This window comes from Sarcophilus harrisii, chromosome 5, assembly GCF_902635505.1.
Source record: "Sarcophilus harrisii chromosome 5, mSarHar1.11, whole genome shotgun sequence".
NCBI classification, from domain to species: domain Eukaryota; kingdom Metazoa; phylum Chordata; class Mammalia; order Dasyuromorphia; family Dasyuridae; genus Sarcophilus; species Sarcophilus harrisii.
The window spans coordinates 229,477,073-230,630,505 of NC_045430.1; the positions used below are offsets into that span (position 1 = coordinate 229,477,073).

The 1,153,433-nt window shown below is 36.3% G+C and overlaps 2 protein-coding genes and 1 long non-coding RNA gene across 22 annotated transcripts; 1 reads left to right on the forward strand and 2 right to left on the reverse strand.

Annotated features, from left to right (window-relative positions):
• Positions 1-285: 285 nt before the first annotated feature.
• ARHGAP21 (Rho GTPase activating protein 21) lies at positions 286-148,589 on the forward strand. Of its 7 annotated transcripts, XR_004229785.1 has the most exons (28): positions 286-552; positions 2,130-2,462; positions 40,632-40,694; positions 55,069-55,248; positions 60,982-61,006; positions 84,112-84,204; positions 85,930-86,008; positions 88,798-88,852; positions 95,911-95,940; positions 97,192-99,070; positions 122,955-123,113; positions 123,258-123,357; positions 123,853-123,889; positions 124,649-124,774; positions 125,654-125,938; positions 127,088-127,152; positions 127,258-127,394; positions 128,537-128,679; positions 133,855-134,010; positions 134,092-134,170; positions 134,828-134,901; positions 134,983-135,072; positions 137,392-137,517; positions 137,684-137,725; positions 138,039-138,144; positions 138,908-139,182; positions 140,066-140,097; positions 141,814-141,897. XR_004229785.1 is itself a non-coding variant. In XM_031939856.1 (27 exons), exons 2-27 carry the CDS (start codon positions 2,388-2,390, stop codon positions 143,464-143,466), a joined length of 5,889 nt encoding a protein of 1,962 aa, XP_031795716.1. In that variant the 5' UTR covers positions 286-552; positions 2,130-2,387; the 3' UTR covers positions 143,467-148,589. The 7 variants fall into 7 exon arrangements, 6 of the variants coding, with proteins under 6 accessions (XP_031795716.1, XP_031795720.1, XP_031795722.1 ...); XM_031939856.1 differs by lacking the exon at positions 138,908-139,182 and having other exon boundaries at positions 141,814-148,589; XM_031939859.1 differs by lacking the exons at positions 286-552; positions 138,908-139,182 and adding an exon at positions 605-842 and having other exon boundaries at positions 141,814-148,589.
• LOC116419463 lies at positions 44,352-72,551 on the reverse strand. 3 transcript variants are annotated; one of them, XR_004229786.1, is made up of 5 exons: positions 72,329-72,551; positions 71,016-71,054; positions 70,189-70,287; positions 64,468-64,594; positions 55,175-55,241 (listed from the first exon to the last, which is right to left on the reverse strand). It is a non-coding gene; the product is annotated as an uncharacterized LOC116419463 (long non-coding RNA). The 3 variants fall into 3 exon arrangements; XR_004229788.1 differs by lacking the exons at positions 55,175-55,241; positions 64,468-64,594 and adding an exon at positions 44,352-44,913; XR_004229787.1 differs by lacking the exon at positions 64,468-64,594 and having other exon boundaries at positions 55,141-55,241.
• Positions 148,590-189,758: 41,169 nt separating the features above from the next.
• Positions 189,759-753,128, reverse strand: KIAA1217 (KIAA1217 ortholog). 12 transcript variants are annotated; one of them, XM_031937971.1, is made up of 21 exons: positions 752,828-753,128; positions 559,633-559,916; positions 376,272-376,470; positions 325,124-325,322; positions 320,566-320,659; positions 271,575-272,398; positions 247,333-247,437; positions 246,772-246,821; positions 235,454-235,614; positions 220,384-220,559; positions 211,996-212,126; positions 211,165-211,312; positions 206,844-207,309; positions 204,510-204,693; positions 201,556-201,719; positions 200,307-200,468; positions 197,284-197,403; positions 194,498-194,575; positions 192,793-194,394; positions 192,190-192,312; positions 189,759-191,479 (listed from the first exon to the last, which is right to left on the reverse strand). In XM_031937971.1, the coding sequence occupies exons 1-21, from the start codon at positions 753,036-753,038 to the stop codon at positions 190,979-190,981; spliced, it is 5,982 nt and encodes a 1,993-aa protein (XP_031793831.1). In that variant the 5' UTR covers positions 753,039-753,128; the 3' UTR covers positions 189,759-190,978. The 12 variants fall into 12 exon arrangements, with proteins under 12 accessions (XP_031793831.1, XP_031793835.1, XP_031793829.1 ...); XM_031937975.1 differs by lacking the exon at positions 752,828-753,128 and adding an exon at positions 659,797-659,818; XM_031937969.1 differs by lacking the exon at positions 752,828-753,128 and adding an exon at positions 573,729-574,136.
• Between the last annotated feature and the right edge of the window lie 400,305 nt (positions 753,129-1,153,433).

Sequence of the window (1,153,433 nt, forward strand, 5' to 3'; positions counted from 1 at the left end):
CCCCCCCCCCCCCCCGGCTTCCCTATCGGCCCTGCCGAGGCCTGCTTTCCCTCGGGCCTGTGCTTCCCGGCTAGCTCGCCTCTCCTTAGCCCCGCGGGTCCCGGTCCTCGCCCTCGGGCTGCTCGGTTGGGCCGGGGGTGTGCCGGGCTCGGCGGGGAGGCTAGTATTATTCCAGACACACACTCACGCACGCACTGAGCGCTCACGCACAGAACCAGCCTCGAGCCTCCCTTGGGGAGGGGAGGAGAGGCGCAGAGGGGAGGGGAGGGAGGGAGGGGAGTGGGAGGAGGTGGATCCAGGGAGGAAGAAGCGAGAAATCCGCCCCCGGGAAACAATCCGCGCGGCGGAGGAGAAAGCCACTCCTGTCACTTGGTCCTCGCGGGGCGCCCGAGCGGGGCCCCCGGCCCAGCCCGCCCAGGGACCCCGGAGCCCGGCGGTAACGGCTGCCGCCCCGCCCCCCACGAGGCCCGGCCGGCCGGGGCAGGTCGTGGCAGTGCCCGGGAGGGGTCGGGGGCGGCTACTCTGCGGAGAGGAGGCAGGAGCCGGCGCCCGGTGCGTGAGGGGGTGGGTGGGGAAGTGGGCTGAGGGCGTGGGGGGGTCCTGGAGGGCGCTCCCCGGAGAACTTGGAGCGCAGCCGGGAGTGTGCATGTGCGTGTGTGCACGCGCGCTCGGGCCGGGGAGGAAGTGGCACAAAGGCCGCCGGCGGCGGCGGTAGCGGCCGCTGAGGTGTCCGGCCCGGCCCGGCCCCTGCCGGCCGCCTCATTAATATTAACCGAGCCCGCGGCCTAGCGCTCCGCCGGCTCCCGCCTTCCCGGGCGGGCCCCCGCCCGCCTCCCAAACCGGTAGCTCGGGGCCTCACTTTCCCGGGGGAAGGGGCGGAGGAGGCAGGAATAGGTGATGGGATCGGAGAGGGCCCCCCCAAAGGTGTGGGGAGTGAATGTGTGTGTTTCGGCTGGGCTAGAATGGGGAGGAGGCGCCCATTAACTAAGGTAGCACTCCCTCCCCCCAACCCCTGGACCACTGTGCCGGACCCACCCTAGTCCTGGGGTGGGTAACCCGGGGTCCTCGAACTTCATATTTTTTTTTGTACTGTCTCGATCTGAGCATTTGCATAGATCGGTTTCTCCTTGATTCCCTCTTTTATTTTCTGCCCAAGAAGGGGTCTAGTGACTTCTTCAGACTTTACGGGAGGGGTGACCCCCAAAGTTATGTCCGTCTGCTCCTGGGGGTCCCCATCAGCCTCCTTCCCCTCCGCCGAGCTCTTAACACTCTTCCACACCCATCCTCGCCCCTTGCCAGCCAAAGAAAACAGCCACCTCCGCGGAAGAGAGCAGCTAGTGTGGGGAAGGGGCGTCCGGAGAGGGAGGGGATGACGGATCGTGCGTTTTAAAGGGTGTCTCTAGTTGTGTTTTTCTTCATTGTCCGAGGGACTGGGAGCCCCGGACGCCTCGAGGCGCATCCAGCGGTCCCTCTAAACCAGAAGCTTGTTCTTATATAGTTTGTGGGGTAAGAAGGGCGGGGGTGGGGTGGGCGTGTGTGACAAACGCTATTTTAGATACTTGGGGGGAGTTCAGTTAACCACCACCAACCCCCCCCCCCCCCCCCCCCCCCGGGTCTGCGAGGAATGCAGAAGATTCTATATTCTGCCCCCAGAACTTTGTTATTGAAATGCCTTAAAAAACCCCCCACACCCTAAACAGTCAGTGCCAATCTTCAGATGGGCGGGCGGCGGGCCGAGACCGGCGGGTCCCCTCCTCCCGGGCTGCGGGAGTTTTATCCGAATCGCGGGGTGCTCTGAGAGGGCGAATTGAGCAGGACTAATGGGCCATTCGGAGGGCGAAAAGAATCTCGTTCCTGATTAGGAGAAAGGGCTACCTTGTTACGGAGAGTTTCTTCTGGTTAACTTGTTCCAGAGCAGGATCTCTTTGAGTGGGGGGAGCCCTTGCTGCCCACGCTCAGACCCCCCCCCTGGATTCTGGGCATGGGAGAAAGGAGGAGGAGGACCGCGCTGGGTTAAGAAGGGGTGAGCGGCGGAAGGGAAAGGGGACCGTACCCCGAGCCCAGACACACTCTCTTTTTTCTTCGTTCTTGACCTTTTTTTTTTTTTTTTTTTTTTTTTTTTTTTAAAGCTATTTTCCAACCGGTAGAAATGGAAGAAGATCCCGAATTCATTTGAAGACGCCAGGGATTATCTCGGCGATTTGGAGGAGGTGTTTTTGGTTAAATATCACCGTCCGGGCGGTCTTTCGCCGTCGTCCCTTCGCTCCCACCCCTCTCGCCCCCGGCTGGGGCCGGGCAGGGATCGCGCCGCCGGGGGGGTGCGCTGGGGGTTTCCTCCGATGTGGACTCCAGAGGATTTGCCCCTCCTTTGTAACTGAAATGAAATAATGGCGACCCGTTGGCTCGGCCCGCCCGCGGGAGATGGAGACGGGACCCAGTCTGGTGGAACACCTATGGAGGAGGTAAGCAGCCAGGTGCGGCCCGGGGAGCTGCCGGCGGGAGCCCCCGCGGCCGCGCGAGAAGGGGGAGCGCCCGGGGCCGCTCCGGGGTGGCTCAGGAGCCCGGGTTACTGCCCTTGTTTTCCCCCAACCCTAGTCGTGAGTCTCCAGCTGCAGGTGTCTGAGGAGATAAGGGACCAGGAACGCCCTCTTGGCTCTCCCCCCCCCCCCCCCCGGACTGACACCCTTCTCCTTCCTAGAATGCCGGGTGGGTTAAAGCCGGCAGTGTGGGTCCTGTCTGAGTCTCCCTGGCAGCAGGATGATCATTCCGGGAGCGTAGGGGGCGTTGCTGGGATTTGGATTGTTTTTTGGTTTTTAATGTTTTAATATTTAGCGTCCTGCCGGGACCAGGAGAATACTAGAGTGACTTTACTGTCTGTGGGGATCAGGGATAAACTGTTTTTCTTTTTGAGAAAACTCTAGCCTTTTCCCAATGAACTATCTCAGAGCCTTAAAATGTTTTGTGGAAATGTGTGGTGTAATCTGGTGCTGTACCTTTGGTTTTCTCTGATCCCTATTTATTTAGGTTTTCCTTGTTTAGAAGTTTTGTGAATTGGTGTCTTTAGTGAAAAATTCATGGTGTGCCTGTTGCGGCTGGCCTTTTCTGAAGGACCCATTATCAGTCTTTTCTCTACTTCTTAGGTAGGGCATTATTTGCGGTGCCCGGTCAGCCTCACAGAAGACTGGAAGGATGCTTTTTTCTTCAGAACTTTTTTTTTAGATCAGGGCTGAAACTACTCAATTATATATAACCTAACTTTGCATCTCTCTTTTTTCACATTTTGAATGTTATGATGAAAGAATTTTTGCTTATCATGATACAAAGATTAATTTGCCCACCAGAAGTACATTAAGATTATGCAAACCTTGCTTTACAAAGCATACCTATATTGTTGCCGTAAAATTACCTGTTTAATTTAACAAAAACAGCTGTAATTTAGAATTTAGTATGTTTTAATCATTCCTAAGTGCTCTGAATTCATAATCATGTACTATTAACTGTAATAAAAGTTGTGACATTAGCAAGTGTAACTACAAGAATTATGACACTTTTACAAGAAAGTTTAAAAGAAAACTTGGTGTTTCATATGTTGTATAGACAGAAAACTTTCCCCCCCCACACTGTTGACTTCATATTAGATAGAATATCTGCAGGTACATACTGATGATTGATCTAGTGGAGTACAGTAATTTATTTGCAGTTCATTTAACTTAATTTTTTGTCAGATGATATTGCTCAAAGTTTACTGTGGGTTTTACTTCTAGACAACATCTTAAGACACCTGTTTGTAGGTACAAACATGAACATGACTAAATACAGTAGTAACATAATCCTCTGATTGTTGATGTGGTGCCATAATAACTCCTTTTGGAATTAGTATAATAGTTTATGTGAAGGCCTACAACTTGATGATTGCTTTGATATATTTGTACTTACATAATATACAATGTACTCCTAACAGCAACAGCTTGTCATGTTTCTAATGGACATCTTAATTAGCATGCTATTTGCGTTATAGTTTGCAGCAGCTAATTTTAGTTGAAAAGGTTTTTTTGATTTTTTTTTTTTAATAGCTCAGCTAAATACCTTTGAAAAGATTTATAATGGACACTTCTTGTACTCTGGCCAAAAAGAAATGTTTCCAGTTACACATTTGGCTTCTATTGTCATTTACAGTATCTATTTTTTTCAAATATGTGAAATGTCTTAATTTTGATGTTCTTGGCAAGACTATATTGTAAATCTTGTCTGGGAAAAATGAAGGAAAATGTACTGTCTTTTACTTAAACCCTTGTTTAGGGTGATCTTACACACATTCATAGATAGAATACTTCATTTTTTATTAGATTTAATTGCAGTGTATTTTCCTATTCTAGATAGTCTGTTTGGATATATAATGAAAAGTAAAGCCAAATGGTTTTGTAATATGAAGAAATAGTCAAGAAGTAATAACATACTTAATGTATATGGGAAGACTAGAATTCTGTAAACCAATATGTGTTGGGAGAATCGAACTTGGACTAAAGTAGGAATCATTGTAGTTAATAGGAATCTTTGTCCATATCATTTTTAATTAGTCAATTCCACCTTCTACAAGTAAGATTTATAGCTCTATAACTTCACACCTGGACAAATTTGTGTTTCCCTTAAATCTTACACCCATGTCATAGAGAAATGCAATTGGATTTCTCACCCTCTACAAACTGAAAATGTAATAAGTAGTTTATGCACCCATGGAAAATGGCTCAGATTATGTTCTGGCAAAATTAGAATTTTTTTATTTGAAAGTATGTGCAAATGTAACCATTCAAGAGTGTTTGCAAACCTAAAAAGCAATAGTGCTTTTCTTTTGGCTCTGCAACATAATCTGGGTTATGTTATTTGTTCTTCTGTTTGTTTGAAATCCAAACACCATTGCCTTTGCTCAAGTTCATTTTGCAAAATATGTTGCTTGCTACTTTGCCTCCCTTCACTTTCTAGGTCCAGTCTCATTTCCTCTGGAAGCCTTTATTCAGGTTTCCATTACACATTATATTTTTAATGTTATTAACTGATGTTCAAGAGGTTGTGTGTAATATTGGAAAGAGGGCCAGCCTCTGACACCTCCGACGTATATGACCTTGAGCAAGTCATTTAATTGCACCTATCCTATCCAGGCAATTCTTTGAAATTTTTAAGTTAAGGAGTTGTCCATTTACATTGGTGCTGGAATTTTGTAGACCTCCTAGTGGGGAAAAAGATGCTTTCAGTCTGTATATATGATCTAATTTGATCCTTATAAGAACCTTGTGAAGTAGGTGCTATAGATAATATTATCTCTACTTTAAAGAGGAGCAAACTGACACTGAGAATAAGGGACTTGTTTATTTTAAAAATTCAAACCCTGGAATTCCCAAAATATTTGTGCTTCCTCAATCTTCTCTGACTTCTCTTGTACAATTCACATTTTATCAGATACTATTCTGTTTTAATTTTTTAAAAAATTATAAATATCTTTTATATTTTTGTACTTCTTTCATTTTCTGATGTATTGATTCCTCTTTCCTCTCAGATAATAAAAAATAAAAAAGAGGGAAAGAAAACTGTTTGGCAAAACCAGCCAACATATTCAGAGTCCAACAGTAAATGAAAGTCTTTCACTTCTCATATCATCTTCTGCCCCAAGCTTGGTCATTTGTAATTTACATAGCATTAAGTTTATTTTGTTGCTCTTTTAATTTACATTGTTGGGATCATCAAGCATATATATGTGTATATATATATGTATGTATCTGTCACTTCATACTTCTCTATATTCCTCATTTTCTTTGTTAATTATAATGTAGCAAGATTTCTTTATTTTATATATAGTAATTTCCTTAGCCATTGCCCATCAATGGGTGTCTACTTTGTTTTTGTTTTTTTGCTCTTATGAAAAGTTGTGCCATAAATAGTTTGCTGTACATGGACCCTTTTCTGTCTTGGACTTCCTTGGGGTGTATGTCTTAGCAGTGGAATCTCTGGGGCAATGGGATTTCTTCTCTAATTGTTAGAACTTTAACAATGTAATTTGACGATATCATGTGTATGTGTGTATGTAGAGCTATTAGATTATAGACATTTTGCCAGTACTTCTTGGATGTTCTATACAGTATTAAACTCAAAGTAGTTTTTCAAAAAGTATGTGGCAGTTGATTTGTGATGTAAAGATGAGTTTCATGTTTGTTAATTTACATGTAACAGGTAATTGTACCAATTATTGAGAATTTGATATATTATAAATTAAAATATAAACCTAGTGTTTGTTTATGTTGTGGGCCATAATTAAGGACCTGTTGTTTGCAAAGCAATGTGCCAGAAAATGAGGAAGAGATGTGGAATCACTATCTAATATAAGGGTTAGACATAAGTTCTATAGTATGTTATATTATGTTATCAGTGTACTAAAGTCCTAATACAATGTGATATGAATTCTGTCAGGAAAGGTCATTACTAAAGTAGGCAAAATAAAGAAAACTTTATGGAAGATCCTAGTATTTGTGATAAACTTTAAACTGTGGCTAGGAATTCAACAGGTGAAAAACTAAACGAAGATCTTTTCCTGCCTAAAAAACTGAGTGAAAGCTATGAAACCTAGAAATAGGGACCACCTTCAGAAGCAGGGAAGTTGTGGCAGACCTAGGTATTCAGACAGGGTAGGAACAGAGTATGTGGAGGGGAAGTAAACTAAAAGGAGTGTGTGAAGTTAGATGATACTTGATTTTAGAATGCCTTGAATCTCTGGCAAATTAATTCATACTTTGGCATTAGGGACCCAGTGAAGTTTGTCATCAGAGCAGTAAATGCAAAACAGAAAGACAATTTTGATTTTTATTTTCTACTACTAATGATATAATGATCCTTTCATGAATTGTTTCCCCTGTGAAAATGCTTGTGTTTATGCTTTTTATGCATTTAGTAATTTGTGGTTACCAAATTTAAATTAAATTAAATTAAAAGTATTTAAAAATATCTTTGGAAAAGTACTTCCTTAATTTCTTCATCAATATTTACATGTCCACTTATATAATTAAACTGATGAAAGAGAATCTCATAGTAAAGTCTCTAAACCAGGCATGGAAGTGACTGCTCCTGGCAGCATCTATTCTTTCTGTTGAGGATGCCAAACTGTGGGGAATAATTCAGGCCAGTCACTTGGCCAGGTCCTCAACTGTAAAATGAGGAGTTCCCTAGAAGCTTCAGAATTCTGTGATTCTTGTGTGTGAAAGGATGATGGGAAAATGGGAGGGCAGTGGCATTGACTTCACATTGAAATCTGAAGTTTCAAGAATCACGGATATGTCCTGCTCTGTTTAGTTAAATTTGGTCAACCAGCATTTATTAAGTGATTATTGTTTACCAGTTATAGGCAGCTACTAGAAGCAGCTAGGTAGTTCCTGTGGGTAGGACATTGGCCTGATGAAAGGAAGACTGGAGTTAAATCCAGCCTCGAACCCTTAATAGTTGTATGTCCCTGGGCAAGTCACTTAACTTCCGGGAGCCAGGAAGACCTGATTTTAAATGTAACCTTAGATACTTTCTCATTGTGTGACCCTGGGGAAACTTGACCTGTCTTGGCATTCATCCACTGGGAAAGGAAATAGCAGAACCTCAAGAGTCAAAATTGGTGTGACACGATCCATGAATAACTGAACAACAGTAAAGTGTACCAGACTTTGTGCTGAGTGTGCAGATGAAGGCACAACCAGTCTTTACCCTCAATGAGTTGCCTTTTGGAGCCAACCAATGTCATAGGAGATCTAGACATAGTAAATTGGAAATAACCTTAGAAGAAAAGCAAGTGGGAGGGAGTGTAGAGAAAGACAAAGGACCTCTGGCAGATGGGATGCAGAATGTGGGAAGTCTTGAAAGAAGGCAGAAAGCAGAGATGAGAAGGAAGAAGCAGTCCCATATCATGGACAATCAGTGGAGCAGCACTGAGTTGGAAGAAGGAGATGGAATGTCCTTCTCTCGGGAACAGCTGGCTTGGAGGGAAGTAAAGAGGACTGTAGGTGTCCTCTCTGATGGATCTGTATTATCTTAGAAGTCTTGGTTCTAAGGACCCCCTCCTCGCCATCCCTTCTCTGCTTCCCCAGACCAAACAAGCTCAGAGGAGGGCAGAGTCCTGACAGGAGATAACTGATAAAAGTGCAATGGGCACACAATGCTGAGTTTGGAGATTAAAGGATTTAATGCTTCTTTTCTGGTTTCTGTTGCCTCTCTGATGGATGAGCTCCTGGACCTTAGTTCTTTTATAAGGAGGAGTCGGAGTTGGACTTTCATGGAAGTGCAAAGATTGTCTGTATCTTGGTGACCTTCATTAAAAATTCACTACAATTGAAAAACTTGAAAATTATGAAGTTCTGAGTTCAAAACCTACTTGTTATTGTTAGCCTGAATCCTGGGCAAGTCAATTGACCTCTGGGTATTATGGACAACTTGCAAGGATTTCTACTAACTCATAGATTGCTTGATTTGTGCTAGGAGTTTCTAAGATCATTCCTTCTTAGTATGTATAAATAAACTGAGAGAGAACTTTAAATTCTGATACCTTGAAAAGAAATGACTTATCATCACTGTAGGAAGTAGCAACTTTGATGCTAAATGCTAGCAGTTATTTGAGATTAGGAAAAATGGATTAAGAGTGTAAGGATAAAAATCTTAATCACATCAACTAAGAGAGGATTGATTGAGAGCGCTCAAGAGGAGTATGTAGAGAATATAGAAAACTGTTAAAAGCCTTCAAGTATCACATTTCCAATCTCATGAGCCATCTGTTTTTTTTAGTAAGCTCTACACTGCTAAAAGCAGTGCTTAAACAATTTTTAGAGCATATGTTCTTGTCTTTGGAGTTCTAGAATCTGGTCTAGGTCAGGGGGATAAACATATGCACACATATATACATGTGTGTACATGTATATAAAATACACACATATATGGGTATATGTATATATACACTTGTATGTTTATAGAAAGGGAGACAAGTGGGGAGCTGAAGAGAACACATGCCTGTTTATATAGATAATGGAATCAGAAGATTGAAGTTAGAATTCCCCTCTACACTACCCTATGCTGTATGACCCATAGTAAACCATTTTAATTTTTTTTTTTGTACCTCTCTGATAAGTTTTAACAAGTGAATAATAATACTCCTTCACAGGGTTATTGGGAAGAAAAGTGCTTGGTAAATTTTAAAGCGCAATATAAACTGTGGGTTATTAGCAGTTGTTATGTACTTGGTGTTTGCTTTGGCAAAAGGTGCATGCTGTGGTTATAAGTACAGCCTACTGGTATTGAGAATAATAACAGTAGCAACATATGTATAGTATCAACATGACTGTAACTTTTTGAGTTTTAAGCATTTGAAAAGAAATCTCAAGTGGAGGGCAATAATTGCTATCACTACAAAGAGCCTTCAATGAGAATAATACTTAGCCTCCTACAATTGACTAATAATGTTACAATGCACAGTGCTCCTTTATGCTCTTCTTTTCAAGTAAAATAACAATAAAAAACTATAAGATGAAGATAGTTGTATCTTGTGAATATATCCCAGGCTTAATAACTTCTTTGTCTTTTATGAGGAGAAATGACTGAATACAAAACTGAAAAGTGAACTCTCCAAGATGTCCTGTACTTTTTCAGAGTCATTCTTTAAAATTTTATAAATTCATAAGGAAAAATGTGGATATTTAAACATTTTATTTTAGATTAGGAAGCTAGGTAATAAAATAATACAACCAAGTGTTATCTTTAAGTATTTGGCCATATGATTTTCAAATATCAGGCTTGTAAGCTAGTCTCACTTTTTTAAAATTAGAAGATTTTTAGATAATCAAAAGATCAGCATTATCCAATAGTGTATGTACAACTGATTCAGCTAATATAGTGTTAAGCTGCAGGAATAGAAGTATACCCAGATCAATGTGATTCCTGTTCTCCTGTATTCTGTAGTGATCAGAAATATTATATTTGGTATTGCACATTATGCTTTGAGGAATGTTGCTCCCATTTGAATATTACCTAGTTTATCAAACCAGATGGTAGGGCTTTTTTTTTTTTTAATTTTTTTTTTTTTAATGGTAGGGCTTTTTAAAAACTATGTAATATGAGTAATCGTCGAGGCAACTTAAGATACTTAGCTTAGAGAAGGGAAAGGTTCGTGATTTTATGAGAAATGACAATCTTTAAGTGTATGAAGGACTATCATATGGAAGAATGGTTTAAGCTCCAATAAAATAGTCTTCATCCTGTGTTGAAGAAGGGATAGGTTAAAAAATATGACTATTTGGGGTATTGAAGCTATAACAAAAGAAGCTATCCAAACAGTACAGTAGTCTATACTGAAGCATCTGAAAGAGTTCTGAAATTAAGTTCTACATATTGAATGATAGTATATGGGCTCAAAAATTTCATATCATCAACAGTTTCAGGGAACCTAGACTAGATTTGGATGGTCTATAATTTTGATATGATTGGGAAATGATTGGCCTATGATGAGGCTTCCTTGGTAATTAAAGTAGTTTTGAAGTAGGCTTCATATATCTCTGAAAAGATGAAGCTGGTTATAAAGCTAGTTACCTTGTCTCATCATACTGTGGCCTCATCCTGAACTTTGACCAGGTCTGGGTTGAAAAGAATTCTGTTTATTAGGGACTTGAACTTCTTTTATTATAACCTTGCTTAGAATTCTTTTGGCTGCCATTATTATATTGATTTATATTGAACTTGAAGAACATGAAAAAGATGAGCTGCTATCTAGCTATGTTTCTTATATCCTTTAATGTTTTTTAAAAATCTAATTGTAAGCTTCTACATTTACTTGTCAAAATTCATCTTTTTAGCTCCAGTCCAGTGTTCCCTGTCAAGATCTTTTTGAATTTTGACTCTCTTAACTATTTCGTTCAACTTTGACATCTGCAGATTTGATAAACATACCCTCTGCACCTTTAAGCCATTGATAAATGCTAAACAACATAGGGTCAAGCTGAATGTCTGAGGTAGCTGTTGTAGAACTCTTTCCAAATTTACTGCAGTTTGGGCTGGCTATTCAAACAATTACAAATTCATGTAATTGTACTATTGTGAACTCACATCTTTACATCTTTTCTACATAATATCAAGTTAAACTATATCTAAAGTTGGGGTTCTTAACCTTTTCTGTGTCATAAACTCTTTTGGTTTTTTTTGAATATATAAAATTTTATATCTACCCTTCTTCCCCCTACCCCTCAAACACACAACACAATATAAATAACAAAAGAAATTATACTGAAATAAAAAAATATTATTTTTTTCTTACCCTCACACAACCTCTGAAATCTATCTAGGGATACCTAGTTAAGAACCTCAGACTTGTTAAAAAAAAATTTTTTTTTTAATCTGTCAGTTTAATATAAAAAAGACGAAGAAAAGTTAGGTTAACATGACCTGTTGACAATGGCATGCTGACTCTTTGTGACTGTTAATTTCTTTCCAAGGTGTTCACTAATAAAAGTACTTTATCGAATTTTGTTTAGGAGTTGAAGTCTCCCAGACCTAAGGTTGGCAAACTCTAGACTAATTTCTGTTTTGAAAATCAGAATGGTGATTGCCCTTTTTCAAATCTGAATCTTATCCAGTTTTCTAGTTTGTCTTTATTCACTGAAGATGACTCAGTAATAATTTTTTGTTATTTTTTTCTGTACCCTAAGTCTAAGAGATTGCACTTTGGGGCCAGGTGAGTCATATAGAATGATTAGGGTCTGTCCTACTATCCCCTCACTTCTCTTCATATTTGTCTTTTGTCAGCCATGTTGATGTTGTTCTTTTCTATCCAAACAGTCCTTTTTCTTTGGCAGAGAAAATAGAAGCAAAATAGGAGTTGAGTGGTTCTGTATCATTTTAGTCACTATAAGCCATGGACTTCATTCTTCTTTGATCTTTCTCTTTTATCCAATTGAGTTAACTCTTTTAAAATTGTTCTTAGTTTCTTTTCTAACATAAACTAATTCTGAACTTTGGAACTTCTTGAGTTCTTCAAAGACGATGCCATGTTCTCTAATTTATTTTCTATTACTTAATTTTTTTTGTACAGGTCTTTTAAAAAGTTGAGTTGGTTGATGAGTTAGTTTGCTGTGTATTCACGGCAATCACATTAGACAAGTTCTTTTCTTCTTCATTGGAATTGTTTCCCTATGAGTTTTCAGTCTGGAAGACTTATTTATTAAAAGTTCTGAGATAAATGAATCTATTGCATATGTGACTGTTAAATATGTGTAGCATTTCTAGATAATGATAATATGGAAATCTTATGGTGGGGAAGACAGCCACTTTATAAATAAGATCTTAATGGCCAGAACTCCCTGGATAATTCCATTTTCTTGAATGGTTACCAAGGTTAGCAAGGTTACCAAAAGGCAAAATTTTCCTAATGTCATAAAATGGCAGCCGGTAGTTGCTACTGCTATTTTCCTTAGTTCTGATGCTATTTATTTTCCTTAATTCTAGAACTATATTTGATGTGAAGCTTGGTACTGCACCTTTAGAAACCTATCTGCTTTGAATTAAAAAAATAATAATGCACAATTGGAAGGTGTGTTAATCATGTTCCTACAGATTTCTTATTGTTGTTAAACTTTATTTAAGATATTTCTACTTATTTGTTGCTCTTTATGCTGGTCTGGCCTTTAAAAGGCACTTATAAATTATAAACTTTGTTAACTTTTATATTTGTATTACCTTTATTTCCAACACACCAGCTGAATATTATTATATTCAGCTTTTTTTTATGTTCTATATCCATAGTCCACCATTTCCACAAAGAAGGGTGATAAGTGCATTTTCTCTTTTCTTTTTTGAGAAGAAACTTGGTCATTATAATTATGATGTTCAGTGTGTTTTTTATTATTCTTTCTGTTGTTTTCTGGATTCTATTTCTATGCATTCCATCACTTCTTATGTCTTCCAGTGCTTCTCTAAATTCTTTAGTCATAATTACTGCATACAGACAATGCAGTGATATTTCACTGAATTCATGTAATATAATATTTTTAGCCCTCTGTCAGTCAAAAAGTACTTACTTAGTTTATAGATCTTTGCTACTACAGAAAATTTTTGTATAATCCAACCATTCTGAAGAACAATTTGTAACTGTGCCTCAGGGCGATCAAAATGTGCATACCTTTTGCTCCAATACTATCATTATTAGATCTGCATCCCAAATATATCATAAAAAGTGAAAAGATCTACATGTATAAACGTATTTATAACAGGTCTTGTTGTTGTGACAAAGAATGGGAAATTGAGGAGGATAACCAAGAAAGTTAAGATATGTGAATGGAATGGAATACTGTTGTTCTGTAAGAAAGCAGGTGGATTTCAGAAAAACCTGGAAAGACATGAACTGATGTTGAAAGAAGTGAGCAGAGTCAGGAGAATATTGTACGCAGTAATAGTAATAGTGAGCAATGATCAATTATGATTCACTTTACCCTTCTCAGTAATAACAGTGGTTCAAGCCAATTGCAAAAAGTTCATGATGAAAAATGCTATCTACTTCCAAAGAAAGAACAATGGAAGCTAAGTGTAGATAGAAGCATACTTTTCATTTTTTTTTTGTTTGTTTCTCTTCTTTCATGATATTATTAATGTGGAAATGATTACTTATATATAACCTATTAGAATGCTTGTCATCTTGCCATTAGAATGGGAGAAAGAAAAAAATTTAGAACCCAGTCTTTTTAAAAATAAATTTTGGAAACTTTTTTTACATTTAATTGGGAAAAAATGAAATAAATACTGTTTGCTAAGAAAAAAAGAAAAGTTTCGGTATATGGGACTTTTTTCCCCTTTGATCTTGGGCTATATCCATTGAAGGCATCACAGAGTAAAAAGATCTCTCACTCTCTTTTTCTCTCATCTCTCATTCATATATATAAATGTGTTGGGTATGTATACTATGTATACTTTAATCCCTGAAAAATATTTTCCATAATGGTTGAACAAATTCAAAACTCTACTAAAAACAGTATATTTAAAGTATCTGTCTTCCTACAAACCTCTTTAAAACACTATTTCCATTTTTTACCAGTTTGCTGGGTATAAGGTAATATCTAAGAGAAGGCATTTGTACTTGTGCTTCAGGCCTTTGTGATTTAGTTTGAGTATGGTGTAGGTCATAACCCTTCTCTGATTTTATGGTCTTTGAAAGTGGTAGAAATTTATTACCTCAGTACCTACATAGAAGGCAGCTAGGTGATTCACTGGATATAGTGCCAAGCTTAGAGTCAGGAAGACTTGATTTCAAACGTGGTCTCTGACACGTCCTAGCTATGTGACCCTGGATGAGTCAATTCACCTATTTGCTTCAGTTTTCTCATCTGTAAAATGAACAGGAGAAGGAAATGGCAAACCTATTCAGTGTCTTTGCCAAGAAAACCCCAAATGGGGTCATGAAGTCAGACACAACTGAAAAACGACTACAACAACAAAAGCTTCCCAAGAGTTCAGCATATGTAACTCTTGATCCTTTTTTTCTCCCTGAGCACTAGTCTCCTCATGAGACCTGATCTCATAGGGTCTTTTAGAGAATTCTTTATACTTCCTAGGATATACCAGAGCTTGAATTCTGTGGCCTAGCCTTTAGAAACTCTCCCAGTCTATTCCAGGTCCTGAAAAGATATATGAATAGAACTTTACAGGCAATTTTTAAAAACAACCTTGTTTTTGGTTTTCCTTCTATAAAAGTACAGTAAGTAAAGCTAGAGTCAAACTTCTGAAGGTTAAAGTTTTCAACTTTGTTTCTACTGTTAATGAAATAAGAATTTTCATCATCATTAAGTATTTAAGGATATAGCACTATGCCTAGCCAAATGGGAATATAAAAGGAACAAGTAACAGGTTATTATTCTTGCCCACAAGAAGATTTATTAAAATTGTTGTCCTTAAAGATTTTTGACCCTAAAAGTCTAATGTAATGAATTGTTATAAAAATGAAAATTTTTAAGAGCTGAAAAAAAATCCCAAACTTGATTTTTATCATTTATCTGGTATACCTAGGTAATAGTACATTTTTCCTTTTCATTTGAAATGACGTAATGGTCACATGAAGAACTTTTTATCTTTGGATAACCATCAGGTATCATTTGTGAAATTTCTTTTTAAATTATGATGTTAGATTATAGACTTAATTCTGAGGAGAGTCTTAGGAGCAGATTATAAGCTCAGTTTTTACAGGATGTGACTTAATATATGGTACTAGAAACTCAAACAACTAACATTTATTAAGCTTCTGTTATGTTCTAGGCATTTTGGTAAGAATTAGTGACACAAATAAAATAGTGAGTGTTTCTGCCCTCCAAGAAGTTTTTTCTAGTAGAGCTGGTTTCTTTATATTTTTTTGAGGCATAGAATCTTTTGACAGCCTATGGTTCTATTCTCAGAATAATTTTTTCAAGGTTATAAAGTAAAATACTTGGGATTCCAGAGGAAACCAATTATATTGAAAAATAGTTATCAAAATATTTTAAAAACAAGTTCATTTATTCTAGGTGAAGAACTGCTCCAATAGAATTAAAGTAGAATTATACATTGAGCTTAATGTTTTCCTTAAATGATTGAACCTTATATTAAACAGACTGCTTCCATTATCATAATAATATTGTTATGAATTCATTTATGTTGTTAGATTATAAAAAGACAAAAGGAATTATTTTAAGGAGCTTTAGCTTCCAAAAGTTAAGAAACTAAGGAATGTTTTAAGTTCACTGAGACCCAGAGAAGTTAAGTGGTTTGTCTTAGATCATAGAGCTTTGAAGGAATAGACCTGAAAATAAAATGTAGCACTTTCTTTTAAAAAGTAAGATGGAATTTCCATTATATACAGTGTACTATGATAGGCAGAACAGGTGATAGATAAAAAGATAACTAAGGCCTTTACCTTTCTTTTAGGAACTTGTAATCCAAGCATTTATGTAGCGCTTTAAGGTTCATAAAACTGGAAGACCTCTAACCTTCCTGAATTTCAAACTTATTCTAAGAGCAGGAAAGAACAGGATAATACAAGTAAATTAATATTTCAGTACTTAGATGGAACTATGATATCATTGGTATTCATCTCTTTACCAATTCAAATCATAATTCATCTGTTTTTTCTCATTATTTACAGTTTTTGTATGTGTTCTTCCATAATCCTTCATTGCAAATCTATCATTGGATAATAAGTCTTATGAGTATTTTAATATTTGGAATCTCCATATGCTATTCTCTTTTTTTTTTAATTAAATGACTGTTTCTTGTCTTCTTAACATGTCTTTGATGATGCCCTTTACACTACTTTGGTGCACAAGATGTTTTTTGTAATATGCAACACCTTACACTGCTCTATAATTATATTCCAAGGAGGGACCTTCTTCAAGAAGAAATAATTGCTTGTGTATAAATACTCATGTGTGCCCTGGATTGGACCTGGAGTAGTCTTCTTTGTATGCAGATTATAAAAGTAGGGTAGAACTCCTAAGCATGTGTTTGGCCATGAAGAGCTACTTCTTGTAGTTTTGACATTCTTTTCGCTCAAATGGTGACATTCTTTGTCACATTCTTTGAATGTGATACTCTTTGCTCAGCAATGATTGTGACCTTGATGAAGCTATTTAGAGAGACCTGGAATATTGCACTTTCTCTGTCCTTGGCCACAGGATGGGACTGTCAGCTCTGTGCTGACTATCAACCTCTCAGCCCTAAAGCAGGATATAAATGAGGATGGTGCTATGAAGGCTCACAATCCAATGTGTAGGGAAGGAGAGAAGTAGTATCGATATCAATTTTTTCCACTCTTGGTTTCTGAGAAACTTAAAAGCAGAAGGGCTGTTTTTGACTCTGGTTTAGGATTCTTTATTTTAACTATCATTGTTGGCATTAGTGGGAAGGGAGGGAAGTTACAGGGAACTCTTGGTGGTGCTGAATCCCATTGATTACCCACCCTGTTGCTTTGGACTTTATCAATGAGAGAAACAGTTTTTATATGATTAGAAGAACTGGAATAGTAGCACCTATTGAGACAATATGGCATGATGGAGAGGGCACAAAGACTTGGGTTCAGATTCTGCCACAGATGGCAAGTCAGTCCAGTGTCTCGATTTTCTCATCTATAAAATGAGGGATAACTAATACCTTTGTGCTTTAAATCTGTGATTCTGTGACCTTGAGCCTTTTGCAGTTTTGATTCTATTGATATTATTGTTTCCATGATTCATGAGGATGTAGTCCAATCACAAAAATGTCTTTTTTATTTCTTTGTTTTTATCACAGCTTTGATTTCCAGTGAGGGACTTATTCTATCAATTCAGATCATCCCTTACTTACTGTCTCTCCATGGTCCCCAATCCTTGATTAGAGGTAGATTTTATGAATGTGAGAGGATTGAAGGGTTTGAACGTCTCTCTGGCACCCTTGGACATCAGTGACTGACAGTACTGTCTCTATTGAAAACAGAGGACAAACTTAGATAAATTGAAAAAAGGAGATCTGTAAAGAGTCCAAAAGAAAATTACACCATGTCCAAGGGGGACCGCTTAATGATTTACAAAGGGAGAAAGGGAATTTTAGCAGCCAATTGCTGAGAGTTCTTTTTTGCCAAACATGCTTTCTAAGTTTGAGCCTACTTTCCCCTGGATGTACTTGTGGGATAATGGGCCCTCCATGGGTGGGGGTGGTGATGCTTTTTGTCAGCCGCTTTTGCTATACCATCTTAATAAATATTCATTTCTTTTTTTTTTCTCAGTGGAATTTATTTTTCCAAACACATGGAAAAATAGTTTTGTTTTTTTCTTTTTTTTTCTTTTCAATAATATTTTAGTTTTCCTAATACATGTAAAGATAGTTTTCAACTTTAATTTTTGTAAGACTGTTCCAAATTTTTTCTTCCTCCCCCTTTCCACCTCCCTCCCCAAGACAATAATAATATGATATAAATTGAACATGTGCAATCCTTTTAAACATATATTTCTATGTTTGCCGTTTTTAACTAGAAAAATCAGATCAAAAGGGAAAGTTCCACAAAGAAGAAAAAGCAAACAAAAATACTATGCTTCGATCTGCTAACTACTTGTTTCTAAAAGCTAATTATGTCAGACAATTAGAGGAAACTAGTAGGGACTTGGGAGTTGTAGCATTAGAAAGAATCCCCTTATCATACTCCAAGGTTTCCCTAGAACCTTGAGGAGAAAAAGGGATTACTGCTTGGGATCAAAGTCTTTCTAGTTTGCAAGAATAGCCCCAGAACATATGCTACAAATATTTCTGTTATGCAAAGAATGAAATAACTCTCATAAGCTTACTTTCTAATGGAAGAAATAGACTATTTTAAAAGATTGTCCATCTAATTAAATGCCATAATTTGCGCAATGAGTTCTAGTGGGCTTTTGGGGTTGGGTTTTTTTTTTTTTTTTTTTTTCATATTTAGATATCCAGATCACTCTTAAGTAAGGTGACTGAGGCTCAAAGTTTTCTGATGCATAAGACAGGCAGTAAGCATAGTGTTATCTGAAGATAGCGAGTATCTAAAGAACCTCTCCAGATAGAATATCTTCTCTATGTGGATATTGTACAGGGCATCCTCTGTAGCAGTGATGAACTCTCTTTGACAAACCTGTGCTTCCCTTTTTTAGTCTGTGCTTCATATTAGTAATCAGAGGGCATTTCATCAGAGTTGGTTTTGTGTTTCTGTTAAGGATTTTGTATCATCTTAGCGCATGGGAAAAACTACTAGAAAGGCATTTTTGATAAGTAGCGTTTCACTTTATCGATTGGTAAAGATCTCACACCTAGAATATCAACAGTTCTTTATAGTTGTTTTAAAAACTAGGACTCCTAATATCATTTTTTCCTTTTTTTAATCACTTTACAAAAAAATATAGAAATAAACCCTGTGTTCCTCTGCCATTTATGTGAATCCTTTCTTAATCATCCCAATTTCTTGATCATTCCCTCCCTTTCTAACTACTTTGCATTTATTCTGTATATATTTTGTTTTATCACCTTCTACCCCTAACCCCTAGTTTGTTATAGTTCTAGATTCTAGAATCTAGAAAATCAGGTCCTTAGCACCTAGGACAGTGCTTGGTACTATATTGGTGCTTACTAAAAGCTCTTTGGTGAAAAGCTGATAAATTCTTTGAACATGTTTAATTGAGTATCTGTTTTCCAGTGGCAAATTAAGCCACGATTTTAAAAGTACTTTTAGTAGTCTAGAATTTTACTATTCAGATATATAAGAACTTAAGGTTATGTGATGTGATTTAAGTTCGTAGTAAAACTGACTCTTAAATGTGAATCATAAAATATTTAGTAGAAGAATTATAATTCTTATGCAATATGGTAGTCATTTGTTTCTCTTTTGTTAATTGGGAGGAATACGGGGCTTGCCATGGATCATTACCAAAAGCAGTTAATTTAACAACTGTTCCTCAGAAGGGCTGTTCCCTAGTTTTTCTGAAAAGTTCCCTCTTTCTCTTACCTGAGCTTCTTGGATACTTATTTCAGCCTCACATGAAAAAAATAAATCAACTTGAAAATGTCCCCAATGGAATCATATAGCATTTTACTTTCTTACTCTTTTTTTCTTTTGTCCCTGAGCAAAATGTGATTGCCAGCTATACCCCAGTGATAGGATTTTTGAGTTATTCAGGAAAAAAAGTGCTATTTTCCTCCTCTAGGCATTTTCATAAATTTTCTCCCTTACCTGTAGCACTCCCTTCTTTTTGGGTATCAGTGATTTTTCTCCTTCATTTAAAAATAAAAATACCTTTTGTATTTAATATTCCAAAAGTAAGTTTCACTTGAAAAATGAAGAAAAATATTCTGCAACCTTTCAGTAAGATTATTTTGTTAATGGATGTGCAAGTACTTGAAGAAAGAGAAGTGTCTTTCTGGGTTTATTGTTTGGAAGTGTTTTTATCTTGAAGAACTTAAAACATAACAGAGAGCAAATACATACAATTAAAATGTATGGTTTCTTGTAAAATCTTTTATCATGTTCATTTATGAATAGTGTTGCTCTTTTTGAAGATTGTAAAAAAAAAAAGTAAAGAATCTTTTTTGTTTGTTTGTTTTAGCCATTGGTTAACTGCAAAATTTTAGTAGTATTTGAAAATGCTTTCATGAATTCTTTAGAAGAAATAAAATAAAGATAAATGTTACTCTTTTCAATTTGCTTAGATCTTGACAGATACCAAGTTATGCCAACTTAGTCTCATACTCTCTTTTAGTAAGGTTCTTCAGATTAGTTTAGTGCCATGGATATCATAGAATCACAAATCCTGGAGTTGGAAGGCACTTTGGAGACCAACTAATGTATCTTGTTTTCAGCAATATTCCATCATTCAGTCAGCAAAAAGTTGTTAAGTACCACTAGGTGGTACTTAACATTATTAATGTGGACATCCCTGAAAAGTATACTGCCAGGGTAATTCAAAACTATTCCATTTGCTGTAACTGATGATTCCATATTTGGATGGCGTAGTGCTGGCTGATGGAGGACCTGTGTTTTCTTGGTGTTAATCGTAGGCCAAACTTAGCTCAGGCAGCAGAGAATAGATCCATACTTTGTTGCTTTTCAGCATTTCAGAGGCTGCACTGAAAGCAATCATCTACAAACAAAAAATCATGCACCAACACTCCCTCCACTTTAGTATTGGCTGGTAGCCTTTTCAAATTGAAGAATGTACCATCAGTTCAATAGCTGACTTTGATTCCATGCTTGTCCTCAAGAAGGTGTTTGACAACATAGCTGAAAACATCATGCCAAAAAAAAAAAAAAAAAAAAATGGGAGCAAACACACAGCCTCGTCTCACTCCATTGATAAGATCATGGGAGATTTAGGAGGAAAAAGTGAGTTCCATTTTGATCATGTTGAGTTTAAGGTGTCTGGACATAAATACTTCCAAAACCAAACTCACCTTTTTCCCTGAAGTCTCCCCAGTTCCTTTGTTTCCTCTCACTGTATAGGACAACACCATCCTCCCCAGTTCCTGAGACTCATAAACAAGAAGTCATCTTGAACTCTGCACTCTCACTCTCCTTCTCCTGTTTGGAAATAATGGAATTGGAAATATTTTCTGGACATTCAATTTGAGATGTCTAACAGGCAGTTGAAGATGTGAGCTTGGAGGTTCATAGAGTGTTTGGGACAGATAGGATTAAGTAGATTTGAGAATCATCAGCATGACATACCTGACACTTAGTGTCCTTCTGCCTTTGCTTAAAGGTCCGTGCTGAGGGAGAACTCATTTACTCCTTGAAGTAGACAATCCCATTCTTGGATAGCTCTTTTGGGAAATTCTTATTGCAACACAAGCACAACCAAAAGAGAGTGACTGGGCTAGAAAGGGGCCCAGAGAGCCTGCACTGTAAAGATTAGTTGAAATGCCTTGGGGGGGAACTTGAGGCATGATGGGTAAATGGTTGTATTCAAGTTTTGGATAAGACCCTTATGTAGAAGAGACTCCCAATTTCTCATTCTTTTTGTCTTTTAGCCTGGAGTAATACCAATGTCTCTAGAAAAATCTGGGGCTTATTTTCCTTGAACAAAAATATTAGGCAATATAAAAATTTTGTGTACATGCATGTGTGTATATGTGTATGCATAAGTAGTTGGCATATGTCATACTGACAGTTTGAGGACTAATCAGTCTTCTAGAACATTACTTAGTATTTAAAGAAACAAGGTAGCAAGTCAGCTTACTTCAGAGTTTTTAATTGTAAAATAAAGTAAAAAGACATTGTGTCTGGATAAGAAAAGTCCCCAAACCTAGCATCTTTTGTCTTTGTAAGATTTGTAGTGTGAGAAGTTAATTTCCTCATTAGAGGAAAGACTTTTTGTAAGATTTTTGGCAAATAAGCCTTTAAGACATAATGAATATCTTTTAATTAGGAAAACAAAAAACTTTTAATTTCCAAAGCTTGAATTCAATGACTAAGTGAGTACTCGGCCTTTCTGCCCTCCTTCCATGGGTAGTGTACTATCCATGAAAACTACCTTTGAATCTTGAAATTCAATGAATATGTAACCTAATATTTCATTTCACTACTTTGGTTTTTTTTTTCTCCTTCCTCTTTTCCTTCCCTCAGTTTGAATAAAAAAAAGTTTATTCTCTAATTATGACTTTAAAAATTATTTAGTTTCTTCCCTTCCCCATTTCTCATTCTTGCACTCATTACTGAAATTGCCAGACTTGAAAGAGTATTTAGATATGGGATTAAGGAAGGTAGTATTGAAATTTGTAGACATAATGAAAAATTGGAAGCGATATGACTTACAAAAGGCATGATATATGACTCTTGTGTTTATATGAGTGTATGTGGTACATGTAGCAAAATTCTCTATATGCTCTTGAAATATTTCGGAACTCTAGACAACTTATTTTAGATCTCCTGTACCAATAGTGGTTGGTATGCTTTGGAAGGGGGAGAAGAACTAGGACAGAGTACCCAGATATATGGTCTTTGCAGTAATTTCTGTCAGTTAATACTTGCCTTCTCCATACATTTTGGAACATTAAGCATTAGCACCAGAAACACATTGATATAAGTTTCTCAGGACTGATCAGTCTAAGTAGAAGGCAGCAGGAGCTTTTTAGGCGCTGATGTTCTTCAATGATTTTTCTACTCCACACTTTGATTTAACCATACTTTTACTTCTTGATGCTTATTAATAAATAAATTACTCTGCTCATTCAAATCTGGGATGGGTTAAGAAAGCATAGAATTAAGTAATATACTTGGTTGAACTGTGTTTTCACATGAATGAAAGCATGAGTAAAGCACATTAATTCTAGAGTATGAACTTTGTGATTTTTTTCTTTTTGGATAGTGAGAGTTGATCACTTTCTGGTTTTCAGTTATCAGTTGTTAATGCTGCCACGTAAGTGAATTCCTCTTATGTTCAGTTCATGAATAATATTATAGTTCTCCTAAGAGTAGTCTCCATTCACATAACCCAGTGAATTAGTTGCCCCATCTTGTTTGTAATTTCCTAATGAAATCTTTGTATTTAGAGACTTGGGGAAATGGTAATTTGAGATTTTTTTTTCTGTTCCCTTCTCCCTGGATAGTTTAAACCTTAAACCCAATTAATCAACAAGTATTTATTAAGCATCTACTTAGGTGTTATAAACTTATATTGAAATGGGGGTACAGGTGTATACATATTTATAGCATAAATATAAAGTAAATAAGTATAAATATATAATATACAAAATAGTTAATACAAGAGCTGATAATCCAAATATTATATCATCTTTACCTCAATTTTTTTTCCTTTTCTTTTCACTTCTGGAAAGGACTTAAAGTCTAGAAGGGAAAGCCAAACAGCATTTATTTGAATATGAAACTTGTATATTCTTCCAGTTTGGGTTTCTGCTTTTACTTGTACAAGACACCATTTCTCCTTTTGTGGTTTTTTTATATTTTCTAGACTGCTCTTTGCTGCAAAGGTTTCTAACAAGCAAGGGAAGGAAGGGTGTAGTTAGTGGTGTATTGTTCTTTAATGTTCCTGAAAGTGATTTTCTATCAAGGTTGGAGTGAGACCTATCAACAGGGAAAGGTAGAAATGACTTTATTCTCTTGGTAAAGTATTCTACTATGTCATCTGATATTTTAATATCCTTCTTAGAATGAAAATTAGCTATCTCAGGTTTCCACTAGTATCTCAGAGAGAAGGGCTTTGCTTATGATGTGTGCATTTTTAATAAAGCAGCGAGGACTATGTGTCCTTTTTTTTCTGGAAAATATATAAAACTATAAAAGTTTATTTATTCGTACCTCTTGTCCATTGTTTCAATAAGAACCCATGTTTATTTGCTTGCATCTTTTGAGGACTTTAACCTCTCTTCCATACTTTGCCCAAAGAAACTCTTTTATATAAATAGACCACAGTTTAACAAAGATACTTGATAAGGTAAATAGCATCCAGAGAAGAACAAGCATGTGGTGAAAGATCTTAAGTCCATTATCAAATAAAGATCAGTTGAAGGACCTCCTGCGACATATTGATTTAGAAAAACCACAAATAAACATTATATTTTATTAAAAGATTACCCAATTACATTTTACTACCAAATACTGGGGATACAAAGAGAAAATGTAAGATAGTTCTTTTTATCAAGGAGTTCATATTCTAATGGGGAGACAGCATGTTTGGGAAGTTTTGGCTGCAAATCAAATGAAAAGGTTTTATGATCCTTTGGTTGTAGTAGCAGTACAAATACTAATGCTTCTTTCTTGTAATTTTCACTAATAAAGTGAAAGCAGTTTCTGATGATGAACCATCAGTTGTACTCTGTGGAGTATTCCTCCAGCTATAGTAATAAATTTGCCCGATCATACTTTAGTTATTTAACCTCTCAGTACTTTTATATGATTCACACTATAGAAGTTCCAAAGGGAATGCAAGAGTTGGTTCTTTATATTAATAAATCAAAGATCCAGTCCCTATACTCAAATATGTATTCTATCTGCAATGTAAATTTAACTAATTACATCTTGATAAGATTTTCAATTGTCCTTTTTATAATGAATTTGAAAAACATGAAATTTCTTGATAGAACAGAAAAAAAGGTGACTACATATAAAATTATGAATCTACTGTGTAACACCTTTTGGGAGAAAGGACAAAAATATATGTGTGTATATATGTGTATGTTTCACATTTAACATGGTAATTCCAATACTATTTGTGTGTGCTTCCTGAAACTCCTATTTTCTTCTATTTAAAAAAAAAAAGATTTATTGTTGTATTTTTCCTTTTTGTTTGTTACAGTTACTACCTCCCATTGCCCCCAGCTCTCTCCCACCCAAAACAACACCCTTCTTTATACAAGTACATACAGTCATACAAAATAAATACACACATTGAATGTGTCAAGAGAGGGGAAGCATAATCCATTTCCAGTTTTTCTGGAGACATTATTAGTCACTGGATTGATCATAGATATCTTAATACTTTAAAGAACTTTGGTATGTCATTTGATGGAGGAATGTTAAAGCAGCTTTAATAGCATAAATAGGGAGAACCAAGGATGGGGTCATACTTTGCAGTGTATTTATGTTCTTGTTTTTATGTTCTTATGTTCTTATTAGTTTTTATGTTCTTGTTAGTTTTAACATTTATATTCCAAAAGTTAATGTGACTAAGAAAGTTTGTAAGATACTTCATACGTCCTGAACTGTTAAATCAGTGTGGATGATGTTGTTAATAATTTTTTTTTGTTTAGTTTTCTCTTCCTTGAAGGAAGACCTATTTTTTGAGAAAAATTTACTTGATACTGTCATTTAGTAGGAATAATGATACTTTACTCTGTTTCTTTGGTCTTTGTTCCAATATAGTGGATTTAATACTTTTTTTTTTCTTTTGCTGAGGCAATTGGGATTAAATGACTTGCCCAGAGTCACACAGCTAGGAAGTGTTAAGTATCTGAGATCAGATTTGAACTCAAGTCCCTCCTGACTTCAGGGCTGGTTTTCTATCCACTGCACACAACTAGCTGCCTCTTAATACTTAAATTTTATGAGACCAATTTGTGTTAGATATTGATAGTGGATTTATTGATTTATTAACCATGTAGCACTTCCTCACCCTTCATACATATAGAAAAACTGTCTATGGTTTTTTAAAGGGTATACTGAATTTGCATTGTTTCACTGTACAAAATGAGTCAAGCTGTCAATTCATACAAAAAGAAAAAAAATTACATGTTCAAAGTTAACAAATAAAGATTTTATGTGAATTTTTAAAATACAGACTTTGAATTATTTAATACTAGTCTGGTTAAATTTTATTTATCTACAAGTGACAAAACAACTATTGAACTTGGAAAGCACAAAATTGCATATTTAAATAGTAGGAAAATGTTTAAAAATACATTATTGGAGCCAATTGGCAGCTTGATTCATTTTGTACAGTACAACAATGAAAACTGTAGAAAACCTTGATGATGCAAAAAAAAAAAAAAAGTCTTAAGCTATATGATTGTTTCAGCATTTCTGCAAGCAAAATGATGTAGTTGGAATTTTGCTACTTTGATGAAACTAATTATGGCCAACCATTTCAATAGCTGATGAGCTAGAATTTCTAATCTTTGTCCAATTATTTTAAAAAGAAGGGGAAGTTTTATGTCCCTGTGGAATTCATGGTTTAAGGATGTATTAGTGAGCTCTCAAATTTCTCAGCTATGTTATGAAATTTTTACAGACAGGATTGAAGTTGTGGGGAGAGAAGGGAAGGATTTATTTAGTGTTACTTTAGTACACATATAATAAAAACTTTAAAATTTTTTGCAGTTTGGCTTCTAACCTCATTGTTCAACTGAACCTGCTCTCTCTGAAGTTACCAGTGATCTCTTAATCAGTAACTCTAATGTCATCCTTCTTGAACTTTTTTTTTAATATAATATCAACATATTTTATTTTTAATACCATAATAACTCAGACTTTTTCTCTTCTACAAAGGGAGGGCCAGAAAACTTTACATAGATTTTCCAGTTCATGGGAGTATTTTACCTTCAATGCCCTTGATGTGGAAGGAATAATGCTACATAAAGATGAACATCTTTCTCAAAACAAACTTAATGAAAATCCCAAAGTTTAAGCAAAAGCATAGTATGATTCTTAGAACTTAATTATATGCATCAAATTTATATAGCTATGACAAAAGTAGGGGAGTTTAGATTTGGGAGTTTTATAGGCACAAACAATTCTTAATTTCATTTTTTGTGGTCCCTGTTTAAGGGATAGAGATGTTTCTTGGACCTGTGATTTCATTTTTTTTTTTTTAATTATAACTTTTTATTGACAGAACATAGGCCTGGGTAATTTTTTACATTATCCCTTGTACTCACTTCTGTTCCAACTTTTCCCTTCCCTTCCCTCCCCCCCCCCCCCCCCCCCCCCAGATGGCAAGCAGTCTTATACATGTTAAATATGTTATAATATATCGTAGATACAATATACGTGTGCAGAACCAAACAGTTCTCTTGTTGCACAGGGAGAACTGGATTCAGAAGATAAAAATAACCCGGGAAGAAAAACAAAAATGCAAACAGTTTACATTCATTTCCCAGTGTTCTTTCTTTGGGTGTAGCTGCTTCTGTCCGTCATCGATCAATTGGAACTGAGTTAGATCTTCTCTTTGTCGAAGATATCCACTTCCTTCAGAATACATCCTCATACAGTATTGTTGTTGAGGTATATAATGATCTCCTGGTTCTGCTCATTTCACTTAGCATCAGTTCAGATCAGCATCATCAGAGGCTCTCCAAGCCTCTCTGTATTCATCCTGTTGGTCATTTCTTACAGAACAATAATATTCCAGAACATTCATGTACCATAACTTATTTAGCCATTCTCCAATTGATGGGGATCCATTCATTTTCCAGTTTCTAGCCACTACAAAAAGAGCTGCCACAAACATTTTGACACATATAGGTCCCTTTTCCTTCTTTATTATTTCTTTGGGATATAAGCCCAGTAGTAGCACTGCTGGATCAAAGGGTATGCACAATTTGATAACTTTTTGGGCATAATTCCAGATTGCTCTCCAGAATGGTTGGATTCGTTCACAGCTCCACCAACCATGCATCCCCTCCAGCATTCATCATTTTTTTCCTGTCATCTAGCCAATCTGGCAGGTGTGTGGTGATATTTCAGAGTTGTCTTAATTTGTATTTCTCTGATCAATAGTGATTTTTGGAACACTTTCATATGAATGGAAATAGTTTCAATTTCATCATTTGAAAATTGTTCATATCCTTTGACCATTTATCAATTGGAGAATGACTTGATTTCTTATAAATTAGAGTCAATTCTCTATATATTTTGGAAATGAGGCCTTTCTCAGAACCTTTAACTGTCAAAATGTTTTCCCAGTTTGTTGCTTCCCTTCTAATTTTGTTTACATTGGTTTTGTTTGTACAAAGGCTTTTTAATTTGATGTAATCAAAATTTTCTATTTTGTGATCAATAATGATCTGTAACTCTTCTTTGGTCACAAATTTCTTCCTCCTCCACAAGTCTGAGAGGTAAACTATCCTATGTTCCTCTAATTTATTTATGATTTCGTTCTTTATGCCTAAATCACGGATCCATTTTGATCTTATCTTGGTATATGATGTTAAGTGTGGGTCCATGCCTAATTCTTTCTTCTTGAACTTTTTCTAGCCTTTGGCAATGTCAATGATTTTCTTCCCCTTGTTAACACTCTTCTCTTTAGGTTTTCTTGACATTGATCTCTCCTAGTTTTTCTCCTGACTGCTCTTTCTTAGTCTTTCCTTGGCTGGATCTTCATCCAGCTTGAGCCTACTAATTTCAGTTATAATCACTATGCAGATGATTCTCAAATCTGTTTATCCAATTCTAACAGTTCTCCTATCCTCCAGTCTTGCATCTTGAGTTGCTTTTTTGGATATCTTGAACTGTGTATGATGGACATTCTGATTAGATTTATCTAGGTATGAGTTCCTTCATTATTACTCTGTCACTTACTTAAATCTTCCTTTAAAAACTTAGATGTTATGCTATTTGCATATAGTAATTAATTGTTTATGGTAATATCTAGCAGACAGTATTTTCCTTGTTTATTTCTTTCATTATTTCTTTCTCTTCTTGCTTTTGCTTTGGTTAAATCAATGTTTACTGCCCTGTCTTTTTTACTTAAGCTGAAGTATAATAGATTTTGTCCCATCTTCTTAACTTAATTGTGTATCTCTGTCCATTTCAAAAATTGTGTCCCAGCTCTGCTCTTTTCAAGGGTGCTTTTTGTTGAATTATGGTTTCTTATACATTCTCTTATTTTTTGTTTTATGAGTGAGTTCATCCCATTCACATTTTTAGTTATTATTGCTAATTGTATGTTTCCTTCCATCCTATTTGCTTATCCTTTTCCTTTTTGTTTTTTGTTTTTCAAATCCTACTTCAAAACTTTATTAGCTTTATCACTCTTCAGATAATCATTAAACTCGCTGAACCTTTCTTTTCTTTTTAATTGAAGTTTTTTTTTTATTTTCAAAACATATACAAGGATAATATTTCAGCATTGACCCTTAAAAAACATTGTTTCCATTTCCCCCCATTTCCCTCTTGCCCTCCCCTAGATGGCAGGTGATCCAATATATGTTAAACATGGTAAAAATATATGTTAAATCTAATGTAAGCATACATACTTATACAATTATCTTGCTGCACAAGAAAAATCAGATCAAAAAGTAAGAGAGAGAGAGAGAGAAAAAATAAATTCAAGCAAACCACAACAAAAAGAGTGAAAATACTATTTTGTGAACCACAGTTCCCACAGTCTTCTCTCTAGTTGCAGATGGCTTTCTTCATCACAAGGTCATTGAAACTGGCCTGAATCATCTCATTGTGGAAAAAGAGCTATATTCATCAGAATTGATCATCATATAAATATCATATAATCTTGTTGCCGTGTTTAATGATCTCCTGGTTCTGCTCATTTCACTTAGCATCAGTTCATGTAAGTCTCTCTAGGCCTTTCTGAAATCATCCTGCTGATCGTTTCTTATAGAATAATAATATTCTATTAACATTCATATACCATAACTTATTCAGCCATTCTTCAACTGATGGACATCCAGTTTCCAGTCTCTTCCCACTACAAAAAGGGCTGCCACAAACATTTTTTGCACATGTGGGTCTCTTTTCCTTCTTCAAGATCTCTTTGGGATATAGACCTAGTAATAATATTGCTGGATCAAAGGATATGCCCAGTTTGATAATCCTTTGGGCATAGTTCCAAATTGCTCTCCAGAATTCTGCATCTGTTCACAATTCCAACAACAATGTGTATTAGTGTCCCAGTTTTCCCACATCCCCTTCAACATTCATCATTATCTTTTCCTGCCATTTTAGCCAATCTGAGAGGTGTGTAGTGGTATCTCAGAGTTGTCTTAATTTGTATTTCTCTGATCAATAATGATTCAGAGCACCTTTTCATATGATTAGAAATGGTTTTAATTTCTTCATCTGAGAATTATATGTTCATATCCTTTGATGACTTATCAATTGGAGAATGGCTTGAATTCTTATAAATTTGAGTCAGTTTTCTATGTATTTTAAAAATGAGGCCTTTATCAGAACCTCTGAATGTAAAAATGTTTTCCCAGTTAATTGCTTCCCTTCTAATCTTGTCTGTATTAATTTTGTTTATACAAAACCTTTTTAACTTGATAAAATCAAAATTATCTACTTTGTGTTCAATAATGATATCCAGTTTTTCTTTTGTTCCAAATTCATTCCTTTTTGTTTCTTATTCTTCCCTCTCTGAGTTTGTTTTTCTTTTTACTGATCCTTCCCTTAATATGCTTTTGCTTTTAATTTCCAAATTCCTTTAACCCCATTTCCTTATGTGGCCCTGTTTGTTTCAAATATTTCCCATAGGCACAGCTAGGTGGCACATGGATAGGATACCTGTCTTAAAGCGTCAGTTTCCTTATCTGTCAATTGAGCTGGACAAGGCAATGGCAACCATTCCAGTATCTTGACTAAGAAGACCCCAAATAGGGTCCTGAAGAATGGGATGTGACTGAAATGATTGAACAACTAACAGCAGCAGTAGTGAAGATGAGCAATGAGAGCCAAGAGAACTGCTTCTTTTTATTAGATTTAGGAAAGGGAAAGGGAAATCAGATAGTTGGCTTCGAAGGAAATTTTTTTCTGTTTTTTAAATATTAGGGAGACCTGAAACTTTTTACCTTGTTCAGTTCTACAAAATCAACTTCAAGTTTGGTTTGCTTCAAGGTATATTGAAAATTAAGATTTTGTTATGGTATATGAATGTTATGAAATATTATTGTTCTATAAGAAACAATTAGCAGTAAGATTTCAGAGAGGCCTAGAGAGACTTGCATGTACTGATGCTAAGTGAAATGAGTAGAACCAAGACATATATGGTTCTTTTCAACAAGGAGGTGATTCAGACCAGTTCCAGTGATATTGTAATGAAGAGAGCCATCTGCATCTAGAGAGAGATCGATGGGGATTGAGTGTGGATCACAACACAACATAGAATTTTCACCTTTTGTTGTTCTTTACTTGCATTTTGTTTTCTTTCTCATTCCCCCCCTCCCTTTTTGATCTGATTTTTCTTGTGCAGCGTGATAATTGTGGAAATATGTATAGAATTGCATGTTTAAATATATTGGATTACTTGCCATCTAGGGGAGGAGGTGGAGGTAAGGAAAGGAAAAAAAATTGGAACACAAGGTTTAAAGGTGAATGTTGAAAAATATCTGTACATATGTTTTGAAAATAAAAAGCTTTAATTTAAAAAATTAAGACTTTGAAAACTAACCGGTACTGTTTTAAGTAGAAAAGCTGGATTATAATAATCATTGGTAAAATTTTTTGCTTTGGTATACCAATATCATTTTTGCTTTTTCAAAAAGCATAGTAGGTTACAAATTTGTAGAGTGGCCTTGTGAGCTAGTAGATATGAAAGCCTTTTTTCAGAGTCAGGAAGACCTAAGTTCAAGTTATGCTGCTTACATCTACTGGTTCTGTGACTTTAGGTCATTCATTTAGCTTTTCACTGTTTCTGCCTGCTTTCCTAAGACACTTTTAAGTTGAACAGTTGTAGGTCAGCTTTGTAAAAACAAAACAAAACAAAAAAATTATTTGATTTATTAAGGATCATTTAACTTTGCTAAGGAAAATAAAATTACTGTTAAGTTTCTGTTCTTGGAGGAAGACTGTCTCTGCAGCCAACACCTTCCCCTTTCAGTTTATCTACTCTAGAAATATCTTGTATGTTCCTGGTTATTTAAATGTTTCTGCCTTTAGATTGTGAGATCCTTAAGAGTATGAACTGTCTTTTGCCTTTTTTGGTATCCCCAGCCTGTAAAATAGAGCCTGTTACTTAGCAGGTGCTTAATAAATGCTTATAGTTTCATTTAGCCTTAGAGGCCAAATTGGAACTAATTAACAAAGGAAAACACTAGAACTAAGATAGATTTTAAAAGGCTTTATATTTTATATATATATATATATATATATATATATATTTTTTTTTTTTTTTTTTTTTTGCAAAAGGTAGATTTATTTAGGGGAATAGATTACAGACAAAATGAAGGGAATACAATAGACATCTGGAATGATAAATATGAAATAGAGTGGGAGAGCAAAGAAAGGGGTTTTCCTTTTTTTTTTTTTTAATACATGACCAAACTGTTATTTTGCTGTACAAAAAGAATCAGACTCTGAAATATTGATTGTACAATTAGCTTGTGAAGGAAATCAAAAATGCAGGTGGGCAAAATATAGGGATTGGAAATTTAATGTAATGGTTTTTAGTCATCACCCAGAGTTCTTTCTCTGGGCGTAGCTGGTTCAGTTCATTACTGCTCCATTGGAAATGATTTGATTGATCTCATTGCTGAGGATAGCCAGGTCCATCAGAATTGGTCATCATATAGTATTGTTGTTGAAGTATATAATGATCTCCTGGTCCTGCTCATTTCTCTCAGCATCAGTTCGTGTAAGTCTCTCCAGGCCTTTCTGAAATCATCCTGTTGGTCATTTCTTACAGAACAGTAATATTCCATAATATTCATATACCACAATTTATTCAGCCATTCTCCAACTGATGGGCATCCATTTCAATTTCCAGTTTCTAGTCACTACAAAGAGGGCTGTAAAAGGCTTTATATAGAGTATGTATATATTGCGGGGGAGGAGAATTGAAGTTAAGAGGTGGATTTAGAGAGAGAGAGACAGACAGACAGAGAGACAGACATGGGTGAATAGCTAGACAAAATGGCTGGAGCTTTAGTTTTGAAACAAACTAAACATTTAAAACATAGTTTTGAATATGTCTATTGGACTTCTATTTTGAGATATCTGAAAGACAGTTGGAAATGTAAGACTGGAGGTCAGGAGATAAACTAGAGAAGGGTGGAAGGATTTGAGTCTGCCAGGTATATATTTAGAACGCATTTTCCCATAGAAACTATGTTTTAGATGTTTAAGTTCCCAGGATCAGTCAGTCAGAGTTCCTCCAGTGTATTAGCCACTAGCTTTTTTTTTTTTTTTTTTTTTTTTTTGAGTTATATCAACTGACTTTATTTACAGGTCATAACTGTTAAGCAAATTATGTCTTTTTTTTTTTTCTTTAGAAGTTATATGCATGGGTAATTTTTCAGCATTGACAGTTGCAAAACCTTTTGTTCCAATTTTCTCTTCCTTTCCCCCACCCCTTCCCCTAGATGGCAGGTTGACCAATACATGTTAAATATGTTAAAGCATAAGTTAAATATGTGTACATATGGACATATATACATGTCCATATAGTTATTTTGCTGTACAAAAAGAATCGGACTTTGAAATAGTGTACAATTAACCTGTGAAGGAAATAAAAAATGCAGGCAGACAAAAATAGAAGGATTGGGAATTCTATGAAGTGGTTCATACTCATTTTCCAGAGTTCTTTCGCTGGGTGTAGCTGGTTCAATTTCTCACTGCTCTATTGGAACTGATGGGGTTCATCTCATTGTTGAAGAGGGCCACATCCATCAGAATTGATCATCATATAGTATTGTTGTTGAAGTATATAATGATCTCCTGGTCCTGCTCATTTCATTCAGCATCAGTTTATGTAAGTCTCTCCAGGCCTTTCTGAAATCATCCTGTTGGTCATTTCTTACCGAACAATAATATTCCATAATATTCATATACCACAGTTTATTCAGCCATTCTCCAATTGAGGGGCATCCACTCAGTTTCCAGTTTCTGGCCATTACAGCAAGGGCTGCCACAAACATTCTTGCACATACAGGTCCCTTTCCCTTCTTTAAGATCTCTTTGGGATATAAGCCCAGTAGTGACACTGCTGGATCAAAGGGTATGCACAGTTTGATAACTTTGAGCATAGTTCCAAATTGCTCTCCAGAATGGCTTTTCACAATTCCACCAACAATGTATCAGTGTCCCAGTTTTCCCACATCCCCTCCAACATTCCGCATTATCTTTCCCTGTCATTCTAGCCAATCTGACAGGTATCTGAGGGGTATCTCAGAATTGTCTTAATTATCTGAGTGGTATCTCAGAGTTGTTTTAATTTGCATTTCTCTGATTAATAATGACTTGGAGCATCTTTTCATATGGCTAGAAATAGTTTCAATTTCTTTGTCTGAGAATTGTCTGTTCATATCCTTTGACCATTTATCAATTGGAGAATGGCTTGATTTCTTATAAATTAGAGTTAATTCTCTATATATTTTGGAAATGAGGCCTTTAATAGAACCTTTGACTTTAAAACTGTTTTCCCAGTTTATTGCTTCCCTTCTAAAATTGTCTGCATTAGTTTTGTTTGTACAAAAACTTTTCAATTTGATATAATTAAAATTTTGTATTTTGTGATCAGTAATCATCTCTAGTTCTTCTTTGGTCACAAATTTCTTTCTCCTCCACAGGTCTGAGAGGTAAACTATCCTATGTTCTTCTAATTTATTTATAATCTCATTCTTTATGCCTAGGTCATGAGCCCATTTTGACCTTATCTCGGTGTACGGTGTTAAGTGTGGGTCAATGCCTAGTTTCTGCTGTACTAATTTCCAATTTTCCCAGCAGTTTTTGTCAAACAGTGAGTTCTTATCCCAAAAGCTGGGGTCTTTGGGTTTGTCAAACACTAGATTATTAAAGTTATTGACTTTTGTTCTTTGAACCTAACCTATTCCACTGATCAACTAGTTTATTTCTTAGCTAATACCAAATGGTTTTGGTAACTGCTGCTTTATAATATAATTTTAGATCTGGTACAGTCACTAGCTTATTTCTTAAAGAAAAGATGAAACAGTTCTCATTCTCAGAGAATTGAATGGGAGAGATATTTCCATTCACAATTTACAAAATGATTATCTGGGAGTTTTAGGAGGAGAGCACTAACTACTGGGGAAGGGAGTAGAGATTTCATAACAGAGGAAGATATGGAAATGCATTTTAGGGTTGGAAATGGTGCCAGGGATGGAAAATGGAATATGTTTATGCAGAACAGCAAGTGGACAAACCTGACTGAATTATAGAAAACTTGGAAACAAGTGTGAGAAAATTGGAAAAGTAAGAAGGGGTCAAGACAGGAAGAGCTTTAATGGCAAAACACAGGAGTTTCTCTTTGACCTTTAAAGATCATTGAAAGCCATGGTAATTGATTGAGTAGAGGTTGAGTTTTAGAACTTTTGCTAGATCCTGTATGGAATAGAATGGAGTAGGGAAAGGCTTGAGGTAGAGAGACCAAGTAGGACACTTCAGTAATAGACCCTAGTGGTGAGATCCTGAACTCAAGGGGGAACTTAGTGAATGGAGCAGGTAACCACCGAAGTCCCTGCTTAACAGAGAATGCAGCCAAACTGAAATGCTAATAGTGTCATAGAATTTAACAGCTCTTTGTAGGTGAAAATTCCTTTGGCGTTTGGGATGTCAAGAATATCTATCTTCCTATACCAAGCAGGAGCAGCAGGATAGGACTCCTAAGCTAGGTTCTTCTGGAATTAAGGAAGAGATTCTGTCTAAGGGAGGAGGTCTCCAGGAATCACCAGTAGTGTCAAGGGAGGGTCTGGGACTTTGGGGGCCAGATGAGAGAAACATATGCTGCTGTATGAAAACCATTAGTATCTAGAGGGCCTTTTCCTCGGTATTTAAAGAAAAAAAGACTAATTTTTCACAGGCTGCATGTCATAATTATCCAATTAACACTGCCATTTTCTTTGATGATTTGTTCTGTTAGGAACTGAATATATCTCATGCTCTGCTCTCCCCTACAATTGTTTCTGTTGTATTGTAATGTCCTTAAAGACAAGATTGGCATCTTATTTCGTTATTTTTATTCCCCTAGTAACTACCATAATTCTTTGCGCACAGTAGATACCAAGTGTCTCTTTCATTGAATTGTGTACTGCATCCTAGACCAACTAATCGGTTTCTAACTCTCAGTCTATTTTCTTTATCACTGATATCTGCTTATTCCCTCCTAACCTTTATATAACAAAGCATTTATATTTCTAATAACTACTGTCTCAACATCTAGAAAGTACTTAAATTGTATTTTTGCTAACAGTGCTTGTACATGGGTAATTAATTCCTTGTACCCAGAGAGAAACAAATATAGTAAATAATGTACATTTTATTTAAATATCATTAATAACCTACTAAAATCTAATAAAATTAAAATCTTTTGTATCATTAAAGACCTAAAAATAACCTAATAAAATAGGAAAAGTAGTCTTATCTTTTGGGACATAACCATTTGTTTTAGACACTGTTTAGTGCCTAAAAGTGTGATGTAGCCCTTTCAGTTAGTTATTGCTGATTTGACAAACAGGGGAGGGAAGGTCCTATTCCGGAATCTCATCACTGCATAGCTCTCTTAACAGAGTTCCATATGGACAAAAGCTGAGTCAGAGCAGAGATGCAGACTACGCTATAAGCAGTGATGGCCCAATTCAGGATTTTAGACTGCATGATCAACCATAATTGGAGTTTTTTATGTAACCTCTATTGTGCTTGGAGTGGTCAGGTTTGTCTTAAATATATTTTAATGCTTGTTTATTGTTAAATACTTAAGCAAAATGAGGAAATACTGCAGAAGAATCGAGAGCAATGTTTTAACAATTAGAAGTAATCTTTCAAAGTATTATTTTGTGTAGAAATAGCTATTTTTGAATTGCTTATTCAATATATCTGAATTTTTTCCAAAAAAAAAGAATTATGATTAGATAGAGCAACGGAAGGTTTTTTTGTAGAGCTTTAATTGATGGGGGAGGGGAGACACAATTAACTATTTTTTAAAAAACAAAATTGATAGACTAAATGAATGGTCAATAGTTTATATTCATTTCATATGATGCATATACATTAGGTAAAATTCTGAAATCAATTCTTTTTTAAACTATATTTTGAAGCTGTAGGCTTTTTTCATTCAAAAATAAAATAGAAATTTCTTTAAAATAATAACATCTTTTGAAAAAAGGCAGTTATCCCAATGTTTTTGTGAGAGTTCATTTTTTATTTTGTAACTCAGTTGCTTTTGAATTGTCTAAAAAAAAAAAATAGGCAAAAACTAGTGGGTTCTTCTATTCTTTTTTTCCTCCCCCAGTATTCTTCAGTCAGTAGTGCGTGAAGTATTTCTAATCCAAATTGCTTTTATAAATCAGAAATAATTTGAATGGTGACTCCTCTGAAAGAATTGATAGAAGTCTACCCAATTGTTTATGTTTCAAATATCCATAATTTGACCTGACTTAGTAAATAAATGACAATTTATTTATTGATTGTTGATCATTTTTTGTTTTCTTCATTATAAAATTGTGTCTTTTCAGACTTGAAGGGAAAATCAGTTTACTGTTTTGCTATCTGGTCAAAGATAATGTGTGCAACTTAGACAAGTAGTTAAAATTATCTGCTTTTTTCACTTCAGACATGACTGCTTTTTGTTGGGATAGAAAATAAATGCATCTTTTGATGGTTAGTTCATTTTTGTTCTATATTAACAGCCTCCATTTTGTGGAGAGAAGAAAGAAATATTGCTTTTGTGTGGGCTGGGCACAAAAGACTAATGAATCATAGAAATTGGAGATGAGGAAAGCTTGTTCAGTCTATCTTGCCAGTTCAAGATTGATCCATCAGTATACTTTCTGGTTCTTTCACTAATGGAGTTACATTACAGTAATAAAATATGGATTTCAAATGGCAACTTAAAAGAAAAGGACAAGATAGATGTTACCATTAACTTAAAACATAAAACTTCATAATTAGGGAAACAAAAAGAAGCAATTGCATTTTGAACTTTTCCTTTTTGGGGTTTTAATAAGTTATAGCATTATATCTCTATTTCATTTAGCCTCTAACTCATCTGTCTTAATCATCTAAAAGAGGAGTTAGTAACTTTATGAGACATAGGGTCCTTTCAGTATTCCTTGAGCTAGGCAAATCATAGAGGAAAGTTTTTGTTTGAAATAAATTTAAAAAGTTGATAAATGACTCAATAAGCTAGGGATCACTTATGAAGTTAGATGAGTCTTGTTACTTTGTTAGAATGACTGTATCACCTTACTTGATGACTTAATCTAACCATAGGTCACTTAATTCCAACTCATATAATAACTGGGAAGTAGAAGAGGAGGGGGACTGAAGTGTGGTAGTGGTTACTCAATTCTTGTTTCACAGGTGAGGTTCTCTGCCAATTCCATTTTTTGATAGCTATCTTCAGTGTTTTTCTTTGCAATCAGCTGTCAACTTTCTTTTTTTTAATCTTCATCCATTTACTCATAGATATATCCATTGGAATCAAGCAACAAGCCTGGTTTTATTTTTTAAATGAGAGCCTTTCAGATCAGTTATCTCTCTCTAATTTTTCCCCTCCTTCTTCCCCAGCCAATTACTAAGCTGTTTAATCCAGCACGTGGATGCTCTCCATGAGCCTGAATTTCATCTTCTTATGAAACGGGAGATGTTTCATAGAATCTATTTCAGCAGATTGGAAGAAAGCAATGGAGAAGGAGGAGTACTGTCTAGCCTAAACAGGCATAGCCTTTTATGGGCTCACCGTTTCTAGTTAAACCATCTTTACTATATAAACTTCCTGGTCCTGATCTCCTTTTCACTAAATTCCTATTTCCTGTTTAAATGTTTGAAGAATGCTTCCAGGTCCTTTGTATCTGAATCTTTCATTTCTCCTCTGAAGTATAGACAGAGTTGTGCTGGATTAACTGAAGTCAAAAGTTCTGTGGGTTAGAGGACATGAGAAAACTGGCTGCTATTATCCTGAATTAGTCTGTTTGGAAAAATGAAAGTTTCAAATGTTGCTGTCTAGGTTAAAACAGGGTTTGTAACAACACTATGGGAAAAATGTAAAGAAAGTGAGCTAGCAGAATCACATGATAATGCTAGAGGATAATAGATCTTAAGGAACTGTTCAGAATACAATTTGAACCTGAATTTAACTTCCTTGTTCTTCAGACTGTACTAAAGTAGAATGGAAATGGATTGTTTGATGACATTCCCTATCTGTATGGTCCATTAAATGGATGCTAGATGGTCATTTGAAGAGATGTTGTAGAGAACATTTTTGCTCAAGTACAGTAGGTACAAGTCTTTTTAAAATTAGATTCTGAGATTCATAATTTGCAAATTTCCCTCCTCTTAGAGTAGATGAGAAAATCTGTCAAATTGGGGGGGGGGGGGATTTGTGTCAAAATCCTACTCTTGTGACCGTTATTACAGATTCAAAAAAGATACAGAGAAGAAACCAATAACTTAATTAGATTGTTCTCATTTGTGGGATTGGTTCAATTCAATTCAATAGGTATCTATTAGATATATAATATAGTAAAGTAGTGAGAACACAAAAAGGACTTCTAGTAAGCTGGATAACATTTTTAAATGATGAGTGCTACTGGCAGGCATAAGACTTTGGAAATAGAGGGGAAGAAAGGACCTAATTAAGAGAGGAGAAAAGAGAAGGAAGAAAAGCAAAGAAAAGATTAAAGAAAACTTAAAACGTTCATTTTAGCATCTTCTGTGCTTGTAGCCCTTCCAATGTTTCTGCTAAAATAGATTTATCCCTGTTTCTGTACCAGTCTGTTGCATGATATGCATTTAACAGCACTGGTACATCTGTGAGAGAAATCATGAGGTCATAGATTTAGATCAGCCCCATCATTTTTATAATTGAACAGAATAAGACCCAAAGAGTGTTCATAGTCATACAACGAATAGGTAGGATTTAAGCTAGGGTTTTGATAACAAATGAAACGGTTTTCTCAGGTACCATACTGCCTCCTCTGATGCCTTGCTCTTCCTGGTTATGGTGGAGATGAATAAAATGTGTCATTAACTACCTTAAATATCATTTGTTCAGTGGTGCCAAGACAATAGAGTGCTTTTCTGTGGATTAGGATCCAGATAACAGGACTTATTAAATATTTTTGCTGTGAATATAAACAAATGGATATAGTTATACATTCTTGGTTTTAATGATTTTATGATGTTGTAGCAGAACAGAAAGCAGGAATAGGATTCCATAGGCTTTTTTTTCCCCTTTATAACATTTTCCTACCAGTTGTGAAAATTATAGGAAGGTGACTGTTACTGGATTTTGTGTTGGAGTGATTGTTCAGTTTTTACGTTTTGTAGATTCTGTTGCTTCATTTTCTAGGAATGTCAAAAAGATCTAGGGGTAGGGAACCACTGATGTGACGAATAGATTTTAAGTATAATAGTAATAAGGAGTTTATATTATGGTGTCATGGAATTACTGACATTATTTCTTATATGTTGATAGAATGGAAAAATGAGGCATTAAGATTTTATAGATGTGACATTGTGCATATGCATGTGTGTGTGTGTGTGTCTGTGTATGGTCATGCTATTAATATAGGTAACATATAATGCTTTCTAGGCACCAAGCACTGTGCTAAGCACCTTAAAAAGATGACCTCACCCCAACAACACTGGGAGGTGGGAGCTCTTGTTATTTCCTTTTTGTAGTGAGGAACTGAGACAAATAAAAATTAAGTGACTTGGTGAAGATCCATACAACCAGTTTGGATTTTAATCTAGGTCTTTCTAATTTCAGGCCTACTACCCCAGATACCTCCCTGAAACGAATTCAGATTTGTGTCATCGCTTCCCATCACTGGTAAAGCTTAATCTTGGTAAAATATGGTCATCAAAGGTGTATGAGCTAATTAAATAGTAAACCCTTTAGCTTCACATGAAAGAAAGACTGTTATTATCTATGGGTATTACCTACTAATGAGCACCATTGGGCTGAGCTACACATGTCTTTAGTTTGGATCCCTAAAGGGATCTCAGTTGTATAGGAATGTGAGGATGGTTCAGCCTAAGCTCATCACTACTGCTGGAAAACACTTGAATGGTTAAGTTAATGTATGAAATAGATCAAATCATGATAATTCATTAGTGTTATAAATGTACTAAAAAATTACTTATCAATGACTCATTAATTTGAACCTCCCCCCCAAAAAAATTTTTGCGATAATTCATACATAGCCCGAGTTAGACATTACATTTGAAATATATATATATTAACAAATATATATTTAATAAAATAGGTAAATAGGTAGCAAATTAAAGACAGTGCTGGATCTGGAGTCGGGGAGATAAGTTTAAATCTAGTCTCCGACTGTTACTACCTGTGTGATTTATGTTTGCCTCAGTTTCCTTATCTATTAAAATGGGAATAATAATAACACTTCCTTCCCAGGATCATTGTGAGGATTTTGTGAGGTAGTATTTGTAAAGTGCTATATAAATGCTATTTCCTCCCCACCCCCACCCCGCCCCATGCCATTGTATAATGCCTGATGATAGATAAAAGTTTTTGGAGACATTGCTCTCTCTAGTGACCTCCTGCACAATAGACCTCTTGGGCCTTCTTCACGCTCCCTGGAGTTTAGATGTCCACTTACATGACCCACAGTTCCAGCTCCACATTACTAGGCCAGACATTTTCTTTGGACACTTCCAATGAATCTCCTAGAAAGATCTCAAAAGTCAGCGTGTTTACAACGGGATTCTTTATTTCCTCCCACCTTGTCTTCCATTTCCCTCTTTAAAACTTGTTTATTTGTGTATCAGGTACCACCCTGGTCTGGTTACTCAAGTGTCCTTGACTCTTCACTCCCCAATCCCACCTTCCCAGGATCCAGTCAGTTTCCCAATCTTGTTAGTCTTGTGGATTTTATCTTTACAATCTCTCAAGTCCTTCCCCTCTGTCCTCATATAATCACACCCTATTGTAGGCTTTTCTGCAGTTCTGCCCCAGAGTATTACAGTAGAATCTTAAATAGGCTCCCTGTTTCAGTTCCCTTCTTTCTCCAACCTATCTTCCTTCCACACAGCTGCAAAAGTATTACCCGGAGCAGAAATATGACCTTGAGTCAATAAGCTCTAGTGGTTCCCAGTTGCCTCCAGAGTCAGGTACAAATTCTGTTTTACATTTAAAACCTTCCCAACTTGGCTTCAGTCAGTCAGTCAATAAGCATTATTCAGTGCCAGGCAGTAGGAAAAACAGAAAATGAAACTGTCTATATTTGCAAAAAATTTATATTCTAATGGATGTCATAGGAAGTACACATCAGTATATGCAGAATAAATGCATATACATATAAAGTAGTTAATTATAATTACTTTGGCAAGGAGGGTACTTGCAGAAATATAGGGACTCAAGAAAAACTTCATGTAGAAGGTGGTACTTGAGCTGCATGTTAAAGGGGGCTTAATGAGGAGGGATGAGTTAATTCTAAGTATATAAAATGCTTGTGCAGAGTGGCTGAGACAAAAAGAAATCAAGAGAAGATTTGTGAATAATGGAAGACGACCACTTTGGCTGAATTGATGAGGGAATAATGTCAAGTGTGACTTAGGACTAGATTGAGAAGGACAGTAAAAACGAAATAGAGGAGTTTATATTTTAACTTAGAGAGAGGCAACAGGGAACTACTAGAATGGGTTGAGTTGGGGAATGACAGAGTCAGATCAATGCTTAATGAAAATTATTGTCAGAAGTTCGTAGGGAAGACTAAAGTTGGAAGGACTTGAGGCAGAGAAACTAATTTGGACATTGTTGACATTAATCTAGCAAAGAGAGACTTCACTAAGACTGTAGATGGATAAATAGAGAGGAGTTGGATGCAAAGTATGTTGTGGTAGAGACAGCAAGATGTCCCCATTGTTTGATATGTGAGAGTAAGGAGTCCGGAATTGTGCTGAGGCTGCAAACTTAGGATATGGGAATGATGGTGGTCCCTTCATCAGAAATAGGTAAATTTGGAAGAAGGGAGAATTTAGAAGGAAAGGAATGAGTTTAGATTTGGACATGCTGAGTTTGAGATGTCTTTAGGACATCCATATTGAAATGTCCAGTAGACAACTGGTGATAAAAGACTAACTGCAGGAGAGAAGGGTGAGATAAATAGGTTTTTTGAGTGATCAACTTAAAAACTTGTGGTTTTCCAGGGAAGAGAATATAGAGGGAAAGAAGTAGAGGGGCTAGGACAGAACCTAGTGAATACTTGGTTAAGGAGCCTAATATGGATGAGAAAGAAGATAGCCAGGAGATGGAGAAAGAGCAGTCAGATAGGTAAGAGAGTATTGTCATCAAAAGCTGGAGGAGATAATATCCCAGAAGAGTATGCTTAACGTTGTCAACTGAATGTATCAGAGGTCAAGAATGACAAGGATTAAGGAAAGGTTATCATATTTGACAATTAAAAGGTCTTTGGTAACTTTGGGGGGAAAAAGTTTCAGTTGAGTAATGAGGTCAGAAGCCAAATGGAAAGGGTTGAGAAGTGAGTGAGAGGAGAGGAAGTTAAAGCAGCAAAAGTAGATGGCTTTGTGTAGGAATTTAAGAAAGAAGAGTTTGATAGCTTTGTGGGAGTGGGAGTTGTGGGGGGAGGGGACTGGGAGCTAGTGAAGGTTTTGTTTTTCTTTTTAGGGCGGGCAAGTCCTGGGCCAACTTGAAGGCAATGGGAAAGGAATCCTGTCTAGGAAGAAGTAAAAGATGGGGGTGGGAATGGGGTGTCTCCTGATTGAGGTTGCAAATGTAAAAAATGGGAGGGGTAGGGATTAACCAGAATGGCCCCTTTGTTACATCCATTCTCATTTTCACTGGAATCCTGAGTTGTCTAGGATAATTAATCTACCATTTAGAGCCTTGCTACAGTTGTTGAGTAATTATTATACAAGTTTTCTGGTGCCCAAATCACTTTTAAAAGAAGGAATGAGGAACAGCTACAGGTGGTGGCACAGTGAATAGAACATTGTCCCTGGAGTCAGGAGGATCTGAGTTCAAATGTGACCTCAGATAATTAACACTTACTAGCTATGTGACCCTGGGCAAGCCCACTTAAAGCAGTTACCTTGATTTTAAAAAAGGGTGGGGTTGAGAGGATTGAGAAGGGGTCCTCTCCTTTTTAGTGGGATTGAAGCAAACTTACCTTTATAAGTATTAATTTTTCAAAATTTTATTTCATGATTATGAATTTGACAAATATCAACTATATCTTCAAAGAAAAAAATTGTATGACATTGAATATTTTATGTAGTGTGTGTGTGTGTGTGTGTGTGTGTGTGTGTATGTGTACAGTGAGAGAGAGAGACAGACTGTTCTAGTACTACTATAGTTAAACAGTAATTTAAAGTAGAGTTAATTGAAAAAGTTACCTAATTTCCCTCTTTGTATTTCTTTGAACTTTGTTCTAAAGTATTTTTTAAAAAAATACATGCAATAGGTTCTGTCAATAAAGTTATTTAATTTAAAAAAATAAATAAATTGCTATTTTGGAAAAAAAAATTATTTGAAAAAATATATAAAACAGAATTGAGTTTGGATGTGATTATGCCATGTGTTGAATGTGCTGAATGTCCTGAACTAGAATCTACCTCAAAGATCATCTAGTCTACTTTCTTTTTACAGCAGGAATAGTTTCTACATCATTGACAAATAACCCATTAAACTTTATTTTAAAGTAAAAAAAAAAATAAAAAAAATCAAATACATGCGAATATTAGTGATTTTGTGCTTCATTAAATTTCTTTTATTACAAGTTATGCTCCATTGTAAAAACAGTACACGTAATTGTGTCACATAACATGTCTATATTTGCTTTATTAATCTGCTTCTTGGCAGTGAGGATGGGGAGTGAATTTATGGCTGAATTAGCTCATGAAATTGTAAGCTAAAGCACTACCCATTATAGCATCTTAGAGTATTGGAAGTGGGAGATACTTAAATGTCATTTAGTCCATCTCTCTTGTTTTATAGATGAGAAAGATTGTTCAGAGAAGTTGTGACTTGACCAAGATCACACAGTTCCTTAGTGATGGGATGAGACCTAGATAGATGAGACAATAGATTGTGCTATCTCAATTGTAGGCATTGTGTCTAAGATAAATTTACCAGAATTATGGGACTAGGCTTCTAAAATGGCCACAACCATCATAGGTAGTTTCTGGCTTAGCACATGATTTTAACAATGCAGTAAATGATTATCTCAAGTTTAATCATTTAGGAGCTGTTGTTTGTATGTGTGTATATGTATGCACATACATGTTGGTTAGTTGGTTGTTATCCTTTGCTCTCAAAAGGACCAAAATGACATAACTATGGTAGAGTCGAGTTAACAGTGTTTCTGACTGGTTGATCAGACCTACATGAGCTTGGAATACACTGCCACAGTCGAACACAAATAGTCCCCTTGAACATTTTTTTGGGGGGGATTCTCTATATTTGTGTATCTCGTGTTTTTTTTTTTTTTTGGGGGGGGGGGGCTAATTCACTTCTGCTTTGCTCACAAAACACAGCACCTTCTTTGCTGAAACCACGCCATGCTAGGTGATCCTGGGCCAGTGTCTCCCATGTCATTCAGTCAGTTATATAGTTCTTAAGAGAGACCTTGAGAGTGTCCTTGTATCACTTTTTCTGGCCATCACATGAGCTCTTGCCCTGCGTGAGTTCTCCATAAAATAATGTTTTTAGCAAGCATATATTTGGCTTTTGGACAATGTGGCCAGCCCAGTGATGTTGTGCTCTCTGCAGTAGAGTTGGAATGCTTGGCAGTTTAGTTCGAGAAAGGACCCCAGTGTCTCCCATCCTGTCCTGCCAGATAATCTTCAGAAGCTTCCTAAGAAAATTCAGATTGAAGCAATTCAGTTTCTTGATGTGGTGCTGGTATGTTGTCCAGGTTTTTACCTGCATACAGCAATGAGGTCAGCACAGTGGCTCTGTAGATCTTCAGTTAGATAGTCTAATATTCTTCTCTTCTTCCACACTTTCCTTCAGTGTCTCCCAAACTGAGCTAGCTGTGTGGAAAGTATACTGTCAAGGTAAGCAAACTGTCCACAGCAATCATAACTTCTCCATTTGCTGTAACTGATGGCTCCACACATGGATGGCGTAGTGCTGGCTGGTTTCTTGTTATTAATTGTTAGGCCAAACTTAGCCCAAGCAGCAGAGAATTGATCCATACTTTGTTGTTGCATCTCAGCTTTAGAGGCTGCACCGAGCATACAACCATCTACAAACAAAAAATCACGTTCCAACGCTCCCTCCACTTTAGTATTGGATGGTAGTCTTTTCACTGTGAAGAATGTACCATCAGTTCAATGGCTGATTTTGATTCCATGATTGTCCTCAAGAAGATGTTTGACAACATGGCTGAAACCATCATGCAAAAATAAAAGCACGGGAGCAAACACACAGCCTCATCTCTCTGCGTCGGTGACTGGGAAAGATAGAGAGCATTGCCCATTGTCCAGAATCCAGGCAAGCATGCCCTCATGAAACTGACTTAACTAGACTGATGAACTTCTCTGAGCACCCGAATTTGGATCACTACATTTTGTTGTTATCTTGAGAAATTACAGGTCAGGTACAGGTTGGAAATGGAAAAAGAGCAAATGTGTTTTCTGTGCAGATATTTTTGCAACAGTATGGAAAAGAACAGTATATTTTTGGTTTTGGGTTTTTTTTTTTTTTTTTTTTTTTAAGAATGAATGGATGTATCTGTGATACATAAATTCACTGTACTTAAGTCCTCTCAGTTTCACCTTTTCTGACCACCACATGAGCACTTTCCCTGTGAGAGTTCTTCATAAAATAATTTTTTAAGCAAGCATACATTTGGCTTTTGAGCCAAAGCACCTTTTATATTCCTAAATTCTTTTTATTACATGAAATATACATTGATTTTAGGATTGATGTTCTACAAATAATGTGTGAGTTATATTTTTTAACATCAAAGTTAATCATAGTTTAAGCTACTGTATTATAACTTAAAACATCTAATTCAGGGGTGAGCAACTTTTCTTAAGCTATTAGCCATGGGGAAAAATTAACTAAAGGCCAAATATAAAAATCAATTTAGTTTAATTCAGTCTCTCAAAACAAAATAAAGTTTCATGCTTCTGATTTTCATCTTCACAAACATATAGGAGCTCAAAGCATTAGCAAGTTTAAATGAACTTGATCAAAGTACAGATACTAACAAATGCATTAGCCACATTTTTAAGGGGATATTTACCTTTGAGAATTACTTGCACCAAAGAATCTAGTAGGGAAAATGTAATTAAGCACATATTTTACTGCTTGCTAGCAGTGGAAAGAGGTTGATATGAGGGTATAGATAAAATGAAGAAAAAAATGAAATTTTAAATTTTTGTTTCCACTTTAAGATTTTTTAATTTATTCCCTGTTATTAATGCTTATAACTAGTGGGAAAATAATAATAATAGATGTTTGATTGTTGATTGTTTCTTTTAGAATTGTCAGTAGAGTACTGATCTGTAGTCAAGAAAGATGCATATTCCTGAATTCAAATCTGGCTTCAGAACTTAATAGCTGTGGTCCCTGGGCAAGTCCCTTCATCCTATTTGCTTTAGTTGTCTTGTTTATAAAATGAGCTAGAAAAGGGACTGTCAGATCACTTCAATATCTTTGCCATGAAAACCCCAAATGGGATCATAGTGCATCAGACATTACTGAAAAATGACAACAATCTTTTTCTAGATACTATCTTCCTTTACCCTTTTCTGCTATACCTACTCTGTAACCTCTATTATCTATTTTCTTTGTTTTCATCCCCAAGTTACTGAAAAGTGTTGAATTGGATCCACTGCAAATTACTTTTAATCCAATTTCAATTGGACTATTATTGTTACATAGAAATCCTCTTAAATTCTCAGATTTATACTCTGTCATCATTCTTGTAGCAGATATTAAAACCTTTCTCCTTTCTTCCTCAATTCAATTCAGTTGAATTTATATTATATTAAACATATAATATATATATAAGGTAATATGCTAAGAGTCAGCATTACAAAGACAAAAATTAAACAGTCTGCCCACAGGCCACTCATTCTATTGGAGGAGGACAGGATATGAATTTGCAGAGTAAGAGTTAACTGCTTCCTAGAGAAGGTGAATATAACTTGTGAGCTGAGTCTTAAAGAAAAGAGAGAAGGAGGATTGAGTAGAGAAAGCATTCCATCAAGGGGGAATATAGCTTGTGTAAGCTTGCCCTGAGATTTGAAATAGATATTGCCATGTCCTTACCTCTTTCTACTTTTTGCCCTGAATGGGGCAATTGATGATACCATCGGAGTTATGAATCTTCTTGGGATGTAGGACTGTCTCCTTTTCAAACAACGGTGCCTCAAGTAGTAGTTTTGGGCCTGGAAACCTGTGCTATGAACTTTCTTGGGAGAGTCTTGGGATTAACAGCACTGTCTGGATTACTTTAGTCTACCTCTGGTAGCCTCTTCAATAGTTATCTCCCAGAATCAATATGTACATTTTTCATCTTAGACTCACAAAGTACATAACTGATCTGTCATCAATTTGCAGAACAAGAAAGGGAATCCAGACTGAGATGCCCTCTTCCAGAGAATCTGGCCCATGATTCCCATCTAATAGCCAGTTATGCTCATCCTTGAGAGGAAATGGAAAATAGGCAGAGGCAGCAGATGGAGAGTGTTGTAATATTCATTTCTTCTCTCCTTTGCATTTGTTCAAGTTGATCTTCAGTCCTTCACTAATACAATACACTCTCTACTCATCCTTTCAGGAATCTAAGCTTTCACTGGGATTGTGACCCATAGTCTTTCCACATGGGGAACATTTTCTTAAAAATCTACAATTTTTTTTTTAGTTCTACTCTCTTCTAACTGCCAAAATTAGAAACCATTATTCATAATTAAGGTTCTTCCTTTCTTCTTCATGATACTCATTCAATATCTAAGAATGTCTCTAAGATTTTTCATTTTTTTCTTCTCTGGGCTAAATATACTTCAACCATAATATAGTATGATATGGTTTCTAGTCTTTGCCCTGTTTTGGGTGTTCTCTCTGATGTACATTCTTACTCATCTGTGTCGTTCTCCAAATGGTGGTTCCCAGAACCAATCAAAAGCTCTCTGTAGTGGGACCTTTTTTTTTTTTTTTTTTTTTTTAAACCTCTCTAGTCCAGGACATAAGGCCTCTTGCAGATGAGGCAGTGTAGTGCTAGCTTTTGGCCACCAACCTTATCAATGTTGACTTATTGATAGAGTTTGAAGTTCTCCAAACCCATAGTCCTTTTTGTCAGATAAACCACAGTTGAGCTATGGCTCTCTCCTCTTGTACTTTGTATATAGGAACTCAATTAGAAGACATTCCATTTGTTCTTTTAAAATTTCAACTTAATTGATTTGGCCTAACTTTATAGCCTAAAATCTTTTTGAATCACAGGATTGTAGAAAATAGAACTGGAAAAAAACTTAAGAGATCATCCTTACTTTGTCATCTAATAGGTTAGCAGCAAATTTATTAAGTATGCCATGCTATTTTTATCTTTTTCCAAAGTACTGATAAAAATGACATGTCCGAGGCCACACCAGATAGGAAATACAGAGCTAAGAATTTACATTCTGGTTCTCTGAATTAATATCTAACATTTTTTGAACAGATCCTCAAAGAGAAGATCTCTTAAAAAACGCATATCTCGTGTAAATAGTTAAGATTTCCTAAATAGATGTATTGAGAAAACATGAATATAAGATAGAAACAAGAAATAGGATTCACCAAGTGTGCTTGTGAGAGGAAAAGCAATAGGAATCAAATCGTTGGGTACTAAAATTGTCTTTTCTGCCAACCATGGAAGATTCCATAACAAGGTCATTTAGTTATGTAAAATATCAAGTTTGAAAGATACTATAATAAAAGATAAAAGCTGATTTTTAAAAAATGTACATACAAATATGTATGTTATATACATAGTTATTACACTTGTGTGTATGCATACATAGATCTCTGTATAGTTTTTATTTCTACCTACTTTTCGGTCTTAAACTACTCCTTTTCAAATGTCCTGTACCTCCAGCACATTTTCCCTTTTACTAAGATTACAACTCCTACCTGTTCTTCTCTCCTCCTCCTCTTCCTCCCGACCCCATACCAAAAATTCATTCATTCTTTAATGTTGCCTCTTAGAATGATTATCTTTCTTCTTGAATCAGATACCACATCCTCCATGAAACCTGAGATTCCTTCTTATGATCTTGAGCAAGTTAGTTAAGTGCTCTATCTACCTCAGTTTTCTTACTCATCAAATCGGAATGATAGTAACAGTCCAGGGGTGTATTGAAGCTCAAAAGAGGCAATAGTTGTAAAGTGTTCTGCAGCGCACAGCACTTGGGTAGTACTCAACGAATGCTTCTTCTTTTCCTTTTCTTTCATTCCCTGCTTTTCCCCTCTTGGTTTTTTATTATTGTATACTAAAAATCAACAACAAACCTTTTGATTTTTGTAGGTTTATCGTATAGTTTGAAACTGCACTAGAACTCGTATCCAAATTAGTTTATTTGTTGATTCTCCAGAATTTTCTTAGTAAACTATCATATCATCAGCAAATAGACAAAGTGGAACAAAACTATTCCTCTCTATATATCTATAGTTTCCTTTATCTTACTGCTATTGCTACTATTTTTGGAACTATTATCAACTAGTGAGTAATGTGCTTATTGTACATATTTGCTGATCACAACATCCCTTTCTTAGAAACATTCTGTGGGCCCCATTGCTTGCTAACAACAGAAAGACTTCTTTATCTGTCCTTCAAAGATGACCACCCCAGAAGTTTTCCAGCACTCATGTCCTTCAAGTCAAAGCCTGCCTTCTTAGACTTTACTTCATGCACTGTGTGCTTCAGCCTCTCTGGATTACAAACTGCTGCTTGCTTTCCTGTTCTTTGTATATTTGCACATGGTAAGCCCTGGGTCTGTGACAACCTTCTGGTGTGTCTGCTTCACATTTTATGTTTTAAAGGTAACATTTTGTGTTTGTGGCAGCCCTGTTTGTAGTGGCTAGAAACTGGAAAGTGAATGGATGCCCATCAATTGGAGAATGGTTGGGTAAATTGTGGTATATGAATGTTATGGAATATTATTGTTCTGTAAGAAATGACCAGCAGGTTGAATACAGAGAGGCCTGGAGAGACTTACATGAAATGATGCTGAGTGAAATGAGCAGAACCAGGAGATCATTATATACTTCAACAACGATACTGTATGAGGATGTATTCTGATGGAAGTGGATTTCTTTGACAAAGAGAAGATCTAACTCAGTTTCAATTGATCAATGATGAACAGAAGCAGCTACACCCAGAGAAAGAACACTGGGAAATTAATGTAAACTGTTTGCATTTTGGTTTTTCTTCCCGGGTTATTTTTACTTTCTGAATCCAATTCTCCCTGTGCAACAAGAGAGCTGTTTGGTTCTGCACACGTATATTGTATCTAGGATATACTGTGACATATTTAACATGTATAGGACTGCTTGACATCTGGGGGAGGGGGTGGAGGGAAGGAGGGGAAAAGTTGGAACAGAAGTAAGTGCAAAGGATAATGTTATAAAAAATTACCCAGGCATGGGTTCTGTCAATAAAAAGTTATAATTATTTAAAATATATATATATATATATATATTTTAAATATATATTAAATTATTTATATAATATATATTTATATAATTTTAATATAATTTATATAATATAATAAAATTTATATAATTTATATAACATAATAATAAATTAAATTAAAATATAAATATTATATATATATATATACAGAAAAAAAATAAAGGTAACATTTTGTTAATCTCTTCTTCGAATCTCACCTCATGTGCTGCCTTCTCAGATGTACCCAATTAGAAGGGAACCTTGCTTTGTTATGAGAGGCTGGCTTTGTTCTTGGCATCTCTGTTCTAATTTGTATTTCTTTAATACAACAAGAAATTATTGGCTACCTGTGAATGTTCAAGGCACTCCACTAAGTGTGGAGCTTCTTTGATGAATGTATAAATCTTATCCTTAAAACTCATTCATGCCTTTTCATTCCAATGTGCCTTCTTTGCAGGCCTTCTAGGAGGTACTTTGTGAGGGCCAGTCCAGAGTGCTGATGGTCTTCCTCTTAACTTTGTAGATAGAAGACACACACACACACTCCTACTGTCATTAGTAAGATGTATTTAGCACTCCCTCCGCCCCCAAGACAGCCATCAATCCAATATAGGTTATACATGTATTATACATATATTTCTATATTAGGTATGTTATTGAAAGAAAATCAGAACAAAAGGGAGAAAGCAAGCAAACAACAACAACAACAACAAAAAGATGAAAATAGTATGCTTTGATTCATGTTAACTTTCCGTAGTTCTCTCTCTGACTGCAGCTGGCATTTTCCATCCCAAGTCTATTGGAATTGTCAATAATACATTAGTAATATATTAGTATTAATATATTAGTAATATATTGCTGAGATCTGTCATAGTTGATCATCACATAGTCTTGCTCTTACTGTGTTCAATATCTCCTGGTTCTGTTCACTTCACTCAGCATCAGTTCATGTGAGTCTCTCCAGGCTTTTCTGAAATCAGCCTGCTCATCATTTCTTATAGAAAAATAGTACTCCATTACATTCATATTCCGTAATTAATTCAGACAATTGATGGGCATCGGTTCAATTTCCAATTTCCTGCTATCACAAAAGAGCATGTGGATCCTTCCCCCATCAGCCCCAGTAGGGATATTATTGGATCAAAGTATGCAAGTTTTATATAGTCTTTAGTCATAGTTCCAAATTGATCTCCAAAATAGTTGGATCAATTCACTATTCCAAAAACAGAATTTCAGTTTTCCCACATTCCCTCTAACATTTATCATTTTCTTTTCCTGTCATCTTAGCCTATTTGAGAAATGTGAGGTAGTGCCTCTTAGTTGTTTTAATTTGCATTTCTCTAATAAATAGTGACTTGGAACATTTTTTTCATATTACTATAAATCGCTTTAATTTCTGCATCTTAAGAAATCGTTTGACCATTTATCAATTGGAGAATGACTTGCATTGCTATAAATTTGACTCACTTCTCTATTTTAGAAATGAGGCCTTTATCAGAAATGCTGACTTTAAAAAGTTTCCTTCGGCGTTAGTTTTGTTTGGGCAAAACCTTTTTAATTTAATGTAATCACAATTATCCATTTTGCATTTCATAACCTTCTCTAGTTCCTCTTTAGCCATAAATTCCTCCCTTCTCCAAAGATCTGACAGGTAAACCATTCCTTGCTTTTCTGATTTGTTTATAATCACCTTTAATATCTAACCATGAATCAGTTTTGACCTTATCCTCGATCTATAGTGTGAAATGACTAGAAAGAAGACTCTTGTTTACATGATTTGTGTCCAAGGAAATTTTGCTGAAAGAATAGTTACCAAAAAAAAATAAGTCTTTTCTTAAAAGAAGAAAGTTGGGTCATTAAAATGTAGTATTTCAAATACAATTGCATGATTTCTCAAATGGACTGCTTTCTTATTTTCTGTCGTAAGCCCCATTTGCTATCGATAGGTAAATCTTAATCCAAGGTGCATATATTAATATTAATGTTCTTTTATATATCATAAACTGGACAATTCCGTGTGTGTGTGTGTGTGTGTGTGTGAGAGAGAGAGAGAGAGAGAGAACACGTGAGCAAGAGGGAGAGAGAATGAGAATATATGGTTCAACCAAACACTTTTGAGTCATTTTGGTCTTATTTGGGAGACTCTGTGGTGGGGTCCAAAAAGTCACTGCAGTGTCTTCTTCAAATAAGAACATCTGGAAGACATATCCTATTCAAGTCTTTTCTTCCTTATGAATTCTGCTGAACATCCTCTGATAGCCAGTAAGGTCATAGAATAGGTTATAGGTTATTTCTATTAAATCTTTAAAAGAATCATGATTACGATGTATTTATGGGGAATTTCATATTGGAGGAGAACCTAAGGTACTATTTTGTGTCCTCTTTAAGCAAATTTTTCTGTAGGTAACAAACAGTAAACAACAGTGAGATGTTTTATTTCCTGTACCCTTTGGCCAATTGTATGATCATTTACAAAAGCTTTCTAATCATTGAGTATACTTTAGTTTTGGTAGTCAAAACATTAATGTTGTTTAATTTCCTTAAAGTGAGATGCTGGGAATATTCTCAGAATTTTTTAGGGTTATTGTTTTTATTTTTATTTTTTTTTGATGTCACGTGATGAATTTGACCAATGCCAATTTTTTTCATAATTCTTTTTTAAAAATTCCATTGCAATAGCTCCATCATGTAATACTTTTAATTTTGGTATAATATTAAGTACTTAACTCTTTAAAAAATTATTTTTCTTCAAAATGTTCTGAGAACGATCTATTTGTGTCAGTATACTGGGAATCTCCATGTGTAATGATTAATTTATAGAAATCAGCTTCTCTTTTGGAAGGGTTATTTTTATTTAAGTCATTTAATTTGCTCTTTTAAATGTGGATACTAATAATAATGTGGATCCTGGAAATAGGTTTAAAAAAAGTTTTTTTTTTTTTTCAGAATTTTGAAAAAAAAGTAAATTTATATTCAGGATTTTGAAGATATATAAGATTTTTTAAAATGGGAATAGAAAATCTGTTGTTAGTGAGGTACTCACGTAGTTAGCTCCTGTTTAAAACCATAGGTTGGACAGAGGAAGAACTTTTTTCTTTTGTAGTTCTTAGGGCTTTATATTATATGGCTATTATAATTTGGGTGAATTTTCTCTTTTATAGGCGGATCGTGTACTAATGACTAAATTGTGTCATTGCTTGAATTTTTTTTTTTTTTTTTTTTTGGTCTTAGCAAAAGAGTGGGGTGGGAGTTAATTTTGAAAGTTGTGTACTTTGTTAAAATTTATCTGTAATGAATGTATAGGTATTTATCTCTTAACATCTCAAGTACAATATTGTTTTTACACCTTAATCAGAGTCATTGGAGATTTAGTGATACAGATCTTTGTACTAGAAGAATTTGTAGAAATTGTTTTATGGTAGTATTTCAGTGAATTGCTTTGTGTTTGCTTATTTTTAGATGAAAAGGACTGGATATCACAAAGTTGTGATTTTTTTTTTTAAGTGTATCAAAATTGTATTGTAAAACAAACTTTTTCTTTATTTTCATTCATTTTAGGTAGCCAAAAATAAAGATGGGAAAGAACAAAGTGAAACAGTATCACCATCTGAAGATGAAACATTTTCTTGGCCGGGTCCAAAAACGGTTATGTTGAAGAGAACATCTCAAGGCTTTGGTTTTACTTTAAGGCATTTTATTGTTTATCCACCAGAGTCTGCTATTCATATTTCCTGTAAGGTAAGAGAGAAATAACTAGAATTGGGTGTATACAGGGGGAAAAAGTAACTTTACTTTTCTATATCTATTGTTTTCTGTCTACTTTCTCTCATTTGTTTTTACTTTTTTTATGATCTCTACATTTTGAATTTTATTTATATGTGAATTTTATATTGGTAACAAACCTCTTGTACTACTAAAAATGTTATATAGAGTTGAGAGTTATAATACCAACTGTAAAGCATATGTAATGAAATGTAAATAAGTGGATGTAGGCTCTGTTCCTAAGTGTACTTTTATCCTTCTATTAAGAATTTTATTGGATTTTCCAAAACTTTTCTTCTTAGGGACCTCTTGTACCTTGATTTTTCTTTTCTAGTATTTAATTTCCAATAATGCTAAGCAGGTAGAAGTTGGTTGGAAAATATTTAAGTGGCTGTATTGTAAAACATTTGAATCGGAAATTAGTAATAGTAATGCTGTGGCCAAAGTGCATTTCACATGGTGGCCAAACCTAATGATGAGCATTTCTTTACTTAGCTAACCTGATGCCCAGCCAGAAAACATATGTGGTCATTGGAGCCATAATGGAATTCATTTTCCAGACTGTTTCAATACCTGCTCAGGGTTTACCTCTCTATTATTATGATCTTCAAAGATCTGAAGTCACCTCTGTATCATCCAGAAGCACTGGAGTAACATGTTAAATCCTAAAAGATAGTTCCTCACTAAAGTGGATTATAGCCATTGGTGTGCCTTGCACCCTGTTTTACGAATACTGACTTAAAAATAGTGTGAAACCTGATTTTAGAAAATATGGAGCTATCTTTGTTTTTTTTTTTTTTTTTTTTTGTACAATTTTTAAAAATTTATGCTTCTGTTGAGTTCTTAAGGAATATGAATTGGGTATTAAAGCATTTTGGAAAAGTCTTAAGAAGTGACTACAGTTGTACTTTTTCTTTTCTAAAGAGTTAGTTGTAGGATGATAGCTGCTTCTAAAATTACTGGGTCATCTAGGATCAACTTTTAAAGTATCTTTGATTGAGATTGGAATTTAGAAGTGTTGACTTCCATTTTGTACTTGCATCTTCTAGACACTTTTTAAAAACATAGTAAGCAGATGAAATTATTTAATATTTTACTGAATCTTTATTGTATATACGTATGTGTATGTAGATAGACACATACATAGATACATAGATAGATATGTATGGATAATATGTTTAAAAATGTCACCAAAATGAAAAGAGAAGAAGAGAGAGGGAAACATCATTACTCTCGGAAATTGTTGTATTGACGTTTCAGCCTAATGTTCATTCATTGCAGATACTCTATCCAAACAAGTTTTACAATAGTAAGGTTAATATTTAGTTCATTGTTTATTGTGTCTGTCTCATAGAATACTGTGCTAGGGTGGGTGGAGGAATGCAGAATTTAGATAAGATAAAGCCCTGCCCTGAAGAATTTAGAGCATAGGATAGTAAGGGGGTGGTGGGGTGTGTGACACATAGAAATAGTTAGAATTGATTAATTAACATCAGGTAACTACATCAGAAGCATGAGCCAAGAGCCATGAAGTCCAAATGGGAAAATATTATCATTGACTTGGAATCAGGGAAGCTTTCCTGGAAGATGAGAGATTTGATTGAGATTTTAAGTAATTTTAAGCTAAGTAAAGACTCTACATGTTATTAAGGGAAGGAGCATTTCACATAGGAAAAAGCAGTTGCAGAGGCAGGAAAGTTCTGGTTGTGTAGAAGAAAGAGAAAGCAAGTAAGCCATGCATTGAATGCATGGAAGAGAAATTTAAGTTATGTTTTTAGTTCATGAAATTGTGTTTGTTTCTAAGCCTTTTTGTTGTTGTTGTTTGTTTTAGATTTTTTTTTTTTTTTTTTTTTTTGATTTGATGTTAGAAAACAAGACTTCTTGAGCCCACTTATCAGACAACTTACAATGTGAACATTTGGCTCAACTTAGCCATTGTATCTCAGTTCCATTACGCTCTCCTTTTAATAATTTGTGCTACTGCCGCCTGAATGTTACAGCTTAGCTCTCTTGTTAGCAAGCCAGGACAAAGCTTCTTAGTAGATTGGACTAGACACAAGACTAAAGCTTCACTTAGATAACTTGCCTCTTAGCTCTTCAACAAAAAAGCCCTCATTTAGCCCAAGACCAGAGACTCGGGTATTAATACCTCTTGTTTCTAGGACATTGTCTGTAGGAAAGGCTGGTAATATCTGACCCAGTCCTTAAAAGGACTGACAACTATCTTTGCCATCAGAATGATTCTTCAGGCTGGCAGCATCAGTCAGAAGGTACTACATTCCCATTCTACAGATACCAAACCCTTACTGCTCACCCTCCTAATTCTAAAAATACATAATCATTCCTGCTTTCTATTTGAACCACTGTAATATCTACTTCCATAGTATTCCCTTGGAATTCATACTCTTTTGTCAGTAAACTTTATCTTAGACTTCTTTTCCCATTCTCTTTTCTGGCTCTTACAAAGATCTGACTTACTCCCAAAAGACATTGTATCCTTGGCTGTCCTTTCCAGTACAATGGTCTGAGAGGGAAGAGTACTCATGGATTAGATTAAAACAGCTAGCTGCTGTAGTAGATAGAATTCTGGACCTCCAGTTAGTTAGATCTGAATTCAAATATGGTCTCAGACACTCAGTAGCTATAAGGTCCTAGGCAAATTACATAGCCACTATCTAATTCAGTTTCCTTATGTGTAAAATGGGGAGAATAATAACTACCCCTCCCAGGTGTTAAGGATAAAGTGAGCTAATGTTTGTAAAACATTAAAACAAACTTTAAAGTGCTACATAAAATGCTAGTGATTGTTGTTGTTTTAACATACTTTGTCCTCCTCTGCCATTTCCATATTCTCTTTTTATTGTCAGCATTCAATTTATTCTCTTTTGAAGTTCACTCTATCAAAATATTACCAAATATTATTTTCATATATTATCTCTCTGCCTATCTTCATTTTAACTTTTTTTTGTGTGTGTGCCAGTTTTCTCTGGGTCCCATTTAATTCTTCTTTCTCAAATTCAGCCTTTCTATTGCAATCCTTGCTCTTAGATGCTTTTTAAAAATTTAAGTAAAATTAATTTACTTAAATGACATAACTCTAAGTAGTTCAGACTGGTCAAAATCTATATAATTTTGCAGTACATTTTAGTAAAAACTTTTTTAGCTCAGTATTCAGATCCTTTAGAAATGATTAAAGATATTCAGGAACTGTTATTATTTTAAATGTTTTGAGAGAACATGACTTCAATTCAGGAAGATTTGAGACCCATTCCCATCTTAGATATTTAACTATTTATATGCCTTTGGTCACACTACTTACCCTTTCTGAGCCTCAGTTTCCTCATCTATAAAAGAAGGGGTTTGAACCCAATGGCCTCTAGCCTTCCAGCTCTATAAAAGAAGGGGTTTGAACTCAATGGCCTCTAAAGTGCCTTCCAGTCTGTATTTGTTGGAAAAAATTTTTGCCTTATTTTAAAAATAATCTACGTTAGTTAGAAATGACATGTAACTATTTAAATTTCATGGTTTTATAATGTCATTTTAACTTCACTTTTGATCAATTCTTAGGAAGGATTCAGAAAGAGAAGCAAATCTGATAGAAACATTTGAAAAATTTGGGGTTTTGGTTATGTTTTCTCATATACTTATAAACTCAGCCTCTTATTTTGGCATTCCTTCAAATAGTCCACGTTTATAATTCTTTTCTTGCTCATTCCTTCCACTCTTCCTCAGCCTTTACAGAAACAATTATACCCTTTATAATGACCTCTACACATTCCACATCAATGGCCAAAAATTATGAAGTCCTTTTTCTATCCTCCTTTCTCTCCTTCCTAGAGATGTTATTTATTTGTCCTTACTCTAGTGTGCAGTCCTTCTCCTTCTAAGATCTCTCTCTAATTATCACCTCTGTTCTGACTTTCCTTTCTTCCTTATTTTGAATTACTTCACCATTATACCGTCTTCTACTTTGAAATCCTTTAGTCCTTTCTTGTCCCCTGTCATATTCACAGGCTTCTTAGGCATTCGGAAGAAGTCATACAACTATGTTGTTTAAACTATCTGATCTCATCTGGTTCTTCACTGCTCTAAGACATTCCTTTTACTCTTCCATTTTTGACTATCAGTGTCCAGAGAAGCTTTCCAAAGCTCACTCTTCTCAAGCCTCCCATCACCTCTTCATCAGAAACTAAAGTAGAGGAGGAGAGCATGGAAGTTCTTTTACTCTTCCATTTTTGTCCATCAGTACCCAGAGAAGCTTTCCAAAATTTGCTCTTTTCAAGCCTGTACCATCACCTCTTCATCCAAAACTTAAATAGAGGAGGAGAAAATGGGAATCAGTGTCCTGGGTTTCATATGGGAGAAGAAAAAAACTTGTGACAAATAGATACTTTTTGCTTAGTGTAAAGTAAATATAAAGCAAGTTTCTTGCTTAAGGAACTCACATTCTAAGGTGCACAAAGAACTCATCCTTTTTTCCCCGTCAACAGTTTTTCTAGATGATCTCTTCATGTCAATAAGTTCAATTACTATTGCAATATAAGTTCAATTACTATTGCAATGTGGAAGATTTCTTAGATCTGTATCCTCAGCCTTACTCTTCTCCGAGTCTTCTCTTGTATCACCACTTGCCTTTTAGATATTTCCAACTCCACATCTATTAGGCTTCTTAAACTCAACATGTCCAGAATAACTATTTTCTTGTCCTCAGAACCAATCTCCCTTTCTTCATAATTTAACTTTTTGTACACGATAACCATCATCCTTCTAGTCAACGTATCTATCAAAGCCGAAAGAACAGGTGGTTATTTATGGTCAGATGAAGAAATTTCAGAATAATAGATTGTCAAGATAGAAGTCTAGTGAGTATGATAGCAAGAGCTCTGTTGTGCCTGAGGTGGCCTCTGCAGTTGTAGTTGGAAGAGGTTAATGAACTAGAAAACAAAAGTATTTGAGGAGACAGCAAGTATATACAAGTCCCCAGATATAAGGGCAGTAGTTGAAATGGCATAGCTCTAGGTCCTGAACACCTTCAGAAAGGAGAAAGAGATTGACCAACTTCTGCGTGGGTGGGTTAACAAGCACCAGGAACTTGGATAGAACAGGACATCAAGAGGGAGTGAACTTGAACAGTGGAAAAGTTTGCTGATTGGAGGTGACCAGGGGAGTGCTGGAAGTGACAGTGAGGAAGAGGTGGCAGTTTCTCACCTGATCCAGCGTACATATGGGATGTCAGGACAAGAAGATTTTTATTCCTTGCTGACTTTATTTCCTCATTAGATGGTTTCCACTAGACTCTAAATTGATGAAGCTAATGGTACTTAAAAAAATCAGAACAGTGAATGTGTGAGCTGTTCAGTATAAACAATTTAATAATTGTTTTAAGTTGATCTACAAATGGGATACTATAAAAATTATTGTTGGTCTTTTATTTTTCTAATATCTTTATAGTAACAAATTCAATTTGGTTTGGTAACAAATTGATGTATCAGTTCAAATTGAATGAATATATTACTTTTAGTGACTTTTTTTTTTTTTAAGATATGTCAGTCCACAAAGTTTTATAAGTACTTGTTTTTCAGTTAATGCAAAAAAAAAAAAAAAAAGGCACTTAAGGAGAGAGCTGCTGGTTTAAAGTAAACTGAAATTTTCAATTTAATTTTCAGTGGTACAATCAGACTTTATTTCTATTTGCTTTTTCTTTCATAGGATGAAGAGAATGGAAACAGAGGAGGTATGTTTATGAATTTTAATTTTCTATAGATGTTTCTATGGCTAATGCCTTTTTTTCTCCTTTAGGTGATATTAAAAGAGATGCTAACTGTAGAGTTTAAAGATATGAAAATGGTCATTATGAGAATGGTTAAACTCATTATGTACTATAGGTTATAATTGTTCTATATTGCTTAATGTACTACATTACCCTTAAATTAGAAGCATAATTTGATTATTAATAGTATGCCAGTAGAACTTAGGTTTGGCATTATGCGTTGTTATACAGTGGCACAAATACAAGATACAATAACATTGGTCATTTTGTAGAACATAATTTGAACTTTCTGAATGATTTATATTCTTTCTAAATGTGCTGACTGGCTTGATTAATTAAGAAAGATTTTCATGATTCTGATAGCTTTGGTTCTGGTTATTCTATGGGAATTAGTCCTATTTTAATTGTTAAGCTTTTCCTTTGAATGACAAAGTAACCACTGAGAAGTAGGAGTAGACCATCCTATGCTTAGAAATCCTAGGGGAACATTCTGGGGAGTATACAGTTTTCCAAAATAGGGAGGGTAATAAGGATGATTCTTAATTGGATGTAATTACTTGGTTGCTACCTTGAACTAATTATAAAATGCTACTTCCTGTCCCATTAACCTTATTATTTTGGAATATAAAATGGCAGTTTGACATCTGTAGAAGCAGTAAACTTAGTTAAATATGTGATATACTTAAAATCTATTTCTGAAATGAACTGTTATTTGAGATCAGTAAAAACAAAATAGAATTATTGCAAGTCTATTAATTTATTGTATGGATTAAATGAATCATGTGTGGATAGAAGAGTCTCAAGTCCCAAAGTCCTTTTCCTTCCTAAAGCTTTTTCTCTTCCCAATTTGTAATTTATTTACCAATCCAGAACACTTGGGAAAGAACTGCTCTAGCTAGACAAAGGATTCTTAATCTTTTTTTTCCCCTCTCATGGATCCCTTTGGCAATGGCCTTATGAAATCTGTGGAATCCTTCTCAAAATAATGTTTTTAAAGGCATACAATAAAGGACATAGAATTACAAAGGAAATCAATTTTATGAAATGACATCATTAAAATTTTTTAAAAGTTCACAGAGCCCAGGTTAAGAATCCTTGTTCTGAAGAGTTACCTTGCATACAAATGTAGAAAAGTACCTTCCTTTAGGCATATGTAGAATACTGATACATAGGAGTAGCAGACTCTTTTCTGTTCATCCTATCTATACTCTTGAGAGAGTAAAATGTGTTCTGTACATCCTAGATCAGATTCTGAGTACATTTTCCTACAAATCAATAATTCTTAGGTGTAGTTAAAAGTAGTGCAATTTAATAAAATGTTTCAGGTACGTTACAGTTTCAGTGAGCTTTTGCTAATAGGCCTTGGACAGTGCCTACCACTCTGAATGAAATAGACTTTTAGATATAGCAAATACATGGATCTGTTCTGTGTGACTAAACTATATTTTATAAAGAGGGTGTTTTTTATATTTTGGAGAAGGGGTGGTATTAATAGTGTTTCCAAAAAGAAAGAAAAAACATTAATATAAACATTTTTAAATGCACAGGAGAGAAAATGGTTGGAGGGAAAAGAGACTAGAGGGGGCAGCTAGGTGGCACAGTGTGAGCACCAGTCCTGAAGTCAGGAGGACCTGAGTTCAAATATGGTCTCAGATACTTAATAATTCCTAGCTGTGTAATCCTGGGCAAGTCACTTAATCCCAATTAAGCAAAAAATAAAATAAAATAAAATCTGAGAGAGTGTGACTAGAGGGACAACTATTGGAATTAATGAGTTTAATTTTAATATGCACTTTAGTTTATAGATTATAGTTTCTTGGTTTTTAAATGAAAATCATGGTTCTTTTGCTGTACTCTTTCTATGTTCTTTGTAAATGCAAATTTACAAAGTTCATTTTTTTTGGTGTTTGAAAATCAGCATAATAGAGTTTTTCAGTTTAAAAAAGAAACTCCACAATATATAAAATTATTTGAATGAGGAAATGTGTTAATAGGTTTCAAACAGCTAATTTAGGAATGGAGTTTTATAATATATCCTAGATAAGAATTTGAGGCTGCTTGTATGTAATTTATAAATGTAATACCACTTTTTAATCTCCTTGTACTTTGTATCTATTTTTTTTTTCTTGATAATATATTCCAAGTTTTTCAGGTTATAAACATTGTTTTAAAAAAATAACACGGAATCCTAGCTTTTAGTGGAAAGTTTAGATATCTGATTTTCTTTCAGAACCTTTGGAGAGCCTAGAAATTCATAATTCTATAAAACTGACAAAAAACTTTTTTTCCCCTCTTTTTCATTGTTTAGTTTCTTTTAGAAGCATATTTATTTTATAATACATTCAGGTTCTTTTTTCATTTTGATATTTTATCTTTTTACCTTGTGTTTTTCTATTCCTTCTCTACTTTTTCCTTTCGTGAAATGTGTATACGTATGTTTAAAAAGTAATAATCTTTATAAGAAAAAACAATCTGATTTAAACAGAAAACTTTTTAGGGAATAATCAAGGGTACATGTGTAATACTGATATCTTAAAGGCAGTATAATTCAGACCACTAATCTCTCCAAGGAGAATCCTGTTAACAGTAACAAAACATAATGAAGGTTTGTTTTGTTTTGTTTTTTAAGTCCACTAAGTTGCTATCATCTTTTTCCAACTGTTATTTGAGCAGAAATTGTTCCAATTTTTTTGAAAGGATACCCCTTCTCTCCTCTTCCTGCCGAGGTTATGAACATTCATCTTGTCTTTTAAGTAGCAGTATAGTACATTCTTAGAGAAACAAATCAGCCCTTCTCCTATCTAAAAGTTTTAGTTGTTTGTAGACTTGATTTATGAGGGCTAAGAAAATTCTTCTCTGAAACACTTATAGGTTAGGCAGCAATTATTAATCACTTCCTCGGTATTAAGCATTGTTGTAAGAACAGAGAACACACAAAGAAATGCAGAAATAATCCATATTCTCAAAGAACTCCCATTCCAAAGAAGGAGAGAACGTGTAAACATATCTGTACATACCAGATACATGTAGTATAAACAAAAGCTCTAATCATGGAGAGGAGGCAGTGGAATGCAATAAAGGAAAGCCTCTTTGAGGAAAAGGAGAGTGATAGTTGAGGCAAGGGCGAGTCAGTCCCAGGAGCATGGACTACTCTTCTTATAGTCTTGATAGGGCTACTAGACTAGGACATGTAATGACTACCTTATTTTCATGCCCTACCTAGTCTCCTTATGTATTACAGTTCTCAGGGCATGAAAATAGAAGTTGCCTTTCTGATTTCTGACCCAGGTTCACAACTTACTTTCTTCAATTCCTCAATGCATGTATCCATTTAGTTGCTAAATCTTATATTTTCCTTAACATCATCTTAGATTTGTTTCCTTTTCTCAATCACACTCTCATCCAGACTCTTCATTATTGCTTACCAACATTGCAGTAGTCTTCTTATTGGCCTTCCTGCCTCAGGTCTCTCCCCTCTGTAGTTTTCAACAAAGCTGTCAGAATGACTGTCCTGAAGTACCAGTCTGACTACATCTAGTGTTTTCCTTTTAACTGTAGGATCAAATGTTGTTTCATCTTTATCCCTTTTTTAATTTTAATTTTTATTTGTTTCGTAATATATGCAATTGTACAGTAGAAGTTTGTGTAATTTGTAAATATATGCACACATAATGAGATTGTGCTTTTTTTTTCTTTTTCTTTTTTTGGTAAAACATTTTTATTAAAGATTTTTAATTTTCAGAAGACATTCATGGATAATTTTTCAACATTAACCCTTGCAAAACCTAGTGTCCAATTTTTCCCCTTCTTCCCTCCAGTCCCTTTCCTGGATATTAAGTAATCCAATATATGTTAAACATGGTAAAAGTATATATTAAATCCAATATATGCATATATATTTATACAATTATCTTGCTGCACAAGAAAAATCAAATCAAAAAGGGAAAAAATGAGAAAGAAAATAAAATGCAAGCAAACAACAACAAAAATAATGAGAATGCTGTGTTGTGAACCACACTCAGTTCCCACACTCCTCTCTCTGGTTGTAGATGGCTCTCTTCATCACAAGATCATTGGAAGTGGTCTAAATCATCTCATTGTCAAAAAGTGTGCTCAAATATTTTTACCGATAGGAGTACACAATCAAAAATGTTTGGAAACTACTTATCTAAAGTAGAGGTGTCACAGTCCCAAAGTTCCAGAGTAAACCCAGGAGATGGATTAAAATGTCCTTGGAAGAAGTTTAACAAATAAAAATACAATACAACATAATATTAATTTGTAGTTTTCTAAGACACTATGTAGCCATTCTAGAACTGTGATGTTTGTTTGTTTTAAGCAAGTTTGACTTCACTAGCCTAAGAATTAGAGAATTCAGAATCAACAAAACTAATAGAATATATTGGCATTAGTTAGTGTTGATACTAGCTCTGCAAGGTGAAGACATGTAAGAAGTTTCATTTACTGTTCCCAAAGCAGATTCCTGCTACTCTTACAACTCTGAAATTGGGAGGAATGTGAGTCCTAGAGAGGAGCTTCACAGATAGAAACCTTAAAGGTCCATCTAGTCCAACCCCTCAGGACTTTTTTTTAATATGAGGCCCTGTCTCACTCCTAACAGTTTTTCAGATCTTTGAGTTTGTCATATACTAGACAACTTGTAGATTTGTTCCATATATTATGTACCTAGTCTGTTTAATTAATCAACCTATCCTTTTACCCAGGAATGAAATTTTGTCTGTTATAGCTTTGTCCTATAGTTTAAGATTTGGCACTGCTAGGCATCCTTTCTTCCCATTTAAAAATTTATTTTATTTTATTTTATTTTTTGTAGCTTTTTATTTACAAGATATATGCATGGGTAATTTTTCACCATTGACAATTGCAAAACCTTTTGTGACCATTTTTCCCCTCCTTCCTCCTCACCCCCTCCCCCAAATGGCAGGTTGACCAATACATGTTGTATATGTTAAATAACAATATATATATATATGCATGTCCATACAATTAAAAAAATGATTTTCTTTATATTCTTGCTCTTTTGTTTCTCTAGATGAATTTTATTATTTTTTTTCTAGCTCTATAAAATAGTCCTTTGGATGGTTTGGCATGGAACTGGATAAGTAAATTAATTTTGTTAGTATTTACATTTTTATTACATTGTCTCAACCCATCCATGAGCAATTAATGTTTCTCTAATTATTTAGATCTGTGTATGTAAGAAGAATGTTTTAAATTATGTTCACATAATTCATTTATATGGTTCTCAGCCAAGATATTCCAAAATATTTTATACTATAATTTTACTTTAAATGGAATTTCTTTTCCTTTTGCAATTTTGTCAATAATATACAAAAAACTTTATTGAAGTTGTTTCGATTAGTTTTTTATAACATTTTCTAAGTAAAGAATCATATCATCTGTGAAAAGTAATGTTACCTTTTTTTGTTTTTTAACAGCAAGAGAGTGTTATATTTTGTCAAAAATCTTTTCTGAATCTCTTGAAACATAAGATTTTGTGTTAGTTTTGTTAATATGGTCAGTTATGCTTGTATTTTTCCTAATGTTGAATCAGTCTTTCTTCCTTGGTATAAAGTACAGCCTGATTGTAATGTTTGATCTTTGTGATGTATTGCTGCAATCTCTTGATAATATCATTTATTAATTAGAGAGATTGATCTGTAGTTTTCATTTTCTGTTTTGACTTTTCCTGGTTTAGGTATCAAGACTGTATTTGTATTATGGGCTGAATTTGAAAGGAGCCTTTATTTTTTTCCATTTTATGTAATATTGGAATGGTTTGTTCTTTAAATGTTTGATAGAATTAGTTTATAAATCCATTTGGTCTAGTTATTGTTTTTTCCCTTTGTGAGTTCATTTGTGATTTGACTTGCTCAGTTTCTTTTTCTATATTAGGTCTGTTTAAGTATTCTAGGCAATTTATGTTTCTGTGATTATTCATCCACTTTATTTAGATTATTTTATATAGTTGGGTAAAATAGCTCCTAATTATTTTATTTCTTCATTAGTTCTGAATTCATTTGAAAAAATTTCGATAACTGGTCATTTTCTTTTTTTAGTTTAATATCTTATGTTTCGTGGGTGGGGCTATGTGACACAGTAAGAGCAATTAATAAATTCAGTGAATTTTTTACTTTAAATTTTGTTAATCCCTCTTGATTTTTCTTTTTGTAGTATTTCTATTTTGGTGTTTAATTAGGAGGTTTTAATTTCTTAGTTTTCTGTTGATGTGTTTGTTTTTTACTTGCATGCCAAATTCATTGCTCTTTTATTTCTGAAAGCATTTAGAGATATGAATTTCCTTCTGCTTTGGCTGTATCCTACAAATTTTGTTATATTGTCTTATTGTTATTATCTTTAATGAAACTTTTTATGATTTGTTTTTCGACTCGCCTATACTTTAGGATTATGTTAGATTACAACTTTTAAATCTTTGCTTCGGAGGCCCTTTACTGAATATGATTTCAGTAACTCAATTATCAGTGCATTATGCTTGAGAAAAGTTGCATTTAATATTTCTGCTTTTCTTCATTTGTCTGTGATTTTTTTGAGCCTTAGTACATGATCATTTTTTGTGATTGTGTCTTATCTACACAGTTGAGAAATTGATACACTTCCTTTCTATTTCTATTCAGTATTCTCTAGAAATCTAGCAAATGAAACTTTTCTAAAATTCTATTTAATTACTTAACTTTCCTATTTATTTTATGGTTAGATTTTTCTACATCCAAGAGATATAAATTGAGATATCCCAATGTTATAGATTTTTTTGTCTTTTTTCACCCTAAGAATTTCAATAAATTCTTAATTTATTCTTTAAAAATTTTTATGCTATGCCATTTAATTGATATATGTTTTGTATTGATATTAACTTACTGTCTTTGTTGTTATGTGTCACTAATGCCAGACTTTGTGACCATTTGGGCATTTCTTGGCCAAGATTCTGGAGTGTTTGCCATTTTCTTCTCCAGCATATTTTACAAATGAGGATATTCACATTCAAATAGTAAATTTTTGAGGTTGGATTTGAATTCAGCTCTTCCAACGCCAAGCTTGTCATTCAATTTACTCTGTGTTCTAGCTGTCCCATAGATTCCCCCCTTTGTGATCGCTTTTAATTAAGTTTATTTTGGTTTCTATTTAGTCTAAGATCGTGATGATTACCTCTGCCTTTTTTATTAGCTGGAACATAATAGATTCTGCTCCAGTCCCTTATTTTATCTTGTGTCTATTTTTATGCTTCAGATGTGTTTCTTGTAAATAGTGTTGTTGGATTCTGATTTCTAATCCATTCTGCTTTCTTCTTTCTTTTTATGAGTGAGTTCATTCCATTCACATTTGGTATTATGATTACTGACTATGTATTTCTCCAGCCTAAAACCATTTTATTCTCATGTACTTTTCCTTCTTTTCCCATTTTTTAAAATATGTTTTGCTTCTGACTACTATCTCCCTTAATTCTCCCTTTTATGTCTCTTCTTTCCCTTTACCGCTCTTTCTTTTTAATTCCCTGTTAAATAAGGTTAGTTTTTCTATCCCCCTCTTTGTTTATGTGTAATCTCCATTAACCACTTGAGATGAGAGTGTGGTTCAAGTGTTTCCTATTCATATACACCACTATCTCCATTGCATAAAATCGACCTTGAGAACCCTGTTTATATGAGATAATTTTTTTTTCTTCTTTTCCCTACTTTCCTACATGCATTTCTCTTCCCCATCCTTCCATTCTTTTTTTTTTTTTTAATAATTAAACAAAAGAATTTCAGGTGTTTAGCAAATATTGGATTGCTATCTTGGAGAGAGTAAAAAAAAATTGGAACACAAGATTTTGCAGAGGTGAATGTTGAAAACTTGTTTACATGGATTTGGAAAATAAAATACTATTAAAGATTTAAATAGGGAAAAAAAAGAAATAATCTCAATATAATAGAATTGCAATCTAAATTCTCTAATTAGACTTCTTCTAAAACCCTTAGTAATTAGTCCTGATGGATCAGGCCATCCTCAGCAACAAGATCAACCAAATCATTTCTAATGGAGCAGTAATGAACTGAACTAACTATACCCAGAAAAAGAACTCTGGGAGATGACTAAAAACCATTACATTGAATTCCCAGTCCCTATATTTATGCACACCTGCATCTTTGATTTCCTTCACAAGCTAATTGTACAATAATTCAGAGTCTGATTCTTTTTGTACAGCAAAATAATGTTTTGGTCATGTATACTTATTGTGTATCTAAGTTATATTTTAATATATTTAACATCTACTGGTCATCCTGCCATCTAGGGGAGGGGGTGGGGGGGGGTAAGAGGTGAAAAATTGGAACAAGAGGTTTGGCAATTGTTAATGCTGTAAAGTTACCCATGTATATATCCTGTAAATTAAAGGCTATTAAATTTTAAAAAAAAAAAAACCCTTAGTAATGATAAAGTTGGAGGAGAGGATTATATGCTTTTCTCCCCATATAATAAGATAAACATTTTAACCTTATTTATTCCCTTATGACTTCTCCCCAAAGCCTCTTGGAAATCTTATATTTGTAGGCACATTTTCTATTCAACTCTTTATTTGAGCATTATCAGGAATGCTTGGAAGTACCCTATTTCATTAAGAATCCATTCCATAGTAATCATTAAAAAAAAAATTTAACTTTAACTCTTCTGGGAATTTTTTTGCTGGATTAAGATATTTTCAAGTTTTTCTCTTTTGTATTTGTTTTGAACTTCTCTGTTAACATAATTGTCCTTTAGAATTTTTTTTTCCTTCTTGACTTTAATAAATGCCTGGGCACTGTGTACTTCTGAAGAGGGAAGGCTTCTAGTTTGAGCTTCTGTCCTTTTATATTGTCCTGTCATTTTTACAGCTCAGTCTGGGGGCCTGCATATTTTCAGTGCTCCCAAGTGGTATGATCTCAAGAGAAGTCTGTTCATTGCCCAGGTTTGATCTCTTGGCTTATGTGTATTTGGGCGTTTTAGTAGACTACGACTTGACTGTCATTCTTACTTCATGGGGATGGGGGTGGGGTGGGGTTAAGAAGCACAACTACTAGGTCCCCTTTGGTCTGGGACTCCTGTCCTAGTTATTGCACTGCAGATTTAAGTGCCCCGTCCCTCCTGCTCACCTGGAAGGAGAATCGCCCAGCTTCATTTCTGCAACTTGCACAGGTAGGGCACATGTTCATTTGTGACTCTTCCTCTCTGATCTGGATCTGACCTGGTAACTGAGTTGCCCCAGGGTTTTAAATTGTTAAAATTAGTAGAATAAAAATATCAATTACTACTTTATTGTCATTTTAGGCTTACTTTAAGGGAGTATAAGGGAAAAGGTAGATTTTGTTTTAGAGTGAAAATATATCTCAGGAGTAGTTTTTATTTTCTAAGACTGAATTTAACCTTATTTCTCTCATTTAAAAGTATGTTAGTTAGGTGTCAAGTTGTAATTATATTGTTTAATCCTGAAGTATTTATTGTGGATTTAATTGTACCTTAAGAGCTATTTCAATTTGTGTCTTTAAAGATTGTGAGGTAAAATTATAATATAGACAGTCAGCTTGATATAGAGTCAAGTAATAGGTACAGCCTGACTGCATGATGTCGAGAAGCAGCTTTGTAGTCAGACGAGACAACTAGAACTTAAGCTGGCAGGTCCCATGCTAAGTACTAGCTATATAAATACATGGAAAAAGAAAAACGATTCCTGCCTCCTATGAGCTTGCTCTCTAACTGCAGAAGTCCACATATAAAAGTTAGCTCAAAAGAGGGAGGGCTCTGAGACAACTAGGAGGTGATGAAGGCTCTGAGGAACTTATGTGAGCAAGGGACTGGCATGGGAGGAAGGATATTTTCTGGGGAGAAGGCTTCAGGAACACTTCCTGGGTTTGAATCCCCCAACAGATGTTTAATAGCTATGTAATCTTAGGCAAATAATTTAACATGTCTGTTTCCTTACCTGTAAAATGTAGATAATCACACCTATCTTACAAGGTAGCTGTAGGAAACACATGAAATAATGTAAGTAAAGTGCTTTGTAAACTTTAAAGTACTATATAATTGTAAAATACTGTTATTAATATTTTTTGATCTAGTAGGAGTAATTGGCATGATGTGGCTACTACAAAAAGAAATTAAAAGGGGTGAGTTTTTGGGGTGACAGAAACAGAAAAGGGGTGAGGTTTGTTTTGTTCTGGACCTGTCACTTCATTAGTGTGGGGAATTGCATGATGGAGAAGAAGCCTCTTCAACAAATGAATGAGTAACTGATATGTAATTTAGGAAATCCTAGGGCATTAAATAATTTGCCTGTGGTTACATGGCCAGAATGTGTCAAAGGCAGGGTTTTAGAGCAAGTTTTCCTGACTCAGAATCTGGCCCTCTATTTGTTCTATTGTACTGCCTATATCAATTCACCTTTGAACTTCATTAATGGTAGTGTTCAAAAAATAGGAGACATTTCATGACAGAGCATGTTCATAGTATTTTGTCCATTTCTGGGCATGCCAGGGATCAACAAACTTAAATGTGTTCAGGAGGGGTCAACTAAGGTATTGTGAAGAAATTGGAAACTTTTTTTAAAAAAGGGATGGAGAAAATTAGTGAAATTTAGCATGCAGAAGAAAAGCTTTTAAGAAGAGGTAGGAAAGCCATCTTCAAATATTTGAGTCACATTTAAAAGGGACACTTCCTTGGAATACATGGCTAGTAGTGGGATCTCTAGGTGAAAGGGTCGGTCTGTGTATGGGCTGGGTTGAAGATTATGAAAGTAACTGTCAATTCTTTGCTACAACTATGGGGATCAAAGTTCAACCACATTGGTAACAAGAAACTACAGTGGGGGTGGGGCTAATCCTAGAGGAAGTACTTATTCTTTAAAAGAAGAAAAGGAGGAAAGATAGAGATTATGCCTTGGATAGGATTTAGTTTGAGTTTTGGATAATTATCAAACCATAAAATCTTGGATTTGAAAGGGCTCTCAATTATTCTGGTATAACCTGTCCTGGAAAAATGAACCTTTTCTACAGCATTCATCCATTGCCTCAAGACCTGTAATATGGAGAACATATGGTCCTCCAAAATATCTAGTTTAATTCTGTGTAGTTCTAATTGTTAGGGAAATTTTCCTTGTAATAAATTTAAGCCTTCTGTGGCATTTCTGCTCAATGAAAATGGTTTTGTCCTCTGACAGAAAAAGAGCAGAGTCAGTCTGTTGCTTCTTTCCTATGACTTTCACCTTTTTTTCCCCTCCAAACTAGATAGATCTCTTACCGGCCTGCAGGTGCAGCATCTATTTATGGACCCCAACCATAGTACTGATCATTTAAGGAATCTTGAATAAGCTTTGCTTTTCTGATGAGCTGATTTATCTTTTCTTGGGCTATTTAGTCCTCTGGTCCAGGAGTAGGAAGAGAAGAGAGAAGCTAAAGCTGAAGATATCTGATTCAGGGGCATGGCAGAGAAAGTCCTTGGAGAAGACGGAAATAATGGCTCCTTACCTTGGAATTTTGTGAGGGGCTATTCACTCATGGGGAGACAAAGGGGGCCAAGAATATTTCCAGTGTGTGAATTCTAGAACTGGAGTAAGCTCCATGATAAAGACGTTTCAGGGGTTGGTAGAAAAAAGTCTGGAGTACAACCTAGAGAATAATAAAGAGGGCTTCTTACTATGTTGGTTCTGGACGTGGTGCAGACACGCAATCTGCTTTAATCCTACTGTAATACAAGGGATCAACTTTAGCCTTCTTCAGAAATACCTAGCCAATCATTTCTTCCCAGCAAGTTGTCCCTTCTATCACTCCTTCTGTTCTTCCAAACTTCAATCTCTTTATACTGACTTTATCCAAGTCTCTCTCATCCTTAAAAATCCTTGAGTAGGTCTTACTGCCCTATCAAGCTATTGTACTATTTAGCTTCTCCCTTTCACTTATTGCCTCTGATTCCTCTCTTTTCATTCCTCAACCCTCTGCAGCCTGACTTCCTGAATGGAAACTCTTCTCTCCAAAACTCCCTTGGTGAGCTTATCAGTTCCCATGAGTTTAATTATCTCCATGCAGGTGGCTCCCAATGAAGTTTCCGTCCCTGTTTTCAGTTGTATATCATGAGCATTGGATATTTCAAAATGAATGTTCCAGGGATTTTTCAAACTCAGAGCATCCAAAACAGAAAGTCATTATCATTTTCTCTTAAGTCCTCCCTCTACCAAAATGCTAACTTTACATTGAGAGCCGCAGAATCTTTCAAGCTTCCAGGTTTGTAATCTCAGCATTATCCTCACTTTTTCACTTTGCCTCCTCCCACTTACCTGGAAATTTCCACCTCCCCAGCATCTCTTCATGTCTCCCTTATCTCTACACATATATCCTTAGTTCAAGCATTTACTCCTTTGCAGAATTTTTGCAGCCTCATATTTGGTATCTTTGTGTCAGGACTTGCCCTCAGATCTATTTGGTATATTTAACCCTATTTAATTTTAACAAATTTCTTATTAGATAGTATAGATCCTCCCTGCCTTTTGAGATTTTTTTGGATCCCATTTCTGCCTTCTAATATGAACTATTTATTTCCCTAACTGGGTTAGATGTGATAAGCACATTAGCTCTCTCATCGTGTCACTCCTCTGCTCAAGTTGACTTTATATTCCTCTGTGATAGAATAGAAATTTTTTAGTTTAATACTGAAATCCTTCATACTGTGACTGTAGTCCAGTAACTTATTCCATGTCATTTCCCTTAGTGCATTCTGTATTTCAGTCAAAATGATGTCCTGCTGTTGCAAGAGAAGGAATTAATCTTCCCACTGAACTGGATGTACTACTCCCCACAGCCAGGAAAATGTAGGTGCACCAATTGAGGAGGAAGAACTAGGGCCACAGTTTCATTGGAGTCATCTGGTACCAAGGGTCTGCCAGCAAACTCTGCACCTTTGATGGGGCAAGGAGTGTTTTCTCAAAACAGATGTCCGAGGGACAGGCAGGCGGGGACTTGGATCCAGGCCTGGGCCATAGCATCTACCTAGGCTTGCACCTGACTCCTATCACCTGTACAATGACAGGAAGTTACAGAGATGTCCTAGAAAAGAATATCTTTGAGTCAGAAGACCTTTGGCTATCTGTATGATCTTTCTGTGTTTTGTTTAATGCCTTGGTCAGCTAACAGAGTTAGAGTCAAGTCATCGAGCATTTATTAAGGTCCTGCTTTGGGCTAGGTCCCCTGCTAAGTGCCAGAGGCAGGTGGAAGGAGTCTCTGTCCTCAAAGGAACTTGCAGGAGCTAATGGAGCTAATTGGACCAAGTGATGGCCAAGGTTCCTCTCAGTCTGAATGTGCTGAATTACTGAAGCAGGGGCATAGTGTCGTTTACATGACCCTATGGACTGGGGTTCAAAGTTTTAATCTGTGACCTCAAACAAGTTACTTTCACCTTTGGAGCTTGCTTTCCTCATATGTGAAAATATGTGTTCCACCAGATGATTTCTCAGCTCTCTCCTAGCTGAAGAAATATTGCCTGATTCAATTTCAGCCTAAACATTCATTGCCTACCTATGCTAATCTGATTAAAATGCTGATAAGATGGTTACTACTAGTACTAACAGACTGAAATAATTCTCAATAAGTAACTTTTTGATTTAAGGTCAAATTGGCATGGGATAAACACGTATGTGTGGTCTTCTTGTCTGTTATTCCTACTTTGAATGTTTAGAAATTTGACAAAATAAAAGCTGCCCGAAAATCATCTTTCTGTGGTGGTTTGAAAGACTTTGAAGTGCCTGGGCCTGCCGTGCTTATAGGAGTTGTTGGGAATGACCCCTTGGACGCCTCCAGACGCTAGCGTGCCATAGAGCTTGGCTGTCGCACATCTCCAAGACTAAGCCTGACACCTAGTGGTGGCAATAGTGAACAATGGTGGTTTTGTCACAGCCTTTTAAAAGTTTTCAGGATTCCTCAGTAGCATCAGCAGGGTTTCTGTGCCAAGCCATATGCTAAGACGTTCTAGAACGGGAAAGGAAAGGAGAGTACACATTTATGGGGTGCTTAACTGTGTGCCAGGTACTGTGCTAAACACTTTTTACAACAACCCCGTGACGGGTGCTATTCTTATCTTCATTTTACATGGAGGAAACTGAGACAAATAGAATATGTATAACTTAACCAGGGTAAGAGCTAGTAACAGGCTAAATCTGAACTCAGATCTTCCTGACTTCAGGACTAGAATTCTCTCTACTGCACCACCTTTTACCTCTTAAGAAATTAATTGGATGTGAAAGGGTAGGTGTATATGTGTCAAAGAGATTGAAGAATTGAGGATGAATCCAAGCTTGTGATCTGTTGTTTTAGAAGGATGATGATAGCCTTTGCAGAAATAGGGAAGGGAAGCTTGAAGGGCTTTTAAATGTAAGAGAAAAGATGAGTTCTGTTTGGGACATTTGAGTTTAAAGGATGTCCAGGTAGAAATTGCTGGCTAATAGAAATGATCATCAACAATTGACGATGTGGGGACTGATGCCCAAGAGGTAGCTGTGAGTTGGATATAAAGATTTGGGGATCATCTCTGCATTGAAATAAATTAACTCATGAGAACTGATGAAATCACCAACCCAATCAAATAAGCATTTATTAAGCATCTACTATATGGAATGCAAGATGTAAAAACTCAATGAAAACCAGTCATTGCCCTCAAGAAGCTAACCTAGGACAGGTCTTTGGGGACAACCCATGGTTAGCAGCAGGGAATAGGGTAATGATCCATATAGGAAGATTGAGAACTATGACAGAGCATTCAGGGCAAAGGAGAAGAAATTAAGCTGAAGAAAAAACAAATCAGTTAAGATTACTGGTACAATTACATTTGACTTAATATGGCCAGAAGCCAGACTGCAAAGGGTAAGAAGAATAAGGAACTGGCAATTACAAGTACAGCTTATTCTGAGAGTTTGGCAGAAGTAGCTAGAGTGGTAAACAGAGTCAAGAGATTTTTGTTTAAAGGATGGTATAGTCTCAAAGATAGCTCTGCAAAAATGGCATATAATTTTTCACATCCTGATTTTTTTCTATTGGATATTTCTTAATCTGTTTGAGTTTCCTCTTAAAATATGGTACTTAGAACTAGACATAAAACTCCAAATATAGTTTCTGCAGAGCATAGTACAACCTACTACCTCCCTTGATTTGAATAATATGTATTTCTAAACATGCAATTAAATTTTTTTATCATATATAATACTAAATTTAAGAAAACTTCACATTTTTAAAAATAAATTGCTATCAAACTGTATATTTTCCTACCCCAAACTTAGAACTAAAAAAATCAAAGAAATTCAAATGCATAACTTTACATTGATTACTGCATTTTTCTTTTGTTGATTTCAGCTTCTTGTAATTTTTTAAAATCTAGTTTCTGCTTCTGACATTAGTTTTTCTTCCTCAAATTATGTCATTTGTATGTCATGAAGGAAGAACACCAACCTTGGAGTTGCATTCAGTCCCTAAAACTCATAACCTGTAATCCATAAAATGGGGACAATACCCTTGCACTATCTATCTAGATCATAGGACTTAGATGAGAAAAGTGCTTTATAAACTTTAAAGTACTACTTTATGGATTTTTAATGCCATAAAAATCTGGACAGATTATAAAATTTAGTACTTCCTTCATTTGTTTAAAAAACATTATTCTGAGAAGCAATCCTCAGATTTCAGCAGAAAATTTATGGGCTAAAGGATTATGAATTTTTCCATCTTAGAATTTTCTAGATGATTTTCTGTCAAGACAAAGATTCCATGTTTAAAAGAGTACTGGCAAAGAAAATCACAACACTTACATCCTTGTCAGTAAACTTTTACTATGTGCTAAGCACTAAGGATACAAAGAAAGGTAAATTCAGCTCCTGCTCTCAAGAAGTGCACAGTCTTAACAATGGAGATAGTTATGTGCCAGTAAGCCAGGAGATTGGGGAAAACTTCCTTAAGGTGGGATTAGTTAGAATTTGAAGGAAACCAGGGCAGTCAGGAGGCAGAGTTGTAGGAAGAGAGGCATTCTAGACATGGTGGAAATCCTGGGAAAATGCCTACAATTCTAGAGATGAAGGGTCTTGTCGGAGGATCAGCAAGAAGGCCAGTGTCAGTGGGTCACAGTGTGTGTAAGGATGTAAGGTAAAAGTTTGGAGAAGTGATGAAAGGCCCGGGAGAGCCCAGCAGTGCTAGGAAGCCCCTGGAGTTGTAGCAGTGGGGCAATTAAGTGCCTTTTCTGTATACTGCTCACTGAATACGATTAAGGTAATAATAAGGGATTTAAAGGCATGTAATCATTTTCATTAATGACAGGGCTTGAGATTTGGAAGGAACTTCAGCTGCTATCTAGTCCAAATCTTACTCCAGAGTAAGAAACTATAATATACTAAATAAGTGGTTGTTCAGCTTATCCTTGAATATCTCCAAGGAAGGGGAACCCACCATCTTTTGAGGTAGCCATCAGCAATCCATTCCTTTTCTAGACAACTCTACTCTTCTTTTTTTTAAAGTTTTTTATTTACAAGACATATGCATGGGTAATTTTTCATCATTGACCCTTGTAAAACCTTCTGTTCCAACTCTTCCCCTCCTTCCCCCCACCCTCTCCCCTAGATGGCAGGTAGTCCAATACATGTTAAATATGTTAAAGTATATGTTGAATACAATATATGTATACATATTTATAAAGTTATCTTGCTGCTCAAGAAAGATCAAATCTTTTAGAAAGGTAAAAAAAAAACCTGAGAAGGAAAACAAAAATACAAGCAAACAATAACAGAAAGAGTGGAAATGCTATATTGTGGTCCACACTTATTTCCCATAGTTCTCTTTCTGGGTGTAGCTGATTGTTTTCATTACTGAACAATTGGAACTGGATTGAATCATCTCAATGTTCAAGAGAACCACTTCCATCAGAATTGATCGTCATATAGTGTTGTTGTTGAAGTATATAATGATTTTCTGGTTCTACTCATTTCACTCAGCATCAGTTCGTGTAAGTCTCTCTAGGCCTCTCTGAAATCATCCTGCTGGTCGTTTCTTCAGAACAATAATATTCCATACCATTCATATATCATAATTTATTCAGATATTCTCCAATTGATGGGCATCCATTCAATTTCCAGTTTCTGGCCACTACAAACAGGGCTGCCACAAACATTTTTGCACATACTGGTCCCTTTTCTTTTTTTAAGATCTCTTTGAGGTATAAGCCCAGTAGTAACACTGCTGGATCAAAGGGTATGCACAGTTTCATGACTTTTTGAGCATAGTTACAAATTGCTCTCCAGGAGAGATAATTTTAAAATTACTGATATATCTGAAAGTCATCATCAAAAAAACCTGGACATCATCTTTCAAAAAATTATCAAAGAATACTGTTCTGATATTCTAGAACCAGAGGGTAAAATAGAAATAGAAAAAATTCACCAATTACTTCCTGAAAGAGATCCCAACATAAATTCTCCCAGGAATATTATAGCCAAATTCTGGTCAAGGAGAAAAGCATCCAGAAAGAAACAATTCAAGTACAGTGGAGCCATAGTCAAGATAAAACAAGATTTAGTAGCATTGGCTTGGAATATGATATTCTGGAGAGTAATGGATCTAGGACTGCAACCAAGAATCATCTACCCCAGTAAAAGGGAATATAATACTTGAGAGGAAAAGGTTCAATGAAACAGAGGATTTTCAAGCATTCATGATAAAAAGACTAGAGCTGTATAGAAAATATGATTTTCAAATACAGGACTCTGGAGAAGCTTGAGGGGAGGTAATCAGTGATAAGGTTTATTGTTTATATTCATACATGGGAGAATGATACTTATAACTCATTAGACTGTTTATTATGGCAGGAGTATATATAGACAGAGGACACAGGTATGAGTTTAATATGAATGGATAATATCTTAAATGATGAAATTAAGGGTTGAGAGAGGAATGTACTGGGAGAAACGAAAAGGGAGAAGTGGAATGATGCAAATTATGTGCCCCCCCCCCCCAAAAAAAAAAAAAAAGGAGGCAAGAAAAAGCTTTTACAGTGGAGGGGGAAAAGGGGAAAAGAAGGGGAAGGGAGTGAATGTTACTCTCATCAGAATTGGCCTAAGAGGAAATAACATAATACTCGATGCATTTAAATAAGGGGGGAGGGTGATAAAAGAGAGTGCATATCAAAACAGGAAGTAGTAGCAAAACACTTGAGTAAGAACTGGGTGAAAGGAGAGAGAATAAATGGGGGAAAATAGAATTAGCAATAATAATTTTAAAAAGATTTTTCGAAGCAAGTTTTTCTGATGTAATATTATTGTTCTCTGAGAAATGATGAGGAGGATGCTCTCAGGAAAAAACCAAGCAAACCTGGAAAATCGTCCATGGACAAAGTGAAATATACATTATACAAAGTAATAGCAGTGTTCTGAGATGACCAGCTATAAATGATTTTGTTATTGGTAGTATAATCATTCACACCCACTCTGTGAAGGACTTATGATGAAAAATCCTTTCCATACCTAGAGAAGGAATTGATCGAGTCTGCATACAAATCTAAGCATTCTCTATTTCTTTGTTTCTCTATCTTTAACTTAATTTTTCTTGAGGGTTTTTGTTTTCTTTAGGTTGGGAGATATATGTTTTCTTTCACCAAGTTGACTTTTATGGAAATGTTTTACATAAGTTCACATGTAGTTTCTTAATTTTGAGTGAAGATAAGGGGGAGAACCTAGAACTCAAAAATCTTAAAAACAAATGAAAAAAAATTGTTTTGAATGTAAATTGGGAAATATTAAATTAAAAGGTTTTATGATTTTTAAAATAAATTTAGGGAACGTAAAAAAAAATTAGCAACTTTTGATGGAAACCTTAAAGAATATAGTATACATTTTCTTGCCTTTTTCAAAACAGTATTCCATACATGATTGGACTTTTTTTATTTCAGTATCAACATTTTGAACCTCAGTTATTCTAACTATTATACAGTGAATACAGAACAATTTCTCCCTTTACCTGAATTGTTATATCTTTTAGTTAGTTTCTTTTCATAGTTTTTTGTTCTTTCCTTTGCTATTCTTAATTTAAGTGCCTACTGTGCATTTAGTGTTCTCACTATTAGGGAAGAACAAAAACCTAGAGTCCCAGCCCTCATGGGAGTAGGAAGCATATCTTCCCCTCTTCCCTTAAAGGTAATTATAATTTAAAAATAATTTGAAGAGGGAATAGAGCAGTACCAATTAAAGTAACCAGAGAAGATTTGGCAGAGTATTTATGAAATATAAAGACTATGAGAAGTAAAATCAAGGAGGGAATACTTTCTAGGCATTTAGTTTTATTAGCAGGTGCATGGTTAACAGGAAATAGCATATGAAGTTGAAAAATGGATTAGTGAAGGGAAGTTATCAGAAATTCCATTGAAAAAATGAATTAGAGCCAGATTTTGAGCTGCCTTAAATGTCAGGCTGAAGAATTTGTGTTTGTTGTTGTGTCTGCTTCTAGTTTCCCTATCTTAATAATTTGATATTTCCAATGTTGTGGTTTGGCAGCATAGGATAGTGGAAATATCATTGTAGTTGAAAGTCAAAATACTTCTATTTAGGTCTTGGTTGTGCTGCTTTGTAGAGATGTGCTGCTGAACAAGTTGTCCTTCTCTAGAGATGAGGCGTCCTCATCTGTGAAATGAAAGGATTTGGCCAGTTTTGCACTTTGGTCCCTTCTAATACTTAAGGAATTAGCATATTTTTTACAGGATGTTTAACATTTTACTATGTTTTGCGTGTCTTTACTTTGTCATTTCAAGTCTGTTTTGCTCCTTTAGACTTTATAGACGTATTTGGTCTTAGGGCCAGAAAGATGTCTTCTCCTTCCCTTTTGCCACATATATTTGAACGTGTAATTGCTGGTCATTGATTCTCTTAGCAGTGTGCTAAGCCTACTCTGCCAACCTAGGAGCTTCCTCCTCGGAGAATTTTCTGTATTGGAAAATCTTAGGCCCAGTTCAGAGCCCCAGTACTATCTCCAGCAGTATTTATGAGGCTGGCATCATGAAAGAGAAACAACTATTCTTCACTATTACATTTTAAACTTTTTTGAATGCAACATGAGAAGGAAGAAAAAAGTCAAGTCGATCATTTTTACTATTTTGCTTTTTTTAGAAATATTTTGGAGTGTTTCTTCTTTAGTTCACATTTTTCCATGTGTTGATGAGTTTGTTTTTCCATACTTACCAAAAAAGAAATCTTCTGATTTCTTTTTTTTTTTTTTTCTCCTGGATTACCTTGAAACATTATCGTGATAGTATAGTTGTAATGCTTCAGGTGCTAGACTTGGTTTTGAATCTTGCCTCTTAATATCAGTTCAGTGTGTAATCACAAATGAGTTACTTAGTCCTTGAGCTTCAGTTCTCTCATCTAGAAAATGAAGATAAAGCTTGTAGTTGTAGCTACCTCACACTGTTGTTGTAAAGCCTCGAATAATAGATAGATAGATAGATAGATAGATAGATATGGATAGGAAGAAAGAAAGAACATTTGCAAACTCTGAAGTGCTGCAGCCACACCCGCCATCTAATGGGGGATGAGTTCATTCTATATGTTGAAGACTATGTTTATATCTTAGTATGAGAAACGATCTTTTTAAAAAATCCATTTTGGTTTTCTTATGTGGATTCTTAGACTAGTCTCTTGAATGATAGGGGACTCTAGCTTTAGTAGATGCATCATCATGCCTTCCACTTATAGGATTAGCTGGAGAACATCGTCATGGGGACTTTCTGCTTTATGAACTTTGTACAGGCATCTTCTAAAAATGTAGCTTTGTGACATCCTATTATCATTATTAATGTGTCTGTTTTACTGTTTTTTTTTGTTTTTTTTTTAGAAAGCAGTTGGGTGATACACCTCAATAGTTAGAGAATACAGGGGAACAGTTAAAATATTCAGTATCATTTGAGATATATTTGAGGATGTAAAATTTCTTGGAGAATATGCATGATCAGAAGGCATAAAATAAACAAAATAACTATTCTACGTGTGACTATTTATTTCACTTTCAAGGTTTATTAGGCATATAAACACAAAAACATCCTAGCTCAAAGGTCGTACATGGGACTTTTTCTAATGGAGTAGATAAGATAGATAGGAATAGTGGACCTGTGACTAGACCTGTGATTTTACTGCTATCAAGAATTCTCAGGTGGGGAACTTCCTCCTAACAATGCTTAGATTGATAGTCTTGGATCATTTTCTGAAGTGACATCCTTAGGGTCCCACAGAGGTCTTCCTGCTTTCAAACCAAATCTGTCCAATTAAGCCATAATGCATCTTTCTGACAGAAACTTAGAGAAAAATTAGCCATGGATATAAATGATTTGCTAATTAATATTTGACATATCATATCATAATATGAACTTACTTTGCTATTGAAGGTAAATTTAAATTTAGATGGGCGTACATCTTGTCTCTCTGAGTAGATTCAAGTTCCTCATGACCCAAGGTCATGCTTTTACTTGACTAACATAGTATGTGGAATGGATACTCATAATGATTAAATGCTTTAATGAACATAGAAATGTATAACTTTTTTTAGGAAATTGGTAATCTTAGGAATAAATACAAGGGAATGAAATGGAAGGAAGATAGGGAAGGCACTAGCAGCTAGGGGTTCAAGAAAGGTAATATGGAGGTGTTGGTGCTGTGGACTTTGTGAAGCTGACATGAGGAGAAAGTGTTCTCCAGGCACAGGTGACATCTCCCTGCAGAGGCGCAGAGCCTGGTCATCATGTGTGAGAAAAAGACAGGGCAGGGTGGATGGACTTGATAGAAATGAGTTGAGGCCAAGTTGTGAGGCATTTTACTCTAGCTAAGCAGATGTTGATTTTTGATCAGGAGGGGAGGGCTGACAGAGTCAAAACTGGTAGTGGGAAGAATGGGCTGGAGGCAGGGAGACCACCTAGCAGCCATTGGAGCTCTCAGTCTTTGCAGAGGAGAGGCCCAAGCCCAAAGGAGAGAGGGGGCAGCAAGATAGAAATGGTAAGATTTGTCTCCCGATTGGATATGTTGGATGAAGGAGAGGGAGAAGTTGAGGATAATGCCGTGTTTGCAGATCACAGAGATGGGATAAAGGTATTTTCAACAAAAATTGGACAGTTCAGTTTGGTATTTTAGGGGCATGATGGGTTGGATATATAGATATAGATATAGATATAGATATAGATATAGATCTGCATAGACATGGTAATTTAGCTAAAGAGAGAAGAAGAGGGCCCAGGGAAAAGTCTTGGGGTACACCCCAAATGAGGATATATGAATGAAACGAATGATAATTCAACAAAAAAGATTGAGTAATATCTATATGGGAAAGAGGTGAATTAACAGGGAACAGTGTCATAAAAAATGAAAGCAGAGAAGGTTTAGGAATAAAGGTTTTTCAACAGTGCAAGATGCATCAGAGATGTCAAGAATACAATCTTTTTAAAAGGCCATTGGATTTGGCAATTTTGAGATCATTGGTAATTTTGGCAAGAGCAGAATGGTGAGCAAGAAAAGCCTGATTGCAAAGGGTAGACATAAGAACAGTGTGGTTGGAATTTACAGCAGAGAAAGTGAAGATAGGAGTGTCGATAACTTTTTTTTCTAAGATTTTGGCTGAAGAAATACAAGACATTCCTTTAAGTCGGGAATTCTTACACTTATGGTATTGTGTACCCTTTGACAATCTGGTAAAGCCTTGAGCTTCTTCTAAGAATAAGGTCCTTAACCAATTAAAGGAAATGTTAATTTTCAGTTAGAGATGAGTGAAAGTAAAGATGTATGTTTTTCCTATCCAAATTCACAGATCTGAAATCCTGGCTCAAAAGGATGGCAGTTTTCATGAAGAGTTTTTGTTTTTTAAGGGATAAGGGAGATTTGGGTATGTTATAAGGCAGATAGAAAATAGCCATTAAAATAGGGAGAGAATAAAGATTTTTTAAAAAATTTCTGGTGATTAGTTAATAATTTTCTAATTGACAATAACTTTCACGTAAGTTTTTATCATTAAAACCTCTGTATTTTTCTGCAGGAAAGCAAAGAAACCGACTGGAGCCCATGGACACCATATTTGTTAAGCAAGTTAAAGAAGGAGGACCTGCTTTTGAAGCTGGATTATGCACAGGTGCTCCTCTTCTGTTTTATATTACACTACCTGAGAACTTCCTATTCTGCTTGCTTTATCTACTTTGTTTCCCCAAAATTCCCATTTCATCTTCCATATTGATATCCTTTTTCTGGTTCTTCTTTATACATTATCAGAATGAGGAGTATCAGAGAACCATCTGTCTACTTCACCTACTGCTAGAACAAGAATCCTTTTAACAGCATACCTAACAATCTGGCCTTTGCTTAGAATACTCTTATGAAGGCAAACCATCTGACCTTTGGGATTATCCTAATATATAGGATATCCCAAAAGTTTTAGTAAAGTTTTAAATTATTAAAGCTTGACAGAGAGAGAGAGTGAGTGAGAGCCTCCAGTTTTCTTCTGGATATAGTAGTAGCATTTGCCTTAGGGAGTTGTTCTAAAGATTAAAATTAGATAAATATCCAGAAACTTCCCACAGTTTTTTAATGCCTTTTGAGTAAAGAATTTTGTAGCATTTTAATCGCTTTAGTATTCAAACAAGAGCTATATTGAATTGTATTTAAGAAGATTGTCTCTTTCAAACTTCTAAAGTCTTTTTTCCTAGCAAAGTTTATGAATCCACTGAAATTTTTCCACAGACTCCTTGGGAGGTCAAGAACACAAAACCAGATTTCTAATGTCTGTTCATACAGAATATATAATTTTTCAAATTACTAGAGGTTAAGAGGATGAAATGGAACATTGACTAGAACACGTTTAGAAAACACAACATTTTCTTCATTCTTTTGATTTTATCCATAATCTAGATATGCTGTTTCCCATCAAGGCATCTCTACTCTCTTAACACAAGACCTACCTAATCAAGTGCCATCAGTCTTTTTTTGTCAAAAAATTTAATATTTGTTTGTTTAAAGACAGGCACACTTGTCTTTAAACACAGACACCTAGGCTCTGAAAGCAGCTTTGGGCATTTACCAGGCAGGACCTTTAGGGAGAAGCAGCATGGCACAGGGTTAGTGTGCTGACTTGGAAACTGGAGTTTACATTTCTTTACCAGCACTCACCAGCTTTGGGGTTGTGGATGTCCTTGGCCTTCAGTTTTCTTCATCTGTAAAAAATATGAATGAAGATAATAACTACCTCATTGGACTTTTGTCAGGATCAAGTTAAATTATGTAGGTACAAGCCTTAAATCATATATGAATGTGAGTTATGTAGAGAGACTGTGGAGTGAGTCAGGATAAAGACAAAATGGATTAAGTAAACCCAGATGAGCCATTAAAAGAGAAGGGGGGCAAATGAACAGTTTGTTTATACTTCCTATATAATTCTGTGTTTTACAATAGTTGTAATGCAATAAATTGGAGGAAATTGAATGGTTCACTCATTTACTTCTGCTTTTCCCCCCCTCTCATGGCTACAAGATTTTGGTGAAAGATGACTGCCCTTCAAAGCCAACAACAATTGCAATGTGATTTCATTTGAAAACTGCTGCATTTCTGATGTAAACAAATGTCCTTTCAGTAAAAGATAATGATTTTTTTTAAAATTAGATTTTTAAAACCAAAATCTCTTTGCCTCATATTTGCCCTCCTCAGGTTTTTATTTCTCCTTTCATTGTGTTGGTGTAAATGATTTCATATAATAAAGAAATTACCATATAAATTCAGATACTCCTTAGTGCCTAACTTTCCAAGTATGCCAAAACACATTTTGTCTTAGCCATTTTTCATACTTTTTTTTCACCTCTCCTTGTAGGTGATCGTATTATAAAAGTCAATGGAGAAAGTGTTATTGGAAAGACGTATTCCCAAGTAATTGCTTTAATTCAGAACAGGTAAGATACTTGAATAATGTTGATTTGGGCCACAAGTAGGTTTCTGTTTCACAGTTCAGTTCAGCAGAGTGATCTTAATAAAGAACTCTCTAACTTTTGGGAAATGATGTGATGGAGATTTGAGCTTTTGTGGGTTAAAGCATTTGTGAATTCTTGAAATCAAGTTTACTTGGACATGATTTAGACTGGTAGCTTTATCAGCATCATCATTAAAGCCACTTATCTATACTTGTGGAGCACTAATTTTCAGGTTTTCTGAATGTTTTCTCCCTTTTTTGTAATACAAATACAGCATTGTAAGTATTGATTTAATGAATCTGTATTGAAAACTCTCATTAATTTGAATTTAGTTATGTCAGCTGAGATAAGTTTACTGCTATTGAAGAGAGAACTTTGAACATTTTCTGGGCGATATGCCTATTTCTGTTTTCTATTACTTTTCAACTTTTCCCTCCCTCCATTTATTATAAATACGTTGACCTAATTAGGTCATAAAAGAAGATGCTCACTAGTGTGTAAATCTAAACAGCTATATCACAGTTAACTCTGGATTCTAGATCAGTGGGTTGGTTATACACTTTGTAGATTATCTCTGATGACCTTGGCTTGTCCTGCCTGCCTATCTCCTCCCCACCACAGACCCCCAGACAGAAAGTAAGGCCCCAATCAACTAGCCCCAAGGTAGTAGTAGACAAAGGCACAATTCAGTTAAGTGAAAGTATGTGTGCGAAGGAGTTTTTTACCAGGTCATAAGTGGGAAGGGGACACTCTTTCCCCATAGTTTTACAGATCATGCTCAGAAAAGTCACTAATTGCCTAAAGTTACATGGCTAATTACTGGTAGAGTCAGCTCTAAAGCCCTAAGTTTTCTGGGTGTAAATCCATTGTTCTTTCCCTTATGCTACACTGCCTCTCAGACTCAGTCATTCTTAGATTATGTTATCTTAGCCCTAACATTGTTCCTTATTATTAATATAGATGGTTGTATTATAAGTAAAATTAATTACTCTAATTGTTCAAGTTGTTTTTATTAAGAACCACCTTTTGACAATGAAGTCTAAGTAAATTTAAGAAAAATTTGGTGTTTCTTTGTGTGTACCTGCATACTCACACACATTCAGGTATTGTAAATACGATGGGCTAAGTGTTTAATTTTTAGGAATGTTGAGCAAAGTACACACAACAATAGTGTATAAACTGTGTAGTTAAGATCCAAGTCTATTTGTTTTTTTAATGACAGCAAAATTTTAAAAATCTTTAAAATTGGTATGATGAAGGACAGATTGGTACTCAAGAACATATACTCTAATGTCCTTAGTTAAGTAGTTAGTGGATGAAATTCTGTGATAATACATACCATGTTATGTGTGTAACATATTGATTCTAGATATTCCTATTAGTGGTACCAATTTGAACATAATGTCTTGAGAGGTTGAGTCGAGAAACTTCTGAAGCTTCTTTTCTCTAAGATAATTAGAATGTTGTTAATGTGTTTTATTTGCTTGTGTTTTTATGCCTATAAATGTAAATAAATTGCTAAAACATCGGTAAAAATTCACTTCTAAATATGTGTCATTCTTATATGGTTTGTTTTCTTTGAAATACACATTAATTTGTTCTCACATTGATGTTTAATTTTGGGGAGTACTTTAATTGTTCAGAATTACAATATTCATTTTTAAACAAAACTTAGAAAATAGAGAAATATTATTTAAGTTTTCTCATCCTATTTTTTTTCTTTAAAAAAATTGTGTTCCTTTTGTCTGCAGTTGGTAGCAAATGGATAATGGAGCATAATGCCATTGAGATTCTGCAGTCTATTAATGTAAAAATGTATCCTTGCAGAAGAATTTATCTCATCAGTATGTATTATCTACTGACACTAAGCTACTAAAATAACCCCCTCCCCACCTAGTTTTATCCTTGTTCAAATCAATGGCTCTACCTAGACTGCCATTCTTTTTGCCTTTATAGCTTGGACAAAAAGCAATGCCAGTAAACTAAAGGGATTTTAAGTTCTAAATATCTTGATTGAATTACAGAAATTGTACTTAATGCCTCTGGGTTAGTTTTAGAAATACTGGCTGTGCTCTTTCTACATGTTGATTCATCCCTCCTGAGCTATTTTTTGAAGATAAGGAAAATGTTCACTTACTGCAATATAGCTTTATATCATCAAGATGAAGTAAAATTTTATTAAGCTTTAAAACATTAACAAGAGTTTTTTGTTTGGTTTTGCCAGTTGTTAAAATAACAATAATGACAGCAGATAAGGTTTCTTTCACAAGTGAAATTTTCAGTTATCATGATAAATAATCTTTGAAACTTTTAATTTCAATACAGAAAGGAGCACTTCTTAATATTGATAGTTTAAAAACTACCCTGCTTCTCCCTGTCCTTCTATCTGATATTCAACTTTTTAAAAATCTTATATCATCTCTGATTTGAAATGAAATAAATCATTCTGTTTGCTATGAATAATGGTTCCTTTTTTTTTAAGTTTAACATTTCTGATGTTTCAGTTAAGAAACTTTTAAAGTATACTTGGAGTATGCATATTTTAAAAAGAGTTGTTTGAGGTAATAGAACAAAAACTTAGGCAGCTAGTCTTATTTAAGTTAAAAGTTATTTTTCATACTCTAAATAATTTGGACTTGAAAAGTAATGATTAACAGTGTAAGCCTTAAGCAATTTTATGTACATTTCTGAATTGACTGATCTCTGGCCTCTCCCATACATTTGCATCTTTCCTAAAAATAAAAATAAAATGTATTTCTGTTTTATTTCAGTGACACTACATTGGAACTTAGTGTTATGCCAAAAGATGAAGACATCCTTCAAGTGGTAAGTTGTGTTTACTCACACTAGCAAAACGGTTAGTTTTTTACTAAATTTTTTTTTTTTTTTGATAGACACCAACTTTTCCTGACCAAAGTGGATTAAGTCTGGGTAGGAAGTTTAAGTTAAATATTTTCTAAGTATCTGTGCCTCTGACAGCCTTGGTTGGTTGAAGAAAACAAGAACCCTCAAGTGCAGTTGAAAGAAAATAGTATTCATCATGGTTCTGTCTGCAGTTTGTTCTCAGTAATTCAATTCTGTAGCATTGATTAAGCACCTGCTGCATGTCAGGCACTGTGCAAGGAACTGAAGACAAAACCAAAAATGACAGTTCCTGTCTTCTCATGGATATAAGGACTAGAATTGCACATTGTGTTTCTGTAATGCCTGCCAATAAATATTGTCTCCACCATAATTTATTGATCCTTAGGCCTTGATTGATTTGAGACAACACTCATCTTTTTTATAGTATTTTATTTTTTCAAATACATGCAAAGATAGTTTTCAACATTCACCTTTGTGAAACCTTATATTCCAAATTTTTCTCTTTTCATCTATTCTTCCTTCCCAAGATAGCAAGTAATCTGAAATAGGTTCTGTTTCCATATTGAGTCAACACTCATTTTTAAAATGTAAAAACTTATGTGCAAATATGTTTTATGTCGAGTCTGGGGATGACGTTGCATTAATATCAGGAAATTCTCAGACTGTGGTTATCACAAATTGTCTGCTTATCAAAATAGAGAAAATAAAAATTAAATGAAACATTTCATTTTTTTTTCTTACTTCAGTATTACTAAAGGGAGGTGATGAAAAATTAGTGTCCCAAAAGTTTTCTTATTTTTTGAATTTGTAGTTTAGTTAAAAATAAATGTATGCAATAATGGATTAAAAGAAACAGATCAAAATCATGCAGTTGGGTATAAGAAACATCATATTTAGTAAAATATTTTCTTTGTTTACAGCAAAACAAAAAAAGTTGACAATATTGTTACTGAAAACAAGAAAAATGTCTTAGAAAACACAAAAGAAACAAAATATTTATATTAATGAAAGTCATAAATTGGATAATTTTCTTAAGTACAGTATAGCAGTTAATAATTAATTGGACATTTCCATCAGAGTGTTATGTTAGAGACAGTGGTAATGGAAGGTATCATTGATACTGCACTCCAAGAAATTTCAGAGATCATCTAGTCCACCTTCTTAATCTTATAGTTGAGGAAATTGAAGTTCAGGGAAGTCACAAAATGATAGTGGTTTTTTTTTTTTGTTTTTTTTTTAAACTAATTAACCACTGTAGCATTAGAGGGGTAAGAGAATCCAGGTCCTTTGATTCTAGGCACAGTTCATTTCCCATCATACTAGGAATGAATTAGTAAAATTGTGTAAGTGTTGCTTTGTACATCATTAGTTGAAACATAACTTAGAGAAATGAATGTCACAAAATAATCACTATAACCAATTTATTTAATTGTGAACTTAATTCTGTTACTGAAAATAGGACCTGGTTAAAACCTTGTGGATCCCTTCCTCTCCTCCTAATTTAAGAACTCACTTAAAACCTGATGGAAATCCTTCCTCTGCTATTAGGTGCATGGTTCCATTTGAAAACTCAAATAGATTCCAGCTGTCTACATCATGTAACATTTTCATAGACACAGACATATGGCACCTTTCCAGGTGCAAAGCTTTAACCCATCTTTATGGTCTTCAAGAGCAGCAAAAAAAAAAAACAGTTCAGTCAAGCCCTATGAAAGAAAGAATATGTCAGAGGGGAGGAAATCCCTTTTGGAGCCCTGCTTACTGTCTGAACTCCTATGAGTGTAAAGGGATGTCACAGACTAAAATCTCTTCTTGTTTTTAGAGGCAATCATTTCTAGGTCAGGATACAGGTTAAAAACCTAAAAAGAGTAACAGACTTCAGGGTATTTTGAAATGAAAGAAAACAAGTAAAAATTTGCTAACATTCTGGTTGACAAAGAGCAGAAAGCATTTTAGTGCAACATAAGGTGTAATTTAATTACTAATGATGTGATTTAAGTGGGGGGAGGGAATTCATTTGTACTCAAAATACTGGAAGGGAAAAAAAACAATGAAAAAGAAAAGTATCGATTAGTTAAATTACTTGAATCTAAATTAGTGAATGCCATTTCTTCCTCACAAATATATATGATTTATATTATTATATCAAATAATATAATTTAGACATAATTTCTTTTGTACTTTTAGAGTGTCACAATTCAGAATTGTGAAAGCAAAATACTCACTGTTTTGAATATTATCTGTAGTAATGTCAAATAGAAGTAATTTTTGTTTTATAGTACTTTTTGGTTTTGCAAAAATGGTGTTGAGTTATTTCTAATAAACTACAGAATACTATCTATCAAAGACATCTGTATAAAAATGCTAAAAGAAAACTCCATCTTTAAATTTGGTCCCCATTCACAGCTGAATCCTAGCTTTGATGAAGAGATCTGAGCAGCCTTAGAAAAAACATGCAATTCATTTTTTGTGTAAACTGTTTAGAACTGGATGTGTGTAGAAATGAGGCATTCTTCAACTATTAAATGAAAATTTTTATATATTCTTTAATAAATAAATATATGTACATATATATACACACACATATAAATATAATATTTTGCTTTCAGGGAGGTATCCTGGTATAATGAGAAGCTTTCCTCAGACTCAGAAAGACCCTGGGGACTGATGCAACTTCTCATTTTCCTCATTTGTCTCCTTAATATATTAGAATTAGACACTTAAGTCTAATTGCATTGGCAAAAAGATTGTCTTCATCTGGAGTTCCATTGCCAGTGAAATCAAAACTCTGAACTGCTCATATCCTCAACCCTCTTCTCTCTTAAATTGCTTTTGAGCAGCAGTTTGTTTTTTTTTTTTTTTTCCTCTAAGTTTGAATCATTAATCCACTAGTCTTTTGGGATCTTCCAAGTGATTCTGACACTATTTTAAAATATCTTATGCAAAAACGTTTTTAATTTTCGTTTAACTTTAGCTTTGTTTTTAAACTGGGGTTTGAGTCATCATTTAAAAACATTGGCAACTTAATATTCATAATAAAGTTTGTTAACTGAAGGAAATATTTCATAAGAATTTAGGAGTGGGATGGGTATGAAGAGTGAGTTATGCATATGTTGGTTCTATAACCTGAAAACTTTGGAAGAGACATATAGAGGAGGCCAGCCTATAAAGAATAGAATAAAATTTAATTATGTTAAAAATAATCAATCAATCAGTCAATAAAAATATCAATCAAAAAGATACTGTAGATAAAAAAAAAAAGAAACAATCTTGTTCTCAAAGAATTGTGGCTCCACACAGTATGATGGCATGCCCCCACAGTACTGTACCAGCAAGAATTTCTCCACAGAAATTCCAGTGTGATTACTGTATATCTGAAGAAAATTTCTCATGTAAGATTGGACACGTCATCTTTTTTTAAAGACTAAACATAGAGCAAATTCCCTTTACCAATTTGAACAATATTGTAAAGGGATCCTATTCATTGCTATTTTAATTATTTGATACCTCTTTGTATATGACCATTGAACTAAATAATGAACAATAACTGATTCTGTGAACTATTACAGTTTTACTCAAACTGGAATTATAATAACAGGGAATAGAAAATAGAATCTTCTGAATCTCAGGGAATTGCTCCAACAGTTAGTTTTTAAGCTTCATCCTGATAAGCAAGAGCTACAGATTTTGACTGAATTAACATTAAGCTGCAGGGACTAAAACTTAAATTTTCAGTTAAATTTATTGGTTGTGTTTAGAGAAGGGAGTTCTGAATAGTCATTGGAAGCTCAGAGAGAAGCTTTGTTACAAGAAATACAGTTTCTGTAGTTATTTGAACTAAAGAACAGTTAAGTATTAATTTTATTGAACTATGTATTGGTTTGTTTTGCGCTGTATGATTAATTATAAAAAAATTATAAAATTTACTATGTAAGATCATTACTCATATATACCACTTTTTAATTTAAGAAAATGTGTAAGACTTATCAATACTTTTTACTTCTATGTATCTTAGTAGTGAATTAAATTCTGTTATATGTTTGAAATACTTTTCCATGTCCTTTAAAATAAATTATTTCTCAGTTGCCTTAAGCAGTTTTTATGTTAAATGCTTAGTGATTTTAAGTTTTTTTTTAAATCATTATTATTATGAAATCTTCTTGTGCTAAAATTATACAGAACACATAAAAATATATGATTGTGTCTGGCTTACTGTTTAGATGAATTCATTGACTAACAAAGCTAAAGCTATCGTTAACGATTTCAATATACATTGTATTTACTTTCAAAACACTGATGTGTACACTATTTCAATTGAGAAACACAAGTTGAACTTAAGTTTTCATTTGTTTGTAAGGCACATTTTCTTGCAGTTTTTGGCTAATCATTTGAAATGTAGCAAAATTACCTAAAAAGGTCATGGAAATTAAGTGTAGGCTTTATTCATTTTGTCATTGCTTGTGAAGGACCTATTATGTGTACGTTCGTTACCTGATTGAATGAGTTAAAAAATAAAATGGGTTCCTAGCCTAACTGGACAATTGAGACTGATAGCTTACAAAATGGAACATGGATCAGTAACTAAGAGAAGTTTACTATACACTAAAAAAATCCCTCTGAGGGATCAGATTAAGCAAAAATTGGTTTAGAAAGTTTTATGGAACAGTCTTACCTAGAAAAGGAGAGACTGGAGGTGAGGATTGTGAAAATTTCTTAATTATCTTGTAAATCAGTTGCTTGATGTTTGCTTAAGAGTTTTAATTAAGATATTTATAATGTAAAAGCTGTGATGAGTACAATGACTATTCATTCTAGAAGATTATTACAGAGAGGTAATGGATTTAGGGTGTGGAATGTGACATACATAGATGTATCTTTGTGTATATGTTTGTGTAGCACTACTGGGAGAATTTGAATTTTGCTTGATTCTGCATATTTATCAAAAAAAATTTTTTTTGTCTGTCCCATCCTCTCTCTTTCCCCCCCAATTTTGGGTGGAGAGTAGGAGAAAGAAGAAAAAATTTCTTTTATCTGGACCATTTCCTGTCTGTTTTAATAAGAAATATTACATGAACTTTCAGATGAGGTCACTGCATTAATTTTACTTGACTATTTTACTTTTTTGTAAGAGATGGGGAGAACTTTTTGAAGTAGAAGGCTAATTAGGGTTTGGGGGGGGGGGGGTTTCTCCCCCACCAACTTTACATATAATTACAGTCGAGACCAGTTATTTTGCTTTAAAAAGTTATTTACAAGGAAATAAAGCAATTTTATTTGATGAATAATTTTAGTCAGTTACTGTTAATCATTGTCCAAATTTAATATTTTATTCAATTAGCCAATTTTTCACAATTATATTTCTAGATGAGGATTTCAGTTGACAACCTTTCCTTTTTTATACTGGTATTTCCCCCCATATTAAACCCTTACCAACGGGATTTAAGTAAGGGATGATTATTATTATATTTTCATTAGTTAAGGCTTTATTTTTAAAACATAGGCCTTTCACACTTAATGAATTTATGATGATGAAGAAAATTTTAGGGAGAGGAAGTAGAAATAGGGTAAAAAATGCTCAATTTGAAAAGTGTATTTTAACTACCATACTTTTGGTTCAATATTCCAATAGTTAATGATTTTGTTCTATAAAAGGCTATCTGAAACATCACTTTTGTGATTGTAAATGAACAGTTCACTCAAAGCAGTTTCAGACAAAGCCAAGATAATTTATGATGTTACGTTATTCCAGTTCAGTTATCTTTTGGTACTCTTTACTTAGTATCCAAATAATAATGAGTTTTCTCTGGTAGAATCTTAAATATTCTATTTTGCTGGTCCAAGCTACAGATATGGACAGTTTTGGTAGTTCTGCTATTAACATGCCCAGATAATACATTTAGGGTTACCTAAAGAAGTGACATACAGTGGCTCATCCAGATGTTTTTCTCCAGTAGGTTCATCTTAGGCCCTGATGACAGGGCCTTAAAACTTGACAGATATTTGGCACCTAAATTTTAAGTTTTAAGTGATTTTAATGAACATCTCTTTTCTGAATATATCAGCTTTAATGTTTTCTCCTGTTTGGAAAAAAATTGTGATTTAAATAGTACATAAATAGTACATAAATAAATTTATTATAAATAAATGTATCATAGGAATTAATTTTAAAAAGCTTAATGTGGGTGTAGACAAAGGCAAGTTTGCTTGCTTTTTTAAACCATAAAACTTTAAAATAAATTTTGTTGCTTGGCCAGAGTTTGTTTTTAAACACGTTATTTGACTTTCTTACTGCTTCTTGAATGAACTATTTTCTTTTTTAGAGTTTTCACTTCATCAAATTTGATTTAGAAAAGAACCATTTAAATATTTATTTTAGTTCTTTTCCTAGTCCTTCATGGAAGGAGGGCTATTCTATTGAAATGCACTGCAGTGATAGTTTATGCTTCTATTTCCTGAATGAAATATATTTAATGAAACCATAAGCAAAGGTTATATCTTCAGGATTATCATCTCTCCCTACTTTAGAAATATAGTACGAGCGCAGCCGTGGTCAGCTGATAGCTCCTGCTTATGTTCAGATTTAGTGGGAGGAGGGTTGCACTGTTTTAAATGCATAATAGAGCATTCGTTTCGTCATGTGGAAGCAGAGCTCGGTAGAAGCTCCAGGGAGATGAGAGACAGCAATGTTGCCCTAGTGGAAGGGAAGCTTTGTAGCACATTTACCAAAGCACCGTGTCTATGGAAGAAAAATGTGTATCAAGGAATCGTGGCAAAGATGTACTTTGCTTCTACAATGGTAGGGAAATCAAGCAAGAAGCCAAAAGAAGCCTGAGATACAGGTGTTTAAAGGATCGCTGAAGGGTTTTGTGCTTTACTGCCCCTTTGCCTCATTTGGAACCTTCCAGAGAAAATCAGTCTACATATATTTTTAGCTTGCTGTTTCTAGCACCAATATGACAACATAATTCTGTCTTTGTATCAGTAAGCAGCTTTTACTATGTTTTCCTATTTTCTGCCAGCTACAGTTTACAAAGGATGTCACAGCACTGGTAAGAAATGCACAGTAGCCATTTGCTTTATTTATAAGTCATGTTTTTTGTAGATTTGTCATAAAATACAGTCTATTAAACCTGCAAGTTACTGAACTAGATGTTCACAGAAATCCCTCCTTACTGTTAACCTTGCTAATGTGCAATATGTGCTTGTGATGTTTATTTGCTGGGGGGTGGGAGGAAGAGAGTTGTTTTCTTTTATATCTTAAATAAATTTAACTAGTGATGAATGTAGTATTTAGTACATCTGTTTTTGAGTGCCTCGCCCTCCTTTTAGCTCTCAGTACTGGGCTCTTAGGTTGATGACTGCACTTCTGCTTTACAGCATGCTTAAGTGCCAAGCTAAGACTCATTGGTTCTGAATTAAGATATGTTTAAAATAAGAAATAGTACATTTAATTGTCAAATATTGAGTAAATAAAAACTAAAGCTTTTATTGCATTGTCCAACTTTGTGTTGTGGGGTCTCTGTTTCCATTTTAATTATCATAAAAGTTTTTTTAAGCATCTCTAAATGATGTCTTAAATTATTGAAAAAAAATTGAAATGCATGACTTACTAATAGGGACACCTTTATAAGATAAGGAGATCAATGAAATTTACAAAATGTTTATAATCAGGTTTTCTTTTTATGCATTATTAGCTCAACATAAGGTAAGAAGGGAAATAATTTACTAACTTGAATTATTCTGAACTTGGGGATTGTATATGTTTTCACTATATGTTTTTAATAATAAAAATGTTAATTTTTTCCTTTTTATGTAAAATTATTAGCCCATTGGTTAAACTTTACTTATAGCATTATTTGAGAAATTAAGTAATAGCAAATACTAGATATAATTTCAAAAAGTTTTTTTTACTGAAAATATTCTATTTATATAACTAGAATTTTTAATATTTTCATTTTCTTTTATCTGACAGGGATAAAAGAATCCTTTGACTTTTGGGATTTATTATGAAGCTATTTAACCTGTCAGAATCCCAACAGCACTAAGAAGATTAAGTAGGGGAATTTTAGAAGCAGTTGGTAACAAATAAGGGAAAAGATTTTGATGTACCAAAATGTTGTAAAAGGGAATCTTTAGTATTCTTGCAAATTTTACAGTTCACTTGGTTTCTGAACTGTTTTTTCCTCTAAATTGAATCATTAACTAATGTGGTCTTATGTCTGTTGAAGTAAACATGAGAAGTAGAAATTATTGCTATTTTTAGGAATTTTAGATAACACCCTATTTTCATTTGTTCACAGGCATATTCTCAAGATGCCTACTTGAAAGGCAATGAAGCTTATAGTGGCAATGCCCACAATATTCCTGAGCCGCCACCTATTTGCTATCCCTGGCTATCACCGTCTACTTCAGGAAAAGCACAGCCCGTGGAAGTAGCTCCTTCTGACTCTTCGCTGAGCAAACAGCCCGTCAGCCCTCCAGCACTGGCCCAGCCTGGCAGGGCCTACAGAATGGAAGTCCAAGTGCCTCCATCACCTCCAGATGTTGCAAAGTCCAACACAGCTGTGTGTGTTTGCAATGAAACTGTAAGAACTGTCATTGTGCCTTCTGAGAAGGCTGTAGATTTGTCATCTGGTAGAAATAACCTTACAGGCCCATCCCACAGAACGGAAGAGGTCAGGTACGGCATCAGTGAACAGACTTCTTTAAAAACAGTGTCCAGGACTCTGTCACCATCCTCTTCAGTTCCCACTACCCATTTAATTCATCCGACTCCAGTGTCAAGATCAGGAGAGCCTTCTGGAGTTTCTGTTAAATCTGGAAATTATGGGGGACATTCAGAAGGAATCTCAAGCAGTAGGCCTCAAGCAGTGGATACTCCCTCTGTTTCCACTAATCATTATTCTCCAAATTCTCATCAACATATAGACTGGAAAAACTATAAAACCTACAAAGAGTATATAGATAACAGACGATTACACATGGGGTGTAGGACAATTCAAGAAAGACTAGATAGTTTGCGAGCAGCTTCTCAGAACACAACCGACTATAGTCAGGTGGTCTCCAATCGCACTCCGTGGCAGACACGCCGGAGGAGCACTTCTCATGATAGAGCGCCTCAGCCTGTTCAGATCCGACAGCGTAGCGTGTCCCAGGAACGACTGGAGGATCCTGTGCTGATGAAGTACTGGCCAAGAAGTGCGTCTCAAGGGGCACTCACCTCCCCATCTGTTAGTTTTAGGAGCCACAGAACACGCTCATGGGATTATCTCGGCGGGCAAGGCGACACGTCAGAAAAGGCAAATTCGGAGAGCCTTGTGTCTGATTCAAATGGAGATAGAAAACAGACTTATAAATGGACTGGGTTTACAGAACAGGATGATCGACGAGGTATCTATGAAAGATCCAGGCAGCAAGACTTTCATAAGTCTCTTCGAAATTCAAATTTTACTGTGGCTCCCAGTGTTTTAAATTCAGATAGTAGACGAGTGAGTGGTAGAGGAGTGGGATCTGGGTCCCAGTTTCAGAAAGCTTCACCAGATTTAAAAGTATTGCAATCAAATAGAAACTTTCAAAGTACTTATGGAACATCATTGCCTCGAGGTATTTCACAAGACAGGTCACCTCTGGTAAAAGTCAGAAGTAACTCTTTGAAATCTCCTTCTGCATATGTGGCAAAACCATCATTTAATCAGAACTCATTTGTTGCTATCAGAGACCAAAGAGCAGTAAATCACTTATGTTCAAGCAATCTATTAAATCAGCAGTCAAGATTACGTGCTGAAAGTGCACCAGACCATATTGTTGATGCTGGGAAGTCTCCCACTTCATCTTCTTCCAAGCTTGGACTTCAGATGAATGAAAGCTGTTCACCCTCAGATGATTTGGAACCATCTATCAAACAAAATTCACAAGAAGCTGAAATTCCACCTTCAAGCTCTCTAGAGAATAAAGAAACAGTGGTTCTGAGGGAAAAACCTCCATCTGGACGCCAAACACCACAGCCTTTGAGGCACCAGTCTTACATCTTGGCAGTAAATGACCAAGAGACTTCATCAGACACTACCTGCTGGTTACCTAATGATGCACGTCGAGAGGTCCACATCAAGAGAATCGAGGAAAGAAAAGCATCAAGTTCCAGCCCACCTGGTGATTCCCTGGCGTCCATTCCATTTATAGGTGAGCTCCCTGGTTTAAATACATTCTACCAAAATTAATGATTCTCATAGTGTCATTTGGCTGATAACCCAAGCATTTTGTTATTCTGGGAAGACATTTTCAAGGTAAGAAATGGGATCATGTAGATGTCTTCTTTGTAATTCTGTCAGTAGATAACAAGAACATACAGTTCATTACTTCTGATCCATAGATTGCAGAGTTTTCTACTTCTATGTGGATATATTCTCAAAATTTCCAGAAATTTCTCCCAATTCTTTCTGTGCGCCATATTCTTGCCCTTTAAAATTATGTTAGCATCAAGGTTTTCAGCTTAACAATGCAGACTTTCACATTGTGAAAAATTTTATTCTATGCTAAAGAAGGAAAGAAGGAATAGCATTTTTTTAGTTGCTTACTATGATGTGCAAAAAGCTCTGGGGACACAAATAAAATGGTAAGACAAACAAGTCTTTGTGAGTCTTAGGAGCTAATTTTCTAATGGGGGAGACAATGAGTATAAGATTTCAATTGAACACCAAGTGGAAAGGTAACGTTCTCTGGGATGCGGTGGCAAAGCACATGGTGATAATGTGTCGTCTTTAATGTGTTTCTACTGATGAAAATTCTGTTTGGTATCAAACATTTGAAAGCATCAAGGACTTTGGTAAAAATAACTTTTCTGAGCTTTAATAGCTGTAGTTGTAAGGTATATAAAATTAATACAGTGACTCTACAAACTAAATTCTTTTCAAATGTTGATTTAATCTCATATCATCATGGCGATAGCTTAAATTTTTTTTCAAAGCTCCTTCATATTATATTCATTTTGATTATATTGCTGTAACTTTTAAATATTTTACTTATTTTCTTTTGATAGAACAATGTGTTCACAGTGGCAAAAATATGAACTGGTTTCTTCCCTCGTGGAGTTCCTAATTTCTGAGAAAAGATGCTTCCTAAGACTGCGCTAGATATACCATGAAAATGTTAGCCACATTCCATAAGGAAGATTTTTTGTTTTTGTTTTTTTGAATTTTAACAAATCTTTGGAAAAATTAAAATTTTTTGACTTAAAGGAAGTACATTAAATAATTAGCATATTTATTGAGTTTATAATGTGTATAAGGTGCTCTGCTAGGCCATGTGAAGAAAGCCAAAGCAGATAAAATTCTTATTTATGGAACTTAGAGTTTAATTGGGTAAACCCAGTTTAATTTAGAAAAATTAAATGACAAATGTAAGATAAATAGCAATAAAAATAACATAAAATCTATTACTACATATTATGTGTTGATGATTTCACATAGGAATTAATCAATAAGCATTTATGAAGTGCCTACTGTATTCCAGGAAGTATGATAGGTATTGGAGATAAAACACGAGAAGTGATACAGCTGTTCACAGGGGATTTAGTAAGGTGGCACTTGGGTACTCTGGGTTCCATATTATTATTGAGATAGTTCTAGCAAAGTGGACAGAGGACCGGGCCTAAAGTGAGGAAGACTCATTTTTTTGAGTGTAAATTTAGCCTCAAACACTTATTGGCTAAATGACCTTGAGCAAGTCACTTTATCCTGTTTGCCTCAGTTTCCTTATCCGTAGAATACGCTGGGAAAGATCTGGCAATGATAATAGAAGAAAAGGAGGGGGGAACATTTTAGATGTGAAGGAAAATCTGTTCAAAGATAGCAAAATGGAAGATAGGATGTTGCGTACATCAGCACAGAGCACCTGAGAAAGAACATTGAAAAATTAGGCTGGAGCCAGATGGTGAAGGACTTTAGATATATTTCACCCTATAGACTCCAGTCCATGAGCCACCAGAGTTTCTTGATATGCTATAGCATATCATGCCACTAGCTTTGTGGAAGATGGAGCAGAGAGACTAAATGCCAAGAAACATGTTCTTCAAATAAGGAGCTTATAAGAACAGAAGCACCTTGAGTGTGGAAGAACTAGTTTGGTTCTTGTGTGAGCACATTATACTTGAGAATTCCTTGTTGGTTAACTGACAGAGGTGATAGTTAAATGAATGCATATTGTACATAAATGCTCAGTAAATATTTGTTTAATGAATAAATTTAAATAATAGGATGAATCTATTCTCAAAGGGTGAAATTATGGAAAAAAAGAGGCAGTGATCTGATGAATTAACTTATAACTATCATTTCTTCTGTGAAAATTTATTTAAATATAATAAGTGTAGTTCTTTGTAGATTGAGATGATTATTTTATAAATAAAATAATGAAGTATGATATTTAGTATTATTACTTTCCTTTGGCACAATTACTGGCTGGTGGCTAAATAAAATCAGTGTTGAAGTAGAAGGAATACACAGATTTAAATATTTTTAGTCACTTTCTCACTAGTACGCAGTGCTGTGGTACATTTTGTTAATAACTTGTGTCCCTTTAATGTGTAGAATGTAGGTAACTTGGTAGTACTATATAGTATATGGGAGAAAATAATATTTTGTAAACAGACTAAGGAAAATTTGATTTAGGGTCTTTAAAAGTTATCCATATATAGTCTTAAAATTAGCTGAACTTTTCTTTAATTCAGATTCTTTTTATTTTTTCCCCATAAATATGCAAAAATCTCAAACTATGATGGGCTTGTAATTGCTCTATACTATTATGACTTGTTGAACATGAGATCTATATGTTTATTTCTACTTAAAAAAGATAAAAATTAAAAGCATTTTCAATCAACAATTACATTAACTAATGTCTAGGCAGTGAGACTTTTATTATGTACTTTAAATAGAGATATAAATTTTATATACCAGTATTTGTATTAATTGGATACATAAAAATGGAAGCAATTGTTTTTGATAGGGGTGTTAAAAGAAAAAAAAGAGAGAGAGAGAAATGTCATCCATTATCTCCTGTTTCTGGCCATTTTGCCATGGAACCATTTGGATCTTGAAATGTGTTAAGAGATATATACTCTTGGAATAAATGTAAGATTGGAGAAAACTTGGACTTTCAATTAAAGAAATTGTGTCCTCTGTTCACATGGAAAAATATTATTTGGGTAAATTTATATATGTAATTTAACAATTTAGAGAGGACATAATTCTGGAATTATTTTTCTCATGGAACTTATTCATATATGCAAAATATAAAGACTTGTAAATATCATTTGGGAAGAGCGTGTCTATCTCAATTATCTTGTTTTTACAGAAGAAGCCATTTGTTTTACTACTATAAAACAATATGTATAACCTTCAGTGATGTCCTTTTGGAGATCAGTGAGACCTCATTAAAATGTACCAGAAATGGCTTGGTAATAGGTTAGTTACAGAAGAGAAACAGTCATGTCTTGGGTTTTCACTCCCAAATATCAAGAACCACCAGAAGGTACCAGAGAACATTTGGTTAGGAGGGAGTGAAAGCAGCTCTTGGAGATGTTATAAAGTCAAAGGTTACCAAAGATTGCCTTGTTTTCTGTTTGTAGTTAACCTATCCGGACTACATTGAAGCTTGAGATCAGGAAAAACTCGTCCACAAATGGAGGTGCTGCCCCGAAATTGGGGCACTTGGCAGCACTTTTGGTTGTAGTTTTGTGGAGACTATGGTCACTAGGGCTGCTTCCAGCTCTTCAATTCTGTGATTTTGGGAAAGTTCCAATGGAAATAATAATTGCCTTAATCGTAGTTCTCAGTACTTTGAAAACTCCTCTGCTTAGTATGAGTTGACATCATTATATTCCCCGGCTTTTGAATGTGTCGCCTTGTACTCTACCATTGTACATGATGGTGACATTAGTTAGTCATCTATGCTTCGTTCTAGGATAAACTGGACTTGGGTACTCTGCTGAGTAGCATAGAAATGGAAAACGAGATTAGAATTCATACAAGAATCAATACTTTTGGGATTTACCATATTTTCTTAGTAATGTTGATTATACAGATAATTGAATACCATATAAGAATGTATTTTGACAAAAGTAAAGTAAGCTTCGCCAATTTTTGCATGTTTCTTAAGTGGTTTTTAGCATATACTGAAGAGAGTTAATGATTTTTAGACATTCCTAAAGCCTTTTGCTTAAAAGGTTTTGATTCCTTTCTTTGTATCCCCAGTACTTAGCTCAGTGCTTGGCACATAGACATTTTGCAAATATTTGTTGACTTTTATGATTAAAATATTCTTTCCTAGACTTTTTATCCATTTCAAATTGTTGTACTTATACTTTAAAAGATAAAAACCTAAATTTTTATTAGTTTTTATTACACATATTTATAGTGTACTCTTTTTGACTTAAATTCATACCTCATGTGAAATGAATCATTATTTTCTTCAGTTAAAAAAACTTCTTTTAAATAATTTAAAAGTAAATATCAAGTATAGAATATAAATATAGAATAAATCTAATATACCACTATCAAATTAATGTTTATGAATCACAGAAATGCTTCTGTTTTTTACATCAACAAGTTTTAATTATTTTATTGTTCAGATCTTAAATATTTCTTTAACATGTTACTCTTTCAAACTACTATAATTTTGCATTAGATGTACATGCAGTAGAACAGATGATACTAATTTTAAGATAGAATAAAACAATAAATGATCTTGTGTGATACCTTAGACAAACAATTCAGGTTTTTCCATTTTATCCTACCATATTCTGTGTCATTTACTATTAAATTTTTTGCTTTTTAATTTTCTTTTGAAAATAGCATATTCATATACCAAAACAGAATGAGAAATCAAAATACCATCATACTTTTCTCTTTAATACCTACTTTATGTCCTCTACCAAATTACCTGATTAACTAATTAAAACACATTAAATCATCAAAGCAGTTTGACACAGTACAATTATATTATTTCAGAAAACCATTTTTCTGCAATATATTTTATACATTTAAAAAACTTGTATTCTTGATTGATCATGTGTAATGTTCCTGTTCGTCTCCCCTTCCTCCCTCCCTCCCCCCCCGCCATTTAGTAGTATTTTTTTCAGTTACATGAAAAATAGTTTTCAATATTCAGTTTTGGTTTTAACTTCCAAATTTTTTTCTCCCTCCTTCCCCAAAACAGCAAGCAATCTGATATAGGTTATATATGTACATTCATGTTAAAATATATTTGCATATTAGTCATGTTATAAAATAAAAGTCGCAAGAAAGAAAAAGCAAGAAAAAAGTGAAAATAATATGCTTTGACCTACATTCAGTTTCCACAGTTCTTTCTCTGGATCATTGTATTGTTGAGAAGAGCTAAATTACAATTTACAATTTAATTGTCATGAATAATCTAAAAACTCTTAATAGCTTTCTTTCCTATGTATTCATCTTTATGAGCTATGTACATTAATTATTCATTAAAATGCATTTTGTAGGGGCAACTAGGTGGTGCAGTGGATAGAGCACTAGTCCTGAAGTCAGGGGGACCTGAGTTCAAATCTGGTCTCAGACATTTAACACTTCCTGGCTGTGTGACCCTGGGCAAGTCACTACACCCCAGTTGCCTTAGCCAAAAAAAAAAAGTACTTTGTAAAATCACCTAATTGAAATGTACAATGTTTCCTAAGTATGTATCTCAATATTTATAAGTGAATAAATGAGTGAAAAAAAGATTACTTTTATCTATTTTAATAGGTAACTTCAAGTTTTACAATTTACCTAACAACCCTGTTACTATTACTAATCTGACATTAAAGTAAAACACAGTAAAACAGTTTTATTTTTTTATTTATTTATTTTTTTATTTAATAGCCTTTTATTTACAGGATATATACATGGGTAACTTTACAGCATTAACAATTGCCAAACCTCTTGTTCCAATTTTTCACCTCTTACCCCCGCCCCCCCCCTCCCCTAGATGGCAAGATGACCAGTAGATGGGTAAAACAGTTTTAGATTGTTTTAAGAAAGATGAGGGGCAGCTAGATGGCACAGTGGATAGAGCACCAGCCCTGAAGTCAGGGGGACCCTAGTTCAAATATGGCCTCAGACACTTAACACTTCCTAGCTGTGTGACCCTGGGCAAGTCACTTAACTCCACTTACCTCAGCAAAAAAAAGAAAGATGATCTAATTTTTTATTATCCATGATCATGCTTTCATTTTTAGGTTAGTTTCTATTTGTCAAAGTGCTTTTTACTAATCTTTTCTTTCTTGGACTTTTTAATTATATTTTTAGGGGGGAAACCTGTAAACCAGATCTTGGGAAAATTTTAGCCTAAAGTTAATAGGCTAACAGTATGTCAAATGGAAAGCCTAATGTAAAAATATCATGTTTTCCTTTTTAAAAAATTTTTATTAAAGCTTTTTACTTTTCAAAACATGCATGGACAGTTCTTCAACATTAACCATTGTAAAACCTTGTGTTCCAATTTCCCCACACCTTCCCCTAGATGACAAGTAGTCCAATATATGTTAAATCAAATATATGCATACATATTTATACAATTATTGCTGCAGAAGAAAAATCAAATCAAACCAATTAAAAAAAAAAAGCAAAATAAAATGCAAGAAAACAACAACAGAGAGTGAAAGTGCTATGTTGTGATTCACAGTCAGTTCCACGGCTCTCTCTTCTGGGTGTAGATGGCTCTCTTCATCACTAAATAACTAGAACTGGTTTGAATCATCTCATTGTTGAAAAGAGCCATGTCTGTCAGAATTGATCTGTCATATAATCCTGTTGTTGCTATGTACAATGATCTCCTGGTTCTGCTCAAAATGTCATGTTTTCCAAAGCCAAATAGTGATTTTAGGTAGTGTCTGTCATACTGCTCCTGCTTAACTAGTGGAAAAAAAAAAAAGTCAAAACTAGTCAAAAAAAGAAAGTTGGCAAATATTTTTCCCTTGAATATACCTTAACATGGTTTAACTTCTAAATTGCTCATACAGTTAATTGTCCAAATTTGCTCTTATACACAAGCTAACTAATTGATTGGTGCTCATTATTTCAAGCTTTGGTTAACTCCATACTCTTTATCAAAAGACACTACAGGCATCTTGCAGCAGTTGCACAAAATTATTTTGTGCTGTGTTCATTTGTAAGTTATGTAGAGACAGGAGGTGATTTCCACATGACCTGTTTTCTATTGTTAATGAGCGCTGTGATTTGCAGCAGTTTACCAAAAAGTATTGGTATGGGGAAGTAAGCTATCTGATGACAGTTGCTATCAAGTACCATGCTTCTCTTTATAAAATTTTAAAGAGCAGTTCACAAATAGCTATTTTTATTTTCATTTAAAAATACATATGTATATATATTTAAATCATTGACTCCCTAAATCCTTAGATCTTTTCAGTTAAATTCTGACTACTTGATATGTAAAAAATGGAAATGTCTTGTTTTATTCAAGAGGTTTCTGAAAAGTTGCATATCAGATGACTAAATTCAATTTAAAAAGTTAGTCAGAGGAGTGATATATTACAGTAATAAAGTATACACTTCTCTTTATTAAATATATAACTATGCCCCAGTATATCTTCTTAGTTATAAATACACATTTTTATATCTAAAATCTGAGAAAAGGCTGTTCCATCTGTACCTATACTAATAGTAGCTTTAGAGATTTAGATTGGCCATGATTTTTACAAAAGGCTGCTTGTGTTGTTTAATGAAACTCTTGGACTAATTTGTAAGCTGATTCAGTTTTTGTCTTTGTTATGTATTAATTAATTAATTTTGTTGTGTTATCCTGGCAAGCTACCTCTCTAAGTCTCAGTTTATTAATCTGTAAAATGGAGCTAGCATACCATGAATTGTAGAGAACAAATGAGATATATGTATGTAAAAGTTTTTTTGTAACTTCTCAAGTTCTACATAAATGTAATTAGCCTCTGTAATTGTTTTTAAGTATCTCTAGCCATTAAAAAATAAGTTTTTTGAAGGCAAAGACTATTTTTGCTTTTCTGTGTATCTCCCAAGTATGTAGCATAGCACAGTTCTTAACAGTAATGAGAGGCTAATAAATTCTTGTCGATCAGTTAATTTGGTTAAAATGTGAATTTTCTCCTTTTTTTCTGTTTTATATTATACTTCTAAAAATAACTGACCCTTAAATTTTAAATTGGTCTGTAAAATTCATAGCCATATAATTTATGATTAAGTAGCTCGTCTTAATAAATTACAGCATTTGTTTCAAATTTGTGAAAAGCAAATTATTTGCCATATTTTTTCTGATATTAGTTTATTTTTCCTTCATTCATTAAACTTTGTTACAAAATCACTGAGTTTTTGAATTTTCATCTAAAATGTATTAAGTTTTGCAAAATGCAATCTGTCTTTGTAAAAAACAGGCACTAATCTTTAAATTATCCTAGTGTTAAGAATAATCCTATAAAGAGGTTTATACCTTTAAAACCTTAGAGTAAGTCCTTGGTAACAACTTCAAAGTCTTCCTATTATGTTAGCTAAACTGAGTCAGTATGTTCATCTTTCAGTATAGCAAATATAAATTAGTAATTTTATAGACATGTCAGTGAAGGCTTTTTATCTAGATGGTAGAATTCTTAATATTAAAGTTTTGTTGATGGTCAAATTAGGTCCATTATTTGTTGTAGAAACCTTTTCAGTGACGTTTTCTGATCTAATCCATTGACAAAATAATCAAATATTTACCTAAATGGGTTTTGACAATTTGTCCAGTGGCCAAACTTTCACTTTCCATTTTTAAAAATAGAATATTTTCTTTGCTAATTTGTTGCATATTACCTTACAGATGAGCTGACTAGCCCTAGCATTGACCATGATATCGCACATAGTCCTGCTTGTGCTCTCATTTCTACATCCGCCTCTCAAGTGCCCACTCTAACAGTTCCTCCCAGCCTCACAACTCCACTCCCTTTAGTTTGGCGGCAACTACCATGTGATCATGCTAAAAAAAATTACTCCCTCCCAGCCCCATTTTTAGGATTAAATGTAAAAAAAAAGATCAAATCTTTGCTTGTTAAAACAACTAAATCACACATACAAATGCTGAATTGAAATGTATTTTTTAAAGTAAAATTGAAAAAAAAATAATTTCGATGGGTGAAATGATATTAAGAGAGAGAGAAATAGAAATGAATTTTGACAATTTATAAACAGGTTATCCCACAAGCTGTGTCATCACTTGATAATTTTTATGGAGAGTTAGTAGATATCATTACTTCAGGAGTAGTGAAAATGTATATTGATGCTGTCTGAAAACTTGGGAGTTCCAAAGGTCCCATATTAGGAGTTCAGGCCAGCTTTTCATTGTCATTTTCCACATGTTCTGATGAAGTAAGCTGATATGTAATTTTCTAAAATTTATGTAAATTTAAAAACTGCCCTAATAGGTTTCATTTATATAAAGGCTATGAGCACCACAAAACCAATGACTGTATTATTCTTTGGATTCCATATAGCACTTATCATGAAGGATCAATATGCATTTAATCAGCAAATTAAAGGAACAGATTTTAAAAATTAAATCAGCTAATTAAATGAATATGTAATATCTTCATAATATTTATAGTTTTTTATTTGGTGGATTTTTTTTAGTATTTTTATGGTATTTAAAGGCTTTGATTTTAACTCAGTTGGCAAAAAGCTATCAGTATTTAAAATATTCTTGGATTGTGTTACTCTGTTTGGAACATTAGAACCAATTAACACATGATCATTGATTTAGAGCCAGAAGGACTTGAAAGGTTGAGTTCAGACCTCTTATTTGTAAAATAAGGAAAGTGATGTTCCAGAATGACTTAGTGGGATCATGTAGCTCTGAGTGTTGGAGCTAGAATTCAGACATCAAAGCTCTAAAGTTTTTTTTTTTAATTAACATTTCACTTATATTAATGATTACATATTCTAGTAAATTTCAATGAATGTGGTGCTCATTATTCTTCCTTTTATACTTTTCCTCTCGAGGTTGGGGAGGGAGGACCAGGAAAGGACTCAAAAACTTGTTCAAATTTCAAAAGAAATAAATTTAGCTCTAGTTTCTAGAAATTCACTGTTTCCCTTAATCTATGTTTAGTATATTTTTGATATTGTTGGAAAAGCAAGTATTAATGTTAACTTGTTACATATTATTCAAAAATATGAATTGGGGGATGGGATAAGGGAGGAAAAGAAACACTATGAATGTGAAAAGGAAAATAAATAGCAAAAATGAGTCAAAGAACAGATTGTTCTACTAGATTATTGTGAAAATTGATTTGCTGGATTGGATGAATTCATTCTTGATTTAAATTATAAATTAAAGTTCCTCAAAGATAATACACATTAATTATGTGCTTTTCTTATGCCATAATTATATCAACCATGAAAAGAATTTCTTTAGACTCTGTTTCTCATATTCATAGTTATCTTTCTATGTTTTTGTTCCACTCAATTCCATTGGGCATAGGAGATACCAAATCATAGAATTTCAAGGCTAGCCCCTACTACATAGTTATGGTAAGAGTTTGGGTGACCTACATTAAGGTGCTAGTAATTTAGCTGTCTCTAAAGACCCCAAGGTCTTTGAACTCCATCTCTTTTGTGGTATACTATTCTGCTATCTCCACATTCTCTCTTTGAAAAATAATCTATTATTTTAAAAAAGAAAATTAGAGTGGGATTTGTAGGTAAAGTGAATACACCATACTCCCAGGTTCCCAACTTGGTATATCTAAAAATGTCAGTATTAGTTTTGTCTAAAAAGATTCCACCTATATCTGTATCTAAATTTTATAGCATCATTAGATTTGGTTTGGTAGTTATTCCATATATACACCTATACATCAAGGAAGCTTTTAAAAAACTAGAGACATATTACTAGCCTTTCTTCTCCTTCCAAAAGATTGTAGGGCAAGTAATGGGGAGGAGCATAAGAAAATGAAGAACATGGACCAACAAGCTGAGAAATAGTGTGGCAGGAGAGTAGACAAAATCACTAGAAACCCAAAGTGTAAGATACTCTTAGGACATTCTCTAGGTGTGTGGAATAGGTGAAGTGGCTGTTTGTTGCTGTTTTCTTTTGGCCATCTGACATTTTAACACTAACCTGTTTAAATGTTGCTTTAGAGATAAATATTAGAGTCTTTACTTATTGGAAAGTCATCCATTGAATTTACCTGAGTACCTCATTCATAGACTCGGGGAATCAGAAAATCATTCAGCATATATTTGATTGAGTTGAGCCCCAACTGTACACTGAACAATATGCCCGCTGCTGGGAGAGAAGCGAGAGTTGTGAGCTAGAGTCTGTGATCTTGGATGGCTTTCCAGTGAAGATATAAAATGGAGAACAATTCTGTCTAATCCATGATATTTCACTTTCTTTATTCTCCTACTTCCCTAAATAAGCCTCAGCTGCTTAGTCTTCATCCTCTTCCGCCTAACTCTGAATAACCCTATCCTACCAAATGTCTATTCCTTATCAATTTCATTGGTATATTGAAGCTGGAGAGGCCTCTGCAGATTATCTAGGCCTATATTTCTCATTTTACGTACAAGAAAACGATCCACAGAGGGTCTTAAGTCACAAAGCAAGTCACTGGAAGAACTGGAGCTTGAACCCAGGGCAAATTCCACTGTACCCCACCCAGTCTTCTTTTCTACATTCTCTTGGTAAACTTAAATCTTTTTTTTTTTTTTTTTTTTTTTACTCCAAATCTAGATTGCATCCCCCAACTAATATTTCCCTTTAACTCAAACCCTCATTTTCTAAATCCAGTTAAATAAGCATATTAAGTGTTTTCTCAGTGTAAAATGCTGAGGATAAAAAAGCGAAGTAATATGAAGAGGAAAAATACATTAATAGTTGAGGGAATCGGGAAGTAGCATCAGTTAAGGATGACTAAAGAACACTATTTGGAAGCTTCACATTTAGTTCAACTCAATGTGTACAAAATCAAACTAGATGTCTTTTATACCTATTCCCCCTTTCTCCCATATCCCTTTAAATTGTTTCCTTCTCTCAGTAATCTTAGTAATTTTATTTCATTTACTTCGTATCATATATCTGGTTTGTCACCAATTGGTAAATTTTTTCTTTTGTGCTTTCATATTCATTCTTACTGCCATTAACTACATTATTCTTATCTAGATAATATTAACAACATCCTCCTATTTGCCATCGGTTCTGACTTTGAAGAATCATAGGGATTTGGTCCATATTCATTTTTTATAATCAAATTGTCTATTACTTTGCTATGCAGAACTTGAACTTAGTTGAATAAATCAACTAACGACCCCCTATGTAGAATTTTAAACTGGAAGAGTCATCTAGTCTAGTCCTTATATTCTAATACTCATTCTGGCATTTGTGCCTCATGCATTTAATTTTATTTTCACCTTGACAGCATCTCTTCATCTAACCCACAAAAACCTCAGCTTTTGCTAAAATGTAGCTCTATCTATAGCATTCCTCTTATCTATTAGTTTATTAACCCTGTCCAAAAAAGGAAATAATGAAAATAGGCGATTGTGCTAAAAGCTATTTTTGGCAAAACCATCCTGGCTCTTTAGAATCATTACTTGTTTGCTGACCATCTCTTTCACAATTCTTTAATTTTCCTAAGAATCAAAATCTAGCTCACTGGCACTGACTTCACTTGGCCTTGTTTGCAACTTCTCTATTTTCTTCCCTTTTTTGAAAATGCAAATGTTGACTCTCTCCAAACTTAGAAATAACTCTTTTGTTCATCAGTTTTTCTAATCTCTCTGAGAGTGGCTTGGTAATCTCGTTGACCATTTTTTTGGTACCTGAAATGTTCATCTGGACCAGGTGATTATATCTCATTAAAGCATCTAGATGCTCTCTTACTGTCTTAAGATAAAGCTATATGAGAATTACTTGAAGAAATACATTTATATTATTAAATCAACTAGATTTTTGTTTGCCAAAAGATAGTTCATCCTACTTTATTTTTGGCATGATTTTTTTTATTATTAGGAGTTACAAGCATCATCTATATAGGAAGATAAACAGTTTAATTTTATTAAATCTCTTGTAGTTTCTCTTTCTGTTTTACTATTTTATTTTTCTCTTGAGTCTTATATTTAAAAGTCAGATTTTTTATTCATCCCTGTTCTTTTCATCAGGAATGCTTGGGAGTTCTCTGTTTCAATGAATGACCATTTTCTCTCTGAAGGGCTATACTTACTTTTGCTTGGTAGATGATTTTTTATTGTCATCCTCGCTCCTTTGCCCTCTGAAATATCATAGTCTAAGCCCCCTGATCTTTTAATATAGCAGCTGCTGCTAAATCTTATGTTATCCTAAATAGGGCTCTATAATATTTGAATTTTTCTCTGTGAATGCTTGCAATATTTTCTCCTGGAAAGGTCTGGAATTTGCTACACTATTTGTACAATATTTTCATTTTGGGATCTCTTTCAAGAGGTGACTAATGTATTTTTTTAGTTTCTGTTTTACCCTCAAGTTCTTGAATATCAAAGCAGTTTTCCTTGATAATTTCTTGATCATGGTTTGCAGGTGGCCCAGAGTTCTTAAAAGTTTTCTTCTTGATCTATTTTCTAGGTCAGTTATTTTTCAGTGAGATGTTTCACATTTTATTCCTTTTTTTTTTTTTTTTTTTTTTATTTTGCTTTATCCTTGATGTCTCATGGTGTTAACTTTCATTCGCCCAATCCTAATTTTAAAAGAATTATTGTACCTCGTTTTCCATTTGCCCTATTCTGCTTTTTAAGGAATTCTTTTCTCCAGGGAACTTTTGTATATTATTTTCCATTTTGCCAGTTCTGTTTTTTTTAAGGAGTTCCTCTCTGCAAAAGAGTTTTTGGGCCTCTTTTTACCATTTGCCTCTTAAAAATATATAGTGTTATTTTCTGCATTTTTTGTGTGTCTCCTTGACCAAGCTGTTGATTCTTTTTTCATGATTTTTTTTTTTTTTTTTTTGTGTGTGTGTGTGTGTGTGTGTCACTGTCATTTCTTTTCTAAATTTTTCTTCTCTTGATTTTTAAAATCCTTATTGAGCTCTTCCAGGTAATTTTTTTTCTGGGCCCAGAGATCAATTCACAGTTTTCTTTGAGGCTTAGCAGGTAGCAGTTTTGTCTTTGTTGTCTTCTTCAGAGTTTCTGTTTTGATTTTCCCTGTCATCATAGTAACTTTCTAGGGTCAGCTTCTGTCGATTTGTTTGCTCATTTTTCCACCCTATTAATGTTGAGCTCTGCTCCCAGGGTGAAGGGGATATTGTCCCAAGCTTTGGGGTTTTGGAGCAGCTGTTTTCAGAGGTAGGTCTCTGTAAGTTTGCAGTTCTTCCAAGGTGGTACGATTTACTGCTCTCCTCACTTGTGCTTTGTCTGACCACCCTGGAGCTGTGCCTGGACATCCACTCACCTCAGAATACAGACTGGTCTTTGTTCTTGGGCCTTCTCACTCTGGAACCAAGACTGGATCTGACCCTTCTCCCTCCCCCCATGCTATCTCGGGACTCAGCACTTAAGCACCTGCTGCTCATTTAGTTGTCCCTCCACAATCACTCAGTGCCCCCAGCCTTTCCTGTCAGCCTCAGTTGTGTTGTGCTGGAAGTGTCCATCCCACCTTTTGTGGGGGATGTTTTGAGGGGACCTTGGAGAACTCAGGCAAGCCTTCTTCCCCATCCTGACTCTGTCCCACCCTGTGGTCTCCTTTTTCTTAAATGACTCTCATAGCCCACTCCACAGTGCCTACCCAGACCTGCTCATCTCTTCTCGAGCTTCCCATAGCCCTTGTTCCAATCCCGACGTACTTAGCTGAGGCTTCTCTTCATATTTCCCCCAGTAGTTGCTGCTTTTCCCTCATTCTTATCTTCTGTCATTCAGACCTCTTACTCGGTTCTTCCCTGGTTCCCTCTCCAGTCTCCTCTCCAAGAACAACTCTTTTACATAGGATTGGGCCTGCCCTCCCTTCTCCAGTAGATCTCCCCAGCCTTCTGACCATTCTCTCCTTTTCTCTCCTTCCCTCCCCACTGGCTGCTTTCCTGCCATTTACCATCATGTCCACTTCTGCCCCAAGCTTTTTTGATGCCGCCCTCCCTGCTAGCTGTCACCCTGTAGACATTTCTCCTCCCCTTTGTGGTAAAACTCTTTGAAAAAGCTCTTTCTGCAGCATTTCCACTTCCTTTCCTCCCTCCCAGAGAGTCTGCAGGCTTCCAGCCTCCTTGTTCACTGAAACTGCTCTCTGCAGATTCACCAGTAACTTCTTAATGGCTCCATCGAATGGCTTTTTTCTGACTCCCAGTCTTTCTTGGTGTCTGCAGCACGCCACACTTGGATATTCATTCCTTTCTGAGGTTTCATGACCCTACCCTTTCCTATCCTTCAATATGCTTGAATACTCCTCAGTTCTGTTAGTCTCAGTCTCTATTCGTTTTTTCTTCTGTTCCATACCCATTAGTTACTGTTGCAACTTTTAAGACTCTGTCCTGGGCCCTTTTCCTTCTCTCTCTATTATTTCCCTTAGTGATTTTCTTAGCTAGTATAGGTTCAGTTATAATATCTATGCAGGTGATTTCCAAAGTTAAATATCCAGCCCTGATCTATCCCAAGTTCCATCCCAATTGCCTTTTGGACATCTTATATTAGCTTTCCCATAGAACCCTCAAATTCTGCATATTCAACATGGAACTCATTCCCTGAATTTTCCTATTAGTAGCTACTTTTAGCACACTTATCTGAGCCACTGTCACTTGTCACTTCAGATCCCTCCTGACAGCTTTCATATACATTTCTCTCCATGTGGAGTGGAGACCTATCGCCTAGACTGCTGGAATAGCTTACCTGCTAAATGGCCTTTCTGCCTCAAGGCTCTCCCTTCTCAGATGGATCTAATACTAACTCCAGGAGCCTCCCTATCAATAGTCATATTTATCATTTAAAGTTCAACAAAAATTCAGCTCTTCCTTCTCTCTTCATTGTCTTACGCTTTACTGCACGCCTTAGTGCAGTCACACTAGCCTGCTTGTTCTTTCACTGTCTGTCTTCCATGGCTGGGATGCTCTCCCGTTTCACTTCTGCCGCTTGGTTTTGGGCCCCATAATTGCTAGTACCCCTGTTTTCTGCGATTATCTTACATCTCCTCATCTGTATATCCTGTATATACCTAGTTATTTATATACTTTTTCACCGTTAGAATGTCAGCTTTTTGAACATCAACAAATTGCCCAGTATACATAGTAAGTATTTAATATTTGCTTGCTATCTGACTCACTAGGATATTTAGTCCAGAGAAAAGAAGACTTGAGGAGAGAGCAGTAATTATCCTTGAAGTATTTATTTGAAAGATTTTCGTGTCCAAGAGGAATGAGGTTTTTTCTGTGGGCTTTAAGGGACAGCTGTCCAAAAATAGAAAGGACTTTCTCCTGAAATCCTGAGTTTCCCCTCATTTGAGCTTAAAGTAAAAACTAAATGATCTGTTGATAGTTTTAACTGGATTCTTGGCCAATTATGATTTGAATTGAATGGACCTTGAGATTTTGTTAATTTGAGATTCCAATTTTCTGTTTAAAAAATATATATATAATCTTGAGACCCCCCTGCTATCTGTACCTTTACTACTAACATTCACTATTATGTTTTTAAACATTTCTTATTGCTAATGTGTTAGGTCAAATTTATCATATGATTTAGCTGTATTTTTGTGTACTTTCTACCTGTCTTACAGGACCTAATATAATTTTATTATTGTGACTTAGTATAGAACTTTGCTTATTGCAGCTTTGTTTTATGTCATGTCTGCCAATATCACTTGGTCAATTTTTTTTCATGATTTCTTAAGTAAGAAATATGTATTGTTTTCAAATACAGTACCAACATTTGGGTTATTGGGGCAATTCAGTTTCACATAAAAGAAACTTGTTAGCTAGTTTCTATTTATTCTTTGATCTTTCTCTAGCAAAACAGATGTAAATTCTTTAGTTATATTGCAGGTAAGAGGTCTCTTTTGCCCTCACAGTTTCTTTGCTTTGCCTCTACTTCATAGCAAATTAGAAAAGGGGAAAAAAACATAAATAATAAGCTTATTACACATTTTCACTTGAAGAATGTTTTTTTTTCCTGCTGCATACTTCCCTCTTCCATCCAGTTCTTTTGCTGATAATCAATTACATTAAAAGTACTTGACAAGTAATAAAAAGACATTGTAAGGGTTCATGGTTTTTATTTATTTTATTTTTTTTTTGGTAGTTATTTTATTTTTCCAGTTATGTATGTACAATGTTGGGAGAGAAAAAACAAAAGGGAAAAATCACGAGATTTTTAAAAAAACCATAGCATATGTTGATCTACATTCAATCTCCATAGTTTTCTTTCTGGATGCATCTGGTGTTTTCTATACAAAGTTTATTGGGATTGCCTTGAATCACTGAATTGTAAGAACCACCAATTCTTTCATGTTTGATCATCACACAATCTTGCTGTTACTGTGTACAATGTATTCCTGGTTCTGCTTGTTTCGTTCAGCATCAAGTTCGTGTAAATCTTCCCAGGTCTTTCAAAAAACAGCTTATTTGTAATTTTTTATAGAACAATAATATTCCATTACCTTCATGTAATTTATTCAGCTGATGGACATTTGCTCATTTTCCAGTGTTTTGCTACCACAAAAGAGCTACTATAAATGTTTTTGTCTGTGTGAGTCCTTTTTCTTTCTTTATGATTTCCTTGGGATACAGACCCAATAATGACATTGCTGGATCAAAGGATATGCAGTTTTATAGCTCTTTGGGCATAGTTCCAAATTGTTCTCTAGAATGGTTGAATCAGTTCACAATTCCACAAACAATGCACTAGTGTCCCAGTTTTCCCACACTCCCTCCAACATTTATCATTATCTTTCCCTGTCATCTTAGCCAAACTGAGAAGTGAAAAAAGGTACCTCAGTGTTGTATTAATTTACATTTCTCTAAGTGACTTAGATCATTTTTTCATATGACTATAGATGGTTTTAATTTCATCATCTTAAAATTGTTCATATCCTTTGACCATTTATCAATTGGAGAATGTCTTGTATTCTTACAAATTTGACAGTTTTTTATATATTTTAGAGATGAGGCTTTTTTCAGAAACATTGCTTAAATTTTTCCCACAGCTTTATACTTCCCTTTTAATTTTGTTTGTTGGTTTTGTTTGTGCAAAACCTTTTTAATTTAATGATCAAAACTATATGTTTTGCATAATGTTTTCTAGGGTTTTTTTTTTTTTTAGTCATAAATTCCTCTCTTCTCCAAAGATCTGATAGATAAACTATCCCTTGCTCTATTAATTTGCTTATGGTATCATCCTTTATGCCCAAATCACATCCCCATTTTGATCTTGTTTTTGTATAGGATGTGAGATGTAGGTCTGTGCCAAGTTTCTGACATATTATTTTTCAGTTTTCCCAGAATTCTTTGTGAAATAGGGAGTTCTTATCCCAGAAACTGGAGTTTGGGTTTTAGTTTTTGTTTTTTCCCCCAAATATTAGGTTACTATAGTCATATATTATTGTGTCATGTTTATCTAACGTATTCCACTGATTCACAGCTGCTTTATAGAGTTTTAGGTTTGACACTGCTAGGCTACCATCCTTTGTATTTTTTTCATTAATTCTTTTGATATTGTTGTCCTTTTGTTCTTCTAGATGATTGTTACTTTTTTTTTTTTTTAGCTCTATGAAATAGTTTTTTTGGCAGTTTGATTACTATAGCATTGAACAAGTAGATCAATTTAGATAGAATTGTCATTTTTATTATATTAGCTCAGCCTACTTATGAGCAATTGATATTTTCCAGTTATTTAGATAGACTTAATTTGTGTGAGAAGTATTTTATTAATGCATTCATATTGAAGGAGTAATATTCCCTTTTTAAAATAATTCAGACTGATGAAGGGAAAGGCATTTTTAGGTTAATGGAACTTCTTAATTATAAAATATTTACAAAATCAGGTAGAAGTTTAAAAATCTTGACAAATGAGAAACAATTATTCAAAAACAGTGAAATTCAGTAGCAAAAAATCATACCTACCATTTAAATAGCACTTTGAAGTTTGTAAAATACACTGTCTCATTTGAGGCTCACAAGAAGCCCTGTTGAAGTACTGCAAATAAAATAAAAATATTTCCCCATTTTTCAGATAAGGAAACTCATACTCAAACTGGATAGCACACTATCCAGAATATGCTATTCTGTCTTCTGTTTAGAAGGCATTATATAGAAACAAAACAACATGAAAAAAACAGGAATAAAATGAAATGTACTATATATGATAGCTACCATTTATGTAGCCCTTTAAAGTTTGCAAAGCATTTTATAGATATTATTTAGTGAGCTAAGAAGGGCTATTACTCAAATCCTATAATTAAGCACTAATTAAGAGGGGTCAAGTCTCAGACCTTTTTAGTTATGTGACCCATGGCATATCATTCGACCTTTAAAAGGCTCAGTTCTGTTGTAACTACATGAAAACAATTGTTCAGAAAGATCTCCATATGTTTACACGAGCTGCTCTTATAAAGCCCACTGAATCTATTAGAGTAATTAATGGTACTGACATTTTGTTCTGAAGAAAAAAGCTCTGTCTGATGTACAACTTGAGAAACTTTTTGGAGAATATTTTGTAGATAAAATTAAACAATACAAAAGGGGAAATAATTTGCAGGCCATAAGAACTCACCCATTTGGAATAAGGGAGCATAACAGTGCAGGCAAAATACTATCTGTGGATTGATCAGGATTAACTGAAGGAAAATTCTGTCTAGATTAGCAGTGCTTGAAGTGTATACCCCACTTGCACAAAGTCATCTACAAAAGGGCACACTAGAGATTTTTCAATGCTTTCAGTGGCTACAGGATCATTTGTTTCTTGAGATTGATGATAGAAGAGAAATTTTCTCTGGCTTTTATAAAAGTAAAGGTTGGACCATTGCAGGTTTTGCTGCAGTTAAAATCGATTTTATCAGAACATATTTGTGGGTCTTGTTTCTTCACACCAGGAATCTTGTTTTGTCTCAGACAACCAGGAGTTGGACTGGAGCTCCCCTGACCCCTGTGACCCTGCCCTCCCACCAAAGCCACGAGTGTCTTGCTCCCCTGAGGCCTGAAGGCCATGGAACCTTGGGGCCGCCCCCAACTGCCAAGCCTTTGAGAAGTTAGACCAGTTGGCTGCCCTTACCTGCAGAAGCTCTCCTCCGAGAGGTGGGGGATGGTGCTGGGGAAGATGGGAACCACCGAGTTCTTCGCAATGCCTGAGCAGAGAGGCTGGGGCTGGTTGATCATGGACCCCGAGAGCCCCTGTTGCCAGCTCTGCTCTCTTCTCACCGGTAGGACTGACTCACAGGCAGGGGGCTTAGAGGAGGGTCTTGTCCCACAGTAGAACCTCATGCAGAGAGGTCTGGCCCATCATCCCTTTAGCCACCTGAGCATGGTCAGGAGCCAAAGTGGGCCTGGTTCTCTCCCTCTTCCTCTATCTCTTCCCCCCAGCTGGTTCTTGTTTCGTGCGAGTCTGTGGGTCAGGATGTGGGCTCTGTGCCTGTGCAATCCTTTAGCCTTTCAGGGGAGATGGGCTTAACGAAGAAAGAGTTAAGGGAGATTTCAACATGGGCCAGAAGCAGACTTGAGAGGCTCTTGCCTCAAGCCAGAGTTGTCAATATTTGGCAAGGGACCTGCCCACCTGCCTCCTTGATCACGAGTGACCTAGAAGCATGCTGGCATCCATGAGACCTCCCCCCCCACCCCCTTGCTTCTCTGCAGCCAAAGCCACTGGAACGTGTAATCTGGTTAGGCTCTCGTCACCTCCAGAACAGGCCTTCCTGGCAGCACAGGGTCCTGAGGTGGGCTGGGATGCTGGCAGGGGACTGGGCAGCGGGCTTTGTGGATGAGCTTTGCTGTGGGCTGCATGGGAAGCCTGGAATACTTGAGACTGAACTTGGCTCTCAGCACATTTCCAGCAGACCAACTTTCTGACTTAGATGTATTTAAAGCAGTTTGCCAAAATATATAGCCATATAGAGAACGAGAGACAAAACAGCAAAAATATGACCTTGAACATCCCACAAGATACATGTGATGGATAGAGCGGCAACGAGGAGAAAATCATGACTGAGCCAGAGGGTGCCGGGCCAGGGGTGTCCTTCCCAAGATCCAGATCTCCAAAGGGCCAGGGGAACCAGGATCAAATGTATCTGAGGAAAGTTTCACACCTGGAGTCAGAAGGATTGGAGTTCAGATGGCCTCTGAGACTGGACTCCAAGCTATGTGACCCTGGGTAGGTCACTTAACCCTAATTGCTGAGCCCTCCCCCCAAAAAAAGGTATAACACAACCTAAATAATGTTGCGTGGTTTTCTAAGGATTTATTTTGATTTGACTTTAACACTGTATAACTCTCTCCCTTCACCTCCTCCCCACACATTGCTGTGTTTGATTTTTGAAGCAGTACATTGTGCTTACTTAAGTCCAGACAGTTTGCTGCTTGGTCAAGGACACAAAACAGGCACTCTTCTCGTTTTGGGAAACGAGATGCAACGTGATGGGAAATAATGCATCTTTTGATATGGGGCAGCCATACTGCCTTCAAATGTTGGATAACATTATGTAGGAGACCTGAATGGTTTATTCTCAAGTTGTACCAAGAACCAGAAGCCACAAAAAGTTAGGTTCCGCCCAACATTATTAATAAAGTGAATTTTCAGTGGTTTAGCTCAAAAGTGCTGCAGAGGGAAGTCTGAACTTGGTGAAGATGGCGTTGGAAAATGAGTAAACACATCACTTCTGTTTGGCACCCTTTAAGACCTTTGCCCAAGGCAGGTAGAAGTCATCAATGTTGTTATTTAACTTCTGATGCTTGTAACTTCACAATCTCCACCTCATAGTGATGTGCATCAAGCTCATGTTCCTTGGTTTTCTTCTTCCTCTTGTTACTGTTCCAGTTTCCACTCTGCTCCTTCTGTGCCTCTAGCTACAACATGTGACCATCGTTAGGAGCCCTTCTTACCATAACGGAATTTGATTAAAAAAATAAAATTCCCAGTTAAATTTTCATAATAGCAAATTTTTCACTGGCTTTTCTCACATGAGTTTTTTTTAAAAAAAAATTCAGTTATTCAAAGAATTTTTACATTGTCTCTGATTAAAAACAACATTACAATTTAGGAAATTTCCAAAATCAGAGGTTCTTGATTCTACTTTTATTCACCATTAGGTAGGAGTGTCTTTAAATAACTACCAAAAAAATTGCTGCAGAAAACACATTTCAATAAATACAATAGAATTATTTGAGATTACTTGTTTTAGTTTTTAATGTTTCTGTACATTTGAAATTATATAGTGTTCTTTTCTGTGGTATGAAGTATAGGTGAAATTTTTCTGAAACATCTGTTGTTTTTTAGAATTTATATTAAATAATCTTTTTTGAATATATGTATACCAGTCAGAGGAAGTCCCATGCAGTATATATGTGTTTATATTTTTTATATGTGTGCTTAATTTTGCAACTATTTGGAACCAATTTATTACAGGTACTATGATTTAAAAATCAGCTGGGTGAAGTTTAAGAGGATGTTATGGCTAATTCCTGACTTGGTGGTTATTACGTCTTTTCTTTCTAATGAGATCTACAATTCATCACTTAATTTAAATTTCTACCAACTGTTTTAACAAATAACAATTCCACTCATTTCTAATTTTAAATATAAAAATACATCCTATTTGTTGTAGTTGTAATATTAGTCCTATTTCCTTGAGAAAAATATCCCCACCACTAACTAGAACTCTTTACTTTAGGAACTTTTGGGTTTTTTTAGACTTTGTGAATTGTTTCATCTGCTAACATCCCCTTTTTTTGGGGGGGGGGGAAGCAGAATATTACACCCATTAGCAAGACTTTATTTATTTTGAATTGTTAGCTCAAAAATATTTTTCTGTCATTTCCATAACTACCAAAGCAAAGGAAATAACTTCATGACATAATAATCTTCTGACATTCTAATATAAAACAATTCGTGATTTTTCTTTTGTGCACTTATGTTTTTATATAGTGAATACATAATCACATCTTCATTTGAATTTTTATTTCATTTCAAAAGAATAATTACCTTTGCCTTTTTACATGATTAATAGGTTTTTTGAAATCTCTTTACTGAATCAAAGTATCTATTATGTGTTTATTGTAGTAATATATCAATACTTCCCCAAATTGAAGACTTCTTAGTATTTAAATTTTAATTTTGTCTCTGAGGAAAAGTGTTTATTTACCTAATATTTGTTTTATTTGTGTGTATGCATATATTTATTTATTTGACATACATACACATGCACATTCATATACATGTCTTCACAGTCTCTACAGTGGCCTCTAAAATCTTGAATGGTTTCAGGAAATTAGAATGTGAAGAGATAGTCAGTGAAGTTTTGACAGATTAAATTGTATGTTTTGGTACTTTTTGAAAAGAGAATTCAATTTTAATCAAGTTTTCTACTCTTAACCTCATTGAATAATATAAAACATGTTAGAAGTACCCCTGAAATGGAGGGGGTAGTATTATTTAAAGTATACTTCATTTTCTTGTATAATCAGTTAATGAAAAAAATGAATTTAGTATATGGAAATACTAACTTTATGGTAATTTTGATATTTTTTTTCTCATTGTTTTATAATTTTCTCTTGAATGTCACTTTATACTGAGTTGGACTTGAAATTGAACTATTAAAGTGAAGATTCAAAACTAATTACTTTGATAGTTATTTGTTTTTTTGTGCAGAGAATATGTTTAATCCAATTTAATGTTTTGAATTACTGTATTTTATAATGGTGATAATCAGTTTTAAATTTCATTGGTTCCTCTCTTTACTAAAATAGTACTAGAGAATAAGATCACATCTGCCCCACCTTCAGGTTGGGTTATGACTAATTAATCTAATTTTAGTCTCTGCCAAATTATTCTCTAGTTTCTGGTTTGTTAATGACACCATTTAATAGGTTAATATATTGTATTTTACTTCATAGATGAGCCAACCAGTCCAAGCATCGATCATGATATTGCACATATTCCTGCGTCTGCTGTCATTTCAGCATCCACCTCTCATGTGCCCACTATAGCGACGATTCCTCCAAGTCTTACAACTTCAGCCCCTTTAATTCGACGTCAGCTATCACATGACCATGGTAAGTATAAATTAATGCCCAGTTCTGACTTCACTTTGTTTTTTATCTAAGAGGTCATGATATTTTATAATTTTCATTGTCAGTGCAACAACTCAGAACCCCAACTGTATACATCTTAAATGTTCAATTTGTTCATTTATCTAGGATCTGTTGGACCCATCCTAGATGGCCAACGCAACTCAAAGACTGAGAGATCAAAATCATATGATGAAGGACTGGATGATTATAGAGAAGAGGCAAAAGGGTGAGTCCTGAGTGTTTGCATACAACTTCTCTGGGTAGAGATTTTGAGATATTCCATTTTAGATTTTTTCATATACAACATTTAAAAGTACAAAAAACTAAGTCACCCCTAATAAACAAATACATTTTATCAGATGTTGTACAGAATGAAAAAACTAACTTTAATATGGTCCTATAAGTGCACCTAAAGATTAGGTCCCTTTGGGACTGTCAAAGCAGATGAGGTACTTATGAGGCAAAAATAGAGTAAGGTATATAGAATCCTGGTTGCCACAGCCAGATAATTGTAATTAATAGGGATCTTTAATTACTACTTCAATCAGGAAAGAAAAGTTTATAAAAGTGAGAGGTTATTTAATTATGTTTTCGCTCACCCTTTAAAAAATCCTTTTAGAATAATACTGAATCAACTTTTTATTAAATGTTAGTTCTCCCATATGACCCAGGAAGAATATCCGTATGTGTTATAAGCAGGTATTATTTATTTCCCCAACAGGTCTTTTAAGCATGTATCTAGCTTGAAAGGAATCAAGGTAAGTTTTTATTCAAGCATATTATAGTTGATTTTGCTTTTTTTTTTTTTTTTTTTTTTACTAAAACTCACTCATTTTGATCATGAATTTGAGTGCAAGAAATCAACCTATACCAATTCTTTGATAATTTGAATTTTTTTTCAGGGAGCTCTCAGTATGGTGGAAAGTACTTAATCTAAGCTCATCTCTTCATCCAATTGTTATAAAATACATATTTGTCAAGTATGCTACCTCATTCTTCCAAATATTCCTAAATTATTTAAGCTAAATGTGGCGGGGAGGATGGAGAAATCAATGTAAAATACTGATGGAAATTCATTTTTGTTTCTTTTCTGTTATTCTGTCAAAAGCTTTGCTAACCAAGTGTATATGCTTTTATTAAGATATTTTTTAAGGACTTCCATGCAAAAATAAATTGCATTCTGACAGGCAACAGAATGCAGAGGATGTTTCAACCTACATAGGTAGAGGGAGTTTCCTCACATAGGGGATCTCTCTACTAATCAAATCACAGAGCTCGTAAGAATTGGTGAAGGAAAGGTAGGTACAGCTTCCAGGTGATTCAGAGTTGCTAAAGAAGTTGTAAAGAAGTATTCATTAGATTCTAAACAAGTTAGTTTAAATCATTCTTGAGGAATTTGAAAGTTGAATACATAAGATCTCATAGGACTAGTCTATATTCCTAGATTCCTTCTTCATACAAATTATTTTAAAGGGGAAATAGATGACAAGTTATTGTGTTTTTGTGTTTTTCTGTAGGTGTTAGACAGCCAAAAATCTTCAGAAGACTCTGGGTCCAGAAAAGATTCCTCTTCAGAAGTATTTAGTGATGCTGCCAAAGAAGGATGGCTCCATTTTCGACAACTTGTCCCTGATAAGGGAAAGGTATTAAAATTTAAAGCTATTGTTACATATCCAAGAGAGTTAAGCACATAGCAAATTAAATCTTTAAGTAAAATCTGTAGCTACCCAAGGTGAAAACTCCACAAAAATTCAATCATTCATTTGACTATTTTGAAACATTGACTGATTTTGAATTTTGTACTTTTGTCCAGAGACTAAAGCAGTATAGCTGCAAAGGTCCTAGAAAGGAAGGAATGTTCTTTGCTTTGATCAATATATATTAATTCACATATCAGGCATTTTTTGAAAATCCATTTTTATTTTGTTATAAATTAAATGTATTCAAGTTTTATCTAGATATTATAAACTTCAAGAGAAATCTTAGTGTAAAAAAATTTCCAAGTGTCTACTGGCCAAAGTAATCATAATTAAAGTTCCTTTCAGCCATTAAGCTCTTCATAATAAATTTATTGTCTATTTGGATATTATCATTTGGCATAAAATTATTGAATACTTCTTTCAATTATATTCGGTTTTTTGTTCATGATATATTTTGGATCCTCTTGGCCAAGCTACACCTCATTCTGATAGTCTTTTTATCTTGTTTTCTCCACATTGTGTATATAATTTGCAGGTTATTTATGCTTTACTATATAGTTTTTTCATTTATATTTCCTCATCTAAATTCCTCCTAAGTAGGGGTATCTCCTGTTTATATAGCACATTAGTGTCCTTATCATAAAACTTATAATACTACATAAAAGTGAGCCCTTTTTATTAATCCAAAGGGGAATACCTTTTTGAGTTGATTTTTATATATATATATATATATATATATATATATATATATATATATAATTATGAACAGCTTTGCACAAATACTCAAGACAGTATCCTCTATGCACTGATTCTGTTTTGTAGAGAGTTGGTGGAAGCATTCGACCATGGAAACAGATGTATGTCGTCCTTCGAGGCCATTCACTTTACCTGCACAAAGATAAAAGAGAACAGACAACTCCATCAGAGGAAGAGCAACCTATTAGTGTAAATGCTTGCTTAATAGATATTTCCTATAGTGAAACCAAGAGGAAAAATGTATTCAGGCTTACCACTTCAGATTGTGAATATTTATTTCAAGCTGAAGACAGAGATGACATGTTAGCCTGGATCAAGACCATCCAAGAAAGCAGCAACCTCAGTGAAGAGGTACGTTTTTCTGAGGGGGTCCCAAGATTTGTCTGGAAATCCTTTATTTTATATGCCACTTGCTATAAAGCTGTTAATAGAAGAAAGTGAATGTATCTCTATTGTAACTTTACTTGACAGAAATTCACCATTATGAAACAGGAAGATCGGGGGATGAATTTGCTGTACTTTCCTGGACAGCCCCAACTGACTTTGCCGTTGTAACTTAGCCTCTCTGTATTTTTTCTTTCTAATGGGAAGATTATGATTTTACAGGATTTTTTTGAGGAACAAGGGAGTTTAACCTTAGAGTTAGTTCTCATGTAGTTCCTCTCTGAGGGTAGAAATTCCTACCATGATGTCACTGACGTGGAATCCATTTCCTTCCCATGGAGTACATTTCTCTATTCTTGGGAGGCTTCTCCCTCCATAGAACGTAACTATCGGTTGTTCTGCGGCTCCTTGTTCATGTGATAACCCTTCAAATGATTTATGATACATAATCAAGATAATGTACAGTAGGCACAGTAAAAATACTCCATTGTGTTACTGTGGTGATGATCATTAATAAATTGAATTCTTGTCAGCAGACAGAGGCTCTTGGGAAACCTCACACTAAGCTATATCTAGGCCTTTTCACATTTTTTTTCTGCACATCTGTTGATTGTCACTTATGAGAGAAGCTTGCTGCTGGAAGCAGATGGTTCTGATCTCCCCATAGGGACTGTTTCAGTCTTGCCTAAGGTTCCTTTCTCCCACTCAATTTCAGGGAAACTCCTATTTTTTATCCACTGTCATGCTGGGAAAAATTTCCAGAATTCTGATTCATCCACATCTTCTCATTACGCTGCTTTGCACATTCTAAATGGCTCAAAAGCCATGGTATTAAACAAGATGTGAATAAGGTTTCTGTGAGATGGTGTGTATAGTAGCGATACTTCTGTGGCAAATTCTCCTTCTGAAAATACGCTTAGTTTTCTCCACTATTTTGGTTATTCTGTAACCTCGGGCCTCTCTAACTAGCATTTTGTAGGTTCTGTCAATTTGTGTCAAATCAAAAAGTATTTTAGAGAGAAAATGTAAAGCTTCACTTGTTAATTATATGAGTTTTAAAAGTTGGGCACTTTGATAAAGTTGATTTTTCAATCCTGGCCTTTATTTGTTTTATAGGATACTGGCGTCACTAGCAGAGACCTAATTAGCCGAAGGATAAAGGAATATAGTAGTCTGATGAGGTGAGATGTTCTGCCATCTGTTAAGGGTTTTGTTGTTGATTTGGGGGGATGTGGGGAAGTGAAGAGAGAGGCAGTAAATGCTAACTGTTTACTTTCTTCCTTCAGCAAAGCAGACCAGTTGCCAAAAACACCTCGCCAAAGTCTCAGTATCAGGCAGACTCTCCTTGGTACTAAATCGGAACCAAAATTCCAGAGTCCACACTCTCCCAAAGAAGAGTCAGAAAGAAAACTCCTCAGTAAAGGTTCATGCTTTTATTGGATAGATTAAATAAATTCAGTGAATAGTACTTAGAACTTATAGAATTATTAAGTTCTAAAAATGTTTTAACTTTAAAAATTTTTTCCTTAACATTGTTTCTACAAACTGTGGGTTTATGTGGCTTCTAAAGGCCATAAACCTGGGAGAACTTTTTCAGATGTAACTTTATGATTTAAGTTAAAAGTTTAAAAAAAGAGAGAGAGAGAAATCAGTTTTAGCTCCTATTGTTTTATGTAGAAATTAAACTTGGCCAGTTTTAGGAAACAGGTATGTCACACACATAGTCTTGACATATTTAGATGGGTGATAGGACTTCAAGAGGCCCACTTTGGAATAGCATCATTTCAGATTCCATCTTTTCTTAACAAGACTCACTACTATCAGCACTAATAATGTAAATATTTCTTTAATAAACTGTCATCAGTAACAGATCTGAAAACCTCCAGCCATATTATTCAGCCCTTTATTTTTCTGTTTAAAGAGGCAGCATGGAATTGTAGATAAGACAGCAGGTCTCAGAAAAGACCTGGTTCAAGTCTCACCTCTGGCCCATATTGTGTAACCCTGCACAAGCCTCTAAGTGTTAGAGGCCACTCTTTGACCCTCTGCAGAGCAGGAATTTATACTTCTAGAATGAGCTCCACCCACTGATATCACACATCTGGCAGACTCTCAACATGTGTACTCACACATTTTGTGACTGTGTATATATGTGTGTGTGTAAATAGAACAACTAGAAGAGCATTAGAAACTTAAAATCGATATGTTGGAATATACAATTATGAGTCTACATTTTTAAAGAAATCTTCCCTAGCTTAGTTATCATAGTTATAAAAGATAACGAATATTACACATTGTAAAGGGAAAAATAACTGTTAGTGCCCTTTAAAATATATGGAAGTGTTTTCATTTTTTTTTTTTCATTTGATAATGAAAGATAGAAGACAAGATGGATTAGGATGAACTGTAACATTATTAAATATTTTGGTACATCTTTTTTTCTTCTTAATAATAAAGAGATCTTATTTAAGCTCACATAATCCATGTACTTGATTAGTGATTCAAACATTTTTGTTTCCTTTCCCCCCTAATATATCACTTCCTCATTTTCAACAATAACCAAAGATGACACCAGTCCTCCAAAAGACAAAGGCACATGGAGAAAAGGCATCCCAAACATCATGAGGAAAACGTTTGAAAAAAAGCCAACTGCTGTAGGAACCTTTGGTGTCAGACTGGATGATTGTCCCCCAGCTCATACCAATCGGGTAGGAGACAAAAGCTTTGTTTGTACCATATTAGTCCAGGGCAACTGCAATCTCATCAGTGTGAATGTTCCCCTCCAGTGATACACAGAATAATTGGAGACCGACCATCTTCCACATCTTTCCATACATTTGTCCCTGACAGGCCTGGGCCTCCTGCTGGGGCCCTTTCATTCCCTTGATAGGAGACCCTAGCCCTTATTCAATAACTGATTCTTTCTTTTTTTGGGGGGGGGGGCTTAGGGGTGTCATTTTCTCCCATGACATTCTTAATTTCTGCATCATTTTTTTTGGGGGGAGGGGATAATGTGTTATTATCTACTTTGTCCAGCAAGCACTCCTCTGTTGACCTTTTAAGTGTTTTTTTAACTTCAAAGATTTGTTGTGATGTGTGAATTGCAGCCATATATTGTTAGTCTCTCAGCACACATTTAAATGCCTGCTATGTGTCGGGTACTGTGATCACCTCTGGGGGATACCAAGGCAAAGAGAAGACAGAATTAAGTTCTCTAAGGGTGAGGAGTAATGGGGAGAACAACATGCTTGTGGAAGCAGTGTATATAAAATAGATACAGAAGGACCAGGAGAGCCTTCATGATGAAGTGAGCACTTGAGGTGAATCTTGAAGCAAAGAATATTCAGTTACATTTTTATCTCCTCATTTGGGGGGTTCCCTCCATGATATACTTTGCAAGCCATTTGTGCCTCCTAGTCTGTGTGCCTGTATCTTTCCCAAAGTTCTCCACACAAAATGGGAGACCTTTCTCACTTTGTCCCAGCAACACAAGAATACTAAGACAGAGCTCCAACCATCCCCCATCTTTCCTCTGTCTCGTTCCCAGAATTAGCCTATCTTCTCTTTCTGTCTGATTTTTGGATTACCACCTTATTGGAGTATTTTGTTGATTTTATGTTGTGGCCTACCCACACCAATCATGTCCCCTTTCACTGCTTTCCACAAGAGTTTTTTCTATGCCCAGTGAAAGAACTCCGGGAGATGACTAAAAACCATTACATTGAATTCCCAGTCCCTATATTTTTGCCCACCTGCATTTTGGATTTCCTTCACAGGCTAATTTTACAATATTTCAGAGTCCGATTCTTTTTGTACAGCAATATAACGGTTTGGTCATGTATACTTATTGTGTATCTAATTTATATTTTAATATATTTAACATCTGCTGGTCATCCTGCCATCTGGGGGAGGGGGTGGGGGGTAAGAGGTGAAAAATTGGAACAAGAGATTTGGCAATTGTTAATGCTGTAAAGTTACCCATACATATAACCTGTAAATAAAATGCTATTAAGTTAAAAAAGGGGGGGGGGGGGGTTTTTTCTATAGATTTTCAAAGGGAGTGGTAAACAGACGGGGTCTTCGTTGTTAGAAAAACTTGGAATTATTTTTTAGAAAGGCTTTGCAGTTTTCCAAAAGCAATCAAGATTACTCTCAGCTCCTTTTTCATTGCTGGACCCAGATATAGATAATATTGGACAAATTCAACAGGTGCCCATTCAGACATATGTTGGAATCCTGAGTATCCATTTGGTCTTCATTGTGTGGATGGTCAGGCCAGACTCCTTTGAGTGAGTGCAGATCTCTTCCAGGAGGCTCTCTGCAGTGTCTTATGGTTTGATACAATGAGCAGGAAATCATCTACAAACAAGAAATCTGGAGAACTTCACCATCCACCGGGGATCCCTCTTTGCCTTAATATTGGACTTCCTCAGCATACTGGCAAATGTCATACTTTCACATCTCTTCACTGGATGCATATTATCAGAGTGTCATTAAACAAAACTATTTACATCCCATTAAGTGTCTTCCAAGAAGCAATTTATGATATCTAGGTGGGAAGCACCTCAAAATAACATTTTGCTTTAATGAGTCAAATGTTTTTTCATAATTAATAAGTAGTATTATTGTTTAATAATATCATTTTTTGAAAAACCCCTTGTTCCCTACCAATACCTTTTATCATAGTGAGATTTTTTTCATACCTTCAATATTTTCCCATGCTTTAAATACCTTATAAATCAATCACTACTCAACATCTTTTTATATACGTTTATATCACCTCCATGAATATCCACAATTAATTACAAAGTTGTCCCAGTGGGACTGCTTTTCCTTTTCTTTTTTCTCATTAATGGCATTTCTTATTCTTTAACTTTAACTTAGAGGTCCAAATGGGGTAAACCCAGTGTCCTTGATGGATAAATTTGTTTGTTGTATTAATTTTTTGCAGAGTATTTCCATTTTTTATTTGTATTCTTTCAATTTTCTTTGGGATGATGTTGACATCTTTCTTTATACAGATTTTACTTTCTGTTGATTCTTGCTTTATGAGACAAAATAATCATCTGACATTTTTTTTTTTTTTTAAGATTTTACTAATCTTTAACCTTAACAAACTAAAGTTTATGTAATTTGGTGTGGCCTTTAGCAGCCATCTCTCAAAATTTGGCTATTAAGGCAGATGTTTGTTAAGACACTTTCTGGGCTCTTTATATTTATTTAATTTCTGCATGAAATGATTATATATTGTGGTGAGATTTTTTTTCAGGGAAAACCTGAGATTATTAAAATCTGCCCAGTTTTCCAAAAATAATCTAGCCTGCTCTTAAGTTCTGTGATCAGCTCATTGGCATTTTATAGAATCTGTCTAAATGTACTCTTAGATAAGTACTGCATCTTTATTGTAGACATTCTTTTCCTTTGATTTACTTTTTCCTATGTGGAGAATTAGGCTCACTTTTTTTTAAGAGAGTAGAGATCTCACTTAGGTTCTGCATAAAGATATCTACTCAGCTCCATGTCATCTCTGGACAGCCACATCTGGGGAACCTCCTCCGCATACCACCAGAGTCTCCCTTCCTTGACAGTGCTGACCTGCTATAGCAAGTGCACAGCTGTCTGTTTTGTGCTTCCTTTGATATCACTAATCAAAGGTTGGACAAAGTTATCACTGTTAAATCTTTCAAGGAATCCTGTATGATTTTTATACAGATAGGGGAAACAGCATTAGAAAAGATAGTTTATTAAATGTGTTTTATTGTTGTCCATCTTTCATACTTTGAAGTCCGGTGACATCACCGTGTTGGAGTCAAGGTACAGTATATTTGACTGTGGCTCATCAGTCCAGGATGGGCTTGGAGGGGAACCAAGCGTGCGTTCTGAGGTGCACATCTCACCTTTCCCTCCTGCTCAGGGTGCAGTGCCTTCTGTGTTGTGGGCACACCTTGCTGGGCAGTCCTGGGCCAATCGAGACTAAACTTCTTGGCAGAGACCTTGAGTGTGTCGCTGTACTGCTTGTTCTGTGTGAGCACTGACATAAGCCCCACCTGGTGGAGTTTGAATTTGAATGCTTGGGAGAGGACCTCAGTGTCTGCTATCTTGTCTGCCAGGGTACTTCAAAAGGAAATGGTTTTTTATAGTCAGTAAGCATCGGAATATTGTATTTACTATCCTTTTCAGTACCTTTAGTTACTAAAAAAGATAGGCTTATGAAAGTTTTAAGAAATAACAGGCAAGCTTCCACAAATGATGACTTTTCTTAAAACTTTGATTAGGGCTGTCCTCTCTGAGGATTTGTCATTAAATTGTGGCTTGACATACTTGACACTCCAACAGCCACGACTCTTGTTCAGGCACTTAGTCCTCGTCCACTCTCATCTGGACTAAACTCCTCGTTGTCCTCCTGCCCAAGGAGGCTCTCCCTTACTGAGGACACTTGAGGCTTACTTCTCGAACCTGATACGAACCTCTTTGGCCTTTTAGTCTGCATGATCTGGCCCTGCCTATTTTTCCAGTTTTCATCTCAGCCTTGGAGCTCTTCTCTTTCCTCTTTGCCAGCCCCTGGGATCCCTGGTTTCCTTCCAACCTCAGTTCAGACTCCACTGTTTCCCTGAGACATCTCTGGAGCTGCCAAGGTTACCTTGTGTGCACTTTTTTATTGATCTCTGTGTGTGCTTATTGTCTTAGTTATTGATCTGTGTGTGTGCTCATTGTCTCAGTCTGCTTTTTGCTGTTGTCTTAGTATCCTTATTGCCTTCTGCCTTGCCCGGCATACAGGAGGTGCTAAATAAGTGTTGGTAGACTGATTGAATGACATGACCCCCATAGTTAGGATCATTGTCATTGCCTTTGACGGATTCAACCCCTTAAACCCAACAATATTTTATCATCACAAATATGGATCTCCTCTCTTTATATTTGACCTGGTTCAGCTGCCTTTTCCCTTTGTGTTTTCTTCTCTCCCAAAAACACTGCAGGACCTTAATCCTTCCACTTCTCTGAAGCAGCTCAGCTGTTTTTGTGGTATTGCCCTAAAGATGACTTGCAGAGTCAATCCTTTATCAAATCAGTCTCTCTTTAATCTTTTCTTTCCCTGCTTCTCACTGTTTTCTAAGGTGATAATGCGTATGATATTCCTGTTTGTCCCTCTGCTGACTTCTTATTCCCTCCCTTTGGTGAGACCATCAAATCTTTGTGGGCTGATACAGGAAGAGTTTTATTTTTATCTTTTTATGTCCACTGTAAAATCCTGTACCTTGATAGGCACACTAGGCAATTGTGGATTTGAATTTAATACACCTCAGACCAATAGAGTTTTTAAATCGCAGTTTGTGCATCTTTTAAAACAAAAGCCTAATGAAGAAAGTATGTATTGAATTTGCTTGATTAATATAAGCGTTTGGGAGATGTGTGTAAAAAGCAACTTGTATTTCCCATAGTCTGCTTACGAACTAAATGCCTGACTTCTTCTAGTGTTTCTTACCCAGCCAATAATTAGTAGTAATAATAAACATATATTTGAAACTTTTAAGATTTACAAATCATTAAATTTTACAACTATGCTGTGAAAAAGAAGCTGCAATTGGTCTTGCCCTTAGTTTTTCAGACTCCCACATCCACTATTGTATTAGATAACTTTTTTTTTTTAACCTTATATCCTCATTCAGTTTGGATTATTATTTCCCTGATAATCATTTCCATTCCAGTATTCCAAATATATTTAATGCAGTTACAATTGAGCTCACAGTTTTCTTGATTCTTCACATGACCTAAGCAGCAGATTTTATGTAGAGATAAATAGTTTAATAATAGAGTTAAATAATAGCTTAATAATGACCATTTAAGGCCTGTAAACATTAAAATTGTCTCTTTTTATTTTGTAGTATATTCCACTAATAGTTGACATATGCTGCAAATTAGTTGAAGAAAGAGGACTTGAATATACAGGTATTTACAGAGTTCCTGGAAATAATGCTGCTATCTCAAGTATGCAAGAAGAACTCAACAAGGGAATGGCTGATATTGATATACAGGATGATGTAAGTTGATTAATTTTCATTTATCAGAATGTTGTGGTGACTAAGTAAAAATACATACTTATTTCCATTTTGAATACCTAGAAATGGCGAGACTTGAATGTGATAAGCAGTTTGCTGAAATCATTCTTCAGAAAACTCCCTGAACCTCTCTTCACAAATGGTAATTTATTTTCTGTAAAAACCACTTCAACCCTCCTAGTCCTAAGTTTTAATTTTAAAGAAAATTAAATTGGAAGAAAAAATAACTCTTGGTATAGGAAAAAGAAGACTTTGGTTACCATTGGGTTAAAAGTAGAGTTACATGGTACTAAACTGGGTTTTTTTTGTTCTTTTTTGGTAAATTTCACCAAATGCATGAAAACAAATTTATATACAAATATCTACATTGAACAAAAACTACATTGTTGTATCCCCCTTTGTTTCTGACACTCAGAATGACATTTCTTCCAAGAAAAAATTTTAAATATATAAATATACATTACTTAGATACACATGTTTTTAATAAATCATATCCTTGCTGAATGTCTCATGTATGTGAATGTCTATACATACACACATATATAGAAGATCTTGTGATTGGTGTTGGGGGCAGGAAAAAGTATATAATACTTTTTTTTCTTGCTTTCATGGAAATTTTGCACTCTATCCAAATTACTTTCACATAGTTCTCATTAAAATTAATGTCATTTTGGAGGCCTAAACTTTAAACCTATTTAAGACCCATTCTTTTTCTCTGCTTTTTTAAAAATATTTGTTAACTATAATTAAGTACACTCTACCTAATTAGTTGAGAAAAAAAATGTCTTTCTGTTGCCAGATAAATATGCAGACTTTATTGAAGCAAATCGAAAAGAAGATCCCCTAGAGCGTCTAAAAACGTTAAAAAGACTAGTGAGTATTATTAGTCAGTTTGGGGATTACAACAAAAAGCTTTACAAGTTTTAAATTCATCACTAAAATGATGTTTTACAGATTCATGATTTGCCTGAACATCATTATGAAACCCTTAAATTTCTCTCTGCTCATTTGAAAACAGTAGCAGAAAATTCAGAAAAAAACAAGGTAAGTAAATAAAAAGATTTTAATCAAAACTTTCTGATTTATATAACAAAATCAAAAAGTAGTCCTGGAATTAAAAGGAACCAGTGCAGATTTGTCCACCTGCCTTGCTTACTGAGCAGGTCCCCAGAAACAGTAGAAGGAAGAGCACAGATGGAAACAAGTTCTGATGGTCCAGTTCTCAAGTCATCAGACTGAGCACTTGCCACTCCTTAAGACGTGCTGGTGTCTCTCATCTCCTTGCCTTCACACAGGTTTAAGCTGCATGGTCACCATAGTAGGAGTGGGAAAGACTGAGGGTGATGGGTTACTTTGAATCTTTAAAATCATAGTAATTTTAAAAGAGTATAATACAAGATGTGCTTGGATGTGTAGTAAGTTCTCTTTTATGGGAGCTTTCACAATTTTGTTTTCTTTCTGCCTTTGGTAGCTCCAAGAAATTTAAAAAAATAAAAAAGCCTTGGATTCTCTTATAACTCCTTTCCCTATTTTTCTTGGCTGGCCTATCCTGAATAAGTTTTTTTTCCTTCATTTAGTAGTATACAGTGCAGTAGTTTACATCAAACCAGACAATAGTAGCATGATCCCTCTTAAATTGAACAGTATAATTAAGTTAAAAACTTAGGTAACTCTTTGAGTCCTGTCGTCTTTCTTCCTTTTTCTTTCAAAAGCCAGTTCTCCCCTGTTAATGTCTCTTGTCTCCAATGTATTTCATTCTCCTCTCTCTTTCCCCCAACATCCCTCAAAAGCTTTTGGGTATTTTATCTTTTCTCCCTTCAGTCTTCATTGTTTCTTCAAGTCTCAACTAAAATCCCACCTCCTACAAAAATCCTCTCCTTTATAAATTTAAGATCTTCCCTCATCCTACCCCCATTTTATTGTGAGCTCTTTATCTTGTACGCACAGGGCTCGACTCATAGAAGGCATTTGGGAGATGCTTTTGCTTGATCTTTGCCATATTTGAAACTGTTTACCATCCTTTGCTCCTGGATATTCTCTTCTAGTTTTCCTCCTCATCTTCCATGATTTTAATAACCAAATATCTGTGTAGATGACTCCCACATCTATAAATATAAATATACAGCTCCAGGTCCCCCATCATCAACTGCCTATTGAACATTTGAGACCATATTTGTCCGATAGAGATCTTCACCTTAATGTATCCATCAAATCTTCCAAATATCCCTATTTTTTTTTAAGGGAATCACTATTTACTATTCAAGATTCACAATCTTGAACATGATGAGTTCAACTTGTGCTATGTCCAATTAGCTCCCAAATATTTGCCTTCACAACATCTCATCCATCTTCTTATTTCATTTTCCTCATTTGAAACTCATCTTCCACACAGCTCTCAAACGGATTTTCCCAAAGTACAAGTAAAATCATGTTACTCTTCTGCTTAGAAAGCTGTAGTAGTTTGTCTTGGGGGGGGGGAGGGGGGGGAACAAGCAGTAACCTTTTTTTTTTGTATTTAAGCCCTTCACAATCTTTCCAATACATGGTCTTTTTTTAAGCCCTGTTATGCCCAATAGAATGTTAGCTCCTTGAGGAAAGACTTCTCCAGAACCTAGCATAATGCATAAATTGATCTCTTGGTTTCAAGAGTTGCTTTTTCCAAGGTACTGTTGTTCTTTGAACAATAGATGAGGTAGAATTCAATAGCCATCAAATGCTCACAAAAGTCCCTATCCTTGAGACCCTTATAATCAAATTTGGAGATACCTGACCCACATACAGATACTTAGAAATATTTACAAAATATTATTTAAATTAGTGTAATTAACAGAGTTAAAAGACTATTCATATTATGATTGATTGTACATGTATAACCTATATCAGAATGCTTTGTTGTATTGGGAAGGGGGAGAAGAAACTATATATGGAATTTAATATCTTATAAAAGTGATTGTTAAAACTAACTAATTGAAAAAAAATGAAATACTATTCATATTAATACCTCGGCTTCCTGAAAGGTGTTATTTTGAACTACATTTTAAAGAAGGTAAAGTATATGAAATGGATAAGAATTGACATTGAAGGTTGAGGGAAATTACAAAGTGAGAAGACACAAGTATGGGTGTATGTGCCAGTATGGATGTACATGCCAGTAAGGTAAGACAAATGGACAAATTGAATTTGACATTTTTTGAGAACCTTTCAGATAGAAACTGTAGGTTTGCTTTTGGAAATTTAAACCTCTTTTGAATATTAGTTGTATCACTTTTGTGCTTCTATTTTAATAATATCCCATATCTTTTTCCTCTCTTCACCCTTTCCCTTTTCACCCCACTCTGTACACAACCCCATTCTTTTTTACAGATGGAACCAAGAAATCTAGCAATTGTTTTTGGTCCAACCCTTGTGCGAACATCAGAAGATAACATGACACATATGGTGACTCACATGCCTGATCAGTACAAAATTGTAGAAACCCTTATTCAACATGTAAGTTGGGGGGTTACTCTTTTAGAAAAGACCCTGAACGAAAGTTTGGATTTAAATTCTCTCTCTTTTGCCAACAGAGCTCTTTCCTCTCTGTCCTGTCCTCCTTACTAGTGACAGTTTGGAGGGTTTTCTCATTTTTTTATTTTTTTTTATTTTAAATTTTTAGCATGACTGGTTTTTCACAGAAGAAGGTGCAGAAGAGCCTCTTGTAAGTTCCTTTAGTTCCTTTTTTCTTTTGTATTTGTGGTCAGTTGTTTTGATTTGAGATACATAGTCTTGAATTTTCAACAGTGTAGCTAGCCATAGTCCACCATTAGTTCTTCATTTCAGAAGTTGATTTCTTGCTTCTGAATTTGTTGTAATGAAAATACCAGAAGTTAACTAACTCTGTAGTTGTTAGTTTTAGTATGTGGGAAAACAAGGTTCTTGGGTCATTGCCAATAAAATTTCTAAATGTTGTTAAAAGCACAATGAAATAATTTTGAATAAGTGTTGAAGGGATCTTTGTTTGTTAACTATAGACAACAGTTCAGGAGGAAAACACAGTAGAATCTCAACCAGTGCCAAACATAGATCATTTACTGACCAACATTGGAAGGACGGGCGTGTCTCCTGGAGATGTATCAGGTAACTTTGCCTGGGCAGTGTTTCATCTGTAGGCTAGAAAAACCTACTGGATTGTATTATAATGAAAGAACAAATAAATCATAAGTAATGATTCACACTGATTTTTCTTTTTCTCATTTTTTCCTTTCTACTAATAAACTGATTCTCTTTTCTGATTTGATTTTGAGTATCTTACAGTGAATATAATGACATTGGCAGTGCATGGAGTTGGAATGCTTGTTGACAAGTCTGTCAGATTTGGAAATATGAGGGGAAATGAGCATGCATAGCCCTGTTTTCTTTATTCACAGTTATCCATATAATTGTCATCACAAGGTAAAACAGATAAATGCTACTGAATATGTGGTTGCTGTGATGGCAGAAAGTGTGAACTTCTACCTGGTAAAAATCACCCAAGGTTAGCTATGGAGTTTAAAAGCACAAAGTTAAATAATTAGAACTACTAGATATTATATATATATATATATATATATATATATATATATATATATATATATATATATGTATATGTATATGTATGTAAATATCTCTAGTTAAAAATCAGTCTCTTCCAAATTCATTTTCTTCTGTAGCTCAGTGGCTTCCCTCCTTTCTTGGTGAAGCTCGAGACTCTTTGGTGAACAATTTCCCTGCTGTACTGTTGCACTAACCGGGCGCGTTGTCTCCTAGTCTTCTCCCTTTTTCTCTAGTTCTTGTTCTAGTACTAAAGGGGGTCTTCAGCACTTTCTGACACAGGCAAATCTATACTGATGTTGCACAACAGGCGAAACGGGAGGCGTCTATCCCGCGGTCATGTCACTAGTGGACGCTGTGGTGTCCCTGATGGACAGCTGGACCTGTAGGAAGAAGGAGGACTGTTGCCCACACTGTAGCTGCCTTGTCTGCAGAAATCCCCCATTCTTGTAAATGCCAAAATAGTTGATCTGTGCTGTAAATTTTCTTTTAAAAGTATTTTAAACAGATCAATGCTACTTTCTTAAAAGTTTTTCTGCTGTTTCTTGTTATTTCTGAAAGCAGACCCTGAGGAGAAATAGCATGGTATGATCTACCAGTTTTTTAAGTCATGAAGCATTTAGCCATGTGTCAAAAAAGAGGTGTGGCATGGGGCTCAGCTCCTTAATTTTGAAAATTAAATCTCCCCAAAGTTGAAAAGTGAAATCTCAAAATCAGCATTATCTTTGAATGGTGCTAGCCCCTTCCTACCCTCTTTATAATTGTACAGTATGAGTTTTTGCCAGACAGTAAAATGATGGTCTCCATTTTTCCATTTCATGATAGCGCTTGTTCTATAGATAACTGGTAGCTAGTCAAAAGGAACCCTGGAAACATTAATGTGAAGCATAAAACTGGGGTCAAAACACAATATTCAACATTATCCAATATGTAAAGCCATGTGACCTGAAGTCAAGGTTATCCTAAGAACTTCTGCTTCCTTAATTATACCATGTATAATGCTACAATATTGAAAGGAGTAAAGTTTAACGGTCTGACAAAAATAACCCCAAATATACTGAGTGTCTCAGTCTTGTAGCTAGGACGAACCCATAGTCCTAATGTCCTACATTGTGTATCAGTTCAAACACAAGATATGGTACACAGTACAATTCTTAAGAGGTCTTAAAGCTTGGAGAAGTTAATAAACAGTAGTCTTTCTGTTTTTATTTAGAACAGGGCTCCTTTGCCATTCCTATCATTGAGCTGGTTCTGCCTACAATTCACAGCATCCTTTCATGGCGGTGGCTTTCTGTGGTGCAGCTTGCATCTTTGTGAGCTCTGACTCTCCACTGTGTTCTGTGGTTTTGTTTGGGTTTTGCTTTCACATCTTGTTCTGTGCCTGTCTCTTCCATAAATTTTGCATTGTTTGTAAAAAGAACTTCAAATTATAGCCAAAACTGACCAAATTTTCTTTAACTTCATACAGATTCAGCTACTAGTGACTCAGCAAAATCTAAGGTAAATTTGGTTTGGGACTGGTTGATAAATGTGCAAAGATTCAGTTCCCCAGCCCAGTTAGGGAACACCTACCTACTTATTTAAGTATAAATCCCTTTTGTAGTATTTTTGTCTATACCTAATTGAAATAAGTACAGAATGCTTATCTAGTATTTGGCACATTTTCACAAGAACATGAGAGGCAGTAGTATCAGAGCGTGGCTCTGACATTTGACTATTGTAAACCACAGTTTTCAAACAGGTTCAAACTCATCCTTTCACAAAATTTTCCTCAAGCACTTTTGGCCAATTTGGCCAATACCATATTATTTCCCCAGTGCTGCAAAATTCATTCCAAAATTTTATGGTTCTTAGTCCTTTTGTGTCATGTATATAATAACATTGAAACCAATTTTGTTAGAGCCTAGAGCCAGCAACACATTTTTTAAAATAATACAAATTCATTGGCTACTTACAAATGCTTCTTAGTCCCTATGATTTGGTTTCTACCCCTACTAATCTACTCTGGTAACTATCTTGCATATGTTTGCATATATTTTGAAAATAACAAGCTATTAAAAATTTTTTTTAAAAGACTAATTCAGGAATTCATTATCTCCCACTCCAAGATGCCAGGTTTACCTCCTGCCTCTATAAAGAGCTTTGCTTAAATGAATAGCCTCCCATCTCCTTTATCCATCCATCACTAAAGGAAATCCTAACTACTTAATCCTCCAGAATCTAACCTTGCACAAAGTAGGTGAGGCAATGAATAATATAGCGCAGTTCAACCAACCAACCAACCAATTTTTAAAAAAGGACCTACTCTGAGGGCCTTAAAAAATGGGTAAGGCATTCCTTGTCTTTGAGGAACCTATAGTCTAAAAAAAGTCTAAAATGACCAAATTAGAAAGTGTAGAAGCTGAAACAAGCTATTTCATTCAGGATTGACTTTCAAACATGGACTAAAATAAGAGTATTAATAAACACATTAAATGCTAAGAAGATCATTGTCAGTCTCATCTTTTGGGGAAGTTATGTTTCAAGGAGGAGTTGATTCAAGGATTTCCCAGTCTTAAAATCTCTTGTACCAGGAAACGTAGAAAGAATGAGCAGTAATCTTTAAAATAGGTTAGGAAGGTTTTAAGTCCATGGCAACTCAAAATTTTTTAAGGTTATCATGTGTACCTTCTCACAACATTTTAGTGTAATGGACTTAATAGTGGGAAACTGGGTTCTAGTCTTACTTCAGCTATAAAGTAGCAGTGTGACTATGGGCAAAAGTGTCTATCTTCAGTTAAAACTATCACTACATTGCTACCCACAGTAAATTCTGAAACTAACCCCTAGTGTTGGTGCATTTGACTTTTAGGTTTTTAATTATAACTTTTAAAATTAGTATACATAATTGGCTAAATTCATACAAATCCTTTGATTTGGAAGAAGTAATAAGTGGAAGGTCCTAATGGGAGATTAGTCATTCATGAAAGTATTTGAATTCACTGTATCTTGTCTAATGAAATAGTAATTGTCTCTAAGTTTAAGTCAAGATTTTAGGGCTGAGTAGTATTCTTTAACAATTAATTATAAGACTTGTATAAAATGTCTTGGTTTCGGATATGGTAAAGAATTTGGAAAAAACCTTGGGAGGTGGAGGAGATAGCTACATTCAGTTTCTCTTGAGGTTTTGTTAAATTTCAGTCTAAGTTTCCCTTTTATCTTATGTTTCTTTCCCAGGGTTCTTGGGGATCCGGAAAGGATCAGTATAGCAGAGAATTGCTTGTATCCTCCCTCTTTGCAGCAGCTAGTCGCAAGAGGAAAAAAACAAAAGAGAAAGCACAGCCGAGCAGCTCAGAGGATGAGCTGGATAATGTATTTTTCAAGAAAGAAATTGCAGAACAGCCTCAGAGTGATAATAATAGTAAAGAGGATGGCAGCGGAGAGTTGAAAAGAGAGAATGATCCAGTAAGAAAGCAAAGGACTAGTATTTCTAAAGATAATACTAGCAAAAAAGATTTGCACGTGATGAAAGAGGAAAAGCTGGCGCCAAGGAAAGAGAACGTGGTATCTGGAGAGCCTTTACTACCTCCCAACTCAAAATCCACCAAGTCCCCTACTCTTGGCTACCGTTTCACCGTACTCAAAGAAGGCCCCCAGACACCCTCTCCTGGCCCTGGTGCTCTGCTCAGCACTGCCTCCCCACTCTCCCTGGAGAGGTTGCCTGGTAAAAAGTCCCTCAGTCTGGAAACTAAGTGCAGCGAGTTTCTGGCTAATGCCGATTCCACCTCAGGCTACTCGACCACTTCCTCTGCTGCCTACCTGACCACCCTCGACTCCAGCAGGCTCAGTCCAGAAGTGCGGTCAGTTGCTGAGAGCAAGGGAGAAGAGGCAGATGATGAACAGAGCGAATTGGTCAGTGAAGGTCGGCCTGTGGAAACGGACAGTGAGAATGATTTCCCAGTTTTTGCCACAGGTTTTCTTTCTGAGAAATTCTTTAGGGGGAAAATCCAAGAAATGGTAAAGACAAGTCGGAGAAACTCAGAAGGAAGCGAATTAAGTTGTACTGAGGGAAGTTTAACACCAAGTTTAGACAGCCGGAGACAACTGTTCAGTTCACATAAGCTTATTGAACGTGATACGCTCTCCAGAAAAAAGTCAGCTCGATTCAAGTCAGAGAGTGACGGGACAGGCGATACCAAAAATGAGAGAGAGTCGTCATCTGTAACTAAAGTATTTGATATGAAGAAGAAGGGAAAGTCAACAGGTAATTTGCTGACACCAAGTAGAAGTGACTCAGAGAAACACGAACCCACTTGGAGAATTAAAATAACCGACCGGCTAAAACTGAGGCTCAAAGCATCTGCGGATGACATGTTTGGGGTGGGAAATCAGAAAAACAGCTCTGCAGAGAATGCTAAAAGGAAAAACATCAGGAGACGACACACCCTTGGAGGGCAAAGGGATTTTGCGGAAATTAGCGTTTTAAATGCTTGGAAAGTTCCAGAACAGAGTGGCGAAAGAGAGTCTGAACTTTCTGCTGTGACTCGATTAAAACCGAAATGCCCAGCCCAAGACCTCTCCATTTCAGACTGGCTCGCACGAGAACGCTTACGTACTAGCACGTCTGACCTGAACACAGGAGAACCTGGAGAATATAGACTAGAGAACACTAGTATAACAGAAACATATAAATCAGATGGAGGCAGCTCCCCTAGCACCTTAACTTTGACAAACAGACCCCTTCTTTCCATATCACCGCAATCACCTGAACAAATAAATGGTGAAAGCTTCCAGAATGTCAACCAAAATGATAGGCCTCTACCTGTTGCCAATCCTCAAAAACCATCCCTAGCCCCAGGCACTAAATCACAATTTCATCAGTGTCTCTAAACTGGCAGGGAGGATGCATCCACTACAGCAACTCAAAAGCTACTGTTACATGTTCCAATAACTCTGTAAATATTTTTCTGTACTAGAATTGTTATTATGCAGCCTTCATTTTAGGCTGGTTTCATCAATGTGCACTGTGGAATGTCTTCACTGTGCATTTCTATGGCCAGAAGAACATTAAGAAAAAATATATATTTTAAAAATATATTGGATGGTTGCATACAAATAAGCAGGGTATTTGTTGCAACATGCTATGTTGTCTATACAAGGTTTATGATCAGAAATTGATGAGTAAAACAGCTGACATTAGTCTGCAGCAAATTTGTTCTTTTGGTTTAGTCACTAACAAAAGTGCCTCATCATAACAATTCATTGGGTTTGTTAGGGTGCCATATTGTTAACTGTTAAATTAGAAAACTTTAAATGATCAGATGAAAGCATTTTATTGGTAATGTTACATCTTACAGATTTTAACACAGGTGGATACAGAGCTTCCATTCATAGGCATTCCAGTTGGATCTCCGAGTTTTATATTCAAACTTTTAATACAGTTTTTGAGTTTTGTGTGACTTGAATTTTTAATCTTTCTGTAAAATAAGTAACTTAAATGAACATATTATATGTGTATCTTTTCTTCAGATACCAGATTTGTTATAAATGTTGTAACATAGGTGTGTAGATAGTGGATCCTGGATGGAACTGGCTTCTTTTATGAAGAATATAATTCTGCATGAAGACTTAATGAATCCAAACCTGTGTCATGCCTGTGTGCATACCCAATTAAACACTGGAAATAAAATTGTTTTGGTGAACTTTTTGCATGGCTCAATGTCATTCTAATGAGTCATTTTAAAATGTCACTTAAGTCAGTATCCACCTATGGTGAATGGTAGCTAACCCTGACTTGGAGAAAATAAAAACCAGAATGAATATTTTTATAATATAGAAGGAAATTACTTTTACTCTAGATTTTCAAAGCTTTATTGTTGTCTGGTCTTTCTTCATCTAATAGATTGAGACACATTCTTCAGATTCTCAGACACCTTCTTCCACACACCATTGTTCCCACTCCCTATGCAAAAGATGACCATGAGGTATTCTTTTTCTCTGTAGAATAGCTCTATTTAGAGCAATTTGTTAAAAGCTTGAATTTTGTTTCGTCTTGATAATCATATGAATGCTCCTAATAAATTCACCTTCTTTTGTTTCTGTGTAGATATTCCAGGTAGTGTTATATTTTGCAAGTCTGACCTTAAAGTTTCCTCATCCGTGAAAGGACAGGGATGACTAAATAGATCTGGGAATTTTAAAAATATATGTTGTTTTAATAATTATTATAATACAACTGGTTTCCTTCATGGTCCTATGTATTTTAATTTTACATATTTAAAAATATTTTCTCAAAGAAAGGATCCATAGAAGACCTCAGCAGATTGCTGCCATGTTCTAAATCTAGTATCATACCTCTGACTCGAACCCAGTGGGAGAAAAGAGCCATCAAGAAATATTTGTTTACCTACAACTAAGATGTGGAAAAGTGAACAAATACAGACTTTATTATTCTTTCGAAGGCATTGTGCTAAGCACCTTCAAATATTACTTCATTTGTTCCTCACAACTCTCCAAGACAAGTGCTATTATTATCCCTAATTTACAGATGAGGAGACTGAGGTGGAAGCCCAAGGTCACCTCACTAGAAGTTCCTGAGTACAGTTTTGAACTCGGGTGTTCCTGACCCCAGGGTCAGCCCTCTGAGCCACCAATCTGCTTAATATAAGAATTTATGGTACAATACAAATAGAAATGGGCGTGACTATGAATAGAAAATAAAAGCTCTAAGTGAAGGCCAACTGGGGTGAATAATTTGACTCCATGGAATAAAGTTGGATAAAGTAGAAAAAAATGTCCTCACATTTTTAGAGAGAGAATTGGACTTGATCTGTACTGTTGCCATTACAGGCCCTAAAAGGGTGTTTGGTCAGTGTAACTTTATGATGCTGATTTGTTTTTGTGGAACTTGTAGATTAGCAAAAAGTAGACAAGACAGCAGCCATGGAGCACAAGTAAAGTTTGGTAGCCTTTGGAATAAGTTAGTATCTTTGTCAAATGGAACTAGCTGGTTGTAGCTCACCCAGGAAGAACTGAGAGGTCATTGACTCTTCCCTTATTAAAATCAACGCCTTTATTATTTGACTACAGAGAGCTAGATTTAAAGCCAGTAAGAACAGAGTTCAAATTCTGTCCTTCACTGATTCTTTGTGACCCTGAAAAAGTCACTCAATCTCATCATCTGTAAAAGGAGGGAGTGGACTCAGTTAACTTTAAGATTCCTCCTCTAGATCTGTGATCCATGAGCTGTAATAAGACCTAGGGACAAATAGTCCTATCCTGAAGGAGCTTTACTACACTTGGATGAAAGGGCATGGAGGGGGACGGGAATGTCATAAATACAGACAAGTTAACTTAGGGGAAAGAAGAACAAAATTTAAGGAAATCAGAAAAGTCCTAAAAGGCCGAGTAGCAAGTCAAATCGCAGTTTCTGCCATGGGAGATAAGTAGAAAATGAGCAGAAATAGCTCAGTTTGGAGGAAGGAATATTTGTAAAGGACTTCAAATGACAAGTGGTGCTTTTTTTATCCTCGAGGCAATGAGCTTCTTAACTTTAAGGATTCCCACTCCGGATCTTGGTGGTGGGAGCAATATCCTTACCCCTTCATCTACCTAAGTTCGTGATGAACTCAAATGGCTAACGTGGACTGGCAGAAAGACTACTTTTGGTTGCTTGAGTACAACACAGCCATATGTAGTTTTAATTGGTTTCTAGCTAATGGAAAACAGAATAGGAGCAACTTAGTCAATTCAATTTCCCTCAATTGAATCAAGTAAATGCCTTCAAATGCTTGTTGGATATTCTCTGGTTATAACTAAGTAAATGTTTTTATTAATTGAATGACTTAGGAATGTCTTATTTTGTTCTAATATCAAACTTTAATTTTCAGGGGCTTGGGTCAGTCAGGCTCATCACAGAATATTTGTTAATCCCATTTGTCATTTGTTCATGTTTTGATACAAATTTTTAAAATTTTCAAAAGGAAAATCTGAAAATGCTTGTGATAAAATTTTGTCTTAAGGAAAGAAAATCTGTTCTTGATGTAACTCAAGTTCCAGTGTTTCTGTTTTGTTTAGGATCTTTGAAGTTTTAATGCAAGTATTAAAAAGCTCAATCTGCTTCTCCGCGTCAGCAACAAATGCAGGAGCAGAGAAACTTGTGCAACCACTGTAGAACAAATAGTAAGGATCCTGCTGCCTGGTGCAGGATTCTCAGCTTGACTGCCCAAGAAAGGGAGCAACCTGCAGAGAGATACCTTCTGAGCAAAGAAAATGAGGCATATTCACCTCAGAGCTTTCCTACCATCAGAGCTCCCACGTGAACACAACTGTCCATGGATTTGCTACAAAGTACAAGATAAAGCAAGCCTGACCAACCATGCATTGGAGACATGATGAAGAGAAAATTTAGGGCAGCCTTTCTAAGGAAGCATCCCCACTAACCATGAATGTGTTTGGGTTATTTTGATGGCTAAAATCAGCTGATGCAAAATCCCAGAATGTTCAAGGTGGTTGTATTCCAAATCATTGAGTTATCGGAAAATTATATTGGAAAGGTACAGGAACATGTTTCCAATCTGGATCATTTAGATAACTTAAAATATAGCAATCAAAATTAGCAGAGAACAGCCAAGATAGTGGAGAAATAGGAAGTAATATACTTGGGGTCTTCCCTCTTAACTTAACAAATAGAAATCTAGAAAGCATAACAGACTGAATCCTGGTTCAGAAATCCAAGGGAAAAAAATTTTTTTTTTCTTCCCAAGCCCAGGTCAGCTTTGGGAGAGATAGGTCTGTGGACACAGGAGACTGAGGATAGCCAGGAGGGACTGTACTGAGTTATCTAAGCACAATGACTGGGGGGAAAAAATCTGCTTGTGATAGTGCACCAGGACAAAAAGATTTCCTTATTAACTGGCAGCTTTGTCTCACTAGCCAGTGTTGGATGAGAGTTTTGGGCTGCACTAAGGAGGCAACACATGTCTAGGCAGAGTGGTCTAGGATGAAGAATGATCAGAAGACCCTAGGCTAGCCTTTCAAAAAGAGCGAGTTCAAAATCAAGTAGGGGCTGTATGGCTCTGACTTGGAACTGGAGTAGAAATCTCTGTGCCAGCAACCCCAGCCAATCCGAAGTCTCTAGTGCAATTATCACAGCAGGGATCTGAGACCAAAAAAGGCACCTACAGTTCTGTCACACAACTTGAAGAGATTTCTAGCTTGTGGATAGTGACTGCACCAGCCTTAGTCTACTGGAACTCCAGCCAGGAGAAAGCTTACAGTTGTGTTGCTCAGACCCAAACCCATTTCAGAAACTTGCAGAGATCTGACAAGGATGACAATTGGACTTTGCCTTGGATCAGACTGTTAGGAACAATAGAAGCTTGCAGGTTTCCCAGTCTGAGTTATCCCTGAGATCCTGAAATTACCCCAAGAAGTAGGAACAGCCCAGACATACCCTTCAGAAATGAGCAGAATCCAGTCCTTGCATCAAGTTATCGAGTAGGCTGGAGGTAGGCTGAAACAATGAGCAACCCCCCCCCCCCATAAATTCCCATAACATTCATCATCGCTAATATTTATATAATGTTCACTGTGTACCAGGTGCTATGCTAAATGCTTGACTATTACTCATTTGGTCCTCACAACAACCTGGGAGACAAGCATAGAAGTTAAATGACTTGCCTATGGTCACAGCTAATTAAGCGTCTAAGGCCAGATTGGAGGTTGGATCAAGAATACTTGACACTTGAACACAAATCCAGAAAAAAGAATGACTCCCTATCAATAAACAAAGCCTCAAAGAAAAACACCACTGGATTAAAATTCAGCTAAAGGATCTAACAAAAATAAATAAATAAGAGGACTGGGAGGGGTATTAAAATGATTTTATTAATGAAATGAGAACTTCAGTAGAAGAAATGTGGAAAACAAATGACAGATGAGGGGAAAGAAAGAATAACTTGGTTTAAAAAAAAAAAAAAAAAAAAACCTTTACCCAATAAGCAGATTCTCCCTGAAAATTGGAGTGGACCAAATAGAAAATTAATGACTCTGAAACAATAAAAAAATATCAACACTAAGTTGAAAAACTTGGAGGGAGGGAAAATAAAAAAGATAAAAACAATTGAGCTGATGAGAGATTGAGCAAAGAATTTAACAATAACTGGATTACCTAAAATCATGACAACCTTCCCTCTTCCCTCCCCCCAAAATTGGAACTTGGACATTATTTCAAGAAATTTCTGAAACATGATATGCAAAATTTAGAACTTCCAGTAAAAAATACTATAGACAACAGGAAATAATTTTAAGTGCTAAGGAGTCACAGATCTTGTAAGATTATGCAGCAAGCTTGGATTAAGATATTTCAGAAGATAAAAGACTTACAACCAAGAATATAACAACCAGCAAAATTGAGTATAGTTTTAGGAGGAAATAAAATGGATCTTTAATAAGAGGATTTCCATGTATTCCTGATGAAAATGCCAATCTGAGTAGAAAATTTAACATACAGACAGAAGAAGCAAATGGGAATGAGCAATCAGAAGGGACTAAAACAAAAGGTAAACTGTTTACAGCTAGATGGCACAATGGAGAGAGAACTAGGTCTGCAGTCAGTAGGATGAAGTTTGAATTAGACCTCAGACATGCACTAGCTGTGTGACTGGACAAGCACTTAACCTTGATGTCTGCCTCAGTTTCCTCAACCGTAAAATGGGGATAATATCACCTTCTTGGGTGGCTGTGAAGTGCCAAGCATGTTGTGGATTTTAAACAACTGGTAGCCATTTTTTTTTAAACTATTATTATTGTCGGTGTTGTTTTACTATTAAGACAAAGTATCTGCACGATCTTAAAAAAATAGAAAGGAAGGGGGAGGAGGAAGAGGAAGAAGGGACTAATACGTTGCAAACAAGTAGTTTCAAACTGGGAAAGGGAGAGGGAAAGGGATAGCTAGCCTGAACCTCACTTATATATTAAATGGTCAGAGAAGGAAAGATAAACAGAAGGATGCAGAGGTACAGCAATACATTTCAGCAGAAGAAAAGGAAGTGGGGTGTGTGTGTGTTTATATTATTTATTCATTTATTTATTTCATATGTATTTATTGCTTTTTGGCTGAGGCAGTTGGGGTTAAGTGACTTGCCCAGGGTTACACAGCTGGGAAGTGTTAAATGTCTTTGAGGCCAGGTTTGAACTCAGGTCCTCCTGACTCCAGGGCTGGTGCTCTATCCACTGCGCCACCTGTCCCAAGGAAGTGATATGTTAAAAGAGAATTAGTCTTATGAAAAATAAGATCAGCTAAGGACACCAAATGATAAGAGTTAAAAAGAAACCTGTGGTTGAAGTCTAAATGAGAAGACTGAGGGAGCAGGAGAGATTGCAGCAAACTTCAAGTATTATTCCTCTCTATCTTTATAAAGAGGGAAGAGGTAGTGAGAAAATAAAAAAAACAGAATGGAGGTAATAATAACTGGATGGAATGAACACCATAAAAATTTTTTTTAAGTAGAAGGAAACTAGAAAGCTAAACCTAAATTTAAAATTATTTTTTAAAAAGAAACAGTGGGGGGAAGGGGAGATTGTGAGCCAAAATGGCAGAGAGAGGCCAGGATATTGCCTGCGCTCTCCCCCAGTTCTCTCAGAATCAATGCTAGATCAAGCCTCTGAATAAGTTTTAGAATGATGGAACTGACAAACCTTCAGAGTGTAATAAACTTCCAGTTTACGATATTTGGAAAGACTTCAGGAGAAACGAGTCGATGGATGGGAGAAAATGTGGCCCAGTGCAGGTGTAGCACCCGTACCAGCAGGGAGGTTGGATTTCGGGAGGTCCAGCACAGGGAATCTTGCAGAAGCTCTTCTTAGCCAAAGTATAGCAGCATTGGCCAGGGGATCAGCAGGCCTGCTAAGAAACCCCCACCACAAAAGTGGCAAAAGGTGAGCCCCCAAACCTGACATAACAGGTGGGACTTTGCAAGTCAACCCGGCACAGTGGGAAAGCCCCAGCTCGGTTGAAGGTCCATGAGAGGTCCCTGCCTCCCTACCAAAAAAATGCTTTGGAAAATCTTCCCTGTATTTAGGAACAGAGCTGAGCTTATAAATGAGCCAGAGAACAAAAAGAGCCCTCGCTATAGAAAGCTACTGTGGAGGCAGAGAAGACCAAATTTTACCAAATTCCCTTTATAATACAAATACCATATTGATATCTAAAGCAAGGTGAGACAAAACAGGAAGAAAATGAATAACCCATTACTAGCTGTGTGACCCTGAGCAAGTCACTTAACCCCAATTGCCTCAGCAAAAAAAAAATAATAATAATAACCAATATCACTAATAAAAATACAAAGATTTTTAAATATTAGCAAGGAACATTAGCAACATATCAGAAAGATTATATACTATGACTAGGATATTTATGCCAGGAATATAGGATAAGAAAAATTTTAAGGAAATATGTCATTCCATGTTAACATTCTTATAGGAAGTACAAACATAATTGACTGTACTAATGAGAATCATCCCCCCAAAAATGCTTTTGACAGCATTCGACACCCATTCTTATGGAAAATACTAAAAAGTACAGAAGTACATATAACGAAGATGAAAGAACAAAAATATCATTTCACAATAATAGGAGGAGGATGCTTGTGCTTAACAAGGTAGGAATCATGGAAAAGACTGTTGTTGTGAGAGCTGAAAAGTTGTAATGCTTTAGGCTTGGTCTGTTCCAAAGTTTCATAAATTGTAGAGAGCAACCCCATAAGGGTTACATAACTAAATATGGGATTTACAAAACTATAATTTATTATTGGTAAATGTTTGGTTTTTATATGTATTTTATATACCTAAGATCATGTGAAAATTACTCGGGCAAAAAAAAAAAATTTACAAGTGCAAAAAATTTAAGAAGCCCTATCCACACTGCACAAACAAGCCAGGTTTTTCTTTACCTTGATCTGTCTGATATACCACCAAAGCAAAATTATTTCCATGTTTAATACTATCCCATTTAAGTACTATGAGAATATGAAACAGAATAAATCTACTCCCTCTTCTGTTGTCTCTAGTTGGTTTTTTTTGTTTGTTTGTTTGTTTGTTTTGGGTTTTTTGGTGGAGTTGTCAAGGCTACAAAAGAAAAAAAAAAAAGGATAGATTTTACCAAGAGCCTCAATAATATAAAAGAACTGCTTAATTGAAGCTGCCCTCAAATGGTAGGATCATTATTTTAGAAATAAAAGGGACCTTAGAAGCCATCAAATGAACTAAACTTTGCAAAGCTTAAATCACTTAGCTATTAGTAATCCTTTGATACCCTCTTCCCCCACTTTTTTTTTAAACAGATGAAGAAACTGGATATGCAGAGAATTGAAGTAACTTCTTCACAGTTCTACAGATACCAAGTAGCAGAGCTGGGAAATCATTCACTCCACTCTATCATTAACAGGCAACCTTGAAAAATAATGAGAGCTCATTCTCTCAAAGTGTTCAGATCCATACTCCTTTTCTTCTCCCTTCCCCAGCCCCAACTTTCACAGAGAAAATTCCTGCACTGGATGAAATTAAGGACTATGGCTAGTCATCTGCAGTGCAGAATAGCCTTGGCTATTAGATTTTTCTGGGTCTAAGCTTCTATTCCTGCTTCAAGTTTCTAAATTCAAACATTCTAAAATGGTGAAGATGACAATATCTGTCAATTCTCAGCTAAATGATTAAGAGAAAAAAAAAAAAAAACTATCTCCAGATTCCCAGAAACCAAAACTTAGGGGAAAAAATAATTAAAAGTTAAAAAAACACTGAAGTAAAGATGCTTCTCTATCCCTAAAAGGGGTTGTTAAATCATTTCCCAGCTTAAGGTACATACTAACCCATGACTTGCGAAGTAGCCACTTGCTAATATCACTTCCCTTCTGTGCCTCACACCTATTTTTCTGCCAATGAAGTGTGATGGGGACAGAGGGATGGATAGTGTGATATAATTTCTCACATGGAAATTAGAGCAATGTATAATGAGAGTTCCCTGCAGTCTGCACTCCCTAGTTGGAGCACTAGCAGATATTCTGTAGCTGATTCCCATCTGTGACCACATAGTGAGATGGACAATTGATTGACTGTATAGCCAAAATTGGGAGGTATACACAAAAGGAACTGGTCAGCCAGGACCTGGCCCCCATTTTGATGATTTCTTTCCTTTTTAGCTGCAGTGAGACTGACAATGATCTAAGGGGAAAAGCCTTGGGCCTTCCCTATTCAAGGATGACCCCATAGCCCATGAACACAAGTCTCTGTTCTTGGCTCCTTTGCATTTATTCTTTTTTAGGTGAATTAGATTTGAAAAGAGCTATGACCTTGTGAGCTTCAAAAGACCAGAATTGGAGAACTAGAGTCCATGCCAGAATTTGGTGGAAGTCAGACATTTGAGGAGTAAAGTCCCATGCAACTTGATAAATTTAGACTAGAAATAGTGGAGAAGCAAACTCATCTATCCATCAGTCATGCTATATTTAGAAATAAACTTAGTGGGGCAAATGTCACCTAAAAATCATTATGTTTAGACCCACTTTCCTAAGGAGAAAGGCGCTTTAGTAGAGTGCACAATAGGTGTAGAAAATAATCAGTTTTGTCTGTCTTTGTGTCTTCCAAGCAAATTATTGCTTTGTAAAATCTAATTGAAGCTAATTGGTTAATTAGAACTGGGCCACTAATGAATGGCAAATAACATCATAATGGGAAGGTGAAACCGATGACAGAGAAAGAGACCACCAAATGAATTATCAAGAATACAGAAGGGGAGAGAAAATCGACCTTGCCCTAGGAGAGTGAAACCCTGGAATGTCACAGCAAGGAAGCTTCATGTGTCCAACAGACACATTTACAGGAATATATTTTGGGACACATGCCCTCTTCCCATTCTCCTCTTCAGGGTATTTTTCATCATTATCTTTCCGATATGGAAACCCCATTTTGTGTATCTCTCCAGAATCCTATTTTCCTTTCTTCATCTTCCCTATGTCCAATTTTTAAAATGTAGATACACTACTGGGTATTAGAATAAGTACTTTTTGATCAGAATCTATGGATTTGGAACCCAGCTCCTGTGACTAAGCAAATCACTAAACCTCACACTCCCTTATAGGAAAATATTTAAAAATCTACAGTACTTTATAAGCAAGAGCTATTTTTATCCTTTGACATTCCTGCCTTGTCCTTCCAGAATGTGGCAAACTGTCTTTCAATTACTTAAATGAATTCCCTTTTTATTTAATCCTAATTATTTAAATTAGTTCCCTAGTGATACTAAGCATCTAGATTACTTTATTTTATATTTTTCCAAACTGTGTTATTAATGCCAAGAATCAGAAGAATATATATATATTTAAAATATCTTAAAAAAAAAAAAGGCAAATGTGACCCCAAGTCTAGTGGCCTAACACTAGGGAGGTCAGATTTCAGGTTGCTTCATTGTGAATGGCTTTGATTTACCACTAAGAACATGAAGTATCTTAATATAACACACCTTTTCTGGCAACTGGACTTGAAGGGCATCAATCGGAGAGGAAGCAGGGGCTGGCAACTCCAGCAGGTTCCTTTCCTTGCAGATCCTCAGGAGCTCGACTTCAACTGTTGGCTGCTACCATGGCAACCAGTCGAAGAACCCTGGAGGAAAAAAAAAAAAAAGGATTGGATGGCTGAAAAATAGCCCGAGCCTTCAATGGTGCTTTTCCACAGGAAAGATACAGGACCTCCTGGCATCTTTGAAATGATCCCACCTGGAGATATCGGGGATATTTTCCCCCAACTATGTTCCACTCTCCCCACTTCAGGTTGGGGCAGCCAGAATTTGGACAAAGACAAACTTTGTTTCAGTGATCAATGCCAGGGAGTGAAGGTCACTTTTCCAGGTGACTTTCTAGACTGAGATTCAGACTCTGCCTATAAACTGCTACATTGTTTGCAAGCTAATGGGAGAGTTGATGATTTAGAACCAACTGGGAAGAAGAAAAAGGCAAATAGAGAATGGAAGGATATACACTGGGCTGACACTTAAGAGAAATTGAATTCAACCTGACCACATTAATTAATGTCAGTGCAACCTGGGACAACTTCCTTTCTCTGGATCTCAATTTCTCCAAATGAAAAAATGAAGGACTTGGATTTAATTTTAACTAAGATCCCATCCAACTCAAAATCTTTTTCTAAGACTTTATTCACAGAAATGGGCAATTCTTTACATATCTTCTTTTTCTTTTTTGCTGAGGAAATTAGGGTGAGGTCAAATTTTAACTCGGGTCCTCCTGACTTCAGAGCTGATGTTTTATTCACTGCATTATCTAGCTTCCCCTCCTATATATCTTTAAAATTCAGAATATTTGCTCTCCTTCTAAATAAGTCATTATGACAAGGAAAGATTAATTCCTTATTTATTAGGACTTATTTTTGCACTCCTCTCACCATAATTTCATAATTGTATCATTTTATCATGAAAGCAATTCAAGAAGTACAGTGTCCTAAAAGTCTTATTGCAGCAGTTTTTTAAGTCATTAAAAGTTTTAAGCTGCATTAAGACTTTTGGAACACTTTTTATGTATTTAATACCTACTATGCGGGGAGTATTCTACTAGCCTGAAAATGCAAAGATAAAATAAACCACAGTTCCTATCTTCAAGTTTATAATTTATAGATACTGGGGGGGAGGGGGAAGAAAATACTTCTATGCAAATAACAACTCATAAAAATTAAAACATGATAATTGGAGGTGATCTGGGAGGACCTTGTATGAAAAATAATAATAGCTAGCATTTATATAATGTTTTAAAGCTGGTAAATATCATCACAACAACTCTGTTATTATCTTATTTTCCAGGTGAGGAAATTGAGGCTGAGAAAGTATATTATGGGGCAGGCATAGAACTTGAATTTGGGTCTTCTGGACTCCAAACCTAGCACTCTATACTCTGTTCTACCTAACTGCCAGACTTCATGGAAAACACAAGTCCTGAGTGAAACCTTAAGAAAAAGCAAAGGTTTCATGTGGCAGAGACAGGGAACAGAAAGGAATCCATTCTAAGGCCAGGATCAATCTGAAAGCAGAGTGATGGAGAGGGTGTGATATGAAAAGGAATTTGACTGACATTCACAATTCCTGAAGGGGTATAAATTGAAATTGAGTTGGAAAAAAAATAGATTCAAATCCCAGGTGAAAGAATTGAGATTTTATGAAGTGAGCAGAACCAAAATATTTCAAACAGTCATCCAATATTTTACAATGATCAATGGCAGATAACTTAGCTCTTCTCATCAATACAATGATCCAAGACAATCTCAAATGACTCAATGAAAAAACATTATCCACTCAAAAAGGAAAACTGATGGAGTCAGAAAGCAGATCAAAACATATTTTTTACCTCATTTTTATGCATTGGTTAGTGTTTTTGTTTGGGGGAGCTTTTTTGGTCTATCTTTTCTTTCACAGTAGGACTAATGTAGAAATATGTTTTATATGACTGCATGTGTATAATGTATTTCAGATTATCTGCCATTTTAAGAAAGGTTTGGGAGGAAGGAAAGGAGAGATTTTTGAGGTCAAAATTTAAAAAAAACACAATGTTAAAATTTTCCTTTACATGGCATTGAAAAAAAAGAATATAACAGTAAACAAAAATTAGATTTTATTCAATAAGCAATAGGATGCAATGATAGCCTTTTGAGCAAAGGTATAATAGCAAAATGTGTATATCCCTGAACATACTTCATAGATGTGAAGGGTGGGTTAGTGAAAGGTAAGGCTGAAAACAAGAATAGCAGGTAGGAGGCCGTTTCAATAGTCAATTCAACAAACATTAACCTAAGAACATACACTACATGAAAGGCTCTGAGCCAGGTCCTGGGACTGTAGCTAGGTAGTATAATAGCAGAATGCCAAACCTGGAATCAAAAAGACCTGAGTTCAAATATTGCCTCAGAAACTTACTTGCTGTGTGACTCTGGAAAGATCATGATTTCTATTTGCCACTGTCTCCCCATCTGTGAAACAGGGATAATAATGGCACCTATTTTTTTTTTAGCATTGTTTTGATAATTATATTAGACAATAATTACAAATTGTCTGGTCTAGAAGAGCATCATATAAATGTTAGTTATCATGTTATTATTGTTATTGTAGCAAAAACAGAGGTAAAAATGTCCCTCTTGATGAGCATAGTCCACTTAGGAGGATATAATTCAGGAGGTGGGGTACAATATATATTATTATTATTATATTATATATGTACATATATATATATATATATATATATATATATATATATATACACACAGATAAAGAAATGCAAAGTAATTTCAAAAAGAAGAGAGTCCTAATCACTGGAGGGTTCAGAAAATGACTCTGGAAGGTCGTACCCGTGCTGATCTTCAATTCAAACTCAACATTCTATCAGGTGAAGGTGAAGCGAATCTGGACTAGGGAGAAATGCCAGGCCCTGGGCTAAATGCTGAGGACACAGAGAGACCCTGTCTTCAAGGGATTTACAATCTAAGGGAGACACAGTTACCCTCCAGAGACTCAAACATGCAGAGTAACTCCTTTCAGAAACTCTTTCTGCACAAAATGATCAAACACCAGGGGTTTGCCACACAAGTAGGCACATCCTATTCATTGTAGCACTTGCGTGGTAGCAAAAAACTGGAAACAAAGTAAGTGTTCACTATTTGGAGAATGGCTAAGCAAATTGTGGTATGTGAATATATTAGAATGTTGTTATGCTTTAGAAAGTGATGGAGACACTTGGGGAGCAAGGAAAGACAAACTGATGCAAAGTGAAAAGAATATGCAAAACGACTGCAACAATGTTGAAAGAACAACATGAGCAAATTAAAGTCAAATGCTGTGAAGTTATAATGAAGGAAAAAGATCTATGAGATGATAACTTTCCCAATTCTTTGCAGAGGTGGGAAATTACAGACATGGAAGAACACTGCATATTTGTCAGACTTTTTTTTTTATATGTTGGTTACTTTTTAGTCCTTGCACTAAGATGTTTTCTCTAGAAGGGGCATCCTCTCCTCTGAATGGAAATCTGTATCCTCTTATTCTATCTTGGGAATCGGTGGTACCATAGTGACTAACATGCTGGGTCTAGAGTCAGGAAGACTCATCTACCTGAATTCAAATCCTTCCTGACAATTACTAGCTAATTTAAAGTTAGGTCAGAATAGGATTTAGGTGACCACAAAACAAAGATTTTATTTTATCCTAAAGGTTCCAAGAGGCACTAGAGATCCACTGATTTCTTGAAGATGGAGAGAACAATTTAAATTGATATTTTAGGAATATTCTTTTGACAACGATGTGAAAGAGGGGAGAGAAGGAATGCAAGAGGACCAATTAGGAGATTATTGTATATATTTGGAAGAATTGCACATGTTTAACCTAAATTGGATTACTTACTATCTGGAGGAGAGGATTGGAGAGAAGGGAGGGAAATAATTTTGGAACACAAGGTTTTGCAGGGATGAATGTTGAAAGATGAGTGCATGTATTTTGAAAATATAAAGCTGTTGTTAAATAAAATAAAATAATTATTAAATTAAATTAGGAAATTACCATAATAATCAAAGTAAGAGGGGGTCTGAACCAGAATAGTTTTTATATAAGTAGGATGTAAAGGGCAGATGAAAAAGATGTTGAGGAGTTATAATGTATAAGTCTTTGTAATGGATTAGACATAAGGTGGGTGTGAGTTTTATAAAAAAAATTATAAGAATAATTTTGGGTTACAAACCTAGGTGGGGCTAGAAGATTGGTGATATCTTTGGCAGAATTAAGGTCAGAAATGGAATGTGGCTAGAACGTGGCATCAAACTCAAATAGAAAAGGATCTCTTTTAACTGCATACTTAGAAAACCATAAATTAACATTATCTATGTTTTGTTCTTATTATTTTATTAAATATTTCACGGTGACATTTTAATCTGGTTCTGCTGGACTGCAAATCTGATACATCTGGCTTAGAGGGAAAAATAAATTCTGTTTTGTACAAATTGAATTTGAGATGCCTGTGGGACATCCAGGTAAAGATGTTCAACAGGTACTTGAAGATGCAAGACTAACTCAGATGAAACATGAGGCTGGATGTGGTGGTCATGTGCAGTGGGATGACACTTGTATTCACCAAAGGTAGAGAAGACAGAGAGAAGACATAGGCTCTGGAGCACAACCATAGTGGACAAGATGTGGATGACAATACAGCACAGAAAAATGAAAAGATGAGAAGGATTAGCCCAAGAATTAGGAAAAGAAGAGCAATAATAATCCAAGAAAGCTTCCATTATGGACCAGTTCTGTTGACCAAGGACCAGAACAGTTAAATCAGAGAAGATCATTACCAGAAACCTTGAGTTTTCTCTACTAGCTACTACTAACTACTAGCATTATTTTGGCCCCAGAACTAATCAGGATGATCAATAAGCTCTGAAAAGATCACAATCTGTATTGTCACAGAATTCTAACAGTAACCAAATCCAAGTAAATTGGGTATCCTGATCTTTGCCATGACAACAGGAATGCGGCAGCAGTTGTTACCTTTGCCCTTTCTATTTCCAGTGATTCTAATGCTTTTTTGAGACTTCTCAGACCTTGGGCATTTCCTGTCATCTGCTCCAACTCACCAAGAATTATAATGGAAGTTGGAAAGATGATTAGGAAGGAACATGTATGTTTTTTTTTTTCTAGTCCCCTAAGAGGGACTTTGCCTGTTGAAACAACAGCCTTCCTTTATAAAAAGCTAACACAAGGAGGGTATCTAGATGGCACTATGGATGGAGCACTAGCCTGAAATCAGGAAGACCTGAGTTCAAATCCAGTTTCAGAAACTTAACACTTCCTAGCTGTGTGGCCCTGGACAAGTCACATAAGCCTAATTGCCTCATAGAAAAAAAAAACTAACACAAAAGACAGTTTTTATATTAATCCTTGATCCCTTGGAAGGTGACCACCTTCCCCCTCAGACTCATGTAGCACTTTTTGCAAATTCTCTAAGGTGCTTATCCTGAAATATATATTTATCTAGATTGTATCTTGTGGTGATGATCTAAAGTCAGCTGTAACTCTTAAAAGTTGATGGTTAAATTTTCAGTGTGAGCTTTTTCCATAAATAAATCAGCAAAGCTACAATCAGTGCTTGGTTTTTTTGTTGAATGGGTAAATTTAGGAAATTGGTGAAGAAAACATTAATAATGAAGATTAAACTTAAAAGCCAGTTGCATATACATTTTTTTAATAGAACCATTTGTTCCCCAGCTCTCATCAGTATGCACATATGCCTTGTAGTCAGAGACCTTTTACTTTTAAACTTTGTATCATACTCATTGCCTGGACAAGTACTCTATATACAGTAGGCCCTTAATGAAGTTTGCTGCATGTTAAGCCAATTGATTTGAAAAATATTGTTGAGTCATTTTGATTGTGTCCAATTATTTGTGACTCCATTGGGGACTTCCTTTGCAAAGATACTAGAATGTTTTCCCATTTCCTTCTCCAGCTCATTTTGCAGATGAGAAAATTGAGGAAGAGTTAAGTGAATTGCTTAGGGCCACATTGCTAATAAGTATCTGAGGCTAGATTTGAATGCAGAAAGATGAATCTTCCTGACTTCTGGCCCCACACTGATTTGAAAATGCGATACTGCAAATCAGCTGTCTAAGAAACTGGAATTCCCCTGATCAATTAGAAAGTTAATTCTAATTTTATCACCTTGTCTTATCATAGTCAAATTAGACTGGTTTAAAAAAAAACACAACTTTCTTTTGAATGGAAATATTTACTAATTATAAATTGCATCTCTTAGTGTTTTAAGGCCCCATCCTACATTTCTACTCTTATTATCTATTACTTTCTCTGGGCTCTTTCCTTCTCCCACTGTCCAAAGCTCAGGCCATCTATTTTTGACTGCTCTCCAGACTCCATTCCTCATTTTAGCCTTTGCTAACTACTGCTCCAGCAACCTTCTCACCCGGGGATGACTTCAGCCCTTCAGCTTCTTCTGAGCTGAGGCAAGGGAATATATCTTTATTACAGGACCTAATGTGCCAAGCACTATGTTAAGCACTTCTCAAATAATATCTCATTTGATTCTTTCAGCAACTCTATGAGGTAAGTGCTATTATTGCCCCCATTGTAAGATGAGAAAATTGAGGCAGAGATTAAATGTCTTGCTTAAGATCACACAGTCCAAGGTCTGATTTGAATTCAGGTCTTCATGATTCCATACCTTTTGCTCTACCCACTGCACCACCTAACTATTAATTGGCAAATCCCTTCCTGGGATTTTCATTTCAGGAAGTTCCCTCACCATCCTTTCTCCTCTGTCTTCTGGCTATCCTGATTCGTCCATTGACCCCATATGGGTTGCATCATCTCACTTTTGCAGCTCCCTTTTTTGTGTTTTCCCTTATCAGAATGTAAGTTCCTTGAGAGCAAGGGCTTTTTTATTTTTGTATGTGTATAACTAGCACTTAGTTGATAGTTTGTTATCCTTTGTTCTTAAAGAGAACCAAAATGGCATCCCTGTGTTAAAATGAGTTACAGTGTGTCCGACTGTGACTGATCAGAACAATATGAGCTCAGAATGCTCTGTCACAGGTCGGACACAAATTGACCCCATGAACATCTTCACAATTCTCCCAGCTGCTAATGATATTTCTTCTGTGTGACCTTGAATCTAGGCAGCCAGATGGAACAGTGGATTTTGCACTAAGTCTGGAGTCAGCAAGAACTGAGTTAAAATCTGGCCTTAAACATTCACTAGCAGTGTGACCCCGGGCAAGTCACATCACCCTGTTTGCCTCAGTTTCCTCCTCTGTAAAATGAGCTGGAGAAGGAAATGGTAAACCATTGCAGTATCTTTACCAAGAAAACCCTAAACGAGGTCATGAATAGTTGGGCATAACTGAACAACCACAATAACAAAGACTCTAAATCTGGTTTTTTATATCTGTTTGTATGTATGTATATGTATATACACATACACACATATATATTCATAGACATACACACACATAAGTACACACAGACATATTCTTACATTTGTGGGTGCTTTCCCTTCATTAAAAAGTAATCCTTGAGGGCAGGATTATTTTCACCTTTGTCTTTGTCACCAGCACCCAGCCTCATTCCTGGCATGCTGTAGGGGCTCAGTAAATTGTCTTATTAACACAGGATGATGTTGAGATACTCTCCCCAAATGCCATATCCTACCTTACATTCAGTGTCAAAGAGAAGCTTATGAAGACAGATTGCATAAGTAGCTAAGACATGTAACAAAGACTCACAGCTGTCTCAGCTAATTTTCCCTAGCTGCAAATTCTGTACTTCCTGACCATATTTCATCTTCTTAGAACCCAGTCAGTGAATGGGGCCAGCCTAATGGTAGCTTTGCATTCTCCAGCTGCAGCTGACATTTTGGATTTATGATGATGAAGGGAAGCAGGAATAACAGACAAGAGGATTAGGGGGGAGGAGAAGGAAAAATCCGCACTTATGCCTTCTAAATTCTAGCCTCTGATTTTTCTTAGCTCCTCACAGCCTTTAGGGTGGGTGCTTGAGGGTTGGGGTGTGTCTCCAGAAAATCATTAAACCTTCATCACAAGTAGAAAAAAATATTTATTTTTTGGGTGAATTTAGATCCTGTCATTGTGACTCAGCAAATGGGCTAAAAGAACTAGAGAAGAAAATTGTTCAGAAGTGTCCTCTCCATGTTTTCTTCTTACTTGGCTTCCATGACGATGCACTTTTGGCTCTCATCCTAGCCATTTGACCATTATTAGGCCTCATTTTCTGTTTTATTTTCCCTTTTTATTCTTCTAAGTGTAGATGCCCACTCAAGGTTCCATCCTTTGTTTTCTTCTATTTCTCTGACTTGTGGTAATTCCAAGCCTTAGTAGTTACCTCGATAAGACTTACAAGGTAAACATACAATTATATTTCTCCTCTGAGCTCCAGTCCCACATTTCTAATGGTCAATTGTACATTTTCACTTAGATCTGTTACTCACAATGCAAACTTTTAGTGTGTGATCAAAAATTTAATTCTTTTCTCCTCTAAAACCCACTTCTCCCCCCTACTTTACTTCTATTGATAGAATCATTCTTTGAGTCTCCCAAACTCGAAGCCTCTTCTTCCTATACATTGACCCAGTATCTATGCCTTGTCAATTCTACCTCAACAATCCTTTCATCTTCCGCCTCCTTTCCACTCCCGCTACTATCTCAAACCTGCAATAATTTGGTGACTGTTCACCAAACCTCTTGTCCAATGCACTGGATTTTTCAATCTTCATGCTTCAGTCTGAGCATTTTCCTTCTCTGCTCAAAAAAATAAATAAATCAACAGCTCCCAATTGTGTCTAGTATAGAATGCAAATTTACATCCCTATCTTTTCATAAATATAGAGTTTCATAACTTTTTGAAACTTCAACTTCCTGTTCACCAAAAGAAGTTTGACTCCAGGCTCTATGTGATTTAGGATTACAAACCCCTTGTAACTTCTCCTTAATGTCTAATTACTAAACTGTCCCATTCAACAATGTCTCAGCATGTTGAAGGATTGTGCCTAATTACAACTGTAAAACAAGCCAGAAAGTTTGACTTTCACATCTTTATAATCGATTTTCTTCCATCAGAAACTTGTGAAAAGCAAACTACAACAATATAACACAGCATAAGCATTAAGGAACCTAGTCCAATGCCTGGCTATAATATAAACATTAGCTAGTTGAATTAATGTGAAATTTCAAATTAGACTTCAAATATGTGACTTTAAAGTGATCATCCACTTCACACGCAAGGTGGAATCATCTCTATCTCCCTAAACAGGGAGAGCCACGAGTTATCCCAGTGATTTATCTGTAATATCTAAGGCTCCAATAAAGGGGTTGCTTCTTGACCCTTGAGTTCAATCAAACCCTCAAGCACCCAATCAATACTCTATCTTTGTCACTACAAAGATTTAAGGGCAGTATAATGGAAAGAGTACTGAGGTTAGAAAACCTAGACTCACATTCCAGTTCTCCACCTGGCTGATGTTGGGCAGGCTACTTTACCCCTTAGGACTCTATGTCCTTAGGAATGAAAATGAAGAGAATTGGACCAGATAAAGCCCTTCCAGTTCTATAAGATCCTAGCCTAGAAATTTCAAAACAGTGTGATCATCTTCTCTCACATGTCAAAATGGGATTACTCAGTGGTCCAGCCACATATATCTAAGATGCTGTCACTTCCACAAAACATTGCTCCACAGCACAAAATTGGAGTTTGTATGTATGTATGTATGTATGTATATATATAGCACTACAAAGTTTGCAGAACACTTTGTACAGATCTCATTTGATGCCAACAATCACCCTAGATTGTGATTACATATCCCCACTTGATAGAAATTGAAACTGAGGCAGAAACTGGTTGAATGATTTGCCCAGGATCATACAGTTAGTAAGTATCTATGGCTGCACCTGAATTTGGGTCTTCCTGCCTCCAGATCTAGTACTCTATCCGTGTGCCAACAAGTTATACATCCCTTCAGTCATCTAGATTCAGAACTTCATTATCTCTCTATTGATTCCTCATTCTCACTGTCTCCATTTATCCATCTAATTATAGCTCTCCTACTTCCACAATATTTCTTGATCCTCTTTTTCTACAATCCTTGTTTGGGCCTTCTTCTCTTTGCCCCAGATCTCTCCCTACTCTACCTACATCATTCTCCATACAGTCACCAAAGTGATTTTCTATAATGCACATTTAATCTTGTCTCTGTTTTACTCAATAAACTCCAATGGCTCCCAATTACTTCTAAGTATAATTCAGGCAACTAGGTGGCAAGTGGACAGAGAATTGGGTCTGGGATCAGGAAGTCTTGAATTAAAATTCAGCCTCAGATATAGAACACACTAGCTGTGTGATCCTAGGCAAGTCACTTAACCCTATCTGCCTCAGTTTCCTCATCTGTAAAATGAGAAGGAAATAGAAAACCATGCCAGTATTTCTGCCAAAAAAATCCCAAATAGGGTCAAAAAAAGTGAGACATGAAGCAATAACCCCTCACCTCTAACACAAATAAGAAGTCAAAATTTAGGGGATATAGGGATAGCTGGATGTCAACATTGTGTAGTAGAAAGATGACTCCAACCCAAATCCATCTGGAATCGGGGAATCCTGTTTTTTTCTACTGATTACCTTGAATCTTGGGGCAAATTACTAACTCTGGGTCTGTTTCTCTGAAATGTAACCAGGAGGGCTAGACCCTTCTGATTAGGATTTTGTAATCTCTACTTTTCTTTCAAGGGACATTCCTGGTGATTGGCTGGGTTGGTAACTTCTAGGGAGTGAAAAGGTTTAGTGTGGAGTTCTCCACATTTATTTATCTTATTTTCTCAGACACCTCAAGGAAAGTTCAAACTTGGAACTAATGGGATTCTGGGCATTTACATGGATTGCAAGTGCCAGGAGGAATAGGAGCTGTTTTATTTTCGGTCATAGTATCCTATATACCATATTGGTATAATCCTTTGTACATTTTTGTTTGGTTATAGATTTCTGTTTTCCATTGCTCAGTGAAACTTTTATTGGGTAGCTACGTCCTGCAATTTATTATCTTAGTCTCTGGGGGAACCAAGAGCTAAGTTCACTTGCCTACACTTGATCATAAACACAATAGTTGTTGGAGGCAGAATTTGAACCCAGATCTTCCTGACTCCAAGCTGGTAACTCGTACAATAAATACCTTGCCCTCATAGTATATCCTAGAAGGGCAGTTAATAGACACTTAACAGATGATATTTGAATAGAATTGCTTGTATATTTGGAGTTAATAGTTGAATTATTTATTCAAGAATTTTTGTTTGGTTTTCCCTTTTAGTCAAACTTTATTCCAAAATACATTAAACTATGTGCTTGCCATTGAGGAACTGGTCTAGATATAATGGGGATCTTAATATACTAAATGTATATCTTGTTTTGGGTTTCCTAGATGGGGACTACAAGTCAAGAGAGGAGAAAATTTCTCCTGAGACCTTTGTATCCAATAAAAACTCCAGCATAAGGTTGGTACAAACAAAAGTTTATGGTGAAGTCAAAGTTGCCAGTGACAACACAATTTGCTAATGTGGGCTTTCTTCTTTCATTCCCATCATTGATGGATTTAAGCTATGGAATTTAATATGACATTTTTTTAAAAATAAGATTTTTCTCATATAAGTAGATTCATTAGGCATAAATATTAATAAAATTCAGGAGACAGATTCCATCTACCTATGAGACCTGAGTTGTTTGTTTGTTTTCCAGGATTTCTTTTAATACTTCTCATAAAATGTTTTTATCTTTTAAAAGTATCTGCTTTTGATTTATATGGTTTAGAAAGCTTCATCAGAAATCATCTGACAGATCCTTAGGGTTAATGCATGCATTTCAAATAATGCTTTCAAGAATGCTAGGAAATAAGAATCTACTCAATGAAAAACAATCTGTTTTCTTAGTCTTATTCATATTCCTTGTATTCTCCCTCCTCATAAGAGATCTTCTCCTTATTCCAGTCAAGGAGTGTTCTCTAGCATAAGCATCCTCATGAATTGGATTGGTGAGTCGATTAAATAATGCACAAATAAAACAATCTAGTTTCATATTTAAAATATGAATAATATTTTTGCAAGTAGAATTTGTCTTCCTGCAAAGATCAGATAGTGTGAGACTTGATAATGATAATAGCTAGCATTTTTTATATAACTTTTTTCTTTTTTTTCAAAGAGCTTTATATATGTTATTTCTTTTCATCAAAATAGTCCTATAAGGTAGGTTCTATTATTATCAGCCTCATTTTACAGCTAAGAGAAATTGAAATTAAGAAACATGGACGTGTCCAGAGTTACCCAACCAATGTCTAAACTGTCTTTCTAACTCCAAGTCTGGCACTCTAGGAAAGATTTTTATTTATTGACAGATTTCTCTCATTGTTCTCTCATGCTTGATTTCCAAGAGGTTGGTTTGTTTGTTTGTTTTTGGAGAGCAACTCCTGTCACCCTTTGGGGCTTTATCTGGAGACATTTTGCCTTTAGTGTCCTCAGGGCTTGAGACCTTTTTCTTCCCTGCTTCTATAACAACTATTTATGGTCAGAAATCTTGTTGCTTTTTTGCTCATTTGTAAATATTGAAGTCTGCTCTTAGGATAAAGGGAAGATCACCCCAAGTTTCTTCTAGAGGGTGACAGGGGCTGGTGCTGCCTGCTTCCTTTCCATGCTGGATGGGTATGGCCAAGTCCCACTTGTTATGCTGGAGTTCAAGGACTCACTATTTACCTTTTGAAGTTGTGTTGGTTGCCTCACAGCTAGTCTGCTGATCCACTAGTTTCTGATCAGGACAGAGTAGTTTATTCTGGCTAAGAGCTTCCCAGCTGTAAAGAGCAGAAACTCTGAATAGGTGCACTGGAATCAGACAACCAAGCACTTAAGGCTAATGACCTATTGGACAATACTCTATTAGCATATCTTGGAAAATGGCCCTTCCCACTATTCTGTGCTGGCTCGATCTTTTGATGTATACAGATAATTGTAGGAGGAATTAGGGGATGGAGTAAGACAAGCCAGGGTCACTTTTGTGGTGGATGAAGAGAAGGGAGGTTGTGGAGAGCTTGTGTCCATTCCCTTCACTTCTCCCCCTAAAGATCAAGATAAAGACCAAGGACTTTTGCTTATCCTGACTCTGGCTGATTCTAAGGCATCCAGGGTGCTAACTCGGTCTTCACACCCAGCGGATTCCCCCAGTCCTTGGAGGTGTCTTCATCTTGGGCCTCCCTGTGTGGTACCTGCACTGGGCTGGGTTCCCCCTTGCTCAATTGAGATGGACCTTTCCTGAAGTTCTTCCAAAATATTTTCTGCTGAAAATTTGTTACATTCCAAATATTTGTGGGTTCTATCACTCAAAATCCCACTCAGAGGTTTGATCTAGTGTTGATTCTGAGAGAAGCCAGGAAGAGCTCAAGCAAATACCTGTCTATTCTCGCCATTTTAGCTCCACCCTTTTGTTTCTTTGTTTTTTCTTATTTATACCATCTTAATTTTATGATGATGAAGATTCTTCAGTATCTGAAGGTAGAGTGTCAGAGAGCTAAGGACACTGATTTGGGTTCAAATTTCAGGATCGCCATCTGTGTGATTTTAGGTAATTCACTTGATTTCCCAGTGCCCCAGTTTCCTAATACAAAAGATGAAGGAATTATACCAAGTGACCTCTGAATTTCTTCCCAGCTCTGAATCTATCACCCTGATTCAATGAGTAGAGAAGGGCTTCCTCATCTCTGGGGTGTCATGGCCCATTTTGAGAGCTTGGTGAAGCCTATGGATCCCTTCTGAGAATAGTGAATTTTTAAATTGTTACCAATTGAAGGAAGTATTAAATTTTAGTTAGTAAAATTTTCCTATCCAAGTTCATAGACCTCCCTGTAACCTATCCATGGGTTCAAGGGTTTTATAGACCCAAGTTAAGAACTGGGATAAAGTGAGGAAGGCAATTTCAACAGACTTGAGATGGAAAGTGCCATCTGCATCTACAGAGAGAGAACTATGGAGACTGAATGTGGATCAAAGCATAGTATTTTCATCTTTTTGTTGCTGTTGTTTGCTTGTTTTGGTTTTGTTTTTCTTTCTCATGGTTTCTTCCTTTTGGTCTGATTTTTCTTGCACAACAAGACAAATATGGAAATATGTTTAAAAGGACTGCACATATTTAACCTATATCAGATTGCTTACAGTCTTGCAGGGTAGGGAGAGGTAAGAGACAGACAACACAAACTTTTACAGGGATGAATGTTGAAAATTATTTTTACATGTATTTGGAAATATATAAAATACTATTGGGAAAAAAAAGGACACCTGGGCTAGAGTATCCCTAATGTTTCCTCTAGATCTAAATCAACAATAGTAAATCTAAATCGATTTCCAAAGATCATCTCTTTAATGTGAACATGATATTCACCTTCCTAAAACCTCATTTCCTTCTTTGATCCAGACATCTGTACCATAACCCCTCATCACTACCTAAGTTTCCCCCCCTAAGCTCAACTTATCCATTATGTTTCCTCTTCCATCTCCAAACAAGCCCGAGCTGCTAATATGGGCTTCTCAAGGGAACAGGGTCAAGAAAAGCCCAACAGACTGTGAAGTCACATTTGCATGTTTCTCAAACAAGCCTTGGCTCCCTCAGCCTTTAGGAAAAACACTGCTTCTTTCTTCCCTCCCCTTTGGGCCTGCTGTCTGTAATGGGGTGGGTTAAGGGCATCCTTAACTCTCTGAGCTTCTAAATCATTACCTTGGGGCTAGAACTGATGTTAAAACATGTGAACATATTGGCTTGAAGGTTTCTCAGGTCTCATATCTGCAGGGAAATCAAATTTCCTCCCGGAGAAAGCTGGCTCTTTTCACCTCAGGAATTAAAGGAAGGTTTTCATCTGAGAAAAATATTTTCTTTTAATTCAGCTAGAAAGGCCAATCTTGGCACTAACAACAGCTGACATTTCAAGAGGCTAACTTGTGATCACTGTAACAGCCTGAGGTGATAAGTTATAAGGTTATTATCCTAACCATGTATAGAATAGGAATCCAAAGACTCACAGAGGTTCCAATCTTGTGTACAATTTAAAAGCTAAAAACGTCAGACACTGGATCCCAGTTCTTTCTGTATTCTAAATCCAGAACTGTTTTATACTACACATTTCCCTATTTCTTATAATAATAATAAAAGTAGTAGTGATCATTTACATAGAGCTTTCAGATGTACAAAGTGCTTTATAAATGTGATCTTATTTTATCCTCAGAACAATCTTGGGAAGTAGATGCTATTATTATCCCCATCTTATAGATGAGAAAATTAAAATAGACAATGGTTGATTAAGTGGCTTGCTGAATATCATATTAAGTGCCTGAGACTATATATGAATTCATCTCTTCCTGACTTCAGGTCCAGAATTCTGTTCACTAGGACAATATAAAATGTGCAACTGCAAAAAGGGGGGTGGTGGTGTAAAATAAAGGGATAATATCAACACTGCAGATATCTAAGGAGAATAATCATTATTACTGATAACTTATTTCCATAGAAGGTCTTCTATTTCTAGAACCTTTTACAACCGTTCTATCATATTAGGAAATTGAGATTCAGAGAATTGCTCTTAATTTTGGACAATTTATGTAGACATTTTTGTTTCAAGACCAATATCACCATAACCTACAATGGAGGAGGTAGCCCTTGATTTAGCTCACCTTCACAGGAGAGTTGTCATAGCAACCCTTCTGTACTAGAGACAGGCTCAATTCAGTTCAATAAATGATCATGGGATCATTAGGATTTCATAGAATCAGAAATTTCGAGCTGGAAGAGATCCCAGAAGTCATTTACTCTAACACTTAAATCCACTTGTGACTCCTTTTTGCTGGAGGAATTTTTACATGACCCCATGTATATAGGTATATAAAACAGGTATGCAAATCAAGCATTTACTGATAATAAACCATACTCTTATGATCCCCATATTTAGTTATAAGAGCCCATAAAGGGTCACAACCATAGTGTAAGCAGCTTTGATCTATCTAATCCCCTCATTTTACAGACAAGGAAACATTCTCAGGGAGGTTCAAAGATTTCTCTATATTTGCATGGAAAGGAAGTGAAAAGCATGGGATTTGAATCCAGATACTAAAATTCTAAAACCAATGTTCATCCCCTGGTGAAATATTGCCTCCCGAGTATGTTACCGGAGCCCAAGAGGGAGACACAAATATGAGTAAAAACAAGATCTCTGCCTTTAAGGCGCTTCCAATCCAAATACTATGCTGGAAGCGTATGTATAATTATAATGCAAATCAGAATATAAGTAGCACCCACCCTTAGAGAGGTTTAATCAAAGCCTTTAGGTTGAGGGGATATTCAGAGTATTGGAAGGTCAAGGAAAGTTTCATAAAGGAGGTTGCATTTAGTATGGATATGTAAAGATGGTTAGAATTTGGGTGGGGGAGATGCAAGAGGTTAATTCCCGGAGATACCTGGATACAATGATTCCATGATAATGACATAAGAAAAGGTTCAGGGCTGGGAAAGTTTGGGGTCTGTTCCCAGTTAAGCTAGCAATGTAGTTTGAGTGACACATGGGTACCTATAAGGGAGGTCGGAGAAAATAAAGCTGGGAAGGTAAAAGAGCCTGGAATTTCAGACTCAGAGGGCTCAGTAAATTCTCGGTGAAGTCTTATCTATTTTAGGCTGTTTTGACTGGGCATGAGAAACAGTCCTTCTCGATTGCCTTTTCAACGTAGAAGCAATGAGTTTAAATTTTTCAAGTTAAATTTCCAGTGTAAAAAAAAAAAGCTACCAAAGTCACTTTATTAGCCTTCAGATGCAACTATCACCTGATGTTGTCATGGCAACAGAATGGGGAAAGCATACTTATATGTGATTCTGTAAGTGATGGGAATGGAATCAGAGCATCTTTCCCTATTCTAAGGAAAGCAGGATGTTTCAGTTTTGCTGGAGAAATCTGGGAGGAAATGGTCTTTAATGGAAAGTATATTAGGTAGATAAACTATCTGGGGCTTTATATCTTGAATAATTATCAAATATATCCTGTTTTCATAAAGGCATAATACAGATGTGCACATATATATACATACGTGTGTTTGAATACATTTGTGGGGCAACTAGATGATGCAGTGGATAAAACACTGGGCTTGGAATCAGGTAGATTAATCTTTCCGAGTTCAAACCTGACCTCAGATACTTACGTGGTGTGATCCTGGGCAAGTTACTTAATTATTACGCAATTACTTAATATTTAACAGTAATAATTAATTAATAGTACTTAATTAATATTACTTAATATTTAATATTAAGTATTTATTTAATAATACTTAATTACTTAATTCTGTTTGCCTCAGTTTTTTCATCTGTATATAAGCTGGAGAAGGAAATGACCAAACACTTCAATGTCTTTGTCAAGAAAATCCCCAAAAGAAGTCAGAGTCAGACTTTGGCTGAAAAAAAAAAAAATGACTGAACAACAACATCTATCCAGATAAATGTATCAATGCTACTCAAACAAGCACCCTTCCAGCATCACATGAGCTATACATTTCTGGTGCTATTGTAGCCCCGTCTTGGTAGAATAATTTAGATAATATATTTTTATAATAACCTTGTGTATATATATTACACATACTGGATTATACTTCTGTAGAAATTGCATAGGTCACGCATTACATTGCATCGACACATAACATGTTGTTACATATGCTACATTCCATTATTTCGTATGTCACAATAATCACAAATGTGACATTGTCTATATAACTCATGGCTTATGACCTCTACCCCAAGTCTTTGCAATGAGCACAAACCAGGTTTGATCCTAAAGATGATACCCCCAAACAATAAGTTTTTTTCTTTGGGGACTATTTCCCCTGCCTAGAATAATTCTGGAAAAATCAATAATTACAACTGACATTTTATTTACATAAAGATTTCCCCAAATGTGTGTGGCAGGGGATTAGCTCCTAATTTACATACCAATACCTCTGGGGACCTCAACCTTGATTAAGCTCCACAGATAATGCAGAGGATGCAAAGGATTCACATGAGCCCACAAATAACAAAGGAGCATGAGACTCAGAGAGTGACTAAGCTCTTTGAGAAAAACTGAATCCGAGATACCATCTGAACATCTACATTGTGTATCTGCAATCGATATTCTTTGATGGCTGCCTGTCCCTGTCCATCTGTCTTTCTCCTCTGCCTATCCCTTCTGTCTCTCCCTGTCTCTGTCCCCCACCCTCATCTCCAACACACTTGGTACCATTTATTTGTTAATTTATTTTACATTTTGCTGCTATCTCTTGGTTTAGAAAAGTTCATTTTTCAGGATTTTTCTTTTCAGGTGAATTGCAAGCACTCGCACTTCCCATGTGTCAATCTCAAAACAGTCATTTTCAGTTCTTACAGGAAGGTCATGCAAATATACAGTCCTTGTCCCACTCCTACCTTTTCAGCTTCTCCCCAAATCCCTTTTTAAAATAATAAGAGTGCTCCATCTTATTTTCTTTCTTTTGGATTAAGTAAAAAGGCCACTTTAATCACTGACTGGCTGGTCTCTTCATTCAAACTAAAACCTGTTAAAGATTTCCCACTGCCTCCAGAACCATCTCCATTGGTCCTGATCTATAACTAGCCACTGGACTCAGATGGCCCCAGAGGAGAAAGTGGAGCTGGTGACTTTGCTCAGCCCTGCCTCACTTAAATCCAATTCTTATATATGTCATGGCATCAATTCTCTGACTTCAAGGTCACCTTTGAGAATGAAGAACAAGCAAGGGAAACAGGAAGTCCAAGAAATAAGCCATTCTCTCAGCTTGTTTTTATAAACCATAATGAGAGGAAGATCCTCAAACATATCTCTCTTCTCTCCTAAATTCAAACCAATTAAAGAGGCCACTGAAAAATCAGTGAACTCTTATGAGGTACCATTGAGCATGTCCATGTTCTCCAAGGAACAAGTCCCTTTGATGCCCCAGGACGTGTCCAGTTAATCTTTGTCAGTTGATTGAGAATACCCCAATACCCCTTTACACTTTATATTTATTACACATAACATTCCTCTCTAGGCTGCCCTGACGTTCTCCAATGACCGCCAAAGTTCTTCTCTCTTGAAGCTCATTCTATCCCTAGTTCTCACACACTGGAAGAATAGATATTCTGGTTCCTCCCTCTGAGTGGCTGCTTCCTCCCAAAATTTCCATTTTAAGGAAGGAATCTGAGCCAGCCACATCTTCCTTCCTTTTCAGCATACACTCCTGACTCTCCTGGGCTTTCTCTACAATGATTCTTAGAGGAGAATCTTCAGCTCCTTTCAGCTCCTTTCCCCTATTAAAAAGCTCCTTAAGGATAAGAACTATCTTTCTTTATGCTTGTATTTGTAATGTTATTTTTTTAGTTACGTGTTTGAGATTTTCCATGATTCCATTTGGAGTTCTCTTGGTCAAGATAATAGAGTTGTTTGCTGTTTCCTTCTTCTGCTCATTTTTCAGATGAGGAAACTGAGGCGAACAAGGTGAGGCAATTTGCCCAGGGTCTCACAGCTAGGAAGTGGGCTGGTTTTGAATTCAGGAAAATCAGTCTCCCTGACTCTGGGTCCAACACTATGCACTATGGCACACCTAGCTGTCCCTTGTATTTATATACTAGTCCTTAGTATAATGTTTAATGAATAGTAAATGCTTAATAAATGCTTGTTGACTTGACATAATCTTTTTGATCTTGGACATATCAGGTGACCTCTCTGGGTCTCAGTTTCCTCACCTTTAAAATTAATGTGAGGGGCTGAATGACCTTTAAAGCCCCCTTCTAGCTTTAACATTTTATATGACTTATTAACTAGCTTCTTCCTCATCCTCTAGACCTTGGACCCAATTAACATTTCCTCCTGTACAGCCTCTAACCTCCCACTAGAAAGACTAACTAAAGACTTGGAGAAACAGAAGACAAATTTTGAGGTAGCCCTTTTATATGTAGGTCAGCATCTTTTCAGACCTGTGCTGGAACGAATGGGATGCTGCAATGCCCTCTGGTGGACTTTACAGAGTTGTACAGTAGGCATTATTGTGTATTTTTGTTTAGTGGATTCAGTTGGGTCCGGTTCTTCATGGTCTCACACTATCCGTGTGTTTTCTTGCCAAGAATACCGACTGGTTTGCCATTTCCTTCTCTAGTGGGATGAGGAAAACAGAGGCTAAGGACATACAACTAGTACATGTCCAGGCTCAGGGCTGTATCCACTGGGCCATCCAGCTGCCACTTACTGAGTACAGAGGATTTATGATCTCAGCCTTCATTCTGCAGCTTCATGTTCCAATGTGCTAGAGACTCTCCACCTTTACTACTCCCTACCTCTCTGGGCAAATCACCCTGCGTGTAATCTTGGAGTAGCCTTTAAGAGTCCGGGGTCACCTCGGCACTAGTCCAAGAAGCAGTACTTCATGAAAGTTTAGATAAGTAAAGTCAGGTTAGACTGAATGCTAAGGAAGTCTTAAAGGGCTAAACATTGTGACCAGTAAAAAAATGAATTCGGTTTTAGAGAATCTAAGTTTAAATTCTGGCTTTGATGCTTGCCAGCTGAATAAATATAGGCAAGTTGTTTCTCTTAGTGGGAATATTAGTTAACATTTACATAGCACTTTATAACTACTATTTCATTTGATCCTCACAACAACCCTGGGAAATAAGAACTGTTATTATTTCCAATTTTATAGATGAAGAAACTGAAGCAGAGATTAAGTAACTTATCCAGGATCATACAGTTAGTGTCTGAGCCTGGATTTGAACTCAGGTTTTCTGGACTCCAGGCTCAGCACTCTATTCACTCTACCCAATGAGAGAATTGGATTAGATTGTTCCTAAGGCTCTTTCTAACTCTTATTTTCTGTGATCAGAGTTTACAAAAAATGAAAAATAAATAGCCTTGGGATTGTGAAAGAAATAACTTTGACTTACTGAAAGAAAGGGACCCTTGGTGCTAACCATGGTGCTGGATTTTTTTTCTTCCTTATCACTGTCCCTTAATGCTAGTTGCATGAGGCAGCTAGGTGGCTGGGTTCAAATCCAGCTTCAGGCTCTTATTTACTGTGTGACCCTAACCCTTTGTCTGCCTTAATCCACTGCAGAAAGAAATGGCAAACTACTATGATGTCTGCCAAGAAAACCTCACAGACACTACAGTCCACAGGGTCATGAAGAACTGGTCCCAACTGGACAACAATGACAGATCGCACTGGGTTGGGGAGGCATCCAAAGTGAGACACAAGAAAGATACCCATTTGTTGTGATTTGGAGTGACTTGACATCCTGGGTTATATCAATCAGTGTAGGACAGTGAACAATGGAGTCCTGTACTTGCAGTCAGAAGGACATAGATTCTTAAATACACACAGTAGTTGTATGCCCATGGGAGAATGAATTAACCTCTGCAAGGCTCATTCGCTTTAAGATGCATAATAATGCATCTTAATAAGATGAAATTTAATAGGGGGGAAAACCCTGTAAAATGTTATAATTCAATGGAAAGAAATCAGTTGCAAAAAAGTACATGTGGGAGGCTTGTGTCTGGGTTGTCCAGGTCTTGGAAAAAACTTAGCATGAGTGGCCATGATGACATGGTAGTCCTTCTATTCCACCAAAGGCTGGTGTGATCTTAAGTCACATCAGTAGAGTCACAATATTTAGCATAAGAAAAAGTCTATTTCAGTTAGTCCACATTTGGAACACCAAGTTGTTCGCACCACATTTGTACAGATCATTGATCATCTAGAATTCGTTCAGAGGTTGGTGACCAAGATGGCAAGGGGTCAAGAGGCTGTGCCATATGAGAATCCACGAAGGAACTTGGGTTGTTAATTCTAGAGAAGAGAAGGAGAGGGGGTCACGATGTGATGGCTATCTTCAAGTACATAAAAAAATTAGAGTTCTTTTTGGTTCTGAAGACGATAAAATTAGAAGCAATGGTGGCAGAGAAGAGGCTCCTGGGAAGGAATAATTTCCTAATGAATAAACAAAGGTAGATGTAGAAAGATGTGGGAGGGAAGGATGGGTTAGGGTGGGAAAAGGTGGTAAGAATAGTAGTTCTGTATTCATAATGAGTTGCATGATAGGAACAATGAAAGTGAGTCAGAACTCCAGCTAGATATGATGGGCTCCACCAAGAGGGACAGAATAGTTATAAAATTGAACTTCCGGTAGCAGTGTGGACATGGCAAGAACATGTGGGAAAGAGAATGAAGACAAATCAATTTGCTACATGTTGTATTCCCTCAGTAGAATGTAAGCTCTTTGAGGACAGGGGTTATTTTTCATTTCATGTTTGTATCTCAAGCACTTAGCAGAAAACCTTGCAAATTGTAATAGCAAATGTTCATTAGATTATATTGAATAAAAGACTAAAGATAGATTTAACTAAGATTTCTTGCCATACAGGATATTAAAAGCTCAGCATCCAAAATCAAAGAGAATCACAGGAGTCATCACTGGCTTCAGTACTAAAAATGGAGAGAGCATGTAGTAAAGGATGAGTCCAGGAAGTACTATAGTCAATGTGAAGCTTAAAAAAGACCAATGCCAAGGCTTTTATTAAATTTGTCTGAAATTCAACTGATGCCTTCATAGTATCCTGTTCTTAACAAATGTTGGAATTCATCAAAAGTGGATGGAAGGTAAGAAAAAGAGAAAATCCTAAGTTTTTGATTCCCTAAGGTATAAAAGACTCATTCTGCTCTAGAAAATTATTGACATGACAAGAGGGTAGTTTTCATTAATACATAGCTGGTCCAAAATAGGTTCATTTTAAGATAAAGATAATCTATCTTAAAATGAACCTATTTTGGACCAGCTATATATTAATGTCAGATTTCTTCCCTGGGAGTGACATGTTGCCCAGAAGGCTCTGTGTGTAGGAATCCAAAATTAATCATTGATGATATTAATTACTGATCAAAAATGAATAAAAAAAAGTTCTATACCTCTTGAGACTAACTTTAAAAACATTACATTGTTTTACTGATGATGATCTCCGGGCTAACTGAAGGGTACTGTTACAGAGAAATGGCTAAGTCAGTCTAGCCCTTATGAACATGGACTACATGCTTGGCTGATGAATTTCTCATGTGGAAGAGACGGGGGTAGCCTCCTTCCAGAAACACATGAAAATTTGCAAGGAAAGGGCCCCATTCCACAATTTGAAGCACAGACTGATACTGTCCCCAGGCTGCTTACCATGTAAACGAGGGGAGCATTTGATTGAATGCTGAGTCATAACTGAAAATGCTAACGGAATTCACAGAGTTTGAGCCCCTGCTGGGTTTGATTAAGTAGTGCTGTAAGCCTCTAGGTGGGGAGAATAGCTTCAGACCTTTATCTTTCTGCCAGGTTGCATGGTCTTGATTGCATGGCCCCGAAGGGGTTTCTGTATTCTGAACTCTCCTACTTTTAAATAAAGTGGTTTGGTTTCAGACTAGACTTTGGGAGATGGAGCAGCCAGAGAACCAGGAATGTTGTAATATTCAATAACTCGGTCTTCTTCCCAGCGAACAAAGATGAGCCACAAAAAGACCTATTTTCATCCAGTATCATGCAGCCATGTTCACAAACATTGAGGAAGTCTCAGCCGGGGTTTGCCCACTTCTGAATCTGTCCCCTAATTTCCTGAGACATCTTTCTATAGTCCTTGGGATGTACTTTTTGTGTTGCCTTCTCCTTCTTTTCTCCCTGGCTGAACAATCTCTTAATTGACAATAAATTAGTTCCTATAATGAGAAGGAACTGAACTTTTACATCAAGTTGTATGGTGTATGGCCTTGGGAAACGCAGTGGACAGGCCCTTCCTGGGGGACAGCAATCAAAGAGGGTTTCATAGTCCACGAGAAGACGTGGAGCTGAAAATAGCAGCTTTCCTTCAAATTAAGGAGCTCTCTTCCTTTACCCCAGAATTAAGGGAGAAAAGATTGATGTTTCCCGATTTAGATTTTTCATACCTCCATATAGTAACAAACTGCAGCTTATAAAGATTTGACTGGGACATAAATCCAAGATTCAGATATCTTCGATACACATTTACTATCTGCCTCCCATGCAGAGAGATCTATTAAAGCAAGCCCGGTCTGGGAGCCAAAAACTTAGCCACTTAACACAGCAGCACTGCTAACCATACAAAGAGCCAGTTTGATGTCACATTTGACTATATTCTACCAGATTATAACTACAACAGTCCAGAACAACCAATGGAAAAGAACAAAACTCAGTTAAAATCAGCCAATTATTTTAGCTACTGGAAAAGGGAATTATGGTATGATTAAAAAAAAAAAGAAGAAGACGACCTGGGTTTCAAATCCTGCCTTACTCCCTGGGTGACCTTGAACAAGAACCAACCTCCCTTGACTCAGTTTACTCCTCTGTAAAATGGTATTGGACCCTCGATGCCTTCTAAGGCTACTTCCAATCTTAAGTCTATAATTCTCCTAGTGTCTGATACCAAACTGGGTTAGAAGGGATTTTTTTAAGCTTTAAAAATTTTATGACAGAGGGTAAAATTGGAAAACCTAAAGAGTTAGAGATGAACTAACAGGAGATAAGTGGTGCTCACCTCTGCATCCCTTCTGTCCCCTCTGATCTCCTGATTCTACTATTATAGTAATTCCTTTTTGTTCACAGGTTCACAGAATTTAGAGGAGGAAAGTACCTTGATATTACATAGTCCAATTCTCTCATTTTACAGATGAAATAAACTGAACTCTACAGAGAATTTTTGTTTTCAAAAATTATTGCTTGTACAATCCAGTGTCTTCCTGGGTAATTATTAAATTCTCTTTGCAAACAGTATATGGGGAATCTAGACAGACAGTAGAGAGATTTTTTTGGGGGGGGGGAAATTGAGAATGAAGTTTTTAAATATTCTCTCCATCCAGCTGCCAAGAAAACCCCAGTTGGACAGGACTGAAGCAACTAAACCACCACATTTTAAAAGCGCTCACTTACCCTGTACCCTAAGTTTTTGGGGGGATGCAGTCTGTAAGGGACTAAGAGGGAAAGATGTCATTAGATTCTCAAGACTTGGAAGAAAGACTGGGGAATGTATGACTGCTAAGTGGCAGCAAATGAGAAGCCCTTCAGCTAGCCTCCATTCAATTAATACTTTCCCAGGTGCTGAAAAACGGTGGCACACCACCCCATAGCTGCAGCAACAGCAGTAGTCTGTCTGTCTCTAGTTACCAGGCTTCTCAAATTATGTTTCCTGGTCTCCTGATTTGGGTGCATTTATTTACAAACAATTCTTCTGGGTGTGAACTAGATACCCCATTCTCCTGACAGTTATTTCCATTGAATCTTGGGACAGGAAAGTCCTTCCCTCTCCCTGAATAGAAGGATCAATTACAGTTATCCCTTCCTCATTGCTGGGATTAGGGGCCAGGTGCCCCCATGATTTGGGAAATCCATGAGAAGAAATCTGAGTTATTGTGGTATTAAAAGGTAAAATATGTGATATTATACCAAACTATAGAATGTTTTATGTATTTCTGAGTTTCCAATTTTTTTCTGTTTTCTTCTGCCTTTTCTGCAGCTTCTATAAAACTCCCCCAAATTCTCATTTGATTTCTTATGCCAAATTAAAATATATCACAATTATGATAAGTTGCAATGTGGTAGGGATAACTGTTCCTTTTTCTTGCATAATGGAGGATGTGGTAGATTAATTTATAAGGTTATTTTAAAAAATCTTTCCATAAATAAAGATTTATTTTCTCTCCTCTTATCCTCCTCTCCAATTTCAAAGAAAAAGAAACTGCTAGCAAATATACATAATGAAGCCAAACAAATTCCCACATCTTCCATGTTCAAAAACACATGTCTCTCTGTATCTTAAAGCCATCACTCAGGAGAGGAATTGTGGTTGGTTACTGCCTTAACCAGGATTAAGTCTTTTACAAGGTCCTTCTCATATTGTTCCATACTTTTGTGAAAATGAAGAATTTTCTATTTTTGTGATGGCAGTAATTATATTCTTACAATAATTCCTTACTAGACTGCTGTGAAACAGGTAATACTAATCTTATCTCCATTTTCCAGATGAGGAAACAAAGAATGAGATTAAATAACTGGAGAAGGGCCATCTCGTTAAGAAGTGTTTAAATCACCACTGCCACACCCCAGTCTTGCTATGGAATTGTCCCAGAGCTAATCATATTTGTATAAAATAGTAATAACAGATTAAGACATCCCTTAGCATGGAGGACAGGAACTGGCCTGGACATCCAGTTAAGACATGGATTCAAGTCTTCCCTCTGACACTTATAAAATGATATTGAGTAAATCCTTTGACTTTTTATTAATAGGCAAGTCTCTTGAGACTATGGAGTTACACTGATAGGGGGAATTTTCTCACTGAGAGTTCACTAACCTGATAAAATCACATTATCAAATTAATGCCATTTATATGGTTTGGAGTGTTATTAAGTCACTGTTTATGAGGCCCATGTGAGGCAGATAAAAATAGGATTATTATGCCACTTTACAGATGAGGAAATTGAGGCTAGATTTGCCCTATTTTTGTCAGGTTAGACACAAGCCAGGAATAGGGAAACATCATGTAGCATTTCTTTTTTAACAAAAGAATAATGTTTGCTCTTGTACCTCTTGGGGTTATAAGGAGATAATCAACAAGGCAAAAACAAGCAAATGAGGTAAGGACCCTGGAGAACCGTATGATGTCGGAGGCTTCTCATTGTGGGAACATGCTCTAAACAGGAAAGGAGGAGGTAGAACCTAAGATCTAGGCTCCAGAGGGATTTGCAAGTCAAGACTTCACCCTTGGGAGGTCACTGGCCCCCTTCAGGAACAAGGATGCTGTTCAGGAGCACACAAGTCCCGTTAGAATTGGGGGTGGATTTATGACATTTGTTATTTATTTATTATACAAGGCTTGGGGCCCTAAGTAACTGCCTTAACCTCTTGGTGCCTTAAACAATTCCCTAAGAATTTACCCACCAAGTCACAGGTGGGTGACTACCCACATTAGGAGAGCCTGTCCACTCATTCCCTTTATTAGACAGAAATCTTAAGGGATCTGAAGTTTTACTTCTCAGCTTAGACACTGTGTTGGTTACATAGATTTGCCAAAAATACTCCTGAAAGACTTTTGGCCACCCTGATGGCAGTTTTTGGGGCGGGGGTACTCTAAATAGGGGCCTAAGCCTAGGATTCAAGCTGCTGTCTCTGGAAGTACAGGTTCCCCTGCTTCCAATTCCACTCATCTTACTAACTGAAGTAATTACTTAAGCTCTTTACAGGGCTCAGGGCTAGTGGGGGATTGCCGGCTTACAGGGAATGCACCTGAACTCAATAATACAAATATTTTTCAGGCCAAGAGAAGCCTCCTCAACTGGAGGCAGGTGAGGAGGCAGGGATGGGGTTGGATTAGGAGAAGAATGAGGGAAGCATAGTGGACACTGGCCTGTGGGAGAGATGGACCCTGGGACATCACGAGGTCAGATTGCGACCTTCCCCAAGCAGATCATTTGGTAGCTTCTTAATGAGATAATTATTATGACAACAAAATGCTCTGGTCAGTTTTTTCCACTTCTGGCATCCAAGAAGACTGATTACGAGGGAGAGCAAACAAATAATACTTTTGAGCAAAGGGTTGGAAGAGAATTCTCTCCAAAAAAAAAATCCAATTTAGAAATGGAAGGAACCTTAGGCAGGTGGTTTAGTAGATTGAACACTGGATTTGGAGTCAGGAAGACCCAAGTTCAAAGCCAGCCTTATTAGTTGTATGACTTGGATAAATCACTTAATCTATGCTTGCCTCAGTGCCCAATTCTGTAAAATGGAGATTTATAGTACCTATGTCCCTAGATTGTTGTGAGAATTACATGACATAATAATTGTAAAGCACTTTGTGGCCTTTTTAGTTTTATTTTTTCTCAATAGTATTTTATTTTTCCATATACATGTAAAGATAGTTTTCAACACTCATTTTTGTAAGATTTTATGTTCCAAATTTTTTTCTCTTACCTCCTCCCTCCCCAAGATAGCAATTGTGTACAATTCTTTTAAACATCTTTCCATAGTGCTCATGTTGTTCAAGAAAAATCAGACCAAAAGGGAAAAAATGAGAAAGAAAAAGGTCTTATTTTCACAAAGATGAAAATACTCTGCTTTGATCCACAATCAGTCTCCAAAGTTCTCTCTGGATGCAGATGGCATTTTCCTTCCCAAGTCTGTGCTGGAATTGTCTTGGATCTTTGCATTGTGTAAAGGGCCATGTACAGTGTTGGGCACATAATAAATGCTTAATATTTATCAGCAGCAGCAAATCAAGGGGTTCTTGATCTTTTTGTATCATGGGCCCCTTTGGTAGTCTGAGAAGTTGGAATAATGTTTTCAGTGCATAAATGGACACAGAGGATTACAAAGGGAACCCATTCTACTGAAATAATTACCAAAACATATATATTTCTTAAATGGACCTGATCTCAAGCTAAGAACCCCCAATTAACCTAATTCCTTGATTTTACAGAGCAGATTTCAGAGAAAGGAATACGCTGTACCTCATTCAACTTACTGAAATGGATCCCGAGTTGAACTGAAGCCAAATGGAACATGAATCTTGTAGATTCACAGACAAAGTGATCTTGGAGAAGACTCATTTTACAGAGTCCAAGCAGGGACTTGCCCAAGAGTCTCTGGCTCTCCGGCCAACACTTTCAGTCCTGCTGAGCCCAGAGCCTGCCTAAGGTAAATGTAGATGGACTGAACAGAACAGCTGCTCCTGGTCTCTGATCCCGGAGGGTAACTCGGTCCTTCCTTCTCTAACAAAGTCTGAGCAGCTGGAAAAGCTCCCTGAGCCTGGGAGAAGCAGAGGCCCACCTAGAACACCTCCCTTCCTCCCTCTTCTCACCAGGCTCTTGAGGAAGAGTTCCCACACCTGGTTGCCCAGGAGAACCCAAGGCTTCCTCTTCCATCACAAGGTACTCTCTCTCCACCTTCTGCTAGAACCCTGGGGTCCATCCAGAAAATAGCAGAATACAGAACTTTAAAGCACAGAAAAGGTCCTCTGTCCTGGGAGCACAGGTCACCAGGAAGGCGCCTCCCCCTCTACCAGCAAAGGAGCAGAAGACTGTCTCCCCCTACCCCATGGTGGGGGGTAGCCATGGGTGGGGGGGCTAATCTGTTCCACAGCAGCCTCTCTCGTGGACCCGAGAGGACAGGCTAGCTGCGCCCAGGCCTCAGGTTCTCAGCCTTCCTTCCCCAAGGGGATGAGTCCAACTGCTCCCAATTAAGGCAGCTCATTGGCCCTTGGTTCCCCACACTCAAGCTCTTCCATTCTCCCAGAAGTTTCATCTTGATCTCATTCTCACCACCCACTTCCATCTCCCCCTCAGACCCACAAATTGTCTTCTGTATAATCCAGCCCCATGAAGACCACGGTTCCCCCTACATTCTTATGTCATTTAGCAGATTTTGAAATTCCCCTCCCCTGGGCAAATCCTTGCTCCAGCACAAATCCCTCCTTACAAGGGTGACCCACCCTAGGAAAAGTCGTTCCCTGTTGTGGAAAATACCAAATGCCCCCCCCCCCCCCCCCCCCCCCCCCGAGCAAGTCTGTTGGTAGTGCGGTCTGGCAGAATGTTCACAGCTCCTGTGTCTGCCAGCAGGCCTGAATTCAAGTCCCTGCAAAGGGGGTATGACTGAATTCTTGAAAAATTCTTAACATATTGGGTCTGTTTCATTATCTGAAAAATGGGGACAATATTTCACTATTTCCCAGGCTTGTGATGAGGAAAGAACATAGCAACCAATGCTAGTTAGTATCATGAGGAATTCGCTCCAGTTAGGGTCAGAAGTCAATCAAAAGGCTTTTCTTAAAGAGGTAAATAGACCCAAAACAGTAACTTTCCACCTTCAAGTCCAAAGGAGATAGCAGGATACCCAGTATGTAAACCTCATGAGGACAAAGTTTCTATTGACCAGACCCCATTACAATAATGCTGCTGCTGCTGCTGATAAATCTGCTTTTTGTGAAATGTTAAAAATGATTTTAAGCTTAAAAATGTAAAAATAGGATTCAGATGGCTACTTGGAAAAAATGACAAGCCAACCAAGTTGAATTGTCAATTACCCCCAATTAACGTTAATCTATTCATCCTGGTTATCCAAGTAGAACTATTAGAAGCACTTTGTAAAGAACTTACTTTAATAAGTAGCTTTTTAAAAAAATACTTCATTTTGGGGGGAATGTATCTTCAGTGTCCAGGGAACAAATATTTTGCAGATCTTTTTCAGTTTAATATTCAGAAATATTGATTTGCTCCCCCCCCCCCTCCAGTCTGTGTTTCAGGAACAGCTCACAATCAGGATTATTTGGTGATCAGCTAGACCACCCTTCTCCCTTCATAAAGAAAGAAACACAGGTCCAGAGAAATTAAATGACTTACCTATGATCAGATGGCTAAAAAGTAACCCAGTAATAGGATATATATTTAAATTTCTCCTCAGTTTTAGTATGGTAACTGGTCCTCTAAAACAAGGTACTTCCTGCAGTTGCTATGAGTGATGTTTAACTTTCTGGGGCACTTCCTTATCATTTGATTGTAAGCTCCTTGAGGGCAGAGACTATCTTATGCCTTTTTTGTATCTTCAACAATAGTATACAGTAGGTGCTCAATAAATGTTTTGGAATTGGCCACTCACTTCTATCTTCCTAGCCCTAAATCTATTCTTAAAATCAGATAGAGGAAAACATATCTCTTGCTGTCTCAAGAATATTGCTTTGGTGTTTTAATGACCTACTCTAAATGCTCCAAAATTTCCAAATATGGAAGCGACACTATGTCCAAATTTTCGGCAAGTCCTCCTTAATCTTTGACTTTTAGTATAAAATCTCAGGGATATGCAGAATATATAAAATAAATCACATTTTTAACGTTAGAAAGATTTTAAAGCTGTGTGATAAGGTCTGCTTGCTGAATTAACTTCTCCCTGAAACCTTTCGCCGTATTTCATATTCTTAGTGTTGAGGCCCCCTCACCTCTTCCTTGCCATTAGGACTAAAAATTGAGTTTAAAAAAGAGCCCAGGAAAAACCTTGAAGTTCTGACCGCCTTTATGTACCATTGTGTCATAAACTCCAGGCGCATCATCTCCATCCTTGCTAGGATAATTCTCCCTCCTTTTGAGTACTGCCCCACGTCTGGCTGTCTCCTGCCCTCGACCTTCTTAACTTGACCCCTGTCCAGTCAGGATTAAGTTATGAGCCTTTCCTGGAACTATGGCTTGCCCAGTGTCCTCACCCCCCTTATCTGCCTTTGTTTCCCCTAAAAAAAGGTGTTCTCAGGTTCTGTATTGTTTGCAAACTCTCATTAGCTAAAACCCTGTATAAGTTCCCTGCCTCGGTTTATCTGCTCCCAATGCTTTGGAAAAGAGTCCCATCCAGCCAGCTAGCTAAAACTCCACATTAAAGATTAAAAGCCAATCTCTGCTCGCCCCAGTTTCTCCGGCATCACATTAGCAACCCCTTGGCTTAGGGGTTTTTAATATGAAGTCCACAGTCCACAAGGCTTCAAAGGGGTCCTTAGGTTAGGACAGGAAAATATTTACATCCTTTACTTACTTATTTAACCTTGGTTTCCTTTGCAATCTTATGTTTTATTTTATGTCTTTCAAAACAATATTTTCCACGGGTTTCATCAGATAGTCAAAGGAATCCACGGCACAAAAAGTGTTAAGAAGCCCCAATTTACAGGCTGAAGCAAAAAGAGCAATTGGGAAGCGGATGAAAATAATCTGACTTGCTTGTTTTAGGGAGAGAGCCTTATACACATTATAACAGACTACATTTGCTTTCCTTCAGGTAAACTTGCTTGGGAATTTCACTAAAAGTACTCCAAGAAGAGATGGGGTCAGAACCAAGTTTCTCTGGCCAACTTGTAAAGCTCCAGGAAGGCAGCTAAGGGGCACAGTGAATGGAGTCAGGGGGATCCAAGTTCAAATCTGGCCTCAGACATTTACTAGCTGTGTGATCCTGAGCAAGTCATGTAACTGCCTACCTCAGTTTCCTCATCTGCAAATTGAGCTGGAGAAGGAAATGGCCAACCCTTCCAGTGTCTTTGCCAAGAAACCTCCAAGAGTCAGACATCACTAATGGACATACTTGGGATGGTTTTACTAAATGGGAGCCAGCAGTGCTGCCCCACCCAATAAAGGGGAAACCAGTTCTGTGGTTGGTTTTGGGGGGACCTTGACTCACTCGTCCCCTCGAGGGTAGTAGTCAGCATCACCAAAGTAGATCAGTTGCAGGAACATTGTCAAACTATTCAAAGGGATAGACTAAGTTTAGAAAGAGATAAATAAGCTAAGGAACGAGTTCTCTGTGAAAGTTAGAAATCTGCATCATGAGTCACTATTTTTTGAAGCTATAAGGCAAATTTTCTGATAGACAGTAGACAATGGATAGAGTATGGCATCTAGTGTGCAATCCCTTTGGGGATCCCTCCTAATCTAGCTTGTAGGATAAATGCTCCTCTGCGGAGTCACTTGTGTTCGCCCACCACACTCACCTTAGTTTGGATTAGCTTGCCACTGTGGCTACGGTGAATCTCCCTCTCCCCCTTCTCGTTCCGGGAATACCCTTTTGGCTTTCAGTTGGCGCTCTCTGAAGGCAGTGGTTCCCTATGGGTCTAGGCTGGCTCTATCACTGGGCACAGCGCCAAACCCTCCCCGCCCTTCCATTTGTCCCCTTCCTGGACAAACATACGTGGAGCTGACCTTTCTCATGACTCAGCATGGTTACTGACCATTGGGTGATAGAATGACCTCATCCCCAGCCCCACCTGTGATAGATGGGGACTCATTTATCTTCTATGGGCCGAGCTGACTGGCTCTCTGGGAATGGCTGTGCGAGGGTTTTAGCAGAACATGAGCCTGCCTCCAAGGAACCGGAGTGGATACAATCTCCAGCTCCACAAAAAAGTTAACTTAACCATATTTGTCTCGCTTTCAAAATGGTGCGATGGACAGAGTACTGGGTCTGGAGTCAGGAAGAAGGGTTCAAATTCAGCTTCAGAGACTTCCTGAATGACCCTATTTGCCTCAGTTGACTCATCTGTAAAATGAGCTGGAGAAGGAAGTGGCAAAATACTCCAGTATCCTTGCCAAGAAAACCCCAATTAGGGTCAGAAAGGGTTTGACTTGGCCGAAAAGACCCCAAACCACAACTATGGTCACATTGGGTGATTACAGTTCCCTCTGCTGCCGTCCCCCTCCCCAAAGTCTAAGAACATCTCTTGTTCTCTGTCCTGGGTGCAGTTGCTATTACTGCTTTCTTCCCACTTTTGTCCGGTCCATTTTTTGGCTGGTCTTTTGGGTCTCCTGTCAGTTAATGGAATTCCAAGTAAAAAGGTAACTCTTTCACGAGCGTCACCTCACTCCTTTCCTTCCCCGCGGGAGTTTTAAACAAGCACTGGATGTGGAGCACAGCCTTCCGGAGCTTTGGTCCTCCTCTTTGGCCATTTGTTGGGAGACGTTCAGGAGCTGCTCTTTTGACAGTAAATCATTTTTTTCCTACCAGTTACAGCTTGAGATGATTCAGAATCACTGTGATGGCTAATTACTAAGACCTCTTTTCTCAAATATAACATTTTAATACTTCAAGATGTGTGGAGGAGAGAATGTAGCCAGTGCCCACAGCCCCCACACATTTTGGGGGAGCTTTCTCTATCTGTGGATGTCAAGGAATCCACAGGTCATTAAGTCCTTTTTTTTTTTTTTTTTTAAACAGCCTTTTATTTACAGGTTATATGTATAGGTAACTTTATAGCATGGTCATTAAGTCCTAAGTCGGAAGACATGATCTCTGAATTTTAGATTCCTCCTCCATTAAAAGCTGAGGAAAGGCAGAAGGAATGGCCTGGCCCATGGACTGCTGGGGCTCAGGGTGTCGGATACTCAGGCGGGTTAGTTAATAATCTCTTAGCACCCCAACAACTCTGTAAAACTCAAGTTGCTGCTGATAAAAGAAGTTTCCCATATCAATGAAATCATCCACCTTTTCTTCCTCCTTCCCTCAGGGCCAATATCTGCCTCTCTGACTAGGGTGTCATGGTGTGATAAGGATTAAGTGAGGTAATGTGTTTCATGTCATGAATTTTTCAGAAAACTGGTAATAATGTAATCATTATCAGATCTATTCATATTATAAATGTGCTCCAAAAGATAGAACCTTGAGTAGTTATTCCTCATTGGTGAGCCGACTATTTTCTTTGTTAAATGTGGCTATTAAGGGAGACACCCTAGTAGCGTGAAAAGATTTCTGGAGTTAGGGGATCTTGGATTCAATCCCACATCTGGTCTTGAATGACCTTGGTCAAGTGTTTCCTGGGGCTCCTTTTCCACATCTGTAAGATGACTGGGTTGAGCCAGACAACTAGCCTTTCTAACTCTAGAACTGACCCATGAACAGCTGATGGGGGAAATTATTGCTTTTTTTTTTTTTTTTTTTTTTTTAAATGCTTTGGAAAGAATTCTCAGCTTGGCTAAGAAAGACTAATGACTCTCCCTAACAGTTTAATCTACTCTTAGCTAGCAAACATTCTTTACCATCTTGGAGCTATGGAAGAGATTTTGGAGAAGAAATGTGATGAAGGAACCACCTGTATCTAAACAAGAGACATCCTTTAAAAAGCCTGCTCCCGTTTTACTCAGAGCAATGGTGATTATTTATTATAAATTGGTGGAAGCGTAATATATATAATCTGTTTTGGTTGGATAATTCTAGAAGACTGAACAAGAAAAGGAACATCCTATATTTAGAGGTTCGGGAATGGTAATGAGTCTGGTTTCTTCTAAAACCATCCTAGAAGAAAAGTTTTGGGAATGGCAATGACCGTGGTTTCAAAATATTTAAGAATGTTTTCCTCTGCCATGATATCATTGAAGCTAAAGATTTTTGGTGAAGGATACCCTTGATAAATAAATACTGGTGAGACCATCCTTGTAGATGATTCACATCCTCATTCCTTCTTTTATTATTTCCCTGAAATGAAAGTCTAGTAATAGTGTAATGTTCAGTTGCCATAGTCCCCTCTAGGCCAACAATAATTGCTCGTTTTTAAAATGGAGAACTCGAAGAAAAATCAACAATAAAGAATTTTTATTATTATTATTTTTTTACTTCACTTTTACTGGAGGTCAAAAAAACAGTGACAATATTCCCTCAGGTAAATGAGATCGCGTGCCTTACATCCAGACTTAATTTTCATATGCAAATGCCGATCAGCAGACAGATAAAATTGGTTATTTCACAGACTCTCCACACAGAGGGCATAGTAGATATTAAAATACCACGCTTGCAATGAAGTCATGGAGAATTCATTATAAAATCATTCATGGAGAACTCGCAACTGGGGTCTTGCAAAAAAGCACTAATGATATATGGATGTACCGTGGAGGGAGGCTAATACCAACAGCTTTGACTATGTGAGAATATGTTTAAACTTGGAACTACCTTCAGTTATGTTTTTTAATGATTGGGAAGAAGCAGTTAGAGTGATCGAATACAAAAATATAAGCATGCAGCCCTTTTATTTAGTTTTGCAAAGTACTCTGCTGATAGTTCTGTATAATACATTATTGTGTTATACAAATACATTTATTTACAAAAAAAAACCACTCCAGCTGTGCAAATGAATTTTTTTTTAAATTTATGGTTACCATTTTGCCCATTCCCTCTATATTTTCAAAGCATGCATAAAAATTAACTTTGGTGTGGGAAAACTACTCTATGTGTTCAGCCACATACAGTATTTTTTTTTAATAGATCTCTCTCTCTATATGTATATATATGTACAAAAGTTTGTCAGTTTACAGAAAGTACAGAAGTGTACATTTTAAAATCCACAACGCAGTACAGTGGGGGTTACCAGGTCTCAGTTAAAATGAACTCAAAGAAGGGGTTAGATTTTGCAAAGAAAATAATCAGCAAACACCAAATGCTAAAACAAAGAAATCATTTTTTTCTTGGATTGGCAAATTATTATACATAACCCTAATGGCAGTGCAATAGGTGCGTTTGATTGCCCCCTACACACAAAGCCTGGTATCTGTGTGGAAGCTTAAGAGTCCAACATACTTCTTTCAAATGTACATTACTATAGTATCAAAATGTTTTGGCAAAAAAGATTTTGAAAGGAACCATGAAATTCTGACAAAAATAGAAATCTGTAACAAAGCTAAATAACAGTAAAATAAAAGGAAATATTTTAGTATCAGATTTACAGTTTGTATAGTCACACTTGGGTATTTCTCTGTTCACTTCTAATTTTCATGATGAAAAATATTTGTGTACAAAACCACACACTAAAATTCTGAAGCCATACATGTTTTCCAAGCTTGATACAGGGTTTTCGCTTTTGTTTTTGAAATGCATACACTGTCTCTCTCACACGCAGGAACACACACACACACACACACATACACACACACAAACTAACTCTCTCTCTCTCTCTCTCTCTCTCTCCTGTATGTCTACCATATTCTTTTCTCTTAACACATGCTCACTGTACTTAACAGGTGCTGAATACAGACAATAAATGCTATTATGTAATTACAACAGCAACAAAGTTTAAAAAAAAAAAAAAACAGCTTTACTTGAGTCAGTTCAGTATTTAGTACATATGTAGCATCGAGCCCCAAACGGTACGACAGAACACTAGCTTCTCCTGGGAAACGGCTGCCGCCCCTGCGGAGGCCGCGGCGAGCCCCGTGAGTTTGCACCAGTGAGCGCTCAGCCCGAGGAGGTCTCCTTGGCTGCGGGTGGGCTGGGCTTGCTCGGGTTCCCGTTCTGTGCCTTGTAGCTGGTGAAGCTAGGGGTATGGATTGTCCTGATGCTCTTGGCACCCTGATTCAGTGAAGTGGGAGAGGCAGGGGAAGGGGGAGAAGAGGAGGAAGAGGAAGGGGATGGCCGGCCATTTTGAGTCTGTGGTGAGAATGAGAGATGGTGACCTTTCCCTGGGTGAGTAGGGTTCTGAAATTTTAAGGAGCCGTTAGAAACAGAAGGGATTTGGGAAGAAGAATAAGCTGTGCGACCTGTGTGGGGGCTGAGAAGGTTAGAGGAAGGAATGGATGATTTAGTAGGGGGGTTAGGGGGGTTGGGAGCATCACCACTAGGAGCGGGCATAGAACTGCTTTTCCCAGAGCTGGGAGAAAAGGCCGGGATCTTAGAAGCAGGTAAGGAAGGGGAAGTAGCCTTCCAGTCCCCACCAGCTTTCTTAGCACTTCCATTAGCCTGCAAATAAAGATGGTGGGAGACAGTTGATCAGAAAGCTAGTAACACGATCAAATCAACAGGGCCTGGCAAACACCACCCTTCTCAGAACAAAACCAACAGTTCAAGACCTGAGCTAAGGTTTGCAGTGTGGTACTGGACCTGCTGGGAACCCCAAAGTGCACAGAGAAGAATGGCTCAGAGAGGAGAAGGAGGAGAGGAGGAGGAGGAGGGCAGGAGGAGGAGCAGGAGCAGAGGGAGAGAAGTCCCACCCGCCCCCCCGCCTCCGACTACATTGGCCATGCTCCCGGAGTAGGACGTGAGGATGGAGGGGTCGGGATGGAAGGTTAATGCACGTCTAAGGCAATGAATTAAACACAAGTTAGTACTGACGACTCAAAAAGGTGGCTGGGCAGCAGGTGGATGGGTCTCCCCAGCTGCTCTGATGAACCCTTACATTCACCAAACAAAAAGCCAGCCGGTCTGGCACCTCAGGGTTAACAGCTGGAAGTCGGAGTTACAAAGTAAAAGATGGCGGTTGTTTTGATTACAAGCATGCACAAGCGTGGTGGAAGCTTCACAAGGAACGAGTCGCCATGCCCCCAGATCCAGGACGTCTACTCAGACCGGATTTTACAGAGAGAACACATTATTTGGTATGAATTAAGTCAGTGACTCGCATCTGAACAGCGTGAGTGTCCGTCCCAAGTCAGGGGTTAGGGTAAAACTACCTGTCGGTACTGGCGGGGGTCCTGCAGCTTGGGCTGTTTGCTCGGCTTCTCCGCACCTGCCGGTCTGGTCTTGGAGCTCAGGGGCACCGGCATCCGGCTGGTCTGTGGGGCGCTGCTGGAGCCCTGCGGGAAGAAGCAGCAAGAGGGAGGAGGTGAGGGGCCGGGAGCCTGTCGCCCCTCGGCCGGAAAGCTGGAGGCAGAAGCCAGAGACCTACATGCAGGAGGGGCAGACGAGACAGACATCGGGGGCACACCACGGGGTTAATCTCGAGAATCAAACGAGAGGAAACTGCGCAACTACTGATCAAATCGAATTTAATGTGGTTATGAGAGCATTCGAGTCACACACCAAATCACGGTCCCAGATCCTTGCACTGCCCGTCACCAGTCAGCAGCGGAGGAGAAAGAGGCGGAGTCAGTTAGCTGTTAGACACCTAACTGGGGGGTTTGGGAGGAGGCAGGAAAAGGGATTCGTGGGCAACAGACAAAAACAAGCCACCCGAGAAGAAGCGAGTAAATCACAAGAGCCCTCTCGCCAGTGGTGATTACGGCAGAGTGAGAAAGCGGTCACATCTTTCCACTTCTCATTGTGCACCAAGATACCTTACGTGAGGCCGCGGGGACCGGCGGAGGGGGCTCTAGGGGGGCAGGGGCTTCTTCCACCACTCCCGCGTTTCTGGGCGAGGATTCTTGCGCTACATGGGACAGATACGTCACAGAGTCCCGATGGGCGTCGGCCAGCACTCGGGGGCTCATTTCGCTGATGGTGTTTTCCAGCTGTTTGATTGTCTGCTCCAGGCTGTCCAGGGTTTTGTAGGTATTCTTTCGGATCTCATCAGTCCTAGAAGCTGGCTTTGAAATCTCCAGGCTGAGTGGCTCTTGTTTTCGACTTGTGGTTTTAGGAGTTTCTTCAGCTAAAGACCTTGATATTTCAAACCTCTTGGCTTCTTTGTGTTGTTTTAAAGTCCCATCCTCTTCTTCTTCCTCATAAACCACCACCTGCAAGGTCTTCTTCCCTGTCTTGGTTCCTGTCCGGATGGCCTGAGTGAGAGCAGCCAGCTGTTTTTTAGGAAATTTGAATTTAAACTTTTTCTTAGGACTTTCAAATTGGTCCTCCGTAAGGTCAGCCTTTTCATCAGAATTTGGAGAATACGCCTGGTCATCTTGGTTCAGCTCTGTCTTGCTCAATTCCAGTCCTCTTGGTATTCGGGTTTCTGCCAAATGTGACGGGGCCCTAATTAGATCCTTGGGCTGCTCTCCGGGTCTTAGAGCAATCAACTGATTTGAATGGAGGCTATTGGCAAACACTTGGGAAGCATTCCTGAGTTCTTCATTTTCTTCTTCTTCCTCCTCAATCTTTTCTTCTGTCATCATCCGTTCCAATTCCTCATCACATTCCTCAAATATAGTCGAGAGCCTTTTATATGCAGATCGAATATCCATGGGCTCGTCAAAAATGATGATGACGGGTTTCTTATCTAAACAAACCACGGGCTCTTCATTTTCTATACCTTCTTGTTGGGAGATCCCTTCTTTTCTGGCATCAATATTAACGGTTTGTATATCTCCTCCCTTTCTGCTTACGATGTCATGAACTTCTCCGCTCGACAGCACCTGCACAGCTGTTTTAGTAATCATAAAAGCTATGTTATCAGTGGATGGATTATCTTCTGTTGGAGAACTTGCCATTGCTTCTCCATCCTCCCCGAAGCTCTCGTTGGTATTTTTAGCTCCCTTCGATCTTAGGACAACCTGGCCGTAGTCAAATACGTGTGCTTCTTGATCAGGAGTTCTGGCAAGATTATTACTGCGCACTTGGACTGTATCGGTATTTGTTGCTAGGTTAGATTTATCCAGATTTTCAAACTCTTGTTGACTGATGTCTTTTAATTTTCCATAACTCACCTTCTGATTCGCAGTTTTAACCACAGTATATTGCAGCCCTAAAACTTGAGGCCCTTTGTTTGCTTCGCTTTCTGATAAGCCAATTCCAGAGAGACCCGGGCAGAGAGACACATTTTTCTGAGAATAGTCTCTACTGTCTCTCGGCACACTCCTACTGGGGATGGCATTTTCCTTCATTAAGTCTCCATTTTTACTTTCTGAGGGCCCTGATTCATCAGATACATTATTTTCAGCTTTTCTTTCCCTCCTGTCCTCAGGAGGGTCACTAGTTTTTAGAATCCCTGTAGAAATATCGCACACCTGAGAAGGAGTGGGGAACACACATATTAATCAGAAATGGATTTGTCAAAGGAAAACAATTATTCTGCACACGTCAAGTGAAGCATAAATCAAGTAAACTCACCATACGGAATTCCATTTGGGGGCCATTTTCATGTGCAACATCAGATTTCCGTATGTCTTCTTGGAAAAATTCCAAATTCTGGTAGAACAGTGTAGGACAGGTTATTCTATAAAACTACATCTCCCCACCCAGCTTGCCCTCCAAAACACAGACTAAGTTAGAATATTCCTTTAACAATATATCCAAACCATGCTGGCCAAGCACACTGAACACACCAATCCAGAAGCCTAGAGTTACATCATTACCTGCATTTGTTTTGTTCTCCACCTTCCAAAATGCCCCGTTTTGCACAAGAAGAAAGTCTCAATGAGCAAAATATTTCACATATTTCAAACTGTGCAAGAGGAACCAGAGAAAGATGAGGCTACCACACTCAAAGGACCAAACAAACTGCTAGCCAGGTCTGGCTGTTGCCTTGGCAGAATCTAGGAACCAAGAGGCAGCATAGCGTGGTAGGAAAGGGCACCGAACTGGAAGTCAGGAGCTTAAGGTTTTGGTCCTGAGCGGCCTGCTAACTCCTCCTGGGACAAATTCTCTAGGCTCTTTTTTTGAGTTAACAAAGACTCTGATGAAATCAGACTTGTCCCACTTCTTTTCATGGAGGGATTCCCTGTGATAGAATTCATGCATTGAATGGGGAAGAAGTTTTGAGGTTAAGAAAATAAACTCAACTCTTCAGCAATTAAGCAATGCAATTTGGAACTCATAGTTATTGTTATTTAAGAGGTAATTTCTGCACGACTAACAGATGAGGTGTATGGGTTCAAAATAAAAAGAGAAACCTAATAGTACCACAAGGTAAAGTGGAAAATAAAGACAGATGCAGGACTATAAAATCTATGTGACATATCATGCCCTAGATTTAATGGTGTATTTCTTTTATATCCCAGAATGTAGAGTGGAGAAATCTTTCTCTGGAGCTAGATAGATACCATAGCTTAAAGCTAACATTGAAAGGATAGCCCCATTCTATTAAGCACGGCTTATTTGCATTACGTTGTTATGCAGGCAGAAGCCCTGGTTTTTAACCTATTGCAGCAGAAGCCCAGAGACGATCCTACGTAGCTGGTGTTATTGACAGTCTTGCTGAAGGTAACCATAAAGAAAAGACATGGTAATGGGATGGAGGGGAAAAAAAGCACAATCATTGATTTGTAGTCAGAGTATTTTACATGAACACACGTGTCATTGCAGATTGAAAGGCAACAGTAAAATCCCGAGTGACCTAGATTAATGAAGGGAGGGATGATTCCAGGACAGGGAAATGACACATAGAAGCTGCAGCTCAGGTACAGGGTTAATCACATGGAAACATTATAGAAAATGGGTGGATGATGTGTTGGCTTTGGGTGCAAGTGACCAAAAAATTCAATCACTTTGAAGGCTTCAATACTGCAATATAATTCGTTTCCTCTGAAATCCCACATAGCCTACTAATTTAAAAATCAGACTGACAGGACCCGTGACATAAAAAAAAAAAAATCATATCATAGATTTATACTAACACTTTGGCCTTAAGAACAGAGAGACTTTTAAATTTACATGCATTCCAATGGAATTTAAGATCCCTAGGTTCAGGACCTGGAACATAGTAGGTACTTAATAAATGCTTATTAATTAATTGATACAGACAGCAGTTTCCATTACGTGGTAGATAGCCAGAGAGTTCTCACATGACTATCATTTCAAAACAAACAAACAAACAAAAAAACAAAACAACTGGATGCAACCAAATGTACTTAACATTAAAACGAGATTGACTCTAACTTTTAGTGATATAAAAGTAAATTCCAGGTCTTATCGTTCCTCAGGATTTCGATAAGAACATCAAGTATCGCTATTCTATGGATATGAAAAGTCCCTATTAAGAAAGACATGTAGGTTGGAGTGTTAGAAAACACAGTCTCTCCTCTGGGCTCACATGTTCTTGTATGTATGTGCCTGTGTACTGTTCAGAACTCAACAGAATGGATGTAGCCCATTTTATTGCCAGTTGCCATTATAAAAGTATCTGAACCAGTTTATATGGCGTTAGTGTCTTTGTTCATTCTTCCTGTATATGTGGACTGTTCTACTCTGAATAGGATATCTTTAATATATTTTATTGCAAGTTCCTTTACCAAAAAATGGATCAGAACCAGTGTCTTTGCTCCTTTTGTTTATACATGTGTATTGTTTTGGTCTGAATAGGATATCTTTAGTCTATTTTATTGCAAGTTTCTTTACAAAACAATGGATCGATCAGTTTACATGGAGCTAATGTCTTTGTTCTCTCTAGCCATGTGTACTGTTTTATTCTAAATAAGATGTCTTTAATACATTTTATTGCAAGTTCCTTTACCAAAAAATGGATCAGAACCAGTTTATATGGAGTTAGTGTCTTTGCTCCTTCTGTCTATATTACTGTTCTGGTCCGAATAGGATGTCTTTAGTTCATTTTATTGCAAGTTTCTTTACAGAATAATGGATCAGAACCAGGTCACATGGGGATCGGGTCTTTGTTCATCCTGCCTACAAGTCTAACTTCGGAACAAAGACTCATTTTGAGTTGGGATTCTTTCCTTTTGGTGCACAAAGTATCAAACATGCTGTATGTTAACAGGGCTTTGCTCCCCGTGGTAACCTCAGCCAGCTTTCTTTAAGATAAAGCTAAATCATTTCTTGAGCTGAGGAACACAAAGAAGGCAGAAGACACAAAATGACAAACGGGGGAGACCCGGGTTAGTGTCAGAGCAAGGAAAAAGGAGGACATGTTAAGGCCACGTGGCAGAGGCTGGCCATTTTACCTTCCTTTCCTTGGGTTGTGTAACGGCACCAGGCCTAGTGTCTTTAACTTGACTGTCAGTTCGGGCCTGTTCAACAGGACTGTTTGAATTTACATCCATAAAGGAGCACTTCTGGAATGCCTAAAATATTAAAACACTGCAAGTTAACATGCATCCACTCATGACCGATCGGAAAAGCCGGAGGAAATAAATACAGTCCAGAAGGCTTGAGGGCTCTAAGTCCTGGAGCGGGCACACAGGCCTCAGAGCCAGCTGAAAGTCCCATGTGAAATCTAAGGTTAAAAACTAGCTCTGAATTAACTGAATGTGCTCATTAACGTTTGGGAAATAAAAACACATTGGAGAAATGACCAGGTATGGATTTCCTTGATGGGTTATGCAAATGAACAAATACATTTTACATACAACCTATAAAGGTACAAATAAAATATACCAATTGGAAAGAAGGAAAAAAATCTCTCTTCTTCACATCAGGAGAGCCTGCTGCAGGAAAAGTGAGTAGGACATGTGCACTGAATTGATTTTCATGTAGAGTTTTCTCACAGAACCACAGAACAGAAAAACTGGACCTTAGAGAGAATCATCTGAGAAACCTCTGATTTTACAGATGGTGAAACTAAGACCTGGAGTTGAGAGAATTAAAGGCCTCCGAACCAGTCACCCATATTTCACTTCTCTCTGTGGAAATTAGGATCTCCCCAAATATTAAATTTCATGAGTCTTGAGATGAAAGACTATTCTTTCCCAACCAAAATTCTGTTTGTTAACATATATTGAATGCAATAACAAATATTGAAAAAAGGAACCAAATTTCCTTTTGGATTGGACAATGCTGTCAGTTACTGGATGTGGATGATAGTCCAGCATCTGGAGCCCAGTTTCATCTCTGGGATATAATTTGTCAGAGAAGCTATTTTGGCTCGTCTGAAAATAGGATGCCCAGTCCTAAAACACAACAATGGGGGCAAATCTATAGTTCTAGCTCTTACATCCTACATGAATACTTAGTCTGAAAACTGAAAACAACAACAACAATAGCAAAAAAGCCCTTACCATCAAACGGTTGGCTGGGGGAAGACAACATATACATATACATATATCTGTATGTATGTATACAGAAAATTAAGGACAAAATATATACAAAGAAAGAGTAAATTTCTGGGTACAAGGTAATTAACAATTTTGGAAACCAGATGAGACGTGCAATAGGAGGTGATGTTGGGCTTAGCACTGCAGGAAGCCAGATAGGGGTTCTATAAAAAAGGAAGTGTATTCCAGGCATAAGTAACAGCCTATTCAAGAAAAAGGAAGTGGAAGGGGATATGTTGCAGATGGAGAACAATTTCATTTTGTGGAATGTAATATATGTGAAGGAAAAGGATACAACATAAAACTGGAAAAGTAAATTGAGTCAGGCAGTGAAGGGCTTTAAAAGCCAAACAGAGGAATTTGTATTTTAAGAGGCAAGAGGGAGTCACAGAGATTCTTGAGTTGAGGAGAGGCACGGACCTTGTTAGTTTTATAAATCATGAGCTTCATAAATCTGAGGACTTAGAATTAAGCTCACTAGCTCTTTTAAAAACCTGGAGGAATCAGATGGGCAGACAGACTTGTATTCTGGCTTCCTACCTTTAGGTGAGGGTCTTACCTGGTTTAGGTATCAGCACCTTATCTGGATCATATAAGGAATTTGGTAGATCTCCTGCTTGGGGGCGAGGCTCTCAAGGAGCCCCCCAAGAAACAAAGCAGATGATAATGACCCAAATGGCCTTGCTTTTAGCTAAGTCTGAACAGCCAGTTTTAACCGACTCTTGTTACTATAGCAACCAGGTTATGGTCATTGCAGTAAAAAGGAATAGGTGGTTTAAGTCTCACATAGCCTAGTTAAAAAGGCACATGTTCAAAGGAGAATCTTCAAAACCATTCGTGGGATGGAGATATGGCAAAGTTTCCTTAGAACACAGAGCTAGCTTTTGGGCAATATTTTTGGGCAAAACTATCCTAATGAAACACAAAGACAATCAATAAACTGATGAATGCCTGATGGGGGAACTAAGTCAATAGTAAATAAACCCTAGGGATTTGTTGGGGTTAGATGACTTAATAAGGGTCAGGTCATGTAGCCAGTGGAAGGGATGAGCTCTAAACCCAACTCCATCTCACTCTATGCTCTCACTGCCTCTGTATCCCATGTCATTAGTCATAAGGAATGTTCTGTGTAGTATCTTCTCTCCATGACTGTCAATGAATGAGCCTAAACACCATGTAAGTTCACATCACTCATGTGAACATGAAACTGGTATAGGATTTGGTATCCCATCTCTGTAGCTCATGATTTAGTTTCTTTTGATTCTCTATAAAAACTGAAAACCAATCAGGAAAGTAAAATTTTCCAAGTGAAATATAGTCAGGTTAAGGCAGTGTATCCCAAACCGGGTTGGGCATGGCACTCAACCCAATCCTTCAACTTTCCAGAAAATTTGAAAGGGGAAAAATTCCCTTCGAGAAGGTGTTCAGGATTAATAGGTGACCAAGTCTATCCTTAACAGACCACATGCTTACGGATCAGCAATTCCAACTACTGTGCTCAAAGAATTGAAACCCTATGAGAATGAGAACCAATTTTGGATACACTAAGTAAACAGACTGTACCTTTTGTTGATACCATCATATTTGAATAAGGAGATGTAAGCACATAAGATGGATGGTATTATATGAGAGAGAGAGAGAGAGAGAGAGAGAGAGAGAGAGAATGAGAATATGAATGAATTACCTCTGTATCTGGTACATGAAATATACATTACTTGTCCATGTCTCAAGAAACTCTGATAGTCAAGTTCTATGATCCTTAGGATGCAGAATTCCAAGGCCAGGAGACACAGATGAAACTCTTCTGCATACTGACCAGTGCCTTCAAAAGCCCCTTTTGTCTAAATAAATTCATTTACTTGAAACTTAGATTCTGAAAAGAGCCAGGGGGAATTTCCCCACCAGGCCATTTCAACATCATCCTGACCCCATACCTGTAATTCAGCCATTATTCTATCTCCTTCTTCTTCTTCCTCATCCTTTGAGGAAGAAATTGCCACTGGTGGTGGTGGTTGTGACCGGGCTGAACCTTGCTCTTCTTGTGGGCCTTTTGCGGCTTTGGCTGGTAGCGTTGGTCCAGCATCTTCGCTGCTTTCCTACAAGGGAATGACAGCACCCCCAGTGATTGAAAAGGATGCCCAACTGCTGACAAATCAGAAAACAAATGTATATGAGCTGAAACAATCCCTCTGTACTCTGTAAGATATGTCTGTTTTTTGGCCCCAAATCCAGTGGGTACAGTTAGTCAGTCAACTTGAAATTAAACCGAGATTTTTTTTTCATGCACCACCACTCTGATTAATAAAAGGAATCATAATTACAGTTTAAAGTTTTCAGTGTTCAGTACATTGGTCCTTTGGGGACATTCTTTTATATTTAATATGAAGGATGAGCAGGGTGAATTTGAATAACATAAGAGGTGAAAGACCATCTGCCTTGACTGACCTTGGTCATCTGGGAAAGGTGCTTTTTTCATTTTCATATGATGCCCTGACCTGGAAGTAGTTGGTGATTTGCATTTTACATTTGTTATACTCAAAAGTCAAATAAGGGTAAACCTTATGATTATAGCACTAGTCAGACAATGGAGAATGTACTTCTCAAGCTGTAGTGCTTCTCAGCAATCTAATTTAGTTCCCTCTCCATTTCTTTTCTCGTTTTAAAAATGGTCTAGGTCAGGAGCTCTTAACCTTTTTCAGTGTGTCATGCTTTCTCTCCTACTCCCTACCCCTCCCATCCCTTTGTCAGTATGATGAAACCTGTGGACTCCTTTCCAGAATAATGCCTTTAAATGCATAAAATAGGTAGAATTATAAAAGAAACCAACTCTGTTGAAACAAATGTTACATTTTTGGACATGGCCATGTGAGAATTTGTTATGCAGCATTGTCCATATTTATGATGGAGTTTTAAAAGAAAAATTTTTAAAGAAAATTTTTCCATGATAGATGTATGGGATAAAAGAAGTGGCAGGGAGAAGAATAAATGCTTGTGTTTTTTAAAAAAGGAAAAAATAAAGATCTAATTTTTTTTCCCCATTCAAGTTCATGAACTTTGAATTTATTCAAATCTATTCAAAGACCCTAGATTCTGTAGACCATAAAGTTATGTGTCTTAAGCTCAAACAAAGTCTTATCTGAAGATTTCTTTGCTATTGGAAGGCGAGAGCTTAAATTATCCAACCTTAATGGACGTGTTCTCTTTCCTGATGGTGTAGACCACATCTCCAGATCGTGTGGTGGTCAGCCCAGACCCTGGAAGGTAGCTTCTGCGTGGAGGAGGTGGTGGTGGAGGTGGAGACTTCCCTCCCATCTTCTCTGAATCCTGTTCTGAATTTGGAGATTCTTCTGGAAGAGTGCATTGTTGTACATGATGACTCTTAAGAGAATGTCTAAAAAAGGGCCATCCTTCCTACAACTTAACCTTAGGCATGACTTTAGGCTTCATAAAAACTTCATCATCTTGAAACCAATTTCTTGCTTTTTAGCAGAGCACTGAGTTCTGTGGATGAGCTCATACTAAAATCAGAATATTTTCTCTGGCTTTTGAAGCCTTCCTTCTCTTTCTAAAATGACCAACCTTTGGCTCCAGTAGAAGGTTTTTAAGGAAGCTAAATGAGATGTAAAGTATTTTTCATCTGAACCAACCAAAGCAATAGGGTTCAAAGGAAGGGAGTGAGAAGCAGAACAAGGAGAGCAGAAGTAGAGATTTGGAGATTAGGAGAAAAAAGATAGATGGAAGCCGTGAGGTATATAGTGCATAGGGCACCACAGCAGGTCTTAGAGAAGGTGCTTCAGACGCTGTCTGGTTGCAGAACTCTGGGCGAGAGCCTTAATTGTTGTGCCTCAGTTTTATCATCTGTAGATGAGGGTTGAGTGTGTCCTCTAAGGACCCTTCCAGTTTTTACAATCTAAGACCTAGGATTACTGCTTTAGGTTTGTAGCTAGAAGTAGGACACCACTGGATTGGGAAATTTGAGGGTCGTAGAACTTGTACTTGCAGCAGCCAGAGCATGGAGACCTCTCACTTTACACATTACATTCGGCAATCTCCAGCAACTAGAAAGTGCACATCAGCATTTCAGAAGCCAAATGTGCTTACAGTACGTTTGATAAATTATCAACCCCCACTTCCATTAGACATGGATGTTCTAATCCTATCTTTACCCCGAGCTGTCTTCAGGTCTTTTTGGAGATGTTTTACTTCCTGAAGCTAGGTATTCTCCTCTGAGAAACCAGGCATACCCACCCCCTCACGATTGCTCAGAGGGGTCACTGTGAAACAGGAGAACTGGGTGATTATTCCAAGCTAAATGCCATTGATTATTATGTTTCATAGCCAATTACTCATTTTCACATATGGAGTAATTATTAGGATTATGTTATGGTTTTCTCTTCTTACAATGAGAGGGACTTGAAGAGCTGATCACTAGAATCCTATAAAGGTCTCAGTCCTACATTTCTATGGCCCATTCCAGGCAAGGGTCTTCCCTTCTTTATCTCCATTTTGTACCATCTGTCTTGAGTCTAGGTACCCTTTGATGAATACATATTGGTAACATCATTTGTTTGAGTTCAGTGCACTGAGGCAGATGTCTCCCAACTCCCTGCCCTGAGCAGTACAGGAGATATTAAAATTTTTAGTACATATTTAAGCTCTAATAACATTAGCTCTATAAATGCTAAAATTTACAAAGAACAATATTTGAAAGGTTAAGTTATTTAAATATTGATATTTCTCATAAAAATTTAACATAAGCATTTTCTTCAGCTATACATACATCAAGTTGATGTTGTTTTCATTTCAGTCATGTACGACTCTTTGTGACCCCATTTGGGTGTTCTTGGCAAAGATACTGAGTTTTGACATTTCCTTCTCCAGCTCATTTCACAGATGAGAAAACTATGTCAAATAAGGTTAAGAGACTTGCTCAGGATCACACTGCTAGTGTCTGAGGCCAGATTTGAACTCAGAAACCTGTCCTCCTGCCTCCAGCACCAGGGTTCTATGCACTGGGTCATTCTACAGGAGCCAGCCAATCAATTTTAGAGGCTTGTAAAGAACTTTCAGCAGGTATGATCAGTGACTGAAAGACTTGCTTTATAATATTAGCTTTCAGCTCAGCCAGAGAATGAGATTTCAGTGCACACACAACAATTCTGATGTGACCCTCCCAAAAGTCAACTGCAGACAGATCAAGTGATGGAACAAAAGGACCTCCTCTACCGAGCCATTGGTCTGAGAAGGCATCATCCAGAACAGTTACATACCCAATGCAAAATTACAGGGTGCCCTATCTTGTTAAAATTTCAAAATTAAGAACCTGTCATTCACAATTCACAAATTCAGTAAGTATAAAATAAAGCCTAATAATGAACATTTTGAATGTTGTCTTCTGTGTCTAGCATTTATATTTCTGAAGCTATTAAAGTTTAAGACTGCACAAAAATACTGAAACACAAATTTTGCACTGATATTGTCAAGTCTCTAAAATATTCTGTTTCTCCTTATTTACTCCTGATAATCTTAAAAAAAATTTTTTTTGTTTTTTCCAAGTTCATGTAAAGACAATTTTTTAGTATTCATTAAAAATTTTTTTTTGAAATTCCAATTTTCTTTCTTCCTCCATTTCCTATTCCCTTCCTAAGACAGCATATTCAATCATGCACAACATTCATTAAATATTTTTTGAATTTCCAATTTTCTCTCTTCCTCCATTTCCCATTCCCTCCTTAATACAGTATTATTCAATCATGCAAAAACACATTCTAATATTCTTTAGGAGACCCAAGTGGTGTCATTTTTAAAAAGAAGCCCAATTTTATCCCGATCTGTTTAGCTAGTTTTGACCAACAGGTCATCTGCTGGAATGACATCAAATCACTAGGAAATCCAGCAACAGAGTCATTTCCCTTTTTTTTTTTTTTTTTTTAACGATACCACCAAGAAGCAGAGATTTTCCTGCCACTACTAGAGTTGATCAAGAGAAGCAAACCCCTTGAGAACCCATGGAAAAACATGCTCTCCACACCCTCCAATAGTATTCAATAAGTGCCTAAATTGACCAACACCAGAACAAGAAATGTTCACGATCTGCAGCAGGCCAAAGTCAAACTGTGGAACAAGCCCGAGCTCACCCAGAAGTTCCAGCTTGTCCACTGGGGTATCCCCCTTGGGCGAAGCAGCGGAAGACGGCGGCATCTCGAGGTTGGGGATAGACTTCATGATATTGGCCTGAGCTTCCTCCAGGAGCTTTTCAAATTCTTTTCCGTTATAGTGGTCCAGGTTTTGCCTTTTTTCTTCCCACTTTTTTTCTGCCTTCTGAAGGGAGACATAAATCGTTTAGTGCTCATCCATGATTTCTGCCATTGTGAACTGCAGCAAACCTTATTTGTGGGTGTGCAGAGGAAGGGGGGACAGCTAAGACTTTTTTCTGTGCTGGGCACCAGGCAGTCAAGGAGCGATGAGGAACTCTCTGGGTTTCTGTTCCCTGTGGAGGGTCCTTCAAAGTCAGGCGCCCTTTGAAAAGCACAGTCCAGGTGAGCTCTCTATCCTTCTGGAACTACACCTTCTGGAACTGAGCTGGTGAGTGGTATACATCCTTCATTCTCAGAGGACCATGACATGAGAGTCCATGGACTGAAGCGAGAGGTCAGGCTGTGCAAGATCACCAGCCTCAGTTTCTTCTCCAGAGCCATCTGGCTCCAGGGGCAGATCAGGCCCCGAAAGGCAATGGCCTGTGCAAGGGCTAGAGTTTATCCTAGGTGGATAGAACACTGGGCCTGGAGTCAAGGAGGGCTGAGTTCAAATACTATCTCTGAATTTATTAGCTGGGCAAATCACTTTAACCTCTGAATGCCAGTTTCCCCATCTGTAAAATAGGAATACTGACAGCACCTACCTCTCTGGGTGGTTGTGAGAACTAAATGAGATAATATTTGCAAAAATGCCTTATAAATCTTAAAGCCCTAAATAAATGTTATATATTATTAGTATTCTTGTGAATGATGCTTACTAGAGATCATTCATAATAATCACTATTACTGATAATTAAAGGATGGTGAAGTTCCAGTAGCTAGAAAGAGCATTTCAAATAGAGAATGGCATAAGAAAAGACTTGTCAGATATATTTGGGGACTGATATATTTGCTATTCAGTTCAGTCAGATGAACATAGATTTCATGATGAGGGATAGATTATAAGGTTGAAAAGGTAGTTAGAGCTGGATTGTAGAATCCAGAACCCAGAAGATCTGGGTAACCTGTGCAACCTTAAATCAATCACCTAACTTTCCCTGGGCCTCAATTTTCTCATTTGTAAAATGGGGAGTGAATATTCCAAACAATGCAGCTCAAATTCTATAATCTTTGAGTCTTGAGGAGCTTGAAAGTTATTTTAATCAACCATTAAGAATTTATTAAGTACCTAATAGGGTCTGGAAACTGTGCTAGATCCTGGGGATATAAAAACAAAAACGAAATAGAACCAGAAATTGATAAAAACAAAGAAGCACTTTTGGGACAAGCCTTCTTTGACAGGAGGCTATAGAATGATGGATTGAAGCTGGGAGATCCAAGAGCCAGAGAGTCTTCGGTTAGAAGGCTCGTGGCAGAGTGCCAAAGTCTAAACTAAGGTGGTGATGGGAATGGAAAGAAGGTCTGATTCGAAGAAAAAAAAGTATTATGTCTTTTTAAAATGTAGGGAGAGGGGCAGCTAGGTGGTACAGTGGATAAAATCCACTCTGAAGTCAGGAGGACCAGGAATACTCAGATACTACCTAGCTGTGTGACCCTGGGAAAGTCACTTAACCCTAACTGACTCAAAAAATAATAGTTATTGTTATTTTTTATTTATTATAAATGTTTTTAAAAAAACAGGAGGGGGGGTTGTGTCTCTACTTAAGAGATATGTACAAGAGGAAAAGCTAGAAGAAAAATCAACATAAAAGCTGAGAGATGAGAGGTTATTTTGAAGGAAAAGGCTAGAATTTGTGATTTAATCAGTACTGAGAACTCCAAGGTGAAAAAGTAGGTCAGCAACTTTTCTGTAATTTATAAACTTAGAGAGGTACGAAGGGTTAAGTGATTTTCTCGGGATCACACGGTCCATATGTGTCAAAGGTAAGATTTGAACTCAATTCAGCTTGGCTTCAGGCTAGTTCTGTATCCTCTAAGGCACAGATGCTTCGATCACAAAAGAATGATTTTTTTTTAAAACCCCACAAAACTGGTAGTTGACAGTGTTGTATGTGCTGTCAAATCAATCACCATCAAAGCCAAGTCTGACTAAATCACACCATATTCAATAAGCTCCAGTGACCTCCTATTGCCTGTAGAATCAAATAAAAAGAAATCCTGGTTTTGAAAGGCCTCACAATCTGATCTCATCCTAGCTTTCACCCTTTCACCCAGTACTTAATAAATAGCTACTGCTGTATTTAAGTCAAAGGACACAGGAAAAAGGGATCCTACCTCTATAGACACAGCTCGGTTCCGGCTGCTTGCACTGTGAATTTCTTCAATGAACAGACTTTGCATGGTGGAACCGTTGGTGGGAGGAGGTGGGGACTGGGGGGTTTGCACCGCCTGGCCAGTGGCGGTCGATTCCTGCGTGGACGCCGGGGGGCTGGCGGGGGGCCCTCCTGGCAGGCTCTGCGTGTGGTTGACCAGTGCGGAGGAGTGCTGTGACTGATGGATGACCACGGGGGAGCTCTGTGCATGGTGGACAGTCATGGTGGACAAGGGCACTACTTCTGACTTGACGGATGAAGCCTGAGACTCTCCATTCCCCCCAGGGATGCTCTGGGGTGGGGGGCCATGGCTGTAGGCCGACTCTTCCTGGTTTTTCAAGATCTCTGCCGCTGTGGCTTTTTCCATGGCCACATATTGTGCTACTTGGGCGGCATCGGCACCTTTGAGCAGTCCATCGGTGACGTGTCTAGGAGGAATTTTGCAGAGGAACATAGTATTAGTTGTTTGTAGAAAGTATATACAGGTTTTATCTACCTTATTTTAGCATCCCATGCGGGTATATTAATGCCCAAAGCCTGACAGTATATATATATTTTTTAAGAATAAGATATTCCACAGCTTAGAGAAATCAATTGACAATTATTTACTGAATGAATGAAAAAGCATTTACTAGGTGATTTATTATTTATTATGTGTCAATTATGGCCAAGACCTATATTAAGTGCTGGGAATACAATAGAAAATAAAGAAAAAAGAAAAACTCAAGACATTTTTGGTTCCATCCAGTAGGTGGAAGAGAAGCTCAAAGGGGAAGGTTCTAGTACCTGGGACTGTAGTGTGTGAGCTCAGGTAGAAGGAGGCAATTCAAAGTGGGTCTTTGAGGATCAGCAGAGATTTTAAGAAATGGAAGGAAGGAGAAAGGCAGGGCAGAGGCCCAGAGAGGAACAGCTAATAATCAGGCATATGGATCACGGAGTAGATGGAAGGAAGTAAGACTGAGAAGAGAATGTCATGGCTGTTTGTGGCTCTGCCCTCTGATGGCCTTGGGGTCTGTTTGTGCCACGGCGGCAAGGGTGACATTACTGCCACACTCTGTCACTTCCCCGATCCACTTCATTCAGTTTTATTCCTAACAAGTGACTGGGAGCCGGGAACAGGGGAGTCAGCAGCTGGTGTGGGGCGAGCTGGCTTTAATTATGCGGCTGTGTTCCCATTATCATTACTCAGTGCTTACTAAATATACCAAGTGCAGAGCTGCAAAACCTATTTTTCCACACACGGCGTATGTTCCAAAGGGATGAGACTTGAGACAACACATGCAGACTGTTCTCCACATACTCGGTTTGTAAGATGTTCGAAGCGTATCTCTGTATTACGATCTGCCTGATTGTCACCTGGGATGGGTTCTGGGGTCTTTGTTCTGTGAAGAGACCCCTCCCTCTCCCACTTCTTGGGCCCAGATGATTTCCAGGGCTCTCTTCTCCCTCTCCATTCTCTGCCTTGGTGATCTCATCAGCTCCCAAGGGCTCAAGTGCCATCATCTCCACACACGACTGAAATTCTATCTCCTGAAGCCCAAGTCTCTCTCAACACTGCCAGTCAAGTACTTCTGAATAACTTCCAGGATGTTCCATCAGCAGCTCGAACTCAACATGCCCAAGATGAATCTCATTATTTTCTCACTTCTCACTCATCTTCTCCCCCCTCCAAACTCTCCCGTTTCTGTTAAACACATGATCATCCCCTTCATCACCCAGGCTTGTCAGGATACAAGTCTTGCCACAACGCTGTATCTCTGGCATTTACTCCCTTCTCATCTGATTACCTGTTGGTTTCCCTGCTCAGTGGTCTCCCCATTCTGGTCTTAACCTTTGCATAGCCTGGAAGAGGCCAGGAACACCTTCCAATCACAAGCAAGTCCTGCAATAGTTAATTTGTCTTTGCAGGTATTAGTCCTACTCCCTGTTTGGACCTTCAGAGCATTTGGTTTCTATCTCTATTATAGACATACTATATTCTGTTTTGTACAATAATAATAATAACATATGCATATTTATCTATTATAAATAAAATAAATGTATATATACCATAAATACTATTATAATTATATATTATAACTATTACATATTATGTTATATATTACATATTATAAATAATCTGTAATGGTATATATTTATATATAATATACTTTTTCCAATTATATTTAAAAAACAATTTTACATTCATTTTTTAGAAGCTTGAGATCTAAATTCTCTTTTTCCTTCCAATTCCCCCTCATTAAGACATGTAATAAAAATTAGTAATAACAATAATATAGTTAGCATCTATATAGCAATCTAAAGTTTGCAAAAAGCTTTATATAATCTTCACAATGACCTTGTAAGGTGGATGCTATTTTTATGACCACATTTACCACCACCAAACCCAAGTCCCCATGATTTCCAGATCAGTTCTCTACCTACCACACCCTGCTTCTTCTCGAAACAATTTGAGCTATTTAAAATGGGGACAGATTATCTCGTGACATGTCTCCACCTCTGAACAACCATCGGTCAAGAATGTGGGTGATGGGATGTGTGTGTGGTTTACCTTAGGTCGCCTCTCCTTTCCCAGTCCCAAGATTCCACAGTCCCAATGTTAATTGCAAAGTTAAATTCTTTTTTTTTTTCCTTCTTTAAGAAAATTAGGTTATTGGCAGTTATTAGTTCAGGAGCTCATCACAAAGGAATTCCTGTTTGCTGTTTCTTTTCCACACTGGTTCTATTTCTGATGGGGAGGAATCCGTCCTGGTCCAAGGTGTGCGGTATGATTTCCTGGAAGTTTTCTGGGCCGTCTACTCTCAAGTCCCAAGTGAAAAATGAAAAAGTCAGGCCACGGCGCTGCAAATAGTATTTAGTGTTCTTAGTTACAGGTGAACAGCAACAAAGAGAATTTCTAACCCCCAAGTGCAGCACCAGTTGTGGAATACCATAAAATGTCATTTGTGACCATGCAATGAATCAGTGAATGAAACTACTGTGAATGTCAGGGGCAGCTTCTCTTGTGCAGAGACGGAATCCTGAATATCTGGTTTAATCCAGAAACCAGCTCTGAGTGATGCAGTTTTAGCCGATTTTCTTATGGAGCACAGCCCCGTGAAGCTATAAGCAGGTGCTTGCCGGATCGCAGGCGAGGCCATTCTTGAGTGTTTCTCTTTTCTCTGTACAATATATAAGAATGTTCTTAAGCAGGCTCTTTTTTTTTTGGCTGAGGCAGTTGGGGTTAAGTGACTTGCCCAGGGTCACACAGCTAGAAAGTGTTAAGTGTCTGATATCAGATTTGAACTTGGGTCCTCCTGACTTCAGGGCTGATGCTCTGTCCACTGCACCACCCAGCTGCCCCAAAAGTATGCTCTTTTAAGAGTAGATTTGGGCATTATACCTGGCAAAAGTAAGACCATACAATGATACGTTCTGATGGACGAGGCTCTCTTCAACAATATGAGGATTCAAACCAGTTCCACTCGTTCAGTGATGAAGAGAGCCATCCACACCTTGGAGAGAACTGTAGGAATTAAGGGTGAAACACAGCATAGCATTTTCACTCTCTCTGTTGTTGTTCGCTTGCCTTTTGTTTTGCTTCTTTTTTTGCTTGTGCATCATGATAATTGTATAAATATGTATGCATATATTGGATTTAACATCTATTTTACCATGTTTAACATATATTGGACCACTTGCCATCTAGGAGAGGGGTTAGGAGAAGAAGGGGGAATTGGAATACAGAGTTTTGTGAGGGCTAATGTTAAAAAATTATCCATGCATATGTTCAGAAAAAATAAAAAGCTTCAATGAAAGGGGAAAAAAGAGAGTAGATTTGGGGATGGCTTGATTTATGTATAATCATCTTCCTTTTGACCAAACTCATCCAGAGATCCCAAAGTGAATGTACAAGATGACTGGCTACATGGTATGCTGCCCAACACGTGCCATCCCTCACAGATAATAAAAAGAAAGGGATGCATGCAATTAAAAATGAGGTGAAAACTACCTAAGGGAACTTAAAAAAAAGCCAAAATTTGTTGTGCATGCTAAGTTTTGTCCCAACAGCGTTTTAAATGTGACAAACACATCATAGAAGAGTCCTCAGCACAGAATATTAAGGAGGGAAAGACTAGTAGCAGCTGCGACTTCCCAGTAACATGAGAACCAGGAGATTGTAAATCATCATGGAAACGGACACGATCTCAATGAGAGGGAGAAGGTGCCCACGTGGAAGCCTTAATGCCCCACTGCTGATCAGAATAGCCAGGAGCCCCCACCCAGATGTTAGCCTAATATACCTTCTTAACATTGTCAACACATCGGTCATGCTGCGGACCCTCTTGAGGAGGCTGTCCAGTTTGTGGGGCTCCTCCTTCAGAAACCTCACAGCCTCCACCTCGATCCTCAGGATCGCCCGCATCTTATTCTGCAAGGTTGGAAATTCTCCTGTAGGGACAAAGACAGATGGACAGTTCAATGGGGGAACATCAAGGGGGGGGTCCAACAAAGCAGGAAGTACTGCAGCGGAATTAGAAAGTGACAGGGGATGCTCACACTGCCACAGCACAGAATGGCTGCACCCAAGCGGGTGGTCTTTTGCTGTATTGGTGGCCCAGTGGGTAGAGTGCTGGAGGTAGGAAGACTCATCTTCATGAGATCAGATCTAATCTTAGTAGCTGTGTGGTCCTGAGAAAGTCCCTTAACCTTGTTTGCCTCCTCTGTAAAATGAGACGGGGAAGGAAATGGGAAACTACTTCAGTATCTTTCCCCAAAAGAACCCCAAATGGCATCATGAGGCGTCAGGAATGACAGAAAATGACCGAACAACAATACATTTATTATCCCCTACTAAATACAAGGGGAAAGAGATCATAAACCTTGAAGGAGTCTCAGGTCATCCTGTTCAACCTCCTCTCACCTGAAGGGTCACAGAAAAGACCCCTCTCACCTACCTAAGGGATCAGGAGAAGGAATGGAGGCTCAGAGGGCAGAAAGCACTTACTGCCCTAAGGTCACATAGCAAATGGCAATGCTGGGAGCGGAACCCAGACCCCTGAACTCAAATTCAGGGATGATAAATAAAGCCTTTGCTCTTTTCCTTTGCCCTTTCCATGAAGAAGGAGGCTCACCTTTCAGGGCGGCCACAGCTTCACCCACTTGTCGAAGAAGAAAAGCCCCATCTTCCACATCCTTCAGGGTGACCACACGGCCGGCTGAGGTGGAGTCCTTCTTCAAATCTTCTACAAAGTCTTCTAGTTCACTGCAGAAAACAAACAGGAGGGTGAAAAAAAGCAAAGGACAAAACAAAACTCGAGTGTCCTAAGTCTCACATAGCATTAAGAGGAACACCTAAGTGTCTATTTTTGACTCAGTTTTAGCTCTGAATCCTTTTTTTTTTTTTTTTTTTAGTTAAAGAAAGGGAGAGACAGAGACACAGACATAAAGAGGGGAAGGGAAGGAGGAAGGGAGGGAGGGAAGGAAGAAAAGAGGGAGAGGAAGGAAACGAGAGAGGGAGAGAGATAGAGAAAGAAAGAAAGAAGGAAGGAAGGAGGGACGGAGACATACACAAAGATGAGAAGGGAAGGAGGAAGGGAAGGAGAAAGGGAGGTAGGAAAGAGAGAGGTTGACAAAGGGAGAGAGGGAGAATAAGAGACAGAGAGAGACAGAGAGGGGGGAAGAGAGGGAGAGAGAGTGAGAGAATGCATACATGCTTGTTGGAACACACACCTTGTCTTAAGTATCTTAGATTTGTTGTGAGTGGTATTCCCTTCTAAGAGAAATTATTATTAATAATTAGTGAATTAGGGAGATTCAGAGTTTCCTCCTTTTTTGTTTTCAAGACCTCAATCTCCCAAGGTTGAGTTAACTTAATGCCACTGAACTTTACAAGAAATCTCTAGTCTCTGGTAAATTCCATTCAATCAAACTTAGGTGGAGACAGACCATTTTGTCTAAATTGCCCAAGACTGAAGGTATGCTAAGTATAAAAATAATCTCTCCATCCAAGGGGGATATGCCATTCTCAGCCCCTCATTTTAATTTTAATTTTTGATTAATTGATCACCAATTAGGGTTGATTCCTATCCTGGAGAACGCCTCCTCTTTGAAGAGTAACAAACCGAAAGTCTGCCTGCCATGATTATCTTTGGTCTAAGAGAGATAGCCGAATGACCATCTCTTTATTAATAAACATTCTGGCCTTTTAATACAATGATTAAATTATCCAGAAATTATGTCTTGAACTTTTTAAACTGCTACACTTCTCTCCACTCAGATCGTATCAGTCTTATTTCTTTCATCCTTACATCTCTCCTGAACTACACCCATAAATAAATAAACTGATTTCCCATTTGGCTCCTCTGCATTCAGTCTCTTCTCTTCCCAAACCACCTTACACACCGTTGCCAAAGCAGCTGAACTCCAGTCTGCCAGTGTGCCTTGTTCAGAAAGCTCCCACAGTGGCCAGCTGCCTTTAGGATCAGCTATCAGCTCTTCTGATGAGCACGGAAAGCTCTTGGCCCCAGCTTCCCTTCCCAGACTTACGTGCTACTTCCCTGGACCCAATTCTATGGGCTTGCCAAACTGGCCTTTTCCCTGCTGTCCTGCCTCCCTTCCCAAGCCCGTGCAAAGAGTCAGTCTCCCAAGTTTTGAAAGCCCTCCTTCCTGACCGATACCTCCAAGAAAACAACCTTCCCTTCAAAGCTCAGTTCATACACCTCCTCCTCCAAGATGCCTTTTCTGGTCCCTCCAGCTGTTAATGCCTTCCATGAAATTACTTTCTATTACTCTGCATGTTTTACATAAACTTTATTTGGATGCACAAACTATTTCTCCACGAGAATTTTAAGTTTCTAGGAGCCAGGAACTGTACTATTTTCATCTATGTATCTCTAGTACTTACCACAATGCCTGACACATAATTGGTGCTTTATAAATGCTTGTCAATTGACTGAATATTTAACAAATACTTGTTGATTTGGTTTGTTTTTGTTTTGGTCTAGGGCAATTCCAAGGAAATTAAAGGAGTCCATCCTAGAAAAAAAGGCTGTTTTGACTTACAATACAGGACTATATTCTGTGATGCTCCCACGAAATAAGAATAGCAGATATGTGTATGTGGAGCACTCCTTTCTCTTTTCATTTTTTTAATGTCATAATTTATGTCACAGTGGTCTAAATATAGGCTATCTTCCCCCCTCAAAATCTAACCTGTATGAAAAATCTGAATGCAGTATGAATTCAGCGTACATTACACATTTAATCCTTTCAAACATTTCTCATTTTAGTGCTGCAATATAAATTTATGAGCAGCATCTATTTAGATGAATATGACTGTTCTTTATACTTATGCTTTATTTCTCTTACTAGTTTGTGAATTCATTAAAGATAGGGAATATCTTAGTATTTTTTGATCCTCTCAGTGCTCAGATTAATTTTCAATCCAACTCAATAGTACGTATTCAGTGATCAATAAATGTTTCACGGACAAATGAATGAATCTCAACCCAAGCTTGAGGCAGCCCAAAATCATACCATGAGTCCACTTTAATATCACTTCACATACTCTTTTTCCTAATACACTGACAATAACTGAGCTCAGATGCAAAAGTCAGGAACATTTCAATCTGCCTCTTGTGAAGCTGAGTTTCCTGATCTATAAAATATAGACGTTTGTACTGATAAATGTTCTGATTCCTTGTAAATCCAAAGAATCAAAGAAAAAAAAAAATTGGGGGAAATAAATAACCACTAGGTGGCAGTATGAGAACAGATATTTTGCTAAATTTGAGGAGGATTTTGCTTTTTTTTTTGCCTGGTTTTAAGACATAAGAGAATGAACAGGGATTACCTATTATGGCCAAAGTGTATGTTTGTATGATATTGGGGGTGGAGAGGGGAGGGTAATCCACTATTTAACCCAGCTACTTTTTGTTGTATTCATTACTTTTAAAGGAGTACTTACAGGAAAAGGTTAGCTACAAGGAATGGGATGGGGAAAAGATAGGAAGGAAAGGGGAGAAAAGGGAAGGGGGAAAAATTGGAGAGAGAAGGGCTGTTATTTGTCCATCAATCTCAGAGAGGACCATGACCTCAGGGAGGTGATGTCATGACTTAGAAGTGAATTTCAGTGAGGGTGGGCTGGGCAAGGTTAGCTGCCCCACTTTCCCCTCTAGAACCAGATGGGTCCAGTAGCTAGAGGGAGATCAGGTTGAACGGGAAGGGAAGGGAATTGGGAAAGAAAAGGAAAAGGGAAGGGAGCCATTTAAGTAGGTGAGTTCATTTTACAGATTGCTCATGTTGGTCATGTAAAACGAGGATGCTAGTAAAAAGAAGGGCAGCTAGGTGGTGTCTTAGTGTACAGACTTGGAATTGGGAAGGCTCATCTTTATAAATTCAAATCTGACCTCAGATGCTTACAACCTGTGTGACTCTGGGCAAGTCAGTCACCCCTGTCTGTCTCAGTTTCCTCATCTGTCAAATGAGCTAGAGAAGGAAATGGCGAGTCACTCCAATATCTTTACCAAGAAAACCCCAAAATGGGATCGTGAAGAATCAGATAGGTTTAAATATGACTAGACAACACCAACAATTAACACATTGGTAAGGTGAATGTGGGTGATATTGGATTTCCCTGAATTTCAATTTCTCTAAGTACAGAACAATTATAATATTTGATGTATGAAAAGAGCTTTGTAGATCTTAAGCCTTCTTAGGATACGTATGATGGCACCTTTACTTTTGTCTCCAGATTTTTAAGAAGACACTGAAATGTTCAATGAAGACTCAGGAGATAAAAATCCCAATTTTAAACCAAAGCAGAAGGTCCTGCCCTTGCTCCAAAAGCATTTTTTAAAATAAAGGATCTGTCCTGTGACTACATCAATAGTCCCGCACTTCAAGGAGGGAAAGAAGAAATGAGATAATTCATTTTCCTTTCCCTTTTTAAAAAATGACTACCCATTGCAGCTCCAAACTTCTGACCTGAAGAGATCTGCCTGCCTTGCCTTCCTCAGTAGTTGGGATTTCAGGCATGTACCAATATACCCAGGGTGGCTACCTCTAAAGAAGTATGTAGAAATCCCTCTTTCCTCCATTTCTTGCAGCTTCTTCCCTTGTCTTGCTTCCCTCTATCTGTACTTTATATTTATTTGTCTCCTCGGTCTAGGAACTTTTACTTTACAAAAATTTCCCATCTCAGATCCAAATGGAATTATGTTCAAGATGGAGTGATGGCCAGCATCTCAAAACTGGGTGGCAGAGTTGTGGATCTGAACATGACGGTGTGTGACTTAACCTACAAATCCAAATGTTCTCCAATTTGCAATTAATTTTCAAAGGAGTCGTCATTTGATGCTCTGTCTGCCTCTGCCTGGAGTCCTGTTTTAATCACTTTTCTCCTACATGCCTCCTGGGTCTCATAACCTCTGCTCACTAAAGACCAATAAACTTCCCAGTTGGCTTTTCTGTGTCGTGGCTGTTGTCAATGGATCATCCGGAAATACACTGCAATTTTCTCGTGCCCCAAAGTGTCACTTTTTAATATAGTATGTACTGGTTACAAATAAGGCATTAAAGTTTGTTGAAAGAAAAAAAATGTTAAAAAAAAAGACCCTGGAAATTCAGAAATGAAGTTTTTAAATGCCTTTACCAATCAGTATGTGACTGCTTGGGAGGTAATTCTGGCAAACCTATTCGTTGCTGAGAGATCAAGGATGCCGGAGCTTCTTTATTGCTACCTGATTACTATGGATGCTAGTTCTGAGATATTTAATAAGCAGTTGTCATCCTATTCCTCATTTCTTAGTGAGAAAGAACATGACAATGCATAAAGAGCAGTGGATTTGAGTATTTATTTCTTACTTTTGCTATGAACAAGCTATGTGATCTTGAATAATTTACTTTGATAGCTAAACCTCAGTTGCTTACCTTTGTCTCCAGCTCATTTTACAAGAAGGGGAAACTGAGGCAAACAAGGTTAAGTGACTTGTTCAAGGTCATATAGCTACTAAGTGTCTGAGGCCATATTTGAACTCAGGAAGTTGAATCTTCCTGACTCCAAGTTGATACTTAGCGGCCCCTCGGGTCTCTTGTCTTATCTGTAAAAGGGGGCTTGATAAGAGGATCTCTAAGATACTTTTCATCTCTAAATCCCATGAGTAGGTGCTAAAGAAATGTTTATTTAATTGAACTGAACCATCTGTCATGGTGGGAAAATGAGCCTGACTGATCAATCAACCAATTAGTAAATGTATAAAGTATTTATGAAGTGCTTCCTATGGGCCTGCAGCCAGGCTCTGTGCTAGGGATACACACAAATAGGCAAGACACCTTTCTTTATCCTTAAGGGCTGACATTTGAATGAGTGAGAAGGAAGTCACTCTATAAAGAAGGCTAGGGAGGGGGGGCAGGAAATGCTTACACGACTGCTAGAAGGCAGAGGCCGAGTTTCAGGTAGACTAAAATGGCATCCCTGCGTTTTCCCCAAAGGTCTGGAAGTGTCCCCATATTGCTACGACTGGTACTCTCAGTTTGTCAGGCTTTGAAGTAATCCCCTAGGACTAAGGCATTCCACTCATATTTATCCTCCTTTCAGTGCATAAGCATCTATTAAATTATTCCACATCAGGGGTTGTTTTAGGCACTAAGGAACACAAAGACAAAAACAATCAAGCCCTACCCTGGCTATACTCTATTGGAGACAAACAACAGGTAAGTAGAAAACGAAATATAAGATATATACAAAAGGATATCCAGGAACCAGCAGCAGGAAGGGGGGGGGGGGGGAGGAAAAGATTGCCACAGGCTTCTTATAAAAGGTGGGGATTGAACTACACTTTGGAGGAAACCAGGGAACCTGTGGAGTTCATGTGAGAGAGAAGTACATTCTAGGGACAGGTTATGGCTCATTTGAAGATAAAGAGGAAGAATATAAAATCTCATGTCCTAGAACAAGAGCAAGCAGGACAGCTTGACCATAAAGCCTGACCATAAAGGAGAATAATATGCAATAACTCTGGACGGTTAGGCTGGAGCCAGGTTGTGAAAGGCTTGAAGAGGTGAACAGGGAAGGTTAAATTTTATCAAGAGGGAGCCACAGGGGTTACTTGATTAGGGGAATTACATGGTTACTCTTAGGTTTTAGGATAACCAATTTTTAGCTCCCCGGGGATGGATTAGAGAGGGGGTAGACTAGAGGCAGAAGAATGCTTCAGACTGTTACTGTCAAGGTATACAGGTAACAGGGTGAGGGCCAGAATGAAGGCAGTGGTCATGTAAATGGAGACAAGGGGATGGATAGAGATGGATAGTTGTTAGCCAAAGTTTAGGGAGGTGAGATAAATCATTTTATAATAATTCATTTTCTTTGGAGGTCAGCATTATGATCTCTTATGAGTAATTTTATTTCATCATTTTTGTTCAGTTATTTTCAGTCTGACTCTTCACGACCTTATTTGGAATTTTCTTGGTAAAGATACTGATGTAGCTTGTCATTTCTTTTTCCACCTCATTTTGCAGATGAGGAATCTGAGGCAAACAGGTTCAGTTGATTTGTCCAGGGGCAAACAACTACTAAGTTTCTGAGGCCAGATTTGAACTCAAGAAAGTAAGTCTTCCTGACTTCATACCCAGCACTATCTATTGCAGATTCACCTAGCTGCCCAATTTTACTTCAAAAACTGTTTCACGATTGTCCTTTGTTTTTATATGATAGTCACTTGCTTTTAATCTTGACCTTTAGATTGAATGCTCCACCATAACAGCAGTAGCAACAACAGCAGCAGCAGCAGCAGCAGCAGACATCTAAACAAAGTCAAATCAAACCTGTCTGCCAGTGCATTCCACATTCCCATCTATACAGTCTCACCTTTCTAGAGAGAGGAGGAGGATGGGTATAAACAAATTGGCACAAGGAAAGAATAAGCAACATCACTCCTGTCCAATTCCAAATTTTGAGCCAAACAAAAGAAGCAAATTTTGAAAAAAATTTCTTTTCTGATCAAATTTCTCTGATGAAGCATGTTGCCTTTGTGACCATGATGAACTGATGAACAGAGCTATATCAAGAGAGAGCCACAGGGGGAGGTGACTGGAACTTTCTCCCAGGCCACTGAAATTTAGCAGACACAAAAATTTAATCAAATATTCTTTGTAGTAATATATATGCCACTCTATTAATCCCTTCTCTCATTAAACTGAATTTGCCATAATAACTTCCTGAATTATTCTTACATCATTAATTCCTAATTTGATTTCATGTTTGATAGTTTGTTCTGGGTGACAAGTTATGGATCTGATCTCAAGACCATCCTCTGAAAAGTGTGAATTCTTAAAATAAAACAAAACAAAAACCCTCTAAAAGTTGCTTAAAATTTGGAATATCCTTACTACCTGTTCACAAAGGCACACAAATATTACATCAATTTTAGGGAGCATATAATTTCACAAAGGGGCTATATAATTCAACAAAAACTTGAATGAATAATTTTAATACATTAAAAAGAATTCCAATTTTCATCCTTTCTTTGCTCTGTCCATCACAGGAAAATTCTCTATCCAAATATGTTAGGTTAGTATCAAAGGAAATATGAAATATCAAGCAAATAAAGACAAGGTGATAAGAGTCTAGTCTGTAGATCACAAAGAATAGTGACTATGAGGACCATTTGAAAGCAATTCTCTTAATATCTCAAATTATAGGAATCACACTCCCCAGGAAATGGCAGAATTACAGCTTGTGTAAGGGCTAGAAGCACCCAGAAAAATGACTCTTCATTAAAACATAAGGTGTGATAGCTCTGTGATAAATGGCCTGGTAGAACCTCTCACATATCAACATAAAAAATGTATTCCTGGTGACTAGGCATAACTAACCGGTGCTAAATTTCAATAGTGTGGTCTGAGAAATGCTTTCAAAGAGGTCTGCCGATAAAACGCTTAACATTTAAAGAAACATCTTTCCTCATTTTAGATCAGACACTGTTTAAATTGTTTTCCTGGGGATTTTATTGTGAAGATATATCTAATTCAATGTCATCTAGATTTGGTCTTTAATTGCATTAATTATTAATACCACACTTATCACATATACAACTTTACTATTTGCTTCTTTTAATTGAGTGTGGAGTTGAACTCTGGCAAAGGATCTGCCAGTGGCAATAAAATCACCAGTTATATCGACCACCATATTATACTAAATGCTGGCAACATTTTCCCATCAAATTGGTTTCAAAAAAAAAATCTGATCTGGCTTATAATCATTTCTCTTTTTCCCTAAGATGCTTTTATATTGGATCCTTTAAAGTGATCTCATTTACAGGTGGAGACAACACATCAATTAAGCAGGCAAAGAATACAAAACAACACGGTGCCCCAAAATGCCATTCAGAAGGATGCTAAATAAGCAGACGCTGTGTTCGGGAAGCCCCTCCCAGCTGGAGGAAGCAATTTTCAATAGTCAAAAGGCTATATCTTTATTTCAGCCCAATCCCTCCCCAACCCCCCAAACCAAATCTCACCATAATTTCTTAACTATTTTTTCCTCTTCGTGAAGGTACTTCTGCCTCTCTTGCTCCACCAGGTGTCGCTGCCGCTGCACGGGATCCTCAAGCCTCTTCAGGGTCTCAATCACTTTGCCATTGATTTCCTGCTCAGCCTTCTTCATCATTGCCCTCAGCAGCTCCTGATTCTGCAGCTGTTTCACAAAAGAAATCAAGTTCAATTTTCCCTGCCCGGCTAACGGCTCTGGCAACTGGAAGCTCTGCAAGTGCTCAGGAGTGGGTTTAGATAAACACGCTGCAGCTGATGATTGAGTTTCTGGGTCTGGGAAGAGGCTGCGAACCTTCCAACCCAAATCTGGCGGGTACAAAGCGTTTAAGCATTTGTCAATATACTGGTGTCTACGTGCCCACAAATGTACAACATGCAACAATACATGGATACAATACATACTTTCTAAGATCTCTTGTTTAAGGGGTACCGCTTCACACGTACACAAATGGGTACGTAGACACGTGTGCAAATATAAATGTGTATGTGCCAGTTTCCGTGCATGGCTAACGAATGCGGAATCTGGTTCACTGCGGGGAATAATGTCACAGTGAATAATGTCACAGTATTTTCACACAGGCTGTTTGTAGCTCATCCATCCAGTTTCTCTATGATTTTGTGATTGCCCTCTCCTTGTCCCCCTCCTTCCCTCAAGATAGCTACAGACTCGCCAGTTTAGAGCTGCAAAGACTTGTGGATTCTACCTCAAAAGAGTCCCTTAAATCTGCCTCTGCTCTCTTTACTCATCCAACTATTACCCTAATTCAGGCTATCATTACTTCTCTCCAAAACCACTGCAATACTTTCCTAATTGGTTTCCCTGAAATTAGCATCTACTTCTTCTGCCTCACTTTCCAACATCCTCTACATAGCTATTAAGTTTAATACTGGGACTATGTTTCCTCTTGCTCTAAAATATTCAGTTGCTTTCCATTGTCTCTAGGATTGGACGCAACTTCCTCTGAAGGCATTTAGAACTTTTTCTATGTGTTTGCAGCCTACTTTTCTGTTCCTATAACACAGAACCCCTCTTGACACATTCTACAATTCAGTCAAACTATGCTCTCTGTTGCATTCGCAAGCAGGATTCCATCTCTTTTTTTACATGCTTTGAATAAGACATATTGGGAAAGCATTCTTTTTTTAATAAAGTTTTTTATTTACAAAAGATATGCATGGGTAATTTTTCAACAGTGATTCTTGCAAAATGCTCTGTTCTACATTTTCCCCTCCTTCTCCCCATCCCCTCCCCTAGATGGTAGGTAGTTCAATACATGTTAAATATGTTAAAATATATGTTAAATCCAATATATGTATACATATTTAAGCAATTATCTTGTTGCACAAGAAAAATCAAATCAAGAAGAAAGAATAAGAAAAACTGAGAAAGAAAACAAAATGCAAGAGAATAACAGAGAGAGTGAGAATGCTATGCTGCTGTCCACATTCAGATCCCACAATTCTCTCTCTGGGTATAGATGGCTCTCTTCATCACTGAACAATTGGAACTGGCCTAAATCATGCTACTGATCATCAGAATTGACCATCGAATAATCTTATTGTGGACATGTATAAGATTTCCTGGTTCTGCTCATTTTACTCAGCATCAGCTCATGGAAGTCTCTCCAAGCCTTTCTGAAATCATCCCATTGGTCATTTCTTACAGAACAATAATATTCCATAATATTCATATACCACAATTTATTCAGCCATTCTCCAAATGATGGGCATCCACTCAGTTTCCAGTTTCTAGCCACCACAAAGAGGGCTGCCACAAACATTCATGCACATACAGGTCCCTTTCCCTCCTTTAAGATCTCTTTGGGATATAATCCCAATAGAAACACTGCTGGATAAAATGGTATGCACAGTTTGACAACTTTTTGAGTATAGTTCCAAATTGCTCTCCAGAATGGCTGGATCTGTTCATAGTTCCACCAACAATGTATCAGTGTACCAGTTTTCCTGCATCCCCTCCAACATTCATCATTATCTTTCCCTGGCATCTTAGCCAATCTGACAGGTGTGTAGTGGTATCTCAGAGTTGTCTTAATTTGCATTTCTTGGATCAACAGTGATTTGGAGCACTTTTTCATATGACTATAAATAATTTCAATTTCTTCATCTGAAAATTGTCTGTTCATATCTTTTGACCATTTATCAGTTGGAGAATGACTTGAACTATTATTAAGTTGAGATAATTCTCTATATATTTTAGAAATGAGGCCTTTATCAAAACCTCTTAATGTAAAAATGTTTTCCCAGTTTATTACTTCTCTTCTAATCTTTTCTGCATTAGTTTTGTTTTTACAGAAACTTTTTAACTTAATATAATCAAAATGATCTATTTTGTGATCAATAATGATCTTTAGTTCTTCTTTGGTCACAAATTCCTTCCTCCTCTAGAGATCTGAAGTAAACTATCTTATGTTCTTCTAATTTGTTTATAATCGCATTCTTTATGTATAGATCATGAACCCATTTTGATCTTATCTTGGTGTACAGTGTTAAGTGTGGGTCCATGCCTAGTTTCTGCCATACAAGTTTCCAATTTTCCCAGCAATTTTTGTCAAACAGTGAATTCTTATCCCAAAAGCTGCGGTCTTTGGGTTTGTCAAACACAAGGTTGCTATAGTTATTGACCGTTTTGTCCTGTAAACCTAATCTATTCCACTGATCAACTTCTTTATTTTTTAGCCAATACCAAATGGTTTTGGTGACTGCTGTTTTATAATAGTTTTAGATCTGGTACAGCTAGGATACTTTCGTTTGCTTTTCCTTTCATTAAGGGAATACATTCTTTTCTTGCTTCCACCTTTCAGAATCCTAGTTTTCTCCTCAGCACAGTTCAAGTCCTGTCTTCTACAAAAGACCTTTCCAATTCCCAATTGTTAGGGTTTCTTCCCTCAAATTATTTTGTTTATGTTTTGTTTTGTTGCTGAGGCAATTGGAGTTAAGTGACTTGCATTAAGTGTCAGAAGTACTTAGAAAGTATTAAATACTTCCTAATAAGTACTAGGAAGTATTAAGAGGCAGATTTGAACTCAGGTCCTCCTGATTTCAGGGCTGTCACTCTATCCTCAAATTACTTTTTATAAGATGTGTGTGTGTGTGTGTGTGTGTGTGTGTGTGTGTGTGTACATGTACAAATGATGTTTCTCTGATAGAATGTAAGTTTATCAAGGGAAGGGATCGTTTTACTTTTTGCTTCTGTATTCCCAGAACCTAGTATGAAGACTGGTACAAAGAAGGCTCATAATAATGACGTCTTGGCTGGCCGATTGGTTAGTAGACTTCAAAAGAAACTCAGAATTGAGCCATTACCCATTAAACCTGAAAATGACAGCATTCATTTTTGGGACATAAGTTTCAGATGTACTTTGCCACTTGCATAGAATTCTCTGCTCTGTAGATATATGCCCATACTTTCTGTGTTTGCCATGTGCCTTGTGATTTTTGACAGCTCATCCATCAAGTCAATTCATTTACTCTGCCTCCAACACAATCATTATAGTCTACCTGTCTAATGTTTCCCTGAAATTTCAATTAACTATTATTGTCTTGCTTGCTCTCTGATATTACTCCTATTTGGTATTCCATTTCACAGCTGCCATATTTCATCTTAGAGCTGGTGATAAAGAGAGATTTGTGGAATGGTCCTGGGTGCAAAGAGATGTGTGGGAAAACCTTAATGGTGAATAATCCAGAAATCATTTGTATTTGGTTTTGGAATATAGATGCACTGATTCATGTTAGATGCCTACATAGCAGTTCCTATTCTTACATATATCCTTCTATTGATGATGATCGATAAGGTCAGTGATGGGACAGAAGCAGCAGAAGGTTCATGATATTCACTTGTGTTCTATCAGGAGCTCTCCAGCATTGATTTAGACAGGACTTTAGAGGTCACCTAGTCCAACTATCTCATTTCACAGAGAAGGAAACTGAAACCCAGAAGGGTTAAATGACATGCCCAAGTTCACACAGGGAACAGCTAGGGACAGAGGTGGCATCTGAAAACTGCTCCTGAGGCCCTCTACACTCCACTATGCTGAGTGTAAAATATATTTCAGGCTAGGACCTGAAGCTTATCCAGCTGTTAAATCTCATCCTTCCCCAGAAGAAAGTAACTGGAAAAGAAAGCTGGCTCTGAGGACTCAGTTCAGATCCTGCTGCTGACATTTAGTGCATTTATGACTTTGAAAAGTCATTTAATTTCTCTCAGCCTAAATTTACTTATTGAATTAGGCAGTTTCTAAGGTCTCAAAATTCGAGATAATATGACTCTATGACTCTAAAAAGGGTTAGCAATAGCTAAAAATAGCTATCATCTAGAAACTTTATAAATTTAATCTATAAAGAATATATACATTACTTATCTATCTACCTATCTATCTGTTTTAAGGTTTGCCAAGCACAAATATCCCATTTGATTCTTAAAACAACCATAAAAGATAAATGCTAATCCCCATTTTATAGATAAGGAAACTGAGGAAAAGTCAACTTGTCTATGGTTACACAGATGACACAGTAACTTTCTGAAACAGGATTCAAATCTAAGTATTCCTCACTACAAGTAAGACCCATGCTCTACACCACTGGGCCATCTATCTGCCTCTATACCATAGAATATCTTCAAAAAGTGAAGGGGGATGTCAGTTTTCTGTACTGGAAGTGGGACTGATTAGTATTATATGGCCAAATACTGGGGAAGCATCTATAGGATCAAGAAAATGAAGCAAAAGTCTGGTTAGCGCTGAGTGCTAGTAGAGGCTGCATGTGTGTTATCAAAGTCTTTAATAAGAAGCCTTTGAAGAGCATATGAATTAAAGAAGCAAGAGCCTTCATTTCCTAGTAATATCCTTAAAGTTAATTTCCTTTGAAAAATGCTTCTAAAGTTGGACTGTGTTGGAATTAAGCCTTATTCATCTAGGCATTTTTACAATTCCTGCTTGGGAAGTTGGAAAGGACTAGATTGGACTGGAATAGGAGGGACCTTCTTGTTCATAGATCTTGGTTTTTGTTTTGCTTAACCAGACTGATTTGTCTCCTTATTCACCTGGCCTGGCTAGTCCACAAACAAGACACTCCATTTCTTGGCTCTGGACACTTTCTCTTGGCTGCTCCTTGTGTCTGGAACACTCTCCCTCCTCCATTCCACTGACTTCCCCAACTTCTTTTAAGCCCCAAAGAAAATTCTAGCTTCTACAAGAAGCTTCTTCCAACCCCACTTAACCCCAGTGGTTTCCCTCTGTAAGTTATCTCCTATTTATCTTATAAAACAGTTTGCTTTGTATCTATTTGTTTGCATGTTGTCTCCCTCATTAAACTATAAGCTCTTTGAAGGCAGGAAATGTCTTTTGCCTCTTTTTACATCCCTAGTATTTAGCACATAGCCTGGCACATAATAAGTACTTAATAAATGTTTACTAATTCATTGGCTCAATAAATCCAGTAGTGCTAAACTCAGGACTTGGATAACAACCCTGTGGAGTAGGTGTGACCATTTCCTATACTTTACAGAGAGAGGTAACCTCTCTCTGAGGGAGAGAGAGGTTAGTTAAATGACTTGCTCAGGTTCACAAAGCCTATGCTGTGTAAAGACACTGAGAATACAAATACAAAAGGAAAAAGAGGTCTCCACAAAGGAGCTTTATTTTATAATCTTTATGTAAATTGGATTATATGCATTTCTAATCCTATTAGGGTTTTTTAATTGCTTCAGTTGCTTTTATTTTTCTTTCATGAAATTCTTGAAACTGACTTGAATAATTTATACATGAGTATGTATAGGTATGTCTACTTCTGAAGCATTAAAAAAAATTTGATTTGTTGCTGATCTAAATCCAAATTTTTGATCTCTCCAAGATAGCCTACACCTCTGATGGGATTTTTGTCAAGGGGTCACAAAGGTATAACAAAGATCACTAATAGACAGGGACATAGCCTGACAAGTAATGGGCCTTCCCCCAGGGTCTGAGTCTTAAAACTCGGGCTGCCAACCTGTTGATATAGAGCAGCACAGTGAGGACAATGGACGTTGTTACAATATAGAGATCTAGGTACAGTGACTAATTATATGACTTTGGATAAGTCATTTCTCTCTGGTCCTAAATTTTCGAATCTGTAAAATAAAAGATTTAAATAAGATGATCTCTAAGATTTCTTCTAGCTCCAACATCTTATGATTTTACTTTGTTGTACTCCCCCATGACCATGTAGTGAAGAATACAAGAGTGTAGGAATGTGGGGAATGGGGCTGGGGTCAGCTATCTGAAGGCCTCTCTCCTTTCAAGTCCTAGGATTTAGCTCCAGTACTAGCGTGAAGGAATAGTGTTTTCATCTGGCCAGGGATTTAGAATTTGAACCCATAAGCTTTATTCATTATTTCTGCTGGATAAAAGAAAATGCACCACTTTCATTAGTCCCCAAACTTTATAAGCAGAGAAGGGGATTTGCTTTGAAGAAATGCAAAAACTTTAAGGTGCTTACATGGTATTATAAGGCAATATGGTGTAGCTAGATTCAGAGAAGCTAGGATTACAACATAACCTCTGACAATGATTTCCTCTTGGATTGTGCACAAGTCACTTAACAGTAACCACTAACATTTATATACTTCTTGAATGTTTTCAGGGGCTTTCCATATATTATCTCATGAGATTCTCAAAACAACCTTGTGAGATAGGTATTATTATCATGAGATGATTTTACAGGTGAGGTGAGGCATTTGAGGCACAAATGACCAGTCATACAGCTAATAAGTGTTCATGTCAACATTTGAACTCAGATATTACTGACCGGCCCACACAATATCCACTATCCAGTCAATTCACCCAGTTGCCCAATTACAAGATACTTTCCTCTAAAATCTCTTCCAGCTTTAAATAGATAACTGTGATCATCTAACCTTTCTGAGATTGTTTCATCATCACTAAAATGAGTGGTTTAATCAATTAAATCTTAGGCAACAATTCAATTTAACAAACTAAGCATCTACTACCTAATATGTACTAATATATTATCTACTATGAAAACATCCCTGACTCTGAAGGGTGGGCTGGATTTAAAATAAGAGAACCCAAGTTCAAATCTAGCCTCTGCTACTTGGGCATCTCTCTGAACCCCAGAAGAATTGGCCTTTTAAGGTTTCTTCCAGCTTGAACACTAACAATAGTGCAATAGCAGTGGGGATAGACTATGTTATAAACAGATGAACCAATACCTTATAACTTGATGGAGAAACCATTTACAACTAGCTGAATATCAGTGAGAGTTTCCTCTAGGAGGTGACCCCTTGGCAGAACCTTGAAGGGAGATAATATCTCCAAAAGGTGCAGGTGAGGAAAGCCTGCATTCCAAGCATGTAGGAAGGCTGATACAAAGCCCTAGCAGCTGGCCCTCCAGCTTAAAGTGGGGTTAGGTTGAACTACATGACCTCTAAAATTCCTACCAGTTCTAATATTGTGAACCTTTACATAGCTCTGCTGTAATATGAAAAGTGACTCATTTACTTTCTCTCTGAAAATGCCTTCCCTTTCCTCATTTGTTAAGACTGAGTAAATATGAGTAAATAAGTCCTAAGAGAAGCAGACAGTCCTTTTCTGTCTGCTAGGTAGATATCCAGAAAAAAGCCTGTCCCAGGGATGCAAGCACGGGATTTAGCTCACGGCTCTTGCCCTCTGTCATTCTAGGACTGCATGCCACATGTGGCTTCATAGGTGGCTAAATGGAAACCTTGGACAATGTAGCCTGGTCTGTTTGCTTGCTAACTCTTGGTAGAGTGCACGTTTTCCGTTCTACCACCTGGGGGTGTAGGTAGACAGACTGAGATTCTAAGGCATTATCTCCTAAAAAGCTCCAAACATAACTCAAACCCACGTTGTCATCATTCTAAACTCAAGGACTCTGTGTTGGGTCTATGTTTCTTTTTCACTCTGATAGTTTGCATCCTCCTTGTGATAATGAGTTTCTGTAAAGTCTCAATGGAACAGTATGTGCGAAATCATCTTCCTTTTATCAGGAGATGGAAGGTACAGGAAATGAAAGGGTAGGCTCTTTCTTTCCTGGGCCCTATCTTTTCTGGCTTTGCAAAGTCAGCTCATAGTCTCCTCTCTTTAGAATGCTGCTCTTCCCCCTCAGCCCAGGGACAAAATGAACTGTTTCTCAGTCTCTGAAACCATTTTAGGAGACATCTCTATCTGCTATGTTGGAGAAAGGACATGCCTCAGATTAAGCTGATTCTAAGATAAAGAGGTAGACTTGTCAGGGGACCTAGATTCAAATTCTAGTTGTGTTACTTACAATGGAGTGACTTGGACTGTTAGGGATTTTCCTTCTGAGAATTGCCATGTATACCATATCAGCTGGTGGGGTGGACCCAGGAGATAAAAATGTCTTTTTCTCTCTAACACTCAGTTTTCTGTTCTATAATAGAGAGTACAATTGTAACTAAGGTAGGGGATTCTGACCTTTTGTCCCAAGGAACTTAATGGAGAAGATGCCGACAACATTTGCACTCTTTCAACAAGGTAAAAATAAGAGAATTTAGAATCTAGGTAGCAGATTATGAAAAAAAGGAGAAAAATAACCAAGTACTTCCTTATACCTACTATCATTTGGTAGATAACCATTTCTCTTGTCTAACTCCTCTTTAGTCCAATTCCACCCAGGAGTAAATTCAAAGAAGCTGTCTCAGTTAGAGAGAGAGAGAGAGAGAGAGAGAGAGAGAGAGAGAGAGAGAGAGAGAGTGAGCGAGTGTGTGTAGTTTGACCTAAAGATGGGGATGAGGTGAGGGAGTGGGTAAAATTTGTCCTTAGGGAATAGAAGTGGACTGAAGATTTCACTGATACAAAGAATGATCCCCAGATGAGGAAAATCCCTGTGTTACTGCAAATTAGTCTTGGAAAAGAGAGTCTTAACCTTTTTTGTGTCCTGGAACATCTTGGTGATCTGGTGAAATCTATGCACCCCATGTCCCAGAATAAGATATAAAATAAACTATCTGAAAGAAACTCATTATATTAAAAATAATAATATATTTTTTAAAAAGCTCAGGGCCCATAGATGACCCCTGACTTAGAAATGCCTAGATCAATGACAAGTTAAGTGATTTACTCAGGATCACACAACCAGTAAGTATGAATCCAGCTCCTATTTACTATAAAACAGTGCCTCATTCTGATAGAAATATATCACATTAATACATACATTTGTGTTTAATGGTCACCCACCTCTAGGACAGGGAAGGTAGGGATGTAGAAAACAGTAAAATATAAATAGTTACATGACAACTTTATTATATATTTAAAAGAAATAGCAAGCTGTAAATAACAGATTTGTAGTTTCATGTACAATCATCTTTTTTCCTTCTATTTTATTACATTACAGAAATGCTTGCTTTATAAATTCAGAATAAAAGAAATAAAATTTCTAAAAATTAATCATGGAAATTAATGATTTGTTATTTAACATTTGATACTCATACCATACAGAGAAAGATAGATGGTAGAGTGGGGGTGAGGGTGGGGGAACCGAGAAAGAGAGAGAGAAAGAAAGAGAGGGGGGGTGCTTAGAGCCAGGAAAATCTGTTCAATTCCTACCTCAGACATTCATTAGCTAAGGAACCCTGAAAGTCATGTAAACCCTCTGTGACTCAGTTTCCTCTTCTCTAAAATGAGAATAATGGCACATGCACACAAAAATAAAATGAGGATATTAGCACTTACCTCACAGTATTTTTGTGAAGACCAAAAAGGAATAACTTACATAAAGTACTTTGCAAACTTTAAAGGCCTAGATAAATGGTCACCATTTTAAGACCCGTGTTCTATCTCCCATGTTCATTCCATGCCTAAGACTGAATGTCTTCAAGATAGACTAGAACTGGAAAAAAAAATCTAGGATCTGTTACCTTTTCATTGGTACCAGTTAGGTGGATAGAAAATCAGTGATATGAAATTTCTTAAAGTTGGGGATCCTATGTTTCTTAAATTTTTTTATTAACTAGTATACATTAGAGTTACATAGTGAATATACCTATTATAAATGCTATCATATTGTTTTTACAAGAGAAGAAAAGGCTGGACTAATTCCCTGTGCTTTTGTCCTAAAAAAAATGCTTTATTTGTTAATGCTCCTCCTTTTGGTGAGAGGAACAATGAGGCCTTTACTTGGCATATGACCATACAGCCTTAGGAATAAGCTGTTCAGGCTCAGGAGCAACCAGGAATCACTGGATCCAGGTTCTAATGGCCTCTCTCTCCAGAGTGCCTCTTCCCTGGCCTACACAGCTTTTGGTTGAAACTAATTACACTGTCTCGTGCTCTTGGCTCCCCTCCCCAATTTTTCCCTCCCTTTTGCTGCCCTCCTCTGCCCACCAATTCTATCATCTCCCCTCCCCTCTCCTCTCCAACATCTGCATCAAGTTTCTGTTGCTGAGAATAATCCATCAATTCTGGAAACGAAATGTTCATCTACAAATAGGATATGCTCTGCAAGCCTGGGATTTTCCTATGATTTAATTATCTAATTACTGTAGTCTGTTGCCAAGCACAGAGGATTTCAAGCAGTTTCACCATTTTATAACATAGTTCAGAGTGTATTTGAATTTCTAATTCCATTCTGTACTTTCAAGGCTATTTTAGTGAGTCCCCATATACCACTAATGACAGCCACATCATTGAATTTCCACTACATTTGGGTGGCTCTCATTTCCTAGCATATTATATACTTACTAAAGGAGAATTGGTGCTGAGGTAGCTTAATTATTTGAAACTATTTTTGTCTTAAATAGGCTGCACCAAACGGAAGGACAGAAGTCCCAGGGAGAAATAAATTGAACAGATTATAAGCCCAGACACCAGGAAGGAGGGTAAAGAATACCAAAATTATAAGGACTCTGAAACAAAATGTCTCCTTTCTCCCTGCCGGGCCCAGAAACAAACATGATTTTCAAAGCTTCTGTCCAACTCCTGGATGTAACTATATATTTTGGTAATTAGTTATCAAACCTAGAAACCTAAGAGAAGCTAGAAAGAGAAGAGTGGAAAGGACACTCACTGGCTTTAGAGTAAGCAGACAGGTAGTCAGCTGGTTTCTCATTTACTAGCACAGTCCCTGTGTTGTTTGAGCCTCAGTTTTCTTATCTGCAAAGTGGGTATTCTTTACATGCTTGCACTCTCAGCTTCAGAGATGTCCTAGTCTAAGGCATTTGGGGATTTGGGAAGCTTTTTCTGGAGTCGAGGATGCTGAAAGTAGGAGGTTTTTGTTTTAGATGATGCATCATGGTAGAAAACTACCATGTCAAGCATTAAATAAATGCTACTTGATTTTGTTACTACTCAAGACTAATAAGATAGTTTAATTAAGCTGGGTTCCTAATTTCCAATTAAATCTTTAGCTTCTCTGTTTCAATTAACAACCAACAAGTGTATATTTCGTACCCATGATGTGTTAGGTATTGTGCGTTAAGTCCTGCTTTCATGGAGTTCATATTCCAAAGAATGAGAAATACAAATACACCCAGAATCAAAATGAACTGAAAGCTGTGAAGCCACTGAAACAAGCAGAGAGGAGAAAGAGACAAGTTCTTTTATGCAAAAGCAATTAGAAAGAATTTGCTGCCCCAACAGAATCAAGATCCTGTCACTTAAGCTGATTTTTTGTAAGGCTTAAACCTCTCATGTCTTCTCTGTTTGGGTAAGAGCTGTCACCGAGACCTGCAGATGCCAATGGCAGTCAACCATCAACTGCAGACGGCCTTTCCCTAGTCTCTCAGCTATTAATGCCAAAACCAAGTCCCCATCAAATTTATATTGTATTTAATATATGTAAGTAGGTGTATACATATGTGTTCACACATAGAGGCACTGTTTAGAATATAGAGGACATATGATAATTAGTATATATTATATTTAATGTGTATATATACCCCCATGCAACACACATATGCAGCCGTACACAGGCATATGCACACATACATAATGTCTTGTACAAAATATATATGCGCACTCAAACACATAGACAAATATTTTTATACACCCATATACAATTGTAGGTGCCTGTATAAACTATCTCAAAGGCAGCATGATTTAGTTGATGGAGATGTGGGCTCAAAGCCACAAAGATCTAGATTAAAATGATACCTATAGGTTATGTCAAGTCATTCCTTTCAGAAGTCTGGGCAGCTCTCTACAACTGTAAGTCACGGAGAAGGTGCTGACCTCCATTGGGAGCAGGAGTTCTGGCACCAGAGTTTGCTATACCAATGAAATCCTTGATCTATTATTTTGTAAATAGCTATTTTCCTCACTGCCAATAGGATACAAGCCCATTATGGGCAGGAAATATTTCTTTTCTGTCTTTATATCACCAACACCTAGGACAGAGTCAACACTTAATCAATGTGTATTGACTGAGGGAGGGCAAGGGAAAGAAAAACACTGGCCGTACCTCCCTAAGTCTCCACAGCCCAATTACCCTTTTCTTTTTTTTACGAGACTATAGTCTTCTAGCTAGTGTTATTCACAAACTGTTTCTTTGAGATGACTGCAGATTTTCAAAATAAACATGGTGCCAGAGATTAAACAGTCGTGCTCGCCCTGAAGTGCTGTTTTGTATCCACTGAGTAGGAGAGTTGTAGGAGATGGAGGACAATGCTTTTATTCACTTTTTGTCTAACTCATCTCCCCAACTCTGGCTCATCTGGCTTAGAGGACCAAGAGAAATATTCTCCCTCATATACAATTAAACCATCTGAAAAAAATGTTGGACTGATGCAACAAACTCAGTCTAGAAGATAAGCTAAACCCAATGAAGTGATGAATCTTTTGGGTTAATGAAGGCAGAAAAATACAATCCAGACTTTGAGCTGCCAGGGACCTCAGAAGCATTGTAGTCCAACTCTTTCATTTTACAAAGGAGGAAACTGAGACCTGGGGGATTAAGTAATATGCAAAAAACTAAACGGGAGGAAGCATCCTCTCAGTTTTTCTGAATCTAGAGCCTGTTTTTTACTCTTAGATATTATCTTAAGATATAGATACTTTACTAGCCAGAAAGACAATTGCGTGTGCCACAGAGGATTATTCTTCATAAGATTGCAGATTTAAAGCCAAAAGTGATATCTGAAATCAGGTCAGACTCCCAAATTCATAACTCAGGGAGGTGATGCTCTAGAGACTTGACCCCCTTGTGGTGTCCTTACCAGCATGCTGGACCTGAAATGAGGAAGCTGAGAGTTCAAATTCTACCTGCATTCTAGGCAAGTCACTTGATCACAGCAGAAATTGATTGGCTTCCTCATCTCTAAAGTGAGTGTGGTAATAGCACCTCCCTACAAGGTTATTGGGAGAATTGGATGAGATGGCACCCTTAAAGAATTTTGCAAACCTTTGGGCGCTATATAAACGGGAGCTAGACTAAACAGCAGAGACAACACCTCGTTGACAAAGGTCCATGTAATCAAAGCTATGACTTTTTCAGCCATGGTGTCTGGCTGTGAAGGCTAAACTATAAGGCGCACTGAATGCCAATGAATGGATGCTTTCAAATTGGGGTGCTAAAGAAGACTTCTGAGTTTCTTGGACAGCCACGAGGTCTAATAACGAGGTCAATTCTTCAAGAAATTAATTCAGACTATTCACCGAAAGGTCAAATGCTGAAGTTGAAGCTTAAATACTTTGGCCATATAATGAAAAGACCTTGATGGATAGGAAAGAATGAAGGTAAGAGGAAAGGAGGAAAACATAAGAAGAGAGGGATAGAGAACATCATGGAAGCAAAGAACATGAACTCGGACAATCTTTGAAAAATAGAGAGTATAGAAGGACCCAAAATGCTATGATTCAGAGGGTCACAAAAAGCCTCTGACATGAGACCAAATGACAGAAACAACAAAATTATTGTGAATTCTAGGGCAGGTCTAGGCCAGAACCTATCAGTGTCCAGTCTTGTCTAATGCCATATCTACATAATTTCCAGTCAACCACCAAGCACATTGGTTGATTTAAGATAACTATCTTTTTATTTTCATTGATTTATAATGTGAAAGTTTTTAATTAGAGGAACTAGAAATGTACAATCTCTCCTACATTAAAATGTCCATACTATTTAGCAAGGCCCTGAAAGTATGATTCTCAAGGATTAAATCCATGAGAATTGCTGACCAAGAAAGGTGGAATTAACTGTTGTTGCTCAGAGAGCCTCTATCAATGGAAAGAGAAAAGGGATATATTACTTTCTTATCTATTTCCAAAGGAACAACTTTAGGTCCCGCCCTCATCACCACTTGCTTAGACTAGTGCAATAGCTTCCTTTGATCCTGATGCAAGTTTTTCTTCCAGCAGCCTTTGCATATTCAAAGGGCTTGTGCCATATGTGGACTTTGCTCATACCAATGACTCTGTTCTGCTCACTTTGTGTGGCATCGGCCAAGATTCCCACGTTTCTCTGAACTCTTCATATTCATCTTTTCTTACAGGGGCCACATGGATCCCCAAACAGCCCTCTAAATAGCTAGGACAAACTGACAGAGAATCACGGACCAAAAGTTTTTGGTTGCCCATTGGCTTTTCAGCCTTCCACACTCTCCAAAGTATTCAGAAAGAGCTACATCAGTGCTGAGCGCTTAAGCCTTCTTATATAGGCTCTCCTAAACAAATTCCATTTTAAAGACTTGCTGATGAGATATTCCTGCCTATCTCACACAATCCAGTCAAACTTAAAGGCCACATTTTCTCCATCAGCTAAGCTTATTCTGTTTGTGTCTTTTGAATTTCCCATAAGAGAAAAATGAAAGACTAAAAAAAACAAAAACAAGAACAAAAAACCCAAGATGGGCAGGATGAAAGAGAGATGACATGGTAGAAAAGAGAAAGGCTTCAACTGGATAACTCAGGAAGAGAGACTGAGGCTGACGACTTTGTGCAGCTCTGTCTCACTGAAATCCACTTCACACACAAGTCAAGACATCACTGTGAGGTCCCTGGGAACAACAATAAGAAGCCCATGACTCAGTCACCTTAGAACTCATACCTGCAGTTCCCGCATCTGACGGAGCTGGAGCCGTAGTTCCGACACATTTCGCCTCATGTCATACAGGCTCATTTGGATTGCTGTTGAGCCAGCTGGTGGTGGCTGACTGAAGAGTACACCGGACTCCTGAGAGATCTTCCCCCCAGAAACATGAGGGGTTCCTGAAAAAAAGAGCACCAGAGATGGCTTAGTATGTCAGAGAATAAAAATCCAGTTGCATCACTCCCCTTCCTGGCACAGGGAGATGAAAGGAGCAATGAAAAGAGCACTGGCACACAATAAGGGTTTAATAAATGCTTGGTCATTCATTAATTCATTTGAAAAGCAACCCTGGGTTCAAAGTTTGGTTTTGCCATTTGCCAGCTGTGTGATGTTGGGGCTAAATTTGCTCATCTATAAAATGAAGGGTACTTTCCCTAAAAGGTTCCTTTTAGAGATAAATCTATAATCCCACATCCAATGTAGGGGGTATAAGTAATTCCACAAATATGTCTTACAAAATGAAGGAACAGGAATTGAATCTGTCATTTCATCAGTAAAGGGACTTCCTGAGGTGAGTAACCATGCAGGTCTATATCCTCTCTACATATGTATATATAATGTATGTATACATGTATCTATGTCTATCTCTATACACATACATATATACACACACATACACACATGTGTGTGTACTATCTATATCTACCTATATAAATGTATGTATGTATATAACCTCCTGCATTGCTTGTATACCCTGGAGTTTATACCCTCTAGCTTATGGTCTAAAAAGTTGCCTACATCCCTGCAAGGTTAAATTAAGCCCAAGGTCAAACAGACAATAATATTATTGAAGGTGGGGCTAATTACTTAGACATTTGTAACTTCCAAACTGCCTCTCTACCTGCCATATTTAAACAAAATCGTAATAATAAAAACTCTGATACCTAACAAACTCTCTCTATATATGCATATACACACACATATACATACATATGTATATATAATGTGTATATACATGTATCTATGTCTATCTCTATACATGTACATATACACACACGCATACATATATGTGCATTATCTATATCTATGTCTATATCTACCTATATACATGTATGTTTGTATCTAATCTCCTGCCCAGCTTGTATATACCCTTGGAGTTTTGGTCCGTAATACTGGCAGAACTAAAAAGAAACTTCAAGAAACACTCCCAGAATGGCGAATAATAGTAGAGAAGATGTGGTCAATGACTCAGTCCTCTTCTAATAGGAAAAGAAAGCACAATCTTAAATTCTCCACCAATCTTCTCAAGTTCTCTCCCACCTGTTGCTTTCTCTTCTTCAATCAGTGATCATATCAAGCAACAGGTGTTTATGTTCCAAGCACACAGTGATTCACTGTATAGGACCTTAACTTCAAAGCTAAATGAGATTTTAGAGGTTATTAAGTCTAAAGACTCCTTGATTTTACAGATCATAATGCCCATAAATACCTGAAGTAGAATTCAAACTGAACTCCACGTCTAGGGTTTGCCCCTCTCCCCTCTCCCTCCTCCCCCCCCCACCCCCCCCATTATGTATTTCATAAGCATTCCCTTGAGAGGTCAGAGACTGACCAAGGTGATCCTGAGTCCTGATTTTAAAATACTCCCAAAGACCTTGAGAAAGGGAGTCTATGTTTGGGAGTTGGAAGGAGGTGACAATGTCTGGACTGGCTAGGAATTCAGGAATAACTCATTCTACAGGCAAAAGGAAGCGTTCTCTCCCCTTTCCCTTCCCTCAAATCCCTCCAGAAAACAATATAGTCTTAAGGAAAGGGCCAGCAGAACAGTCTGTGAGTCAGATTAATCACACCCACACCCACGCCTCTGAATAGGCTTTTCTGTTCCCTTTCCTGTAAAGGGCAGAGTTGAAGCTTTTAAATAGGCCAAAGCCTCCCAGCAGTAATTACTCCATATCAGTTTATCTCTCACACCCTTCTCCTTTCCAGACAGGGTCTAGGGAATAAGCAACACTTGAGTCTGTCAGATTTTCCTCCTCATCTTGTAGAACACAGAAAAACTTAAAAGACAATTTCTCCCATCAGCTAAATTGAAAAATTCCCACTGAATGAGGGAGTTTGCTCATAGCCTATCCTTATAGTCATTAATTAGTTAGAAACTTGTCCTGGAATCACAAAACAAAATCAAAGTAGACAAGACACTCAGTTCCCTATCCACTTAAATCTTACAAAGCAAGATAGGGACTCCTCTTTCCTAGAATAATGTCTCTAGGGAGGAGAGGAACTTTCCAGAAAGAGGCAGAAGGGCCTGGAGTGGGTAAGATGCTCTGACTAATGATTATGTTTAATTTTTCTTATATAAAACCAAATCTGTCTTTTTGTCGTCGTTCCCCTCCCCCCCCCCCCCACTCCCACTCCACAATCTACTTTTCTTCAATTTCTACTCGTCATTCCTCCTTCTGTCTTCTGACCTTCAAGGTCTCTTCTACTTCTAAATCTTATGATTCTTTGATATTTTCTCATTTTCTGATCACAGAGAACCAAATATAATCTTAAATTTGGTCTTCCCTTTGTGTCTTAAAAGCAGAAAGCTCCTAAGCACCATTTTAATTGTGTTTAGAAGAGTGGTTTGGGGGTCTGTTTAGTGCTTTTGGCCACGGATGGTTATGCATTTTACCTGTTTGTGTCATTGAATGCCCCCTATTCTATGATACTTTCCATTTTGAGATCTTGAAAGTCACAATTTTTCATTTCATTGTCCTGATCAAGCTATGTCTCTTATGTTGGTCACACTCCAAAAATTACTTAGTATTTGTTTTCTGTTCAATAGGTTGCCAAGCTATCACTCCACAAAAATTAATATTCTGGCATAAAAGAAAAGGAAATGATTCTAAGTTGGGTTTTGCTGAGTGACCCAGCTAAAAAAAACCTACCACAAATTCACGATTCCTGCACCCAAAGCTGCCTGACAATCCTTTTGTTCATTCTTTATTGGTTCCTATCACATTCCCCGAAGAAGTACTTCCAAGTACTCTTCTCAAGTCTCAAGGCCAGGTCTGCCTTCTGAGTTCTCACCAGATGACCTGGTTTCCTACTTTACTGAGATCAAGGCCAACTAAATTAAATTCCTTTCAAAAGGTTTTGGTCTCACTCCATCTCAGTATCTTCCCTTGATTCTCCTTTCCTGACCTCCATCAAAGAGAAGTAGCCTTCTTTAGGAAGCAAAAGGTCCCAGCTGTGCTCTTGATTCATTGTCCTGCCATCTGATGGCAACATGGTGCAACGACACTGGCTTCTACAATGTATTTTTATGTATTATCTTGTAACTTACTTGACCTTCCCAAGCCCTAGGAACCTTACAGGGTCTAAAAAATGATCACTGCTACGGCTTCTTCCAACCCCACCCCTACCTCTTATAAAACCTGACTTTGTTTCCCATTTCTTTTCCTCTCTTTTTCTCCATCTGTGGAATTTTTCCTTTCTACCTTCAAACATTCTTAGGTCTCCTTTTTTATTCTTGAAAGGTTCTTTGATCTCTTCAAAGCAGGTACTCCGTGCATTAATGCACAGTGTAACCCATTCATGTCTTCTCATCCTGTACAACTTCTGAACACATTTCCTTCTAAGTCTAAATCTTTCAGGGACAGGGCAAATCCAACTTACTGGGAGCCTTTCTTTGGATCTCTTGATGTTGAATGAATATCAGTGGAGCACATGGGCTCTGATGGTTTTACCTTTCATTCTTGCCACATGACTTAGCCTACTTTCTTTTCTGGTAGTATACCATTATGATGACTTCTTTTATGCAGTTGCTCTGGTGCTGGTCTTGGATGGCGATACACTGTGACCCTAAGGCATCCACCATACACTTCTCCACAGCACTTTGGGTGACACTCAAGTTTTTGGAGAATCCGCTATTCTTTGGCCTATAGCCACACAGCATCATTGAAAGAATATTGTTCTTTTATCTTAATTTTTTTTTAAGAAAAAAAAAAGACCTTTCCATGACCTAGAACAATTTTATTTGCCAACTTTATAGAGTTAGGTCCCTTTCTGTTCTATATGTACAACCTCATGACCATCTTCTACTTGTCAACCCAAGCCTACTTCTCCTGATGGGAATAGTGCTTAAATACCTTGAGGATATGTTTTTAACAAAGAGAAGCAGCTAATTAATGTCTAACAATACTGATCAACTTGCCAGGCTTCGGGAAGAGTGTTTTGATTGGAAAAGAGATCTGATTTAGAAAACAGTTATAAATAAACCATAAGTTTGGGAACCAAACAATCAAGGAAGGGGCACTGGATTTACTTATCCTAAAAGATGAAGGGATGGAAGGTGGGGTGGGGCAAGTTCCCATTGTTAATTCATCCCCTGGATGATGGCTGAACTCTTTTGGATTCCCCACTGGATTCAAACAATTAGAATATTGGTAAATAGTCCCTTTGTGCATCATCAGTTAGTTCCAAGATGACTTGACATAGTATAAGTAAGTGTTGAGGCTATTAATTTACCACCCACCATTCTCTTAAAACTCAAGAATTATTTGAACAAGTGACAAGGATGCAGGAGGGACTGTAACTACTTTATATGGATTTCCTCCATCCTCACCCCTTCCATAATACACAAGCTACACAAAATAAGAACAGAGGAAATGTCCTCCTGAGTCAGAGCCATGGATCACTCAGCACAGCATCCCATCTCTGACACTGACTGTCAAAAGATGTGCAGTGGGAAAGCAGGATGCCTTCTTTAACCTTTAACTGGAAAGGTCAACCTCAAAGGTGCTGAGGAAAAAAACAAGGCAGTCTTTCTAGCTAATATATGATCATTGCTTTTTCAGTGATACATGGAACCTGAAGGAGTTATGTCCAAAAGAACAGAATAACATAAGCACTTTGGCTTTTGCCATCACCTTGAATTGAAATATTTAATTCCATTTCATCTAAATGGGAAATCAAAGTAATTGATTTGTCTGGTTATGCACCAAAGGCCAAATTACTCAGGATCCAGAAATGAGTGCAATGTTAGAAAAGACAGGGAAAAAAGGGCCAGGTCTACTTCTACCCAGCCCCTGCTACCAGCTGTGATTTCCTAATTGGCATAAAGGAGAAAAAACTGCATTTACATTTGGACAAATTCAACAAGTGTACTGGGTTTGCTTAGGACTTTCTCTATTTCACTATCCCCAATACCTTAAGGGTTTCTTAAGTTTTTCTGTTAGGGACCCCCGTGACAGCCTGGGGAAGCCTAAGAACTCTTTTTTGAGAATAATGTTTCTAAATGCAATATAAACATATGAAAGCAGACACATACACATATACCTATTTTTTTCTCTGTCTCTCCACATATAAACACACATATACCTAATGATGGCCATCTCTAGGACTGGGGATAGAGAAGAGAAGAAAAAAAAGAAATTTACATGATAATCTTGTTATATATTTGAAAGAATAGCAAATAGTACATAGGAGATTTGCAGTTTCATGTGCAATCATCTTTTTTAATTGTACTATGTTATGGAAATGCTTGTTTTAGTCTATAAATTAAAAATAAAACAATTTTTAATTGCATAAATTAAAATACATAAGATTACAAAGGAAAATAATGGTACTTAAATATAGTTATATTAAATCTAGAGCTATAGCTATAAAATAATAAAATAAAATTAATTACACAGACCTCAGGTTAAGAAGCTACCAATCTAAAGATAACCAGGGGCAAATTTCATAGTAGGACTAATCAGAGTCAAATGACCAAGCTGGTGAGGGCAGTTGCCTTTATTTCTATGGATGCCTTTCCAGGTAGTCCATGCCCTGCCCACTGAAGAGCACGTTGTATCACAAGACCCCCTTCCATTGCCTATTAATGCATTTGTCTCATCCTTAAAGCCATATCCTCTTTTTATGATTTCAAATTTGGATCAGTAGGGTGGGGAGGAATGGGGGAGGACATAACACTCCTCCACAGGAACCTAAGTGGTGACCAGCATTTATTTCCAAGAGAAGTAATTTCTGGACACTAGCAAACAAGGTCCCTGGAAATAAAGGTTCCTTGCAATTTCTCTCCAGAGGTAGTGTTACAATTATTATTATTGTACTCTCAAAGACAGAATATCCTTAATTCTGTTTTTGGATTCCTAGTAATTGATTCACAGTATTGATTCACACTTAACAAGTGTTTGTTTGCTTCTTCCTTCACTCTGTTCATTTATTCATTCACTCATGATTTTCTTTACAAATTAAATCTAAGTACTGGGGAGAAAATGAAGGAACTATTTGAAGGTAGAGAACAAGCACTTATTAAGCACTACGTTCTAGGTACTGTACTAAGCATTTTACAAATATCTCATAACAACTCTGGGAAGTAGGTACTGCTATTATCTCCATCCCATAGATGAGGAAATTGAGGCAGAAAGAGGACACCCAGCTAGTATATGTTTAACTCTAAATCTGAACTCAGGTCATTTAGATTTTAGACTCAGTTCTCCAACTGTTGCACCATCAGCTGCCATTTGAGCTTGATTAAAGAAAAAAAAAAAAAAACTAGGGAAAGGAGCCTTGTTAGTGTCTATTGTCACCAAGAACAGAAACAAAATCATTCTTTTCAGACTTTAAAGCCTTAACAGAGCTTTAAAATAACATAGCAAGTGACAAGTCTCTGTGTGGAGGTACATAGATCATCTGTCCTTGTCCCAGTGCTGGGTGATCATGATCATAAGAATAATCTGTTACTCCTTTAAATAATAAAAAAAAATGCCAAGTGCTTTCTTCACAACAACCCAATGACTCAAGCAGTCAAAGTGGGTATTACCCACATTTTTCATAGGAGAAAATGAAGTCTTAGAGTTAAATGATTTGTTTGTGAGTTACATAGCTAATATTAGACCGGGTTTTCCTTAATCCAAGTGTGGTATTTTCCCCACAGGTTTATGTGACCTTCTCATGTTCAATTTGAACTCAAATCAACTTAAAATATTATATATATCTATATTTAGACACACATATATGCATACAACATATGTAAGAGTGTACTCTACCCACACACATATATATGGTATATATGAGAGAGACGGAGAGGAGAGAGAGAGAGAAAGAGAGAGAGAGAGACAGAGAGAGAGAGACAGACAGACACACAGAGAGAGAAATCACAAACTGATTTTTATCCATTGACAGAGCTCTTTCTAAGGAATTTCCTTTACCAATTCAGATTAGCCACTTCTCTGCACCTTCTAGTCTTAAGGAGCTTCCTAGGAAAGCTGGGAAGTTGGTGTGACCAGGTTCACATAGCCCATATGAGTCAGAGGCAACACCTGGACCCTGACCTTCCTGACACTGAAGCTAGCTCTCTATCCACTATAGCATGTTGCTTTTCACATAACTAACAATCAGTATAATTCAGTTTATTTGAAAATTCATTCCCATAAGTTGAGTTAGAAGACTCGACTTTGACCTGGTTGTTGTTTTTTTCCCTTAAACTGACAGCAAAATTTATTAAAGGCAAATTAAAATCAGGGATGATAGAATCAGATTGACAGAGGTAGAAGAAAGCTTGGAAATCATTTGTGACCCTATATGAGATTTCATAACTGAATATGGGAGTCACAAAATGATGATTTATTATCAGTAAATGTTTGCTTTATATGCCTATTTTATTTACCTATGTACTCAAGGTCACATAAAATTTCTTGGGCAAAAAAAGGATCGTGAGTGGAAAAAGTTTAAGAATCCTTCCTCTGGTTTAGTCCCCCAGGGTCTTCCTAATGTTTTTGAAAGTGCATCACACCCGTGAGTGAGAACCTGTGTCAGGCTGGCCCTCCTGCCATCTCACCCAACCATAGATGGATACTCTCAGAGTCCCATCATAGCACAGCAATGACCTCAGGCCATATTTACAGAAGGAGAGAAGAGCTGTAAAGAAAGTTGTAAAACTACAGGATGGGATCAGAGTCAGTGCAGTATAATGGACAGTGCAGTAGACCAGGACATACATCCCCTCTGGCAATTACTGCCAAGGAAGTGAGAATATCACATGACCTCTCTACATTTCCATTTTCCCACCTGTAATGGAGGGGCTGTGCAGTAAAACCAACAGTGTGGAATTTTTGAATTTGTCTTTTAAAACATTATTCTGAGAAGGGGTCCACAGGCTTCACTACACTGCTGAAGAAGTCCATGATACAAAAAGAATGAAAACCCCCTAAATTAGGTGATCCCTTCCCCAGTCAAACACTCTATGATCCGATTTGTAAGTCCTTGCTACTCTAGCCAACTGGGGACAAAGTTTTGGTAGACCTTCTTCCAATAGTCCTGGATTTGGAGACATGGGGCATCTTTAAGATTGTTATTTTTAAAATCTTTTAAGATATTCATTAAAAACAAAATAAACAAACAATAAAAGAAACTTATTAAGAAAACAATCAACTTTAATGTGTCTAGGTGAAAGCAATTAGGTTGTCTTAGGAAACCCTTAGATTTGGAATCAGAAATCTTGGGCTTAAATACAGTTGCTTACTCTATGATCTCTACCCACTGGCATCTAAGTTTTTTCATCAGTAAAGTTGGACTAGAAGAGGGCTTCTTAAACTTTTTCTATTTTGTCTGAGAGATTTTTACATGATCCTGGGAATTTTAGGCATACAAATAAAACACTGATAATAAATCATAATTTCTGGACCCCCATATTCAGTTATGATTCCACTCTCTTCTCCTAATCTCATTAGGATTCAACTTACCCATCTACAAAATGGAGTCAGTAACTTCTGTCTAGTCATTTCTTTCCTGGGATGTTGGCTAATCTCTACAGTAACTGAAGCCTCCGTGGACAGATACTCTCAGGGGTATGTTTGTATTTTTAGCTGGATATTATGTACTGAAAAGCCTTAAACTAAATGGAAATAGCTCTTAAGGCAAGTTAATTGACCTTTATGAAAGAATCTTAGGTACTCTTTCATTATGTGGTGGGAATGGGATTTCAATGGCTTTACTAGAGCAAAACCTTCTTGACCAGGGTCTAAATTGTTCCCAGAACCTTCCAGCTAGAAGTAATTTCTCTCTCCCATGGATTTCCTGCCTGTCATACACATTTCTCTTAGGCATTTGATGTCTCCTCTGTATCATAGTTATTTGCCAAGACTGTATTCTCCTTGAGGACAGACAGAAGTCTTACTGAAAATCTACGCTTCTTCTGTGTGTCCTCCCTCTAAAAATGCAGATGGGAACTCCTCCACACTCTAATAAAAGTTTTAATGAGCTGTTAGCCAAAAAGTCATCATGATCTGGTACACAAGCGATGAGATGAGTGAGATCAAGTCAATGACTGGTCTCATCCTCCAAGCCCTTCCGGCTCACTGGACCCAGAGAGGCTGCAGACCCTTGTGGATGGCATGCTAGTCTGGGAGCTAAGGGAGCCGAATTCAAATACTGCCTTTGATAGCTATGTGACTCATGTCACGTAAGCTATATGTGCCTCTGGCAACTCTTTAGGACTTACTGATAGTGATAGCCACGTTGCTCTCTGCACCAATGGAAGAATTTCCACAGTGGGAGTTTTCTGAGCCTTTGCATATTTGTGGAAAACCAGCCAGAATTTGTCTTCCTTACACAGCTGACAAGAACTCAGAATCATCTCATTTCACATCACGATGATGGCATGGTGAGCCTTTCTTGGAAGCCAGTTTGTGGGCATTTAATAAATATTAGTGAAATGGATGATGTAAAGGGACGGGGAATCAAACTGGTAAATTTAGCTTCACAAATTCCAAAGTTTCATCCTGATGGATCATATTTTCCTCTGATGAATCTCAGCTGCAAAATTCTCATTCTATCTCCTAACTATAGCTCTGCAAGCTAATTCTAATCTGATGGGGGAAAGAGCTCATTTTTCTGGTGATTGCACTGGCTAAAGAGGCTAAGTGAATTCTCCCAGTGCATTTGGCAGGATGAAACTCTTACTGAATGTAATTAAAGGTTATTAAACTCCTCTGCCCTTTTCCCACAGAAGTCACATATTAATCCTAATGAATGTGGTCCATTTATTTTGCCTTTCTTTGCCCACCCCCATATTCTTTCCATCTCTCCACTAACCTCACTTGTGAAACATGGGGGTAACTTGGGCAGGAGGAGAGATTCTGATCCCTGAAAAGGGACTAAATTGTGTTTGATAACAGCCATGTGACATGATTGTTTAGCCTTGTAGAGAGGCCACATGAGCATTCTCAAATTGATGAATCTGCAGGGATGACTTTTGGGAGATTTGCAAAAAGGTGATACCATCTCCAATTTATCTATAGCTTAAGGGACACCTGCCTCATAGAAGTTTGTGGGATAGATAGCCCAGTTAATATCATCCTTGAGATCTGCCAGATGTGAAACACTCTTTTTTCAAAGAGATCAAGCATTTTTCCAGAGAAGAGGAAAAACATGACCACAAATCTTCAGATACATCCTGATACATACTGTATCTTTTAAGAAGTCTCTTAAGAAGTTTCAGGTTTTTTGCTCAAATGATTAATGAGCTCCTATTCTAATTTAATTTTTTAAAAAATGAGTCATATTTATACAAATGAACTATAATAAAATGTATTATATAGAAATGTCTTACAGATGAGGAAACAGAAGCCCAGAGAAGTTTGTAATTTATTCAAAGTCACACAGCTAATAATCAAGGGAGTTAAAATTCAAACTCACATCTAGCTGAGCGCTCTCTTTCTTCCTTCGGCCTTACTTCTATCTTTTAGTCACTGCAGCACATTTATGATAACTGCTGTCTTGAAAAAGAAATTTCAAAACCTTATTCATACCAAGACACTGACTGGAGAATTAGGAAACTTGGGTTCTAATACCTGTTGAGTAACTTACCGGCTATGCAATGTGTGTGTGTGTGTGTGTGTGTGTGTGTGTGTATGAGAGAGAGAGAGATGAACTTTTTCTCAGAATAATATTTTTAAATAGTTGAAGGAAATGCCAAATTTAAATTAGAAATTAATAGGAAAAAATGCAGTTTTCCCCTCCAACCAAGATCATGGACTTTGACTTGAGGGTTCATATATCACAGGTTAAGAACCCTTGGAGTCTGTAATCACTAAGGTCCCTTATAGATCTAACATTCAACAGTCTTAATAACTTAATGAGTCACCTCTCCCAGGAGTATTTTCATTTGAAAAGACCATAGGGAAAAGTTAACACTTAAATACAAAGGAATTAATCCATAATTATGGATTTTCAGGTGTCAGTTGGAGAGATATTTGGCAGAAGTAGCTTCCTGAAAAGTCCACATTTCCTACTAGGTAACTGATGTGGGTTTAAGGCTTCTCTTACAAATCCACTGGGAGACTTACCTGCACCATCTGGGAGGCTCTTGTTGACCATGGCCTTCATCATCTTCTCACTGAATAAAAAAAGAACAAAGTTAGACAGAATGCTCAGACTGGAATTTCTCTCTCTCACATTTACTATGTAAGCAACCAGCAAGAATCAGTGATGATATTAGGCAATGAGGATGTTCTAGCATCACAGCATAAGCACTGAATTGGATGGACAAGGCTTCACAAAGTAGCATTCCTTAACTGCCGGTGAAATGTGGCTGGAGAGTATTCATGATTTTCCAAATGCACGGTGAACATGGGAGGGAGGAGAAATGTAAATGGAGGTTGCAGGAACTGAGCTGTGTAACGTCCATGAAATCCACATGCACTGGAAAGCCCATTTACCTTTTTTGACCCAAAGTTTTAACTTGCATTCTTACAATAAACAAAGCAAACCCGCAATTCATAGATGGGTGAAATTTTCCACTTCATAATGATTATAAGGAAATTGATCTGGGCTGATGAATTATTTTAATGATTAAAGAGAAACAGATTTCATGATTTGTGAATTTTTAATTTTTTTTTTCATTTTACCTAGAAGCATCTTTGCTATTACTTGTATTTGGCCCTTTAAAAAGCGCAGACTGAACAAGACCAGTTAAGCTGGCAATCTGTTTCTCCATGGCTTGCATCCTCTCTCTGTAAAACAAGAGAATTGTTTGTTAAAGCTTTGTTGATTTTCTTCAGACTCATTTTTCTAGGTGAAATGATCACCTACAGTATTATAAGGGTACCACTTAGTCGGCTGCAAAGGGTCCTAACAACCTGCTCATAGGGAAATTAAGAATCTACAAATACTCTGTGGAGATCAAGGGCAGATTATCAGAGTTTAGCAGCAGTGATCTCATTGAAAAGGCACTTTTAAAGATCAGGTAATGCCTCCTGGAAAACTTAGGGAAACATTCCTCTGTTGGAAATAATTCTGCCTCTATTGACATAGAGATTTTCATATTGACATATACTTTCACCTGTTTCTGTTTCTTTGGTTCCATATTATTTTACCCAACACAAAAAAGGAAGCTATATTTCTCATCTGGGAAAACTGTAACTGCTCTTGGTAAAAATGACAGAGGTGTCTGTTCATTTTGTTAGGGGGGAAAAAAAACTTGTTCTGTGGTCATAGGGAAATGTAAATGAAAACAGCTGCTCTTAAAAAGACTACAGAATGATGTAGCTGAAATCAATTTGTAAGTAAAACGCAAAGAAAGCTAGATGAGGTCAAAAGGACTTCAATCCAAGCTTAAATTAGTGGGAAGTAATCAGGAAAAAAAAAATCAATAATGACATCAATTGGCTGATCAGAAGACACTTGCTATACAGAGCTACTTGGCCACTATTGTCTTAAAAAAAATTGACTTTAGGTAGAAAATAAACAAGGAAAACTACTGAAAGATCTTAATGTGAAAGCAGAGAGGATCAGAGTTCAAATTCTGCCTCTGATACTTACTAATTATGTGACTTTGGGAAATTACCCTTACTATCTGGATCTCTAGCTTCTTCATCTATTGGACTAAATAGCTTCTGAGTTCTCTCCAAACTCTAGATCCAGGAATGTCCTGTTTTATGCCTTAATGATAAATAGAAGAGGTATGATTAAAAAAAAAACCATGCAGAATTACTTCATATGTATAATGGATATCATATTGCTTGCCTCCTCAATGACTGGTGGAGAGATTAGAGGGAAAATAAAAATTTGGAATTCAATTTAAAAAAATGAATTTATAAAATCCAGCAGAGAATTAATTACTTTGATCCGTATGATGAACCTGACAACCTGACAAACAAAAACCTTCTATTCCAGGAAGCGCAACTTGGTATATATGGTCAGGGCAGTAATTCCAGATGGAACCAAGTGAAAAGCCTAGTTCTCAGAATGGGAGTTACGGTTTTCTAATGCAGTCTGTCACAGGCTTAGAAAAGATTAAAGTGATCCTACAAAGCCGAGGCTTTGTCATCTTAGGGAAGGCCCGAGTGTCAGGGACTGTAAGTCTGCCAGTCCTGACATGTGCCACTGACTCACTGGATGACCTCGCGTCGGTGATTATTAGCGTGGAACTTGTGGCCTCTCTGCCCAGGAACCACCAGGCTCCATCCCCAGCTAAGCTTCTTAAATGGGCTCAGTCTTCCGTCCTGAACACAATGTGGGTTCTCCCAGTTCATTTCAGTGTTGTTTTTTAAAAGGTTACAAATAACTGGGGCACCCCTGGGCTAATAAAGTATTAGATTCAGGAGCAGCATTTGGTTTGACAAATGTATGTAGCTTCTGCCTTCTTCCATTCTGTGCCCTTCTGCAGCTGGAAAATTGGTGGTTCTGTAATAGCACAGAGGTGTTTTGGAAAGCTTCTGGGCAGACTGGCCAGCTAATGATTATAAAATACATTTAAGGAAAAAAAAATCAATTTAAGCATCAAGCATTATGATTCCTCTATTACAAGAGTGTGGAAGAAGGAAATGGGAAAGAGCCGAAGTGACTTTCTGCGTTTACCCAGAAGTACCAGTGAGTTTAAATCTCTGAATTAGCAAACTTCTCCCATTACACCTGTGTTGCCAGACTCCTCACTGCCTTATAATACGGTCCATATAAAAGAGAAAAATTAGTAAGAGATTCACCTAAAAGCAGATTAGCCAAAAGAGATTAAATACCCCACATCTATCAGACGGAGATCCACCTCTGGCACCTCGAAAAAGTGTGTGGGGGTTTTCATGTCTCCCAATGGAAATCACTTAAACTCAAATGGAGAAATTTTCCATGCCCTAGTCCAGTGAGTCTTGCACTCATCCTCGAGTTAATAAAGCCACAGCCAATTCTGGGAGTAAAAGTCATTACATCTGAGTAGCAGAGGTTGATGTAACACTACCTTAAGGATAACAAGTAACAATTCCTTTTAGCACCTAACATGATGGACACAAATAACAGGTAAATGAAGACTTGGGTTGTAAGCTTCATGGACAGTTCCAACTTTTGTCTCTGTACTCGGTAAATCCTCACTGGCTGACTGACTGACTGAGTATAGCAAAGCTTCTGGAATTAGAAAGTATAATATGGGAATAGGAGAAGTCTTTATTGGTTGATTGAGTATAGTAAAACTTGGACTTATAGGAACTAGGAAGTTTAATCTGGGAATACGAGAAGAGATTTAGGGAAGGAGGAAATTTATGATGGGGGCAGAGAGGTGGCAACAGGTGGATAGAGAGCTAGATTTGGAGTCATGAAGAACTTAGTTCAAATCTGATCTCAGATAATTATGATTATTTTATTTTTTATTGAAGCTTTTTATTTACAAAGAATATGCATGGGTAATTTTTCAACACTGATCCTTGCAAAACTTTCTGTTCCAAATTTTTTCCTCCTTCTGCCCACCCCTTCCCCTAGATGGCAGGCAGTCTAATACATGTTAAATATGTTAAAGTATATGTTAAATACAATATATATATACATATTTATACAGTTATCTTGTTGCACAAGAAAAATCAGCTCAAGAATGAAGAAAAAGAAAAACTGAGAAAGAAAACAAAATGCAAGCAAATAACAACAGAGAGAGTGAGAATGCTATGTTGTGAATCATCCTCTGTTCCCATGGTCCTCTCTCTGGGAATAGATGGCTCTCTTCATCACTGCACAAGTGGACCTGGTTTGAATCATCTCAATATTAAAGAGAGCCACGTCCCTCAGAATTGATCGTTGAGATACTTATGATTATTAGCATGACTCAGATAGCTAGGTTGTGTGACCCTAGTCGAGTCACTTAACACATTTGCCTCAGTTTCCTCATCTATAAAATGAGTTGGAGAAGGAAATGGCAAATCACACCATTATTTTTGCAAAGAAAATCCCAAATGGGTCTTTAAAGAATTGGACAAAACTGAATAACATCACCATTTAAAAGCTTGTTGTGTTAGTTTGTGTTTTGAGACCAAAAGCTAGGATATATGGTCTTAGCCAAAAATAAATAAATAAACAAACAAATAAATAATAATAATAATAAAAATTTAAAAAAATTAACACTTTTTATAACCTTAATCAGAACTGTCCCAGGAAATCCTGAGCATATGGTCACTATGGGTATAGGACCTATCAGAATGAACAATGAACATGCCAATGTTTAAAACTAAAAAATTCATTGGAACATACCACCAGTCAGGTAAACTACAGTGACCATCCTGTGGATTATGGATACACACTATGTGGTTATGGCCAAAATCACTTAAAGAAAGTATTTTTTTTTTGATACATGGTAATGAAAAAACCTTTTTCCTTTCCTATTTAATCACCAAAGTGTTTCTGGTTTCAGGATTCATTTGAGGGAGATTATCTGATTTATAAATTCATAAATAAGATTGTCTTTCCATTTCATGGTTGGTAATCTGGAAACAATTTTATGGTTTAACTAAATTACAGCAACTCAAAGCTTATACAGGCTTCTCTGTGAAATGTTATGAAATATGCTTTAATATGAAAGAGGAAAAGAGGAAACTAGTGGAGGAAGAGAAATTAAATAGGCCCTGTCATATTTTTGAAATGACAATTTCGCACATTAATCATTTGAAGAATGCTAAAGAGAACATACATGTCAATATTGCTGTACTTTAAGGAAATACAGGGTTGGTATAACTATTGAAGATACCAATGGTTTTTAAAATGTTCCATCTATAAGTGAGCTACCTTACTAATCTGGTAAACTATTCATCCAAGTTCTCCAAATAAAACTTCAAGTTAGGATATCTTTAGGAATCTTCTCCAGGTTCTAAATGCCAAGGAGAAACAAAAAGTTCAGAGCGGAGTCAGAAAATGTGCTGATCCAAGGTATATAAGACCTGTTAGAGTTCAAAATGTAGCATTGTCTCTAGTAAAAATGCAGAAGATGAAGCAAGATGTTCTATCATTTTCCTTTCTATTTTTTCGATTCCTTCCCATTCCATTTAATTCCAGTCAACTGAGTAAACATCGATTACATGCCTACTGTATGCAAGTCACTGAGTCTAGCATTAGGGAAATGGATCAAAAATGAAAATTTCTGTCTCCAATAAAATTTGAGGGTCAGTTCCTAATACAAAATAGGTGCATGATAAATGCTTGTGTATTGATTGTTGTTGGGAGGAGGTGGTGGGTAAGTAGATAAAATAATAATGAAGGTAATTTTAATTCAATTAAAATCTGATTAAGTACAAAGGAGAGGATACAGAGGAAGATAAGGGAGAGTTAAGAAGGCATTGATTTTTTCCAAATGGTATCAAAAAAAGGCTTCACAGAGAAAGTGGTACCTGATCTGGGAATTAAAAAAAGAAGAAGAAGAAGAAGAAGAAGAAGAAGCTTTCAACAAGGTATTGGGGGAGCTGATTCCAGTAGTAAGCAGGAATATGTACAAATGTCCCCAAGAAAGGAAAAAAATAATGTAATAATTGGTCCATTTTTGTTTGAATAAAGATACATGGAAAGTGCCTGAAAAAGGTGGATTACAGGTATATGGTACAGGGCCTCAAATATCAGATGATAAAGTTTACATTTAATTCAGCAAGAAAAAAAGGATAGTTTAGTGATCAGACCTATGCAATAGAAATACTACTCTGAATGAGGCAGATTAGGGGGGACGGGAAATAGGAGGAGCGAAGGCGATTAGCAAGGTTTGGCAGTAGTCCAGAGGAAAGCAAATAAGGGTTTGAAATAGGATAGTAGAAGTGAGGATGAATTGAGAAATATTACGGAGGGAAAAATCTGAAAGATTTGGTAACTTATAGATGTACACTGTATGGTTATGGCCAAAATCACTTAAAGAAAATACTTTTTTCTGATACATGGTAATGCAAAAACTTTTTCCTTTTACTATTTAATCATCAAAGTGTTTCTGGTTTCAGGATTCATTTGAAGGAAATTATCTGATTTATAAATTCATGGATGTTGGACATAAAGATGATTTAAGTTTCGAGCTTCGGTAACTGGGAGAATGGTAGTAACCTTTCTCAAAAAAAGGAAGGTAGGAAGGGGAAAAAAGTTTATTGAATACATGATGAGTTCCATTCCAGATGTCTTGAATTTGAATTGTTAGGACAACCAAAAGAGATATACTATAGTCATTTAGAAATGTAAGCCTGACACTCGGGGGAAAAGGCAGACAAGAGATATTGATTTGAGAATCTTCTGCAGAGACAGTAATTGAAGCCACAAGAATGGATGAGATTAGATGCTAAGTATGAGAGGGAAGGTAGAGAAGAAAAGTGGGCCATAGTCAGGACCTTATAATATACTCACTCTTAGGAGACAAGAAGCAGAAAAACCAATGAAAAAGTCAGAGAAATCAAAGAGGAAGGAAGAGGGTCAAGATAAATTTGTAATGAAAGTCAAGTGAGAGGAAATTTAAAATATCAACTATTACAGAAAATTCCAAAGATAAATTGGAGGAGAGGCTGTGGGATTGGCAACTGGTGACTTTGGAGATAGCTTTTTCAGTAAAGTAGTAGGGACAGCCATCATTGGAACAGAATGAAGAATAAGTAGGTTGTGAGGAAGTAGAAAGAAACAACAAGAGTACTCTTTCCAAGAGTCTGGTTGTGAAACAGAAAAGAGAAAGCATGATGACATGAGTAGGGAGCAGAATCATAGGTAAGCTCTTAAAAGCCCTTTTCAAGCTGGTCATGATTTATCTTTCCAGTATTATAATATTTCCCTTCCTTTGATAATCTTTTCCATCTATACTTTCCATCTATACATCTATACTTGAGCTCTTTATTGATGAAGGTCTCATAGTTCTCATTTACATATGAATTGAACTTAAAGGCTTTAAAAAAAAAAAGGAAAACATTGAAAAGATTTGTTTATGTTGCAACTCTGGGTACTGCTAAACATTCCTGAAAAGAATCTAGGAGGACAAATCTTTAAATAGCCACAAGTTGCACTCCTTCAGGGGTTGGAAATTGTAGAACCGAACAGATGGAGGTAATAAAGGTCAGGAATCAGGAATGGTCCTAGTCTTAGTCACTAACTATAGCAACCAAAAACATAACAGAGTTGAAAAGTCGTCTGAGAAAAAAAATCCAAAAACACCTTAACCCTTCACAAAAATAGTAGCCAGCAAGATACTTGAATGGCTTTTTAAACTGCATCTCATCACCAAAAGGATGGCTTTGAATTCTATTTTATTTCATTTTTAGTTCCAAATTTTTTTCCATCTACCCTTCCCATCCCACTAAGGTATGAAAAATAAAACTCCAAATATATATAAATACACAAAACCAATTTGTGTACTACTTATGCACATAAATGGCTTTACATTTTTTAAAAAGTTAAAGAGAAGAGTCATTTATAGATGGCCTCTGGACTTCCCTTCTTGGTCATGATCTAGAATCCTCTCATCCATGGTATTAGATCCATGTTTTAATTGATTCAAAGAGTATATATGGGGAAATTCAGTTGCCCTGGGAGCAGAAGCATGGATAAACTGGCAGGTCCTGGATTATCCATGTGTTATGGGAGGCAAGTTCCTTGGACAATGGACATGAAAAAAAAAAATAAACCCCTTTGTCTAACACAAGTTGAAGGGGCAAAATACGATTAGTTGAAAAAATTCATTTAACCATTAAAAGATAACATGTTTCTCTCTTAAGAGACTGTGCTTATGGACGAAAGATCACTGCGTGTACTGACAGCAGAGACCTGGGTTTGAGTGTTGTTTAGATTGTGTGATCCAGAGAGTTACTTATACCAGATGAATCTCATTCTCTTTATCAGTAAAACAAGGACAAATGACAACAAGTCATACTTGTCCCAAGATTCTCATAAGATTAAATGAGTTACTACATATGCAGTACTTTGCAAACCTTAAAGTATTTCAACTCTTATTAGCAGTGAGCTCTTTTATTTCTCTGGGACTCAGTTTCTTCACCAGGAAAAAAAATGAGAGTTGTTGAAGATCAAAACCCCATGGAATTCTAAATTCCTTACTTTTATAATCTCTTCCATAACTCTTATCCTATTTCTTATCTTTTTCTGTCTCAAGTCTCTGTCCCATTACAAGGAATCGAAAGGAAAAAAGATACTTCCATCATAACCCTCCCAATATCTTCTGGGGAAGCAATATGTATAGCTAAATCCCTTCTGACTTGAAAATTCAGACCTGAATGGTCCTGTCGTTTCTATAGTCTTATGAACTTACAGCCATTTCTCTTTGTAGGCAAGGTCCAAACTATTATTTTGTAGACTGAGCACCTGGCACAGAACTGGCTTCATTAGTGTGTACTCAATAAATCATCAATGAATCAAACAAATACAAAGAGATGGAACAAAGTTTGGGATGTTCATTTGACAAATTCCTCAGTCACTTGGGAATGGCTTCTTGGAAAAGTAGAATGGGGAGAGACCTATCTTTGCTCATCTTTTTTTTTTTCCTTTCAGAAAGTAGTATTTGTTTTTAATGTTTTAAAATATTTGATAATTTTCAATATTCTTTTTAAATTTAAATATTCTTTTCTTTTTAAATTGTGTGTTCTTCTTTCTACCTTTCCTCTGCCTACTAACAAGGCAGGCAACATATCTATTACATATGTGAAATCATGCAAAACATATTATTTCTTTATTAGACATATCATAAAAACATAAAATAAGGAAAGTGAGAAAATTATCTCACTTTGCATTCAGAGTTCAATTTTTCATCATGAGTCCTTTGGAATTGTTTTGGATCATTATATTGATCAGAGCAGCCAAGTCTTTCACAGTTGATTATCATTACTACATTGTTGTCAGTATCTAATGATCTCCTGGTTCTTCTTACTTCACTTTGCATATAAGTCTTGCCATGTTTTTCTGAAACTTTATTTCTTATAATAGTACTCCATCACAATCATATGCCACATCTTGTTCAGCCATTCCCTAACTGATGAGCATCTACTTAATTTCCAATTCTTTACCACCACAGAAAGAGATGCTATAAATATTTATGTAGATAGATCGATTGATTGATAGATACTTTGCATTTTTCTTTGATCTCTTTGAGGCATTTACCTGGTTGTGGTATTGCCATACCAGAAGGTATACACAGTTTTATAGTCCTTTGAGCATAGTTCCAGATTACTGTCCAGAATGATTGGTCAAATTCACTACTCCACCAATAATGCGTTAACACATCTATTTATTTTCCTCTCCTCCAGCGTTTGTCATTTCTAATAGGTGTGAGATGGTATCTTTTAGTTGTTTTAATTTGTCTTTCTCTAATGAATAGTGATTTAGGGTACTTTTTCACATGACTATGGATAACCGATTTCTTTTCCTAAAAAGTGCCTGTTTATTTCCTTTGACCATTTATCATTTGGGCAATGGTTCTTGTTTTTATAAATTTGACTTGGTTCCCTATATATTGAAAAAAATGAGACCTTTATCAGAGAAATTTGCTGTAAAATTTGACATTGCTTCATTGTCTATGATACCTTTTAGCAAAATCTAGTTCCCTGATGATCTCTTTTAATTAGCTCTATTTTGCCTTTATTGTTTGAGAGCATGATTTATACCCCTGGTACTTTTTAAAAAAAACTTCAAGTGAAGCATAATAGATTCTGATCCAGGCCTTTATTTTAATTCTGCATGTGTCTTCCTGCTTCAAATATATCTCATGTAAAAAACAAATTATTGGATTCTAGTTTCTAACTCATTCTGCTATCCATGTTTATTTTATGGGTGAGCTCATTGCAATCACACCCACAGTTAAGATTATTGCATTTTGCTCCATCTGATTTTCTTCTATTTTTCATCTTCTCACTGTTTTTAACCCATTCCTCCTCAAAAGTCTTTTTTGCTTTTGAAACTACCTTCCCACCCACCTCCAATATGTTTTATACTCTTCCTCTCCAATTCCTTATTGGGTAAAATAGATTTCTGTACCCAACTGAGTGTGTGTGTGTGTGCATTTTTTCCTCTTTGAACCAATTCTGATGAGAGTAAGGTTTAAGCATTATCTGTCATTACTCTCTTCCCTCTCCACTATAAAAGCGCTTCACTGTGAGAAAATTTTCCCATTCTGCCTCTTTTCCTTCTCACAGTGCTTCCCTCTTTCTTGTCTTCATTTTACTTTTCTAGACCTCATTCCAGCATAATTGATTCACATCCATGACTCTGTCTAAATAGACTCCTTCTAACTGCCCTAATGATAAAGTTCTTAGGAATTTATATATACAATAACTCATATAGAAATATAAGCAGTTTAATTTTATTGAATCACTTGCAATTATTATTTCATGTTTACTTTTTATGCTTCTCTTGAATCATGTGTTAGAATATTAAATTTTCTACTCAATTTGGGTCAGAAATGTTTGAAAGGTCTCTATTTTATTATTAAATATACATTTTCCTCTTGAAGGATTTTATTATTTTATTGCATAAATTATTCTTGGTAATTCTAGCTCCTTTTCCCTTTGGATTATCATATTCTAAGCCCTCTGTTCATTTAGGATGGATGATGTTAAAATCTACATAAGCCTGACTGTGATTCCATGATATCTGAATTATTTCTTTCTGACTGCTTGTAACAGTTTCTCCTTGACCTGGGAGCTCTGGAAGTTGCCTATATTTCTGGGGGTTTTCATTTTGGTATGTCTTTCTAGAGGCAATTGCTAAATTCCTTTCATTTTAATTTTACCCTCTGGATCTAACATATCAGGCAGTTTTTCTTAATTTCTTTTTTGATCATGGCTTTTATGGAGTTCTATATAATTTATTATTATTATTATTATTAAATTATCTCTCCTTGATCTGGATTCCAGGACAGTTCTTTTTCAAATGAGATATTTCACTTTTTTTTTCCTATTTTTTTCATTCTTTTGACTTTATTATTTCTTGATATCTCATGGAGTCATTAGCTTCCACTTGCCCAACTCTAAGCTCTAAGCAATTACTTTCTTCAGTGACCTTTTTATATCTCCTTTTCTATCTGGCATGTTCAGCTTTTTAAGGAGTTCTTACAGCCAATTTTTGTAATTCTTTTACAAACCATTAATTTGCTTTTCATAATTTTCTTGTATCACTCTAATTTCTTTTTCAAAATTTTCCTCAATCACTCTTGTTCCTTTCTTTAACTTTTCTCTGAAATTCTTGTTATCAGATGGCTTGGATTCAATTAGCATTTTTCTGTGAGTCTTTGTTTATAGATGTTTTCCTCTTCTTGTCATCTTTTGAGTTTATTCATTTTTGTTGTTTGCTCATTTCCCCAACCTATTTCTTGACCTTGGATTCTATGATAAAGTTGAGCCTTGCTCACCTTGAGGCAGAAAGGCACTGTCTAAGCTCCAGGTTTGTGAGTGCTGCTACTTTCAGAGTTAAGTTTGGGGATCTGCAATTTTCCAATCCTTCCACAGTTGTGTGATCTGGGTAAAGAAAGGTGTGGTCACCACCCTCCTAGGCTGCTCTTTGGCTTTTACCCAGGAAGGACTCTTTCTCAGCTAGCATGGCTCCTGGACGTGGAACTCTGACCAGGACCCCTACCTATTCCTCTGGGACCTCCAAGAGTTGCTCTTCCCCACTCTCTACCCTTGAAGTGTGACAAAGAACATCTCTGGGCTCAAAGTTCCCAAAGATGTCACTGTTGAAGCCATCTCCAAAGCCTGCTTCTAGTGCCCTTCTCTGCCTTGGGACCTGACCCAGAATTGTTAATGGACAACAGAAGTTCCAAGCAGTTCCTATTGTACCCAGCGCCAGCAAAGAGTTCCCTGTAATTTCTTTCTGACCAGTTCTCTGACTGCCTTAACATATCTGGGCTAAAGCTCCCAAAGCTCCTGCTGCAGCTCCTGCCACCCCAGTTTCTGCCACCTCCAAGGTCCACTATGGGGCTGTGCTCCAGGGTGACCTCCCACCCATTGTCACTCTAAATTGCTTTAGGTTGAAAAAATGTCTGACGTTTTCGTTCTGTCTCCAAAATTTGATTTGAAGCATTATTTTAAAGTTGTTTGGAGGAAATATTATGATAGTTCAGCTGTCTGTCCTCTTGTCTTTATTTATCTTGATTCCCAACATTTCTGTTATCATCTGATAAAAATGATGTTAATTTTCATTGTAAAATGCACAGGGAGAACCCAGGATCCTTCTACAATGAAACTAAAGGTAATTTTCCCCCCTTTCTTCCCAGAAATATTAAAAGAACACACACATATGAATAAATCTGTAAGCACATGTGTATATGAATATATATACATATATATATATGTCAGTAGATATATACATATACACACATAAAATTTGAAGAGAGAGAGCTTCAGAGACTCCAAGGCTCCCTCTTACAGTTATTACTTCTCAGACTAGCAAGGGATTCCTGAGCTTTCCACTGTATATGAGATATAGTAAAATCTGTGCCTTCTATTTCTCTGAAGATTTGGTCTGTGAAGTCTGCTGATGGTATGATTAAAGACAGATTATCTTCTCAGCCAATTTTTTTTAAAGGAAAAGAAAATCGTACTTCAGATTATGGATTCAGACTGGAAGGGAACTTAGAATCTATCCAGTCTAAGTCCCTAATTTTACAGATAAGGAAAATAAAACATAAAGTGTTTAATTGACAGTCAGTCACCCTGATAGTAAGTATCACTGACTCCAGATCTAGAGCTCCTTAACGCCTGCAAGACTGCCTCACCTGAGTGTGAGATCACAGAGATCTTTCATGACCACCCAAAGACATCACATCTAAGATTCTGCCTCCTCTAGAATAAAAAATTCCAGAACTGGGATATTTAGGTGGTAGGCTGAGTTGGACATAGAGGGCTTACAAGGTTCACCCCAATATCTTAAATTTTTTTTTGGTATTGTGTCTTAAAAAAAAAACTTACAGTTTTAAAGTAAAGATGGTTAAAAGGAATCAAGTTGGTTAATATTCAGTTTCTTTCCTTTGATTAAGGAATAAAAATAATGAAAAGTTAGTCTCAGGAAAAATAAAATACCCTAAGCATACACCCTAATGAAATGTGCCACTCACACCTATAGAGCCAGCTCTTTGTTATTTAATTCCAAATTTTGGGCTCTAGGCGGAAGCCACTAATTATGTGGGGGTGTGGATGGTAAGGAGAGCAAAGCTCAGCTCTGTCTGGGCCCAGTGGATTTCTAGCTCCGTTGGACATGCGCCTTTCCAACAATTTAGCCCAACCAAAGCAAATCCCTGGGCGCCCATCCATCCCGCTTTAGGTCTGGAAGCCATGCTCTGTTTCACTGTACTTTCTTTCCACAGCAAATCACGGGCTTAGAAAGGGATTGACAGAAACCCATTACTAGAGGGGGCCCCAGTGTCACTCCAGCCACACCTTGAACACGGCTCTCCAGAAGTGCCGGCTTCTGAGTCAGCAGAAATCTGGGGTGAGGGCCTTCCACCCCATCCCTCCCCGCAGGCCATCGGCCTGCCTGGCGTTCCCCAGGAATGATACAACTACCAACTCCTTCCTGCTTTATTTACGTTGGCTTTCCCTTCCTTGGGGGCAACTTTTTATTCCAGAGGCCACAGCTCATTTCTGGTACAGGTACCAACTGGAAGAAGCATTTACTCATTCATGATTATAGGCTGCAGGGACTTTGGCTTAGAGTTTTCCTGCAAATAAGAAATGATTTTAGGAGCTGGGAGAATATACAGGATCCTAAGGCAGCAGTCTATAGAAGTGAGGTCTGGGGGTGTTTTGGAGTTGAACAGAACCAGGATGGCCCAATCCACAAAAAAGATTTAGGGCCCAATGGGAAATCAGCAGGGAACCCAAAAGATAATTTTTATACTAGATCTCTTTTGTTTATTCCTAAGGGGAGGTTTTCTTGATGCTTGTGTTTATGGCAAGAGAAGAGGTTCATCTCTCTTTGTATCTGTGATCATTCTCTTTCAATCTCTCTTCAACCGTACATTCTTCTCTTTCCCCTTCCCCTTCTCTCTCCCTACACCCCTCTACCCTCAAGAATGTGTGTCTGTACATACACACTAGAGAAAGACAGAGATAGAAGCAAAGATAGAGACCTTTTTCTTCCTTCCTTTCTTTCTTTCCTTCCTTCCTCCCTCCCTCCCCATCTTTCTGCTTCCCTTTCTGTCTCTGTCTCTCTGTCTATGTGTGTGTGTATCTGTCTGTCTCCTTTCCTCTCCTCTCCTAATTCCTTCTTTCCTTCCTTCCTTTCTCCCTCCCTCCCTATCTTTTTGCTTCCCTTTCTCTTTCTCTTTTTTCTAATTCCTTCCTTCCTTCTTTCCTTGTCAACTCCCTATTCACTAGACCATGGGCATTTTCCCTGTATTTTACAAATGATTACAGAAAATTTGAGCACAGTAGGAGAACCACAAGAATGGACCTTATGAAACCTGGGTTCTTGTCATGCAGTTGTATGATCATGACTAAGTCTCTTGGTTTCCTTGTTTTTAAAATGAGGAATTCTGAGCTGATATTCATTAAAGTCCTTCCAACTCTAATATTCTATGCTTTTAAATTTGGATGGAAAGGAGGAAGTAGCTTTGGTCATGTGGGTAGAACCACTGCAGATCTGGCAGGTAACATAGAATTTCTGTGGCTTACTGTCTTTGAAAGTCATCAAATTTGAAGCTCAGGTTAGGCAGAATTTTTTAAAAAGAAGGCGCCCTCCATGCAAAATGAAGCTGTAAAATTCAAGCAAAACCAAGCAGACACAGCACATCTCAATTTAGCAAGAAAGGCCCACCAAAAAACTGTAAGTGGTGGATGATTTCTTTTTTCCCCACTATCACACCCTCCCTCTAAGGGACACAGCACAAATTGGGACATGTGGTTAATAAGCTGGTTACTGTAGAGAGTAACTAAAAATGGCTCCTTCCCAAGGTCCAATGTAAGAGCACTTGCCTTGAATGTATAATTTCTTTAGGATGCTACTAGTCAGTCTGGGGCAATTTCCCCTCTAACCAATAGGGACAAAGACACCGAGCTTACCTAGATCTCCTTATATTTAAACTTAGCTCTGCCTTTGTTTTGGTAACTGGTTTTAATCATAAAGATTTGATTGACAGTATCTTACGAGTTGTGTACAAAGTATATTTAGAAGTGGAACATGAAAGCCTTTGCATTTGAAAATTTGTGGCAGATGACGGAGTACTTTTTTTTTTTTTTTTTTTAACAAGAAACTGGATTGTTTGAAGTGACATGTCATGCTCTACTCTGTGACAGGCTGCCCATAGCCTCTATGAAATCCCACGTGTTTTTCTCAGTGGCTCGGCTAGACAGCAAGTTTTACTTAGCATCCATGGTGGACTGTGGTACCTGGGGGAAGCCAGAGAAGCAGAGAAAACAGCTTATTCACTGATGCCTGCCTATGGGATGGGAATTCATTTTCTCTATCGGTAGTTAGCTCATAGGCTCTGAAATCACCTTATGAAGATGTTTACTTGATAGACACCTTGGAAAAATAGTGAGAGCTATGGAACAGAAAACTGGAAAGGGGGCCATAAGGATCTCTAGAGAGATTTATGGTCTTCAAAGGGAGGAGTGATGGTCCCTGTCTTTTTCAAGCAAGAATCATAATTAAAGAGGAGCTATAACTCTGAAGAATTTTCAAGATTTTTAAGAGTTGTCTTCATAGATGAGAAGATTTCATTTCATTCAACCTCTCTTTTAAGGACCAAGTCGGGTTCTTCCTCCTCCTTCCATGAAGTCTTCCCAAACCACTGTGAGTCCAAAAAGAATCTCTTCCTCCCAAGAACTCAGGATGATTGCTGTTGATTTTATTCATAGAAATTTATAACAAACAGGCAGTCCCTAATTTATTAAAAAAGGCAAGATTATTTGCTTGTATATTAATGGTTAGGAATTCTGAAACACATATTCTTACAAAAATAATTTTGTAAATCAAGTGTTACTGAATAATCAAATCTCAGAGATGGAAAGTCATACCTGAAGAAGCATCTTGTAACAAATGAATAGCAACTTAATATGACAACTCATAGCATGATCTGATCCATAGGGTCTTAAAAACAAGCACAGATGAACAGAATGACAGACCATTATGTCAGCAAATCCAATCCTTCACCCAACCAATTTTACAAAATCTCTAACAGGTATGATATCTATGGAGTGTACAAAATAATTATTCATCTCTCCTGACTTGTTCTTTCCTCAGAGGAACAAAAAATAAGAGTTAAAAACTTCTCCCCTCCCCCAAATCCTCTTATTGTAGATGAGTGTCCACAAGAGCTATTAACTTCTAAATAAACTTTTTGACCATAAAGAATGAGTATAAAAAAATTCAAGGAAACATGGGAAATCTTACATGAAGTGATAGAAAGAAAAGCAAACAGGAACAAAAGAATAATATACACAGTGAAATGTCAGCATGGAGAGGGAGCAAAATTCTCGTCAAATAGTCAATATTACTATCATGCTGTCCAAGTTAAAAGGGCACATTCCCTTTCTGAGAACATTTGATGGATTGTTTCATGGGAAGTAGACTAAAAGGATTTATCAGAGATTTGGTGAAAACTATTGTGAAAAAACAAAATATGTCAATAAACTAGGGACAAAATGAAATTCTATGACTGTATAAAATTATATAAAACAAAGAAAAAATTCACCTATGTATAACTCTCAATATTGTCAAACCCTAGCCTATAATCATATAATTCTAATTTTTTTTGGGGGGGGGGAGAAGAGAAGAATAAAAGGAATTGTGTTTCATCTGTGTAATAAAGATTCCCTTCACTGATTCAGAATGGTGATTTATCTGTAACTTAGTATGGGAGTTGTTAAGACCTCTGAGTGGGGAAGTCACTTGTCCCAGGTAACTCCAAGGTATTAAAGGTAATATCCGAATCTAAATTTTTCCTATATTCTGCACTATGCTGCCTCTCAGCATATTCCAATATAACAGAAAAAAATAGTGAGAAATGGTTATTTAGATTTTGGTTAGCTCCCAGAAGTTAACCATAATATATAGCTTGAGCATAATGCAAATGATAAGAGAGAACTAAAGCTCATTTTCTTGAATTCAAATCTAGCCTCAGACATTTACAGACTCTGGGCCCCTTGGTTTCTAAAAAAAAAAAAAAAACAAGCTGGAGAAGGAAATGGCAAACCATATAAATATTTTTGCCAAGAAAATGTCAAATGGGGTCACAAAAAATTGAACATGACTGAACATCAATATTATTTAATTATTAATAATTACCAACACTAAAATTATATATTTTGTAAGGCTATAATGTTCAGAGGAACACATTTCTTCCTCTTTATTACTATTTCCTGTAATCCTTCTGCTGGGGAAGGAAGAATATGTTTCTTCCTAATTCTGGAAAATGAATTCTTCCCTACGAATTCTTGGGAGTCCATCCACTTTTTCTCTCTACTGTCTGGGGACTCCTAACCTTTTCTATAGAAGTAGCAAGAGCAGACTTTGAGGGAGAAACTCCAGAGGGGAGCTATTCACATCTAAAAAGGTCAAGTCAATAAGCATTTATTAGGCACCTGCTATCTTTGTGCTGGTTGATGGAGCACCTGGTTTCCTTGGTGTTTAACTATTAGGCCAAAATTAACACTAGAAGCAGAGAATCAATCCACACTTTGTTGCATCTCAGTTTTGGAGGCTGCACAGTGCACCAAAAATCATGCTTTAGTTCTGGCTTGTGGCTTTTCAAATTGAAGAATTTATCAGTTACAGCAAACAGAGAAGTTCTGAATGCTGTGGATAAGTTCATCTATCTTGGCAGTTGTTATTTGTCCTTCGTTCTCAAAGAAGAACACGATAGCAGGGAGAGGCTGCCGTGACGTGCAGCTGGATTTAGGTGAGGGAAGGCTGGCAAGGTCACCTTTCCAGAGCCATCCAATAGAGATCAGGACAACTAGGATACTTTGCAAGGATGTCCACACTGATAATGAGATTGATAGATGCACATTGCCAGGGCTAGCTCAGTGTTTGGGAGGCTCCAAAGGAAATAGGGGAGGTCTTAGGCTGACTCAAGGTCTACAGGCCGTTGGCCTCATTGTTGTATTTCTAGGAAACCTGGAACTTGAATTGCTTCCATTTGAACTGTCTTAGGAAGGTTTTGAAGCTCACCTTGAGTCCTCAAGTGCAATCAAACTTTACTGCGGGAGCACAACTCCATGGGCTGGCCACATTCAAAAGCCAAACATGAGCTTGCCAAAAAGTCTGTGGAGAACTCACAGGACCAGCGCTCACAAGGAGGTCAGAAAAGTGGTACAAGGACATGCTCAGGGTCTCTCTTATGAACTTACCGTATGACATGGGAGCCTCTGACCCAGGACCGCCCAGCACTGCGTGCCCCCAGAGCAGTGCCGGGCTCTGTGAGCAAAGCAGAAAGGAATCATCCCAGAAGAAATGTGAGATGTTCACATGGACTATTTGTGCCCCATATTGCAGAGCATTTTGGGCTTGAATTGGTTAGAGGAGACATTCAAACCCAGGTGTTCTCATCCCAGGGCCAGAGCTCTAGCCAAGGTCTCATGAATGCATCTGCACGCAGGACAGTATGGTGATTTACAATCCACTGGAATAAGCTTTTGTCTCTCCAATTAGACTGTGAGCTTCTGCTTTTGCTTTTAAAACCCAGCACTTTGCACAGAGCTTGGTGAACGGTGGGTGCCTAATAAGTGCTAGTTGACTGTGACAGAAGAAATAGATTTAAGAAAGTTTAAGGATTTTACCCAAAGTCACACAGGCTAATAGGAAAAGAGGAGGAATTAAATGTTGGTTTTCAGACTAGGAATCAACATCCTTGCCACTCCAGAAGTTGATCGAGGGAGGAGTTTAGAAATCCCCGGAGGGCAGGGCCATGATCTCAAGCATCTTTATCACCACCACTGCTAAGGTCATCTCTCTAACAGAAGATGCTCAACAAATAAAAACAGAATTTATTGAGAAAACCGCAAGACAAGGAAAGATTCAATGAATGCAAAGACCATCAGTACAGGGAGCCTTAAAGGTACCAAGCAGCTCTTAAAAGGCAACATTTCCATATGAATTATGAGTGAGACCCTTCACCCACTCAGAAGAGAACTGAATGATGAGGATCACCCGGGTCAGAGACAACACTGAGAAGAAATATTCACATAATTTCTTCAATTCTTCACTTCACTTTGTACTGAGAGACCCAGTACAATTTTTATATGTCAGAGTCACAGCCTAAAGTCTTTGGGGGAATTTCTGATGCTGACTACTCAAGACTGGCAAGGAAAGAAAAATTCAATTTGCCTCAGGTCACCCAACCACTCTGCTCTCTTACTATGGGAGCAGTAAGCCTTTTAAAATTTTCTGAATTATGCTTTTCATATCAACACAATTCTGATTTTTTAGAATAATTTTTTATTAATACCTTTTGTTATACTATTGCCTACATTTTTTAATGTATTGTTCCCTTTTATCCTTCTAGGGAGTCTCCCCTTACAGCAGTAAATCATAGCACTGGACTTAGAGAAAGAAAGAGCTCAGTTCAAATATACCCCGGGTATTTTATTAGTGTATAGCCCTAAGCAAGTCACTTAATCACTAGGTGATTGTCTCCTCCTCCATAAAATGAGGATTTAACTTCTATGACACCTTTCAACTCTAAATATATGATCCTATGGATAAAAAAGAGGAAAAAAATACACACTTTAAAAAAATAAATACTTTTTAGCAAAAGTAGACAAAGACAGGAAAATATCTGCCATTACTTGTAGTGTTCATAGCACCCCCCCCTCCCACATCTGCAATGGGGGAGCTGGTAAAGAGATAGGGAATAGAACTGAGATGGTATCTGGTCCTTTTTGCTTAGAGAAGCCTCTATGAGCTGCTAGCGAGCTCCCCATCTGGACAGCCCAAACCAACTTAAGTCAAGTCATGTGCCCAAGGCCATGTGGTCAGTCACAAACAATTTCCTTTCTGGAGGCTCAGACATGAGAATTATTGTCCTTAAAGTTAAAACAGTTGTAATCTGTTATGGAACCACATATTTCCAGGCAGTCAAATGCTTCAGCTATTATTTGGGAGGAGACTTCTAATATGGTGGACATCTGGGAGAAACCTGGCTGCCATTTCTTTTTCTCCCTAGTCCTATTAGTACTTGATTTTCTTCCACGGAATGTTTTGCTCTTGCATCCCCCAAATGGTTAACGCTGAATTCATCAGACCGAGACCCAGACTTAACCAAAGGAATCTAGATTATATTACATCAGCCTCTCATATTTTATCTTAAACTGAACAGTGTTTGGAAAGATTGTTTTTCCTCAAAAAACAAAATAAAAACAAAACCAAACCCCAGACCAAGAACTACCAATTATTCAGAGAAGCTTCTTGAGGACAGATGGGAGATAGTTAATTTTCTCTAATTTTCAAAGACATTTAGAGGTTGCCTGGGCTGCTGGGTACAAGTGCTTCTGAATAAACATATCCAGGGGTCTAGTGGAATCCACATAAGGAAGAACATTTTGGGGGATTTTCACTTTCTTTTCTGGGTTTCAGTGGTTTTACGACTTAGCTGTAAAATTTCACTTGAGAGCCTCAGAAAGAAAGCACTCTCAGCTTTATTCACTTATTTATGTTACAAAATCCGAAGAGAAATTGGTTTGGCAGTTTATGAGACCCTGCATGAGGAAAATTAAACACTTTGTGGTGGGAGGCACTTTAAAATGACCTATGCAGCGCAAAATATTTCTAAAATAACACCAGATTGTAGGCTAGACAATGTACTAAATTTTATATTTTTGTAATTGCTTTTGTTATTCATTTCCCCCCTCTGAAATGAGTTTAGAACTGGTGTTTTTAATAATGAAAAAAACTCCCAAGCATGTGCACCCTCCTAACCTTCCCTAGCAATTTTTTCCCCTTATATAGTCCTGCTAATATAGTAGATAGTGCTGTTGTATTTTACAACATGCATATATTTAGCAATGCAATTATGCAAATTCCACAGCATTTATAATTATAAATATCTTTTAAGAACAGTTTTTTATATCTCAGACCTACAATAAGCTCTTTAGAATTCTGGTCCCTCAGGTACAGAATTCATTCCAGAATTCTGGGTGGAGTACAATAACATTCACAATTTACACTTCTCAGAAAGGAAGCCCAGGTGAGCAGTCTCAATGAGGCAATTTCACTAGACAGATAAATGGAAGTACAGTTGCTTGGGTCTTATCCCTCCTTGCTCACTTCACATCGTTTTCTTGACTCTTCGTGAGTGCAGGAAGAGAAATGACAATGCTGGTAGAAAATGCCCACTGTGACAGGTGATACCGTACCACTTCAGGGAACTCCACTCTCACTGCTATCTCATCTAGGTAGCCAAGGAGCTCCAGTCCCTTCAGTTCCATTTACTCTGAAACCTCCCAATTAAAAGGTGAAGATGTCCTCTGTGAGGAGGTAGAGAGAATTATTCTCTTTCTTCCCAAAAGGGGCATCTTTCTCTCCTATTTGAAATCACTGGCTATGGCAACTGCAAGACATTTTATTTAAAGTGACAACAAAAACTGAATCTATGATTTCATCAGTGGAGGGAATTCCTGGCACTGAAGGGCATCTGCTCTGTAACTTCACAGAGCAGGACCAAATCCCACTCTCTCCATTCCACAATGGCATCATCCCAGATAATTAACAGACAGTATGAGATCCTAGGACCACAGAGGTGCAGCTGAGTGGGGGGCTTAGAGCCTCCTGGTCCAACTCACTTATTTTATAGATGAGGAAATAGCAAAGATCTGAGGTGACTTGACTAATGTCATTAATGGTAAATGACAGAGGCAGTATTGGCCCTATTCTCACTACACAAGGAAACATCTTGGTAAAATAGAACAATGGCTCTGGAGTCAGTAGAGGGACCAGCCCTTTTACTTTCTGAGATGGTTACTGCCTGGGTTATCTATGGTAAGTCACAACCTCCCCTGGCCTTTGCCTCTTCATGTAAAATTAAAAGGTTGGATGACCTCAGAGGTCTCTTCCAGCTCCAGTTCTATAATATCATGATCTTTAATCACAATAACAATACATTTTAGACAAATACAAATTCTTTCACTAAATCTTCCCATATTTTTAGTTCTGCTTTTTTTTTTAAAAGAGCAAAAAATATTTGAGTGGGGGGGTATCTTAAATTTTGATAAAACTGCCAAAAATTTTTTTTACATAACAAAACTTCTGAGGTTTGTGGGAAATGGAAACATTTGAGGTTGAGAAAGTCTTTCTAATATGGAAACTGAAGGCCTTTAGGGAATGTGGATGATGGTATTATTAAAAATTGCCTGAAAATTATTTAAAATGTTGAACTGTGGAAAACCTGCACTCCTCTCAACAGACATACTACACACCGATCTTGTTTTGGGCTCTCCCCTAATCCCTGGATTCCATCCTAATGATCTTATATAGGACTCCTAAGTACTCACATTATAAGTCAAAGCTAACGCCAAACTTTAAGTGATCCAGAAATGAGAAATTTTAGAAATAAAAAGTTCATGCAATAGAATCTTAGGATTTACAACATGTTCTCCTTGGAAGTATGAGAGGGAGGTAGTGCTGAGTGTATTATTATCTTCATCTTTCAGATGAAGAAACTGTGAAAAAAAAAAGAGTAAGGATTTGTCTAGAGTCACATGCTAACTAAGTCCTAGGGGGGATTTCAATACATGGTTTTCATTTTACCACGGCATAGTCTACCAGTGTTCCCCTTGTGCTGCGGGAAAAGTGTTGAATTTGGCATCAGAAGAACTGAGTTCAAATACTGCCTTTGTCTCCTGACACTGGTCAAGTCACCTCAGATATTTGGGTATTTCCTCATCTATAAAAGGAGGGAGTTAGACCAGGAGGCTATAAGTCCCCCACTTAAGGCTTCCCGGGCTCATGTTTTCTCATTTGTCCTATCAAAAATTTTAGTATATTTATACAATATATATAAATATCCCACCTTTATTCTCTCTGTTCTGTGTTTTCCTAAGTATTTAGTGTACTATAACTTTTATGATTTGTGCATGTGTAAAAACTCTGAAACCTAAAATAGGAGTTTGTAAACTTGTTTTAAAAGGTCTTTTGTTAACTACATATCACTACTATTGGTTTCCTTTTTAATTCAATATATTTTACTTTCTGGATGTAAAAATATTGTTCTAAGAAAGGGTTCACAACTTTCACCAGGCTGCCAAAAGAGTCCATGTCACAAAAAAGGGGAGAAAACTCCTGTCTTTAAGACCTGATCCTGGAGTCATTGCTTTGAAGTAGAAAGCTCAAATAGCATTTCCAAAATTTCTCATCTATTCTACACAAATAAGCTACATGCCCCAACAACTTCATCTATGTGTAAGAAGAGTGCTTTGGGATTTTTTGCATTCTTTCTCATTTCCCCCCACTATTCTGGACTCCTTCACCATCATGATATTTCTACGGCAAAGCCAGATGGATCTTCCTTTAACCAGTCATCACTATTATTAAGTACACAGCTTTCTCATTTATGAGTGAGAAGTACTGTTTATTACTAGGGGAAAGGATGATTATGTATGTCATGTGTCATTCACAATCTGAGCCTCCTTTTTACAACATTATGAAACAGTACAGGAATAATAAGAAGCTGGTTATATTATCTGGCACTGTTTGACTGAATATTTTTCATTTTATTACTATTGCTTTTGAATCTTTGGGTTGAGAGAAATGCTTTACCTCTTATTGGCTCAGTTTCCTCATCTGGATTTTTAAAATGATTATCATGGTAATTAATATTCTTCTACCAGAATTAAGGCTTTAATTAATTTTTAATTTTTTCAATTAATTTATATTCATTCATTTGGTTATTTATTTAATGATTCATCTAAGAAAAGCCCATGGTTTGGGATTAAAACCTTCATTCATTAATTCATTTAGTTATTTATTTAATGATTCATCTAAGAAAAGTCCATGGTCTGGGATGAAAACCTAGTTCTAAAAATTTATCATATAAATGATAAATCATTTATATTTATAAATGATTTATCATTTATATGTCTAGACAAAACACCTGGTCTTCCAGACTTCAGTCTCTACATCTGAAAAATAAAAGTAATGGGCTAATGCCCCTCCCTTCTGGCTTTAAATTTATGTTCCTAGGGTCTATCAAACTCAATTAATTTATTTTTTTTTTTAAATTTCCAACTGGATTAATGATAATTTCATTGGTGTAAGAAGCTCCCGGAGAAATGTCCATATCAACACTGATCAATACAGAGAGCTTCCTAATGCTTCCCCTTTCTGACATAGCCAATATATGTCAACGTGGGCCTTGACCGCACATCCTCCTGAATCACTGGCCAGTTCTCCTTCCCCTCCACCATGTTGCCTTTATGAGAACTTTCATTACAGCTGGTTTTTTTAAGGCTCTCAATATGTGGTTTGGAGATTCTTGGCCCAGTACCTAAGTTGCAAAGAATATTCAACACAAATCAAAACCAAACTGCTCTCTTCAGTGGAATCCTTTTGCTGATTTCAGCATCATTCTCTAATGAGTACTTAAAACGGAAACATTCTGTTTTCATGCAAATCTGTGTTTTACACCCAAGAAGATAGACAGTGACACATTTTTTCCATTTCCTCAAACCTTATGAGGAAAAAAAAAAAGAATTCTCTGATGGGGAAAACAGAAATCATCATCTCAAAAAGTATTTCTGCCAAACAGAATACACTCTTCTCCTTATTTTGTTGTGTTACTATCACCAGGCCGTCCTTAATTAATTATGAACATTTCCCACACAACTCCCATTTGCCCTGATAACAACGGGCAAGTTGGGCTAAGAGAGCGCTCTTCCTCTCACCCAGCCCTAAGGGTTCCCACCATGACCAGGGGGCACACATGCGCAGTGTGGCTCCCCAATTTCCCCGTGCTTACCTGGTCTCCTTGTCTTTGGGCGACGTCATGGTGCTGTAGCCAAAAATCTGCTTCTCCATCAGCGGCGGGCCCAGGTCCGCCATGCCCGCTACCCCAGGAGGGTTCCTGGGCTTCTCAAGGTACACGGTGGCACCCAGCTCCTTTTTGAAGGACTGGCGGCTGGGGGAGGCGCGCTCGGGCTGCAGGGCGTGGGGCGGGAGGTGGTGCGGGAGCATGTCGAGCATCCTGACGTCCCCCGCCCGGTGCGGGGAGGCCGGCGGGGTTTTGGCGCCCAGGGTGGGCAGGTGGCTGTCCGGGTACTTCCGCGCCTTCTGCCGGTAGAGCGACTGCTCCAGGTGCATCTCGGCCTGCAGCGCCGGGCTGCAGTAGGCGCTGGCCGAGCGGATGGCGGTGCGGTGATAGGCGATGACGTGGTCCGGGACCTCCAGGGGATGCCCGCCGTGGGAGGAGGCGATGCTCATGCGGCCCTCGTGGAAAAGGAAGGGGTCCGCGTAGAGCCCTTCGTTTCTGAACAGGGCGAGGCTCTTGGCGCTCAGGTCCTCGTCGGGCTTCACGTCCCGCCGCTCTAGGATGGCGCTGGGGCTCGGGGAGATGGACCGCGAGGCGGGCACGCTGGAGAGCCTGTCTCTGGGGATGGTGGCGTTGCCGGGCACCGCCATGGCGCGCGCCCCGCCGTACGGGATCCTGGACGGGGAGGGGGGCATGGAGTGCGGGACCGGAGTGGGGGGCGGGGAGTTGGGGATGGCGTGGGGGGCGTGCGCCGCGGGTCCGGGCCGAGGGACTCCGGGGCCTTCTCCTCGGGCATAAGCAAGTTCCCTCTGCATCTGGAAAGAGACGGAACAAGCGCTGTTTTATGCTCATCTCTACATGGTTTTCCTACATTGTCATCCAACTGTTTGAATATTGCCCAACGGTCTATAGAAAAAAGACTGTAAATTACGCTTGGACGTCTTAGCTTCTCAAACCATCTGTCCCACTGGGAGTAATCCGCGTCTAGAATGACACAGTTCCCACTATCTGGCCTGAAGTATTCTGCTGAATAACTAGAAAATGATTAATATGGGAATTCTTTCCGCTGGTAGAGAACAGAACTCATCCACACCATCTCACCCTGAGCAGTTCTGCTCCTGCCCTTCCAAATCCTTTAGCATGCTGCTGGAGGTCTTTGGGTAGGTACCCAGATGGTACATCCTCCCTGGCCAGGTCTTGGGCCGTTTTTTTGGCATTTCTTAAATGATCGTTAGTGCCATTATTGTATCACGATGGGTTCAAGTCTACCAAACAACTTATTTATGCTCACCTTTACTCTCTGAGGCCCTCGATTGCCTTGGATTATAAATGAGGCTTTTTTCAGAGACACTGGCTGTAAAAATCGCTGTCCTATTAGCATTGGAAAAAAGTTATGTGATGATTCTCTGATTCAAAAACTACTAAGGAAAAGAAGGAATCAAGAAAAAAAGTGAGATAAAATTTTTTACTATCCTTTGGTATTCACATGAACTTGTAGTAATCCATATTGAGAGAAAAAGACCTTTTCAACCCCAGGAGAAGGAAATGTAATCAAAATAAAGTAAAATGTAAGTCTCTCAAGTCGGAGGACCATGTACGATTGCTATATATCTGTCAAGGGTCTAGGAAAGGCTAGGTATGTAGTAGGAACATCACAAATACTGTTGCTTGAATATCTGATGAATGGAAAGATAACTTTGAAAAAAATCATATTGATAAATTAACAGATTTTTTTGTTTTGTTTTGTTTGTTCACTGAGGCAATTGGGGTCAAGTGACTTGCCCAGGGTCACACAGGGTCACACAGCTATTAAGTGTCTGAGACCAGATTTGTACTCAGGTTCTCTTGACTTCAGGGCGAATGCTCTATCCACTGCACCACCTCACTGCCCCAAACAAGTAATTTTTTTTTAAAGACTAGAAGCAAAATATAGCCCCTGATTTAAAAAAAAAAAAAAGTTACATATGACAGGAGGGGAATGGGAACTCGCTCAGGTCCTAGCTATTAACTCTGCCTTCAAAAGAGGAAAGGGATTAAAGAGTCAGTTAATAAGAACAGGAGGAAAATAAATCATAACCACAAGCCATATGTGGTTTACCAAGGAGGAGAATATAAAGCACAAAATCATCTAGAAAAAGAACATTCGATACTTTCCATTTTGGTCCAAACACAGAAGTTGGGAAAGACCACTGGAGACTATTTGATTGGGTCTGATAATTAGAAGCAGGAGCTGTCATAACCTTTCTGGACCACCTTAAGCTCTTTCTTGACTGATGGATTACTTTAGGCTACCACAGGAGTTCACAGTGTTCTCAGGGGAAAAGGGTATAATCAAGGGGAAAGGCAGGGTGAGTTCCAAAGGGACAGGAACTGAGAAGCTAGTAGAATACAACTGGGGTCCACAGCAGAAAAGGGAAAACAAAAACCCTTGTACAAAAGGAGGCAGGAAAGGTGTAGAAGATGGGGTCATAAAGGGAGGGGAGCTGAACCCAGGCAGAATAGCAGATACAAAATGAAGTGAGCTGATTCCACTTTTTGGAAATGTTCCTTTTCATCAAAATCTCTAAAAGTTTCTTGGTTTCCCTGACTTCTTTCAAGGCTCAAGTAAAATCATACCTTCTACAAGAGTCCTTAATTCTTGCTAACATCTTTCCTTTGAGATTATCTCTAAATCATCTTGTATATAATTTGTTTATACATGGTTGTTTACATGTTATCTTCCTCAGGAGACTGTCAGTTCCTAGAGGGAAGGGACTATTTTTGCCTTTCTCTGTATTCCTGATATCTAGCATGAAGTCAGTGTCAGGCACGTAGTAGGTGCTTAATAAAGAAGATTGACCTGATTATCAACTCACAGTGTGGTTGTGAGCAATAGCCACATTAAAAACTTTTTGGAATCCTAGTTTTCTCATTTGGTCTAGATAATATCTGAAGTCCAGAAAGCAAGGCAAAAGCAAAGAATCACTTTGTTTTTAGCTCAAGGTTCCAGGTTCAAATATCTTGGGGATACCACCTTATACCGATCAAATTGAAGATTGCTAAAAGTGACTAAAAACAATGGTGGACAGATCTTAGGCAAACAGCCAATACCAAGGGAATTGTGATTTGGTACTATATTTTTTGCAAGAAGTCTGGTCCTTTATTGCTTCAGTGCAGCTTAGTGGAGAGAGCACCAATCTAGGATTTGAAAAAAGTTATGGTTAAGTCTCTTGTTCACACTGGTTGTCATTGGGCATTTAAACTTCCAGTGCCCCAAGAAACCAAAGCTATACACTACTGAGATGGGTCCCATTTCCTAAACCAACAACATCATTATCATTGATCCAGAACCAACTTCTGAAAAATTAAAATTGAAATTAAGAAGTTATAAAATAATAAGAACTATAAAGTTGTTCAAACCACTTGGTCCTGTGATCTCACTACTAAGATCTGGAGGATTTTAATGAAAGTAAAAAAGATCTATTTGTGCAAAAAGAGGCATAGCCACCTTATTCTGAATAGGAAGAAAACAAAACAAAACTAAGAGCATGCTAAATGCCCATTGACTGGGGAATGATTGGATCCACAGGATACGTCATGGAGTATTGCCACTTACGTGACAATATAAAGAGTAATAAATATAGATAAAAACTTTAGGAACTGATGGAAAAATGAAGAAAGCAAGATCAGAACAATAAAAACCTTGACTGAAAAAAATTAGCAACAGTAACAAAACCTGGAAAAATCACACAAAAGGAAAAGATCAGGAGACATGAAAATAAAAAGAAATTTTCAAGATTATTCAGTTAAAATTAATATACACTTTTTAAACAAATTGTAAATAAGTTGGAACTTACGGTTTGATGGGAGGCAGTGTGGCCAGAGTCCTGAGTTTTCTAATCAGAGGACCTGGCTTCCGATCCCAACTCTGTCCCTTACTACATTTGGGCAAGCTCCTTCACTTAAGAATCAGTCTCCTTGTCTTCCAATGATCTCTCAGCTGTCTTCCAACTCTACATCGACAATCTAAGTATGTAAATCTTTATACTGCTCATTTTTGTTGATTATTAGAGTTAGAATTAAATTAAAATAAAATAGAATTCTCATGAAGCTAAAGGACAGCATCTGAGCCTGGCACTGAAGGGTTAACACAAAAGCCTATGACACCTGTAAACTCACAGCCAGACAGAGCTTTGTTAGCTTTTGTTTTGACAGCTGCCAACCACTCCGGCTTGCCTGCCGGACCCATCCTACCTTGCCTGCCTCTCTAAAATTAAAGGGCCTGCTGATCAAACTTCCTCATTGCTGAGATGCTCTGGTGGGGCCATCTCCTTTGGGGCAGCCTAGACTGAGGTGCAAATGCCTTTTTGGGGTGTGTCTGTGTGCAGGGTCAGCCCCCTAACCCTCTCACCAATTCTAATTCTTTTTATTTTTTTTTCCTGAGGCAACTGGGGTTGAGTGACTTGTCCAGGGTCACACAGCCAAGAAGTGTTGAACATCGAAGGTTGGATTTGAACTCAGATCCTCCTGACTTCAGGGCTGGTACTCTATCTCACCAATTTTAATTCTAATCTGATACAATGCTTGGGGATTGTCCCCTTTAGCAAACAACGGCATGGGCTGGTAGGAAAGCACATGTTCTGACTTTTCAAATAGTCTGTAAGTTCCTTGGAAGTCTCATAATTCTTTGGGTCCCACACCCTTCAGCCCAGTGGTTTACCCATGCCAGACACTTAGTATACTGAAAATAGCATTTTTTTTCCTATTGGGGCAAATAAAGTTAAATGGATCTTTAACTGAGTTGGGGATGGAGGAGAAGGATGGGTATGGTGGTCTGCAGAGATCCAGGGACACTAAGAGGCCACTAAGGTCTATGTGGAGGCCGGGCAAGAGTTTATCTGCTATGCAGCCAGTGGGAAAAAAGGAGCTTCAGGTAACTTCCTATTTTAACTAATTCTGGTTAACTAGGTGCTAAGTTCAGTTGTTTTTACCTGCTGGAGGTAGCAGAGGCCTTTACATTCTGAAGACTGGGTTTAAATCTCCTATCTTTTTACTCTAATTATGACTGAGCTGCAATAAAGTTTTGTTGACTGACTAATTCCAAGGCCACTCAGTAGCTAGGAGTCAATCTCTAGAGACTAGAATAAACCAGAATCCTCATTCTTGCTGTGTCCTTTCCCCTAAAGTGCTTTGCAACCTCTAGGAAACTAATACGCATTACAAAAATGATCTTCTAAAACAGGTACTAATTTGATTCTAGAATATATATACACCTTAAAAGGCACCTAAGGATAGACAAAGAAGGCCTCCTGTGCAGGCCAGGGCTAGGATATGAGCTACTACCCACTGATTCCCCCTAATTAATATTTCTAAGAAACATAGATCATACACATACTAATAGGCATAGAGACCTGACTTATGGCTCATCACAGGGTGCCAGAGGCATCTCTGGGTCTTTTCAACAGGCCGGCACCAATCTATTACAATGCTCCTTTCTCTCCAATTTAGTAAAATGGGGATCATTGGATAGAAAAGACATCATCAGGCAGCTTCAATAAACAAAGCAGGGCTTAAGAGTTCACAAAATACAAATAAGATTGTTTCAGCCAACAGATAATGTCTGGCCAACTTTACCATGTGGTACAGTGAATCTGGAAGATGAAGGGCTTTAAATAGAATTTCATTACAATCCGCTTGAAGAGGGAGCCCAACTTGTACTGGAAAGGTCTCAAAAGCACAGAGCTTGTTAATTTAATAGATCTCCTTGGCTCTGTATGAATAGTTACTGTTGGCTACTTTGAATCTCCTCTTCATCATGGATAGAGCAGGGAAGTCCAAGTCAAGGGATTTGGGTTCAAAACCTGTCTCAGATACTAACTTTATGATCCTGGACAAATTGCTTTACTTTCTCAAAGCCTCTGTTTCCTCATCTATGAAATGGCTTAGAGAGTTACCATGAAGAAAGCACTTATCAAGATTTAAAACTCTAGGTACGGATGAGTTTTTTTGTTTGTTTTTTGGAGATTAAATTCTTTTTATATTGTCTAGGCTGGAAGTACATCAGGGACTCATTTATGGACCTGATCCCCCTGCTAATCAGCATAGACGTTCTGACCTGCTCTGTTTTGATCTGGGTCAATTTGCCTCTTATTGGGTAGCCTGGTTCTTCCACCCTGAGGACTCACCATATTGTGTATCAGACTTAGGCCACCCAAATTGCTTTGCTCACCGTCACTCAGAACTTGTGAGCTCAAGTCATCCACCAACCTCTTGCAGCAGGGATTACAGATGGCTACCACCATATCTACCTCTAGTCTTTATTTACCCTTGGATTATTTTGCCCTTTCTGGGCAGCTGATGCACAAACAAAATTTAGAATGAAGTTAAGACTGAAAATATGGTTGTCTTTTATCAGGGCTGCAGAGAGTACAGAAAAGTGTCAGCTGGCAATGGTCGAGCTTTGTGGTTGTTTGGCCAGACTGTAGACTTACGGAGATGACATGTATATGACTATATAAGTACCATCTATCATCATCTGCATTTTCATTCTCATCAAAACAAAAAACATGCACACCCAGAGGCTTTTTACTGCAACAGTGAACTGGGAAACAGGCAAGAGCATGAGAAAATACATAAATGTACCAAAGCAAGAGCCTAACAGCCTTGGGAGGAGCAATGGTGCTCCATGGGTTGTCTTCATGCTCAACCTAGAAAGGTGACCATCGTAAGACTGCATCCCTAAGGGACCTTGGAAGCCATCTTGTCTGAGACTGGAGGACCAAAGACATAGAGCAACAGGGCCATTAGAGGCCATTCAGTCCACCCCTCTCGTTGCAGAGATGAGGAAACTGGGGTCTAAAGTGAATTGTCTAAAGTCATAAAGGAAGCAAAAGGTAGAGGTAGGATTTAAACTCTGATTTTTCTGACCCTAAATGCATCACACTAATCCAGGCTCTTTATGGTACAGATGAAAGGCTTAGGGACTTAACCAAAGTTACATATGCAGGTAATTAAGTGACAGATCTGAGAACTCAGACCCTCAAAAGCCAGAATTCTTTCCACTTTTAAAGAGTGGCTCTTGCTTCTGGTAGGAAGAATTTCCCCAAGCTTCACTAAAATCCCAATACTCTACTAGCTCCTCTGAGTGGGTGGACAGGGAGAATCTGCAAGGCAGATGAGAGGTCCCCAGATCCCTAGTGTGTGACCTTTGTCCCTCTGGAAGGAAGGGGAACGCAGTTTTTCCGGCAGGGGGGAATTAGGACATTGTCCTTGTGACAGAAATGCTGAAAGGTCCTAAAGTCTCTCCCTGACAGCAGAAGTGCTGGAGTATAAGTTCATAAAAAGGTTAGACAAGGAAGTGGTGATGGTAAACCACAGCATGGAAAACAGGAGAAAGAAATAAGAGAAGGAGCATAATGATTGAAAATGCAAGTCTGTTGTTAGTATCTTCATGGGAAAAGGCGACACAATCAAATGGGGGATTTTTCTTTTTGATTTGTTTGATGGTAGGAAAAAAAAATCTGTAAATCTGTATATTAGATAAATAACGTTTTATAATTTAAACAACAACAAAAGAAAAACATTGAAATTCTGGAATAAGTACAGAAGTGTGTGATAAATGCACATTTGAAAAAACATGCGGCTGTTCTGCCTCCCAACAAGGGCTGTCGTCCTGCCTGGAGAGGCACAGCATTTAGTCCAGCAAAGGTCACCATTGCACAGAATATTTTTGGAACCTCATTTAGAGCTGGCAGCATGTTCTTTTGAATACTCTCCTTGGGAGCAAGTCTGTAGTCACTGAAAATGGACTTATGATTTAGGGAACAGCCAAAATCATGGGGAGCCAGACCAATTGAATGAGGGTAGTTGTAACGAGGTGAGATTTCTTGTGTAACTAGAGGCTGCCTTGAAGACAATTCCAAAAAAGGAACTCCAAAAATTTATTGAGTAATAATAGCATCACCTCAGTTACTTAATGACTTTCTCCTCCTCCAACTAACACCTCGATGTGAATGAATTTCAAAGGTAAGCATCTTAAGGCCCCACTTCCCTCCTGAGAGCCAGACTGAACTTTTCAACCACTAAACCATCACTTTCCCCAAATACTGTTCCTCTCCTAGATTGCCCTGTTTCTAATTCTACCCATCACCTCATCACTCAAACTAGAGACATTTGAGTCCTTCCTCTCATTTCCTTCAAGATTCAGCCTTTAGGAAAGCTAAGGTTTCCAGTCTCTGGAAAGTAGAATCAAGGAGAGAGGGTGGCCAACCTTCCCTCATCAACTGTGTCTGCATTTGGGATACTTGCCCCAGGAACATTGTATGGAACTTGTCCTGGGCCCAATAATACCTAGTTATGGTTCTATTGATCATATTATAAATAGTCATATTTGGCACAGATCCCCAGAAACCATGGAGAGGGGCCATGTGTGCCTACCATCGTAGCAATATTGCCATTTTCTCCAATTCATGGTGGCCCCTACAAAAGAAAGAATGAAAAAGGGAATTGTGGGGTCAGCAAAGGGTAGACTCCCTGGTGGGACCAACTCATTCATTCAGCTCTCTGTGAGGGCAAGTTAGGGAAAAGCATGACATAGCTAAAATCACCTTAATTTAGAGTCACGAGATGTAGGTTCAAATATTGGCTCCAAGATGTAATAGCTAGAAAACTGGGGCTGAATCGAATGAACTCTCTAAATTGTTTCTTCATATATAGAAGGAGAATAATATACTACCTCCTTCATAAGGTTGTTGGAAGTAGATGGGGTAAGAGTTTAGGGGAGAGGTTAATGAAGAAAACTTAAAGCACAATAAAAATGTAAATTATGATTAAATAATGCTAAACACGAAAGCCCCAGCTAGAATGAGACCACCTTGGTGGAGTTCTGGAATGTGTTCATGATGCCAAACCCTAACCTTGAATTTCTAAAGGGCCAAGGGAAAAGGAGTATGAGCCTTAAAGGGTGGAGAAATGAAAACATCTCCTACACAGTATTTCATTTTCCACTGCCATGCTTTGCCTCAACTACCCCACATGCACAGAATATATTCTCTCCTTACCTCTGCTTCATAAAAGTCCATCCTCCTTTAAAACACAGCTCAAGAGTCTTTTGGATAGAACCTTTCCTAAATCTCCCCATCTGATACTACTTTGTATATAATTTGTATTTATTTACTTTATAGTTATCCTGTAGCTATTTTTGTACAAAGTGTCCCAAAAGTCTTGATGTCATTTAAATAGCTTAAAACTACACTGCAGTTTTTGGGGATATTCTATATGTGATTGTTTTCCCATTAGAGTATAATTTCCTTTTGAAAAGAGGGTTGTCTCATCATTTATACTAGTACCTAGGACCCTAGAATAATTATATTCCATTTGATGCACTGATTGGTAAAGTGTAGAGAAGATTTGTAGGTTAAATATTTTGGAGGAGATGATATTAAAGGAAGTCTAGCCTATTTGCCACCTTAAACCACTGAGTGTTCTCACAGATGCAATGCCGGTATTTTTAAGCAGACATTTGGATAATTATTATTCCTTCCTGGCTCCAGGTTAAATATAAACTAGTTGTGATAAAGACAGAAAGAGATGAGAGGAGCTCCTCTGAGGCCCGACCCAGGTTGACTCCTTAAGTTATAAAGCTTCTGTCCCTCCTTATGTGACTTCCAGAGAATTATCTTTGTGATTACCTGGCTTTGCCCACCTGACATTGGGATTTGAAATTTAGATAGTCACAAAAGTTCAAGAAGACAGTTATTACTCCAGTAGAGTTACTCTTGATCCTTTTATTATGCACACAGAGTTCAAGTTGCCTATATTTTGGAAGATAAATTTAGTTCCTCTTGGCTCTCCTAGGAAAGATGGGCTCAAATATTCAGAGGTCACTTGCATATTCTAGCAAGATCTTTGACTCCCACAATCCCCTACAGTCTTCCATACATAACCTTGAAAATATAGGTGAGATGAGTAAAGAGAGCAAAAGCTGAGTTTCTAGCTGATGGTGACTTAAATTTATCAAAATGATTTAGATTTCTTTGTCATTCTGAATCTTTCCTAAATAGCTATCCACTCTCTGAATGTCATTGCCTTCATCTTTTCAGCATTCCAACTTGAGCTCACCTTACTATTAGTTCTCTCCACCGTCTTCATCTTAATGTATGATATTCCAAAAGCAATTCCTTACTCCAACAACTGTAGAAAATTCCCATTTTCACGAACTACATGCATCCCTTGCTTAAAAAAAAATTCACTTTGAACTGAAGGAATGGATTCAAAAGAGAAACCTTTAGATTTATATAATTTAGTTGATTTGTGTTGCCCCTTTCTACTTGTTCTCAGATCCCTCTTGCTCCTCAGATAATAACAGCTAGCCTTTATGTAGCTCTATGAGGTTTAACAACATTTTTCTTTTATAGCATCTCATTTGTTCCATATGAAACTTTAGTGAAGTGCTATTATATCAACCCCCTTTTAATAAACGAGAAAACTGAGGCACAGGAAGGATCAGATATTTGCACAGAATCAGACAGCTCATTAGGATCTTTAGTGAGATTCAAAAACCTAAGTATTTCTGACTCCAAATTCATCAAGATGCAGTAGAAAGGTCTTAGGAGTCAGAGCTGAATCAGAGGAATGGTTCAGATCTGGCATCTGAGGGCTCTTTGCCTGTGTGACTCTGGGCAAGTTAGTCAAACTTCCTGAACCTCAGTTTTCTCATCTGTAAAATTGAGAAATTGGACTAAAGAGGCTCTGATGTTCCTACTGCCTCAAGAACGGTAAGTCTATGATCTCCAATGGAAAGTCTCTGTGTCAAATCTTAAATTACCTAACAGTAATCAGTTATTAACCACCTTAAAGACAAAACAACTATTTTTACAAGCCGACGGCTTCAAATAAGGATAGCAGCAATCAACCAATTAAATGAACAGATCATTAAATGACAGCAGAATAGTCCATTCAGAAGCATCTTGACTGAAGGACAGAGTGCTGAATTTGATTCAGCAATCAAATCCCCCTCTGAACATTTAGCTACATGACTCTAGTAAGCTCACCTACTCTGTTGGAGACCAAACATTAGCTAGTTGTGGGGCAATTACATGACCCAGCAGATGCTGGAATGGGCCTCCTGAATGATGAGGTTTAGTACCTTTTCATTCTTAGCTTTTTCCTCCCAAGGATATAATAATAAACTGCACACACCTGCCTGGGCAAAGAGGAGGTATTAAGATGATTGACCAAAAGTAATAAGGATGAAAAAAAGTTGGAGCTGTTAGAAGACAATATGAAACAGATGAAAAAAAAAGTAGTGAAATTGCTGAAATTAGAAAGCGTTATTAGAAAACTTTATCTCCAGGGCAGCGAGGGGCATAGTTAATAGAATCTTGGGCCTTTTTAAATCCCGTCTCAGACACTTACTAGCTAGATGACGTATTTCTCTCCACCTTAGTTGCCTCATCTGTAAAATGGGCTAAAAATGATAAATCACTTTAATATCTTTGCCAAGACAAACCCAAAATGGGGTTGTGAAGAGTCAGACATGACTGAATGACTCAACAACAGTCAAAACCTCCAGGAGGTCAAACAGAGAATCACATCACAAATCACAAAGCCTCTAGGAGGGAAGCTCAGCCACCTCACCACAAACTGAACAAGAGAACTCTCTACCACAAATGGTCATCATCCAGCTTTCTCTTGAAGATCTTCAGTAAGGAGAGCTACAAGTCTGCAGTTGGAAGTCCTCACTGCTAAACCAGGGGAGCTTTTCCTCCCCTAACATCTAAATAGATCTCTTTTAAATTATTTCCAGTGTTTCTGGTAATGGCCTCAGTTTCCACTTCTGGTATGTTCAGGTTTTTTTTTTTTTAAACATAATACTAGATAATATATGAAAAGTGCTTTAAAAGATCTGCAAAGTACTTTGCATCCATCATTGCATTTGAGTCTCAGAACAATCTTGTGATATAGGTTCTATGATGATTACCATTTTACAGATGAGGAAAGTATGGGAAAAGTAAAGTGACTTGCCCAACATCACACAGCTAAAAATTGTCTAAGGGAGGATTCAAACTCAGAACTTTGGGGCTCCAAGTCCAACAACCAAGTCACCTAGTTGTCAAGATGATGAATATATATATTTATATTAACAACTTTGTTTTTTCAAAATACATGCAAAGAGAATTTTCAACATTCATCCTTGCAAAACTTTGTGTTCCCAGATTTTTCTCCCTCCTTTCCCTAGACAGCAAGTAATCTAGAATAAGTTAAATATGCACAATTCTTCAAAACATATTTCCACATTTATCCTGCTGCTCAAGAAAAATCAGATCAAAAGGGGAAAAAATGAGAAAGAAAAACACTAGCAACAAAACAACAACAAAAAGGGGCAAAAATATTATGTTGTGATTCACATTCAGTCCCCATAGTTTCTTTCTGGCCGCAATTTAGAATTGGCCTGAATCATCTTGCTGTTAAAAAGAGCTAAGAGCTAAGTCCATTAGAATTGATCATCACATAGTCTTGTGGTTGTAGACAATGTTCTCTTGGTTCTAATGCACTTCACTTAGCATCAGTTCATCTGAGTCTCTCCAAGCCAATCATCCTGCTGATCAATATTTTTATAATAGTTTTTCTTATTTTTTAAAATACATGCAAAGATAGCTTTCAACATTCATCCTTGCAAAACCTTGTGTTCCATATATTTTTCCCTCCCCATCTCTCCCATTCTCTAGACAGCAAGTAATCTAATAAAGGTCAAACATGTGCAATTCTTCTAAACATATTTCCACATTTATCATGCTGCACAAGAAAAAATGAATATATATTGTTAACGTAATTTTATCACAATTAAACACCAAAAAGGGAAAATCTTGATATTTTAGAGTTGAGAACAGTATTTTGAGATCATCCACTTTAACATCTTGTTGCAACAAAAGAGGATTGATTTAACAGCCATTTACTCTGTATAGAACACAACTATACTTGTGTGCTACTTTATTAAGTGAGATTTTTTTGCTTTTCTATCAAAGTTTCCTATGTTCATCTTCTTGTTATTTAAACTAACCAGAAGTACCCCTGTCAAAAGCAATGGTCACTTTAGTCTCATCAGCTGGTTTAGACCTTTTCTTTCTTGGTTCCTATCTCCCGGTATTTGTGTCTAACAGTGGCCTCCGTTCAATGAAAGAGTAACTAAGGGAAAGATTAATTTTTTACTTGAATTTGGCTTTTGAAAGAAACAAATTGTGACCTAAGCTCCAGCTGGATTGGATGCTCTTACTGAAGCCCTCCTGTGGAGTCTTTGAAAGAAGTCTTTGGCTCAGGTGAATGTCTCCATTAAGATATGTAATTTCATGACTAAGGGAATTCTTTGCACTGTTTCTTATCATAGTCTGGACCATGAGTGGCTTAATATAGCCTATTGTTTCAAAAGGATCCCGCCCGGCTCAATCATCAGCTCTAAACACAGCTAGAGAAGGCAATGACAAGATTCCCTTGATGCATCAAATAAAATGATTATTGAATCCATGCTCAAAGTGCCTCAAAAAAGGAAATTTTGGTTTATACACAGCAACTAAATAAACATATGGCACCACAAAGGTAATAGGTTTCCTTCTAAACCCTTACCTCCTCAATTATACCTGTTTTGCTTGACAGCAACATCATTCATCCGGTCACTCAGATATGGAATCCTGTTTCATCCTAAACTTTTCCTCCCTGCCTCCTCTCCAGTCCTTCTATAATATCCAAATTGTAGCTAAGTGTTATTGATTGACTTTTACAATATTTCTCTCATAGATCTCATTCTTTCTACTCACACTGGCTCTACTTATAAAACCAAGACCTATTAACACCCACCACCATTGGATACTTCTAATTGGATGATCTAGGGGTAACATAAACAAACATCTCCAAAAGAGGATTCCCCCCCTCCTCCCCAGCCCTCTATTCTTCCTAACTTTCCCTCCCTTTTCTTTAGAGGGTCCCATTGGGTCCCTACTCATACCCCTTCCTCTCTCCACCCCACCTCCACATAAAATCAGTTGCCAAGCCCAGTCAATTCCATCTCCAAAACATCTACTACATAACCCCCCCCCCCCGTTTTCTCCAGCTTCAATGGCTTCCAAATACCTCTAAAATAAAAATGTCTGACATTTAAAGATCCACACATCTGGTTCTAGCTCACTTTTTTAGACTGAATTTTAGCCATCAGCACCATTCACATAATTTTTTTTTTAAAGTCATTTTTCAGTCCTGTCTGATTTTTTGGGATTCCTCTTGTGGTTTTCTTGGCAAAGACACTGGAGTGGTTGGCCATTTCCTTCTTCAGTTCATTTTACAGATGAGGAAATTGAGGCAAATAGGGTTAAATAACTTTCCCAAAGTCACTCAACTAGTAGATGTCTGAGCCAAATCTGAACTCAGGTCCTATTGATTTCAGGTGTGGCACTTTTATCACCTATTCCACCTAGCTGTTCCTTTCTTGATAGATTTTTGCTAAAATAAAATGTTTCCCATGCAACATTGTGACACAATGTTGCATGGGAAAAATTTTATTTTAACTTATTTAACTTATTCTAGATTACTTGCTGTCTAGGGAAAGGAGGGAGAAAAAAAGCATGCCTCCATGCTTTTGCATAGTGACTCCCTCCTCAGTTTCACCCTTTTATAGTGTCCCAAGTTTCTCTTTACTTGCTTCATCTGTAAAATGGGCTATATTGGTACGTCTCCCCAGAAACCGCTTTGCACACACATTTATTTGTTTACATTCCTGCTGTTTTCTTCTAATAAAATGTGTACTCTTGGAGGAGTTGGGATGGTTCTATTTCTATTTTCAAATCTCAGGGCCTAGCACAATGCTTGGCACATAGACACACAATGAATTCTTGTTACATAAATGAAAGGATGACTTCAATAGCCTACTAACTGATCTCTCTACATACAATCCAGGAGCTCTCACCTTGTATCCCTTTAGGCAGGCATATATTATTATGGTCAAGTCTATGGACTCATTATCATTTTAAATCATTTTTAAACATACAGCATTACAAAAGAAATCAGTACATGAGGATGCAGTTATAAAAATATTTCAAATAACAAGTTCCTGGCCTGAGGTTAATGACACTTTTTTTCTCCACTTCCTCTATCACACAGTGGGGCTCTATCTACCGTGCTACCCAGCTGCCCCAGTTAAATAAATTCTGGTTGATTGGATGGCTGGTGTTGAATTGACCATTAATATCTTTAGGGCTTAGAATCTAAAATCCAAGCTAAAAATATTCAGCCAGGGAATACAAATCCCAGAGAGATAATTCTTGGAAAAGTTTCATCATAAGAGACTTGGAGAGTATCTGTACTCTTACATCAGTCTTACCCAAAGAATTACTGAACCATATAGATACCTTTTATTTTTACCTGACAAAAGACTGCAATGATGTCATATCGGTGTCTGGTTTTTAATGACCTACATCACTCAGAGAAAATTTCTCTGATGTTTAAAAAATAAAAAGTTCATCTTTTAAATCCAATTCACCAAATATCCAAGAGCTTCTACTCGGGTTGAAAAGGCACATCCCTTGTCCCCAAATGACTTGCAGTGTATTATCTGATGTACCATGCATACAAATAACTCTAACAACACCAGCTTACAAACATCAGATCTACATTTGCAGAATATCATGTAGACATTATTTCATTTGATGCAAAGAACAACTGAATAAAATCTTAATCTATGAAGATTATATTAGAAACATTTTACAAATTAGGAAACTGTGGTTGGAAATGATTACATAAATAACCCATAGTCACAGGGCTGGGAGGCAAAGGGACAGGAGGGAGGCAATGATACTAAATGAGCTTTGCAATCTTTTTTATAAATGGGACTGTTATAATTTATGTTGCTTCATAGACTCTTATTTATTCTCTGTTCTGTCAACCTAGAGAAATCTATCTTGTCCTCCTTCTTGATTGTGACCAACTGCTGGCCCCTTCATGAAGCCCTTCCTGATTCCCCAAATCTCTTCTTTCCCCCTCTAACAAAGTTCCCTACCTCCCTCTTTTATACTAAGGTTACTTGTGTACAGCTCATTTTCTTAGTTATGAGCTCCTAGAAAGAAGCATCCTACATGATGCTTTATTCCTCACTGTATCTTCTATACTATCTAACTTAATTACTTGTACTTTTAAAATTCATAATGCTACATACATCATGTCAAAACACAGCAATAATATGGGTGAGACAAGGTTTTGCAAAGGTGAATGTTGAAAGAACATCTTTGCATGTATTTGGAAAAAGAAAATAGTACAAAAAGAAAAAAAATAATATAGATGGGAGAATTTTTTAACTAGAAAGGACCTCAAAAATTAGGTAGCCTATCTAATATATTCATTTTATATGTTTGAAGAAAGTTGGATTCAGAGAGGTTCAGTGACTTAATATCACACAGGCAGTGACTAAACCAAAACTAGATCCCAATTCTTTGGAATATTTGTTCATTGATTTCAGCTATAACACAATGAATCCAAGGAGCTAAAGAGAAAACCAACCTGTTTACAACAAAAAAGATCCCTATGATAAGAGTTACTTCAAATACCTTGTTAAAATGGAGTAGAGGTACCTTTAACTATGGAGGAGGGAGGTGCTCAGTTCTCTACTCTCTATCCTTTTTTCTGCTTGGGTAAAACAATGCTCTCTCACACACTTGTTTTTCTACTCTTTTTCTTTCAGTATTTTTCTTCTCTGCCAAAGCTTCTTGTTGTCACTCATGATTTCAGCATTTCACATCTTACAAATAAAATAGTATCTTTCATATTTTTCCTGCCATTGGAACTGGTTAAGAGACTGTATTCCCTGCTTAACTTACTTTGCCTTCTTAATTCCTAAAGTACTAGAAATGATTATATGATTAAAACCATAATACATAGCACACGTGCCTCGAAAGGAGTCTGGGATGAGTGAAATATCTGCTATTAAAGAAATTCTTGAGATAAAAATCAAACGAATTTCCAAGACCCATTTCCAGGTCTTTTTTTTAATACATGTAAACTATTTTGGTATTTTTGAGAACCTTAACTAAAATAAATTACGAGGAACTAAAATTAAAATGCAAACAAATGAGTATAAATATTATTGATCACATATAATGATACTGAGATACTGTATTTCAAACCCCAACCTTTTAAATCTGTAACTTGTAAACTTATCACTGTATCACACTACACAACAGAGAAACTGGACAAAAATGAAAATGAATTTTGTATAGTCATTTTACTCTTTAAGAATTAAAGCTACTTACTTTTATTCATGGAATCACCTGCATAGCTAATGCTGAAAAAAACAACATTGGTACTACTCCCACTTACGCAGTTCCTTTGTTTGCTGAGTTCATCTAAATCCTTAATTCCACACTTGGATATTTTAGACAGCCTTCTTCATCGTAAAGAAAGAGGGAAGAAAAAACTCCACAAGCTCAAGAGCAAAGCTCCTAAAATACAGGCCGGCTTGAACATTCCCAATCAGAAAAAGCCAATTTGTTTCCTTTAATCACCTATGCCAAGTTGCCCCAGGAATATGCGGAAAGTCAGGCTCCCCATGATAAGTATTTCTCCACCCCTTAGAAATTAGTCACTGAATAACCTCAGACCTACATCCAACCGCAGGCTATTTCACATGTGACTCAGTCCCTCAACAATTGCTTTCATGGAATAGTGTGTATATGTGTGTAGTGTGTGTGTATGGCACATGCGCACACACACTCACACACACACACACACACACACACACACACACACCAGGAACATCTCAGGTCATTTAGACAACAGAAAATGAAAGACAAGAGGTTCATAGATTAAAAAACAAAACAAGCCAAACCACAAGAAAGCTCAAAATATTAATTTCCCAAGAAGAGGAAATTTCAAACAGTTTCTATTTCAGGTAAGCATATCGTTAACACAGAGCCCAGGAAAGCGCCCAACTCCTATTCTTTCGCCAAACTTTTGAAGTTCTTCTATTGGCAGCAGGATGAAATATGAAACGCTCTCCTCTTCTTACAACACCTGAACTGAACAGGATGGAGATAGAGGAGGCTGTCTACTAATTAACTAACATTTTAAAAAAAGTTGAACTTTGGGCAGCAGTCATAAATCAATCCTGCCCAATACTACATAGGCAATTAAAATCATTCTATTAAACAAATGTGAGTTCTGTGAGAGGCAGAGAAAGGGGAAAGGGATACCAAATATATGTTTAGAAAGAACAACAAAAAAAATTAAAAAGAGTACCAGCAAGCTAAAGGAGTTGGAATGGGAAAAAAAAAAAAAAAAAAAACCTATTGCAGCGGCTGTGGAAGCTGGTAGACAACCTTTGACAACGCAACTATTATTTTCTAGGTGAGCAGGGCACAAAGAGGTATGTGTTAAAAACAGGCAATTACTTGTGTGATACTTTGGCTGAAGGATGGGTATTACTCTGAAACTAAAGGTGGAGAGAAGAAAGGAAGCAATTCGTTAGCTCAGAGAGAGTCCTACTTTAATCACCTCTCAATTTTGTCTCCGGCTCCCTCTTTCCCTCTGTCTTCAGGGACTGAGCAGAGTAGAAAGCTGTCCCAGTAGGTATTGAATGCAAGATGCACCATGACTCATTTGGCTCAGGATTCCTTTGGCAGTTTGCCACACCCAGCCACCATGCTTTGGGTAGCTGGTCCATTTTTGAAATGGTTTTTTATACTTTTGGAGGTTATTCTTGCTGACCAAAAGAATTCCATGACGTCTCTCAAAAAGAAAAAAAAAAAACCCAATAACAATCAAACTAAAAAAAAATAAAAAATAAATAAAAAACCAAACCAGAAACCAGAAAACTTCCAGCATTTCAGAGAGGGGGGAAAAAGACTGTTTACCCTCAACAAAATTCCCTGTGGTTATTAAGGATAGGGGGAAAAGGAGCACATTACATTGCCATACTCCAGAGACCTCTTATTAGAAGCAATATTTTGACAAAGTGGTCTTAACCGATGCTGAATGAAAGAGTACAAGACAAAGAAGGTGTCTTTTGGATCTAACCATTAACGGGCTGGTTATTTTTTATGCACAAACTTTGCCACTGAGGCTCATGGGTAAATATTTGGCAATTTTAATCTCTGATCAAAAATGTGCTCCCCAGGAATGAGGGATGTCTGCTGAATCAGACATCACTTATTTAAAATGACCGATGGGGCCTGTTCTCTGATGAACCACTCTCTATCCTGGCAAAATGGAAATCTGGGGAAACTGAAGATTCTGGTTTATACCACTGGGGCTTTCTAACAAGTGGAGTATGCCTTCTGGTGATGGCCTTTGCTTACTGAGTGTCCATTTGCTGCATTAGCTACATACAATGAAGATGTATGGAAATCCCGTATCTTGTCAAAATGCAAACATTTAATGATATGATCCAACCCAGACCCATCTGATCCAATAAATATTTATTAAGGATCTATGTATGACATATATTGTGTTTAACTTATACTTTAACATATTTAACATGTATCGGTCAATCTGCCATCTGGGGGAAAGGGTGGGGGGAAGGAGGGGAAAAATTGGAACAAAAGATTTGGCAATTGTCAATGCTGAAAAATTACCCATGCACATATCTTGTAAATAAAGAAACTATCATAAATAAATAAAAATAAAATCTCAAAAAAAAAAAAAAAAAAAAAAAAAAGGATCTATGTATGAGTCACTGTTTTCAATGACAACATAAATCCCACAACAGTTTTAGTCCTCAAGGAATTTAACTTTTATTTCCACCATACAACATGTAATTAAATATAAGTAGGAGAGTCTTGATATCCAAGGCCAATTGGTCCTGGAAAAAAGTCTTTTTAAGTGAATCCACTGAAAAGGAAGATTAACATTTTATTGATAGTAGTAGAAACAAAAGATTTACTTGGAACTTAACTTAAAAAATGGAAGTATAATTATATAAATAATATTATTTGATATTTTGGCATATAATTGTATTTAATATTAGCTATGTTATCTGAGCAAGTCACTCAATCACTATGTGCCTCAGTTTCCCATCTGCAAAATAGGATAACTGATAACACTTATCTCATTGGATTATCATATCAAATGCGATAACAAAGAGATCTGCAAACATTAAGATACTATATAAATGCTAGGTGTTATTAATGTTAATTACATGTAATTCTTAGGATAAATAAAGACTGTATCATGTTGATTTTGCAGGGAAGATAATTTTTCTAACAAAATGCTCTTTATTTCAAGTTGACCTTCAGTTTAGTCAACAAAGAGGGCCATTTGGCATTAATATTTGAAGGCTTCATCAATTTTTCCAATGGTCTCTCTTACTTCTTTTTTCCCGCCCTGAGGCAATTAGAGCTAAGTGACTTGCCCAGGGTCACACAGCCAAGAAGTGTTAAGTGTCTGAGATCAGATTTTAATTCAGGTCCTACTGACTTCAGGACTGTTGTTCTGTCCACTGTACCACCTAGAGGCCTCTCTCTTAACTCTTTGATATTCAAAGCATTCTCTTTTTGAGGAGTCTACCAATAATTAGTGTGACACTAACACAGTCTTTGACAAGATGGGCTACAACAGTTGGGGATGGACACTAGGGTCAAATGGGAAAGAATCTCTGAGGAGCAACAAATTCTATACTTGACCAGCTAATTAGATAATAAAATAATAATAATTAATAATTTCCATGTTGGTTAATAAACTCATAATACTTAGTAAGTTCCATGTTATGAAATCATAAATTCCATATTATATTTTTAATATATTATTTCATTGGTATTTCATCTGAGTTCAAGTTGTTATCTTGATCTGAGTTGAGTATATGATCCTAGGCAAGTCTCTTAACTTTTTAGAAAGGAATCTAAGGTCTGGATTGATTCAAATAATAAATGATGAGGACTGAGATAAAGAATATTTGGATGACAAGGACCTCTTCTGTAAATAGGAATATTAACAACTGATAAGGATCAGGAAATTCTAGACTGCACATGACCTTAGTTTAAGGCAGGGAAGGGATTCTAAAAAAAAGTCGGGGGGGGGGTGAGAAGTAGAGATGTAAGTCTGGGGATACTTTCTGGACAAAATCTTGGAGGCAGTAGATGAAATAGTGAATTCAAAGTGCAGCAAAATAATTAATAGTCCTGCTTTGTAAACTGTAAGTGAGCTTCTGATGGCCCAGTACATTTCTGATAATTCCCCCCCCCTCCATTCTATTTCATTTTCAGGGACAAATTATCTTTTGCTCCTCAAGTATACAGAGGGCCCTTGCCTCATTCATGGCTGTAAATGTTGCCCCAATCTCAGAGCAGGAAGAGTAATTTCCTTTCTAATACTACAGAGCTCACCTAAGAGAGATGAGTTCATTCTTCTAGAGCATTAGCTAATGCACTAGAAGAGGTAATCTTATGATCAATCTCTAGTTGCCCTGGAACAGCTCATTCACCTCACCTGAGCGAAAACTCACTCCCAAGAGAACAGTTAATTTGTGCTAGCTCATCACACCCAAATCTGGCCCACCAATACACCAATACACCAATACACCAGCCTCCTGTTTAATTACTTTCCTAGAACCCTTTAAGTCTGGTCTATTTTGCTGTACTATAACCATCTTTTAATTACTCACAATTCTCATTAGTGTAGAAAGTACCCTACTGAATTCTTCTTCTTCTTTTTTTTTTCTTAAGCAAACTGACTACAGAAACAAAGCTTGGGCTATTTGTTGTTTCTAAATTAGTGTTAATGAAGGAGTAAGGTTACAATTGCACATTCAACATTAACATACACTGATGACCTCTGACAACCAAATTAACTTCAACAGCCCAAGAGATTTATTCAAATGATCCTTCTTTTCTATTAATTCCTTTCTTAGTTAAAGAGAAGAAAAAAGTCACCTATGCTAGGGAAAAGTCTAAAACTCACTTTTAAAAGCAAGAAGTTATTTAGAACTATGTTCTGATGAAAAATGGTCAATTTCATGATATTTTCACTGGAAAAGTTTTCAGATGTTATTTTGGTTTTTTAAAGGTTTTTTTTTTTATTATTTTTTTTGTAATTGAAAGCTGGGAGGTTTTCCACATTGACTTCATCATAAATAAAATGTCTCCTGGACACGGACAGGCCAATTAAAAAAAATCCCACAACAAAACACATACACAAATCCCATGAAAGAAGGGCTCTGTCAATGCTCTTAGTGCCACATCAAAGGTAAAGTTTACTTCTCTAGTTATTTTGCCTCTGAGACCTTTGTTGCCCCCTCTAGTGCCATTCTTTATTGACAAAGACTAGGTACCACTCATGATTAAAGGATTCCCTGTGAATACCAGGGAAAGCACTCAAAAGAAATAAATCATCTGACTAGCCCAACACTCAAGAACTTTGGTGTGCTGCTGGATAGGGAAACAAAATGTTTGTCCCTCAGTAAAATTCACTTGCCTTTACGATCACTGGTTATGATAGGTTAGGTCATTGATAATTCCTTAAGTTCCAACTTGGGAGATGCAATTTTCAAGAGAATGAAACAACAAACATCTAGGGGAAAATTTTAATCATTTATTTAATTTTATTTATTTATTTTTATAATTTATATTTAATATTTTATAATTTATTTAATTAATTTAATCATTTAATCATAAATTTCAATAATTTTCACTAATTTTCTTTTATATATGTAGTCCAATATAGACAAACAGATTCTGCATATAATTTTTCTTTTGTATCACCTAATGGAACTTACTCTGGTCACTATTTTTTACTTTCAAATATAAAACACAACCTTAATTTAGCTGAGAGGAGGGAGTTACTTTTCATAGAATGACTCCCTCTGCGAGCAATTGGGTCAGTGGTTTGCAGACCATCCCAGTAGCAATCAAAGACACCAAACAAGGTACTGCAAAAATATGGAAGAAATGGATCATCCCTAGTTGAATTTCCATGCTACATTTTCCCCAATTACTTTGGATAACCAAGAGTTGATCATCTAAAATAGCACAGGGATTTTATTCTGTGCTTTTAGCACAATGCCTGGCCCATTTAACAAATGCTGACTAACTCACCTGAATAGTGAATTAAAGATGTCTTATCTAGAATTTATTGCTGTTTTATTATGGATAAGAATCATATAAGATAGAAGTTGTGGATAGTTGTGGATCCCTAAAAGTGGGCAATGATAGAGCATAGAAAAAATGAGATATAAACGTATCAAGTTAATCCAAGAAGCACTTATTAGGTTCCTACTATATATGCTCATCATTGTGCTAGACGCTGTCAGCCTGGATAAGCTCTAGACTCAGGGAGCTTATGTTTTATGGCAACATCACAGTAAAAACAAAGAGAAAATGTAGGTTGAAAGTAAATGTTCATCAACAAAGAAAGTGAGAAGTAACGGAAACACGGCAAAAAGTATGACTGATGGTTATATTGAGGAGTTGGGCCAGAGGCAGGGAGAGACATTTCATTACAAACTCCTTCTCTACCTCACCTGTTCATGTGGCCAGCAGCTTTGTTTCAAAGCTTCACTCTAATTTCCTTCCTTTTCAGCCTATGCTTCCTGGATCTCTGGCTTAAATTTCCCATTTTTATATCTCTCTTCTTGTACATAACCTTTCTGCCACTGGGACTTGGCCCATAAAGCCTTCTGGGTAGCAGGGCTGTAGCACAACCCTGAGCTAAATCATAATATGTCATAATTAAGGAGTATGATGGAGTGTCAGACTCGGGATTGGGAAGATTCGAGATCTGAAAAGGTAAGTTTTACAGAAAGGCGGAAGCCAGAGCTCTCAAACCTGGGAACCCAGTGACAAAGCCTAATATTTTAGACTCAATGGAAAATTTCTGAGGACATTTTAGATGTGCTTATCTCTGTGTCTTCATTGTCTTAGTCCTCTATCCAAAGTCTTCTTAATGAGCTGAGTAGTTGATTTCCTACAAATGATAATCTGTTATAAATAGTTTAACAATGAAGTGGACATCTGCATATAAATGTTCTGCTTTAGCATCTCTGATAAGAATCTCTTTTTGACTTATCCAAGCATAAGGGTAGGGAAGTTGGATGCTTGCCACCATGATTTCTGGCTTACTGTGTGTGATATGTGACTGGAGGCAAGATTCTCAGCCTCAGTTTCCTCATTTGTAAAAGGAGGTTAATAATGACATCTATTTAACTGGATAGTTGTGAGGATCAAACAAGGTTTGTTTACATATATGCATATACATATATTTTGCTTTTCAAACTTTAAAGGTCTCTATAAATATTAGTTGTTATCATTTTTGTTATCACTGTTATTACAAAAATACACACATATCTGAAAGGGGTAGAAAGTAATAATCACCCAAAGAAGGATTTATTAATTGAGAGATGAAATATACAGTAATAACCAAGTTTAATGTCTAAGGTTATTTTAGCAAAATCTCATTTAAAAAAATGTTTTGTAAATGACATTTAGAGACAAGTTATTAGTACAGGGAACTACCAAGTTTCCCAGTTGTATAATAGAATCCTATATTTTGTAAGAATAATTACTATCATATTAATAAATACTTGTTGCCTTGTCTTGATATGATAGTAAAAAAAAAAAAAATCTGAAAGATAAAAGCCATACATTTCACAGAAGTGAATTTCTCTAAGAGATACAAGTGAAAAAGTATAAGTAAACAAGTTCCATTTAAACCTTCTTCTCAACTCCAGAATGGATATACTCCTCAACCCTTAGCAACAAGCTCCCTTCACAACCAAGAAATCCCCCTGGTAACCTGGTTAGGTGTGTAAAGTATGAGAACAAAAAGAATTCCCACCTGGAAGTTGGAGAGCAGATGTCAGCTGTGATATAATTATAGATGTTTCTAAGTGAGGATGTGGTACTTTCCCAGCTCTCATTAGCAGTAGAGATGCACAAAACTTTCCAAGCTTATAAACTAGATGAGCATGTCCTAACAAAACTAATGTTTTCTTTGGATTTGTATGGAGACTTGGCAAAGAAACCCCAAATATCATTTAATTCTGCTTCCCTGTGTATTGTCTATTAAATGTTCAATCAGTAATTACTTATTAAGTGCAAGGTTCTAGACTAGGCCCTGTACAGTTATACAAAATTCTGTAAAAGAAAGATTTCTGCCTTCAAGGCACTTATACTACAACTGGAGAGATGCGACATACACACACACACACACACACACAATTTTAAATCACAAAAGCTATTAAATCAGAGAGTAAATGGTAAGCAACATAGAAATATATTATGGAATTCATAAGAGAGAAAAAAAATCACTTCTAGTTGAAGTGGTCAGAGATTTAAAATGGATCTTGGTAGATAAGAAGAAAAGGTATATACTGCAGATAAAGGGAAGGTCATGAACAAAGGGAAGAATAATGGGAAATTATTTTTAGGCCCTTTGGGGGAATGGTAAACAGGCTGACTAGAATGTAGCCTTTCCACTGAGAAGTAGTAAATGATACATTTCAAATCACTGATACCATATATGTCACCACAAGAGCAGAAGTCAAAATGCTTTTGAATTTCCATAATGACTTTAGATACATTTTGAGTGAGAAGGGGACTAGATTTATCCTTGTGATGGCAAATAGATGAAAAGAGACAACAAACTCAATAGACATCTACTACTATATGTCAGACAGGGTATTAAGCAATAAGGATGCATAGATAAAAATGAAATGTTATCTCCCCTTAAGTAGCTTACATGCTACCAAGAGAGCTTCCATTCTACTGGAATGCATGAGAATCCTAAACAATTCTTGGCAGTACTTTCTCCAGTACAGATGCATGTCACCATATTTATAGGCTTCCAACCAAAGCACCTTAAATTCTATGAAATGTGAGAAATATTTTATATTCAAGTGTAAAAGGTAAATATAGAAATAGGATTTTCGTTTGATGCTCTAAAAAGGGAGGGAAGTGACTACCAAATCACTGAAGGCCACTATCTTCTCCAATCTAAACTCAGGTCCAAAGCTATCTGAAAGGGGTCATCTGTAGAACAGAAAATTATTGAGTGTTGTAAAAGACACAAGAGAAGGCTAAACTAGAATCAAACTTGTTAACTTTATCTACAAATGAAAAACAACAACAAGGCCCCTAAAATGTCCACAAACCCCACAGGAATGCTCCATTTCAAAGAAATACTTTCATGTTTTCAGTTCAAATATCAGACTAGTCAGCCACCTTAGGAAATCTGAGATGGTCAAACCCACCCGTTCTCCTTATTTGGATGAAGAACAGGCTCAAATGCAACAAATTTGGGATTTGTGACTGCACTGAGGATAACGTGGCACGGATTGTACATGGAGCTTTCCAAGGCAATGCCCTATAGAGGAAGCAGGGAGGATTTGAGTCAATAAATTTTATTTCCTTTCCCTTTTCCTCTGCAAAAATATAACCATGGCATTGCCAGAAAAAACCTGGAATTTTCATCCAAATTAACGGCCTCCAAAAGAGGTGAAGAACTGTATTCCTGAAACACAACTCACACTGAAGAAAGCTGACAGTGGCTAACAAGATAGGTGACAATAACTGGGAGAGCTCTCCCATCCTTTCCCCACCACGATTTGGGAGTCAGGATATCTGTGTTCAAAACCTGGCTCTGTCATATATTTCTTGTTTAACTTCAAATCTAGTCATTTCATTTGTCTGCATTCCAATTTCCTCTTTTTTAACACAAGGTGTGTGTGTGTTTGTGTGTGTATGTATGTGTGTGTGTGCTGGAGGGAGGGAGGGTTAAACTAGATAATTTCTAAGGTTCTTTCCAGCTTGAACTTTATGATTTTAAGAACCAAAATCGTGATTGGACACTCAAGCTAAACTGAAAAAAGAGAAAAGACCTCAAAAATTCTCAACCCTGAGACCCCAGTGACAAAGCTTAGCATTTTAAGACTAAATAAAGTTTTGGGGAGGGACATTTTAAATGTGCTTATCTTTGTGTAGTGAGGGAAATAAGGACAAATGTTTTCTATTTGACTTTATCTTCTTTTCCAATGTTTTCTTAAATAAGCTGAATAGTAGATTTTTCTACAAATGACAATCTGCTATTAAACAGTTTAACAACAAAATGGGCACCTGCATATAAATGTACTGCTTTAACATATCTGGTAAGAATCTCTTCTAGATTTAACAAAACATAGAATGGGGAAGTTGGATGGGGCTACCAGGATTTCTGACTTTTATCTTCTAGGACTGCTTCACTGGGTAGGCTTAGAAGCTTCAGAAATGCTGCTTAATTGAAAGATTCTCATTGCTTTGTCTTCTTATTCACTTTTCCAGAGCCCAGTCCTGGAGAATAAAATCCCTGCATCTAAGAAAAACTGCATGCCCATTCCTGTCATTGTTAGAAATATCACAGAAATAAAATGGAAGCTATAAAAATGCATGCAATTGTCTAAATTAGGATAAAATCTCTCCAGTCTCAAAGATCATACCTCAAAATGATGGTCCTTTTCCCAATAGTTGGAGGTGGACTAGTTCAGAAAGTCTATTCCAATAAGATTGGAAAAGGAAGAATTTGAAAAGTAACAGGTGACAACCATTAACTTCAGATCTTTCACTAAATCATCATCTCATGGAAGGAAGTCTCCAAACTCAAGTCCTCCCACATTCAATGCACAGTGCAACCCAGGTCAACTTCCACAATGGAAATCTATTATTCTTTTTACTAATAGTGTTAAATGGCAGCTTAATGGCACATGGGATTGAGGGCAGGACCTGGGGTCTGAAAGACCCATCTTCCTGAATTCAAAGATGGCTTCAGACACTTAGTAGCTGTGTGACTGTGGGAAAGTCACTTAATCCTGTTTGCCTCAATTTCCTTATATGTAAAAAAAGCTAAAAAGGGAAATGGCAAACCACTGCAGTATTTTTGCCTAAAAAGTCCTAATGGGGTCCAAAAGTGTTAGACATGACTGAAAATGACTGAACACACACACACACACACACACACACACAACTAATACTGGGGGATTAAATATAAAAGTGAGACAGTCCCTGCCTTCAAAGACCTTACATTTTAAATGAGAAATAGCATATATTATAGAGGAGTGATGGTTAGGGTAGGGGATTTTGGTCTAAGTAATTAAACATAAACTGGATAACTGAAGCAACAATGGCAGTGTAACACTTCATTGCAATAATTAGCTCATTCTAAGCCTATGGGGCAATACAATGGCTCTAAGGTTCACTTGGCTCCTTCCTCTTTGGCTTTAGGGAGTTTATTTTAGATGAAAAGTTCAAAGTTCAGCCACCACTGTTCCAAGTCTACAGTTAGAAAAATTCCTAATGTCTAAGTAAAGGTTGGGCTTTCTGCCTAATCACACATTTATATTAATCTCTAGTCAATTCCTGGCCTCTGTGGTTAAGACAAAATTCAGTTTACTAGACACATTTGGTTAACAGAACAACAGATTATACTATACTATAACAATGCAGCACAGTGTAACTGAGCATCCTATCCTAGCCTAGCCTAAATTATATTACAGCATATGCTGGGCATATGAATATTCAATGAATACTTATCGACTTGACATAGAGCTTCAGGATAGGGATATTGGGGAAAAAGCAAACCTTTTCTTGGGGACTTTTCTCCGCTTGGACCTTCCTAGCAGAGATGCTTGTAGACCTAATGGCAGTGCTCACCATTTCCCCTCTCTTTCCAGCTTTTTGCTCCTTTCTTGCTCCAGTCTCTTGAATGCAGATGCAGATCAGAATCTCATCTCCCTTTCCCCATCTGAGATTAGCTTTTCATTTTTATAAAACTGCTTAGTGAGTGACTGTCTCTCACACAATGACTTTGATTCAGTGCACAGGCCCTATTAGCACTCAGTTATAACTGCCTTTTTTGATCAAAAATAGTGCTCATCTGGTCAAGGCATCTGGCCAAGACCAGCTAATTGGGGTATCACTTTTGTATTACTATTGATTTAATTACTATGCCCGAAGCAAAAGGTGGGGGGGGGGGAGGGGGCACATATAATGACAGGACATTTCAGAAGACAGACAGGATGGGAAATGAAGTAGCTGGGATCAGCTGTGCACTAGATAAGTTTGCACTCGTTCACTCGCCAATCAAAACACCTTAACCCCAGGGCTGGAGTTCAAAAGTGAGTAAATTAAACTTCCTGAAAGACTAGAGGCATATTTTTCTGGAAGTCTGGTCCAATAAATACTATTCTATTTGAGAAAATGGGCAACAGCAGAGCCAGTGGTAAGATGGTTAGAAAAGATTAGCTGAATAGGATGTGAAGGTGATCAAACAGAAAGAAACCATTATTTTCATTAGAATTGGATTGCTATCAAAGAGAAACTTTCAGAGTCAAAACCCAAAGATACTCTCTTGGATGCTTCAGTAAGAAGAGTCACTGTTTTCCAAAAAGCACCAAAAAGCAGGGAACCCAGGTTCAAAAATCAAAACAATCAAAACTTCTTTCTCCTTATCTACCTCGCCCCATTATCACTGGAATCATAGGTATTTTTTTTTTTTTTTTAACATTTGCTCTTCTTTCCTAATAATATTTTCACTTCTCTGGGAGGTAAAACTGAAGGAATTTAAGTGATATTTGAAAGACTATGGAAGATGGGAAAGGTATTAGGGTATCAGATAAAGACACATTTCAAACCAATTTTCCCCAAAAAAGTTTATAAGGCAATGAACTTGACATTGATTTCTATAAAAATTCTAGATGAAATCCTTAAAGGAACAGTTGATGATCATCAGAAAGGGAAGCCACAATTATAAAGAGCTAGCACAGTTTCATTAAGAACAAGTCATGTTAGAGAAATCTGAATTCGTTTTTTGACAGAGTTGATGTTGTTTACCTTTCATTTTCAAAGAGGAGCAGTGATATCAGGGTGATGTCTTGACTTGCACATAAATTGGCAGAACTGTGCAAAGTCATCAGCCTTACTCTCTCTTCCAGTCAATGAACCCAGTGGCAAGAAAAAATCCAAATAACTGGTGATGGCTTAGAAAGCAGTGGATGACCTTGGTGTCTGAAGTCTGACCAAGTTCTAAGCACTCTAAAATGCCTGCTTCAGTGTCTACATGGCTACTGGAACAAATTCTTCTCATTTGTCCATGGATAGGGTTATTAAATGAGTAGAAGTTATATCTATAACACACAAACACACACACACATACACACACACACACACACATCTTAGTAAAGCTTTTGAAAAAGTATATTCTTCTTATGGGAAAAGATGGAAAGACACAGACTAGATAAAAATATAATTATATGCAAAATGCAATTGGATGGCTGGACTCAAAGTGTCGTTAGTTGTTAATGGCTCAATGTCAACATGACAAGAGTTTTCCAGCAGAGGAACCCAGGGGAGTTGGGCTTGCCAGTAATTTGGATACAGTAATCAATGACATGACCAATAGATTTGCAGATGACACAAAATTGGGATAAATTAACACACTGGATGAAGGTCAGAATCCAAAAAGATTTTGATAGGCTAGAGCAGGGCTTTTTCCACATGATCCCTTTTATACTGAGAAATTTTTATATGACCTCGAGTATACAGGTATATAAAACAAGTACATAAATCAAACACTGATAATAAATCATAAAGAAATTCATTTTAAAACAATTCTTTGGCTTACATATATAATTTTATTATTTACTAAAGAAGAAAGCAACTTTGCATACTAATGGATATTTGTTTATTTTTACATAAATGATTAAATCTTGGAAAATTTGATATCTTTTACTGTTGCCAAATATTTTGTAACCCCCACATTCAGTCACATGACCCCACATGGGATTTTGACCCACAGTTTAAGAAGCTTTTGTCTAGAGCACTGAGATGAATCCAATAAGAAGAAATTCAGTAGAGACAAATCTAATGTCTTATAATTGGATACCAAAAAAATGAACTTCACAAGTTTAAGATAGAGGAAGATGGATGGATAAGAATTTATCTGAAAAAGAGTTTATCCAACTTTGTTGGAAGTTTTAGTGGACTGGAAGGTCAATATGAGCCAGTATTGTGACATGACAACCAAAGAATGTAATGTAATTTTGAGTTGTATTAAGAGAAACATAGCTTCCAAGAATAAGGAAAAGAATAGAAGAATAAGGCCGTGAGAGTCCCTCTGTACCCTAGTCTTGTGAAAACTCATCTGGAATGCTGGATTCAGTTTTGAATATTGCAATTTAAGGAGAACACAGATAAGCTAGAGATATCCATAAACAAGTCAGCCAATATGGTTAAAAAAAAAAAAAAAAAAAAAAAAAAAGTTCTGAGTGCATGCTATATGAGAATAAGTTGATAACCAAGCATGGGGATCCTGTAGGAAAGAAGACTTTATTTGCCTTCAATAATCTGAAAGACTACCTTGTGGAATAAGAGTGACATTTGTTATTTGCACCTGAAGGCATAACCAGAAACAACAGGTAGAAATCTCAAAGAGCCAAATATAAGCTTGTTGATAGGAAAAAACTTTCTAGCAATTAATGTTGCCTTTTTTTTTTTTTGATTTATCTATTTTATTGGAGTTCCCCTCCCCCCCTGCATAAAACCTATTCCTGGTTTTATTTATTTGTCCAATAGTTTTCTTACTTTTAATTTTATTAATCTCTCCTTTGATTTCCAATTTTGTGTCTTTGTTTTTTGTTTTGTTTTGTTTTTTTGCTTTTTATTTACAAAATATATGCATGGGTAATTTTTTAGCATTGACAATTGCAAAACCTTTTGTTCTAATTTTTGCCCTCCTAATCCCTACCTCCTCCCCCAGATGGCAAGTTGACCAATACATGTTAAATATGTTAAAGTATAAGTTAAATACAATATATGTATACATGTTTATACAGTTATTTTACTGTACAAAAAGAATTGGATTTTGAAATAATGTACAATTAACCTATGAAGAAAATCTAAAATGCAGGTGGACAAAATTAGAGGGATTGGGAATTCTATGAAGTGGTTCATACTATTTCCCAGACTTCTTTCACTGGGTGTAGCTGGTTCAGTTCATTACTGCCCTATTGGAACTGATTTGGATCATCTCATTGTTGAAGATGGCCAGGTCATCAGAATTGATCATCATATAGTATTATTGTTGAAGTATATAATGATCTCCTGGTCCTGCTCATTTCACTCAGGATCAATTCATGTAAGTCTCTTCAAGCCTTTTTGAAATCTTCCTGCTGGTCATTTCTTACCAAACAATGGTATTCCATAACATTCATATACAACAATTTATTCAGCCATTCTCTAATTGATGGGCATCTACTCAGTTTCCAGTTTCTAGCCACTACAAAGAGACCTGCAACAAACATTCTTGCACATATAGGTCCCTTTCCCTCCTTTAAGATCTCTTTGAGATATAAGCCCAGTAGTAACACTGCTGGATCAAAGGGTATGCACAGTTTGATAACTTTTTGAGCATAGTTCCAAACTGCTCTCCAAAATGGTTGAATCCATTCATAGTTCCACCAACAATGTATTAATGCCCCTGTTTTCCCACATCCCCTCCAACATTCATCATTATCTTTTCCTTCATCTTAACCAATCTGACAGGGTGTAGTGGTATCTCAGAGTTGTCTTAATTTGCATTTCTGATTAATAATGACTTGGAACATCTTTTCAAATGGCTAGAAATAGTTTCAATTTCTTCCTCTGAAAATTGTCTGTTCATATCCTTTGACCATTTATCAGTTGGAGAATGGCTTGATTTCTTATAAATTAGAGTCCATTCTCCATATATTTTGGAAACGAGGCCTTTATCAGAACCTTTGACTGTAAAAATGTTTTCCCAGTTTATTGTTTCCCTTCTAATCTTGTCTGCATTAGTTTTGTTTGTACAAAAACTTTTCAATTTGACATAATCAAAATTTTCTATTTGTGATCAATAATGATCTCTAATTCTTTGGTCATAAGTTCCTTCCTATTCCATAGGTCTAAGAGGTAAACTATCCTATGTTCTTCTAATTTATTTATGATCTCATTCTTTATATGCCTAGGTCATGAAACCTAAATGCCTAGTTTCTGCCATACTAATTTCCAATTTTCCCAATTAATGTTGTCTTAAAGTAAAATCACTACATTGAGAAATGTTGGGATAACTACTTGTTCAACATGTTGTACTGAGATTTCCTTTCTTATATGAGTTAGACTTGGTGGTTGGTGGTTGCAAAGGTCCCTTCTACCTCCCAAATTCTGTGCAGACCTAGTACGTAGACAATAACTGCATATTGAGTGCAGTGTTCCCCTGACATTTTTGTAAAGCTCTATTTGTGAATGTTGCCAAGTTCAAAGGACTTGATCATTTTGTTCTCCTTAAGTTCTATTCACAGAATATGACCAAGCAGAAACTTATTAGCATTTCAACCAAATTCCTTCAGAATGTTGCTACGAATAATAAAAATACGAAACATTTAAAAACAACATATTTCAGTATTAAACTGGTCAGATTAACATAATTATATCCTTAGGTTGCCAACAGAGGCACATTTCTTATTTCTATCAGAATGCCAGGGCCCTCCCAGATCGCAAGCTAATAGACTCCTTAGTCTAAATATATACAGTAAAATCTGTAGCAAATTTCTGCTGCAATAAGGTCTGAACCCTAGAGATAACTGGTGAGTAATCTGCTTCACAGTGAAGCAGCTTTTTTGTTTTGCTGCTAAACAGCTGCTAGGAAACATATTTTTAGATTTTTCTTTAAAAGGCAAACAAAAATACTGCCTACTTTATGAGTATATAACCAGAATTTTCCCTCTTTTCCTCCTTTCCTACTTAGGCCATCTGTCAAAGGGATCCAGCTAGTGCCTACCCTGAAAGTAAGAGCATGAATATTTCACTTCCTGATCTTTTCGGAGAGCCATATCTATTTGTTTTAAAGAAGGGCTTTGAAAAACACCATAGGGTGAAATCATGTGGTTGTTTATCATATCAGATGCCTGAAGTTTCTAAATTAGTCAAACCAACACTTTTGCACTCATATTAGGCATTTAAAAAATGTCTTTGGAGATTGAAAGAAGCCACTCCTATCCTGCCCCCCAGCAATTCCTGCCAGAGCAAATCCAAATCAGTAGAACCAGTTGAAATGATTAAAATCAGAACAAGGACAAGCAACGTCTTTGATTTCATGGAAGGAGGGAGAAAAAACAGCAACAGGTAGATCTGGTGTATTCAACGACTGAATTAAAACATATTTTCTACATTTGGAATACGGAATGAGTTATAGTATGAAAAGAAAAAGTGTTTTTTTTAATAACTCAAAATGTATCTTTCATATTCATGTTATTTTCTCATAAAAGACCTAATGATCAACTTTCAGTAATTATCAGTAGGAAAATAAAATTTATCAAAAGTCTCCCATGCTGTATATCAAGTTAAATAAATGTCTTTAGAAGTCTTTTTATCAAATTTTGTTTTTTCCCCAATATATAAACCAGAAAAAATGCACAATAATCAGGAACACACAGAAAGCTTGAATATTGCAAGAAAATTCATGAAACTAAAAGAAATATGAGTAATAGTCTAGGGGAAGAAAGACCCACATTGATGAGATCTCACATCCACTTAAGTAGTCAGTCAATAAACACAGAATACAATCTAACTCTTCCTCTCCCACTGACCACCCAGGAAGATTTTAAGGAATGTATAACTCAATAAAGACAGTTTGGTTCTTTGCTAAAAACAATTTTGGAAGAAGCTTCATGTAGATGTCTTATAAAAAGTTATTTGTCTTACTATAAAAAGGCAGATATTTTTCAAAATAGAATTATAATACCATAAATCTTAGCTAAGACAATATTGTTTTTATTCAAAGTACCTTTGTAATTTGTAGCAGCTGCTATTTCCCAGGTGACCTGATGGCCTATTGTTCTACAATAAAAATACTGGATAATCCAAACCTGGTTAATTCAAAACCCAATTTTTTTCCATGGGCTCATCCATTCCAATTAATAAAGTCTGGCTACACCATAACATCTCCATATTATTCCACAGTAAGATGATCAAAGAGATATATTCCCTTCTCTGAAGTGATAGGGAAACCTAACCATTTTTTTCCTTATTAGAACAGATGGAGATAAGAATTGTACTATATAATATTATCTAAATCAGACCCCCTCCCCACCCAAATACAACTCTATGTCTCAGATGTAAGTAATTAATAACACAAAGTACTATACCAGAAAGAATGCTGGGATTGGTGTCTAGAGTCAGGGATTCAAATTTTACCTCAAATAGAGTTGCTGGGGGAAAAAGTACTTTTTCAACATTAAGAAATTATTTAAATATACATATTTATTATATTCTCCACTATGCTACATAACTTGAGACAGCATTGAAGGGATAAGTGGTCAACAGATCTAGGTTAATAAAAAATAAAAAGCACTTACATAGTGATTCAAGTATGCTAAGTGTTTTATAAACATTTCATTTGATTTCCTTGAGAATCTTTAGGGAATGTGTGCTTTTATTATCCCCATTTTACAGATGAGAAAACAGAGGAAGAGAATAGTTAAGTGATTTATGCAGGGTCACACAAGGAAAATGGCTCCAACTGAGCAATTTGGAACTATGCCCAAAGAGTTATTAAACTGTGCATACCTTTTGACCCAGCAGTGTTTCTACTGGGCTTTTATCCCAAAGGGATCTTAAAGGAGGGAAAGGGACCCACATGTGTAAAAATGTTTGTGGCAGCTCTTTTTGTAGTGGCAAGAAACTGGAAAATGAATGAATGTCCATTAATTGGAGAATGGCTGAATAAATAGTGGCATATGAATGTTATGGAATATTATTGTTCATGTAAGTCTCTCCAGGCTTCTCTGAACTCTCCAGGCTTTTCTGAAAGATTTCAGAGAAGCCTGGAGGACTTACATGAACTGATGCTAAGTGAAATGAGTAGAACCAAGAGAACATTGTATACGGCAACAAGAAGATTATGTGATGATCAGTTCTGGTGGATGTGGCTCTTTTTAATTATGAGATGATTCAGACCAGTTCCAATGGTTTAATGGTGAAGAGACCATCTGCACCCAAGAGAGAGGCCTGCGGAGACTGAATATGGATCACAACATAGCATTTTTATTCTTTTTATTGTTATTTGCTTGCATTTTATTTCTTTCTCATTTTTTTTCTGGTTTGATTTGATTTTCATTATGCAGCAAGATAATTGTATAAATATGTATGCATATACTGGATTTAACATATATTTCTACCATGTTTAACAAATATTGGGCTACTTGCCATCGGGGAAAGTGTGGGGGAGGGGAGTATCGGAACACAAAGTTTTGCAAGGGCTAATGTTGCAGAATTACCCATGCAAATGTCTTGAAAAATAAAAAGCATTAATAAAAAATAAAAGTTATCTATAACAAAAAAAAAGAAAAAAAATGGTCCCAACCTTCAACATGAGATCAAAACGTTTCTGACTCCATTTCCAGTCCTGTGTTGTAGCTACTGGGTTAACTGGTATATCCTTAGCTAAACTACTATAAAGCTAAGCAGATTAAGCTACATCTGGGTGCTCCACAGTAAAAATAATAGATTGAACTGTCACAGAACTTAAGTGTTGGCAGGGATATCACCAATGATCTAGTCCAACCCCCAATGTAGCTCAGTATGAACCACCTGTATAAACATCCCACCAAAGCAGTCACCCCACTTTTGTTGAAAGATCTACAATAAGGGATCTACTACTAACTTGAGACAGCCCACATTACTTCAGTGTTACTCTAATTGTAAAGAAGTTTTTCCCTGCATTGAGCTTATATGAGACTCTTTGGAAATTTCCGCCCATTGCTCCTAAAGCTGATCACGTCAGCCAAGCAGAACAAGTTGAATTTCTGCCACACATCAGCCCTTTGAAAACTTGAAATTAGCTATCATCTCCTCACATCTTCTCTAACATAAATATTCCCAGTTCCTTCTATTGATTCAATTCTATTATAATTTTTTTTTTTCAATTATGTGGGATGGGAAGTGCGGGAAAAGCTTTAAATGTGGAATCACAGGACCCAAGTTAAAATACAAAGTCAGTCTCCGGCACTCCCTGTGGAATCTTGGCTATGTCATGATCTTTTTAGGTCTCAATTTCTTCATCTGCAAAATAAAAAGTATGGACTAGATGATCTCAAAGATGCTTTCTGGTTCTAGGTTTATGGTACCTAGATGGAGGAGGGGAAGGAGGGAGGGTGGAAGGGAGGAAAGGAGAAAGGGAGGAAGGGAGTGAGAAAGAAAAGAAGGAAGGAAGGAAGGAAGGGAAGGGAGGGAGGAAAATAAAAAAAATACTTATTAACTAGTAGGTCTGTGGCTTGACTGACTGTCACTCTTGGCAAAAGTGTGCCTTGAATAGGCTAGAAAAGTGGTTTCTAAACTCTTTGAAGTGGCAAGACCTTTGATTTTATATATTACAATAAAAACCTCTAGTTCAATCTTCTAAAATCATCTTTAATAAATAATAAAATTATCTTTGCCCATTTATTCTCACATTAGACAACAAAAGCTCCATTTCTATGTATATCTAGACTTCTACTACCTTAGGTGTAGAGAACACTTAGTGAGGAAACTCCCTCCTTCTGTCTGGAAAGATGAGCAGCTGATCTGCAAGTCTAAGAGAGGTATCTAGATTCCTGAAGAGTGAAATGACCTTCCTGTCATTTGTTAGAAGCTAATACTCTGACTATACCCTGACTATTGCCTCTCTGTTCTTTTCCTCACATGGCACATGTTGCTTCCCTCTCTGACCCCACAACAAATAGGTAGTTGAGTTTAATCAATTTTGTTTTCAGTCTAACAGTTTAAAGAGCCTACTGTGGAAGAAGGTAATTGCTATCAATAAATGTTTTATAATTGAGGACAGTTTTGGGTAGGATTAAACTTTCTGTAAGATGCAACAAGATTGGTTTCCCCAAGTAGCTCAGAAACCAGTACTTGAAGTGGGGATAGGGTTGGGTTTTTTTGGGTTTTTTTTCTGCTTCACTTTTTTCAATTCAATTAAACAGCTATTCATCAATAACACACAATAGCATTCTGTGAAAAAAAAAAACAAAAAACAAAACATGCTAGTTAGGTCTGGGAATGGAAACCAACAGTCCTTAGTATCAGGGAACTTTCAGCAGACTAGAAAAAATACAAGCTATAACATGTCCATGAGCATACCAGAAGGGATATAAAATGTAAGATGTACACAGGAACATTTAAAGACTTAAAGGAAAGACTAGTAAAGTATGGGTGGGTCCACTTTGGAGAGCTTATGAAAAGACAGAGACAAAGCTGCGATCTGTATTGTTGGAGGGATCACCCACACCACAGTTCTTCTGGAATGTACCATCTCCTCCAGCTGCCTGAGCTTCCTTTGAAGCTCAACATAAATGGCACTTGATTGATATTATTCATCTAACTTGCTCGGGTTCTTGCACCAATTTATTCCTTTGCTAACATTACATGTTTATAAGTTTCTTTTTTTTTTCCTCTGGTAGAAAGTAAGCTCCTAGAGGGCAGATATATATATATATATATATATATTTTTTTTTTTTGGGGGGGGTTGTTTCTTTGTATATCTGGAATTTAGCACAGAACCATGGTCCTTTTGGGGGAGGGGGATTTGGGGGGATGGGAAGTAAAATTGGGTCTACCAAATTCCCACAGGTTGGATACCCAGCAGTTATTCACCAGCCTGATCTCACTACTCACTGACATAGTGCACTTTGATCTTTCAGATCTGGACTGGTTCAGTCCTCCTTAGGCAGCTTGGTAAATGACTCAAGTCACATGGATCTGACCGTATTGGTTGTTGGACTTAGTGCAACTAAAGAGCAGCTAAAGTGAATCACTAACCTCAGTCTCCATTAGCTGACCACAGCCTTGCATTATAGGACCTTGTTACATAGTAGGTGCTTCCTACTCATTTAAGCAAGATACTTTCCTAATTCTATGGGTAAGGAAAGGAGAAGAGATTAGAGTTTAAAATTCAAAAAGACTTCAAAAATCCACAGGGACTGTTTTGGTAAGAGGGTAAGTTGCCTTGATCCTAGAGTCCCTATTTCTGGGTCTGTGATGAGCAGCTGTGTTCCTGGGTGATGTCGTTGGCAGTAATTACCTTCACATTCACAAATCACCAGGATGTTTATACTGATGAGTTGATGTCTCAATCTGGGGGGCAGGAGGATTGATGCTGGGAAAGGGTGAAGAGAAGAGGTCAGACATAGCAGTCACTGTAAGGCTAGGAAGGAGACAGAGTCAAATATCTGGATTACCTCACGAGAGAATCAACTTTACTATCTAAGGACCCCTACCCAGACCTCCTCTTCCCCATCTTGTAGCTCAGCCAGTAGCCTCCATGAGCTCTAATCTCTACTGAAGGCATGAGACTTTCTCTTCAAGTAGAAAAATAAATATTCTGCTTTTATCCCAAGAATACAAATTTTTATGGTGTGACACCACACAGAAAGAAGAAAACAATACTGTATCCAAGTCTCTGTAGGAAAGTGGAAAAAATCTCTGGGTGCAGGTGACAAAATACAAAACCCTCCAATCCCTCCACCAATTGGTTAGATTGCTACTTATTTCAGTGCGGGTCAGATTTAGTCAAGATTCTGGGCAGGGAATGTCTGATCATGGAACAGCAGACAGAACCCTGGATTTGGAATTAAATGAATGAGTTTCCCATCCTGCCATATATTCTGTGGCCTTGGGGTTAAGTCATGTCCCACTTTTGGGGGCTTCAGTTTTCTCATCTATAAAATGAGGGGATTGGGCTAGATGGTTTCTGTGGTTCATCCCAGCTCTCATTCTATGATTCTATGACATTAAATTATAAAAGCTTGAAAGTTTAAAAAAAAAAAAAAAAAGAAAAGGATTTTGCCAACTGTACAAAAATCAGTCAGTGCTAATGGCTCACATTTACAAATGAATGATTTTAAGTGTTCAAAGCTCTAGAAGGTAGGTAGAATAAGTATTCATATTTTAGAGATCAGAAAATGCACTTTGAGAAGGCATGACTTGTTGAAAGTCACACAGCTGGCAACACAGCCCAGATCTAGCTCTTGATTGTAATTCATCTAGAATATAGAAACTGGGGTTGGCAGCTGAGAGCAGAGCAAGTAGAAATGTCTTATTTTCTGTGACATCCCTGACGTATTTGATCTTGAGAGAATGGTTGTGTCCTTATGCCCTAAATGGAGATGATGAAACTTGCCTTAGGTTGTTCTCAGATAATCATCTGACAAATACTAAGATTAACAGAAAATGTCTCAAGCATTAAAAGCCAGGTACAGTTAAACAAACACACACACACACACACACACACACACACACACACACACACACACGGAGTGTGGAGTGAGAAAAAAAAAAAAGGTACATCAAGTACTAGCTCTCTAATAATGAAGATCAGCAACTTTTGTGTTACCTGTAGTCTTAAAAAGCTTCCTGGGGCTACTGAACAGGAAGGAAACAAATATTTAATAAGCATCTACTGTGAGCAAGGCATTGTGCTTGAGTTTTTGACAGATATTATATTTCATTTAACCCTCACCACATCTCTGGGAAGTAGGTGCTACATGATTGCCTTGCATTTCAAGAAAGTATGTGAGGCTGCATCTGAACTCAGGTCTTGTTGGCTCCTGGCCGGGCACTCTATCCATTGCCTTATCTGGCTTGAGCCCAGAGATTAGAGAGTATCTGAGCAGAAAATGCTCTTTCTAATAAAGCTAGGTAGGTAGCTACTGTACCATGCTGTCTCCCACCATTTAAGTTGTCTACGCACTAAAGGAGTCCCTTAAAAGACAACTCTCTCATTATGGTCCTTTTAAAAGAAATACTTCAATTCAGTAAATGTATACTTGTTTTAGGTTTACGGCAACCATATTTTCCAAACCAAAAACTGGAGCATGTGGTCTGACAAAGGATATTCCTTTAGCAACAACTTGTTAAAACATATACTTTTCTTTTCTTGAAATTGAGACACACGCCCACTGGAACCACAGGCAAGGCACTGTGCTGGGTTGATGATAAGTTACAAAAAACAGTGATTTAACCAATCCTAGCTTTAGCCCTGTCCCAACAATTACTGAAAATGAGCACGATTCCCACTTCTATGAAAAACAACGCAATAAGAGGTAATTAGAAACAGGGAAGCATTAGTTCTATCATGAGGATTAAGTGGACAATTTGTTTTCAAAACAAGATATGACTTAATTAAAAACTTTTCCATCAAACTAGCTTCTCTGAAAAAGTGAACTTTTTATTTCTTTATTAGAGTTTTGCTTTATTATTTATTTATTAGAGAAATAAATTCTCTAAATGAGTTTATTTGTTAGATTGGAATGGGGATCCCGATTTCACAAAAAACTACGGTCCTTCATTTCCCATGTGTCTTTATAGCCAGTAATAGATAGGTCGGTCTCTCATTAAAAACCTGGGAAACTGTCACAAAACTCATAGACCAACATAATGTTATCGACATTTTAACTCCTCCTAAGTCACAAGGTTAACAAGCAACTAGTTTACAGATCACGAAAAGCCTGTTACAATTTAGATAAATATCTTCAAAGGTTCAATCTCTAAAGAAATTTCCTTCTAAACTGCACTTAAAAGGTTTTTTTTTTTTTTTAAAAAAAAAGTACATTTAATTATTAATCTTTTAAAAGTTATGTTTTGCATTTTGATACAGAACACTTAAAAATCTACTCAGTCTAAGTATCTGATAAGCATCAAAGGTTTCTGAAGATCGTGAAAATAAAAGTTCTTACCTTACATCTTCTAGGAACCTTTTCTTCTTTGGAAAAACTTTCTAGACTCACAGAGAATCTGAAAGCGTCCAAACGCTTCCAGTTCAGCCCAGTCTTTGCATGGACTACATGCACAGCGTGGGTTTTTTTTTTTTTGGGGGGGGGGGGGTTTGGGCTGGGATTTTTTTTCCCCCCCCTTTTACAGAAGGAAGTCTTTAGTTAAAATAGGCGGTTTGAAGGAGCAGTAGCCGCTCTCGTTAAGCCTATTTCACGGACATTCGGGGCTTTGCTCCTGCTCCCAGAAAAGCTAAATCTGAGTAGGAAGGCATTTTCCCTGTCCCGGAAATCAGCCTAAGTAAAACCGATGCTGAGCTAACGAGAAATGTTTCTTCCATGTGTTCTGTCTGGCAGACGCTGCGAGCCCCAACGAGGAAACACGTGATGTTTATAAATACAATATGTCTTGTGTTGTCATAACCTCTCAATGACAAAAAAAAAGTATCGGGAGAAGGGAGCAACAGTGTAGCCTTGGGAGGCTGCACGTCAGCTGTGCGGAGAGGAGCTGTTTCCCTTTAAAAAAACAAAACAAAACAAAAACGAGGAGGTTTCCTAACTTCAGAGGTAGGATGTGTCCTAAGTGACCCTGCACCAACCACAGAATTAACACGTGTTTGCATCCCTAATGATCCCCATAAAAACAATCCTCTTCTCATTCCCAGGAGACACACCTTTGACTTGTAGGAAAAAGCTCCTCAGCATAAGAGGGAGATCATTTTGTTCATCATTTTCAAGTGATTTCAACAGTGTTAACTCGAACATATAATGAAATGCAGGCAGGGCTGTCAAACAGTCGAGAAATTAAAGAAGAAAATGCTTCAGACGTTCGCAATGATGTTATTGCCTCTACTATGGCAAAGCCTTCAATCTGCTCTGGCACGGGGCCAGCTGACTGAGGAGCCACTGGTGATTGGTGAAAATGGGCTAGTTAGAGGGAATGGAGGAAGTATAATGGGATAAAAAGAATCCTGGACACAAGGACTCTGGCTCCGGGTTTGAATTCTGCCTCCATTATTTCTTGGCTGTGTGACCCTGAAGTCATTTAACAAACTCTCAGTCTTAGTAAAATGAGGAAAATAAAAGTACTTAAAATAGAATGTGGGGCTTACTTCAAGCGTTATGTAAATGTATGCTTTTGTTACAGAACTAAGGCAAAAGGCTACCAGATTGTGACTGTACCTACTAATTTTCTACCACAAATCCCAAAGACTGGTCTGCTCAGCTCCCTTTCCAACGTTACTGCCCCATGCTACTAACCATGACGGTTTCTCTCCTTCCCTGGTCCTCAGTGAGAGAGAATTTGCACAGAGATACCTGGAAGTCTTTACTGTAACACTATTTTTCCTGTTAATGTAATTCAGGACCTACAACCTCATGTTTTGGGGGTTCTTAATTTGAGTCTAAGGGGCTATCCCTAAAGACTAATTTCTTCCTCACCCTAGTCTCCTCTTTAGAATATAATTCACATCTAGATTTCTCTGGTGGGCAAAGAGTACAACAAACTCCAACGTAATAATTAGTACGTAATAATTAGTATAGGGTACAGAATGACATCTGCATATCTATCCTAAGGCTATTCTTTTGATCACCTCTTATAGATCAAATACAAATCCTTCCCAGAGATTTAACCACTTCAAGGAGCTATGAATGGAGGGACAAGCCCCCAGGTGTAGGAGAGCCTTCAGCTCTCCCCACCAGATGTTAATGATCAGGTCACTACATCTCTTCACAACTTCCATTTCTCAGAGACTTAGGCCCCTGAAACCCCATTAAATTGATTAGGCCAGATCTTTAGTGAAACAAGGGGGGAAAGTACAAGTAGTTTCTCCTGGGTTCCCTGCCTTCTCTTTTATTCATTTATTTAGATCTTTTATAGGAAGATGAAATGATAGCTATGTGTTAAATCATGGACTTTGAAACATAAAGGACTGACGTTAGAGCCATCTGGTTGTTCTGTTGAGGAAAGGCACAAGCAAGGTTATTAAATTGTTGTTCAGTTAGTTTTTAGCTGTGTTCAATTCTTCATGACCCATTTGGGGTTTCCTTGGCAAAGATGCTGGAGTGGTAAAGGCAAAGAGTGGGGGAGGTGAGGGAGAGGGAGAGGAGATAGGAGGAGGGAGAGGAGAAAGCAAAAGGGAATGTGAAAGTAGTCCTTCTGACTACTAGTTATTTTCACTTGGATGGATGGAAGGCATAGATATACATAGATACACCTATATCTATGTCTATATCTTTCAACTACATATATACGTATATACATATATATATATATATATATATATATATATATATATATATATACACACACACAACCATGTACATATACATGTATATGTATATATATATATATGTATTTATTTCAGACATATAAATTGGCCATCTGTAATAATTGGCAGCATATAGAAAGTGAAGGTAGCAGAGCATTAGACAAGAAATAAAAAGTTCTGGGTTCTAATCCTCATCCTGCTGTTTTCAAGCTAGGGGACCTTAACTTCTCAGACAACAAGTCCCTTAACTTCCCAGAACCTGCTCCTTTATTTACAAAAATAAGGAAAACAATGCATTTCCAGAATAACTCACAGGCAGTGTGATGAGGGAAAAAAAGTGAAATAAATTCCAGGTTACCACACAAATATACAGTTTATAGTTATCATCATTATTCCTATCTTGTGCCCTAAGACCATGAGTAAGCTCTTCCAATTGGGACAGATAAGGGAACATTTCAAGGAGGAGTCGCCTTTAGGTCTGAGTCTTGAATGATAGATAGTGAGAATGTTAAAAGGCATTCACTCTAGACAAAGGAAGAAGAATGGGGAAAAGGCCTGCAGGTGAAAAAGATGGAGAAATCCAACTAGGTATTTCGAGAACTGGAAGACAGGAGGTCACACAAAGTGAAGGAGTTGGATTGTAAAAGGCTTTGAATGCCAAGCTAAGGAATTTGGACTTACATTTTTAATTGGTTAGCAAGAGGGAGTCATTAAAAAAAACCTTTGGAAGTGGAGAGTTCCATGATTTGAACTGTTTTATTTGTTAATGAACTGGAGGGGACAAGATTTGTGGGCAGGGAAAGCAATTAGAAAGACTTAACAGTCCAGGTGACAGGTAGAGAGGGTCCAAAATAGATTATACAGTTATTTCTAGAAAAAAGGGAGGTATGAGAGACAGGGGAAACAAGACTGTGTACACAATCAGATTGGTGTGGAGAAGATATCTGAAAGGGAGGAACAGCCAAGGATGATGTGGTAAATCACCTTAAATGCATTATTTCATTTGATCTTCACAACAAACCTTTACAATTTAGGACAATGAAGCTCAAAGATTTTAAGTAGTTTATCCCAATGGCTGGTGACATCTCTCTCTACACCACTATGTATTTGTTCTAGATTCATGTATCTGTGAAGCTCCTTGAGAACAGAAGTGCTTCATTGTTGTCTTGGTATCTCTAGTAGCTGGCACAAAAGAAATGCTTAATAAATGCTTATTGACTGATGATTGATGAATGGCCCAAGATACCACAGAGCTAATTAAGTATCCCATGTGGTATTCAAATATAGGTCTTCCCGACTCCAAGACTAGCTAGCATTCTCTCCATTACACGGCACTACCTTCTCTACTTAATCATAGTCATATAGAACAGTTAGACCTCAAAAGTTCTCATATTAAGATATTAAATGTACAAAAAAACAAGCATTTCCACCACCAAGTACATACTTTGTCTGTGCCCTGAGGCCTATAACCTCAAGGCTGATGGATTCATTCTGTGTTTCCCAAGTAATACTAGTATTTTCCAATGATTGCTCCAGAAGATGATACAGTTTGGACAGACATGCTAACATTTTTCTGTTAATGACATGAGATTTAATTTGATGCTGAAGGAATGTTTGAAGCCACCTCCATGATCCAGTTTTGTATCGCTCATCCTAGTCCTGGGCCTGTCCCAGACTATGCTTTCCACAGGGTGTAAGTTTATTTGTAAGAAGACTAAAACTGTGATGGGTTGTTTTTTTTGGTTTTGTTTTGTTTTTTTTGTTTGTTTGTTTTTTTGGTCACATTCTGCCAATAGAGACTGGTAAGTGAAGAAGCTCTAATGACATCAGGCTCATTACTCCAGCAAGTGACTCATAAGAACAGCCACAAGCAAATTCCTTCATTACCATGCTTTAGCAGAAAACAGAGGAAGGAGGACCCTGCTAACTCTTAACAACGGTTAGGCATTTTAGTTGAACTGTTTTATTGATCTACTACCTTTTAAATTCTTTCCTCAAGGAGCTCAATGACAAAAAAGGCTCCACATATACCAAAAATATTTATATTTTATAGCACTTTTTTGATAATAACAAATTGGATATAAAAGAAATGGAATATTACTGTAAAAAACAATGAGTCTTATGAATCCAGGGAAGCATGAGAAGACAAAAATGGGAAAAACATCAAAAAAGTCCAAACTGAAGGCTGTAAAATATGAGCAAGTTGGAACCCAAGAAGGGATATGAAAAATCATCTCAGAAATCTATATAGAGGTGGGGGAACATGAGTGATATTGTTCTTGAATGATTTTTCAATAGTGTTTGAGTATGTGACCCCATTTGGGATACTAGAATGATTTGTCATTTCTTTCCCCCAGCTCATTTTACAGGCAAACATAGTTAAGTGACTTTCCCAGGTTCATACAGCTAACAAGTGTCTAAGGCCAGATTTGAAGTTAGGGAGAATGAGGTTTCCTGATTCCAGGCCCATTACTCCATCCACTATTGCACCACCTAGCTGTTTTAGACCCCAGATTCAGAACAATGATACAACATCAGATCACTTCAATATGTTGTTTACTTTTGTTGTAAAAGGATGGCTTTCTGGGGGAGAAAAGGGATATGGGAAATTTAGATGATATAAAAACAAAAACAATTAATAAAATTATTTTGAAATAAATTCCTTTTTCAAAATTGGTAATGTTGGGCAATGTGATTAGAGATATTTCATTCTCTTATGATAGGGAGGGTCCTGTTTTCTAAGAATTCCAACCAGAATCGGTCCCTTTGATGAAGAGTAGGCATATCAGCATTTCAATATGAGTGAATTGAGTTTCCATTAGTTTTGAGGCTTAGTAGGGGTCATATTCCGGGATGATCTCATAGAACTGCGCAAGGTTAGAAAGGAAACAAAAGAGAGTTCATTTCCTTGTTTTCATTATTATACTTGGCTGATTCTGAAACTGGTAATTCCTTTGCTGAACCAGGATGCTAAACAAAATCCTGCCTTTTGGTTGTGACAGTGTGCAATTGGGATAGGAACACAATAGGATGAGCATTTGGGTTTTTCCCAACAAAGAGGTTAGTATTTAATCAGAATGGAGCCCACTCAAAACAAAGAGCCACAAGGGTCTCATTGAAAGGCACAATGTACCCAGAATCTCCAGCCCCAAAATCCTGTTTCATGATAATCAATCCTGTGCATATGGTTAATATTTGATTCTATATATGTTCCCTGCCAATCTTTATGTAGGTCTTACATCTGTTTGGGAGTTAAAACAGGTGTCCTTACCAGCCATTAACATGAATTTCAGAGTCTATTCTATGTCTCCTAAATAGGAATGGCTCTGAATCCCAGAAAAGGAACTCTAAGCACTGGGAAGGTCCATTTCCAAGAAGTAGAGATGGCAGATAGCAAAGAGACTTGTGAGAACTTAGCCTTCTAGAAACATCCCTGACAATGAAAATGGCAAGTTAATAAAGTGAGTTAATAACCCTACATCAATAGTGTTATACTCAAAGAAAAAGAAATCTCTTCTGGTACAAACTGTCTTCGAAAATCACAAATTAGCATCATCTACGTTGTATTGTATTTCTCTTCATTTTACATATTTCCCAATTTACATTTTAATTACATACTTCCTGGGAGTATTATTGGCTACATGTTTGATACATCTGGTTCACATAACATGTGAATCTTAAATTAAATAGAGGACACAGCTGCTTTCACATCACCTTGTTTTACATGTAAAGTATAAACACAGTAAACGTAATCCTAAACTTGTTGTAAGACCAGTGGCTGGGTGAGTAGAAGACACACTCCTCAAAATTATTAAGAAGTAAAACAAATCATAGGCTCAATTCCCATAATGTCATTGCTCATATTCTGCTCTTTGTGGTTACATTATATATTCTTCCTGGAGTTTCAGTGGAATCTGCTGGCTTCTCTTACATCCTGACCTAAATAGATATTCACTCTCAAGTAACAATTTTCTCATGGTAGGGAACTTCATTTCAGCTGTAGGGCAAGCGGCACAGTGCCTTCTAACTCACCTATAATAAAACCTTCTTATCGCTTATAGTTCCTCTGCTAAGTTCACTAGGTCAATTATCTCATTTTAAACAGAGCAAACTCCTACATCTGAGGGGCAAGAGTTTCTCCCCAGCACTTAGCCCAGTTCTTGGCTCATACTAAATGTTTAATAAATGCCTTACTCCAATGCCTCTTTGCACAGCCATGTGATTTACCCTAGGTCTCCTCCACCTTCAGTTTCCCTGTTCTTTTCCCTTCAAACCAACCCTAGAGGACTTCAGATTTCCCAAGACCCTTTTAAGGAAGTCCTCAATGAGGAAAATTCCTCTGTTGTGCTTCATTGGTAAGAGTGCCTGAAAAGAGGCTGATCTTCAGTGCCCTCCACCAAACCGTTATGCTTTGGAAAGTTAACATAATTTCGAATATCAGCTGTTTGAGGGCAGAGGCCATTTCTTTTATATTTCTACTTCCCAAGTTTAGCTGATGACAGGTGCAAAGTAAGGACTTAAAAAATGTTTTTTCATTACTTCATTCACTCAGGAAAATGCAACTGGATACATTAAAAGGTTTTACATGCATACTTAGTTCATTTTCTTTTGAATAAGGGGGGAAAAGAAGAACTGCCATCTTAGTAAGGTAAAGGAAAGCAAGAGAACCAAGAAGCTCTTAAGTTCTTTGCAAAATGGAGTTATGAGTCAGGGCATGAACTTCCTATTTAGATATAATTCAGAACATGTTGTGAATTATACAAATGCCAGTTACTCTGTTCTAAATCACACGGAAGTCAGAAAGCTGCTGTTCAGCTTCCTTAACAGTTTGCAACAAGATAGTGAATCACTCTAGTGGAAGAGCAGCAAGGAGGCTCCAATCGCCCTGGAGGGTGCATGAACATGCAAATAGTTTAAGACAGGAAGAAATTGACTTAACACACAAGAGAAGGAAAATTACAAATGGAATTCAGACACTTACCCTCATATCTCCATTCATAGTTTTGGGTGTGTGATTGAATGCATGTGCAGGATCCTTGTTGTAAACTTTAAGAAAGGATCTGTCCTGAATGTTCCTGGAATCAAAAACATCCATAACTATAGAAGATGAAAGAAGTTTTATTTTAGCCATCTTTTTTTCACCTGCCCTTAGGAATCAGGTAAAAGATATCCACCAATAATCCAATACTAGCTACGGCTGACCAGACCAAAAAAACCAAAAACCAAAATCCAAAAAAACCCAACTACCCCCGCAAAAAAAATGAAAAAAAAAAATCTTCTACTACAAAACATCAAAGGCAAAGAAAAATAGAGGGGGAAAAGGGTCAACTTTATCTCTCTTTCCCAAGGGTAATTATTCAGGCAGCCCGGATCTCCACCCATACATATCAGGTAGCACCTTAGAGATTCTGAGTGTGGCTTACTAACATTTTCAAAAACAATAAAGTTCTAATATTTACAGTAAGTTCAAAGGGATTCAGTTAATATTTAAATATTTAAGTGCTTTGCCCAAATGGCTCGTTTTTTTGCTTATCTAATGAATGCACACAAAAGAAAAATGGTTTGATTTTTTTTCTTTCCCAAGGAATTTCAGCAAACTAAGAAAGAACATTTGCCTGTAGTCTTAAAAAAAGGCCCGCAAGAACCAAAGTTGGGTAAGTAGTAGAAAGGGCTTTGAATTTAAAACTCACATATTTTAAAGATATGTTTTCCTTTCATCAGGGACTTTAGAATAGTGTTCTACATAAAAAAGAATGATTCTCATTGGCAAGTAATCAAAAGAGGCAATCTGGGACACTTACTGGTGCATATGTCCTAACATAGTCAGGCAACAATATTTGCCTTGTAATGCTCAGATGATGACGGTGATGATAAAAAAATAATAATAATAGCAATAATAGTCGACATTTACCTAGCACTTTGAGGTTTCCATTATCTTCCCTAAGTCTTACAACAGATTACTGATGAATCAGTATAGGTGAAGAATATTTTCTCCATTTTACTAATGAAAAAGCTGAAGCTCAGGGGAGAGGTTTCATGATTTGCCCATGATCAGTTAGCAAATGAGGATCAAAGGAGATTGAAACACAAGATAACCCGGCTTCAAGGCCATTGCTATTTTTATTACAGAGCATTTTGATAATTACCACGAAGAGTTCCTGGGTGGGAGTGGAATTCTACCATAGATACTTCCCTCCTCCCAGAATCCAGGACTGCTAACCTGTTGTGAGCTCCCCCCCCCCCAAAAAAAAAGCTATATACATGTTTACTCATTTTTTTTTTTAAAAATCAAACCATACATTAAAATAATTTTAGAAATTAGTAATCTGCATCATGTCCATCAAATTTCTTGGTCGCCCTTATCAGCAGAAAGAGTCTGCAGTCCAGAATGGCTCTAGGCTTTTTCTAAGATATGTATGACTCCCTTCAATTTCCCAGTAGGGATCTCGAGAGATTGTGAGCAGCAGGCTAAATTCTTTTACTCCAGGTGCATTCCACATTTAGTGGACTGATCTAAATCATTGGGATTATTGGTTTTGGTTTTCACTGAAGGGAAGGATTCTTGGACTAGTCTTGCTGTTTTCCTTTAAATATCCTCCATAATTAGTCCAAAGCAGTGTCTATAGCCTGAGCTTGCATTCTAGCTTTAGTTTTTAGGTAGATTATTAGAATGCATAGTAAAGAGGAAGAGGAGGGCCTGATGTGGATATTTTTTTAAGGTAGGTTAATAGCAACTTCAATATTAATGAAGCTAACTAAGCAAGGATCACAAAAGCAACATCCTTTATATGAAAAAAAAATTTGATTTGATTTTGCCATTATGAATCAACTTAAGCCCTGATTTAAAAAAAAAACAAACATTAATAGTGATTTAACAGTGATTTCAAAGAGATAATGTAAAACCACGATGAATTTGGAAATAACATGTTTGTTACAATTATGCCTATTACAAAAGCCATCAAGATACATCTTATAATCTCCAAAGCTAGATATCAACTTTGGAAGTACCAGAAGAGGGATGTGCAGCTAGACGATAGTTTCTGCGAAAAAGGATCTAAGAATTTCAGTGAATTACAAGGTCAAAGAAGGGAACTGCCAAAACCCAATGACATTCTAGGTTTCATTAAGAGAAGCACTGGGAATAGGACCAAAAGGTCATCTTATATTCTTCCCTGAAAAGATTACATTTGGAAGATGGTCTAATTCTGGACACCACAATTTAGGAAAGATATTGTACAAACCAGGGTGGCTTAAAGAGTTGGGGGTGGATGGAGATGGGGGGAGGGGGGACTGGAGACTATAGATCAGTTGAAGAATCTGGGGATATTACACCTGGAAAAGGACAGACTGAGCAGAGTCTTCAAGCCGATGAAGGCTTCTTGTTTTGTTTGGTCCCACGAGGGGGAAAAACTTGGGAGTAACGGATAGACATTGTAAAATGGTCAAAGTAGGTTAGAGGTAAGGAAAGACTTCCTAATACCTAATAGCAACTCTCAAGAAGTAAGGAAGATCTGAGTTTCAAATATTTCAGTTCAGACATTTATTGAGCAAGTCACATGTCCTCGTTTTGCCTATTTCTTGAAATGGGGATATTAATACTTATCTCCCAGCATAACTGTGAGGATCAATCAGATGATATTTGTAAAGTGCTTAAGAGTATGCTGCACATAGGGGGCACTTAATCCTTCCTTCTCCCTTCCTCCCTTCCTTCCTTTTTCTTCAACTCTAAGATTTTATAATATTTTCCAAATCAAGATGCAGTTCAGACCTACAGGGAATACTGTGCTTTTAATATTACTGCATCTTTTCTTCTGTATTTTCTTTGTGGACATGTAGAATAATCCAAAATTCAAGAGTGGCATAAATGCTCAGGGATATGATGGGATCCTCCACATTGGAGATCTACAAGCAAAATTTGGACCACTTATGGAAAACCTGTAGAGTCTCTTCATTTGGTGAAGTAGTTAATCCATTGGATTGTAATCTCCTTGAAGGCAGGGATAATCTTTTGCCTCTTTTTGTTTCCCTAGCATTGAAGCAAGAATCTGGCATGTAATAGGTATTTTATAAACGTTTATTGATTGACTACTGAGATTCCCAAGTAGGAAATTCCTAGATTTTTTGATTTAGCAATCAAATCTTACTCATTCACTAGTTCCATTGTAAAGACTGCTTTTCCTTTTCCTCCTTCCTCTTCCTTTTATTTCCCTCTGACAACTTGACGATTCACCAAGGAATTGGCACAGGAAGTGAGAAGAAACAAATCTCCAAATGGTACTGTTTACTGCTCACTAGTGACTTGAGAAAGAGCTGTATTCAGGGCTAGGCAGAAACTATTACAATAACTCAAATTAGATTTAGAGATTAAGCGGATTTCAATTATCCATGTTAGTTGAGTTCTTTAATATACACAATCAAAAATCTACTGAATGTGGGTACCATTCCTATCAATTCCTACAAATGTAAAAGACGCAATATGTTTGTTCTAAACAGAATAACATATGCTGTTGTACCACTGGATGTATACTCTTTCAGAAAAACATGACTATTTTATGTTTAAGCTTATGTTTTATAAATTTAAGGGTTTTTTCCCCTGACAGCCTTATTAATAATTCATTCTAAAAAACAAATACAAATTTCCTGATACCCATGAATATTTAAACAAGGTTTTTCAACATATAAAACTTCAACACCAGATGTAGGACTTATACCTTAAGGCAAGTATCACCCTCAAATGCCCAAAATTACTCATAGACTTTGGCACATGCCTAAATATGTCAGCCCTAATAATTGCAAGTTATTTATCGGCTTACATCTATTTCATGCTAGAGGCAAGGCATTAAAAAAATATAACAAGGTGATGCTTCCTTCTGTCAGTGGAGGACCAGGTTGGTCACCAGGTAGATCCCTCGGATCTTACTCTAGCTGAGTGAATGGTAAACAATGTCCAAAAGAAAGAGCACTGGACTGAGAACCTGAAGAAATGCTTTCAAATTATAATCCTGCCTCTATTGATGTGACTACTGTGTCATTTTGGGTAAGTCACTTTGGGTAAGTCACAAATTGCCATTTTTCTGGGCTTTGGCTTTTTCTTTTGTTAAAAAAGGTTGGGTGGAGGCAAAGAGCTTAGCTTAAGTGAACAGAGCCAGTTCTACTCCTAAATAGGGGATGTCTTTTTCTTTTCTAGTCATATCATTTGAGTTTAGAATCAAACTCAAACTCAACAAACTTTTATCCAGTTTCATTGTTTGCAAAACATGATGCTAGGTTCTGGGAACATAGAGACAAAAAACCAAACCAAACCAAAACAAAAGCCTATCCATCCCCCTTGCCCAGGGTTTACTATCTATCCATAGTGAATGAATACACATGTGAATACTGGCTGACTGGTATGGAGAATGAGTTTGTCAATTGGAATAACAATTACGATTGACCTCCCTGGGCCATGATAAGAATGAATTTAAGACTAAAATGCTCTGGGCATAGGAATGCTAATTATAATATTGGGAGTTATAAAGATGGTACATACCACCACTTACCTTACATCATTTAATTCATAGTATACATTTCTGCTTTCGTCTTTGATGTAGATTGCTACACTTGGAGATTCCAGGATTTTCATGGTGAGCTGCTGAGGAAAGGCACTTACAAAGAGGGCACGGATTGTGTCTGCACTTGTGATTTCATTCGGCATTCTAAGTTGCTTTGTTTCATCTCCGTATTGAAGATATAAAACACCTGCATGCAAACAAAATGCCCTTATCAGATGCAGATCAAAACCAACCTTGTTGGGAGGAATCATACGAAACATAGCATAAACAAAGTCATTTCCCTCAAACTGCACTCGGGCATGTTTTCCGTATGGTTTTGGAAAACAAGTAACGAGAGACATATGGTTGGTATTTCCAAGAAATGCAGCTATGTGATTACCATACAAGTACCTTTTACTCTCTGGTGATGAGGCATGTGCTAGAGAGGCTAATTTTCATCTATTTTTAAACCAAATTTTTAAACAAAATCACAGGTCTTTGCAACCAAACGAAAAAACTCAACTTCTGGGAATCTAGGAGAAAAAAATCCTCCCCATTTCTCCAGAATCTTTTTTCCATTTTCCTTCTTTCCCACTAATTGATTAAAGCAATGGGTGCACTCTGCAACATGTGCAACATGTCTTTTTTTTAAAGCCCTCACAAAGTCAAATGAAATTCTCTCATTAATATTTTTCCCTTTTCCTTTTAATTTATGGAATAAAACAAATATGATGACATAATACAACAGAATCTTAAAGATGAGTGCATATGATACTGCAAATCTACTGTGTACAATTGCTGTTCCTTTCAAATATTTTCAAGAAGGAAACGTTTATACTAATTTGGTGGCACTGATAACATCACATAATAAAATTTTGAAGTAATTGTTTAGGAGTAACACAGCCCCAAATCTTTCAGACACAAAATGGGAGAACTTGGTTAGATAAGGAAGTACAAGATTTCAATCAGAATTTTACACCTAATGGGAAACTGAGAGATCCTTCTGTTTCAGGGTGAATTTCCAATCTGGTCTCATTTTACTAAAGAATTACAACTGAGTATAAATGAATCACAGATTTAAAGGCTTAGGGGAAGCAAAGGATCACATGTAGAACTGAAAGGTAGCTAAGAAATCGACTTAATCATTTAGTCTAAATCTTTCACTGCACAGATGAGAAAACTTAGTCCCAGAGAAGTAAAGTGACTTTTTTAGTGTCATACAAGCTGCAAGTATCAAAACCAACTGGGAGTTGAACCCAGGTCCTCTGATGCTTTCTACTGCATCACCTCCCATGGAGAAACAAGAGATAGGGTAGAACAGTGGGCTAATTTCACAAACTCACTACTAGGCAATGGGGTTTAATGAAATTATTCCTAACCTTATGTCGATGTAAGAAATTTGGACTCTATAGAGCACCACATATATAGGAGACAGAGTGGTATACAGTGCAATGACTGGAGGCTTTGTACATCTTAGTAGTTCAAACCCCATCTTTATTTTTTATTTCCTGTGTGACCTTAGCCAATCATTTTATTTCTCTGGACCCCATTTGTAACATAAGGAGGCTGGATTAGATGATCTCTGAGGTCCCTTCCAATGTCCCTTCTTTTTTGTTATTCAACACTGAATAATGAAAAAACAAAGTGATCTCAAACTAAGGGCAACAAAAATCATACCTGCTTGTCTAAAACTCATTGAAATAACAACTATTTCTTTGTCCTACATTCTTAACAAAGGAACAAAAGAAAACCATAGATGAATCCTTTTATGGACTTAATGGTGGTTCTTCCCCTCTGAGTACAGAGTCTCACATTCTATCTGCAGCCCAGCTGGGGATCCTTTAGGGAAAGGGTTTTATAGTAATCCCACCTCCTGCGAGATATGTATCTCTAAAGAGAGTGGGAAACCTCTAAAGCTTCTGAGATCATTGTGACTGGAATATTCAGACCCTGAAAGGGGAGGTGTGGTGACTTTCCCATTTGAGGATCAAATGAGATCACTTGACTATAAACCACAAATGCTAGCTATCACTAACTGGGCAGTATCCAACTTATAAATGAGTCTGGTTTAAAAATAATTCATTTCTAAGGCAGTTTTGGAATTCAGGATAGGTTTTCCCGTGGAAAAATGTTATAAACATTGATTATATGTGTGTGTATATATACTGATATATATATATACATACACATACGCACACTACACACATACACACACACAATATGACAGAGAAAAGAAACAAAACTTTATACAAGAGCTCCAGAATGATATAGTAGACATGAACATTATGAACTATAGTTCTGAATGTTCCAGATTCTCTTAGTTGAAGATGTGTTCTTTTACTTGTTTGTAATGTTCTCAATAACATATGATCACAGGATAAGAAATTTAGAACTAGAGGGGGTCTTGTAAGTCTAGAACAACACTTAGATTGCGGTTTATCTTATACCTTCTTTCTCATAAGGAACTCAAAACAATTTCATATACTTAATCTCCATATAAGGCCGTTCTTGATCTTCCAAACTGTTAGTGTCTTTCTCCATCACAAAATTTATATCTTGGATTAATGGATTCTCCCAGGCCACAATTTTTAGTGTCTCCCCATCTAACATAACCTTCCATGTACCCTCAATTATCTTGTCTGGACCCATTTTTAAAAGTTTCAATAGCATTTTATTTTTTCCAATTACATGTAAAGATAGTTTTCAACATTATTTTTGTAAGATTTTGAATTCCAAATTTTTTTCTCCCTCCCTGACCTTCCACCTTCCCCAAATAGCAAAGTAATCTAATATGAATTATAAATGTACAATCATTTTAAACACATTAAAATGTAAAACATTTTTAAATTTCCATATTAGTCATGTTGTAAGAGGAAAATCAGAACATCAGAGAAAAGCCATGAGAAAGAAAAAGCAAACAAACAAACAAAAAAAGGTGAAAATACTATGCTTTGATCCACATTCAGTCTCCACAGTTCTCTCTCTGGATGTGGATGGCATTTTCTATGCCAAGTCCATTAGAATAATCTTGGATCACTATACTGCTGAAAAGAGGTAAATGTGTCACATAAACTTGCTATTACTGTGTTTAATATTCTCGGGTTCTGTTCACTTCACTGAGCATCATCAATACATGTAAGTCTTTCCAGGTTTTTCTGAAATCAGCCTGCCCGTTATTTCTTATAGAACAATAACATTATCCATTTACCATAACTTATTCAGTCTTTCCCCAATTGATGGACATCCATTCAATTTCCAATTTCTTGCCATCACATAAGAGCTGCTACAAACATCTGCATCTTTTTTTTCTCTTTTATGATCTCTTTGGGATACAGACCCAGTAGTGATGCTACTAGACTAAAAAATGTGCACACTTTTATAGTCTTTTTGGTAAAGTTCTGGACTCACTTATATACAAGTTGTCTCCCTCAATAAAATTAAGTGACTTAAAGATAGGGACTATTTTTTCTTCGCATCTCTAGTGCTTAGCATATTATCTTACAGAGTAAATTCTTAAAAAATGTTGGCTGATGGATTAATTAATATCTATTTTGCACATCTGTATGTACACACACAAACGTCTTCCTTGGCAGATTATAAGCTTCTTTTATTCTTTCTATTTTCAGTATTTACTACAGTGCTTGAACAAGGTAGATGGCTTAATAAATGTTTGATGACTAATAAGTTGCTCTTCATTCATCTTCACAACATTCTTGTGACATAGGGGCAAGTCAAATTCTTCTCAACTCGTTTTCTAGACATAAAAATGGGGGCTTAGTACTTTTACCTAAAGTGTTGAATCTTTGGATCTGAATTTTCTGTTTCTCAGCTTTGTACCCTTTCTACTAAACCCTTGCCTAGTAGTAAATAAAGAGTATCTTATTTCACCAATGTATAATGTGGAATAGTTAAAAATTAATGAAAGCCTTCACAAATATTGAACAAAAAATTAAAATGCAAGACCATGGCAACACAATGTTATTAGTGACTCATGGGTAGTTCCCTCTCCACAAACAGCAAATGTAGAGATGAGCTACCCAGAAGCTGCTCTCTAATTCTAAAATGCCTGTCCCTGTTCTTGCTAGAGGCCTTTCTGAGGCTGCTACGGGCACCACCTGCTGCTCCTCCTGCAGAAGCCAAGAGAACGTAGGATTCATTCAACATGGGCAATCAAGAAATGAGACCTTTCTGCTGAAACAGTGCGGGGGGTGGGTATGGTGAATGTTTCTGTGGTTCTTTTTTGGAATTGTGAATCCATTTTCCCATGGGTTCCATATTATTCCAGTTCAGTTATATTAGAGATAAATAATAATGGCTCTCTCTCTCTATTACTGGGCAGCTAGGTGGAACAGTGGATTGAGTACTGGCCCTAGAGTCAGGAAAACTCCTCTATCTGAATTCAAATCTAGCCACAGACTTTCTAGCTCTGTGACTCTAGGTCACTTAACCCTGTTTGCCTCAGTTTCCTCATGTGTTAAAAAAAAAGCTGGAGAATCTTATTTTTATAATATTATGGGAATTTATTTTGCATTTATTCTACATATGCTTATTTATGTATGTTACCTTCTCTGACAGAATATCAGGTCCTAAGAATATGGGGGTTATTCATTTCTATCTTTGCATTTCCTAAAATGCTTGTCACATTACAGATATTTAAGAAATGCTTGTTAATTGATTGAAATGGGTTTTGATAGCTGGATCTGGGATTCTAAATGATTTTTATGACATTGTTTTTATGAGAAAATCTGTCTTGAGTTTCAATAATTGCTTTAGAAATAGACCCATTTAAAAGACGGAGACTATATATGCTAGTCACCTAATAAGAGCTAGTATTTAAATAGTCCATTAAGGTTTGCAAAATACTTTACAAATGTTTTGATCCTCACAACAACCTCATATAGTAGGTACTATTATCATCCCCATTTTATAGTTGAGGAAACAGAGGTTGAAAGCAGTTAAAATGACTTACTTGGGGTCACATAGCTAGTAAGTATTTGAGGCAGGATTCAAACTCAGATCCTCCTGATACCAAGTGATGTTCTCTAGTCATTATTTTACCTTAGTTTTTCTGACAAGTTTCCTTATCTGAAAAATGGAAATATAATACCTGTAATATAAATTTCTGAGGCTCTTTATAGGATTGGGAGACTACAAATTTGGAGCTGGCATGTGAAATCATGAGGTCAGATTTCTTCATTATACATGATAAAACTGGAACCTAGAGAGTATAATTTTTTCAAGCAAAACACAGGAAGTAAAAATCAGAATTGAAATTTGAAACTAAACTCTTTGATTCCAATTCCAAGATTTTAGCCCCTGGGCCATGTTTTGAAGATTTAAAGAAGACAACTTAAGAAAAGTTCATTGCAACCTCGAAAGTGTTGGGTAAATGTTATTGATGATGATGGTAATTTTCCTTATAAGTTAGCAAACAGTTAACTGAGAAGGTTGAATTTATTTTTTAAAATCCTGGATGATAATGTAAATAGAAGAGGCATGAAATTTAGCTAAATGACAGACATGTCACTGTATTTATTATATCACTCTGTCCAAAGCAGAAAACCTAACACATTTAAGGAATATTTTCAATGTTCCTTAAGTGAAAATACTGCATTATGCATAAAAATTTATAGTATGGTTTGTGGAGGAGGAAAGGTTAGAGACATTATATTAAGAATTCAACAAGCTCCTTCAAACTGGATGAATTAAATGCAAAGGTGGGAATAGTTGAAAATAAATGGAAAAATACAGCTCAAGATTCAGATAATAAAGAGGTCAATGGCTTGGAGATTGTCCACAAACATCAAATAAACAAGAGGAATACTTTTTTTTTTTTTTTTTTAAAGAAGGAAATGGGCACATGATATGGAATGCAAAGCAGTGAACATGACAAAATGTTAATTATCTTAGAAGGAAAATGACTCATGATCGTTTTGGGAGTCCTACCACAATCAAATGTCTCTGAAAAGTCAGATCATCAATTCACTAGAACAAAGATAAGAAGAAAATATGGGAAACAGGAATTTCTTACCAATAATCACCCACAGCAATTACTGAAGATGAATGAAAGGTGTGGAGAATGTTACATGTTTTTGTTTGCTAATTATTTTTAATGTAACAATGACTCAGTAATGCAAAGTATAACCTTAAAAGATTTCTTCTTTTAAAAAAATATTTTTACTGAGTCCTTCTGTCCACCTTACTTTCTAAATACATACTTGTCATTTTCCCTCAACCCAGAATTATTCTTTAAAAACAAAGAATAAAAAATGATAAAAAGAGCAGGTTAGTAAAATCAAACAACATATTAATCAAGTCTGACAATATACACAGTACTTGATACCCACAAACTTCAGATTTACAAAGAGGAAGGCATATTTTCTTGATACTTCTTAGGCCAAGGTTGGTTATGTTTATTAAAGCTTTTTATGTTCAAAACATATACAGTTTTCAACATTCACCCTTGAAAAACCCGGTGTTCCAATTTTTTTTTTCTCCCCCTCTTCTTCCATTCCCATCCTCCAGACAGTAAGTAATCTAATATATGTTAAACCTGTGCAGTTCTTCTATACATATTTCCACAGTTATCATGCAACACAAGAAAAATCAGAGCAAAAAGGGAAAAAAGGGAAAGAAAACAAAATTCAAACAAACAGCAACAACTAAAAAGTAAAAATACTATGTTGAGATCCACATTCAGTTCTCTGTAATTCTCTCTGGATGCAAATGGCTTTCTCCATTTGAGTCTATTGGAATTGGTCTGAATCACCTCGCTGTTGAAAAGAGCCATGTCTATCAGAATAGATCATCATATAATCTTCTTGTTCTTTGTACAGTATTCTTTTGGTTCTTTTCCCTTCACTTAATATCAGTTCACATAAGTTTCTCCAGGCCTTTCTCAAACTATCCTGTTGATTGTTAAATCTCTTCTAACAAGATTTCTTCCACAGAAATATTATTATCAAACAATATTACTTTATAGATACAGTTATAGAAACAACTCAGATCAATCAACAGCATGGAAAACAGCCTTTGAGGAGTTCAAATGAAACAGTAATTAATTATGGATTGGCTCTCCACATAGTTTCTCTTTTTAGAAAACATTACGATGATTGAATCGAACACTAAAATGCTGAAACTCTTCAGTGAGATCTACCACCACTCTAAGAAGATTGGCCTAACCAACCAAAGAGGAAACATCAAAAAAAATAATGAAGAATGACAATTGACCAGACAAGGAATATGGTTAGATTAGAGGTTTTGGAGGGATCTATGATGATGACCAACTTGGAAGGAAGTTAACATTTTGGCTCTGAATTCTTAAAAGGAGAGGAAACAAAAATCTTGGTACATAAGCTAGATTTTGGTTGTTGATATAACAGGGTTCAGAGAAAAAAAGTTAATGGATCATAAAACTCAATAAGGGAAGTTGGTTCAAATGGAATGAAGATGGAATGGAATTCTAAATATACAAGCACACACTGTTCTGATCAAGAAGAAAAGGGAAAGTCATCCAGTGATACTGGTGTTGCTACAAAGGGAACTTTTTTTTTTTAAACCAACTGGGATTTAGCAAAAAAAAAAAAAAAAAAAAAAAAAAAAAGTAGCACAAAACCATAGTAACATTGTCAAAAGCTGAAGCTGGTGATAAATGTTTAAGGACAAAAAGGGGGCTTTTTGAAAGCTATCTTGGGGGCAGAAGAAATATCAAAGAAGGAACAGGAATTCTGCTTAAACTGAATGGGACATCAATAATAGTTGAAAGAAGGAGGGCAGAATTATTCATACTATTTGGCTTCTGTCTTCTCCTCCAAGGAGAGGGATCTCTGAAGCAGGAAGGAGAGAGCAAAAATAGTTCCCAAGGAGATGAAACCCAAGATAAATGAGATGTTTAGAGGGCACCTAACTGTCCTCAATAAATTTAAATCTGCAGAAGTAAAGAGATATAATGACATGTTTATATAATATTGTAAAATTTTTGCTAAGTGATTTGCATATGTTATTTTAGCTGAGTCTCACAACAACTCATGAGATATTATAGGGTCATTATCCTGTTTCATAAACTAAAAAAAAACAGTTCAGAAAAAGAAAATTCAAGGCTTTCTAAACTCCAAATCAAGTCTAGAAACCAATAAGCTACACTGTATCCCAAAGTAGTTTGATAATTGATGGAAAATGTTTGCTAAGCCATTGTCACATATTTTTTAGAATTGTAGAGAATCAGAGGTAGTGCGGGACTAAGGTTGGGCAAATGACATTTTTTTCCCAAGGGAAGATTGTGTGTTTGTTAACTGGAGGCTAAGAACCTTGAATGAGTCCTGAAAGAATTAAAAAAAAAAATATTAACGGGATGCTTCACAAAAACTTCTAAAAGGAAATAATGATCAACAAAAGCCAGCAAGTCTTCATCAAGAACAGGTCATTCTACTAATACATTATTGGTGGAATTATGAATACATCCAGCCATTTTGGAGAACAATTTGGAATTATAATCAAAAAGTTAAACTTTGCATACCCTTTGATTCAGCAGTGTTACTACTGGGCTTATATCCCAAAGAGATCTTAAAGAAGGGAAAGGGTCCCTATGTGCAAGAATGTTTGTGGCAGCCCTCTTTGTAGTGGCCAGAAACTGGAAACTGAGTGGATGCCCATAAATTGGAGAATGGCTGAATAAATTGTGGTATATAAATGTTATGGAATATTATTTTTCGGTAAGAAATGACCAGCAGGATGATTTCAGAAAGGCCTGGAGAGACTTACATGAACCAATGCTGAGTGAAATGAGCAGGACCAGGAGATCATTATATAATTCAACAACAATACTATATGAGGATCAATTCTGATGGACCTGGCCATCTTCAGCAATGAGATGAACCAAATCAGTTCCAATGGAGCAGTGATGAACTGAACCAGCTACACCCAGTGAAAGAACTCTGGGAGATGACTAAGAACCATTACATAGAATTCCCAATCCCTCTATTTTTGTCCACCTGCATTTTTGATTTCCTTCACAGGCTAATTGTACACTATTTCAGAGTCCAATTCTTTTTGTACAGCAAAATAATGGTTTGGACATGTATACTTATATTGTATTTAATTTATACTTTAACATATTTAACATGTATTGGTCAACCTGCCATCTGGGGGAGGGGGTGGGGGGAAGGAGTGGAAAAATTGGAACAAAAGGTTTGGCAATTGTCAGTGCTATAAAATTACCCACGTATATAACTTCTAAATAAAAAGTTATTTAAAAAAAAAAGAACAGGTCATTCAAGGTTTCTCATTTCTTTTTCTTTCTTTCTTTTTTTTTTTTTTTTGGATAGGGTTACTAGAGTAGTAGATCAAAAGGATGCTATAGACCTGTTGTATCTGGATTTCAAAAAAGCACTTGGAGAAGCAAATGCTTAGTACTGTGGAAAAAATGGGAGAGATATATAGGTGGATCATGTTGCAGTATGGTAGATTTGGAATTTGTTCAACTTCTAAATCCAATTAGTAGTCGATGATCAATATATTGATTCATATGGAGGGGGAAGGGCATAAACTGGGTATTACAGTCTTACAAAGATCTGTCCTTACCCTTTTATGCCCAATATTTTCATTAATAGATTAGATAAAGATGGAGCTTACCAAAATGGAAGATGATACTAGAATACCATATTGAATGACAGAATTGGGATCTGAGATACTTTCAACAAATTACAATGATGGGTAAAATCTAATGAGACGATTTTGTTAGTAATAAATGAAAAGTCCTAAAAATGGGGTTCAAAAATTGACTATGTGAACATAGATTAGGGAAGGGATGGCTAAATAGCAGATGCTGTGGAAAATACCCACTTGTAATTCAACTGTGTGATATAGGGCCAAAGACTGTCATCTGAATGTAGGCTGTTAAAAAGGGCAGAGTGTTCTAGCATAAGAGATGAATATCTCACTGACTCCTGGGGTTAGACAAAATCTGGAGGTTTGTTCTCAGATTGGAGAACTGAATTTTAGGAAAGATACCAATAAGCTACAGAGTATTAGGAAGAATGGAGGAAGGACTGGTAACCATGGATCATATGAAAAAACTGGGGCTGTTTAACCAAAAAACCTGACCGGAACAGAAAACCTTTAAGGGTTTTAAGGGCTATCATGGGGAAGGATTCAATTGGTTTCTCACGGCCTTCACAAATAGATCTGGAAGCAGCAGGTAAAAGATGCAGACATAAATTTAAGCTTAATGAAAAGAAAAATATCCTAATTATTATCTCTAAGTTGATCATACAGGTAATGGGTTCATCAGATCTAGAATTCTTGAAGAAGATTCTAGGTGATTATGTCAGCAAAATTGTAGAGAAAATTCTTGGTTATGTACAGTTGGGCCAGAAGACCTCTAGGTTTTCTTCCAATGTTGAGATTCTATGAATTATTATATTCCAAATAATATTTATTGCAAGGAACACACAGGCATGACCTAAGAATAAAGAACAGTAGCTGTTGTTCTCCTTTCAAGAACCTTGCTAATCTTACTTAAAGGATCTGAAACACACACATTCACTAGAGATTTCCATAGGGATTTTAGCTTGGATAAAGTAATAAGATTTTGGCAATTATCTTTGCCTTTTCTGCACTAGAAGAGGAGACCAGAAGAATTTTACAACACAAACCAAAAAACACAGTGAGAAAGACTGAGATTAAAAAAAAATACCAAAAATAAAAGCATAAAATTGTTTAAATACATAGTCCTAGAAGACTAATTTCACTGGTGATATGAATGTTGCATTTGTGACAAACTGTCCAAAGCTCAATTTGTAAAGTCCTAACTTTAGGCAGCAGTCCTGCCTCTAAAAGCAAGAGCTGCTGTCACTGACAAGATAGAGAAATCCTTCATATTCATGAACCACCAATAAGGCAAAATCTGAGGACATAATGATTGCAAATATTAGAAGAATAAAGACTGTTCTTCTGAAAAATTAGTTTTCTTAAATCAATGTTCCATAAGATGGAGGCCAATAATGGCTATTAATGACCAACACAGCTGTGGGAAAAATTTCTCACAGCAAATAAGATAGGCAGAAAAGTGGGCCTGCAGCTAAGAAAAGTACAAAATGCTGGTTTTCATAGAACCCAACCTGCATTCTTTGCTTTACAAACCTTAACAAGCTTTACGATTAGCTATTTTTTGAAAAATACTAAAGAATATTTTCCTTCTTTTTTATTAACTACAATTTTTTCTCACCTTTTCTAGCTGAATAAAACTACAGCTATTCCTTCTATACTAGGAGAAGGTGGTTGGGGTGTGGAGCTTCCACAATATGAAAAATGTGCATAAAAGTTTTGGGTCCTCCCTTCACAACAGAGAATAAGTCTGAATTTTTTCTTTTTCTTTTATGGTAGGTTTCCATGTTATAAAATTTAGCATGAGTATTTGGTCAAAGACTCTGTATCATCTGCGGGCTTTCATGAACATCTGTGGTTTTCATAAAACTCTTCCTAAATTCCCATTATGCTCACCTGTGATATATCAAAACTATGATGGGGAAAAAAATCACAAAATGGAAGGGATAAATGTAAAAAGACAATCTAAAATTGTTCAAATAATTTGGTTCTCCGTTTGGCAGGACTAAATCAAATTCATTCATTATAATCCCTCTCTTTTTTGGATATTGATATAATAATACTTTCTTCCCTAGTCTACTGTGCATATATGAGAGTCATCAGTGATTCCCAGAGAAAGTCCTGGATAGAAATTGACCTTCTATGATGACAGGAATGAAAGTCACCCATTTTTATTTCATTTAACGATTATTAGACTTTAAAAAGAAAAAGAAGAAGAATTGGGTCATATTTTACACAAATAAATACAAGAATCTCTGACTGTGAGACATGATTCCTTTAAACATATTTACTAAGCATCTTCCTAATATATATGAAAATGTCTTGCCCTCAAGGAATTTACATTTAACTGAAGTTGGTTCTATTATATAGATTTTCATGCAATTCTTTTGGGATTAGTTTAATTGTTTTCAGATATTATATTTACATAGAATACTTCACCCAGGAACCTGGTAACCCTTTGTACCATTGTTGTTCACTTCTGTCTCCCTTTCTGGTTTCATTTTGAGTTTTTGATCTTCTTTTCCTTTTCTTTCCCAAAAAGTGTTTATGTCTTATTTTATGAATTCATCCTTTCCTGGAACAATTCTGGATGGTTTCATCATTCTCTAAATATTTAAGCAGTCATTTTTCCCCTTATCTCTTTAGGTAATTTTTCAGAAAATAAAATTTATTTTCCCTCCCATCAACAACAACAACAACAAAAAAACACAGAGGCTCACAAGGACACAAAAGAAAACCCTAGTTTTGTCCCCTATTTTTATGCTCCCTGGCACTAAATTGGAAGGCAACAGATAAACTACTATGAGATAGACAGAAGGAAAGGAAGGGTAGAAAAAGATGGGGACTAAATCTGGTTGTTGTTTTCTATTTGATGGGATAGATTTTTCTTATCTGTATGAAAATAGAGTCAGGGGTTAGGTTTTTCTGAGTTTATGGGGAAAAAAAGTATAAGTAGCTTAGGGACCTTAGTATTGGATGTGTTTTATGTTTGTAAATAGGGAGTATTTTACATCCACCAGGCAACTTGAGCAAAGTAATACTAATTTAGAAACTAGCTTTGATCCTTTTAGATATAAGAAGCACATACAAAAAAGAAACTTAGCAGGAAGATTCCCATGCTTATAATAACTCACTTTTCCATAGCATTTTTGTAGCACTAAGCAAAGCTTAGTATTATTCTTATTGAGACTGAACGCCTCTCTGTGAGGTCAGTACTGCTGCTATTATCATCCCTGTTTTATAGATATGGCAAGGAGCTAAGTGACTTATCCAGATTTGCAAAGCTAGGGGTGTGAGAGGCAGGATATGAAACAAAATGTTCCACTATGCTCAAAAAGTTATCAAACTGTGCATACCCTTTGATCCAGCAGTGTTACTACTGGGATTATATCCCAAAGAGATTATAAAGAAGGGAAAGGGACCTGTATGTGCACGAATGTTTGTGGCAGCCCTTTTTGTAGTGGCTAAAAACTGGAAACTGAATGGATGTCCATCAGTTGGAGAATGGCTGAATAAATTGTGGTATATGAATATTATGGAATATTACTGTTCTGTAAGAAATGACCAACAGGATGATTTCAGAAAGGCCTGGAGAGACTTACATGAACTGATGCTGAGTGAAATGAGCAGGACCAGGAGATCATTATATACTTCAACAACAATACTATATGATGACCAGTTCTGATGGACCAGGCCATCCTCAGCAACGAGATCAACCAAATCATTTCCAATGGAGCAGTAATGAACTGAACCAGCTATGCCCAGAAAAAGAACCCTGGGAGATGACTAAAAACCATTACATTGAATTCCCAATCCCTACATTTATGCCCACCTGCATTTTTGATTTCCTTCACAAGCTAACTGTACAATATTTCAGAGTCTGATTCTTTTTGTACAGCAAAATAACGTTTTGGTCATGTATACTTATTGTGTATCTAATTTATATTTTAATATATTTAACATCTACTGGTCATCCTGCCATCTAGGGGAGGGGGTGGGGGGGTAAGAGGTAAAAAATTGGAACAAGAGGTTTGGCAATTGTTAATGCTGTAAAGTTACCCATGCATATATCCTGTAAATAAAAGGCTATTAAATAAAATAAAAAGAAAAAGAAAAAGAAAAAAAAAAGAAACAAAATGTTCCAGACTACATTTCTGATGATTTATGCACTACATTTCTCTAATATGAAATCACAATATGACAACGTACGGTCATATTAAATATTATGAAATAAAATTTTAATATGAATGATAATCTATCCTTATATTTCTGAATTTTTACTTAAGGAGTCTGGAGGGCTTTACAAGATAATATAGGTGAAAAAATAATGCAAAAAGAAAAAAGAGCACCAGACTTGGGAATTGACTGTGTGGTAGCTCAGCCAATTCAATAAATGCTCACTCAAGAGCAAGTCTACCAATCAATCAACCAATATTTATTTACTAAGTACTTTCAATGGCCAGGTCCTGTGCTAAGTGCTGGGGATACTAAGGAAGGCAAAGCCAGTCCCCCATTAAGAGGGCACATTCTAAGGGAGAAACAACAAATATTAATTAGAATATAGAACATAAATGCCAGGTAGATTAGAGGAAATTGTACTAGATACTGAGAGAACCAAAAAAGACTACCTGGAGGAGGTAGGGCTTGATTTGAGTCTTAGAGAAAGAAAGGGATTCTAAGACATGTTTTAGGAAAATCACTTTTACATCTGGGGCAAGGATGGATTGGAGTGGAGTGAGTCTTGAGGCAGGGACACCAATCAGAAGAGTTCAATAAATAGAAGAAGAGAGTCAGAACCTGAGTAGAGGCTGAATTAAGTGAAGATTTAAGATCTTACAAGAAAATGAAATGATTTCACAACTGATCACATAGGTGGGGGTAAGAGAGCAGTTGAGGATGACATAGCTATGAAACTGGGACTAAAAGATTGGTAATATCCTTGGAATCACTGAGGAAGTTCAGATGATGGGAGACTTTAGAGGGAAAGAGAATGAACGCTCTTTGGGCATGCTTGAGATGCCTAGAAGACAAGTAATCTTAAATATCTAACAGGCAACGGGGGCTGGAAATCAAGAGAATGATTTGGGAAAAATCGATGTGAGAATCCTCTGCACATATGAGATAACCAATCCATGGGGAATGATAGGGTTGCCAAGTGAGTTTTGAAAGAAGAGAAAAGAGAGCCCAGCATAGGAGTTTGGGAGATGCCCACAGTCAATGGACATGACATAAATAAAGATTAGCAAAAGAGACTGAAGAGTGATCAGAGAAGAAGGAGGAAAACCAAAGATTTAGAGAATAAAGAGTATCCAGAAGGCAGCCATCAACAATATTTCCAAAGACTGCCAAGACATTAAGAAGGATGAAAATGGAGAAGAAACTAACAGATTTAGCAGCTGATATCACTGGGTAAAAACAAGTTTTGGTTAAAAGATCGATCAAAAGTCAAATTACTGAAGGTTTCAGAAAAAGTAAGAGGAAAGGAAGGGAAACCATGAATTGTAGTAATATTTTTCAAAGATGAGGAGAAATACAGATCATAGCTGGTAAGCACAGTAAAATATAATGAGGGTTTTCTGAGGATGGAGCAGATGAGGGCCTGTTGATAGGAGTCAAGGAAACCATCAATATAGAGGCAGACATAAAAGAGGAGAGGATGGGGATAATTATAGAATAACTTAATCTACTTGAAAATGGGAGGGGATAGGATCAAGAGGAGCCTTGGCAAGGAGAAGGACCACCTTCTCATCAATGAATGCAGTAAAGGAGGAAGTAATGATACCAATGGTGATGTAAGATGAGAAAGAGGTAACAAGGAGTTCATTTTAAATCATCTCAAACTTTTGTTTGAACAACAAAGAGCTGTTGCATTGAGTGGAACAGGGAGTCAATTAAGAAGGAGTTACCTTATTGTCATGAGGGCCAAATTGATTAGATAGCCTAAATCTGTAGTAGAAATGTTTGAAGTTTTCCTCTTTGGTTCAACAGTATGTGACTAGAAAGGAATGAGGTAAATAGTGGACTTGGGCTTTTATAAGATGTGATCAGCAATAGATGGGAGTTGGGAAGAACAAAAGAGTTCAAGAATAAATAATAAGAATTTTATTGGTTTGTCAAGTGGTCAACATTGGGTTAAGAGTGTAGCAAGAACAAAGATGATGGTCTAGGATAGTATTGAGAGGTAAGATATCACAGTGCAGATAGAAATGAGGATTACGGGGGTTAAGTCATAAGAAAGACAGAGGAGAGAAGGAGAATCTGAAAAAGGCAATAGGAAGGAAGGAGCATTTTATGTTCTACTACTGTAAGTGAAAGAGAAGATAAATATGAGTGAAGAAAATACAACTAGAAGTAGAAAGGATATCCCCTGGGATGTAATGAAATCAAGATGGAGCCAAGCCTCAGTAAATACCAGAAAGTACAACTAAGAAAGGAAAAGGTTTAAGATGAAAGAAAGTTTGTTACTTATGTAATAGGCATTCCAGAGGGACAGATGGGAATTGGGGGTAGTGTTGAGGAAATTATGGAGCAGTATGTAAGACACGGCTTAGAGCTGAGGCTGGACACAGAAGTTTGTTTTTTTTAAGGAGGAACAATTGGGACTCAAAATTAGAGTAGGAAAGTAGGAGGTCTTCTTAGCAATAAAATTATCTAAGAACCCAAAGAACTCACAATGAAACACGCCATGTGCCTCCAGAAAAAGAATTGATATTGTCTGAATATGGACTGAAGCATATTATTTTTATCTCTCTCCATCCTTCTTTCTCTCATTTTCCCTTTTTTCCCTTTCCTTCCTTCCCTCCTTGTACAAAAAGACCAACATGGAAATATTTATATATATAAATTAATGGTCTGTGAACTGTCCTGCTGTATTGTTGTGAGTTTGGGTAAGTTTGCTGGTGTTATGATTTGGGGGAATTTGGAAGACTGTGATCCTTGCTCTAAGAACCCTGCCATGCCTTTGGCAATTTTTAAAAATTCTAACAAAGAGGCAAATTTGACCCGAGTTCAGAAACCTCTCAAAAAGATAGGCAGTACTTTGAACCACTAGCTTGAACCTCTGCCTCCTTGTCTTTAAAGTGGGGCTAATATATTCATTACCTGTCTTTCAAAGTCATTGCAAAAAAAAAAAATGCTTTCAGTATTTATAGAATTGTTAGATATGATGATGGTTTAAATACCAATAGTTATTTTCTTCATTTGCCTGAAGGAAAATTCCTATTCAGGGAGGTTAGGAAGCTTGTCTAACTGGACAGGGCCAAGAATAGAAGCTTATTCTTTTGACATTCAAGCCAAGGAGCCTGAATGTCTACTCCCCCAACCCATATGCTATTTTTTAAAATTTTTACTTAGTTCTAAGTCAAGCACCTGAATACTTGAGGCTGTTCCTCTTTTTGCTTTCTTGTTGGCTTATAAGATCCAGCATGTTTTGATAGGCTTCCACTTCGTTCAAGGACATATTCCAAAAGACTTGTTTGTTTTTTATTTTAAAGACCTGTGATTTCATCAGTGTAAAGAGTTCTCAATGAGGAAGTTCCACTGCCAATGCATGTTGGCATCTTCTTGTAACCAAGTTTTGAGACTTTCCTGGAGGTAAGGAAGAATAAAATGCTTTGTTCAGGCTCAATCAACCAGTATGTGTCAGAAGGGAAATTTGAACCCTAGACTTCCACACTCCAAGATCTAGACTTATATAAGAATGATTTTATTAGTATTTAAACCTCTTCTCATTGTTCCCATCAGTACCCCATTTCCTCCAAGATTTTATTGATCTTTACGACATCCCTTCATAGCAGATTTCTTACTAAGCTTTTACAACTCTCTAGAGCTTTAGGGGAGATCCAGCCATTCACTCCCTGAATTCAATTTTAGACTAATGTCCTGTGCCAAGATGAGTCATTTATGAGGCTGAGAACCTGAAGCTTATCCCTGGATATCTTCCAATTGCCCCACCCTTGTCTTTCCCTGTTGCTTTTACCCCCAACTCTCCTTCTGTCATTTAGCTCATTCAGAGGGAGTGTGGGTTTCAGGACAGTGTGTTCTCCATTTCTCCTGCATCCCCCTATATTCTCCCTGCCACCTTTCTGGTGGTCTATTGTTCTTCATTCTAACAGCAGCTGGGACAGCATTTAAAGTAGAATAAAAAAAGAAATGTACCATCATGTTGAGAAACAGAACAGTCATATCCTTGTATGGCTAGTAGAACAAAAGGCTTCGCAACAGAAGGCATCAATTAGCCTAGCCAATGCCAATTCTCACAGCCATTAATAATATGTTATAATCACCCCCTCTCCATTCTCCCTGAACCTTTCTACCCTCTAACGGGTAGAGAGCCAATCAATCTAGCCAGTCAGAAAAAGTTATGAGAAAGAAGGATGGGATGGATAGTAGAAAGGAGTAAGAGGAGCAGGACCCCCCAAAACACAAGACCCTTGCAAAGTCAGTTTGGGATCCAGGCTATCATGATCATGATTTGTCTGGGATGGAAAACTGACCTCATTAGGATACTCCTGAAAACATTTTTCCACTTCAGTTTCAGAAAGGTACAATGAAGAACATATTTAGCAGAATAAAACTGGGCCACTACCCTGACTATATTTTCTTCTGGAAGGGAGAAATGGGGATAGGAAGAAAGGCACAGCAGGCAGTTATCACATAGCCCTGTACCATAGCCAAACCAAAGGGGTGGTACTCCCCTTGAGCTATGCTGCTCTGACTTCCTTTCCCTTTTCAGGGTTGCCCTTCATGTTCCTCTCAACAAGATTTCACCTGGACAAAATGTGGGTGGTGGAGGTAGAGGAAGGAACACATGGCATATGCCTCTATAGCAACAGCCCTGGGCTTTAAAGACTTTCCTATGGACAGCTGTCTTGAGTTAAATTCTGGCTGTTATGTTAAACGACAGAATCGCAAAGGGGGAAAGGACCCTAGGAAATCATCCAGTCCAAGTCTTACCTGACTCCTGAATTTTCTTAAGGAATTCTTCAGCCAGGGTACATCTAGGCTTTGCTTGAAGACTTCCAGTTAAGGAGAATTCAGCCGATTTCATTGTTGGAGAGCTATGAGACTTAAGAAGTGTTTCCCTCTCTACCCAGCAGAAATCTGCTACTCTGTGCATGCAGGACCGCTGGATAATCTGGGAAGGACCCAATGTAAGAAACCAGACCTGGGAGTCGGCTCAAGTGAGACAACGTAGATAAGTAGTTATAAACTCATATGATATGTCTCCAGCATTGTCACTGGCTCCCACACTGGTACATTCTGTGTATTTGGGGGTTTATGAATCATAATACTGACACTAGCACTAGGAACAGCCACCTCCCTCCCACACACACCCCAGGATGACCACACAAGGGGAGGAAATGCAAGGTCAAGGCTGCTGAGCCTCCTGGCTTTGCTCATCCTCTCCCCCACACTCTGCCTTCACTCATTGAAACTTAGTAGCTTTGCTGCAACTTCATACCCATTAATCCTCATCAAAATTTTCTTACTACCTCTACTGTCTACATCAAGATTGGACTCATCTATCTCCCCATCTCATTCCCTATCCTATTTGCAGTAATTCAGCCTAAAATCTGGCATCCCTAAATACCCCCCTGGATAAACTGGAATCAACCAGGTGTTCTGGGATCCAATCTGCCTCCTAACTTCCCTGCTTTCCTGTCTCAAATATGCGTGTGTATATACATACACATACATGCACAGACAGATATATATATATATATGTGTGTGTGTGTGTGTGTGTGTATATATATACATACATACACACAATACAAATAAATATACATACAAAATACAAATACACACACACAATATACAATATAACTTATGACCCCAAATGAAGAAAAAAGTCTGGACTCCAGTTTCATGGTATCAATTCCCAGGGTGGGTTTTTTTTGTTGTTGTTGTTGTTGTTTGTTTGTTTTGTTTTTTTGCCTTTTCTATTTCTGTTATGATAAATAAGTTCTTTAAGATGTGAATTAGTTGAAATGGTTAATATTCCAATAATGATGATGACTCCTTACATTTAAATCATGTTTCAGTATTTATCCCAAAGGACTTTTGGATTTTCTTGCTTAGAGACATCATCTTCCCTCCTCCTCTCCCCCAATTAAGGTATTTTTATGAGTAGTTCTGAAGGTTATACTATGTGCCAGGTCCACAAATAAAGATATAGCTATTTCTTATTCCTTAGGATTTCTAGTAGAAGAAATCTCAGAAATCAAACTATGAAATGCCCAATTTTCTTTTTTTTTTTTGGTTGTTGTTGTTGTTGTTTGTTTGTTTTTTTGGCTGAGGTAATTGGGGTTAAGTGACTTGCCCAGGGTCACACAGCCAGCAAGTGTTAAGTGTCTGAGGCCAGATTTGAATTCAAGTCTTCCTGACTTCAGGGCTAGTGCTCTATCCACTACACCAACTAGCTGCCCCCACAATGTCCCAATTTTACAAATAAGGAAACTGAGGCCCCCAAATGTGAAGAGATATGTCCAAAGGTACATCAAAAATCAATAACAGAGCAAAGAAAGATTCAAGCCCAGATTTTCTTACTATGAACCTAGTGACCCTTTTGAGCCCCCTTAATAACAGTCATGGCTTTGCTCTGATTATCTCCAACTTAGCCAGATATATCTTGTCTGTTCATAGATGTTTTCACGTCATTTGCTCCTTTGGATTGAGACCAGACAGTGTCCATTAGCTTTCTTTGTATTCCCAGAGCGTAGCAGAATGCCTGGTATGTAGTAGATGCTTAACAAATGCTTACTGACTGACTGACTACCAGAGTGCTTTTCCCCTGGGAATTTATCAACACAACCTCTTAGTACTTACTCTTTGTGGTCTCACTATTTTGTCATCATAATGAATAACTTACTGAGCACTCAAAATGTGGCCAGCATAGTACAAATAATTAGGGTGTTACTTAACAGGGAAGTGACCTTGCTTGTGGGAAAATCAGTGGCTTTTCAAGCTTGAGACTTCTCCCCATCCCTCACCAAGGTATCAGTCCTCCACAGCTTTCTGATTAGCCAAAGCTAAGATTTGCCCTTTCCTCCAGGTCTCTCACCCCAAAGAAATCTTTCTTCAGATACTGCCTTCTTGAAAAAGGAAAGTTTCAATAATGAGATGGCTCAGGCCAGTTCCAATGGTCTTGTGATGGAAGAGAGCCATCTGCACTGAGAGAGAGCTATGGGAACTGAGTCTGGATCACAATACAGTATTTTCACTCTTTTTGCTGTTGTTTGTTTGCATTTTGTTTTTTTCCTCATTTATTTTCCTTTTTGATCTGATTTTTCTTGTGCATCACGATAATTATGGAACTATGTATAATAGAACTGCACATGTTTAACATATATTGGATCACTTGCCATCTAGGGGAGGGGAGAGAGGGAGGGAGGGAAGGAGGGAAGAAGGGAAAAATAAAATTGGAACACAAAGTTTTGCAAGGGTGAACGTTGAAAATTATCCATGTGTATGTTTTGAAAATAAAAAGCTTTAATGAAAAAAAAAAAAAGAAAAAGGAAAGTTAGCCATACTTAAGCTGCGTGCTAGAAGAAGCTATATGTAGAATGAAGCTGTGGGCAATGAAAACAGTCTTGGCTTGAAAGTCACAAAAGAATTACACATGGAATCAAAAACCCTGTGCCTCGGTTTCCTCACCCACAAAATGATTGGGGTTGAACCGGATGACTTCTGGGCTAGATATAAATCTATGATCTTATAACATCAACCATTGACTATTACAGAAAAGGAAATGCCTCCTTTCATTAAATCAATACCATGTTTCCCAGGACATCTAGTAAAGTAAGAGTTAATCTAAACTGATGTCAATCTATCCATGAATTTATTCTCTCTGCTCATCAAGAAGCATAAACATTATATCCAGTATAATAAAAGAGGGAAATAGCAGTTGGTGGCCCTTTTCCGGGGACAAGTAAATTCAGTCCAAATAATGGCTATCTCTAGTGTTTGTCTGCGCCTTTATAAAAAGCAGGCCGATAGATGTAATAAGCTTATTACATATGTAAACACAGCGAACAATTAAGCTGCAAGTTTCCTTGGGCTTTCAATAAACTTTATTTAAGAGAGTGGTGACATGATTTCAACAAAACTTCAGAGTCATTTGGTTCCACAATTCAGCAGCGGTCCTAACTCATCTGGGCAAAAACAACAGCAACAAAACACAATTTGCTAAAATGGAAGGAGCTGAAATTCTAGTTTAAGAATCCAGAGTTTCATAACCTTCAAATTTATTATCATGAGATTGACAAGTGCGTCAGATGTGGCTTTGCTATGCACTTTATTAGTCAAAATAGAGAGAAATCAAAGAAATGGCAAGTTTCATTTTACTAACCAAATATTTCCTGTATGTTATTGTTGCACTGTCTCAAAGGAAAATGATAACAAATAGCAAGGAAAGAGTATCTTTTTTTTCCTTTCTGGATTCTGCAGGCACACACAACTTCTAGTCACAATGATACTTTTGGCAACCTAGGGGAAGCTTGTCCACATGCAGAGATTACTAACCCCACCCATAGCAATGTCCTTTTCTTCCTTTACAAGGCATATTTTGAACACTAGCTGAAGGTCACTTTTGTGATCTTTGAGGATTTGTAGCCAGAAGCAAAAGCATTGATTTCCTTTAGAAGCTATCTGCTGATCATATCTGGCCCCTACATTCCAAAGAAATCCTAAGAGTTCTTAAGGATAGAAGCAAGTGTATAGGAAGCTGGGCTATTTGTTTTGGTCCTACATGAGCAGTAGATGAAGAACCAGACAAATGGGACAGACTAAAATGGTAAAGACTCAGTTGTGAACAGAAAAAAAGGAAATGTGCAGAGTGAATTCGAACAGCAAGGAGTAAACAATAAACACATGTGGGCTAGAGATAGAAGCCAGATCTGGAACCATTGAAAGGGCCAGCAACAAAGCAGCAATCAAATTCACGGGGCGAGCAGAAAAACAAAATCCAAAATTAAGGTTTCAAAGATACCCAATGCTCAAGTAAACATGAACATACACAAATTCACACCCAATTGTCCATTCTCAATGCAACAAGCTAGGCAGCATCCCTTTGATCTGATGTTCACTTCAACTTTTTGCCCTCTTTGGAGCTCCTAGCTTTTACACCAGCAGCTTCATGGGAAATGCTTGTGCCTGAGCTGTTGAAAAAAGAAAAGGCTTTTGGGATTTTTGTTATTAAGCAAAATTAGGCTTGAGATAAAACTTGCCTTTTTTCCCCTATTTCCCAGGATACTTTTACCTCAAGTCACTTAGTTATAAAGTCGTAGTGCTTAAAAATACGTGTGGTCTAATTTAAGAAAACCATGTTTACAATTCATATTTGCAGAAATTTGTTAAGTTCCTAGTAGTGTGCTAAATATTGGTGAGAGAAAGATGGGAAATGATTCAACCCTTCCCTCAAAAAGCTTATAATTCACAAATACATTATATGTTCAATTTACAATCCAAAGAATAATTTTTTATATCGTCAAAGATGTTTTTAAGTAGTAAACATTCCTGATACATTTACATATTTGTTTATAGCTAATGATCACAATTTTTTAGTTTGAGAAATTTGTGACTATTGTAAAGAAAGAGAAGAAAAAGGAATAAGAAACTCTGAAAAAAATTTTGGAGGAGAGATTCAACAATAATAAATTCAATAAACATTTTATAAGCACCTTCTGTGTGACAGGAGCAATGTTAAGTGTTGGAAATAGCATGGTGCATAATAAAAGGAATGATGGATATGGCAGCTGAAGATCAGAGTTCAAATCTTTATATCTACTTGACTGAGGTAATTGACTTAATTTCTGGGCTTTAGGGCTTTGACTTCTAAATTCCTTTCCAATTCCCCAAATCAATGATTCTAAAATCTCTGATGATCAAAAATTAACCAGAAGAAAAATAACAGCACAGTTAGGAAATTAAAATGTAATTGGACACTAAAATGATTCTATTTAAACATATTTTTTCAATAGTACCTGTACTGCAATGAGGCATACTTTGTACATAGGAGCATGGAAAATGTCAACATTTAAATTTTAGCCTCAGTTATATCTCAGATGTGCCTCAAACTGTGATCTTTCCTGACACGAGGCAACTTTCTGGTGATGTTCTTTTTATAGGTAATAACTTTTTTATAGGATAGAATCAGAAACAGAATGATATAGAGAGCATTTAGTATGCCCCATTCACAAGAAATAATAGAAAGGCATTTACAGGGCCTGGTGAGGAAAAGATATGTTTCAGGCAACTATATGGAGAAAAAGGTCATAATTTGTCAGTGAAGTATGGAAAAAGAAGAAATATGGTTCTATGTTGAAGAACAAAACTGAGGAAAATCCTATTTTTAATTCTGTACACAAACTCTTTTACTTCACGACCTTGGGCTGAAATCACTTAACTTCATTTCAGTTCATATAAATTACACTTTATTCTTTTCTGTCTTTTAGGAAGAATGAGGGAATTTAAGGATGGAATTGGGGCAAAAGCAAATGCAAATTGTAAGAATTGGATATGCTTGCTCCCTTCTTCATGTAATGGACACAGATGTAATTCAGGGGTAATAAATACAGCAAGAGAAATGGAAATTCACCAACCTGTCTCTTTAACAGAGAGAACAAATATACTACTGCTTTACTAATTGTTGCCTAATTAAAACAATTAACAAATGATGCTACCTAATTCATTATTTTGCCTGCTAAATTATAATTTAAGAAATTTTTTTTAGAATATCCAAACATATAAAAACTAAAGTAAGTACTGTACTGCTAAAAAAAAAAAAAAGGTCTAATCAAAAATGTTGATAGCATAGGGATAGGGATTGGACCAATAATTGTACACATTAGCTACCTCTTTACAATTTATAGTCTTGGTTGCCTAGTGACCTGAGAGGTTAAATTACTTGCCCAAGTTACCCAGCATGTGTCTAAGATGGAATTTGAACCAAGGTTTTCCTAGCTTTGAACTTCTAAGTTTGTTTCTATTGTGAGATATAGGAGCAGAGAAAAGGATAAAAGAACAAAGAACTAAGAATCTGAGCAATTGGGCTCTCTACTTAGCTCTGCAACTGACCAAGCCATGGGATCTTGGGTAAATAAATCACTTATGTCTTGGTACTTCAGTTCCTTAACCTTCAAATGGGAGTGTTTTACCTTTTTTATGAGATAGCTCTATGAATCAAATAACAATGCATCAGAAAGCATTTTGAAAAGCTAAAGATGCTTCATAAGTGTAGAGTATTATAATTTAATTTCATTGCAGTATGTAATTCATTTCTCCTCACTGTAGACACCTTTATTAGATGAGAGACAACATGGTAGGGAGTAGATAGTATGCTTGACTTAGAGTCAAGTATACATGGATTCAAATCACACCCTGGGCACTTAGGAGCAGTATGACAACAAGTAGGTTTATTTATTTGGATCTCAATTTCCTCATCTGGAGAATGAGAGGGTTGGATTAAATGGTTTCTAAGTCCCTCCCAGCTCTAAGTTTATGACCCTTATATATGATCATGTACATATTCATAGAAATTCAGACTCCTTTTGCTAATGGAAAAACAACATTCAAATCCCAAATTAAATGTTCAGTACTTAAGAACAATTCCATGTATTGCCATCCATGACAGAAGTTTAAAGGAAGTCTGTTATTTACCATCTGCCAAACGCTTTTCCCTGCTTGAATCCAAGGACAGCTTGGCCTCACCATCTGCCATGAACTGGTCCTTTCCTCCCTTATAAACTGTGTTCCCCAGTCAGTGCGTGAGCTCTTTTAGAACAGGAACTGTCCTTTCTATTTGTATTCTGAGTGCTTAGCGCAGTATTTTTGGGCACATGGTAGACACTTAATAAATAATTTTGCATTTCATTCATCTCCGCAAAGAAGGACTCCCAGAAAAGTTCCTTTTGTTTTTTTAATTTATAAAATAATGCGTCTCCAATGAACAGGGAGGATTCTGGGCCTATTCCAGTAATACAGGTCTGCTCAAGCAGCATGTATAGTCTGTTAGGGCAGCTGGGTGGCACTATAGTGCAAAGAATGCCAGGCCTGGAGTCAGAAAGACTCATCTTTATGAGTTCAAATTCAGCCTCCAACATTTAGTATCTGTGTACACTTGAGCACGTTACCCAACCCTGTAAAATGAACTGGAGAAGGAAAAGACAAAAATACTCCCATATCTCTCAAGAGAGCTATGGCAGTCCAGTAATGAAAACAATCAAATGGGAGTGAAGACAAGAGTTTTATAGTTGTATATTCCTTGAATTCGGTGACCACCATATCACTATGTGTTTTATTTATTCACTTTTTAAAAAGTACTCCCCTAAATTCATCAGTTTTAGTGATGGGTTATTTGTTGTTCAGTTATTTTCAGCTTTATGATCCCTTTTGGGGATTTCTTGACAGAGATATAGGAGTCCAGAGCCCAGACAGCTATTTCCCTCTCACTCTAATTCTGTCTCTATCTCTCTATTTATCTCTTTCTCTATGTCTTTTTGTGTTCACTTCACTACAGAATGAGAGTAAACAATAAAATAAAATGCTGTTACTGTGGCATGGATAAATAGATATTTGCCAATTGTCTTATTTCTTTTTTTTTTAAACTATTATAGCTTTTCATTTACAAGATATATGCATGGGTAATTTTTCAGCATTGACAGTTGCAAATCTTTTTGTTCCTACTTTTCCCCTCCTTCCCCCCACCCCGTCCCCCAGATGGTAGGTTGACCAATACATGTTAAATATGTTAAAGTATATGTTAAATACAATATATTTATACATGTCCAAACAGTTATTTTGCTGCACAAAAAGAATTGGAATTGTCTTATTTCTTGATGTAGCAAGATTCTACAGCAAGAGGAGATAGAGTGGTAGCCCTGAGTGAGGTTCTCACCTTTAGCATTTACTAGATATGTGACCTTGGAAAAGGGATGATTTCTAGGAGCTTCAGAAAAATTGCCATAATGACCCCTGGAACACTCATCAAAGAGAATGGGGTTTGGAGAGGGAGGAGATCCAGATCTGTGATTTCATCAGTGGAGGAACCACCAAACGCGGTGCTCCTTTTACCAAAGCAGATTGTTAATTGCAACATAGAATCTTGAAGTGAGAGAGTGTTGTCTGGGGTATGTTGAGCTTAAGCGAATTACCCATGATCCCACAATTAGTGTGTGCCAAAAGCAGAACTTGAACTCAGATCTTGCTGCTTCCAAAGCCAGCCTTCTATCCACTATGTCATGCTACATCTCCACAGTGCAGCTATAAGGTTCAAGTGAGATACTCTAAGCCGAGTGCTTTGCAAAGTTTAAATGTCTTATTAATAAAAATTTATTTTAAGATATTACTTTTTATGTATTTTAAGAAAAAAGTTATTACTAATAATATCTTATTATTGTTGCCATTTCTAAGAATTGCTAATCTAAACTCTGACTCTAAAGGCTGCTTTAATAATGATTTTAAATACAGAGGTTCTCTCATCCCTCCTGGGAAATGAGCCAGAAATTTATGGCTGAGGTAACCGAGGTAGATGACAGATAAGACACTCACCCAGGATCCCCCAGTGAGTCCCCAGCAGATCTGGGGTTGGACCACGGAGGTCAGAATTCTAGTTTGTTTACAGAACACTTTGAGCTCAGCCAGTAACAGGTGTCTTTGTTTGTCTCATCAGATGAGTCCATGGTGAAAGATCTGGGCGTAGACAGAAAAAGCTAGGCAAAAGGGAGCAAGCAGGCCCTGTTAGTTTTTAGTACTGGAGGGTCAGGCGTTTTTTGGTTGTTTTTTTAATGCAGTATTTGTGTTCACTTTAACACTTTCTGCCAAGGCACACATCCTCAAACATTAAGGAAATGAGGATGTGTTCAACAACACACCTGATTACAATTCACCATTCCAACGAGAACAGCACATTTCATATCTTTTCCAAAGTACATTGTATACTACCACTCTAAGTACAACAGATGAAGCATAAAATCTTTTATGAGCCACTAAATAGAGGCTTATGCTGCAAAATGTTTCAGGTGAGATAAAAGTTCTTTTTTTTCAGTCCTATAAACCAAAAAACTTTAGTCATTAATTCCAAGATGGAGAAAGAGGGAAAGACATTATGTAGGAAACTTCAGGCTGCTTTTCATGCAGAGCTGCCAGCAAATCTGCACTCCTACCAATGAATCAATCAATCAACCAACATACATTTATTAAGTGTCTGTCCATGTGCCTACACATTTGTTAGGCACTATGCTAAGACCTGTAGGATAAAAAAGAGGCAAAAGGCTCTGTCCTTGAGAAATTTACCATTTAATGGGGAAGACAAAATGCAAACAAATTTATACGAAGCAAAATAGCAGAGGGTTTTCTTTCTGATTCTGGAGATAATAAATAATGGAGTTTATAGAATATGGAAGTGATAGGATTATACAATGAAGTTTAAGTGAGCTGAGTGGAGAATAGACCATAGTGTGGAAGGTGGGAAAAAGACTTGGAAACCAAGATACTTCATGACTCAGTAATTACTTTTCAACTTTAAAGGTCATGTCAAGCATATCCTTCATTCCATTTTCTTTTTTTCTTTTCAGTAGTATTTTATCTTTCAAATACATGTAAAAATAGTTTTCAGCATTTATTTCTGTAAAACTTTGTATTCAAATTTTTATTCCTCCCTTTCTCAATTCCCTTTTCCCTAAGACAGTAAGGCAATTTGATATAGGTTAAACATGTGCTAGCCTTTCAAACATATTTCCATATTTGTCATGTTGTGCAAGAAACATCTGGCCAAAAGAGGAAAAAAAAACCACGAGAAAGAAAAACAATCAAAAAAAGGTGAAAACAGTATGCTTCAATCCATATTCGGTCTCTGTAGATGTGATTGACCAAGTCTATTGAAATTGTCTTGAATCAATGCACAACTAAGAAGAATCAATTCTGTAATATTTTGATCCTTACATAGTCTTGTTGTTATTGTGTATAATAGATATATCTGTTTTGTGTGTGTGTGTGTGTGTGTGTATACAGAGAGAGAGAGAGAGAGAGAGAGAGAGAGAGATCAGAGAGATTTATTAAGCACTATTCATTTTACAGCATTTGTTATAGTATAAACTGTTCTAGTTATACTTACTGTTATCCCTTCTGAATCACAGGAGTATAGTGCTTCCATGATCTGGAAAATCTGCATAAAACTTTTTGACACTCCCTTGGCACCATTTTTTCTTTTTCTTTTATCCCCATCTTTTATGGGATGTTTACAATTCTTTATGGTAAAATTTGGGTTAAGTATTTGGTCATATTTTAACTTTTGAAAAAAAATTTTGTGTATATATATGGCATTAAAAGATAACATCCATTGCTATCATACAATATTCTCTCTTTATATATCTTTTATATATTTTTGAATTTCTAATATTATTCTGTGTCATCTGCTGGCCTTCACATGCCATCTGCAGCTTTCGCAAAATTTCCCCAAAATTCTCATTTAATTTTTTATGCCAACCTGAGGTATATTGAAACTGTGTTGGGTAAAGTTGCAATATGGAAAGGATAACTGCACTTCACACTGCATCAATTTGTACAAATCTTTCCTTCTGAAATTTCTTATGACTTCTACTTAGCTGGGTTACCTAATGTTTCAGTAAATGGAACAAAGGCCAGAGGTCTCAGTGCCAGAGACTCAGAGGTCTCAATTGGCTATAGAAAGGACATTAGAGGTGAGGGGAAATTAATAGAATGTTTCCTTAACTTCTAATGTCCTACAAGCACCCCATTTTGCTTTGGGGCCTTTTGCCCTTGGTCATTATAATGGTATAACCCAGGTAACCCTGACTTGAAGAGAATTGGTATTAAGATGCCCTGTGTTCTCCCCCCAGAATAGTTAGGAAAATTAAGATGTCTTATAGCTAAGAATAGTCAGGAATCAATTAATGACATCTCATCAGTTTACAGCTTGAAGGCATGAACTAATATTAAAATAAATTAACATTATCTTGGGAGAGATTGAAACCTGCCTAAAATACTAATTTGAAAGCTACAGTTTCTTCTACACTGATAGTTCCAAATCAGGGAAAAGGAAACATCTTCCAATCACAATCAGATGACAAGTAGAAGACTTTGCCTTCCAATGGTCCTGCATCAAACTAATACCATGTAGTCATACCTTGTGCAGGTCAGTCATCTTTTTAGGATACAGTTTATACTGTAAAATTTTTTAGGCAGCATCAGATTACACTTCAAACTTACTGTATGCTGGAGTAAATCTATAAGAGCATTGACATATATTTTCCATACCAAGGTTCCACTGCCTGGGTAAGAAATGACAGTATTATTTCTTAGACCCAGTCCATAGAATTTGGAATCAAATTTACATTTGGAATTCTTCCTCTACTTCCACTAAATATGACATTCATTTTGATTTCATTATATTTGTATTTTAATGTTACTTTTATGCTTTATTGATTTTTTCTGCATGGTAATCACTTTAGACACTCTTAATACTCCCATATCTCATCAGCTCATCACCATTAACTGCCACTACCATGAAGCCCTCCTTTGTAACAAAGAAAAATAGTTAAGAAAAACCAACCAACACAGTGATCATAAGAAACAGCATTCTGCCCCATGGAGTACCACCTCTCTCTTGAGAGGGGAAATGTATCTCATCACTGGTCCTTTGGAATCAAGTTTGGTTATAGCATTTAATCTGATTTCTAATGTCTTTTAGGGTAGTTTTCATTTATATAATCAATATAATTGCAGTACTATTTTCCTGATTCTCCTTATTTCACTCTATATCAGTTCATCCAAATCATCCTATGTTGTTATGAATTCTTCATGTTCACCATTTCTTATGGAGGAATAATATTTATCATAGTCCCTATTACCTCAAGAATTAGAGACAAAATTCTCTGCTACGCTTTTAAAGGCCTTTCTTTAGCAACAAGCCCCATCCCATCTTCTCCTACTTGTTTTTATTCAGTCATTACAGTTCTGCCTGGCTCTCTGTTACTCCATTTTGGGATTTTCCTGGCAAAAATATGGGAGACATTTGTCATTCTCCTGTGAACTTAAGTAAACAGAATTACTTGCCCAGTGTCACACTGCTAGTAAGTGTCTGCGTTGGATTTGAGCTCAGCAAGGTGAGTCTTCCTAATTCCAAACCCAGTGCGCTATCCAGTGAGATATTCCCATCTAAATACTCTATAATCCACTGATACTGGCACCAACCTGTTTCATATCTGAGACAGTATGTTTATAATACAAAGAATGTTGGGTATAGAATCAGGATCGGGGTTCAAATCCTAATGGTGCCAATTAATACTCAAGTGACCTAGAACTGGTCACTAACCCTTGGGTTAGGAGACTAATCCCTTCCAGATCTAAATCTAAGATCCAAAGCCCCCCCCCCCCCCACACACACACGTGTTTGTGTGTGTGTATAAAATAAGATATAGTAAACTTAGTGTCTGCCTTAAATTATCCTTTTCTTCCACTTATTCTATTTATTGACTGGGTATGAGGGAAAAGTCTTTATTTTGAGAATGTGGTAGTGCATTCTGGATGACTATATTCCAAAAACAATCAACAACTTCTTATTTACCATCAATACTGTCACAATCAAAGAGTTATCTTTAAAGATTAACAATAAGTCACATTTTCCCCTCCAAGTCCCCTTTGGCTTTTAAAAAGATTAATTTTGAGAGCAAATGGAATTAAACAATTATATCTTCAATGCTCTAATGAAATGAAAAGTCCTGTGGAGTGCCCAAAAGATATTATCAGCTTTCACAAAATTGAATCTATCGCATTTCATATTCTGAACAACATCCTGATCCGAATATTCAATTAATGAGGTAACACTGACAGACCAAAAGATGGATGAATCAGCTCTATAGTACTCTAAAAATCAAGGACTTTATCAATGTGCACAATTCTCTCTCCTGGTAACAGATTACAAGCCTTATTTAATTTGACTGTTTGTTGTGGCAGAATAAATATATTACCTGCTAGTCAGTCCTCTAAGATAAGCGTCTCTAAGCTTCTCTGGTCTGAGACAATCTAACTTGGGCTAACCCTAGACATAAAACTTGAAGATAGACTCATACCAAGACTATTTACAGCCTGATTTTGTACTCCACCAGCACAGCCTTCAAGAATACAGGGTGGTCATGGCCATTCTGAGGCAGCAGAGAAAGAAATTAGTTAACCTAATGAAATAAACAGCCTAATCAGCCTCTGGCTCTGAACTGTTTATTCACTGCAAATTAAATAAAAATACATTGGAATCAATAAGGAACTTATGAGGTTATTCGACCTTAGCTTATATTCTCTAAGCAGCTGGTAAAATTTAAAGTTTGAAAAAACACAACCCAAAGAACAAACCTGGATCCCAGTTACAGCTCTGACACTTACTGCCTATGTGACCCCAGACAAAGAATTGTATCTTGCTTGCTGAACCTCAATGTTCTCATCTCTAAAATGGGAGATAATCACATATTCTCTGTGAGTAAAATGTTATGTGTGTTATTATTATTCATAATTATTATTATCTAAAGCTTTGGGTTTTTTTTCGTGGGGTGGAGAAGGTTGAGGGTCTAGCATTATTTAACATCAAGGAGAATAGTAAACATGCTCTTATTCTTCTTAAACCAAAAGAAACTTGGTTGCTTGGCTTCTGCTAGGAGAGAATCTGTAAGCGTAACTAAAACAGAGCAATTTCATGGGCATAAATGAGGACTCTGAAAAACCCACGAAGTTGTTCTACAGTGTCATGGCTTATTAATGGATTTTCACCAGCTATACCTGACTTAATGTATACTTTTGGAATAGTAGCTCTGGTGTACCTATCAAATGCATTTGCTTGTAAGAAATCTTTTGCTTTTTCAATTAGAATGGCTCAGAGATAAAGTGAGCATCTGATTTTTTTTTTTCACTACAAATTATTCCTATAAAATATGGTTTAGGTATTCTAATATGATTTGGTACCTAGAACATGGCAGGCACTTAATAAAGGCTTGCTGACTGACCGATGACATGAAAAATTTCTTCCTTGAACTCCTTCAGGGTCTCTTAGGCTAAAAAAAGAATAATCTGGGGCAGCTGGGTGGTGCACTGAATAGAGCACCAGCCTTGAAGTCAGGAGGACCTAAATTCAAATCTGGCCTCAGACACTCAACACTTCCTAGTTGCAAGACCTTGGGCAAGTCACTTAACCCCAAATGCCTCAGGGGGAAAAAAGAATAATCGTCCCTTCTTCTATTTCTGATAGCTCTTTGTACCTCTCTGCTAGTCAATAATATCATTTGAGATTGTGGATATCTTATCCTGCCTTAATTGCCCATCTAGATTGTAAACTCCTTAAAGGTATTGAACTCATCTTGACATTATTAGTCTCGCACATATACATCCTAAGACAGGCAGAGGATAGAATATTGGACCTGGATTCAGAAAGACATTAAAATCCTGTCTCAGATATTTATAAGCTATGACTATACACAAATCACTTAATCTCTCTCAATCTCACTTACTTCTTCTATAGAATAGGGATAATTACAACATCTTACCAACAAGAGCTCTATGAGAAATAAATAAGGTATATATAGAAAGTGCTTTGTATAACTTAAAATTCTACATGTTACTCACTGTTATAACTATTATTGCTTTTTTATATATTTCATTTTTAGGTGATACATATACATTCATTTTTTGCATATTTCCATGAATTATACCACGAGAAAAAAATCAGAACAAAAGGGGAAAATCATAAGAAAGAAAAAAAACAGAAGAAAATAAAAGTGAAAATACTATGCTTTGATCTGCATTTAGTCTTCAGACTTCTCTCACTGGATGCGGATGGAATTTTACATCTAAAGTTTATTGGAATTGCTTTGCATCACTGAATTGCTGGGAAGAGCTAAATCCAACAGAATTGAGGATCACACAATCTTGCTGTTGCCGTGTGCAATATTTTTCTGGTTCTGCTCACTTCACTCAGCATCAGTTTATGTAAGTCTTTACAGTCTTTTCTGAAATCAGCCTGTCCATCATTTCTTACATAATATTCCATTACATTGGAATGTAATGGAATATGTGAATATTCCATTACATTCACATACTATTATTTCTTAATATTTAATGAATAAAGCTAAAATATGAGACATTACGTATGCAATCCCACAAAGGCATAACAATTTATGTCTAATCTATGTTATGGGTGCTTTTCCACTGGAACCAGAGGCCCTGATTATTTACTGATAAGCAGTCAAAACTCCTGTAAAATGGCTCAACTAGAAAAGATGACTTTCACATGAAAGAATGAAGATTTTTTACAATGTCAGAACTTTTGACAGAAGTTTCCAAAAATGGCAGAGCATTATCACTTTCTGTTGAATCCTCTAAAAAAACAAGCTATTCCCTAATACCCGAGGCAAATGCATTATGGAGATAGTATAAACTTAATGATCTCTTTTTCAAAATCTTGCTTCCAGTAGCCCTCAAAATTAATTTAACCATATCTCTTCATTTCAGAAGCTTTAGACTACTTGTACCCTTTCCATTTTATCTGTCATCTCCTTTACACTTATGTCCGCCAAAGAACTAAATGTATTTTGGTTTCCCTGTTCTGCTCTCTCCCTTATCCAATTTTGTACTTTCTTCCTTATTAGCTTGAGCATCCTGAATAAGGAGAGAAGTGGAGAAGAGGGGAAGGAGAAAGAGAGATAAGAAAAGGAAAGAAAAAAATAAAAAAAATGGGGAAGGAGAAGAAGCAATGGAAGAGGGAAAGAGAGAGAAGCAAGAGAGATAAAGAAAGGAAGGGAGAGGGTCAAGTAAGAAGACAAAAAAGAGAAAGAGGGGAAGAGAGAGATGAAGAAAGGAAGGAATGGAGGGAGAGGGAGAGGGAAAAGACAGAATCAAAAACAAATACTTGAATGCTTGGAAAGTAGAGCAGAATCAAGAGTAAATCAGAATTCAGATTAAAGCCATAATCATCCCTGACCCCAGAGAACCGAGGACCCAACAGCTCTCTCCTCTCAGTATAGAAATGGTGGAATAGAGGAGATAAATGATGTTTTGTTTTAAATGAACTTTGTTAAAAGGGAGGCTTCTCTCGTAAGATTGCTCCTAGAAATAATAATTTTTTTAAAAAGTCATCAATAACATATTTTAAAAGAAAGTGTAGGAGAAGAAATGCTATTTACAATGACAATTCCCATCCATCAAAACCTTGACAATAAATATCCATCTCCCAGAAGCCTTTCTTGACCCAACTAATCTCATCCTACTTCCTTGTTTATATGTACTGCAAATTTGCCTGGGATTCCATTTCACTCACTTTTATTTTCTAGTTCACTATATCTTTCATCTCCAATGAGAATGAAAGCCCCTTAAAGAGAAGAATCACATTCTTCATCTGCATCTTCATGGTATGGAGACCAGTGCCAGGCAGTGAGCTTCTGAATAAATGGATGGATCACTAATGAGTGGTGGATGATTTGAGAAATGGGAAGGGAAGAAATGGAAAGTAGGAGTATGTTTTGTCATGTCTAGCCTGCAATGGAACAGGGAGACACTGATATCTGAGGGCCAATTAACACTCCAAAAATTAAAAAGAAAAAAGTTGGTGGCAGCTTGTTTTTAAAGACTTGTTAGGATTCAAGATGGATTTTTATAAATGCAGCAGTTATTTTTTTTTTCCCTGATCCTAATGGGATCAAGTTAAGTCCATGAGACCCCAGGCATCCTGTGTTTTATTTATCAAATTTGGGGGTGGGTTCTGAGAGTTGCCAGCCGAGAATGGAAAGACTTTAATCATCGCTGCTTCAATTTAAGCTTCCCCTACAATTCTGAAAAACCAAACAGCAGCATTGTGCAAGGGCAAGGGAGAGCAAGATGAAAGCAATTTAAAACCCAGAGCAAATCCCACAGGCCGAGTTCTGATGTCCAAGATACATGGGGAAAGAGAATAATTCACTTGCCTAGAAAAAAAGAAAATGGAAAGCAGTGTGCTTAGCAGCTAGTACTGCAGGAAGAGCCCAGATGAGTCGACTTTCTCATCCTGGATACAGCAGGGTCACCACACAATAGCTAGAAGGGAGAAAGCGCTCTAGAATTTGCAAAAGGCTTCATATAGATGATCTCATTTGATCCTTACAACAGCACCAAGAGGCAGGGACTAGAGGTTCCAAACCCCAATGGTACCTCCAAACCCCCCCATTTTATCACAACAGTGACATTATGCCCATGGAGCTAACTGACCCCCTTAATGTTGTTTTACTTAATATAAGGCTGTGTTTTCACAGGAAAAAAACAAATAATGGGCATCAGTTGGGGTGGAGACCTTGTGCTCTTGGGGAAGAATAACAAATATAAAATAAATAGCAGAAGCCTGACTCTTCATTGTTTCACCATAAGGGAGTCTGAAGATGGCAGGTGGAGGATCCAAATTCTGGGGTCCCTGAGAGAATATTTCAGTTTAGAAGTAACTTAAGGATTGGACCTGGATTTGTGAATATATTATAGATGAAGAAATGCCCTCTACCAAGGCAGGTCATTACCAGGCTGCCCCCCAAGTCTGGAATGGCCTGAAATCTCTCCTTGTCTCCACCTCCAGCTGGTTTCCCCAGCTCCTCCAAATCTCAACTAAAGTTGGAGCCTTCTCAGTATTGGTTAATGCTAGCCCTCTCTTGAGCATCTCTAATTTATCCTCTATTTATCTGGTTTGTATATGGTACTTTGCATGTTGTCTCTTGCTTTTGCCTTTCATTGCCCCCCTAGAGTTTATTGCTTGGCATATGGTAAGGGCTTAATAAGTGCTTGCCTTGCCTAGGGCATAGGGAATTTAGAATTTATGGCACAGAAATTAAGTGACTTGGTCAGAGCCACCCAGACAAGATGTGTCAGGGGGAATCTTCTTCATGATTGTCCATTATATAAATCTATGACACAATGAATAAAATCCTTGGCTACCCATACCAGCATCCCACTTTTGACAGAAGTACCAAGGAACATGTGGAAGGTCAAGGAAGTCCTCCTTGATAATCCTTAAAAAGCACCCTACGACATAATATTTAATGCCCAGTCTTTTTTTTTTTTTAATAGCCTTTTATTTACAGGATATATGCATGGGTAACTTTACAGCATTAACAATTGCCAAACCTCTTGTTCCAATTTTTCACCTCTTACCCCCCCACCCCCTCCCCTAGATGGCAGGATGACCAGTAGATGTTAAATATATTAAAATATAAATTAGATACACAATAAGTATACATGACCAAAACGTTATTTTGCTGTACAAAAAGAATCAGACTCTGAAATATTGTACAATTAGCTTGTGAAGGAAATCAAAAATGCAGGTGTAATGCCCAGTCTTGAAGGCCTCCCCAGCTTCTGCAAGTATTCCATGGAGGAATTTAGAGGAGAAAGGACTGGGTAATACCTTGCTCCCTGACTTTTTCTGCCTCAATATTTATGCCATTCCCCAGGTCTGAAATATACAGCTCTGGGCCCTCCCAGACTCTATCCCTTGAATCATTTTCATCCTTCAAAACCCAGCTGAGGAACCAATCGACTTCTATTAAATACCTATTATGCATCAGGCACCACGTAAAATGCTGCACTAAGGTACTGTCTCCTTTAGGAAGCCTTCTTTGATCCAGCCAGCAGGAAGTACCCTCTTCCCCTCCTCAGATCTTTCCTAGGGGCTTGGTGAATAGCATTCTTATTTGTATTGCAATAACTTTTATCTCAGTATTAGCTTGCCTTCAGGAACATAGGTCATATTTATGGACAATTTATTTTAGCACCCCAACATAATGGGTACTTAATGGCTATTTTTTGAATTGATCTTCCTGATATATTGAAGCTTTGTGTTCTGGAGAAAACAAAGGAGCCCTGGATTCAGAAGCTATGGGTTTCAACTGGGTCCTCACACTTAGCAGCTGAACAATTTGGTGTACCTGTTCTGTTAGAGAATTGAGGTGGAAGAGGAGAAAAGACAGGTTTGGGAGGTGGTGGGCCAGAAAACGGCTTTGTCAACATCACCCACCAAACCACACACCATTCCCAGAATTCTTCCTGTTCTTCTTGGCCTATGCATCCCTTTAAGTCTGCAATGTAAATCACTCAGTGATTTTGCTCAGTGTCTCTGTTTCCTAAACTGGAAAACAGGAGTAATAGGGAACTAAACTACCTGCCTTACAGAGTTGTTGTGAGTAGAATGCTATTGAATATCCTTAAGCCCTCCATAAAGTTTAACCTTAAAGCCAGGGAACAGAAGGCTAAGACAGCATTTTTCATCTAACTGGTGGGGAATCGAGTAAGGAAGATGGACTAAAGGTGACCTTTATCTCCCTGCAGCCTGGAAAGACATTCTGCACTATCACCTTACCGAACTTTTTACCTTTCTGAGGCCCCAATGTGACTGTTTTTTCCACCAAGAATTTGGCCAAGGCTGGACTCTGGTGTCAGCTCCCAGTCTCTTGCATCCTCTGCCAGAATGAGGAGGCAAAGGAAACATTCCTTCTGGGTGTGGACTCCAAGGTCAGGTGCTGAGTTTGACATTTTTATTTCCACCCCTGCACATATTAGTTTAAACAGGACCATGCCAAGGAATAGGTGGGAACCTTGGCAAAAATCAGATGAACATAAAAAATTAGATTTTAAGGGAGAATTATTTTTAGAACTAATTAACTTGGCAACAGACCTTTAAATGATAGATTTATAAGTGTGCAATGAATCATACTTTCCCAAAGGTAACCAGTTGCAGTCAACAGGTTTATAGGAGGGTACCTGGAGCAAATAAATTTTTTAAATAAAATTTTTTTTAAATGATAAACAGAATTCTTTCCCTTTGTAAGAAACTAAGACAATTTTTTTCTTGATGTCTCCTTCCTTTGCCTTAGCCAAGGCACTCTGCACAGGAGCCAAGTTGGTGAGATCTCACTGGATTATAACGGCTTCACTATACATGATACTGAAAGGTTTCCGTTGGAGTAAGTGGACTGCCATTGTAGAATTGGCCTTCTGCCACTATAGGGGATTGGGGGCTCCTTTTCTCCCTCTCTCCCTTTCCTTCCTGGTTGCCTTAGGAAAGCCTGAGCATAGCAGTTGGTGGGGTAAGGGAGCCAATTTTGGCCTCTGTGCTACCCCACCATTCCAGGCATTAAAATTTGGCATCAAGGTTGTGCTTGAGAGGGAAGGGGATATTTCACGCTTCTCCAAAGGAAGATTATATATTTTTTCTGAAATGGTGCTGAAAAAATCTAAGCCCCCCACTTTAGTTATTTAACTCTGCAACTCCATCTGCAGTACAAAAAAAAATCTCATTTCACGTTCCAAAAGGATGACCTGTAATCCACTGTGCATAAGGCATAGGTAGAAGAGGGAATTATAGGGGGAATGCCATGAAGGCAGATCAGAAGCATCCCAGAAAGACATACTCAAGCCTTGGGGTCTTCTAGGTTCCCTTTTTTCCCTGTACTTTTTTCATTATTTTGATCTCTGGATCAAATCATATTCTTAAAGAAATATGAAATATCTATGTAGATAAAGACATGGAAAAGGGGTGGGTAGCTGGAAAGGGTAAGAAGCAGACAATTATTATGAGGAACTAATGAGGTATTGCCTGTTAAAAGTGCTTTGTAGCCTTTATTTAGTGTTACAGAAGTGGTCACTGTGATGATGGCAATAATAAAGTCAACAATCGTAGGATACTAAATGATGAGACTTATAAAGAGGCTGTTTTAAGATAACATTAATTTCCTGACCATGTGGTGCCATAGCCCTGGTATGAGGGGAATTCCCAATCAGGTCCTTTCTCAAAGAACCCTTTCTTTGTGATACCATCTATCATTGGTTATAACCACCAAAAACCTAACGAAAGGGCATTGACCAACTACACCTGCTTGGTATAATTCTCTCTACTCCAGGCCCTATAGGGGAAAGATCATTTCAGGTGACTAGAATAGTCAATAGATCCTATTGTCTGCTTTTTACCCTTTCCAACTACCCGCCCCTCCTCCAGGTCATCATCTACGTAGATATTTCATTTTTCTTTACGAAGAATACCTACCTCATTATTAGGATGATTACTACCTTGAGGTTTTTTGTTTTTGTTTTTTTTTTTTTGAGGGGGGAGATAGCTAGATGGCTGGAGTGGGTTTGAACTCAGAAAGATTCATCTTGTTGAGTTCCAATGTAGTCTTGGACACTACTACATGTGTAAGTCATATATCTGCCTCAGTTCCTCCCATATAAAATGAACTAGAGAGGGAAATGCCAAACCATTCTAGTATCTTTGCCAAGAAAACCCCCAATGAGGTCACAAAGGATCAGACATGACTGAAGCCACTCAAGAGAATCTCAGTTTTTACAAATGAGAAAGCTAAAGTAATAAAGAGAAAGGGTTTTGTTTATGATCACAAAATTGTTAAGTATTAAAGATGGGGTTTGAACTCAAGTTTCTGTGTGACTCTAAGTTATTAGTTCTATCAATTATACTGTGGAGCAAAAAGAATTCAGCAGGTATTATCAAGAACACAGCTGTCACTTTTGGCCTGTCATCACTACTGTCCAGTATCTGGGAGGTATGTTGAGCATTTGGCCCTCCAGCATCTTGGAGTACAGTAAATAGCTACCCAAGTGAATCAGATAACCAAGAACTATCCTACTCTGCCCCCTAGAGGTACTTCTTTCTCTTCCCAGTTAATAGTCCACTCCCTAGTACTAAGGCCAGTTCAGAAGTACCAGACCAGATGCCATAGCCAGTTCTGCTATAAGCTGACCCCGGGTAGCTTCAGAGAGAAAAGCTGAGATTCCTTGTCAATATTACTGGTTACAGCTAGCTTCATACAGATCAAATGTCATGCCTTCTAGGATGATAGCAAAAGCATCCCATCTATGCTATTTAGCCCGTTTTTTATGTCCTTTCTTTCTGGAGGTAACCGGGAATCAGTTCCTCACAGAAAAGAGCATTCAGATCCTTTGACTTATCAGATCATTCATATGTGCCTTATTCAAAGCCTTACTTCAGTCTAAAATTTGCTAATTTGAAAGTTTTCAATCAGAAAACTTTCAACAAAATAGGCTGGGAGGAGCAGGAAAGATGCTGATATCATTTTCATATGGGTTCATATTCAGAGTTCTGAGGGATCAAAATGATGGTGGTAAAATTTTATAGGTATGGTTCTCTCAAAGGTTAAATGCTGAACATCTGGATGCTCTCCCATACCAGTTACCACATTCTGGACAGACTCTCTTGTTAACTATATCACTAAGGTTCTAAACTTAGTATTGGGAGATCATTTTCTCTCTCTCTCTCTCTCTCTCTCTGAGTGCCAATGTAATGAGAATATCATTATTCTTTTTATTAAATATTTTAATTTTCAAAGCATATGCATGGATATTTTTTAACATTGACCCTTGCAAAACCTTTTATGCCCTTCCTCCCAGCCCCTCCCCTAGATGGCAAGTAATCCAATATATATTTAAAAAGTAAAAAAAAAAAATTGTTAAATCCAATATATGCCTAATATTTATACAATTATCTTGCTGCACAAGAAAAATCAGATCAAAAAGGAAAAAATATGGAAAGAAAATAAAATGCAAGAAAATCACAACAATAAGGGTGAAAATGCTATGGGGTGGTCCACATTCAGTTCCCACAGTCCTCTCTCTGGGTGTAGATGGCTCTATGCATCACCAGATCATTGGAACTGACTAGAATCATCTCATTGTTGAAAAGAGCCATGTCTATCAAAATTAATCATCATATAGTCTTGTTGTTGCCATGTATAATGAATGATCTGGTTTTGCTCATTTCACTCAGCATCAGTTCATGAAAGTCTCTCCAAGCCTCTCTGTATTCATCCTGCTGGTCATTTCTTACAGAACAATAATATTCCATAACATTCATATGCCACAATTTACTCAACCATTTTCCAATTGATGGGCATCCATTCATTTTCCAGTTTCTAGCCACTACAAAAAAGCTTGCCACAATCATTTTGGCACACGTGGGTCTCTTTCCCTGCTTTGTGATCTCTTTGGGATATATGCCCAATAGTAACACTGCTGGATCAAAGGGTGTGCACAGTTTGATAGCCCTTTGGATATAGCTTCAAATTGCTCTCCAGAATGGTTGGATCTGTTCACAACTCCACCAACAATGCATTAGTGTCCCAGTTTTCCTATATATCCTCTCCAGCACTTGTCATTATCTTTTCCTGTAATCCTAGCCAATCTGACAGGTGTGTAGTGGTACTTCACAGTTGTCTAAATTTGCATTTCTCTGATCAATAGTGATATAGAGCACCTTTTCATATGATTAGAAATGGTTTCAATTTCTTAATCTGAAAATTGTCTGTTCATATCCTTTGACCATTTATCAATTGGAGAATGGCTAGAATTCTTATAAATTTGAGTCAATTATATATTTTAGGAATGAGGTCTTTATCAGAACCTTTGAATGTAAAAAGATTTCCCCAGTTTTTGCTTTCTTTTCTAATCTTGTCTGCATTAATTTTGTTTGTACAAAAACTTTTTAACTTAATATCATCAAAATTATCTACTTTGTGTTCAGTAATGAACTTGAGTTCTTCTTTGGCCACAAATTTATTCCTTCCCCACAGATCTGACAGGTAAACTATCTTTTGTTCTTCTAATTTGCTTATAATATCACTCTTTATATCTAAATCGTGAACCCACTTCAACCTTATCTTGTTACAGTGTTAGGTATGGGTCAATGCCTAGTTTCTGCCATACTAATTTCCAATTTTCCCAACAGTTTTTGTTGAATAGTGAGTTCCTACCCAAAAGCTGGGACGTTTAGGTTTGTCAAACACTAAATCACTATAGTCATTGACTATTTTGTCCTGTGAACCTAACCTATTCCTCTATTTCTCACTACTCTATTTCTTAACAGTTTCGATGACTGCTGCTTTATAATATAGTTTTGGGAGACCATTTTTTCACTGAGATCATAAACTTAAATTTTATTAGAAATAAAATGTTTCTAATTTCCTTTTCACTGTGTTCCTAAATAATCCTGAAGATGAAGTGAGAAAGAATTGGTATAAATCATATCAAGGAAAATTTAACTTAGATGATGGAAAAAAGACCCAGAAATGTTTAAGACATGTCAACTAGGACATGCAGCGGAGAGAATACAGGCCCCTTAGTCAAGAAGATTTGATTTCCCTTAGATACTTAATTAGCAGAGTGATTCTGGGCAAGTTACTTGGTTCCTGCCTGCCTCAATTTACTCATCTTTAAAATGGAAATAACAGCACTTAAGAGTTTTTGTGAAGATTTATTTGTAAAACACTGCAATTTTTAAAGCACCATGTAAATGCTAGCTATTATTATCAACATTAATTTACATGACTTAGGAGATAGTGGATCACTAAAATTTAGCATAACACTTCCTTTCCATGCATCCTTTCCCTTGCTTTCCATACTTATAAAACTCCAAGACTCTTGGTGGCTTAGTATGACATTCATTTTCAAGTCAATTGAACAAGAATTCATCATATGCAGAGCAGTAATAGTTGCTTACATCAGTAGGAACACCAACTATAAGCCTAGAAGATAGAACTTTGCTATCTGTCCTATCATGGCATCCTGAGGTCCTCAAGGTCTCATCAGCTTTGCTCTCCAGTTTCCTAGATACTGTCAGTGAGACTTCCTGGTGAACCCTGAGGACCCCTTGACTTTGCCATTTAACCTGCTGCAGCACCATTAGGACTTTTAGGCCTTTTAATCTATCACTAAACACATAGGCACTAGAGTTAGAAAGAGCTCCTTGAGAGCCATCACCATTCTAAGGAATCTGTTTGTATTCCAAGAGTTTGTCACATAATAAGGACTTAATAAATCCTCATTTGTTCATTCATTCACTCATTTAAGTACCTATTCTGAATCTAAGCTGGCTACAGCCATATATAATCCAAGCTTTCTATAGATAAATGAAAACATGTTAATAATCACTGATAATTAGAGAAATGTACATCAAAGCTCTTATTCATACTTATCAAACAGACAAATTTGATCAAAAAAGGAAAATTACAAATGCTGAATTTAACGGGGGAAATGGTACAGCTCTTGATTTACAGATTTGCGGACTTATAATAAAGCAATTTTTATGGTCATTGGGAAGAAAAAGATGAAAGAAGGTAGAAAGTGGCACAGTGTATAGAATGATGGGCCTGAAACATAGAAGACTCATGTTCCTTAAATTCAAATCAGGTTTCAGGTATTTAATAGCTCTGTGTGATCCTGGGCAAGTCACTTAACTTTTTGCCTCAGTTTCTCATCTGTAAAATGAGCTAGAGAAGGAAATTGGCAAAGTTTTGTTAAAAAAAAAAAGTCAAATGGCATTTCGGAGAGTTGGACTTAGCAATACTTAACAGTAACAAATTGTGACACAAGAAATGATGAAGGAAAGCTTTTAAGAAAAACCTGAAAACGCTTATAAATAAACTGTACAGTGCAAAGTGAGCTGGAATAGGAAATTAAATTACGCTATAACATTGTAAAAATGAAAAATTCCAAAAGACTTAAATACTTTAAATCAAGTCAATGGCCAACCAAGATTCTAGAATATCAAAGATGAAGAATGTTAGCTACCCTCTAAAGAGATGATGGGCTAACATAAAGCATGAGACATAAATTTTTGGATATATTTAATATGGAAATTTGTTTTGCTTGCTTAATGGTGGGAAGGTTTTGCTTTTCCTTCCTTAAGTTGGCATATGTATTTGTGTGGGGAGTGAGGAGGGGTGAGAATAAGGAAGAATACATACTTGTTCACTGAAAAAAATCAAATCAAATTAAATCAAATCTACTTTGTAAAAAAGACACTATTAAGTTCTGGGTATTTGATAATTAATAGTAATATTGTTGATGTCAAAGAGATAGCTTGATGTGATGGCAAAAGGCGTGAATTTTGAGTCAGGATCTTGCTGCTGTAAATTATTTGAATTTTTTGAGCCTCTGTAAAATGGAATAGAATACTTACCACACAGAGTTGTTGCAAAAACTAAATAAGATAATGAAAATAAATCCCATTGTATTCTTCAAAGTTCTATAGTAATGTTAGCCGTTTTTTCCATTTTGCCATGGAAACTAAATTCTCTTTCCAGCATGAGGAATCTGGATTTGGTGTCTGGGTATAAATTATGATAAGTTTTAAGGGTCTCCAGAAAAGAAGGGGAATTGCCCCTCCCCGTGCTATAACATTCCAAGCATTCTCCTGGTTACCTCCTTCCTATCCTCAGTCCCAGTTCAAGCTCTTAGCTAGAAGTGTCAGAGAGACAAACTTAGCAAGTAAATGGCAATAGCGTCCTCAGCTTCTCCCTTCTCCACTTCATTATTGGACCATTATCCCTGCATATCAAGTGGAACGATTGGTGTCTGTCATTCTCCACTGGGGTGCCAGTTTAGGTGGGTGCATCATTAAGATTCTTTGGCTAAGGATCAAATTATACCACACAGATTACAAAAGGCATTTTGAACTTCCAAACTGAGCTACCAGTAGGTTTCTAGGTGGTTAAATCTCTGTAAACTCTTTTCTGTAGTCTCTAATGCACAATCAAATCATGTCTACATTTTGGGGGGAAAAAGGGGTCACTGAACCACACTGAAATTGAGCTGTTCCTGTGCCCTGGAGGCTTTCTGGATAGCACTCTTATTCCCACTGAGCAAGAGTCTCTGCATGTTAAATACAGCTGTAGTCAGAAAGATTCTCTTACAAACAAGTTGAAGCAAACGTCTGTAGAGGTGAGATTTTGGATTGGCTTTCTGTGACTCTGATGGAAAAGTAGGCAGGATCACAGAGAGCCACCAGAGGAAGAGACTCTATTGACAGAAGAAAACAACCAATGGAACTGATCGGCCTCTGGAGGAATCTTTGTAACTAATTTTTAGGAATATGTAAAATCCACAGAGTTACAAAGTACTCCAGACAACTAAAGGAGAAACAAATATCGGATGAATCTGGCAAGGTTTGGGTCTTATACCCAGGTTTCTGTGGGTATTGTGGAGCCAAACCCTTATTCACATTTCACCTATTCCGGTGAGAAAAATTGACCAGATTCAGCAAGTGCTTTTGTAAGATCTGCCATCTCCTCATGGAGTCTCTTTCCTATGGCTTTTTTCCTAAAATCAACCTTGTTTTGCCAGCTGACTTTAGAGGGTAGAAAACACCATTCTCTGACACAGAGTCTCCTATAAAACAAATTTCAGGTTCCACAGACATGGTGACAGGAAAGGTATATTTTTTCTCATTTTCTTTTTTTCCCTTCCTTTCTTCTCTTCTTTCTTTTTTCTTTCCCTTCCTCCTTTCTTTCCTCTCTCCTTTCCTTCCTTTCTCACTCTTTTCCTTCTTCCCTCTTTCCTTTTGTCCTTCCTTCTTTCCTTTTCTTCCTTCCTTCTTCCTGTCCCTCCTTCCTTCTTTCTTGCTTCTTCCTTCTTTCTTTCTTTCTTTCTTTCTTTCTTTCTTTCTTTCTTTCTTTCTTTCTTTCTTTCTTTCTTTCTTTCTTTCTTTCTTTCTTTCTTTCTTTTATAGAGGATATCTTTTAAAATTGTTGCTCTGCCATTTCTTAATACCCTCTTGCTTTCTAGAGCAATCAATGATTTCAGTCTAGAATATGTTGCTGAGTAATGGGTTCTCTGATCTCATAGAAGAGCATTGGGCCTGTCAGGGCTCAGGATCAAAGGATTTAATCCCCAGTCTGTTCAGGACGACAGATACAGAGAACAAGAAGAAGAGAAGAAAAGAGAAAACAAAAAAGCAGAACACAATAATAGTGTGGAAATAATGATAGAACAGAGAGTAAAGAGTAGAAAATGCCAGGGGAAAATGAGGACATGGAAGGATCCTGTAATAACCAGAGCTACCTCCAAATGGAAAAGACTGCCTTGGGGAAAAGTGGTCCTTTCTCAATTGACATATTTCAGCATAGGCTGGGCTACTTGTGTATACTGTAGTGAGGATATATTTTTTAGGTGAGGGTAGAACTAGATGGCTGCTGGAATTCTTTCCACCTCTATAATTCTCCTTCTTGTGACCTTGGGTTATGTACCTTGCTATTTCATCTCTCAAATCTTTAAAAATGGGTATATGATGCCTATTTTACTAGTTTCATAAGGTTATCACGAGAAAGATACAAAAGCACTTTGAAAACTTAAGTGTGTCATAAAGTATAAGATACTTATTATAATATTGGTATCAAACTCAGAAAAGTTAAATTTATTTTTAATAATGTTCACAATTATACAGTGTATAATATGCATCATGTGCATAAATACAATGTGTTCAAAAATTGAAGTTAAATTTAAACTGTAAATTGTGTGAAAAGAGGCATAGATCAACAATATATTTTAAACTGGTAGAAAAAAAGATAGTTGTGATTTGCAACAATTAGCAAATTAACTTCATTAAGTGATCAGTATGTAAAATAATTTCAAACAAGTCATGCAACAGTTTGTGATTAGAAAAAGAAATCTTCCCTAAAAGAGTCAATATTACTAAGTTATTTTTGACCTTGATCAAGAGTGAGTGTCAAACAGTGGAATTTCTTTACCAAAGTCTTCCGTTGATGCCTTGTCTTGGTATGGAGATTCTGTTAGGTTATTCCACTAGAGTGGGAGCTCCAGCTGATTCTGCCCAACATACCATACCAACTTTGATACTGTCCTGAAGTCATCTTCCAGACTTATAATATACTTTAACTGAACCGTTTGTTGTTTCTTGTTTAGAACACCTCCGGGTCTGTATACTAGATATTTCCCATGTTGTGAATGCCCTTATTCTTCTTCACCTCTGTCTCATAGTATCTTTAGCTTTCTTCAAAGCTGAGTTCAAGTGCCACATTGTATGTAAGACCTTTCCTTAATCCTCTTCATGCCATTCCCCATTTTCCCACTTACTCCAGTCTTTGATAGAGTGGTAGACTTTCTCTTTGCCAAGGCCTCTACTTATATTCTTGATCCTATCCCATAATGTCTACTCTGGCAGATTGTTTCACAATATTTTCCCTTCTCTTTCTAAGCCTCAGTTTCTCCTAACTCTTTTCCTGATGCATTAAGCAATTCCTGATCCATAAACAATTATGCAAAAGTCTCTTCAATCTTTAAACAAAAAAAAAAAAAACCTTCACATGATCCTACCATCCCCTCAAACTATCCTATATTATTCCTCCCTTTAGCCAAACTCTTGGAAAAAGCAATTTACTCTCACAATCTCTACTTCCTTTTTCTTCACTTATTTTTCAGCCTGGCACCTGACCTTAACACTCAATTGGAAATGCTCTCTTCAAAGCTGACCATGATCTCTTAAATGCCATGTCCAATAGAATATTTCCAGACATGATTCTTCTCTGAAGAATTCTCTGAATATTCTTTTCCCTCTAGGGTTTTTTTTTCCTCAATGGTATTTTATTTTTCTAAATACATGTAAAGATAATTTAAAATCTTCTGCAGATGTTTGCATATACATATGTATGCATGCATATGTATATATGTTTTTTTGTGTGTGTGTGTATAAATCTTCAGTTTTTTCTCCTGAGCTCCAGGTTCATATTGCTGATGGCCTATTGAACATTTCCAACCAGATATCCCATAGGCATCTCAAACCCAACATGTTCAAAACCAAACTCACTGTTTTTTACTTGAAATACACCTGTCTTTTTCACTTCTCTTTTCTGAATTACAAGTGCCACTATCATTCCAATTTAGGTGCCATCCCTGCCTCTTCACCCTTTCTTATTCTCTGTAGTCAAGTTTATTGACTTAACCTCCCAATATCTCTTGATTCTGATTTCTAGTCTCCATTCAAACAGCTACCCTAGATCTGAATGCTATCACCTCTCATCTAGATAACTGCAATAACCTCTTAATTGATCTCTCTGCCTCTGATCATCTTCCATACTATTGTGTTCTATTGTGTGCTCTGCACAGATGTCCAAAGTGATATTCCTAAGGGTCTAATCATATCCTTCTCCTCATTCAGAAACTCCAACAGTACTTTATTACTCCCAGGATAAAATATAGCTTCTCTGGGGCAGTCACAATCATATTATTATCTTCCTTTCAGACTTATTATGCTTTATGTCCTAGCCAAACTCATCTAATTGGTATTCTTCATACAGAATGTTGTTTTCAGCCTCTCCTGTTGGTAGAAGGCACTCGTTCCTCCCCTACATTCCTTGGAATACTTAGACTTCCTTCAAAGCTTACCTCAAGAGTTACCTATTACAGAAGACTCGTCCTAATTCTTCCTAATTCTGTCTCTGTCCCTCCAACTGACTTTGCTTACATCGATTTTTCCTACATTACATTTACTTCTATGCACATATGTTGTTTCCCCTAAATAGTACAAGCTCCTAGAAAGCAGGGACTCGGTCAGTGTTTGTCTTTATATCCCTAGTACTTATTATGGTCCCTAGTACATAGTAGATGCTTAGTAAAAGCTTGTTGATTGATTGAGGAAAAAGCCTTTGGATAGGAATTTAATGATGCTCTGACTGTTATTACATCACCAACCTAGTGAAATACAGGAAGCTTCACCATCAACTAGTGATGAAACTAGTTAGCTTCAGAGTGATATATTTTGTAGCAACAACAACTTTCAAAAGCCATCTATTAGGTTACGGAGAGGTTGTGATTTTTTTTTTTGGTTTAGAGAGTATCCACACACTTAATGACAGACCCTCAAATATTGAATATAGTATTATTGGTATCATAAAATAATCACATAATGTAGGCTCTTTAGCACAGTCAACACCATTCAGTATCGAATGGCATTTATAGCCAATTTATATGCTAAGATTGTCCAGGACCAAGATGCATTTCTATAATCATCAAATCACTTCTCCTTTAAGCAAAGAATTTATAATACTTTAGAATACTGACCCATTCTCTATTATCATCAACAATGGTCAATCTCTTTTGATTATTTAAATGTTTTCTTAGATCCCCTCCCTTCAAATACTACCTCCCTGCAAAATATAATTTCTACTCAAGTAATCTTATGCAGGCAGATTGATCCTCTGGAACACAGGAAAAAAAAGGATAAAGAAGAATCATACTTGTATCCCCTATTCAGGAAGGGGATGGAGGAAGAGGGAAAGGGGAGGAAAAAACCAAAAGGAAAAAAAATCAAAGGCAAGAATGAATAAAATACTGAGAATAAAAACAAATAAAAGAAAGGAAGGAAGGAAGGAAAAGGGAAAGAAAGGAAAAATAAAGCAAAATAAAAATAATGGGAAATAGAAAAAGGATGAAAGAAAGAAGGAAAAAATTAGCTGAATAATTAGAATCAATCCAATTAATTCAAGTAATGCTAAATGAAGCATATTAATTCTGTAGAAAAACAAAGCAAAGAAGCATCCTACTTGCAAACCCTATGGTCCAGGAAAGAGAAAATCCATAGGCAAAGAATGGATTAACAGTTTCAACTTTTTCTTAAGTGGCTATCTTTTGAAGGGGCTGAAAATAATGTATTCCTCATGGTTCATTATAAATAAACATCATATGGAAATTCAAAAGTCTAATTTGCCCAAAAGTTTAACTTGTCCATCATCTATCTAACCAATAACTTTACTGTCATAGGCCACTCCAAAAAAAGATGGCTCAGTTTTCATGATAAGGATTTAGTTTATAGTATGGATTGTGAACATTAGTAGAGACAGGCAGTGAGAATGGTAATTCACTTTAGAGAATTCTAGTTCATGGGACAGCTAACTGGCATAGTAGATAGTAAGTCCTGAAGACAGGAGTCCTGAGTTCAAATCTGACCTAAGATACTTAATACTTGATAGCTGTGTGACTCTGGGCAAGAAGAAAGAGAGAAAAAGAAAGAAAAAAACGAAGAGAAAGAAAGAAAATTCTAATTCACACTACTCCTTCATCAGTGTATAGGTACATGGGTATGCTCCAGGCTAAGTGTACAGGATTTTGAGACAGCAGTGATCCGAGTTCAAACTTCACCTTTGAATACTTACTAACTATAAATGTATTGAATTCATTAAACCTTCCTGAGATTTAATTTCCTTATCTCCAAATGAAAGCAATACTATTCTCTCTGTTTCTCAGGGTTGAACAGAAAACAGTTTGCAGGATATAATGATTTATATATCATTATAGATTATTACTATTATTTTCATATCCTAATGACAGGGTAACTAGTCCAGTCCAGTCCTAAGGATATGAGCAAACAATGCACCAAAACCTGAAACCCCCAGAATCCTGGATGACCCACATTCAGCAAATAACACCGAGGAAGAAAAAAAAGAATGTGATATACATCCTTGATTTGAAATTTCAGCCTTTTGCTGTTTAACTTGAACAAATGGAGATTAAATTGGGGAAAAGAATACGTGTGTCAATAGCTTACATTTTCAACAAATCAGGATCAATTTTTGATTAATGTTGAGACGAATAGATATTTAAATCTTTTCAATAACTTTGTCTTTTCAAAGATCTCTTAAATAAGCAGGCAATACTGTTCAAAAAATGCAAAATACACACAAGCAAAAAACAACCCAGGGTATTCAAGCTCATTTCTGACACTTACCCAGAGATCGCTCTTTTGTCTGGTTGGTTGACCTCACCACTGGAAGGCTTGCCCGTGTACGGCTGCCCCTGGAAAAAGGAGTTGGTGACTCTCCCTCTGACATGGCTTCCAAAGAATCAGCAGATGCCTCTGACAGATGCTCAGCCTGTTCTCCCAAATTGGGCGGCTGAGGGCTTTGAGAAAGCTTTGGGCTTCTGGTCTGCAAAAGACATTAAAAAGAGAAAGAAAGGGAAGCATGGCATTCTATTATTACGCTTGTAAATGTTTTCAATACTATCAAGATTGGGCAATCTGGAAAATCAATTTTGGGGGAGAGTGTTGGGGCTATGGTTGAAGGAGGAGAAAAGTCCATCAAAATTTTTTAATTTAGAAATCTGAATGGCTTTGTGTGGTCAAGGTGACTGCTATCAAAGTTATTTTTAAAAACATATTGTCCCTGGGTATACCATTAGGATTTTTATTGCTGAACCTCTACCGCACAAATTTCATTTCTAACAAGGACCCGAGGCTAAGACATATTATACCAGAGATGTATGGCAATTCCATTCCCTATGACTTGAACAACTGTTAACAGGTGTTATAACAGTAGACATAAATGTGCACAGACACATATCCTTAACAGGGAATGGAAGACGCTTCTATGGCTAAGCTGCAGCATTCTATTTCTAAGTCTATCACTGAGATTACTCTGAAAATCAGTAAGGTAGTATTATAGAAGAGAAATAGTGGCACAGTTGGGCAGAGATTTAGTTTTGGTGACTGAAATCCCATAAGATTTTTTAAAATCTCTATTCTTTCTCTTATCTACCTTGCCCATCAGCAGGGAGGCTCTGCAAATAGATACAGCCATATTGGAACTGATTCTCAATTTTAATGATGTCTATTGCACAGGGATTGAGTAGAAATGGGAAGAATCAATCAAATTGCTGCCCACATGAGCCCGATCAATAGAACTCAATCTATTTCAATGTACTCAGTATCTACAAAATGCTACACAGGACATAGAAGAAATGTAGCACATTAACCCCTATCCTCAGGGAAGTTCCAAAGTAGTCAAAAAGATAAGACAAATGAGCAATTTGCAAGCAATACTGGCTAAGATATAGTTAAATAGTCCATGAACTGGATGCTCTTCATTACTTTAGTGAATTTGTGATTTCACCGATGTGGATACTCCTTCCATCAATAGAAATTGCATCCTATTCATTCACACCTTCTCATTTTATGTGACTCATGTTCATGTGCTCCTATAAAATCTCCACAGGGGTTTTGGTCAATGTGCCCAGTGACTCTAAGTAGCTTAGTATGATGTGGGGACCAAAGAAACACATGAGTAGCCTATTTCCTCTCCCTTATTTAAAAATTCAAAGTTCTTTGGCCTATGATGACCCATTCTGAAGCCCAAATCCTAAAGCTTTACACACAAAACAAGTTCAGTTCACAAATTCATCATCATTAATATTCCAAAGAATAAACAAGAAAAAGCTCAGATATATAAAAGTATAAATTTTACTATGCATATCAAGATTTATTGGTTTGCTAAATTTTCCTGTCTGTAATGTCTCTTTGGCTGAATTGCTTACATATGAGTATATCTAGTCCTTTCTTCAAGGAGTTCCAAGATGAAAAGTAATATATTCCCCTGGTTGGTTTTTGTTTGTTTGTTTTGTTTTACTGAGTCAATTGGGGTTAAGTGACTTGCCCAGGGTCACACTGCTAGGAAGTGTTAAGTGTCTGAGACCAAATTTGAACTCAGATCCTCCTGGCTTCAGGACTGGTGCTCTATCCACTGCACCACCTAGCTGGCCCAGAATCCTCTTTTCTTAAAGGAAAATAGACTAAGTAGCATCTGACTGCTTCCATGATTCAACTCAGCTAGGAAAATAGAGACTTTATATTTCTCAGGTAGAATGTAAGCATCTTAAGGGCAGAGATAGTTTCATTCTTGTTTTTGTATTCTCAACACCTCACAAAGTGCCAGGTATTCTTTCTCCCTCTTCCATGCATCCATACAGGAAACTACTTGCATGGAAAGATTCTGCTCATTCAATTTACTGTCTATAATTTATAATCTTGGAGAATTGTCTGAAGCATTGTGAGGTTAATTGATGTGGTGAGGGTCACTTGTTATATGTCAGAGGCTTCTTGGATGCAGGACTTCCCAACTCCAAGCTCTGTTCTCTACCCGCTACACCAGGCAGTCTCTCATGATGCACACAGGTGGTTAAAAAACATTTTCTTGAATTGATGTCCCAACCCAGAGTGGTAGAATTCCTGACTGGTCAAAAGTGGAGATAACCCATGCAATTATTCATTTGTCCTTGGACTATGATTGTTTACAGCTTGAACCAAACAGCTGGTTATGACTAAATTGTACCTTTTTCTAAATTCTATTTGGACTGTATGAAGTTAGTCCCGGTATTGGAAGAGGAATATTATTTTGTCTGGAAAAGCAACCTTGAAGATCTTACTGGTGGTCTGAGATAGCTTTATACCTTCCTTTCAATGAACAACATAGTTTTTGAAGGGGTGCAATAAATTAAACCAAGAAAAAAAGGACTTTTGTAAGAGAAAATCTTTTCTTTGTCTCTGACCCTAAAAAGATACATTAGGACAAGCTAAACTGCCAGGATATGATACTAACTTTTCCTAAAATGGAAGCATTTACAATATTTGCCATGTGGATTTCTTTTACTTTCTGCAGACAAAAAAGGACAAATCTTATGGATGTCCCTTTCCTATTGTTAAAAAAAAACTTTTAAAAAACCTAAAATAAAAAAAAATCTAAAACTAAAAAAATAAAAAATTAACCCTTCAAAAGATAAATCAAAATCAATTATCTCTGTTCAGATCCATGCCTGAGGCAGAGACATATGTTTAAAAAAAGGATCTAGAAAGAAAATAACTTCTTTCTTTTTCATATATATTCTCTTCAAAATACCAACTCTTTTATAATTCCCATGTTTGAAACTTTCACTCTGAAAACTCGCTGCCTTTTATTGTCATATGTTAGAAATCTCCTCACATACAGAATTCAATGTCCTCTAATCACATCTCCATTTGCTGCCAAAATGTCCTTGAGGTTCAGAGAAAAGGCAGCTTTCTTAAGCTTGCCATTGTTAAATGTGCTAATATTTTATATATGAAAATAATCAATTAACTGGTTATTTATTGCATCAATTCTGTATCCAGGAGTGTAACAGATACTAAATGGGGTAGGTGGGACCACAAAAGAAATATAAGTCATGAATCCTGCCTGCTAAAGGAGCTGATGGTGTGGGTGAAAAGAGGATGTTGGGAAAAACAGATGAGAAACAATTGAAGAACAATTAAATATTAACTGTGTTTCATTGACTATAAATTGCAACAGGCAGAATCTGCCCTGAAAGATGGGCAGGATTTGGTTTGGTTAGCAATAGACCAAAGGGAGGCTGGGGAATGATTATGGGTAAAGAAAACTAAAATTGATAAGAGTAAATGATATTTTTCATAGTGTTTTCCATACAGAAGTTGTAGAATACAATGGAAAAAATGCTATATTTGAAGTTAGAGGACTGCCTTCAAATCTCAACTGCATTATTAACTACTTATGTAATCTTAGATATGCAATCTCTCAAAGTCTCAGTTTCCTTGTCTATAAAAGTGAAAGTTAGACTAGATGGACTATGAGGTTACTTCATTTCTAAATCCAAGTTCCTAGAATCCTCACATCAATCCTATGAGATTTTTATAATAAGAATTATTTCCCTATTTAATATATGAGGGGTATAGCCCAAGGTTCAGAATGGGTTTTTAGTTGGGTATATCCCAGAATGGGTCCAGCCCAGGTCCTGTATTCTTTTCACTGCACTGTACTGATTCTCTGTTGTGATTTGCATTTCCTCCCTTATGTAGATGTCAATCACTCAGTCAATAAACGTATATTATAATAAGCAAAAAATAATATGACAATAAACATATGTTAAGAACTCATCAAGTGCCAGACACCATGCCATTTTCTTTTATCTGGTATTTCACAGGTTGCAATCTTATAGATACATTAACTCAGTTTGTTACATAAGAATTCTATGGCTAAAAAACTCTCACTCCCATTTTATAGATGATTCTCATTCAACTGAAACAAACTCCTTAAGATTTGAAACATGGTTGTATTTGAACTCTTGTTTTTCACTCATTTACCTTATATCAAATGAGATGTAAAAACCCTAAAGTATTACTATAAGTTAGTTTTTGTGACAGCTCTAGTCATTTTCTCTGATTGTGCTCCATACTTGGAATGCTCTTTATCTTCATCCCTCTTTATTTACTGGTTTCTCATGTCTTTCTTTAATTCCAACTAAAATCTCATCTCTTTCTGGAAGCCTTGTCAACTCTTAATTCTAGTGCTTTCCTTGTTGTTATAATTTGCTTCTTATCCTGTATTTAGCTTGATTGTGTATCTATTCCAGTTTGTTATCTCTCATTAGATCATGAACTCTTTGAGAGGAGGAATCCTTTTGCCTCTTTTTGCATCGTCAGTGCTTAGCATAGTGCTTGGCACAAAGCTGGTGATTAATTTATTGTCTTTTTATTATTAATATCAATAATATAATTATAGTTTGTTGACTGACTGATTTCATTTATTTTGTCTTTGTTTCATATAAATATATGCACATCTACATATATATATATATCTTTATTCTGTATATACTTATATGTGTAAATGTTGTCTTTCTCCAATAGAATGCTCCTTGAAGGCAGGGATTGTTATATATAAATTTGTCTTTGTAATCAGTATTTTACAAATAATAAATGAAAATTAACTGATTACCTTGCATTCTACTTATTTTTCTACTCATCCTTAGAAGCTCCTCAAGGGCAGGGACCTTGGGGATAGTTTTTTATCTTTAAATATCCAGCACAGAGTAGATGATTAATAAAATTTTCCTGGACTGAACTGAATGAGAAATTTTGGCTTAGGAATCAGCACAATCTCTACACTGTCAAAGACAAACATCTTGGACATACTGTACCTAAGAACTCTGACCAAGAAAATGACCAACCACAATTCTAAAGGACTTCTGATGAAGCATCCTGCCTGCCTTCTGAAACAGAGGGAATGGATGAGCCTGAACACAAAATAAGACATTTACTGCATATGGCCAATGAAGGAATTTGTTTTGCTTAATTACATGTGTTCCTTCCTTCCTTCTCTCTCTCCCTCCCTCCTTCCCTCCCCCACGCCATTCAGAATCTTTTCCAATACACTTTGCGTTAGCCAGAAAGTAGGACTGTGTCCTCGAGAAGCATTTTATATCATACAACAGCCCTGTGAAGTGGGTACTAGAGATGTTACTATTCCCATTTTATAAGTGAAGAACTGATTGAATGCTTGGAGCTCAGCTTCTGAAATAAAAACTTATTGCTCATTTCTATTAGACTCTTCTTGACCCCACACTGGGTTTTATAGGCAAACATATTGAAACACAAATACAAGCAGAAATACAGATGGCCCTTACGTTCAAAGAGTTTAAATTCTCAATATATAAAAGGAACTGAGTAACTGGGGATTGGGTGGTAGTTGGAATGAAGGTATTATAAAAAAAGTCAGTAGAATTTGGAAGCCAGCTAATAGAGAAATAATCACATGGCTAGTCTGTGCTTCCTAAAAATAGAAGTTTTAAAAGAAGTCAGCCAGTCACAGGAAAGATAGGGAGGAATGGGGAGGGAGGGACTTCTAATGCGTGAAGTCTTGGGATGAAGTAACTTTTGGGGTGGAGAACTGTCTGGAACATTGTTGAAATAATCTGGGGGAGTCAAGGGTGTAACCTGGAGGGAAAGGAGGTGATTTGCCTATAGTTTCACAGCTGAAGATCAGGGGCAGGATTCAAACTCACTGGACTTCAAAACCAGCACTCTTATCATTACATTGCCCTGCCTCTCTTGCTGGAGTGAACCAGGCAAAATATCCAAAGAGATTTAAATGTTTAACGTGACTTTTTCCAATGGGGCTACACCAATAGCACAGACCGTACAATAATAAACCCAAGTGTGGAATCTCGGATGCATGGAAAACTATTACCTTCATAGTTGACTTGATGGTTCCCAATGGCCAATTTTGCCCAATTGCTTACATTTTATAATATGAGTAACCCCTAATGAGAAAACCAACTTCTCTAAAGCTTTTCACTCAAAAAATGTTAATAATACCTAATATTGGCCATCACTCAGCAGTTAAAAGATTCTTAAATGCTTGTTTTCCTAAGAATGAAAGTCAAGAGTCTGTATTCTTAGCTGAAGCTTCGAGTCTCTTTGAAGTTTTTCTGACAAGATTGTTTCCCCAGTAGTAAAACATAATGGATGCAGAGTGCTTTAGTTTTTAAAATATAAGGAAAAAATTTAAAGGCCCCCAATACAAAAACATAAATATATCTTTTAGAAGAGGAAAGATTAAAAAAGGGGAAGAGGAAGGAAAAGAAGGCAAAGGGAAGAGAAAGAAAGGGGAAGGAAAGAGATAGCAAGGAAAAGGAGTGATAGAGGAAGGAAAGGATAGGAGACTTCCAGAGTAGGAATTTATTTGGTAGTAATTTATTTGAGAGTAGATCTGCATTGGCACATATAGGAACCTATTTAACAAAGTTAGGGCCTTTTTATCTCTAATTCACCCAATCATTCATCAAAGCATCTCTCAAGAGGAAACTTCTGAATCATTAAAGTATAAAATTCTTAGACCTACCCATTGGCCACATGAACTCACAAGAGAGTTTGGCGGTATCCTGTTAGCTTCCTGAGGAAAGTGCTCTATGAAGCTGGTCTGGCAGAGAGAGGTTAGAATTCGAGTGCCCCATATTTTGGCTGGCTAAGATGCTTGTGGGATTACCTCTTAGAGCCAATGAGTGGGCTGTGTGCCTATCTGGAGCAAGCAGCAAAAGCCTGGTGTGAGCACAAGTATATGCTGAATCCTGACTCTACCAGTGTGATCTTAGGCAAGTCAAATTCTCTCTGGGCCCCAACCCCTCATGAGTAAGATGAAAAAGCTGGAATAACCTTCAAGGTCCCTTGAATTTATGATCTTATTATTGTAAATTATAGAAAGATTTGGCAAGCCTGACCATTTCTTTCCCTTGCCATTCATTTTCCATTCTCTAAAACAAAATATCACCAATACAGGCAGAATTTATGGACTGCATACAAGGGTCCCATTTTCTTCTCCAAGTATATTTTATGAAGGACAATAGCCCACTAGGGATAGTATCACCTAGAGACTACAGGAGACCTTGGTCTAATGGGGAAAAGATCACTAAATTTGGGGTTTCTAGTCTCAGTGGTTCTAATTGGTTCTAAGTGGTTTCTAGCCACCAACTAATTGGGTGGCTTTGGACAAGTCTCTTAAAGTTTCAAGGTCACAGCGTCCTCACCAATAAAATGTGAAGACCAGATGAGAGGATTTCTTTCCATTCAAAATTTAACAAGGGGCCTCCTAACAGATGTCACTTAGCACCTGAGGGATTCCAGGAAAATCACAATGAACTCTTTTAAACTCCTTTTCCTCCACTTATAAAATGAGGTTTTATTAGATGACCTTTGTTTCCTTCCAACCCAAGATCTCTCATCCCATGATCCCTATAACTACAAAACATCCCCTATCCTAGAAAAGACTGAAATTTAATATCCTTCTGAGGTTACAATTCGGGAAGGAACACCTCTTTCTAAAGTATTTGTCCCATAAAATCTGCAGTATAGAAATGCATTGCTAATGCATGAGATCTTGTTTCAGAAAAGGAAAGCGCAGAGCCAGGGTTTGGGGCCAGAATTATAGAACTGCAGAATGGGAGAACTTTTAAAGATTAAACTTGTCCAACTCTTCCTTAAAACATTAATTCCTCTAACTGTTGGGAACTTGCCTGCTCAGGTATCCATGGAAACACCATAAGCTACCATCTGATACCCAAATTACCTTCTAGCTATTTAGAATGAGCTGTAATAACTCACCCTTCCAAATTCAGCTACAGTCAAAGCAAATAGGTCCAAAGGCCATCCTATAAACCATGTGAAGGGATTGAAGGGCTAACGTTCTCTATGTGAATATGATAGCACCTCCTTGATTCAAAGCAAACTTAACTCTTGAGATACCCACAGACTTTTAAACTGGACCCTTTGAGTTTGATGAGGACTCTCCTCTTCGAGGAGAAATGATGAAATGTGGGAGATACAAGTGGAGCAGAATAGAAAGGACTGAAAGGACTTTAAGACAAAGGTCTTCTGAAAACATTTCTTCTTAACCTTGGATGCTCTTTTTTCTTCTCGTGGCTAGAATACTTAGGATTTTAGATTGCGATTGTTTCTCTCTTCTTTTTGATGGACAATGGAGCACAAGATTGTTTTCCTCTTTTTGTCATGAATGTCCAACAGTCATTCTAAATCTTCTTTCTTCCTCTCCTTTCCATGCCTCCCCAGTTACCTTGCCAGACATTCTATTCTATTTCCCCAGAGGAATGCTACTTCCTAGAAATAGATATGAGGCACTGTAGTCTTACCATTTTTATTTTCTATACAAGTATATTGGCCTAACGTTTTTAAATCTTCCCCTACATTTTCTAGTTTTGGTCATTGATTCTTGGTGGAAAACCATGGATAATATTTCCTTGAGCTTCATGGCACAATGTATAGAGTACCAGCCCTGGAGTCAAGAGGACCTGAGTTCAAATCTGGTCTCAGATACTTAACACTCCCTAGCTGTGTGACCCTGGGTAAGTCACTTAACCCCAATTGCCTCAGGGAAAAAAAAAACTCTTCTTGAAAGGCCATGTTCTCTAATGTTCAAAATAGACAATAAGCAGGAATGTGATGTGTTCATTGCTAAGTGGTCATCCAGCTATTGTTTGAACAACTCAAAGGTGAAAGAACTCATCTGCCTTTTGATTCAAATGGTTAGAAAGCTCTTTCTTAGATACAGGACTCATCTTTTAAGGCAATTAACTCTGCAGCCTTTGGATGGTTCCAGTTGGTACATAGGAGATCCCTCTTGTGGAATATTCTCAACAACATAATACTTGCAATTTAAAATTAGAGGGAAAGAAAGATGCAGTTCTATGACTTGTCCATCTTAATCAACTAAATAATAGCTATTAACATAAAGGCAGAGATGGCATGGTATAGTAACCTGAGAGGTGCTCTTGGAATCAGGAGGAACTGGGTTCAAGATTGTTTTCTGATATCTATAAACTACAGGATTGGACAAGCCAAATGACCTCAGTGCCAAAAGGCAACTGTTTAAGCCTACAAGCTATTACCAGTAGGCATTGGTACAGAAAGTTTCCTCACTTGAGAAGATACATCAATAAAATCACAAATCAGGACTCAAGCCCTCAAAAAAAATAAAAGAATCAGTAAAACCCCATGTATTTGAAATTTTTGGACTAGGAAAATGGAACTCTCAAACTGGACTTAAATAGTAATTGTGTTAAAGAACAAAAGGTCATCAACCGGGGCATATCAGTCAGTTCAATTTAGTCTTTATTTTGAATAAACCACATTGCTTTAATGCGGTTTTACTTTGTTTCAGGTCCTCTTTCATAGGATGCCAAGATAGATGCAAGTGGAGGATTACTGAATTATGGTGAAACTTTCCCTGTGTGCTGATGAAGTCAGAGTGACTCACTCATTATACTCATTAAATTTATATGGTTGGTATAAGAATGATGTTCAGACATAACACTTTACCTAGACTGTTTACTTTTTTGTGCCTCCCCAATATGTTTTTTTTAATTCTGATAACAGTCAAAATTCAGATTTAAAACCAAGAGAAATTTTTAAGTTGCCAGCACACCTAGGTTAAGAGTAGAGAAGCACAGGGCTAGTCTTGCCCCGAGATACCATGGTAGATATCCACGATTAATTGTATGTGCCAAGGGCCTTCTCACTTTGGAAGGGCTTGTTAAGAGCTTATACTCCAGTGCTTTATCCATCAAAACTCAGCTTACTTCTGTGATATAATGAGGCATTAGAGTAAGTTACTATGGTTGTCCTACTATTACATAAAGATAGATGCTAAATAAATATTTGTTGATTGACTTATGATGCTCATGTGGATTAAGGATATTTTTGAAGCTAACAAGACATGGAAATAGCTATGGAGAAGAACAAAGGGGCCTGTGCTGTGAATAGATGAAAACCTTGGGTATCAGGTACTATTATTAGGTTCTTTTGTTTGGAGATCAACCAAATCAATAGCATTTATGAAATACCTATTATGTGCCAGGAACTGGAAATATAATGACAAACAGTCCTAGTCCTTAGGAATCTTACATTCTACTAAGGTATAGACTTATATAGACACTATACCTTATGCTATATAATCAAGCTGACAAGCATCTATCAAAAGTCTAATATATACAAATAAAAGCAATATGTAGACACTGACTGGTGCACTCATTCAGGAATCAGGAAATTGGAGGCCAGTGCAGTCCTATGAAAGGAGCCCTGGAAAGGGAGAATCAGAAGGAAGGACAGTAACATGATTTTGTCCAAGTTGGTTGTGTGGTTGTATCATACCTGAATACTTTGTGCTAGGACAAAGATCCTAGATCATTTTTTCCCCTAAAAGTGGAAAAAGCTAGAAGAGTAATATGTCAAAGTATCTCAAACCAGCCAAACAGAAGAAAATAAAATCAAGAGAGAGAATAAAATAGATGTTGGATGCTATGAAATCTTCTAAGAACAGACTACCTATTCATGTGTCCTACTATGATGCCTTATTGTTTGTGGAGACTATATCAAAAGTATGCAATTTCTAGGAGGTTGGTCTTCTCAAGAAAGGAAGATTTGAACATGGACCCAATAATAGATTGTTTATCATATTCTAAGACCCAGACTAACTATTTGCATGAACTCATCACTAATTAATTTTTTGATCCAAGCAATTCAGAGACCTCCTAAGTCATGAAAGAGTTCTAATATACTTTGGGGAGAGGGAATTCCTTCATTGAAATGATGAAATGATTGCTGACATTTTGTAGTGCTTTAAAATTTGCAAGGCACTTTATGTACGTTGCCTCATTTGATTCTCAGAATAGCATGTAGAAGTGCTATAACTTTTTATCATTTTATAAATGAGGAAACTGAGGTACAGAGAAGTAGCAGCAATCAATTAACTCTTGGCACAATGTTGGGGAATGGGTGAATTAAAAGAACAGGAAAATAAAAAGTGATGTTAACAACCAGGCACTCCCGACAAGGCCAAAGGCTACCATTTTGAATTCTCTCTCAGGGTTAGTCTCTTTGCTGCCAGTATTTACATTTACCAATCTCATATTTGAGGCAGTACAATGAATATATAGAGCCAGTTTCAGAGTCAAGATGACCTGGGCTCAAGTCCTAATTTGGCCACATTCTGATTAGATGACCTTCCTTAGTCAAGTCCCTCAACCTTGCAAAATAATTATTTAAGTCTAGAAATTGTGAAACAAATAAATGGAAGGGACTTGTCTCATTGGGAATTCAATATATTATAAAGTGACAAGTGTGGCTCCCCAAAAAAGATTGTCCTTCAGTCATGACTGACTCTGTGACCCCATATGAAGTTTTCTTGGTAGAGATACTAGAAGATTGCCATTTCCTTCTCTTGCTAATTTTACAGATAAGAAAACTAAGGAAAACAGAGTGAAGTGATTTGCCCAGGATTCCACAGCTATTATTTGAACGTAGATCTTCCCAATTCCAGTCCTAGTGCTATATCCACTGCTCCACCTATTTTAAAGGATCTGTGAACATGGAGTTTCTTTCCAATAACATTTAAGCTTCTTGAAACCAGAAACTATCTCATTTTTGCATTTATTTCTTCAATGACTAGTAGAGCGCCTAACTTTGAAAGTGCTTAACAAATGTATGCTCATATGATTCATTGTGACTGGCTATCTCAGTCCTCAATCTCATTAGTAATGGAAGATTTGTGAATATGGCATATATTCAAGATAGCACCATGGTCTACATGATTTCTACCACATACCTATGATTTTACCTGAAGCAGTAAATAGTATCCACTTCACATGGAAAAGGGGTTTTCAATAGTGATATCAACCTATGTGAAATCAATATTCTACTGTGTTAAGAAACTCCTTTCTCCCTCACTAAAGAAGAGTAAATTTATTAAAAGAAGCAATAGATTTTTTTAAAATTTAAAGACAATTTTACTACTTGTTCCCTTGGGAAGATAATCAATCAATTAGATAATACATTTCATTATGATTTTTTTAGATGGAACTAATTGTTCATGGTTGTGTATATTTGCTTCACAAATACTTGAATGAAAATTTAAAAAGACATTTGTTCCTTTCACTAGTAATCTCTTTGTCTGTCTTTGTTATTTCTCCTAGTAAAGGTATTAGAGCAGTAGAGAATATAGTCATGATGTTCAGCAAGGTGGGTGAAGGAATTTGTGAGAGGAGAAACAATTAGATAGAATAGAAAGGGTAAGATTGCTGACTTGGAGTCCACGTGATGCAAGTTCAAATTCCATTTCAGAAATGTTCTATTTAGGGGATCCTGACCAAGTCATTGTACCTCTGCCTACCTCATGTTTCTCATCCATAAAATGAAGACAATAATAACACCCCACTTCAAAGGGTTGTGTGGATCAAATGCATGTAAAAGTGATGAAGAAGAAGACTGTATTCTTACAAAGATTTTCACCCCCATTTTTGACAGCTGTTTAGCATGGAAGGGCCTGAAAGGATCAGTGAAGGAAGACAAGTATGGAGCTTATCGTGTATTCATCTAAGCAAAACGCCCATGTGTAGTAGTTCTGAGGAATATGCCTATTTGTAGAACTGTTCTACTTAGTGGTACTCAAGCTGAGTTTCACATGTGGGGAGGGAAAAGGGCACTTAATTTGGAAGCAGGAGCCCTAGGTTTGAGACTTGTCTGCGCTAACTGTGAGATTGTGTCACAGGTCAGGAGTTCTTAATTTTTGTTCATGTCATGACCCCATTGACAACCTAGTGAAATTTTATGGATCCCTTCTCAGAAAAAAGTTCTGTCATCCAATTCATAATTGAAGGATATAGTACATTTCAGTGAGAGGTTAGTCAAATTCAAATGTAATGTTCTCCCCCATCCAAACTCATGAATCCTCTGATATCCATCCACAGACTCTGGCATCCATGTACCCCATGTTAAGAATCTTAGGTCTGGAACTGGAAGTGATTTAGTAGATCACGTATTTCAACCTTTCTCTTTTAAAAATGAGGGAACAGAGTCCCAGGAGCTGATATGATTTAGCTACAGTGTAGTTGCAGATCTGAGCTTTAGACTCAGATTTTTGTGACTCTAAACTCAATATTCTTTTCTCTGTCTCCTTGAGCAATTCATGCCTTCCTCACAGTTTTGTTACCAATTTTTTAAAAATGAAAGAGTTGGCCCAGATCATCTCTAAAGTCCCATCCTGCTCCAATCTTCTGAATGAAGTGGAACTTTGAAAAGAAAACCTCAGGGAGGGAAATTCGGTGTAGGAAGGCCTTAATACAGCTGCACAAATAAAACAGTGGATACAATCTTTGCCTGAAATCAATCTTGGGGATAGTCCTTATGGCCTCATGCTCAAACATTTATATACATTTTGTCTGTCAATCATGGACCAAGCCTGGTGGAATTGGGAAGTTCAGAATTTGGAAGAAGTTTATAATTTTGTGGGGAGAGAAAAGGAATAAGAAATTATTTTTAAAAGTCTTCAAATATAGATACAATATTAAATATCAATCTACCTCATTCTCAATACACAGAACTCTGGCTTTATTTTGAGGATACTTCTGTACAGTCCCCTCAAAGGTACCCTAGCCCTCTTTCCAATATGCTGTTAAGTGCTGTCTTCTTCCTTTAGAATGTAAGCTTCCCAAGAACAGATGTGTTTTGTTCATTTATATTAATGTTCTCAGGCTTAACACTGATAGTAAACACTTAATAAATGTTCTAATTTTCTGTGTCCCTTTCCCTGTCTCTATCTTTATCTATTCTTTCCCCACCATCTTCTCCCTCTTCCTCCCCATCTCCCTTTCTATAACTCTCCCTCTCTCTGTCTCTCTCATACACACACACGTCTGTATACTAACATAAAAATGGGTAAAGACCAAACCACCTTAGGTATACCCCAAGTCTAGTCTTTAAAATTAATCTCTGTTCTCTCTAAAGCCTACTTACACAAAATAGTGGAAAGTGTTTCCTCTAAAACTTAGTTTGGTGAATTATCCTCCATTAATTCAATCTCATAGCCCTTCTCTTCTAGGTTTCCATATCAATTTCTCCCCCCTCTTCCATCCAAAGATTATCCTAGACATTATTCATGATTTTCACCTGTAAAAACAGAAAGATGTTTGGTCTGGAGTCAAATCAGACGACTCAGCAAGTTGAACAAAATACAACTGTAGTTTTTGTTTCCACATTATTCTTCATGGTGTGAATTATTTCATTATCAGATCAGAAGACTATGGAAGTGGGAGAGAGAAGTATTCATTTCTCAATAACTTTACATCTGACCAGAGATAACTACAGGGCAGCATCAGCTCCATCAAGAGATAGGTAAATAAGCAGGCTGGAAAAGACAAGAAAGGGCAGCCACTGTCTCCTCCTCCCTCCAGCTGCGTACCACGCACTCAGATATTCCTTCCTTCCCCCCATCCCCAACCAGTAGCTTCTTCATAAGTAAGTGATGGGGTGCCTAGCCACTGTGGAGGCATGTTTCTTCATTACTTAAATCAGAAGATTATGAGCTTCTTGAGAATAAGGAATTGTCTTTTGCCTTTTTTCTATACCCAGTGCATAATCTCTAACACATATTAGGTGCTTAATAAATGTGGATTGATAGAAACACAAATGAAGGGAGGCTGTTTCAAAGTACTTTTCAGACCCCAAACCTATGCTAGAATTCTTCTTTGAAGGGTCTCATTCTTACTCAGTATGGTGGGAGAGGGCCTTAATTAAGGTAGTAAACATCCTAGTTAACTGAATGTTTGGGAATGAAATGAGAAAATAAATTCATGGGGAAAAGAAGGGAAAGAGAGATAAAGCACTTCCTCTTTCATAAAATTCATTGAGGGATTTTCTTCTCTTTTGCATCCTCCCCTTCCCTTTAATCTGGTTGAGCAATTTCACTGATGCAGGGAACTTCCAGTGTGGGCTCTCCCTTTTCTAATGCAAATCCTTAATGCCGGTAATTTGGAGACATGGTTACCTGGAGACAATGAAAAGGGACTTAGGTAGTATGTTAGGGGAGAGTTGAATCTAGGTCTTCCTAACTCTAAGCCTAACCTTTTAGCTTCTCCATGCTGCTTTATTTTCTCTTTTTTCTTTTTTCTTCATGGTGTGAATTATTTCATTATCAGATCAGAAGAGTATAAGAGTGGGAAGGAGCTGGTAATGCAAAGTATTCACTTTGAAATGGTCTTTACCCATTTTTAAATTCAAGCAATGAAGGTTAAAGTGATTTGCCCATCACAAAACTAGGAAGAAATTTTAGGTACCTAAGGCCAGATTTGAGCTGGTACTCCATCCACTGCACCATCTAGCTGCTCCTGTTTTCTTTCTTTAACTAATCTATTAGCAGAAGATCAAAGATTTAGACTTGGAAAAGACCTTAAAGATCATCTAATCTGATCTCCAAGTTTTACAGATGAGGGAATTGAGGCACAGAGAGCTAAGAAATTTGCCCAAAGTTACAAAAGTAGCATCAGAATCAAGATTTGAACCCAGATTTGAGGACTCCAAATCATTGCTCTTTCTACATCTCCTCCCAAATCTGTGAGGAATGAATTAGGTACAAAGAACTATTTCTTCTTCAGTCATAGAACAAGGGAAGAACTAATGGAGAAGAACTCTTTAAAATGTTCTCCAGCCATGGGAATGTACTTTACTTTAAAAGATGAGAGACTTTTGCTTGCAGCAAGGACATGTAACATCCCACTCACTTTGCCATTAAGTAAAGCAACAGACACACCAACAAATTTCGTGCCTGGTGAATCTGTCCCTCACCACCTTTCCCACACTGCTGCTCAATGAGGAGTCTTATTCCTGATTCCTTCCTTCCGGGGCATCTTTCTTTTTAATTCTTCTATACCTCCAGCTTGATATTCCCATCTTCAGTCAGCTGGACTTGGGTCCCATCATTCCTTCCTGGAGGATGCTTCCAAATGTATATGACTCAGGTTCCTTCTTTCAAGGAACCTTGAGTGAAATCCTTCCATCCCCAACTCTCAGCAGCCTCCTCTGCTGTTCAGCTCTTCTGCTCTCTTCTCCTCCTCCATTAGAATGTAAGCTCCTTGTGGGCAGAGACTGTCACTTTTTCCCTTTGTATTTGTATTTCTTGCACCAAACACAGTTCCCAGCACATAGTTTACTAGTTGCTCTGTTGCTTGCCTGCCTGTTTTGCTCTCTGGGGCAGTGTGAGAGCCCTGGGCAGAATCACCCCCCTCCAGTGGAAGAACATTCCTGTGAAACTTGAGACAGCTTCTGTAAAAATGTGAACCTGCCAACAGCAAGATTCGTCTACTGGGAGACATTTCAAGAGATCAGGTGAAGTTACACAATGTTCTGCTCCAAAGCGGGAGGATCCAATGTCCTTGCTGTGGCCTCAGACCTGCTCCCGAGGAGGCTGGGCTGCTTTTCCAACTAGGAGTGTCTGAGGACAGCTGGCCATGGCCCCCAGCATCATCTAAATTCCTCTTCTCTCTCTGGGGTGGGCCTTTTTTTTTCCACAAAAGGCCTCTCCTACATGATTTTCCCTAGATGTTTTCCAACCTACGGGCTCCATGCTGAGAAGGTTCTGGCTTCTCTTCCTGCCCAAGGATTCCTTCCTGCGGCCCTGCCCAGCTCTAGGAAACAGTAAAGGGCACAAGGTACTCAGGACAATCCAGACGTCCTTAGATGGGCACAGGGTTTGGACTTTCCTATGCTCTGAGTTTGACTGATCCCATAATTAGTTCCCATAAGAATTCCCAATTTTCAAATAAAGCATGTGTTATTTGCCTTAGAAGAACTAAGAGAAAGGCAATGTCTTGAGGCCTAAATTTCCAACTCTAATCTCTATTTCTCCCCCCAAAAATAATACCTAAAGGGATACAATCAACTCTACAATCTAGGGGGAAAATATATCCTCTTAAACTTGGAAATTTGGACTTTCCACAATCAAGCTTTTACCTTCCTATTCTTTCATATTCCTGTAATTCCCTCTCAAGAATTTTATATTCCAGACAAACAAGCCCACAAGCTGTTCCTAGAACTCAATATTCAATCTCCTGATTTCGGGTATTCACACATGCTTGTCACCATTCTTGAAATGCATCTTCTTTGACCTCCCCCTCCCTGCACCAGTCACCATATATCTGGGTCTCTCAAAAACCTGATTTTTGTTTAAGATGTGGCTGAAGTGCTACTTCCTCCAAGAAGCGATCCCCGATCTCCACATCCCCACCTCTCCTCCTCTCCCCTCCACCTTCCGTTTGTTCTAGTTCACCTTGACTATTCATCCCCATGTACATGTCATGTCTCTCCCACACACCTACTTTGAGAGTAGGGACTGTTTTGTGTTTGTCTGTGTCACCAGAACATCAGCTGACACATAAAATACTCTCAGTAAATGGTTGTTAATCTTTAAAAGACTTTAAAACTAGAAAGACTCTAGTGAAATCACAAGCATAACACCAAAGGATGTTATGTTACCCACTTCCGGATGGACTTAAAATGTAGAATAAGACATGTTCAACTAGACGTAGCCAATGTGGGAATTTGTTTTGCTAAACTGATATTTGTGGTGAAGATTTTGAGTTGATTTTCTTGTTTTTAAAGTGTTTAAAGAGGCAGCTAGATGGTGTAGTGGATAGAACACCAGCCCTGAAGTTAGGAAAACCTGAGTTCAAATCTGGCCTCAGACACTTATTCCTTCCTAGCTGTGTGAGCCTGGGCAAGTCACTTAACCCGAATTGCCTCAGGAGGGGAAAAGTTCAATTTGGTGGGAGGGAGAATTTGAAAATAAATTTTAATTAAAAACTTATAGAATGGAACTGTTTGAATCAGAAAAACTTTCCAGCTAGCTTTCTGTCTATATGCCAATAAACAACCAAATCTCAGGGAACAGGAACCAAAGAGGTTTTATTCTGTTTGTTTAGTCCAATTATTAAAAAAAAATGCACTAAACAACTCTGTGCTATTTCTGATAGAAAATACTATTGTCAAGATGCTACATTCCACATTTGGGAGTGGGATGGTAGGAGAGGCGGTATGTTAGGGGCTACACATTTGGCTGTAGAATAAAGAATGTTGTGATAACCTTCTCATTCCCCTCACCCACTCCCACATTTATATTTAAGACACAATAGGTGGGCAAGGAAATTATGGAGATGTCTCTTCGTTTTGCATTAATTATAGAGTCTATAGAAACCTCCTAATGAGTGGGAGAACTAAGAGAAGCAGGGTACATTTATACAGTTTCAAAGACGGACACACACAAGACAATTGGAATAGATTTGGTGTGCCTGTATTTGGAATCTTTCCCTGGGAGCTTTATAATAAGCTTGGAAGAAGGAGGGGGTTAACCCCACTGAAATCTGGGCTCTTCATAATGGGGAGGGCAGGAGGATAAGTGGGCATCCCTCACTCAGGCTGTCTGTATCATCACTAGGAGGGACACTGACTACATACCAATGGCCAAAGCTATTGGGCATACATTATTAAAGTTCTCCCACTGTAGTAGTGTAAACACACCGAAATGGGAATAAGTTGAGAATTTATCCTCATAAACAGAAGATCAACCTGAATAGAGGAGTATACCTAGGTTAGGAAAAGATAAGGCACAAAAATAAAGGGAGATCCAATTGAATCAGTTGATGGCATTCTCTGAAAACTAGGTTGAAGAATTGGAATTTTAGGCTGAAGAATTGGAATTTGATCTTTTAAAAGGTCATAAGGACCATGGTACGTTATTGAGCCAGGGAATTATGAGATATAACAATGTGTTAGGAGGATGGACATAGATCCAATGAGTAGGAGATGGAAAGGCTAACACGGCAAGTTCATCACAGATTCTCTGAGAGCGAAAAGCCAAGGAGTCCCTAAACAGAGAATGCTTATTTGATTTTAATGAGCATTTCACTTTTGGGAAGTACTATAATAATAAACCCCCAACTCCCCAGGTGCTCCATTTACCATGCAAGGATCCCAGTTTCACCACAGCACAACAAATTCCACAAACCAATTCCAAACACAGACTCGAAGTGTGTCTGAGCGAGTTCATTTCCTCAGTGTTAAGGAGACATTTCACACCTCACATGCCATTAGTATTCACTCTGAGCTTCACTCTCAGGACTGCAAAAATAGACATGCGAAGTCATCCATCAATCAACAAGCATTTATTAAGTGCCTACTATGTGCCAGGTACTGTGCTAAGCAATGGAAAAACAAAGACAAAAGAAAGCAAGCATTTAGCTCTAAACAAATATCACTGATTCAGTGCAAATGGAAATGTGCAAGGGATCTTTCTTAGTCAAGAACACAGGTTGGGATGCAAAACACATATAGTTTAAAAAAAAAGGTAAGTTATATAACTCAATGCAATCAGAAAGAGAAAAAGTACAGTACTAACTCTCTGAGAGGATTCAATTTTCATCATGTACCTTTGAATGTCAAGTTCTGACTGAAGTGAGATCAACATGCACCTCAAAGCCTGTGGATCAGAAAGAGAGAGAGAAACAGAAAAAAGGGGGAAAAGATGAAAATATGGAAAGAAAACAATGAGTAGACTGATTGAATGACTGTGTATGCTGTCATTCTTGAAAAACAAAACAGTGAAATCCTGAGCAGAAGAAAGAATGACAACGTCAACATTACATTTCCATGGGAAGTGTTGAAACAAAGTCAACCATTACCAATAGGCTTCACCAACAACTCTCACCCCAGATACAGCTGCATTTACTGGGAAACATTTAGAATCTCACATTTTCCTTTAGCACATGGAGTCATCCACAAACCCCACCCCAGACAGAGACAGCTGATTCCATGGGGTAACATTTGCAATTGCACATCCACATCTGGTCTGTTGTTTATTTTGTATTCATCATATCCTAAGGGTGACCAACAAGATAGCAGAGTCTGTGTGAAAAAACCTGAAATATATTTTCTTCTTAATACAGTTTGTCTCATCAACTACCATTTGGCCCGGCTAGCAAGATGCCATAAAATACCATGCCTTCAGATAGTCAGATCATTGCACTGAAGCTCCCCCTGGGGAAAACCATGTCAACATAGCACCACATGGTGCTAGCCAAGCTCAAACACATTGTGAAGCTGCTCAAGGATAACAGGTCTGTGCAAAATGAGGAAAAGGTGCTTGATTTGGGACTTGTTGGACCCCATAAATGGGGGCCATTTTGGAATGCCTGCCTTTGCCAAACCTGTCAGATAACCAGAATATTTTATTTCTACCAGATTCCACTGCTGGTTTTCAAGCAGTTCCATTTAGGATAGACAAGCAAAAAAGAAAACTCCTTTTGATGTCTGATGAAAATTTAAATTTTCTACAAAGCAAGAAGAGTGAGCTGCTTTTGTATCCAAAAATGTGTCAGTGAGACTGACTATATGCCTAATACATGTCTTATACAAATATTAGCCCATGTGTGTTTATGTATAGATATATGAGAAAGATGCATTTTTTTTGCTTTCAAGTAACAAGTTATCTGAATATCCGATCTATCTCTCCAGGTTGTTCTAAGGCTCAAATGAAATATTTGTAAAGCACTAAATACAGAGCCTAGAATATAGTAGGTACTTAGAAATGCTCATTTCTCCCTCCCTCCCTTCCTTCCTTCCCACCTCCTCCCTACAAGGATCCAGATTACTGTTTCATATTTACTCTTGGTCAGTATCAATATTGACCTGACAAACTTCCCAGATATCCCATAATGATACTACTTGGAACCAAACAAAAAAAGAACAAATCAAACAAGAAAAGAAACACAGCAACTGAACCATAATTGAAAGAGGTGGGGTAGGAGAAGGATAAAGGAAAGAAAAGCAGAATAAAGGTACCTTACAGTGTTCTGTGTAGGAAGTTCTGTCAAAAATACAAGAAGCCTTTACAAGAAGAAGGGGTCAACACTATTAGAAGAACTATTAGCTGGGTTGACCCTATGAAAACAGTTTCCTCAAGGCATACTCCCAAGCTACTAAGGTGAAGATTGCTCTAGGGCCCTCTGAGTCTTGAGTTCCAAAGTTTATAACCCTAATCAGCAATGAAGGAAATACCCTTAGGTAAACCATAAAGAATAAAGCCCTGCAGATGCACAGTAAATACTGAATGACAGATTTGAACAGATGCTATCATGAACTCCAGAGAAGAAAGACCATAGAAGTTCACAGTCAATTTCTTTTCTCAGAGAATAAACAGAAAGAAAAGGTAAAGGACAAAGTATATGGGATATGTAACAATGTTCTGGATAGCATTCATTCAGGGAAGTATGAATCAGGAGTAAGGGAGGCTAGAGACATAAATAAACCCAAAAAAGACAAAGAAAAAATTGCTAAATCCTTGAAAAACTTTTATTTTAAAAACTTGTAAGAGAAAATGATAATTTTATAGGATTTAGAGCTTAACGGGACCTTTTAATCTTCTAGCCCAATACCTTCAACTTTGGAGAAAATCAGATTTTTCTTGCTTTCCTCATCTTCTCAATTATTTCATTATCTTGGAACAGAAAGCAGTGATTGTAGGAAAAGAAAGCTCAGTGCTGAGAGTTATGAGGAATCAATTGGCATGAAATCAGTAAATCAAGTACTGCTTGAAGGCATACTATGTGCCTAGTGCTGTGGAGCAAAGGAAACAACTTTAATTAGGTTTCAGAGCCAAAGAAAGGCCAATGTAGAGAGGAAATGAGACATATACTCATGAAACAACGCGTGAATAAGATGACACCATAAATCCCACCATAATTTAATTATTAAATAATAAAGCATAATCTGAGGAGAGGAAAATCCATAATGAAGTACAAGTTGTGTTATGCATGCAAGAGTGCAAAAGGAGCTCAAGAAGGGCAGAAATCAATATATTCTGGTAGTCACAAAGAAATGATGAAAACAACAAACAACAACTAGTATTTAAACAACATTTTTGCTTGTTTATAAACTAATACATTATCTCATTTGAGCCTCACAACAACCCTATGGGACAAAAGGTCAATGATTAATACCCATTTAACAATGAAGGAATTGAAGCATGAAAAGTTAAAGTTCATACCAAAAACCACATGGTTAGTAAATGGGCAAAGCCAACTTTCCTACTCATGTCTCTGGGTGCTGCAACCTGTGGTCTTTTTTAAATATTAAGATATTTAATATATAATATTTAAGATATTTTTTAGTTTCATCTTGAAAGGTGAGCAAGTAAGGGAAAAGGTGATGGTAAGGAAAAGGAACAATATTTTGAAGTGAGAACAACACAAATGAATACACATGGTGGGGGTGAGTAGGTTTTCAGCACAGTGAGTGGGTTTTAGAGCAGTCAGAGGATACTCCATAATGAAAACCTTTTTAAAAAACCTGGAGAATATGATTCCTTCTGTGGGATGCAAAAAGACGATGGAGACTAAGCAGAGATGTGGGCCTCGATATGGGAACATCATAGATGGAACCACTGTAGGGTATATGTCTCCATAATTCCACCCATTGCTTCTAGTTTTACACTTTGGAGCCAAGAAGGACAAGTTTAATCCCTTTATCTTCTAACAGGCCTTTGGATAATTGAAAAACTAGCCTCCATAACTCCTTTTTATTTCCAGACCTTCCCTGTGGTGGACTAAATATCTCTGGTTCCTTCAGTTGGTCCTCACATAGTATGAGCTCCAGTCCATCACTATCCTAAGTTTTATAAGACTTACATTATTATATTATTTTATTCTTAGGAGATCTGGTTCTGAGTCTCTGATGAATCAGGGATACCACAGCAGCAACCTCAGTATGAATATAAATCAGAAATTGAGGGAAAAAAGTAGGAGTCATTTCATCCAAGCTCTCATTGCCCATGTCTATAATATTCAGTAACTTCAAACCATGAAATGACTTTGATAAGCTCTATGAAGTCTTACAATGAATCTTCAACATTTTCAAATGAGATTTTCCCACATCTCACTTGCCTTTCTGAATTATTTTCAATTTTAATAATTATTATCTTCTATGAGTTATAAGAACCATCATATGATACCCACTACAGCAAGTAAATAAGAATTTCCTCAAAGATGCTTGTGCACATATAGAAAAAGAACTAGAAAGGAGACAGTGTGTTCATTTCAATTAGGCCTGCTGCTTAATTTTCATGAGGTTCAGTGTCTGATTCATGGAAATTTATCCATGCCTGGCTAAAGTTCTAGATGAATATTAATTTTTCTTTTTCTTTATAGACACAAGAACACAACCTCATTGTATTCCAATTGTAGAACTATTAATTCCCTCCAGAATCAGAAGCTGTCATAACAACTGATGGAAAGGGGGATAGCTAAAGGATAGAGCAGTAAGAAGGTGAATGTGTTTTGAAAGCAGCAGGAACTGAGAATATGAAGGTATGGAGAAGAGAAAGGAAGAAAGTAACCAATCAGACACCCTAGATAAGATTTCCTTGAATTTTCTGAGCCCTAATTACTGAAACTCAACTCAGAGGAAACCTTTTCACTCAGATCAGAAACAGAAGACACAATCTGTGCTGAAACCCCACAGGTTAACAGTAAGAGAGTTAAAAAATAAAACAGGATTTTATTAGGCTGCTCACATACTTCAGCTAAATCAAGTGTGCACCATTTAGAGGTCTGATATGTGGATTTAAATAGAAAATGGAAAATCTCTCCTGAAAAATAAGAATGAATAGAGAAGTAGGTAGGCTTATTTGGGTCACTTCCAAAGATACAGGGAGACTCAGAAACTTTACAGGCTTTTAAAAGGCTCAAAAAAGATGAAGGCAATTGCTAAAATATATGAATCAACGACCTCTCATACTGAGAAATCAACAAGAGCTACACAGAGTAATAATCTAGTATAAATTAAGCTGGATGACAATTATTGGGTCATTTCTCTTTTCATCACTGAATTGACTTAAGTGGAAAGGTCAAGGTCTCTCTTAAGAATGAAATAGTAACAGGACAGCATGGAGTTGGACATACTGCTGCTTTTACAGAAAATGGACATTCTGAGAAAGGCATGGCACGATAGAAAGGCTAGTCTGAAGAAAAGAGATAGATGCAGACTATGGGAAAAGAGAAAAGGCTGTTTTTCTCTGGCTGTGCACTTGGAGAAGTGCACTTGAAATAGAAAGGTGGTTTTGGTGATGGTAATGGAGGCAGCAGTCAGTGGAGGGTCAAAGATCAGTAAAAATGGGTAAACAAAGGAAGGTAATTGGTTAATTAGATTTTTTTCTTGCCATACAAAGAGAGGAGAAGATGGGAATCTAGAATGAGATGGCTGGATTAACATATATATTATCCCTGTTCCTACCCTTCCCATCCCTCAATAATGCAAGTTTCATAAGGGCATCGATTCTTTGGGTTTTGTCTCCATATTCCCAGCACAGTAAATACTCAATAAATACTCACAGATTGGTTTATTGATATTTATTTGTAATTTTTCTATCTTTAGTATCTTTTAAAATCAGCAACCTGACTGCTCATTCTGCAGGAAGTAATTTGTTAATATGGGAAATGAATTAAAGAATCCCTCAGGTATAGGATGTGGGTTTAATGACAATCCCCTGATGTCTGGCACAGTGCAGTCCTGTTAATTTCACAGTACAGTGGATCACCTTAAAGAATAAATTCATCTGCAGGAGAAGTTACAAACAGGAATAATTTTCCTAAGTATGGATGCAAGATCAAATCAGTTATGAATATGACTAATTATATATCATAAATGTAAATATACAATAACATACCTACCATAACAATTTATCATCCATAAAGTAATGCTTCAAGTCCTTAAAATCAAGCAAAAATTGGATGGATACATTGACTATACAAAGCTGTCAAAAATTTGATCCAAATTTAAAATGTTAGTTCTAGTAAACATTAAACATTTAAGTGACAGTATTTTTACTTGACATTTTAGAATCTGGAAGAGCACTGGGGGATGTCTTACGTTTCTTAGGTATCTCCAAAATATCTGTTGAATGAAATTTAAGTTGATGTTTTTTTCTCTCCATAAATTTCATTAACCATGTTGATATAGTCCTAGAGAAAATGAGTCAAGTTCACATTGCCATAATGATCAGAGGATCATGGATCTGAAGCTGGAAGGAACCTCAAAGGCCATAGAGTTATAAATGAAATCAGAAAAGAAAGGAATTTCAGTCAAATGGAAAGCTCCCTCAGTGAGATCTGCTCCAACAGAAGAGACCCCAAAGCAACAACAACAACATTTTATGACATATGGGGCCACTTTCTTTTGCAGTAGTCAACTTTGAATAAAATAAACAGATCACTATGCAGTTGTCTGCTACTTTTCCACTAGTATGTCTTAGAGAAGATGGAGAAATGGTCTAATTCCATGGAGATCTGACATCCATTAAACTAAGGTGCCTTATTTATATATATTTATATAACTTAAGAGTTACATGATCATAATCAATTTAGTGCAATTTTATAAATGTATAATAATTTTATAAATTGGAAAAAAAAGAGTCCCAGAAAAGGTAAGCAACTAGTGAGTAAAGCAGCTTATGGAATAATGGATTAAGTGCAGAAGATCTGAGATTCAAATCTAGCCTTAGATACTGCATGTCACTGAAACCTATTTTCTTTAATTTCTTCATCTGTACAATGGGGATAATAATTCCCAAGATTGTTGTGAATTTAAAATGGGATAATATTTGTAAAACACTTTGCAAACATTAAAAGCCAACTGCTACTAATACTTATCTAAGATCATACATATAGAGAGTAGCAGAAACTAGCCTTGAACTTGGATCCTCTAATTGTAAATGTGGTGCTATTTCCACCAAATTACACTGAATCTTAACATAACACTTTGATGTTTGGTGAAGTTGAGAGAGAAATGAAGCTGCAAACAACTTAGCATGAAACTGAAGTGGGCCCAAATCATCTCAAGAATAGATTAATATAGCTGGAGGGAAAATAAGTAGTTGGGAAATGGCTAGACCTAACTAAATGCATACAGAAGAATTTCATACTAGATAGTATAATTTTAAAGCTCCATGAGATTATCTGATGGAAAAAACAATTTCAAAGGAATATAGAAAGTCATGGGCAGTGTTATTACAAGAAATGAAAAGCAAAAGTAACTATTAGCACAAATACCTATTTTTCTCGTTTGTGTGAATAGTCATTTATGTATCCATGCTATATCCTTGGAAATAAGAGAGGAATAATCAAAGGAGACTTATTCTATCACACAATATCTTTATAATTATACAAGTGACTTGAAAAGTGTAGGGAAGATACTATTCTGTGCATTCTTCCTTGATTCACAGGAGCAAAATGTGGTTCTTTTGTATCTCTCCAAAGCTAGCAACAAGATCATAAAAAATTCCACGACAAGTCATTGGTGCTCCACTGTATATTAACATCAAGCAAAGGGTAAAATGAGAAGACACAAGGAGGGAAATGGAATAAGCATTTATAGAGCACCTACTCCTTGCCAGGTACTGTACTATTATCTTGTTTGATCCTCATGACTTTGGAAAATAGGTACTGCTATTACTTCCATTTTATATTTGAGGAAACTGAGGCAAATAGAAGTGAACTGTCTAATGTAACACAGCTTTTATGATTTGAGACTAGATCTGAATTCAGGTCTTCTGACCTGATTATAAGTTTATATTCTATTTACTGCCTTGCCCAGCTGAATCTACAAAATTATCTCCAGAGCTATATAAACTGTCCCATGAAAAACTGAAATAGAATCTTTTCCTATTAACAACAAGATACATCATGACTTCTTCACTGATATCAATCCTCACTGATTTAAAGAGATCAATTTAACCATTCACATTGGGGGGAAAAAGTAGATAAAGAACATGTACTATGAAAAATGGATGGATTTGCCAATATACCATGGACAGTGCTTGCAGAACACAGACTGACTATAAGATGATGGCTTATAACTAGCATTTCTATAATGCTTTAAAGTTTGCAAAGCATTTCTAAAATATCATCTCATTTTCTCCTTATAACAACCCTGAGAGGTAAATGTTGTTATTACCCCTATTTTATAGATAATAAAACTAACACAAATAGCAAGAATTTGGTCTCTATTATAAAGGGGAATTATTCAAACATTCAGTGATTTCAAGCTGATCACAAATACAGAAGTGTCTGTCTGTCTGTCTGTCTCTCTCTCTCTCTTTTTTAACACTGATATTCTCCTGATAATACCAGCCATATGGCTATAAATCATAGAACACTACAGTTTGCAAAGAATCAAGATTGCAGGTGATTCAAAGGTCAGTGCAATAGTATATGGTAGATATAAGTAAACTGTATCATTTACCAAACAATACATTGAAAAGTAAAAGATGATGGTTTTCAAAGTACAGGTTCTAAGTTCAAGTCTGACTTCTGATACTTACTGCCCACATAATGTTGGGCAGTTGACCTCCTCTACTTCCCTACCTGTAAAATGAGGTGGTTGGAGTAGATAACCCCTAAGGTCCATTTCAGCTCTAAATCTAATCAACACGTTTATAAGTCATAAGTAGGATAAAATATATAGTTGAGGACCTGTAAGATAAAAACAAGAGGTCACGCAAGACCTCTAGCAGGTTCACTCTTTTTTCCTTCTTATACTGACAGCATCAGTGTTTTACAGTTGCCAGTTCTTACTCCTGAGTATTGAGATTTGTTCCAAAAGCCAAGAAAATGTTTTAACATTTAACATTATCCTTCTTCACTGAGTTTCTGGCACTATTTGTTCATGAAACCATATTAGAGAAGTAAAAAAGGGTTTTTGGCTTCCTGGAAATATTAAAAGACTATGAAAAAAGTACTGGGCTTTCTACTGGGGCTACACGGAATGATTTATTTTTTATATAATCTGAAAGAAAATTTGCATTATTTAGAGCCCTCTCTGTTAATGACTACTTGTATGACCAATAGGCAAATCGCTTAAACTCTCTGGGCCTCAGAGGAGTAAAATGAGGAAATTGGACAATGAGATCTCTACGATTCCTGAAAACTAAATCTAGGGTTCTATGCCCCTTATGATGATAGCATAATTCTTGGTACATTTTTAGCAGAGTTTCCCTTCTAAATTTATAGAAAGAGGAGTATAGAATTAAATCAAACAAAATAAGGTATTTAATCTCTGGTGAATGAAAATGAAAAGGGTGAGTCTCCAATGAGACAGTTTGACTATTTTGCTTATTTCTAGTACTTTTTGTTATAGTATCACCACCAGGGGGTGTCCTAAAGCCTAGCAAGTAGAACCTGGCATCTTATATTGCCAATGAGTGCAGGAAACAAACTAAGAAAATCCAAGTTACTCCTCAATGGTGGCCTGGTGTCACATTTCGTTGTCACTGATTTCCTCCTTTCAGCCTCCTTGGGCTAAAATCACCAGCCTGTGAAAGGACTACTCTAAGTGACTGGACCACAAGTGCTTTTAAAGCATCAAGATGATTGCCTTAAAGGAGAGGAAGGAGATTTATTTTTGGAATTCCAACAGAGCTCATAAAGTTTGTAACTGAACACAAACAATTATGTTAACACACTGATGAATCTGATGAATAAAATGAATGGAAATTTTAGAAAATCCCACTCTACTCCATCTTCAGCTATCAGAGAGATCTTCCTCTAACCTAGATCTGAGCATAAACCTCTCAGCAATCTCCCAATTTAATCAAGTGCAGTGACTTCCTGATGTCTCTAGGATCAAATATAGAATCCTTTATTTAGCTTTTAAAGCCCTTCATAACCTGGCACCCTCCTATCTTCCCGAATGTCTTATATGTAATTCCTTGACATATACTTTACAATCCAATGTTGGTGTTTTTCCCATAAGACACTCCATCTATCCACTCTTCATTTTTTACTGGTTGTTCCCCTAAAATGTTCTGGCCTCCATCAAGACACAACTAAAACCCTACCTTTAGCAACAAACAGTAGCTTTCTCAATAGCTCAATCCTAACTGGCTTCCTTTCCTCCAGTTTATCCTGTTTATAATTTGTAATAATAGTTTGAATATTGTCTCTCCCATTAGATTGGATGCTCCTTGAGCTAAGGTGTTTTGACCATTCTTTGTATCCCCATTGCTTAGCACAGTAGCTATTAAATAGTAGGTACTCAATAAATGCTTGTGGATTTGGTTTGAAATCTATTTGTAGAAACAGATGTATCCTCAAGTATGTAACAACTCTGAGTTGTTGATGGGAAAGCTGAGCTAAAGTTAGTTTTGTTTTGTAGGAAAGGCTTTTTAAGTGATGAACCTAACTTCACAGCCCATTTGGGAGGCCTTCTAAATGTCTGATGTTTCAAATGATGGGTAAAATTGTTTCTTTAGGATTACGAACTTAAAACTCAGTGAAATTTGTAATGATCATGATAGTGAGTAGAGATTTGGCCTCTGAATCAGAAGAAACTTGGGTAGAAGGCCTGCCTGGTGAGTCACTTAACCTTGATGTACCCTAGACAACTGTTACAGCCTCAGGAGTGCAGAGTGGATAACAGCAAGTATTAATAGATAAGAAATCCTCACCAGGCGCTATCTCTAATGAAAGCACAGGTCTGGTAAAAAAAAAATTGAAAATAAATATTTCAAAATATAATAGAAGAAAGATCCTGAAATCAAATACCTAAAATCTAGTGGGGTATCAATAAATGCTTATTAAATGTATGAATGAATAAATAAAGGGGAAAAACAAGGCATGAGCAAGAGATAAAAGGATGAGGGAAGAGAGGCAAGAGATCAACATTTGTTTCTGTCATGAGATCTTGGATGATTTATTTAATTTCTCTTTGCTCTATTTTTCTACCTGGAAAATATATTCTCTAAAGTATGTACCTTATTAAAAACAACAAATAAACCAAGATACATAATCAAAACTTATTCAGAAACATAACTTATCTTCATCCAAAGTGTTATTCTTCACACCTGAGAGGCAATGTTTATTTATTTAAAACCTTTTAATTTCAGTGATGCTTTTACATTTTTAGAAAGAACTCACTTCACTCTCCCCAATAACACCCCAACCAAGAGAACTTTCTCTTATATCACAGAAAAAATTATGAAAAACAAATCAGCTGGGCACTGACAGCATTTCCAGTATCAATTCCCAGCAATTCTCATCATTAAGGAAATGTTTCATTATCTGATTTTCTACAACTGATATTAGAGTTCCTTTTATTGAAGCTTAATTCCTTTTATTATTATTTACATTTACAGTACTAGGTGCATAGAGATATGGTGTATACTGTACTTCGGGCTTTGCTTAGCTTCTTCTGCATCATTTCCACATTGCTCTGAATTCACCATTTCATATATTGATTTATTTCAGAGATACCGTCTGCAACTGGCTTCAGGACCAGGTTACAAGATGTATTTTAAGAAAACTGGTCATCATTGTCTCTGCTCCACAGTTCTATCGTAGTCTAAAGAACAGACACATATATTTAAGTGAACTGAATTAAGTTATTTTTCTAGACAAAGGTTCCTACATTTATCTCCTTATCTCCCTTTGGTATTCCTCTATATAGCTCAAGTCAACTGGATGAGAAGAAAGAAAAGAAGATGAAGGAGAAAGAGGGGTAAAAGGAGAAAGGACAAGAAAGTAGTGAAAAAGAGAAGCAAGACAGAATTAAAGGTAAAGCAAAAGGAGAAGTAGAAGAGGGAGAAGAACAAGGAGGAGGAAGAAGAGGAAATTGGAAGAAAGCATTTAGCCAGTGGCTGGGTTTTCATTGTTAGCAGGAAAAAAAAAACCTCCAATAAGTTTAGAGAATGCAAAAAGATGGAAGGGAAGAAAGGAAAAATTTTCTGGTCAGAAGCAACAAGTAAGATTTTTAATCAGAAAAATATTTTCATTGGGGAAGTCTTTGGGTTTCTTTTGGCTTACAGAGGCCTAGGAAAAGGCAGGTATCACCAGGGGGAAAGGAAGTCCTGGCTCTTTTTAAGAGCCATAGCAAGAAAGTCCCCAATCAGTTGATCAGAGGATAAGTACTTATCTGGGGACTCTAGTTTAATTAAAACCTTTCTTGACTTAAAAGAGATTTTTCTTATACTCAAGTCTTCTCTCACTTTGAGGAGATTTTCAGTTTCTGTCTCCTATACTGGGCTCTCCAGATCTCATTTCTGGTTTCTCAACACCTTAACAAGCTGGCCTGCAGGTATTCATTTCCAGTCACAAATTACTCTTCTTCCAAGATTGGAATGGCCTCTCCTTACTTTTCATCAAAACTTTCTACTTCTTGGATCATTAATCCAGAGCTGGAAAGAGAATAAGGGAAAAGAAAAGTCTACCAAACCTTAGGCCATTATTTCTTCTCTATTATTAAAAACACTTTTTAAAAATTGCATCCCACCCCTTCCTCAATAGCTACCTGTCAGTAAGCTGCCACAGGTTTAAACATCTTGCTGAGGGAGTATATGGCAGTTTACACATACTTAGGTTATAATTATCAGGGGGTTGGCTTTCCTGCAGTACTCCCAGGTCCCAGAACTCACAAAAGTAATTATTTTAATAGGGAGGACAACCATAGAATGTCAAATAGAACTCCTGGCTTTAAGTTACTACTATACTTCTTAATCCAAGAATTGTAAAAGTTGTCTTTGTACTTTTCAAGCCAAGGAAAAGAATAATAACTAATAGGCAAGTCCCTTCACCTTGGAGTCCTCCAAGAAACTTTCTGAGCTTTAAAAAGATAAGCAGGTGTAGACCTGGTATCCATGCTTAACACAGAAACATAATATAATAAGTCCTATATGTGTTGACTGACACTCTATATTAGTAGGAGTTTCCTCATGAAGAATTCCTTATCTATGCCAATGAAATCTCTACTTTAGACCCTCCCCATTTAAAATACTTCTCCCCCAAAATAAAGTGTGCAGAATGCACTATCTCATGAGAATCTTAGCACTGAGGAGGTAGGTACTATAAAAGATGGTTTTCCCACTTTACAAATCAAGAAACTGAGGACCAGATTTAAACACTGACTTGTTTAGATTGGGGTACAACAGCCGGTAGGTATCCAAAGCAGAATGTGAACACACTTCTTTCTGATTTGAAATCTCATACTATTTCTCATACGTCATGTTGCCTCTTCTATTGGTAGAATGGATTGGTCATAATTTCTAGACAGCTAAGTAAACACAATGATTTTACATAAAGCAATAAATATATGAAGACCAAAGTAATTTGTAGATGGAAAGTTATATTAATTTTAATAATAATAGTTACTAAATATAATAATAAAAACAGTATTTATATAGCACTACCCAAGAGGGTAGGGGTTATTATTACATTTTATAGATGAGTTTACTAAGACTAAAGTCTGGTTCACATCACTAATAAGTGTCTGAGGCTGGATTTGAACTCAGGTGTTCCTGACCCCAGGTTTAGCCCTCTCTCCATGGAACCATTTAGTTGACCAAGTTGAATTAGTAACCTGAGGGGCAGAAAATGCATTCTGTAAGATGAGCATTTGAAAAGTGCTTTGAAGGACATTAATTCTAATAGAAGGGGTAATGTGGTGATCCATTTAGAATGGCAACATTTCTTAGGAGGATAGTCTTAGTACTGTGGCTGCCTAAAACCTATCAAAACTGGTAGAGAGGCTTCTCCATTTCAAAGGCAACAGAGCTGTTCCCATCTTCTCCTTCACAAAAATGGAGGATGGAGAAGATACTACATCTATTCTTGATTACTAAACCCAGGCAATGATCTTTTTCTAAAGACCATTCAATAAAATTTGAGTTCTCCACCAAGAGAAGGGAAAAAAAAAACCTTAAAAAATTCTTCTTGACAATTCCATTTTACCTTTTCAACCAACATTTGACATTCATGACATTTTAATATATTAAAAGGGACTGATTCATCTAAACAAAGAAAAGAGTGGAAAGGCAATTTTATTATACAAACTATTACAACTTAGTTTATTGCAATAATCACAAGGGAAGTTGGAATGTCACTGTTTTGTTTTTACACTGGAATGAAGAAAAATATCTTTTAAGTATAGAAAAAAAAGAGTATGAGCTCTGAAACATTTTTTTAAAAAAAGTAATAGGGGTGGATTTCATTCTTTTGGCACTGTTTGGCCTGCTTTATTAGTTATCTATTCCCATACCTCATGCAATTTTTTTTTGTTCTAATAAAATAAATTATGAGATGTCGTGTATTCAGAAACTCCAGTCTATAGGTCTTTAATGTTTCACCTTTTCTTCAGAGTGCAGATGACAAATGGGATTGGATGGAGTAACTGTGGTTTTCTCAGTTTAGACAAAGTAATTTATTCACCAGGCAGAGATCTGAACACAACTTAGTAGAAAAACTTGTTGGGAAATGCCTTAGACATGTACAGGTTAAATGATATGTCCAGGATTCCAAAAGGCAGTCACAGGTGAGATTGGAACTGAGTTCATCATGACTCCCCAGGTCAGTTGGTTATTCTATGTCACTTTTTTTTAAACATCTTTGATCTCCATGTTGTAGGGAACATTCAATAAGAACCAGCATAAATCAATATTGATTCCATAACAGAGTCTTAAGAGAATTGCATAAAGCATCAAGAAGCTACCTGTCCACTACGTGTGCAAAAATGTTTGTGGCAGCCCTTTCTGTGTGGCAAGAAATTGGAAACTGAATAAATGCCCATCACTTGGAGAATGGCTGAATAAGTTATGGTATATGAATATTATGGAATATTATTGTTCTGTAAGAAACAATCAGCAAGATGATTTCAGAGAGGTCTGGAGAGACTTACATGAACTGATGCTAAGTGAAATGAGTAGAACCAAGAGATCATTGTACATTGCAACAACAAGATTATACAATGATTAATTATGACGAATGTGGCTCTTTGCAATAATGATTCAGGCCAATTCCAATAGACTTGGGATAGAGAGAGCCATCTGCCTCCAAAAAGAGGACTATCAATAGTGAATATAGATCACAACATAGTATTTCCATCTTTTATGTTGTTTCAGTTTGCTTACTTTTTGTTTTCTTTCTTTGTTTTCCTCTTTTGATCTGATTTTTCTTATGTAGCTTGATGAATGTGGAAATATGTATAGAAGAATCGCACATGTTTAACAAATATTAGATTACTTGCTGTCTGGGGAGGGGGTGGGAGGAAGGAAGGGAGAAAAATTTGAAACACAAAGATTTGCAAGGGTCAATGGTGAAAACGATCTTAGGATGTATTTTGAAAATAAAAAGCTATTATTAAAAAAAAAAAAAAAAAAGAAGCTACCTCTCCAGAATCACAATGTCAAGGACATATCAGCAATAGGATTTGAACTCAAGTTATCCTGACCTGCAAGAAAATCTTTACTCACCATCCTCACTTCTTGCTGAATTAATGAATCATCATTCTAAATTTCAATTAGCTTCTTGGCAAAGTAACGAATAACATTTGAAGATATAACAAATGATTTTTACATCAGATTGGAGACGTACTTGGCCTGGCTGAGCCAGACTGAGGCAGGAGGGGAAACAAAGTAAGATAGTCGGAAAAAAAAATGAAACAGAAGCCAAATGAAAACCCTCATATAGCTCTGGTCTAGATTCTTGAGTATAAACATGGGACTTTTCAAACTGAAATTGGTCAAGAGAAATGACAAAGCCATGGAGCACCTAAGATAAATAAGGAGAACCTTCAGAAATGTCAAGGACCAAAGATGCTAAAAGACTTTAAAAGTACATTTAACAATATAGCTAATCATACTTTGGAGACAGATCCTCTGTAAAGGGGGAAAAAACAAAACAGAGAGAAGATAATGAGAAGATTCTTTGACAAGCCGCCCCCTTTTTTTCCAGGAATGTGTTGAAAATGCATGACAGGACACAACTAAACACGAAAGGCATTTTGGAGAGGGAAGAAAAACGATTCTTATTACCCTTTCGACTTAATCAATAGAAGCACAGCAATTTAACTAGATAGAAATAAGGAAATCTGAGTTCTAATTATGGCTTTGCCATTAACTGACCATCACAAATCTCTGGACCATAGATAATGATGATGATGATGATTTATAAAGCTAATTCTTACAGAACACTTTCAGGTTTGTAAAATACTTAATACTTTATCTCATTTGATCCTCATACCAACCCTGTGAGTTAGATGCTATTATGATCTTCATTTTCCTGATGAGTCTTCCTGATACCAAGCCCAGTGTTCTACCCACTATCCCACCCAGCTGCCCTTTGTTAAAGAGAAGTGAAAAAAATGGAGGAATAGAATATAGGAGATGAGTAGACTGAGGAAGTAGAATGTTAGGGGTATATAAGGAACATCAATATGTATGTGAAAGTTTTTTGAGTAGGAGCTCAAGAAATGGTATGAAAAGACTTATTCAGACACAATTATGTATGTTATAAAAGTTATAGGCTATAGAAATTACAAAGGGAGTAGAGAAAAAGGAAATGATATTTGATGCTAGGGTTAACAAGGAGCTACTAGAACCTGCCAGTTAGAGGAATGTCAAGATCCTAGCATTGTTTTGGAAAACATTTTCTCAGTCATGTGGCAACTAGAAAAGAGAGAGGAGAGAGTTGAAACCTACTAGAAACTACTGCAACAATCCAAGCAAAGAGGTGATAAGAGTATTAGTTTGTTTTAGAGTTTCTGGGGTAAGCTAATCCATAATTACTCCCAGAATACTTCTTGGGTCTAGGTCTTAGACTGCTCCAGATCATTTGCCAATCACCTCCCCACCCAAGTAAGATGAAGAAGCAATCTGAAGGATGAATGATGGAATGGAAGAATAGACCCTAGTTCATTTAGTCCAATCTTTTCATGTGTAGATGAGGAAAACCAGGCCCATAGTGCTTAAGTAACTAAGATCTTACACTAAATAAGTGATGGATATAGAATTTAAACTTGATGTCTCTTTCTTTTTTTTAAATTAAATTTTATTTTTTATTATAACTTTTTATATACAAAATTTATGCGTGGGTAATTTTTCAACACTGACCCTTGCAAACTTTTCCCCTCCTTTCCCCTATCCCTGCCCCCTGATGGCAGGTCGGACCATACATGTTAAATATGTTAAAGTATATGTAAAATACAACATATGTATACATATTTATACAGTTATCTTGTTGCACAGGAAGGATCTGATTTAGAAAGAAGGTAAAACTAACCTGAAAAGAAAAAAACAAAAATGCAAGCAAACATTAACAGAAAGAGTGGAAATGTTATGTTGTGGTCCATACTCATTTCCCAGTGTTCTTTTTCTGAATATAGCTGTTCCTGTTATTACAGATCAATTGGAACTGATTTGGATCCTCTCATTGTTGAAGAGAGCCACGTCCATCAGAATTGATCATCATATAGTCTTGTTGTTGAAGTGTATAATGATCTCCAGTTTCTGCTCATTTCACTTAGAATCAGTTCATATAAGTCTCTCCAGGCCTTTCTGTATTCATCCTGATGATAATTTCTTACAGAACAATAATATTCCATAACATTCATATACCATAACTTATTCAGCCATTCTCCAATTGATGGGCATCCATTCATTTTCCAGTTTCTAGCTACTAGAAAAAGGGCTGTCACAAACATTCTTGCACATATAGGTCCCTTTCCCTTCTTTAATCTGATGCCTCTTTCAAGTAAAAGGGAGGAAGAATGGGAAAGGACCTTGAACTTCCCTATGGTAAATACTCCATGATTTTTACTTCCAGGAGAGAAAGATTTCCACAAGATAACAGTGTTTCAACTCCTGATATCACTTTTTTTTTTGGTAGTTGTTACACATAAAGCTACTACACTACTATATCATCATCTGAGACACAACAGCCATTTCCTTTGCCATTGGGAGCAGTAATTCACTCCTTCTATAGCAGCAAGGGAGCTGCTAAGGACTGCAATCCAGTTGTGGTATGACATTAACCTTCTCAATGTGGGATGGACTTCAGTATGAAGTGAAAAAAGTCATCTCAACTAAAAGCATCTGAATAGGTACAGGATTTGATTTGTCAGTACACAAAATACACTTTATGAGCTCCAGAGATGAGTTAAGCATATCTATCATGAGGTTTTTTTTTTCATCCTGTAAAAGAGAGGTGGGAATGAGAGAAAATGACTATTAATCGAAAAGATAAAATGAACTGTCTACTTTAAAAGAAGAAAAAGAAAGAAAACTATTGGCATTTTAAAATTTTTAGATTTGTGCCAGTTTAGAATTGGGTCAAAACAAAACTTGAATTTAAAACACGATGTAAATGAATGTGAATAATTTTTAAAAAGCATTTTAAACTGTTCTAAATGCTAAAGAATATAAATATTAAAGGAGACAGTCTCTGCCCTCAAGCGGCTTAATTACAAGTAAATTGTCATGAGTCCAAGAGGTTCCTTATACAATAGTGTGTGTATATGTGTCTATTCTTATAATAGAAAATTCTGTTTGATATAATATTGCATCAAATCAGTGCAGGGTGTGGGGGTGGTTTGTCACAGATTATACACATTGTTCTATGCTTTAATCAGAGTTCTAAGATTAGCTAGAAAGATTTACAGTGAGGATCTAAACAGAAAGTTTAGCTATAGTTTTGTCTGCATCGACTGCTGACCTCCTTTCCTATTCTGCAGAAAGCAGAGTCTAGTAGCAAATATGACCTGAGAATCAAAGTGGCTTCTCATGACCCAGGCACAGAGATCAGCCCTCATCTGATCATTAGGGATAATCCTCCTGAGGATTCTAGGAACAAAGAATAAGCTGAGTTTAGGCAAATGAAACAATAAAGGTAAGTCACAAGGAGGAAGGGACAGGGAATGACTAAGATTTAGAGAATGATTGGGGGGGGGATCAGTAATCCCCTTATTTTATAGATAAGGGAACTGAGGCACAGGGAACTAAAATGACCTATCCCACGATACACAGAGAGTAAGTAACAGATTAGATTCAGACACTCTGACTCCAAGATCAGCATTGCACTAAAAGGAGATCTCTCCCATCACTTTCATCCTGCTTCCATTTTCTCAAGGGGACAAAACTTTGTAGGGTCCTTGAGACAATTCAATTGTATCAGGACAAAACAGCACCAGAAAATCAGTACTATTGTTATTTTCTGTTACAATGTGACTAAAGAAAGGCAGCTAGGTAACTGTGACAGAGCCATAGACTTGGAAATAGCAAGCCCTGCATTCAAATGCAGCCTCAAGCACTTAGCAGTGGGAATATGAGCAAGTCACTTAATTAAGCCTCAGTTTCCTCTCTTGTAAAATGGGGATGGTAATAACTTAAGGTTTCTGTGAAGGAGCACTTTGCAAACTTTAAAGTACTATAGAAATGGTAGTTTTTCCTATTGCTATCAGCACCATCAACCATTATTATTATTAATATTATTATTATTTTTATTGCTCAGAAAATGAGTTATGAGTACAGATTTTCAGAAGGTAAGAGTTTGTAGGAAGATTCAGGACAGATTCTGACGGGCCCTCAGCTTTCAAAAATCTGAGGCACACATGGATATTTCTACCCTTCCTACCTCCCCAAAGGTTCAAATACATAGCCCTGAAAGTCTATTATTAATGCGAAAATAACCCTAATTCATTACAGACAATGATATCACCAGACGTCCAGACCTGGGAAGCTGAGATGGTAGTAAAATAACTATTGTGGCCCTTCTCAATGTCACCATGTACAGAGTCTGCATACTATGGAATATACTGGGGGAGGGAGATGGTCTGTTTTATAAATCTGTATCTAGGTCTATCGCTTATTTGCAAGCTGTAAAGTTTATAGCCCAGACTTTCAACAGATTTCAAGACTAGACCGTAGGCAACAAGGGACATACTTGAAACTATTTCAAACCATTGGAAGGAGCGGTAGGGAAAAACTGGAATGCCTCTCTCTTGATTTATTCAAACTTGGAATGACGTTAAATGATTATCTAAAGTCTTCTCCCAAGGAGGAAGTTTAGTTAGGACTTACAAGTCCTTTGTTCATTCATTCTTTCATATTTACTTTCATTCACAACATTTATTGAGGCTTTCTATTTATAGCTCCAGATTCCTAGAATTTACATATAGCAGAATCTCTACTAACATAGGACTTTCAATTCCTAAATCTTGGTGACATTCGGTGACAAACTATGGACTCCTTCATAGAATAATATTTTTAAATAATTGAAGAAATTGTCAAATTTCAGGTTACAGATTAGGGGGAAAAAAGGTCATTTCCTCCCCATCCAAGTTAATAACTCCCTTGAAATCAATCCACAGATCCTAAATCATTGGTTAAGAATCCTTGCTTTCGGCAAAATTTCTTAAACTGTGGGTCATGACCCCATGTGGAATTGTGTAGCTGAATTTATGTATAACATGAAATTATGATTTATTATTAGTAAATGTTTGATTTGTAGACCAATTTTATACATCTATGTATCTGGGGCCATGTAAAAATTTCTCAGACAAAAATAGGTTGAAAGTAGAAAAAGTTTAAAAACCATGTTTTAGTCCTTTAATCACAGAAGGACCAAATTTCAATGCTGGAAGAGACCTCAGCTTCTATCTACTCTCCAAAGAGCCCCAAGCCTCTCTGTTAACCCTAACCCATAGTAGTTGCCATATCCTCGAGTTGGAGAAACTTATACTACCAATGAGTAGTCACTTAATTTTTACTTGTGAAAATCCAATGAAGGGGAACCCACTATCTCTGCAAATTCTTTGTTCTACTTTGTAATAATTCTGTTAGGAAAATTTTAATTACATCAACTTTAAAATTGTCTCTTTGAAGTTTGCCACAGTGGCTCCTAGTTCAGGTTTCACATAGCAGCCTCATGCTCATGTCTTCTATATTCTTTGAGCTCCTGTTCTGTCCACTGAATTATGTGGCAAACTCAGAGAAGAACATAATAATGCATCTTTTAAGCTCCTTATGAATACAGGTTCACTAAATGAGTACAGGTACACTAAATTGATACTTTTTTGGTCCATTTGGTAGACAAATGAGGCGGTCTGTCTCATACGCTGTGAATGGCACCTGGTAGATTCTCCTGGAATTACTGACATCAGATAGGGACCTGCAGGCAATCTAAAAGCTTGAGAGCTGAGGTCATAACTGTCCAGCAGCCAGGTCATACACCGTCTTAAACCCAGGAAGCATCTGTAGCACATAAAATGGCTTTCTACTTCTAAGGCTTCTAGGCCTACTGCCAATGGATAATGAATTACTTCACAATTTTTTCTGAGGGGGGGCAGGAGAGGAGTGAGGGGTGCAAAGGCGATTTATGAACACCTTATCCACAGCTCTACAGCAATCCCCATTCTTAATCTCCTCATTTTTGGTTACCTATATTTCTCGTTCAGGTCACGAAATTTTTTTCATGTCCTATATCCATTTCTTTTAGCATCATCTCTCTGAAGGCCTGCTCTCCAGTACTCTCAATGCTAAAAGCATTTAGAACACAGAAGCTTTTCATTACTGTTCACATTTCTTTTCTGCTGACCATGATTACACACGTTCTTGCCAGCCCTCTCTTCTCAGGAGAGATATTCATTTCTTTTTTAAAGAAACAAAATCATTTCTGTACTTTATTTCTCCATAAAGCTCTCCTAATCCAGAACTCAATGGAATGGCAAAGTATCTCCCTTTTTCCTAATAGCTTTCAGATACTGAAACGTTTAAGCCACTGCTTAAAATCTAATTGCCCCAAGGAGGTAGCTAACGTGGCCCAAAGGATGATGGGAGGCAGCTGGAAAGGCATCATATGGAATCTAGATTTCCATAAACAGGCTTCAGAAATTCTGTCTGAGGTCCACAGATGATAGGGGAAATGAAAGAGGGGTAGAATTGATTCTAGTTGACATCTTTTCTTTCACAAGAACAAAAATAAATGATCTTTGCAAGGTCACTGAAACCGTGTGCCCAGAAACAATCGATTGGACACAGCATCAAAAGATAATGCAGCCTCTTTGTGTAGGAGATGCTTAGGTACATACTATGGAGGCACTTTATTTCTCAAATAAATTTGGATCTATCTGAGAATACCAGTTACTTGGGAGTTTGGGGTTCTTCTATTTCTTCTAGACAGCACCACTTTTTTTGAAGAAATAGTTATTTTAAAAATGGATACGAAGTTAAGGATTCTTCACCTGTAACCTGCTCAACATTATACAATGTTTTTGTGCACAGGTGTAATGGGGAGTGAAGGATGATGCTAGCTGAAGGATCTGGGTTCGAATATTAGTTCCATGGAGACTATTTCCTCAGCTGGGGTGGATTTAGTTTAGAATGTTTTTAATTCCCCTCATCCTAGATGTTTTAACTTCTGGAACTCTACCATATTTCTTTAGTAGACTTGGCCACAGGGAGAAGAGATCAGAATGAGTAAACAGAATTATATTCTCCTGAATTTGATACTTCCCTCTTTCACCCTAGATCTATTCAGAATAACTTAATTTGATGGCTTTATTAGTATGCCAGAAAGTTGCCTAAATTTTATAAGGAACTTTCTCCCCCTTGCTTGTGGTCGGGTAATATCTATTGCAAGGGTTTTCTCCTTATGACATGTATGAAAAAAAAATCGAGAAAGCACTTCTGTTAGTATTTTTACTCAGTGTCAGTGGTTTGTAGATCTGAAATCTAGTGAGTCAAATGTGCACCATGATATGGATCAGATCTGATGATGGTTCTTAAGGGTTTGACACAGGAAAGGACTTCAATGAGCTGCCTCTGATGTTTACTGCCTGTGTGAAGCTAGGTAACCTTTACCATCATTATTGACCATCAGGGTCCTCTTCTCTAAAATGAGATGATTGGACTAGATGGCCTCTCAAGTTAGAAAGGCTTTGGAGGTTCTGCTGAAAAGATTTTTAAGATTTCATAGATTAGCCTTCTCATTTTATAAAGATGAGGAAACTGAGACTTACAGTGCTTGTGTCTGTGCAGGGTCTCCTTCCTCACTAGGGTAAACTCTGGACATCCTTTACCTTACTCCTACTCTTTATACTGAAGCTCTATTCCAACGCTGAAATGCATACATGAAATTTCCTTTTGCCCCATAATCTTTCTCTTTCTCTTTCTCTTTCCCTCTGATTAGAAACCACTTCACAGAATCCCCAATTAAGGATACCTAGGTTAGCACTGTACCATTATTTTCCAGGTTGTACTTTGGACTTTATTGTATCCCTATAAAGGAAAGCTTTTCAGCTTCCTTTTATGTGCTGTCTCAACCCCCATTAGAATGTAAGTTTCTTGAGGGTAAGAATTGTCTTTTTTTAATTCATATTCTTAAAAGTTAGCTCAGTTCCAGATACATAGCAAGTACTTAATAAATGCTTATTGACTGACTGGATGACCCATGGTCACAGAGCTGATAAAAATGAGAAGAGGGATATGAACTCAAATCCTTTGACTCCAGAGCCAATTATCTTCCACTGTATCATGCTGCTGTTGGAATCACTTCAATGTGCAATGTAGCATAACACTGGTTCTCTTCATTTTTCTTTGGTTTTCCTTTAAAAATCTCTCTCTCTTACACACACACACACACACACACACACACACACACACAGAATTTTTTCTATTTCACTGATTCCAAAAGAGGAATCTTTTAGCATCAGAATAAGATTTTGAAAATAAATTAATCCTACATAATTCCATGGTTAAGGTTTTGCTGATTTATGAAATTTTTTTGGCACAGCCCCATTCACTCATCTCTATTACTCACCCAAGGCTGCAGAGGTTCCACCCTGGTAAGCAGGTAAAATCCCAGTGTACCACAGGTCACATCTTTCTCATCATTTGAAACATGAGAGGAAAAGTAGAGCAGAACAGGAAGAAACTACACAGCCCAAAGGGTTCCCTACCACCTTGCCACTATTTCTAGGTGATTATTAAGGGGGGCCTTTGAAAAAGATAGGAAGAAACACAATATTTTCTTGATGAAAAAAGATCCATATCTCAGACCCAACAAATTTCAGATAAAAAAAAAAAAAAGGGACTAGCAGACACTTATCACCCAAGGGAAAGTCCTCTGAATACATGCATTAGTAGCTGGCATTCTTTAAGTGTCCCATCCCAATGTTCTGGCTGGCTGGTACTGGGGTTATCACCCATAAAAGTGAAAGATCCTTCCACCAAGCCGCTACCCGAAGGCAATCCATCAGCTTTTTTGCTCAAATCCCTCAGCTGCCTCGATGTGAAGTGAGGAAGGTTTTAGATATTAAGACAGTCTGCAGTTACTGCGATAATTTATTTTAAAAGCTGCCAGCTGTATTACTATTGTATGTCTTAACATTCACTAGGCTATCTCTATCCCCTGATAACAGTTAATAAAAATCTGACTAGTAAGTGCCTTTGGATTATAAGATCATAAAACTGCCATTATTAAGGCTTACATTCAGATGGACAAAGATGGTGTATGCACATTTTAAAATAAAAAATGGAACCAACGTAGTATAAGGCTCAGATTCCCCAAGGAACCCTAAAGATAGAAGCAAGGTTTGAACAGGAAATAATTCTTCAGTAACACTTCAGTGTCCTTGGGACTACTTCTACTTCATGTTTACTCAAAGCTAATTCTTCTTGCCCCCACCTCCCATCTCCACCCCATCCTAACTGGCTTTCTGTAGAGGAGGAGAGCTTCTTCAAGTTCACTTCAGTTTGTTTGAACATTCTTAAAGGCCCATTTCACTTGGTTTAATGTTCCCTTTGATAGTGTAAAGTCTTCTAGTTAGCAATAGTGGCTTAAAATGTGCTACCTCAAAAATAAGATGCCTGACAATCCACGGACATCCTTAGGAGATAGTGAAGTGACTTGCCCATAGTGAAACAGCTAATACGTTTCTGAGGCTGCATTTGAACTTAGGTCTATCCACTGTACCACCTGGTAATTTGGATACAAGTACATTAGAGTCAAAAAAATAGAGAGCCTTAAAAGCAAGAGGAGGAATTTCATATTACTGTTTTATCCTATGAGATTATTATTTTGAAAATTTCTGAAGGGTGTGAAATGATCAATCTGTCATTTTTTAAGTACCTACTATGTAATAGGTACAATGATACTGTAGCAATACTAGATTGACAGACATACAAGGAGAAATATGAGAAAAACAGTTGAGGCAGGAATTATTGCAGAAATCTAGACATAAGGTGACATGGGTCTGGGCGGGTTCTGATAGGAAAGGGACAAAGAAAAGACACAGCAATAATGAAAGAAGTAGCAGAACTTGGGCACAAGAGGTCCTGCAAAAAATGACCTCAATTTAATTCTACAGATATTTACAGAATGCTCTCAGGGTGCAAGGCTTAAGATGCTAGCCATAGAAAAACAAAATTGAATTATCAAAAGTTGGTGGCTAATTGAATAAGTAGGCCAGAGGAATGTGTCAAGAGAGAAGGAAGACTTTCATACATCATCAAATTGAGAAGAATCCTGAAATATTAGGATACAGGCATTCCAATCCTGCTATTTAAAAATACTGTTTCCAGCTATAGAAACAGTAGAGAAAATAATACAGTGTCTGGGTCACTGAGCAGAGGGCACCAACTTCTATTTTCTCTTTTTCTAGATACAGATGGATTTTGGTTTATAGCCATCAGGACCAGTCTCCCTCTGCCCAGCAAGCAGAACAAATTTCAGTGATGTCAGTGTACAAGGGAGAGAATTTTCAGTGATTGGCCATGTTGTCATAGGCTGTTCACCTTATTCCCTTCTCCACATTTTTCCTAGGCTGTCCTCTAGGTTTAGAATGCTTCCTCCCACAAGTCTCTAAACCATTTCTCTATACATTATATTCTATCGCTTCTCATCTATCATAAAATAGGTCCTTAATAAATGCTGGTTCTAAAAGGAGTGTTAAAGATTAGGACTGGGAAGCACTTATTCCAATCAAGAGACTAAACACTTCACTATAGGAGCACATCATTAAGTAGCGTTTCTAAAGGGAGGGTTCAGATGTGGGGCTTACTATTGATTCTCACTAATGGGCAGGTAGACATCGAGATAAATTTGGTATTTATTAAATGCTGACTGTATTCCAGGCTCTGGGCTACATACAAACAAGATAGTCCTGTCCTCAAGTGGCTTACATTCTAAAGAGAGAAAATTCCACATAAAGTTTAACTGGGTAAAGTAGGGTGGTAAAGGACTAAAAGTGCAATGGAGGATAAGGCCAAAAACCGGCATATCAAGCTTAGGATGAATTCAGGTGGAGTCTAAGATTTTGCTGGGGAAAAGGTGGAGATTATAGCCCCGGTACATGGAAAAGAAATTGCTAAAAAGAGCCAGTTACTGTTCCCTTCGTGTCTGGCAAAATGTGGGCTTTCCTGAGAACCCCTCTGAAAGGTACTGATTAGCCCTGAAAATTGTCTGACCTTGCTTCCCTCATCTCTTCCTTGCGAGAAAAACATCCTTTCCTTTCTTATTTATCATAATTGTATAAAAATTACTGCACTTGATGAGTCAGGATAGTTGGCAGGTTAATCTGTATTTCTGCCTCCAAATGCTGTTAGAATTCAAGAAGGCTGGATAGGACACCTACCTGACATAAATTGAAATGCTCTCTCTCTCTCTCTCTCATGCCTGGGAATATGTTTTCTTATTTGTTCTAGTAATAAGAAGCAAGTGAATTGTCAGTTAAGATTAAGATAGATGAACCGCCCCAGACAGTCTACATAATAACCTCTAGAGAGTCATCTAACAGCTTCCTGAGGTCACCTGCAAAGCTAATTCCACAATAACAACAGTTCTTAATTGCACCCATCTGTTGAATATGGAGAATGAATTAATTTGGGGTAATATCCCAAGACAGACCATTCAATGGACCGAAAGACAGAGACAGACATCTCATTTAATTTCTTTCAACTCAACTATCATCTTTCCCCCCTTAAATGATTTTACTAGAGGGTGGCTACATCTATGATTTCATCACTGTAGGGGTGTGAATACTCCTATGGGAAAGACCTGCTTTCTGGGTGCTCTAATCCAAAACTCAATTATTTTAAAGATGAAAAGACAGAGATCCAGACAGATATATTGATTTGCCTAAGATTACAAGTAGTAAGTGGCAGAACTGGAAGTCAAACACAGGCCCTCTTAATTTCTTTAATTTTTAAAATTTTATTTATTTTATTCTGAACTTAAGAAATGAAACAAGTTTGTTTGCATTTTATTTTGCAACATGGCTAATATAAACTTTTTAAATGATTGTACATATATAATCTCTATCAACTAGTTTGCTTTCTCAAGGGGGTGGGGAGGAAAGGAAAGATAGAATTTGGAACTCAAAATTTCAAAAAATAAATGCTAAAATTTCAAGTTAACATGTAATTGGAAAAAAAGAAGATAATTTAAAAAAGAAATGAAACAAGCATTTCCAATACATAATACAACAGAAAAGGAAAAAGAATGACTACATGTGAAGCCGCAGATCTATTATGTACAATTTAATATTTCTTTTAAATATATAATGAAGTTATCAAATCCAATGTGCTCTCTAGCCCTAAGAACAAATGAATGAATAAAGCATTTTTATTCATTCACCTTATGCAAAGAATTGTGCTCAATACTGGGGCTACAAATAGAAAAGTAAGTCAGCTCTTATGGATCTTTCTAAAGGGAGACACAACACAGATGGAAGAGAGTTAATTGAGATTTTAAGTGATTTGTACATGATTACACAATTTATTTGCGTGAAAAGGAGGAACTGAACACAGATTTTTTTCCTATTTCCAAAGGCAGCTTTCTTCCCCACAAGTCATGATGCTCTGACTTCTTGAATATATAAAAATAAGATGACCCCTGAACTGAGTCTGTTCTATGATTATACTTAAGTACATTTATATAGGTAACATGAAATCAGGTTTTTCTCATTAAAAAAAAAATCCTCATTCAGAAAGCTCTCAAAATCACTTAGAATAGAGAGTTTAGGGGCTGGAGGAGAAAGTCTACACCCAATGGCAAACACAAATATAGCTTAGTGTTGCATTATTAAGCAAAGGGAGGCTTTGGGTTTCCACATTCCTCAACAATAAGGTCAGTGCTGATTTTTGGAACTACCCCAAAACCTCAACTTCCTGATATGCAAGGAAGATTTAGCTGTAACATACAATTCAACCTTGATTGCTGCCAAAATGGAGACCTTTTTGGGGGGACTTGTTGCATTGGGGCCACCTTATAAACCTGTTTTATGTTTGGAAGGGTAAAAGAAGCAGCCCTCATAAATCCTCAGCCTTTTCTGGATTTTCTCTTATGTTAAATGTGTGTAAAAGGTGTGTATGTGTGTGTGTGTGTATGTGTGGTAACACATCATATATTTGCTATCACTGAGGGACTGAGTTGTTCCACATGAGTTTCCATGTAACTGAACTTTAGTTTTTTTTTTTTTAATAACAAAAAGTTTTATCTTGTCTCTATTATTTTTGAGGGAGATTATAGATCACATACTTTTCTTCCTTCTTAAATAGCATATAATGAACAAAGAATAAACTTCTCTAGCTAGCTTAGAATCATTTCCATGATAATCAAACATTTAATTTAATTATAATGCCATGATATCATCAGGGACTACCGAGGTGTGTAAGATATTTGTCCCTTCACTAAATGGGCCCAAAGTAAGAAAAATAGGTGATTTTTATAGAAGAGTTTTATATATACATATGATATCATTTAAGTTTTATAACAACTTTATGATGAAGATGGTACAGTGGTGTCAAACTCAAGCAGAAACAGGGGCCACTAAATTGGTATATAAGAATCCCCAAGGACTACATAGTGATTTAGAAAAAGCACATATTAATATTATATATAGTATTTTTTATTTTGATAAATATTTTTGAATTACATTTTCATCTGGATCGTCACTTGGGATCACTGTGACCCAGTGTTTGACAGCTTTGTTATGAAAAGACAAAAATTCTCCTAATTTTGCAGATGGAGAAACTGAAACAGAAAAATTCAAGCTGATCCTCCCAAATGCTAATATTCTCCTCTACCTATCCTCTATTAATTATTATATTTATTTTGCATTTAGTCAGGATATACTTCTATATCCACCATGCCATTAAAATCTTAATCTCTTCATGCCTCAAGCAATTTTGAATGACTATAAATGGAAGAAAATCAGCAACTTTCTACTGTAGAAAGTTTCCTTACCTGTGAATTTCTGATATCAAAGAAATCATGAATCCGCTCTCCATCCCTATCATGTGTGTGTGTGTGTGTGTGTGTATGTGTGTGTTTGTGTGTGTGTGTGTGTGATATCTCTCCCTAAATAGAATGGAAGATCCTTAAAACAGGGTAGTGAAGGTAGGAGTGAAGTTAATTTTTCTTTGCTTTTATATTCCCAACACTAGCAATATCTGGCATGTTTACATGCTTAATAAATGCTTAGTGATGGCTGGGTCAGAGACTTATAGCTCAAAAGAACCTGAGGGACTAGATAATACAATTTGCTAATTTTAGAAAGAGGAAACTGAAGTCCCCAGCTAACAAATTGACAGTGATGGGATTTGAACTCAGATATTTTCACTCTAAATGCACCTCATCCCTCTTTCCACCATACCTACAGATAAAGCAAAGATTAGAAAGTGTCATAGAGCGAAAGATCTCTGGCTTTGAGGGCCAAGGACCCCAGTTCAAATGTGAGCTTGATAGTTGCTACCTGTATGACTTTGACCTAATCATTTAATTTCCTTGAGATTCAGAATTTTACTCCTTTCTTCTGTTAGATAATTGTTACCAGATAAGACAACACTGCAAAGTAACTGTCTGAGTTAGTAACTAATTAGCAGTAGAGAACAGAGAATCATTAAACTGTGCCTTGGCATCCAAGAACTGCATATCAATATTCTCCTCAAACAAATAGCAGTTATAACATTTTTAAAAGCCTATTAAATAAGAAGAATCATAGTCTAGAGGAAAGTAGGAGTATTCCCAAGCTGTGAGTCTTATCCAATACTAGCTGATAAAGCTTGACATTCAGTAATAATCTATGAATGATAAACAAGACTTTATTAAGTATCTGGGGAAATCAGGGCAAAAAATGTAAAATCCCTGTTCTCAAGGAGTTTCCATTCTATCAGGTGAAAAAATATGCATATTTAAGTATACACAAGACACATGCAATGTAAACAGAAGTTAACCTCAAATGAAAAGGAACCAGCAGCTTTGAAAACTAATCAGTCAATCAGTCAACAAGGAAAGACTAAGGAAAGAGAAAGAGTTTCCTTTCAGCCCAGTTCTTCTCAGGAGTACAAATAACAGGAGTGCATTTTGTAACTACATTGGTGAGTGTTTTCAAATGTAAACTTAATATAAGAAAAAAATCTTCAAGTAATTACAACTATTTCAAGGGAAATAGCCCTCATGGAAGATGGTGTTTCTTCACTGAGGGTCTTCAAGAAAGGATGTTTTTGTAGAGGAATTCTTGCTAGGCTAGGAGTGGGACTGCACAACTTTTGAGGTCTTTCCCTTTCTCTATCTCTGTCTCTATACACACACAAACAAGACACACAAATATACACACTGAATATATGTGTATATATTCATTATGTTGCTATTATGTAGGGATATATTGCATATACTGTACATATTCAGAGATGGACAATGAGAATTTGCCACATATATTATATATATATATATATATATACACACATATTTCTACATATATGTACATATATATACACACACTTGATACCATAAATATCTCATTATATATGTATGTATTACATGTGTTTTATTCTATATACAATACTGCTTGTTCTTATTTTTTAAAAGTAGAAGATGGCTCTTTCTGTGAAAAGTAACAGAATGTGACTTATAAATCAAAACTCTGTGATATTATAGTGTTATGTGAAAATGGTCATTTAATTACCTTCCTAATAATTCTAATGGCTTATACACACAACTATTATTATGTTTTACATTTATATTTTAATTTTCCACCCTAAAACTCAAGCCTATCACACACAATTCCCTAATTTAACCTCACCTCGTCTTCATAGGAGGTGCAGGGTTAATGTCTATTTCCCAGAAAGGAGACTGAGGTCATTTCTAGTCAATAATGAAACAAGACTTGAACCCTGATCTTCTCAATTATTGTTTCTCTTTGATTTCTTGCTCATCACTGATATAAACCATAGTTCAGATTTTTAACACCAAGTCACCACCAAATCTTATACAATGAGATAAATCCTCCCCAAATCTCAGGATTCATTCCTATGGATCTTTAGCATAAGCAATGCTGATCTTTTGAGTCAGATACCCTTCCTCCTCCTTTCTCCAGGGCGCTCCCAGCACTCAGCAATGTGTGAGCCAGAACATTGGCTTGGTCTGTGCACAAACTCAGGCAGAGAATACGGTGACCCGTGTGGTATTTCCACCCTGGCTGGCAGGGAATGTGGAATGGCCAGTTCTAAAATAAGGCACAGAGTTATTTGAAGATCAGATGGGATTAGAGGAATCTCAAGTCATCTTTGATGGAAATCAAGGAGACTGAAACATCTTGGCAGTGCTTTGGGCAAAACTGCTAATAGCCACTGAGACACGGTATAATCAACGTGTGGCTTACACTCTGAAAACATTACTATGGAATCCCATTAGCTGACCAGGACGGAAGATTTCTTGAAGTGTCTTTTTGAAAGGTCGCCTAAAGGGGTGGCAAGTTAAAAGGTAACCAGGATCCAACTTTAGCCTGGATAGAATTAAATTGCTCCCATGCAAGGCAAGAATTGATTATTTTGACACGATTTAGAAAAGGATAACAGGTACCTTAAATCCATAGAGATTTTGCACTCCATCAAATATAAGGCCATATCTCCATGGAAAAAGATAGGGAAGCAGTAAGTGGGGAAATGGTTTGCATTTCTTGGCCTTATATTACAGAAAATCAGACATTTGTAGCCCTGCCCTACATGTGCGTGCTCTAGACAGATATAAACAATTTCCACAGTTCACGTTAGTCAACTAAGAAGGTAAGTGAAATATTGAAAGGAAGAAGGAAAATCTGTGAACTTACTATGCAATTTCCCATGGGGTTGAGAAAAGGGAATCTGGAGAAACATGAATTCCATATTCAAATATGTGTTGTTTCTGTCACATCCAATTCTCTGGGACCCCATGGGGGTTGGGAGTGGGTTCTAAGCAAAGATTCTGGAGTGGTTTGCCATTTGGTTCTTCAACTCATTTTACAGATGAGAAAACTGAGACAAATAGAGTGAAGTGACTTGCCAAGAGTCACATACCTACCAAGTGCCTGATTTCAGGATGAGTTTTCTGATTCTAGGGCCTGTGCTCTATCTACTGGGCCACCTACATTTTGAGCTACAAGGGAACTTAGAGATCAAGTTGAACCTACTCATTTGACAGGCCTACAGAAATTGAGGCCTATAGAATTAAATGACTTGTTCAAAGTCACTCAAGTAGTAAGAAGCAGAATTTGAACCCAGTTCCTTGGACTTCAAATTCATCTCTTTCTGACATGTTAAAATTATATTCCCAGGGAGCATCTTTCCCATCTCAGCAAAAAGGTAATCCTATTTGATAGGAAAATAGAAAAGGGTGGTTGCAGATGAGAAAAGACAGAGGATTAATTATCTCAAAGTCTAAAATGCTTATTTTACATTGCTATGCATTGTTCCAATATATTTCTACATGTGACTCTGAAGACTGCACTTAAAATTCTTACCTTTTAAAAGTGCAACTGGGGGCAGCTAGGTGGTGCAGTGGACAGAGCAATGGCCCTAGAATTAGGAGGACCCAAGTTCAAATCTAACTTCAGACACTTAACACTTCCTAGCTATGTGTCCCTGGGCATGTCAACTCCAATTGCTTCAGCAAAATTAATTAAATAATAAAATAAAATAAAAGTGCAATTAATTTTTTAAGAAGAATTTACAAGGAGGCAGCCAAGTGACACAATGGAAAGAGCACTGATCCTGGAGTCAGGAGGACTTGAATTCAAATTCAGTCTCAAACACTTACTAGCTGTGTGATCTTAACCCAGATTGCTCCCAAAGAACCAAAACAGAACAAAAGAACAAAAAAGAATACAGAGAGAGAATAATGATAATAAATGTGTTTTAAACATTAAAAGATAAGTTTTAGATGAAAGAATAATTTCTTTGCAATCCAGGCCAAAGAAGCATGGAGCCAGCAGTAACTCCAGAGACCAGTTAATGCAATCCATACATTAATGCTCAGCTTTATAGGAAAGTTGAAACAATCTTTTACTGAAGATCTTATAAAATAGAATAGAAACTTTGAAAGCTAAAATTCTGACATTGATATCTAATGATGTCAGATTAATATTACATGATCAGTTTAAAAAGACTTATGAACTCATCAAAATAATGACCCACCAAATTTCCCAAGAATCTAGCACTCGCCCATTAACAGAGAAGTAAGTGATACACAGCAGGAGCAGAGGCAAGACATTTTTAGAATGGCCATGAAGTGCTTCTCTGTCTCTCTCTGTCTTTGTGTCTGTCTGTCTGTCTCTCATTCACTCTCTCACTACACACCTACACACACACACACACACACACACACACACACACACACAAAACCCCTTTCCTTCTCTAGGTCAATGGAACAGGAAATAGCTACTATGATGCTAAAAAGGGCATTCTCACATTAAAAAAAAAATCACAGCACAGATTAGAAGGAAATTCAGAAAAAAGAATAGACACAAAAGAAAGTTTTGAAAGTAACCTGTAGAATTGCATACTTTTTGAAAAAAAGAAAAAGGAAATGGAATATTCATGGTTTTATATAGAATCCTATTTTATATTGCGATATATAGATATACATATATATGTAGAAATAATTTGTCTCTGTGTTCAGATATCTAAATTTTTTAAATTCCATGAGATATCAGCATTTTACATGCATCAGTTGCTGAAATAATAATAGTACTTTATAGTAATAGTTACTCTTTATATAGCTCTTTTAAATTTTGTAAAGCAAGTTAGTTTAAAATTAAACGAAATAATATTTCTATCAGATAATAGTTTGAGAAAAAAAGAGAAACATACTTTAGATTGACCTACAAATATGCTTTACAAATTTTAATGCCTCAATGACTCTAAGCTCCTGCTTGAAACGAGTACATCTTGAAAAAAACACCAATAGCACCTATCTCACAGAGCTTCAAAAAAATGCTAGCAATAATAATTGACACTATTACTATAATTTTGGTTATGCCATATGGCCATGAATCAAGATCATCAAAAAATAAAGTTTCAATTCACCCAACTAGCCATGGAGAGTAGGTGGAGGGCATAAGGAAACAGCAGCATTCTCTCCACAAAGAACTCTGCACAACAGGATGTATCAAGACCAGAAAAGACAGACTGGTCACATATCAAGAGTTCTCTTTCTCTCCATAATCAATGTTTAACTTATGTACTGCATTGATACCTAAGGAATCCCCTTGTACGCTGCATACACACTGTGATGTGTTATAGGACAGAGACAAGAATCATGGACACAAGTAAGTTACAATTTCCACTAATGGTGAGAGTAATCATATCACTGAAATCCCAGATCATTTAATGCATTTTTCAGTTAGCATAAAAGTGCATTTTACTGCTACAAAATGCAAGGTCTGGCCTTGACCTAAAACAAGATGTCGGCAATCCCAGATGGCGTGAAATACCTTGTGCACATGACAATTCTTTTCCAAGAATTTCTGGAATTACAATGAGATTCTCTCAATTTACTTTGGCATGAGCCATGGGTATAGCACTGAGAATTAAAATGGCAAGTTTGCAAGTTCCACCATGCTGGTAAGACTTCAAATAATGTCTTAGTGACAGTTGGGGTTGGCTGCCTGAGGAATAACTCAGGTAAGTAAGAAGAGGGTTATCAGTCCATCTATCAACAAGAATTTATTAAGTGCTTCTTATGTGCCACACATTGTGTTAAGTACTCGTAATGCAACTACCCCTCTCTTCCCCACCTCCAAAAAAAAGAGCAAAATATAAAAGCTTTTTATAATGATGATTTGAAGGAAAAAAATTTTAATGTGCTCAAACTGGAATTCAAACGGGATCTTTAATCAAACTCTCACTAGTCACTTGAACACCTTTCATGACACTGTTGTTGGGAGACAAGATGAACAGATATGTTAGTGTAAACAACTGAAAGAGAGAGAGTTTTTATTAAAGAAATGCTGGCTACCATCTGCTTTGAATTTCTTCTAAATATGAATAAGAAGAAAGCAGACTTGTGGTGGGCCAAGTTGATCTAGCAGAGAGAATGTTTGACTTTCAATTTCAAGGTCTGGGTGCAAATTTTTACCTCTTTATCTAGTAGTCATAAGAACAAATTTCTTCTTGATATTTCAATTTTCTTACATGTAAAACCTGGTTCAAATTACTTGAACTACCTACTGCTGAAGACTGTGACAATAGGTTTTTATCAAGTATTAAAGAAATGTGTATTATTACTATTCCTGACACTGGATAATAGATTTTTCAGTATGGCAGAGTATAAAATTATTAATAACAGCTCAAAATTTACTTTCTTTAAACATATTTATTTATTAAAAAGGAACTGGTTAGTGACATTAATTCTTTAGTTCAAAGGAATTTACTTCTAGCGAAAGAATTTCAGGTAGCATTCCAAGTCTGGGGAAAAATATTTCTGAGTATAAGGGATTTTCCCAATTCCCCTCAAATTCTTATAAAATAGGACACAATCTATTTTATTCATTTATAAGGCCAGCTCCATTCTGGCATGACCCACCATTTATAACTGTATATAATAAGGTACTGTGGAAGAACAAGGCTGTAAGTAGTCACCAAACTCTATTTAAGAGATCTTCACATATTTAATTCATTAGTACATCTCCCTCTCCTTTCAACCTTCTTTCAAGGTTAAATTCTATTTCCTTTAACTTTTGGCCTGAGGTCTTACCCTGAAAAAAATTATGATCATCTTTATAGTTTTCCCCAAAAACTTATCTATTTCTGTATTGAATTTGGTAAGACCATCACCAACTATGTATGGTTTAATAAGGTTATTATGCCTTGGTTCTTTATATCCCTAGATATTGTCTGAGGGACCCCATATTCCAATGACAAGAGTAATTTCTTGATAAGGTATGAATTCATAGTCTGAGGTTGCTCTATAGACCTACATTTAAAATGACTGATTCAAGATCTATATACTTAAGTTTGGTATTGGAAACGGAGAACAAAGACATAGAAGCATGGAAATGAGCTGGGAAAGAGGAAGGAAATAGGGAAAAAAAACAGGAAAGAGAGAGGGAGAAATAAAAAGAAAGTTGGCCATACAATGAACTTGGCTAGCAGCAACAGGACTGGCAGAACCAGAGCCAGAGAAGAGGTTGTTAGATTAAGGTTAGTCACTGGACTAAGAGATGACCTGAGCCAGAGAAGAGGTTGTTAGATTAAGGTTAGTCACTGGACTAAGAGATGACCTGGGTTGACCTAGAGAGGTTGAGTTAAAGCTCAAGTTTACCTCTGGACTCATGTCTTTGGCTAGTTGATTTTTATCAACAGATAATGTAGAACAATCCTCAATCCTGGCTTGCCTTCACTGGTAATACTGACATATGTGAACTGTGCGGGTCTGGGGGAAGAGGGCAGTTTAACCTGATTTACTAACTCCAAGTTCTTTCTCCTCTTTTATTTTTGGGGGTAGTACTCTGAGTCTGGTGGGCTATATGGTTAGATCTCTCAAACAAAGAATTCCCTGAAGAAAAAAAGAGAATTATTTTGACTATATAGTGAACGAGGTTTCGAGTCTTTTGAGTTTTCTATTAGATTAAATAAATTGTCTTCTATTTGATGTTTTATGAGTTTGAACATTATCACAGAAGCTGAGGGCCCTCTTTCTTTTTGTGTGTGCAGATTTAGATAGGAAGAAAATTTTATATCCTCAGGCAAAACTGTGGGTAGGGTCAAAAAAGACTTAATGAAAAGTACCCAAGATTTAACCCAACAAATACAAAACCAGAATTTTGATGTTGGGCCAAGAATTTATTTGTTCTGTACTATATCTGAAGCAGTTGTGTGGTCCAATAGATAGAACGCTGGGCCTGGATGGAGGCAAGAAGGCTCAATTCCCAGAGTTCAAATCCGGCCTCAAACCCGTTTGCCAGTTAGGAATGCTCAGATACTCAGATTCCAAATCTAATACTTTTCTCACTTCAACAGTTTGCTGGAAACTAGAGTATGTTAAGTAGAGAAGCTAGGTTCAAATCCAGCCTCAGATACTTACTAGCACCATGTCACTTAACCCTGTGTGTCCCAATTCCCCCATCTGTAAAATGAGCTGGAGAAGAAAATGGCAAACTAATCCAGTATTTTTAACCAAGAAAACCCAAACGAGGTCACAAAGAGCTGGATGTGACTGAAACAAGTGAACAATATCAATTACATTTATGTCTGGTGTAGTTTTTTTCGGTTAAAAATGCTAGCAAGGTAATATTTTAATTCACCAAACTACACATTTATCTTTGCACAAAAGATTTTAAAAGACCACACACCCAAGCAATGGGTAAAATAACTCAAAATACATAACTTATGATGGTGACCAGCAGTGCCATACAAGGACACAATAAAGCATCCCATCATGCAGGGGCAGGCTTGATGTTTTATCACCAAAAAGCTTTTCTATCCCGCTCCAGAGGTTGCTTCTGTCATACTTCCTCATTTATTTAGTTGGAGCTCTCTGAAGTTTAGTATACCCCATCAATGTTTCATTTGTGATCCTGCCTCCAGGCAACTATTCTCTGCATTTGGTTCTATTTTCTATGGAGCTGGCATAGTCCACCTCCCAGCTAAATGTCATCTTAAAAATAATAAATATGATTTTTTTCATCATTCAGGGTACTAGAGATAGAAAGGCAAACAGAGAGACAGATAAAGCATTTATTAACCATTTCCTTTGTGCCAGGTGGCAGCTAAGTGGCACAGTGAATAGAGTGGAGCTCCTGAGACAGGAAGACGAGTTCAAATATGGCCTCAGACACTTACTAGCTGGGTGATGATGCGTGAGTCAACTCACCCTGTTTGCCTCAGTTTCCTGATGTGCAAAATGATCTAGAAAAGGAAATGGTAAACCACTCCAGTATCTTTGCCAAGAAAACCTCAGATGGGGTCACAAAGATTTGGACATGATTGAATGAAATAACAAATGCGCCAGGATGCAAAGCACTGAGGATGCAAATAAAAAAAGCAATCAAGAGAATTCTGCCCTCAAGGTTACAGGCTAATGGAGGTGGGAGAGGGGGGTGGAGGGTGAGGAACCAAAAATCTAGCACATAAAGGGGAACTGGAATGGGAGAGGAAAAGAAAACTTGCACAGAAGCACCTAAACATGATGCTGAAAAAACAATGGACTCAAGGTTAATTGCTGAGGAATAAATAGCACTTGATACAATCTTTTCTCCCTCATTTTTATCTTCCATAGAGTAAGGGCCATCATCATCAGACTTTCAGAATTCCCATTCAGCCAGCTGTGCATCTGTATGGTATTGGAATAGTCCAGATCATAATTTTCTAGTGGATTGATGAGTGTTTCAAACAGAATAACATCAGAAACATTCAAGTCAAAATAGACTCCATCTTCCCCCTTTTCCTCGGTTTTCTGGGGCCGTCATTCAGTCATAGATTATATAAGGCTGACAGGACATGTTCTTTGTGAAATGATGATGGTTACCTAGATCCAAGTTGTTTGCAAATTGATCAGAGAATGATCTCCCCCCTCCTCCCCCTGCACCCCAAACATTTCCCAGGACCTCAAAGTTAAGGTTGAAGCTGTCATTTCAAAGGTAATTTATTATTATCCTACTTTAGTACTGGTATGAAGTTACTTCTTTTCTAGCTTCAGGCCATATTCATCCCTTCCAAATGACCCTCAGTTTTTAAGATTGATGGCTACCAGTCCACTGATATCTTAAAAAAACATCCTTTAGCACCTTAGAAGACAAGTTACTGAAGGCTGCAAATATGAATATGTCCAGTTAAGACAGAATTATTCCAAGTATTTTCCAATTCTTTCTTGTTCCAATATTCCATCCCTTATTTTTTGGTTGTTGTTGTTCAATTGCTTGTTAATCATGCCCAACTCTTTGTAATCCCATTTGGGATTTTCTTGGCAAAGACACTGGAGTGGTTTGCCATTCCCTTCTCCAGCTCATTGTACAGATGAACAGAGACAAACAGAGCTAAGTGACTTGTTCAGGGTCGCATAGCTAGTATCTAAGGCTGAACTGAACTAAGGAAAATGAGTCTTCCTGACCCAAGGATAGCACTTCATCCACTGTGCCACTTGGCTGTCCCAGTACTTTATTTATCTATTATTCTATTCTGTTTCAGTTTCTTGTCGATTATGTCATAGGTACACAAGTGGAGGAGGGATATGTGTGTGTGTGTGTGTGTGTGTGTGTCTCCACATGCATGCTAGCATTCTTGTGTTAGGCTGTTTAGAAATCTCTGTTCCTCTCTGAGATAGGGGAAGGGAAGAGAAAAGAAGGGAATACATAGTTAATAGCCTCTCCTTTGTGCCAGCCACTGTGCTAAGCAGTTTGCAAATATTATCTCATTGGATCTTCACAACAACCCAGCAAGGTAGATGATGTTACAAAATCCATTTTACAATTCAGTAAACTGTGCTCTTATTATTGTCCTTTTAGTATTGAAGAAACTGAGGCAATAAGGGTTAAGTGCATTGCCTAAGGTCAAATGCTAGTGTCTGAGGCTGACATTGAACTGGACTTCAAGCCAGGCACTCTATCTCTCCTTGTAGAATTATAGTTAGAAGCATACAATATCTGAATTCCAAATTTTAAACTGCTACTAATCGATGTATGACCTTTCATCTCTCTGGGCCTCAATTTCCACATTTACAAAATGATGGAAGGACAAAGGTTTGGGATATGAAGTTAGGATATCTAGGTTTTAATAACAACTCTTGACATTTATCAAATATGTGACCAATCATGGAGAAGTTATTTAATATATCTGGATCTCAGTTTCCTCATTTGTAAAATAGAAGAAATAATACATGCCCTACTTACTAGATAAGATGGTAAAGAAATAGCAGCCAATTTTAAAATGCTATATAAAGGTGAACTATTATTATGTTTCTTCCATTTTAAGTTTCCTTCTCTCTTCTAACAGAAGTATTTCCTATTGTTTTCTCTAGTATATAATATATTTAAAAGTATGTTTTAAATAACTTTTAGTGTATTTTGTGGGTTGCATCGCAGTCCCTACCTTAGATTTCTCAACTTTGTTTTTTTCCTTGTTTCTTTATTTCTCTAGTCCATTTTAGTAACATTTTTATTTGTGAATCAGCTATTTGTACAATTCAATGACTAGTCAACTCAAGTTTCTTTTACCTTCTTTACCTTTCTGTGTCTGGAGATGACCATTCTCTATTTTCTTTCTTTCTTTTTTTTTCTTTTCTTTTTTCTTTTTTTGCTGAGGCAATTAGGGTTAAGGGACTTGCCCAAGGTCATACAGCTAGAAAGTGTTAAGTGTCTGAGATCAGATTTGAACTCAGGTCCTCCAGACTTCAGGGCTGGTGCTCTATCCACTGCACCAACTAGCTGCTCCCCCCCTTCTATATTTTTTTCATTCTATTAAGGATTATGCTAACCTCTATTGAATTACCCTTGTTCTTTTCTAATCTTCTCTCTTCAATTTTTCCACATTACTTCCCAAAACCTGTTGGTATCTCTTTTTTAATGCTACTGATGTCTTGCTCTCTCTCCCATTAAACACAGTGTGCCGTATATATATAGACTCCAAAGTCATTGACTTTAGTTGGTTCCTCCAGTTTCCATCACAAATTGTGTTCCTGGCACACTCAGCACCAATTAGGAAAAAACAAGCTAAATGATAATCTCTCATCACTGTCAAGTCCCGAATCTGGCATCATCAGCAAGCTGTTCAGAATGATTATTTATACCCACTAACTATTAATTGGATCATAGACATTTTCAGATCCAGAATTCAGACAGGGCAGCTTACACTCGGTGCCAGAGAGACAAACTTTAGAGGGCAATAACCATGTCTACTCCTTCAGCTCGGTAAAAACAAGTGATATTAGTCATGAAAAAAGGAGTTATTTTAACAATCTCATTAACAAAGTGATTAGACTTTAAAAAAATTAAAAATTAACTAGGAATTTACCAAATATCCCTTTTCTCTTCTCCCTATCTCCAACCACATGCTGCTGACACACCATTGGAGCTCACTCCTTACTCCTAGCTAAAGTGACTTTAAATAGTTGATTTGAGGCTACTTGTTGTGGAATGAAAAATTCCTCCTAAAGTTCTGGTCACTTCCTTTACAACTTAATCCAGAGACTTTGTTGCTGAAATCTCTCCTTATTCCTAAGAACAGGAATATATACCTCCTTGAGGACTATCTTTCTTGATTAAGAAACACTTTGGAATCTTTTATCCAAATTACTGATTAGATTAGACATGAGTATGTCAGAGTCAAGATTTCCAATTCTTTTTTCGCTCACCTCTATCCTCACATCATTCCAAAAGTGCCTTCTCATTTCCTAGGTTACAGATATCATTCAGGGAATAGAGGAAAGAACAGAATTAAGAACTGGGTCAAAGATCCTGCTGCTGGCATGAATCCTGTGAAGCCAGAGCAACTTTTACATACATATGCTCTTTGACCAAGGGCCAGATTGCAAGGTAGATATCATGCATCTGGAGGGCCCAGTTGTTTACAAAGCCCTCCTTTCCCCAAATAAGCCAGATGTGAAAAAAATGCTAGACTTGGAAGTAAGGACAATTTAGGTTAGAATCCCCTCTTAGACATTTACTAGCTGTGTGATAGTGATCGAGTCTTTCAACCTCTCAAAGTTTTAGTTTCCTTATTTGTTGAATGAAAGGTTTGTATGCCATCTGTTCCAAGGTCTTTTCCCATTCTAAAACCTTTGATCCTATGCTTTTTTGCAAATACATCACTGACATCACTGATTGGGATCCAAGAATCCACTCTGCACACAGATCTAGTCAGATTATTTTTAGGGATTTAATACAATGCACTCCACTGGCATGAGTCAACCAAATGATGTTTTAGCATACTTAGCCACACCACTGCATTAATATTATGCCCCTGGAGCATCATGATCTTTGACATCTCAGCTTTCCATTGTACACTTGTCACCATGGCTGCACAGCCCACATGAAATTGTTCAAGTTCCACGTCATGTTTTCGTTCCAGCAATGTTAACTGACAAGAAAGGTAGGAAGAGCTTGCATCCACTCTACCTTGTATCTCACTCATTTTGTGTTTCCATTTTTTTCCCAGAGAAAACCGTTAAGTCCAAGCTTTTAAAATAACAAAAGTACATCAATAGCAACAATAGAAAAATCAGACGGTATTGCCAAAAATGGCCCAGCAAATACTGCCAATGCAGACGATTTACCCCTTCAGCCTATTAAAATGATTAGGAATCACTTAAAAAGTCATTAGCCTTTACACACAAATGTCTTTTGCTGCTATCTACGAAACACTGTTCCAGCTCCAAATTGCATTTGAGGGGCTTTAAATATCATGATTAATTCATCTGAATTGATAACATGCACATACAAGAAGAGATTTTGCTTCTTATTTTCTACACAAAACTCCCACGATAAGCTTTTTACTGCTAGTACTAGTGGAGACAAATCAAAAGCACCAAACAATGAAGGAAGAAGAAAACAGATTTTAGTTTGAAATCATCCCCGATTATCAAAGAAAGGGAATAATATTTACTGCTACACAGGCTCTTGAGATACTATTTTGCTGTTAGTAATAATGCTCCCAATCACCATAACTACAAGCAATTGTTATAGCAAATTGCTGAGAAGAAAGAAGAATGAGTAACACTTTTGATAAAATAGTTTCTGGGAATGCTAAAACGTTTCAAGTATACTGGATGATGGGCTTTGGAGACAGGAAGCTCTGGATTCAAATGATACCCCAGAGAGTGAGCAGCTATGTCTCAACTCCACTTGGTGTCTCAATTTCCACATACACAATCACAAATTCCACATTAGGGAGTTAGATCCAGGGACCTCTAAAGGACCTCTCCAGCTCTAAATTCATGATCTTCTGACCAAGTTTCAATGGGAGTATGTACCTACTTTACTGTTATACAGCCCTACCTGGCTTAATAGAGAGTTACGTGGGTAGGTAGGGCCAACCTTCAGGTGGTAATGCCTAAATGAATTCAACGAGTCCTCTGGTGACAATCTATTCCTGGACCCATACCCAAAACTTTTCAATCTTGTTAGCACTTGCCTAAACTTGACAGCTCCTGAACTGCTGAAGGTTATCCCCATGCTCAGATAAATGACGGGTAGAAAAACCCATTACAGTTACAGATTATCATCGGAGGACCAGTCTAAATCAGTAAGACACAAATTTATAACACAGGCCATTCCCCAATTGATAAATGGCCAAAGGATAATTTTCAGATGAAAAAATTAGTCATTTCTAGTCAGATGAAAAAAATGCTCTAAATCACTATTGATTAAAGAAATGTAAGTTAAGACAACTTTAATATACCACTGCATACCTCTCAGATTGGCTAAAATGATAGGAAATGATAATGATAAATGTTGGAAGGGATATGTGTATACTGGGACACTGATGCATTGTTGGTGCAGTTGTGAACTGATCCCACCATTCTGCAAAGCAATTTGGAACTATGCCCCAAAGGATATCAAACTATGCATAACCTTTGATCCAGCAGAAGCTCTACTAGGTTTGTATCCCCAAAGAGAGGTTAAAAAAGAGAAAAAGAACCACATGTGCAAAAATGTTTATGGCAGTGCTTTTTTGTAGTGGTAAGAAGCTGGAAATTGAGTGGATGCCCATCAGCTGGAGCATGGCTGAAAAAGTTATGGTAGAAGAATGTTACCGAATATTATTATTGTTCTACAAGAAACGACCAGCAGAATGAGTTCAGAGAGACCTGGAGAAACTTATATGAACTGGTACTGAGTGAAATGAGCAGAACCAAGAGGTCATTGTATACAGCAACAGCAAGATTATGTGATGATCAACTGTGATACACTTGACTCTTTTCAACAATGAGGTGATTCAGGCCAATTCCAATAGACATGATGGAGAGAGCCATTTGTATCTAGAAAAGAACTATGGGGACTGAATATGGATCACAACATAGGATTTTCACCTTTGTTATTGTTGTTTGTTACTTGTTTGTTTCTTTCTCATTTCCCCCCACTTCTCTGGATCTGATTTTTCTTGTGCAGCATTATAAATGTGCAAATATGTTTAGAAGAATGCATATGTTTAACATATATTGAATTACTTGCTGTCCAGGGGAGGAGGGAATGAAAGAAGGGAAGAAAAAAAATTTGGAACACAAGGTTTTGCAGGAATGAATGTTGAAAAGTATTTTTGCATGTATTTTGAAAAATAAAAAGTTATTGTCATAAAAAATCAGTAAGTCAATAAACAATTGCATACTCATAGTGCCAGGCACTATGCCAAGCATGGGGTTTTTTAAAAAGGCAAAAGATAATCCCTGCTCTCAAGGAACTCATAGTGGAATGGGAAGACAACATGCAAAAAAAAAAAAAATACAAATGACCCTTGCACAGTATAAAGAGAGAATAATCAACAGAGTTGGCTGAGTGCAGAAAACCTTGCCACCCACAGTTGACTATATCCACTCCTGGAACTGTCTACTCAGGCAAATAAGAATTGTGACCTGCGTCAGTGGAGGGAGTACCCACCACGATGAAAGCAGAGTCTTTGAAATTTTCGATTATTAACAAACACCAAAAGCAGGACATAACATTTGTGAAAAGACAAATAGGACTGGGATATAAGATGAATCAAGGGCCAACTTCTTGTGTGGGCTGTTTCCAAGTTGTAACACATCCGGATGCTCAAGGGAAGATCAATCAAAAATGATTTGGGGGAAAGTTACTTAAAATGATAAAATAAACCCATGGAGAAATAAAGGCTGACTTACAAGAGCATTGATAAGTGACATTTTTAGCATGCTTTAGGGTTTACACAGTGCTTCACTTTTCTCAACTGATCCCAACAACAATTCTGTGATTCAAATGTTGTGACTGTCCCCATATCACAGATGGGTAAAACTGAACCTCAGAAAACTGAAGTGATACACTTAAGATGAAACAGTTAATACTTTAACTGAGAAGTAAAGTCAGGTCTTTTGACTCCAAATTCAATTTTCTACCTGCTATACTATATAAAAAGTATTGTTGTAATAGAACGAATAATGGGATTGTAGTCAGGGAACACGGGTCCAGATTTTGGCTCTGCCACTTGCTACCTTTGTGGTAGTCACCTGTTTGGACATAAGCTGCTTCTCATGTAAAATCAAATCAAAGATTATTTCTCTGGCTCTCTGTAGATCTAAACCTAAGATGCTGGCCTTCAGACAGTGTTTCATTAATATAACCCAAAGCATGACCATTTCTTTTGAAAACTACATGTGCAAATTACCACCAATACAAAAGCTGAAACTTTGGGCAAATTACTTTATCTCTCTATTTCAATTTGCATATATTTCAGAACAACTGAATGATTTCTAGGAATAAACATGTATTTCTACAGACCCAAAGAATTACAAAACTGACATTATGAAAGAAGGGAAAGGAATAAGCATTCATTAAACACCTACTATGTACCACCAAAGTGTTTTATAAATAGTATCTCCTTTGAGAGAGATATAGGTGAAAAACATGAGCCACTCCAACTTCATATGCGGCAACAGACCGAAATCCAATACTCCTCAGAAAGTCCATTGGCCTGAGGTTCTGCAAATACCTAGCTCTGTGACTCTGGGAACTCTTGACTTGCATTTCCTTAGCTATAAAAAATGGTGGAGTTTGCCCAGATACTCTTTGTGGTCCATACCAGCATGATGATCTCATTCTTCAACCTCCATCCCAAGTGACTTTCCCCTTCTGCCCTGTCTCACCTAAGTTAGGAGTATAGGGATGTTGTAATATAATCCAGGAAACACCAGCAGTACAGCAGTACTAACAATTGTTCAGGCCTTTTTCCATTAGACCAAAAATCCTTAGGCTTCAAGCCTGATGGTTTAAAGCACAAAGGGCTCTGCATAGAGTAAGAACTTAATAAATAGTTATTTGTTCAAACGCTCTCTGACTCACAAAGGTAACCCTAAATGTTCAACGGCCTCCAACTCAATTTCCTCTCTTTCTATAGCTCTCACAAACATAGACAGTCTTGATTAAAGCAGTTTTTTGCTGGAAGCATCCAAGTCTAGGTAGTAGACAGATTCCAATTAACTTAACTGTTAACTGGTGTGTGACTCTGGTCGAGATACTGCTCTTTAGCAAATTGGAGAGAGGATCATTAAGGTTGCCAAGGATGGCAGCAGATCGGCCCCCAGATGTTAGCCTAATTTTGCCCTCTCTATCCCACAAGTGAAAATGTCAAGGAAAGAAAGGAACAATTATATAAATATGATATGACAATATTCCCTAAAAAAAAAACCCACTGTATTTTGCATACTTGATACCTAAGGGCTCAATCTGATGATTGCATCATTGGTAGTAATGCACTTGCCAAGGAGGCATGGAATAACAAACTAATAAGCATTATTATAAATGCATTAAACTTTCATAGGCTTGCATCCAAAATAGGATCCCAACAACAATAACACAAGTTTACAAGACTCAACAAGAACAAGACACAAACGAGTATCACCATCATGCTTTAAAAAGGGGCCAAAGGACACATTAGTGAGATTGCTAAAGACCCAGGTATTACAAAACAGATGGCTACAGAGCACAGCCTGGGGCAAAACTCAAGACTTTTAAGCCTGTTTTCCCTACCTGGGCACAAGTCTTTTGCTAAATTTTTTTTCTATCCTTTTCTTTTCCCTCATATTCTTCACGCTGGCCACAGTTCCGTTCTGTGCGCTTATAAAAAAGTATTTACAAAGCACCTACTATGTGAAGAACACTGTTGTCAAATGGGGGGGGAGGGGAAATAGTTACCCAAGTTTAACTAAGACAAAAGTCTCGCCCCTGTCTTTGTGGAATGTACAATCGAATTTGTAGGCCCAAGAATTTGTTTAAATCTCAAACCTGAATATTTGATTGAACTAAAGTCTTGGACCCAGACGCCAGATTGTGTTTAGTTTAATAAAACTGCATTAAAAGATTTCGACAACCTTTGACTTCTATAGACTTCGTGCTGTTCTCAGCACACAAAGAACACTAACCTTTGGCAGGTACTGAGAAGGAAATCAATAAAACAAATACAGTTGGGTCAGCCAAGAAGACTAACCAGTTTGGGGGCCACCTTAATACTTCACAAATATTTTTGGTTGAAAACAATTATACAATCAGTATTTTTCTCCCTACCTCCACTGGAACTGGATTTTACAATGTAATTATAAAGCAGATGGAATGCCAGTGACTGGAAGCTAACCAGCGGACTGATTAGGTTATTTGCAATCTGTACTTCACAAATAAAGAAACTATGACTGTTAAAGAAAGGTCAGTCAGAATGAATCAGATGCAATAAAGAAGGGACTGGAGGGAGATTCGGGGCCTCCTATGGTTTCCCATAAAGTTCTCTGCAGCAAGAGCCAAGAATACAAATGTAGTATTGCCAGAGCAACAGCCTTCACATGGCATGGGTGGATGCATTAAAATGACCACAGCTGATGATAGCTTATGTGAGACTTAAGTGGATGACAGCAGCTACATATGTATCCGTGCTGCCATCAAAACCCAGGGTTCTGAACCCAGCAATCCCTCAGTGATGTTTCATGGCTCGGTGTTGGAGACCCAGGTCTGAGACCTCAAAAGGCACAAATGAGGTAACACAGGGAAAATATTTCGCAAACCATAAAGCATTTTATAAATGGGAGTTGTTATCATCATCATCATCATCAACTGAGCCAAACTACAATGGAAAAAGTCACAGTGTATGGGTGTAAGCTGAAGCAACTTTAAAAATAAATATTAGTAGAAAGTAGAAAAAAAGAATCCACTACCGAAGAATGGTGATAGAGTGAATAGAATTCAGGATATAAGAGTAAGAAATTTGATTCCTGTCTTAAATACTTAATAGGTCTGACCTTGGGCATGTCACTTAACTCCTCCCAGACTCAGTTTCCTCATCTGTAAAAAAGGAATAATGATGCTGTCTACCTCATGAGATACCATAGGTAAAACATTTTGCAGCCTCAAAGTGAAAAATAAATCCTAGCTATGATGATGATGATGATGATGATGATGATGATGATGATTGTCAAGGTCTCTTCCAACTTATATTCTACAGCTTTTAGCAAACAAACTGCCCAAGAGGAGTGTGTCAATCAATTGACAAATATTTATTAAGCATCCACTACGTGCAAGGTACTGTGCTAAGTGCTGGTGATTCAAAAAAGGGCAAAAGACAGTATCTTTCCTCAAACAGCTCAATCAATAAACATTTATTAAGCATCTACTATCTGCAAGGCCCTGGGAATGCAAAAAAGGGGGAAAAGACAATCCCTTTCCTCAAGACACTCACAATCTAATGGAAGAGATGGCATATCCACAAATATATCACAGCTAAATATCTACAAGATAAATAGCTGTCCTTCTCCATGTGGAGAAGGTCAATCAAAATTGTGAGAGAATTAGAAACCATACCATATAAGGATGAAGATATGACAGAACTTGGCATGTTGTTCTTGGAAAAGATTAAGAAGAGACATGATAGTTGTATTTAAGTGTGTAAAAGGCTGTCACATAAAGGGCAGATTGTATTTCATCATCTATAGAAAGAGGATAATAAAAGTACTTTACCTAACAGAGTTGTTATAAGGATCAAATGAGATAACAAGTAAAGCGCTTTGCAAACTGTAAAGTGCTATACAAATTCTACCTAATATTATTAGGCAGCTAGCCCTGAACTCAGGAAGGAGGAATTCGAATCCTGCCTAAGAAATTCCCTGGCTGTATACAAGTTGTAACTTCTCCTAGCCTCAGTTTCCTCATCTGCAAATTGGGGATAATAATAGCAACTATCTCTCAGGATAACTGGAAATAAAATGACATAAGATTTGTTATTGTGTGAGTTGTTATTAAATGCTAGCTGTTAATTAATATAAATTATTATTAAAATAAATACATATCAACTTACATAGAACCACAAACTAGGATTAAAGTTGAAGGTTGGCAATAAAAATTATTCAGGAAGCCTAATGATAATTTATTTTTTGCGTCTTTTTTTTTTTTTTTTTTTTTTTTTTTTTTTACAAAGAGTTGCCATTATTAGCTTGAGTTGTTTACAATAGTTTAGGGGCAAATTATGCCATTTCAAATCATTAAAAATTTAGTATAATGTTTATAGAGCCGTTTTAATTTTTAAGTCAAAATGTCCAAGATTGCATTCAGAGAAAATTGAGGCAATGCGGTAGATTTGCAACGAATAATGGTCTGAAAGTTCAGAGGATGCAGATTCTAATTTCAATTTTGTCACTTCCTGACTAGGTGATCAGAGAATACAGGGTTTGTCATGAATGTGTATTGCACAATTAACTTCTCAAAGGAAAATTGAGTTTGTGTTTTTTTAAGTTTGTATTTTTTTTTAATTAAATTTATTTGTTAATTAAAGAATAATTCGGTTAAATTTTTATTATTTTAGTTTGTTGAATAAAAACGTTCCTTTCTAAACAGATATAAAGTGAAGACAACCTTCAAAATAATCTCAACATTCTCTGAGTGCACATCTTGATGAAATGTCTTGCATCTGCCTGTGGTTTGACCTTGGGCATAGCAGATATCTGTCTACATGCAGTTAGAAACAGGGACAAAGCAGCTGCTCCATAAATACTTGCTGACTGATTAATTAACTCTTCAATATGGAAATTATGCCCAGCTTAAATGTTCTCTGTTGTGTGTGAGTGAACCAAGAGCAGCAATAACAATCAAGACTTTGGAAGTTTAAAGATTAAAAATAAAGTTGCTTAGGTTGAAGCTGGTTCAATAGCATAACAATCAAATCTAAAACTGGGGTTAAAGGAGCATGCTCCCAAATTGTTTATGGGTCAGGGAGTTTATAATAATTTATTTTCTAAGCCTATCTTAACCTAACCCAGGCAAAGTAATGAGCTGGAAAGCAAAAATGCAGTTATGAGAACTGAAGATTAATTTGATTCATTTGATCCACGTTTCGACATTCCTGCCAAGGCTAAGATCTGGGCCCTTAATTGTTAGCAAACGTCGAAAAGAAAAGTAGTGAGCACTGAAGACTCTTACAGGGGTCCTCAAACTTTTTAAATAGGGGGCCAGCTCACTGTCCCTCAGACTGTTGGAAGGCCGGACTATAGTAAAAACAAAAACTTTTGTTTTGTGGGCCTTTAAATAAAGAAACTTCATAGCCCTGGGTGAGGGGGATAATCGTCCTCAGTTGCCACATCTGGCCCGCGGGCTGAAGTTTGAGGACCCCTGCTAGGAGCTAGGAGAGGATGCAATTTGCTATTAGCTATTCTAACCTGTGTTATAGCAGTAAGGGACAGGAGGAAGAGTCTAGCCATGGGCTGGTACAGAGGACAAACAGGGTTCAAATTCAGTCTGTTTCACTGCAAGCATTCTGTGGCAGTGGGAAGGCAAGCAAGCTTTCTCTCAGGCAGCCCTCTAAGACTGACTTTAAGACTAATTGTAACTTAAGTACAGGGATACTTTTTATACCAAGAAAATATATTTTTTTAAATTATCCTATTTTTAATTTGTGGAATAAAATGAGCACTTCCATAACATAGTATAATTTAAAAAGAGAGATAATTGCACCTGAAACTGCAAATCTCCTATGTACAACTTGCTATTTTTTTTAAACTATACAATGTTAACATGTCCATTTTTTTCTTCCCTTATCCCCTACACTCTAGAGATGGCCACCATTGCACACAAATACACACATACAATATAATATATATGTAAAATTATTCTATCAGTTCTTTCTCTAGAAGTAGATAGCATATTTCTTCATATGTTCTTTATAGTTAACTTGGATTATATATATATATATAAGTCCTTGGCATTATTGATATTAATAATTTTTAGAGATATATGAATGTTTCTTTAGGCTCTTTTCCATGTGAAAAGAGTTTTTTTGATGCTTGATAAAACTTTAGCTTTTGTGGAAGCTCAAAATATTGAAGCCATTGCCCTAGTCGTTGACAAATAGTAATAAGCATTTTTTCCTCCCTATTTACCCTCTTGAAAAATGAAGCTTATCATTAACTGTCTAATCATCACCATGTCCTGAATCTGGGCACTGTAACTGACACAGGAAAATGTGCAAAAGAAATGTGCAAGTCAAGTAGGCTCCAGCTGGGGATCTTGGCTTGGTCAGGAGGCAGTGAGGCACAGTGAGGCACAGTGTTTCCTGTCAGATTGGCAGATGACAGGAAAAGAAAATGATAAACGTTTGAGGGAATGTGGGAAAACTGGGATACTGATACATTGTTGGAGGACTTGTGAAATGATCCAACCGTTCTGGAGAGCAATCTGGAATTATTCCCAAAGGGCTATAAAACTGTGCACACCCTTTGATCCAATAGTCTTACTACTGGGTCTGTATCCCAAAAAGATCATAAAAAAGGGGAAAGGACCACCATATGCAAAAAATTCTGTAGCAGCCCTTTTTGTAGTGACAAGAAACTGGAAACTGAGTGGCTGCCCATCAACTGGAGAATGGCTGAATAAGTTATGGTATATGAATGTTATGGAATAGGAATGTTATGGAATATTATTGTTCTGAGAAATGATCAGCAGGAGGATTTCAGAAAGGCCTGGAGAGACTTACATGAACTGATGCTCAGTGAAATGAACAGAACCAAGAGAATATTATACATAAAACCAGCAAGATTATGTGATGATCAATTCTGATGGACTGGACTTGGCTCTTTTTCACAATGAGATGATTCAGGCCAGTTCCAATGGTCTTGTGGTGAAGAGAGCCATCTGCACCCAGAGAGAGGACTGTGGACACTGAATATGGATCACAACATAGTTTTTTTCACTTTTTTGTTATTTGCTTGTTCTTTGTTTTCTTTCTTTTTTTTCTTTTTGATTTGATTTTTCTTGTGCAGCATGATAATTGTGGAAATATGTATAGAAGAATTGCACATATTTGATATATATATATTGGACTACTTACTGTCTAGGGGAGAAAATGGGGGAAAAGGAGGGAGAAAGAAATTGGAAAACAAAGTTTGCAAGGGTGAATGTTGAAAACTATCTTTGCATGTATTTTGAAAATAAAAAGATATTATTTAATTAAAAAAAACTTTGATTCTGTTCTAGATTTTGACTCTAGCAGTGTGACCATGATTTAATTTCTCTGAGTTTCAGTTTCCTCATAGATACAATAGGGATAATAACATTCAGCATAGGATTATTGTGAAATAAAAGCTTTGTTAACCATTGTAGAAATGGAGACTATTATTAGTGTGTTCAGGTATGACACCAGAGGAGCCTCTATCTCTAGATCTTCTTGACAAGCTGTGAACTGGCCTTGTCTAATGACCTTCTGCCCTTTTGTCTCAATCCTTTGTTTTGGCAACCAGAAAGCACGTGTGGTGAGTTTGGTCCTCTAGGCTAGAAATGGCTTGTTCATGTATGAAGCCCCAAAGAATCACACTTGTCAAGGAACCACCAACAAGTGAAGACACAAAATGGGTCAAGGAACCCTCACCAGGAGAAGAGATATGGAGATCAAGAGGAGTAAATACCCCCAAAACCACCAGAGAGAGCCAGGGGCCAGAAAAGGGGAGATACTGCACTCCAGAGAGAGGAAGAGGAAGAGAAGAGAGACAATGGGGAGAGGGGGAAACACACACAGCAGGACAGACAGAAAGACAGACACACAAAGACAGAGAGACACAGAAACAGAAATACAGAGAGAGACAGAGAAAGACACAGAGAGACAAAGAGAGAAAGACAGAGACAAGACACAAAAAGAAAGACATAGAGAGACAAAGAAAAAAAGTGAGAGAGAGTGACAGAGAGAGAGAGAGAGAAAGTGACACACAGAGAGAGACAGAGAGACACAGAGAGAGAGAAAGAAAGTGACAGAGAGAGAGAGAGAGAGAAGAGAGAGAGACAAAGAGAGACAGAGATAGAGACAGAGACAGAAAGACAGAAGCAAAAAGGAGGAAGGAAGGGAGGGAGGGAGAGCATAAAGTCACAGCTATGTGCTTCTCATCCAGAAGAGGAGGCACAGAGTTCCCTTTCCGATTAATTTTTAGATAAAACCAATATGAACTTCTAAAACAAAAGAGAGGCTAAATGGCCATGGAGTTGTTCAAATAATAAATATAAGCACTCAAAAAAGTGCTAGAATAGCTTCCCTTCCCCAGCCACAGCAAAAGTTATATTTTAAACCACATTCAGGAAAAGAACATTGTAATTAAATATATTCACTTTTCTCTCTGAACTCTTCTTCATGGCCTCACCTTCCAACATTGTGTATATATATTTCTTGAATAGAGAACTGGTGGAAAGTCTATAAGCACACAAGTATCACAACACTTTGGTAAATGAATTTCACGCAAGAGCTCAGTGTTTATAATAACTCCCAGTTCTAACATTTTCTAGACTACACAGTACTTACTACACTGGCAGATTCCTGGCCCCTGAGACATTTAAAATAAACACAACCTGCTAGCTTTTGGTACCAGTTACTAAAAATAAAAGAGAAGACCACACAGTGTGTAGCATCTCTAATATGCCTATTAGCACTATTGAGCTGAACATCAGGGTTTCATTAAATATCATTCTTTTTCAAAGTCTTCCAACGATTATCCTACTCAGGTTCTCCTTAGTACCATGACAGTCATATCTACTATTAAAAAGAGAAGAAGATGGAACTCTCATTTACTCTATATAGAGGAGGAAACTGAAGCCCAAAAAGCTTTGAGTTTCACCAAGAAGCAAAGAGAGAAGTGACTTGATTAGGACTTGGGCTAAGAGACAAGAAATCTGGATTCCGGTCCTATCTTTAACTGGTTTCACCACCATGGGGTCTCGATTTCCTCATCTGGAAAAGGAAGAGACAGGACTGGCTTATTTCTCAGGTTCCTTCCAGATCTAATCTGTGATTTCATCTTGCCTATGTTGTTCCATGTGGGTCAGGAGTCAGTACGTGTGAGCAGGAATGACACTTTGGCCAAGAGGCTATTTTATACTTGAAGAAGACTTAAAAGTCCTCCAGAATGCCAATTCCTTATTCTTTGCCAGGAATTCAGAACTAAATTAAAAGCCTCAACCTGGTTTTTTTTTCCCCTTCATGATTGTATAATGAGCTTTTGAAGTGAGGTCCTTCAGCTGAACCCATTCTGAGAGTCAGTTAAATCACAGTAATTCAAAAAACCTGGGGAGAAGTCCCATCCAAATTGGTAAAAAGTCTAGGTTATGGAATATTTTTGAGTAGCACAGATTTACAGCTTTCAAGTGCAATCAGGCACTATAGCTAGGTTAAAGTGTTGCTTCATAGAGATCCTGCTTTAATGAAAAGATAAGAATGACATGTAATTTATACATCAAAGAATGAGTGTAAGCAGCATTTTTGGTGCTGGGCTCTGCTTCAACTATTTCTATTTAAATTGCTTATACAGAATTGAATTCTTTCAAACTGCTTGAAACAGTCTGCTAACTTTAGTAGGAAAATATTTCCTTTTCAATTTGCTTATCCTATTTATGAAACTTCATACAAAGGTAAACTTCAGGTACCCTCTCTACAAATAATTCAAAATTCCAAATTGGTGAAATTAAAATGGGCTTTTATCGTATAGGTTTTAGAACATTATCTCCTATTTTGTCAGCTGAATTATAATTCATTTTTATCAGCATTTTTCTCATTTGAAAACACAATAAGGATAATGGACAAGTAGTGGAGCATTATCTGCTCTGTCAAGCCAAGGAATTCACATCTTGTTAGACATGGGGCTTTGTCTTCACGGGATTCCACTGGCTTTGAAGCACATAAAATTACTCTTTGGGGGTCAAATCAAAGCTTGACCTCCTTCATTTCAGATATACTTACTGAAAGACTGCCTTATTCATACTCTAGAAAATGTTTGGAAAAGCGTGAATGGGGGCTGAACATCTAAGTTCCCTTATATATCTAAATCTAAACCTAGACTCCTGTAAATCAGTTCTGATTGATATTTAATTTATCCAGAAAGAATTCCTGCCTCTGAAGCAGAGAATCTAAAAAACCCAAGAAAAATAAAAAGACCTATCCTTCTGAAAGTTCTTGAACTCATGCAAGCCCTTTGAGAAACTTCTAATATTTTTTCATTAAGTGTGTGCAGGTGCTTTTCTCAGAATTAGCTCTGAGTCGTGAGCAGTCTATGGTTTGGTTTTGGTAAATCATTACAGCCTGGTACTGAATGATACCTCAAACTATTATCTTTAGCACTTTGTCAACAACTAACTTTCAGCTTTATTTTGCTTTTTTTAGTCTTCCCTTTCTCTCTCCCTCCTGCACCTCGGCCTTCTAGGATCACAGAATGCTTGAGCTGATTGGAAACTTAAAGGTCTCCTGGCCCAATTCCTTAATTTTGCAGAAGAGGAATAAAGGCCCAGTGAAGCAGACTTGCCCTAAGGTCACATATTGAATCAGTTCAAGATGGATTCAGGATCCTAGTTTCTTAGTCTCCTGTTCAGTGCTTTTAAGTTCTTCCTTTATCCTTTTCCCTTCTTCCTTGGGATACCCATAACCTTTCTCTGTCTATACCTTAAGGCTTCCAACATTTCTATAGGTGTTGCTAAGACTCACTGGGACTTTAGCCCAGGACTGAAAAGGTTATAAACTCTTAAGCAAGAAAAAGGCTGCCCACATGGGAACCACAATGAGAAGATTATTTGTGGACTGTATTTCCCACATAATTAAAGGCCAACTAAAATTGTCCTTGGATTTCTACCCACGATTTAGCATATCCACGAAACCTGAGGAACCCCAAGACACTACAATAATAGAATCCTACGTTTGGAGTTTAAAGGGACTGTGACTGCCATATGATCCAAGCCTTTCATTCTAAAGATGAAAGCGAAATGTGTTGGCCAAGGTCTTACAAGAACAGGAGAGAACCTTACAAAGCTCCCTGATGTCTCTATTTCTTTGTCTCTGGGAGTGGTTCTTAGAGGCAAACTGGTATAGGGGAAAGCATCAGATTTGGAGACAGAGGATATGGGGTCAAATGCTGCCTCCAATCACTTAAATGGGTCCCTTTAGACAAGACAACTTTCTGGACCTCAGTTTCCTTACCTTTAAAGTGGGATGAGTTGTAGCAGATGGCATTTGTGGTCCCTCTTCCAGTTCTAAATTTATGATTGTGAGAATCTTTCATGTTGGTAAAAGGGAATTGAGCAAGCTATACAAACTGTTAGGCGTTGGCTAGGTGCCATAGGGAACTCTTGGAGTTTAAATGTGTCCTCAGGCACTTTCTAGCTGTGTCACTCTGGGCAAGTCATTAACCTGTGTGCCTCAGTTTTCTCATCTGAAAAATGAGCTACAGAAGGAAACGACAAACCACTGAAGTATCTTTGCCAAGACAATCCTAAATTGGGGTCATGGAGAACAGACACAGCTAAAAAATGAACAAACAACAATCTAGAGATGTAAGACCCTGAATAGGGAATCGAAAAAACAAGTGACCTATCAAAGTATTACCCACCTGCCAAATGACCCTCGGCAAGTTAGCTAATTGGGACTAGATTTATTTCTTTGTGAAATAGTTCTAACTTGCCCTACCTTCTTCTCAGAAAGATATCATCTATAAAGCCTGCTGAAGAGTCAAAATTTCTCACAAAGTACTGTGCAAGGAGAGAGCCTTTTATCCTAATTTATGCTCTCTTATTCACTGTTTAATGAATTTATTTATTTTAGTTATTCATTCTTATTCTTTTAAGTTTGGGCAAATCTTCCTGTTTGCTTATCTTTTCTAAGGAGGAAATATAGAAAACCACTAAGTTCCCATCCAGATTAAGCATTCTATGATTCTAGAAGTCAGGGGAGGGCAAAGGGTGGCTAGGGAAAGCCTTAATAATAGTGATAATGATGATATTAATAATAATAATAAAACAACTAACACTTATATAGCACCTACTATGTTCCAGGAGCTGTGCTAAGCATTATAAAAATCTAATCTTATTTCATCCTCACCATAATTCTACAATGTAAGTGCTATTATCTTATTTTTCATTCACTTGATTCAATTATGTCCGTCTCTCTTTGTGATCCTATAAATTATACTGTCCATGGGGTTTTCTTGCCCACCCCCCCAAAAAATGGAATGATTTGCCCTTCCTTTTCCAATAGATTAAGGTATCAGAAGTTAAGTGATGGGGCAGTTAGTTGGTGCAGTGAATAGAGCACCAGCCTTGAAGTCAGGAGAACCTCAGTTCAAATCTGACCTCAGACACTTAACACTTCCTAGCTGTGACCCTGAGCAAGTCACTTAACCTCAATTGCCTCAGCAAAAAAAAATAAGAAAAGAAAACAAGAAAGAAGTTAAGTGACTTTCTTGGTATCACACAGCTAGTAAATGTCTGAGATTAGATTTAAACCATTTTTGGATTCCAAGCCCAGCATTCTATCCACTGAGCCATTTAGGTGCCTTCTATTATCCTAATTTTACAAATGAGGAAACTGAGGCAAACAGAGATAAATCTACTTGCTTGGTGTCAACCAGCTAGTAAGTGTCTGAAGCTGGATGTGCATCCAGATCTTCTTGACTTTTATCCACTGTGCCATCTGCCTGCCTCTCTGGTCAAACTTCTCTATTTTAGTGAATCAGGTGCATTCAATGAGTCCTTGAAAACTTCCCTGCAGTTCTTGGAATGGTCAGAGCACTGTCATTTGTTTCCTAACCCCTTCATAATCTATTGTATACTGTATACTGAAATTCTAGAACTTAAATATCAAAATGGACCAGAATGGTTTCTCCCTATAATCAGTCTCACAAAGAATCAAAAACTTAGAAGTGTCTTCAGAAGCCATGCTAAACAGAGCAGTAAAAAGAGTACTGGACTTGAGTTTAGAACTATCTTGAGTTCAAATCTGTCCTCAGACATTTATTGTATGATATTATCTCTTAGCCTCAGTTTCCTTATCTGTAAAAGAAGAAGAGCACCTAACTCTTGTGAGGATAAATCAAAGAGTACTTAAACTTAAAGTTCTACCTAAATGTTATTTATTACTATCACTATTATTATCATTATTAGTTCAACCTATACCTCTAGAAGAATCTCCTTTGCAATATTTTCAACAAGTGGCGATATGGTGTCTGCAAGAAGCAAAAAGATCATAAAAAAGGGAAAAGGACCCACATGTGCAAAAATATTTGTAGCAGCCCTTTTTGTAGTAGCAAGAACAAAAACTGAGTGGATGCCCATCAGTTGGAGAATGGCTGAATAAGTTATGGGACATGAATGTTATGGAATATTAAGAAATGATCAGTAAGATGATTTCAGAAAGGCCTAGAGAAACTTACATGAACTGATACTGAGTGAAGTGAGCAGAACCAAGGAAACACTGTACATAGCAACAAGATTATGAGATGATCAATTCTGATGGAAGTGCCTCTTTTCAACAATGAGTTGATTGGAGCCAATTCCAATAGACTTGTGATGGAGAAAGCCATCTGCATCCAGAGAGAGAACTGTGAGAACTGAATATGGATCACAACATAGTATTGTCACCATTTTTGTTATTTGCTTCCTTTTTTTCTTTTTGTTATTTTTTCCCTTTTAGACCTGATTTTTCTTGTGCAGCATAATAAACATGGAAATATGAAAAAAAAAAAGATGGAAAGACAAGTATCACATCTGATCCTTTCCACCTTCCCCCACAAGTCTTTTTGCCTCCAGTCTGAACATCCTCATTTACTTCAGCTGACCCTTCTATGACATGAAGTCATCACTATTCTAGCCACTTTCCTCTGGCTGGTCCATAATTGATCAATGCCCTTCCCTAAACATGGCACCCAGGACTAAACATAAACCCTTCAAATATGATCTGATGAAGGTAAAGTATGGTAAGATTATTTTCTCTCTAGTTCTGGATAACTTGTTTCATTATATAGTCTAATTTATCCTTTTTTTTTTTTTTTTGGATGCCATGTTGAGTCCTATTGAGCTACAAATCCTTGAAATCCATTTTCTTCTCATTGTCTTTCTTTCAGTTTTATTTTAAATTATGCAAATAACGCTAAAGACAACCAACAGCTCTGGACTTGGCTAGGGGTGAGCAAGGTTTTATTATTATTCTTAAAACAGAGGTTTTAAATAAATGTGTGTTTTAAGTTTTCTTGCTGGGGCTTATCTTGCCTTTCTCTTGGATTGAGTCACAAGCTATTGAAGAAATCTCTATATTTTCCCCAAGAAAAAGTCTGTGACTAGATTCCTCCCAAACTTTTTATCAGCAATAGTCAATAAAGTGAGGGCATTCTGACTTAGATACTTTAACATATCAGTAATCCCACAGCTTGCAACTATAATGAGATAGAAACACAAAGGGTCATCTATCATAGGGCTGGATCACTACCTTTCTAATCCATAAAAAGGTCAAAATATAGTTTATATACAGATACACACACATATACACATATACATACATATTCATATCTTGTCTCCCCCCTCATCCCCATAAATGGTATCCAAAAGAAGCAAAATAATTGTTATCTAAAACCATTCTCCTCTGTAGGAAGGCATCTAACATGAAAATACACAGAGGCTTTGGATTGACTTCATCCTGAAAAGCCCAATTTGGCTGTAAACCTAGACAGCTTTAACAACACAGCCCACTGATATTTCCATATCCACATTCTCTTCCCACTTAATTGGACCGTTGACGTGTCTTGTGCTCATCTTAATGGGCTCTCCTGAACAGTGTTGCACTACTCAGTCTGTAATAAGAGTGTTTAATCTCCAGGCAGTCTCAACTCCTCTTAAACCTGCCAAGGAGAGGACTCTGTTAGGCAGTTCTGTCAGAGCTTATACACAAACCAAAAGAAGAGAAGGAAATATAGCTTTATTTTTATCTTTGCTGACAACCAAGGCTTCTATCACTGTCGACATGAGGACATCTGGAAGTCTGAAACCATACAGTTGATTCACATAGTCTAAAAATCAATAATAAAATCTGTAAAATATGATCCCCTTGAGAAGCAGATGGTATAATGGTATAGTGGCTCAGAGAGAGGAAAGCTTGGGTTCAAGTCTTAATTATGACACATGCTAGCTGTTCTAGCAAGAACAAGTCGCCTCACCTGGGTGGGCTTTAGTTTTCCCTTCTGTAAGATGGGAATCTGGACTAGATAGCCAGTACAATTATCCCTTCCACATCACGATTTTCCCCATTGCAGTTTGGATATATCATGGGTTGGCATAAGAAAGTGAATGAGAATTTTTGGGGGGAGCTTTGCAGAAGCCACAGAAATATGCAAAGGACACCATATTATGTAGAAAAGTTTAGAAATTCAGAAATACATAAACTTTATGTATCATATTACATAATAGGAACAAATTTTATCTTTTAATACTATAATAATTCAAGACTTTTTTTCCGGTACAAAGGGAGGGCCAAAACATTTTATGTAGATTTTCCAGATCACAGAGGTGCTGCATCCCTAACACCTGTGATGTGGAAGGCATAACTGTATTTATATAGAGCTTTAAAGTTTTCTGACCACTTTTGAAATATTATCTCATATAATTTTCACAACAACCCCAGTGAAATAGAGGATAACCTGATTTGACCTGTAAAAAAATTGACATGAAGAGAGGAAATGATTTGGATAGGGTCTCATGGCTAAAGGCTACATTTGAATCCAGGTCTTCCTAACTCCAGGTTTAGTTTTCTGCCATCTGCCTTAGATAATACATGAGGTCTTTTCTAGTTATAAATCTATGTATAAATAGTATTAAAGTCTCCATGATTAAAAAGCTTTTTTCATATTGTCAAATAGGAATGCACATCTACACACACACACACACACACACACACACACACACACACACGATTTTCTCAAATGATTTGAGGCAGTCTCACTTGTGATCTTCTTTCTGGTTTAGCATAGCCCCTTGCACATAGTAGGTGTATGTAACTGGTGAATTGAAACAAATTAGTCCAAACTGCTAAAGAAATAGCTATTTGAAAAAACAGAGAATGCAAAAAAAATCTTTGATTTTCCATTAAAACAAAAGCAACTTTGGCATTTCTTGTCATTCTCTGCTTCTCTTTGGGATGTTTGGGTACATTTAGAAAGTCTGATCCAATGAGACCAAAGGCAGTGACACATACTTGATCAACATGAGAAGCTTTTCATGAGTGAATGAAAACCACCAGAGAAAGGCAGATGGCCAAGTAATAGAAGCAGCAAGGGACACCACACAAGAAATTCTGGGCTGGCCTGGGTCACCCCCACCCCCAAGGACTGAAGTGAAGTTTGCTCAGACAACTCGCCCCAGGCTTGACAGTCTCCCCTTCTGGGAGGATACTTCCTCTTCCAAAGAATAACAGGGTCCTTGCTAATGCAGTCTGGAGGCAAAAATGTCATTTACCAGAAGTGTGAAATAGCCCATCTTCTGGAAATATCTACTGAATTTCTAGCTCCTCAAATCCAACCCAATGAATGCCTTGGAGCAAGATGGCAGTCATTCTATACTCTGGTCTGCAAGATACAGATGATGTTGAGGTTATGTAGAGAGAACTGAACATTTTCATAGTCCAGAATCAATGCCTTTCCCCTTTCCACAAGATGGAGAACAGCCCAGAATTGGATTAGACCTTTAAGAAAACTGACTTCCTGTCCTGTGCTCTAATGATTTGACCTTACCCCATTTTGAAGAGGAAAATAGCTAGGGATTTTGAAACTGGCTGTGGCCCAGTTGTCCAGACCACCCAATTACTGCCTAAAAACAATTAAAGTACCCTTATAATGCTTTTGATTCTTTCCAGCCCAAATTCCTCCCACCCTATTGAGCTTTTGATAGCATAACCAGGGCATTATCTAAAAGGAGAAGGAATTTGAAATCTTTTTCCATATAAGACCATAAGCGTTTCTTTTACAGAAAGTATTCCTCCCCACTTTTTCTGTAGACTTTACAAATCATAACATGTGTGATTTAGCCCATATTTTCTTAGGATACACAATGGTAGGTAGAAAATGAATAACAAATGCTTCACAAGACAGCTTATTTATACCATTTGGCCATGAAATATATATCAATAGGATCATTAAGATGTGAATACTACTACATTTTTTCCTCTTAACATGTCATTTGTCAGTCTAAATCCATATTTCAATGGCATGTTGGATCAACAATAGTAAAACAAAGAGATTGCTGGATTTGAGATCAACAGACTTAGATCAGATTCCGGGCATTGACACTGACACTGTATTATCTTGCATGAGTTCTTTAGTTCAGTAAGATCCCTTTTAGTTCTAAATCTATAGACCCTACATATCTAAATTCAAACTTTTCCTCTATTCAATTTTTAATTTTAAATTAATTGAATTTCTTAAAAGCATGATTTCAGAGATTCTTATGATTCTCCAATGAAATTTTCTTAGGGAAAAAAAAGCAAGTCAGTAAGTAGTTCATTAAACTATTAGCATAATAGACATGTGTTCATGTGTCTTTGCCTGTATAATTGAGAGAATATGCCCTATTTCCAAGTACTGAACTGAGATCACCATAAGGTAGAAGAGACCATAGGATTAACACACTCGTGTTTATTTGAGACTGATAGGTAGACTTAATATTTTGTAATGTTTTGTAATGTAACATTTTGTAACGTTATTCCCCAGTACGGGATTAGGAAATTAAATATAGAATGGTTTTTATATTTATATCGACTACCTTCAAATGGAGAGCAGAGACTCAGATGGTTTGATTGGTAAATTATCTTTTCCTTTCAATTGAAGTACCCCAAAGGAGCAAGAATTCTTAATTATGGCTCTCAACAAGAGCTCAATTAATATTTGTTAAATGACTAGAAGGAAAAGATTAGTCAAATAGGATACCCAAGACCCTCCAAAGAAGCAAGAATAACAACAACAGAAACCCACCAAAAATCAATTAGAAGATTAAAGCAGAGACTATAATCAACACATTCCAAACTGTGAAACCTAAGAGGTCCTTTCCCAGTATATACAGAGAACAGGATGTGAAAGGGGACACTTGGCTCGAGGCAAACTGACTAGTGGAAGCTATATATATCCCTGTCCTTCACATAAGAACACTGATGAAGATGAAGTTTCCCATTCATATAACTGACGTGTCTGTCACCTGTAGTCTCAGGATCATTTGATACCACTAGAGAACAAGGTCTACAAAAGGCATTCTTTTAAGAAACTGTTCACAAGTTCCACATGTTGCTAAAGCATGGCAGCTGGCATTAGACAAGATGTTTGCCAACCTCGGATTATTTATGAAGATCCATTTTGAAAAAGGAAGACATCTTAAGGGATATCCCTGTCGCTTCAGCTGCCAGATATCTAGATGGAAGGTTTGCTCTTGGATAGAAGGTTTGCCTCTTGGCTAACAGCTGTCTATTTCAGTATATGATGATGGAGTGATGATGTCAAAAACATTTAATGTAAGCATCCCTGATCTCAAGAACCCCTGAATATTGTGCAATATGAAATATAGAACAAATGAATCCATCAAACTTGCCAATTACTGATTCTATGGGGCAGGCAAAAAGTCCCAGGGGCCCAGCTAACCACTGTCATGTATAAATCACCTGTTTCAGAAGCTAGCTGTGTATTGTAATACCAGAAAGTACAAAAGTCAATGAAGATGTTTGCACATGTGCTTTTTGGCCCGAAAATGGGATGGTTAGTTTACGTTAATTTTTTTAATCAGCTAAATGATTTATTTTCACTCTAGGCCATTTATCAGTTGGTAAGCTAGAAAATCTTTTTTTAATAGTGAATTCAAATAGAAGTTTAAGGATAAAAAGAAAATATAACATTAATGGTAGGCCACTGGGGTTACCCAGAGGGAGAGGAAGATACACAAAAGGTTACTGCCAGTTACAGAAGACTTCCTCTGACAGAGAGGAACAAACACAGATGGCATTTTTGCAGCAGGGAAATGTTGTTGGCTACAACATTTTATACTCTCTTGTGCATTTTATCACTTAGGATGAAACTATTCCCGGAGTCTGATTTATGGCCTTCAATAAAAAGTAAAAATACAAAACAGATACCCATGAGAAAAGGAGAGTCCTTGGAATGTCACTATCGCCCTATGGAATTCATTGTAAGTTGGATCTATCTTGGAACCCATCCAAGAGGGGTTAGTTATTGAAGTTCCAAAGAATCTCATTATAAAGCAGTTTTACCTATAAAATAAACCAAAAGCAAGGTCCCTTCAGAGAGAATTATAACCAAATTCCAAGATAATCTGTTTGTGTTTCAACCATGGACAAGGAAAGAAGCATGTAAAAACTCAAAGTCTGACTGGATAATTACATAAATGTTTCTATAAAACAGCTTACTACAAGTCCAAATAGTCATGTCCCTAAATGTACGGCAATATACTTAGCTAAAAGGTACACAAAGAAAATATTAATTTGTCAGTCTGTTTATTGTCTATTGTTTGCAGAACAGGGAAGTAGATAGCCTGTCTGAGGGAAAATAGTTTTACTCACTGAGGCTAAGGAGATGCATATGATAATCAAGTTATGATTCTCCCACTTACTAAGTGACTTTGGACAAGACAGTAGCTTTATATCTCTGGGCTTCAGTTTTCCTAATTGTCAAATGAGGAGATTAGAAGAGGTGAAATCAAAGGTCACTTCCACGATTCTCTAAAGTCTAACATAAGGGTCTCTGTATGTAGAGGGAGAAATCTTATAAAAAAATTATAAAAGGTAGGATTTTTGGCATCAAGGAACTTTCATTCAATTGAGAGATTCATACCCTTAGAACAATTTTTTAAAAACCTAAAAACTTAAAAAGAGAGAAGGGAACATTAATTAAAGGGCATATTGGGAAAGCAGCATGTACATAAAAAGAAAGTAGATTTGGAATCAGGAGGTTTAGGTTTGAATTCATGTATTACCATCTATGAGCTATTCTTCTCAGTTTTCGCATCTGTAAAATGAGTTAGAGAGGATATGGCAAACCACTCCAGTATCTTTGCCAAGAAAACCTCAAATGGAGTCATAGAATCAGGCAGGATTGATAGGAATGAACAATAACTACCACCTTTGGGCAAATTTTTCTGGACTTCCCTTTAGTGAGGTATAAATGATAGTGGGTTAATTAAATGTTTTCTAATGTGTCTTCCAGCTCTAAACCCCTGTTCTTGTGGAGGGATTAAGGAAGGAAGGAATAAACATTTATATAGTGCCTACTATATGCCAAATATTGTACCAAATGTTTTAAAAATATGTCATTTGATCTTATTTGAATAAATGGAATACAAATATTTGTTCAAGGACCCAGCAGTGGAATGACTTATCAGAGTATGGTGGGTAAAAGCTTTGTAGAGGTGAATTTTGAAAGAAAGGACATATAGTGGTATGAAAATGAAAATTCAGCAAAAAAATATGATCTATATGAAATGATACAAAACAGAATAAGCCAGATCTCTCTGGGTGACAACAAGTAGACTCTCTTGCCTGGAACTTGGGCCATGAAGAAATGTTCTTATTTCATAATTGAAAGTGACTGGTATTCCCCAGTTGATGAGAAGCTCTATAACTCTTTAATTAAAAAATAATAACTTGAATTCAGTCCATGCTGACTCTATATTATAAAGTTTCCTGTATTTCAAACTAATGTGGTTTTACCACATCTGAAGTTGGGCTGAATTTATATCAATTAGTCCTGATTTCTGGAATCAAGCAACTAAACTGGTAATTTACTTAACTACTCCTAGTTGCTTATGTTTGTCCTGTGGTTTCCAGCACAGAGAGCTGTCATGTATAATATCAAAGTGGCCCTCATGGTCTTTGACATAGAATAAATATTCTAATCCTGATTTTTCAAAAAAGAAAACTGACATTCAAAAAGATTGAAATGACTTGGGAAGTTACATATAGCTAGTAAATGGCAGAGCCAGAATTCTGGTCTAAGTCTCTCAATTTCAAGTTTTGTCAATGTTCCTCAGAATTTTCTTAGATGACAAGGTAAAGTATTGGAATACACAGGAGAGCTGTTGGAATACACGGGAGTCACCTGACAGTGGCTGCTGGCGATCCAACCCAGAATGGATCTCCTAGTGTGAGAAGATGATGCAAGGAGACTGAGAGGCAATTGTTGTTTCTCTAACCTCTCTGACTGATAGGCTATTGCATTATCTGACCTCTCTCCTCTTCCCTCTGCCTCCAATTTATCTCATTCCCAGTCCACAACACCTGGGTCAGCAAAGGCTGCCTTGCAACTCCTTCAGATGCTATGATCCACAGCTGTGAAGGCTCTCAGAGAATTGACCTGCCCCTTGACAATAATGGGAAAGAATATGATGATTCTGAAGGCTTCCATGTCTGTGACAAAACAGCAGAAATCAACTCCAATACAATTTTTTTAATAGAATAGAGGGAGTAGAGATTAATGATTGTTCTCCAAAGCTGGTTTCTAATAATGTGAATGATTTTCAGGGGTACTAGCTTACCCATCTGTAGTCACTCCTGAAAGTTGGTGAGTTTTAAAAAGCATGTGTGTATGTCTGTCTATATGGACATAAAAGAAAAAGACAGAGACATAAACAGATAGAGTTTGGGAGTGTAATAGGCAGTAGGATTAATTACTCTCTCTTTCTCTAGTTCTATATCTAGATCAAGGGAAACTGAAAAACATTCAAGGAGAAGTAAAGAGGCAGTCAAAAGAAAGAGTGATGGTTGGCCCTTAACCATTATAGAAGCTAGGAAAGCTACAGGGAAAGGCTGTAATGAAGTAACAATAAACTGAGAAGTGCACACTTCATTTTCAAAATGAAAATCTGGCAGAATTACCCAGCTATTGACCCAGAAGCAGTTACTGCTTTGGGCACCTTAACCCTACAATAGGCATGAAAATCAACTGGTGATGACAAGCCCATTTTTCTTCTATTCAGATTGAGCCTGGTTTTCCTTCTCTCGCCTCTTAATCTTCCAGTCACTCCTCCTTTTTTCAGTGTTTATAATATCTATAAATTATTTTTTTCCCAAATTAGAAAACAAATTCCCAAGAGCTAACACATTCTTACAAAGGTCACAGTGCCCTAATTAGCAAATACAATGGTTCTTTCCCAGTCTTCATTCTCCTCAGCTTTTCTGTAGCTCCATATTTTATATACACCATACCATGGCCTCCTGGTTCTCCTCCTACCTCTCCGAATTCTGTCTTCTCTCTTTCTCTCTCTTTTACTGCTGTTTCATCCTCTTCCCAAGTCTTAGATATTCCCCAATGATCTGGCTTTGGTCATCTTCTTTATTTATAACTCTTTATTTTGGTGGTCTCATTTATTCCCACAATTTTAATTAACACCCCTATCTCTCTCTCTCACTTGCCTGGATTTCTCTCCTGAGATCTGGACCATTATCTCTAAATGCTCACAAGAAAGCTCTCCCAACTGTCTCAATTGCACCTCAAACTTAACACATTTAAAACCCAGTCCGTTATCTTTTCCCCAAATTGATTCTTGCTGATTTTGCTATTTCTGTTGGGGTCATATGAATAATTTGGGAATTGACTCTATTATGTATCCTTTACTTCTCATATGCAAGCCTTCTTCCTTCCTCCTGCATCCATTTAGAATAGGGTCTCTTCACCCACCCACTCTGAGAATAATTTACTAATAAACCTAGCTGTTTCTATTCTCTTGTGCTTTGTGCAGCTGCCCAGATAATTCTTACACAGAAATCTAGTCATTTTTCTTTCTATAGCTCCCTATTGCCTAGCATTCAAAGTCCACCATTGTCTGATGTCACTCTCCATCACTGTCTCATGCCATTTTTCCCTTTCAGTCTCCTTTCCTGTTCCTCTCCTCTTCAGATCCTACCCACTCCCAGATAACTATACTCTTCTACCTCTCAGTGTTTTTCCACTCTTGGGGGAAAACAAGTGAGAAAACACTCTTTCCCACTCTTGTTACTTTGTTTATGTGACTTCTCACACTTAGACTAACCTCCTGTTTCTTCAGCTGTTGAATTCTTACCTACCCTTTAAAGAGAAATTAATATGCTACAATTTCCATGAAGTCTCCAATGATCCTCAAAATAAAAATCATGCAATGAGAATATATTAAGTACTCACTATGTCCCATCATTTTACTGCGATATGAGGATACAAGGACAAAGGTGATACAATTCCTGCCCTTGAGAAGCTTACAACCTAGTTGAGTATCAACACATATCCATCAATAGAAAGCTACCCAACAGATGAAGGCAATTGTTAGTGACGAACTAACAGCTGGGTTAATTAGCAATTGGAGGAAGCATTCAAGGAGACTAAGGCATGTGAACTTTCCTTAAAGGGAAGGTAGAGGTGAACAGACAGTCGAGATGGAGGGACTGGGGTTGAGGGAATCAGCTAGTGTAAAGGGAAGTACCCTATGTGGGGAACAATAAAATGAGCTGTTCAGCTGAAGCAACGAGTGCATGAAGGGAAGTAATATGTAATAAGTACAATAGCAGCTGGTTTGGAGTGCCGAAGTACATGGAGTATCAGGAGTGCAGTCAGTAAGACTCATCTTACTGGGTTCAAAACAAGCCTAAGTCACTTGCTAACTGTATAAGTCACTTAACCTCTGTTTGCCTTAATCACTGGAAAAGGAAATGGCAAACTACTCCAGTATCTTTGACAAGAAAAACCCGAATGGAGTCACGGAGAGTCAGATACTACTGAAAAACTGCTGCACAAAAAGATAGCTGATTGATATTAGGTTATTTTGCAATTTTTTGATGCACTTATCATCTAGTACTTTATATTCAGGTATCGTTACTGTATCTTAGCCCCACTATACTGTCAATTCCACAAAAGCAGGAACTTTGCCTTATCAGACCTTTGCATCTCTTCTAGTGCTTATTGAACATATTTAATAAATGATTGCTAAATTTAGTAAGCATTTATTAAGTGCCAACTGTGTGCCAAGCTTTATACTAATTCTTAGTTTCAGGGGACCTTACATTCTAACAAGGATAATAATTTAATCCATGAATAAATAAATGAAAATTTAAATCTGTTATTCACCAGAGTGGTACATTAGTACAAATTCAAGTGTATCATGCTTTGATTATTCATCGATAAACATTTTTAGGTCCCTACTTTGTACCAGGTATAGCACTAAGTAATAGAGATACTAAACTAAGAAAGTAAAAAATAGTCCCTGCCCTTAAGAAGGAGCTGACATTCTGAACTAACAAAACAAATCCATTAGAAAGTGAATATTTCTGTGACATAAATAATTATTTGTTAAATGGAAGGATACACAGCAGGTTTTTTAAAATCCTGAGGTCAAAAAGTATTCATTAACAGTCTAGTCACCACACACAATTTCTAAAAAAGGGAAATAGCAACTTTAAGACATTCTTATGAGGTAAGAAAAGTATGTAAACTAATATGCCATAGGGAATTGTGTATTATGTGCCAGAAGCCTGGTACTGAGTCCTCTAGGAGTTCAAATGGGAAAATCAGTAACTTCTAGATGAGTGAAAATCATGGCAGACTTCCTAGAAGAGTGAGCTATGAACAGGACCTTAAAGCGCAAGAGGTGGTGTGTGTGTGTGTGTGTGTGTGTGTGTGTGTGTGTGTGATTTTAACAAACAAATGTGGGGCTGAGGTATTCCAATCAGAGAAAATGATGTGAACAAACACATGAAGGCAAGAAAACCAAAATGGTACCTGCCACAGCTGATTGGGCACGTGCAGAAATGATTCATAAAGTCAAGAAAAAAAACTAGGGGCCAAGATTAACTTTCTGCCCGACTAATGTTGTTGGCCCTCAAAACCCTAATGTCTAAAATGAAGGAGCTAAGATTGTGAAGTCAACCGTTCATGGATTTTTTATTTCAATGTGTCACATAATCCTCCTTAGCTAAAGAAGTAATATTATGCTGGAAGAAATTTTGAAAGGGATAACTGGGAGAAACCTGGGAAGACTGGCATGAACTTCTCTTGAGTGAAGGGACCAGGATTTGGAGAACAATTTACACAATAATAACTACACCACTGTAAAGATAAATAACTTGGAAAGAATTAAAAACTCTGATTTAACTCAATGATCAAACTTGATTCTAAAGGAGTGAAGTTCATGCTACCCACCTCTTCAAAGACAGCCAATGGACATAGGGTACTTATGGTCATTTTGGATCGACTGTAAACTGGATAGGGCCAATGTGAGAATTTGTTTTGCTTAACTTAAAATATTTGTTACAAGGGTTTTCTTTTTTTTCCCATTTGGAGATGAAGAGAAAAGATTTTGGTTAATTAAAAACAAACATTTTTTAAAAATCAAATAATATCACTCTCAAAATGTAAAAAAAGCCTCTGCAAGATACACCTCAGAAAACTTTCCATTATGTTTTTCCCCTTAGGCTTTTTTGATATTTTTTAACATTATCCTGTGAAATTTCCTTGATAAGGATAATGAATTGTGTCAAAATTTAACATCATGACCTATAAATCTCTGTAGGAGATATTATCAAACCTCAGAAAAGAATCCAGATCTCTAGACTCCCTGTTCTCTTTTCCAATAGCTGTCTTTCTTTATCTTGTAAGATCACAGGATTTGGAAACAACTTGAGAATGCTGGTATCATCCACAATGCATAGGAAGACTTAAAAGAACCATGAATGAAAGACTGTTAAAACAGAAGTCTTCATTATGCGAGTAGGAGAGAGATATCTTTATACCACATTTAATTAAGGAATAGTCTGCCAAAGGCAGGAACAGAAGGTACAACTGTGAACATATTGTGGAGACCAAATTAAGAATTAGGCAAGCACTAGAATAGAGATGGGAAAAAGGAAGAATCAAAAAAAAATTTTTTTGGGGGGTGGGACATAATCCCAACCAAATTCACATGGATAAAGTGGCAATGGGGCTGCAGTCCTAATAACTAATATTTAACTATGGGGAGAAATATTCAAATTTACTAATACCAGATTTCTCTTAAGAAGAAACAGATTGAGCCAGAAGTCTTTTTTTTTTTTTTTTTTTTTTTTTTTTTTTAAAGAGAATAAGGGAAAGATCTCACTGTTATCTCCCAATATTGAACAAAGGACTCAGATTCCCTTTACTCCTTAGGGTAATGGTAGTAAGAAAGGGAAAGTAAATGGTATACAAATATGAACCATTATTAGCATTTATACAAGATTTTCATCCAAGTTCCTTTAAAATTGCTTTTCAGAGATTCCCTCATTAATCAGAGACTAGAAGGCCCAATTTGCATAAGAGGAAGAGAAACAGCTATTTAGAGAGTCATTGACCAGCCCAACCGAATAGAAAGGGAAATCTTTCTCAAAATATTTGCCAGAGAAAAGGCTCTGAAATAGGCTCAATCTTTTTGCATTTGAAGTAAAATGCTTGCAGAGACAAGGGATAAGAAAAACTCGATTCAGACAGGGATGAGAGGGAGAGCAGAGTAAAACTGGGGAAAGTACTTGGGCTTATTCATTTGTTGATCAGAAGCACAAAGGTCTTTTCACCTTGGAGATTCAACTCTGTAGAAGAGAGTATACTTTTCGTATTGGCTGCAAAAAGTATGATGTTGCAATAGACATCTTGTCTCCATCATTACTAGTTATGTGACCTCAGTTTTCTCTTCAGTGAAACGGGAACAATAATAAAACATGTCTCATGGAATTGTGAGGATCAAATGAGATATTATGTTTAAAAAGCTTTTCAGGGGCAGTAGGTGGTGCAGTAGATAGAGAAACAGCCCTGAAGTCAGGAGGACCCAAGATCAAATTTGATTTCAGGCATTTAACACTTCCTAGTTGTGTTACCTTGGGCAAGTCACCTAACCTCAATTGCCTTAGCCAAAAAAAAATGCTTTGCAAACCTTAAAAGCAATAGAAATGGGAATAAAGAAATGAATTCCAACAAATAACAAGGAGACTAAATTGGAAAGTATCTAAGATACTCCCTGGTGTTAAACCTTATGATATAATGATCTTTGGAATAATAAAATAACGTCTCTAGGCTGGAATCTCATTACAAAATAGTTCACAGTACTACAGAATTATAGTATCATAGATTTAAAACTGGAAGAGACTTTAGGGACTAGTGAGTTCAACAGTCATGTTTTATTGATGAAGAAAGGCTCACAGAGGTAAGAGAATGTTTAGCCAGGATCATATAGCTCCCAGCTTCTTAAGCTGTTTCCTAACCAATGGAACTGGCCTGAATCATCTCATTGTTGAAAAGAGCCACGTCCATCAGAATTGATCATCACATGATGTTATTGTTGCTGAGTATAATGGTTCTACTCACTTCACTTAGTATAAGCTCATGTAAGTCTCTCCAGGCCTTCTGAAATCTTCCTGCTGGTCATTTCTTACAGAACAATAATATTCCATAATATTCATATACCATAATTTATTCAGCCATTCCCCAACTGATGAGCATCTACTCGATTTCCAATTCCTTGCCACTACAAATGGGCTGATACAAACAAAAAATGAGTTAATTTGGCAATACTCTTCTCTTCCCTCATCTTTTACAAAATACAATAATAAATAAGAAAAGAGTGAATAAAACCTTACACCTAGAGATCTTAGAATGACTTGAGGAAGCTAGGTGGTGCAGTGGGTAGAGCCCTAGCCCTGAAGTCAGGAGGACCTGAGTTCAATTCTGGTCTCAGACACTTAATACTTCCTAGCTGTGTGACCCTGGGCAAGTCACTTAACCCCATGCCTTAGCAAAAAAAATAATCATTTAAGAAGGGCCAGAACCTGCTTTTGGAACCACATGATACAAATTAGAATTCAATGGGAAAATTCCCAAGCTAATAGGAGAGCCAAGGGAACCTGAGAGTAGTCCAGATTGGGAACCTTATATATAGATTCCCTCTCTCCCCAAAATTACTTATTATTTTATTGGTTATAATGAGCTTTGCTATTCTCCAAAGGGGAAAAAAAAGCACACTCATCAGCATAAAAAAAGTCAAAAAATTATAAGAAGAGGAGATAGATTGGTAATAGAGCAACAATGAGGTGTGACATAGGCAGAGCACTCACTGGTTCCTTCACATTACCAAATGAAACAAAAGGAAAGCCCATAGCATGTTGGGAGGCCATTCTGTGGCAAACATATGGGATGATACAGACAAGAATGAGAGACCATGGATGGATGCTTTGTACCACGAATTACTGGAGAGAACTTCCAGAGTGAAGAGATCCATTTTGAGTACAGATATGAATTTAGGTAGAGAGATATAATACACATGCACCTTCCTCCTCCCTCTCAGGTATACTTGTATGCATTTTATATCAACTTATATGTGAATAAACTGTCTTTCTTGATTGAGTACAGTTGTGTTGAGAACCAGGACTACTTAATTTTTGTCACTGTAGTTCCAGTACCTAACACCCACATATAGTAAATATTTAATAAGTGCTTGTTAAGTGATATTCAGTAGATCTGTGTTGCTTCGTATCTAACAAATTGTCAGAGATGTGGCTTTGAGAGGAATTTTGTTGATGTTCAGTCATTTTTTCTGGCAGGTCTAATTCTTCATTATATCATTGAGGATTTTCTCACCCAAGAAGAGAGGTTTGCCACATTTTTTGGATGAGGAAACTGAGGGTCACACAGCTAGTAAGTAATGTGAGGTCATTTGAACTCAGGAATTGAGTCTTCCTGACTCCAAGTCAGGTACTCTATCCACTGTGTCATCTGTCTTCCTTCAGAGGGCAAGACTGATAAAAATCTCTTAAAGCTAACAAGATTTTGGCTACTCTTTTTGAAAATCAGAACTACATCTTTTATTTTTCCTATATTTCTTTAAAGTTTCTCTATTATTCACATATTTCTTCTTTCTTTTCCAAAGCCCTACAGACTAAAACTAGAGGGGTAGAGAGAGTAAGAGATGGAGGAGGGGTTCTTACAGTCTCAAACTTCCTTCTTTTTATTCTCCAAGCCAAGAGACTTTAAATATTTAATATTTCAGCACTTAGAAACCTAGCACATTATACTGTCACCTTACTCCATAATTAACAAGTCTGTAGGAATGTAAAGACTAAATTGACATCTCCCCTACTTTTGGATTTTCCATTTACCTAGTTCTGGAAAGTTTACTGGGGAAGATGACAGAATGGTACAGACCGTCAGCGGGTTTATTTTCAGGAGCTGGAAACTCTTTTCTCACACAATCTATATTGGAGCCAATTAGTAAACATGCTTTATCTATTTATGCTTTCAGGCCCCGATATTGCCCTATAAAAGAGAAAGAAAATGAAATAAAATCTCCAAAGGTGACCTGGAATTATGAAATCAAGGCCTTTGAAGGAAGGGGAGAAATTGTATATTTTTTGTCAAAGCTAAAAAAGGTTTGCAGAAGATTGAGATGCATTTATTAATATTTTCCAAATATGGGAAGGAAATATAATTTTCTCCCTTAGTCAATGAAAAAGACTGCGCACTAACATGGTACTGAAGAGCTAGTCATAAATCTTTGATAAGAATAAAAATGCTGAACCTGCTATTCCTTGATATTACACTAAGATGTACATTTAATAACTTTCTATAGCTTTTCCTGACACGGCAAGCAAAGTTAATTGTGGACCATTTCCCACCCAAATGGGATGATCTGAAGAAAGAAATTAAAGTTTTAATTATCAAGACCAGACTAGCCACTTCCTTAGAACTGTCACTTAGTCAAGGAGAGATTAGACTCAGACTTAGAATGAGCTTTGACCAGTTCAAAAAATGAGAATTTATTTTAAGCCTCTACTGTGTGGCAGGCACCTTGTTAAGCACAAGAAGTTAAAGAACTTACAATCTACTGGTTGAATATTCAAAATTGTAAGACAGTAATTATGACAAAAACTCACCAATTAGGAAATAATCAAACCTATTTCTTTCTATTAGGGTGTCATATTTTTTATTCTCCACAATTCTGTTTTTATGCTACAAAGTAAAAGCAATTCATATTTACATGGAGCATGAAGCCCTACCAAGTACTCTTTAAAAAATAAGTTTATGAGATAGATGCTAAAAATATTATTATTCCCATTTTACAGATGAAGAAACAGACTTGGGGGAGTTAAATTGTCATGAAACTAGAAACTGCTAAGAAACATCAATCAGATGCAGGTTTCCTGAATCCAGGGTTTCAGCAACTTATTAACACAAGAATTATTTGCTTTTTTAAAAAAAATTATTAAATCTGGATTGGTGATGAGGCAGAGTAAATGGAGAGCTACCACAGAGGGAAAAAGACCTGAGTACAAGTCTCACCACTAGCATATTTTTGGTGATCCAAAAGAAAATCTCTTTAAAATGTCAACAGTCTAGGTAACTCTCTCCTGTGAGCTTTACCAATGAGATTTTAAGTTCAGTTCCTTCCCTTATGCCTATGACCTTCACAATGCAGTAGAAAGTATCCCAACTGCCTCTTACCTGCAAGAAACTGATTAAGTCGCAGGATCCTTTGGCTCCTAGTTATGAATAAAATGAATGGGAGTCAATTTGGATCTTAGATCCATTCACCTCTAAACCAATAAGCAGTTAGACAGTATAAGAGATAGAATGTTGAATGTGGAGGAAGAAGATTTCAGTTCAAAACTTGCCTCAAATACTAGGTAACTCTAGGCCAATCACTTAACCCCTCTCAGCCTCAGTTTCCTCATCTGTAAAACAGGGATAACAATAACATCTATCCCCCAGGGTTGTTATGAGCATCAAATGAAATAGCATGTGCAAATTGTCTTGCAAGCTTTAAAATGCTACATAAATTCAAGATATCACCATAATTTGTGTACATTTTTATTAATAATTTGAATATGAAAATATGAAATAATGCACTATTGTATAGTTTAAGAGTGCTAAAATGAACATAATAGTAAGAAAATAAAAATTTGTTGTGCTAAGAATTTTTGCTTTCTTTTGTTTTTTTAAAAAAACATTTTGTAGATGTTTTTCTTTTCTTTTTTTTTTTAATATCTCTGACAATCCATTATGTCAGTTGCTTTTTAAAGACAATGATCTCCCTCGTGAAATACATCAGGAGATTTCAGTCCCAATCTACCCAAGGGCACATTAATTTTCATGTAAGTATTGAGAAAGATCAATGGCAAATATTTAAATTTCCCAGCTCTCTCTACCTCTTTATTTCCAGGTTGAAATACACAAAGGATGTGAACCAAATCCAAATGTGGTCCCCTTTTGAAGCTCATAAAATTTCAGAATACTTTCTCCAGTCCTGCCATTCAAATGAAGAGCAGAAGTCTCCCAAACTTATGCAGCTGATGTAAGCCGGCATCTGTAATGTTCCCCTCTTACTCTGAATCCTAATTGAGTGAAAACCTATCAAAAGAATAATCTCGTTCAGAGGCAGTTCATTGGGATGTACAATACCGAAGTTTGTTCTCCTAAGGAAACAGATCTGCTAAATAAATTCCTTGTGCTCTATGCATATTCAGTAGTCTATTTTCTTCTCATTCGGTGTGTGTAACTTCCATTAACTTGGGGTAATGAGAGTAACATACATGCACAGCAAATAGTATGTCCCTTAATGTACAGTCAATGTAGCATATCAGGGCACTCAGTATCTGTCCTATTGATCATAAAAAAGGATGAAGACATCTTAAAACGAATGTTTATTAAACCAAGTATCTATCGGAGAAGGCAATTAAATCAAGAAGTTGGGGCTGAGGGAAGCTGGTAGAGTGGAAGGGGGAAATTACACAAAAAAAGAGGACAAAAGTGCTCGAACCAAGCAGGCAGGCAAATAGTCCCAGTCTGCACATTCCATGTCCAGGAAGTGGAACGCTGCAAGGACAGCTGTGAGAAGCTCTCCACGGGAGGGCTCTGACAGGCCTGGCAAAAGGGGGAAATTGGATCCGTCACTCTCCGTTGCTCCAAGTATCAGCATCACCCACTGGTGCACATTAGATGGAGAAAAGGGGGCAAGCAAGTAAGTGCAAAGTGAGCAAAGAGAAACTGCTTATTCAGAAGGGCTGAGGAGGTTTAAAGTACCTGGAAACCAGAACAAGTTTTCATCTAGAACTGAGAAGGTGTCCTGGGAGCGCTGGGCTCCATGGCACACTTAGCTAGGCAGAAATCGGTTATGTCAGGTACTTCAGGATCCTAGTTAATTAACCCTTGATGCTGCTCAAAGCAGGCAAAGATCGCTGGTTATAAGTTAGAGGAATGATCTTTGAACTATCTGCTCTTTCCAGCTCTCAATGAAAGATGCTAAATGCCAGGTGTAAGGGGAAGGGAAAATACAGAGAGGCAAGGTATTGGAACGAGTGACTGATTTTCATGAGTCCCAACTCAAGGAAAATTGGAATAGTTCACAAAACAAGAAGAGATTTCAAGGTTCCTGTAAACACACTCTGTCCTATCCTATAATTTGAGAAAGTTTAATAATGTATGTTACAACTACAAAGTCAAAGTCATCCTTCAAGAGACACCCACCCTTCCCCAATCTTTGCTCATGTAGAAGACATGAGAATACACCTATAAAATATTTTATTATGGCCTTCCTTAGAGAAGATGAAGCTTGCTAAGTTCTAGGTTTTATGCTACTGGAAAAGTAAGCAATATCACACCCAATAAAAAGGAAGGGAGGGAGGGAAGGAAGGGAAAGAGGGAGGGAGGGAATAAAAGGAGGGAAGGAGGGAGGGAGGAAAGGAAGACAAGTAAAGGTCCCAAAGTAGAGGATACTGTATATCTATCAGTGGTTTTGGTTTGCAATCTAACGACCTGAATTAAAATCCTACCTCTGCCATTTGCTATTTGTTAAACCTTGGATGAGATCCTTAATATCTCTGAGACTGTTTCCTCCTCTGCAAAATGAGGGATTTGGAGTAGAGATCCTCCAAGATCCTTTCCAGCTCTAAATTCATGACCCAATAATCCCTTACACAAGATAACAAGTTGCTTTCTAGGAAATCCAGAGTGGATATCACTCAGCTAAAAAACACACAGGCAGGGCACCATCTTGTTATAGAGTGGATCTTGACAATGCGAAATAAAGCATAAATAGGAATACCAGTATCTGGGCAAATTCAGTGGCAGGTATGAATTTGGGAGGCTGCCCCCCAGAACCTGGCCTGGGCCCTTGGGTGCGGTCCTCCCCTGACGCGGCCATGCAAGCACACCTTCTCTGCTGACCGCGAACCATTCTCCTTCCTCCTCCTGGAACCGTCTCCTCCCCATGGCTTGAGACCCATGCAGGGGGTCTGATGAAGGCAAAAGACATAAAGTACAGGGACAGTGAGTGGTCTTTGCACCACAGGGAGAAGGAAACCCATTCCTCACATGTCAGCGCATAGGGCAAAACGTCAGCCCCAACTGATCCTGGCTCTGATACTCACCTTGTTAGGACCAGACAGGAGTGCTTGCCTATGGCTCAGATGCCACGGACCAAACATGTGGCCAAGAGCTGTGACCTCCACACAAGATGGGGTTCCCACACAATTTCACAGTCCAAAAGATGTCTCTGGGGTGTCATGCTCCAGTGCCTGTTAAATGTACGATTCTCCAAGAAGAAATGATGCACTACAAGCAAGGCCACAAGGCTAGTTTACAAAAGAATGCATGAATAAAGATGAGGCAAGCCTTTTAGACCATCTTTTCAGATAAAATATCAGCCTCAGGGTTCCTTCTTTGCTTATGTTAAGTAGCTTTATGAAAAGATGAAAAGGTAGTTCCCAATCTTCAGTCAGATCTGGATCCTTGGGCACATTCCTCCCAAATTGCTTCTTTTTTTGGAAAATCAGTCCATTGTATACTGCTTTAGGGTGCCCTAAACTAAAGAAGGAGGAACTTGAGAGTTCAAGAAAGGTAAGGATGCTGCCCCTTATTGTCACTGGATGAGAGGCCTGGAGCTGGAAGAAATTCTGAGGCCATCTGGTCCAACCACTTCATCTTACAGATGAGGAAACTGAGGTGCCCTCCCCCCTCCCAAATCCTTCTGCCTCCACAAGTGATGTGGTTTGCCCAAGGATATACAATCAGTGTAGAATTTGAACCGGGACCTTCTGACTCTAGTTTACACCCAAGTTCTTCCCACTGTACCACCCGACCTTTTTTTAATACATTGGACAAGACAGATAACATAACAGCCTTAGTTTCCTCATCTATTAAATGATAGCTATGTCTATTCTCTTTCTTGCAAAACATAATGTGCTCTAGTATAACCCCAAGGCACTCTCTCCATGGGAATAGAAGTTATTAATTTTCAATATAAAGCAAACACAGCTTCCAAATATGCTTTTTCAGCTTTTAGAAGGACACATTTGTGTATAAGCTAGGAAAGAAATTTTTGAGTAATTATGAAATACACAGCCAATAGATGGAGGCAAATTCTATTACGACTGCATGTTGGACATCAACCTTAAGAAGTTGAGATCAAACATGGAATCAGGGAATGACACAGAAAATCAAGCAATGCTATTCTACACACTTTCTCCAAAGCCTCCTCCCTAAAAAAATCAACAACTTTCAAGTGGTGCTTTTTCTGGGACTAACAGATCTATATTTCTCTAAGTGAGGCAAACCGGCCCACTCTGGAGTTAGAAACACAGTAGTGTTTCGAGGCAAGGTTTATGTGATACGTCTGCTGGAATTTTTACCTCTCAGAGCTAAGTGTGGGGTTCAGGCATAAAATGCCTGTTCTCTGAGAATTATTAACAATGAATGAGAATGTGTTCCCAGGTTGTTGAATGCTTTATCAGGTTCATTTCCTGTGCCAGTGTTTCAAAAGCCTGCTGCCCGTGATATTTTCTTGGATAAATGCTAAAGACAACAAAGAAGGTTTTATTGAGACAGTTCAGCATGGTAGAAAGAATGCAGGGTATGGAGACAGGATACCTAAGTGTTCAAATAAAGCCTCTAGCGATTCTAGCTCTATGACTCTGTGAGCTGATCTCTATCAACTTCAGTTTCCTTATTTGTAAAATGTGGATAAAACCCAGAGTTTTCATTATGGGCAAAGTACAGAATCATAATATGGGTAGAGAGACAATAGGATTTTGCCTACAATCTAGAGCCCAGCTTTTTAAATCATTATTTAAGACCCCCTATAGGATCTCATAACTGAATGTAGGGGTTCACAAAATTATAACTTATTCTCGGTAAATGTTTGACTTGTATAGCTATTTTATATACCCATATGCCTGGGGTCATGTAAAAATTTCTCAGGCAAAAAGGGGTCAAGAGTAGAAAAGATTAAAAAAGTCTAATCTAGAGGACACACTTCTCAGATCTTTAAGAATATCATAAAAAAATATATCATTTCCTCAATTTTACTGGCTTTGTACCATTCCCGAGGATCTTGGAGCTATCCTCCTCCCACTACCAGGTCTTGCTGCTTGCCACCTTCCACCTCTTAAAACTTACTTCTTCCTTAAGGTTGAAGAGTCATTGACTATTTGACTAACTGGGAACAGCCTATCTTCTCTTGGTGTGATTGTACTAGTTTGGAATGCTTTGTACCACTCTATACTCCCAATCCTGCAACTAAATTTTCCCAATAAGTCTGAATTCCAAGTTAGGATTCTAAAATAGCAATTTTTAGAATTTGAAGCATTAGAGAAATATGAACCATTATTATTGTTATTACTGATTGCTACATTAGAGGTAAGAGAAGGATGAAGGAAGGGATTTTCTTATCTACTGCAAGTAAGGATTAGAATTAGGTTAGAAGAAAACAGTCAATGTTAAAGCAAGAGAAGAGGGAGCTATTTTGCTTCCATTTTTTATGCCAAAGAGAATTATTGAGAAAAACAGAATAAAAAGGTTATCAGAAAAAGGAAGATAAATAAGGAAAATGGTATCACAGGGAGTTCAATTCACCAGGACAGAATAGACTTCTACTATCTACTGGGTATTTAAAGAACATGCAAGTGTGATTACTGAATTTCTGTCAGTGATCTTTCATAAATCTGGAGGGGAAAAAGAGGTTCTATCCTTAAAGTCATCCTTTTTTTCTTCTTCCTGTCTCATTCCTTACATCCAATAAGATGCAAAGTCCAAATGGTTCTACCTCAACATCTCTTATATTTGTTCCCTTCTCTCTTTCATTTGAACTAAATGATCTCCTGTCTTTCAGTCTTCTATATCCTCACAACAGCAATACATCCAAAATCCCACTTAATCCTGTATATATATAAACATATTTGTTTATGTTATTATCTGAAAGTAATATAGATACCTTATGGAGCCTTTATTAACTTCAGGCAAAATCTCTGAATCTTGAACTTTGAAAAAGCAGATTTGTAAAATCAAAAAAAGTAGACATTCCAGTTAGAATATTCTTAGCAATGATGGGCAAAAATATTAGATAATAGGATAATCTTGCCATCTAAGGAGCCCTAATTTCGCTACGTCTGAGGTGCTTTGTGTTAATGATGCTATTTAACAAACTGAAAATATACACAGCTAGTGAGGCACAGCATAAAAGTGCCTTCTGGGTTGGCCCAGAAAGCACCCACGCTTTCAAAAAATATGTGAGTGGGAGGAGGACTTCAGGAAGTGTTGGCAGAGTCTGGCAATTTAAAAGCAGATTTAATTTTTTCCAAGTGGCCACAAGAAATGAATAGTCACTGGGATGTGGTACTATGTGGTCCTCTGGAAACTCAATCCAGATTTCTTCCTTTTTTTGTTGAACATTATGCTCTTATTGTACATGATAACATATTACAGGGAGAACCCATGCCTGAGATTGATAATTCTTCTTTACAACTAGAAGAATTACAAGGTTCATCAAGAAGAATCCTGAGTATATGATGGGAAGAACTCCATCCAACTAGATTTAGAGAAATGTCAGAAATCTTCTAATTGGAAATCCTCTAAAAGGAAATCAAAGACAGAAAGAAAGGTTCAATGCAGACCAAGATATTAGAGTGATGTTTTTCATGATTGCAGAACTAGAAATAAAATGGGTACCTACTGGGGAACTTTAAGTAAACAAACTGAGATGTGGAAAGCTAATGGAATATTGAAAAGTAAGAAATGATAGGCATTTCAGAAACACATGGGATGATTTCTAGGAAGTGATGCTCAATGAAATATGCAAAATCAGAAGAATAAACACATTTACAACAATAATGCAAAAGAAAAGTACACTAAAAAAAAGTGGAATTCTTAGTCATTGTAAAAAGCTTACACTGGTTTTGGAGTACAAATAATGAAACATATTCCTTTTCCCTTGGTAGAAAAAAGGTCCTTGTTGGGCATAGCTACTGAATGGATGATTTTTGCTGAGCCTGTACTTTAAGGGAGGATTCCATTGTTGGAAAAATTAAGAGTTCATGTGTCAAACAGGATTAGTAATAGCACCTTCATCTCTGGATTATTGTGAAGATCAAATGAGATAATATATTAATATGTAATAAATATAATTTATAATAATATTATAAACTTTGAGGTAACTATATAAATGTTAACTATTATTGTTGCTGTTGTTATTTCCAGGAATGACTTAGATATAAAACTAAACACAGCAATAAAAAAAATTTTTTTGTTGTTTTTAAGGAAAGTATTTTCCGCTCTTTAAAAGGCTTCTTGGGCCACCAAAATGGTATGTTCTAGAGGACACTTGCATTTTGCTGTTTTATTTGAAAGTGAAGTATGATAAGATAAAAAAAGATGCTTTTTTAGATTACAGAAAACTTGACTTTAAATGAATAAAATGGCATTTATAGATTAGAGTATTCTCTGTAGGACAGATTCTGCTAAAAGCCTTGTACTCCTGTACTATCCTGACCTGCTGTCAACTTCTTAAATCCGTTAAAGAAATTATGTTTTATGAAAAGCAGACCTATTCTGTAATTACTACAAATATTTTCAACTACAACATATTAAAAGGCCATTAAGTATACTTCTGCAGTTCTCTGCCTTTTATTGGGGAAAAAAAAACTTTAAGAGAAAAGAAATAAATACTTGAGTAACTAAGTGATAAAGCAGTATTTGGGGGGCAGTCAGGGAGCTCTCAGTTCAAATACTGCTTCAGACATTTATTAGCTAAGTGATCTTGCGTAAGTCACTTAATCTCAGTTTGCTTAAGATTCCTCATTTGAAAAATAGGAACAAGAATACCATTTATTTCCCAGGGCTATTGTCAGGATCAAATGAATTAAAGTGCAAAGTACTTTATAAACCTTAAGGCATCATCTACATGCTAGCCAGTTAGCCACAGTTAAAAATAGACAGAAGACTTTGAAAGCTCTATTCCTGAAAAAGTAATTTTTCTTGAAGTGCCTCAGTTTACTAATAGGCAAAATGAAAAAAAAATGAGGATTTGAGGAAAAACACTATGTAGGAGGAGGGAAAAATCACTTCAATTTGGTCAAAATTAATCTCCAATATACAGGCCATTTTTTAAACTAGGAAAGTAGAGTAACATTAAAGAGCAGAGCCCAAACAGGGTTTGGCAGCTGTGTCATTAAAAGTCTTTTAGTAATTTTCAGATGAGTTTGGATGTTTTATTTCAGGGGCCTAGCCAAATTGCAAGATGTAAAATTACATTCTGCCTACCTCAATTCTTCCTGTGCCTCTGCAATTGTCCTAAGATGCCCTTTCAAGCCCACGTGTTTCTCAAGCTGCAGACTGCCATTGTGGCTAACACAAATGCATGAGGTAGAGTTGTTTTATATCTTTGGATTTGCAACCGTTGGGAAACTCACCATCCAACTCCGTATCATAAAATTTCACTTAGCCAGATCTGAAGCAATTCCTTCCTTCACAGAATGGTAGAGTTGATAGTTATCAGAAGTTATGAGCCTAATTCAGATAAGTAAGGTTTAACTGTACATTCGTTGGGGGGGGGGAGAGGGGGAGAATGAAATACCTTAGACGTGGCCAACAAGTTCCAACAGATCTGTTAAATCCTATCTTTGATTCCAGGGAAATCAATCCCCAGCCCCACAAATGAAGAATGTTGAAACAGAGTGTTATTAAGCACCATAGTATTTTTATAATGAATCTGGAAAAATATAAAAGACAACTAACTTTTCAAAAAAGGAAAAAAAAGAAAAAACTTTTACTTGAAATATAAAATGGCATGTGATTATTTCCTGTAATTAGAAACCTCATTAATCGAGCTTAAACCTTTTTTTAAAACGAGCAACGTATTTTCTGACTCACAAAGCCCACACAGAACTAGACATCCTAATTCAAAACAAGGAAGAAAAGCTACTGAGGGGTCTAAAACAGAAACCATTAAATGAAAATCTATGGACATTATACATACATTACTAAGAGTTCGAACCAATATAGGTTAAATGGTAACAGAAAGTTGTCCCAGGCAAACCTTGCAAATGTGCTCATAGTGTACTAAACACATAGAAGGTCAACATCTTAGCCAGTAGCCTAGCATTTCCTTAGCTGGGTACCAAGAAAATCATGTTTTAATAAATGTGGAAATATGTATAGAAGAACTGTATATGTTTAACATATATTGGATTACTTACTGTCTAGGGGAAAGGATGAGGAAGGGAGGGAGAAAAATTTGGAACACAAGACTGCATGAGTCAACATCGAAAACTATCTTTGCATGTATTTTGAAAATAAAAAACTATTGTTATAAAAATAAAATAAAGAAAAAATGAGAAGGCAAACAATTTGACATAAATAACATGTGTATTTTGTCACTGTCATTTTGTAAAAGAATACATAGACAAAAAAAAGACAAGAAAATAAAGATTTTTTAAAGAGTAAAAAAAAAAAAAAGATCATGCTTGAAATCCCACTTAGAATCATAAAGAATCATGATTTTTTATAATTTTTAAAAAATTTTAAATAATCCCATTTAAACTTCTCCTTGCCTATTTTAGGTGGTTCAGTAATTAGAGGACTACATCTAGAGTCAAGATGACCCACATTCAAATCCAGCCTCAGGCACTTACTTATTGTGTGACCTTGTACAAATCATTTGCCTCTGTCTCAATTTCTTCTTTTGTAAAATCCCATCCCACAATCCTAAAATAGGAGAAAGTTCTCCGCAAATCTTACAATATCTTATTATGATATTATCTTAGCATCACAGAGAAGACATAGCAAAATGACAAACCTTCAGAATTCGAAGGAATCTCAGATGTCATCCTGCCCATGTTGTACTAAAGCAAAGCTTTTTCAATGGTGGGTCACAAGTCTATATGGGGTCTTGTAATTAAATCTGAGGGTTGCAAAACTATGATTTATTATCAGCAAATGTTTGATTTGTATACCTATTTTATATATCTATATACCCAGAATAGTGTAAAAATTTCTTGAATTAATGGGGGTCATGAATGAAAAAGTTTAAGAAGCCCTGGACTAACCAAAAAAACAATTCTAACACTCCTAGTAAGTAGTCCTGCAGTCTTTTCCTAAAGCCCTCTCTCTGAGTGATGAGAAAAAACCAATACCTACTAAGACAGTCCATTCAATTTTCAGGCAACTCCAATTACTGAGAAGCTTTTCACTACAAGAAATTTAAATTCACCTCTATTAACTTCTATCTGAAAAGAGAATGATTTTTGTTGTTGGTCAGTCATTTTGCAGTCCTGTCCAATCTTCATGCCTTCCAATTGGAGTTTTCTTGATAAAGACACCAGTTTGCCATTTCCTTTTCTAGCTTATTTTACAGATGAGGAAACTCAGGCAAAATAAAGTGACCTGTTCAAAGCCACACCGCTAGCATGTGTTTGAGGCCAGATTTGACTCAGAAAGAATCTTCCTGACTCCTCTATCCACTCTATCCACATGCCCATGAAAAAGTCTGAGCATTATAGATTGTGAATTTACATCGCTAGTGGAGTTAAACACCTTTATTTCGTGTGTTAGGGAACTGAGGCTGAGAAAGGGTAGGTTTAATAAGACTTCACTTTTATTTTCATTTATGATGTTTTAATCTTATTAGATGTGGCCTCACATGGCAGCCTATTGAGATCTTTTTGGATCCTGGTGTAAAAAGGATGAACTTTTTTGCAGGAACAAACAATTTAGGATCATAGAAAGCCCTTTGTAATTTCTCAAATGGGATCCAGATTTTTTTCCTTACAGTCTCTTCTAGGCCAATGTTACTATTTATCTAAGACCTACACATCTACATCTAGTTGTTTCTTATTTCTATTATATCTATTAATTGTTGTTATTGAATCCTTACAGTTATAGTTGGCTTTTCATAATTCCATGTAGGGTTTTCTTGGCAAAGATATTGGAGTGTTTGCCATTTCATTCTCGAGTTCATTTTACAGATTAAGAAACTTAGACAAACAGGGATAAGTGACTTGCCCAGGGTTACTCAATAAGTGTCTGAGCTTGAATTTGGACTCAGGTCCTTCTCCTGATTCCAGCTTGGCTCACTATTCACTGAGTCACCTAGCTGCCCTGCTATACTATATCTATAGTGATAAACCAGGAAAATGGGTTGCCTGATCAGCCTCATGCTACTACCTGGACAATATGTATTTTTCATCTGCCCCGCTATTTCAGGATGGATATTGAGATAAATATTTCCCACTGGGGCACCAAGTTGGCACAGTGGATAGAACACTGGGCCTAGAGTCAGGAAGATCTGAATTCAAAACTAACCTTAGACATTTATGATCCTGACAAGTCACTTACTGTTTGCTTCAGTTTTCTCATCTTTAAAATAAGGATCCTAATAGCACCCACTTCTTAAGATTGTTGTTAGGAACAAATTTTTTTAATCTAATTTAATTTTTTCCAAATGGCTAATAGCATAGGAAAATTTCTGTGCAGAGGCAGTTATTCCTAGTCTGAAATAAAAGAAAACAAGTGGCCTATGAAATAAACAATTAAATGGGCCTGTCCCCTCACAAGAAGCCTATAACTTTGTGCTTCCTTAACTGTCCTGGGACAGAGTTACAGCAAAGTACTGCTGGAGGAGCTGAAAGCCAGAGGCAGATAAGGAAATGGGCAAAGCCAAACCTAGGAGGAGCGTGCCAGGATGTGCTTCCCTGGGGCCAGGGAAGGGATTCAAATCTAGCTGCAGCTCTAAGTGATGAGGAAATAAAGCAATGGAATCCAGATGAACAAGTCAAGGAGACAAAGGAGAGGTTTACTTGGAAGGAACAGGAGCACAGGTCAGGCCAGCCCAGTTCATCCTCTTCATTGGGGATTACTTGACTAAGTATGGGACAGGAAGTCTGAGATCAAATGCATTACTTAAAAGAAGGAAAGCCAAAAATCCTGAAGGACCAGTAAAAGTTCAGAGCTGAGACAAGCCCAGGTTAGCCTACCCTTACTCTAAAGCTGAGGTTAGCCCACTCTCATGCTAAAATTTACAAGAAACTGAATGGACCTGGGCAATTAGCACTGATTTATATCTAAAAAGACCTTAGGGATATGGAACCCACTCCCTCCTATTACAGCTGGGGAAACTGAAACCTGAGAAAGTCAAGGATTTTCCCTAAGATCACAGAGGGAAGTTGGATCCGAATAAGTGGTCTTTCAATTATGTCAGATTTTTTTTTTCAAGAAAGGCTGGACTGATGCCATAATTATTTTTAAAATTACATTGAAAAAAACTTTTTAAAGTTATAATGATGTGTTTTCTTTTTCTGTTGGCAAACACTTCCATATCATTCTAATCCCTTGAGGAGTTGTTACTCTTATAACAGTGTAACAATTAAACAAAACTCACAATACAGTGAATTTATTTGAAAGGTACACAACATGCATATCTGAAGTACTTCCCAACTTTCCTATTTTTTAAAGTTTTTTATTAACAAAAAAAATTCTCTTTTTCCTACACAATCCCATAGAAAAAGAAAAGAAAAAAAATGAATCTCTTGTAGTAAATATGTGTTGTCAAGCAAACTAAAGCCTGTGCTAAAATCACAAAACAAAATGTGTGTGTGTGTGTGTGTGTGTGTGTGTGTATTCTAATTCTGTACATTAAATCCATCACCTCTCTTTCAAGAGATAATGTCTCATCTTTGATCTTCTGGAATCATAAGTGGTCATTATACAGTTCTTTACAACTTTCAAAGTTATCTACATTGTTGTTGTTATATTGCATCAATTGTTCTGGTTTTGTTCAATTTGTAAGTCTTTAAAATGGCTCATTTTTATATCATGTTATAATATAATGCAACTTAAGAATCACATAACAAAATATATCTGTACAAATTCTTTTGATTCTACTCATTTCCCACTGAATCAGTTTGTGTATAGTCTTTCCAACTCTCTGACATTATCTATTTCCTCGTATCTTATGGCACAATAGTATTACATCACGTTCATTTACCACAACTTAGATCCCAACTTCTTAAAATCATGGGTCAAGACCCCATATGGAGCCCATAACTAATTGTGAAGGTTGTGAAATTATGATTTCTCATTAATTGCATGATTTGCATACCTGTTTTATATATTTATATCTCTGGGATCATAAAAATTTCTTGGGCGAAAAAAGGAGTTGCAAGTAGAAAAAGGTTAAGTCCTGACTTAGAGATTTCTTTATTTAATAGACAGAGCTTTAGTTTCCAGTTATTTGCCATCAGTAGGTCAACAAACATTGAATGAACACCTACTATGCGTCAGGCACTGTGCTAATCATTGTAGATATGAATGAAGTAGACAGTCTCTACTCTTAGGTAGCTCATGGTCTAGTGGAACAAACAATATGCAAACAATTACGCACAAATAAGCCATATACAGGGGAAATTGGAGATAATCAACAGAGAAAGAACTGCTCAAATTTTTATGCAAGAAAAAGCACCTTTTCCTTTTTCTTTTCTCTCTTTTGGACCATAGTCTGCTTTTGGGATCAAGAACCCAAAAGTAACTGACATTGAAAGGAGTCACTATAAAATATCTTGAGACTTTAAAAATATATCTATTAAATCTGCTTTGGCTCATGCTGTTCCTTGTGTAGAAGCAGTTCTGCTTCAACATCTTTATTCATATTTTCCTTAATAACTCAAACTACTATGCCTGCATTTGTCAAACCATCTCGATTATTCATTCAGGAATTCAATCCTACTTTTACAGGAAAACCTTCTGTGATTAATCCGGGTGTAGAGAAGGGAAATTGTTCACTACCATAGAAATATTAAATATTCACATTTACATAGAGCATGTTAAGGTTTACATAATCTTTCCCTCACAACTCATCACCTCTATTTTACATATAAGAAATAGAAGATAAAGTGATTTTACTCAGTCACACAGTTATTAGGATTGGAGCAGAGATTTGGAACATAAATCTTCTGTGTCAAAGTTGAGGGCTCCCTCTGTTGTACTTTGATACTTTCCAATCATAATAAATATATCTGGCACATCTAGCAACAATCCAAAATAATACCAAATAAACCAAAATACCCATAGCCATCAAAAGGGTAGACAATTAGATAAATTGATCGAATAGATAGATTAAAAGACCTGCATTGAAACCTGGTCACAGAGATTTAACTAGCTGTGTGATCCAGTGCAAGTCATTTTATTTATTTGCCTCAGTTTCCTCATCTGTAAAAACGAGGATAATAATAGCACTCAACTCAAAGGATTGTTATAAATAAAGGAGATGATAGTTGTAAAATGCTAAGTAACTGACCTGGCCCATAGTAAATGCTATATAAATATTAGCTATTATTTTTTAAGATTGGTAGAAAGGGAAATGGTGGACAGGCAGTATGGTATGGTGGAAAAGACTGGAGTTCCAAATCTGCCTTTGATGCATACTAAGTTTTTATTATCTAGGTTTTTGTTGTTATTATTCAGTTGTTTTTCAGAAATGTTAAACTCTTCATGACTCCATTTGGAGTTTTCTTGGCAAAGATATTGGAGTAGTTTGCCATTTCCTTCTCTAGCTCATTTTATAATTGAGGAAACTGAGGCAAACAGACTCGTGACTTTTCCCAGCATCATACAGCTAGGAAGTTATGTAAGGCTGGATTTGAACTTAGAAAGATGAGTCTTCTGTACTTAAGGTCCAGTGCTCTATTCTAGACTAGAAACTTATGTGTGGATGTCAGACACTCATTTGGTTTAATTGTCAATATAGTCAAAATGAAGTATCAATAGCAAGTGTGAGGCACATGTGGACATTACCACTGGTATGCGTTATGGTTAAATTCAAATGGGTAACAAGTAAATCCATTACCTTGTGCTTTTCCTATACTAGTTATCCTGTATATGTTTTTTTGCTGAATTGTAACTGGTTGAATTCCAAGGTTTATAATGGAGGAAGTATTGGATCTGGAGTCATCTCCCAGGACTCATCTTCTTGACTTCAAATCTAGCCTCTGACACTTCCTAGCTGCGGGACCCAAAGCAAGTCACTTAACCCTGTTTGCCTCAGTTTCCCCATCTGTAAAATAAGCTGGAGAAAGAAATGGCAAAACATTCTAGCATCTTTGCCAAGAGAACCCCAAATGGAGTCATAAAAGAGTCAGGTATCACTGAACAATTTGGGGAAACAAGCATAGAAACAAATACATAATCTCCTCCCAGTTTTAAATGTCTTGTAAATGCAAAATGAGTTCAGGTAAGAACAGAAGGGTGGAATTCTCCTGAGGAATTTGGTCTCCCTTTTAAAAAACACTTCCCGCTTCCCTAGATTCTTATATATTTATATTTATTATTATATTATTGTATATTACTATCACAGATACTCACATTTATCATTTCTGATACTCAACAAAGGAGGAGGAGTTTTAAAATGTTTAAACCAGAAAAAAAAGAGCTAAGAGAACATCCATGGATTATCCATTCTGACCACCTTGCTTAAGAAGTAAAGAAAGAAATCTCAGAGAGTTACAACTAACCAACCAACCAACCATCAATCAGTAAGCATTTAATTAACTATCTCCTCTGTGGCACTGTGCTGGACCCTGATGATTCAATAGTGGGTACACAGTAAAATCACAGATCAATAAAGATAAGCTATATATACACAACTATTTAGGGATGAGGATACTGAACTAGAAGAAAATCAGGAACTCTGGAAAGAAGTGGGCCTTGAGGTGAGACTCAAAGGATTCCCACAGAAGGAAATGAGAAGAGAAAACATTTTGGACATGGAGAACTCTGCCATGATGTGGTAGAGACTGAACTAGAAGATTCTTCTAGTCCTGCAGGGACCTAGTCTATGGCAATGTCTTCTTGCTATCTGAACAACATATCATGCATTACTGTGTCCTGACTGGCATCCACTTCCCAACAAGTTCCTGATTTGGGACTGATTATCCAGGGTCCTTCATTAGCTGACCACGTCACCCACCACCCACCCCTCACCACTCCTGCCTAATTCAATCACATCCTGTGGCTCCTTCTGACCTCTAGGATCAAATAAAAACCCTCTGTCTGGCTTTCAAAACTCCATAATCCAGCCACTTCCTACCTCTCCAGTTTTACACCTTATTCCATTCCACATACTCTTTGACCCAGTGACAGTGGCTGTCTGGCTTCTCCTGAAGGGGCTTTTTCACTAGCTGTCTCTCTCCCAGGTACTTATTCTTCCTTCTCATCTCCATCTCTCAGCTTCCCTTGAATGAGAGCTAGTCTCAGAGGCAAGAAGACGGAAGTTCAAATTCTGCTTCTTATACATAGTAGCTCACTGATCATGGGGAAATCCCAGCAGAAATCTCACTTTCTACAAGAAAGCCCGCTTAATACTAGAGTCTTCCCTTCATGATAATGTCCAATTTATCCCATCTAAGCTTGGTGGTTTATACATAGTTCACTGGAATTCACTGGAATGTCAGCTGCTTGAGGGCAAAGACCTGCCACATAGTGGGCATCTAAAAAAAAAAGTTTTAAACTCTAGCAATGTAACTGCTCATTCAGTTCTATCTCTATCGGCAAATAGGAAACGCTTTTTCTCCTGACTATATGCTAAGTTAATTGAAAGCAGAAACTATTTTCTTTTGCTTTGTATCTCCAGATATAACTTAGCACGGCTTCTAGTGTGTAGTAGACCCTTAATAAATGCTTGATTTATGGATGGAAAAGGAGATAATACTCCAATTATAGAAAACTATGATCAAAGGTTTACTTAGAAAGAAAGTTGAAACAATTTCTGAAAATGAGGTTTGGGGATTATTTGTTAGCTTCATTTAGAATCTGTATTTTCCCAAATGCCCATCACCACCAAAAATTAAAAGCTCAGTGGATTCATTCTTCTTTGATCCTTAAATGTAGTGGGAGAATGGAGTTATTTACTCTAACTAAGCTTAATTGTAGCACTCTCAATTAATTTGTAAGTGATCTGCATACTGTTGCAACTTCTAAATTAGGAGGTCCTAAGACTAATTTTTTCCCCACACTCCCTTTCCAACCAAGTTGTAGAATAGCTCTACATTCTATTCTTTAATGGACAGTAGAAAACCTTTCTAATTTTTCTTTTGTCCTAGAAAGATGGATAGTTGGAAAAAGCCCCAAATTGATCTCATAAAAATTTCCAGGAGATCAAAATCACTTCTGTATCTCAAATAATGGTAGTATTTATATTTTTATTTCATTTCAAAAGCACTGTTCCAATATATCAATCTCCAGCACATGCATAAAGGCCGGGTCAGATATAAGTTTCACTGAACATATGGAAACCATAGGAAGAATAAACTCTAGACTTCATTATAGAAGTGGTTAACAATATCCATTAGGTTGAGCTCTGAAAATCTTCTGCTGCCATTTTATATTCTTCATTTTAACACTTATGGTATCATTATTTTCATATTCTTGATGGTAATACAGGATATTTCACATGTTTATTTTTTCTATCTCTGAAATTCTTCCAAAAGGAAAGGAATTAAAAAAAAATCTTAAAATGATAAAATGGGTAAATTATTCTTTTTTTAAAGAATTAATACATTTGGGGCAGCTAGATGGAGCAGTACATAGAGCATCAGCCCTGAAGTTAGGAGGACCTGAGTTCAAATGTGACCTCAGACACTTAACACTTCCTAGCTATGAGACCCCAGGCAAGTCACTTAACCCCAATTGTCTCAGCAAAAAAAAAAAAAAAAAAAAGAATTAATGCATTCTTATTTCACTAGTTTCCATTTAGGTCCTAAAACCTCAACTACAATGTGAAAGTTTTCTACCTTATTAAGAAATATTCAACTGAATCTATGATGTCATCTACATGTAGATATTCCTTCCAGTGATATCAATTACAATTCATTTAGGCAGAGTGTGTGATTCTTATCCATGACTCCCAGAGTTGACTAATGATTCACTCAAAGTGTTGAGGTCCATTTTCACTTTCTCCAACATGTGGAAGACAAAGGCTATTCATGAATTGTAATCCCTTATCCCTTCCTTGTGAACTGCCTGCCTTTTTTGATTATTTGGTAAAATGATACCATCTTTTATTCTCATTTCTCGTCTGAATTTCTTAGATTATATGTTAGAACCTGCTCACAACCATCATTCTCTTCCCCCTCACCCTGCTTGTAGTCACATTACATCACCAATAGAATAGTGACATTAAAAAGATGGGCCTCAATCCCTATATTTATGCCCACCTGCATTTTTGATTTCCTTCACAGGCTAATTGTACAATATTTCAGAGTCTGATTCTTTTTGTACAGCAAAATAACGTTTTGGTTATGTATACTTATTGTGTATCTAATTTATATTTTAATGTATTTAACATCTACTGGTCATCCTGCCATCTGGGGGAGGGGGTGGAGGGTAAGAGGTGAAAAATTGGAACAAGAGGTTTGGCGATTGTTAATGCTATAAAGTTACCCATGCACATAACCTGTAAATAAAAGGCTATTAAATTAAAAAAAAAAAAAAGATGGGCCTTTGCTACTGGAACTTTAGGGCTATTAAAAGACTTTGGCGATTTCCCAACGGCAATTCAGTTCACTCTCCAACTTGTGGCCTATTTGTCTAAGATATATCTGAGTGTGTTAGTTAGATGGAAGACAGGATTCTTTACCTCAATTGCTACCCAGCCTTAATCACTGAATGGATATGGCCTCAACCAAACCCTTGGAGATCTTATCTTAAAAAGACCAAGATCTCACGCTGAATCCAGAGCCATCTGTATCTTGATCTGTATTTGGTCACTGGACCCAGATGGCTCTGGAGGGAAAAGTGAGGCAGTTGACCCTGCCTAGACATCCCTCACTTCAATCCAATTAACTTGTGTGTCACAGCATCCCCTCCTGATGTCATGGTCATCTTCAAGAACAAAGGAAAAACAACAACATGTCTCTGTGTGTATGTAGGTACATATGTGTACCACCTATGTTATATACATTATACTTATACATACAGAGATGAATGAGCTTTTTGTCTATCATTTTCCTTTTAATTTATCAAAAGTCCTATTTTAATAGTTGTTTACACATTAGATGGTTTTCATCTTTTGTTCCTAATAGCCTGCTCCTAAGCTCAAACAACACTCTTCCAACACTCTCACTGAAACTTGTCTCTAGAAGAAAGGCTGGTTTTTGCTCAGCTCTAATAAGTACTTTAGAGTGTTTTCCACATGCTCATTAATTCTTAACATTCCTGTGTTAAGTGGTGATTCCTTTGCTCAGACAATAAAGTAAAATTTATAATGTTATATTAAAGACAATTATGACTGAGTCAGATCTATCAACATTAAAGCACTTTGAAGTGAAGGCTGACCCAGAGTTCTTAACCCTGGTAGAGCATCCCTTAGCCTCTGAAATGGTTGGCGCCTATTCTGGGAAGCCTCCAAAAAGACACAGAGCATAAGGGGCATGAAGGAGAGATGAAAATTCCAGGTCTTGTGTAAAAACATCATCATTGGCTATTATCCATTCAAGTCTCATTCCAACTCAACTCACCAGAAAAATGACAAATCCATTTCTTGTAAAGAGTCCCTCTCCAGAATGCTTTCAGTCTATTTTGACTATTTTTTTTTTTTGAGAGGAAGAAGGCGAAGGAGATGAAGGAGGAGCATCTTCTATCTGGAATGGGTGTTCTTAACTTATGTTTCTGGTAATAATAATAATAGGTTGCATTTTTAGAATATTTCCAGGTTTGTAAAATGCTTTGTATATGTTATCTCATTTGATCCTCACAAAAACCCTATGAGGATTACTATCCCCATGTTACAGATGAGGAAACTGAGGCTTAGGTTGAGTGACTTGCCCAGGGTCACATAGGTAGGAAGTGGCTAAGGCAAGTTTCCCAATTCTAAGTCCAAGTCAGATCCCTGTGGCTCCTAGATGCCTTACTTTCCTGATCCCCTTTAACATTAACACCTTGCCCCTGAGATAATATCCAGTTTATATGCATATAAATCTTGTTCATACATAGTAAGTCTTTCTTTATATCCCTAGCATTTAGCACAGTGTCTGTGCAGAGTAGGCAGTTTTAATGTTGACTTAACTTTAAGGTTGACTTAACTTGTCATGGATCACTTCAGCAGTCCCACAAAGCTGAAGGAATCCTCCGAATAATGTTTTCAAATGCAGAAAATGAAATACATAGGATTAAAAGGCAACCAATTCTATTGAAATACAGCTAAGAAAACATTAAAAAAAACAAGTACTTATATGTTTTGTATGAGTGCACATGTACAATCTTTATCATATTGCTTGCCTTCTCAATGGGGGATTGGGGGGGGGGAGGGAGGGAGAGAGAGAGAGAGAGAGAGAGAGAGAGAGAGAGAGAGAGAGAGAGAGAGAGAGAATTGGGAATTTTAAAAAAACAAATGTTAAAACTATTTCTATAAGTAATTGGGGGAGTGAAAGAACTCTGGGAGATGACTAAGAACCATTACATCGAATTCCCAATCCCTATATTTTTGTCTGCCTACATTTTTGATTTCCTTCACAGGCTATCTGTTCAATATTTTGGAGTCCGATTCTTTTTGTACAGCAAAATAATGGTTTGGTCATGTATACTTATTTTGTATTTAATTTATACTCTAATATATTTAACATGTATTGGCATCCTGCCATCTAGGGGACAGGGTGGAGGGAAGGAGGGGAAAAATTGGAACAAAAGGTTTGGCAATTGTCAATGCTGTAAAATTACCCATGCATACAACTTATAAATAAAAAACTATTAAAATTTTAAAAAATTAGTAATTGGGGGAATAAAATAGTAAATTTAGAATAAAAAACAAGCTCTTACACATGCTTAATGCAATTATACTATTTAATTAAAACTTTCCACCATGTATACCTAATTAAAGGAATGGATGTTTCTAAGAGATCTTGTCTTTTGATACAACCCTTGAGTTCTCCAAATTTCTCAATGGCAGAAGTCAGACATGAGTCTGCAACAACAAAATTTATTTGCCATGGGCCCTTGCGTACATGCCTGCACCTCTGGGAGAGAAAACCATCTGCCCTTATCCCTCATGCATCTTCTTACTCCTGTCTCTGGCTCTAAACACCTGCCTCACTTCTTCCAAGTAGATTCCTTCCAAGTAGAGAGTAAGTTTATATACTTTTCTGTGTGTCTAGCATACTGATGTTGGACTAAACACTCATATGGAGGTCAGAAGGAGTCGCAAGGACACTCTCAAGGTCTCTCTCTAGAACTCTGGAATTGATTTTGTGACATGGAAGACACTAGTAAAGGACTTTCCAGCACAGCATGCTCACGCCAAAGAAGGTGCTGTGCTTTGAGTGAAAGAGAATTGTAGTAGCCCAAAAGAAACATGAGATGCACAGATTTCGAGACATCTTTACTCCAAATTTTTACATGGACTATTAGTGCCTGAACTATGGTAGAACTTTCCAAGTGTGTATTGTTCTGATCACCCATGGTTGAACACACTGTACCTTGACTCCAATGTAATTTCATTTTTGTCTTCTTCAAGAATAAAGGACAACAACTATTGTGACTTCCATCCTTAATAGGGATGTATTTCTTTTTTTTTTTAATTAAATTTTTTTATTTTCTAAAGATATGCATGAATAATTTTTCAACACTAACCCTTGCAAAACTTTGTGTTCCAATTTCTCCCCTCTTCCCCATGCCCTCCCCTAGATGGCAAGTGGTCCAAAATATGTTAAACATGGTAGAAATATATAATAAATCTAATATATGCATACATATTTATACAATTATCTTACTGCACAGGAAAAATAAAATCAAACAAGAAAAAATGAGGAAAAAAAAACAAAATGGCAGCAAACAACAACAAGAGTGAAAATGCTGTGTTGTGATTCCACACTCAGTTCCCACAGTCCTCTCTCTGAATGCAGATGGTTCTCTTTATCACAAGATTATTGGAACTGGTCTGAATCACCTCATTGTTGAAGAGAGCCATGTACATCAGAATTGATCATTGTGTAAAACTTGTTGCTGCCATCTACAATGATCTCCTGGTCCTGCTCATTTCACTCAGCATCAGTTCCTGTAAGTCTCTCCAGGCCTCTTTGAAATCATCCTGCTGATCGTTTTTTATAGAACAATAATATTCCATAATGGAATGTATTTCTTATATAATAAAGTAGTTATTTTTTTTAATCTTTTGGTCCCTGTCTATGACTTCAATGGTGCAAGGAATGCCCAGTGAGGAATCTAACATAGATCAGAAAGGGCCTTCTACTTCTCTATAGCTTACCATCTCAAAGAGATGCCTCAAAGAGATCTTTTAATCTATGAGGGACTGAGAGATGAGGGACATATACCCAGATTATGACAGAGGAACACAGATCTAGAACTGGAAGGAATCTCAGTGACCATCTAGATTACAAACCCTTATTTTGCAGAGGAGGAAATGAAGTTCAGTGAGGGGTTTGTATTTTTCCATGGTCAAAAAGTTAGTAAATGACAAGTTAAGATTTGAACTCAGGTCCTCTAATTCCAGGTTTAGTATTCTGAACTATTCTTCTAGAAATTGACCATGTCTTTTTTTACCCACATCTCTCTTACCAAAATTTTTCTCACTAGTTATTCACCTTATATGGATGTAAAAATCCCTGGTATAAATGAGACAGAAGAATTATATGCACTTCAGAAGTGTTATGACTAGGTCATATTTTAGCAAATACTGCAAGGTAGCATATGCAGTACAGGAGCTCAAGAACAGCTGCATTATCCAAGATCTTAAGAGAAAGTATATATATTAAAAATATTTAGAAAGCATTAGCTGAATTTTATGACAAGTGCTGTCATTGATGCATCTGTAAAAGTCACTGATTTCTAACCTGTTAGAATCAGCACCCCGGGATGCGCCACATTCCCTTTTGGAATGAAAACTGAGATGAGAAACAAGGATGGTAAGAACAGGATGAGAAAGGGTCTTCTACTTCATAATTTATGCTACAGGTCAAACTTCAAAGAACCCATCTGCAAATCTTCATATGTTCTTGGCAGGTCTAAGCAAAGTGATTGATTATTTTGGGAGCAGCCAGAAATACTGTTCTGCCTAAACAGACTCAACTAAGGAATGTGCAGGCACACCCTTGGAGCTTCAGTGGGTACTCGAAAAGGTATTGGGGGAAACAATGCTTACAGGGATAGTTAGTTCTATAGGAAAAAAAAATCTAAAAAGTGGTTAATTTCCTGAATAATATAACAAGCTTTTATTTTATTTATTTATTTTTTTAAATAGCTTTTTATTTACAAGTTATATGCATGGGTAATTTTACAGCATTGACAATTGCCAAACCGTTTGTTCCAATTTTTCCCCTCCTTCCCCCCATCCCCTCCCCTAGATGGCAGGATGATCAATACATGTATAACAAGCTTTTATAGCTTTGTTTAATTAATAATAACAATAATCAGTATGATAATTATTACAGCTAGCATTTATACAGCATCCACTAAGTGCCAGACACCATGCTAAGCACACTACAGATATCTCAACTGACCCTCACAAGAACCCTTCAAGATAGGTACTATTATCATCTCCATATTACAATAAGAGAAACTGAGGCAAATTGAAGGCCTTGCTTCAATAAAATTGATTTGCTCAAGGCCATACATAAGTGTTTCAGGTCACATTCAAACTCAGATATCCCTGACTTCAAGCCCAGCATTCTATCCTCTGCATCACCTTAGCTGTAAAAACTTTCTTTATAACGTTAGCTCTACTACTGTGAAACAACTTCAGTAATTTATGGGCTACAAGCAATACAAATGACAAGATGTTATAGAAATAGTCTTAGCTGAAACAAAAAAGAAGCCTAAAGCATCTGAAAACTTCAGAGATGGTAGTTTAAAATTCCTTATGGCTGGAGGACAAAAAAGCAGCTAGTAGTATTAGTCACAAGAAATTCAACTATGAATTAGATAATTAGTGTCATCTCATTGTCAGGCTGTTCCATCAGTCCCTAATCATATAAACTCCAAATTTAAAAAAAAAATCAAAATTACTGCCCTGTAGTACAGTCTCCTGGAATTTTTAAGCACAATACAAGACATAAGTTCATAGAACATGCCTTCTAGTCTGACTTCCTCTGATAAGAAGTTAAGATGCTTGTGGGCTGGCCACATTATACATTCTAGAGCCTTACCTCTTAATAAGATCTAGGCCATTAGCTCTGACAGTTTCCCTTGTAGTTACTACTTTAAATAAAGTGACTCAAATAGGGATTCAATTTAGATATAATAGGATGATAAGGGTGAGATACTCAAAAATAGCAACACAATCAACATATATTTCGGAGACTTTATAAGCCGTGAACATTGAAAAGTCCTTTTTGTTTTTCTCAAGGTAGAATGGTACAAGGAGAACTATCAGCCTTGAATCAAAGACTAATTTCCAGGTTCAACTGCATGACTCTGGGGTCAGGCACATCACCTCTTTCAGCTTATTTCCTCACCTGTAAAAGGGGACAATGAGAATTCTACCACCTTCCTCCTAAGATTGTTGCACAGACAAACAGGATTGTGTATGCAAGATGCTATTAAAAAGAGTTCTGCATAAAAGTTGTTTAATTTAATGATCACTTAAGCACAGTGCCTGGCACATACTAAGTGCTTACTAAAAGTAGCTTGACTTGATCTGAGCACATAAAGGCCTTCATTCACTCTATGATATACTAAAAACCTCAGAATCAGACACTATTGGTTATTCTGGGTCCTTCCTTGCCTGTAATACTGTTTTATAAAGTGCTACTGAACTTTAAATTAAATATCCCTATTGCTGCTTAAGGAACAATTATGTAATTACCGGAGAAAGAGCACTGGATTTGTAAATAGATGAGAGATTAAAAATCCTAGTCATGTGATCTAAGTCCACCCTCTCTGAATTTCATCTTCCCTGTCTATAAAAAGAGTTGGAATATATCGTCTCCAAAGTCCCTTGCAGTTCTAAATCTATGATCTCATAAATCCTTCCCTCAAATATGTTTACACAAGAAGCAGAAATCCTTTATTATAACATTTTATTCTATTTCCTGAAGAGATAGGGGAAAATGGTATATGGTAGATAATGATAACCTAACTTACTATGTTATCTACATGGAGGTACCTAATAAAGTGGCACAAATAATATTTGAAAGATAGAATCGAAACACTTTAATTACAGGGAGATCTCTTTATTATTTGTTAAAGCCTACCCTCTGAAAGACTTCTTAAAGGGTCCCATCAGCTGGAAGACAGCTACCATCATTTCTTGCTAACTCATTGATATTACTTCCTCCAAGGGCATCCTATTTTCTTGGAATTCTTTGGGTTTTTTAAAATTTCTCTTTTTTGTTTTTTAAATATGGAGGCATTGAGGCAAACCCAAGCACTCTGACTGCAAAACTTAATAACTGTTTTTTAGACCTCAGTATGGTGAATACAAACCATAAAAATACACCACAATCCATTTTCTAGGGTCACAATAAAGCAAACATTTAAATAAATGAATTCTTAGATACATAATAATTACCCTATAGTCTATTAAATCTCAGCTCCAGTTGCCTCCTCCTATAAGAAGTTTTTCTTGAATAAGCAAGAGAGGTTTTAAGTTCCCATTTTTAATGCAACGAGAGTAACTTCTTTTTGTGATTCTTCTTTGGTTATCCCTTCAGAATCCTTTGGAATTCTCTACTATTCTCTCTACTGTTTAAAAAAAAAAGCTTCCTGTTTTTAAATAAACTCAGTCTAATGTTTTGGGCTTGTTTTCATTCCAAAAGATTGCTCCTTCAACCCTGGGCTTGATCTATCTGGAATCATGAGTGGATTGGACTGTCCCAGTCTTTCCAACTGGGGTTGTGGTGATTGTAGACTATATCTTCCAGGTTTCCTAAACCTCACCAGTTTGTACAGCCTCAGTGTTCAGACTTGCGTGAACCTGGTAAGGAATATAATCCCTGTATTTAAGAAAGCCGGAAATGTAAGAAACCCATGAGGCATTCAGCATGAATCTGCATGTCACCCATAGAGAAACTGTCCTGAGTCTGAATTCCCACATTGCTGTCTGTTTATAATTGATCCTAAACTACTAAGGAGGCTTTCTTTTCTTCCAGACACCTCAGCTGTTTATTTCAAATCATTTCTAGTTCATTCAAGATAAGCATTTAGGAATCCATCTTTCTCTAGGGAACATAATGTTTGATCAAGTGAAAAGAAAGTCTTTTAAGGATTCATAGTTGTATATTGCTTAGCGAGCAAACTCAGCATTCAGAGCTGAAAGGGTCTGCAGAAGCCATCTTATCCAACTTCCTCATCATTTAGATGAGCAAATGGAGGCATAGTAATAAGAACTGGCTTTCCACAAATCACATGTGACATAGCAATAGAACCAAAATGTGAATTGAAATCTCCTAACCCCCAAACCTTTTAATTTCAGTGATTTAAATCTCTGAACTCTCAAAGAACAAGAATAATGGAAACCTGGATATTTAAAACTCAAGAACCAATGGTCAACAAGTCTCTGATACCCATTAAACATTGTGCTGGGTACCGAGGGAAGTACAAAGATGTATAAAGCAAAAAAAAGGAAAAAATAGGAATTGATAAAAGGACATACAGTCCTAACGAATAGGAGAATTAGATAGGTACACAAATACTAAAATATAAAGCAATGTGTAACAAGTATGTGAAGACTGGTACCAGCATTAGAGCAGTTCAAAAGAGGGATCAACATTTTTTGGCAGGGATCAGAAATCAGGAAAAATTTTATGGACGAGGTGGCAATTTTCCTCATATGTAAAGTGAAGGTGTGGTCTCAATAATCACCCTAATTCCTACCAGGGTTATAATTCTGTATCTATGGTATTTCTGTGGCTACCTAGGAGGTGAGCTCACACTAATTAAGAATCTGTTCCAAATGACAACAGATGAGATCATCACAGTGGCCAAACATCCAAAGTAATGCTAGAGAAGATCATTTTATAAAAAATTCTGATAGCAGTCCTTTCCCATGATGAAGCGCTTTGGTGGTGGTACTGAGAGTCTTGGAACTTCAAGAAGACTGAGAGAAAGATCAGGGATCATCCTATTTCCCCCACAATGAAAAAGCTTTTTTTTTTTTTTTTTTTTTTTTTTAATTAAAGACCAATTCTCTGGCATTGCAACTTAATCATGGAAGGCAGGGTGACTTTTCGTCACACTAAAGACGTGCTTGAAAGGCTCACCTCATGATCTTAAGCAATCTTGCTCCCTCTGCGACCAAAGCTGCTCATCTTCCCATTAATTCCGGACCATGTTTCATTTTGCAATTTTCACACAGTTGTCCAAAGGGATTGAATTACATCTCCTTAAGCTGTCTCAACTGTGACAGCTTCCTCAAGCTGCAGCTAACGTACACAGTGCCAGTCACATCAACAGGATCAAATGACAAGAGGCACAAACTTATAGAGCTGTCTGCGAGAAGCAACAAACAAACAACTCAGCTAGAAGCCTGAAAGTATTGTTTTATGTTCAGAAAAAAAAAAGAAAAATGTTTTCAAAACAGAAGAATAACTATCTGAACCATTTTCCTTTAATATTTATTTGGGGCAGTTATGAAGGATAGGGTGGAGGAGAGGAGGTAAAGAACAGAAGGGAGATGAGGATGTGGCTACAGAGCTGATTGTCCATTCACTGGCCACCTGGGACTGCCTCTTTCTGATCCCTCCTACTAGCCTCAGCTCTCCTTGGCTGAGCAAAGCTGACAGCTCTACCATTACATGGTGTATTTCTCTCTACTATCAAAAAAAGAAAAAAACAACTTTGGTCCGCTTTCTGGGTCTATCAGAAGACTGCTGAAAAATAACAATAAACTATGAGAAACAATCTTCTAATCTGGTTTGGACTGAGATTTTATTTAGAGATGGCCAAGTTGATAAGATTTTCATTGTTGTTTGTTTTTACTTTACTAAGCAGTTAGGTGGTATAGTGGATAAATGGAACACAGAGAGTTGGATGTTCAAATCAAAAAGACCTGATTCAAAAGTCTGTTTCAGAAACTTACTAGCTGTATGAACATAGAGAAGTTGCTTGATTTCTCTTAGCCTCAGTTTTCTCATCTGTAAAATTGGGATAATAATAATAATAGCACCTACCTCACAGGATCAAATGAGATAACATATATACAATAGTTTGCGAACTTTTAAGCACTCTCTAAATGTTTGTTGTTATTATTGTTGTGGTGGTGGTGATGGTTATTATTTACTCTGACTCAAAGTGATAAAGAGCATGTTGGATTACAACGAATACTCACTGACTTTGGAATAAGAATATGAAATTCAGATCTCAGCTCCACTGTTTTCTAATCATGAAATCTTGGAATCAAAGGACCTAAATCCCAGCTGTGCCATTTATATATTATCTGTATATCACATATATCACTGTGTATCACTTAAGCTCAATTTCTTCATCTCTAACAAGAGAGAGCTATGTTTGATAACCAGCTCAAATCTATGGTCCAATAAGCTGTCAGCTTTAGTTTCAGCATTTGTACAATGAGAGGGGGCTGGACTTGACCTCCACGATCTTTTCCAGATCTAAGCCCTCCAAAATATGAACTCATTACAAATGACCTTAAGTAAGAAATCATTCAGAACTTAGAGGAAGTTCTATACAATGACAGCTAGGAGCTAAATTTTTTTTATTAAAGCTTTTTATTTTCAAAACATATGCGTGGATAATTTTTCAACATTGACCCTTGCAAAGCCATGTGTTCCAAATTTTTCCTCATCTTCTCCCCACCCCTTTCCTAGATGGCAAGTAATCCAATATATGTTAAATATGTTAAAAAAAGTTATATCCAATATATGTATACATATTTATACAATTATCATGCTGCACAAGAAAAATCAGATCAAAATGGGGGGGGGGGAAGTAAATGCAAACAAACAACAAGAAAAAGTGAAAATATTATGTGGTCATTCACACTCAGTTCCCACAGTCCTCTTTCTGAGTGTAGATAACTTTCTTCATCACAAGATCACTGGTACTGGCCTGAATCATCTCATTGTTGAAAAGAGCCCCAGCCATCAGAATTGTATCATCCTTTTTTTTTTAAGATAATAATAACTTTTTTTCTAAAATACATGCAAAAATATTTTTCAAAGATAGTGTTCCAAATTTTTATCCCTCGCTCTCCCTCTTCCCCCTCCCTAGAGAGCAAATAATCCAATATAGTTTAAACATGTATAAGTCTTTTAAAACTATTTCCACATTTATCATGCTGCACAAGAAAAACCAGATCAAAAAGGAAAAAAATTGAGAAAAAAAAGAACAAGCAAGCAAACAACAACAACAAAAAGGTGAAAAGACTATGTTGTGATCCACATTCAGTCCCCATACTCCTTTCTCTAGATGCAGATGGCTCTCTCCATCACAAGTCTATTGGAAGTGGCCTGAATCACTTCATTGTTGAAAACGGGGCTATCATCTTTTGTTTGAATTGACAGATAAGCAAACAATGCCAGTTCCAAACATCAAGTTCCATTTGTGCTATTATTAGACAGAATAATAATATGCTGTATGATCACAGATGAGAGAAAGCTAATTTCATTGACCTTGTAGCCAAATGTACTATCTCAGGAAATGATACAGAATCACAAATACCAAAGATGCTAATTTTATGCTGAGGGGGAACTTCGTTTATTCTCTCATTACTAACCTTAGCTAATATCAATAATGCTCTCATCACTTTCCCAACAAGATTGGAGTGAAGTGGAAGAGAGGAAAGGGTGAAGTTGAGTTGGTGGCAGCAGCATAATAGTGAGAACACATTTCTCCAGTCACCATGCAAGGGTGTTGATGAGGGCCAACATGAAAGAAAACAGACAAAACTCCAGAATAATGGTGGCTAGGACTCTAATGCCACAATGATCTCTTTCTAGCAAATGGACTTTCTAGATCCCTCTTACAAACCAGAGTATTTTCCTATAATAACATATAATAACAGCTAACATAAAGCACTTTAAGGTCTGTAAAGAGCCTTATAAAAATTATGTCAGTTAATCCTCAAAACAACCCTGGCAGGTAGGTGTTTTATAATTATTCCCATTTTACAGATGAAGAAACTGAGACAAAGGTTAAGTGACTCGCCCAGGGCCACACAACTAGTAACTGTCTGAAGCAGGATTTGAACTCTGGTGTTCTAATCTCAATGTCCAACATCCATCTACTGTTTAGCCAAATAATAAAAGTCAAAATTTACATACTCTATAACTATTCTATTTTGAATCATCTTGGAGTACATGAAAGTTAACCTATTTCTTCAGTGGACAAACATGATCTCCATCTAAGACAAAATGAGATAGAAAAGCTACTTAACAGTCTTTATAGCAGGAACATTAGGAAGTAAACAATATCCTATAAAGATTTCTCAAAAAAATTTTTAAAAGCAAATTAATTAAAATTTAACTTTAAATTAATTAAATTTTTAATTAATTTAAGTTTTACTTTAAACTAATTAAATTTCAAATTAATTTTAAATAGAAAACTAATTAAATTAAATTTTAAATTAAATAGAAGCTAACTTCCTGCTATTACATTGCTATAAACAAATGAACATGCCTTCATAAAGTAAACTCTGCAATCTTTATCTCATATAGTACAATTCATTAATTCTCTTGGATATGATCTTTTTTAGTATTAGGATGGGGGCAAGAGAATGCACCACTTAATTTACGCCAATCTTAAAAGTAAAAAATTGCCAACGTTAAAAGTAAGCCTTAGCTGTTCTTCCTTACAATGATACCTTGGAAAGTATTTTCTCCCAATAATCACCTTTATATGCAATGCAAAATTTCTTGAAAATGCTGTGCCAACTCTAAAATATGCATCACCTCAGCATTTCTCCTTTAAAATTTAACTTTATTATCATAATACCACAAATGGCTGGCAGAATGTGTTGCTAAGTAGGTATTCTCCCAGTGTCCATGGAGTGTGAAATCATTAGCTTTACAGAAATGCAGGATTTAGGTAGTTGTTTGGTTGAAGGTAATGTCTCTCAAATTCAGCACATGAGGAAATTCAATGTGCATGCTGTATCAGCTTTGGTTGGATTCCAAATCTCAGATTGGAGCTTTGATGGGAGTGGAGAACTGGGGGTCAATAGGATGCTCAGAATCCAAGTGATAGAATGCATTTGGACTTCGTTCTACTGGTTCTTCATCTTCTAATTAAAGATGTAAAATGGACAGACATTGAAGAGAAAATAGAGTGAAAGATGTCACAGGGGATTTAGGGTGGGTTGGACAGGAAGAGACAGATGGAGAAAACCTCCACCTTCAGAGACCTTCAGATCTGAGGACAGCATGTATTCAACTCACCTAATGTCCCCCAAAAGGGAGAACTTTTTCCCTCCTTGATTGATTGGACATGATAAAGGGAGAAAGCATTTTGCTTAAAGAAAAAGTTGGGATGTGCATTTTTCTTGAAAGGTTTAACAAAGGGAGGGAAAGGAGCAAAGGCTATATGATTTAGTGTTTGTTTTTCAACTTCATGGTGACAAACTTTGCAAAATTAACAAATGCCTATGCCATCCTCATTTATCCATTAGGAACATGACCTTTATCTGAATCCTAGCCCTTTTCAGTCCTCCTGAGTATTCTAAGTTCATATGCAGATGAGGAAACAAAGTTAAAAAGATATGGTCTTTTGTATTTAAATAGCTCATTGGGCTTTTTTCCTTCAAAATCTATTTTCTCCTAAATGTCTCCCTTCCACATTGATATTCTAACTTGAGCCCTATTAAAGACTCTAGTTAAAAAGGTCAAGGTCTCCCATCTGGTCACTGGCCCCAAATGGCTCCAGAGGAACTAGTGACTTTGCACAGTCCTCCCTCACTCAAAACTAATTCATTTGTATGCCATGGCATCAACTCCCTGACACCATGATTGTCTTTGAGAAGGAAGGAAAAACAACAATCACCAACATCCTAGAAACACATGGGAGCAATAATAGTGTTCACATAATCTTTCTTGCTAGGTGCCTCTTTTCTGGTTCTTCTTTAGGTCTTTCAAGTTCATTCAGCGTCAAGAACAGAGTAAAACATTCTATACAATAAGTCTCTATTCCTGTGTTTACTTTTTCTGGGAAAACTTTTCAAAGGAGATTGATTTTCTAACATGCACTTAGAGAAAAAAGTATGGAATTTTCCTTCTAGGCAAATAACTCACATAGGAAGATAACTTTCAATATGATTTATTTCAATGGGATCCTTGAAGAGTGAATGAATAAAGAGCTACCCTGAACCTCCAGGGTTGGCTGGTTAGATTCATCTCAATGGATTTTTTTTAAATCAAATTATTTCAAGGATGTTTATAAATAAAGTCTTAATGGCTGGAAGTTCAGGGAGGGAGGACAGATTTCAGTTCAATTCATTGAAAAAATTCTGAACAATTATAAAAGCTATCCTAAAAAATATAATAAATTGTCTCTAGAGGTGGTGAGTATCTTGTCAATGAAGACATTTAAGAAAATGAAATGCATATAATGGGCAGAGGATTAAATCAGAGGTTTTGAAGGTTCCTTGTAACTCTAAACTTCTGATTTATCTGGAATGTGTAATTCTGTGAACTAGGTCAATACTCCAGCTCCATGGTAGGTGAATTCCTTAGTGAGGATTGGGGTTTCTCCAGAGTGAGGTCAAACATAAAACACTTTCTCGAGTGAATCCTTAATTAAAAATATTTCTGATGAAGACTCAAAGGATCACTAAGAGGTAAATCAATGTGTGAGAAGCATTGATGTCCACCAGGAAGTACAATGTAACAAAAAGGGCACTGAACTGGGAGTGGGAGTGAGTGTCAAATGACATGATTTCATAATATGGCTTTTCCACTTATTAGTTGTATGGGTATAAATGACTTATGCTTCCAAAACTTCAATTTCCTTAAATGAAGATAATATGTATATTACCTATTCAGAAGAATAAGGAGAAAGTGCTTTTTAAACTCGGAAAATATACCACGAATATGGAAATTTACACATATGTGTATAAACACATATATATGTATATACATGTTTACACACATACACATTGTGTGTGTGTGTGTGTGTGTGTGTGTGTGTATACACAATTGTCTAATATTGGAGGCTTGAAGAAATCCCAAACCCATTGAATCTAATTCTCTTGAGGGTCTGATGAGGAAAACAAGATCCAGGGAAGTGGTGACTTTACTCAATTATCTAGCATGAGTCCCAGTGACTTGACTAGTAGGCATTTAGATATTTGTTGAATTGAACTGTTTCAAGAGACTCAACCAGCTAAGTGATTATTCTGGGTGTAGAAACCAGGTCTCATGGTCCCCAGACCAATATTCTTTGTACTGTACTGGAACCAAGTGCCATTAATTAGTAAATTGGTTTCCTCATAGCTCTCTTGATTTGCCCCTTAGGAATAAAATTATCTTCTTTCTATGGGAAAAAGATCTTGATTTCCTTTTCTACACATTCTGACAAAATGCAGATAACTGCTGATTCCTTCACTTGCTCCTTGACCCCTGTGGATAAAGAAAGGGGGCAAAAGAGTTGCTGCATGATATTCTAGCATCACTACTCTCACTTATTAAAACCTAGCATGTCTTCCTCACTGCACAAATTGTCCTCTAACCTCTTGGAGAGATTTTGTTTTGTTTTCAAAACAATATCTAAGGTATAGTATAAAGGACAAGGCAATCAACCAAATCATGATTTTATGATTAGAGAGGCTGGGGTCCAAGATGTCCATGCTGTTGGTGAGAATGGTCCATGAATGAAGAGGAGGGGCAGTAACAATAGGAAAAAGAAACGTTAACATTTAGGTGCCTCATTCTCATTTTAAATATTTTGGTTATGTTATATAGTTAATAAATGGTTATTGAATTGATGAATGAAAGAATGAAATCCTCTCAGCAAAATGGGGGTGATGAAGTCTGCAGCTAGTGTCTATAGAATTTAGAATCCTCCTCATCTATCAGTTATATGCCCAGCTGGCCCACTAATGGTCACTTTCATAATTCAGAACCACTGAAAAGTCACCCTCAATCAGACAGCTAACCTATTGCCAAAAACCTAATAACTATATGGCTTAAAACTTAGTTGGCCTTTTATAGAAAACGATTGTTTTTCTTTGGAGTGACATCTCCTATCTGGAAAAAAAATTAGAATGTTCCTGAAATAACATGACATGTGCATAGTTTTTGCAAATTTGATGCTAATTTGGGGGAAGGGAGTATATGTTTGGGAAGGCTTTGCAAATATAACCAAAGTGTCAATTACAGCAAAACTAAAGGGGGGATTTTAAAAAAAATATGTTGTTAAATACTTACAGAAATTTGGCAGACTCATTGCATATTCCAACAGCTTAAATAAAGAATTATGGGTAGGGCTCATGTTCCAATATGGCTTTTATAAATGCTCTATAATATTTATTTATTTATTAAATATCATCAGAAATAGGACTAAATATAGCAGGGATTCACTGACAGATGAGACAGCCCTTCACCGGCTTGATGAGATATTGGGGCTGCTGGTGGGTACATAAATAGTCAATGCAGAGGATGAAGGTATAGAAAGGAAATAGCAATGAAAATGAACATAAAAGATGTTGGTTGTGTGGGAGCGTGGCCAGGCATGGACTGGAGCAGCTTGAGATGCTCTGTGAGAGATGGGGTGCTCTCGTGTAGCAGATGGAAGAGTTGTGCTGGGGGAACATAAGAGCAATGCTGTGCTCAGACTGCAGAGAGGGAAACACAAGATTTGGTAATGTGACAGAATGTCCATGGCCTTTGAGATGGGCTAAAGTAGGACCGGAACAGGAGGGGCTGAACCTTTACTTCTAATATGATCTCAAATTTCCCCTCCCTATAGGGCAGAGATTTCTATGACTTTGTTGAGGACTGTACCAAGTGCTGAAATAGAGAACTAGCACTCAGCAGAAAGCTTTCGCTCAGTTGTTTTATTAAGAGCACAGAGAGGATTTTTTATTTGCTCTTTACTGTTTAATGCTTTGTTAGGCTGAGTGCTTGTAGGGGAGTAGAAGGGAAACACAGACCCTCTTATTCTGTAAGCCCTTACTTAGTAAATGCTTGTTGACTCACTTCCTGAAGGCTTTTGATAGGAAAGCAGGAAAAGTCAGATTCTGAGGTTTTTATGGAAGTCTCTGGGTTGGAGCAAGAGCCACAGAGATGGTTATCAGCAAGAGTCCCCTGAAATTGGGTCTAATCTGGGTCTCACACACAAGTTAAACTATGCATGCTAGTTCATGAGTATAGGTAAATTAGCCTTAATTGTCTCTGTTCTTTTCCCTATTTGCTAATTGGCAAAATAAAATATAATAAAAGATAATCTATAGGACATTTTCCTGTTATTAGCTCAAATTAGCAATGTTGTGTTACACTTTAATTGAGTTTCTTTCCTAATCAGGGTTACTTTGTAAAGATTTTATCTACAACCACTAGTAGCAATTAAGTAGCATCATCTTACTCTTTCTTATGAAACTGACATCTGTCAGCTCACAAAATTCACCATTGATAAAAAAAAGTTTAAAACTCTAAGACTCTTAATACAGCTGTTCCATACTCATCAGCACCATCTAGAGTATAAACTGTGTGGATTGGGGCAGGAAGAATACTTCCAAAAATAGTTAATATATAAGCAAAAGGCATCAATAAAACTTACTAATCACAAAAGAAAAGTAGATGACTTGAAGTATCCTCTTATCCTAGAAGTTCCCTGAAAAGGCCATTTGAGATTCTGTTTTGTCCTTTTTTCTCAGCCTAATCTTGTTTTACTGGATTTCTAGGCAATTAGAACTAAAATTTAGCATTTTTATTTAAAGCTTGAGGTTAAAACAGCTCATTGACCTCAATTCTTACCCAAGAAAGTGGCCCCGTAATTGCATCACACAAATCCTACTACAGGCAATTAAGTGACAAAGGGGATATTTGAACCCAAAGTAGGTCCAAATTTATTAGTTGTGTGACCCTGGGCAAGTCACTTAACCCTGTTTGACTTAGTTTCCTCATCTGTAAAATGAGTTGGAAAAGGAAATGGCAAACTACTTCAGTATCTTTGCCAAGGAAATCCCAAATGGGATCACAAAAAATCAGACACAACTAATTGACAAACTATCAAGAAGTCAAATTTACAGAATTATTGGGAAAGACTAGATTGGTCTTTGGAAGCATGCTTGAAAGATTATCCAATTAACAGATGCTGCAATTCCTGTATATTTCACAAAACAGTTTGTGATAGTTTGATTTCAAGACAGCCAAAAAGAAAAAAGGTTGAGGAGCTATTTATTAATTTAAAGTGAATTCAAATTAGCTCAAGACCAATTTGATAAATTTAGACATACTCTAAGGTGTTAAAAATAAAAAAATAAATAAATCTGAAGTGAGAAAATCATTATCCAAGAGTGATGTTCCTGACTGGACAGCCAACATCTCTTTCTATCAGCATGACCACTTCTCAATAGTTGTTCAAATCATCCGTGATATCTAAACAGTCACTCTTCAATCTCTGTTCTTATGTAACATGTGGCTTTTAAATAATATGCTGATAACACTATATTTGAACATAGAAGCATTTTGGCAACAAGTTGGCAATTTTGAAAATATGCAGAAAAATTCCCAGCACAATCCTACCTGTGATTTTTTAAAAAGTTTCAAATATAACCGGTCATTGAAATTATAATAATGATAACAGTTTCAATTTGTATAGGGCACTTTGAAATGCACAAAATACTTTCCATACATTTTCTCTTTTGATCCTTACCATTCTCTTATCATTCCCACTTTTTAGGGAGGGGAACTGAACCAATCAATTTATTGATATGTGTAACTCCTTCGATGCAAGCTGGTCACTTTTCCAATACTTAGAGTATTACAGATTTGCTCAAAGCATTGAGATCATAAGTGACCAGTAGTCAAATGTCCAGAAGGTAACCAGGCTTTCCTGCCTTTCACACCAGAAAGATGAATACGCTGAGAAACCGGAAAGTTAAGTGACTTGCCTAGGCTCATACACTTTGGAAGAATCTGAGGCGAGGTTGCAATCCTGGTCTAAGTTGTACAGTCTGCATAGAATCAAATATAAGAACATCTAAATTTTCTGAACAAATAAAGTAAGTCAAGACTGTGTGAATTAGAATTTTGTTCTCTTCATAAAGTCTTTGCTGAAGAGTTTCTTTTAATAGAGAGCTCTCCTGGCACATTGAACTGTTCATTTACAGATCATTAGCTACTTGACAGGGAAGCTTCAGGGCAGACAGACTTAAAGCTACAGTGTCGAGAACTACTACCAACTGAAGATTAATCAGAAGTGACAATACAACAGCACTACACTTACATAATATGTAATGGGAGAATCAGATTTACCAAAAAATAAAAAGTAAAAATGCTTGCAACCTTTTTCTTTTTTAAATAAAATTAGTTAGCTGTAAAACAAGTTATACTTTTATCTGAAATATCAAGAGGGTTGTTTCTGGTCTATTAGATTCCAAACCCAATGAATTCTTCTGAAATCTTTGGTAGAAGGAAGACTTGGAGTCGCCACTAGTTCTTTCCTTCTTTTAATGTTCACTCTGGCTTACAGGAAGTATTACTTATAATAATAACGTAAAAGTCTTTTTAAGTTGTGGGTAACTGAAGGAAGACAATGACCAAGCATATGAAACAGCCAGATCCTGAGAAGTCTCTCAACTTCCTCTTGCACCAAATCTTTCATCAAGATGTCACTAATTACCAAAATGATAGCTCTAATTTTCACCTCTTCTCATTCCCCCTCAGGTGGAGCTGCTGCTGAGTAAGGACAAGGAAAACTAAGGCAAGGAGGATGTAAAGGAGAAGGGGGCAGGGGAAATGAAGGACAAGGTGGATCTACAAACTGGAGCATCCATCCCAATCAATTCTTGTAGGGTATTCATTCAGCATTCTCCACAAACCTGCAGATAACTTGCTTTTCTTCTCCTTTAGGAAGAGAGTACATTTCTATGAAATTACTTCTTCTTCTCTGAGAAGTAATCACAGATTCTTCTCCACAAGGGACTCTCGTTCCCTTCTTGCTTTATGCCTCTTGACCCACAATGAGCCCACTAATCATAATTAAGAGTAGATTCTTCCACCATTAGCTGAAGATGGATTGGAACCTTCCCTCTTCCTTGTTGCTAGCCAAAGGTAAGTTAAGGATTGCCTCTTTCTTGGTGTTTAATCGTGTTTTCACTCTGCACTTTTAATCACTGAAGGAACATCTTAAATCATTTATTTACCTGTCTCCTATTTCTTGTTCATCCTGGCCAACACACCCAAATCAACTTTACTTGTTTAGATGGGGAATTCCTTTTTTACAAGCAAAACAATCACTATTTTTGTGCTTTCAAGATTTCCTGGTTAATGAATAGAACTGTGCAGGGGTGAGTGCTCTGGGAGGGAAATGGAGAGGATTGTATTATTGATTTAGTGTAATAATGGATGTCAGATGTTTTCAGTCCAGCCCCCTCATTTATAGATGAGGAAGTTGAGGCTCAGAGAGAAGAAGCATTTTTTTGCAAGTCACACAGCTATTATTTATTTCATTAAAAAAAAAACTGCTTACCCCCAGGTCTAAAGCAAAGTAAACCTCTCCCCATTTTAAATCCCCCAATCAGGGTGAAATGATAATCAGGCAATGTTTCCCCAGCTATCCTAAGGGGAGTTTTCTTCATCCATAATTAGAAAAAGAAGCCAGTCTTGTACAGAGTTGAGAAGATGTTAACAGCAATATTGGTGGCCTATCCACTTGTTCAGCCCCAAGGATTTCATTTGTTTTCCAAATATTTCCCAGGAATCCTCAATATGGGGCTAGCTGTTGTGGGAGGAGCTTCCCTCCAGAAGTGGCTTACTCTCAAGCTTAGCCTTCAGTAAAGAGTGCAAGGCAAAAACAAATGCAAAATTAAATAAATGACAAGCCAATGAAATAGGAATAAAAGACAACAGGACAAGATCTGGGTTGATAGTATATGATTAAATGGCACAAACAGTAAGAGCTACAGGAATTCAAAGGGGGAAAATGACTTTGGATTCCATTATTGGGGAAAAGCCCCATGGAAGAGGGGGGATTTGGCTTGGGACTCAAAAGTTAGTAGAGTTCAAAAGAGAATGAGATGGGGGTGTCATGGTGATGATGGAGGAGACCACTATGTGCACAATAAAAGTGGAAGTTCCTGAAGCAGAGGAGCAGGATACCTGGGGACCCTGAGAAGATAAGGAGACAGTTTGGAAAGGCTAACAGGGACCTAATTAAAGAGAGTCTTGAATATCTGCTAAAAAGTTTCAACTTTTTTTTTTTTTCCTGCAGATAATGGGAATTTAGTATTTCTCAGGAAGGTAGTGATATGAGCAAAGTAATGATTTAGGAGTAGTCAATGACCTGCAATAGTCCTCAGGCTGTACTGGCAAGCAGAGCCTGGAAGGAGGGTAGTTCAACTCAACATGTCCAAAACAGAAATTATCTTGTCCTCTCCAAATCAACTCTTCCTCCTAACTTTTCATTTCTTTTAGTCATTTCTATTTGGGGTCAGTCATGTTTGTTGTTTAGTTATTTCAGTCATATCTGCCTCTTAATGAGCCCATTTGGAGTTTTATCTCATCCCTTCCTTTTGGGAGGGAAGATGATCAGGGATAAGTGACTTGTTCAGGGTCACACACCTACTAAGTATCTGAGATTGGATTTGAACTCAAGTCCTTTAGTTGCTCTCTCCAATGTGCCATCTCACTGCTCCATCTGGGGTTTTCTTGGCAAAGATTCTGGAGTGATTTGCCATTTCTTTCTCCAGCTCATTTTACAAAGAAGGAAGCTGAAGCAGACAAGGTGAAGTGGCTTCCCCAGGGTCACAAAGCTTAGTAAGTATCTTGAGGCCAGATTTGAACTCAGATATTCCTGACTCCAGGCTTAGTACTCTATCCTCTTGCCATTTAGCAGCCCAGATCATCTACTGGGAACCTGGGGAAGCAGTAGACTTAAAATACTACAGAAATGGGAGATGATTATCACAGGAGAAAAAATTGATAAAAATAAATAAAAGTGAAACAACATAAAAGTTTTAGCATTTTTAAGGGGAAAGGAAAAATGACTTGAGGAATAACTTAAAGTATGAGGTCCATAAATGGTGAGATTGGGTAACACAAGGCATTGGATAGGATGTCTGTTTTTTGAGGGGGAATGGTGTCATAAGGAAAGAGAGTGAATAAGGGTAAATGGAAGGAGAATAAAGTTAAAAGTTATTGACTTTATAGCTTTACTCAGAGCCAGGTAGGATTGGTGGCATGCCCAACAGAGGATCCTTCCTCCAGGTAGAGTTGGGTGGAATGGGGGATGAGTAAAAGCCAAACAGGGGAAAATATAGTGAAAAGGAAGTGGAGAAAGCTCAGAGATCTGAGAAAGACAAAGATAACAGGAGAGAGAAGTCTGAGTAATAAAGATAGTCAAGAAAGAGGACAAAAGGGAATCTGAATGCAATCATCTCTCTGCACCCATCCTCCAGAGACAACGAACACATTATGTGTTTGTGTTGGGATTCGGGGAACAGTATGGTTTAGATTTAGAGAAGTGTAAGAAAATGTTGGCAGGCCAGAAACTTTCTCAAGACTGACATAACCATTTTTTACTCTGAAAAGAAGGAATGAATGAATGGCGCAGCAGATGGAGAACCAGAGGATTTCTGCTCAAATCTAGCTTGATTCTGCCCATTTTAAGACCTTTCAGTGATTTCTCTGGTCTCAATGTCTTCATCTTCAATATGAAGGTGTCACTAGATTACCTAAACTTTTATAGCTCTAAATCTATAATCCTAAAACTTCAAGACTGGACAAAACATTAATACAGTAATCATTACATGAACTTATAAAGGCAATTCTAAGGCAACATCAATAAATCCAAGGCAGTGATGGAGATATAAAAATAAGAGCCTCTGCTCTCATGGAGCTTATTGTCTGATAGAAAAATAGAACACAAAACCACGAGTGTACTATTTAATATTATATATCTATTTGTGTCTAATGGCAGCCATCTGGGAGGCAGAAAAGGAAAAAAAAAGAAATTTATATAACTTTATTAGTTAAAAGAATAGCAAGTTGTACACAACAGATTTGCAGTTTCATGTGCAATTATTTTAAATTAGCTTAGATTATGGAAATGCTTGTTTTATTTCATAAATCAATTTTTAAAAATAGAGTTAGGGGTACAAGAAAGGTAGAAAGATTAAGTATGTAAAGTTGGAAGAGGGTAGAATATCTCTAAAGAATGACTATAACCTTTTTGTCTCTGTATTCCCAGTGTCTGGCATGTAGTAGACACTTAATGCATCTTGATTTATTGATTGATTGAAGATGATGTAGTAGATTAAGAAGAATATTTTTTTAAAATGTGTTTTTTGCAGTTTATAATAATGAGGGCTGTTATTAACCTTTCTCTGTTCTTTACATATTCTGCTTTTCTTTTTCTTTTTTTTAATGTTGAGATACTTCAGTATCTACACTATGAAAACCCTAAAAGGAAAAGGAAGAAACCCTTTATCAGCTATGCTACAATGACTTCCTAGAATGCCTTATAAGGTTCCCTTGTTTTGTACCCCTCTCCCTCCTCAAACCTGGTTATACTCGTTTGACACACAACAGCAAAGGCTTTAATTTTCATCATCCCTATGTTTAGCCTGTCATTCTGACAAAACTTCATACTCATCTGTTTTCATTCTTGATCCTGCTCTTCTCTCTCCCTCCACCAATATTACCATTTAAATATCAACTCAGTAGTAGGCTTTCTGAAAGCCTCTCTCCTTCTGTCCCTCTGTATGGTTTATTGATATTACAACACAGGCAAAGCCAGGGCATCGAGCTCCCCAAACATTGTAAGAGCATATATTAAACATTCTAGCCAGTCAGCTTACCAGAGGGGAGTGAAAAATAAATACCATGGTTGTCATCTGATTTTCTGATGTGATAAATAGGGGGTATCTTTCACATAAACCTAAAATGACACCAAAGTTTAAATGCTCTCCCCATAAAAATAAAGTCACTTTTCAACAGTCCAGATTAAACCAAACACTTCTTATTAATGTTAAGGATCTCTTTAACAAAATCTGGACTCAACCCTATATCACTCTGATGTGATCATGGGACAAGAATAAAATACTGGAGTAAATCAATGTTTTTTACCTGAAAAAAGATTTAGGTGTAGTACCTTAATTTTTACAACATCCCAAATGGGAAAGGAGATCGGAAATCATTTTCTATTTAGAGAAAATTAAGAAATGGATTCAATCTAGTTTTTGACTATTAAGATGAGAAGAGAATGAAGAAATTACATGGCCTGATTCTCTAATTTTTCAGATGAGGATATTCAGGCCTGAAGAGGCTATTATCTGACAAAGATCACACAGGTAGCTGAATACAAACTTAAACACAAGTGTCCTGCCTCCAATTCTCCTGCTCTTTTCAGACTACCATGTTGTCCTCCATTACATGGAGCCTAAAGTCAAAAAGCACAATAGAAAGAAAAAGGACACTTGTATTTTCTGTTGCTAGCACATACTACCCTATATCCTCTTGTCAATATTAGTATACGAAACAAAACAATAGCATAAATGTTAATGGTACTAAAAGAAGAATGAGCCAAATCTATTTGTTCAGATCCTTTTCTGAGTGACCTAATATTCTGCATATTTTCAGTCCTAAACTATACAAACTTTTAAGCTTCTTGAAAGCAGAAACCATTTTTTTGCCTTTTTTAAAAAAAAATATCCCCAGCTCTTAGCACAGTACCTGGCACATAGTAGATATTTTGAAAGGTTAGTTGATTGACCTAAATGACATGTTTCATAGCATAAGTATATAAAAGCTTATAACCCACTTCAAGAAAACAAGGAAAGGAGATATATTTTCTTATCCTTTCTTCTGGACCAATTTGGATTATTAGAATTTACATAGCACTTGGGTTTGTTAAAATGGAATCTTACTCCCTTACAGAATCTAACTAGTTATCTATCACTTAACCTTATCTACCTCAGTTTCTTCATCTATAAAATGAGCTAGAAGTAAATGGCAAACTACCCCAGCATCCTTACCAAGAGAACCCCAAATGGGGTCACAAAGAGTTAAAAGCAAAAATAATTACATTCATAAATCAATGAATTTTTGATTATCTATAATAAATGGTATCTTACATTTTGATGGCAATCTGAGTTAGGGAAGACTAAATCAAAGTATGTGAAATTCCCACACATTTGTGAAGTTTAAGTGCCTTCTTAAGTACCAACAAGCAGCAACAACAACTACAGAAATAGAATGCAAAACAACAACAAATTATCCTAATTAATTGGTGTTAAAAACGGGAATTTTCAAATATTTTTGGTCAGATTTTTAGTTCACATTCTATAGCTGATCTTAGACCATTCAACTGAATTAATATTTATTAATTACTCAAGATATTTAAGGCATTGGAGATACAATAATGAGGAAAAAACACTTTCCCTAAAAGAACTTACAATCCAGTATGAAGTTAAGACGCACCTATTTAATTGTCTTTGATTTTTCGTGACCCCATTTGGAGTTCTCTTGGTAAAGATACTGGAGATGTTTGCCATTAATTTCTCTAGTTCATTTTATAGATGAAGAATTGAGTGACTTGCTGAGAGTCACACAACTAGTAAATTTCTGAGACCAAATTTGAACTCATAACTCCATTTTTAACAAACCCAAGTGCTGTGTAATTCTAACAATAACCAAAGTTGGTCCAGAAAAAAGGATGAAAAAATATATCTCCTTCCCTTTTTTTCAGAGATAGGCTGTGGGCGCTGAACATTACATAAACCCATAGATTCAGTTGATGTTACTGAACTCCATTTCCCCCTTTCCTCCTATCCCTTTCCCCAATCCCCACAAACTTACAAATCCCACTCTTTTTTATTCTTTATTTCATTATTTCAAAGGATAGCTCTTGGGTAAAAATGGAAAGAGGGTTATATTTGGAAATGAAGATTAAGTATACGTAATATATATTTTTTAAATTATTTTTAAAAGAATAAAAGAAAAGAAGGATGTGTGTTGGAATCCTAGTGTCAACTCAACTTGAAACAAGGTAAAAACTCAAGGGTGATGTCAGAATCCTGGTGTTAACTCAATAGAATTGATACAGTGCTTATTGGTTCACAGGTTACGAGTGAATCCTTACAAGGTGATAAGTTGCTAATACTGATAGAGAGTGAGAAAGGGAGAGAGTGACAGAGAGAGAGAGAGAGAGAGAGAGAGAGAGAGAGAGAGAGAAAGAGAGAGACTGATTAATATTTTTCCATTACTGCATGTTCTCTGATTAACAATTACATAAAACTGGACCAAATTTTGGATCATCCAATGTGGATCAGAGAACTGGATGACCATTGTTTTGTTGCACTGAAATACCCACCACCTAGGATAGGTGATTGCTTTATTTCTTTGTGGAGTGGCAGTAATGCACAGTGGAAAGATTGTTGGATTTGACATCAGGAATATTTGGTATTTAGAATTAGAAGACCTGTGTTCAAATCCTGAATATTCTATTTATTACCTATGTAGTCTCAAGCAAGATTTCTCATTTATTTGGGTAACTCATTCAAACTTGTGTACAAAATCACAGAATGATTGCATCTGTCTGGGAAGGGTGGTGGAACAGAGTGTCCATAATAAACATTCTCCAAAATGATAAAATCACAGATCCTTCCCATATTCAAGGAATTTCTTCTTTAAAAAAAATTAACAAGAAAAAACACCTCTCCATTTGAGAATACCTTATTTGTTAGTAGAGTCCAGCATTTTGTCATTCTGGTGGTCAAGATGTCTCTTATTTCATCCAAACAAATTTCTCCTGCTTTAATTTAAGAACTTTTCATTATTTTTGTCCTCTCTGGATACGGAAGATAAATGTTTGGCATCCTCTCCATAAGAATTTTTCCTCAGCTACTAGATAATAAATATATTCTCCATTGGCCAACAGTTCAGGAAGAATTCAGTCCTTTCATTTTTACTCAGGAGGATAATTTTTCATCCTTTAAAAATGTTTTTGTCACTTTTTTTCTTGAACTCCCTTTAGTATCTTTTGCCTTCTCTTTACAATGGGATGACCCAAAATAGCGTTGACTAATAAATACTCAACAGATTCCCAGAAGTATTACTTTTTGGTCTCTGCATATCAAGTCCTTTTTTACTACATACCAGGATCATACCTACTTTGTTCCCAGGGCCACCACATTAAAGACTCACATCTGAGCTAACTACTATCTTGAATTTACAATGAGCACATAGTGCATATTTCTGTACCTCAATCTGAAGTACAGTCTGAACCTCATCTGAAAGATGGGGGAGTTGGACCAGCTGACTTGTGAGATTCTTTCCAATTCTAATTATCTGTCAAGATACGATGATCTTACTTTTTTTCATCACAGCCTTCTAAGCTAAGTAAGTATAATCAATACTAATGCCATTTCAGAATCAAGAAAACTACCAGATACCTAAATTAGCTCCATCAATGGTAAAACACTGGTGGAATCAAGGCCAGGGTCTAAATTGATAATCCAACTCTATTTCAGGGAATGACTTAATTTATCCTTCAAAATAACTTCTCCCCAAGGCTTGTTTTGATGTCTACTCATGGTGTGGAAATAACCCTGGGTTCTCTAAGGCTGAACCCATAAATGCAAAATGCTGGCAGTTTCTACTAAATGAGAAAAGTTTTAAGTCCAAGATTAAGCAATAGAGCATTTTCTCTGTGAGGAAATTTTGGAAATTAGGAATTTAGGAAAGTTTGACCACATGAGGATCCCAAAGGAATGCCTGAAAGCCTGTGATATCCATTTCTCTTTATAGATGACTAGCCTATTTTTAAAAATCATATAATGACTTGCTAACATCTTGTAAATCACTTTTTTAAAAAGTCATTTGTCCAAACATTAAATATTTAAAACAAGCACATTTAAGAGATGTGATTTGTCAGTAAATAAAGCAAGGAATCTTTATATAATTACAATGATCTTTTTTAGGTATGTTTTTATTTTATTTCTTTTAATAACAGATTTTTTTTTTTTTTGCAAAATCCTGTTATCCTAGTTTTTCTTCCTCCCTCTTTTCCTCCCCTCTTCCCTAGGCAGTAATTCAATATAGCTTAAACATGTGCAATTCTTCCAAACATATTTCTACATTTATTATGCTGCACAAGAAAAATCAGACATTAAAAAAAAATCAGACATAATCCTAATATAGTCTTTAGAATGCCATTGGACAGGCACCACAAAAGTGCTTCAATGAGACCCACTGCCTAGTACTTAACAAATAATTTTAGTACCTACTTTCCAGTCTCTCAAAAAAGATTTTGTTTTCAGGCCATCCTCTCTACCATACCTCCTGCCCCCAGCAAATGCACAATTATGCTCTACAATGCATGAGGTTTAGTTTCAAACTCTCACATTTTGTTGTTGGGGTTTTTTTTGTTTCTCCTCTATGTCTTTTCAACTAGAGCAAAATGAACTGTTTGCTTTCCCCAATGAAAAAAACAAAGAGAAAGCAAGCATCTCGTGACTTCCGACTGGGGGTGGGTGTACATAATCAAATCCTCAGCCCAGAGAGAATCCAAAATGTGAACTCTGACCTCTACACAACAGCTGAGCCAAAGCAGTCTGATCTTTCAGAATGCAGGGAGGGATTGATTTTCACAGCAGAGAAATGCTCTTCAAATGTTTTGTGGAGTCTTTCCTTCCCCTTTCCCTCCCCCCCCCCCAACCTCAGAGATTCCATAAAGGAGAAAAGAATAGGATTCGGAAGTCCCTGAACAGATCATATTCTACCAGGCAAGTAACGAGCAAACTAAGACATGTTCACTCTACCTATCTGCTGGGGTGGGAGGGGGCCAGAGTTTTATGGTGTCGTTTTGAGAGTCAATCAGGCCCTTGTCTGGTTAGTCTCAGAGACAGAGCCTTTACATGTAGATGGAAAACACATCCCTGGGTTCACAGGTTCTAAGACCTTCCTGGAGGGGATCCCATGGAAGGCCCATTTCTTGAAAAGAACTATTTTGACAAAGTTCCCATTAGGGCATTATGGTGAGTGAGGGTAGGGGGAAATCCCAAATACGTCTGACAGTTACTGAAGCAATTGTCAGTTTCATTGTCAGAACCTGCCCAATTTCAAGATGCAGAAATCAACCGTGATCACGAATTCTCACTTTAAGATGTGCACATGCACGCACACACGTCCACCACAGTGCCTTAATTACATATTTTGTAAAAATCAAAGGCCAAAGAACAACCACCCAGAATTCCATGGCTGCAGACACACCTCTAGCTCAGTTCTCAATGGCAGAGCCAGAGACAGCAAATGAAGTTTCCAACATGTGTTTCTGCTGGGGGGGAAAGAGAGAAGGGGCGGTGGGAGGGGAAAACTACATTGGATTAGACAGGGCTTCATCCCTGAGCAGCTGCCCCTTGAGCTCGAAGCTTTGAGGGAAAAATGACTTCACTGGAAAAAGTAATCACCTCTGTGAAAAATACAAGGATGAGAGGTATCTGGCTGGCTTCCTTTGCCACTTTGAGTGTAACTTTCCCCACCTCCCCCCTACCCTCAGGGCAGGGATAGGTTTTTATAACTGCAGACCTGAAAATATCAATGCAATACTTAGCATAAAGAAATACAAATTAATCAAATTAACATCTCGGCTTTCCCTCAACCATCTTTAAACTTCTTCCTGATGTAGAGTGAGAATTTATTGCATTATTTTTTCATTCATTCATCATATTTGACACTCTACTCCTATCCCTCCACCCACTGGGATTTTTCTGGAATATAATAGATTCATTGTGGAGTCAACAATTTCACTTTGGATGTAAAGTCCCTTTAAAATCTTATGATCCTTGGATCACTAGACAGTGTTCATGGCCTACAGACAGGCCTTCTAATACTAAATATATAAAATGAGGTGGCCATCTCATATTGAGAAACTTAACAAGGCTATTTCCCCTCTATATGTAGAAGGTTCCCAGGAATACTTCCTTGAGACTTTAGGAAGGGTGATGGCAGAAATAAATAGTCCCGGGGGCTCACTCTAATCTCCAACCTCCTAAGAGTAGAGAAAGTCTGTATCCATTCTGGGACAGAAAAAGCTATTTGGAGAACTCTTAAGTATATGGGGTATGACAATAAACTCAGACTGTCTTGGTCTTTTTTTCTGCCTCTAGAATTATAGGTGGCTTAAAGAAGTATTCTCTTGGCTATCTAAAGCTGAACCCTTCCAGAGTTGAATCAAAGGAGTCTTCTAGATAGATTTCAGAGTCACCCAAAGGCTTAGGGTTTGGGATAGAATCTCTAGTAGAGAGTGAGTTCAGAGATGTAATGATTGTTTTACTCTAAAACCATGAAAATGTACCAGAGAATTAGATCCATAACTTTTGAGTTGGAAAGTTATTTGGTTCAATTTCCCCTTATAGACAAGGAAAATGAAACACAAAAAAAGCTAAGTCATTTGGCCAGGTCACTTATTAAGTAGAGAAGTGGGGATTCAAAATGCAGTCAGTCCTCCGATTTCCAAATTTAGCATTTTTTCAACCATGTTCAGGAACTCTGGCTGTCCTGGGTCCTCTCCTTTTCTCTCTAGTTTATGCTTTTTTCCTTTCATGATCTCATCAGTTCCCATAGATTCAATTATTATTTCTGGGTTGATGATTTTCAAATCTGTCCAGCTATATTTTCTCTGCTGACCTCTGATCTCCAACTATCTATTGGACTTCTCAAACTGGATATCCTGCAGATTCTGAACTGTAATTATCTTTCTCCCTAAATCCTCCCCTCTTGCTAACTGCCCTATTAACTGTAAAAAGAATCATTATCCTCTTAATCACCAGGCCAACAAGCTCTCTAGATGTCATCTTCAACTGCTTAATTTCTTTCCTAACCTCCAAATTCAATCAGTGGTCAATTCTGGTTGATTTTTACATTCTTAACACCTCGAGTATAGGATCCCTTCGCTGCTCTGACAAAGGAGGTGCAGGCCCCCCCCCCCAGGTGCAGGCCTCTATCACCTCAGGCCTGGACTACTGCAATGGGTCTGCCTGCCTGGAATTTCCCCCTTCTATCCATCCCCAATCAGCTGTCAAAGCAGTCTTCCCAAAAGCATGATTCCTCTGACTGGTAGAGAGAAAAGGAAAATATGATGGACTTAGGGTAGGAATAAAACATGTTTTTGCATATAATCATCTAATATATATTTGTTACGAGATATTGGCGTTTTTCCTTGCCTTTCAATGGATTGGGAGAGAGAATAAGTTGCTTTCTCTTAATGTTGTTAAAATGGTAAAGTTGGAGTGCTATGGATGTGAAATGTCACATGTGCTTTCAGATGAGGCCATGGTGTCATTAATTTTACTTTATTAGAAGAGATTTCTCATTAAGTAAGAATATTCTAAAAATGTAATATCAAAACAAAACATATGAATAAAACTGATATGATTTTTTTGTTTTATATATTTTTAAAGCCATTCTATATTATCTCTTGCCCATACCTCTCCTATTTCTGCCAGGACAAAAACAAACAAACTGGTTGACTCTTAAACTCCTCAAAATCTCTTTCTTCCTTTCCAATTTTCTTATACATTTTTTCCTGCCATATACTCTGTGACTAAGTAGCCACTGGCCTTCTTACTGTTCCTTGAAGAAGAAACTCCTTCCAGCTCCACGATTTTTACAGAATTTTTTCCCCCTTTCTCCTCATGCCTGAAATTATCTCCTTCCTTTCTACCTCTTGGTTCTCCTGGCATACTTTAGTATCAGCTAAAATTTGACCTACTGCAAGAAGTCTTTCCCACTTCTTAATCTTAATGCCTTTCCTCTAAGATTAGCCCCAATTTATCCTTGTTTGTATGGCGTTGGAGAAAGCTCCTTGAGAAGAGAAACTGGTTTTTGTTCTTATTAGGGATTTTTTTTTTTAAGCCTTTCTTTATATCTCCAGTGCTAAATACCCAGTATGTTGTAGGTGCTTAATAAATGCTTTCTGACTGACACATACTCAATAAACACTTATTGTCTACTATGTGTAGGCATGCATATGCTATTCACTTGGATAGGTTACATTCCTTTTCTCATGTATACATAAAAAAAATGAAATACCACTTTTTCAATTGCTTGGTATTGAACCAAAAAAAAAAAAAAAAAAAAAAAAGATTCTTCCATCTCCACTCCAAAAGTCTTAAAATAGGGGTTCATAACTTTTGTAGGTGTCATGGACATCTTTTTCACTCTTATAAAGCTTATGAACCTTTTATCATAAGATTTTTAAATACGTAAAATACAAAAGATTACAGAGGAAATGAATTATATAAAAATAATTATCCAACTATTATAAAAACAAATTTCACGGATCCCCTTAAAATCTAAAGAGGTTCCTGGGCCCCACATTTCAAATGCCTGGCACAAAGGAGTTTCCAAACTTTTCTAAAGGATTGACGTTTCTTTTTAATAGCCACCTTTTCTATGACTTGCTGCCCTATCCTTTGCTCTTCTCACTTTCCCCACCAAAGTTTTCAAAGATATTTTGGGGACTATTTGATGGAAGAACAAACAGGCAGTCAGTTACAGCTTCAAACACAAACAGGATTCCTCCATGGGATTGGGGGCAGGGAGAAGGTTTTGGTGAGAGACAAAAAGCTTCTTTTGTTTATGGTGTCACCAGTCAAGCTACTATGGCTACATACTACACTCGGCTTCAAAGAAGTTGGAAAAGAAGAATATTTTTCATTTTCCCATTATTTCTAGACCTTTCCTTCTCCATGATCCCTTAGGGGTAAAGGAGCCGGTTAAGAAGAAATGCCTGATAAAAACTATTTCAGCTTTCACCCAAATTTCCTTTATCCTCAATAGTTCAAAGAAAAATGCTTATCTTTAGAATATTTCCAGATTCTTAGGGTTTTTTAATCCCTTATCTTGGCCCAAATAATTGCCAGACCTTAGTCTTTCCCCAATCTCTGTCCTTATTACATACAAAGTATATCCATTTTCTTATCTATTCAGTCATCTATTAGTTTAAATAAGCAATTATTAAGTACTTTCTATATGCTATGCATCTTGCTAGGGACCAGCATACAAATACAAAGATAAAAAACAGTCTCAAAGTATTTAATTATTACTGTCTAGGTCTACTGGAGTGCCTTCCCACATTGGGAGGTCATGAGGACCTCTAGTTACCCATGACTGCTCTGACAAAGATTCTTAGGGTCCTCTTTGGAACACCTGGGTCAACTTCCAAAGGATAGTCAAGAGCCCCTGGCTCTATGAATATGCACTGAAACCATCAATATGCGGACAGTGCTAATAAAGTTTTTTTTTTCCCTTTTAAATTGGATGCTGTGGAACCTCAAGAAAATGTTTCCAACTCTAATCTCATCTGACTTGCATTCTCAAAACTGGTCCCTGAAATTCCTAGGATTTCTTTTCAGACACTTCTTTACTCTGATTTTCACAGGAACCAAGAACATAAAAAGATGGAAAAGATCCCAAGTGTTGCTGTCTCAAGATGTGCTTTTCATCTTTTATGTGTTTTAAAGAAATTTACAGGGTTTCTCAAGTCAGTGCAAAGTACACTAAGAATTTGGTGGCAACTGAGTATTTATGTGTATACATACATATATATCACACACTGTTTTATATATTTCCACCAACTTTCTTGCTTCCATGACCTAAAATTTTTAAAGAGAAGATAGCTTAGTTTTTCCAGTATGTGTACAATTCAGTTTTCTGCCATCTAAGGTGCCAGAAGCACCAGATCTACAGTTACTTCCAACAAACCAATGATTTTTGTGCAGCAAAGTTTAAGTCATGAGGCAACAAGATAGAACATGTCAGCTCTCAGTTCTTTTAAAAAGGAACCACACATTAGCTCAGAAGGTTTTCTTGCCTATGTGAGATTTAAATTTTTCTTTTTCATTTTCTTTTTAAAGAAATCTCAGCTAGCTAAAATATCATAGCAGCTAAGAGAAAAGAAAAGGTATGAAGCAGACTAGAATCTTAGGAGTCTGAAAGCTATAAATGTTCAGGGTTTTTTTAAACCCTTCAAATAGCACTTCCAAATCACTAAAAGCTCACACACTATTAATTATTTTGGAGCCATGGAAGACTTCCTAGGATTACACCTTTCAGAGAAAACTTTTTTATGAGCAAAGAAAAACAATTCTGTGTCTCTGTGGAGGAAAATGACAAGTTTTTTTTCCCTTCAAGTAAAGGAACAAAATGTAATTATCACTAAGCAAGGTTAAAAAAAAAATCTTCCATTGATGAAAACTAGAGTGTCCCTTAACAGGCTCCTCTCAGGTCCAAAGTCCCTCCTTGGGTTCTCACTCTGCAGTTCAAGTCCCTGGAACACTTCTTTCCCAGGTGTATAATCAAATTTGAAACAGAAACACATGGAAGGAAAGAAAATTCACTCCCTCCCCTCCCATTATAGAATGATTTTATACCTGGCTCTTATCTGGAGCAGCACAGGGGTTTGAACAGCAGAACGACATGAAACTACTTCCTCTCTTCGGCTCTTTGACGGGCGACTCAATAGGAATCCCCATGTCAAAATCCATGACCTTGAAGTCAGGGGGATCTCTGTCTCTCACCAGACAAGCAGTTGACCAGTCCAGGCCCACACATGCTGTGACCTCCCTCCCCACTTCACTGATCTCCCTCACCTGTGTACAGCTCGGAAAGAAGCCAGTAAAGAAGCCAGCACATGACGAAACCCTTCACCAGATGGAGAGTCAAATTTGGGGTGTGATTCATGGATTGAAAATACTGGTTTTTCATTGCTACACACATGCACATGGGTGGGGTTTGGGTAAACGCGGATGTGGATGGTTCCCACAAGAAAGGAAGGAGGGAATGAAGCCTCATCCTTAGGTTTCCCTCTTTTAAATGACTTTGTCACGCATACTAAGTATTAAAAAATAAAAATAAAAAAGTAAATGACCGCAGAGGTAAGGACAACACAAGACAGCAAACAGTAAAACTGGGGCAATTCATATTAATTTCTAATAGTTTTATATTATGATAACAGCTAACATTTCTTTAGAACTTATTGTATCATATCAAAGGAGACTTGATCCTTACAAAAGCCTTGTGAGGAAAATGCTATTATTATTTTTCCCATTTACAGATAAAAATACTCTGAGATGGTAACTGGGGGCACATTGCTAGGAAAAAGAAGATTCAAACCCAGGACTTTCTGACTCCAGATTTAGTATTCTAGACCAGTGGTATAGAAACAGATCACTGGACTAATCATAAGAATCCCAGAGGGCCTCCTCTTGGCTTAGAAAACTAAGTGCTCTCCAAGACAATCCCAATAGACTTTGGATAGAAAATGCCATCTGCATCCAGAAAAAGAACTATGGAGACTGAATGTAAGTCATCAACACATGCTATGTTCACTTTTTTTTCTGTTTTTTTTTCTTTCCTATTGTTTTTCCCTTTGTTCTGATTTTTCTTTCCCAATAAATGGAGATGCACAGGGCACCCTTTTTAGGATATAGCACCTGGCTACTCAGATCAACCTCTTCAACTCCCATGACTTCTATCTTCATTCTTCCTCAGTCACACTCAAAGATAGTCAGGTCCTTGGTCTTATCATCACCCACAAGTATTCCATCCTCACAATTTAGAACTTGGAAATCCTTCCCTCTGATCATAACCTCCAGACTTTCCATTTCTCCCTATGTTTGACCTTAATTAAACATACTCGGCTTTACCTGTCACTGCTTTCCCAAGTTATCTCCTCCTCTGACCTTTTTCTGTCTTTGAAATCTTGATACTGGATTTAACCAGTCAGCCTTAAAATGTCCTCTGCCCTCTAATCCCCCTTGGCCTCTTGGATTTCTCTCACACGTCTTACCTGCCCTTCTAGTGCCAGCCTTCCAGCTACTCAACTACCTTAGGTTTATGTTATCTAATCCAAATGAACCCTTCCTGATACATGGCAAGCCTTCACTCTTCCCTGATTAAATGTTACACACTCACAGTTTTTCTTCAAGACTTTCTACTCTCTTTAAACCATCTTCAATACCCAATTCACCAACACCCTTTCATCCAAGGATTTCATCTCATAATTTAAAAATTACAAATGCAGTATGGCTCACTTGTCAAGAGCATCTTTTAGAACAGAGATTCTTAACAATTTCTGTGTGCCATGGGCCTCTCTGGCAGCAATCTGGTGAAGCCCATGGATTCCTTTATAGAATAATCTTTTAAAACTTATAAAATGAAATACATAGGATTACAAAATAAATAATATATAAATAATAAAAATTTGAAAAAAATAAATACATAAACACATAATATTAAAAGCAGTGGATAATATACTAAACCTGTATCTGGAATCAAAAAGACTTGAGTTAAAATCCAACCTCTGACACTTACTACTTGTATGACTTTGGGCAAGCCACTTCACCACTCTGACTCAGTTTCCTCATCTGTAAAATGAGGATATTAGCACTCATCTCCCAAGGCGGTTGTGACGATAAAATAAGATGACATTTGTAGAGCACTATATGAATGCTAGTTATAATTACAAAGAAAACCAATTATTTTAAAATACAGTTATCAAAATGTTATCAAGTGCTGTAGTTTAAGAATCCTGGTAAAATAATCTCAACCTCTCTCTCTCTACCATATGTTCATGAATACTTATTTTATTAATCAGTTATTTCATTTCTTTTGATTCTTCATGATCCCATTTGGGTTTTTCTTTCCTTCTCCAGTTTATTTTACAGATGAGGAAAGTGAGGCAAACAGGATTTTGCCCAGAGTCACACCAGCTAGTAAGTATCTGATGTCACATTTGAACTCAGGAAGATGAGTCTTTCTGACTCCATCCAGGCTGGGCACTCTATCCATTGTGCCACCAAGCTACCACAAATGTAAAATGCTTTCCAAATCTTTAAAATGCTATATATCTGCTCTAATGATGAGAGCAGTAAGAGACTTTAGAAATCAGCTAGGCCAGAACTGTACAACAATCCACAGCTCCCTAGTGCAGCCCAAATTAGATTAAAATATAATGGGGGAAATAAATCAACTATTTTGGAAAGCAATTTTGAACTATGCCCTAAAGACCATAAAACTGTGCTTATCCTTTGATCCAGCAGTGCAACTATGAGATCTGCATCTCAAAGAAATCCTAAAAGAGGGGAAAAGAATCCACATGTGCAAAAATGTTTGTAATAGCTTTTTTTGTAGTAGCAAAGAATTGGAAAATGAGCAGATGCTGCTCATCAATTGGGGAATGGCTGAATAAGTTGTGGTATATGAAGGTAATGAAATATTATTGTTCTATAACAAATGATGAACAAGCTGCTTTTAGAAAGGCTTGGAAAAATTTACATGAACTGATGCTGAGAGAAACAAGCAGAACTAGGAATACAATCTACACAAATAACACCAAAAATGTGTGATGATTAACTATGAAAGACTTGGTTCTACTGGGAAATGAGTGTTAACTACTTGCATTTTTGTTTTTTTCCTGGGTTATTTTTACCTTCTGAATCCAATTGTTCCTGTGCAACAAGAGAACTGTTTGGTTCTGCATACATACATTGTATCTAGGATACACTGTGACATATTTAACATGTATAAGACTGCTTGCCATCTAGGGGAGGGGGTGGAGGGAAGGAAGGGAAAAATTGGAACAGAAGTGAGTGCAAGGGATAACACTGTAAAAAATTACCCTGGCATGGGTTCTGTCAATAAAAAGTTATAATTTTTTTTGAAAGACATACAGTGAAAAAAAAATAAAAAATGTAAAAATAAATAATTAAAATTGAAAAACTTGGTTCTTCTCCATGATTCAGTGATCCAATAAACTTTGGGCAGAAAACACCACCTGCATACGGATTCTGGGATTGAATATAAATCAAAACATGCTATGTTCACTTCTCTTTTCTTTTTTTTTCTCTCATGGTTTTTCCCTTTTGTTCTGATTTTTCTCTTCCAACATGATTCATAAAGAAATGTATGTTGAAAAAGTGAATGTACATACATAACCAGAAAAATTAATAAAAATTTTGAAAAAACAAAGACGAAATATGCAATGGGGGAATATTAACAAATCACAATATAATATATCATAGATAATGTTAATATGTGATTTTTAAAGTCAACATGTCACTAACGGGATTCTTACATACAATTTATACTTTCTCTTCCCCCAATTCAGAACTGAGCCTACTGAGCTTTTCCAAAATTATTTGTAGCTGAGGAAAATTAAATGACCATAAGTCAACCGCATAATAGAAGCTGCAGAGACTAGATTCAAACTGGAATTTTCAGACCACAAATTCAGTTTTCTTTTCCCCATTCAACCAAAGCAGGTCCCTGCTTCTAAGCACAATTATGTATCTTTCTCTTGTATTTATGCAACAGTATTTGAAGTGGAGGTCAGGTAACATTTAAGATTTGGAGGCAAGTTGATTGTATTTGCTATATGTCTTAGGAAACTGGACGCATTTTCCTAATTAAGTAACATAATAAAAGGCTCAATAAGATTTAATTGTGACCCAGCACTGTGTCTTGGGGCTGCAGTAATTATATGCTCTTTAATGAAACTGCCTGAATTATCTTTTTTTCCCCCGTTCTGTTCTTGTGCACATTATGGTGAAGCTTCTACCTTACCCTCCAAGCGATGTTGCTACTCACTGTTTTTAGGTTAACCAACTAATGTCAGGCACATGTTTATTCATGGCATCCTACATTAAATTATGTTGATTCTTCATTTGCTCCTTTTTTTTTCAAGCAGTTGCTGCCAACTGCAGAGTTGGAATGCTCTGTTAAATAATAGAAAGTAACATTTGGAAAACTGGGAAAAATGTGAAATGTCTCCTAGATTTTGATAAGGGGAAAAACAATAAGGAAATAAGTAATAATAAGGGGGAGGGGAGAATAATCTTCTTTGTGAACAGCTAGACTGCAGATAGAGCTATCTGCAGTGCTGATGGGGCATAAAGACTCATGAATGAAGTCCACCCTCCTTCCTTTCTATGGCTGTTATCTTCTTTCCACAATTCTGAAACCTGAGACTTCTGATTTATGGAAACTTGTAAAGCTTTCTAGAGAGGTTCAGCATAACAAGTGAAGCAATATCTTTGACCAAGTGTCTGCTGACAACTTGACCTCAGAAACTTCTGCACATTGGCCTCTCTTTTTGATTCTCAAACCCTTGTCCAAAGGAGAGGTAGCGGTAGCCGGGGCTGTGATTCCTTGATGTATGAGGGTCTCTGAAGGGAGGAAACCCTCCCTTCTCCAGTGCAAAATTACAACTCTTGGCTAAAACAGTCTCAGAGTCTTGTCTGGAAGCAGAAAGAAGCTGCTTAGTACATGTCAAAGGCAGGAAGTGAACTCACATTTTCCTGCTATTAAGGACACCTTACAGTCCATTATAACTCACTGACCTCTCACCCCCCTATTATCACAGTTAAATAAAAGGAAAAGGAATTACATGTCCCTTTTTTTAGACTTATTTTGATGAAAGGAAAACTGATTTTCAGTCCATCCTTTGCTAAACACAGATTAGATGGCACCATCTCCTACCCTGAGGATCTTGAAGGGGTTGGTTAAGATATTTTATTTCTTCTCATTTTAGAGAATCCTGAGAACACCTGGGGAGGAGATGCATCTGAAATCATCGGCCTCCTGCACTGCTCTATCAAAAAGAGCTCCAGAAGGTGAGGCACTATTCTAACCAAATACATCCAAGAGCACAGGACCCTCAAGGAAAATGATTTGGAAACAGGTTTCTGACTGGACTATACTTGTTCATGTATTCCAAATGGGTCCACGACTTCAGTCCAGAGGCCTGAGCCATTTAATGGAGGCAGAACAAACAAAATCATTTCCTCCCTTCAAGGGAAGCCCACAGTAGGGGTAAATAAATTATATTATTATTTATAGTATATATTATCATAATATATTAATTATTATATTTTATTATATATGTTAATCATTCTTATTATAAAAATCAAAAGAACATTTATAAAATATAAATTCTGTGATGGTGTATAAAGATGGAGAGATTCATTATTAACCTGACTGGGAAACAATTCAAGTGGTTCAAGACAGATGCTCTGCGTGCAATAGGGTGATGGGGTGAAAACAAGAAGGTGGCAGTTTGAAATGGTCCACTTCTTTCTGTTCCATGTGGGTACACACATAAACAGACATACACACTGCAAAGGAGACACTGACAATGATCTTTTGGGGACCATCTGGGGCTATGCTTCCTTCAACAGCCTTACATCTTGGTCTAACAAACGGATTATAGTAGGATTAGTCTTAGGGAAAACTAGCGGATTCAGCAGGATGAACCCAACCTTAGTCTGGGCAAGATCCAAATGGACCAATGAGCAAAAATCACCCTAAAGTAACTAACAGCTGCTGCAAGATGTACGTGTGTGGCCTGTTTACTTTGAAAATGACTAATGTGAAGACATGATGAGCGGCCAACTACAAATGTTAAAAGATAGAAAATGACTAAGCAGCAAAAAAGAAGGAGGGTGATTAGCTGGTTCTTAAAACTCACTGATTTTTCAGTTTCCCTCTCCAAAGCACAGAAATATCCTTTACTGAAACTATGTCCAGTGCTAAGATAGAGCTAGCTTTTTAAATTAAAACGTTACTAAAGTGTATCTCTCTCTCTCTCTCTCTCTCTCTCTCTCTCTCTCTCTCTCTCTCTCTCTCTCTCCCCCTTTTCCTCTCTCCCCATACCATATTTGATAGGGACAGGATCTGGACCTGAGACAATTTCCTGGTAAGGATGGTCTACCAATTCACTCTACCTTCTATGCAATTTATTGGTTTAAGAGAAATGCCTGGGGCACTAAGATTAAAAGATAACCCAGGATCCTACAGACAAGACAGGAGTCCAGAATCTTCCAGACTGTTTTGGGATTCCAAGTGGTCATATGCATTTTCTAGACTTGTAAACCCGATGGGAAGGAATCAAAGAGAACCAAAGCTGGAAAAGATCACAGAAGCTATTTAGTCAAACCTTTTTTTGAGATAAGGAAACTGAAGTCCAGAGAGGTTATGATTTGCTCTAGCTCATATAGGTGTTGTTAAAAGTGGGAAATAATCAACAAGTCCTTAATAAGTACCTGTTATGTCCCAGGTACTGCAACACCAAAATAAACAACAGAAATCTCTACTCTGAAATAGTTATTATTCTAATATCATAAATGCCCACATAATACTCATTTTTTATTCCTTTGCTTAATCGTAAGAAAGCTGAAAGGAATGAAACTCCCATTCACTGCGAAATGATGCAGAGAGGACATGATTTTAAATAGATACAGAATCATAAGGCATGAAAGGATGAAGAAAATGCCTCATCTATTTTCTTGTGCCTATCTATGTATTTAAGGTATGCTATAAATGGGGATCTCTACTGAAAGAGGAGGAGGAGAGAGGAAAGGAGGAAGAGGAAGAGGTTGTTATTGTGGTTTATCCTTCATTCTCAAAGAGGATCATGATTTCAGGGGAGTGATGCCATAATATGCAAGTGAATTGGATTTTAGTGAAGGAGGGCCGTGTGAGATCACCTGCCTAGTTTCCCCCTTCAGAGTCTTCTGGGTCCAGTAACCAGATATAGATCAAAATGACTAGAAGGGAGAAGAAGAAAAAGAAGAAATGAATAAGAAAAAAAGAGGAAAAGGAGGAGGATAAAGAGGAAGAGGTCTAGGAGAAAAGGAAGAGGAAGAGGAGAAAGAGATTTATGAATCAATTTTGATTCCGCTAACAATTCAGTCAGGAAGTTCTTATCACAGTAAACTCTAAATTCTTCCTGCTGCATAATCAGGCAATAGCCCGAACAACCACAGTTTACTGCCTTCAGGATATCTACCCACAATTCATCTGGCCCCACCCTACCAACCAAATTTTTTCCTCTGCTTCCCAATTACCACATAGTTTCTAGTGTGGATCCAAAAAGGTCGTGACCGTGTTAGACCTAAATTTTAGGATGTGTACCCAGCCTTGGAAGTGTATAGTCAATCAACAAACCAACTGAGAATACCTCCAGCTACCAAGGAGACTGTCGATTTTAGATTCTGTCTTGAAATCTTGCCTCCACTAAATCTATAACATCCTTCCTTTTTCTCTAGGTTCCTAAAACCAAACGTTCCCGACAACAGACATATGCTAACTGTAAAAACTAGGGAAAATGTAACTTCTCTTGGGAAGTTTATAACAAGCTAATCTATGTGGAGCTACTTATAGCAAGGGATGCCAGATTGTGGCTAATTTAATTCCATTCTGAAATTGAAAAACCATGCAAGGAGAGCCCCGCCAAGGTGCTTTCCAATTTATAACAAAATAAGTCCATGTTTTGGATCCCCTGAGGCAGTTTGACTTCCTGTAAATTATGTTCATGCCTTGTGAAGAACAAAAAAGGTTTGAAAAGAGACTGAAGACTGTCCAGATTGAAAAACTCCTTCAGACCCATCTACCCTATAGGATGATCTCTGTGTTGTGACTAACTAGAAAGTAAAATAATTTGAGATGACACTATTTTCTAGGATGAGCTATTTTTAAATGAATAGATTTATAATGTAACATACAATACATTTGCATGTATCATTCCTAATTTATAACATGTTGGATTTAGGAGTCAGGTTAGACCAGCATTCAAATCCTCCCTCAGACACTTATTAGTTGTGTTGACTCTGGGCAAAGAACCTCTCACCTCTCATAGCCTCAGCTATCTCATCTGTAAAATGGAGATAATAATAGTTCCTATGTCACAAGATGTTTATGAGAGTCAAATGAGATAAAGGTAAAATGAAATAGGTGTAGCATTTTGCAATCCTTGATGTGTCATTGTGATTATTGTTGTAGCTGTTATTTTTTTATTTTATTTTTTTTTTTTACCTCTGGTTAAACCCAAGATCATATGGATAGCAAGTAGCAGGACTAATCCTGATCTCCAGTGAATGAAGCCTACGACTTGGCTTATTTCCTATATAGCATTATTCTATCTATTGTTTTTTGTTTGTTTGCTATGTACATAAATGGAGGATAACCTGTTCGGGAAATTCCTGTTATATATACAGGTAGGCAATTCCTCATTAAAAAAGGTGCCTAAGGACATGGGAAATTCCATGATTTACCTGGGGCCACATAGTACTATATATCAAAAGCAGAACTTGACCCCAGACCTTATTTATTCAGGAGACCTCCATCCACCAAACCAAACTGCCTGTCATCTTACTTATTAACAAATTCTGTTTCATTCATTCAACTCAAGTATACAGATACTATGTCTACAAAGGCTTTAACAAAGAAATACCATTTCATTTAAAATCCAGTAATACATGATTTAGTGTGGTTTAAAACCAAAAGTTGCATTGCATTTGAAATATTAACATACTAGTCTGTTCTTCCAACTCAAACATTTCACCAATGAATATGTCAGCAAATCCACTCAAATTTATTAATTCCCTGGCACATTGTATTTCCAATGAAAGTAAAATGAGTTCTTTAGTTGTCAAAATAATAATTACTGTTATTGAGATAAATCAGAACTAGTCCACAGTTTTATCATCTTATTATAATAAGCCCACATTACCCTGTAGCAACAAATGCAATGATCAATATATGTACATTAATCAACATAAAACTCCTGAGTGGTATAACTGTAAATTAAAATGAAATGCATTTTTAGGTAATATTAGGAGGAAGTCAAGGCAAAATAGATTATAGATTCCTAATATGGAACTCTGATTCAGCACACTGGTCTCCTGGCTATCCCACAAACAAGACACTCCATCTCTAGGTTCTTGGCTTTTTCTCTGACCTTCCTCCATGCCTGAGATGTTCTCCTGCTACTGACTACTAACTTCCCTGTTTTCCTTCCAAGTCCCAACAAAAATCTTACCTTCTCATACTTTTATGTTTATGCTATGTTTATATGTTTATACTATGAAAAATTATTGATGACCTATCCAGAGAGTTTTTGTTTATGTAAGTTATAGTTACAGCTATTTACCATATTAGAAATAAAAATTAATTTTGAATTTATAGACACTTTGAAAGGTTTTCTGAGAGTTCCCTCCCCCAGGATTCTCTGGACCACAGTCTGAGAACCAGTGTTCTAACCAATCTAAATTTCCATACCTTCCCCAACTTCTCTAAATTTCCAAGTCTTTCTTCTTTTATTTCCTATTTATTATATATATTATTATATATAACTCTTTTTTTATATATTGGTTTGCATATTGTCTCTCCCAAAAGACAAACTCCTCCAGGGCAGGAACTATCTTTTGCCTCTTTTTGTATGCCTAGCACTTAGCACAGTGTTTGGCACACAATAGACAAACATTGATGGATTAATTGATTATTTTTCAAACTCCCCAATTCACTAAGACTTAAAATAGCATAAATGTGATTTTCAGTTACAGTGGAATAAAGTTTATTCAGAAAGCCACACATTATCCCTAGAGATAACTGGAAACACTTTTGTGAGACATAAAATCAGAACTGAGAAGCATTTCTTCATGGTGGAACCCAAACCAAGGGACTGATTTCTTAGAAAATTTTTTACTTTGGGGCCAGATCAATTTCTCCTCAAATACTTTGAAATCAGAAATGGTGTATCCATTATGATAAAAAAGCAATTTAATTCAACCAAATACTCTTGCCATAAAACTATTTATTTGTGTAGAACAACTAGAAATAGTTGTTCATCTAAAAAAAAAAAAAAATCAACCTTTACCTGGCAGCCATGACTGTTTATTTCTTGCAGTTCCAAAGGCTGCTTGCTGGAGCAAATTACTTACTCTGAGTATACAATGAACCTGGAATGTAATTATGGACTGTGTGTTCACCTAGAACAGAGAATGACGAAGCAGGCACCAGAATCTAATGAGAACTGGAAGTAAAGTACAGTGGGTTCAGTTCATAGCATGTATATTATCTGAAACATATCAATTCACCTCTGTGTGACTCAGTTTCTTTATCTGTGAGATTAGGAGCCTTCATTCAGGTGTCTGCACCTATCAGTTCTATTTTTTCAAACCTTGAAAACCCATAAGGTTGATTTTAAGTTTCTCTTAAATTATGAGGACTTCTAAATTATATCAAATCACAGAAATATCATAACTAGAACAGTGTAATTAATGAAAAAAAAAAGAGATAAACTTTAGTTGTCCCCATCCTCAATCAATCATGCCCATTATTTTTAGAAGTTCTTTCAATAATATATCAAAATTTATCATCCTCTCTTATATCACCCTTTCTTAAATGGGTGAAAATATAGGAAAAACATAGTAAGGCATTTTGTTATATATAGTTCTTTCATCCCAATACTTCCTGGTACAAACAAGGACTATTTGCTCCCTTAATAAAGTCACAGTGTCTGGAATGCCAGAGGTCAGGGGTTCTTTCCACTGTTAGCTTTGCTTTTGGAACTGGCCAAAGTTTAAAAAAAATACTTTGATGCCTCCCAGGGCTCTCTTGTGGCAGCTCTATCATGCTGACCAAAGTTTAGACCTCTGCTCCCATTTTCACAGGTGCCTTTGAACTATATCTCCTACCTTTCAAAGTTTACAGTGGACCCTTATTGCTAACACTTCATTCATGTTTCTGAACTAGCCCCTTTCAACTAACTTTAGAAGATCACCAGTTAGCTTCAGTTACTTTTTAATGACATGCAAAGAGTGAGCATGGCTGTTGACTTAGTCCGACTTCTTGACAGACGTTAACAAAAAGCTAGTTACCAACAAACCCAGGTAATGTTTTTTTTTAAACACACACACACACACACACACACACCACCTCTTATCTCCAATACGATCCAGAAAGATCCTTTATCAGTATTTCTGGAATTTTTCTGACTTAACCAGAAGCTTTAAGACTCTGATTTTTTTTCTCATGCTTGATTTCTTTTTCTCATCTCAGTTTTTTTAAAGTCTTTGTTAGATACACAGAGAAACTTCCAAGTAATTCTTAGGTGCAATGTTTGTACATGTTCACAAAAGTATCAAAAGGATTTCTGTAACGTGCCATGGAAATTTTCCTCCCCATCCCTCCCCCCCAAACTTACAATTTGAAATAAGCACATTTCCAATTTCAAGGTCTTGTTTAACAGTAAAGGAGAAACATCTGGCAGTAATCTGCCGAGAACCACATATATCTCACTTCTCCTGCTCTTCCTCCTGACCTTCTCCTACCTATGGCATTTTACAAGCATTCTTCACACTCATAATCAGCATCTACATGCCTGATGCATCTACTGCTTTTCAATTCTATCCAGAAGCCACAGTTCATTCAATAACAATTTTCAGAGTAAACAAAACCAAAAAGAGGGAACATTTGGTGTGGGAAAGCTGAGGCTATTCCTTCAGTCAAGCCCTCCAGTCCCCGGAACAATGCAGTCAGCCACAAGGGAGCTCCGGACTTCCAAAGCCCGTCCCGACACGATAACGGCAAGGAAATAGGCTCACTCACCAACACCCAGAACTCCACAGGTGATGCCGCAAGTTGAGGTAGCAAACGGAACTCGTCTTCTCCTGGAAAGTTTAGGGGTGGTAATGAACTCCAGGGTAATCCTTTGGAGCTGTCAGGTAGAACCCCCCTCCATGCTTCTGTTCTGTATTCTTTTGTCTTTTCCCAGAGAAACTCTTGTCATTTACATAAAACCTACTAGGAGCCTATAGGGTTTGGAAGCAGCTACATGTTAAATTGGCTGTCTTGACATGCTCCCTCAAGCATGACATCATAAATCTCCATGGTAACCTTAACCCCACCTGCCCACATGCCAAAGTTACCTGTCAGGCGGAGACTTAAACAATTCACCGGAATTGTTCATTAGTGAAAACCCCTTGGGGAGGGAGGGGGGAGCTGAGCACGATATATTTGGGGCAGTATGCAAAAGCCAAAATACAAACAATGCCCCCTTCTTCTCCCCTCTCCCCCCAGAAAAAACACAAAACTTAATCACGAACTAAGCTCCCTTGTGGCTGACTGCGCAAAAACAATCAACAAAATTATAGGAGTTCTTAATCTGCCCCTCCCTGTCTAACAATGTTCTTAATCAGTTAAAGAAAAATCTGCAGGATAAAGTTACGTTGGAAACTCGGATTCTGAAAAAACCTTCAACTGATACCGCTCAGACTTTTCCAATCCTCTTCCTCACAACCCCCTCCGAGCTGCTTTTTCCTTTCCCCCTCTTTCTTTCTTTCTTTCTTTCTTTTTGTTGTTGCTGGCAAAACTTGCAAAACAGGTTCCCAGCAGGTTTGTGTTTGTGTGTGTGTGTGTGTGTGTGTGTGTGTGTGTGTGTGTGTGTTTTAGTCTCTGTGTGCAGGAGTGGTTGGAGAAGTGCTGGGATCTTTTTAACCCCTTCCTCACCCATGTACATTTTCCACTCTTACTTAGCTTTTCGGAAATACAAGCTTTCCCAGCTTCCAGATTCATGTGTAAAGCTCTTAACATCCCATCTAATCTTTGCCTCATTCTGCTCTAACCTTTGGCTGAATGTATATCTGCTCCTGTTCTTCTAAAACTTCTATTAAAGTCTAATTTTATTAAATTTTTATTAGTTTAATTGTAAATTTTTATTAGTCTAATTGTAATTTTTTATTTGTGTATATTTGCCCAACTAGATGGTAAACTAACTAAACTTGGATCTCTTGTGCAAAGCATCTTCATTTTAAAAGGAGACAATCAATGTATCTTAAAGGCATGAATAAATGAGTTACTAATTATTTTAGATTAAGTGGAAAAGAGCTCTGAGGTCATCTTGTCCAATTTATCAATCTGTCCAAGGTAGAAAAGAAATACCTTCAGATGAGTAGTTAGTCCAATCTCAAAAAGAAATGTGGGACATTCCTTTTTTCTTGAACTCCTGGAAAGCAAAGAACTGCTTCATTTTTTCCTTTTCTGTCTTGACTACCTTCCTGACTGGTGCATAATTTTTGTTATTCAGTCAGATCTGTCTCTTTACAGACCTCATTTGAAGTTTTCTTGGCAGACACCGGAGTGGTTTGTCATTTCCTTCTTGACTCATTTTACATATGTAGAAACTGAGGCAAACTATAAGCAAGCTAGTGGTTCAGTGGATAAAGCTGAACCTGGAATTGGAAGACCCGAGTTTAAATTTGGCTTCAGACACTAACTACCTCTGTGTCAAATCACTTAATTTCGGTTTGCCTTAACCCACTAGAGTAGGAAATGGCAAATCACGCCAGTATCTTTACTAAGAAAACCCCATGGACAATACTGGTGTGCTATGGTCTATGAAGTTATGAAGAGTTGGACGTTAACTGGCATATCACAGACTCTTAATAAATGCCTGTTTATTAATTGGCTCACTTATTAATTTTGTAAATACCTGAAGAAGTGCTCACAGCAAATCCAAAGTTAGATTATGGGCCTGGTGAAGAATACGCAAACATATTCATATAAGTTTAAATTCATTCATTCAACAAAGAACATTCATTTTCTGTGAGAAGAGAATAGTAAAACTAGGATATAGATATATAGATGTCTACATAAAACTTAGCCCCTGCCCTTATGAAGCTTATAACCTATCAGGGGATTAAAAAAACCCACAAATAACTGTAATATGCAATATTAACATTAATTGCAAAACAAAATATTGTGAGGTAGGAACAGGGGAGGTAATTCCTGTCACATAGTATCAGGGAAGGCATCATAGTGGCATTTGACTTCACCACTGAAACCAAGGTATGGAAGAATGACATTTCAAGAATAGAGAGCAAAAGAAGCAAGAGTTCAGAGAGTCCAGAGCATGTTTGGGAACCATGATCCACATTAATGGTATTATTCTTTCTATATGGCCTGATTATCTACACAGGAAGAACCAAGTGAATGAAAAATTCCTATTGTCCACTCAAGGATGTGCAATGGGATGGACTACTTATGTACTATGAGTGTATACACAGATACACACACACACACATATAAAGAGGGAGGGAGATAGCTGTAGGGCACATATGGCAAATGGACAGTGAGCCATGCCTACAATTAACAAGGAAGAAGAAAGCAAGCTATACATTCAATTATCTCAAACTGCAAGTATCTTTCATGGCTATAGTGATCTCTGAGCCCAAGAATACAAAATCTGAACCTGCTTCCACTTTTTCTTCTATTTGCCAGGAAGTAATAGGACCAGTTGCCAAGATCTTAGGTTTTTTAATATTAAGCTTCAAGCTAATTTTAACCCTCTCCTCTTTTACCCTCATCAAGAGGCTTGATTCCTCACCTTCTGCCATCCTAGTATCACCTGTATAGTTGAGACTATTGATATTTCTCTCAGCAACCTTAATTCCAGCTTTTGATTCATCCAGTCTGACATTTTGCATGATGTGCCCTCGCATTTAAATTAAATAAATAAGGTAATGAAATGCAAGTTTATTTTATTCTTTTCCCAATCTTAACCCAATCAGATGTTCAGCTCTAAGTGTTGCTTCTTGACCCACATACAGATTCCTTAGGAGATAAGATGATCTGGTAATCCCATCATTTTGTTGTGAGTCACATAGTCAAAGGCTTTAGTGTAGTCAATGAAGTAGCAGTAGATGTTTTTCTTCATATTCAAGCAAATGTTGGCAATTTTGTCTCTAGTTCCTCTGCCTCTTCAAAACCCAGCCTGCTCTTCTGGTAATTCTCAGTTCTCATATTGATGATGTCTAACTTGCAGAATCTTAAGCATAATTTTGCCAGTATATGAAATGAGCTCATTATTTGATAATTTGAACATTCCTTGTCACTTTTCTTCTTGAGGATTGGGACATAAACCCCTCTTTTCCAATCCCATGGTCACTGATAAGTTTTCTAAATTTGTTGGCATACTGAATGTAGTACTTTAACAGCATGATCTTTTAATATTTTAAATAGCTCAGCTGGAACTCTCCACTTAGTCTTATTGTTAGCAATGCTTCCCAAGGCCCACTTGACTTCATTCTCTAGGATGTCTGGCTCTATATCAATAACCATATTATTGTGGTTATCAGTGATGTCCAGATCTTTCTTACATGGTTCTTTTGTGTATTCTTGCCACCTCTTCTTAATCTCTTCTACTTCTGTTAAATCTCTACCATTTTGTCTTTTATCATGCCCATTTTTGCACAAACTGTTTCCTTGATAGCTCTAATTTTCTTGGAGAGATAGCTTGTCTTTCTCCTTCTGTTGTTTTCTTCTATTTCTTTGTACAGCTCATTTAAGAAAACCTTTTTATCTCTCCTTATTTACTCTGACCAGTCAGTTGTCTTGACAAAACAAATCTCTACTTTGCTTCATTTTGTCCTCCAAGGTCAAATTTTTCAGTTATTCCAATTATCTTTTGATTTCCTACTTGAGCATTCCATCGCCTATGATGAATGTCATTTTTTTTGGTGTCATTTCTAGAAGATGGTTTTCACAGAATAGAGCAACTTTGACCTGTTTGGCATCAGTGATTGGAATATAGACTTGTATTACTGTGATACTAAATGGTTTGCCTCGGATTCAAACAGATATCATTCTGTAGTTTTTGAGATTATATTCACATACCGCTTTCTCACCGTTTTATTGACTATGTAGGCTATTCCATTTCTTCAGCAAATCAAAATGACAGAGCAGGATTTGAATACAAGACTTCTAATTAACTCCCAGGGACTAGGATCATTTCCTAGATAACTGTTCTTGTTCAATCAACAAAAGATGGAACTTTATTTCATAATCCTTTGCTCTGGGGGAAAGCAAACTAGTCTTTTTGATTTAGACCCACAGACTGAAATAGGAATCATACTTAATAAGGTCATCTTCAAATACAAACAGCAATTTTTTATAATAACTAGCAATGTTTAGATGAAGTAAATGAGACATAGCTTCAATTCAGCTGAGGTGGTAGAAAAGGAAGATACTATGGAGTTCCTAGAAGAGAAGCTCTTTTGTAGTCTGCAACCAGATGGGGGTACAAAACAGGTTGTACAAAACAAGGTAAGAATGCTTACCTTGGAGGAATGTGCCCATTGTTTTTCAGTTACTTTCAGTCATGACCACCTTTTCATGATCTCATTTGGGGTTTTCTTGGCAAGGATGCTGGAGTGGTTTGTCATTTCCTTCTCCAGCTCATCTTACAGATGAGGAAACTGAGGCAAACAGGGTTATGTGATTTGCCCAGAGTAACACAGCTCAATGGCTGAAGCTAGGTTCAAATTCAAATTCTGAAAGATGAATCTTCCTTACTCCAGACCTGACATTCTATCTACTGTACCACTTAGCCTAGCCCCTGCCACATCTCAGTAGCTTTCATTTTAACTAATTTTTCTTGCTAACCAGGTACTAAGTTGTTGCTACTAAAAGGCTTTTAAGTACAGTTAGGAACTCTCTAAATTTCTGCAACCTGGGATAAAACTACAATTACCCTACCCTAGTTATAGCTCTGAAGATGTCTGATTATTCTCATCAGACTATCCTAGGAGTTTGAAACTCCCCACATTGCAGTCAATGAATATTTATCCTTTGAAGAGAATGAAGGAATTTCCTTGACTTAATTTAGTAGGCCAGAGAGATAGACATATCTTTTGAGTCAAGGCAAAGAACTATTCTTCTCAAATACTCAATTTCTGCTTTTGTATGATAAAAACATCAGGATGAAACAGCCTCAAAGTTTGCCTACTGGGGCATGAATACAACATGAAACAAACAAGACATAACCATATCTAAGACTTCCATAGCAAAATCCTGAATTCCACAGTCAACTCTTAAAAACAGAGGAAGAAATAGACAGAGGAGGCTTTTTGAGGGGTTTTTTGTTTTTTGTTTTTTTGGCATTTTGAGGGCTGCATATATCACTACATCCTTGAATGACTCAGAAATTTGCAAATGTCACTCTTTGCTCCCCAGGCTGAGATGATCAGGACTGACTACAACACTAAAATTAGAAAGTCAGAAGGATTTAATGCAAAACAAACAGAGGCAGTACCAGCAGTTGATGAAGTAAATAACACAAAAAGTGAAACCATAATTCCATTAACAGGGAGAGGAGCAATAACAGAAATGATGAAACAGTCAAACACAGATGAAAGAATCGGTTGCAATTAATAATGAAGTTGTCTTTGTTACAAGAAAAGGCTTCTACCTAGGGAAGGACATGGAGGAAGGAGGAAAATTGGAGGGTTTTGCAAGGGCCAATGTTGAAGAATTGTCCATGCATATGTTTTGAAAAATAAAAAGCTTTAATTAAAAAAAAGGGAGAGAGAGAAAAAAAGAAAAGGTTTCTTTAAGTATTTAAAGAATTAAAACATGCTGAGCTTCAGAAATACTACATTTGGAGCTAGGAGAGAGATTGATCAAGGATATCTCTGTTTAATAAGACTCCCCTGATCACATTTTTTTTCTTTCCCACTTAAAACCTCATGATGATAAGACTTCAGAAATATGAAAAGTTTCAGCTTGGGATAAAGGATTATTTTTTAACAAAAATTCAGACTACTGCTTTCTGCCTAGTCAATAAATGCACATAGTGAGTTAATTTATCTTCAAATTTGATGGTAGCATCATTATACTATACTCATGTTTGATTTGGATAGTGAGAAAGATGTTTCCAGACTATTGAATATGTCTGATCAGGTTTATCTCATAATAAATACAGATTATGGCAATTAAAACCAATATTTATTGAACCTCTACTCTATGCAAAGCAGCGAGCTCGGTCTCAAAGGCAGAGCAAAGTTTATATAAGACTAAAATCTTTAAGGAGTTCAGGATTTGGGGGGGGCCTAGGGAAGACTTGATTTTAACAGATGGTTATGATACATCTATCTATTTAGGGTTTTGATTTTTTGGTGGGGCTTTTTTGGTCCAAACCTATGATTATATTGACGTGGAGAACTCTTAATAGTGAAAGTCCCTTCATTGATGCAGAAGAGTGAACCATCTGTAACTTATAAGAGTCTTCCTAGGATACTGAAGTTAAATGATTTGCTTGCAAGTACAAAGCTAGTATATATCTCAGGCAAGACTTAAACCCTCATCTTCCAGACTCTAAAATTGAACCCCCATATCTGGTACAAGGATGTCTCTGATGATATACAACAGAGGAATATAATTTACTACTCTAGGACAGAAAAGATCCTTAAAGATTATCTTTTTTTTAATTTTTGTTTTATATTTGTGAACTAGAGCTCAGTTAAGAGACTTGCTCAATGTCACACAGGTCATTAAATACAGAAATGGGCTTTGAATCCAGATTTTCTGATTCCCTATTACATAAAATAATAATAGTTGATATTAAATCATCTTTAAAGTTACAATCATTGTTTTATTTGAGCCCTATGAGTATCATCAGCTCTGTTTGACTCATGATAATACTGAGGCTTGAAGTCATCCTACAAGTAGCGAGATTCCAACATGTTTTCCTTCTGTCTTCCAGTCTCTAAGCTCAACACTATCTGCTCCATCAAGGTACATCTCAATGACAAATACATCTGTTTAGAGAAGAGAGTGCTATGTTAAGGTCTCAATGGGTTTGGTTTGTTAGCTAACAGAGGGGATCAGGTAAGCCTTATTTGGACAAGTTGGCATTTGGGGAGAACGTTTAAAGGTTGGGGAAAATTTCAACTGATGAAAGGATAGAAGAAGGGAAGATTTTAGTATAATAAGGAACAGTGCCAAGCATAGTACTGGGCACAGGAATGCTTGATTAAGTGATAATAAATGACTGAGGTACAAACATTAAGAATTTATGGGGAAAAAGAGAAATGTGAACAGTTTAAGTCAAGTTTTTATGAACAAGGAAGGGGACAAGTCAACTCCTTAAGGCCTTGAGAGAAGCAGCAGCAGTTGTATTTACTGTACCTTCTACCCAGAATGTCTTTGATTCTCTGCTTCTTGTCTCTCTACATCATCTTTTGAAGAATTTATCTATTACCTTAGAACTTTGACTATCATCTCTGAGGCCTTCATTGGTATCTCTGATTCAGGCTTTTTAGTCCTATATTTTCAAATTCCAACTGGATATTTGCACTTGTCCAAATTTAATATTGATCAGTAAGAACAGATTGATCACTTCTTCTGTGCCCTGTTACAAGGAACATAAAAATAGTCTTTCCCTTCAAGAGGCCAATAATCAGGATGCAGATACAAAACCATATACATTAACTAAAATTAAAGGTTCTGCTAATGGCAGAAAATTCAATAAGGGTGGAGAGAGGGAGAAATCAGAATGGAATAAATTGGTTGGCAGAGGGATTCAGGAGCAGGTAAAACTTGAGCTGGGACTTTGAAGAATGGGTAGGAGGAAAAAAAGAAGCTATTATGGGTGAAGGGAAGGAAAGGAGACTGGAATGAACATGGTATGTGGGAAGAGGTGGGGGAGGGGAAAATAGTAAGTAGACCTGATTGACTAGAATAAATGGATAATATGAGGAAGCAGGAGAAAAAGTATGTAGCTAGATTAGGAGGAAGCAGATCAGGTTACAGAGGAGAAGCTTGACTTGCTAGCCATTAAAATTCCTGAACAGGTAAGAGATATGAAGAAAGCTGCCAAGGATGACACAATAGAAAAAGGGATGTATAGTCATGGAAGCAGGCAGCAGAGATGTAGTGGAAAGGACCCCAGACTAAAAGGAAAAAGGCTCAAATCCCAGCCCAGCCACTTAATAAAATGTATGACTTTTAGAGAAGGCATTGCATATATCTGGGCCTTGGTTTCTGCTTGTGCAAAGTGAAGGGGTTAGATCAGATGATCTCTCAAGTTCCTTTTAGCCCTAACAGACTAAAAGTTAAATTTTCTCAGAGGCTCTTATTGCAATTCAGTTGTGCAGTGATCAGAGTCTGGACTAAGGTAGCAGGAATGGAAAACAGAAGATGAATCTGAGAGATATTTTAAAAGGGAAAAAAAAGTATGATCATTAATTCAACAAATATTCAAGACTTTGTAGTAGAATTAAGCATCTTTCCTCCAAAAACAGCTCCAAGCTCCCAACATCCCTTTCTTTCTCATTGACTTCCCTATCCTCTCTCTGTTTCCTCATGCTCAGGATGTGTTCCTTCCTCCTTTCTGTGTCTCAGAACCTCAGATAGCATCATCTTAAGATCTCCCATTCTCACTTTTTTTGTTGTTGTTCGCTTGCATTTTGTTTTCTTATTCATGTTCTCTCCTTTTTGATATGATTTTCTTGTGCAACAAGAATATTATATAAATATATTTATACATACAGGATTTAACATATATTTTAACATGTATAACGTATATTGGATTGCTTGTCATCTAGGGGAGGGAGTGGAGGGAAGGAGGGGAAGAAACAAGATCTTGGATTCCCTCAGTTGCTAGCACTCTCTCCCTCATTTAATTACCTCCTATTTATTTATTTATTTCTACAGCAGGATATAAGCTCCATTAAGGTAAGGAATATCTCACTTTTATCTTTGTACTCAGAGTCTGGTGTCAGTGCCTCACACACAGTAGGCACTCAATAAGTGCTTACCGAGTTCTATAGTTAAGTGATATATATATCTCTATCTATATATATTCCTCCTTTTTGAGATCCTGTAACACTTGTATTTTATAAACATGCATATTGGAACACGACCTGCATATGTTATGATATAAACACAGAATCTCAAGATTGGAAGGGAGATCATGGAGTCAATCTCCTATCCAAAACATGAATCCCTTCTACAACATTCCTGAGCAGGGACTGCCCAGCCTCAACTAAAACTCCCTCCCTCCTCCCTCTCTCCTCCTTCCCTCTCCATTCCTCCCTTCTTCCTTCCTTCCTTCTCTCCCTCCCTGCCTCCCTCCTTTTCCTCTTTCTTTCTCTCTCTCTCTCTCTCTCTCTCATTGTATATGTCTCTGTGTCTCTCACTGTCTCAACTCTGTCTCTATGTCTCTATGCATGTCTTTCATTTAAATTGTCCAAAGTCACACTGGTAGCATCTGAGATAGTGATGAGGACGATACAGCCTCGTCCAGAAGAGCATCTGCATTCCCTGGGAAAGACTCTCTTCCCATACATTATACACCTTCCCTGGGAAAGACTCTCTTCCCACACATTATGTACCTTTTGGATGCTAAATCTACATTCCCTGGGAAAGACTCTTTTCCCACACCCTATCTCAAGTATGTTCCTTTCGGATGCAAAAGCCCAAATTGTTTTGTTTCTGTATATAAGTAAGCCCTGAGAAAATGTCTCTTTGCAAATCTTTGACATTGCCCTCAAAGAGAACATCTTGGTGTCTTTCTCTCTTTAATAAAGTGCTTTTTCTTATCACAGCCTTTTGTGTAGCGTTTCTCTCTGCGAACTGCCCTAACTTGGTGTTTTGGAGAACTAGGAGACCAACCCATATTCCTGCCACGATCCATACCTCATCATTAGGAGTCTTTTGATTCCAGAATCAGCACTCTTTCCACTGCATCATATTGTGGTAGCAAGGCCATGAGTCTAATATGCTGGGTTGAGCATTCTGCAAATCCTGTTCCCAACGCTGCTCAGAGTAAGCCAAAAAGCATTAAGATGAGCTTTTCCAAAGCTCAAAACTTTTATCTAATTTGGTAACAATTACCTTTGGGTTTTCTTTATTTGCTTCTTTCCAGGTGCTTCCTTCCGGAGCCCCTCTGTGATCCAGATAATTCCACCTCCTTATGCTTTCCTACTCTTATAGCAGTTTTTCCAGTGGGATTTTATTTTATTTTTTGTACAGCTCCTCCCAATATAGCAGCTCTCAAATTGTCTTTTCTATAACGTTAATTAAGATGAGTTCACACAGAAACTAGTGGTACCTCCTCCCCAGCCCCTGCTTGTTAAACATGGATCAGAAGTCTTGTGTTATAAATCATCCATGATTGGGTTTCTTACCACCATTCTTCATTTTTATTGACAGACTGAATTTGAAACTAAGTCAATTCGATGAGGAAAACTGCACTCCTCTGATACAGGCTTCTCATCTCCATCTCTGGGAAGCCTCTGCCTGCCTTGCAATTTTGCCTCGACAAACTAATCAGCCACAAGTAAATATACTGTACTCTGACCCAACATAGTGACATCATTATCTTAGAAAACAAAATACAAACAATAAACTGATTCCATATCACCTAGCTAACCATACTTCCCATGTTACTAATTCTATCTAATCTAGGTAGACTTAATCCAGCCTTCATTGCTTCTCCTCACCCAGGATGATTACCCTTTTTCTCTCCATGTATCCAAATTCTACCCATCATTCAAAGCCAAATGCCATATCTACCAGCCCATAAAGCTTTCTTCCATCTAGTCCATCTCTATCCTACAATATCCTACAGCTATTCTTCATATTTTCTGTTAAATTACAATTCTTCTCCTACAAACCTTTGTAGATGAGCTCTCCAATACAGTTCCTTAAATCTTGCTTATTGGTGGTTTCCCTTAGATCAAAAGTAGGAGATGGAAGATGTCTGTGATTTTTACCAACTACTTGGAAGGCCTGAGTTTTCCATGTTCACATTTTCTCAGTTGTTAGTCTTCTTTGTTCTTGCTCAAGGAAAGGAAGCTTTTTTGCTTTATCTTTCTATCTCTAGTACCTATCATAGTGCCTGGCTCATAATAAACACTGAATCAATGTTTGTTCACTGACAGGCTGAATGAATAATCACTTTTTCATGTAAAATCTTCATTGATTCCCAGTTTAAAAAAAAAAAAAACAAACTTTTCTTTCTTTTATTCTAGCTCTAAACAGGAATGCAGATTTGTAGCTATTTCAAGGATAATTCCTGAATTTCAGACTTTCCTCCTTTGTTCCTGGAGCTCTTTTCTTTCTTGGGCTTCTTATTTTACCTGTCTTTTTCCTTTTTTTAAGGCAATTAGGGGGTAAGTAACTTGCCCAGGTCATGCACTTATTAAGTGTCTAAAGCTGGATTTCAATTCAAGTCTTCCAGATTAGGTCCATTTGCCTCTTAGGTCCATCAACTAGCTGGGTTAAATTCTTAATTTCTATTAATCTATTAATCCAAGGTTTAGCACTTCTATTTGCTTCCTTTCTATTAAAATGATTCTGGCTGAGACCAGGTTTGAACTCAGGTTCTCCTAACTTTAGGTCTGTTGCTCTATCCACTGCACCACCTGGCTGCCCCGGTATCTTCATTTGTAAGTGAGTGAGTAGTCACTTTTCAGTTTTAGCATGCTCTTGTCTTATAAGCCAATCACCACTTTTATTGTAAGACATCCATTCTTGATTTCTTCCAAATACTGGCATTTTATTATTTATTGTTCATAACATTGACAATATTTCTCAACTGCTGCCAAGTTGGTTCATGGCTTTGTTGAGAGTTGGGGGAGGAGTTGTTTTGTTTTATTTTTGAAGTTTAATATCCTGACAAGGCTATGATCTATAAATCTGCTTCTTGGTCAATGAGTGAAATAGCTTGTTTTCTCCTTGGAGAAAACAACTTTTGCATCCTCTCTCAGCTGAGTCCTAACTTTTAGGACTTCTATTTCTTCTACCATAATTTCTAAGCTTGTTTTTGACAAAGAACTTTTAACTCGCCCATTCCATTATTTACAATCTGCCTCTAGACTGTCCCATAAGCCCAGAGGCCTCAACTGCTTAAAGAAAACTTGTTCAAATTCTAGTTTGGTTATTATGATTCCAATGTGATTTTGTCAGATCACTTAAATTTCATCTGTGCCTCAGTTTCCAAATCTATAAAAAGCAAGCTTTGGCTAAATAATTTCTAGCATATCTTCTGGCTCTCTGTCAATCTCAACTTTCCCAACTGTAAAATGGGGATCATAATAGCACCAACTTCATAAGGTGGTTGTTAGGATTATATGAGATAGTATTTATAGAGCATTTAGCACAATGTCCTGGCACACAACTCCCACAGACTTGTAATGGAGAGAGCTATCTTCATCCAGATAGAGGACTATGGGAACTGAATGTAGACTACAGCATAGTATTTTCGCCTTTTGTTGTTGCTGGTTGCTTGGTTATTTTTTCTCAATGTTTTTCCTTTTGATCTGATTTTTCTTATGCAGCATAACAAATGTGGAAATATGTTTAGAAGAAATGCACATGTTTAACCTATATTTGATTACTTGCTGTTTAGGGAAGGAGGGAGAGAGAGAAAAATTTGGAACATAAGGTTATGCAAGGGTGAATGTTAAAAACTATCTTTACATGTATTTTGGAAAATAAAAAGCTATTATAAAAAAAATAAAATCTATGGATCAAAAAACAAAAAACAAAAACTACATGCATTAAAAAACAATGTCCTGGCACATAGTAGGTGTTTGATAAATGCTTGCTGCTTCTCTTTCTTTTCTTCCTTCCTATCTGACATCTATTAACTTATCTCTATATTCTTGTGTATTTTTATGTTTGCTAACTGATAACAACTAACAATGAGATATACCTTAATCTGGAGAGAGAACCCAAGTGGTAGAGCCTTATATAGCAAGGTGAAGGCCAACACATCCATCCCTTCTCTATCTGAGTAAAAAGTTTACAGATCTCAGGGAATTATTCTATTCACTGAAGAGTGCCTTTTAAAAGGGCAGCTGAGTGCTACCTCCTGAGCATATACATAATACCAATGTGACAAGCTCGTTTTCTATGTTGGAGGAGTTGAAAAGATTCCTTTCTCCAGGTTAACCTGAAGAACAACACTGGGAGACCCCAGTAGGTAGAAACCAAACAAACCAAATCTCTTGATACTTTGGTGCATAACCAATCAATGAGTCATTCTTGGCTTCTGTTAGAACTCAAGATCAATGGACAACAAGCCACCCCTGTGCCCAGAGATCATCATCATCATCATCACCTTAATGACTACTAGAGCTACTTTCCCCACACCCACTAAGGGCCTCAATGCCAGTGCTTCTTCCCCGTGATCTGGACAATTGAGACCTGATGATATAGCTAACAGGGAAGACTCCAAAGATATACACAATCAAATTAGTGGGTCAAGCCTTCCCATGCCATTTGGCGTCTGGGCTGCCTTCTCATGGTCCAGATGGTTTTATAAAGTAAGAAAGATGCACTATACATAATTTATACAAGTTAACTGAACTTGTGACATAGCAAGTTTGAAACTCTTCTCTCTTCCTATTCCATTTCTATTTTTCTTGATCCATACTTGATGCCTGAGCTCTGCTCTACTGATTCAAAGAAAAATTAAACTCTTTTCACTTGGTTTCAACTCTATTTCTGATCTTTGCCCATCTTTGGTACCTTTCTCCATATAAGGTGAAGTCATTAACTAGTAGCACCTAACAGCTTTGGGATATGACAGAGTTTAGCAGTACCCTCAGATCAATGTGACTTCTTAGAGCCTAATGGAGAGGGGACAAGTTTGAGGGGACAAGTTTTAAGGGATGTGAATGGTCTTTAAAAGCATTAAAAACCAAAACTGAGTCTGACTCCACTTTGGGATTCTCCTAGTCCAACATATACTAGAAATATGGAATAGTAATGTTTTCTTTATTTTCACTGCTAAAAATCATCAGCATTTTAGTATTTGTGGGTCAAATATTTGTTCTTCCTGAGTCACAAAGGTCCATCTTTTCAATACCATAATTTCCCAGAGATTCTTTATTAGCCACAAATCATGGAAGAATATGACAATCCTTAAAGGAACAAATTTGTGGGTGCCCAAAGGGCAAATTCAAAGTGCATGGTGGATAGAAGTCGAAGAGAGCATATTAAAAATTGATGCTTTGCCTGCAAAGAGATGTCATAAGAGCCATTATCAAAGTTGTATACTCAGAAAGGAAGTGGGCTGGTCATCTATCAAGAATGAAGAATCACAGACAGCCAAAGTGTTCCAATGATTCCCTCAAAATGACAAGGATTATAGAAGCAGGCCTCCATCACCCCGGGTAGATGGGAAGCCATGGATGACAATCCCACAAGATGAGAAGACATAGATGGGTCACAATCTATAACTTCTGAAGTGAAATGAGTAACCACATCATTGATATGAAGGATCCATTGAAGTATGGAAATGTTAGACACATAGGCTAAAACAGACAATAGCAAACTACTGAAGTCTTTGGAAGAGAGCCAAGCAGAGGCCTAAAAAGTAGAGGAGCCAAGGACCTGAATGATAGAGGTAGCCAACAGGTGGGTTACGTTGGAAGGTTGGGCAAGAGAAATTATCTATATCTGTCTGTCCTTGACATTATACCTAAAGATACCAACCCCAACCTCATATTCTTTGCTTCCTACTAATTAAATGACTTGAGGTAAGTCACTTAAATTCTCTCCTCCCTAGTTTCTTTATCTCAAAAATGAGACTAATATCCACCCCATTCACTTCATAGGGTTAATCTGAGCATCAAGTGAAATTATATATAAAAATACTTTGAAAAGATTGAATAACATATAAGTTTTAATAACTATTGTTGACATTTTATTATCTTACTATTTCTTCCATGGTCTACCTTATAGAATTGAGATGATCTGTTTTGATTCCTTTCTACCAGGTAGAGAAGGCACAAAACTAGTCAGAATGACTGAGATCCCTAGACATAACCAATATATATCAAGGTAACTGTAACAAGCTAGCTATACATTATTACCCAGTTTACTTCTGATGGGTATTTTCATAATTAAATGAATTTTTTCTTACCCTGGAATGATATATAAAATAACACATTTAAATACATTGGTATTTTTAAAATATGCCTGAATGATTTATTTCCTTATAATCTCAACAAACCGGTGAATGGATTCCAAAAACGGGCCGAACTAAGATCCATAAATGGTTACACTTGCAGAAGTGCATATTTTTTCTCTGTATGCTCAATTTTAATATCATTACAGAAAGACAAATTCCTTTATTGGGAATTTGTGTTGCTCTCCTTCGAATCAAAGAATGAATTGTAACAAGAGCAAAACCCCACTTTCTAACTTTTGTATTAGATAAGCACCTAAGATTTTTCAATGATAGCTTTTTACTTTTCCAAATACAAGCAAAGATAGTTTTTAACATTCACCTTTTGAAAAACTTTGTGTTCCAATTTTTTCTCCTCCCTCTCTCCCTCCCCCCATCCCTTTCCCTAGACACAGCAAACAATCCAATATAGGTTAAACAGCGCAAAAGATATAATAAAATAATTATTATTAACCCTTGTAGGAGAACCTAAAATGTTGGTCCTATGTTCCATGAACTTAAATTGTTACCTTCTGCACAAAAATCACAATGAGATCACTGTCATTTTTGCATGTGTTTCTAGAGTAATAGTTGAAAGATTCTCTCTACAGATGAGAAGCTCTATAAACATCTGCATCCTTACTGGAGTGAGGACAGTGCATGAAAGCAAAGTTGTTCCAAATTGTGTAGTTAAGCAGTGACCATGACCTGTGGGTGATGACTGAAGAACAGATCTGCCCAAATTTGGTGACATTTCAAACAAGCAAGTTTCTTTCAGCCTCCAAGACAAACACAGACTGTTTCCGGCAGCATTTTATAAACTCCAAATGTTTCTCTGGATCTATCTTTTGGAAGAAATTACAATTCTCCTTTGCTTGACCTGCTCAAATTTATGTAACCTGCTCAATCAGAAAGCATTTTCTGAAACTTAAAAATAAAAATAAGAAAGAGAAGAGCAGGGGTTCAGTCTCAGCTCAGAAGATAAGTAGGTATGAAAATAAACACAAGTACGCATGTGCACACATACACAAACACACACAGAGAATGGTAATGTCTGATTATTATCAACTGTTCTCATATTTCAGGTTTTGGTTACAGAAAATAGATGCTAAAACTAAAATGAGTTAAACTGTTTTTTCTGACTAATAATGTTTCATTTATAGAGTACTTTCTGTTTGCAGAGTACATTTATGTACCTTATCTTATTCAAATCAACACTCTTAGGGAAAGTAGATATACCTGATATTATCTCCATTTTGCAAATGGAAAAACCAAAGCCCAGATCAGGTCAGGAGTCATCCAAAGTCTAAGAATAAGGAAGTTGCCCCAAATTTTTTAAGGGCATATCTGATGTTCTGTATACTACACCATGCTGGCTCTCCATACTAAAAAGAATAATTTTAAAACAGGTGACTCAAATAAAATTCAATGCTTTATTATTTTGGTGCTACTCCTGGCTGAGGGTCTATTCACAACCAAATGTCTAAAACTAAATTAACTTCAGAAGTTCACATTTGGGGACAATTCAGCCAGACACCTTTTAAAAGGAAGGCTTTTTGTCATTTAATTGGTTTTTAGATGCATAATCATCACACGTGCAGTATGCTTGAAACCTGGCCATCTCCTCAGTAGCACTACAACAAATTAGAAACATGACTCAATGATACCATCTGGGCTTTTCATTAAATGATGGTATTCTCTTTTTCTCTCATCTATCTAGTCCCCTCATTACATTGAAGGATTATTGCTTTTATTATTGTTGTTGTTGAGTTGCTTCAAGGCTGTCCACCTCTTATATGACCCCATTTGGGGTTTTCTCAGCAAAAATAAGGGAATGATTTGCTTATTTCCTTCATTTTGTAGATGAGGTAAAGAGGAACAATTATTTTCCCACTGTCATACAGCTAAGTGTCAGAGATATATTTGAATGCAGGTTTTCCTATCTCCAGATTTGGTACTTTTGTATTACACAACCCATCTGCCTCCATTGAAACCCTAAAAAATCATCAAATAGTCTGAATACTAGGAGAAGGTAGGAATTCTTCAAAGGTAGGAAAGGGGTCCAGTATAAAAACAGGGCAGAGATCTTGACTAGGCTTCTAGGACTCTATAGACCGATTAAAGTGTGATCCAGCAGAGATCACTCAGACTCATTGAAAAGGGTCAAATGATTCTTTCATGTAGCCACCTAACTTTCATGTTGTCTCTTCTTGTAACTAGGGTTCAAAGGTAGAAAGCAGAGTGAGATGTTAAGGTAATTGGGAAGGGGAGGGTTCAGATTTGTGATTTAATTAGTGCCAGAAGCTGCTGAAGAGGAACTCATCAGTCCTTTCTCTGAAAAAAAAAAAATCCTTCAAAGCCTCCAATTAAAGAGTAGGCACAGGCCAGCCATCTCTTCATTTTCCACTTGGCTATATTCTTTTGGAACTCTTTGGTCTTCTCCAATCGTGTCATTAGGCTTTGGGAACCTCATGATGGGAAATTTTCATCATCCTCCAAGATCCAATCAACCTCATTTAATACCCTCTGCTCTTCTGATTAAGAGAGCAGAGCCATGAATTCCTAAACTTTTATTTAAGGAGGCGGCCCAGATCAAACATCTCTTAATTTGCCATCTCAATACAGTGTTGGACCTCTCTGGACTTCTCCACTGCTCCAACCTCCCTTTTTCAGTTTCCTTTTGGGTGCTGTCTTCTTCCATTAGATTGTAAGTTCCTTGGAGAAGGTAAGAACTGCCTTTCTTTTTCATATTTATATATATGGGGGGGCAGCTAGATGACACATTGGATAGAGCACTGGTCCTGGAGTCAGGAGGACCTGAGCACAAATAAAGCCTCCACACTTAACACTTACTAGCTGTGAAATTCTGAGTAAGTCACTTAACTACAATTGCCTCAAAAAAAAAAAATTAAAAAGGAAACATATTTGTATTTACATCCCCAGAACTTAACACAATACCTGATATATAAAAGGTGCTTAATAAATGGTTTGTAATGTTAGAATTTTAGCAAGCTATAATATATATCAAAGGGCTAAATGATTTGTTCAATGAGACACAGGCCAGTATGTGTCAGAAACAAGAATAGAATCCCAGATCTTTGAGACTCCAACGTCAACCTCTGTCCACTATGCCTTCTATGCTGCCCCTTGTTGAGGAATAACTGATTTGTCAACATAGCCCTCTGGATCTTACACTCTAGACTCTTAGAGAATTATGTTACAACTGTGGAGCTGTCATTGTCACTGTGATTGTTGTTTTTAAATAATACCCAGATTAATTGCTTATATTCAGCTTTAAAATGGGGAGCTTGTAAATGAAATTTAGGTCAAGAGACACAGTTGTTTACTATGCCAACAGACCCAGGCAAGGAATAGCATGGAAAAAATAAAGCAGTTATTCAAGACCGGTAACCTCCTTGAGTAGCGATTTCCTTAATTGTAAAATGAGGCAGTTGAGTCAGGAGTTTCTGAAGCATATTCTTACTAGAGATCCATGATGCAATGACAAGAAAGGAATAGACCGCGGCTAGTAATAGCAGCTGCCTCCTCGCTCTTCTTAGTCTCTACTTTGTCCCCAGAGGAGACTGAAGGTAAGTGTTCCCAATGGCATGGCTCCAACCAGGGAAGGGCTGAATTTAGCTAGAGTGTGTTCTTCAGCGCGTCCCTCAAGCTTTCAGACTTCAGTGAAGGGCTGAGGCTGTTTCTGGGATTACCTGTTCCCCCAGCTCCTCTCCTTGTTTACACCTGTCCTGCAATGCATGACTCCCAGGCATATCTGCACACAGGCCCTAGCTTGGCTAGCCTCAGGACCTGTTCCTTGCCTTCTATGTGATTTCATTTCCCTGATGCCCTGGCCTGTCCTTTTGCACCACAATCCACGTGGTTACAGACGTGCTAGGCTTCCATTGCTCATTACGGTATCACTGGAGCTAAAAGGAACTTTAAAGGTTATGGATGCTAAACTGTCTTCCCAAACCTTACAGAGAAAAGGAAAATGACTTGATCAAAGTCACCCAGCAAGTGAGAGATAGACCCATCCCATGAACCCATGGCCTCTGGGTCCAAAACTCGTATTATTTCCAAGATAGCATCATCTTCTTGATAGTACCCAAAAAAAGTTTATTTCCTACTGGTTCTAGCAAGGGGGAATGAGATTGATTCTTTTTAGTTGCTTGGAAAGAGATAAAAACCTTCTTCCTCTTCCACATAAATCTTTCCTTCCCCAGAGCAGTTACATATATTCCATCCATATTCCCTGAGGAGTCATACACATGCAACCTCCTTCCCTTCACCTATTTTCTTTTCCTCCTTTCTCACACTCTCTCAGCTTTCTCCACCATGCATACCATGTGATATTTTATGGAAACATTTCTAAGAAGTGAGAGCCAAATTATAAGAGGCAGAGCTGTGCTTTAAAACGTGACAATGCTTTCTTCATTGTAGTATGTTCTCAGGTATCTGCTGATTTAATAACAAATAAGTTCTTCGGTACCTCACCATTTGCCCTGCATTGAGTCGGACCTGTTAAAGTCCTGGAAGGACCTCTGGACCATTAAGTATATAAGTACATAAAGTACCTAATATGTGCTAAGCACTAGGGTATTAAGAGTCTTGAGTTTCATTTTTTTTTTCCTTTTTGATCTATTTTTTTTCTTGGCCAGCACAATAATTGTAGAAAAATATGTATAGAAGAATTGCACATGTTTAACTTATATTGGATTACTTGCCCTTTAAGGGAGGGGGTGGGGGAAAGGAGAGGAAATTTGGAACATAGGGTTTTGCAAGGGTCAATGTTGAAAAATTATCCATGCATATGTTTTGAAAATAAAAAATTTCAATAAAATAAAAGAAAGAAAAAAAAAGTTTTGAGTTCCTTCCATCCATCCAGCAACTGAAGGGTCCTTTATGTGACATCTTTCCCTCAATTAGGGGATGAGCTCCTTAAAGCTATAGATTGCTTCACTTTTCTATTTGTAATCCTAGCATGTGGCATAATGGCTTAAAAAATAATTATTCATTCATTCGTCCCAAACCAGAATACTGTCCTGCTTCCATCCAGGAAACTGGATAATTGGAGTTTGGGTTTTTTTTTAAAGGACAGGGGTTGAATCTGTGTTTAAAATTGGGGAAGGTGTTTGGAGTCAATCAGTCAGTAATGATGATAACGTTTAATACACATACATGCATTATGCTGCAATGATTGTTATCTTTTAGGAGAGTAAGGGAGAAAAAAAAAAGGATAACTATCTCTCAGCTTTTCAATAACTTACGAAGATAATGATTCTAGACAAGCCAGGTCTCAAGAAGTCAGATACTGATTTTCAAACATGAATTTCCCAGTTTTAGAATTTAGATTTTAGAGCCTTGGGCACTTTTACTATGAGGAAGCACCAGGGAATTTGAATATGGATTTCCCTAATGTGGGAGGTATTTCAAATAAGACACCAGATGTAAAGATCTTTTTAAACTATCCCATACAGACTCTCCCCACAATTCTGAAAGTGACTGCTGTCTTTAGTTAGGAGTCAGTCAGCAAACAGCCTTGTGTATATGGTTGAGGGTGGGAGAGAAGATACAGCAAGCTGCAGGGTTCTCTGATGTTTGGAACTGTCCAAGTCCCTGTTCTGTATGTGATCCAAAGTCTAGCTTAGTGACTGAGGGGGCCAGATAATCCTTTTACTAAAAAACATATCCTAGTACTCCCAACTCTGAGCAGTTCTCAAAGTGATTAAAAAGCAGTGCAAGAAAGAATAATTAAGGCTAGCAAGAAAATAAAAAGCATTTAGCAAAGAGGTTCTCAGAGGTCAGAGAATCCCTCCCCAAAGCTATAATTTTTTATAAAAATTGCTTTTATTCCTTTTTTTCCCGAAGAGTCCATAGTGAACTCTCAGATCAATACACCTGGGGGCAAAAAATAACCCAAATTGTACCAGTTCGGCATCACAACTAGCTTCTCTCTACCCCCACCTCCATCCCTCCCCCAATCTCTCAGTCCAGGTTAAAGTAGCTGGAGTGTGGAGGATTAACTCCCAACTCCCCAGCTACACAATGGAACCAGATAGCTGGTTGATTGCCTGAGATTTCTGTTCAAGGAATTCCAACAGATCGTTGATTGGCTAGATTGTGATGCAAACTAAAGAAGAGGCAACTGGGGAGGAAGGAAAGGAAACACTACAGGCTCTAGGCTGTGGCAGGATACCCCTTCTTTAGGATGAATTAGGGCAGAAGGATGTTCCAAAGGGAGCATATTGTCTGGTTCCAAACCACTGAAGATGATCTTTAAACTCTTGCAACACCCCCGGCTCCAATTCTCTCCTCTTCTGCTCCTGTTCTTCCTGCACATCATCTGCCTTCATCAATGAACAGGAGATACTTGAATAAGCTTCGAACTGTCAGCGCCCTCATGTAGAAGGGATAGAAGGCCTTGAGATCGTCTAAGTGCCAGTTTGGGGCAGGGAATAGAATGTGGATTCTTCAAGCTACAATGATCCTCTGTACTCCTGGCATATACCCCTCCATTTCCTAGCTCAGCAGTGTGATGGCTAGATATAAACCTGGTAACAAAACTTCTGCCTCTGAGGAAAGAGGGGGCAATATGGACTTTTCTCCTGTGTGCCAAAAGAGTAACTTGTTAGATCATTGCAGAAGGGGCACTTAAGCCTGTCATTAATTCTTGGTGTTAAATGACCTTCACAGATCATCCTTTCCATTCCTCTGACTCCAGCTAATACCTGATATAAGTCCTTCCCAACAGATGAGGTTTCATCCTATTTTTCTTCTAGTTCCAGATATATTTGGTTTGATGTTTGAGGTTAGTTTTATGCCAAGAAATGCTACCTTACAGTCCAAATCCCCTGGGCTGAAATCTGCGTCCATTTCTTCTCCATCATCAAGAATTCTTGCTTGAGATGAATATTATTACTAAAATTAATATCCACTTTTGTTCAAGCTCAAAACAAAATCTTTTGAATAATCTTTCCTTGGATTTCTGGGATCTTCTTTTCTTATGGATTTTGAAACTCTAATAAAGCTATATATCCATCCCTTAATTACTGAGAAACATTATTCTCTCTCTACATTCTCTAAATCTCTATCAAGAGTTTGTAAATCTTGGCGGTCTGTCAACATGGATGGGAAAAATTCACATATGTATTTCAATCTGATTAGTTTCTTTTACAATCCTACAAACTTTCTTTTATGCATGAGAAAGGGCCTATAGGATTCATTAGATTGCCAAAAGAGTTCATAATAGAGAAAAGGTTAAGAATCTTGCTCTAGGTTCTCAAACTTTCTGATTTTTAATTATGGCTAATTGGGTATTATTAATTATGATAATAAATTGGGTATGAAACAATCATTTTCAAATTGGGAGTAACTCAGATAAAAGATTCAAAAGGTAAGCTAAAATCAAGAATTAAAATTACATTTCAGAATAAAGTATAGATTTTAATTGTCCAAATTCTATACCATCTCTTATAAGCATAGATCATCAAAAGTTGATCAGTTATAGGTGGCAGGGATACAAATAAGGAAGATCATATTCATAAAAATTTATGACATAAAAACTAAAGGCAATCACAGGACTTATTTTTAAATAAAAATTTTGTAAAACTTGTCTATATAGATTTAACTTAAATGTCTACCTAGCAAAATTCTTAGCCATAAAAGAATGAATTGGCCTTTCTGGTTAAGATTAAAAATCAAAGTCAATCAGCATGCCTTCTTACCGCCATCATTCTCATCCTATGCATAAAGAGCCCCTCATCTGGGCTCTTTATTTCCAATTCCTATATTTTTGTAGGCCAGCCTGATAAGGTTCTCTGCTTAGTTTGTGAAGTCTATCAAAGCATCATATCTCTCACACCCCCAAACCTGCTGTCATCTGCTATAAAGTAACTGCATCCAGCCAAGAAACAATAGCATCCCAAGTCACAGTTGAGTGATATCAGTGTGGCTGTCAAGATAACATGTTGGGGCTGGGGCTGGGGCACAAGTAGCTGAGAAGAGTGAAGAGCAAAGTAAGCAAAAACAAACAATAAACATCTGTGGCAAAAAGCATGTCAGCTTCCTAAGAAATGGGGTAGGGGCCGCCCTCAAATCTTTGTTATGATACATACTGTAGAGTGGGTGGTGGCAAATCCATTTAAGTTCCAATGTGATTTCCAATGTGGTTAGTCAGAGAAAGCACCATATTGGAGAGAGAGGATGAATCAGCTGAGCACTAATTATACGGGCTCTTTTCTCTCTGACCTGTCTCTCCACTCCTATTACCTTTATACAAAAATACAAGGATAAAGTCAAGCTAAAAAAGAATGTGAAAGCCCATCCCTTTTTGTCTCCTTAATCATTTTCATTTTATACCCTTTCCCCATTCTCGTGGTCTTGCTATAGAGTGTTGAATGGCGCAACAAGCAATAAGACCACGACCTCCTTTGGGAGACTTGACCCAGTATACCATTAACTGGCATTATAAAGGACTTCAGCAACTAATTGGTCCAACATGTACATAAAAATGAATTTCTTCAACAAGATATCCAACAGGTACTTGCCCTTTGCTTGAAGATCTCCAGGGAGGGGGAGGTCACTACCTCCCAATGTTGCTGTCCATAGATAACAATAATTATTAGGAAATTTGCTCTTACACATGACCTGAATTTGGGTACTTGAAATTTTCAACAACTGCTACTTGTACTTTTCTCCAGAATTTAGCAAAATAAATTTTATTACTCTGTCCAAGTGTAGCCCTTCAAATCCGGGAAGATGGCTATCATACTTTGTGCCTCCCTCACCCAAGTTTTTGGGGCTAACCATCCCCAAATCTTCGTCTAGTATGTAATCAAGGCTCTTTTTAATCCCAGATTTCCTTTTCTAGGCTTTCCAAATGTCTCTTTCAACTCCAGTGTTCTGCAACTCAGCCCCCTTATTCCATATCAGATAAAGAATATTCAAGAAACTATACTTGATGGGGCAGATAGGTGGTGCAGTAGATACAGTACCAGCTCTGAAGTCAGGAGGACCTCAGCCACTTTAACACTTCCTAGCCATGTGACCATGGACAAGTCACTTAACCCCAATTGTCTGAGCAAAAAAGAAAAGAAAAAAAGAAACTGCACTTAAGGTTTTGTATATCAAGATTAAAAATAAAATTGCTCATTTTTTCCAAACAAAAAGGTAAACCCTAGTAGAGGTACCACCATATTTCCTACCTGATCTCTTAGCCTTTCTTGATGACCCATGATGGCTGTAGCATGGTGAGGGTATTTCTGTTTCAGATGTTCCAGGAAAGCTTCTCTCTTCCTGTCCATCTCAGATGTTTGCATTCCCAGTATCTCTTTGGAACTACGGGGCCCACCTACGGTGTGTCTCCTTGGGATGTTTCGGGAAGACTTGGAAACTGAGAGATGACTATTTCCATTAGCAAGGCGGTCCTTGTTTCGGAGACATCCTGCATCTTCAGATGATGTCACATGAAGATTGCTTTTCCCCTGATCTGAAAAGTGAAAGAATATGGTATCCTTAAAAACTCCTTAATCACATTTGAGGTTCTATGAGACCAGTTATTATAACATTAGTTAAAAAAAAAAGTGTGTGTGTGTGTGTGTGTGTGTGTGTGTGTGTGTGTGTGATTATAGTGACCAAGAAGTTTGATCTGGCTGAAAGGTTGAAAACATGGACCTTCCCCTTTTCTTTGCAGAAGTAAGGGACTATGACACAGAATACTGCAGACTTAGTCAGACTTGTTTATTGTTGAACTGCTTTTTAAAAACTATTTCCCAAATATAGCTTGATGGGAGGTGGGAAAGATATCTGGAAATTAAAGTGGCATGAAAACAAATCAATAACTTTAAAAAAAAAGAAATTTGAGTTAAGATTTTATCTCTTTTGAAAATGGTAAAGGAAAAAGAAAACAGATAAAATATTCAAAAATTACACATTAGAAACCTCTAAATCCAATTGAAGGCCCTATTATTTCTGATTTTTTCACTCTTGGGATTGTTCAAAACCAGAATACCTTCTTTGACTATACCACTCTGCCTCTCTGATCTCCCGCCACAAAAGGCAGTCTATATCACCCCAAAGATTCCTCTAATGATTTCACCTGGATTTTTGATTGAAAATTTAATGCTGACAACAGAATTACTTGTGAAATCCTCACAATCAGGTGCTGAATCCTAAAACATTGGATTCATTGCCGGGGTCAAAAAATAATGGCTGCCGCACATAAAAGCAAGAGTCTCAAAGGATCATGATCTACTTGAAAAATTCTATTTCCTCCTTATTAGCATAAATGGAGCAAAAATGAGAACACCATTAGATTTAACGATTATAGGGTTGTAGGGGGAAAACATTTGGGCAAAATTCAATTGAACTGAATGCTATAAGAAAATGACAGTGACGAAGGAAATGACATGATGGATGCTTCAGAATGAATTTGGAGATCCCAGAGAATCATCATGGCACAGTGGAAAGAATGTTGCCTCTGAAGTCAAAGGTGGTTGATTCAAATCCCCTTCTCTCATTTACTGCTACTTGTATGACTTTAAAAGCAATTGATTCAACTTTTCTGGGTCTAATTCTTCATCTGAAAAATGGGTAATCTTTGACTCTGAATCTATGAGCTATCTCTGATAGAAGGAACATAAGATTTTGCTGTTGTTTAGCTGTGTCCGGCTCTTCATGACCTTATGGACATATCACAGCAACACTGTTCACTGGGTTTCCTTGGCAAAAATATTGAAGTGGTTTGGCATCTCCTTCTCCAGTGGATTAAGGCAAACAGAGATTAAATGACCCACCTCCATCCTTATGGTCCATCCCTTGTGCCACTTAGCTGGCCTAATGGTTTCATTAAGCATTTCCTAAATACAAGCTATTTTTCTGGCATTGCAGGGGTAAATGGGGAAATACAAAGTTAAGGGAGACAAGACAAGACAATAACTAGCTTTATTTTTGGACCATATTTGTGATGGCATTGGAAACTACCAGTGAGCAAGCTCCCTTTACCTACTCATTTGTTTTTCGGTTTGGAGAATTGAGATCTGGGGGATCTAAAAGATGCACACAGAACTATACCACCAGCACAAAGAAGAGGTAAAACTTTCTGACTCTGAGGCTACTTTCTCCCCCACACTGCCTCTAACAGACAGCTTTTATGCACAAAATATTAAGTACATTATCAGGTCATTACAAAATAAAGTCCTATAAAAAGCTAAGCAGGAATTTTTTTTCTGCTCTTGGGGATCAGAAAAAGCATCTTGAAAGGAGTAGAATTGGAATGAATAGAATATGGTTTGAAAAATGGTTTACCAACAATCAGATAATTAAAATACAACAAAACTCTAGTGGGCATAATTTAATCTTTCTTTGATAATTAAGAAAATGCTTTCCAGACTCTTGCAGAGTAGAACTCTGCATGAATGAATATCACTTCTTACTGGCATATTAGAGTAATTTTTGTTATACCACATGAAATGCAAATAATTGCTTACATCTTCATTGAACTTTAAAGTCTGCCAAAGTGCTTTACACATACTGTTTCATTTGGTCTTCAAAACACTAACTTCACAGATGAGCAAACTGAAGTTAAAAGAAGAAAGGAAGGGAAGGAAACAAGCATTTATTAAGTACTTACTATGTGCCAAGCACTAGGCTAAGTATTTCACACATATTATCTTATTTGCATGAACAGGCAGACTTCAGAAAAACTTGGAAAGACTTGCATGAATTGGTGCAAAGTGCATCAAGCAGAACCAGGAAAACATTATACACAGCTTCAGCAATATTATGTGATGATCAATTATGAATAACTCAGCTCTTCTCAGCAATACAAAGATTCAAGACAAGTACAAAGTACTCACAAAGAAAAATGCTATCCATACTCAGATAAAGAACTGATGGGCTCTGAATGTAGATCAAAGCAAAATTGTTTTTCACTTACCTTTATTCTTTCTCATGGTCTTTTTTTTCCCTTTTGATCTATTTCTTCTTTTACAACTCTTATGTTTCGTTTTATATGATAGCACATGTACAAACTACATCAAACTACCCATCATTTTCGAGGAAGGAAAAAAGATTGGAACTCAAAATCTTGTAAAAATGAATCCTGATGTTTATAAAGGACTTATTCATACCTGGGACCATTACAATGAAGGACAGATCAACAGGGAAACATATGATTCTTCTCTCTTACTCCTCTTCCTAGTTAAGTATGAGCAGCTTCTATTTTTTTTTTTTTTTTACTGATCCATTGCATGGAAGGTCCCACTGCTGGTAATGATTGAACTCATTTCTTATTCTCTTTCTAAGAATACTTGTATATCTTGCATTTTAAATTTCATTGTTACTGTCATGTAATGGATTTTTATTGATAGATATTTCTTTTAAGTGTATCTTTGCTATTATTATATCTCTTTATTTTCTGGTTAAAAAAACGAATGCTGAAAATTTTCTGGACATGTAACTGGGGAAAAAATAAGATGCTATTTAATAAAATAAAAGAAATAATAAATCAACTTCAACCCAAATATTATCTCATGTGATTCTCCAAAATCATGGGAGGGAGGTGAGGCTATTGTTTTTTCCACTCTAAGGTTGAAAAGACCAAGACAAAATAGTGGTCATTTGACTTGCCCAGATCAAACAACTAGTCTGTATCTCAGCATGAATCTGCACTCAGAGCTTCTGATTATTGCCCCTATAACACTGGAATTTGCTTTTTAAAAATAAATCACTAAAAATTAAATGAATCATCGACATGAATGTGTTTCTCTCATGAAAATAGAGAACTGGAAAAGGATTTAAACGATCTTAAAGAAATATCATCAAATCCGTTATGGTCCCCTTGTTTTGCCTAGAATAGTCAATCTGGGAGGAAAGAACTAATGTATTCCTCAGTTACCCAGAAAAATATATTTGAATTTCAAAATGATTTTTCCTGGGCAGCTGACTTGCCCAGTCACAAATGTAGGCTCTAGAAACACATCTAGCTGATCCTTCCATTTCCTGTTACTTTACTAATTATAAACTTCCAGCCCGGACCAGTCTAAGGAAGCCAGTGTAACCAAATGAATGGATTTTGTAAACTTTTGGTAGCTGTAGTAGACATGATTGAGGGGGATGGGGAAGCCTTGGAACTACTGGATTAAATGAGGATTATAGATCAAGGGTAGATTTTGTTTATTTAGGGCACTCTTTTCCATTATCAGGCAATCAGATGGTTATCCTTTCCCTGTGGGTAGCAAACCTGGGCTCTCCTATCTAACAGACAAGGGTAGAACAGATGGGGGATAAACTAAGGAAGACTGTATATTGTCATGAGACATCACTTAAATCCAATTCATTTGCATGTCATGGTATCACCTCCCTGATGTTATGGTCTGCTTTGAAAACGAAGAACAAATGACAAAAATAACAACAATAATACTAATGCTAACAAACAACAGACATGACAATAGCAACAACAGCTGCATTAACATAGGTTAACTTTTACATAGCACTTTTACATTTGATATCACTTGATCCTCACAATAGCCCTGGGAAATGCTGTTCAGTCATTTTCTTTTCAATAGTGTCTGACTCTTTGGTGATCCCACTTGGGATTTTCTTGGCATAGATACTGGAGTGGTTTGCCATTTCCTTTTCCAGCCTTTTTTTTTTTTTTTTTTGGACAGATGAGGAAACTGAGGCAAACAAGGTTAAGTGACCTAAGGTCACCACAGCTACTAAATTTCTGAGGTCAAATTTAAACTTAGGAATATGAGTCTTCCTGACACCAGGACCAGCACTTTATCCACTGGACTACCAAGTTGCCCCATCCCCACTTTACTAATGACAAAATCGAATTTGGGAAAAATTAAGTGCATTGCCTAGAATCACACAGCTAGAAGTCTGAGGCAGAATTTGAATCGGGGTCCTCATTAACTCTCAGTCCAACATTCTGTCCACTGCTTCAACCAGCTGCCAAGCACTCATCACATACAAGAAACACTGCTAGCCAATTGGAGCCACAAAAATGAGACTGTTTGGGTTCTCTTGGCACTTTTTCTAGGGGGGGAGTGGAATACAACACACACAGCTATGGAAATAAGCATATACAAAGCACAATGAAGCAGGTGATTCTATCCATAGTTGAGATGTGTTGATTAAATGGCATTCTCCCTCCCAGAAGTTCCCCACTTTGATGAAATACATTTTAAAATGCTTATTTATTATGAACTTAACAACTACGAACATTTCCAATCACCAATTCTTCAAGTACTTGAGGTCTCCTCCATAGATTTACAAGAGCTATTTATTTATTCTCCTGAAATGAAGACAGAACAAGAAGAGTAATCACTGAGAGTAAATATATTTTATCTCAGAGAAACTGGAAAAGGAGGAGCAAGAATTCTTCACTTTCCTTGTAAATAACTCTCATCTTTCGTTCCAGTTGGCCTGTCCTTATCCCTTAACACTTCTCACTGGAAAGGTCACTTCTACTGTCGTCTTTCTAATTCTTCTTGCTTATGGATTTTCTGAAAATACATTTATTCATTCACATGACCAGAGTTAAAGAAATTTAAAAAAAAATCCAATTTCACTCCTATGTGATGGTCAGATAAGGATTGTGACCTATAACTCAGAAAACTGAAGTTTTCGTTACTCATCTTTCCTTTGTTTCAATATGCTCTACCTCTCATGTGCCCCCCTGGCATCAGATACCTGTTCCACCCAGAAAAGAGATGCTTCTTTTCATAATGAGCTCTTTGAACACACATCCCAGTAATATGATACTCTTCCTCCAAGGGGCCAAGCTCAGCTACAAGAGTGGCCACAGGAAAAATCTCCCATGCCCGAGGGGAGAATGACATTTACAACTGCAGCCACTAGGACATAAATGTACTCTTTCAATTAGGTCTTTCAGAAATAACCAGGGATGAAAACAAAAGGGAGAAGAGAGTGGGTGGGGGACCTGGGAGAATATAGTTCAAGGACCTCCCAGGCTCATTGTTTCACAAATCATAATAGTTCTATTGAATAATGATTATAGCCAGGGGCTGGGGGGGGGGGGGTAAAGACCTCCCTCACCAAGAGTAAAAAGGGAACCAGAATATTCCCTGCCCTACTTCACCACTATTATTTATTAGGAACATTTATACATCGATGTCTTCTGAGATTCTGCAAGTCTAAGTCAAACCAAATACTAAGACCCTAATGTGAAAGTATGATTCAAAGAAAACTGAGTGACTTCTTCTGGCTGACTTCTTTCAGTTCCTCGGGACAATTCCCACCATGGATGGCAGTAGATGGCAGCATCTACAGAAACATATTCCTTAATCTTCCAAAGGGTGAATCTAGTCAGCAAGTATTTATGAAGTGTCTACTATGTGAATAATGGAAGTGTACTAAGGTCTGAGAATAAAAACAAAAGAAAAAATTCTCCCCCTCAGTCTAATGAAGGTGACCCCATTTAAATGATTATAAATAAAACACAAACAGGATGAATTGGAGTACTTCAACAAAGTGAAGGCACTAGACACAAATGGGGATGGGGAAATACTTCTTTCAGAAGGTGGATTTTTAGCTTCCATTTGAAAGGTAGCCAGGAGGCAAAAATGGGGAGGGAGAAAATTGTGAAAGTGAAGAGAGGGGAGATGGAGTGGCTTCTACAAGAAACATAAGGCAAGTATCACTAAACTGGAGACCATGTAAAGGGGAGTAATGTGAAAGATTGGAGAGATAGGAAGAGGCCTAGTTATTCAGGTATTGAGTTTCAAGGGCTTCTTCAAGGAAGTGATGGACTAGAAAGATTATGGAATTCATAATCACAGTTTCGTTGTTTAAATCCAGAAGAAACCTTCCAAGTCATTAAGCCCAATTTCTCCCCCACCACAGTGCCCCAATTTTACAAATGATAAAAAGTGAATTCTATAGAAGTGTGGCAATTTATCTTGCTTCATATAGCTTGTAGGTATCTGTAGTAGGATTTGATCCAGACTCCAAAACCTCTTGGCCATATGATATACTGCCTCTATATCTTTACTTAGAGGATTTGGGTATATTAAATTTTGGCTATTACTAGGTTGCTTTCGGAAAGTTATTTTAACTCTCCAAGTATCAGTTTCCTCATTAGAACTAGATAATCTTTAAAGTTTCTTCCTCTAGCTTCACAGAAAAGTAGAGAAACAATGATAATGATAAAATTTAGGTAGCATTTTAAGATTTGTAAAGTACCTTACATGTGGTTATCTCATTTCAATCTTATAAAAAGCAGATCTAATTATTATTCTAATTTTACAGATGAAGAAACTGAAGCTGAGATAGCCCAGGGTCACATAGACAAAAACCTGACTTTAGAGCCAAAAATTCTATTCACTTAGCCTCAGATGTCAACAAGAAAGTAAATTAATCCTTCACATCATGACTTTCCCCATCACAGATCTGATATCACAGATCTGCTTATGAAATTAAATGGGAATTCTTTGGGAGTTTTGTGGAAGCCACAGTTGACACAGAGCCTTTGACCCAATTCTCATAAAAGAAAAGGAGAAAAAAATTCAGAATTGCCTAATACAAAAGATGGAACAAAATATTTCACATGAAATTTGGGGAGGGGCATACCCTGCCCCACTCTGAAATGTGGAAGGGATAACTATAACATTTTTCAGAAAGATGTGAGCCAATTTCACTCAGTTCAGTTCAATCATTCGGGCCCATTCAGTGTCCATGGGAATATAAACTCCTTAAGAATGGGGACCATTTTGATTTTGGCTCTGAAACTCCTACCATAGGCTTTGTATACAGCAGGTATTTAATAAACCTCTTGAGATATTTATTATGTGGTTCAATTCTTCAAATAGGTGATTTCATAAGTGTGATTGGCCCCTCAATGAGTTAAGTGAAAATATACTCCCTTGAAAGTCAGGTGGTCAGAATGCCAATCTTTGCTCTGCCCCTAATTTTCTATGTCTTATAGAGAAAGGTGCTGGGACCTTGGAACAGGAATAGCCTTTTGGAAATGACCAACAGGATGATTTCAGAAAGGCCTGGAGAGACTTACATGAACTGATGCTGAATGAAATGAGTAGGACCAGGAGATCATTATATACTTACTTCAACAACAATACTATATGATGACCAGTTCTGATGGACCTGGCCATCCTCAGCAAGGAGATCAACCAAATCATTTCCAATGGAGCAGTAATGAACTGAACCAGCTACGCCCAGAGAAAGAACTCTGGGAGATGACTAAAAACCATTACATTGAATTCCCAATCCCTATATTTATGCCCACCTGCATTTTTGATTTACTTCACAAGCTAATTGTACAATATTTCAGAGTCTGATTCTTTATATACAGCAAAATAACATTTTGGTCATGTATACTTATTGGGTATCTAATTTAGATTTTAATGTATTTAACATCTACTGGTCATCCTGCCATCTAGGGGAGGGGGTGGGGGGTAAGAGGTGAAAAATTGGAACAAGAGGTTTGGCAATCGTTAATGCTGTGAAGTTACCCATACATATAATCTGTAAATAAAAGGCTATTAAATAAAAAATAATAAAAAAAAAGGAATAGCCTTTTGGTTAAAGAGGAGTCTGAATGGATGGCCTCCCAGTGACTTTCCAGCCTTCACATTCTTCTCTTACCATTCACCCATGAAGGTGGCAACCCTTCTTCAATTATGATACCACCTCTGTGAGTCGTAGCCAAATATTTATTCCCCCAGTTAGTGACCTTTGGGATTTATCTGAAATAGTAAATGGCATCTTGCACTGGTAAAGGGAGTTTTCTCATCTGGAAATTCCCTATGACAACAAACCTTTAGCAAGATTTTGTATGTGTGACAAACTCTTCCGCGGGTCTGCTAAAGCCTATGGATGAACCCCTTCTCAGCATTAAGCTTCGAAACTATGAAAAAAGATTCATAGAACGACGATGAAAACCAAAGGTTGGTGAAAACAAATATGCCATTCCCTCAAACTGAGGTCACACCCTCCCTGAAATCCATCCTTGTACCTATGTTAAGAACGCTTGTTTTAATGTAATAAACAGCTCAGGGCTTATCAACATTGATGTTCTGATGCCAGACACACCATCTGTCTCTAGTCCCTCAAAGTCTCACCAGCTCCATAGGAAAACAGCATTCATGCTCTACTAGCCTAGACTTTGAGAAACTCTGGTCACTTTCACACAGTCAAAATAATTCGACCTGATGTCCTGCCTCAAGACTAACAAATTACTTTGCATGGTGACCTATGAGGTAAAAAGTATAAATATTATATAGTATTATAGTCTCTCTCTCTGCCTTTCTCTCTGTGTCTTATGTCTCTCTGTTATCTCTGTCACTATCTCTCTCTCTCTCCTCTCTCCCTCTCTCTGTCTCTCTTTCTGTCTTTTTGTGTCTTTCCTCTCTCTCTCTCTCTCTCTCTCTCTCTCTCTCTCTCTCTCTCCTCTACCTCTGTCTCTCTGTCTTTTTCTCTCTCTTCTCTCTGTCTCCTTTAACAGTTGAGGAAAGTGACATTCAGAGAGGGTAATATTCCATCCATAGGTGCACAGCACATTGGCTACAGAATTTGTACCTGGGTCTCCTGACTTTAACTCTAGTGCTTTTTCCATTTTGCCAGTGCTAAGAATATCTTATAGAAGGTTTATAGAAACAGGCCTTATTTTTATATCAACAGCTTCATTCTGGTCCTGACTTCTTCCCTTAAATTGTAGACCCTTGGCCAGAGATAGAGAAAATATCCAGGCTGACTTACAGCTAACTGATTTTTGACTTTTTTCCTTTTTTGCCAAAGTACAAGGATTAGGACTATCCATATTGACCATAATAGAGAATACTTATTCTATGTAGTAAGAATCTATACAGCATTCTATGTGTAGAATCTAGCATTCAATGCTAGATTTGGACAGAATGCTAGATTTGGAGTCCAAAAGAGCTGCGTTCTGATCTTTCCTTCTCAGTTTAATAGCTATGATAAATTGCTTCACCCTAAATCTTTTCCCTCATCTGTAAAATGGGGATAATAATGTACATATCACTTAGCTTACTTATATGTATTTATATACATACACATATCATGTGAGATAGTAAGCTTATACACATACATATAAACATAAATCACATATATAATATGTAAGATAATATATAATACATAAAGCAAGCGCTTTGCAAACTTTAAAATGCTAATCCACATAGCAGTTGTTATCATTACTATCATGTATAAAATACAAATGCAGATTATTTGTGGATTATACTACTCACCCCCCTCCCAAAAAAAAAAAAAAAAAAAAAAGATATCCAAGGGATAAAAGAGCAGCTGACACACTTTTGTACTCAAAGCTTATTATCCTTTCTTGGACACTCCCATATAGGCCAGACCATGCCTTCAGAAGAACAAAAATGACAGAAAATAATTAAAAGGTTTGTGTATTTGAGGCTGACATTTTGGAAAGAGCATTGAGAGTGTCTATGAGGGGCTATCAGATTTAAATTTACATTTAAATAAACAATACAGATTGATATGAGTGATATAGACACCAGATGATGGTAGGCACCAAAACGTGGGGTTCAGTCATGTGGAAAATTCACAATGGCCATTCTCTTTGACAATGCAGGGATACAATGGACAGCAGCAATGGCAAACAGGAAATAGAGTTGGGAGAACATAGAAACAAATTCCTCAGTGGAACTCAATTACCCAGTAGAAAGGGAGTGCCCCATGAGCTTGGGGAGTGTCCTAGCTGGCAGGCTAAATCCTGAAAAGGACTCAGCACCCCAAAAAGAGTTAGCTAGCTATAAGAACTGGGTTGAGAAGCATAGTGGAGTAGGAGAGATAGTGGGAGGGATTAGGAGAAAGACACCCTGAAGCAGAATGCCATGGCGGCTGAGCAAAAAAAAAAAAAGGAAGGCAGTAGCCATGGGATGCCCCATAAGTAGATTGTAAAGGGAAAATTTAACCTCAGGAACATGACTGGGATTTTTGACAGGACATGGCAAAGTAAAACTACTCCAACAGAAGATGGGTCTCAGGGGTTTGACATAACGTGGATTTCTGATTGGAGGACCTCCCCAGGGAGGGAGACCATGAAGTTAAACTGATCTCAATCAGTGCCTTCTCCCTGCTTGCCTCAGGGACCAATTCCTTAGTTTCTCTCCCTCAAATATATCATTCAGGACCTCATCACAGATGAGAGATCGGTAGAGACGGAAAGGACCTTAAAAATCATCTAGTCAACTCTCCTCATTTCTTTTTTGCTTTAGAATGAGATAAGTAATATTAAGATTTGATCAAACAAGTAACAGGAAGATACTGCAAGAGCTTTCGCTTCTACCAACAGCTACAAATCCATGAACTTCTATCCTTCACTGCCCTAAGCAGCCTTGTTGTTGTTCAACTGCTCTGTATGTTCAGGATATGTACCCCAGAGGCTTCCAGCTTCTTCTATCTCCCAAAGTCTATTCCAATTCATGGTTATTGCTTCCATACTATTATTTGATTACCATTTTACCTTTTCCATTGCGCTGTCCTCATTGTTGAGTTATTTCTTTTGCCTAACTAATCTGGCAAGCTGATAGGTGGCATTGTGAATAGAGTACCTGGCCTGGAGTCAAGAAGACTCATCTTCCCAAGTTCAAATCTAGCCTCAGACAGTAGCTGTGTGACCACAAGCAAGTCGCTTAATCCTGGTGGCCTCAGTTTCCCCTGGAGAAAGAAACGATTTCCAGTACTTTTGCCAAGAAACAAAGAGTTGGAAACAGCCCCAACAGATAATCTAGAGTTTACTTCCCTTTGTTATAAATTTTTTTAAATTAATTTCACAAGAATTTATCTTTCCCTCCCACAACCTTCCCACTTTAATTAAAAGAAAAAGAAAAAAAGAATCCTTCACAACACAGAGTTCAGCAAAACAATGCCCTACATTGACCAAGTCCAAAAATAAACATCTTGTTTTGCATTTTATATCCATCACCTGTCTGCAAGGAGATTTTATCTGAAGTCTTCAGGGGACTCAGGAAAACCTCATTTTAAACATAAGGAAATTGAGGTTCAAAAAAAGTATAGGATTTTTACTAAAATTATTTTGCCTAGTTAGTGACTGATCTGGGAAGATAATCCAAGTCTCTGGATTCCAGTCTGGTTGGTTTACTTTTATTTCAACACACAGCCTGCAGCAAATGAAAGGATCTTCCGGGCAAAAGAATGGGATTTTGACAACTTCAGTCCTTTCATTCACCTCCCATCCCCAAGGGCACAGCAATTACCAGGGATGTAGGTTTTAGAATAAAACAAGACTGGGTGGTTTGATACTCTTTTCAGTCTGGCCTCTGGGGGTCCCCCAACCCACATTCCTGACAGCTTACAGAGTTAGGAGAGGCAGTGGAGTAGCAGAGGAGGTAGTAGAGACCAATCCCTTTGGGACAGCCATTATGTATCCAGCCTGGTCATCCCCAGCCCTGCTCTCCAAAGGTCTTCTATGGTAACCAAGTATAACCAGACTTGGGTGGCTTGGAGAGGAGATTTCTCTACCAGCCTGGGCACTTTTTTTTTTTTTTTTTAACACCAATATTAAAACTGGAGCAGATGTCCTAGAGCATCTGCAGGTCCCTCTAGCAACCCTAAGGGACTCAGTAGGGACTGTGGGCTTTAAACATGACATGGGAAGGTATCTCCCAACCCACCTACGAAGTCAGCAAGAATCCCTACAGTTGACAGCTCCCTCCTTGCCCATGGCACAATGACCAGATGCTGTTGAATTCTCAGGTGTTTCCAGATGATTAGAGATAACTTGCCATTCTGTTTGCTCCTTATTCATACTGACCAGTCAGACTAGCTCCTGCAATATATTCTCATCCTATTCTGGGGCTGCAATTCTTCAGCTGAAGTCACAGTCCACTCATCAAGTTTTCCATAACCATCTTTTTTTTTTTTTTTTTTTTTAAGCATCTTATCTAGAAATCTCAATGTCTTGGGGCTTCTCCACATACTTTTTCTCGGGACCATATTTTTGACTTCGGGAATAATCATTTGCAAGCATCTTTTAAGATACAGACGGGACTCTAGATTGGGTGAGCACTGCAATTCCTGCCAATCCCAATTCCTACAAATCTAAGTCGCAGCCCTCCAAAGTTTCCCAAGCCTAAATCCTCTCCATTTCCCCCCGAGGTTTCCCCTCCATTCTAATTACATTTTCTTCTGTGGGGGCTTAGTTTTGCATTTTCCCGGTAGATGAGTCATTGATGACTTCCCCTTTTACATACCAGATGAAAACATACCTTTCCCCAAGTGGATAATCCCGACCCCCACACTGATTGCTATGCCATGGAACACATATTTCTGTTGTTAAATGGCCTCTGAATGAACTTCAGGAGGAGGTGGGGCTCAGATTTAAGCGTTTTCAGAGCATGCCATCTACACCGTACTCAGGGACTCTATAAGGCATCGTCACAAGGTAGCCGCAGCAAAATGTTGCTGAAGCGACCATTCATTCCCGGCCCCATTTTTACAACGTCCTTGGAACTGTAAGCTTCTGGGAATTCCCCGGGGATGGGTGGGAGAAATAGACATGTCCCTCTGGTAGGTGATTTAGAAAGGGAGTCACCCCAAAACCTGGTTTCCCAATCCTACCTTACCCTAGCTATCCCCCACGCCCCCTCCAACTTTGCTTAGCTAGCGAATTCTTCCATTTCCAGTCAAGCATTGAGCTTTCGTCCCAAAGACAACTTCATTGGAGCAAAATGCTTCAAAACCAACCTGAGATACAAAGCTAAAAAAAACAAACAAGCAAACCAAAAACCAATAACAGAAACCCACGCTGATCAAACTGCTCGGCTTCTTCCAAAAGCTGCAGCAGCGACTACAAAACAAATAAACTTGCCTGGTGCAATTCACAACTCAGCCTCGCCGCTAAGCCTTGAATGGGACCCCTCGGCAGCCTCGCAGTGAGCTTCATTCACATAAAGGGCTTCATTACAGCTAAGGAGCCCAAACTCTGTCTTAAAACTCCAGCTCGCGGTACAGAGCCTTGCCTAGCGAGCAGCGCTCATAATATGCTAGCGGAGTATGTCACGAAATGTGACATCAGTTCACCAAGTTTTCTGCTTTGGGGAGTCGAGGAGAAAAGGAAAAAAGGCTTCCTTAAGATAAATCCAACGCAAGAAGTTAAAGGACTTTTGAACAGCCACATGCACAAGAGAAATCGTGTTCCTTTTCCTCCCGTTCTCTCTTTGCCGTGCACTCTGTCTCGAGTTATAAAAAGCAGCAGCGAGGGACACGCTTAAATGGAACTCCATCTTTGAATGATTCTGTTACTTACCCTTCATCTGTCTGCTGTCTGCCGAGCAGGGAAGGCAGAGCTCAAATTTCTGGCTTTCATTTTCCTCCATTGTCCCAGCCTCCTGAGCACGCTCCCCCGCTCCTAACTTTAAAAACTGCAGTTCTGAGCCCAGCCAGAAAGGGGTCTGGGGGGCCGGGGGGGGGGGCGGAGGGCTGGGAAACCCCACCCTCAACTGGTCTCTACTATAGGGCAAAGTCTCCAGCAAAAACAAACTGCATTCCAGACGCCGGGGCGATCCGCTCCCCGGGACTGGTCCTGTCGGAATGGTGGGCAGTACTTCGTGAGGCTGGAGCAGGACCAGCCCCCAAGCCGCTTGCTCACGCTCAGGGCCCCAACAGGTGATGATGGGCTTCCTACGCAGGACTTCTGGCCGCCTGTTTTCCAGGGCTCGCAACTCCAGAGGCATTGCAGCCAACAGGCGTTATTGGGAAAGGAAACATTTCACACAGGATTACAGACGTGTATCTCTGTGGGAATCCAGACTTCTTTTAATCTCAAAGCACAGGGCAGTTCTTTTCACGACATACATAAGGATCCCTAGTTTTTAAATATCTCACTGGCGATCCCCAAAGATCTCACTTTAATTCCTTTTAAAAAGAAAAGGAACTTGAATGAAATAGTTTGCGGGGAGTTTCCAGAAAGCCACTTCCAGCTACCACTAATTTGCCAGGACCTAATTAATATCTAGAAGACATGTATCTCTGTGGGAATCCAGATTTCTTTTCATCTCAAAACATAGGGTAGGATCTTTTCACAAATACACAAGGATCCCTAGTTTTTAAATATCTCACTGGCGATCCCCAAACATTTCACTTTAATTCCTTTTAAAAAGAAAAGGAACTTAAATGAAATAGTTTCCCGGGAGTTTCCAGAAAGCCACTTCCAGCTACTACTAACTTGCCAGGGACTAATTAATATCTTGAAGTATAAAGTATAATTTGGACCGCTTTAATGGAATCAATTTCAGTCATTTAATCTGGACTTGGGAAGGAAGACCCAGACAATTGCTTGAATCACAAATTGGAAGAGTAAACTGACCCTTTGAATCTTGACTTAATTAAAAATAACAACTGAAAAACAATTAAACACATTCTTTGGATCTGTTGGATTACATGGAACTCGCATTAAAAAAAAAAAAAAAAAAAGACCGACAAATATTTATTTTGTTCTTGACTCAGTCCTTGAAAACCTGGCATAGTTCCCAGGAATTAAAAACAGGAGGTATAATGTCCACGCAGAAAAGATGGGAAAGGCAATCTAGATCATATTAACTCTGCTCTTTCAGATAGCTAAACAAGAACACAATCACTAACAATGTAATAAATTAGTCAACAGAGTCCCGATGATTTTAAGATACAGAGTTAATAGTGGTAGGTGTGCCATTCCTTGGGGAAGGGGGGAAGGGCATCCTTTGACCCACTTTCCAATCTGTTTAGATGATATTTTAACCTGATATAGACCAAGATTAGGTACACCACAATGGTTGGGCCAACTTCCTGCCTATGACCTTGAATCACCTGCGTTTGGAAATGTTCGAGGACATATTCTTCTCATTTGTGGCAAAAAGATGCGGAAGCCTCCAAAGAACAAAGGATATGGACAGAAAGGAAGTTAACCCCGCCAGACATTCCCAAAAGAGATTGGGAAGGGAAGAAGGTCAACGATAGGGAAGAAGGAGGGGACCTTTTATGGCCACCTTTCTTAATAACCAGAAAGAATGTGGTGAACTTTTGGGAAAACCAATATGTGCAGTTGGGTTTACACAGTAAATAATCCAAGGGCTTAATAATTGTGCAGAGATTTTACCACATGATCTTTACATAAAGAAGACCTGATCTCAGATCTGTTTTTTTTTTTTCCATCAATAATGAGAACAAACATCTTTCAATAGAGCTGCATTTTGTCTTTGGGCTTTCTTACAGCCCAGGACTGGCAAGAAATGCTCCTCATTCATTATTTGTTTACAACTTCTTCTCAGGGCCCCAGACCTAAAAAATGCTGATCTTTGTCTAGGTCATTGGATGGTCTCTGCCAGATGTCCTTCTTCCTGATTTCTGACTCCTAAATGACTGGCTTTGGTCTGATCCGTCCCTACCTGTCATTTGACAGAATGCAGAGACCCTAGCCAGAAAGAGATAGTAGCAGCCTCAGCTTTGGACTGAAGCCTCTCACAGAAACTGGATAGAAGCAAACTCATTTGTGTGTAATCATATTGGTGATTTACTGAAGTCATTTGGAAAGTAAAGGGTCTACTCTTAGATGTTCTATGGATCCCTAGAGAGCTGAGGCAAGTAGAATCTTTTGCCAGGTCTGAACTCTTGTTGGAGTAAATTTCTCAACCTTTTTTGATCTTAGGCCCCTTTCCATTTAAAAAAAATTATTGAAGCCCCCCCACAAGAGTTTTTGTTTATGTAAGTTATATCTATCAAAACGAACCACATTCAAAAGTCTTAGTATCATTATGGAAAGTTTAGATCTTGTAGATCTTCTGGAAAGGTCTTAGTGACCCCCAGGGGTTCCCAGACCACCCTTTGAGAATAGCTGAAAGTTAAGCAAATACACTCCATGGGATATCGCCTCCCCTCCCCCACAGTCAACTCAAACAACAGCCTAAGTAGACATTCCACTCCCCAAAGAGCAAAACTTTTAGTGGAATGCCACAGAAGACAAAGAAAGAAAAGTAAAGAAGAAATACATTCAGACAAGGGATAAAAATGAAAAACCATGAAATCGGGGCATTTTTTTAAACACCAAAACTTTTTTTTTTTTTCTTATCACTGAGTACTTCCTCCTATCTTATATGTCCTGGTTGAGATGAGGAAGGGGGGAATAGGATATTTTAAAAATACCAAATAAATGAACCTCTGCAGAATTCCAGAATCTCAGAAATAGCAAGGACCTAATCCTATCTGGTATTCTATAATATCACCAATAAATGAACATCTGGCCTTCCCTTGAAAACATTTAACAGGGGAGGAAGAGCCCATTCTTTGATTCTACAGAAGGGCACCATCACACTTCCTCCTGGCCAACCAAAATTCTAAACTCTGGGTCATCTTATTTTCTTCCTTTATCCAACTCTCCAAGGATCACTGATTCTGCTCCACATTTGTCCCACCAGTTCCTGTCTCAACATTCACCCAGCCGTCATCTTCCATCAGGAACTCCTCAACTGTTGTCTAGACTTTCTAAGGTCCCTTGTAGATTGAAATCTAGGTGCCTGGGTGGATAGAGCACAGGTGCTCAGAATCAGGATGACTCATCTTCCTGAGTTCAAATCCAGCCACAGACACTTACTAGTTGTGAGATCCTGGACAAGTCACTTTATCCTGTTTGACTCAGTTTCCTCATCTGTAAAATGAGCTGGTGAAAGAAACAACAAACTATTCCAGGATTATTTCCAAGAAACCCCCAAATAGAATCACAAAGAGACAGACTAAATATGATTGAAAAACAACCCCTAGCCTAACTGATGATCCACTCAAACTACCAATTTTACTATTCCCTGTTCATGATAATCAGTTTCTTGGTCTCTGTACATTTGCATAGTCTGTCTACCCAATCTAATATGATCTTTCTCCCCACCTCCTAAAACGACTAACTCATTCCATTTTGCATCTGCTACCCTGCTCTTTAGAGTTTCAACTTCAGGGAATAAGATGTCCCCTTCCAGGTTAAACTCTTCACCTCTAATCTCATCACCAAAAACACTTCAAAGAAGCCCTCATCCTCCCAATCCCCTATTGTGGATAGAACCCTCTACATGGAGTCAGGAAAATCAAATCCATCCTCAGACACTTATTGACTAAATCTGGCGTAGTTTCTTCATCTGCAAAATAGGAATAATGCCTCAAAGAGAATATTGTGAGCATTAAAGAAGATAATACATATAAATATTTTGCAAACATAGGAGCAGTATATATGTTGGATAATTTTTTACTTGAATCACTGAGGTAAAAATAAATTTTTTTTGCAACACAGATGTTCTAGGAAAATATGGCTATATTGCATGTTTGACATTAAAGTCGGTGACTTTGAAATTACTGAAGACATCCAGATCTGTTTCCTTCTTTGTAAAATTTGAGAGCTGAACCACGTGAGCTCTAAGCAGAACTTTGCTTATTAAAACATGGTTGTTTATATTGTTTTTGTTTGTTTGTTTTGTCATTAGAGTATGAGATTCTTAAGTCCTATTCACTCATTTTTCATTTGAGGTATTGGGAACATTGTAAATGCTTAATAAAAGTCAGCTAAGTGGTGCCATCATGCACAAAGTAGTGAGCCTAAATTCAATTCCAGCCTCAGATACTTTTTAGCTGTTTGTCATTTAACTTGTTTGCCTGTCCTTGCCCAGAAAACCCTTAGGATGATTGATTGATTGATTGGTGTGCTATGGCCCATGGGATCATGAAGAGTGGGACATGACTGAACAAGAACAAATGCTTAATTAATGTTTGTTGACTGTAATTAGAATTTTTAAACCCGTTAGAAGGCAGGCAGCACAAAGTGTACCCCAAGTGGACTTGGGGGTGACAAAGATCCAAGTTGGTAAGCTGCTGGAGGTGAAGCTAGAACCTGGGCTTGGACGGAAAGCATTCATGTCTTACCCATTAACTGAGGATGTGTCCCAAGAGTCTGTCCTTGGCTCTCTTTTCTTTTTCCCTATGTGTTTTTTTTTTTCATTTGCTGTTTTCATCAACTTCCATGGGTTCAATGATCATTTCTAAGTTCATATTATCACATCTACATATTCAGCTCTAGTATCCCTCCTAAGCTATAGTTACACCTTTTAGATACCTCAGACTGGGTATCCTAGAGACATCTCAGACTCGATATGTCCAAAACAGAATTCATCTTCCTCCCCAAAAATCTACTCTTTCCCACTACTCTTTTGCCACCATCTTTCTTTCAAATATCTGCATATCCCCAAACCAGCAATGGAGACCAGAACAGTGTTTTCATGGAACTCAAAAGACCATAGATTTAGAATTAGGTGGGACCTTGGAAAGAGAGCTTTAATTAGGTTAAAGCAAGTGATGGACCCAGGGTTCCAGTCTTAGGGTGCAAATTTTAGATGATGCTATTAGAGCTGACTGATAGTCCTTCAGCAGTGTAAAAACACTAGAGTTGTTTTGGACACAGGCTCAAAAGCCAGGGTTATCTTCATTCCTCTTTCTCATTCGCTTCACGTATCTAATTCATAGCCATTTTTTATTTCTACTTTCATAGTATCTCTCATGTATTCTCTTCACTCACATGACCACCACCCTTGCTCACACCCTCTTTATCTCTCACCTGGACTATAGTAATAGTCTTTTAATTAGTGACCTGGATTCATGAATCTCCTTACCCCAATTCATCCTCCATTTAGTTACCAAAGAGACTTTACTAAAAGTCCTCTTTCCTGCCTCCCTCCCACTACTCAGTAAATCCAGGAACTTTTTTTTCTTTTTATTAAATCTAAGATCAGATATAAAATCCTGTGTTTGTCCTTTGGTGGTGTTTGTGCTATGTTCTCAAAGACAACCATGACATCAAGGAGATGCTGCCATGACATGCAAGTGGATTGGATTTAAGTGAGGGAGGAGTGTATTGGGTCACCAGGGTCACTTTATTCTCCAGAGCCATCTGAGTCCAGTGGCATGATACAGATCAGATGGCCCTGATTTGCTGGACATTTAAAACTTCACAAACTGGTCCCTTCTTACCTTCCCACTCTTCTTATGCTTTCCTCCTTTCCATTACACTAGCCTGCTTTCATCTCTATGTCTTTGAACTGGCTATGCACACTCCCATTCCTGCAATGCTCTCCCTTCTCTCTGTCACCTCTTAGTTTTCCTGGATTATTTGAGGATTCTACTCAAATTCCACTTTCTACAGGAGGCCTTACCTAGTCCTTCAGCTGCTGGTGCCTTCCCCTCTCAGATTACCCTCTATCTCCTCTGTATATATTTTGTATGTGCCTAATTATTCACCTATTATCTCTTCCCAGCTTCTCAAGAGCAGAAATTGCCTTTGTCTTTCTTTGTCTCCCTGTGCTTAGCACAGTATCTGGCAGAGTACCTGGCCCATTAATGTTTGATGACTGACTGATGGAAGGAGCTCACTCTAGCTAGCCAACTGGTAGCCTCCTATTTTACCTAATTATTCTTGCTAATCAGGTGTTGGACTTTAGTGTTTTTACACTGCTTAAGGACTACCAGTCAGTTCTATTAGCATCTTTTAAAATTTTCCTAAGACTGGATCTTTGGATCAAAGCATTACTTGCTCATCCTATTTCAAATTCTCTTTCTAAGATCCCACTTAATTCTATGATCTTAATTTTTTTTTATTTTGCTGAGGCAGTTGAGGTTAAGTGACTTGCCTAGGGTCACACAGCTAGGAATCTGAGGTTGGATTTGAACTTTGGTCCTCCTGATTTCAGAGCCACTGCTCTAGTCACTGTACCATCTAGCTGCCCCTAAATCTATGATCTTTTGAGTTCCATGAAAACAGTGTTCTGGGCTCTCTTGCTGATTTGCAGATATGTATGCCCAGATATGTATGCAGATATGTATGCAGATATGCTTAATTGCTTTTATAGCCCAATATGTCTACTATCGTACTTTAGACTTTGCTGGGAAAGGCACAAAGGAATTTAGATGAAATTGAAATCTGATTTCTTCCCAATGCCATAAGAAGTTACAATATCGACACCAGAAAAAGATGAGCATGGGACGGGGCGAGAAAGGGAAGGACAATCTTTAAACTCTATTCTATTGTCCGAGGAAGGGGAGTGTCTGTTTTGTTGGCAGTTGTTGGCAATTCATCCATCTAAACAAGCTCACACACAAAAAATTCCACAGAACTGAGAAAGGGAAATATTGAGCGAGGATTGACTTAATAGAACAAATTGGGATTATGGAGTCATACATAGAGCCAAATGATCACTAAAATGATCACTGTTACTGGTTTTGATGATGCAGTTTAAATTGATCACCACTATACTGAGCATTGGTCATCAAGAATATAATTGCTCTCTGTTTAATTAGGGGTCAGTAGAAATCATATCAATTCCTTGAAGACAAATTTTTAAAAGACAGACAGATCAATATGAATCAATCATCACTTACATTTATATAGTGTTTTCTATGGACCACAATGGATAGAATGCCTGGCCTGGAGACAGAAAGACTCATCTTCCTGAGTTCAAATCCAGCATTAGACACTACTCTGGGTAAGTCCCTTAACTCTGTCTGCTTCAGTTTCCTCATTTGTAAAATGAGCTAGAGAAGGAAATGGCAAACCACTCCACCAAGAAAATTCCAAATGGCATCATGAAGAGTTGGACATGATTGAAACAACTGACAAAGAACAATGAACAAATACTACGTACGTACCAGGCACTGTGCTAAAGGCTTTACAAATATAATCTCATTTGATCCTTGCAACAACACTTGGTAAATGCTATTATTAGCTCCATTTTAGAGAAGAGGAACTTGAAGCAAACAAAGGGTAAGTGGTTTGTCCAAGATGACACAGCTAGAATGTCTGAGTCTGGATTAGAACCTGATTTTTTTCTGACTCCAGGCCAGCACTTCTTCATTGTACCATCTAGTTGGTGGGAACAGACTCATAAATACTTCAAGTGTGTTTGACTTTAAATCTGGTGAAGAATAAAATGGCTTGACTTAAAGACTTCTTTGATGTCAGGACATAAAGGGAATAATTAGTGCTAGATGAATTCCATAAAACTTAATTTGACATAATTTTACATAAAAAGATCTTAGTTGGTGTGAAATTAAAAAAAAAAGTTTCAACTCAAGATAAGGTTTGACATATTCCATATTCAGGTTCCTATATATCATCTAAGAACTCAGGAATTAGGAAACTTTCACCCTTGAGAGAATAAGATAGCTAAATAGATTACCCCAGGTGAGTCTAAAAGATAGAAAGAACAATTACAGCCTTGTTGGGTAAGTACTATATATATTTTTATTATCTTCAAAATGAGGCAAAACCCAATCTGGAGTGTGTATTTTCCCCTCAATTTCCACATATAGAGTAATAAAAATAACTAAAAGTAGAGGTAACTAGATGGCACAGTAGATAGAGCACTGGTCCTGGAGTTATAAGGACCTCAATTCAAATTTGACCTCAGATACTTCCTAGCTATGTGACCAAGGGCAAGTCATTTGACCTCAAATGCTTTGCAAAGAAAAAAAAAAGTAATGGTTAAAGTGGGGTTTTTTTGTTTGTCTTTTGTCCTTTTTGGGCTAAAGTGCAGGTAAGCAGCACAATAGAAAGAATGTTTGACCCACAATCAGGAAGATTTGAGTTCAATAAAGCATCAGATTCTTGCTAGCTGTGTGACCCTGGGCATGTCACTGGAAGATTTTCATCTGTCTCATTTGTCTTTATCTGCAAAATGGACATAATAAAGCATCTACTTCTCAGGGTTGCTATGGGGATGAAATGAAATAATATTTGTAAAGAATTTGGGAAACCTTACTTTTTTATTTTATTTTTATTATTATTATTGCTGAGGCAATTGGGGTTAAGTGACTTGTGTAGGGTCACACAGCTAGGAAGTGTCTCAGGCCAGATTTGAACTCAGGTCCTCCTGACTTCAGGGCTGGTGCTTGGCAAACCTTAAAGTGTTACATGGGCAGCTAGGAGGCACAGTAGATAGAATGCTGGCCCTGGAGTTGAGTTCAAATGAAAATTATAACCACTTCCACAATTCTGCAGAAAAAAATGCCAATTATATTGCTGTAATTTTCTGACTTAAGTTCACTGTGAGTTGAAATTGTCCTCCTTACCTAGGAATTTGAGAATTTTCCCCCATTCCCCAGAGAGTTCTTACTAACCAATCTTTTCCATAGAAGCATTCTCCATTAACTAGAAACATGGTGGCAAATGTAGACTCTGTAGATTCCTTTTTTCCCTTTTTCAGTTATAAGACTGGTCTCTCTCTGTCCCCTACCCAAATTTCTAATGTTTATGCAGCTGGCACACCACACTCAGGCTTATATATAATACATTGACTTTTAAATATTTCATTCATTTTCTCCTGATCTTGTCATCTCATGTGCTGCCTCAAGTGGTACAGGTCACAATCGATCAGTTGCCTTTTCATCCAGTGTGTGACTCTCATCCACATCCATTCATAAATCTCCAGAGAAGATTTATCCAACACACTGGAGAGGCTGCTTCAGCTCCTTTATTTTTTAAAGATACCACCACATATTCATCCCTCACTCTCAGTATTGCTTATCATTTCTTCTGGTCATTATTGCTGTTCAGTCATTTTTCAGCATTGTCTGACTCTGTGATCCCCTTTGGGGTGCTCTTGTGCTCTTGTCAAAGACACTGGGGTGTTTGCCATTTTCTTCTCTATCTCATTTTACAGATGAAGAAACTGAGGTGAACAGGGTTAAGTAACTTGCCCAGGGTCACACAGCTAATAAGTGTAACTCAGGAAAATGAGTCTTTCCTTTGTCCATAAGAGTATTGTGAAATAGGTACCTCCAGGCTAGGTACTCAATCTATTTCCAGTCATATACATTGTTTTTTGTTGTTCTTGTTGTTGTTGAGGCAATTAGGGTTAAGTGACTTGCCTGGGGTCACAAAGCTAGGAAGTGTTAAGTGTCTGAGGTCAAATTTGAACCCAGGTCCTCCTGACTTCAGGACTGGTGCTCTATCCACTGAGCCACCTAGCTACCACCAGTCATATACATTTTTAATAAAGTCTTTTAAGCCACTTCTTGCACGCCAGTTTTAGTTGGTCATGCTAGCATATTTATACCTTCCATGTGTCACCCTTGGGTCACTCATACTTAATATTTCTTCATATGTAAAATGGGCCTAATAAAATATGTACCATTTATATCACAGACTTGTCAAATTCTATAACACCACATGTACAAGATGCTTTGTAGTAGTAAAGTGCTGTAGAATATGAGCTGCCACTATTAACATTATTTTCAGTGTCTCTCTTGATTACCATGGTCATCAGTCGCCATGGGTGTCTATATTAAATTGAACGATAGAGCATAGCAACAAGTTTATCGGCCTAATATAAATATTTGAGATTACCATCTGTAGAAGACATCATCTGGAAAATGGCAGACGGCAATTTTTCCTGGTCACCACATATTGAGTCTGGATTCCAGTCAGTGACTTTGAAGTGAAAATTCCAGCTTGCTTATTATGCCTTATACTGCTGGCTTCCAGCAGCTCTTGGTGAGTAGATAAGCAAATGCTTCCAAAGCCCGGGAGGGCCCAATGTGAAGTTCATTCCAATGTGATACCATATGTAGGAAAATCATTATTTTATAACCGCACTTAGAATTTGAATGCTGCTGCCATCATCATCCTCATCAGTCATTTATATTTACTGAAAGCCCACCGACATAGGATCATGGCTAGTGGCTTTTAAAAGTGACTGATTTGCTATGGAAACTCCATTTTTGTCCTTTTCTTATAGGCAAGAGATTTGAGACTAGCTCCTTTTCCTTTCCGTTTCTCTTTTCCCCTCTGACCCAAACCAAAGCAAACCAAGCACAAGCTGGAGTGGTTGAGATGAGAAGAAATAAGGAGGCCCCTTTCTAAAATCCTAAGAATTTTAGATCCAAAAAGGACCTTAAAAGATGACTTTAGAAATTATCTGGTTCAACCCTTTCATTTGACAGATAATAAGAAAATCTAATCACTTGCCTAGGCCACATAGTCAGTGGCAGGGCCAAGACCAGAATCCTGTTTGCTTGATACTCTGGCCATTGTTCTTGTCCTCCATAATAAACTTCCAAGTGGTTTGTAGCTTTTAATTATACTGGCCAGCCATTGAAGAAATGCAAATTGCTTCAATTTTCCAGCTCTTCTCTTGCTTTCTCCACTTTTCCCACACCACTAAAGTCGCATATGAAAAATGCCTAGGAGTAAGGCTTAGGATCAGTACTAGAGAAACATTTCTATTCTTTCACATCTCATTTAAATAACTGGATTAGGGGAATTACTGAATTTTTGGAATTTTTATGAATGTCCTAGAAAAGTAATCAATCAAAAATATTTCAAGTATTTACTTTGGCTTAATATAGCTGCAAACAGTGCATTTATTATGTACCTGCTATGTGCTGGGCAATGTGCTAATATTTTCAAATATTATCTATTTCTTTTGATCCTCACAATAATCCTTGCTGACAGGTGCTATTATTACCCCCATTTCACAGTTGAGGAAACTGGGGCAGACAAAGTTTAAGTGACTGCAAGGGTCATATAGCTAGTAAGTGGCTGAGGCTGGATTTGAATTCAGATGTACCTGAGCCCAGATTTCTATCCTTTGTATCACCTACCTGCCTAGTCCTGTCCTTTTACTTCTAGAAACTATGTTTTGGTTGGAGAATAAGGTAATCCTTGTGACAGGGATCCTGACATAATATCAAGGACCTGGCTACCTTTCTTACATTTCTGATCAATTATCCTGATTCAGGCATATAATTGAGAGATTCACTATATGTCACCACCCAGTGTTACTAGTGACTCCCTTTAAAAAAAAACAATGTATCATGGTCAGAGAAGAAAAAATGGCTAATTTATGGTTTAAAGGAAACCAACACAACTGTTAGATCTAGTTAATGTGTCAATGATGATCCGGAGCCTTTCCCCAACAACTGTATGGCTTTAGTCATTTTCTGAAGCTCTTAACTGGTAGCAACCATTCTCAATCTCTACCTCTGGTAGCTCTCAGCCAAATGGCATCTCCCCTGTGGCTATTTGTAGTACTTGACATCTGCCCCTCTTCCTTCTGCTTCTCACAACTCCTGACACCACTAAGGGCACTGCCAACTGCTTTGCCAAAGGGAAAGACTACTTGTCTTGATTCCCAATGGCTGGAATTTGGAACATCCTGTGATGGTAGCCAACATAGGTCAGAGTGCCTCCACTCTCATGGCTCTCTCAGTTTTTGCAGATCTCGGGCTTAAAAAAAAATCATCGAGCAGTAAAGAACACTTTGTCCATCTATCCACCTCTTCCTATTTTTGAAGGAGGCTTGATTACTGACGCTTGGTTGGGTTGACATGAGATCCCAGTTCACCGGCCTCTTTCTGCCAGCTCTCTGGTGGTGTGTTTCTCGCCAGAATTAGCCTTTCTATCAAACTTAGAAGCATTTCCAGACCATTTCCAATTCTCTCTAAACATCCCTCTGGTATAAAGTAGGCAGACACATGAATTATTTGGAGTTCCTTTCCATTATGTCTAAGGTAGCAAGATAAGTAAGAAAATTCACACCTACCTCAGCACTGATCAACACAGGGAAGAGGAAAATTCGCAGTCCTTGGAACATAAATAACTCACGTTTCTGTCATATTTTAAAGGTTTACCCAGCCTTTTCTCCATAAGAGCACTGAGAAATAAGTAGTGTATGTATTATTATTAGCCCAATTTTACAGAATGAGAACTATGGAACTCCAACATTTCCCTTTAACTATGTAAATGAATCCAAGAGAAGGATGTGACAGGTTTTAAGACCAAGGAATAGTTTTTCTTGTCTACTCTCCCAGGATATTTTCTTAGTCCAGCAACTAGGGCACAGACGCTGATCACGGGACCTTTTCTCCGGCCCAGTTTCCAGATCTCATGGATCCCCAGAACATACTTTCCTCCCATCCATGGTTTGGGCACCGAATTTACTGGGCATGAAATTGACATTAGATTGATTGTCTCGGCAGAGCAGTGAGGAGTAACGTGACACCGGTTTTTCAAATAAACAGTGGCTACAAATTGCCCGAAATTTCAGCACTAACGAGGGTATTTAGTTTTTCTCCCGGAGGTACTGAGCCTCAGTGAGTAATAACAAGCCAAACTTATTTTAGGGGAACTGGGAAAGAGAGAATAGAAGGGATCAATGTAACTCATCACCTCCTCTCTAACCACAACAAACAGCAACAATAGCAACAAACACAAGCTCAAAGGCATATTCTGCTGACAGGGTGTCAGCAGCAGCATATACAAAGACAACCCCCAAGGATGTTGTGTTTTTAAAAATACTGACATCAAAGTGAAGCTTCCCACCTTCCCTGCTGTAGAGCTCAGTCTGGACCCACAGGATTTCATCTCACTACTGCCACCACCAGGATGCATTTGCTTTTCTGGAGATAACAAACCGGATCTGACAGTTCTTACACATACAAGAAAATTGAGCATTTGCAACTTCAGAAGCTAAGTATTTGCAGGAATTGTATTTTCTTCCTTTTTTTCTCAGACTGATTCTCACAGCCTTGTTGAGCGGCAAAAGTAGCAGTAACAATAAAAGTAGCAATAATAACTTCTCTTCCTTGCAAACATCAGTAACGAGCAAAAAGAACAACAGTAACAATAACTTCTATTCCATGCAGATAGCCTTAACAATAAAAATAACAAAAGTAGCAATCATCATACTGGCTTTAAAAAACTAGCTCCATTCAAAATCAAGCCAAATGTAAGTTGGTAGTTTGAATTACACATCACAAGATTGTTAATTTTTTTTTATAGATGCACAAAACTTAAATCCTCATACAACAAATATGGACCTCAAAATATCTTGGAAAGTTCAGCCCAGAAACTGTATTGAAACTAGAATATCACTAGAGACTAAACTGTTGCCCACATCTGGGCCATAAAAACTAAAGAACAATTTTAAAAATAGATACTGTCATAACAAATACTCAACATTGCTAAGGTACAGAATGAAAAAAAAAAAAACTACTAAATATAGAGACCTCACAGAAGAGATCAAAGACTTGTGGGAATAGGAGACATAGAACATCCCTGGAGACTCAGTTACTATAAATGTATACCTTCCAAGCATGCTTTCCATGAGCTTATGAGGGGATGATGAGCTTACTTCCTAATGCTTTTATGCAATACAAAGAAGCTGTTTTATACACCTATGTAATAGTCCATAGAGTGATGAATATTAAGGAATTACTTCCGGAGATCAATTTTTTTCCTAAAATTGTGTCTATATAAAATCTATTGGAGAAAAAAAAAACAAGAACGTAACAATTACCAAAACACATTTTGATAGTATTTTCAGGTCTACAAAGTTCTTTCCTCAAAAGAATCTTGTAAGGAAACAGCAAGAACTGATTATGTAGTCAGAGGATCTGGTTCAAAGCCTGCTTTTCTTACTTTCTCTATGTGTGATCTTAGGCAAATCAATTAACTTCCCTGGGCCCAAGTTTCCACATATGTGAAATGATGGAATTGGTGCAAATAACTTCTGAGGTCCAGATCTGTGGTTTCTATGAAAGGTAGATAATGAAAATGGTATCCTCATTTTATAGATGAACAATTAAAACAATAATAAATAAAGGGCTGAATGAGAAGGTGGATCCCTATTTTTGTTGCATTTTTCAGTTAAGCCAAAGAAGAATTTTACGTTTATGTTTTATGTTTAGACCATAGTTTGAAATTCTTCTTTTCTCAGAGCAAAAGACACAGGCTGGTTTTGAAACCATTCTCTTTTGTAGTCCATCCCAAAGTAGATTTGTATTATCTGTTTCCTTCTATTTCTCACCTTTGCCTGCTTAGGGCTGGCTTCCTGGATGAAGGCTTCAAACTGAGTTCCCAGCCAGCTCCAGGGAAATGTTAGAATACAGACCTAATGTGAGAAACTCTATAGCCTGGCTGACACTCCAGATGTTGGTAAGGAAGGCTTGCTTTCAGAGACTTTTATGGATAGGCCAGGATGATAAGAGGTAGCTCTCTCTTGATGCTCACAGTGACACCCAGAAGTATATAGTAACAGACTGGTGTAATACAGCCCTGACAAACAACACGAGATGATTAGGAGATTTTCATGAAAGCTATCAGGTTGTTTAGACATGGTTAAGTCCATATGACTTAAGCTAGTTCCTGCCCAAAAGATTCTTTCTAACATTATTGATAAAATACCACTTTTGGGAAGGGGGGAAGTTTTCACTTGGAAGCTGTATTTCAAAGGTTTTATGGATTTCAAAATCTTAAATTACAGAGAAGGGGTGAGAGGGTCGAAGCTGTGTGCTTACTTGGGGATAGGAAAGATATTTTAAAAGCAAAATGAAAAGAGAATATACCTGAAAATTATGTAGTATGATTCTAATTAGGTTTAGTAGCTGGGCTAGAGATAGAGCCTACCTCAAATCCTACCTCAGACGCTTATAAGCTGTGTGATCCTGGGCAAATCGCTTAAACCACTGTTTGCCTCACTTTCTTCATTTGTAAAACCAGGAGTTTAGGCCTGATGTACTCTAAGGTCCCTTCCAATTCTAAATCTATGATCCTAGGACCTCAAAACAGAGACATTATCTTTTGTATAAGGTTGAGATAGAATACAGGGCAACATATTTCCTCCTCTCAAGGAACATCCATAATATGGTGCTAAAGTCATCCCAGTTCAGAAGAGTTCATATCTTTGAAAGGATTTAACTTTTTCAAGGATTAACACTTAGGTAAAGAGACTCATGAATTAAAATGTTGTCTTCCTTAGCTGCCTTCCAGGTTCTTAACTCCTTCCTCTTTCAATTACTTTGTATTTAGTTGCTATATATTTTGTATTTATCTATCCATATCCATGTTATTTCTCCTTAATAAAATGTAAGTTCCTTCAGGGCTAGAACAATTTCATTTTTTTTAATCACCAGTACCTTATTCATTAGAAGGCTAGCAGTAGAAGGTAATCAAAAAATACTTATTAAATTGAATTGAATTGGAAGAGTGGCTAATGGCTACTACTTTGAGAATTGCTGGTCTGCAGTAACTCTTTTTTTAAATAATGAACTATATCTCATCACTACTTTAAAGAATTAGTCTCTCTATTTCCTCCTTTCCCCAAGCATTATCTGCGTATGTCTTATCCCTTTCCTATTACTGTAGACAGTACCACCAAATTCCTAGACGTTCAAATTCAAAACCTAAGTGTCTCCTAAACCTCTCACGTTCTGTTCCTTCCCCCCCATTTATTGCCAAGGTTGTTGATTTTACCTTTGTAACCTCTCTCTCATATGCCCCCTTCTCTCCTTTGACCTTTGCTACCATCCTGTTATAGTTCCTTGTCACCTCATATTTGGAATACTGCAATATTCTGATGGTTGATCTGTCTGCTAAAAGTTTCTCCCCTTTCTAGTCCATTCTCCACTCAGCTGTCCAAGTGATATTCCTGAAAGGGAGATCTGACCTTGACTCTCCCCCATTCCCAACTCAGTAAATTCTAGGGATTCCCTAACACATTCAGGACTAAATATAAATCCCCTGTTTGACTTTTAAAGCCATTCATGACCCAATCTTCTTGCTACCTTTTTAGTCTTATTATACCTTACACTTCCTCTTCTTTTCCCTTCCCCCCCAAGTCCCGCTACTCTGAATCCATTTACATCGACTTTCTTGAGGTTCCTCTCATAAGACACCCCATCTCTTGGTTCTAGGCATTTTCACTGACTTTGCCTATGCTTAGGTAAGGAATGCTTTCCTTCCTCAACTCCACCTCCTGGCTTCCTTTAAATCTTAGCTAAGGTTCCATCTTTTACAGTAAACCTTTCCCTAATCCTCTTATTTCTAGTGACTTTCTTCCTGAGTACCTCTATTATTTCTAGTGACTTTCTTCCTGAGTACCTCTAATTTATACTACATAGAGCTTGTTTGTGCAGAGTTGTTTGTGGACTGTCTTTTTGCCTTTATTTGTATCCCCAGGGTTTAGCACAATATCCATCATTTAGTGGGTGCTTTGAAAAGATGCTTATTGACTTATTAACTGATACCACTTCTCATTCAGAACTATCCCTTCAGAAATTTCAGAAAGAAGGGAATAGGAATCTTGACACACTATCTTTTAAAATTCATCAGCCCCTACCTTAGCTATTCCCTTGAGTTAGGCTCACAAACAATATCTGGAATTTGTTTCAAGTTGTAATTAATCTAGAGGAATGCCAAAAGAATGGTTAAGCTCAACCAATTTTAAAGAGAAAGGCACAGAATCTGAACAAAACAAAAATCAAAGCAGATATTGGAAACTTCTTTAATTGGTAGGATTCCATACACAATCAACTTTTAGTTTTATGTGTGTTGTTCACATGTTCTAGAAACTGCTTAAGGATGACTTCCAATCAAATTAGCAAAACAGTTGGATTTACTCCCTGTCTACATTGACTACAAAATTAATCCCTTATCTCATACCTTTTTAGTTATGAACATCAATCCCACATTTTTTTCACCCACAACAATAGAATGAAACAGAATGAGATTTGGTGATTCAGATGATCTCTTTCTTTTAATCACCTTCTCTCCCCCCCCCCCCCCCCCCCCCCCCCATAGGATGGTGTATGGGAAATCACAGTTAACCCTTTATTTGACAATTTCCTCTTAATACTGGTCTAGGAAAAGAGATAACACTGAGCCTTGTTTTGAAGAAACTTGGGATGGTTTGCATGAACAATTTGAAAAACCTTAATTGCAGGAAATACAACAATTAAAAATGCCCCAAAATGAAATGGGCTATTTCAAAGGATGATGAGTTCTCTCTCAATGGAAGTATTCCAGCAGAGGCTAGATGAACACTTGTCAAGTATATTACACTAAGAGTTCCTTTTAGGTATGGCTTGAATTAGATGACCCTGGTAGTCCCTTTCAGCTCTCTAATTTTGTAATTTTCTTAATCTAGCACTATGGTGTTATTAAAGAAATTTTGATAGACACTTTGGTTTAGTTAAGCTAGCCACTGGGAAAGATTTTAGTTTTTCCTCAGTTGACTCAGAGTTCAGCTAAGCTAATCTGTACATGAATAGAAATCTTTTAAAATATATCCTTGGTAAGTGGTCAGTGAATCAGTCTGCCTGAAGACCTTCATTGATAGGAGATGGGGAATGAACATATCCCATTCCACTTTTGAATTAAGAAGCTTTTTTTCTTATGTTAAGCTAAATTCTTCTCTGAATGTTCTACCATAATCTTGTGAACTGGAACCAAAGAGAACAAATATAATTATCTTTCTAAATGACAGCCATTAAAACCTTTAAAGAAAGTTATTGTGTTCTCCCACCCCTTCCCTCCTTCTGATTTTTCCAATATTGTTGAGGATATCCCTATCTTTCCAGTTATCCAAGCTCTCCTGTTAAATGGTCAATCCTTATGATTAAGTAATCTTCAAAAGGGGAAATACAGATGATTTATAATCACTTAGAAAAATACTAAACCTCAAATAATCTGAGATGTAAATTAAAACAAACTTTGAAATCCAATTTACATCTTTATTACACACACACACACACACAGACACACACACACACACACACACACACACACACACACAATTAAATTCAGCTGTCAGATTTGTGGAGAAACAGATACACCATTTATTCATTGTTAGTAGTATCAGAAATCTGTAAATGTTTTTGGAAATTAATCTGGCAGGATGCAGTAAATGTTGCAAGAATAATTATACCCTTTAAACCAAGGATAACAATTTTGGAAATATATCCTGGAAAATGTTATTAAAAAACAAACAAACAAAACCCAGCCAAACAAAAACATTGAGCTGGTGAAAGTTTTTCATAGCAATTTTATATGTAATTGGGAAAAATCAAATATGGCTAACATCTTAAAGAAACCTAAATGTTCAATAATGGGGGAATGGCTAAATAAAATGTTGCATACCTATATAATAGAATGTTATAAGGCAAGTATGAGAAACATGAAGAATTTTAGAAAGGCCTTTATGAACTAATGGAGCATGCTGTAGAGAATGTCACTGTCTTTGGAATCAGGAAGACTTAAGTTCAAATTCTGCTCACTTATTAGATTACTAACTATATTTGTTAGCTGTAGTGCTCCTAGACAAATTACTTAAGTATGCTGCAGTTTCCTCATCTGTATGAAGTTTAAATTTGATGGTCCTTACGGTCCCTCCCAGCACTAAATCTATGATTCTAATTCAAAACAAATAAATAAAAAGAAATGGAAAAAAATCAGGAAAGAATGTATGACCATAGTTTAAAAATTAAAAATTCTGATTGCAATTTAGAAGAGAACAAAAAGTTATATTTTATACATTGAATTTAAAATTTAAATAGTCATTGCCCCATTCAATTATTTATTGATATCCCATATAAGTTTATTACCAGAGGACAAAAGTAGGGTTAAAAGTTATGCTTTTCTTGACTCAGGAAACTCTCTGGTAAGGAAATTCTGCCAATGCAATTCAGCACCTTCTCTGCAATTTAGAGTCTTAGAGAGTTACCTCAAGCCCTGAAAGGTCAAATCATTTGCTCAAGATCACACATGTCAGAAATAGGCCTTGAACTCAGGTGTTCCTGGTTCTGAGGCTACCTCTTCAACTGTAATACTACACTGCTCCTACAATACATAATTAAAAACAGCATCTTCCCCAAGTGTTCAGGTGACCACTATTTGGAGATTTTAAGCAAGGAAGAGCTGTCTGAATCATCAATCCATCACACTCTTAGATAGCTTTAATTTTTAAAAATTTATATTTTATAATATGCCCTTTCAACTGCTACTTCTGACCTCAGGAATCAAGCAAAAATAAATCTTGTTCCTCGTGATTATGTTGTTTTTTTACCTCCTCTCCCTGCACCCCCCTCCCCCATATTTTCTCTTTTCTAGGCTAACCATTGCCATTGATTTTCAACAATTTTTGCAGAGAATCCTCTTTTTTATATGCCCTCCTCACTGTGGCTGCACTCTTCATGATGTGTTCTGGCACAGCCAATGGGATGAATGGCAACCCTCTTTAGGTGGTGAGAGCAATATTGGCCTCCTTCCCTAATTCCTAAAAAATGGATTTTTACTAATTTCCTGCAACTGGAATAATAATATACAATAGTCTTGACAATTTATCAATTAGAAAAAAAAACTAAGACTTTGAACAAGATTGATCCTATGTTATTATGGCCACTAATACAGCTTGTGATAAGACTGATTAAATATTGTGGCTTAGTCAGACCCAATCTCTTCTGGTAGAAATGTTCATATTTCTACCCTTGGTACTTTCGGCTATCTTTCAAAAGAAAAAAAGAAAAGCCTTTGCAGCCCCTGAAACTCTACTTTGTGTTGATGTTAGACTTTACTTAAGTCAACAGTAGGAACCCAAGAGGATTCTCCAGAAGATTTTGACTAATTTAGCATTTCTGTCACTTGATAAATGTCTTATTCCCCAGGCATCAACCATTTTCTAATAGCAGATGCAGAGACACATAGCACACTGGGGAATTAAACAGCCACCTCTTGGATTGCACATGACTTTGTGATGGGACAGAATATGGAATATGGGAAAAAAAGAAGAATAAAATCATATTTGCTTACTTTCACTCTATAATATTGGTTTGGGAATGAACTTGAACGAGTCTGCCATTCTGTCATAGGAGTTACCTGTTTGCATAAGAGGAAGAAATATCCTCTAATTCCAATGCATTTTTATGAGAAATAGGTTGTCTCTGAACAATCCATACTTCTGACAAAACAGAATACATGTGACAATGTGTTTTTGGTACGGATAACATTTTGAGGATGTCTGGAAACAGGGCTCTGCTATGTAATTTTTGTGAAGATTAACTTGGTTGAATACAAATACAGTGCCTTGTTGAGGAAAGATCACTGGATCTGGAGTCAAGAGGATGTGATCTAATCCCAGGTCTGCTTTCTACTTACTACTATAGTTTGATATAGTAGAAAGACTTATAAAGACCTGGGTTCAAATTTTATCTTAGTTGTTTACTAGGTGTAGGACCTTGGTGTTTATCTAATTATTTACATGCTGACTCTCCCATTAGAATGTTATCTTTTTGAGAGAATGAGCTATATTTGCCCTTCTTTCTGTCCCAAGTATTTGGTATAGAATAAACACTTAATAAATGTCTGTGGACTGATTGAATGCTTCTCTGTGTCTCTGTTCATATGTAAATTTGGATGATAAAAACATCTATTTCACAGGATTGTGCAGATAGAATTAGATAATGCCATATAAGTAATATTATTATTATATCATTCCCAGTCAGCTCGGTAGAGGCAGGAAGCTACAGTTCAGATCCTGCCTCTGACACATACATAATGACTATGTCACTTGTTGATGCTCTAGGCAATTCTCTAATACTCTTAGGTACCCACAGGTGCCCAAATGCATTTGTTGGATGAGATCTTTACCAAGAGCTCCCTAAACCAAAGCTTAGAAAAAACCAAAGCTTAGAAGAAAACCTCCATCATTCAGGATATACCAATGTGGAGCAAACAATGAGGGCTACAAGATTTGTAAGAGTTGACTCTTCCTGGCATAAGGATAATGATTGACCTTGTAATTTCTTTGATGAAAGGAATTTCAAGATAAGAAGTACAACCACATCAGAGCTGGTCAGCTACCATCTTTGCTATAACTCAAGAGTCATAGAGAACCATCTTCAACACCAAGAGGATAAGTGATTTGTCCAGAGCTTCAGAGCCAGAAGATATCCAAGACAATACTTGAACTTGAGAATTGCTGACTTTTAGCCCTGTTCTTCATCCATTATGTGTACAGATACAGAAGGATAAAATACAAAGGAATGAAAGGCCAATGTATTATGAATGAGACCAAAAAGGGAATGGAAAAGATCTACTGGCCTGAGAACATTTTCCCCATGCTTTACTTCTTATTTTTGCCACTGATTAAAAGCTGAGGAAAATCTCATTTCATGATCTTTGAGAAACTCTAGCTCTAAAGAACAATGCTATGGCTAAACTGCATCCATACAATTTTTCAAGACACAAGACAGATGAAAACATGACATTAGGTCAGAAAGAGAAAATAATGAGGATATTTCATTATATTTTCACATATTAATGTTATGAACAATCCTAGCCTTATTTTAATCTGACACTGGTTTGCTATATGTGCAGTGTGAATATTGTGAGCCAAATTAAGAACAGCATCCAAGAAGAAATTTAATAGCTATTTGTCAGTGGGCAAGCTGTGTCCCAGTAGGTTCAAGTTATAAAGTAGGGATGTTGTGGCATAAATAAAACACAGATGAAAATTCATTATAAGTATTGATCACTTCTCAATTCAGGTAAGACGCTAACAGACATAGACATAATGGTGCATTCAATCTGTCTTGGATGTGGTTCCCATAGCTCAGGGCAAATACTTTAGTTTGATCCTCAATAATAATAGCATAATTATCTGAATAATGAATGCTTCCTATTTTTCGTTGTACTGTATTTATTTTTTTGTCAGCCATGTTTAATGCAAGGGAGACTCTCATTCTTAAGTATACAGCTCCCAGAGAAAGTCAACACTCTGTGATAGCGAAAAGGAGTCCTTTGCTGATTTCCCCAGCTGCTACTGCCTCCCTGCTGAAATTATTTTCTTTATATAAATTTGGAACCAACTTATATGTGTACATATTGTGTCCCCAGTAGAATACAAGCTCCCTGAGAGAAAGGATTCTTTCATTTTTTTTATTATCCCCAGTGACTTATGCACAGTCAGTGATGAATACATGTTCATTGATTAATAGAGAGTTAGCCTTTGAGTCAAATTCAAGTCTTGCCCCTGAGCATATGATATATGTAAGTCTGGGAAAGTGACAGCCTTTACCCAGACAGATCTCTTAGACTAAACATTACTGACCAGCTGCCTGTTTGCATTGATACAGTGGGTTTCATCTCCCTGGATAAAATCACAGGCATGGATCAGAAATTGAACTTTTAATATCTTACCCTAGTTATCTTTGCCTCTTATATAGAACTGAGAAATATTCAAAATAGTTGATTATTTGAGGAGAGAAAGGTAAGGAAATACTCAATGTTGAAGTTCAATTTTTCTTTTTACATTGGAAGCTCTAGTTAAGTTCTTCATTAGAATGTATGATCCTTGAGAGCAGAGAACTGTTTTCTGTTTGTTTGTTTTTTTAATGTACCTGGCATAAAGGCTTGTTGATTGATTATTGATTAATAGGAGGCAGTACTGTATAGTGAGCAGTATACTGTCTATGACCTCAAAAGAACTGAGTTCAAGTCTCACTTTGGTAGACAATTTGGGTTAACAAATGTCTTTGGGAAGTGGATTTTAATTTAAAAAATCCTTTTTACCTCTCTAATTTACTATGAGCTCTTCAAATGTAGGGATCCTGCTTTGTATTTCTTTTAGATGAAGTATTCTTAAGCTGGGGTGCAGGGATCCTCTACTACCACCACCAAAGGATCTGTTAAGAAAATTCAGGGACTTCATTAATTTGGATAGGAAAAGAACCAACAATTTTATTTTTGTTTTCTTTGTAATCCCATGGATCTTATTAATTTAAATAGATTACTTGGAGAAGGAACAACAAACTTCATCAGATTGTGAAGAGAGACCTTGATTTTAATTAAAAGGTTAAAAATCTTTTAGATCTTTATAGAGCAAAGGAAAGAGAAAAAGGGAGGGAAGTAGGGAGAGAATGAGGAAGAGAGAAAAAAGAGACAGAGATTGAGAAACAGAGAGTGAGAGACAGAAAGACACACAGACACACATTCAGAGAGACCAAGAGACCAAGACAGAGACACACATACACACAGAGAAAATGAGAAACAGAGTGAGAGGCAGAAAGATACACACACACACACACACACACACACACACACACACAGAGTAACAGAGAAATACAGAGACAGAAACAGATACAGAGGCAGAGAGAACAGAGAAAGAGACAAACAGAGAGAGAATCAGAGACAGAGAGATAGAGACAGAGACACAGAGAAAAAGATAGAGACAGAGAGACAGATAAACAGAGACAGAGAGAGAAAGAGAGAGAGAGAGAGAAAGAGAGAGAGAGAGAGAGAGAGAGAGAGAGAGAGAAAGAGAGAGAGAGAGAGAGAGAGAGAGAGAGAGAGAGAGAGAGAAAGAAAGAAACAGAGACAAGAGAAACAGGGACATACATAGAGAGACAGAGACAGAAACAGAGACAGAGAGTCACACACAGAGAGAAAGAGAGAGAGAGGCTCAGGGTATGGGAACTAGGGAAAATTCCAGTCCTGGAATTTTTATTGAAAGAATGTTGAGATGAAATAAACACCAGCAGTGGTATCCTTGAAGGGGAAGAGAAATCAAAATCAGATAGCCTGAGATGCTTTTTGGAAGGAACATGGTATGTTGCACCCCTAACAATTCCAGGTCTTTTTTAGTTCACCAGTACAAGTTAGCACTTCCTTGCCCACTGGCTGCCTCTCTGGACCACTGCCCAGATGTTCGCTGAAGTGTGGCCTTCCCCATGAACATGGGCTGGTTCAGCCCCACTCAGGCCTCTCAAACAGTAGCTGCTCAATACAGGGGGCCCTTAAAAACCAAGAGGTCCCTTTCCTCCTTTATGGTCTACCCCCAACTTCCCATGATGCTCTGGGTCTCTAGATCTTACACAACATAACTCACGTTCATCTCTGCCTTCCCAGTCCCACCTTGTATAATTCAGGAGCCTGTAGATTTGTCCACATTCTCATTTCTGCCTGCCTCTGAGTTGTTTCATTTTCAGGAGAGGCTTGTAGCAGGATATTCTTTAAAATCTCTTAAAGGCATTTATCCACTAGAGGGCAAGAAAGTCAAAAGCCTGCTTTTCCCTGCTAAGATGTAAGCTTCTTGAGGAGGAAAAGAACATCAAATCAGGATTTCAGAGATGGAATGGATTGATTGGGCAGTTGCTCTCATTCCTAAATGCTCTTTCCACCATTTCCTGTTGCTGTTTTTCTCCTGTTTTCTAAGAGACTTAATCTACCACAGATATCTCTTTACTAAAAGCCCAAGGCAATGGATAGCCAGGGACTTCCTTCAGGTTCTGGAAAGGCTGGGATGGCTTCTCAACACCACTGGCATCCACTTGTCCATTTAGTACTCCCAAGTGGAAAAGAGTAGCCCTCTGAAGTGATCACCACTTAAGAAGGCAGCATTCCTACTCTGCATCAGCATTTGTTGAGAGAATAGTCAAATGTCCTACATTTGGCAAGGTGGCCCAGTACTACAGCTTCCTCTCCCTTTTGGCACAATCCTCAAATGGCTTTCACTGTTATATTTTGTCTTTTATTGGCTCATCTCTATTTCTCCTCTCCAACCTGTTAAGTTCTTTTTTTCCTTCTCTCTTTCCCCTCACTCAACAAGAGTTCTACTGATTTGAAAAAATATTTTAAAATGTTAAAGAAAAATATTTCTACTTTTCAGATAAAGCAAGATGGTTTTATCCACCTGTTTTCATAGATCCTCTAGCTCCTAAGCATAAATATTCCAAAAAATTATTTTGTACATTACCTCCCTTTCCAAATATAGTATTTTCCTCTCATTAGCCAATGAGCTATCTCTTATTAAAATAATTTTTTAAAGTAGGGGAGAAAAAAAACTAACCAATCAACTAGATCTTATGCTAGGCAACTCAGACACATGCACACACATGTACACACAATTTCACAAATGATTATAGATCTAGATTTAGCTTTTGACCCTAGAAGTACAAATCCTTTATTTATCTTTCAGGTGGAGAAACTGAGGCCCCCTAAATTGAGTGACTGGCCCAAGTCACATAGGTAGAAAATAACAGAAGTAGAATTTAAACTTGTGTCTCACAGGAGCACAAACTAGGATTCTTTCTACTGTATATAGGACCTTTCTATCATTGACTTCTCTAGGGTATATGCCCAGCAGTGGGATCACTAGGTCTAAGCATGTGGCTACTGTAATAATTTTCTTAGCATAATTCCAAATTGCTTTGTAAAGCTTTTTTGAATTCTTCATATTCATCATTTCTCACTGTACTGTAGTATTCCTTCATATTCATATGCCACTGTTTCTTTATCAGCTTCCCAATAGGTACCTAGTTTGTTTCTGGTTCTTTGCTATTACAAAAAAAAAGTGCTCTTATGAAAAATTTGGTGTATAAGGCACATATATTTCCTTTCTGGCTGCATGTACTTCTCTTAAGGAGAGACCTTGAAATCTGAGACTATTTTTCCATCTCCATCTCAGTGAGGATCACCTGGGAGAACTGGACTAATTCCCCTGCTTCATGCCCTGCACAGTCAACCCTGGCCAGATGGTCACTTGGCAGGAGGCACCCAGGCTGCAAAGCAGCCACTACTAAGGAAGATCAATTTGTTATCCCATTGTCATCCCCACTCTCATTAAGCTCTTGGCAGCAGGGCCTCCCTTATAAACAGGGATAAATGCTCTTGGGTATAAACCAAATGGTTTTGTTTATGATAAATAGAACTGGTTTTTATGGCTGAGCATTTGCTCAGGAATAACAACTAAAAGCAAGAAGAGTAAAAATTCATCTACTGCAAGGCAGAATTGACTTGAAAGTGGTAGCCTCAGGATCATAGAATGTCAGTGCAAGGGGTACCCAAGAGATGATGATGATGATGATGATGATGATGATGATATGATTACAGCTAGCATTAATATACTGGTTTAAAGTTTGTAAAACACTTTACATATATCTCATTTTATTTTTTCAACAACCTTGGGAGGTATATACTATTATTATCTTCACTTTACAGATGAAGAAACTGAGGCAGCCTGAGTTTAGATGATCATCTAGCCTAAGTTTTAATGATAAAGAAACTAAGGTCAAGACTATTCCCTTTCCCTTTAAATTGAAATAGTCCAGAAGTCTGAGCTAGTGTACTTCCACAAACATTCTTAATTTTATAACCTATTCCATTCACCAATCCACTTTGTCTCCCTTTCCAATTGCTGTCAGGATATTTTAACTTCTAAACTGCACTATTTTATAGAGCCTCCTTATTTGATTCCTTAGCTCCAGTCTCTCTGTAGCCCTCCTACTTCCTTTACTCAATCAGATTGCATCCACCAGATGCACAGCTCTGATCATGTCATTTCCCTACTTCAAAATCTTTAATAGCTTCTTAGTTAACTACCAAATAAAATCCAAATATCTTAGACTAGCATTTAAGGTTCTCCACCATCTGATATCAACTAACTGCTTACCCAGTCTGTCTGTCTTTCTTTAAATTCTTGATTTTAAAAATGTCAAATAAAATGGATCTTTCTATATGCAAAGTAGATCAGAAAATGAGAACTTTACATAAAATTGTGATTCTCTAATATGTTCAGCCTAATTTTCCTTTTAACTATATAATAAATTTAACATCCAACTTTCAAAGCTGTCCTGCTTATCTGTGTCTCCTTTTGACCTTTGTTCTGTTTTCTTCCATGCATTAAAAAATGTTTTGGATGACCTCTCTTTCTCTTGCATTTTTTAAAAATTAACCTTAACCCCTCCCATCTCTCCCTACTCCAATTGAAAAAAAAAAAGAAAAAGAAAAAGAAAAACCAAATACTGTAAGAATTAAACAAATATGCCCAGTCAAGCAAAACAAATTCCCATACATTGACAGGGTCTAAAAATACATGTCTCATTCTGCACCTTGAGTTTGTGACCTTTCTGTTAGACATTAAGTAGAATGCTTCATCGATCCTCTGAAATCATAGTTGATCATTGTATTGATTAGAATTCTTAAATCTTTCAGAGCTGCTTTTCTTCAGGATTTTGTTGTTGGTGTACAAAGCCTATCCCTGGCTCAGCTTATTTTGCTCTGCATATATTCATACAAATCTAAGTTTCTCTAAAATTTCCTCTTCATCATTTTTGGAGCACAATAATATTACATTATAACCATGTACCGTAATTTGTTCAATCATTTCCAAGTTGATGGGAAGCCCCTGGTTTCTACTTGTGTGCTACTGCACAAAGAGTTATATATAATTTTCAGTCTATTGGTCTTCCCCCCTTTTCTTTTATCTCTTTGAGGGCATAGAAACCTACCTATTGAGTCCTATCTTCTTTCCTTCATATGTCAGTTAAGTTTTTCTACTGAGCATTACATGAAAAATGTCACTAGGTTTCCGTATCTTTATTTCTCCCATCTAGAATGCCTTTGTTCCTCATTTTCTGACCTCATTCTCTGTTAAAAATTCTATCTATCTTATTATTTTATTTATTTGTCGCTTAGGCAATTGGGGTTAAGTGACTTGCCCAGGGTCAAACAGCTAGGAAGTATTAAGTGTCTGAGACCAGATTTGAACTCATGTGTTCCTGACTTCAGAGCTGTTGCTCTATCCACTGTGCCACCTAGCTGCCCCTGTTTCTACTTATCTCAAAAGTATGTATCCTGAATATCCTAGTCAAATACTACCATTTTTCCTCCATGAAACTTTCCTAGATTCTACACATGAGACCACATATCTATTCCAAGTTATGTCACTGGAACTTGGCTTAAATTGTCTCACTTGATTCCAAGTACAAAATGAAGAGTGTCAATGATCTCCTGGGAAAATGATATCATCCTTCCTTCTCAATAAATATTTATTGAGTGATGTAACTCCATATTATGCCTCCAGGATAAAAAGATTTAGAACATTTTCCTTGCCCTTAGGGGGCTTATAGTATAATGAGGATTATATAACCAGATAAGTATTATAGTGCCACATGAGCATTCCCCACAAATGTACAAATGATAGGACTTCAGAGGAATGAGAACCCCTCATGATCTGGTAGTATTTGGTGACATCTGTCTTGTTTGTGGTTTATATCACTTATACTTTACACACAGTAGGCACTTAAGAAGTATTTGCTGAACTCAATTAAGCTTGGATATATCTGAAATGCCAAGTTTTTTTGTTTATCTCTCCATGTTAGTTTCTCTCTTTTCTTCCTGCCAATTTATTACCACTTATTTTTTATTCAATAATCCACAGGATTTAGACATATCATTTAGCAGAAGAAAAATAATGAAAGGAAATAAACAACAAGAGCCAAACATTATTGCCTTCCTGGATGAAAGAGGAAAAAATGGTTTTTAAGTACTACAGTTACAGTCAACAGCTTAATTGTTAAAAATTATAGATTACATTCTCATCTAATATTGACATGGCCCGAGCTATTAGGTACACCCAGATTAGCCTACAAATCCCAATTCATTGTTTTCCTGGAGGTAAAGAAAATTACATAATTGGTTTTTGCCCAAATAATTCATCCACAATTTAAGAAGTTCTACCTTAATGCTGTGGGTAGATACACAAAACCCAATTGCCATTTTAGTGCCATAGTCATTTTCACTTTCATTAAGGTCTTGGCAACAGGATCTCCATTAAAAACAGGGGCCAGTGCTCTTGGGTATTGACCTAATGGTTTTGCTTATGATAAATAAACCTGGTTGTTTTCTTTTCAACAGAAATGAAAGGCAGAGGCCCCACCTCTCACTCCAGTCCTCACTGCCTGTGGTGAAGCTAATCTCTCCCATCTCTCACTAAAGCATTAACAGCCTGAAGGAGGTAACAATATTTCTCTGGTGCCAAATGCCCTTAGTCTAGAAAAAAACGCTCCACAGATCTCAGCAGGTTTCTGGATTGAATTTTCAAATTATTTTAAAGCTCAACCATTTGACCTCACACTTAGTCTATCATAATCAATGCTCTACATTTTTATGATAAGTAATCCCTTTGTGCTCCAAATTTGGACTATAGGAAAGATGGTGATGGCTGGTTACAGACAAAGAATTTCTTGGAATTTATGATTTCATCATATAATTTCATTGATCTAAAGCCCAGATAAGGCAATTCCCTTCACTGATAGAAGTTGGGACTTTTTCTGCAACAGAATCCTTTTTAAAAATTCAATTTAATTTTATTTACAGTTCTAAATTATTTGTTTCCCTTTTGTCCATCTTGCTTTAAGAAAAAAAGAAAAAGAAAGTTTATATACGTACAATTGTTGTTGTTTGCCCTTGAAGAGGACCATGACATTAGGGTGGTAATGCTATGACATGCAAGTGGATTGGATTTAAATGAGGGAGAACTGGGCAAGATCATCTGTCTCACTTTCCCCTCCAGAGACATCTGGGTCCAGTGGTAAGATATTGATCAAGACAATTGTGTATGGTCTTGGATGAAATGGGAGATCTTGCATAGACATGTATAGTCAAGCAAAAGAAGTTCTTGCATTAGCCACATTCCCCACCCTCTTCCCCTAAAACCTCAATCTATGCTCTGAGTCCAAAACCTCTCTATCTGGAGGTAGACAGCATGTTTCAACATGAGTCCTCAGAAACTGGGGTTGGTCAGTGCTTAACACAAAGTGTTGCCTAGAGCAGTGGTATCAAACCCAGATGGAAATGGGGGCCACTAATTCCTTTATATGGGCAGCAGGGTGGTATAGTGAACAGAGTGTTGAGGTTGGAGTCAGGAGGACTTCAGTTCAAATTTATCCTCAGACTAGCTGTGTGACCTAGAACAAGTCTCTTAACCCTGTTTACCTCAGTTTCCTAATCTATATAATGATCTGGAGAAGGAAATGGCAAATGCTAACAAAAATGGGATCACAAAAAATTTCACAGATTAAACAATGATTCATTTGTAACATCTGCAAATTAATATAGTTTTAATGTCTTCTTATATTTTTATTTATTTCATTAAATATTTTCTAATTATATTTCAATCTGACTCTGGCAGATTATTGGGTGGGTCCATAACCCTGTGTTTGACACCTCTGATTTAGAGTCCAGAGAAATTAAATGATTTGCTTAAGATCCCTCAACAAGTTTGGTCAGAAATAGCACTAGAACCCAAATAGTCCTGCCTTCTATGTCATCTCTTTATATGCTTCACATGCTGCAGTATATGGGAATGATATGGCTCAAACAAGGAATATCAATGATAAAAAACCAAGCAAACAGTTTTCTAGATTGGACATAGAGGAAAACTTTGCAATTGATAAAATTGCTTATATAGAATACTGACATCTAATCTTTAATAGATCAGTTGCAGTACTAAATGGACTTTTACTTACCTAAGTGAATATACTGAGATGGAGGAGACAGAATAATTCAAGGGAAAATTTCCTCGATTTTGATTCAGAAGAATTAGGTTCAAATAACCCTTTCTGCCAATTATTAGTTCTCTGATCTTGAGCAAGTCTAAAAAGATCTTTATCTGACTCAGTTTCTTCAGCTGTCAAATGAAGTGATGACATATTTGTAGCGGCACTTCTAGTGGCCCCACAAATTGAAAACCAAATGTTTTAACTGTCTGAATTGTGTCAACTGTTTGAACAATTGTGAAATGTGACTATAATGGAATATTTTGCACTGAATATGAGGAATTCAGAGAAACAAGAAGACTTTTGTGAACTGATATAGAATGGAGTAAACTGAAACAGAACAGTATCCAAAATGACTGTCATAAGTTATTGTCTATATGTGAATGACTATTTGTAAGGAAAAAGAAAACACCAAAACAAAGCTTGAATAACTCTAATAATTAATTTTGGTTCCAGAGAAGAGATGAGGAAGTAGCTCTGTCCTTTTGGGAGACAGATGAAAGAATGCGAGTGTGAAATGTACATTGTGAATAACAAAAACTAGATATAATAAAATAATAATAATTAGATATAATTAAATAACAATAACTAGAATAACAATGTGCATCGTTATTCTAGTTACTGGCTAAGCTGGTTTTCCTTGCTAAAAGGAAGAGTTTCTTTTTTGGGGTGGGGAGCATTTATAGAAAGACTTGAATATACAAATAAAAGTAACTAATAAAATATCTTTTTAAATTAAAAGGTTTGGACTAGATGATTTTTATGGTCCCATCAATGACGCCCACTGCAAAAAGGGGACCAGAAGCTATTCAAGAAAATCAAGAATATTAGTTGAAAAATAGCTGTTAGAAGTAAAGTGAAGGGCACAATTCTGTATCTGTATACACAAATTTCCAGAGATTTAAAAAGATTGCCATGAATACTATCCTAACGATTGTAAATGTCCTTTTTGCTTACGGTCACATCAAAAAGCACAGAACTAAATGAGGACATTATAATTTCCTCTTTTCCATTAACTCACATTGCCTTGGGTACATAGTTATAAGGGTTTGGCATGATATTATTAAATCTCTCTAGAATGTACTTCTCTGAGAACTATAGGCCAGGGCCAGTGCAAATGGAAAGCATTCAATTCTGTTTGAAATCATCTGTATTCAGTCACTCTTGGGAAAAATAAATAAGGTTACAATGGTTAGTTTATTATGTTGACCTTTGACCTGATGCTGAATTTCCTGGGCAGGAATTATGAGACCATAAATGTCTCCTTGAACCTGAGAGCTTCTCTCTTCTGTTCATTAGAGTTTCTCCAACCTTAGCAAATTGATAGATGTAAATGTGAGGCTTTATACAATGTCAACCCCAGGACAATGACTGGGTTGTGTGAAAAGAAGGGTTTAAGGAGAAAATGGCTGTAATAATAAAAAAGGAGATAACATAGAAGAGTGAAATAGTTTTTTTAAAGGGATTAGGAATATGTAATAATAATAATAATTTTTTAAAATTCCTCTTTTATAGATGAGGGAACAGATTAAGAGACTTGTCCAAGAACATATAGCTAGTTAGTATCTGAGGTAAAATTTGAACTCTTATCTTTCTGTCTCTTGTTCTAATGCTCTACCACACTAGAACCTCGTTGTCTCATTTGGTATAGAAGGAGTAATTTTGATCTGAAGCCACAGGGTTAGAAAGAACGATGGACTATCTCAAAGAATGAGTCAAAAAGAGCAGGCCTCCAACCTGGCAATGAAAAATTAATGGCTATTCTATCTGATATTGAATGGATTTTTGCCATTGCTATGGAGCAAAGATGTGGCAGGGATGGTAGTGGCTTTCCAATCAAAGGGACTCTGAAAGAAACTACTAAATGCTTGATTTAGCCAGTGACTTGCCCATAGTCACACAGCTTGGAAATATTTAAGGGAGAAGTTAAATACAGTTCTTTCTAATTCCAAATTCAGTGCTCAATCCACCATATCTAACAGAGAATTCCCCCAAGGAGCTGGGTTTCCAAGCTTCTTCCACTTACCCAAGTACCAGACACATAGTACTTACTTTTTAAAAGAATATAATAATAGTTCCTCAGTTTCCTTATCTGTAAAATCATGAATCAGTGGCCTTTGAAGTCCTTTCCTGATTTACATCTACAATGATATGAATTCTTCATAAAAATATTTTTCTGACCACTTTGTGGTTTCTCTTAAGAACTTTAGGATTGATTGTATGACATAGAAGACATTGGCACAGGACTGCCCAGCATGGTGTGCCCTCATCAGAGAAGAGACTGTGTTCTGTGAGCAAAGCAGAATTGAATTAGCCCAAAGGAAACAAGAGATGCACAAAATTAGAGAAGCTACTCCAAACGTTCATATGGACTATTTGTGTCTGACCAGTGGCAGAGCTTTCCAAGCTCATATGGATCTGACCAGCCATAGTCAGACACATTATAATTTAATTCCAACATAATGATGTCATTTAGATCCTCTGTGAAAACAAAGGACAACCAGCCACCAACTACAACCAACAATGACATGATATCAGCTTCTTCAGTTCCTATAACTTCAATCTCAACTACACATGGTTTGTCACACCTTAAAACTCATTATCAACTAAAATGAATATCACCACAATTTAAATGATAAAATCTCTCTGTTTCTCTTTCTTCTTTATCTCTCTTTATAATAGCCTATTATCTCATTTTTTCTTTGCTTTCTAAGCCTATCTTTTGTCTTTCATACTCTTTTAGTCCATCTCCTCTGCTGTAGATTTATCTTCCTTTCATAATCTCAATAATATAATTAACTAATTCAGCTATATTTTTCTCTTAAATTCTTTCCCACTTTGTCCTCCTGCCACCTACTACTTCCTAAACTCCTACATTAGGCTAGCCCCTTCATTTACTTTTAATATTTCTACTTGAAGCTACTGAATGATGCTGCGGCTAGGGTGGGGGGAGTTATAAAACTTGTCTGACTGGGTCTACTCTAAGTTAATTTTTTTCTCATCTCAAATGTCAGTCTATAACCATTTTTATTAAGTACCTATTATATACCAGGTACTGTGGTTGGGGAGAAAATTTGAAAAAGATAGGTAGTTCCAGCCCTCACTGATACCAAGCAATCTTTTGATTCACTATCATATTCCCTGCAGCAGCATCCACCAGCATTTCGAACTTATCGTGTCCAAAATAGAACTCACTGTCTTTTCCATTAAACCTGCTCTTCCTCAAAACTTCCTTATTTCTACTGAGGATACCACTTTCTCACTGAGGCTTGCCATCTCAAAGTCATACTCTTTCCTCTCTTTTACCCCTCACATCAATAAGTTACCAATTCTTGTTAATTCCACGTCCAAATCTCTTACATCCAACCCTTCTCTCTACTGACATTGCCATTGCCCTAGTTTACCCTTCATCACTTTTCATCAGGATAATTGCAATACCTTCCTAAGGGTTTCCATGCGTTCAGTCTCCCCTGTTCTAACCTATTCTCCATTCAGCAATCAAAATAAGTTTTTTAAGGCATGTATCTGGCTATATAATTCTCTTGCTCTAAAATTTTTTAATGAGGCCCCATTGCTTTCAGGATGAAATGCAAATTCTTCATCATGGTATCCAAGACTCTCTCCAATGTGGATCTAGTCTGCTATTTTAGAATTATTTCATATTATTCTCCTTTACAAATTCTAAGTTCCAACTGAACTAGTCTAGTAGCTCTTCTTCACATCTGGCATCTCACCTTATTTCTTTCCCATGATCCCAGAATGCATTTCCTCTTCACCTCCTCCCCTTAGAATCCTATGTTTTCTTAAGACAGCACAGGTAGCACTGCCCCATCCTCCGCCCCAAGGGAAAATCTTTGAGAGTAGTGATGCTTTTGATTTTGTCATATCCCCAGGCATTAAAGCCTATATTTAATATGTATCAATAAAATAATAAATAAATAAATAAATAAATAAAAAATAAAAGTATATTTAATAAATGTGTTTTGAGTTGAATTTGAATGAATGTTGACTTGAAGTTTTTTCTCTTGTGCCAATTTCTTGCAGCCTCATCCTTAACATGCATCTGGGTTACCTTTTGAGGTATTTTTAGGCTGAACTGTTTGGTCTCAAACTGAGTACATCACTACCCCCATGCAGTCATATACAAGACTACATGGATTAATTACTTTCTTCCCACACCAGAGCTGCAGGAATGTCTGGGTCTTCACAAAATCTGAAGGAATGTCTAGAAAATACATAATTCTGTACCTAATTCCTGGGGAGATACAGACTAAAAATCAAATTCTATCAATATACACTGTAGATCATCCATTGAAGAACTCCCTCCCTCCCCCAGGTAAAGGGGCCAAAATCATCATTATAATAAAAAATTGACATTCAGTTAGCATGATTACTGGGAGCACTTTAAACATATTATATCATTTGAGCCTTCCAACAGCTGTATGGTAGATACCCCATTTTTATAGGAAACTGATCTCAGGTCACACAGCTAGGAAGTATGAGAACCCAGTTCTTCATTGCATCAAATCCAGAACTCTTTTTATTAAAGCTTAAAATCACTCATAGTAATTGCTCTATGTTGGTAAGATATTTGGGATTGTTACAGAGCCAATGTATGTGTACACACATTGATGTGTACTTATCTCTAAGAATGGATATCAAATCATTCCACAAAAAAATTAAATGAGTTGGCAGGATGACACTGGATTAGATGGGTCAGTAGGAAAGGGTGTGTTATTGTTCAGTTATTCTAATCATGTCTAACTCCTCATCATCCCATTTGGGTGGTTTTGTTTTTTTGGGTTTTTTGGTAAACATAATGGAGTAGTTTGTTATTTCTTTCTTTCTCCAGTTCATTTTACAGGTGAAGAAACTGAAGCAAACAAGTTAAATGACTTGACTAGGATAACAAATCTTCCTGACTTCAGCCCCATCACTCTATCCACTATATCACCTAACTGTCAAGAAAAGAGTATATCTCTTATTAAAATAGTCAAACAGGAATTAGCTTTTCTTTGTATATTGGGTTTTCTTCCTACCCATTTAGTTTTCTAAGCAATTCATTATTGGGATATGCTATTGAGCTATTAACTATAATAACTGCAGTTGCTCATAGTATTTAACACAACTCTGGAGTCTTCCTATTCTTGACACTCTATATTAATTTCACAATAGTTGAAGTTGGAAAGAATTCTGGGTGCTCTATTCAATGTAATAAACTCTTATTCAGTACCTCCTGTGTGTTTAAGGTTTTATGCTAAGCACTAGGGATGTGAAGACAAAAATGAAACAGATAGTGCCCTAAAGGAGCATTCATTTTCTTGGAGGGTCAAAAAAGTATGCAGATAAGCATATTGTATTTTTATGGAAAGTGTTCCTACTGTTCTCTCAACTAAATCCAACAAAAAACAATAAATGGAAAATAAAGAAGCTTGGGCTCTATGTCTGAGTTTGTCACAGACTAACAATGGAGTAGAGGAAAGAGAATTACACTTTCTGGGTTCATATCCAACTCTGTTACCTGTAGGACCTTGGACAGCACTCGGCATCTCAGAGAGTCTCAAGTATACAAGGAAGGGGGTGGGAGACTGACATTATTTTTAAGATCCTTTTCAATTCCTTTACAATTATGTTCCTATGAACCTAGTTTTGTGACCTCACTTTTTTCTTTTTTAAGGCAATTGGGATTAAGTGACTTGCTCAGGGTCACACAGCTAGTGTTAAGTGTTTGAGGTCATATTTGAATTCAGGTCCTTTTGACTCTAGGGTCATTGTTCTGTCCACTGTGACATCTAGCTGTCCCTAATCACTTTACTTTCTAGGTCTCATTTTCCTTTCATTTATAAAATGACAAGGATTAGAATGGATAATCTTCAAGATCCCCTCCAGCTCTGAATTGTGTTGCATTCCTCCATTCAGCCTTTCCAGACTAGCCCCATGTGGCTTCAGTCAGTGAGGAACCAGCCCTGCTCTTCATCCTTCCCATTATCATTTATGTATACATTTTTGCATGACAGAAAGGATATCCTTTTAAAAAATCATGATTGATTTGGGGGTGCATTTAACTTGCTGAGGTTGGAAACACTGCCCTATAATTAGGTCCAGATGGGGAGAGGAATTCCTTCAACATGTTAATCAGGCATTTGTTGGACAGGGGGCTGGTGATATGGTAATCCCTTTTAGAGCTTTTGTCTGGGTCAGAAAACAGAAGATGCTGGGGAGCGGAGCTGTGAAACACTTGGAAGCCTATAGTATGACATGGCAAACCTATAGAAGATCTTAAAAAAACAAAACAAAACTAAGACATGTTGATCCATCGCAGGCTGGGGGAATTCAGTTTGCTTTAAAAGGTCATAAGAGCATAAGCAAAATAAAGATCACTTAGAAACTTAGGGAACCCAGTTATGTTGACCAAAATGAGTGGTTCAGTTAAAGGAAGTTGAAGAAGAGGTTGAGTGTCCATAAACAGAAAACATGACATCCTAAGGTTTGTTATGGACAAAGTTCAGGGTGAGGCTGGTGTCTGGCAGTTCATGTGACTGAGGAAAAAATATATTCATATGGAAAGTACATTGAATTGAGTATTAAGAGGTCTAGATTCAGTCCCAGTTCTGCTACAAACCTATTTTGTGACCTTAGGTAAGTCACCTTTGTATTCCTCATTTTCCCTAAAACCTGAAGTTTAGATTGGATGAGTAGTTAACCTTTACAGACTTCTGTGGGCCATTTTCAATCACAAGGAGGTAGTCATAACTTATTAGTGTTCTATGCAGCAAAAACAAGCCCATTTGATTATCAGCTACATTTTCCAGGAGAAACCAGACTCCAAAAACTGACCTGACTGCATGTGGGCTGAGGTTTTGAATGACCACTAAATGCTGTGTGGTGTTATAAGGGGTGTTGTCATGGTAAGGAGAAGGGACAGAAATGAATAAAAGCGAAAGCAAGCTGAGAAAGAAGTGAGCTCCACGTCATAGTGCTGACGAATCCAATCCAACATGTATTTATTAATCACTTATTAGACATCAGAGAAACAAACTGAAAATAGTTCTTGACCTCCATGGGCTTAATTAACAGTCTATTGGCTGAGCTACAAAGAACTATCCCTATCTACCAGTTGTATATAGACTGGGGAGAAATGTAGCCAGCAGTGATTACCTAAACCTATGAGTACTGCATTTTGGATGGGACAGAAGTGGGCAGATCATCAAGTAGATACTGATTTAAGAGGTGTCACAAGGCCAGATTTGGTGATGAAGTGCATTTTATTTTTAAATACATTAAAAAACCCTTTTGTTTTAATATCACCATGTTTTCCTACTCTTTCTCTTTCCTGTAATCTCTTATAAAATTTTTTTTTCAAAGAAGTAGAGAAATAAATTTCACCAAATCTGACCAATACATCCCCCAATCAATTTTAGGAATCATTCCACATCTGTGGACCCCTTATCTCTGCAAAGGAATCTTGAGGAGTGACCCAAGTAAATTCTGAATTTTATTACCTCCTGATGGGGTGAACCAGCATAGACCAAGAAAAATGGTTTGCCTAGAACTTGCCATGAAAATGAATTCAAGTCTGGGATAGACTAGTAATGCCTGGCACATGAGCAATCTCATAGCAAATTATTATCAAAATATTGAGGGTGTCCTCAAACCAATCCATCAATCAACAGTAAAAGGGCTCCTTACGTTGGAAATAATGGATTGGGTGCTGTCTAAATTCCTGTCTACGTAAAATTCTCCAAATCTATGAGTCTCTATGAGATAAATTTAGAACTAAAGTCAAGATGATTTTGCAAACTGTGGGATATTTTGGCCAAGTAAGCCTCAGTTTTTTGAGGCTAATAATGTTTTTGCACTCCTTGCCTCACAGGGTTAATGTGAAGGCAATGTGGCTTAAATTATAAAGTGCTTTATAAATATGAAATATGAAGACACTTTTACTTACTATCTAACTCAAGTCCTCAGGTTCTGAACTCTACCCAAAATATGAGAATAGTTTTGTTGGCAATCAATTATCACACATATACACATGATATAGATATAGATACACATACATATATTTGTTTTGCTAAGTCCTATATATTGTAATATCCTTTTCTCATTGTATGGTAATTCTACTTTTTTTCTTGCCCCAATTAATGGTATGATTCTCTTACAGATCTGTGACTTCTTTATGGCTATGATTGACAACTGGCATTCAACACTCATAAGACAAACTGAATAAATGATACAAACTGGAAAAAAAATAAAATAATATTAAGTGCAAAAAAAGAATAAATGATAGGTCAGAATTTGGTCCTCCTTGTTAGTGCTATTTTCACTAATCCTTAAATCCTGGGTTCTGCTTGTCTTCTTTAACCAGAGGAACCTACTTGCTCCTCACTGCCTTATGTTATCTATCCTAGCTAGGACCCCCTTCCTATCTAGCCTTTGTAATGTTGCTAAAATTGCCTAGTCATTTTAACTGAACACTATTCAATTCCTTCCTTTCTTCCTTCCTTCCTTCTTTCTTTCCTTCCTTCCTTCCTTTTTTCCTTCCTCCCTCTCTTCCTTCCTTCCTTCCTCTCTCTCTTTCCTTCTCTTCTTTCTTTTTCTCATTCTCTTTCTCCTTCTTTTCTTATCTAAATATCATCCTCCTGGTTCTAGTTATTTCACTGTCAGTTCACATATGTTCTCCCCCTCTGAATTCTTCAGATTCATCATTGTCTACTTATGCAATAATATATTCCATCAATGCAGTTATCACATGAATATTTAGCTATTTCCTAATTAATGAGTGTCTACTTTGTTTCTAGTTTTTGGCTATCTCAAAAAAAAAAAAGGAATGTTCATTTTCATAGGATCATAAATCTAGAAATACAAGGGACCTTTGAAGTCATCTTGTTCAACTTCCTCCCATTCAACTGATAAGGAAACTGAGGCTTAAATGACTTGCTCAGTAGTACACAGGTGGTAGGAAACAGGGCAGAGGTTTGAAGTCAGGTCCTCTAATGTCAAGTTCAACACTTTCTACTATACTACATGCTTCTATCTAATAAATACCTGTTACCCAGTACCATGTTTTGCACCCAGAGTGCTCAGTTAATGGAATGATATCCCTGAAAATTGCTATATAAACATGAACTCATTTGAAATGTGGGAGGAAAGTTTTAGTTTTTCATCAACATCACCTCATGAAATCAATTTCCATAATGTACACAAAAGAAAAAGCCAACTCAAACGAACATCTGTTGTAACAGCTGTCCATAAAAGCAAATTAAGGTACAACTGCTACATAAGAGGCAAAAAAGGAAATAATTTCACATTTTACTTTGATAGAATTTAGAACTCCACCCATTTGTTACTAAGTGACTCGACCAGCGATCAGCACATTTCAAGTTCTTCATCTGAAATTTATCCGTGTAATAAAAAGAACATTAACATCTCAACTACTTTGGACAGTCTCAGAACACTAAGAATGAAGTATATCTATTTCTAACCACTGTCTGGTTTAAAACTTAAATTGCATTTTTATGGGATCACTTTAGCTGGCTAAAGGAGACATTCTAAAGCAGCAAAGATTAGATTTTAACAGAATTATTCTATTTAGACAGAGGAAGATAATAGTCCCATTGTACTGTGCACTGGTCAGGACCCATGTCCAGTTCTGGGTCTTAAGGTAGAAATGAACAAACTAAAGATTAATAAAGGATCAGAGTACTTCAAGCAGAAAGTTTATAAGGCTTTCTGTTTTCAGGCAGCTAGGTGTTGCAGAGTGGATAGAACCTGGGCCTGTAATCAGGAAAGTATGAATTCAAATCTCCCATATGATCTCAGGGCAAGTCACTCATCTATATAACAATGAAAATAATAGCTTCTATCTCCCAGGCCTGTTGTGAGAACAAAATGAGATAATATTTGTAAAGTACTTAGCCCAGCCCCTGACACATACTAGGTAATCTAAATTCTTATTCCCTTTCCCTGCAACCCCCCAAACATAAACTCAGCTCTTTTTCTCAAGGGGTTTATATGCTATTGTTGTTATTATTATTATTATTCTAGTTGGACAAATATAAATGTCAACATTTAATCAATAAAAGATTTAAGCAACTGTTCAGGATTATAGATGTTATAAACTGATGCTAAGTGAATTGAGAGAAATGAGAACAATGTACACAGTAACAATAGGATTATGTGATGATCAACTGTGATGGCTTTGGCTCTTTTCAACAATGAGGTGATTTAAGGCAATTCCAATAGACTTGGGAAGGAAAGTGCCATTTGTATGCAGAGAGAAAATATGGAGACTTAATGTGGATCAAAGAATAGCATTTTCACCATTTGTTCTTGTTTGTATGCTTTTTGTTTTTTCTTTCTCATTTTTTTCCTTTTTGGTCTGTCTTTTCTTGTGCAGTATGACAAATATGGAAATATGTTTAGAAGAACTGCACATGTTTAACCTGTATCAGATTGCTTGCTGTCTTGGGAAGGGAAGAAAGAGAAAAAAAATTGGAAAAATGGAGTAAAGGCAAATATTGAAAGCTATCTGTGCATGTATTTGGAAAAATAAAATACTATTAACAACTATAAATGCTATATAATATGATTAATAATGAATCATTCAAAACTTAGGTAGTTAAGAGGGGGAAGATATCACATCAGGCTTTTCTTTGATCAGGAACTGCATATATATATATATATATTATCATGTAGGATGACTAGGATTTCGATAGGTGGATATGAGACGGGATGATTATTCCAGGTAGGCAGAATGTGGGTAGAATGGTTAGAATGAAAAGCTTGAAATCTGGAAAACACAAGATATTCAGAAAATAGGAAGCAAATTAGTTTGTCTAGAATAAAATTTTAAAGTAGGTTGTCTTATGTGGTACCTTTGTTGTTATTCAATAAAACTTGGGAAAGTTACTACACACCTGTCAGATTGGCTAAGATGACAGGAAAAAATAATGATGATTGTTGGAGGGGATGCGGGAAAACTGGGACACTGATGCATTGTTGGTGGAGTTGTGAACGAATCCAACCATTTTGGAGAGTAGTTTGGAACTATGCTCAAAAAGTTATCAAACTGTGCATACCCTTTGATCCAGCAGTGTTACTACTGGGATTATATCCCAAAGAGATTATAAAGAAGGGAAAGGGACCTGTATGTGCACGAATGTTTGTGGCAGCCCTTTTGTAGTGGTTAAAACTGAAACTGAATGGATGTCCATCAGTTGGAGAATGGCTGAATAAATTGTGGTATATGAATATTATGGAATATTACTGTTCTGTAAGAAATGACCAACAGGATGATTTCAGAAAGGCCTGGAGAGACTTACATGAACTGATGCTGAGTGAAATGAGCAGGACCAGGAGATCATTATATACTTCAACAACAATACTATATGATGACCAGTTCTGATGGATCAGGCCATCCTCAGCAACGAGATCAACCAAATCATTTCTAATGGAGCAGTAATGAACTGAACTAGCTATGCCCAGAAAAAGAACTGTGGAGATGACTAAAACCATTACATTGAATTCCAATCCCTATATTTATGCACACCTGCATTTTGATTTCCTTCACAAGCTAATTGTACAATATTTCAGAGTCTGATTCTTTTCTACAGCAAAATAACGTTTTGTCGGGTATACTTATTGTGTATCTAATTTATATTTTAATATATTTAACATCTACCGGTCATCCTGCCATCTAGGGGAGGGGGTGGGGGGGTAAGAGGTGAAAAATTGGAATAAGAGGTTTGGCAATTGTTAATGCTGTAAAGTTACCCATGTATATATCATGTAAATAAAAGGCTATTAAATTAAAAAAAAAAAAAAAAAAACTTGGGAAAGTTGCAACAAGCAGTATAGACCAGTAGAGGACCATAAAGAAAGAGAAAGTTAGAGGAAGGATGTCCTCTGAATATCAAAGAAATGGAGCAAAGCATCAGTGATCTCCAAGATCTTATGTCTGTGTTCTTACTATGTGCAGGGCAAGGGCCTAGTGATGTATGCATTACTTTATGATTAAACTCCAGTTTCTCCTCCATATTTTCATCTGACTTTTTTTTATACCTTTGTCATTACTGATTTTTTGGGATTCCAATCCCTGGTCTTACCTGCCTCTTTACCAAATTTAGGTTTATATGAAGGCCTAGAAGATTCTCACAGCACAAAATCTTTGTTTCTTGTGAAAATATTTTTTTCACAGGCTAGTTTTCATGTAGCATTCTGAGGTTTACAATGAGAGTTCCTGTAACCCAGTTAAATTTGCTTGTCAAAGACTTGCTTTCTCAACAAGGACAAATACTAACATGCATAAACCAATATGACCCTTTTCTGTGGATATTCATGGAATATTAGAACTGAAAAGGATATTTAGACAGATTGGAGAATATCCAGAAAGATACAGCTAGGATTGGGAACATGCCTTTGATTCATATCATAAGCATCACCTGAATGTACTAATGATGTTTACTCTAGAAAAAGAAGATTTTAGGGGAAACATGGTATCTGTCCAAGATTTTGAAAGGCTGCATTGTTTGGCTCTAGAAGGCACTTTTAAGTGCAGTGGGGCAAAGATGTAAATAGTGATGTTTTGTTGTTCTTTAGTCATTTCAGTCAAGTCTCATTCTTTATGACCCCAGCTGGGGTTTCTTTGGCAAAGATACTGTGATGGTTTGTCATTTCCTTCTCCAGCTCATTTTACAGATGAGGAAATTAAATTAAATGACTTGCCCACGATCACATTGCTACTCTGAAGCTGGATTTGAACTCATGAAGTTGAGTTCTGCTGTACCACCTAGCTTCTCTAAAGAAGCATATTTAGGGTTGTTGTAAATATAATCAATGGATCAAGTAGAACTCTGCTTTAGAATCAGCTACCTACTCACTCTGATTGGCTTACTTTCTCTAATCTGTCCTTATACTAGCAGCAGGTCTGGATTCTCATAAAAGAGACTACCATTTTGTGATCATAACTTAAACTTTCTCAGGGTTCTGAGGATAACCTTATTGTCCTTATCACTATAGTTCTTGAGCACCAATCAGCATGTTTCCCATCAACACATAGTCATTCCCAATGATGATTAATATTAATTCTTAAATTTTTACTTAACAAATAAGGTAAAAGCAGTGATAAATACATCATAGTGTAAGGCAAATGAATGAATAGTCATTATATCACAAGTCACTTTTTCTCATTACTGAATACAGTATCCATGGAGAAGAGTATATCTATAAACTTATAGAAATCTAACAAGGAGATACATGAGGGAGAAAAATTGATGTGCTCATGGCAATTCCCAACAGCAAGAAGATCAAATCAGGCAATACTTTAATAAATTCAGGTTATTCACTGGAAGGTAAAAAATTGAAACTGAATCTTAAATACTTTGACCAATGAATAAGAAGAAAGGAGTTATTGGAAAAATCCCTGATAAAGGGAAAGATTGAAGGAAAATGAATAGCAGAGGATGAAATAGATAATGTCATAAAAACAATGAACATGAGTTTGGACAGACTTTGAGAGACAGTGGAGAAGTGTGCTATGGTCCATGGGGTCACAAAGTGTCAGATATGACTGAACAATAACAACAACTATTTCTTCCACAAGATTGTAAGCTCCTTGATAGTAATAACTATCTTTTGCCCTTTTTTGGGGGGCCTACTTGGAACCATCCAGTCTCATATGATTCCAAGCTCAGTGCTCTATCTGCTATACCACCTAGCTGCCCTAAAGAAGCATATTTAGGGTTGTTGTAAAGAATCTTGAGTTCATGACATTAAGATAGATAGAAAGTACAGGGCATATTTAGCCTGAAGAAGAGAAAACACAAGAGGAATATTATAGTTTTCTATTTCAAATATTTCAAGAACTTTCACATAGGATTTTTTTTTGTCCCCAGAGGACAGAACAAAAAGTAGTGGATAGAAGTTAACAAAGAGAGATTATAAAGAAAAGCTTCCTAACAATTAACAGCTATCTAAAATTTTGAGTGCAAATTCTGAAGATAATTGATTTTTTCTCTCTAAGGATCTTCAAGTAAAGTACTGACTTGTTGGGTCTGTGAGTTTCCTTTTTAGAAGTGGATTAATTTAATAAGTAAAGAGAGGTGGAAGAAGGAAAGTCTAGGCACAAGAAAGGCATCAAGGTCGGAAAATATAATGCATGAATTTGGGACAAGGAGTAGTTGTTTGGGTAGTCAGAGGTTCTGGGTTCAAATCCTGTCTCTAATGTTTAGTATATTTTTGATATTGGATAAGTCACTTAACCCCTTTGGAAAGCCAGTTTCTTCATTTGTACAATAAGAAAATTCAACTAGATGCTTGATCCCTGAGGTCCTTTTCAGTCCTCTTTGTGTGATGCTATGATTCAATATTTTGGGGAAGTAAAAGAAAGAAAATACGAAGAATAATTAGGATGTTATTACAATAGTTTAGGTAGGTAACAATCAGGGTCTGTAGTGGGCAGTGGTTATGGGTATGAATGACCACAAGAGATGTTTTGGAAGTAAAATCAATAGGATTTGATAACAAAGAATATGGAAGATGAAGTATAGAAAACATTCAAATACAGGAGTGATCATTTGGGTGGATGTTGAGTCAATTTATCTACTGGACAGGAGAGCTGAACCATGTGATCTCAAAGGTCTCTTCCAATTTTTAAAATTCCATGATTTAAAAATATGTTTGGTTGGATATAAACCTGGAAAGGTGGTTTAGCACCCCCTTGTGGGCTACCTATGAAACATGGCATTCAATGTTGCCGGTTGGCTCCATAAATGACTACTCTTAGTCCCAATTCTAGGGTATTCTGTGGCCCTGACCTAAAGCTGTTGCTCATAAGCCCCCACCAATGAGCTTAGTAACTTTAATAGCCGGTAGACATCAGTTGCTTAAAGATAAGACACTTAATAAGGCAGCGTCGTAAGAGTAAGAGATTTGGGAACCAAATCCGTCTATCCATAAACCAAGTGTGAACTCTCTCATAAATACACGTACTGCCTACAGAAGTGAGGAATAAACTTAAGAGTATAATTCTAGTGACAGGACTATATAGGGAACGTCTATGGCAAAACCAGATAACAATAACATTTTACCTAATGCTCACTATGACGCTGTGACAAGCGCTTTACAGTTATGATCTCATTTGGTCCCTTCCTTCCTATGGAGGAGGTAAATGCTATTTTTTCTCTATTTATAATTGGGGAGATTAAGAAAAGCAGGTTAAGTGACTTGTCCAGGGTCATTTAGCAAATAAGTGTTTGAGGCTGAATTGAATTCATGTCTTCCTGACTGCAGACCCAGATCTCTATTCATTGTACCACCTAGGGGCCCCCACCTATCCTTCTTTCCTCATGGAGTTCTCTTCCTGCTCCCCACTTACATCATGTCACTGCTGGGCAGGTCACTCGGGCTTTGTTCTTTGAAGCTCCACTTTTGGACTAGCAGGGTTGGTGCTGTCTTGAATCCACAGTGGGTTCTCTTTGTTGCCAGAGACTATGCTCGTTGAAGCTGCTTTCTCTCTTGAAGGCTGCCTTTCTGTGTCTGTCTGGAGAATATGCATCTGCCCCCTTCTTCAATAGCCTCATATTCTTGCTTCTCTGTTTGACTGCCTCTAAGGCTTGGCAAATGTAGTTTTTTAAGGGCCTACAGGTGCATGGGCACAGTTTATTCAACCAATGGCCAGTTGCCATTTTAATTCAATAACTGAATTCCTTCATATTTTATAAAAGGATGCCAGATGTAGACATGGTTTTGTACTTCTTAGTATATTTATATATTGTTACTTCTATTAACTACTTTTTATTCCTTGTGATTATGGCAATTAGCTGGGGCTAGGGAACCAAATCCATCTGCCCATTCCTTGCCTGCTAGAGTACGCTGGGATGAGATGTAGTTAACTTTGAACAACTTTGAGAGGCAAGATTTCACAGTACAAAATAATAATGCATCTGGCGGCTCAGGTACTGGGTTCAAATTTCATCTCTGCCACTTTGTCACCAGATCTTGAGCAAATTGCTTAATTAAACCTCACTTTCCTCATCTGTGAAATGAGGGAAGTGGACTCAATGGCCTAAGAAATCTCTTTCAGCTCCATAGCTAGGATGCTATGATCTCACTGATATTAAACTTAGAAATGACTGACTCTTCACTTAAAGAGAAAATCAAAACTCCTTTGAAACACTGCTGGATGTTTCAAAGAAAACCTCTGTCTTTACAATTTACTCCATTTTCCTAGAAGTGAAAGTGCAAGGAGATGTTTAAATCTTAAAAGATTCTGCCACAGTTTAACCTTCACATACATCATAAATGGAAAAGGGGCTTTGGTGCCCCGGGTTAAGGAGAGAGGATCAATGAATGTACCACATCAAGGAGCATTTAGCTCCAAACCATCTCATAGATCGTGATGGTAAATTTCAAAGGAAATATAGGAACTAAAATATAAATCTAGCTTTGAACTCAATGAACAGTTACATAAGGATGGCTCCTCTTTTTTATTACTTTATTTCATGTCTGCTTCAGCTCTGCAGGAGCCATAGATTATGCAGGATATGTGGGGCAAGACCAACTTTAAAAACAAAATGAGATTTCAACACAGAAAGTTCCTTTGCCAATGAAGATTGGCTCCTTCTCTGCAACTTATCATCTTCCAGAGTTGTTCCTGCGAAACTTGGAGCACTTAACCTAGTGCTCTTGATAACACGCTCTAAGATTCTGAATTGCAGAGAATGTGCTATATTGGTAAAAATTTCCTTATCTGGAAGTTCTTTATACAAGTAAACTTCACAGATTCTGTCTCTTCCCTTAAGAAAGAAAGGAAAGGAAGAAGGAAAGAAGGAGCAATAATAATAATAGCTATATTGGAGATTTGTTCAATTCTTTCAATGTAATCTCATATTTGATTCTCACAATAACCATGTGAGGTAGGTGCTATTATTATCCTCATTTTGCAGTTGAAGAAAATGAATACGAGTTTACATGATTTGCCCAGGGTCACACAGCAAGCATTTATTTAAAGGCAGATTTGAAGCCAGCTTTGTTCTAATCCAGCCAGGAATTTGCATATTTAATATGAAATGTAATCTTTTAGTTTCCTGGAATTTACATAGAATAAAATTAGTAGTCAATAAGTGTTTATTAAGCAACGACTGTGTGCCAGGCACTCTACTAAGTGCTAGAGAAACAAAGAAAAGCAAAAGATAGTCCCTGTCCTCAAGCAGCTTATTATCTAATGGGAGAGACAACTTGCAAAAATTACATTCTAACAACTATACACACAATAAATAGGAAATAATCCACAAGGGGAAGGCATTAGAATGGCAAAGGGTTGTCACAGGCTTCCCAAAGAAGGTGGGATTTTAGTTAGAATTTGAAAAAAGATAGGGAAGCCATAAGGTGAAATTGAGGAAGGAGAATTGTTCACATGTGAAGGAAAGTCAGAGAAAATGTCAGATCAGGAGATTGAGCTTCTTCTTTGGGGGGGGGGGCGCAAATAAATAATATTTGGGAAGAGCTGTCATAGAGGCAACATGGCATCGTATCTAGAGAGCCAGCCTCAAAGATGAGAACATCTGGGTTCAAGTTTTCCCTTTGCAACATGCTGCTTGTGTGACTCTAGACAAGTCACTTAATCTAGTGTTCTTGATAATGCTCTAAGACTTTATGTTATAGAGAATGTGCTGTATTGGTAAAGGTTTCCTTATCTGGAAGTTCTTTATACAAATGAAATTCACAGATTCTGTCCCTTTCCCTAAGGAAAGAAGGAAGGGAGGAAGGAAGATAGAAAAGAAAGAAGGAAGGAAGGATACAAGAAGAAGGAAGGAAGGAAAGAAAGAAGGAAGGGAGGAAGAAAGATAGAAAATAAAGAAGGAAGGATGCAAAGGAAGAAGGAAGGAAGGAAAGAAAGAAGGAAGGGAGGAAGAAAAATAGAAAATAAAGAAGGAAGGATGCAAGGGAAGAAGGAAGGAAGGAAAGAAAGAAGGAAGGGAGGAAGAAAAATAGAAAATAAAGAAGGAAGGAAGCAAAGGAAGAAGGAAGGAAGGAAAGAAAGAAGGAAGGGAGGAAGAAAAATAGAAAATAAAGAAGGAAGGAAGGATGCAAGGGAAGAAGGAAGGCAGGCAGGAAGGAAGGAATGAAAAAAGGAAGGAAGGAAAGGAGGGAGGGATGGAGAGAGAGAGGAAGAAAGAGAAGAAAGAAGAAAGGAAGGAAGGAAAAAAGAATGAAAAAGGAAAGAGGGAAGGAAGATAGGGAGAGCAAAAGGAAGAAAGGAAAGAAGGAATAAAGAGAGGGAGGAAAGAAGGATAGAAGGAGAAGAAAAAATGGAAAGCAGTGAAGAAGGAGAAAATAGCTCAGAGCAAAGGTTCCAAGGAAAAGCCCAGTCTGAGATATCAGCTCCAACTACCCATGATAGGGTAGACCTTTGAACCCAAATTGTTTCTTAATTTATATACTTGAGAAATACCAAATGACCAATATTCCGAACATCCTGATTATGGGAGGACAATAGGCTTTTTTTTTTTTTTTTTTTTTTTTTTTGGCTGAGGCAATTGGGGTTAAGTGACTTGCCCAGAGTCACACAGCTAGGAAGTGTTAAGTGTCAGACCAGATTTGAACTCAGGTCTTCCTGACTTCAGGGCTGGTGCTCTGTCCACTGCACTACCTAGCTACCCTAGGCTAACTCTTAAGAGGATGTGGATATTGTTTTTCTACATTAGTCTGGCAGGCCTACCAGTGAAAATTAAGTAAGAATTAGGCATAATGGAAGATATACAACTAAAACAATTCTGAGTTGCACAAAGTCTCTGCTTTCTGTATTTTCTGTTTCCTTCAAGCTTCACTTCGTTTGCCTTTCTCCAATGAAGATAATTTTAAATCTCAGCAGCATATCAGTGTTACTTACTGAAGGCAAAATAGTGAAGGAATTTATATCTGATATTTAGGGGGGAAAACTCAAAACCTGGCAAAGTCTGTATACACATTAGATAAAGGCCCCGGAAAACAGATGCTACTTCTTGCAATCAGCCAAGATCTTCTAATATTCTGACAACTTGTTAATCAACCGACATATGGCGCCACTTTAACAAACACAATATTCAGCCTTTGCTTGTACATGGTGTTTTCTAACAGCAGCAATGATCCCGATTCATCAGTGCTGTATTCATTGGGAATCAAGGGAACCTAGCCTTCTCCTCCACCTTCAGTCTGTTTAATTACTCAGCAAAATAAAGAGAGAATAGAGCAGCTGATTTAGGTTTTGGGGGATTCTATCCCTCTGCCCATTGAGTTACAATATTCAAGATGAAGACATTTGAAAATATAGTAAAAAAAAAATCTAACCCCACTAGGGCATAGCTCATCTTATAAAGATTTAGACATCATGGCAGCTTCACACGGTAGAAATCTGGGGCAAAATGGTTACTCCACACAGCAGTAATTCATCTAGATGGTGCCATAGTGCACAGAGATCTGGAGTCAAGAAGGTTCATCTTCCTGAGTTCGAATCTGACCTCAGATACTAGCTATGAAACCTTGTTTGCCTCAATTTCTCCATCTGTGAAGTGAGCTGAAGAAGAAAAATGGTAAACCATTCCAGTATTTTTTCAAGAAAACTCCAAATGGGTTCATGGAGATTTGTATCTGACTGAAACAACAACAAAACCTAAATGCTCCCTTATGTAAATATAAAAGCATATTTGATAGAAAATACCTGTTTTCCAAGGTAATTCAAAGTAAATAGGAAATCTTACAAAACATTTAACTAATTTAACCCTCGGTAGAGCAAACTTGATAAAATGGCACCAGTAGTATATTAGTGGTAACAGGGGGTCCACCTTTATTCAACTAACATTCAGAAAGTCCACACCAGAGAATGCCTTGAAGAACTTCTCTGAAGTCCTGCTATACTAGGTGACTGTTTTTTCTGAATAGCCCTAGTCATTCTTCTCTTCACCCTTTACTCTCTAGCCATCTCCTTTACAGCTGTACTGCTTCATGCATTTCCTTATCCCTTCCCCTACCCTAATTTCCAATGCTCAAAATCCCAAAGAATAATGAACTGAACGATGATCAGTTGCCAGTTTATTTCACCAGGGCTTCATTAGTCATTCCTGCGTCTTTTTGAAGCAATTTGCTTCTCTAGAGGTACCACTTTTCTATGCATGTTGTCTCCCCTTTAGGTTATGAGTTTCTTGAAAATGGAGACAATTTTTAGTCTTGTAATTGTATCTCTACGACTTAGCATATAGTGCTAGGCACATGTTATTGTTGTTTAGTCATTTTCAGTCATGTCTGACTCTTTGTGACCTTATTTGGGGTTTTCTTGGCAAAGATACTAAAGTGGTTTGCAGTTTCCTTCTCTAGCTCATTTTACAGGTGGGGAAACTGAGGCAAACAGTGTTAAATCCCTTGCCCAGGGTCACACAGCTAGCAAGTGTCTGAGGCCAGATTTGAACTTGGAGAGATATCTTCCTGATTCCAGGCCCAGTAACCCTATCCACTGTGCTATCTACCTTCCTGGTTGGCATATAGAAAGTACTTATTAAATGTTTTCATTCATTCTAGTTCTTACTGTATACTAGGTACTGAGGATGCAAAAGTAAAATGAAGCAGTCTCTACTCCGTAAATCTGTCATTCAATATGCATTTATTAAGCACCTACATTGGGCCAGGACCCGTGCTAGGTATTGAGGCTACAAAGACTAAATTATGCTAAGTAAAGTGAATAGAACCAAGAGAACATAGTACACAGTAACAACAAGATTATGTGATAATCAAAGAAGGAGGAGGAGAAGGGGAGGAGATCTTAAAAATCACTGGCTGTTTTTTTTTTAAATAAAAGCTTTTTTCAAAACATATGTATGGATAATTTTTCAACATTGACCCTTTCAAAACCCTGTGTTCCAAATTTTCCCCTCCCTTCCTCCCAACCCCTTCCCTAGATGACAAGTAATCCAATATATGTAAACATGTGCAATTCTTCTATACAGATTTCCACAATCATCATGCTGCACAAGAAAAATCAGCTCAAAATGGAAAAAAATGAGAAAGAAAACAAAATACAAGCAAACAACAAACGGGTGAAAAAACTATGTTGTAATCCACACTTAGTTCCCACAGTCCTCTCTCTGGATGTAGATGGCTTTCTTCATCACTGAACAAGTGAAACTGTTCTGAATCATCTCATTGTTGAAAAGAGCCATGTCCATCAGAATTGAGCATCATATAATATTGCTGTTGCCGAAATCACTGGCTGTCTTAAAGGAGAATGGTTTCAGAGAGTGGTGGAGAAAGATGTCAGAATGCAATGGGTTCATTGTATAGGGAGTGGATGATGGCTTTGGATGTATTTCTTTCAAGGAGTCTGGAAGGAAAAGGCTGTCCAGAGGATTCTATCTCCCAAAACTAGATGACATCTTAAGTGACTCAGCTCCAAACTACAAAATGACCATTAGACCCCTCAACTTTATGCTCGATTTGTCCAATTCAATTACTGTTTGTAATCTGAAGCCTAGGCTTGACTAATGTTTGATTCCCTAGCTCATGTGTATTTGGGGAAGGGGTAAAGGAGGAGTAGCAAGTAAAAGATGAGGGAGGAGAAAATCTCTTTGTCTCCTTGTGATATGGGCATTCCAGATTCAAGAATTATTAAATCTAGAGAATTATCTTGTACTTTCTCATCATTCATACAATCTCTATCCACTAAAATATTAGGGATAATTCAGCCTGAAATAAAAGCAGTCTATTTCTTTCTTTTTTTGTTGAGGCAATTGGGGTTAAAGTGACTTGCCCAGGGTCACACAGCTAGGAAGTATTAAGTGTCTGAGTTCAAATTTGAACTCAGGTCCTCCTAACTTCAGGGCTGGTGCTCTATCCACTGCACCATCTAGCTGCCCCAAGCAGACTATCGCTTTAAAACAAAATGCAGTTGAATACTGATGCAAGCATCTTTGCTTCCAAAAATGAAGGACTATGCTTGTCTCAAGAATCATGAGGATAACAGCAAAAATAAGAGTGTGAATTAATTTCAGTTGGAGTCTGGACATTTCTTGTTCTGGACCACTGGTAATATAATCTCAAAATTGTAAAAAAAAAAAACAACTCTTCTCATTTGTTTGGCCCTATACAAGAGACACTACAGACATGTTTCATTTTATACAATAGACATTTACTTTGACAAGTTGGTATAAATAGAATGATACTTTAACTACATTAGAAAAGTCAGCTATTTTAGAAGCCCTGGAGTGAATCCTTTTTTTAACCAAGAAATCTGTGGGGGTAATTTCAAAATCATTTTGTATTTTTTTTAAATTGTAATTTCGTTTTTTTTCTAAAAGTGGATAGGATATAGAATTTCCTACCATAAAATCTGACATTCTCCTTAATCTACTTTTCTTTCTATCAGCAATAACTTTGGAATGAGGAAGGTCTAGAGTAACCCTTTATATGGTGTATTATCATTATATATATAACCTTCAAACCAGTCATCACAATTCTTAAGCAATAAGCTTTTCATAATCTTCTGAATCAATTTAATCTGAACATGCTCTTTTTTCTGCAATTCATCTTGGGAGCTTATTAAAGTGTTTAATCTTCACTTATACTACTAACCTAGGCACTTTTAATCTTCGGTCTACATATTGCACAAAGATAGTGACCATCTGTTAGAAAAAAAATCACTCCTGATGTTGCTGTTCATATACAATAGAATTCATCTTCCTTTGGATACTCTATGGATTTATGGTAATCACAACAGACCAAATCTTCTTTTCATCTTAGATCTTTTTCTTTTTCACTCTTTCCATCTATTATTTCTTTCTGAAACCTGTCCTTCCCTTGATGTTATAGACTTTCCTCCCTTCCCCTACACCCCTCTTCTTTCCTCCCCTCCCATTCCTTTTTCTTTCTTCATTCTCTGTTCATTGGTTGAGGGAATTAGAATACTCCATGCTCCCCATAATCACTTCTAAGTTTTTCCCTTTCCCTCTTCCTTTGAGTTTTATGTTATTCATATTTACAGATCTCCTTCCTCAATGAATTTGATGCCTGGTTTACAATTTTTCTTTCTTTCCCAATTCCTGCTATCATACTAGGGTACTTCATCACACATATGATTCTTCTTCAAATACCCCAGTCACTTAATTCCTTAACCAATTTATCTCCCATAAGCTACTGTTCTATTCTACCTCAATTACACACAAAGATGGTCATATTCTTGATCTTGCCATCGCCCACAAATGCACCACATTCATGCTCAAGAATTCTGACATTCCTTTTCCTGACTATAATCCATTGACTTCTCAGCTTGCTCTCTCTCCTTCTTATATAATTCTAACTATTCATTTACACCAGGACCTTCAATCCATTGACACTTCAATTCTCTCTCAGGCTATCTCCTCTGCTCTAGTTTTTTCCCTCTTTGACTCTTTGGTCAAATCTTTTAAACCAATTCAATCCAACTTTGTTTTCCTCTCTTGTGTCCCTAGTCCCCTTATGTCATTGATTACTCCAGCCAAGTTTCAGTCTTGGATTACTTTCATTGTTGTCCAATTTACACACATGCTGTTGAATAAAGGTGGAGACAATCATCAAACTATTTTCACTGGATCCACTACAAATTTGGGCAACTAGGTGGCACAGTAGATAGAGTGCTAAGACTAGAGCTAGGAAGATCTCAGTTCAAATCCAACTTGGAAACTGTGTGATCCTGAATAAGTCACTTAACCCTGTTTGCCTCAGTTTTCTCATCTGTAAAAAATGAGCCAGAGAAGAAAATACAAACCACTCCAATATCTTTGCCAAGAAAATTCCAAATGAGGTCATCAAGAGTCAAACATGACTAAAATGACTGAATAACAACTATAAATTAATTTATATTATATAACCTCAAATGGGTTCTCATTGCTTTCACACAATCCTATTATATCTCCCTTATCACCTTGTTATCAATATATCACTCTTCACAGTGGCTCCCTTCCTCAAACTTCCCATGGATTCCCTTCCCCTCACTCCCTCAACTGAGAGTCTTTTCTCATCTTTTATAGAAAAAAAAAATTGAGGCCATTCATCATGAACTCCTTTTTCTTCCTTCTTCCTCATCTTTTGTCATTGAGAAGCTTCGGTCATTATGTCCTCTTTCCCTCTGTTCCACATGATGAAATGGACTTACTCCTGACCAAGGCTGACCTCTCTACTTATTCAAGTAATCCCCATTCCATCCTATAGAGATAGGATAGATTGCAGCTTCTGTCAATCCTGCCCTTTCACTTGTTTTCAATCTCCCCCTCTCTACTGGCTCATTTTCATACAAACATATCCATTTCTTTCCTATTCTGAAAATATCCTTATATGATTTTCCATCCCTATTATCATCCTCTTCTAGGCCACGCAAGTACCATTCTATTCTCTTTCTTCACTCTCTTCTCAATCAAATTCTATTATTCTAATTATTAATAATTCTATTATGCTAATTCTCCTTAGAATCTAGCTTCTCATTTTCTATCCCACCGAAATCAACCTCTCCTAAGTTACTAATATCTATTAGTTGTCAAATGCAATGGCCTTCTCTCACTCCTTGGTCACTATCTTTTTCCTCTAGGTTTTTATCATGACATTCAGTCCTGCTTTTCCTCCTATCTGTCTGCCCTCTCCTTTTCAGTTTCCTTTGTTGGATCTCCCTCCAGATCACACCTTCTCCCGCTAGTTGTCACTCAGATAGTACTCAGAGTACTGTTCTTTATACTCTTCTGTCTTTATACTATTTTACTTGATGATCTCATCAACTTCCATGGATTTAATGACCATCTTTATGTTGATTTTCAAATCTACTTTTCCTGCCCCAATATCTCTGTTGACTGCTAATTTCATATCTCCAACTGCCTTTCATACATTTCAAACCAAATGTCATTTCCAGAAGTCATTTTAAACCTAGTACATACAAAATAGAATTTATTATCCTAAACTCTTGCCCAACCTCAGTATTATTGTGGAGGGTGACACCATCCTTCCAGGTCTCCAGGTTTGCCATCTAGGAGTCATCCTGGGCACAACACTATTGCTTGCTGCCCCACCCCATTCCCATTCACAGGGTGGCCAGGGCACTCTCAAATATAGTCCCTTTTCTCCTCTGGTACTGTCACCTGCCCTGATTACAGGTCCTCCTTATCTCAGACCTTGATTATTTGAATAGATTGCTGGTGGATCTGTCTGCTTCAAGTCTCTCTCCACTCCAGCTCATCTTCCATTCAATCACTAAAGTGAATTTCCTAAAACACCAAGTCTAGTTTTGGATATATTAGATTTAAAATGTCTGCTGGAAATGACATTCACTTTGAAATGTTTGAAAGGTCTTTGGAGAGATGAGATTAGCAATGAGCAGAGACTGGGAAAGGAAAGGTAGATTTGAGAATCATCAACATAGAGATGGTCATTGAATCCATGGGAATTGATAAGATCATCAAGTAAAATAGTATAGAAGTAAAAGAGAAGAGAAGGGAGAAGGTGTGATCTGGAGGAGAATCCAGAAAAGGACCCCCTTTCCCTTCTCTTCCCAATTCTAGTGGCTTCTTATTGCCTCTAGGAGCAAATATAAAATGCTCTGTTTGTTATTCAAGCCCTGCATAACCTAGCTGCTTCCTACCTTTCCTGTTTTCTTATACCTTATACCCTGCCATGTACTCTTTGATCCAGTGATGCTGGCCTAACTCTTCCAGGAATAAGATATGCCATCTCTGGGTTCTTACTGCCCCCATACCTCATGGAACACTTTTCCTCAATTACTGACCTTCTTAAGTCCTAACTAAAATCCCATTCTATATTCTACTAAAATCTCCCTTCTACAGGGAGCCTTCTCTAAAATTTCTTAATTCCAGTGTCTTCCCTCTTTTAATTATTCCCTATTTATTCTCCATATACCTTGCTTTGTACATATTTGTTTGTATGTTATCTTCCCCATTAGATTGTGAACTCTTTGATGTCAGGGACTACATGTTGCCCGTTTTGTATCCTCAATGCTTAGCATAGTGCTGGGCACATAGTAGGTACTTAATGTTTATTGACTGAGTGAGTGAAATCTCATTAAACAGCCCTATATTTAAAACAAGTTCTTCAAGTTCTATGACTTCTTCATTATTCTGGACATATACTTTGCAAAACTGCTACTTTTTGGAAATTTTTTGTAAATATCTAATTAAGTCTTATATAGTCTTTGAAAATACTTGCCTATGGTAGAGAAATCTCTTCTGATGATGTCATATACTCAACCTCTGAGACCTATTTGAAGGCATTTTAAAGTGTATTCTAATTCTCTTTCTGTTTCTCTCTGTCTCTCAGTGTATCTATGTCTCTGTTTCTTTCTTTTTTTTTTGTCTCTGTCTCTATCTCTTTCCACAATTATTTTTACAAAAATCCTGAAGGTTCCCATTCCTTTCCTTAGACCTCCATGAAGGTCAATGCATTGATTTATGCCATAGCTTGACTGTAACGGATTGATAACTGCTTATCAGTAGATCTTTGAATTGCTATTGGTAGGTGTTGGTTGTATGACCCATGGTAGGGAGAAAAGAATCTTAAAAGAAACTTTTTTGGGACTTCCTCATTCACCATTTGCCAGATTGTAGTGCTGTAAAAGGCACATATATATAGGGTCTCATAGGATTATAGAATTTAGAGTTGAAAGGTCATTTAATCCTACCCTCATTTTACAAATGAATAAATTCTGGCCCCCCACCTAAAGGAATTCAGTTACCATATTATCAAAATGACCTGTTTATGACAATGTCTTATGAAAAAATAGCATTGAAGACAGTGTCATTAGGAATTTTTATACTTGGGACAAGTGTGGAGGGGTAGGGTGGAAATACAGAGGACACTTTAATTGTGGGTGGAGTCATATTAGGAGAGGTGGAACACCCCATCCCTAAGTATGGTTTGTATGTCTTGGAGGTCTACTTCAGTAATAAGACCTAGAGTGGCAATTTGGGCAACAATCATGGTGCAGAGAAGGATTGATATTAGAATAATGGGAGACATAGAGATTGAGGTAATTCCAAAGAATTAGCAGCCTCTCTCCCACTCTGGAAGAAACGTGTCATCACTTCACCAAAGATAATTGCAATCATATGTCATCCAATACTAGATGAAATTCCATAACCAAAATCCCTGCAAATTATTTTTATGGTCTGGTAATTTTCAAAAAGTATGAATTTATTTTTTAGTTTGTGGTGTAACTTTTCAGGACCACAGAAATTCAGCTCTAAGGATTCAGGACGTAAATGGTGATGGTTCTTTGACAACAATCATCTCCATTTACTACCCTGTTTCCTGTACTTCTTCCTGGTCTAAGCAATTCCTGAAACTTACACCTAAGCCTCAATCCTAGAGAGTTTCATGAAAGAAGTGGTCAACTAATGACTATTTTTGCCTGATTTCTGTTTTATTCTGGCAGAGTCTCTGGACACCAGTTCCATCCAAATCCCATTTATCTGAATCTCTAAACCAAAAAAAGGTAATCCCTCAACAAGAACAAATAGTGTGCTGTGAATTTAGGAGAGGCAAGAAAGTAGCCTTTTCTTCAAAATTGAGAGAATTGATGGTTGGATATAAACCATGTGACCACAGGGGTTGGTTTCATTTGTGATTCCCACCTATTTCTCTCACTTTTTGGAACCACTCATGCCCTTAATTCTCAAACCTTTTATGACACTAGATAAAAAAGTAGGGAAAGTAAGATTAATGTGTAAGATTAAGAATAATAAACAAAGTATTTACAATGCCTCAGTTTGGGAAAAGAACCATGAAAATACTAAGAAATTTATTCATTATTTCCCATATGGATTTCTTCCCTGCTTAGAGGTATTAAAACAACAAAAACTACTCCTGAGGTCTACACATCAACACAAGCCTTGTTTGTGCATTTTCAGTAGCTGGCAGGGGAATGAACTATAATACACTTACCTGCTGCTATCACATTTTGTGTGCTTCTGAACTATCCCTTAAAGCATTTTGAATTTTTAAAATTTTCTACCCCTGAACACTGCTCATTCATAGAATACTTAGATCCACATGGCATTTCAAAAAGACTGAATAGTTCATTTTAGTTCTGGCCCCAAAGGCATGGATTTAAAAAGCTATATCACATGTGAGGTGACAAGAGAAAAGGGGGTCCAGGGACTTACCCTGGCTCTCTAGCAAGATTAAACTTGGGTCAAGAAGAATAGCAATCTAGTCTCAGTCCTTGGTACTCATGTCTTAAAGAAAAATTTTCCTTGGTAAACTATTTTCTGAGTAGTATGCATGCTGTATAATGTCTACCATAGTGCAGTTAGTACTTGAACATTCTGCCTTTTGTGGCAAAATAAGTCTTCAACAATAAGTTGAAAAGGTTATTAACCATAGATGACTCTACTTTCTGTCCTTTCACTCCTTAACCCTTTCCAATCTAGCTTTGGACCCTATCATTCCACTGAAATCTCTCCAATGTTACCAATGATCTTTAGTTGCTGGATTCAATAGTCTTTTAGCAATAGTTACTATAGATCATCATCTTCTCCTTGATACCCTCTTCTTTCTGATATTCATTGTATCACTCCATTCTGGTTCTTTTTCTACCTATCTGACTGTTACTTTTCAGTCTCCTTTGCTAGAGAAGAAAGGGAGGGGAGAAAGGAAGGGAAGGAGGAAGGAAAGAAGGAAAGAAAAGAAGGAAGAAAGGGAGTAAAAAAAAGAGAGAAGAAATAGAGGAGAGTGGGAAGGAAGGAAGAAAGAGGATGGAAGAAAGGACAAAAAGAAAGATAAAAGAAAGGAAAAGGAAGAAAAAACCTACATAATCCTCAAGAGGGGGAAAATACTTGACTGCTATATGAAAATGATATACATAAACAAGTTAAGAAATCCCTGATTTCCTAAGCAATTTTGAAGAGCTAACTAAGCTTATTAGGGAAGCTTGTAAGCAGTCATCCTCCCTCTTTGCCTAGGTAACATTAGTATTTACCAGGAGAACTTCACTGAAATTCTTTTAAAGGTAAACAGGAGTGATGCTTTCTTGATTTCAAATGGAATATGCCAAGTCTTTGTTCTTGGCAAGCAAATAAGGTACCTTTAACATATCCCCCCAGAGGTGGTATTTAATGCTTAAGATGAAAAATGACTTGTTGGACCATAGAATATTTTCCTTTGCTTGAGAAGGAGAACAAAAATTGTCCTGAAGGCAGGAGCAGACAGGGAAGTTTGGAGTACAGGGTAAAACAATGAATATGAGGATCATTAGATGCCCAAGATGTGAGCATATGATACTGTCTGAGAACTGCAATTGCTTCAGCAAGGGACATAAAAAGGGACAGAACATTTTCTGCTTCAGGGGAAAGGCAGGAAATCTTTTGATAAATTAGCTGGTCTGGTCTGTTTTCTCTCCTCACTTTATCATATAGAAAAGGGCTTGATTCTCCAATAATAAGCCATTTATTCCATCACATGATATGTTTGAAAAGTTAATGGGGGCAGTGCACTGTTGAGAGGCTATATATTGCTTTGTTTTCCCAGTTAAGAAATGTGTCTGGGAATGCCAAGGAGACAATTCTGCTGAACAGAAACCACTCACCATTTAAATATATAAATCAAACATTCCTAGAAGGCACTGAGTTTTGAATTCAGTTGGAATCAATGGACACTCTGCCAGACGTAACAGCCCAAAAGATCAAGTTTTGTTCCTCTGGGCTTCATAAGAAGATGACCTTTATATAATTTCTGGTGGCAATGGCTTGGTCATATATTCTTATTCTTCTGGTCCTGTCAACCTGGGGCATCTTTTCAATACTTCTTTGTTTGTAGATTATTGACTGTATTCACATGAATATTGCCCATTAAAGATTTTTGGTTATACTCATTTTACTGAATCTTATCCATTTTATTGACTCTGTCTGGTGACAAATCAACATTGGTTATATTCAACAATTCCTATGACATTTGTTTGTTGACCTTTAAGATTGTTCTGTTAAGGAGATATCACTTTGTTACCAGAAGCATTTCTATGCATTTTAAATCTGTTTATACTGTGATCTGAACATATCAATTCTTTTTCACATTTTTGATGAGATGATCATCTGTCCATCTCTGGCTTTTGTTTGGATACTTTCCAGATTGGTTGTAATTCATTTTACTCTCCCCCAAAATATGTATTAATACTAGTCTTGTGAAGGTGTTAATGACTACAGATGTGTTCTTCCCATTGACTTCAGCATATACTTCACCATTCTAGTATATCTTTTTGCCATTTAGTTCTAAAGCTTTCTTTTAGATAACTTGGTGTTTACTGTATCTTGACTGGAGAAGATATTTTTAAGTATTACCTTCATCTCCTGATTCCTTTTGATCTTTAGTCTCAAGATAAAAGCCTTTAATCTTTATTTTCCTCTAAAATATACTGAATTCTATACTTCTTACAATCAAATGACATATTGATGTTACTAGAGAAGAAGTTGTGTAATATGCTTTTGGTAGAGTTATTCAGCTTAATGTCATCTGTCATCATCATCATCATCCTCATCAACCTAAACAAATTTAATAAACATTGATTTGAGGGTATGACCCAGTGACCACATTAGGAAAGTTACATCAGAATCATTTAAATCAATGATTTGAAAAAGAGAATTTACACAGAAAGTCAGATTTTTTATATGACCATCTTGAGTCTACTATGTAGGCAGGCCCATTTAGGAACTCTAGGTAGATTTTAATTCACTCTATTTAAAAGTTTTCTATTCAGAAGATAAAAAGCAATATTATATAGTTAAGTCATAGGAGAAAAAAAGATTGAGTCAAAGTGATACAGATTTTTACTAATTGACTAAATCCTAGTTGATTAGATATTTTTCCATTTTATTGAGGAAACAAATCTTCTGAATTCTCTCATTTGAACAATCTCATTTTCAGATAATAACAGATTACAAAATTTAAAAAATGTACATTATTGAACTTTCATCCTAATTGATTGACATCTTTTTCTCCATAAAACTTTCTCTGAGCTATTAATAGCAACAGGAAGTACATGGTATAATGAAAAGAGTCCTGGACCTGGAGTCAGAAGATTTGAGTTCAAATCCTACTTCAAATACTAGCTGTGTGATTTTGGACAAATCATTTAACCTCAGTTTCCTCACCTATCAAATGGGAATAACAATAGTGTCCCAGGTTTGCTGTGAGGATCAAATGAGATAATAATTTTAAAGCAGTTAGCACAGTGCCTGACACAGAGTAAATGCTATATCTATCTATCTATCTATACACACACACACACACGCACACACACACACACACACATATATATATATATACACACACCTATTACCATACTTATTGTTAATATTTTTAACTTCTTGGGCTACTCGTGATACTTATTGCAATGTCTTCCTCCTTAGATTAGTTTTCCATAAGCGAACAGAATTTCCTATACACAATTCAAGTTATTCTTATAAGAAAATTGGTTGGTTTGCTTGTATCAAAGGCAAAGGGAGTGGGAGGGGAGAGAATGGTATGGTCCTTTCAGCTGTATATCAGCTGAATAGATATCAACTAGTCATGCTGTTTTAATACAACATGATCCTTCTATAAGTTTTAAATGATTTGTTTGAAGGCTGAATCAATCTTTTGAAGTGGCAGCAAGTATTTTTTTGCAAGATTAGTTTTCACTCTAGACACTTCCTTAATTTCCTTTTTTTAAGATTTAGGTGAGCCAACATCAATGAGAGACTACCCTGAAATGCACAGGACCACCCAGCCTGGTGTGCTCTCATCAGAGAAGGTGCTGTGCTCTATGAACAAAGCAGATTGAATTAGCTCAGAAGAAACATGAGATGCACAAAGAGAATCCATGCCAACTGTTCATAGGGACCATTTGTGTTTGACCTGTAGCAGATCATTCTGATCGGCCATAGTTGCACGCACTGTAACTCAATTCTAACAGTGATGTCATTTTAGTCCTTTTCAATAATGGACAACAACCCTCAATCCTGAAATGCAAATTTCTGTTTGTTTGTTTGTCCATAAGATAACAGAGTTTGAAATAGTTTGAAAGGTCATCTAGTCCAAGGCTTCTTAAACTTTTCCACTCATGACTCCTTTTCACTCATAAAAATTTTGTACTGCCTTGAATGTAGGTATATCAATGTTACAAATCAAACATTTATTGATAATAAATCATTATTCTATGATTCCCACATTCAGTTATGTGACTCCATGTGAGGTCATGAACCAGATTCTAAGAAGCTGGGATCTAGTCTAAATTCCTCATTTATACAATTAAAAAAAAACAAACACTTCAAGGTTGGGAAATGGGAAGCAAACATCAGTAGTACCCAATGTAAGGCATCACATGGCTGACTAGAGATGCATGGAAAAAAATCTGCAAAGCCAGTGAAGTTGAAGAAATTAACCTGGTCTCATACTTGGAAATTAGTTGGCAGTAGTAGAATTTGAATGAACAAAGTATAAGGACGAGTCAAAGGTTTTAGGAAATCCAAGGAAAACAAAAATATTTCAGAAATGATTTCCTTGGGCTGACTGACAGTTGCTATGGCAGTGTAGGCTCCAATGGGACACTGTAGATTTCCTTTTGGTTTTGTTTCTTAAAAAGGTAATGTAGTGAAAGAAAGACAATTAGATGTAATTTGTTTTTTTCCCATGCTTAAACAACTTCTAAATACCAACACTCCCTGCGTGTTTGAGAAGTTAGTGACAAAAAAAAGAAGAAAGGAAAGAAAGAAGGAAGGAAGGGAAGGAGGGAGGGATGCAAGAAGGGAGGGAGGCAGGGAGATAGGGAAGGAGACAGGGAGGAAAGGAGGAAGGAAGAAGGAAGGAGAAAGGGAGGAGAAAAGAAGGAACAAAAGGAAGAAAGGGTAGGAAAGAAGGAAGACAAGGAAGAAAGAAGGAAGGGAGAGGAGGAAGGAAGGAAAGATGAAAGGAAAGAAGGAGAAGGAGAAAGAGAAAAAGAAAGAGAAGGGAAAAAGAAAGGGAGGGAGGTAGTATAGGGTGATTTAATAATGATAATAATAAACTCTCCTTCAGGCTTATTTTTGATTTAAGTGTCAGTGGGACATCAAAGTAGAAATGTCTCCCATAAGAAGCTCAGACTGATTTGAGAAGAGTGAATGGTATTCCTCACAGTCTGGATTTAAAATTTCCTTGTCTGTTCTACATCCTGATGACACATCTACTCTGGATCTATATATAATGTAAATATTCTGCAATAGATGCATTGATCTATATCTGGGGACAATCCCAACCTCTGCAAAGAAATTGTGGCAAGTGAGACATAGCATTTTAATTTCCAGTTAAGGTCATCTGAGTCATCTGCCCTGGGTGACAAGCTTGAGTCTTTCCCCCAATGATTATGTCATCACTCTATCATGCTTACTGCTCACACAGGTTAAAAAGGTGGCCTCCTTTTAGCCTCGAGGTTCACTATGGCTCAACCTTGCTCAATAATGGAAGATGATGATGAAAGGCAGTACAATCCTGTCAAGGGCAGGTAATTTAACCACAGCTCTGCTAACCTTTAGCTGTAAAATTTGTAAAAAAAAAAAAAAAAAAGATGTGGCAGCTATTTGATGTTCACAAAGAGACATAATACAGAAATATTGCTTTGGTCTGATTACCTTCAAGAAATTAAAATACTCTACAATTTTTGTTTTGTTTTGTTGCTTTTAGGAGAACTGGAAATTTCCAGAGTCTACATTCTCCTTGATTTAGCAGGAACTCAATCTGGATTCAGCAGAAGGGGTTATATAGAACCATCCCGAACCGAAGATGTCAGGAACCCATTTCTTGGTTTTACATCTGATCCAAATACCCACCACAGCTGAATATTCAGAGGCTGACAGATACTCCAATTTCTGAAATTCCTTTCCTCCATATTCCATTCCCAGCACATTTTAGGCCTCTGAGTCCTTTAAAGTAGGTAGTTCTGACCAAATCCTAAAATATACATTAAAAGATTCTTGCATTCTTGCATTAATTATATTCACATCTAGCTCAAGGCCTTAATCATTGGAGCCACACACTCCTCCAAATCCTAGAGATTTCCCTCATTCCTGGAAAATTTTGAGTTTTAGTATAGTTTTTACTTAAGTATACTGGAGTGGTGGTGTTTAAATTAATGGATTTTTTCTTTTTTGCTATCTATAAGGCCATTTTTACTTTGTGTAGTTAAATTTGGTAGGAATAAGGATAAAATACATAGAAAAGTAGAGATAAGGATTTTTCTATTTCTTCCTCGATCTCTTCTTTCTTTCCTTCTTTCCCTCCTTTCTTTCTTCCCCCTTCCTTCTTTCCCTTCTTCCTCCCTTTCTTCTTTCCTTCCTTCCTTTCTTCCCTCCTTCATTCCTTCTTTTCTTCCTTCCTTCTTGCTTCCTTCCTTCTCTCCTTCTTTCCTTCCTTTCCTTTCCCCTTCCTTCATTCTTTCTTTCCTTTTTTCTTCCCTTCCTTCTGCCCTTTCCTTATGTATCCAGTTTAAAATTTTGTTTTATTAAATGTCATTTATATTACATCTGTCCTTTACTTAGAAACCAGCAGTAGCTTCCAATTGTCTATTGAATTCAATCATATATGTTTTCAAAACCTGTCTTAAAAACTTCTATCAGCTAGATGTTCTTATCAAAATTGCCCTAACTTCCAACCCATTCAGCTATTTTCCTTTCATACTCTCCTTTAGTTTCTACTTTATTTGCTAGGTATCAGGGAGGCTTTAGTCTTTCCTTTCTGTCTTCAGTTCATCACATTTGCCAATTTCATTGAATGCCACACCATTCCTATTTCTGTAGTTTGTTGTGATTCTTTTCAAAACTTGAGTTTGGAGGACTTTGGAAAAATGGTTGAAACTTTAAAAAGGACACAAGTTCCCTATGATGCCCATTAAAATTATAAATTAATTGCTAAAAAAATAAAAGAAAAGGAATTTTTAAAAGTACAACTCACCAAAAATTCAGTAAAAAAATAAAAACTCCCACAAGTGTATGTATGTATGTGTATAGTCATGCTGAAAAATTAGAAATCACACCCAAAAGATAAGAAATTCTGAGATAAGATTAAATAATAACATATACTTGAGGAATCAGGAAGAAGCATATGAATTTTTAAAAACTCAGGAAATAATTTTTAAAATCATCAACATAGAGAAACTGAAACCATTACTAGGTGCATCTAAAAGCAGGGCTAACATAATAGCAGAAAAAGTAGAAAAGAAAATTCAGAAAAAATTGTTTAAAAATTGGAAACATTAGAGGTGGAAATGACATATCCAGAGAGGTTAAGGAGAAGAATCCACAGAAATGGCAGGGGAGAATCTTATAAATATTGTAAAAATTATCCAGTCCCCATATTTTAGAAATTTATGCAAGAACAATTCCCACAACTATTAAGCATTTTTATATCGCTCTAAAATTAGAAAAGAATCACAAAACTCAAGGCAGGAGAACCTCAAAATTCAGTTATCTTAAGCATATTTCTGTCAAATTTCAACACTGAAGAAAAAAGTACCTCAATTTTAAAAAAAATACTTCAATGTGAGTCTTAAGATTTTATTACAAAAGCAAGAAGTTACTAATGATATTGAATGTATCATATAAATTATTTTTTTAATAGGGCATCTTTTACAGAATCAGTTTTGTAGCAAATTTAAGTAATATGCTAATAAACAAAAGATCAACATATATACTCCAAAAAGATAACAGAGAATCCATGAGGAAAATGATTTACTTCAAAAATCTTTGGACTTCACCTAGAAAAACACCCTGGAGATAAGTAAGCAGAATAGTAGATACTTTTTATTCTTAGACCCCATCTGGGGTTTTCTTGGCAGAAATACTAGAGTGGTTTGCCATTTCCTTTTCTAGTTCATTATATTATATGAGGAAACTGAGGCAAAGGAGGTTAAGTGACTTGCCCGGGATCACACAGCTAGTAAGTGTTTGAGACTGGATTTGAACTCACAGAGATAAATCTTCCTGATTCTAAACCCAGTGCTTTTTCCATTGAGCTCCTTAGTGTTTGATAAACCTAAGACTGCCAGAAAATGGGGGAAAGAATCATTACTCAATACTAATGGTTGGGAAAGTAGATATACTGTTAAAAAAAAAAAAAAAAAGGAAAATTCACTCATATATACACTATTAAACATTTATACTGATATAATTTTTTAAAGATGACTATCTCATTTATAGAAAGTATAATAAATATACTTAATAAAATAGAATAAATTAGATTTATATAATTTATACATATAATATAAACAATTCATAATATAATAATAAACATTATATTATGCATAAATAATGAATACATTATACGAATATATTATATACATATTTATAATAAACACAATAACAAATATATAAAATATAACAAATATAATTTATCATATTTTATTGTTAATTATAATAATTTAATACTTTTGAACTTTGTTTTTATGAGACGTGATTTCACTGGGAAAGAAGTCAGTCAATCAACAGTGATTAAATGCCTACTATATGTTAGGTACTGTACTAAGCCCTGGGGATACAAAGAAAGGCAAAAGATAGTCCCTTCCCTATAGAGTTCACAGTTTAATGGGGAAGACAAACAGACAGATATTTATCAACAAGCTTTGTACAGGATAAATAAGAAATAGGAAATAATTAAGAAAGTGAAGTCATTAGAATTAAATAGGGTTTGGAAAATCTTCTTGTAAATGATGGGATTTTTGTTGGGACGTAAAGGGAGTCAAGGAAACCAGTAATTTGACAAGAGAGAGAAGCATTCCAGATATGGGGGACAGTTTGAGAAAATGCTGGGAGCTGAGAGATGGAGTGTCTTGTTTGTGGAACAAGATTAAGAAGACTGAAAAGTGGGGGGAGGCTGGGTTGTGAAGGGCTTTCAATGCCAAACAGAGGGTTCTGTATTTGTTCCTAAAGGCCATAGGAAACCACTAGAGTTTATTAAGTAGAGGAATGATGCGATCAGGCTTCCACTTTAGGAAAATCACTTTAAGTTAGTGACTGAATGGAGAATGGACTGAAGTGAGGGGAGACTGGAGGCAGGTGGTTTCAGTCAACAGGCCTGTGCCAGAGTTGGAGTAATGTCCGAGGAGAAAAGAGGGTAACTTTGAGAGACATTGTAAAAGTGAAATCGAGGGATCTTGGCTCCGGCTAGGAGATGCTGTGAGAGATAGTGAGGAATCCAGAATGACCCCTAGGTGTGAATCTGAAGGACTGGGAACATGATATTGCTGTCTACCAATATCAGGGAACTTACTTGGGGTGGAGAAGGGCGGGAAAGGTAATGAGTTCAGTTTTGAACATGTTGAATTGAGCACATCTGTCAAAGACCTAGTTCTAGACATCTGAAAGGCAGTTGGTTATACAAACTGGAGGTTGTCAGTGAGATTTGGGCAGGAAGGATGGATATGAGAATCATCAGTATAGAGATGGTTATTAAATCCATAGGGGCTGACTAGATCACCAAGTCTTTCTTGGCACTTCTCTGTAATTTATAATCTCTGAGAATTTCATGGAGATACTGAGAGATTTGTAACTTTTCCAATGTCTAACAACTAGCTTGGGATAAAGGCTGATTTGAAATCAGGTCTTCCTTAACTTTAGGACAGCTAAATATCCATTATATCCAAAGACCTCTCCTATATAAAATGATGTAGTAGTAAAAATATTCTACACATCAAAATGCAATGTGTCAAAAAAGATAGGAAAGAAACAAATTGGCATATACTCTATAGTAAATAAATAGGGGGAAATTTTATGTACAGGATCTATCATCAACTTGTATAAATTTGCAAGAATAATATCCATTTCTCAAAGGATAAATGGCCAAAGGATATGAACAAATGATTTTTAAGTGAGGAAACACAAATTGTAACTAATTGTTCAAAAATGTGTTCAAATTTACTTATAATAAGGGAAATACACATATTAAAGTTAATATTTTATTTCCCATTGCATGTAAAATTATTTTTAATATTCGTTAAAATTTATTGAGCTCCAAATTCTCTACTTCTCTTCTCTATTTCTCTCCCCCATTGAGAAGGCAAATGATTTGATGTTACACATGTTCAATGAAATACAAATTTTTAAAAAATTTAAGATTTATGCTCATCAAATTCTCAAAAACAATTAAAATCCATTGCCTGCCAACTGTATGGAAACCAAGAGTATTACACTACTTGTGTCACTGTGAATTGGTAGAGTCTTTTTGGGAAAAAAATCTGATGATATACATCAAGAGTTATAAAATTAATCACAGTCTGACCTAGTGATCTCCCTGATTTGTGATAAAACCTAATGACATTTTTTAAAAGATAAAGAGCTATTTATACCAAAATATGTACAACAGCTTAAATTATAATAGTAATATATATGCAAAGTGATTGGAAAATGAGTAAATAAGTTATGATATAGCAATATAATTGAAAATTATTACACCATAAACTGACAAATACTATAAAGAAATATCCCTTTGTGAAAACACTGTCTTTCCTTTTTTAAAATTTGTACCCTCAGCCCTAGCACATAATAAGTACATAATAAGTCATTATTGAGTTGAATACAAAGGAAATAGGGAAAGAAATGGAATGGTAGAGAAGAAAAGAATCAGCATAAGAGGAATAATGCACATTAAGTGTGATTGTAAAAATCAACAATAACAACAGTTCTATGAGTACATAGATGGAATAGATTGAAAACAAAACAAATTATTTTATTAAATTTTGTATTTCCTTTGTTACAATGCAAATTTTTATGTAGTTCAAATTTTATGATTTTATTTGGGATTTTTATTTCTTATTTTCTTTGATCATTTCTACTGCTTCAAATTATTTGGTAAGCTTATAACACATAATAGAATATGGACAACTTTCAATCAGGCCTTAATTCTTCTACAAAGGTTTTCCAGTTTTTGATTTATAGTTGCTGTGTTTATATCTTTTCCCTACTTGTAGCTATATATATATATATATATATATATATAGCTGTGTGTATATATATATATATATATATATATATATATACATATATATCTTGAGGAAAACAAAAGGAAAGATACATATGTATATATCTTTCCATTTGTTTTATATACATATATCCATTTTTCCATTTGTTTTATCTAACTATCTATCTATATCTTTCCATTTGTTCTTCTCAAGGGCAGGGAATTTTTGAAACTTCATATATTTGGGGCTTAATGAATGCTATTGACCAACTGATGTGAACATCTAACTGTCTGTCAAAATCAGAAATGATTAAGATTAAATCATGACAATACCACTTTTTTTTAGGATATTTTCAAATCTAATATTTAACCTTAAACAAGTCAATAAGCAATTAAGTGCTTACTATATATCCGACACCATAGGGACCAAAAAAGGCCTTGCTCTCAAGAAAATGCCCTTTTGAAATATAAGGGGAGACAATATGTAAATACTGTTCACATAAAAAGATATACAGATAGATATCAATATAGATATCTATTTAGCTAAATATATTTATGTATACACATATAATTATATATACATATATGTATGTATATATACATATATAGTATATGTAGTATGTGTATATATGTATGTATGTGTGTATATATATATATATATATATATATATATACACACTAGGGAGATTGGAAATTCACTTCACAACTTTCTTTTGAGGTAGTAGAGATAGTCACCATCTGGGAAGACCAAACTGGAGAAATTTTGGGTTATGGGGCAGACCTAAATAGGGTGATGTGGTGGAGGCAAGATAATGATGAATTCCTGGAAGGAAGAAGGGCTTAGAAAGGGGAAAACACACTTCATGGTTTTCCTCTCAGCTTCCTGGCAGCTTCATGCCTCCATCCTTATCCCAGAGCTGTCAGGCTAGTCCCCTACACTCAAGGGCAGCCTTTCCCTGCCCGGAGCCTCCCTTCCCTAGAGCTCATGTGCTATTCTCATGGAGCATTGCTAATAAGAGAGATTTTCATCACAACAGTAGATACTGTTCTGTTGCACCCCAGAGGGGGCTGATAGGTAAGGTCATAGATCACTGAAGAAGTGGAAAGTGTAAATTAGTTGAGGGTCTAGGGGTGAAAAATGAGTCTAGTCAATCTACAATGAGGGTAAAGATAAAGACTAGACTTGTGATTTCACTGGAAATCCTTTTACCACAGTTGATCATTAACTTCTCTGCAACTTTTGGTCCCAGTGAGTTGCCTACAGTATGAAAAGGTTAAAGTGACTTGTCTAGCCAGTATATTTCAGGAGTGGGCCATACTCTGTTTCTTGTGCTTAATAATCCACAGGCTCTTGGGATGGAAAAGGAGGGAAAGACAAAAAAAAAAGTCTCTTCTAGTTTAGTGTCGCAATCCCTGATTCATCATTCTCTCTCTCTTTCCTACCTCTTCTCCATTGTTCCTCAGTCCCCACCCCCACCTCCTCCCACCTCTCAGAATGTGAAGAAGAAACAGTTCATTGAGAGTCTCAATATCAATGTAAAGGGACATGATTTGCAAGGGGGAAATCAGTTAATTCCTTTATAAGGAATCAATATTCATGGGTAATATTTCTTGTTAAAAGAGCCTAGGAACACACAAATAAAAACAAAACATATTGAACAATAATTACAAATAAAGTTTACAAGTAAGGATTTATAGACTGGTAAGGTCATGTTAATCAATGTCATTAAAGGCAAGCCTCTCAGGAAAGTACAACTTTAAGATTTTAGTTATACTAATAGTAGGATCAGGAATTACGAAAGTTGAAGATATTGATGGGAAAGGAATTCATAACCATTATACATATTTAACATAGTAACCCTATAAACAAGTGAAAATTGTGATTCATATATATCATGCCCTGAGCTTTTATTACAAAAGGCATGAGAATATTTTGTTCATATTGGATTGTGATTTATTTTTCAGCGGGACTTTGCAATAAGTTTGAAAGATTGAAAAAAGGGAAAAGTTGACTTCTGATAGAGCCTAGATGCATGTGTGATAGTCTGAGAAATGATATGAATTTCTCCATAACTGAAGTTCTTAATCTTTTTTTTTTGCATCCATATGTCATGGATCCCTTTGGTAATCTGCAAATCCCCTGAACCCTGTGAGAATAATATTTTTAAATACATGAAATAAAATAAAATACAAAGAGGAGACTATGTTGAAATATAGATAATGAAACAATTTTTTTTTGAAAGTTCATGGATCCCCAGTTTAAAATATTGTTTCCTAGGATAGTACACAGAAAGAGAGCTAATCCTTTAAGTGGTTTTATAATTATTTAAGGTCATTATTCCCCATATTCAGCAAAGCACCTGATGCTCAACTGACATGGCTTTTAAAAAATATACTATTAATTTTTTCTTTCTTTTTTCCCCTTCTGAGGAATAGGGGTTAAATCACATAGCTAATTCTAAGTGTTAAGTATCTGAGGCTGGATTTGAACTCAAATTCTGACTTCAGGGGCAGTGTTCTATCCATTGAGACACCTAGCTGCCCCTATACTATTAATTTCAAAATAACATGGTGCAGAAGACAGAGGAGCTTAACTGACAGACAAACTGATTGTTCCTCCCTCTAACATGTGCTAGCTGCATAACTGTGAGAAAGTCACTTATAACTTTACTCCAGTCACTTAGGAAGATATATTCTTCCATAGAACTCAGCTTTTATTCATTTTCAAAAATCTAGAGACATGGCACCCTTGAGTATAGCATTCCCTTTTTAGATCCCTGGAATTTTCCTTCTATGCCAACTACTCAACTGCAATTCTTCTGTTTAAGACTTCCCATGACCCCCTTCTTTGCCAAATGCACAATATTTCTTTCAATTCTCATTCTCTTTGCCTCCCCTACAGCTGATCATTTCCTAGTTCTCAAAACTTTCTCATACCTTGGAACTGTCATACAAAATGGGTGGAAGACCTTTTAAGTTTTTAGCAAAAAATAAAACAAAACCTTAATTTTAATATCTATTTTATTATTAATACCTTTATGTTAAAACCTATATTTTAAATATTTAATTCTGTGTCAGAGCTACAAGAAACTTGGAGAAAACAGTGTTGGGAATTCTGTGTCAGAGGCAATTTGTGAACAGAAGTCACTGCTGTGGAAGATGTTAAGGAAAATTAAGTTCTCTGGCCCCAGCTATTGTCTCTGAAATATTTTGAATCAATTCCCAGCTCAGAAGCCAATGGGAAGGTAAGAAATGGAAGAAATCTTTCTAAAAAAAATAAGTTGGCAGAAAATTCTTTTGCAAATAGAGGACCTAGTTACTTATGCTTTCTAAGTATACAGAAATTCTTTGTGGTTGAGACAATCTGGCATAGCATGAGTTCTGAATTAGGAATAGAAGGCTTGATTTTTCTATATACTTAATACATAATAAAGTATAAAAAATAAAGGCCTCTTATTATGTGACTTTTGGCTAATGATCTCCTTTCATCTTCCAACTTGGTTAATTTCACAGAGTTGTGAGAATCAAATGATATAATGAAAAAAGAATGTTTATTAAGTTGTAAAGCACCATACAAATGTAAGGTATTACTCTTACTTATTTCTCTTCTAAAGCATACAGACAAAAGATGAAAAACTTTTAAATGTATGGAATGTAAGAAAAATGATCGTTTATGAATAAGAGAAATTACAAAAATTACTGAGAGAGAAACAGTTTAAAAGTATATTGATATCATATTAATATGAAGCCAGAAGACAAATGTCCAGAAAGGATTTTTGAGTCCAAGCTAATATTCAAAGTTGGCTGATGAAAGAAAATAATATTTATAATAGCTAGAATTTAAAGTTCACAAAGTACTTCACAAATTATCTCATATGATCATCACAACAGTCCTGGGAGGTAGATTGTTATTATAACCAGGGTCAAACAGCTAAGGAGTATCTGAGGCATAATTTGAATTCAGTTCTTTCTGGATTACAAGTCCACTATGCTACCTAGCTGCCTTAGTCAAAAATAAATAAGTAGAGATAGTAATAAAGATACCAAAATAGTATCAGAGATATTTATTTCCCCTTAGTGTTATTTTTTTCTGTTTCAATATAATGGTTAAGGTTTAAATTTAACCACTTTAACAGTAACATTTTCGGGGGGAGGCAATCAGGGTTAAATGAGTTGTCCAGAATTATACAGCTTGTAAGTGTCTGAGTCCAGATTTGAATTCAGGTCCTACTGATTCCAGAGCTAGTACTCTATCCACTGTGCCACTTATCTGTCCAATAATGCTAGTTTAAGAAATGTAAAATAAGAAATGAAAAATTTATGGTAAAAGAAATGGGCTCAAGCAGAGATCTGAAACATCACACAAGCATCATTGCTTGCACCTGATGGCAATGTTCTGAAACTATAGAAAAGGAATTAAGGAGAAGGGATGAATCAGACTTTTAAGTGTTGAGTCTCCAAAGCTAAAATTACAAAACAACATATCATACATTCTTGGAAGTAGGTTATCATTATTTCCATTTTATAGATGAGGAATCTTACTCTTTGATAATTAATTTCATTTTTTGCTAATTTCTTTCCTCTTACATCTACTTGGGAATTTCTCAATATAGAGCATTATTTCATGCTTTTTCAATTTGTTTATTCATTCATTTTTATTGACGTCTAATATTTGCCAAGTCCTAATATCTCTAAACTCTTTCACAAATTTAATCCTTTCTCATGAAGTCAGCTAAGAAGTCAAAGAATCAGAGTCTCAGAATTGGAAGAGACTTTAGAGGACCTTCTGGTCTTATCTGTACTAGAACAGGGATCCCTCTTTATAGCATTCCTAGCAAGGGATGATCTAGCCTTCATTTGAAGAGCTTCAATGAAGAATGATCCACTACTTCCCAAAGCAGCCCATTCTGTTTTTATATAACTCCAATTGCTGGGAAATTATTTCATAAATCAAACCTAAATCTACCTCATTATAACCTTCATTGTTCCCCCTAAATATTTTTCTTTTTAGTCCAACTTTAAGCAATCCTAGTTACTGAAATTGCCATTTATATGATGTTGTCCAGTTCCCTTGCCATTGTGGTCATACTTTGATGATACTTCCTGGCTGGTCTATCTCCTCTTGTGCCAAGACCTGAACATAAAACTCCAGATGTCGCCTAAAAGGAGAACATCTCCCTCACTCTGGATATTATACCTCATTTACATAGACTAACATGTAATTAGCTTTTTGGCTCTCATGTCATGCTATTAAATCCTATTTCTTTTTCAGCCAGCCATAGGCTACCTATTTATAACTACCATACATCTTTCCATTGGCCTTTAAGTGACCCACAGAATATCCAGTCTTTAGATCAAAGTTTTAGAAACTGAAGTATTCTGCAGGCTGTTTAAGGTTGAGTGAAAATATCAGAAATTACTCTGTTCAAAAAGTTCAAAATAGTCATAGATAGACTCTTGGGTGCATATCAGTACATAGTCAAAGGCTAATCAAAATGGTATATTCAATGAAAAGATGATGACTTTGCAAAGGGAGCACAGAACAACCTCCTGCTATTCCTAGTTCTGACCAATTTTTGGTATAAGCTACATGCAACAAGTCACTTAATTTCTTTGTATTTCAGTTGGTTTATCTCTATAAATTAGATTTTATATCTGCTCCCTTCCTAAATGGAGGTAGTAAAAATGGAGTAGATAAAAATCAACAGTGTAAAAGGGCAAAAACAGTAAACATGTAAAATCATGTAAACATGATGCATTTTTATTTCTCCTAGTGTTTATAGTTAATTGAAACAAGAAAATACGGAGTAAGAGGCCAGACAGGCAGAACTACAAGAGTCACACATAGTCAGAGGAGCTGAAACTAATTCTTGCCTTGATTCTGTTTCAACTGTTCATGAGGTTCAGCGTGTAGGGGCTTTGGAATCTTGTAGTCTTTTAATGCATTGAAAAGAAGAGGCATTTGGTTCCAAGGACAGTTATAAATAATCAATCCCAGAAGAAACAAGGATCTCAGTTTGTTGAAGTGGGCTCTATGATGCCTAACCTGACCGATGGCTGGCATTTCACAGATATGACTGTAAACATTGTTCTTGGAGAATAATTTATTCAGGCACCCAGGAATCTTAATAGGCATTGAAGGATCTGTGCCCAAAGGGTTGATTAATGCCAATATCTGTCCATTCTCCCTTGATGTCATAAGATACGTTAGCGTTATTTATCTTTCACTAAGCAGCATTGCAATACCTCACATTTTTTGAGAATAATTTCCTTCCTTCCTTCCTTCCTTCCTTCCTTCCTTCCTTCCTTCCTTCCTTCCTTCCTTCCTTCCTTTTTTTTAAAGCCTGGGTTCCCCCATCCTACCCTCGCTGGAAGTGCCAGAACTTTTTATATATCTGATCTCAATACTGATTGTCAAAGGAGGGGGAGCTTTGATCCCACTGTGTTTCTAACCTGAACTAATTCATCTCTCCTCAGATGACCTAGTAGATGGGAGAACACCATATTAATGTTGAACTTATTGAAGATACCCAATTGGTATAGTCCCCTGCAGTTCAGAATTTCGAAGAGCTCAAGAGATCTGTCAGCCTCCATGGCAGCTAGGATTATAGGTATTTGTCACCATGCCAGGTTCATTCATTTTGAATGAAAAAAAAATTGATGCTGATTTCTTCAGCTCCTGTTGCATTTGATATTGATTTGAAAATGAAAAAGTTAAAGACGACAGAAATTAACTCTTTTTTTCCATAAAGTGGGTGAAAAGTATGAGAGCACCATTTGCTTAAAAACAGTATAGGGAGAAAAAAGATATGTTCTGCCTTATTTAGTCTATAAAGAGAATTACTGGCCTTAGAGTAGGATTTGGAAGACTCACCAAAGTAACATAATGTCTGCTTTGTAAAGACCATCATTGCTCTTAAAACTGTTACTTATTTCCATTTAATCCATGCATAAAGAAATACGAAGGCTATTTCACCAGAAGAAGATTTTCTGTCATTCGTTATCTCTCAGCTTTGACATAAATTGCAAATATTTTACATGCCAGTTCACATGGAGAGATTCTCAAAGGCTCAGAACCTCCCCTGCAAATGAGAAGTAGGAAAAGTGGATATGGGAGCAAGTGTTCATTTTCCAACGATGGATATTTACAACAATAATAAAATTTTATTTTTATAGTGTCTCACTACCATTTGCAATCTGGGCACTTACTACAAGTGTGGAATAGTCAAAATAGCATTTAAAATACTATAAAGACATACCAAAATATCATAAAATCAAAGCACATGATATTCTTTTTGCCTCCATTAAAAAAAGAAAAAATAAACCTGTTTTCTAAAAACCTAAGTCTACTATCCATAACCAAGAATCAGAGTACTCCCCAGGCTACTAAAGACTACGAAGAAAAAAATCTTCAGGCCACTAAACTTAATGTATTTACTTTCTTTCTAAGACATAGACTTTTAACTCTTTTGTTATTAGGAGAATAACTATCACTCAGTTTGAACATTTGAAAATGACATAGAGATGTCATTGTCATTATGGTCTATTGGAAGAACCATTAGACAGGAAGTCAGAAGCCTTAGATTCTAGTTTCAGCTAGGTCATGAATTAGCTCTGGAAAATAACTTCATCCCCTTGGGTCTCAGTTTCTTCATCTGTAAAGGGAATTAGGTCATCTTTAAAACTTCAATCAATGCTGAGAGACACATTTTGCCATAGGGTTGACCCTGCTAGGGAAGAATCAAACTGGCCTTTAGTGGGAGGATGATGGATGACATCAGATTTGACTCATGCCAGTGAGAAAGTTCCAAATATCTCTCTGGAGTGAGAGTTTTTAGCTGATACAAAAATGACTTATGTCATTGATTTAGAATTTGATGAGATCCTTGAGGTCTAATCCTCATGTTTTAGAAAACTAAAGTTTGTGAAGGTGAAGTCATTCACCAAGGGCCACCAAGCTCATAAGTGTCTGAGGCTGGATTTGGTCCCAGGTTTTCATGATGTCCCATGTGCAACGCCATACTTTCTGACAATCTCTTAAGGAAAATTCCCAATTCTAGCACTGAAGGACATTTGCTAGCGACCAACTGTTTTGATGAATACAAAGCTGTGCATTATATAGTAGAAACCAGAAGATAAGGATGCAAAGAAGTGACAGGATAGTTATGAAAACTACATGGGACATGCCCGTAAGCAAAGATTCATGGAGAAATTGTATCTGAAACAAGGTTTTGAAGAAGGGGAAGAACATGGAAACAAAGACATGTATAGAACACTTTAGGATTTACAACGTATTTCATATACTTGTTCTCATTTGGGCCTCATAAGGGTCAACCTCACAGCAAAATGACGTAGATTAAATTTTTCTTTGATGTATTCTATTTCTTTTTTTTTTCACTTTTACCACCCTCCCTATCACCAGGAATCTAATGTCTTCATGTAACCTAGGCCCTTCTGTTATGAAGAAACTAGATTTGAAAAATTAGTTAACATTAAGGTATCAATAACATAATAATGAAAATTTTAAAAAAACCTCTTTCAATCGAAGTTTCAGGTTTGTTGGTTGTTTTTAAAAGGATGTCTAGGATGTGATAATACTTTACCAAAAACACTAAATCTTGAATAGTGAGATTTCAGGTATTTTGATGTGTTGGAAAGAAGGATACTCTGGAGAAAGTCTACCATCTCAGGGCCCCCTTTTTCTAACTTTATAATAAACATAATATGTAACTTTCCTACAACTACTTTGAATGTTGTTCTTGTACTTAGTTTTGGAACAGTTCTGGAAGACATCTATGTAATAGTGCCAAATCCTCCATAGTCCAAGCAAGGGTGCACCCAACACCACAGAAAGCTGAGATGGTTCAGATTCTACTCTAGATGATCTGAGAGTCACCTTAGACAGAGCCAAACATTCATTCAGGTTAGCCCACCAGATCACCTTCTCCTGACAGTCACCAAGATGGCACATGGACATCTAACATAGCCCTTAGCACTCCATAACTACTTGGCAAATTAATGAATGGATAAACTGAAAGACTTGGAGAGAGGCTGAGCTTCTAGGAAGGCTGTTACATCACACAACAAATCTTGTTTCAATCACCATCTACCAATCTTGAGTCCATATTGCAGGGCCCATCCTCTAGCCCCCCGTTTCTTAAACTGTGTGTCATGACTCTATATGGGGTCTTGTAGCTGAATGTGGAAGAAGCATATTATGATTTATTTATCAGCAAATGTTTGATTTGTATACTTATTTTATATGTACATGTATCCAGGGTCATATAAAAATTTCTTGGGTGAAAAGGGATTACTAGTAGAATATATTTAAAAAGCTCTGTTTTAGCCTATGTGGGTTAGATTGATCTCTGAAAAGGAAGAAGCAATATAGCATCTCTCCTATTCTTTACTATTATAAATCATTCAAATTGGCTTTTTTCTGTCATAAGAGTTCTTAACATGGTATGAATCTCTCCTCCCAAGGTGTCTATAGATAGATTTTAGGAAGTATATGAACTTGGATGAGAAACTATCATCTTTGTTTAAAAATACTTGTTTCTATTGGTAATATTATGTATTTTATTTTGGGTATTTAAAACATTATTCTGAGGAGTCCCTAGGTTTCACCAGATCACCAAAGGAATCCAGGACACAAAAAAGGTTAAAAATTTTTTGCTCTATTGAATAAAAATAGAGAGCTAATTATTATAGGATCTCCCCATACACATGGAGATCCTTCCAAATGTATTTGAGAAATCTATAATGCAACTCCCTGAATATGTAAATAGCATTTTATAATATATATAATATAATAATATTCCTAGATAATTTTTCTTTGTTCCACAATGAGTAAAAGAATTACTCAAAACACAATACTGTACATATTTATGGACATAGTGTTTCCACTGTTTCACATAAAACATTTTCATTGTGCTCAGAGTAAGGAAATCAGATATTATTTCTCTTCATAAAGTTTCAGTTTGGTAAAATGTCTTATACCATATGCAAATACACAAAGGACCTATGATTTCATTAGGGTTGGAAAAATGCTTTCCATTACTGCTACTTTTCATGGAGATGAATGATCTGGCACAGGAAGTTTTAGTGATAGGTTAATAGAAAGTAATAAATCAATCAACATTTATTAAGCACCTAATACATACCAGGCATCGTGCTAGACACTGCAAAGACAATTTTGTCCTGGAATATAACATCTGGGTTCAAAATACTGGCTCCAATAATTATTAGTTTTGTGATTGGGTAAGTCACATCTCTGAATTTCAATCTTCTCATTTACTAAATGAGGACAAATTACATTTTTCCCTTTGCGACCCTGCATGGGCCAGTTACCATACTTCCCTGGATTTCAATTTCCTCATATGAAAAAAGATGGGTTAGACTAAACAATTATGAGGTTCCTTCCAGCTTGAGGGTTTAGCCCTATTCACAAAGCTGTTGGAGAGTAAACTTTCAAGTATCAGGAAAAAAAAACATGTAACAGTCTTGATTCCAACTTTCCCAAGGATTTAAGAATGTACTCTCTCACTTAGCAGAGAAGGTGTCTAATGCAAGGAAAGATTATTTTATTTAGTTGGGGATAGAAGGCTAGGAAGCCACCAGAAGGTTGACTTGAACCCACACCTTACTGAGTGCAAGTGTAGCACTCAACATATCTCACTATGCTGTGGCTTTGTATACCATATGCTTTTAAATCTGTAAGACTATAAAAATATCTCTGAGTAGAGACTTAGTAGAATGCCTGCAAATCCAAGCAAAGATGGTCATGAATAATATGAGGTTTTAAATAACAAAAATATAATTTCACCATACTATCTCTATTATTCCATACAACAAGATAACACAAAATGAATTAAGGTCTTAGAGGTCAAGAAAGCACATATTATGGAAATGGGAATATCTATCCAGTCAGGGGAAAAAATTAATAGGACCATTCCCAGTAGCAGAAAATATAGGTATCTATAAGAGAGAAAAATATAAATTAAAACTTTAGTGATTTTTTTTCTTATGGCAGTTTTATATGTGATAAAAGATTATCTTCAGAAGCCTGTGGATTCTTCTACATAATACTCCATATGTATTCTGTCAAGTTCAGTTTAAATGCATGCACGGGGAATTTAAGAATCTATTCATAGTAATGAATGCTGTAGTTAAGAACGGAAAACAGTTTTAGTCATTTAAAACTCAGGGGGAAAAAAATTTCCTTTAGGGCTAAACATTCCATGTTTGGTCTCTTTTCAAAAGCAGCTTATTTTTGGAAACTTGTAGGAAAAAAAAATCCAACACTGACAGTAAGCACTTTGGACTTCCAGTAGAAGAAAAATTTAAAGGTATGCTTTTCCTACCCCCAATTGTTGCTATTTTTATTTAAAATAATTAGGTAATAGCTTCCTTCTCCCAAGTCCTGTCTACTCTTGTGATGAGGCACTGTAGGATATCCAGGAAATGATCTTCAGGAAATGATCTTCAGGAGAGCTAAGTCAAGAGTAGGATCACAACTTTAGAGCTGATCTTAGAGACCATCAATGTAGTCATTTTATAGATGGGAAATGAAGACCCAGAGAGATTAAATATATTAGTTTTTTTTCCCCCTGAGGCAATTAGGGTTAAGTGACTTGCCCAGTGTCACACAGCTAGGAAGTGTTAAGTGTCTGAGACCACATTTAAACTCAGGTCCTCCTGACTTCAGGGCTGGTGCTCTATCCACTGCACCACCTCGCTGCCCCAAAATGTCTTAGTTAAGGTCACAAAGTAAATAGCAAAGCTGATATTTGAACTGTGGTCCTGAAATGCCAAGTGTATTACTTTACCCAGTAAACCCTGCTTTCTTACTCAAGGTAATCCAGCAATGGATTATGTTCATGTTATTAAATTCTAGCTTTGCTAAAATCGGGGAGATTCAACTCTGGAAGACTGTCTATCAAGGGATGAATTTTTTGGGGCATGAAGACAATTTACTAGGATGTAGGTGAGGATGTTCTGTTTAGGTGTTCTATATTGGCTGGTGCCCACATCAATGAAAATAAGGATCTTTTGAAGTTTAGAATCCTGAAATCTCCTGTTTACAAAATCACCATATTTACAATAACAAGATGGATTTTGCCAAGTTACCATTTGAAAACAACATTCTAAGCAGAATAGCAATGTGCACTTCTCAAAAGCCACACACAACACCACCTTGGAATTATGCATGTTTAGCATTTATTTGTTAAAGGACATCTGCTGCTCAAAATAAACTGGAAGTTCAGATGTATCTAAGGGGAATTTTGACACATCAGAGTGCTGTTAGTGAGCTGAAGACCCCTAGGAGGTTCCAAATCTGAGTGTTGCCATTCAGTAGGATGGAAAAAATGTTAAGTTTGGAATGAAGAGGACTGGGCTTCAAATTCTGGCTTTGTCACCAAGTACATGAGTGATCATGGGTAAGTTACAACTTTCTGGGCTTTAATTTCCTCATTTGCAAAATGAAGAAGTGGTTGAATTGGTGTCAAATACAAATGGAGAGCCACTAATCTGTATATAATAATTTGTGCTGTGTATATAATAAATATAATAATAATTGTGTATATAATAATATAATTCCCACATATTGACTTAGTTTCAAAAAACATTTTTGTGGTTTGTCTTTTATTTATTTTGTTAAATATTTCTCAATTATATTTTAGTCTAGCTTGGGCTTTATTCAGGAGTGTTGATCATGGGTCTTGTGTTTTACATATCTGAACTAGATGACCTCTAAGTTCTAAACCTATGTCTCAAACGTATTGCATTCTTTATACTATAAAATCAAAATCCCTTTTGGGAGAGGAAGAAACTCTAATTTGTTACCTTTTCTCCTTACCCCAGACCAATCATAGAAACATGATGGTATGAGTCATGCAATCTGCCCTAAGCTGTATCTACTATGGACAGCTCTATTCAGAGGTTAGGGGCAGAATCTCCTTATTTCTCCTTGTAGCAATAGCACATGCATATAGGAATGTAATACTCCATTGTCTGAATATAACTACCTCTTTATAGATCCCTAACTCCAGATCCTTTTAAGAAGAATATGATAAAACAAACAAATAAATAAGAAAAGAAGATAATAGACAGGTATATGCTAAAATAATTACACAAAAGGGTTATATTAAAATAAATTTACTGTAAAAAATTTCAAATTTTCTTTTGATTCTGACAAAGATGTTATACCAGTCTTCTCATAATATGTTATAATAGACCACATTTGGGTTTTACCTAAATCAGATTTGCAAATAAAAAAATAGGACTATGTTTGAACTGAAGGTGTGACCGCTTTATGATGATGAAGAGAACATTGATAATGCAAATCTCCATGACAGTGATTGCCTCCAGACTTCCAGCCTTCTATATTTTAACATCATTAACCTTATCAACCTTATTTTAAAAAGCCAAAAATATTTTGAATCACTACCTGGCTTTAGAGATATATTTTATATTTATGATAGGATAGCCAACTTCTGAATTATCTTTGGGATGTCATAGATTTTGTATATGATAAAAATGCCATGTGACTATCTCCTCAAATTCTTTTCTTGCCTGGATAACATTATTTGCATAATACTTGACAAAATGAGGAATTTCTCCAAACATTTCTACTCACAGATGACATCATGTTAATTCTGTTAATTATTAAATACTTTATCAGGAAAAATGACAGTAATTTTAAAAAAGCCTTCAAAAGCTCCTTCACATTGGAAAAAACAAAATGGATAAAAATCCTCATTGCACAGATTATGCCAAACAGTTGGATAGACAGCTTAATAAATTAGCTTGTTAATATGCATGTATTTGACCAATACTGCAGATGCTTAATGAGCTAGGCCCGGAAGGATAAGGAGACTAGGCTAAATTTCATACCAGAAAATACAAAATGCTTTCAGTAATCCCAAATTGTTTAATGCTACAAAAGGCTGTCTTGTAAACTGTAAATTGACAAAACCAAAAACCCTGTAAAACTTGTAAGTCAACAATTATTTAATATGTTCAAATGTGGACTATTTCAAAAAAGGAAAATTAAACAATCCCTGTTTACGTTTTGTTAGGGGAGACAGCATGCATGTTGTCATTCGGTCATTTGGGTAATATTCGAGTATTTGTGACCTCATTTGGAGTTTTCTTGGCAAAAATAATGGAGTCATTTAAAAAGTCTCTAGCTCATTTCTCCAGCTCATTTTACAGATAAGGACCTGAGGGAAGTGGGGCTAAGGGATTTACCCAGGATCACACAACTTGTAAGTGTCTGAGGCTGGATTCGAACTCAGAAGGATGAGTCTTTCTACTTTAAGACAAAACACTCTATCCTGTGTCACCTCGCTGCCTCAGCATGTACATATATAAGTAAATATAAAATATATACAAAAATAAGTATGAGGTATTTTGTTACAGGGGGAAAGGGAAGGGGGGCACTAGTAACTATGAGGATGAGGAAAGATTTTTTTGAAGACGATAGTTCTTGACCTGAGATTTGTAAAAAACAAAACAAAACAAAACAAAACAAAACAAAAAACTGGAGATTTTAAGAGATGAAAATGCAGAATGTATGCTTTCTAGGCAATGGAGAAAGACTATATAATGGAGATAAGACATGATATGAGAAATAGCAGTTATTAGGACTCAATATGTTAGATAGGAAGAATAGTAGGAAGACCAGTTGGCTGGACCACAAAATATGTGAAGGGGAAGACTATATGGTAAAGCTGGAAAAGTAGTTTGGAGCCCATCTGAGAGGAACTTTAAATGCTAAGTTGAGTGTTTATAATTGATTCTAGAGTGATGCTATCTAACTATGAACCTTGAAACAACATGACCTCAAAAAGAATTAAAATGACAAATAACCTAAAGAGCAGCAGGATGATGAACGGTGTCTGTAAGCAGGCTGTAGCCTGCTACCAATGATGACATGTGCAGGAAGTATGCAGGAAGGATATGCATGAAGAGAAAAAGAGGTGGGGCAGTCATTATGAGAAAGCACAACAATAGATGGTGGCCCAGATGGTACTGGCCTTTATGAGATTAAAATGGGGCACCAGGAAGACCTCAAATGCACTGATTATGTCTTCTCTGAGGCTTTATTACAAAATATAGTTATTTGTATATTGTCATTCCCCCAGCTCCCCAATATATTTTGAGTTTCTTGAGAGCAGGAGCTATTTTTTACTTCTCTTTATATCTCTAGTGTTTGGCACACAGTAGGCACTTAATAAATGATTATTGACTCAATGATTTACTGAACATGGGCAAGAACTGTCATGGTTGAGAATTATCAGATCAAAGAATTGTGAAATCAGTTATACCAACCCCCTCATTTTATAGTCGTAGAAACTGAGATTCAGAGATTAAGTATTTAAAATCACACAAAGAGTATGAGAGATGTCATTTGAATATAGGTCTTTTGAAAGAGCCTCTACTCTTTCCACTCTAACATGCATTTGTAGTCTATCCTTAGGGGAAGAAGTAAGTATCCACATAGAAAATCATTGATTCTTTTACATACTCAAGTAAATGAAACCTTTTTTACAAGCAAGTGCTTTTATTTGTTTTTAGCTTAGGGTCCAAAATCATTTGACGAGGAAAAGAAGGAAGAAAATTCATACTCTGGTCAACCCTTTCTCATCTTGCATCTTAACAAAACCTGTAAATTTTGTATTGATTTTTTTGGTGTTGATTTGATATCTTATTTTATTTAAAGACTCTGCTATAGCAATTAGTTGCATAAAGGAGTTTCCACAGACACTCCAGAGTGGACTAGTTTGAATAAGCATATATATTATTTAATTACCACTAACAATTCTCAACTAATCTCTGAGTGATGATGTGCAGTTCACATTTATTTCAAAAACAAACTACCGAACAAAAAACCATTTCCCAAAGATGCATGGAATTGTACAAATGGAGAATGGAATTCAATTGTTAAATTCTTTGAAATCCACATCATTTGCCACAACTCAAATCCATTTCGGTAATGTTCATGGAATAATCAGACATAAAATAAACTGGAAAAGTGAAAGGCTTCAGACTACCAGGAAGTCCTGTGGGCAGGGAAAGGATTTGTTTTTGTTTTTCTCAAGCCTTCCCAGCCAGAAGTGGGAGAAAAAAAAAACAGCTGCCCTCTACTGTTTTTTTTTCCTCCCAATCTCGTGCTCAACGGAATCCCCCCCAAATCCTTCCCTCTCCATTGAGAACCCGACCACCAAAACTGAAACAAGTTCACCACTTACAAACCACTTGGAAAAGGCTCAGCCTGGAGAGCTCTGTAGGAGGAGAGGATATTCAAACGGCCGTGATGGGGAATGAGGAAGTTGAGGAGGGTCTAAAGAAGGAAAAATAGGCACTCTCCAAGGGCTAAGGAGGGGAAAAAGCAAATAAGCAAAGGGAGGACCCAAGGAAGAAGTCAATACAAAACAACTAAAAATAGTGGGACCAGTAGGAAGTTGCCCTGAACGCAGATCTGATCTACCATTGTACTCAAATCCTGGCATTTCAAGTTAGGATCTATAAAAAGTCATCTTCTTAAATACATCATCTCCTTCCTATTTCTCCAAGCAAAGAAACTGATTAAACATCCTGCTACAGTCTGGTGGCCTTAACACTGCATTTCTTCATCTCTCACTGTAAAAGGTCAGCCACATGTTAAATTGCTGTTCTCTGTGAGAATTTACACTAATCACCAAACTGAGTCAATAACAGCTGCACTCTTGGTCTTTGCAACCAACCATGAAAATATGGAGGCAGTGAAGAAGCAAGTCTCTGACAAGTACATGTTAAAAACAAACATTTAATCCAATCCTAAGAGATTTTCTTTAGGTTTGCCCTTCCCCCCATTTCCCCCAACTTTTTCCTTGATCTGCTAATCACAAAATTCATTTTTTTGTTATGTGCCCAGCACTGCGCCGTTAAGTCTTACAGATACTAAGGGAAGGGGAAAAATATTTAAGTGCTAGGCACTTTACACATATTATCTCACTTGATCTGTACCATACTCTGGCTAATTGGGTTATGATTAAGATACCCATTTTATAGATGAGGAAACTGAGGCTGATGAAGATTAAGTCATTTGCTCTGGCAGAGGGTATAGCTAATAGTTGTTGAGGCTGGATTTGAACTCAGATTTTCTAGATTTCTGGAACAATGACTTTATGCACTGAGCCACCTAAGCGCCTGCCCTTATGGGGCTTAAATTCTGCTGAAGAGAAACATGTAGACAAGTAAGTATTCAGTCAGTCAAGAAGCAAATATTTAAACTTTCCCAATTCCTCTCAATTCTAATTTCTTCTATTAATTATCCCCAATTTATCTTGTAAATAGCTTGTTTGTACAAAGTCTAGAACTGGGTTGTGAAGGATGCCAGGAGAGAGGAGTAGATTTACTCCAGACCTGTGGGGACCATGAATGCAAAGCCACAGAGCATGAAGGGAGTTGGATGGACCAGATTGGGGAGGGCTTAAAGGTCAGACCGAGGTGTTCAGATTTTATACTAGAGGCAACAGAGCCATTACAAAAGTGTTTGGGATAGAGAGGTGACATGGTAAGAATGTGAATTTGGCAGGTGGATGGAAGATGCAGAGAAAAGGATAAGAATTGTTAAACACTTGGGACAGGGATCTCCTCCAATATCTCTTCTCAATGGTCAGCCAGGCTATATCTAGAGATTCTAGTAATGAGAAACTCACTGCCTTCTTAAGGAGCCAATTTGACTTTCTTCCAGCTTTAGATGTTAAGTTTTTCCTTATATGGAGATGAAATTTGCCTCTCTATAACTTTCATTCATTGCTTCTAGGTCTATGAAACAAGTCTAATCCTTCTTCCATATGGAAGTCTTTTAAATCCTGGGAGACAGCTATCATAACTCTTTCCCTTCTTGGCAAGTATGTTAAGTCTCCAGCTTAATTTCTTTTGCACAGAGTAGGTGCTTAATGAATGGGACTGAATTGAATTCCTAAAAAGGAGGTGCCCATAACTGAGCACAACAGAGTAGAAATATTAGAATCTTAGCAGAGTCCAATTTCCTTGCTTCAAGATCTCTAGATCTATTTATTATATATTTGTGTGAAGAAATCTGGACTCTACAGTATTAAGTAATAATAATCATTGCCTTTATTCCGGGGCACTCTATCCCATAAATTAATAACCTCCTGCAATAGCTATTTTAACTGCTTTGCTAAATATAAGTAATATCAGACAGTGGACATATGTGATCAGTTTTCTCTTTCCTGCACCATTTCCTGTCTTCTTAGATCTGGAAATCTAAGCAAATATATTCTGAAGACTTTTCTGGGCTTTCTTATCTTAGTGTTTTCCTTTCGAGATTATCTCGAATTTAAACTGTATACATCTTGTTTGTACAGAATTGTTCGCATGTTGTCTTCCCATGAGACTGTTTGCTCCTTGAAAGCAGGGACTTTTTTTGGGTCATTCTCTGTTTCTTTTTTCATTAGTACCTAGCAGGCACACAACAACAATAACTAGAATTAATATAATGTTTTAAGATTAGCAAAATACTTTACAAATGTTATTTCATTTTATTTTCACAACAACCCTGGGGGGCAAGTATTATTATTTTATTATTATTCATTTAATTTTTCTTATCAATTATTACTAAATAATAAATTAATTATATGCAAAGTCAGACATCAAAATCATTTAATTATTTATTAAAATTATTTATGATTAATTTTTTTATATATTTTTTATTATTTACTACAATTAGTCTCAGGAAATGAAGCAGACATAATGTCTTGGTCAGGCCATATGACTGAGTAGCTGAGGCCATGTATGAACTCTGGTCTTCCTTACTCTAAGTACTCTGTCACCCAGCTGTGACTTACTTCTTTTAAATGTGACGAAAATATTTTCCCCATACAAAGAACAGAAAAAGATAACTTTATATGAAACTATGAATCTCCACTATTTGCTGCCTGAATTTTGTTTTTCAATATTTCAACATGGTAGTTCCTATTTATTTGTGCCTTGCTCTGAATTTTTTTTCTTCTCTTGTTTATTTTTTTAAAATGATTCATTGAAGCTCTTTTCTTTTTTTCCTTCCTTTGTTTAGAATTGCTATCCTTCCCCCAACCCCTCCCCTTAAAAAAAAAAAAAACTTTTTCCCCTGCCAAGAAAAAAAAGTCCTCCCTTTCAACAAATGACTGCAACTGTATAAAACAAGTTACACATTGGTTAGTTCTTAAAATTTATGTCTCATTCTGCCCCTCTAGCCTATCACTAAGCAAATATATCCTTCTTAACTCTCATTAAGTACACTTCATTCCTGACCAAAAGTCTATAATTCCCATAGATTAAACTCTGGCTCAGAAATCCAAATCCTTTTCCTTGACACTATCTTCTCAACCAGTTGTTTCTTTCTCATCTGTGACTCTCTTCTGAAGCGCCTCTATCCAAATGGCAGCAGTAGTAGACGTGTCACTTGTATCCCTCAGGATGTCCCATATCTTGCCTAGGACTTCATAATTCCTGATGATATTTTTGCTTCCTTTTGGCACTGTTTGGATCCACTTGAATAAGTTTGGAAAATCACAGTGATAAAAGTATATTAAATGAAAATCCCATCACACTTCTAGGACATAAGTCAATTAAAGATTGCTGAATTACTTAAGCCAAATATATCTTCATTAAAATATCATGTATCTTTGAAATCTTAGCTTACTAATGGAATTGCTTTAGGATTTCACTGTAAATTTAGATAAAAATAAAATCTCTCAACTGTTACATATTTCAGTTAAGTTTCTGATTTGACATTTTCCTCTCTGCTTTATTTATTGCCAGATCCTTTATCTTTCCTGTTCAACTTATGACATTTTTTATTTCTCCTAAAAATGCAAATATCCAATGTGTCAAACAGATTTTTAGCAGTATTAAATTGCACTAAGTTTAAGCCCTGGACCCAAAACTAGCTTATTCCTCAACTCCAATGGACATTCTTTCCTTCCCCAAAGGAAATGCCAACATTGATAAAATAGAAACTTCTACATGTACTTTCTGCCTCTTTGTTTTATCTTATTTTTGATTATGGGGAAAATAACTTTCACATGAAACAAATTAATTTTTTCTGATATAGATTATTGAACTTTTATTTTCAAACATTTGATGAGTGGAGGAATCTTTTTTTCTTTCTTGAAACACACTGCCCAGGTCATATTTGATATAACATTTGCATATCAGCTAAGATGTTAACAGTTGTGGTGAGATGAGTTGCTTTAATTGCTACATTTAAAGGATTTGGATAGTATTTGCAGTCCTTCAAAAGCATAGAAACAATAGAGTGCCAGTTTGGTAAGAATGGATCCAACAACCAATCAACAAGTATTTGTTAAGCACTTCCTGTATACCAGCACTGTTTTGGCCAATGAAACCATCCCTTATCACAAGGAATTTATATACCAATGGGAAAGATTAGGTGGGAGAGAAAGGCGAAGTTAGACTAGAATAGATTAAACTTTTCCCCACTCTCAGTGACTTCTGAGTGAGTAGACTTATATCAACATTCTGGGGGCTCCTGTTTCTCCGTTTCTTCCTGATTCTTCTCTACACAGCTCAATTGAAAGTTAAACACACATATTGGTGAAGCAGTTGAGGTTAAATAATTTGCCCAGGGTCACACAACCAATAAGCGTGAAATGTGTGAGGTTCTCCAGACTCCAAGGCTGTGCTCTGACCACTGGGCCAGCTAAGCTGCCCCTAATTGAAAGTATTTTTTTAATTAAAGCTTTTTATTTTCAAAACATCTACATGGATAAATTTTCAATGTTAACGCTTACAAAATCTTATGTTCTAATTTTTCCTCCCCTTTCTCCATCCCCTCCCCTAAATGGCAAGTAATCCAATATATGTTAAACATGGTAAAATATGTGTTAAATCCAATATATACATACATATTTATACATTATATTTGCTGCACAAGAAAAATCAAATCAAAAAAGAAAAAAATGAGAAAGAAAATAAAATATAAGCAAACCTCAGCAAAAAGAGTGAAAATGCTATGTTGTGATCCACACTCAGTTCCCACGGTCTTCTTTATGGGTGCAGATGGCTCTGTTCATCATAAGATCATTGGAACTGGTCTGAATCATCTCATTGTTAAAAAGAGCCAGGTCCATCAAACTGATCATCATATAATCTTCTTCTTGCCGTGTACAATGATGTCCTGGTTCTGCTCATTTCACTTAGCATTAATTCAAGTAAATTTCTCCAGTCTTCTTAGAAATTATCCTGCTGATCGTGTCTTATAGAACAATAATAATCCATAACATTCATGTACCATAGCTTATTCAACTGTTTTCCAACTGTTGGGCATCTATTCAGTTTCCAGTGAAAGTAAATTTTTAAATTACTTGTATGGCATAAGATATTTGACCTGAAAATAAGCATTTCTAGTTAAGACTCTGCCACCAGCATCTTCTCTTGGAGAATGCAGCAATCTCGTTCCAACAGTTCTTTTTAACTCAATTGCACAAGGTTCATCTATACTCTTCAATCTCCCACCACTAGTCAGCATTGTCATTCACTTTCTAATTTTTCACATGCTCTCTGACCTTTGTTTCTGTGACATTTCTACCTTTTGGTTTTTTTCCCTTAATGTTCTAATTGCTCTTTCAGAATCTTCTTTGCTGCTTGTTAATAATTTTTGGAACTCTTAAATGATCTAACCTTTGTGATACACCTAGAATAGTACCTGGAACATAAGTGGTACCTGATTAAATGTTTGTTCCCATCTCCTTGCTCTTCTTTAAAGGCCCTAAGACAGCATAATGAAGTAGAAAGAATATTGGACTGAGAACTGAAGTATATGAGTTCTAATCTTAGCTTTGCCATTTACATTTATGTGACCATAACTAGTCAAGTAATTCCTATGCAATTATAAAAGTAGGGAGATGGATCAGATAACCTCTATGACCTCTTCTTGCTTCCAAAATCTATGATTTTAGCCTTCTATAATCAAGGAATTCATCGGCTTCAGGGCTTTGCCTGCTATTGGTATGAAGAAAACAAATAAATGTGAATAATTATTATTGGGTAAGAAAAGGTCCTCATTCTGGTTATTGATGAGGCAAAAATGTGTAGTGAATTAGAAATAGATTTTTTTTTGTTTTTTAAAAGAAAAAGCAATATTCTATGTGTTGGCTAAAGTCTATAAATTCCAGTAAGTCTCTATGTAGTCCAACAACATTATGGGTGAAGTACACTAACCACATAATAATATCTCTATGAGAAAATGAGCCCTGTGCTTCGAAGAAATGACTAACAAGCAAACCTTTGAAAGTTAATCCATTTTGAATTGGAGCCCATTTAGTTCCATATTCATCTTGGTTCTTCTGGTTGAACAGTTTAAAGTAAACATATCTTTTTAAGTCCCCATGGGATAGGGATAGGGTGAGAATCACATATAGGGTCAACCTTTCATAAATACATTTTAACAAAGACATGACCTTATAGGTCTTGAAGTTTGACACTGACCAAGTCACTTAACCTCATGATATTTCAAAAAACCTCTCAAAGACTATACAATACAGTTAGTAATTTATATCAGCGAGGCAGTTTCCACACTGATAGTATTCTCATGCCAATAATATCACAAATCTGGATACTCCCCCTCCAAAAACAACAAAAACAATAACAAAAAAGCAAAAGAAATAAACAAAATTCTACCTAGCCAAAACCATCAACATCATTACTACTCAGTTCAGCCACTGAATTAAATAGTTATCAATTGACCACACAATTACTAAAGAACAGTTATCAGATACTAATCCATTGCAATGAATTATGGTATAGAGCAATCTGCATATAAAATGTGCAATCATTTTGTAATCAGTATCTACCTTAAGTTAAATACTAAATCAAGGACAAGATTCAGTATTTTTTTTCTCTTTCTGTGCTAAAATATTTCTATCCACAGTTTCACTGTACTTTTAGAGTTTATTTTTCCTGAATTGTTTGTGGTTTTAACAAAATTGTCAAAAAAAGAACCCACATATGCACAAAGGCTTAACCTTCCCTCAAAGAAATTAGCCAACCATGCTCCCTGGGAGGCAGCTGTGAGTCACAGAAGCCCTCAGGTTCCAAATACCAATCAAAGAGTTTAACGGGGGTTGAATTTCCAAAAAAATGGCAAAAAGGTCACATCACAAGAGAAGGCCTGAGGGTTTCCAAAAATCCCAGTTGTTGGAGTTCTTTCTTTCTTTAAGCAGAGAATAAATACACTTAGCCAGAGTCTTGGACCACAGAATATATTATACCCTTAAATCCAAAGACTTAAAGCAGTGACATATTTCCTTGTGTATTAGACATTGTAGTTCAGCATTGCCAGAGGATGACACTCTGTCCTCAGTCTGGCACAAACATAACCTTTCTTCATCATCATTTGACTTTTTGACCAGGACCTTTTTTCAGTTTGGTGAAACCCAGAGTCTTAAAGTGGAGCAGTTTTGGAATTTGAAATACTCCCTGCCCTTTATGTACCATTCTTATATAATATTATCAAGTCCTAGACTCAATCTGCTTTCAATTAAAGTATTTACCAACACCTGGGTCATTCTAGATCCTGACTGCAGCAATCAACAAAGAAGTTTCAATATACCAACCAATCAGAAGCTTATTTCCAAACATAATCAAACTTTTGAGCGAGGGTAAAAGAATGAGGTTTTTCTTCTTGTGCTTAGAGTGATTTTTAAAAATGTTCCCATGATTCCTTAAGTACTCAGTAACACTTTAGGATCATATGACTGTTTTGCCTTATTTGTGTCAGTCTTCTGAGGTCATAATTGGTCTAATCAGCTATAGTTAGACATACTGTACATTGACCTCAACATTGTGATCTCACTTTGATCCTCTTTGACAACAGAATGAATGAATGAAGGAAGGAATGCTAGGGATATTGTTCTATAGAGAGAATATTCTTTTTAAAATTTAACTTAATTTTTTTTTCTTTTCTTCTCTCTATTCTATCCTCAATTTGTAGGAAGTCTATTAAGATAGGGCCTTGGAAGAAGAAATGGCCAGACTTTTTTTTTCCTAGATCAAATATTTTTGTTTCTGCTTTTAGATATATTCTTGCCTGAAAATTTTCCCCCTGAGACAATTAGGGTCAAGTGACTTACCCAGGGTCACACAGCTAGGAAGTATTAAATATCTGATGCTGCATTTGAACTCAGGTCCTTCTGACTTTGGGGCTGGCACTCTATCTACCGTGACTTGCCTGAATTTTGAAGAATATATAGGGCCTCTGAAGAGATTTAAAATAATTATTCATATTGTGATTAAATATAAAACTTAACTTTTTATGATTAAAAATATCAATATAGTTTTCTTTGTGAATTTGGTAAGTGTTGAATGAATGCATCTGACAATAATCGTTCTTATTTAAGTATATTCATTCATCCTGTTATTCAACAAACACTATTCAGTATTTGATTTGTATGTGCTAGTCAATAAAGGACATAAAGGAGGAAGAAATACCTTCTGACTTCATGAAGCTGACATTTTAGTGGGAGAAGTAAGAGTTACATACAAATAAGTTAGGAGAAATTGCATGGGAAAGTTTAACAAGGGTGTTTATCAGGTGTTATATGAATTCAGAGAAAAAAGATGATTACTCTGGGATGAAAAATGTAATTAAGGAGCAAAAGGAGGGTGATTTAGAAGATTCGGGTCAATGAGGAGGATGGAAGAACAGACAATTATATTACATTATCTCCAGAATATAATTCTGTCAAGGCAAGAGTTCTTAACTTTTTTTTAATTATCATGGATTCCTTTGATACTCTGATGAAACCTATGGATCTCTTGCCAGAATATTTTTATTTTTATTTTATTTTTTTCTCCATTCAGAAGTTTAATGGATGAAAATCAACTGCAATAAGAAATGCAAAATCACAAAATCATAGAATTTTAAATTTGGAAGGGATATAAACTGTCATCTAGTCTGACTCATCTCTCAAAAAGGAATCACTACTACAATACATACAACAATCATCCAGCCTTTATTTGAATGTGTCCTCTAGTGAGAGGGAACATACTACCTCCTAAGGCATTATATTTCATTTAAAGAGCTGTAATTATTAAGAAGTTTATATCAAGCTTATATTGCATCTTTGTTATTCCTTCTTATTCTTCTAATTTTTCACTTTGAGCATAACAAATCAATTAATTAAAAAAAGCATTTATTAAGTGCTTATTATGCGCAAAATACAGCTAAGTACTAGGCAAAACCAGCCCCTCTCCTCAAGGATCTTAAATACTATTGATGGGAGGAGAAGGAGAAGAGTAGATTAACATGTACTTACATGACACCAAGTAGAAGGAATGCAAATTTAGATGGAAAGGCTCAAGTAGCTTAAGGGTCCCAGGAAGACTTCTATAAAAAGCAGCATTTGAGGTCCATCTTGAAAGTAATCAAGCATCAGGGAGAAGAAAGTATTCCAGGCATAGGGAACAACCAGTGCAGAGGCACAGAAATGGAACATGTAGTATTGTGTGCCAGAAACAACAAACTGGCTGGAATTGCTGGATTGTCATCCAGCATAGAAAGTAGTAAAGGATGAGACTCCGGGAAAGCTAGGGATAAGCCAGGCTACAAAGAGCCTTGAGTATCAGAAGAATGTATATTTTTCAGAATATTTTAAAGACATAAAATGTACAAAATTAGGCAGCTAGATGGCCCAATAAGGAAGAGCTGAGTTTAAATCCAACCTCAGACACTTAATAACTGTATGATACTGGCCAAGTTATTTAACCTCTGTCTGCCTAAGTTTTCTGAACCACAAAAGAGAATAGTAAAAATCCCTCCTTTCCAGGGTTGTTCTGAGGATCAAACAAGATAATATGGATAAATAATATATCATACTATATATATAGTAAATATGTAATACACAATATGTTATGTACATAATATTAGATGTTTTGTAATATAATATATAGAATATATGTGAAATATACACATTAATACAATAATATACACAATATATCAGATATATAACATTATTTATATAATATGCATATTACAAACACAATATAATTATCTTAAAAGTGCTTTGTACAGCACTTGGCACATAAAAATGTTATGTAAACGTTTATTCTCTTTCTCCCTTTCCATTGCCCTCTTTGTGTCTTAGTTTCTTTATCTGTAAAATGGAGATGATAGCAGTACTGGATCTTTAGAAGATTATTGTGATGATTAAATGAGTATATGTAGAGCACTTTTCAAACTTTAGAGCATCAGGTAAATGATAGCTGTAATAATAACAATTATTATTATGTTAATTACAAGGGAAGCTAGAAGTTCATGAATATAAACATGTAATTTTCACAAACTAAGTCCATGTACCTCTTGGGAGTTTGTGGGTTACAGAAAAATCTTAGTATTACTTTAAGCTTGCTATGAGATAGCATGACATAGGGGACAGAGAACTGGACTTGAGGCAAAATGATTTTAACTTAAATCTTACCATTCAAACTTATTAGTTATGTGATTACCCTGCCTTTATAAACACCTCAACTCTCAGTCTCTTTAAGATCTTTCTACTAAATCAAGGAAGCTAGAAATCACAAATCCTTTTCATATACCACTTAACTAACATGGTTATAAAGCACTTATATTTTATGTAATAATCATGGTTTTATTCCTAATATAGGTGGTCTGGATTTCACTTTAAAGTATAGGACAAGAAAGTTTTTGATAATACTTCCAGGAGCCAAGATGACAGAATAAGCAGTAAATAGCTGTAACTCTTCCATGTTCACCTCCAAACAAACAAAAAAATAATACCTTAAAACAAATCCTGGAACAGAACCAGCAAAAACATAGGGTGAAACAATATTTAGCCCAAGAAACTTGGAGAATCAGCAAGAAATGTCTGTCTTACTCAGGTAAAAGGGGAGTGCAGTGCAGGACAAGAAGCAGCACAGCAAGCCACAAGCTTTACCTTGGAAGACTGTTGGGAGAGCCTGAGCCCAGTGTGGAGGAGCAGACAATGCCAGGACCTAAACCTCACCCCGACCCTTAGCATAGCCAGGGGAACCTGTGGACTCCGGCTCAGCAACTACCACATGTTTTAGCATCGCTCTTGGGCAAACAGGCCTCCAGTGGCCAGACCTCTGAATGCTTCAGCAGGGCCAGAGCAAAGTTTGCCTCCAGAGGCCAAATGATCCAGGGGGTCCTCAAACTACGGCCCACGGTCCAGATGCGGCAGCTGAGGACGTTTATCCCCCTCACCCAGGGTTATGAAGTTTCTTTATTTAAAGGCCCACAAAACAAAGTTTTTGTTTTTACTATAATCCGACCCTCCAATAGTCTGAGGGACAATGAACTGGCCCCTATTTAAAAAGTTTGAGGACCCCTGATTTTCTAGGCTATGCTTTAGTGTAGCCTGGGGAAACACAGAAACACCCATACCAGACACTACTACTGGGAATCAACATAGCCCAGGTGAACTGCCAGACTCCTCAGTCTGCAGTAGAGCCAGTCATGCCCCATCCCCTCAGCACAGCACCAGATAGGAGGGAGCCCCATAGGTCTCAGGGCAGCGTCAGTGCAGTACAAGGTGGATAGCCAGGGTCTGTAGTCATTGGCATAGGAAGCCTGAAGCTATACCTTTTTTACCCTGAGAGCAGAGCTCAAATGTAAAAGAAAGGGAAAAAGTCCTCCCAAAATGAGCAAAAGAACAACAAAAAAAGCTATTACGTGACAGGAAAGACCAAGACACAAACTCAGAAGAGGAGAACAATGTCAAAACACCTAGAGCAAAACCCCAAAGAAAAATGGGAGGTGGTCTCAAGCCCAGAAAGAACTCATGGGAGAGCTCAAAAAGGAACTTAACAATCATATAAGAGAGGTAGAAGAGAGACTGGGAAAAAAAAGAAAGGAATAAAAGAAAATTCTGAAAAAAAGAGTCAACATCTTGGAAAAAGAAAACAACTACTTAAAAAGTAAAATTGGGCAAATAGAAAAGGAGATATAAAAATCCACTGAAGAAAACAACTTTCTAAAAAGTATAACTGACTAGATGGAAAAGGAAGTACAAAACCTAACTGGGGAAAAACAACTCCTTAAAAGTTAGAATTGGGCAAGTGGAAGCTAATGACTATGAGACATCAAGAATCAATTAAACAAATTCGAAAGAATGAAAAAAATAGACGCAAATGCAAAATAACAATTGGAAAAAAATGGAAAATGAAACAAAATGGAAAAAAATTGGATGGTTTTCATTTAAAAAAATATTTCCTCAATGTCTCTCATTTGATTTTTAAATTATTTTCTGAGTCCTTCTATAAATTCTCTTTGGGTGAAGAGCCATCTCAATTATTCTTTGGGGTAGAAGCTTTTTTTACTTCACTGTCTTCCTCTGAAGATGAACTGTGATTTTCCCTATTCCCATAGTATATTTCTATGGCGGGGTTCTTCTTTGCTGGGTCATTTTTAAAAATAATAGGTATTATTAGTGTAATCATCTCCTAATTGTGGGGTGAGGGAATGTTGTGATATGGGATATGCCAGTGGCTGCTGGAAGTCTAATTCAGACCTGTAGAATGGATCTCTTCATGTGGGGGGATGATGATGGTGACACAAGAAGACTGAGAGGCAGTTACATTCTCTGACCTCTCTTCTCTTCCCTCTTGCCTCCAATTTATTCCATTCCCAATCCACAAGGAACACTTGCATCAGCAAAGGCTGCTTTGCAATTCCTTTAAGTGTTATAATTCACAGCTGTGGAGGCTCTCAGAGAATTGACCTGCCCCTTCACTTAGGCATGATCCTTAACAGGGGGAATGGTGTTTCTAGCTTTACTTGATTCTCCCTTCTGACCTGGAACCCAAACCAAAAGCTTCATCCTCCAACAAGTACCCACAGCCAGCAGCATTCCTGCCCTACTGCCTCTGTACTCAGTTTGCTGGTTCCTTCCTTACTAGGGTCCATAGCACATCGGGGACTGGTTTTCCCTATCAGCTGAGGTTCATTCAGTCCTCCCAGACTCAGACCTGGAGTTCCCATCAGTTTAGGAGGTAAAAGTTTATGTGGTTCCTGTTGAGGGTCCAGCCACACTCAGCTAACTTCAAGGCTCCCCACTTAGTGTTTCTGGGGATCTAGTCTGGAGGTTTTTGCACTTCACAGGGGTTAATCCCTGGCCTAGGGTTTTTCTTCAGATCTCCTTGGATTGTACCTAGTGGACTCCTATTTTGTCCCAAGTCTTCTTGATTTGTCACCAGATTATATTTACCCTGAGGTACAAATTTGTTCTGTTTGTCTGGAGAGCTTGAAATTTACCAACCAACTCCACCATCTTCCCAGAAAACTCCCTCTAGCATCTAAATTTTTAAAGAAGTTAAATGAGTTACAGGTGCATGACTAAAGAAATAGAAAGCATTATGGGATGTAAAGTAAATAATTTTGATTATATTAAATTTTAAAAGTTTTATTATAAACAAAATCAATGCAACCAAGATTAGAAAGAAAGTAGAAAGCTGGGAAATAATCTCTATAGCAAGTGTCTCTGATAAAGATGTCATTTCTCAAATATATAGAGAACCAGTCAAATTTATAAGAATACAAGTCATTTTCCGATTGACAAGTGAAGGAAGTTTTCAGATGAAGAAATCAAAGCTATCTATAGGCATATGAAGAAATGCTCTATATCACTTTTGATTAGAAAAATGCAAATAAAAAACCTCTAGAGTACCACCACACACCTATCAGATTGATTAATATAACCCAAAAAGTGTAAATGATAAATGTTGAAGAGGATGTGAGAAAATTAGAACACTAATGAATTATTTGTGAAGTTATGAACTGATCTAACCATTCTGGAGAGCAATTTGAAACTATGCCTAAAGGGCTTTCAAATTGACCATATACATCCTTTGATTCAGGTACCACTACTGGGTCTGAACTCCAAAGAGATCATAACAAAGGGAAAAAGGATCTACATGTTAAAAATATTTACAGTGGCAAAATATTGGAAATTGAGGGGATGACCATCAAATGGCTAATGGCTGAGCAAGCTGTGGTATATGCATATTATGGGATACTATTATACAACCAAAAAATGACAAATAGGCAGATTTCAGAAAAACCTAGAAAGATTTGCACAAATTGATGCAAAGTGAAATGAGCAAAACCAGGAAAAATTGTATACTGTATTAGCAACATTGTGTGATAATCAACTATGAATGACTTAGTTCTTTTCATCAACACAATGATCCAAGACAATTACAAAGGACTCATGAAGGAAAATGCTATTCAGATAAAGAACTGAGGAACTCTGAATACAGATTGAAGCATACTTTTTAAAAACTTTATTCTTTTTTGCGTGTTTTTCCTTTGGATCTGTTTCTTCTTTCAAAACTGTGACTTCTATGGAAATATGTTTTACATGATAGCACATATCATTAACCCACTATTTTCAGAAGAGGGAGAGGGAGGGAGGAAGAAAATTTCGAACTCAAAATCTTGTAAAAATGAATGCTACAAATTGTCTGAACATGTAATTTTGGGGGAAGGATACTAATTTTTTTTTAAAAGAAAGAACTCTTTTTTTAGATTGTGGGAAAAATGCCAGATCTCTTAAACTATATGAGATTAACAAAGGAGTCAACTTAGTAAGAAAGATTTTAAAAAGAAGAATTAGAGGGTCAGAGAATGTCCTGAAACCAATATTTGTTAGTCTAAATCACTTGCAGGCAAAGGCTCCATGGACTTAGAGTCTCTGTGCTACAAGCCTGGGCATCTTGCTTTGCAGAAGTAACACACCCACTTGGAGTCCTTCAGTCATCAATGGAATTCACCCAACCTGCCCTAGGGAAGGAGGCCTTCCAACAATGAGCCAGGAAGACAAGTTGCCACAGGTCACTATATATCTGTTGCTATGTGAATGCCCACAATGAAGAGAACAAGAAAATCAGTGTTGCTGTTGCATTCATGGGATGACATGACCCCATATAAGAACAAAAAAATTAAAAAAAAAACTAACAATAATTATGGTAGCATGGTGCAATAAGTCCCAGATGTGCTTTGACACATTACTTCCCTCCGTAGGCCTCTGTTTCTTTAGATAAAAAAAATAAGAGGGCTGGACTAGATGGCATCCAAGATTCTTTTCAACTCAAGGTCTATAATTCTATGATCTGATAATAGTAAAAATTATGATCTTTTTTTAAAATACTCATTTACTATCATCTAGATAGATCTGAGATACATTTAAATTCAGCTTCTGACTCCAAAACCAATAATCTTTCACCCATTTCTTGATAAAGCCCAAGTCCATCCCTAGACTTAATATTTTAAAATAACAAAATATCAAAGTTTAAAAAAATTTGGACATCTGAAAATAGGCATAATCAACTGCTGTATATTACCAACTTAATATGGAGTTGAAATGTTAAATAAAAAATATATATATTATACATCAGAATGTATTCTGCTAAGAGGTATATTTGGCTCCATCAGAAATCGATCTAAGTTAATTCTCACTTATGGGATGGTACATTGTAAAGTATTTTAGTTCCTACTTTGCAACCTAAGTAAGGCAAGATCTCAATTCAAGTACGCTATAATCATGTTACATTCATAATTAATCAGTTTAATTGAAGGCATATTGTATGAAGAAAATAAACTTGAGTTCCTTTTCCTTCAAATAAAGTATAATCATAACATATATTGAAAAGTAACTCTTCAAAAGCAAAACTACACTCAGATGCATAGAGAACCGCTTTTACCAAAGTGTAAAACTATCCCAGATCAAAGCTTACCCTACCACAGATTCAAATACATCAGCTACAGGGGCCAACTTCACATGAGACTTGAAGGCAATATTTTCAGTTCCTTCTGTCACCACTTTCATGCTACATGAACACTATACATGTCCTCCATGATAAAGAATTCTCTATGTCCTGCATAAGTATTTCAAAGGATTTCAATCCACATAATATAGGAGCAGCAAAAGTTATCAGCTAGTTATCTGTTTATAAGTATCCTTATCTATACAGTTAGATTTGAAATTTCTTTCCCAGAAACAGACAGAGGTGTCCCACAAAAACCAAAGGGATAGCACAAGGACCAGAGATGGCACTCATAGGATAGTATATGTAACTTTGATGGAAATAGACATATTATCTAGGAATACAAGCCATTATGTAGACAAGAATAAAAAAAATTGTCAAATTTCCTGATATGTATATGTAGAAGATTATGATCTTGATAATAATATCATTTTAGCTTTATATATGTTTAATAATTTCCAAAGCAATTGATGATTTAAGCTAATAATACAGCTTAAAATCTATATACTGAAGCTTGAAAAGGTAACATGATCTAACAGAGAGAGAACTAGATTTGGAGTGGAAACATCTGCATTCAAAATCCAATTCTGACCCTTAATAACTATGTGACCTTGCACAAATCATCCAGCCTGAGTTTCAGTTACATCACTAGTCATTTGGGTATAAATACCTATAGTATATACCTCACAGAATTGTTGGGAGGCTCAAATGAGAGACTATATCATAAAATACTCTATGAAGATAAAATTATTATTATTATTACTATTATTATTATAAGAAAATCAATGATTTTCCATTCAAAGTGGCAACTTTAGGTGCTATTTACTTATTCTTATGCTGCTTCTATTCTTTACAGCATTCAGTTCCTTTTTTATAACAAATAAGGCAGTTGATCTGAGAACTCTGAGATATATTAAGAGACAGGGCATAAAAAGCCTTTCTTTCACCTTTTCTACCAGTTAAGCAACAGGAGCAGAATGAATAGCTTACTGTTCTATTGTTTTTATTCTCTTGTGTTAGAAAGAATTTTTCAGGGAGCACACACTTAAGGAATAAAGGGTTTAAATCTTTCTTGAAATATCCAGCCACCTTTAGGCACAATTACTTAATTTCCATTTAATTGTGACCTGATAATTTACTTAGAAAATCCTATGGAATCAGCAAAGATGCTATATGAGCTTCAGCAAAGTTGAAGAGTCTAACAGAAGCCCTAAAATCAACTCCATTTTTATATAAAAATAACAAAAACCAGACGGCAGTAGTGGGAATTAAAATCCCATTCCACATAACTAATAAAGCATAAAGTTATCTGGGGATCAATCTAATAAAGCACACAAAAGGCTTGTAGAAATTTAATTACAAAGTGCTCCTTAAAAAAATAAAAAATAACTTAAATAGCTGGAGGAATATTCAGTGCTCATATCTGTGATGAGCCAATATAATAAAAATCATAGTATTGCCAAGGTAAATTTAAACTTTTAATGCGATGTCAATCAGTTATCCATGGGATATTTTACAGAACTCAATAACAGAATTCATTTGAAAAAATAAAAGATCTATAGTATATAGAGAAACTGTGGAATACAGAAAGGAACAAATACTTCTAGATTCAAAACCATATTATAAAGCATCAGGTATCAAAACCATAAGGTGTTGGTTTAAAAAACCAGAGAGGCAGATCAATGGACTGTACACGAGAGTAGAAAAAATGGAATCCAATAACCTAAAGTCTGACAAACCAGAAAACATGAATTTCTTATAAACTTCCTATCTGACAAAAATGCTGGGAAAACTGCAAAGCTATTTAGCAGAAATTAGACTTAGACCAACATTTCACACTATGTTCTATATTTCAGTCTCAGCAGTTTTAACATTAAAGATCATATTAATAAGAAAATAAAAGAAAAGCCCAGAGGACTATGTCCTCTCATAGTCCTGTGTAAGAGATATAAGAAAGGATAGACTCAATTTTTTAAAAAAGACAAAATATATAACTTTGTTTATATGAAATTAAAAAATTTCTGCCCAAACAAAATAAAATCACTTAGGATGAGAAGGGAAGCAACCAAAATAGGGAAAAAACCCAACAACTTCATATCTAATTTTTTCTGATAAAGGTTTGCTATCCAAGATATATAACTTCTGTATGTGTATATGTATATGTGTGTATATGCATAGATCGACACATGCCAAAAGATAATGAAAGAATTACACACTATTAACAAATATAAAAAAGAATATTCTTAATTTTTACTTTTAATGAAAATACAAATCACATACTAAAAGGAAAAGTTGTTGTCAGTGTCTTTCTTGGGGACTAATCTTACTTGTACAAGGAGGGGTTGGGAAAGTGAGCCCTGATGAATGTATTACCCTTAAACAGCAGGAGGAAGGAAAATTCTTGTTCTGAGGGTGCCAAGTTGAGGGAGACAATGAAAAATTATATCAGTAACTTGGTCCATTTTCTGAGGGAGCACAAGGTCAGAATGTGAGAGCCCAAACCCAAAAATATAATTTAAATAGAGTTTTATTCAGTTATACAAATTTGAGTTCAATACTTCTATGACTATGTATATATCCTTTCATAAGGGAGCATGGGAATCATGAAAAATGTAGACTAGGAAGACCTAGGTACAGCTCTCCCATGTTGGATGTTATTCTTTTCAATTTTGTTCTGTAGTTATACCATTCAGCCATGACTACAGGACTGAATCTACAGAGCTCCAAGATTCATGAATGAACATCATTGCTATCCTTTCCATTTCTAACAATAACAGTACCATTAAAAGTGGCATTGAACAAAGAGAGAAGGGGAAGCTATTATATTGCTAACCTTATCATAAGATTACAAGGACTTATTAATTCAGTCATTTACTCAATAAGTATTTAATAAGCACCTACTATGTGCCAAGTACTACATTGGGAGGTCCCTAGGTCCAACCTGGACCTAAAATGTGCCAACCTTATTCCTTTTTTTTTTTAAGACTAGGTTTCCCTACCTTGCCCAAGTTGGAAGTATAGTGGCCATTCACTAGCACAATCCTAAAACTGATTGATTGTCTCAAAGCTTTAACTTATTCTTTTTTTAACCTATTTTTTTTAATGGTTCACTTTCCCTTGGTAGCCTAGTTGGTACTCTGCTTCCAGGGGCTCCCTATATTAATGTCAGAGAGTTCAGACATGATCAGCTCCACATCTATTGCATCTCAGAAACCCTAAATTTAAACAAGCATTAGGATTATAGGGGTGTGCCACCCAACTGGGCATTTACCTTATTCCTAATGAATGACTCCAAGGAAAAAGATTACATGAACTCCACTGGCAATCTATTCTAATGTTAATCATCCTAAGCTCAAGGAATATCTTCCTTATGTGTAACCAAAATTTTTAGTGCACTCCATCAATCAACAAGTATTTAAACACACACACACACTAGGTGGGGAAATAGATTCAGAGAGATTGTTACTTGATAAAATCACTCATAAAGAAGAATAATATCATGTCTTCTGCCTGGCAAAGTTTACTAGAAACTTTATCTTCTGGGCAAGAAGAGGCTAGAGACCTCTCATCCTTCCTACCATGAGTAAGGAAATTGGACTTAAAACCTGAGCCCATCTATGTACATATTAATTTCACTGTACTTGTGACATTCTGAGCATTAAGGCTAAGCAATGTCATGGACAATGTGCATCTAAACAGCTTCAAAAGCAAACTTTAAAGCCAAGTTAAATTGATGATGAGTAAAGACCACCTGTGTTTGAATCATGACTCTGACACTAGCTATGTGATCTTAGGCAAGCAGTATATTCTCTCTGTACTTTTACTTCTTCATTTGCAAAATAAAGATAAGAATACTTGGGCTACTGACTTCCTGGGGTTATTGGAAAGATCCAGGAGGACAGTAAATGTCAAAGTTCTCTGTAACCAGCAAGGACTAGATAAATGCAAGTTATTATAATCATATGGGAAAAAACATTCTGTGTTCAAAGCATGAAAAGATAATCGTCAGCCCTTGTGTTTTCTGTGAGAACTGTCACGGTTTATTTGTCCTATGGGGATGTTCACTGGCACTCCCTATTTGATAATTTACAGGGTTTAGTAAATAAAATTGCAAGGAACAGGTTCCATAATCCTCCCACAAATCTCTGAGGGGTGTGTATGTGTGGGGTGAGGATTGGGGGATGTTTATTATGGCTCATGCTTATTTCCGGGATCCTAGCTCTCCTCACTATTAACAGCTTTAAGACTGATCACACAAGAAACAGGCATGTAATTATCATAGCCTAAATCCATAAAGCACACACAGTTTTATAAAATATTTTCCTCACAACAACCTTATGAGGCACATAGTATTGATGATTATTGTCCCCATTTTACAGATGAGGAAAATGAAGCCCTAAGAAGCTAAGGGTTTTGCTATGGGTCACACAAACTACAAGAGTATGTGGCATCTCATTCCAAAGCCAATGATATTTCCAATACACTATGTTAGCAGATGTTGGACAGTGAATATATATAATGGGGAGCATAGCCAACAATCTAATACAATTAATCAATACATAATTATTAAGTAAATACACATACTTGTATACTCAACACTGGTCTGAACTCTGGGGATACAAAAAGAAGCAAAAGACAGTCCCCATCTTCAGGGAGCTTACAGTTTAATGGAAAAGATAACATTCAAACACATGTATAGCAAGCAAGCTAAATACAGGATAAGTAGAAAATAATTAATAGAAAGAAGGCATTGGAATTAAGAGATTAGAGAATACTTCCTGTAGAATGTGAGATTTTAGTTGGGACTTAAAGGAAGCCAGGAAGATGAGAGCAGAGAAAGGAGGATGTTCTAGATATAGAGGAATAGTTAGAAAGAATACCCCAAACCTAGAAAGACCAGTGTCACTGCATGGAAGAGTACCTGTTGGAGAGTAAGGTAGTTCAGGAATAACTAAGGAAAACCCAGCCCAAGTGCCATAGAGTAAGATTTAGAGATAAAATGGACCTTTAGGTAAGTTGACTTTACCATCTCATTTCAGAGACAGGGAACCTGAAATTCATAGAGGTCAACGGTTTGACCCAAAGCATGCAGCTACTTGTAAGTTTTTTTATGTTGCCAGTATTTAGCAAAATCCCTGGCATACAGTAGGCTTGTTGACTTGACTTGCTGAATTGACTTATATGAGAAATGAACACTCATCAGCTTAAGTGTTTGAATTTCAGTCTGATGTTCCTTTTGTCCAGTTAAGAATAACTTTATGGAGGAGGGGAACTTGGGAATTCCTTTAAAGAGGAGCGATCTAAATTTGGCAGATGAGGAAATAGGAGACATTTTTAGGCATGTGAGGTATTATTCAACAATAGTGCCAACTAGAGCAATTTTAACTGAAGTTCAAGAGATGAATATGATTGGAACGAAAGAGGGAAGCAGGGAAAGTAAAGGGCAAGGTAAAAGAGGGTAGCTGGATAGAAGGCCATACTCAAAGTCTGGATCTAATTAAAAGGCAGTGAAGGCCCCGTGAAAACTTGTTGAGAAGGAGACTGATAAGAAAAAAATGCTACCTTCTATTGTGGAATTCAGTAGTGACTGTAAAAGAGAATAACAGTGTCCTGTTGCAGAAGTCTAACCCCAGTTGTTGGGGCTGGGAGGAGGGATGTGACAGTGAGAAAAGAGTAAGAAGGAAGGGGAGACATGAAATCAATAGTAATGGCAGGATCTAACAATCAATTGGACCAAAGGCTATGTATGAATAGTCCATTTTAAATTCAGGGCCTTGGATATACAATCAAGATTGAGAATTTTAGCAAACAGAAGTTTTTGGGGAAAGGTGAGTCCTTAAGCTCAGAAAAATGTAGTTTTCATCCTTTTTTTTTCTTAAAAGTTACATTTTATCCTATTCTTTTAATAGTTGGCCATTCCATAGACCAGATGTCTACAGATGTCTAAGAAAAATATTTCAAGAGTCCCAAGAACTCTTTTCTGAGTCTCTCTCTGTCCTCTCTTCTTCTCTCTCTCTCTCTCTCTCTCTCTCTCTCTCTCTCTCTCTCTCTCTCTCTCTCTCTCTCTCTCTGTAATTGGGGTTAAGTGAGTTGCCCAACATCACACAGCCAGGAGGAAGTGTTAAGTGTCTGAGGCTAGATTTGAACTCAGGTCCTCCTGACTTCAGGCTGGTGTTCTTTCCACCACATCAACTAGTTGCCCCTACCAAGTGTTTCTCATGTATGTTATCTTATGTTACATTTTTGACATTGTGTCAAGTTCTAGGTAGTAGGTGAGTACTGATTAACTTTTTTGTATCTCCAGAATTTAGCCTAGAATCTGGCACAACACAATAGGTGCTTAATAAGTCCTTGATTATGACTTGATTCCACTCTATCCCTTCTGTTAACCTCAGTTCATGAAAGAGACAATCCCTAGAAGAGTTGAGAAGCAAAGTAAAGCCCAGGTAGTACTTCCCTTCGGCATTTCCAGTAAACTCTGCCGTACTTCATCCAATTTCAGTTTTCTGAAGGGCTTGAATTTAATTCCATGTAATTCTAGGGATCAGAGGATGACAGGATCATGGATTCAGAGCTAGAAAATATCTTGGAGGTCATCTAGTTCAATCTCCTCATTTTACAGATGAAGAACTAAGACCCAGAAAAGTTAAATGATTTGCCCAAGCAATGGCCCAGGCCAGTCACCTCCTCTACAGTGGACAGGGGAAAGTTTGCCAAGCTTGAAAGTGAACCAGAAATAGGTTAGCACCTATTTTAAATGAAAAGGTTCTGTGAGCACTTTAATGGCCCAAACTGGTCAAGGCCTTGGTTTTATGTCTCTCCCAAAAGAGATTGTAGAGCAGGTAATAATATTAAATGTACAGTGTAATTTAGCTAGGAATTATTAATGCCATTTTATGCAGGTAGATAATTAAACTATTAGGAATTGTTCTATCTTAAGCCTTTGACCCAATCTTTTCCCAGAGTTCAAACATGATAAGCATTGAGCTTAGAGCTTATCTGGGGGCTAATGGAAAATTCTGCTCTGTTTCCTCTGGGACTCCATGCTCATTAGTTACAGCACACCAATTAAAAGCTTTGTTAGGGAACCAGAGGAATGTGCCTCAGCTCATGTACTGGCCAGGAAACTTCTTTCACATATCACATGGATGGATGGGTTTGTATGGCACGCCAAGCATTGAGTTAGGAGGTCGTGTGCATCCGCTTGCAGGAGCAACAAAAGCAACCCAGGAATTTTCAAGTCAGCAGTCTCTGGGATCTGCTGTTTTTCATTTGACCCGATAAAGATTTAAAAGTTTTCATTAGCCTTGTGAATCTTGGCCAAGTTAAATGACAAACACATTAAACAGAAAACAGGGTACATAATGAAAGACATCCTGAACATGATAATTTTCCAGAAATGGGGATCAGCTCTAGCCCTTAGTCAAGAACTAATTTCTCCCCTCAACCCCAAGCTCACCCCTACCTTCAATCCTGCAAGCATAAGCGGTGAAGGTGGGGTTAATACTGCAGCAAACTGCTAATGAACTGAAATAACACATATTTTGTGAAGGGGATTATTGCCATTGCAGACCATTGATGAGTGTTAGAAATTGCAATTCTTAATTAAGAAAATAAAAGAACTTGGCAGCCATGCTCAGATTGTACTCTCAGTGACTGATTGACTCTACTTCAAGCCACACACAGAATAGGCTTATTTTTATAATAATTTTATTAGGTTTTTAATCTAAAATAATACAGTAGAGCTTTAGAAACATTGCCAGTGGTGCTCAGGATCTTAAAATTGCTATTTGTTTCATCATTATGAATCCCTTGCTTTCAACACTTCATTACAACCAGCTTGTTTCCGTAGAGGATTTTAGGGCTAAGTATCCCAAAATGGTGGTGTGCCCACTGGAAGCCATAAATATGATTTCTCAGTATCTCTTTCCAGCTGTACATTTCACAGGTAGCACTGCATAAATAGCATTCTTCTGGAATATCCCATCTGGTTGGCTACATATATTGATGATATAATATTGTGTATTACACAGGATCAACCATCTTAAAGTTGTGTATAAATTAGAGATGAATTGTTGATTGGCATTGATGGAGGAGTTTTAAACTTAGGAAATCCCCACATCAATGAAATTATTGGTATAGAACAATACCCCCACCTACCCAAAGTGGAAGTCATTTTACAGATCTTTCCCTACTTCACATGCTGTTGTTCTTTGTTCTTTGTTCTCAAAGATGACCATGACATCAGGGAGATGATGCTATGACATGCAAGTGAATTGGATTTCAGTGAGGGAGGGCTTTTCAAGGTCACCTGCCTCACTTTCCCCTTTGGAGCCATCTGGGTCCAGTGGCCAGATATAGATCAGCACAACTGAAGATGGCTTTCCCTCCGTCATATATTCTTAGGAGGTTATAGAGAATGGGGTTAATGTAGTGGAAAACCCACCAAGAAAGCTCAACAACTCTTCTGCTTTGTACTTAGTTATGAAGCAAACACATACAAAGGAAGTCTCACTAGACATATTTCTCCAGTTGTGTTATGCATTCACTTGCTTTCTTATTAAGGTGAAAAGGAGTCTGAATTTAGTGGTCATATAGACCAGAGCTTCTTAAAGGTTTTTTTTTTTTGCAACTGCTTTTTGCCCTAGAAATTTTTATGACCTTGAGAATCCAACTATATAATTTAAATGTACATACCAAAGATTTACTGATAATAAATCATAATTTCATAACCCCCACATTCAGGTATGACAGCCCATATAGGATTGCAACTCACAGTTTAAGAATCTGGGATTTAGAGAATATAATCTTTAATTCCACAAACTCCTCACTGACTAGTTCCCCAAACTGAATGATCTTTCTTAGACTGTGAATCACATTATGTTTGTCCTCATATTACATTCCATTTTGTAATCATTTGTGTGAATGGTAGTGTGGTATAGAGGATGGAGAGCTGGTTTTGGGGCTAGGAAGATCTTTCCATCTTACCTATATTACCCTGGTAAAGTCACTTAATCAATCCCTCAATAACCCAGACAGCTTTTAGGATTTTATTTTGCAGATAGGTCACTGATTTGCCCTGGTAAAGTAAGTTCCCTCATATACTTTTGGTCAATAAAATCACATGGTGTCACAAAATAAACAAAGAAACCAAAACCAATTTATTCGTGTTTATATCACTACCCTGAAAAAGCTCTTTCCTCTCTCATGAGTGATGTCCACCATTTTAGGGATAATCCTAATCACGTTCACTTCATATTTCTTAAGACTTTATTTTTCTTCTAGCCCACCATGTTTTCCTTCCAGGATACACTGGAATGCATACTCTTCCTCCCCATTTTATGTCCCCTTTACATCTTATTTTATCAAGTGAGTTCCTTAAAGGTAGGGATTGCTTAGTTTAGTATTTAATAGTTTCTTAATAAATGTTTTATTTATCTAGTTTTTAAATTCCCTGAGGACAGAAATTTTGATTTCTTTATCTTTGTAACCTCCAGGTTAGAGCCAACTTTTATGATCTTAGAAAAGTCACTTAACCTCATCTGGAAAACAGAGGGTTGGAATAAATGACCTTCCATTTGTTTTTCTTTTTACTTAAATCAGCAACAGAACATAAAAGTAAAAGAGAATCTTATGAGAAATACATTGCCTCCATTCTCATACTATACTGATCAAGTATTTACTTTTTATAATTTTTTTCCCCTCTACTAAGGTCAACGAGTATTTATTAAGCTCCTATTATGTGCCAGGTACTTTGCTAAGCTGTAGGGCCATAAGAAAGGGCAAAAACCAGTTCCTGCCCTCAAAGAGCTTATAATCTAATGGGTGAGCATCTTCTGATGAAGTCTAACTATAACATAGAAGTTTTTCTAGTTTCTTAAAACATCTGCCATTGTAGTCCAAGATTTGTCAGCTTCTACCCAGCTCCATTATTTTGACACTGAATTCAAGGAACTCCCAAACCATGTTAGAAGGGCTCATCATTGGATTGGTCACAAATGATGCTATTTTTGGCAATAACGACTCTTGAAGATCAACAACCAGCTTAGAGGAGTCGCAATCTGTTTCATGGAAGTAAGTACCCCATGATGAAGAAATTCCAGAATCTTAGTATTTTGATATATAATACTTTTTTTGCACCTTCTTCATTCTTTTCTGCTACTCTGCCATTGTCATCATGTAAAGAGGAATGAACTACACCAGTTAGAGAACTGTTTTATATATTGTCATTATTTCATGGTTGCTCAGTGGCTAACCTTCTGGTGATGAGTTTTCATCTAAAAAACTATGCGATGAAAATGCCAGTTGCCCAAGTAATATCATTCAGTAGCACAGAGAAACTAACTAATTTATTGAATACACATACATACACATGCATAGAAATGCATATCTTAGATAGTTATTACAGATGAAAAATGGCCAGGACTCAAATGTGGGGAAAACACTGGGCAAGAGAGCATTTAGAAAATTGCCATATAGTCAATAATGCAAGGAGATATGTTATTCCAAAAGCCTTTTTTATTTTTTATTTTTCAAAATGTTTTAAAACATTTCTCTTCTCTTGGTTTGAAAATATTCATTTTTTGGTGACTATAGATGCCTGAACAACACGGGATATTCTGATCCTAGAAGAATCAAAATTGTAAGTGAGGCAAAGGACAATGGGAAGAGACAAAGTAGATGTTCTAATAGGCTGTGGCAGATAGCTGATGATAACTTACACATAAGAAGTAGAATAAAAGCTATCATCAAGGACACATGTGATCAGAAATAAGATCACTTATGCAGAATGATTGAGAGATAAGAGATGGACTAGTCCACAAGAAATATTGGGAAAAAACTATAATGTATCAATATATTTAGGTTTCAACACAATGGAGGACTTGGGCAAAAATCACATATAAGTTCAAGGAGCTTAGCATCTTCACTGGTAGAAGGGAATAACAGCACTAAATAACTCACAGATCTATAAAAGAATCCAGTATAAGAGAAATAAGAAGATCTTTTAAAAGACCTTTTTAAAAATTAATTAGCAAAAAAGATGAAAATATGAATGGTGCTTAATTATCTTATATCAGCACACACACACAAACATACACACATAAATAGTATTAAAACCTTAGCATTTGGACATGGTTGAATACTTTTTTTAAAACATAAAAGTTCTCTAACTTCAAAACATTTGAAAATCTTGCTGTGGTGACTTGAACGAATAAATCTGACATACTAAGTGTGTTGTATGCTCCCTGAGAATAACCTAGGCACTTAGGAAAAGCTGGCTTATTAACAATGACTAAAACATGTTTTAACCCTAACATATTGTCTCCTCCCCAGGATCTCCAAGCTTTAAACCAGAAAGGACTAATTATTCCCATATTATTGAAGAAATCGAAGCACAGAAAAACATGACATTGGGCAAAGTAACTTTATTGAATTGGCTAATATAGGGAGTAACAGGATAGACAGTTGTAATCCATAACTTATGCTAGTAGAAGAAAACAAAACAAAACAACACATAGAGAGCCTGACCTAGGCTCTTTCTGACCCCAGTTGTGTGACCCTGGACAAGTCATTTAAACCTTTACTTAAAGTCTCAGTTTCCTCATTTGTAAAATGAATACAATAATAGCACCTTCATCCCAGGATTGTTGTAAGGATCAAATGAGATGATACTTATAAAGTGATTAGCACAGTGCTTAGCATATAGTAGGAGCTATATAAAAGTTAGCTGCTATTATTATTAATTCGGCTTCTCTTTTTGATGTCATCAAGGAGTTCAACATCTCAAAGCAGAGGAAAAGGGGGGGGGATTAAAGTGGCTAGAACAAAATTTGATGCTGAAGTATTCTTCTGTTGGTATAAGATGGGGATCAAAAAAGCTAAACGAAAACATGAGGACTAGAGTACTGTCAACAGCAATTGTGCATCTCAACAAATAACTGTGAGATAACTGAGAATGTCTATGGGAAGTATTATATATAGAGAAAAGGACACTCAATTTGGAGTCAGGTGACTTGAACCAGCTTAGTGTATGATCAAATCTCTTAGACTTTCAATATACTGAAGGGCTTGGACTCAGATAATGACCAATGGTGTTCAGCAACACTGATCAATTAATGTCATTTCCCTGAACTTTATTTGGGTCATCTGTAAGGTATGTGGCTAGAAACTGGCCATGTTCCATAGGTATTGGGAAAGTCCGTGTGAAGAGGAAGAAATACTCCACTAATGCCAGTTGGCATCTTCTCTACATCTTAGGGAATTGCTGAGAGGCCTGAGAAGTTAAATGGTTTACAAGGATTTCACAGCCTTTATGTGTCAGATTTTCCTGGCTTTGAGGTCATCTCCCTCTGTTACTCCACAGTGCCTCTCTATCTCTAAAATGAGTATAATGATACTTAGACTTTCCATGTTGCAGGGCTGTTGTCAAGAAAGCACTTTCTAATCTTTAAAATGCAACAGAAATTCCAGTTATTAGGCCCCCTCTGTCTATGATTTTATGATGAGATTTCAGCATCTTCTTCGGATCTGAAGATATAACTCTGAGTACTTTGCTGCTAGAGATCAGTTCAGATTGTAGTCTAAGGTACTAGCCACCTTACTGTTCCACAGCTTCCAAATTTCCCTTAACAGAGAGGAGTGGCCTGAGCCAGAGAGATGATATCCATGCCTTTTGAAATACAGCACTCAAGGGTAATTCTCACCAAGAGGAAGAAAAGAGGTCAGGAGCCACACTTTTACTTAGCAGGGAGTTAATGAGCCACAAAAAAGAGAAGGGCAAAAACCTACTGAGCGTGGAGGGGAAGGGAACTCAAAGTCAGTCCTCAAACCCAAATTTCTTCCTGGTTTTCTGAATGAGTCATTCTGAATTTTCCGTGTGTGTGTGTGTGTCCCTATCAAATAAAGATAGGCAAGACAAGCAGGTAAAGGAAAATGGCAGAGGAATCCCCTTAACTCTGGTCTAGGACCAACATCTCCAAAGGCCATAAGGGTTAATAGATGAGTACAATCAAAATCAGGAAGCAGGTAATTACTTTGGAAGTGTTCATTTTCTTTGGATGGTAAAAGCTAAAAATTTATGTAGATTTGCTTTATGTTTTCCTTGGGTCACTCTGGCAGACCAAGTTAGTCCTGTTGCATGCATACATCTCAAAGACCATGTTGCTGACATTCCTATATTCAAAAGTGGGTCATGGATTCCCATAATTCTCAGTGGGATATCCCAAGTGGACTATGTCTACATGTTGAATAACATGAAGGTTAAAAATCTAAAGGACACTCACCGATGTGAAATTGTATACTATACTAAGCAAAAAATAACAGGTTGCCTAGAAGACAATGATCTTTAAGAGTCTAAAAAGTGATGATGGGAATATTGAAAATACTTGACTGTGCATCCCTAAGGATTAGAGTCTGGCCCAGTTAGAAAGCATCTGAAGACTGAAAAAGAATAGAGGATGGAAGATAATCTACTCTGATCAAGAAGACTCCAGATCAATAAATTTTGACTTTTAAAAAATAAGACTTCATTTTCTAGTCATTCTCTCCCTCTTCTCTCCACTTTACAATAAAATTCCTCCTCTCTTATGACAAAACATAGTTAAGCAAAAGAAACTAAAAAACATTGGTCATGCTTGGCAGTATATGGCTCCTAAATCTATAATCTATCATCTTTCAATCAACTCATGTTGAGTCCTCTGAAATCAGAATTGGCCACTGCATTGATCAGAACTGTGATGTCATTTAGCTTTGTTTTTCCTTTTCATTATTGTAGTAATTGTTTACATGGTTTTCTTGCTTCTGCTTCCCTTCCTAGTTCACTTCATACAAATCTTTCTAAGTTTCTCTGAATTTTTTATATCTATTGGTTCTTAGAACATAATAAAATGTCATCACATTAAATGCCTCAAAGCATCCCTCGTTTTTCTTTTGTGGTACTTTGTTTCTGACCAATGAGAATCCAGAAGGGTAATGAATGTGGCTGGGGAATCAGGAATAGTTGGGGAGACATTCTTAGGCATCTATCAAATAACATGCTTATTCCTGATCTAACCATCCATTTATACAAGAGACTCATGGGGAGATTAGCATTACATCTTGATGAAAGGATTAGATAGCAGGAAGTAGGGAACTGGCAAGAGCTCTATGGACCAATAAGCATCCTAGAGGCAGAACTTCCATTTGCTTCTGTGCCTGACATACCTACAGCCAGCTGAGACTATCACCAAACACAGCATCCATTTAAGCAGCTGTGGATGTCAGGAGCTCTGGGCAGTTTCCAATATCCCCACAGCTGTAGTTCCATGAATTGATGTAATCAAGAAAAATGTAAGAGCATCTGAATAGTTTTTTTTTTTCCTTGCCCTTTTCAGGGCCACAGAATATATACATGGTGTGTGTGTGTGTGTGTGTGTGTGTGTGTGTGTGTGCATTTTCTGCATTAGGAGTAATTTTTAAAAGATATTTCTAAAATAGGTTCACGAGAGATTGAATCTTAAACAATTTTGTTTTTTAGCTTTGCATCATTTGAAGGATCTCTAAACTCTCTGAAGAAACTGGCACAAACAGGTAACCAGGACAACAATGCATTCATTTCAGATGAAACCAACATGTTTATTTTTCCATTAAAAAGACAGTGTCCGATACTGGATAAAATAAAGCAAGAAATAATTGACTAAGACAAATATTAATGAAATTGAATGACACTCTACACATAAACATAGGGACGGAGCCTCTGATTCACTGATAAAGGAAACTTTTAGATGAGAAATCCACCTCCAAATGCAGTTGTCTAGAGCACTGAGGGATTAAGTCATACCCAAGGTCACACAGTAAATACATGTATCAGAGACAAGGCTCAGACTTGGGTCTTGTTGGCTTTGAGGCCAGATCTTTAGCCACTAAATTACAGCTAAAGAAATACTATCCTGCATATTCCTTGTTGCATGTCAATCATTTATTTGCAACAACACGATTGATCCTGTCCAGCACAGCCATACATAGGTACCAACAGGAAACTCTAGTTAGATTATACTATGCAAAATGGACATTTTGTGAAAGTAAGGAGGTTGGGCGAGGAGGAGTAAGAAGAAAACATAATTGTCTTATTTTTAAAGTGATCTTGAATGCAAGTTACTTAAAAAAATAAGGCAAGGTCTGTGAAATGAGTTGTATCAATCGCATCCATTTGTTTTACTCCACTAGGCATATCCTTGAGATAATTTCTTTTTACGTTTTTCCCTATATTTTGATACCTACTAATAAAAGCTTAAAAAATCATACTGTTCTTTAAAAATAAAGGCATTTCAAATGAAAAGGAAATCTTTAAAAAATAAATATACAAGCCAGTAAAATAACAGTCATTTAAAGATGCAATCCCCCGCCCCCCCACACACACACACCTCCCTTGTTGTGCTGGTGATGTTTATCATCATCAGCTCAATGTTATTTTACAGCAAAGTGAGGATGTTTGAAGAGAAATGAATCAGGCCTCTGAAGTTGTATGTGTTAAAGAAAAACATATGGAGACTTTCCTGCTGTGGACTCCCCACCGAGGCACAAATTTAAGGGGGTGGGGAATTTACTTGTTCAAGCTCTGTTTTCTAGGATCAGCAGGATGAGCTCAGCAATGAATGGAAGGGGGTCATTGGGAGTGTTTCACAGAGAATTTTGTTATTCTGCAATCTCCTCTAGCAAATGCTCCTCACTACTCACTCCTTACCTAGTAAGCAGGTAGACAATATTTTAATGTTCTGCATATTATCCACCCTGTTTTAATCACATTTCTATTGCTGGGCCTAAGTAAATATATTTGAGGAAGGGAGTTTGTTGCTAAAAATGTCTTCCTTTTATCCTTTTATTGTTTTTTTTTTTCTTTTTCAATTCCTTGACTCCGTAACTGAGATAACCAGCCCAGGGCTACATACACAAATGGTACACTGTGAACTCCTACTCCAGAAAGTTAATTAAAGAAAGGATTAATGCTCCCCTTTTCTTTTTTCCTCCCTGCCTTTGTATATGTGCTCCAGAGACCACACGATTCCATTTACACTCCAAAGATGCTAACAGGCTTGGTACTCAATAGCATTTAACTTTAACATAAGATGAAGTGACACATGAGACAAAATCAAAGATATGATTGATGGAATGCAGTCTCTGTTACCTAAGCTATCTTCCTAACCCTTTTCTCGGAACAGTATATTTGGGGAAAGCAGTTAAATAAATGTTTTAACAATCACCATTTTGGGAGTGCTTAAAGCCCAGCTTCTTAAACTGTGGTTCATGACCCCATATAAGGTCTTGTAACTCAGTGTAGAGTCATGAAATTATGATTTACTATCAGTAAGTGTTTGTTTTGTATACATATTTTATACAACTATATACTCTGAGGGACACATAACAATTTCTTGAGCAAATAAGGGTCACAAGAGGAAAAAAATTAAGAAGCTCTGATTTAAAACACCATCTTCTCTCTTGACCTCTAACAATAACACTAAGGATATTTAAAGGGTCAGAATAACACACTGAAAAGGCAGCTAAGAAGTGCAGTAGATATATCTATCTAGATTTGTATCTGAAATCAGAAAAACCTGGGTTCAAATTCTCCCTCAGAGACTTACTGGCTGTGTAAACCTGGGCAAATCCGTTTGCCTCAGTTTTCTCATCTGTAAAAAACAGTTAATAATGTTATCCACCTTCCCAAGCCATTAAGAAGAGACCATGAGATAATAATATTTGTAAAATAATTTGCAAACTTTAAAGTGCTATGTAAATATTGTTGCTGTTGTTATTTTAAGTCAGAGGACTTATATTCAAATTCTGCTTCTATTATTTGCTTCTCATGAGACAAGTCATTTGGACTCCCCTCAGTTTCCTTAATTATAAAATGAAGTGATTAGAGTAGATATTCTCTAAGCTCTAATTCTGTGATTTAATGACAATTCAGACCATCTGAAATCTCTCCCCACTAATCTCAAGCTTTTCTATATACACCCTCCAACAAAATTCAGTTGTTTTATGCAGTGATTAATTTCCGAGTTCCCCGACACCCAGTCACTTTTAGCCATAAGACTATGCTGTAAAGAAAAGAGTTGTCACAAAATCTTTCTGGAAACAAATTCTATATGTGCTGACTTTCCTTTCTATTCTCTTAGGTTGAGACTCCGCAAGTACTTTTAATTGTGAGGGCAGATCCTTCTGTAATCCTAGTCCAAAAATAAGGTGAACAAGTAGAGGGATTGCAAATGAGTAGTGAGGAAAATTAATATTATGCTGTATTATTTAATGACCAAAGTTAGTCTGTGATTCATCTTTTTTCCTCCTTTTTTCAGACCCCACACATGAAGGGAAGGCTATTTCTGCAAGGCATGATATAGAACAATGTGATCATAGTCCCCAATAGCATCTTTGGTTAAACATCTTGGGCTGGGCCCCTTCTGAGGGGACATGTCTCTGATTCTTGCTTTTCCCTCATCAAAGTTGCGAGGATAAGTAACCTGTTCTATGAGAGACAAAGCCAGGGAGATACTGAGTGGGGTGGTTATTCTAACCAAAATTGCTAGAAGCAACTGGATCTCATGAAGCAGTATTCCTTTAGTTTCAGAGAGGGTGTACTTTGCCACATCTGAAGGCTAGCCCACTTTCTCTAGCTATGGATTAAGCCTTTCACCTGAGAATTATTCTTGTTCCTCCTCCCCCCAATGTAGTAATACAATGAAGTAATAAGGAGTTGAAAATTATTAACCCATATTCTCATTAAAATATTCACCAACAGATATTGCCTCGCCTTTTCCCTAGGGAGGTCAGACCAGCAGCAGGAAGATACAGGTACATTTAAAAAGCTTTGTTGGGACTCACTCCAGGTCTTTGGCACAAATGAAGGCAGGTCAGAGTTCCCTTTATTAATAGGTCCAGTGTCTTATTAATAAGCTGTTATCTTGTTTGAAGAATTGCCTTGCTCTTCTCTTTTGTTAAATTTCATTTGTGACAACAGGTGGGGAAAATGATTAGGATATATAGAACTGATACATATGTGGGATGGTTTGGAAGACATACACAATTTTGATGAATATAATTTTTGAAAAATCTATGGGAGAATAATATGCCCTTTTTTTGGATTTACTAGACAATCGCAAGTCATTTTGAGCTGTTTAGATCTGGACCATAATTTCCTGCTAAATATTAGGATAGTGCTTCTGCTGATATGATAACCATATACCATATAACTATATAACCACTATACAAGTATAGTGGAATTCTTCATTCTCCTATTAATTATTATTTTAATAATTATTAATTATCCTATTAATATCAGGGCCACACTTCATTTTAAAAAATCTAGCCAAGAGTTACTACAGTTACTAAGCAAGAAATGATAACTAGAGAGCTGGGACAAGAGTTAAAAAATCTGTGATGGCAGAAGGTGCTAAAGAGAAAGAGGAGGATAGCCAGGGATTCACACCAGAGATGGACTTCAGGGCTATACCCATATCTAATGGTAATTATTGTTGCTGTTAATGGTTATAGTAATAGTGGTGGTAGTAGTGGTAGTAATACTAGTAGCAGCAGCAGCAGCAGCAGTAGTAATAATGATAATTGTGATGAGAGGAAGAGGAGGAGTAGTAATGGCAACGGTGGTGCCATTAGTTAATGCATTTGATCTTCACAATAGGGAATGGGCAATTATCATACTTATAATACAGATGAGGAAACTGAGGCACAGAGAAATGATGTGACTTCCCAGGGTTACACAGCTGATATTTGAAGTGGAATTTGAACTGTCTCTCTGACTCCAGGTCCACTGTTGTGTCTTTTATGTACCTCTTCCAACTCAGAGTTTGTGACTTGGAGTTGCCCTATACTTAGAGGCCTCTTCAGCTCTGGAAACAATTTTTAACCTAGAATTTCTACCATTGCAAGCCATTGGAAGGCCCTGACAATAGAAGCACAGGATTTCCTGTTAAATTTTAGCTGTATATTTCTGGAAAGTGGGACAGACATTTGAATCTGTTAACTGAAAGCAAAGACTTCTACTGAAAATAAACAGAATTTGTAATTATAAAATCATAATATCCATTTAAAAATTCCTTATACTTTTTTTCTTATTTTCTTGTAGTAGAAATAGGAGGAATACAAGTAATAGTAGCAGCAGCAGCATTAGTATTAGTAGCAGTAGCAGTGTTGGTAGCAGTAGCAGCAGCAGCAGTAGCAGTGTTAAGATTAGTAGCAGCAATAGTAGTAGTGGTGGTAGTGGTGATGGTGGAAGTAGTAATAACAGTGGTAGTAGTTATGGTCTTCTTCCTTCTTCTCTTATTATTCTCCTTCTTCCTCCAAATAACAGGGACTAAAAATACTTATTCACTGATAGCAAGATGATCTAGTTCCCATCTCTTCTTCCTACTCCTACTACCATTCAGAAAAGATGATGTTTATAGTTTGAACTACTGATGATCTGGATATTTTAACACACTGCATAATTTATGATTCCTTTTCTTTGGTTTGTGCTGTTTCATTTGGCCCAAGATCAGATGAAACCCCTCTAGAGTTTTCCCTACAAACTTGTGGAGGACTGTTTCAATTTTGTCTTTATATTCCTAGAATTTACCACTTACTAAGTGTTTAAAAATAATTTTTGGTTGATCCCTTTCAAAGAAAAGTTGAGAAAAATAAGTAATCAGCATCTAGGAAGTTTGCCATGAGTGTGTGTAAATTATACTACTCTTCTGGCATTTTTTTCTGGTGTTGGAGATGGGTTTCCATGGCACTATTTAAAAAAAATAATAGCTTTTTTATTTTCAAAATACATGCGAAAATAGTTTTCAACATATACCCTTTCTAAACCTTGTGTTCCAAATTTTTCTCTCTCCCTTCCTTCCACCTCCTCCCCTAGATAGCAAGCAATCCATTACATGTTACACGTTAAACAACAATTCTTCTATTCATATTTCTACATTTACATTGCTGCACAAGAAAAATTAGATCAAAAAAGAAAAGAAATGAGGAAAAAAGCAAACAACAACAAAAAGGTGAAAATACTATGTAGCGATCCACAGTCTTCATAGTCCTCTCTCTGGATGCAGATGGCTCCTTCCATCACAAGTCTATTGGAAATGACCTGAATCACCTCATTGTTGAAGAGAACCATGTCCACCAGAATTGATCATTATATAATCTTGTTGTTGCTGTGTACCATGATCTCCTGATTCTGCTCATTTCACTCAGCATCAGTTCAGTAGGGCTCTCCAGGCCTTTCTGAAATCATTCTGGAACTATTTTCTCTTTTTTACCTTTGTTAACTTTGATATGTATTTGTCAGTTGAGTGGCCAGGATAGGAATAATAAAAAGTTAACTGGCCTCTCCACAAGGGTCAAGTTTCAGTCTCATTCACACCACACTCTAATTAGCTGAGCCAACTGGCAGGCCAGGGACAGCCAAGTTAGTCAAGATACAATCATTCAGCCACACTGGTTATACAGTTAAGTCAACCAGCATAAAAGTTTCACTTTATTTAGCAATACTACTTAATACCAAGAAGACAAAAAGAAATAGATGTTGATTGAGTTACTAATGATTTATTAAGTACCTACTATATCTATAGCATTAACTCTACAGGGTTTAATCTAAGAGGGCACAGTCACAAAGAAATAAATCACATGTTGCATTGACTGTGAAGTTACCTTAGACAACAACCCTCTCATCTCATAGGTGAAGCTCTTTAAAGAATTCAAATGACTTGCTGAAGGTGACACATAGATTACAGGTCAGGGATGATATTTGGCTTCCATGCCTACTATCTCCAGAGGAGATCTAAGAAAAGGTCCAACAAAGGGTGATAAGGAAATCTGAAGAGATGGTGAACCCACAGAAGGCTTCCTGGAAGAGGTGATACCTAGTTATAGAGAGGATTTTTTATAGCACCTTGAGATTTGCAAAGTGCTTCACAAGTTGTCTCACTGGATCCTTGTACAGTGTCTGTGAGATAGACACAATTATTATCCCCATTATTACAGATGAGAAAACTGAGACTGTGTGACTTGGCTGGGTCACACAGTAAACAGCTGAGGCAAGATTCAAACTCAGGTCTTCCGGATTCCAAGTTCTCTTAGCTGCTTCAATTTTGGCCTCAAAGGCAGAAAAGGACTTCAAAAGTCAGAGATGTAGAAGGTATGTTTTTCACTTTAGAGAATGATTTTAGGGAGCAGGTAAGTGGCACAGTGGTTAGAGCACCAAAACTAAGTCAAAAGGACCTGAGTTCAAATCTGGACCTAGTCAATAAATACTTCCTACAAGTCACTTATTCTATGCAAAAAAGTGATTATGAGATAACGTGAGAATTGAGAAGGACTGACAACTTGTAAGATCGGAAAAGACTTCCTGGAGAAGGTGGTGTCTAAGGTGGTGTCCTTCCTTGAAGGAAGATCAGGATTCTAGGTTAGAGATGAGGTGGGGAAGACATTCTAGGGAGTATCACAAAATAGAGAGGAGTGGGAAATTGAAGACAAAAAGACCAGTTAGGAGGAGGCTGTTCCAGTAGTCTAGGGGAGAGATAATAAAAACCTAAACATGTTATTGCAATCTTCTTATCATCTAAAACTCTTTTCCCACGAATATGCTTTTATTTCTGCTCTAGGAAATGTCCATGATGGGATGGCACTGGTAAGGAACAAGAATTTGAAGGGGCGGAGTTGGGAGGGAAGAGGAGAGGAGAAGGAGAGAAATGTCATCAAAGCAAAGCTAGCTTCTTTCATCCAGTTATGACTTTTACATTTAAAAAAGCAAAAAAACAATTTAAGCTATTTTAGATACTGTTGTTTCCAGCTCAATGGGATCTAATTCCTGAAAGCTGAAGAAACAAGTTTTTTTTTTTTCCTCCTCAAAATGCATACCTAAAATGACACTACAAAATATAGCCTTGGGCTGCGGATCTTTTTTTTTTTTTTTTTTTTTTTTTTTTTTTTTTTTTTAATGGGCAGAGAAGAAAAGATTGCATTTCTAAGTGAGATAAAAAGTTTCATTTGCCCAAATTCCTTCATCCCTCTTCACTGCACTTATTCCTTTCATGACAGAATCATATTATATCAGATGACATTAAATCTATTTATTTCCCTTCTTATTTTATTAATTAAACTATAAAATAATCAGTTCAACTACTCATAACCAATCTTAGGAAGATTAATCTCGGATCCTAGTCCTCTGCTCCTATTTTGCTTCTCTATGGTAATGTGGCAGCAAAAGAGTTTATGTTCTCCATAACTTGTGAAAAATGCATTTCCTACAAAGAGCCCACATCAAAAATAATTACTGTTATGAACAAACTACCAAACACAGTCACAGTTGGCATACATCGACATTTTGCTAAAAGCGTTAACACAATGTCAGATGCAATTTAAAAAATCTAATGTACAGGAAGTTACAACAAAGCCAGATCCTCCCCTCTCCAAAGATAAATGGGAACATTTAAAAATATATATTTGAAAAAAGAAAGCTAGGGCTTAAAATAGACTCTGGTGGCTTTGCAATCAATCCACCTTTTGCCCTGTGTACTCAGAAGAGATGGAGATGGGACAAGGATTTCATTGTTCTAAAAAAAGCAAGATTTTACCCTCATAAGGGGTCACAAAGAGTTGGATCTGACTGAAAATGACTGAACAATAAAAAACCTAAGCCAATTCATTTCAACCAATCCCACGAACATGGATGGGAAAGTGAAATATAACTGGAATGTGGGGAGATTCACTTGTCACTGAATAGTTAATAAGAGTAACGATTTATTTATAACACAATTAGCATTTTTATCGAGTTTTCAAAGTCCTTTACAAATATTGTATCATTTTAATCTTACAACAATGTAGGGAAGTAGGTGAAATTATTATCCCCCATTTTACAGTTGAGTCACCTGAGACAGACAGAAGTAGTAACTTTCCCAGAGTTACACAGGCAGTAAGATTTGGAGCCAAGTCTTCCTGACTCCAAGTCCAGAGACCTATGCACCACATTGTCTAATTGCCATGTTGGATATGGCATGTCCACAGTTTGAGAATCATTTCAACTTGTCAGAGGAATCTCAACTGTAGCTTTGGCTTCAGTGCTTGTCTCCAGAGCTGATTTTTGCCCCAGCACACATTCTTGAATGCACCATACATACCTGGCTCCAACTTGTTGCCTCACTATTATAATACCTTCTCTTCCTTCCTTCCTCCTCCTCCCACCTCCTTCCCTCCCTCTCTCCTTTCCTCCCTCCCTCTCTCCTTTCCTCCCTCTTTCCCTTTCTCCTTTCCTCCCTCCCTCCTCTCTCTCCTTTCCTCCCTCCCTTCCTCCATCTCTCCTTTCCTCCCTCCCTCCCTCTCTCCTTTCCTCCCTCCGTCCCTCCCTCTCTCTTTCCTTCCTTCCTTTGACTTTTCTTGTACAAAATGATTGATATGGAAATATTTTGCATATTTGCACATATATAACCTATATCAGATTGCTTATTGTCACAGGAAAGGAGAGGGGAGAAAGAGAGAGAAAGAAAATTAGGAACTCAAAACAAAAAAAGAACAACAAATGTTAAAAATTGTTTTTACATTTAACTGGAAAAAATAAAATAGTGGACTTCTGTTTTTAACTCTTTTGGGGAGGGGCTGAGGAAGGGTTCCCTGGAACTCAGCAGCAGGAACTTGTCCTGCTGCTCAAAAGTACAAAGCACAATTCAGTGCTTTGAAATTTCCTCAGTTCTAAAATGGACACCTTAACACTCATATAATCTCTGTCATGTGGTTGGGAGGAATGTGCTTGGCGAATCTCCAAGTACTCTAGCGGCACTTAGCACCCTTACACAGCTCTGTGCCTCTGCAATATGCCTATATTCTATGTTACCCAGAAAGTTTGGTCATGTTGCACTACTTTTTTGGAAGGAACATACATTTATTTATCCACAGATTCCTTCTGTAACAATCTTATTTTTTTTTTCTTCTTTTAAAATTTATTCTGTACATTCTTTTTTTTTTTATTAAATAACTTTTTATTGACAGAATCCATGCCAGGGTAATTTTTTACAACATTATCCCTTGCACTCACTTCTGTTCTGATTTTTCCCCTTTCTCCCTCCACCCTCTCCCCTAGATGGCAAGCAGTCCTATACATGTTAAATAGATTACAGTAGATCTTGGATACAATATATGTGTGCAGAACCGAACAGTTTTCTTGTTGCTCAGGGAGAATTGGATTTAGAAGGTAGAAATAACCTGGGAAGAAGAACAAAAATGCAAGCAGTTTACATTCATTTTCTAGTGTTCTTTCTTTGGGTGTAGCTGCTTCTGTTCATCCTTGATCAATCGAAACTAAGTTAGATCTTGTCTTTGTTGAAGAAATCCACTTCCTTCAGAATACATCCTCATCCAGTATCATTGTTGAGGTATATAATGATTTCCTGATTCTGCTCATTTCACTCAGCATCAGTTCATGTAAGTCTCGCCAATCCTCTCTGTATTCGTCCTGCTGGTCATTTCTTACAGAACAATAATATTCCATAACATTCATATACCACAATTTACTCAACCATTCTCTAATTGATGGGTATCCATTCATTTTCCAGCTTCTGACCACTACAAACAGGGCTGCCACAAACATTTTGGCACATACAGGTCCCTTTCCCTTTTTTAGTATCTCTTTGGGGTATAAGCCCAGTAAAGACCCTGCTGGATCAAAGGATATGCACAGTTTGATAACTTTTTGGGCATAGTTCCAAATTGCTCTCCAGAATGGCTGGATGTATTCACAATTCCACCAACAATGTATCAGTGTCCCTGTTTTCCCACATCCCCTCCAACATCCTGCATTATCTTTCTCTGTCATTCTGGCCAATCTGACAGGTGTATAGTGGTATCTCAGAGTTGTCTTAATTTGCATTTCTCTGATCAATAGTGATTTGGAACACTCTTTCATATGAGTAGTAATAGTTTTAATTTCATCATCTGAAAATTGTCTGTTCATATCCTTTGACCATTTATCAATTGGAGAATGGCTTGATTTCTTATAAATTAGAGTCAATTCTCTATATATTTTGGAAATGAGTCCTTTATCAGAACCTCTGACTGTAAAAATGTTTTCCCAGTTTATTGTTTCCCTTCTAATCTTGCCTGCATTAGTTTTGTTTGTACAAAAACTTTTCAATTTGATATAATCAAAATTTTCAATTTTGTAGTCAATAGTGATCTCTAGTTCTTCTTTGGTCATAAATTCCTTCCTCTTCCACAGGTCTGAGGGCTAAACTATCCTATGCTCTTCCAATTTATTTATGATCTCATTCTTTATGTCTAGATCATGAACCCATTTTGACCTTATCTTTGTGTACGGTGTTAAGTGTGGGTCAATGCCTAGTTTCTGCCATACTAATTTCCAATTTTCCCAGCAATTTTTGTCAAATAATGCATTCTTATCCCAAAAACTGGGGTCTTTGGGTTTGTCAAACACTAGATAATTAAAGTTATTGGCTGTTTTGTCCTTTGAACCTAACCTATTCCATTGATCAACTAGTCTATTTCTTAGCCAATACCAGATAGTTTTAGTAACCACTGCCTTATAATATAATTTTAGATCTGGTACAGCTAGGCCACCTTCATTTGATTTTTTTTTTCATTAATTCCCTTGAAATTCTTGACCTTTTGTTTTTCCATATGAACTTTGTTGTTATTTTTTCTAGGTCATCAAAATAGCTTTTGGGAAGTCTGATTGGTATAACACTAAATAAATAGATTAGTTTAGGTAGTATTGTCATCTTTATTACATTTGCTCACCCAATCCAAGAGCATTTAATATTTTTCCAGTTAGTTAGATCAGACTTAATTTGTGTGGAAAGTGTTTTGTAGTTTTGCTCATAAAGTTTCTGATTTTCCCTTGGCAGATAGATTCCTAAATATTTTATACTATGAGTAGTTACTTTAAATGGGATTTCTCTTTGTAACTCTGACTGTTGGATTTTGTTAGTGATATATGAGTGCTGATGACTTATGTGGATTTATTTTATAACCAGCAACTTTGCTAAAATTGTGGATTATTCCTAATAACTTTTTAGTAGAATCTCTGGGGTTCTCTAAGTATACCATCATATCATCAGCAAAGAGTGATAATTTGGTTTCCTCATTGCCTATTCTTATTCCTTTAATATCTTTCTCAGTTCTTATTGCCAAAACTAGCATTTCTAATACAATATTAAATAGTAACCGTGATAGTGGGAAACCTTGTTTCACTCCCGATCTTATTGAGAATGACAACCTTATTTTTTTAAACTTTAGGAGCAGGGGGATTTATACCTGGGTGAGCCTGGGAATTCTAACTACTGCTGAAGATGGCTATGATCTTCTCCCTTCCCTATCTTGACAGACCCTATGGTGAATCAGGTCCACTCTGTGCTATTCTTTCTCTTGAATACTTTGTTCCCTTATTTCATGACTAGTCACCCTTTATCGAACTTCAACCCAAGATTACTGCCACCATTTCTCGTTACTGCCACTGCCACCACCTCCTTTGCTCTACATGTAAATGTAGAACAAACTGGAGAAAATTAAAGACAAAACAAAGCAAAATCCACTTCAGATTTATGTTTGTAAATATCAATCAGGCTTTTACTGATAAAAGGGGATCCCACCATTTCTTCTTAATGATGTCCCTATACCACTCACCAGAGCAGCTATTTCAAACTTTTTTTTTCTCCTCAGTCTCACATCATTCCCTTATTCCCACTTTGCTTTGCTGCTCTCCTCACTTTGCCCAGCTCCTCACTCCCCTCAAATTGAAGTAATTTTTGCAAAGCTGACTCTTTTATCACTTCCATGCCCATTCTTTCACCTGCTATCTCTCTGAAACAATCTCCAACTCTGTTCCTTCATCCATTCTCTGACAATGAGGTGGCCCTTCAGCTTGTCAAGGTCAACATCTCTATATAACGCCTTTCATCTTTTCTAGCAGGTTGTCTCCACTGTTATCCTTACTTTCTCTCTAATCTTTAATGACTCCTATCAATTGGTTCTTCCATTACACAGCCACATTTGATATGTCAAAGAAACTCTCTGGTCCTCGGTTTCCTCACTTGTAAAATGAGAATGTTGGAGCATTTCTTCTTCCTTTCTTCTAAATTTCTTTTAAATCCTTTCCTCTTCAGTTTCCTGATTTCAGGCCTGATGCTCTATACATTGTACCATTTAGCTGCCCTCCAATCTATATAATCCAACCTCAATCTCTGTCTTGAGACCTGTATAACCAACATTGTTTGGACATTTCAAATCATAATTCCTCAAATTAGCTGTCCTCTACCTCTAGAGACTATGGAACTGGAAAGAATATTTTGTAAATATCATAATCAAATTAATATTTTAATTCTCTCAATAGGTAGTAGGAGTCTAATCTACTTCTCAGTTATTTTGCCAGTAACCAATTTTTTTCTTTATCTCCATAAGACTACAGTCCCTGTTTGATTTTAAAATTTAATACTAGAATAATCCATGTATCTTTATCATTAACTTTTTTACATAATTGTAACTTTTTATTGATAGAACCCATGCCTGAGTAATTTTTTACAACATTATCCCTTGCACTCACTTCTGTTCCGACTTTTCCCCTCCCTCCCTCTCCGCCCCCCCCCCATGGCAAGCAGTCCTATACATGTTAAATATATCATTAACTTTTGATTCTCTCATTCTTCACATTCTCTATTTTTCTGTTAAATCCTACCAAAACCCTTATAAATTTCAGAGCATTTCTACTTTCTATTCTGTTCTAAATTCTAGTTCACATAAACACCCAACTTGCTTTCCACACATGCTCTCCACAATTCCCAGAAGGGGTGGGAGTCACTTAAAGTTCATAAGCTGCAGACCAGTGTAAATAGTACTTGATGATATATTTAAGAAAAAACAGAAACAAAAAACCCTCACTCTAAATGTGTACAAGATAAGAATACAGAAGGATCTATATCTTGGTTGAGAATTTAATGGACTATTACATCTAGATAAAATGAAATAGTAAAGATAATGGAGAAGAGGCAAAGGATAGAACAAGGCAAGGAGATTTTCTATCCATCACATTAAATAATTTCGACCTCTTCCCTGGCATTTATACCATCTCCCATTTTTTGGTTAACATCATATTTAATTAACACAAGGTCAACACTATCTCCCTGATCATTAATGAACATTTGAAATAAAATCACGTCTATAATCAGTCTTCAAGAGAATTTTAGTTTTCCTTTGCTGAACCAAGAGAGAGAGAGAGAGAGAGAGAGAGAGAGAGAGAGAGAGAGAGAGAAGAAGAAAAAGGAGGAGGAGGAGGAGGAGGAGAAGGAGGGAACATTTATCCCTTACTTCTGTTTAGCCTTTCAGTTGCTTTTTAATCCAGACAAAATATTCAAATCTTAGTCAATTTGAATTGACTTTTCAACTAAAATTGTGTGGCTCTGCATTAACTGCTTCTTGAAAGTTCACATATATTACATCTATTGCCTTCTTCTTGTCCATTAATTTTATTATTCCATAAAAAGCAATCAAGTTAGTATGACATGATTTCTTCTTCTCATTTTTCTAACCTTTTGGAGGCTTACTGATTTCCTTATTTTTAATATTTAAGGGATTTATGATAGGTTCCCTGGACAGTGAACTCTAGGTTGTCTTTCATTGGGTATTTTAAAAACAAAGGTATCAAACATTTTTATTTTGACAACTGGTTCTCTCCTTTCTGCCTTTTCTTTTTTCCCCACTCCCTCCTCATCATTATTATTTCTCAGACTGGGTGCATTCCCATCCTGCAAGAGAAATTATAGTTTACTTGCTGTCTAGGATATGACTTTTCCCATGAAAGTTTTAGATAATTAAAATTTTAATAAATAAATAATTAAAATTTTTTCTTCATAGAATTCTCTTCATAGAAACATGAAGTTTACTCTGTTCTTAAAGGGATCTCTAAGGTTCTTAACATCTCAAAGCAAGAACAACTGATTATATGCCAGTTAGAAAATCTCTACAAATGGGTCCAGCAATAAGAATGCCTCTGCTTTACTCAGCCCAGCCTAAATAAGTTCAGAGAGAGCTCTTATAACAAGGTTGAAAAGCAGATGATTTCTTTTTTTTCTATTGTTGCTATTTTATACTTTTGAGAATACTAATTCTTTTATTTAACTAACTCTAGTATTTTGGGGAGCAGCTAAGAGGTCTGGTGGTTTGCGTGCTGGCAATGGAGTCAACAAGACCTAAGTTAAAGATCTAACCTTAGTTACTTAGTAGCTGTGTGACCCTGGGCAAGTCTCTTAACTCTACCTCAGTTTTGCTCTCCTATAAAATGATCTGGGGAAGAAAATGGCAAGTCACTTCAGTATTCTTGCCAAAAAACTCCAAATGGGATCATGGAGTCTCGGATATGACTGAACAACACCTACAGTATTTTTTTTAATCTGTAAAATAATTCATTTTCTCTCTGTCTTCTGCAACCAGTAATAGGATTCCATCTTAAGTTTTAATTTACTTCAAATCCACTGTATCTAGCACGTATTAAGAATTGGATATAGGATGAATAGCTCCTGTTCCAGGAAGAGTTCAACCTTGTCTATTACTATTACTGATGATACTACTAATAATAACATTTATATGGTATTTATTATGTATGTGGCATTAGTGCTAAGTATTAAGTTATCGCATTTGATCCTTACAACAACCCTGGACATTTGGTGCTATTATTATCATCCCCATTTTACAGACGGGGAAACTGAGGAAAAATGGTTAAGTGATTTGCCCAGGATCACGCAGTTACTACCTGAGGCCAAATTTGAACACAGTTCTTCCTAACTTCAGACTTGGGACTCTATTCACTGCACTATCTAGCTGCCTTTACTAGTATTATTCCAAATTGCTCTCCAATCTCCAAACCAGTATAGGATCTACTTGCCTGCCTAATGTATGATACTTATCTTAATTGATCTCCCTGTACATGATATCTTGCCATCTCAAACTTATGCTACATTCCCTTTGATTTACAATAATAATAGCAAGTCTTTATATAGCTTTCTATATATTGGTTAGCAAAAAATTTTACAAATATTTTATCTTTTTTATCCTCACAATAACCCTCGGAGGCTGGTGCTTTTATTATCCTCACTTGATAGAAGAGGAAACTGAGGCAGATGGCAATTATGTTACTTGCTTCAAGGTCACACAGTTAGTAAGTGTCTCAGGTTGGATATGAACTTAGTTCTTCTTGATTCTGGGTTCAGGGTTCTTTTCACAGCACTGCCTTGCTGTATCATTATCTGAACTTCCAGCATGCAATTTTTCCTGACTAGGCTAGCTTTATGGTTGTCCACAGAAGTCAAGGGAGCAAGATCACAATTATTAGTGACTACCTAAGACTAAGTTTCTAGGAAGGCACTAACCTGCAAATGTAGAAGCAGTTCTTTCATGTAGGAGTTCTCAATATCAATGAAAGCATAGGTCCAGCCCATATCATAGTCACATATAACAAAGACAAAGTTAGCCCAAGACAATCTTCCAGACAGTTGTTTCCATCTAAGTTACCTTGTGAGCGATACTCTATAGCTCTTCTGAATGCAAAAGGAAGGTCTGAATTTAAAGGAAAATGAGGAGCTTGTACCTTCTAATTGTATAAAGTTTTTTTACAGGGATTTCAGGAAGCAGAACCATTAATTCAAAGATGTGCTTATTATAGAAAAAGAGAAATGGAGCTGGAGGGAACTTTGAGAGAGCATCTGGTCTAGCCCCCTGTCTTTAACCAAGCAAATATCTAAACCAGTTAAGACAGACGGTTGTGTAGTCTATTGAGTATAGAATACACATGTGCTTGTGGGGGGCCTGGTGAGGCATCAGATTATAGAAACTGAGTTTAGTGTATATATTGAAAAAGGCTTCAGGAAAGAATAGTCAATGACATCTGACTTCCTCGAATGGGGACACAAAATCCTGAACTGAATAAACTCCTATGACATTGAAAGTCAGTTCATCATCAAAAGAAATAATGCCTCCATTCAAAACAGACTCATGACCATGTGTTTCTGAATTAGGTTTTGGGCAAAGGGGAAAAAAATCGAATCAGTTAAAGTACTTTCATCATCCTGTGACTATAGCAACCTTGAAGAGTACAGACATGTGTTTTGACTTATATTCAACTCTTAGTTCTCTTTGCCAATGACACACAAAAAAGGCATAAGTAAATGAAACTGACAAACAACTCTCCTAATTACATTTAAACTAGTGATTTTGATGTCCACCTATGAATCAATTGGCCTCAAAGGGGTTACTTGCCAATAGAATGATTAAGCTGAGTGGCCAATGCCCAGGACTCGCCAGAGAGGAGGCCCTTATATTTATATTTTTAACTCGTAAAACAAATCATGATTACCTACTTAAGTATGTCTCACAAATTGTTTTTATAACTAAACAAATTCAAAAGACAGAGTTACTCATGTCAAAGATACTTTTTAAAATTAGCGTGACTCCTGCCTTCACAAATTCTTACATCATCCTCTCTCTTGGCAGATAATCTTCAAGATTAGTCAAGGCTAAAAATTCATCACACTGCAATCCTACCACTAAAAGACTCTCCAAGCCCAAATAGTCTGATCCTCAGACAACGGACCTGGGCCCATACTTGAAAACTTTTCTGCTTGATAGAACCTGTCAGAACTTAAACTATGTTGGCATAAACTTTGAGAGGCCAAAGTAACTGCCATACCACAATAGATACTGGATGAGTACTGCACTGGAAGCTATCGTTGTCTGAGAGGCAGCTTGTCATAGTACAGTGGTGTCAAATTCACTTAGAAATGGGGACCCCGAAACAATACATTAGGATCCCTGCAAGCCTCATGTTCACTTAGAAAACTACATGTTTATTTATTTCTTTTAAAAAAAATCAATACATTGACACATTAAAATCAGAAGTTAGTTTAATCAGATTTGGGCTGCATTTAAGTGTCGTAGGTTACATGCTTATCACCTATGCCAAATAGATAATAAAAAAATTAACTAACATTTATATAGCACCTACTATATGCCAGGCACTGAGCCAAGCTTTGCAATTATCTCTTTGATTCTCACAATACTTCAAGGTAGGTGCTATTAGTATTCTCACTTTACAGAAGCAAACAGAAATAAAGTGACTTGCCTATGGTCATCCATCTAGTAAGTATCTGAGTATAGAGAGTCAGCCTCAAAGCTAGAAAGACTTAATTCAAGTCTCACATGATAGGCAATAATCCTGAATACACCTGAACCAGATTAAAATGTAATTGGGGAATATTTAATAAAATGAGTCAAAATACAACAAAATATAAATAACATTATATTTTAAGACTAAATCAGTATGTGGTCCACAGGGATTCTTATACATAGAGACTCTCATTTCTGAGTTTGATAACTCTGCTCAAGACACTTCTTTTTTCAAGACACTTTTATAAGATTAAAGTGCAGAGAAGGTTCTGATATGCCTCGAGAGAGGGAGTTACCTGTATTAATGAAATTCTAGATCCAGCCACTATCTGTAACCACCACCAAAGTGACATTTAGAATTTTATTGTGAACCGGACCCGCAAGGGCATTTCTAAGTACCCACAATTGAGTGGCAGTTTCAAATCCTGGTGGCTAGCCTCATCTTGTCTGTGCAGTTTTGATTGTTAATGAGTCTTACTGCAATGTGATTAGGCAAGTGACAGCATATATCTAGAGAAGAAGAAATATGGTTCAAGATTAATAGTGTGGACACTTTATGAGAAATAATATTAAAGGAAGTTGGGCTGGGAACAAAAAAGATTTAGGAAGAACATGTCAAAGAGAAAGGTCTTGTTTTTACTCCTATCAAACATTTTCCTGTACCTACTTAAAAAAATATCATTTAACTGGGTCCTATTCATCAGTCTCAGGAAAGCACTGAATAGCATGCACAACAACTCCCACAAAACTGTAAGGTAATGAAAGAAAATGTCAGCCAGTCAGTCGATTAAGTACCTACTATGGATTAGGTACTGTGTAAAACTTTTATATAAAAAACCATCTCTGCTCTCAAGATGCTCAAAATTTAATGGTGAGACAATATGAAAATATCTATGTACAAAGAAACTATATAAACCAAAAAGTTAGAAATTAACAGAAGAAAAACTACTAAATGCATGTACATTGGAAATGATTAACAGTACGAAAGAAATAGCATTAAGGAGGATCAGGAAAGTCTTCATGTAAAAGTAGAAAGTTTGTTGGGACATGCAGGAAGCCAGGGAAGCCAGGAAGTATAAATAAGAAGTCAGAGCATTCTAGGCATGGGTGGTGACCAGGGAGCATGTCCAGCGTCAGAAGGAATGCTTTATGCCACTGGATAGGTGAATACATCAGGTAGGAGAGACATAAAATGCAAGAAGACTGGAAAGGTAGGGGCAGGCAAGCCATGAAGAACTTAGAATACCAGATAGAGATTTTTATATCTGATGCCAGAAGTGATAGGGAGCCATTGAAGTTTATGGAATAGATATGTGGTATGATCAAACCTTTAGGAGTATCACTTTGATAGTAGAGACTGGACTGGTGTGGGCAGAGACTTGTGGGAGATGGAGAATAGTGGATTCCTAGAATCTAGGAAGTTAGAATTAGGTTAGGATCTAGTCCATCTAATGCCTGAATAGAAATCTTCTTTGTAAAATCTCTGATAAGTGATCTGCAGCTTCCACTGGGGAATTCTTAGAGATGTTAGGAAATTCCTTCCCTCCAAAGGCAGCCTATTTCTATTTTGATCAGCTCCATTTTCTTTCTGTGGAGTCAAAAGCTGCCTCTTTGCACCTCTCTCTGCTGTGGTCCTAGTTTTGTCAATTGAAGTCAAGCAAAACAAATTTAATTCTTCTTCCACATGACTTCTCTGAGTGGCTTTTTTTCTGGCAGAGAATCAGTCCCTTGAAAATCTAAAGTGAGTCACATTAGAAAATGATCTCTGCCAACCTAAAGTGGATCCTTTCTAAAGAAAGCTTGGCAAGAGGAAAGCTAGTAACATTTTCTCTATAATTCTGAACTTAAGACATAAAGCAAAGGACATAGTCTTGCTAAAAGCAATGTTCACATCATATAGTAAGAGCTCTCCATATATAATATATAGGGCCAATTCATTTTCTTTTTGCTGTGAATCATAGAGCATCACATGCTTTAGTTTCATTGTTAATGTACTCATCAGAAATATTTAAATATCACTGAAGAGAGAGGCCTGGATAACTCAAATCCAAGAAATAGTGAATTTGGCATGGCTTTGTCTCTACTCAATAGAACTCAAGAACTATAATGAGTGAGGCTGCCTGGGAAATGGAACTCTCAAGAGCCTAAGGACTACTAGATAGAGAGGGGTTCTTTATTCTTTTTTCCTCTGAATATTTTATTTTTCTAATTACTTGTGAAACTAGCTTCCAATATTCATTTTTGTAAGATTTTGAGTTCCAAATTTTTTACCTCTCTTGACCTTATCTCCCCCCGCCAAGATAGCAAGCAATCTGATATAGGTTATATTTGTACAATCCTTTTAAATGTATTTCCATATTAGTTGTGTTGTGAAATAAAAATAGAACAAACGGGAAAAACCACAAGAAAGAAAACATAAAGAAAAAAAAAGTTAAAATAGTAAAAGTACGATCTATATTCTGCTTCCGTCATTCTGTCTCTGAATACAGATGGCATTTGACATCCAAAGTCTATTGGAATTGTTTTAGATAAATGTATTGCTGAGAAGAGCTAAGTCTATCATAGCTGACCATCACATAATCTTGTTATTTCTGTGTATCGTGTTCCTCTGGTTCTGCTCCCTTCAGTTTGCATCAGTTCATGTAAATCTCTCCAGGCTTCTCTGTAATCAGCCTGTTCATTCATCATTTATTATAGAACAATAATATTTTATTATATTCACCTACTTATGACTTATTCAGTCATTCCCCAATTGATGGTCATCCACTCAATTTCCAATTCCCTGACACCATGAAAAAGCTGCTCCAAGTATTTTTGCACATGTGGGTCCTTTTCCCTCTTTTATGATCTCTTTGGGATACAGATGCCGTAAAAGCATGCCCAGTTTTGTAGCCTTTTGGGCATAGTTCCAAATTGCTCTCTAGAATGGCTGGATCATGCCACCAACAATACATCAGTGTCCTAATTTTCCCATATCCCCTCCAACATTTATCATTATCTTTTCCTGTCATCTTAGACAATCTGAGAAGTATGAGGTGGTACCTCAGAGTTTCTCTAATCAATAGTGATTTAGAGTATTTTTTCATGATTATAGATGAACACTTTATTCTTTGGTCAGAGGAATTGATGTGTGCCCTGCTGTCCCCAGAGAGGTGAGTAAAATAGTGAGTATAATAGAATGAACCTTGTGCATGTCAGCCATGTGCTGTGGAGTTTCCTGGTGGAGAAACAAAACCAAAGCATTTCTAGACTTCTGAAATAAAATATACATTTGTTACTCATTGATTGCCTCAGTGAGGGTGGGGTAAGGAGAAAAGAGAAGGAATAATGAATGAGAAGGACCTATCTAAATAATATGCATAAGAGAGAATATCATCAGCAGTAATCAACTTCATATCACATAGTCTATTTTTAGCAGCTAAATGAAAACAAAGTAAACTAAATCTGTTCTTTTATCGTATGTGAAGCAATTCAGTCTTTAAAGAGGCAATAATTTTGCAGAACTTCTTTCTAACTGGGTTGTATGCTTTGGTCCCGGAAGGAACATTGACTGTAAGATCAAAATTTCAACCAAGGTTCAAGTTCCACCTAGCTAAGCTTGGGTAGGTTAACTGACCTTTTTGAGCTCAGTTTTATCATCAATATAATAATGAAATTGTTTTAGATGACTTCTGAAGTCTACATTAGATCTATGATCCTAGAATACTAGGACCTGTTCCTATTCCTTGGATTCTAAATCCACTAATTTTTTTCTGAAATATCAGTGTATATTATTAAAATAAATTCCATCAGGAAAATTAGTAATATAGTATTCTGACAAAATTTCTCATCTTCTGAGAAGCAGTAAGTAACTAACTTCATAAAAGGCATTTATAATCTCATATTCCCTTTACATTCAACAAGCAGATATTAAGCACCTTCTATTTGTCAGGAAATGGAAAGATTAAATGTCAATATCTTGGATGTCAGTGAACTTAAATGTATCAGAATGGGTGAATTTATTTCAGGTGATCATTACATGTAGTATTATGGGAAGAATCCCTTAGAAGAAATGGAGTAGCCCTCATAGTCAATGAAAGAATGAGAAGAGCAGTAGTAGAGTATGATCTCAAAATTTTTAGACTGATATCTATTCAAATCCAAGGCAAACCTTCCAACATCACAGTAAGGCAAGTTTATGCTTCAGCCACTGATGGCAAAGAGGACAAAGTTAATCAGTTCTATGAAGACTTACAACATTTTTTTGAAATAATGCTCCTCCCCTCAAAAAAAGACATCACATTCATTATAAAGGAATGGAATGCTAAAGTAGGAAATCAAATGATAATTCAAATAAATTTAAGTGTAGCCCTTATAGTATAAAATGAAGCAGGGCAGAGATTGTAATAGAGTTTTGTCAAGATAACTCAATGGTCATACCAAACACTTTTCAATAATCCAAAAGGTGATTGTCAATGTAGAAATGACATTGGTTACATACTTTGTAGCCAAAGATGGAAAAGTTAAAATAAGACTAACTGTGGAGCTAATAATGGCTCATATCTTGAGCTTCTTATTGCAAAATTCAGCCTTAAATTGAAGAAAGTAGGAAAATCATCAGATTGTATAGAAATGATTTACATAACATCCCTTATAAATATGATGTGGAGGTGAGGAATTGATTTAAGACATATTGAATTGGATGAAGAATTTGGGAGAATAATGAGAGATAAGAAGATTTTCTTAAATGAGCAATGCAAAGAAATAAAAGAAAAGAGTAGATTGGTAAAGACAAAATATCTCTTTAAGAAAATTAGGGTTATCAAGGGAATGTTTCATGAAAAATTGTGCATGAAAAAAGATAAAAATGGTAGAGATTAAAAAGCAGAGGAGATTAAGAAGAGGTGGCAAGAATACACAAATGAACTGTATAAGAAGGATCTTCACATCATTGATAATCATCATGGTGTGGTTAGTGATCTAGTCAGACATTCTAGAGAATGATAAAAATGGTAGAGATTAAAAAGCAGAGGAGATTAAGAAGAGGTGGCAAGAATACACAAATGAACTGTATAAGAAGGATCTTCACATCATTGATAATCATCATGGTGTGGTTAGTGATCTAGTCAGACATTCTAGAGAATGAGGTCAAGTGGGCCTTAGGAAGCATTGTTACAATAGAAGTTAGTGGAAGTGTTGGATTTTCAGCTGAGTTATTTAAAACTCTAAAAAGATAATGCTGTTAGAGTATTGCACTTAATATGCTAGTAAATTTAGAAAATTAACAGTAGCTACTGTATTGGAAAAGATCAGTTTGTATACCAATTATAAAGGCAATACTAAAAATATTCAAATTACTGAACAATTTCACTCATTTCATAAGCCACTAAAGTTATGCTTATGATTCTGCAAGCTAGACTTCAGCAATATGTGAACTGAACTACACTAAAGCCTTTGACTTTGATCACAACAAAATGTGGCAAATCTGTAAAGACACAGGAATACCAGATCATCTTACTTGTCTCCTGATGAACTTGTATGTAGGCCAAGAAGTAACATTTAGGATCAAACATAAAACAATTGTTGGTTTAAGAGTAGAAAAGAAGCATGGCAAAGCTGTAGATTGTCACTTTATTTATTTAACTTAAATGTAACACACATGATGCAAAATGCCACGTTGAATGAATCAAAAGTTGGAATTATGGTTTCTGGGAGAAGTATTAACAGCTTCAGATAGGTAGATGATACCACTCTGGTGGTAGAAAGTAAAGAAGAATGAAGAAGCTTCTTCATGAGGGTAAAAGAGGAGAATGTGAAAGGGGACTTGAAGCTTAACATGCAAAAAACTAAGACCTTGCCAACTTTTGGCAAACAGAGGAAGAAGAAATACAAGCAGTTTTAGGTTTATATTCTTGGGCTTAAAGAGCAAAGATCAATGCAGATGGTGAGTGCAGCCATGGAATTAAAAGACACTTATTCATTGGAAGGAAAGCTATGGCAAATTGGGATAGCATGCTAAAAAGCAGACATCACCTTGCTGACAAAACCTATATAGTCAAAGCTATGATATTTTTAGTAATAATATATTGCTTTGAGAGTTACACCACAAGGAAAGCTAAGCACCATACAATGAAAGTTTTTGAATTATAGTGCTGGAAAAGACTTTTGAGAGCCCCTTGGATAGCAGGGAGATCAAATCAGTTAATACTTAAAGAAATTAAATCAGGCCATTCACTAGAAGGTCAAATACTGAAATTGAAGCCTAATTGACCACATAATGAAAATATGGGACTCACTGGAAAAGACCCTGATGTTAGGAAAGATTGAAGGCTAAAGGTAAAAGGGGGTGGCAGAGGATAAGCTAAATAGTGTCACAGAAACAATGAACATGAGTTTGGACAGACTTGGAGAGATAGTACAGGATAGATGGACTGGGTGTGCTATAGTCCATAGAGTCATGAAGAATTGAACACAAATGAACTAAACAATCACAACATTTTCAAGCTCTATACTAGGCACTGGCACCATGCTTACCCTTATATAAAATGGCATATAAGACTGTATGGTTAGGAGTGGATTATTAGAGTACATGACCAGCTATACAATGCCAGGATGAAAATGCCAAAAAAAATTAGACCTGGTCTCATATTTCAACTCTATTACTTAATACTTTTTATGACCACAATGAAGTCACTAGATTTGCTTTTAATTCTCTCATCTGTACTATAAAGGGATGGTGTAGTCCAGGCTTTTTTAAACTTTTTTCCAGTCATGATCCTTTTTGCCCAAGAAATTTTTACATGACTTCAGATATATAGGTATATAAAAAAGGGATACAAATCAAACATTTACTGATAATGTCACAATTTTGTGACCCGTACATTAAGATACAAGACTCATTATGGACTTTTAAAGTTTAAGAACCTGGGTATAAATTTAAGAAGCTAGAGTCTAGATGACCTTTGAGGCTTTTTTTAAATTTCTGAATTTTTGATCCTATGAAGATGTTCCCTTGTTCACATCACTTATTTCTTCATCTATTAAAAGGGCAATGGCAAATGCATTGGAGGATTGTTGTTAGCATGAAATAAGAACAAAACATTATAAATATAAGCTATTATTTTTAAACTCTCTAAGCCCCCTCATCTTTTCTTCTTTATATATAATTCTGCCTGATGATCATCTTTTTCTGCTACCCTAACTACACACACACACACACACACACACACAATCTCTCATATTTACAAAATCAATAATCTTAATAATTGTGTAGATCTCTGAATTATTTGATTAAAAGATAATAGTTCTATAACAAAAGAACAACTATAAATCTATGACAAATAGAAGTACAATTCAAATAGCCATACTTATTCTTGAACTGTTCAATTTTGAACGACAGGCAATTTGATTGGACAGAATGAATGTGTCTCTACCATGCTTCTTATGCATATCAAGATAGCTTACAGCATGAGGGCAGGAATTTTGTCTCATTTTATTTCTAATGCATGAAATAGTGCATTGTACCTAGTGTACACTTAATAAATTTTTGAACGCAAACCTGTTAATAATACCTAAAAACTAGAATGAAACTATCAATAGGGAAACAAGCCTCTTTGGGACTCTCTGGCAAATAGGGTTTCCCCACAGATGGCTCTGATACAGAAAAATGTGCAGACAGAGCCTCTCAAATATGCATTCTGTTTTGAGGGCCATCTGGCATCCTTTTTATATATGACTGAGTTATGGGAAACATCGCCATCAACAATACTTACTAACGGAACTCATCATCTTGCTCCAAAGAGCTTTGCTTCCTGACTTTCTTATATCTGTCAATGCAGCATCATTTCCCCAATAATCCAGGCTTTCTAAACTTGTACTCTCCCCTCCCCACAGATTACCATATATAGTTAGTCAGTAAGTCATATCCACAAGGATTTTTTTCCTTCCATTGCCATTGCCATTTCTGTTATCCCAGAAATGTATTGTTTCATGATTGAACGATTGTCGTAGTTTCATAACTAGAAAATCTATTCCAGGTTCTCTCCCTTCAAAACCATTCTGCACATTGCTGCCAGAATGACATTCTCAAAACATCATTTTTTTCATTTTTTTTTTTTTTACCGTTGCTACTCCCTTGCTCAAAAACATTTAATGGCTCCCCATTACTTACAGGATTAAATTCAAACTCATTGGGAAGGCATTCATATTCATATAATAAACCAGAACAAAGGAAAAACCTTTCTAATTCATCTCTATAGTTCTCAAATGTATTAATTAGTCCGATGATTTCCTTCTGTCTCTTTATGGTCTTACAACATGAAACTACTTCACTCTCACTGTTTGGCCTGTACCCAATTCTCAGGATTAATCTGATCCTTGTATGAGAGTAAAATAAGAATCCATTCTCTGGTCTGTAGTACTAAGCCACCATTGCTGATGATTCTGATCAGCACTTGGTTCTACTAGACACTTTCTTACCCTTTTCCACATGACCAAACTCTGTCTTTGTGTGATAAAACAGAAAGAACACTATATGTTAAGTTAGAAATGACCTGCCTCGGATATTTAATATATGTAATTCTTGGGGACATTCATTCTCTTTGAACTACAGTTTCTCACCAATAAAATAAAGGGGGATGCACCAGATAAGATGGCCTTAATCTGGAGTCAACAGGCACCTAGATAGATTTCAGGGGATAACTGAAATTATGTGAAAAAACTTTTATTTTTTATTAACTTCCAGCAGAAATTTAGCATTCCCTTCAATTATTTAAAGACCTTATTCAGAGAAGGCATCCAGAGACTTCACCAGAATGTCAAAAAGGTCTGTGACACATAAAAAATATTAAGAACAGGCCCTGCACAAGGGATCCTTTCAGCTCTAAATTCTATTTATTATACAATAAACTGGGTTCCTATCTTATTTCTCAATGCCTAAGTTCATACTTTTTCATTCCAGTTCCACAGGGGCCATGTCTCATTCTGTCTAGGCATCCCAGGAATCCTGCTATGTACTTCCAGACCTCAGTGATGCTAAATGTGGCTTTCTGGATGTCTAGATGTTGTCGATGGCACAATTCCTAACATGGCACTTATTTCTACTTTCAGGGGAAAACCACCTACTTTGATCTGTTAGATTTCTGTCACACCTATCAATCATCTAGTTGCTACCTAATATCCCTTATATTTAACTTGGCTGTTTAGACTCCTTCCTTTTACATAGAATTGAGATTTTCCTACATTTCTTTTTCATTCTCAATGAATCTTTCTAGTCTCAATGTTAGGATTATTTTTCTTGGTTGACTTTTGTCAATAAAGTCATGAATACTTCTTTATAAGTCAGGAGATTTTATCTTTAGCTAAAATGGACAACTTGCTTTTCTGAACATGATAATAATAATACCAATACCAATACCAATAATGAATGCCATCTCTTTTTGTCAAAATCTTTTGTCTATCATTCATTTGACACTCACTCACAACTCTATAGTAGTTATATACTTAGATGTTTATGTTTTTATATCTTTTCTTAGTTAAAAACAGATAATGAATAATACTTTTGTTTCTCCAAATATGCCTAGATCAGTAATCTATCAATATGCATCTCAATGAATGAAAGAAAAAAAATCCTTTTTCTTGCAGGAGAGCAGAGATTGGGGCTTATCAGAACCTTGTTTCTCTCCATTGCCTCACATTATGGGCATGTAATAAATGTTTACTGATTTTAGGGAAGTCACTATACCAATTTGATAGACTTCTAAGAAAATGCGGTTCCTCCTCCTTTAACATAATTTAGGATGAAAAGAAAAAATGACAGCTTCACTGATTATTTGATACCATCTCACAAAATTATAATAATAATTCACATCAACATAGTGCTAAAAGAACTTCACATATAATACATACTTCATCTGATCCTCACAGTATATCAATGAATTAGGTGCTATTATTATTCCCATTTACAGATGAAGCAACTCAGAAAGATAAAAATAGCTTGCCCCAAATTACATAGCTAGTATCTGAGACAATATTTAAATTCAATCTTCCTGTCTATCCCACTATACCATAATGTTGTTTCCTTTTTCTTAAAAATGTTTTATATCATCTTCATTTCTAAATATATCCTTTTCATTAATACCCAGAGAACTATCCCTTATATCAAAGCGGAAAAAGGCGGTCTAGAAAACCAACTAGCATATCAACCAAGTATGATAGTGTGTGCTGAGTTCTACATCCAAAGTCTCCCCCACCTATGTATTCTTCAAACATGCTGAAGTCATGTTCAATTCTGTAAAGTCTTAATTATGTAAAGATGTGAGGAGTATATATTTCTTAATCTCTTTTTCAAGATTAAACTTGGTCATGAAAATTATAGACTCTTCAGTTTCTTGCTGTAATAGTGATTGTTCTTTTCCAATTCCATTTTTATAGTTACTATGCATATTTTTCTCTGGTTCTACTTACTTCTCTCTGTATCAGTTCATGTAAATCTTCCCATGCTTTTCTTAATTCTTCATTTTCATCATTTATTATGTTATAGTAATATCCCATTGCATTCATGTATCACAATTTAGTCATTCCCTATTTGACTGGTAGTGGGATGTAGTGAGGGCAGGACATCAGAACTATTTCCTTTAAGGAATGTTATCCATCCCAACTCTCGTTCCTGGACTACCTTGTTTCTAATCAACTCTATTCCCACTCCTGATGACATCAGGTGCTTTAGCCATCAGCAATCATGTAGGCAGTACAGTTCTTTGCACATTTTTTTTTTTTGTTCATTCACTTTTTCATTAGTTCTTTGCTACTATAAAAGATAATACTGTGAATATTTTGTTGTTTATGGAACTTTCCTTGCCTCTTTTTCACACAAAAAAGAAATTTACAGTATTGAAAAACATTATCCTCTTGGCATGGAAACTTTGCATTCATGTTCTATTCAATGGGCAAGGTCAGTAAACACATATCCAGGACGAGTTGAATCTCAAAGGACAAAAACCTTGTTTAAGAGATAAACACACATTCCTTTGTGACACTATGATGAAAAGACAATCCTAACTGTGTACTCTTTAGCATACTTGTTGATAACATTAGCATGTTTCCTTACAGGTTCAGGAACTTGACATTGACCTCTGTTAATTAGAAAGAGTACTGACTTCTTCCCTGACTCACTAATGACTAAAACAGACTATTTTTTCTTTATCAATTTAAATTGTTTTTAAGATACACTTAAAATAACAGTAATAATAGGAAGAACAATGATATTTAGGTGCTGAAATAATTGTGGTGCTAAAGATGGGGACAAATTGCTGGTCACATGTTTTCTAAATCCCAATTTTAGAATTACAAGGATGATAGATTTGGAGGTGGGAAAGCTTTTAAAGATTAATTCCGGATCTCTCATTTTAAAGATGAGGAAAAGGTGATTGATTGATTGACTCATGAAATGGACTAAGACATGCATTTTTGGAGAAGGCCCGTGTAGGAAATAGTTTTGTTTGATATACTTGTTGGAATCTGCTCTCTCTTTTTTTCTTTTTTCAACTGGGGAAAGAGGTAGGAGAGCAAAAAGATCAAAGCTTGTTAATTGGAAATAAAATTTAAATGTGAAAATGATTAGGAATTTGTGATCCTAAAAACCAAAAGACTTGTACAGGGTCATAGAGGTAGAGATATAGGTGCAAACACTTGATCCCAAATCTAGCATTTTTCTTACTATATCATTCACATCTCATCAGAAAATGGACAAAGGATCCTCAGCCAATTCTGTCCACATCCATTCCAATGTGATAGTCAAGCAATTAGCATTTATAAAGCACCTATTGTGTGTCAGGCACTGTGCTAAACATTGGGGATAAAAAGGAAAGGCATAGATAGTTCTTGCTCTCAAAACTAAATCATGAGTTATGTCTGATATTCTTATAATCAGCATATGAAGCCTATATTTGAAGACTTACCTGCACCTAGGAATAATCTATGGAACAGACTATTATAACAGTTTGTCACAAATTTAATGTTATAATGTACAACATTAACTGAAAAGCAGAGTAGGTTTGAGTCAGACAACATAATTTTTAAAAAACTGTTGGGACAGCTAGGTGGCCTAGTGGCTAGAGCATCAGCCCTGAAGTCAAGAGGACCTGAGTTCAAATCTGGTCTGAGACACTTAATACTTCTAGCTGTGTGATCCTGGGCAAGTCATTTAATCCCAATTGCCTCAGCAAAACAAAACAAAACAAAAAACTGTCAGTCACTTGTTGAATAAACATTTTTTAAGCATTTCAATTAACCAAGCTAATATTTACATAAGTATTGGAGACAAAAAATGGAAAAAAAACAATTCTTGTCCTCAAGAAGTTCATATTTTAATGATGGAGAGAACATGCAAATAACCGTGTAGGAATGGAAGAAAGGAAGGAAGGAAAGAAAAAAGCAAGGAAATTAGTATTTATTATGAGCCTACTATGTGCCAGGCATTTTGCTAAGCAGTTTACAAATACTGTCTCATTTGAGCTTCATGACAAACTTGGGAGGTAGTTGCTATTATTATTATTATCCTGATTTTATACATGAAGAAACTGAGGCAGAGAGAGGTTTACTGATTTGTCCAAGCTTCCATGGGCTCACTGATGTTGGTTGATGATGGTTGATCTCAGTTCTTCCTAGTCTAGGCCCACTGGTCATCTATTGTGCCATCTAGCTATAAACACAACATACACAATATAGATGAAAAATAGTTTCAGAGAGAGAAAACACTCATGGTTGGGGGAAGTTAGACAGGAAAGCTTCCCGACTAAATCCAGAAAGAAACCAGAGAAAAGAGATAAGAAGGGAAAATATCCTTTAAATCTAAAAAAAAAGTTAAAACAATGATGATTTGAAATTTACCTTTAGACATTATGACAAAAAGCTGTATTATATAAATTAATATTTTACATAAGATTATCAACTGGAAAAGCATCATCCCCATTTATGTTTTTTCTGGCTGCAGGGCACCAATTATACCCAAAGAATTGATCTACAAGTTACAAATAATTCATGTGCATTTATTAAAGCATAGTCCTAATGACATCTACAAAAACAAATAAGTTTCATTAACCTGTATTACATGTGTTAAGAATCCTAGAATTTTAGGGTTTGAAGGAAATTTTAAAGATCATTTAATCCAAATCTTTTGTGGAAAGTAATAAAACAAAATTTTTAAAAATAGCCTGTAATTTAGACTTCCTTTTTCCTTAATTAGACTTACTTTTCTTGTCATCCTTACTAATTTGGTGATATGTTTCCCTCTTGGTTCATGCTTCAAAATGCTGGACGGTGCTTTCTTGGACAGAAGTCCAAGCAAATATACTATATCAAGCAAATATACTAAAACCACCAGAGGACTTTTGTATTATGGATCTCACCTCTGCCAGGCTAGAGACTACTTGCTGGGTGTTACAAAACTCTCATATTCAAATGATGAGCTCTAAGACCTATTTAGACAGATGACTATCTCAGGCCTCCTTGAACAAATGAAGGAAACCTGGGCATAAATAGACTGAGCAGAGAATCCAAGGTCACCTAGTAAGTCAGTGCCTGGGAAACTAGGAACAAGAATCTATTTGTGACTGTATCCTAACAGCTGGAGCAAACTCCTTCCCATTTTAGAAGAAGGAAAATGTCGATTTTATTGTTAGTTTTAATGACTCTGAGCATGACATGACATTTTCTCAGTCATTCTCTTTTTCCTTCATTAATGTTGGATATGTGAAAAACACTTAGCATTACACCAGTGAAGTTATGGAATTTATGCAACATTAGCCAGTAAATAGGAAACTAAAATTTTATTTCTAGCTTACTTAGAAAGCATATTTGATTCACAACAACAACAAAACAATCAATGAGGTTTGATAAGAGCAAAAGTCAGTTAAGACCCTTTACTTCCTTAATCCACATAGAAACTTCTAAAAGAGATACAAGAAAGAATTAAACTGATTGTTATTCACAGGTGTATGATGTCAGCAAATATGTTCATGCTAATACTGGTCTGATAATAACTAACATGGATATAGCTACTGAAGGTTTGCCAAATAACTTACAAATATGAATTCATTGTAATGCATAGACACAGTCATATAGTTCCATTGTCTCATATTCTTCCTCCAGTTGTCAATGATTTAGCCAAAGTGTTCCTCACATACGTAATTTCATCTTGCATTTTCATTTCTTTATACTTCTGTTTTCAATGCTTTCTCATTCCTTCCTCATTGCCATCTTCTAGAAATCTTTACCTTCTATAATATACAGCTTAATATATATTCTCAATTCCCTGCCAAACTTGCTTGTATATATTTTATTTATATTCATGCTAGTGAATGGTAATTTCAATAAATTAGGGAGCCTGAAAAAAATGACATACTTTTCTAAGAGTAGCTTTGACTCGGTTTCCCCAGAATGAACAAAAGAACTTATCAGAAGAATCCAGGATAAAATTCGATTATGGGTGCATACCTCTTTTCATGCCCTTACCTCAGATATAACCTCATTGGCCATACCATCTACTGTACAATTCCTGTTCAAGGTGGATCTACCCCTATCTTTCTTGGTTCAATAAGATTTTTTTCAAAGAAGTAATGATAATTATGTCAATATTAGTGATGACAAAAGGAATGTTCTGGTCCCCATAATAGAATTGAAGTCTTGTTTGGCAGACCTGAAATTTATAAAGATCATGTCTATGGTACAGAGGATCTAAACTTTTTTTTGGGGGGGGTGAGTGGGGAAGGGAATCAGATCTCTGATTTCATTAAAATAGGGAATTTCCTTTTCTAATGCAGATCAGATAATATTTTGAAAATTCCAATCTTAGAGTGCTTTCTGGAATACCAAGCAGTAAAGTGATTTGTTCAGGGTCACACAACCGATATAGATCAGAGGTGGAGTGTGTGTCCAGATCTCCTCACCTTCAAAGGCCTGCTATTTAATATGCCACATTGCTTCACAAATTCTTCTAGCTGTCAGTTATCTTCAGCCAGACAAAATGAGCTGAGTTCAGCAATTCAGGTGATTGACAAAATGATTACAAAAGACCACCTTTCCCAAGGATTTTTAAACTAAGGAAACAAATTTCTTTTTGAGAACTATTAGAGAGTGCCTTTTATCCCATGAATCAAAGGTACTTTTCAATTTAATTTTAGGTAAGCATCCTTTGTCCCAAGGCTCTTGTGAAATTCTCAAAACAAAATTTCTTTGAATTCACTTTAATTTAAAAAAAATAACCACAAGCTACATTAGTAGTGTTAGAAGAGAACAAGATGCCCTTAACAGTATCATTGAAATGTCAGTTTCAATCAGATTGATAATGATGACTCTAGAATTTCATTTGGCTTTGGTTTTCTTAAAACTAGAAAGGTCCAATCCAAAGGGGAGAAAAATCACAATCTGTGGAGATAGATCTGTCTTTTGAAAACTGAAGTGTGAGAATGGGGTATATGGCTTTCCCAAGGACTTACTATCTCCTTTTGAGAAACCCCCCTTAGGAATAAAAAATTAGGCTTCTACTATAATATTTTGATGAGCCCGACAGATCACAAAATCTTGTCACATGGGAGAATGTGTGAAAAGAACCTTTTACTATTATAAGTTGAAAGCCATACTGTTGAAATTTTGATCAACAACAATGTAAACCAAATCCCAAATTTCCTAGTTTTTCCACCAGTGTGATTTATAATACAAAACAAAACTAAGAAGAAGGAACTGTCCTTTCAGAGGGAAATGTTAGAAAGTTTATATCTGGAGCTTTGGAGCTGTGTGGACAGTATTTTGTGGGACACAGGCTCATAGTTCAAGAATTAAATAGACTTTAGAGATCATCTGTCCCAGCCCCCAATTACTATTACCCAGCAGTGACCCTAATACTAACCTAACTCTCAAACAAGGTGCAGTTTGCCCTTGATCAAGAGGTCCAGGCTGACATGAAGCATTGAGACTGAATGAAACTTCCACAGACACCTTCATATTGATGAAGGAAATAAGTCAGTTACAGGGAGCCAGTATATGGAAAGGAGTCTTGATGTTAACTTGTGTTAATTTTATGGCTTAAAGGGTTTCATTTTCCAGGAAAGACTTAAAATTGCCACCTCATGAGCTCTCTCTCTCTCTCTCTCTCTCTCTCTCTCTCTCTCTCTCTCTCTCTTTCTTTCCCCCCACCCCTCTCTCTCACTCTCACTCTGGCTTTTGCTCTCTCTGGCTCTCTTTCGAAAAGAAAACAACAAACACTGGCTTCATACAAAGGTGCCAACCAACCATACAGCCACCCACATACAAAATGAAGCCAGCAAAAATCACAACAAAAGCCTAGTTCTGGTGCTGGACAAATACAATGCATTCTTTGTGGGTGATGTTAGAGAGCAAACAAATCAAGCCTGACCTGAGATGGAGCTACATGTGGCAACAGATTCCTTATGACCTGTGGCAATGAAAAATGTTCTTCTGATCTTTCATACACAAAAGCAACTTTGCACTGCTTTGTTGAGCTTCCTCCCAGAGTTTAGGAGTCCCCCTCCTGCTCCAGGAGCCAAGCAGACTGGACCCAGCAAGGCATTTGGATTAGCTGACCATCTTGGAGAAGGTGGGCTCCTTAGGCCTGGTGCATGCCTTGTTTTCATAGAGCTGGAATGCTGGATCACAGATCGCAATCTAGATGGGACTTCTGATGTTATTCATTCCTACTTCCTTATTTTATAGACGAGGAAACTTGGATCCAAAAAGGTGTTGACTAGCCCAAAGTTAGCTGTTCAAGTTCCTCTGACTCCAAATCCAACTCCCTTGTCATGGTACCATGATGCTCTGGCTACTCACCAACAATGAAAATCAGCCTTGGATTCAGTCTGGACTCAGCATGACTTGCCACTTTTACCTTTTTTAGGGACTGAGGGTAAAGGAAGGAAAGAAGGCATGGGAATAGAGTGTTTTAGTTGAAAACAGCCAAAGCAGTAAATACAAGCAAGGAGAAAAGGAAGAAAGTATTATTGACATGAATCAGATTTGCCCCGCTTCTTCCTCTGGCTCTTTTCTGTGCCAAATAGAAATATAACCTATCTCCTATATTACTATTCTTTATTGCTTCCCCCTCCAACTCCCAAAAATGGAAAAAAAAAGTTTGTTTTGATGACCCAGAGTTAACATCAGGTGGACTCTAGGGAGTTGGGATGGATTTGACCATGAAGGTTCCAGGTTTATAGCTTAGAGATAGAAGGTCTAAATCTTTGGGGTCATTTAGTCTCCAGCTTGTTAAACTGGGATTCACAACCCCCATATGGGGTCTCATAATTGAATGTGGGAGTCACAAAATTATGATTTATTATCAGTAAATATTTGATTTGCATGCCTATTTTATATACCTATATCCCTGGGACCAAGCAAAAATTTCTCTGGTAAAAAGGAGTTATAAGTGGAAAAAGTTTAAAAAGCCCTGAACAAACTGAAATTTCAAAAAAAAATTTTTTTACATGTACTATTGTGACTATATTTTCTTTCATATATTCTCTCTCCTTTCACCCTGTCCCTCCTCAAAAGTGTTTTGATACTGACTCTACCTTAATGTGCCCTCTCTTTTATTACCTTTCACCCCTTCCCATATCCCATTCATCTCCTCTTTCCCAGCAGGATAAGATAGATTTCTATACCCCTAAGTGAGTATATATGTTATTTCCTCACAAAGTACTTCTCAAAGGTTATATGCTTCAGGTTGTTTTAGCAAAGGTCTTATTGTGCTATTATATAACTTGGATCTCCCACATGAACAAACTCCACCCAGTGGATATTAGCTTTACTCTACTATGTTCTTTGGCATTTCTAGTATTTTTTTTAAATATTTCTCTGAATCTCAGGATTATTTCAATAGTTTGATTCAAATCACTGGTAGAATGGAGCAGAGTTAGAAAGGTTTGTGTAAAAGAATGCATAGATTTATCATAAGCCAATGGGAATCGCTAATCATGTAGAAGAGCAACCCTTCTATGTCCTAAGGAGTGAATTAAAGGAAGTCTTCAAGATGAGGAAGACTTGAGATTTCTTGTCAATTCTAATGGCTTTTTTTTCAATCTTCATCCTTCTTGCCTCTTCTACAGGCATTGACACTGATCAATCACCTTTCTCCTCCTTGATAACTTTTTTATTTTTCCATAACATTTCTCTTTCCTGGTTCTCCTACTTTTTAGATTGTTCTTCCTTGGTCTCCTTTGCTGGATCTTCATCCAAATCATGACCTCTTCCACAGAGCTCTGTTCTGAACTCTTTTCTCTTTGTGATCTTTATGTCTCTTCTTTCCTCTCTCCTTTCTTCCCCCTTTACTCCCCACCCTTGCTCTCTCTCTCACACACACACTATAGATTTAATTATCACCTCTATACTGGAACCTCCAACTTCCTAGTATATATATATCAACTTGAATTTCCTGTAAACATCTTAAATGCAATGTGTCCAAAAATAAACTTATCTTCCTTTACAACTCACATTCTGAAATTATTGTTACTGTTGAGGTTACCACTATCTTTCCAATTATACAAATTTGTGGCCTGGGTATCATCACTGACTTCTGACTTTCTTTTTCACTATCCATAACCAATTTGTTACCAAGTTTTGTGGATTTTACCACTCCAGCATCTCTATATATGCTCTCTTCTCTACTCTACCACTGCCACCACCCTGATCAGGCTTCATTATTTCCCTCCTGGATTATCACAGTAGATATGGCTTCCCTATTGTAATAACCGCAATAGTAGAAACAACAGTAGGACAGAATTAGGGAAACTCTAAACCTTGATATGAATTAGATTTTGGATTATGACAAATTGCATGTATACCAGGGGAAGAGACCTGGATACTTGGAGGCAGTGTATAGTAGGATGAAAGTGCATGTAACCAAAAATGAAGACAGTAGCAAGCATAAATCTTGGAATTAAGGACCAAAGACAAAGGTGTAAAATGGTATAGAATAATGAGGAGAGAAATCTTTTTCTTAACTTTATAAAACATAAGTAGATGATGAGATTGTCTAGTAACCCACAATACTTATCTTGCTTGGGGTACACTTCAGTCCCATGTTACATTATCAAAACTAGGTATGGGAAAATGAAACTCACGAGTGGGGTGAGTTGCATGATTCTTCAACGATTTCAATTTGTTTCCTTGTTGGGAAGGGCCCTCAATTCCAGAGTGGTACTTAAAATCAGAGTGACAATATAGTATCTAGGGGAAATGTGATCCATCAGAAGGGAAATTTTTCATGTGTAAATCTCTATAAGATCGGGTACGAATCCTTTTTATAATCTTTGTTGTGTTTAATAAACTTAGCTTGCTAGTTTGTTTATAAGAATAGTAAGGATATCAAGAGGAAAACTAGAAGAAAAAAAAGATCTTCACAGAAATGAGATCCATTTGAATAGGGACAAAAAACCCTGCAGAGATAATTAATTATTGAGAGGCTCCAATACTGAACCCAGTCTCTGTGAACCCAAAGCTCTTTCTTTCAGCAATCTGGGCCATGAGTTATGACTCAACCACAGAATGTTCTTTCACTTGATTGGTGCCAGTATTTCAGTTTTCGTGCACAGGAAATAAATGTGACACCTCTAGAAGAAAAGTTTTAATGACTAAGAAAAATAAACATACTGCTGAATAATATCATTTTTGTTACCAATGGGGAGCCCTTTCTTTCATCTCTCAGTCCTTTGAAGAAAAGGAGGGGAAAGAAATAATTCAAAAGAACTGAATTAAAAAAAAACTAAACTAAAGGATGGATATAATAAGAGAAAGAGCTTACTGGGAAAGCTTGTTTGTAGACATTATTAATGGAACTGTCTGGCTAAGTATGGACATGCCTGGCACACACACTGGAAACCAGATGATAGAGAAACAGTCTTGGGGGGGGGAGGTTAACAGTGAGGGATCCCCAGAGACATATAACACAAGAGAACACAAACAAGCCAAGAAAGGGAAAGTTACTTAGGAACACTAGACCCCTATGCCAGGGTGCACTCCGATGTGGAGACCTATCTCTTATATTCTTCCTCCCTCGTGCATAGTCAGCTCCAGAACCTCTGTTAAGGATCATATTTAGAAACATCAGCTGGCACTTCTTGCTTTATATGCCATAAACAAGTAGCCTCAAAGTGGGAAGAATGTTGGTGCTCTCATTAATGCTATTGAGAAGATATAACATACAGAATCATAGAAGTTATAAACATCCTGTTCTCCGTCCTCAACAGAAAACATCTGTAATTCTGTATTTAGGCATGGTTGACATATTTTAGGAAGGGTATTGACATGTTGGAATGGTCTAGTGACCTGGATGACCAATGCTTTGAATGTCATGCTTTATATCAGTGGATAAAAGAATGAGGGATGTTTGCTCTGGAAAAGAGGAAACTAAGAGGGATGTGAAAACTATTTATAACTAATTGAAGGCTGTCAAATGAAAGAGTGTTTCAATTTGCTTTACTTTGCCTTAGATGATAGACCTAGAAGCAGTGGGTGCAAGTTACTCCAATTTCTCCCTCAAATTAAAGAAGAATTAATTCAAAATTGAAACGACCTGCTTCAGGAAGGACTGATTTCCCCCTCAATACAGATCCTCAATAGCAGGTTGGACAACTCCTCATTAAGGATTCTGTAAAGAGTTGTTCTATCTAGTTCTGCCTTGAATTAAATGCTGGCTCTATCATTTCCAACTTACTAAGAATGTGATAAGTCATTTAACTAATTCCAGCCTCATTATTCTTATTTGTGAAATAACAACATTGGATTAGATTTTTCACAAAGGTCCTTTCCAGCTTTTAATCCTATGGTCTTTTTTTAGATATAAGAGAAGTTGGTTTATGGTCATAATCCTCCAATTGCCCAAGATTAGTAAAAATAAAGGAAATGTTAGAAAGTATTTAGCTGACTATGCTGTGCCCTTTGGGGAAAAACATCTGTAGATGTTCCAACAGTTGTCAAAATTCTAGGGGTAAGTGGGAATAGGAAGAATTTTTGTCCCTTATTAAGAGACTAGAACTAGAGAGTAAGACCAAAGAGGAAGGCCTGCCTTGTTCAAGATGGACCACATCATACAGAATAGCCCAGTAGAAAATAAATCAGATGCTGATTAGTGGCTCCAGAGTGGTTCATTTTATGGAGAATGGATTAGTTAGTCACTAACTTCTATCACTTCATGTTCTACCATGACTTTGATGAGCTACAGACATTATTCAGCAGTCTTTGGTATATTTGAGGATCAGGAGATACTTCCAGAAATTCTTCTTACCAAGTTCTATCTACTATTGCAATTAAGGACATTTCTGGCCTATTCCATGAAAAGATCAATTTCATTAAACGCTACTGAGATTTTTCTGAAATAAATTCTTATTGATATTTTTTAATTTTTTGATACATCATCTATATTTTCCAGTGTATCCCTTTCCTTCCCAGAGCCTAAGCTCTTATAATAAAGAACAATAAAAAGAAGGGAGAAAGAGTTTAGCAAAATGAAATACATACTGGAAAAATTTAACCATATATGCACTATACCTACAACTTCTCATTTCTATAAAGAAATGAGAGAAGATGCCCTCTCATACTTTTTCTTTGGGCTCAAACCAGGTCATTACAATTTTGCAACATTCAGTTTTAATTGTTTTATTGTCATTATTCTTTCCATTTCCATTATTTTAATCTCTGTGTCTATTGTTTTCTGACTTCTTCTTATTTTACTTTGTATCAGTTCATATATGTCCTCCCCTCTATATTTCTTTTTGGGTTTTTTAGCTTTTTCCCTCCAAAAATATATGTATAGATAATTTTCAATATTCACCCTTGCAAAACCAAATTTTTTCTCCCTCCCTTTGCCCCACCCTTCCCTCAGACAGTAAGTAATCCAATATATGTTAAAATATGTGCAATTCTTCTATACATATTTCTGCAATTATCATGATGCAAAAGAAAAATCCATCTCTATATTTCTTACAACACAGTAAAAGTCCATTACATTCAAGTGCTACAACTTATTTAACTGATTTCTGAGATCTAAAAACAGAACACAGTAAAAGTCTTCAGTATGAATGGAGTAAATAAAATGGTCTACATTAGGACCCAACAACACTTCAGCAACAACCAAAGTCATGAAAATTAGCAGCAAAGGCATTAGAAAAATCAGATTGAGTATTCAAAGTGCTCTATCCCCAACCTTAGGCCTTTGCACTGGCCTTTTCCATGCTTGGAATGTGCTCTCTAATTACCTTTGATAATCAGCTCAGTCATTATTTCCTATATAAGGCCTTTCCTAATTCTTCCTAGCTGCTAGGATTTCCCCTTGCTCCATTACTATATATATATATATATATATATATATATATATGTATTGTATATCTTTTAGGCATATTTATATTTGCACATAAGGATAAACTCTTTGAAGGCAGACACTTTCATATTCGTTGTTGTATCCCTAGCATCTAGCACAGAGCTTGGCACATGGACTGTACTCAATAAAAGCTTGTTGACTGAACAATCATGTGTAAGCCTAGTAAATAGAGTATGAAAAATGGAAATAACTCCCTTCAGAAAGAAGTTATTATAACTGGAGGGGGTAAAAGATTGGGCCATCAAAAAAGAAGGATGAATCCAAACAAAGGCCACTAGAACAAGTGGACCTGTAGGAAAACATTGAGTAAAACATCTTTTCACCAGAAGGCAAAAGAACAAAGAGAAATCCAATTACTGATTCTTAGAGACCAGATAGGAAGAGACAGGGACTACGCTGGCCTGAGGCAAAACTGAACAGTGTTTGTCTTCTGTCACTCAGCCCCAGCCAATTTAGTTCTTCCCACTGCCTTCCACCTCAGTCTCTGCTGGGGCTTAGTTACCTCTTTTGCTTCTTCAGCTTCAGTCTTCATGGTGCTCTCTCCTCATACCAACTAGTAAGGAACCCAAATGATGGAGAAGGGCATAAAGTATGACTGTTTTCAAGGGAAACTGCATTTTTAACAGGCTAAACGAATGAAACTCTTACTGTAGAATTTCAGACATTTGTTCACTAATATGGAAGAATTATTTTGAATAAAAGGTGCTTTCCACTTGAGTTCATGTGATTTTTTTAAAGTAAAGAAAAGTTAGAAATGGAGAAATAGAGGAAAGTAAAGAAAACTGGAGGTTTAAAAAGTCCACTAATCTCTCAAACTATTAAGAATAGGAGAAACTATCAAGGGATAGCATCTCTTATCTCTTGCCTTTTAGTCCTCTGGCTCTTCTTGGCCTTGGGTTGGGGAGGAGGTGTATAAGTATAGGGATCCTATACTAATTCAGAGCTAAAATTGTCTTTCTGTAACTTCCAGTCACAGGTTCTAATTCTTTTTCTAGTTGCAGGACAATAAGCATAATTTTTCTTTCATATTATCTCCAAATATTTAAAGTTTAGTTACACTACAAGTGTTCAGTTTGTCAAAATCTTTTTTAAAATTGATGCCAAATTCTAATGTGTTGCTGATGGATCTGTGAAATGGTTCAGCTATTGTGGAAAGCAATCTGAAATTATGTGAAGTGACTAAAATGTCCATATATTTTGATCCAGAGATTTCGCTTCTAAATATATATTCCAAGGGGGTGAATGACAGAAAGATTTCATATATATTGAAATGTTTATAGCAGTACTTTTTTTTGTAGAAACAAAGAATTAATAGATGTCCATCAACTGGACAATGATTAAACAAGTTGTACATGAATATAATAAACTATTACTGTGCTATAAGAAACAACATGATGAACACAGAGAAATTTGGGAAGATTTAGATGAATCCATATGATGTAAAATAGAACCAAAAAAACAATATACACAATGATTATGATAATGGAAATGGAAAGAACAATAAAATAATAGAAATTTAATGCTATGAAATTACAATGGCTCCAAACAATAAATATAAAAAGCCCCTTCCCCCTACCACTTCTTTGCAGTAATGGGGAGGACTATGAGTATGGAATGTTGCATGTATTGCTAGATTTTCTTGCTATATTTTTGCTATAATTTTGGTGAGATTTTTTTGTTGTTACAAGGGGACTTTCTAGGAGGTAGAGATGGTGATGAGTAATTAGTAATTATAGATGATAAGAGACATCGATAAGAATTCATTTTTCTGGGAAAATGACAGGTATAGGGTACTAAGAACCTCAGAAAAAAGTTCCATATAATACGTAATATTCATAGCAACACTTTTCCTATACTAAAAACTGAAAACAAAATAGATGCTTATTGGAGAAAAATTGAACAACTTGTAGATCAATGTAATGAAATATTATTATTATTATTATTATAAGTTTTTGTTGACAGAACATATGCCTGGGTAATTTTTTACAACATTATACCTTGCACTCACTTCTATTCTGACTTTTCCCCTCTCTCCCTCCACTCCCTCCCCTAGATGGCAAGCAGTCTTATACATGTTAAATATGTCGCAGTATATCCTAGATACAATATATGTGTGCAGAACCGAACAGTTCTCTTGTTGCACAGGGAGAATTGGATTCAGAAAGTAAAAATAGCCTGGGAAGAAAAACAAAAATGCAAATAGTTTACACTCATTTCCCAGTGTTCCTTCTCTGGGTGTAGCTGCTTCTGTCCATCATTGCTCAATTGGAACTGAGTTAGATCTTCTCTTTGTTGAAGATATCCACTTCCATCAGAATACATTCTCATATAGTATGGTTGTTGAAGTGTATAATGATCTTCTGGTTCTGCTAATTTCACTTAGCATCAGTTCATGTAAGTCTCTCCAAGCCTCTCTGTATTCATCCTGCTGGTCATTTCTTACAGAACAATAATATTCCATAACATTCATATACCACCATTTACCCAACCATTCTCCAATTGATGGGCATCCATTCATTTTCCAGTTTCTAGTCAACACAAAAAGGCTGCCACAAACATTTTGGCACATACAGGTCCCTTTCTCTTCTTTAGTATTTCTCTGGGATATAAGCCCAGTAGTAGCACTGCTGGATCAAAGGGTATGCACAGTTTGATAACTTTTTGGGCATAATTCCAGATTGCTCTCCAGAATGGTTATATTCATTCACAACTCCAGCAACAATGCATCAATGCCCCAGTTTTCCCACATCCCCTCCAACATTCATATGAAATATTATTATATAATAAAATGATGAGTTTTAAGAATTCAGGGGAGCCTTGAATGAACAGATGCAGAATAAAATAAATAGATTTAAGAAGAAAATATATACAATTACTACAATAATGTAAATGAAAATAACACTTAAAAAAACTTCACTGAGGTAAATTGTTTTTGTTCCAGAAAAGACATAATGAAATACATTTTCCATTGCTAAAGAAGTAGTAGACGACTAGTGTACAATGTTAGGGATATGGTCATGTTTAGTTTTGATTTAGCTGTCTTATTTAGCTTTTATAAAGTATAGGTCAATGGGAATGGGAATTATCCAGAAATGATCACAATGCAAAAAAGGTTACTGATAAAACTTATTTTGATAAAACAAATAAAATAAAATATGGTGCTTAGAGGTAAAAGTGATACCAGGTAGAATTTGACCAGTGCCACATATAGTGGGATGATTATTTCTCTTGGTTTATGTGATATTTTTTATTACTTTTTCCTGAGATTGCATTAATTAAAAAAAAACTATACCTTTGTAACATTGCTATTTCATGTTGAATATGCTGTACTCTTAACAGGGTCAGGGTTTGGGGTTTTTTCTCTCACACAAACACTGTTAGGACCTTCTTATCCAATATTTAAAATTTTTTTTCTTTGAACCCAAAGGTAGGAATTTCTAAATATATCTATTTGATATTATCTTATTAATTTTGTCTCATTTTGCCTTGTTGGTATTTTTGGAATATTGTTTCTATCACTTAATAGAGTTACTATTCTTCCCATTTTTGTGTAATATGTACTATTATACAATCTTCAGCTTCATTTCTCTATCTTCTCAGCAGGTCAGTGGAAAAGAATTTATTAAATGCCTTAAATAAGTGAAAAAATGCTATGTCTCATGCATCCTTCTCATGACCTACTACTCTAATAAATATTTTTTAAAAGATTAATCTGATATGATTTCTTAGAGAACCCATGCTGGTTCATGGTGATTGCCATTTTCTTTTCTTGGTATTCTCAAACCAATCAATATGTCAAATTTAATAAGTCTCCAGGATAGAAGCCACTTTAAACATGTCTTAACATTTAAGACATTTGAAATTCTGAAGTTTTTTTGTATTTTGACTGTGATCATTGATTATTCAGAGATTCATGAATGAATTTTCAATACTGACTGCCAGACTTTCAGTATTTCTTTATATTGATTTCACTTTTATCTCCCAATCTATCTCAGACTTCAATGGATCATAGCATCATAGATGCTAGAACTTTTTAAAAGTTAGGGATGGGGTTTTTGCTAAATAATATCTTCATTTTGCTAGTAAACTTGCAATGGAAATTCATATTTATACCTATAAAGCAGTACGTAACGGCATTCCAAAAATCCCACAAATTCAATAATCCTTTGGAAACTTTATTTGAGAAATACAAATGTTCATGTGATGAAGGGATGATTTTCATGTTTGTTATTTCCTACATGTCAAAGACAAATGTGTTAAAAGGCAATATTTTTCTTCCCTACTTCAATGAACCAAATGATCTTTAATTTTAGATGTCAACAGAGAAATAGTTTCTTTCAAGATATCTGTCCTTTTAAGAAATAGATTTTAATCTTAAAAGAAATGTCTTTTCTTTGGATATCTCCTGACAGCACTCAAAATAATGGTGCTGACAAAGTATTTGGTTTATTAAAAAGTTATGTGAAGATGGATAATAGCAAAAAATGAGTAAAATGATATTATTTAATTTGCATTTATTCTTAGTTTTCTCCAACTTTGTTTTAGTCTCTCTGTTCTTCTTCTCTTACCTTCTATCCTTTACAATGATGGAGTCCAATGACTCTTCAGTCACTGGTAATGAATCACCGTTTACTTCTATTGTCATCTGGTAATTAGTAGCTCTTAGGCAAACCAGTACCCTCATTTTACTGAGGAGGAAACTAAGGCCCAGAGAAAGTAAAGGATTTGCCAAAGGCACATAGCTATTAAATAGCAGAACTGGAATTGGAATCTACGAATTATCACTCTAAACATAGCATTTTTTCCCTTGAATGCTGTCACCTCTCAGATTTAGGATCACAGGATTATGCACAGGACCCCTCTATCCAGTACAAATTGCACCCACTTTCTTTACTTTTATTGTTAGAATATTAAAATCAGGAAAATTTCTATATGGAGAAATATTTGAAGAAACAATTAACTTGAAGATTTGAAACCCCTGAAAAATATATCTACATATATTCTTTCCTCAGAATGATATTAAACATGATTTCTATTATGTACAAAAAATGACATGCTGCTCCTCTTTCTATACCTTCCACTGAGGAATGAATATATTTACTGATACTCTGATTAATACCAGAAGACTAAGTAACAGGAGAAAAAAAGGACAATTTCCACATCCTGCCAGTTCTACATATTCCAACAAACACTTATCAATAATATACCCATTGTCTACTGGATTCTGTGCTAGAGGTTCAAAGACAAAACAAAAAGCAGTTATTACAAGGGACTTCCATTCCAAGCTAAGATACATCAATAAAAATGCTCAAATGAACTTGATGAATTGTATAGAATTCGGGGGAACAAACACACTTAGCTCCATATCATCTGAAGGTTTTTATGTGAAGTCAAATGAAAATAGTGACACTGTCAATTTCTGATATTCACAAAGAGAAGAATGGAACAGTTATACTGTTAGCTATTCTTTTATACACTTGTCATACTCTTAATATGGATAAAATTAAATTATAGCAACTGATGGTGGTGGTGCTTTTTTGTCTATTTGGGAAATAGGCAGAAACTGGAAAAACTAAATCACTGGCTTGGCTTAGTCTACTAACTATTGAGTTACTCTGCTCTAACTCAGAGCCTTATCCCTTTTTCCTGGATGATTTCAAAAGTATCCTAATTGGTTTTCTTCCTTCAAGTATCTCTCCTCTCTAATCCATGTTTCTCACAGCTGCCAAATTGATATTGCAAAACCACAGATCTCACCATATCATTCTTATTAAAAGATTTCCAGAGGCCCCATTTTGACTTTTGGTTAAAATATAAAACCTTTAGACTGATGCTGAAACCCCTCCAAAAATCTGACTCCTGAACTATTAGTCATATTTCACATAGTCTTTATTCCTGTCAAGCTGACTTATTAACTATTCCCTGTGTACAACATCCCCATCTCCCACCTTGATGCTTTTGCACAGGCTGTGCCTGATGCTTGTAATGAGCTCTCTTATAACCTCTCTCTCTTAGTATCTTTAGCTTCCATCAAAGCACAGCTCTAGAAGAAGCATTCTTGTTTACCTACTGATTACTTTATATGCATGATACACACACACACACACACACACACATATATATATATATACACATACATACACGTGTGCATTTTTGAAAGAGATGCAAATTAATTTGACTCACCCTCTTGAGATTGGACTGTATTACTTTATAAGTACAACATAAGGCCAGAAAACTAAAACAGTGTCTTAGACATAAGAAGACCTTTATATTCATTAAATTTAATTTAATTGATTGTTTGCTGGGTGCAGTTTTTAATTTACTAGATTATGATACAATCTTCACTTTAACTATAAATCTAAGCAATATGTTTTACAGTAAAAGGAATAAATATGAGCTAGAGACAGAGGCTGCATTTGTGATTTCATTTCTCTAGGGACCTTCAGATAAGAAAACTCCCTCCACCAATAGAGGTACCTTCATTTCAACATATAGTATTAGAGCATGACCTAAAGCACTGAGATTAAATAAGTTTTCAGTCACAGAGCCTTTGATAGTGATTTAGCTTTGAACCTAGTCTTTATGACTCTGAGGCCCAACCTCTATTTTTTTGGTAATATTTCCTGTCTGTAAATATGATTTATATTACTAAAATCCTAATCATCTAAAATGTTCAAGGCACAGAACTTTACAAATATTTATACAATAGTACAACATAGGGATAGCTCAATGGATAGAGCTCTGGGTCTGGATTCAGGAAGACCTGACTTTAAATTTGACAGCAGCAAACACTTAGTAGTTGTGTGACCTTGATTGCCTTAATCAACTGGAGAAGAAACTAGCAATACAAACTAGTATCTTTGCCAAGAAAATCCCCAAATGGGGTCCCGAAGGGTCATACACAGCTCAACAAATGAACAAGAAAAACAACATTGGCCAAAGTTTCTTAATCTTAAAAGTTACTCACCTAGTGTAGCTAAGCATTCGGGAATGCTGACCCACATTTTAAATGGAAGAAGAAAACCTTTTTTTAGTGAAAATATCCTTTTCTATTGTTCCTTTGTCTTTTGTTTGATAGTGTTTTTCTCTCATTCTGCAACTTCTTCCTCTACTCATACTATGAAAATGAGAATTAATGGAAACCACTTTAAGTAAAGACTGAAAAAACAAATGGCAGCCAGATTTCTTTTTTTTTTCCTTTAGAATAACATGAATTCGCATAGATTATAATTGTCAGTCTGCTTAACTTCAACTTGTGAGTCTAAGTATTGCATGTCTGGTTGTTGCAAAAAGTCAGCTGTGGCTATAAAACATATGCACCAGGCTATTTTAAAATATTTGGCCCTCAGACAAATGGCTGTTATCTCAACAAGCCACTGTCTAAGTTCTATGTTAATGGCTCATCCTTGGAAATGAGAAAATTTTACCTATAGACTACTCAAAAAACAAACTAAAACAAAACAAAACAAAAACCTGGCAGGTTTTTGAGAAGCTTGGCAGATTCTTATGATTTAACTTATTCATGTTTGTTTCTTGGGAGGCTCTTATATACTTTTAAAAAAGTTTCACTGATTTTTTTTTTGCTGAGGCAATTGAGATTAAGTGACTTGTCCAGGGTCACACAGCTAGGAAATGTTAAGTGTCTGAGATTGAATTTGAACTCAGGTCTTCCTGACTTCAGGGCTGATGCTCTATCCACTGTGCCACCTACTTGCCCCATTCACTAATTGTTTTTAAATGCTTCTTTTAGTACATACATTTTTAGAAGAACATTAATATGCTTAATAAGTATGGTACTAATATTTTATCTTTGAAACATAAATTCCAAGAGGTCAAGTCTATAAAATCCTCTACCTAATAAAATCCACTTAGAATTGGTTTTCTGCCTTACTCTGAAAGTCAAACAGTACAATTTAAGAATTTACCACTGAAAATGGAAACATTGATATCTCTGTCCATCTGGCAGCTAGGTTGTACAGTGAATAGGACACAAGCCCTGGAGTCAGGAGGACCTGAGTACAAATTCAGCTTCAGACACTTGACACCTATAGCTGTGTACTCCTGGGCAAGCCATTTAACCCTGACTGCCTTGCAAAAAAAGAAAATGGAAAGTTATCTATCCCTATTGGCAGTTAAGTGGCTCAGGAGGTAGAGGGCAAGATTTAGAAGGAGGAAGACTAATTTTCTTGAACTTAAATCCAACTTTAGAGAATTACTAAATGTGTGGCCTTGGACAGATTACTTAAACCTGTTTGCTTCAATTTATTCATTTCATCTGTAAAATAAGTTAGAGAAGGAAATGGGAAATCACTTCAGTATCTTTGCCAAGAAAACCCCAAATGGGGTCACAAAGAGTTGGACATGATAGAATAATAACATGCATATCGGAATTACCCATGAACTGATAAAAAATAAAAAAATAATATGCCAGAACAAGTAAGGGGAATGGTGAGTAAAGAAGGAATACGGTGAGTGGGTGAGTGGGAAGTCATACAATTAACAACTATGTTGTGTTCCCAAGAAGGATATTAAGTTACTAGTTCTTTAACTATACTTTGCATAAATGTCAGTTGGGAGGCAACATGATATTATGCAGAGAAAGTTGAAAAGAAGACCTAAGTTTGAAGGCAGAGCAAAGGCTAATTTGTATCATCTCAGGGAATTCCCTCATTGGGAGTGCCCTGTATCAGTGAAATCACAAGTCTAATCCATATGTAAAACAGAAACATCTTAAATTTAATTTTTACAATTTTTATACTCTCCAAGGTAGATGAGTAATGAATAAAACAGGATGTGTTGGATATGTACATATCAGCCACACACATATGGACAATATAAATAAGTTTTCAGACAAATATAAAACCTCACAGCTTGACTAAATAACATTCCTTAAGTCTTTTAATAATGAACTTTCTTTAAAATAAAAAAAAGGTTGTATTTGTAAGAATTCATTGTCAGGAAATGTGATTGTTAAGTAACAGATTCCGACAGATAACATCAGTCAGCAGATGTTTCTTGTATATAATAAAGGATCTCTTTTTTATAGGAGTTATGTTTTAATTTATCTTTGCCACATAAAAGTACATTCTCCGTCGTTTTTGAAATGAGAAATTAAAAAAAATACATTGTTAACCCATTGAAGTTTTTCTGTGGCAGGAAGTAAAGCCAAAGCATATAAGCATGGTTTTCTTCATGACTCATGACCATATAGATCATTAACTCAAATGGCAGTAATAGTTAACAGTATAAAAAAGTCACAAAAGAGCAGGGACTTTTTTCTGTCTAGATTGTCAAATTCCCAGACTCTTAGTAGATATGGCTGTGAGCAAAGAAGGTTGTTAACTGTATGACTACAAAGATAAGTTTGCCCCACAGAACCTCAGGCAAATGGGCAGACAGATAGATGACCATGATAGAAGACTGCATGAATATCTAAAATCAATGGGATAAGTTTTAAGAAAATCTGGTTTGGGTTGTTTTCTTTTTGGGGGAAGGGGGAGGAAGGAGTTCTAAGATCTCACTAGTTAAGGAAAATCTTTCTATCAGTGCAGATCATAGGACAACAATTTGGCAAATTATGTCTCGAGAGAGATCAAGTGATTTGTCCAGGTCATATAATCAATTTGAGTTGGGGCAGAACTCAAAAGCAGCTTTTCCTGATTCCTGATTCTCAATCTTCTATCCAGTCTCCTGGACCATCTCTTAAGAAAATATGTACTGTACACAATCCAACACACATTTTTCAAGTTATGTTTTTGTTTATCTTTATGATAATAAAAGTACTGTGTGCAAAGAACTAAGTAAGGTGCTCAAATACATAATTTAGATATTGTTATCCAAATAGTGGGATAGTGTATTGTATATACATTAATGGGCAAAGTATGATGCCTGGCAAGTCATTTAATCTCTCAAATCACAGAATTTGACAGGTGAAAGCTCTCTGGACTTCAGTTTTTTTTTATCTATAAAGTGATAGATTTTAGTGGCCTTTGAGGTCTCTTCCAGCTGTAAATCTTAAAATCTTATGATTTTAAGTTTCATGGGAACTTGGGAGAAGGGAGGGAAGGCTTCATAATGGAGATGGTGTTTTGGTTTTAAGAATAGGTAAATAGTCGATAGTGAACATTAGAAGGGGGCACAAAATGCTGGTGGATTGTTTTTTTTTATTCTCATTGGGAAGAGAATGAACAAAGGCAGATAATTGGGAGGCGTTGAATGATGAGCAATTAAGTCAGGTTTCAAGGTAGCCTGAAGCAAAAGTGTGTTTAAGTGTGGGTTGGCACAATTGTGGGGAGTTGTGATTGCCAAGTTGGGAAGTTTGAACTTCATGTGATTGGCAAATGGAAACCATTTTGTGGTCTTGAGTAGAAAAGTAATATTCTTGAGTAGAGAAGGAATATGAACAGCTTATACACTAAAAAAGAAAAGAAAACTATACTGGCAATAGCTAAGGATGTTAGTCATGGTGAGGAACCATTAGTTGGTATTTCATTAAAATAGATTTTAAATTGTAAGGTGACTATCTCAGCTGTACTAATATGGACAATTTTTACAGTGGACAAATTTTGAGTTTTTTGTTTAAAATAGATATGGCAAAAAAATCAAAATATTTTAAGTAGGAAGCTAGCTAGTAGCAAGGATTTTTAACAGGGATATAATCAAAATTGAAAAGAAAGACCCAGGGTACTGAGAGTTACCATGACTGAATTATTTTGGGAATGAAATTATCTGATAGAGGTTTTCAAATATCAAATTTATAATTACATACAACTTTTTCATGATTTGTCTGGAGCAATATTTCTCTAAATTTTAAGAGATATCTTCTACTATAGTTTCTGATAGGAAAAGTCTCTCATTGATGAGATTTCATCTTAAAATTTTAAAAAGCTATAGAATGAATACGAGATGATTTTAAGATTAGAAAATTTTTATCAGAGAAACCGTGTTTTTATCATGGAACTTGAAGATAAGCCACCGAACACAAACCTGTGCATTTGGACAGATGGGTGACATCAGGAGAAAAATACAACAACCATAGGTACTGCCCAAATACTTCAGACTACAAAAGTAGCCCTGAGTGTAACAGCTAGTCATGAAGATTAAGAAAAATAATAAATTATCATCTCAAACTAGTTCTTAACGGATTGTCAATTTACCTTCTATATAGAAGAAAAAAGAAAGGAAAAAAGGAAATTATAACTGGGATAAGAAAAGTTAGTGTTAGGGATCAGGGTCCATGTTCATGTCAGTGTGCAGAAACACAGGTTAAATGTTTGTTACTTTTTCTTATCCTTTTCCTGGAATTGTTCATTCATTGAATCAATCAACAAGCATTTATTCATCTTTTGTTTTTGAAAAGAACCAATGACAGAAGTGGATGACCTTGGCATCTTTGATGTCTGACCAAACTCCAAGCATTCCACAATGGCTATTTTAGCCATCTTCATGGTTGTTGCAACAAGTTGTTGCCATCTGACCATTCCACCAGAGAGAGTCTTCACATGTTTGGGGTAGACATTCCCTTAACTCATTGATAGGTTTGAATTCCATAGGTTGTTTTAGTCTATATGCTCAGACATTTTTACCAGCATGTGGCCACTTCACATGCAACAGCTTCTAAGAGCTATGGATGAGAGTAAGTGGCAGGTGGACACCAAAAGTGGATGAAAAGCCCTGAAAAAGGCTTGGTAAGCTCTTACATAGAGTTGCTCGTCCACCATGAAAACTCCATATACTCCATAAGCATATATTAAGCATCTAATATATGTCAAATATTGTTTTAGTCAATGGGAATGATAAAACAAAAGTGGAACAGACTCAGCTCTCTCAGTTTATATTCTACTAGGGGAAACAAAACAAACACAAATAATGAAAGGAAGAAGCAGTGGATAGAGCACTGAGTCTGGAAACAAGAAGATCCTCTGAGTTCAAATATGGCTTCACAAACTTATTAGCTCTGTGGCCCTAGTCAACCTTTAACCTTTCTTTCCCTTATTTTTCTCATCTATAAAATGGGGGAAGTAATAGCACTTACTTCCCAGGGTTGTTGCAAGTATCAAGTGATATGATAATTATAGTGCATTTAGCACAGCACCTATCACATAGTAGGAACTATGTAATTGTTAGTTATTACTATTCTTCTATTTTCCAGGGAATATTGGCTGTAGTGAATAAAGATCTACAATTGCTATGTAAAGTTGAAGACCAGGGATCAAAATTGAATAAGCCAGCAACCTAATTCCCAAAGGTCCTATAGAGGAACTCAAAGAAAACCTCATGATATGATTCAAAAAGCCCTGAATTCAGAGCTGGTTGGAATGTCTGTGAATCCTGTTTTACTTTGAGCAAGCCATTTAATAATCTTGAATCCTTACTTCCTCATCTGGAAAGGGAGACAATTGAATAAAATGGTCTCAGAGGTCCTTTCCAGCTCGAAGTCTTTTGACCTTCCATAAGTAATTAACACTAATGAGGGAGACATGTAGTTTTCTTACATCTTGAACTTTTATAAAAACCAGGTCAGCAATTGAAACAAGGGGAATGAACCTTAATGTCTATTTTGATGGTTTAAGGAAGTTTCTTTCAGATTGCTGACCTGAACCTGGATGGGGAAACCAAAAACAAGCAGAACTCAGCCAGAGGAAAGTAAGGGGAACTCCAGGAACCAATGTCATCTTTGTCTACTTTCCCTAAGATTTTCTTAAATTTCCACATGAATTGGAAAAGTCCTGCTTTGTCTTTTTATCTTATGACATGGGTGTAGCTCATCTGCTGGGAGGCTCTATGCTACTGGAGATGAAATACTGGGCAGTGGTAATGAGGACCTGGAACCTTCATCTGGAAAAGCTGGCCAGAGTATGAAAGGCAAAAGTGCCCCATATAGAATATATCATACAAAATCACAGAATTATAGAATTTGATGGTTTAAAGGAATATCAGTAGCTATCTAGTCCAACTCACACACAAAGGGAATCCCTACAATTAGATACCTGGCTTGAATCTACCCTTTGCTTGAGCAAAAACTAAAGCAAAAACCAAACCCCAATAACAACAGTATGAAGGGGCTAATTGGTTAGAACCATAATTGCTATGGAAAGTCAGTGGAGCCCACCACCTCTTGAGAGAATCCATTCAACTTTTGGAGAGCTCTAACTGATAGGACATTTTCCTACCCTAATATCAAGCAAAATTAACTTCTTTACAGATTCCATCCATTGTTCCAGGGGCTAACCAAAACAAAGTTAATCCTTTTCTAGCCCTTCAAATACCTGAAGACATTTTGGGTCCTTCCTTTCCCAAATCCCTATCTTTGAGTCTTCTCTTCTGTAGACTAAATGTCACCAGTTCCTTAAGACAATCCTTATATAGAATGTGAACTCAAGGCCCCTCATCATTCAGATTGTTGGATGTTCTCCTTCTTAAACTGTCCTAAAACCTACATTGGCCTCATTAGCTCCAGACACTGATAAATTAGCTCACATGGTTAGAACATTAATGTGCTAAAATTAACATGTTAATCACTAGTTCTATATGTAATTTCTTCCTTATTTTCACAGAAAAGATTGCAGACTTAATCCTAGTTTATTTTTTATTTTTATAAATATGTGCTATAAGTGACAAGGCAGTCAGGCAGAAGGATGAGGACTGATTTCTGCAAATCTTTCACTACTGCTAGAAAAACTAAAACCCAAACCCAATAATAGTATGAAGGGAATACTTGTTTGGAATCATACTTTCTAGTGCAGGTCAGCAGTACCATTCTTCTATACAAAGAAGGAAACACTGAATACTAACAGAATATTATTGCAAGCAGAGTAGAGCTAACATAAAGATTTTATGGATACTGTTGACCCATAAATCTGACTACAAACCATTCTGCTCATTAGGGAGTTCAGTACAGAAGAGGTGGGAAATTCAGGGCCATATTTGCAAATTTGACATCACAACTGTGCCATCTTTATCATTGCAGCAGTGAAATGAAACATAATGCAAGATCACTGCAAGGGATCTCTGAGTTCCCTGAGTCTACAAAGGAAGAAACAGAGGACCATGAAAATAAAAAGTCACAAAGGTAGGTAAGTAGCAAAGCTGAGATTAGCTCCCTGATCTTTTCACCCTGGATCTTGTAGTCATTGGACTAGGCTATTTGGCCGTATTGCTACTACATGGACCACTATCATCCATACAATCAGTTTAGGAGTGGCCACATTTGAGCCTTCTCAGATTTTCTCATCCTTCAGCCATATAACCAACATTTTCCCTTTCTGATATGAAAAGGAGATAAAGGGTTCAGAATTTCAAAATGTAAATACTCTGTTTTGTACATTCATCCCTTCAATGACAATTTTTTTCTTAAAAATATGTGTTGAAGTTTAATTTTCAAAATATATGTAAAGATATTTTTCAACATTCACCCTTGCAAAACCTTGTGTTCTAAAATTTTCTCCTTCTTTCTCCTGCATCCTCCTCCCCTAGACGACAAGTAATCCAATATTCTTCTATATATATTTTCACATTTATCAAGCTGAAAAAGAAAAATCAGATCAAAATAAGAAAAATGAAAAAAAAAGCAAGTAAACAATCACAAAAGATGAAAATTCTATGTTGTGATCCACACTTAGTCCCCACAGTCCTTTCTCTCTCTAAATGCAGATGGCTCTCTCCATCACAAATCTATTGGAATTAGCCTGAGTCACCTCATTGTTGAAAAGAGCCACGTCCATCAGAATTGATCATCGTATAATCTTGTTGCTGTGTACAATGATCTCCTGGTTCTACTCATTTCACTTAGCATCAGTTCATGTAAGTCTCTCCAGGCCTCTCTGAAATCATCTTACTGATTTCCATATTCCATAACATTAATATACCATAACTTATTCAGCCATTCCCCAGCTGATGGGCACCCATTCAGTTTCCAGTTCTTTGTGATTACAAAAAGGGCTGCTACAAATCACTGATCATTTTTAAGTGGTTGTTCTGTGCAGACCTCAGGAGCAAGCACTAGAGGAGATACAAAGTCTGGATATGCTATTTGTCCTGCTTTCAGGGAATTTTATTCCTAATAGGAAGATTAAGGTATAAACATAAATAATGACAATACAATATTGTGGGATATGAAGATTAAAAAGAGAGGTATTCAAAAAAGTACTGTTTGAGGTCTAGGGAGGTGATCATTATCAAGGAGGGGGATGAAAAATATATTTGATAGAGAGAGCGCATTTGAGTTAGGCTTTCAAGGATTGATAGAAATTCAGTAGGTGAAGGGGAGAGAAAGAGAACATTCTATGTATATGAATAAGTGTCAGCAAGGGCACCAAGATAGAAAAAAAGCAGAGTATGTTAAGGTAGTTAAGAAAATAGCACTGTTTGATTTGAACACTTATGAGATAAAATTAGAAAGGCCAGGTGGCACCATATTGTGGAGGGCCTTGAATGACAGGCAAAGGAATTGGAATTTTATTCATCAGGCAAGAATGTAATGCTCCAAAGTGGCTTATTTGCTATTTCCCATAAATGGCTATCAACCTACCCTGCATTCATGGAATGCTCTTCCTTTTTTTTTTTTTTTTTTTTTTTTAAATCTCTGTTTCATGGATCCATTGGTTTTTAAGATTTGGTTCAAGTGCTATCTCCTTCAAGAGGCCTGTCCTGGTTCTCCCAGGTGTTAGTCTCTGCTTTCCCCTCCACTGCCATAAAGTATAGTAATTTATCTGGACAGATTATATCCCTGTGGTAGAATTTAAGTTCCTTGAGCTCAGAGGTTGTCTCACGTATCTTTGTGTTGCCTTCACTCTGGACAACGCTTGATACATAATAGATAATAAATGCTTTCTGATTGACAGGCAATAGGAAGCCACTAAATATTTATGAGTAGATGAATAACATGAGCAGATCTACATGTAAGAAAGATTATTCTGGTAGTGGATGTAAAAAGAACTTTTAACTCACCACAATTATTTGGGCCTAGTATAGAAAGAAGAAATCCACAAAATCAGATGATCAAAATTGAAAGGGACTTCAGAAACTGTCTGCTTCAACATACAATTAAGAAGAATTCTTTTTATATCATATCAGGTGGGTGATTATCCATTGAAGACTTTCAGTGGATGCCATATCTGACTGTTGTGAAAGCACAGCTCAATTGATTAGGAAGTTTTTCCTTACTTCAAGACTCAATCCATCTCAAATTTCTATCCACTGCTCCTATTCTCCTTTTTGGGACTAAGCAGAATAAGGATAATCTGTCCTTCATGTGCCAGTCTTGAAATACTTAAAGACTTCTCTCATATCTTCCATAATTTTTTCTTCTCCAGGACAACCACCAAAGTTTCTTCATTGGCAAGATTTCAACAATCTGGTTATCTTCCTCTACAAGCTCTGCAGCTTCCTACAAGGCAGCATCCCAAACTGAATATAATACTCCACATATTCCCAGATTATAGCACAGTGCATGGGATCATCATTCCTTGTAGTCTTAAGCACCAGACCTCTCTTAAAACTGAAGAGTTTGTTTGTTTGCGGTTGCTATCTCAAGCTATTGCATCATTTGTCTGATGATCCAACAGAACCCTTAAATCCTTTTTAAGCAAACTCCTGTCAAGCTGTACTTGCCCCCAATTTTTTGTGAAGACATACTGAGTATCATATTACACTCAGCCCAATATTCTGATTTATAAAAAATCTTATTGGTTGCTGAATCTGTTATCTGTTGTATTATTATTCCTCTCCATTTAATGTTATTTATATTTAGTAAAGATTTTATCAATGCCTTTATCCAAGTTGCTGTTATCTATATTAAACACAGGGGCAAGTGCTGATCCTTGGGCCAATTTATGAGAGACTTTCATATTTACTATTTAATATCTAGATAATCTAGGATCAGATAATATCACATTTGATATGTCTTATGATCTAGACTTTCCTAGAGAGTATGCAACATTACTCCATCCATCATTATTTTGAATCGTGGAGATAGTAATTTCTGGACACAAGAAGACAGTTTCAATGGGTGCAAAAAGGTAGCCTATAGACAGTTCTGGGAACTAGGATGAAATTTCATTTGGGTAGGTGAGTAGAACTAGGGATTTCTCTGAAATTCTTCAGAAAAAAACCTCAACTTGATCATAGTCATCACAAGTAAAAAAATGATTTAAAAAATACTGGAATGTTGGGTTTAGGTAAGTCCCATAGCTTATTTTTCTCTTTAAAATACTAGGCACACATTAACCAATTCATTAATCCTCAACAGAGTTTCTCCTCTTGAACTGAATATTATTGTTCTTTTATGGTTGGAGAAACACAATGAGTGAGGTTAATTGCCTTGCCCAAGGCCACAAAGGAAGTCAGTGTCAGAGAAAGAATTAGACTCAAGTGATGCTGGACCCACAATCTTGTATTAGGACCACCACGTCTAATGGTGTGTGTGTGTGTGTGTGTGTGTGTGTGTGTGTGAAAGAGAGAGAGACAGAGAGAGAGAGAGAGGCAGACGGACAGACAGACAGATAGACAGACAGAGACAGAGACAGAGGGCTGCAGGAGGGAAAGGGAGAGGAAGAGGAAGAGAGAGAGAGAGAGAGAGAGAGAGAGAGAGAGAGAGAGAATGGTAATCAATTCTTTAATGTTGAAGTATCCTTTGGTTTTCCAAGATCAGACATCTGAAACTATTTTAATGAATTAATTTATTGGTAAATATATCCCTCTACCTTTCCAGTTCATGCCTATGTCTATACAAAAGAACTATTTCAGATGGGGACTGACTGATCACAGAGAAGTGGACATTAATTTTTAAAGAGCTAAATGTTTCCAGAAAAGTGTTATCATCTATTCATTCACAATGAGGAAGGAGAGGCAGGATGGTACAGTGGGAAAAGTAATGGGTCTGACGTCAAAGGACATGAGTTGAAATCCTGATTGTGTCATTTGCTATTTTGTAACTTGGGACAAGTCACTTACTCCTTTGGGCCTCAGTTTCCTCATTTGTAAAATGAAAGGGTTAGATTAGAAGGCTTCTTAAGCCCTTCCAGGTCTCTATCTAATGAACATGTGAGTCTAAATTTCCAACAAATATTTCTTTAATTGAAAGTCACTTAGCAGTCATGAAGACAGACACCATTAATACCACAAGAGACAAATATTGATTTTTGAGTAAAGTCTGCTTATATTTGTGCTCACTCCTCTTCCTTTTCCTCCTCCTCCTCGTCTTCCTCCTCCATTTTCTTCTTCTCTCTCTCCATTCTTCCTTCCCACCTTCCCCCCATCACTGTATCTGTCTCTGTGTCTCTATGAATCTCTGTGTCTCTGTGTCTCTCCTTCCTTTTTCAGAAGTATTCAGAAAGAGAGCACATGAACAAAATAGCCAAGAGATAAAAAGTTTGAATCATAGACTGAAAAGAAAGAAAACAAGAAGTCAAATAAAGACAGAGAAAGAGGACAAAAGCATCAAGAAAATATGTTTAACTTCTTGACATCTCTCAACTTCAATCTTTATGCTTACCACTCTGATTTTCATGCATCCCCATTACTTCAATTTTCCCCTTCCTGTTCATTTCTTCCCTTCATGCAGAAAGTCCTATTAGATTTTTAAACGTCACTAACCTAAATCCTATTGCTTTCTAGAATCCATTCCACTAAAGGGATTAATCCAAACAGTTGGATGAGTAAGGGGAAAAATATCTTCTGTAGCCAAATGCTTGTATATAACATCACATCTGAAGAGAAAAGGGCCATATAAGGGAGAATATTATGTATAGGTACACTTGAATGACAAGTATGTTGATTCTTGACCTGCCATAGTTATGATGGATTACAAATATTTAGTCAAGTATAATTGTAGGTATTAAAGACCTTTGTTGGACTTTTCAGGAAACAGATGACATAGTTTTAAGTATTTCAAGTTTATCCCATATTTTACAGTGGATATAGCAAATTCAACTGCCCTTGAGATGTTTTTCAATGTCTTATAACAAATAAAACATGTATTTATGGGATTGGTCAACTTAGACAGTGTTGAAACAAAGTGTGGTGCAACTGTAATGACCAATCTTGTCCTTGAAGAATAGATGAAGTTTCTTTCTCTTGCTAGATAGGTGAATAGCTATGGGTGCAGAATGCTGCACACACTATCCAACATAGTTATTTTGTCTGATTTTCTTTGTTAGAAGGAAAGATTCATTTGGAGTTGGGGAACAGAGGGGACATATATAGAAAGGACTGTAACATAAAAATAAATCAATGAAACTTATTTAAAAAAAACAACAAAAAACTGGTACCAAAGAAAATGGGCTAAACAATCAGCTTCAAATCAACACGAAATAGAGAGGATGTTTTAAAAAAACAATTAATAAACTGTAGACAATATTTTACTGGGGTTATATGACCGATATGACTAATCAGACATATTGAAGGTGTGCTGTGGACACAAACCAAACTCAGTAGGAATCATTCCTAGAGTCTGTCTAGACCTTTAACCTTTAGAGATTGCTTAATATCCTGCAAAATTTCCCTACTAACTGTACTACCATTGTTATCTTAAAGATGATGACAAGCATAGTCTAACAAATCTTTAACAGGTAGATACATGCCCTAGGATCTTCAACACGAATGGGCTCATTTAGAAATTGCCTTGAAATGTTTATGACTTCCTCATTAAGGAAATCCAATTAAATCAGAGACAAACTTTTTTTTGCTTTTAAAAGTTTTAATGATACACTTAAACTGCATCATTATATCATTACTGGCAAAAAAAGAATAACCTCAAAAAGATAAAAAAAAGGGGAAGATTTGATTTTAATAAATATCTTAACTACAGGAGAAACACTGAAAAGTTAAAGCAAAAATTTTCTTGATAAGTGGACATACATATATCCTTACACAAAAATCTAGTTTTTGATATGGATAATTAATAAATAAGCTTCAATTCCTTATATGTAAAATTCAAATAATAATTCTTGAGGAATATTGAGAAGAAAACGTTTTGTGGCCTTCAGAATATTGTATAACTCTCCATTTCACTGGGTCAACACTTACTCAATGTTGAAGAAGAATTCAAAAATGCATTTATTTCTATAGCCCTCTCCCAGGCCCAGCGCTTCTTCTATTAAACTTCACTGCCTCTTAATGAACAAAGGACTAATCATTTGTTAACTGAATTATACTCAGTTAGGCAGTTTTGATATAAAGCTAAAACAATGAATCTGCAGTCAGAGAATTTGGGTTCAAATTTCATGGCCATTATCTTGAGGAAATTAAGACCAACTTTTTCACTTTACATTTGAGGAGGTGAGACCCAAAAAAGTGAAAGGTCTTGAGAAGGTAAGATTAAGTGTAGTTAAGTGTCAGAGAGAAGACTCTAAATGGGATTACAAAGAGTCAGACATGACAGAAAAGAACTAAACAACAACTTATATGTATATATGTACATATATGCTTTTATATGTTAAACATATGTATATGTATTCATATATATTTGAAGAAGCAAAGGTATCATAAACTACAACTTCCAATGAGTAAAATCTTTCATCATAAGTTTAAGTTATGCACTTACTTATCAATACTCAAAACATTCTGAAATCCCTGTCTTGAGATATTTATAATATAAAGTAAAATTTGATCTATTCATAAATGAAACATTTATAGGTCATCCCCAAACTGGAATCATTACTTTATTGTCAGCCTTCATTCAATAAATATCTCTGTTTAGGTTGTTCGCTCTTTTATTCTTCAGATATGGATCCAAGTGTCTTTTACCTCTTGCAAGAAAATTATAACTAATTGTTCCCTATGCCCAGCCTCAGGAATAGAGAATGGCCACTATTGAGGGTATTCAGAAGAAAGATACTCAGGCAATTTCAGAGGAAGAGAATTATAGCTTTTTGAAGAATGAAAGTATTTTGGAATTAGTATCTAGTCATCCAAGGTGAACACATTCAAGGAATGCATTTATTTGGATGAGTAAATTCTGATAGGTTTGCTTGAAAAATACACATTTTGTTCCTTTACTGTCACTTTAATGTGTGCAAGTACCTTGGAACTGCTGGGCAGTCTTCAAGTTTAGGTGTTTTTTCTTTCTTTCTTTTTATAGGGTTTTCTGGCTTTCACATACATCACAACATCAAAGAAAGTTTCCCTTTTAGGCAGCCAAATTCAGTCTGTTCTGCAACTGACTTTGACACTTCCTAAGCCTTTTGCAGCTGGTTTCGACATTTGCCTTTTACACAGGATGGGAATTCTTGAGGTTTTGTTTTTTTCGGTACAAATGCATCACTCATCAAAGTAGGTAAGAAAACATGTCACCGTTTCTTCATATACATGCAATAATAAGTTATATACTAAAGAGGGGAGAAACCTTTTTTCTAATGGTGGAAATTTATACCTTTGGAGTGGAGTGCAATGAGGAAAATCTATAGATGCCAACTAAATCACATTTTTTAAAAAAAAAAATTTATACTTTGTCCATTTTAAGAGAGAAAAGATTCTAACTTCAAATTGTACTGGCTGCCCCACATGCCTGGAATGCATTCTTTCATTCACTCTGCTTCAGAGTCTTACTCTTGTTAGAAGACAGTTCAAACAGCATCTTCTGTATGAAACCTTTTTTTTTTTTTGGTCCCCTAACTGCTAGTTTCTTCCTCAATCTACCTTGTATGGAAATACTTAACACAATTTTCTTGCCTGCATTAATCTTAAATTTATACTATAAATAAATAGTATGAAATATACTATGAATAGCATATACAATAAATAGTGTAGATAAGTTTATTCTATAAATCGGATAAATCTATCGATAAATATCTACATCTGTATCAATATCAGTGTCAATATCTCCATCTCTGTGCTTCGCATCTCTCCTATTAGAATATACATTCCTTTCAAGTGGGGCTGTTTCATTCTTTATACTTGTAACCCATAGCTTGGCTATCAGTGCCTGGCACATAGTAGGTACCTAATAACTATTTTTGACTGATTATAATCTGAAGTGAACTATTTCATTAGAATGACATTTTACTTTTGAAAATTTGCCTCTGAAATCACATGTTTCTTCATAGAATATAAAAGATGTCATTTAAATCTCTAGGAAAAAAAATTCTTGTGTTAAAAGTTATCAGTGCTTCTTGGTAATGTCAGCTCATTGTAGTTTTTAATAGAATAGAAGAGCACAAATGAATTTAGCCTTTTCAACCTTGCTTCTGCTGCCCCCACTATTACTTGCACTACAGTTGATCATTTCAGAAATGCATTGAGTTTCTGAGGTTTCTTGGGGAGCCCACCTCTTGGATGACCTACCTGGGGAATATGCTTGACAAGTGAGATATTCATGTAGAACCCTGGTTGTCCTTATTTACATTTCTGTACCATATTTAATAATGCCAGCAGGATCCTTTTGAACTGGCATAAAAGCCTCACCATTAGATTATTGCTCCATATTTTTAAAAGACCCTGTGAAAAAAATATAAATCTGCAAAAACTACTCTGAACTAGCTATTAAAGGGTTCCCCACCCCATCTTTCTGTTTCTTTTCCTTTCAGCCAATTATGTAATAAAAAGAAACTTTGGGAGACTATTGCTGGTCTAGGAAAAGCTGTAAAACACGACTGGAGATGTAATCAGTCATTCGGAAAAAAAAAGAAATGTGGAATTATCAGTTATATACACTTTCTTAACTTCATTTACTTTTACTACCCCTTGATTAACTATGGAATTTTTTTTAAATACACACCTCTTGCCAATAATTGGCTATTTTAGTGACTCTCTTTGGAACTTTTAGACAAAAAAAAAAAAATGACATGAACGCACACAGATAAGTTTCCGAAACCAGAAAGTCCAACTCATTTAAGATACCCAGCAGTATCATTAAGCCAGTAAGGAAGCTTAAAAGCTTCCAGCTGATGGAGAAGGGGACCCGGGGGCCTGGCGGCAAACATTACCTTTGCACGAACGAGCCTTGCCTGGAGCAGTCGGGGCTGCCGTTTGCACCTGCTGCTGTCTGCCCAGATTGCCTTCGCTTGCAATTTTCCAATTCTTCTCCCCTCCGCTGTGCTTTTTCTGCCTGCTGTCCTGCTCGTCCCTCCTCGATAATGGTAGCTTAGACGCCGCGTTAGCTGAGAAGGGTCTAGCCAAGCGAGAAGGCTTGGCCATCGCGAATCAGCCGGAACATCACCTGCTGGGCCAGCAGATTCTCCAAATCCTCGCAGCTTTTGACTTCGCCACTGACCCGGGGCAAGGCCGCGGGATGCAAAGTCCCGCGCTGCCGGCCGGCTCTCCCCAACAAAAGGCGCGGCGAGGCGCCCAGACAGCGGACCAGACCTGTGGAATGTCGACGTGGGCTCCGGTACGGCAGCCGGCAGTTCTGCTGTGGCAAATGTTCCAACTCCGGGGGAAAAACCGATTCTGGGCTCGGAGACGTTCAGCACGCACACGCCTCCTGGCATGCACAGACTAGACACTGGGCAGCCTTCAAGTGGGAGAAGAATGGAAACGTTACTCCTCCCACTCAGGTGAAATCCAGAAAAATCATCCACGTGTGGGGGCAATATTTCCCTCAAATATGAAATGACATTTTACTTCCAGACGTCGGTTCAAGCAGGTATCTCCTCCCCTTCGGAAACTTTTGGAGTCTCCAGAGTGACTTTGTCCCTCTGTTTGTCTATATCATCATCATCATCATCGTCATCATTATTTTGCTGAGGTAATTGGGGCTAAGTAACTTGCCCAGGGTCACATAGCTAGGAAGTGTTATGTGCCTGAGACCACATTTGAACTCAGGTCCTCCTGACTTTAGTCTTTATAATTAAAATTATTATTATTATTATTATTATTTTGCTGAGGCGATTGAGGTTAAGTGACTTGCCCAGCATCACACAGCCAGGAAGTGTTAAGTGTCTGAGGCCAATTTTGAACTCAGGTCCTCCTGACTTTAGTCTATATAATTAAAATTATTATTATTATTATTATTTTGCTGAGGCGATTGAGGTTAAGTGACTTGCCCAGCATCACACAGCCAGGAAGTGTTAAGTGTCTGAGGCCAATCTTGAACTCAGGTCCTCCTGACTTCAGGGCTGGTGCTCTATCCACTGTGCCTCCTAGCTGCCCTTATATCATTATTTCAAAGTAATAAGTCCAAGTTGGTGGTCAATTAATCACAATGGATCCTGTATTGTAGGGTTTCTATAGAAAGTGGGAAGTGTAGAATAATTGAGGTTGGAAAGAGCTCAACTCCAAATCACAAAAATAGTCATGAAGAACTCAGAGTGACAGAGACAGGATTCTAATCCAGGTTTCTGCTGACTGGGCAATGGGGTCTATCAAGCTCTCTCTTAAAAAAACAAGTGAATGATAGTTGACATTTAGATAACATTTTAAAATTTGCTGAGCTCTTTATAAATATATGGTCTCTTGGGGTAGCTAGTTGGTGTAGTGGATAGAACAGGAGCCCTGAAGTCAGGAGGACCTGAATTCAAATCTGACCTCAGATAGTTAATATTTCCTGGCTCTGTGCTCCTGGGCAAGTCACTTAACCCCAATTACCTCAGCAAAAAATAAATATATGATCTCCTTGTGATGAAAAGAGCCATCTACACCCAGAGAGAGGACTGTGGGAACTGAATGTGGAATACAACATAACATTTTTACTTTTTTATTTTCTTATATTTTGTTTTCTTTCTCATTTTTTTCCTTTTTGATCTGATTTTTCTTTTGCAGCATGATAATTATATAAGCATACATATATTGGACTCAACACATTTTTAACATGTTTAACATATATTGGATTATTTGTCACCTAGGGGAGGAGGTGGAGGGAAGAATGGGAAAAATTTGCAACCCAAGATTTTGCAAGGGTCAATGTTGAAAAATTATCCATGCATATGTTTTGAAAATAAAATTTTAAATAAAAAATATAGAATTATCAGAAAAAAATTAAATAAATAAATGATTTCACTTGATTCTTAAAATACCCTTATAAAGTATAAAGGTATAAAATACCTTTATAAAGTATAATGTATAAAGTAGTTGTATCTCATACAACTATTTTTATCTTTACTTTGCAGATTAAATAATCTGCCTGGGGTCATACAGCTATTAAGTATTAGGGGAAATATTCAAAGCCAGATTTCTATTGACTGCAGGTCCACTGTTATTTCTCAATGAATGAATAAATGCTAATAACTAGCTTGCTTTATAAATAATGATGTGTCATATAAGTGTATTACATAGATAGACTCTCATTATCTTTACAATCCTGTGAGGTAAGTGTTGCCTTTTTCAGAAAAAGTTTAGTGATTTGCCAAGGTCCCACATCATCTAAGTATCAGAGGCTTTGTGATGATGTGTCTTTTATATCACACTGTCTGTTACCATGCTTCCTCAGAACAGCACTAATAATATTTTTAAAAAGTATTTAAAGAATCACATTAGTTTGGTTCCAAAACATTCATTTCATCTATGCAAGACAGCTTGTATCAAGAAAACAAAAACTCTTTACTATGACGGATAACCGTTTTCTGTTTTAGCTTCTCATAACAGTGATTTTATGATTTGGGGCAAAGCTTTTTCCAACCTCAATTACTCTATATTCCCTTAGGGAGAGTCTCTTTATAAACTTATAAAAAGGTTCAGGAAATACATGATTACCAAATACCACTCCAAATGTAAACATGATATTTCACATTAATATTGGGAAAACTTACTACTGCTTAGCCCTATCTCAGATGGAATATGCTCATCTCTAAGCCTTCCAGCCTGACACATGAACCCTTTTGAGTCATTCTCTGCAGTTCCCTTCCTTGGAATGTGGATTCTACTCCTGAGATAGCAGAGCTTTGTCCCCATGTTGCATTTTACTGATGATTACAGATACAGATGATAGAAGAACAAGGTTGTTACAGGACATCCTTTCCATTTCCAAACCATATTTTCTGCATATTGGTCATCCCTCTTATTGATTCTCTTATCCATAATTCACAGCTCATAGATGAGCTTTTACTTTATCTTTCTTAGAACTAGACAACCATAACACTTTCCTGTCCTTTCCAAGCCTTCCCACTACAGACACACTTACTCTTCCCCTTCCAGCTTTGCTTTATGTCTTGTCTTCTATTAGAACACAAACTCCTTGAGAGCTTCTGTTTGTATGGTGAGTGCTCAGTATAGTGTTTAGCACATACTGCTTCCCTCCCTCCCTCCCTCATTCAGCTTGGCTTGAGTACATGTATAGCAAACTTCTAGGATGAACTTCCTACATCATGATAGATGATCCCTCTCCACGCAATTTCCTTGACCTTCAGTTCTACATGATGGCAATTAGAAGATATTGCCACTGCTGTATGTGCTACTCATTTGAAACTTTGGATATCACCCTCTGCCTATACAACCAGCCCTTTGCCCATGTTCTCTACCTACTTTGAGCCTCTAAAGAAAGGGTCTCAACTTTTTTTTCTGACTATGCATCCCACAGTAAAAAAAAAAATTAAAATTGAGCATACCCTTCCAATATATATATATATATGTTTTCCTGATTTTCTCCCCACTTCAGTTTATCCTCCACACAGCTGCCAAAGTGATTTTTCTTAAGCATAGATCTGACCTTATCCTTCCCCTACAAAATAAAGTCCAGTGGTTACCCATTGCCTGCAGAATAAAATATAAACTCCTCTGTTTAGCTTTTAAAGTCCTTTTCCAAGTAGACCTCAATTTCTCTTTCTAGCACCATTGTGCACTATGTAATGTATACATTATACATGTGCAGAGTCCCACACTCTGCAATTAAGTTCAACAGATCTTCCTTCTGTTTCTCACAAATAGTATTTCTATTTTGCTCTGGCCATCCCTTGTGTCTGGAATTCATTCTTTCTTTACCTCTGTCTCATAAGAAATGAACCTGTTTTTTAAGATCTAGCTCAAACCATGCCTACTAAATAAAGTCTTTCTTGATCCCCCATCCCAACTACAAATGCTCCTAAAGAACCCTGTATTTAACTGCTTTGTATTTAGTTGTAATTATTTTTTTATATTATCCTGTATACACTTATATGTGTACTTGTCTTTTTTCCTTTACAAATGAGATTTTAAAAATTCTTTGTTACTTGCATCCTTATTGGCTAGTATAGTGGTTAGCATAAAGTAATTGTTTTTAAAATGTTTTTGATTGATATATTTAATTGTTTATAAATCTGATACATGTACCAGTGTGGTAATAATTACATATTTTGTTAAACATAAAATTTTAAAAGAATGGAATAAACATGAAATAATATTTGAACCTAATGTTAATTGAGAGTCACTTAAATTTATTGACTAGTAGTATGGCACCAGTAGACCTTAACTTTAGGAAATCCCTTTGGTAGTCATGTAGATGATCTATTAGAGATGGCAAAGGACCTGACTGCAATAGTTAAGGTGAAAAGTATAGAGGTCTTGAACCAGAGTGGTGGCTATGTGAGTAGAAGATGATTTTGCATGTGACAGATGTTGTAGAGGTAGAAAGGATAAGATTGGAGATGTGGAAGAATGGTGATACTGAAGAAGGAGACTGGAAGGATGGTGATTCTCTCAGCAGACATATGTGGGAGTGTGGGAGAATGGTGATACTGAAGAAGGAGACTGGAAGGATGGTGGTTCTCTCAGCAGACATGGGGAAGTTGAAAGAGAAGAGGTTTTGGAAGGAGAGATAAAGCAGTGAGATTCTGATGCCTTCTTAAATTATTCATGCCTGCTTCTCCTCCGAGACCCACTATGACCCACCAAAAATGGAAAAGGGAAGTGAAGGTGATAGTGAGGCTTTTACCCAGTAGTCCCTATGCTGGGGAATAGAATTCAACCTTTGAGAGGTGCCTGCTGCAATTACCAGGTGACACAGGGGGCAAAAAATGAAAATGCTGGGATGGAACAAGAATTTGGGTTCCCAATATTGCCTAAAAATCTACTTTTCTGTTAACTGTTTTGAATACCATGTTTCCTATTTTTTTAGTTTTTAAAAATTTTCTATTTTTATAACATATGCATAGATAGTTTTCAATATTCATCCTTGAAAATCCTTGTGTTCCAATTTTTTTCTTCCTTTCCCCCACTCCCTTTCCTAGATAGCAAGTAATCCAAAATATGTTGAACATGTTCAATTCTTCTATACATATTTCCATAATTACATGCTACACAAGAAAAATCAGATCAAAAATAAAAAAGAAAGAAATAAAATGCAAGAAAACAACAATAAAAAGAAAAAAATACTATGTTGTGATCCACACTCAGTGCCCACAGTCTTCTCTTTGGAGGCAGGTGGTTTTCTCCATCATAAGACTATTGAAACAGGCCTAAATCACCTCACTGTGGAAGACAGCCACGACCATCAGAATCGATCATCATATAATCTTAATGTTGCTGTGTACCATGTTCTCATAGTTCTTTTCACTTCACGTAGCATCAGTTCATGTAAATTGCTTCCGGAAAGGCCACATTTCAAGATCAGTAGGTGATAGAGGAGAGGGGGAAGAGATGGGAACTATCAATCAGGAAATAAGCATTTATTTACTATTATGTACCAGGCAATAAGAACATGAGGAAAGACCAAAATCAGGAATTATTAGATTATATATTATAGATAATATATTATTATAATAATAAATTAATAGACATGCTATTATTATCCCCACTGTATAGTGGAGGAAATTGAGTCAAAGAAAAATTAAGAGACTTGGCCAGTATTACATTTCTAGTAAGTGTCTGTTGTGATAAAGCAATTTACACCAACATCTATTCTGAAACTTGGACACTTAAAAGAGTAAGCTTGGGTACCGAGACTCTAAGGGAAATATCCAGAGTCAGTTGGTACAGGTCAGACGTTTTCTTTTATCTAGTCTAACTTCCCACCCTCTTTCTGTGGGTCAGCAACACATTTTCAAATAGTCTGTAAGCTCCCTGAAAGTGAAGCCCACCCCTTTTTATCCTTGTCTTTTGCACAGAATAGGTGCTTTGCTAAAAAGGCTGTATGTTCAATTGCATAGTCTCTCACTTAGTCAGCAGACAATTGTAGACCCTGTCTTTTTGGAGAGAAAGCTTCTCAGGATCATTTCACTTTTGGCTACATGGAGGCAAAGCCTCAGGTAACAGCAGATTCTGATATAATCTAGTCAGAGTTTTCTAATTATCTTAGACTCCAAAATGTCCTCTTCCATAGTAGTTACTTTGATGGCACCACTACCACCACCAACTAGTATGTATATAATACTTTAAAGTTTTAAAGTGCTTTACATATATTATCTCATTTGACCATTACAGCACTTTGTTCTAAGTACTAATAGTTATCGTGATTCTACAGATAAGAAAAATGATGCTGAGAGAAGTTAATTGAACCACAGCTAGTATTTATTGAAGGCTGATTGGAACTCAGGTCTTTTTGACCCCTACTCCACTATCCACTGTCACCTAGCTTCCCATGATCTGGTCTCTGTACTGCTTTACCTGCCAGGCTGGGTCTGCATTACCACCTGGTGAGGGAAGCAGAAAGACGGGTGAAATGTAAGCTGATGTGGTATACCTGGGACATTCTCCTGAAATAGGTATGAGGAAAACAGGTCATTCACAAGGACAGTCTTATCGACATATTTGTATTAGAAGGATGGAAGAGGTTCACGTATATGGAGCCATTTCCTGGATTGATTTTATTGTGGATATTCCATAATGAATTAAGAGTGCAGGTGGGGTAACTTGTATATAGGGATGGGGGCAGGGAGAAGGAAGGGTACTGCCCTCCATCACAAGAAGAAGTGAATTTTGATAACCCCTTTAGGAGACCTAGTGCCCAAAGGAGTGATGGCCAACACTTCTGCTCCCGATCCGCTGCAGGGTGGTTGTGATGACACAGCACGATCAGTCCCAGTGCTGACGAGGGAGGATTCCCTTCCCCATCTCAAATGTCACATGCTGCCGCTATATTGGCCACGGACGCCTGCTATGGAGCGACAGCACAGATTGCAAGATTCCCAATATAGTCTGTGTGGATGAGCCTATCTAGAGACTGCCTAGCTGTGCGGAAACCAAGCCCCAGTAACCTGGAAGCAACACTTCCTACAGCAAAGCAGCAGATGGTGAGAGAGACTGTCTGGAGGATGTGGGCCTAGCAGCTTCCCAAGCAGAGCCAGGAAGCCTATGGAAAAGGTCATGGAGAAGCGGGAGCTTAGTAATTCTGTTTTCAGGCATACACAGTGGCCCCAATTCCAGGCCCTTCCCTCTGATTCCAGCTGGCCTCTTAGTTCGGATTCCTCCTCATTCTGACTTTGCATCAGTGCTTCCTTCTATCTACAACACAGTGGAAAGTACACAGGATTTGAAGTTATGGAGAAATGAGTTTGAATCCCACCTTAGTCAATTATCAGCTTCATAATTCTGCAGGTCTTAAAATTCTCTAAGTTTCAACTTCCTCATCCATAACGTGGGGATTAGAGAGTTGTCAAGAACAAATGAAATAACGCATGAAAAGTCCTTTGCAAACTTTCCATCTGTATAGTTTAAATTCAGTATCAGATACCAATTAGCTGAGTGATCTTGGGCAATCACTCCTGAGTTTCCTCGTGTATAGAAAGGGGATAATAATAGCACATACCTCCCAAGCTTGTTGTGAGGATAAAATAAGATATTATTTATAAAGTGCTTAGTAAAGTGCCTAGCACATAGTAGGTACTATATAGATACTTATTCCACACTTCCCTTGCCTCCATATATATATATATATATATATACTTTTTTTTTCCTGAGGTAATTGGGGTTAAGTGACTTGCTCAGGATCACATCTATCCTCACATTTTTTTTTGATGGCATTCAAAATGGTTTTGAGGAGAGTTATTGCCCTATTATTATTTTTCTGTAGTAAGTATTTTACAGACTATTATATAGGTAAATAAAATAGATTTTTTTTGAGGGGGGTAAGGGTAGTAAAAAAAAGTATTAGACTGTTGGTTTACCCTGTAGACTCACTGAAAATATCTTTGACACAATTCTAATAGCAAACAAAATCAGATGTTATTTCACTCATCCTGTGCCTATATGATTTTGATCTCTGTGTAACTGAATAAAAATATTGGTGGAAAGTTAGTCTTTTGTAGGGTCAGTGAAAGCATGAACAGGACCTCAAAGAGGATGAGGGAATATGTACTTCATATTGCTCCCACATTATTTTGATTTCTTCTGCTAGTTCTCTATATTTTGAAAGCTTTTTGTTCTATATAGTTTGATGATTATAAGTCTTTGGTATAGCTACATCTCTTCAATTAAATATATTGCTCTTCAATTTTTATGAATTGATATCATGTCTGTGTGATTGTGAACGACAGTTCTGTTTGTGACAAAGGTCCAATAGTTTATTTGTTGAGTTTCTTAAATATATTGAGATTAGTCAGTCAATAAATACTCATTAAGTAGCTGTTATGTGCCAAGCATGGGTAAGGCAGCTAGGTAGTGCAATGGATAGAGTGTCATCTTCCTGAATTCCAATCTGGCTGCAGAAACTTACTTAGCTGTGTAAGTCTGGGCATGTCATTTAACCCCGTTTGCCTCATTTTCTCCATCTGTATGAGCTGAAAAAGGAAATGGCAAATCATTCCAGCATCTTTGAGAAGAAATCCCAAATGGGGTCACAAAGAGTCAGACATGATTGAAAAATGATTGAACAATTCTGTGCCAGTCACTGTCCTAAATGCTAGAGGTCTATATTTGAGTATTGAGATTTGCTACCTGTTAGTTTATAAAAGACAGTAGCTTCTGATATGAAAAAGACACTACTCTTTTGATTTTTATTTTTTAATTGATAAGTAAAGGATAAGTGGAATGTAAATGTTCCAGAAACATGAGAAATTAATAATGTTCAACTTCCAAGTTGTGGTGAGTGAAATTTTGCTATCTGAGGTAAAAACTCTTGGGAGTATGATTTACTATTGTTTTGGGTTTTGATTACAAGGATATTCATCTGAATTGTCATGAAGCCAATAGCAGAAAATGACACAAGTTGCAGGCTAAGGACTACTGATTACTGAAGACATCTGTTCTTGGGGAAAGTTGAGGGCTGTTCTTTCATTGTTTATAGACACTTGGGAGGACTAGGATACCTCTTTTTCTGATTTGAGGGAATTATACTTGTTTACTCATATCTTGAAAAGTCTCTAATATTTCCTTCAATTGGAAATTAGATTATCTAATGTATTGATTTCTTCTAAATAAAATCAATTATTTAAAAGAAAACAATACATTAGATTAATTGTTTTTAATGTATAAAAATCTGTTCTTCCCCTTTATTCAGAGTCTAGTGCCAAAGCTGAAGAGGCTGGATTCCAATTTCTTGGGCAATTTGCATGTCTTGTTTAATAAGTAATATTCTCAGAAACACAAATCTTTGTTTCCTCAATCATTTCATTTTTCACCCTCTACAAATAGAGAAATGACTGGTCACAGGGCAAAGGAGAGGGGAAATAATTACGGTTTGCTAGCCAGTGTACTTCTTTGGTACATTTATGATGTCAGGAGAAAGTGAGGAAGACCTCCAATACATTAGGTGGACTAACCTCCCCCATTCCTCAGTAAATTTATTGGAAAACATAGTCAAGAGCTGAACTGATTGGCAGACAAGGTGGTTTTTTGAATCCCTGAAGGAAATTCCCAGATAGATACAACTGTAGATCCATTTGTGTAGACTTATTTCAAGCTAACTGCTTAGAGGAGATCTTAAGGTTCTAGTAGGTTTAATATCAACTTTCTTGCCTTTTCTTACTCAAAAGACCTAAACTGGTATCCTAGAGCAGTGCCCTGTATAGAGCAGATGATTTGAAATATCTGCAGTCTGGTGATATTGGAGCTAGTGACTGATAATTGTCTAATTTTTACCTCTTACTCTGAATCTCTATATGCTGATACTATATCTGCCAACTTGAATTCTGACTAGTTTGGTTGTCCTTCTCTGAATCTCTTTTGATTAGAACCATCCTGCTTGCTGATTTTAGTACTGACTGTGTACAGGTTTCCATCTCAACTTGGTTGTCTCATGCTGAATTAGTTATCCTTAGGCACCTTAGATAAGGCTCCGGGGTAAACCCAGTAGCCAAAGGGGATTCCAACTTCAAGAAAAAATTCTTTTTATAATGCCAGAACAGGGGACAGGAATAGCGTTCGCTTCAAAGTTTATGTAGATAACATCATACATATTTTATATTATCATTTAATATATAGGGGTATATGAATAGATGATTTTGATATGTAGAAGGTATGGCATTTGAGTCCTTGCTCTAAGAAAGCCCTTTTATTTCAGACACTAGCTTTGAATCAGAATTTTTTTTTTTTGCTTAATTATTTTTCTTTGTCATAAGGGAGATTTCATCTGGAGGATGGGAAATGAATGTAATATAAAACAAAAGCATCAATAAAATGTATTAAAAATAAGCCCCTTTAAAGCAGTATAGTTTCCTATAACTTTTCATGATTTTAACATCATGATAAAGGTTCACAAGCTTGATTTCCTCAATTTCCTGGCTGAGTTTTGAGCAAGATTGATAAATTTAACAATCTTAATTTCTAAGAATCTTTGGAAATGTCTTTCTAATGGAGTGTATAAATTATGCTTTGTTTCACAAAACCACCCATCTGTGCTTCGATAATGCCTGAGAATCTTAAATTGTGTTGAAAAGTACATTACTGCATTAGAAAATATCCAGTACAAGATTAAAAAATGATTTTTTAAAAATTGAAAAGCAGTTAAATCCAGGGATGACGTACTTAAAGCCAATACTAGAATTGGAAACAGTTTGAAAAAATGTAACTGCAATGTGTCAGACTGCCAGACTCTGTTGTGGACTGGAATCTCTGTAGATAGACATTTTTTATATGTGTTATTTTCAGTATCATGCAGGTTCTAACCAGAATTTAATGATTCAAAGATTTTTCACATTTTGTATCCTAAAGTATAGATCACTTTTCATCAAATTACTCTCCTTTATGATATCCAGTGTTTTCAAATTAAGTTATAAATTTTTTGTTATTGTTATTTAATTTTATTTATTTGTTAATTAAATTCATTAATAAAATATCAAACTAATTTGTTATTTAATAGCAATTATTAATATTTGTTATCACTACCATATTACTATTAAGAAGAGCAGTTAGGTGATACAGTAAACAGAGCGACAGGTCCTAAGTCAGGAAGACTTGAGTTAAAATCTGGCTTCAGACCCTTACCTAGCTGTGTGATCCTGAATAAGTCAATTTATCCTGTTTGTCTCAGTTTCCTGATCTGTAAAAATGAACTGGAGAGGGAAATGATAAACCATTCCAATATTTTTGCCAAGAAAACCTCAAATAGGATCACAGAGTCAAATATGACTCAAATGACTGAACAACAACAAATTTATTAAGACAACTGAAGAGACATGATACAAGATGGAGAGCCAGCCTTAAAGTCAGGAAGGTCCTTGTGTAAGTTCCAACTCCCACATAGGGATGTGTACAACCCTGGATAAGTCAGTATTTTAGGCAATTATCTAAGTTGCAGAGAAGGGGTTGACTTGCACTGGTAAAGGTGGTTCCTGATTAGAAATTCCCTGTTCCTTACTGAAATCACAAGCCCAATACAAAACCAAAAATCACACAGAGGGAGTGATCTGTGAAGCATTATGTATTCAAGATGCTAAGAGAATTTGTACTCATCTCAAGATGCAGAGAAGATGATGATGATGATGATAATGCTGCTGATGGTGCCCTTCAACTATAGCAATCATTACTAAGTCATACTGAGTAGCATGAAATGAAATAAAACTAGTGAACAGTAAAGAAATGAATGAAATTAAACTTGAACATTTGCCAAAAGGGCAAATGTTTATTCATTATTTTGCTTTGACTTGTGCTTCAAAAATTTAAAAGGTTGATGGGGCTTAATTTATAAATATTTCCAGTTCACCCTGGCTCAAGCTCTCTATCTGTCTTTAGAAATAATCCAATAAAGCAGATTTTCTGAACTGTAAAAACAAAACCCTTAATAAAGCAAAATTATTATCTAAATGGGTTGGGAATACGAAATACCATTTAGGAACCAGAAGATGTGATTTTATAATACATGGGGATGTACAGGAATGCATAAAATACTCACATCATTGGGTAATTGCTGAATTTTTCAGGTAGAGATAGAATTCATCATTAGTATCTGTAAGCTGGAAGATACTCTGATTTAATGAGAAAGGAAAAACTGAACAGGTTTTAGGTGGTGTGTACCAAAAAACACAGCCATTAAATATTTTAGGTCATTTGGTCCATCTGTTCTGATTGTCAATATGCCTGTTCATGATTGGTGAAAATTGAGGACTCTCTTCTTCTTCTCTCATTTATAATGTGATAAATTTATAAGGAAAATAGCTATTGATCGATAACTGAATAACTGAGGAGATTTAGCGAAAGGGTTTTAAAGCCACCTTTCAACTCCCATCTTGAGTATGTAGCCTTAAATAAAATCAAATCCATCTAAAAACTTGACTTGTACATCCGGATTTCCTCCTGGAGGTCTTTCCAAGTACCCTCAGCTGCTAATATCTTCTGTAAAACCATATCTCATCTATCATTTGTATCATTTGTAATAATCTTGTAAACATAGATTTATGCATTTTGTCCTTACCACCAGAATGAAAGATAGAGTATCATGGTAGATTGAATGTTGTCATTGGAGCCTGAAAGGACTGGGTTTAAGTTCTAACTCAGATACATATTGGCCGTCACCCTGAACAAGTCAGTTAACTGCTTAATGTTCCAGGCAATTCTCTAAGACTTTATGTTACATAGGGAATGTCTGTGAATTGGTAGAGGGAATTAGCTCCTCTAGGACTTCTCAGTACTAATAAAATGACATGTCCAAGTCTAATTCCCATTGGAATATAAGCACCTCAAGGACACAGATGATTTCTATTTTTTCATCAAATCCCCAATGCCTGTCTATAAGTGAATGCTTAGTAGATGCTCCTTCATTCACTGATTTTATAAGACCATGGGCTCTCTTTTCTTCTTTTACTAAAGAGAAAGATTCTTTTATACTCTCTGTTTTATTTGGTTTTCTCTTTTGTTTTTAACAAAAATAGCCTTATTTAAAATAGTTTTGGTGCCATCTTCTCTACAGATTAACCAGATACACACACGTGTGTATGTATATATATATATATATATATATATATATATATACATACACACGTGTGTATAACATACGCATTTAAATATATACATACACACACACACACACACACACACACACATATATATGATACAACCTGCTTAACTAGTGAAGTAATAAAAAGTAATGTTGATTATTACCCTTTCCTCTTTCCCCATTCCTTCACTCCCTTTCTTTGAAACCCAAGTTCTCTCCAGAGGGGGCTTAAATTTTGGTTCTATTTATGTAGAATTAGAACAAGTCCAATCCTCTCAACCAAAATACAATTTTTTTCTGTAATGCTAGAAAGTCATTACAATGTCCTTGTGCTGCTCCAGCACCATATTCTACATGAAACCTTTTCTGATTTCTCCCAACATATAACTATTCTGTATTCATTTGTATATATTCTCTCTCTCTCTCTCTCTCTCTCTCTCTCTCTCTCTCTCTCTCCTCTCCCTATACCCTCCCTCTCTTCATGCCCCCCTCTGCCTCTCTGTCTCTCTTTCTATATATACATATATATGTTTTGAATAGACCTTTAAATATTTTTGTCTCCCTGTGGGAACGCAAGCTCCTTGAAAGTAGGGATCGCATTAGCCTTCTTATTAGTATTCTAGGACCTAGAACAGTATCTAAAACATGGGAGGTACCTGATAAATATTTGTTGTTGGACTGTATGATTGATGGTTTGCTAAGGTCCTTTCTCAAAACATAGCAAACCATGATTCTCCTTTTGAAAGCTGCGTACCTCCACCGGACCCTATTGCTCTCCAACAGAAAAAGCATATAAAGAATAGGAATAAGAAAACACATCCAGAACTGATGTCTTTAAGGGCTTTCAGGCTCAAACTCCAAATTTTAAATGAGGACTTTCTCCTTCTTTGAGGTGGGTGTCTAATTTCTTTAAGATCAGTGAAAGTGCTCTTCTTCCTCCTTGGTAAGATTGGGAGAAAGGCTGTCATGATGAAGAGGTACATTAGACTTGTTCTGCTTGGCTTCAGAGGAAATTGAAAAGAAGGAAATTAAACAGCAATTTCTCCAGTGGGAATTTAAGAAGCAAATTGAGGCTTGATGTCAGGAAAACCTCTGTAACAATGAAGCTTTACAAAAATGACACAAACTTCTTACAGTCTTCAAGCAGAGGCTAGATGTCCACATTATCAAGGAAATTCCTTCTGAATAGAGGTTGGACTAGGCAGTTGTTGATATTCTCCCCAATTCTCAAAAACTGTGATGCTGTAGATTTCTAAACCTAAACCTCTAACTTTGACATCTTTAGCTTGGTTCTTTGGGCTTTTAGCCCAGGAACTTTTGATTTTGGGGTCTGAACTCTGACATGGAGGCTCATGGTTACCACTTCACATTGACTAATTTTGGCCCTAATGGGGAGAAATTTCAAGATGATGAAGATAACTGGATGAGGAATGGTGAGGGTCTTTTATGCCAAACACTTCATTTTATATATTAGGAAGCTGAAGCCCAGAGAGGCAAGGAAAATTTCCAAGGAGATTAAAAAAAAGGATCAATTTTTGGACCCAAGTTCCTTGACTCCAAATTTATAAAAATTGCTGCTGATTTCATCCTGATATCTTATAACCAGGACTTGAAGTGGTGCTTTTTACACTGTGTCCAAGCCCCTTGTGTGAAATCCCTCCCTTAGTTCCTTGTGAGATGCCCTAATTCCTTTGAGATAATTTCCTGCTCCAGTTCTTCCAGGCACAGATATCTTGACCCTTGTATCTCAGTTCTTGCTATCTTATTTCTTTTTTTTTTAAATCTTATTTCTTTAATATCTCTGAGGAAGTAGTTCTGAATTTTAAATTAGGACTATTTCTTTCATTTGAATATCATATTTGTCACAGGAACCAAGTCTTTTTGCTGCTGACTTTCAGGCCACTTCTAGTGATTGCCTGTTTGTGGGATCCTCTTTGATTCCCTATGCTTGCCTTTACTGTCCATCTGGTTTTGAGTTCTCATCATTCTGGATCTGGCTTTCTTCCCTGCCAACCAAGCCTCAGCCAAAGATTTTTTGACCAAAGCTCTAGCCAGCATGGTTGCATTTTCACAGTAAAGATGGTCAAGAATCCTGGGTTTCTGACCGTGTTCCTAAAAGTTCCAAAGTTTTCAGTTCTTGCTAAATCAATGAGTCAGAAAAAACTCATGGAACACCCTGAACATATTTTCATGATGACACAGTAACATGATCCATATTCTGAATAGCTGTTAATGTATATGAGATGAAAGGAAAGGGCCATAATGCCATAAAGAATAGGTTATACCCTTGAGGTCTTGGTTAGTCCAGGCTGAAGTGCTGGCTGTGCTGCTACTATGACATGTAAAAGGAGAGACTGTTTTAAAGAGACTGGAGTCAAATTAGTTTGTAAACAATAAGTGTCTGGGTAAGAGTACAACTCAATTAAATTCAACCAACTTTTATAAAACATCTACTTTTTGAAAGTTACAATGATAGATTCTGGGAAACAAACAAAAGAAATGATAGAAATCTGTCCTTAAGGATCATGTATAGGTGGAGTGTACTCGAGGTAAAGGAGAAATGCAGTATAAAAAAAAAAAAAGCTCAAAAATTATATGAAGAACTGGGGAAGAGGTAAGGAGCATGATCAAAGGAGACTTCCTGGAGGTGGTGGTACCTGAGATCATCCATTCAGTCAAGAACAACTTACTGTGCCAGTTACTTTGTTAGGTAAAGTACATACAAAGACAAACTCAAAGTGGTCCCTTCCCCCAAGGACTTCACATTCTATAGTGTGTGTAGGGGAAACAAGATGAGTCAATACAAATGATGCCCAAAAATAAATTCAAAGGAATATTTTTTGTAAGGAGGTACTAGCAATTAGGTTGGAATTGTGTAGGAGGCAGCTGAGCCTTAGGAGATTCTGCAATGTAGAGTAAATTTTAGGCAGGAGAGACAGCCTGCTTGAATACATGGACTTTTTTCCCCCCTTGCTAATATTGAGATTCATTGGAATGGAGCATGTCTCATAAGGGAGAGACTTGTTCAACTTTTCCAAAGTATGCTATATATACATGCATGTGTATATGTATGTATATGTAGTGCACACACATATGCATATATTTATTATTTACATATTTATATGTATTATACAAACACACATAAATATGTGTATATAAGTATAAATTTACACACATGTATGTATATACACACATATATTTTCACTCAATTATATATTAAAATAAATTTTTAACATTTGTTTTTTTTTTAAGTTTTGAGCTCCAAATTCTATCCTTCCTTCCCCTTCTCTCTTCTTCCTCCTTCCTGAGATGGTATGCAATCAAATACAGGTTATACATATGTAATCGTGTAAAACATTTCCATATTAGTCACAATGCAGAGACTTTCATAGTCTCTCTCTATTGATTTTCTTTTCTTTTCTTTTTTCTGGACCAGACCCAGGATTTCATCATTGTCTTCATACAACTGTCTTCACAATGGGCCCATGGCTAGCAGAATTTTATCATTGAATGGCAAACTTGCCAATGATGAGCCTCTGGGAATTAGCAAAGCTAATCTTCATATTATAGGTTCATAGATTTGGGACTGAGAGACCTAAGAGGTCAGTCAGTGGTAACAATAGTTACTTTATAGTAATGATAGCCAATAGTAACAATAAATAGCATTTACGTATCAAATTTAGGGTTTGCAAAGGACTTTACAACATTTGATTCTCATGACAACTCTGGAAGGTAGGTGCTATTATGATCCCCATTTTATAGTTGAAGAATCTGAGACAGAGGGGTTAAATGACATGAGAAGGGACACACAGCCAGTAAGTGACTTTATCCAGGTCCAGCACTCAATCCACTGTGGTCCACAGCCGCAAGATAACCTGCCCAAGAATGGAAAAAGAGGCACGGTCCTTTGACAACAAAGCTAGCTCCATTTCCACTCTCCCATCCCTCCTCCCTCGATGACAGATGACAGACAAGTCTGTCACCAAGCTGCCTTTCTTTCTTGGAGGAATGGACCAGGCCATTCCCTACCCTACTGACAAAGCCTGAGAGAGCTTAGGGTCTGGCTGAGACGCTGATGCAGGCTAAGAACTCGATCTCTCTGAAATTTTGAGAATCAACCCTGAACTACTAAAAGTACTTTCCCATTAGACTTGGTATTCCTAACTCAGAACAGTTACAAGTTACAAGGCATATTGATCTAATATACCATTAAGCAACAAAATGGTTCAATTTGTCATGTTCCCATAGAGGATTATGGGATATTCTCCTTACTGCTGCAAGGATCTTCCTGAGGCTTTGTAGCCGCTTCGCTCAGCAGAACTGATGATGAGAGAGTCTGTATTTCAGCCCCTTGTTTCCAAAACCTTAACGCATGTAAATAAGTCATTATTTTGGACAGGGTATACTTTCTCTTATGCTATTTATAGGGATGATTTGTACACTTCAAACTGCAAACTCTATTTCCTCACCATAAAATAAATTATCCAATTAATTAATATGGGGAGATACATTTTATCTAAACTACATAGTAAAATCTCCCCCCCCCCATAAAAAGTGGGTAGAATTTTAAATAGATTACAATACTTTATTAACTTAAATGTATATTAGACCCCTGGCTTATAACACTCATTACTGTGCATGAGATACAGTCAATGGGATTGTTGAAAATCAAAGTTGCTTTTTCTGGATAATGAAGAAACACAGATTTAGGGTCTCATGAGACAATGGACAAGGACCAGGGCCCAATTAAAACTTAAATAACACATTCAAGCTCAGCAGTAACAACAATCACACTGTTAATAATTCATATTAATATACAATTTGAGAAGTAGTTTGGAATACTGGATAGAGAGCTGGTCTCAGTGTCAAGAGGACCTAAATTCAAGCCCATTTTTTATATTAACTGGCTGTGTGACTCTGGGCAAACTATATAATCTCTTAGGGTCCCCAAACAATTCCCCAAGATTATAATTTGCCAAATGAGTGCTGATATGCATTGGTAGAGGGAATTTCCTAATTGGGAGTTTTATCTACTGACTGATCAATTACTATGCATTTACTAAGTGCCTATCATATGCCAGGCATTGTGTTAGACCCTGAAAAGGCAAAGACAAAAATCAATCATTCTCTGTCTTCAAGAACTTACATTCTGTTGGGAGAAACAAAATGTACATGTTAATGAAATAGTAAGTTTGGCCATATATACAAGCATGCATTTATATATATACACAGGTATCTATACTGATATGTGACATATATGTGTATACACATATACTGTATATATTAATTTAAAATTGGTATGTATGGCACCTACAACTCCTCTGTGCATTATTAACTTAATTTGAAAGATTAAGAAACCAAAGATAAGAGAATTTTAGATGACTTGCTCATGATTATGCAGCTAGCATTAAGTGATCTACCAATATGCCTTGCATGTAGTTGACATTTAATTAAGATTTCTTGAATGCAATTGAATCATTTTGGAACTAGAAGCTAAGCCTCTTGATTCAAAACTCAATATTCTTTGTTCTTCTTTGTATCACTATTACTTGGCATATTATTTGGCATGATATTTGGCTTGTCTGTTGTTGTTCAGTCATTTTAGTCATTTCTGAATCTTTGTGACTCTTTTTGGAGTTTTCTTGGCAAAGATGCTCCAATTGTTTCCCACTGACATCTATAGCTCATTTGATGGTTGAGGAAATTGAGGCAAACTGTGATGTGATTTGGCTAGGATTACACAAATGGTAAGTGTCTGAGGCCATTTATGAATGCAGATCTCACACCTGACACTCAGTCCATAGAATCAGATGAATGCTGCTCTTCTGATTCTCCTGACTAATAAATAATACAGGTTTTTTTTTTACATAGCAATTTATTTGAACTATAATTCAACAGAAGGAAAAATATAAAAATACTAGGATAACTAAATGTTGCTCTGCAAACAATTCTAGAGCACTTGATTTTATTTTTTCCTGGACTCCATCACACCCACTTTATATTTATCACTATAGACATTACTTATCTTCTCAAGTAAAACATAAGAATGTAACAGTGAAAGAAGACTGGAACGCTCCTTTTTCAACATCAGAGAACCAAACCTCCCTCTGACATTTAGCTCTTGTGTGACCTTGGACATGTCTTTTATTCCTTGGCCTTCAGATCATCTATAAAATAAGAGGTGTTGGGCTACGTGGTCTCTGAGGTTCTGTCCAGCTCTAGATCCGAGCTGCTAAGTACAGGACATCCCTACTAACAACCCTAGATTTTGATGTGGTGTTGTTGGGCAATGAGTTCTCTAAAAAGAAATGCTCTAATACCCGAAACAAAATTAATCTCCATCGATTAGGGGATGGCTAAACAAAGTGTGGAACAGGACAAGAATGCAATACCTCTGTAACCTAAGAAACAATGACTGAATAATTGAGACACGGGAAGACATATGAAGAGATGCACAGGGAAGTATGCAGAACTGAGGAAACAATATACATGCTGATTATAATATAAATGGAAAGTACAATACCATCAGCCACAAACAATACATTGTAATTATAATGATCAAACTAGGATCCAGAGAAGAGAGAGATGAGAAAATGTGTCTCTCCCTCTCCTTTGCAGAAGTGGGGACTTCTGGGTGTGAAATATTGTATGCTTCGTAGCCTCAATTGATATACTGATTCATTTTGCTTAACTATTCTCCCCGCCCCCAAGCACACACTTTCTTTTTATTCCTTGTTATAAGAGATGGCTCCCAGTAGAAGAGTTAGGAAAAAGATATTCAGAAATGAAGGTTATGTGAAAACAAAAGAGATCAATACATTTAAAACATTTTAAAAGGCCATTCACTAAAATATACTGTTTGGCAGGGATCCCCTTTCCTCTATTTCTCTCTCCATATAATTCAGGAGCTATTTTGTAGCAGGCAATTCAGGAATGGCACAGAAAACAGCAATAGCTGACTTTCCAGTCAGCTTGCATCCTCTGCTTTCTTCCTGTCTCTATCCTGACTCACCTCAGGCCCAAGATTCACCCAATTCTCTCCCAGGAGACTGTTCTGCATTATATCAGATCAGGTAATTGTCAAGAAGACTCATGGATATTTCTGACAGTCTTATACAAATCTCCATAATGCACAGCTGCATAAATAACCAGATGGCATGGAATTTTCATTCAAATATTTAAATAATAAGAAATATATGATAGTAAGGGATCTGCAATGAAAAAAAACTTCGGATACAACAGGGGGAAAAAAGGTCTGGTTTTGAAAAGGGACTTTTCCTGCTTAATGAAGCTTATCACATCAATGACAAGCTAAGCCTCCAGATGTTTAAAGTTGTGCTGAAGCTGGATTTGGAAGCTTAGATTGCTTGTACACAGCATATATAGTATACACTTAAACTACAGTCCCACAAATATAATAATACATAAGTAGCATATTAGAGTGTAAGCTCCTTGAGGGCAGGGACTGTATTTTCCTCTTTTTATAACTCTAGTATTTAGCACAGTACTTGGCACATAGTAGGCATTTAATAAATGTTTATTGATTTATTGATGGTTAGACCCCTCCCCCCCCAGATCCTCTAAGCTATACTGATAATATTCAGAATAGAGGTGGTCCCTTATTCCAAGAGAGAGAAAATTTTACTCAGTGAGTCTAAGGGGAGAGACTTGGAAATCTAAGGCTGCTGAATGGTACAGTGGATAGAGCTATGAGCTGTGTGATTACCAGCAAGTCATTAATCCTATTTGCCTCAGTTTCCTCACCTATAAAATGAGAGGGAGAAGAAAATGTTCTCTCAACTAATTCCCTTCTAGCTTTAGAACTATGGTCACAATATTATGAAAGACCTCAGGGAACAATTCAAAGAGACTGTGATTTACAATCCAAGGACCTTGGTTCAAATCCCAGTTTTGCTGTTTATTGCCTGTGTAGCCCTCTGGGAACTCAGTTTCCTTATCTGAAAAATGACAGAATTGGACCGGGGATCTCTAAGTATATTCCTTGCAGTTTTAAAGTATAGTGGTGCTTCATGATTAAATAATTATTAAATTATTTCACTCAATCGTTATGAAATGCTTTTAAATCCTAGTATTGAATATTGAATAATGGAAAGTTCCTCAAAGTTTGAGGTGGAAAAAAGTGGCGATCCTGATTTTATAGCATCAAATCTTTGAATATATTATAGTAGAAACTCAGGCAAACATAGTAGCACATAGTAGGCTCTTGATAGATAATTGGACAAGAAATATTAAATCTTTTGTGATAACTCTTTGGCTTCTTCCAAGGAGCTGATATTTGGCGAAATATCAAGAATTTAAGAACAGAAGTAAAATGAGTCTTGCCTGTCACCAACCCTCCAATTCCTTAAGGTCCATCTTCTCTTTGCTTTTGATCTTATGTGGGAATAAGTTTTCAAAGTGTTTTTCAATTTTTTTTTATTTGATCCTGTTAAAAGTAGACACTGTTCAGTTGCATTTTTTTTTGTCATCAAATGAAATGTCTGTCTCTGGCTGTTTCTTCTGAGCATGGAGCAGTGCCATTGGAGATTTGAAGAAAAGAAAACCACATTAAAAAAAAAAAAAGAAAACTTACCCAGATGTTGTGGAGAAAATGTGGGTCTTAAAGAACCCTTTTGCTGTGGCTGAGCTTTCCATACTTTTTTTGTTAACATCCTTTTTAATTGTATTATTTAAGAAGTAAAAAGCAGACAATTAGTGCAATAGAGCAAACAATCCCTGAACAAAGGCCATATTATCTTTTCAAACTCTGAGTTTAGAATCAGGAGGATTCCTTGGACACTAACAGGCTATATGACCTTGGAAAAGTCATTGGATCATTATGTGCCTTTGTAAAGTGAAAAGATTAGACTCAATTTAAACTCCAAATCTACAAATGCATAAGGCAAAAGTGGGCAAAATCTTATGAAACATGGTTATGGTTTGCTAACTAGAGTCCCATTAAAGGTTTATATGCTCTACAATTGATTTTTTTAAAGTTTTATTGATAGTTTTTTTAAAAACATTGCAATTATTTCAGGAAATACTCCACTTTCTATCCTCAACCCTATTCAAGAATTGAACTCTCTCTTTTAAAACAAACAGTTAAGCAAATGGTCCCAATATAGCAACCTCATCTAATAATGTATATACCATTTGGCCATAGTAGCCTCTCTGCCAAGAAGAGGAACATATGTTTCATTATTCAGTGGTTGCTTTCCACACGAACAAAAAGAAACAGCTTCTTAGGACTCCTTCAAAATCTTTGATTTTAAAAAAGAGACAATATTATGGACTGTCTATTCATGCCATGAGGATCAGTCACTTACATTTCATTGAAGGAAGCTAGCAAAATAGTAATTCTTTTTCTGCTTTGTGTATCATAAAATCTTTTCCTTTCTGCAATTAAATCTTGTCTTCCTCACAAAAGGCTAATGCCAAACTTTAAGCAGTGGGAATAAAATGGGCTCAAAAGGATGTTCCTCTTAGAGTCAAAAAACCTGAATTTGACCTGAGTCTTGCTCCTACCCGTGTGAGCTTGGCTAAAATCAAATTATCTCTTTGGACCATCATTTTTTCATCTATAAAATGAAGAATTGAAGTTATGTAACCTCTAAAATACTTTCTTCCATATTTGAAATCCCACTTTCCTTAGCCTTGACACAAACTTGGAATTGAAAAATTTTAAGTAATGCGGTTGAGGCTACCTTTAACTAGTTTAACTTGTATGAGTTTTGCTAGCAACATCTCAAAGGATTGGATCGATTTATAGGGTTGGAAAATCCAACATGGGCCTTAGAGAAAAAAAAAATTAGTCATGCAAAGTATGACTTTGAGAATCTGCTGATTTTAAAGCTTTCTTTTCTTCTTAGTGATGCTATTTCACTTCTCTCTCACTGTGTGAAGAACAAGATTTTTGTGCAAAAATGTGTCGTATGGTAGGCAAGTAATGGCTGAGATTCTTTAGTCATCAACCCTCTTGCCGAAGATTGACTCAATTTCTGACACTATGAGTGTGAAATCTGTGAAGAAAATGTGGGGAGGAGAAAATCCAGTAGGTTTCTAACTGAATCTTTTTCTGGGTGTTTTAAAAAAAAATCTTGTATATCCAAAAGATACACAAGAAAAGTACTTTTCTGATGCAATGCTTTCTGTCTCTCTGTCTCTCTCTTTGTCTGTCTGCCTCTCTCTCTCTCTCTCGCTCTCGCTCTCGCTCTCATTCTCTCGCTCTCTTTCTTTCTCTCTCCTGCCCCGCTAGCAGGAGGCAGTATAATTAAATGAGAAGAACACTGGATTTAGAGGCATTAAAAATCTCATTTCCAATCCCAGAACTTCTCCTTAATCCCTGTGTACTCTGTGACATTAAGCAGTTCATTTAGCCTCTCAGGAATTCAGTTTCTTCATCTATAAAATGGAGGTCTTGGCCTAGGCCTGCTCTGAGTCGCCTTCCAGATTTATATCTCTGATCCTGTGTAGTCAGAGGAGCAAAATTCAATAAAATGCAATTCTCTACCATAGAAGCTTGGTCTGGCCCAAACTGCTACAAGAGAACTTTCTAATTGACTTAGATTTAGAATTTAGATTTATTAATGTTGACACCTTCTTGTGCCTTCTAGGTAGATATACTTTGGAATTTGGGAGCACTAGCCTGGGAAAAATGAAAAAGTCTGGACTTGCCTAGCTAGAATCATGACCCATATTCAAATTCTACATTGGACATAAGAGGTATATGACAAGTCACCAACCTCCGTATTTCCTCAACTGTAAAATAGATATAATAATGGAACCTATTTCCCAAAGTTGTTGTGAGGAACAAAAAAACATGCAAAAGCATTTGTAAATCTTAAAGTGTTATAGAAATGCTACCTATTTTTGCCATCAACACCAATTAGCTAAAGACTACATTATGTGGTAGTGTATGTATGTATGTATACGTGTGTGTATTTATATGCATTCATGGACTCAAAAGACTATATATTTATGGCTAGAAGGTATTTCTGAGCAATCTTGTTCAACCTCCTCATTCTACATGTGAGGCACCAAGACTCACAGATGTCAAATGTCTTGACCATGGTCACACAGGTATTAAGTGGCAAAATCAGTGTTTGAACCCACGTTCTTGAATTCCAACCCCAGTGCCTGAACATCTACTGTTGGCTTTTGTTTTTGTGTACTATTATTGCAGCATCACATTGGCATCTCTAGCAGTTGGGTAAAGGGGTCTGAGGGAGGATATGAACTTATTTCCTCCTTATTCTAAGCCTAGTATTATAAAGGGCTGAAACTCCAAAAAGGTGTGTTTGAATCAGAAAACTGAGCACTTAAGGCTAATTACTTACTCAACAATGATTCTATTAGCATATGTTTGGGAAAATGGCCCTTCTCACTGTTCCTGTGCTGACTCAATGTTTGGGATTAAGATAATTGTAGGCATGGATTAGAGGGAGGGGTGAGACAAGCCAGACTAACTTGGTGGCAGGACAAGAAGGAGAAAGGTGGAGATTCTGGACTCCAAAATCAAGAAGAGATCTTTGGGAAAACTCCTGGTAGTTTGCCTGCTTCTTTAACTTCTCCCCCTAAAGACCAAGGACTTTTCCTTATCCTGACTCTGGCTGATCCTGAGGCCTCCAGGGAATTAGCCCGAACTTTACATAGTACTATCTCTTCTTTGTCACCTTGCTGCTTTCTAGTGTGGGTCTTGTGATCTAGAAGTGGCTCAGCCCCAATGGAGCCATCCCATCTCTCTGGCTTGGAATGAGGAGAAAATGAGTTCACCTCAGACACTTACTAACTATATTTCCCTTGGCAAGATACTTAACCTCTCAGCCTCAATTTCCCCATCTATAAAATGTTGATAATTACAGGATCTACTGCATAGAGTTTCTATGAGGCTCAAATAATATAACATATGGAAAGTGTTTTGCAAAATATACATTTTAAAAATTAAATTAAGTTAAATTATTATTATTATTATTGTTACATCTGAGTCTGTGGTGACTCTTTGAAAAGACAAAGAGAGGTGGCAACAAGCAAGGTTGGTGGGGAAACTAAGAGTGCCCTATAACACAGTTCTGAGCCCTGCTGTGTGCAATCCCAACTGCAGGAATCACACTCTGGCTGTGGTATCATAAGCAATGCTCCTAAATCTTGAGGCAAAGTAATGAAGCCACAGGCCCCGATGGATTCTTCTAATCATGGCTCCTGATGATATGCAGAGGACAGACTTCACTAGCAGAAAGGATTCCAGGCTCACATAGCCATAAATGCAGCCTTGCTCCCACCTTCCCCCCCCCCCCCCCCCCCCCCCCCCCCCCCCCCCCCCCGCCCAGCCATGATGTCTGTACTGGAAGCAGTTAACAGATTCCACCAATGGGCAGTGAGCAGATTGTTTGGGAAGGTGGGAAATTGTAGATTATTCTAGGCAGCAGTCTCTGTATTTGCTAATTGTGGTTTAGTGGTTAGAAGTTAGTGGACTAGAGCTAATGATCATCCTCAACCCAGGTAAGATATGCTGCTCACCTGGGCAAGGAACTTCTGGGGAACACAAAGAGAAAGAGATAAGGAAGTGGGTCTAGAATGTGGGGAGGGCTGGGGACTAGATGGCAGCATTATCAGAAAGGGAGTTGAGTTTGAAGCCATTGAGTGAGCCCCAGTGCTCTGTGATTTTATTTGAGAACTTCTGAGGCAATCACAGCATCATCAGTTTATAGATTTTGATCTGGAAGTCAAGGTCACTTAATCCAAACCTCTCATTTTATAGGTGAGAAAACTGAGGACTGATTTAGGTGATTTTCCCATCACTGCACAGGAATAAGTGAGAGAGGGATTTATTTAGCAGATAAAAGCTATAGAATGGAAGGGGGGCTTAGGGTTGTCTAGTCCAATCCATTCATTTTGGACAGGAGGAAACTGAGATGCAGATGAGGTAAATCTCATCACCAAAGTTGTGTAAATTATAGGAACAAACCAAGATTCAAACCCAGGTTCTGTGACTCTGAATCCAGCACTTTGCCTCCCATGTACCATGATGCTTCTATAAGCTTGCTGTTGTTTTTGTATTATTTTAGTCCTGTCTGACTCTGTGGGACCCCATGTGACATTTTTCTTGACAAAGGTAATTCCGATGATTTACCATTTCCTCTTCCAACTCATTTCACAACTGAGGAGAATAAGGCAAACAGGATTAAGTGTCTTGGCAAGGGTCACATAGCTAGTAAGTATTTGAAGCTGGATTTGAATTCAGTTCTTTCTGACTCCAGACTTGACATTCTATCCACATGACCTAATTGCCCATAGGAGTCAGCATGAAACCAAGAGAAGTGTTCAACTACAAAATTAAAGTTTCTCTCGGTACCTTTGTCCTAACAGACAGTAACTAACTGCATGGGTAGTTTTCTTGTTGGCAGAAAAGGATAAAGAAAGCTTAGGGAATGATTCTTTACATTTCAGCCTTATTATCCAGGGAGAATGAAGAGGACTTAGGAAAGATTAGAAAAGTAATACAAGAAGGTAACCAGGAAATGAAATGTTCTAAGGAAGTGTGGAGAGAGGGAGAAATTGAAACCTGGGTCAAGAGTAGATGATGAGTAGATAAATGTAAGACAGAGGAAGGGAAACACAATGTCTCAGACCTGGTAGGGACCTAAGAAGTCATCTAGAATCCAATTTCTCTTCATATTACAAGAGAGAAAACTAAGGTCTAGAAAGATTAAGTAAACTTAAATCACACAAGATGTTAGATAAGCTAGCCAAGGATAACCCAAGGACTAGGAACAAACATCTTTGCTCAAAACTTTGCCAATCTGATTATTGGGGCAGTCATAAGTTGAAGGGTATCCAAAATGGTGATGGTGAGGGGATGAGACATTATTTAAAGAAATTGGAAATGTTTAGCTTGAAGAATTGGGGACTTATGGTTGATATGAAAACTGTGTTTAAATATCTCAAGAGTTGTTAATATCAAAGATTTATTCTGCTCTGTCCCAGAAGAGAGAACCATGGACAATGAGTGAAAGCTATAAACAGGTGGCTCTCAACTCAATAAATGGAGGAAAACCATTCCTAACAATCTGAGTCATAGAAAAATGAAATCAACTTTATTGGAAGGTAATGAGCTTCCCCTCATTGGAACCCTTAACATAGAGGCTAGATACACCTCATGGATGCAGTAGGTAGCCTCTGTGGTTCTTGGATTCTTTAATTTTCTTTTGAGAAATTACTTTGTCTGGAACACTGATGCATTGCTGGTGGAGTTGTGAACGAATCCAACCATTCTAGAGAGCAATCTGGAATTATGCCCCAAAAGTTATCAAACTGTGCATCCCTTTTGATCCAGCAGTGCTACTACTGGGCTTATATCCCAAAGAGATACTAAAGAAGGGAAAGGGACCTGTATGTGCCAAAATATTTGTGGCAGGCCTCTTTGTGGTGGCCAGAAACTGGAAAATGAATGGATGCCCATCAATTGGAGAATGGTTGCGTAAATTGTGGTATATGAATGTTATGGAATATTATTGTTCTGTAAGAAATGACCAGCAGGATGAATACAGAGAGACTTGGAGAGACTTACATGAACTGATGCTAAGTGAAATGAGTAGAATCAGAAGATCATTATACACTTCAACAACAGTACTGTAGGAGGATGTATTCTGATGGAAGTGGATTTCTTCGACAAAGAGAAGATCTAATTCAGTTCCAACTGATCAATGATGAACAGAATCAGCTACACCCAGAGAAGGAACACTGGGAAATGAGTGTGAACTGTTTGCATTTTTTGTTTTTCTTCCCAAGTTATTTTTACCTTCTGAATCCAATTCTTCTTGTGCAACAAGAGAACTGTTTGGTTCTGCACACATATTTTGTATCTAGCATACTATAACATATTTAACATGTATAAGACAGCCTGCCATCTAGGGGAAGGGGTGGAGGGAGGGAAGGGAAAAGTCGGAACAGAAGTAAATGCAAGGGATAATGTTGTAAAAAATTACCCATGCATATGTTTTGTCAATAAAAAGTTATAATAATAAAAAAATAAAAATAAATAAAAGGAAAAAATTACTTTGTGAAAAAAAGATTTTAAGTTTTAACTTGAAAATGGAAGCAGAGAAGAAAAAAATGACTAGAGAAAGTTAATTTCAGTTGGACACTGCTAAGTTTTAGAGGTTATCAGAAAAGACAAAGAATAACTAGCAGGAGATTATGTGTAATATGTAGGAAGAAATATCTAGGAAGAGATATCATACTATTTAAGAGATTTATATCCTGATGCAAAGGATGAGCCACAAACAAACTAAACTAAAAGGTTTCACATATATAAGTAAATATAACATAATAAAGTCGCTATGATTTAGTAGGATGGGGCTTCTAATCTCTAATGGGACTCCTGAAATAGGGCAATCAAAGAGGGTACCTTATTCTATAGAAAGATATTTGTGTTCTGAGTATGGACCCACAGGAGAAGGTTGTAGCCTAGTCATGTCAGCTCTTATACCAAGACTAAGTTTCACTAAATACATACACATACACACACACACACGTGTGTGTGTGTGTGTGTGTGTGTGTGTGTGTATGTATATATGTATGTATGTATGCAGAATGGGTGGGGGCCAGGACTTCCAAAAACGAAAATTTAAAAGTGTTACCAGGAAACTGGTGATTGGATTGGACACAGAGACAGTGAGTTATGTAAGTACCAGGAGGATGAATTTGTATGCTCAAGCTTTGTGACTTTTGGGTCAGGAGTGTAAAAATATTTAGTAAAAAAATATGTAAAAATTAATTCAGTAAATATTTAACAACCAGATCCCTGACAAAAATATATGTATTAAACACTTTTAAGTTTAATGTGCATTGTTAACATTTTCTCCATCATTTTTCTTATGAAAAATGGAGATAATCAATGAAGCAATAAAGGAAGCCCTGAAACCTTCATATTGAAAATTTAATAATTAGCTTTTGCAAATCAGTCTGTGCTAGTTCTAACACACCCCTATACTTGTTATCATACTCAGATGTCTTACTTGATATCTGTGCTTCTGCTAATCCTGAACATTTAAGCAGGCAACAGGATCTGGTTATCTTTTTAATAGGAAGATATATACCTTTGTGGAAATACAAATTAAACAAGCATTTTGCTAAGAATAAAGGGAAAGAGAAATAGAAATCATATTATGAGAATATACTGGAGATCACTAGGTCAGATAAAGAATATGGATGATGAATGCCCAATTCAGAAAAAAATTTTGGCACAGAGACAAAAGATACAAGTCATGAAAGACTTCAGCCATCTAGATATCTGATGGAAGTTTCATTCCATTATAAAGTCAAAGCATCTAGTAAATTTCTGACTTCCCTTGCTGTCTATTTCATCTCTTAGAAGAAGAAGAAAATTTCATAGAAATAGTTTCTCTGGACTTAATTTAGACATCAGGAAATTGCTATTTGATGATGTTTACAGGATAAGAATCTTGGGGGAAGGTGACCATATCATCTTAGAATTCATGATAACCAAAGCCAGAAACACATGTTGGACTATATTTCCCAAACTTAAATTTAGTTTAGGAAGCCCTTACCATTCCCTATTCTACCTCCTGTCACCCATCCACCTTAGTTAAAAAGTGAAGTATGATTCTACAGCTGAGGCAGGACAAGAAAAGATTGTTCAATAGTGAGAGAAGATTGCTCCTAAAAATGAAATACTGATGACACAATTGCAAAAAATCAACTAATCAAGTAAAGGATGGAAGAGACTTGACTTATAAGCCCTCAGGATAAAAAGAAAAAGAATTTGGTGGACTTCAAACTTAAAATGAATTGATAGTGATATGTGGTCTCCAATGAATAAAACCACCAACAAACATGCATTATTTTTTTTTCCCAAGGCATTGAACTAGGTAGGCCCTAGATATACAAAAACAAAAAATGAAATAGCCCTTGCTTCCAGAAGTTTATAATCTATCTGCCAAAAAGGAGCTAAAATAGTCTAGACTTCATTAACAGAAAAACACATTGTTCAGGACAAGGGGTCAGTGATGGAGGGAGCAGAAGGTATTGAGCTTTTCTTGTTTTCTTTTGCACATATAAACATAAGTGTTCAGTTTTACATGACATATTTTAAGAGGGACCACTGACAAATTGGAACAAATTCAGAGGGATGTAACTAGGATGGTAAAGGGTCTAAAGAGCATGTCATATGAAAAAATGGTTGAATAAACTGGTGATTTTTAGACTGGGAATACAATGCCTAAGGGGAGAAATGAAATCTATCTTGAATCATATAAAGTATCATCATATGGAAGAGGGATTAGACAAATTATTTTGTACGACTCCAGAGAATTGATCTAGGACTAGTTATCAACGCTTAGATTTTAATTCAATGTAAAAAGCTCTCAAAGCATCAAGAAGTCCCTTTATGGCACTGGGGGTACCTTGTTAGGGAATGAGTTTTCATTTCCTGGAGATAATCAAGCAGAGACTAGATGGCTACTTACTGGGACTGTTAGTATGATGATTCAGGCCTCAGGGAAGGAGGAGGACTAGATAATCTCTTTAGTCCTATACAATTTGACAAATCTATAATAATTTCTCTTAAATCTGCACATTCTTGATAATCACAATTAAAAGCAAGGCCTTGGCTTTCAAATCCATTATCAAAGTTGAAACTTTGAATAATCCCATTTTCTAGTTTTTTTTAAATCAAGTATCCCAGTAAACCCCTAGTAAACCAAGGTGAGTAATTATATGAGGTTACACTAGACAAAACTGTCATTGCCTCTCTCTATTCTGCCTTCCCTTACCCATAGTTCCTGAAGTAAGGGAATGTATGTCTATTCTCTTCCTCTACCTACTTGACTTTAAATTCTTAAAGAATGTCAGCCAAGTTTTTAACCTCCATTCAATAGTCAATATTATGTTTTATTTTAAAAATCACTTGGACTTGTTACAAGGTCTCCTTGTGGCCCCTATCAAGTCATGTAACAAAATTGTGAAGAGGGAGAATTATTAACAGCACCTTTGCCCACATCCTTGTGTTTCTAAATATGATGAGTTCATAATATCTATAAACTGTTGACTCTTTGATCCTTTGCTGACTGTGCAATCCTAAAGAGAAAAGATTTTTAAAAAGAGCTTGGCAGCACAAACCATACAGAAGAGAGAGATAAGTGATTTATGATTGCCTAGTGGCTCAAAGCTCAGTCTGAGATTTGTAAAAACTCAGTCTATACCACATCTTAACTGTCAAGCATTTCTCTTCCTTTGTCTTTTTCTGAGGGGGGACGTTCATATCACGATTGGTCCTTCTCCAGGCTCTCCCCCAGATTAGAAAGGTTCTTGGTTTGGCTAGATTTCAGGAGTACCACAACTGTATTTTTAGAGATAACAGGAAACACAATCCATATGCCTGCAGAAGGAATTTGGAGCAAATTATTAGGAATAATGAACTCCCCTTCTGCTGTTGCTTTGGAAAGAGCTCATCTGCTGATTTTTAGCAATGTTACCCTAAGACCAATACCCTAAGACTCTCTGTCTCTATCACTCTGTCTCTGTCTCTGTCTCTCTCTCTATTTCTCTCTGTCTCTGTTTCTTATCATTGGGTTCTAGCCTCATCTTCTTTTCATTTTACAGATGGGGAAACTGAATCTGGAAGAAATTGTGGGACTTGCTTGTGGTCACTGAACCAGAAAAAGTCAGAGACAGCATCTTCCTGTCTCAGTCTCTCACCCTGTATCTCTGTTTCTGTCTTGACCCTTATTTCGCACTACAGCATGTTGATCTCATGATCTATAGCCAGTATTTTACCTCTTATTGTTTGCTTGGAATCTGCTGTTTTCCAAGAAAAGGAGGAAAATATCCTCTGAGAGTCTGCACAGTATTCAGCCCAACAGTCCTGTCTGTTGATTATTAATGGCTTGAGAGGTAGGTAGGTGTAAGAGTGGGGAGCACGTCTATTATCTTTTTCATTAAAAAAAGTCAAGGTGGAGCAAAAGCTGTACAAAGTTAACTCCAATTATTCTCTTTCTAAGGTTCTTCCAAATTAAATATTTATTTATCAAATGTTCTTCTTCCTGGCAGATTGGGGATAGGTTATGAAGAGAAGTAAACAACTCAGACCCAAGGTATGTTGAATTAGTGACTATAAAGCACCATGGAATACTCTTACTGATCAGAATCTAGACTTACATGACTATTTCTGTAGTTGTATATTTGGTTCATTTACCTGATTATCAAGAAGTTTTGAGCATCTTGTTTTTATCAAAATGGGCTTGATTTGGCACAAAGAGTGAACATTGCTAAAACTAGAAGCCCTGATTGGTATTGCTGAATATTCAGATTTATGCCAACTAATGAATCAAGAGGGAACTTTTTCCATGTAGTTATTTTATGTAAACACAGATTCTAAGTTATCCTCATCAAATAACTATGCAGTCACCTACTCTGGTCTATGTATGCTTAGAAACAATTCTTAATATGTTTTTTAGTTTAAGATTTTAATTTAAAAATTTAGTTCCATATTCTCTCCCTCCCTTAGCCCCTCCCTGACCCTTTGAGAAATCGAGAAATTCAATATTCATTATATGCATGTTTATATCTTTCGAACAAATAATGTAAAAAGTCATTATATATCTTCATATCTTTTGAACAAGAAATGTAGAAAGTGGGTTGATGGCAACAAGCCAGCACCCTAGAAAGAAAGATGTGTTCATTGAGCCGACATGTAAGTTTGTGGTGTGAATAGCAAGATGAAAAATGAATGGGCAGAAGGGAATTAGCTGCCCATTGCTATAGGTGCATCAGGAAAACCTTTGGGGTTCAGCTTAGATCTTTGATTCCATCTGAATGTTTTAACAGAAAGTGACTGCTAGAGTTTTAAAATTCTCAATTTCTTCGTTATCAAAATGATACACACACTTCAAAATTCAACAAAGATGCAGTTCTTTACCTGTTTAATTAGGAAGAAGGTATTTCCTAGGTAGGCAGTGAGTGTAGCCAGTCTGGAATCTGTTACCGGCTCCAAAGCTGGAACACAATGTGAACGTGTCCAATTTCCTTATGATCTCAAGGCTCAGCTTTCTCCACCTAGAAAATGGAAATAACATTGTACTTGCTACCAGGTACTGCCAATTGAGCAGTTGGGAAATCATGCTGTTGAAAGGTACCATATGAACAAATAGTAAAATTAGAATATATTAGCATAAGAAGTCCTGTAATCACTTGCCTACATACAAATTTTTTTTGATTAAAAAAATTTCCTCTTGTGTTTTCCAAACGTTTCTATAACACACAATGTAGACATTTCAAAAAAAAAAAAAAATGGCCACATCACACTAGGTCAACCATGAGAATAAGCATGGGCTCACATGACCAAGTCATAAAGAAATCAGGCTGGACCTAATGAGAAACAGACAAGCTCAATAAAAAATGGAATATTTTTAGTGCTGTCTTCCCCCCCACACACACATCTTCTCTTTATTAAAATTTTAATATCTCTATTAGTTGATTCATTGGGTACCAGAAATTTATTCAATATTCATTCAAACAAAAGGTATTAAGCACTTACTGTGTGAAATGCATTGCACTCAGTACTGGGGGACACTAAAAAATAAATGGCATTGTTCTTTGCTTTTTAGTCATGTGTTCCAGGGTGGGTAGGAAGGTAAAAAATAATATTGAAGCATACATAGACGGAACTGACAAAACTTTTGAAGTACTTACTATTATTTATTTATATGCATATAGTCAGATACATAGATTAGATAGTACACACACAGAAACATAGACATATGTATTTATAGTCTATGTGTGTGAGAGAGAGAGAGACAGAGAGAGACAGACAGAGAGAGACAGACAGAGAGAGAGATAGACAGAGACACAGAGAGAGAGAGAGACAGAGAGAGAGAGACAGAGACAGAGACAGAGACAGAGAGAGAGAGAGAGAGAGAGAGAAACAGAGAGAGAGACAGAGAGACAGAGACAGATAGACAGAGAGACAGAGACAGAGAGAGAGAGAGAGACAAAGAGAGAGAAAGAGAGAGACAGACAGAGAGAAAGCCAGCCAGACAGAGAAAGCTGAATTCAAGACTAGCCTCAGATATTAGCTTTGTGATCCTGGGCAAATGACAACTCCTTTGTTTCCTCATAGGATAAAACAGTACTTACATCCCAGAGTCAGAGTTGTGGTGAAAATAAAATAATACTTGTCAATTGCTTAAAGTGCTATATAAATAATAGCTATTAGCTTGTATACACACAGAATTGGTGGTTCAAAGAACATACCATAGAAACAATAGATCATTTAATAAAATAAAATCTCAGCAATGAGAATGTATACCTCATACATACAGTGAGGAACCATACCAAAATTCCTGAGATGCAACCAAAGCAATACTTTCAGAATTTACTATATCCCTAAATATTTTTATCAGCAAAAGAGAGAGAGCATATGAATTATGAGGAACTGAGGCAAGCTGGGTTAAGTGACTTTTCCAGGTCACACAAATAGTAAGAGTCTGAGGCCAGATTTGAACTCAAATTCTCCTATCTAGAGACTCAGCATTCTCCTTTAGTTGGTCTGTAAAAATAATCTTCAGTGCTAAAAATGGAAGAATACTTAAGATAGTACCTTATATATTGTAGGCATTTAAGAACTTTCTCTTGATAAAAAATAATAGCTATAATTTATACAGGTGTCCTAAAAGTCAACAATACTAAGACTTTTGGGACGAACCCTATAGTACTTTGAAATTTACAAAGTACTTTATATGTTATCTCTTTAAATTAAAAAATCAACATGGCACAGAAAGGAAGAAAATAGTTATTTTTCCCACTTTGTTGTATTTCTCTGGATGAATTATGTGATCAATCCAATTCATGCATCTTGTGCACCTAGAACAAGATTCTATCTCCACTTCAATGCATATTGGACATGTCACCTAATTGAATCAGTTGTGGTATTATCAGACGATTATACTTAGAGATATTAAAATAGAGGGAATTATTCTCTTTAAGAGCTAACCATTTTAGGAAGAGATTTAGGACTGATTCTTAATATATTGACATAGCCTGTAGGAAGGTCTTCCTTCTTCCTTTTCTTCTCTCACATGTAGTACAATTAACTGTACTCCCTCTCACCAGTGGCTGCCCAAACTATGTTTAATCAGCTTATTGAAGGAAGGACACCACATTTCCCCCGTTAGCTCCATTCATTTTTGGTTAGCTCTACTTTCTATGGGATTTCTCCTTATATCATGTGGAAATATACTTATGCAACTTGCCCTTAGTGCTCCTAGGTCATGCTTTGGTAGTGAAGCAAAACTAGCCAAAACTCTCTCATAGCCCTTCAAATGCTTAAAGTGCAATAATATTTCATCTGTCCTCAGTCCTTCTCTTCTCCAGAATAAACACACCCACATTTTTCAACTGATTTTCATACGCCATGATCTCAAATGCCCTTCATGTCCTGGTCTCCTTCAGCTAGATTTTTTCCAGATCATGTCCTTCCTAAAATATGGTATCCCAAACTGAAAACAGAAGGCCAGTTATATGGTGTGTCATAATGGGGATATTTTTCTTTCGGCCCGAGCATTATATCTCTATTAACCTAATCTAGAATTCCATCAGCTTTCTGGCTGCAACTTTTGTATATATTTTCTATTAGTTTATTTATGGTCATTCTGTATCTTATAGAATATAAACTTCTTGAGGGCAGGGATGATTCTGCATTTGCTTCCTCCTCTTCCTTCTCTTTCTCATCCTTGTATCTTTAGCTTATAATACAGTACGTGGCACTAAACAAGGGCTTAATACCCATTCAATGAATTGAACTGAATATCCTTTAAAATTTGTTTTAATTAAGCTGTTGTAATTTGTACTTCTTTTATTGCTAGATATTTAGAATTTTTTTTCTTTGAGGAATTGTTTCTGGAATTTCAATAGAATGCGCTTGTAAATCCATCTATTTGGTCTTGGATTTTTTTCCCCCTTTTGTGGTTCATTTAAGGACTACTCATTTATGTTTCTGAAATTATATATATTTTCTTTCTTTTCTCTTAGTCTGGCTTTTTTGGTAAATATTCATCCAATTCATTTATTTTATCAATTTTGTCAACATATAGTTGAGCAAAAGAAGTTCTATTAATTTCTTTTATTTTCTCTTAATTTGTTCTGAATATTTTTTTTTTCCTTTTTGGTTTTGGTAATTTGGCTTTTCCCCCTTTTCTTTTTTAATCTTATTAGTTAAAAGTTTCTCTATTTAATTGTTTTTTTTTATAAACCTCACTTCTATTGTTTTTTTTTCCTGTAAATTCAACAGCTTTTGCTTACAATTGTTTGATTTTGAAAATATTTTTAAAAATTTACTTTTTCCAATTTTGTTAGTTATACAACAAAGTTATTTATGTGCTATTTATCTTTTTTTTGTTGTTGTTGATAAAACCATTTAGGAATATAATAATTTCCCAAAGAACTGCTTTGTCTGCATCCCAGTAATTTTGGTATGATCATTGCTGTCATTTTATTTTATTAAATAATCTATTGTATCTATGATATGTTCTTTGATTTATAGATTATTTAGGATTAATTTATTTAATCTCCACTTAAATTTGCATTCTTTCTTTAAAGTCCTTTGTTACAAATTAATTGCACTGTAGTTGACTTATTTATAAGGTTTTTCATACATGGTCCATTTTTGTAAAGATGTCACACACAAGTAAGAAAATATGTATATTCATTTCTATTTTTGTTCCAAAATCACCAGAGATCTCAGTTCTCAAATGTTCTATTTGAGTCCTTATCTTATTTCTGATTTATATTGTTCAAATTGTTGAAGTCTAGAGATGTTCACTTTTAGATACAGAGGTCAAGTCCTGTTTGCTCCTGACCTTGATTTCTAGGTGCTTGCTATTGGCTTTCACCTTCTCTGGGTTTAGTGTTGTCAGGTTTTGGTGTCTCTAGTCACAGATAAGAAGGTGCAACTACTGCTGGCTTCATTTTATTAAATTCAAATTGTGCTAGCTTTCCTGATGGGATACCTTGTTGCTTCTAGCTATATTTTTTGTTAAATTCTGGAAGAATGAAATGATGTTATCCAAAAGAAAGCAAAGTTCCTTAACTTTTGGGGGGAGGGTTGTTTTCTCTTCCAAAGAAAATGCTTTTTGCTCTGAGAGAATATAACAAAAATGGTTTGGGGAATGGAATTCTGTTTTAGAACTCATGAAATAGGAATCTGGAAATGCAAGAATTCAGGCCAGTGGTTATAACCATTCTTACAGGGAAGCCCCATATAGAAAGGGTCCTGGATGCTGTACCATTGTCCCTCAGGTTTGAATTTGGTAGGATTATTGTTATTAAGGAATTGGGCTAAATTGTGAAACTCATTCTCTTCCCTTCCCATAGACTTTGGATATAATGAGAGATTGTAACCCTAAAGAAATATTTGAATATTTATTATTACTATATCCTTTAGGTAAATATTCCTTTGTAAAAACTACTTAGGTGTTATCAAATAGAATTAGACATCTAGTTAATAGGTCCCCAAAACAAAAGGGAGATGAAAGTCACTGTTTTCATTTTGTGTGTATGTCTGTTTTTCAAATAATAGAAAGACTTTTCCAATCCTTTGGGATCCTGGAGAACTTTGTGAGGGGAAAGGAGGGATAACACATTTGGTTAGTGCTCTTTTAGGCTTTCATTTATTTATAGATAGAATGATATTATATGTGATATAATATATTTAAGTATATATTATTTATATTAATGTATTTTATAACTGTATTTATGTTGGTGCCCTCTTTAGATCACTGAGGGAATATACATGGGAGAGTGTGAGGCTTCTGAACCCTTTCATGCTACTATCTTTATCATTACTCTGTCCTAGTGTTCCCTTTTCTAGAAATTCATAAACCATCCATTTAATAATGTAATCTAGAATTTTGACAGGAATCAGAAGCAAGCTCACTGGTCTATAATTTGCAGGTTTAATTATCTCCCTGTTTATGAAAATTAGCATAATATTTACCCTATTCCAGTCCTACGGTAGCTTATCCATTCTCTATGATCTTTCAAAAATCATTGACATTAACTCAGTAATCACATTTACCATTTCTTACAAAATTTTAGGTTGTAATTCATCAGTGCCTGCTGATTTTAATTCAGGTTAAATAATTTTTTTCTATCTCTTTACTTATTTTTCCTTTTGTCCCTAATCATCCACACCCACCCCATCTCTCTTAGGAGAAGTGAATCTGAGTTAGTGAAAATTCCTTATTGTATAGTTTGATTATTTTAAAGCACAAACACTCCTTGAAACTATAATATTAGAGCAAAGACTCTTAAGAGGCCTTTTCAATGGCTACACAAGAATGATTTGTAATCAGCATTTTATACAAGCTCTAAGTAAGTGGGAGTTTCTAAAGAATTTAAGGGCCTCAAAGAGATGGTCCTAGAACAATTTCCAAAAGTGTCCTCAGAACATCAAAAATGTTGCCCTTTGTAATCTATTTGAATGTTCAGTTTTCACTATTTCAGAGAAAAGAAACTTAATCCAAACTTTTGCAGAGATAAGAAACTGTCACTATGCTGGGTAAGCCTTTATCATCACTCACTTGGATAACAGCCTTCCAAAAAGTCTTCTTGACTCTACTTTCTTTATCCTTCCACTCTATTCTTCATGTGCAAGGATGATTGTTACAATTCTTCTGATCAAATCTCTCCACTGTTTTCCTCAAATGGTTCTGCCACCCAAGTAAAGTTTAAACTTCTTACTTTTTTATTCAAGGTTCTCCACAATCAGACACCAATCATTCCACTTTAGTCTGTATTAGTTCTTTCCATATAGACTTCCATAGTCCCTGGATCTCTATGGTCCAGCTGAAGTAGAAATCTGTTTCATTAACACTCTATTTTTTCCTGATTTTCTGCTTTTAGGATATTTTCTGTGTTCTCTCTTCCCTATTCCTATTGAATTCTTACCCATTTTAATAGGAAAACTCAGTGCCTGACCTTTATAAAGGTTTATCTGATCATACTAGTTGGTACAAATCCTTTCCTCACTCAAGCCTCCAGGAATATATTCTTTTGAAATTCTAAAATGTACAGAGTATATATTATTTTATATCTATCACCCCCCATTAGACTGTAAGCTCCATAAAGAAAGGGATCTTATCTGAAACTTATCTTATCTAAAATCTAGTACAGGGATTTGAAAAGAACAAATCAATTTATTTCAACAAACATTTATCAAATAATTAATAAATACTTGTTTAAATTGAACTTGGTAGTAAAATGAAATAAAACCTACTGGGACTCTATCAATTTTCTATATATATAAGAAATAAAAAGGGCTCATATAGACAAAATAGATTATACAATAATTTAAAATTATGATTTTGCCCAATGTTAAGAAAATCTTCATAACTGAAAAGCTCATGCTACTGTGTACAGTACATAATTGAGATGAAAACATAATGATGTTAAGCTGAGCTTTAAATTCAGATATAATGAGCTATTATTTAGTGAGCTAAAAAGAAAATGGTATTTTGCTTATTTAGTGCCTATTTAAAAAGCAACACTACAAAGTCCTGTTTCTTAGTTATTTCTGGTATAATGTGAATCAATTTACTTTCAAAGTAATCAAAAGTGGGTTCTTCATTGCCACTAACAATGGCTTTATGAATAGCAGAACCTTTAAAAAGGTACATTTCCTGTTAAATTGTTCTTTTCATACTACTCTTATACTTTCATATTAGTAGAAGAGGAATTAAAGTCTCAAGGAGAAACACTTTCTACTCTTCTTATAAACGATAGAAATATTATTAAATCACTCTAAAGCATTGTTAAGATTTTGAACTTCTGCAAAACTTCCAAACTACATAAATAGAACAACCACATTTACATGGCCAAATCTCTAATTGTTAACAGAGTATTAGCATTAAATCTGTGCAAGATTTATCATCTGGAATCATTTGGGCCCGGTTCGGACCAGTGAGATTAAGTGACTTGCCTTTGGGTCATATAGTCACTATACATTAGAGGCAAAACTTGAACTAAATTTTTTTAGCTTAAAAAGACCAGGTATCTATTCACTATTTCCATGCTTGTCTATCTCTCTTTCACTCCCTTATTCCTCCCCTTCCTTCTCTTTTCTTTCCTTCCTCTTCTGTATATGGGCAGCTAGATGACATAGTGGTTAACATGCTGAGCCTAGAGTCAGGAAGACTCATCTTTCTGAGTTCAAATCTGACTTTACATTACTTCCTAGCTAGGTGTCCCTGGGCAAGTCATTTCACTTTGCCTCAGTTTCCTCTCTGTAAAATGAGCTAGAAAAGGAAATGGTAACACACTCCAATATCTTTGGCAAGAAAACTTTGAATGGGGTTGTGAAGAGTCAGACAACAATGAAATAACTGAACAACAACAACAAAATGTTTATAGTTATTAACTTTATTTTTATGCTGCAAGTTATGTTTATAAATACTTCTCATCTCCCATTAGAATGTGAGTTCAAGGAAAGCAGGGTTTGTTTCATTCTTTGTCCTTGTACTCACAGTATCTATTAGTGCCTGACCCTTCTGCAATCACCAATAGCTCTAGATCTCTGATCTAGTGATCTCCACGACCCATTGCTAGCCTAGACAAATTTGGTTTGATTTAACTCATTCAACAAACCTGTATTAAGCATCTACTATCTTCACCATGGATGTCATTTATATATCATACCTCTCGTGGCCAGATGCTAACTACTGGATACTGATTATTGTTCTGTGACTTGGCTTAAAAAATCCATTTTAGAAATGATCAGCACCCCATAATACATGAGTAGCATTCAATAACACATTAACTATGCCTGCAGCAATCTTCTGAACTATATTAATATTTAAAAATTAATCAGCAATGAGTCACATAGGTTTTCTAGGCCAAAGTACTTGGATTCTTATTTCTTTCCCTAAGGCTAACATATAGCCTCCTCCTAGTTGATAACCAATCTATCTAGCTAAATAAACAAACAAGAAAGTTAAGAGGACCAACTGAATCTATAACAATCCAATCTCCTCACTGCTGCAGTCTGCCAATAAAGGAAAGAATCTTAATTTGTGGTCCATATTTTTTTTAACACTTTAATGTATTTAAATACAATTATTTTCTTTTATAATTTTATATATAGGCATTTACAAATATATACATACATACATATATATATATACATATATATTTATATGTATATTCTGAGAAGGGGTCCATAGGCTTCCTCATACTACCAAAGGGTTCTATGACATAAAAATAGTTGAGTCCATGCCATAAAACTTCACTTATTTTTCTAAAAATGAACATATTAAAACCAAAAAGGGGAGACACTAATTTTGTTAATATATTCTCTTAAGATATTTATGTGCTTCTTATAAAAAGTGTATATAAAGAAAGCATGTACAACAGAATCTTCCTTTTTTATTATGTTGAAATGTCTGTTTTGTTGTTTGCAACAAGAAAATTTAAAAATTTAAGTTCACTTAATAATCAATTTATTAAAATATTGGTGAACAGATAAACTAATATGATTAAGATAAGTGGAAAGAGATGAAGGGGAAAACATGTAGAAAGATGTCTGCTCAGAATCATGGATATTAGAATAGGCTCATTCGAATGGCTCAATTGTTGTCTGTTTGATATACACATTCTAAACATGCTGCCTGCTACTGTAAGACTGCCAGGCTCTGATGTTCCCTGACAATCTCTCCTGAGAGAAAACAACCATATTCAAAAATTATTTCTAGAAATTGCATTCAGATCTGATTCCATTTTCAGTCAGCAGCCCTACTCCAGTTATCTTGTTTGCAGTTTTTTTCCCTTCATAAGGCAAAAGGATTCTTAATATAACAAAGGTTCAATTTCTCTTCCAGCTTTCATTCTCAACCTATTGTCTTTGTTAATATAATCCATGTTTTTGAAAAACAAATATTGTTTCTTTTCCCCTATCCCTTATTCTCTCCCAAAGTAAAAACTTGGAACTGGGGTGAGGAAGGATGGAAATATCACTATATGCCTTAAATGCCCCCTGCTTTTTTACATAGGCCTTCAAGGTCGCTAAAAAGATAGACTCCAACTTTCCTTTGGTCCTACCCTTAATTGTCATGTGAATCATTCTGTGGTCTAACATGGCCTTCTTCATATTGCTGTTGCTGTCCAGTGACTTTTTGTCATCCCATTTGGGGTTTTCTTAGCAAAGATACTGAAGTGGTTTACCCATATCCCTCTCCAGCTTAATTAACAGATAAGGAAACTGAAACAAGCTGGGTGAAGTGACACACAGTTTCTGAGGCTAGATTTGAACTTGGGAAGATGAGTCTTCTTGACTCCAGGTCTGATACTCTATTCACTGTGCCACCTAATGGCATCATGATCTTACTGATACTTTATTTGCCACCTTTGAATCTGTTACTGTTTGTACCCCATGCCTGAAATGCATTCCTACATCATTTCTCCTTCTGTTCAAATGATATCTTCTAAGTGAACCCTTCCCTGATCCCCTTAGCTTTCAGAGTTCCTCTCCTCCCAAATTCTCATTACATTTATTTTATACTTTTTGATTAGTTAGGACATGACTATGAACAACTGATTCTAAATTCTTCTCCCTAAGTTAGAGGAGAGGCCATGGTAATGAATCTAGGGAGACCTTTAGGATTAACTGTTAGCCAATGTCAAAGCATAGGAATGAGCCACTGACTAGTTATGGGATGGATGGTCATATAGAGGTCCAAGTCCAAAGGTAATTACGGAACCAAGAAAAAACATGTGCAAGACAAAGGGACAAACAGAATGTAAGCACCACTAAAACAAACTTAAAACTGAACTGAAGATCTAATGTAGGTATTTTTTAATGCATTTGTGTCATGGGTCTCTAACTCAGTTTGGCAGAACCTTAAACCTCCTTTCAGAATAATGCTTTAAATTCACAATATAAAATATATTGGAATATCAAAAAAAAAACCATTACACAGAAATAAAGCTATAATTTTTCCCATCCAAATTTAAACATCTCTTAAATCTATTGGTGGATCCCATTCGGGCACATTGCCCTCAGCTAAAGAATCCCTCATAGTGTCTAGACAAGTGAGGTCAGGCTAAAAATCCAAACAGTGGGTAGAGTGAAAGTGAATTTCTACACTCTAGATACCAAAAACTAAATTTTGGGGTATCTGGGATTCAGGAGAAGGAAGCCTAGTCTTTGAGAGAACAAAGGTACCAGTCAGGTCTTAGTCCTAAGGAAGGAGTTACTGGGACTTTAGTTAGCAAGGTCAGGATGACTGGCTTGTTTAATTTCCCCTGGTTTCCATGAAGGATCCGTCCAAGAGTCTGGAATGGGCTAACTCTAAAGATGGGAGCAGCACAGTACAGTGGCTAGAGGGGTTCCAAGGTAGCAAGAAGAAGACCTAGGTCTTTTGCCTCAATAACTGGGCAAGTCACTCTAAGTCTCAGCTTCCTCATTTGTAAAATGAGCAGCTTGGATTAAATGGATTCTGAAATTCTTTCCAGTACTACATACATGATTCTCTGCTACTCTGGGTCATGGAATATTCTTCCTCCTTCAGATCCCCTATAGTGAGGGCATGATAAGTTCTGATAAGTTAAGTAGTACAGAGTTGCTTTCCCCCCCCCCCCTCATCTTTATTATGTTTTCCATGTATGGAAACTTTCTAAAGTTTCTAAACTTTTGAAATGGGTTTGGATTCCCCCATCTATCTTCAGTTTTTTACAGTTTATTTCTTTCATCTTACTTAGAAATCTTCTTAGTAAGTTAGAGCACAAAGAAACTACCCTCTAGCTTTTTCTTATATTAGGGAGTCCAGATGGTTTTTAAAGTACACACATATGGATGTCCCCCTTAAGCAGGAAAGCAAACAGATAACAATCCTGAAAGTCCCTAGACCTTTCAACTTGGTGTTCTTACCTTTTACTTAGGAATCAATCTCTGCCTGTTTCAGGCAGTCTTAATTCCTGAGAATGGTATCTTTAGTGGGCAATATTCAGAAGAGACCTGATGTAAGGGCTTAAAACAAGTAGAATTAGAGGGCTGAGAAAAAAAACTGAGGGAACTGTGGTTAAGAGAGAGAGCACATGTAAATACCTAAGTGGAATGAGTGTGATGCATGTTGGAAAGAGGAAGGAGATTCTCCTTACTAATGTGAATAGTTCACTTCAGAAAAGAGTGGGAAATAAAATTTGATAGGAAAATTAATACCAGGCTGAAATAGAAGAATTTGACTTGATCTGAGATATTGGACAACATAACTTCTCCATCAGAGGAAGTGAGACAATGAAAGTGTTGTTTTAGGAAAGGTAATCTTGCAGATAATGGATTTAATAAAGAAAGGGATAGGAGTATGGAGGTAAGTCTCAATAGAGTTTTTCAATAATCTAAATGAAAAATGATAAGACCGCTGTGGTACTGTTGGAGAGGATAGGACAAATTCTAGGACTATTATTAAAAATATAAGAAGAGCCATCCAAGAAACTAGAGAAGGAACAAAATTTGTCTCTAAGATCTATTTTCCTATTAACTGAAATTCAATTAATAACAATAGCTAGCATTTATATAACACTTTAAAGTTTGTGAAATGCCTTACAAATATCATGTTTTATCTTCAACAACTCTGAGAAGTAGGTGCTATTATTATACCCATTTTATATATGAGGAAAATGAGACCAAGACAAGATCATTTATTCAAGGTCACATAGCTAATAAAGTATCTGAGGTAGAATGTGCATCAAGTCCAGTCTACCCACTGTACCACCTAATTGCCTCCAGATACAGATATTGTGTGAAGCTAATAAGAGGAATCCTAGATCAATAGTCTCCATTGTTTAAACTGTCATACTTGGACAGGGTATAGGCAGTAATCTAGTTGAACTCTCCCAACATTTCCCTCCAAACAACTTTAAAATAATGACTCAAATAAAGCAGCAAAGCTAACAAAAGATTGAGACTTAAAAGACTCAAAAGATTAAGATAACTTAGGTGGTCAGCAAGAGAGGTCTATGACACTAGAGTAGGGACTGTGCTAAAATAGGGCCATGGGATGTGGACGTTGGAGACAGCTGTGATGGCAGCAGCTTTGGGAACTTTCAGCCCAGAAATTATAAGGGAATGAGACCAATGGTCAGAAAGAGATTGCAGAGAACCTTTGCTGGTGTTGGGCACAACTATCACCAATTGGCATTTCTCTTGCCGATATTCAGTTCTTTATCACAGTTCCAGGGCAGGGAAAAGCACTTCCAGTTGTTTACAGAGGAAAACAGGCCCTGATTACATTTACAAGGTGGAGAGAAGAGGTGGCTGCAGGAGAGAAGGGTATCTGATCACAGTTTAAGTGCCAATTACAGAACACTAGCACTTGTGACTAGAGGGGAGCATGGGTCCTTTCTGGGTAAAGACCAGCATACACAATAGAGCAGTTACTACATTTTCCCCCAGATTATGCCACTTTGAAAGCACTAACAATTTGCAGACCCATAGTACTATCTCTAAAAACAATAGGAAAAAGGCCTAAATTTAGGTTGGTGCTTCCCCAACTTCTAGGTGGGAAGAGTACAACTTTAATATAAAGTTCAAAGTTAAGAAACAGGTTGGAAAAATAAGCAAACATCATCAACAAAAAAGAACTTGACTATAAAAAATTTTAAAAAGCTACTACAGTGTCAGGGAAGACTAACTTCTTTATCAACGCAGAAAAAGAAAACAAAGTGAAAATAGCTACAAGCAAAGCTTCAAAGACAACTAATAATTAGATTCAAGTCCAACAAGAATTCCTGGAAAGTTAAAGAAAGACATAAGAATGGTAGAGGAAAAATTGAGAAAAGAAATGAGAGTTATGCAAAAAAAATTATGAAAAATATTAACAGCTTGGTAAAAGAGACACAAACAATGCTGAAGAAAAGAGCTTAAAAAAGCAAAATAGGCCAAATGAGAAAGGAGTCACAAAATTCACTAAATAAAATATAATTCCTTAAAAATTAGAACTAAGGAAGTGGAAGCTAATGAATTCATGAGACATAAAACAATAACATAACATCCAAAATGTATGGGGAAATAGAAGAAAACGTGAAATATTTCACTGAAAAACAATTGACCAAGAAAATATATCAAAGAGATTTGATTTAAGAATTATTGAACTACCTGAAAGTCACAACCAAGAAAAAGCTTAAATATTATATTTGAAATTATCACAGAAAATTGCCTCCAATATCTAGATCCAGAGGATAAAATAGAAACTTAAATAATTCATTGAAAGAAATCCCAAATGAAAACTCACAGAAATATTATAGTCAAATTCCAGTGCTCCCAGGTCAAAGAGAAAATATTGCAAGCAGTCAAAAAATAGTAAATTCAAATATTGGGGAGCCACAGTCAGGACAACATAAGACATAGCTGTATCTATGTTAAATGAATAGAGGGCTTGGAATATGATATTCCAGAAGGCGAAGGAGATAGAATCATAGCAAAGAATAATGTATCCAGCAAGATTAAGCAAAATCCTTCAGGAGAAAATATGGACAGAAAATATGAAACAGAGAATTTTCAAGAATTTCTAATAAAAAGACTAGAGCTAAATAGAAAATATGACATTCAAATACAAACTCAAAAGAAATATAAAAAGGTAAGGACTTAATAAAGTTAAATTGTTTATATTCCTATATGAGAACGTCACACATGTAACTTCTAAGAACTTTATAATAATTAAGGCAGTTAGGAAAAGTCTACATAGACAGTGGATATAAGTGTGAGTCAATTATGTTGAGATGACCTCAAAAAAAAAAAATGAAGAGGTCTGGAAATGAATATATTGGGAGTAAGGGGAAGGGGGAAGTAAAATAGGGGAAATTGTGGTCATAAGTAAAATAGATTTTTGAGGATGGATAGAATAAATAAAACAGGAACAGAATAAGAAACATAAGAAAATAGAATGCAGGGAAATACACAGTTAGTAATCATAACTGTGAATGTGAATGGAATAAGCTCATCCATAAAACAGAAGTGGATAGCAGAATAGATTAAAATCTAGAATCCAACAATGTGCTGTTTATAGGAGACATGCTTGAAAGAGAAAGGCACACAAAGAGTTAAAATAAAGGGCTAAATCGGAATCTAAAATGAAGTAAAAAATCTTAGACAAAGAAAAAGGAACAAAAAGACCCAATTAAAGGACATAATCAGGAAAACTATATTTTGCTAAAAAAGTACTATAGACAATGAAATATTAAAAACTTTTACAGAAGTCTAATAAAGATCTTATTTTCAAATATATAGGAGGCTGAGTCACATTTATAAAAATAAGAGCCATTCTCTAATCAATAAATGTCAAGGGATATGAATAAGCAGGGTTTTTAGAACAGGGAGTTTTTTAAAAAAGAAATCTAGTCAAATTTAAAATTTAGATATTTTAAAAATTTAAAAATTCTTTAAATTACTATTGATTAAAGAAATGCAAGTTAAAACAACTTTGAGGCATTACTTCACACCTATGAGAAATGAGCAATATCAAAGGCTTGCTATAGATACACTAATAAATTGTTTGTGGGCTTATGAACAGGTCCAACCATTTTGGAGGATGGTTTGGAACTATGCCCAAAGTGTTGTAAAACTGCATACTTTTGACCCAGTAATACCACTACTAAGTTTGTACATCAAACAAATTTTATTTAAATAAGGGAAAGGACCTATATGTACCAAAATAGTTATAGTAGCTCTTTTTATAGTGGCAAAGAATTGGAAATTGAGAGGATTATCAAATGAGGAATGGCTGAACAAGTTGTGGTATGTGGTTGTAAGGGAGTATCATTGTGGCATAAGAAATGATGATGTGGTTTCAGAAAAACATGACAAGATTTATATGAACTGATGCAGAGTGAAGTGAGAAGAACCAAGAGGTCATTGTGCATAGTAAAAGCAATGCTGTAATGATCAATTGTGAAAGACTTGGCTACTCTGATTAATGCAATGTATAAAACAATTTCAGAGTACTCATGATAAAAGAAAATGCTATTTATCTGCAAAGAGAGTACTGATGAACACTGAGCCCAAACTAAAGTATAATTTTCTTGCTTTTTTGTGATATGGCTAATTTAGAAATAAGTTTTGCATGATTTCACATGTATAATTAATATATTGCTTGTATTCTCAATGGGTGAGGGAAGGGTAGGAGGAAGGAAGAGAATTAGGAACTTAATTCAAAAAGAAGAGAATGTTAAGAATAAATAAATAATAGATTTAAAAATTTTTATATCAACTTTTATTTATTTCTTCAATCCCCACAGAATTCACTGTCATTCACTTTTCCTCTTAAATGGTATACTTTATTTTCTGGTTTTGATTTTTTTTTCCCCATTCTGCGTGACATGTAGCTCTATTTTTCATTCCTTATACTTGTTGGACTTAATGGTATTGCTGCATTCTCCTATATTAATGTGTCATATTTTACATAATCATTCCCTTAATGTTGTACATTTCCATGCCATCCTTTTAACCATTTATCTACCGCTTCTCATCTAACTTTAATTCTGAGAACAACTATCAAATCAATAGTACCATTCCTAGAAAAGATACATCAGTTCAATTGCTGTTCTCTTTGTTTTTTCTGTCCAAAATATTCCCCTCACCCACCACTTCCCTATATATGTTTTTTTTTCCTCTATTAAACTATAAATTCCATGACTTCAGGGATTGTTTTGCTTACTTGTATTTTTATTCCTGCACTAAAGACAATGTCTGGGCACACTTGCTACATATTTAATGATTGCTTTTCATTCTTATTTTCAGGATTAGAAAAAATAAGAAATGGTACTGCTATGAAAACTTTGGCATAGAGAATCTCTTTTTTTTTTTTTTTTGATGAAAATTTCAAGATATATTCTCGACAATGGAATTATTAGATTAAAATGATATGATTATTTTTGGAACCATTTTACTGTGTTCTGCCAGATTGCTCTCCAAAAGATTCTGTAGCTTTCTAATTCCATCAGCAATAGATAAATGTGCCAACTGATAAGGGTTTTCTAATGTTACTCTCCTCTTATAACTTAGGTCACACTGTCCCTTTGTATGCCATGCAACCTAGGTAACTTGGAGAGGAGAAATAGTAAAAAAGAGAAATAGTTGTTCTTATAATGAATAATGTACAAGGAAATAACACTGGCTATCATGGCAGATGGAAACTTGGACCTCCTTCGCATGGTTTACCATAGACCAACCCTTAGGACATTATAGTTTTCAGGTCCTATAGACACAGACCTCATCTGAACAGAAAAGAATAGGAGGAACTAATACCCTTTATCAATGAGCTGTCATCCCTGGAATCTTTTTTGAAATGAGGCAAATTTTCACATCTGGAATTAAAATAGCATGTTTGAGTTTCAAAGAATAAAATGAGTTGTCATGGTAAAAGAAATTTCATGTAGGAAATATGAGTCTAAAGCTTTCCTGCTTGCACATCTCTCCCATAACTACCTACTACAAATTATTTTTGTAATAAAAATGAGCTTCTAGTACAAACTAATTACATGGGAGAACAACTTACATTTCACTGCAGTTTTAACAATATATTTTTCATCAAATATGTGTTAGCAAAAGTAATTAGGAAAAATGATAACAATGCACTTTATTGAATAGTAATAAAACTGGGAAATATATATTTAAGCAATTGTATAAAATGAAGCATTTATTTTCAAAATGGGTTCAAATCTACATTTTCTTTGGACAAACATTTTTATTTTTCTTTCAAAACTTTAAAAAAAGCTTTTTTGGCAAACTCTTTTAGAAATAGCATTCTTCAAGAAAAAAAAATGTCCTTTTGATTAAAAAGCCTGCTAGCAGAGAACTTTGCCAAATGCTAGCTTTCTTTTAAGGATAATACCAAAAGGATCTAAGACTAAACTGTGCAAACCCTAGAGGTTAAGTGAAGCTAAGAATTTAGAACAATAAGTAGTCCTCAATTCTACAATAACATCATAATACTAGGACAAAATTTCTGACTTTCCACAGAATCATCCAAGAATGTGTTCCAAACTTTAGCCATGGATTAATTAGCAAGCATTCATTAAGTACTTATTATGTATCAGGCACTCTGCTAAGTGCTAGGAATACAAAAAAAGGCAAAATCTAGTGCCCATTTTCAAAGAGTTTGCATTGAATGAGGAAAATGACAGGCAAGCAATTAATGGGATTTAATGAGAAAAAATCAACAGCAGGAAAGAGCTAGCATTACAGGGGATTGGGAAAGATTTCTTGCAGAAATGGATCTTTAGCTGATGACTCTGAAGGAAATCAGGGAAGCCAGAAGGTTTAGATGAGGAGGAAGAGAGGGGACAGCAAGTGAAAGTGCTTCTCTTCAGAGATAAATGGTCTTGTCTGAGAAAAAGCAAGGAAGTCAATGACTGGATATTTGTACTTGGAGGTAATGAGGAGCCACTGAAATTTGCTAAAGAAAGGGTGGTGGTAACATGATTAGACCAGATAAAAATGAAACCATACTTGCTCTTGGGATTCTCCCCCAAGATATTAAATATAAAGTTCTTTATGTATCAAAAGAACAGGAATAGGTTAAAAATTCTGTCTCCAGAGTTGATGGAGTGGGGAAGAATGAGGGAATGCATAGTTAGAAGGGAGATTTTAAGGAAGTGCTTGAAGCGGGTCCACCATGTTCAGCAATGACTGAAGAATGTTTGATGAGAAATAGGACTGAGTTTGCCAAAGAGAAGCTCTAATGCAGGATGTGTGTGTATATGTGTGTGTGTGTGTGTCTGTGTGATGAGAGACAGACAGATGGAGGACCCATCTGACAATCTGGTGAAGTCTATGGAATGTTTGTCAAAATAATTTTATTAATTAACCTTTAACTAGATTAATTAACATTTGATTTTGATTAGAGGTTATTGAAAATTAAGATGTATTTTTCCCCTATCCCACATCATGGACACTATGAAAACTATCTATGAAACACATTGTTCAAATGCCAATGTACATTTGCCTAAAAGACTATTTTATGAAGAAGTCATACAATGCAAGTGCTTGTATGTTATTCAGAAGCAGCGATACAAGGATATTTTCAAGGTCCCTCTGAAGAACTTTGGATTGATTGTGAGACATGGGAGACACTGGCACAGGAGTCCTAGCATGGCATGGCCTTAGGAGAGAAGGTGCTGTGGTGAGTAAAGCAAAAGTGAAGTAAATTCTCATGGATTATTTATGGCTGAGCCTTGATTATTTCTAGCTCCTATTGATCTGATCAGTCACAGATGAACATGCTGGAACTTGACTCTAAAACAGTGGTGTCATTTTGGTTTTCTCTGAGAATAAATGATGGCAATCAACCAATCATGGAATACTTTGTAAGGGAAGCAGACCTCAGGTGAAGAACTCTAACTAGAGGAAAGCAATGGATAGCTCCTTTATGGAAAGACACAGATGTGAATCATTTAGGTTGAAAGATATGGACTCATTGTTATCTGTACCAGAATAGGGGGGACACAAATGGATTAACATATGACTCTACCTAGGAATCAGACACATTTAACTTCAATCTTTAATGATACCAATTGAAGATGCTCTACTGATAATATAAAATACTTTTCCCCTATGTTTTTAATCTAGTAGAAAGGAAATAGAATAGTTAGGTTGTATGTTAATATTAGATCTTTTCTTTGTGGTACTCTTTTGTTTTAGTTGTAAAATTCTGTGAATGAATAAACTGAAGTGGTAGAATGGGAAAGACCCCACCCTGGTAGTCAATAGAACTGGGTCATAGGCCTTATTCTGCCCCAGTTTGCTGGGTGCTCATAGATATGTCATTAAAACACTCACAACTTCAACTTTCTTATTTGCAAAATGAAAATGCTGGACCTTTAAAATTGTGAGACTAAATGGTCTCTGAGCTCCCTTCGACTCCAATGTTTTGATACCATGACTATGATTTTAAGTCCAGGCCCACTCCTTTTGTGGATAACCCTGGTCTCTCTCCTAAGTCCTCTCCTCTATTTCTTTTATTCTCTCTTTGTGATTGTATTAGCTATTATGAGTCCCATGATCATTTCTATGTAAGTGAATCCCAGAATGACATATTTAGCGTTAAACCATCTCCAGTGTTATAATCCCACTCCAACAACTATCTGCTGGAAGCATTCATCTGGATGTTCTACAGGCCACTCAAACACAATTTTCTTTTTAATTTTTTTATTTTCAAAATATATGCATAGATAGTTTTCAACATTCACCCTTACAAACTTTGTGTTCCAATTTTTTTTCTCTCTCCTTTCCCCCCACCCTCTCCCTTGGGGGTAAGTAATCCAATATATATGTTAAACATGTACAATTCCTCTATACATATTTCCACAATTATCATGCTGCACAAGAAAAGTTAGATCAAAAAGAAAAAATGAGAAAGAAAACCAAAAGGAAGCTAATAACAACAAAAAAGTGAAAATACTATATCAAACACAATTTTTAAAAAAGAACTCATAATTTCCACCCCCCTTCCCTCCCAATTCCTGCTCCTCTACTCTTATTCCTAACTTCCTTCTTTTGAGGGAATCATCGTCCTTCCAGTTACCCAACTTTGCAAACTTGAAGTTATCCTCAATGTTTCCTTCTACCTCACCATGTATATCTGCTCACACTTTGGAAATTCAGTCACTTCATTCACAAAAAAAATGTCTTGTATCTGTCCTTTTTCTCTCACTCAGCCATCACCCTAGCTCTGGCCTGTATCTTCTTGTGCCTGGACAATTTTATAGCATTTTAATTAGTCTCCCCATTTCCAGTCTGTCACTTCTTCAATCTAGTTTACAAATAGTAGTCCAATTTACATTACTAAATCACAGGTATGACTCTGAAGTTACTCTTCCACTCAAGAAGGTTCAGTGAGTTCTTATTACCTCTAGAATAAAATGCAAACTCTTCTGTCTAGCATTTAAAACTTTTTGCAATTTGGCTTCCACCAATTTTTCCATTATTTCTAAATATTATTTATCACATATTAGTATATTACAGTCAAACTGGCTTACTTCCTAATCCCATTATACTCTTTTCAGTTAAGTTTAGAATACTCTTCCCATTCTTAGCTCCTCTTGGAATCCTTAGCTCTCAATATGATTCAACATATTTGCCACCTCCTACATTATCTCTTTTCTAATCCATCTTATTTTTATTGTATATCATGAAATTACTTAAAATTTTATTTGCCTATATTTTGTATCTTATTACCCTTATAGGTGTCCTATTTACCCCTGTTCCTCTCTAGATGTAAGCTCCTTGGGGGCAGAAATTGCTTACATTTTGTCTTTTTTGTTACCCATACTTGAACCCAGACAATCTCTTAATAATAAATGCTTGTTGAATTAAATTCCTCTTTTTTTGCTGACATTTTTCTCCCCTAAACTTTGTCCCAGAAGGTTGTTTTTTCTTTCCCTCTCCACATCTCCTTCTTCAACTTCTTGAACTTCTCAACTACCAGAATCTGGCTGTCAACTGAGCCAAGGAAGTGGTAGATGATAATATACCTCTCCTCTCAACCTTTCAGGTCAAAATCCCACAAGTAACCATGAGGCAGCAAATAAGGAATTTCCCATCTATAGATATAGGTGATCTATTAGGGACATGCCATGCCTCTGAGCACAATTTATGTTGTGTAAGATTCCTCCCTTCTTTTGAGATAGCTGATTAGATATACTGCTTCCTTCAGAAGTATAATTTTACTTAGTCCAGAATACCCCTTTTTTTCCTAAACAAAAAGAAAAGAAAGCCAAAGATAAACTATAGTCCATTCTCTTTGGTGTTTGAATAACAATGTATTTCATCTAGATTTAGTTCTGGTCCTGGCTGGACCTTATAGCATGGGCAAATAAATTTCTCTCTCCGGGCAACAGGCTCCCCATTAATTAAATAATAGGGTTGGGTAGGATCTATATTCTGGGCCCCTTTGTTAGGCTAGTGGATCTATGGATCCTTGCTCAGAATAGTGTCTAAATGTGTAAAATAAAATATGGAGAATTATGAAGGAAATCTGTTATATTAAACTATATTATAAAATATTGAAAAAAATAGCCAGCATTTATATAACACCTACTATGTGCTAGGCACTAAGCATTTTACAAATATTATCTCATTTGATCTTCACTACAAGCCTGAGAAGTTAATGCTATCATTATTCCCATTTTCCCATTAAGAAAAATGAGACAAACAGGTTTAGTGACTTGTCTTCTTAACTCCAATGCCAGTGCTGAGGCTGATGGATGCCTGAAATTAGGGAGTTCTGAGTTTTGGGAAGGCTGAAGTCAATTGGATATCCATGCTAAGTCCAGAGGAAGTGAATCCCCAGGATCAAAGAGTCATTGGCTTGTTTAAGGAGCAGCTGAACCAACCCATTTGGGAAAAATGAACAAGGTAAAGCTTCATTATAAATCCAAACTGGGATCAGGCTCATGAATAGTAGTGTACTTTTAGCCTGGGTGGGTCTCAAAAAAACAAAAACAAAAACAAAAAATCTTCAAGTACTTCATTCTTTATTCCTGTGTAGCCCAGGTGTTCAAAAATGCAGAAATGCAGATAATATAAAACAGATGATCAAAATGAGAAGCCAATTGCTTTGAGGACTTTTGTTTAATTGAATTAAATTGATATTTTAATACAATACTATAAAGACATGGTATTTCTCCATATTTTCCCATATCCGCCCTTACTTTCTTCTGATCTCAGAAAATGAATTATTTCTCTTCCTTACCAAAGCTAACAGCAATTCATTAAAAACCATTTGAAGACCTCACTTGTCCAGGGCTATGATAGCATGGCTATTCCAGGAAGAGCAAGAGAAAGAATTTTCACTACAATGACAACTTAGAGGGCATGCCCAGAAGGAGACACAAATCTGCTATAAGGAAGGTTTAGCATTGCTTGAACTTTGGATTTACGATGAGTATTTTCATCACTTGTGACTTATTAATCATAACAACTCTGTGAGTTGGACCATTTTATTACCTTCATTTTACACAGGAGAAATCTTAAAAACCAGGAGGTTAAATAACTTGCCCAAAGTAAAAAATAGAGCTGGGACTAGAATTCAGAGTTTCCAGTCCCTATCCTGTGCTTAGTTCACTGAACCATAGGCTTAACCTTGCCAAAAAAAGAAGGGCTAACTTTTCCTAATGAATGAGAATTGAGATATGTCGGGTAAGAACATGGTACCTTGCCCATAACAGGGAATTGCGTTGTTGATGTCTTCAGCATAAAAGGTGAATGTTCTTCCTAAATCTATGACAATGGTTTTATGGCAGCCACTGGCCCTTTCATTGTGTTCAGTTTACATCACAAATGTGGGGAACAGCACAGAGGATAAACTAACTATGTAGATCATTGTACAAAATGCAGTAAAAAGAAAAATGGCTCCTTAACAATGAAGACACTTGTAAAAACCCACTATAATATGGAGGGATGATAGGTATAGCATTAGGCTTATTATTCAGTGAAAAACTGGGAAAAAAGCCCACTATAATATGGAGGGATGATAGGTATAGCATTAGGCTTATTATTCAGTGAAAAACTGGGTTCAAATCACTTTAGCTATATGACATTGGACCTCAGTTTCCACATCTATAAAACAAAGAGCTTGGAATAGATGAAATATAAGCTCATTTCTAACTTTGTATCTTATGATTTTCTCTATTTTACTCAACCTTTACAGATATCCTTTTTATGTTTGCTATTTTAAAAAGCCAAAATTGTCTATAATGGCAGAGGGTTTGATTACCATTTCCAAAATATTTATTATTATGAAACTATCAGACTTCTTGACTAGAAATTTGTTCCTGACAGTTCATTTCTGACTTAATTATGAATTGCACTTTTTCTTTTTTCCATCAGATCTTATCAGTTTGCTCATTTTTAGAAGCCATCAATATCTAGAAAGCATTAGGAAACCAGATTTCTGTTTATAATAGAAGCCGATGAAATAAAAAATTCTGATTCCTTACACATTACCTTCCTCAGGTAACTTTTTAGAATATTTAAAATAAAAACAGAACCTCTTAAAAGTTCCTTGCCCATGTATAATTATTAGTAACTGTGGTTATAGGAAAATCTATAAATGACTTTTGAAAGGAAATTTAACTTGATGAAATTTTAGGATTATTACATTGTATAACTACATGATGTATTATTGTTTGGTATTTCATGAAAGATGAATAATGGGATACCCTAGGACTAGCAGAACTAAAATCCATTGTATCAGTGGCATGAAGAAAATTCAATTTTCCTTTCAAGCTGCTTTTATTAATTAATGTATCTATCTACCTATTGATCCATTCATTCATGCATCCATGCATCTATCCATCCATCCACTCATTCTTTTTTTTATAAACAGATGGTTTTTCTAACAACCACAATGCAAATTAAAATGTAAAAGTGTAAGAACTTCCCAAGGATTTTATGAAGATGGTACAAAGAAGAAGACCATATTGCCACTATTAATCTTATTATTATTATTTTTTTTGGTAGAGGCTAGAAGAAAAAGGAGCAAAGGGAGCCCTCTGGTGGCATCTTGTTCCACCCTATGTCATCCTTCTTACACTGAGATAGAGGAACAAAAGGTAATAATCAATCTTTGCTGCCATATTTCTCTTGCCACCTTCTCAATCTTAGCGTTGGCATCTGGACCTCACCTACACATATGTATGGTTTTCACTCTGCATCATTAGGTTATATTTATTTATTTTTTTATGACTAGTTGTCAATCCCTTTGGAGGGATTTTCTTCCTCCAGAAATACATGCACTTAAAAAAGGGGTGTTTTAATTCCCAGAAAACTGAACTTCTAATGGGAGAATGCAATCTCATTTTAATTTCTCATGGTAGACAGCTGGATGTTTCTTAGCAGTCTGACCCTTATAGTACAGTCCTACTCCTGACAGCCCAGGGGCTAAAATAAGCTGGTGCCTCATGAAATATTCAAAGTCCTTTCTAACCTAAAGAGTAATGGGTAATGGCATTAGGCTTACAAAAGAAAAATGTATTGTAATAGCTGAGATTTTCCTAGATCTGGCTAAACCCTATTGGGTCTATTAATATGGGATAGTGAATGACGATTATTCCTACTTTCTCCTTGGGGGACACCCAAATACTAACCTGCAAGAAGATAGAGAATGGAGAGTGTGTTGACATGTGTTGCATTAAAGTATTCCCAAAATCAAACTCTAGCCCTACCTTTCTAAGGCTTATCTTGCACTACTTCTTCATCCAGTATTTTATGTTCTAACTAACGTAGACCCTTTCCAATAGATCTGCTGCTGCCTTCCTTTTTACTCACACTTTTTCTTCTGGTCCTTTCTTTTCTCATTCTCTACATGACAATTCAGTTTACTATTTAATGACTTTAATTGATCTCTTGTGGTTAGAAAACAACAAGAAAAATAAACTGCTTTTCTACAAGACAAATGGCATATCATGAAATCATCAAAAACAGGTGCTAGCCAGTTGTCCATTGAGTTCTTTATGATGCTCATAAAGAGTTGTTTTTTCTTTGTGGTTCTAATTTAATAAATATTGACAAGACACTTATTAGCTACGGGCTTTGCTTATAGGCTTTATATTCTAATAAGGAGGGGGAATCTCGAAGTGAGAATAAGATCCATAGATTCAGTATTAAGGACAGTAAGATGAATGAAAAAGAGAGGATCAATCAAAGTACCATGAAAATAATTAAACAGGAAGAGTATTTTCTGTTTTCAGCTGTTTAAAGCTTCTTATCTGATAGTGATGGTGGACCAAGGAAAGTTTCGTGGAGGGGATTACTTCATCTAGACTTTGAAGAAGGGAGGGATTGCACTAGACAAAAATTGCCTGTAGGAGGGTGAACCTACTGCAGATATGGCATATAGGGAGGATGAAAGGAGCTTGGATCAAAGAGAGACATTAGTGATTATGTAGTCTAATATCATGCAACTAGGTGACACTGCAGTGTATAAAGCACTGGGCTTGGAGTCAGGAAGATTCATCTTCATGAGTTCAAATCCAGCCTCAGACATTTACTAGCTGTGTGACACTGGCAAGTCTCTTAATTCTGTTTGCCTCTCTTTCCTCATTTGTAAAATGAACTGAAGAAGGAAATGTCAAACTCTTGTATCTTTGTTGAGAAAGCCTCAAATGAGGTAACAGTGAATCTGGAACAACAGAAAACAAAAAAGTCTAATATCCTCATTTTGTACTTGAGGAAATGAGGCTTGGAGAGTTGAAACTACTTGCCTTAGATAACAAAGATGGCAAAAATAGCAAGTTTTAAAAACAAGATACATTGACAATAAGCATAGAAATTTACATTGTGTTTTAAAGTTTGCAAAGTGATTTCTTTACAGCCAGTTAATGAGCTAAGTATTATAAGTACTATTTTATGGATGAGGAAACTGAAATACAGAGAATTTAAGACTTGCCAACTTTTAAGTGTCAGAATTGATACTTAAACCTAGGTCTCTTCTGATTCCAAGTTAAGAATTTTTTCCACTGACAACAGAAGATAGAGAGTACTTCTATTTCCCTATATCGTAGAATATGAATTATGACATTAGACCAGTAGTAGATTGTGAAGGGCCTTGAATACCACTGTAAACATTTTATATTTTATGTGTTAGATAATGGAGACTCGATTATGGACAGCAAGGCTAGATTAGAGACAAGAAAACTAGTTAGAAATATAGTAAAGCCACCTAGGCAAAAAGAGATAATGGTTTAAATTACAGTGTAGCAATGGTGGAGGAGAGGGGTCATATATAAGGTATGTTATAAAAATAAAATTCCTAAAAACTTGGAAAATGATTAAAAGAGGGGGGGAAATCAAAGATACCTACAAAAGAAAGTTAGGTTTCCAATAGAAAGGGATGCGTTTGGTGAGGAAATGGTGACTGTAAGACAAAAAGAAAATTCCCATCTTTAAATTACCACTTTAATGACATTCCCTCTGTGAAAACTTTCTTCATTCCATGCATTGAAAGTGACTCTCCTCATCTGATCTTACTGCATTTTTCATTTTAATTTGTATTATATTTTTCTATATGAACACCTGGTACTTGTTCATGCCCCTGACCTGATTCTAGGATTCTGGATAGCAGGACCAGGTTTTTTAAAAAGAAATTTTAGCTCCCCCAGCATATAGCATTGCACAATAATCACAGAATGAATAAATTAGCCAATCAGCAAGTATCTGTTAAATGCCACTTATGAGCCATGATCCATATATAATGAATAATGGGAGACAACAAAGATACAAGCAAGATGAACTCTCTGTTCTCAAAGAGCTTATATTTTATTAGGGGAAAACAACATGTACTCCCAGATAAATAAATGCAAAATACATGCAAAATAAACATGAGGCAATTTTGGAGAGGATGGTGCTAATAGAAGGAAGATGCCTCTTGATGAAGAAGGTGCTAGAGCTGAATCCTGAAGAAAGCTAGTGATTCTGAGATGTCAAGGCAAAGATGAAAGATATTCTAGCCAAAGGTGCAGAGAAAGAAGATAAAATACCACGTACAGAGAATACATGAATGAATGAACAAATCATATGGGAAGAAGCTTTGTTACTTTAAGACCAGCTATTCTCTCTCCTGGATCCTCAATTAGGCCACTAGACAGAGCCAAGAGAATCATTCCAATCCAAAGCATTTTTGGACAGGTTGATTGAACAGACCAGCTGAATAAGACTAGAAATATTGGGCAGCTATAAAATTGGAGTCCCTAGGGTATGAGAATGTTAGTTTCTGATACCCAATCGTACCTTGGTAGAACAGAAAAGCAGGGCAAAAAGCCCAGCTCTTTGGGTTTGGAGCATTAACCCAAGTCCAAAAGCTCAGTTCAGAGAAGTATCCCTGGAGGGTGCCATTTTATCAGCTCATGCTAGCAATGGTAAAGATGAAAACCATCCAAGGAGAGGCACAGTGGGAGGATAACTAGAAGAGATTTTTTGGAAAGAGGATGCCACAGAAATAAAGCCAAAGTCAGTATTATACCACTGTGAATAGCCAAAAACTTTTTATTAAGAAAAAAATTTTTATTAAAGCTTTTTATTTTCAAAACATATGCATGAATGATTTTTCAACATTAACCCTTGCAAAATTTTCCCCTCTTTGCCTGGCCCTCTGCCCTAGATGGCAAGTAATCCAATGTATATTAAACATGGTAAAAATATATATTAAAACCAATGTATGCATACATATTTATACAATTATCTTGCTGCATAAAAAAATCAAATCAAAAAAGGAAAAATGAGAAAGAAAATAAAATGCAAGGAAACAACAAAAAGAGCGAAAATGTTATGTTGTGATCCAGATTCAGTTCTCAAAGTCCTCCCTCTGGGTATAGATGGCTCTCTTCATCACAAGATCATTGGAACTGATCTCAATCATCTCACTGTTAAAAAGAGCCACATCTATCATAATTGATCATCGTATAATCTTGTTGTTTTTTCATTCATTTCATTTCACTTAGCATCAGTTCATGTAAGTCTTTCCAGACTTTTCTCAAATCATCCTGCTGATCATTTCTTATAGAATAATAATATTCTATAACATTCATATACCATAACTTATTCAGCCATTCTCCAACTGTTGGACATCCACTCAGTTTCCAGTTTCTTGCCACAACAAAAATGGTTACTACAAACATTTTTGCATATGTTAGTTCCTTTTCCTCCTTTAAGATCTCTTTGGTATATAAAGCTAGTAGAAACATTGCTGGATCAAAGGATAAGTGCATTTTGAAAGCTCTTTGGGCATAGTTCCAAATTGCTCCCTAGAATGGTTGGATCAGTTCACAATTCCACCAACAATGTATTAGTGTCCCAGTTTTCCCACATTCCCTCCAACATTCTTTTCCTGTCATCTTAGCCAATCTGAGAGATGTATAGTAGTACCTCAGAGTTGCCTTAATTTGCATTTCTCTGATCAATAGTGATTTAGAGCACCTTTTCATATGACTAGAAATGGTTTTAATTTCTTCATCTGAAAATTATATTCTTTGACCATTTGTCAATTGGAGAATGGCTTAAATTCTTATAAATTTGAGTCAATTCTCTATATATTTTAGAAATGGGACCTTTATCAAAACCTTTGAATATAAAAGTGTTTTCCCAGTTTATTGCTTCCTTTCTAATCTGGTCTGCATTAGTTTTGTTTGTACAAAACCTTTTTAACTTAATATAATCAAAATTATCTATTTTGTGTTCAATAATGAATTCCAGTTTTTTTTTTGTTTTTTTTTTGGCCACAAACTCCTTCCTTATTCACAGATCTGAGAGGAAAACTGGCCTTTGCTTTTCTAATTTGCTTATAATACCACTTTTTATGTCTAAATCATGAACCCATTTTAACCTTATCTTGGTGTACAGTGTTAGGTGTGGGTCAATGCCTATTGCATAGTTTCTGCTATGTTAATTTCCAATTTTCCCAGCAGTTTTTATCAAATAGTGAGTTTTTATCCCCAAATCTGTGGTTTTTGGGTTTGTCAAACAGTAGATTACTATAGTCATTGACTGTTTTGTCCTGTGTACTTCATCCGTGGAATAGATTAGGTTCATAGAACAAAAACTCTTATCTAATTGGTAGAACCTCCTTCAAAGTTATTGCCAGGGTAGGTTTTGAGAAGTCATGTTCATATTCCAAATACCATATCATTTCCCCCCCCCCCACTTCAAGTAAAGAACCTCTCTTTTAAAAATAGTACTTCATTTTTCCAAATACACACAAAGATAATTTTCAACATTATTTATCTTTGCAAAATCTTGTGTTCCAAATTTTATCTCTCTCCTCTCTCTTCTCTTGAAAACTAATCCAATATACATTAGAAGAACTTTCCTGTCTTAAATGAACTGTGCTTCATTTTCCTTTGTCATCAAATAACCTTATTTCAAATGAACAACTCTCCAATCTTAGTGTCTATTGCTATGCAACTTCTCCCCACGACAAATTATTACCAGGTTCAAATTGTTCTCAGAGCAGGGTTTCTTAAGGTGTTTTTTGTCATAAACCCCTTTTACTACACCAAACTACATTTGGTGAAATATAAGTGTCCCCTCTGAGAAAAGGCTTTAAAAGGCATAAAATGAATACATGGGATTTCAAAGGAAACAATTAAATTGAAATAGTCATAAAATATTAAAAAATAAAAAAGTTCACAGGCTGTAGCTTTAAATGTTCCCAATCCTTAAACTCAGTCTCACTATGTGGTGGAAATCTTTTTTAAGTTCCTGATCTATCGTCTCTTCTTTCCATTTATGATCCCAAAGCATGGTAAGAGCATCTCCTTACTCCAAAGTCAGGAGAAACATCAACAACCTTACTAGAAGTTCAACCTAACCAATTACATCCTTCTTTTCTTTTGTATAATTAATTATCTTTTAGTTTCATCAATGATGTTTCACTTTTAAGCTTGCTTCTCTAAAAATAATTATGAAAATGTTTGACCAAAGTACCATTCAAGTCCAGCATAGCAGAGACATGAGACTTTCAAATTCTTTTGAAGAACAGAAAAATTATACAGCATTGTTATTGTTTTCCTATAGTGGCTTGTTCAGTATTATTTAATCTTCCTGCAGAGCAGGGAAAAACATTTTATCAGACGAGCAATTCATGAAGTGATATTTGTGGTTCTATAGCAAAGAAACCCTCAAGTTTTGCTTCATGATTTTAATGGCATGTAAGATCACTTGTATTCTCTATTTTTCTAAGAATATGGTTTCTTACGAAATTTGTAATTTTCTTGCTATATCTCCACTTATTTCCTTTTCAGCTATGCAGACACTCTAAATAGCTAAAGAACTGTTTTAATCAGAGTTTAAACTGGAAAGGACTTTAGGGAAGAATCTCATCTGATATGCTTACTTTAAAATTTTTGTAAATTTAAAACAGCATGTAAGTTTCAGGTTTCACTTGGCACAGAATCAAGCAACATTTATCAAGCACCTGCTGGGGATACAAAAAGAGGCAAAAAACAGTCCCTGTCCTCAATGAGCTTACAATTTAATGGAAGAAGTGGAGAACGATTACTTTTTTTTTTAATATAAGACACAATTCTACTGTTTTTAATTAATTTTTTTTTTTAATTTGAGATTTTATGGGAGGGGAACACAAAGAACTGCAATGACCGGCATTTTCCAGCAAACCAAAATTTTTAATTGGTTATGTCTAAATGCTTCTGCATCTCAATTTACACCTTGAGTCCCCAAATAGTTTGTTTAAGAAATGGTTCTTCATTCCCTTGTCAAGTCTGTAAGGGCTGCCTAATATGCCCTAATACATCCTCATTAGAGAAAGGGTTGGACATTAGGAGCAAAGCAGAATTGAAGTACTCAAAAGAAATGAGAAATGAGCAAATTTAGAGAATCCACTCCAAATGCTCACATGGACTATTTGTAACTGACCCGTGGTAGAAAATTCTGAGTTTGTATTGATCTGATCAGGTATAGTGGAACGCACTGGAACTTGACACTAACACAGTGATATTATTTTCGTCCTCTTCGAGAACGTAGAATAATCAATCAATTGTAAGTTTTGTCAAAGTTAATTCTTACAGTTCTACATCAGATCACACAAATCTCGCCATGTTTTTCCAAAACTGTTCCCTTCACTATCTCTTACATCAGCAAAGAATTCTGTCCCAATTCTAGAGCAATTGATGGGCTTCTCCTACTCAGGGAGGGGGGGAGGGGGCTTTTAACTTGGTCTCTTATCTATGGACTTCAAAAGTCCTGGATGGCTTTTGGAGAGAATGTGAGCTTGCCTGGGAAATATGACTTCTCTAGCTCTTCTTCTGGACGATTTTCACGGTGCAGCATGTCACTTCTTCCTTCGAAGCTTTATTGGTCCCAACTCAGTTCTTCCTCTTAATGATACTTCCCACTTTCTATTGGTTGAGTCTGTCTGCCTTGTGATTTGCCCCCCCCAAGAAGGTGGCCCCGCCTCCCCACTCCAGGTACTGATTGGTCACATGGACCTAGCATCTCAGGAAAATGGTGTGAACTCTTGCCTCTTCTGGTAGCCCCGCCCCTGCACAAAACTCAGGCAATCGATTGGCTAGTCACTCTCTAGCCCCACCCTAAGAAGCTGGCCCCGCCTCCCCACTCCAGGTACTGATTGGTCACATGGACCTAGCATCTCAGGAAAATGGTGTGAACTCATGAATCTTCCGGTAGCCCTGCCCCTGCACAAAACTCAGGCAATTGATTGGCTAGTCACTCTCTAGCTCCACCCTAAGAAGCTGGCCCCGCCCTCCCCACTCCAGGTACTGATTGGTCACATGGACTTAGCATCTCAGGAAAATGGTGTGAACTTGTGAATCTTCCGGTAGCCGCGCCCCTGCACAAAATTCAGGCAATCGATTGGCTAGTCACTCTCTAGCCCCACCCTAAGAAGCTAGCCCTGCCTCCCCACTCCAGGTACTGATTGGTCACATGGACCTAGCATCTCAGGAAAATGGTGTGAAGTCGTGGCTCTTCTGGTAGCCCCGCCCCTGCACAAAACTCAGTCAATTGATTGGCTAGTCACTCTCTAGCCCCACCCCACCATCTTCCCTCAGATCAAGATTTCAGGGGCAAAACCTAGGCATTGAAAAAGCTATGTTTATTGAGAGGACTTAACACTGGGACAAGTCTTCTTTCCTGTCTGGCAATTTGACCAGGAGGCATTGTGTCTCCCAGAAGCCCTCAGGGCAATCTGCCCCCTGCCTGATGCGACTTTTAGTTTTTGAGCTTCCCATCCAGGTGGCTGATAGTTGGATAGAGCTTCAGAGCCCTCTCAGGTGGCTTACTCCCCGCTGTGGATCAGGGATCCCGTTCCTGCCTGTCTAACACCATAATCTTCTGGGCCAGCACTACTTTACCTTTGCTTTCCATCTCTATGGGCCCGCCTCTTCAACTTGGAAACCAGGTGGCCGTAGGAACTGGCCAATATCAGGGTATAATATGTGGATGCTGGACAAGAGCATCAGATTTACAGCGAGGTTTAGGGTCCCGGGGCCCTGGGTGGAATTAGAGCAGCTCAAATGTTCCTGTCACCCCCGGTGGTGGAATCCTAGAAATCATAACTATCAGGAGAAAGAACTGCTATCTGAAAACAGACTGAAGCATGCTCTTTTTCACTTTCATTATTTTAAATTCAAGTCTTGTATGAAATAACTAACATGGAAATGTTTTACATGATGGCACAGTGTATAAACTATATCAGATTATTTACTCAGGGACAGAGGCGGAAAGGGAGGGAGAATTTGGACCTCAAAACTTAAAAAAAAAAAAGTTTTGAAATTTGTTTTAACACGTAATTGGGATGGGGTATAAAAATCATATAATTTTAAAAGACTTCTAAAAGATGGTGTTCATCCAGGCTCTAGTTTGATATTTCTTAACATCTACTACATATTTCAAATTTAAATCATCCATGATACAGAAAAATAAACTAACTCTCTAGCAAAGTCGAACTCCAGTGCTTCGGTGTGTTGGAATGGTGATCCTTGTTTCTTTCTTAAAAGAGCACAAGAGCTGGCATTCTGAAAAGTCTTCAAATAGAAAGAATGCTGGGCTTGGAGTCAGAGGATTCTGCTACTTAACTACAGGACCTTTGGCAACCTGCAGGAGTTTCAATTAACTAAATGAAGCTACAGTTCCTTTCAGCTCTAAATCTATGGTACTATGATCCTAACAATGGTTCAACGGATAAACTGTTTCTGCACTCTGAGCACCAACCTACGTAAGTTTGGAGAAGCTGTTTTCCAGTAAGCTGGCAGTGGCTTTTTATTGTTGAATTATTTGTCCAAGTTATTCACACCCCAGCCTCTAAAAAGAAAACTACAAAGGTTCCTTCACTCCCTTGCAACCCCTTTTTCATACAGGTTAAATAATATAGTTTCAGATTATTCAGAAATACTAATTCATTGAATTAAATATATTGAATCCATTACTGTTCTTTTTTCATAAGGAAATTTAACTGCAGATGATTCAAATACTAAAATAAGAGAACCAAAATAGTTTTGAAATTGCTTTAGCATGCAAATAATTGATCTTTTTTTTGAAGCAGAGAAACAAAGCTGTTAAGAGAAATAACAGTTTACATTATGAAGTTGGTTATATAGTGTTATAAGGATCATTGTGGAAGATTATGTCTTAAGAAATAGAGGATATTTAGATAAATTTATAAAATAGTTGTTGAGAAAACCAGTTAAGTAAGATAATTTTGGGAAAACTTAGGGCTAAAACTAATAGGGCAATTAACAGATGCAAAATGAAAAAGATCTACATAATTTTTCTATATAAACCTTTCCCCCCAATAGTGACAGGGGAATCAACAAATCTGTACTCTTAACATCATAGTTCTTGATGAAGCATGAATAGAACATAACCACATGTGCACCCAAATAATGGAAATAACAATTTGACTACATCAAGTATACATAGAGGAGATCTTCATTAGAGCGGACACAACTTTGAGGTTGTTGAAGGTTCAATTCCCAAAACACTTGAGAGGGGAGGCAGATAAAAATTAATGTTAAAATCTACAGATCATACTCTTTTTGTTATGTTTAGGATACCACAATATTTTATTCATCCAAGTTTGAAGTCTTGGTATTGTCCTTCACTCTTAATTTTCTCTCATCCATTAATTATTAGATGCCAATCATGCTATTTCTCTAACCACATCTCTCTCAAGCATTCCTTTCTCTCTACCTCCATGGCCACTATTCTAATTCTTGCTCTCTTCACATCACCTGAACTGTTGCCAGAGCTTTCTAATTAGTCTCCATGCCTCAACTCTTACGGATCTTCAATCCCTTTTTTCACTCAATAGGGGTCTTTGAGAATCATTAACCCAAATTTTAATAACCTTTAATTAAGCACCTGCTATATACAAAAACACTATATAAGGTGCTAGATGAATAAAAGTTACATTCTCCAGGGCATCCTGAATGATATAATTAGGAAACAAGACTTTTTCAAAAGATATTCCAGAGCAGATCATCACTTTATAATAATTCAACTGGTTGAAAGATAAAGAATACTAGAAATTATGGTATTTGGCTCCTACTGACAATAGTGATACATAAAGTAAGCATGAATAGGCTAGATCATATTTTTGATGAAGAACTGCATCAGAGAAATAGCATAAAGGATGTCAACAATTTGTCCAATTTCAAGGATAATTGTTGGATAACTTATATGCTCTAATTATATCCTTTAGTTCTTCTGAACTAGATCTAGAACTAGCTCTAGAAAAACTAGTATGATATATAGCATTGGATAGAAGATAGAGAATCAGAATTTGGCATCAAGAAAATCAGAGTTTGAATTCCTCCTCCACCAGCTATATGACCCTTGGCTAGTCATTTAACTCTGATTGCTTCAAAAATATAATGGTGTTCAAAAAAATTTTCAGTATGAATCCAAATTTGATTATTTTTATTTTCTCTCTATCCTCTTAATTCTCTGGACCAGTGTCCATGTGTTCAATTAATGTATTTCAAACCCAAAATATTATGTGGCCAGATTACTGTGGCCTCAATGTCAGTCTGAAGATGGCCTCATTTTTATTATCTTTGCATGAAGAAAGAGAGTCACATAGACAAGTTGTGGCTTTTGTAATGACTGGTTTTCTTGTTTGACTATCTATAGCCTTGCCTTTTCTTCCTCTTCTGTTTTCCTTCTGGCTAACATTTTATGGCTCACCAGGAGGTAAGGGAGCCAGTCAATTTATTGTTTCTCAACACTATTTGTAAAAAAAAAAAAAGTTATGAGTTTGGTGGTTTGCAAATAATTAAAAACAAGGTCCTCATTTTCATCTACTGTTCATTTGTGTCTACTTCTGCATTTCTTCTATTAGTCTGAATTCTTCAGAACTGGTGAAGAAAATATACCCTTTGGAAAAGCACACTGGCTCACTGTGTTCCTTAACTATAGGTTCAGCTATGCTTTTAAGGACAGGAAGATATGAACATTCAATCAAAAACAAGATAACTAGTTATCCAGGGAAACTTGATGAGGGAGGAAAACAATTTGTTGATTTTAAGTGACTATGAATATATAAGGTTATTATTTATCATTTTAAAAGGTTATTAAGGAACTGCTAGATGATGCAATAGAGCATCAGCCCTGAAGTCAGGAGGATATGAATTCAACTCTGGTCTCAAGACACTTAACACTTCTTAGCTGGGTGACCCTGGGAAAATCACTTAACCCCAATTGCCTCAGCAAAAAAAAAGTTATTCATAATTTGATGGAGGAAGATTTTTTTTATTAATGCTTATCAGAATATATAAAATGATTTAAAATATTTTTAACAAAAGATTTTGGGGGGAGGGAAAAATTTGGAGAAGGACTGATAGAAACAAAGGTTAAAATTTGACCACTCTATCCTAAGACCAATTTTCCACTACCTATGAGTTACCTTTCATAGACTGTGTGAGTCAAATATTTCCCATTTAGAAAGGGACTTGTATGTGCACGAATGTTTGTGGCAGCCCTTTTTGTAGTGGCTAGAAACTGGAAACTGAATGGATGCCCATCAGTTGGAGAATGTCTGAATAAATTGTGGTATATGAATATTATGGAATATTACTATTCTGTAAGAAATGACCAACAGGATGATTTCAGAAAGGCCTGGAGAGACTTACACGAACTGATGCTGAGTGAAATGAGCAGGACCAGGAGATCATTATATACTTCAACAACAATACTATATGATGACCAGTTCTGATGGACCTGGCCATCCTCAGCAACGAGATCAACCAAATCATTTCCAATGGAGCAGTAATGAACTGAACCAGCTACGCCCAGAGAAAGAACTCTGGGTGATGACTAAAAACCATTACATTGAATTCCCAATCCCTATATTTATGCCCACCTGCTTTTTTGATTTCCTTCACAAGCTAATTGTACAATATTTCAGAGTCTGATTCTTTTAGTACAGCAAAATAACGTTTTGGTCATGTATACTTATTGTGTATCTAATTTATATATATTTAACATCTACTGGTCATCCTGCCATCTGGGAAAGGCGGTGGGGGGGTAAGAGGTGAAAAATTGGAACAAGAGGTTTGGCAATTGTTAATGCTGTAAAGTTACCCATGCATATAACCTGTAAATAAAAGGCTATTAAATTAAAAAAAACTTCAAATCAAAAAAAAAATATTTCCCATATATCTTACATATAGCTTGTGTGTACATAATTCTTTGCAGGTAGCCTCCCCATTAGACTGAACGCTCTCTGAAAGCAAGGATTGTCTTTTGCCTTTTCTTGTATCCCCAGTGCTTAACATAGTGCCTGGCACATAGTAGGTACTTTATTGGTTGACTGAATAAGATGGGGAACAAATATTATCAAACCTACTGTGTTCTTTAGAAGCTAAGTAATAAATAAAACAATCAAAAAAATTCTCATCTATGAGGTCACCAGCAGTATTAAAATTCATTCAAAAGAGAATGATGAAGATAGTTTTCAGTATACAGTATATTCTACTAGTAAATAAAGCCAAAATGAAGAAAAAGACATAGGAACTGGACACATGACCTAGTCTCTTAGAAATCCAAGAATCAGAATCCTGAAGGGAAAAATGTGGTAAGACTGATGAATTTTCTCCAGAAAAAGATAACCATTTTCTCTGAACTGATCATAATCAAACAAACAAACATTTATTACTATGTTCCAGGTACAGTGCTAGGAGCTGGGGATATAAATTTAAAAAATTAACAATCCTGGGGCAGCTAGGTGACACAGTGGATAGAGCAACAATCCTGAAGTCAGGAGGACCTGAGTTCAAATTTGACCCCAGATACTTAACACTTTCTAGCTGTGTGACCCTGGGCAAGTCACTTTACCCTAATTGCCTCAGGGAGAAAATTAACAATCCCTCATTGTAAGGAAATTATATTCTGGTAGGAAAAACTACTATAGATTTAACTACTTTATATTTATCTATATTGAATAATATTCTATATATTGAATAAATATAAAGTAGTTAAATCTATGGTAGTTTGAAAAGAAGGATGCTAACAGCTGGGGAGAAGCAGGAATGCCTTCATGCAGAAGGTGGTACTTGAATCACATCATGAACGAAATTAGGAGGACTATTAGGTGGAAGTAAGAAGGACATTCAGTCAAAGATGGTCAATGCTAAGCAAAGAGATGGAATATAGATTGTCAAGTATAATGAAGAGTTATTTGGTCAACAAGCATTTATTAAGTTTATTAAGCAAGCATTTATTTTTCATAGCATTTTATTTTTTCCAATTCCATATAAAATATTTTTCAACATTCACTGTTACACGATTTTGAGTTCCAAAATCCTCTTTCCTCTTCTCACTGTCTCCTCCCTGTCCCCAAGATGGCAAGCAATATAGTATAGGTTACATATGTATAATCATATTTTCATATTAGTCATGTTGTGAAAGAATTACAACAAAAGGGAAAAACTACAAGAAAAAAACAACAACCTTAAAACCTGAAAATAGTATGCTTTGGTATTCAAACTCCATAATTCTTTCTCTGGGTGTGAATAGCATTTTCCATCATGAGGCTTTTGGAATTGTCTTAGATCATTGTATTGCTGAGAAGAAAGAGGCAAGTCTATCAAAGGTGATCATCAACAATGTTACTGTGTACAATGTTCTCGTGGTTCTACTCACTTCACTCAGCATCAATTCATACAAATCATTCCAGATTTTTCTGAAATCTGCCTTAAGCAAGTATTTGCTAAATATTATGTGTAATGGGCCAGAGAGTGTCCTAAGAGCTGAAGACACAAAGAAAGACAAAAATAAGGTCTCTGGCCTGAAGGAACTCACATTCCAAGAGGGAGACAACTTGCAAATGGCTATGTGTACACAAGAGATATATTATGTAAGTGGGAGGTAATCTCAGAGGAAAATCACTATTAAGGAACCGACATTGATGTGGAAAGAGGGAACAGATCAGGAAACATCTTTTTGCAGAGGTTAGGGTTTGAACTGTCATGAAATCAGGAAAGAGAGGCAGAGGTGAAAACACAGAAAATTTTAGACATTAGAGACAATCAGAAAAAAGGCAGAAGGCCACTCTGGCTGGATCACAGAGCACAGGAGGAAGAATAATATTTAACAAGGCTGGAAAAGTAGGGTGAGTCTGGGGTGTGAAGGAAGGGGTAAGAATTAATATTCTAACCTAGAGGCAATAGGTAGCTACTACTGTTGACTGAGTGGGGGATTTACATAGATATGTGCCTAAGAAAAATTACTTTGGTAGCAGTATAGAAAGCTCTTAAAGAGAGACCTTAACAGTGTCTTTGTATTGTTTTTCACTCTGTGAGCTCTTACCCTGTGTGAGTTCTCCATAAAATAGTCTTTTTTGGCATGGGAACAATGTGGCCAGCCTAATGGAGTTGAGCTCTCTCTAGTAGAATTTGAATGCATAACAGTTTCATTCCAGAAAGACCCTCAGTGTCTGATATTTTATCTAAAGCTGCTTACAGAAATGGCCAAACTCCATTTCATCTCAGGTCTTGTGATAAGGAATCTTCTGTTCTTTACTGCTCTCCTGCTATTCTTATTTAAATTCTATTCTGTACTGACTGACAGTGACTAGAAGTATGAGAAACAAGACCATCAAGGCCATACAAGGCCAGTCTAGGGATAGTCACATTGCCTGGCCCACCTTTGGGTTCAAACAAAAATTGTAGACAAGAAGGAAAACAGGAGAGTGTACAGTTGGGGGGCTATGAAGTGTCATGAGAATTAATTAAAAGGCAAGAATTAAACATACATCTGTAAATTCTAAATTTTACTTCAGAATAGGAAGAGGTATATCTATAAGTTGGAGGTGTAATTGTTAAAACTTATGGCATCATAGATCTTGAACTGAAAATGATTTCAGAGATCAATGACCTCCTTTCCTCATAATTTAGGTGAGGAAACTGAGTCTTGGAAATATTGAATGAATTGCCCAAGATCATCCAGAAGTAAGATTTGAATCCAGTTCCTCTGACTTTAGAAGTAGTTCTATTTCCACTGTCCCTGTCTTCATTGAGACAGTACTCACAGAAATGGGTATTTCAAATTAAAATAATTATTAATTTTATTCCAACTTAAAATTAACTTCCTAATAAATCATTGTTATTTTTAAAGTCTTTAGAATTTGATGCAGAACCATGAAAGAGCAAAAGAAAATTCCCCTAAATTCCCAAAATTAAAAGAATAAATATATGGTTGGGGATGATGGATCAGTCTTTTCGCTGTTTTAAATTCCTAGTTTTTCCCTTAAAAGTATATGCCATGATACAATAGCAAGCAATGAATTTGTGCATTAAGTTTTAAAGTAGATTGTGAATATTAAACAAATTCAAATGTACTGAAATCTATAATTCTCTAATTTAAAAATGACTTTAAGAAATTAAACCAAATAGCACCTTATATTTCTTCTTTGCCATTCACTCAAAGAGCTTTTTTTCTTTATCTGTAGAATGAGAGAAGTAGTCAAACTATGGCTGACATTCTAGATTCTATGACTATAGAGAAGTAACCTGCGGGACATGTTGGCCAGGGTTGAGAGGCTACAAAAAAGACGACTCAAACAACAATGTATATCACTGTAGTAAATCGCTGTGTTTCTAAACACAGCATTTTATGGAGCTTCCTGGAGATTACCATATTTGGAACGGAATCCAAGGAAAAGAAACTGAAAATTTTTCGGGTCTAGTAAAGGTTAAAAGCTTTATTGCTCTTTATTTCCAGATCATTTTTTGGACAGATCCCTTTAGCAGCCTGGGTAATGGGTCATTGTAACCTCTTGTGAGAAAGATTTTAAGGATATGGTTATCCTGAACGGAATTTTAAATTTCCTTTCTTCTTCTGTGGAGCAATACAAATGGAGCTTCCCAATTAAATACAGGGGAGAGAGGGAGGAAAAATACATTTGTTAAGCACCAAATATGTGTCAGATACTGTACTAAGAACTTTTACAAATACTATTTTATTTGATAATTTTTGATTGCCTACTTAAGCAAAGAAGAGGAGGAAATTTAGAAGGAAGAAAAAGGAATAGAGAAAAAATTAAAAATCAATGTCCCTGACAACTGGGGTAATTGTTTTGTCCTTTCTCATTTTTTTTGCACTTTGTATTTATGGCACAGAATCATAGACTCAGCACTGGAGGGACTGAAGGAAATGTTCTATTCTAACCAGAGCCATAAGTAGTCATTTTTGTACTGAGAAAGGCAGCATGAAAGGCGCCCTCAGGTCTATTTGTTGAGAAAAAATAGTAGAGGAGGGGAAAGGGAAAGAGAGAGATGATATCAATGCTGGAAAAATGACTAGAAGGGAAGAAATTGGGAAGAGATGAGCTCCAATTTGAGTAGACCCTGGAGTGATAGTGGGGATAGGGGAAAGGGTCAGTCGTCTGGTTCCTACTTCCTGCTCAAAGTGACCATTCTTGCAACTTGCTAATAAGTGCAGAGCTCATTGGTTCTGTGCTACTGAAGTCAGTAAGTGTTGTCATTGTCCCTGGATGACATCCTAGTTGCCCCAGTCTAATTATAGCTCTGAATCTAATTTTCTCATTATCCACATGAGGAAACTGAGGTGAAGGGAAAGGAAATAGCTTGCCTGGGGAGGGATCTTTCAAGTCATGGGACCACAGAGTTAGAGCTAGAAGAGGTCTTAGAGATCATTTATTCCAAATGTCTCATTTTACACATGAAGAAACTGAGGTCCATTGAGGTCGTGTGATTCTCCCAAGTTAATAACTAGCAGCAAAGCTCAGATTAGAAAAGTGTGTGTGTGTGTGTGTGTGTGTGTGTGTGTGTATACATAATTACTTTATAGGATAGTGGAGTCCTTTCTTTTTGGAATCTAAAAATAAAAAAATACTTTCTTTTGAAAAATAACAATCAATTTGCTGGCTTATCATCTGTATTATGACCCTAATTATTCATGTACTACAAGATTCTATCTTGGATGCTTTTATCCTTTCTTTTACCCTTGGTGACGTCATTAGATTCCATGCAGAAGACTTCCAATCTAAATATATCCAGTCCTAATATTTTTAGAACTCTTAGTCTTGTATCATCAACAACTTACTAAATATTTCAAATGGGATATCTCAGACAGGTCGAATTCAGCATCCCAAAGAGTACTTTATTTTCTCCTTCCTTCCCTACACTTCATATGCACCAAACCCAAATAATTTCCAAACTTTCTTATTTCTGCCAAAGACAGTGACCACATTTGCAACTTCAGTGACATCTTTGGCTCTTCACTCTCCCTCATCCTAGTTATTCATTTAGTTGCCAAATTTTGTGGATTAACTTCTGTAATATCTATTGTATCCAGTTCCTTCTCTCTATTCATCTAGCTACCATTTGAGTTCAGGCTCTCTGATCATTTCTCAGCTGGACTATTGCAAAAGCCTCCTAACTGGTCAGTCACAGTCACAAGGCTCTCTTTTCCAATCCATTCTCTCTCTGTTGACATTTTCTTAGTCAACACATGCAAAATACTGTCTAGCCCTCACAACCAATCACTATATTCTTTTTGATCTAATTTCTTATCTCTTTGAATTATTTTCTTTCTTACCATTTTTACTGCCTAAAACACTGTGATTTTCCTTAAAAATATCTATATGCTATCAGTGATGCTCTCTTCCACTCTGTCCTCCATAATGCTACCAGATGAAATATCCTAATGCATTGTTCTGATCATATAACTTTTCTCTACATGAGTCTTCAGTGACTTCCCAATACCTACTAAATTAAGTGTAAACTCCTAACATTCAGTAACTTCTTCTATCTATCCTCAACTTACGTTTTTGGTCTTAGTAGAAAAGTCACTGATTTTTAGGTCAGAAAGCCTGGATGTAATTCAATTAAATACAACAAACATTTGTTAAACATTTACAACATGCATAGTAATAGACTAAACACAGAAGATACAAAGACAAAAAATTAAGAAAAAGCCATTCATGAATGTATTTTTGACTAAGAGAATACAAAATACACATAAAAAAATAAGGAAATTTAATGAAAAAGAGAGTAATAATGGTAAGGCTGGGATGGAGAAAGATCAGTTAGAATCTTTCAGTGGTAGTTGACCTTAACTTTGAAGAAAGATAACAGTTCTGTAAAGCAAAGGTAATGGAAAAAGATAACATATCTGAATTAAAAAACAGATAATAGTCCAATTTGATTGACTTATAAAGAGCATGATAGGGAGTATATAAAGGGGACATTGGGATGAAATTACGAAGGGGGTTAAATAGCAGACTAAGGCATTTATAGTAGCCAATAGAAGAGTACTGAAATTTTTAAGCAGGTAAGCAAAATGGTCAGATAGACATCTTAAAACAATGATTTTCTGCTCCTGTATACAAAATAGATTAGAGAAGAGAAAGAATAGAAGTAGGGATTCCAATTAAGAAATTATCATAGGAGAAAAGTCTTATAAATCTAAAATGAATTGATGATGTGAATGGAGAGAAGAGGGCAACTTTAAGAGATGTTGTGGAGAAAAGAAGAAATATTGAGGAGCTTTTTAAAAACAGTAGCCTCTCTGAAAAAGAAGAGATTAGCAGATTCAGAATTAAAAATATAGAGGTGAAAGTCAAGAGACATTTATTTATTAAGTGTCTACTTAATAAATGTCAGGCGTTATGCTAAATGCTGGGATTATAAAGAAAGTTAAAAGATAGTTCCTGCTTTCCAGAAGCTTACAGACTAACAAGGGAACCAAGATTCAAATAATTGTACAAGCAACATATACAGAATAAACTGTAGATAATCAATAGAGAGAAAGCATGAGCATTAAGGAGGATTGAGGAAGTCTTCTTGTAGGAAATGGAGTTTTATTTGAGATTTGATAAAAATCAGGGAAGCCAGAAATTGGAGATGACTGAGAAGATGATTATAGGTATGGGGAGATGGAAGAAAATATCAGAATAAAAGTAAAGTATAAAAATTAAAGAATATTTAAGTTCATAAAAGAAAAATTAATTGTAATCAAAGAAGGAACAAAGAAAAACAATTATGAATGTATTTGTCTTACAGAAAAACACGATGAAGCAAAAAATTTGAATATCTTCATGTCTAGGATATTAGAAACATAGGGGAAAGTATAGATTGTTATGAACCACAGGACTCTTAGAAGAGAGAAATTCTAAGTTCAATTAATCTAGAAATGTAATTGACAAGATAAAAGTTTCAATATTAAACAAAAAATCTTGTAAGCAACCATGAAGATGTAAACATACTAAACAAAAACTGTTCAAATTCAATAAGACTATTCCTCAGCTATAAGAAAAGCTAGAATTTTATATTTGTGAAAGCTTGCTTATTCTTTTTCACAAATTGACTATCAAGCTAAAGTAGGCATTTTGCCAACTTTTGATGTTTTCCTATGGAACATACCTAAGCCAGGTTATATAAAATCAAATTTCAGTTTATCCAAATAGTGTTTCTTTGCCCCTCCCTGAATATAGTACTATCCATTCATCTCATGCTTATGTCATGTAATAACTTTAAAATGTGGCATGTCAGTTAAAAATAAACATGCTCTTTATTGTAAGTAAATATTTCTTCCTGATTCAAATCTCTCTTCTCTTTAAATCATTTACCTACTACTGCCAAAAATGTTATCTTAATGAACAGGTCTAATATTGTCACTGCCCCCTTTTAAAACATTCAGTGACTCCTTATTGACTCTAGGATAAAATATAATCTGTTTGACATTTAAGGACCTCCTCAAACTGTTCTAACACTGCATCCATACCACTTTCTTGTACATATTCTGCATTCCAGTCAAAGAGACTTCCATAGTCTTAGCTTTCCATTTTTCTACCTTGGCATTATCCCCTATTCCTACAACAAATTTCCTTTTCATCTTTAGCTCTTGAATTCTTTTTTCTTCCTTCAAGAATCAGTCCAAGTTTTAACTCTGCAGGAAGTATTTTCAGACACTTACTTGCTATGTGATCCTGGGCAAGTCACTTAATCCTGCTTACGTCAGTTTCCTCATCTATAAAATGAGCTGGAGAAGGAAAGGGCAAACCATTGCAGTATCTGCCAAGAAAACCCCAAAAGGGATCATGAAGAGTCAGACATGACTGAAAAATAACTGAACAACAAATCCTTCCTATAAAAGTGATTCCTCCCCTGACCAATTTTTTTCCTAGAGCACTTCACCTACATTACTTCTTTGATCCTATCATACTAATGCTTTGTAAATAGTAGCTACATAATACTTCTTTATTGAATTAAATCTCTTTTAGACTTTAAGCTCTGAGAAGTCATGCTGTACCCAGTGTTCATCAAAGTAATAGTTTGAAAGTTCTTTATTGATTGCCTGAGAATCCCCCTCAATGCTTAGCACACCCTTTTTTCATACAATAGGTTTTAAATAAATGGTTCATGAATGAATGAATAAAAAAATTGTAAAAATGTCTTGGAATAGTACGTAAAATATCTCCTAAAACCAAAATGAATAAAGTATTGTGTAATGTTACACAAGTGAAATGCCTAGACTATCCATCCTAACTCTGGTGAATGTCCAAAAGGACATTCCAGAATGTAAGTTACAAAACCAAACCAAATCACAGCCATTGAGTCAATCAAATGATCAATAAGTAATAGACTTCATGTAAAGTTTTGGGTTATGGGGATACAAAAACAAAAAAGAGAAAAAAAGTCAAAGAGAGAGGAAGAGAGGGAAAGAAAGAGAAGAGGAGAAAGAGAAAAAGATTGCTGTGAGGGTAGGAACTTGTATTAAAGAAGATAAAGGATAAAGGGAGAAATAGAAGAAGAGAGGCAATGGCAAGGGGCTATAATGACAGAAACAAAAAGAGAAAAATGCATTTATGCCTACATATATATATATATATATATATACATATATATATGAAATATAGAGAAGTGAAGAAAAAGAGAGGAGAGGGTAAGAGACATTGATCTATATGATACTGATTTTATACCATGTTCTCACCCCCCCTTAAATTTTAAAAAGTCAACCATAAGTCATATTGTTGAATTCATGGTTAGTATAATATAAATATGGATACATTTCATGTTCAGTTCCATGTTCCTCCTCCCAATCTATAATTACATAATAAAAAGTTTGATAGAAAATATTTAACCTATAATTCAGTATTATAAGTCATTCCATATTACTTAAAAAACAAATTTAAAGGGTGGAAGGGAGACTGGGAACATGTGTAGTGCTGATATGAATTTAACCTAAAATATTCAATACATTTAAGGGATTCTGCTCCTATTCATGTTAATATATCAAAGCAACAGCAAAAGGGTGTCAAGAAAAGACACCCACATACTTTCTTTGTTTCCTTTTTCACAGACATAATTATGTATCTGATTTAAAAAGAAGAAATAAATCTTGGAACTCTTGAAACTCTATTTCCTAGAGAGAAGTAGGATAAAAATGGGTGAGGTTCAAATCTTAATTCTCTAAGTATACAGTCATAACTTGCATAAGATTGTCTGGATCTATGTGGTTATTTCATAATAATGTGGTTAACACATTACAACTAAGCTTCTTTATAAAGATAAAATTCTGTTGTAAATTTGTTCATCTAATAGTCCTCTTATAATCTTGTTCCTGTTCATCTAACTGTCCCAAGTTATGTCATTTCTTCTAATTGTCATGTTTTCATGGAAACAAATAGTTCTATTTGACAGGATATGTCTGTGTATAAAAGGCAGAAATTATCATGGTTTGAAAAAAATGTATCACCTTAATGTATTTCTTTTTTATATCTCAGTTTTCTTATTTCTTCATGGCAGAGTTAAAAAGTCTCAAAGTTTAGAAATCCATCACCCATGTGGAAGTTACTATAGAACCATGACTGTTATTACCTACTGATGAGCAAGATGTGTCACTCAACTCCCATATCAATGTTGCAAAGAATAATCATGTTTAAGGAAGATGTTTGAAAAATTTAGAATGGAAAAAGAATCCTCTGTGGAAGTGTTTTGATAATGGGATTCTATCCTCTTGTTATTATGAGCCCACAGGTTGTTACAGAGGATTAAGAAATAGAGAATGTTATTCCTAAGGAATAACTTGTGTGCATCTAACAACCCCCAAAGAAATCCCACTGGTAGTAACAGTTTACAATGATCTCTCTTTAAATTAGGGCACTGCTTGAGTGAGCAATTTGGGATTCCATTCCTGGTTTATTTGGTCTCTTCCAAATTGCCCCCACATCTACACTAATTTAAAAGGAAGCATCATTGGGAGCAGCTATTAATATAGAAAATAACATTGACTTTAAAGATGGAAGCCCCAGGGAACTGGAAAATGAAATTTGTTATGTGTTCATTATTTTTCTTTTCTACATACCACCAATGAGGGTCTTAAAACACTCCTAACTAGATCTCCCAAACCCATCCAAATCTTTGCACTTCTTTCAAATCTGTTACTCTAGATGGCTTTGCAATTCTTATTTGCTATCTTGGTTTTCTTTTCTAATATTTCACTTTAAAATAAACCAGAGCCATAATTCAACTTGAACAAAATGGGGTGAGATTTCTCAAGATAGTTGTGAAAATTGAGTAAGGCTTCATCTACCCCAGAGCTGGAGTGGGCCTGAAGATAGTTCTTGGGCTACCTCAAGGACATACCTAAATCCCCTTCTTGCTATTCTCCCATGACATCATCTTCTCCCATGACAGTTATGTACCTATTGGCCAAAATTCAATTTCCTGGGTAGTTCCCGCATTTAGACTGTAAGACCCTCAGCCAATGAGGAAGAGGGTCAGTGGAGGAAGAGGTATTTACATTACTATTTAATGTTGTAAAATAGTTGGGACTATTTAAAGTGTCATATCTGTCCCAAAAGGTGCCTTTCCTCCTTTCGATTGCTTGCTCGAGTGGAGAGACGCCCATTTCTCCAGAGAACATAATAAACTTTTGTTTTGCTCCTAGAGATATCTTCAGCTTTTTATTAATGGTGATTTCTCACCATTCTGAGTCACACAAACTCATTTAAAGAAATGTGTTTTCCAGGTGTCTCTGCTAGAGTTTGAAATTATTCAACATCTACATTTCTTTGAAAAAATAAATCACAAATTAATTTAAAGTCACTGTGTACAAGATCAGTTTCATAGAACTAAATAGAGTCTTATTTAAGGAACATCATCTTTTCCAAGATCCTTACTGTTCCATTGAGATAATAAAACATAGAAAAAACTACTCATGTAGAAAAGGCTCAGAGGATAAAAGTCATAATCTGTATCTATTATCTATTATTCTGCCTAGAAATAAAGTAATGTTTTACAGGGGACACAACATAATGCAGGGAAAAGCCAATGGCTCTGGGCCCAGAGGACTTGGGTTTAAAACTGAGCTCTGATGCTTACTGTTTCTGTGACTTTGGGGTAGTCCACTTAACCTTGAACTCCCTCAGTTTCCTCATCTGTAAAACAAGGAGACTAGACCAGATGACTTCAGAGATGCCTTCCAACTCCAAATCAATGATCCAATGCTTTTATTAACAACCTGTCTGTGAATATCTTTGTGGCCAAGTCCCTTTACTTCAGCACAATTTCATGTCTGGGACATTTTATTTAAAGAATGATGTACATTTAATTTTGAAATCTGGGGTATTTTTGACAGGACCAGTCATCACAATATAACCTTTTCCTAAATGAGGCATCTTTATGATGAATCCTATCAGATATCTCCTATTTCATTATGACTCAGCATAACATCAAGAATCTTCTTGGATTCTTTGGCACTGAACTCCATTCTTTTGAGTTTTGACTGTTTTCTCCATGTATAATTAGTTAGCTAAAGCATAGGATGCCATAGTCTTAGGTTCAGTTACTTCATGAGGTCCAGTTAGATTTCACAGACTGCATTCAACATGCATATAATCCCTGACTTCTTGACTTGAAAATGTATACCATTGGTCAAAAAGGGAACTATGTAAGGGAGATTTGTGGATAACTGCAAAATCACTAGAGGAAGTAGGAATACAACTCAAAAAACAAACCTCACTTCAGAGATCAATAATAATATCCTCACAATTTTCAGGCCATATTGGTAGAAACAAATTATAGACACTAATATCTAGAATGAATTATTGATCAATTGTTTCTCTACTGACAAGTGACATAAAATCATCTTCAATATGCTTCTTTGTACTTAATTCAGGGCAGGTAAGTAAGCATGAGGTCTAGGCATTTTATTCAGACTTAAAGATTACTTAATTTTAAACTTTATTTAAAAGGGAATTTTGAGTGTTCCTAATTTAGTTTCTAAGGAGAAAGTAAAAACTAAAAAGGGCTGCCAGGAAAGCAGGTTGAAATCTTAATTCCAAAAACTTGGTTCTTTAGAAAATATATTCTGTCTGCCAGCCAAGCATGATCCTGAAATTCAGATCTTACTTTCAGGAGGAAAACTGTTATAGGAGCCAGACAAGAAGACAGAGATTTGAGTGAAGTCAGTTATATGAGGAAAGGGAGTTCATGGGGAAGGGAGAAGAGCTAGATACCTGAGACAGAAAATATCCCTGTCTTTTGGAGTAGGGGTCATGGCAACGGCTTCTAGACTGTAAATCAAATTTGTCTTTTCTATTTAAGGAGAAAAAGCTGATCTCTCAGGTTTTTCCTCCAGCTATGAATGACTGTTATGAGAATCACTGAAGTAGAAGAAATATATCACATGTAATATGTTTTGGATAATTATACTATACTCTGAATATATGTGTTTCAGATCAGGTGTCTTAACCTAGACTCAGTGGACCCCTAAATTGTCCATGGATAGATTTCAGGGTATTCATGAAGGGGAAAATGTCATCTTTATTTTCACTAACTTCTACATTAAACTTAGCATTTTCTTCAATAATGAATGTGGACAGCAAACATTATTCTAAGGAGTCTACAGACTTCACTAGACTGCCAAAAGAGTCCATAGAACACCAAACAATTTAAGAATGTCAAGTTTAAGAATATAATTCCGAAATGGAGCTAGAGATTTTAGGGACAGTAGAGAAGGAAACTCAAATAATTGCATTAAATCCTTATATACAGGGCATTACATTAAGGGGATAGAAGTTCTTCTCTATGTGTATATCATGGCTAAAGACCAAATGGCTGTCCCAGAGCAGGAACAAAAATAATCCAATTCATGGATTATCTCTTTACATAGTAAGATTACACTCTATAGGGAGTAAGAGAGTTTGTCATTCATCATATAGTGCTGTAATTATTACACTTAGGCTTCCTGGGACTGTTGAAGTATATGCAATTGTTTACTCTTGCAATGAACAGCTCCAGCTACACTATCTTCTCTCTTGGGATTTAACATTTTACAATTTTACCTCTTATAGAAGTTAGTGAACAAGTCCACTTCTCATTGTTCCCATTGCTTCTTATAATATCCCTCTTTTCTGCCTATTGTTACCCTCTTCTTTGACTTCTTTTGCTTCCTTTCCCCCTTCATCTTTTCTCTCTTTTCTCCTTTTATTCCTCCAATGCTTCTTGGTGTAGAACTCATCAGGATCAGTTTCCCTCACAATGACATAAATTTTCGGTAACTTGTGAGTCTTTACCTCTTCTTATTGATCTTCATTGTTCTTCTCACTTAGAGGCTTTTCTTATTTTTCTAGATTTGGGCTGGGTCCAAATGCTTAAGAATAGAGAACCAAACCAATGGGGTTTTGCATTATGTCAACTACAATAGGTCAAATGTTAGTTTATTAGGGCCATATTTTACTGCCTTGATCTGAGCTTGTCCACGGAGGAGGGAAACCTGTAGTGAAATGTAAGACTGGTGAAATCCAGACTTAGAAATTAAGGCAAGATATTGTAAGGAAAGCAAATAATTGCTTTCTCTGAAATATAAACAGAGACACTTCATGAATTAGCTACTTTTTCTCTATTACTATAAAAAAAAAACCTTAGTAATATATGGTGGCTGCCTTGAGGTAGCTCCAGAGAACAGAATGAAAAAAAAATCAGTAGACATTTCAGAGAGGCAGATTTAGGTTTAATGTGAATAAAAACTTCCTAATAATTGGAAGTGTCCAGAAGTAGAATGGATTTCCTTGTGAGTTAATAGATTTCCTTTCACTTAAAGTCTACATCTGAAGACTCAATAACTGCTTGACAGTGATTCTCTAGAAAGGATTTCTGTTCAGGTATTGGTTGGTTTAGGTGACTGCACAGGCTCCATCCATCTCTCAAACTCTCTGATTCTTTCATTTTATAGCTATGGTATTTTGGTTTTATCTCCAGCCCACATAATGAAAAACAAAACGTTAGCTCGAGGGAGCAGAGTCAAGATGTCAGAGTCGAGACAACAATCTAGCTGAACTCTCTGAACATTCCTCTCCAAACAACTTTAAAATAACTCCTCAAATAAAATTTTGAAGCAGCACAGGCACAAAACGTGGGAGTGAGACATTTTCTCAGCCTATAACAATTGAGGACATTATCAGAAAGGATCTATGAACCCAGTGGGAGCTAGTCTGTGAGACTGGCAACAGCACCAGCAGTGAGCATTCTTAGCCTAGAAACAGCGAGTCAGAAATAGATTACAGGGGACCTTTTGCTGCCATGGGGTACTACTGGCACTAATTGTTTATAAGCAGTTATGGGTGGCAGTTCCAGGGTGGATAAGAGCACTTGTGGTCTGTCACAAAGAAACAAGGGCCTGGTAGCAGTTCAGGACCCCTAGCATGTGTGGCTGCAGAAAAGTAGGGAATCTGGACAGAGTTCCAGGGCCAAGAGAAACACTAGTGCTTATGACTATGGAGAATCTGATCAAAATGAGAACAGGAAAAGAGTGAACACACCTTTCCTCAGATCACACTACCTTGAAACACTGAAAACTTGCAGACTTTCAGTTCTAGCTCTGAAAACAAAGACAAAAAGGCTGAAACTTATGAGAGTGTTTCCCCATGTCCAGGTGAGCCCCAGTTCAACTTTAACAAAAAAGTCAAAGTCAAGAAATAAGCTGGAAAAATGGGTAAATTAAAAAAAAATCCAACTATAAAACACTTACTACAGTGGCAGGAAAAACCAAGACATTACAAACTCAGTAGATAATATAATATGGAAATAGCTACAAGCAAATACTCAAAAATAAGTTACTTGGACTCAAGCCCAACAAGAATTCCTGGAAGAGTGGAAGAAAAAGGTTAGAGTGGTACAGGAAAATTTGGAAAAGAAATTAGAGTTATGTGAAAATAAATCACAAAATTAAAATGAATAATTAAAAGAGTCACAAAAATTCATTTAAAAAACCCTCAAAAACCCGAATTGGCTAAATGGGAAAAGAGCTACAAAAATTCCCTGTAGAAAATAACTCCTTAAAAATTAGAATCAGCCAAATAGAAGCTAAATTCTTCATGAGAAATCAAGAAACAATACAACAAAATCAAAAGAATGAAAAAAATTAGAAGAAAATCTGAAATATCTCACTGAAAAAACAATTGACCTGAAAAATATGTAGATGAGAAATTATTTAACAGTTACTGGATTAACTGAAAGAAATGATCAAAGAAAGAGTCTACACATCATATTTCAAGAAATTATCAAGGAAAACTGTCTTGATATTTTAGATCCAGAGGATAAAACAGAAATGGAAAGAATTCATCAGTCACATTCTGAAAGAGACCCCAAATAAAAACTCCCAGGAATATTATGGCCAATAAAGTTAAATTGTGTACATTTTCATATGGAAAGATAATACACATAAGTTCTAAAAACTTTATCATTATTAGAACAGCTAGGAAGAAGGAGTCTACACAGACAGAGAAGATGAGTGAAAGTTGATTAGGTTTTTATGACCTCCAAAAAAATTGAAAAAAAAAATAAAAGAGGGATGTACTGGACAAAGGGGGAAAAGAGAAGCAGGTTGTGAAATTTTTTCTCAAAATAAGAATGCAATGAAGAGCTTTTACAATGGATGGGGGAATTTAGGAGTAGGTATGAGCACTATTTGAACTTCACTCTCATCTGAATGATTCAAAGAGAGAAAAATTCTCTCTCTCTCTCTCTCTCTCTCTCTCTCTCTCTCTTTCTCTCTCTCCCCTTTGTTTCTTCTCTGTCTCCTTGTCTGTCTTTCTGTCTGTCTGTCTATTTGTCTCTCTTTATCTCTCTCGCTCTCTCTGTTATGTAGGGAAATCTATCTTACCCAAAAGGGAAATGGAAAGGGTAGTGGTTAACAGATATAATGTGTGAGGAAGGAAAAGGGGGTTTGAGAGGATAAAAGGGAGGGCAAAGAAAGGGAGTGGTCAGAAACAAAACAGATTTTTGAAGATGGAAAGGTGTTTTGCTTTTTTTTAAGAGAAAGAGAAGGATAAACAGAAGAAAATAGGGTGGAGAGAAATACATAGTAACCACAACTGTGAATGTGAATAAGATGAGGTCATCCATAAAAGAGATGTGAATAGTAGAATGGATTAGAAACTAGATTCCAGCAATATATTGCTTACAATAGCCACATCTGAAACAGAAAGACACAAAGTTAAAATAAAGAGAAAGTACATTTTGCTAAAAGTTACTATAGACAGTAAAGTAATACCAAAAAATTTTACAGCAACTTTCTCTAATAAAAACTTCATATATAAGGAACTGAGTTAAATTTATAAAAAATAAGAACCATTCCCCAATTTATAAATAGTCAAAGGATATAAATGGGAAGTTTTCAAAAGAAGAAATGAAAGATATCTATAATCATATGAAAATATGTTCTAAATCACTATTGATTCAACTCTGAGGTACAATTACACACCTATAAAAATTATAATCCTAATAAACTGTTGGTGTTGTAAACTGGCCCAACCATTCATATATACAAATGATTTTAGTAGCTTTTTTTTGTGGTGGGCAAGAATTGGAAATTGAGCAGACTTCTCATCAGTTGAGGAATGGCTGAACAAGTTGTAGTATATGATTGTAATGGAGCAACATTGTGGCTTAAAAATGATGAAGGAGGTGATTTCAGGCGGAAAAACCCATGAGAAGCCTTATGTGAACTTATGAAAGTGAAGTAAGAAAAACCAGGAGATCAATGTGCATGGTAAGACATATGCTGTAATGATGATCAACTTGAAAGACTTAGCTACTCTGAGCAATACAATGATACAAGACAATTCCAGAGAAGTCCTGATTAAAAAAAAATGCCATCTTCTTCCAGAGAAAGAATTGATAAACTCCAAGTCTAAATTGAATTCTTTTTTTTTTGTGATATAGTTAATGTAAATATGTTTTACATGATTTCATTTGTATAATTGATATATTGTTTGCCTTCTTAGTGAGTAAAAGTAGGGGATTTGGAACTCAAATTTTAAAAGAATGCTAAAAATTAACTTAAAAAGAGAAAAAGAAAAGAGTAATTCTACTTGTGGAATTGTGAGACATATTAGCAGATTTTTGTCAGGAATTGTGTTTTTCCCCCTACTTGGGGGAAGTTCTTCTAGGATTCATCTAACTCCTAAATTTGATCCTTAGAAATTTGAACATTTCACTTACCTATATATAAACATGTCAATCAATGAAGACTTTGAGAGAGATTTGATATTATAAAAGAAAAATGTTATATGTATATATATATATATATATACAGAAGAAAATTGAGATATTTTAATCCTAGCAGACTTAATACTGACATATGGTTGTGAAAATCATAGTTCTACAAAGTTGGGCAGGAAAATTGTATTTAAAAATAAATGCCTATGGAAAGTCCTTAACAGTGGATGGAATGATCTTGTTACTAACAAAACTATTTGAAAAATTACTAATCCACAATTCTTTGCAAAAAGAATTAGAAGCTGGAATTGTGTTTTTCATACATTAATTATATCAGTTACATGAAGCCATTATAATGGAAACCAAAATTTGTGAGGTAATGATATTGGAGGCACCTCACAGGATCTCTCTGACCCCCTCCTATCTCCCCTAAAAGATATACTTATATGGGAAAGGCAGAATAGTCATTTTGGTTTATTTGAAAAGATTCTAGCTCAACAATGAATTGTATTGGAGAAGGTGCCTACTTTGAATACCCTTTTGTACCTCTTCTATTCAAAACAGTAATGAAAACCAACTTTCTCTAAAATGGATTTTCATACTAACAAAACACATGTTCAATCTTTACATTCAATCCTATAAACTACAAAAACATTATTTCTGGTAAAAAGTAATAAAAATGATGATAATTCCACCTGGGTTGAGGTGAGGTTTAGGTTTGTAAGATTTCATTTAAAAAGGTGTGTGTGTGTGTGTGTGTGTGTGTGTGTGTGTATTGGGATAGACTTCTAAGACATTAATGTAGCCATGTAAACAAGATTATAGGAGAGGAAAAACTTAGCCTACTTAAAGTATAAACTGTTCCCAAGAATTTTAATATTACCCATCTTCATATTAATCATCAGAGTGTCAATTGCATGAATTTTATTTGCTCATAAAAACAAAACCTGGCAGGACCCCTTTTTAAAGCACTTTATTAGCTATTACAGTATTTTTGGAATGCTCATGAAAGCAATAGTGCTGAATTTCCTTAAAAAATTCTATAGTTCAAACTTTTCAGTAATTCAGATTGGGCTTCCCTCTAATTAATCTTAATCACTAAGCTTTCTGCTGTGTTCATATGTTTCTGTTGTAAGAACTTTGGGGCATACTTCCTGTAGATCTAAATTATTTCCACAATTAGACTGTTGAAAACAAATACCATTCCAATTTTCTATGTCCCCACTTAATATGGCTATCACTCAATATAATGAACTCCAACTTACATTTTACATTCTGCTGGACTGGAATTTGATTAACAATAATTAAGTGGGCCAATTGCTCAGATTTGTTAGACAGAGATGAGTCTTTTGTTTTTTGACTTACCTAGTCACACAGTAAGTCTCTAAGGCTAGATTTGAATTCAGGTTCTCCTGACTCTAAGGCTGGTTGTTCTATCCACTGTGCTACCTAGCAGCTCCTATAATAAAGCTGTTTAACTAGAATAAGAGTAGATCAACATTCATGTATACAGTCTAATAAGGATATAATAAGTTATATACAACAAAATCCCCATTAATTCAATTCCAGAAAATTGACATTTCTAACAATTGTACCTTGACTAAGCTGAAATTTAGGTTTGCATCCTCTCTTATAAAAAGTATATGGAGAACCTCAAACACATCAGCACTGCTACAAAAAGCTTTAAGAAAGTATTTTGTATTAGTGGTATAGTAAAAGCAACAGGGATATTGTTGGAGCCTTTGCTTATATCTGTATCTTGCTTTGACATGGGTGATGTGTTTCTGCACAGTTGTGTACAAATCAATTTTTTGGTACACTGAATCATAGTTTACTAGAGATTTGTAATTTCAGACAGGCACTTCAGAGGGAAAAAAAACAACCAATATTTGGCCATTCACATTGCCATCAGTCTTTTAAAAACGGTAAGCATTCAGGCACAACAACAAGTTTCCCCATGAATAGAATTTCAGTTAGAGGAAAAAAGCGACAGAAACTCTCTTAGTTTTCTGTTCTAAAAGAATCTCACTTTTGAGGCTCCTGGGTAGGATAACTGCCAAGCTCCTGATAGCAAGTAAAGACCATAATAAAGATACTCAACACTGGAAGCAAGAAGACCTTATAAATTCACCTGTTTTCTATGCAACAGAAAGGACATCTGGTAATGCATTAAAATCAGCATATGGTATGGGCCTTGTAATCAGAGGACTTAAGTTTGATTCCTCTGAGAGCAAATACATAGCTCTTTAAGCTATATCCTCAAAGCAACTCTGACAAATAGATGCTATTAGTATTCCTACTTTACTAATGAGGAAAATGAAACTGAGAAGAAAAATAAGTTGCATAATACCACACAGCTTGTAAATGTCTCAGATCTTCCCAACTCAGGTCCAGCACTTAATCTGCAATGTCACCTAGCTGTCCAGATGCAACACTTACCATCTATGTGATTTTGGGTAAATTATGAACCTCTTTGACCCTAGGCTCTTATCTGTAAAAGGAGAACAATAAAACTTGCTGGGCTTATCTCACTGGGAATTGTAAAGGAGGATAAAGTTAGGGTTATTTCTGTTTAAGCTAATTTATAGGATTTGCCCATAATGGGGTCTACTTCTGTCAGCCAAAACACATTTGATGGGACACACCCTGGGACTGAATTTTCTACTGAAGCATATTTTCCAAATTTTTGAAAATCTACTTAAGTTAAAAAAAAAAGACATGATATTTTATATGAGCTACTATGAAGACTATGTTTTGTCTAATAAAATTTCTAAGACGGTACAAGCTGCAGTAATTTTTTTTTTAATTAAAAGGCTCAAATTTGGCTTTATGACCTTATTTAGATGATGAAAGGCTTCATTTCATTCTAGTCCACAAAACATGGCATGACTGGCCGAGAAAACTTCAGAGAAGAATTTATCTGTGCCAGTTTAAATATTATTTTTGGTTAACTGGGCCCTAAAAAGGCTGCACGAGATATAATGAATGCATAGATTTACATCTGGATATAACCATAAGTAACATAAAAAGTGAGAGATGACATGATTGTGAAGTTACAGCTGGTGGAAAGACACAAAGATAAATAGGCTGAAAAATAGAACAACTTGATATTTTATGGAAATTGCATTTTTATGGGGCTCTGCTGAATTCCATAGTGACCCATGAAAATTCTTACCTTTAAAGTATTTTAAGGAATTTCACAGAATGGCTTCCCATGCACAGCCTGAAATTCTTTGGAGGCTTTGCCAAAGAAAATCTTACACTTTATATTCAACAAAGAGCATATTTTGGACATTTAAAATTCAGTGTAATGTCACAAATGTCTACATTTTAATTTTGCATTAAAATAAAATTTAGACATCTCTTTGAAACAAAACAGAAAAAATGTAATTGTAATTGACTATTAATTGGCCCAGTTCCCCTTGGGGATGCATTGACCTAAATTCTGTCTCTTCCTAAATCCCGCTGAAACCTGTGACCTTATTTCAGTACAATATAAGCAGTGTATAAGTGTAAGAAAAATAAAGTGGGTGGGCCATGAAAGAGTTGGACTGTACTCAAGTTTGAATATTTTGATAGCCTACTTTGAACTTGAAAATGGAAAAAAAATCCTACTGGATACATGAGGCCATGGCAAATGACTGTAATTCTAAAACTGCTCTATTCCTAGAGAAAATACATATTAGGGATTCAATAAATCAATATTTTAAAAATACCTATTATGTACCAGGAACTATGATAGATACTTGGGGGTTTATAATCTAACATTCATTAATTTGTTAATTTTTTTAAAATTGTAATAACTACACATCAGTATAGTTTCTTTTGTAATTCTCTCTATTTTCTTTATACATTTCAAAAACATTTTCTGAGAAATTCATAGATTTCACCAGGTTGTCAGAGGTCCATCACACAAAGAGCTCCTGCCCTGGTAATACAGTCTGAACTGTCAATTTTTTATGAAATATACTTGGGAGATGGGTAGCTCAGTAACAACTGGAGGGTAGAGGTAGAGGGAAAAGCAGAAATGTTGGCTGCTTAAATGCCCCCATGGTACATAGTAACTAGTCTTCACATTTTTGTAAGGAAATGTTTTACCTCTCTCTTCAAAAGCATCAAGTGTAGGTTCCACATGTGAGATTCAGAATAGTTGGAATCCACTGATAATTTCCTCATCCTCTTTGGAATGAAACATAGCGAAAAAAGTCTATAATTATAGTTTGGACCAAATTATACATTCCTCAAGAACAGGAAATCTTTCTTTTGTTTCTTTCCTTTCCAATTAGTATCTATCATAGTGTTCTCTACTTACTAGATATCTAATAAATTTTATTGACTCTCATATATTTAGAAATAAGCAAGCTGAATTTTCCATCTATAAATTACATAGGATACCACAGAGAAATTTTGAAATTGGACATAAAATCGGGCAAATCATTTAACTACTCAGTGCTCACAGAAAATGGAGTTTCTTTATCAAGGATATCTCTGTACCAATTTAATCATTTCTTGATCAAATTTCATTCAATAAAATCCAGTACCACTATTATCAATATTTCACTGAGGGGATTAGAATTCTTCTGTTTGTCAGAAAAAGGAACAGGTTGGGAAAAAAACAGATTTAGGCTTAATATTGTGAAATATTTCTCAGCTACTTCTTCATTTCCTTGTGATTGTATTACTTCAGACAGAGTTATATCAAACCCTGAGAAACCTCATCATCAGAAAATTTATCAGCCTTAATCCTCACACCTTATTTGTGTATCCTCTGTCCCTTTGATTAGTGAGTGGGCTGAAAGGTAAAAAAGGGGTCCTCCCAAAGCCTTCATTTAAAAAGGGCTCCCAAGCCAACTATCTCTTAATTTTCCACCTACTTGTATTCCTTTGAACTGAACTCCATCATGTTCCCCATGCCAGCTACCTTGCCTCCTCCCTAACTTCTTTTTGTATGTTGGCTTCTCCCATTAATTTGTGAACCCCTTGAAGACAAAACTTTATTTTTTTTTGTATTTTTATCCCCAATGCTTAACACAGTATCTGAATATAGCAATCCCTAAATAAATGTTTATTGACTTAAAAAATGACATGGTACCTTAGAAGGTAGAGGGCTTCCCTCAGTAGAAATCTTAGAGTAGAGGTCATATGACTATTTGTTCCCTGTTATAAAAGGCAATTTTTTTTTCCCTCCAGTATTAAAATACATATTTATTTACTTGTTGAACTAGATCAAGAATTCTTTCTTGTGTGTCCTAGGCCCCTTCAGCAGTCTAATAAAGCTTGTGGACTTCTTCTTAAGATAATATTTTCAAATGCATTAAATTAAATACATAGAATCTCAAAGGAAACAAATTATGTTGAAATAAAGATGCATTTTTCCCATCCAAGTTCATGAATAACCATAGAATGTATCCATTATTAGAACCTGGACTAGAAGGCTTCAGGGACCCTTCCATTTCTGAAATTTTGTAAGTATGACAAAGATTTTCTCTAGAATTACATTTGATTTCTATATGAAAAGAAACATCTAGCACAGTTCCGGGCTCCTAGGAAATATGAGTATAAACTTTAAAATGAACCTCAAGTTAAATTCAGGGCATACTATAAAATATAGGCCAAAGGATACATTATGTTCACTTTTCCAAATTGGTGCTTAATAAATAGGAAATATTATGGCAAGTTCCAATTTGTCTAGAATGGTCAAAAGTTACTGGAATATCCTGATTAAAAGGATATTCTTGTTAATGTGAAGCAGGAATTGAAATATAGTAAGGAATTCTAACACACAGGATCACACAGCATTGATGCTATGCTAAACATATTTGAGCTTTCATAATTCAGAAAACATTCAAGATTTTGCTTCACAATCATCATTATGAACAATAATTATTACACATTATTATTTGAGTAAGATAATAGTGAATATGTATTGATGCTATGAAATACCATGAAATTATGAAATTATTATAATTTTGTCTTTGGGGAAGAAAGAAGATAAATTTCAAGTCTCCATTTGGTTATTTGTAATTTATTTTTGATATGAATGTATAATATAGGACATGTCTAGTTAGCTGAGCTTTCTAGTTGTATTTTTTGTGAATATTAATATTGATGATCATATTAAAAATAATAATTAGGATCAATAAGAGTTATTATTATTCCCAGAAATGTATTAAATCACATAGTGATTTATCAGTGCTAGAAATGAGAATGCCAGGGTCAATGTCAAGAAAATGGCTACTGTAATATAAATGTGCATTGATTAGATCTGAACCAAATTTGAGATGACAATCTCTCAAGAAACAAAGTATTTTTTATCACTTCTAGTCTTTAAGCTGCCTCCATGTTCTATAAGAGCCAATGACATTGGCTTCCATGCTGTTTCTCACAAGATACTCTATCTTCATTCTGTATATTTTCAATACCTGTCCTTGATGCCTGTTATCTTTCCCTGTTTGTCTCTACCACCTGTTTTCCCTGGTTTACTTCAAATCTCCGCTACAGGACCACATTCTGCAAAAAGCCTTTCCTGTGCCTCCTTAATCTTTCTTGTGAGAAAAATCCCATTTTCCTGCATATGATTTATTTGTACCTAGTTGTCTATGTGTTGTCTGACCTATTAGACTGTGAGAACTTTGAGAATGGGTCTTATATTTTGCTTTTTTTTTTAAATTCTTCCATATTCAACACAGTGCTTGACACACAGTAGGTATTTAATATATGCCTGCTGGTTGATTTAAATGCCTATTTCTGTTTGTGTGAGAAAGAGAGCTGTTTAAAACAGGGCCATTAAGCAGTGTCCATAAGTTGTCACTCCTTGATGTATTTGTCTAATAACACTGGAGGTTATTTGTCTTCCCTGAGTCTATGCATTTGCTTGGAGGTCTTGAAAATGTTTCCCTATTCATTTGGGTGAATGTGATCCATTGCCTTTCTGTTCAGCCAATGGCCCCTATTTTATTCTCTCCTCCAGGATTCATCCAATGGCTTACCTGCATTTGATGACATTTGCCATCTGTTAAGCTGAGGCCTTAAAAAGCCCAATCCTTCCACATCTATCTCTACACCTCCAAACTTACACTTCCTACCAAATGCTACTGCTCCTTGGTAAAGGGTAAAGCAGATTGATTTTATGTATATCTCTTATACGTCTATGACAATACAAAGAACAGAGAGGAAACAAATCTAAATAGCCAGAGTATCCTGGTATGACACTAGATAATGATAATGCGACTACTACCAATAATAATTAATACTACTGATAATAGCATTCATGTAGCATTTTAACACAATGCTTTAAAAATGTTATGTTATTTTCTTTTCATCATAACCCTGCGAGTTAGGTGCTCTTATTATATACCCTTATTACAGATGAGCAAACTGAGGCAGAGTGAGCTTTGGTGACTTACTCAAGGTCATACAGCTAGTATATGTCTGAGGATGAACTTGAACAGAGGTTTTCCTGCCTCCAGAACTAGTGCTCTATCCACAGTGGGAGCTAGTTGCTTAAATCACTTAACTAGATTATGTAAACACTGAATCAATTAAAAAAAAAAATCTTCAGTTGAGCTTTCCATGTTTCCCTCGGGAAAAACTAAGTATATGACAAAACTACCCAGGGAAGAGATTTATTCAGTCAATTAACTGCCCACTCAATGGATGTCCTAATCAAACATTAAAGCCATTGTGTCAACAAAATCTCTTCCTGCTCCATCACTCCCTGGTCTCTGTGATACACATCAGTGACCTACCTAGCAAAGGTAAATAATATTGGAAGCAAAGTCTAGAACAGCGATAGTAACATTACTCCTAATTTGATGAACTGAGAATGAGAAAAATTTAAGTTAACATCAGGAAAAATCTCTTTGTTTGCACACCAGCGTGCTAGGTACCAGGGAATAATGCAGGGGACAGAATAAAAAGAGGGTGTCAGAAATGGAGGGGAACAGCAGTTTCAAAGCATCTTAAGAGATGTGTATGTGGGAGCCATTTGAAAAGCAGAATAAGGGAGGAGGGGCAGCTAGGTGCCCCAGTGGATAGAGAATCAGCCCTGAAGTCAGGAGGACCTAAATTCAAATCTGATCTCAGACACTTAACATTTCCTGGCTGTGTGATCCTGGGCAAGTCACTTCACCCCAAATGCCTCAGCAAAAAAAAAAAAAAAAAAATGGAATAAGGATGGAAGAATAAGCTGTTAAGTTGAAAGCTAACTGATACCAATTCAATAAATATTTTATAAAGTGCTTCCTATTAGGTGAGGAAGGCAGAGTCGTATAGGACATAGAGTCCTTAATTTGGAAAAGGGAGACCTGGATTTCAATCCTACCTCTCTCTGGAACTTACTAAATCTGTCACTAGAGACAAGCTGTTCAAGGATTGGGCATTGAATTATACAAGTTGAAGACCTGGGTCTAGATCCTGTCTCAGATACTAGCTATATGACTCTAGGCAAAGCACTTGGCTTCTCTGGGCTCAGTTTCCTCACTTGTAAAATGGGTTTGAATTTGATGACCTTCTAAGGTTCTTTCCATTTATTAGTCTGTAACCTTTCTGAAGGTGAGGAAGCTCTAAAACTTCTCTACTAAGCTGTAGGCATGCTCAGATCTGCAGCGTTACTGATGTCTTTACAAAACATTATAGATAATTGAGAGGAGTTAATAATGGGTTATACACATAAAGAAGGCCATACCTGGAAATAAACACCACAGTTCCATTTGGAGGAACTAAATGGAATGCAGACAATGATGAATCTAGGCTGTTTGCTAAATGTCACAGACCTTAACATCCCACCACAGTGATGAATTTTTAGCTCATTTTTCACAGTAAATGGTCACAAAAAAGACAGGATTGCTTGCCAAGGACTAGCAGAACTACATCTACAGATTACAAATGTGTTGTCTTTATGTAGTAGCTTTGAAATTTGTTAGTTTGGAAGAATTCTGGAGATAGAAAATATGTAACCCTGCAATTAAAAACCTGCTATTTAGATCAACATTTCCAAGTGATTCCCTAATATCTCTTATGTCACATAAGAGGTTATTGGAAAAAGTGAAATCAAGTCACTCAAAAAAACTACCGTTGGCATTTACTTTTCAATTTTTGACCAAGGTGAAACAAATTCCTAGTACTTTCTTCCTCTCACATTAATTTGTATTTATTTAACTATGAACACAGATAGGGCATTAATTAAATGAATAAAAACTTATCAAACACTTCCATGTGCAAGCTACTATGCTAAGCCCCTGGGGATACAAACACAAAAGGAAGAGTTCTTGATCTGAAGTCACTCCCATTGTAATGAGGAGATAAAACACATGGAAGGCTTCAGTTCCAAATTTGAGGGAAAGGTTCCATGCAACCTTAAAGCAGATGGCAATGCTTTTGGTGTAATAAAAAGCATATCATCTGCTGATGTTGAATCATTTGACAATATTTGATCATTTGACTGTGACTTCAACAATAGCAATGAAAAGTTCACTAAAAATAATGCAAACTTTGAATAACTAAAAAAAATTATAGTGGTTCTAGAGGTACCAGGTACTATGTTAAATTCTGAAGATACAGCAAGATTGCCCTCTCTATCAAGGAGCTTACATGATAATGGAGGAAGATATCACATAATGGGAGACAAAGTGTCTGCTTTAGCATCTCTGAAATGGAAGTAGAGTGGATGAGAGAATGAATAGGAAGGAAGTGAGAAGCATGGGTACAACTTTTGATAATATGAAACCATTGGTTGACAAGCTGCCAATCACTTAGTCAGGCTCAGGGCAGGGTCATCTTCAGAAGGGCAAGGCTTTTAGAAAACTCACTTAAATGGCATTGCAAGAAGAAGAGAGGAAACTTTCCCCCTAAGACACAGGGCAAAACCTCCCACAACTACACAGAGCATCTGTGGAAGAACAGAAATAGACACAAAATAAGATTGCAATGAAAAACCCATGTAAGAAACTCACATGGCCAAAGCAGCTCCTAACTCTAGAACTGAAGGGTCTCAATGTCCTTTATCTCTCCAGGGAATGAGCATGGAGTTCACCATGGACAGCATCTCTATTAAGTGGGTAACTCAACTAAGCTTACTCTTCATACCTGTCCAATTGGACACTATCTGCTGTTGAGCTGACACATTATTAGTTCTGGAGGCTGCTGGGCTGGGTTGACCAGCTCACTTGGTTGCTGGACTCTGTACTTCTCATAGTGTGCAGAGAATAAGTCAGTCTGATGAAATCCATGGACTGGTTCTTCAATGAGTAACTGCAGTTTGTATTCTTCTCAAAGCTCTGGTCTGTCTGGGTATTACTGTACTCTTTTCAGATGGATTGCTGATCTTTCAGAAAAGGTACTTGTCCTTAATCTAAACCTGGCAGAAACTTCTCTTTTTTGATTCCTCTAGAGCCTCCCTCAACTCTGGGATTTATCTCTCACATGACAGAGGTAAGAGAGTTCTTCCTGGTTCAGGGCAAAGTTCTGTCAGTGAGGGACCACACCTTACTTATGGTAGTCTATTAGTTATATTTCCTAGGTTCCAAGTGGGGTCTTATGAGCAGCTAGATACAATTATAATGAAATTGTACTCTGGAACAAGTTCATTGTCTTTGCTAGCTTTTTAAAAATATGCAACTAAGGTATTGATGCCTCAGATCCCTTCCAAGAAGTAAAATGCTTCATTTACAACCATAAAGGCCTTCCTTTATATTCAATGTCTTTGGTCCTTATAGCCTTTTACAAAGTGATTCTTATTTATAAGGTGAGAGTGATAAAGTCTAAATAGTGCATACTCTTACATTTCTTCTTATTAAATAAATTTTTTTTCACTGAAAATGGGTATATATTATAGCTCTCAGATTTGGAACTTATTTCATTTCCCATTTCTCAAAATGGGAGTAGTTAATACTAAAAGTCAGGGACCATGTTGGTGTCATGAGTTGCTGGATAATTGTGAGATGACATAGATTTTCTTCTACTAAGAAAAAATTAACTGAAAGGGTCTGGATTCCAACTATTTTAGTCTCTAGCTCAAGATGGGAAGATGGGAAGGACTAACAAGAGTGGAGTGGAAGGTAGTTGCACTTCTGGGAGTCAGGATGGTGAAATAAACAGTAAATTGCTGCAACTCCCCCATATTCACATCCAAACAATCAGAAAATAGTGCCCCCAAACAAATCCTAGAACAGCAGAACCATCAAAAAGGCAGGATAAAACAGACTTTTAGCTCAAGAAATGTGGAAGATTGACACGTGGGTAAAAGGGGAGTGTAGTCCAGAATGGGAAGCATTCCAAGAAGCAGCAGCAAGATGCTCCTCAACAAACCAGTGGAGATCCTGAGCCCCACTGTGGTGGAGTGGGCCAATACTGAGACCCACTACGTATCTCAGCATAGCCAGGGGAACTGATGGACTCCAGCTTTGAGAAACACCATGTGCTTCATTGTAGCCCTGGGCAACTGGCATCTTTCAGTGACCAGACTTTCACAAGCTTCAGCACAGCTTCAGGAAAACAGGTAGACTAACTCTATGGGTACCTAAGTAAACAGGTAGCCTCCACACCCCTGACTCTGACAGGTTTAAGCCCCAGGAAAACAGGCAGTATTCAGAGGTCAGACCTCCACTTTTTCCAATATATTTCTGAGGAAATGCAGAAACATCCTACCAGCCTCAGCACATGCTAGAAACCATTACTACAACCTCAGCTCAGCAGCAGGTAAGCTGCCAGATCCCTATAGCCTCCACAGGCTCCAGCCACCCCTGTCCCAATCCCTCAGCATAGCACCAGACATGAGGGATCTTTGTGGGCTTCAGGGCAACCCTTGCACAAAAAACCTGAGACAGGGCCCATTTCATCCTGGAAGCAAAGTTCAAATTTAAAAGAAAAGGAAAAGGCCAAAAAAAGGTGAGCAAAAAAGAAGTTGACCATACAAAGTTATTTTGGTGACAGGAAAAACCAAGGCAGAAACTCAGAAGAGGACAACAATGTCAAATATCTATGGGCAAAACCCCAAAGAAAAATGGGAAGTGGTTTCAAGCCCAAAAATAATTCATGGAAGAACTCCAAAAGGAGCTTAAACAATCATATAAGAGAGATAGAAGAAAAATTGGGGAAAGAAATGAGTGATGGAAATGTATTATTCAAAAAAGACTCAACAGCTTGGAAAAAGAAAATAAGTGCTTAAAAAGTAGAATTAACCAAATAGAAAAGAAAACATAAAAATCAACTGAAGAAAACAACTCCCCCAAAAGTACTATTGACCAGATGGAAAAGGAAGTACCAAAGCTAACTGGGGAAAACATCTCCTAAAATTTAGAATTGAGCAAGTAGAAACTAATGACTCTTTGAAACATCAAGATCAATCAAACAAATTCAAATGAAGAAATAGAAGAAAATGTAAAATACTTCATGAGAAAAACAACTGACTTGGAAAATAGATTTGGGAGAGACAATATCAGAATCACTGGACTTCCTAAAAGCCATACTCAAAAGGAGAATCTGGACAGCATTTTTTCAAGAAATTATTAAAGAAAACTGCTCTGATATCCAGACTCCAGAAGGTACAATAGGCATTAAAGAATTCACTGATCACCTCAGGAAAGAGATCTCAAAATAAAAACTTCAAGTAACTGTAGTCAAATTATAGAACTATCAGATCAAGGAAAAAATACTGCAAGTAGCAAGAAAAAACAATTCAAATATCAGGGAGTCACAATTAGGGATACACAGGATTCAGCAGTTGGATTCAGCATTGCAACATTAAAGCATCCTAGGTTATAGAACAGGATATTCCAGAAGACAAAGGAGCTAAGACTATAACTGAGAACTACTTGTCCTATGATATTAAGCATAATACTCCAAGGAGAAAAATGGTCAGGCAATGAAATAGAATTTTAAGATCAGAAATGAACAAAAAATTTGATCTCTAATATCAAGACCCAAGAGAAATCTAAAAAGATAAAAAGTGAAAAGAAAACAAGGGATTTAATGAAGCTGAACTGTTTACGTCTCTACATGGGAAGATGATACTTAGAATTCTTTAAAACTGTGCCACTCACTAATAATAATACAGCTAGAAGGAATATGCATAGAAACAGAGTATGGATATATGATGAATTTGAGGGAGTAACATAAAAAAATAATAAAGGTGAGAAAGAGGAGTATCCCGAATGCAAAAGGAAAGAAGAGGGAGAATGGGGTAAATTATTTTACATGAAGAGGCAAGAAAGATCTATTACAATGGAGAGGAAGATGGGAAGAGTAGGAGATGGATATCTCTTAAACTTAATTAATTCAAAGAGGGAATGATCCATCAGTTGAATATAGAAATTTCTCTTACTGGAGAGAAAATTAAGAAGAGAAGAGATTAAGTAAAGATGGGAAGGAATGACAGAAAAGAGGGCAGACTGAGGGAGGTGGTAGACAGAGGCAAAAAATTGTTGAGGAGGGAAAGAATAAATGAAGAGAGATGACAAACAGGAGGAAAGATAGGATGGAGGGACATACAACTATGAATGGGATAAAATCTCCCATGAAAAGATCCTATCTATATAAAGTGAGAGTGCTGAAGTCTAAATCAGGTACATGCTTACATTATTCTTATTAAATAAATTTCTCCTCTGAAAACGGACACATTACAAAGCTCTCAAATTTGTATGTCATTTTATTTCTCATTTTTCAAAAGTCAGATTTCAGTAGATACCAACTGTGCAGTGAATCAAAAAACCAGAATCCTGCAATATGTTGTTTACAATATGAAACACAGTTGAAGCATAAAGGCACACACAGAGTAAAGGTAACGGGTTGAGGTAAAATTTATTATGCTTCAGCTGAAGTCGATAAAATTCTGATCTCAAACTAAGCAAAAGCAAAATAGACTTAATTAAAAGAAATAAGAAAGGAAACTACATCTTGCTGAAAGGTATAATAGACAGTGAAGTAATAGTAACATTAAACATATGTGCATCAAATGGCATAGTATCTGAATTATTGGTTTTGTTTTGTTTTGTTTTTTGGTTGAGTCAGAGTCAAGTAACTTGCCTAGGGTCACATAGCTAGTAAATATTAAATGTTAAGTATCTGAGGTCAGATTTGCATTCAGATCCTCTGACTTCAGGGTTGATACTCTATCCATTGCACTATCTAAATCCCTAGCATCTAAATTCTTAAAGAAGTTAATTGAGTTACAGGTTAGACCAAATTAGAGATAGCATTACAAAAAGTAAAATAATGCTATTTTGATTATATTAATTTTAAAAGCTTTTATACAAATAAAACCAATGCAAACAAAATAAAAAGGAGAGCAGAAAGCTAAAAATTTCTTTTAAAGTAAATGTTTCTGATAAAGATCCAATTTCTAAAGCATATAGAAAATATTTAAAATTATATAATATTATAAGCCATTCTCAATTGACAAATTGTCAAAGATATGAACAGGAAGTTTTTAGATGAAGAAATCAAAGCTATGTACATATGAAAAATGTTCTAAATCACTTTTGATTAAAAATGCAAATAAAACAATTTTGAAGTATCATTTCACACTTAGATTGATTAATATGACAAAAAAAGAAAATGATATATGTTGGAGAGGATGTGTGAAAATTGGGATACTAATACACTATTGGTGGAGTTGAGAATTGATCTAATTATTCTGGAGAGCAATTTTGAACTACGACCAAAAGGCAACCAAAATGTGCATACCCTTTGATCCAGCAATACCAAGAAGTCTGTATTCCAAAGAGATCATAAAAATGGAAAAAGAACTACATGTTAAAAATATTTTTATAGTAGTTCTTTCATGGTGGTGGAATATTGGAAATTGAGAGACAATCAATCGGAGAATGGCTGAGCAAGCTGCAGTACGTGCATTTTATAGAATACTATTGTGCAACAAGAAATGATGACTAGGCAGATTTCAGGAAAACCTAGAATGACTTGTGCAAACTAATGCAGAGTAAAATAAGCAGAACCAGAAAAACACTGTATACAATATAAGCAACACTGTGTTCATTTAACTGTGGATGACTTAATTCTTCTCAGCAAGACAGTGATCCAAGAGAAGTACAAAGGAAAATGCTATCCACAACCAAATAAAGAACCAATGGACTCTGAATGCAGTTGGAAGCACAATTTTTCACTTACTTTATTCTTTTTCATGTTTTTTCCTTTTGACCTGTTTCTTCTTTCATAATTATGACTAATATGGAAATAGGTTTTACATGATAGTACATTCATAACCCATATCAAATTTAAGAAAAAAAAGAAGAGAATGGAAGAAGGGAGAAAAATTTGGAACTCAAACTCTTGTAAAAACGAATGCTTAAAAATGTTTGTAGTGGCCCTTTTTGTAGTGGCCAGAACTGGAAACTGAGTGGATGCCCATCAGTTGGTGAGTGGCTGAATAAGTTATGGTATATGAATACTATGGAATATTATTGTTCTATAAAAAACAACAGGATGATTTCAGAAAGGCCTGAAGAGACTTAGATGAACTGAAGTGAGTAGAACCAGAGAACATTGTAAACAACAGCAAGATTATCCAATGATCAATTCTGATGGACATGATTCTTTACAAAAGTGAGGTGATTCAAGCCAGTTCCAATGGTCTTGTGATAAAGAGAGCCACCTCCACCCAGAGAGAGAACTGTGGGGACTGAGTGTGGATCACAACATAGTATTTTCACCTTTTTGTTGTAGTTTGCATTTTGCTTTTGATTTGACTTTTCTTCTGCAGCATTTGTGGAAATATGTATAGAAGAATTTTGTACATGTTTAACACATATTGAATTACTTGCCATTTAGGGGAGGAGGTGGAGAATAAGGAAGGGAGGAAGCAAGAATTTGGAACACAAGGTTTTGCAAAGGTGAATGTTCAAAATTATCTATGCATATGTTTTGAAAATAAAAAGTTTTAATAAAAAGGAATGCTAAAATATTCTTGACATGTAATTGGGAAAATGCTACTAAAAAGATTGAATCACAGGGCAGTTGGGATTGGTGATGGTGGGAAGGAAGACTGAAGGAGAAAAGCAATGAAAATGATGGGAAGCCAGGTTCAGTGAGAATGAGGAGTGATTCAGAATGTGACTCATTCTGTAATCTTTTTGCTAATATTTTATTTAAGATTTTAGCATCAGTATTCATTAGGGAGATTGGTCTATAATTTTCTTTCTCTGTTTTCAACCTACCTGGTTTAGGTATTAATACCATGTCTGTGTCATGAAAGGAATTTGATAGGACTCCTTCATTCCCTATTTTTCAAATAGTTTATATAGCATTGGAGTTAATTGTTCTTCAAATGTTTGGTAGAATTCACATGTAAATCCATCTGGTGTGACTCATTCTGCAAAGACAGAAGGCAATGTCTAGAAAGTTGATGGTTTAAGACAGTGCCAACACTTAGTGGTGGATAATATTTAACCATTTATTATTATAGCAATATGCTCTAGAAATTATTGAGAAATGATAATCTGAGCAGGAATTCTCCTCATATTTGAGTTATTCCTAGGTAGACAATAAAAGCTTATTTAGGATGAGTATTAATCTACTCAATCCTTTAGTTTAAATCAAATAGATAACTATATTAATTCACTAGTTCCCCAAGTGTCTTCAGAATTACAGAATCATATTATCTCCTAGTTGGAAGGAGGATTCATAGAAAATTTACTCCTGTTTGAGAGAATCATTTTGATTTCTTCATTAATTTGTATTTCATTATGATCTCATTATGAGATATGTTATGAGATATCTCATAATTTGAGATAATGTTTAATTATCTTCATTAAGTGTAATCCTGCTTTCTTTTGAAAACCTCTTGAAACGGTAGCAAATATATAGCTCTTTAAGATATGCAAAGACTTAATAAATATGATCTAATTTTAATACCCACAACAACCTTAGGAAGTAGGTGCTATGATTAACTGTTTTACAGATAAAGAAACTAAAAGTTAATTTACCCAGTCACATATCTAGTAAGCTGATGAGGTCAAATTTAAATTCAGATCTTTCTGATTCACAGTTTTATGTTCTATTTACTGTCCCATCTACCTGTCCCCAATGAGAGAGAACTCACTATGTTCCAAGACAAACCTCTGCTGGAAAATTATAATTGGTAGAAGGTTTTCTTACATTATGTCTAAATAGTCTTCTCTGTAACTTCTACTGGTTGTTCTTAGTTCAGCTCTCTGGGACCAAATAGAAGAAAGCTAATCAATGCTTCAGATACTTGAAGACATCCTTTTATATAGCAGCTAGTTGATGCGATAGACAGAGCCCTGGTCCTGGAGTTATAATAACTGGAGTTCAAATCCAGCTTCAGAAAGAAATTTACTGCTGTGTGATCTTGGATAAGTCACTTAACCACTATCTGCCTCAGTTTTCTCAACTATAAAATGATAATAATCATAACAGCAACTATCCCCCAGGGTTATTGTAAGGATCAAGTGAGATGATAGTTGTAAAACACCTAGCATTCTCTCTGACACATAATAAGTGCTTAATAAATGTTTACCTTGCCCCCTTCTCTCCCTATCTTTGATAGCTTCTCACAGAGCTCAATGTATGTAAAACTGAACAATTATACTCTAAATATGAGCTTTCTGGGTCTCCTATGTCATGGATCAGTTAGAAGGACAGGAAAGAAAGATGCACAACTGCAAGTATGGCCTCATGTATACAAACATGACTTTACTCCCAAGGATGAGTTGGGTAATGATCCCAGAAGTCTTACAATCAAAGTTGAATTTCTCTGCATTTCAAGCACTCTAAATCATCATATTGAAGTCAAGTAAAAACACTTAGGAAACTCTACAAAGATGATAATTTGCCAAGGGGTACAATCTGTGATTGACTTCTCAAATATTAATGTAGCTGTGTGATGTTATTTTTTAAATAGTATATGCAAAATGTACTCTTCCCAAATACATGCAAAGATAGCTTTTATCATTCACCTTGGAAAACCTTGTGTTCCAAGTTTTTCTTCCTCCTCCTCCTCCTCTCTGCTCCCCCAAAACAGTAAGCAATCCAATAGAGGTTAAACATGTGCTATTCTTTTAAACATATTTCAATATTTTTTATGATATACAAGAAAAATAAGATCAAAAGGAAAAAAAACACAAGAGAGAAAAAACCAAACAAACAACTTCAACAACAGCAAAGGTGAAAATACTATGCTTTTTTGACCCACATCCAGTTTCCACAATTTTCTTTCTGTATGCGGATGGCATTTTCCATCCCAAGTACATTGGAACTGCCTTGAATTGCCTCATTGTTGATAAGACTCAAGTCTATCACAGTCGATCATCACACAATCTTATTGTGTGTTCCCCTGGTTCTGCTCATTTTACTCAGCATCAGTTCACGTAAGTCCTAGTGATGTTATTTTAATATGCTATAGTGGAGAAAGGGCTAGTTTTGGGCTCAGGAAGACTTGAGCTCAACCTGTGCTTCCCACATGGATAACTCACCTAGCACTGAGTTGGATATTAAATGTTGCCCCTGGTATTTACTAACTGTACACACTTGGGTAAATCCTATAATTTCCTTGCCTTTAGTTTCCTCACCCATAAAACAAAGGCACTAGACTGGATCTTTGCTTCCTTAGTCCTCAGTTGTATGATTATGGAGACAATAAACTTAACCTCAGTGCTCTAGGCAACACTCTCTAACTTTAAATTACAGGACTACATAATGGTAGAGGAATTCTCTACAATGATGAAACCATTGGTACAGATTTTTTTAATGAGTTAAAAAATGATCAAGAACTGAAAAAAGACATTATGAGAGGAATAGTAAAATGAAGCAATCTTAAGAGGCAAACAGCTTTGCATATAAAATCTAGTTTCATAACCTAAAGTTAATGCCATTTAAGTTATGCTCATTTGATCCAAATTGGCGGTTTTATCTATGGTTTTCATTGCATACTGAAACTGGTGATGGCTTAGTAAACAAGGAAGAAGACTTTTAATTAAATAGAAGTTACAGTTCATTATTTTTGATTTTTCTGGGTCACTTTATGTGAGTAGAAATAGAATGCTTTCCAAGATTTTGTTAAAAAAATCATTTGTGCTATTTACATTATCAAAAAAAAGGCTTTTAGGTAAAGTTACTATTTTTAAAAGACTAAATAATCTTTTCTTCAATACCAGAAAGATCAAGGCCATCCAAAACAAAAAAAGGGTGAATGTCTATTTTTCTAGTAAGTGAAATTTATGGCTGCAATTTCCTTTCAGTATCTAGATTTAATGCATCTGTGATGTTGTTCCGTATAAATATAAGTAATCACTGTCAAGGAAACAAATTCTCCCTGTGCACATGTCACACAATCCGGTGTATTTTCCCAAATTAAATACATAAATATCTCAGAGGAATACAAAACAACCAGAAGTTTAAACCAATTGGAAGCAAGTTCAGAAATTAATACAGTGCAACAAGTCTCCAACAAGGTGTGCAATGTCAGGCTGGGTTGAAAAAATAATTATCTTTTTCATCCATCACAGTCATCCCTTATTGCTTGGTCTCATCTCTATGTCACAAAATGAACACTGCTTGTTTGTCACCCTTCTTCCTTACAGGAGACCAGTGTTGCAGATTCCTGAGAATGTCCTATAAAATACCTCCCCAATTTGAACAGTCTTTATTTAAGGCACAGGATCATGCCAATTTCTCCCAGAGGTAGAAATATAGCCGGCATTATCTTTCCCATTTTACAGATAGTTAAGGAGGTCCAAGGAGGATAAGCTATCAGCCAGATGACAAGTCAGAGGCAAATCTCTGATTAAACCTAGCTTTTCAAATAGCTTATCTTCTCTCTTTTTTACCTTTCTTGACTTCCTGCTTAGTATATATTCAACTCCCTCTTCATAATCTTTACCTAATTAAAAAAAAGCTCAGCATCCATATTCTTTTTCTAAACCTTGCAGATAGAGAGTGATATTAATTCTGAGTTGCTCCATAAAACTTGGAAAATTAGTATTTGGGAAAAAAAAACAGAATATTGTTCTCTGTTTAAGTTTAAAGTAGACCTGTACAAGAAAGTCTTAATTTAAAAAGAAAGAGGAATAATTCCCATAGTACTATGTTTCTTATTTACAGGTGGCACGAGCACTTTAATAAGAATCCAGGTCAAAGTACAAATAGATCTTATCCAAGATGTATATAAGAACTCAGAAAAAATATTGGATAGATAAAACATTTATGAAGTGCTTACTACATGCAAGGGACTGGGTTTATTAGATTAGGTTACATATAGAAAATCTCTTTTCTCCACTGCAGCCCTGGATGAATATTTTTTCACCACTAAAACTGGGGAACTTTAAACTGTTTGATCTAATTTGCATTTGTATGAGTGAAGAAAGAAGGTTTTCTTCCTGAATGTTAAATTGTAGAGGTTAGGAAGGTTCTATTAGAATACAGTCAAATGTCCTCATTCCCATCCTTCAAGATGCTAATGAGTTCTTGCATCTACGTTGTATATATTTTGTATATATTTACATATTGTCTTCCCCATTAGAATGTAAGCTCTTTGAGGCCATTGACTTACCCTCTCAGTCTAGGTTTATTCATTTGTAAAATGAAGTGGTCAACCCAGGTGATCTCTAATCTTCCTTTCCATTCCCAAATTCTAGGACTACTTTACCACAGGACAATTTAATTAATTTATATGGTTCATTTCTCAAGCTCATATTTTCAAGTCTATTACAAACATTCACAAAGGAAAAAAAGGTCTTTCCCTTCCCTCTCAGACTTCAATGAATCTAGAATATGCTATTATCAAATCATTTCAATTGACAGATAGACAAGTTTTTACTGACTCTTGATAGATAGATTGTTATATGGCCACAATTTTGCCCTACAGCTAAATATTAATGTAATCAACAATGGAGAGAAAAATGAATACGACATTTTGATGTTGCTGCTGGAAGTTTATACATTTTTATTTCACCGAAGGGTGACTAAATCAATTGTGTTTGCTGCCATATTTGCATGGTGGAAATAAGTGAATATAAACTGAACAGATACATATACATCTATGAAATATTAATAAACAGGTTCACGCAGATAGTCATATATACTTGTGAACCTACGTGCATGTTCTTGGTATCTAAAAGATACCAGAATGTTTCTAATGAGTTAATGCAATATAAGCTGGCTTTTCTTTCTACTTTAAAAAATATTAATTGGAATCTTTTGCTGAAGGGAAGCTCTAAGGCTACATATTTACTGCAATAACAAAATTAATTGAAAAGAAAAAATACTCTAGTTTTGCTTTTATCTACATGTTATGGTATGAAAGGTTGCCTCCTTGAAGACAACAGTCCTACTGATAAAGTCACAGAACTTTCTGTGATTTTGTCACTTGGTCAGTTGTTTTGGAATCCAAGTCTGGGTACATCTTCTGAGATCAAAATGTTATGTATCCCCTGTTTTGTTGAGTAAAAGAGGGTAAAGGTTGTGTAGGAGATACAACTCTCAACTGGATGAATTATACTCCAAGATTTCTAAAACTCCACCCATTTCTAACACTGAACTATTCTCCAAGTTACTTGAGAAGATAATTAATGAAAAGTTTTGATGGTTTCAAGAGAGATACTCTGATAGCATTTTTTTATGTTAATGGTTTACAAATTATTTTACATTTGGTGACACTGATTTCATTTTCTTCTAAGTCCTTTTCAACTTTTCTTCTGTCTTCATCATTCAATGTAAAGCATTCCCCCCAAAGTTACCAAAGATCACTTAATTTTCAAATTCTACAGCCTTCCTTAACCATTGTCATTCTTGACTGCTATGTAGCATCTGACACTATTGACATCATTTCCTGGGTATTTGCAACCTCTTTGAATCTTTGTGACATTGCTCTCAGTTCTCAGTCAGTCAACAAAGAAATATTAAGTGCCTACTATGTGCCAGGCACCATACTACAAAAAAAGGCAAAAAGAGTTTCAGCTCTCAAGGAGTTTACATTCTGAGAGGGAGGCAACGTGTAAATAATTAGATGTATACAAGATATATACAGAGTAGGTGAAAGGCAATTTGAGAGGGGCAGTCATGGGGAAAAGGAGTGAAATGAGGAAAGATATACTGTAGAAAAGCTGAATCTTGAAGAAAGCTAAGGATTCAAAAAGATGACATTTTTAGGGGGCAGAGCACTCCAGGAATGGGGGACAACCATTTCAAAGGGATGGACACCAAAAATGAAGTGCCAAATTAGAATAATTCTTCAACCTCCTTTTATGAATTTTAATTTATAGATTATATCATGCTCACTACGTTTATATTTATATTTTCAATTGAGCTTTCTTCACACTATTCTTTAAATTTTGTACTTAGTGATCTCATCAGTATCCAGTGGTTCAACTGTCATTTCTAAGTGAATAATTCCCAGATAAATATATTCCTTCCAAATCTTTCTTCTGAACTCTAATCTCTAATCACCAAATGTCTACTAAGTACCTGTTTACTTAGGTGTCTTATAGGCAACTCTAACACAACAAATCAAAAACAAAACAATATTTTCACCCTCCCACCAACCCGCCTCTACATTTTAAAAAAATTCTCCATTACTGTCAAGGTACCGCTATATTTCCATTTTTCTAATCAGTTGCCGAGTCTTATCATTGTTATTGCCATGTTTTTCATCAAGTCCCTTCTCTTTATTCACATACATACCACAATACTTCAGGTCTTTATTGCTTACCACTAGGACTACCGCAATAACTTCCTAATTGATTTCTCTCCATCTCCAAACTATAATTCACACAGTTGCCAAAGAGACTTTCCAGCAGCACAGGTCTGATATGTCACTGCCCTACTCATAAATCCAATGATTCCGGGATCAAATATAAATTTTATTGGAGATTTAATGATCTTAATTGTCTCACCCTTCCTATCTTTTCAGTCATCTAGTATTCTATTCCATAAAATTGTCAGTCTGTAGTCCAGACATATTCATCTCTGCCTCTTGAAATCCATGGCTTTCCTCAACACTCAGAAAGCTCCCTATTCTGAAAATGGTCTTTCATAGTCCTTCTAGCTACTAGTTCCATCTCCACTAAGGTTAATTTATAACTAAGTTGTAGATATTCCGTGCATACCTATGTATGTATATGTTCTCTCTCCCAATCGAATGTAAGCTCCTGGAGGACAGGGGAAGTTTTTGTTCTTCATTATGTTTTTTGGGTGTTTTGCATTCTTAGTTCCTGGTACAGTTCCTGACACATATTATATGCTTAATAAATGATTGTTAATTGATTTATTCTCTGCAAAGAACTTAAGCAACCATAAGTTATTTTTTCTCCCTGGCTTTAAGATAGATAGGGAGGTGCTCTATCTATTTATAGATAGAGAGATGTTTAGATAACAAAAAAAACTGAAGAACTCTAAACAAGGTTAGAGATTTATAGACTCCTCCATGACCTAGGAAAACATTCTTCTGGGGAATAGTAGAAGACTATATTTCTCTCTGCCTAAAGAACTGATAACTGCACAAATCATAATATATAACATTACTATGAAAATCTCTGTACAACAAAAAGATGACCAAGTCCCAGCAAATAGCTTATTTTAAATTAATCAGTATTCAATTTAAAAATCTCTTTTCACCACCATAAATATGAGTAATTTTTCCAGTGCCTCATGAAAGGATTTTGACATACATTGACCATCTATGGAATCTTTCCATCAATATTTTTGTCTTTCCTATTAGACCCTAAGGACTATGTGGACCTTCCATCTGTCATAGAATTAAATCCTTCTTTATGTGTAAGGGAAGGGACTGCTTCACTTTAGTATTTCTATTCTCAGAATTTAGTATGGTGGATGACACATACTATGGGCTTAAAAAATGCTGCTTCATTCCATTTCACAGTATGATTTTGTAAAATTTGAACCTTGAACATACTAGATACCTAATGAATTTGCTGAATTGAATTTAGGTGGCATGCCATATGAAATTCTCCTATTTAGAAAGCCAAGCAAATAAACTTATATTTTTAGGAATTTTTTTTCCTTTTTGTCTTCCCCCTCTAATCAATATCATAAGTAAAAAAAGGGGAAGGTTCATACAAGGAGGGAGATAATGGGGGTTGCTTATCCCTGAAAAACTGCTGGCAAGAGATGTTTTGCAATGGAGACTCAGAAGCCTAAGACAAGGGAAATCATAGGGGCTCCTTACTCATGAAACTTAGAATCCTAGAAATCTGAGGCAGAAAGGGACCTTAAGAATTGTGGAGTCCACCACTAAAAGAACACTAGTCAAATCAGAAGATCTGATGTTTAGTCCAAATTCTGCCACCACTTACCTGACATTCAGTAAGTCACAATCTGTAAGAAAATCAGTTTCCTCTTCTACAAAATGGGAGCAACAATACTAGAATCAGTTACCTCACTAAGTTGTTTGAAGGGAGATGCTTTGTATATTATATGATACTATGCTAATGTGAACTCTTAGTCACCTTCTAAATATTAGAGATGAGCTTAATTTACCTTGGATAAGTAAAAGAATTGAAATTATAACCTCATTTTCCCAATTTTGTATTCTTTAAATCACATATGGCCTTCATTGAATTGTACAGGTAAGGTTCATCTTGCCAGGAGGCAGAGGCTTAGACTAGAGGATTTCTGTGAAGCCCTTCCACCTCCTTCAATTCTGTAATGTATAATTTGGTTCCGGTTTTCTAATTTCTTGTAGGAAGAATGGATCCAGTGAAAGACAAACTAAGTATGTAATTTTTAGCAGAGAAGGAACAAAGAAATTTGAGAAATGCCTCATTTATTTGGGCATATTTCATCTGTGAAGCATTATACATAGAGTAAATTGCTGAGAAAAATAAAGCATACTGTACAAATGCCAAAATTATTTTAACAATTTTAATGTAAATCTTTGAAACATATGCCTTTCTTTGTTTTCTTGAACAAAGGATCCTCAACAATTATTGAAATATATAACAAAACAATTCTGTGGTTGATTCAATGTTGGGCAGTTAAAGAATTCAATACATTCTGATGTGATCCTATGCTTTCTTAGAAATCCATATGGCTTGCTCTCTCATCAGGTATTTATTCATTTTCTCTTTTCTTGCAATATTTATTCATAGATATCTTTACTCTTTAATCTAATCTGCAGACCCCTAATTTTATTAATATTTAATTAATAATAATCTGGAGACCTGTTAGTTCATAGAATTATTCCCTCATCTGAGTTTTTAATGTCTAAGACAATGAAGACAGTTGAAAGTGCTTTGTCTGTTGTGTCTAATACATATTCTGGTGAGATCTGAGAGGTCAAAAGGATTACAGAAAAGTCTAGTTGTCCCTCTCGTTGGTCATGTAACCCAGAAGTCACTTTCTACTGTCATTTCTTTTACTATAAGTGCCTTTAGATCTATGATCCTTTGATATTATAAACATTTTCCTATCCCCCTTTCTATTGGATGAAGATGATCAAATGATTCTGCCTAATTCTTTGGGTATGGTGGTATAGTAGAGTAACAGGTCTGGAGTCAGGAAGACTCATCTTCCTGAGTTCAAATATGGCCTCAGACACTACCTGTGTCACCCTGAGAAAGTTATTTAACCTTGTTTGCTCTAGTTTCCTTATATGTAAAATAAGCTGGAAAAGGAAATGGCAAATCATTCCAGTATCTTTATCAAGAAAACCTAAAATGAGAGCATGAAAAGTTGGATGCAACTAAAAAGCACTCAAAACAACAGACAATAATAACAGTAACAAAATTCTCTAGGTGGGATATTTGTGAGAATGTTGATGACAGGTTTTGTATACAGAAATTTGTTATTGTAACAAGACATCACATCAGATCCGTGTGAAAAAAGAACAGCTCAAAGATGGCTAATGAATCAGCACCTAGAATTAGAAAAGAACTTGAATTTCTAACAATAGGGGACAAAAAAAGCCAGTTCATTTCTACTGGTAGCCAGTTTAGCTGATCCAATAAGATGACTAATAAGATGACTATTATCTATGAGTTTAAATTTAGAACTGGATGGCAAAATTGATCTGAGATGACAACTAGGTTCTAGGAGGGCTTCCATGGTCCCAAGCTATGTGGTCTATAGGTATGACCAAAAGAAACAATTTTACTATCAGGAACAGAGCTGATCCAAAAGATCCAAGTAGTAAGATATGTTTTAAAGGACCAATCAGAATGTGTTTGTCTGTATGTGTGTTATGTGTAGAACAAGATACAGAGAGAAACAAAGAAAGAGAGGTTGGATAAGGAAGGGATAGACCAGCAGAAGAACTCCTTATCACTTTAAGGAATGAGAGAAAAGCCATGAGAAAGGCAGCTTGGGAAGAAGAGGTGTTTTTGGGTGGGAATTTGATGAAAATGGGCAAGAGGCTTTTTCAGACCATAGCCAGGAATCAGGATGAAAGAAAAAAAGAGTGACTCTGAGGGGGGGGGTGCAGAAAGACATTATATCCTTTTTAAACTAACATTACTTCTAATCAACTAGGGGCCATTAAATAAGATTATCAAATTCATTAATTATTGTATATTAAATAAGAGCCAACAAAGCTTTTAATAAATTTCAAAAGAAATAAGCACAAAGATCTAGCTTCATTATAGGTATCTTGTGATATCTAGATTCAAAGATCGTATTTCTATTCTATAGTCTATAACACTAAGGTTACCAGTACTTTGTCTGCTGGATAAATGAGTATTCCTATTTATTGTAGATTTTCATTTCAGAGGTCATCAACAAATCTGAATTCTATTTTTAAGAAGTCTGTCCGTTCCCACTTGTGACTTTCACAGAATTCCTAGGCACTCCAGGTTAAGTGTAGAATATAGGTAAATGAAATAGTGATCCTCCTCATACTATACTCTCACAATAGATCCCATTACTTTCTCTGAATATTCATTTATGACAACAAAAGACAATCTTAATTTTAATAAGACACACCCTCAGCTTCCTAGAGGAATACCATTGGCCCCTCAGGCAATTATTTTCTGGCTTCCAAGTTATATGAAACATCTTCTAAGTCATATTAACAGCAGAACTTATTTTAAGAGGCTGGGTCCAGATGTTCTCTAGTATTGACTTTATATGGATAAATGCCTGGTCCAGCATTCCTAATCAATCCCCCTATATGGACAAAAGTATTAATGGGTATTTATTGTAAATCATGAAACATAAAAATTTCAGAAGAGCTAAATAAAATTACAAACTCAAAAGGTAATTAAAAAGATGTACAGTGAGTGAAGAAGGCAGGACTTAGCATATTATTAACAATGACTTGTATTGGGAAGTGAAACATTTAGGCTATATTAAGAGAAGCAAGATATCTAGGATGAGGGGGATGATAATCTCACTGTCCTGTGCTCTGTTCAGATTACATTTGTAGTATTGTGTCCAGTTCTGAGTGAATTTTAGAAACACAGTAATTGGCTTTCAAGGGAAAGTGACTGGAGTGGGCTGTAAGAACATGTCATATTAAAAAAGTCTGAAGAAACTGGAGTTGTTTAACCTAAAATTGAAAGCTCAGTTGAGACATGATAGCTCTCTCAAAAATTTGAAGGATTGTCCTCTGAAAAAAGGATGAGACTGGTTTTGCTTGACCACTGAGGGAAGAAGTAGTAGCTTTGCCTGGAGTAAAGGAACTAGTTAATGACAAGTCTTAATGACAAGAACTCTTCATAATTCTGTTTACTAAAATCATGCTATGTATGTCTCCTTTAAAATGGGAGGACCCATGAATTCCTTTATAGGAAATGAGACTTTACAAATGTCTTATTAAAAGTTTACTAATCTTAGGTTAAGAACCCCTGATCTAGGGTATGGGTTGGTATTTCCACTGATTAGATTTTAGGTTTTGGTTCCCATTCTCTTTGCTCTTCCTAATCCTTACATTACTGACTGTTCTGCTTCACTGATCCAATTCTACATCAAGGATATACTGGAATAAGTATTTAATTGAATGAGATAAATGATAATAAAAGTAGAAGAATTAATCAGCATGTAATAGAGACACAACACATTTTCTTCTATTTCTATTTCCAGCCTCTCCCAAAGGTAGAAACTCCTTCTGGGCTGAAGTCTTTCTTTTTTCAGACTTAGGATCAGAAAATTAACTAAGCAATTCATTCTCTACTTAACTGCCAGTAGAAACTGAATAAAATGTATTTTTTTCACAGTTTAGGCCATCTTAATTAGACTTTCTCTTCTTCCCTCTGTTCCTCTCTCCCTCCCTCCCTCCCTTCTGACCTCTCTCTCTCTCCTTTTCTTCCCTCCTCCCTCCTCCCTCCTTTCCTTCTTCTTTTTCTTCTCTCTTCTTCTTTCCTTCTTCTTCTTTCTTTTTTTTTCTTTCCACCTTCCTCCCTCCTTCCTTCCTTCCTCTCTAAGGATGGTAGGTACTATGGTTGAATTGAGTCCTGGTAATATAATAGAAGGAGCCTTTTGTTTAGAGTTGATGGGCTAGAACTTATGCTTTTTATCTGGTGTGACTTTGGTCAAATTCCTATATGGGTTTCAGTTTCCCCATCTGTCAAAGAAGATATGATGACTTATAAAGTTCCTTCCAGCTCTAGATTGAAGACTCCATGAAACATTTCTACATTACAATTTCTCCTCAACTTGGTGACCTGCTCACTCATTGCAATGCATTACCTATGTCCATATCACTTTTGCTCACTTTGCCTCAGTCAGTCCCTACCATCTTCAGCACAGAAATGTCATATAGGTGGCATTCTCCCAAAGTTATGCCCTTAAAGCAGTCTATAACAAACTGAGGCTAGAGATTCATAGGAATTACAATGATTTGGGGAATCATTGAGTCCCTTCCCCCTGTTCCATTGTCAAACCACTATACACTCTTCCAGATAACTTGCGTGGGGAGGTCTCAGTCTAGGTGAGCAGATCACTGCTGGACATTCCATCCTCCACACTTCCCTCAATAGTAAAACTGCTATGCAAATAATGTTTGTCATCCAGAAAACAATTCCTGTCCTTCAACGTTGATAGAAAAGTTTGCGTTTATTGATAGGTATTAATTTTACAATGAGAAAAGAAAAAATTTAAGTCCTATTCATACACCTTCAAATAGCTGTCCCTTAGTGTGTAGGCCAAGCTGAAGGAAAAAGAGAAAGAAAATTGGATAATATTTAGTCCTCTAGTGCTCCTCAGCAGAAAGGCAGCTGTGTTATGAAAATGCATATTAGTAATAATAAGTAGTGGATAAGTGCTAGGTGAAAAGCTACCATATTTGTTATAATATAATAAAACAGAGGTCAATAGACTAATTGATCATAAAAGATTCCCTGGGTATTTAATTGTCCTGTCACAAAATAAATTAAAACAAAGGCATTAATAAAAGAAGGAGATGGGCTTAAATTTCACCTCCACATCCAAAAAACTTCCAAATAACTTTTTTTTTTGCCTCATCAAGTATCTCATCTATCCATTTAGCCTAGTTTTCATCAGAGAATCCAGGAATCAAAACAGGAATTAGGCCATTCTATTCAGTTGGTCAGAAAACAAGTTATAAGCAACTTGTTTGATTTCTTTGAAGAGAGATAAGAACTAACGATCCAAAAACAAATCTGTTTTTATGCCTGGAACACTTTTTAGTGTGTAAAAATAATACCATCCAAGAAGTCAGACAAGTTTTCCATTAGGATGGGGTGTTACTACCTACACGATTTTATTAGCAATTTGACAGACTTTCAGGCTGTGAGAAAAATATGAGAATGTGATCTATAAAAATTCCTGAAGTCGGTTTTATATATTGAATGAGATTTCTCCATGTGTGTAATTTTCTGCCTCCTAGATTTGGCTCCCAGGATCAAATAATCATGGCATTTCCAAAAATGACTGAAAATAATAGCTAACACAGAAGAAGAATTGGGCTTACTATTTGTGGGTTATATCAATCAGAGAGTATTAATGTTGTCTTAAATTATAACAATTAAGAGAGTGGAATTCTTCATGATTCAGTTTCCGTCTCATTCAATATAGCTACAGAACTTCGAGGGTGGTCAAATGTAATAACATGTAGAAAGTGCTTTGCAATCATTAATGTACTATTGTACTATTAAATATGTATGATTTCATGTGCTATTAAAATATGCATTGTCATTAATATTAGTCAATGAGTGAATAATATTCTTTGTTTAATGGAAATCAAAAATTGATGTGATCAAACTAAAAATCAAAGACATTCACTCAGAATAAATGAATCTTTTGTATCTGAGCTGAGACCTGAGAACTACTAATACAACTTAACTTTCTACAAAAGTTTGGATGTTATTTTTTTTTAAATAATAGCTTTTTATCTTCAAAATACACAAAGATAGCTTTCAACATTCACTCTTGCAAAACTTTGTGTTCCGAATTTTTATCCTTTCCTTCCCTCCACCTCCTCCTCTAGACTGCAAGTAATCCAATACATGTTAAACATGTGTAATTTTTATGTACATATTTCTATATTTATCATGCTGCACAAGAAAAATCAGATCAAAAAGGAAAAAAAATGAGAAACCCCCCCAAAACCAAGGAAATAACAACAAAAAGGTGAAAATACTATGTTGTGACCCACACTCAGTCCCCACAGTCCTCTCTCTGGGTACAGATGGCTCTCTCCATCACAAGTCTATTGGAATTGACCTGAACCATCTCATTGTTGAAAAGAGCCACGGGCATCAGAATTGATCATTGTATAATCTTGTTGCTGTGTATTATGTTCTCTGGGTTCTACTCACTACACTTAGCATCAGTTCATGAAATCTATCCAAGCCCCTTTGTAATCATCTTGCTCATCATTTGTAATAGAACAATAACATTCCATAACATTCCTATACCATGACTTATTCAGCTTATTTACATACACATCCACTCAGTTTCCAGTTCCTTGCCACCACAAAAAGGACTGCTGTAAACATTTTTGCACATGTGGGTCCTTTTCTTGGATGTTATTTTTAATAGAGTCAAGAAGGTAGCTTTCAACCACAAATTTCTTGGCACACAGGAATTGTTTAATAAATGCTTTTTGAATGGTGGTAATATTTCTCTCTCTGTGATATTTCAGTTCTTCAGGAATCTGTTGTCTTATTGATGTGGGAACTGCCTCCACCAAAAGAAACTCCATCTTCTGTAATTTAGTAGATTTTCTTCTAGAATTGTTCTAAGACAAAAATCCGTGTCTCTTCAACCAATTTGGTGATGAGCTTTTCTGAATCTTGCTCAGCTGCTCCTTGGATAGCAGTCTTGTGGTCTATCCTGGGCCTGTCTGTACTTCAAGCCTTTCCTTGGTGCTCTTGGTATTCTACTGACATATTCTTGGAGAATGTAGGCAGAGGTTTTGAGTCAGAGGGTGCAAGCTCCAATTCTGAGTTCAATATAAGCTCTGTCTTATACTATCTGTATAATCTTAGATAAGTCACTTAACTTCTCTGGTTTGAGTTTCCTTATCTGTGAAATGAGGCAACTGGGTCAGTTCTCAAACTAAGGTAATGAGTTCCATGCTGCATAATGAGGCATGTCTGGACAAGAGAAGAAGTCATCTGGAATGCATACAATAATATATAACAAAAGGACATCACTCTTTGGAACATTATCCTACCAGTGACAAAAAAGAAAACAACAACTAGATGTTCTTTTTAGCTTTAGAGATTAAGTAACCTTGGGACAGTCCATTACCACTTCAAGCACTGGATATTTAGTTCTACAAATATCAAGAAGTTATAACAAAGGGAAAACATTATGCAAAGCACTCGAGATATAAATATGAATGATATGGTACCTGCCCTCAAAGGACTTATCATAGACTGAAGTGGATGTGATCTGTACATAAATATAAAATAGAGTGTGATTTGGCAAACTAGAGTCAATCGGTGTGCTTCAGGAACAATTAAAGAGTCTGTATAAACACTTTTAAATAGACTAGGGAATGAAGGATCATGAAATGAATTAATAAATGACAGAAAGAAAGTATTTATTAAGCTCTTACTAAGTGTAAAGCACTGTGCTAAGCACTGGGGGTACAAAGAGGAAAATGACAGTCTCTTTTGTGAAGAAGCTACATTTTAATGAGGGAGACAACACTGCTGAAAATCAGATGGAAGTCCCATGGTCCTAGGGATGCAGTAGTGAAACAAATGTTGATGCTTTATATTAATGGTAATGTTTGTGTTAATGTTGATGTCTATTCTTTAATGTAATTTGTAGAGATAAAATCATATAAGATTTTGCTGTTATATCATTTGACAATGTTAAGGACAAAAGTGGCAGGAATATTTTTGGGGCGGCTTTGTAATTGTGGTGATAGCATCCACAGGACTTCAGTCTGCATTAATATACAAAGGGAGGAGGCAACAGGACAAAACAGCATGGCCCAATGGAAAAGGGCAATGACCCTTGGGTCAGCAAACCTGAGTTAAATCTCAGCTCTATCTGTGTGTCTCAATTTCTTTAGCTAAAGGTTTTTTGATGGGGGGTACATTAGGAAAAGTATTTTGGTAGACAGTAAAGGATGGATTGGAAAAGGAAGTAAGTATATCAAGGAGACTAGTTTGTAGCCTGTTGCAATATTACAGGCAAGAGATGATGAGGGACTGAAGAAAGATAGTAATGTGAGTAACGAGTTTCACAGATACAAGAAATATTGTGGAAGTGAAAAAGAATTTGTATCTAATTGTATGTATTGGAAGAGGAATCAGTAAGAAATGACTGGGGTGACCAGAAGGATGATGGCTCCAACCCCAATAATGGGAAACTTGGAATCAGCATGAAAAGATTTATGAACATTTTGATTCTGATGCACCTGTAGAACATTCAAGTGGAAATTTCCTGCAAACAATTATAGACTGCTTTGAGTTTGGAGTTAGAGGACCTGTGTTCTAGTCTTGCTCTGGGTGATCTTGGGCAAGGTCCTTAACTTTTCCAGCCTTATTTTCCTCATCTATATAAGGAAAAGATTGATCCTTTCCTGTTCAAAATCTATGATAATATGAGGTGTATCAATAATGTTTAATGAGCTAGACTATATAAATTACTTTGAGAATCATACAATGCTAAGTAAATGCTAGCTAATATTATTGTTGTTGTTAAGTACATCGTACATACCTAACACTGGCAAGTGTTGTGGGAGGCACCAAAGAAACAAAAGCTATTATTCTTACAATGAGCTTACAATCCATTTGAGAAAATGAAATGACATATGATAAAAAAGCTGTGTGATCTCTCCTTTATGAACAATGCACTTCTTCCCTATCAATAGGATTAGGTACCTCTTTACATAAGTATCTAGATGACTGTGATTTCATCGGAGGCTGTTAAATGGTACAGTACATAGAACACAGCCAGAGGTCAGGAATATATGAGTTCGAATACAGCTTCAGAAAATTACTGATGGTATATCCTTGGGAAAGTCACCTCTGATTTCTCTCATTTTCCTCAATTTCAAAATGAGATGGAGAAGAAAATGGCAAATCACTTCAGTATCTTTGCCAATTCTGTGGTCCATTTGGGATCATGAAAAGTCATACATAACTGAATGATTAAAAACAATGATTTCATAGTTTGGAACACAACCCTTTCATAGCTTGTTGAAGCTATGTACTTTAAAATGTACTTTAAATATATACTTTACTCCACAAAGTCAAATAATCTTTGACAATAAAAAAAAACAAAACAAAAGCTGGATTTTAGATTTTCCACATACCTCTATAAGCTGCCCTACTATAAAAATAAGATTTGCTGTAAGAAACCAAACCATCTGTGAAAGTCCATATTTATTTTCTTCAAGATTATGTGCACATAGTCCTTTCTCATAAAGATTTTATGGATTTGAGAAAGTAAGAATATGGACCAATGGTTGCTGATGGTTTCTCACTTTTTTCCTTGGAAAAAGCAGTGTCCATTTTTCCCTCATTGAAATCTCTTGCAAATAGAGCCCTGAGAGCCTTTAAAACTGTCATTTTTAACTGTTCTTCCTGGTTCATCTATATAAGTCCTATTATTATTTCTTCACATGGTCTGTTGGATACTAAAAGGGCTTAGTCTATATGTGATGGTTCCATTTTCATGAAGGATCAGAATTAGAAACAATTTCAGATTGCTCTATTTGACTTTTGTTGTCCTGTTTGCATTTATAAATATCTTTGAAATTTCTAATTTATTGGGACGTCATGTAAAAATCTACCACCTTATTTGTTTGTCTCAATTTATTTTTTGCATTTTGTGAGACATTACTGGTCATGATCTGCCATTTTCCTCTATGATGTTTTGCAAATGATTCTGTACTTTACACTTGTGTTGATTAAGAGATTAAGTACTTATCGGCCTAGTTTGGTGGTTCCTTGGAGAGGAACCCCTTCATTGCACTAGTTGCTTTGCATCAGTTACACAAAGTCAAAGTTTTTACTTTTTATTAATTTCTCAACACTGGAGTAAGCAAAGGTTGGTTTGGAGCTATGGTAATCACAAGCAGTATCTTATTTACCTTTTATTTATTTCATCATATTGCTAATATGATATTGATTATGACAATGAGTTGAGTCCAAATGAAGACAAAGAACTAGTTCTAGCCCAATATCTATAACAAGCACTTTCCTCTCTGTGAAGACAAGAATTGTTTCTTTTTTGTTGTTGTTCAGTGTTCACCTTGTCTAGTGTTTTCCATCTCTCCTTAAAAAAATATTCCTCCTATAAAAGTATGATGCTTCAGACTAGCCTGAAAATGCATTGGCCTCTTTCAATTCTTGGTCCCGAAACATATTCTCCAACATGGTTTTCACCAGTGTTCCCAATACTCATCTTTTTCATTGAAACAACTAAGTATAAAGGCTTACGTTAATTAAATTTAGTGAATTTTGTCAGTTTTCCATGAGTTTCTCTAATTCTTCCTCCTCTTCACAAAATATTGGTTCACAAATTACAGTGACCTTCATGGTAGTTTATTTTGTAATATTTTTAAGAAAAGATGAGGAAGCGTCCCACAAAATATTTTTGTAGTTTTGAAGTAAGGGACAAAACTAATTCTTATACATTTCTCTATGAAGAACTTATGAGTTATTTTTTCCAATTTGTGGCAACCTCATTAGGCCTTCTGGTCTTACTTATAGGAAAAATGCCAATATGGAAGTCATTTACTTCATCTTGAGTCACCATCAGTCAAACTGACTCTGTCCTGCTACTAGACTATGATGACTTTGGAAGAGCCACTTTGTACAATTCTGCCATGTTTAAATCCAATTTATTCATGAATCAAAAAATACATACTAATAAAGGTAGATCATCTCAGGCTATGCTATTGGTCAATAAAGATTTCAGATTTAAAAGCAACAGTTAAATTAATGTATATAATTCTGCTCTCGCCTTACTTTTCCCCACTTTGCCATTGTCACTGTGGTTGCACAATGGTCTATTTTATACATTAGATCTTTCCATGGGGTTTCAACATGGCCACAAAGATTCAAAGGGTAATGGCCTACTCTTGGCTAATGAGCCTCTCTCTACTTAACTAGATTGGTCCTCAAACAGTAAGCATACAATTTATAAATGTGCCCATGATTCAATTATTTTTAGTTTGATAAAACCTGCTAATGGTTATACTTGACTCTCTTAGCCTTGGAGAGCCCAATGTTACCTCTAGCAGCCTACATTGCATGATATAATTACTCATATGCTTCTGTTCAGTGCTTTTTGTGATCATGGAATACATCTTTGGGACACTATTTAAAGTGTGTTCTGTAATTGGACTACTTGCCATCTAGGAGAAGGAGTGGGGGAAGGAGGGGAAATTGGAACACAGGGTTTTGCAAAGGTTAATACTGAAGAATTATCCATGCATATGTTTTGAAAAATAAAAAGCTTTAATAAAAAAGAGAAAAAAAATAAAGTGTGCTCTGTGACTATGAAGATCAGCATTTATATGGGGACCTCTCTCTTGATATTGATTGAATTAATGGCACAAAATTCTAATAAACTGAGTTAACTCTATGCTCTAAATGCCATCCCTAATGCTCTAAAAGAAGGATTGAAAATATTCCTAAAACCTAACATCATCCTGAGTATTATAAAAATGATAAAAGCCCATATAGGCTAGACTGGTCTATCTTTAAAGGATTAGAACTGTCCTCAAGATTTAGTTGTTCAAGGGGAAACAAGATAAATCAGTTTTGTGTACCTTTCAGGTCATGCAGACACAAAGGCCAGTCCATAAAGAGTCGGGGGCTCCTTGGGCTTCACACATGCCCCTTATAAGGCATACCCTCATGGCAATTAGTACACAGAGGTGATGCCCCCAAATGAATCAAAGCTTTATTGAATATCTTTTAATGCTACTGTAGAGTAAATCTCCTTTTGCTGACTTCTAGACTGTTGTGTCTCATTTTGTTTCAGTTTTGAACCTGAAGCGCAAGTAACATGGGGTCTAGAACATGGGGTAATCTTATCCATCTATAGCAGGATAAATCTGTTTTAGGAGTCTCCTTTCAAAAGTAAACTGTCCAACAGCTCAATCTCTCATCGAGATGAAGAAATAAGTAAAACAAATTATCTTGAATCACTCATCAATATTATTCTGCTCCTGCTGCAAATTACTGCTGTTGCCCCAGAAACATCATTGTATACTGGGTTATCTAAATACCAGGCAGTTTAGTTTCATTTTGCAAGAAAAGAAGAGAGAAAAAAAGAAAGATGTGAAAGTAAAAATTGACATTCACAAATTTTCAGCCCCTAGGGAAGTGCTCTTCAAGGAACTTGGTATTAAAAGCAATGTTTTTAAGTCACAAGCACTGCTTGCCTTCGAAAGGGAAGAGCTGTGAGCAATCTTTCCTTTACTGGTAAATCGTGACTATGGTTCTGCCATGTCTAAACTACTCTCAGGAGACAGTGTTGCTAGGCAAAAAGCTTCCAAATGTAGTTTGCATGTAAAATACAAGTGCACAGCCTCTCAAAGAGAAGCACCTTACATCAACATTTGCTAATCTGTAAGGGCAAATCATAGCTACCTATATTCTATAATGCTCTAAAAATTTAACCTGGGGTAAAAGGAATCCCAAGGGGTCAGTGAATAGATTTCAGTGGGTACATGTTATTAATAATAAAAATATTATTCTGGGGAGTCCAAAGGTTTTTCCTTCAATTATTTAAAAATATTATTCTGAAGAGTTCAAAGGTTTTTCCTTCAATTATTTAAAAATATTATTCTGAGGAGTCCGTAGGAAGATGTCAAAAGGTACCATGAAACATGCAAGAAAGATTAAGAACCCCTACTCGAACGTGTTTATGTTCAACATTGTTTTTGGATGGAAAAAAACAATCACAGAAGACCAGCAACTGGTGTTACATGACATATGAGCTACTTGCATCATCTGAATGAAATTTTCATTACAACAACAGCTCGTTGACTAAGCAGGTTAATATTTGACTCGTTCTTTATTTAATTAGCTGATTGTTAGAACTATTCATTTTTCTAATTGGGACCCCAGGGCACTAGGATCATTATGACATTTGCCTAATATATTGTATAAGCTCTTCAGACCAGGAATGTTGCAGCCAAAAGCATCCTTGTTCTCTCTGGAGGTCTGAATACCACATCTGTTCGTGCTGTGTATTTGCATTACAGAAATGCACTGACACCAGTCGTATAACACATACAGGTAACATCAAAGCAAGAAAACCTCCTTATCCTGGGAAACCCACTAGCATCCGTCCCCAAAGAAACAGCATGGTCTATAAAACTCATGGTGAAAATGAGATTTTTCTTAAAGCCTAAAAATTATCCTCCCATCTTCCTGGAGCCTGGAGGCTTTCTTTTTCATTCATTTATTGATATTTTGATTTGATTTTTCCTTAAAATATTTACAAGGTTCCTGAAAATTGGGAAGCTTTAAACATATGAATGCTAGGATTATCAGAGTGGTGCTGTGTGACCCTGGGCAAGTCACTTAACCCTGTTGGCCTCAGTTTCCTTACCTGTAAAATGAACTGGAGAAGAAAATGTCAAACTACTCCAGTGTCTTTGCCAAGAAAATTCCAAATGGAGTCAGACATGACTGAAAATGACTGAATAATAAGAACAATGGAAAGAGTGCCAGATTTGGAATCGGGGAAACCTGGGTTCAAATTCTACCTTTCACTACTTCGGTGACTCTGGATAAGTCACTTCATTTCTAAGTCCTCCCAACTGTAAAATAAGGAGAATGGATATGGAGGCTACTAGGAAGTCTTCCAGCTCTCTGTCTACACAATCTCCTGTAGCAGCAATGAACATCCTTATAGACAAGTCCAGGGTATCTTTTTTTTTTTTTTAAAGGAGAGGGGTCAATCTATCATTATGAAAAATTATATGCATGTTCTCTGAATTCCTTTAAATTCTCCAATGTTAGAAGAAATAGTTTGGTATATTTAGTCAATAGCACTTATTTGTCTAAATATTTTGGAGATACCCTGCTTCCCAGAGCTAACACCTAGCAAACAGGCTGAATCCTGAGTCTGGCATAATAATAATCCTTTGTGCTCTGGATGACCTCATCCTTTGGTAAAAGGGTATTGCTTGAATCAGCAAGCAATTAGGGATTTAGCTCTCTTTATTTCACAGAGCTGTCCATCACATGTTCACAGTCCCTGTTCTTTGTCACTGACAGGAACTGTATTCCTGTTCCTATCATAGATCTCTGTTTTTTTTGCCCCATAGAATGGCTACAATCTCCCAAAACTTGAGGCAATGACTGTTCCTTTAGGACTAAAGAACACCTGTATTGTTCCTAGGAGATACTAATTAACCCAGGATCTAAGAATGATTGTGTTGTGGGCTAAGGCTTTTCATGTATATGAGTGATCCCAGCTTTAGCTGCACTAAGTCCACCTTCTTAGGAAGGGAGGCTTTCATTTGCAAATGTCATTTTCTTCACTCTGAATATTAATTAAATTAATTAAAAAGAGGCCGTTCTGGTCTGGTTGACATATTAAGTGCTTACTATGTGCCAAGAACTGAGCTAAGTACTGGGGATATAAATACAAACAAAAAGAAAGATCAGTCTTGATTTAAAGGAGCTTATAATCAAATGGGGAAGATAACACAAAAAAGTGGGGGAGAAAAGGGGGAAAAGGTGTCAGACATGGGGACATTCTGAACAAGTCTGAAGTAGTGCTGCATGGTGAGAAATGAAGAGATGGATGACTCTCATTATGGTGGGTTGGGAAGGAGCTGTCCATCCAATCAGAGACTGGGGCAGCAGAGGATGTGAATTCTTGGGCTGATGTGATTTTTCTGGAGGAAGATGGTGTCTGGAGGAATGCAGCAGGAGTGCTAGGGTGGAAAGCAAGCAGGATTTGGAATCTGAGAACATGAGTATGAATCCTATCTTTTTCATTTACTTCCTGGGTGACCTTTGTCAGCCCATAATTTTTCTGAGCCTCAGCTGTTTTATCTTAAAATGAAGGTGTTGAACTAGATGATCTCTAGGGAACTTTCTAACTCTAAATTTATGATTCTATGGTTATCTACAGACAGCTCTATGGGGATAAGGAAGATGAGAGAGTTTACAAATTCTATGATAAAATTTCTTTTAAAGCAGCTAGATGGCACAGGGAATAGAGTGCTGATCCTGAAATCAAGAGGATCTGAGTTTAAATCTGATCTCAGACACTCAGATACATACTATGTGCCCTAGGCAAATCACTTAATCCCAATTACCTTGCCAACTCTTACACACATAAAACAAACAAGGATACCTGGAGAAACTTTGCTTGTGAACATAAAAGATAGAATTCATCACAAAAAGCTAATTTAACTAAACCTTTTATTCTTCTAATATAAAGCAAAATAGAAATGATTAAAAATAAAGGAACTCAGGTGCATGATCTTGTTGTCTTCATTTCCTAATGACAGAGAAAACTGAGAGATCAAATGTATTAGTTTCAGATGGTATGGAATCATTTTACTTCCTGAAAATCTTTAAATGTGAAATAAACCAAATCAACACGGATGGTTTACATGTGGTCCTGTTTGTAGTCAAAAGGACAGACTAAATGTACTTCAGAGATTCTTATAGATCCTATAACCTTAAACTACAAAGGAGGTAGTCAATAAAAACTTGAGGATTCCTTGCTTATTTTGAAGACACAGGCTTATTTCAATAATTTGTGCTTCATAATGGCAGAAGGTATTTTGTTTATCTTAGTATTTTAGGTATCTAGCACAGTGTCTCTGTCACATAAAGTACTCAATAAATAATTGCTAAATTGGATTAAACCTGGATCTATTCTTAAGTGTATAAATATAGGTTATTCACACAAAACATATATATAATAGACAAAGGGAAATGCATGATTAAATTTGATTTTTGCTGTTATTTTTGCTAAATTAATCATGCAAATTAATGCTAATACAAAGCTTATCCATGCTATGATAATCACAGGACAGTTAACAAAGAATGAAAACCATAATTATGAACAACAATGATGATGATGATAATGCAATGACTACTACTACTTCTATTATTATTATTATTATTATTATTACTCCAACCATAAAAACTAGTTCTGAAATACAAAAACTTAGTTTAGGATTAATTCTCAGACACACATGGAGAAAAAAAAGTGATTTGTTGTTCTTTGATGTTTTCTTATCTTTTCTTTTGTAAAATAAGTTTTATTATTGCTTTTTGAAACAAAGTCCTTTATGTTTATTAAGCCCTCGTAATAAAGAAAAACAAGCAAAATCTTGGCTTAGCTTCTACAGACATAGCTCATAAGGATATTCTTAGTGCTCTTTTGTAAGGTATTTTCATCATGTTTGTTTTTTAATACTCCACTTTATAAACAAAGCTATATATTTATTTTTCTGAGAAAAAAATGGATTATAGGGGACATAGCAATTAGCCTCAAAGTATGGAAAATCTGAGTTCAAATTTCTCCTTGGACAAATGCTAGCTGTGTGACCCTGAGTAAGCCATGGAACCTCTCAGTGCTACAGAAAACTCTAAATTATAGATAATCAGAACTGGTAAAATTTCTTCAGTGGGAATAACCTGTATCAATTTTTTCTTATTAAGGTTTTAGGCAATAAGCATTTCTGTGCTTAATGGCAAATATTCTGAGATCCAAATGTACCCTCAATATTTTTGTTGATCCATGACTTGGAAGCAAGGCAAAGTTAGCAGCACTACTTCTTGAACACATCTAATGCTTTACATTGAATATGATATAAAGCAGGTCTTGGCAAATATATGCCTGAGGGCCAAATGCAGTTCATTGCAGGCTTTTATACAAAAGCTAAGAATGATTTTCTACATTTTTAATGCTATAAAACTTTATTTACAAATGTAAAAATAACCCTATTCCTAGCTCCTGGAGGTAATACAGAACTAGCTGTGGTTTGCCAACTCCAGATGAAAAGCATAAAACACCGCTTTAGTATAATAACATCATAATGCCAGTGATGGGAATAATTTTAGCAGAATCTCAGAACTGAAATTCAATTCATGTTATCTAGGCCAACCTGGCCCCAAACAGGAATCTATTCTCCAATATTCCTGGTAAATGGCTATATTATGTTTGAAGACCTTTAATTAATGGGGAAACCCATACTACATTTCTTCAAAAACTTGAAGAAAATTATTGTACTTTCATGAAGAAGAAGAAGCCAAATATATCTCTTCAAGCCACAGATCTGAAACTCTTTTTTCAAGACAAAATTCTGACTGCTATGAACACCAGCAGTAAAAATGCGGGGTTCTTGGGTCCATATCTGGGATACCACACAGGATCAGTAGTTTCCATAAGTAAACTGAATACAGATCTTTTTATTAAAATTATCATTATAATTGTAAAATATACATTGGGTTTGAGGAGGGGAATGGCAGGGGAAGAGAAGAGAAGGAAAGGCGTCATTCCTGCTGTCTTTGATTTGTTTCTGCACAGTTTAAACTATGTTCTAGTTAAATTAAATCTATGCTCTATAAAATCTATGGTTTGGGCCAGGCATAGTGGCGCATTCCTAAAGTCCATGCAAGTTAGCGTATGTGTGGGAGAATGGAGGCTCCTTGATTGATTAAGTCAGGAATGGAGGAACTATGTTGCCCAGTCCAGATCAGAAAAGGAGCAGATCAAAGCTTCCACGCTAATCAGCTGTGGAGTTAGATTTATAAGCAGTCATTGCACTTCCAGACTAGAGGAGATAGAGAAATTAGTTTCAAAAATAAACAAAAAATAAAAACCTATGGTTTGCTATCCACTGCCACACTGAAAATCCCTCCTTTTTGATGTTCTCTTTTTAAGGTTATTAATGACCACAAAATATGCTTTGGACAATTTTCTTCTAGATACATATGCTTATGTTTTCTCCCAAGTGAACCTGACATCAAATTACCCAGTCTAGTTTCTAACTGGAGAGCTACTTTTCCAATACTTCTGACCTCTAATCTAGTTTTGTAGCACCTTCAAGTTTCATTAATGTCCTTATGTTCCCTGTTTCAGAAAGCAAAAATTGCATCCTTCACACCAACTCTTGGACTTTTTATTAATCTATGCTTCCCCTTTATTAGATTCTTATTCTATTTTTCACTAATACTTGATCTACTTTACTTCATATAGTTGTGAAGAAAGAGCTACATAAAGTTTAAAGTACCATATATAATCACTACTATATATAGTATAATGTAATATAATATGTTCACTACTATAAGTTATATAATCACTACCATAAGTTTGTAATTTCCCTTCCCTATTGCCAAGATAGCATTCCCAAGATAGCATTTTTCTCCTTTTATTCAAAAATATAGAAATGGTATGATCTTTAGCTTACTTATTCTCACAATATTGAGGGTATAAACCATCTTATATTCTCTTTTAAATTAAAATCTAAAAGTCAGTCTTCCCTGGACTCAATTTCTTCATATATCAAGTGAAGAAGCTAGACTATGTGACTTTTGGAGGCATGTCAACATGCCTTCACCTCAACATCCCTGTATCTTTCCAAATACTCCTTTTGCTGGTTATTGCATATATGTATGCCAAATTAGAATGAAAGCACTTGAGGTCAGATTGCTTTTGTATTATTTGTGTTTATTATGGTGTCTGGTACACACTAAGCAATTAGTAAATGCTCTTTGCATTCATTCTAGCTCTTGATTTATGATTCAAAGTTCCTGTTTCATAGATTAAAATGTTAGTCTGCAATAATACTTCACTTCTGTCTGGACTTAAGGTTTACAAAATGTTTTATGTGCATCAGATCTCATTTGGTTCTCACAAGACTATCACTATCCCCATTTTACAAATAAGGAGACTGAAATTTAGCAAACTTAAATATTTTCCCTGGGTCACATAATTAGTAAATGGGTGAGTCAGGATTCTCTCCCTTTCCTAGCCCACTTTTAGGCACCTCTCATCAAAAAGATTTCCCAGATTTTTACCAACTTTCCTCCAAAAATTTCTTGCCATATGTTTATGGGACTGTTTTCATTTTACAAAACATTTATTGTCTTTTTTTGTCTTCTACAATAAAATTCAAATTACTAACCTCATTTTTAAAAACTCTATTTAGTAACCATTCTTTGCTATTTATCATTTCATGAATGCAGTCCAAATATTCCTCTATCTATTTACATAACTTTGTTTTCTTTAACACTCAGACCTTTGATTTAAAAAGACTTTTTTTGGTTATTGGATCTTACTGCCCTTGGGATCCAAATGTCTTCTATGAACTACTCAGCCTTAGCATGCCATTAGTATTTAGGAAATAATGACATTTAGCTAATTACAAGAAAAGACAGTATTACAAACACAGTACCCTGGCCATTATCTTCCTAAAAAGCAGTCGGCACTTACCCATCACCTACCAGCTAAACAGGACCAGCTGTATCATGGCCAGTCTCCTTGGTGAGAATAGCTGGATGGCTCAGGAAAGAAGCTAAGAGGCCGGCCACCTTGAGAAATCTCACATTTTAGGCATAAGATATGGTTGGCATCCCGATTCCCCTGACAAAGTCTGCAAAATGTTCCTATAAAATACTGCCATGGTGCATGAAAAATCTGCCTATGAGCAGACACTATGACGAACCTGGATGAGGAAATTGAGCAGAGACACATTTGAAGCCTGAACCAAATCTTTGAGCAGATGGAGCTAGGAAAAAGCAAAGGGCACTCTGGTGACTAAATTTTTAGTCTTCCCAAATCAGGAAAAATGGAACTGAGAGGGATCTCAAGGTTATCTGGCTAAAACTCTCATCATAATAAAAGTATTTTAATTGCCCAAGCCAAACTCTTTGGAAAAATGAAAGTGCCTGTGAATGCATTTTGCCAGATACAGTTGCTGAGAGGGCCCAAGTAGGTAAGGTTTATATAAAAGCCTTACTTCTCTCTTAAAGGATGACAGTAGTTTGGCCCTGGTCATGCTCAAAGTATGTGTTCAAGTTGAGAATGCCTCGTTCTAAATTACCTCTTGAAACAGCCTCTGGATACTTTCATGATCAAGAATAAAATTAAATCAACTGAGCCCTTAATGAGGTCTGCCCTTCAGCTTGGCAGTGGATGACTCAGTCAGACTTCCAGGGCTGAGAACCTTAGGTTTCCATGCTCATCTCTCACCAGCATTTTTCTTTAGCCCTGACCTGGGTTGCTTAAAAAACAAAATAAAAAAAAAAAACAAAAAACCAAAAAACAACTTCTCTTTTCCTCATTTTCACATTCACAGTCCAAATTCAATTGGCCTTATTTGATGCTATCTCAGCTCAGACACTGACTGGGATATCTTTCAAATTGCTGACCAAGTCAGAGAAACTTTAATTATTCATTTCCTTATCATATTCTTTGGCTGAGTTTATTCCTAATTAGCCTGTGGTTTCATTTATAACAGGAGAAGAAAGACACCTGTTTCTACCACCACTTAAAATGTTGTTTTCTAGTTCATTTATTTGTGGGTGTATATAATAAGGAGCAACCTCATATAGTGGGAGAGAAGGCTGACTGTGGTGTCCAGGAGTCTTGATTGAAGTCCTTCCTCTAACATGCTATGTTTGTGATTATGGGAAAATCACTTATCCTTGAAGCCTTGGGCAACTCCATAATACTGTACATATATTGAATTTAACATATTTAACATGTATTGGACTACCTGCCACTAGAAGAGGGGGTGGGGGAAGGAGGGGAAAAGTTGGAACAGAAGGTTTTGCAAGGGTCAGTGTTGAAAAATTACCCATGTATATGTTTTGTAAATAAAAAGATATAATTTAAAAAAAAACAAGAAAAAAAAGAACATAAATACTGAAGAAATCGCAGGTCTGGACCTCTCCCCTTGCTCTTTAGCTGGGAAAAAAATAAAACAAAAACTCCAATCTCTTTTATCTCTTTGTTTCAACCCTGGTTATGAAAACTGTTGAGGTAAATGGAGGATAGGCCAGACCCTATTTCTTCTCCAAGAAGCTGATCTTTGTTAAGGGTCATTTATGTGAGGGTTTTCCTTTTCTCCATGCTATCCTCCTGCTGTGGGATGTGTTTTCCAGCTTTTGTTACGTGTTGGAAAACTGAAGTTTTTCTTCTTCCCCTTGTTAACAGTGACTCTCAACCTGTCATGGGCTGTGAAATGTGAGGTTTCAAGACTTAGACATGGAAGAAGGAGGATATACACTCTTCTGCAAGATTCGGCAGAAGTTCCATATAGACTGCAAGTCCATGATGGAATGAGGGGCTTGGGTGGGAATTGAAGGGGTGGAGGAGAGAGCGAGGTGATGAAGGAAAAGAAAGCATCTCATTAGGTGGACACTGAAGCCTACTTGACAGATGGACAAGATATATCTGGGACTGGATTTTTTTTTTTCAATCTACCACATTCTTTCACTGAATTGATAAGCCCTCCTTTGTCTCAAGATTCATCAGTAAGCATTAAGAGTTATCAAGCAGTTATCCTATTTTAAATAGGATATCAAATAAGCCTTTCTATACCATGAGGGGACTAGATACCGTAGAAAACCAGAGTTTGAATTCTTATTTAGATATTAACTAACTGTTTGGTCATGGGCATGACAACATGTACACTCTCAGACTCAGTTTCCTTATCTGTAAAACAGGCTTAATAATTGCATCCACTTTACAAGGCTGTTGTGAGGAGCAAATGAGATAACATATGTCATATGATGTATCTTCTGTAAACCTTAAAACACAGTAGAAATGTTAGCTTTTGAATATTACAGATGGATCTAAAAATAAGATGCCCTGACGTAAATCTGTATTTAAGAAAAAAAACTGTAAAATGCATTTAAGTGAAGAATTAAGTAATTAAAGCATGTGATGCAGAGTCCAAATATTATTCTTAAAGTAAGAAATTTCTGTTTAAAAATTCAGGTTGGTACAGCATTCATACATTCGGAGGAGGAAAGTAGACTGCCTCTTCCTCAACAATTTTTACTTGGGATAGTGCAGAATGACAAGCTGAGGGAGCCAGGGGCCAGACACCATTTGTCAGTGACAGCTGTTTAGACAGTTGGGGAGAGCCAAGCCTTGCCTCCTTCTAACTCCCTTGCCAGCCTTTGTAGCTGACCTTTTCTATCGCCTATGACTGGCAGACTCTGGGAATGACCTCCAAAGTTAGAAATTTCAGAGTCACTTTTGACTCATCATTCTCCCAGTCCTCCAGACTTCCAAACTGTTGCCTAAATCCAAAGCCTTTCACTGCTCAACACATCTGAAATCCATCTACATTCTCCCTCTTCCAGCCAAAGAGGTGAAGGATCATCTTTATTTTTCTTTCAGCCCCATTTTCAATGATGTCAAGAGGGACTGTTCTTCATATTTGAATCCCTAGTACCTAAAATAGTGCCTAGTGTATAGTAGGTACTTTAAAAATGCTTGTTGGATGCGTTTTTGATTTCCTTCACAAGCTAATTGTACAATATTTCAGAGCCTGATTCTTTTTGTACAGCAAAATAATGCTTTGGTCATGTATACTTATTGTGTATCTAAGTTCTATTTTAATATATTTAACATCTACTGGTCATCCTGCCATCTAGGGGAGGGGGTGGGGGGGGTAAGAGGTGAAAAATTGGAACAAGAGGTTTGGCAATTGTTAATGCTGTAAAGTTACCCATGTATATATCCTGTAAATAAAAGGCTATTAAATAAAAAAAAAATGCTTGTTGGGTGATTGCTTGCTGTCAAAAAATCATAAACTATTTTTGACTGTCAGATTTGACTATCAGAATTGGTTGGTTCTTTAAAATTTATCTAGTCCAAGACTCACCCAGATTAATACTAGTTAGTAGCTGATCTATATGAGAACACAAGTTTCTTGTCTAATATGCTATCTATTTACACTTATTGTCTCTGATTTGCCCCTATCTTCAAAGCAATATCATGTTTTGGGCTTTTTGACAACACTAAATATCCCTCACACTTGATCCTAAGATCCATTGGATGTTCATTTTCCTGGTTTCCTTCTTCTTGGTAGTTTCTTTGACTATTCTTTTAATCCTATGTTGGGGTATTACATTTCCAGCGGTATGGCTGGAAAGAATTATTTAGATAGAGGTTATCTAGTCAAACTATTCTTTTCTTTCATTTTAAAGATGAGGAAACTGAGGCCCACAGAAATCAGATACCCAAGATTGTATAGATTGTAATCATCAGAGTTAGGATTTGAATCCAAGTCTATAAACTCCACAGTCACACCCTTTCCACTGCATCTATCACAATGTGTTTTAAGTCAAGGATAGCCTTCCTAAACTAACATCTTTAACACTCACCATCCTTTCCATTATTCATATAGTTCTTAAGGTTCAAGAAGACCCCTTCTAGGTAATTGGAAAAGGGGAGGTATTTTGCCCACTAAAGTGGAATTCCCCCTTAATTCTCTGCCCTGCCAAGGGCACTTATCCCTTTGCTTATGTAAGTACAGAAAGTACTACAGAGTAGGGTGGGTATAGAAAGCATTGAATTAGGAGTCAGGAGATCTGCAGCCTAATCTTGGCTCCCAAACTTTGTGAGGTTTAGGCAAATAGCATCCTGTAGCCAGTTTTCTTCTTTGAAATGGGGATAATGATATTATCGATTTTTGTGAGCATCTAATGAGATAATGTAATATATCTAATGAGATATCTGTACCTTGAAAAAATGCTACACAGATATAGAATATTATAGTTAAGATCAACATAATAATATCTGTGCATAATTGGGCAAATTAATGAAAGGAAAGAGAGATAAAGGGAATCTAAAAGATTGCTATTTTCTCATTTTCTGAAGAGTATTGTCTGGGAGTATAGTCATATACTTGGGATTAACTCAAAAGATTACCTTCAACTACCTCTGCCTCCCTTGGTTTGTAGGCTGTATATTCAACAAACATTTAATAATTTATCAAGTACAGAAGAGGTGTTCTTGGAATTGGAAATGGAAGAAAAAAAAGATAGAAACTGTTCTATCCTCAATGAGCTTTATATTCTATTAGAGTGGGGGTATCAATATAAATAAATAGAGAATTAAATGCAAAACATACAATACAATTTCTGTTGAGGGGGACTTATAATTCGAGGTCAGTAATCAATTAATAAATATTTATTAAGTGTCTATTAAATGCCAGGCAAAAGATTGGACTTAGTATAGGATATGGCACTTGAGCTAACTATTAGATGATTAAATTAGATGATTTCTAAGGTGCTATATTTGGTAACCAGAAAGACAAGGTCAGGTTCTACACACGCGTTAATAGCACAAAATTTAACTAGGGGTCAAACCATGGGCCTATTATGACTCAAGAAACCTGCACAGTGTGCATCAAAAGCATACACACACACTGAGAGCTATGGCTGTTGGTCCTCCATTTGAATATAACATTGGGTCTCATCATCTGACTCTGTTTCTCCTTTTCAAAAGTTCAGTGTGGACCACTTGTGTAATCAATTATGTAAACCATGACTTAAGCCTCTCACATCTAAGAGCCATGAATCTAAGAGCAAAACATTTAAGACATAAAAACAATGTAATGAAGAGAAAATAAAGCAGTAGACTCATAGTTTGCTTGTCTGTGTAAAGTTTAAAAGGAATATAACTTTCACCATTGAGAATCCTTTAATCTAGTGGATGAAACATAAAAATAAATTACTATAACATAGATATGATAAAGTATAGAAAAGGTCCACATGGAAATCTATGAAAAAACGAAAGAATGGAAGATCCCTACTAGCTGGGGAGTGGGGTGGGAGGCCAAGGAAGATTTTACAGAGAAGCTAGACCCTAATTAAGCCTGGAAGAAAAGGAAGCATTTAAATAATGAAGATGTATAAGTTCGTGCAACATCCATTTCAGACATAAGCCATAACATTAATCAATCAACAAACATTAATTAAACACCTAGGCACCACTTTATAACATGAACCAAGGCATGGAGATACATAGAGAAGGCAGAATGAGAACAAAGGGTAGGGAGTAATCCATTTTGGCTAGAATTTAAACAATCAAGTGGTGGGAGTGAAAGAAGGGTACACTAGTTGTGGAGGCCTCTGGTGACCAGAATGAAGTTTTCAGAGAATAATCAAAGTTGTGTTCTTTTCAAGCATGGGTAATTATTATAAAAAGAGTCAATAAAGTATTAGCCTGAATAAAGGCTAAAATGAACATATAAGATACAGATACTTTTAAAATATGATAACAATTGTTTATAGGCAATTTGGGGGTCTTACTAACTCTTCCATCTCATTCAACCCCATAATCAATCAGTTTTCAACTCTTGTTGATTGTGTTTACAAAACATACCCTTCTCTCTATTCATAAAACTGTTGCTTTAATTCAATCATCTATTGCCTCTCAATTGGACTATTATAATAGCTTCTGACTTGGTCTACATGTTTCCATTCTCTCTCTAACCTATCTATCACATAGCTTCCAAAATCATTTCTCAAAGCATAGATCTGACACATCATTTTTCGGCTCTAACAACTTCAGTGGCTTCTTATTGCCTCTTTAAACACCCTAGCATTTACAATCCTTTTTATTCTGACTTTAGCCTTTTTTTCTAGATATAGTCCACTTTCCTCTCCTTCTTACCAGCTCTTTCCCAATCAAATTGGCCATGACATTTCACTTCCTGCACTTAGGGAATACACCCTCTTCCCATCTTGGGAATCTTTAACTTCCAATAAGTCTCCCTTCTGATCCCATCTTCTCATCCTCTTACCTGTAAGTGGCTTTTTCCTTCTGTTTCCAGCATAATGCCTCAGAAAGATTAGATAATAAATGGTTGTTGACTGGTCTGTTTTCTATTATGTCCCCTTTAGTAGAATTTAATTCCCTTAAGGCCAGAGATTGCTCTTTTCTTTGCATCTCTAGCACCTAGGATAGTACCTTTCACAAAGTAGGTGGGTCAGATTCCTGTGCCAAAGGGCTTCATAGAAGAATTAAATAAACTAGTTAGTCCTTGAGAAGAAAACAGACTCTTTTATTTGATAACTAAAGGGGAAAGCTATATACCTTAGAAAGAGACACCCAAGGGAATGGGCAGCAAAGGCAATAAGAAGGGGTATACAGTAGCCCCTAGACTCTGCTTTATACTGGGTCACAAACTAACTTCCTCAAACTGCAGCCAGGATACTCCTATGTTTAAGGCAGAACTGGGAAGACATAGATAAGTAATGGAACCAAAGTGCCTTGAGTACAATGCTTTTCTGGACAAGGAAGGAAGACACAATGCTCTGGATCTCCTGGGTCCACGCTCCAAGGCAGCTGCAGAAGCTCCATAATTAGCTCAGCCTAGGAGCTAATAGCAATATTGGATCCAGTGTTGAAGTTCCTTTTATAAGAAGGGAAAAGGTCTGGAGAGTATGATTGGGTTCTCTCTTCTGAGTTCACAGGCTAATCAGAAAGGACACAATTTGTAGCCTGGAACATTTCAAGAAGAGATGTTTGCGAATACTGTGTGTGATAGGGAGCACTGGGAAGAGAGATTTGGGGAAGAGCAAGGTTAACAGAGAAGGGACAGGACAGAATTAAGTGGGTAGATGGAAGGAAGGGATATAACTGAGAAATAGGAGTCTGGAGGATATGGAAAGGTAAACCCGAAATTGCCCAGAACTCAATTATAAGGCTGTCCCATCAGAAATATTTATTGAATTAATTGAATAACACCTAAAGTTCTTTAGGATTCTAGAAAGCATTTTATTCCTACGTAAAAGTAATTTTTAAAAGGCCATTAAGCATTCTGTTTATAATCCAGTATCTATTATTAATGTATTTGATAAACTCTTCATGGTATGTACTGGGACCAGAGATTTCATTTGCATAAGGACCTCCTAGATGAAGGAACTTCCTCCCTCCAGGCAGCTTGTCTTAAAGAGCTGTCCTGAATACTGAGAGATTAATGACTCACCTGAGATAATTCACCCAGTCTGTGCTAAAGGTAAGACTTGAACCCAAATCTTCCTGGCTTTGATGCCAGCTCCCTATCCTCTCTACCACCCTGCTTCTCCACAATTCTCTCACACAGCAGAAAACTCTTTATTTGATAGATAAAGAAAATGAATCTTTGAGAGTTAGTGGAAAAAGACTGTAAAGATCACCACACTCAGCTTCTTTATTTACAATGAGAAAAATAGAACTAGAAAGACCTGGAGGAGAGCACTTGACTGCACATCAAGAGGTTCCTGTTTTATATTTGGATGGCCCCTCAAAAAAAAAAAAAAAAAAGAGAAAGAAAGACTCAATGTGAAGAGCTAATAGCTGAGATGTAGCAGTTACTCCATTTATTCATTCCCCCAAAGCTACATAAATTGATTATCATCCACATATGTGGTATATGTGTATGTGTATGCATAGCATGGGGTAAGTCTGATGGAGGAGGTCATCTATCAGAAAGTCAGATCCCAAATGCTTAATATTACAGCAATAGCACCATTGATGTAGGACTTGAAGGATTTTGAAGTGATTTACACTTCCTGTCTCCTCCCTGCATCCCAATGACACAATCTGTATTGACTCCTGGCTCCTCCCCAAACTCAGTTAATCATCTCAGGCCTCAGTTTCCCTAGCAATCCTTTTTTTTCTCTCCCCCAAATCTCTTTTCTCCCCAGTTCTGACCAATTACACAATACCATCTCTAACCTCTTCCCCCTCGAAATCCTACAATACTTTTCATTTCTCTGTGCTTAAATCCATTTAGAACCCCATTTTTATATACTTACTCAGCAGCACTACAAAGGAGGCAAGATCAGAGAGTTTCCAGCAAAAGATTATTTTTTAGCACCAGAAATCAAGCATAGTGTCACAGAAGAATTGAGCGGTGATAGCCACACTTGCGAACAGAAATCCACATAAATTATTTCTGCTCTTTAGGCTTGATTGAATATGACAACTCCTATTTCTATTGACCCAAAGAATCACAGGGCACCTCCTGTGCCCTGTTGTCAGGGATAGTAATCCACATGCTTCCAGGGAAATCCCTTTTCTGCAGGAAGAATGCCTCTCTTAAGCCCCTTGCTGCCTACAAGGCTGTGATCACGAAGCCTGGTGAACCCATCCAGAGGCAATCTCAGTAAGAGTCAGTTACCACTGGGTGGCCCTTTTTCTAGCAATTAAAACAGTAAACCTCAAGTTCCTTCCTGTCCACAATGCTCTGCTATCTACTGTGCAAACTGAATCAGGAAGGAAATTGATAATCTTAGAAAAACATCAGTGACAGGCTCACATAGACATGTCTATTCAGCCATGGTATACCAGTTAGAGCAAAACTGTTCTCCCCCTTCCAATCCCTTGTTTACATAGAGTCCAATGAAATGGAAACAAAATAAAGAATTTGCAGGTCTGGCTTTTTTCTACTGTTTGAATATTTGATGGACACCTGGCCACTCTGTACCTGGATGTCTTATCCCATACCCCACCCTCCCTATAGCTAATAATAGCTTTTATGTAACATTTACATAAGACTTTAAGGTTTATAATGCACTTTTTATATTAATGAATTCAATCCTCACAATAGCTCTGTGACATTAGTAATCCACATTCATAATTCCTGATTTTACAGAAAATGGAAAACATTAAGTGACTTGCCTATGGTCCCAGATCCCAGAAGTATTCAAATTCCCCTAATTCTGATCAAGTAATATAGTGCAGCAGAAATTCAGGATTCAGATTCATGACTTCCTGAATCCAAGCCCTGATTGTCAGTTGAGCCATCTAGCTGTCATATCATCAGGAAAATCTGACACTTACTTGGGACCTTCCTTTGCTGTTGGAATAGAACTGGATTTTTCCATGATAGGTTTTAAGAGTTCCCCTCTCTTTTAAGCCAGCCTTAGAAGGGTCCTACAATAGAAACTTTGTATGTTTTAAAACCATCATGTTCAGCTTAGTGTAGGGAGTTACATTCTATCACCACCGGTACCAGTCCTACTGCCAATCAGCAGCACCACCAGGATGATGACTGTGGTCAGTCTGTGGTGACGAAGAAGCTGAAGAAGATGATGATGATGTCTACAACTACTATTAATAGTACTAGAAAATAGGGACTGTGTTTGATTTCACTGGTCTAGGGAGCCCCTTCTACCAATGCAGATTAGTGCGTTCTCGGTAGCTCACGATCTTGGAGAACTACCCAAAGCACAAAGAGATCAGAGCTATTAGGAGTCAATTTTCTTGCCCATATGGTGTTTTTTACTCAGTAGAATGTAAGTCTTTTAAGCATAGGTAAAGCTGGGTGAGGGGGCACAATAAATCTGAGCTCAAATCCAGCCTCAGACACTTACTAGCTGTGGGATTCTGGACAGGGCACTTAAACTCCATCTACTTTGGTTTCCTCAATTGTAAAATGAAGATCATTGTGTGGACTAGGTAAGATAATATTTGTAAAGCACTTAACACGGTGCTTGGTACATAGCAAATACTTGACAAATATTTACTTGTTAACTGAAGTATCTGGTAAAGTCAAGATCTGAACTCAGGTTTTCTAATTCCCTGTGCAGCATTCTTTCTACGTCACTATACTGCTTTATCAGAATGTGAACTCCTGGAGGGCAGGGAGTAGTTTCACCCTTTTTTTTTGCATCCCTTATGCATACAGTAAGTGCTAGGTAAATGCTTGCTGACTGACTCCCATGAGAGGCTTGCCAGGAGTCAGAGATTACAAGGATGTTCATCAATGCCAGCAGAGAAGAAAATGATACCCTCTCACCTAACATCAGTGTATGAAACCATATAACAGTATAGGAACTATTAAATACTGCAATAATAATTAGCCTTTATACATAGTGATTTAAGTTTTTTGTTTTTTTTTAAGAACTTTACATATGGTATCACATTCGATGCATACAACAACCCTGTAAGGTAGGTGTTATTGTTATACCCATTTTATAAATGAGATTTGCACACAGAACAATGCACATATATACATTTAGAAAAATGTAGCACAATGTGCACATGCAATGCAATATCCATGCCTGGATGCATAGATACACCTACCCCCCATTTCACACTTAAAAATCAAAGTGGACACAAACCTAACATTCCCCATAGGGAATTTATTGGAGAAATATATAACGCTCTGTTACCTCTCTCATTTTTATTTGAATTTTCAGCCTTCCTTTCTGCTAATGGAAGTTCCAGCATTATCAGAAGGTTAGGAAAAGATTTTCTGCAGGACAGAGGAGCCTGCCCAACCCATATGACATCACATTGCCTCAGGAGCCACGTCTAGGACTCTAAATAAAGTCAGACCTGGTCATGATCCCCAGCACTGCATCCCTCTGAGTATTTTTTCAATCTGTCCCTTTATTCACAACTACATATGGCAGCTGAGGTCAGAAACAGGATTTTGCATTACATATGTCCTGGAAACAGTTGGCAGCTGCCAGTCAGACAAGACTTAAGCTGTTTACCAATTATTAAGCCTGTAGAGTACAAATGGGGGAGGAGGAGAAGGGAGCCCATGCCCACATCAAGTGATCTCAGTTGCCTTAACTGGGCATTAAATAATCATTTGGCCTGGAACATATTTTTTTGCCACGGCGGAGTGAACCCATACATATAAATACTTTTCTAAAACATTTGTTGGGTTGATCTAATTTTGTGGCGGATATAAAATACACATGCTTACACATATACACACACATTTACACACTTTTTTCCCCTTCTCTAAACCCTGATTTGGGGAGGGAAAGGATGATAGATGTAGGCAAAGAAAACTCCAATATCAAATGTAGAAATCAACATATTTATAGAGGAATGCTATAATAATATGATATAATAAGACAATTAGGGGGAAAGGAAAAGAACTTATATGTTCTAAAATGTTTAGAGTGGCCATCTTTCTCTTGGCAAAGAACTAGAAATTTCAGGGATGTCCATCAATTGGAGAATAGATAAACAAGTTGTGGTATATGAAAGTCATGGAATACAATTGTACTAGAAGAAATGATGAGCTCAATGATCTTAGAAGAACATTCAAGGACTTATGTGAAATTATGAAGAACAAAATGAGCAGAACCAAGAGAATGTTGTCTATGGTAACCTCAATGCTGAATTAAGAATAATCTTGAGTGAATAAGTTATTTTAATTAACTTTAAAGAACATAAGAAGAAAGATGCTATCTGCATTCAGAGAAAGAACTGATAAACAGAAGTATGTATAGAATAATTTTACATATATATGTGTTTATAAGTGTGTATAAATATACAAAGAGAGAATACATAGATATGCGCACACCTATTTGGGTTTAATGATAACTATCTGTAGGGCAGGGGAATGGAGAAAAAAGGGAAAACATTTACATGATAATTTTATTGTATATTCTAAAGGAATAAGAAGTTGTGCATAATACAATTAGAGTTTTATGAGCAATCATCTTTTTAATAGTACTCTTATAGAAATGCTTGTTTTATTCTATAAATTAAAAATAAAATTAAAAAAATTCTTCTTGTAAAGCAGTCAATAGTTTGAGTGAAAATGCTCCATTATTATAAATAGTTATGTGGGGAGATGTGATTTTGATGGGCAGAAAGGTATAACAAAAGGCAGTATGCTAGAACAAAGAATTAAGGACTGGACTGCCAGAACCCAGCCTCCCAATCCACCTTAATCCTTTAAATCTTGGTGCAAACTGATGTATATGTATGAAAACCAGAGCATTATGAGAGTTGAAAAGAAGCTTATTAGCCTAGGTGCACCAAGTTCTTTTGCATTTTTGTTAAGTGGAATCTCCAATATGTTCTGAAGTAACATAGACTAATAATTAGGTATTTGAAAGGAAGTTTCTCATCTTAAATCAGATAAGAAATTAGGATCAAGGAATAGAGCCCAGTAGGGGGAAACAAAATTCAAAGAACAAACCAACTTTATCCTAAACCTTCTTCTGGATATGGATGTATATTCCTTGGTCATATCTGATAGAACTTAGTTCCCTTTTAAACCTGTAGTGGCTAAAAGTTACACTCCAGCAGATGGGAGCAGAGAGCCCATGCAGTAGATTTCTCAGCCAAAAAATATTTAGTGGCAGAGGCATCCAGCATTGCACGAATGTGGTATCCAGCATTGCACAAATGTGCTGAAAGAAATAGAGAACCCCAGGTTAGCTGAGAAAGCAATTCACCTGATAATATAGTCAAAGGACACTAGCAGCAATGTGCATCAAAAGTTTGAGTTGCCCTGGACAACAGGATACGCTGGCACCCTGGCCATATGCAAGACCTGTGTGTCTTGCAATACATGTTCCCTAATCAAATGTGTTCGTTATATACGCTTCCTCCCCAACTGGTACAGAAATAGAAGAGTATGCTCCGATGTGTCTAGGGGAAATATCTCTTGTCATTTATCTTGCTGTGTTGTTTAATTAAATGTCTTTTGCTTTGAACTATTGTGTCTTCTGGTTGACTGGTAAATGAAAAATGTCAGTGGGGGCTTATGAGCTATGGTTTAAGTGGCTGCTAATCCACACCCACCATAGACCTCAAATGGAGGGTAATGTTTGAGAAACAAGATCTGGGCTGTACACTTAACATTTGAAATTTTGATACTATGGGCTATAAATTTCCCAGTAGATTCAGAAAACCATAAACTAGGATGGTTATGCATACTGTCATCATCATACAGTATCAAGACATATAGCATTCCTTAGGAATATATAGCCATAGTGTAGAAAATCCAGAGCACCATCATAAGAAATTAATTTTCCTTCTATTCTCTTGCTATTGAAACTTATGTGTTACCTTCTCTCTCTCTCTCTCTCTCTCTTTCTCTCTCTCTCACACACACACACACACATACATACACAAACATACACATACACACACACACACACTTTCCCCTCAAATTCTACATAATTTGATAGTGGGTTTGTAGGTTGTTAATTTACTGGGAGATTTGTAATCCCTTGAGTAAGAAGATACACTAAATATAATAATCTTGCTCTGGCTGGGGCCAAAGTAATCAAAATGTAATTGCTGTAAATTTGCTCATTTCATACCTATGTTTGACTGAAAAGAGACAATAATTCAAGAAATAATGATCTGGAAGAAATGATCCCTTAAGCTGGACAGAGGCATGAAGAAAACAGATGCTTCTGGAGGCATTGTGGGTGCAGAAGGCAGGAGACAGGATGAAGTTTTGATAAAACAGCCACCTGACAACCCACTAAAACAGATAAAGCTTTGGAGAAGCAACTGGAGTGGAACTGTGTACAAAAGAGGGGTTTGAGAGATTATTTAGAGGTGAGTTGTCTGTAAAAACTCATATGCTACAGGTGCATTACTATTATGCATCCTGAGAGATGAAGTAGAGTGACATAGTTATTCTCAGAGTGATCATTTTATTGGGTAGCTGTCCAAAACAGAGAGGTAAAGCCTTTCCTTGCCAACTGGCTAAGAAGGTAGTGCTAATTGTAACCCTACCAATGAGTAGGGCTAGGCAAACTGAAGAGACAGTCAAGAATTCTTATAGTGTCATGAGGGAAAGAAGGAATCTGACTTGAAGCTCAGAAAGGAAGATATATAGATGGCATTTCACCCAGTCCAAGGTAGCAGTTTAGTCTAATGGGAACTAGGGCTAGCCTGTTCCAATGTCAGGATAAAAGCCAAGTAGATTAATTCTTATTGGTTTTTGAGGTTATTGGTTTTCTAGGCAATTAACAGTTTCATTAGAATTTACAATATAAAATATATATACACACACACACACATACATCTTTAAATATACATAATACATATACATATATAAACACAAAAGTATATATATATATATATATATATATATATATATACACATATGTGGCTGAGTACTTATTATATGTCTCTATGTCTATACATATATATCTACACATATACATATTTATGTATATATTTAAGTTATCAAGCATTTATTCCCTCAATGGAAAAAAAGGAAAAAAAAAAACTTGTAAAAATAATCATAATCAAGCAAAACAAATTCCCGTATTGGCCAAAAAATGTCCATCAACTTTTGTCTAAAGGGTAACATGCTTTATCATAAGTTCTCTCGAATCATAATTGATCATTGCATTGACCAGAGTTTTTATGTCTTTCAAAAGTGCTTAATTTTACAATGTTGATGTCATGCCTTCTGGAGCATCTTTGTCATAAACTGTTCAAAAATCAGTTGTCAACACCAAGTGCCTAGAACTGTAGAAGAGGACTCCTGATTAACTGTTTGTGATATTCCATCTCTCTGCTGTTTAATTTTGTCTGGGCTGTATCTTATTATTATGGATGCTTTCTCTCATCACTTCTGTCTCTTGGGATTCCTAGTACCAGTTTCAGCTCAAGTGCCACCTTCTACCTGGGGCCTTTCTTGGTCTTCATTATTGTCAGCAGCCTTACTTGAAATGACCCTACTATCTAATTATCTATCTATCTATCTCCTGCCTATCTATATCCATCCATAAATGTATATTAAATACTATATATATATATATATATATATATATATTTTACTTATTTTCATACACATTGTTTTCTCAAATAGAAAGTAAGTTCCTTGAGGGCAAGAACTATTTTCATTTCTATTTTTGCATGTTTAATACTGTACAAAGAGTAATTACTTAATAAGTCTTTGCTGTCTTGAACGGGGAGCAGGGAAAAGTCATTTATTGACTGCTTACTAGATAGATAGTGAAGTAAATAAAGTGCTAGATTTAAATTCAGAAAAAAATTAGTTTAAATTCCTGCCTCAGACATTCACTAGCTATATGCTCCTTAAAGCCTTAGTTTCCCTCTTTTGTAAAATGAGAAGGATATCCTTCTAGTTATAAATTTATCATTCTATGTTCCAGGTATTCTGTAGAACTGAAATAAAGAGAAGCTAAATAATTACCAGTATTTGAATTGCAGGTGAGTTACCTACCTTGTGTATTACAATGCTTACTAAAATGAAATTCCCTCCCATGATAGCAAAACCACTTGTGCTTTTTAAACAACTGTCTATGATTTCAGAAAAGCCTGGAAAAATTTACATGAATTGATGCTGACTGAAGTGAGCAGACTCAGGAAAACACATAAACAATAAATTTGTGTGATGATCAACTGTGATGGACTTGGCTCTTTTCAACAATGAGGTGATTCAAGGCAATTCCAATAGACTTGGAATGGAAAATCCACATTCAGAGAGAGATGACTATGGAAACTGAATGTGGATCAAAGCACAGTATTTTCACCTTTTTTCTCTTTCTTGTGATTTTTCCCTCTTTGCTTTGATTTTTCTTGTACAACATGACAAATATGGATATATCTTTAAAAGGATTGCACATATTTAATCAAATCAGCTTGCTGTTTTGTGGAAGGGGGAGGTAAGGGAAGAAGGGACAAAAATATGGAACACAAAGTCTTATAAAAATGAATGTTGAAAATTGTCTTTAGATGTATTTGGAAAAAATAAAATACTATTGAGAAAAAAAATCAATGAATATTTATTAAGTGCCAAAAAAATAAGCAGCTGCCTTAATGCACCATGTTACAGCCTATATGGTAGGTAAAAGGTAGATGCTTCAGTAGAATTTCAAAGAAGGAGGGGGTCATGGAGCCAGGAATATGGTTTCTGAAAGAGAAAACTTAGCCGAGAGGCAGGACAATGAGCCTTAAAGAAATTGCCCTGAACTGTGTTTCTCAATAGCCTGTCACTTCAGGACAAGAAAAAGTTATATAATAAGCTGGCAATAATGACAATCTTAAGAGTCCCTGATACTCTGGGGCTCTTAAATCTCTTCCCAGAATATCAAGCCAAAAGCAAATTGTCCCTTCCATTTTACTGTGTCAGTCATTTCCCCATACAAGGTCAAGGTTCCCACCCAGAAGTGCACCTGTACTGTGCTTCCTGAGCATCCTTCGTGAGTCTTTCTTTAAGAACAGTTAAATAGGAAGCAGTGATTTCAGCCAAGGGAGGAGGGAGAAGAGGAAGCAGCAGGGGAAAAAGTCATTTGGGAGTTCTTAACATCCTCAGCGGATTGAAGGAATCCACCTTTTGACCCTTTTAAAGTTAGAGCTGTGCAACATTCCAAAAAAACAGCAAATCACAGAACAAAAGGTTGACAGCACTTTTCCCTGTGGGATCATCATCTAGGCTTTTGGAGCTCCTGAGCAAGATTACTGTATTTTCTCATATGGGACCAAAACATCATAGATTTAATAACAGCCAGCATTTATACAATGCTTTAAGATTTGTAAAACCTTTACGAATATTATCTCATTTTATCCTCACAACTCCAAAAAGTAGGTGACATTATTATATCCCCACCTTACAGTTGAGGAAACTAAGATGAACGAAGGTTAAATGATTTGCCTCATACAGCTAAAAGTTGGATTTAAATTCAAGTCTGAGCTGGAGAAGGAAATGGCAGTGGAGAGTCAGACATGACTTAAAAGACTAAACAACAGCTTACTGACTCCAAAACTACTGTTCTATCCATTCCCCTACCCATCCACTCTAGTCATAATAATAACTGCTCACATTTATATAATGATTTAAGATTTGCAAAGTTCTTTATATGCATTATTTCATTTGTTCCTGAATGTCTTAGACTAGATGCGCATTAGATTTTCTTTTAGTTTTGTAGAGATCATCCTATTCTTTAGTTCTAATATGAAGAAATAGAGGCTGGTAGGGGGACTATTAGGACTGAATTAAAGTCTGAGAAAGTATTTACAGCTAGAGATAAAGTAGATGATTAAGGAATCTCAAATTCAGTTAACATGATGCTTCCTAGAAAAGTTATTCAGGCAACTACAGAAATTATTTCATTGTAAAAAAGGTATGTGAATTACTTATAATTAGCATATAAATTATATGCAAATAAAGCTTAAGTACTTTAGGGGCAGAGATGTCAAATTGGAAAAGTACCTGCAAGACTCTCTTAAACCAGATTAAAATGTAATTGGGAAATCCTTAACAAAATAAATAAGAATATGATACAACATTGCTCAGTCATGTCAAACTCTTCAAGATTCTGTTTGGGGTTTTCTTGGCAAAAACACTGGAGTAGTTTGCTGATTCCTTCTCCAGCTCATTTTACAGTTGAGAAAACTGAGGCAAACAGGTTAAATGACTTGCTTGGGGTCCCACAACTAGTGAGAGTCTAGGGTCACATTTGAACCAGATTCCAAGTCCAGTTCTCTATCTACTCCATAATACAATCCAGACAATGTTAGTTTGTGTTTTTCTAAGTCAGTCTGTAAGCTGCATGGATTTCTTTCTTTTTGGGTTTGATGCCCAAATTTGGAGATATTTGGGTTTGTTTAAGAGGTTAGTGTCTCATCCACAATAAGGCTCAATAAACACTTGGCTGATTGAGATGTTTATTTTTTTCAGTGTCTTCAACGATATTCCAATATCTTGAGAGGCAACTTCAGGACCAGGAAGACCTGTATTCAAATCCCATCTCTAAAATATGCTATGTGTAACTATGAACATATCACAGAGACAACTCTCAAGATGATAACTTGCAGAGAATGTGTCAACTGGCATTAATAGAAAGATTTCCCTCATTGAAAAGTCCTTTATATTGATAAAATCCAGTCTCTGTCTATCTCTATTCATTCCTATCTCCCATTGTTCAGTCCTTATCTTTATGATCTTATTTAGACCATCCATTTTCAATTCTCTAAACCAAGAAACCTTTGTGCTATGAGACCCCTTTGGCAGGCTGCTGTAGCTTTCTAAGAATAATGCTCATAAATGCATAAAATGAAATACGTTCACTTACAAAGGGAACCAATATTACTGAAATAATTATCAAAATTCTTTTTTTTTAAACTTCATGAATCCAAGGTTAAGAACCTTCAAATCAAAATGCTGGCAAAATTCAGATCCAGGACAACATATATGAATACTAGGCAGTATTAAATTTTGCTATTGAGGGCTATGGTTTTCTTAATTTTAATAATACCTCAAGGATGAAAAACTATTATGTTATAAGAAATGACAAGCAGGATGCTTTCAGAAAAGCCTGTAAAGACTTACATGAACTGATGCAAAATCAAATGAGCAGAACTAGGAGAACATTGTGCATAATTATAGCAGAATTGTATGATAAAGTACTGTGAATGACTTAACTAATCTCAGCAAAACAATGATCCAGGACTTTTTCTGAAGGATTTAAGATGAAAAATGCACATATCTCCAGGGAAGAATTGATGGTGTCTGAATACAGATTGAAACATACTTTTTGAAACTTTATTATTCTTGGGTTTTTTCTTTGTTTGTTTTGATCTGTTTTCCTCTGCAACAGGGCTAATATGGAAATGTTTTATAATTGCACATGTATAATCTATATAAAATTGCTTGCCTTCTCAAGGAAGGGGAAGGGGAACAGAAGAAGGGAAGGAATTTGGAATCCAAAATTATGAAAAATGAATGTTAAAAGTTTTGTTTACATGTATATTGAGGAAAATAAAAAATGACTTAAAAATAATACTCACGGGAGATAAATAATTTGGAACTTCTTGGTGACTAAAACACACTGAAGACTGATCGTAGGATATTTCATTCTCATTTAGCAGAAGGAATGCTAGATTTATTATCTACTATTTCTTGGGGTTAGCAAAAATTTAAGGGAGAAAATGGTCAATACACATTAAGAGGAATGGTTTACATCCCGGCCATATTTTTTCACACTCATCCATTTTGATATTAAGACAGCTGTTTCCAGAGAAAGAAATAGCTTCCCATGAGGGCAGTGGTTTGATCCCAAGGAATGTCTGATCAACCAATCAGAAGATCAGAAGATGGATATATAGCACATCATTAAATATATATAACTCAAAAATATTTGCAGAATATAGGTTGACTATTTTTCCCTATCATCTATCAATCATCTATCTATCTATCTATCTACCTATCTATCTTATATATATATATATATATATATATATATATATATATATACATATATCTATCTATCTATATATATATATATATATATATATCCACAAATCATCTGTTTGTTTTCTGGTCAGGACGTGTAATTTTTTTTGATTTGGATATTCCATCAAAATTCAGGTAAGCAACTCCTTGGTAGCTTATCTTCTTAGAGAATTGGCCAAGGGACTAAAAAGTTTAGTTACCTGTCTAAGGTCATGTAATCAGTACCTGTCAATGGCAGGACTTGAATCCAGGTTTTCCTGCCTCCAAATCTAGCAATCCACCCATAATATACCCCACTACTACTCAATGCAATGTATAGGGAAGGATTTTTTCTTTCCTTTTTTAGCAGAGAATAATTGTCTTTCTTTATGAATTTTTCAAGAAGAAATTCTGTAAGAAAAGATACTGTTGTTCATATAATTGGCTTTCTTGTTGCTCCTCCCATACAACACTCCATCTCCAGTCTCCATACTTTTGTACTGTCTTCCATCCCTGAAATGCCATCCCCCCTATAATTTGTCTTTCAAAAATCACTAAATTCCTTCAGGACAGCTCAAATGTTAGCTTCTACAGGATTCTTCCTTCTTTTTACACAGCTGTTAGTTCATGGGTCTCTTTCTAACCATGTTCTCTTCCCTCATTAAAATAGTAGCTCCTTGAGAACAGGGACTATTTTTTTTTCTATGTTCAGCACTTGGACAGTGCCTAGCACATAGTAAGTTTGGAATGGATGCCTGCCAATTTGTTGATTGGTTTTCTCTCTCCCTTATACTTCCCAACTTGGATAAATTCTGCTTATACTGCTAATGATCTAAACCTAAAGAAAATGTGTAGGTTCAGACCAGAAAGCTATGGCTATATTTTAGAACTAAGACAAATTTCTTGCCAAGGTGGATGGAAACTAGTTGCAGGCAGAGGGAAATGAACCCCAATGAGCAATAAACTGAAGGATCCCATGTCTCCAACTTGAATTTATATGTGTTCTGATCCATAAAATATGAGTAGCCACTGTTTCCTTATCCTCCCTTAGGAACTGCTAAGGGCCGGCACTGAAGCAAATGGCCATATCATAGATGCTCCAGGGGTTGGTTTCTCACCATGATATCTACCCTTCTCACCTAAAATAGAGTCCTGCTTCCAACCCCTATTCTGCAATAGAGCTGGGATGGGAAAAAAGAAGAAAAAAATGAGTTATTGAATAAGTGCTGTGGGAAAATGCACCAGATTATTTCAAGCCCTTCCTTCCTCTTGTAGCTTCTATTTCAAAAGATCAATGACTTTGTCAGTGTGGGGTGGTCCTTCTTGGCTGTAATAGCCAGTTTCATGAGGTACTATGCCCCTTAATCCCATAGCATCTGGTAGCATCTTTTTGGTGATATGCCTGAAATATTCATTAACTGGTCATGTGTGGGACGCATATGTGTCAGAGGCAGGACAGCAATCCATGTCTTCCTGACTTTGATATATGCTGCCTCAACTTTATTCTTTTTAATAGGATGTCTAAATACCCTGTCATCATCTACTGCTTAGCACCATATTTAGCACACAATGTTTATTGATTGGCTGACCCAAATTTAACTAATCTCTCCTTCCTTAGGCAACTATTTGGCACAGTAGGTAGAACTTGGGTCCTGGAGTTAAGAAGATGTGAATTCAAATCTGACATTTATGAATTGTGTGATTCTGGGCAAGTTACTCTGTCTACCTCAGTTTCCAAATATGTAATATAGGGATAATAATGGCACTAACTTCCCAGAGTTATTGTGAGGATTAAATGATATAATTTTTGTAAAGTACTTTGCCAACCTTAGAAAACATTGTACAAATGATAGCTATTATTATTGTTGTTGTTAATAAATAAAAATATCTTTACAATAGAAGGAAATATGATTGGCTCCTGCTAATGCTTAAATCACATAGCGATCAGACTCATGGTATCATCTTTTGTTAGATCCAAGTGTCTCCTGGGCACACTCAAGTCACAGCACCTAGCTAAAACCGCCTCTTAATCAGAAGAGCTGATGAACTGAACCCCAGGATTCACACAAAAAAATCTTCCCTATTGTTATGTGAATTTAAGTCATCACAGCAGACACACAATATAGAAACCTTTCTAAGCTTAGCTGGATCTAATTATGCTTCTTGTCCTCTCTCTGTGTCAGAAGGAAAAGAAATTAGGCACCTAGCAAGTCTCAAATCCTGAAATTTCTAGTAGTAGCAAGGAGATTTAAGTTGTTAAGAGATAGCTTTGGGCAAATAAGGGGCAATGTGATCATATTACAGTAAGATACAGAACTAGAGTTAGGAAGACCTGGGTCAAAATTGACATTTACTGGTTATGAGACTTTGGAAAGTCACATCACTCAATAGATTTTTTTAATCTGTAATATGGGAATAATACAATGGTTATTTAATAAGATAATTGTAATGATCAAATGTAAATTGATCTATATATGGAATTATTCCTGCTGTTTTTTCTTGGGGAACACCACTGCTAAAAGAATAGACCTACCCAAAGGAAGTTTGTGATTCTGCTTTAGCAAAATTGCATTGACTGGTAGAAAGCACTCTGTTTTATTGCAGATTTCAATATAAATTGTTTCATTTGTGGCAGCCCTTTTTGTAGTTTCAAGAAACTAGAAACCTGAAAGCCTTAATTCAATATTATATATTATATTTATGCCACAGTTGAAGAAGCAATAGATATTGATGAAGGTCGAGGGTGGGAATCAAAGGATCTGGAAGATAACCTTAAGAATCAAATTTTGTAGCCTATGGGATATATAAACTGTGATAATTAACACCAGAGTTTTATTTAATCCCAAGAATCTGGCTGAACACATCCAAATAAATAATATGAATCTAAATGTATTTGAGCAAAAACACCAGAAAAGCAAAATTCCAAAATCTCTTTTTAGTTTTATTATTTATTGTAAACAGACTATTTTCTATTACTTCAACTTTGTAAAATATGAGAAATTTCTAAGAGTATAAAAGTAGAAGAACATCACCAGGGCTAGGGTGGAGGGAATATTAATTTGGAGACTTTTGCGGGGAAGACAAATATAACTGTGGTGACCAGGTGTTGCCATCTGTATCCTTGGCTAATGCATTATGTCAACAAGACTTGAGTTTGCCCATTTAATTCCCTAACAGCCTGCTGTGTGCATTTGCTGAAACCCAAAAGCATCCCTAATCTCATGATTTACATCTTGATTAGGTATCAGAAGACACGGAAATGTATGTACATCTGCACAAAGTTAAAAAGACCAAGATGAAGATTAGCTGTGATCCCCCTACTTCTAAGAGAGAAATAGCATAATGAGAGATTTGTTTATTAAATAGCACCTTATTAAAACTCACTGGGTGATGTTGATGGTAATATTTATGATGATGATAAGGGTTCATTTTTACACAGGGACTTTCCTCATCACAATCCTATGAGTAAGCAAGGCACACTGGAAAGATAAATCACTGGTTCTGAGTTCAAGGGATTTGGATTCAAATTTCACTTCTGTTGATTACTATCTTGTGACTTTGGGCAAGATGCTTACATTTCCTCAGCCAAAGAGCTGATTGGTCCTGGAACTAGGAAGACTTAAGTTCAAACTTTGCCTCAGACACTTATTAGATGTGGGACCAAAGGCAAGTCAATTAACCTCTGTCTGCCTATGTCAAATCTCTGTCTAACCCATCTGTAAATAGAGATAATAACAGCACCTACCTCACAAGACTGTTGTATGAGTCAAATAGATAATATTTGTGGGGGGGTTTTGGATGAAATGTTTACTTTTTTAAAAAAATTATTGAAGCTTTTTATTTTCAAAACATATGCAGGATATTTTTTCACCATTGACCCTTGCAAAACTTTATGTTCTAATTTCCCCTCTTCTCCTTACCCCCTTCTCTAGATGGAGGGTAATCCAATACATGTTAAATATGATAAATATATATGTAAATCCAATATAGGCATACATATTGATACAATTATCATGCTGTACAAGAAAAAATCAGATCAAAAAGGAAAAAATGAGAAACAAAATAAAATGCAAGCAAACAACAACAAAAAGAGTGAGAATGCTATGTTGGGATCCACCCTCAGTTCCCACAGTCTTCTCTCTGGGTATAGATAGCTCTCTTCATCACAAGATCATTGGAACTGGCACCAATCATCTTATTATTGAAGAGTGCCATGTCCATCAGAATTGGTCATCATATAATGCTGCTGTTGCCTTGTACAATGTTCTCCTGGTTCTGCTCATTTCACTTAGCATCAGTTCATGCAAGTCTCTCCAGGTCTCTCTGAAATCATCCTATTGGTCATTTTTTACAGAACAATAATATTCTATAACATTCATATACCATAACTTTTTCATCCCTTCCCCAACTTATGGGCATTCACTCGGTTTCCAGTTTCTTGCCACCACAAAAAGGGCTGCCACAAATGAAATGTTTACATTTATATTGAAATCTGCATTGAAACAGAGTGTTTTCTACCAGTCAATGCAACTTTGCCAAAGTAGAATCACAAACTTCCTGTGAATAGGTCCGCTCAGTTAGCAGCAGTGTTCCCCAAGAAGGAACATCAGGAAGAAGCCAGGAAATCTCTTAAAAAATCTTCTTCCTTGGTGGCCCCATCTCAATTCTCCCACATACATCCATACAGATTTAAAAGCTTGGACATGAGATAATATTGTAAAGTGCTTAGCACATAGTTGGTGTTTAATAAATGTTTTTACCTTTTCCTTCCCTGTAAAAGAAGAGTGTTAAAGTAGGCCATTACTATGTATTTGAAATAGGCAATAAAAATATTAGTATCTCTCTTCTATAAATGAAGAAAATGTGGATTTTCTCTTTTTTATGGATAAGGGATTTAGGCATCAGAGAAATTAAATGACCTGTCCACAGGAGCACAGAAGGCTGGAGGCAGAATTCATACTTAGATACTCAAGTCTTTCCTATCTCCTACTCTTTGATCTACTAAATTGTTTATTGATTATCTAAAAATCCAGGATAATTCAAAAACAGAACTAGACCTCCAATCCAGTCTCAGAACTAATCAAATCTGAACTTCACAAGTTGGAATAAGAATCACATTCATTTTGGGGGATGAAGGATGATACATAGTGTGAGGGTTTATCATGGCTGTAAAGTACAATGCTCGGTATAGCACCATAGGAGAAATGCTGCATTTAGAAGCAGAGAACTTGGGTTCTGATTTCCTTTCCATCACTTTATCTAAGGCAACTTGGCTGAATTACTTCAAGTATATGGGACCCAGTCTTCTCATATATAAAATGAGGGGACTGAATAAGAGAACATTTCCGTTTCCTTTGATTATTTTTTTATTTATAAAGAAATGGCAGTGGAATATTACATTCTCTTAAGTGTGAATCAACCAGTGGAAATGTCTTCATCACTATTAGTAGTTTTATTGATGATGCTTTTACTTATCATTGTAGTAAAAGTCTTTGTTTTTTTCAATATACTAATTGAAGCTTTTCTCTTTTTTGTTTTGTCTATTAGGCATAATAAATGCTTTTCCCCAAAACGTGTCCCATAGCAATTAAGAAATCTTTAATATAATAAGCAAACTGATTCATACACACTGTCCACGAATTTCCTTCTCCCTGGAGGAATCAAAAGTTGATACTTAATGCATGTTATTAATAACTCCTGATTCAAAGGCTGTTTCACCATAATTTTTTTGTGAGAGGTTAAGGTTCGTTTGCAGACTCCTAGTCCCCAGGCAAACAAATACTGAACCCTCATGAAGGATGTTCATCTTTCCTGAGGTACTAAAGAACTCACCAAAGCTCTGTAAGTATCCCCTTGGGGCAGGACTAGACTTTGCTTGCTGAAATGATAGTGTTATTACTGCTAGTTAAAAGGGATATTGTAGCTAACTGGATGAAAATAAAAATTCCCCAAAAGCCACTGCTTGCTAATGGATGACCTAAGTAACATAAGAGAAGTCTATGCATATTTTTGTATAACAAACAGCATTAAATTGGGATTTTCAGTATGAACAGATATTTAATTATTTAATAACAAATCTCTCCTCTTTGGTTTTTGTTGGAATGATATTAATTTGACTACCATGAAGTGACAGAGAGATAGATAATATCCACTATAGTAAAAATGCTTGTGTTGGGTTTTGTTTTTATCATCATGGTCAGAGGGGTGTGTGTGTGTGTGTGTGTGTGTGTGTGTGTGCCTGCCTTTGTATTTGCTCTCACATGACATGACATTTGCCTTGGATGTTAATACCAAGGAAGTCAAAACAAATACTTATGTGCCCATATATTGAGACTCTTCCTGGATTTATACACTTAGAAGAAAAGAGGAGCTCCTGAATGTCCTCTCAGGCTGCTGACTGGGAAATGCCAAAAAAATAACTATTCTAACATAATATGTTATTAAAAATTTAATTTTTACTTTTCCTGTGGTTTCCTAATACTGAATACACAAACACACACACATATATAGAAGAAAAAAAGAGAAAAATAAATGGTTCTCAAGAAGAAAATGAAAGACACATAATTTGTGGAATAATAAAATGGAAAAAAGGAAAAAAGAGAAAATTAACATTGCAAGGGGTCTGGGAGAAAAGAGAAATAAAGAACCCAGTGAACTCTGCAGTATGTTTACTTATTTTTTTTCCTTTCCAATTCCTTAGAGAAAGGCTGGACTGCTGGTAAATGTGAAATGTCGGGCCCATTGTAATCCCCAAGTCTCTGTGATGCCATATTGTTATGTAATCAGAAATATAGCCAACGACCACAATAGCTCATGTTTTGTAAACCTTAAAGTGCTCTGGGCACATCAGGTATTATTCTAAAGAAGTAGACATATCTTCTGGCACAAAAGATGGGCCCCCAAGGAAGAGTGTATTAGTTAAGGTAAAAGGGATTATAAGAAACTACCCTCTTCTCCAGCTCTTATAGTCATTTCTGAGGCTTCAGAAAGGAGTTGAGGCTAAAGTCACATATTTCTAGATTTCTACATGGTTTCATTCAATACCTAGACTCTTAATCCTAGACATGAACTTTCCTGTGAATCAGATAATACATAAACATATTTTTTTAGTCTAGCAAAGTAAGAGAGACAAAAAGATGAATCACTAATTCCTTTCAATGTTATTTCTCCTACTCTCATCCCTATGTCATCAGACACAAGAGAGGTAAAAAAAAAAAAAACAACTTTGGGAGACCTTATAAAAATAGCCCAAACTATTTTTCTTGCTTTTGCAAATAGGAAAAATTGCAGAGTCCTATTTTTATAAAGGGAGAGTTAATAAATATTGACTGGCAAGAAGGTACAACATTTTTCAATGTTCTCCAAAGAAATATGCTAAAATATCTGCAATGTTTCATGGATTTTTTTCCCCTTCAATTTCTTTCACTTATAGTTATTTTATAAGATAAACCAGCCTGGCTCTATAAAAGGCCCACAGAGTGGATTTTCACAGGAACAAACACTAAAACAATGGGATCTAAAAGACATGCAAAATCAAACATCATGTACTATAATAAACTGATTACTTTCTTCTTTTAATGTGATGTTAATATCTGCTGTTTTTCACACCGCAGTTGTTTCCTGATATGTTCTTCAACCATTAAACTCTTCCATGTAAGCAAGCAAAACCATTAACCTACAAATCAATCTCTTCTCACATCTTGTGCTATATTTTGCTCCTGTAGTCCCCCACCTTTCTACCAAGAGAAGGGAAATATGATTCATCATCTAGAAATGTGATGATTTTCAGCACAGGTAATTTCAAGACTATGTTGATAGAAATAAGAACACTCTTGTTTCCGTGACTGTGGATATTGATTCCCAGGAAAGAGAAATGAAAAAAAATAACTTGCCTGGTTTGAAAAAAAAAAGTTTAACTTTTAAAGTTATTTCAATAGAGATCCATATCTTAGGTTTTTTTCTCACAATTCTTTTTTTAAATCAAGGCCTAAGCCCCTAATCACAGGCAAAACTTCAAAAAAAAAAAAAGATAAAAATAAACCCCATACTGCATTTACATAATTTGCCTCCTTTTCCTTCAGCTTCTTGCTTTCATTATTAACAATTCCCGCCTGGGAAATTGTTATAGGGTCGCTTAAATTAGGAAGAATCTCAAATCTGGAGGTCAGGTCCTTGTTTTATGTGAATCCAGAAAAACAACTAGCATTTACAAAATATTTTGAGATTTGTAAAACACTTGACACCCACTGCCCCAGTACATCCTCTCAATACCCTGTGAAGCAAACACCACTGGTATAATTAAAATATTCTCTTTTTTATGGATAAGGGATTTAGGCATCAGAGAAATTAAATGACCTGTCCATGGGAGCACAGAAGGCTGGAGGCAGAATTCATACTTAGATACTCAAGTCTTTCCTATCTCCTACTCTTTGATCTACTAAATTGTTTATTGATTATCTAAAAATCCAGGATAATTCAAAAACAGAACTAGACCTCCAATCCAGTCTCAGAACTAATCAAATTTGAACTTCACAAGTTGGAATAAGAATCACATTCATTTTGGGGGATGAAGGATGATAGATAGGGTGAGGGTTTATCATGTTGACCTCTTGCTGCTTTCCAAAATGTCATCACTTTTTTTTTAAGACTTAAAGGATATGGTTTTATATGGACATTAGGAAACGTTGATACCACATTTATTTATTTATTTTAAACTTAAATAGAAAATAGGAAAAAATTGCCAGGTGCACAGCAAAACATAAGAGATAACTCAAAATATAAAACAATAAATTTCCATTTCAAAAAGCCTATGTTCAGAGCAGTCCATCTTTTCTTTGCTTCCTTGTAGGTTTTCTTTTGTTCTCTGCTGTATGCTTTTTTACTTTGTTCTTTTTTCTACTTTCCTCTGCTCTTACCCCGGAAGACTACAATTAAGAGCTGAGATATATGCATGTATGTGCATTTACATATAGACACATGTGTACACATACATGTGCATATATATGCACATATATATTCGTATACAGAAATAGATTGCATACACATACATAGCTATAATCATACAAGTATATGAACATATAAATCTATGTAAAACTATACTATGCTTTTTTTGTCCTCTGTTTCTCTGAAGATAAATGACATCAACCTTCATAAGTCCAAGTCTTTCCATAGTTTTCTTGGTCTATCAGCTCATCATATCCTATACCATAGCAATATTCCACTCTTATACTATCTAGTTATTTTAAATAGTCTAAAATAATATTGATTACTATGGCTGACATATAGCATAATTTCCCTATTTTCTCTTTTGATTAAATCTATTTCAGCTTTAATTGTGTCCTAAGTTCATGATTACTACCCTTGCTTTCTTAACATAATACATTCTACTCCAGGTATGACATTTTTCATAAATTACTGATTTATACATTCCTTAGAAAGATACAAGAGATCATACTATGCAGGCTCTTAAGAAGTGAACATTCTAAATACTTATAATTTTCTAATGAGTCTCATCTACATGTTTTAAAGAAACTATATTAACAACCACATATAGTGTTCCAGCCTACAATAGGACTATTTATTAGAAACATTTTTGTAGCTTGGGATAATGAAGATATATTAGACCGACCTTCATCTTACTGGTATATGTCTTGCCTCCAAAAAAAAAAGGACAAAAAGTTTTCTATTCCCATAAGAGTTCAAACTAGTAATCTGACTTTCTGTTGCAATTATGCTAACCACAAGGAACATGTAGAATTTCTCTCTCTGCTGCACTCTAGTGAGCAAGCTGAATATGAATTAAGACTTGGACACTCCAAAGGCCACAGGGCTAGTGACCGGGCTTGCTTCGGCCTGACTCTAACAGCAAGAGTGGACCGTGTGGGTTGAAATTTGATGACTATTAAGTGTTTGTGATTTCTCTTCCATTATGTTCTCCAATGCAATGAAAACAATCTTCTTATCTAAAAAAAAAAAGCCTTTTTTAAAGCTAAAAAACAATAAGCTGCTACTACACACAGTAAATTCAGATAATAATGAAGCACTTTTAAATAATATGAGGCACCAATTGTCCAAAGAGACACATTTATGAAAAAATATTATTTCACTTTCAAATAGGGAGATTTATATTTGGGTGTACAACAATGTTAAGAGACAGCAGGCATTTAGGGTTGGTATGGTAGATATAGACGTAAAGGATATAAGGCGGCCCACGACATTTCTATGATCCCAGGGAGAGCACGAAGACAATAAGCAATCGATAAATTACCAATCTACAGTGGTGAAGGGGGTTTCCATACTGGGAATTGGTCACACACTGATGAAAATTATAAGCACAAATGAATTCTCCCCATTTTCTATCCCTATACAAAAAAATTTATTGCTAGAAATGAGTGATATTTTAAACTCACTGCTACTGATATAATTAGAGAATATTGATTAGGTCACTATGATGTCAACTTTCTTTCATTCTTTTAAAAGAATGGGCAGATGTAACAGGATAGTTGCTAATTCCTTATGAATCCTTGGCACTGTGGGCACCAACACTATGAAACACATAGTTAAATCTGAAGTGCATGCAATTATATTTTCAATGGCCAGGAAATCTTCACACACATATGTGACGTGATTATAATGAAAAGCTATTTATTCTGTGACCCTGATATTCCACAAATAAACACATGCACATAGGCATTTGGATTTTAAATTGCTTGAAGGACAGGCCATTTGAGTGTACGGAATGTACAACTCTGTATAAAACTCTTTATATTACATTCTCTCACTTTGCCTTTATCTGGGTCACTGCCAGCCAGGAGTATGATGACAACAGGGAATGGGGAATGAGACATCAGGTAAGACAAAAGGTCACAAAGTGGAATGATCTAAAAGCAGAAAATGTATAATTTTTCCAGATTAGGGAGATAAACCGTGAGAAGAGATAAAGGGAAGAGGCAAGTTGGTGATGGGGGGAAAAGCCGGCTCTGGTGCTGTAGCCATTATCCTGTGATAAGCCAAAATGGTTCTGACCCTAAACAGGTCAATGAAGGGGAGAACAGAGCAGAGCAGTAGGCATTGTGGACAAATGGCCAGAGTAGATATGGTCCAAATCTAGACTACCAGTGATTGTTTTTGAGGAGGAATACAAGACAAACAAGGCATCTTTGAAATTTAATTCCCTCAATTAATTGGATTTTACCCTTCCTGAAAAAAAGGTTCTCAAGGATTTCTTAGTGGAATTTCCAGACAGTGAAAAAAGTATTTGGGAATATTTGTGTGCGAGGAAATAGCTGATGAGACGCTATCTATGCACTTCAAATGAAACTTCCTGAAAGCCAAACTTAAGAGAATGACTTAAGACTACCTAATTTTTAAAGTATTTTAAAAATTTTATTTCTTTATTTTTCCTTGGATAACTCAGTAAGCTATGTGGTTTGCTCCATTTCACCATATTCCTTTGATTAAGATTCATTGAAATACAGCAAACCCAGGTAGCAGGGCAACTTCCCCAGTGGATGAGATTTTGTCTAACACTCACATTGCATCAATCCACAATACTTACACTCCTGAAACTAAATAAATAAGCATTTGCTCCCTAGAAAGGGGCCGAGTTACAGGACAGAAGTCTTCATTCTCTGGAAATTCTGGAGATTGTTATTTCACTGGAGTGCCACCGGGTGTTCAGTGGAGTAACACAACCATTATGATGAGCAAGCAATATGCTAGGACCTCATTCTTATTTAGAATAAGATCAGGGTAGTGACAGTAGTGGCCCCTTGTGGTTAAATGTGCTATAGAAATATGGACAGGAAAAAGAGTCACACTAAAATACCTGGAAACAAAAGAAAAGGCAATGATTTATATGTATGTATGTATATATACATATATATACATACATACATACATATATATATACATAAAAATCATTGCCTTTTCTCCATTTTCATATATATATATATATATATATATATATATATATATATATATATTCCTTTTCTTGATCAATGGCATTCCAAATACCACAAGACAACCATTGGGTATTCCAGAATCAACCTTGAAAACTTGTCTTATTGAAATCAGCAGAGAGTGAAAAATAACAGATTTTTACCTTGTCATCTCAAATCTAACTACAGGAAAAAATTGGTAAGGGCCATAATTGTCTCATTTTTGTATTTGAATCCCCCTCACCTAATACAATACCTGGCAAATAGCAGGTGTTTAATAAATGCTTGTTGATGGATTCATTTATTAAGACTAAATTATCTTCCCAACTTGTAAAGTATGGGTCTGTTTCAGAGACCTCAGAAAGGAGAGGTAGATCCCAAGGATACCTTGAGGATTAAGGGGTCTACCTTATTTGAAGTCCACATCTCCAATCTATTCTAAAAGCTCTATCCACAACTAAAGCCCATTAGACAGCCTTAAGGGTTGTGTGAAAGACAAATCCTTTAGTTTGCTCAAAAGTCCTCCAGACTAATGAAAATTAAGGATAAGCCAAATTATACAGTGCCAGTTGTATAAGGCTCTCCCAATGTCTTCATTCTTCTCTGAGTTTTTAAAAATTATTTAGATAACAAAAATGTTCTTTATTCCAATTTTTTCCCATGTTTTCTTTTTTGTGAGGTTGGTCCCCTTTTTCTTCCAACTAAGAGTATCTAGTTTCAATTCAAATGCTTCCTTCTAAATGAAGTTTTTTTTCATCCTCCAGATGTTAGCGCCTGCCTCACCAAATTACTTTTTATCTATTTTGTATCTGTATTGCCTATTTTTAACTATATATGTGATGTCTTTTCTGATAAAATGTAAGCTTACTCAGGACTGAGAGTGTTTCATTTATATCTGTGTATCCTTAGCACCTCCCATTTTATCTGACACATAGTAGACATGTAATAAATGCTTATTGATTTGTTAACAATTCAAGATTATGACATTTTAATTTCTAAGGCTTAGTGAGTATACAACAAAAGATAAGCCCCTAGAAATGTTGAGATCCCTTGGTCTCAGAAAGCAGAAATGTTTCTTGCCATCCTCGTAATTTAAATAATTATACAACAACAGAATGGTCCAGCTAGAGTGATAGAATAGACCAGAAGTAACCATCCAAAATTTTGGTAACCATCCAAAAATTATTCCCTTTTAAGTTAAATTTTCAGACAGCAGACCAAGATTTGAATGCTAAAATTAATAAATACAAGAAAAGGCCTAAGAACATAAGAATCCTGGGGATAGCAACAGGTGTAGGACCCTCTGTCATTCAAAGGACGGTATGAGTGACATTCCAACTACTAGAAACAACAGGGAGTCTGTAATGAAGGACAAATCTGCTAGAATCATGACTATGACTGCTGGATATTTATGTCAATGACTCTGATAGGATAATTAAAGAGGCAACTGGAAAAGCAAGAAATCATGCATGATGGTAGCTGAATTTTATTTTTTCCAAGACAGCAGATTGATGACTTAGGAGACAAACGCCTTGTTACCTTAAAAAATAATTTTGCTCATGAAAATATATAGACTGAACGTTGGTTTAGAAAATGGAGTTTACAGTTCCAATGGTCTTGTGATAAAGAAAGCCATTTGTATTTAGAGAGAGGACAATGGGAACTGAATGTAGACCACAACAGAGTATTTTTATTCTTTTTGTTGTTGCTGCTTGTATTTTGTTATCTTTCTGATTTTTTTTCCTTTTTAATCTAATTTTTCTTGTACAGCATGATATTTGTGGAAATGTGTATAGAGAAATTGCACTGGATATATACTGGATTACTTGCCAACACGGGGAGAGAGTGGAGGGAAGGAAGGGAAAAAAATCAGAGCACAGGGTTTTATAGGGGTGAATGTCAAAAATTATCCATGTATATATTTTGAAAATAAAAAGTTTTAATTAAAAAAAAACAAAAAACAAAAAATGGAGCTTATTTGCACCAAGGCTCTTATTCACTTACATGTTTGAGAAAGAACAGATAAACCAGACAGCAGCTTCCTTGATAACACATTCCTATCACCTACTGTTAGCTTGTTTACTATGATCTATTATCTCAGGAAATTCAGTGAATGCAGGTTTTTGATAGAAGCCAACACTAAGAGATGAAAATTGCTAAACATGGTCTTGGTAAACAATGGTAAACATGATTATTCAGGAATGAGACTTACTCAATCACTCAATAAGCCTTTATTAAGTACCTATTATGTGCAAGATCTTGTGCTACAATAAATTGAAAATCACATGTAACTATGTCCAGTTGTAATTTTGATTAAAGATCAACAAAAAAAAAATCATGTAATAACAATAATCCACAAAAGACGGTGTTGTCTTTTGTCTGGATGGAGCCAGTCTTAAAAGCAGGAAGACCATTGGTTCCAAATCTCTGACTCAGTGGCACTAAGGCTATACATAGCAAAAAAGTTGCTTAACTGAATTTTTAGAGGGAGTTTTTATGAACTCACATCAAAATCACAGGTTTTATTCCTAACAACAGTTCCAAGCAGAGTTAATAGCTCATGAATGAGATTGGGCGGTGAAAATGCGTTCATGGCTAAATATAAAAGAAAGGTATGTAATGTCTATTGGCCAAGTATTTTTATGAGTTTGGTTTGGACCACATTTAGGAGGTAGAGGAAGACCCACTCTAGATATGTACGTTACTAATTAGAAAGCAAATGAGTCAAGGATGAGAAACTATGAAGTCAAGATATGGGCCCCCAAACTCCCAAAGACCTATCAGTCAAGGTTTGAGGTGGGGGTCTCATGTGGTACAGAAAGAGAAGGTTAAGGCTGTATCACTCAAAGGATTTGACCCTTAGGACATGATTCAGGAAACCATTTGGAACAAGGAATCAGCGGCATTTGATGAGGCTGGGATAGAGAGACTTCTAGAGATGGCTTCTGAGCTCCCTTTCAATCTCAGATCTATAATCTCAAGGAATGGGGGGATAGCTTTGGGGTCTAAAGAAGGGGAAATAGTTGCTCTTTGGAGGTTTTTTGGGGGAAGGGAGTGAATGGGGAGGACAAGAGTGGAAGACAAGAAAGGGTTTTCTGGGGGGAAATGACTGAGCAGGAAGAGAGCAGAGAGAGATTTCTGTACTGGTCTCCATTAGGCCCAGACTCTTAAATGCCATATCAAGCCTAATTTCTAAAAGGTTTTGAAGAGGATCAGCCAATTTAATAAAAAAGGAAACAGAACTGAATTCATGTGAAGGTCCATATTAACAAAAAGCATTTCATACAAGGAAGGATGTAAAAAGAGTAGGTAGATAATCTATAGCCAGTAAAAGACCACAATTTAGTAATAAGAATCTTTATAAACTGTCCATGATGAATCCTTTCATTTTACTGCTATTTTTTTACTGCTCCCTCCACTTTATCACCATATACAATGTACTCTCTGCATCAATTATTATTTTCTTAGGCCAGAGAAATTCCAACTAGACTGATTAGAAAGTTCAAATTTTTAAGTGATTTTAAAAAATAATTTAACATAGTGGATTAAATATGAGGGAAATGCTATAGAACTTCAGAAAACTGAGTAGTTAGCTGTACCTTATATACCAGCAGGTTATAAAGTTGCTCCAGATTTTATCTTTGAGAAAGAAAACAGTAGAGTTACAACAAACAGAGATGGTGGAGAGTCCTCTCTATTCAATAGTAAGAACCTAATGTTGGCAACTCACATGGTTACAGAATTCCTTACATTATTTGATTTTCATAACAATACTAGAGAATAAATAATACAAGGATTTTCATTTCCATTTTCAGATTGAAAACTGAAGTTCATACAGGTTCAATGAGTTGCTCAAGGCCACATATGATTAATGATTCCCAGTCCAATGTGTCTTCTCCTTCTCCCCCTATTCCCACTATGAAGCTTTATTATTTACCTAATGTAAATGAAATAACCCAGACCTTATGGGAAAGGCAGGAAAAAGGAAACAATGCAAACTTTTTTCTCTTGGCAACCCCATCAAAGAGGTTATGATTAATAGACAAGGGGAAACTCTACATTACCATATATTTTGGGAGAGCATGTATCAGAGTTCAGAGAAAACTGGATGGGACCCTATCTCCTACTATTTTGAGAAGGAAGACAGTCCAAGAAGAACAGTAAATTCTCAAGAATAAAATTACAAGGATTTAGGAAAAAAATATTTAATGAGGACAGCTGTCACTCACAGGACCCATCCTGATGATTAGTACTTAAGACTAGGTACTAACACTTAGTACCTAAATACCTAAGATTTGGGTTAATTTTTGGCTTCTATGACAGTCTAGAAGCCTTCTCTTTCCAAGAATTTACCATACTGGTATCAAACTTAGTGCAGACACTCAATTGGTTTAGATCACTGAAACTTAGAATGCTCAAGCTCAAGTGATCCACCAGCCTCAGGGTCCCCCAGCAGCAGGGAACTATAGATTTGAGCCCTGACCTACCCAATGCAGCTAACAATATTGATTAATGGATTTGAAATTGATTGATGAATAGACCCAAGGGCAATCCTTAATAGGTCTATGCCAACTTGAAATAAAGTCTCTAATGGAATATATGAAGACAATGTCTTGGACTCTGTGCTATCCAACATTTTTATCAATGACTTGGGTAAAAAGATAAGTGACCTATTTATAAAAATTTAAATGCCACAAATAACAACTAACAATAATAAAAATAATAGCTAGCACTGATATAGTCCTTTAGTGTTTCCCCTCACAATAACACCTGGAAATAGATGATATTAATACCTTTTAGAGTGAACTAAGTAAGTCTCTGAGGGAGGATTTCAATACAAGTTTTCTTTATTCTAAGTCCAGCGCTATCTCCACTGTACCACTTAGCTTCTTCTAAAAGCTTGAAGTAATAGTTATCACACCAGGTGAGAGAGTCCAGATGAGAAAAGATTGAGAAACTAAAATGATGAGCCAAATCAAATAAGAGGAAATTCAATAGGGCAAATCTTAGAGTTCTACAATTCAGTTAAAAAATCGACTTCATAAATACAATATGATGAGAGGAAACATGACTAAACTTCAGTTTAATAATTCAATAGATCATGGACTTTTAGTGCACCTTTCAAAATGAGTCAACACTGTAAAAGAAAGACAAAAATTCCATCTTAGGAAACACTGAGATGCAGAGTATGTAGAGTGATGGAGATAATAGTTCTCAGATATTCTGACCTGTTTTAGTATATATCTAGAGTACTACCGTGTTCACTTCTGGGCACAACCTTTTAAGAAAGACAGACAAACTTAACCATTTTATAAAGAGTTACTAAGATGCAAGACTGGATAATGTGTCACATGGATTAGCTGAAGGAACTATGGGTGTTTAACATGAAGGGCACTGATTGTCAAATATATGAAGGTCTGTCACATGAAAAAGATATTGAATGTGAGCTACTTGGCTCTTGAGTGCTAAATAGGGAACAGTGAATGGATAAAATATGGAGAGGCATATTGAGGAACTGTTTATGAAAAAAATTAAAGATATTTTAAAGTGGAATGGGGCTTAGATGAAGATGATAGGTTCTCCCTCTTTGGAGGTCTTCCAGTAGAGAGTAGATGACAACTTGTGGGAATGTTATAGAGAGGATTCTTGATCTCCTATGGGTTGGATTAAATAGTCTGCAAGACACTTTCCAGTTCTCTGAATCTATAAAGATCATGACAGCACTAAAAAAGGGATCACACAGTGAGGACTGGAAGAAAAGTGGGAACAAAAAAAATGAGATTAAAACTAACAACAAGCTGCAGTTGTGGTCACCACGTTTTAATATGTCTCCTTCATGTTTTCAAGGGATAAAATGTTTTCAGAAGGATAAATCAAGGAAAATATTGAAGATAAAGATCATTTTTAATGAGATATGAAAATATAATTCAAAGTAAATGAAAAAGCATTGCAGTTTGCTTTCCCTTTCCAACAGAACAAGATGACATTTAGTCACATGAATTCTGAGCAACTCAAGCAAACATCATCCATTAAAAGCAATGGGGATTTAGTGCCCAAAATTCCTGCTTTGTCACTTGCAAAATTTCCCCTGAAGTCACTGAAGTGAAAGGTGATTAGATTAGGCTGCAGGTGGATAAATCTCCATATACATCCAAAATGGTGGAGGGTAATGAGGATAATATTATCAATAGAGCTGAGGCCTCCCCAGCTCTAGCATCAACCTTAGAGAACAGGATTTTTTAAAAATCAATTAGACTTTTAAGGGTAAAAAGGTCTTTAGCAACCACAATGAATCCCTTTCAAGCAATTTAGTAAAATTAAAGATGCTTATAAAACAGGTAAAGACATAATATGTTGTTTATCATCATTTGGTCCAAACCACTGGGATTGCAAAATGCCATAAATATTTAAAAAGTGCTCAGGATAGTTTAATTCTGCTTTCTGCTATTTATTATTTTGCAGTAGACAGATTACCTAAATGTATTCTAGCATTCACTAATTGTTTTTGGATTATGTACTAATATATTCATTTCCTAAGTATGTATAGCCTGAATACTAATGCAAAAAGCTGTGACCCTTTTTGCATAACTTAACAAATTTTAATGGGTGATAATTTAATTTAGCAGATTCAACCTTGGATCTGCTTCTGTAATGAATATGTTTATGTTTCATCAACAGAGACATTGGCTTCAGGGTTGCATGGAGATGGAACCCAATTTTGTAGAATGCATTAAGCTAAGAAGAGGGAGATCCAGGGTCTAATTTTGGCCCTGAACCTTACTAGTTAATGGCCATGGATGAACTATGTAAGCTCTCTGAGCCTCAGTTTCCTTTTCTGTAAAATGGAAATGATTCTACTTATATTACTTATTGTTCATAGCTGTGAGCAAAATACTTTGTGCTATAGAAATATAGCATTTTTTTTTTTATCAATGGACCAAGGGAATATAATGAATGTTTTCCTAGATCTGTGCCTAGGGTAAGGACACTGACTAGGGTCTTCTTCTACACTGTTGAATTTAAAGGGCATTAATAGACCTAGTTTAGAAACAAAAGAATATATCATGAAATTAACACTTTTTGTTTTTGTGTCTCTACCACCTAATATCATGTCTAGCTCATAGTCTGCTTAATGAATAGCTTGCTTAATAAATGCTTGTCGATTGATTGACAAATAATTAATTTTTAAAAGGAAGTACCAAGTGTATATGTTTTTTTTTCTTTGAAAACCCCACTGACTCCAAAGGAAACTCCTTCCCATCCTGAAACTACCTAGTACCTCAAGCACATCCCACCCCTTGATCTCTCTAAGGCATTTTTTTGTGCTCCATGCCCCTTAATGTTTATACTATTTGCATAAAAACTAAAGGCAAAAATGGCTAGTTACATCTCTGCCTAGAACACAAAAACATTTGTCTTTATTTTTTTGGAAATAAAATGAGAAAAAAATAGATGCTGTATTAGCAATTATAGGCAACTAGTTAACCAAAACAAGATTCTTTTTTATATGCATTACTCGAGAGATACACAGTTTTAGAAGATTAAATTCCCTTTCCTACCAAACAATTCTATTTAAAAAGTACATTGTTTCCATATAAATCAGATCTGAATTTAATAAATTGATGTCCTCTGACCTGATCCACCTTCTGACACAGTTTGAGGCTAAGCTGTCTTCCAGTCTAGGTTCCTTCCCTATAATTGTTTTCTGCCAGGCTAAAAAAAAAAATTCAAACACATACAAAATAAAAGCAAAGGTCATTTTTGGCTTCTTGATTGAGATGATACCTATGTTACTAAATAGTTTTTCTCCATTTACTATTGCTAGTGCTGAATTATGCATCCCCAGGCAACATGGCTCATGTGGGGTCTCTGTGTGAGGCTGACAAGGAACTATGGAAAATGGATGCCTTAATGGAGGTACATATCAAGATCTTGCTTTATCCTCTACCGTGAACATCAACGCTGTCGTAGTCATCATTTGTGTAGAGAGCTTTCCTTTTTTTGGCATGCATTGTTACAAATATTTGCCAGCTAAAAAGAGGGAAATTATAAATGCCTATTTCATAATACAATATCAATTATGCTTAGATTAAAGTTTTAGTCAACATGGTGTACTGAAAACCTACCCAAGAGAATTTCAATTTCTATATTTTAAGGAAAAAAATCCAATTTTTACAGGAGACTCTGTCCATTGACATCTACAAATATTCTCCAAATTGAAATTATGATTACTTATTATATGAAATTGCAAAATTTTCAAGCACAATAATAGATATATTCTCATAATCCATTAATCCAAGAGCATGGATTAATGGATGCATCTCACATACCCAGGATTCAGCATTCTGAGTAATCAAGTAACTTTTATTTGAAGGTGGATAACATTAAATTAGAGATACTATGAGAATGTCTTCAAAATGTTCAAAATGATACATGAAATATCTTACATAAGGATATTTCTAAAGCAAATCTTGTCCTAAAGAAAGGGGGGGTCTGACATGAGATTGAATGTTCTTAATAAAATATTGAAATATGCTGAGACCATGACCTCTTTTAGGTGTAATAACTATGATGAAGATAACTACCTCTAAGGCTATTTGCATTAAATGTAAGTACAACGCATAAAAGTCTTCAAAACTCAATATAATTTTAAGGAAGGAAAAAAATCAGAATAGGTAATTCATACCTTAACTAAAGAGCCCAAGTTAGCTCTATAAAACCATGTCATTCTTATGCCCAGCATGATGAAACAATATTCTTCACTTATTTTTTTAAACTTTTAGAGAGTGGGGATATTTTATTCTTTTCTTTATAGCTCCAGCACCTAGTACAGTACCTGTCACATTGTAGGCCATTGTTCTTAATAAATGCTTGCTTATTGAATGACATGGATGGAAATGTTATTGCTATAAGTTCAAAATGGTTTTGATATTGTAAAATTACTGTGATAGAATCCTAGAAATATGACAACTTTCAGGGAAGTGGTGGGTCATTAGAGAGTCCCAAGAAAGGAGGCAGAGGTGGAAACTTGAGCAATGAGCTGTACAAAATGTACACTAACTATTTTTTTAATATATGAAATACTAAAAAAAAAAAAAAAAGAGACAGGGCTTGAAACCTTACCTCTGAATTGTACTGGATATAGTCTCTTGGACAAGTCACTCATCCTTTCAATGTTCTAGAGAAAAGCTACCCTGTAAACTGTGGAGACAGTGTTGTCCTGAATTGATAGAGGACATTTACCCACATGGAAGTTCCCTACAGCAATGAAATCATAGGCTAAAGATCTATCCCTAGTATATGCATCAACAATCTAGTGAAAGAAGCACAAGGCAGTTATTAAAAATGGAATAAGTGCAGTAAGAAATGCAGTTCAATCACTTTCTAAGAAAATAAACATAACATGATAGATGGCTAGCTAGGCTATAGGGGAGTTAATGAAAAAGCTAAAAACGTTCTCTGCTTATTATTTTTTTCCTTAGGAGGAAGGTGTTACAACAGGAAGCCTACAACCAGAAGTTAGGAAAAAAAAACATATCATTATCTCTTGCATTGCAAATTTGTTCTATCAATGTTGGTTATAAAATAAATTCCAGTAAAATAAATCCCATTTCCTATGATTTTCTGTACATAGTTTTTAGCTTATTTTTTTCCTTGTTAATATTTTATTTTTCCAAAGACTTGTAAAGATAGTTTTCAACATTCATTTTTGTTAAGACTTTGTGTTCCATTTGGAACTATGCCAAAAGGGCTACCAAATGTTACATACCCTTTCATCCAGCAGTGTTTCTACTGGGCTTGTGTCCTAAAGAGATCATAAAGGAGACAAAGGGACCCACATGTGCAAAAATGTTTGTGGCAGCCCTTTTTGTAGTGGCAAGAAACTGGACACAGAGTGGATGCCCATCAATTGGAGAATGGCTGAATAAATTATGGTATATGAATGTTATGGAATATTATTGTTCTGTAAGAAACAATCAGCAGGAGGATTTCAGAGAGGGCTGGAGAGACTTACATGAACTGATGCTAAGTGAAATGAATAGGACCAGGAGATCCTTGATTCAGACCAGTTTCAATGGTTTTGTGATAAAGAAAGCCATTTGCACCCAAAGAGAACACTTTGGGAATTGTATGTGGAGTGCAACATTTTCATTCTTTTTGTTGTTGTTCATTTGCATTTTGTTTTCTTTCTCATTTTTTCCCTTTTTGATCTGATTTTTCTTGTGCAGCATGATATTTGTGGTGATATGTATGGAGGAATTGCACATGTTTAACATATATTGGATCACTTGCCACCTGGGGGAAGGGGTAGAGGTAAGAGAAAAAAAAATTTAGAACACAGGGTTTTGTAGGGGTGAATGTTGGAAATTAGCCATGCATATATTTTGGAAATAAAAAGCTATAAATAAACAACAAAGAAAAAAGACTTTGTATTTTAAATTTCTTTCTCTCTCCCTTTCCTCTCCCCCTTATCCCAAGACAGCAAGCAATCTGATATAGGTTAAACAAGTGCAATCCTTTTACAGATATCTCCATATCCCATGACATTTTAATAAATTTCCACAGCACAGGACAGTGGCTGATCCAGAATAGGCACTTGATTGAATAAAGCTGGAAAAGCATTTCAATGCCCCAAATATAATAAAATGATTCAAAATTTTAAATGGAACCAGGATTGATGGGGTGATCAGTCTCTATCAGGCTGGGAATTCTGGAATGTTTCCAGTTATATCTGCTGGAGATGATAATCTTCACCTAGAATTTTACTTTTCCCTCTGGTGATACTTAGCATAGTGCCTGACACGTAGTAGGCACGTAATGTTTATTGACTGATTGACCGATATAAATCTAAAAAAATTCCATCCAACATAGGTTACCTTCTCTCTCTTAGTCTCTACATAATTAAACTTAATTTCCATAACTTTCTTCTCTTACTTTTGTCTGATTGTTTGCAAACATACATTAAGATTAAGGAAGGAAAAAAAGAGGAAAAAAGGAAATAATGTTTTATAAGTTAGAATTAGACTCATGGAACTCATTACCCCTAAGAACTAAAAATATAAATAAATCTTGCAAGAGTTTAGATAAATGCATGGATGATAAATCCAAAATAGTCAATTAAGGGATGACAAGGGCATGAAGTTAAAGTTGTAGAAGGTAAAATATCCCTTAAAGCTAATACCAGGCAGACACTGGATTGGATGGATTACTGCCCTGACCAAGCATGGCATTTTTAATAGGCTTAGAATCATGAGATTTTGGAGATGGAATGGACCTTGGAGTTCATTAACTACAACCCTCTCAATTTGTAGCTTAGGAAAATGAAACCCAGAGAAGTTAAATTAATTCTTCAAAGCCATATAAATATATGGTTGTTGAATTAGGACTGCAAACATGATTTCTGGCCTTCCAAACTAAAATTCTTTAGAGTTGTTTAGCGGGCACGTGCTCAAAGTATTTGAGCTGTCCTTCTCTGAAAGTATCTGGACGGCTTTTTTTGCCTCATTTGTCTCCCCATGTGGAAGACAGGAGACTAGAGTTGCATGTACAGAAAACCCAGAGGGGATGTTCTGGGTTAGTGACCATGAAGGACCAGTAGTTGCTTAGAAAACATTAGGTTACCAGGCAAACACTGAGGAAAACTCCTTGGTCAGAATGAGTGCTCTGAGAATTTAGTAGAGATTTCTCTATGTAGAATGTGAAAGTGAGGAAGTATGAGTAGTTGCAAGCATTTCAGCAAGGAGACCATTGGTTTCCCTAGAGACCAATGACCTACTGGGTAAAGATTCTTAACCTTTTTTATGTCATAAGCCCTTTTGTCAAGTCTAGTGAATCCTATGGATTCCTTCTTAGAACAATATTTTTATGTGAATAAAATTATATATATAATTGCAATGGACACCAAAGGTTACTGAAAGTAAAGATGTGTTTTTTTTCCATCTACATTCACGGACACCCAAAATCTATCCAAGGATCAGGTTAAGAAGCACAGTACTAAATCTGGCAAATGGTCTCCCTATGCTTGCTACACAGCCAGAATTACACTTGCAACTCAGAGACTTCCCTAATAAGTGCGATGGGGACTGAGCATTTATGAGAAAGGAGCCAAACTGAATGAGAGCTAGATCTGCTTTGCTATAATGTTCTTAAATGGATCTTGTTTCTTTGTTTAATGTACTTGTGACTATGATGCTCCCAGGGATCTAGGGAGACCCAAAGAGAAAGACTCAGATTAAATGATGACATTCTAGGGGAAATTCTAGGTCATAGATAATATATTACAAGAAAGATTCCCAAGATTGAACCCAGTCTGTCACAGAGCAGAGTCTGATACCTTAGGTGATATATAATAGATTTGTGATAGGAGCAGATGACACATACGTACTTATAATATAAAAAAAATTAAATTCTGATATATCAGTGCTTCTCAAACTTTTATTCTAAATATCTTTATTAAAAATTAATGAGGATCTGTTCAAAGACTTTTTGTTTATGGATTCTATTTATAAATATTTGCCATATAAGAAATAAAAGCATTGATCAGCAGGTTGATTTCAGAAAGCCCTGGAGAGACTTACATGAACTGATGCTAAATAAAGTGAGTAGAACCAAGAGAACATTGTACACAGAAACAACAAAATTATGTGATTATCAACTATAATGGACTTGAATATTTTCAACAATGAGGTGATTCAGGGCAATTTCACTAGTCTTGTCATGGAGCGAGCCAATTGTATCCAGAGAGAAAACTATTAGGACTGAGTGTGGATCATAACATAGTATTTTCACCATTTTTGTTGTTTGCTTGTTTACTCTTTCTTTCTCATTTTTCCCTTTTGATCTGATTTTTCTTGTGCAGAATGATAAATGTGGAAATTTTAGAAGAATTGCAAAAAGAAAAAAGAAAAGAAGAGCTAATTTTGAATTTTTAGATCCTTGGAAAGGGCTTCAGAGATCCACCCCAAGGATTCTCTGGACCACACTTTGAGAACCACTTCTGTAGATAAATCATGTTATAAAGAGATTTGTGATTTCATTGCTTTGCATTTTCTTCCCTGCAGGGAAGATATTGAAAATCTTGAGGCCAAAAAAATCATCACACTATGGTCAAATTTGTTGATGCAATTCTCTGTCTAATTGGAGTGGTCCTCAGAATCACAACAATACCTGAATGAATCATTGAGCCCACACTTTCTGGTTTAATGAGATGAGTTTCCTCATTATGAATAAGGAATTGGATAATGGCCTCTCAAACAATACAATTCTCATTTGCAGATCCTATGAACTTCTAGGACTGACTTTTGTCCTTTCTACGAATTCTGCTAAAACAAACAAAGAATGGGTTATAGGTATGATTGGTTGTCTTAATAGTAACAATAATATATTTGAATTTCCTTCTTTTTGTGTCCACTTCCACAAAGCTTTCCAAGATCCATTTAGGGAAATTTTGACTTTTAGAATCTAAAGTGATTTTGGATATCATATAGTTCAACTTTTTCATTTGATATATGAGTAAAAGTAGGTGGTAAAGTAGATAGAGTGCTGGGCTTGGAGTTAGGAAGGTCTGAATTCCAATCTAGTTTTCAGACAATTATTAGCTGTGTGATCCTCAAGTCACTGAATCTATGTTTACCTCTATTCCCTCAACTATAAAATGGGAATAATAATAGCACCTAACCTAAGGATGTTCTGAGAATCACATGAGATAATATGTGTAACATACTTAAGCACAGTATCTGGCACATAATAGGTACTTAATAAATAAATACTTATCACCTCCGTTGGTTTCTCTACAGGCCAAGAGAGATGACATAGCTTACTTCAGATAATTTTCACACTAACATAACTAGTTGATAGAAGAGTCAGGACTAAAATTCCCTTCCCTTTGGGGCCACCATCTTTTTTACTACCTATATTAGCATAAAGTTCAAGGATTCTCACTTTCTCCACTTTCTTTTCTTTAATCATCAGTATCTGTAATCTTTCTCCTGAGTTAAGGATAGGGAGCAGAGCCCTGATATATTTCTCTCAAAATAGCAGTCACCAAAAAAAGACAAGTACATAATTTAAAAGGTCTGGAGACAAGAACAGACTTACTCTTCCCAGAAAAGCTAAATAAAATCAGAGAGCGAGAGCAACATATTTAGCATTTGGGGCCTCCATCATGCCATGGAAAAAATGCTAACAATAGCAAATTGTCTACAGGGTACACCAGATTCAATCCATAATCTTTATTGGGTTGCTTAGATCAAGATAAATGAGATCAATGCAGTCTTCCATTTATTACAAAATAGGGAGAAAAATTGGGAAATCTTATCTGTAACCTTCAAATATAAAACTGAGGCATTATTATAGTCTCAATCTCCTTTTTAACTTCTCTTTCTGCTAATGGCACTGTCATCATCTCAGTCATTCAGGCTCATAAGCTTAGGGCCAACTTTGACCCCATCCTCTCCCACACCTTGCTACAACGAATCATCCTGTCACATCAGCCTTCCCAACAACTCTCATATGTCTCATTTTCTACCTCCTCTATTAAAACTCTGGCATACTCATTCATTTCTTCAGTGCTAAACTCTTAATTGATCTTCTTGTCAAAGTCTACTTCTTTTCCCCTCTATCCTTCATACCATTGCCTGAGTAATCTCTCTAATACCATGATTTCATCACTTCTCAACTAAAAAATATTAATTCTACCTTAATGTAAATGCATTTCATCTGTTGCTTATTTCCACTTTATTCTATATTTACACTTGTCTATCCTGCATATATCTCGCACATAGTTTTTTATATATTTTCTGTTTCATAAAACTCTTTCAGAGTAGGGACTGTCTTTTGTGTATTTTTTTTAATTTCTGGTGCTTAGTACAGTCCTTGGCATCAAGTAGGCAATTAATAAACACTAGATGACTGAACACCTTCTGAATAAAGCTTAATCTTTTGACTCTTGATATTCAGCACTTTTTAAAACCCTACTCCAATCTAACAGTCCAATTTTATCTAAAATTACTCTCTTTCAGCTGTTCTGTATTTGAACTAAACTGTAATGCTTTGTGCCCCTCCATTTTTATCCTGTCCTTCCTCATCTCTGAATTTTGTTTATGATATTTCTATGATGAGAGTCCATTTCTCCACCATCACCACCCTAATATTCTCATTCATTCTCTCTCTCTCTCTCTCTCTCTCTCTCTCTCTCTCTCTCTCTCTCTCTCTCTCTCTCTCTCTCTCTCCACCTTTCTTAAAACATTCTGAATGACTTTTTTGGATTAATTTTACTTTTGGTTAAATCATCAGTACTTATCCTCCCAATTATTTCAGTGAAATTCCTTGAGTGATTCAAGATGCATCTATCTTTTTATACTTTATGCTGAGCACAGTGCCTCATATGTAGTTGTTATACTTAGACTTTCGGAAATGCCTGAAAGACAAAGATTCCTAACTTTTAAAAAAAAATCATACATCCCTTTGCCATTCTGAGGAAACATAGATTCCTTCTCAGAATAACATTTTCTTACCTACATTCACACTTGAAGGAAATGTGGAATTTTAGCTATAGCTTACAGAATTAAGGATGTGATTTTTTTTCTAGTTTCATAAACCCCAATACCTCAGAAATCTATTCATGGCCTCCTTTGGAGTCTGTACACCCAAAATAAGACCTCCTTTGTTTAGAAAACAAGGTTGAATAATGAAGAAAGAGTATCATAAAAGTCATAATTATCACAGAATCATCCCTTATCATGAAACTGATCCTTTTCTGCCTGATATGAAACTAAGATCTACTACATGATGCCAGATACATCAGAAATTCAGGGAAGGGACATGCAACTCACATTCTTTCCCCAAATTGTCTCCTTGCAAGTTAACAAACTGGAGAAAATAGAAAAAAATGAACCTTCACAAGGAAAATTTATCTTCAGGAAACCCAGACAACAAAGCAGTATCCTTCAAATCCCTAGTGGCTGGTTCACCTGGGTTTTTCTCGTATTCTGTAATCAAACCACCTAAAGAAAGAAAAAAAATTGGCCAGTTTAGTTAAATTGGTCAATAGGGAATTCTGGCAAGATGACTGAGGGAGAGGCAATTTCTATGCTCAGCTTCCCTTCATCCCATCAAAATTTACAAGAGGTGTGCCAAACAAAATAAAAGAAAAACAACAAAGAGGAGATAGAAAAAAATTAATCATAAGGAAAAATTCAAAGAATTCTCCAGAAAAATTGAAAAAAGAGGGGAAGAGAGAGAAAGAACCCAGAACAATGAATAAATGTTGTAGAATAAAGTAAAACATTAGGAAAACCTTAGGAAACAACCAAATAAAAAACATGCAACATAAAAACAATATCAACACCACTAAGAATAGTAATAGAAAAAAATTTCAGTGAGGTTTTGGATGATACAGAAAGTCACACAAAAAGAAGAGAAGAAATAAGTTTGGAAATTAAAAAAAAAGAAATTACTGTTCTCAAAGAAGAAATGAAAAAATAATCAGGAAAATAGATAACAGTAAGTTATAAAAATATTCTTTAAAAAAAACTCAGCTAGGTTTTTTTTTTAAATAAACCTATAATAAGGAGCAGCTAGGTGGCACAGTAGATAGAAGACCAGCCCTAAAGTCAGGAGAACCTGAGTTCAAATCTGATCCCAGACACTTAATACTTCCTCACTATGTGATCCTGGGGAAGTCACTTAACCCCAATAGCCTCAGTAAAAACAAACAAAAACCCCAGTAGTTTCTTTGAAATTATAGATCTGAAATTCAAAAATGCATATCTGGAAGAAGGAATACCAAAAGAAATTGAAATAAAAAATAAATTGAAAAAATGAATAAACAACCAAGATAGATAGCTGTAAGACAATGTAAATAAATGTGAAGATGGAATATGGTGAGAAAAATCTAAGAATTTTACTTTTGCATAAAAACACAATGATATCAATATCATATATTTCAGGGAATCATGTAGGAAAATTATCCAGAAGTACTGGAAAGAGAAAGTAAAAGTACAGATGAGATGAATCTGCAGATCACTATGGAAGAGAAACCCTTGGTTCTATTAGCCCATACATATTATGGCCAAACTCTATAATGTCTAAATAATTCATTTTGTGGGACCAAATTCAGAAAAAAACTGAATTAGAATCATTTTCATGGAAGAGAATTTTAATCTACACAAAACGAAGATAAGAAAGTTAGTTGAGGTCATATGTCACAACAAAGATCAAGTAGATAAATTAATATTTGCATGACTCAAGAGAAAGATAGGAACATCATGTCTTTAAACTCACCTTTCAAATTCTGAGGGTCATTAAGAAATTTGAAAGGGAAAAATTATGGTCCAAAATGCTAAAAAGAATATCAAACAAAATTAAGAGAGGAATTTGGAAGGAGAGAGAATTAAAACAAAAATTATTTGAATCAGTTGTGAAAATGGTTACTCAAATTAAAGGAGATGGAAGAAATTAGTGGAGATGGCAGGATATGGTAGAATGATCCAGAAATGTTATATCTGGGGTAAGCACAGGAAGAAACAAAGGAATGTTCCTTTGACAATTACACTTCATCTGAAGATCATTAAGAATGTAACAAAAATAATAATTAATAAATTCTTTGCCATTAAGAAAAGAGAACATCTTGGAGTTTATCTGTACAAGCTTGAATTTACTGAATGACAATTCAAAAGTACAAAGGAATTGAGTGTCAGGGAATGAAAGACACAAGTGGCCCAAGACTTCAGAATGCACATCTACTCCTTAATATAATCCCTCTTTTGTGAATCAATAAATTTTGATAATGGAGCCAATACCAACAGAGGAAAGGAGTAATTGAGAGAATCCTGAGATAACCAGCTGTCAGGTATGGGGGAAAGAGAAAAAGGTCTAGCCCTGAGGTCAAAGAGAAAAAATGTAATCCCAGTTCTTCAATGGTCCTTAAAATACTTGAAGACAACTATCAGACTCATGGTATGACTAAGTTCACAGTATACAAATGAACTGGTTTCAAATTTTGCCTTCAATATCTACTGACAATCTCAGAACCCCAGGCAATTCTTGTAAACTATAAAGTGTAGAAAAGGTACAGATTTTCATTGGCACAGGAAGTTACTCACAAGGAAATTTCTATATTTATAAAATTACAGGTTTAGTTAAAACAACGCTAATCCTACTCCTAAAAATTATTATGATTTTAAGGAAAATTTTAACATTGAGATAATGCATCAAAATATATGGGATGCACCTAAAATAGTATTCAAGAAAAACTTAATGAAATCCTGCCAGAATTTGGTAATAAATAGATCCTTCTTTCTCAAATATGGAATAATTCTTTCTCTTTACCACAACTACAAGGGGGAGGGTGTGTCTAATACAATCCATCTGTCCTGATTCTACTGCCTTCCCAGTTTACTACTGAATTAATTCCTTTCCCTGGCCACAGTGATGGAAGCTTCTCTAATGTCAGGGGTGACAAGAGTATGAGTTCAATAAATGTTTGCTGAATTGAATTGATGTATTGTGTGCTTAAACCTTTCATCCGCCAGAATGAATATTCCATAGCACAAATGAAAGTAGGCAACAGGCATATACAATTTGATGATAGTTTTTATAAAGATAATAATGACAATGAATGGTATCACTGCAAATGAAAACTATGAAATGTTAGGGAAAGATATTTTCAGAAAAGAATACCCAGGTCTTTTTTTAAAATTCAGGTCTAAATGTAAAATTTGAAACTCAGATTAGTTGAGTATTAGGAAATTGTTATAACCACAGTCTCACAGGAATTTAGTAGTGGGAGAAAAAGATGCTCCTATTCTGTACTTTTCCACTCCAAACTTTTCAGGCCAGTGTTTGTTAATCTTGTGTGTGTGTGTGTGTGTGTGTGTGTGTGTGTGTTTGTGTGTGTGTGTTATGGATCTTTTTGACAACTATAGATAGGCCCCTTTTCAGAATAATGCTTTTTAAAAATTAAATCATAATTAAAGGAAATGCTAAATTTCAGTCAGAAGTTTGTGAAAATGAGGATATATTTCTTCCCATCCAAGTTCATAGTCCCCCTGAAATCTATCTATATACTTTAAGCTAAGAACCATTGACCTAGACAAACTCCCTCTTCACTATGTAAATAATAGTACTTTGGATTTCTGAATGTTCACACAGATGACAAGTTCTTAGGATTGTGCAGCAAATGCAAAATGTATTTGTTCAGGTGTATGATCGATTTCACTATACTATACAGAATTTATTCTTTTCTCATATCCTGATAATATTATCATTAAAAAAGAATTATCTGGATGCATAGCATGGACCTGCTTTTCATAGATGTGAGATCATCTTGTTACCATATAGAAATTCTATTTCTAATGGTATTAATTCAAATACAAATAAACACATTTCATGTCTACATATTAAACCACAAATATATGGAAGCTTGGATAAAAATATTTTTAAAGAGCTTGGATTTTAGTTTTACATACTTCCAGCAAAAAAAGGATGATTTTAGAGTTATTTATCCCAGCAAAAAGTCTTCTATTGTAATGACAAGTTTGCCTACAGCAATGCTTAATCATTTATTTTTATTCAGGCAGAAAATTGACATTAGAATGTGTCACTTTTATAATAGACTCGAGTCTTTTCAAGAGAAGAAACTTTTCTACTATGATGCGCAAATACATCCAAGCCCAGCAGCTGGAACATGTGATGAACCATGATAACTTTATTAACAACTGTTTTCAATAGGAAGTTTTTATGGCATTTGTGAGTACTCAGCAGCATGAAAAGTGAATATCTGACCTACCAAAGCCCATGGTGTAAGCTTTGTCATGTCCACACAGGGGGGAAATGGTTATATTACAAATGAAGTTGTCTTGGAGCATTCATGGACCAACAGAGTCATGAACTCAAGATCAAGATGGCAGATGTTGGCAGTTGCCAATAATCCACAGGAAGAGGAGACTTTCCCAATCTAGTCAGGCAATGCTTCCAGGACAGTCATGGCTCAGTGACAGAAGGAGGAACCTTCATCTGTACAGGAAGATAAAGACTGATGTATCTAAGAATCATCACTGCAACTTCCTAGATGCCTCGTTGGGATGGGAACATCTGAATGATTCTTGGACTGCTGGGCTGAAGCAATCTCTGCCATGACTCCTCGCCAGCTATTTGTTGATGTTCAATTCCTTCCTGCCAAGATGGGTTTAACTGACAGACCTTGCATCTGTGCAGTTTTCTCTGCCACAAAGACAGCCATATGGTTTGAAGATGGCTTTACCTTTTGAAAAAGGCTAAGTAGCTCTCTAACGCCACAAAAGGACATTTGTACACTACTCACAGGTCTACATCAGAGGGAATCTGTTGGGACAGTGGGAGGATGGTTGGAAGAAAGTGTCGTGTGAGATTCCTTGAGACAGTACTTCAATCCTCAGAGAGATAAGGTCTATATAATATCAGAATGGGATTGTGATGACATTATTATAGCTCAGAATCAGAGCACGGTAGTTCTAAGTTAGAAGAGATCTCCTGGGCCAACTCTTTTGGCCACTTCATTTTACAGATGAGAAACTGAGGCCCATTTGGCTCTCAATATGCTAGTTTCTTAGATTTAGGTTTTCCAAGACATAGAAAAAAACACCAAACATAGCAGATTTTTAATGTTTAGAAAATAGTATCATAGATTTAAAGCTAGAAGTGACCTCAGATGTCATCTTGAACTACCCTTTAACTTTCCAAATGAGGAAAGTGAGATAAATGACTTCTTTAAGATTACAGAAATCTAAGGATTCTAAACCAGGTCCTCTTGATGCCAGATTCAGGTTTGTTTCCAGTATGAATGAATGAATGAATATTTTGGTTGAGAGGCAAGGAAATAAATACTGCCACAGGGAATTAAAAAATACTCTAAGATAACAGAGGCAAGCTCCAGAGGCCAGTCTTTTCAGGATTGAGAGATGGGTAAGGAAGAAAAAAGGGGAGGATATTGATAATGAGATCATTATCTCTTAAAGATAAGGGACTTTGAGGGGCTCAGACTAAGTAATCTAAACTTGTCCTACTACTTCTGTGCCACTTAAAGTAAACTATGCCTTCTACAAGAATGGAAGCAATCATAATGGGACTTGTGGAAAGACTAAATCTATTCAGTTCAGTTTCAGTTACTATTAGGAAAGGAGGAATTCGGTTGGTTGTTGCAATAAAGCCCAAATATTTGAAAAAGATAGTGAAAAAGAAAGGGCAAAAGGAATGTAAAATTTATGTTTATTATATACAAAAGTTTGTCCTGTATTTATTTTTGTGTATGCTGTAGTATCACATACTAAGATCCTGGAGAGCAGCTACTATTTTGTGTTTGTATTTTCAAAATATTCACATTTATTGTTTGTTAAATTAAAAGGAATTTAACTGTTTGAAAAGGAAAACATATCTTGCTTCTTTTGGCTCCCATGTAGTAAAGTCATCAAGAATAAAGAAGTAGTGGATTCTCATGAAGATCTCAATATGGAAGAAAGTATCATGTTGAAATATGATGGAGACTGCTAGTTTTATTTATTATTTTAATTATAATAATTAAATATAAATTACTTATAATTATTAATATTTTTTATTATTATTACAACCATTTCTCCCAAAATGTTTGAGGCAATTTGGAAGATATTATTCCTAGTTCATGAGTTAAACCAGATAACAATTCAACAAAGTCACTCTGAGCTGTTGTGATTTATAGACATCTCAAACAAATATTTTGGTTAAATGTTCAGGTTAATAGCCAACACGACTCTTCCTAGAATAAATTAAATTAAGTACATCAGCATTTATACATCACAGCTATACATCATGGTACACACACAAGTAATTAAGATTGAAAAAAAAAACATCTCAACTCTAATTGAAGTAGCTTGAAAATAACCAATGTCCTTCCCTTACTCTAAGAAATTACTTTAAAATAATATTTGTAAAGTGCTTAGCATAGTATCTGGCACATAGCTGGCCCTTTGTGAATGCCAGCTATTACCAGTATATATTTCCTCCACAGAATTTCACATCATGACTGCTGACTGCCCCTTTGGCCCACACTTGCCATTATTCTTAGATAGTTTGTGTTATCTCCTTCAAAAAAAATCCTAATAACTTTCAGGATCAGTGAAGCTCATTGGCCACCACTGTCCAAAATATATCATCTCTTTCATTAGATTGTATATACTTCTTAAAGACAAGAAGTCTCTTTCTTGCACTCACATTCCCAGATGCAAGACAAACACTGGACACTTTAAAAATGCTATTCGTTCATTTAATTACTTGTTTTCCCCCAACAGAATTTAAGGTTCTTGAAGACAGGGATTATTTCTATTTGGTTTTCTTTTTATCTCTAGCACCTAACAAGGTATCTGTAATGCAAGGAAATCTGAATTAATGCTTGCCAAAATTAAATTTAAAATTAACAAAAATTTTTATATTTTTCAAGGATCTGTTCAATACTATGATCTATTTTTTAAAAATTAGTCCTTCTAACACTGGTGCTGTAGATTCCCTTCTGACATTAAAAGTGAACTAACTTGGGTAGGTGAAGGAAATACCTTACTTTTCTGGCTTGCCTCCGCCCACCCAGTCTGGAAATACTAATACCTGATAATCACATCTATCCAGGATGAAATCACCAAGGTTCAAAGAATTAACAGGCTTCTTTCTTGGTAAGAGAACAAAGAGAACTCATATCAGTATCTCTTAGAAAAGTAACATTTATCAGTGAACAACGAACCCAGGAAAGGTCTGGAAGGCAGTTCATTTGGGGAGTGTTCTTTTCCATCTGGTTATCCAAGGAACAGCATCTCCCTCTCTAGAGGGTCTCACCCACTGAGTGATTAAGGCTAGGTAGCAATTGAGGCAAAGAATGACCTCTTTTACCTTCAAAAAAAAAATGAAAAGGCAAACTGAAATAAATCAATAAAGCTGGGAGGGAAAGACCATCAGGATTTCTGGTCAAAACAAAGATGATTGCTATTTAAATTCACTCTGTGTCAGTCAGTATTCAAACAATGACCAATTGGGACTTGATTTGGGACCTATTGGTCAATCAATGAGAGTCAAGAGTGGTTTGGATTTAAGACATGGTCCTTAAGAAACAAATCTAGCCAGTAAACCTCAAGATATTTTGGGATGGTGCAACAATCAAAAAATGTGTTTAACAGCATCCATAGATAATGCTACAATACTTTATGTGGACAAAGGGAGGGAAGAAGAGAAGGAAGGAGGAAGGGAAGGAAGTCTAATTTAGATGTCAAACTATGAGAAAAATATTTTTACTCAGTTTCTACTGACAGTTAAGGAAGAAAGGAAAGAAGGGAGGGAGTGAAGGAGAGAAAAAGGAAGGGAGGGAGGGAGGAAGGAAGGCAGGGAGAAAGGAAGGAAGGAAGAAAACGACCAGTTTAGTTGGGTCCCCAGTGAGACAGTTCTACTCACTCCTTCATTATCCTAGAGAATCATGACATCAGTGAAGTGATGCCACGACCTGAAAATGGAGTTGACTTTGTAATGTGAGAGGTCCCACCATGGACAACTCAAAGCAAAATAGTGGTAAAGCCTAGCTTCTTTTAATCTCATTTCTCTTCCCTTTTCTTCCCAGGACCTCTTCTATGCCTTAGGTATCTCTCCCCTTCCACGTAATAAAACTTGCTTTGGGGAAACATTAGCCATTTGTTGTTAGTATATTAGTTGGTAGATAATATGACTTTAAGTCAATATGGTCTCTCCCTCTGGGCCAACCCTGCCTCCCCCTAAGTAAAGGGGATTCCTTAATTAAATAGAAACTAGTCTTCTGGTTCAATGGTTACCCTGACTTTCTTAATATTGTCCTTTTGTCCTGGCATTTTAAATCTTTTTCTTTGTGGGTTGCAGATCCCTAACATTCTGCCTATAAACCTTCTACAGATGGCAGTCATTTTCTTTCCCAGGAGACTAATGCTCCAGTTCCAGAAGACAGAATCATCTTTCACAGTTCAAAATATAGTTCCATGTCTTCCTTCTTAGGACTTATCTTAGAATGTTCCCACAATCCCCCACACCCCTGTCAGGAATCTAGAGCATCACAATTGTTGTTTTTTTCAAGGATTTCTCTTTTCTTCACTTGATATTTTTTCTATCAGGGAATCTGACATTCTATCCCATTTGTACCATTCAATTCAATTCAATTCAACAAGCAATTATGTCTCAAGCATACTTTAAGCCTTGAGCTGGTATTCAGAAAAAAAGCAAGATAGTTTTTATCCTCAAGAACTTCCTTTTTAGTCAACTAAAGTGCCAGGCACTATTCTAAGTCCTGGGGATACAAAAAAGGCAAAAACCATTCCTTGACCTCAAGAAGCTAATATTCTAATGAAGAACTCACATCCCACACAGGTTTAGGAACACAGGTTTAGGGAATATTTTCTCTTTGTCCCAGCTGTCTCTTGATCTACCACAATTCCTCTGGGAGCAGGTAGTCATGGCTCATTCAAATTATGTAGGCCTACTTTCAGAAAAATCCTGGAGAAGAAGGGATAACAGTGCACATTCTTAGTTTTAGAGCAATCCAAGGTCAAGAAGATATGTAGCTGATGCTATGAATATCTATATGATCAATTTAGATTAGAAGTAAAAATTGATGAGAATTCAATACAACTAACTTTAGACTCCTGCTGTATGCAAAGCACTATAAACATTGGGAATATTAAAAACAAAAACAGAAACAAAACTACTTCCATTTAAACCAGAGTCCAAGGAAAATGCTTTCTGATATAGAATGTAGTTTTCCTTCACAACAACAAGACGGTACAGACAATTAAAGAAATGCCAGTATTTTTAGCCAACATCCATTTCAGGATAATGAAGTTCTATAAATCACTTCAATCCTGTGTACTTTACTAAGATGGAAGGGAAAAAAGGGGGGACAGTAAAAGTTTCATCGATTCACTCATACTGGCTTTTCCTGTGATTAATGCTTTTGAAAATTGCAATTTTGGGAGATGCAATTCTTTAACTTTGAAATTTTTCTTTGAAAAAGCACGACAGCAAACATAAATTTACAAATTACTTCCATGCCTAACTGAAATAAATGTGCATCTTTAATAATAATTTTATTCAGCAGCTACCGATACCACACAGAAAACATATTCAGTAGCACCATGGAATCAGGAATGCCAAAAACGTGAAAGAGAACTGGGAAGTTGCTTCATTCAAAGGACTTGGAGAACCACTAGGCTAATGATTTCATTTTAAACTCAACTAAACATATAACTATGCTGAAGTGGTAAGCCAAAAAATGGAACATGAAGTCTAAATAGGTTTCAATCCACACACAAGATTAACATGAAATATCAGTTTAAGTTCCTTTTAGAACTCTTCGGAACTGAATTCTGAAAATCTATCTAGACTAGGGCTATCTTTTTTATAAAAGCTTTTTAATTTTCAAAACATATGCATAGATAATTTTTCAACATTAACCCTTACAAAACCTTGTGTTCTCTTTTTCTCGAAACCCTTCCCTCCACCCCCTTCCCTAGATGGCAAGTTATCCAATATATGTTAAACATGGTAAAAAAAAAAAAATATATATATATATATATATATATATATATATATATGTTAAATCCAATATATCATACATATTTATTCAATTATTTTGCTGCACAAGAAAAATCAAATCAAAAAGGAAAAAAAAAAGAGAAAGAAAAGAAAATGCAAGCAAATAACAATAGAAAGAGTGACAATGCCATGTGATCCACACTCAGGTCCCACAGTCCTCTCTCTGGGGTATAGAAGGTTCTTATCATTGGAATTGGACTGAATCATTGTTGAAAAGACAGCAGGAAAAGGGAAATCAGGGAGAAGCTGATGACTAATATGTGAAGACTAAGTCATCTGAGTTTAAAGTACATTAAAATAGAGCAATTTCTTAGCAAGTCAGAGCATAAGATATTTTGCTGGCTAAAAGCTGAATGGATTAGAAAAAACTAATGAAATAAACATTTGAATGCTAAGTAAAATGTAGAACTTGTATTTGAAAGAATTTTCTTTTCACATGAATTCTAAGATTTTTAGAAAAGTTCAAGTAATATGGAACTAGTAATGATATCTATTATCTAACTCTTACTAATTACTATGATTTTTCTGTTCATGTATAACTATCCTGTAGCTCATGGTACTCAAGGATTATTCCTCTTAAATTATAGTTGAAAATACTATTAACCAAAAAAAGCCATGTGCCTATTTTTACACTCTGTGGTGTCTAACATGATATTTTAACACCAGAATTTGAGTTTTACGTAGATGTAATGTCTTGAGACTCCCTTTCCACTATCTCCAATCAGATATAAAGTTATTTGAGATATTTGAAAACAATTTAAAATGATAATATGTTACTCTAATGTAACCCTTAGTAAATGCTAGTTGACTAACTGATGTTCCCTTCATTAACTTTGAAATTCAGTGTATTTGTATAAATATACTGTAAATTTTTTTTCTCTTTAAAGACTATACTTTTTTTTTCTTCTAAAAATTCATAGTGCCCCCTTTCTCTGCAAATTTGGCAGTAGTCCTTGTAAAGAGTGATAAAGTTTTAACCTAAATTAGAGGACTTGAAGAAGCACAGGTTTAAAGACCAAGGAACTCTAAATATCTCTTCATAGTCTTGATTATATTTTTTAAAAAATGGCAAAGTAGTAAGGTTCAGATATTTCTCTTCCTTTTTCTTTCCTTTGCCTGAAGTTTGGAAATTTTTCTAATCCCAAACTGGCTCTGGATCTGCAGAGAAGAGGGGAAAGGAAAGAATGTGAAGAAAAGAATTTCCTTTTGCCCCATGCTGAAGTAATTTCTATGTATGGTAGTTACTTAAAGTAGGAAAACATGTCAGGGCCTTCCTGTGATTTATTAACATTAGCTCCTAAGGAACCTCTTTCCCTCACTTCTCTGTGACTAATTAAGTTGCTTTTTACTTGTGTGTGGCCCTTGGTGGATTTTTTTCCCCCTATAATATGGGACAGCAAGAAGATTCTCCAATTCTCCCCAAGATTCATTCTATGGAAACTATATTAATCATGTAGTCAGTTGCCATTTTCAACGAAGATTATCATTGCTAAGTAATGAGTTCTTTGCAGTCTTTAAGTGCCTTAAATTCACCTCATAAACCTCATCTGAAACTATTCCAATATAACCAACATGATGGAAAAGTGGAGGTCCAGTGAAAGAAACAGACATCTGAAAAGAGAATACCAGACATAGGAATAGTCTTGCCTTAAGTTCCAAGTAATAATCATAGCTGACATTTGTAGATCTTTAAGGTTAACAATGTACCATTACTTATTATGTACTTAGAAATATTTTCTATCCATTATTTCATTTGATTCTCATAATAATCCTTTGAGATCTGTACTAGAAGTATTTTCACCTCTACTTTAAAGATTGGGAAACTGATGCTCATAGGTGGGGTGGAAGTCCAGTTTTCTCTTGATTTCAAGTCCAGGACTCTTTTTCACTATTCTTTCCACCTCCCAATGACCAAACTATAGGCTTTTTTCTCACAAGATTTTATTTCTTTAAAGCTATTCTATATCTTCATGCTTTAATCTCTGCTGTCTCCTTATATCTGCTCCTTGAATGTCCATACCAGCACCCTATCATGTGTTATGCTATGATAGATATGACAGAATCCAGGATAATGTTTTTTGTTTGATAGGAGATTAATGAAGCAAGAATTATCATAAGCTAGTGATATTTCAAATCAAATCCTATTAGTACCCAATCATGGACCCAACTATTTTCTAGAACCAATATTTTTAATCTAGAAGATGTTATCCATGAAAAAATACCACCCTGTTTCTTACCATTCTGTGGATTCTTCTTAATTATTCTGCACTACAGAACAACGAGGCACCTGTGAGTTTCTTTTAATTAGAAACTGTCTAATGGGGTGAACTTGCTAACATTTACTTGGTGAACTCCTGAAATTTGGTTCATTCCATCTTCATGAATTCAGTTTTCGAACTGTGGTAAAAATAGTCTCTTGGTTTGAGATCATCAAGAAAGATTCACAGGAACTTTCTTAAAGTTTGGAAATTTAGATTAGGGCATAAGCAAAATTTCCTAGTTTTTGTAGGCACATCTGTCTGCAAATCATAGACAGCAGGAAAAGGGAAATCAGGGAGAAGCAGATGACTAATATGTGAAGACTAAGTCATCTCAGTTGAAAGTACATTAAAATAGAGCAATTTCTTAGCAAGTCAGGGCATAAGATATATTGCTGGCTAAAAGCTGAAGGGATTAGAAACAACTAATGAAATAAACAGTTGAATAATTAGTGAAATGTAAAATTTGTATTTGAAAGAATTTTCTTTTCACATGAATTCCAACATTTTTAGAAGAGTTCAAGTAATATGGAACCAGCAAAGATATTTATTATCTAGCAGGTGGCAGGAATGGAAGGTGCCAGTTGGCTCCCAAATTGTGATTACTCAAATAAAGGATACTTTATATAAATCTACCCTTATAGGCTCTCACTTTTTCAATAGGTAGATAGGCAGGTAGGTAGATACATAGCTACAGACAATAGATAGATAAATGGATATATGAATGGATGAATAATGGTAATAAGCAAGCATTTATTAAATACTTATATGCAAGGCACAGTGCTCAGGGGATATATGAGCAGAAAGAAAAATGATCTCTGTCTTCAAGAGTTTTACATTCTAATGGGGGAAGAAAACACAATAAAGTAAATTGAAAAAGAGAGAGAACTGGGAAGGCAGCGGAGTAAGGTCCAGAAGGAGTCCAAGGAATCATGGAATGAATCAGGTTTGAAATGAGCTGGTATATGACAAATGCTTCCTTAAATAGATTATGAGGATTAACTAACAAATAAGAGAAGGAAACAAAAGAGAAGTTTTGCCAGAAGCTAGAGTCTATAAAGGAGTCTAGAGAGTGAGGGTTGAACCAACTTTGGAAGTATATAATGTCTTTAATATGTACAATAAAGAGAAGACCCAGATGTTAAAAAAAAAAGGCACATTCATGAAAAAAATTCTTTTCCAGAAAATATATGGTTTTTGTTCAAATAATACAGACATGATGGCTATAAGTAAACTTAGAAGATCAAAATCACAGAGATTTCAAGAAGAGACAAGCAACAAATGGATCAGAAGAGTAGAAGAATAGTGTTATATCCCTTCATGTTATAATCCTAGAGCCACAGAATCTAAGATTTGGAAGAGATCTCAGATACTATGTAGACTTACCCATTTCTGAATAATAATACCCCTATAATGTACCCACTGAATGTTCATCTGACCGCCACTGAAAGACCTCCAATGAGGTAGAAACCATTACCTCTCTCTTCATTTCACTTTTGGATAGTTCTAATTGTTGAGATGTTTCCCCTTATATGTAGTATAAATTTGTCTCCTTGTAACTTCTAGCTCCTTAATAGACCAAGAAAAACAAGTTTAATCCATCTTCTTAGCCTTCAAATACTTAAACCTAGGCTCACAGGAAGAGAAGGAATTATAGAAACATCAACTAAATGTAATTATTTGAAGTCCCTCAGCTGATGGTGCTTTAGGATGAAAAGCCTTTTGATAATTCCAAGGGTCCCATTAGTGGGTCCTCCACACTTGGGAATATGGGAATATTTTAGTGAAAAAAAAACAGCTAAATGGTGCATTTTTTCCCCTTGGGTTTAAGAGAATTTTCTCTTCAAGTTTCACTTCTCTAAAAGATCACATTTCTTTGTGTTAGTCAAGTTATTTGTTGTTTTAATAATGTGAAGCTTTAATAAAGAAATAAAAGACTTCTAGTGGTTAATTACAGACTCCCCAGAAAGGAGCTTTCTGACTCAGCCCCCCACTTAACTCTTTACCACCACCTGGTGGCACTCAACATATAACATTGGGGAGTGAAAAATTATCTTGCAAGTCCCCAATAGAAGCATAACTGCCAACCAACCTGTGACACTAACATGGCAATTTGTTCTACCTGCCAATAAATTTTTAGTGATTTTGCTTAAAATGCCTGTATACTAACTATCTACCTAGATATCTACTTGTGTCCTTTTTTTTTTTTTTTTTTTTTTTAAAGATAGATCTTTCAGAAATCCAGTTTATTTCAATTAGACCTTTTTCAGGCACCTTCTAAAACTTCCTTACTGCCCTTCTTAGTCCCTTCTTTCATAAAGTGTAGGGGCCCAATCAGGCAATTTCTTGCCCATGTAAATACTCAATCTTAAAACGATTTTGACAACTGCATCCATACTTGTTTACAATAAGCCTGTAATTGCTCACACTTAAAAAGGCATTTCACAAAATCAGGAGTTCTGATATGCTTTTGAGAAGAGGTAAATGTTTCATGCTAGTGCCTAGAATTTTCTACAATTTATATCACATCATGGAGGAAATAACTCTTTGGCCATAAATATATGTTTTTATTTTTTAAAGCATTTATTACAAAGAGAAAATAAAAAGCAAGTTTGAATAATGGTGATATCACTGAATTTACAGAATCTGAGTTAAAAAAGACCTTAGAGACTAATTCAAACCATTCAATCACACGAATCATTTCAATAAACCCAACAAATATTCACACAACCTTGACCTGACATTATATTCTTGAGAGTGAAAATACCTTTTAATGCATCCCATTCCACAAGTTGCAACATTTTTCTTTATATCAAATCTAAATTTACCTCTGTGAAATGAATATCCATTGCTCTTTTTATCCTCTGGGGCCAAACAGAGTATATCAACACGATAGCCCTTCAGATCCTTGAAGTTGGCTATCAAGTTTCCCTCTTCCATCTTAGTCTCCTGTCCAGGCTAGATCTCCATAGTTTGTTCAACTCGGCTTCAAATGCCATGATCTTCAGTTCATTTTCACTATTTTACTTGGACTTCTCTGTATACTTTTCGGATTATCTAAGTGAGCAATATCCTCCTCCAGGCAGAAGTGGGACCAGTGTCCCAGACATGGTCTGACTAGTACGTCCAGGAGTTCACTTCCCCAGCCTTTAGCACTCTCAGTGTAGCCCAAGACTGAAATGACCTTTCTGGCTATCATAGTCCACTGTATAAATCATTCTGAGTTTAAAATATTGAAAAGTTAGGTTTTTGCCCTAAACCTTAAAAACACATAAACAAGTGGGAGCATATAAACAGAAAGAGAGACAGAGAGAGAGAGAGAGAGGGACAGAGAGAAAAGACAGAGACAGAAAGACAGAAAGAGACAGAGACAGAGAGAGACAGAGATGTGCAGAGAGACCCAAAGAGAAACAGAGGAGAGAGAGAGAGAGAGAGAGAGAGAGAGACAGAGACAGAGACAGAGACAGAAAGACACACAGAGAATTTATTTCCAAAGAGAAAACTCTGCCCTTGACAGTTATGTTGATTGAGCCTGGCAGAGTTAACTATTTCAACCCAGAGAAATTCTGAATTTCCTGAATTAATGATAGATTGTATCAGATAATCTTATCCATATTTATCCTGCCTGTACTCAATATGTTTTTACTTTGGCAGTTTTTATTTTTCCTAAATATATTACTAATGTCTTTTGTCTTTATATCATATTCACTTCTCCATCTCAAAGATACATATATACACTCCTCCTATACCATAGGTTTCACAGACAATCCATTGTTTTTAGTCCTTTGCTACAACAGAGTGCTACTATGAATATTTTTTACGTATATAATGAATCTTTGTTTATGTCTCATTTCTTTGAGGACATATATTTATTAATAAGATTGCTGGGCCACAGGTAACAGACAAGGGGACACCGTTCTTGCTTAATTCCAGATTAAATTGAAAAATGATTGGAACATTTTTTACATCTACTGACAGGGTATCAACGATCTTCCTATAGTACTTCCAATATAGACTGTTGCACTTTTTTTTCATCTTTTCCACTGTGCAAAGAGTGAGATAAAACCTCTGAGCTATTTGAGTGTATATTTATCTATCAGTCAATTGGAGAGTATTTTAATAAAAAGCAATTTTAATTTATAATTTACAGTTCTTTTGACAACTTTTCATAATCTTTGTCCATTTAACTACTGAGTAATAATCAATAGTCCTTGCCATTATATATTTATATGGAGCCTCAGGAAATTTGGAGTATAGATTCCAATGATATTCGAATGGAGAATTTTTCCCCACTCTACCTTGAAGACCAAACTTTTCTCTCAAATCTTTAAGTCAGAGTGAATTTGACATTCTCATTTTAATGCTCATTTGTTCAAGTCACAAAATGCCCCCTAGCAAATTGTCCTTGAAAAGGCTTTAGGATATAAACAACAGCTGCTTAATAACTGAAGATTTGTTTTAGGACTGTCTCAAATCAATGTGATAATTACTACCTTCCTATCTTTTAGAATACTAATAATCCAATCAAGATGCCATAAGAAAAATGAGGGAAGCACTTTGGTCCCCCAAAGAAAATAGCATTGTTAATGTTGCAGTCTTATTTAATTTCCCAAGTAAGGAACAGAGTCAAACTGGGCAGAGTAGACTCTTTCCCACAGAGAGAAGGAGCACATGGAAGAGACAGCTAGAGTGAGGACTGAATTCATAAGTGAACCACTGAGCAACAAAGGAATTTTGTCAACTCCTGTGTGTATCCTTATCAAGCTTACTCATGATTGCTGAATGCAATTCAGACTGGTCACATTAAGTATGGAGAACCATCTTAGATGAACTTATCATTCACTTTCTATCTCTTTGAAAGCTCCATCAGAGGAAAAGAATTTCAAGCATATGTTAATCTAAACCTTGCAGAGATTCTCTCTGCAACTTTAATACAACTGAGAAGCGGCTTTTCAGGGTAGAAACTTCTAAAATGCCCAAGGCTTGTTCAGTAGAAATCCTGCTACCAGGACAGTAATATGTACCGAGTCAATCAATGTCAGGCCTGCTTTTGCTGTGCCTAAGAACTGAATTCTAGTATATTTGTATTTCTTTTGTGGCCAAGACCATATCTTATTTCTACTTGGGAAATAAGAACATTTATTTATTTTTTAGAAAATCCTGGGAGATATATGATATGTTTATTAAGCAAACATTATGAAAGGTAATTTAAAGCTAAAAATATGTTTGTATACAAATTCTTTTTCAATTTTAAAATCTTTGTGTAGTCATTGGAGAAAAATGTGAAAAATTTTGTAAAAAAAAAATTCTCAATTTCTCATTTCAAAAAAATATAGACAGATAAAACCAGGGTGACTATGGGAAGAATCAAATTAAGATTTGAATTATAGACATATGACAACTTTAATTATAATTGTTTCAATTATTCTACTTTTAGCTATAACTAGTTTAGGCTAAATATTTGTACATCCTATAGATGGAACTTTCCCCCTTCCATTTAGAATAAAGCCTGTATAGCAATTTCCTGAAGCAAAGATTTATTAACTAAACTAAGTCTGGCTGACACCATGCTGAATCACAGGATTTTAGAGTCCAAAGGTATTTCATAAACCATTTAGTCCAATCCATAAGCGAAAGGAATTCCTTCTATAAAGCACCTAACAAGTAGTCATTCAACCTTTGTTTGAAAACCCCATTGATTGGCTGGGGAAAGTTCCATCTCCTATGTCAAACCATTCTACTTTTGAGTTCTAATTGTTAGGATTTTTTTTCCTACTATCAAGTCTAACTTTTCTCCTTTGCACCTTTCACTCATTGCTTTTCACCCAAGCAGAAAATACCCAATCCTTCAAATCCTTGAAGACAACTATCACTGTATCTCTTCTCCTGCCTAAACACCCCCAATTCCTTCAACTGTTCCTCACATGGCATGACTGAAAGGTCCTTAAGCATACTAATTATCCTCTCCTGGTCCTTCTTCAATTTGTTAATATCTTTACATTGTAGCCCTTGAATTAAACACAATCCACTTTCTACATGTGGGTCTAACCAGGGCAGAAAATAGAGACATTATTGCTTCCTTAGACCTAAGAACTAGGTCAATGAAAGCCAAAATCACATTAGCTTTTAGGGGTCCCAAAATAATGCCATTTCCTCCTAGTTTTTTTAATATTTTATCTTTTAGTTTGAGTAACATTAGCCAAAAATGTTTAATGAGTGAAGAAACTAAGATACTGAGTTTTATAGTTTTACAGAAAAATGTTAACCTTTCAACCATGGTTTTAGGATTTTCATGTCATGGAGTTAATACAATGATAGCTTGCAAAGTTTAATGTCAGTCAACTGCATTGCTTTTTTGAAAAATGCTTCCTAATTCTTGAAATTATTTAAGACCACTCACAAGAATGTTGTTTGTAAGAGGCTGAAAAGCATCAGCCTGATAATAATGGAAAGGCTAAATCTAGGAACCAGGAAGCCTTAGTTCTAGTTTTGAGAACATCTGTGATCCACTAACTCTATAATTCACCTAATATCTTTAGATCACAATTTCTTTTTTTTTGCAAAGTGGAGGAAGGTCCATTTAACTCACAAGCAAGAAAGCATTTATTAAGTATTTTTTGTTTTGGTTTGTTTTTTACTGTGTGTGTGCCAGGCACTGTTCCAGGGCTTTTGTTCCATCAATTCTATCATTTTATCAAATTTAGGCAATATGGGGCAACTAGGTGGCACAGTGGATAGACCCCAGCCCTGAAGTCAGGAGGATCTGAGTTCAAATGTGGTCTCAGACACTTAACACTTCCTAGCTGTGTGACCCTGGACAAATCACTTAACCCCAACTGCCTCAGGGGGAAAATTTTAGGCAATATGTAGATAGGACATATAAAATAAATACAAAGCTCTAAGATTCTAGAAAATGCTTAAATTATATGAGAAGATCTAGAAACAGCACAAAATTTTGGCTGTATAGTTTATGTGTATTATTTACTAAACATCTTAGTATGTTTCAGGTACTATTTGATTCATAGAAATAAAAGCAAATAAAGTCATTACACTCAAAACTTTCATATTCTAATGAAGAAGACAATACATAAAAGGGAACTGAAAGTGTCTCTGTGTTTGTGTGATGTGGGTGTTCAGGAGGAAGAGAAGGTAGGAGGAGGAAGAGGAAGAGGAGCAGAACAAGGAGGAGGAGGAGGAGATAAAGGAGGAGGAGGAAGACAGGAGGAAGAGAAGAAGGAAAAAGGAGGAGGAGGAGAAGAGGAAGAGGAAGAAGAGGAGGAAGTTGGTAAGGCTGCCAGTAAAGAGAAGGAAAAATCCCTGTCATGGCAGTCTAGGATAGGTGCTTACCAATCTGAAGAGCAGGACTCAGGTAAGCAGTATTTTCCAAAACAGTAAGCAGATGAAGAGTGGTCCAGAGAATGAAGTCAATGAAATAAATTTCACATATATTACCATATATCATTAATAAACAACATGAAAATAGCCACCTTTCCCTACTCCTATTCCCAACAACATTATTTTTCCAGTCCTTAGTTCCAATTTGAATACCTGTTTTGGTGAAATTCTTCTATTAAGAATTTTATAAGTATATACCATTAACAGCGCTGCCTTTCAGTTCCCCACAGTACCAAAAAACACAAAGTGTCTTTGAGCAGAATATTGACTAAGGAGTCTCTGGACAATTCAACAAGTTGGGCTCTCTTGTTCCTGTTCAAGATTCCTAGTTCTGAGCAAATTAAAAGGCAAGATGTTTTGCTCATACCCATGTCTTCACCTTAAATTATATAATGTATAAATGTGCAGGGAGAGTTAAATGACTATTGATGAGGATCAAAAGCCATTCATGCATGATTGTCTCATGTTTGCTGTTAACGTACATACATACAAATACATATTTTTAATTCTGAGATTAGTTTCCATTTATATTCCTCATGCTTCTAACATTACTACTATCCCTATCATCAATGCTCCTCCTACTGCTACTTGGCCCTTTTGGGGAATTGTCAATTGTGTTTGCATTCAGAGATTGGTTTTGGTGCTGCATACTATATTAGTGATCATAATTATAATTGCATGGTGAAGAAGAAAGAATATTAAATCTGAAGTCAAATGACCTAGATTTTAAATTTTGACTCTGCTCCTTACTATTTGAATGACTTTGGACAGGCTGCTTAATATCTGGATTTTAGTTTCATCCTCTGATGCAGATTGTACTGAATAATGTCTAAGATTCTTTCTAGCTCTAATTCTATGATCTTATCTATGACCTGATAATTATATAAAACTATCAGCAGGCACTTATCAAGTGCCTCTTATATCCCATGCACTGTTCTAGGCACAAAGGCAAAAATGAAAGCGCCCTTATCCTCAAGGAGCTTATATTTGATCTGGAAGAATTTCAAAGTTCTCCACATTCACCATCTCATTTGATAATAACTGTCCTTCCTCTCTAACCATCCCCTCCTCCATGACATCAGTTTTCTTTCTGCAGGCTAGAGTTTACCTCCTTCAGTTTTTTTTATTACTTAAACTTTTCAAAATAGTTTTTAATGCTTCATTTGCCATTGAGTTGTTACTTTCTGATGTGTCCTGAAGCGACTTCAAAAATACCATTTGGTTAGCCACTTGCCCCACATCCTTGGGGATTTCTCTCAAGCTAAAAGAACTTTAAAAAAAAAAGTTATCCAAGGCTACAGCTCACATCCCTTTGCCCCTAGCAATTCATTTTGTATTCAGAAGTTGGTTTTGGTGCGGCATACAAATACTAATTAGCAGCATTTTTATCCATTTTTTTCTATGTTCATTCTATCCCAATTAATCTATACTCATTTAGGCAGTTTTCTACCTACCGAATTTTCAAGTATGCATTTTTTAAAAGTGTAATGATTATGTTATTTTTGTATTACTTTCCAAATTACCAATGCTACTTGAAAAGAAAAGTTATTCTCTAGGAATTTTTAACTATGCATTTTTTTAAAAAAAAATTACGACTGTAAAATGGGTTTTTTCCTTCTATTTTTGGACTGGTTTTTTTTTTTATCTTTAGTTATTGCTTACATTTTTCAACTTGATTTAGTCAAACTCTGCAATTCTTAACTAAGTTACAGCAAAAAATCTTTTGATGAAAGAATGGTGTGTAGCACTTTAGAAATGGGGAATCCATGTAATGAAAATTAGTGATACCAATAAGAAGACTGAGAAAAATAAGTCATCCATCATCTTCTCTGCCCCAAAATATATGTTGAATATTGATGAAGCTAGAAATGCATCAATAAACACTTTCTCTTTCCCCATAGGATGGATAAAGAAAATCCTAATAAGGTATCTCTTATCTATGTGTCAAGCTAAAGACTCTTTAGGAGCTAGCCTTAAGTCAAAACATGATTAAGTGGTGGGGCTTGAGGTGGGGGTGACATATAGTATAGAAAGAGTACTTGCTCTTGAGTCAAGATCTGGGTTCAAATGTTGTCTCTCAGTTGTATGAGCCGGAAGAATTCACTGAGCATTTCTAAAACTCAGTTTCCTCATCTGTAAAATAATTGGGTTCAAGTAGAACTTCTCCAAGTTCTTTTCCAATTTGAGTGTCATGATTCCATAAGGAAGGAATTCCATACTACTACATTTGTTGAAGCTTTGTATTGTTGTTAGCCCTTCATTCTCTCTCTTTTTTATTTAATAGCCTTTTATTTACAGGATATATGCATGGGTAACTTTACAGCATTAACAATTGCCAAACCTCTTGTTTCAATTTTTTACCTCTTACCCCCCCCCTCCCCCAGATGGCAGGATGACCAGTAGATGTTAAGTACATTAAAATATAAATTAGATACACAATAAGTATACTCTGACTAAAACTGTTATTTTGCTGTACAAAAAGAATCAGACTCTGAAATATTGTACAATTAGCTTGTGAAGGAAATCCAAAATGCAGGTGGGCAAAAATATAGGGATTGGGAATTCAATGTAATGGTTTTTAGTCATCTCCCAGAGTTCTTTTTCTGGGCGTAGCTGGTTCAGTTCATTACTGCTCCATTGGAAATGATTTGGTTGATCTTGTTGCTGAGGATGGCCAGGTCCATCAGAACTGGTCATCATCTAGTATTGTTGTTGAAGTATATAATGATCTCCTGGTCCTGCTCATTTCACTCAGCATCAGTTCGTGTAAGTCTCTCCAGGCCTTTCTGAAATATCCTGTTGGTCATTTCTTACAGAACAGTAATATTCCATAATATTCATATACCACAATTTATTCAGCCATTCTCCAACTGATGGACATCCATTCAGTTTCCAGTTTCTAGCCACTACAAAAAGGGCTGCCACAAACATTCGTGCACATACAGGTCCCTTTCCCTTCTTTATAATCTCTTTGGGATATAATCCCAGTAGTAACACTGCTGGATCAAAGGGTATGCACAGTTTGATAACTTTTTGAGCATAGTTCCAAACTACTCTCCAGAATGGTTGGATTCGTTCACAACTCCACCAACAATGCATCAATGTCCCAGTTTTCCCGCACCCCCTCCAACAATCATCATTATTTTTTCCTGTCATTTTAGCCAATCTGACAGGTGTGTAGCCCTTCATTCTCAAGGAGGACTAATGATGTCATGAGGGTGAAGTCTTGACTTGCAAGTGAACTTGATTTAAATAAGGCAGAATTAAGAAAAGTCATCAGATTATTCTCTCCTCCAGAGTCATCAGAGTGCAATGGTAAATCAAGTCACTAGGGATGGTCCCAGATGCAACAGGAGACTTTTTAAACTAGGGTCTTTCCTAGATTTCAGTTTGTCTGAGGCAAAAATCCATTCAATAATTAAAGGCTAGGTAAGAACTGAGGCAAAATATGCCCTAGTTTATCTTCTCAATGGGTACACTGGAATGGAAAACATTCAGAGATTCTGTAGAGAACCTAAGAATTTCAGCACCTGGAGCAAATTCAGCAGATGATGGGAGGAGTTGTGCTACAGTATTCTTTCCACCTCTCTCACTGGTTGAGGGAAGTGAAGGAACAGAAAGCTAAAATACTTGAATGGTGCAGTTTGGATAGGAAAAGGAGACTGTGAACCAGTCTTCAATTAGAAAGGAGGGAAGAGTAATTGGTAGATACATAGCTGACAAAGCAGCTAGATGGTGCAATGGATAGAGACTCTTTTTCCTGAGTTCAAATCCAACCTCAGACACATACTAGCTGATGATACCTGGCAAGAAGACCTGATGAAAATAAATCATTGTCTTTTCTGTCCAAAAATATAAGCTGAATATTGATGAAGCTGGAAATGCATCAATCAAAACTTCCTTTTTGCCCATAAGATAAAGAGTAGGTTATTTAACCCTGTTTCCCTCAGTTCCTCAGCAGTAAAATGAAAGCTGGATGTCAGTGAGCTTAGAAGATAGAAGAAATGTGAGAGGAAGAGATCGGAGATGAAGGAGATTTTAATAGTGGAGGAGGGTTGAAGAAGGCATCAAGGAGCATAGGGATTTGGAAGGGTTGTTGTGGTGAAACCTTTTCCACTAATTGTTGAGTTTACTAACTTGGAAAAGGGAGTGAACTGGGATAAAGGGTAGCAAGAGCCAATGTGTGCTTCTTCCTTCACTGCTGATACTGCCCCCATCTCACAGGACCCCAGACTTAAGGACCATGGGATTCCCATAAGACCCCAGGCCAGCTGATGTGTAAAGGACAACTTAATGCATAGGCAGGAGAGAGTAGGGATGGCCAGAAGGGACGCCTTGTGAGATGGAAGAGTACCTCTAAGGAAAAGAAGCACACCTCTGAAATGGTACTGCCTAGGCCAAATCCTCAGCTGCCCAATGTTCAGTCCAGGATCTGGAAGGATCCCAGGATAATCCTTTCTCTTCATGTTTTCTTCTTATTATTTCACTTCCTTTTTTGATCTCTCTTCTTTGGGCTGATATCAGGTTATAGTGGTATTAAAACCCAGAGTCAGTCATGAGGGGAAATGGAAAGAAGACTGGGGAGACCCTAGGTAAATATGATCTGTGTGTAAGAATTGATAATCCCAAACGCCTTACTCTTCCTATCTCTTACTCACTTTCCACTTTAAGTACTGACACTAAAAGCATGATCTTTGTAGTGGTATGGAAAATACAGGCAATATGGCCAGATTTCAGCACCTTCTACATAAGAAGTTCAGAAAATCTCTTAATATAATTGAGGTTTTTTTTAATCTATTCTTAGTTCCTGTTAAAAATATTTTCACAGTAATCATTGTTGGGAAGTGTGAGATTTGAAGTTCTATCTATATACAATATGGAAAAATGAAAATAATTTTCATTATGAAGGATCCTAAGATTATGCAGAGAGGATCAGTGGACAGAACTGAGGATGTTTACTCTGGAGAAGACATGAGTCACAAGGGTCACGATGGCTATCTTCAGCAGCTGAAAGGCAATTCTGGGAAAGACTAGACTTATTCTGCTGTTCCCACAAGGGGCAATTTAGGACTAGGAAGATGAAGACATTTCTAAGAGGTGGAAGTTAGCTCAATGTAAAGATACAATGGTTCTAACAGCCATCCAAAAGTAGAATGAACTCCTTAAGAAGTTGGTTTACCATTATTGGAGGTCTTCAAGCAAAAGCTGAATGGGATTTGTTGTAGAGAATTGATTTTAAGGAATTATTTGGTCTACATGGCCTCCAAAGTCTTCCTTTCCTGGGATTCTGTGACGCACAATCAACCAATAGGTATTTATTAAACATTGATTTTGTGCCTAGCACTATGTTTGTGTGGGGGAGGGAGGCACAGAGACAAAAATAAAAATGCAACAGTCCCTATACCTTCAAGGAGCTTTTATTCTAGTGGACACCTTGGTAATACAGTAGATGGAGTGCTGGGTGCAGAGGCAGGAAAAGTTCAAATTTGGCCTCAAGTACATCCTACCTGTATGATTTTAGGCAAGTCATAAAAAAAAAAAAAATCTCTGTTTGCCTCAGTTTCCCCATCTGTAAAATGGGGTTAATAACAGTAGTTACTTTTCAGGATTGTTGTAAGAATCACATAAGATAATAACTATAAAGTGTTTAGCACTGTGCTTATCAAAAAGTATTTTATAAATACTTAGCTGTTATTATTATATGTTAACATATTTATTATTAATATATTATTATTAATTATTAATATTGTTATTAATAGAATTACTACTGAGGAGATGCAACAGGTTCACAGAGAAAAGATCAATCAATCAATATATAGTATAACAAATACAAAATAAATAAAAAGCCTGGAGAGGTATGAGGTTTATTGGGTTGGAAGAAATACAGACATCTCTGCCTGGTCTCTCCTCCTGAGCTGTTGTTGCACACTTAATGTTAAATAATTCTCCAACTGGATTCAACAAATAGTTAATACTTATCACTATGACCAAACTCATCAGCATGACCTTTGAGAAAGGTGCCTTGTTGTGGAAGGACTTGACCTTGGAGGCCCCAGAGCCAGCACTCGTCTTGGACATCAGTCAGTGATTTTGGCCAAGGCTTTTGGATGATGATATTTGCAACTTCTACCTCAGGAGCTGTGAGAATGATTTGTAAATTTTAAACCTATAATACAAATAAATAATTGACAAATTTTACAATTAATTGATAAAATAGAGACGGTTTAGGATGTAGTGATTAGAATGTCAAGCTTGATATCAGGAAGACCTGGAATGAAATCCTGCCCCTGGAACTAGCTGTGTGTGGTCCTGAGAAAGTCATTTAACTGTTCCATGCCTTAGAGGATTCCCCAAGATGTATTTAAGTTGTGAGCAGTTTATTCTTAATCTTAACCAGGAGTTCTCCATATTGATGAAATCCCAGATCTCAATCAATAAGAGCGTCATAAGTACACTGATGAATTTGAAAGTTCTCAGCTTGCTCTTGTGCTGAGCACTTAGGTACCCATGCCTCCAGGGAAATGGAGATAGTGATAATATCAATAGAAAAGTAAAATAATATGATTGTGCCAGAGATATTGAATTCAAGGTTTGCCCTGGATAAACTACTGTGTTAATAATCCTATAGCTATAGAACATTAGCTGCAATGATTGTTTTGTTCTGGTAAGGAGGCAGAACGATTAAATTATGTTTTAATATATAGTAAACACATACAGGGCTCAACAATTTTAAAAATGTCCTAAAAAGAATGAAATGCCTCAACAGTTCTTTCTGGGGGACACTGGAAATGAGGTATTTTGTTTATTTGTTTGAACCAAGTAAAAGATTCTATAATAGGAATACTGTCTTCCTAAGAAAGACTCCACTTGTCTCTCCAACCCTGCATTTATGGTTTCACTTACAGATTCACAGCCTAAGCAATCTTCTTACACAAAACACATTTGAAATAAAGTAACTATTCTTTTTTTCCCTAAGATTAAAAAATGGTGATTTTCCAAAGAAATCCATAAATTGATAATTTGTTTCCTAAGTATAAAAAAAAGGAAAATGGATGTTTACAGAAGATTACAAATATTGAATCAGTGTGTCATTAAATCAATTACTACATCTGATTAGCTTTCCAGTAACACTTGGAATAGAGAGAGCATTTTTGGCAGGGTATTACAGAGCTGGCAGTCCAAAGCTCTAAGCATTAACAGCTATTCAGAAAGAGAGAGTCTTTGACTTAGTATACCGTGCAAGGATTCTGGAATCTAATTACTTCCGCTAGTAAACCCTACCATTTTTCTTCCCACTGATTTATTTGTTTCACAGCGTGGGCTCAATTAATTTCTTCTTAGAAAGGGGAATGTAAATTCATATTATCATTGTAAATATTTTTGAATAGTTAACAAATTCTGCAATACTTTGTTAACTGGCTGGCATCTGAAATTTTAACATGTACACCCAAAGATTTCAGCTAGAACAGCAGGTATATTGGAGATGCTCTATAATGTTTGTTATGTATGGATGCTCCATAAAAACTTGGTAACCACTGGATGGGATAAGTGGATGACAGTAGAACTTTGTAAGAAATGGTAATAGGAAGTGAAAGAAGATGAACATTTCAAAGCATCCATGATTAAACAAGACAGATAACAGGTTAAATAACAGGTTAAAAAATCATTAAATTCATAAAGAATCAAATCTATTAAATAAGGATAATTAGATACTTCTCAATAACTTGAGGGTAGGGATTGTAAGCTTTTGATGGTATCTGTATGATAACCCCCTCTACTGATGCAGATCAGCAAGTCATCTGCAACTTAAAATCTTAGGGAAGAGAGAAAGAGAGAGAGAGAGAGAGAGAGAGAGAGAGAGAGAGAGAAACAAAGACAGGAGAGAGACAGAGAGAGGGAGAGAGAGAGGAGAGACAGACAGACAGAGACAGACAGACAGAGGAGAGACAGAGAGAGAGAGAAAGAGGAGACAGAGACAGAGAGAGGCAGAGAGAGAGAGGAGAGAGAGAGGGTGGGGAGAGAGAGAGGGGTGGGGGGGAGAGAGAGAGAGAGAGAGAGAGAGAGAATTAAAAGGTTAAAAGGTTAAATAATTTGCTTGAGTTCATATGGCTAATATATGACAAAAGTCAGATTTAAACCCAGATTTTCTGAGTCTGAGGCTAGCCTTCCTACTACATCCCCACAATGACCCATTGCAATGGTATAATTAAGAATCATTCAATCAAGTATTACTTAAGTGCCTATCATATGCCAAAAACTGTGCTAAGTCTTGGAGATACAAAGAAAAAGCAACATGACTTCTGTCTTCAAGGTGCTTACATTCTAATGAACATGTATTCACATGCATAGAAGTATATGAATACAGCTCTATGTGTACTCATGTATATATATATATTACAGACGTGAAATATGTGAGTATTGATACATATATATCAGAATATATAAGGTGAATGCAGAATAGGTAAAAGGTAACCTTAAAAAGGATGGATTAGCAGCTGAAGACACCAGGAAAAATTTCTTGGAGGAGACAGTGTTTGAGCTGAGGGAACCAGGGAACTTTCCAATTGGAAACAGGGAAGAAGGGCAATCCAAGAACAGAGAATTAGTGCAAAAACATGGAGCTGGGAAGCAAATAGATCAGTGTGGATCACAAATTGTGTACAGGAAGTATAATGTAAAAAAATGGAAAAGGGAAGAAAGAGCCAGGTTGTGATAAGCCAAATAAATGATGATTATACTTGATCCTGAACATAACAGGGATCCACTTGAGTTTATTGAGGGGGAGAAAAGTAAGACTCAGGCAAAGCTACACTTGAGGAAAATCACTTTCAAAACTGAGTTGAGTTTAGGTTGGAGCAGGGGAAATAAATAAAACAGAGAGACCAACCTGAAACAATCCCAAGAGTCATGATGAGAAGTGGAGGAATGGAACCAAGAACGATGGCTGTGTGAGTAAAGAGAAGGGGATTTATCAAAGAAATACTAGTGAGAAGAAAATTCCATTTGGCAACTGATTAGATGCAAAAGGCAAGGAAAAGACAGAGACAAAGACAAACATTTGAGTTTCCAAAGCTGGGTGAATGGAAAGATGGTGGTAAAAGGAAGGAAGGTGAATAAAAGAAAAGTTCAAAAGAGGAGAGAGTTCCAGGCTTCTATCAAAGAATTCTTTTAGCTACTTCCACTCTGATCATTTTTAGCAATAACACATCATTGAAGTATTATCTCTGCTTTTATAGAGATGATACCAGAAAACAGAAGTTAGGGAATTGACATGTTAGAAGGTACTGGAATTTAGAAGTTAGGGAACTGAACATATATAAACCCTCCAGCTCTTGTAGGTAACCAAATGAGTAGGTGCAAAGTGGGACTCAAACCACAAGGGAGAAGAAACAAATGAAAGACTCAAAGAATATTTCCCATATATTTATATATCTCTATCTATTGCTATGTGTATCTACTTATCATCTATGGATATATATATATATATATATATATATATATATATGTGTGTGTGTGTGTGTATATATATGTATATATGTATAATGTATATGTATGAATGCATACACAATATATGTAAGTAAAATTCATCTTGACCTTCACAAATTGGCCTGGCAGAATCACACTTATCTTGTAGCCACTAAATATATAAAGTGCTCTCCCTCTAGAGTAAGAGAACTTGCTGTTCACTTTTAGTTGTACTTTTTGCCAGACTTGAATAGCTTTACATTTTCTTACCTCTATTAGCTGGGGAATATAGAGTCAAAAGTTCACAACTTTGCCTTTTAGTTCTAGTTAAAGATAGAAGAAGGAGTAGCAAGGGAACATTGAACGGGGCTGGCATGAGAAAGAGAGAGAGTTTCTTCCAAGTATTCTTTTAAAAGACTTTTTTATAGTTTCAATTTCATATGTTGATTTGTGATATTTTTTTGTTTTAATTTGCCAATTAAGTTAAGAGGGTTGTGGTAACTGCAGTGATGGTCAAGGATGTAGAGGCAAATCTACATTCTACTGAAGGGTTGCATTCCACAGATTTTATTTTGAAGGGAATGGAATAAGTATATACATATATATGCACATATATATACATGTATATATCACCCACTTTGTGATAGGCTATATGTTAAGAGCTTTACAAATTATTTCATTTGAGAGTCTCATTTTTGAGACTGGTTTGCCATATCTAGCCCAGACTAGGAGGGCCATGGTCATTCACTGTTTCTATCCCAATAATGATTGATATAGAAAATTTAATCCGTTTCCTTTTTATGATTTGGGCTAGGTTTGCCCAACTTGGGTGACCAAGGGGCCTTCCCATTTGGAATATTACCATACTAATGTCAAATTTAATGTGGATGCCTTATAAATTTTAACCTTACTGAACCTCAAAACTCTTGAACTCAGATGATCCATCAGTCTCAGTCTTCCCTGCAGAAGGGGTCATAATCAGTCACTACCATACTTAGCTACAAAGCTCTTTGTAATAAATTTTCCCATAGACATAATTTTGAAATTGGTAGAGTAAACCTCCAAACAAGATCACAAAAGTTTATTTAACCCATAGGTCCATGTTTTTACATGAATGTTTTCGTTTTCCAGTATTACATTTTATAATTGCCTGATTCTTTAAAAAACCATTTTTTTTTTCTACTAGAGCTGGAGCCATCATCTAGTGCTTGTACTTAAAGTCTTCCAGTTTGTTGGGACCTGCCGGGCCTTATGCACTATTAGTATCTCCTTGGAGGACTTTAGGTCATTTATATGAATTAATGAGTTTTTGGTCAGACTCTACTGAAGAATTTATCTCATCATGAATATTAACAGCAGCCTAAACCTTAACCATTATTTATAATAGCTCTTTGATGGGAAAATATGGTTAGGTTTTCAAATTGGAGTAGCAGAATTTTACTTTTCTGCTGCATTCTGACAATATGACGGGCTACCCCCAAGGTACAAGTCACTGGTAATGACTAGGGGAGGTGATGGATGGAGTAAGAGGAACATAAAATAATAGATTTCTGCTAGGAAAGCATTTTAGGGAGCATCTAACCCAACACCCTCATTTTATAGTTGAGCTTCCCAAGTCACAAAGTGGTGAGTAGCAGAATTTACATTCTTATCTGTGGATCTGTGGATCATCTGACTCCAAATTCATTGCTCTTTATATTGTAATACGCCAAGGAAAATAAGCTGGGAAAGTGCATAGGGCAAAGAGCAAGGTGGTAGTTCTAGAAGTGGGGCTATAAAAGAAATGAAAAGAATAAAGAAAAACATGGAATTATCATCCCTGGCCTGCTCATTAACTTCAAGTTTTCTCCAAAGTTCTGTCATGGGAACTCTGACTTTTCACTCTTGTCACTTGAATTTCTCCATAGGTCTAATTATCATCTCTATGCAGATGATTCCCAGAATGCTATATCCAGCCCTAATCTCTCCTGAGCTTCAGTGTCACTACACCAACAGCCTATTGGACATTTCAATTAGATGATCAAAGTAAAAATTTCTAAATCAAAACTATCATTTTCCCCTTCTTCTATTACTATCAAAGGCACCTCCATCTTTATAGTCATATTGATTTATAATCTCAAATGTCATCTTCAATCACTTGCAACTCAAATGTTATTCTTTCTGCTGCCACAATATATCTTATCCATTTCTTCCTTTCCCTTTATACAAACATGTTAATTCAGTTCCTCATTTAATAAATGTTTGTTGAGTAACTAATCTTTCACTGGGACCATTACACTGGATTCCTATGCAGTTTCCATGCCCATAGCCTTTCCTTACTCTAATCCATTCTCCAAAACAAATTTCCTAATAGAATATCACTGGTTCACCTGACCATTGCAACAATTCTCACATCTAATCTCTACTCTGAAAAAATAAAGGAAGCATGTTTACTAATACTTTGTTGGAAAAATCTAGGAAAGGTTTGGGTCAGAACTGTGATTTTTTCAGGATAGAAAAATCCTTGCAGTCGCTCAGTCAACTAGCATTTATTAAGCACCTACTATTTGTGCCAGACACTATGCTAAGCATTGATGACAAAAGGAAAAAGACAATCCCTTCTTTTAAATAACTTATAATCTAATGGGGGAAGACAATATGTAAACAAATACATGCAAACAACATATGTCTACAGAATAAATTGTAGACAAACAATAGAGATAAGGCATTAGCATTAAGAAGGCTGGAGAAAAGCTTTTTGCAAAAGGGAGAACTAGAGCTGATACTTGAAAGAAGCCACACAGGGAAAGTAAGAGGCAGAGATGAGCAGGGTCAGTTACAGGCATAGAAACTGTCAGTAAAAACTCCCAGAGTGGAAAGATGGAGCATCTTCTCCAGGGAGCAGCATGAAAAGTGTCAATAGTTTGCAAAATATGGGGCTGGGCGTGAGGTATGAGAAGACTAGAAAAGTAGAAAAAGTAGGAAAACCCAGGTGACCAAGGGCTTTAAAAGCCAAACAGAATGTTACGTTTGAGCCAGAAGACACTAGGGCACTAAGGAGTGATCATGGTCAGACTTGTTCTTTAGAAAGATCAATTTGACAGCTGAGAGGAACATAGAGTAAGGGAGAGACGTGAAACAAGGAATCCAAACCAAAAGGTTATTAGAATAGTGCAGGAGCAAAGCGATGGGGGCTGCATTAGGCTCTTCCAGAGAGAAAGTCAGGTTTTAGACTCGCTCACTGTTTGTAGGTCTAGCTCCATATCCATTATCCTATGTTGCCTCTCACTTTTGAATTACCAATCAATCATATCTCTACTTTTCTTTTGAAGAATCCTAAGACGCAAAAGACTTAAAAAAATATTAGGGAAATTCTAATAATCTTAGAACTAGTAAAAGAAAATTCATTGAAAGAAAAATCTTTCTTTTATAAAGATGGAGACTGAGACTGGGATGGACTAAGTGACTTTCTCAAGGCCACAAAGGTCATTAATGAATTGAGGACAAAAAGGTATTATGCATGTATTCCCCAAGACAGTAAGTCTTTCTTCTGCCCATCACTTATTAAATTTATTGTGATGCAGAATTGAAAAATAATAATTCACAGTGCTACAGAAGATCAATTTTATTTTACCCTAAATTAAGATGACCTTATAGTCATATGAGATACTCTTGCTATGCATAATAATACATACCGTGCAAGGGCTACTACATGTGTGATTTTTAGGATAATAGCAGCATGAAGAATTATCTAATCAAAATCAGTGTTAGTACTCTAATTGGTCAGATGATCTTTCATTTTTTATCATTATTCATACTTACATTCATGCAAGTAGACTGATTAGCATATAGACATAAATGCAGCTTCTAAGAATTAAACCATTTAGGTATACAAAATAAGAAAATTGTATATTTTAATATGAAAATTAAAATATTAATAACATTTTAATTTAACACACAAGAAATGAGTTTTTATTTTCTTATTATTGTTTATATATATAAACGATATATATATGTATATATATTGTTTACTCTCCAATGGTACAGCACTATATATTTTATCTGTGTGCAAGATGACATTATATTAAGAAAGAAGCTAAATTGTTGATTTAATGTGGAATTTTTCTAATGCAGCTGATGAAACATCAACAAGGCCTTTTGAACCACTTATTAGTGGAATTGATGCACTGCTGCAGGAATGGCCCTCAAGATAATATAGTAGAAAGAATGTGGGATTTGGGGTCCAAGAACCAGGGTTAAAATCCTAGATCTGCTTCTTATGACTTGTGTGAACTCAGGCAATTTATTGAACCTCTCTGCTTGCTCCTGTGTGTAATGAGAAATTGGACTAAATGATTTCTGAGGTCATTTTTGCACTCTAGATCCAAGATACATGAACTACTTGCGACATACCAGGGGTATCCTTGTAAATCGGTTCTCTGGGAAGGGGAAATGTATATGGGACATACCTATATATTTAATTTGCATTATTAACAATTTCTCTATCACTTTTAAAAACCTAAGACAAATAACAAAATAACAAATCAAGACCTAATTTATAGTTTGCTGTTTCCCAATGTGTAAATGATCAGACTGAAAATTTAATAACCATGAGTCATTTGAGTAATCCCATTCTGTGGACTGTAGCTATAGATGAGAGAACAGTTAATTCCCCTTCTAAAATGCTAGGCTGATACCACATAGTTTCTCAAGATTTAAGGGTTAGAATAGTAAAAGAGCTATAAAAAAGGTGGGAAATTATTTATTCAACATTTCAAAGAGTCTCAAACAAACTGACAAGTGAACAGTAGTGTTTGACCTCAAACAGCATTCATCTGAACAGTTTTACCAGGCAAACTTCAAATTTTAGAATCTCTAGTATTTGATTCCATCTTTCCATCAGCCCTGAAAATGCAACTTAAGACCTCAGTCTTTTCCTATGTCTGGCACAGGCTGCCCCAATTAAACTATGAGCTCCTTAACAATAGGACTTTTTTTTCCTTTCTGTTTTCAGTGCTTGGTGCAAAGTAATTAAAAAATTAAAAATTAAAAATCATTAATTCATTTTTCTCATCTCTGTATTTCTCTCCTTTTGCTTCCCCCCTTTTGCCCTTATTTTCCTTAGATTCTTTACTCTCTAATTATTCTTATCTTTGCTCCTGCTATCCCTTCTCCCAATCAATCCCTCTGTCTCTTTTTTTGTGCCCACAATATTTGATTTTTCCCACAACTCTTTTTTCTTTCTTTGTCTACCTATATATCTTCTTCCTCTTTTTTACTCACTGCACCTCACTCCAATTGAAATTGAAATAAATGTATATTGAAAGTTTGTATGATGATTACTAAGGAAAGTTTTGTGCTTCCTAATTCCTAATTTTAAAATCTGGTAAACTGAACAATTTGTTTCTTTTTACAAATATCAACACTTTTTTCCCTTTTAAAAAACAAGGTCAAGTTGCTTTTTAATCTGTGGCCCTTAATTGATTTTTTCCCCCTTGGGATCAGTGACTCTTGATAGAAAGAAATTGCCCTTTTCTCAGTTAAAGCTGGACATAAGGAATATCAGTGCATTGATTTTTTAATCATTGTCTTGTGCTGAGATCAAAATGAAGTCAAGAAATCTTCGGGGACTCATCTCTTTCAATGCTTTTATCACAACTATTAACACATAGGGCAAATCTCTGCTCTGATCCTGATCAGACCCAAGGGGATATGAAGCCACAATGAAATTGTCATTTGGCCCCTTTCCTTCTACTTCTGTCCCATTCTTCCCTACACACCCATCGTTAAAGGAGTTCAAGTTCCTCCCAAATGATTTGAGAAGAAATTTTATCTATTCTTTCATTCAACAAGAATCACCAAATATTATTCAAGTGCATATATCACATATTACTTTATAAATGGGCTAGTGGATACATCAAGGTCTTGTCTCTCTGATAGCAAATAGCAATTGGTTTGGCTGAGACCACCACTAATCAGTCAATTTACTTAATAAAAAATAAATTATTTGATCTCTTTATCTGATATCATCATGGAAAAGAAATATGAAATATTTATTAAGTATTAAAATTAAGCATTCAATAGTAAATATCAATTAAAACACACCACCAAAATTGTGTTGGTCCCATTCCACCTCATCCCCTATGAATTCTTTCATAAACACTCTGAAAGAATTATAGAATCTTGGAAATAATCTAGCCCAACTCTTTCATTTTATAGATGGAGCCCTGTGGGATGATGTGACATTCAAAAAGTACCCAACTGTCAAGCACTCAGGTTAACTGATGCCCACTGGAAATATTCCTTCCATAGAGGGAGCACTAATTCAATAAGGAGGTCGCTTTGTGTGGTGGGGAGGAAAGGGTGATGTGGTGAGAGCCTAATTTCGAATCCTGACTTTGCTACTTTCTGACTCTGTTACTATGGACAAGCTACTGACCTCTCTGGTTCTCATTTTCCTCTTCTGTAAAATGAAAGAGTTAAATTACAACCTCAGGCATCTTCTAAGGATCTCCATCTCCGATCCTATGAGTCTACTGCTGGGAAAGGGAGGGCAAAGGAGAGGATGGAGACATCGGGTTCATCCTTTACAATAGAGAAGAACAGACAAAAAAAGGATTCTTCTGTGCTCCTCTAAGATTTCAGTAGCTGGTTGAACAGTGGAGAGAGTGCTGGTCCCTCGGACAGTAAGAACCAAGTTAAAATAGATTTATATTATCTAGCAGTGTGACTCTGAGCAAGTCACTTAACTTCTGCCTGTCTTAGTTTACTCAACTGTAAAATAGGATAATAAGAGCATTCACCTTACAGGGCTGTTGTGAAGATCAAATGACATAATATTTATAAAGCATTTATCTCAACACTGGGCATATAGTAAGTATTTTATCAATATTAGTCAGAAGTAACCACCAGAAGTAGTACTATTACAGGGACTAGTAGTTCTAGTAGTACTGGTAATGGTAATAATAGTACTAGTAGTGATGATGGTAGTAATCAAGTGATTAGCACAGTGCCTGGCATATAGGTGCTATATAAATGCCCATCTGTCTCTCTTGATACATATAAGTATCAAGATACACACAGGCAACAAATTAATCCAGCTCACTCACTAGAGAAAAACTTAACAAATATCATTGCTGGAATCTTTCTCTTTTCATGTAGTTTAGTTAGTATCTGCAAGAAAGCTACATTACATTTTATCTTAAAAAATATGCAGTTACCCTCTATATTCCTGAATTGATATTTCCAGGTTTGGAGTAATTTCAGAAAGGCTTCAGGAGTGGGAGAAGGATGCTAAAGCCAGACCTCTAGAATTCAGTGACTTTTCTACTTCTCATAGCTCTGATAATTTTTCTGATTACAAACTCAGGTAAACACCTGCAGAAAATAAATCAGCTCCCTCTCCTGCTCTCCTACCCCACCAAAAGGGCGAAGAAAGCTAAGAATCCCAAATTACTTTTATTCCTTCCATGTTACAGCTGAAAATGTTGAAAAGTCTGTAAATCCTATATTCCTTCTGCAACTTATCACATTTGCAACACACACGTACACAGTGAAGCGTAAAACCTAAATATGCAAATGTGACACATCATGTATACCAAGGAAAGACTATGTTCCTACTGGATCTGTAACTTCACAAATGATTTGCTCTGTATCTTTAAAATTCTTGATACTAGACTGAAATTCCTGCCCACCTTTTCCCTACATAAATTTCTTCCACACTTAGAATTAATGTTGGATTGAAAGGGATGGCCACATACTAATAAGAGAGGCAGAGATGAAAGAGGACGACAATTAATCCCCCAATCTCCTATGACTTCCTAACAGAGTCAGTCCCTCACTCTTGCCAAATCAATCTGCCTACCATCTCCTGCAGAAAACTTATCTGTCCTTACCTCTGTTCCTCTGGTCCTGCCATTCATCCTGCCTACAATGTCTTCCTCATTTCCATGCTAACTCATGTCTATTATTTCTTCTCGCCTTGGGGAAATACATCACACATGTCTCACCTCCTTCAGGAAGTCTTCCAAGATAAATGCCCTCCGAATGATCATTCTTTGATCCTTTCTATTTGTTGAATGATACCTTTAATTTATACTAGAAGATTTTGAAATTGAAGCAAATTATTGTTACTGGATGATTGATTAACATTTATGGCAGAGTATATTAGTTTTAGGTCGATCTGTAGTTTTTATATATTGTACATATACTTTACTATACATGGACTACTCTATAAAATTGGTATTTCTTTCATAATGTCCTTACAATGTAAATGTTCTATGATTTTGACTTTGAAAAATTTGTACACTTAGCATTTTCATTTTATATTCCATATTAAGGTTACAGGTTTCATCTCTCCTTATATATAAACTATACTCCTTAAAAAGACCTCATCCTACTCTCAATTTTAACTTCCCTCAGTGCTTTGTAGCATGGGTGCTTAAAATTGTTTCTTTAATGATTGAATAGCCCTTTTTAAGGGAGGTATGTATGTAATAATGTGCATTATTACACATGCATTACATAATGCAATAAAGAAAACTGGAGAGTTCTAAAGACTCTATGTTCTACTGTGCCAAAGGGCTATAAAACCATGTGTATCTTTGGATCCAGCAATACCACTGCTAGATCTATATTCCAAAGACATTCAAAAAAAGGAAAAGGATCTATGTCTGCCAAAAATTTTATAGCAGCTCTTTTGGTGGTAGCTAAGAATTAGAAAACAAAGAGATGTCTATCAATTGAGAAATGGTTAAACAAGCTGTGATACATGATTATAATGGAATATTTTTGTGATATAAGAAATGACAAGCAGGATGATTTCAGAAAAAAACCTGGAAAGACTTACATGAACTGATACACAGAAAAAGAAATAGAACCAGGAGAGCATTGTTCAATGAAAAACTGTGAATGATTTAGCTGTTCTCATCAGTAAAATAATGTAAGACAATCTCAAAGAACTAATGAAAAAGTATTCTGTCATCAGAGAAAGACCTGATATTATTTGAATATAGGCTGAAGCATGCTATTTCTTACTTTTTTCATTTTTTCTTTTGAGTCTTCCCAAACAAAATGACTAATATGGAAATGTTTTACATAATTACACATGTTATAATTAAATCTGATTGCTTATCATCTCAGGGAGGGGGGAGGAGGAGAGGGAGGGAAAGAGGGAAGGATAGAATTTGCAACTCTAAATTTTAAATACAATTTTTTTTAAAAACAGAGACCCCCGTGTTCTAGTCATGAAATTGTTATGTCACCGTTATTTAACAGCTATATTTTCTCATGTGTAGGACAGTCTATGGAATACTTTCTAGCTCTATAAGTTTGTGTACCATTTCTTCCTTGTTTTCCCCATCTCAGCTAGATTTTAACATCTTTGATATCAGAAGCGATGCCCTATGTTTCTTTTGAATTCCCAGACAGTGCTTTCAGTGTTATAAATGTAAATGACAGTCAATAAATGTTTCTTTACATTTTCTTATATCCACATTAGAGTCTAGTTATATGTAGGCTTGTTTAGGAGCAATCAAGAAATGTTTAAGAAATAAACTCATTTAGAAATACCCATATAGAAGTATCTTACTGGTAGGGTTCCTCAGTTTCATATCTTATCTTCAGTCTGATCCAGGTGCTTCCTTACTCTACAACTCCCAACTACCTCTTTGATCTTCTCAACTGGGAATACTTTTCCTCTAGCCAGTCCTTTCCATCCTCCCTGGTTCATAACATTGACTCTTCACTCTCACAACCTCCTCATATTCACTCTGTTGCCAAACTCTGTAGCTCTACTCCTTGTTTTCTTTGCTGTTAACACCACGTTGATGCAGACCTTCATTACCTCACACATAAACTACTGAAATAGCCTGGTAGGACTTTTTGCCTTAAGTCCCTCCCTGCTCTAGTCCATATTCCACTCAGCTATTAATCTGGTCTTCCTAAAAACTCAGGTCTGAGCAGGTCATCCAATGTTCAGTTAACTCTAGTGGTTCCCTGTCACCTCAAGGATCAAGTATAAAACTCTCTGTTTGGCTTTTAAAACCCTTCATAACATGGTTCTTTCACAATGTTCCAGTCTTCTGGATTATTCTCTTCTATATACTCTGAAATCCGATTATACTGGACTCCTTGCTGTTTAAACATCTCTTAATTGTGCATTTTTATTGGTTAGTCCTCATTCCTGGAATTCTCTTCCTCCTAATCTTCATCTTCTCCCCTCCCTGACTTCCTCAAATCTTAGCTAAAACCTCAATTCCTACAAGAAACTTTTTGTGATCCCATTTAATGTTAGTGCCTTCCATTATCTCCAGTTTATCATATACATATCTTCCTTCCTTCTTCCCTTCCTTCCTTCCTTTCCTCCCTTTCTCTTCCTTCTTCCTTCCATGTGATTCAATGAGACATATAGTTGATCACGCTCTCCTCCTTGAGCATTTCTTTTCTCTAAGTTCTTCTCTCTTCTCTCCTGGTTCTCCTCCTACCTATCTGATCACTTTTTTTTCAATCTCCTTTGCCTCTTCCCTCTTTTCCCTTTATAGTACTCTATAGAGCTCCCTTTTCCCTTTATAGTAGTCACTTGGTTATCTCATCAGTTTCCAGGGATTTAATTATCATTTCTATAAAATGATGATTCTCAAATCTACCTATTCAGCCCTAAACTTTCTGCCAACCTTTAATCCTTCTCAGATATCTTGAACTGAATGTTCAGGAGATAGCTAAAACTCTTTAGGATATACCAAGGCCTGCCAATATATGTCCTTTTCTCTCCTCTGATACTAATACTTTATTGTGGGCACTCATCACCTCATGCTTGGATTACTGTAATAGCCTGCTAGTGGGTCTGACTGCCCTAAGTGCTCTCTTCTCAAATCCATTCTCCATTCAGTCATCAAAATGATTTTCCTAAAATGCAAGTCCAATGGTGTCATGTGCTTCCCATTCCCAACCTCTAACTCTGATGACTTCTTATTGCCTCCAGAAACAAATATAAAGTGTTCCATTTGGCATTCAAAGCCTTTCATAGCCTAATCTCCTTCTATCTTTCCAGTCTTCCTTCCTCCTCAATACATACTCTCCATTTCAGTGACCCTGGCTTTCTGACCATTCCATGAACAAGATACTTTCATCTCTTGACTTTGATAATTTTTCTGGCTCCCCTTCCCCTTCCCCACCCCTACCCTTGCTCCCCAGACCTAGAATGCTCTCTTTTCTCCACTCTGAATTACTGATCTCCCTGGCTTTTGTTAAAGTCCCAACTAAAATCTCACTTTCTACAGGAATTCTTCAAGTCCAGAGCTTTCCCTCTATTAATTAGTTTCCTTTTATATTGTATATAGCTTTGCTCTGTATATATTATCTCTCCCACTAGATTGTTAGTTAGTGCCCTTGGGGGCAGGTCTTTTGCCTCTTTTTGTATCCCCAGGACTTAGCACAGTGCCTGATCACATAGTAGTACTTAATAAATGTTTATTGATTAATTACTGACACTGGAAATGTAATAAGAAAAAATAACATACTCTGTTAAACTTTTTGAAACAGGTTTTCCTTTCTTAAGCCAACTTATGTAATCAGTGATCCATGATTAGAGATACATACAATACAATACAATACAAAAAGGATCTGTGATTTCTTCAGTGTAGGCAACTCCTTGTACAGGACTCACATTGAGATTCATCAGTGATTTAGTATCTAAGTCCAAGAGGGTTTCCTTGAAACACATACAGGTTAAGTGACTTGCCTTAATACAAGAAAAATGTGTTAAAGCACAGAGACAGTAAATATCAGCGATTGTATCAGAATGCAGATAGTCCTCAGCACTATGTGCACTATGCCAAGTTGCTTTTATTCTGTAAGAAACCAAGTATAATGGTAAGAAATAATTTAACATCACACAAACAATCCAGTTAGAAAATTATAATTTCTACTGTAGAGTTGGCCTTTGACAGGACAATGGGAACTGTTCAGAAATACTATGCAGACAAAGATATATTTAGATACTTTTTATAAAAGAATGTGTTATTTTTCTAGTAATGCTAGCAATAGCAAACTTCTAAGAGCTCCATAAAAAGCAGAGGTCAGATGCGGATGCCCATCGATCAGACGTTATATATGCAAAAAATTGGTTTATCCCTTACTATCTCTTCAAACTTTTAGGAGAGAAGTTATGAGTCATATTGTAAGGATGAAGACACAAAGTTCTAATAAGGAAAAAATGAGAAAACCTTTTTCTAAACAAATCTATAGGATGGATAACTAAGATGCAGTTTGTTATAAACTTTTGTATATATTTCTTTGCATGTTGTCTCCCCATTAGATTGTGATATTCTTAAAAGTTGATCCTTGAAGGACTGTCTTTTGTATCTTTTTTTTTTCTTCCAGTTTTAACATTGTTATTTAAAGTTGTAAGTTCCCAGTTCTATCCCTCCTTCCTTTTCCCCTTCTCCTCCCCTCCCGGAGATCACAAGCAGTCAGATAATATATGTGTGTGTGTGTGTATATATATATATATATATATATATATATATACACACATATATATGTATATATATATATGTGCAATTATGTATAATATTTTCAGATCGGTCATTTTTTACAAAGAGACTCAAGTAAAAGAAAAACAATGAAAGAAAAAAGAGGAAAATAGTATGCTTCACTCTCTATCAATGAATAACAGTTCTTTCTCTGGTCAGCTTAATATGCTTCATCATTAGTCCTTTGGGATTGTCTTGGATCACTGTTTTGCTGAGAATTGCGAAGTCATTTCCAACATTCTCCTGATTCCATTCATTTCCATATATATCAGTTCTTGTAATTCTTGCCAGGCTTTTCTGAAATCATCCTGCTAGTTATTTCTTACAGAACAATAATATTTCATTACAATCACATATCATAGTTTACTTAGTCATTCCCCAAATAATGAGCATCCCTATTATTTCCAATTCTTACTTTTGGCTTTCTTTTTGCATGGCTCTTAAAAGGTATACAATACATGTTGACAGACTGATTGAAAACTTTGATACTCACCAAAACAGTTGACCAATTTCTAAGAATTTGAAACTGGAATACAAGTATTCTTGTAAGGAACTCAATTTTTTTTCCATTGGCTTTTTTTGAATAACTCCCCCTACACACACACACACACACACACACACACACACACTGAGAATTAGAAAATTAGAACCTGGCTCCTAGAAGATACAGTATTTCATATAGAAAAACAAGTTTGGTATCAATCAAGACACACAAAGATAACACTATCTTTAAAACATGCAAGAAAAAATCTATTTCAATCAGCGTCCTCCTAAAAAGGGGAGCAATGAAGCACTAAGTTCAATTATTCTCCTCTTCATTTGGGTAGTGTGAATTCCCCTCCCAAAAGATGTCTCCCCTGGAATGAAAAACAAATGTTACCTGCCAATATGGAAGAATCCTCAGCATCACCTCTACTCTCTCTCACCAGCAATTATATAATGAGAGTTACCACTAAATAGGCAATGTCAAATAATTAAAGCTTTAAGATTTCCTTTCCCTTTCGATGCAAGCCCTGGAATCCAAAGATCCTTTTGGATGAAAGAGAAAATCATTTGTGTACATCATTTTGTCTTATCATCGTTTTCCAGCTGCCCATGGGAGGCTGCTCAGTAAGCCATTTTAGGAGGGTTGGGAGGAGGGATAGTGATATAGCATCTCAGGCAAGTACCAATTTAAAAATTCTCTAACCATTTAAAACTCATGTTATGCAATGCTGCTTTAGGAGAGAAATCTTTCTTTGTCTTTTTTTACAAGGGCGAGGGGGAGGAAAATCCTCCCTTTCCCCAACTGCACAGTATTTCTGTAATACTGCAAGCATTTATGTAAGATCCATACTGCCCAGCCCATCATTTATTTATATTCAGAATTGTAGTGTATGGCGTACACCCAGAACTAATACAGCCATCTTTTTCTCCCTTCCTCCTTTTTTGTTTTTATCTTGGAATCTTTTTAACTCAAGTAAATAAATCTTCATACTCAACAATTACCACTTTCATCTGCTTCTAGATTCTCCTTCTATGCTCATTCCCCACAATTTAAAAGCTGAAACTACTCAATGCCTTGTTTGATTATCTTCACGATATTATTTGGTAAATATAGGGTATTTAAACACAACATTACCCAGAGATGCTAACTTGGCTTTATTGCCATTTTAACTCAGCAAGTTTTACAGTTGCCTTTTCCTACCTCAGGTCAATCCAGATGTGACTATGAGCAATCTACTACACTTCTAGGGACCAAAGATGTGCTTTGGGAAATCCTGCAACCTTTGAAAGCTTCACCTTTGGGCTTCTCAAACACCACTGTTATTACTGGGGATAGTTGGCCAATAATGGTAGGGCAATAATGGTTTGCCAGGAATTATATATTGTACGGGTGCTCTTTCTGTTGGGCTTCTGAACTAAAAATGGCCTATGACTCTTATCTTCTTTATAATGTGTAAAACAAATAAATTATAAGGGGCAGTAAGAAGAGTGTAAAATTACATGGTATCTAGAATTGTTAATTATTCTTAGAGATTTAAAATTTAAACTTTTGTTACATTTACCTAAAAAAAACCACATTTTTGGAATAGAGAACAGATCAATTCTAACTAAGCCTGTACTTTTGGGATGTTCCATATCACATGTTTTATTTTAACTTAAAATGATCTTGGCTAGGAAAACAATTAACAAGCATTTATTAAGTAAGTTTATATTCTAGACCCTGTGGATACAAATACTAAGAATGAAAAAAAAATCTCAAAAAAAGCTAAATGCATGCATGTCTGTAATTGAAGACATAAATAAAAGACTAAAAATTTATACATATTTTCTTGCTTTGTAGGGCTTTCTTTATTTCAGTTTTATAAATGGCCAAAGATAAAATGTAAAATTTCCCACTAGGTATTTTAATTTCATGAAAAGTTTGGTGTTTTTTACATTTTAATTTCTTCTGATTTTTTATTATGCTTATTTCACCTCCTTACAGTCTACATTAGAAAAGACATGTAGGGGGAGAGGAGGAGGTCTCTTCTTTTGCCTGGATTCCACTAGCTTCAGGAAAGCTTTGGGAACTTAGAAAAGTATAATATAACTTTGACTCTGAGGGGACCATCTAATTTGTCACTTTTTAAAATGGCCTTCTAAGAATTTAGGATTCAAAGTAAGACTAGATTTTTCACACTTCACTCTGATTCCTCTTGATTAAATCTGACCCTGTAAGTGATTTTTTTGGTTTTCTACTAAATGATTTAAAACAGCAGAACTAAAGGCAGCAACTATTTTTATTCATGCATATCCTTACAAAAGTAGAGAAACATGATATTCTGCAAATAATGGTTCATTTCACATGAAACTCCATGAGAGAACCTGAATAGCTAATAATATAGGAAAATTCCAAAGATGTGGTTGTTATTCCTACTTTGAAAGAGGGAGAAATAAGTGGTCTGTGAAATTAAAAATTAGGTTGTCTTGTCCATATACATGAGACGGCATGATATTGTGGAAAAAACACAGGACTAGAATCCAGTAGAGACCTATGTTTAAAGCCCGTCTCTGCTGCTTGTCATCTGTGTGACCATGGACAAATCGCAACCTCTCTAGAAAAATAGACATAAATGGGATCTGTCTCAGAGAATTCTGAACAAAATAAGGTATGCAGCAAAGTGTTTTGAGACGTCTTGTTCAGTTGTTTTTCAATCATGTCCAACTCTTCATGATGTTCATTTGGAATTTTCTTGGCAAAGATATCAGAGTAGTTTGCTATTTCCTCCAGCTTATTTTACAGATGAGGAAACTGAGGCAAAAGGGTTAAGTAACTTACCCAGGGTCATATAACTAGTGAGTGTCTGAGACCAGGTTTGAACTCAGGAAAATAAGCTTCCTGACTTCAGGCCTGTTATTCTATATACTGTGCTGAGCTGTAAACTTCACAAGCAAGGGGTCTATATAAGAGTCAGTAGTTGTTATATATGGGAAGCCCCATTTTTTTTCTTTTTGGTTATATCATCTGAGAGAAATTATTCTCTTCTATTATTTTAATAACAAATTATTAAATTAGGATTAAGGGATTTTTCCTCTCTTTCTTCATTCAGGGACCGGACTCTTTAAGTCAGTCATTGTCCTAAGGATATAGATGTAGATGAGATTGCCCCAATTCTCCAGGGAACATGCTCCTCGATCTTGGGTGGGAACCCATCCAACTAGAAGATCTTACTTTTGCTTAGTGTGTAAACTGAATCTAATCTAGGTGAAAACCTGTTTGTGTCCCTTCACTGGAATTTAGAGTAATCCAGCTCATAAAGGAGGAAACCAACCAGAATGGTTGGGTAGAGATAGATTCCCTTACCCGTATTGCTGGAGGGGGCTGAGTGTCATGGTCAAGCCACCTTCTCAGTAGGAGCTGAAGATTCACATCCCACCACCTCATTATATCCTCATTACCTGTCCACTAATCATAGTTGATGTTTACCTGACTGGGTACCCCTCCTTTTCTAAAGCTATTTAAGCATTCAGTGATCTCCATGGTTTTGTCTTTGGTTAACACTAATCATCAATGTATTGATTATCAGCTAACCTAATTAACAAATTGATTATTAATTGCCTCAAAACTCTTTCTCTAGGGATTTTCATTTCATTTTCATTCATCACACATCTTTTTAGCTTGGGATAAGTCTTTCTAGGATATGGTGCTCATTTATGATACAGATCAGGTAATACTACTAATGATATAGGGGCAGAAGCATAAGAGGTCTGCAGGGGATACCAGAACATCTCACGGGGAAGAATAATAATTTCTATTATTAGAGAGACAGGCAAACCAAAACTCTATAAAAGCCCTTGAAGAGGACAGTGCTTGGACAAAACAAGATCATGGGATCATCAACTTAGAGCTGTAAGGGAATTTATCAGAATGTGTAGTCTAACCTAATCATTTTACAGAAGAATAAACTGAGGTATATAAAAGTAAAGGGATTTTCCTAAGGTAGTAAGTGGCAAAGCTGGGATCGGAACCCAGAACTACAGACTCCAAATTCACCATTACTTCCATTTAAGATGAAGAAAGTGGGGATGGAAGCAAAAGAATTTGGATCATTCAGAGAAAGTTTACAAGTATGGTCAGAATTATACACTGAAAGTAAGACAGAGTCAAACAAGAGTCAGAGTGGGATCCAAAACCAAGGCATGGACATCAGTGGGTTAGAGTTGGGTCATTGAAAAGAGAAGGGGATCAAAGAGACCATAAAGAAGGGGAAAGGGGAAAGGATCCTAATGTGCAAAAATGTTTGCAGCAGCACTTTTTGTGGTGTCAAAGAATTGGAAAATGAGTAGATGGTCCATCAATTGGGGAATGGCTGAATAAGATGTGGTATATGAGGGTAATGGAATATTATTTTTCTATAAATAATGATAAACAAATTGATTTTAGAAAGGCCTGGCAAAATTTACATGAACTGATGCTGAGCAAAACAAGCAGAATTAGGAATACATCTTGCACAGTAGCAGCAAGAATGTGGAATGATCAACTGTGACAGATTTGCTACTTCTCAGAGGTTTGGTGATCCAAGGCAATCCCAATAAACTTTGTACTTGTTTTATTATTATAGTTTTTTATTTACAAAACATATGCATGGGTAATTTTTCAACAATGACCCTTGCAAAAGCTTCTGTTCCAAATTTTTCCCTCCTTCTCCCACCCTTCCCCTAGATGCCAGGTAGTCCAATACATGTCAAATATATTAAAATATATGTTAAATACAATATATGTATCCATATTTATAAAATTATGCTGCACAAGAAAAATCGGATCTAGAAAGAAAAAAACCTGAGAAGGAAAACAAAAATGCAAACAAACAATAACAGAGAGAGTGAGAATGTTATGTTATGGTCCACATCCAATTTCCATATCCTCTTTCTGGGTGTAAATGGCTCTCTTCATTACTGAACAAGTGTCACTGGTTTGAATCATCTCATTGTTGAAGAGAGCTACATTCAGAATTGATCATCATATAGTATTGTTGTTGAAGTGTATAATGATCTCCTGGTCCTGCTCATTTCACTCAGCATCAGTTCATGTAGGTCTCTCCAGGCCTTTCTGAAATCCTCCTACGATCATTTCTTACAGAACAATAATATTCCATTACATTCATTCATATACCATAACTTATTTTTATTAGGTCTTAGGAGTTATAGATAAGTCAAGTGAAGTGCTTAATAAGCAAGAACTCATGTTCAGAATACAAGATCCTGAAGGTGAGAAGAGGGAAGGGAGCTCCATAATTTGTTTACCTCCATTACATTGAAAAGGTAATTTTAAAAGATAAAGGCAAGAAATGTTAAATTAGCCCAACAATAATGGTTTGAAATGGTAATGTGAAAATCACCAATGACAACAAACATTTATTGAATGGTCTAAGAAATTTAGCAAGAGAAAAGGAAGGAACTAGTTTAAATTGACGTGGATACTTTTTTTTTTTTTTTTTTTAGAGAGATGGATCATGAAAATTATCTCCCCAAATTCTGAACTTGAATAATCAAGCAAAATTAAATAATTAATCTTTCCATGATTGGGGTCTGTCCAATCATTCCAATCTTATTTTATACTAATTTCCTTGACTCATTCTACTTCCAGTAAAATTTGGCTGCCACATGTCCCAAATAATATATTCATTCTCTCTCTCTCTTTCTTTCTCTCTCTCTCTCTCTCTCTCTCTCTCTCTCTCTCTCTCTCTCTCTCTCCTCTTTCTCTATTCTCTCTCTTTTTCCTCTTTTTCTATTCTCTCTCTCTCTCTCTCTCTCTCTCTGTCTCTCTCTCTGTCTCTCTCTCTTTCTCTGTATGTCTCTCTCTCATTTTGATGGATTTATATAAGTTATCTACCTATAACACCCCATCTCCTCAAATTATTCAAGCCCCTTCTCAGATACTGCCTTCTTCAAACCAATAAGCATTTATTAATTGCTTACTAGGAGCAGGGGAGCATAATAAAAACAGAAAACCAAATCCTTGCCCACAAAAGAATTTAGCTTCTCCTTTGGGGCTGATTAATAGATACAAGTGCTGAACTTGGTGGCAAGGAGACCTAGTTCAAATTTCACCCTTAGAAACTTACCAATTCTATGAATGTAGGCAAGTAACTTCTGCAAGCTTTGGTTTCTTCATCTGTGAAATGGGGATATTATTAGCACCTTATTGGTATGTTCTTATGATTAAATGTTATAATAAACATAAAATACTTTGTATACTTTAAAGTGATATGTAACTTCAAATCATTAAAAACAAAATATAGCTCTAATTATTTAAGATAAGAGAGAATATTAACTACTTGGGGGACAAAGAAGTGCCACTATTGGCTCAGAATTAATGGACACCAGTGACATGAAGAGAGATTAGTGAGGAGAGTATTCCAGACATGGGGACAACCTTTGCAAAATTACAGAGATAGGAGATGGAATGAGTGTAGGAAAGAATAAACGAAGGAACTTAGAAGGTGCCTTGTAGAAGGGGGTGATCAGTAGAGTCAGATGTCACAAAGAAATCAAAAAGGATAAGGTTCAAAAGAAATGGAAACAATGAGTGTACACAGGTTCCCCCTGCCATGGATTTTAATTGAATTTAATTCATAGGAAGAAAATACATAGAATGAATACTTGAGGAATAGTATGGGTCAAGAAAAGAGGTTTTTTTTAAGCATAGGGAAATCAATATATTTTTGAAGTAGCAAGAAAGGAGTCATGATTCAGTAAAATTAAAGATTTGAGGTAATAATCAAAGACCATTTAATAAAAAGACCTATTAACTATTAAGTATTAGTGATACAAATATGAAACTGAAACAATTTCTTCCCCAAGAAGGTTTTATAAATATACATATATATGTTAAATATGTCGATAATGCAACACTGAATTATAACAATATTATGAGAAAAAAACATATACTTTACTACAATCTATTTTTTCATATGAAAGCAAGTACTATTTTAGCAGACTGAAAAACTTAACCTAACCCAATCTTATCCAACACTTCAGGGCACTATGCAATAATCTAAGGCAAGTTAATTAGTCTTCATATTGGAAGCTTAAGGGCAAATGAAAGGGCATTGTGAAACAATGACTCAGAGCTGGAGACCTAGGGTCTAGTCATGTCTCCAGAGCCATGACAAGGGCAGGGCTTTACTCCCTGCTCTGGACCTCCTCATTCAGGTCTTATCCTGCCCTTTTCACTCCACTTCAGCATTTTGGGGTGGTTGGCTCATAGGTTTGGCAGCTGCAAAGTGTTCTTCAATAAAGCAGTGGAGGGGCAACACAATTACTTATATTCTGGAAGGAATGATTCCATAACTGGCAAAAGTCCTGCCTGCAGACTTCAGAAATGTCTACAAGCTGGAATGAATTTAGGTGCTTGGAAGTCAAAGAAATTGGGAAAGTTGAAACGGTGCATGAAGAGCAGCAGCCTCAGCAACAAGCTCCACCACCACCACCTCCATCCCAGAGCCCAGAAGAAGGAACAACTTATATTGCAGCCGTAAAAGAACCTTCTGTTAATACAGCACTTATTCCAGCGCTCTCCACAATATCACGAGCACTGATAGCTTCACCTATTATGGTCCTTGAAAGCATTGAACCAGAAGTTCAGATTATGATAACTCATACTAGGCACAGCAGAGAACTTGCTCTCTACCTTAAACCTCCTGGCTGGCAAGCAGATAATTCAAGTAGTAGAGTGGGCAAAGGTACTACCAGGATTTAAAAACTCGCCTCTTGAGGACCAAATTACCCTGGCAGCTAGGTGAGGCAGTTGGGGGTAAGTGACTTGCCCAGGGTCACACAGCTAGGAAGTGTTAGTGTCTGAGACCAGATTTGAATTTAGGTCCTCCTGACTATAGGGTTGGTGCTCTATCCACTATACCAAACACCTGGTCTAAATTCAAATTTGAGAGAAATTTTATGCTATTTACTTTAGTTGGTATTTGGGCTGCCCCACAGCATAATAGTTATCAATTATCCCTCTGCTTGCCTCTGCTACTAAGCAGTTGTAGGATCTTAGACTGTCACTGAATCCCTCCAGACCTTAGTTTCTTCTTCTGTAAAGTGGGATTTGGGGTAGATGATGATGTAGAAGTTTCCTTTTTAAAAAGCTTTAAAATATCTATGATTCTATGAAATGAAGTCAATGCCAGACATCCAGGAATGGAATAAAATCATAGCATAAAGTGCTGCTCCATAGAAGCAGAGACAGCCACTGCCTCTCAAAATTAATGCTAACTTTGAGTTTTCAATTGTTCATCTATTTGGTAAAGACAGTATAAATGGAAATGAAATTCTGGTAGCCTGAAAGAGTTCATTAAGTTCTTAAGAATGAGTCCTCTCCTCCACAGGAACACTCTGTCTCTTATAAATAGTTTGTCCTGCTGAGGAGGTAGCAGGAAGACTCCATGTGCTTTGTTAGACCAAGAAGAGAGCTCACTGTGCTTAACCAAACCCCTGCAGCTACTGGGCCAGAATAACAAGTCCTCTGAGAGCCACAGTTTCATGGCATCAAAACCAACCTTAACTACCCAACCAGCCAGCTCATAGCACAAAGCAAATGAGCAGCTAAAGAAAATTTACTTGTGGACTTCATTTTAAACTCTGCTGCAGGTCAATCAATAATTTGAAAATCTATAGTGATGACCAAAAATAAGTTAAATGCAGTTTTCAAAGAGTTGGCAAAAAGGAAAAAGGCGTCTCATAAATTAAATGTTCAAAACAGTAAAGAATAAAGATAATTCAAAATCTAAGATGACTAAGCTACAATATAAAGAAATCACTCTTCTCAGAAGAGATGGAAGAATAAAATACCATTAGCTACAAGGATGCTTGCCTCTTTTCTTGCTCCCTTGGTAATAGATGGAATCTGTTTTCATTCAATGAAGAAGATTGCCAAATCTATCCACTTTTATACATCTCTTGGTTGTGGTGAGATTTAAATGAAATAAAAGTACATTATGAAAATACTTTGCAAATTTCAATGTGCCATAAAATATCGATTCTTCTCTATCTTGTGTTCAGTCCTACTAGACATCTCCACTTGAGTGTCTCACTGGACCATTAAACTCAACATTTCCAGTACTAACTCATCTTTTCCTCTATATCTGTCCCTTCTCCCAATGGTTTATATCATGTTGAAGGTACCATCTTTCTCCCAGTCATCTAGTCTTGTCTCTTCAGAGTAATATTTGGGTCTTCTTTCTTTCCCACTCTGTATCCAATTAATTGCCAATAGTGTCAAAATTATCTTTGCAAAATCTCTCATATCTGTCCCCTCCTCTCCACTGACTGACACTATCCTAATTAAGGATATTATTGTATCTTATCTAGACTATGTGAGAACTTAAATGATGTTCTCTGACTGCAGCTTCCTACTTCTCTAATCTCATCCTTCACCCAGCTGCCAAAATAATCTTCCTTGGGCACAGGTATGACCATACCATCCCTCTGCTTGAAATTTTTAGTAGTGTTTTAATTTATCACCAAGACAATGTAGCATGGTAGAAAGAGTGCTAGGTTGGGAATCAGAAGAGAGATAGTTTCAAATCCTGAGTAAAGTATTTACTATCTACATGACCCATTGGGAAGCACCCCTTTCCGAAACTCATTTCTCATCTATAAATTGAGCACAATACTTGAAGTATTGACCTCACAGAGTTATTGAAATGTCAATTTCCAAATTATTTCATAATGGAAATTCCTTTACCTGAAATTGGCCTTTAGTTTACTACTTTCTGAGATTATTTTGAATTGCATCCCTTCACACATTTTAAATTCCAAACAAACTGGAAGATTAGCTATTCCCCAAACTCATTCTGCCATCTTCAACCTCTAAACATTGCAAGCTGCAGAGTCCTTCCTCATTTGTTCCTCTTCAAGAAGTTTTTCCTGGTCTTTCCAGTGGAAAGATTTTTTCTCCTTTCTCAAATTTTCTTTAGATATTTTTGGCAGAAGCTCTCCTTTCCTTCTCTCAAATGCTACCTTGTATTAGGATTGTTTGTGCACACCTAGCATCCCTGCTAATAGATTATAAATTCTTTAAGGGCAGGGACTCTGGCATTTTTAATGTCTGTATCCCCAGTACCTAACAGAGGGTCTTGAGTGTGGTAGGAATGTAACAAATGTTTGTTGACTTGACTTGAATAAAAAAATCCCTATGTTTTAAGAAATCCCTTGTCAAACTATGAATCATTAAGATATTGAATGGCATTTGGAGCAAGGAAAAAATGCTGAAGGAAAAAATAGGTCATCACGAAGGTAAATAGAGCTATAATAATTAGGGGAAAGATTCAGGCAAATGAAATATCACTGTCTACATCTCTTCTCATATGCTGTAATGCAAAATTGTCAACAATTTGATACAAAATATAAATGTCTCTTCCTAGTATTTTGTACAATGATATGCATTCTAATTTAACGATCATAGAATCATATCATTCAAGTGTTATCATTTTTAACATTTCAATTTGTGTTTATATATACATCTCTTTCACTTATGGTTGCATTTATACACACAAGATGAAAATGCAAAAAATGTCTAGAATGAGAGTGCATCTCTTTAAACAAATTTCACCGGATTCATATCTTCTCTCCACTCTTCACATAAAATTAACTCAAAGTAGAATGTCACACAGATAACCTGAAGGTTAGTTTCTTTAGATTGTATATAATTGGCTTCAGGAGAAAAATTCATATTTTGAACCTAATAACTACTGCTTCTTCTTGCTTCTTGTTCTGTACTCCCTTTCCAAATCCTTGTTCCTAAATTCAATCTATGTTTCATTCAATTTTATTGGTTAGATTGGCTGGTTAAGTCATGATAGTAATTAAAGTGAGGTTATGGAATTAACTGCCACTTGGAGTCATTAGTAGTATTCTTTTAATGCTATAGATTGAACCCTTTAATCTTTCAAGCTACTCATTTTATGAATGAACAAAGGAGCCCTGGGGGACACAGGACAGCAGGTAGTGTTGGTTGATTAGCAGATCTCTTACAATGTTAGAAGAAAACATATTCTTAGCATGTTTTGTTAGTGTTTGCCCATACACAAAGTCACACTTTTTTAAAAAGAAAAACCATCAAGCTGATTTTCCAAGAGAGGAAAGAAGAGGGCAAAAGAGGGTACTCTGTGTCTATTCTTTCAAAATAAAACATAAAACATTTGGTTGGTTATACAAATACCACCAAATGTCTACAGGTTTGATGACATGACAAAACCAGTAGGGACTCTTTTTTAAACCTGCACATTTTAGTTTGTAAATTCCTAGCCAAAGAAGAACCATTCAGAAAGTCCATAAACAATTCTGAGAATGGCAGAACCAACTGGAGCTGGTGTCAGGAGATTTAGATTCAAGTCACAGTTCTGTTATATATTACTTATGTGAGCCTGGGAATATCGCCTCACCTCTCTGGGCATCAATTTCTATGTTTACAAAAGAGGAAGGAGTAGATGATCTAGTCTAGAATTTCAGTTTCTACAACAAGGGTTCTTAAACTTTTTTGTGTCATAGTTGTTTTTTTCTTTACAAAGTCTGAGGAAACCTCTGGATCCCTTTTAGGAATAATGTCTTCTCTTCTCCCTCTATACTACTCCAGTTGATGAAATGACCTCATCAGTTCCCATAGGTTTAATGGCAATCTCTATACTGAGTATTCTCAAAGCTTCTTTTCCTGTTCTAGTCTCTCTGCTGACTCCAATCTCACACCTTCAAATGTCTTTCAGACATCTTAATATGGATGTCCAGTAAACATCTTCAACTCAATATGTCCAAAACAGAGCTCCTTATTTTTACCCCTATAATCTTCCCAACTCCTACCTTTCCTAATATACTATAGATGGCAACATCATCCTCCTAGTTCCTCAGACTCACAACCTAGGATATCCTGAACTCCTCACCATCTCTCACCTCCACATCCAAGCTGTTGCCAAGGCCATCACTTCCTTCCTTCCTTCCTTCCTAAACATTTCCATCTTTCCAATTTATATCAACTGATGCTGAGAAAAACAAATAGTACCAGAAATACATTGTATTCCTGTAACAGCAAGATTGTGTGGGTGATCTACTATGAAAGATTTGGTTTTTCTTAGCAGTTCAGTGATCCAAGGCAATCCCAATAAACTTTATGATAGAAAACACCATTTGTATCAAAAAAGACAACTATGGAAATTGAATGTAAATCAATGCATACTATATTCACTTTTTTGCTGTTTTTTTTTCCTCTCATGGTTTTTCCCCTTTGTTCTGATTTTTCTCTCTCAATATGATTTATGAAGAAATATGTATTTTAAAAGTTAATATACATGCATAACCAGAAAAAATAAAGCAATTTTAAAAAATTTCCATTTTTCCTTTGTTACATTGAAAACATATTTTTACATTTGTCTCCAGAACTTTTGAGTTCCAGACTCTCTTCTCTATCCTCCACCCCCAATTAAGAAAGCACATATGAAGTCAAGCAAAACACCCCCCCTAAATGTCATGTTGTTAAAGAAAATATAGATTCCCCCCAAAAAATACTCTCAAGAAAAATAAAGGAGAAAGAGAGAGAGAAAGACAGAGACAGAGACAGAGAGACACAGAGAGAGAATGAATGAGTATGAATGCTTCAGTCTCTAACCAGGCATAATCAGTTCTTTCTCTGGATAGGATTTTTCATCATAAGTCTTTCAGAATAGTCATGGATCATTGTATTGCTGAGAATAATATAATCTTCATGCGTAGATGATCATCCCACAACATTGCTACTACTTTGTAAATAGTACTTTTCACTTTGCTTGGGTTCATGGAAGACTTTTCAAGTTTTTTTTCTGAGAGCATACTGCTCTCACAATTACATGCCATAATGTTTCAGTCATTCCTCAATTGATGGGAAATTTCTAGTTTTTTGACCTGAGAAAAGAGCTGCTATAAATACTTTTGTACATGTAAATACTTTTCCTTTAAAAAAATTCTTTTGGGATTCATGCCTAGTAGTGGTATTGTTGGGTCAAAGGATATACATGATTTATATAGCCCTATCTTTTGATCATTTATCAAATGGGGTAATGGCTCTAATTTAAATGGACCCAATTCCCTATATGTTTGAAAAATGAGGCCTAATCAGGGAAACTTGTTCTAAAATTCTATTTACAATTAATATTGTTAACTGTATTTACCCTCAATTATTCTATTTTCTCTCTTCTTTCACCCTGTCCTTCCTCAAAAGTGTTTTGCTACCAAACTACTCCCTCCCCCAATATGCCCTCTCTTCATACCCTCCTTCCTTGCCCTATTGCCTTTCCCTTCTGCTTTCCAATAGGGTAAGATAGATTTCTATACCCTATATTAAATGTGTATATTATTTCCTCTTTAAACCAATTCTGATGAGAGTAAGGTTCATTCACTTACTTTGTCCTCCCACTCTTCTCCTCCACTGTAAAAGCTTTATTTTTGCTTTTTTTTATGGCAGACAATTTACACTATTCCACTTCTCCCTTTCCCTTTCTCCCAGTACATTCCTTAGGTATCTTTATGTATTCCTTATTATCCCTTCATATTTAACTTATACCTGTTCCATCTGTATATATATATATATATATATATATATATATATATATATATTCCTTCTAACTGCCATAATAATGGGTTACAAGTATTATTATTCTTCCATGTAGCAATGTAAACAAATAGACCTTATTAAGTTCCTTTTGATATTTCTTTTCTGATTACCTCCTTATGCTTCCCCTGAGCCCTATATTTGAAAATCAAATTTCTATATAGTTCATCACAAAAAGCTTAAAAATCCTCTATTTCATTGAATTTGCACATTTTTCTCTAAAGGATTATACTCAGTTTTTCTGGGTAGATGATTCTTGGTTGTAATTCTAGCTCCATTGCTCTTTGGAATATCATATTCCAAGCCCTTCAATCCTTTAGGTAGAAACTGCTAAATCTTGTGTTAACCTGACTATGGATCCACTTGAATTTTTCTTTCTGGATGCTTGCAATATTTTCTCCTTGACCTAGGAATTTCTGGAATTTGGCTATAATATTCCTGGGAGTTTTTATTTTGGAATTTCTTTCAAAAAATGATCAATTTACTATTGATCATAGAAATGCAAATTAAGATAATTCTGAGGTACCATCTCAAACCTCTCGGATTGACTAAAATGACAAGAAAAGATAATGATAAATGTTGGAGGGTATGTGGGAAAACTGGGACATTAATACATTTTTGGTGAAGTTGTGAACTGATCCAATCATTCTGAAGAACCATTTGAAACTATGACCAAACTGTTTCAAATTTGATCATATAAATCTCTCCAGGACTTTCTAAAATCATCTTGCTAATCATTTCTTATAGAATAATAATATTCAATTACATCTATATATCATAACTTATTCAGCCATTCCTCAACTAATGGTCATCTATTCAGTTTCCAATTCTTTGCCACTACAAAAAGAGTTGCTGCAAACATTTTTGCACATGTGGATCCTTCTTTCCCCTTTTTTATGATCTCTTTGGGATACAGGCCCAGTAGAGATACTTTGATGGACATGGCTCTTTTCAACAATGTGGCGAATTGGGCCAATTCTAATAGTCTTGTAATGGACAGGGCTATCTACATCCAGAGAGAGGATTGTGGGGACTGAATATGGATCACAATATAGTATTTTCACCATTTTTTGTTGTAGTTTGCTTGCTTTTTGTTTCTTTCTCATTTTTTTTTCCTTTTTGATCTGATTTTTGTTGTATAGCATGATAAATAAGGGTGGATAGGATTATGAGAGTAATGAGAACTTTTATGTTTAGGCAGGGGGCAATTTGGAAAAGGATATCTGTGGGGGCAAGTTTTTGTCATGTTTGAAGAATTATTCTGGTTAGGAGTGGAATTCCTTGTGTTACTTCTGGCACTCAGAAGTGGAAAAGGGCAAGGCCTAGTTTGATAGCTAGAGCTAAAGTTATAGAAAGGGAGGCTCAATTGTCGGAGAGTTGAAATAGGGCTCATTGATTCGTTGATCATGTGTTGTAGATGATGGCCAACATCATTATTATGGAGGCAGTAGCTTGGGTAAGGAAGTATTTTGTGGCTGCTTCGGTGGCTCATGGGTTGTTTGGGGCAGTTATTATAGGGATGATACAAGGAAACATGTATAGAACAACTGTACATGGTTAAAATATTGAATGTACTTGCTGTCTAGGGGAGGGAATAGAGAGAAGGGAAGGAGAAAATTCTGGAATACAAGGTTTTGCAAGGATGAATGTTGAAAACTATCTTTGCACTTGTTTTGAAAATAAAAAAAAACTAGTATTTTTAAAAAATGATTAATGGACTCTTTTAATTTTTATTTTAACCTCCAGTTCTAGAATATCAGGACAGTTTTTCTTGACACTTTCTTGAAAGATGATGTCCAGACTCCTTTTTTGATCATGACTTTTTGGTAGACCAAAAAAATTTTAATTCTCTCTCCTGGATCCATTTTCCATGTTGGTTGTTTTTCCAATGAGGTATTTCACACTGTTTTCTATTTTTTCATTCTTTTTGTTTTGGTTTATTGCATCCTTATTTTTCATAAAACCATTAGCTTCCATTTCATTTCTAATTTTTAAGGAATTACTTTCCTCAGTGAGCTTTTGTACCTCCTGTCCCATTTGGCCAATTTTGCTTTTTAAGACATTCTTCTCCTCATTAGCTTTTTGTATTTCCTTTGTACCACTCTCAATTATCTTCTCAATTTCCCTCCTATTTCTCTTACTTGATTTTCAAAATCTCTTTTGGGCCTGAGACCAATTCTTATTTTTCTTGGAGGTTTTGGATGTAAGAACTTTAACTTTGTTGTCTTCTTCTGAGTGTTTGTTTTGATCTTCCTTATCAGCATAGTAACTTTCTAGGGTCAAAATCTTTTTCTGTTGTCTGTGTATTTTCCTAATCTATTACTTGCCTTTTAACTCTTCATTAAAATAGGGCTCTGTTTCCAGGATAGAGCAAGGTCTGTCAATTTAAACATTTCAACATTTCTGGAATATGATCCTTTCTCTTCTCTGACCTTATCCCCATACTGATGTAGTGCCTCATCATGACATACCTGGATTATTGCAATATATCAAGTCTTTTCCTGTTTCAATCCATTTTTCATTCAGTTACTAAACTGATTTTCTTAAAACATGGATCTTAAAAACACAAAGATGCCACCCTTTCCATCACCCCCTGCAACCCTCCTCTCAACATAAATTCTAGGAGCTTCCTATTGCCTTCCGGAGCAAATACAAAATTCTCTGTTTGGCATTCAATTTTCCAAAATGCATAGCACATTGTCTTCCACTTAGTCATTTTAAAAAACATTTGTTGAATTGAACTGAATAGAATTCTTCTTATTTCAAGTTGCAAGGTGGAAACAACATTTAAAAATTCATTTTACATATAGCCAGGAAGGACATTTTGTCCTGGAATTTTTTCCATTCTAAAATTTCCACTGGTAATGAATAGTCTTTTTGCTGCCCCAACCACCTTTGAGAAGGTGTATCATTATTTCCTCAAGCCCCTGGGTTTATTTTTTTGTTCTGCGCCATAGAACATCTTCATCCTGCCCCCCTCCAACTCCCACCTAGCTATTCCCAAACATTGTAGAGTAGGATAGAACAGCAAAAAATTGAGAAATTCCAGAGCAGATCAGAGATTCCAACTTTGAAGATCAGAATCAGAAAAGCCATTTCCACTCTCTGGGAAATTGGTGACAGGTGCCCAGGTGTTTCTCACCATTCTCATTGCCACAAAGTTTGAGAAACTATCATCTAAAAACTTGCATTTCTAATCGCATTTCCTTTTCAAATGATCTAAATTATGTTTAGAAAAATAGTTAAATAACATTTTACTTTTCAAAAAAAAACCTTTGTTTATTTCAATAATTTTTATTATTATATTCAAAATGTGTTCTGAAATTTCACAGAAGGAAATAAAATGTGTCAAATATTTCAAGTGACTCATAGAAAAAAGTGAAACACATAAAATATTTGTAGTGACTCATAGGTTTAATTTCCTCAAACAGAACATCTCCAACAAGAATAAATTGCCCCTTATTAGTAATCAAATGTCACCTATGGCATATTTTTGTTCAACCAAATAAAAATTACTAAAAACTCTCTTCCTCTTCCCCCCACCCCTAGCAGGGGCCTGACTAAAAAACCCAAACTCTTTTTTTTTTAAGTAAAAATTTGATCATGACTACAATCAGAACATTAGATTGTCCTAGACAAAGGACAGTCTGAGTCAGACTCTTTAAAACCCAATTTACCCTGACAAGTAAAATTATTGTTTGAATTACCTTCACCTTAAAAATAACCCTTTTCATAGGTATTGGTATAATACCCACAAATATATCATGGTTAGTTGAAGTAGATGTTGGAGAGAAATTGGCAGCTTTGAATAACCATATAACACAACCTTATTCAGAGAAAAAAAAAGTACTAAGTGGAGAAAGGACAATACAGTACTTTATACTTTTTTCTTTTGGGTAAGCCAGTGATTTTATTTTATCTTTTTTATATAAATGTTTTATTTTATTTTATTTTTTCAAATATTTCTTGACACATTTATTCATTAATTTCCTTTAAATGAATATTCCTTGACTATTTACAAATTGCAAGTACTTATCCAGGACATTTATACTGTGCTAGACATTCTTAATTTTCTTTTCTTTTTTTTTTTAAATAACTTTTTATTGACAGAACCTATGCCAGGGTAATTTTTTACAACATTATCCCTTGCACTCACTTCTGTTCTGATTTTTCCCCTCTCTCCCTCCACCCTCTCCCCTAGATGGCAAGCAGTCCTATACATGTTAAATAGATTACAGTAGATCTTGGATACAATATATGTGTGCAGAACCGAACAGTTTTCTTGTTGCTCAGGGAGAATTGGATTTAGAAGGTATAAATAACCTGGGAAGATGAACAAAAATGCAAGCAGTTTACATTCATTTCCTAGTGCTCTATAATATAATTTTAGATCTGGTACAGCTAAGCCACCTTCATTTGATTTTTTTTTTCATTAATTCCCTTGAAATTCTTGACCTTTTGTTTTTCCATATGAACTTTGTTGTTATTTTTTCTAGGTCATCAAAATAGTTTTTGGGAAGTCTGATTGGTATAGCGCTAAATAAATAGATTAGTTTAGGTAGTATTGTCATCTTTATTATATTTGCTCGCCCAATCCAAAAGCATTTAATATTTTCCCAGTTAGTTAGATCAGACTTAATTTGTGTGGAAAGTGTTTTGAAGTTTTGCTCATAAAGTTTCTGATTTTCCCTTGACAGATAGATTCCTAAATATTTTATACTATCAGTAGTTACTTTAAATGGGATTTCTCTTTGTAACTCTGATTATTGGATTTTGTTAGTGATATATAAGAATGCTGATGACTTATGTGGGTTTATTTTATAAACAGCAACTTTGCTAAAATTGTGGATTATTTCTAATAACTTTTAAGTAGAATCTCTGGGGTTCTCCAAGTATACCATCATATCATCATCGAAGAGTGATAATTTGGTTTCCTCATTGCCTATTCTTATTCCTTTAATATCTTTCTCAGTTCTTATTGCCAAAGCTATAAGCCAGTGATTTTAGAAGGAACTAATGAGAATCTTTAAGAAATTCTACAATTCTCTGACCTGAAAGAATTTTTTAAAATTTGAAATCCAATAACTAAATTTGTACATTTTTGTTAACTTGTAAAGGATTAAAAGTTTTTTTTTTCTTGGCATGTCATGATATAGTGGGTAAGATCTGGCCTCTGAGCCAGGAACTTGAGTTCAAATTCCATCTTTCACATATTATTGACTGTATGATCCTTGGCAAATCATTTCCAGTTCTCTGCCTATTTGTTTATTTTTGTGAGGCAATTGTGGTTAATTGATCTGCCCAGGGTCACACACCTAGCAAGTATTAAGTGTCTGAGACTGGATGTGAACTCAGGTCCTCCTGAGTCTAGGGTTGGTGCTCTATCTAGCAGATGCCTCCATTTCCAGTTCTCTTAACCAAAGCTTCTTTTTTTTTTATTTAATAGCCTTTTATTTACAGGATATATACATGGGTAACTTTACAGCATTAACAATTGCCAAACCTCTTGTTCCAATTTTTCACCTCTTACCCCCCCACCCCCTCCCTTAGATGGCAGGATGACCAGTAGATGTTAAATATATTAAAATATAAATTAGATACGCAATAAGTATACATGACCAAAACGTTATTTTGCTGTACAAAAAGAATCAGACTCTGAAATATTGTACAATTATAACCAAAGCTTCTTAAACTGTGGGTTTTGACCTCATTCAGATTCATGTAACCGGATGTGGGGGTCATGAAATCATGACTTGTGATCAATAAATGTTTGATTCATATACCTGTTTTATATATGTATATACTTGGGTTATATAAAGATTTCTTGGGCATAAAGAAGGAAAAAATTAAGAAGCCCTGCTCTAAACAACTTTCTAAGACTACCTACTTTTATAGAAGGAGCTTGCTCTTCTGGGAACTCCCTATTTTGCTAAAAAAATTAATATTACTTGGATAATATCCCTATCCTAAAATTCTCTAATGAATGAATATGAAAATTGGCTTCATTTTGTTTGGCCTAAAAAAGAGGGGAAAGGTCAAAATGAAAATGTCAATCTCTCTTTTTAGCTGAGGCATTTATAGACTGAAGCCTAAGTTATCTGTGTCATTTTGAGCCTCCAACTGGAAAAGGTAGCTTGTGCTTGACAACAGCTACTGAGTGTATGATAGACTTGATTGGATAGATCAGCAACAGAAAGACAGCAAAGTACCAAGAGTTCATTAGATATCATTGTGCATAAAAGACCCATGGTTTAACAATCAGTACTTCTGCCTCTTTTAATTCAAAGCTCAGCACAGGTGCAACATGTTACCCAGATACCCCTAATTATTAGGGCTCTCTTCCTACACTACCTGTTCCTAGATGTGTGGTGATAACCTCCAATAACATCAGTAAATCACCATGAAAGAGGGACCAAGTCACTGGTTTGATGAAGAGTATTGGCTATAGTCAAACATAAATCAGACTCAAGCCAAGAATTTAACAAAGATGGCTTAGGTCAAGCATATTCACTAGGAAGAAGCAACGTTAAGCTGCATGAAAATACTGTGATGGGAATTAGAGGGCACAGGGCAGTTAGTTGACTAACAGTCTACAATGAGACACTCTTATAGGATATGGCATCATTTTAATAGCAATTATATCTTGGTGAAGTCCATTTTAAGAAACTCTGATATAAGATTACTCTGATATAAAACAAACAAATGGAAGATAACCATTTATAGTCCAAAATGATTCTTCACTTCTCAGAAGGATTCACTACAGATTCCTTTTAATAGCAATCCCTCATGGTGCAGTTAAAATATAGGTCGGCTTAAAAGGAATCAATTTGCAAGCAACTTTTCAGGAACTTAATCTATTGCATAGGTGAGGTATGCTTCTGTTCTTAAGTACTATCTACTTCTCTCCTGCTCCAATGCTGCTTAAATATTTCATTTGCCCTCCAGCGGCTCAGCTTGCAAAGATGAAGATATTGCATGATGGTCACTCGAAAGAGATTTTCTATTTACTTCTGAGTCTAGCAAACTCATTTTATAAAAAATGAAGTCCATGAGACATTTCGTAGCTGTTGATATTTTTCCCAGTCTAAATGTGGTTTAGATGTAACTCATATTACAATCTGAGTGGAAATTTCAGAAGAAGTCAACTGAATATAAAGTTGTAAATATATTATGAATGTCCTTGGGCCAGGTCTGGCCAACAGTCAGCTTCTGGATAAAAGAGGAAAGTCTAATCAATTTTTGAATGATGAAAGAAAGAATCTTGCTACTGAAATTATTCAGTATAATCTAAATTTAAACTGTATCCTCAATGTTGTCCATCTGATTGGAATTTAGATTTATTTCAGTCAGTTAACAAGCATTTATTAAGTACCTATCAGATGCCAGGCACCGTGCTAAGTTTTAACTACACAAAGTTAGGCGGAAAATTGCTCCTACCTTCAAGGACTTTACATTCTAATAAGTATCTGGTAATTGCAGTACAAAACACAACTAACTACTTGAAACCAATCCATTTCCCTATTTTTGGCCATTTTTTAGAGTAGTGTTTAGAAGGTATTTGTCTAGAAATTATTATGAGTTTATAGAAGCAATGCTTCTTCATGTTGAAATTATTTCTATCTAAAAATGGAAGCCCTTATTCAACAATGGTATTTTTTTGTTAGCTTGGATAGTCAGTGCTACAAAGAATCATCTATTTGTTATTTCTGCAAATTAGCCTTTAATAATCAGAGAGCGTATTATTATTAGCCTGAAAACTATTAGGTCAATAAAGCCATTTAATTAATATGTTCTAACAAAAGGCAACTATGCATAAAGATATCTGCAAGCCTCATAAATGGTTCTTCCTGCCTCATTTTACTTGCTAATAAGAAAAACATCACTTATTTCTTTTAAAATTAGTTCCTTTCATCAATACTTAATTTCATTAAAATAACATCTAATAAATGTGGCCACTTATTGATATCTTAGTAAGGTTTATTTATACATGCATGTTGTTCAGCATTTCTAACTGAAGCTGGTCATTTCTGATTAATGACATGTATTTTTTGCAATAATTCATTCAAGAAGACTTTGGTTGGAATTACAGTTCTTCTGCTTACTGTCTCTGTGAAACAGGGCAAATTTCTAAACCTCCTAAGGCCTTAGTTTCCTCATGTGTAAAATGAGAGATTCTTTACAGCTGTAGATCTATGATATGCCTACATTTAGGGTGTGCCTACTTAAAGCAAGGTACTGTCCTAGGTGCTTATCACATACAGGTACTGCTTTTAAGAAGCTTATAGTCTGGTGGGGAAGAAAAGAAAATACAAAGTAACACTTAAGATTTGAGGAGGGAAAGCTTGCTTCCCGGTGTAGGGTTTCAAAAAAGGCTTGATAAATAAGGTGGTCTTGATGGGGAATGGGCCTAAAGGATATGAAGTAGTATGGGGGGCCAGGGAATGGTGCAAACATTGCAAGGATTAGAGATAGTATGATGTTGTGGATAGAAAACTAGACTTGAAGTCAGGAAGACCCGGTTCAAGATTAGGAAGACCTGGTTCAAATTTCAACTCATACACTTGTTAGCCATTTAGTCTCTCTATGTCTTAGTTATCTCATCTATAAAATGAGAGAGTTACCTTTAAGGTCCTTTCCAGATCTAAATCTATTATCCTATGACAGTGTGAGCTAAGGCAGAAGGGCAGGAGCAAGTAAGTCATCTCCATACTTCCCCTTAGCATTATTTATGGTCTTGCAGAGCTAGAGGCATAGAGTGTTGGGCCTGAAGTCAGGAAGAATGGAGTTCAAATCCAGCCTCAGACACTGACTAGCTGTATGTGTAATCCCAGGTAAGTCACTTAACCCTGTCTGCCTCAGTTTCCTCATCTGTGAAATGAGCTGAAGAAAGAAATGACAAACCACTATAGTATCTGTCAAGAAAACTGCAAGAGGTGTCACAAATAGTTGGATACAACTGAATGACAATTTATCTCACTATTAGATTAACAATTCTTTGTTAGATAAGAATTCAATTCAAAAATATTTATTAAGTGTCATCTATGTACTAGGCACTGTGCTAAATGCTGAAACAAAGAATCAAGGTGTCCCAAAAGTCTCAGTTCAATTTTAAGGTATTAAAGTTAAACTTTTAAATTTCACTAAGACTTTGAGACATTCTGTATATAAATTAAAACCCAATGTTATTTCTTAAATGCAGTTTATTATTTTGATATCAAACTAATGGTTTGTCATTAACTATTTCTACAAAAGACAAAGTCAAGTGTAGATATAGAGAATTTTTAAGGGATTTAAAGTGGATAGCCAAGGGGGCAGCTAGGTAGCTCAGTGGATAGAGCACCAGCCTTGAAGTCAGGAGGACCTGAGTTCAAATCTGACTTCAGACACTTAACACTTCCTAGCTGTGTGACCATGGGCAAGTCTTTTAACCCCAATTGCCTCAGCAAAAAAAAAAAAAAAAAAAAAAAAAAGTTGATAGATTAGACTATTTTTAATCCAAGGTGGGCGGGGGAGGGCGAATAGTCAGACATGTTACTCAATTTGTTAGAATGATCTGGTTTAGTTTACAATGATCAACATGAGCCCCAAATTAGCCACTGGAAAACTTTGGTTTCCTTTTAGGCTAAGTACAATCATTGTATTGAATTATATTTTTCTTTTCTTAATGCTACATGCCAAAACAAGAAGCTCAACATATTTTAATGAAATGATAATATTTTACTTCAAAAGAATCTAAATTTCTGTCCTAACCCTATCATAGTCTGTATGAACTTAGACAAGTAATTTGCTACATGTGTGAGTCATTTTCTCATGGAAACGGGGAAAAAAATCTACAAGAAATTCTTTCCTTTACATAATTCACCAAGAAGATTGTGTTAATAAATAAGAAGTGTGAAATGTATTGTTGTTTTCTTCCTAAAGATGGAATGTGTTACATAAATTCAAGGCATTATTATTCCCAGTGGCATCTTAATATTTCCCCTCCTTAGGGCATCTACCAAGAATTCAAAGACAAAGTTCACCAATGTTGGGAGAAGACTTAAAACTCTTGTGTTCCCTGGTAACCTAAAAGCTGAGTACAAGGAAATTCTCAACCTTTATCTAATAAATTCCCATGGCAATCAAAATAAACAAGACAGAGGATGCAGTTTTTACTGCTTATTCCACAATAAAGCTTTCATTAAGAATGACAAAGACAGGAAGGGCTTGGCATTTTTATACTAGTTGAAAGTCCATTTAGCCCTTAATACCCTAGAGAAATTTAGAAAGAATCTTTCACCTTGCCCTGGAGATGATCCCTTTAATGTCAGTGAGTTCTTTGGTGAGCTGAGTTTCAACATTAGCCTAGAGTTTGAATTGCTTGGGGGGTGAGGTGGTTTTAACTAGTCATTCAGCTTCTTTAGAAATAAGAGATTGTAGTTTTCAAATATAAAGTAGCATGATTTGGATTTTAGATGTCATGTCTTTTTTCCCTATCTCCTCCTTTCTTACTTTGCTTTAACCTGATACTAATGATTACCAAATACTTCAAATGCCAATTAGTCTGTGAGAATAAATGTTTCATTAAAATTTCTGCAAGTAGAGATATAAGGACAATCTGAATAAATTATATCAAAATCCTACCATTAAAAAAGTCATTTGTAGATCATTTAGTTAAAAGTCATCACATGGAGTGAGAATAAAAACAAAAGTTAATTCCCCAGTAGTCACCTGAATCTATTAGAATAATATCCAAAAATGAAACATCTATTCAAAATTCAATTTAGGGCTTAATTTTAAATAGATCAGTGCAATGGAGTAAGCAATTCATGGGGAGAGAAACACCACACAAAAGAAGGCAGGAAAAGGGAGAACGGAGAAAAGGGGAAAACCCTAGGTATCTTATTTGGTGGAGATGAAATTAGGCAGAGCAAAAGATGCGGAGCAGAATGGGGCAAGAATCCTCTTTCTGCTCTCTATGAACGAAAGAATGAGGAGGAGGAGTGGCTAGATTATATGACCTCACGAATACCTTCTAATTCACCTTATGGTAGAGTTTAGAAGGGAATTAATCTTATAGATCTGGAAATTTAAACCCAGAGAGAGAAAGTGACTTCCAAATTACACTAACACAAATGAGCACTAGAATCCAGGTCTTTAGTTATCCAACCAAGTAATTTTTTCCATGTTCCACCATATTCCTTCTATGTACAAAGAAAATAACCAAAATACTAACATAATGTACAGGAAGAAATGACAATATATGTATGTTGAGATGGTAGTTGGGAGTAGCCATGGGTATGGAATAATGAAACTTGGTGAGCTTCTCCAAAGATATCATAAGCCAAATTTAAAAAAAATGAGGTTTAGAATGATGAGACAATGCTTTACAATTTTATGATTTTACCATTGGCTATTTTTAGTTCTCTAAAGGAATTCTTTATTCCACAGTAAGAACTACAATAAAAAAGTGGTTCTGTTTAGCAAAGGTTTTTAACTCATATTTAAAATGCTAAACAAATGCATTTAAAAGATATCAGGCCACACAAACTTGAGTCTAGGGCACATACCAAAAAGAAGGGAGTTATTTTTCTGCAGTATCTGTTGTTTCACTAATCACTTTAGAAAAGAAATACTTGAATTGGAAGATAATTTCTTATTATATAAATCTTCTACAACACATTGAATTTGAAATTTGGGCAGCTTGACAGTGTTCTTGTAATGACTGCTATGTTCTTCCAAGATGTAAATATGAGAGATTATCTATTATCAAAAAAGTATTTTGCCATTTTTCAAACTATCCCGACTAAAAGTCATGAAATAACTTTGAACATTATTTAAAAGTGGTAGTTCATAATGACCAGAAAATAATGGTTTCCTTCATAATAATAACAAATTAGAAATTATACTTATTTTTTAAAAAGAAGGTTTATTTTGACTATCTCCTTTAATTCTGGATTTAAACAATAAAATATTCCAGAGGAATGTTTATTAATATAAAGCAATAGTTAAATGAGAGAAGAATAAAATAATGCTACTAAATATGAACATTTTGAAAAAAGTCTATGAATCAATAACATTTTCTTTACTTTCTTGTTATGCTACTCTTTTAGGGAGAGCAGCATTTGGATACAACTGCAGGAATGCAGGAAAAAGGTTAGCTACTCTAACCTGCTCCCTTGAGTCTTGTTAAAATAAAGCTCCAAGGTACTCTGCATGATTTTAATCTTATCTTTCAGGTGTCATAATGGGAGTTGAAAGGAATTTGCTTATTCCAATCCAAATATTAGCCAGAGGTGAGGGAAAGAAGAGCAAAAGGTTCAAAATACAAAATGATCTCAGGGACTTTCATTGTACTGAGCTGGCTATGGGCCTGACTCATGAAAGAACTGAAGTAGCCTGAGACTAGATGAGATAATTTCACCTAAGAGCTGAAGTGGTATTGAGACTATAAGATATGCTCAGAAGAACTATGAACATTCCTCTATGGATAAGTAACATTCTGCAAAATACTAGAATGAATATGACTCAGCCACTAGTATTGATTACTCTGGAGGGAAATTACAAGTGACATTTTCAAAGATAAAAATAATGTTCCAGCTGGGATGCAGCCCTAGGACATTTTCAGACTACTTATATTCCCAATATGTTTCCTCCATCTCCTGTTTGTCTTTCCCACTCACCCACTGATGGAACAATAGTTTGTGGGAGGGTATATTCCTGTGTAAATGAGGAACTTTCCTCATAGTTCACATTTATATTTTCTTTAACTAAGTGCTTTGTTTTTAAATTAGTGTGTCCTCTGGTTTGATCTAGTTTTTAAAAATTCAGTGGGATTGTGGTTTTGTATAACTTCTGATTTAAAGCCTTCCTTTCACCTGGATGTAGCGTTCATGAGCCCACAATAAGGCTGTTCCTGGGCCAGATCCTTCTTCTCCTGTCCATAATCTACAAGTAGACTTCTAAGGGGATAACCATAACCATAAAAATCTAAGCTTTCACAATTAGAAAATATTCTTTTATTCAATGCCATTTTGGTCATAGCATGATTTTTGTTTTGCTTTAATGACTCCAGAAAACCACTTACTGAATTTTATAGCAGTTGCAATCTGTACTGGTGGAAGGAGCACCTGCGTGGATCAAATTACATATCATTTTAGTATGGAAGTATTCTTCCCCTATGAAATTTTTCATTACAAAGAGGTTTCATAATTATGTCATTATCTACATTCAATTATTAAAGGTTATCATTTCCTCATTCCCTTATTTATTGTATGGAACAAGGTTAGGTTAACCTAAAGTACAAGCCTTTTCATGATATCTTTTGATACAAAGTTCTCTCTGTCATTTTTGAACCTATAGTCGAAATTCCATTTAGAGATGAAAAAGAATTTTGGGTCACAGTAGCATAGTAAGTCATGATTACTGGAGATTGTAAACATGCTATTTCTGAGAAAATTGCTTGTGAAAAGGCCAGACTAGCTGCAATATCTATTCAAATAACTACTGAAGGTAGGTGGGTGGCTTAAAAGAGGCAGTTGCTTAAACTAAGAAATCAGAGAACATAGAATTTTTGATCTAAAAAGAACCTAGAGATAAAATGAGCTACCTACACTCCCCCCAAAATTGAAATGAAGACACTGTTCCCTAGAGGGATCAAAATTGCATAGATAGTTACAGGTGGAGCTAAAATTAAGGTAGGCTAACTTCTAGACCATTGTACTTTGAAGTATACCATAATATAAAAATTAATCAAGGGAGGCAGTGGGATACAAGAGAAAGAAGGCCAAAATCCTAACTGCAATTAATTAGATGTTGTATCTATTTTAGTTCTGCCACTTTCTATCTATGTGCCTTCCCTAGGGCTCAATTCATAGCCCCTACCCTAAGATATTGTAAAATGATGGAGCTGGACTGAGATAACTTTTCAGGTGCCTTACAGCTTCAGATCTATGATCCCATGAACCCTAACCTTTAGATTATGAGACATACATAAAATATGCAGAATTACAAAGGGAATTTTTGCTAAATGTGTTCTGGGGGGAAATGGAAGACTTGGAAACCATGTCATAGCACATTAGGTTATAGTGTAGACTTTTTTGAGGATCCTCCTCCAAAGAGGATTCACTTTCTCCTCACCATGATCAGTAAGGAAAGAATGAAGAATTTTTGCCCTGCATCTGTAAATATTAAGAGGTTTAGGTCTGTCAGTGAATCAACAAGCAATTATTAAATATCAATTAAGCTATTTGATGAATGTATCCCTGAGACTGTTGTTGAATTTCCCTTCACTATTGGCTTTCAAGAAATTAGGCAAAGTTCTGTTTAGAAAATTTTTGTGAAACTGTATTGGACCTGGTGACTGGTCCATGTGGCTCATGAAATCCATTCAATCCTACTGGGATTCTGTGAGCTTAATAATCTTACCAGAATTTTCACTAACTATGTTAGAGATATTCTGGGGCATATTCTTTGTAGTCAGAATAAGCAGAATGTGTATCTCTAAGTTAAAAAGAAGTCTGAACCTGCATTTCTGTCTCTGAGACACTATCTATGTGATTCTGGACAAGTTCTTAAGACTATAAGGCACAGAGCAGATACTGAAGTGGATTGAAATTCATTTAAAATTAATTAAAATTTTTGTTTTTAAGTCTTATTTATACAGATCAATGGAACTGAAGGTGGGGTAATAAATTCCTTCCCCAAGAATTTAGTGATATGGATATTTTATAAGTAGATTTGCCCCCAGGAAATTCTGTAAATTTGAAATTATACACTCCTTAATAGGGCCTAATTCATCCTATCAAAAGAATAAACAGGAAATATTTTTGTCTAGTTCAAGGACCATGTGACCATGAATACTTGGTTGGCGTGAATTATTGAATACAGCTTTTAAAATAAGAGTTCATTCAAGACTAAGAAGCCAGGTGAGAATCCATAAACTAATTCTCTTACCTATTCTTTCTGCTTCTGACTTAGGTAGTTTTGAATCTTTGTAACTGATGTACACCTGTGCTATAGATAATTAATTGAATACTCTATTGATAAAGCAAATTGAAAAAGACTTGGGATGCTTAGGAAGAGAAGGGAGGACATGGGGAAATGAGCCAATGCCAACTTTTGAGCTGGGTGGGCCTAACCACTTGGGACAGTTCTCTACAAGGATAATTTATTCTTCCAGTTAAGAAAGCAGTATTTAGATATTAAGCAGGCTAGTAAGGAGAGCACAAGAGAAAGAGAAATAATTTTAATTCCGCTGTATGTCATATATGATCATGCTTTATTACATATTCCATGAAGAAAAGACTATGTTGCTGAATTTGTGGTGATGATAGAAGAAAACCAAAAAAGAGAGAGGATTGGGAAAATAATAACTAAAATTTGAACATAATAACTAAAATTTTTTCCCTTAAATACTCCCATTTTCCCAATATATATATCCTTCACTTAATTCCCTGACTACCCTAAATGTGATTGTTTAACCTGTGGGGCTCCTAGACTATAGAGAACACCTATTTGGAAGAGGGTTCAAAAGTCTCTTAAATGAATATTCTAAGTAGTGATTAGAGGTAGCTAATAGTTTCAGTAGCCCAGATGAACAGCTAATATGTGTAGGAGGAGAGACCTTAATCCAGGTGTTAATCCAGGGCTTGAAGGCCAGCTTTCTATATACTGTGCCAAAGCATACCCCAGATGACAGTACTACTTGGTGCAAACTAAGTGCTTAATGAATGGTTGCTGATTGAATTATATTTAATTTCTTGAATACAGTAAAATTAATTATTAATATAGCAAGGTCATTAGGCAAAGGAAATTGGATTGGGAAGCTGGACGCTTGAGTTCTTATCTCTGCTCACATGACTTTGAGCGAGTTAATTTTTCTCTAGGGTTTAAGTGTGCCCATCTGTAAAATGGATGAGTTGAAATCAGTAACATTTAAAATCCCTTCAAACTCTAAAATTCAGATCCTATGACTCTTTGAGAAAAGGCCCTCCCCAAGACCCACATCCAAGAGTGTGGAATAGTTTCTGCATTACAGTTGGTTTCAAATATGTCTGGTTGTCCAGACATCTTGATTCTCCCTTTAGAGTCAATAGTGGGCATGACTTAAAATAAGGAACTTCCCTTCTTATTCACTTTTTCTTCTCTCTTCCTTGAAGAGAAATGAGAGAAGTAATTACTTTTCTTATATAAATAACCAATTATTAAATTAGGATTAAGGTATTTCTCTTTTTATTCCCTCTTTCAGGGACCAGCCCTTGTAGGTCATTCAACCTGTCTCTGAAGGATTTTGCTGATAGATGAGATTACCCAAATCCTCTGAGTATGCACTTCTCACTCTTAGGAGGGACCCCATCCAATTAGAAGATTTTACCAATAGAATGCATTCTAGGTAAGTTCTTGCCTGGGAAATAAGTATTTGTCCTTGGAACCTTCCACTAGAATTTATGAAGGAGAAAACCAACCAGAGTGTTCTGGGAAAAGATGGATTCCTTTGTCCAAAGTGCTAGAATTGTTCACAGCAGCAGGAAGTGAAAACTTTCAGTCTAAGTCCTCATTTGAAAACTTGCCCCTCATTAATTGTTCACTAATCAGGGCTGATTTTTACCTCTCTAGGAGTGCTTCCTTTTCCAAAGGTACTTATCAAGCATTTAGGGATCTCCAAGATTTTGTCTTTGATTACCAAGAGAGACTACTAGCCACCAATTTCTTGATTATTTGCTAACCTAATTAATGAATTGATTATTAATTACCCAGAAACTATGTCTCTCAGGCTTTTCATTCAGCTAAGCAAGAAATAAGAAGCTACATCAATGACTTATCTTGCAAGTTAGTTTGCACATTTAGTCATGCAACTTTGTGAACAGCAAAACATTATGAGGAGTACTGGAGCAAGACTGAAAATGTATTATCTGTTAAGTAGGCCTATTTTGAAAGGAGCCTTCTGAACATGAATTCTAATTAGTTTGTGCAGTCATCTCCCTAGAGGCAGATGCTCTTCCACAAAAACAGAAGTGATAGGATAAAATCCTTATCCCAGTGAGATTTGTGGTACTTTTAGATAAATAGGGACCAGAACTATGATTTCATCAAGATGGGAAACTCCAGTTAAGGAACGCTATGGAGCAATATAGCCCAGTACTTGTCTGCAACTTATGACCTTAGAAAGCTTTTTAAAACACCCACAGGATCATAGATCGTCAGGGCCCAGGGTCATGGAGCCAAGAGGTATCAGAGGATGGAGCTGATCCTTGGTGGCCCTGGGATTCTGAAGTTAACTCTCTATGCCTCTATGCCAAATGAAAATAATAATGCTTGGTGCATAGGAAATGTTTCATGAATGCTCACTGGCTGATTGTTAGCAAAAATGTGATCTTCTGGGACTATAATCAAAGAAAATCTAATAATTTAGTTATTATGCATTTTATTTGGGAGTTCAATATTTTTTTAAATCCCCCTCTATATATAACACAACACTAAATACTGCAGACTAATTAAAGAAATGAGATAATCCTTATTAATCTACTAATAAGCATATATTAACCATATAGGGTAGGCACTATGCTAGAGTCTGGTGATACAAAGACAAGAATTAAATAATCCTTGACCTCAATGAATTTACATTTTATCAGGGAAGATTATATGAACACATACAGGCAGTATAATATATAAACAAAATAAATATAAAGGAATTTGGAAGAATCAGGAAGGCCTCAGGAAGAAGTTGGCATTTGAGCTAAATTTTGAAGAAAATCAGAGATTCTAAGATGTAGAGATAAGAGGCAATTGCATTCAGTCACAAGGGATGATTTATTCTAAGATAGTGGTTCTCAAAGCGTCAGAGAATTCTGAGGGTCTCAAACTCTTTCAAAAATCTATAAATTCAGAATTAGTTTTAATTTCTAATATGGTAAATACCTATAAACATAACTCATATAAACAAAAATTCTTTAGACAGATCATCAATCATTTTTTTCCTGACTTATCCAGGGTCACACAGCAAGGCAGTGCTAAGCATCTGAAGTCAGATTTGGACTCAGGTTCACCTGACTTCAGTACCAAGGCCAGTGCTCTATCCACCACGCTATCTAGCTGCCCCAATAATTTTTAATAGTATACTGAGAACAAAAGTTGTGAAGCTCTGTTCTAAGGCACAAGATGAGATAGATTTCCACATGTGAGGAATGGCAAGAGCCAGGGAGGCTAGACTAGACAGTGAATGAATAAAGAGTAACAGGGAAAGCTAGCTTGCAGTCAAGTTGTGAAAGGCTTTAAGTGCCCAAGAAAAGAGTTTGTATTTGATGCTAGAAATAATACAAACTCACTAGAGCTCAATGAATAGGGGACTGATGATCAGAATTGCTATACTTCGGAGGAATCACTTTGGCAACTCTGGGAAGGCTGCATTAAAGAGGGGAGAGAAACTTAAGGCATGTGACCCCCTAAACTCCAAAATCTCTTAGAATTTTGGGAAGGAAGATTATAGGATCATAGACTGAGCTGTAAGAGGTGACAAAGACCATTTAATGTAACTCTCACATTAAAGAGGATGCAACTGAGTTCCAGAGATTGACTTGCCTAAAGGCAATACACAGGAACTAAATGACAGAGATGGGATTTGCACCCACATGGTGACTCCAATCTCTACTCTACTGCAATGTGGGGAGAGTTCCCTGAATGGCTAGCATCTAGTGGGACTACTCTTGCTAATAAGCAGGTAGATGACACAGTAGAAAGAATGCTGAATCTGGAGTCAGGAAAACCCAAGATTAAATACTACTTCAGACATTTACAAGATATATATATATATATATATATATATATAACCCCCTGGGCAAGTCACTTGAAATCTCCAAGTCTCAGTATTTTCATATGTACAATAAGGAAAATAATAGCACCTACCTCACAGTGTGGTTGTGGATATCAAATGAGTTACAGACAAGTACTGGGCTGCATATGTAAAGAATTTTGTAAATCCCAAGGCACCATATAAATGTTCACAATTATTATTATTATAATATATTTTTATAATATTATTACAATACAATTATAATATTATTACAATAAATGGGTCATTATTGGCTCTCAAGTTAGATAATATGAGCACTCTAGTATGGGTCTTTTGGTTTTTCTGTTTTTTGGGAGGGGTGTTTTTGTTTTAGTTTTGATGTCATTTTAATTGTTACTGTCATTCTTTTTTCAAGAAAGGACATGTTGGAAGAAATATTGGTTTGTGCTGCAGTAAAAATCTTGTTAACTTGGAATTCTTTAGGGAACAAGTCGCTAACTCCCAATGTTCCAATTAAATGCTTTTCTGAAATGAGAGGAATCATTGAAAATTCTAGAAGTACTTAGAAGTTACCCTACAAAGTTAACATGACACAGTGTAATCTTTAGAGAGTATACACTTGATAACTGTTCACTGAAAAGTTCTCATTTTAGACTGTACATTTAAACTCCGGTCAAGTACCTATCAGCCACATTGACTTGGCCAAATACATCCACGCTGAATGAGCTTTATGCTGATACTATCTTGAATATGCTGTTCATTGCTATTTACAATCATTAGGTTAAATAGCTTTTCAAGGAGGCATACTGGGAAAGCAGCTATCCTGGTTAACAAGAGAACATAAAAACACGGAGTTGGTAGTTTTGCATCTGAAGGAGAATTAATGAAGCACTTCTGTCACAATTCTCTCCTTTTCGTAAATGTGAGCCGTTCCTGCACTTAGATTGCTTTTAGGGTTTTCAGTAGCTCTTGTTGGAATAAAAGGCCTCTTTCAGACTACTAGCTAGCTAGCATCAGAGGCAGGTAGAGGAAGAGGTCATTTTACTTACTGAACCTGAACGCAGAAATCAGGAACTTAAGAGAAAAAAAAACGACACCATGGAACCATAAGTGAAAATGTTAAATTCTCAAGTTACAGAATAAAATCCACAAATGGATTTTCCTAAAGCACAAGGCTAACATGTCACTTTTTTAAATGAAAAAGACATTTTTTCTAAGACTTCCAAATTAAAACTGCTCTGTTTGCCATTTTAAAAGCTTCACAATGCGTTTCCAGCTTACCTCTCCAGGCTTTTGATGCTTCTTCCCACTTTTCACTCCCCAGTCCAAATGGGCTATTTGTGATTCCATGGAGGCAATATGTCATCTCCTATGTTTGTGCCTACCTGGAGGTCCTCACCTGGAGTCTGTTTCTTCCTTATCTCTACTTCTTGGAGTCCCTAACTCCTTTCAAAACTCATTTTCAATATCACCTCCTAAGTAAGCCCTAACTTTATTTCCTCAACTACTAGCCCCCTTTGAAAATACATTGATGAATGTGTGCATATTTTGTGTTTGGTTCATAATCATACCTATTTCTCTTGATAGGATGGAAGTTCCTTGAAGTCAGGAATGATTTTCTTTTCATCTTTCTGTACTTAGTGAATTGTATAGTATCTAGCACATAATAGGGATTTAATTAATGTTTGTTGATTAATAGCAATTCACACTTCTTCAAACCACAAAAATGCAAAACTGTTCCTAAATCTTGATAGGCAAGATTTTTTTCAAATGGGCAAGAACTAGTATCTATGGGCAAGTAAATCCATCTATAATACCAATCAAAATACCAGTTTTATAAGGAAAATGCAAAGACATTAGAAAATGAAAGTTATAATAATGAGGATAATGATAATAATCCCTGGTATCATTATTATGCATTTTATTTAAATAACATTTCTCCAAGAAGGTGCAAACATTTGTCCAATCAAGTCATTATGGGAAGAAACTATGATTTTCATTCATTGAGTCCCTTTGATACTTGGAAGACATTCTCTGAATATGAGCTGATGAGGAAGAAAGGGTACATATTTTCTCTGTGTTCAAAGATGGGGAAACTGGCAGAATCACTCAAACTCTTTCTCTGAGTTATCCACTCTCCCCTATATATCACATACTTTATGATGAACAAATGACTTAAGATATTATCAGGTTATCACATAATGCAGATACTTGTAGCCTTTTAAAAAATGTCAAGTAACTTAAACTCTTCATTCTCTACTTTTAGGCTCTGTGATATGAACAGTACATGATTTGGATTAAAGCTCAATGAGAAAACTTGGTCATCATCTTAAAGTTACTCCTTCAAAAATCTGGGCACTGATCCAATGTAATTCACCATTTAATATTTGATTCATTTCTGAACATGACCTACTCTGTAATTTTAAAAAGAAATCTTCTAAGTTCTTCATTCTACTCTATGAAAGTCATTCTGATACAAACTAACTCTCACAACATTATCAGACATGTCTTCAGGATAATTACATTTTATGGTTATAGAAGTTAGCACTGTTTCAACACAAAATGGTTTTTATACATAAAGTACAGAAGGAAGGCATCAGCCAACAGGCGCAAAGACATTGTTCTATAAGTCAAAATATTCTGTCATGGAAATTTCTTAAAACACAGTATACACCAATGGAAGGAAATACAAATTTATGACAACTGATTATTTCTTAATAAGTAGATTTAAGTTTTATTATAGCACTTTAAGATGACTAGTTTCATCATCCACACAGCAAATTGAAGAATTAAAGTTCAATCCTCATGTGAACTTTTATATATCATAGAATTTATATATCATAGAAGGGAACTCTGAAGCCAGATACCAAAGAATCACCAATGTAACATAGCAAACAAGGGGTCATCCAGCTTCTACTTGAAAACTTCCATGGGAGGAGAACTCACTACCTCTCAAGATAGCCTTTTCCACTTCTGTATGGCTCTAATTATTTCCTTATCAATTTTGTGTCACCTACAAATTTGATGAGCATTTCATCTATCCAAATCCTTTATCCAAATCACTGATAAAAAATTAAATAAAGTCAAGCAACAAATCCATGAGAAATTCCATTAGAGACCCTGTGCAACCTCTATCATCACTTCACAACCTTATATTCTTTAATGTTCATGCTATTAAAATTTTTTATTCAATCTAGTTGTTTATGTCCACTGCCTGGTTTACAATCTCTCTCTGCCTCTCAACTCCTGCTCTCATAGTAAGACACAAATTTCTCAGATCCTAAATCTATTCATTTTCCCTGACCTATTCCTCCATTCTACCTTAGCTACACAGAGAAATATCCTGAATCTTATCATTACCCAGAATTTTTCCACTTCTACATTCATGAACTTTGAAATCCCTTTACCTGATTACAACATTCAACCATTCCCTCTTTACCTTTGCCTTATAAGTCCCAATTCTCACCATGAGGGTTCTTACTATGATTTCCATTCCTTCCATCCCTCTGCCCCCAGATTTTTTTTCTCATCCAGGCTATTACCCTAGCACTTCCCTAGTTTGACTCCTTAGTGAATCATTTCAACTCTACCTGTCACATACACTCTAATTTCTTTTTCTCTAATCTTTAATCTCTTCAAATACAAAAAAAATCTATTCCCAATATCAGGTCTCTGCTATTTCCCATATGGATGTTTCTATTAGGTGATTTGATATTACAAAACCCTATTACACTTGCCTACTCAGCACTTATCATTCTGCTTAGACACAATATCAGTTATCTCTTCCACATCACAACTTTCTCTATCATAGTTTTGATATATTATAGGTCAACATGAGAAATTAAATGGGAATTTTGAGGGTTTTATAGAAGTCACAGATGATATGCCAGCAGATAACATAGATGACATTTTTTAAAATGACATTTAGTAGAATTGATATGATGAATTGATTATCTATTTTCAATATAACATTACTCAATTGCTTCTAACTAATTACCTTTATAATCGACAAGATGATAAAGCAAATAGTGAATTGATCTCAGAGTTAGGAACACTTGGGTTCATATGTTACTGACACATAATGACACATTATTAAATCCTAATCAAGTCACTTAACCTCTAAAAGCCCCATAAAAGGTAAAGCAGGTGCTAAGTTCTATTGATAGAGGGAGCCCTTTATAGGAGTTCCCAATGTTGATAAAATCATGTCTAATTCAAAACAAACAAACAAACAAACAAAAAACCTCTCCATATCTCTTCCTCAGCTTGTATTATGGAAATCTATTTCTACTAGAAATTTCATTTTTGAAGCAATAGATTTACCTTTTCAATTGCTTCTTGCTTAGGGTTAATTTTAACTGCTTAAGTCACAAGGTATTGACACAAAGAGGTGACTAATTCTGAGCAGCAAAGAGAGGCCACGAGGAATGACAAATTTGCTGAATATAATATAGACCTTGTTTTTTTTTAATTATGCTATTTATTTATTTTTTATTTAAATAGTTTTTTTTTATTTTTCCAAATGTATGCAAAGACACTTTTCAACATTCATTTTTGCAAAACCTTATGCTTCAACTTTTTCTCCCTCCCTCCTTTTCTTCCCCTCTCCTAGACACTAAGCAATACAATATAGGTTAAACACGTGTAAGTCTTCTAAACATACTTCCATATTTATCATACTGCAAAAGAAAAATCAGATCAAAAGAAAAAAAACATGAGAACAAAACAAGCAAACAAACAACCTCCTCAAAGGTGAAAAGACTATGGTTTGATCCACATTCAGTCTCTATAATTCCCTCTGGATGCAGAGGGTTCTTTCCGTCACAGTTCCATTGGAAATGCCTTGAATCACCTCACTGTTGAAAAAAGCCAAGATCATCAGAACTGATCATCCTGTAAACTTGTTGTTGCTATGAACAATGTTTTCTTGATTCTATTCACTACACTTAGCATCAATTCATGTAAATCTTTCCAGGTTTTCCTGAAATCAGCTTGTTCATCATTTCTTATAGAACAATAATATTCCATTGCATTCATATGCCGTAACTTATTCAGCCATTCCCCAAGTGAGGGACATCCACTCAGTTTCCAATTCTTTGCCTTAATGAAGATTGTCTTCAAAGATACTCAAGAAAAGAGCTCATTTACTAACTGTAGAGAGTGGAACAAGAGCATAGAATTTTTTGGACAAAAACTAACATACTCTTACCACTGTTATAATGATGATGATCATGATCATGATCATAATACAGGCATTTCAGATCCGTGATTTCATGACTGTAGGAAACTTTCACAGCTATTTAACAACTTATAGCTTTAAGGCAGCTAAGTGGTGCAGTAGCTAGAGCCTCAGGCCTTGAATGAGGAAGATACCTCAGATACATACTAGCTGTATGACCCTGGGAAAGTCACTTAACACTGCCTCAGTTTCCTTATCTGTAAAATGAACTAGAGAAAGAAATGGCTAACTATTCTAATATCTTTGCCAAGAAACTCGCAAAATGGGTTCATGAAGAGTCAGACAAGCCTGAAATGACTAAACAACTGGGACATTTAGAACATAAATGACATCCTAAGTACACAGTCAGTATGCATCAGAGGTGGACATGATACCAATTCTTAACTCTGAGACAGAGTCTATTCACTCCTTCATCCTATTTCTCAGTATCAATATTTAACCTTTATAAGTTTGTAGTATTTTAGCTCTCCACTAAATATCTGCACAGACTTTGATATTTTACAGTGGAATGGTGGTGATCCTGGGCTCTCAGCATCTTTGTGAACAGGATATGAGCTCTAGCAGCATTTATCTAACTTTTTGACTGGAGACTCAATAATCCAGGACATGATGGAAAGGAATGATTTCTCCAAATGGATTGATCATTGTACAATCTGATGATTTCTGGAGCATGGCAAAATTAATCAAAGATCTATATGATATATAGCCTACAACATGAACCTAGTGCTCTGCTGGTCTAATTTTAAAAGTTTATTCCCTGCAATGTAGTTCCAGGCCACAGGAAAATCTGATGGGTTTCTAGGTAGCTCGGCTGACATGCCCATGCTCAAGCTCTCCTGCAATGCGTGTACTTGCCTAGCATAGAATTTGTAGAGGAATTGAAAACTGGCTTAAAAGCAGATGAAGAATAAAATATTACAGTTGCACAGATTCACTCAGGAACTTGCCTTTTGGATGGGAAAAATACTCCTTGATGGCTGATGCTCCTTTAAGAGGGGTCTCAGTATCCTTGGAGAGACTGACTGACCTTTCTGGCAATGTGGTAACATTTTTATATTGTTACATCCAAATACCATTAATTTTCCATTCCTTCTCTATACAAAACTCTGATCAAAGGATTGCCCTGTGCAACAAATAATCCATGCAAATTAAACTTACACTGAAAAAGTCTTTTGAATCTTGCTAAACTCAATACTGCTGGCTCAAGATTAAAAAAATAAAAACAATCCAATAGGAAAATGAAGAATATGGTAGGTCCAATGTACTTGAATAGAACCAGACTTCACAAAATATACAGCACATCTGGTATCCCTACTATCAGGATAGTCAAACTAGTAAAAAAAATTTGAGCACGATATATAAGATGATTATACAGCATTGCTGATACTATTGGACATAATACTTTCCTAAAAGTCAACATTCTGTTCCTGTGATTACCACTCCAAAAGGATGTGTGTATGTTTGTATGTGTTGGGTTGGGGGTGGTGAGTGTGGTAAAGTACTGATTATCATCTAATTAAATCTGATTGCATATTTTTGTCACTAAAAATATGAGTGGATCTAATTAATTTAGAATTTAAAAAGGGTTGAGCCCCTATGGCATCCACTCATAGCACATGTCAAAATCAAACATACTTTTCAGATGGAGCTTGGTTCATTTAAGCTCACAGATGCAACACCTGAAGAGGGATAAAAATAGATGTAGTAAGGAACAACCTTATTCCTAGGAATTTTTTAAATAAAAATGACTTTTTTTACCTTGTTTTACCATAATACATGGCTTTGAGTCTGATATTACATGTTGCTGAAACAAGGTGAGTCCACTCCCAGGACCCATCTGTCTTTGGTGGCAATTGGTCAGCAGTTGTTGAAAAGAGAAAGTGGATTAAAGACTAATCCAAGATATGCTATACAGAGTATCCCATTATGAATTTCTTATTACTTTCTAATAATCAAACTTTTATTTATTTGTAAAAAGATGTTCCCTCATATTAAAAAAATTAGATATTTAGAAAGTTAAAACATTAAGTTAATCAGTCATGATGTTCCAGAAGATCAGTGATAAAGACTAATACCTACCTCCTGAAAGGAAGATGATGGACTAATATGTAAAATGTGACACGTTTTTGGACCTGGCAAATATGATAATTTTTTTTGCTTCACTATGCTTATTTATTACAAAGATTTTATAATTTTCCCTCTTTTTTGGGAATGGGACGGGGAGTAGAAGGGAAGAAAAAAATAAATAATTGATAATTGAAAAAACAAACTTTAATTTTTAAAAGTCAGCAATGATAATTATCAATTACGTTATTTTACAACCACTATGACCCAATATTTATGTCTGATTTGTTATATACATAATTCATGGTAACTTCAAAAGAAGGTTTAGAAGGATGAAAAATTAACCTCAAACTAATCATGTGATCTATTTAATGTTTGTTGAATCATTGCACTGAATATGACTGGGTTTAGAAGCCAAGGCAATAAATACCTAAATGCAACATCTTCTGTAGTACTCTATTGTAATAACAATTCTAATGCAATTCTAACTATCATAAACATTCCAATATGTTGTGTTCCTGCAAAATTCAGGGGGAAACTAAAGGATGGGTGGGTTAGAGAAAGTCAGTTAGTCTAATTCCAAACAGTTTTATTTCTTCTAAATAAGTATTTTCATTTAAATTATATTTTAAAATTTTATGATCTGAAAAAGTATAAGCTATTTGGGAATTTTTTGTTTACTAGTACTAGGCTGCTTTTATGTAAAAAAAAAAAATCTTGTTTCAGCTTTGCACCCAAATATGTTACTCCTATATAGAGGGTGTGTGTGTGTGTGTGTGTGTGTGTGTGTGTACAGCATATATTGGTATGTGTTATATATTGTATTTATATATATATGATATATACTTTATAAATATCAGCATATAATATGCACATATATAAACATGCATATTTTAATTTTCTTTTAATAGTTTAATATATTCATATATCAGTATTTTACTGAAGTGTTAAATTACAATTACAGTTCAAATGTTAAATATGAACCTTTTTATCAATCAATTACTAAATATTTTTATGTGTCAGATTCTGTGGCAGGTGCTGGGGATACAATGACAAAAAATGAAACAGTTCCTTCTATTTAAGAGCTTACATTATAACAGAGGAGATAAGTACATACATAAACATACACAAAATGCATATAAAAATGAATATGAGGTAATTGAATACAAGGTAGTTAGAGAGAAGAGATACTAGCACTGCTGGAGGTGAAGTAGGGTGAGCAATCAAGAGTTTTCCTATAAAACATTCTGCTTTCAGCTGAGTTTTAAAGTAAAGGAACTCAATCAGAAATGAGGAAGAAATGCATCACAAGCATGTAGGATGAACAGTGAAAAGGCATGGAGATTGGTAATAGAATGCTTCATGTAAGGAACAAAGAAAAGATCAATTTGGTTAGACCATAGAGTGGAGCAAAGGGAGTAATACACAGCGAAGCTGGAAAGATATGGCGAATCTGAACTGTGGAGGGCATTAAAAGAAAAATGGAGGAATTGATATTTTATCGAACAAGCAACAGGGAGCCAGTGGAGTTTACTAAGTAGGACTGACATAGTCCAATCTGTACTTACGGAAAATTACTTTGGCAGTAAAAGACGAATTGGAGTAGGAAGAGATTCAATTTTATCCATAAAAAAAATCATCAGAAAATTCTGATAACCCAAGCCAAAAAAAAGCTAGCTGTTTATTTTACTGTCAAGAGTACTGTCATGAATAAAAGTTGTTCATTAAGAAGTACAAACAGAAAGCGACTTGTGGACATGACAACATGACCAATCTTTCAGAAAAGACCAAGCTTTTCACTAACAAAGAGAAATCTTTCATCTTCTACAGAGAAGATGAATACTGAAATCACTGCTAAATGAAGAATTTTATTCGTTAAAAATAATTCCATTGCAAACCATTCCCATGTTCTCCATTGCTGCAAGCATCTAAATAAATTACTCAGTAACCCTATTTTAAGTTGAGGGGAAAAATCATTTATTAAGACAAGATGTTTAATGTAATTCCAAAATATATTGTCTAAAGATAGAAAGGGAAGGGAAAAGAAATGGGGGGAAAGGAAAAGAATGAAAGAAGAAAAAAAATGAACAGAAGATGAATAAAGAAGGAGGACTTTTCATCCAGCTGCTTTACATGAATTCATTATTTGATTTACGAAACTTAGATTTTCAAATGAGCTTCTTTGCTCTTCTTTAGCTTGACTCTTTTACAGATGGGAAAAGTCAAGTCAATTGACTTGGTCAATGACATATATTGAAACATCAATACAGAGCCCAGAGCTGAAGGTAATTCTGACTTCTTGAAAGCTATGTTAACTAGTTTAGCAGAAAAATTTCTGGTGAACCCTCCACTTAGTTGAAAGGGCTTCCAGAATGGGCCTGTTGAAAGTCTATATTCATTTGCTTAGAATATGAATATTAATCTAGTTTAGTGTGGAGATGCTCCCCCACCAAATTGCTCACAAAAGCATTCTTTGAATACAGTAACTCTTTGATCATCCATCAAGTAGGAGGGAGTTTGCAATCAGCATCAATGAGGGGGAATATACACATGGGCAGAATCAAGTGTCCTTTAAGTGCTGGAATATAATTTGATTTGAAAAGATTCCTACTATCAGTCATCATTAGAGCCAGGTATTTCACTTTGTTGCATAAGTTTTCTTTTTCTATTTATTGACTGATGGGCTACTCCAACACAATTTTATATAGTCTCGAGTTCTTCTATTCAGCTAATCTTAATTTAATGTACTAAATTAATGTACTTTCACCTGTTGTTTCCTGTCTTGCTACTACTATCCTCTTCCCATCCATTCTCATAGGATCTGCTATGAAATATCTGCAGAAATTTCCTGGGGACATTTAGACAAAGATCATATCAGTTCTAGACCACTGTTTCTAATCCCCCTCCAAATCCCCTGTTACTTCATTGATATCTGACTCTGCTCTTATAAATACCAGTGCTACAAAGGACTATGATAACATCATAATTAATTCAATTGGTATCTCCTATAATAACTAAGAAAAAAGGGAGAGAAGAGATTTGTTTAAAGTAAATACACACAAGCAAAATCTCCTTATTTCCTTATGGGGGAGAAAGAATTATTCCTGTCCATGAATAATTGCTGATATTTATATCACGTTCTAAGTTTCTACAGCACTTTGCACATATTTAATTTGAGCTTCACAATAATTCTATGAGATAGACAATATAGTTATCATTCCCATTTTGCTGATGAGGAAACTGATTCTTTCACAGATGGTCAAAATTCTTGGGCATGGCCCATAAGAGAGATCACTGAGAAATTCACAGCAAAGATGCTCTGCTATGAAATCCTCATCTCCTCAAACAGGGCTGCTGAAAAGGGAGTGACAACCAGACTGCCACTGAGGTCTCTTTTAGTTCTGGAATTCTGTAATTATAAATCACACAAAATTTCAAAGTCACATAAAGTAGTAGTGACATTAAAATATGAAAGACAAAGTAAAATAATATGACAATTTAATTAATGGATGGTTCCCAGTGGTAAAATGGTTTTTTTTTAATAATAAAGAGATATTTAAAGTTAACAAAACCATTGTTACAAACAGTTAAAATTTTAGCTTTGTATATTTCTCCTTTATTTACATTTATTCTGTCTTCTTTTACATTGTCTTCCCAAAGAGCCCTAAAGATCTTGTTCTGGGTCTGTTATTTTTATTGTTTCTTATTTTATTTTCATTCCTCATTTATATTTCAATTCATTTTCATCTTGTTATAATTGTTTCCCTATTTCTTACTAAAAGCAAAGATTTTTAATTTTTGTGGATATCTCCGACAGCATGTAAATTATTACTAATTATTATAAAGGGGAGCAAGAATGGAAGAGATCTGTGATTCCCATGAGTGTTCTGGTTTTTCCCTTAGCAGAGCCATTTCTAACAATATTTTCACCTTTGAATAGGATTGGAGAGGGAGTGATAGCTAAACTGAGATGCAACTGGGGGTGAGTGGGTGGGAGACAAGTTTTCTCAAGGTGCCACAAGTTTTCCATTCTAATGAAGAACTAAATGAGCTATTGAGGAACCATCATTGGATATGGGAAATACAATGATACTTCTAAGAGGCAGGGATAGAGGCAGAAGGGTACCATAGACATGGTTAATGGTAGTCACAACTACTGTAGGCACAGCAAGGCAAAAGAAGAAAAAAGAAATGCTTTCATAGATTAGGTCCACCATGGATGAGACGGGAAGGGGAGAAGTATTGAAGGGCAAATGCCCTTGAATTCATTACTGCTTTTCAGTCCCTAGACTTGGTTTCCCCAAATTTCTCTAAATTATTAGTTTCTGAATCTGGGATTCAAGAATCTTATTGTGTTCTCTTCCAAAACTTTTCTCATTTAAGATTGCTCTTAGATTACTGGGAAAGAATCTGGGGCACAGCACAGCTGTGGGTAAAAAAGTCTGAGTGGGCGACCAGTGCAGCTGTGGATTCCTGGGACATAAGAGCAAGCCCTAAATGCTACAGTCAACATGAAGTGACTGTATATTTATCTAATAAGATGAAATTCATTTTCATTTCATTTAATTATTGTGTTGATAATTACATCATTTAAAATCATTTTGCAAATGATATTTTAAAAAATTTTTTTTACTGTGATTTTGCCCTTTCCTTCAATACAACAATTAAATACATTGAATAAGATTCATGAATGGGGTGGGGGAAGGTTCTCAGAAGAGAAAAAGAAGTAGCATTTTGGATCTCACAACTTTTTTCTTCTGGTGGTCTATAAAAATTAAAATGGAATTATTGGCCTGAGGGACAAAAGAAAAGAAACAATGCTTAGAAAAGTAAGGTTCTGAATATGATTTAAAGACTAGGCAGAGAAGTTTACGGATAGAGTCAATTTCCAAAGGGACAGAGTAATTTCTCAAATGCCAAGAAGAAAGGGAAATATTTTGACTAATGTAAAAAGAACAGAGATTATTTTTTTTTGCCATGGCAGCAAGAATTTATCTAAAAGGTTACCAGAGCTTCACAGCCCCCTCCAGAGTCACTAAGTGATTTCTTAAGGCTTACAAAGCTTCAAGGTATCTTTGTATGATGGGAACTGAAAAGTGATACACGTTTGTCCTGTTCCCAAATCAGGTTTAAGTCAAGGTTGAGAGGCAGTGTGATATAGTAGATAGAGTACATCGAAAGTTGGTTATGGAATCAGGAAAACTTAGATTCATGTTACATTTTTAAAACTCCAGGAAACACCTCAGGGCCCTAGGCAACTACGATTATAAGTTGTAAAAAAGAAGCCAAACTGTACTAGAAGAGGGAGTTTTCCTACACCAAAAAAATCAAAGTTAAAAATATATATATAACACAAGTTAGGGAATGTGAGAGCTAAGAGAGAGATCCAGGCAAAGTACTTTAAGACAATTTAAAGAGAGGATGCTTCCTGGGATTCGATTTCTCTAACCGTATATAAAATCAGTATGGATTAAATGTTTCTAAAAATTCCTTTTAACTTTAGTTTCTTTGGTTCTTAACTTAAAATTCCAAAAAATTTAAAGCCTTCCAGAAAGTATGTGCAAATGTAAGCATAAAGACTTCAGGACAAGAATTTAAGGTTAAAGTCACAGGGAACCAGTGAAATGGCCTCCAACTTTGCTCTGTCCTCTCTATATCTTCCATGTTGTCTTCAGAGCCAACACTTTTGAACATGGAAAACACTGATTTCTTTTAGAAATATACATAATCCATCTCTTTTCGATATAGTACTCTTCTTATATTCAGACTACATTTGAAGTTGAACTGGTGGCACAAAAATGAATCTATATTAAGAGCAGCTGTTCTTTATATCTAAGATTAAAATCTAAATTCTCCTTGCTTTTCAACCACTTCTTATTTTTAATAGCTAGACCGTTTTAATCAACTCATAAAATCAACTTGTATTTGGAATCAATGGTTTCATAATCATAAAAGGATTAATGTGATTATGTCCTATCTTCCTTCTGTTTTTAAAACTGATCATTTTTCCATGTCATACTGAAACAGAGTCATAGATCTAAAGTTGGACAAGATTTCATAGGGTATCTAGTTTAATCTTATTAAACAGATAAAGAATTCTCTGGAATTTCTAAAGGAGACAGGGAAGATTAAATGCTTTGTCCAATGTCATACAGATAGTTTGCTTGACACAAGCTTTGAATCCAGATCCTTTGAATTCAATGTCAGTGTTCTTTCCACTGTGTCACAACAGCTCCTTGAAAGTTAAAGTGCCATGTGCAAAAATGTTTGTGGCAGCCCTTTTTGTAGTGGCAAGAAACTGGAAACTGAGTGGATGCCCATCAATTGGAGAATGATTGAATAAGTTATGGTCTATGAATGCTATGGAATATTATCATTCTGTAAGAAACAATCAACAGGATGATTTGAAAAAGGCCTGGAGAAACTTACATGAACTGATGCTAAATGAAATGAGCAGAACCAGGAGATCATTGTACACAGCAACAACAAAACTATATGATTATCAATTCTGATGGACGTGGCTCTCTTCAACAATGAGATGACTCAGGCCAGTTCCAATGGTCTTGGGATGAAGAGAGCCATCTATACCCAGAGAGAGGACCGTGGGAACTGAGTGTGGACCACAACATAGCATTTTCATTCTTCCTGTTCTTGTTTGCTTGCATTTTGTTTTCTTACTCATTTTTCCTTTTTTTTTGATCAGATTTTTCTTGTACAGCAGGATAATCATATATATACGTATATATATATATATATATATATATATATACGTATATATATGTTTACATATATTGGATTTAATATATATTTTAACATGTATAACATATAATGGATTACTTGCCATCTCGGGAAGGGGTTTGGGGGAAGGAGGGGAAAATTTGGAACACAAGGTTTGCAAGGATCAATGTTGAAAACTTATCCATGCATATATTTTGAAAATTTTTTTTAAATTAAAAAAAAAACAAAAGCTAAAGGGCCTTTACTTTTTTGTCAGACTATTTGGACGCACAGCAGTGATTGGAAAGAATTTTAGACAGCAGGATAAATCACAATAACGACATATTTATTCCTGTTTCTGAGGCTCTTCAAATTCACATGATGTACCTAATACAGATAAATTCAATCAAGCATCTAATTAGTAACTGTTTCATACTTTGATTTGTTGAAGGTGCCTACAACTTAAAGTTCACGACAGGCACAAGATGTAAGACCTAAGAAAGCAAAGCATGATGAGAGAAGTGTGACAAGTATGATGATAGGACTGGAAAGCATGTCATATGAGAATAAGTTGAAGGAATTAGGGTTATTACACCTGGGGAAGAGAAGAATTTGGGCATTATAGCTGTCTTCAAGAATCTGAAGGGCTATCATGTTAAGGTGTAATTAGATTTGCTCCTCTTTAGCCCAGAGAGCAGAACTAAAACCATCATTGTAGAGAGACAGATTTCAGCTCGATGTAAAGAATAACTAAAAATTAAAAGTTTAAGTTAATTTAAATTTAATTACATTGTGGAAGAGGAAGTACATAGAAAGGTGATTTGGAAAGTAGTGAGTTTACCACCTGGCACATGATAGGTTCTTAATAAATACTTGCCGACTGACTGACCATCACTGGAGGTCTCTAAGGAGATGTTATATGATGAATTGTTGTTGGTGCTGTAGAGGAGATTTTTGCTCAGATACAGATTGTAATAAATGACCTCTAAGGTCCTTTCCATATCTAAGATTCTGTGATTCTATAAAACAGCACAAAATTCTCAAATTACTTTCATAATAAATTATCATCTGTAAAAGCTCATGTTCCAAGGAAGATTAATGGCCTTCTACCCTTTGCAAGAGAGCTGTGGTATAATCAGCAGAGGATTTCCAGTTAACAACTAATCCAAAACTACCAGTGTTCAGTGTAGTGTTAGAATATTAGCATTTCTTTTTAGCAAATCCTAAATAAGGATCAAGAAAGTAATTATTAATATTAGCCCATCTACTTTAAGACAAGAAATGGGAAATTTGTCAACTCTAAAACCTCCATTCACATATAAAAATAAACTGCATGTGAAAAGTTTGTATCCCACTAGGTGAGACAGACTATAATCAAATTTAGTAGTTTTGATAGAGAGGTAGTATCTCAATGAACTGCAGATCTGATTATCTATTAAGTAGTATACAACAAATATTCCTTGGTATATGTGATAATATGAGACCAGAGACTCTGGAGTCAATTTAAAGGATAGTAAAGGTGAGTAGTAAAGATAATAAACTTGATGTTTGAGTCATGGATAGCTCATATTTTCTATTCAGGTAATTCTAATCAGGTAATTAGAATATGATGAATCTGAATTTTCCACTCTCTTTTAGAACATAGTCATATTTGACAAAAAAGAAACTAGACTAAGATTTTTATGACAGCAAGGTTTGGGTTGGATGAACCCTGATGTTGCTTCTAACTCTACAAACATGAACCTAAATCAACATTAAAGTTTTTAAAAACATATACTTGACACATATCCGTTAGGAAGTTGTTGTATCTAAAAACTGATTTAGTTGGGTAAAACATACAATGTGTAAGAAAAATATACTGTGTGATAATCCATAAAATATGAAAAATGTTATTTTCAAGATGCCTTTTCCCTCTCCAAGGAAATGAAAGTGATAATAAATGTCATCTGCAATTTTTAAAATTGGATCTTCTAACTTTGTCAAGGTATTTGAAAGCAGTGAAGTTTTCACAACTAATTCCTCAGTATTCAATTAACAGTTGATTACAATACAATTTTTTTTTCCTGTGCAACTCAAACCAATGTAATCAACATACCTCTGGAGCTAACAACTAATCCAATTTGCTCACTGACTTATGCAGACTATAATAAGGATTGCTATAACCTGTGTACAGAAGGTAAACAAAACATAAATGCCTTGGGAAAACAATACAAAAGACAAAATTAGGGTAGTTGTTTGTTTAGTAAATTGTTCCTCCCACACAACAAAACTCTTCAAACTTACTAATTAATGGCACTCAAAGATTAATGATTGATCCAAATGTTCAATATGTTTTCTATTTTTATGAAAAAACACTGTTTAGCAGAATAAATGTAGTTGTGTTAAAGAAGTTATTGTCATAATATTTTGATTGAAGTTTCATCTTTGTTAGTAAAATGTTTTCTAGTGGTTACATGGAAGACTCACAGATAACAATAAAATGCTTATATTTACTGCTTTTGTGTAATATGTACCCTAATATTGTGTGAGATATGGAACCTGTATTATTTTGACAGAGACAAATATCAACACATCCCCACTTCTTTTTCATTATTTAAGTAATATACTATGGAAACTTGATATGGTTTATTCTATCAGCAGCTTTTGTAATGATGCCTGCAGATTTCCTCATACTATCATCCTGAAAATCTTAAATTTTCTTCCCCTTCTTTACATCTGCCCATAATTCTTTACTCATGTTTCCTTTTTGATGTCACAGGTTTTTTTTTATTTAATATCTCCCCCAGTTACATTGAAAACAATTTTTTACATTTTTTTTTAAATTTGAGTTCCAGATTCTCTTCTTTATCCCCACTGCAGTTCCTATTAAGAAACCACATGTGAAGATATGCAAGACATTTCCATATAAGTCATGTTGTAAAAGAAAACCTAAATCTCCCATTGTTAAAAAAAAATGGTCAAGAAAAAAAAATAAAAAAGAGGGTGACAGAGAGACGGGGTGGGGAGGAGAGAGAAAGAGAGAGAGAGAGAGAGAGAGAGAGAGAGAGAGAGAGAGAGAGAAAATTTCAATCTGTATTCTGACATAATCAGTTCCTCCTCTAGGTATGGATAGGATTTTTCATCATAAGTCATTCAGAATAGTCTGAATCATTGTTTTGCTGAGAACAGCAAAGTTATTTACAACTAATCATCCCAGAATATTGTTATTATTTTGTATGCAATACAAATACATTTTGCTTTCCTTGAGTTCATGGAAGACTTTGAGAACATCCTGCTTATCATTTCCCATAGAACAATAATATTCTACCATAATCATATACCACAATTTATTTGCTCATTCCCCAATTGATAGGCATCCCCTCAATTTCCTTTTTTTTTGCCCTGAGAAGAGAGCTACTATAAATATTTTTGTACATATATGTACTTTTACTTTAAAAAAAAAAATTCTTTTGGCATTCATGCCTAATGGTATGAATGTTAGTAATGGTATTGTTAGATCAAAGGATATGTGGGATTTTATAGTCCTTTGGGTATAGTTCATATTTTTTGATCATTTATCAATTTGGGCATAGATCTGAAACTTAGAAAAACTTACTTAATTTTTTTTTACAATTATTATAGTTAAATGTACTTTCCCTCATTTATTCTATTCTCTTTCTTTTCCTGTCTCTCCTCAAAAGTGTTTTGCTACTGACCATTCCTTTCCCTCAATATGCTCTCTTTTATCATCCTCTCCCCTTCCCATTTTCCAATCCCCTTCTACTTTTCCGCAGGATAAGACAGAATTCTATACCCATATTGAGTGTATACATTATTTCCTCTTTGAGCCAATTCTGATGAGATTAAGTTTCACTCATTCATCCTCTCTTCCCACTCTCCTCTTCTGTATTTTTGTTTCTTTTATGGCAGATAATTTACATAATTCCATTTATCTCTTTCCCTTTTCCCCAGTACATTCCTCTCTCACCCCTTAATTTTATTTTTTTTAGATATTATCCCTTCACATTCAATTCACAACTGTGCCCTCTGCATCTGACATAATAATGAGAAAGTTCTAATGAGTTACAAATACCATCCTCCCATATAGGAATGTAAACAGATAAACCTTATTTAGTCCCTTTTAATATCCCTTTCCTGATTGCCTCTTTATGCTTCTCCTGAGTCCTTTTTTGAAATTCAAATTTTCTATTCAGTTTTGGTCTTTTCATCATGAATGCTTGAAAATGTCTATTTCATTTTAGTTCCATCTTTTCCCCTGAAAAATTATACTCAATTTTGCTGGGTAGTTGAATTTTGGTTGTAATCCTAGTTCCATTCCAAGCCCTCAGGTTCTTTAATGTAGAAGCAGCTAAATCTCATTATCCTGTCTGTGGCAGGATACTTGAATTATTTCTTTCTGGAGGCTTGTAATATTCTCTCCTTGTCTTGGGAATTTAGCAATAATATTCCTAGGAGTTTTCATTTTGGAATCTCTTTCAGGAGGTGATGAGTGGAGTCTTTCAATTTCTCTTTTATCCTCTGGTTCTAAAATATCAGGATAGCTTTCCTTGATAATTTCTTGAAAGATGATGTCCAGGCTCTTTTTTTGATCATGACTTTCAGGTAGACCAATAATTTTAAAATTATCTCTTCTGGATCTATTTTCCAAGTCAGTTTTTTCCCCAGATATTTCACATCTTTTTCTATGTTTTTCAATTTTTTCTTTTGCTTTATTGTATCTTCATTTCTCATGAACTCATTAGCTTCTATTTGCTCAATTCTCATTTTAAAGGAAGTATTTTCCTCAATGAACTTTTGTTCCTCCTTTCCCATTTGACCAATTTTACTTTTTAAGACATTCTTTTCCTCATTAGTTATTTATATTTTCTTTTGTACCACTCTCAATTCTTTGTCTATATTTTCCTCTATTTTTCTTACTTGATTTTCAAAATCCCTTTTGAGCTCTTCCATAGCCTAAGACCAATTCTTATTCTTCTTGGAAGCTTTGGATATAGAGCTTTCACTTTGTTATCTTCTTCCATGTGTATTTTGGTCTTCTTTGTTACGATAGTAACTTTCTATGATCAGAAACTTTTCCTGTTGTCTGCTCATTTTCCTAGCCTATTACTGGGCTTTTAACTCTTTGTTAAAATAGGACTCTGTTTCCAGACGCAGTGTCCCAAGTTTCAGGAGTTTTGTGCAGCTATTTTCAGAATCCTTCTAGGGATCTGAGAAGCCCTCTTTTCTGCCCTGGAACTGTTAGGAGTGTCCCTGTTCCACTGTAGCTGTAAGATCTAGTGTGCTGAATCAAGAGTACTTCCTCACTGCTAAAGAAAAGATTTCTTGTGAATTGAAGTCTCAGAAAGCTGCCACCATCCCCACTGCCTAGGCCCACCTCTATGCTGATTTCCCAGGGCCCTCTCACCTACTGAGCAATCTTTTCTGCTGACCTTCCAAGTAGTCTTTGGTTTCTGGGTGGAGAGGTCTGAAACCACCAGTCCTTCTAGTCCTTAGACCTGTTCCTGCTTTGCTGGTATGTGGCCAGGACTAGAATCAAGACTACACTGGCCTCACCTGCACCATGACTGTATGCTGGATTCTCACCCTGATATCACAGACGTTTTCTGCTGACCTTCTAAATTGTCTTTGGCTGAAAAAGTTCTACTCCATCTTTTTGGGTGTTCTGACCCTCTAAAATTTGTTTAGAGTCATTATTTAAAGGAATTTAATTTGGGGTGGTCTCGGGAAGAGGTTGGGTGAGTTTCTGCCTTTATTCTGCCATCTTGGCTCTACCTCCTTTTTACCCATATTTTCAGAGCAATGTTTTGTTGATAACATGACAACAGACATTAGAAAAATGTCTTTCTGGCAGTGTCTCCTTTAAAGACTTCATCATTTTTTCCACAGAATATGAAGGTATCCCTTAAGTTTATTCTAGACCTGTTATTTATTCCTTTAATTTCTATTCCCTAAGTGATTTCATCTTCAGTAGCCTTGATTGCCATCTCTAATCTTTCCAATCATATATAATTCACCTTTTCATAGCCCTTAATAGTTTTTCAATCTCCCAAATTCAACTTCATTGATAACAATAGTTTTGAATAAAGACCACATTTCTTGTATTTTAATTGAATCTTACTACTGTATACCTTTGGATTTACTAGAGAAAACACAACTAGGATGTTCAATGAATCTGTCCTATAAATTTGGTGTGCACTGTGTCACCTTAGAATATGAGCTTATGGAGGACTAGGAACTATGTCTCATGCATTTTTCATGCAGTACCTAGAAGAATGTAGACACTTATTGGAAGGACAAGCAACAATATGAATTATTATGGAGTATTAAGCATTGAAACATTAGAATTCATAGCAAGACTTGAACATTGATTAATCATCAATCTGCTGCATTTTGCATGGCCGGAATCTCACTTTGAGAAAAGCACAAGATGCCCTAACAAACTGTACCTCAGACTTAATTTAACCTAATATTCTCAGTCTTTCACATTGAGTTTATAATATCGAAATTTATATGTATAGCAGGAGGCATAGTAGAGTATAGTGAAGAGACTGTGGAACTTAGAAACAATGAAAACCTAGGTTCAAATCCTGGTTCTAATACCACCTGAGTGGTCGTGGGCAAATCACAACCATTCAATGCCAAAGGAAACAGCCTACAACTTAGCTATTAATTATGGAGAATTTGGAGATCTGTGTTCATAGAAAAAGTTTCTACGCCAAGAATTCTTATTCTGATGAAATCATATATACTTCATGTATTTGGGCACATGTACAGTATGCCCAACGTGCAACTTATTAAAGCTATTACAACAGCACAAAGACTTTGGGACATCCTTGAGTACAAAATGATATACCAGGTAGACAGATATTATATATGTTAACTCTTCTATTACATGAAACATATGTGTTTTTTCTCCTGGGACCCAGCACTTTAAACTGTCATTCATGATCTCATATATAAGTCTTATAACTGAATATAACTGAATGCTAAATTATAATTTATTATGAGTAAATGTTTGATTTTTTATATCTGTTTTATATACCTATTTTCCTGGAGTCACATAAAATTTTCTTGGTTCAAGAGGAGTCATGAGTGGGAAAAATTTAAGAAGCTCTGACTTAGGAAATGTCTCAATTAGACTTGAGATTCCTTTGAGTCATATCTTTTAAAAATTTCTCAGTTCTTTAGAAAAGTACACAGTTTGATAAGAGATTTTTCCATCACCCTTTCATATCATATGTATATTCTTTATTTCACATGTGGATTAGGTAGTCAGTTCAATGGCAGCTTTTACAAAAATCCTTTTCACAATGCCATTAACATATATTAACATATTCAGAGATGATGATATAGTTTCAAAGTAAGCAAAATGTGGTACCTACTTTTTTTTATTCAGAATGAACCTCCCCCAAAAGGTATAATTTCCATAAAAATTTAAGGCTTCAGACTCAATGATGGCAATTCGTAGATTTCTTTTATTAACCACTGGATCCATGTAAATGCCATATTCTTGTCCTTTGGGGGAAGAGTGGAGGGCAAGATAACTGATGGGCTCTTTTATAATAAAGAAGAATTAGGGGCAGCTAGATGGTGCAGTAGATAGAGCACTAGCCCTGAAGTCAGGAAATCTGTTCAAATCTGATCTCAGATAATTAATGCTTCCTAGCTGTATGATCTTGGGCAAGTCACTTAACCCTAATTGCCTCAGCCAAAAAAAAAAAAAAAAAGAATTAGGTTAAACAATCAAGGGTTTTAGGGGCAAAGAAAGAGATGTTGAAGGACCAAGAATCTCAAAAGCCATAGAAGAAAGAAAATCTGAGAGAGACTAGTGCATGGTGTATTGTTGTTTCATTTCCCCCATACTAAACAAAGGCAGATGTTTTTCTGCATTGTCCTTTTGCATTTGTCCATGATGTTTTGATGAACTTCTCATCAGTCACATTCTCTGTAGTTAACTGTCCTTTTCCTAGTCTATAATTCATCACTCATTTTACAGCATGCTTTATGAAAGCCTTTTCCCTTGTCCATCTTGTTTTCCTAGGCTACAAATTATCTGTTGGCCAAGTACAGTTACAAATAACCTTCACAAGGCTGGCACTGGCAAGTGAGGAAAAAAATCTCTCTCTCTCTCTGTCTGTCTGTCTCTCTCTCTCTCTTTTCTCTCTCTCTCTCTCTCTCTCTCTCTCTCTCTCTCTCTCTTTCATCCTTCCTCCCTTCTTTCTTCCCTCCCTCCTTCCCTTTTTTTTTTCAAAATGCTATAATTTATATATGGTGAAATTCTCCCAGTCTGTTTCTCCACATATGGAGTACTTCCAACCAGTACATAGAGGACAGCTGAGCATTCAAAATCAATTGCAATTTATCTGTATTTAACAGCAGTGGGAAAGACTTCAAGGCAGTTTGCAAAGGTGAATAGACACCCAGAGAGTAGCCAGATCTCACCAGAAACATCCTGAGCAACCCAATGCAAGTGAACTGATGAAGCAGGGACACACTTTCTTGTTTGGGGTGGGGCTGGAGAGGAGAGAAAAGACCATGTTTTCAGGTAACTGGCTCTTCCTGAGCTCTTAGGTTTAGTATTATTCTATAGGGTCCTTTTGCTTCAATCTTACTATTTCAAATTAAATTTCTCATTTAGAAATATACATTGATCCCACTTCTGCCCCCTGTTATCTGTATGACTTCTGGCAAGCCACTTAACCTGTGTATACATCAACTTCTTTATCTTTAAGACGTGGGGACAGTACTAGCTGAACTGGAGATCCCTTTGCTTTCAATCTATGATTCTACAACTCTCAGACTCTCCCCTGACAATCTCAGGCTGATTTAACTAAGTAGTCTGTCAAGAGGGAATATTGCCCTTTCAGCCTTTGGGAAGTGGGGATTGTAGGTAGTGTCAGGGGGCAGCAGCTTTAGGTCTAAGGGTCAGCAACTTTGGCAGGTTTGAGGCAGTGGCCACATAGAAGAGTCATGATGGGAAATTCTTAGAAATCTCACCCTTCAGAAATGTCAATGTCAAACTTTCATACAGCACCTTTTAGGAGCCCTCCCCTGTAACTGTGGCACATAGGCTAACCATGATTCAGAGACCTTTCTGAGTCTTAAAGGAGTGATATTCTAATCATATAATCTAAACCTACCCTTAAAAAATCCTTCCTATGAAGAACTCAGCAGGTGAACATTTGGGAAATTTTCATGTAGTCCTTTCCCCATCTTCCTAATAACTAAATCTTCTGGTTTCATTATGAGAAAAGAATTCTTTTCGACCTTTGATTTTCAGGTTTGTAGTTCAATATATCCCTTTCTAATGAACAAATGCCATCACATTCCATGGCATGTTAAGGCTGACAAAGCACCTTCCAATAACCCTTTAAGGTATACCCTACAAGTATTATTAAACCCATTTTATGGCTAAAGAAACTAAGAATCAGAGAGGTTATGCAACTTGTTCCGCATAATACAGCAAGTAAATATCAAGGACTGACTTTGACCCCGTGTACCAACTATAAGCCCAGTTTTCTTAACATTGCTTTTCATAAAGATATAAAAAGTATCATATAAGTCAAGACATCAAAGGATATGGTCAAAGGAATTTCCACAAAGAAATTATATCAATTAAAAAATGCTGATTAATAGATTATTTGACTGATGAATACACTGCCATTAACACTTTGCTTATAGCCCTTAAAGCTCACTGAAGCTCTTCAAAATCCCTTTTCTTCTCTTTTTCAGCAATGTGGTCTCTCTGGGGGATACCAAAAGCTTCCTGCCTCCTAAGCTGGGCAGCCTAGAGTAAAAACTGGATTTGTTTCTTCTAAATTAAAAAAAGGCAGCCTCAGACCAAAAGAACTAAAGAAAAGAAAAAAAGTGAGGACAAATATACCAGATACAAAAATATATCAGCCCAATGTTAATTGTTCTAGACAACCCATCCAAATACTGCTGAAATACATGAGAATTTTCTCAGTTGACTAGATTTTTATCCTGTCCCTATTCTCCTTTGAGAATCTCTCCTAGCATGACAGAATGCAGATTTTACTGGCGACATTTTATCTATTTTAGGCGCCAGGTTTTTATCAAAGTATTGTATTCTTACATAGTCACTTCATACAAGGAGTTCAACAGACTGGAGAAATTTAATATAATAGACTGATTATTAAATGGATTAAAAGAATCCACAGGTCAATCCTGAACCCTCCAATTCAATTCACTAAGCATTTACTTTGTCGCATGTATTGATAGAAAGGCAAAAAAGAAAATAAAGTCTGCTTCAAGAAGATGACAATCTCTTAGGGATTGCTGCATGCAAATAGGCAGGTAGTTGCATGCTATGTTGGGGAGAACACTAACAATTAGGGTTAATAAGAAAATTACACTTGAGCTGAGCCTTTAGCGAAGTTCAAGATTTTTGAAAGGCAAAGGTAAGTCAGGCTTGTGCAAGGGGACAGCCTGTGCAAAGGCAGAGTTAGGTGATGGAATAATGAATGCAATAGACCAGTTTAGTGGGTAGATAGAGTGCATAAAGGGAAATGATGTGGAATAAGTCCAGAAAGGAAGGAAATGAACAGCTTGACAAGGATCCCTTCTCTTGCCTCAACCATACTTAAATGAGTGAGGGCCCTTATATCTTCACTTGCTGCCCCTCCTTGGGCACCAATATGAAATCCATGCTAGAAACATCAAAAGCACAGATCCCCTCTCATTCTATAAATTTTACTTGCAAAAAGCTATCCCAAATATATCAAAATTAAAAATCTACATATTTGGGTTACTTTTACCATTACTGAGGCAGGATAACCCAAAGATACAAAACTGGCCTGGAAACCAAGAAGATCAAGGCAGGGTCCCCTCTGACCCATAGTGGCCATGTGATTTAATCTCATTGTGCTCTTGGCAATGCTTTAATATCAGAAAGTGCAGATCTGTATTTGGTGCAGGGAATTTCCTCAAATGGGAGTTTTCTTTAATCAATAAAATCATAAATAGGATCCCTGACTGTCTTTTTCAGGTGTATTACACCTTCAAATTTTATTAGAGAACTTATATTTATTATCTATAACTGTTCCATAAGGATGAAATGCATATTTCCACAAGTTTCTACATCTTAAATGGCTCGCTGAATTAATATTGGAACTTCTCCAGACCTTTGCAAGGTTCATTTGAGTATCCTATTTCTCTTGTATAGGTTTTTTTTTTTTTTTAATTTCAGGGTTTCCGTTTGTCATGTTAAGGCAACCTGACATAATATGGGTTGGATGTTAGATCACCGTTCATCATTCTTCCTCCCACTTAATGCTAACATTAGAAAAAGGTCCTTCTAGATTTTATGTGTTTATTCCTGTTATCATGATGTCCTCTAATATTTAGAATCTTTGGTAAATGTGGGACCATTGTCTTTAAAACAATCACAAGGCACTATTAATCAATACTAGTATGAGTCTTTTAATGGAAATTTCCTCTTGTATCTAAATTAACTTCTGGCTTAACGGCCAAAAGCTTTGGTTGGTAGTTGACTCTATTGGTCTTGTGATAGTTTCACAAACTTAAGGAAAGGTGATTTGAAAAGGAAACATTAAAATCAAGTTAATAGTAAAAATAGGTGCTGAGTGCTCTTATCAATCAGGTTGTGGGAAGCATTTAGCAGAGAAATTAATCTTTTAAAAAAATTCTTTATATGTCTCATGAGACTTGGTGGGCAGTTTTTAGTTCTGAAGTTAGCTCAATTCTCCTTTTTTCCCTTGCAGGTCACCTTTACCATAAATGAGGCACTGTGATAATCTCCCTGAAACTCTTTCCAGGTAATCTGATTTTTGTTCTCCTCATCAGCATGGTTTCCATGATGCCAGTTTAACTTTTATTCTTAGCAACCTGACGATTTCATTTTTAACCCTTCTGTTGCAGGATTCAGCTACAATTTACACTTAATGGCACTTGAGCAGCATTGCAACCATTGGTATTTCTGAGCTGTCTAGTCTCATCAGAGAGGTGAAACTTAGTCAATGACACAACCCTGGCCATCTAATGGGTTCCATGCACTGAAATGCACTGGGAAAGTCTCTGATGAGTTTAAAGACCCTTGTGTCACATGGTCCTACATTTATTATACTGCAAAGTAAAGGATCTGATGGAATTTTTCTCCCGTTTTTCAAAAAAATAATATACATGTATATAAAATCTTACCACAATTTATGCAGTGTTCAAAAATAAGAGCAGGTCAGCAAACCTGAAGAGACCTCAAACAGCAAAAATGCATCAGACTGTCCTCCTTTACAAGATGCTCTCATAGAAGAGACCATTAAAAGTCTCAAAAGAGAGTTAGAAGATAAATGGGGAAAGGAAAGAGAAGCCTTACAAGAGAGCAACAACTTCCTGAAATACGAATTGGAAAAGTTAAAAAATTCCCAGAAAGTGCAGGGAAACAAAATTGGTGAATTAGAAAAAATAAAGAACTCGCAAGAAAATAGGATCTGTGAATTGGAAAAAGAAAATAATTCACTAAAAAAAAATTAGTGAAATGGAAAAAAATTCCACAGACCAAAACAATACATTTAAAAACTCAATTGGACATATACAGAAAGAAGTAAAAAGCTAATGAAGAAAATAATTCTTTAAAAATTAGAACTGAACAAATAGAAACTAGTGATTCATTGAGACAGCAAGAATCAGTCAAGCAAAAAAAAAAATGACAAACTGGAAAAACCATGAATTATCTACTTGCAAAACGATGACTTGGAAAATAGATCTAGGAGAGATAATCTGAGGATTATTGGACTTTCCGAAAACTATGATGAAAAAAAGAGCCTAGATACTATTTTACAAGAAATTATCAAAGAGAACTGCCCAGATATAATAGAATCAGAAGGTAAAATAGGCATTGAAAGAATTCATCGAACACCTTCTGAAAGAAACCCTAAAATAAAACCCCAAGGAATATTGTGGCAAATTTCAGAACTATCAGATTAAGGAAAAAATTTTACAAGCAGCAAAAAAAAAAAAAAAAAAAAACCATTTAAATACCGAGGTGCCATCAAAAGATCACCCAAGATCTAGCCCTCACATTAAAGGAAAGAAGGGCCTGGAATATAATATTCCGAAAGGCACAAGAACTTGGGATGCAGCCAAGAATAAACTACCCAGCTAAGTTGAGCATTTTCTTCCAGGGAAGAAGATGGACATTTAATGAAACAAATGAATTCCATTTCTTTCTGAAGAAAAAACCAGAACTAAACAAAAAATTTGATCTCCAACCATAAAACTCAAGAGATGCAGAAAAGTTAAAAATAACTCTTGAGAATTGTATTTCTGTTGTGGATATACAAAAAGAATACATGTATAATTTGATTGTACTGATATAACATAAAAAAGGAAGTAGATATGGAAAAGGGATGATAGCAGAATAAGAGTGGGAAGGAGGGATAAAAGAGGAAACCACATCCCACAAAAGAGGCAAGAAACTTATCATATCTGAGGAATTTAGAGAAGGGGGAGAACATTGTGTGAATCTTACTCTCATCAGAGTTGCTCAAAGAAAAAATAATTGACATTTGTTTTAGAAAAATTCTCTCTCCCTCATTAAAAACGAGAGGAGAGAAAAGGAAAAAGAGTAACTAAGGAAGGAAGGGGGAAAGACTCAAAGGGGAGAGGGATTATAAAGAGGGTAAGCATCAGTGATACAAGAGGGGTACATAAGTTTAAAAGGGAAAGAGGGTTGGAGGCAAAATAAGTAAAGCATAATACTGGGGTTATTAGGATGGTAGGAAATACAGATTTAGTAATTCTAACCATAAATATAAATGGGATGAACTCCTCCATAAAGAGGAGGCAGATAGCAGTCTGGATCAAAAGTCAGAACCCTACAATATGTTGTTTACAAGAAAAACATTTAAAGCAGGGAGATACATATAGAATAAAAAGTAATAGGCTGAGCAAAATCTATTATGCTTCAGGTGAAGTCAAAAGAGGGTAGCCATCCTATCTCCAGATCAAGCAAAAGTAAAAATTGATCTAGATTAAAAGAGATTAGAAGGAAACCTACATCCGCAAAGAGACAAAACAACGAAGCAATATCAATATTAAACATATATGCACCAAGTAGAAGGCATCCAACTTCCTAAAGGAGAAGTTAAGAGATTGCAAGAAGAAATAGACAACAAAACTGTAATAGTAGGAGATCTCAACCTTCAATCTCAGAATTAAGACAAATCAAACCACAAAACAAATAAGAAAGAAATTAAAAAGTAAATAGAATATTAGAAAAATTAGGTATGATTGGATCTTTGAGAAAATTGAATGGAGATAGAAAGGAAATACTTTCTTCTCAGCAGTTCATGGAAACCTATTCAAAAATTGACCATATATTAGGACATAAAGACCTCAAAATTAAATGCAAGAAAGCGAAATAGTAAATCTTTCTTTTCAGATCATGATGCAATAAAACTACATTCAACAAAAAAAGTTGGAAATAGACTAAAAAGTAATTGAAACTAAACAATCTCATCTTAAAGAATGATTGGTGAAGCAGCAAATTATAGATACAATTAATAATTTCCACTCAAGATAATGACAATGATGAGACATCATACCAAAATTTAGTGGATGCAGCTAAAGCGGTAATAAGAGGAATTTATATCCTTAAGAGCTTACTTGAATAAAACAGAGAAAGAAAAGATTAATGAATTGACTTACAACTAAAAAAACTAAAAAAGACCAAATTAAAACCCCAATCAAATACTAAATTGGAAATTCTAAAATTAAAAGGAGACATTAAAAATATTGAAAATAAAAAACTATTGAACTAATTAATAAACTAAGAGTTGGTTCTATGAAAAAGCCAATAAAATAGATAAGCCTTTGGTAAATCTGATTGAAAAGGAGGGAGGAAAATGAAATTAGTAGTCTTAAAATGAAAGAGAGAACTTTCCACCAGAAGAGGAAATTAGAGAAATAATAAGGAGTTATTTTGCTCAACTTTATGCCAATAAATTTGATAACCTAAGTGAAATGGATGACTACCTCCAAAAATATAGACTTCCCAGACTAACGAGGAGGAAGTAAATTGTTGAATAGTCCCATTTCAGAAAAAAGAAATAGAACAGGCAATTAAACAACTCCCAAGAAAAATCCCCAGGACCAGAATGGATTTACATGTCGAATTTTACCAAACATTTAAAGAACAATTGGCCCCAATGCTATATAAATTATTTGATAAAATAGGGAATGAAGGAGTCCTACCAAATTCTTCTATGACACAGACATGGTACTGATACCTAAACCAGGTAGGCTGAAAACAGAGAAAGAAAATTATAGACCAATCTCCTAATGAATATTGATGCTAAAATCTTAAATAAGATATTAGCAAAAGACTACAGAAAATCATCTCCAAGATAATACACTATGATCAAGTAGGATTTATACCAGGAATGCAGGGCTGGTTCAATATTAGGAAAACTATCAATATAATTGCCATGTTAATAGCAAATTAACAAAACCATATGATCATCTCAATAGATGCAGAACAAGCATTTGATAAAATCCAACATCCATTCCTATTAAAAACACTTGAGAGTATAGGAATAAATGGACTTTTCATAAAATAATCAGCAGCATCTATTTAAAACCATCAGTAAGCATCATATGTAATGGAGACAAACTGCAACCATTCCCAATAGGATCTGGAGTGAAACAAAGGTTGCCCACTATCACCGTTACTATTTAATATTGTATTAGAAACGCTAGCTTTAGCAATAAGAGCTGAGAAGAAGTTAAAGGAATAAGAATAGGCAATGAGGAAACCAAATTATCACTCTTTGCCGATGACATGATGTATACTTAGAGAACCCCAGAGATTCTGCTAAAAAGTTATTAGAAATAATCCTCAACTTATAGCAAAGTTCTGGTTATAAAATAAACCCACATAAGTCATCAGCATTCTTATATATCACTAACAAAATCCAGCAGTCAGAGTTACAAAGAGAAATTCCATTTAAAGTAACTACTGATAATATAAAATATTTAGGAATCTATCTGCCAAGGAAAATCGAAACTTTATGAGCAAAATTACAGACCACTTTTCACACAAATTAAGTCTGATCTAACCAATTGGAAAAATATTAAATGCTCTTGGATAGGGCAAGCAAATATAATAAAGATGACAATATTACCTAAACTAATCTATTTATTTAGCGATATGCCAATCAGAGTCCCAAAAAACTATTTTAATGACCTAGAAAAAATAACATCAAAGTTCATATGGAAAAACAAAAGGTCAAGAATTTCAAGGGAATTAATGAAAAAAAAAATCAAATGAAGGTGGCTTAGCTGTACCAGATCTAAAATTATATTATAGAGCAGCAGTTACCAAAACTATTTGTATTGGCTAAGGAATAGATTAGTTGATCAGTGGAATAGATTAGGTTCAAGGGATAAAACAGTCAACAAATATAGCAACTTAGTCTTTGACAAACCCAAAGATCCCAGCTTTTGGGATAAGAACTTACTGTTTGATAAAAATTGCTGGGAAAATTGGAAACTAATATGGCAGAAACTAGGCATTGATCCACACTTAATGCCATACACCAAGATAAGGTCAAAATGGGTTCATGACCTAGGCATAAAGAATGAAATTATTAATAAATTAGAGGAACACAGGATAGTTTACCTCTCAGACCTGTGGAAGGGGAAGGTCTTTATGACCAAAGCAGAACTTAGAGATCATTACTGATCACAAAATAGAAAATTTCGATTATACCAAACTGAAAAGTTTTTGTACAAACAAAACTAATCCAGACAAGATTAGAAGGGAAGCAATAAACTGGGAAAATATTTTTACAGTCAAAGGTTCTGATAAAGGCCTCGTTTCCAAAATATATAGAAATTAACTCTAATTTATAAAAATCAAGCCATTCTCAATTGAAAATGGTCAAAGGATATGAACAGACAATTCTCAGATGAAGAAATTGAAACTATTTCTAGTCATATGAAAAGATGCTCCAAGTCATTATTAATCAGAGAAATGCAAATTAAGACAACTCTAAGATACCACTACACACCTGTCAGATTGGCTAAGATGACAGGAAAAAATATGATGATTGTTGGAGGATGCAGGAAAACTGGGACATTGATGCATTGTTGGTGGAGTTGTGAACGAATCCAACCATTTTGGAAGTAGTTTGGAACTATGCTCAAAAGTTATCAAACTGTGCATACCCTTTGATCCAGCAGTGTTACTACTGGGATTATATCCCAAAGAGATTATAAAGAAGGGAAAGGGACCTGTATGTGCATGAATGTTTGTGGCAGCCCTTTTTGTAGTGGCTAAAAACTGGAAACTGAATGGATGTCCATCAGTTGGAGAATAGCTGAATAAATTGTGGTATATGAATATTATGGAATATTACTGTTCTGTAAGAAATGACCAACAGGATGATTTCAGAAAGGCCTGGAGAGACTTACACGAACTGATGCTGAGTGAAATGAGCAGGACCAGGAGATCATTATATATTTCAACAACAATACTATATGATGACCAGTTCTGATGGACCAGGCCATCTTCAGCAACAAGATCAACCAAATCATTTCTAATGGAGCAGTAATGAACTGAACCAGCTATGCCCAGAAAAAGAACTCTGGGAGATGACTAAAACCCACTACATTGAATTCCCAATCCCTATATTTATGCACACATGCATTTTTGATTTCCTTCACAAGCTAATTGTACAATATTTCAGAGTCTGATTCTTTTTGTACAGCAAAATAACGTTTTGGTCATGTATACTTATTGTGTATCTAATTTATATTTTAATATATTTAACATCTACTGGTCATCCTGCCATCTAGGGGAGGGGGTGAGGGGGTAAGAGGTGAAAAATTGGAACAAGAGGTTTGGCAATTGTTAATGCTGTAAAGTTACCCATGCATATATCCTGTAAATAAAAGGCTATTAAATAAATATATATATATATATATATAGTTTTATATATCAGCATTGATTCTTTGGATCTCTAACATATTGTTTTTTCAAATGAGGATTCTCAGCAACCATCAAATATTTCAGAGCTATGGAGTTCTGAAAACCAGCCCCAAAAAGCTGAGAAAGGCTCATCAAAATAGAAGGTTGACATTGGCTGATTAATGTATTCACTTGCAGCAAAACAAAGATCACCAAAGAATACACTGAGTATACACTTATTAAGAGCCAACTACAATCCAGGTACCATCTACTAAGATATAGAGGGAATACATATGGATCAATTCATGAATCATAGAATTAAAGGCACTAATAATCACAAATTCATTACTTTATAGATGAGAAAACTGAAAATCAGAGAGTCTAGGAATCTTGTCTAAGATTGTATCAGAGATGGGATTGAAATCTGAGGCTTCTTGACGCCAAAGTCTATCCATTATATCATTTTGCATCTCTCATGGATACTTTCTGGGGTGCAGAATTGAAGCATATATGATATAATTACAAAATAAAGGAAATTTTAAAGTGCTTAATTTTGTTTCATATTTTACTGATGCTTTAAAATAACATTATATTTTCAACTTGTTTAGAATCTCTCCACTTCAATCCATAAAGCAATTTTAAATTCACCAAAAAACCATAGATAGGATTTTAAAGGAAGAACCTTATTTATTGACTTTTCAAAATAATAACAGTGCCAATTTGAGGAATAGTGGTACAATTTTCCTCCATCTTTTTGGAACTAAAATGCTAAATTATTGGGCTTACCTTTAATAATAAGCAATTTTGATTCCTAGCAAGGGAACTGAAAGTTTCACAGGAACCACAAAAAACAAAACCCCAAAATAAAAACAAACAACTACTAAATGCCTTAAAAGAGAAAGGGAATCAAGAAAAAGGAAGTAACATCCATTCTTCTACACACACATACACACACACATATACACATATACTTACAGACATACACATATATAAATTCTGTATACACACATATATAAAAATATCACACACCTATATATATGTATCTACATCATATAAATGCACAATACATATATTCATGTCACACACATGTGTATATATATGTGTGTGCTTATATATATATATATATACATTTATATATATACACATACACACATAACCACACACATATACATACATGGCATTTTCAATCTTCTATGGCTGGAGGCAAGGAAGGAGTATAAACAAAAGGTAAAATACAATTCCCTCATAATAGCAATTGATTCATGCTAATATATATTATTTTTCTTTTTCTGATATTGTAAGTTGAGTAGAAAAATAAAAGATTTTTAAGCAACAGGATTGGATGGTAGAGAGTCACTTTGTTCCCATTAGCACACAGCTGCTTATGATTTTGCTTACATGTCTGAATACTATTCCTGGAAAAGGCAATAGCCTTCAATATGTACCAGATGTAAGCAAGTGTTTATTCCAGTAAAATTCTTGCTTCAGTGAGTCAAAAGTTCATTGAATAAACAGTCCCAGTGTATAAGCAGAACTACTTTTATTGTTGGAAATCAGAGAATTCGTTGGAGTAAGTGATGGCCATTAATTACCTCATTAGCTATAGTATTTTATTGTAGGGAGGAGTGGCACCCACTCGATTGCTATAATTTTATATTTAATTATGCCTTTTTCCAAGAAATCTGAAACATTATTGCAATCATGATCTCCAACTTAGTGTAATATCTACAAATTTCACATTAATCAACTTTTTTTCTGATGGTATAATGAGTTAATAACTTACCGTGTATGCAGCATTTTAAAGGACTACAAACTTCTTTTTACAACTCTTTGGGAAAGATAGTGTAAATGTTCTATTTCATTGCTTAAATGGACCCATCCTATCTTCACTCCTTCTAGTGGTATAGATAGATGTCGATCCATCCAAGCTCCCTTGTGCAATTCTAATCCATGCCTTCTCCTAGCTTTTCTGTGGAGGACCTGTCCAAAGTACTGGAGTCTTTTAACATTCTTTTTGGGTAGCAATTAATCACTCAGCCCATCCACTAGTGTAGGCAGTATTCTACGATTTTATAGATGAGGAAAGCAAAGCTCTGAAAAGTCAAATTGTTCTAAAAGAGCCAGAGCCAGGGCCTATGTCCAAGTCTTCTGAAGCCAAGTCTAGGGTTTATCTTAAACTCTGGAAAGAAAATCAAATATAAGTTGAAATTTAGTGGTCTTGATACAGTCCCTATGTGACTGATAAAATAAATCATATTATCTTATCAATTCATACCTAAACTATTGTCATGGCCTGCATTTTATTATTTTATTTTTTATTTTATTATTTTTATTATTTTATTTATTATTTGTTATTCTCTAATTCCAATTAACTCTACCCATTATCAGATTTACTGACCTAAAACACCATCAACAAATCTCTTAGATAAATGCTTTTCTTAGCCTTTTGTTAATATAAGATAAAATTTTTATTTTAAACTAATAGACCTACCATTCAAGGCTATTTTTATGTCCCAACCATTATATGAATTTTATTTCTGTTTGTGCACTCTCTTCAGTCAATCTGGTTGACTCATTGCTTTCAACCTCATACTTCTATATTCTCCTCTATGAGCCTTTGCTCACAACATTCCTTACATCCATAATGTCTTCCTCATTCTTCTCTACTTCTACAAACACATCAAATTCAATCCAACTCTCATCTCTGACATGCTTTCTTCAACCCATGGCATCTCATCCCCTTCTTAGGATTACTATAGAACACGTTGCCTATATTGTTCATTTAGCACTCTAACATTACTATGTATGATTTATTATTTTGACTTATTTTTATTTTTAAAAAACTAATAGCTTTTTTATTTTTCAAAATCCACGCAAAGATAGTTTCAACATTCACCCTTGTAAAACCTTGTGTTCCAAATTTTTCTCCCTCCCTACTCCCCATTCTCCCTTCCCAAGAGAGCAAGTAATCCAATATAGGTTAAACATGTGCAATTCTTCTAAACATATTTCCACATTTCTCATGATGTACAAGAAAAATCAGAAAGCAAACAACAACAACAACAAAAGTGAAAATACTATGTTGTGATCCATATTCAGTCCCCATACTCCTCTCTCTGAATGCAGATAATTCTCTATTGGAATTGCCCTGAATCACCTCATTGTGGAAAAGAACTGGTCTCTGTTTAAAGACCTCCAATGAGTATAATCTACCTTTAGAGGCAGGCAGCCTAATCCACTCTGGATTAGATCAAACTGAGGGGAAATTTTTCCTAAGAGTTTCCTAACAAATTTAAATTTGTCACTTTGCAACTTACATTTCTCATCACTGTGCTTTCTGGAAAAGTTACTTGGTTCTCTGGATCTTCCTGAGTATCTGTCTTACAGGGCAGCTATGGAGAAAGCATTTGGTAAACCTTAAAGCATCCTGAAAATAGTAGCTCACTGTGCTCATGACATCAAGGACAACTGGAAAATACCTTCATGACCAATAGTGAGAGGAAGAGGCATGGTATTTTTTTCATCTCTGATAATATCACAGGGCTTTGCATGGAGTAAAATTTCAATAAATATTTGTAAACCATTGGATACTTTATTCATCAAAAGTAGAACAAATTTAGGGGAAAAAGTGTGTGTGGGAGGTGAGGTTCTTCAGATCAAGCAGCCTGATTAGAAATAAATTATCCAATACCTTTATAAAATATAGTAATTTTCATTCAACTGGTTATCAAACGTTTTAAAAAATCAGATAAATAAATATATACTAGCCTTTCTCAAATATTATAATAGTTCAGTTATTTTAAGGATATTATTCATTCATTATTCTCAACTACCTTAATTTTTTTAAAAAGTAGTATTTTTAAAAATAATATATAACTAAAATTAATGATACCAATCTTATGCCTTAAAGTTCATGTACTTAGTCATAGAGTCCATCATACCTTCACTCAGAGCTTGTTTCCTCATTTCGAGATATAGTTGTAATAAATTTGGTCATCAGAAGGTTAAAAATCAAAAAATTGTGGGGACAGGGGAAAACTGCTAGTGGCAGATGTACAACAGTGAAAAGAGAGATAATATCCTGATAATAAAATGATAGCTATCAAGGATATGGCATTTTCTATGTTCCAGACCCTGTGCTGTGCTTTGTAATTACTATCTCATTTGGTCTTCCCAATAACCATGGGAAGTAGGTGTTACGATTATCCTTATTTTATAAATGAGGAAACAGATAAATAGAGATATGACTTGTGTAGGGTCATACAGCTAGTACATTCCTGAGACCAGATTTTTAACTGTTTTTTTAAACTCAGGACTTTCTGACTGCAGGCCCAGTGTTCTATCCATTGGACTACTCAGGTGCCTTGAAGCAATAAATAAAAATACTACAGAAAGTACTAAAGAAAGATATGAGACTTAAAAAGCATGGTATTCTTGGGTCATTTGGTGTAGAAGAAAATGGACTGAGCATAGACTCCACAGAAGACTGAATTCAATTCTTCTTTGAAGACTTATGTGACCATGTGTATTACTTTATCCCTCTGAACCTGTTACCTCAGTACTAAATTTGGGGAAATAATACATGGGACTGTAGTAAAAATCAAATGAAATAATATATGTAAAGTGTTTTATAAGCCTTAAAGCCCTTTATTCATATCATTTACAAGAGGCAAGTAGGAATATGTATCTCAGAAAATATCTATATTATATCATAGTATGGTGTAATGATTCATGTAATGATCATAGTATGATCAATGATCCCACAAACATTTCTTAAACATATGCTATATACAAGATGCTGAAGTTGGTACAAGGACAACACAAAAACAGTCCCTCACCTCAAAGTGTACCCATTCTGCTTGGGGCAAGGCATTATTTTGAACTGTTTTTCTTTCTTTCTTCTGTTAGCTAAGTTTAGTATATTATATTTAAGGAGGCAGAGAAATTTTTAGTACATTTGGAAAATTTTCCATGCAAAATGGCAAAAAATAAATTGAATATTAGTTCTTAAAGTACTAAGATTTTGCTATCTAGAAGATTCATTTAGATAGAATACCTTATTCTCTGATGATAAATAAAATCTGGTATATATTCCTGAAATATTCTTGAAGATCCAATCAATAGGTTAAAATTTTAATGTACAGAAATGCTTAACGCAGACATTAAATACACCAAAACATTCACAGGTATATCAATGACTATGTCTCCCAAGTTTCTTTAAGATATATTTTCTCTTATTCCAATTAATATCAGGAAATACACATTTAAACATATGCTTTTTCATTAATTTCATTTTATTTATTTTTTTATTATAGCTCTTTATTTACAAGATATATGCATGGGTAATTTTTCAGCATTGACAGTTGCAAAACTTTTTGTTCCAACTTTTCCCCTCCTTCCCCCCACCTCCTCCCCCAGATGGCAGGTTGACCAATACATGTTAAATATGTTAAAGTATAAGTTAAATACTATATATATACACATCTGCTCTTTATATATATACATACACACAAACACACATACATACACGTGTCCATACAGTTATTTTACTGTATAAAAAGAACCGGACTTTGAAGATCTTAGGTCATAGTTGTCAGGAAGAAAATAAACAGATCCAGACATATTCAGGGGAAAAAAATGGTGTAGAAGAAAATGAGCTGAACTTAGATTTAAAAAAAAAGTTGGATTCAAATGCAAATACAGTCAGTGGAGATAACCAAAGACATGGAGAGTCCCAGAAGGTACATAGCAAGAGGAGTGTAGGAAGTTGAAGAGAGGAAATCAGATAAAGCAATTAAAGCTACACTTTCCATGGGCACCAGTATCTGGAAGGAGAACTTTCTCTCATTGGTCCAGTGTCTTTATGTTTTATTGTCTTCTACTGGCTTCACGTCACATAGTGAGCTTGCTTCTACTTTTAACCAAAGCCTTGTCACCCGAAAACTGGTACCAGTAATGAAAACCGGCATGAATTGGCAGGACACCTTAAGGCGGTGACCACTGAGAGGATCTGGCCCTCCCTGTAGGATAAATGGACTTTTGCTTGAAGTCAGATGGAGGAACCTCTGTTTCTACTATTAAAGGATGAAAGCCGAGATCCTTTCCACCACACTTCAAAGAGCAGATGTGTGCAGAGAAAAGAGATCAAAGAGGAATGAGAAGTCATTTTGGATATTGAGGAAGAGTATATTTATTAAAATTACTTCAGAGCCACCGCTTTCCTTCATTTAGGCTTTTGGTCTTTATCTTACATTCCGGTAATATGACACTATATCAGTTAACTGAGCTGCTTTAGAAAGCAAAAGATAAGTTAAAGTTAACGTATCTTATTACTAAAGTATTTAGATGTCTCAGGGAAAACTTATTAACTTATTCAAGTTGAAGTTAAATATATATAAAACCTAATGAATATTCTGTAATTCTTTTTATTTAATTAGATTCAGGAGCTTTGTATAAGCTGGTATCATTCTAATACTTTGGTTACTTATAATAATCATATTGTAGGCATATCACACACTGACAACGAAGGCAACAGCAGGAATTCATCACACAAAAATCAGGAGCAAAAGAATGTATTCATAATGGGAGCACTCATTTTAGACAAAATATAAAGACTTTGCCTACTGCTTTATCTACATACTGTGCAATGTATGGGATCTATAATAGCCAAGTCATGTTGACAGCGTTAAGTTATCAGAATAAAATAATTCCCCAGGTAGTAATGACCTAATGGGCTACTGCTTGCTTAATTGGTGCATTTCCTGGGGAGGGATAGAAGATGACATGGAGAAAAAGACAAATGTTCTGATGACCTCCTGGAATTCTCACCAAATTTCTGGAATTATACAATTCTTTGGGTGCTCATCTAACACTTTGAGGGCACTCTCCCAGACAATCTGACTAATTTCCTGGGTGTTTTATGAGGCTCACATATATAACATATTTAAAATAATTTTTAAGTGGATTTAAAAAATTATGCCTACTAGCTCTAGTTGGAAACTGGGTAGGTGGAAACCTATTATTAACACCACAGGTTTTTGATAAATTAAAAAAGGCCCAAGTGAAAGTTATTCCATTTTGTTTTTCATATCATATTCAATTCCTCTTAGCAAATCTTACATCCCTCAGGGATGAAGGAATATTTCTACAAGCAGACTCTGAATCACAGTAGAATTTTAGACTTAGGGGTCTTCCATTAAATGAAACTCTTATTGGATGATATCTTTGTCCTTAGGAACTTATATGCAGTCGATTCACATCAGAATAGGACCCTTACATCAAACATATGAGATAAGTAAGACATTCCTCTATTTCATTATTCTGATCAGGATGTTAGAAGTAGACACAGAGAATTAAATTGATGGGACCAAATAAGCAGCAAGATGGGGAAGATGCATCAGGTTTCTTAACTCCCCATGGTCCTCCATGTTCATTTTTCATTACTTCCTAATTACAGCTCTCCATTTCAATCATACCAATCTGTTTCACTGTCCACTTTCCACACAAAATTGGTTAATTCCCACTTTGTTCATGCCATCTGCCCTTTTTTCTGCCAATCTCCACTTAGAATGTCATTGAAAACCCGGGTCCAAACTAGTTTTTTATTGAAAGTGCTCCTTTATTCAACCTCCAATAATGTAATTAATACTTTATACTTTTTCATTAGTACAACTCAATGGTATGGTCAAGTTGTCTCTGAGTCTCTTTTAATGGATGGATATTTTCATCTCTGCTAAAAGACTCTAAATTCCTTAAGTTTAAGAACTATTTCTTGCTTCTGTGGTATTTAACCACTCCCATACCCCATCCCCTAAGACAACACATGTGCTCTGTTCATAATGAATGCTCAATTTATGCTTAATTACTCCACTTCCTAAAGCCTCTTAATATTCCTTTTATCATTATCCTATCAAATCTATCAACTGACCAACAAGCGCTTATTAAGCCCCTACTATGTGCCAGTGACATGCTAAGACAACAAAGATACAAATAAAAAAAAATGACTAATCTAATCTAAAGGAGTTTATATTTTCCTATGTAATGAAATCTATTAGTATCAAAGAGTAATCATAATATCCATATTTCCTCCCAGTCCCATATTATAACCTTAAACCAGACTTTCTTCTTTCTTTTTCTATAGAAAATCATAAATAATACCTTTATTAGTTATAAACAGGATTGCTAAGAGTCAGGTACTTGGCAAAATTTGAAGTACTATAAGTACAAGCTATTATAGAGTTCTTTTCTTAAATTTCCCTTTATACTTATGACTTCTTTCTTATTTATTAAAAGTTTATTTCACACCCGACACTGTCATTCTCATTCCCCAAGTAAATAGGATTTATTTGTTCCTACCAAATGCTGTTCTTATAAGAGTGCTTTAAACTTTAGATGAACACTACATCAAGAAAAAAAGGACATTTCTATGTGGAATGTAGAGAAACCAAACACTAAACAATTACCGAATCATAGGACATTTCCCCTGGGCACAGGATTTATTCATAAGCAAATGGCTCTTCAGAGCATTTCTGTTATGAAGCAAACCTTACTTAAGGCATTTTCTAAAGAGAAAAAGAAATGAAAATGTTACTATAAATAAGTGTCACATGCTTACATGTTATACATGCTAATGCTAAGGCTTCAAAAGATAGACATTAGAGATGGGGAGTCTTATATGTTACAGCGTTACAAAGGCAGGCACTATATTATTTCCATCAAAGATGGAACAAAGAAAATGAGCTAAAAATGTATGGGGAGGGATTTAGGGCAGGGAACAGAAAGGAAGATAAAACTAAAACTGGTAGGAACCTTAGAGCTCATCCAGCCCAACCCCTTTAATTTAGAGAGAAGGAAATTGAGATCCAGAGAGAGATGAAATGACTCTTCAACATCACACAGGCAATACATGGCAAAGCTGCAATTCAAACTCAGGTTGTTTGACTTCAGATTTGAAAAGCATTTTGAAATAACCAATTGGACATAGTTTAATTACAGGGGGATTAAGAAAATGAGGTGAGGTCTATGAAATAACTGGCATCTTCATTGGTTGGTCCTCATTCCTGGAATTCTCTTCCTCCTAATCTTCACCTTCTCACCTCCCCGACTTCCTCAAATCTTAGCTAAAACTTTACTTCCTGCAAGAAATTTTTCATGATCCCATTTAATATTAGTGCCTTTCCTCTATTATCTCTAGTTTATCATATTTAGAAATGTGTTCCCTTCCTTCCTTCTTTCTTTCCTTCCTTCCTTCCTTCTTTCCTGCCTTCCTTCCTTCTTTCCTTCCTTCCTTCCTTCTTTCCTTCCTTCCTTCCTTTTTTCCTTCCTTCATTCCTTCTTTCCTTCCTTCCTTCCTTCCCTCCTTCCTTCTTTCCTTCCTTCCTTCCTTCTTTCCTTCCTTCCTTCCTTCTTTCCTTCCTTCCTTTTTTCTTCTTTCCCTTCCTTCCTTCCTTCCTTCCTTCCTTCCTTCCTTCCTTCCTTCCTTCCTTCCTTCCTTCCTTCCTTCCTTTCTTCCTTCTTTCCTTCCTTCCTTCCTTCCTTCCTTCCTTCCCTCTTCCTTTTCACCCTTATCTCATAGTTATTTACATTTTGGCTTTCTCCATTAAACTGTGAGCTCCTTGACAGAAAGTAGTATTTTTGCCTTTCTTTGTATTCTCAGTGCTTAGTAGCTGGTACCTAGTAGGCCCTTAGTAAATGCTTTTAGAACTGACTTGACTTCCAGTTGAATAGTTATTTTGTTAAAGTATAGAAAAATATATAGAGACCAATGAAGTTACATTTGGAGAGAAATCCAGTTGATTGAGTCCTACTTTTACATTAACCACTGTTAACAAAAATCAACTGTTGCAGAGTCAAAGATAGGAAGTAGAACTGGGTCTAGCAATTTCGGCACATACTTTACCTGGAAAGTCCTTGAAAATGCCCCAGGTTTCAGGCTTACATGAATCAGGTTGAATCTTAGAGCAGCCCTCCCCAAAATCTATCCTTTTGGTTTGTTTTGGCTGCAATTTGAGTGATCCCTCAGATATCTTACAACATAGCTCAAATATAATTCATGAGTAGGTCTCCAAAGTTTGGGTCAAGACATTCCCTAGTTTCGGTACAAGTCTCAAGGTAACAATGCATACCAGGCATAACAGAATCATGACTTCACCCCTCAGCAAAGGTAGAAAACAAATAAAGAACTCACAGAAATAGTAGCTACACTTCTCTCTCCTCAGAAAATCTAATTTTTTCCCTTGGGTTCTATATATTTATGAACATACTAAATGCCATCCTATGCTTTGAAATCTCCTCAGAAAGGGAAATTAACTTGAGATTTATTTAAGAACTTTCTGACATTCTGATAAGTGCTTTCAGCACTCCAGAAACCCATTTGGTTCTTTGGTCTTTTGATATGACCCTTTGTGTAAGAATGAAATAGAGCTTGGTATTGTAAGAAAGGTAAATCCCTAATCACCAGACCTATGCCATCTGAAAAAATTTATAGCAGTAGATGAAGGTAAAATCTTTTGTTTTCTGTATATCCTCTTAGATCTATAAGTTCCAGGAATTCGCTCCCAGTTCCCTTCTCTCAAATGGACCTACATTTCCCAGGAATTACCTGGTAGGAAGCTGGATTCCAAGATTCTGTTCTCTACAACAATAGTCATGATCATGATGGTGGTGGTAAAAATGTGCAGTTAAATAGTTTTTTAAGATTTGCAAAGTACTTTACATGTGTTGGTTCAGTTTATGAAATCTACAGAAACTGGCGCTAAACATGTCTCTTTTCTCTGTTAGGGCACATCCCTAAACTTTTGAATTTAGGGCTGCTAGAGAGATAACCAAAAGCTAGTACTTCTCAGGATCTCCTCCTTGTCTTACTAGAAACCTGGATTTTGGAACTCTCCAGGGATTCCACATTACTCAACAAAACTCTCCTTATCTAAGAGTCTGGGGTTCAGGAACTCAGGGACCAAGGATTCTCTTCTAGGTCTACATGAGTAAGAAGACTTATACCTGCAAAAGCCTCTTATGCAAGGCATCCATTCACAATTTCTTTAGGAATTAAGGAAGGAAAAGAAGCTTTGTGATTGCATGTACTCTGCCCCCCACTCTTGCCAAGATCCAGGTCTACTTTTAGCTCTGTTACTTTATTACAATCCTAGAAAAGAGGAAAAGATTGTTTCTGCACTGTAATGTTTTTGCTCCATTCCCCAATACTCTGAGGCAACAAATTCATGCCCAATCCATTCATATTGAATGAGTCAAATATGCATGTCCATACGCTCACAGAGAGAGACACACACACTCATAGTCTTAAACTAAAGCTGGCCACATGTAAAGTCCAAGAACATCCTTATCTTGTATTATACATTATATTATTACTACAAAACACATAAAACACATATGCAAAAATTACAAGGATTAACACCCCAAAACAAAGACCTATATTGGTATATTGGAGTTTTGTTTAGCTGATTGTAAGAATTTATTCTACAGTCAAGGACTGTCTAAATATCTTATGTTGAGCCTTGGATCATTTTGCCAACACATCATATTTTATATCTATAAGCCTAATGATATATCCTCATCTAATGGAAGCACGAACATAAATCTTTATCACATAAGCATTACTTAGAGTGCTCATATAAAGACTTATTTTAGGCAGAAATAGAAAATAAGTGCTTTCTAGAATAAGACACTCTGTCTGGAACATTTGTTCCAAATTCCCCTTCATTCTTATTATATCACAGTCAAGAACTAGCAAAAACACAACCATTAACTTGTGGTTGGAGCAAAGTATATTTCTTTGAATCCAAATAATTCCTTTTAAAGATAGTGCTTTATAAGAGGGCATTTTTGTGAATTGGATAATGGTATTTATCTGTTGTTCAAACACTGATAAAAGTTCAAGTGTGCTTATGTAATCATCACTTTCCTTAGAGATGCAACTTTAATTTTTAAGATTCTCCTTAATAGTTTGTTTTAGAATCATTCCAATTTAATTTAGAAAATATCAAAATCTTAGAGGAAAGAAAACAAATATAATCTATTTTGATGTTGAAATCCTCAAATTTGCACATGTGCTAACAGCCATCAGTTTAGCACTCCTTTAAAATCTCTCTGGGATATACTTGAAATTTTAAATTGTGAGCCATAAAAACAAATGGGAAAAACTTATGGATACATAAATGAGATTTTTAAATGGTTATAGACTTTACCATTGGTTTATATAGCATGCAGTAGTATGCAGGAAAAGAAAATAAAGACTTCTAGTCTGCCATGAATAAAATGATCCAGGTCATCATTTATATATACTCTAGGTACTAGACTGATATCAAAATAGAGAGGAACAGATCCTGAAAATATGGGGGTATTAAATGCATTTTTACCAATAAATAGAATGCTCTAGGGGAATTGATTGCCTCTCAGAAAGCCATCAACTCTGAGTGATAGCATGTGCTACATTGTGGTCAAGAATAGTCTCAACCAGAGATATTGTAAAGAATCAAGAGATACCATGTGTAAAAATAATTTGAAATACACCATCTACATATCAACAAAGGCCAATTGGCCCCAATCCAAAAACAGATCAGATAGCCTTTAAAAAAAGCTTTAATATGAATGGAAAATAACCAGTTGAATTACCGATGCTCACGAGTCTCAACTGCATCATTTCCGACACTGACAAGCTTGTGAAACATATGCAGAAAATTTGCATGGTGATGTAATTTTTACAGACATTAAGATCACTTGGACTGATATACAGATCTATAAAGATATATCTGTAAGGGAAACAGGGTTATTTGGTGAAGACAAAAAAATTTATTCTTTATGTGATGAAAGATCAGTAGAGTGGTTAGTGGCTATAAACCAAAACCAAAAGTTCACAATACAAGACCTTTGAATCTTAGAAGTGAAATAACAATTCACAGAGACAGCCAGGGAAATGGGCCAAGAAAGAACAAAGTCTTCTAACACCAGAAAATATTCTGTTCTACTGGTATCTAGTTCAAATAATGTAATGAGTAATAGTGATGTTTCCAGAAACATTCGAGTGAGAATGATAGTCAAAAGCTATGGCATGTAGAATTAATCCAATACATGACTAAATGACAAAAAGCATTATGATATTAGTCAATAAGGTATCCATACATGTGGGGTATGTGGTCATATGGCTACTAAGAAAATAACCCAGTGGTGTTACCAAGCTAGAGCTCAAAAAAATAAATTACTATACTGTACAGTCAACTCCTCATTAAATATCCAAAGATGAACAGGTGGGCATTGAAATAAATACTGGATCATCTGGAGTTAGATCAAAAATGGGCCAGTATGTGGCTAAAATGGCCTTGACCAAATTGCTGAACATTTCAAAGCCTCAGTTTCTACATCTGTAAAATAGAGATAGTAATACTTTCATAACTTAATTCACAGGGCAGATTCTTTTTTATTTTAAAGCTTTTTATTTTCAAAACATATGTATAGATAATTTTCAACATTCACTGTTGCAAAACCTTGTATTTCAAACTTTTTCTCCCTCTCTTCCCCTATTCCCTCTCCTGGATGGCAAGTAATCACAAATATGTTAAACATGGGCAATTTTTCTATACATATCTCTACATTTATCATGCTGCACAAGAAAAATCAGATCAAAAAGGAAAAAATGAGAAAGAAAAAAAATCAAGCAAACAACAACAAAAAAGTGAAAATACTGTACTGTGATCTACAATTCCCGCAGTTCTCTCTGGGTGCTTTTCATCACAGGATCATTGGAACTTGCCCAGATCACTTTGTTGTTGAAAAGAGCCAGAGCCATCAGAATTGATCATTACATAATCTTGTTGCTGTGTACAATGTTCTCTTCGTTCTTCTCACTTCACTCAGCACCTGTAGTTTCTCCAGGAGAGTGGTCCTTTCCCCCTTTTTAAGATCTCTTTGGGATATAGGCCCAGCAGAAACACTGCTGGATCAAAGGGTATATACAGTTGGATAGCCTTTTGGGCATAATTCCATATTGCCCTCTAGAATGGCTGAATCAGTTCACAACTCCACCAACAATGTATTAGTGTCCCAATTTTCCCCCATCCCCTCCAACACTCATCATTATCTTTTCATGTCATCTTACCCAATCTGACAGGTGAGGAGTGATACCTCAGGGCAAATGTAAAGAAAGTAGTTTGTAAATCTCTAAAGACCCCTCCCAAAATGAGTTATTTCCGGATCCATGAATTTTGCTTTTCCTCCTCTCTTCCCTGCTCATTAGTATCTCCACCAAAAGTTAAGTTGGGAAGAAGAGGCAAGAAAAGTTTATACTCAAACTTGTCAAAAACAGACATTTAATTCCGCCTGAGTTACACATAATTACACCATCACCATTATACTGAATCTAGGCCCCTTTTCTCAAGCATTTACAACAAAAGAGCACCTTCTATAGATGAGAACATCATAATTCTACTTTATAGTGACTAGAGTTCTTGGAAATATATTTTGTAGCTTTCAAAATAATACACCAATGATATATAAATTCAACTGATTAAGTATAAATTTAATGGAAAGAAGCAATGCCTTGTTTTCATTATTTTTTTCAAATTATCTCTAATAAACAACTTAGTGCAAGGGAAAGAGTATTGCAGAAGATTATGCCCATAAATCCAACATTTTTTATGTTAGTCTTTCAATAAATATTTATTAAGTGCCTACTATGTGTCAGGGACTGTGCTAAGCTCTTGGAATATAAAAAGAGGCAAAAGACAGCCCCTGACCTCAAGGAGTTTGCAATCTAATGGGGGAAACAACTGAGAAATATATGTACAAAGATTTATATACTGCATAAAGAGAAAATAATGAAAAGAAGGCAGACACTAGAATTGGGAAGAATTGGGAAAGTCTTCCTGCAGAAGATGAAAATTGTGTGATTTGGAACAAATTACATAATCTCTGAGTCTCTGAGTCAGTCTCTTGCTATTAAAAGGGAGAGAATAACATTTATACAATTTAATTCAAAGAGCTGTTACAAAACTCAATCGATAAACATTTACTAAGTCCCTGTTATGTGGCAGATATTGTGCTAGGACTTTATATCTACCCACTACATTTCTCATTATATACTGTCTTAGTCTCTCACTATAGAAGCTGCTAGGTGATGCCATAGTGCGTAGTATTAGACCTGGAGTCAGGATAACTCATCTTTCTGAGTTCAAATCCAGCTTCAGACACTTACTAGCTATGTGACCATGGGTAAGTCATTTACTCCATTTGCCTCAGTTTCCTCATCTATAAAATGGTTTAGAGAATTAAATAGTAAACCACTTCACTATTTTGACAAAGAAACCCCAAATAGGGTCACAAAGTGTCAGACATGATTAATCAACAATAGTCTCTTACCATAACAAATAATTCAGCTTTTTTCATTCTTATCTTATTCATTTGCTCTGCTCTTTTCTCCTGCCCTGAATTCTGTCACTTTTCCTCCATGGGATTTTGTAGAATGGAACATAAGAGCAGAAGAAACACATTATAAAAACAACAAGCACCCTAACCTTTCTATCCAGGATGAAAACATAATAATTGGAAAGTCTGAGAACAGTTAAAAACAGAGGGTCACAACACTGAAAACACCCTAAATAGAAACAAAAATCAAAATCATTCTAATTGCAGTCAACTGAGTTCTCACTAGAATGGACAATAATATTAAGAGTTCCATTTCATTAGCAGCACAAGAACCTGACATACTTGCTGTAATTTTTCTGTATTTCATACCTTACTCACCTGTCTGAATTTCTGCTTTAGCCAGAGAGGAAACTGGCCAAGTCTGTCATAGTTACTTCCACAGATGACTGCAGCCCATGTAGTTAGTTGATAGGAATGTTCCTTAAGCTTTATTTTGTGTTTCGGATTTTACTAGGGCAGGAATATGGTTTAAGTCCTATTTATAGGTTGCCCATCCTTCACTTTGTATAATATTCTGGGAAAAATATATGGCCTAATTTCTTGCCATGTTTTCTTCCCTTATTATATAATACATCCTATGGGGTAATAATGAATTAATGCTTACAAAATGACTGGGGAGTTTTTAAAATATCTCCTAATCCAGAAGAAAGAGTTTGGGGCTATTGCATCTGAATTCTAGTTTTTACTCATGTTCTTCTACAGAATGATTGTGGAAGGAAAACAGCAACTCCAACCAAAAAAAGGGGCTACATCATTAGCATGCTGTAGAGGATATGGCATTGGACTTAGTCTGAGAAAGATATATCAAGTCTCACCTCAACTATCTACCAGCCATGAGACCTTGGGCAAACAATTTAGCCTCTCTCTGTTTTGATTTCTTCCTCTGTTGTTGTCCCTTTTTTTCTGAAGAAGACGACCAATTGCATCATGATTATCTCTTAACTTATGAATTGGATTTAAGGGAGGCAGAGTTACACAAAGGCATCAGCCTCTCTCTTCCAGCAACATCAAAATCTAGTGACCAGGCAAAGGTCTGGATGACTAGGGATGGCCAGGGATGCAGTAGAGAAGCTGGCATCTCTGCCCTCTGAGTCCCTAAGCACTCCACAGCACCTGTTTTAGCCATCTCCATGGCCACTGGAACTAATCATCTTCCAATTCTGCCTGGGGAAGTCTTCACATGCTTCGGGTAGACCAATGGGTTATAGACTTATGGGTTACCCTTAACCTGGTTTAGCCCATCTGCTGAGACAGTTTATCAAACTGTAGCTTTCTACTACAGCTCTTTGTTTCTTTTTCTTTTTGGTGAAGCAATTGGGATTAAATGACTTGCCCAGGGTCACACAGCTAAGAAGTGTTAAGTGACTAACGCCAGATTAGAACTCAGGTCCTCCTGACTCTAAGGCTGTTGCTCTATCCATTGTGCCATCTAGCTGTCCCAATGCTATAGCCTTTTGGACCCACAGGTGAGAGCTGAGTGAAGGTGGTCTGCAAAGGTATATGAATAGTCCTAAAAAAAGGTTTCAGCTGACTCACACCAGAAGTATTAGTCTTCCCTAAACACCCCCCAAACTCCTCCTAAACTCAAGGGCCTGTGACTGTAAAGGAGGAATGAATGTGTGCATGTATGGGGGATGCTCCCTGAAGGCAGATGAAGGTAGCTCAAATAGATCAGAAGTGGGACAGGAAGGAGAGTGTGAGCCTGTTGCTGTGGCTGAGGGTGCCCATGTGGGGTTACTTCAAGGGATTTTGGGATTCCTGAGCCTCGAAGGGCCCTTTCAGCTTGAAACCTATGATCTATCTTCTAGATAACCCAGACTATCTTCTGCATTAGGGACATTAGCAGGTCTGAAGAGTTTATAACATTTTCCCACCATTAGATCTACAAGCCATATCCCTTAAAAGATCAGTTTTCAAATACAAGCAGTCCCTGACTTACATCTAAGTCAGATTCATCCATAATTCATGGGAAATGTCACAGGAATTTCCCTTCTTTTCCATTTTCTCCATTGCTACTTTCAGTGTCCATCACCTTCCTATTTTCCTCCTACACTGATGCAGACCTTGCTATTTCCTAGAAATCTCATGAAGTAATTCACTTTTCTGTCCCCTGATGGGTCTGCCAGGGCAGTGTGGGCAGCTGCAAGAGGGGGATGAAGAGAGAGGGTTAAGTTCCAGAGTCAATTCTTTATTTCCCTCCCTGCTGCTATTTCCTCCATCTGCACTTGTTATCATCTCTTATAACCTTGCCTCCTAATCCCCACTATTACCACAGCAAGGAATCTATGTAGTGGGGACAGCAAAGCTGCTGCTTCAGAAAATAACCCAAATATACCAGTCATATGTACAGATGAAATCTGAAAGTAGAATTATTGTGGCACTTGGTTGGTTGAATCCATCACTGTTGTAGAGCCGTTGGTCTTGAGATGAAGAGGAAATATCAATGTATGCTGTGATGATCTTGTGTTTCTTGGTAACTTTTCTCTGTTTCTCTGATTTCCCAATATTTTGTGTAACTTTTCTTGTAAGAAAAGCTTTTGTTACTGAGAGATTCCATGAACAGCCTGAGGTTTAGGACACAAAGAACATTAGTGGGTATAAACTGTAAGGAATCTATGCCACAAGGCACATAACAAACCCCAATTTAACAATGCCTTTTCAGCAACTTCCAATTTTACTAGATATGCTTATGTCAGGGGTCATAGGACTCAAACTCTCCCCAAAAATCTTCTCCTGCTCCTTGTGTAAGAGTATTATATGTCTTATCATAACATATCTAAGAATCTTGTTTCTTCTCTGATATAAACTTTTCTCAAAATCTTGCATTATCCCATTCTACCACTATTACTTTGAGTGTCTTAATTTAAGTGGGGGAAAAAACAAAAACAAAGGGAAAGATATAGAAAGGGTCCTTGTTTATTTGGGGTATACTTCAAAAATATTTCAGAGGAACTATAGGATACATTAAGGATAAGAGAAGAGGGAAGAAGTTGTTTTCTATTCTGCAGGACTGAAGGGAAGGAGGGGGTGGAACAAGCATTTATAAGTGCCTATTATGAGCCAGGTACTGTGCTAAAATACTTTACAAATATTTCACTTGATCATCATAACAAACTTGGAAGGTAGGTACTATTATTATTTATCTTTTACAGATGAATTAAATGAGACAGATTGAAGTATTGTTTATTTTTTAAAGTTAATAACTGGCCAAGATCACCCAGATAGTAAGTGTCTCAGTCCACATTTGAACTCAGATCATCTTAACTTCAGGGTCAATTCTCTATTCACTGCATCCCTTGGCTGAAATCTTGAGTCTGAGGCAGCGAGTAATGACAATATTAAGGAAACAGATAGATTTAACTATATAACAGAAGTTCTTAAATTGGAATCCATGAATTTGGTTTTTTAAAAATCGATACATAGATACAAAAATGCATAAATATGCTATAAGAGACATGCACATATATTTATATACATGTGTGTACATATGCATGTATGTGTATGTATACATATATACGTGTGTGTGTGTGTGTGTGTGTGTGTGTGTGTGTAAAACTCAAGGGAAGAAAGCAACTTGAGGGTTTGCCCATCCTAGTCACTTCATCTGTCTCCTGTCTCATGTGGAAATAGATGAATTTCCTTTTGACATACTTTAATGCTGCCAGCCCTGTTTTTGTTTCTGCTGTAACTTTTCTTGGCTCCAGAAAAGTCACCCTGAAGTAAGGTAAGCTGGAGGTCATATAATATTCGAGGAACAGAACTAGAAATCTAGGATCCCTGATTCCAAGGTTAACTTTCTCCACGAGCTGCCAATTTTTAGAGCAATCACTGTATGTCATATTTTAACCCCCTTTTGTAGGGCCAGAACATCAAGCATATTTCTGGATTAAAAATAATTCCCCATGAGTCAGTTTCTAAAATTTGGCAGGTCTATGCCAGTCAGTAAAATGTGGCTATAAACCAGAAACTTAATCTAGCAGAATACACAACAGTCAGCCCCCACTTTACCCTGTCCCCCAGCAGCTTCAGATCTGAAAAAGGTTCTCTCCTTGAAAGAAAGGAGGTGACTTTTTTTGTGTGAGCAGCTGCTCCTTTCCCCAAGTTATTATTCCTTGGGAAAAGAAGTGTGGACATCCTATCTCTACTGATCAAAAAACTGCGAAACCAAAGGGAATCCTGCAAGGTTATTTCATAGGAAATCATCTTTTAAAAAATACCAGGAGAGATCTGGTCTATCACAGTACTGGGCACATAAGGCAACTGGCACACCAAAAATTACCAGTCTCCCTTAAACATTCACACAAAGGCAGCCAAGAGGACAGAGAAGGTTCTGAGGAGACAGAGAAGGTTCTGAGGAGACAGAAAACAGCCTGAAGGTGGATGGGGGGACACCGGGAGGGTCAAAACCAGAGACTGGCAGTATTCTTTGCAAATATGGGCTAAACACTAAGACTAGCGTCACTTAGGTCTCTGCCTAGGACCAGCACTGCTTGAAGGGTTGGGAATAAGTAGAATGCTGACTAAGCAACTTTAGTCAGCTCCCACTGCAGGGAACAGTGATAGCAGCAGAAGTAGGGGAGCTGACCATTGCAGGTGGACTGGGGAAGGGAGTGTTGACAGGAAGGAACTTTGACTCTCATCTCACAGGAGGTAACTTTAGCTGGAAGGTAAGAATGGAAATATATTAGGAAAGGAGGACAGCCAGGGCAAATCCATTTGGCTGCTATCAGGGCTTAAGGTATATGAGTATTTTTTTTCAATCTCTAAAATTTTTAATAAAAGGAATTTCAGCATATAATGGGACACAATATGGTAGCAACTAAGTAGAAATTACACTTGTCTGAAAGTCTAGACCAGAGGTATCTTTCTTACACACACACACACACACACACACACACACACATCACCCTCCCTAGTACAGTCAGAACAAAATTAAAATGTGATGGGAAAATATTTAACAACAAAAATAAAAATGCAGCAAGATATAGATAATATAAATTTTAAATCTAAGTAAATATGCAGTCCTTAAGGATCATTATGTGTGGATTGGTAGCCCCCATCCCTATATGAGTTTGTTATACTTGTCTAAGCCTTGGTTTGAGGTCCTAGCTTTTTCTTCTACTAACTATCTCTCCTCTCCTCTTCCCTTCATTCCCCTCTCTCCTTCCTCTCTCGTCTCTTCTCCTTTTCCTTTTTTTATCTCCTCCTCCCTTTCATTCTCTCTCTTATACTCCTTACACATTCCCTCTCCCTCTCCCTCTCTCTCTCATTTCCTCAATTATCATATCTATGCAATTATCTTTGAGATCCATCCCAAGTATCTCTCCTGATCTCCAGTCCTGCATCACCAAACATATACTGGACTTCTCCAATTAGATGTTGCATAGGTACCTTAAACTCAGTTTATGTAAAAACAAAATTGTTTCCTTTCCCCAGAAATTTCCTTGCCTTTCTAACTTTTATATTTCTATTGTAGGGACCACTATCATTTCAAGGGTCCAAGGTTCCCACTCTCAGTATTAACTTTGATTCCTCTCTCTTTTTTCATCTTATATAATCAGTTGCCAAGTCTTGTTGATTCTACTTCTATAACATCTCTAGATCTTCATCCACCCACACAGCCAACTCCTTTAGCAACTCTCATCTGGATATTGCAATAGTCTCCAATTTTGTCTCTATGCCTCCAGCTCCAAAATACTATCCCCCAAAACATAGGTCTGACCTACTCTGTTCACAAGACAAAACTGGATCCCCATTACTTCAGGGATAAAACTTCCATTGAATATGTCAAGTCTTTCACATTCTAACTGCAGTCTACCTTTTGGGACTCCAGTCGAGAGAACCAGATGACTTGCTGTTATTCATACACACAATTTCATCTTCTGGTTCAATGCTTTTGCCTCTTTGTGTCTCTATCTCTCTGTGTATCTGTGTCTGTCTCTGTCTCTCTGTCTCTCTGTGTGTCTCTGTCTCTGTGCCCCAGCCGCATGTGTTGTCTCTGTATTTATCTGAGTTTTTCTGTGTCTCTGTCTTTTCTCTCTGTGTGTATATCTCTGTCTTTATCTTTGTCTCTATCTCTGTCTCTCTCTTGCTATAAATATGTATATACCCATATATATATACCATAAATGTAATATATAGATTAGTTCATATATATATAATATAACATATAGATTATACATGTGTCTTTTCCTACAGAAAATGCAAGCTAATTGTTACAAAAAGTAAAAGTTGATACAGATAGAAAACCTCAATGCCTAGCATATAGTAGTGACTTAAATACTTGCTGCTTCATCAAACAAGTTCCTTCACCTGTCTGGATCTCAGTTTCCCTATCTGTAAAATAAATGAGCTGGGTGTTATGGGTATAGGAAGGGAAGATATTTCCAAAGAAGCTTTCCAATTTTAAGATTCCATGTTCTTCTATCTTTTGGAGGTTCCATGGTATTATCAACATCTATATAGTCTTGGAATTCCAAATCTTTTGATTCTTAAAAAAAATACAATTCTTAGCTGTTATAAGAGTTATCCTCCCCATCTTAATGTACAATTATGTTATTTATTTTTTTGAAAGGAAAAGAATAAACTTAATAAATATTAAGTACCTACTATGTCAGGTCCTGTGCCAAACATTTTACAAATATCTCATTTGAGACAAGTAGCATTCTACCCATTGTGTCATCTAATTGCCCCAACTAACAAAAATAATAGTAGCTAAGATTTATATAAAACACGATGTGCTAGGCACTGTGTTAAGCACTTTTCAAATATTGTCTCATTGATCCTCAACAACCCTGCAAGGGAGGTGCTAATAATGCTCTCATTTTACAGTTGAAGACACTGAGGCAAAGAGGTTGAATGACTTTTCCAAGATCACACAATTAGTACAGGACAAAGGATTTAAATTAGCACCACCTGACTGTCTTTAAATAGCCTAGGGTAATGGGGTGGGGAAGGGGGGAAATAAGCAAATAAGCTCATTCTTTAATTTAAAAATCCTAAATTTTAGCTTAGTTTTAGTAATATTTTAATTATGCTGACTTATGAACATAATTATTAAATGTATAAAGAATTCTAAGGAGATAACTACCATTTAGATTATGCTTTACTGTTGGCAAAGCACTTTATATACATAAACTTTATTTGAGTGTCATAACCACCTTGTACAGATTATGAAGTTAAGGCTCAGATAGGTTGAATGACTTGCTCATGGCCAAACAACTACGTTCAGTTCATGTTCAGTCATGTCTGACTCTTCATGACTTCATTTTTGGGGTTTTCTTCTTCTCTAGCTCATCTGACAAATAAAGCAACTGAGGCAAACAGGGTTAAATGATTTCCCCAATGTTATACAATTAGTTTGCATTTACTAGTAAGTGTCTGAGGCAGGGTTTGAACTCAGGAAGATGAATGTTCCTGTACTACTCAGCTGCCCTTCCACAACTCTTATGTATCAATATAATTAGTTTCCTTTGCAGCCTTGTATGTTTCCTAAATTTTAAAATATTCTTCTGAGAAAGGTTTCATAGATTTCGTCAGTCTGCCAAAAGGTCTATGATACAAAAAAATGTTTAAGAACCTTTGGGGAAGAGAAGAGAAAGAGACAAAGACACAGGAACAGAGAGGGAGACAAAAACAGAGACAGAGAAAGAGACACACAGATAAAGGCAGGCACAGAGAGATAGAGACAGAGACACAGAGACAGAAATACAGAGAGACACACACAGAGAAAGAGATAGGGGGGAGTCAGTAGAGGGAGAGGGGTAGGGGAAAAAAGAAGAAAAGGAAGAAAGAAGGAGGATAAAATGGAAGAAGAGAAAAAAAAAAAAAAAAAAAGGAGAGGAGGGAAAGAGAAAGTCCTGAATGATAACAAGAGATACAGGTAAGAATCAAACAATAGGAATTTAAATACTTTTTACCACTCTCAAAAATTGAGACTAAGGTTAACTATGAGAGGATCGTAGATTTAAAGTTAGAAGGCACTTCAGAGGACATTTAGTCTGAACCTCATCTCATCCATTTTACAGATGTGGAAACTGATTCCCAATGAGGTTAAGTAATTTGTCCAAGTCCAAGACTTGGACAAGTATCAGAAAAGGGATTGGAGCCTATCTATACCTGCTATGCCTCCACTGTCAGCTTTCCAAAACACTTTGGATATAGTGCTTAATTTCCACGAGAGAAATTCATTGGAACATTTTTTCCACTTTTAACAAAATCCTCTTTCCTAAAAATACCATTAACTATGAGAAACTACATATAAAACAAGAATATTATGATTAAAATTTTGAAGAAATTTCATTTTGTATCACAAGGCAAAGACATGTCCTAATGTCCTTCCCCCAAGATCAAATGCTCCATGATGGAAGCCAGATTAATGTCCTGCAAATAGTAGATTAACCCTAGAATTTCACTTTCATCATCTTTTTCCTTCCCAAGATAATTCACAGAATTATAAAACCTCAAAGATGGAAGAAATCCTGAGGAGTCCTTTAGCCCAATTCCCTGCCAATGCATATCCTTTAGAGTGTTAGTATATTCAGTCGGTATTTTGTATGCAAAGGACAGCCACCATATTATTTAATTCTCCAATAAGTAAAATCCTGCCCTCTAAGAAGCTGTGGTCTGCACATCCTTAATCTTTTCCAGTATCCTCCTTCACCTCCTCTTTCTCAATCCTCCTCTTGTACCTAATAAGAGTCATATATCTAATGGTACAGATTAAATTGTGAAAATCTCCCAGTGTGATCAAAGACAGAATCTGATTTTTTCCTTAAAAGACAAGGAAAGTTGAGGACTTTGCTAATAATACCCGAGTGTGGATTGCTGACTATAAACTATTTCTGAGTTAAGCTCAGTTATCAAATATCTGTTTTTAGAGTAGGATGAGTATGATTTTGATAGTTTTAATATGACTTTGCCACGAAGAAATAGGTGAACACACTGTGCAATATGAATTCCTATCTGTTCATTTTTATTTTTTTGAGGTTAAGCACTGCTATTTAAATTTGCTCAAGTGGGAATTGACATTTGGAGGCAAAGACTGAAGTTCTCATGAGGTCTTGTGATCTGGTAGCAGAGATCGCCTTGCTTCTGTTAAAGAAGGTTGCCTTAGCAGTATTTCTCTAGGAGGAAGGGTCTTTTCCTGCCCAGGAGCCTTTGGGTGCTCTGATGCACGCAGAGATGTCAGCGTGGGGCAGCAAGACGGGAAGGTGGGGGCCGGACAGCTCTCGAGCCCCTGCAGCTGCCTTAAACTTTTTCCCATCAGAAGTTTGGTTAAGCCAACCTACCCGCTGTCACGGGAGCGCCAGTAGAAAGGCGAAAATTGGCGCCGAGTAGCAAAGCTGCACTAGGCAGAGGTGGGTCTCGCTTGAGCAGACACAGTCACCATACAGCAGATCGCCTGGAAGCTGACTTACCCTCAACCCCCACAACTCGGGCGCGCGCGCGCGCACACGAAGACAGGCGCGCGCGCGCACATGTACACACACTCTCCCACTCCCACTCACAAGCACACTTGCGAGGAGGATCCTGTTGACGTTCTGCCGTAGCACTCGTGGAGCGCTTAACTGAGTGCACATCCCTGGGAACCTCGCAGATGCCCAGCTCCCCAAGTGCACTCAATCCGCGCCTGCAGCTATCTGGCTTCCTCCGCCCCCGGCGACCGGCCGAACTTCCCCCCCCCCCCCCCCCCCCCCCCCCCCCCCCCCCCCCCCCTGGGGAGCGCCCCAGGCTGACCGCTTCAGCCCCACCCCACCTCTTGGGTCCGAACTCCTGCCTTCCCACCCCCTCAGCCTCTGGGCTCCTCGGGCGGAGCCGCCTCCTTCCAAGTCCTCTTCTTGCTCCTTTACAAGCAGGAAGGAGCTTTCTTGTATGTCAGCGTCCACCCAAAACGCAAAGCCCTAGCTTGCCACCTCGGAGAGGCGCCAGCTTTTCACTCTGAGGGAGGGGGCACCCCAAGGTCACCAGGTGAAGTGGGATTCCCTCAAACTCCCAATCTCACCTTTCCCAGCTCAGCTCAGCCCCCTTTCAGCACATCCTCCCCTCCCCCGCACACTCTTGGGAATCTCCCGCTCCCCACTTCTCTTCCTTAATCATTCCCCCAACGTCCCTCTCCTTCCCGTCACTCCCCCAAAGTTCTCTCTTTCCACACTACCTAGGTTCTTAGGGAGAGGGGTGAGAACCGGTGAGAGGAGACTTTCCTGCTACTTTCCACTGACTCCAGGGGAGGGGGTTGGCAAACGAAGGCAAACTTCTGGTGCCACTTACCTAAGGTTCTGCTCGGGGCTGCCGCCCCTTAGGCACGTCGCGCCTCGCCTCTCCCTCCAGGGACTTCACTTTGGAGAAATGAGCGCGGTGGGCAGGCATCACCCCTGGCAGCGCGGCTGCGAAATGCACAGGGTGCCCCCCCTGAGAGGAGGTGACAGGGCTGGCTTCTGCCGCGGACGCAGCCGCAGCCTCTCCGAGGCTCTGGTGCCTCCGCGAGTCCGGCTCCGGCGGCAGAAGCCCCGGCAGGTGTAGCAAGAAGGGGCAGCTCCGCGCAGCCCGGGGAGATTGCGCAGGGCGCTGCGCGCCCGGCTTCGCCGCTTGCCTCTTTCTCCCCGAGTTGCAGTTTCAGTTCATGCCAGGACTGCAGCACCAGCTCCGACCTCTTCCGGAAACGACTTTCAGTTCACCTGGTCCACTGTCTGGAGCGGCGCAAAGCGGGGCTCACGGGCAGGCGGCATGGCACGGGGTGCAGCGGGACGGGAGGGAGGAGGAGCGGGAGGCGGCGGGGAGCCGTGACTGCGCCTCCAGCTTCCTCTCCAAGGAGCGCGCAGCCTTCTCCAGACGCTCTCCTCGGGACTGCAGTCCTGACGTCACCCCCCCCCCCCCCCCGCGGAGGAGATAGGAGGCGGGTAGGGTGGAGTGTGAGTGTGTGAGTGTGTGCGCGTATGTATATGTGTGTGCATGTGAGTGTATGTGTGTCTGTGCGGTGGGGGCGGAGGGGGGGGCGTTGGGAAAAGGAGTTCGAAACTGCAGCTGGAGCTGGAAAAGAGCCACTGGTTCTAAAGAGGGAGAGAGCTACCAAATCAGCCGGGGGGGGGGGGCGGCCACTTCAAATTAGGGGTGCGGGCGCAGGGGACTCTTGAGAGTCGGATTGGGAGGGAGGAGATGGAAGAAGCAAGCGGAGATGAAGGAGCCGCCGGAGTTAGGGACGCACTTCATGACAAAGTTAGGGCATGAAACTACAGCGTGCTTTGCTTAGCTCCATTTACTAGCACAGGGCAGCTATGGAGGGGTGGGAGAGGAGTTGGTTAGCCAGCGTCTTGTTGCGGGTGGGAGGGAGCGGGAGGTTGCAGGCTTAATAAAAAGGGATAAAGCAGACGGAGGGGGTGGAGAGCCATTGCCAGCGCAAAGCATCACCAGGCTCTCAGTCTCTTCCCTTTGCCCCACAATGTCCCCTAGAGGATGCAAGCTTGTATGCGCAAAGGGCACCCCTAACCCCCTCAGAGCCTGGCTCCAGACTAGCTGTTGTACAGAAATGAAAGTGTCCCCTGCCCTGGGATCCTCCCCAGTTGCCACCTACATGCCTCACTCCTCCCCAGAGTGAGCCAGTAGGTGTCATCTGTGGTTCCAAAGGAAAGACTTATTCAGGTATGGGGTCCGAGCTGAATCTAGTGTCGCCGCTGAACGCAGCTACCCATGGTTTTGCTGCCCAACTCGGCGAGGAAGGAGCCCAAGGGAAAGTACAGGGAAGCGGGCAGCAAGGGGCACCTCCTCAGGTCACAGATTCTTTGGGGTTTTTCTCTTCCTTCACCCCCCCTCCCGTCCCCCCCAAGTCTGGTGCCTTCGGGGCAACCCTGGGGTTCGACAGTTCAAACAGCCCCTTCCCTTACTGAGATCACCCAGTCTGGGGTTTTCTGAAGCCGCTTTGGGGAACCCCACCCCCACCCCAAACAAGAGGCGCGGGTGGGCCCAGGCTAGGCTCGGATTGCTAAAAGTTGTCCCTTTCGCTGTAAGCCGGTTAGCTGTGGGCGCGGGGCGCAGCCCGGCTCTGTGTCCCGGCCGCCCCTCCCTGAGCGCCGCTGTCCCACTAGCTCGTCCGGGCGTGGGGCGGTCGCGTCCTGCCGGAGCTGACTCCCCTCACGTAGTCTGGAATAGGTAATCAGCGCCAGAGCCCGCTGTCAATTCCACTCGTCAGCTGCGCAGCTCCCGCCGCTCTGCAGTGACGGCCGCAGCCGCCGCCAGCAATTTTGCCCCCGTCCGGTGGCCGCGGTTTTTAACTGCGATTTTCATTTCTACCTGATTCCAAAACTCTATCTAGTTGGCGGGATGCTGCTTCTTCTTCTTCTTTCTTTTTTTTTCTAAAGCCTCTGTGGGCGTGCTGGGGAGGGGTGGGAAGATGGAAAGAGAAGAGTTTCGCCCAGAGAGAAAACACTTTGACTTCTTAAAATAAAGTTTTAACTTTGAAAAGTTACTTGGAAGAATAGCTGAGAAACTTACTGAAGAAGCAAAAAGTTTCTCGGCCATCTTGTCCCAAAGCCATAGCACTTGCAAACATTAACGAGACACCCACGGAGGCGTCCGCTTGAAGGTGAATTTGCTACTTTCTTCCTTAACCCCTTTGACTGGGGAAAGGATATACGGAGAAAGGAGATGGAGATTCTGAACCGAGCTACAAAACTGGGGATATGTTTACCTAGAGGGTGACTTTTAAAAGGCCAGAAATAAATTCGTCCCAATTAGGATAATGCAATGTCAGATTAGGAAATAAGGTCTTTAACCTCTAGTTTCTCTCCTTTCCTCTTGCAGATCTCTTTAAGGAATAAATAACAGAACCACAACCCGCTGTTACCCTTCATGAATTACATAACCAGAACCCTACTGAATATGCACTTTCAGAAACAGTAATGACTTTGCAGCAAGACTTCTGAACATGCTAATTCTGGTTAGCAGGGAGAATTGAAGTCAGTGACACAGTTTTTTAAAATGGTAAAATGACATATAGGAAACAAATGAAAGCTCTAAACTATCCTAAATCTGACTTATTTAGTTTTACAGATTAAATAACATCATATTGATTAAAATGATAAATGGTTCATGTTTTTGTGGGTACATACAGGTAATCACTTTCCCTATCCCTGTCAAACTATGATAAGCAGGATTGGTTTTACTTCTAAATAACCTACATGAAAGAAAGGTCACTCTAATAAAAGCACCAACTAAGTATTTTATTATCAGGTTAAATTAACACAGATGATCCCATGAAACTCCATAAAAGCTTGAGAGGTTAACAATTGCTGGTTTTAAGAGAGGCAATTTAAGATGAGTGATTTATGACTCATAAGATAGGGGTAGGGACTGGAACTTTGATATAGGAAATTCTCTCTACCAAGGCTCTTTAGGATCTTCTCCATCAATCATTAAATATTTATTAAGCACTTACTATAGTGCCAGACGCTGTGCTAAGTGCTGAGGGTGTAAAAAGAAACAATGGATAGATCCTGCCCTCAGGGAGTTTAGTCCTTGATGAAATTGTTGATTATTGTCATTTTAGTTGGCATTTGTGGGATTTTACAACAGTAGCACTTCACTTATACTTAGACATATAAGTTGCTTAGGAGAAAAAGTGATACTCCAAGGTTTCTTTTCTCCAAGTTGAGCCCTAGTCACTGTGAGAAATAAATGTTAGGCTGGATTCCCTAATAACTACAAAAAGGCTCTTGGGTATTTTTAAGATAATACTTAGTTATAGTCCCAACAAAGGACATGACTTGTGAGGTAGGGCCAAGGTTAAGGAAGAGTGTGTGCTTCTTGAGAGTAGGAACTTTCCTTGTCTCTTTATTTCTACTTCAGAGCACAATGCCTGGCACATGACAGCCATTTAATAAATGCTTATTGAAAGGTAATTTCTTGAAAAGTGTCAAAAATCAGCACTCTGAAATGGGTAACAAGCAGCTTAGTTTTAATTCCTTAATTTAAAAAAAAAATAAAACACCATCATCAATCACAAAAATACATTCTATCAAAGGATTGCTATTACAATGTCAGATGATCATATTTACAAATAAAGAATACCTCAGGTGGGGTTGGGGAGAAGAATTCTTTTATGTTATAACACCCATAACTTTTAATTAAGCTGTGCATAGTAAACAGATTTCTAATCTAAATTCTCCAGCAAATACCTTTGATTAACATCTGTAGCACCCTGTAATTCATTTCTTACTCCCCCAGCCCCCACATACACAACCCTAGGGGCTTCTGAGGAATTTCCTTCCATCCTTCTGGATGTTGCTTCTCATTTTCTGTAATAGAGAACAAAGAAAGATCTTTTCTTAGAACTCATTCTTTCTGTACCTTACAATATTAATATTGTATGTATGTGTATGTCTTTGTATAATGCAGGATGATGATATATAAATTAAGATAAAAATATCTATCGAACATTGCACTTCATTTATAGCAGGGTTTCTTAAACTTTTTCAATTTGAGACACCTTTTCCCCCTGAGAAATCTTCATGCAACCCCAAGTATATAAATATATGATAGACATTCAAATCAAAGTTATTAATAATAAATCATATTTTTTTCAACTTCCACATGACCCTATATGGGATTGTGACCCACAATTTAAAAAGTTTTGATTCATAGAAAGGCCTTTAAAAAACATCAACAAATCTTTATGCTATTCATGATAAATAAAATCTTACCAAGAGAAGTAACTTTTTAAAAAAGCTATAATGAGTTTTGTGGAAAAGATTGAAATTTTTCTGTTAACTTCTCCTGGTCTTTGGTTTTACTCTTAAAATTTTATGCTTCATGATATATTAATAACCCTTTGTTTGAAATGCTTTACCATAATTTTGGTAGAATTACCAATCCAGGTTGGTTCCTGGAGGCAACAAAAACAAATGGTCACTCTCTTTTCAAGAAACCAAAATTTCAAATTGATAAATTAAAAGTTAGAAAAGCAATATAATCAAGAAGTCTCTCAGATAAAACATTTATAGATAATGTCTTCACTGAAAATTGTCAAATTAAATTTCATACCAAGAAAGATACATTAAAGGGTTTATTAAATTACTCTCTACAACTGATTAATGACCACATACTATACATTACTTGAAAATTACAGAGCTCATTTTTTTTTGTGATGAAAGTCAGTCTAACAGGAAAAAATTGAGTATTCCAAACACTGTTATTTAACTGTTAATATATTGGACATGTGGTAATGTGCTGAATTTTAGAATGCAGTATGTTTCTACAGTTCTGTGTTGTAAATATCCTGCTCTGAAGTCTCCCTTGGAGGTGAGAGGACTTTGGGTCCTTTAAGGTTAGTATTGCAGAAGTTCTGACAGATTCCATGAAGCTGGAAAGATTTTAGGTATGTTATGGGATGATTGTGCCTACTTTCTAAAAGGTAGCCTGATTACAAAGAGAGACGCATCAAAGTAAACTGGCCAAGACACAATGGGAACTTGGTAAAATACAAAATGATCCTCAGCACTGTTAGACCCCTTTTTGATTCTGAAGTGATGGTGGCAGAAAAGTAGAAAGGGATAGAGAGTACTAAGAACAAATTTTCATATGTATATAAACTTTTGATGCTAAATATTAGAACTTGTCCAATGAGTAATGGATCAACCGAGAGAAGCATTGTAATATAGTAGTTAGTGATGGATTTAGGTTTGGGGAGGCTTGAGTTGGAATTCTTCTGTGGGACCCTGCATAAATTCCTTAACTTCTCTCAGCCTCAGTTTCCTCATCCATTAAATAAAAGGGTTGAACTTAATGACCACTTTTAACTTTGATGATCTTATGAATAAACAGAAACTTGGGACCATATGAATACTAGCATTCTCATGATAAAAGGAAGCAAAAGAACCTTTACAAGAATGGCTTAATTTTTTTCTTTGGAGAAGCTCATAAAGGAGCAGGCAGCATATTTTTTCAAATATCCAAAGGCAACAAGAATCATCATCTTATGAAACTCTTGTTCACCTGTTTATGGCTTGTAATGAGCATTTGCCATGCTCCATGAAAACAAATATAATTTATATGTCAAAGTCTGTTGAAGAAAGTAGAGTACAAACAACAAGCTCCCTATAAATGAAATCAACATATATTTGAATATTCCATCACTTCAAAGAAAAGGTAAGCACAGAAAAATGTAGCAAAACATATTAGAAAATATGGCTCAGAGTTAAGACATGAAAGAGAACAAAGGTTTGTACATCTATGAAAATTTTTATCTATAAATTTTGAATACTTTTTTCAAGAGAGCCAGAAGTTTCTAGATAAGAATAGCCATGCATAATGTCACAAAATTAAATGGGCCATAAAAAAATTAAATGGGTCATATTTTAACAGTTGATAAACAAAAGGTTACCAATGTAGATGTTATGGAGTCAGTCATTAAGTATTTACTAAATATTTATTATATAGAGGGCAATGTGCTAAGTGCTGAGGATACAAAGAAAAGCCAAAACAGACCTACCTTCAAGGAGCTCATATTATAATGGGTTGATTTCCAAATGAGCTGTCTGTATATGGTCAACCCATTGAATTTTTATAGCAAAGATCAAAATCAGTACCAAGTTGGGATATAAATTTGAAAATATGGCATATAACCAAACTAGTTCTCCCTTGATCTGTTTAAATAAACTAGTGATGTAAAAAATAGAAATGGATAAAATAACAGATGCTGATAGAGATTTCCTAGGGAAATTGCTACAATGAATAAGTTCAAAACAAGTTTAATGAGGAAGTTTAAAGCAAACCAACTTATATTGATCTCCTTGCCAAGTGGATTGATATGGAAGCCAAAAAACAATGGAAGACATTATTTCAAATTGTAAATTCATGGGGAAAATCTAATAGAATAGGATGGGAAGAAAATATGAACAATATATTTATATTCTAAACATGTAACTCTTGGCAAAGTGGCAAAATAGAGTGTCTTACTGAAGGAAAGAGCTCTTGAGCCAGGAAGGATGGTGTTCTGAGGGAATCAAAAGAGGCTTTAGCTGAAACCTGAGCCAAGGCCCCAATCCTATCTTTCCTTCTTACCAGAAAGAAAAATAAGGCATTTCAGTTGAAAAAAGGTCCTATAACATTGTAGTCAAAGAGAACCAAGGACCACCAAGCCAAGCTAGAGGCTAAAGATAGAAGAAGACTGTAGCTGCTCATCAAAGAGCAAACCCAGGGAGTTTAAAGGATTAATCTATCCAGAGGAGATGTTACACCCTTTAAAGAGCCCAGTGACTGAACAATCTGGTTAGTCTACCATGGCAGCAGTCATTTTACTGTCTGTCAATTACTCTATTCACAAGGCAATAAGACCTTTCCAGCATCATCTAGCATTCATGGTGGTTTTCTTACTATGTTTTGCTTTCACTGACCTTTTGTTCTTCTTTCAATTTATTGTAGTAAGGTCTCTAAGAGAATATATAGAATTTTATTTCTTAGTTGTTATCCACATATATTTGTTTCATCACTGCCTTAATCTCTTATTAGATGTAACTTCCCGTGTTGGTGTAAAAACAATAATCTTACTGTATTCTCCAAGATGAAGATGAAAAAATATTATCAACAACTTTCAAGTAAAATTGATGATTGCAAAGAAAACTGCCAGAAGACAAAAGGAAAAAGAGGATTTTTAAAAAATGATCATAAATAGCTAATAAACCATATGTTTCAAAGAAGGAAACTGCTGAAAGAGGAAAAACACAACATTTTAGAAATATATTCTCTAACTAAAATGGTAACTTTGTTCTTTCCTCTGGGAGGTGCTTTCCAGCTGACTATGTGCTAGGGCTGACTGTTGTAGTAGATACCTCTAATCCCTTTTATTTGGGAAGCTGAATATGGTGGATCACTTGAGTTTGGAAGTTGTAAAATTTAGTAAGTGCTAATGTGGATTAGGTGTCTGAATTAAGTCCAGTATCAATATAGTGAGCTTCCAGGGAAAAATGTAGAGAAGCCAGGAAGAATAAAGTAGCCCAGGTTGGAAATGGATCAGATCAAACTATAACATGTTTATTGGGAATGGGATTGGATTTGTGAATGGCTAAAGAACCAAAGGGGAAAGTAAGATAGGAAAAAAATAGAAATCCATCTTCCATACTCATTCATGCTATTGTATTGTCTTTCCCCTTTCTTGGAGAATATTTCCTCCATAACTCCATCTCATAAAATCCCATCCCTTTCTTTGAAAACTTTGAATTCCAGATCCTCTCCATTCCTCCCTATCCTCATCCCCCATTAGAAGGAGCATGTGAAGTTATGCAAACATTTCCTTAAAAGTCATGTGGTGAAAGAAGACATGTACTCTCCCATGTACTCCCCTCCCCACCAAAAAAGTAAATAAAAATAGTATGCTTCAGTCTTTATTCAGACACAATCAGTTCTTTCTCTGGGTATGGATAGCATCTTTCATCATGTGTCCTTCAGAGTAGTTTTGAACATTGCATCAATGAGAATAGCAAAGTCATTCTTAGTTGATCATCCTATAATATTATTATTACTTTGTACACTGTGGATTTCACTTTGCCTGAGTTCATTTTCCAGATTTCTCCTGAGAGCTTTCCAGATTTTTTCTGAGAGCATATTGCTCATAATTTCTTATGGAATAATAATACTCTATCATAATCATATGCCACATTGTATTCAGCCACTCCTCAATTGAAGGGCGTCCCCTCAGTTTCCAGTTTTTTGCCCTGAAAAAAGATTGCTATAAATATTTTTGTACATATAGGTCCTCATCCATTTTAAAACTGTGTTTGTGTGTTCTGATGCTCTAAAATTTGTTTAAAGTCATCATTTAAAGGAATTTGGAGGGGTTTAGGGGAGACCTTGGTGAGTCCAGTTTTATGCTACCATCTTGACTCTGCCTTCTAATTATCTCTTTATATTTATTCTTATTATATTTATATATACTTGTTACATTTCATGTATTACTTTTTTATTTTTTGCCTTTATAGCCATTTTGTATATACTTATAGATATTCCCTTCATTACTATCCAGTAGAATAAGATTATTTAATTTATTGCTTTTCTTTTCAGTCTTAGTGTCTCCAGTTTTTTTTCTTCTTCTTTTTTCCAAATCAAGAGGCAAAGATTTTATTATAATGCCATTGATTGGTGGGCTAAATTCCAAAAGGGAGTTTATGATTACCAAGAGGAAAAACTTGGATGAAGGTCCCTATTGGAATTCGTCATCCACAAAGGAAAAGATGCCATAACAATGGGGAAGACATCATTAAGGCAGGCTAAGTTCCTAATGAACTAGCCATTGTGTGACATTTAGTAAGTGGACTAGTTCCTAAAAGGAATTAACAAGGATTACACCTTTGACTGGCAGGCTAAATTCCCCCAAAAAGAATTAGCTACTTCTTATGTTCTTGATTCAGAGCAAACACTCTTGCTTATTGATTTTTTTTTAAAAATGTAGGAAAATAAGGAATTATTGAATTCAAAGTGATGTACTTTGGGAATTCTGTTCTCATTTCTAACTTATTTCCGTTTTTGGCCAGTGCTCTAACATATGTCTTCAATCTAGATGAGGGATAGAGAGGAGGGAGAGAGAGAGAGAGAAAAAGAGAGAGAGAGAGAGAGAGAGAGAGAGAGAGACAGAGAGAGACAGAGACATTTAGAGAGAGACAGACAGACAGACAGATAGACAAAGAGAAAAAAAGGAGGGAAGGAGTAAGAAAAAGAGAGAGGAGAGGGAGAGAGCAGGCTTTTCATCACTAGGTGGGCAGAGTGATATGGTGAACAGAATGCTGGATTTTGAACCAGAAAGAACTTGATTTGGACCTTGCCTCAAATACTTATTGGGTGATCCTAAGCAAGTTATTTAACTTTGTGGCAAGAGGGAAAGGTCTCAGTCACTTATCTGTGAAATGAGAGAATTAGATTCATTGACCTTTGAAGTCTTTTCAACTATGAATCTATGATCCTAAGTAAACCTAGCCCAAGGCTCTAAATAGCTGTCCAAAATTAAAGTCACCAGAGGTTTTTCTTCCTTATGATTCTCCTTCCTAGACTCAAAATCAACTCTTTTTCAGCTTCTAAATTCACATTTCTTCTTACATCTCCCACCAAATCAGAATTTCCAGCAGAGGGTACAGGGAACATTAGCTTTCAAAAGATTTTCATGAGTATGGGTCCTAACCCACCCACTAGGGCCCAGAAGCCTGTTCTACTCCCCTTGCTATGTTAACAAATTGATGAGTTATCTGCCAGTTGATTCCTTGTCTCCTCCTCCTCAAGTGGTACTTTCCTAGAATCCTATCATAAAGTTTTACAATATTTTATAATACTTTACACATTCAGTAATGCACATATCATTTCCACCCACAATAAGCAAAGGATCATTTAATCACAACTAGCAGTATCATTTTCACATCAACAAACAGCATTTATAAGATCATCCATTCATTAGAATGGAAGTTAACAATTTTTTTAAAAAGTCAATAGTGGAAATAAAAAATAGCCATTCATTTCAATTTGCCAATTTAAGGTCCTTTCACTAGACTCCTTCTTTAACATCTCACAGTGATGTAGAAGTGACTCCACATTCATCAATGCAGTCTTTCTTGTTCTTCAGTTGTCTTTTAGTTACAGTCAACTCTGTGACACCATTTAGGGTTTTCTTGGCAGAGATACTCGAATGTTTGGACATTTCTTTCTCCAATTAATTTTAAAAATGAGAAACTGAGGCCAGGGTTAAGTGATTTGCCAAGGATCACTCAGCCAGTAAGTGTCTGAGACCAGATTTGAATTCATAAAGATGAAATTTCCTGATTCCAGGACCAGCGTTCTATGTCCACTATACCATCTAGTTGACAGAGCCTACCAAGCTAGAAAAGCTTGTGTAGGTCAAATCTAGTCCAGTAAGCATTTGTAAAACATCTACTATATAGAAGGCATGCTGCTAGGTGCTAGAGATAGAAAGATCAAATTTTAAAACTCCCTTCCCTTCAGAAGCTTACATTCTACCAGACTATTTGCAAGTTAAGACATCACCCTCTTGATGTCTTTGGTTCTCCTTGAGAATGAAGATCAGACAGCAATATCTCTATTGCCTAAAGATAAACTCTGTTAAGTTAAGAGAGGCTCATCAATGGTTTACTGAAGGTTGATGACATTCTTAGCTATAGCAACTTTGGAAGATGATTCGTTAGGACATAGACGAGTTAGAATCTGCGCTGGTGGAGTAAGGACCCACATCAAAGAAATCATAGATCCCTGAATGGATATTTGGATATTTTTCTTCTATTATTTTACTCTGATATCTTCGTGTTATGGTGAGGGGTGGGGTGAAGGTGACCCTAGATCCTCAAAGACTGTCAGAAAAATAAATACAAACTCTGGCAGGCCCTTCCAAAATGGAAAACATTCAAGTGGGGTGGAATATATAAGTCATCTAAGGAACAGTCTAGCTTAGATCAGAGATGCTCATTACCAAAAGTTAGCGACAATATGATTTCTTTAAACCAAGAAAGCTGACTGAGATAAGAAAGGGTTGGAATTTTGAAGGAATTCCTCAGAGTTAATTTCTGAGAGCACAGGGAAAAATTTACCTACCATTAGACCTGAAGGTTGGAAGTCAGAAAAAGTGAAGTCAAATTAAATAGGGAAAAGAAATATATTAGTGTACTAAGGAAAGTAGCTCAGGCTCCAAAGCTTTAGCCTTGGTTCATATAACTTTTCAGGCCTGATTAGGATTGCATCTAGTTAACAGCATTCTGCAACATTTAACTGGACAAAGAAAGATGATTACTTGAGTTGTTATAATGAGTTGGTGAAACAGTTTGTAAAATTACCTGCTTATTCATCCAGACTAGTCTTCCTTTGTCTGCTTCTATATCTGAAGATCCGGTCTACCTATCTCCTACAGTCTAGAAATGCAATCTGGTAGAAGGTAGTACTTGAGCTGTGTCATGAAGGAAGGAGAATTTTGTGAGTTGAAGTTAAGGAGGGAGTGCATTCCAGGCATGAGGATCAGCCATTGAAAGGAACCCATTGAAATGGGGTTCTTTTTTATTCATTTTCTATTTTATTATTCATTTTGATTCCTTAGGGATTTTTTTTAACAAGACCATTTTTTTCCAGTTAAATTAAGGAAAGAATAATTTGCTGACATGCTCTAGAGAACCAGAGAACAGGATGACATTCCATTTGAAAAGAAAAAAAAAAAGAAGAGGAGGAGGAAGAAGAAGAAAGAGAAGAAGAAAAGGAAGAGGAGGAAGAAGAAGAAAGAGAAGGAGGAGGGAAAAGAAGGGGGAATAGGAGAAGAATAAGAACAAGGAGAAGAAGAAAAGAAAGAGAAGGAAGAAGAAAAAGAAGAGAAAGGAGAAGAGAAAGAATGAATGAGGAGGAAGAAAAAAGAAAAGGAAAAAAGAAAAAAGAAAAAGGTTGAAGAAAGGAGAAGAGAAAGAAGAGGAGTAAAGAAGGAAGAGGAAGAAGATGAAGAGCAAGAGGAAAAAAGAAAACAAGGAAGAAGAAAAAGAGGAAGAAGAAAGTGATAAAGAAGAAGAGGAAAAGGAAGAGGAGGAAGAAAAAGAGGAAAGAGTAGGAGGGAAAATCTGTAAGTATTGTATCAGTTTCTAATGTAGGAGTTCTTGAGTTGGTCTGAAAATTTTTTAATACATATGTATTATATACATACATGTATTTAATTGTTGTATTTCAATATAATTTGTTTCTTTTGTGTTCCTATGCACTTAATTTTATATATTTAGAAACACTATTCTGAGAAGAGGTCCACAGATTGTCAAACTGTCAAACTAGACCATGACATAAAAATAGTTAAGAATCCTAGGTCTAAAGTATATCTGAACTGTCTTTTTCCTTCCTTTGTCTTTTCTCTAGTATTTGCACAAAGGATGCATGGGCATTCCAGAACTGATGAGAAAATAAACAGTTTTAAAGAAACATTTAGGGAATAATTTCAAATTATCATGCACTTTTGTAGGTACACTTTCACATTCAGACAGTCAATCAAACATTTAATAAATAGTCACTATATTCCAGAGTATTGTGCTAATTACGGGAATGCAAAGATAAAAAATACAATCCCAGGGTTCACTTTTTTTCCCTGAGGCAATTGGGATTATGTTACCTGCCTGGAGTCAAACAGCTATGAGTGTTAAGTGTCTGAGATTGGATTTGAACTCAGGTGCTCCTGACTTCAGGGCCGGTGCTCTATCCATTGCACCACCTAGCTGCCCCAAGAGTTCACATTCTAATGGGGAACATCGCATACCAAAAAACTGTACATACAAGATATATACAGTATAAATGGGAGATCGTCTCAGAAGTTAGAACACATTTCTTAGAGATTATTCCTATCTTATTAAGAATGACTTCTACAATGCTGTAAATAGCTTCTCTTGCTTATTTTCTTCAAATTCTTCCTAAAAGATTTAGTTGCTCTGCTCTAGGCTGCCAGTGTTGCTTTCCTCCTTCCCCTTTCCCTTTCTATTTTGACATTGAAGCATTTTTCATTTTATACTGTTTAATTCAAGCAATTAGATCATAGGCACCTCTGGGCAAATTCTTTGGCTTCCTACATGTTTATAAAGAATTAGGTACACTTCTTATACTCTGTAAATAATAATAACAGTAATCATCCTCTATACAAAATTAGAGTGTTAGCATGTTCAGCCTGTCTGTTCCCCTGATTTGCTTTAGTATTTCATAATTATCTCATGAAACCCATGCTATAAAAGGGGATAAATTATAAAGGCATAAAGAAAACCCTACCCTTCCTCTATGTGATGGCTAAGAGATGCACCTGCAGCTTTCCTCCACCCACCACTAAGTTATACAAAACTGAGGGTGATATTTAAGCTGTATTGATGTAGGAAACTATTCAAAGAAATCCTGCTTTCAGCTTTTTTCCATCTGAAAAGGCTCACCAGCATCCAGCATAGTGGAGATCTATATCTCCCGAAGGAACTGTAGGAGACTAAAACAGGACATGTGTAATTTGCACCACAGTAATGAAGAGCTCAAGAATTATGGGACGCCACTCAGACGGTAAAGTCCAATAGTAACGTTATTCCATAACTTGCTACCACATATCAAAACCGGATATTGGTTGGCCCCCAATTTTCAGATAAGCCAGCAAATGGAAGTCTTGATTTTGTGCTAAAGCTGCTTGTCTCATTTGTGAACTGTCCTTCATTCTCAAACTCTGACAAAAAGCCAAAGAGACTGCTGATCATGCACACTCAATAAATATCTCTTGGTGGATAGTAAGACTGCTGATTCCATTGCTCTACTGGCATCATGCAACAAACTTGCTAGGTTGCTGTAATTAAGTTTGTGTGGTAACCTAAATCATTAAGCAGATAGGGAACATGCCCAAAGTACCCTCTTGACATTTGGAAGTATATAGTATTATAAGAGCTGTATACAAAACTGAAAAATCTCACATTGTTTTACTCACTTATTCACATTAGGAGAGATGGTGATATTCTCATGGAACAATCTCTGCCATACTTGTTCTTTTTTGTGCCCTGGAGTTCTCTACTGATACATTAATGTTATTTTAATGTGTGTGAACTGAAGCTGCATCTTTAGGTAGTCATTTCTGCAGTCAAAACATTCAGTGTTTCATGTTATATTCTAAGTTTTCTGAATAAATTGAATATAGCATTATAATAGAAAGATCACTTCTCCACTGCAGTAGAAATACCTTAAGGCATAGTTCCCAGAAAGCATCCATTACTAGCAACAGAGGGAAATACTAGTAAAGGAATAGAACTGCTGATCAGTAATTCTGATTCTCCAGGTTTTCTTTACTGGGACATAATCTATTGCTTCTGTAATTATTTGTTTTGTTTTTTTGTTTGTTTTGTTTTGTTTTGTTTTTGCTTTTTAACAGCACATACGGCATCCCTTGAAGGCTATTTTTCATTTTTAAAATTGTGTATTCCACAAAAAATAACCATTAGGCATTTTTTCTACTTTGTTTTACCCAAAATATTATACTGAATTACTCTCAGATTTCCATACAAAACATGAAAAATAGAATTCCAGATGTCCACCCGGGTCTAATGTCTCATTAAAACAATAAAAAGAAAGAGGTGAGCTGAAAATATCAGCTCTTTAAGTAGAAACAAGTTTTATAATCTTTTAAACAGAAAAGCAGTAGAGTATAGAGAAAGAGCACAGGAAGGTGCTGTACTGTCCCAGAGCTTCCCCTAACTAGCTATGGGATTCAAGACAAAACATTTTTTACTTTCTGAGCTTCTGTTTCCTTATTTGTAAAAATGAGAAAATTTAACAAAATGATTTTTGAGGTCCTCACTTATTCTAAAATGCTGTGGTTTATCTGCTCAATGGAAATTATCAAATGATACACCTGTTATGTCAATATATGGATAATAGCAATATACTTAGAACTTGGCCATACAACGGTATGAGACCATAGAACTAAAAATGTTATTCCAAGTTCTTACAAAATGTATTAAAAATTTTTAAAGTAATTGCTCATATATCAGCTGACATTTGTATAACACTTGAGGTTTTACAGATGTAAGCTTTCTCTGTGAGTATGTATGTGTTTACATATAAATATATAAACACACATATATATGTGTATACACACACATATATACATATAGAAACAGAAAAAAAGAAGGAAGTAGAAAAGAAGAAAAAAGAAGCCAAAAAAAGAAATAAGCAGCAGGAGGAGGAGGAGGAAGAGGAAGAGCAGGAGGAGGAAAAAGAAGAAGAGAAGAAGGAAGAGAATAAGGAAGAGGAGGAGGAGGAGAAAGAGGGAAGAAGAGGAAGAGAAAGAAGAGGAGAAGGAGAAAGGGAGAGGAGGAGAAATAAGAAGGAAGAGGAAGAGGAGAAGGAGGAGGAGGAGAAAGAAGGAGGAAGAGGAGGAGGAGGAGAAAGAAGGAAGAAGAGGAAGAGAAGGAAGAAGAGGAGAAGGAGAAGGGGGAGGAAGAGAAAGAAGGAGGAAGAGGAAGAGAAAGAGGAAGAGGAGAAGGAGGAGAAGGAAGAGGAGGAAAAAGAAGGAGGAAGAGAAGGAGGAGTAAGAGGAGGAGGAGGAGAAGAAGAAAGAAGGAAGAAGAGGAAGAGAAGGAAGAAGAGGAGAAGGAGAAGGGGGGAGGAGGAGAAAGAAGGAGGAAGAGGAAAAGAAGGATGAAGAGGAGAAGAAGGAGAAGGAGGAGGAGGAGAAAAAAGGAGGAAGAAGAGAAAGAGGAGGAAGAGGCAGAGGAGAAAGAAAGAGCAATATGTCCATCACTGGACAACTTGGAAGTTATCTTCAACTTGTATCTGTAGCCAAGGCCTGTGGATTTCATCTTTGTAACATCTCTCAAATACACCCCCTTTTCTCACCTGACATTGCCATCCCCCCCAAAAAGCCTGGTGCAGGTTCTAATCACTTCATACCTGGACTATTGCATTAGTCTGCTTGGGTGAGGGAGGGGGATGGTCTTCCTGCCTCATCTGTCCCTGAGCCAGTCTATCTTCCATTTCACTGCCAAAGTGATTTTCGTAAAGGGCAGGTCCAGCCTAGACATCTCCTCTACGTAATAAACTCCAGTAGCTCCTTATTACCTTCAGAATCAAATATAAAATCCTTGGCTTGTTGTTTAAAACCCTTCATAATCTAGCCTCATCCTCACCCTTTCCAAACCTCTTCAGTCCAGAGACAATGACCTCCTGACTATTCTAATAACAAAATACTCCATCTCTTGGCTTGAGCTTTCCCTAGCTACCTCCCTGCTAAGGATGCTCTACCTCCTTATCTCTGCCTTTCCTGGCTTACATTAATTCCCAACTAAACTTCCATCTTCTATAGTAAATCTTCCCCAACTCTTCTTAATTTTAGTGCCTTTTCTCTGTTAATTATTCCCTATTTATCTGACATATTAGTTTTTGGATATATTTGTTGTCTCTCTCATTATATTATGAGGTTCTGAGGGCTCAATTGTCTTACCTCTTTTTGTACCCTCAGTATTTTGCACAGTGTTTGAACATAGTGGATACCAAATAAATACTGATTAATATATACTTTACAATATATATTATATATAATCTGTACACACACATAAATATACAAATATAATCTCATCTGATCCATACACCCCAGCTTTGAAGTTAGTAGCATAAATATTATAATCTCCTATGTTACAGATGAAGAAAATGACCATCAAAGAGGTAGTGACTCCTAAGCTGACATGATGAGCCAATAGCAGAGCTACAATTCAAGCTTACATTTTTTCCCTCCAAACTCAGTACTTATTCCACTATAATACTATGTTATCTAACCAATCCAATCCATAAATAAGAAAAGCAATAATAATAAGTTACCACATCTGAAAATTATCTATATAATGTTTAAAATCGCAGTAGAAAATTTAGGAAGCAGTGGCTTCTGAACAGCATTTGTGAACTTAAATGGAAAGAATGATCCAATCTCCCTGTAAAAATTTAAGCACTATATATATAAGAGCTATATATAGGCAAATGGCAAAATAGTGACCCAGGTGACCTCTGTACTAGATGCCCCTCTTTCCCATCTTCTGTGACTTCCTAAAAGCCAGTGATACCAAAGCCAAGATGAAGAATGCCCTTTTCTTATAATATGAAGAATGCCCTTTATTGAGGATTGTCATTTTCATTGGGTCCTCTTCTGTCCCACTGGCTGTTATTTGCCTACCTACTACCTTTTCTAGGAGCTGAACCAGAGATAAAAGTAGGTCCTGAATTAGGAGCTTCAATTTCTGGGGTTTTAATAGAAAATGAGATTCCTGCATTTGAAATCCCCTATTTGTTCTGTATTGATGAAATTCCCTTTTGTAGATTGAGTCTTGAGAATGGTTTGTAGTGTGTTTGTGGTTTAAACTGGATCTGGAGATTCTATTGGGGAGGGAACTCCTGGTGAGGAAGTTTCTCTACTAGGTAAAATATGATTTACAGTCTTAGAGAGTTGCATGGGGATGCTAAAAAGTTAAGTGTCTCCTCCAGGTTCAGGCAGCCATTATGTCAGAAACAGGATTGGAAGGAAGATGTTCCTGATTCCAAGGCCATATCTCTACTCTCTACATTTGTTTGCCTCTGCCCATTTCAATCTATTCTCCATTTAGCCACTAACATGATTTTCTTAAAACACATATCTGATTTTCTCTCCCTCTCTCTCTCTTTCTCTCTCTCTCTCTCTCTCTCTCTCTCTCTCTCTCTCTCACACACACACACACACACACACACACACATAAACACAGACACACACACATCCTCACCTCAGTAAACTTCAATGGTTCCCTACTATTTCCAATATGAAATATAAAATTCTCTACTTGGCATTCAAAGCCCTTAATAATTTAGCCCCTCCCTAGCATTCTAATCTTCTTATATCTTACTCCCCTGAACATACTCTTTGAACCAATGACACTGGGCTCTTGGCTTTTTCACCCACAAGATTTTCCATCCCTAAACTCCAAGCATTTTTTATCCCTTAATGGCACCCATGCCTGGAATGCTCTTCCCCCTCAACTCCACCTACTGGTTTCCCTGGCCCTCTTTAAGTCCCAACTAAAATCTCACCTCCTCTAGGAAGCCTTCTTCAGTCTCTCAAGTCCAGTGCCTTTCCTCTGTCAATTATTTCTTATTTATCCTGTATATAACTTGCTTTAGAAATTTGTTTGCGTACTGGCTCTCCCACTAGATTGTAAGCTCCTTGAGGGCAGGAATCTCTTTTGGCATCCCCAGCACTTAGCCTAGTGCCTGACGCATAGTGGGTGCTTAATAAAACTTTATTGAATTGAATTATACCATGCTGGCTCTTCTGCATTTGTGTATATTACAATGTATCAAGTCTGTATGATTTTGTGCACATGGAAACTTCCTTCCACCAATGCAAATTATGACCTATCTCTAATATATTGTCTTCGAGTTTCCTGATGCTCAGAAAAGTCACTTATGGATACATATGGATACATATATAGCTAGTTAGTATCAGAGGAAGGATTTCAATTCAAGTTTTATTATTTCCAAGTCTAGTATTCTATCCACTAAACATATAGGTACAAATAAGTTATCCCCATACGTGTACTATACACACTATAGACACATGTATTTGTGTATATCTGCATACCATCATATCATTAAGAAAGCTTTTTACAATTATCCTTTCCATGTCATGGGGGCTAGGAATACAGTGCCCCCACGTTCTGGAAAATCCACGTAAAATTTTTTGGCCTTCCCTTCATGACAGAAAAGGAGTCTGAATTATTATGGTATTAAAAGATCAAATATGTTGATATTATACAATTTTCTATGTATATTTTATGCATTTCAGAGTTTCTAACTTTTTTCCGTGTTGTCTGCTGGTCTTATAATATGTTCTCTGAGCTTCCACAACTTCCCTGCCAAGTTCTCATTTATGGCAACTTGTGATATACATCGAAAACATGATAGGGAAAATAACAATATGGAAGGGATAATTGTATTTAGTTTTTGAGAAATGGATTCCATTTTTACAAATATTTTGGCATTTCAATTCTTTTCAACCAACATTTATTAATGTAGAACACTATACTAGATTCTGGGTAGGATATAAAATTTAAGTAAGACATATTCCTTGTTCTCTAGGAGCTAAGACACTTATATAAATAACTGGAATATATATCATGAAATGGTAACTACACAAGAGTCTGAGGTTGGGGACAGGGCAGAGGGAGGTCCTTACAGCAGAAGTCCCTGGAGGGGTCAAACTTTATAGAACAGAGAGGAAGGTAAAAAGAGGGAAGATAGACATTGAAAGGACAGGAAATGTTTTGAGCAAAGGAGTAAAAGTAGGAGAGCATAAGCGTGTTTATAAGAACAGGGTCTGGTTTGGCCAAAGCATAAAGTGTAGAAATCAGAATGATGTATAATAAAATCAGAAATGGCAGGAAGCTAGAAAAGGAACTAAACTCTGGAGAGCCTCAAATACTCTTTTCAATGCAACTTTATTTGTAAAATAACAGGGAGATAGGCAGCCACTTAATGTTTTTGATAACTTGAGTGATGTCACCAGTTCTCTACATAAGGAAGAGGAGTTTGGTAGAAAGAATATATTATAGACAAAAACGAATGTAGTGGGATGTTATTTACACTGCTCAAGTGGGAGTATAAAAAAGGGCTCTTAAAATGATAGAGACAACATAAATAGAGAAGAGAGCTTGTACTAGAAATATTGCTGAAGAGTTGAAAGTACTTGGTCCATGACTGGCTACTGTAGGGCAAAAAAGTAACCTCAAAGTTTTGAACTTAAGACACTGGGTGGATGGTAGCACCACTTGCTGAAGTAATAAAGACTAAAAGAAGAGAAAATCTAGGAGAAAAGAAACTAGCTAGGGTTTAAGATCCAGCTCTAAATCCTATGGCTCTAAGTTAATATCACATTGAGTTGGAGGTTCTATTGGGACAACCAGATAAAGATTGTAGGTAGTTGGCAATGCAGTTCTAAAGTTCAGGAGGTCAGGCTTAGAAATAATAAGTTTGTTTATGAGTCACTTGGGTAGTGGTGGGCCTTAGACAAACCAAGACCTGGGAAAACCTTAGTTAAAAAGGCCAAGGTCTCCCACATTATCCTGGGCCATCGATAATCATCCTGATCTATGTCTTGCCACAGGTCTCTGATAACTCTGGAGGAGAGAGTGAAGCTGGTGACTTTGCAGAGTTCAGTCTTACTTAAATTCAATTCACTTGCAAGTCAAGACATTACTTTCTTGATATCACTGATGCTTTTCAAGTACAATCCATATGGAGGTGATAACTGAAACCATGGGAGTGGCTGTAATGGCTAAGGGAAAGAACATAGAGAGAAAAAAGGATCAAAGACAAAACTTTAGGAAAAATCTATCTCAGCAACAGGACAAGGAGCCATCAAGAATATGAAAAGAAGCAACCAGAGAGATAAGAGAATAAGAGGAATGAGATGTTTTTAGAGTGAGTAGAGGAGAAAGTGGAGGTTGGACAACTGTCAAATACAACTTTAGATCAATTTCGTCCAGAAATTGGAAACTTAAAAGGCCTTTTATAAGAACTACCTGGCTCTATCAACATTGATCTCATTACACTATAGGGAACAAAAGACATGATCATTCATCCTAAAATTCTACTTCTGAAAATCATGCACTTGCTAGTCACAGATTCTAGACACAATTATCAACAGACAAAATTTTTCACCTATGATTCATCAGGCTACTCTTCATTGGGATGGATAATATAGAGTTAATATTAATAGACAGTAGGAAGCTTTGCCTCCTGAATGGGTTCTATGTAAAAATATGAAATTGGAAATTTTTTCCTCGTATCTCCTTGCCCTTTTCAGCGTCCTTTCTTAAGGCAACCCCTCAAGCAACTAATACTTTCCTGCTGTTATGGACCTCCAACATGGGGCACCATCTGGTTGCTTTCTTTCCTTGCTCTGGGACCTATTTCCTCAAGGTCTTGCTTGGTGACCGTCTATTTATCTAATAAATAAATCCTACCAAGAGGTGATGTGTTAGTCCTCAAAGAGAATGATCATCAATATTTTAATTCCAAAGAATGGCCAAGCTGGTGATGCCAGATATCATGGTAGACTAGTGGGAATTATATTTCAGAGCAGGAGATAAAGGAGTTATGCTAGACTGATGGGGGAATGTCAGGAAAGGAGGCTTAGCTTTGTTTCTTAACTTTCCCTACTCATAGAGGTAGCCCTGAAAATTTTTTGGGTAAAATCACTAGACATATTCTGACTCTCCATTTGTTTCCTCTTCTTCCCCTTGTTCAAAGTAAGCAGAGTTGGAAACTACAGGATCTAAAACTTTTCTCTTGAATTCTATTTCTTTTTGAAGCAGACTTTGTAAATAAAATATCTTTTTTTTCGGGCTTCTACCAGACATCTACTCAGCATTTGAATGCCAGTAATGTTTGTTACCCTAGACAAATACCGTCTCTTCCTAGATAATAAGGCTTGTTCTGGCATTTGAGACACCTAGTCTAATCATGTTATCATTGCTAGGTGATGGGGAATCATTTGTTAGCAAAAACAGTGCAAGGATGATCCATTTTGAGACAGAAGTTCTCCGTCCAAGATTATTTAATTTCTATCTGCCTAATCTAGGAAAGTTCAGGACAAGTGTTTGTTAATAAAAGATATATTCAGGAGAACAGTAGACTCCCATATATTGTCTTGATACTGATTAGAAGCAATATTATTAGAAAAAAACTCAGTCTTAATCAAATGGTGTTCCAAAAGGACAAAGGTATAATAGGATTCAAAACTAGAACAGGCCTTAGAGATCTCCTTATTTTGCAGATGAAATTGTATCAGCTTTGGTACTCTCATCTCATCAGCACCTTCTGCTTCTCTGTAGGGACAGTTTTTTGCCTTTTTTGTATTCTGAAAACTTAACATGGTGCCTGGAAAAGAGGAGGAAGGCAGGAGGGATGAGCAAAGATCCCCTACCAAAGTTTCTAATTAAAAAAGTCTCGCAAACCAGATATTTCTTCATTTCCTACTAGATGCATTCTTTGCACCGAACTTCATCATGCTCCAGTGATGGATGGGTTTTGTTCTCCCCTCATTCCTGCTTTTCAGCTTCCTTTTGCATATTGTCATCTTCTATATAAAATACTTAAATCACTTGGTCTATCTATACCCCAAGGCTTAGCACAGTGCCTGCCACATAGTAGGTAATTAATAAATATTTATTGACTGACACTTCATGGGAGAACATTAGTGATTCACATAATATAGAGATGACTTCTAGATCAAATAGTATTTAGCCTATCAAAGACAGTCAACCCTCAGAAATGACTCACTGAATTAATTGTTCATTTCTAGAATAATTGTTAGTAGTGACTAAAGTGATGGCAAAGCAGATACTTCAGTTTTAACTGATTTATTTGTGACTAAGAGCAAGTTTGTGATCACTCTCTGAAGAAGATGAACTTCAATCTTTTTCATATTTTGGGTCTTCTTGAAGGACTCGTACCTCTTCTGAGAGGTCTTGCCAAGCCTTTTTCAGGACTTCTCATTGACCTTTCATGTCTACTTTCATTCAATTCTCTTCTACGGTTCTATGAATCTATAGCATGCAAGTTGGCCCGCACCCAGGAAACCATCTCAGCAGATGGGGTAAACCAAATTGAGGACAGCCAACAAGCCTCAAACCCATTGGTAACTTAGGGGAATGTCTACCCTAAATAAGGAGATGAGAACAATTTGTTCCAATGGCTACGGTGCTATGGAATACTTTGAGTTTGGTCACTCGTGGAAGATGCCAAGGTCATAAGGAAAATAATTAATTTAAGCCCTTATTTTATTCTAAACTTATCTTCAATCAGTATTAATCATCTCAGTGTGATCCCATACAGGTAGCAAATATTAGTTATACTTATCTACTAATAAGCACTTAGTCACTTAATCAACCAACACAAAAACATTAATTACATATATTAATATCTCTGTCTCAGATATAAGAATATTTAGACAACGTTAAAGAGATTTGTTCTTATAATAAGTCTCAAACTTTAAACTAGAAGCTATAAATTCACTCTGTAAAATAAGGGGATCTCAAAGGCCTGTTCTAGTTTTGAATCCTATTATACCTTTGTCCCTTTGGAACACCACTTGATTAAGACTGAGGTTTTTTTTTTTTCCTAATAATATTGCTTCTAATCAGTGTCAGGACAATATATGGGAGCCTATTGTTCTCCTGAATATACCTTTTACTAACAAACGTTTGTCCTGAATTTTCCTAGATTAGTCAGACAGACATAAAGCTCACTGGTTATTATAAAGTTCACTTTCCTAATCATAAGAATTCTGACCAGAGGACCTCCACCCTTTGGGTGTTGAGTGGGTGATGGTGCCCAGCATGGATGGGATATATGGTGTGACACAGAAAGTCTCCCTAATTAATTTTTTTATCTCAGATTATGTTCTCTTGCCTAACATGAGGAGGGGCTCATCTTATGACCTCTTAGTTAATGGAGATGACCCTTCAATTGCCTATCTTGTGAGCTCCCATGCTTATATATCATTTCTGGGCCTCCTTGTGGGTCAAAAAAACTAGTCTATTAACCTTTAAAACTTAGTATTTACTTTGTCTCTTCTGTGTGTCTGGATATCAAGTACGATAAAAGTAATACTATAGGGAAAGGGGGCATCTCAGATTGTGAAAAAGATCTGAGGTCCCATTCATCAAAGAGGTCTGGTCTCTTTAATAAATGGTTATTGACTCAGAGCTCTGCCTCAGTGGTTTTTGTTTCAGATTGGATAATTTTGGACCCAAGCTCATCCACTTCATCATGGGATATCATCAGTCATCTTGATTTTTGTCTTGCCACTGGATTTAGATAACTCAGGAAGAGACAGTGAGACTGATGATTTTGTGGAACTCTGCCTCATATAAATCCAACTCACATGCAACTCAAAATACCACATCATGATGCCATTGGTCCTCTTCAAAAACAGAATAAATAACAACAATTTTATAACTTCTTCACTAAAATTATATTCTAATTCTTTATCAAGAAATGCAAGTGACTAACCCTATATTCTTCAAGGCTATATCATTGAAATGCATACTCTGGCAGGTCCCATTAAGCTAGAGAACCCAACCAAAATGGTTCAAGATCCAGGACTTGGTTATCTATTTGAGGGCATCTAGGTGGCAGAACTTAACACTTATTTGAGATTTTCATGACCTCTGAGCTGGAAGGTACAATTGATTCATGCTACAGAGATCCCAAAGAGACAACCACAGTCTGCATGGCAGACTTGGGAAAAAGAGAATGTCTCAGTAGCTATATCAGAAGGAATGGGATCAACTTTCATGGTTTCCAGGGCTTGGTAATTAAACCAGAGGGAACTAGTAGCACAGAGATAAAAGGTGAAAGGGTAGACCTAAGTTGCAGCAGAAGTGCAAGAGATTAAAGAAGGCTATTGGCCCCTATAGTTATTTCAGAGTAGAGCTAGCTTCAAGGACTGAGGGAAGTTCCAAAGAAAAATCTGTTCTTTCCTCAGTTTCCCTTCCTGTGCTAATTCAACCACAAACACTGTGACATACTCTTCTTGCTTCTTTACCCAACTACTTCTAGTAGAATCAATTTTGCTTCAATCATAAAATAACCTAAAAATAACCATAAAAATAAATCATGGTAGAGCTAAAACTCTGCTTAAATATTAGAAATTCTCCTAATTGAGGACTCTGAGCTTTTGGAGTTGTATGTTTATAGATAAACTTTATATAGATGAAGAGAAGGGCATCATATGGAACTGAGGATCCATTACATTGCCTGCAGACTAAAAAAAAAAAAAGAACCTAATTTTATTAACCTCATTAGTGACTGGTTAAATCTCCAGAAATAAAGGGAGTTGGCAGAAGGGGTGGTGACGAATATTAGCCAATCAAATGTACCCCTCCACAGGGACACACATACAGCAGTGCTACGTAAGAATAACTACCCAATGACATGAAGATAATTATGATATAGAATAGATTTATATCTAGAAAATATCACTGCTCTATTGCTTTCCTGTTACTTCTCATATGTCCCATATGGGACTGAAGTTAAAGGCATACACAAAAATCATATGAAGCTGGATTCCATTTCTACAGTCTATTTAAATTCCTTTACCCCCCTTCTATGCTATATGACTCAATACAGAAATGACAACATTATTATTGAAAATTGCCAAATGTTTACTCATTTTTCTAAACACTTCAAGAGTTTCCTGGATCACAGTGTATTCTGGATCGAGCCTTTCTTTCTGGTCTCCTTTCCTTTTTCCTTTCCCTATTTCAGTCCTAGTTTTTTCTCCCCTCCTTTTCACTTTCTTTCAGAGGCTCCATCAATCCTCTCAACATCTCTAAAGTCAAAGGTTTAAACTTCCTCCCTTCTTTCCACATATTGCTCCATCATTCTTTATATTTCATTCCCTCCATCACATACCTCTGATTTCATCCACTTAAAAATTCAAGAGAAAAGACCATAAGGGCAGAACTGGGGAAGCAGATTTTTACTCACCTTACAACAATGACTAAAGAGCAGATATGATTTGAATGCAGTACTGAATTCTGCAATCTTTAGTACTCTTTCTCAGCTAAGATGTCAGCAGAGATCTTTTAGATTCAAGCAAGTAAGAAGCAGCAGGAGTATCAGCAGTTGCGAGGCAGTAGCTGAGTAGTAGACAGAGCACTGGGTCTGGAGGAGAGAAAACTTGAGTTCAAATTTGGCCTCTATGGCCCCATGCAAGTCACATAACTCTGTTTACCTCAGTTTCCCCAATTGCAAAATGAGGGTAGTAAAAATATCTCCCTCCCAGGATTGTTGTTAGGATATAATGAGATACTATTTATAAAGCAATTTGCAAACCTTAAAGTACTATATAAATCTTAGTGATGATGATAATTGTTGATAAGAAGAACAGATGGGATCGCCAGTGGACACATGATATTATTATTATTTTGCTGAGGCAATTGGGGTTAAGTGACTTGCCTAGGGTCACACAGCTAGGATGTGTTAAGTATCTGAGACCAGATTTGAACTCAGGTCCTCCTGACTTCAGGGCTAGTGGTCTATTCACTGTGCCACCTAGCTGCCCCTAACTCATGATATTATTGACAAAGCAAATATGAATCCATTTCATGGAAGAATTTAAGCTACTAAATCCATTAGGGCTAGAAAACTAGGTCAGTGATCTCAATTTCTCCCTTCCCCTTTCCCTTTTTCACACTCTTGTTAAAGAGTTGTTGAAGTCCCCAAGGCTTGGAAAGTGTTTACCTTTGCTCCTTTAAGATGGCTTTATTTATTAAGCTAGTAAATCAGAAAAGCTACAGATCAATTGTTAATTCAGTCTGTCCCTGGGGCCCTATTTGGGATTTTTTTTTTTTTTGCAAAGATACTGGAGTGTTTTGCCATTTTTTTTTCTCCAGCTCATTTTACAGATGAGGGAAACTGAGGCAATTAGGGTTAAGTGACTATATATGTGTGTATACACACACACACACACACACACACACACACACACACACATACACATACCAAAAAAAAAAGTTAGTAGTGTCTAAGGACAAATTGTCCATTGCTTTGAAGATAGCTCCCAATGATCAAAGAAGTTAGAAATAACTTCCCTACTGATTTGAGTTTGCTTTTTAGGCTCTCAGAAGTAGTAGAAATCTCCTGCTGATCCTACAGACACAAATTGCTTTTGGGGGCTCCCCAGTTGAACTTGTAGTTGCTTTAAGTCCTACCTCCAGATCTCAAATAATTTTTCTTTCACTCTTATGAGCTCCTCTTCTTACTCTTGCCACTAGTATAAATATAAATAGTTTTTCTTAGTTCCATAGGGAGCAACCTATAATAATTTTTCTTGAACTGGAGGTCCCTTTATGAAGATAAATACATAAAAATATGGTCATGATGCTCCTCCGTTCAAAAATCTTCATTGTCTCCTTATTGCTTCCAGAATACAGTTCAAGTCTTTTACCTGGTATTCATGGCCTTCGACAACTAGTCTTTATCCTACCATTCCAACTTGATCTCATATTATTCCTCTTCATAATTATATATCCTAAGCAAAATGGCCTATTTTCTTTTTTCAAACATGCACTGAAGTCTCCTGCCTTTCTGATTTTGTTCATACCATTTACAAAACCAAGAGTGCCCCAATTTCCCTCTTTTTTTTTGCTGAATTCTTGTCTTTTACAGCCTAGATAAAATGTCATCACAGCCATATATACATATATATAACATAGAGAGAGAGATACACATATACATATAACACGAATATACATACATTATATATATGAATATATATCTATATATTCTATTTATATTTATATAGAGATATACATGTATATATCTACATACATATATTTGTTTGTATATACATATGCTATATATATGTGTATAGCATTTCTCTAATGCACTTATCATTGAAAAATGTGAAAAATGAAATTGAAAACCAGTGAAAAATGGGAATCCCCCATCCCCAATAGACTTTAAGCTCCATGAGAGAAAGCATAAGTACCCCATCGAATCTTTACATCTCTCTCAGGATCCAGCACATTGCCATCATCCTGGGAGATGCTTAATAAATGTCTGTTGCATGCAAATATAAATCAGAAACTTTTAGAGCTAAAATGAGATATAGGAAACTTAGTGCATCAGACTACAATAAAAGTAGAAAAGCATCTCAAGAAGTGCTTAGAAAAATGAGTAAACATTTGGCAATTTTCGATGATGATATTGTCATTTCTGTATTGAGTCAGCACACTTCATAGAAGTCCTTAAAAGCCTGTTTATTGGCTAGTAGTATCATATCATCATAATGTTCCAAACTGTACAATACCAGATTGTACCCAAAGGAATAAGATTAGCAGTGGCTAAACATGCTGAGAATTCTTTATCATGTGCAGAAGGGAGATTTTTCACAAAGGCACGAAGTGCTGACAGAATACAAATGCCAGAGGAAGCATTTTCTCCATGGCACACCTATTTTAAGCGGTATCCTGTGGTGCTAAACAGTTGTGTCAAGCAAAGGACTCAGTTAAGGCATCCACTTTCTTTATTGTCTGAAGAAGGGGAGAACCGGACTGGAACGCAAGCATGCAAGGTAAAGCAGAAAGGGTAAGGTCAAAGAATTGAGCAAGATGTATGGGTTTTCATTTTGACTTTATCTAATGACATTTAGAAAAGGAAGGGATTGGGATTGAACTAAGGATTTTAATGCCATTGGGGAAATTCCCTCTATCATAATATACTTTCTTAGAATCTTAGAACAGGACGTTTTTAACCCCTTCTGTGTCACAGATTTTGGCAGGTTGACCCCTCTCAGAATAATATTTTAAATGCATAAAATACAAAAATTACACAGGAAAATAATTACATCAATATGCAAAGTTATTTTTTTAAATTTTGTTTTATTTTGTTTTGTTTTTTTGTTCAGAGGCCCCAGGTTAAGAATTTCTGTCTCAGAGGACTTGACTAGAACACTGAGGTTGGTAAGTGATGTTTCCATGGGCAAACAACCAATTTGGATCAGAGGCAGGATTTGATCCTAGACTTCCTTGGCTTTGAAGTCAGCTTTTTTATCCACTATCCTATGTTGTCTCACTAATGACACTGAAATGATCCAACAGCACCATTTACTCTGGAGCAAAATCAATGTTGTATTACTCATTGAGTGTATATAAAAGCCAAATGGGCTTTTGTTCATGAAATTCCTACTACATTGTACATGTATATATAATTGTTTTCATCAACAATAATAGCTCACAATTAGGTAGCACTGTGGGGCAGCCAGGTAGCAAAGTGGATAGAGCACTGGACTTGGAGTCAGAAAGATTCATCTTCCTAAGTTTAAATCTGTCCTCAGACACTTACTAGCTGTGTGAGTCCTGCGCAAATCATTTAACTTATTTGCCTCAGTTTCCTCATGTGTAAAATGAACTGGAGAAGAAAATTACAAGCTACTGCAGTATGTTTTCCAAGAAAATCTCCAATAGGATCACAAAGAGTTGAACACTACTGAAATAACTGAATACCAACAACAACATACAGCATTGTAAAGTTAACAAAGATCTTTCAATCAAAAAACAAATAGCAACCTACTTACAACAATCATCTATGTTGGATGTTCTATTTCCACACTTATAAATAAGGAAACCAAAGTTTTGAGAGGTTAACTAGTGATTTGTTTAGTACCACAGAGCTGTTAACTCTTGACTACAAAACCAATCTTCTTGGTAGCATACCATATAATACGTTGTTTTCATAATAATTATGTCCCTGTCCATGTTGTCCATCAAAATATGTCCAAGCCTTGGAATCTCAACCTCTTAGTTCAACATCTAAGAAGAAATAATATGCTTTAGAGAATGAACACATATCATCATTAGCCCCTGACATGTCCCCAGACCATTAAACTTCAACTTAATGTCCCAGTCCCTGGATGGTTCTCCTGGCTTTATCTGTCTGATTTCCTTAGCAAAGTGTCACAGTAGATCATAGTCAGTACACAAACTATTATGTGCATATGTGTGAATACACACACACACACACACACACTCTCATCATTTTGTCTGTATTTTTAATTTCATGGAATGATTATTAGTCTTCTCAAATCCCTTTTTTGTGAGACCAGATCATATAAAGATCAGTTGAAGGAGTTGTCTGAAGTAATACAAAGAAAAGAAAACATAGTTTTTTCCATAATCTGGCATGTCATGGAAGGTCTCAAATACAGGTCCTTCAGACCATCTTATAAAAGGAAAGTTGGAGTTATTCTGCTTGAGTGTTGAATTAAGACTTAGAGGAGATCTGAGTTCTATTTCCATATCTTCCATGTTCAACCTCTGACACTTTGTCATGCAGTCATTTAACCTCTGTGGCCCCAGGTTCTTCATCTATTAAAGGAAGGCATTGGATGAGATAGTCCTGTCCCACAGCCTTTCCAACTCTACACATACAATCTTACACTCCTCTGGCCACAGAGATCAGAACTAGGTAAAAATTATTGGGGCAGATTTGACCTGAATGTAAGCATTTCAGGACACATCCTGGGATATCATGCTTACAGTGTCCATGAGGAGCCAAAACAAACAAACCATTAGGAAGATAATTACAGCTTATGCACTAGCATCTGTTATATAAGCTAAAGTAAAAGGATTCTTTAAAAAATGTGTCAAGACCCTACAAATCAAATCACTGTATACCCTGATACTTAAGGAATCCGATGCAAGGATAGACACACAGGTATCCCAAATAAATCTGTTAGAGAAGATGGTTGGAAGTCAAGAAACAAACAAAAAAAATCAGAAGCTTCTGGACTTCTGGATTTAGAAGCTTTATGTCAGCGTATCTTTATTTATTGGAAAAGAAAATTAGAGGGAACTGGCCATAATGTTTAAGAACATTACAAAAAATGGAATTAACAAGCAGAAAAACAATTGGCTCCTGATATATGAGTCATTTCCATATGGGTTATCTATGTTCAGTCAGATGACTTCCTAGAAACCAATTACCTTTTGGCAGAGACTAAAATCAAATCTAAATTAGAAGAAAGGATAAAGATGAGAAGATCCTGTTGATGATGGCAACAGCTCCATTGTGATCTTTTTAAAGCAAGGTGTTGACTCTGAAAAAAATAGAAAGTAGAGAAGAACAAAGGCATTAATTCAGATTATAACTATTTCATAGAGAAGCTATGTAAAAGTAAAAAAGATGATAAGAATAATAATAGCTAGTATTTATTGGCACTTTAAGGTTAATATTATCTCACTTTTATCTTTACAATCACCCTAGGAGGTGGAGTCTATTATTATCCTTACTTGACAGGTAAGAAAATTGAGTCAAATAGCAGTTAAATGAGTTATTCAGAGTCCCATAGCTAGTAAGTGTCTGAGATTAGATTGCTTTTTGGATCTTCTAGATTCTAAGTCCAGTGCTCTATCTTCTGTGTCATTAAGAAAACCCAGAAACAATCTTAAACAGCAAACACGTGGCCTCCTTGCTAGGTGGAGAAATGTGAATACAAAATAATTTTTTTAAATGAACAAAAAGTCAGTGGAACAACATAGCATTTACACTCTTTCTGTTGTTGTTTGCTTGCATTTTTGTTTTTCTTCCCAGGTTATTTTTACCTTCTTTCTAAATCCAATTTTACTTGTGCAACAAGATAATTGTATAAATATGTACACATATATTGTATTTAAGATATACTTTAACATATATAGGGCTGCCTGCCATCTAGGGGAGGGAATGGAGGGAAAGAGTGGAAAAATTGGAACAGAAGTGTTTGCAAGGGTCAATGTTGAAATTATCCATGCATATATTTTGTCAATAAAAAGTTATAATTTAAAAAAGTCAGTGGAATATTCTGAGCTCTATTGCCTTGCAAAATAATACTTAGTGTTTTAAAGATTACATAGTGTTTCATTTATCATAACCCTAAGAAAGAGGTATTCAATAAATCAAGTATGATCTCCATTTTACATTTTAAGAAACTTAGATTATACGGGTTTAAACAAATGTCCAAAGTCATGCATAATTACTAAGCGCCAGGGCCAGGATTCAATCCTAAATTTCTTCCATGCCAAAAATATAGTTGCTTCTCGTCTTTCCATTTGTCAGTACTCTCTTATTTCTAGAATTATTTTGTATTTACATAGGTCGTACCTATTGTAAATGACTCCCACAGAGTTTTCTCTTTCCCACATAAACTTTTTGAGAACACAAAATTTAAAAAAACGCAACTTTGTGTATTTTCTCTGCTTATTATAATAGGGCCCATAATAAATGCTTATTGAATTGAATTTCTATTGGGATACATTCTTATTATTGATAGCACCGAAACCACCACATTTGAACTGTAACATCCAAGTGTTTTATAGACTCAAATTCAGAAGACACTTAAGGTCTCAAGGAGAAGCTAAGTGTTCCTGAACACATACAGAACAAATCCATACTGAAGGCAATAACATTTTCAAGGCACTCAGGGGCCGGTTTTCAAAATATTTCAAAGAGATGAAGATACCAAAACAATGGGAAAGATCACAAATTACATTATTACTGCAAAAAAGGCAACTAAAAACACATCAACAACTACATATTCATTTGTCTACTTTCTCATATGCATAAAATAGCAGAGAATGCCTTTTTATAAATTAATGGCATCCATTATGAAGATATGGAGAAGGAATAGTGAGTCTTTCACTGATAATTTTCTACAGTTGATATTTTCAGTTACATAATTGACAGAGAAATATAGAAAAGAAGGATCCCATTGTGTTTACTGATTTTTTTATTGCAAAAAACTTTTAAAGCATTTGACTGAGAACAGAACAGAATAAAATCTTAGAAGTTCTCTTTCAATAAGATGTCTCTCGGACCTGTGAATATCATACAAGATTTATCCTGAAATGTAAGAACAGTTTCTCAATAATCTTATGTTTATCAATGTATCTAAAACACAAAATAGGTTTACCAATGATGTTCTATGCAAAATCTAAATGGAAAAGAGATTATCTACAGATGGAGAAATCTTCTAAATTTTCTTGTCAGCATGTAACCCAGTATAGAATTTATTAATCTGCTGAATGGTCATAAAAAGGTACATTGCAATGGGATCATTTGTCTATAGTGATTTCCAAGGATGAACTAATGCAAAGGATTACTAGGAACATCTATGATGTGAAAATGTGGGCTGATCACATAGTAGGAATGAAAAACAAAGAAAGGACAATCCAAGTGGTATATTGGTATAAGGAAACATTAAAGGCCTCAGAGGAAGTCCTCCAATTAATTAATTATTTCTTCTGAGGAGAAAGTTTGGAAAGAGTCGCCCAATCTGAGAAGATATGGAAGGGTCACAATCTGCATATATGGAATATCCACTGTGATGAAATCATAGACCCACAAAAAATTCCACACATAGTTTAAGTTAATTTATAGTTGTTATAATTTTAGCATTTTCTAAATCTGGGTTCTAACAACTTTTAAAGTTTTTATTATATTCTAAAAGTAAAAACACAGGAATATTAATGATTCTTTTTTATATTTAAATCTTAAAACCTGAATTATATTATTGAAAAGCAATTTGTGAATAAAATTATAGAATTAAAAGGCTTGGTTTTCATTAGAAACTGTTGCAATACTTATGCATATATGTATACATGTAATATATGCACATACATAATTGTATATGTATAGATAGATAGATAGATAGATAGATGACAGAGATGGAGACAAGAGATTGGGACTCTGTATCTTGTCCAGGTTGGAAGTGCAGGGATTACTTATGGATCCACTATTGATTGAAAACTTTGACCTGTTCTATTTCTGGTCTGGGTTCAGTTCACTCTTCCTTAGGCAATCTATTTATCTTATACTCCCAGGGATTCATTGTATTAAAACTGAATTTAGTGCAAATGCCAAATTGATATAATCCACTGCAGCTCAAAACTCCAAAGGCTCAAGAGCTACACCAGCCTCAGTATGGACAATGTGAGTGAGTCTCTATACCTGGCTGTTGCAATGATTTTTATAACTTTTGCTTTTGTTTTTAAACTTTATAAACTATGAGCAAAGTCCCCCAAAGTTTTAGTGCTAATGGACCTCAGAATATGTTAAGCTATTACTGAGCAGAATTTAGTATAATACATCCTTATTTGAACCCATTCAAGGAAGTTTCATAAGTAATAGATTTAGAGGGTCAAAAAAGCATTTTTAGCTAGAAGATTCCACACTGTGGATTTCTAAAGCAAAATTATAGTGAATATGTAAGTACTTTAGGGACCCAATCTTGTACTACTTGAAATGCTTTTCACAATAAGAGTCAACAACTACACCAGAAGTCATCTAGTCCTTTCCTTTGGGGCAGATCATCACACCTGAACCATTGTGTACTAATAAGAAGTGATTTTGTTACTTTAAAGATTCTGAGACTACCAGATCCTCCAGCTTCCTTTAATTGGACTTTCAATTACTTAGCAGCCCCTTATACTCTGAAAATGCTTAGGGCTTTCATCAAAAATCAAAAAGAAGTAACAGCCTTAACAACCTTGACTAAAGCCAGCAGAAAATAGCTTAAATTTGCTAAGAAAAAAAAGTAAGCCTTGCTTATGTAATATGCAGACTGGAGAATGTCTCTCAATTACAAGCAATATGCCCCACCTGATGGTACCAACCCATGTGGAGGTCTGATGAGTCAGCTTCCAGAAATGCCTGATGGAGGGGAACATTCCCATCCGATTTCAGAGCATACATGAATATTGTCTGACTGTTTTGTGTTGGCTTCCTGTGCAGTGATCAGAAAACCTTGTAATTGGCTGCCGAGTTAGAACTGATTGTGCTTATAAAAGATTTAAGTTGATGTCTTCCTGTGGCTTATTCAGAGGTAAATGAATATCAGAGATGGACCAGACCAGGTTATGACCCTGTGAGTTTCAAAAATGTCAAAAATTTCCTTCAGCCCCCAGAAGCTGCAGGAGTAGTAGCTAAAGCTGGAGAAGAGTCGGTCTGGAGGAGCTATCTGCTTGACTCAGCCCCAGTGAATTGAGTTGATATTCTAGATACCACGTAAAGAAAGTGACTCTTCCATCAGCTCTGTAATAAACTGAAGTGAACTTGGTTGAAAATCCTTAAGAGGAGAAAAGGATTTCTAAGACTACTGAGGGAGATGAGATTAGTTTGTAGCAACTACTTTGAGTTCATTTTCCCAGGATGAGTAGAAGGGTAGAGAATACTCATACTCTCCCACTTTGAGAAATATACTGTTATACTTCTGTCCTAGCTATATCTTCTTAGTATATATTCCTTTGTGGAAAATTAAGTGATATTATTAATTAGTTAATTGATGCTAGAAAGATGTCAAGTCAATTGTTTTAACACCAGATCAGGGATCAGTAGCAATGATATAAGAAAAAAATCCTAGTGAAAATATTTTTACAGTAAAAGGTTCTGATAAAGGCCTCATTTCCGAAATGTATAGAGAATTAATTCTAATTTATAAAAAATCAAGCCATTCTCCAATTGAAAAATGGTCAAAGGATATGAACAGACAGTTCTCAGATGAAGAAATTGAAACTATTTCTAGTCATATGAAAAGATGCTCCAAGTCATTATTAATCAGAGAAATGCAAATTAAGACAACTCTAAGATACCCCTACACACCTGTCAGATTGGCTAAGATGACAGGAAAAAATAATGATGATTGTTGGAGAGGATGCGGGAAAACTGGGACTCTGATACATTGTTGGTGGAATTGTGAACGAATCCAACCATTCTGGAGAGCAGTTTGGAACTATGCTCAAAAAGTTATCAAACTTGCATACCCTTTGATCCAGCAGTGTTACTACTGGGCTTATGTCCCAAAGAAATCATAAAGAAGGGAAAGGGACCTGTATGTGCACGAATGTTTGTGGCAGCCCTCTTTGTAGTGGCCAGAAACTGGAAACTGAGTGGATGCCCATCAGTTGGAGAATGGCTGAATAAATTGTGGTATATGAATATTATGGAATATTATTGTTCTGTAAGAAATGACCAACAGGGATGATTTCAGAAAGGCCTGGAGAGACTTACACGAACTGATGCTGAATGAAATGAGCAGGACCAGGAGATCATTATATACTTCAACAATACTATATGATGACCAGTTCTGATGGACCTGGCCATCCTCAGCAATGAGATCAACCAAATCATTTCCAATGGAGCAGTAATGAACTGAACCAGCTACGCCCAGAGAAAGAACTCTGGGAGATGACTAAAAACCATTAAATTGAATTCCCAATCCCTATATTTTTGCCCACCTGCATTTTTGATTTCCTTCACAAGCTAATTGTACAATATTTCAGAGTCTGATTCTTTTTGTACAGCAAAATAACGGTTTGGTCATGTATACTTATTGTGTATCTAATTTATATTTTAATGTATTTAACATCTACTGGTCATCCTGCCATCTGGGGAGGGTGGGGGTAAGAGGTGAAAAATTGGAACAAGAGTTTTGGCAATTGTTAATGCTGTAAAGTTACCCATACATATAACCTGTAAATAAAAGGCTATTAAATTAAAAAAAAAAAAGAAAGAAAGAAAAAGAAAAGAAAAAGAAAAAAATCCCAGTGCCTCAGTGCTACCCCCTTCCTTATGGGAGAAGTAGTAGCCATATATATATATATATATATATATATATATATATATATATATATATATATTTTTTTAGCATCCAGCCTATTAGTAAAAGCAGGAGTAAGACTCTCTAAATCTCAATTTTTTTCATCTGCAAAGGGCAGTAATAGGAATAGCCCCCAAACCTATATTTATTTATATTCAACTCAAATCCCTTATGGTGGCATAAGCTCTGGTATTGAGTTCTTTCTTCAACCACAAGGAAAAAATGTCTAGTTATTTTCTTTTTAAAAATGACCTCCTCATATTCTATTAGTTGACACAGTGGATAGAATGCCAGACCTAGAATCAGAAAGGCTTAGCTTCCTGAATTCAAATCTAGTCTCAGATACTTCCTGTCAACAAATCACTTTGTAATGGGCTGAGGCTTGAGTTGAGGCACTGAGGTCCCAAGCACGTGAGGCTAAATAGTAATTGAACTATACTCTATTAATATACATGCTTAGATAAAGAATGGCCCCCACCCACTCTCTGTGCAAGTCCTGATGTGTTGTATAGGAAATGACGATTTTGGTGGGTGGAGGCAGAGAGAAACAGGAAGAAAACCTGGGAGAGATTGGGCCTGAGTTCTATTCTGCTAGCTGCTGGTCGTGTGGCTGCTTATCTAGCTAGCTTCTTGACTCAGCTGCACACATTGCTATTGCCCATTCTCTTCCACCTCCAATCTTTTTTCACTGAGAATGAAGACTGACGATTTTCCCCTAACCTGAATTCCTGACTCCGGCTGATTTTAAAATATGCGGTCATCACATCACTTAACCTTGTTCGCCTCAGTTTCTTCATTTGGATAATGAGCTGGAGAAGGAGATGGAAACCATTTCTGTATCTTTCCAAAAAAACACCAAATGAAGTCACAAAGTCAGACATGACTGAAATGATTGAACAACAACATATTCTTGATGAACTATTTTTCCAGATAAATAATGACAATTCCTGACTGCTATTGACGACTGCTGACTGCTGTTGCTGCTGAATATTGCTGTCTGCTATTGACTGCTGCTGACTGTTGCTGCTGATTGCTGCCTGATACTACAGCTGACTATTGCTGTCTTCTGTTGACTACTGCTGACTACTAATGCCTGCTGTTGACTGTTGCTGCTACCTGCTACTACAATTGACAACAGCTGACTACTGCTGTGTTTCTGCCTGCTGCTGACTGCTATTGACTACTGCTGCCTGCTGCTGCCTGCTAGTATAGCTGACTACTACTGACAGCTAACTGCTGTTGACTGTCACTGCTACCTGCTACTACAGCTGACTCTGGCTGACTAATGCCGTCTACTTTTGACTGTTGCTGTTGATTGCTATTGACTGTTGTTGCAGCCTGCTAGTATAGCTGACTACTGCTGCTTGCTGCTGCCTGCTTTTGACTGTTGCTGCTGCCTGCTGCTGCTGCCTGCTATTGACTACTGGTGCCTGCTGCCTACTTTTGACTGTTGCTGCTGACTACTGCTGCCTGCTGCTGCCTGCTTCTGCCTGCTATTCACTACTGCTGCCTGCTGTTGCCTGCTGCCTACTTTTGACTGTTGCTGCTAACTACTGCTGACTACTGCTGCCTGCTGCTGCCTGCTTTTGACTGTTGCTGCTGCCTGCTATTGACTGTTGCTGCTGCCTGCTATTGACTACTGCTGCCTGCTGCCTACTTTTGACTGTTGCTGCTGACTACTGCGGCCTGCTGCTGCCTGCTACTGCCTGCTATTGACTACTGCTGCCTGCTGTTGCCTGCTGCCTACTTTTGACTGTTGCTGCTGACTACTGCTGACTACTGCTGACTGCTGCTGACTGCTGCTGCCTATTTTTGGCTGTTGCTGCTGCCTGCTGCTGCTGCCTGCTATTGATTATTACTGCCTGCTGCTGCCTGCTAGTATAGTTGACTACTGCTGACTGTTGCTGATTGCTGCCTGCTTTTGACTGTTGCTGTTGACTGCTGCTGTTACTGCTGCTGCCTGCTGCCTGCTTCTGACTGCTGCTGTTACTGCTGCTGCCTGCTGCCTGCTTCTAACTGTTGCTGTTGACTGCTGGTGCCTGCTGTTATTGCTGTTGACTGCTATTGACTACTCTGCCTCCTACTGCCTGCTACTACAGCTGACTGACTGATGACTTCTGACTGTTGTTGACTGCTGTGGACTACTGCTGCTGCTGACTGTTGCTGTTGACTGCCTAAAGTGAACTGCAACTATAGCTAATATAAGGTGTCCCTGTGTAGTAAAGAGAAGAGTAATTATCTTCTTTATAGTTCCATGCTCAGTTTAACTTCCTATAATTATGAAGGAAATCGCATGTGGTAACATATATTTTTATGACTTGAGGCCTGGAATGGAGAAAGGGTACAAAGAACTTCTGGTTCTGGGCTCAAAAAAGACCACATTCGATCCTGAGGTAAACTGAGATGGAAAAAAATGGATCAGACTTCCGAAACTTTTGGATTCTGCCCCTGAGTTCTTGGGGGAAATTTTAAGAATTAATCTTACATTTGGCTTATAGCCAAGACTCCTTATACTTATGAGTTATTAAGTCTAAAGTATGACCTGAGGATAAGTCACTGGCCAAGGTCATCCAAGCATTTTAGTGCTATGGAAGGCAGAGTAATTTCCAGATCTCCCCTATTGGAAGTACAAGGAAGAGCTGGTCTACATATCCCATCAGAGTGCCAGCCATCATGAATAGGAGGTTGACTTTGTCCATAGATCTTATACCTTACTGATAGATTGGCTCCTTCTAACTTAGTCAACAGTCATCATTAACACAGCCCACCTTCATACATAAGCACCAGTCAGAAATCAATGAGTTACACAGGTTCTTCAGCTGCAGCTTTAGCAGAATAGGGCTGGATGCCAAGAAGCATTTTATTACTTCTGCAATAAATATTCTATGAGTAATCCTAAAACGTTGTGGATTTTTCATATAGCACTGTTTGTGAGCCCCCATCAATGGGTTCCCTCCAAGGGGCTAGAGCACAGGCCCATCTCCAGAAATGCTCCATGGGAAGATACCATATATTATTATTCCAGATGGATGGCAATTAAAGATAAAGTATAACTTCCAAGACTGCCATCTTTGTGTAAGGGAACAAGGCCAGGCCAATACATATTCATGGTATCTTCTTTTCTGAGTGTGAGGTTTGATGGGAAAGTATATAATATAAAGCCCCTGTTTTCCCTTTCTTCTCTCTCCTCACTTTCAAATATGCTTTTGGAAGAGCTTAGCTAAAAAGTCCTTTCCAAATTCCCTCAATAATAAAGTATTGAATAGTCACTAAGTATAGGCAGCTCTGATTCATCATCATCACCATTATAATCATTGCTAGCATTTATATCACACTTTAAGCTTTACAAAGTATCTTATATCTATTTCCTGATTTGATCTATGACTGAATTACCTGTCTAATAGCTTATCTATAACCATTTTTCATCAAGGTTATTGTCAGCCCTTGTAGTAGTCAATTCAATAGTCAACAAGCATTTATTAGTCTTCTTAATTACTTGCTTTGTAGTTTTATTTTTTAGGGGGAAAGTAATAGACATTTTACTCTATTATTAGCTTTAGTGATTCCCCACATCCTATTTACTCTTTCTTCATATGCATCAGGGAATTCCTTTGAAATCTCACTACTTAACTCTATCACTGATTAAGGTGAGTGAGGCAACTCTGTTTAAACTAAGGCTGACTGGATTGCTATTTTCCCTGCAAGTCTTTGCAAAGGGAAATTGAGCAAGGGCCTGGAAGGAGGAGCAGGAGAGCTCCATTAGCTTGTCTAAAATGAATTACCAGGACACAAGAAACAGTCTTGTTTAAGCACAGACACAAAAATAGACCTCAAAGTCACATATGATTTTTTTAATCATCCACTTTTTTTCATTTCTCTTAACAAACATGAACATGATTTAGAAACAATGAGATGAGTTTTGATCTTAGCTCTATCATCATCAATGAAATGTATGGTCTTGAACAAGTCAGTCAATAAGTATTTTTTTTAATTTCTTCATTTTGAACTTAAATACATAAAGACAAGAAAATACCATTTCCATGTACACAGCAGAACCTAAGAAAAGGATTCACTATAAAATCACAGATTTATTTTTTACACCATTTACTTTTTTAAGTACTTTTTTTATCATTTTCAAAACTACTTTGCTTTCTGTGCTTCCTTTTACATTTTCTTTTATTCTGTTTTTTATATTTTTATATTTTCTCTCTCTCCTTCCCACCCCAACTTTGAGATGTGCACCATTAGACACAAATTTATATATATACATACATACATAACACACACATATATAAAGCCCATACTGTCCATAGTTTTATTTATTAGTTCTTTCTCTAGAGGCAGCTAGCATCTTTCTTCCTAGTTCTTTATAGTTGATTTGAATTTATAATACTCAACAGGATTTAGTGATTCAGAGGTGTTCTTAAAACAACAGTGTTGTTATGGTATACAATTTTCTCTAGAGTCTGGAAATAAGCATTTACTAAGTGCTTACTAAGTACCAGGTACCATGCTCAGTGATGAGGATACAAAAAGAGGCAAAAGATAAGAGTTTACAATCTAAAGGAGGAGAGGAGACAGCAAGCAAACAAATATGTACAAGTAAGCTATCTGCAAGACAAATAGGAAATAATTACAAAGGAGAAAGCACTAGAATTAAGAGGCCTTTTCTGGGCTTTTGTTTCTTCGTCTGTAAAAGGAAAAGTTTGGATTAAATAATCTTTAGGGTCCCTTACAGATCCAAATCAATGACCTCCCAATTGGGAATGAACTGTGTTGTAGTGATTAGAATGCTGTTCCAGGCTTAAATTCTGCCTCAGACCTTTGGTAGCTTTGTGACCCTAAACAAGTCACAGCCTCTCTGTGCTTCCATTTCCCTAAATGTGAAAGGGGTGATAAATATAGCATTTACCTACAAAGGTTATTGGGAAGATAAAAAGAGATAATATATGCAGAACACTTTGCAAACCTTAAGATGCTAGGTAATATTATTAGATGGTGTCCAAGGTTCCTTTTAGGTCATAGTCTATAATTTTATAACTAGATCTTTTACAAGTCATGCAGTCAGTCAATAAACATTTATAAAGTATTTATTACGTGCGAAGAAGTATACTAAATGCTGGACACATACACACACAGACACAGACACACACAGACACACACACTGATTGTCTTTAATGAGGATACACAAAATATAAATAACTATATTTATTTATACAAAGATATATAAAGATTAGATATATATCTTAGATGAAGATATGTGAAAAGGAAAAGCATTAGTGGCTTTGGGGAATCAGGAGAGACCTCATGTAGAAGGTAGGGATTAAATTGAATCTTGATAAAAACCAAAGAAATGAAAAGGTAGAGATGAAGAGGGAGCATTGCAGACAAATATGGGGGATAGTACAGAGACATAGAGTCCAGAGGAGTCTTGTGTATGTGACTAGGCCAGTCTGGCTAACTTATAGAGTAGATAGATGAGAATAAAGGCTAGAAAGGTCAATATACCATGGAGGCCATTTGGCTTCAGAGGGACACATTATATCCCTTCATTCACCTTGGGGATTGTACCTATTTTTAGGGATTCTCTGCCAGTAAAATAATTTTTAGCATGAAATATTTTTTTAAAAAGAACACGACTCAGAAACTGTGATTTCTAAACATTATTTCAAACATGAATTCAGCTGTCTAATTATCTCCTCTGCCTAGCCCCACACCCGTGACCAGGACACCCATAGGACCTCACAGATGTTTACTTTTGTATTGCAATAGTGAGAGAATAACATTAAATGCTGCTTGAGTTTTTACTGCTATTCACTATTATGATGATAAATTAATAGGGGAAAGGACATCTCCAAGGTGGGAGAAAGGACTATGTGTTTTCAATTGCAATATTAACTTTAAATTATTCTAAATGTGTGACTTAGCCAACTTGGAAAGAGTCCACCTTCAAATAAAAGAAAAGCAAATGAGAATTGATGGCACAATGGGTCAGGGCCTAAAAATTCAAAGTCAACACATATAATGGAGAATAAAGACCTGGCTAATCTAAGTAGTGGCAGCTTCTGGGATTTGTGACTATATAACTGTTCTTAAAATGTTCATGCAAATCGTATATATTCATTGTTCCCTCTGCAGACTAGTACTGAAGGATCTTTCTTTGTATATACATATTATACTCCCTTAAAAAATTCAAACTCAAACAACCCAATTTTCCATTAAAAAAAAAAAAAGATCAGATGCATGCAAAATTTAGAATTCTTTGGCTGATGAGATTTCTTTTAGGATTTCCTTTTTTTTTTGTAATTTGTGGAAGGGTTGGGAATCATGAATGTGGGTTATGTCCAAAATAATATGCAGAAGTAATGTATGCTAGTTTAATTTGCTATTCTACAGTGAATTCTATTGCTAATTTTTTTATCTTACCAAAAGTAAAATTTCATGCTTCTCTTACTTCCTTAGAAATGAAAAGCATAATTCTCTTTTACTTAGTTTTCTAAGTTCTTGGAGTTTAGGTAATCTTTTCTAAACCTGCTCCTCTTATTCTTTCCTTCTGGGAATATATATCCTGGAAATGAAGAAAGGAAAAAAAGCATTGTTTATAAGAAGTTCCCACCATTGACCTTCCCAGTTTCACATTTTCGTGAAACTTTGAAATGTGTCATCATGGGAAAATGTTTATACCAACTACAGAAGTGGAGGTCTTCCTTGAGTGTAAGTCTAGCTTCCCCAAACAGTCAGTGCCCATACCAAGTACCATTGCTTCTTTATTGTTTTGGTTTTTACTGAGAAGTTGGAGGGGGAGTGCTGGTGGAAGTGATATTTCTTCTTTTGAAAACTTTTCCCACTGAGAAGTAGATTTTCTTCTTTCAAGGCTCCCTTTGAATATTGCAAACTCCCTGGTTATATTTCACAGAAGCTTCTGGACTTATGTTTATCATTGACTTGGGAAAGCTTGTCACTTCCCATATGTTACTGGAGTATGATTCATCTGTAACATTTTCTTTCTCAACATGCTTTCTATGCTCCTAGTATTATCGAATTAAAGTAGTGGTTTATGTGTGTGCTACTGAACATTACCAAATCTCAGTGATGGAAAGGACCTCAGAGACTATGCAGTTGAACTTGTAACTGTACAAGAAACTCTTCTGTATTACCTCTCAAAAGCCAGGATCCAAACATATTGTGTGAAGATCTGAAATGACAAGAAGATCAATGAACTAAAGAGGTCTCTCATTCCATTTGGACAGGGTTAGCTGTTAAGAATTCTTTTTTTTTTCTTTCAAGGAGTCAGAATGTCTCTCTGAAATTTCTACCTGTTGTTCTTATGTCTGCTCTCTGAAGAACAAGAAGAACAAATCTAATACCTTTTCCACCTGACAGAGCTTCAAGATAGCTGTCATTATCCCTCGCTTCTTACCCAACATCTTCTTTCCTATGGACCAAACATCCCCAGTTCCTTTAGCTGATTCTTGGTTTCCAGTTCTCTTGCCAATCTGATCACCCATCTCTGACCTTAGTATATTTAGTATTAGATAAAACCAAAGATCCACGCTTTTGATATAAGAACTCACCATTCAACAAAAACTACTGAGAAAACTGGAAAACAGTGTGGCAGAATCTAGGTATCTACTACCAAATACATTCATTCTCAAAATTCATTTCCAGCTCTATTGCTTGTGTTGTTTTTTCCTTAATAGAATCTTAGTTATTCAAAGCTAAGATCTATATTATTTTGTGAGTCTCATACTCTATGTATAAAGTCAAGATGGGCACATGATTTAAATATAAACATTTGAACATAATACCACAAGCAAATTAGGAGAGAAAAAATGTTTTTTTGTCAGATCTATGTAGAAGGGAAATGTATGACCAAATAAAAGATAAGGAGCATTATTCGATGTAAAATTGATAATTTTCATTATATTGAATTAAAAAGGTTTTGTTCAAACAAAACTGATACAATCAAAATTAGAAGGATAGCAGCAAGCTGGGAAACAATTTTTATAGCAAGTATCACTGCAAAAGCTCTCATGTCTCAAGTATATAGAAAACTGAGTCAAATTTATAAGAATGCAAGTCATTCCTCAATTGAAATATAGTTTGAGGATATGAATAGGCAATTTTCAAATGAAGAAATCGAAATGCAAATTAAAACAACTCTGAGATACCACTTAGATTGATGAACATGACAGAAAAGGAAAACGACATATATTGGAGGGGATGTGGGGAAAGTGGGACACTGATGTACTGTGACTGGAGTTGTGAACTGATAAAACCATTCTGGAGAGCAATTTGAAACTATGCCCAAAGGTCTATCAAAATATAAACAATCTTTGATTCAGCAATACCACCACTATATCTGTATCCTAAAAAGATCAAGAAAAGGAAGGGAGGAAAGGATCTATTTGTACCATTCTTTTTGTGGTAGTAAAGAATTAGAAATTGAAGGTATGTCCATTAATTGGGGAACTGATGCTATATGGTTGGTTGTAATGTATATTGTTGTACAATAAGAAATAAGAAGCAGATTGATTTCAGAAAAACCTATAAGGACTTACATGAATCAATGCAAAGTGAGTTGAGCAGAACCAGCAGAATATTATACACATAACGCAATATTGTATGAAGATCAAATGTAAATGACTTAACTATTGTCGGCAATACAATGATCCAAGACAATTGCAAAAGTCTCATGATGAAGAATGCTATCCCCCTTTAGAAAAAGAGCTGATGGAATTTGGATACAGAGTGAAAGATACTATTTTTCACTTTATTTTTTTGTGTGTTTTTTTTTCTTTTGGTCTGGGTCTTTTTTTTTTTTTTTTTTTTTTTTTGTATTGAGAAATGTTTGGAGTCATTCTCAAATTTTACTTCCAGCTCTATCGCTTGTGTTTTTTTTTCTTAATAGAATCTTAGTTACTCAAGGATAAGACCTATATTATTTTGTGAGTTTCATACTCTATGTGTACACAGTGAATACTTATAATTTGACTTTATAGTCACTGATATGGAGCCATGTTCCCGAGACAAAAATGTGGTCTCATCTATAATTCTCTCACTATGTTGAGAAAACTTCTCTAGATGCATTCAAGCTTGTCAATATCTTTTCTAAAAAAAGACGTACTACTACACACTCTCAGATTGGCTAACATGAGAGGAAAAGACAATGATGAATGTTAGAGGGAATGTGGGAAAACTGGAACACTAATATATTGTTGGTGGAATTGTGAACTGATCCAGCCATTCTGGAGAGCAAGTTGTAGCCCAAACAGCTAACAAATTGAGCATATCCTTTTATTCAGCACTGTCTCTACTGGGTCTGTATCCCAAAGAGATCTTAAAGGAGGGAAAGGGACCCACATGTGCAAAAATGTGTGTGGCAGCCCTCTTTGTAGTGGCCAGAAACTGGAAACTGAGTGGATACCCATCAATTGGAGAATGGCTGAATAAGTTATGGTATATGAATGTTATAGAATATTATTGTTCTGTGAGAAACAACCAGCAGGATGATTTCAGAGAGGGCTGGAGAGACTTAAATGAACCGATGCTAAGTGAAATGAGTAGAACAAGGAGATCATTATACACAGCAACAGCAAGATTATGTGATGATCAATTCTGATGAATGTGGCTCTTTTCAACAATGAGGTGATTCAGGTCAATTCCAATAGGCTTGTAATGGAGATTGCTGTCTGCACTCAGAGAGAGGGCAATGGGGACTGAATGTGGATAACAACATAGTATTTTCACCTTTTTGTTGTCGTTGTTTGCTTGCTTTTTGTTTTCTTTCATTTTTTCCTTTTTTCATTTGATTTTTCTTGTGTAGCATGATATCTGTGGAAATGTCTATAGAAGAATTGCAAATGTTTAACATATATTGGATTAGGGGAGGGGTAAAGGGAAGGGAAGGAGAAAAAATTAGAACACAAGGTTTTGCAAGGATGAATGTTGAAAACTGTTTATGCATGTGTTTTGAAAATAAAAAAGCTTTATAAAAATGAAAAAAATAAAATGGTTTGGCAGATCAAAGTGATGACTCTGTTCTCCTTTCTTTAGGTCCCATGTTTTCTCCTTTCTTCCCCTTGATCAAATTCATTCTGAGTAGCCCTCAAATAAGTGGTATCTCTTTGTCTTCCCTGTTTATATTTCTTGCTTGAGCACTAGTCATTTCTGCCTTTAAATATGTACTTCTTCTGTGCCTCTTCCCCAGAAGGTTCTGTTTAAACCTCATATCAGAACATAGGGTCAATCTCAATTTCTAATTCTCTCAGTACAAATCAATTACTTCCTAATCCCAGGGCATCTTGGTTTCACTCAATAATTTCCCCCCAAATCTGGCTCATGATGTAATTTTCAGTCTCTTCTTGTCTGACTAGAATTCCCAACCTTGTGATATATGGATCCACCATAGTTTATTCTATTTGTGCATATGTGGTGATGGTAACTTGCTTTGAAGGAATCTGTAGTGTTAGATATGTGCGGCAAAAAACATGAAAGTGTTTTATTATCTTTAGAGCTGACACATTCATACAAAAATTTGCATGTTTGACATTCTTCTGTCATTTGGATTGCTTTTCTTTACCTCTTTCTCTGGGCTTTTATTTTAGATGCATTTCTGTTCTATTGTTCTGTCTCCTTTTTTGCCTTTCTTAATGTGCCTGAAAATTTTCTAAGGCTATTATAACCTTGACTGATAATTCTTGATGAAGAAAGAAGAAATCACTTTACTTTGCTCCATAATGGGATAACTATGTAAAAAAAAAAAAATCCAACTCAACTAATGGATTTTCTTTTAAATTTTATGTAATTCTTATTGATCCGCAACATTCCCAGTTAAGTCCCCTATAAATTACAAAATACTGTATAGTAGATACTAACAGAGGTATAAATACAAATAAACCAGTTGGATGTAGAGATACAGCACAAACTACTAACATGCTGAAAGAATAAAGATGGAAACATAGTATAATGTCTAATGGAATAGAGACATACAAGAACAACTGTACCACAGCTTTGGCTGGGGTAGAAGTATTTATGTGACCTAAGTAAATATATATATATATATATATATATATATATATATATATATATATATACATGCGCACACACACACACACACACATATATATACACACATACATATGCATACATCTCCTTTCTCCTTAAAAAAGGATCTCTGTTATTTAGAATAATATAAATTATTATTATATAAGTGTAAGATTATTATATTATTGAATTATTATTTATTTTTATTTAATATTAATTAATTAATAATTATATATTACATAATTATCAGATAACAGAGTTAAATATGTGTCTTTATTGTTGTTGTTCAATCACTTTTCAATTGTGTCTTTGTGAACTTATTTGAGAATTTTTGGACAAAGATAAAGGAATAGTTTACTACTTCCTTCTCCAACTCATTTTATGAATTAAGAAACTGAGGCAAATAGGATTAAGTGACTTGCCCAGGATCACACAGTTAGTATCTGAGATGAATCTTCCTAATTATAGGCTAACACTTATCCACTAAGTCCAATGCCACAAATTGGAGTCTATGGAGTCAAGAATAACTGGCATCTCTCATGTAAGTGTTTATTAGAGCTACTCTTCCACCTTTAGTATCTATCTGGCACTCAACTCTCATCTGTGGTTGAAAAATACTATATGAAGGATAAATAAAAAATAATTAAAAGAGAGAAGAAACTGGGATTAAGAGGGATTAGGGAAGGTTTCTTGCAGGAGGTGGGATTGTCGTTGGGACTCAAAGGAAGCCAGGGAGTTCAGTAGTTGAAACAAAGGAGAGTGCATTTCTAGCTGAGAGATAGAGTGTCTTGTCAGTGCAATAGCCAGGAGGACATTGTAATTGCATTAAAGAGTATGTGTCAGGAAATAAGGTATAAGAAGGCAGAAAGGCAGGAGAGGGTTAGATTATAAAGGACTTTGAATATCAAACAGAACATTTTATAGTTGTTCCTACAAGCAATAAGAAGCCACTGGAGTTGATTGAGTAGCAGATGGCATGATTAAACCTGTACATTAGGAAAAATCGCTTTAGTAGCTGAATGGAGGATGGATTGAAGTGGGGAGAGACTTGAGCCAAACAGATTATAATCACTCAGCTATCAGTAATCTTTCTATAGCAGTCTGACTACATCACTCATAACTCAATAAACTCAGTGGTTATCTTCACCTTTGGTCTCAAACATAACCACTAGTTAGCATCAAAATCCTTTCCTACTTTTCTAATCTTCTTACTCCTTACTCCTCGCCCCCCCCAAAAAAACCTTCTGCAATTCAAAGACACTGGTCTCCTTGTTGCTTGAACAAGGCAATCCGTCTCTTGACTCAGAATTTTCTTTTTCTTGTCCTTCATACCTGGAATGTAATCCCTCCTCAGCTCTTCCTACTACTTTCTCTGGATTTCAAGTCCTAATCAAAATTCCACTTTCTAGATGCCTTTCCTCATCTCCCTTAATTCTAGTGCTTTCTCTCTATTTCCAATTTATCCTCTAAATAGCCTACTCGTACATGCTTATTTATATGATTTCCCCATTAGATTGTGAGTTCTTTGAAAGCAGGAATGTATTTTATCTGTCTTTATATCTCCAAGACTTACTGCAGTATCTGCCATATAGTAAGTGCTTAATAAATGTTTACTGATTGAATACCATTAATTATTAATCACTTGGTATATAGAGGTGACATTAAATGGTATATATAGTTCCAATTTAAAATATATTAAGAATATCTTCATCTCACTGATTGTCTAATTAAAGGTAGCAATATGTTGTTTGGACTCAAAAGATACAAGTTTTAATATAACAATAAAGGAAAATAGACACTACATGACTCAAGTTTAAATACAGAGGATACAATGGATGAAAATAGTACTTATAAATAACTTGGTATTCTCTAGGCAAGATGCACTGAGCATAAAATTATTAAAGAGAAAATCTATGACTATAGAGTATTGAATTTATTGATGGATTGATTACAAAACATATTGGAATGCTGAAATCAAAGATCAAGGAAGAGAACATATTTAAAACAATCTCTGTGCAATGCTTGGTTTGATGCACCTTTTTGGAACTATAATATTATATACTATTAGAGTAAACTGAACCATAATAGATTTGGAAAATAGCCTTACAAAAATTGATACTATATTAACAAAACATAGCACTTATTCTAAGGCAGCTATAGAAAGATTAGCATTTTCTCATAAAAAACATCAATCAATAAACATTAATTAGGCACCTTCTATTGCCAGGAGTTGGGCTAAGTGAAAAGAAGAAGAAGATTAATAGGTGTTCTCTAGGGCAGATGATAAAAAGGGTAAAAACTTGTGGAAATACTTTTGTAATAGACCATTTCATCTGGAAAAAATATACTTCGGTTTATCGGTGGATAGAGTGCTGGGCTTGAAATCAGGAACATTTGAATTAAAATCCTGCCTCTGACATATACTAGCTGTATGACCCTGGGCAGTACACTGCCTGCCTCAATTTCTTCAAATGTAAAATGGGAATAATATTAGTCATTTACTTCCTAGGGTTGTTATAAGGGAAAAAAACAGATAATATTTGTAAAGTGCTTCATAGTGTCTATTATGTAGGAGTTTTTCAATAAATGCTTGATCCCTTCCCTCCAATAGTAATTTTTTAAGGTTTAAATTGTTTTTCAGTCATTTCTGTCTCTTTGAGACTCCAGTTCTTGGTAAGAACTGGTAAGCCATTTCCATCTCCAACTCAATTTATAATCAAAGAAACTGAGGCAAACAGAGTTAAGTGACTAAGTAGGGTCACACAGCTAAGAGCTGTGTAAGACGAGATTTGAACTCGAGAAGATGAGTCTTTGCTCTAATCTTGGCACACTGTTCACTTCATCCCCCAGCTGCCCCAATAGTAATGCAGGCTGACAATAAATATATAGAAGTAGATCTCTCATATTTAACCAAAAGTGGCTTACCCTTATTTGAAGCCTATCAAATGGAAAAAATCCAAGAGTGGAATAAAAAAGCTCTCTGCTGGTGACATCCACATGAACTCAAACAATACAAGAATACAAAACATCTACCAAATAAATGGCTGTTTGGGGTTTATGGCAATAAGTTAAGTTAAGATTAAATCATTAAGTACTCAGAATTACAAGACAGTTATCACTATAGAACTCACACTTATTGATCAATGAATATTATGTAAGAGAATGGTTGCAACTGTAATACATCACCACAAGCAGCAAAAATTTAGTAACTATCAAAAACACAGAAAGACAGAACGTAAAATCTAAAATCATACATCAGAAGCTCACTGTCTTTCACAAACTAACAGACAACAAATCCCTTTTCCTACAAATACAGAACTCAAAATATCCTTCAGAGTTCAACAAATAAACTGTAGTGGAACTATAGCATTTCCACAGATATAACTGCTGCCCATCATCTCTATGACATAACTGCTACCCATCATCTCCATGACATAACTTTCATCCATAAAAATTCAAGAATAACCACATTAATATTCAATCTCCAAGTCAAGTGGAGTGAAAAGCTTTCAAAATATAGAGACTCGATGGAAAATTTTAAAATCACTGGGAAATGACTATATTTCATCCCTGTTGTCCTTTCTGACACTGAAGTTGTCCCAGAGAGGCTTTTAGTGAGCTAACATTAAATGCATGTATGTCCCAATACTTTTAGTCAGTTTCAGAAAAAGCAATTATTTGATCCATCTGGGCAACAGTCCACAGAACATTATATATATTTTAGAGAACAAATATGACAGCAGCTTGTCTTGGGATATTAGTTATTTGAACTATGGTGGGGGGTAAAGATAAGAATAACATTAGAATAATAACTGCAGAGAGAGACACACACACACACAGAGAGAGAGAGAGAGAGAGAGAGAGAGAGAGAGAGAGAGAGAGAGAGAGAGAGAAAGAGAGAGAGAGAGAGAATGTACCTTCATGTGAAATAAGTAGAGAACATGTTTAAAACGATTATTATGCAATACCAGGTTTGATGCACATTTTTAGAACTATGGCCAGAGTACACAGTAAACTGAACCACAGTAGATTTGGAAATTATCCTAACAAATATCCTTACAAAAACAGCACTTATACTAAGGCAGCTATAGAAAAATTAACATTTTCTCAAAAAAAATCAATCAATAAACATTAATTAGGCTCCCTTACCAATAAGCAGAACTAAACAAAAGCTAAATGGACTTTCTCTGCACATAGTAGGTCCCTCTTCTTGAAAGAATGCCTTGATAATGTCTTGTTGAATGTGTTGTAGATGGTAATCTTATTATGAAGTGCTCCACAAAGTAGCTCAGATAGAGATGCATTTCAATTCTGAATTTCCATAACTGTGAATTTGCCCTAGCTTATACAACTCAAAAGGAGTCAGACTAGAACCTGGTTCTTCTGATTTCTGACTTGGTGTTCTTTCTTCTTAAGAAAGTCTCCCACTCAGCATATAAAGTAAAAAAACTGCATATTCTCAAATTTTATAAGCTTTACTAGATTTTATCAACAGCTAGAGCAGCAATTTTCAGAGTGTGATATGGGAATCCCTAAGTTTTAAGGGATGTAAAAAAGTTAAAAATTTTAAAATAATACTATAAGGTGTTTTTCATTTTTAATATGGTAAACACTGATAGATATAACTAATACAAAAATAAAAGCTCTATGAAAGGTTTCTCAATAATTTTCAAGAATGTAAAGGGGTTCATAATACTAATGCATTGTTGATGGAGATGGGAACTGATTCAGCCATTCTGAAGAGCAATTTGGAACTATGCCCAAAGGGATATAAAACTGTGCATACCTTTGATCCAGCAGTGTTTCTACTGGGTTTGTATGCCAAAGAGATCTTAAAGGAGGGAAAGGGACCCACATGGGCAAACATATTTGTGGCAGCCCTCTCTGTAGTGGCAAGGAACTGAAAATTGAATGATAGCCATCAATTGGGGAATGGCTGAATAAATTATAGCATATTAATATAATGGAATATTATTGTTCTATAAGAAATGATGGAGAGATTTCAGAAAAGCTTAGAAAGACTTACATGAATTGGCACTGAGTGAGAACATAATACACAGTGATAGCAAGACTGTGTGATGATCAGCTATGATGGATTTGGCTGATCCAAGGCAATTCCAATAGACTTGGAATGGAAAATGCCATCTGCATTCAGAGAGAGAACTATGGAGACTGAATGTGGATCAAAGCATTCTATTTTCACCTTTTTTGTTTGCTTCTTACTTCTCATAGTTTTTTCTTTTGTTCTTATCTTTCACAAAATTATTAATATAGAAATAGAAAATTAAAAATTAATATAGAAATACAAATGTTATAAACCTATATCAGATTGCTTGCTATCTTGAGGAGGGGGGAGGCAAAGGAGAGAAAGAGAACAAAATTTGGAACTCAAAATCTTACAAAAATTAATGTTGAAAACCATCTTTACATATAATTGGGAAAATAAAATAGTATTGAATCTTTTTAAAAGTTCAGGACTTTTGATCCTAGACCAAAAAGTCTGAAAATTTCTGAATTATTCTTAGAAAGAATTTTTAAAGAGGGTTTAGTTTTTATTTAATAATGTTTTTATAACCAATTACTATTTTATTGGAATGAAAAACTTATTGGTTTGCATTTATATACATATATATGAATTATGCATGTATCTAAAACATATACATATATAATTAACATATATACATACACACATACACATATGCGAAGAGACCTTGGGAAGTCGCTCTGTTTGCCTCAGTTTCCTCACTGTAAAATAAGCTACAGGAGAAAATGGCAAAGCACTCCAAGAAAACTCCAAATGGTGACATGAAGTCATACACTATTGAAAAATGAATGAATAACAACAATATATACAGATGGGTGTATCTCTCTATACATATATACACATATATATCTATAGCTCTTTATTTACAATATGTTGTATATGTATTCTTTGGTATCTCTGAACTATCTCCAACCAGAGAGATGATAGATTTGAAATACATGAGACATATTTTTAGTAATAGGCAATATAGACACTTTCTTTGTTGGCCCACGGATTTTCATTATGAGAATTTTCTCTTTTTTATTGTTCAGTTAGGGAGAATGATAGAGTGGGAGGAAGAAATTACTAATGCTTGTAAAAATAAATATTATTTTAAAAAAATAGAAGAATCCAGAGTAAAACCAAGTAGGAACTATATAGCTACTAAAAATGAACAGCAAGAGTAATGAGGAAATAACTGTGAGGAGAAAAATAATTGTTACTGATACCCTAAGAAAAACATAAAATCTAACTTTTAATTGTCCTGGGAATCAAGTCCAAGATTCTGACACTGTGCTTTAAAATCTGTCACCAGGGAATTCTGTATGACCTTATTTTTCTCAGCTCATCTTTCATCCTATTTCATCTGGTACGGACACCTACTCCATATCCTTCTCATGAGCTCTCCTCATATCTGCCTCCAGGTTTTCTCTAAAGCTCTAATTTATTCATCCAATAAACATTTATTAAGCTCCTACTGAAAATAATCCATTGGCCTAAGTGCAAAGAGAGAGACAAAAATATGTTTCCTGACCTTAAGGAATATACAGTCTAACAAGATTAATTGGAGATATACACAAACAAATATATATTGTAATAGAAGAATTATGCAAATTATGAGGACATAAGGAAACAAAAAAATCTGAGGGGCCAGGTAACATTAAACCATTTAAAGACTACAGACATTTTAAAGTGAAATTTCTTGAAGCACTTACACTTTCAGAGATGAATATTAAGGAACCTAGTTACTACAAAATCCTGGCAGCAAAAATGATGGGTTGGGAGCTTTCTCTAGGAGAAAAAAAAATGCAGCTTCAAAGAAACTTCAGGATTTCTGAGATACTCATGCAGTAGAATTTTATTGCACAATGAATATGTTCAGTTCAGAGAAATACAGAAAGACTATTATGAATGCAGAGTGAAATGAACAGAACCAAGATCACAAAATGTAATGAGCAGAAACAATATTAAAAGACCTCAAAATTCTGTCAACCAGCAATCAATTGTGACTTCAAAAGACTGATAAGGAAACATATACTCCTCTTTTGGCATGGGAACGATGGACCAGGACTGTAGAATTGACAAGTATATTTGCTAATGTGATTAATTGTTTGATTTGTTTTCCTTGAATAAACTTTTTTTTTTAATAAGGGAACTCCATTAGGAAAAAGAAAAAAGGAAGGTAAGATGTGAAAGCAAGAGTATCAATTAAAGATTTAAAAAATATTTAATTTTTTTAAAATCACAGAATTTTTTTTAAAAAGCACAGAAGTGAAAATAATTAGAACAATGTTTTTACTATTTTGGTAAACCTAATCTGTCTTTTAAAAATATATTAATGCAAGTTCACAATTCTTTATGCAATTTTTTTGCTGTTTCTTGAAATTATTTTATGCATGAATTATTAAGTCAAATTTAAAAAGATGGTGAAGAAGGGGAAATATAAGACCACAAAGTATGAAAATACTTTCATTGATAATAAATAACTTTAAGCCTGAATCAATTTACAACACATAATGGATTATCAGCATTTGTGTATTTTATACATTATATTCCACATTCCATGATGTCTGTTGATGTTATAAATTTCAATTATAGATATTTGGAAAGATCATTGGATGATTAGCAGTCCTTTAGACACTGCATCTATATTAACATAGAATTTTGATGCTTCCTAAATAATACCTCTGGGAAAGTAGGTGGTAAATAGGATAGAAAGTTTGCCCTGGAGTCAGGAAGACCTATCTTTCTGAGTTCAAATCTGGTCTAAGACGCCAGTTCTGTGACCTCGAGCAAGCCACTTAACTCTGTTGTCTCAGTTTCCTCATGTATAAAACGGGCTGGAGAAGGAAATGGCAAACTACTCCAGTATTTTTGCTAAGAAAACTCAAATGGGGAGAACTAGACATGACTGGAAAAAAAAAGACTAAACAACAATAAATAATACTGCTTGCTGGAAAAAAAAAGTGTTATTTTTCACAAATATGTGAACACTGTTCTTTGGCTTATAGGTAGAGTTGCTGTTCATAGAAATTATTGCCTCTCCCCCTTTTCCTTGAATATTCAAAGTGCTACAGGGACTGCAAGATATTTTTGCAACTGAGCAGTGGTTGCTGTCATCTCCCAGGTATGTCTGGTTGAAATCGGAACATCTGCTCCTTTGAAAGCTATCTTCTGGAATTCAAGCCATTCTCCAATTGATAAATAGTCAAAGGATATGAATAGACAATTTTCGGATAAAGAAATTAAAGCCATTTCTAGTCATATGAAAAGGTGTTCTAAATCACTATTGATCAGAGAAATGCAAATCAAGACAATTTTGAGATACCACTACATACTTGCCAGATTGACTAAGATGATAGGAAAAAATAATGATGAATGTTGGAGGGGATATGGGAAAACTGGGACACTGGTGCATTGTTGGTGGAATTGTGAACTGATCCAATCATTCTGGAGAGCAATTTGGAACTATGCTCAAAAAGTTATCAAACTGTGCATACCTTTGATCCAGCAGTATCTCTACTGGGCTTATACCCCAAAGATCTTAGTGAAGGGAAAGGGACCCGTATGTGTAAAAATGTTTGTGGCAGCTCTTTTTGTAGTGGCCAGAAACTGGAAACTGAGTAGATGCCCATCAATTGGACAATGGCTGAATAAATTGTGGTATATGAATGTTATGGAATATTATTGTTCTGTAAGAAATGACCAGAAAGATGAATACAAAGAGGCTTGGAGAGACTTACAGGAACTGATGCTGAATGAAATGAGCAGAACCAGGAGATCATCATACATGGCAACAACAAAATTATACAACGATCACTTCTGATGGACGAGGCTCTCTTCAACAACGAGATGATTCAGACCAATTCCAATTGTTCAGTAATTAAGAGAGCCATCTACACCCAGAGAGAGGACTATGGGGACTGAGTGTGGAACACAACATAGCATTCTCACTCTCTCTGTTGTTGTTTGCTTATATTTCATTTTCCTTCTCATTTTTCCCCTTTTTAATCTGACTTTTGTTGTGCATCAAGATAATTGTATAAATATGTATGCATATATTAGATTTAACATATTTTGATATGTTTAATATATATTGGATTAATTGTCATCTGGGGGAAGGGGTGGGAGGAAGGAAGGGAAAATTTGTAGCACAAGGTTTTGTAATGGTCAATGTTGAAAAATTACCCATGCTTATGTTCTGAAAATAAAAAAACTTTAATAAAAAATTCAAACAAACAAACAAAAGAAGAAAGCAAACTTCCTTTGTTTCCCTTCCATTTTCAGTTTCCATATTGCAGCTCCTTAAGCATCCTTTCCTTCATCCTCTATACAGAGATTAACATGGCTTTAACATGGGTCATCTATGGGCTAGACATTGTTGATGATCCCATCTTGCTCTTTAATATTAAGTCATTTGTCAGTGTCACTTAAGTTGAAAATAGTTCAAGAGGCTAATATAATATTTGTAGTAGATACAGGAGCCACGACACAAAGGTTGGATAAGATAATTGCTCAGAGGAACCTGACTTTGCTCCGTAGTTTGGTATCACATGGATAAAATGTTAAATGTCAAATACTTATGATTTTTTTTCCCTTCATCAATCCAGATCACAAGTGTCTCTAAATTAAAGTCTTAGAGAATTGCCTGAAGATCAGGGAAGTTAAATGATTTATGTTAAATGACTTACTCATAGTCATAAACCTACTAATGTTAGAAGCAGAATTTAAATATTGTTCTCCAGGTTTTACACAATTCTTCACTTACATTATGCCATTTGATCCTTACACAACTCCCATGAGGTAGATAATATCCATTTTCTAAACTAAAGTCAATTTTATAAGTGAGGAAACTCAGGATTAGGGAAGTTACTCAACATGATTGGATAATTAGTAAATTACTAGACCAGGATTTGAATCTCGTTTTCGTCTGATGAAAAATCCTGTAATTTTTCCTCTGTAGAATGCTGCCTCTAATTTTCTGCTTGACTATTTCTCAGTAGATATTCTGTTTTTTTATTGTGATTTCCAAATAATATGCATGGATGGAAAATAACAAGTTTACTGAGTAGCCTTGAGACATCATTGGACACTCTGCAGCCTAGCTGATGCATAAATCTCTGTATGGCTGATGAAAAACTTCAGCAGTATTTACAATTATTCTAGCGTGTAACTGGGTCTTCATAAAGTCTACCACTAGTCTGGCACTATGCTAGCCAAGGCCAACTCTATGCACATCTAGTTTCCTGTGGGCTATAATTTTCAGAGTTTTAAAAGATTGTACTGTCCCATAAACATTCCTTCACCAGTATACCAAGTTGAACACCTTCCCTTAATTTCCATTCATTTGTGTTAAAGCATTGGAACTCTAGAAGGTCAGAATGATGATATTTGGGGGGGAAATGTATAACTTATTAAGTCATTGTGAGCAATCATCAGTCCATTATTGAAGACTAGTTTAAAAGCAAAGGATTGGGCTATAAACAAAGTAGAACATGTATGTTTTGAAAAACTGTATGAGGGAAGGGAAGAGAAATGGCCCAACACTGTAAAGTGTGTAGATGGTTTATTTTACTGGGATACAGGAGAAAGAAAAGTGGCAAAAGAGAATGAGTACCAAAAAGGGTGAGAACAATTATTTCACCGTAATTTCACAATTTTTTCACAAATTTTCTTTCATGTCAAAGTTAAAAGAAATACAGCAAGCAACAAGGAAAAAAAAAGTTCAAGCACCAAAAATCTATAGTCAGGATCATAAAACATTTAGCAGCTACAGTTATAAAGGAGATAAAATTGTGGAATATGATTTCCCAAAAGGCAAAAAATAAAAACTTAAAACCAAGAAAAATTTACCCTAAATAAAATCCTGCAGGGAGGAAATGGACTTTTAATTTACTTCTTTCAGGCATTCCTGATTTTAAAAGAGAAGAGCTGGATTAAAATGAACAACAACAAAAAAAGAAATCAAAAGAAAATTTAAGGTATTTTTCCCCAATTAAAAATGCACATTTAAGCATGTGGAAAAGACTGTAGGATAATGAAATGTCCCTTCAGAACTCTACTATCGTTAAGAGTCATAGAGGGAATAAAATAAGATAAACAGAGGATGTGGGGGTGTCATTGTTATGTTTTGATGGTTTTAAAAAAAGGAAAGAAAAACGAGGGAAAGGGGAATATTTAGGTAAGAAAGGAAAAGAAAGGGGAAAGGAATGAGTAAGAGTAGAAGAAATGAAGCTTATGCAAATATGGAAAAAGAAGAGGTGAACACACACACACACACACACACACACACACACATATAAAGCTGAATATACGTACACATACACTCAGTTTGGTTTATGTGTATTAACCACAAAAGGGTTGTAACAAGGACAGGGAAAAGACATAGGGTGTCTAAGAGAGAGAGAAGGATTACTCATAATCAAAAAGTGTTTGAGGGTGAATTGCAGAAGGATTAAAAAAAGAAGAAGAAAAGAAAACATGTTTTGGGGCAGGGTAGGAGATAGAAATAGATGTTTCAATTATTAAAAAAAAAAACAAAACTCCTTCATATAGATTACTGGTATTAAACACACTACTATTTCACCACCATTTATTGTAGTTAATTGGTAGGAAGGGGCAAAAAAGAGGAAGAAATATAAGAAGATAAGATGAGAAGAATACATAATTGAACTATGAATAGAATGAACACAGCCATATAAAACAGAAAATATAAAAATGAATTATAAGCAGAATCCAATAGTGTATTTTTAATAATCAACACACTTGGAGATGTTCATTAATTGGTGAATGACTAAAGTTGTATATGATTCTGAGGGAACACTATTGTGCCATAAGAAATTATGGATGGGATGCTCTCAGAAAAACCTGAGTCTTTTACTTATGTGAACTGATACAAAATGTAATGAGCAGAACTAGGAGAACATTATCTACAGGAACAGCAATATTGCATGACCACACGTAGAACCTGTATCTAATTGTTTTCCTTCTAAATGAGGGAAAAGGGTAAAGAAAGAGAGAATTTGGAACTCAAGAATTTTTAAAATGAATATTAAAAATTGTTTTTACATGTAATTGGGGAAAATAAAATATTAAATTTAAATGATAAAGAAATACAATTGAAATATATGGTTTCATACAGAATTTAAATAAAGGCCTGGAGAAAATCTATTTCAGTTAAAATCTAAAAATAAGAGTGATTAGTGCTATCACAAATTAAGTAAAAGGAAAAGTAGGAACAATTTTTAAAAATAGAAAACTTTATTAAGTTTAAAGTCATGACAGATAAGTAAATTTCAACTCTTAATACATATGCACCAGATATCATAGTATTTAAATATTTATAGAAAAATTAACTATATTATATAGAGAAATATACAGCAACAGTATAATAGTGGGTAAAGGATGTCTTACAATATCTCTTTTTAAATCAGGACAAATCAAACAAAAAGATAAATAAAAATTAAATTAAATCCTGAATAGAATTTTGAAAAATTATATATGATAGATCTCTGGTGATTGCTAAAGAGAACAGAAAGGAGAAAGAGAGAGAGAGAGACAAAAGGGAGAGAGAGCTCACACACACACTGTCATACACACACATATGTATGTATGCATATGCATGTATACATATATACATATACACATATGCAGGTACACATATTCATTTCTCAAATGTGCATAAGAAACTTTTTATGGATTAAAGCAAAAGTTTTAAATTTCTTTTGTATCATGGATGCCATGGAAAGTTTGAGGAAGCCTAGATTTCCTTTCTCAGAAACATATTTTTAAATGCATAAGATAAAATATTATAAAGGAAATCAATTATAAAGAAAAGTTGTCATGTACTTAAAAGTTCGTGTGTCACAGGTTAAGAACTCTTGTATTAGAAAATAAAAACATCACAAATTCATAAAAATAGAGATTTAAATATGATTTTACTGACTAAAAAGTGATAAAAATAATAATCAATAAGAGGGCCTTTAAATAAAAGATTAAAAGTTAATTAAAGATTAAATAATTTTAAAGAATCAATAGGTCAAAAATACACAATATAAATAATAGAAATATTATTAAAGTAAATTGTAATAGTGTAATAACATACTATAATTTTTGGAATATATTTAAAGTTTTGGGGAGAAATTTATATTTTTAAATACTTTAATCAATAAAAAAGAGAAAGCAAAGATCAATGAATTAGACATGCAATTTTGAAAAAGAAACTAGAAAATGAATGAATCGAAAACCACAAATTAGGATGAAATTAGAAATTCTGAAAAGTCACAAAATTGACAAAATTGAAATGAAAACCCAACAAATTGGTAAATAAAAGTGAGAGCTTTTAAACAACCAACAAAATGATTAAGCAACTAGTCTTTTTTTAAAAAAGAAAAAAAAAACAAATTATTAGTATCACATAAAAAATAATCCACAATAACTAAAAGTGAAGGAAATAAAGAGAATTGATAGAAAATATTTCGGGCAATTGTATGCCAATAAAAATAGTAGATGAATGGATCAATATTTATAAATATATAAAATTCTCAGACAGGCAGAATAAAAATAATTAATCTAATTTCAGAGGAAAAAATTGAACAAGACATAAATGAAGTCTTAGAGGAAAAAATCCTAGTACCAGATACATTTACAAGTAAATTCTATCTATTTGCTATTATTATTATTATAGATTCTGTTTTTCAAAGGAAAATTGATTCCAATATTATACAAACTATTTCCAAAGATAGAAAGGGATCTTTCTCAATTCTTTCTATGAAAAAAAAATATAATCTTGATATCTAAGCTAGGGAGAGAAGAAAAAAAAAGGAAAAATCAAAATATTTAATGCATATAGATGCAAAAATATAAATTAAAATATTATTTAAGAGATTACAACAATATATTAAAAGGAATTATATACTAGTACCACCTTGGATTTGTACCATGAATTCAAGAATGGTTCATTATAATGGAAATTCTAAACATGACTGATGATATTCAAAACAAAAATAATAAAAATTCAGTGATTATTTCAGTTTTGTTATTTTAATCCTGTCCAACTCCTCTGATCCCATTGTGGCTTTTTGGGTGAAATTATTGAAATAATTGGCCATTTCCTTCTCTATCTCATTTTACAGAGGCAGAAATTGGGTAAAACGAGGTTAAGTGGTTTGCTCAGGGTTACATAGCTAGTAAGTTTCTGAGGGTAGATTTGAAGTCAGGAAGATAGTTTTCCTAACTTGATCCACTGTGCCACCTAGGTGCTGTTTATTTCTAAATAGATACTGAAAAAGCTTTTGACAAAAGAAATATCTGTTTCTATTAAAAATCTTTAAAAAGCATAGGAATAAGTGGATCTTCCCATAATGTGAAAAACAGTACCTAAAACAAAGCAACAGATTTTTATATAAAGGAAAAAGGCTAGAATCCTTTCCATTAATATCAAGAGTAAAGCAAGGATGTCCATTATCACAACTATTAAATAATCTATGAGATAGTAACTAGAGAAATAAGATTTATAGAATGAGGGAAGAATCATGCAAAGTGGAAACAAAACTATAAAATTTGGATATGATATGATAGTCTAGAGAACATTCAGTAGTAAAAATTTTAAAAACAATAACTTTAGGAAAGTTGAAGAATATAAACTAAATCCACACAAATCATCAAAATTTCTATATAAAAGAACTCAGCCATAAAAGCTAGAAAAAGAAGTTCCAGTAAAAATAAGTACAGAAAATACAAAACATGTGGGAGTTTTCTTATCAAAAATCATACAAGAAATATATGAACACAACTAGGAAACATTCTATAGAAATATAGAGCTAAGTGATCATGAGTAGACCATGTCAATATAATAAAAATGACAGGCAGGACTACTTAAATTAATTCACTTATTCCCTGTCATATCAATAAATCTACCAAAGGATTACTTAATAGTGGTAGAAAAAAATAATAACAAAATTTATCTTGAGAAATAGATCAAGAATTTCTAGAAGAATGAAAAAAGTGGAAAGGAAACAAAATAGTACATGAAATTAAACTAAACTACGAGTTGGTAATCATCAAAACCAATTTGTACTGGTTAAAAAATTATCAAATGAGTTAACATTTGTAAAATACTTAACATAGTCCTTGGCATATTGGTGCTATATAAATGTTAGTTATTGTTATTATTATTAAAAACATGAAAGTTTAATAATACAAAGGAGGAAATCAACACAGGAGACTACCATTCACTAAACTCAAAGATCCTTACTACTGGTTTAGGATTTACAAATTGTTAGGAAAACAAGTAAACACTGTGACAGAAATCAGTTTTAGAACAACATTTTATATTATAGGCCAAAATAGTTCCAAATAGCCTTATGTTGGGATATCAGCAAATAGCTAACAGTCTAAGAAAGGATGTGGTAAAAGTATGTATGGGAAAATTTAATTTATCATGTCAGACAAAGAATAGAAAGGCTCAAAGAAGATATAAAGGACAATTTTGTTTAAATGAAATTTATACTTTATATTAAAAAATGTCATTCAGCCATCCAGTCAAACTGTCAAGAAATTATTTTACAGAGCTAGAAAAATAATAACAAAGTTCATCTAGAAGAAGAAAAAGTGAAGCATTTCAAGGGATTTAATGAAAAAATGCAAATGAAGGTAGCCTAACTGTATCAGACCTAAAACTACATTATAAAGCAGTAGTCATCAAAACCATTTGGTATTGACTAAGAAATAGAGTAGTTGATCAGTAGAATAGGTTACGTTCACAAGATACAATAGTCTATAACTATAGTAATCTTGTGTTTGATAAATCCAAGGACCCCAGCTTCTGGGATAAGAACTCATTATTTGACAAAAATTAATGGGAAAATTGTAAATTAGTATGGCAGAAACTAGGCATTGATCAACACCTAACATCCTATATCAAGGTAAGGTCAAAATGGGTTTGTGATTTAGTCATAAATAATACTATAAGCAAATTAGGAGAACAAAGAATAATTTACCTCCCAGATCTGTGGATAAGGAAAGAAGAAATGGAGTGCATTATGAAATGCAAAATGGATAGTTTTAATTATATAAAATTTAAAAAGTTTTTATACAAACAAAACCAATGCAGCCAAGATTAGGAGGGAAGCAGAAAACTGGGAGAAAAAATCTTTACATCCCAAGATTCTGATAAAAGCCTCATTTCTAAAATATATAGAAAATTGACTCAAATTCATAAGAATATAAGTTATTCTCCAAATGATAAATGGTCAAAGGAAATTAACAGACAATTTTCAGATAAAGAAATTTAAACCATTTCTAATCATATAAAAAGGTGCTCTAAATCACTATTGATCAGAGAAATGCAAATTAAGACAATTCTTAAGTACCACTGTGCATCTCTCAGATTAGCTAAAATGATAAGAAAAGTTAATGATGAATGGAGGGGATGTGGGAAAACTGGGAGACTAATATATTGTTGGTGGAGTTGTGAATAATCCAACCATTCTGGAGAGCAATTTGAAACTACCCCCAAAGGGCAATCAAATTGTGTATAACCTTTGATCCAGCAGGGTCTCTACTGAGTCTGTATCCCAAAGAGATCATAAAAAAGGAAAAGGGACCCACACGTGCAAAAATGTTTGCAGCAGCCCTTTTTTTGTACTGGCAAGGAACTGGAAATTGAGTGGATGCTCATCAATTGGGGAATGACTGAATAAACTATGTATGAATGTTGGAAACATTATTTTTCTATAAGAAACTTATCAGTAGGAGGATTTGGGGGAGGTCTGGAGAGACTTACACGAACTGCTGCTGAGTGAGGTGTATAGAACTAAGAGAACATTGTACACAGCAACTATGAAATGATAATGAGGTCATTTAGACCAATTCTAATAGACTTGGGATGGACAGAGTTATCTGCACCCAGAGAGACGACTATGGGGAATGAATCACAACATAGTATTTTCACCTTTTCCTTTGTCGTTGTTTGCTTGATTTTTTCCCATTTTTCCCTTTTTGATATAATTTTTTGTGCAGGATGAAAAATGTGGAAATATGTATAGAAGGGTTGCACATGTTTAACATATATTGCTGTCTAGGAAGAGGTATGAAGAAGGGAGGGATAAAAATTTGAAATACAAGATTTTGCAAGGGTGAATGTTGAAAACTGCATATATTTTGAAAATAAAAAGCTATTATTCTTTTTAAAAATTCAGTTAGATTTAGATAGAAAAATTAACTGGGAAAATCCTTGTAGCAAATTTCTCTGATAAAGGTTTCATTTCCAAGATATACTAGGAAATGGTTCACATTTATAAGAATAAAAGCTATTCCATGATCAATAAATGATCAAAATATATAAATAGAAAGATCTTAAAGAAGAAATTTAAACTATCAATAATCATGCTCCAAAAAAATGCTCCAAATCATGGTACAGTGGATAGAATAACAACCCTGAAGTCAGGAGGACCTGAGTTCAAATTTAACTCCAAATTCCTCAGCCAAAACAACAACAACGACAACAACAAAAAAAACTGCTCCAAATTACTAGTCATTAGATAAGTGCATAATAAAGCAATTCTGAGATTCTTCTTCATACCTATCAGATTGGTAAAGCTGAAGAAACAGAAAAATGACAAATATTGTAGGGGCTTCAGGAAAACAGACACACTAATGTAAATTGGTGCTGCCTTTCTGAAAAACAATTTGGTACATGCTCCCCCAATGACTTAAGAGTGTACACTCCTTGAGATAGCAAAACTGCTACTAAGTTTATATCCAAAAGAGATCAAACAAAGAAACTTGTGTATGAAATTTCTTATGGTAGCTGTTCAAATGAAGGCAAAAATCTGAAAAATAAAGAATTTCTCATCAAATGGGGGAATGGCCAAACAAATATGTAAGTACATATTAGAATAATTTTGTATTGTAAGATTGACAAGAACTTTATTTTTCAGTTCTTTGCCTTCACTTGAACAGCTATAAAAAAATATAAATAAATTCATCTTTTGTCTTCCCTGAGAAAGTTGTAATTAAATGTAACTTTGTATTAAAAACCTTTCTTAAGCCCCTTTAATGCTAGTACCTTCCCTCCATTGATTACCTCTAATTAATTATATTTATACATAGTTTGCATGTTATGTTTCCCCATTGGACTAATGAGCTCCTTAAGAGCAGAGACTTTTCTCAGTTTTCTCTATCCCTAATACAGGTTCTGGTACAGACATTAATAAATGCTTATTATCTGAATGACTTTATTGACTAACTCAAGGTATAAAAACAAGAAATAAATTTTCAGCTTTGACCATTGTGGGAATTTTTTATTCCATTATATATAATTTGTCATAAGAGATTTTTAAAACTTTATAAAAAAAGGCGGGTTTCAGAGAAGGGTGTAGAATTAGCAGTAGACTTGCCAAGAGGGAAAAAGAGTAAAAGAAAGAAAAAAAATTATAAAAAACCCAGAAATAAGACTTGAAGGAAACAGTGACAAGTAGGAAAAGCTTTGATAGTTACATCTTGAATTTATCTTACACTTGAAAAACAAGTTGTAGTAAATATTCACATTTTTTTCTATATATTTTTCTGTTCTATTTTATCCATGGAAATGCTTGTTTAATTTGATGAATGTTAAGTTGAAGAATCAAAAGAAATTCACTTTTAAAAAAGCTCTTAAACAAAGCAGTACAATCTCCTCTATTTGTGGGGCAATTATTATCTAATTCCTTGACATAGTGGGGTGGGCCATGGGGAGACAGCATAACCTCAGAACTCATAGACCCTACAATCAACATTTAAAGTCATACATTTTTCTTAGGAAGTCCGTCCTCAGCTCTAGAATCATCAGACCCTGTCATGTTCAAGTCACAACTCTTGGGTCTTGTGTCCAATCTCATTCTGTTTCATTGTTCCCATGACTACTCACTATGTATCCATACTGAGACATGCTTCCCCCCCCAAAAAAAAATGGTGTCATTTTAAAACTAATTTCCCCATAAATCACTCCTCATCAACAAGAGCCTTCACCTGATGTTGCCACGCTATGGTCCCATGCAACAACCTTCTGAGAAATAGCATCTAGAAAATATCTCCAAATTAGGTGTGCTCATTGTGGAGGGAGAACAAAAATTTTTAAAGCACCTACTATGTTTCAGGCACTGTGCTAAGTAGTACCTGGAACATAGTAGGTACTTTAAAAATATACAATATTATTATATACAAATATAATCTCATTTGAGTCTAATAATAATTCTGGGAAGCATATAATTTCCTAATTATAAATTGAACAGTTCATGCAATTGGATACATAAAAAATAGCTTAAAAGACATTTCTTGGAAAGGAATAAAAAATATTAGCAAGAGTTTTCTAAGTGGTTTATGCCCATTTTGCAGTTAAGGAAACTGAGACAGACAGAGGTAAAATGATTTATTTGACATCCCAGATCTCCTGAAGCCATCCTCCACGTCCAGTGCACTAAACAACATAGCACCTGGCTGCCTGTGTTAAGGTCAGCCGTGTTCATTGCATTTACTCAAAATAATTTTGTGACTAAAGAGAATGCATTCATATAGAGCACACAAAGTATGTCAGAATATTACTTTCCTCTGGATCATTCAGGGAACAAAAGCCCCTTTGATATAGTCTTCTAAGTGCCATTCAACTTTTGTTCTTAAAGTTAAGGGTCTTCTTGGCTTACAGAACAGAATGAGGGTGCAGATGGTCAAAGCAGGGATCCCTTTATGTCAGACACCAGCCTGGAGACAACACAGTGCTCATGGTGTCAATCTGCCTGCCCCTTGGACTATACCTGATGTTAGTTGACTTTGAATAATGCTATCCATACAAGGTGATCAGCCTGTGCATACAACTGCAGAGTAATTGGATTCTCTCCATTGTTCAGTTCATAATGCCCCCTGCAATAGCTCATACATTGCAAAAATAGATCCAATTAGATGTAAGAAAATATTAAAGACATCAGCAAGTCCTTCTTTAGCTACTCTACCCCAGAAAAGCAACAATAACTTCTCAATTCATGACTTTTACATAAATTACTTCAAAAAAAAATCCAGAAGAAAAATTTCAATAAAATGTATCCTTAGCACAGATTCAGACTGTTCTACAAAGGTAAAAAAAAAAAAAAAAGAAATTACAAGGAAGGGGAAAATGATAAGCATCTACTTTGTATCAGGCCCTATGCTAAGCAGTTTACAAATATTATCTCATTGGATTCTTAGAATTACATGGGAAGTGGGGGCTGTTATTATCTCCATTTTGTGATTGAGGAAACTGAGGCAAACATTAGATTTCACTTGAGACAAATATTTTCAAACTGATTCAAAACAAGAGTCACTTTTATATGTTACCTTATTTTTATTAAGGTAATATATCAGAATTATTAAAAATCAGAATTAAAAAACTTTGATCAACTTCAAAATTGAGCCTGATGATAATCTACTTAGAAACATACATGCCAGTCTTTTTTATCCCTTTCTAGAAAATGTCTTTAACCTATTTTCACATTTTCATCTTCCTCAACTATTTAATTTGTAGATTTAAAAATAGGTGCTATTTCCTCCTACCAGGTTTTAAAAATATTTGGTTATTTTTTATCATCATCTAATAGTAAATATTTGTTGAGTGCTGAGTGCCTGGTCCACTACCAACTGCTATAAACAGTTCATAATCCCAGAAGAAAATTGTGGGGAAATGACTAATTTTCTACCATCTAATGTTTTTTCCCAGTGGATTTAAAAGAATATTTTATTGTGAATAATTCATCAGTTTCAATTTGAAAGTTAACAGTCTAGCAGGTTTTCTATAAATATTATTATCAGGATTATCAAATATCTGATTCCATTGATTCTTCTGAACATTTTTGACATGTATGCAGAGATGGCCACCTGTGATCTTTGGGAACATTGTTTTTGATACTCAATTTTTCTTAACATCCAAAGGTGACTGTATTATGAATTCTCTCTGAAATTTGGATTTTCTCATGTGTGATCTTCTCAATGAGTTATTTAATCCACACAAAAAATAAATTGCTCAGAAAACTAAAGTTTAATTTTGCAGTTAATAACACAATAAAAGCAGGCTAACTTTATCATAAAATGGTATTGTTTAGGGACTCAAGTTCATCATATGGGAAGGTTTTGTAATAAAAAAAAGATGTTGTCAAGTCATTTTTCATTTCATTACTCTTTGTTGTCTCTAATAGCACCTTAGAAATGATATGAAACTGACAGGTTTTCTTTGGGAGGGGGTTGTATTATCTTGTAGGAGATGAAGATGCTGTTTTCTATCATTTCTGAGAACTTCAGTTTTCTGATGGAAAATGGAAAACTACCTGCCCACCTCCTGAGGCTTTATAGAAATAAGTGGCTTCCACACAAAAAAGCTCTGTTAGCAAAGGGGATGCATTCCAGCAGAATATTATCTATTGTTAAAAACTCCATTACAAGGAATAGATATAACATAGTTGTCATTGGTTTATGTTTCAGGTCATCGAAAAGAGGGGTTATTGTACAAAAATATTGCTAAGTACTGATACTGTCATTATGTAACATATGATAAGATTTCTTAAATATCTAGATAATTTGGGTGATATCTACTATATTGTCCATGAAACAAAACAAAGGAATAGATAATCTTTCATTAAAAGTTGTATGTATTGCAACCAGAGATTAATATTATATTTATTTGTATTTTTTCTGATGCAAAATCAGAAACCCGATTCCTTCCAGCTCTAAAATTTTGTGAATCTATGTATAATGTAGAAGCTTAGAAATCACAGTATATACTACTGCAGTCTTTAGAACCAAGACATGGATTAAGAGTAGGAGATGGAAGGAGCAAGCAAGTGGCCAATAAAGGGGGGAAATATGTGAGGATATTCTGCAAAATTTGTCTGTGATTTACAACCAAAAGCAGTTTGAATCTTTCCTTTGCCTTTATCAGTATGTATACACAGTTGAGAGAAAACATTGATGCATATTATAGTTGTTTGGGTACATATCTCTCTACCTCTTAAATAGTGAACTCTTTGAGGTCAGGAAATACTCCATTTCACATTGCTATATCTTCAGCCAATCATACTCTCTTATATATAACAAGAATTTAATATGTGTTACTGAGTTAAAAGGAATTGATCTGTGACACATACTAATGCTTCTAAATTCAATTTTTAAAGTGCCTAAATGACTTTTTTTTATAAGACACTCTTCTAAGTAATGAGAAAAAAATGAAAATGCTCAAAGAACTTATATATTTCTTGACAATAGAACTACCAGAGGGATGTTAACTGATCTCTCACTATGTGTTGAGAGATATTTAGATTCATCTGTGGGATACGCTGATGTGCAAAGTAATTCTCAGGCTCAGCAACCTTTTTGGAGACATGGTACATATGTAACCGTCTGGTACATAAAGACTATGAGTCAATGGATTGACTCTTATTCGTCATTGTGCAGATGGCAGAATTGGCAATTCAGGCCTGCATCACTTTTCCTTTATTTCACAGAGATTCAGTCATCAAACATGATCAGTGCCTGCAAGGATCAAACTTGTCCTGAGCTTCCTGAAATGCTTTATTTTAAATATTCTACCATGGGAGGTAACCCTTGGCCTCCTATAGGTCGATATAAAATAGGGATCTAGATTTTTATGAAGTGTCGTACTTAGCCATCTTGTACTTGGACACATTTCTGGGCTGCAGATCTTGAAGGCTCAGTCATAAAATAAAGAACTGCAATTTTTTTGGTAAGCGATTAAATGTAGCTTTTTTTAGACCTTCTGTTTAATCAGGATTTCTCTTTCTTTTGTCAATTGTTCTCTGACAAGTGAATTAATTTCCAAGTATATTATGCTGAATGAAATTCCAAAAGTCCCATGAATACCCTTCTAGCCTCATGACAACAAGGAGAACAGTGTAGTCTTCCAGATAGGGCCTCCATTTGGGAGGAAGAACGTCATAAGCTTGTTGCTGATTCTTAAAGCCAGCGGCAAAGTCTTAAGAAAAAAAAAATGATATATGAGGTCATGGACCAAGAATTCAAGTATACGAAATCCTGGTCCACTTCTTCTTTTAAGGACAGCTGCAGGCAACCGCAGGCCTTTGAATATTCAAGAGACTGATTTATCGACTATGAAGAATATGTCTCTTCTGGCCTCTGGCCTTTTCCATTTGGAAGCTTCTTCCATGAAGAAGGGCAAGTAAGAGTTGACAGAAGCACCTTTCATGAAACAAGCTTGGGGATGGGGTGAAAGGGACATAGCCCAACTCGTTCAGTTCCTAAGAAAGACGTTTCTTTAGTAAAAAGGTACAAAAATCTACAGTGATTAAAAATGCATTTCTTATATTCAGAATAAAATCAGTGCATGATTTCTGCTGTTGTTGAGGAATTTCAGTCATGTCTGAAACTTTGTGACCCTGTTTGGGGTGTTCTTGGCAAAGGTACTGAAGTGAGCTCCCATTTCCTTCTCCAGCTCATTTTTCAGATGAGGAAAGAGGCAGACAGGTTTAAATGACTTGCTCAGGGTCACACAGCTAAGCTAGCTGAGGCTAGATTTGAGGCAGGTCTTGCTCTTGACCTGCACTTTATCCACTGCCTTTTTTACCTTTATCTACCTGCCTTTTTTCTAGCAAGCATCTTTCAACAACATAAAAATTGCTCTTTTGTGTTAAAGGCTAAAAAGGATAAGGTTGAACAAGTGACCTCTACATATCTTTTGATCTCTTAGACTCTGTGCTTCAGAATTCTGCATAAGACTTGAAAGTCTAATTGTAATATAATCAAAAGCAGAGTTTATTTCCTGAAGAGCAGAAGGGACAGATTGCTCTCCTTCAATGGAAAGCTGATGCATTGAAATAAAAACTTCCAAAATGGACAAATTAGGGCATAATTATTCAATTTACAAAATCATCTTCCGTACATGTGCTAAAAATAAAAGCTTACTTTAAAAATTCAATTCACATGGAACTTTTCTAATGTATAAGGCAAAGTATAACAATAATAATAGGGGGAAAAAGCCCTGATCCAACTCTTGCCCTTTGGACAACTTGGGGCCAACAGCTGGACTGGTCAGTGTTGTAATCTACAACTGCCAGATTCTTGTGATACAAATTATATACTGCTCAAATCCTGGCTTGAGCAGCAAGATGTTAATGCTATCATCCCTGGTCCTGTTCCATTTCCTATACTACAGGCTGGACCGTATGAGAAGGTGGAAGTTAGAATCTGGTTATTTAACAAGATCGAATTATTTTGAGATACCAAATAAAAAAGGGCCAATGGCATAGCATGTATTAGATCACCAGAAGAACAGGTCTGGAATATGGTAGCAATAGAATCCAAAAGGAAAACTATAAATATGATCCAAAATCATGCAAGGAACCAGGTGTCTAAAGGAGTTTTGACCCAAAAAAAGTCTGTATACTATTTAACTTAGGAAATACAGGGTGGCTGCCAGTGTCCTTTTGAGCCCTGAAAGACAATGCTAACTCTACCCTCCTCTTTGCCCTGAAAGTACTTTAATTGTGGATACTTCCTGGATGCCATTAGCATTTCCTATATGGGAAAATGACTGTCTTTATTTAGTGACACATGTTTTGTTGTTGTTTAGTCATTTTTCAGTTGTGTTTGACTTTTTGTGACCCCTTTTAGAGTTTTCTTGGCAGAAATACTGGAGTAGACTTGCCATTTCCTTCTGTAGCTCATTTTGGAGATGAGTAAACTGAGGCAAATACAATTAAGTTATTGGCCCAGGGTCACTTAGCTAGTAAGTATCTATGGTTGTATTTGAACTCACATCTTCCTGACTCCAGGTCTACCACTGAGCCATTTAACTTGGATAGATCCACAAAAAATATCAAATGCAGTATAAAAAGACAATTATAAAAGAATATTCTATTTTTTTTTCCTAGCTAGAGCTTAAGAAACACATGAAGTTAGTTTAGGAGAAGGCGATATGGCTCACTGGAAAAATCACTAGAGGTAGGCTTGGAGAGCCTAGATTACTAATTACTGCCTTAGGACATTTCTAGACTTTCAACTTTTCTGGGTCTCAGTTTCTCCATCTGCAAAATGATGGAATTGAACCAAATGATCTCTCAAGAGATTTAAATCTATGATCTCATGATCCTCATGAGAATATTTCTTAACCTTTTGGGCAAAAACCATTTTAACTCTTACCAGAGAAAACAAGGTCTTTCACAAAAACTGATACTAGGACCATACTACAGAGTCTCCAGCAGAATGAGTCTTCCATAAATAGGTGATATTTTGACTTTGCTGATTGTGCCTCTTAGCAGATTAGACCCAATAAATCATACACAGACTTCTTGCAAACAGGAGTGTACATTTATTGAGCACATAAGACTAAAATATTCATTGATTGCCTTGGGGAATTCTGAGCTCAAAACCAAGTACACCAATCTATTAAATCAGGGATTCTCTACTTTTTTTTTAGTTCTCATCCCCCCCCCCCTTTTTTTGGTACAACCCTCCACACATCCTACTCACTATGAAATAAATTAAATTTTAGAGTTTGCTATGCATGTGGACAGAAGAAATTGATTCATTTCAGTAAAATGATGGACTTATTTACGATACATTTCTCATACCCTCATAACAAGCTCCTAGTATCTCCTGGGGTCACATATGTCTCATATTGGGAACCAGCTGTTCTAATTTATTTCTTTACATAGGGAATCTTAATAATCCATAAAATATCTAATCCATAAAAATGTCTCTGATCTAATAATCCAGCACTTGCCACAGTTTCTGGCACATAGTAGGTACTTAATAATGTCTATTGAATTGAACTGAGCTAATAAAAATTCTGACAATGTCACTCAAGCTTATTTGCATGAAAAAGGCATCAAAAGGGATAATAGCTTTCTGGAACCCTCACAGAATTTAGGTTATGTGTTTATATAGTCCTCAGTCAATCATCAGATCACAGCAGCTTAGGAAAAAGATGCCCTTGGCAAAGTGTCCATGAGTGTAAAGCCTAAGAAGGCCACTCTAAAAGGAAGAGTGGAAAGAATGGAGGCCCTGTCCCTGTTCTTCACTTTTGGTCATCCTAATTCCCTGTACCATGGGCTAAACTCTTCCATTAATTTTAATCTCTAACAAGATGCTCCCTTCCTTCCTCTGGATTTGAGTAAAGGAAACTAAGTTTGATTTCTTTCAGAGACTCAATAACTCATTGTTTGTTCCATACCCTATTAACTGTTTTGTTGGTAAATACCTTGATTCCAAAATGTTGCTCAGAGGGGTACCTCTACTTTTTCCTACATTCCATGTTTTCTCCAAACAGATTGATGACAAATTTAAATCTTTGGGATATACTATAGCTAAGTAAAGAAGGAAGGAAGGGAGGGAGGGAGGGAGGGAAGGAAGGAGGAAGGAAGGGAAGGAAGGAAGGGAAGGGAGGGAAAAGGGGAGGGAAGAAAGGAGGGAAGAAGGGAAGAAGACAATGAGAAAGGAAGGAAGGAAGGAAGGAAGGAAGGAAGGAAGGAAGGAAGGAAGGAAGGAAGGAAGGAAGGAAGGAAACTAAACAAGAAAGAAACTAGTGAAGACTAGAAAAATCCCAGTACATTATCAGATAAATTGATTTTCCTAGTGTAATCTCATTCATCTAAGTATGCTTTTCTGAGCTTTTTGACTTTTCTTCTGGCCACTTAGTGATAGATGATGATAGTACTGATGATAGCTTATATTTACAGAAAAAGGAAGGAATCCATGATGACTGCTAGGTTGAGGGGTTTGGAATGGCATTTTTCTCTAGAATAATAGGAAAGAAATGAGATGAAGAAGATTTAGAAGAAAAGATAGAATTCTGTTTTTATGTATTGAGTTGAAGATCTTCATTGGCTACCTAGCCTGAGATGGCTGGAAGGCAGTGAGAGATAAAATAGCCAGCATTTTGAGATTTGCAAAGTACTTTATCTTATTTGATTCCTACAACTCTTGATGTTAGGTACTACTATTATCCCTATTTTACAAAGGAGGAAAACTGAGGTTGAGGTGAAGTGACTACTTTTTGAGGTAGGATTTGAATTCTTGACTCCAGGACTTTCCGACTCCAAGTCTAGCTCTCTCACTACTTTGTGTCACTTAGCTACTCTACTTGTCACTATTTTGTAATGTAATTTCTGCATTTGTACAACTTAATCACATCTATACTTTGGGAGATTTGTGGTATACTTGATAATGGGTACTCCTTTCATCAATGCAAACCACATCTCTTCTGATCCTTTTCCAAGTATTTCGATAAATTTACTATAGAGGATCTACGCAATATGTGGGAGACCTTCCTCTAGGTAGGTTCACGGACATCAAGTCAAGGCTTATTCTGACTATCTGTCACAGGTAGCTTGGCAGTATAATGGGCAGAGTGCGGGACCTGGAATCAGGAAGACTCAAAAGTCAAAATCCAAAGGCATCTGACCAAAAAGTCAAGAGTAAAAAAAAGCTGAGGGTAAATATGTTCTGTCGGTCATTTTGTACCATAAAATTAGATCTGCTTGCTATAAAGAACAATCTACCTGCTATAGAAGCCATTTTTTCATGACTTAATTTTTTGTTGTTGTTGGGGATACCCTTGACACAGGAATAAGTAATTTTTTAAAATAAAGCTTTTTATTTTCAAAACATATATATAGATAATTTTCAACATTCACCCTCACAAAACTCAGAATTTTTTTCTCCCTCCCTTCCCCCCTCCCCTAGACAAGTAGTCCAAGTTCTGAAGAACATGATAATAAACAATAATCTATAACTCATGTAAAGTAAGTGCTTTCATAAATCCTGTTTCTCTATTTCTCTGTTTATCTTCCTTTTCTTTCCCCTCTCCTCTCTTTTCCTCCCCCTTATATGTAAAATGAAAAGGATAGTAATGTCAAATTCACTAAAGTATTTATAACGAACCCTGCAGGCTACATACTAACTTAGAGAACACAAGTGTATGTGTATATGTGTATATTATCAACATGTATATATATAAATATATACATATATTATTAATGAGTTAACACTTTAAAATCAGATAGGAATTACATTTTGATACTGTTCAGACCACTCAGGAGTATTGTGGGCCACATGTGACCCATGGACTATCCATTTGACACCTTTGTATGAGAAGTTCCCCCACAGCTCTCAATATGTGATTCTATGATCCTATGATGCTTTAATTCTTTAAAAATCAATTCCTGACTGCCTTTAAATTTGTATCACCTTCAGCAGAATGATTTCAGAAAGGCCAGCAGAGAATATTGGTTAATATTCAATGACTTCAGAGAAAAGATGGGATTAGACAAGGATATAAAAATACATGCATGTGCATACAAAAAGACATATATGTATATGCCAGTGGATATTATACTCTTATGTTAGAAAAGATGATTCTGGGAAGGAACAAGAGAGGCCAAAAACTTGTGAATTAAGCAGAAGCCTGTATTTCTATGTCATGTGTACATTATTCAAGAAAAGAGTTTTGTACTATTAGACATAATAAGCACTAAGCAACATCCCAAAATAATGTAGCTTCTGCACTGGACTTTCTCTCACAATAGTAATTTGTCCTAGTGGACTAAGTCCCCAGACTATACCTGCTTCTTTTCCCCTCAAACCTCTAAGGGTAGCCCTGAAGTGTTATGAGATGCAGTTCTAATTCTATACCTTATGAGCCCCTACTAATATACTCCACCCCACCCCTCAATTATCAGTTCATATCAACTATCAAAATAGCTTTTTTTTCCCTTCAAGATGGACACATTTACAAGTCAAGTTGGACTTGTTATAACTATGTGCAGGATTTTCTCATTGTTATAATTTCTATTAATTTGTGATTTACTTTGATCCTTGTTCTTATAATTTGATTGCACATAAAAACTGATCCTTAAATTGCTCTCATAACATCAACAAGTAATTTCCTATGCATTAAGATAGAGTTCATTTCATTTTGGGTGATACTGTTCACTGATCATTATGTTCAGTATCTTCTGAATCTCTTCCTGTAGAAAGTATTAATGATGTCTAGATTTCTGTGTTTGTTTCATAACTTTGTTCTATATTTTTCAACACAGTTTTATTGTCCTCCTCTGTGTTCACTTAAAATTGAAACCACAGTAGCCATGAAAATGCTGACTTAATTTGAGGGATCTCAACAAGTTTTTCATTGAACTACTCTATTTTTTTTTTTTTTTCATCCTTTGAAACTAATATTAGGATGGAAGGAAACAAACATTCATTAAGAGTTTACTATGTACCCAATATTGGGGCTAAGCACTTTACAAATACCTCATGTGATCCACATATGAACCTTGAAGTTGGTGTTAATTCCCATTTTATAGATGCAAAAAAATCTCAGCAAAAGCCTCATTTTCATTTGGATTTTAATGATTCAGAGGGAGTGTCAATAGCAATTATTTCTGTTCTGGTCAGAAACTCTGAGGATCTTCCCTTCTCAATTCTTACCTACCTTTAATCAATGAATGGGTATAATTTTAGACCAACAGAACTGGGAAAGACTTTAGCTTATAAAAGGTATAATCTCCTACTGCATCTGGGGCCATCAACAGTCATCCTGATCTATGTCTTGCCACTGGATTCAGATGACTCTGGAGGAGTGAAGTTGAGGACTTTGCACACCCCTCCCTCACTTAAATCTAACTCATTTGAAAGTCAAGAGATTACCCTCCAGATTACAGTTAGGAAATTGAGGAAGAGACTTAAGTGACTTTCCCACAGCTATTAAGTTTCTGAAGGATGGTTTGAATTCAGGTCTTTCTATCTCTAGGTCAACTGTTCTACTCACTGTGCTATCTAACTGTTCCTAGTATTATATTAGACCATAAGCTACAAGTATCTTCCTGGTAGTCTGCTTAGTTATGCTTACTAAGAACACTGCAAGGAAAGATGACTAAATGTCCTACAAAATTAAGTTTGCTTTATTTGTCTCTTTGAGAAAAAACTTTGAACTAGATTTTTTTTTTGATAGATCAGATGTGATTGTGTATGGAAAAAAAATTAATTTTATCATTCAAGTTGAGAATCTGTCTAGCTTAGAGGATAGTATGTTAAACTTAGATCATAAGTCCTGAGTTTAAATGTAGCTCCAGATACATATTATGTGATTTTAGAGAAAAAGTCATTTAATCTTTCAGTCTTAGTCTCCTAAATAATAAAATAGGTGGTGATATAATGGTTTTATTACCTACTTGACAACATGGTAAAAAATTCACTTTGTATAAAGTAGCATAAAATATTATATGATAGGGATAAATAAATAGATTTATTGTTATTACTTTATGCAGGGCATTATGCTAATCAAGGAGGATTATGCTAAAGCATGGAAGATAAACAATTAATACTGGAAATGCAAGCAGGTATACAAGCAAGAAATACATATCTCTACCCTCAAGGAGCTTACATTTTAATGGGGGGAAGATAACATAGATAACATAGATAGGGAGGTGGGAAGGAGAGAAAAGGTACCTGCTTGGGGACAGTGAAGTGATGAAGGAGGAAAAAGTGGTATCTGGAAACAGTTGAGGAAAGAATGAGATGATACTTGACTGGAGCCTTACCTGAAATGACCCAATGGATAGGGGACCCTAGGGTGAAGGTGACAAAGCAACAGTCAGGGCAAAGGAGTTTATATACTATATACAGCATATAAATTATACCATATACCATATACAGTTTATATGCCATAAATTAAGCTATTATTGTTGACATTAATCTAGTGCTTAATTTCTGGGACCCTAGGATTATTGATGTTTTCCCCTATCAGTGGGGTTTTTTTTGTTTTGTATTTTTGACTAAGTAGGATTTTTTAAAAAAATCAATCTGAGAAGCAAAGAATCTCCAGTCCATTAAATTATGTCAAAGCAATTTGGGATAGGGTGGGGGTTGTACAAGAAGAGGAAGAGACTCTGTTTGTTATTTTGGTGTTATCAAGACATTTTTTCTCCCCTAAGGTTAAACCTATTCCTCAGATATAGAAGCCCTCTGGGGAAGGTTGCTTACTTGTGGATGAAATAATATCCTGATATGATATTACCCAATTAGTCAGAACTGCCCAACTGGATCCCGAATCCCAGGTGCTAAGCAGGAAGTGATTGTCACTAGGCCTGGGGGTCTCGTAGATCTTTGTCTGCCTTGAGGATCCTGAGGTAGAACCAGATGGTATTCCCATTCAAGTACATCCCCCATGGTAGGGACTGCTCACAACCACCAGGGGTCCCTGTTAATATACCTTTCATCTTCCCAAGTTAGTCTACAAATGAAGAATAAGGTGTGCTTCACAAGAGAGAAAAGAATATAAGAAAAGGTTATAATTCAGTAAGCAATAACATTTTGATAAACCTCCCAAAGATCCTAAGAAATATGTTCCCCCTTCAGGCCCTGAACTACCAGATAATGGCACAAAACTGATGCTCATAGACAATGTATAATTAGGATATAAGTCTTAATGCTAAGGCAGTTATTGTAGCCAATATTTGGGGGGATTTTAAAAGCTTGGGTTATAGAAACAGCTATTTAGGAAGCAAATGAGTTGATTTTCATTGGCATTCCTTTCCATCACCATGCTAGAAAGAAGTTTGGATTTTTCTATAAGTCAATTTACATCCTATTTGATAAAGTATCTTCTGATCTTCAGTAATGCGATATCCTACTGGAGGGAATATTAGGCAGTTTTCACTTGGAAAAAAAATCAGAAATAATCATGAAATGGATTAAGATGTTACTGACATGGCAAGGAGACATGCAAAAAAAAGGAGAAAAAGGTACCAGAGCCAAACCTTAATCGTTGAATACAGTAGGGATTGTCTCATAAGAAAGAAAAGAAGAAAGGAGTGGGAGGAGAAAGGAGGAAGAGACAGTGGAAAGAGAAGATGCAAAAGGAAAGAAAAGAAAAAAGAGAAAAGAGAGAGGGACATAGGAAAGGGAGAGAGGACAGAGAGAGAGACAGACAAACAGAGACAGAGAGAGACAGAGAAAGAGAAACAGACACAGAGAGAGGAGAGAGATAGACAGACCGACAGAGAAAGAGACAGAGAGAGAGAGAGAGAGAAGGGAAAGGAGTAAGAAAGGAAGAGAAAGAGGAAGCAGAGAAAGGAAGGATGGGAGGAGATAAAAGGGTAAGAGGAAAAGTGAAAGAAGAGAGAAAAAAGGGCAAGGGAAGAGAAAAAAGAGAAGAAAACAAGAACAGAATAAGGCAAAAATATATTATATGTTACCAAAAAAGACCAGCAGTAAATATAAATAGAAATTCCATTTAAATAAGTATAGATAATATAAAATATTTGGGAGTCTACCTGCCAAGACAGTCAGGAACTATATGAACACAATTACAAAACACTTGCCACATAAATAAAATCAGATCTAATCAACAGGAAGAATATTAAGTGCTCATGGGTAGGACAAGCTAAAAAAATAAAAATGACAATTCTACTTAATCTGCTTATTCAGTGCTATACCAATCAAACTGCCAAGAAATTGTTATACAGAGCTAGAAAATACAACAACAAAATTCATCTGGAAAAACAAAAGGTCAAGAATTTCATGGGAATTAATGGAAAAAATGTAAATGAAGGGAGCCTAGCTGTACCAGACCTAAAACTATATTATAAAGCAGTGGTCATCAAAAACATTTGTTACTGGCTAAGAAAGAGAACAGTTGATCAGTAGAATAGGTTAGGCTCACAAGACACAGTAGTCAATCACTATAGTAATCTATAATGTTTGATAAACCCAAAGGTCCCAGCTTTTGGGATAAGAACTCATGATTTGGGGGGAGGTTGGGGCCACTTACAAGTGGAGGTCTTGGTTTGGGGTTTCTGGTTAAAGGCAAGAGCAGAAAACTTGAAGCACTATCCCTCCACCCCACAATTTGAGGTGCTTACACTATTATGTCTCATTTTAAAAAGTGAACTGGCAAAATAGTGAAACATACTATAGGAATAAGGAGGACCAGGGTTCATCTTCAGAGGAGGACACTTTATTTTAAAAATAAGCTTCTACCCCAAAGAGTAATGTGAAATGGCTCCCTGCTCAGAGAAAATTTATAGAAGAACTCAAAAAACAATTAAAAAATAAATCACAGAGATTGAGGAAAAACTAAAAAGAAAAATAACAAAGCATCCAAGAAAAACAAGAAGATTTTGAAAAAAAGTTGGTTAACTTTTTACTTAAGAAAAGGAGGTACAGAGTCTCAAAGATGAAAATAATTCTTTGAAAATTACAATGGGCTAAGGGAAAGCCAGGGAAGCTATGAGAGACCAAGAAATAACAAAACAGATTATAAAGAATGAGAAAAAAGAACAAAATGCAAAACCTCTTATAAGAAAAACAACAGATATGGACAATAGATCAAGAAGAGAAAAAAGAATAATTGACTGCCAGAAAGTTCTGACCAAAAAGAACCAAGAAAATTGTCCTGGAGTTATAGAACATTACAAGAAAATAGAAATAGAAAAAATCCATTGATCACCACCTCAAAGAGATCCTTTGTAGAGAACAGACAGGAATATTAGTGCCAAATATTGAAACTCCCAGATAAGAGACAATTTTGCAAGAAACAAGGGAAAAATTCAAATATGCTGGAGCTACAATTAGAATTATACAAGACTTATCAGAAGCTACTATAAGAGACCACAGGTCCTGGAATCATACCTACCAAGAATTAAAAGAATGAGGCCTGCAGCCAAAAATATATTCAAGAAAAATTATCTATAATATTAAATGAGAAAAAATGGATATTCAATGGAGTTGCAGATTTTTAGGACTTTCTATCAACCAACCCAAACTTAACAGAAAACTTAACATATAAGAACCAATGTCAAAGATCACTGTTAAGGAATTTAACATGGACAAACTATTTAAACATAGACAAATTATTTATGTTTATATATATTATATGTTTATGATTCATATCAACAATAAGATAGCTCAAAAGAAAGATTGGTAGAACTAAGGTAAAAATGGTAATCATGTTATATAAATGAGGTTCAGAAGAAGAATAGACATAGAGACATTAGGGGAGGGAGGAGAGCTTGTAGTTCTGAAAATCTACTCACATTGGGAATGAGTTCAATAGACAACACCACATATATACCAAGAAAGGTATAGCATCCTTTAGAATCTGTAAAGAAATAAGAGAGGAGGAATAGATGGATGGGGAAGCAAAAGGTGAGGGAAGAAGACAAGGGAAGAATCCATGGGTGGAAGGAGGTTAAGTAATAGTAGGGCAAGTTAGGAAGCAGAATTTAAAGAATCAGTAGGGATAGGAAAAAGAGGTGTATACAGGATGTGTGTATATGTATGTATCTATATTTGTATATACAAGTACATCTTTTTTTTAACTATAGCTTGCTTGAGGAGAGGGATGAAAAAGGGAAAAAAGAATAAAGTAAATAAGGGGCACAGCAGAGAGCCAAAGAACAATTTCTAAGGAAGTAAAGAAAAAGTGGACATTCATAATATAATTTTTTCTACTAATACACACAACATGCATATATTTTTTCTTGATCTAGCAATTGTTGTTATATATTTTGAATCCTCCCTAATGTTCTGCTGGGCATGTGACAATATTTTCTTTTCTTTTGCTTTATTTTGCTTTGCATTTCTTTTCTGTTTTTCTTTTTTTCTTACTCTATTTTTTCAAATAAAATAAATTTAATTAAAAAAAACTTACTATTTGACAAAAATTGCTGGAGAAATTGGAAATTATCATGTCAGAAACTAGGCGTTGACCAACACTTAACACTCTATACCCAGATAAGGTCAAAATAGATTAATGATTTAGATATAAAGAATGATACTATAAGCAAATTAGAAGAACAGAAGATAGTCTACCTCAATATTATTGTTCTGTAAGAAACAATCAGCAAGATGATTTCAGAGAGGCCGGGAAAGACTTACAGGAACTGATGCTGAGTGAAGTGAGCAGACCAGGAATACAAGAAGATTGTGTGATGATCAATTCTGCAGCTCTTTTCAACAGTGAGATAATTCAGGCCCCTTCCAATAGACTTGGATGAAGTGAGTCCTGCTCAGAGAGAGCACTGTGGGGATTGAGTGTGGATTACAACATAGTATATTCATCTATTTTGTTTGTTTTTTGTTTGCTTTTTTTGTGTTTTCTTTTTGATTTTTTTCCTTTTTGATTTGATTTTTCTTGTGCAGTATGATAATTGTAGAAATATGTAGAATAGAATTGCACATGTTTAAACTATATTGGATTACCTGCTATCTAAGGGAGGGGTGGGAGAAGGGAGGGAGAACACAAGGTTTTGTAAGGATGAATGTTGAAAACTATGCATATGTTTTGAAAATAAAAAGCTTATTAAGAAAAAAGATATCACTAATAATCCTGGAAGGTGGAATTTAAATCTTATACAACTCTTCAAAGCCAGTTAATGACATGCTGAGCAGTAAATCCATGAAAATCTAAAAATGGCCAGTGTGGTTTGAATTTCAAATAGAAAAGGGTAATCATCTCATACAAGGAACAATGATATTACCCGCTGAGGGTTTCAGGGAAAGTATATTCCTGCTCCAGAACTAAAAGGAATGATAGTACTATTAGGAATAGACTCAGATCGATAATACTGTCAGGAATAGACTCAGGGTCTAAGTAAGATGGTTTCTTCTTCCCTTTTCTTTTCTCTTCTATCCTCTGTTCAAAACTTTTCCTGTTTACTTTCTCGACATCAGGCCACCAATGCCCAAATGGAACACTTTAAGCAACTCAAAGAGAAAGCACTATTTTCTCGTTGCTCTGAAGCTTTCCGTGTGTTTTTGTTTTCCTTTCTTCCTTGAGGTATATTGGTATGTGACTTGTGTGTGTGTGTGTGGGGGGGGGGGGGGGAGAATGATTATTTTATTTTGTTCACACCAATTTGAATTTTTGTCCCCCAGGGCTCCTTTTTACTAGAAGAATTCTGCTGTCTATAGTTAAGTATCATTTTGGAATATTTTCCTCAATCCTGAGTGACAGAAAAATAACAGTTAACAATTCTTAGACTTCACATTTCTTTTAATACCAAAAAACTCTCACCATATTCACTGTGATTACAAAAATATTCTGTTGCCTTGGGACACCAGTAGTCTTTATACTAGAAGCTGCCTGGCCTGAGTTTCAGTAAAAGGATCATGGAACTGCTAAGGGCTGCAATTTTCCTTCATTATCTTAAACAAAGTGACATCTTGTTCTTCAGCAGCCTCTGGCTTCCACCCAGCTACTCACTCCTTTACATCAGTCAATCTTGAAGATTTTGCCTTAGAATTGTTCTTTGAAAACCAATGGGAGAGAATAATGCTGAAATGTTATTTATTAGACCTTCCTGGGGCAATACAGGGGCTTTTGGACACTGAAGGGAATGCACTTCCTATCCCAAAGATCTGACGCAGATGGAAATCAAGTCACTATGCTAGTTTACCATATTACTAGACTGAAAAAAAAAATAAAAGATTCTTTCCTCTCTGAAACAGAAGGGCTTCAGATAAGTCAGGAAGCTTCTGCAATAGAAACTAGTAGAGATAACTAATGGAAGCTGACACATCCTCATTTTCATCATGGAAGAAAAGCATATAAAGTTCCCTCTGAACTACTGAAGTCACTCATGAATTGTCCCCTCATTTTTAGAGGTTGCATATCAAAATTATCAGTGTTGCTTAATTCTCACTTGCAACTTTTCACCTCCTGTTGAAGGAATGAAATAATCCAACTAGAATCTTTAGGGACAGACAATGAATAGTTGCTAAACTGGTAGTTTTGGATTAGGTTTAGTTAAATACCATCCTAAAAATACTCTTCTAGAAGGGCTCCCAGAGTTGATGTTTCACCATCACTTTTACAAATTTACAACAACGCACTTCCTGCCTCTAGTACCCAAAAGATTTTGCTGAGTATAGAATCCTGGGTCCTTGGGTTATATTTGTTCAAGAAAAAGCCCATAACAGAAATTTGCTTAGAGGAGATTTTTTGTTGTTGTTGTTCAGTCATTTTTCATTCCTTTCTTATTCTTCATGATTCCATTTATGGTTTTCTTGGCAAAGATACTAGAGTGGTTTGTCATTTCCTTCTCTAAATCATTTTATAGATGGGGTAACTGAAGCAAACAAAATTAAGAGACTTGCCCAGGGTCATATACCTAGGTTTAGATTTGAACTCAGCTGCCATCCAGATGCCATTAGAAGAAATGCCTAGAATATACTCAGACTGTTTTATTAAAAATAAAAGTGGCTGCTTTTGGGTTCAGCAATAGATGTGTAAGGATGGATGAAGTCCACTGAATCAATCATGCAATCCCATAAAACAGGATTACACTTATTATAGGGGAATACCTCATTGTGTCCATAAGAGATATGAATAAACTGAAAACAAGACATAGAAACCTTTATTAAATTAATAAATCAAAGATAGGAACTATGTTCTGATTTATTAAACAAAAAAAACTCAACTGGTTTGCAGAAAACTAGCAAAGTAGTTTAGATTTGAACAATTACTCTAGAAATGGACAGCTTAATTATGGAAGCCTGCCTAGCCAACCTCTTGCTAAAGAAATGCTTGAGGGTGGTGAAAGGTAGAGAAGAGACTATCCCCTTTGTGGATTTGGGGGGTTCATTTCCTCCTAAACTCTGTGTGTATTTGTAGGAGAGTGGGGTCCAGTATTTGGAGAGAAATTATTTTAACCAATTCTTCTTTTTTTGTACAATTTTTTTTTACTCTGCCTTAATAAAATGCCTTATTCTAAGACCTAATTAAGTCTAATTGATTGACTGGAAACACTAGTGGGTAATCCTGAGTGGTTGCACTAAAATAAATCAAATATTTGTGAAGCAGTTAGCACAATACCTGGCACATAGAAAATGCTTACTAAATGCTTGTTCTCTTCCCCATTGTTCTTTAGAAAATCCTTCCTCATTCCAGCTACTTCAAATTTAGAAATCCACTCCTAGAACTCTGAGTTCTGGAGACCCAATCTACAAATAACAATGGGGATTTGGAGAATAGCACTAATGCTTGTGCTACAAATGAGTTCTAAGTCCAAGAATACCACTTTCTTTCCATTGAGAAATCTGTATCCATTGAGGATCTGTATCACTCTGTTATGTTGGCAGTAAGCTACATGGCTTAAATTTCATAAAGATTCCCCCAACTCTTTATATTATTTTATATCACATTTTATACTTTAAAAATATTTTAAAATACTACATATTTTTTAAGTTTTCAGAAGATACAGATTTTCATGGGCTCTCTTATAATGCAATTTTTGTTTAGATAGCACTTAAATGATAATAATATCTAACATTTATATAACAATTATTATTTAACATTTATTGAATATAGTACTTACTACATGCCAGGCTCTGGACTAAGCACTTTACAAACATTATCCCATTTGAACCTCACAATAACCCTGGAAGGTAGATGCTGTCATTAGATCCATCTGTAAGATGGAGAAGCTGAGATAAATAGATATTAAGTGATTCGCCTAGGGATACACAACTAACAGGTGTTCAAGTTCATATTTGTACTCAGGTCCTCCTGACTCCAGGAGATGTTCTACCCACTGCACTACCTAATGCACCCTTAAGCTGAGTTTATTTAACTCCAGATAGATACAAAACTAACATGGGAAATAACTTTTCCCCTCCTCAAGTCTTCAATTCTTCTCCCTTCTTTTCTTCTCTGACCTGAGATTTCTCTTCATCTCAATGAAGATTCTTTCATTTCTCTAATCAATAGAGCATTTTTTCATATGACTATAGATGGCTTTACTTTAATCATCTGAAAATTGTCTGTTCATTTCTTTTGACCATTTTATCAATCGAGGAATGATTTGTGTTCTTATAAATTTGACAGTTTTTTAATGTATTTTAGAAATGAGACCTTTATCAGAAACATTGGCTGTAAAGATTTTTTCCCAGCTTTGTACTTCCCTATTTATCTTGTTCCTGCTGGTTTTGTTTGTGCAAAAACTTTTAAATGTAATGTTATTGAAGTTGCCCATTTTGCCTTTCATAATGTTCTCTAGTTCTTCTTTGGTCATAAATTCCTCCCTTCTCCAAAGATCTGATAGGTAAATTATCCCTTGTTCTCCTAATTTGTTTATGGTATCATTCTTTATATCCAAATCATGTACCCATTTTGAACTTATTTTGGTATGGGGTGTGAGATGTAGGTCTATTCCAACCTTGTATTGCTTAATGGGTACACACACACACACACACACACACACAGACACATATCTCCACACATACTTGTCTTCCTAATTGGAAAACATGTTCTTTGCAAATAGGATCTATTTTATTTTTGTGCTTGGATTCCCAGTACCTAGTATGGTGCCTGGAACACAGTAGGCATTTAATAAATGCTTGTTCATCTATCAATTGGTTACCTAATAACTTAAAAATAAAGGCTGAAGAAATCTTTTTCTAACATAAAATTTTTCAGTTTGGGTTGAAAATGTCTAATTCCAGAATTTTATTTTTTTCATTCATTTTTAGTCATGTCTGATACTATGAGCCCACTGGAGTTTTCGTGGCAAAAAATAATAAAATGATTTTCCATTTCCTTCTTCAGCTCATTTTTTAATTAAACCTTTTTATTTTCAAAGTATATGAATGGATAATTTTCAACATTCACCCTTGAAAGATCTTGTGTTCCAAATTTTTCCCTCCCTTCACTGCACCTCCTCTCCTAGACATCAAGTAATCCAATATATGTTTTTTTTTTAATAACTTTTTATTGACAGAACCCATGCCAGGGTAATTTTTTTACAACATTATCCCTTGCACTCATTTCTGTTCTGATTTTTCCCCTCCCTCCCTCCATCCCCTCCCCCAGATGGTAAGCAGACCTATACATGTTAAAGAGGTTACAATAGATCTTGGATACAATATATGTGTACAGAACCGAACAGTTCTCTTGTTGCTCAGGGAGAATTGGATTTAGAAGGTATAAATAACCCGGGAAGAAGAACAAAAATGCAAGCAGTTTACATTCATTTCCTAGTGTTTTTTCTTTGGGTGTAGCTGCTTTTGTCCATCCTTGATCAATTGAAACTGAGTTAGATCTTATCTTTGTCGAAGAAATCCACTTCCACCAGAATACATCCTCATACAGTATCGTTGTTGAGGTATATAATGATCTCCTGGCTCTGCTCATTTCACTCAGCATCAGTTCATGTAAGTCTCGCCAATCCTCCATGTATTCATGTTGCTGGTCGTTTCTTACAGAACAATAATATTCCATAACATTCATATACCACAATTTACTCAACCATTCTCCAATTGATGGGCATCCATTCATTTTCCAGCTTCTAGCCACTACAAACAGGGCTGCCACAAACATTTTGGCACATACAGGTCCCTTTCCCTTCTTTAGTATCTCTTTGGGGTATAAGCAATATATGTTAAACATGTACAATTCTTCTACATATACTTTCATAATTATCATGCCACACAAGAAAAATCAGATGATAAAGGAAAAAAAATAAAACAAAATGCAAGCAAAGAACAACAGAAAGTTGTGATCCACACTCAGTTCTCACAGTCCTATCTCTGGATGTAGATAGCTCTCTTCATCACAAGATAGGCCTGAATCATTTCATTGTTGAAGAGAGCCACGTCCATTAGAATTGATCACTGCATAATATTGCTGTTGCTGTGTACAACATTCTGTTCATTTCACTCAGCATCAGTTCATGTAAGTCTATCCAAGCCTCTCTGAAATCATCCTACTGGTCATTTCTTACAGAACAATAATATTCCCTAACATTCATATACCATAGATTATTCAGCCATTCTCCAATTAATGGGCATTCATTCAGTTTCCAGTTTCTTGCCACTACAAAGAGGGCTTCCATAAACATTCTTGCACATACAGGTCCCTTTCCCTTCTTTAGTATCTCTTTGGGATATAAGCCCAGAAGTAACACTGCTGGATCAAAGGGTGTGCACAGTTTGATAACTTTTTGAGCATAGTTCCAAATTGCTCTCCAGAATGGTTGGATCTGTTCACAACTCCACCAACAATGTATCAATGTCCCAGTTTTCCCATATCCCCTCCAACATTAGTCATTATCTTTTCCTGTCATTCTAGCCAATCTGACAGGTGTGTAGTAGAACCTCAGAATTGTCTTCATTTTCATTTCTCTGATCAATAATGATTTGGAGCATCTTTTCATATGACTAGAAATGGTTTTAATTTCTTCATCTGAAAATTGTCTGTTCACATCCTTTGGCCCTTTATTATTTTGGTTTGAATGGTTTGAATCAATCCTCTATATATTTTAGAAATGAGACCTTTATCAGAATCTTTGAAAGTATAAAAAAAATTTCCCAGTTTATTGCATCCTTTCTAATCTTGTCTGCATTGATTGGGTTTGTAAAAAATTTTTTTAACTTAATATAGCCAAAATTATCCACTTTGTATTCAATAATATACTCCAGTTCTTCTTTAGTTACAAATACCTTTCTCCTCCACACATCTGAAAGGTAAACTTAACTATGTTCTTCTAATTTGCTTATAATATCACTCTTTATGAACCCATGAACCCATTTCTACTTTATCTTCATATACTGTGTTATGTGTGGGTCAATACTTAGTTTCGGCCATACTATTTTCCAATTTTCCCAGCAATTTTTGTCAAATAGTGAGTTCTTATCCTAAAAGCTGGGGTCTTTGGTTTTGTCACACACTAGGTTATTATAGTCACTGACTATTTTGTCCTGTGAACCTAACCTATCTCACTGATCAACGGCTCTATTTCTTCAGTACCAAGTGGTTCTTCTTCAGTACCAAGTGGTTTTGATGACTGCTGCTTTGTAATATAGTTTTGATCTGGTACAGCTAGACCACCTTCACTGGTATTTTTTGATTAATTCCCTTGAGATTCTTGACTTTTTGTTCTTCCAGATAAACTTTGCATTATTTTTTCTAGCTCTTTACAATAATTTTTGAGAGCTTTATTGGTATGGCACTGAATAAATAGATTATTTAGGTAGTATTATCATTTTATTATATCAGTTCAGCCTATCCATGAGCACTTGATATTTTTCCAATTAATTTGATCTGACTTTATTTGTGTGGAAAGTGTTTTGTAACTGTATATATATACATATATATATAATTCCTGACTTTATCTTGGCAGGTAGACTTTCAAATATTTTATATTATCTATAATCTCAGAATTTTAGAGCTGGAAAAAAACCGAAAAGATCACTCAGATGAATCCCAGACCTGACTTTAGACTTTAGAAATGAGATAACTGAGGCTGTTTAGAGTTATTTTTTTTCTCTCCAGGGATATCCAATTAATAAATGACAAAGTCAGGCTTGAAGTTCAATCAGTCACCCACTATTCACAAAGCATATATGAATAACTTTTACCAATATTCAGTAATACTTTGTCTTAGTAATCCTTTATCAGCCACATCAGGAGTAAGAAACATCTGTAACACCCTCATAACATGAGTGAAAAACAGCTACCACATTATATAACTTTGGAAGAAAATGTTACCTTTTACTGGCTCCCTGAAAGCACTGGCTTACCTATTACATTTGAAAATCTTGTTTGATTACTGGCAGATTTTCATTATATTGGGTTAAATTTCCCAGGCGACAAAATGGGTAATATTAAGGCTTCTAAAGAAACATTGCAGTCAAGTAGTTAGAATTGCCTTTTGAGTAGTTAGGGTATTGGAATGATTCATGAGTCAATAATGTTGTTGAAAAAGATTGGGAACATGTTTGCACCTCTGTGTGGCCCAATAAAAGCAAACCCTTTCTTTATAGAATCTTAATAATAAAAAAAGTATTTTATAAAAGTACTTTTAAAGTACTTTAAAAAGTGGTCTTCAGTGTTATTGACACGTCTCAAACTCTGCACTTGTTGAATTTCAGGGTACCCCCAAACTGGTCTCAGGATATTCCTCTAGTGGCAAACATAACCTGAGAGGCCTGGCAGATTCAGAGATGGCAAAATATCAAAGAGAGGAATTCTGGCACTGTTATACAACACAGGTCCCTTTAGACAGGGGAGTGAAGAACTTTACTTTTGTGGGACCCAACATGCTTGGGGTAAGAAAGAAAACAATGTCACAAATAAAGGATTATAGATACAAAACAAAAGGAAGGATGAAAATCTCACTGAAATATGAAGAAACAATCAATATGAAAGAATAAAAAATTAAAGAGAGAATGTGCAATAGGAAGACTTTTTTTCTTAAAAGTTGTGAGAAAAAGAAGGGATCAATGAATTTTTATACGTAGAAATCAGAAATTTACAATTCAGAATCCATATATACTTGGGGTACAGCCACTCAGTCAGTAAAGCATTTAAAAATATTAATTATGTTCCAAGCACTCTGTTAAGTGACAGGGATCCAAAGAAAGGCAAAAAATATGGCTCCTGCCCTCAAGGAGCTCA

Bases quoted from the DNA above. Each gene is read 5' to 3' on its own strand.
- ARHGAP21 (XM_031939856.1), top strand. From the start codon at position 2,388: ATGGCGACCCGTTGGCTCGGCCCGCCCGCGGGAGATGGAGACGGGACC. The intron at 135,073-137,391 runs GTAAGTAAATAA...TCTTTTTTACAG, and splicing joins AAAATTCAGAAAAAAACAAG to ATGGAACCAAGAAATCTAGC. The intron at 137,726-138,038 runs GTAAGTTCCTTT...TGTTAACTATAG, and splicing joins AAGGTGCAGAAGAGCCTCTT to ACAACAGTTCAGGAGGAAAA.
- KIAA1217 (XM_031937971.1), bottom strand. From the start codon at position 753,038: ATGGCCAAGCCTTCTCGCTTGGCTAGACCCTTCTCAGCTAACGCGGCG. The intron at 325,323-376,271 runs GTAAGTGTCAGA...GTTTGCATGCAG, and splicing joins GACAAAAGAGCGATCTCTGG to GTGTTTTATATCTTCAATAC. The intron at 194,576-197,283 runs GTAAAATGGCCA...CTGTTCTACCAG, and splicing joins CACAACCCAAGGAAAGGAAG to AATTTGGAATTTTTCCAAGA.